The sequence below is a fragment of the Nasonia vitripennis genome, chromosome 3, assembly GCF_009193385.2.
Source record: "Nasonia vitripennis strain AsymCx chromosome 3, Nvit_psr_1.1, whole genome shotgun sequence".
NCBI lineage: Eukaryota > Metazoa > Arthropoda > Insecta > Hymenoptera > Pteromalidae > Nasonia > Nasonia vitripennis.
In genome coordinates this window covers 1,130,274-2,065,777 of record NC_045759.1, presented here as the reverse complement: position 1 = coordinate 2,065,777, position 935,504 = coordinate 1,130,274, and the positions used below count along the sequence as shown (strand labels likewise).

The following is a 935,504-nucleotide window of genomic DNA, read 5'->3' as shown; positions in this document are numbered from 1 at the left end:
GACGATTCTATCGGCCAATCGTATACCATTTGAATTTCTCGATCTTGTACAGGCCCCTCGTATCGTTCCGCGCGCAGGCGAGGCAGTAAAGCTGTCCGGTCTCGAGCACGGCGCGAGCATGCACCGAGAGCCATCGATATCCGGATAATCGTCCGCAGCCGACGACGCTGTTCGTCACTTTATTAAGCCGGCGGAATCGGCGCCGCGGAATGTCCCTCCGCGCCGATCGTCGCAAAAAGACCGGGGGGAAAAAGGGCCAAAGCCGAGAGGAGAACAAGGCTCGGTGTGAATCTCATGTTTTATTCAGAGAGGGAGAGAGAGAGAGAGAGAGAGAGAGAGAGAGAGAGAGAGAGAGAGAGAGAGAGGGAGAGCGCATGGGGCCCCGCGTATGTTGTGCGCAGCCGTGCAAAAGGAGCCGCTCGTCCGCAGAACAGAAGAGCCGCGCCACTTAGGGTGTGAAGCGCGATCGAGCGCGCCGCGATCGATCGATCTTCCCCCGACGAGCGACTCTTCGAGGTGGAATTCCGCGGCCGATATCGCTCTCTTTAAACTGGGCTCGCGCGCGCGATTTTACGCTCTTGTTTCTGTCCTCTCTGCGCTGGGGCCTTGCTGCTCCTTTTTTTTCGCTAGGGACAGCGGGATTTCGTTTATTCGGGCGACGGTTTGTGCGCGCAGCTTTGGCTCTCCTTCGATTGGTCGGGGGTATTTTACGGGCTGTCGGGGGAACGGGATTCTTAGGCGGTTTAGCGAGCTTTTTCTAAGTGGCGTGAGAGCGCGGATGAGGATTTTTCGGATTGTTTCGCCTGGCAAATTGGGCTTTGGGCCGTGTGCTCAGTTTTTCATTTTGGTTGAGCGATTAAAAATGTTTTTTCTGTTAAACACCAGAATCCACTCCGTTTATCAGAATTTTTCAAAGAAATCTGGAGAAAGAGGCTTTTTAAAAACTCGTCTACGTTTTCTGTCGCCTGTCCGGACGATGCCCAGTCCGGCGGATGATCGAACAAGAGCCGATAGGCGCGACTTTACACATCACGAGCATTCCTCCTCGAAGTCAAGGACTCGCCGCCACACTAAGACCGAGCAGGAAGTCTTTGATTCCAGTGACGCGCTGCTTATCGGGTGCACTCGATGAGGCCTAGAACGTGAACTCAAAGTGGCACGACGATAAATATTTTAACGAGTAATCGCGTTACTGGTTAACATCCGATGTTCCAGTGCTGGTGAGATAAAGGTACTAGCAATAATGGTATTCAAAAAGTACTTATTCAAGAAAATAGCCATCGAGTTCCCTATAAAGAAAAAGCTGTCGTTGCCCCGATGGATGAGAAAAGACCTGTAATTTACAACCACCCCCTATACATCAGAAACACAAGTAGCCATTACGTCTATAGGCGACGCGATGGAGCGTAATATTTTCCAAAATCCAAAGCAGCGAACTATTCCTCAGAACAATTTCAAACCAAATCCCCGGAAGCTCCGTTTGTTCGTCCCCGCCTCCACCCATCCACCCACGCCGAAAAAAGAGAATCAGCGCTTCTCCTCCTCCATCCAAAGCAGCGGAGTGGCACCAACTGTCACGAGGCTCAACCGACGACGTCGTCTCCTCCTCCTCCTCCCACACTCGTGACAAAAACGAGTCCGCCACTGCGGCACTACTGCGCCCACAGGGAAATAAAACGAGAAGAGAAAAAGAGCAGAGTGAGCGCCTAAAACACAATCCCGCGGCGGAAGCGAGTGTGCAGGCGCGCAGAAAGAAAAGGGGGCGTGTATGCGAGGAGAGGATCGCGAAGCCTAATTAGAATCTAAACGCCCGTGTAATCGTTTCCTCGACGTGTCTTCTCTGCTTATTAGGCTTCCCCAGTCCGGAATGGCCGGGGGTGGTGTCGCGCGCGATATCGACGGAGGTAGTCTCTAATTTTCTCTCCGCCCTCGCCCGCGCGACGGCCTCTCGTCACGTCAGCCAACTTTTGATCGACTATCGGGAAAAGATTGTTATGCGCCAGTGTCGTGCGGCTATCGCGAGTTTTGAGGAGACGGAATAGACACGACTGTGCGGTTTTCTCCGGATATAATGGAAACGGTTTTGTCGTTCGGAATAATTAGCTTCTCGTTGCTATATTGCCCTAATTACCCCGAGCTCTGGAAAAAGCCAGTACCTATACATGAAAAATTCATCGACGCGCAATCACGCGACCTGCGCCCAATAGCGCAGCTCTAAAAAGACACATAAATTTCGATCCCATCTCTCGGGCGCATCAGCCTCGTGTTTTCGCGCTCGCTCGTCTCTATCGATTCGCGTGAACTATAACGGCTGCCGTCGGGGGCTTAATGGAGCTCGCGGAAGCGCAAACAGACGCTTCGAGTTCGTTTGCGTTTTAGCGCGCGTATGTGCGCTCTCGCACTTCCCATATGGACGGATTCGCGCGCGATATCGAGTGCGTTTATGAAATAGCGTAACGCGTACCGCGCGTGGCTAAACAATTATTACACGAGAATAATTAATTGATAAAATGCGCGTTGAAGCCCCGAGGGCTGTTTATGGTGACGCGTTATTATTCGAGCACGAGATGTTTATTTACAAACTGCGGAATTAAACCGTTTGTTTATACTGGAGATGCGGATCGTTACTACGAGCTTTGCTTACAATTAGCGATGAGGGCCCTTGGAAGAGTTCATGATTCAGGCATTGTTTACTCGGCGCGAACGAGGAAACATTGAATTAAAAGAATATAAATCTGAGATAATAAGCTCATACATGGCGCTCGGAACGCACACGCAAAAATTCAATTGCCAGCGCGCGATTGTATCTGTATAAAACAAACTCGCGCTTTATAAGCCTTTTGACGCCTGTGGTAGCCTCGCATCCTTATCGTTTTTAACTTCTGCTCGAGTGTGCGCGTTAAAAACTCGCACGATTTCATTCGGAGCTGTATAATTCATCACGCGATTACGCCGAATGGCAAACAATGATATTTCTTATTCTAAATAACTTTTAAAAATTCAAAGCTCAAACTATACGAAAAAAAATGCTTCCATATAATTACGGTTAATTGGCGTCGAAGCCGCGCAGGAATGACGAGGAGAGGCGGCGCGCAAACCGCACGCGCGATAAGCTAATCTCGAAAGTTCGACGTGTGTGTGTGTGCGTGATATAGGGGCGGCGGAGCAGCCGCTTACGGCAACCAGGTGAAAATTCGTACACGAACGGGCGAACACGAGCCACCTTGAGCGACGGCCGCCGCGGTATTATCGGAGTTCTCGCGTGGATGCTCTTTTTGGCTCTGCTCGTGCACGGCTCTCTTTTTATTTTCGAAGGGTCTAACCGACTCAACCGCGAAAGAATCGTGTTTTTTTATTCAAACATCGCCGCGTTTTCTCACAATCACGGGCAATTGAATTAAATCCGCGATCCTCTCGCCTGCGTCCGCAAAAACAGATAATAGCGGCGGCTCGATGTAAAAGCGTCGGCAACTTACATCCAGCGTGGAATTACGGAATCACGGCTAATGTTTCATACGCGCGCGCTCAGCAGCGGCGCTGCTATAAGTAACGAGCCGAGATAAGAACTTCGCGCTCTTGGCTGCAGCCGGGCTTTTGTGCAATAATATAATCCTTCTCGCGGCGCTGTACAGACTTACTCGTTAGCCGGCCTGTGGGGCCCGCATCGCCGGGCTTGAAACAAAGTTATAGTGCATTTGCGCTCGGCGTATGCACTGTAGATATAGGTATTAAGACTTGGAGGTCGGCTGTAAAGAGGAGAGTTTACGAGAGCCGTAATTTTTTTTTATTCGGCCGGGGTGAATATGGAATTCGCTTTTACGAGAGAGGGGAATGCGCATTGTGGGTTTTGTTGGCTTTATGATCGATTAATTAAGTTGGGACGAGGTTGGTCTAGATTCTTACGGATTAGATGCGGGAGTAAACTGGCTTTATTGGACTGACTTGAACGAGCTCTGATTTGATGGGATTGTGGAAAAGGCGGGAATGCCTAATTCACTCATCTGCGACACAAAGCTACACGAGTAAGAATTCCGCTTCAGAGGGTTCGGTTGCCTTTAAAATTTTCCAAATCAACAAGCCCGCGAACAAAAAACTCGTCATCCGTACGAAGCGATGAACTTTCACCGAAAAAAGAGAGCCAACCGTAAAACGAAACAAGGAAACGCGCGCATTGAAACGATCGTTAACCGCTTCATCGTTCGGCTGTGACTAGCGCGCGAAAGAGAAGAAAAAACGCAACGAGTCCCGCCGCCACCGAAAAAAAGGAGCTCGCGTAACAAACATCGAAAGCCAACCAAAACGAGAAGCCTCGGGGAAAAAAAGAAACGAAATCGGCCGCGCCCGGAGGCGAACGAGTGATAGCGCGCAATGCTCGGAGAGAGAGAGAGAGAGAGAGAGAGAGAGAGAGAGAGAGAGAGAGAGAGAGAGAGAGAGAGAGACGGTGGATTCATTTCCATATTGTAATGTCCCGTATCCTGTTGGTTGCCGGCGCGCCGCCGATATTATGCGCGGCAACAAACCATTTAGAAGCCCAGGTGTTAAATTGTCTGTGACGCCGCCGACGTGCGTATGTATACCTACGCGTTTATACATGCGCTACAGTGTGATCTTCTTTCGGGATACCTGATTATAATAGTGTCGCTGTCGTGGTGGCCGCACCGTAAACTAATACCTTCGAGGAATCGCATCGCTCTGCTGCAGGATGGGAGCTGGCTATTTGGTCAGGGGTCACAGTTGGAGAATTCGGATGTAGTTTACAGTGGTCTTTTTTTTAGAGCAAACGAGGGCAATTAGGATGCGTTTGCGGATGGGCGTGGGTGCAGCTCGGCGTTAATTGGGTGTATGCTTAGAATTGTCCACTCACACCAATTTCGGTTCCCAAGCGTTGAGACCACTCCACTTTTGTAGAACCATCCAAACAAACCCTCCCATTCAGCTCTTGATTTTAACGATTAAGAACGGGGATTTCTAGAAAGGCACACATCAGCCGCATAAAGCGGTTCTCTCCCGGATATCGCCCGAGGCGTTGCCCCTCGATCCTCTTCTCGGTTCTTGCGCGCGCGCGCGAGAAAATGAGAGAGGCGTGCACTTCTCGCGCTCGCGATGATGATTTCTCGCTGCCGCTGCTTCGGTGGAAGCCACGCTAACCGGTATTAGATTGCGTGCCCGAGTAATCGCGAGTGTACCGGCGCGCGAGAGCTGATTCGGATTACGGATTGCAGCATTTTGTAAAGCGTTGTGTACTTTTATCGCTAACACGGCTGTTGTTTGATTAAGGTTCCGCGCTTCTCTTTTTTTTTGGCTCGAGGAGAGAAACATTCATGCTGTCGTTTTTAATATTTGATGACGAAGCTATATAAGTTGCGTTTTTTCATATTCCCCGCGCGTTTTACTTTATTATTTCATCAATAATACAGGCGTAGTCTATTTGTAAACACGTACACAGTGAAACCGAACGGCGCAATTTTTCTATAACAGCGCGAAAATCCATCGATGCATAATACATCTCGCATCCCACACAGGTGGAACGCAGTCACGCATACGAGTGTGTAAATAAACAAACAGATCCCGCGGGGCAATCCAATTAAAGTCGAAAGAACCCAGAAAAGGAAGCAAGAAGAAAAGCTCGCGGTAATAAATCTCGCCGCGATCGAGGGTGTGGTCAAACGCAGCACGGCTCCTCTCCACAAATCTATAAAACTCCTCGGCTTCTCCTGTCTCTAACTACTTACGCGCGAGCGACGGCAGCGGTGCACCTACTACTAGACCACTGGTCAAACAGAGCTCTCTCACCCTGCGTGTAATATGTCCGCGCCAGAGGCATCGCCGACGATTTTCGCCGCTCCCCTTCGGCCCGGTATGTAAGTGTTGCTCGGAGGGAGCTAAAAATCGAGTGATTGATGTCGAGCTTGCGGTGATTTTTCTCGGAGCTTGATGGATCCGCTGCTCTGAAAAGTGCGTACGGTCGGTTCGATTTAATCACGCGCTTTGCACACACCAGTCGAAACTGTGTTCCAAAGAGGACATTGTAAATTAATTCACCTCAGCGCTTTCTTCACGTATAGTATATAGCTTCCTTTCAACACGCGCAATAAATATCCATCCCACGTACGAGGAGCGCATAAGAGTACGGCATATGAAGGAAAATGATAGGCTGTCGCTCGTAAAACAACGATTAAATTCCCCTCGGCCAATTGAAGAGACCCGTCATTTCCTTCTTTCGCTCCTCTTTCACAAGATTTCGACGCTGCCTCGTCGTAATTCCATAACGAGACTCGCATGCGCACAAAGAGCGTTTAACGACGTCGCCGCGCACCTACCTTTTTTCAGCTCGGAAAGCGACATCTGGCCTTGCGACATATTTCCCACATAGCGTGGCGACAAAAGTCTTCGGGACATTTGGCCGACATTTGTCATTCGGCGCCGGAGGAAGTGTCGGGGTGGGCGTTACGTTGTTTCTCGTTATGCTCGAGACAAGTTGCGAAAATGTATGTAATATGTATGTGCGAGGATACAAAGGTACTGCATTGAATCGTATACGACAATAGTTTTTGGTTTACCTGGTGACACGGTAATACAGTGACGACACGGCGAAACGTTAAATATAACTGACTCGACTAAATTATAAATTCAACCAGACCGCCATCAGCAAAAATTCAATTAACATCCGAAACCAGTGCGCATCTGCTCGTTATTAAACCCGTCCATCGCAGAGACGACGACTCGCGCAAGAAGTTCGAGAAGCAAAATCATGCAGGAATAAATAAACGTCCGCGCGCACGGCAGCCCGTATATCCGTCCACCGGCAACTGCGTGTATAAAAACCACGCGCTGATACATAATATATAAAACGTTCGGCGTACAATACACATAAGGTCGGTGCGATATTATATATATATATATACACACAGTCGGCGACGGCCGCAAGCCACATCCAGCCGTGCAATTACACTGCACACCGCTAGCAACTATACCCGACACATACATATAACAGCCGAACTCTCGCGTGATCCTTTTCATTTGTTCGCGCTCCACGAGACACCTAGTTGCATATACAAAGTATACGCGTGTGTGTATACCTGCACTGCAGCAGTCAAGTCATAAACGCTCCGGAGGTGTGAGCCTGGGGGTAAACGAACGTCGTTTTTCTCACCTCTCTACCTGTGTGTACATACGTTTCGCGCGCATCTGCAACCTGTTTTTCTCAAGGATACACTCGCACCGGAACACATGGTCGACGGAGGTGGGATACCTATCACCTGATTATCCATCCGCTTGAGAAATTCTCGTTTGCATGGCGGATCGTAGCTGCGAAGGAGAGGCTCGTTATTATTAGTGTTTGGAAATTATCGATCGACAAGAGGAAGCGAGAATCGCATCCGGCGCAGATGGCGCGTAGCGTATCCTATGAGTATGCGGATATGGGAGTTTTTGGACTTCTGAAAAAGTCCGCCTATATCTCGATGGAAGCGATTTCGCAATTTCAGATTAAACGCGTTTTCCCGTCATCGTCATCAGCAGCGGGGAAAAGGAAAAACAAGCGACCTAAATCAAATCGCGAATCCGATTATACGGCGAGGCGTAATCCGAGGCGAAGGAAACGCGCGAGCCCGCTGATATGCCGGCTAATTAATGCGCGGAACACCCGACGCGCTGCGCGCGGGATTGAAATCCGCCGTCAGCTATTACAAGCGCTCCGATGAGAGGCACAGACTAGTAGTAGATGCGCCGGCGAAAGTCCCGCATGAAAAACACGTTACACATCGCACCCCGCGGCGCAGGTACTTGTACACACGCGCGCGCGCGCGCGCAAACACGTCGAGTGTAAATACTCGTTTGCTCGCGAGAGCTGCCGCGAGGTAATAATTGTCTACGCGAGTTTCTTCGAACGTTTGACTTTGTCATCGCTCCACGGAGAGCCGTGAGTGTGCTAATCGTTCCTCATTTCTCGTAGTTGGTCAAATTTTTATTAAAATGTGTAATGTAGAAAGAATATTAAAATCACTAAAAAGGCAATTCAGAACTCTCGACACTGCACAACAATAGCCCCGAGAAGATCGATCCGCATCGAAACGCGCGCACGAGATGCGCGCCTCCTCGTATTACGCATCGTTCTCCTCGTCGTCCTTTTCCGGCGTTTAATACGTCGCTTCCTTTACGACTGCAGCAGCGTACACCCTGCATAATAGTAGTAGATACGTCTGTAGTCACCCTCGATCTGTCCGCGTGACTTTTCGATGCCCGCGCAGCGGCGTATTACGTATCCATCGGGGGAGGAATTTAGTGCTTCCTCCGGTTCCCGCGTTTTTTTTTTCCTCGCCTTACACACTACTCGTTTCTCTTACTCATCGTCGGCTATTTATGCATGCGAGGCTGATTTTACGCATTAACGGACTAGAACGCCGTACGCCGAGAGAGGTTATCGGATATTTATAATGCGCGCGTCCTTCCGTCTTTTTTCAAAGCAACGATGCTCGTTTTCGATTCGGGGCCACGAGGGGCGAGTCGATCGTTTTAGCGTGCGAGGGTCTCGTTAGGGAAATTTTATTTGAGCGACAATTGGAAGTCGCCGCGCTCATTAGTTTGTACTTCCTTCCTGTCTACCGGCCGATTCTTCTTCCTCATCGTCGTATTTTTTTATTCGGGGGATTTATGGGGCGGTAATGCGCTTTTTTGGAGTCACGAACAAGAGGCTTGTTTATTGTATACCTCTTCGTAGTTAATTTTATATTTCTAAAACGAATAATTTCTACATCTAAACGATATAAAGCGAAGCGATATTTTACCATATTTTTCTGGCACATGCCAGCAGCACCAACGTTAAGAATAAAAAAAAACAAGATCGAAACATCAATCAAAATCCGTAAAAGAGCTATTCCATCCACAACGAGCCGGGCAAAAGGCTAGCAAACCATCCAGTCAATCACACGCCCGGCTCGTCAACGCAGCAGCAGCAGTAGCAGCTTCCAATCAACTCCAATGAAAAGTTGTCCCGAAATCCGTTCCGGCGCGCTCAAACACCTGCAGCGAAAACACTGCGCAAACACGTCGCGCTTTGCGTCCTCGACGTCTAATTAATCGCGTCAAGTGCGTCGCCCTCCCGTTTCATTTCGATCCGCTCGCGCACAAAAGCCTCGCGCAATCAAACTGGTCTCCCCCGACTAGCCTGCACATCATAGATCGCTGCGTGACTAATTCCGAGCAGCGCTATCTCTATAAATACGTATATTTTCATATTGCGCGCCATAAACGTCCGCATGAGAAACGGAGAGAAGTTTTCCGCATTTTCTACGGCGTCGCGCGGAATTTCCCCCCGAGATATTAATCAAAGGGGGAACGAGGAGGTCGTGGTGCGGTCTGGTGGCGGGTCCAAGTGAAAATTGACGGCGTCCGTCGGCCGATAGTTTCACGGTATAATCGAGCGTGACGCATCGGGCGCAAGCTTGGATTTGATAAGAGCCCCGTCGGACTAGCGATTTTCGGACATATTCTTGCGGAACCGATGCGGTGGAATAGTTACATGCAGAGGGGGTCGTCGGCGCATACGTGTCCCGCACGCCAAGTAAATATTATTTCTGGGGGGTCGCGCGGATGGTTAATGGCCGCATAGAAATATGCGGTTGTTCATTTTTTTCCCGATGATATTGCGATGCCGGATAAGTTGACGTCTGAGATTGGATCGAGCGATTTTGATTTGTCTTTGAAAGTCCAAAAACTCGAAGCTCGAACTACACCCCCGCGTCGATATCTCCCCGTCGGATCTCGCAGTGAAAATTGAAGTCCCGACCGATCGTCGTTTCACGGTATAATTGACCGGCTCGATAAGCGTCCGCGTATACGCACTGCAGCCCTATCTCGGTCGCGCATCTCGTCCAGACGCGACACGCGGGGTTTGTTTTTCGCTCCTTTACGACGACTCCGGCTCTTGACCTCCCGCTACTGTCGATTTCTCGTCGCGATGCCGAGATCCCGGCAATTAATCTGAAATTGGATAGGATGGACTCTGCAGGAGCGCTGCGCTCGCTCTCTCTATCTTTTCTAGCCCCTACGTGTGTGAGCTAGCGCTAGTGTGTGCAGCGGGGTTCAGGGGTGGATCGGACACATCGGGGTCGGACGACCCCCGCAGCGTGTTTCGGAGAGTCTATGTTGCGCAACAGAAGCTTCACGGTAATTCGAAAAGCTATCTCTTTTATTGAGCTGTGCCGAGCTCGATATACGCTTCCGATGTGTGTGTTTACACTGCAGATCACGTGGAGACGTTTTTTGCGCAAACAAACGGTTTTCTTCTGGATACGCTAGTCTGTTTAAAAAATGATATACTTTGCATGAAAAGAAATGAAACTTACAACGTTACAAGATACAAATTCTCGCTACTGTTTAAAACCTTCTACAAATTGCCTCTGCGGTCGCAGTCGCATGATGCATGAGAATATGGGTTTCGCGGAGGGGTAAAATACTCGGAATTGTATAGCGACGATTATCCAATTAGGGAACCTAAATTATACCGGTGGTACTACAAGAGCCGGTATTTTATAGACGCTGTATACGAACAGTGAAAAGGGATGATCCGACTAATAAAAATTTAAATGCACTGTGACAACGAAAGTGCCTCCGAATTTTGCAATGCTAATTCAAAGTTGAACTAAAATTTGGACCAATAATATCTGGATCACGTAAATCATATTCGAAATTCGTACATTTGCAAGTCGGCCGCATCAACCTGACTAATCCTATCAATCCGATCACACCGTAATTACACGCTTATACAAATACACCGCGCGAGAGCGTTACAATATAATCTAAGTAAACGAACGCATCGGTTACGATTTTCCGGCTAACTAGCCTCGGCTAAATATCAATATCGCTCGCGCAAAGCACACGAGCATCAAAATCAATACGATAAAACTCGCAGCACATCGAAACTGCCCACTGGAGCGTAAAGATCCGCCAGCGCGTCAAAACTCGCGTGCGCGCGCGCACGGACAGCCGAAACGTAATTACGCGTCTCATCGGCCGTAAGTGCACCCTCGAGCGCGTACAATGCCGATCTCTGCATGTACGCGTGTATTGAATGCGTATGGACGAAGCGTCCGGCTAAGTGTTCGGAGCCCTTATTGAAAAGTAAGGGAAAAACGGATGAGAAAAAAGACGCGTCGGATGTGCGGCACATGTTGTCGATTTCTCTCGCGCTCTCTCGATATTGTCGAGAGGCCGGGGTTACTCTCTTGGATTGAAGTCGAATCGAAGGTGTATATCGAGGGATTGAATAGCAGCTCTTCGATATAAGAGTAAAAGTCCTCGCGGAATCATTTTTCATTAATTTTTCCAATACCAGATTGTCACTCCAATTTTTTCAACGCACGCGCCGAAAGAAGACATTACAGAATCACGGGCAAGTAAAATCCCAGCAGCAACAATAACAGGCCTCATAACAAATACACGAGAAGCGAAAAAAGTCGAAAACGAAGCAACAAAAAAAGCGAGACAGCCCCGAACAGAGTAATAGAAATAAAGATAGATAGAGGAGCGAGCTGTACACACGAGCGCGGGAGGGGGACGTCGAGCTCGAGCGCAAAAGAAAGGCCGAGCTGCAGGGGTAGCGTTCAGTCGGGCGAAAGTACGGTGATCACACAGAACATTGAGCAGCGCTAGCGCGCAGGCGGCAGCGCCAAATTATAACTTATTTTATGACTTTTTTGCACCGGTCATTTAACCCCCGCGTGAGGGTCACGGTGGTCTAGCGACAAATTCGGGAAAACTAAATCGCACTCTAATAACTTCCAGGCGCCTGGATGATCCCTTTCTCCTCATTATACGTTATACGCGCGTGCGTCGATCGGGAATTTCTCGCAGGAACGCCCGGATTTGGGGAAACGAGAGTAATCCTTTTCGAGCTCTCGAGTATAAATCATACTTTTTTGGGGCGCTTTTTTACTCGCAAAGCCGGGCGTTACACCGAGGATCGAGCGAGTGTCGCCTGGTTTGGCTAATTTGGACTGGTTTCTTTTTTTGCCCCGACGCCGCGTGTGTGTTACTGAAGGACGCTCGCTTTTTTGGACTGTTTCTTCAAATTTGTCAAATTCGCAGGCATCCGTCAATGCTCGGAACACGCGAACGGCTCGCTTTACATCCCGAAATTATCACTCTCGACGAAAACGGTGATTAATAACGCGTCGCGCGTGATTTAATAAAAAGCACTCACCCCGAATAATACAAGAGTCGTCGTCGTGGCGCGTAATAAGTTTAGCTCCTACGGCGAGAGACGCCATAAAGCACGAATGCGAATCACCCAGCGTGATACGCGTTGCTTACTTCCCTTTATCGCGTTCCTCAATTTCCGAGAGCCATCTATTTCTTGCTCATGTACGCGCGCGCTCGTCTATACACGGCGAGTTACTATTATTGTACGCCGGGATTATGATAATTCTTTCTGCAGTCGTCAAGTTCCCGCAAACTTTCATTATCGGTAGTACGGCGAGCCTAGAGCAGAAAATAAAAATTACACAGCTCGCTGTGCTTTATAATTAATGCATCGATCTCGCGACGGTATATTATATAGAGGACGAATGTAATGCCTACTCTGAGCGAAATAATATATTTACATTATTCGTGTGACACTATAGCAGCGCGCGGATGTATAAATACATAGTATAGCATGGCGTGCCGTGTCCCTGTATCTTGTCTTACCCCCCGTACACGCGTTAATTCGCCGGTTCCACTCGGTCGCGTCGCGGACTCTCATCGATCCGAGGGAGTCGTCGTGTGTATAGTTGTATGTACCGTCGCGCGGCCTTATCTCTCTAGATATACATTAACATTACGCACACGCGCTCTCGGCTGTTAATTCATCATTCGCGTTTCTTTAATTGCGCCGTCGGTGCACCTTGGACGGAGCAAATCGTCGCTTGCGTTCGATCATTACTTCCAGCCTTGAGAAACGAACAGTGTATTCGAGTAAAATTGACTTCCTCCGCACATTTCACACCGTCCTCGCTTCGGAACTTCCCGATGTGAACTTCGCTACAGCAGCATATGGTCAATTTCCTCGGAGCATCGGGAGCTACATACAGTGGGCCCTTTCAAGCCACACCGCGCTCCTTTCTGTTCCTCTCTCTCTCTCTCTCTCTCTCTCTCTCTCTCTCTCTCTCTCTCTCTCTCTCTCTCTCTCTCTCTCTCTCTCTCTCTCTCTCTCTCTCTCTCTCTCTCTCTCTCTCTCTCTCTCTCTCTCTCTCTCTCTCTCTCTCTCTCTCTCTCTCTCTCTCTCTCTCTCTCTCTCTCTCTCTCTCTCTCTCTCTGTCGTGGTTCCCTCTCAAAGTATACCCATACGTACAGGCGCCCTTTCGTCGAGTATTGGCCGTATCGCGCGCGCGGGCCATTCAATGAGATATTCCCACGCGCGCGCGCAAAAAATCCTCTATAGGAGCTGAACGCGCGGGACATTCTGCGCGGGCCATTTGCGCGTGTAGGAACCGCCGGCCGGGAGTTTTTGTTCGGGCCGCGCTGTGTTTTTCCTTTTTGCGCGCGCTGACGATGTCTATGAATTTTTAGCGAGTCGCTTAAAGGAGCCCGCGCGTGTTTTGTCCGGCTAATTGCGCCGATGGCCATTTTCACTCGCCGGGCGGCTTTTCTTCTCTGTGTAGGAGCTGAACTGTGCGGGAGATATTTTATGCGGGCCTCTACACTGCGGCGTGATTGTGTAACGAGTTGTCCGATTGTTCTATTGGGAGTGTCATTGTCAGCCACCGGGAGGGACGTCGTGCGAACATTTCTGGATCGCGATGCTCGCTTATTTTATCCCAATAAAAAATAAAAAACAGCAAACCAAGCTTCCCCCCGAAAACAAACACACGACCATTTTCCCGAAACAGCCAGCCAGGCGAAAAAACTTTTCCGACTCCCCTCCCTCCCCGTTTGTCTTTCCGGCGACCTCTCCACCCTCGCGAACCTCCCTCCGTCCATAAAAGGCCAGTGCTGTGCTCGTCTCTCCCTCTCGAGTTCCTTCGGTCCAATACCCTCGCAGAGCCGAAGCCGTCGGAGAGCAGCGGTGGTCCTGCAAGGGACGGCTAATTCCAGCGTGATCGCGCGCCTGATCGATGTCCCTTGGCCACTACTACTACTGCTGCTGCTGCTGCTGCCACCCTCGAGATCCCGGGGAATTATTGTCCGGCCGAGATGCTGCACGTGCCTGCGCCGAATGTTGAAGGCTGCTTGCGCGGATCATCCTCTAATAAGGGAGCGTTTTACATTTTAATGGAATCGTAATTGTTTTAGCCCGCCAGCTGACGCGACTTTCTGTCTCCGCGGGGTGAGATGCTGGGGTGAATTAATGCCGATATTACGTGGACTGAAGAGTGGAAGCGTCAAACTTTCGGACTAAACATATTCACTCGGTGTCTTGGCTCGCAGCCAGCATGATTCTTTTCTTTTACTTCTCTCTTCGAGCCCTCCACCTTCGTCGCTCGAAAGTGTATTCTTTCCATTCGAAACGCACGTACCTATACTCACACAGAAGTATCGACGCGAGAGATAAGGAAAGCCGTATACGCCACATATGGTCAATACGCACGCGTAAATAAACTTTGTCTTATCTTATCAGTCGACGGAAAGATGAACTGACCGCTGCAGGGGTGGACGAGATGGATTGAGAAATCGAGAGAGAGAGAGAGAGAGAGAGAGGGGGGGTTGGGTGTGGGATGCGATCGGCCACGCCTCAATTAAGCCGCGAGAAACGATGAGGAGGATCTCTCCGCGGCTCGATCATCGCTCTCTCTTTCTCTCGCTATAACATAGAAACTCGGAAAAAACACAACGACGCGCTGTCTGACGCTTCTGTACAGCTTGATACGTAAAACAGTGCACGCGCGCAAAAAAAAGAAGAAGAAATCAAGTGGACGGAACAGCTCTTTTTTGCGGCCGAAAGGGCGAGAGCGAGAGAGATAAAAGATAGATTTATATAGATAGGAATAGAGGCTCGTGTGTGTGCGGCATTTCGTATTCCTCGCGCATTATGCCTTTATCTCCCCGCATTTTTATAGCGCGTGCGCCGCAAGAAGAAGAAGAAGAAGACACTGCTGGATGAATATGTTTTATTTATACTTCATATTTCGTGCACGCATATAGCCCGAGAGAGAGATAGCCGTCCGCGATGTCCGGCCGTTTTTCGTGCATTATCATAACTGCTTATATACTCTGGACACTCGAATTTGTCGCGGTCCATCCGGCGGATTAGAAATCGGAATTTCGGTAGGGGAGCGAGTCCCAATACACACCTGCACACACATACAATCCTTATCACGCGTTGCAAAGCCGATAAGAGCGTTCCCAATCCAAGCGCTTGCGCATAATTCACATCTGCATAATTCCTTTGAGGAGATTCCGCTGCAGCAACGTCGCGATATCGCCGAAAGAGAGACGCTCCGCGCGTGCAGTATACGCAGCAGCAGGTCCTTGAGAGAGAGAGAGAGAGAGAGAGAGAGAGAGAGAAGCATCTCTCCATACATTACGCGCGCGCGTAATTCATTCTTGGAAGGAGCTGCTGCCGCCGCGAGCATACGCGATTAATTTTGCTCTCTTCTCTCGGAAGGAGCAGCCGCCGCTGCTGCTACCTAATTAAAATGGATTCGGCTTCCGAATGCGTGTTTTGTGTCGACGCGGCTCGCGCTGAGTGTAAGTATGGCACACAGCGCGTGTGTGCATTGTGCGTCATGCTGGTCTGCTTAACTGGTGTTTGAGATGAGGCTCTGTTGGGAGCTGGTGGTGCGGGATGGTTTTTTTATAAAAAAAATTATAATTGTGCATTTAATTACTATTTACATACATTTTTTATTGTAATATTGAAGAATACGCGACAGAAGAGCAAAAGCGAAATTCGTATTCCCCGCGAATTCGCGAGAGCTCAGCAGAAGGCTGAGCGCAGTGCGCATGCGCTGGCAAAACGCGCGCGCCAGCCTGCCGATGTTTTTGTTTTTTGCTCGTTTTGTGCAGACTATCATCACGTTGACGTTCGCAAGCAAGATTCTCGATTATGATATTCGGCTGCGACGGTGATGCTGCTTGTCGTTTGTTTCACCGTGTTTTTTGCCTGCACCTATTACGCTCACAAGTACCTGTCATCGAGTGCGAAGCAGTAAGGGTGACTGATGTTTGCCATTTTTGAGGTTAAGACTTTTGTGCAGGTTCAAACTCGCGAATGTGTCACGGATAGATACGACACTTCTATGATTTGTTATTGTTGTTAGCTGCAGTATTCGGTTTCGAGAGTTATTGTTGCAGCCGGTGTTCTGGTTTTATTGTCAACATTGTCGTTATCCCGCGTATCTCGAGTGTTATTTCAAGCACTGGTAGATTTCACTGGAGCATATCTGTTTGCTTTGTTTACTTTTCAAATGGGGGCCAATACTCTCACTTGATATTTTATTTATCAGCCCGAACGTGTCAAATTGATTTCTGATTATATTCGTAATTTAAATGCATGCGATTGAGCATTAATCTTATGGGAACCAATCGATTAAAAAATAATGATGAAGTTTCTGTAATTTTTCTTTTTTTTTTTCACCAAATCATATACTCATAAATATTTGTACTTACAGCGGAGCTGTCAGAAATAAAAATACTCACAACAGAGAAAGGCATTTGTCAAACAAAGCAGCAATGAGTGACGAAGAGTTTGAAGATCCCAGAGGTGCAAACAGTCGCTGGATGAAGACTGATGTCAATAAGGTATTGACTCCAAATAAAGGAGGTGTATTTCGTTGGAAAAGATCAACTCCAGCAAGCGTGCCTGAATCAGTTCAAAACAATGAAAAACGAGCAAAAGTCAAGATTACCCAAAAGCAAGATCCTCCTCCTCCAGAAGTTGTAGAACTGACTGATGATGAGGATAATTCTGAAACAATTGATATCAGTGATGACAGTGATAAACAGTCACCTTCAAAGAATACATCGGCTGCTAATGCATCAATATTTTCCAATACCACGTTAGAGTCTAGTGTTGAAGAATCATCGCAAACGGAGATAAAAGTATATGATGCACCACTGACACAAGCAGTTGTTCCAGAAGCATCAGTGGTAAAGCGTGCCACAGTTTTTGTTGGAGAAAAAGAAAAACCAAGACCAAAATATATACATGAAATAAGAAATGATGCTCCATTACCTCCGGGTATGCCACCAGTAATAGCTGGAGTTCCAGTAAAGTTTCCAGTTTCTCCATATAGAAGTCAGATATCCGTCATGAATGCTGTGAGTATTCCAATCAAAATAACTTTACAAATCAAATTCAATATTATTAGGGTAAAACAATTTTTTCTGGGCAGTTTAATTTTTGAAATATTTTTCTAGAATTCATTTTTAAAAAGCTTGTATCTTGCAGGTCATCAAAGGATGCAAAGGCAAAGAACATTGTTTATTGGAGAGTCCAACAGGAAGTGGAAAAACCTTAGCTCTATTATGCGCTGCCTTGGGATGGCAGGAAAGCTTCGAACGTGAGTTTTCACATTAATTTTCTATCCAAAATTCACATAGATATCTACGTTACATTCATACAACCCGCAGGCAATTCGCGTGCCGTAAAGGGCCAGAGGTGCGCACGCATCGCGCGGTTCTCATTTGCGATAGCTAATAAAGCGAATCGAAAGCGTGTCTCTCGCGTTTTCGCGATTGTCTCGTGACGAGTGGCCGTTAGCTCTCTCTCTCTCTCTCTCTCTCTCTCTCTCTCTCTCTCTCTCTCTCTCTCTCTCTCTCTCTTGCCACCAGCTGCTCTTTTCTGCTTCGCTCTCGTTTCTCCGCTATCGTGTGTGCGTATCTACTTCGAGCGCGAACTGCCAAAATTAAAAAGCCACCCGAGCCGAACTACGCGCGGGCTTAGCCAGCTCTACCGGCTCGCGGATTAATCACGCGACGGCGATGCGCCTTTTTTACGACGTGATGGTTGCACGTGACGGGGGTGGTGCACAGCGTTTTTTTTTCTCGTTGGGAAAATTGATCCGTCGACGATGTGCTTTTTACGACGAAGTTTTACGAGAAATTGTATCGATTTTGAAATGAGTTTCGTATCTTTATCATTTTCATATTCATATAGACGTCAGCGAACAAATCAACCAAAACTATTTTCAAACATCTCCAGCAGACAGCGAGTGACTCGTTCAAAGCCACTACTCATCCCTCCTTCACTCCCGCGGCGATACATCAAGCACGTGCAAGTAATTTTCGGGAATGGCTCGTTCCGCGGAGAGCGTAGGTGGGCCGTGTCGGAGAGCTCTCAAGAAAGCTCGCCGCCGCCGCCGAGGATCTCCCGCCGTCTTATCCGGGGCATTAATCGGAGGGAAACGAGCCGTGGTGCAGCCGTTAATCGCGCGTCGCCGGACAGTAGCGCCGGCGCAGTTTTTTCGATAAGGCGTCTCTTCTCTGTGTTTGTATGATTCATCGCCGGAGTTTCATCCCTCGGCGTCTAGCGTTACGCCGAGCGTCGATTGCCCCCGAGAGTTATGTCGCTATTTGGGGTGGTTCGAGCAGTTTGCGGCGAGTAATGTACTTGCGGAGATCTCTCTGCGGGGTGTTTTTGCGTTTTCCCGCTGATGCGCGTTAGTTTTAATTAAAATCGAGAGGAACAAGATTGCGGTTTAATTACACGCGACGTAGGCACCGACATTTACATCATTATCTGATCGGTGTAGCTGATAGAATTAGTTCGCTCGCACGCTCATTACACGTCCTCGTCTATCTCGCTTAGAACCTTGTAATTATCCGTATTTTACGTAATAACGTTATAATATGCCGACATTCTCCGAGCGTAATTATCCCATCACGTCATAACAAACCCAACTTATATATTCTCTCAACAGAAAACCTAAAAAGACACGAGAAAATCGTCGTCCCTGCGCGAGAGACGCAAAAATTCTCGCACGACATCGTCGCTCTTCCTCTTATTCTTTGTGAAAAAAGAGCACATCGCGTGCTCTTTCGGCTCCTTCGGCAAATTAAACGTTTGCTCAACGTTAACGTCAAATTTGCGTGCGTCGGAAGCCACCGCCGCCGATCCGGTTCCCGGGAACGCGTGCGACAGCAGCAGCACGCCGGCGTTAACAGCCTCATGCCGTCGCAGTGTGTAGCAGCGATTTTTCGTCGACTGCTGCTCTCCTCCTGTCATGACATAATTTATAAACCGCGGAGCGCTTCCAAAGCTCCGCGTTGTACCTCGTATACTATACTGGAGTTGTATGTACACGCGAGCTCGAGCTGATGTTGGCGCGGATAATCAGTAGGCTTTGCTTTCGCGTATAAGTAGTTGGAGGTGATGACTTTGATTTCCTTTTCTGCGCTGCAGCGAGATCATTAGTCTTGAGAGTTTGCTTTTGGAACGGTTCGTCGAATGTGGATGTCAAAATTAAAGCCAGTCTGCGTTATGTTGAATTTTTATCAAAACACGGACGAGTATCTAATCTCTCTATACGCAAGAGGTCAACTTTCGATCGAATTTAGGATGCTGACATTATTAAATTGAGTTAATTATTGTTAAAATTAACACAAAATATACTATTTAGAATTATGATTTAGTTTTTATAGTAAAAAGTGAAATTCGTAGAGTATACGCGTATAAAAAAAGTGTCGATGTCGTCAGATTCGATTTTTGCAAAAAGAAAGCTTGCCGAAACCCGGGATCGAACCGGGGACCTGCAGATCTTCAGTCTGACGCTCTCCCAGCTGAGCTATTTCGGCCGTGGTGGGGGCTATACAGTCGGATTTGCAAGAGTTTGCGTGAACATTAAATATAAAAAAAGTGTAGATGTCGTCATATTCGATTCATGCAAAAAGAAAGCTTGCCGAAACCCGGGATCGAACCGGGGACCTGCAGATCTTCAGTCTGACGCTCTCCCAGCTGAGCTATTTCGGCCGTGATTGGGGTCATACGGTCGGATTTACAAGTTTGCATGAACATTAAAGATTCATTAAGCTGCTCATGCACTATAAAAATAATCAAACGGTATTTAAAAAACGTTTTATTATGCATTTAAGTGGTAAATTATTAATCTCGGTTGATTAGCTATAAACAGCGCAGTCGCGTATAAAACGGAGCATGAAGTGTTCAACGAGAAATTTCCTAGATTCAAAACATACATATTTTTACATAGCTTTCCTAGACAATAAAAATTAAATATGAGCCATTCACATTTTTTTTTTCACTTCAATTTATCAGTCTCTTGTATGGATACAGGGTTCAAACGAAATTTCGGGGTGAATACTTAACTTGCTAATTTATGTATTTACCCGTTCACAGACAAAAAATTAATTTAAGGTCATTAAGCTGCTATAGTCTAATCATACGATCGATATAAACAAGGCCATTTTTCATCCAGTCTAATCGAATAACTCGAATCCAAATACGAATCACAACAGAACCCTTCAACCCGCGTTTTCCAGGAAAGTTGTCTCACGCAAGTGTCGCAGCCCCCTAAATTTTTCTAAGAAAAAAATTGAATTTATCGTAAACGCTCCACTACTCACCACCCTGAAAAAAAGAATCATTCGTCCCACAAACTCTCCTCCGCTGCCGCATGCATCGAAACGGGTTAGTTATGCACGCGATTCGTCGGCTAATTATGCGAGGACGGAAAATCGGGAAAGAGCCCCGACGACAGCGTCGAGGCACTCGAGGCTCGCGAGCCAGTCTAAGTATCGTGGCTTGTCATCGGCGCACGCCATCGGCTCCGCTCTTCCGCGTGCGCGTAATTTATACTTTAAACTCGGCGTCACGCGCGCACTCCCCCTCCTCTCTCCGTGATAATAATTTTACGCGAGTTCGAGAAAGAGATAGAGCCCGATGAATTAGTGTCCCCGGTACGGCGAGGAGCAAAAATCGCGCGCAAGTTTAATCGATAACGAGGCTTTTTCATGTGCAGCCCGGCCGCGCGCATAGATTTATAGCCGATGTCGTAGCAGTGTGTGCGTTTCCGTCGCTTCGCGGAAGCGATAGTCGCGTTTCCGGCGATTCTTATCGGGCGGCCGGATTTCTTTATCGCCTCGGAATTACATTTTTTTGCTCTTCATGTGTAGCTCACTATAGATACAGGAGTGATAGGGGGCGAGAGAGGGAGGTAGCATGTAACGAGATTTTATGGGCCGTTGGCGCTTTTCAAAGATTCACGTTTTCCGCGCGCGGAGAGATTAGATTTACGGCTGCGCATGGCGATGACCTATATTCCGATGAAACGCGTATTGCAAACACTTTTATTTCGTTAATGGAACGCGATTCGGCGTGTCTGATCGTAAGTTCGTTAAATCGCTGGAAATGCAGAGAAATGCAATTTTCCGTTATTTTATCCAAAGTTTCAAGACGGGGCCAATTTCACCCTCGAAGTCGAAAGTTTCCCTAATAAAGGGCCGATACAGCGCGTGTAGAGAGCTGCGCGATACTCCTCGTAAATTACATACACGAGAGAAAGAGAGAAGCTTCTCTGCCGGTGCACGAATATAAATTTGGCAAGTAGTTTATCGCGGAATCGCGTGGCCGAGGTACAAAAGAAGAGAAGGCGGAAGGTCGCGACGGTGGAACGTCGCGCGGAGCGAGCTTGAAAGCCATAATAATTATCGGTGAGCGCGCGCTCGCGGAATTATATATTGCGCCGTCGCTGTCGTCGTTGTTATAGAGCTGCTATATACCTAAGGCATGCGACGCCGGAAATGTATGTGCTCGTGTTCCGGACTTCTTTCTTCGCGAGAGAGCTCTACGCTCGACGACGACTTTTTCTACTTAATTGTCGTGCTATTCTTTTTTTTTTCTATTTTCTGCTGAAAATACCGCGGAATTTTCGTGATTGGAAAATTGGATTCCTTTTTTTATAATAGAAAAATAACTTTTTCAAACAAATTGGATAACGGCCTTTTTTGAAGCTTGTGATCGGATTGATTCATTTTGAAAACATTCGTCTTTTTTTGACAGTAATTTCATAACGTAGGAAAAAAAAGGCTTGCTTCCCAGCAGACCAACAAGCCCATGTCCATTTCACACACGACCTCCCCGTACCTCTGCCGATATTACTCGTATAGAGAGAAAGAGACGTGTAGTAAAAGGCAGCAGTGTCGGAGCGATTTTTTGTCAAATCTCAAATCCCAAAAAGCGCGCTCAGGATCTTATGCACCGACGAGGCTCTCCTCTCAGAAGACCGTAAGAAGAAGAAGAAGAAGAAGCAAAGAGAAAATCAAGTAAAGGGGTAGCATAGGGAGAAATAGAGTAGCCACACATACGCTTCGAGAGAGAGAGAGAAAATACACGTCGCGTCGCCGGCTACCCGCAGAGTAGAGTCGCGGCTCTCCTCTCTCTCACTCTTTCTTCGCTGCAACAGCAGCGCGCAGGAGAAAGAGAAAGACAAAGGCCGAGGCTCGCTTTCATCCTCGCCGACATTAGGGCCGCTGCCGCCGCCGCGTATACCTCTATATACCTACACGTAGGTGAAGCAGTAGTGGCGGCGCGACACACATGTGCTGTTGGTGCTGCCCGCTGTGGGACAATACGGTTTGCATGCGGGTCCAACGGATCTCACGTCGCCGCCGCCGCCGCCGTCTGCTGTTGCTGCTGCTGCTGCTGCTGGGAAGAGCAAGAGAGAGATTCGCAAACTGGCCTTATACTCGCGCCGACACAACTTTTTCTTTCTGCCTCTCTCTTTCTCTCTCTTTCAGCGTCTTGCTCTTTACTCGTTTTTTCGCTTCGCAGCTCTTCTGCGTACGTGTACGCGGTTGATGTGTGCGAGATGTGCGAGGAGGGCGCGTAGGCTGCTTGGCCGAGTTCGCTGCGCTTATGATTGAGGACGTGCGCACGTCTCTTGTGCGTCACCGTCTTTTCGTTTGTTTGCTCTTCTCCTTCTTCTTCTTCTTCTTCTTTTCGGACAGGGCTGAGATTCGTCGCGGAATGCTCAGTAGGGCGGAAACGGCTATCGGAGGAGCAGTGGAGGGAAATCTCCTGTGGATCGATAGCGTGCAATCAGCGTGCTGGCGGATAATACCCTTTCTCACAATCATCGGCTACCTGTTTCTGTATTGTTACAGTCTGAGAGAATCATAGTACGTAGCGCTCATCACACGTGCAATCAGTTATCCGAAAAAATCCAGGTTTGAAAGATTCACCTACCCATAACACATTGTTGCGCGCATATGCACATCCCATAGGCGGGATGAGAATGATTCCTGGGCCCGTTACGTAAGTGGAGATCGAAGAGAGGAATCGATCGATCGATCGATAATGGGCTGCAGTCGCCGAAGCGCCGCGAGCTCGACCCGTGCCTGTAAAAATAAGGGAGGGTATAGAGGAGGAGCAGCGCGTAAATAGAAATTTTCACAGCCGATTATTCGCTCTATCAAAACGCAGGTGATAAAAACCTCCGGTCCGAAGTCCCTCGTTAAGAGAGCCTCACGCATCTCGCGAAGAAAACGAAGAGCTTGCAACTCATTCTCGCGTGTACAGTGGGAGGGGGTATAGGTGCAGCATAAAACAAAGCGAGAGGGAGCCGTGGGCCGGTCCCGGATAGACCGTAGCAGAGCAGAGTAGCAGCAGCGCGAAGGCGCGCGGAGAGAGAAGGAGCGAGAGAGAGGAGATAAGGGGACCCCCCAAAGCCTCGGCGGGCGCCAGCGGTTCGCCTCGGCTCTCTCGGGTGGTCCCCGGCCTTCTCTCTCCTCCTCCTCCTCCTCCTCGCGCTCGGCCGCGGTTTTCCTTTTATGCGCTTGCTCGCTCGCCTCCTCTCTTTTTTATCCCTGTCTTCTAATTCTTCGTCGCTGCTGCCTCCTTTTCCGCGCGCTCTCTGCTCCTTCGCTTCGAATTGGAAATTTCTCAGCTTATTCTTTGGTGACTCCTTCGAGCTTTTTCAAACCGAGCCTCCGGTAATTAGTCGAAGAACGAGAGAAACTTCGGGGCAAGACAAACGACGCTGATTCGCAGGTGACGATCGTTCATCACGCTTTTTCCCCGACAACGTCCCCCCAATTTCGCTCCGATCGTGGTCGCGCGTAGAGAAAAATGGAAAAGTTCGTCCTTTCATGCGAGCGCTCCCGATTCCCCGAACGGACGCGCCGAGAGCGAGTTATTCCATTCACGTGGTCATCGTGCTCCGCTTCGCCGAAGAGGAAAAGCACCGACTCCCCGCGCCGCGGTGAAGGTCGTTCGCTCTCGCGGAGGATCTTCCGAGAAGCCGCTGTGTGCGCGTATACTCGCTCGCGGACTTACGCAATTCGCGCCGGCGCTCTGTGTGTAAGTAGCCGTGCGATGCTGCGCGAGAGGGAACGAAGATAAATGCCTGGATACGGGGGAAGAGACGGACGGATTCGCCGAGGAGATTATCGTGGAATGGAAATGGTTTTATTAATGGCTGCGACGTATTATGGCTTGGTGTCCGTGGAAATGCGATATTCTTGCGGCGCACGTTGTGCGTGACAAAAACGCGCAAAAGGCTATAAAAAATGATCGAGATAGTCGTATACGAGATTCGATCTCGCGCGGCAGCTTCTTTTTGCATCGACTCATCGGAAGCTCACCTGATTTATCGCTTCCACGAGATTAATCTCGTCTGAAAATTTTTTCTCCCCTATGCGAAATTAGCATCATGCAAATCGGGCCAATTTCTGGCAGAAATAGCTAATTTATTCCCCGCCGCGCCGTCGGGTTTATCTTTTTCCGCGCAAGTTTTCCATATACGCTCTCGAATCGAGATGGCGAAAAAAAGAAATAGAATAGAGGAGCCAAACACGGAGACGACGACGGAGGAGGTGGAGAGCTTCCGATTCCAGGACTCGTGCGAGATCCTCGATAGGTATGGAAGAGCGCGTTCCACGGATTCTGCGCGACTTCGTTTCGAGGCATTGTCTCTCTTTCGCCGGGAGAGAAGAAGCAGCAGAAGAAAAAGAAGTGGAGAAGTATACGAAAAGATAAGCCGCGGACCTTGGTAAAAAGGAATTTCTCTGAAATTCGCTACTCTCCGTTGTTGGAATTGTTGATCTCGTTTTGGAGATGAGCAACGGTCCGTCCGTTGAATACAATAAGAATGACTTTTTAGTAGAAAAATCCAGGTGTGCCAAGACGAAAATCAGGACTTTCTTCACGCGAGAAACGCGTCACACCGGCAAACACTTTTTCTCTCCTCGACGACGTTACATACAGGAGCTCATTGTCCGCTGGTAATTATGTCATAGTCGCGGCTTTTCCTTCTCTTTCTCTGCGCAGGCTCCTCTCCTCTCACTGCTCCTAATAAGCAGCCGCTCGCGCGCTTTTCTCTCTCTCTTCGTCTCTCTTAAATGGCGGCTATCAAGCGACGTGTAATTTGCATTGTCCAACGGGCGCTCGTGACTCGGCGTTTTTCTGTGTCGTGACGAGAGCGCGGCAATAATAAGCTCAAATTTCTCTCTTATTGTCATCATTATGCTTTCTGGAAAATGGCATTATCTCAATTGCCTTTCCCACTTTTTGTTCGCCGAGCTCGTTCGCAGCCGAATTCGACTGTGCGGGAGACGTACGCAAGCAAGTTTCGATCCAATGATTCCTCCGGTTATTTCTTGTCGTCAAATTTATATGGTCTGCTTAGAAACCGTAGCTATAGTACACGTGCATAAGTATACACTTTAGAATAAATCGTTACAGCTCGCAGAAGATTCCGTTTCGTGACTCAAATGTAAAACTCGCGAGTCGCCGAGTGTATACGCGACAGGCGCAAGATACTCGCGGATCCCCAGTTATAAAGTTTGCCGATGTCAATTTTACTTTTCGTTTCTTTGTCTTATATCCGTCTGTCTGCCCGTATAATAGCTCTCGCAATTCCGCACGAGTTTTTTTCTCGTCACGATTTCTTACCGGATAATTATCATAATTCGCCCGAACTTCGTCAAACTCGCGCTATTATATTTTAATACGCTCCCGTGTCTGCGTCGTTCACGAAAAACATTCCGGGAAAATTAATTTCTCCTTCGTATATAATCCAATGATCCTCCGAACGAGAAAAACAAAAGGGAAAACCGCAGTTCGGAGTCATAAATCACCCTATCCAGCAGTCTCGGGAAATCCCTCCGCACGCGCGCGCATTTAAAAATTCATCGGCCCGTTAAATTCGAAGGCTTGCTCCACTGGCGCTTATAACTTATTATAAGCCGTTTATACATCGGGGGCAGCGGGCTGCGTGTTGTAGATGCCTATCGCGCCGGTGTTAACTAGGCTCGTCGTCGTCGTCGTCTCGTGCCACGAACACGAAATTCGACCACCTCGGCGATACGATCCTAAAACTTGTACATTTTCGGCTGCTATCTCGAATGGAAATCTTTCCGCGACTTCGTCGCGTCGGCGAAACGCGAGGAGCTAAGAGTATGCTTTTTGGTGGAACGGGCTGGAGAGTCTCTTGGGGATTGCTTTTTAGGAGTTTGAATTTTGGGGGGTTGATTTTCGATTTGGTGACGGCGTTAGTTTTCCGAGATGATGGAGTGTTTTGCGTTCGCGTTATCGTTTCTTTGTACTTACTTGACTGAACATTTTTTCAGAGAAGCTGCTCGGACGGGGTGAATTTTACGATCCTTATTTGCCTTTCGCCGCACTTAATTTCGGGGCCCCTCGCACTCCTTTGCATTCTATGGTTTTTGTGCTCGATCGTTTCTACCCGAAAGCGTCAAAGGTATACGCTGCGTCGTCGTTTGTCGCATAATGAGTTCAGCTTAGGCTGACACGATTCCACGGAAAAAGACTCGCGCATATCGACGAGGATGGTTCGCATTTTAAATCGATTCTCCGGATGCGCGCGTTTCTTGCGGAGAAAGAATAAATTCTGGCTTGAAAGATGCGGTATTAGTACGTTAGCTTTTTACAATCTCTAATACGGATGGTTTATGCAGATCGTAGAACATTCCCGTCGATGAGCAGAGCAAACACGTTATTTTTTAACGAGACGCCTAAAACAACACTCGCGGCGACCAAGAGCTCACGTGTGTGCGTGTATCGATCGTTCGTCGAGCATAAAAACACGAAAACAATACGGGAGCTAATCGCAGTCTTTCCCCGAATCGATCGTCAACTTGGCGCATAATCCGGCTGGAACTCTCGCGCAACTAAACGCCAAATTGCGATCGCTCGACTCGGCGGAACTTGGGCGGAGAAATAAATTATCGGTAATCGGAAAAATTTGACCGCTCACGCGTGCTGCTGCCGCCGAGCACATAAGAAAATCGACGCAGCGCGCTGAGGACTTTCGCTTTCGGTGTGGTCACGAACGAGCGAGACACGGCGTATCGGAATAAGTTCGCTATACATAGCCGAAGTAAAAGCGATTTGCATCGCTTAGCGAATGTGTCGTGCAGGCGCGCGTGTGTGTGTGTGAGTCTCTCTCTCTCTCTCTCTCTCTCTCTCTCTCTCTCTCTCTCTCTCTGCGGTCAATCGCTCTTGGAAGGTTTTTTTTTCTTTCGCAGCGGCTGTCGATGGCTGCGGACTATAGACTCCTCGCGACGGAGAGGCTATATGGGTCTGGACATTAGGCATTTACCGTCGGCGGAGCACTCTCCTACGTACATAGCGCGTGTATATGTAATTTTGCGGTGTCGCGGAGTCGGAGAATATTTTATTGCGTCGCCGCGAAAATTACTCGTGCGGAATACGGCTATAGGTGAAAGGGGTTGATGCGAGCGTATGATGAAAGGTAGCTGTAATTGATACTATGTATTTTTCTTCTGATATCGTCTCCGTGGCGAAGATATCGTGAATAGATGATTCGGCAATTAACTCGCGTTATTAAAACGAATCCATAGTTGATGGGTGCGCGTAATTGCGCGAAAAATCAATCGAATATATTGTTACTAAAGTCGAACGTTTAACTCTCGATGAATATTTGATCTACATTTATGCAGATTGTGAAAATTCGGTACTACGTGTGTATCAGCAAATATTATAATACACGTTACATTTACATAAATTTTAGCGAATAATTTTCCACATCTTAATCCGCACCCCGCACCATAAGTACAGCAGCGTCTCCTAGTAGTGCTCAAACCACATAGCACGTACACACACACACACACACACACACTGGGAAAACCGCGAGAGCAAGAGCGAGACAGGCATCAGCCTCGGAGACTGGACCGAGTTGATCGAGGCAACGGCCAATCCCCGCGAGTTCGGTCATACGCACACACGCGCACACACACATAGAGATGCAGAAATTTATAGCTCACTTCGGCCCCGAAGCCGAGCGCGCTTATAGGACGTCAAACAATGCGACGCGAATTGCCACTAGCTCGTGTGTGCAAGTGCATGAATATGTATGGGCCACTGGTGGGGGGTCGGGCTGCAGTTTCATACTCGCGTTGCACACATCAGCAGCAGCAGAGTCCTTCCGAATCGCATGAAACTATATAAGCTAGTCGCGAGCGCGCGCGTCTCTGTAAGAGACTCTCTCCTTCCACTCTCGGCGAGAGACGTGTGGGTATGAGATCAAAGGAGCCGCCTTTCTTTCTTCCCTTTCCGCGCCCCTCGCTCGCCGCGCAGCAACCCCCACCCGTTCTTCTCGGCCACTCGCGCACATGTGTGCGTGCGCATATTCGTATATCACCTACTCTCGTCGTCCGCGTCTTTTTATCACACACACACACCCACACAGCTATAGAGAGCGGACCTTTTGCCTCACACGCAAGCGCTCCGTCTTTATTGCATCCTTCTGCGCAGGCAACCCCCTCGCGTGCATCTTCTCTTCTCTTCCTTCCGCCGTTGTTTTTGCATTATATGCGCGCCTGCATATAATAGCGCCGCGTATAAACCTACTCCCTTTATCGGGATACTCGCGCAAGCGGCGGACAAATGAGATTGAATCGCGCTCACGGTAAAGTAGAAAGGCGCGTTTATGACCGCGCACACGCAAAATTCGTCCATTGTCCCGCGGGCGTTTGATTGCGCTTAGCTTGATTGTGCGCCTATAGCATGCAGATTTCGATTTTCGAAGGATTCTCGTGTATGGCGCGCGCGTGTTCTCTCTCTCTGCACTTTCGATTGTTCGATTGATTGATGTGCGCTTGATTTTTGTGTTTTCACGATTCGCCGGTTCTATTTAGCGCCCCCTTTGTTTCCGGCCCTCGAGAGAGAGCGAGAGAGAGAGAGAGAGAGAGAGAGAGAGAGAGAGAGAGAGAGAGAGAGAGAGGGAGCTTTGAAGGTTCGAACTTCGAGGATGCATTTCTTTAATGGCTGTAATGTCTTGTTTGTTCTAGTATACATAGTGTAGTGTGATTAGAATTGTCGCGACGATTCGGCTCTATTTTTCGCTACGTTCGCGTCGAGGGCTCAGCTGCTTTTTCGAGATGCAAAATGCTTCAAATGTAATTCGAAACTACGCGTGTCTCTGATCTCTATGCGATTTATTGTAGTGTTGTACGCATAGAAAGTTAAAAAGTATAGTGTACAGTGTCGCAAAATTTACGCTCACAATCGTAGACTAACAAAGTGGCCGTACTTTTCAATAAATCTTCACTGAATAGTTCGTCGCTATCGCTCCCCTCGCCATTCAAAAAGCCTCGCCGAAAAAATCGCGCAATCTCTTACCGCGTGCGCGTATCGCTCCGCGCTAATATCCCTCTTAATCAGCGAAATCCTAAGAATGCGCCGATGGATCGCGCTCCCTGGCTTTGTCGGCGCCTCGAATGCCTCGGCTGCCCGCGCGAGTTTCCACTGTGAAAACGCCGAGCATTTAGTCGATTTTTTTTTGCATATTGTTCGCTCTTGGATGTCGTTGCTCCTTTTTTATTCAACGGCTCGGCGCTCCTTTTGTTGCGCGCGGACTTGAATCACTTAGCCGCGAGGTTTTCCATGAATGCGCTCTCAGAAAATTGCAATGCCGTGTACGCGGAGGCATGGCGGTTGATTTTGACATGGCTTTCTTGGGAGCATAAATTTCGCTACCTTCGCTGCTGGTGTGCATTTTATATACGCTTTTATGCAACCGGGTATTTTTCGCGTTTGATTTAAAAGATCGTTTTATCGACGTCGTTTAAAGTTGTTTATCGAATGTAAAGTAAATTGTTAGTCGGCGTATGCGTTGGAACGAGAAGAAATAAAGCGAGCGCCGCTATGATCTAGAGGCGGAAGTAATGCACGCGAGTTAGCGTAATAAGGAAGGAGAGCAGCTGTATATTGGCAGCGAATGGGGAAAAAAGGATTTAGCCAGGCACTGTAACAAAGAGAAACTTAATTCCCGAGTTTAAAACGTGTGAAAGTTCAGCGAGAGCGTTAGACGCCGCGAGTTGATGCTAACTTTGTATTTGAACGAATTCAAACTTTGCTCTCTTTTCCCCTGTGCAGTTCATAAACGGAGTTCATCACGAGAGATTTGTTGTTTCATTTTTATCGTTGTCGCGGTATTTTTTCATACCATTCGCAGACCGGTGATTAATTCTCGTACATTGTTGAAGAGGTCATCAGCCACAATGCGCAGACAATAACGCGCCCACAGCGAGCGCGAAGAATATTACGCGAGGGCGTCCGCAGCGTCTCATTGTCGAGTGCGTATATACCTACCGGAATACTAATTAATGGCTCTTAATTTTCCTTAATTGGCCCATCGCCGTTGCTGCGCATTACAGCAGCTACGAGTGTACTCGCGCACTTGCGGGCCCCTTGTATGCAAGCCACTGCTGTTTGCGATTCGTCTTTGCTCGGACTTCCAATTTGATTAATAGCGACTAATTTCTCTGGACGTATACTGCAAACTGGCTAGTGGAATTTTTAGGTCTCGAGATTAAACAAATAGTTTCGTTGTAAAACTGCAAGCGAAAGCAGAAGCAGAGATGTTTTAGCCATGTTAAATTTCAAACGACATTTATTTAATGAAGAATCAAAGTTAGTGTTGATACGAATTGTGTATTTTGATCAGATTTTACTAATGAGAAATGAGTCGAACATTAAAATAACGTTATTCAGCAATCGTTTTAAATGTAGTTCAAAAATAAAACTTATAACGCGTTATGAGTAAGTCACGACCGAATAAGCGTGAATTCGCTCTGGGCGTCGCGTGGTGCTCATAGCAAACAAACTACCTACTGGCGACATCTGTGGAAGCAACGCTGAAACTTGTTCAGTGCAGTGGGTAAGGTAGAGTTAGCCTGGACAGCAACCAACTTTTCTATCACTTTCGCGTTTCATGCGTTTTAGTGTTGATAATTTCAACAATTCTCTAATAATATAAAATTATCAACTTTTCTATGTTTTTGCATGGAGAGATTTAATCAATACTTAGGGTTTCGCGCGTCAATTGTTACTTTCGTCACTTATTAATTTTTGCAAATTTTCTTCAAAAGTAAAAAGTTTAAGAATTATAGGTAAGTTAAAGTTTTATGATTCAATGCGAAAGGAAAAAAAGAGCAAGCGAATTATGCACGAGAACGTATTCCTCCGTTTCTTCTTCCTTTTGCCTAGTTGAACTTTTCTCTGTATTTGCGTTCCCCCCTTACTTTCAGCTCGATCAGAGTTCAAGCATTCTTTTTGCTATGGCCGATGAAAGACGAAAGTCAATGTCAATTGATTTTATTGCCTTCTCGCGGCCGATATCTATGACGAAAAGCATTTACCGTAAAGAAGCTTTATTTGAATTCCTCGGTATGCCCACGCCTTTTCGCGTTATTAAAATCAAATAGATTCTCCCTACAGTAGCTCCTAGTTATGAAAAAGAGCATTCAACCACCCGAGTAAATTCAGCGACATTTCAACAATAAAACAATCCCAACACGCGCACACCGAAACTTCTCCCAAAAGATTTGTTTCCGCGAAACAAAAGCTGCACGCTGATCTTTTAATCTTCAACCGCTCAGCAGCGCGAATTCTTTTTTCTCCCCAAGTACGAATTCTCGGCCCTCTTGCGCTGACTTTTCCACCGCATAAAACTTTAGCTTCGGTAGGAGAGCTGGCTGGCGAGCGCGCGTTGCAACAGTGTAAATAAGCGAGAGCGGAAAAAAATCCACGAGCGCTCACCTCGGCGTCGAGCTAAACTTGGAGGAGAAAAGCGCCGGAAAAACAGAGAGACTGACAGAGAAAATATAGCCAACCTCGGGGTTAAGGTATATGGGAGTGAAAAGTGCACAGGTGTGTGTAGCGGGTGAGTGAAAACTGCTGCAAGTGAAATAAAAACAACAAAGAGGGAAATTCCGGATTTCGCTTCCTGTTGCTTAACAATAATCCGCCTGATCGGATGGACATGGCTACGACTCATCCAAAAATGCCGTGTATTTCTCTAATTAACTCGGACGAGTAAACAGTCATGCAAACACTGCGTACCCATATATTTTCCTCAAAATAATTAACTCGGAGAATTTTCATTCCCCGACCTTCTAGCTCGCCGCAGCAGCGAGCCCAAACTCTCCGCAACTCTCTCATCGCGCACAATGTATCCTCCGCGGCGTACACGCGCGCAAACCACCATTTCCTCCAGGATCCTCCTACACACCTCTCTCGCTCATAGACGCGCGCGCGATATATCGTGGTGCCACAATGCTCGCCTGCTGCCCCCTCCGCTGTTCTCGTAGTCCTCGCGAGTCGCCTCGTTCCAATTAACCGACTCTCATTACGCAGAGACGAGGAGCGCATATATGTGTGTGTGTGTGTGTACCGACGCCGCGCGCTCGCGTTTAATGAGACCACCGACGCGGCCTTCCGCAGCCGCGGCTCCATACACGCGTACGCTCGGCTACTGCTCCGCCGATGCCGCCTGCGCGGAAGGGTAAATCGCATAATGTGCCGTGGTTCGACGTCCGAGCGACGAATTTCAATTTCCGCGTGTCGTGTCGCCGCTGCCGCTGATACTTCAGTCGATCGGGTTGTCATTGCTGTGGTTTTGAGGATTCGTCGCGAGCTGACGGGTTTTCGAGATTTTTTTTTTTTTTGACTGCTCGTTGCCAGGATGCGAGCCGACAGCCGAAATTGTTCGTGAACTTTTTTTCCTCTCCTGAAGCATCAGTGATTTTTTCCGACATATTTATTTCAACTCTCCATTATCATCCATGAGAAAATATTAAAGCAGCGCCAATCTGCGGTCGACCGCATTAAGCACACTCGAATGAATATTTCGCGTGCCTTTTATGCTCGAAAACGTAACTGTAACGCGGGATTAATTAAAGCGCTGTTTGACCTGCGAGATTATATTTTGCGCGTTCGATGTAACGTGATGCTGATGATATTTACAATGAAATCGTGCTCGAATAATTTTTAACCCGCATCGAAATAAGAGAGAGACGTCAAAATTGCCGGTTGTTTTTAAACCGCGTATGGAGCGTTTTATTAATTATCCGGTGGCAAAGGGCTTGCGAGAATCCGTAATTATTTAAACGATAAACAAACAGCGATACCCGCCCGCGTGTATCCGGTATCGCGTAAAAAGGCGATAAATCCAGGTGTGTATACGAAGTCTCGGATTCATTTTGAACCGCGGGCGAGCACAAATATTTTCGATTACCGATGCATCGATATAACTTTGAAACAACAAGCCACGAGGTTGCAGCGCTCGCGCATAATTTAAAATTATTTCCTCGGAGATGATAACGCACTCTGCAACGAATTTTAATCCGCCGATTGGTTAATCGCGAGAGATATCGTTGCATGTTTGAATAAACTGCGATGTAAATTCGAAGGTTTAATCGCTTGCCGTTTTGCGAAATCACCTGTTCGCGTCGAAAACCTCCGGAGTCATCGAATTTTCATTTCCTCCCGATTCCGAGCATCGGGATCTCTCTCTCGTTATTGGCTCCCTCGGGTTTCTCGCTGGCGCTCCAGCTCGACTTGTACTCTTTGTCAGGAGCAGCAGCAGCAGCAGCAGCAGCAGCCGCGAGAATATCTCTGTGCTCTCGGCGCGCAGCAGTTCGGTCTTGCTCTCTCGCGCTCACTTGAGCCTCGAGCGGCCTGGCGGCCGTGTACATTGTCCTTTCTGCCCCGCGGAGTAGTCGCTCTCGCTGAATTCCCATTGGACGCGAGCGTCGCCTGCGCCACGCCCCGCCTCGACCCAGCCATCTATAGAATCACCTATACACACAATCGCGTAGTCTCTCTCTCTCTCTCTCTCTCTCTCTCTCTCTCTCTCTCTCTCTCTCTCTCTCTCTCTCACTCGCTCGCTCGCTAGGGTGCTCCGCGTCCTTCTCGCTTGTGCTCTCTATGGAGGACCCTCGATCTCGCGTCGAGAGCGAACGGGAGCGAGTGAGAGAGAGAGAGAGAGAGAAAATTGCCGAGAGAGCCTCTCGCGTATACCAACACCTACACCCTGCTCGCGCTCTTCTCTTTGCGCCTGTGGCTCCTTTCACACTGACGCGTGTGCGCGGTGCCAGCGGTGGACTTTGACGTCGATCCGTGATCGATAATATTTTGAATTTGAAACGGTGACGATGATTCCGAATGGCTTGCAATTCTACCGTTTTAAATCGACAAGTATACCCTAGACCCTTGGCCCATTTTTCGTAAATTCACGTCTCTGTCGAACGCCAGCAGTATGAAGAGACCTTAACGCAACTTCCGAGCGAGGAAGAGCGGAAAAGGGAGCAAAGAGAAAGAGGGCGACTAATGCACACTTGCGTGCAGTCGCGTATCGCTACTTTTTCCTCTTTGTTTATAACCCGACGGCAGTCCTCGAAGATTCACTCTTACACAGCATTCCCTCGACGGCGGCTGCATTTTTTCCAACAAAGTCGCGCGGAGAGAGAATTCCAACCCCCATTCCTCCCCTGCTCGACTCTTTCTCGCGAATATTCGCGGAATAAAAGAGGTACAGGGGAAATCGCGGAAACGGAAGAAAGAGAGTAGCCGCGTTCGCGGATTAACCGTGCGGACTTTAACTAACCAGTCCGCGTGTATTTTCCTCTCTCTCTCTCTCTCTTCTTACGTGTGCACTTGTGCATCAGCCCGCGCATTCAGAGTCCACTCGATCCTTGTATTCTAGAAGATAAAAATAAAGGAAACGCTCGCGACTCTACGGGAGCGTTTTTTAATACGCCACTTTTGAATATTGCATTGCGAGCTGCTTTTCCGCCGAGAAAGAGAGGAGGGTCCGCCGATGCTTCATTTACGACGGGATCATGAGATATTTATGGGAGCCAGACGAACGTTGTTTTGCCCAGGCGCCTGTTCTCTCTTTTTTGCGAGCGCGATTTTTTTCCAGCTTTTTCGACTGTGTATAATAAATACACAGGCTGCGCGCGCATCGCTTTATCTAATTAAGCTCGAGAGAGAGAGAGAGAGAGAGAGAGAGAGAGAGAGAGAGAGAGAGAGAGAAAGAGAGCAGCGGTCACGGCTTTTGAAGCGCGAGTTGATGCTGTTATATCGTGCTTTCGGCGCGGCGACCTGAATATTCGCGGGAATTTGTTTTGAATTTCCCGGTAAAATCGTAACTTTGTTGCGCGTATGGAAAATTAGCGGATGTGCATGGGCGAAACTCCGAAGTTGATGCGACTCTCTTTCCGATCGATGGCGCGTCTGGCCCGATCACCCCAATCACCCCTTGATCTACTTCCTAGACGTTTTTCAAATTCTTTAATCTTCGAAAGCGTCTTAGAGGAATATTTATCCCCGGCACGGGAGCAAACACATCGAAAGATCGACACATCGACAGAGAGCTGAAGAAGTAGTAGAGGAGAGAAGCGAGTCCAGGAACACTGATGAGTTTTTCGAGCGGCAGCAGCAGCAGAGCCTCGAGCCGAGTTTGTCGCTGCACGCACATACGTAGTAGGAGCGCGGAGGGATCGCGAAAAAGGAGGGAAAAGGCGAACGAGGGACGCAACTGCCGGTAGCAGTATAACTCGAAGCGAAGCTTCTCTATACCTACTCCTCTTTGGACTCTCTTCACATCTCTCGCTCTCGCCCTCTTCCTCATTACGGACGGTATAGCAGCGTCTTTCCGCGCGCGCTCTACGCTTTTTCCGGCTGACCTCTCGAGCCGGACCTTCCCTTCTTTCTCTGCACCCGACGGCTGTGGCATCGTGGTCGCTCTTCGTTTCTCTTCTGCTGCGTATAATATTTCTAATTGCTTCTCGGCTTTTTTTGTTTCAACAAACGTTGTGACTCATCGGGTTTTGGATATTCACAAAATTTTTCTGTAAAAATAAATTCCACTTGGCATACACGAAGTTAACAATGCCGAGCTGAAAATGAAACGCAGTCATATCTCGGGCTCTCTATACGAAGTAACTTGGTCGGGGCTAGAGGAAGAGAGCCTTCATTAGAGTTCGCTCATAGACTCGTCTTTTTTTTCGACTCGCGGAACGTATGCATCGTCTTTGCACAAGACGCACACGGAAAAAACGAATATCGCGAGTGGCGAGCGCACACGGAGGATTGCGGACACTCGAGCCGTATTTCGCCAACTTGTGCGCCAAGTACGGACTATGTGCTTTCGAGGAAAGTCTGTGTTTGTACACGGGATGGACTTTTTAGAGAGTTTCCTTCGACGTTTGACCAGAAGATTTCGTGTAGGGGTTGGGTGTATCGCATTTCACGTAAACTGTTTCAGTACTTTCACATTCGTTTTCTAGTGGTAAAAATGTCTCTCGATGATATCAGTCTAAAAAAGATCGTCTAAATATTCATCAACAGCAGAACACTGGCTATGCGCTGAAAATCCGAACGCAGTTGGCGCTATTTTCCTCGCCGAGCTCTAAAGAGCCGTCGATGAAAAATTCATGATCGAGAGTGCGCAAAATATATATCCCGTCTCTCGTACACTACTGGCTCACTCGCGCTGACTCGTTAAAAAGCTCGATTGCGCTGCGTCGGCGAGAGAGCGAGAGAGAGAGAGAGAGAGAGAGAGAGAGAGAGAGAGAGAGAGAGAGAGAGAGAGAGAGAGAGAGATGGGGGGGAGGATCTCTCACGACCGAATAAGCGAAATCCCCGGGCTGTATTATAAGTTTTAATGCGATCCCGCGGGAGGTCTCGTCGTCGGCTGTACGCGCGCAGCGACCGGAGGCGAATCCAAACTCTCTCGCGTCGAGTCCCCGGGGACATTTTGGATTCTCTCACGCGCGGATCGATTGCAGCCCGAGAGAGCTAAGCGCGAGAATTAGACGCCGCGGAGGTGTCGTTTATTTTTGCACTTTTCGCGCGGATCAGCCTAGCGCTCGCGGGGGATCAGATTAGGGTTTGATTCGATTCATATTTTTTTTTTCGGCGCGAAAGGCAGGCATCGTCCCAACACTTTTTTCAGCGCACATCGCTGTACGAATGCAAACAACCCGCGCGCTAAGCGTTCACCGAATCGTCCCCCGCGCGTAATCTGGAAGCAGGATCGGGTCCGCACACACTCGGCATTTCTTTTTCTCTTTCCGGCATTGTCGCTCGCCCGGCGTTTCTTTGAGCGTGTTTACGCAATAGCTGCTAGCTGCTTTTGTCCATCGGGCGATGAGCGGCATTGTCTGTCCTCGCTCCTATCCTCGCGGACAGAGATCTTCTGTGCGTTCGCCTGTTTACCAAATAGATCGCTGTACACTCGCCCTTGCTTCCTCCTTTTTTCAGAGAGAGAGAGAAAGAGAGAGAGAGAGAGAGAGAGAGAGAGAGAGAGAGAGAGAGAGAGAGAGAGAGAGAGAGAGGAACAAGCCGGAGCTCGCGAGAGATATACTTTTGTGCCTTTATGAGAGCGAGACGAGCGCGCCCCGAGAGTTCGTCCTCTTTTGTTCTTTGCGCGAACGAGCTCCTCTCTTCGTTTTGAAATCTCCAAGGCCCGCGGGAAGACGTTATAGATGTATAGTGCTAGAAACGCCGCGCGCGGAAGAAGGAGGGACAAAGAAATTGCCGCTACGAGAAAGGATATAAAACTATACGCGCGCGCTTTATGCAGAATATACGCGTCAGGCCGCTTTTGCTCTTTGGGGGTATGAAGATACGACGCGCGAGAGATGGCCGTATAATACAACGCACGTGTCTGTCTTGGATTCTCTCATTCGTTTTATTTCGGAGTATTTATCTCTTTGGAGGAGCTGGGCTTCTGTTTGATGCAGAGGTGCAGAATCGCGCGCTCCGAAGAATGTGAGAGATGAATGCGAGGTGCTATAATAGCTGTAGCGTCCTTCGCACGCCTCTTTTCGATTGCTCATCGTGAATTTTCCGTTTCTCACGCGACTCGGCCAGCATTCGGAGGAAATGCCCAGAAAACTATCGTGAGAACAATTACCTCCTCCCGTAGCCCAACGATTCCCATTGCAAAGTGGTGCCACTCGTTCCTCTCGCTCAAAGAGAATATCGATTCCCATCTGAGTGCGCGTCTCTTTCGAGATACACCGAGAGATGTCCAGATAACGATTCCGAGGCGCGTCTACGCACTCGGCAAACAATCATCCGGCAGCTTTTCTTCTATTTTCCCTTACGAATCCGTTTCGATTCTCGAATCGCCGGAAACGCTATACCCCCGCGCAGAAGCGATACTTTTTTCCTCCTAGAATCTCTCCGTGTCTTCCTCTTGTTCTTCTCCATCCCTCCCGACCGGTCGACAGACTGGAACACACACATACACTTCTGTGGTTTTCCCTCGACGAAAATGAAATGGAGAGATAGATGGAGATGGAAAGAAGCGCGGCCGAGGAGTGAAACGCGATGCGCCGGCCGCGATTCGCGGTATTCTTCGGAGCTGCTAACAAAGGCGCGCGCGCGTGTTTTTTATCCCTCGATGAGCCCGTTGTGTTGCGCGATCTTTTTTCCTTCTCTCGCTCCGCCGGATGACGAGGTGCCGCCGCCGCCGCCGCCGCGTCTCTGTGTCTGCCTGCGCGAGCGGGAAAATGCGAAATGTTACGATTTATTTTCACCCTATTTTCCTTCCGGATCGTGATTTTTCTGAGAACGATGATGCAAGTGCCCTTTGTGGGGGCTTTATGACGAGCTGTCTCTCTTTCTCGCTGGGTGTAGTTAATGAAAAGATCGCGCGCAGTGTTTTGTGCGCGGGAAAGTTGAACGTGATTTTCGTGTAAATTTTTATAAAGTATGTTACCTATGCGGCGCGGTACTATCTTGGCATCATTAGCGAAACACGCGAACTCGGTGAAAATAGCTGCGAGTTGGTTTCCGAAAATACTTCCTTTCTTTGAAGCTAATGTAAAAATTTTAAAACGCGTTTGCTGAACAACAGAGTCAAACATTAAGGTAATTCGCGAAATTCTAGTCAAAAAACGTTTCCGAGGAAGAGCTCTTCTTTTGCGCAGATTTAAAAACGATCGCGTACTCTCTGCTCTTCCGACACAAGCAACAGCACCACATTTTGATATTCACCTCATGTAAATTCGAGTCGGCCCCAAAAATCTCTCCCCCATCCCCACAATCTTTCAACGTAGCCGCGTAGCGAAACTTTTCCAGCGTCGCATCTAATAGCACTCGAGAACCTTCCTACGCACATGCACACATGGCCACTCAGGCTTCATGAAATATTCCCCGGGTCGCCATGGCGCTATAGCCCCTCTGTCTCTCTCTCTCTTCCGGCAAAAGGACGTCGCCACTACTGCACATACACCCCCAGCAACAGCTCCGCCATTAACGCGCGTTTCACAGCTCCGGCGATGCCTATCGCGAGCTAGCCGAGTACAGGGTGTCATGTGAGCAAAGCGCCTCGCCCCTTTCCTCCACACCAGCACCTTCATTGTGAACCCTCGCGTGTATTTGCACTGCCGCTAGTTCATGACTATTACACGGATCTTATCGCGATGGCGTCTTTTCTCTCTCGTCCTCCTTTTTTCCCGACGCTGACGGATCGCTCTATCTCTCTGTCGGCAAAGACCGTCGGAAAATGGAGCTTGTTAGCGCGCAGGGCATGACTCGTCTCGTTAGGGCGGAGGCCACTTCGCGCGCTGCGCTGCAAAGACTGCCGGGATAGAGTGTATGCACATGCACGTCCCCCTTTGGCACTGCAGCTTCTTCTTTCCTGTACATGCCGTCTAGGAGAGGGTTGTAACGAGGCGCTTCGCGAGAATACGCGCAGATACGTCGAGAGTGCAGCGGGAGGTGCAGAAAGCCAGCGCCAAAGGGAAATGAATGCAAGCTCGGAGAGGAGCTTCTTCTTCTTCTGCGTCTTCTTCTGATGCTGATGATAGGTACACCTCTTCTGGCGCTCCTTTTCTTCCGGGGGGGCGTGTCTTTTGATGGTCCGCACACGCGAGCTTGAGGGACTTTGCTTTGACGGACGCGTCGCCGCTGGTTATACGCCGGATCTCTCTGTGCTGTTCTCTTTGGCCCCGTGATGAAATTTTGAAGCTTGCAGCTGTTCGGGGAGATCGTGTGTACACGGACGCGAAGGGATAATGGGGCTGGTTTGAGAAGATTTCGCACAAAAAGCTTGCAATATCGCCGTATATACTCACGCGCGAGGAATGTATCGCGAAAAAAACGCTTTGAAAAGCGCAGCCGGCGAGTCTGAGCTGCAGTGTCTCGCGCGCGGTACATCTGAAAGGGAATCTTGCTCCCGTCGGTCTTTCGGCGCACAAACATCGTCGCCGGAACATAATGCCGCGCGACGAGTGGCGGAAGTTCGATGCCAAAATCGCCGATGACGACTCGCCGGCCTTTGTAGTGTGCCGCCTGCATATAAGTACAGTGCTCTCCGGCGGATTGATTGCGAAGGTGATCTTGATTTCGTTCTCTTTAAGAGCCAGTTCTTTTTCACTTGAGATCATCATTCGCATAAAGTTGCATCCGAGAACGTCGGCAAAAGAGGTACAAAGAATCAAAAGGAGTGCAGAAATTGCAGTCCGCAGCCGTTCGATCCGAGAGATCGAATTACACCCGTTTCGATTATTCGAAGCCAGACGTAGAAAGCCAGACTCTCTCTCTCTCTCTCTCTCTCTCTCTCTCTCTCTCTCTCTCTCTCTCTCTCTCTCTCTCATCACCCGAACAAAAGCTCGTGTGCGATGCACTGTGTGCTCGGTGTGCGTATAGTGCCAGGCGCGCGTCGTCGCCATATTGGTGTACGGCGGGCTCCCTCGGGGGTGGCATCGAATCGGCAAGGCAATGCGCATACAGAGAGAGAGAGAGAGAGAGAGAGAGAGAGAGAGAGAGAGAGAGAGAGAGAGAGAGATGGACGTTATGCAGCGCGTATAAGGCCTATACGGAAATTAGCGATCCCGCGCACTGCACGTGCCGCAACGAGGCACGGCTGACCAATCAAAGGTACCCGCGCGCGTGCGTCGGCGTCTCTGTCGAATCCCTTATGTGCTCCCTTGCCATTTGCACACTACGCTCTCTACTCGTTGTGTATGGCCTGATGTCATATACCTCGAGTATTAGCCTGCTGCCGCTGCTGTATGTACAGCTCCGAGGGGATGGGAGTCAAAGACGCGACGCGTGTGGATGCATTGCATCCAGCGCTGCTCGAGGGGGTGGCCGAGGGGGTGGTGTGCATTGTACACCCGGGTATACCTAACGAAGCCTCTCTCGCTCTCTCTCTCTCTCTCTCTCTCTCTCTCTCTCTCTCTCTCTCTCTCTGTCTCTGTCTCTGTCAGCAGGATCAACCCCATTATTCCGGATACGCGAGTGATCCGTGTGGTTTTCGGCCTGTGCGCTGCGAGGATGACTCGACTCGACTCGTGTGTTATGGGTATGCGCGATGCAGCCGAGCGCGCCAGCCATTGTTCCCCTGGTACTACTCTTTTCGGATGTACTCGGATGATGATCGGATGGAGACTTTGTATCTTATCGAACGCGTCGGCCGGGCATTTCATTTTAAATGATAGCGCAATGCATATATTAATCGCGTGCACTTATTTCGGCACACGGTGACAGGTTCAAAATTAGGTTGTATTTAATTATTCAATCATCGGTACACACTGTGGCATTTGTACAGCCATCAATTATGAAGTTCGTGTGTGCGGACTTAATTATTACATCGAGCGTTAGCAGTGTGCTCATTAGATTTCTAGCGCAGATCATTAATCAGCAAGGCAAATATATCGCGTGTTTGCACTTTTCCTAACTCGGTAATATACTTAACTTTTATACAGCCTCGTCCTTGCGAAGAGGTCCCTGTGGCTAATTATTCCATCTCCTCTGTGCCATCAGCTGACTCACGCATCTCCGAGTCGCGTGCGCCAGCACAAAAAGGAGACTATTCCACGACGACGACGACGTGGTGCTGAAAGCGGCTAGACGCTTGAGAAACCGGAGAAGCCGCTTGCCCGTTCGCCAGCCCCGCCGGCATACAATTCCAAATTCAAAAGACCAACCGCCGACCAAGCTCGCGCGTGACTTTAATATCGTCGTTGCGCTGCTGAATATGAATTTCTTCGTCATCTCAGGGAGTTGCCGAGCTACCTCGTGGTCAAAGCGCCCTTTTTCAGTTCACTATCCTCCGTCATCTCGGCAGATTTTTCTCGAGTTTTCGAAAATCGCAAACTTTATTAATGTCTACCTATAATACGCAAAAACTAATCAACTTTACACTGCGAAACAAACAAAGCTCCGGATAACAACAGCCGCGCATTCAAGATTCGAGAGAGTAGTTCGCAGCTTATATACTCGCAGTATGCAAAACCGCGCCGAGCGAAAAAATCCACTTCAATTAAATGAAATAAAAAGCCGAAACCAATTTCCCCCATTCTAACTGAAGGGGTAGGGAATAAACAAGCGCGAGAGCGCGTTAGAAATATTAAAAATAGTATGCAGAGGCGGAAAGCAAACAAGCGAAAAAAGCATCGCGAAATGACTCTCTCTCTCTCTCTCTCTCTCTCTCTCTCTCTCTCTCTCTCTCTCTCTCTCTCTCTCCGTTATAATCGACGCGAGAGCTGCGCGCCTGTAACAACTTCATCTCGCGCACACGGCACGTCGACATACATAAAAATGAAAAAAAAAATAAAAAAAACAACACAAACAAACGCGCGAAACGAAGCTGCTGCTGCGGATAAAAAAGCGAGAGACACGAGCGAGCGAGCGCCAATTTCGAGGAGCTTTTCGACGGGTTTTGTGTCGATGCACCGAGGCATCGGGCGCAGCGCGAAATAAAGGGAAACGCTGCACACCTGCGCGCCTCTATAGACTCTGCATATGGATCGCGTACACGTGTATGAGCGAACGCGTCTATGTATAATACAGCGGTGCACTATGTGCCGGTTGGGTAGAAAAGCCAGCGGCGGCGGCTGCGCCAACCGAATCAAATTGCTCGAAGCGAAAGATTAAACTCGCGAGCGCAACGGATACTTTCTAGCAATATCGCCCGCGGTCTGTTTGTACACCTGAGGTCGCGCGCTTGTGTCGGGCCGTGATGCTCGTCGATACATCCACGCGGCTCTGCAGTTGTTCCGTTCGAAGGGATCGAAGATTTTTTCGAGATTTTCTGATTCCGTATAATGCGTATTTTCGTTTGAATAGCGCGCATTGTTCGACGTTATCGATATAATACTCGATTTATTTCGTTTATTATGCTCGAATTTTCGCTCGATTTATCGCGGAGTAATGAGAAATTTTAAATAACCGATAACACCTTTGTTATTGGTTGTACGGAGTGTTTTTCCCGGAATATTTTCCAGCCTGATGGAAGGCCGATAATTTAATTTTAATTACACATGCGGCGCTGGAGAATTATTGGCTGCGCTGCAGTAAATACTTTTGCGAAATTGTATTATACGGCCTTGCTGAAAAAAGGATTCGTACAGCCGTTAACCTTTTGATCCCGGTGCGTTAATTGATATTTACAAATGCTTCGTATTCGTTTGCAGTAAATTAAATTTCAGCCTATATCTTTTGTTACCAGTGAATTTTCACGTTGTACAAGCCGTCAATTTCTCTTTATTCTTCGATTCAAATTAAAGATCAAAACAGATAACTCAAAAATGCATAATGGCAAATAAACGACCCGAATTACACAGCTGGGCGAGCTGAAAGTGTAAATAGGAGTGTTTAACCTCAGTTAGCCCGTTGAAGTTCTCGCTTTCAAGATACGCGAATAAACTGCCCAAATTGATGAGCGTATTCAAACGCGAAATTTGTTCAAACTCAACCGCGCGCGCTCCGTCGAAATACTCTATGTACGTATGAAATTCATGTTTCACGTCGTTCGAGCACTTGCTTCCCCCATATAAAAAAAAAAAATACAGAGCGCCGAGTCGAGTGACCGGACAACTTTTATTTTTCGCTAATGACCACTTGGCATACCAATTTTCACATGGCTTTCTCAAAATACCGCTCGTGCATTTTTCTAAATTCCGAGTATACCTCGCTGGCAGAATAAAATACACTGAGAGAACTATATATTAAAATTTACTACGTATTTAGGAAAAATTACTATATTAGATAGTAACGGCAGGTCATACTCGCTCCATGACGATTTTTACTATATTCATAGTAAAAATTGTTAGACTTATATTAAAATTTGTTACGTGTTTACTAGAACATTACATTATATAGTAAAAATTATTTTAAGAATTTCTCCGTGTGCCAAAATTTGAGGTTATAAAGTTGATTTATGCAGTAATCAGAAACCAAAATCTATAATTTTTTGTTTATCTGGTACTATTGAGTGATAAAATATCATTCGCTGCTATTATTTATTAATTTTGGTCAATTTATTATTACTATTAACTCATGAGTAAATGTGCTTAATATATCAGATTTGAAATTTAGTATATAACAGTACTGTTTGGGTAAGTGGTCAGCGCGCTCGACTCCCATTCCAGAGGTACAGGTTCAATTCCCGTCGCCGCAGAAAAATTTCTTTCTTTCGTTAATTTTTTCACTTAACAACATTAAATATCAATAATAATAATAATAATCATATTCGATGAGCGCGTAAAATTGCCCAGCAACAAAAAAAAATTTTTTAATTTCATTTCAGTATAGAAATTACTATCTAAGATAGTAAAATTTAATACAAAGCTACAAAGTATAACCGTCCGTTAGTATATAATATAGTCATTTTTCCTGCATATATAGTAAATTTTAATATCTAGTTTTCTCAGTGTATGTTTCGCGGAAAACTCGATAAACCGTACATTTTCAGGGCAAAAATATTCTAAATATTACCCGGCGTGGCGAGCTATGTTAGCCATTCCCGACGCGAAAATTCCACAAGGAGAGCGCGCAGCGAAAAAATTGTATTCTCGCAGATAAACACGGCGTGCGGAACAAAGCCAGCCAGCAGCGGGAGTATTTTTAACCTAGAATTTTCTCGCTAATGAACGCGCGGAACAAACAAAAAGCGACGAAGCGCTCGACATGAAATTTTCGAAAAAGGCGATCCGGTAAATCAGGTTTACTCTCAGCAGCAGCGGCGACGACGGAAGCAGCAGCAGCAGCAGTAGAGGACGAAGAGGTCGAGGGGGTGAGGGTGTCGTTGCGTCTGTCCACCATATTGATCGCGGAGGCGTTCTCGCCCTCTCTATCTCGCTCTACGCAGCTCTATATATGTATATACAGGTGTGTAAGCGTATATCTGTATATAGCGTCGCTATAGGATGGCTTTAGGTGGTTTCGACCCCCCGGAGCAAGAGAGAGAGAGAGAGAGAGAGAGAGAGAGAGAGAGAGAGAGAGAGAGAGAGAGAGAGAGAGAGAGAGAGAGAGAGGGACGGACGGGGCGACAGAGAGCAGATAGAGAGCGGCGGGAGAGAGGGAGATGAGGGATTCGGCTGGCGTTGGAGCCGACACTCGCGGGTGCCGGCGTTACCATGGCTACCCACCACCCTCGCTGTGAACAAGCCCTCGACGTCATATTGGCATAGTATATTCCCCACACCATGGGAAGCCAAATACGTCTAACGGGTGTGTCGACACGAAAGGCCAGACTTTATTAGCCGCCATTTTCTTCGCTTTTTTTATTCGATTTTTTTCTCTACCACGTATTATTGATTGCAACTGAGACCCATGGTTTTAGTTGACGTTATATTTTCTTCATCACTTGAACCATACACTCCGCTCTGAAGACTCAAAGTCACAGATAGCATCTGGATTTGATGAAATGGCTAATAATACGATAGTAATTACTACTTGCGCGAGTAGTGAATTCTCATTCGAGATTTCGTACATACGAGTGATTGACGTTTCCATTGTGCGCAAAGGAGACCGGCTTGGTCTTGAAAAACCATTATGATGCTTGAACAAGTAGCGCGCACGTGTCGGAAATATTGCAGCTTGACGATTTTCTTTATTCGAGATTCCGATCCTAGGAGATAAGAATCGGACGTCATACCAAGTCAAATACTGCTTTTTGTTTTGATTGTGCGGTTGGTAGTCTTTCGAGCTTATACATTTTTTCATATATGAATGAGCCACCACTCGAAATGTTCGTGATTTCGAATTAAGCTGATTACCGCTTTAAAATTGCACTTTTCTCGAGCGTACACAAATTTTAAATATTTTCACGCGTGCTATTGAATCGAAAAATTTTCTCACTTTCAGTGAATTCAACGCTTTCGCGCAGGCTTCACGTTTATTCAGTTCGGCTTTGCGCTTTCCATTTTCCGATAATATACCCAGTGCGCCGAAAGTACGGCAAATCGCATTTTAACGCTTTACTGAATTATTCAATCAAAAGTGCTTATAATCCGCTCTGAAATATTTAAATAAATCACCGAGTTGTAGGATTTTATCGATTCTTTTTTTTTTTTTTCAAGTTCTTGATGGCATATCGATCCAACGAGTAACCGCATTTTCTGAAACGCTTCATTATTTTTTTTTGCACCAATCCACAAAAGTAATACTAAATCAACATTTGTATAAATTTGTATGTTCTTTAAAAGTCATTTCAAATAATTAACACCAGATTAAGAAAAAACCTCTTAATTCATATTTTTCGACCAAAGGCGCATCTGTGGTCTCATTCTCATTATCCTTAGCGTGTGTAAGCCGTAGGCGAGCGCCGCAAATCCTATTGGCGAACTCGAGAGGCGCTGCTGACGGTCGGCTTTGCGCCGCCACAAGGACCCGATCACGATAAGACGCCCCGCTCTATGTGCGTGTGCGCTCAAGCCTGTTTCTTGATTGAAAAGTGACCCTCGCCGAATTTCCAACAGGACTGTGATACGTGGATACGTTTATTTGCTTTATTTTGAAGAAAACTTCCAGTCATTTCCACACATCAGCGCAGTAGTAGCTCGTCACCCGAAATTCAGCGGATCATGACGAGACAGCAAACAAAGGACAGTCGAAAACTCGCGAGAAGAGGAGAAGCACACGACGAAACCTCAGAGAGCGCGGAAAAGCAATAACAAGCGCACTGCTGCTGACTTGGAGTTCGACGCTGGATATTTGCCATTGGCGAATTTTTTCTCCTTACTCCGCTCTGTACACGTCGCGAGTTTGAGCGAAAGCTCGCGATAATACCCGCGCGCAGCGACGTCGATGCCCGGCCTTTGTTTTATCGCGCAACGCTGCAGACTCTCCGTCCGCCTAAGTGGAAACCGAAAATGAACAATATCAGCCGAACTTTGCTTGGAATGAAACCGCCGAGTATAGCAGCATTCGGATGCAAACGACGAGTTTCGACTTTTTATTTACTCCGCGCTCATTTTCAAAAGACTGAAAACCACATTCACCGGAGCTTTTACTCGAAAATCAAAAGACGAAAATTCAATAAACCCCGCGCTGTCTGGCAATTAGGCAAGCACTTACGGCGACGGCGATAGGCATCACCTCGTCGTCTCAGCCTCTCTCTCTCTCTCTCTCTCTCTCTCTCTCTCTCTCTCTCTCTCTCTCTCTCTCTCTGGCTCCATTAAAAAAAGGAAGAAAAAAGCACAGCGGTAATTCCCCGAGCCAGCCCGCCGCCGTGAAATCTCATCGACTCCTCTCTCGCCATTATCACCAGGAATCTCGCTGCAAAAGAGCGAAAAAGATAAAAAAAGAGAGAGCTGGGAGATAAAAATTATGACTTCCTCCGCACCCCTCTCCCCTCCGCATCAATAGACTTTATCCAGCGTCGACCCTTTCCTTCCCTCCCCGGCCGGCTCGCCGAGCGAAAAAAGGTAAAAATGAGCGAGCTCCGAAGGGTTTAAAAGAGAAGCTGCTGCTGGCGTTGCAAAAAAGCTCCGCCGAGAGGGAGGAAGAAGAAGGAGAAGAGAGAAGAGAGAAGCGACGACCCTCGCGCATAGAAAATTCGCTGCCTCTCTCTCTCTCTCTCTCTCTCTCAGCCATCTTTTCTTCTCATTACTCGCGAAGCGGAGTAGCAGCAGCGGAGCATTCTCTCTGTCTCCCGGTCGCTCGGGGGCGTCTAATAATGTCGCCAGCCAGGCGTTTTACGTGCGCGCGCGCGCCCGCTCTTTCTCTCCTGCCTCGGCTGTGTGACGCGCCCTCTCGTCGTAGCAGCCACGCTGACGCGCCCCCGCTGCATCCGCCGGCAAAATGAGCCTCACTTCACCAGTCCCTCTCTCTCTCTCTCTCTTTCTCTCTCTCACTCTCCTTTCTTCTGTTCCGCTGCTGCTGCTTCTTCTCTTTTGCTCGCAGCGTCACGGCAGCTTTCGAGCTTTCCTCTCGCTCTTTCTGTCTATATATAGGGCTGTGTACTCTTCTCTGCTGCTGCTGCTGCTGTTGCTGCTTTTTTGTTTGGTCTTTTCTTTTCTTTCCGCCGAGCGGAACTGCAGAGTCGAGGCGGCTTTTCTCTGGATGTTGTAATTTTGAAGGCGGTCGCGAGACGCGCACTGCGGAGCGAGTAGAGAGCGAGAGAGAGAGAGAGAGAGAGAGAGAGAGAGAGTTTGATTTTTGTCCCTTCCTTTTTTCGCTCGCTGATGCTCGCACTGCTCTGCAGCTCGGCTTTTTTGGATGAGGGGATTGACAAGTTTTAATTAGAAGTGTGCGGGTTCTGTTTTTGCCTTTCGACGTATACCAGCGCAGTAGCTCTGTTCTGGAGTATTGTGGATCGGACGGTTATCCGCGCTAGGAAACATCTGCACACGTGCTAATAATGGTATCGTCGAAACGCTTATTAAAATAAAATTGTAATATCCGATAATTTTACGCAGTATTACGAGCTAAATTTACAAATTATATAATTAGTCAAGCAACTATATTATTAGAACTAGAAGAAAAAAAGCCGGGAACTAGTCGCAAGACAAAGCGCGCGTTCCTGGCCAACTCGACACTCGGCTTATCCGAGAAAATTAAACGCCGTCGGTCATATCCCTTGTTTCACCCTCTCACGCATACCGCATACTACCCGGCAGCGGCTGTACACAGGGCCGAGGCACAAGGGAGGCTTTTATTCGATTCGAGATGCGACAGGCGAGATAGAGCGAGCACAGCGCTAAGCCGTGCGAGAGCTAGCGCGCGAGGGTTGAAAGCCTGATATTCCATCACCGGGGAATGAAAATCAGAGCTCCATAGTCCTCGAGGGGAGTCTACAACCCAGCCAGAGCGAGAGAGTCGAGAAATTAAAATGGCTGTCACGTGCAGAAAGCGACCGACCAACGCCTCGCTTCGTGCGCGGTTTCTCTCTGCCCATATACATAGCTCCAGCTTGCGGGAAAGTTCTCCTTCTGCGCTGTTCTGTGCGACATTGCGCCATTTTTTTGAGAAACGCGTTGAACGTGGTTTTTTCTTTTTCTATTTTTTTTTTCTAAAGTCACTTGGAAAACTAGGGCAGGTAATTTTTATATTTTGAGGATTTTTAGGTGGTTTCGTACTCTAGTAAATCTTAATTGACTACCATTCAAAATGAAAATTGTTTGGCTGGATTTGGAAAGCATCTCTCAATCAAGGTTAACCAGATAGTTCTATACGTTGCTAAATGTTGTAAACTTCACTAGCATACTACGACTACCTAAGCACATAATATCTAATATACTACCGAAGCAAAGTCTTGGCAATCGCCTAGTGACTCGAGCATCGACGAAAATAAAAAAGAAACTGCGACAAGCCGCCACATAAAACAATGAGTTTCCCCGGCAGTTTTTTAATATCAGAGAAACTCGGGAAAATCGTCGCGAAAAAAGGAGAAAGCCCCCGCCAGCCGGCAAATCGCTTCCACTTAAAATCCTCGCATAACTCCGGCAAACAAAACGACGCCGACGACGACTACGACGATGCGAGCGCCCTTATCGGAAAACGTTACGTAGTGCAGTCGTCGCCGTGTCCCGGCGAGCGCCCATATTACTACTTACGATGCGCCCATACCTCTCTCCGCAGCCGTACTAATCAAAAAGGGCAAAACCGCGAGCTAACTGCAGCGGCCGGGACAATAAGACACAAAATAGCTGCTTCGCATCCTGCAGCCGTCCTCGAAAACGAGAACGAGAGAGAGAGAGAGAGAGAGAGAGAGAGAGAGAGAGAGAGAGAGAGAGAGAGGAGCCTCGGGCTGCTAATCTCGCGGCATAAGGTCGGCTTTTTGCAGAGAGCGAGAGCGAGTCGCTCGGCTCTGCGCCTTCGGGCGCTCGAAATTAAAATGACAATGAGGCTCGATCCGCCCGAAGGGTGCGAGCCCCGCCGCCGGCGGCCAATCAGCTTCGTACGTGGCGTCGGGCCGCGCCATCACGGCGCTCCCCCTTTTGTGCCGTGTCGCCCTCCTCCTTCGCGCGCACACAGCCCCTGCACTGCACGCACCTACGTGCATATGTATACAGCACGACAGTATGCTGCACAAGTCGGGACGGCTGTGCGCGCGGCTTAATGAAATTCTTTGGACTAGGCGCGCGGTATTTAATTACGAATCGAATGGAGAGGAGACGCGCGCGCGCGAGTGACGGCCGTTTCTTTGGATCTCTTTTTGTACGTATAACAGCCAAGCCCGGCTTTGTCGCTTTTTCGACGATGTCACCGTAGGGACACCCGCTGATGGTACGATGTTTTCGGCTTTTATTAGTTTAACCGCGTGGGGGATGATGCTGCTCTGGGGCCTGCTTAGCGTTGCAAATGGAGGTTCATGAATATTCGGGACGAGTTTATGTTTTAATACCAATGAAGTATTCTTTTGAAGCGCGATGTCTATTATTTCGTCTGAGAAATTAAGCTGAAAGAAATTGAGCTTTTGCGTAATTCAAGTCGATAATGACATTCGTTCATTTAGGCGTCGTCTCTTAAATTGCATTGCATTAACATTTACAAACGCTTATGTTTATTCTCGACGATGTTCCATCTCATTCTCCGATTAGCCCTCGGCATCGCCATCGAGAAAATTCGTAACATCTCCATAATCTACTCACTTCGCTCCCTTATTCAAGAGGACGAATAGCCCCGTAAGATAAAAAGTATCATCTCGGCAAAAGAAAAAAAAATTGAGCAGCCGCTCGAGGCAGTTTAAGACGTCCTGGCAGTAGAAAAAGACAGCAGCGCGCCTTAAGTAAGTAGTTCGACGGGGCACAAAGACGCGAGGGCGTAAGCTTGCCTGGAGCATCGAAGAAAAACAAGAATAAACGCGCACGGCTGCAAAAAAGGAGAACAAAAATTCAATCTACGTGCGCGCACTAGTCGTTTTCAATTGTGACGTTTCGCCGACCCTCCTCCTCCTCCTCCGCCGTCTATATGTACTGAAAGAGAATCGAGAATCTCGACGAAATCCTCCTCCGCTTTTCATCGCTCTCTCCCTCTCTCTCTCTCTCTCTCTCTCTCTCGGCTTTTTTCACGAGTTTCGGCTCTCCCCTCGCGATCGGCCCCTTAATCAGTGGCTTCTTGGGTATAATTATTCGCGAGCGAGGGGCGGAGGAGCAGCCGCGCGTCGAGCGAAAGGGTGCATCCGCGGTAAATGGAGCCCTTGAGACGAGCCGCGCGCCTGCGTGGTTTCTAGCGAGGGTTCACGCGGTACCCTGCAGACGCACGAGTTTCGGAACATGCGTGCGTGTTTCGAGCGGGCGGTAGGTATATTAGACGGTTTTTCGGAAACACAAAGAAATTAATTGAAACTCCCGGCGAGCAGCGGTTGAGAATGAAAACGGACGCTTGCATTCGTATAAATCCTTGAGACGCGGTTGCGGAGCCATCACAGTCGGCGCGCGCTCCGATTCATGCGCCGCGAGCGATATTAAAAGCTCGACGTGCATATCCCGCCGCAAATGAAAAACCCTTTCGTCTCCGCTTCTCGCTGATGACGACCGCGACGCTCGTCTATACAGAGCCTCGCCGCGGCTCTCCCGTGATTTTCTTATTGAATCGCTCCGGTTTCCGGCTCGAAATGACGCACACGTCTCCGCCTCTCTTTTTATTATATGCTGCGTCTCTGGCATCCTCTCTAGCTTCTCGTGCGGATCCTTCAGCGTGTGTTTACCGAGAGGGGAAATGTTGGTTTCCGAGACGGATTTTTACAAGAGCTTCTGCCGTTCCCGCGTTTCAAGCTTTCGAGTGGATTTTTAAACAAAGATTTTAAAAGATTTTATCGTAATGACGCTGAGAAGCCCTGGGATCGCGTTTTATGCGCGCGTCTCTCAGCTGGGAGCGATTTCTTTTCATATATATATATATATATATATATATATATATATATATATATATATTGTTAAGTGTTGATCCTCGACTCTGCTTTTTTGCCATAATGGAGGGCTTTCGAGAGAAAATTGATCTGAATGAGGAAGCTGGAAGCTGTTTTTAATTAGGCCGCTTTTCCAGCAGACCGAGGAGTGGAATTTCTGAAAAATTCTCTGATAAAATGCCTGTAAATTGAAGTGACTGGAGAAAAATTCACCATCGCGATGTTTATACGCGAAAGAAAACAAATAGCAAAGCGCAAAAGTCTCCTCTAGTTCGAAATGAAAAACTCGATCATGCCTCGACGATCCACGTTATATAACCCACTTCTTGTCAGCTTCCGTCTCATAACTCGAGTCGCGGTGTATACCAGCGAAATCAACTCACTGCGAACATAAATCTCCGGTCCAAAAACAAAGGAAATAATAAAAAAAGTCCAACCAACCGCAAGATCGATCCGAAAGGGGGGGGGGGGGCATCGGGGGATCAATTGACGCAGAGCTCGAGTGGTCCTCGCCCCCGCAATAATATGACGGAAATGTCAGTCAATTAATAAGCGGCGTAGCGAACCTGACTAATTTTCGGCTTTGTGTTGCGCCGAGCCGTTCGTACACTCACACATAGAGGAACGTAGAAAGAGGATGAATAAGTGGCTATTATGCGGTTTTATGATTGGTCAGATCCGTATCTCGACAGCCGGTTCCGCGCTTTTCAATATACACTCCGCAGCCACCGCCACACACGCTCACGTCAAAACTTGGGCTAAGCGGAACCTTTTAGCGTCCACACGTGCCAGTGCAAATCGCTTCTTCGTCATATTATTTTTTTTTCCTCTTTGTGAGCTGTTGCTGCTGTTTTTTTTTTGCCTTGACGACGTGTAGTGTGTACACGCCCACGCGAAATTGAAATGTTCTGCGGTTACCGCTTCATCGTGCAGCGGTTCTTTGTGCAGCAGATGCGTTCTCTCTTTTTTCCGTGCGCGGACTGATACATTTTGGGAATTGGCCTCATTGTACGCCGGTGATTGAGTGAGCGTTTTTCGGAGGCGTGCTCCAACATTTTATTCATACACCCACGCACGAAGTGTTGCCCACGAGTGATTGTTTAATACGCTGAAAACAAAAAAGAAATTTTTATTTTCCCCTCGAGGGTTTGGCTGCGGCATTGTTTCGTTATACGTATAAATTACAGCGTGCGCGACGTAGGCACAAAACTCTAATCCTCCGAAAAACCATTAAAGATACAAAACTCATTATCCAACGTCGCAAATCCCGAGCCCAAAGAATCCATACAATCGCCCTCGCCACCATGGAAAAAAAAGAAGCTTTCGCGCAAGGGTCGTTCGCCATCGGCGTCATTACGCGAGCAGAGCACACCGCCCCAACGACTCGCTACCCTATCCTTATTGCTGAGCAAAGCTATATACGCGCGCATACGCCATCATCTCAATCAATTATTGCCACTCAGGCGTATGCGAGCGAACCTTCCCCCGAGGTTTCGAGGCGTAAAAGCTCTCCGAGGGGGTAGTGCTCTCGGCTCCTTAAAAATGGCGAACGCACCACTCTCTCTCTCTCTCTCTCTCTCTTGGCCACCCCAAAGGGGTGAAGCGCGTATGCACGTATATACGTTAGGGGGTAGGGGGCGAAGCAATTATGCGGGGATTCGTAGCAGCCATGCAATGTATAGTTCGCTCTCTCTCTCTCTCTCTCTCTCTCTCTCTCTCTCTGGATTAATGACAGGGAGAGAGAGAGCCCAGGGGGCGTACCATACGTCACTCCGATACCGCAACCAGCCCCGTGACAATTTCGCGTAAGCCTCTGTCTGTATTCTCTCTCAGTGCGTTTGGCTGGGGTGTGTGCACGATGGGTGCTTGATGAGTGTGGAGTGGGATGCGACATTTTGGACTTTTGAGATTTATTGCAGTATGTTGCAATGAATTTTTTACTTTTTTCATTGTACAGGTGTCATAAGTCACGTTGCAATTTTCAAGGAACGCGGTTATAACGAGAACTTCAGCTCGGAGATTGTCAAAGTCTAAAATCTGTGGGACTTTATTACAAGCTCGTACCTCTTTTAGACCTTATCTCGCGCCGCTTTATCGACCCATCTCTTTCAGCTTCCCCCGCGAGACGCTGAATTTTTGAAGCCTAAGAGACTTTACTGGGAGGAAAAATAGAGTGTGAATGGATCTTTCGACGCTTCGACGAGATTTATCACAAACCGCAGAAGAAAAAGTTTCGAAACCATCCCATCACTCCAGTTAGCAACTACCACTCAGCAACGCTACTCCAACATCTCATACCTTATTCCACGTACCATCAGGGAGGCTTCGAGGCTCCATAATACCGGTATCCATAGCACAGCCATCGTAGCTTGACAGCATCATCCGCCGAGGGTGCGGAAGGTCCATCGCCCTATGCTATCACACGGCCTTCTCCAGGCGCGTCCCATCTCTTTCAATCTCGCCCACACTCGGTTCACCCAATCCTGCAGAGTGATGCACGTGCATAAGCCGCGTGTACGGGTCAGCCGCTTGTGCGTCACGCTACTAGCTCCATATAGCGGCGCGTGTATGTGCTCTCGGGGTCTTGTGTTGCGCTCGCAAGGAGAGGGCGCGGAAACGGTTTCATTACGCAGCCTCACGAGGGATAATGTATCCCGTGCCGATGTATACAGATATAGCTTCGAGCACATACTCGCAGCAGCACCGACAGGGGGGAGATCAAATTCACCGCTGAATATCGGAGCTGATGCTCTCCTCACTCTCTCTCGCGCGAATATGAATTTTCACCCGGTGGTGTGTGTGTGTGTGTGTGCTTTCTCACGATGGGTGATGCGCGCGTGCGCCTTCTGTGTTGATTTTCTCGCCGGGGTGGTTCTTTGAGGATTATTTTTTCGCCGGGGGAAGAAAATTGTACGAAAACATCGGGCTGCAACAAAAACTTTGTTCAAGAGCCTCAGAGATCGCCGAATTCGATTAATGAGCTCACTCGCCAAATTGACTTTGCAATCGAAATTTGCGGTTACAACTCCAGCGCGCATAATCTACAATACTGCGCCCAATCGTAATTTCAATACATCGAAAAAAAAACTACTTCAAAGACCCTCAAAAACCAGCGCCAAGTCTCGAGAACACAGGCATCCATCCAACCTGCGCGCACTCGAGGCAAAATCTAGCCGAAGCGACAATAAGCATTCGCCTTATCTCGATGCTCGCAGATAATACTCGGCCCTCAAGACACGATCGCTCTAGTACCGCGTCTGCATACAGGCACAAAAATATTTCTAGATCGCCGCCGGCCGATTAGCGCACCCACGAATATACCGTATATATACTCGCACACAAGGCTCTCCCCTTCGCTCGGCTACTTGATGTTGATTTCGCGGGCGTGTCCACGTGCACTCGTGAGAGCGCTTTCACGCAGAACCGAACCGGTAGTACACACACACAGGGTCCTTTCAATCGACGACAAGTGATACAAACTTTATCATATAATCGCGCGCGGCTGCGGGCATAATATGCACCCAGCGCAAGGCCGGCTGCTTGTTGTTGCTGCTGCTGCTATATACTGCACCCACGCATGTGCGCAAACACTCACTTATGACCGCGCGCGCGCGCGCGGCTGCAATTATGCACACAGCTATCCGCCTGTATGCGTATACGCGCGTGTACACATGTATAGAGGTATATACGAGCGATCGGTATATACTTTCGGCCCGACTAGAGAAGCGCGGCTCCCTTTGATGAAGCTCTGCTCCTCTAACTCCGGCACTCGCTATTATGAGCGTCTGTATCTCGACCGCTCGGCCTATGGATATGCACGTGTATGCGCGTGTGTGTATGCGGAGGAAGGAGAGCTGGCAGTGCGTATATACCGCGCTCGCGATTAGTATTTAATGCGAGAGTCGTATACGGGTACTGCTGAGCTAGGATAGAAGAGCGTTAGATGCTGCGCTGACGACGGTGGTGGGGAGGTTTTAAAACCAGTTATTAGGCCGCGAGAGCACATGACAGGCCCCGTAATAATCCATGGCGGGCTCGAATGCCGCGTGTAATGCTGCTCTCTAAATATAATGCTTATTAACGGCGCGGATCCTTTCAAATCGCTGGGCTACTAGCGGCTGCAGAGGAAGGGGTTGATGCCTTTACCTGTGCGAGTATAGGTGCTTTGATTCATCGTTGCTTTTTCGGTATTATTTACTACGAGATTTTTCTTTAAAATCACTGTAACAAAAGAAAGAAATTCAAGAATCATTATCGTCTCGGTAACGAAGTTTTCGCAAATACACATGCATACGCATCGCATCCTCATTATTTTCGATATTTTCCGCACAAAGCGCCGTCATTTGAAATGACCATCAACATCTCCCTCGGCGCACGCACACGCAATAACACTGTAATTAATACCCCGACTCATGAATAACGCGAAATGCAGCCATTGCAGGCGAGCAACGCGCCCGTCAAACTGTGCAACAATGAGAAAGGTATAACCACATCGAATGACGCGCACACCACATGCTCTGTGCATACGTATCGCAAAAATAGAACGCATTGTCACCGAAAATTCTCTTTTCTGTTTCAGAGAGTCATCTGCTCGATGCGGCCAAAAAGTTGAGGAATCACGGTAAGTTAATAGCCCCGTCGCTCTCCCGTCGCCGGCTATTCCATCATATCACGTAAATTAACGATCTCCCTCTCTCTTTCTCTCCGTTCTTGTCCCCGCGCAATAAATCATTTACGATCCATCCGCGCGCTGCCGCCGGGAAAACAAACGAACCCATTTCAGGCACTCGCCCCTCCGAGCTCGCGCTCATCGACGTCAAAGGCCCGCGCGCTGGCGCTAATTTTCACGTCGCACGGCTAAAAGCGCAATATCACATCGGACGCGCTGTGGCTTTCCGCCCCGCGTGTAGGTGCAAAATTTCGCGTCGCTATCGTCAAATACTGAAACGCGACGCTGAAATGCCCTAGTGTCGGTTGGGATAGGTGAACCGTGAGCGGAATGACGGAGTAGTTACTAGTTTTATTATTCGCGTGGGCGAATTTTCGGTTCTTAATTGTTATAGAGAACCGATTTTTCACGACAATAACCCCAGGTGCGAAATCTCGCGTGAAATATCCAAAACACTCCAGTCCATCATCCCTGAATACAGCTCCTCGACGCGGTTCTCCGAAAATTATTTCAGCGAGCAAAGTTTCCAGGCTCCTAAATCCATTGTGCGCCCCGTGAATATGTACGCACACGCGCGCTCCCATCGGGCCGAAATATTACGCAACGCATTGCGGTGCATTTGAGCATGAAGAGTTTCAGCGGAAGGTTATGAGCGGTATGTCTGACTGAATACGGGCATCTGCTATTTTTTTCTCGCTCGCGCGCGCGCGCGAGCGTCAGTCGGTTGGGCGCCACACGCGTGAAACGAGATTACAACGGAAGCTCTAGGGTATCTTTTTTTTTCATTGACTTCCTATATTTATTCGAACGAGTATGGGTTTCAACTACTCTTTTTCCGCGCGTACATCTCGACTCATTAGCGAGGGACTTGCTCGCGGATTAATGAAGCAGTAAAAAGCCGTATACATGCACGTTCCGTATGAAAACTCTCGGCATCGTTCGAAAGCAGCGCACTTGAAAATCGGGGGAGAAAAAAGCTCTCTATCTTGAAACCGCGGGCGAGCTTTGCGAGTCTACGTATATACAGATTCGGATGTATACGCGGAAGAAATATCCCGATAAAAACGGGCAGCGGCAACTCGAGACCCTCTGCAACGTATAGAGAAAGAAGCAACAACGGATCCATACACCGCTTGGGAAAGAAAGGAAGCGGAGAAAGGAAACCAAGAGAGGGAAACATACTCCGTCGCGTATATACTTCTCGAGAGCTCATTAACGCGCTCGCGTATCCCACCCCCGACATCCTCATCAGTGAGCGGCGTATACTCCGGACGCTATACTGCGCCTCGCTGGAAGTAGTATACACCCGCGTACGTGCGCACGAGAGACACGTCACTCCTCGAGCCCGTTCTTCCCTTCGACGCGGAGAGAAAGAAAGCTGCATCGGCGGCAAAAAAGAGTCGGCTCTTATCAGGGGCTTGCAGCAGCGGTAGCGGTGACAGCGACAAAGAGGGCGAGTCGCAGAGGAGAAAGAGAGAGAGAGAGAGAAAGAGAGAGAGACAGAGAGAGAGAGAGACAGAGCGAGAAGGGGGTTGCAGCCGAGCGAGCGAGAGAGAAGCGCGCGTCGCCATGACGACTAGCAGCCCCCGGGAGCTAGCCTGGGTTGGCTCAAAGGGTGCCTGTGTACGCGCGCACGCTAGCGCGGAGAGTAGTGTACAGAGGGAGAGCGCGGGGTGGTGCCTCTCTGTCTCTGTCGCTCGGCAGTCTGCGAGTGTCACAGTACGAAGGGGACGATGGAGCTAGTCGCCAAGATGGCCGCCCCAACACCATCATGTCAATAACATTCTCCGAGAGCCTTCTCTCTCTCCCTCTCGCTCTAGCGCGTGGATTTGTGTATAGGCGCGGGGAACTGTATTTGGCGCCCTCCAGCCCGACGCGCAACTCTCTGCACAGCCTTGGCGCGGATAATTAACGTCGCTGTAACGCGACGGCGGCGCCGCGGCAGTCTCGCCTACAGTCGATGACGCGAGAGCCTCGAGGCGCTTCTCGCCAGAGGGGAGACTGATGCGAGAGGGGGAAGAGGATGGTCCTGCAGCGCGAAACTTCGTTAGCGCGACGTTTTACCGTCATTATTCGGAGCGTCGACGCTCGGCGCTTTGATATGCACGCCGGCGATGTATATTTATGCGATGCGGGGGCGGGGGAGGTCGGTAAATATGTGGATGAGGTGTACGCAGCTTTTGGCGCTTTTAAGCGAAAAATTTGTGTTTTTTGCTGTTGCGTGAATGGAAAGGTATATTTTTTGCGGGATGATGATATTCTTTTAGCGTTTTTCCGTGTATCAGTAGATTTTACTTGGATTCGATTGACAGAAATATAAGATTCTCAGTGGCTAGCAACAATAAAATTCGACATCGAAAATCTCGCGACCCTCGCAGAAGAGTCGTCGGTCGGCCGTTACTTCCGCCTCGGAAATTGCACCCGACGCCGACAATGCGCGCCGATAAATACAGCGAGAGAGAGAGAGAGAGAGAGAGAGAGAGAGAGAGAGAGAGAGAGAGAGAGAGAGAGAGAGATTACAGCGTTGCCTTAATTAATTGCCACTCGACTTCTTCCGACGCAGCCGCCCCCGTGCCACTCGACATTTCCTTTTCGACGGCTGCGAATCAATCTCTGACCCTCGAGCTAGCCTCGCTCCTGTTCCTTTTCTCTCCCCCGCGTCGAATTAACGAGAACAGATTTAATATTCGAGTCCGTTTCGTCGACGAGAAAACGGCAGTGCGAATCGCTGACGGATTCCAGGAAAATCCAACTCATCATCGAACTGCAAATTACCATGCGCGCGCGTAACGTACTCTGCATATTCGCCCTCGGCACCTAGTCTCATGTATAATGACCGGCCGCACAGCGGCACACGCGTATAGATATCGAATGTCAGCATTACGGGAGAGAGAGAGAGAGAGAGAGAGAGAGAGAGAGAGAAAGAGAGAGAGAGAGAGAGAGAGAGAGAGAGAGAGAGAGAGTGCGCGGAATGTCACGCGGCACAATTAGCGATTCGCGTCCGCCGAATGTTTGCCCACCGCGCCGCACGAAACGAGCAGCGGCGGCGGCAGTAGTATACTCTCTCTTTGTTCTTTTTTCCCTCCTTTTCATTCGGGCGGGGGCGGCGGCGGCGTATATAATTGTCCCGAACGCCGCGGGCTGTGTTTCCTGATGTTTGCGAACTGGCGCCAACGCGGCACGCGAATAATGAAATGCGAAACGCACATATACGTACACACCGCGCACACGTCGCGAATAGTTTCGCGCGATATTTCGCTGCTGCTGCACCGAGTTTTCGCAATTTTTTTTTGCTTTGGAGGGAGAGAGGTTCTGTTGCTGGTTTTTTCGAAGCCTTTGTTGGCGCTGCCGTGGCAGCTTGTTTATGGAAGAGTGTTAATTAGGATCGTTGCCGAGAGAATAGAGGTCGGGGGTATTGTTTCCTCGTTTTTTTTCTGCGAGAGGAGGTGTTTCATTTTGCGCTGGGATCGGAAAAATTGTAAATTAATTTGGCGCCGCGCGTCGGCCGGAGGGATTTTTTTTCAATTAAACGCGACTGCTGTCTCTGCAGACACTATTGGCTGGCGTGTGAAATAATTTTTTAAATGGACAAAAAAAATATTAGATACCTCATCGCGAACGCGCCACGCGCGAGGCTGTAATCATCCTCGTTAACACAGAGCGCGTATCATCATCATCATCATCTAAATAGCCTTCGCTCGAGCAATACGAATCAATTGGCGCGCCATCTCGCGCAATTCCGCAAATGGAGCCCGCCGACAATCGTCCGCAGCTGCGATGCGCACTAGTTAAATATAGCCGCACGCGAACGGACGGACGGAAACGTGCACCGCGCGCGCAAACATAATTGCACCTCGGGACGAGATGATATGTATATACGCGCAGCGCACAGCTATGTCTCTCTCTCGCTCGCTCTTAATTAACGTTGGCTCGCACGCGCGTATAGAGGGCTCCGGCGGAGCATAAGAAAAAGCGCTGATCGATCATTATGCGCGACCGAATTGACGTACATGCGGGGCTCGCGTGGATGACAATATAGCAGCAGCGCAGTATGTAGCCGTATCTCGTTTGAACTGCTGCTGCTGCAGGAAGAGATGATTGTTGGCGAGATTGTAATTGCGGTTGGTCGCGTGTACGCAGCGTTTCGAGGAATGATGGCTTTTTATTTTATTCAACGCACGAGTCTTTCTTTGCGAATTGAGTCTTGCATTTTATAAATAGAAAAAACGAAGCAGTCATACCACCCGAAAGTCAGCCTAATGGAAAACAATGATCGACGTCCGCAGCCAGATATCACACGATCAAGCGTCAGCGAAAGATCCCCGCGCGGGAAAAAATAGAGCGCCCACACGCGAAAAAAAAGCCAGCCAAAGCCTAGTCGAAAAATTCAGCGCAACGGGCCGATGATGTACACATCAAACGCAGTGTATACCTCGCGCTCGTGCGCGCGTCCAATCGAACGAGAGAGCGAATTTCGACGAAAAAAAGCTGCCGCACCGAGATACCCTCTCTCTCTCTCTCTCTCTCTCTCTCTCTCTCTCTCTCTCTCTCTCTCTCTCTCTCTCTCTCTCTCTCTCTCTCTCTCTCTCTCTCTCTCTCTCTCTCTCTCTCTCTCTCTCTCTCTGTGCTGCCATAGCTCTGCACACACGTATATAGGCAGTCTCTCGTTACTCCGGCGCGAAGTGCAAAAAATAGCACTATCAAGTTTGTTTCGCGAGAGCGCGAATGTTTAAAATTCGCCGAGCGCCCGCGGCGCGGCCCGACGGAAAACACGCGGCGTGTGCGTTTTTATTTTTAATTTTTTTTTACTCTCTCTTTGCGTACACGCATATACATATACGGGCGCGTCATTGTTCCGCTGCGGGAACGTCGATGATTTTTGTTTGAAAGGGACTTTTGATTCGCTTGCGCGATCTCGCCTCAATTTTGCGTTTAAACAATGCCGTGGGTGTGTGTACCGCCGCGGGAAATTGAATTGAAATATTAATTAAAATTTAAGGATCGGAGGGATAATAATGCGAGTATTCGTATTCCGGCGGAATAAACGATTTGCTGAATATTTCGCTCGATCTCTCCTCGGCTTGTTTATGATACACACGCGGATGAATTTTATTCCGCAGACTCGAGTTATTTTTGCCAGCTGTAATCGGATCCCTTTGTTTCGCGGGGGCAGCCTACGCCGGATAATTGCCCTCGACGGTTTTCCAATTTGCAGCTTCGATTATTCACGAATACTTAGCACCTTTACATACAGTTTTTTCGTGAAAATCGCCGCTGCGTCAAAGGGAAGCTCGGCGACGATAACTTTCATCTCGGACTGTATGTGTATCCGGTGATGCTCGACCGGGTGGGATGAGACGTCGACGGTGGCGGCGACGACGACGACGAGCGGCTCGAGGGAGAAAACTCTCCCCTCGGGTGTCGGCTCTCGCGGCGTGTGTCCGCCGCCGCCTTTCGGTTGCTAGGCAACGCCATCCCCTGTGCCGCTTGCGCTCTGATTGGCCCCCCGTTCCGCTGTTCGCGCCAAGGCCTTCTTTCGCTCCCTTTTCTTCCAGCACTTTATGTGCCCTCTGCCTCTCTCTCTCTCTCTCTCTCTTATCGAGCTACGTGTACGTGACGAGTGTCCTTCTTAGACCTGTGTGTATGTGTGTGTGTGTGTCCCAATCAAGCCCCACATTCGTATATCGATGAAAAAAGGGAGAGAGAGAAAAGAGATAGATGGAAGCCGTGTAACTACCCCGAGACCCTCTTATTGCACTCTCCTTCTGCCGTCTGTCGCTGCAGCAGCCTCTTGGCTCCTTTATTTATCTATTTATTTCTCTCGACCCCTTTTCCTCTCCCTCTTCGTCTCTGGCGTCTCTTCTATTTGTATGTGCGTGTATGTGTGTTTGTGTGTTTGTCTCTGTCGCCGTTGTTCCCCGACTCCTTTGTTGCGCGCGCGCGTCCATCTTCCTACTCCCTCTTGTGTTCGAGAGAGCTTATGCACTGGCTCGGCTGTCTCCGTCTCTCTCTCTGTCTCTCTCTCTCTCTCTCTCTCTCTCTCTCTCTCTCTCTCTCTCTCTCTCTCTCTCTCTCTACCTCTTTGAGCCCATACATATTTCATGTCGCGAACTTAAGCCCCCCGCTCGCGTCCTTCTCTCTCTCTCTCTCTCTCTCTCTCTCTCTCTCTCTCTCTCTCTCTCTCTCTCTCTCTCTCTCTCTCTCTCACTCGAGCTCTTACGTATACACGTGACTGTGTCGCCCCGCGCGAACCTGCAGCAGCCAACTCGCCGACCGAGCGAGCCACTTCATGCGTGCAAATCCTCGATGATCCGTGAGTCCGCCTCGTCTGCGCTCCTATCACTCTCTCGCCTTCCGAACCCGCACGTAAATATGTGAATATGGAAATTCGGCTGCGGCTCCGTACATATAGAGCTACACTGTAGTACAGGGGTTTTGGTTGAGATGAAATTTCGGGTTACATTTTGGATGAGCGGCTCTTCGCGCTCCTCTTTAATTCGGCATAATTAATCGGATTCTGGGCCTTCGGACGAGAAAATATTCTAGTCTCGGAAATATTCAACAACGCGTCGTTGACTTCCCCGGCCACCATCGTCTCTGTGACGCTTTCATCGCTCGAGCCCCTTCGATCGGTCATCCCTTCAGAGAGTTGCTGCAGCAGCCATCGAGTTTCCTCGCTCCTCTCCGCCGCCCCCTTACGTGTGTGTGCACGCCCGCGCGTACACAGACTTCGCAAGTGAGGAGCGTTTGAAGCACGTACAGGGGAGAGAAAAAAGTACTTGGCCCTTGACTCCGAACCGCCAACCCCTTCGATCGGGAAATATCCTGCCAGCTCCGGTTCTTTATTTTTCTCTTGCCTTCGCTATATGATGTACGTGGTATACGGACGCGGTGGATTCGCAGTTTTTCAGAGGATATTTTTTTCGGGAAGTATAGGGCTTGTAAACGGAATTTCTAAAATTGCGGACGACAGTCTTAAGCAGGTAATGAAATTCCACACAGGGGTGAATTTCGGATCTTGCATCTCCCGGCTCCATTATTTCGCCCTTGATGTATCCCCCATGTATCGCGCAGTTTCGATTTATTGCGAACTTCACTCAATTATTCAGGTAAACGTGAAATTCGAGCTCGGGGGCCGGCCTTTCTCCCTTTGCGAGATCGCTGATCAAATCCGCTGACTCCCCTAAACGCGCGCGGACGAGATAATCCCGCGGCGGCCGCTCGTTGAAAAGAAACGGTTTTAGCTCGATCGTTTTCATTTTCGTTTTTAATTCGGTACACGTTGAGGGGATGAAACTGCCCTCGTACATCGCCTCTTCCATTGTGCTAGCGCGATTTCGATTTGGAAGAGGGCTATGCGTAATAAAGTTTGGAGATATTCCGGGTAGTTAATTTTTCATCGTCTACACGATTTTTCGTCGTTGTTAATAATAAATCATAAATCATCGTAGCGAATAATGCCATTACTTCCCGATGACCGAAGCAATCAAAATAAATAGTCCGTCGGCAGGCTATAATTCGCGAAAAATCCGACAGGGGCTTAGCCTCTCATAAAGCGCTGTTCTCCAAGCGCACAAAGTGTACACGTCAGTCATACAGATAATCCGTAGCGTATAATTCCGCTAATAAAGACTCGATCGTATAGCATGCGCCCCTCGAACGACTCATTTAATCTGGCTCTCTCCCTCTCAATCGAGCGCTCCCCGCCGTTTTATCAGACCTCTCAGCCCGGACGATCGCTTTTCTCCTCCTTCTTATAAGCTCGTCGTCAACTCGACCCCGTTATGCACCGCGCGTTTATCGACGGGTGTCATCGGGCGCAGGTATATTTACGAATCGACATTGTGCCGCCTCGACAATCTTCCCCGAGGTGCGCAACAATGGCCTTCCTTTAACTCGCGGATCGTCTCTCCTTCTAAATAAAAGCGGATTACGCGGATCGGCGGAATGGATTCTCGGATTGAAGAGGCTCGACGAGATTGACGCTCTAGAATGGCCTTGTTGCTTTAAACGTCTCAAGGCGACCCGGTTGTATCGAGGAAATATTCTTACAAGTACCTCTCGTCATCTTCGCGAAAATCAACTAAAATGTTTCAAACACCATCGCGTCTACTTACGTACCTTACGTAACAGCAGCGGCGGCGGCGGCAGACTCGTCCTTTCCTCAACTGGCTTCATTCAGTAAACGAAACCGCGCAGGGCGCGATTAGCCCCTCTTCCTTTCAGCTCCTTTTCTCTCCTCTCCTCTCTCTTTCGCATCGCGCATGTAACAAGATGAATGAACGAAGCGCGCGCGGCTTCCTCTTTCTTGCCTCGTTCCCCGCTGCCCTTCATCATCGTCGTCATCTTTTTCCTTTCTTTTTGTTCGGCTCTATAAGCACAAACTGCCGCAGCGCACAATGGGCGCGACGTGACGCGATTGTTAAGATCGATGTTTTGACGTCGCTTAGGGCCTGTCTTGGCGCGAGATTCATCTTTGTATGTGTGTGTGTGCGACGTGGACATGTGTATGGGCGATATTTGCTTCCCCAGCCTTCAAACTTTTGACGTTCTCTTTATTCTCCAGTGTGTATAATATAGGTTTTTCTTTGCTTTTTGCAGATCCCGACGACCCGAGCGGCCTGTGCCAACCTGGTAAGTGGATGCATGCCAAATATCGATTAAGTTTTATATGGACGAGGACATGGTTTTTTTTTTGCTTTTTTACGATTTTTTTCTTTTAACCCTTTTTTTTTGTTTTCCGAGTGCCCTTACGATTTATACTAAACTTGGTGCTCTGAAATTACTCGTTTGTGTTTTGCACGCTTTAATATTTTGGTTTACTCACACCTATACAATAAGTAAGTGACGCATTTTTTTTTGCTTTTAATTCGGTGCGTTGTTTGTGTTTACTTTTCGTTTTAACCTTTGAACTTTGGTTTGCACAGTGACTAACACACGTATGCACACAGCGGGAAACACGGAACTTGGATTTATGTTACAGGAAAATCTGTGGATGATTGGAAAGCGATAGAATTTGACGAAACGAAAGAAGCCAAGTAAGTTACAATTTTAGTATCAGCAGTGACTTAGCGGGACCATTGTAATATTGGGTGTTTCATTTACAGCGAAAAAAAGATTCCGAAAATTTACTATGGATCGCGGACGCACAAACAAATCGAGCAGGTCATAAGAGAATTCAGGAAAACCGCTTATGCGCACAAAAAGTTAGTCTTCCTCACCAACGATACCAATGGTTGAATCCAGTGTTGGCGTGAATCTAATTTGTTCTTCTTTTCCAGCATGACGATATTGAGCAGCAGAGAGCACACTTGCATACAGAGTCCTGTGAAAGGCATAAGTAAAACGCAACTCTGCAATAATCTGCTCGACCCTGCAAAAGTGAGTCGAAACGAATATGAAGCACGTAAACAGTGATATTTGAACAATTTCTTTATTTCTAGAAAACGGGAGGTTGCGAGTACTACAAAGAGAATAATAAACAAGCAATATCGTGTAATAGCGCGTTGTCCTCCTGTGGTCTTAAAACGCCGTGGGACATCGAAGATCTCGTGGATCTGGGTAAACAAGAAAAAGCATGTCCGTACTTTGCCGCTAGAGCTCTGATGGCCGAGGCTGACATTATTTTCTGCCCTTACAATTACCTCATCGACCCGGTCATTCGAGAAACGGTGCGTAATTCTCAACCTTACAAATTTTATCTCCTTAAAAATATTAAAACGCAAATTTATGTTTGACATATTGGAATAGATGAAAATAAACTTGAACGGTGACGTAGTCATCGTCGACGAGGCCCATAACATAGAAAGTATCTGCAGGGACGTGGGAAGTGCCGATTTTCGCGAGGATAATTTAGGGGAAGCTATAGAAGATTGCAAACTGGTGGCCAACCTTCTCGTACGCAACAATGAGTCGTATAAATTACTTGAGCAGTATATCTCATCCATGCTGAAAATGATTCAAGAACAGCAATTACCGCAGTCGGTGAGTTCTTCTTGCAGAATAGCGTTCACTCAATGACGTTTCCAAAACTTATACATTTTTTCAGACTAACCAATACGAAGACGTGACTAGCGCGTGTTGGACCGGCGAGCAGACTTGGACACTGTTCAAAATGCACAAATTGGGAGGCCCGGCATTCGCAGAATTTGAAGTCGCGTGTAAGATAGCCGTAAAGGATTATAACGAGGTGAAGGAAGATATAAAAGAGTCAAAGATGGCGGGTCATCAGGAGGAGGAATACGAGTATGATGAATTTGGAAAAATGAAGAAGAAAAAGAACAAAAAAAAGCCAGCCATTACTTTTGTTACGAAAAAGCTTCTCGAGGAGCTTCTCAGTTCACTTAAAAATATTCAGCACGCCGAGTACAGCAAAGATTATCGTTGTACCATTTCGCAGTCGTATCACAAAGACGCCAAAGTCAAGGTAAGGGGAAAAAGTAATACTATAAAATTAACATGTTATACATTGTCCAAAGATCAAAAGCTAGGAAGAAATTATACTTACGTAAAATCTTCACCCTCGCAGATGGAAGAAAACAAGTGGACCTCGGGCCAGGGGGGTCGTCGTCTGCGTACCATCAAGTTCATGTGCATGAACTCGGCTATAGTGTTCTCCCAGATGGCCAGAGCGACTCGTTGCGTGATCCTCGCCTCGGGCACACTGTCGCCCACCTCGACCTTCGAGAGCGAGCTTGGTACCAAATTCGTTCACAAGCTCCATGCGAATCACGTGGTCCCAAGGGATCAAGTCTACGTCAGAGGCATAGCCTCAGGACCCAAAGGTACCACCCTTCGGGCCACGTATAAGAACGTGCAGATGCTGCCTTTCAAGGTGAGTTGATCTCGGGACAAGGGAGTTTTCTTGAAAGTTTTGAATAGACCTATCTTGTAGTGTAGTGCATTCAATAAAATTAAACACGTAATCAAACCCACAGGATGATCTCGGCAGATTGGTCTTAGACGTCTGTCAGACTGTCCCTCATGGCGTGCTTTGCTTCTTCTCTTCATATTCGATGATGCTGTCGCAGATAGATCGTTGGAAAGAGACCGACATCTGGTACGAACTACAGCAATGCAAACACATTGTCCAGGAGCCAAGGTCAAACAACGACCTCGAGGACATTATGCGCGAATTTCGCGATGTTATACGTGAAACTGCTGACCGTGAGGCAGCTTGCGGAATTAACGGCGCCTTACTGTTCGCCGTATTTCGAGGTAAAGTCGCCGAGGGTATAGATTTCAGCGATAATGAGGCCAGGGCCGTACTTACTGTAAGATATTTTTTCTATTTTATTGATCGTTTCATGATACTCTTTGAAAGCGAAAATAAATTTAGCATGCATACATTTTGATTTAGATTGGCATTCCATATGCAGTACAAAATGACCCTCAGGTCAAACTGAAGCGAGAGTATAACGATATGCATCGTAATAAGGGTTTACTACCTGGCGGTGAGTGGTATTCCGTTCAAGCTTACAGAGCTCTGAATCAAGCTCTTGGAAGATGTATCAGACACAGGAACGATTGGGGAGCAGTTTTACTTGTGGATGAAAGGTATGGAAAATCCTTATTCGGAAACATGTAAACTCTAGTATCTAAAGGTAAAATGATACTATTTCGTATGTTTTTAGATTGATGTGGCCTGATAGTATAAATTATTTACCAAAATGGATTAGAGAAATGGTTAGTTGCTTCAATATCAATGATCATAAAAAATCTGTACTTTTATTAATAAATTTCATCGTTTTCAGAGAAGAGAAGGGGCGATTTATGATTTGAAAAGTGAGTTGAAAGAATTCGTCAAAGAACAAAAAATACGTGATAGTGAAAGAGCCAATAATTAAATATTTTTACAGAAATTTTAAAAAATCTGTCAAAAATGGTGCCTCATAACTTGATATATTTTTCTAATATATAAGTTTAGTTGCGTTATTGTTTAAGCGCTTTTATATTTTTCAAAGCGATCGTTTTGTTAAAATATTAATCGTGTACATAATGTTTCCTTGGGTATACAAGTTTTTATAATCTAAACTCAATAATAAAATACAAACGAATATAGTTTTAATATTTTTGAAAATCTTTTTACAGTTAAGCGCACTTTTTTACAAAAATTATAATTAAGAAAAATAATATTTTGTCTTTATGTCTTCACAGTATCTCGTTTTACTATTGATCTCAGCTGATTCTTTTTCATTTTCTTTATTTTTGCTGTATCCTTGATCTGAAAAATAAAATTATTCGTTTAGTTTTAAAGCTAGAATAATATAAAGCTTACAAACATACAAGTGTTAGTTCACTTACAACTTGAACAACTTCGCTCTTCTTTTGATTTTCTTTTTCTCGCTTCAAGTTTTCCTTTCGCCTCTCTTTTTTAGCTAGTTTCTCTGCCTCTTTTTGTGCTTTGATTTCTCTAGACATTTCTTTCACCCTTTTAAGGTCTTCTCTCAATTTCTGTTTCTTATCTTGTGATGTTCTGATACCTCGAGTTTTAACGATTGATGAAAACCTAAATACCAACAAGGAATTTATTGATTTTAATGAGTACAATTTGTTAGTGATACTTTTACTTCAAAATCAAATTATATAAGTATTTTTTATTATTTTACCTTTGTTTCTGCTCTTTCCAAACTCTGCCAGACTTTGGTTTGCCTCTGGGTATTAAATTTTTAGCTTTCTCCTTTTCTTTTTGATCTTTTTTGCTGACACTGTTTGTTTTTGTTTCGGTGGTTTCTTGCTCATTCACATCATCCTTATTTTCCTTTGCAACTGCACCTTCTCCCAACAAATCTTCGATTCTTGTCACTTTTTCTTTAGTTTCAATCATTTTCAACAAATGTCAGTCACATGTGCAAACGTAAACATGAACTTCGAGGTTAGAATCGACCTACCGCGTGGGAGACATCTAGAGCGCATGTCTAAAAGTCGCAACGTCTTATCATCAGGGAAAAGCAGCTGTAGGTACGACAGAGTTTTACTTTTCCTACATTTGGTAGCAGAGTACAATATATAGTAATATATGTGTATATATAGATCATACACGTAAACGAAACACACGTGCGATACTCTCTCGTGTTTCATTTTCAAATGTGAGGTTACAATGACAAATATCATCAGTTCTTTGTAAACAAATTATGGAATCTTTACGAGAATTGAGTCCGTTTTTGGACCCAAAATCAAGATTAGATTTAAAGGCTGTCGCACTTCAACATGTCTTAGGTATTTACAAATTTACAATTATAAATTATGTTACCATTCATTACAGCAATCATTTTTATTAAAAATTTTTCAGGTGTTACCGGAACACCAGAAGGCAGAGAATTGCTCCTAGGTATTCCAGAAATTTTAAGACAGTTGATATTACTGTTGCAAGATGAAACTTCTGCAATTGCAAAAGATGCATCGCTTGCTTTAATCAATCTTTCTGGCGATGAGGATGGAGCTAGTGCTTTATTAATTATCTCTGAATCATCTAGGTGTACCGGTGATGATGAAAAGAGTGACAACTTAATATATTTATGTTTTAAGTAAGTATTTTTTAGCTTACCGATGAAAGTATTCAGATATGCATAATTCTGTGTGCATTTTTCAGGAACATAGTGGATAAGAATAGCAAATTAGCTGATCCTTGCTGCATGATTTTATCAAATATAACACGACCACAGATGTTTGCTGACAGAATCATTATTTTAGCAGAAAAAACAGGGATAGCATGGACTGCATTATTAAATTCATTTACAACCAATAATTATAATACTACAGGAGCAAAACTACATTATTTAGGACCAGTTTTTAGTAATCTCAGTCAAACAAAGAAAATGCAAAAGTATGTATTGATTCTATTGCAAGTCTCAGATTGATTTATCCAAGTATTTTTAAAGAAAATAAGTTGAGTTATTTTTTAGATATTTGTTGGACAAAGATCAATTTGTATTTCAACGATTACTCCCCTTTGTTGAGTATGAAGAGAGTAATGTAAGGCGTGGTGGAATTGTTGGAACGATAAGGAATTGTTGTTTTGATGTTGAAAATCATGAATGGCTTATGAGTCCAGATGTTGACATTGTGACTTACTTATTGTTACCTCTTGCTGGACCAGAAGAATTTACAGATGAGGAAAATAATAAGTTACCTATAGATTTACAATATTTGCCAGAAACTAAAAAGAGGGAGCGAGATCCTGACATCAGGTACACATATTCTCTGCAATTTCATAAATGTAGCATTTTTCAAATGTGGTTTGATTTAATAATGGAAATGTGTGTTTTAGGATTATGTTGTTAGAAGCATTAGGCCAATTATGTGCTGCAAAGGTAGGACGAGAATATCTCAGAGACAATAATGCTTATGTTATCCTCAGGGAATTGCATAAATGGGATAAAGACAAAGCTGTTTTATTAGCTTGCGAAAACGTTGTTGACATTTTGATCAAGTAAGAAGTTTTCGATTATTACACGCCTAGTGAATATCAGTTTGTGAATCGTGAATTATAAACTTATTATTCCAATCATTTTTAGAACTGAAGAAGAAATAGGGCTTGACAATTTGAAGGAAGTTGAAGTGCCAGAAGAATACAAGGAAAAGTTCCACAAAATGGACAAGGATTACCTAGAAGAAGACAATGATGAGGACAAAGAGGAAGAAAAGAAAAATGAAAATATAAAAGCTGTTGAACAGTAAATAAACCAACTTTGTACATATTTTACAATACTACGTCAACAATTTTTTTAATAATTTATGTAAATATACAACTGAATTTCTTTTTACTTCACAGTAAGACATTTGTAAGTTTTTTTATAGTTAAAATATAATAATGTTAATTATCATAAAGCCCTTGTAATAAAACAATTATTATTACCGCTAATTGCACTTGTGTCCTGTTATAGATTCGTAACTGTGATTTAGTGTTTATATCCACTTCATGTTCAGTTATTACATAGATAGCTTGCAATGATTCCTTTAACGATTTTCATAAATAAATTAAAATAAAGCAAACATTCTTAATCAAAAATATCGTCCTATCTAAATCTTCAGTGTCATACAGACCAGCACCAATTCAGATTAGAAGAAAATCGTAACACGTGCGTCGTATGATATTGAATTCAATTTTCTTGCTTACTTACATTCCAAAAACTCATCAACAAAATTATACACAAATCACGGCAAGTAGCCCAGACCGGCTTCCAAGCTGACCGAGCTCCTGAGACTCGAAGTGCTGCTGGCTCTTCTACCGAGCCTGGCCTGTCCTCCTCCAAAGACCGCAGCTATCTCGGCGCTCTTCTTGATGCTCAATGCCTCGTGATGTCCGGTAGGCTGACGACCGTGTCTCCCGCCCTTGCAGTGTCGGGAGGACCTTTTGCCCTCCCGACCACTGCCACCCACGTAGATCAGTCGACCTTGGGGATCACGAGCGCTGACCACTAGTACCTTTTCACTGCCCGACGAGCATTGAGAAGAGCGGCGACTGTTGGATGGCTGAGGGTGGTTGTGCTGGTAGCCCGGACTGAAGAGGTCGTAGTCCAGCGCGAGGTTGTCTGTGCTACCGCGAACCGACGACGATCGGACCTGTAAATGGACGATCGAGATTTAGTGTCTTGTAAATTTTTTAAAATTTATTCTGTACATTTTCCTACCTTCAAGTACTCCAGACTCTTGCTGGTGGCCAAGCTCTTGCTACCCCTCGTGCTCTTAGTTCTGTCCGGACTGGCGCCTCTGCTCAGCGTACTCTCCGACGGCACGATACCCTTCTGCCTCAGCTGTTCGAGAATGCTGGGCTGCATGGAATGACTCGAGTGACTGGGTCCCATCAACCCGGGCTTCCTCGCGCAGTAGCACTTGTTGCTCTCGGAGCAGCTGTCGGTGTCACACGAACATGGCATCGCCATTGGCGCTCGTTGTGCTGCCATGGAGTTCGGGCCTTGCGGAGTTTTCCGGGATAACGAGCAGTAGCACTTGTCCGCCGAGACGCAGGTGCAGGACTCGGAGTCGTAGCTGCACTCGCTGCAGCTGACGTAGCCGCTGCTGCTGCGGTTCGCTGCTATCATTCCCCGGCCGAATCGTCTACCTGCATCCCACCACATCGAACGTTATTTTCTTACTCTTTCGGAGTTCTGTACAAGTGCGAGCGATCTGTTAGAAAATCTATACCATAAAAACTCACACGTGTCACTGTCCTCCGACGTGGTATGCCCCATCCTGCTCTTGGAGTTGCTGCACCTCGTGGTGGACCTCCTCCTGCCCAGTTTGCTCGCCAGCACCCTGTTGCTCCGGCTTCCGTGACAGTGTCCTCGATCGGCCTGTCCGGAGCCACTGCTGGCATGTCCCCCTTTCATAGCGTCGCAGGACGACGAGCTGCCGCAGCTGCTCCTCTCGTTCAGTCTCCTTGCCGGGAAGATCACGGAGGTGAACTCGGTCGGCGCGCTCGTGCTGCTGCGCAGCCTCGATACCGATCGCTTGATGGCCCGGCGCAGGAGACTGGGCCGACTAGAGCCGCTGTTGCTGCAACTGGACCTGCGACGCTGGGGCCGGCCTCGGCGACGGCGCATTATGCTCGCCGAGCGCTGGTACAGCTCGTCCTGGGTCAAAGTGGCTGCGAGCTTCAGGAGGAACTCTTTGTAGAGGGGCTTCAGGTCGTTGAACGACATGCCCTCTGGATCTACAATGAGTCATAATTTTTCACAGTTTTCGAATAAAATAAATAGAAGCTACATTCTCGAGTCGCGTCCAATCAAACTTTAACATCAGCCCGCTGTAATCGGCGCACTTCAAAAAAGCTCCCAACCGGTTCCCGCAGAAGAAGTATAGAAGTCAGTCGAGCGAGACAATCGGCAAGGAAGAGCCTAGCGGTAAACCTACACGGCTTTTCGCATCGGGATAAATCTCCGGACACGAGTACAGATATCCGCCTTCTCACGATTCGAAGTACGTGCGTACAGAGCTCACAACCGGATTCCCGAACCGGCGCTTCCTCCATCAATCTCGCGTCTACCGGTAGGTAATAGGGCAAGTGTGTCATCGCGTACACGCGCGCGTGTGCGGTCTGGCTATTTTTAGGCTCTCGCTTCATTGTGCTGTCGTCTCGATTCTTTTTTTTATCTTTTTTACGACGCTTATTCGGATTGTATCGAGCGTGTGCGGGATACGGGGTTAATAGGACAGTCGGATTAGAGGAAGAATAATTATTCGTCGTATTGCTTGAGGTTTGAAATTTTTATCTACAGACCGTTATTTTCTGAATATTCCGAAATTCACGCGCGTAATGAAGCGAGCGCCGCATAAATATCCTCTCGGAGTTGCAGTACACGCGAATGTATAATACATTTCAACGCTGCAACGTCACAGTTATATTCTTTTTGCTCGGTTGCGTCACAGTAGAAACGCTCGTGCTCAGTCGGCCGGATAATCCGCGCTTTCTAAGCCATACATGCATACAATACGACTTACCGATGATGGCGGCGAGGATGTCATCGACACTAGTGAGTCCCTCCTGGTTCCTGAACTCGTCGAAGAGTTCCGTGAAACCGAGAGGAGTACCGCCACCTCCGCCCTCGATGCCGTCCCTCTTCCTCACGCTACCGGGTTTCAGGAAGCTTCCCCTCCTGGGCAGTTCGACCCTCGTCATGAGGTCGCCTCTGTCGAGGTCCAGGTCGCTCTGGGATCGTTTCAGTATCACTGCTGCTGAGGCAGCGGCAGCAGCTGCAGCGTCGGTTCGCGAAATCGGAGGTTCGCTGCCGGCGCGACTCCTCCTGCGCTGACGCGGCTCTTGCTGCTGCGATTGTTGAGATCGTTGGGAGGGTAGTTGGGTGAGGCTCGGTGGCTGGGGTGGCTCGACGCTCGGACGACGGAGGGGACGGTCCATCGTGGACACGCGGTTGACGCGCTTGTTCGAGCGCACCGAGTTGTTGTCGCTTCGAATTGACGGGGCGGTTTGTCTGGAAGTTAATTGATATTTAATTAATTTTATCACTACCCTCACTGCTTTTACCATAACCCTTGAAACATTAAATTCACCTGTTGGGACGAGTCACGTCGTAAATCCTCTGGTCCCTCGAGCCCCTGGAGTAGACGTCGTCGGACTCGAGGCTGTAAATCTTGTCGACGTCGCGAAAGTGGTCCCGATGCCGCGCGGCGCTACTGCTTCTCCCTCGTTGCTCGGCGCGGGTGGATTCCTCGGGTCTACTCGGCGCCGGCGCCGGCGGCCTGCCGGAGGAGGAGCCCGTCGTCGATTTGCGGCTGCTCGGCGTCGAGCGGCCCGAGGGCCTGGTTACCTCGTAGACCCTTTCGTTGGATCCGGGATTACCAGCTTTGGAGTAGATGCGGGTGCTCTCGTAGAGCGAATTCTCAGTGCAGCAGCTGAAGTCGCAGGAACCGCTGCGTTCGCGATCGCTCGACGATTTGTCGTTCTCCCGGCTGTAGATCTTCTCGATCACCTGCACCTCTTCCGACGCCACCAGGTTCTGGGAACTCCTGCTGCCGTAGATCTTGTTTTTCGCGTTCATGCGCCGCTCCTCCTTGGTTTGCTGTGGATTGCATTGAAGATACTTTCTGTCCTCGAATTCTGCGTTTGTTAAACCAAAGAAATATTCTTACCTCCAAATTCGATGAGGACGTCGAGCTCGAATTGCTCTCCTTTCGCCTCGCCACTGCGTTGGACTCCTTCGCGTTTGGATCCCTCACGGGCGAGTAGACTCGACTACGGGCCTCGAGAACGTCCTCAGCTTTGACGTCCGAGTTCTTCTTCACACGACGTTGCGCCTTGTCGACGACGCTGACGTTCGTGCAGGGCGACGACGAACTGTGATCGCTCTCCGTGTTCACGCTGCTGCTTACCGAGTGCTTCTTGACTCTCGGAGGCCTCGTCTGTCGAAAACGATATCAATCGTTGAGTTATCGAGTCGAATAACGCATTTATACGATAAAAGAGAGCGTATAGGCTCACCGGCTGATGAAGCGCTGCTGGTGGTGGAGGTGGCGGTGGAGGAGCAGCTTTCTCGCTCACCACGTCCGTCCTGCTACTCAGAAAGTCCAAACTGCCTCTCCTCCTGGACCCAGGGCTGGTCTCCCTGACGCTCGACGCCACCGACGCCAGGCTGACGCAGCCCAATCCGTTCTTCTGCCTCGGCCTTCTGGACGTGGCTTCCAGGTCGGCTAGCAGAGCTCGGTAGAGAGTAGCCGCGGCGGCGATGGCGTCTTCCTCGCAACGACAGGCGAACGCGTGACACTCGAGCAATCGTGCAGCGCCAGGACGACGCATCACCACCGCGAAGATCGGGGGGTAGTTCTCCACGTCCTTGGCGAGGCCGCGCATCGTTCGGTACAGCTCCGCGTGACGGTCGTCGCTGTTGTTGTTGCTCAGGGAACTCGAGGGACCGGACGGTCGGTCGTCTGCTACCAGGGGCACGAATGCGTGCAGCAGATCCTGTGCGTTCTAAAGGGAGAATGTTTAATTAAAGATGTGTCTGACCACATCTGGTCTTCATCTACTAATACCAATCATTATCGAACACCCCTCAATTATTTGCTTTTAATCATGTCGTACCATATAAGTGAACCCATTCCAATTACACAGAACAATGCATATAAATCATACAGCATATCTATTAGAAAGCTCACATAGCTAATGAATCAAATGCATGCACACAATAGATATGATCGCTGATGCACACGTACCGAGTTATTGTGCCGGCGTCGAGTCTGCAACTTGAGCGCGCTCCAGACGGCGATTCGTCGAAAGGGATTGTTCTTCTCGTGGAGCTCGCTCGTGCGAAAGGTGAGACCGCGACGCGAGACCTCGAGCTCGGCGTTCACGGAGTCGGCGATGCGCTCGACCAGCTGGCGCAGAGGCTCCTGAAGCCCGCGCACCGAGGCCACGCGGCCGCCCACCGGTGCTGCGCCCATGTACTTCACCTGTAATGCCATTGCGAAAGGTCAGTTATTTATTGTTTTTTTTTTAATTTATTTCTTTTATTATGCCATTTTTTTAATATTATGATATTCGTGAATTTTATTCAACGAGTTACGAAACTCGTTTCTTATGGATATTCATGAGAGGCTTTATATAGTTTTAGTTAGTACGAGAACCGGTTCCCTAAATTTAAATTAGTATTTTTCGGAAAAAGTGGTTTTCAATTTCCCAAATACCTGTCAGGAAAAGTTGATTTTCCACTATAGCAGCCACAGTGAAAGTAAATTTGGGCCGCGATTGAGTCCAAAAATTATTTTCATTTATAATAATTCTTAAATAATTATACGATAAGGCTTGCCAATTTTCTCCCACCAAATTCGAAATAAGAAATAAAAACAAAGCACGCACGCGCTTAAAGCTTCGTTCAAAATCCTTCGTATCTCGAGGAAAAACGGGAACGTTTTATCACATTTTTATGGAAATGTCACCGCATTCCACTTGAATGGGCCGCGCGCGGCTCTTTCACTCGCGATGACGGTCGCCTTGTTTTTCTCGCTTCCTCCTCTTATTTTTTCCTTGCATTTTGAGCTAAATATAGAAAGGAACGCCTACTCTCGTGGTTTTGATTTCTTTATTTTTCCCATCGCGATCGCGAAGCGAAAAATATGCACAAGCGAGTTTAGGAATCGGAGAAAGTCGATAGTAAATGCAAGATGAAGATGTAAGTATATGCACAAGTCTATTAGCGGTTGGAAAATTGTAAGCTGCCGGTCTCTATACATTTTCAGAACTTAATAATACCGGCATCGAGTATAAAAAGCATCCATCAACAACAAGGCTCTCGACCGCGCAAACGATTACAATTCGCGCATGCACGTGTACACAAAATCAAACGTTCTCAACTCTCATTACCATCCCCAGCGAAATCAGCATACATCTGACTTTCCATTACGCAAATAAATAGCCGCTCGGTATCGCGGCGGCGCATCGACTTTTCTACTTTTAATTGAGCCTAAACGAAAACATCCGATGAACTTGGCAAGATTAGAATTATAAGTGTATGCGCCGCATAATGCCCGCCTCCGACGCCGAAATTAGCATAAGTGAAAAGCGCCGGATTCGCGTGCGAATCCACCTGCGCGCTTGTGTGTTGGAGATGACAATACGTGGAAATAGCTTAGCTAAGCTGTGCATAGAGCCACTCGGCGGGTGCGTGATGTCGTCGGCCGGCAGTACCACGTGCTTGCATGTATAGACGCTCGCGCGATGCTTCGTCGCGTTTTTGATATTGTTTCTGTTTTCGACCGGTGGCCAGTGCGTTGCATAAGATTGTTTTTCAAATTTCCAAGGCTATAGGTGCGTATCAATTTGGGAAATCCAGTCATTGTATTTTTGTATAAGATTTCAAGTGTATGTACCTTTTTCATAGTGACAAATATACTCGCCAACGGAAGTAATAAATTATGAGCAAAAAATTCTCGGAGACCGTTCAGGCAAATGACTTGTTTGACGTTTGTCTCTGCGAATACCGTTACGGAGACTACGTTCATATTTTCATTATGATGCGCGAAAAAAAAAACTCAAACACGTGAAGGTAGGGCTGTCTATTTTAAATCTTCGACGACAAAAGTCTGAGGAACCGTTACAGCGCTGAAATGTCCAAAAGAATCACGGTCAACTGCGTTATAAATACGACGGTAACGTAGTCTACGAAAAATGCGATGTAAATTTTCCCGGGTTTGGTTTGCGACGTTGACGAAGTCTTTACCTAAATAACTCGCGGTGGTACGTCAGATTCGCTATTCTAATCGTATTCGTAAAAGCCTGTAATATTCTGATTCTTCTGACTCATAACAACACATAAACGTACTGCATAACCTACATAGCTACGGGCTACGGCATTACCGCAACTTTTGTATAATTGCACATATCGAGGGAAAATGATCCCATTATAGCATTATCTCAGATTTTTAGAAACCTCCGGCATCTGTATGCCCACAGCATTTTGATTTACGGTAGTTCAACAATCGCGAGAAGCCTTTACGAAAGTTATGACTTTAAATGGGTCATACACACGTCGATCTTCACACACTTTTAAAATCCTTCTCGAAAAATATGATTAAATATACGAACCGGTAAGACAGCAGCGGCACACTCGCCTGGCACCGAGCTCTCGGCCTCGACCGAGGCGAACATGGCCTCGATCCTGGCCTGCACGGCGCTGTTGACCCTGCGCTGGTCCTCGTCACCCGCGCAACATCCTTCAGCGTCCTGTACCGAGGCCCAAGGTCCGGCTCCCGCGAAACTGGAACTGCAGACCGATCGCGAGTCCTCGAACAGGGCGTCGATCCGAGCCTTGCTGCGCAACGAGCACTCGCTCGCCGCAGGAAGCCGGAAACCATCGCAGCACGACATCGTGTCGGTCATGTTTTCTGCCTCTTTTAGCTGTGGGTAGGTGCGGGTGGTCTTCCTCTCGAGCTGACGTATTGATGAGAGTCGGGGTAGATGTTTATGACTATCGGTCGCGTGGGCTGTATCTAATTATGATCGGACCTGAAAATGAAAAGTTGATGGTTTGTGGGTCAATTAAACTCTGGCATTAAATGTATTTCGTTATAGTAAAAACTTTATCTCCTTTAACAGAATTCGCTCGTAATCGATCGAAGAGCTAAAAACTCGTAATAAAAACCTACAGCTCGAACTTTCATTTCCAAGCTCCACGACCCAACCGCAAATCCGAATTGATACCAAATTCATTATAAAGCGCTGCACTTGAGAGCGGCGATCAAAAAGACGGATTCAAAAATAAGCCGTCGCGCTGTCAACCGCGACTTTCTCCAAACAGAGGGGACTATTTTTTTTCAGCCCGTCAACGCGACGCGGAAATTCATCGAGGGAAATCCTCAATATTTACACTGAGCTGAAGAAGCTCTCACCTTCTTTCTAGAGCCGTGTGTACACGATTACGATCCGTTAAATTTATACAGTGTGAGTGAGTGCCGCGCCAGGACGATTTATTGGCGCTCACATGTGACCGAGGCTCTCTGCGCTCTCTAGAAAAGCAGACGGAGCGTGGCGTTTTCGGGGATTTCACCGGCAGCTCGAAAACGAGAATCAGCGTAGTTTCTTCAGCTTTGGTTTTTGCGCGCGTTTCATGCAGTGTGGTTTTCTTAATTGCATCGTTTATTTCTCATTTATAGTTCATTATTTGCCTTCTAATTATATTTTAATATGCAAAAAGAAAATAAAGTGTACGCGATCCGAATAGGTTATTTAACTTTTTTATTATTTAACGCCGGAAGCCAGCTGCGCGCATACAGAAATCACAAGCAGGAATAATAGCAGCCTGAATTATAAGTCTTCGAGGAAATGCCGTGGCAGGCTTCCCTTTTGTCTCCCGGATAATAGGCATTTGTGAATCACTTGCATACGTGCTCCTTAAGCGAGGCTTCTGCCTCGCATACTGCCAACGCAGCGCTGATTTGAAAAAGCCTATACCACGATATTTTTCAACTTTGAGTTTTCAATTTTCTATTTTCAATGCAACAGCTGCGACTTACTCTTCTCGCGCGCGCGAATTGCAGCGTATTCTAATTATCGCAATATAATAGTCGTGATGTAATGGCCGCACAACTGTTATACTAGCATAACCGTATCATCGTGAAATGACATAAAAGTTGCATTTGCAAATACGACTTTTTAATGGCTTATAAACTCTTTCCAGCCGTAAAAACATAACTGTTATTAAACGTTAAAATATCCGCCACGCCGGATGCGGCGGCAGCGATTTCGTTTCAAGAATTCGTTAGTATTACTACTATATACACGCCGTGGCGCAAACGGGTTTACGATAATTTTGAAACTGCAGCGTTCAAATTTTAAAACTCGACCGAGATGATAAAAAAAGAGACCCGTCGTAAAACGCGGGGCGCAAGCGCTTAATTGCGCTCTCGGTCTGATCATCATCATCAGCCTCGCGAATAACACGTGCGCAGCGGCGCGACTGTTACTTCGACGCGCGGCCTTATACGTACATTTCTGCAGCGAGCAAATGGCTCAACGGCCGGGCCGCGTTTATGGATGATATTAGTTGCTAACTGCATCGCGATGCGCGGACTTTACACGGGCAGGCTTTGAGGAAAGTATACCCACTGCAGGCTGCTCTGGATTTTGATGGTAGCGCGAGGAAAATTGAATGATTGCGCGACGGGGTTACGTGGCGTTTTTACGCCGCCTCTTTAAAATTGAGTCTAAAGTGAATTACCGTAAGTGCCGGACTGCTGAGAAACGGAAGAATGACGCGGTTGCTCTTTGTAAATTAAATTCGAGTTAAATTACGCGTTTCACCGTTAAATCGTCCGCGCGCAGCTCTCAAATTATTAAATTCCGGGGATTTCCAATGGCGATTCGCGTTTCCATATCCTCCAGCGGCTCGTTATCGCTTCCCGATATCAGTGCTCGAGCAACACGAGCAGCCAGAAAGACGAGCCGGTGCATGAAAATCGTTACACACGCGAGCTTATACGTACTGCGTTCGTGTGGCGAGCGCGATTTTCTAAATCCGCGATCCGCGGCCTTGATTTTTGCCGCGAAGGAAAGTTGTATACTTTTTCCAATTAAAAGCGCGCCAGCTCCTCGAACTATAGGCGAGCGCCTGAATTATGCGTGTCCGTAGCATCTCGTGACTCTCGGTTCAGGAATAGACTCGGCTTTTTACGCGTTGCGGTGATTAATTAATGATTTATTTGCGCGGTTTCGCGAAGTGCGGGTGCTTTTAGAAATTTATTGCAGTGCTTCTACATTGTGTTGAGGCCGGGACTACATTGTAACACTTGTTGTGTGTTTAATTTTGCGTGCAGGACAGCCTGATTTTTTTTTTTTATTACTGGGAAGAGTTTGTGTGCTAAAGTTTACGCGTCATTACTCGCGATGAAATCTCGCGGAATTGTATAGTAGTTGTAGTTATTTTATTGAACAATTTTGGAGGATAGCTCATTTGGTTTCAAGTCATCAACACGAAAAGGAAATTGAGCCGTCAAAAAAGCAGTCAAACATACATCGTGTTCTTTCCTGCTTTTAATTTTAGATTAGACACGAAAACTACCAGTCGAATCGAGAAAACGTTTTCTCTGCTCCATGTAGGTTAATTATCAATCGGCCTCTGATAGCATCTCCTCTAATAAATAAACACTCTCGAACATCATTATTTATCGTATATAAAAAAGTAGCTGGCGTGAATTGTAGAAATCCCGCCAACAATGTAACACTAAGAAAATCGACTGAAATTCGAATCTCGCATGCATCCCGATCTTAATTCACCACTACTAGGAATCGCATGCATATCCAGACACTGCACTGCTTCCGGGACGATCGGAAAAGCAAAAGGCACTTACCGGAACCGAACTCCGTGACGACCACTGGAATGATTTGCATCGCACGACGTCGGTCCGGGGCAGCCTCCGGAGCTGTAGGTATATCTCTGGTAAAATGCGAGAAGAAAAAACGCTGCACGATCTGGCACCGCGATACACTGGATTAACCTACTGAACGTCCGGCGACGCGTGTGTGTATGTACTAAAGAGGAGAAAGAGAGAGAGAAAAAGGAGAGATGCGCTCCGCTCGCGGAGAAACTTGTTAATCGACTTTCTGGCTCGCTTCCTGCTTCATCCTTTTCTGCAATCTATATGATAAGCAGAAGTCGCGGAGGAAACCTTCCCTGTCTTCCTTCGGCCTGTTTGCCATTTTCGTTAAACTTTTTTTTTTATCTCGAACTCGAATCGAGTATTCACGAAACTGTTTAAAAAATAAAAACACTGTACAGCCTCACTTCTGGAAATAAAAGTCGTCTCGCACTTCCCTCGGCAATCACACCGAGTATAAGAGAAACAAGAAAAGAATCCGCACTTCACTGCAGCAAACCGAGAGCAAAAAACGAATCCGTCCAAACCGGCAATCACATCGGCACAGTCCAAAAAGAAGACGTCCCAGCTTCCAGCGAAGGCAGCACGACGGCGGCGATGCGTCGAAGGTGGAGGGAAGCGCGCGTCTGTCTGCAACAGCGCCGGTTCGGCTCGCTGCCTCGCGGGAGAGAAGATTAGCAGCAGCGGCGGCGGCGGTGGAAGCAGCAGCAGCCGCTTATGCTACAGCAGAGCAGCAGAAGCAACACACGCTTCCGCGCTCGCGAGTATCTTAACGGTATAATACGCGAGCGCGCGAGTACTGTTACGCCGCCGACCATGCATGGATGCGAGGATGCCCGCGCTGGTGAGGAGCCTACGCTTCTTTTCTTTCTTTCTTCGGGCTTTTCCAGCCGTGCGCGCGAGGGAGTCTGCTGCTCTCGAGGTGGGGAACCGCGAGCACGTGCGGGGATTGGGCGAGGCCGATTTCGATTTTAACGCGCGTGAGGGAATCATTACGGCTATAGTGAGAGTTTTCGGAGTGTGGGATGTGTGCGGAGGCTTTTGATTTATTCACGAGGCTGTCTCTAGCTGACGCTGTTGGGGGTTGCTACCTTATCGGTGTAAATATGAGAAAGGGGTATTTCGGCGGCTGACACTGAAAGATTACGTGGAAGCAGCTTTTGGGCGACGACCTACATGCGCAACAAGCGGCAACGTGTTTACGAGTGCGTCCAGTCATCTGGGTTAGCCGACCCGAGTCTGGAGGCCAGATAAAATCTGCACTTTGTGCCTCCTCCGCTCCGATCTGATCTAGTTATGCCGGGCTCTCTGCGATACGCATACAAAAAGGCCCATGAAGGCTGACTAAATATAGCCAGTGTATGCCGTATAGACCTTTGGTGGAAATAAATAGACCGCGGTAAAATTGGTTAAAAACTCTTATTCGGAAGACGCTTTGTTGGCAATTAAACGGTTTACGCAGCCGTAAATTACAGGCGAAACGAGTTCCGATGACACTCTTTGACAATTTTTACCCAAATTGCTAGGTATCCGCTAACTTTTACAGTCTTCTGGTGGTCCGTTACTGCTATGTAATAACAGGCATATAATAACGTGGCTCCTGAGCTTTAAAATTGTTTACCCTCGCTTAATTTCCGATCTGTCATCGTTTCCAAACGAACAATTTAGCACCGTTCGTCTGACGAGTCTTCGTATAATCTCCGCGGATATACTTGCGATAATTTAGCCATTTCGCAAAATACGATGTGGCGAGGTTAAAATATGACGGCCACTCTTACGCTGATTTTAATGCACCAGGCCAGAAACATAGAAGTTGTGTAATTGCACACAACAGTTAAAAGTGGAAACAGAACGAACTGGTTCCGGGGAAGCTAAACAGCGCGGGATGCTTTGAGTGATAGCAAAATCATCCATAAATTTCCATAGCGGTTCATTCGCACGCGAGGTAAACGTGCAAAAATTATTTAACGACGCTTATTAAAAACGCTTAAAGCCTGCATCTCGTTTTCCCCCTCGAGATTTGTAGTTCTGGTAATCGACACTTCAGTTTCTGAAGAATTCAAACGGTCACTCCAGCCATAAAAGCTCCAACAATCGAAACTACAAGTTATAGTCGCTCGTGACTGCGCAATTCGGAATAATATTGCGCGCGGGTCTAGGCGGACGACAATAGCCAGTTCCGAGACCAGGAAATCTCGGAGCTCATGTGACTCATGAAGTCTATGTAGACCCCGCCCTACGAACGAATTTTCAATTATACAGCATCGCAGGCACAATTACGTCGGTACACGTTGTTTGTCCCGCGAAATGATCGAACGCCACGGGGGACAGACGTCAGACCCACACAGCGACGCACCGCAAAAACGTGTCACGGTCGAGAGGAATGCCCCGCACGTTTTGCGCTCGCCAGATGAACTTTAATGGCTGAGGTACAAGCGCATGTGTGCTGTGGTATAGGAAGCTGATGTCGGGGTGTGTACCCGAGGGGAATTGAGAATGATTAGGAGTTGTAAGTTATCCTGCACTGCGGAATGCGATGTGTACATCGTGAAGGTTCATACGTGGACTGCTGTGCTCTAGTTTTTTTTTTTGAGTGGGAGAAGGGCCATTCCGAAACGTACGCAAACGGTGTTGCGATTGTACAGTCGTCTTGGAGAAATGCGCGAGTCAACTTTTGCGTCCGTTACTTCATTAATAGCCTACTACTCCACGCAATCCCCGGAGAGAAATGTCCCCGTTCTCGAGATTTCTTGTATACGTTGGCAGGTATCACATCTTAAAATGGCGAAAACGTCAGCATCAGACGTTTCTTGCATTTGTGTGTATAAGTACAGCATCGCGACTATTTTTCGAAACGACAACTCCATTGGGAGCAGCCTCGTCGTATTGCTCTGTCGTATGCGCAACTGTATTTAATTCCGTGTTTTCTCTTGTAGATTATAATTTATGTCATTAAAAGTGTTTCTCCCAAATAGAACTCGGGTGTCATAACGATGTCATAATGCTGTACGCTATCGCGGTGCGAGCGGGGAAGTAACTGTAAATTAAGCAGTTTATCGGTAAAATTAACACTATACAGCTTATAAAAATAACATCACAGATATTTCGTTCTTTTTGCAAATCGTCGATCCGCTAGCATCTCTCGCGAACAGCCGTACATAATGCCACGAGGCAAACCGCACAAACCAATTTTCATTGCATAATCCCCGGAGCGTAAAAAAGTTGAGAATCTCGCGCGTTCCACTTTTCCTCTCCCGCAGCAATCGTAAATATATAGCGCGAAGCTGAGCACGTACGGATGCAAAAAACCAACATAGCGCGAATGTTGCGCTATCCCGCGGCTATTTGCCGAAGTCCATGACGACGGCGGCGGCGGGGGCGACGACGAGGCGAAAAGTAAGTATGCACACACATAAATATACGCGAAAGCGTTCGCGTGTCGAAACCGCGATATATACTTCCTGCTCCAGTACGTATTAGCATTCGGGATCATTTGAATATTGGCGCCAGGTGAGATTCTTCGCGTAGTCGCTTCTTTTTTTGAATTTCTTCGCGCTGCTAGGTTCGATTAATGGACTGGAGGCCATCACAATGGGGGCTGATTACACACTCCGGCGAGTCTGACTGCCGTACGGCGTTTAGGGAAATTACAACGGGTGTATGCGCGGCTTTGTTTGAAGGGAGGAGTTGGACTGTTGGAAAAGAAGCTACTTATTTCACGTGTCATGCATTATGCTATACAAGGTAAATTCTGAAGTACCATGAGAACGTGAATGAATTTGCAACTTTAGAGAAATTCCAAAGCACTTACCGGCGCGCTAAACGGAAAAATATGCCCGGGAAATTCAAATTCAGTAAAAGGTACGATCACGAATGTAAAACGCGCGAGTCCAGCAATTTTCTTATCATAAAAGAAACAGCTCCCGCATCGCGCGGACACAAAAGGCTCGAATTTTCAAATTACTCGGCTAGGCTAACGCGCGCGGCACTCACCGTTACAAATTCATTAATGTCAACAACATATCAAAGTTCATCGCCCTCCTCGCACGCCGATGCATACAATCTCCCTCCACACGTATACACTCGCGCAATTACAAACTTGAAGTTTCCATACGACACACGTTACTATCGCACAGCTAGGAATAAATATACACATGCCTGCATATAACGCACGATACATATGGGAGCGCGTAGCACAGCTGCGTATACACATAAAACGAGAAGATTGGCAGTGTAGCGGCGCGACTATGGGACGGCAGGTGTTACGCGTTACCCGCAGTCCGTTTTAGCGGCTCTTGCGCACTGCGAAGACGAAGCCGGAAGTCGCGAGGACCTCGAACACCTGTTACGCGTCGCTCGCGCTGCGCCGAGATTAAAAGGCCGGAGGTATAGAATACTCGTTTTTTTTCGCTCGCACTTTTCTTGCGAGCTGCTGTGTTGTACAGCGAGCTCTCGGAGTTAACGAGGATGCTTGAGGTGTTAATTGAATAAAGTGTCGGGCAATGAAAGTTTTTGTGGGTGATGGGGTTTTTCTTTCGAGGCTGGAGCTTTAAACATGGGTTTCGTAGCCTGCTTTTTGCGTTGATGTATTTTGCACTACATATTGCACGGATTTTAGGTTAATTGTTGGGTGTGTTAGGAACAACGCGTGCTCCAGTTTGTTCGAAATTATAGAAATTGATAAACAGCTGACGCGAATTTATAATGCTATTCTCGTCACAATACTGGTTATAAATATATCAGCATTCCAACTGTACAAAGACCTAACGACAGCGACAGTATGGGATTCGGTCAATAGTGCTGAGTAAAGACAATTTTTATTTAATTACTTGAAAATTCTGATCCAAATAACGGTAAACCTTTGCATCTGCAGCAGTAATAATATGAATTAATGGTCTCTTTGAGATTCGTAAAAAAGCTTTGATAAACTGCACAATGTATAATTCATTTCGTCATATGACATAGCTGAATCCATAAATTACGCTTATACTCGGCTCTGTTATTTCAATATTTCTCTCTGATAGGAGCTCGGAACGATAAATTGGCTTCCGTGGATCAATCAGATCCAATGATTTGAAAATTAACGTATCAATTTCGATCATTCGCGACATAAATTCAATTCCCGTTTCAATAAATCACTTACAATAGCGAAACTGCAAACGCGATCTATTTTCCTAATCAACCGAGCAGATACAGTCTAATTATGAACTAATCAATCCAATCTACAATAACTGCGTTTTCCTATTCGCCTACGAGAAGTCATTAAAATCGAATATTCCCAACAGCGCACAGCTCGCGCGTTTCTCTTAATTTTCTGTACTCCGCGAAAGCTTTGACCGTCAAAATTGCCGTCTCTCCCCGGTATGGACTCGTATAATACGCGAACGCAACTTCACAACAATTACACAGTCTGATTCGTTCGAAAAGGAACGTCTTATCGGACCGACTGTCACTCGTGACGCAACCGTGTAGCCACCGTTCGCTCGGGCTCCTGGCCGTTGTTGTACTCGCATGACACTGAACTCCTTTCGTAGCCGTCAATCATATTATTTCGCCGCTCGTTATAAGGCGAGTGAATGTATCGCCGCAGCCGAATTTCGAGCTCTAATTGAATTAGCCAACAGCCGAGAATGAGTGCCGTACGAGATATCAGACCTTTGATAGGATCTTTGGTGATTAGTTTTATATATACGTGCATGTGCTGAGGTATGAAGTCGAGAAGAGATTGGACGTGTCTCTATTGAAAAGGATTGATGGTGGTTTCCTAATACGAATTTTCTTACCGATATGGTAGCCAAGTATAATAACGTAGGTTTGAGGTCTATTGTGAAAATAATGACTGGAAATTGCACATTCCCGATGTTTTGTTTGCTCAATTTATGGTTTTTGCGGGATGAATGATTGAACGTGTAATTAGAAGAGCAACTACAATAATGCACATGGAAAATGGAGTCCGCGATGCGAATGACTAGTTTCTATTTTAATAACAGCACGAGTCTGAAATATTTCTTTGCAAATGCTTTCTTAACGAGCGAAAAATGGAAAAGCTTTAGTTTTCTTGACGCAAAGCCTCGAGAAACGGTGTATAATTAGTGACAGTTTTCTGTCAACCGCAAATTGCACACCCATTCACTCGAAGTATACAATATGTGTACTCTAATTGCTTTTTTATTGCTTTCCGCGGCGTGTAATTAAATCGATGCTCGATGCTCGCATATGGCAGAGCAGGTTGAATGTACGCGTTATTGTGATTCTTACGTCATCTTGAGAAAGAATATTTTTACATCGATAGAATGTACGCACTCAATGACTTTAGAGCAAAAAACGTTGCTCAATTATTCCAAATACATCATTTTCAAAAAGAGATTCAGCCAAACGCTGCCATTTGCAGGTAAAAATAAAATTAATAACGAATAACTGTCCGACTATCTACAGCAAGCCTCGTAAATAAAAGGGAACATGCAGAAAACTCAACGGTTCCAACGAGCACTATATCAGCTTTATTAACTCTTAAAACGCCTCCAAATAACAGCGTGCGCGAAAACTAAAAACGCTTTTTACATCCTTCTCTACCAGCACTAGTTATACAACTCCAAGCCGAGCAATATAAGAAAACGCACTCGCTTCTCTTTTGGAGCAGAATTTCACTCACTCGGTTCCATCGGATTCGCCTTTCGATTGCACTTTTCCTTCTTATACGATCCTCGTAAAATCCAACATCCAACACGCCTCTGCGCGCACTTTCCGCCTAAATTTCCATCGAGCATCCAGCTCACTCTCGGTATGATGGAATTAGTGCAAACGGCTAATTGGTCTTTAATTGCTGGAAAGGCACGTGCTCGTACGTCCCGTACACTACACACATACACACATAGAGTATACATCGCTTTGCTCGACCTAATTTTTCGGCAAAGCGTAACCGTGAAACGAGGCGTTGCTGTAAATGTCCGTAAAGCTGCTAGTGTATGTGCGTAACGGGAGCTTTCGACGTTCGATGGCACACGCAGTGCGCGATGTCGTCGCGATTTTCCACGCCCGCCCGATGTCGTCGCGCGCGAGTATATAGGCTCGTAATACGGGTATAGCTGAAACGGTAAATCGTTATTGGCTTATTATGTTCCGTCTTTTTAATGTCTGCCGTTGAAGGATATTTTCGAAAAAATTCAGTTTACCGCTGATTGGGAGCTTTATTCCGTCGAGATTTATTCGCGCTCTATTTTGCCGTAAACGCTTCTCGATTTCTAGGTGAGAAGGGCTACTTTGATGATTTACGGTCCTGTGCTAGGAGTATTAAGCTTTTACGATCGCGATACAGAGTAAAAGTAACTTTCGTCTAAAAACCTCAAAAAAAGTCTCAACGATGCATCTCTATACACTTTCTAATTAATAGATTATATTCAGGTCGAACGGATTCCATTCTTCGCCTTCTTTCATCCCGCAAAGCTCATTGTCGTAGCACAATCCGTCGCGTGTCAGCGACGTCAGGCGCGGATAATTTAGCTCTCGCGATCTCGCCGCGCAGCTCTGCAGCGTGCGACACTTCGAGTCGCGGAGCAGAGCAGAGCACGCATTAGAAAGTCTCTCTCGCCGCGCACACACGACGCTGTAGGTAATCCGATAAAAGTATGATGCAAATGCGGCAACGGCTCGCACATAATACACAGGCCATATTCTCGCGCGTTCGCGCATACACGTAATATATCGCCTTACGCCTTCGCTCTCGGAGAAAAATGCCTCGGAAAAGCCACGCATATTGTATGCTGCTGTGCATACAAAGTCGAGCGCGTATACCGGGGAGACTATGGATTATCGGCGCGCAGGAGCTCCTTTACATAACGCGCGTGTCTCGGACAAAAGGAAAGCGGAGCCGATATACCCGCGAGAGAGGAGAGATACGTAACCTTGAATGTGGCAGCGGTGCAGGCGAGACGTCGTCGACGAAGTCGTCGAGTGTAACGAGCGGCCGATAACGAGCTCGAGAGAGAAACCGTCGCTGTCCTCTCTACGGCTGTTGCCGAGGACAAGCTGTCTCATTAATTTTTAAATAAGGATTTCGCGATGCGGTTGTTTTGAGAAATTCCGCGGGTGGATATAAATGCAATATATTTTTAACGGCTCCTCAATCCGAGATTAATGCTAACGGTGCGAGCGAACGTTCATTTTCCTTCGTCGTTAGATATACGAACTACCCGTGCGACACACTTCGGACTTATTGAATGCAAATTCTGATATTTGTAACGGTAAATCAGATTAGCGCGCTCGTCGGTTTTTTATGCGCGGACGAGCATTATCTCGCTTTTTCTTTCGAAAAAACACACGAGAATTCGTATGCAAACTGCGCCCGTAAAAATAACGGACGGTTATATTATTCAGAAATATTCGCGCTGTGTATAGTAAACTATTCAAAATAGCAGAATACGTTAATTAATAAAAAACTTTTGTTATACTAGGCTTTTCGGTCGATAAAGAGTGGATAATTTCATTCCGCGCATATTTCACTCGCTAGCGTTCGTTAATACGCTTCAATTAAGGATAACAATCTCTGACCGCAGAATGCGATATTTCACTCGTGAATTTTGTCATGTGTATACCGCGACTAATTTCTGTCCTATTTCGATTCATAGCAGAAATCTTCCAATTATGGGCCGCTGATGTAATTTATTTATTAATCCTGACGAATAACGCTGTGATATAGAAAGTAAATCAAGTATTACGTGTTATGCAGGACATCGTTGTAATAGTTTTACGTTTTCGTTACAGGATTATATAAATCGTTATAAAAAGTTATAATAGTATTCGTGCTTACCTTCTGATTACATATCTTATATGAGAAAAGAGCTTCAATGAAAAATTATTACAAGCGGTTGTTCTATTAATTAAAGGTGCCCTTGAAGTCGTAGATCAAATCGGAATATAAATGAACGAATCAAAGTCGAAAAAATTACTTCTTTATGTACATATCGTATTTATTGCTTGCACAAAGACCTTTACAATATATATTCACATGTATGAATCGCCTTTGCATTAATCTTTTGACACGACAGAGCTACGTATATTCATTATGTATATATATATAATCATTTATATTCATATTTATATTTGTAACATTGTATAATATACACTTGCTTCTCTCCCTTGCACATGCGAGGAACGAGGAAGGCACTTGTATGCGGTTTTGCTTTTTCCCGTGTCTTTTCGTATTATGCGAACGGCGCAAGACATCAGTCGCACTACAATCGTTAACACGACAATTAGTCAGAGCCGCGTGATATACGCCGACTATTCTTCCGCACGACTGTATGAGCTGTATACGCGAAGAACAACGACGGAAAAGCTTCGAAAAAATTGTACAAACGAGAAAAATCGACTCGTCGATGTCTCGCCCTTGCATGTGACAAGGATTTCGCGTTATAAGATATTTTTCATTGCCAAGGAATAACAACTATTCGTATAATTTCTATATTGCAAATACAGTTTTGTTAATCTAACGAAAATCTATATAGCTGATGCAACCAAAACTTCCATTCGTTTTTTATAAGCGTATAAAACAATATCGTCGATCGGTTCCATTCGTTCTGCGATGACGATTTTCCATCGTAAACTTACGTAAGCATTGTGAGTATACAGATACAACGTTTTCGTTAAAAATAAATCATTGGTATTCTACAGAGTATTATATATTTGAATCGGTTATTCTCCGTGGATATCGAGTCCCATCGCAGAACGAACGGAACGGGAATGACACATTTAATGTAAAACATGGATTTTCGAAGGTATACATTCGACATACCACATACTGCGTTTTGGTTGCATCTTTTAACGAGAAAATCTAAATGCAACGTTTTCGGCTACACAAAAGAGGAAAAAAAATAATAACATCAAGAACAAGATACAAAACGCAGTCTACATTCCTTTCACTCAATGAAAAATACATCCTCTGCAATTCGCTTATACATCCTAAATTATAACTGAGTCTATATTCTTCGCGAATACTCCGAATGGCACATTCCTGGTTGCGTATATGTTTCACTTCATTTTTATCCATCTTCACAATCATCCCTCTTTCTCTCAATGTGTTACATATATTTATAAGTTTGTCTTCGCAAACTCGCGCGCAATTCGAAAGCCGATTCGACGCTCTGTCGACGAGTTGGTATGCGTTACATACGTGTATATAAAATGCGCATGTATATACGAGTAGGCACTTCTGCGACTCCTTTCTAACGAGCACATGCGCGGGGAGAAAAGGACAGAAGTCAGTGTACGCGGCGCCGCGCAGGTGTGTGTGTGTGTACGTGTACGTGTACGTGTGCGCGTATACTTAAAGCGAAACACGATCGGGAGAGACTACGCGCTCGCAGGAGAGAAAAATCGTGTAATATATGGCCTTGCGCGGGATTTATAATGGACGCGGCGGCGTAAAATTGTCCTGCGCGTATACGCGGGGGAAAACGCAGAAATAAAGAAAAATTGTAAAGTTTATGCCATTTACATAAATCGTACAATTTTCGTTCGTCCTCAAGCTTTCTCGGATTTATGATTTACCCGAGATGCCAAAACACGCGCCACTGTGTTCGCCAAAGCAATAAACGACGCAGAGCTATAGGTTTATTGCTTACCGCCTTTCGCAATATAAAAATATCCATCGACCTCCTCATACAGTCTACGATAATTTACACATTTTTTGTCTCTTTTCGCTCTCGGTAAAGGTCGGCGCATGTAACGCGCTGAAAAATCATACTGGCGCGCGTATGCCTTTACAATAATTAATTGCGAAACGCGCTCGCTCACACGCGACTTCATCCGCACTTTGTTATGCGATGCGTAGATGTAACATAGATATTTTCTGGCACACATTGACTGCCTTTATCGAGACGCCGAAAAGTATAGCGTAAAGTAAATCGTCGATCTGAGAACCGATGGAACGAGGTTTACACAGCTGCGGCCCGCATTTATACGATTTGGTCACATGAAAGTCCGACCTTCGAACAGTCGCTCGTTACGCGCGACGTTCACTTTCTTTGAATAATATGCCTGATTACTCCTTTTTTTCTCAACAACGTGTTCCTTCGGTTCTCAACACCGTCGTCCTCGTCGTGGTTGCACAAACGGGTGAAGTGGAAAACAAGATACTCTCGGTGTAACACGGTATATCGGCCGCGATGTAAACACACCGCAGAGATACACACCGCTATACATTGCGCCACGTAATCGAGGATCCCTGTACACACTGTATGCATCGACGAACGAACGAATTTCACACTATCGGGATCGTCGAGGCGCATCGAACCATCCGAGACGTTGCCCCCGCGAAAGGACACCGCGCCAGTCGAACCTTTCTCTCTTTCACAATGCGACGACTCGATCTCGCGCAGCAGTTCGAGCATACATAGGTATTCGAATTATATGTGTGTGTCTCGAAGATACTTTTCGCGAGACAGCGTTGTAAATTCGTCGCGCGAGCTCTTTCTCCGTACTTCCTCGTGTCTTTCTCTCCGCTGACGCGCATAGCTCGTGCATTAGGAACCTGGGCGAATGGCGCGCGCGCACTTTCTATCGTTCCTGTTTCTCCGACTCTCGCGAGAGCAGAGCAGAGAGCCGTTTTTTGCGCATCCTCCGCTAACTGCCGCTGCTCCTCTATCTCTCAGTCCATGGTTTCTCTATTTCTACTTTATTTCCGCAACGCATACTTTTACATTTCCGCGTGTGTGTAATTGTGTTATGAACTTGCTTTTGGAAAATAGCCCTCTCGATAAATCGAGATCACCTCCGGCTGGCTCTTTCGGGAGTGTAATTACGCGCGTAAGGATCTATTTCGTATGGGCTGCGCGTGTGGAGCAGGAACCGATTAGGCTGCAGGCGTTATTTCACTATGAAATTTTTTTGTTAATGACGTGTGTACACAGCTCGTGAATGCCGTTATGTAAATACTCGCGTGTAATTGCTGTAACTGTTTTTGCCCGCAGCTGAAATTCTTTCGGATCGGCGGCTCTTTTTTCTATTCTGGATAATGAAATTTTGAAGATGAGAGAAAAATGTTCCTAACTCTACAACTCCTTGAAGTGCACTTGCCTGCCCATAGAGACGAATAAATTCCTCTGGCTCGAATTGAGTAGGCCGTTATCGATGCATCTCGAAAAAATCATCAGCCCGATCAGCTGTTCCATTTAATTTTTACCTCACTCCCTCGCCGACTGGGGCACGAAAACAAAAGCGAGCACAACAACGCATCGTGACCAGTGTATAGTAAGTATCCCACAAGCTGCTGCTGCACATATCGAAGAAACGGCCAACAGTCCAGATATCTCGGCGCGCGCGCGCGTAGAGGAATGCGCGATTTTTCCAGTCGCAGCCGGCGCGGTGTCGAAAGGGGGTCGAAAAAAGGCGCTAGCTAAAACAGTCGTGACTCGCGCGACGGATCTATAAAAAGGCTCCGCGCGCGCCGTAAAAAAGCACCGTTAGCCTAACGTTTCGTAAAGGCCTGCACACGCTCTCGCGCGCGAGGCTATGTGCTTCCTCGTCGTCGGCCGATCGATTATGCGCCGCTGCTGTGTGTGTTTGCATAAACTTTTACCTCGCGGATAGACGACAGGGAGGGGCAAAGCGACGAAAAAGGCCGCAAAAAACCGGTCGCGATAGGTGGAGAACGGCCGCGCGCGCGATATGCAAAGCGAGCCTCTTCGCCGATCTCGCCTAATGGCGCAATCCCGCTTTGTACCTCCGGCGATTTTCTCGATTCGGCCTGGCGAGCAAAAAACCTCGGGTGCGCGGATCAAGAGCGATGCCAGCCGGAGCCGATCTCGGGCCTACTGGGGATCGCAAAATCGGTAACACTCGTCGTCGGTTAGCGCGGTCTGGGCCTGGGCAGCGGCTGGGGGTGCTGTCCGTAGATGGCCATGGCCGCTCCATTGCCGTTCTTCAGGATGCGGGGGTCCAGCATGAGGGTCGACCCGTCGTCGAGGCTCAGTCCCGCGACCATCTGGGCGATCTCCCGGTCCTTCTTCTCCTCCTTGGGCGGCAGGCCGTTCTGGCCGGCGAAGCCCAGCGAGGCCAGGCTGCCGTGGCTCCGGCTGCGGTGCTCCGCGCGGATGCTGTACGAGAAGGCGCGTTCGTTGAGGTGGCCCTTGCGCCGGTAGATGCCGGTGCCGAAGCGCGACTCGTTGTCGGGGCTGTCGTTGCCGGAGCGCTCTTGCTGCGGGGGCGGTGGGGGCACGCTCAGGTCCGCGTGCGAGGCGGCCATGCGACGCTGCTGCAGGCCCAAGGTGGACGAGTCCATGGCGTCGGGGTGGTGGCGCCGGCCGCGGTTGCCCGTCGTCCCGTAGCCCCCGGGGTACATGCCCGCAGGGGGCGGCGGCACCACCGGCAGCGGCGCGTAGATCGGCACGATCGGGGCCGCGGCGGGAATGGGCCTGATGCCGCGGGCCGGGTGGTGGTGGGCCTTGCGGGGCAGCGTCGCCGCCGGGACCAGGAGGACTGGGCCGGGCCGCGCCAAGGTGCCCGCGACCGAGCGGCTGCCCGGGGCCATGGGGTGGTACCCGTGGGGCGGCGGCTGCCGGATCGGGTGCCCGAGGGTGTGGTGCCCGTGACCGTTCGTGTACATGGCCGCCTGCTGCATCTGCAGCTGCTGGGCGAAGTGGTGCTGCTGTTCGTCCTGCAGCGAGCGGTTCTTCAGCTTCTTGAGCTTCTTGCTGGCCTTCTTGCGGCTCGAGGACGAGTTGGACTCGTCGTGCATGAGCGGCTGTTGGGGCGGCGGGGGTGGCGGCGGCGGCGGGGCGATCAGCTGCCGGGGCCTCGAGCCCTTGGTGCTGCGCAGCGTGCCCTGCTCCTGGTAGAGGCCGTCGATCTCGTCGCGGCCGCGCGCCCAGACCTTGTGGTTCTCGTCGCCGTTGTAGAGGCTGCTGCCGTCGTCGTTGGAGGCGGTGTCGAGCTTGGCCGAGGTGGGCGAGCCGCCGCTGCCGTTGTTCTCCGCGAGGGTGGTGCTCGAGCCGCCGAGGGTGTGGTAGAGGCCGTTGGACGAGGAGTGCCCGTTGGTCGGGGTGGCCTGGCCGTTGCTGACGGCGGCGCCGTTGGTGCCGTTGGGCTCGAGGCCTTTGGCGAAGCGGCTGTCGGCGTAGGCGTGGAAGCAGCAGCGCACCAGCGCGTTCGCGGCCATGTCGCGCTTGCAGATGAAGGCGTGGCACTCGAGGACCTTGATGCCGGTGGTGCGGCGCAGCACCGCGGCAAAGAGCGGCGGGTGGTTGGCGCTGGGCGTGCGGGCGAACGGCGAGTCCAGGGGGAAGAAGCGCGTGGCCTGGGAGTCGGCACTGTTGCCGGCCTTCACGTGGCGCACGGCCGCGCAGTAGTGCAGCGCCTCGATGGGGAAGAAGCGCGTGACCTTCTTGCGGTGCTCGTCGACGTTCTCCAGCAGCAGGCCGTTGCTCCAGACGCTCAGCCAGGAGTCGATGCCCCGGGCGCCGAGCGCGCCCTGTTCGGGGTAGAGCTCGCGCAGCGGCTCCTGCACGCCGAGCAGGCCCTCCTTGCTGGCGTGGGGCACCGAGCTGCCGAGGTAGAGCACCCGGCAGCGGCAGTACGGAGTCGAGGACTCCTGACTCGAGCCCCTCATCTCGGCTCGAGGTCGTTCACACTAGGCTCCTCTCTCTCTTCTCTCTTCTCTCTCTCTCTCTCTCTCTCTCTCTCTCTCTCTCCCTCTCTCTCTCTCTCTCTCTCTCCTCCTGTTCGGCGCGACGGGACGAGCGCAACTCGCGGCGGGAGATGCAGCTGCGGGCTCCTTTCACCTTCCGATCGTCCAGGAGCGCGCTTCGGCTAGCCCAGACCGGGCCGACGGAGCTGCCTCGCAACGGAACAGCGTCGCAGCATATCCTCCTCTCTCTCTCTCTCTCTCTCTCTCTCCCTCTCTCTCTCTCTCTGCCGCTCTCAGCTTCGCGAGATCGGTCGCGGTCCGTCTCGAGTCCAGCTGTGGTACTTTCTCGCGCGCGCGCGAGCTCGGAATTTCGCACTGGCGGCGACAGCTGGACCACTTCACCGGGAGTCTCGCGTCTCGCGGGTCACTGTTCACCGGGAGGGGAACGATCGCGCAGCTCGCTGGTACCGCGGAGCATTATGGCCGCCTGGTACTCGCTTGGCATCCAGCGGCGACTGCCAGCCCGATCCACGGCTCTGCCAGTCTTCCTCCCCACTCACTCTCTCTCTCTCTCTCTTTCTTTCTCCTCTCTTCTCTCGAGCGCCAGCTATGTAAGGGCTTCCTCCTTCTCCGCGGCTCTACAGCGGCGGCCTCGAGTCGCGAGCATATACCGGTCGAGCGGTGTGTCTTTCCCTCCGGTTCTCCGCTGCGCCAGCGCACCTTTCCCAGAGTCAGCGGCCGCACTCTGCGGCGCACACACACACTGCCTGGAATTCGCCGGGGGAAATTATAGGCGCGAGAGCGTCTCGTGCGCGTATTATCTCCCTCTGTGCCCCTGGATCCTGGAATGTCCTGCGAGGAAAGACCTCTTCTGTCCTCTCCGGAGCAGGTCGCGGAGACGATCGGTTGCACTGCGATAACTCTCACTGTTTACGATCTCACTGTCCGTCTGTCCGTGGCTCGATCACTGAACCGCGAGCATCACTCGGAGATGACACCGATCAACGTGGATTCGAGCGTGAAAAAAAGTGTGGAGGAGCGCAAGCGCGCGCGACGTACCGAGCGTCGGCGACACGGGAAGACGGTCCGCTCCTAACTGAGGGGCACGTCGACGCTGCCTCGGCGGCGGCCGCTCTCCTCTCCGATCCCCGCGCGGAGAGGTGGAAGGAACGTGGAACGCGGCTACGCTGCTCCGTCTCTCTCTCTCTCTCTCTCTCTCTCTCTCTCTCTCTCTCTCTCTCTCTCTCTCTCTCTCTCTCCTTCTTTCGTCTTTTCCCTTTTCTCGTCCTCCTTCCTCCACTCGCGCTCTCTCGCTCTCTGTCTGCTCTCTCGCTCACCTGCAGCAGGAGAAAGAGAGACGGAGTCACGCCGTGTCTGCTACCTGCCTCTCGCTGTATACACGTCTCCGCTGCAGCGCAGGTACGAACGATGCAGGTATGTAGCGAGAAGTCGCGGGCCCCCTGCGCACCGCGTTTATGCATCGCGTAACGTATGGTACACAGTTGGAAATTCTTCTGCCCGGTGATGCGTGACGCGCGAGCGCTGAGCCGCCGTGGCCCAATTATCGGGCGTGATGCCGATGCTTGACCGGTTTATGTGTATGATATTCCGAGCGGCACGTCCGCTTCGGGCTTTTAAAGACGCTGCAGTACTCGATGCAATACTGTTAGTCTGAGATTTCGTCTATTTTGATAAAACAGAAGCTCGTTGGACTCGCAGGAACATCCGCCGGTAAAAAGCATGAGAAAACTCGAAATAATAAGACAAGTGGCAAACGAGACTCGCGAATTAATAACGTCGCATAAACGTCTCGAGCTGTGGAGGCCTAATTACGACAATCACCGCGAAACCCACAACAATAAGTAATCTCTCGGTGTATAACAAGAAGAGCGAATAAAAACGTCTCCCAAGTCAACGAACGCTCGCTGCAGACAATAAAGGGACGCATTTCGCGCTGCAGACGTACAAGGGAAGAGGACACACGCTCGAATGGAAATTCGAGGTCTCGAGGTCAGGACACGTCTCTCTCTCTCTCTCTCTCTCTCTCTCTCTCTCTCTCTCTCTCTCTCTCGCGGGGGAAGTCAAGCCGCATGAGACGCACCTGACGCATAGCCGGTCCCTCTTTAGCCTGAAACTCCAAATCCTTGACCCCCCTCGCGCGATCGCGACGACGATGATGATGCATCGGGCTGTTTTCTTTGGAATCTTCCTGCTCGGAATATCTCGGGGGACTTTATTCACCTCGCGCTGTCTGTTCTCGACCTTGCGTCGGAGGAGCCTTTCACGCGCCGCGCGCGAGATTTTGCAATTGAGTTTTGATTTTACACGGATACCGCGCGTTAGAGTAGCTGAATTATTCAAGAAAATAAAAGCGGCCGTTTTGCAACGACGACGATGACCGGTAATAAAATTATGAAGGATATCGCCGTAATGGAATCTCAGCTCACCGCGTCTATTTTAGATAGCGCATCGAGAAAAGTGCTAACAAGGAAATTGCCGACCCTCGAGGCCTCGAGATTTCGATCAAACTGTGAAAGTTGCCTCGCTTGGAGATAAACCGCTATATACCCTCATACACGGTTTTTAATTCAATGGAAAATCCTCTCGAGAATTTGTTCGCTCGCGGAATTCATTAAAATTCTAGGCTTTTTTCTCTATCCACACACACACACACACACACACACACACACACACACACACACACACACACATACAATTTTATCTAATATAATCAAAGAGCTCAAAGCGGCCACCGGCGAGCATAATCCCGCACCGCAGACCGATTATAAAATCCAGGACTGCGTCGACCGCAGAAAAATCTCCTATCAATCTACTACTGCAGGCGACGCATAACCTACGCGCGTAACTCATACACGGTATAGGTGACGCAAACAGTTACTATACACCCATACGACTTTCTAAAAAGAAAACGTTAAACATTTTTCCCCAAATCTTCCGCGTAGCATCCTCGCAGCCTCTCGCGAAAGTTCGAGGGCCTTTGACCGCGCAGTGCAACGTTACATAAAGCTATGTGTGCTCTCCCGTCGCGCCATATCCTATGTGTGCAATTACACGTCGTGCTGCAGCACGCGAGTCGTCGTTCTCAGTTTTGCACTCGTTTGTGCCGTGTGCGAAATCGCGTGCGGTGTCGTGTACGTAAACGCGGAATCAGAGTCGCGTGACCGAGGAAGTCCCTGACCGAGCTGAGCGCGAGGATACTCTCAATGTCGGCGTCGCGACTGTCGCCTGTAGGATATTTTTACGCAGAGCGCGTAGATGCTTGTGATGACTCTCTGGAATCGAGAGTGTGGCATTACGCGTCGTTTTATTCGATTTTTTGCACAGTCAGAAAAACACTCGACTTGTGACGATGTATTTTAAAACCTGTCGTGGTATCGTCGAAGTAGACGTTACGGATAAAACTGCTGCTAATTCGCAAATTTTATTAATAAGAAATTCAGTCTTCAAACGGAAAAGAAAAAGCGTCGCATCGCACTCAAGTGATATAGGCTCGAGTCTCGCGCAAAAAGTCTAGAGAGACGAGAAAACGCACTTAATATGCAAATGTAACATCGGCATCAGCAGAAACACTCAGACTCGCGCACGTCAACTCGTATCCTGCGATCCTTAATTTCCGTTTCAAGGTCAAGAACAATCAGCGTCTTGCGAACAAAGCCCGCCCGTGTGTGTGTGTGTGTACATTGAAAAAAATGGTTAGTAACAGTAACAAATCGCTTGGCAAAATACGCACCAACTATTTCTTTGGTTAACCTTACCAATAACTTGATGAATGTTACCAAAAAAGCAGGTAACTTACCAATTATTTTATTATATTTACCAAGTACTTTGTAAGGTTAACCAAAGAAATAGTTGGTGCGTATTTTGCCAAGCGGTTTGTTACTGTTTCTAACCATTTTTTTTCCGTGTACGAACCGCTAAATATACAGTCGTCTCTCTCTCGCGAGCACACGTAGAAAGTATCAGTAGCGAAAAAAGGCAGAAGAAGCCTCGCTTGCGGTAGCAAGAAAAAGGAGACGATGATAATTATGCAAGCGCTGCTCTCTCATTATAATACACACGCGCGGAGACACACGGGAGCCTCTTTCACAATTCAGCGCGCATAAACACTCGGATTAAAACGTCCTCCGCGTACATCAGCAGCAGTGTAGGGTAATCCCACCCATAATTTCAGCCATCAGTCGTACGCTGGATCACGTGTGCAGAGATATACTCACTGGTGTATCAGTCCGCGAAAAGGCGCCACTTAAGTGCGCGAGCGCGAAGATTCGTGGGAATGAGAGCCGAGTCGATGCGACGAGTAGCTGGAGTTTACGAAGTTGCTCTCGAGGATATTGACAGAACGAGGGAGAACCGTACTACGGGAGGATGTAAGCAAGGAGCGAAACAGATGTAAGGCAGTCGAGATACGCGATCGGTGATTCTGTTGCTTGATGCTTTTCAATGGATCATCTGATGCAATCGCTCGGCATGTGTGTTTGATATCGACGATTCTTCTCAGCGCGCGCTAATCGAATTTTTCACACTGCCTTGTGAAATCGGGCTTGGAGGCGTGAGAGAAGAATGGAAGATCGATCCTTTTATCTAGCTGCAGCTATTTCTTTTCAATACAAGTACATCTATGCCGTAAATAAGTCTCGATCAGCGAAGATCGTCGGCCAGAAAAGAGCAGTTACACATCCCCAATCGCAGCTATATACTAGGTACTGTTATGCATGGAAACGCAGCACTGCAGTCGTCTGTCAGCGCAGGTATAGGCGAAAGACTCTCTTTCCCCCCGTCGTAACATTATTCAATTTACGCACGCCGACTGGAAGAATGCTCGCGCCTTCCTAGATAATATTCTTTGCAACTCTCTCGCGTCTCGTATTTTCACCGCGAATTATGCGCCCGTTGACGCTCGATGCTCAAGAATGCGAATAGCGCAGTGTCGAGCGAGAAAGAAAAGGAATTTTCGAGGAAGGTCATTATTATCGACCGCCTCTGTATCTCTATCCGTATTCTGACCTTAATTGTGCGATATAGGTGTGAGCGGATATTTATGGGATATACGCATGTCGATCACGGGGATATGGACGCGCAATGTGGGTTAATAAGGCGTAGCTTACGACTCGCCCGAGGTATGCGAAATATCCGCGGACGTCGCGTAAGTCAAATAGAATTCCTAGCGTACACTTTACACAGAAAAAGAACAATAAATCTCTATAATTTTATAATGGGGGACGATTAATTTGTTTCATCTCTGGAAGCGTCGCGTCCGTCCGCTTTTCCGCTGCGTCGAGCGAAGAGAAACGAATAGTTCGCATAATTCGCGACGTTCGTCCCCTTCGCGATTTACAGTCAAGGCAAAGCCGCGAGGCATTTAATGCTCGGGGCGCATTTATCATACCTGTGTATACGCGGGAAGTAGCGCCGCGGGTGAAGGGAAGCGCGAGCATAGCGCTCAGAAGGATGTGCTTAACAACACTGCGAGTTAATAAGGGCTTCGAGGCTGGATCTTACGTCTCGTTTATGTGTGACTTTGCGCGATAATGAGGAGGAAAAAATCGCCTTAATCTTTATTAATATTATGGAGTCGATGTCGGGGGAAGTTTATTCATTATGCGTTTTGCCGCGATTATCTTGAAAGCGAAGCATCACGTGACGCTTAATTTTTTTCCCATGCACCGCCTGCCATTATATGTAAAAGGAAATGCTGCGCGCGTTTCGAGTCGAAAAAATAAATAAATAACACACCTGCACCGACCTGACACAATGTCCCCGGTTATACGCGCGCGTATCGCAAGAGTCGCACCCTTGCGTAAGCCACAGCTGGTAAAAAGAAAATCGCCGAAGAAAAGAGCAATAAAATCGGAATCCCATAAATGCGCAAGAAAATCCACGCAGTTTATGGCACCTTCCTCTACACTGCTCTTACATCAGTTTTCATTAAAAGCGCGACCGTGTACAAGCCCCGCTTCGTGAAAAAAACAAAAAGAAACGCGAACTCTCGTAAATAATCCCTCGTATATCCGCGCTCGAGCGCTTGCATGGGTCAAAAGAGCCGACGCGACGAGTGCCATTATAATAATTCGGACGTGGATATAAGAATCTCGGTATAGCTCTCTGCTGCGGCTGGTAATTGCAGCGGTGCACGAAAATTGCACTTGCGCTCCGTGGGAACGGAATTCCCGTCACCGCGCATACATATGTGCGCTGTCGCCAGAGCCGAATTCAACCTGCGCGCGCATTTATGTGGGTCACTGGGTCGTGGATATAATAATTACGTGCCGATTCCTGCGCCGGCGAAAGAAACTCTCCTCTGTGCGCGCGCGCCACCGTTTCTCCGCTCGTTTTTGCGAGCGATGTGTTGTATGCATTGTTTGCGTCGTCGCGACAAAGTGTAAGTTTGGCGCTGATTGGGTGCCTGGCAGGTTTATGCTGATGCCGTTACGTCTGCGGTGGCCCTTATACCAGCTGTTTATTATGTATATGAGCGTGAAGGATGATGACGATGGGATTGTTTTATGCTTACGGGCGGTGTTATTAATATCGATTAATAAAGAGACTCGTCGGCGAGCAAATAGATTTCGGAGAATCGTATCCAGGCAGCTTTCACTTCGTCGCACACACACACACACACACACACACGTATGCTGTCTTTGATGCGCCGCAGGGTTACACGCGCGTCTCGTTCGAGGATATAAAATAATCTCTTATCTCAATTTTGAGCGATCACCGTGTACACCAACGAGGCAGAATGAAAAAAAAACGAAACCCACACCACCCAGGATATAGGCTATACATCCACGTTTCATATTCTACATCCATCATCGGGTCCTTCTTATTATACACGTGTACACCTGCGTACGGTCTCGTCTTCCGGATCGTCCCTCCAGCAGTTGACTCCCTCTCGGTCCATTGAAAAAGCCCGGCGGCGAGATCGGTAAACAGGATCACGTTATATACACTCGAGCCGGTGTGTCGGTGCGACTGAGCGTGACGAGAGGCGTGTGTGTGTGTATGTGCGCGCCGCTGATGCGAATTCCAGCCGAGGATTTCCGCCGCACGAGTGTAAGTACCGTTCTCGCCCGAATTCCACGATCGGTGCCAATTTTCGCTCGTTATTCAGCCGATTCCTGCCGCTGTACTCTCTTGGAATCGGCTGATGTTTTGACGCTCATTGACTGTATAACGAACGCTGAAAAATTTTTAATTTATCGGATGCTCCCTAAAATTAATCTAATGCTGTTGGTGCATTCGCGGATCATGTGTTAGGCACTCTATAGCAAAGTTCATCCTTCTTTCTCCAGCGCATAGGCTGACGCACGCGCGCTCGCCTACAGCCATCGCGGTGTTTAAAACTTCCTTAAAGGCTCAAAGTGTGCCAGTCGGGCTCTCTCGCTCTCGGTACCTATATAATGCCGAGCTAATGAATCGTTGACCGCCGCACCGATTTTCAAAGCGCCTTCTCCCGTCGCCGAATTTCGCAAATGAATGTTGACATCCTCAATGGAATCGATTATATTGCATAGGTGGACTCAGCTGCAGTTATAGCATGAGCGGTTTGATCAGGTTTAACAAGACAGTTTGTGCATGAGGTGACATGCCTCTGTATTTATAATACACTCTGCGCGGAAATTCTAATGGGGGAATGGAGAATTGCCTATGCGCCACCTATCGTCACTGGACGGCGACTATTCGGGATCAAGCGGTGGGGGAAGCAGGCCAGTCCAAAACTGTTTGTTGTTTCAAGGCTGCTGTGGCTTGGTGTCACTGCGGCTGAATGTACCACCTCTGGAAGAAATTGAGGATCTTCAGTAAAGATAAGAAGTTTAACGCGTGATCATTTTCAAAAAATATTTTAATTACTCTGGGAGAATTTCGAGGCTGCTTTTATCTTGCGTCTGAGGTCTTCTCCCAAATTGGATAATTTTTATGAAGCTCATTTAACGCATCTCCAAGGCATCACAACAAGCTGCGGAGATTCCGGAGACAAAAGATTCTTGCGCCACGTTTTACGCATAATTCTCGGCGACAATGTCTTGTTTACCGTTCGAAAAATAATTTTTGATTCGCCAATATTTTTTCCAACACAGCCAGCACATCGGCCTCCTCTCTATAGATATACCGTACGTATACGACGCTCATAGCTCGGCTACTACCATCCTCTCTTCTCGAATTACTTAGGCCGTGTAATATCCGAGGCTTTTTTCATCAGATCTAACAGCCGACCGGGCGACACTGGGCTCATTAGAATTTGTAATTCCGCGTCGCTCGTTATAGTGTAAGAGAGGGAGAGAGAGGACGAGACTTTCGAAGCGCGTTTTCGAATGTTTATGGGCGAGGCGAGGAATGCGAATGTTGTAGAGACGCGCGGAGATTTAATGCTTTTTTGCAGGCAGATTATATGCCTATATGTTTATAGCCGCGGTGAGAGGAAACGGCTCTCGTCCGTCTGCTTGTTATATTGTGTGTTACGAGCTGCTGCGATATTTATTCGAGGCTTCGTCGATTTTAATCCCGGCTATCCGGTCATATCGCGCGGTTAATTGGATTTCGCGAGCTAATATTTTTAAAAATCGATCACATCACCGATCGCGAACAAAAGTTCATTCGCATCAGTCAGTACAAGTACAAACACCTCTCGCGCTCGCTCATCTGTATGGGAGTCGCCTCACTTCCCAGGCGTTCGTGTCTCTCTCTCTCTCTCTCTCCCTTCCGTTATTCTAATCGGCGACACCGCACTGCACTCGCAAGCCAACTGTAGGAAAAGCCTGCCTCTTATGCGTATACGTTAGTGAGTACTCGCTACAACTCTCGGAAGTGCCGCGCGCTCGCAAGCTCTTATTAATTCACGCCCGGCGACGTCCGTCCCACGCGAGCGTGCGGATAATAAGCGCGCGAGCTGCAGCTGCGACACTTTTTTTCTTCTTTGCAGCTATATTCTTGTGTTATTGCCAGCCGTGGAATTCGCGCTGAGGGCGCCATTGTCTTGCTCGAGAGACGGAGGAGTTTTTCAAGGGTTATACGAGTCTTTTCGAAGCAATTTGCGCTGGTGGACTATTGTTTCGCCGAGTTGACTTGGTTTTGTCTCGAGGATATTTCTGCGGTCGTGGGTAGCGACTGGTTATCTTTTGTTGATATTTTTCATTTCCAATCCTTACACTGCCTCTCGAAAAGACGCTCGCTAACAGCTCGCTAAGCAGCTCTAACAATCATCCTCCTAAGCTCTAATCTACACGTGTCAATAAATCACGATCCTCCTAATTGACGAGTTCTTATCCTCGTGAGCGGTGCGCGCGAGCGTCTCCTCTAATTTCCCCGCGCGAGGAGAAAAATGACTTTCGTCAACAGCAGCTTCGCGGAGCTCGCTCGCCTCTCTTTTCCCAAGATAAAAATAATTTATTCGATCGATAAATTACGCGCGCTCAGAGCCTCTGGCTACACCGAGATTTCTCTCTTTCGGGACTCGTATATTACATCTCACATTGTGGGTATATCTACGCAAGTTCTCGTCGAGGAGAAGTCGAATTCCTCGAGGCAGTCGCGAGCAACGGGAGCAGTGGAACTTCCGACGTGGTATATCCGCTTTTCTCGTCACGTATGCGACTCTCTCTCTCTCTCTCTCTCTCTCTCTCTCTCTCTCTCTCTCTCTCTCTCTCTCTCTCTTTCTGTAGATAGTCACGAGGTCATGGCTCGAGTGTGTGTGTTGTGTGCGGGTTGTTCAGGCTAAACACAGTGCTGTGCCTATAGGCAGTTGTGATAAGTGGCGGGAGCAGTTTTTCCTTTTAACTTGTAAAGCGAAGCGAGCTTTTGCGTGTTTTTTCGAAACGATGCCGTGTGATTAAGAGTTTGCGGTACTTCGGCTCGTTTACTTTGTTTTTTAAAGAATTTTTAAAAACGTCCTAAATACGGTTAAACGACTGGTTGACGCGTGTACTTAACAATGGTTAAACGCGGTTTAAAGGCTGCCGCTGTTTTGCGCCACTTATACAAACGTTTTGCGCAGTACTACTTTGAGTAGTTTAAAAACACGAATATAAACATTGCGTTCTATGTTTACTGTGGGAGACAACGCTTTTCAAGGTATCACACCCCCGATCTAAATCAACTAAAACCACATATTTTAAATTTCACGGACACCCGAAAAAAATCTAATCCCCAGATAAAGCCGCCGACGAGACTCGTCTTCTCCGTATCCCCACATAAGACACACCCACACGGAATTCTCTCTCGCTCGCTCGAATCAGCCGAGTCACGCACAAGGAAATCGGTAACAATCGAAACGGGCCCCGTTCGACGAGGGAGAAAGTGCTCTCGGTGTCTTCTTTTCCGCCGCGCGCGCAGGTGCCGCCGCCGAAAGTGCGTCGGTGTGTGCACCAGCGCTCGGTTTTGTTCGGACGCGCAGAATGACGATCGTGGGAGTGTTAAATAGCACAAGAGCGTCATGAGGAGAACTAATAGACGCCGTGGAGAGGAAGAAAGAAGCGGAGAGAGATCTTGTATACACAAGAGCCAAGTGCGGCTATAACGGGTCACTGGCATCGAGAGTCGCCGAGCGAGAAGCGACTTCGTCCGGGTATATACGAGATGTAAGAGTAACTGCGAGTTTACTCTATGGTATACGTGTGGATCGGTATGCTTGGTTATGCGTGTATCTACCGAAAAATACTCACGCGATAATGATGTAATTAGGATGACTACAGCAAATACGGGCTCTATTTGAGGAGGGAACAACGAAATTTCCATTGTGTCGAAGGCTAATCTATTTTCGAAAGAGAAAACGAGCGGTCGTTTCGGCGAGAGATATGCGATCGAAAAACGGTCTAGTTTTCTGGTTGAAAAGAATCGTTTTCCCTCTGGTTTTATAAAACGCTTGAAATATAGATGGATCGCCGAGAGTAGCCGAGCAAAAACGTCAAAAACTCTCGAGATCCACTGAACTAGTTGATCGTTATAAGGAGGCTCTGGGATTGTTTTTAAAAATAAATACGGGCAGGGCGTCACATTATATATTTATCACTGCAATCGCGGGAAACTTCAAACCTGATATCGAACGGGATCACGAATGCTTTCGGTCAACCGATAGGCACGGCATATCATTATAATTTCCAAATGAATTCTCGGAAAAACTGTTCCACCTACCGTTACACACTCATACCATCGACTCGCTTATCATAGCATAGCGTTTCGGTCGTTCAATTATTTTTATGTAACATAGCGACGTGCACGCAGTCGGCAATTTAAATGTGTTCGAGTAAACTCGACTGAAATTCCATTTTCATTTTTCGTCCGTACGTACACGCACCGGGAATCTTCCACGTTCACGGAAGACACGAGAGAAAGAGAAAAAGACTACCCACGAACAGCTCGAGATGTCCTTTCGTGGAATTCAACGTGAAAGAAGCGGCGATCCCCATCTCAGCGTGTCTCGACTCTCTATTCTCTAAAGTCGTAGACGACGCCGACAAAAAGTCGCCGCGCGGACGCGTTTTTCTTAATGGGCCTGCGGGACGAGATATCGAGTCGCTTTTCCCCACGCGCTCTACGTTTTTCTCCCCCTTGTTTGTAGTTTAGAAAGCTCCGATTTTGATGATGCTTATGTAGAACAACGAAGAGAGAAGCCTTCTGCCGCTAGTGCGAGAAACTACTGCGTTTTATGCGGAATCGTACGTTTTTAATCTTTAGGAAAACAATGATAATTTTTAACGTTTGAAATTGGCTTCCCATACAAATTACATAATCGCTTTCGTGCAATTAGTTACAGCACGCGGAGTTTCAAAAAATAATCGTCACCCATAAAACTATGCAAAAGTAGCCAATCTAGTGAAAGGAATGCGCGAACCGAAAAATTCAGTGTCTCGACGACATGCAAATCGACGCGCTGCAGCCATGTTTTCAATCGAACGACTCAAATCATCTTAACGGCTCTCTGAACTCGGTGGCGTTTTGCAACGCGTGTGTAACGGCTCGCGCGCGGGAGTTACAAAATTGACGTAACGCGCGTCTTGCCGATCCGATCGACTGGCTTCGCGATAGCGCTGGCGCGTCTCTCGATTTCCATAACAATGACGCTTCACGCAATGAGTTGAACAACGAGATGTTTGTTTTATCCGAGCCATTACGCTCGTTCTTTCAAAAGCTCCGTTTGATGAAACGAGCGGCACTCTTATTGGCGTGGGGGATTGCGTCCGAGGGACTTTTTCGAATTTTTTCTAAATCGAGAAGAGCGTTCTGTAATTAACTCGTAAAATATGCTGTTTCTCAATGGATGGGAGAGAGAGAGAGTACACGAGTCGGAGTCGTTGAAGATTGTCAAATCGTACGATGGTTTCGTATCCCAGGGTCTAATTTCGCTTTGGCTTTCTTTTTGGCGATTATTACAGGCTCTTTGTTTATGCATGATCATATAAAATTTACGGTCCACGAGGCATAAAAATGCGCTTTCGGTACATGCTCTGGTAGAATCGTTCCAATAGATATTTATTAAATTTTGCGGTAACACCAGGAAATGGGACAATCGATTACGGGATCGGAATATTCTTTAGCTGTGGGACGTGAACCACGCAACGTTATTGAGTATAATTATTGAAAATGAGGGGAATTCAGGAAACAACAAATGCATACAATTTCGAGTGCAGGCAGGGCGATTTTCGCTTACACTGCGCAATAAAATACCAAAGAAAATGAATTCGTTACGATCATGATGATTTAAAACTTATTTTTACAAGCAGTCATTCTGAAGAGGCTAACTGACTTCCTCACGGTGTACCTACACGTGTTCGTGTACACAAACCCGAGTCCAGAACGAGCCCAACAGGCCACCGCAAAAACCGCAAAGCAAAAACAACTCGGGCACACGACACGTGCGTACTTAACGCGTACCTTTGCATCTCCAGTCGTCCTCTGGCGAGGAACCCGATCGAAATCCCAAAACCTCATATTCCCTACAAGGTGCGCTTTGCAAAACGACCAATCTCTGGCGAACGCACGCAGCTATAGTTTCCCGGTTGGCCGGCCGCGAAAGTGCAACTCTCGCGGCACGGCTGCCGAGAGGAAAAAAATTGCAGAGGATGCGGGAGAGAACTATGGTTTTCAGTGCAGAAAAGGAGCCGGAGGCCCCGTGTAATTCAGCGAGCCGTTGCGCAAGCTCGAAATATGCTCGAGACACGAGGAGCTGCGAGATTATCCGTCTGGGATAAGGCAAACCTGATGCAGCGAGTAATTTTATGCTTTGCTCATTTTCGATCGATGCGACGAGGTTTTTATGGCGGGTTTTGTCTTAGATCGAGTGGGTTTTCTTCTCGTGTGAGAAGTGAGTGTATGCGATACGCCGATGGTAAATGAAATCGTAGAGCTATAGTGTGTTTTGTTCGTAGCTAGGTGTGTGATAATTGATGTTCTACGGTCGCATAGCGTTGTAGAAGATTGCATCGCGTAATTTCTTCATTTAGTTGAATTCAAGATTATGCATTCGAGCTTTTTTTCCCCATCGTCGCAGGTACTTTACGTAATGGAAGCGCATAACTTGATTGTTTTCGTACGTCGTATTAAATTATGCTCAAACAAACGTGTTTCATTTCGCGCTGCAGCAGAAAGTGCATGTGTGGCGAACGTAATAATAAACTAATTTACAGTCGCATTTGTGACTGGAGGTAGAATGTTTAAAAAGCTATTACCGCTATTCTCTTGTACACTTTCTACGATGTGACGCATAGATATGATGCACCTATTGAAACACGTCACCGCGCGGCGTAGGAGACAATTGCTTTTGGCGTAGTCGTTGAGATAATAGGATTACCATTTTCGAATGACTAGACACCATTGTGCTGCTAACCTACGCCTACGAGGTGACCAAAAGATTCAGTATAAGGGAATTAAAAGCCAGTTTAAAACTGTTACTATGACTGATTTCGCATGCTCGTGCATCGCTAACGCGAATTACATCAAAACGCAAATCACCCAACGTCAACTGCCAATCCCGATTTGCTCCGCACCTCCCTTGTACAAGAAAGACAAACCGCATCGCCAGAATCCGGAAGCAAGCCAGTGACGTCTCATCTCCCGGAGATTCGAGCCCCACCTCTCAACTCGAGCGGAACATCTCGCCGCAGAAGCCAAATCGGAACTAATGGAAAAACCGCGCGCGACACCATAAGCCTCGGTCTCGAAAGCGGCACAGCTGTAGGATAAAGAGAGAGAGAGAGAGAGATATATAGAGAGAGAGACTGGAATCCGAGGCAAGAGAGCCAAGTTTTCCGCGACTTCTCGGAAACACTCTCGCGCGCGTTCGCAGTCGCGCTTAGCTTTGATAATGAACAGTTGGAGTTCTACGGGATGGCTAAATTTTTAACCGTAAAAACGCGCTGCGTTTACGGTCGATCGGCGAAATGATTAGCGCTGTTTTGCCAAGGAAAGTCTTTTTTAATTGTGACCTAGGATTTTACACGGGTGCAATTCGCCGGTTTTACTGTCCTCCGCGCGTATAGTGTGATTGCTTTATGCAGGATAATTCTCAGACGCGTATATTACTTCGTCTCGTTTATTTACCAATATAAAAAGTGAAATCCCGAACCCAATGGTAAAACCTCTCCTCTCTTCGCGAGTTATGCGAGGCTTTTATACGCCGACAAGGAAAAACCATTAGAAGAAAACTTTATAAAATAAACACGCTGCACTCGATGCAGCGAGAATGCTAATAACAACGTGGCTTGCACACAGTAGATAGAGTCGGAAAAAAGGATCATTCAAAGGTTCGCTCGAATCCGCCCACGCCGCGGTCGTGTCCCTGCTCCCGCCGAGCCCCGCATAGGCGCGCTTTAATAACACACGCGATAGAGATAGCGGCTCTCGCGCGGATTCTTGAACTGACGGCTGTATATACATTACAGCCAGTCATCCAGGCTGAAGGAGAGAAGGGCCTTATTGGTGTCGTCGCGGCTGCCGCGAGATTTATTGGATTCGATGTCGGTGCACCTATACACTGGATTTAATATGGGCGAGGGTAATTTTGATGAATGCCGGTGATAATCATTTTTCGAGCGAGTACACACCCTGTCTCGGGATTTTCTTTCTATTGGTAATCCAAATACTTTTGAGGTTGCGAAAGAGGCGTTTGTTCTGCACTGCTATAGTATAATTCAAGACTGTATACGGGGAATTCGATACGCCGCTATGCGTGAAAAATTTCGAAAATACGCTGCACCTTGGATATTTACAGCGCGATCGCACGACGAGATAATGCCTGACTCGATTTCATTGAGGATATTTTTTACTAAATGAATATCCGATTTATTGCCTCGAGGATATAATACACTTTTACACAGGACTAATTGTTTCTCATCTGCTGAAATGACAAACGAAGTGAATAAAGCGTTATTACACTTTCATCGAGTTGTTACAATTCTTATCGGCGAGATTTCCGTTCGTTCGGAAGCATTTGACTTTGGGATTTCTCAAGCGTGCAATCGCAGTTTTTCCGCACAGTGCACAGCTCCGAGTTACTGAAAACTTTACGAGGACGTGCGCGTTTTCCAGTTCCGCGCGCAGCCTAAACGCCAGTTTCGAAAGTATCGTTTTCTCTCCGCCGCAGCATATCTAATAATTGTCTCTGAGGACAGCGCGCGGGTAATAAATCAGGATCCGCTAATTGATCTCTGTTATTGTTCTGCGGAATTGGAGAAAACGGAAAGAGATATTATACTCTGTCACCTTCACTGCCGATCGGTTAAACTCGATTTTTGCTTCGTTGTTTTCACTGCTTATTGGTAAGAACGCTGGTTAAAGTTTTAAAATCGATTTATAACGACTGCTTTAACGTCGTTGGCTTAGCGAGCGATTTCACATTGTGCTTGTAGAGATTTAATGAACGATTATAAAAAAGATCGTACCTCATGATGTGTGTACTGTACACTGGAGGGGATGTAGCGTGGGAATATGGTTTTAAAAATATGTCTTGCGAAAAATCGCCGAGAAGTATAGCTCTTCCTTTCTAAATTCCGACTTTTACGCTCACGTGGAAAACGTCTCCGTTAAATTATAGCAAAGAATTTTCCAAATGACCAACGGCGCATATTGCGTACGACCACAGTATAATTTGATACAAGAATTCATGAAAATAAGAAAATCCGAGCGCAATTAACTAATAATCGTTAGCAGAGATTGCAGTAGAAATGATGCTTTCGAGCAAAACATCGTCAAACCACACGTTGCCCAACGATCCCCCGTCACCGTAACGCAAAATTTTCCAATACCTCTTTTCCATCGTATGCCATCATCATCATCGTCGTCGTCTCACGATGATACAACAGCTTCATGTACCGCTCGAGCAATTTTAAAGCGGGTGTATAGGAACAACAGTAGTACAAAAGGGACCAAGAAAGAGAAACTCAATCCGCACGCTCTCCCTCCCACTGTCATTACGATTGGGAAATTCTCTAATGGCGTTTCTGCAGTAGCTGTGCTCTCTCGCGCGAACCACTGTTATTTGGCCTTTTTACTGCATGTTCCGCGTGCTTTCGCGCGCGATTCGACATCCTCGGCTCTTTTTATCACGTATCTGCTCTACTGCTTCGAGAAATTGGACACGTGCGTTCGGCGGCAAGTTCAGAGTCGTCCGCGAGAGTCGACGCAAGTGGTTTGTTGGAAATGTGTAAAATGTGCGCGTATGTCGAAATTGGCCTGGAATCGCGAAATGAAAATAAAAGTTTTCGATCGGCCGAGTGCTCCGGTCGGTGAGGATTTCTCAAGAAATTGTTCGAGAGTCTAATTAGGAGAGAATTCTCGGTTTTCTGGGTAGACTTCTGTACGATTTTGTTGGGAAAAAGCGAAACTCGCACGATTAAGTCATGCTTACAAGAGAAAACCGCCGGCAGAAGCATTCGAACTGTTTGAGAAGATTATGTTGGTATCTTAAAAGCTATGGTTATACAATAAGAACGACCAAGCAACGGATTATTGTCCCTTTTATTGTTTTATACAGTCGTTAGTTTAGGCCGTGCCTCGATACTTTGCACGCACGATTCAATATGATATAATCCAGTACGAAATCGCAATTACAGTTATACATGTACATAAAACATAATAAACAAATATTCATTAACGATCCTCGTCTATAATATCTAACAACAACTCAGTTATATCGCAAAATGCTTGGGCACCTTTCATTCCGTCAAGCATAATATGTATATGTATTGATCATTCAACGCGTGTCATTTGTGAAACGTGCAACGATCCATTTATAATGTTTCAAATCTCACTTCGCCGACGCGATGCTCATGCGAAAATGTCCGAAACACTATCATTGTTGTGTTCACATACTGCACGATGAATATTGTCCTTTATCATATGGTTGTGTAGCATAATTACAGGTCGTAATAAACGGGTTAATATATAATAAATATACAGTAATCGTTTACAAACGATAGCAAAAATTTGTAAAAAAATGAATTAAAAAGAAAACGTACACGTTACATGCGCGCAACCACCGGACAAGACTTTTCAGTTTTGTTGATTATTAGCTATACAGCGATATTTTAAGTATATTAACCGCGCGATTTTTTTTTTTTCATAAATTCGTTATTTATTGCATACTGGTCCATTTTTAACAATTTTATAAGTACATATAGTAAGGCATCTTCTTCACTGGTATACCTGATTTTTCAGTACGCTTTTCTCAACAGTATTCTCAAGATAATAAAGTATTTAGTTTTCAACATTGTTACTGAACTTCATCATCGATGTATACTTTCCATTCGTCATTTTTCTCTTCTTTAAAAAATGCTACGTCGATACAGAAAGAGAGCTTGTTCATTCGTTCACAGATTCCAAGTCCCACACACAGTACAAAAACTCAGCATCGTTTCTACTTTTTTGTAACTGTATTCAACACCGACCCTCCATTACCTAATGATGATATTTACCCAACAAGCAATAAACCCGCCCGCAAAAAACCGATCGATCTCTCGGTTGCGCGATAATACATAATTCGCCATAATCGTCGATATCCGTTTCGTGACAGATCCCAGACAATTAACGGCGGCGCACTCGTCGTCGTAAAAGTCGGACTGACGCACAAAAAAATACAAACGCGCTCGGCCATTGCGCCATCCAACTGGAAAGCCTCTCTTTCTTCGACTCGCTCGCTCGCTCGTGCCAAGGGTATAAGAAGTGTACGGAGCTAAGAAAAAAAGGCAAACGGAAGTACACAACACCGCAGTCGCGTCGGATTTCCGCAATAACGATTTCCTCCTCGAAAATTTCCGAACAATGGCCGATTTCGGAAATCGATTCCCGATCGCTGCATTCTCATTGTCCCTCTCTTTTCTGCGCGCTTTTTTCGTTCGTAAAGCGAAAGAGAGCACGTTACGCTCTTCGCCAGTTCGAAGAGTCTTCTTAGTACGGATGCAGCGCGGCGAGTCCGAGTCTCGGGGGCTCGGCGTAGCTGTGTCTGTATCTGGCCGGTGTGTTGTTGACGATGGGCCGGTCGATGGTGCTGGGGCCGTTGCCGATCTCCAGGGCGGGTCTGGCGCTCTCGCGGTCCAGGCCAGGGTAGCGCTCGTTGTCGGCGAGCTCGCCGTAGGTGAAGGGCCTCGGACGCTGCTGCAGCTTGTCCCGGAGAAGCTGTTCGCGGGAGGAGTGCAGTCCTCGGGAGTACTGAAACAAGCGATACTTTAGCACGTGGTGCGACTATTGGTATTTTTTTTAAAAATCGACTCCGTCATACCTCTCTGGAATCGATCGGGTTCCTGGGACCCCTGAGCTCCCTGGCGGCCATGGGCACCTCGTAGAAGCTCCTCGGTCTCGGCCTGGAGCCCTCCTCCTGGGACTGTTGCTGCACTATCGGTCTCTCGGGTGTCTGATAGTGGGTCCTGGGCCTGGGTCTCGCTCTGTAGGACAGGTCAGCCGGTTCCTCGTCTTCGGCAGGTGCGACGGCCGGCACGTGATGATGCGGCATTGCTCCTCGGCGGATCAGACGCTCGTGTAGCTGTTGCTGGCTCGAGGAGGTCAGGGGCTGACTCGTGAATTGCTGCTGGCGACTGACGCGCTGGTGCAGCTGAGCTTGTACCGGCGGTTCAGCCTCGTGAGATGACTGACGCGAGACTGGCTCCGATCTGGGGGAGAAGCAAACTGGATTAGTCGTGCTGCTAGTTGAACGCGTAAAAATCAGCAATCAGATGTGCCAAATGAGTCAACGCTAAACTGTATTGGATGTTGTGTGTCTTGTTACACGCCTCGTAAAAAGTAACGATCTCGCAAATATTTGCCCAGCCTATACATCGCAACCCGATCAGCTATATCTCGCAAAAAGCCCGAGAACGAGCTGATTCTGTTTATTCGCCGATACCGTAATTGATTTATCCCTAGACACTATATAATCAACTCAATTAACACCGCCCAGAGATACATCAAATTATGACACGGATTTCGAAACGGAGCAGACACTCTCTCACACGTATAATATTCGTGCGGCAAAGAAAAACGGCGTCGAACAACGAAAAAAAAGCGTCTAAGCACTCTCATGTTCTTGCGGCGCTAGACACACCGCGACCAATTTAATGCCGGGTAATCACGAAGCAGCTCTCGGCACACATTCGTAACATAAAAGTGTAGTTCGCGCAGATGAAACTTTCCTCCGCACACGTGCATTATACATACACTCCTGTGCGCGCGAACCCATTTTCCCATCGCGCACTGCACATGTGCGGGGATATAAATTGCGGAACGCGCGCCGCGAGGAATCCGGGCCGCTCTAATTCTTTCCGAGTCTCGCGCCTTTCAATTATGACAATGACAATCTAATCTGTGCCGAGGAGCCGTAAGAGTATATAGCGATTGAAAAGCGCGCTGAGGGCGAGGCTCGCGCTTATAGAAAGTCCAGCGGCATGTGCACATATAACGTATGGAGATTCGAGAATTAGATTAGGCGCGTTAGTTAGTGGACCTTGAAGAGGGAAAAATATAATGTATATTTGTGGAGTATAGGCTGGAAGACCGATCGATTTTAGCGCACATGTGAGAGCTGGCACGCAGGGATATAGTTGATTGGGAAGAAATTTTTAGAGATAACTGGTTTGCAAGTGAGGCTTATCGAGGCGGCTGTTATGAGGTGACTTTTAGCGGGTTGTTTGTTTACGAGACACTTTTCGCGCGTAAATTTTCGTTTTCTTTGGAAAAGGAGAGTTGCAAATTTCACTTCTCGCGTAATCAAAATCAAACTCGAACTCTTTTTTTTATTCAGGAATATATAATACCGAATATCTCGAGATAATAACGGAACACCACCCGAGACCTCTGCAGAGAGCTCGGACACGACATGCGCTACTCTCGCGTGCAGCTCACACTTCTCGCTCGATGCGGTTCCCAGATAAGTCAGGCGCGTTATCTATAATACCAAGGAAATCACCGGCAGTACCAGCAGCGGCTCGCACTTTCGTCCGGCAGAGGCTCGCGCTTAATTTCATACACCCGCTGCGATCCCACGCGATAAGCCCGAAATTTTACGAGTGTGTGTGTGTGTGTGTGTGTGTGTGTGTGTGTGTGTGTGTGTGCCGCTATATAAACAATTTGATATAGAAAGTTGCGGTGGATGATAAAATCGCGGGTGAAATTTCCGCCGCGCGGATTTTCTGCCGTATTAGAATTACTAATTCTTTTTCGGGGGGAGGGATATACGTCGAGCTGAGATCGAGGAATTATAAATTGAAGAGACGCGGAAGTATACGTGAATGTTTGATAAATAAAAGTCCGATCGTGATTCGTTATTTCGCGGCTGACTCGGATACTTTCACGCGTGCATGTAGTGGGCGAATTCATTGGGTTAATGTGTAAGTGATATAAGTTAATTTATTCGGCACCGGTAATAACTCATTTTAATTTCTAATATAAATTGCCAGCTGCTTCACTTACGGATGTGTACGATCGCAAATCTAATTAAGTTATTTAACTGGCTCGTTGCGCAATTAATTAATTAATAAGCATCTGCCGGTTTCATCGTTCGAAGAGCTCCTATATACCAAAAGCTCTCATTTTATAAAAATCGCGTTTTCAGCAAAAATCAGTTCAACTTTCTAACTGACTCTCTAATCTGTCCAAAAACCAAATAGAATCGACGCTAAACTTCCTCCATAAAGCGAGCTTATGTAAGTTATGCCTCCTGACAAGTACAGGCTCGATTTCCAAAAATAAGAATAAAAGTACAACCAACCTGTGCACGGGTCTGGTATCCGGTCGACTGTTGAGCCTGGCGACGATGGGCCTAGAGACAATAGCCTCGCGTTCCATCTGCCGGAACATTTCCTTGGCATCGTGGAAACGTTCCCGGGGACTAGCCGGCGATTCGCCCGGGGCCAGTCTCGGCTGGTACTGGGGGCTCGGCGACCTCTGTCTGTGCTCGGCGCTCTTGCGCATCCTGTTGTTGCTGCCCGTGCCGTTGACCACCGGCGAAGTTCCTCTAAGTGGCTGTTGCTTCAGGGGCGAGGCGGGTATGGGAGCCGGAACCGAACGCTCCGGACTACGGGCGAGACGCGGAAGGGTGACGCTCGTTGGCTCGCGGTCCGCCAGGTAGTCCGGCTCTTCTGCCGGTGCGCCCCAGTCCTCGTCTGTAAGCAGTGATTGGAGAGTTAGTTTTTTGCGATTAATAATTCACTCGTGCGGTCTTTCGCGAGTAAACCATCACGATCCCAAGCACCCATCCATAGTCCAATCCGACATTCCAGAACTCATCCTCTTTTCCGCATTTCTCCCATCGTTCTCCTCGTGTGTATACGTATACAGCTACTCTCCCATCACGCTCTCGCTTGCAATATCGACGCGTCATCATCCTGTACGGCGTGTTGCATGCAACGGAGCGCTGATCAGCCGGGGTCAGTCGCGTCGCTTCCCTCCTGAGGCACAATATAACCCGCCGAGCGAGAATCGAGAGCGTGAGAGAGCATTAGCGATTGCCGAGTGAGGACGACGACATACACACACACTCACTCACGGGGGCGCTTGGAAATGTAGGCGACGCCGGCTGAGAGAGAGAGAGAGAGAGAGAGAGAGAGAGAGAGAGAGAGAGAGAGAGAGAGAGAGAGAGAGAGAGAGATGTAAGGAGGCCAGCGAAAGAGAGAAGGAGCCGAGGATGTTGCACCGAGTCGTACGTGTTTATACGCGGCCGTGTGTGCGCGAGAGAAAGAGCATGTGAGTAGCCCGGAGGCTGGACGCCAGAAGATGTGTAGCTCTGCGGGAGAAGCTACAGATTTTTTTTCGCGGTGAAAACGCTCGCCGTTGTCGTTAACTTGTCGGATTATCTTATGGGATCGACTGAGTGAGGTTTGTATGGGATACATTGTGTGCGTCGGCGGAGGATTGAATTAGGAGCCGAGTTAAAAATTTTAGGAGGAGACGAGGAAAATGGAGTAGGCTAATGGGAGCCGGACAGTGGATCCTTCGATTTATTCGCCTGAGATGCAGCTGACGTTGATTTACGCGCCGATTTTCAATCGACCGACTGGCCGTTCCCGGGAATAAATCTCACCGCGAGATTTTATTGTCGACTTGGAATCCTGGATTATTTCGTCGGATGAGGCGAAGGCTCATTTGTTTTTACGCCTCGATATAAATATTTATACTCGGCATTAATAATTGACACCCCGGCGTAAAGCGCGATTCGCGATAGCTGCGCAATGTCGACAACTTTTTATACTCATTCAATAATACCCGATGATTCAGAACTTTACCGTAAATCGCTAATTTATTCGCCGCGATTGTCATTCGACGTTTGCATAACACGCATACGTTTAACGCGTTAATAATGATTTATGCAAACGGATTCAGCGGCCCGATATAATATTACAACTGTCGTACTCCTCGAAAATTCGCAATAACACGCGGCAATTTAAACATTGTTCTCTCGACATAACCGTTTCTCAAACCTCGATTATCCCCGACACAGCAACACGAGCGACGTAATTCGATCGTTACAAAACAATGCCCGGCATCGGGACTAATCCTTTATTTTCTCCCTGAAAACGCGCGTGCGCGCGGCGAGTTTTGCAAAGGATGCCATTCCCCGCGCTTAGTTCGCACTGAGAGTAAAGAGAGAAAAAGAAATCCCTCGCGCGCGAAATTGCTCGCACATTTTCTATCCATTAGCGCAGATGTATTTTCTAGGCTCCTTGAAAAGCGAGAAAGAAGTCCCCGTGACCTCGAGAGCGCGTATAGTACGTGTGACTGCGGTGAGCCTCGTGTGTCAATATTTGCAGCGAACTGTCTCTTTTCTGAGAGTAGACGAGAGAGATGTGCGCGCGAACATCGTCGAGGAATGCGGGGGAAAGAAAAAGATTTGGGAGTAAGGCTGTAACTGTACTCTACGTGTTAATGTTGACTCTGCAAATATTTCCTAAACATATCTGTCGATGGAGTCGTTTTTAATTGATCGATCCTAACCGTTATATCGAAGATGATATGAATTCATATTCGCTGGATATAAAAGATCGGAAACAATAGATCAGGAATAAACACAGACCTCCGCAAAATGAATTACCTATTACGTGTAAACGACTCGAAAGTCTTTAGCGTCGTAATCGCGCAAAAGACAATCGATCATTAAGGAAATAGAATAGGCCAGCGTTGCAAAAATCAAAGGAGGTGTGAAAAAGTAGGAGGATAACGATCGTTATATCGTCGATTTTCTCCGTTTCCATAAAAATTACGAGTCACTATTGCTTCACCGTGCGTTTATCATTTTTAATGCACACCTCGGTTTATTATATCAATCTTCTCGAATCAGAACCGTCGACCACAATGGGAAGATAGACAACGGACCATATTGTGCGAAACGCTACGGGTAATTATTTTGCGGCGAGAAGGAATTTCTCCCCCCCCCCCCTCTCTCTCTCTCTCTCTCTAGCATTATGCACATTGAGTAGGTCACTGCCAAGAGAACTAGGAAAAAAGAAAATCCAGGGAGACGTCGGCCGCTTGAAATATGTTAATTATTCAATCTTCGGAAACCGTTCGCGCTCCGTCGTCTCGTACAATATATAATATCCCATATGAAAATCGCCTTTCGCAACGCTCGACTCGTTGATGGAACGTTTTGTTTGCTGAAAAGCTCTCTAGCGCGCGAAACTTAAATTTCGCGCATAAATTTACTCGAAAGTAACGCAATTTAAATTTCAAAAAATCTCAACGCGTTGAATACAAAGACTCCTGGCTCGCGATCCTCGGGGGCCCATCGTCGCTTTTCTCATTACGAAAATTGAGTGTAGGCCGCGCACTTGCTCGTCTCGCAGGACGCACGAGGCCAAGGAGATTTAAAGATTCCGCGTAAGGTTAAACGAAGCCCGAGGCTGTGGGCCAAGAATGCGGAAATACGACGACGAGACGACGCTCACATGTACACGCGCGCGAGTGTGTGTGTGTGTGTATGTGTGCGTGTGTGTGTGTGTACCTATAAGCGCGACCCCGTGCGGCGGCCATTCACGCACGAATTTACGATTCTTTCGCGCGGCCAGTGTGTCGATGTCGTCCCTTCGCGCGCGAGGAATCGTCGCCTTTATTATGGAAAAAGCTGATTTGAATGAAAGTGTGCGCGCGACACTTCGACTCGGCCTCGATAGTCCATCGGGCTTTCGTGTATAATGGACACCCACACAGCGGTATTATTCCTATGGATAAAAGTGAGCTGGCGTCGATCGAAGGTGCTCCATTGAAGGTTTTCTCGAGATATTAACAATAGCTCGCTCTCGCGGGTACACAAGCTTATTATGATATGTATATGCGATGCTAAAAGGATAAATCAGCTGAATGCCGATTGTGCGATAATAACAAGGCAGATGCTTGGCATCGGGCTATCTAAACAAATCGATCGCGGCGCACAGAACAAAAAGAAAACACAACGCAGCTGTTCATGCGTACTTTAGTCACGCTCGAGCATCTCTCCGCGCACGAAAGTGCATAATTTCTTTGAATTTCACGCATTTTTACAGGCATCGCTCAATTTCTATTCAGAGATCAACGACTCTATTGAGCTGGTCGAAGAATCACATAGATATAGGATTGAGCCGTTGTTTACACTCGACTGGTCATATTTTGCATAAACATTGTGATCGTAAAGCGCGTCGTAAAGCGCTGGAAATGAAGTGCTTCTGATGAAAAATAAAAGCGAAGCATATTGCTTTTCACGAAAGTCCCATAAATCATATCGCATTAAAAGTCCAGCCGTAAAAGCGCGCAACAGGTGTGTTATCAATCCTTATCTTGTTAACTCAATTGTTATTCCGAAAGAAAACGAGCCTCGTCTCTCTCCCATCGCAATCATCGCATATACGTCCATCATCATCCGCACGCGAACAAAGCGTCCCTGATCCCGTGCAACATCTCGCATAAATGATCTCGCGAAAGAAGAAAAAACAGCATCATCGGCGTCCATCGACGGGATCAGGTCGAATACAAAGGTAAACATCTCACTCTCTCGAGCGGGCCGTGAAACCGGCACGTGCAGCTCCCACGATACATTAATACATGCATATGTATATGTACTCGCGGATTTAAAAGAGTAGTCCCGAGAGTTTCGTAAAAGTTTGCGCAACATGTGTGAACGTGTGTATAGGTGTATGCATGCACGCGTGAATCTGTGTGAGAGAGACCGCGCATCCTCGATTCGAGAAAGGAAATATCGAGCCGAGGCCCGCAGATGAGCAGCGCCGCGACCGTGAACGAGCCCGATGCCGATCTCTCGCGCGAGGGAACGTCGAGTTTTATTTCGCGGATTACAATGTGCCAAAGTTGTAATATATTTTCAGCGCCCGAGGTGTTTTTTTTTCGTCTGACGAGAGAGATTTTGTTGTCTTCTCTTTTTGAGTGTATGCATTATGCAATATGGTGATTTATCGTCCTTTGTTATTGATAATATTCTGATTTTGAATGGGATGCAACAATTGGAAATATTATGTGGGTAGGAAGATGATTTGTTGAGTGTTCACCTCAAACCTACTGCTTTTTTATATCTTAATTTGGCGGCGCTGAGCCTCCGCTAGGCTCGATAATAATTTTAGCAAGAAACGCCGACGTCAGCTCCATTCACCGAAGTAAGAGATTACATCTCCCCGTGATTTAACGTTGGATTAATGTCAAGAATATTCTTCACCTCAAAGTATTACTTCATAAAGAACGGAAAAAAGTCCAGCAATTCAAACAACCATAACGAAAGAGGCCCGCATACAAACAACGAATTAATCCATCAAAGGAAAATCAGCCAAACACACCCTCCATCCATCAATCCGCAAACGAGAATAAATTTCGCAAATCGATCCAACAGTTCGAGTCTTGATCGCTCTTCGTTCGTTTCCCCGAGCCTTTTCAGGAGCTGCTACTATACTCCTCGTGCTCTCTCTCTGCGGCGCAGGATTTCCTCATCGGTCGGCCGAGCGTTACGTACTTTTGCTGCAGCCGTACTTACTGCTGCGGCAGTGGCGGTATGCAACGGGATGCGATAGCGCGTGAAACTGTTAATTCCGTGAGATTGGCCGCTCGCGAGGCTTAAGCTTCGCATTCGACTCGCGAATCGTGCGTTGACGATCGACGCGATTTCTACAATTCGGTGGGAACGAGAGACGCGCGCCTGTGCGAATTTTAAAAAAGATCGGAGTGCAGGATTGCGTCGCTGCCGTATGTAAACAAACATGGTCGTGACGTTTCTTTTTGTAGTTTTTACGAAAACGAATCTACGAGTATAACAAGCAGCCGAGCAGGTGATAAACTGCATTCCAGGTAGTTTCAGAAACATGCTTTTCCCATTTTCGAAAGCAGATACGAAAAGTAAACCAAAAAGAAACGCCGATTGCGAATTTCGATGTCGTTTTGTCATACCGCGCGCGTTTCTGGATTTTCGCAATACGTAGCAGATGTTTGCTGCCGTGCATCGATTATACGTAAAGTACAGTATAGAACCGATTTTCCCCCACAGTCGCGCACAATCCTCGACCATTCCGTAAACGCAATTTCCAATACCCTCCGATTACCCTCCTTTTCCCTCCCCCCATCATCAGCACCTTCTCCATTTTCTCTCTCTCTCTCTTTCTCTCCTCGCCTTGGCCCGCGTCTTTTCTCAGCTCCGCGCGCACTGCACGCATACGCGCTCGGACTAACTAACGCTGCCCCCGTGATTGTGCGGTTGCATTCCGCGAGTTGCAGCGCGCTCGTTTTGTTTCGACATTCTCGGGGCGTGTAGAGCTACGTGTATACGTACGAAGCATTTGAATCTCTGCCGCTGCTTAATGACCGAGAGAAGCGGGGCGAAATTGTATTATGCGCGTTTTCTACACTCGAGGTCCATTTTGCGGTCGCTCGTTCAATCGGATGTGATTAACGTTTTTTCGAGCTAATTTTTTTTTATTCAAGGGATAGGCGATTGGGTTGATTTGGACGATTGGAGGTATTGTGTTGCGGGGAGGGTATGCGATGGGAGAGTTGCGGTGGCTGGTTGGGGATTGAGTTTTGTTTTTTGCCTCGTGGCTTTTGAAAATTGCGCTTACGTAAATTGCGTGGATGATAGTTGTTAATAAAGTATCGGCGATCTGCATACCGCATTTACGCACGATGTATCATTTATGCAAACTCGCCGATCCTTATTCTCTTTTGTTTAATTTAGCGATTTACATCGCATAGAAATTTACGAGATTTTTGTTTGAGGCTATGGAATAAATTTGCATCCGGAATTTCATTTTATTTTCCGTTCTTACTTTTATTTCGTGAATTCATTTTGAAATTCGAAACGTTTTATAAAGCGATATAAATAAGACACCTAAAGCAAGAATATATGCGCGGGTAGTAAAATTGAGTGTATAATTTTAGCGCTGATGGGGAATTTCGACACTTTCACTCTACGTGAACAACAGCCTTGAAGTGCATCAATCCGACGATAACTTGACGCCTTCGGAACAGCCGTTATAGCAAGAAGGCCTAGCTATACACGCTTTTAAGAAAATTTATGTTTTTATTGTTTAAGATGCTTCCTCCGAAAGAAGGAAACTAATACAAAAAATATATTCTTAAAGTTATGGGTATTTAAGAAGACTCAGATAGTTGTAGCATGAGCAGACCAAAGCAGTTTTTGCATAGTCGGCATAGGTGACACACCGCTATATGTACACTCCGAAAGCGCGAACGTAGTGAGAGAAATGCGTCTCTCATGGAAAGAGCGTTTATGCGCCACCTATAAGCCGAATACTAGAGAGCTAAACAGTTCGAGCGGTGGGGTAAGTTGTGTTTTACTGACTCGCATACCGCTAACTGCGCTTCTGGTATTATTAACGCTCGAATTCTCCATCGCTCACTGAATGTGTATAAACCGATAATTGAGATCCCCAAAAAGTCGAAAAATAGTCGATCCAATCCAAAACTATAAGCCCGAGTCAAGGCATCGACCGCCAATTCGCCGATTCCACGCGCCAGCACTCGGGCTCATTAATATTTCGGCACGTAGCTCGGCTACCACCTAATCGCTCGACTGCTACCGCAAAAGGCTAGACCCGTCCGCGGGAGATATATACATAAGCACTTATACACACATATCGCGCACACGTACGACAAGGCTCTCTCGGGCCTCTGTAACGGTATACACGCCGTCGTGCGGGGAGCAGAGGACGGCGAAACAGGTGCTGCTGTGGCTGCTCCGATACGTGCCTGTATGCGCCTGCTTACATTATATTGCTTACGCTACATCCTGGACTGGCTTCCGGTTGGCGCCGAGTCAATTCGTAGGGGTTATGCTTTTGACGAGCTCGACGGTGTTTGGATACGCGAACGATTGTTTGCGCTGAATAATTGATTGTGTTCTCCCGTATGTGTGTGCGTGTGTGTGTTGGCTGTGCTGGTGGTGAACGCAATAACTGTAAACACGCGGCGGGATATATATTACGGAGACTGGGTGTGACGAGGATTATAAGTTTTTAAGTTGGTTTAGAGCCAATTTTATTCTATAACTGGAGCGTGTGCGTCGCTCGCTAATTACCTCGAGTGTCGAGGGGAGCTCTCTGTACTGTGACGTTATGTGACATTATGTGACCATGCGCGTGAATTAAATTTTAATTAGCCAATTGCAGAATCAGAGCGTACAACTTTCGAATAAAGCTTACTTAATAAATTCCGATAAGCTATAGAAATAGCGCAGTGTACACAACAAACCAAGAACAGAAAAAAAGGACACACCGAGCCAAACTACCTGTACGCACGAAGCATATTCCGCAGCGTCTGGTGTACACCTTTCGGCACACGAAAAATAATAAATCCACCCGGACCGGCTGTACACACACACACACACACACTCACTCCAATCCGCAAAGACGACCACATTCATGCCCACTTGCTGGCGGTCCGATATATGGGTCAGTCGTCCGTTAAAAACGTGTTCTCTCTCACTCTCCATTCCGAAGCGGCCTCGTCGGCGCGAGAAAAGAGCACCGCCGCCGTTGCGACGAGATGTAAGTATAAAAAAGCCTTACACACTCTCTACTTGCCTGATGTGTATAGGTATACACTATACTCGATCGGCGGCCGATAATCGAGTGGCTTGAATTAATGACCGTTCATTGTCGGGACGGAGTCGCCTGTGCCGCTAGAGGTACGTACTTCTTTCTGCGCGAGTGTTTTCTAGTCGACCGGACGATCGGACTTTTTAATTGAGCCGCGCGGGAGTAAGAGGGGGACTGAATGGAAAAGAGCTTTCGCGTGTCGCCGTCGGATTTTTCATCGGACACGCCGAGTGGACAATGCGTCGAGTGTGTGGCGAAGGAAGGAAAGTGCGCTTAGGTAATTGCCTTTTCTTCGGCTTTCTTTGTCGCCTCGATTTATACCCACGCAGGAAAAACGGGACGACAGTTATACACCGCGTTCGATTTTTCGTATCGCGAGCAAACGTTCCAGCAGCAGCCGTAAGAATTCCAGGATCCCCAACTCGCGATAATCACGTTTACAGTTTAGCCAAACGGCCGCGAGAGAAAGAGAGTATACGCGGCGATAAAAAGCGAGGGAAAAAACAATAACGCTCTTTCGCGCGCACTTCTCTCTGAACTTTCACATCCCCGCGTCTGATGCACTTGAGCTCCAGGTAGACTCGCAGAAAACAGTAATTTTCAGTTTAACAGCGGCTGAGGCATTCTTTCTCGGCGCTGCAACCTTAAAATCAAAACAAAGAGCCAGCAGTTCCCGCGCATGCATGTGCACTCGTTTGCTCCTCTCTCTCTCTCTCTCTCTCTCTCTCTCTCTCTCTCTCTCTCTCTCTCCTGGGATAAATTAAATTATGCATCGGCTTGGCGCTCGCTCTTTTAATAATACAGGCGCGATCTCGAGCTGGATGTATAATTGCTAATTACAGCGGGTGAGAGCAGAGCGCGCGCGCGGAGAACAGCTGCTGATGCTGTTTTTCCCGGTAATTAGTAATCGCAACGGGACGCCGGCGTCGGAGAATAAACAAACGTTATTAACTGTAAGTTCGTGAGCGGGGGATGTGCTGGAGAGGTGTTAGGTGCGAAGTGTGTAATTTTGGATTTTCGTGAAAGATTCGTGCAGCGACTGTCTGTTTTCGGCTTAATTTCGCGAGTACAAGCGGGGGACTGATGAAAGAGCTACTGCACGCGGTGATTAAGTGCCGAGTTTAGGCAGCTGTTATTAAGCCGTTTGCTTGCAAATCGGAGGCTATTAATTAATTTCGCAAGAGCGGAGAGACGCTGCGGGAAAAGCTTGGTCGGAAACGTTCTCATGAAGAGTATAACGAGCAGCTTCTCTGTATAATACCGCCTAAAATCTCCAAAATTCGTGGCATCACACATTTCCCAATTACCTCCGCTCATTGTGTGCCTCTGACGTATCCCACTCGCTCACACCAGATTGAAAAACGTTTCAAAAGCACTGCAGCTCCCGAAATAAACAACAGCGAAACAATTGCCGCGCAATCAAGCAGGTGTAGTCGCAAAACGAAAACTAAAAGTCACTCGGAGCGGACTAATTGCCGCGGAACATAACGCTCTCGCGTAACTCTTTTTTCCTTCCGCATTATACGCGTACACGACGGCACACAACGCGGCCGTTTATATATCCGCTCGTGGGAAGACGCAACGCTCATTGCCTCAGACTCGAGTCCGATAATACATCTTCTTTACGCCAATGATGACGATGCGATGACTTTCACCGCAGCGCAGCAGCGCGCAGATAAGGGATCGCTGCACTCGTTCCTTTTTTTCCTTCCGCGCGAGGATGCGTGCCGAGCGCGTTTACGCGTGTAAGCGAGCCTTATGAACGCGGAACGATTACACGCGCGACACGCGAGCATACGTGTTGCTCAATACCCTGTGCGTAATTGTCGGTATGGCTCCGCAGGTAAGGAACGGTAGATGCGGGGCGTGCTTACGTGCGATTTTTTCTTCCGCTTCTGGAGTGATACGGAGGAATCGACGCACGGGTAGGATTATTAGTAGCGGAACAATGAGCCTTTTCCAAACCGACATCTCAATTATATAAGCGGTGGAGCGGAAAAACGCGCGGCTAATGCAGCTCGGCGCGAAAAAAAATCTCGTCAACGTACCCATACGTATATGATGTACAACCAGCAGCTGGGGGGGAAAGAGAATTCATTTGGACACTTTCTACGGCGCTTATCCGCGAGGATCGCTGCGCGCCGCCGTCGTCTTTTCTCGCTCCGAACGTGTGCTCCGTTAACCCACTTTCGGACAATCGGCCGAGAAAAGGAGGAAGCCGCTGCTGGAGTATTATACCAGAGAGAGAAAAAATGTCAGGGTCGAATATCGCTTTTGTTTCCGAGGAACACTCGAGCCTTTCGCGGCCGCGGTTGACACAGCGCCAAGTTTCTAGTTCTGCAGCCGGACACATTCTAGTTTCGCGGCTCGTTTTTGGAGTCTTGCGCGGATATGTGGGTCTTGCAGTTCTCTTCCCGGCAGATCATATCGAGGTAATTGATGGTTATACGAGCTTATCTAACGCGGCGCGCGCATTGTTTCGCGCGGAGATTTCACGATGACTATTCGTATCGTGAAAGCACGATGAAAATGACCTTTGCACACTGTGAAATTTTTCTCAAGGCTTCGCAATCGCAGCGTCATTGGTATTCGCGGTCACGGGCATCGAGAAAACGTGAACAATTTCGTAAATTCGAAAAAATCACTCACCGGAAGACGAATCTCTGGTGGGCCTGGTGGGCCTCGGGCCCAGCGGATGATGGCTCTGATATGGCGGTGGCGTCGCAGCGCTGTCCGAGCCGATTCCGCTGCTGGCGGCGCTCCTCGTGCCAGCGCCTCGCTCGACGATCGGTGTGATACCGTTGCTGCCGACGATCGTCTGGTTAAGACAGCGGCGCAACTCGATTCCGGCCAGGTTACCCCGGTGTCGGTGCACCGTGTCGTAGTCGCGCGGAGGGAGGAGTATCGGGCCTGTGTCGTTCTCGGAGTTGCCCCTGCCTGTGGGATCGTCACAGTTTGGATTACAGTTACGCACCGAGCGATGACTCGTTAAGGCGTACGAGACGACGTTGGCAAATTGCGAGTTGATCGAACTCGAGTTGTAAGTATGCACCGATAGGAGGGAAACGTTGTGAGAATCGTTGGCAAACAGAGAGAGAGACACTTTTTTCACGTTTTCTAGAGATTGCTCCCGCGATAAGCGTCTCTCTGTCGCATAACAGCTGTCTTTCATTCACAATTCGTTCCCGCAGTGTGTATACTCGCAAATGATACCGGGTTGACAATTTCGTTTATTATCCCGCGCGTGTATATAATATCATGTGAAAGTAAAAGTAGCGGGTATTGTGGAAACCCGCGGAGAGAACATAAGAATTAACTTGTCAATCGCGTTATGAAACTAGGCTGTTTACTAGATTAGAAGAACAATACTCATTGAATTCTGCGCACGCGCTGAAAAAGCTTATCTTCCCAGTCGTATCGTATTAGTGGCACACACTACTGTTCGCATACACTTTTCAACTCGGTATTATTGGTTCAATTAGCGCTTATTATTACGATCTCAGCATCTCCGATTGCATCTCGTGTTTGCGTGTGACGCAAGGCACTTCCATCTTGTTCTAACAACCAAGAATCATTAAATCATGCACAATGCCTCGAATCACGAAACAACTCACCCAGCTTAGCTCTGAGCTCGGCAGCGAGCGACTCGTAAATCGTGGTCGACTGGATGGGCGCGTGCCTGAGCTCACCGCTGCCCTCGGAGGACTCGCTCTCCCTGGTGCTTCGGCCGTCGCTTCCTAGATTGCTGCGCAGTCTCGTGTCCAGCGATCCGAGTCTCGCCAGGCTGTCCGAGTGCGAGGCCAGCACCTTCAGCTGGCCTCCCAGCAGTTCCGCCGTCTCCACCGAGTCGCATCTGCAGCGCAACACGTGTGTGATCATCCAGGTATGTTACGCGCACGTTGTTATTAAATATATATAGACACGGAGGGGGGCAGCTCGTTTTGCGGTTTTGCGCGGCTAATGGGCAGCTATTGCTCGAGCGCGCACGCGATCTTCGCTGCAGCGGCCTTGAACCTGCGCGCATGGACGCGAGGCTGAAGATGCGGTCAGTTTAGCTTCGCGGAGGGTTGTAAATTTCAATTATGTCGAGAGATTTCTGAAGCTCCGGCTGTGTGACTGTAATTGCGGGGAGACAGTCGGTCGGAGGTTTTAGTTGCGGGTGTTTAGCGTCGCGTTGCTTATTTTCCCTTTGAAAGGGAAACTAATAATGGTGGGTATGGCGTACATTGAAGAGTTTCACTTCTACAGTGATTGCAACTAATACACCAAAATGTATGAGAAATGCTCATTACACCTCCTTTTAAATTCACAGCTCCCCCGGCACTCGCTCGCCGGTAGAGTTGTCATAGAGCTCAAGATTCTCATTTCCAGCGCAAGGAAAAAAGCCACAGCTACAACATTATCTTGTCAGTGTGAGCGATGCAGCTCGGATTGCCCATTAAGACTCTCCCGAGCTCGCGCGCGCGCGCATAGTTTAAGCGCTTTCCACGCGCGTACTTTGAATTATTATGAAAATCATTAGCGTCTCTACTCCCCGGCGCGATGGAGTCGGCGAAATGCGAGTCCGTTCATTACGCGCCGCCGGAAAAATGGAATACAATCGCGAGTTCGGGTGTAACGACCTCGACGCTCCGCACTATGTTATGTTTAATTCGTTTTGCACGTACTCCGCAGAATTCGCCTTCACCGTTATACGAACGAATTATTGCGCGCGTCTTTTTTCGAGGCCACCGGCAATTAAGGATGATCGATATGAGCGGCTGGGACAACAACACGCGGCCCGTTAAGCAACAAATTGTTTATCACCGCAGGTGATTACGATTAACAAGTGCGGATTTGCATACAGGGGGCTTTCTCTTCGAACGGCTGATAAAAGCGTAGGCAAGAATAAACCCGTAGGAAAAATAAACGCTCGGGTGTACATACACGAAACGTCGCGTTTCAAAACGATTCTATTGAAAATATGAAAAAATACGAGCGATAAAGTTACGCAGCAAACTAATTCGCCGACAAAGCGCCTGTCGCCGATCCATCAGCCTGCAGCCGCGCAAAAATCCGAAACCGATTGAGAAGCCCGTCATAACGTAACATCTCAACATCGTTCAAAGCCCCCGTGGTCGTAAAGACTTCTAAAACGCCGCGTGTATCCTCCGAGATTCACGTCCTCCAAGAAGCCGCGCGCGCAGGAAAATAAATCGCCGCGTATTAGAATATAATAGACGCGGACGACTCGTCGTACAACGGAATGACGAATGCCTATACCTGTAGGCGTGCACGTGCACGGGATTGTTGGTGGCGGGATTCGGCAGCAAAAGGGTCGCCGCTACGACGTCCTCGCGCTGCACCGCCGCGAGCACCGCGTGTCCTGGTACCAGGTGCTTCACCGCCGACCTCGTCGAGCCGCCAGGGTGGACTGTCTGGATGATCTTCAGGCCTTTGCTGCTGACCTGTAAGTATACGTGAGAGATTATTCGATGAATTTTATTTAATTATAATACTATAAACTCTCGGTTTTCCCACTAATTTCTCCAGCATAACCACCTCGAGCCATAAACTCGCACGTGACTCACGAAAAATCCATCATCAATCTAGCATAAAGATCGAAAGTGACGAAGTATTACAGCCACGGCTCGTCGCTTTCGATTTGAAATCGAAAAGGCCCTGCTCTCTCGCATAGCTGCAGCTCTCGGGAGTATAAAAAACGCGCCTCGCCTATGCCCGTTTCCCGCAAACGCGGGGAAAAAAATCGTCGCCCCGGGCCTTGCGGCAACTTTCACGCATCTAATCGACTCCATACAGCGCGCGGTAGAGAGAAGATCGAATTCGTTCGCGTATCGAAAGTGCCGCCTTTTCTCGCAGCGACGATGAGCTTCGAATAGTTTCGATGAAAGTTCCATCCTTTACGTAACCTGACGCGCGACCAGAAAGAGAGATGTTTATACGGCCTCGCTCGCGCGAGCTTAATTAGTAATGAATCTCTTTTAGCGCTGCGGACTGATGGAAAAAGAAGGAATTTAAAAAAGACCGCGTGTGGAACGCACGGTATAATAGAATGTTTTATGAAAGACACCGAGCGATAGCCGTACACGCGTAGGCATTTTATTATATATACACTTTATGAATAATTCCTTTGATGTTTCTGGCTTTTTTTTACTCCTGCGTATACAGCCGCTCATGCGTAAATTATGAAACGCGCACCGGGTAATTTACGATCGCGTAATTTTTCAACTAAAGGATCGACGAGCCGCGAGTTCGCGGTGTATAATAAGCGATGTAAGCATGTGTTTTTACATCCGTTGAAAAATCGTTCGCGTTACCGGGTTGCTCGCAATGAAAGCTCCCGATACAGTCCCTGTATTCCACTGACCTAGAATACAACGTGTATAAACATTTACGACGATGGATGCGCAGATGACACTGCAATCTTTACACTCTGATTTTTATAGATGAAAAATCGGCTCTTTATCCTACTAACGGCCGTTTTAACTGCTCTCTACTCGCGATAATTTTATCTCGAATACGTACACGCATACAGGGGGTTATTAAGGAAAAGTAAATTACGAAAAGAATAATCTACAGTCATAAATACAGCACACGTTATATTCGCGCACAAGAGAAACCGACGACAAACGAGCAAATATATTAGCAGAATTTCGATATTAAATTCCACGCGGAAGACACATCACTCGCTTATCCGAACGAGACAATCTCCGCATAATGTACAAGCGACTCTCCGATTGCTTTGCGAGCGTGAAAAGCGCCGGCGATAAGGCTCCTTTACGGCGTTGGGAAAAGAGGTCGAGAGTCGCGAGCTATGGGTGACGAATCACGCCTCGAGCCGACTTACTGTGTGTATACACAATTAACCCGAAGTTGCAAAACGAGCCTCGAGAAAATTGCCGAATTTGGAAAAACGGACACTACGGTTTATATTAGCGGAAGGATTAGCATCTCGTTAGCCGAATTCTGTAATTTCGTAACTGCGGTGGACATTTATTGCGAAAGGCGTGACTGCGTCGTTAAACGTCGACTCGATTGCGAGTTATTCCGTTGGTTAATGACGATTGAAAAAGTTTGCTGTGCTTATTTTGGAACATTAAGACGGCATTCGGTGTTTTTCTCGAGGTTTTCTTGCGGATATAAATAAAGCTGACGAAAGGACCCTCGCTTTCTTCTGCGGCAGTAAACAGTTCAATTATACGATTTGCTTAAATGTTTTACATCGGTATATACAGGAAAGTTCTCGTTTGAAAGTCGAAATCCCATGTGGCAGTGAGTGTTTTTTTTTTCATCGTTTAGCGTCTTTTATTGTGTTTACATGTAGAAAGTGAAATGTTTGGCTTTGAATTTATGCTCAAAGCTCGTCCAATCTTGCTATTAATTTGAGAGACACTTTTTCCCGGGATGCACTTCGAGTTTCTAATAGTAAATCAGGAAGCGTTTAAATCACGCCGAAGGAAATAATTATCGTCATTTTTTCGCCCGTAAAAAGGCCTCGTGACAGCTTTGAGGTTTCAATAGAGTGAAATTGCCCGAACGAGCGTCTTCATCTTTATGCCGGAAAAAAATCGGTCGTCCAATAAAAATAAAAATTTTCAACTAAAACAAATTGGATAATACTGCTGAAACTCCTGATTAAGCGACTCGCGAGAGCGAGGCCATTGCAAAATCGCCGCAGCTTCATTGCGCCGACCGCAAATTTCGATGCATTGAAGAAGAAGAGGTCGGAGATGGGGACAACGAGAATAAGAAGCGACGACGGAGATTTTTGTCGGTTTCTCGCTCGGCACCGCGATTTTCCGCGTTTCTTTTTTCCGGGAGCCACGCGCGCTTCGTCGTCTGATTATACTTGCCCGTAACTACTTACAATTACTTTGCCGAGGCTTTTGCAATTCCGGCGTATAACTTTGTTTATCTTCAGATGGCTGAAATTTCTTTTTCCATGTAATAAACACCAGAACGCCGCGTTTGCCCTTACGTAAAGCGATTTTCGAATCACAAGAAATTTTAGAAAGCAATCTGAGCTTACAATCGGAAAAATTGAATTCCTATATGCAACGGTAATTACACAACGCGAAGGATCGTCATAAAGCACGGAGTCACTCGAATAAAGATATCACACCGCGATGCGACAAGCTCGTAATCCCCTGTCAAAACACATCGCGGCTGGAATTATCACGGGCTAGTCCAAACATCGCGTACATCTATCTATAACCCGTCGCGACGTTTCGTCACAAGTGCACAGCGTGGTCGTCACAGAAGCAACCGTTACCTCTCTCTCTCTCTCTCTCTCTCTCTCCTGCGAGTCTCTCTACTAGCTCGACAAAGTGATTTCCTCCGCGGATATGTACCGTTGTACCGTTGGTCCGCGATGTAAATTCATTAGAGCAGGCGCGTGGCGACGCTCGCCCAATTACGAGCGCGCGAGTCTGTGATTATGCGCTCGCGAATCGCACATACGCGTCTCTGGCTCTTTAATTGCGTCGATCGTCATCACGCGCGAACGATGGCGTAATGGGTGTGTGCCTGTGCGCGATGACTAATTGCCGTAAATTTTCGCGTGTCGAGAGATAGAGAGTGTAATTGTCGTCGCGTCGAGCGAGATGCACGATGCGGGCGGTGATTCAATTTGGCCTTATCGCCGTGGGTGTCGGCGTACGGTACATGATTTTTTCTCTCTTAACTATGAGGTAAGGAGACTGTGTGTTTGAAGAGGCGAGATTAGGCGTGATTGAGTTGCAGGTGAGTTTTGAGCACACGACTATAATGAGTTTCATATGTACTGTTGACTGACACCTGTATAATTGTCAGACACGCGCGGAAAGCGTTCGATTCCGTAAACTGCTGTATTTTCCTCTTTCTATTCCAAAAACTCATCTCGAATCGAGACACTTATCGACCGTATACCTCGCCTCACAGCCTACACACCTTAATCGCGAGTCTTCTCTCTGTACAAAAGAAAAAGAAAAAGTACCAAGCCGGTCTAGCGAGCAGCAATTTTCCGGCCGTGTACATACACGCATGTACAGCGGAATCCGAACGCGAAATTACGGGCATCGATGTCACCAGCACGAATCATCAACGAGCCGTGCATACACTCACAATGGAAAGGAAAATATCGCTTATATTATAGTATGCTCTCCCACGCGAGGAAGAGAGCGCTGTCATCGACAAGCGCGCAGATATACACAGGACTTTCGTCGACATCGATACGGATTATTGTGTCGTAACTATCTGCGCGCCGGCGGTGCGCATGTGTGATTGTAATGATGACTCTTCCGGTCTTGCGAGGTGCTCGCGGTCGTGAGAGGTTTTTTCGATTATGAGAGATGCGTTGCGAGACTTGTGGGGGGTTGGGAAATGGGAATTTTTTTCGGGTTCAGGGTTTCGAGGTTTTTGAGCAATCGACTGAGAAATATTGTATATTCATCCGTTATGATTTCATTTGCGCGTTGCATCACGAAAAGAACAGCTGCAATGCTCTCGTATTTTCCTCGAACATATAGCAGTGTTTTTCTCTCATCGTACTATTCTGAGGACTTTTTTCCAACTCGAACCGCAAATTTATTACGGCAATAGAAAGTGAAATCGATAAAGGCATAGACGCGTATGCACGATTGATTTATGGTCTTTTGAAATTTTTTTGCCTAAAAGTCAATAAAAGCGCGACGTCGCTCAAAAAGCCGCGATTCGTATACGATATGGCTGCGACTAGCGCAAATCGATTTATTTACGATGCGGATACCCGCTCGCGTTGTCGTCGCTATACATAAGCTGACACTCGCGATTACAATTACGATCAATTACCTTCATTAAAGATAAATATCGCGTCCGCGTATTCTCTCTTGCGACTTTACGGTCAATTATGCGCGTTCATTATGACGATTTTACGGTCATTTGCCGCTGCACGGGAGTATCGAGCTATCATTATTATCATTATTATTGCCCCGTCGACGTTATTGAAAGGAAATATAACGGCGTTCTTTTTTTTCTCTCTCTATTTCAATGGAGTGCATGAACGCGCGCGTGTGTAATTTACTTTAATAAGGGAACGTCCGATACTGGACCGGATCTCTATATTGACTACTGACGTCCATGAGTGATATATTAATTGGCTGATAATTCAATGATACGGCTCCTCTCCGGATTATTAATACAAAATGCAAACACGAAAGCATAACCGCGAAATAACGACACCTCGCAAAAATAAATCCGCCTGTAAAACTTTCCGCGATCGAGCGCCCCCCGCCGAAAAACAACGTCCAGTGAAAGAGAAAGAGAAAAATCGCGCAGGCGCGTAATATAAAAAGCGGATCGCCGAAAGCGAAGAAAAAAAACGAGACTCGCGAAAAGAAAGATCCGATATACCTTTCCCATGGTACCCCCGAGGCAAAAAAAAAAAAGAAACGATCGTATGTATGCCCAGCTCGTGTGTGTCCTCGCGAGGGAATTTGAAATCGGGTGCATCGACCGGCCGAGACAGCCGCAATCCCCTCGTCTTTTGAATTCGACGCGTTTTCACCGCGAAATGGGACGTTGACTCTCGTGGTGCGCCGTACACTTATAATACGAAACGATTAGCCATCGGCGCACGCGCCCGATTATACGTTTACGCGTCCGCGGACACACTGTAGAAAGCTTTTTTCCTTCCTCAAGCTCGTTACGTACGCAGTTCCAGTAAAAGTTCCGAGCTCAAGAGAGCATAATTACAGGCTTTTTAAAAGGTCGACGCGGTAATGATATCGGATAATTTTTCGATGCTGCCCGCCTCGCGGTATGTAACGAGCGTGAAAGCGTTGTATATGCCCGCTCTTCGCGCCAAATTCGAACGAGACGTGCTACTGTAACGGTTGCGCAAAATATTCGAACGATTCGAAAATACTATTGTGCTCAGGTGGTTACGGAATTGTTGTCGATGCGCCGTTTGTTTGCAAAAGTATGTATTAAAGGCTGCGAGTAGAATCTGTGCAAATATCGGTGTTGAATTTCGTCATAAATAAATTTGAAATGCGGGACAAACTCGAGTGTTATACAATCGATTAAACTGTATATAACTCTCGAACTTCAGCCCTTTCTCCCATCGAATTTACTCAGAGGCATTTTCCTCCTCGTGTCAAGCGCGAGTCGGTTTCATTATTTTCGATGAAAAATACAAGTATTGGCCGAGTGCAATTACGGTATAATTATTCAATAAGCCGCGAAAACTTTCTTTCGCGATATATCTCGGCTATCTTTGAATATCATCAATTATATAAAATAACGTGAAAAACGGGGCATCGGATTCAATAAATCGCATCTCACACACACGAGAAACAACGGAAAAAGCTACTATTATCCGGTACTACGGGAGATTTTAGAAAGCTCGAGAGACGAGTTTTCCAGGTCGGAGATTCGTCTCGTCTCGTCGCGGCTCTCTTCTTTTTGAGAAATTGCAGCCAATCTCTGTACTCGTCGAGTTTTTCATGGGCTTCGATTTGGTTTTAAAGCATTGACACCTGCGCCGTTCGCGAACGCCAAGTCACGCGCGTATGTGCATACACTCATGTAGTTAAGTAATTATCGTCGCAAGCGAGTTTTATGAATATTAGGAGAAATCCACGCAGCTTAAGTATCACACGTGCTATTTTTCGACGAGTTATTACCTCGTGTGTGTGTTTAAGAATTTCGTTCGGAAACGAAATCGGAAACTGCCGCGTTATTTAGAACGGTTTGGAGAAAACGAGTTCTGTACGTGATGCGGATGGTAAGCGGAGGATAGATGTTGTTGCGGTGATTCGTCAATGATGCGTGAGAAACGATTCCTAATCGCGCAAAATTACCGTAAACGAGATGATCGTAATACTCGCTCTCGCGAATGCAGGAGTTAATGGATGTAACAGGATTTAATTATACGAGCAATTAATTCAACATCAACCAACCCCTCGCAAATTTACAACTGAGTGAGACGCTCCAGAGAGAATAACTTACTCAGCTGCAGCAAAACAAGTCACTAAAATTAACGCAATCTAAATTATAAGCCGGTATAATCCGCGCCGATATAAAAGTCTCTTCGACTAAATTTAACAACGGCTAAAAAATCACGGAATTCCCGGCGCCACCCATCGACGCGAATACATTTAAATATTTTCCCGAAAAAGGCGTTCTCTTTCTGCAGCTCTCTTTCCCTCTCATTCCGAGTCAAAAGCGAAACTCTCCCGGCTTTATAGGCCGAGAACGAGTCGAATATTAGATAGGCCCCATCACTTTCCTCCTCGTTATCTCGCTCGCTGCACGTGCTCGCGCTCTCCCGCGCGCTTATATTTACACGCTTTGCTGAGCACGATAACAAAGAGCTGCGCGCGAAACAACTCGCTGTGCGTGTATTATAAATATCCGTGGTGTGTGACGCCGGAGGGAAAATAAGCTGCGTGAAAGAGAAAAATAAAAGAACTCCCTAATCCACGACGACTCGCGCGGTGGCGTAGAGGTGAGAGGTGAGTGAACGGAGTCGCGCGAGGAATGCACGCGCGCGGAGTTTCGCTTCTATCGGTATTTGGGCTAAGGTAATAAATTCGTGGCCTTTTCGGTGTCGCGCCGCGCGAGCTTTCACTGGTCAACTCGCAAAAAAAAAGAACGAGGAAGAGGAAGGATTCGTATACGCGTGAAAGAGGAGAACGCGGAATCGCGACGGCTACTCGTGTTTTCTTTTTTTTCTGCCGGTCGTGTGCGACTTGCGCGAGGTGTACGTACACTTTTGATTTTTCGTCGTGCGCTGACGTCAGGTACGCCGCGGTGAGAGTTCGTCTCGCGCGGCGGTTTTGATGAAAAAACATGTTTTTCGTATTTACAACAATTATCGTAACTCGCAATTAGCGTTTTGCATTTCGTGTCGAAAATTCAAGCGAAAGCACATACCTGGAATAGCAAAAATCCAAGAAAAAACAAATGCTAATCCACGGTACAGAAGCGATAACAAATTGCTCGGCCGGCGGCGCGTCTTAATTGAAGCGGCGAAGAAAAAAGGCGCGAGGAGAGAAAAAAAATTCATTCACGGCATCGCAGCGACCGGCTGCCATGCGTGTATTATAATACAGCCACGCGCGCTCTATATCTGTATATACAGATCTGGAGTGGCCGAGGTGAAACGGTAACGGTTGATGCGCGCGGCGGTTGCTCACCTGCAGCGTGACCTTGAAAGGCTCCTGTAGCCGTTCGCGCTCCAGGAGGTAATCTATGGCACTGGGCATCGCGTCCACCCCCTTGGCCTCCCTCGCCCCCAAATACCAGACGTAGTACGAGCTCTTCTTGACATCCTTGCCGCTTCTCCCTCGTAGGGCCATCACTTGCTGCAACAGTAATTAATCGTATGTTAGGTGTATATAGCTCATCTCCATAGCCTCGATTCGCATCTTTCCCCCTTGTATAGTTCGCCTCATTCTCATAAATTCGCTTTATTATTCGCGCGACACATATACATAGACGCGAGTTGACTGCTCCGATGCATTGAGCAATCTTCTCTCGCTCGTATTAGAATAATAACGCAAGGCGCACTTGAAAATCGTAATAAACGCGTTAAATAGCCCCCTGCGCGCGTATTTACCGTTGAGTTTCACAAGCCCGGCGTTTGCATACTGCATCCATGCAGCAGCCGGCTGTGTGTGTGTGTACTAGAGAACCTACGGCGTGTTCTACATTTTTTATGTATTTGCGCGCGGATTTTAAAGCTAAAGCCGCAGCGAAATAGAAACCAACGAGGCCTGGCAATCTCTTCGACGATTAATGCGCCGATCGTATTTTAATTCAATTAAATTTTATCGCTCTTAAAAGCCAAGCAATGAATCGGCCGAAAAATGCGAGCGTAATCTCGCGTCACCTAGACCCAGTAGCTCTCCCTACGCACTCGCATTCAAAGCAAACACACCCAGCCCACCTCTACATTATACGCGGAGAACCTACGGTAGCAATTGTAATACCGGCAGCTTCTGGCGTATAAATCATAAGCACAAGGAGCACATGCGCGCGCTACGCTAAGCTATAAGCGCGTTAGCATAATACATCTGCGCGCGCGGGAAGAAAGCACGCGATATCGCGGACGCGAGTCTGCACACGCTTAACCTCGCTACCTGAATATCCTCCTCGCCCATTATGTTCTCCCACAAACGTACCGCGCGCGACTCTTTCTCTTTCTGGCGCGCTCTATACTCGCCTTTTATTCGCAACTCTCTGCAGTGTGCATAGTTGCGCGCAGGAGACTGTCCCGCTACAATCCAGTTCAAAAGTTAATTTGAATTTAAATTGGGCCAAAGTGGCGCGATTTGTTTCGTAAGGACGCGCGGGCTGGTATAGTAGGCTTGAAACGTTATAACTGGGTTGCCGAGGCGTACTCCAGGTTATTTAAGTAATTGAATTAAATTGTGGGAAATTCGGAGCAGTGTCGCTCTGCGTGGCGTTACTCGACATATTTTTGATTTCAATTTGTCATACGCGATCGGCTGCGCTCACCTGTGTACACCGCACCTGCGATAATGCTCACAAGCCTGCACTTGCGCGAGCACATATAATATAACGTGATCCATTTACGCGTTTCGCGTGTACGGTACACTTCTACGAGAGCCCAGTGTGTATACACACACGGTCGGAGAAAGAGAAAAAGAACGTCTAGCACACAAACCAGAACTAGACTCTTTCTCTCCCGCGAGTTATTTTATTTCGACCGATGCAACACAGCAGCGTCGGAAGAAGCGCCTCATCTCGAAAGCTTCGCGGGAAAACCGCAGGCGGAAATTATCATGCGCGACGGCGAGTCTTTTCGCTTCACCGCGGGAAGTATGAATATAGAAGTCGAGCGAAGTACGCCACGCCGTGTCATTTATTATATATATAAACGCGGCGCTCTCGGCAGCGAGGGTTTAATGCTCTCTCCGATAACTGACCGGCCTTTAATTGCCCTGCAACGACCGGCCGGTCGGCTATTTTTAGAGGATGCGTGCTTTATTTTTGGATGCGCCGCGAGTATTTTTAGAGCAAACTAGTTGCGATCTCGTAGGCGTGGTTTTTAAAAATAGTCGGAAGCAATGCTTCACCTTCACTGAAAGCTCTGAATAATTCGATCTCGCGGTAAACACCACGCCTGCATACACCTTCGTTTATAGCAGTGTGTGCCTCTTCGAATAAAAAAGTTTCGATCGTTGATCCCGTTAAATCCCTGGACAAAAAGCCGGCTATACACCCGTCCGCGCAAAAGGTTAATCGAAAGCCAAATAATCAATCTCTGAAATTATCACGAGAATCAGGCATACCCACACAATTTACGAATATCGTGCGCGGCGAGGTGCTGCGGGGACCCAAAAAAAGTCCTCCCGATCAAGATCGAAAAATCCCGAGAGTCATGCAGCTACACACACGCGCGCGAGAGAGCCGGCTTCCTGTGCTTTAAACTCTCCCGGAGCGGAATGCTCTATCGCAACAGGTATAACACACACACACACACACGCGTACATACGGCTCCGGTAAAAAGCGACTGCTACACTGCGCGCGGCGCAGAGGTGTACAACTGCGCCCGATAAAAAAGGAACGTAATCTTTCTCTCTCTCTCTCTCTCTCTCTCTCTCACTCCGCGGCTCAGACTTCTTTTTTTCCGAATTACTCCGCCGTTTCTTCTATGGCTTGCGGGCTTATCTGATTTTTGTTTTGGAAAATTGTTTAATGGGGTTTATAAAGCCGTTCGGAGGAAAGTCCTGCAGGTGTTTTTTGTTTTTGGCGAAAAGGCGCGCGCTGCAGCCGGAATTAAGCGGCCTAGAGTTGTTAGCTGAAATTGCCCGCCGCTTATGAGTTAATTGGATATTGCTTTATAACTCGGAATGAAAATGTTCAAATCTGCATCGTTGTTGTAAACAATTTCGCGGTGTGATTACATGCTCGAGGAAACCCACTCTTATGTGCTCGGCCCGTTTCATCAATATAATTTCGTTGCCATGCCGCGTCTCGCTTTTTTTGCTACATGTATACAGCGTTACACACGCGTATACATGACAAGTGCAGGTTATGCGCTCTCGCATGCGACTCGATATATCTGTATTTATACACGCCGTGCGCAGCGGAGCAGCTATAATCACGTCTGGTCTTCTCCAAACGCTGATCCTTGTATCGGTTACACTCGGCTCGCGCGCGGAATTACCCTACGCGAATCGAGCGTATACATGTGTAGCCTTCGCTTCGAGTAGAATATAATGACAGGCTGGAAAATCGAAGAGAATCGCATCAGGTGAAAAGGCACGACAATCGTCAATTTCTCGTAACACCGGTCGGCCGAGAACCGATCCGGCCAGCTTTCCTAACAGCTAATCGCGACCAAATTCCTCGGCTCGTGTATAGACGGGCGGATTATAATGGCCTGCATAGAAACTCACCCGAGAAGAGCCGCGCTCGCGAGCTAGAAGAGAGCAGCAGCAGCCGCTCGCTCGCTCCTCTGCCTCCGGACTCCCCCTGCTTTATTCACACTATGAAATACTCCCGCGGCAGCAGCAGCTCTCTCTCTCTCTCTCTCTCTCTCTCTCTCTCTCTCTCTCTCTCTCTCTCTCTCTCTCTCTCTCTCTCTCTCTCTCTCTCACTCTCTCGGCGACGATGTCCTCTTCGCGCGTGTAATACGGTACGCGCTACGGTACATGTACTCCGGCACTGTACTCCGCACAATATCGCACTGGCGAACAGCTCTTGACACTTCTATCTCTCTCTCTCTTTCTGTCTTGGTCTCTGGAAGGAGCTGCAGCGCGAGAATCGATCGGTAAATCTCTCAGGGCGCTTGGGACCGAGCGTTGCGGCACATGGCGTCACGCGGTATACACACGGTCTCGCACTACGCGCACAGTGGTCCCTACGTGTATGGTTCTCTCGAAAAAGCTAAAGAGCCGATGGCGTGTCTAAGCGTAGAACGAGAAGAAGAGGAGGCGACGCGCGAACGAGTGTGCGTACCTGCTCTGCTCGCAACACACGGACCGGCTGGCGGACGTCGACGCGCCGTACTGCCGGGGCCTCAACCGCGAGAGAGGCACTCGGAGTGCTCCACTCCACCACCACCGCTCGCTCCGTCTTTCTCCGCGGGCGCACACCTTTCCTGTGCCTGAAAGAGCGAGAGAGAGAGAGGTATAGCAAGCGCACGGAACGTCGTTGGAAAGGAAGAGACGACGGCGAGCTGCGAGGGAGTAGAGAGGGGCTCACGAACTCACGAAGAGAGCCACGGAGAGAGATAGGGAGAGAGAGAGAGAGAGAGAGAGAAGAGGGGACCGCTTTACCTGTGCGCGCAGAAAGAGCGAGCGAGAGCAACGTTCACCGGAGCTGCTCGCGAGTGAAGCAGTGTGTGTGTGTGTGTGTGTGCTGCGACGGAGACGGAGTGAGGCAGACGCGCGTGGGTGGGAAAGGGACAGACAGGTGGACTGCAGGATAGAGCGCGCTCACCACACCTTGTAGTGTCTTTTGCCGTCTCTCGAGTGCGCGCGCGCGCGCGGCCAGAGAGATTAGAAGCGATTTGCTTTCTTTCTCTACGACCGGCCCTGCTTATCTGTCTTTCTCTCTTTCGCTCTGTACTCGCTGCACTCCGAGCAAAGGCCTGTGCACACTCGCTCGAGGGAGAAAGGAGATACTGCAATTTAGCCGGTCTCTCCTTCTGCGAGCGGCTCTTCTCTCTCTCTCTCTCTCTCTCTCTCTCTCTCTCTCTCTCTCTCTCTCTCTCTCTCTCTCTCTCTCTCTCTCTCTCTCTTGACTTAGTACTATGCCTTCGGGCCGAAGTACACATGCACCGGACTCGTGGGAGGCGTACGCGTATAGGTATACTTCGGCCGACGCGCTTTTTCTGAGACTCAAGATCGGCATGGTTTATTGGCTGCTGCTGCGGTTCTTTTCTCTTTTTCCAAGGAACACATCGCCGGAGGAGAAAGAAGAGAGCCGCGATTCGTCTCTCTGGTAGCTCACGGCTTCTTTTTTTCTCGTAGCAGCGCGGAGAAAGTGACAACCGATTTTGTAGATTCCTCTCGACTTTTTTGGTCAGACGCGCGCGAGATGGACGATGCCGGAGTCCGATACCTCGCCCGATGCCCGCAAGGATGATGATATTATCGCACAGTTTTTGCTGGATTTACCGAGATGACCCCTTATTTCGGACTGGGCGTTACTGTATTATACAGTTATATGCTCGGTGGGCTGGAATTCGCGATTAATCTCGAGCTCACAAATTTCGAAAATTTCAAATCGCACACGGGAACGTGGGAAAAATTTATAAGAGCGTCCGTGTAATCGTGCGGTTAAACAACTTATTGTAAATCGATCCACACGGACAACTATACTCCTCGATCGAAGCCGTCCATTCCATTATACACTTCCTGCTACGATAACACAGCCGTGTATCCCGCGCGAACTACGATCGAGTACATTTATCACTTCTCCTATTGGAAACTACCCATACAGCATGAGCTTAATCGTGTTTGTTATTGCTGTTACACCCTGTTCGAATACAGAATCTTATCGCATCTAACGCCGTTTGTACAATGTAAAACGCAAAATAAATTTCATCGATCTTTTCGCGCCTAATCTCCAACCTCGAGCGGCCAAAAATCGCAACATGGCATAATCGCTGCACTGCGCCTTTTCCCCCTCTTCGGCTTTGGATTCCGTCCTGGATTCATAGGCGGCGACGAAAGCGCTTTCGCCGAGACGTGTGCATGTGCAGGGGGAGCAGAGGAGGAGAAGAAGAAGAAGGCACATAAGTAAAGGTGCTGCCTCTCTTTTGCCTGCACAAATGCGCGCGGGGAGTAAGTAGCGAGTATATATTGTTTGCAGCACTGGGAGGCTGTAGCCGGTGATCGGACCTGACCCCTTCTGCTGCAGCGGAGCACATAAGCGAGAGCCGTCCTCTCTCTTTTTTGAAGCCTCCGCGCGCGTTTTGCATCGGCGTTATTGATTCCTCGGGGCTCCGTTTGATGAATCGCGCCGAGGCTTAGTGATGGGAATTGTGTCTTCACTCGCGATATTTATGGTGGTTTATCGAGAGCTATTGATTTTTATCGGAACGAAGCATTGAAAATTTATAAAGACGAGATTTAGAATTTTTTGTAAAGACTGCCTGAACGACTTCCCGAGCTGATCCTCGTATATAGAAATCGTTGAATAATTGTACCAGACCACTCATAATAAACCCATATAGCGAGCGCTCCGCGAGAAAAACTGTGCCGCATTCCGGCGCTCCGGGAATCACGTAACATTTGACTCGATTCTCCGCTATACACACTACTGATTTCTATATCCATTTACTTCTCTTTTCTCACTCATAACTAGGCAGGCATTCTTCTGCTTCTCACACGACGCAACAGTCGTGTTCCTTTTTCTTTTCCGACTACTACTCCAAATCCCTGGAGTTATAGTCGAGGAACCAGTCAAATTTATGCGCACGCGAGAAGCGAAGGGTGATGGTTATGAAGCCCTTTTTCTACGCACATAATACCGGCTTCGTCGCTTTGGCCGATTGCGTTAATGCGAGGGGACGTTGCTCGCTGCCGTGGTGCTTTGTTGTCTGGGGAAGGTATATTCTTCCTTTTTATAATGCTAGATGTTAGACACCGCGTAAAGCCGTGGGCTGGAATGGGAGATTCTGGGAAACTTGAAATTGGAAAGGTGGAATTTTAAAGCGTTGGTTTATTAGCGATGAAAAAATTTGGAAAATACTCGTACGACCGCGACAGCAGGTTCTCGTAATGGAATTTGATCTCAAAAGTTGAAATCGATAAATCAGAGTCGCTTAAAATTATTCGAGATTTCGATACTAATTGAGAAGGGAATTGAGTAGTTACAGAAACAGTCATTAAAATGTATGGATGTAAAAGTGGAGTCGTGTTCTTTTGACTATGTTTTGTTGGGCAATCGCGTGCAGGGCTCATTTGATATTTTAATCGTTTCATAATCGCAGAGCTTTGTCTTGGACCTTGACAATTTTGTAACATTTTACCGGATGTCGTTTACGTGGGTAGGCTCGTTAATTCAGCAATTGTCGGTGATCACAGTTTCAGTGGATTTTCAACGTATACAGTTTTAACAGCCGTGTAAATCTTTGGCTACATAATCAGTAGATAATGTCTTACATCTAAATCAACTTGGTATTTCAAGCAATTTTAACGCGTTTCTATTTCATTCCAACGTCGGTATTGATGCTTGCACATTAATATTGTACAACAACCAATTCACGCTCTACATTGCTATCATTAATTATTATAAACTCGAATGTTCCGCTAATCAATTTCATTCGAAAAAGTTGATTAAAGCGTGAATAAGTAATATTATAGCAATTCAACAGTGCATACAAATAACTTTGCATAATATACAGTATATAATAAATAGTCTTGAAATAACAATAAGCGTTGAGATCGGATGGATAAACTGATATATTAACAAGAATTACTTATTAACGCGGGCGATATAACTCATCGATTTAGAAACGCATGAAAATTATTTGTTATGCGAATTACCACTAATTATTATGTATCGCACAACTTTTCCTGCTCTCGCGAGACAAGCGTATATAGCCGTGATAATTAGGTTAACCATTAGTTCCAAAAGCCGGACGCGGCTTTGTTCTAAAAAAAGTTTAATGGATTCGTACGCGCAAGATCGTTTTTAATCTGGAATTTCATAGCGCGTGAAATTAAGACTTTTCTACGTATATATAAATTTGATTCTTCAAGCTCCAGCTGCTCCGACTCAGTTTTGCGCGCCGAGACTAAAAGCACACTTTCGTTATCGTCGAAACACGAGATGCTGCACTGTACTGCTCGCCTAATTAGATCAATTTCTTCGCCTGTATAACTTTTCCGTCTTACTTCTCCCTCGTAAAAAATATCCACGATTTCTTATCCATATGCTGCATTATCAGACAATAGCGAGTATCATCACTCCACGTCTACCATTCTGTATACCTTCCAAGCATAAACAAAACGAAATCTCGAAAGCAGATCTCAAAAACGAAAGGAGCAAAGCCCCGCACATGCACTTCGTTTCACTGCGCGCGCACACACATACACACACGAGCTCACGGATTTTACACACTTGTCTTCTCCGAAAGAGCGGAGTGCGCGCAGGTGCGCGTCGGAAAGCGAAGTACAAGAATAAGAGAGGCATATTAAAGCGAGGTTGCGTTCCAACGAAGAATGCGAGCGAGCGCAGCAGCGCTGACTGCACTGCGATCATGCTGCAGGCGCGCAAGCGCAAGCGTTTTATACGTGGGTGCGACGACGACACTGGAGGTGCGACGTTGTTTTGTTCGAAGGGCATGAGTTGTGAAAATTGGATTATTGCTTAGCTGATTGTTCGTGATCTGTCGGGGAAAACTTTTATTTTTCGTGCGTGATTAAGTCCTAGTGTGCAATTGGAAACAATCGTTCAAAAGCAATCAATAATCGCAGAGTAATTTATTTACGCGATTAGTCGAAAGCTCGTTGCTATGAAATTATCCGAACAAGCGCAGTAAGTAGCTGCCAATAAACACTTATACTCTCATTCGCTTTCCGACCTCCAGTAGTCGTTATGATGCTTTTGTCGAACGGAATTCAACGCAGCAGATGTGCAGCGTCCTTAGCTGCGCGCACGATGTATTATATACACCGAGTATGTTCGCACCTTAAGTCAGCTGCATGCGTCACATAAGTGTGCGGACTCTGCAGTGCAAAGAGAAGAGATATGCGCGCGAGCAGAGAAAATAAAGCGAAAAAAGGCCGGATGGATACCGCGCAAACATATTTGTAATGACTTTTTAAAATAGACTCTTCTCGGGGCTCGTTTATTTGAGTCCCATTATTATGCAACTGGATATTGCGCAAGTACCTTTTAATATTGCATGCCTACAACAATAAAGTTTCCTCGTTTGCTTGCGATAAAAAAAAGTTCGCTAAAAAGAGGCAAAAATACCACAGATAAGGACACACAAACGGAGAAAGAGGACAAAAGTAGCAGCAAAAAAGGAATAGTCGAAACGAGAGAGATTAATTTTTTAACAAGCGAATAAAGAAGAGGCCGCGCGCGCGTGGAGGGCCATTATCATTGGCGCCGCATTAACTTCTCCGTGCGATGAAAATGAATTCTGCGCGTCGTCGTCGTCGCCGGCGTCCTCGTCGCGCGACGAGAGAAAAGAGAGAAAGGATAAGAAACACAAAGAAAATAAAGGGGCATACGAGGCATGAGTAATCGTCCGAGAAAAGGATCTGTCTGTACTTGCACGAGGTCTTATTAGAAAAGACAATGTGCGCACGGCTTATATACGTGTAATTACGCCAAGAGGACTTTGGAATTCCTGTTATTTTTTCGGATTTCCTGGGCGCAGAGCCGAGAGAGAGAGAGAGAGAGAGAGAGAGGAGGTCGCATTTTTTTAAATACCTACCGTTGCATCACCACAAATTATGTGATGTTGTTACCGGAGAGAACGAGTTAATTTTCCTCGATAGAAAAATATCGATAAAAACGTCCTTTACAGTTAGCGAGATTCTATTTTCTACTCGGCAAACATGCGCGCGAGAAATCGAGTAAACTTTCTTGTCGTAACAATTATGTTAAGCTATAATTGATAATCATACAGCGCGTGTCAGCCAAGGTATTAACAGTCGGTGAACTCGGCGAGCGCGAGTGCAATGGCAGTTACGATTCCAAAAACCATTAATCACTTGAGGAACGTCGAGAGCCTTTGAAAGAAAACTGGTTTAAAGAACAGATTTGAAAAAGAAAAACTTTCGTTTTCTCTGCAGCTCGTAAAAAAATGTGAGTGCAGTCTTATACCCATGGAACAATCGAAAAAAAATTACAAAACTTTCTCGCTCGAAACCTGCGTGTTCGAGTGAGGAAAAAACAAATGTTGCAAATCGAAATAATAATGACACGCGTTTATAGCTACAGAGAAAACAAACAGTCGCGTTGATCGCAATTTTTTAAAGAGAAATAAAACACATCGTTACTTACCTCCTTGTAAAACTTAATCATATGGAACTTGGTCATCCATGCCGCCGAAAAATCCCTCATCCCAAAACCGCCGGCTTACTCCACCCTCCTCGATCGCGCTCACAAATTAATCAATCCAAGATACAATGTTTCTCTTTCCCGAGAAAAATCGCGACGATGAGCACGCACGTGGATGATCGCGCGCGCGTCGATCCACAAACTGAGAGCTAGCGCTCAGCACAGCTCGAGAGTCGCCTCAGCCAAGCGAAAACTAGTCCACAGCGCCATTCGTTTTTCTTCTCCTTTTCCCCCCGCAGAAACGCACGTATGCGTGTACCTATACGAGCGGCGTCGCACAGGCGACTCTCGTTATCTCCCAGGCACCGGAAATAAACGAAGAAGAGAGTGTGTGCTGAGGTAAGGTTTTGCTTTTGAATTTGCGTAAATTTCGGTGGGGAGGCGGTGTTCGCGGGAGGGAAGACGGAAGGAAGGAAGTGATTGTTCGCTGCGACTAAAAAGGGGGATTAATCAATGTCTATTATTCACTTTTTTCACCTGGCTTTCTTCAGACACTGCACAATGGCGTGTATCGTTACACACTGTTGTGAGAAGATTCCGCACGAGAGGTACGTTTAAGATGAAATTATCTTAGGTGATCGGCCGTGTTTGCGAAATTCGTCACGAGCTAAAAGAAGTGCAAACTTTAAGTTGGACATAACCACGGTCAAGTCCACAGTCAGAACAACGTCCGAGTAAATTAGGCTCTTATCATTTCCAGCAATTGTTTGTATCACTATTCAATGCGAGAGAAACCCTGCGCGTATGCGCTGCACTTTCCCCTCAATTTACCGCCACAGGACAATCTATCGCCTAATGACACAATATTGCCGTAAACTCCTTTTTACCCCGGTTTCACCATGAATCCGCGTCGCGTCCTTTGACTCTCGATACGCGTGCCTTATAGGTGCGTGCAATCCACGATAAAGAACGCGAGCGCATAGCTCCGATGCGGTGAAAAGTCGAAGCGGCCGCCGCCGCCGCCGCGTGAGAAAAGGAGCGAGTTTGTAGAAACTCCGCGAGAATATATATCGACTACCTTCGCTCGTGTCGTCGATAAAATAGTCGCCCGCGCTATGCGCTGCTAGTTACGGTGTAACGAAATCGCTTGTTGCAGGGAACAACTGAGCGTCGCTTTACGATTATGTCTCTTCTGCAATCGCTGCTCTCGAACAACGCTGTTGATGGCTCTCATCGTCGGTAGCGATAGAGATGTTGTAGAGGCATTTTTTCTATGTGACAATCATCGATTCGTGCCACTATAACGTGATTCGTCTCCGGTAAGATAATCCGACGACGTAGTGATAACATCGGCTTATGTTTATTTATCCGCACTGCACACTCACCGTCGGTATGTATGGCGAACGGCTGTAAATAATTCAGTCGGGCGAAATTCATATATAAGTCACGCCTCGAAACGACTTTGCAAACATGGCATTAGAGGCCAGCGGTGCAGTGACTTTCGAGTCTCAGCCGCGGGCGCATTTGTACGCCATATATCTATACACACACGTGCATAATGTAAAGCGCGCACGTGCTCGCGAGCGATTCACGCACTTCCTACATACCTGTATGTATATAGCTATATACGAGCATAGGTGCTAGGCTATACGAGAGCTCGTGTAATAATTCTCGCGCCGGCGGCGGCGACATTGCGCCTTGAAAATCTCTCGCGAGCGGCGCGAGAAATATATGGTATACGCGCTATAACGTATAGCTCAGCGAGAGGAAGACTGTTCGGGAACAGCCGGTGTATTGATCGGGCCAGATGATGATGATGATGATGATGATGGAAGCATAATAAGGAAACTTTCACTCATGTGTGAATGTGCGCATAGACGGCTAATGGCTAATCGCGTCGTACGCCGGCTGTTGCGGTTTGCGCATTATGAGGCTTTTTTGTCAAGCTTGCAGCTCTCGTATATACTTAGTGTGACGCTGCTAAATCGAGCCGGCTTTTTCTCAAATCGAGCCTTGATAATCCGCCGACTCGAAATCAATCCTTTTCAATGTATGCAGCTTTCACCAATACACCTTTAATCCGCTGATTTTTTCCTGCGGAAAAATAACACGGTTTTCCATCTGCGATTTATGCACGTATAAGTATCACCGATGTATGCATCGGACTTTTCGAAGCTGCGCGCACTATTATACGGCGAAGCATCGCTGCGGCTTTTTGTTGTCGATGGCGGATGTATTATTTTAAACTCATGCGATCGCTCCCTTCGGTTAATCGAATTCTCACGATTTCCTTCCGCGAAACACGCTCTCCGTAAGCGTGTGTGTATGGATGTGTGCCGCATAATATCAGAAAGTTGCGCACCTCGATCGAGAGGCGAGAAGATTTAATTGTACCCTGCCGATACAAAGCGAGCTATATCTATATAGAGTATACGTGTATTAACGCCGTATCGGTGACTGGTGCACACGGAACAAGTTTGTTGACGACGCGGTCGTGGGCTTCGTGTTTGGTTTGACGATATCTGCACGCGACGCGTAAAAATCGCATGGGATGATGGGGCGGAATTAATACGCGTTTCTGGAGATATTATACCTGTAATGAGAGGTGTCGGTGAATGTATGCCGCTGTAAAATGAAATCTCGTAAAATCATTTCGTCTGTATAAAAAAAGGCTCAAGAGTGGTCACCATAGAAGGACGACGGAAAATAGAGCTATTATTAAGTCTATCAGATACAAATACGCATGTCGAACGCGTATATTTGCAAGATCAGATAAAGCGCATACGTCTATATCTCGACGATCCGATGAGATACGGATAGGTATGCCGAGAGAAAGAGAGACGCGTATGTGGAACGTTTTTCACGTGAAAAAGGAGGAAATCGCGCGGAAAAAAGCAATTAGCGGTAATGCATAGCCTGGAAAGAACTCAATTCACACCAGTGGTTACGCGCGGCTATAGTGCGCCATTAAACCCCCATCTTTCAAAATAAATGTAAGATAATGCTCGTCAAAGTAATTGAGCAGGCATCAAGCTCACCTGAATTCCTCAAAGTAGCACTAGAGATGCCGCATTATTTGATATTTTATTGCTCCGTCGTGATGGGCCCACGTGTATATTTTACAAGCTTTCCACTATCATAAAGTCCAAAAATAGTACAAAAGTTTCTTAAAAAATCACGATAAGTATATACATATAAAGCATTGCTTCAATAATCCTGAACGATTCGAATGAACTCATCCGTCACGTAAAATATTGCTCCGATCAAAAATTAATCTCTCTCCCTCTCGGACAAGCCGGCATGATTTTCAGAGCCAAAACGAAATTTCACCGCCTCCAGCGAAAAATCAACTATCCGGTCTTCAACCTCTCTCTCTCTCTCTCTTTCGAGCGCGCAGATCTTCTTCGCACACAGACACAGCCAAAGATACGAGCCTCCCGATAAGCTCGCGCTGGCTGCGCGGTCGTCATATAGCGCTGAAAGATTATAAAATTCGCATTCCCGCGAGTGGAAATGGAACGAGCGACTATATACGACTGCTCGGCGGCTCGCGTTTGCTAATAAATAATTGCGGAGAGAGATCAGCTCGCACGATGGGACGTCGAGGAAGCGTTTTCCACTGCTGTACCCGCGCAAAAAGAGGATGTATAGACAGTGCGACGCGTATAGAGGGACCCGGTGCGTTTATGCGTGTAGAGTGACGCAATACGTGGGATGGTTAGCTACCCGGAGCGCGCGTAATATGGGAAAACGCGCCGAGCTTTCCCGAAAAATTGTACGGCAGGAAATAAAGGCGTTTGGCTATTGTGTACGTTTATATGGAGATGTATCGCGGCCTTATAATATCCTCTCGCTTTTGTATTGTTGCAGAGGAGTCAGTAGCGCACGTGTTATATCTAAAGCGCGTTGATTAACGAGAGAAAGTCTCGAAATCGGAGGGAAAAAATTCCCTTCGATATACGTGTGTACAGAGACGGGAGGCTCGTGTTGCGGTGTATTATAAGTACACGTGCTTTGGTTGCGATTGTATAATTCGAACGAGCGTGAGCGCGTCGAAAAAATATTGGCGTGTTGTATATAGAGTATACGTATGACTATAACACTCGTCGTTGTGCGAACGAGGAAGATATCTTGCAGGGGCATTGTATGCTCGGAGTTTCAGATGTTCGAGTCGTTAACTGGGAACGTTTTTTTCGGGGATCGGTTTTGTAATACTGGGCTTAGCTTACTTTCTCGCTATTCAATAATCTGGGACTTTGTACTGAAGTAACGAGCTTTGAAGTGATAGTCGCAAGGTTGAAAAATGTCTCTTCTTATGTCAGAGAGTAGACGAAAAATCGGTTTATCTGGAATGTGATAGCACTTTTCAGCAGATATTTATGTCGAGTCTTTTCGAATGCATCGCGGTAAACAGTTCACTGATGATCGTTCGATTTTTCATTCGTTTCTAAAACCCGTAATTTTCACGCGAGACATCTAAATCCGTGCAAATGTCATTAACTCCCAACAACTAAAAGAAAATCGATGTCGCAACCAAAAGCAGAAGCCTTGCAACACACCGTCGTCCTCTGTTCTCGGATTATCAACAAAAACCTCGCCGAGCGGCTAGTTATCCTACATCCCATACGCAAACATTCTCGCAACATTAGCGCAACATTCCGGAACCCCCGCGTGTAAACTCGCGAGAAAAATGCGCGTGTAAACCTTACTTTTGCAATATCCCCTTGGCTCTCGAAAAAAGAAGTCCCATTTCGATTTTATCAAACCATAAGCGTCTCACGCGTTCGCGAAAAGTAAGTCCGCGTGTCTACAACATAATACATCTCCTCGCCTCCGTCTCATTTGCGTAAGACGCGCTACAATACATCACGATGGGAGAATCGCGAGACGACATCGCGCAGCGTAATTATTATCCCATCCTCTATTATACTCTCGGACTCGACCCTATAACAATCCGCATAGTCGCTCGACGAATTTGTGTGTGTGTGTGTGTGTGTGTGTGTGTGTCGATGTCCGAGTACCTACATCGAGAATTTTTTTTCAGCGCGGAACAGAGCCGCTCGTAAAAACGTCAAAGTGCTGGAAAGTAACGGTCCGATGTATAGCGCCTCGCGAACAAGTGACTTGCAAGCGCCGCGCGTCGCTTTAAGCTTTTCGAATGCTGTCTGCGCGCGCGGTATGATAATAATTTCGGAGAAAGGAGGCGCGCGCGCTCATGAGATTGTATGGCTATATTGCGAGCCACGAGAGCTGCCTTTGAAAATTATTGCGGAGATAAAAGACGGGCTTTATTGGCTTCGTTATAATACAGGCTGAGCTGTGTGATGTTCCAGCGCAGCGTCCGTATAGCTGTAACTCGTTATTCGCGTGTGTGTTTTAGAAATAATTGATTGATTAACGCCTGATTACTGCCTTGACGTTTTTTTCGTACACAGGCAGGGTCGTTAAAGACTCGCCGCCGCCGCTGTTGCTGCGGTGAGAGTAAAATGAATTCGAAAGTTCGTTCGGCGATTTTCGTTTCTTTTTTTTCTCTGACGGAATTCCGCTGGCTTCGAAGAAGCTGCTGCTTTTGAACTTTGTTAACGCGGCTGTTAGGTTTTTCCGTTGGATAATGGAGATTTTCGAAATCCGGTAGCAAAAAGCTCTTTAATCGCTGTGCAGCGTTGGAGAACCTCTTAATTTCGGGTTTGATTGATATGCTCAGAGAAAATTGATAAAAACGTGTTAAAATGATAGTTACCCTTCGTTAGCATTATTACCACGATTAAGTGTCCTCTTTTTCACGTCTTATAAAGAAGCGATATTCCGTTTGAAGAAATCAGCAGTGATTCAGGAAAGGTTGATCGAAATTGATGGCATATTATCTCAATGACCAAAACATCCTTATTGCGATCAAAAAGTATCCAAGATTTTCGAATTCTCTCCGATAAAACGCAGGAATTTTCCATCTCACCGCGACTATAAGGACGTTCCACTCACGCGTTAATAGCCGACTATTCGCCATCTCGGGAATTCATTGTGCTTCTATATAAAGAGCGGAGAACGCGATAGGAGGAAAAAAACCCGTTCCGAGATTAGCAAATTGCCGATTAAAAAGTGCATGTCGCGCTTTGGTTGCGTCACGCCAGCGCACTACGAGTGATCGATAGCATTGGATTCTCTCGGACGCTTCAATGTCTATGCGATAAAGATGATAATAATTACTTCGATTTTGCGTAATTGCCGTTTATATACTCGCGATTAAATCGTCTCCTCTACGTTTACGATCTCGCGGCAAAACTCGCAGCGATTAAAAGCGAAAATTCGCTGTATAGCATTGATACAGACTAATAAGGAAATTGATTAGATGAATAACGCACACAAACAGTATATAGATCACGGAAAAAGCGAGCCGCGTGATTTTGAATCGCCCAAACAAACGATAATTAAACGAGCGATGGTTTCTAAACGACGGATGTAAATGATGGAAAGCAAAAAAAAGCATTCCAATATCATTGACCTCCCTCGTTCCTAACGATCAGAAAAGTCACTTCATGCCCAGAAGCGTCATATCGGCTGCGCACGCTCGGCAAGCAATTTCTCCGCTTCGACTATCGCCGCAAATCAACGATCCGGCATCGTAGCTCAAGAAAAAAAAACTGCCAACTCGCACCTCGGAACTGCCAAAAACGGTCTCGCGCGCGAGCGCAGCTTTTCCATTTTCTCCGCCGCTTACGTACATATATACGCGATCCTTTTCGACATGTTTTTGCTCGGCTCAAACACGAGAGCCATTTACAGCGACTACCGGGCGACTCGTTCACGATTTCTTTTAACGGGACTTTCCTCGGTATCGACCTGTGTATGTATACTGCACACGCCAACATCTGATCGATGCTCTCTCTCACACACTGCATAGCTATCTCTCGCCATGTGGCTTCCCGCCTTTTTCGTTCTCTCGAGGGAATTCGCGAACAGATATAGCGCGATCAGTTTCGCGCGCATTTTTGCACAGTGATTGCAGGCCGAGTTAGAGCCGTGTGTGTACGCGGGGAATAACGAAGTTATGTATGCGATATGTAGATCTCGGACTGAGTCGAGTTGTGACTCGACGTAATTGGGATTAATTTATTTGTACATTGAAAAGTGGATCGGGATTGATCGATCGGTTCGATCGGACGAGATCGGTATGGGAATAGTTCATATATACTCCTTTCGATCGCCTACCACGATAAACACTTATTTAACTGTATTTATACACGCCTCGTGCAGTTTCTGTGAAACCGTCTTGTACCAAAGCGAATAACGAAAAAACGTTTACAGCGTATAACCGCAAGGAATAAACCTCAAGCCGGCGATACGTATTACATATCATCGCTCCGTTCGCTACTCGCGCATTTTACAAAAGGCCGCGTCGCGCTTACTTTCTCCCGCGCGGCGCGCAATGCAGCAACCGAGTACCTATAGCTGCACACCATGAGCGACGACCCGCTCAGCTCCGGAATCGAGTTTGTTTTCTTCTCCTCCTATCCGCCTTCCTTTATTTCTTTCTCTCCTGCAACAGCGGCAAGCTTTTTACACGGCGTTGTCTCGACGACTGATCTTTCTCCGCGGTCGCGATGTTACATATATGTGAATTGCAGGCTCGAGTCGACTCGAGAGAATCGCCGGATTAGAGCAGTGGAGCCTATGCCTTTGTTATATCGCGTCTTATGCAAGGAGGAGGATTTTTGTATGCGCGCACGTGCGAGTGCAGCGCGCGGCTTTGATATGGTAAAGGAGAGAAGGCGCGACGATGACTCCTTTCGTCGGAATATATTGTTCTTCTCTGCTTTCTTATTGCGTGTCGGCGAGTTTTCGTTTTACAGATTCGCGATGAGTTATAACTTCTATTCTGCCTGGTATTGTTTATTCCTTGCAGTAATATATGTCATCGAATTTGTTGTTTGAACGATGTACGTAAAACGATAAATAAAATAATTCGACCCGGTAAATGCGCTGTCACGTACGTATGTGGTTCGTGGAAAATGTGCAAAAAAAGCACTTAATATGAGAGGTGCAGTCCGCGTGGTCGCATAGAAACATTAATAGTCCACGAAACGAGATAATTTATGAATCTTTCCTTGTATTCTTAGAAGCGAATCATAATGTCAGTATATAAAGAACTGCTGAACACTTCGCAAGCTAGTCTGCACTAGTATAATCTAACTGCAAACTTTGCATCGCTTATAACTTCTGCGCTATGAAGTCTGTACTAGTTGTGTTTGCTGCAATCTGCATCGCCGGTGTGCTCTCGGTAATGATTGGAATATTTTTCATTTTTTGTAGCATTTAATTGTAATTTAATTATTATTGAAACTATTTTAGGACCCGAAAGGAGATATCGATGCTTGCGTCGCTGAATCAAAAGTCGATACAAGTAAAAACTTTAATTATATTAGATTTAAAAATAATATTGTAAACATGAATTTTCCTGCATGAAATTTTCAAATTTTTAGAATTGTTTGAAGATATGATGCACACCCCTGACTTCAAGGCTACTCGAGAAATGGACTGCTTTGCTGCCTGCATGTTCAAGAAAGACGGCGTGGTTAGTAAACTTTCGCCATAAAATCAAATATTAAATTTATTTATAGCCATAATGAATATAAAATATTGTCTTTTCAAAATTATTTAGCTCGATGCTGATGGTAACGTCGACGCATCTAAACTACCAAATGTTGATGTCAGCAAAGTTTGCGGAGCACTTCGTGAGTGATACTACATCTATTCGAAAAATTCTATCTGTACGTGTTGTATAAACATAAAATAATAAATAATTTTTCATTGACAGGTGGGAAAGATGCATGTGAAACTGCCGGCAAGATAATAGGATGTTTCGCCGAGAAGGGCGTCATGGATGTGTTTCATATAGTATAAAATTTTATCTGCGTTTTATCCAAAAATAATCAATATGAAATGAAAAAAAAAAAAAATTAAATGATGTTTTTAAATGAACTTGATTTCTCTGAGCAGCTTGGCTTTATATCAAAAAGGCCAATTGCAAAGAACCAATAATAGTCCAGAAAATGAGATAATGTATGAATCTTTCTTTGTATTATTAATGAATTTATGAAAAATGTATAAGATAAAATAAAGAAATCTACAAATAAAAAACCAAAACCAAAACCTATTTTTTAACATAAATTATATTTTGTAAATCTAAAGTAATAATAAAACATAAGTATATATTATAATTTATCATATTGAAATTTATTAAAATATGAACACTAAAATAATTAATCCATGAGACATGTAATATATGCATATAAACCGTTCATCAATTACGTAAAAGTTGATTAACATTTTGTAAAAACATCATACCAACGATAATTTCAATGTCAACTTAGTGTACGGACAAATATAAAGTAGAATGATATTGATGATTCGGCAACTGTTTAATAAAAATGAAATAAATGTTAGACTTTTTTGTAATCATGAAATGGCTAACAAAAATCTTAAAAATACAATCAAAAGAAGTTGCAGTCGATTAGAAAATTTAAATATCTGAAATTTTCAAACAAGAAACATTATTCTTCTATTTATGAGAATGACATGATTTATTTATCTGATTAGAAGCGCTGCAACGAATTGGCTGTACATATAAAGAAGATTCAAGCGCTTCTTGTGTCAGTTTGCTACTGTGCAGCATCAATTCTCGACACTTTGCTTATACTTAAAACTTGAAAATGAAAAGCATACTTTTCATCTTTGCTATCGTCTGTGTCGTTGGAGTCTTTTCGGTAATTCAAAAAATACTTCTTACTTCTAGTACGTCTTAGCCAGAAAAAAACTTTGATTGATATTAAAGTCAGAGTGTAAAATTTTGTAAAACTGAGTAAAGTGTTGTTTGGATATAGGATTATCAAATCATAGCGCATTACAATTGATATCATTATTTATAGGACGACGACAAAAAGGATCTTACCCGTGAACAAATTCTAGAATGCGTGGCGGAGTCAGGAGTCGATGAGAGTAAGAAACTTTACTTTGATAAATAATTTGGTTAAATTTCGCAAAGTGGGCTGCCAATGAATAAAGATCAAGCTTATTCATATCCCTATAATTTAATAACTTAATGATATCTAATAACTATTCGGATTATTTGCAGCGAAAGTAGAAGACATAAAGCTTGGCAATCAGGGATTAGAAACGACCCGGGAAATCGATTGCTTTGCAGCATGTGTTTTCAAAAAACAAGGCATCGTAAGTCAGACTTGTTTTTTATTCATATATAAATATATGCATATCTGTACTGTTTATGAATGCTGGACATAAAATATTTTTTCTTCATCCATTAGATGAATGAGGCAGGTGTAATTACTCCGGATAAGCCAATGGACAATGAAGCAGCCAAACAATGTGTAGCTACGAGTGAGTGTATAATTTTATAACTAATTAGTCAAAAATTAATGTGTCTGCGTATTCTTAGCTTTAAATAATCGTTACATTATTTGTATATTTCAGCTGGTGCTGATGCCTGTGACACAGCCGGTAAAGTGCTCAAATGCTTCATTTCTAATAATTTGGTCTCCCTCATGGACCTGGACGACGACTAAAAATGTTTACAACTAATTACACACTAGACATTTATTCAAAATAAAAATTAAAAAAGTAATGTATTTCTAACTTTCCGTGACCTATAGAATAATAATTATATACTTTTACAAAAATTTTAATTCATTATACAACAACGCCACTAATAAGAGATGAAAAAATCAGTGTTAAAAAATAATTAAATTTGTTATACATAACACTACAAATCCGCAATTCTTCCAAATTAACCCGCCAAAAATTCCAAAACCTCTTCCATGACCGCTCGGAAACCGCGTCAGCGACGTCACAAGATTCATCATTGCGCAGACGCAACAGCCGACCAATGAGCGCGCTCGCAGCAGCACATTCGGTTTGGATTTGAAAAAAACGAAGCGGAGCAGCGACGGCTGGCTGGAGCGCGGCAGCGTGTGAAAAGCGACCGAAGCAAGGGAGAAAGAGAGAGATAGAGCGCGAGTGCCGCCACCGGACACCAAACGACCGTTACGGCGCCGCTCGCGAGGGGGAAGAGGACAGCAGTAGTAGAGCAATAGCAGTTTTGGTGCAGCGATGCTATACTCGACGTCAGATTCAGATGAAGGGAAAATAGGTGCGCGCGAGTCCGACTGACAAAGTGGATTCTTTCTGTGAAAATAACAGTCGCGCTGCGCGTTCGACGTGTAATTCGCATTGCAGGACTCTTTAAAGATGGCTTGTCTCAAGAAATTCGAGGTTAGTAAGATTCAACCGGCTTTATTTACCTCGGGCGGGGGGGGCGACTTTGTGTACATCGCAATATCGCCTTGTCCGTTTTCCCGCGCGTTAATTTTCGTAAATGATTACGTGCTGCGCGTACCTGACGGATGAGAAAGTATTGCTGTTGTTTATTTTGATGCTTCGACGAGGAGAGAATGATAATGACGACGACTGTAAGAGATTTATTCGATGGGACAGTCGTGAGTCTTGGATGCGTCGGTTCTCAGTGTATCGAGTTCTGTATGGATGCTTGCCTTTTAACTTTTTAATTAAAATGACAGAATGTATATCTGTATCAGGGCAAGGTTTTCTGTTTGATTTAAAGGATGCAAGTAGTAGACATTGTAAATTTGAATAAATTTATTATTGTAAAATGCATAAAAAAAAATTCAAGCTGACTAGAATAGATGTATTTTAAAATTTTTTCAAGTATGATTTTAGCAGATATTTTACTTTGTGCTATTTTATTTAACAGACAAATAGGTTGTTAGACAAGATCGAAATGGAAATGCGAATGGAAAACAAGAAAAAGGAATTGAAAGAAGAACTAAAAGAAGTTAGGGAGCAAAAGAAAAAACTACTTGAACTCCAAGATAAAACTGAAACAAACTTCAGGATGACGTCAAATTTAGAACATCAGTTAGAGGAAACAACTAAAAGATTAGAAGCATCCAACCGAGAAAGAGATAAGTATGAGCGGGAACTGGTCACAACAAAGTCAGAATTAGCTGGAGTAAAACGTACTCTAGGTAGGTTATTACAAAATACATAATGTTCCAACAAATATAAATTTGTAAAGTAATTTTATTTAAAAAAAATCTCTTCCAGATTTGGAGCGTCAAGAAAGGAGAGAATTGGAAACACGTGCCTTAAATTTAATAAAAAGTGCAAAGAAGAAATGGGAAAATGCAGAAAAAGATAAAGTAACCCAACTTAATAAGCACATTGAATCACAGACAGTGCGCATTACAGAATTATGCACAAGCAATAATGAAATGAGTTCAAAACTACAGCGGATGGAGTGCGAACTAGAAACTGCAAATGCTGAACTACACAAACTACGAGTCTTTCAGGTTTGTAATATTTATATTGATTGTGCAATTATAATAGAATGAACTTAACAGAAAAATGTGTCAACAGGTACAGTATAAAGAATCTTTGTCAAAAATGCGGGAGCTCAATAGACAAAGTGCTGTGGGTGTTGAAAATAAGTTGGAGCAGATATCAACGAGAGCTCATAACCAAATAGCTGAGCTTCGCTCAAAATTAGAATTAGAGACTGCTAAGAATGTAGATCTGGAAAACAAACTCAGGAATGAACAAGACTCCAATCACTGTCGACAGTCTAGACTGAATGTTGCCTTAGAACTAGCACAGAATGAACTGAAGGACTGTCAAGAGCAATTACGAAGTCTAAAGGCAACGATTCCAGCTCGTGATGCTGAGATAGAAACATTAAAAAATCAGTTACATGAGAGGGCTAAGCAATTGGAAAGTGCAACCAGTATGGAACAGCTGATGATCACTTTACAGGAACAAGTGGATAGACTAAAGATAGAAAATGATCAACTGAAGCAGCAACTAGAGGTAGAAATCTTTTTAATTCATGTAATTTTGTATATTTTAGAGTGTTTTATTTATATAAACTATTATCTTCTAGTCCACCAAATCGGATCTAAATGAAACTATGATAAACTTAGAAGTAAACGAAGCTCTTGCTGCAAATTTAGAAAGAGCTACACAAGACAAAGTAGCGTTGGAAGAACAATTAAAGAGTACTCTTCAAAAAGAAGGTTTGTATTCTGCTTTATCACATTAGCTGTAATAACTATACAATGCGCACAGCTATGAAATGCATAAAATATAAAAGCGGATATTTTTTAATGATATACTTTTACTTAAAATGAAACTAATACTTTCAGAGGAGCAGGGTCGCAAATTAGGAGATCTCGAAGAGCTGGTACGTCGCTTTGAACAAAGCGTTGTCAAACTCGAAGCCGAGAACAATAGCCTGAAGACAGGTCAACAACAGACTCGCATTTCCCTAGACCGTCGTTCAGGCACGACTATCGAAGACACCGTTAAAATCTTAAGCCTAGAACAACAAATCGAGAATTTAGAGCAGCAACTAAAAATTTGCCGTGAAAATGCGGCTGCTGAAAGACAGGCTGCCAAGCAGGCACAGCTCAATCTGTGGAAAAAAGAGAAGGAGCTGTCGGATGCAAACCTGGACAAGAGAATAGCAACAAGGGAAGCAAAGACAGCCGAAGAAAAAGTAAAAAGCTTACAAGAAGAAAAACAAAGGCTAGCTGAAAGACTGAACACCAAGATCAGGGAAGAAGAAGAGAAATCGAAAAAAGTGGCCAAGGAACTTGAAGGAGTTAAAAACTCACTGGCCGATTCTACGAAGGACGCATCGAGAAATAAGTTGCAAGCCGATTCTGCTCAGAGGGTGAGTAATTGTTTCTTCTTTTTTTTAGTATATATATATATATATATATATATATATTGTTTTACAAGAAAAAATCACTTTATTTATTTAATAGTCGTATGTTAAAATTTATCTATTTTATGTCATCATTAGAAAAAACTAGTACACATAACTCATAAATAAATTATCTACTTCAGGCGCTAACGCAAGCTAATAAGCAGATCGAGGAGCTACAAAATTCAAGCGCGGCTTTGCGTCGAGAGTTAGACTCTACTCGCAAACAGTTGCGCGGCAGCCAAGATCGCATGGATTCACTCCAGACCGAGAAGGAACGCCTTTCTCTCAAGGTATCTAAACTCAACGAAGAGAAGAACGAGCTCGAATCCAAACTTGAGAAGATTCAACAGGAAGCTAATAGCTATCAAGTTAACATAGAGCTACTCAAAGAGACTTGCACTGTATTAGAGGAACAGTTGAACGACTACGAGAAACTAACAAGCAATCACGAAACACGCGAAAACACCTTAATTCAGGAAAAAATGAAGCTTCAAAAAGATCTAGAGACGATTGAAGCCAAATTGCGCGATGCCAATGCGTCATTGAACGAGGAAAAGACGATGCGATTGGTTGCTGAGCGAGCGATCGAGCGTCTTGAATCCGAAACGAGTGACATCGAGGAAGAGAGGAATGGTTTGATTCAGCAGCGAGATCAGTACAAGAAACTTGCTCAACAGCTGACCAAACAGGTTGCTGATTTGCAACAAAAGTGTGGTGACTTGGAGTGCGAAATATCCGAAGTAAAGAGAAGTCTGGAGATGTCCAAAGCAGAAGCTAGAATCGTAAAAGAGGAGAGCACTCAGCATCTTACGCGCATGCATGAACTGAAGGAAGATAATGACGCGCTGGCTGCTGACTTACAAGAGAGCATTGACCAAGGACAAGAATTAAGAGCTAGAGTTATGGATTTAGGTAGGTTAATTTACAATCGTTATTGATAATTTATACTTTGTAAGTATTAATTATAGTTTACAACTATTTAATATATTAACTGTTTTATTTATTAAACAGAGGAGGTACTACAAGAAATGCGTCAGTTCTATCAAGAAAGGGAAATGAAGACTGGTAGCACGTGTCAACAGCAGACCAAACTTATTGACTATCTACAGATGAAACTCGAAGAAACTAGCAAGCGCAAGAAAACAGTCTGCGACAAAATCTTTGGCTCCAGGCAGAAAGAGAACATTCCTCCAGTCAATCCGAACGCTCTTCCTGTAGGCTATCGAGAGTTAGAGAATCAATTAGAATGCGAACGCGCCAAAGTCAAGGCCCTGACGGAGCAGATGCTCGCTATTAAGGCCACTCGCGCGACCAGTCCAGCTCCTATATCTACGCCTACATCTCCCGAAAAGCAATCTACGAACGTAACGAGTGAGGTGATGGTAAGACAGGCCTCGATTCAAAGAATACGTCACAGCATACCACATAGGTTTGACGTGAGACTACCCATGAGACCTGGTAAATGTGCTGCGTGCATGCAACCTATACAGTTCGGAAAAAATGCAACTATATGCAGCATTTGTCAAATCATGACGCATCTTAAATGCTCAGTTTCGGTACCTGCAAATTGTGGGATTCCTGGTGGATTCGCGAAACAGTTCAACAAAAATTACAATTCTAGTTCAGAAAGTCTCTCAAGCTTGGGTGACAGTGTACAGACTTTAGCGATTGATGAACCCGATCATCATATTCCTGAAAGGGTAAGTTTTCACCAACAAAATTAAATAATTAATTATGTCTGTCAGAATGTTAATTAAAAATTATTATTCAGGATACAGACTGCGCACGGAAATCAGGCGAAAACACCGTACTCATGGAGAGCTGGGTAAAACTTCCTGGTCGTGCGAAATCCTGTTGGGAAAGCAAGTACTTGCGCTTGGAGGGTTCATGCTTATGTACTTACGAGCATCAGCCAAGTCCAGGAATGTCTCCAATATCGCGCCTTGATCTCGCTGAGAAGGATGGCTTTATTGTTAGCGAAACTGTGCACCAAGCTGATGTGCCGAGTACTGCCAAGTCCGATATGCCTTTCATATTCAGAATAGAGTCCAAATCGCCATCGACTTGCTGGCCAACCTCTAGGTTGGATATCATGGCCCTCATCGAAAAGGACAAGAAAAACTGGCTTAAGGCGCTGAGATCGTACTCGAGCCAATCCACCAAGACTGAGAAATTCACTACTATTGTAAAATTACAAAAAAATCAGGTGAGGTCTTATTGTGAGATGAGTCATTATTATGCATATGGAATTCGTACTGATGGGGAAACTGTTTTTTTAAAGATTTTTAAATTTACTTTTTGTTAGCATTTTTTCCGGATGGTTCAAGTAGTCAATTTATCTTTACATAACATAAAAACATATTTTAAAATTTGGTTTTGGATTGTTTTTGATTAAATAATGACAACGACACTTCAAGCCGTCAAAACAAAATAAAATTATTCGTAGCCGATGTAGGTCAGATGTCAATGTTAAATTAAAACTGTGTTTTCCCTATGAAGACTCACACGATATAACAGGAAAAAAGAATAAATGTATGCACACTTATTGAGCTGCAATTATGTTTTTCGTCTGACATCAACTTGATTTATTCAATAGTAAAATTAATACTACGTTTTTCAAGTCTGAACTACGATAACGTTTGCATTGAATTGTCATACGTAACAGCTTATGAATTGTTTAGTCTAAAATTATCTTATAATAGAATACGGTGAATCACAATATTTAAATTAGAATCATTAAAAAGCATGCGCAGCCGAAAATCCGCATTTTCTAAGTTTAAAAGAAATTCAATCTACGTTTTTCCTCATGTTAATTTTACATTTTTAGTTGGATCTGAATACCGCTGTGGAGATCGAAGAAAATATTATATTATTTGGTGCCGAGGAAGGACTGTTCTCCTACCAAATAGGTCGCTCGCGTTGTTTGACGGCTATTCGAGGCGTAAAGAAAGTCTACCAACTTACCCTGCATCCGCAAGTAGGTCTTGCGCTCATGATCGCTGGTGAAGATCGGCAACTGGTTCAATGCGATCTTCGACAGCTTAAAAGTAATGCCAGGGCTGCAGAATGCTCTCGACCAGCAATCAGCACAAAGACCGTCCTTACTGGATCTGAGAGCTGCCACCTCTATCAAATTCAAGACGAAATGTTGTGTGCTGCCACTGCTACTCATGTCATGTAAGTTTCTTCTATATTGATTCAACTTTTTTTAATCACTAGAATTTTCAATTTGTTTCATAAACATTTAATTCCACTATTGGAACAAAATTACGAAAATTAATTTTTTCTACAGCTTGCTTAAATGGTTTACCAGCGAAGATTCGGGAGAATTCATCAGTGTTAGAGAGTTTGAAACTCAAGAGCCATGTAGTTGTGCTCTATTTACACGAAACTTGTTAATAGTTGGATGTCACAAATTTTTCCAAATAGATGTCAACAACTATGATATTGATGGTATATTATCAATTTTAATTTAAATAAATCGCTAATAACTACATTATTAGTAAAAATGTTCATGTGAAACGTAACATAAAATTACTATATTTAGATTTCCCTGAAGAAGATGATAATTCAGTGAAAGCAGCCCTAAGTGGAGTCGCCAAACTTGGCATCTTTCCTGTTTATGTAATCAATGTTTCAAGTAATTCTGAATGCACAGAAATATTGCTTTGTTATAATGAATTCGGAGTATTTGTAAATGAAAATGGTCAAAGAACTCGAAGTATTGACCCAACGTGGAGTCATCTACCTTTTGCATTTGGTAAGAAAATTGTCATCCGCTCATTCTTAATTTAGACTCTTTATGTGGATACCATAGTACTTGAACAGTTCCAATACATATATTTTAACTATTATTTTAAACATCTTTCTATGTAAATATTAAATATGATGTCTTATAATTGTTTTCAGCCTTCCGCAAACCTTATCTCTTCATTGTACATTTCTCATCTGTTGAAATCATTAAACTTGACTCAAGCTCGTACAAATCGCACGGAACGGATCCAGAACGAACTCTTATACAATTGACTAATCCGCGATATTTAGGATTGGCCGGTTCTCAAGGAATTTACGTATCAACAGTAAATTCTATATTAGAAATATTAAAGATTGAATGTACATCTAGCATGCAAAGTTGCAGTGGTAGCATTACTAGTCTCGACACACTGTAAGTCAAATCGTCAATATAATTTGAATAACATTAGAATTTACTTGCATTTACTTATTTTTTTAAATATTTGTATATTTAGGTCACAAAATGATGATAGTTCTTCAGAATTCAGCTTTACTTCAAGTTTAATGGAAGTACTCGACGGTCAAGGAAAAAAAGTACATTTCGCCAATTCTTTCAATCACTGAATTGGTATAATTAAAGTGCCTACTTGTTAGATAAAAAAACTTCGACCATTAGCAAATATAATATAATAATAACGTGTCTTGTACTTTAGTAATTAAAAAAGATTAATTCAAGACTTATAAATATATTTTAATTTCAAAACAAATACGGTTGAAAAATACCGGTGCATTATTTACAATTTGTACTACGATATTGATTCGAGTCAAATATACATAAGCCTTTTTTGTTAATGAACTTGCGCTAACAAAATTTACATTTTACAATTAATTCAAAAAAAAAATCGAAAAAATGTAATTAGTATACTTATTAAGAGAATTTTTTTACAAAAAAAAATTCTGCTGATAAGATACATAATTATCTTTATTATATCCTTTAAGATAACTTTCTATAAATAAGATGTTAGTTTTTTAGAGTTTTTTATACATATTTAACTATTACATTAAAAGTGTATGCGTGCTAGTGACAATTAAACAAAGTACAAGTTATATTAGTATTTTCTTATTATATAAGTTTAGGCTTGTACTATATAAGATTAGGCTTAATATGCGATACGCTAGTATTAATTGCGTAGGATCGATTTTCATTGAAGATGATACTTAATTTAAACCTTAATATATTTTCAAATATTGTACATTAAAAGTGTGTCATAAATTTATAAAAATAAAAAATAAAAGCCATTTCATTTCGTTAATAAATAAAAACTTGTATCACAAATCCAAACAACAGTTGGTTAATTTTTATTTATCAGTGTAAAAGTTTTCTTCTATTCATCTATTTGTTAAAAATATTGACGTAGATAGTTTCAACTTCTATGTAGGTAGTGCTCACATTCTGTGAACGTAACGGAATGGTTTCAAGAGTTTAGTGGCAAAAAGTAGCTTTATATGCAGATTGAATGCAACATCCGGCAACCCCTGACACTAGATGCGCATACCACAAACATTGTAAAAGACGCACTTGCCATACTTCGCATGTAAATACTTTTAGAATACACTTAGATTGCACTCATTTCATACAGTTAGGAAAATAGCGTACACGATAGATTTAATTTTTTTTATTGTAACAAAAGCAATAAGTTCAGGCAGGTAAATCTTTGTATCAATCGTGAATGTGGTAGTATCTAATCTTAATATTTTAATGCGTTCGTAATCAATTAAACGTAATTGTAGAAAGCCATATTTTTTTTATAAATAAATAATGTGATATTTCATTGTCGAATATTTGAGCTACTTGTATTGTTTTAATGTTAAAAGAATTACATTGGTATAAAATAAAAATGGACGACCGACAAAGTATTCTACTACGAAAATCCACAATGCCACCAGTTAGCTTACGAAAGCTTGTGGTGCATATATGTAACTTTGACTTTACACTTTTCATTGTCTTTTGGACAGACTGATTAATTTTCATAGGCGTGTGAATAATTTTAATCAGTGACTTTTGCATTCGCGAAGTTACATTGTTACAGTTACGTAATCTCTCGCTGCGTCCAGTGTTCTTGACTTCATATGCATACTTATTTCTTGCACTGGCATGCTTCCGTATATTCAAGTTCATTTTAGTAAATTACTGGTACTATACATCGTGCCATTGCGTTCAGTTCATACAATTTGATTGAAATGCCTATACCTTATTTTCCTAAAAATAGCAAACGATTCTTTCGTGCAGACAGCGAATCTCGGTCTATCTCTATATTCTTGGCTTGAGTAGCATACGCAAATCGACATATGCAAATCTAGTCAAACAAAGAAGTTGCGAAGGTCGTCTAAAATCGTTTGGTATCGTTTTATAAGCTTAACCAAACCTAAAATATTAGCTTATTAGACGTAAATATAGTATCTCATGAAATAAAAACGCATAAATTACTTCGCCATAGGAAGTTGAAACTTTTTGCTGGAAATTCGACCTTAGGCGATATGCAATGCCAAGAAATGTTAATATTCAGCTCTTCCTTCCACCTTCGAAAATTAACATTTTGTATGCTATGTCGGAACTAATATTTCAAGGATAAAAGATATAACACATTTTCGTACTCTTTTTCTTGCCATCAGACACGCTAAACGCATGTGAACGCTAAATCTGCTACAACGGTTTGTAGAAGATTCCAAAATAATGCACCTCCAAAAAATGTTGATTATATTGGCTTGTTATTTTTACATGATACCTTTTTTAGAAAAATGTTTAAATTTAGTACCATAAGTTGAGGCTGATAAATCTGCTTACCTAATAAGTCTCCGAGATTTATGGCCTATCTGCAAAGTGATCAAGAATATCAAATACTTGTTGAGTTTCAATACTATTTTGTCTTAATGAACCAAAGTATTACTATCCCCAGCCATTAAATGATTAATCACATCACCAATAGCGTTAATGGCTGTGTGATTTTTAGGCAATTGCTGGATCAATCGAGTTGGTTATAGACTAGGAGATGGTGACAGAAAATGTTCTCCCATTTTCTCCTGCATGCCTTTTTAAGAATTGATAACTAACCCTAAAATATGAAAGATAGAGGGGTTACGAGCCCTTGCGCGCTTGCACGCCCTAGTGGAAATGATAAATGTGAAAAACTGTGAAAATTTGCGAACAAGTGTGAAAGAAAGTGAAAGCGTGTGAAAAATCAAAATTTTATATCAACATTTGGAACATCGCTAACGAGAACATTGTCATCATTTTTTACATTTTTTCACATTATTTAACATTTTTACACATTCATAATTTCAACAACAAAAAAGTGCTTTTTTGTTGTAACACTTAGGCACAGTTTTACACATTTCCTCACAATCGTTCACATTATCCCACATTTCACATACATTATTCTTGTAACACGTATGCACAATATTGCACACTTCCCCACAAACGTACATATTATATCACATTTCACATAGGAACATTTTTAGGAACAATTAAAATCTTTTTTTACACTACTTTGCATAAAAATATAAATTTTTTTTACAAAATAAAGTACTTTTATTGGTATTCTTACATTACATTAAAGCTTCGTTTACATTTTATGTAATTTTATATGAATATAGTAAGTTTAAATTATAATATTGCTCACTAGCCTCACATTACTATTATAAAATAAAATTATTTATTTAAATGAACAACTTTTTATATTTTATAAGGAACTGAACGATTTCAGACAATTAATCTGATTCTTCTGATGGAGACGATGATTTTGATCTGTCTGTGTTCTGAGCGAGGAGATCTCTTTCGTTATTCTCGACTCGAGGCTCGTCGCTTTCTAAATCTGATCTAGAGGCTTGTTCAGATTGTGAAGAAGGAAATTCAATTGAATTTTTTTCTGTTTCCTTAGATGAAGATTTTCTAGAAGGAGTAGTTTTACTTGATCTGTCTTCTGGATCTTTACTTCTCCTAATAGCTGTAATAGCATTATGATAATATGTGTTACATTTTGCTAAATTCTGTCTTATTTGCAGTGATGTAAATTTATGAATCTTCATCCATTTGTAGAATTCTGCATCTATTGCCTCTGTTTTGGTAGGGCTAAGCTGCCTCTGGTCCATATTATCTTTGCGTCTTGCAACACATCGAGTGGCAAAGTCTTCTTTTCCATATATACCTACACACATAGCAGAAAAGAATTTACTTATTTTGTCACTTTTCATTGCTTCTTTATAGGCTGCAGAGTTACAAATGACTCCTTTTTGCAATTTCATTAGCGATGGGCTCTCAGTTTCTTCATTCGACAAAAATATCTGATCGAATTCTGCTAGCGTATCATCTGTAATGTGGATATTTTAGTTAGATATTAGATTATTAGATTTTAGTTAGATATATTAGTCGTATATATTTATTAGATATAATTGATTATATAAATAATATTACAAAAAAGATAAAATATAAATGTATGACAAGAAATGTTTTGACGCTAAGTATAATATTATTTATTATCATGTATATTTTATGTGCAAGGTCAACAGCAAAATGCAATGTTCAAAATTTTATTTGATAGACGTAAGTAATAAAAAATATTATTTTATTGGCATAACCTTATGCATTTGTTTGTAATGGATAGCAATAAAATGTGCAGCTCACACATTAATTTGAATAAATTATTTATTTACCTGCTTGAGAAGTACTTGAATTAGCAGCACCCTTTTCTGTAACTTGTTTTTCTAATTTGTTGCACTTTTCTCTCAATTGCCTTACTTCTTTCTCAGCAGCCGTGCATCTGTTTTTGTAAAAGTCTAGTTGCTGCTTGTAAGCAGAAATAACAGACTGCGTTTCTATGTTTTGTCCCTGTATATAGCAGAAAATACGAATAAAATATGTATTTGTTATTAATAGAGCTTATTCACTGCAAATACTCGCATAGTTTGGAAGATTATGTTGGCGCAGTGGTGTAGAAGTAGATGCAGGATTTATTCTAAATGAACTCGTATCACTATAGGACTCTACAATACCGGATTGTGGTTCTATGTGCTGCTGAGATTGAATATATTTATCTAAAATATTTTCATTCCTTTCTTTGGCTGCTGTCTTTTTAAAGTTCTTAGCACTCTATAATTAATAGGATTAATGTTATTATACTAGAGTAAAGGAAAAAATCAATTACTAAAATTATGCACGTACCTTTCTAGCTTTTTTTTCCTTTACTTCCTCATCTCCACTTTCTACTGCACTAGCTAACTCTGTTGATTTCCTGCTTTGCTGTAATTAATAAGTTGGATTCGAAAATCATACACAATAGTTAATTAATTGTTTCTATAACAATTAAATAAATGCACACCTTTTCAGATCTTTTGCTATTGGCTGTGGGACGTAAAGGATCGCTATTTTCTGAAGTAGCAGTTGTATCAAAAGTAATATTATTACTCGGTACAGGAAATCTTTTGGCTTTTTTAATAGCATCATCGAGTTCCTTACGATTTTCTGGAATAGTCGAAAAATTACTTGTCATAATTATCAAAAATGCAAAATTAAAAATACGCAATATAACATTATGCCCAAGGCTCTTCGTTCGCATCTTCAAGTTCAGTACAAGACGTCATTTCTCACGTATAAAACGTATTTCTTCAGGAATATGAGTACCGTATTTGCGCCTTGCGGTATTCGCGTTCTTAAAGAGTGTTTCGTGTGGTAGATTGAACAATGCTTCTTGGAAATATCCAATCACGATGCGGTTATATACAGGGGAATGTGGCTCAATAGATATCTACTTCTACTATACCAGTATTATACGTATGGTATACCTATGCAGAACAACAGTATGTATAGAGAAACGCCGCTTATATATATTTTGATATTCGGTCTGTGCACGACCGGTTTGTACACTAGCCCCTAGGCGGCGCTCACAATGCTCTTACATGCTCATAAGCATGGAGCAAGCCAGCCAAGAGCAAATCTATACATTTCTTTTCTATGCGTTTAAATTAACCGTCTCTTATAGAGCCGATAAACAAATTAAGTGTTTATTTTTCGATTCCTAGTCGTATAAGGTCACGTCTACTTTACTGCGTATGGTTTTTCTATGTGGGAGAAAGTGTAATAATTAAATAATTATACCTCCCAAAATAAGTATTAAATTTTTTGCAAGTTATAGAAAATGTGTTGATTTCATAACATAACCCAAATCCTAAGTAAAAACTCAATAGAAGTGCTACCATTTGATTGCTTGGACTAGTTTTCAAATGTAAGTAATTGAGCAACTTAGTTTTTTAGATCATGCTTTTGTAAGTGCAGTTATACAAAAATTGAAAGAATTAAAATCTTATTTCAGATATCGTGTTAACCCAAAATGTCTAAAAAAGGCACATATAAGAATTATTTAGATAGATATTCTGAGGACCCTGTACCTCGAACAACAAAATATCGACAAAAAATTAAAGATAAAAATCATACTCTCAATCTACAGTGCAACAATGATATGTGCAATGCACCTAAAGAAGAAGCGGTTGGATATATGGCCAATTAAGTCGACACTGCTTTTGATTCTGGAAGAAATAACAGTGGACATGACAAATGAGAATGTAAGAACTGCGATGGACAAATCTTGCCTTTCAGACGTAAATATAAATTATTTTAAACAATTAGTCGCAAATTGCTACACCCTAAGTGCACGATAGGGTAGAGGCAGTAGTAATTGGCCAGTTTTATTTTAACCTTATTAAATAAATTTCGGTTATTTTAGACAAAATAATTAGTCCAATACAAATCCATAGAACTTGTCTGTCCCATTGAAACTTATTTCATTGCGTAAAAAGATTCAAATGTACTTATTTGAAAGCATAAAAAAGTGGCCAACTACATGAAGGTACATGAACTTTCTGATTAAGACGAGTGGTTGGCCATTATATGAATGCAAATAGAGTTACTTTTTTGGTTTTATTTCGTCGTATAAACTTTTTTAAATTGTGCTACAGTATCCACGGAACAAATTTTCGATATTACTTTTTTCGTTTAGTCTTTCAAAACAAAATATACAGCTGAAACGGCCCACTACTAAGTGTCCAACGGCTTAAGTGGCCCACTACTAGTGCCTCTACCATATCACTAAAAGATAATGAAATATTTAATTTAATATAATACACAATAAATTTGAAAATAATTTTATTTTGTATAGGATATTCAAGGTACATATGAAAGTACTAAAGAGAATATTTCCTTGAAAACGCCTCTATGCAAATGCACTGATACTAATGTAGGAGAGGTCTTGTTAATGTGCATGAATATTACTCGGAAGCATAACACCGGCACACAAAATAAAAAAAGTTGTCTGCGCGAGAAATCAGACCTATCTATCTTTATGTTTTTCGGGCCGCTGAATTCGAATATAAGGTCAGTTAGGCCCCATCACGTCAGGCTCAAGGTCAGTTGGAGGTCAAATTAAGAAGAAAATGTTTAAAAAAATTAAAATGCCATATATTTATGTTTTTTGGTCGCTGAATCCAAATCCGGAATCAGTTTGGCCCCATCTCGTCAGGTTCAAGGTCAGTTCAAGGTCAACCTGAGAAGAAATGATTAAGAGAAATAAAAATGCCATACATTTATGTTTTTTCGGTCGCTGAATCCGAATCCGGGGTCAGTTTTACCCGATCACGTCAGGTTCAAGGTCAGTTCGAGGTCAAATTGGGAAGTAACGGTTAAAAAAATTAAAATGCTATATATTTATGTTTGGTATTCACATGGATGTAATAAAAGTTGTAATTTGTTTTGTTATCTGAAATGTTTAAGTTGATTTACAGTGAATGCTTTGGTATTGAAGTAGCCAATCAAAATGTAAACTGTATGCCACAAAAAGTTTGCAGTAGATGTTATACGATGGTAACACGCTGGGAAAGAGATAAAACAGAAAGAAACTTGAAATTTACAAAACCAATGATATGGTCTTCTCCAACGTGTCAAAATGACTGCTATTTTGTATGACTAATGCCAAAGGTTTTAACACGGCTACTAAATCTAAAATTGTATACGCAGACGTTTCTTCAGTAGTGAAACCTGTGAGAATAGAAGTCAGGGATAAAACTGTTAGTATCGAACCCATGGATGTGGACCGCTCAGGCGAAGTAGAAGAAATGCAAGTTGATGAGTCCTGTGACGAAGAAGGTTCTGAGGTTGAAGAAGAATCTGACGAAGAATCCTCAAACGAAGAATACCTGCCAGCTAGTACAAGAAAAGCTCCAGAAACCTTTAACCAAGAAGAGTTAAGTGATCTTATTCGAAATTTAGGATTACCTAAAGATGGAGGAGAATATCTAGCGTCAGTTCTTAAAACGAAAAATCTGTTAGCAAAAGGAACAACGGCCTCTTTTTATCGAGATAGAGAAAAAGAATTTAGGAATTTTTTTACGAACGAATAAGAGAATTCGTTGGTATATTGTATAAATGTTAAAGGTTTAGTCGATGCAATAAAACCGAATACGTATAAAGACGAGGAATGGAGACTTTTTATTGATTCGTCAAAACGAAGTCTGAAAGCTGTTCTGCTTCATAACGGAAACAGGTTTGCATCCATTCCCATAGCTCACTCGACTAAGCTGAAAGAGACTTATGAAAATTTAGAAATTGTATTGGAAAAAATAAAGTACTTGGAACATCAATGGAAAATTTGTGGTGATCTTAAAATTGCAACCATGATCTTAGGACAACAATCAGGTTTTACTAAAAATCCCTGCATCTTGTGTTTATGGGATAGTAGAGACAGGGTAAATCACTACGTTAAGAAAGTATGGCCAACTAGAACACATTTTGAACCAGGATCGAGGAACATTATACGTACGCCATTGATTGACCCATCAAACTATCTGCTACCACCACTTCATATCATACTTGGCCTCATGAAGCAGTTCGTCAAAGCTCTGGATAAAGATGGCGATTGTTTCCAGTATTTGGGAGAAAAGTTTCTCGCAATAAGTGAAGCTAAATTAAAAGAAGGTATTTTTGATGGTCCTCAAATTCGTACTCTATTTGAAGACGAAACATTTATCACAAAAATAAACGACACAGAAAAAGCTGCATGGCAAAGTTTTAAAACTGTTCGTGAGAACTTTTTAGGAAATAAAAAGAGTGAGAACTATCAGGAACTAGTTGAACAAATGTTGGAGAATTTCAAAAATTTGGGTTGCTTGATGAGTTATAAAATGCATTTCTTACATTCCCATCTTGATTACTTCCCTCTTAATCTAGGAGATGTCAGTGAAGAACAGGGAGAACGATTTCATCAAGATATAAGTGTAATGGAGAATCGATACCAAGGAAGATGGAATGTCAACATGATGGCAGATTTTTGCTGGACACTGAAGAGAGACATTAAAACAAATAACAAAAAGAGAAAAAGAAACCCATTGCATAGGTCATTTGAAGTAAAAAGAGTTCGTTACAAGAGAAAAAAGGAGTAAAGAAAGACATCGAGAGTTACTAAGCTAGTGGAAAAAAAGCAAAATAAGAAAAAAATATAAACGAAAGCAACTTTTCTCTGTACACAAGGAAGATATTATGTGATTAAATAAGATTTTTTACAATTTTTCGGTATCTTTTTCCATTTTTGATATGACATTTTAATCGGTTTAAACTGTTTCTTCTCAGTTTGACCTTGAACTGACCTTGACCCTGACGTGATGGGGCCAAACTGATTCCGGATTTGGATTCAGCGACCAAAAAAACATGAATATATAGCATTTTAATTTTTTTAACCGTTCTTCCAATTTGACCTCTAACTGACCTTGAACCTGACGTGATCGGGGAAAACTGACCCCGGATTCGGATTCAGCGACCGAAAAAGCATAAATGTATGGCATTTTTATTTCTTTTAATCATTTCTTCTCAGGTTGACCTTGAACTGACCTTGAACCTGACGAGATGGGGCTAAACTGATTCCAGATTTGGATTCAGCGACCAAAAAAACATAAATATATGGCATTTTAATTTTTTTAAACCTTTTCTTCTTAATTTGACCTCCAACTGACCTTGACCCTGACGTGATGGGGCCTAACTGACCTTATATTAGAATTCAGCGACCCGAAAAATATAAAGATAAATAGGTCTTATTTCTCGCGCAGACAACTTTTTTTATTTTGTGTGCCGGTGATAATCGGTATACTGCAGTATATTCATATTTAAAGTCTAAAAAAACAAATGATTCTGCCATTGAACTAATCGGTAATAAATTTGGAATTGTCACCAAAATTTGTAGCCTTAAGTATAGTGATATTACCGATATTATTATCTTTTACAAACCAATAATTGTTGAAAATACTTCTATTGTTAATACTACTGATCTAATAGTCGAACATTTAAAAAAATGCACTATGCAGTCTCAAAGGTTAAAATGTGATAAATATGATATGATCCATAAACCCTGTATATTTATGCAGTCACAAAATGAGTATTTTATTAGCACAATACCAAAAGGAGTAATGGGCTGTAGTTTAAATTAACCTAAATCTACTAATAAAATTAATAAAAAATTATAAGGATTATTAAGTTAAAAATAATACATTTTATATGATCATTTTTTTTACTTAATTAAATGTATAATAAAATTACTACTTTTCCTCTGTTCCTAAATATTTTATTATATAATTGTAAATAGCACAAATTTGTACAAGGTCTCGATCTTTTAAAGTAAGAAATAGAATATATAAATATGTATGAGTTATAATAAATATGTAAAACTGTAATTTTTGCATTTAATAAATACAAAATCATGGTTGTATGAAAATCTGAGAAAATTTGAAAAATTTAGGGAAAGTGTGAGATACCATGTATTAACGTGCAAAAGTGTAAGAAAATGGGAATAAATGTGAAAAAATGTGAAAAAATGAGTTTTGATATTTTAATATACATAAAATTAAATCGTGAGAAAATGTGAGAAAATGTGAGAGAATGTGAGAAAATGTGAGAGAATGTGAAAAATTGTGTAAAAAATATTATGAAATTTTTAATTAGTCACAAAAAATTGTGAAAAATTATGATAAAACGTGAAAATTGTTTCTATTAATATGCAATAATGTGAAATAAAGTGTATTATAATTGGTAAAATAATTTTTCTGCTTGTTCCAAAAGTTAATGCTTTTTTTTAGTTTTTCACAATTGTACACATTTACGTTACAATGTTTCACGTTTTCACACGATTTATCACAATTTTTCACATTTGTCATTTCCACCAGGGCGTCATAAAGAAAATGGCTTCTCTTTGTGTAAAGAATTTTAGTATTTTTCCGTGACATTATATTGCATGCCTTTGTAATATAACGTAGTTGGAACAAATTTAAGCTATAATCATTGATGGCATGCAATTCGCAACGGCCGACGGGGCTCAAAGGGTTACGCAGAAATGAAAAAAAAAACTAGAACATTTCCGTGTTTACAAATTGCATGCCGTTGTAAAAAATTAGTTTTTTTTATCTCAAAAATACTCTACGAAAATTGACATGCACCCCTCGTATGACCAAGGGTGGAAAATATTAGGAAAATGTTGTGAAAATTCAATACAACTTTTCCGTGATTTCAAACTACTTCTAATAAAGATAAATATTAATTTTATGACCAAATAATTCTGAAATACAAATGGCATGCATGTTGCACATGATCATTATATTATAAATAATAACAAAAGTTGCAAAAAATTTAATAAACATTTCCGCGTTTTTTATTTGCATGCCGTTTTGTATTTCATAAAAACATATTATTTTAAGTATATATCGAAAATGGCATGCGTATTAAATAACACCATCGTATTTTTAATAATAATGAAAGTTTCATAAAATATGTGAAACATTTCCGTGTTTTTAATTTACATGCAATTTTGTATTTTATAAAAAAATATTATTTTAAGTTTATAACGAAAATAGCATGCGTATTTACATCTATAGTTCAACAGAAAAACATTGTTATAAAATATTGAAAATGAAAATTTTTCAATTGTAATAATTTGTAATTCCCGGGCTCTATGATCGAAATGCCGCCTTTGCGAAATGTCACAAGGTTTAAACAATGTTTTTAAGTTAGGTATACAAGTGTACAGTTTCGTAAAAAAAAAGTTTTCAGAAAAACATGTTATATGTAACTTTTCCGTAATTTCCAAATGCATGCCATTTGAACAATACTTAATTTTTATAATTTATTGACGTTAGCAAATTTGGCATGCACAACAGGAAGTTGTAAAGTAGTGGCATGCATGACGAAAATTGCAAAAAACGCTGTTATAATTTCCGTGACTTTATTTTGCATGCCATTCAATATTTCATTAAAAAACATTATTTTAAGTTGATACAAAAAATGGCATGCATATTACACAAGCCTGACATAAAGTTTTTTAACGAAAATAAAAATAAGGAACATTTCCCTGTTTCTGTTTTTTGCATGCCTTTTTGTACATTGTCTGTAAATATTATTTTAAACTTCAATAACAAATGGCATGCATGTTTATTGATAAAAAATTACTTAAATAAACAAAAAAACCGCTGCCAATACATTGGTACGTGGCTTTCTTCAAACTAAGTTATTGTTTCTATTATTAAGTACTCGGGTTTACTTTATTAAATAACTGAAATATTTTATATAGTATATTGTTAGTTCCAAAAAAAGTCGCGTAAAATAAAAATTTTTTTTTGGTGATTTTGAAATGCTTGTAATTTTTTATTTAAGCATACATTTCTCTCCTTTAATTTACATTTTAATTGTTTAAAAGGTTTTGCTTCAGTTATCGTGCGACCACAAAAAACGATTTTTTTCAATTTTTGATTTTTTTCTCAAGATATACTTTGTGAAATGACTTGAAATTTATACGAAATATAGTTCTTATATATCTCTTATATATCTCTCTATCATTATGATTTTTTTCAGAGCCTTTCGATCTTTATTAGCCGAAATATAACATGTTTAAAAAAACACTCTTTTGTGTATAACTAAAGAAGTACAAAAGCAATTTAGAAAATTCAAGCAGGAAAAGATAGATAATTGTATGCTGTTTTAGATTAACAGCGTTTTTTGCAATTTTAGTCATGCATGCCACTACTTTACAACTTCCTGTTGTGCATGCCAAATTTGCTAACGTCAATAAATTATAAAAATTAAGTATTGTTCAAATGGCAAGCAGTTGGAAATTACGGAAAAGTTACATATAACATGTTTTTCTGAAAACTTTTTTTTTACGAAACTGTACACTTGTATACCTAACTTAAAAACATTGTTTAAACCTTGTGACATTTCGCAAAGGCGGCATTTCGATCATAGAGCCCGGGAATTACAAATTATTACAATTGAAAAATTTTCATTTTCAATTTTTTATAACAATGTTTTTCTGTTGAACTATAGATGTAAATACGCATGCTATTTTTGTCATAAACTTAAAATAATATTTTTTTATAAAATACAAAATTGCATGTAAATTAAAAACACGGAAATGTTTCACATATTTTATGAAACTTTCATTATTATTAAAAATACGATGGTGTTATTTAATACGCATGCCATTTTCGATATATACTTAAAATAATATGTTTTTATGAAATACAAAACGGCATGCAAATAAAAAACGCGGAAATGTTTATTAAATTTTTTGCAACTTTTGTTATTATTTATAATATAATGATCATGTGCAACATGCATGCCATTTGTATTTCAGAATTATTTGGTCATAAAATTAATATTTATCTTTATTAGAAGTAGTTTGAAATCACGGAAAAGTTGTATTGAATTTTCACAACATTTTCCTAATATTTTCCACCCTTGGTCATACGAGGGGTGCATGTCAATTTTCGTAGAGTATTTTTGAGATAAAAAAAACTAATTTTTTACAACGGCATGCAATTTGTAAACACGGAAATGTTCTAGTTTTTTTTTTCATTTCTGCGTAACCCTTTGAGCCCCGTCGGCCGTTGCGAATTGCATGCCATCAATGATTATAGCTTAAATTTGTTCCAACTACGTTATATTACAAAGGCATGCAATATAATGTCACGGAAAAATACTAAAATTCTTTACACAAAGAGAAGCCATTTTCTTTATGACGTGCAAGCGCGCAAGGACTCGTAACCCCTCTATCTTTCATATTTTAGGGTTAGTTATCAATTCTTAAAAAGGCATGCAGGAGAAAATGGGAGAACATTTTCTGTCACCATCTCCTAGTCTATTAATTGAATGTCTTCAGCAGAATCGCGTCACAAGTCATGGCAACAGCAAGACAGATTATATTCAGATTAATTTCGCATTGTTTCGTCGAGATTCTCGGGGTCGCGCGAAAGGCTAAGTGCGGCGAAATGCGAGAACAGGCGCGAGCCCGCCTGATAGAGTGGGAGGAGCGAGCGAGGCTCGACGCTGGCGCGGTTCGAGGATTTTTATCGCTACGATAAAGAACCACCAGCACTCGAAGCGAGCGGACTTGTGTCAGGAGAAAGTTTCGTGTGAAACCGGTTGAAACCTGACGATTCGAACTGAGAGAAGAAGACGTTGACGGGAACCAGAGGAGTCAATCAAAGCTTCCAAACACGATTGTTGCAGCTTTCGGCACGTGTCATTTATCAATTTTCGAGGGACAACGTCGTTCGCAGCGCGCGTCGTCTGGCGGCGCCTTTCCGGGGGCGGGCATTTCGTGGAACCGCTTCAGTTTGCTGAATTCTACGTCGCTTCATCTTTCCCTTTAATCGCAGGTACGGTTATACGACCGTATTAGTCTATTTAGTAAAGGCAATTCAGAACTATTAGTCGTTAGAAACTTTAACATTATATATATATATATATATATATATATATATATATATATATATATATATATAAGCGGAGGCGGGATGTCGAACATCCTCGGCCCGAATTCAAACACTCGTTTAACTCGCGTGCATTTTGTTGTTTTGGCGGGATGTCGAGCATCCTCAGTTCAAGTTGCGTCACATCGTTCTCGTATCCCTTGTACGTGCGATATACAGCAGGATAGAGTCCTCAGCGGCGGCCATGAAGGTCAATGTCTCACGTTCGCGGAATTGTAATTCTATACTCGAAAGACAGTTGAGTCTACTCGCAAATAACCAAAATTGTTAACTATGAGACTTATTTTCAGCGTAGCAGTTAAGAAAGAAATTTTTATCGTTAAATTTCATTGTTGCGGTCTTCTCTAATTTGAATCGTTAATAAAGAAAATCTTTGTATTGTACTCTATAGCGAATTACCGCGTGTGATAAACAATAAATGAACACTAATTCTTAAAGTTATTCAGAGTCAGATAGTTTATTTTTTTGAGTCAAATTAATTAGCTCCCTTCTTTTGTGATATCTATATATTATGAGATCTAGGTAGGCAATATACTTTAAATTTCTAACTAATTTAGAATTTGAAATAATGCAGATTTTTGTCTCGATTCAATGAGGAGAGGAAAGTCTGTGATCGCAATAATTCACGCATTATAAATAATTTTTTTAATTGTGAAATTATACTAACGGGATTTATTAAGCAACTGGTTCTGTGAAAGAATCGATAAATCATTCAGATCACTACCAAATCCATGAATTCTTGCGTAGCTTCTTTTGTTGTTAGCGTCGAACTATTAGATTTCAATTTACATTTTCTAGTGGGAAACTACCGGTGGGAACAAGTGGAGGGTTATAAAAGACCCGCTAATGCATTCGCGTAGTCTTTAAGAAACTACGGGGTCACGCATGACTAAAGTGTACCATTCACCGTCATCCGGATAAGTGGTGAATATTCTCAGCGGTTTTGTTGTTTTTAGTGCAACGTCCAACCTTACTCATCGAATTGACTGGAGGGTCTCGTCGAAGAAGCAGTTTATCCTGTATGCTTGATGTGGTGTGCAATAAGAAAGCCATTATAGACTGAACGAGTTTTGTGCGAAAATAGCGAGTTGAAAGTTGAATCTGAGAAATGGCTTTCAACGCAGGGATTAAGCCGGTAGAGGCTTGTCCTCGCAAATTGGCGAAGATTCCGCCAGAGGAGGAGATCGTTATCAGTGGTATTGCTGGTCGCTTTCCGGAGTCGAATAATGTCAACGAGTTGCACGAGAATCTGATAAACAAGAAGGACCTGGTTACTAGTGATGATCGTCGTTGGAAAATAGGTGAGTAACATCTCCTAACGCATCAGTATTCAAACAGTGCAATAAAATACTGCGTATCATGACGACTGTGCCGTGAGTGTTTACCCCTTTGATCACGCAAGTCCAGAATGCGTTTGTCGGTCTTTTTGAAACTTGTCATGAAGCAAAAAGCATAATATTCTGTTCTAGATCACCCGGAAATTCCTCAGCGCGTAGGGAAAATAAACAATATCGAAAAGTTCGACGCTCTATTCTTTGGCGTGCACTTTAAACAAGCTCACACGATGGATCCGATGTGTCGGATACTGCTGGAACATGCCTACGAAGCCATCATCGATGCTGGCATGAATCCGAAAATGCTGCGCAACACAAGAACCGGCGTCTTCATTGGCGCTTGTTTTTCCGAATCCGAAAAAACTTGGTTTTACGAGAAATTTCAGGTACATATACCATAATGCGTCACGAACCTTCCCACGATAAACGAGATCAATTTTCACCAGGTCAACGGATTTGGTATCACTGGATGCGCGCGTGCTATGCTCTCCAATCGTATTTCCTACTGGTTAGGTTTGACCGGACCGAGTTATACCGTCGACACAGCTTGCAGTTCTAGTCTCTATGCAATGGAACACGCATACAGAGCGATAAGGGAAGGTCATTGCGACGCGGCTATAGTTGGAGGAGCTAATCTTTGTCTGCACCCCTTTGTTTCAATGCAGTTCTTCAAATTAGGTACAGCTAATTGATCGTCAACCGAGTGTTTCCCTTTCCACCTATATTTACGAAAAATTCCTCACAAAGGCGTCCTCTCTACCGACGGCCGCTGCAAGACGTTCGACGAGACTGCCAACGGCTACGTGAGATCCGAGGCCGTATCCGTGGTCTTTCTGCAAAAGGCCAAAGACGCGAAACGCGTGTACGCGACATTCGTCCACGGCAAGACCAACTGCGACGGCTTCAAGGAGCAAGGCATTACCTTCCCCTCGTCCCACATGCAAAGCATTCTACTGGACGAGTTCTACCAGGAATGCGGCGTTCCGCGCTCCAAAGTTAGTTATGTCGAAGCACATGGAACCGGGACAAGAGTCGGTGATCCCGAGGAAATCAAGGCCATAGACAAGGTCTTGGGCAAGGATAGGACCAAGAAGAATCCGCTGCTCGTCGGATCCGTCAAGACGAATTTGGGACACAGCGAACCTGCCTCGGGATTGGTTTCCATTACCAAAGTACGCCTGTAATTCAATAGATTCATAGTATCGTTCGAAAAAAATAACAATTTTCCGTCCAAAGGTTCTTCTGGCTATGGAAAACGGTGTCATTCCACCCCAAATCAACTATACGCGAGCTCGTGAAGAGATAAATGATATTTTGGATGAAAGAATCAAAATCGTGACAGAACCCACTCCGTGGAAAGGTGGATACGCTGGAGTGAATTCCTTTGGATTCGGTGGTGCCAACTGTCATATTCTGCTGAAATCCAACCCCAAGGAAAAGGTCAACAATGGTGCGCCTCAGGACGACCTGCCGAGATTGGTCCTTGTGTCCGGGCGATCAGATGAAGCTGTGGATCATGTATTGAAAGATGTGAGTCTATAAAATTTTTGTATAAGCTTCAACAAAGACTGTAACTCTACTTACGGTTATATGTAGCTTGAAAGCAGACAAGCTGACGTGGAGTACATAAGATTACTGCACGACATTCATTCGGACGACATAAATGCCCACCTTAGCAGAGGTTACACAATTCTGCCACCGCGTGGAGTCGCTGAGACTCCTATGAGAGAAATCAAACCTGCCTCGGGTGCCAGGAGGCCAGTATGGTTCGTCTTCGCAGGGATGGGATCTCAATGGGCTGGAATGGGTAAATTGCTCTGTTGGATTGTCAAATCACGCAGTTGTTAACGTTGTTTTTGATCATTTTTGTTAGGAGAAGCCTTGCTGCGTATACCAACCTTCGCTGCATCCATAAAGAAATGCGACGCCGTCCTGAAACCTCATGGTATCGATATTCACCACGTGATAACAAACAGGGAAAAAACAGCCTTTGACAATATATTGAACTCGTTCGTTGGAATCGGCGCTATTCAAGTATATTTTTGCTTTTTGACGATGGTTTTGAATTTTAACTGCATCTAAAAAAATTTTACAGATCGCTCTCGTCGACGTTTTGAAATCGGTAGGCATCGAGCCCGACAACATAATCGGCCACTCAGTGGGAGAACTGGGTTGCGCCTACGCCGACGGGTGCTTCACTGCTGAGCAGATGATTCTGGCAGCTTACTCACGAGGTATGGCATCCATTGAAGCTAAGGTCGTCCACGGATCCATGGCTGCTGTCGGTCTCGGCTACAAGGATGTGAAAAATCTATGCCCGCCGGACATCGAAGTCGCCTGCCACAACTCCGCCGAAAGCTCGACCATCAGTGGACCCGCAGAGTCCATGAAGGCCTTCGTTGCTCAGTTGCAGGTACGGAATCGAATAGTTAAAAGTCTTTTGAATTATGTAATAATTACATGTCTCTACATAGGCCAAGAATATTTTCGCGCGTGAGGTGCCCTGCAGCAACATTCCGTATCACAGCCGCTACATCGCTCCAGCCGGAGCGAAATTACTCGAGTCTTTGAAGAAAATAGTTCCTGATCCAAAACCGCGCAGTGCGAAGTGGCTAAGTACCTCAGTACCGATCGACAAGTGGGGCACACCGGAAGCTAACTATTCTTCTGCCGAGTACCACACGAACAACCTTCTCAACGCAGTACTGTTTGAGGAAACATCGGCTCTCATCCCGAAGGATGCCATCTGCATTGAAATCGCACCTCATAGTCTACTCCAGGCTATTCTTCGACGATCACTGCCTCCTTCTGTGGCGAACATTCCTCTGACCCAGCGTGGTCACAGAGATAACGTCGAGGTACTTCTGCAGGCCTTTGGAAAGATGTTCAATGTGGGTTTGCAGCCGCAATTAGGTAGATAATATAAGATTGTTTGAAATGTTTAACGTATAAAATGTGGAAACACACGCAAAATATTAAAACGTTATTTGAATAGCTAATTTGTATCCACCCGTGGAGTACCCGGTAAGTCGCTCTACACGAATAATTTCACCGCTTATCAAGTGGCAACACTCGGAAGACTGGTACGTCACTTCATTCAAGTCGCATCAAAAAATCACGTCCGGCGAAAGAATAGTCAAGGTTTCGCTGTCGGACACCGAATACGAATTCTTGGCTGGTCACGTGGTCGACGGGCGGAACCTATACCCTGCCACTGGTTATCTTCAGCTTATTTGGGAGACCCTCGGTATGATGCATGGCGAATTCTTCGCAGAGCTTTCCGTCGTTTTTGAAAATGTCAAATTCATAAGGGCAACGAATATCCCGAAAGATAAGGAAATCGAGTTGACGGTGATGATTCAGAAAGGTAGGTTCAAGAATTTTTTTTCTTATCCCTGCACATAGAAATATTGCATAATAAGTCTATCTTCAGGAACTGGAAGGTTCGAGATAGTGGAGGGCGGCGCAGCAGTGGTCACTGGACACGTTCGCGTAACTAAAAATCCTGCTGCTGAGAAGATAAAGGTACGCATACCTGTGAGCCGTGAAGAGGAAATACTATCGATGCGGGACGTCTACAAGGAGATGAAGCTTCGAGGTTACCAACATCATGGTCTCTTCCGCGGCATAGTGAGCGCAACGCGTGATGGATCGAAAGGTCAGATATCTTGGCAGAGCAACTGGGTTGCCTTCATGGACAATATGCTGCAGATACAGATCTTAGGTATGGACACTCGAGGATTGTTCGTTCCTACATCCATCAAGAAGATGACGATCGACACTGGTGAACATCTCAGTCATTTAGAGTTTGGTACGATGGATAAAGGTATGCATCACCATCTCAACGGGTGACAATCCAATCGAAATATTAATTGCGCGAAGTACCACAATGACTGCAATGATTGTTTCAGAATTTCCGGTTTACTACAGCAAACTTCATGAAGTCATCGTATCCGGTGGCATAGAAATTCGAGGCCTTAAAGCCAGTGCGATCGCTCGCAAAAAACCCGCCGGTGATCCTGTCCTCGAAGAGTACAAGTTCGTTCCATTCGTCGACAGGGCCGAAGTGAGTCTTCGTGAGATCTCTAGACTTTCCACTCATATAGGCTTCGAGAACCACCAGGGTATTAAGGTCAAAACCATCGAATTCATAGACGAGACCGACCAAGTTCCAACGGACAAGCTCCTTTCTCCCTGGTTCTCTGAGTCTCTCGGTGACTTGCCTTTGATCCAAGCTGACATAGGTATCGTTAGGGCAAAACACAAAACGAAAGACGACACTTTACCAGCAAACGTACAATTGGTCGATCCGAAGAAGCTCACTGCTGACGGCACATCACTTCTGGCGGTTGGTCATCGATTGTTGTCAAACGATCGTGCGGAAAATTTGAGATTGCTGCTAGCGGAAGTGAAACAGGGCGGATTTGTCTTGTCTCGCGAAAATGTCGATGGTACAAAGAACGTGGAACAAGCTGCGCAAGCTAAGGGACTGCGTGTCATTCTAGAGAAGAAATCTGGAAAAGAGCTGTTTGTACTTTTGAGAAAACAAGTAAAACCGAGGGAAAGAGATGTGGTCATTAAAGTTGACAATGATAAATTCGACTGGGTTGACAAAATGCGAGAAACGATGTCGGCAGAATTGGAAAAAGAAACCGCCACTAATACAAAGATTATTTTTGTTGGACAAGGAGACTTTGAAAATGGTATCTGTCTTTCAATATAACACTTGAATTCATGATCAACGAACGCTCGACACAGTTTCTTTTGCAATCGATTCTTTCAGGTTTGATGGGTCTGATCAACTGCCTGAAACAGGAGCCTGGCGGTGAAATCGTTCGTGGTATCCTCATCCAAGATCCCAAAGCTCCAGAATTTTCTGTACGAAATTCTCTGTACGCCAAGCAGCTGGAAAAGGATTTGGCGGTATGCGTTTTGCGCGAAAACGGCGTCTGGGGCTCATACAGGCACTTACCTCTGCCACCGCTAGAAGCCAAACCAACGCAACACATCTGGCTGAATCAAACAGTACGCGGAGACCTGAGCTCGCTGAAATGGTTCGAAGGACCGATTCGCCCAGAAGATAAAAACAAGGATTTAGTTCACATATTTTACAGCGCCATCAATTTCAAGTAAATTTCCATTCGGCAAAAGTATTATACGAAGACTATCAGACGTTCTAACAGTTGTTGTAAATTTCAGAGACGTCATGCTGGCCACTGGTAAACTCGCTGCCGAGTTAGCTGCTAAAACCAGGCAAACTCAGGAGTGCATCTTAGGTTTCGAGTACTCTGGTATCGATGCAGGTGGTAAACGAATAATGGGCCTACTTCCATCTCGTTGTATGGCCAACCTGGTACTTGCCGATAGATATCTCTCCTGGCAAATTCCTGACAAATGGAGTCTCGAGGAAGCGGCTACCGTGCCAGCCATTTACGGAACCTGCTTATATGCTTTGTACACAAAAGGTACCTAATAACCCAATAAAGCTGCATCAACTCCGAAAATTATTTTCAGGGAAATAATGAAGAACGCTTTGCATAGGTGGAATGAAGAAAGGTGACACGATCCTAATCCACGCTGGAACTGGTGGCATAGGTCAAGCAGCCATTTACCTAGCCCTCCATGAGGGTTGCGAAATCTTCACAACGGTGGGAACACCTGAAAAACGTCAGTTTATAAGCAAACACTTTCCCCAAATCCCTGAGGATCACATCGGCAACTCTCGTGATACTAGTTTCGAACAGATGGTAATGGACAAGACGAAGGGACGAGGCGTCGACATTATCCTCAACAGTCTCGCCGAGGAGAAACTTCTGGCTTCTGTAGCTTGCTTAGCTTGGGGAGGCCGATTCCTCGAGATCGGCAAGTTCGATCTTTCAGCCGATAATCCCCTAGGTATGGAATGCTTCCTAAAAGAGGTCAGCTTTCAGGGCGTGATGTTGGATCGGGTGTTCGATGCACCGGATGAAGATAAAGTTTTTTTGACAGACCTTATGAATGAGAAGTTGAAGAAAGGAGCAATAAAGCCGCTTGTAAGGTAATGCTTTTGGATGTTATTGACTATATTTTCACGGCTGAATGCAACGAAATTTATTTTATAAATTAGGACTGTCTTCCCGAAAGAAGAGGCGGAAGAAGCCTTCCGATACATGGCTGCAGGAAAACACATTGGTAAGGTGCTCATAAAAATTCGCGACGAGAAGGAAACTATTGATAAACTCAGTCCGGCTATACCACGGTTCTACTGCCCGCCAAACCGCAGCTACGTTATTCTAGGAGGTCTTGGAGGTTTCGGACTAGAATTAGGTAATAATTTTTTATCATTTTTATATTTGTTTAGAAATTTTTTAAAACAAAAGAAAATGGCAATATCCTTCACGATTGATTATTTTATAGCCGATTGGTTGGTCTTACGGGGTGCTAAGTACTTAGTCATGACCTCCCGTGTGGGAATTCGCAACGGCTACCAGAAATTGCGTATAGATTTGTGGAAGAGTTATGGTGTAAACGTGGTCGTGATCGCCGGCAAGGAAGCGTCTAATCGCAAGGACTGTCAGGCTATACTAGAAACAGCCGCGAAAATCGCTCCAGTAGACGGAGTATTTAATTTGGCTGTGGTGCTTAAGGATGCACTATGGGATAACCAGACACCTGAGTCATTCGAGGAGTCCTTTAGATCCAAGGCCTGGGCTACAAAGCATCTTGACGTCTTGACGAGGAAAGTGTGTCCGGTATTGAGGCACTTCGTGGTCTTTTCCTCAGTTTCTTGCGGCAGAGGAAACGCTGGTCAATCAAATTATGGAATGTCAAACTCTGTAAGCTTATCTATCCGATAATTTTTTTTTTTTTTTTTAACTTGTAATTAATTACGCTGTTTGGCTCAGGTAATGGAGAGAATTTGTGAAAGACGAGCAAACGAAGGCCTACCAGGTTTGGCAGTACAGTGGGGTGCTGTTGGGGACGTAGGTCTGGTTGCAGACATGCAAGAGGACAACAAAGAGCTCGTCATAGGTGGTACCTTGCAGCAGAGGATAACATCGTGTCTTCAGGAACTCGAGGGATTTTTACAGCAGAAACGACCCGTTGTATCCAGTATGGTGGTTGCCGAAAAGAAGACAGGTGGGGAAGGTGCCCTAAGCCTCGTTGATACCGTTCTCAATATTATGGGTAAGGCAAATACCGTACCTAACTACAGTTTCGACTAAAACTTCCAATAATACAAATTTTATTATAATAAAACTCGACAATAATTTTTTTATACTTATTTGTTGTAAAATAGGTCTCAAAGACCTGAAAGGTGTAAGTTTAAACACTTCACTAGCTGAACTCGGTATGGACTCGATGATGTCCGTGGAAATCAAGCAGACACTCGAGCGCGAGTTCGAAATCTTTCTCGCAGCACAAGACATCCGTGGCCTCAATTTTACAAAGCTCCAGGAGATGTCAGAGGTCGAAGAAAAAGCCGCCGAAACAGTTGCTGACAAAATTGTCACTGAAAACGGCGATAGTGACATACTTACTGGTATGAGGCTGGTTCTGAAAGTCATCGGTAACAACATCAATCAAAATTCCGAGCCGTGTTTGAAGCTATGCACTAGAGAGGAACAGGGACGAATCGAAAGCTTCTTAATTCCTGGTGTAGAGAGCGTAGGTCAAGTATTTATTCCATTGGCGCCCAAACTCAGGTCGCCAACAAACTGTCTTCAGTTAGGTGTCAGCGATCACAGGCACAAGACAGCGTTTGAGATGGCGGATTACTTCCTACCGGTAAAACTTACTAATTTATTATTTTGTTCGTGCCAATCAACATTAATTAAATCCATTTCACTAAAACAGACAATAACATTTTTATAGTACGTACTTGAAAAGAGCAAAGACTCGAAATTCTTGATAACGGGCTATTCCTTTGGATCACTGATTGCGATAGAACTTGTAAGAAAATTAGAAGCTAAAGGACTCACAGGCCAACTTATTCTTATTGACGGTGCCCCATATCAATTGAAAGCCATCCAAGTTCATCAGATGAAAGGCACGACCAAAGCGGATTTAGAAAACCTGGCTTTATCCGAAATTATGCATGTGACATCACCTACTGCCTCATCACAGGTAAACCAAACTTTTATTTTAATAATGATAAATAACAAATGGAAAAAAAATCAAAGCTAATTTCTTTTATAACTACAAACTCATTTGTCAAACACAGCTTACCGTGGGGTTGGAAAAATGCTCAACCTGGGAAGATAAATTACAGCTTTTTACGAAGCTCTGTCCCCCAGAACAATTAGACGTGACTGAACAGTTCCAAAAAGATTTTTGTACAGCCATTTATGTGAGAGTGGCAGCTATTATTGAATATGACGTATCAAAACTAGCACCTATCAAGTCTCCCATCACTCTACTGAAGCCAACAGCTCCGACTATTCGATTAGATTTAGAAGATTATGGCCTTTCAAAAGTACGTTTATAGTTTTTCTATTTTTAATCGACTAAAGTATTGTTCTTTTTTCCTATTCAATCAAATTTACAGATAACAAGCGGCAAAGTCAGCATACATTACATACCAGGAAACCACGTCACAATGCTCGATAACGACAATGTTGCGTATGTCATCAATGGAGAGCCTATAGAAGATCCGCGATCATTCAAAGCAGAATTAGGCAAATAATTATTGATCAAAATACATGAAAACTTCATCTAATATGTAATAAATCATCATTTAGTATTTATTTACATCGATGACTGAGAACATATTATAAACTCATTTCATTCTAAAAAATGGATCGTCTCCGTGATGCGCATAGATTAGTTAAAAAATGATACGGTTTAAAAGAGCAAACTTACAATATTAAAAAGTAGGTAACTAGTAATATTTGTCTGAACTCTCTTAGAACATAGTAATAAAGAAGTTCGACATTGTTAATTAGTTTGACTCACTCCCTCTCGCATTAAGTATCGCTTAACATCCCAATTGTACAGATTATGAGTACTACTGCCGGGCCATTCAGATACGCATTTACATGATGTTTGCGGTAAATAAATTACTAAATATACTGTCTTCACCATGCCGATGAACAATTGTCAGCCTAAAAGTGTAATTCAATCAGTAACTGGAAAGTAAGTGATGATATTTTGATTTTCGCTAGTTTATTAAAAATTAATTATCACCAATATTTTTTAAACTTTTTCGAACATTAGGAAATTAAAAACATAGAAGGTAAGACAAAACTTATGCATAATACATCTTTTCCACCGTCTCAAAATTGACGCACAACATTGGCCCGGCAGGTATTTTTAAGTACCAAATAAATTTGAAATTTAATTCTCCTGACAATGACCCTGTCAACATATACAAATGAACTTATAAAAGGCCCCACTCGCGTTCACTTACTTTCAGTAGCTTGACATCCACTTGCCCCACCTTCGCTCAAATATCTTGCCGTCCTTTTTCGAAACCGAAAGTATTTTGCGTTAATGGTGCGTGAACAGAAAGAGGCACGTATTTGTCTTACTCGGACACCTTTGCTTCTAAAAGTGTGTTTGTTGTAAAGAAAAAGCTAGAAATATGTCTTCTAATATGACGACCGAGACCGAGTATCATCCTCGAAAAATACGGGAGACATTACCTGGAGATGAAGTTGTTATCAGTGGCATCGCTGGTCGGTTTCCGGAATCCGATAATGTCGAAGAGCTTTTGAGCGCAAAAGATCTTGTCACTGATGATCATCGTCGCTGGAAATTAGGTTAGTCATTGTTTGTATTTATGAAAATCTATAAGTGCGTAAATAGAAAAACGCAGCAAAATATCTAAGTAGTAAACTCTGCTTTTGGTCAGACATGATACTGTAAGCTTTAGTTGTACTGTGTATTTTCATTTAAAAAATCTTAACTGCACCTGCAACGTAAATTAGAATGTTTTACTAGAGTGCATTTCTATATTGTTCTAAATTTTTTTTTATTTAGAGCATTTTTAATCTCTATGTGAGATTAATTTGCATATACATAGTGTAATTATTTACATGTTATTTATAATACAGTTAAATTACATGGTTAGATATTTAAATTACAGTTTTTTAAGAATTCGTATATTGTTTTACATACTTTGGTTTTCGTGTTACATAAGACAGAGTTTATATTGTACGGAGGATCTATTCCAATATATTGAAGTGTTTTTGTAAGTTTAGAGCGGTGTGTTTCAAATAATGGGCACATCCAAAGGACGTGGTCGATATCTTGCTCTTCGTGACTGCATTGACATTTGGGATTCTCGATTACATTGTTCTAAATTTAAGCTATATTTGCAAAAAGCTATGCGCAGCTAAAGATACAATTAACAAACAAAAAACATGTATACAAAAATTCATTTCAATTCGATTAATTTATTCGCGGCAGGTGCGTCCGGTATTCAACGATTGACATTCATATAAATCGTGTTTTATTTTGTAATGAAATTCCAAGGAAATATTGTAAACACTTTACTTATCCATGTTTTTATATACGCTCTAAAGAATTAAAAGAACAAATTATAACCGCTTGATATTAATTTTACATTCAGCTTATAATAACTCATCAAATTTATTTATAATTTTCAGACCACCCCGCTATACCTCAAAGAACGGGAAAGATAAACAAGGTCGAGAAATTTGATGCACTCTTCTTTGGCATGCACTTTAAGCAAGCTCACACGATGGACCCAATGTGTCGCATGCTGCTCGAACAGGCTTATGAAGCTATAGTCGACGCGGATGTAAACCCGAGGCAAATAAGAGGTAGCAGGACGGGCGTGTTTATTGGTGCCTGTTTTTTGGAATCCAAAAACACATGGTTCTACGATGAGTTACAGGTATTTTTTATAAATTAAAATATAATTTTTTATTCAAGAAAAAAGAAATTCATGTCAGAATATTAAAGTCGTAATCGTACAATCGAACAATGTTTTTTAGGTCAATGGATTCGGTATTACTGGATGCGCGCGTGCTATGCTCTCCAATCGTATTTCCTACTGGTTGGGTGTAACTGGGCCAAGTTATACTATTGACTCAGCTTGCAGTTCGAGTCTTTATGCAATGGAAAATGCCTACAGAGCGATCAACGAAGGACTTTGCGACGCAGCAATAGTCGGAGGCGGAAACCTCTGCCTTCATCCCTACGTTTCAATGCAGTTCTGCAAACTCGGTATGAGCAACCACTTTGAATTGATTATGGATTCTATTGCGAATCCATTGCAATGGAATCTATAATCAATTCAAATATGCTTAATTGAATCATCACATTAGGTGTGCTTTCATCTGACAGTCGCTGCAAATCTTTCGACGAATCGGCCGACGGCTACGTACGCAGCGAAGCTATCTCCGTTGTTTTCTTACAAAAAGCGAAAGATGCTAAACGCGTTTACGCAACTTTTGTTCACGGTAAACTCAACTGCGACGGCTTCAAAGAACAGGGTTACCTTTCCACCGAGTCAGATGCAAAGTGTCCTGCTAAAGGAGTTTTATTTGGAATGCGGCATCCCACCGACTCTAGTCGACTCCGTCGAAGCTCACGGTATACTGGTACGAGGGTCGGCGATCCTGAAGAGGTCAACGCCATCGATAAAATCTTCTGCCCGGAGTGCAAGACACCGCTAAAAATTGGTCCTGGTAAATCGAATTTCGGACACTCTGAACCCGCCAGTGGACTGTGTTCCGTTGCGAAGGTAAGCACTTGATCCGAACAAACAAAAACGGCCTGCTTAAACTCATTTTTACGATACATTTCTTTAAAGGTAATAATAGCAATGGAGACTGGTGTTATTCCGCCAAACTTGCATTATAAACGCCCGAGAAACGTCGTAAAAGCTCTTGAAGACGGAAGGATTAAAGTCATTGCAGAGCCGACTCCGTGGGATGGTGGTTACGCAGGAATCAACTCGTTTGGTTTCGGTGGCGCGAATGCTCATATACTGCTAAAATCAAAATCAAAGGAGAAAGTCAACAATGGAGCGCCGAGTGACAACTTACCCAGACTCGTAGCAGTATCTGGTCGAACGGAGGAAGCCGGTGCAGCAATAATCGATGATGTGAGTTCTTTTATCGTCATGGCTTACCTATTACGAACAATTATTTTCTATTAGTTTCACGTAATAATATTGAATTTCAAATTTTTTACAGCTCAACAGTAAAGCAGTTGACGTGGAATACGTGTCTCTGCGAAATTCTCGTTGGAAAATCCATTTTATGCTAAAGAACTGGAAAAAGACTTAGGAGTGTTGGTACTTCGTAAAAATGGCACTTGGGGGACTTACCGACATTTGCCGCTACCAGCACTTAAACCGATACCAGTACCCCACATAGTAGCCAACCAAACGGTTCGCGGCGATTTGAGTTCTTTAACTTGGCTTGAAGGTTCTCTATGCCTAGACGAAAAGAATCTTGTAAGAATTGTATATTCCGCCATTAATTTCAGGTAATCATTTTTTAAAACAGGATTCTTAATTTTTTTTTTCATTCAGATAATGATTTTTTTCTGTAATTGATTTCAGAGATATTATGTTAGCCAGTGGCAAACTCGCTATGGACGTAATAAGCAAGAGCAGACTGGGTCAAGAATGCGTACTTGGATTTGAATACAGCGGTATAGAATCTACGGGTAGACGAATCATGGGTATGGTTGAGTGTCGTGTCTTGTCTAATCTTTGCGTAGAAGATCCCTATCTCTCTTGGGAGATACCGGAGAATTGGACATTTGAAGATGCTGCTACAGTACCTTGCATTTACGGCACTTCCTATTACGCATTATACCAAATCAGTATTACTTGAATAAATTGTGAAAACTAACTGTTTCATTTGCAGTTTAGGCCATAATTTATCTTAATTGCCTTACAGGGAAAATGAAGAAGGGCCATAAAGTTTTGATCCACGCCGACTCTGGCGGTGTCGGCCAAGCAGCAATCAATCTGGCTCTTCACGAAGGCTGTGAAGTCTTCACCACCGTTGGTACTCCGGACAAGCGTCAGTTTATACAAGAACACTTCCCGCAGATTCCGGATGATCACATTGGCAACTCACGTCATACTAGCTTCGAACAGATGATCCTGGAAAAAGCAGGTGGCAAGGGCGTCGACATCGTCCTCAACAGTCTCGCCGAGGAGAAACTTAGAGCATCCGTGGCTTGCTTGGCTTGGGGTGGCATGAATGAATAATCCCCTTGGCATTGGAGTGTTTCTTGAAGGAGGTCAGCTTCCACGGTGTTATGTTGCATAGCATAATTTCAGCAAAGCCAGCAGACAAAATCGAACTACAGAAGCTCATAGTCGATGGTTTAAAATCAGGAGCGATAAAACCTCTCGTTAGGTGAGGTCAAATCAATTAGTTATGAAATAAGAAACAATCATAATTTATATATAATTTATACATACTTCTACTCACTCATCAGAACCGTCTTCCCGAAAGATCAAGTGAAAGCAGCCTATCGTTACATGGCTGCAGGCAAGCACATTGGTAAAGTGGTGATCAGAATGTGCGAAAAAAACAGGACACTATAAACGGACCTTTCCCGTGCTTCCGTTCAAACATATTTGAATTAATCTCACGAGTTTTTTCGGTACACCGAGAAGTACTAGAATTTGATATATTCTGCTTCGCTTAATAGAGTCGTACGCTTTTTTAAAATCTATAAATAGTTGGTGTATAGTTTCGCAAAATTCCCACTTTTTCTCTAACAACTGTCTTATGGTTAACATTTGATCGCTCGTCGATCTGTTGCGCCGAAATCCGCACTGATAATCTCCTACTATATCTTTCGCGAATGGAGTGAGTCTAGCTTGTATTCTGTTTGACAGAACTTTGTAGCACGTTGCTAAAAGTGAGATACCCCTATAGTTATTGCAGTCTGTCTTATTTCCCTTTTTAAAAATCGGTATAATGATAGATTCCTTCCAATTTTCGGGTATTGTTTCATTTTTCCAGATGGCACATACTAGTTTATAGATTTTGAAAGTGAGCTCGACGCCCCCATATTTGAGTAACTCAGCTGGTATAGAGTCATTTCCCGCGGCTTTGTTGTTTTTTAGTTTTTTAATCGCGGCCTCTACTTCTTGGTAGCTCGGTTCCTCCACTTGGGGTTCAGCAGTGTGAATTTCGTCCCCTAATTCTTCGCTATTTTCGTGCACGTTTAATAATTTATCGAAATAATTTTTTCACAGCGACAGTAATTCGTTGTCATTTGTTACGAGGTCCCCGTTTTCGTCCTTCATCAATTGCGCTCTACTCCTAAAACCCTTTTAATCCCTCTGTACATTTCGCGGGGGTTATTTTCCTTATTGTTAGTTTCTATTCTCCTAATAAGATTCTTTTGATACTCCCGCTTCTTATTTCTATAGATCGCGCTCGTCTGTTTCCTTACGTTAGAATACTCTTCTACGGTCATATCGCTTCTATTTTGTAAGCTATCTAATTTAGCCTTTTTGCGCCTTTCAAACCAGAGTTCGCACTCTTCGTCAAATCATGGTTTGCTCTTTGGCTTTTTCTTTTTACCCAGTACTTTGTTCGCGGCCTCTTTTACCGTTTTTTCGATGTCCCCCCATAAGCTATTCGGTTCGTCATTCCCCTCCGACGATGTGTTTGCTTCTTTAAGTGCTAACGATGAATTGGAAAAATGCACGAGCTGGGAAGATAAATTAAAAACTTGTATTAAACACGTACTTGCTGATAAATATCACATGTCAGAACAAAGTCAAAAAGCAATATGTACAGCCGTCTACAAAAGATTGCTGGCGGCACAAAGTCACGACATTTCAATTCTTAAGCCGATCAGAGCGCCAATTATTTTAATTAAGCCTACAATGGCAAGCGTTCGCAACCCCAGTGAAGATTACGGACTGTCCAAAGTACAGTACTATTTTCTTTCAATATGTAGCATAAATATGATCTGTGATGTTTCTACCTGAATTGGTGTAATTGCTTAGAACGAAATAATTATAGGTAACAAGTAACAAAGTAGAAGTTTATCACGTAAAAGGAAACCACGTTACGATGCTTGATAGCGACAAGGTTGCAGCTGCTATCAATGGAGATGCTGTGGAAGATGCGGAATCGTTTAAAACGGAGATTATGAAAAAGTGAAAAACTAAGCTTATCTATTTTTCGACTATGTACTCTAGAAAAATTGTTTATCTATCTTGTGATTTTATACAATTTGATTAGTAAAAGCACAATATTACTTTTATTGACTCTCTATTTATTTTTCACAAAACTAATCATACAGCACATCGCGATTAATACCTTATTTCTTGAAATCAACAAAAATCCAATCTTTCGAATTGCAGCGGCACTTTGCTATATAGCAATGTAATATCAATAAAAAGTAAAACTCAGTTGAGAATTTCAAACATACATGAAAATCTGTATTGTGCATACGTAATTATAAAAACAAACTGCTTAAATATACAACCTTCCATATTTATTTGACTTCCAACAAGATTCTCTGCATACTTTTCATTTTAAAGTCACTGCAAGTCCACAAAACCGTATATTTTCTTTTAAAATTCGAATTCTTCGTATACGATGGAAAATAAAAACTATCGCAGGCGTTACTACTCACGACATAGAGAACGATGTACAATCGCTAATCGTAGATTGTAGTTATAGGTAAAGAGGAATGTAGGCATGTTAATGAAATCTGTATGCAGATCCAATTCGACATCCGGCAACCCTTGACACTGGTCAAAGCGAACCGTTCGCTGAGTCGCTCGACGATCGGTGCATATTCAATTGGGAATCTACGCTATGAAACGCTTATTTTCTGTACGCCGCACTAAAAACTGAAAAGCAGAGAAGGGACGAAGCGATGTGTTTACAGAACGAGCTCTATGAACTGAGAATCTTACTTCGATTGATAATGATTCGTTCTGTCAAACACGATCTGACGCCCCGTAAAAATTTTGTATATACTATCGGTTTTGTACAAAAGATTGTGACGCGAATCACAAATTTTAATCTGTCGATAAAAACGTTATTTTCGAGTATTTTTACTAGTTTTACTGAAAACGGCGAGTCATGTCAGACTGACACCAATTTACGTAGAAAGTACTGTAGACAGTTCAATACCAAAAAATACCTTTGTGTGCAAATAATATTTAAATGCTATCTACTTTGAACATAATATAATTTAATCAATTAAGCCTTTACTGAACCAAATGACAACGAATTACTGTCGCTGTGAAAAAATTATTTCGATAAATTATTAAACGTGCACGAAAATAGCGAAGAATTAGGGGACGAAATTCACACTGCTGAACCCCAAGTGGAGGAACCGAGCTACCAAGAAGTAGAGGCCGCGATTAAAAAACTAAAAAACAACAAAGCCGCGGGAAATGACTCTATACCAGCTGAGTTACTCAAATATGGGGGCGTCGAGCTCACTTTCAAAATCTATAAACTAGTATGTGCCATCTGGAAAAATGAAACAATACCCGAAAATTGGAAGGAATCTATCATTATACCGATTTTTAAAAAGGGAAATAAGACCGACTGCAATAACTATAGGGGTATCTCACTTTTAGCAACGTGCTACAAAGTTCTGTCAAACGTAATACAAGCTAGACTCACTCCATTCGCGGAAAATATAGTAGGAGATTATCAGTGCGGATTTCGGCGCAACAGATCGACGAGCGATCAAATGTTAACCATAAGACAGTTGTTAGAGAAAAAGTGGGAATTTTGCGAAACTATACACCAACTATTTATAGATTTTAAAAAAGCGTACGACTCTATTAAGCGAAGCAGAATGTATCAAATTCTAGTACTTCTCGGTGTACCGAAAAAACTCGTGAGATTAATTCAAATATGTCTGAACGGAAGCACGGGAAAGGTCCGAGTAGGCGATAATATATCAGAACGCTTCATGATACGCGATGGTTTAAAACAAGGGGGTGGGCTCTCCACGGTGCTGTTCAACTTAACGTTAGAGTATGCCGTTAGAAAAATGCAGGTTAGCCAGCTGGGCGCAACGCTTAATGGAACAACGCAGATACTAGGCTACGCAGATGATTTGGATATACTGGGGGATTGTAGGGAAACGGTAGCAAGAAACGCGGAAATCCTCATAAAAGCGGTGGGTTATACAGGGTTAGAAGTGAGTGAATCAAAAACAAAGTACATGATTGTGGATAAGCTAGGCATCTGCAGAGGGGAGGAAGATCTCAGAGTTGGGAATTTTACTTTTGAAAAGGTTAGCGAATTCATCTGGGTACGACCATAAATGATAGAAACGAGATTAATGTCGAAATAAATAAGAGACTCCATTCGGGTCTCCGTGCTTGCTTCTACGCCGTGAGTAATTTACTCAAGTCGAGGCTGTTGTCTAAAAACGTTAAAATAAGAATATACAGGACAGTAATACTGCCGGTGGTTCTGTACGGGTGCGAAACGTGGGCTTTACTAAGCAGGCGGACAACCGTTTTAGGGTATTTGAAAATAAAGTCTTGCGACAAATATACGGGCCGAAGAAAGATGATGAAACCCGGGAATGGAGGAGACTACACAATGATGAGTACAATCTGTACGCGTCACCAAATATTAACAGAATAATAAAATCGCGCAGATTGGGATGGGCAGGGCACGTAGCGAGAATGGGAGACGACCGTACGGCAGCGTGTGTCATAAAGGGCAGGCCGATGGTAGCGCGACCTCTAGGTAGACCTAGACGTAGATGGGAGGACAACGTAAAAGCGGATCTAGTAGAAATAGGACGGGTGGGTGTCCATCAGAGAGGTGCATCTTGGGTGAGGTTGACACAAGATAGGGCAGCGTGGAAGGCTTGCGTAGATGAGGCGATGAACTTTCGAGTTCCAAATGCCACGTAAAAAAAAGCCTTTACTGAACCGCTTTGATTCTATAATAATAACATACTTGATAAAAAAGTGATGATTAATACAAAAAAGAGTGAAAAAAAGCACTCAGAATTTTGAATCCAATTTTCACTACCAATAAATAAGGAAAAAATATGATTGAAAACTATATAAGTGTACCATCTATTTATTACAATGCGAGCTACGTACACGTTCAGATCAGTAGAATCTCCTCGGCACACTCGTGAGCTACTGTATCTACTATATGCTTAACGTATACCGGACATTGTTTTCGAAGAGCAAAATTCCGTAAATTGTAATAAGCGTGAGAATTCCGCGATTGTAGTCAATGACGATCTAGCGCAATAGGTATCAGGCGATATCTACTTGTTAATTCCTATTAGCGAACTACAACTCGCGTGGGCAATCGGTCGAGAATTATCGGCCAGTTTTGACGAATGCGCAAGGAAAGCGAGATAGGCTGACGCTCAAGGTACTTACTTATACAGGAATATTGTTTTCTGCTTGCATACTTTTAGTTTTCTGCTTGTTACCATTTTATTTGTCTCTAATCACACTGGCATCACGTGCGTGCGGAATGACTAGTCATTCGCGTTAGTTTGAAAGCATTTAAGATTATTTAAATTTAATTTTTCATGGATTTTGATTTGTTTTCTACGCAACCACGGGTGCGAATATTATGACAAAAAATAATAACAATAAAATTAAATTTGTTTCATTCACCGATCGTTAATAGAGCTATAGACAAATCATTCAAACCGTTCGAGTGATTTTTAATGGACGGGATGAGATTAAACAGATTTTTAGTATAGTACGTAATCTCATTAAATAATTCAGTTAAATAATGCTCAGCATTCATTACACTTCACTTTTTACATACAATACACAATAAATCCTTCGTGGAATTTAAATAACCGATGCGATATTACACAACGACGGTCGATGCCCCGAACCTTTCCATAACAAATACAAAGCCATTTAGCTAGATTCAAAGGTAGACGCACGTTTTATGAATGTAATTTTTCAATTACAAGCATGCATCGCTGTACACTTAGAGCATTTAATTTTAATGATTTAATTATTATTACTTTAAATATTTACAATTCTGCATAATCTCCAATGATTTAAAATTCAATTCAAAAGTCATGGGAAACTATGTTATATTGAAAACTTTGCACAGCCAAACAAAAATCACTTTCCGAAGCTTAAAAAGTAAAAAGCTTCCTAGCTTCGCTATCGAAGAATGACGTTTTGATTCGAGCCACGAATTTTCAATGACGAATATTGCATTGCAATACGGCCGTAAACGCGGTGTATGATTCACTAGCGACCCACAGTACTATATAGACGTTATCCGATTCATTTCTGAAAAAGATTGCTCTAATTTATAGGAAATTGACGAAAAATACGTATGTTAATTGTTTACCTTTCCTCGAATTGCGAGCGTCGGTCGCAGTCCAGTACAAAAAATGGCGAAGCCGATATCCGCCCGAGTAGTCTAGACACATGTCGTCCGCTCGGATCGTTCGAAAATGCTTAAATTTGAAAACGTAATTTCCTCGGCGAAGGCCCCTGCCGTACACAACGACGAGGAGAAACCGCTGTTATAAAAGGCCCCGAACCGGCGGCGCGGCGTTCAGTAGCGCGCTCGCGGTCTTCCACTACCACTCTGTACCGCCAGCCGCGAGGGCGTCTTCCTTCCTCTCTATTATACACCTATAATTAATTCTCCGAAACTTTCCACCTCACTCCTTATTATCAAAGCCTATCGTAATTCGATCCTTCAGGAATTCTCAAATCGACGCGTCCTCGAGAAATTATTCAAATTGCAGACTTTGGCCGCGTGCACGAACCGTCAAGACTAGTGATTTTAATTAAAAAAAAAAAATTTTTTTTTCTTATGTGGTGTAAAAAGTGAATCGGAATACACACGTATACAGTCAGTGTTTGTAGTCGCAGGACCGAAGGAAGCGTAGCAGTGCTGTTGACTTATATCTTGTGGAGACGATCTAGTAGTTGAGACAGTCAGGATGGCGGAGACGAAGGTCAACGGGGAGACCCGAGAGATCAAGAAGCTGAAGCGGGTGGCGCCTGAAGAGGAGATCGTCATCAGTGGTATCGCAGGTCGATTCCCTGATTCCAATGACATGAAGCACTTCCAGGAGAACCTCATGAACAAAGTCGATCTTGTTACCGATGATGATCGTCGTTGGAAGTTGGGTGAGTTATTCATACGGATTTTTAAAATTTATTTGAATTTTTTAAAACTTCATTACTTTGAGCGTCAATTTTGACCCGAATCTGGGGTTCATTTAACTTGTATTCTGTAAAATTGAAAGTTACAAGCACTAGTATTTATGGGTGTATGCATCGTGACTACGTGCAGTTCTAACGAATTTTAATCAGCTGAATCGTTTACGCATACAATGTCTTACTGGAAAATAGTCTTTCTCGCACGAATTGAATTCGAGTTCGATGGTTTTTTGCATGAGACGGAAAAAACAAGAAAGCCGCTTTTCTACCGTGCGCGTGGCATTACAAAGTCACGCGTGCCCTCACGTTACTCATAAATAATCATGCAGCGCAACGACTTGCGTAAAATCTGGATGTACTTGCAGATCACCCCGAGATCCCGCAAAACACGGGCAAGGTGAACAATGTGGAAAAATTCGACGCCCTCTTCTTCGGCGTGCACTTCAAGCAGGCCCACACCATGGACCCTATGTGTCGTATGCTGCTCGAGCACGCGTACGAGGCGATCGTCGACGCGGGTGTCAACCCCAAACAAATGCGCGGCTCCCGATGCGGTGTCTTCATCGGCGCCTGTTTCTCCGAGTCCGAGAAAACCTGGTTCTACGAAAAGCTCCAGGTAAGAATCATCGGCGCGTATTTATGGTAATGACTGTTATTCAATTGTACAAGACTATGTAATAAAAAAATCGATCCGAGTAAATATTCATCGGGCGATCGGCGCGATGTATATTCATGAAAGCGCTCGGCTTCGCTTCGGTTACAAATGTATGCCGAGTAGTGGACACGGGTCGTTACGTAAGCCTCGTCGTCGATTCCCCGAAACTGAATTAACTTTAGAGAGCAATTAAAATTCCCCCTCGGCTGCAATTCGCTGTGAGATGATGATTCAAACAAATATTATGTTAAAAATAGGTGAACGGTTTCGGTATCACCGGCTGCAGTCGTGCCATGTTGGCGAACCGCATCTCGTACTGGCTGGGCGTCACCGGTCCCAGCTACTCCGTCGACTCGGCTTGTAGCTCCAGTCTCTTCGCCATGGAACACGCCTACAGAGCGATTCGCGATGGACTCTGCGACTCAGCGCTCGTGGGCGGCGCCAATCTTTGCCTCCATCCGTACGTCTCGCTTCAGTTCTCCCGTCTCGGTGAGTCATAGCTCTGTTAATCAAACTGAAATTTTCACACGTTCAGAGTAGCGAGATCTTATTTGAATGATCGTCAAAAATACAGGTGTACTATCTCCGGACGGTCGCTGCAAGTCCTTCGACGATTCGGCCAATGGTTACGCCCGTAGCGAGGCCATCTCGATGGTGTTCCTGCAGAAGGCCAAGGACGCGAAGCGTATCTACGCCACCTTCGTTCACGCCAAAACGAACTGCGACGGTTTCAAGGAGCAGGGTATCACTTTCCCCTCGAGCATCATGCAGGGCACTCTCCTCAAGGAGTTCTACGAGGAGATCGGCGTACCGCCGACGAGCTTGAGCTACATCGAGGCTCACGGTACCGGTACCAAGGTCGGAGATCCCGAGGAGGTCAACGCCCTCGACCGAGTCTTCTGCACCGGTCGCTCCGAGCCTCTCTGGGTCGGATCCATCAAGTCGAATTTGGGACACTCCGAGCCTGCCAGTGGTCTCTGTTCCATTGCCAAGGTGAGATTCCGAATGTACATCGTATTATTTAACATTCTCTTCGAAGATCGTTACTGATGACTCGATTTTGTCGAAAGGTGGTGATCGGCATGCATACCGGACTCATCCCGCCCAATCTGCACTTCAAGAAAATTCGTCAGGGCATCAAAGCTCTGGAAGAGGGCAGGTTGAAGGTCGTCACTGATCCCACACCCTGGGATGGTGGTTACGCCGGTATCAACTCCTTCGGTTTCGGTGGTGCCAACGCTCACGTTTTGCTCAAGTCCCACGAGAAGGAGAAGGTCAACAATGGACTTCCCAACGACGACCTGCCACGTGTCGTCGCTGTGTCCGGTCGCACGGAGCACGCCATAAAAGTTCTCTTAGACGATGTAAGTATATAGCGATATAATTATTTAGTGATCTAGTTATATGCGAGTTTTACAACGTGAACGTCGATTTTCAGCTCGAGAGCAGGCCTGTCGACATTGAGTACGTGAGACTCCTGCACAACATTCACTCGGAAGAGATCGGCAGTCACCTCTACAGAGGATACACCGTTTTGCCGCCGCGTGGACTCGTCAAGAACCCCGTCAGGGAGATCGCTAACTACTTGGGAAATAAGAGGCCCGTGTGGTTTGTCTTCTCTGGAATGGGCTCTCAATGGCCAGGAATGGGTAAGGATCGGTATAATATTCCGTATCATTTCAAGTTCCTAGGGTGTCATAATTACCGATCGCTTTTATTATTTTGCTGAACAGGAGAAGCATTGATGCGCCTGCCAGTATTCGCTGCGGCGATCAAGAAGTGCGACGCAGTGCTGAAACCTCGTGGTATCAACATCGTTGACATCATCACGAACAAGGACCCGAAGACCTTCGACAACATTCTCAACTCGTTTGTTGGAATCGCTGCCGTTCAGGTAAAGACATGCTCGGCCACCCTCATAGCCTTACTTACCTAGATGGACTTTAAACACCGATGTTCATAATTTCGCAGATCGGTCTCGTGGATGTTCTGAAATCGGTAGGCATCGAGCCCGACAACATTATCGGTCACTCGGTAGGAGAACTGGGTTGCGCCTATGCCGATGGCTGCTTCACCGCCGAGCAGATGATTCTGTCAGCGTACTCGCGAGGTGTGGCCTCCATCGAGTCTAAGATTATACAAGGTTCCATGGCTGCCGTTGGTCTCGGCTACAACGAGATCAAGAGCATGTGCCCTCCGGACATCGAAGTCGCATGCCACAACGCCGCCGATAGCGCGACCATCAGTGGACCTGCAGAGTCCTTGAAGGCTTTCGTCGCTAAGCTTCAGGTGAGTTTCGAGACTTTTTTTTGAAGATCAAGCTCTAACAAGTAGAAAACGTTTCGTTTAGTCGGCCGCCGATCATAGAAATTAATAAAATCTTCCGTTTGTTCGTTCGTTCCAGGCAAACAACATTTTCGCCAAGGAAGTGAATTGTAGCAACATCCCGTACCACAGCCGTTACATCGCTCCAGCTGGACCCAAGCTTCTCGCTTACCTGCAGAAGGTTATCCCAGAACCGAAGCCCCGTAGCTCCAAATGGTTGAGCACTTCGGTGCCGCGCAGCAAGTGGGACACCGCTGCAGCTCGTCTCTGTTCGGCCGAGTACCACACCAACAATCTCCTCAGCTCGGTGCTGTTCGAGGAAACGTCTGCTCTCATCCCCAAGGATGCCATCTGCATTGAAATCGCACCCCATGGTCTTCTTCAGGCCATCCTCCGTAGATCTCTCGCACCAACTGTGAGCAACATTGCTCTGACCAAGCGAGGTCACGCCGACAACGTGGAGATGCTGGCTCAGGCTCTTGGAAAGATGTACAATGCTGGACTCCAGCCGCAGTTGCGTAAGTTTAGCGAAGAAAAATAATTTTTTTTTTTCTATAAAAAAAATCAGATATTTAAATGGCATTATTTTTACTCAGACGAACTCTACCCGCACGTCGCCTTCCCGGTGAGCCGTACTACTCCCATGATCTCGCCGCTCGTCAAGTGGGAGCACTCCGACGACTGGTACGTCACGTCCTACAGAATGCAAGAGAAGATCACTTCTGGAGAGCGTGTGGTAGAGGTGACTCTCGCCGACGAGGACTTTGAGTTCGTTGCCGGTCACGTAATCGACGGCAGGAACCTCTTCCCTGCTACCGGATACCTCGCCCTCATCTGGGAGACCATCGGTATGATGCGCGGAGAACTGTACACTGAGGTCTCCGTCATCTTCGAGGACGTCAAGTTCCTCAGAGCTACCACTGTGCCTAAGGATGGCACCGTTGACTTCACTCTCATGGTTCAGAAAGGTATGGTTTTGGAAAAAAAACTTGGAGCGATGTCTGACCTAACATGCGTTTGTCTACTTGTAATCCGATTTGACTGAATAACTTTTTGTCGCTTCAGGATCCGGCAGGTTCGAGGTCGTCGAAGGTGGTGTAGCCGTCGTCACTGGCTACGTCCGCGCGTCCAGTAACCCAGCCGACGAGAAGGTCAACCCAGCCCTGCTCGCAACTGACAACGACGATGATGAGTGCATGACCACTCGTGACGTCTACAAGGAGCTACGACTCAGAGGCTACCACTACAGTGGCCTCTTCCGTAGTGTCAAGAGGGCTACGATCACCGGTAGCAAGGGACACCTCGCCTGGCACAACAACTGGGTCGCCTTCATGGACAACATGCTGCAGATGCAGATCCTCGGCGCCGACACTCGTGGTCTCTTTGTCCCCACTGGAATCCAGAAACTGGTCATCGACACCAAGAGCCATCTCAACCAGATTCGTGCCATGGACGAAGAGAACAAAGGTAGGCTAATGTTGGAAAAGCTTTGAACGCGATATTATTTTTTATTCTGAAATACCGATTCCTCTTGCAGAATTCCCCGTCTATGTGAACAAGACCCTCGACGTGATCGTGTCCGGTGGTGTGGAGATCCGTGGTCTGAAAGCCAGTGCTATCTCCCGTCGTAAGCCAGCCGGTGAACCAGTACTCGAGGAGTACAAATTCATCGCAAACATCGACCGCGCTGAGACGTCGATGCGTGACGCCATCCGTATGGCGACCCACTTCGGACTGGAGAACCATCTTGGTATCAAAGTCAAGACCGTTGAACTCATCGAGGAGTCAGACCGCGTGGAGGTGGACCAACTCGTGTCTAATCTGATAGCCGATGCTCTGGGCGATATGCCACTGATCCAGGCGGACATTAACATCATAGGAAACGAACTCGTCTACGAGGAAGGCGAGATCCCAGCTAACATCACCGTGGGCGATGTCAAGAAGTTCGGCGCCGACACCAATGCAGTTCTGGCTGTAGGTCACAAGGTCCTCACGCCCGAACGCGCCGCGAACCTCGGCGTCCTGTCGACGGCTGTCGAAGAAGGCGGATTCATACTGTCTCGCGAGAGCCTGGAGACTGACTCAAAGCAGATCGACGAGTACGCACTGAGCAAGGGATTATGTGTTCTGCTGGAGAAGAAGGTCGGCAACGAGCTGCTTGTGCTGCTGAGAAAACGCCCCAAGCAGGTCAGGAAGACGCTGGTCATCAATATCAGCAACGACAGGTTTGACTGGGTCGACGAGATGAAGAAGATCATGAAGGAGGAGCTTGAAAAGGAGAACCCTGGCAACACCAGGATCCTCTACGTTAGCCAGGGAGACTTCGAAAACGGTACGATTGGTTCACCGTTATCATAATAATTTAGTGTTCGATCGATGTTTTGATTTTATGATTTTGCGATGATCGCAGGTCTGGTCGGCTACATCAACTGTCTGCGAAAGGAACCCGGCGGCGAAATCGTCCGCGGTATCCTGATCCAGGATCCAAAGGCACCCAAATTCTCTCTTCAAGATCCGCTGTACACCAAGGAGTTACAAAAGGACTTGGCGGTATCCGTACTGCGCCCCAACGGAGTTTGGGGATCGTACAGGCACTTGCCACTTCCGCCTCTCGAGCCCAAACCCGTCCGTCATGCCTGGGCTAACCAGATCGTACGTGGTGACCTCAACTCGCTCAGCTGGCTCGAGGGACCGATTCCACTCGGCTTCCAGAGCGATGACCTTGTCACTGTCGTCTACTCATCCATCAACTTCAGGTAGGAATTTTCCCTTATCTCGTAAATTAAAAATTAACTAAGCGAACTGCATATCTAATATTGCCGATTCCTTTTTCTGCAGAGATGTCATGTTGGCCACCGGTAAGCTCGCCGTGGAGGTCGTCGCCAAGACCAGACAGGCTCAAGAGTGTGTGTTAGGTTTTGAATACTGCGGTATCACCTCCAAGGGCAGACGCATCATGGGTATGATCGACAACAAGGCCATGACCAACCTCTGCATTTGCGATCCCGATCTCTCCTGGGACATCCCAGAGAGCTGGAGTCTCGAGGACGCGGCTACCGTTCCTTGCGTCTACGGTACCTGTTACTACGCTCTGTACCTCAGCGGTAAGCATCTAACTCAACTCTACACGATCATCCAGGGTTTACAGAAAAACTTGAAACGCGTGTCTTTCATCGTTTCAGGTAAAATGAAGAAGGGCGACAAGGTCCTGATCCACGCTGGTACCGGAGGTGTTGGTCAGGCTGCTATCACTTTGGCTCTGTTCGAGGGCTGCGAGGTCTTCACCACCGTTGGTACCCCGGAGAAGCGTCGCTTCATTCTCGAGAACTTCCCCCAGATTCCAGAGGACCACATCGGCAACTCTCGTGACACCAGCTTCGAGCAGATGATCCTCCGTCAGACTAATGGCCGAGGTGTCGACATCGTCCTCAACAGTCTTGCCGAGGAGAAGCTCCAAGCTTCGGTCAGGTGTCTCGCGAACGGCGGTCATTTCCTCGAGATCGGTAAGTTCGATCTTGCCGCTAACAACCCTCTGGGTATGGAGTGCTTCCTCAAGGAGATCAGCTTCCACGGTATCATGTTGGACAACCTGTTCAACGCTACCAGCACCCAGAAGCGCGGCTTGAGAGATATGATGAGCAAGGGATTAAAGAACGGAGCTATCAAGCCACTCACGAGGTGAGGATCGAAATGTAAAAAATTATTGAAAGGATTGGTATGAAGAAGAGTTTAACGGAATTCGATTTGTTTTATCGTAGGACGGTCTTCCCCAAGGATCAAATCGAAGCTGCCTTCCGTTACATGGCTGCAGGAAAGCACATCGGTAAAGTGATCATCAAGGTTCGTGATGAGAAGGAATCACCAAACGAACTCATGCTGGCCTTGCCGCGATTCTACTGTCTGCCAGACCGCAGTTACATCATCTTCGGTGGTCTTGGTGGTTTCGGTCTTGAATTGGGTAATTAAAATTCATCCTTTATCCTCAGAGCGATTTCTGCACATTTCGTCTGACCAATCAATTTTTAACGATTTCCCACAGCCGACTGGTTGGTACTTCGTGGAGCCAAGAATCTAGTCATCACCTCGCGTACTGGTATCCGCAACGGTTATCAGAAGATGCGCATCGAGTTGTGGCGAGGCTACGGAACAAACGTTGTCATCGTCGCGGACAAGGATGCCTCGAAGCGCGACGAATGTCAATCGATCATCGAAACCGCTGCCAAACTCGCCCCAGTCGATGCCATCTTCAACTTGGCTGTAGTACTGAAGGATGCGGTCTGGGACAACCAGACGCCCGAGACCTTCGAGGAATCGTTCAAGGCCAAGGCCTGGTCCACTAAACATCTTGATGTGCTGACCAGGAAACTGTGCCCCAAGCTCAGACAGTTCGTCGTCTTCTCGTCGGTCTCCTGCGGTAGAGGAAACGCTGGTCAGACCAACTACGGAATGTCCAACTCTGTAAGTTAGTTTGCCTCGAAAAATTCATAACTTTATGCAGCGTCAATGACAACATCCATTATCGTTTTTAACTAGGTGATGGAGAGAATCTGCGAGAGGCGCGCAACCGAAGGTCTGCCCGGATTGGCCGTACAGTGGGGAGCGATCGGAGACGTCGGTCTGGTCGCCGACATGCAGGAGGACAACAAGGAACTGGTCATCGGCGGCACCCTCCAGCAGAGGATATCCTCGTGCTTGCAGGAACTCGACGGCTTCCTACGACAGAACTCGCCGATCGTGTCCAGTATGGTCGTCGCTGAGAAGAGGGCGGGAGGCTCCGGTGCCCTCAACGTCGTCGACACCGTTCTCAACATTATGGGTTAGTTGTACACAACGTTATATTGATCGTGAACTCGAACCAACTCTAAAACCTCGCGATTGTCAATAGGTCTGAAGGATCTGAAGACAGTGAGTCCGCACACGTCTCTCGCCGAGTTGGGAATGGACTCTATGATGGCTGTGGAAATCAAGCAGACACTGGAGCGCGAGTTCGAGATCTTCTTGACGGCCCAGGACATCCGCGGTCTGAACTTCGCCAAGCTCCAAGAGATGCAATCCAAGGATGCCGATAGCAACAAGAAGCGCGGCGGTGGGGCTGATGGCGAAGTCGAGATCCTCACAGGCATGAAGCTCCTGGTGCGCATAGTCGGCGACCAAGTGCCCAACCCCCAAACCTGCTACCAGCTCGAGACCAAGAACGAGGAGAGGTCCGAGATATTCCTTATACCCGGTATCGAGGGTGTCGGTACCGTTTTCAATAATCTCGCGCCCAAGATCAAGGCGCCGGCCTCTTGTTTACAACTTGGAGTGGAAAACAACGAGGAAAAATCCATCGATGCTATGGCTGATAAATTGCTGCCGGTATGTGACTTTTCTTTTTGATGACCAAGACTTGGACAATCGTATCATCTGCAATCTCTTTGTTTCCTCATTTCAGCACATACTCGAAAGGAGCAAAGATCGACGAGACTTCACTGTGGTGGGCTACTCGGTCGGTTCGTTGGTCGCTATCGAATTGGTGAGAAGACTCGAGGCACGCGGAATGAGCGGTAAACTGATTCTCCTCGACGGTGCTCCGGATATGTTGAAACTACTCCAGAGCCAACAGCTAGCATCCAACAGCGACGAGGAACTTCAGAGTAACGTCCTGCTCGGCATGATGGACATTCTATCGCCTTCCAGCAGTGCGGAGGTGAATATTTTACTTCTTAAATAACGAATTGCGAGCTTTCTGAAATGAAACTTTTAAATATACCTACACGTTTGTCAATTACAGCTTGTGGTCGAGCTGGAGAAGACCAGCGGCTGGGATAACAAACTCCAGGTGTTCCTGGCGCGAGTAAGCGACCATTTAGGAGAGTTCGGTTGGACTAAAGAAGGAGCAGCGTCACTCTGCACGTCTATTTACAATCGTTTAATCGCTGTCCATGATTACGACGTGTCAACCCTTTCACCCCTCAAAACACCCATCGTTCTGCTCAAACCCACGGCGCCGACTCTACGCTCCGTCGACGAGGACTATGGTCTCGGCACGGTATAGAATAGTTACATTGAAAAAAAAAAATAAAAGCAGAACCAAAAAACATGCCAGTAATAATTTTTAATTATTTTCAGATAACGAAAGAAAAAGTTGAGATCCACTACATTGAGGGCAATCACGCAACGATCCTGGAAAACAACAAACTCGCGATGGTCATCAACGGCGAGCCGATTGAAGACGCGGACGAATTTAAAGCACAGATAATGGACGGAGCCTCCAAGCTTGCAACCCTGATGTCGTGAATACGCCAGGAGACAACTGCTGGTGCGAATTAGGAGAGGAATCAATGCCGGGTTTCACGCAGTCAATGTTTGTTTCGTGACAGTTATTATCTTGCGCGTGAACTCGTATCTATCTTTAATCTTGCATTGTTCCAAAGAGAGGACGTATGAATACTTGTAGAAATAGAAGGAAAATTTAGTTTTTACGTGTAAAGGAAAGATCGTACGTGTAATCTGAAATTAATTATAACTGACAAATGTTATGAATCTGAAATTTGTGCAACGTAAATAAATAAGTGTAACGTACCATATGCTAATAACAACCCAACGAGAACGTCTTGCATGCGTCTCATTCGTTTCATCGTGAAATTTCGAGTTTGGAGAGGTCAGTTCGATTTACATTCTAATCGCAATAAATCAATAGCAATTATAGGTGATATGACTCAAGAAAATGTCTGGCCATATACAAATGTAAGAGTTCAAATTTAAACGATTACTGCAGAACGAAAGATATCTTTCATGATTTTAATTTTAGTGTAGCTATATTTTATAAGGAATTGGTAGAAATGAAGGAAGAAGTTATTAAAACGCTTTTTCTATCAAATGTTTGTTTTAATTGCACGACTTATTCATACAAACACGACAATCATCGAACTTCAATTAGAAGTATAACAAAGATTTTTAAATATGAGTAATATGTACAAGATATAAGTCTTGGCTCGAAGAAACACATTTTCAAAATAAAGGCATTCTCAATCATGAAGAAATTTGTTGTTACTGATATACGTGTTATCTCGTTTCGTAAACTTTCACATACAAATTTGACACTCTAATAAAACTACAAGCTTTCCTTATATACACAAAAAAAGTTAGTAACTCGCTTATGCTTCCATTCAAATGCTCGCATTCCATTCTCGATAAACATCCAAAAAACTAAATTGATCCACAACCAATTAAAAGATGTCTAATCACTTAATCACTTTAATGGGCAGTTTAAGAATTGGTCGAAGAAGTTAATTTGAACACATATATCCGCATCCGTGAAAAAAAAAACTGTATTGTTAATTTTTCTTTTGATATTGCACAATCATTTCACTTCGTCCTAAAATTTTTACTCAGTCTGTATATTATATGAGTTTATAAAAACCAGAAATTTGTGTATCAATAAAATTATTAGGCTCCAAGTTGCATTACTTGTAGTAAAATCGGAACTGAGTGAAAATGTTTAAACTTATTGAGGAAATGAGATTATCATCTATATAGCAACCTTATGGTTCATCACTTTTACTTTCTTAAAATACTAAATAAATTTACTGAGCATCTTTTTTTAAGATATTATCAGTACGAAACTTTTCGATCTTAATTCTACTTTAAATTACATACGAATCGGTAAAGCATATTATGAGGCGATAACAAAAAATGAACAATGAATATCGATGAAAATGTTCAGACAACAAAAAGTTAAAGATCCATTGGTTCAAGAGTTGGATCAGAGATATTTACATCCATTGTCTGATTTAGATTTGGAATGCTCTCATTATTATTATTGTTGCTGTTGTTGTTGTTGTTGTTATTATTATTATTTATGCTGCTGACATCCATACCGTTGTTGTTGCTGTCGTCGGAAGAGGGAATAGGCGTCGGCGTGTCCCTTGGAGTTGGTAAAATGCGTAAATGTTTGTTTGGTGGTTCCCAAAGTACTAAAGCCATGGAGGGCCTCTCCCTGAAAGAGAAAACCTTATCCAGCTTTACTTTCCCTAATTAAAAAATTTTATTGTGCTCAACAAAAAAAAAAAGAACTTGAATGATTCTTATAACACTACCTAGACTAAAAATAAAACAGCAACAATTACAATATATGAATAAAGAATTAATAAAAACTAGAAACTTACAATTTTGATAACAAGCTTGATGGAAGGATTGGCTCTTGTTGCAGTCTTTTGAGTTCTTCTGATATAACTAGTCTTGGATGATCATTGTTTTCATCAGCATCTACTGTATTGGGCATATCCATTTCTGCATTTGTCGCAAATTGCCCTGTACTTTGCCTAGCTGCTGATGTTGAAGGACCTGGATCTTGAGCATTAGCAGCATTAGGACTAATATACAAACCACGAAAATGTTGTGCCATCTTTTCCTCTGTAATAAACTGTTTTGTTGGCCGTCTGAAATTTAAAGAACATTAAATGAATTATATATTTCATCCTTTTAATCAATAAAGTTACTGATCAAATTTCTAGATACTTACGTGTCAACAACATCTGGAGTTTCCAATTTACGTTTCTGATGAACTAGTGGTCCAAATGGTTGTAGAGGCCTCTCTCCAGTAAACCTCACCAGATCTGGTTGTTGGAAGGACGGTATGCTCCAAGGCATTGACATTGGAGGCACTTGTGGCATCCTTAGCCATTGCGACTCGTTCTGTGGAGTAGTGCTCTGGTGGCTCATTGTATGTTGGAATATGGACTGTGGTGTATGAAGATGTGTTCCGCCCATGGCATTCTGAACCGCAGAAGGTACTGAGTAAAATTGCGTAGACATATCTGGCATAATGCAAATAAGATTTAGAGACAATCGACGATACTTTATCCCTTTGCATGGACTTTGATCTGCATTTTTATTGCTTAATTTGTAAGAAAAGCACACTGATTTGATCAAAATCCATGAATTTTCAAAATTTCACACAGAACATTTAATTTTGGACAGATAGAGACATAGCAGACGATTGACATAGTATATCATATGTTTGACTGACTGGTGAAAGCTTGAATTATCCAAAAAGAAATATTGACTTTTGTCTCATTAATCTTAGTAGCTCTTCTATGCCCTGAGAAAATTCAATAGATTGTTAAATTGAAATTTTTTCACATATAACAAAAAGAAACTGCGCCGCTACGCTATAGTAAAAGATCAATTTTTAGTCTAGCGAATGTTCACTTGTGTGCAGGCATAGAGTCGGCTCGCAATAGCTTTCGCAAAAGAAAAACAAACGATCTAAGAATTTACATACTGGCATCGAAGGCACGCCAGGCGCTTCTTTGGTCGGTGCAGCCAGAATCTCGTAGATGTTGTAAACCTTTTGTATGACGCCCGATATATATATATGTATTCCAGAAGTCTCCCGCAATATCTCCGAACTTGGCTTTCGGGCTAACCAAACAATGCGAGTTCTCAGGCGTTCTTCTTTTGCAGCACAAAAGATCTAACAAATTTAATCACGGCTTTTGTTGTTGCTCCACTTAAGAAAGCACCAGATCCGCAACCTATATTGTTGTTACTCGTGGGTATACCTATATTTAGACAAAGTGTAAGCAAAGCTGGGTATCTGAAATGGCTCCTCCGCGGAGAAATCTCTAGAGTGCGTGTTCACTTCACAGTCTCGCGACTCAATTGTGAATGTACAGTGTGGTAGACGAGGCAGGTCAGGCAGGCAGGCCGCAGGGGCTGGTGTACTGGTGTTGGTGCGTGTATGGTACGTGCGGCTGCGCACATCGACGCTTCGAGTATTTTCTGGCTAATTCCCGTGAGTTCGTGCTCGTAGTTGCTTTCTCTTGTTGAATGGCGAGAAATGGTAGGGAGATGTTTTCTGACGGTCAGCTGATGATTAATGGTCCAATTTGCTACAGTGTGTGTTGTAAATATTTATATATTTAAAGTATAGTTCTTTGTCTTACTCCTGATTTGAAAATCGTGAAATAAAAATAATATCATCAAAATATTGAAAAATATACACGATTTGAAATATTTTTGCAGGTAGCCGTCGTTCGTTCAAATGAACCCCCCCCCCCCCCGACGTGTAATCGCGACAGCCCATTCAAAAAAAAAAACTGAGCCCAGCGCCCTCGACGACGTATTCCCAAAACTGCTGGCGAGAAGTCGCGGTTCCACGCTACTATAGGGTCGATAAAGCAGCGACTCACACTCCGCAGCTCGCGCACAGTGTGTGATCGGCATACTTAGCATATTTGCGTGAGAGCGACGCTGACGCGCAGCGGCCAAACAATTTTCGGCGCAGAGATTCTCAACACAGCAGCAGCTATAGTTAGTTCGCGAGTCGTGCCTCGCGCGGACACATGTACACTTCGCGGGACGAGCACCGCCGCCGTCGTCGCCGACGACCTCGACGCAAGCAGCAACAGCAGGAGGACGACGCGCAGCTCTTCTCCGCGGCTTATATTCGGCGATCAAAAGGCGCGCGACGGAACAGCGCGTAGGAGAGGAGAGAAAGAAAGCGAGAGCGCTCTGTACTTATGTATATACACTCGTATCGTACACACGCAAATAGTAGTGCGCGCACGCAGTCATCAGCGGAAGAGGTGGAAGTGAGGAGCCTGCAAAGTGAAGAGATGGCCCGCGGAGGTTATCCTTTATAGAGAAGGAGAGAGAGAGAGAGAGAGAGAGAGAGAGAAAGAGAGAGAGAGAGAGAGAGAGAGAGAGAGGAAGGAGGATGGCATCGGACAGGATGCCGCCCGGAAACTGCTGAGATCCGTAGCGACTCCGAAACGGATCTTCTCTTGACTTCGGCTCGCGGGGCTTTTCTTATCCGCTTTCTCGGCTTCTCCTGTCGACAAGATGAACAGCGGCGCGTCGGCGACGTCGCCGAGCGAGCCGCTCAACTCGCTGGCGACGGCCGCCGGCGACGACTGGGCCGAGTTCTGCGAGCGGCATGCGCGGGCCGCCGCCGCCGACTTCGCCAAAGCCTTCTGCACCTACGTCAATCTCGACCTCACCGAGTCGGCGAGGGCCAGCCTATCCTACCGGGACTTTCTCAGGAAGTTCGTCGAGACCTTCTGCGACCACTTCGAGGCGGAGTACGTCCGGCGCACCAAGTATGTAGAATCACATTTTCTTTCTTTTTTTTTTTTTTATTTCCAATACCGGCGCGGTCTTACCTTTTTTGGTTCGGCTGCTCTGACATTTTTCTTCCTTAGTTATTTTGAGAGCACTGTTTATTTGCTTCATTGATTAAGTCCATTCAAAATCAATTCATAAGAATTTTTTCCTGGAAGCCATTGAGATGATAAAAAAGCTACTGTGTGATTCATATGCTGTCCCATAGCCTACGTGGAATTATTAATTTGTAATTGTTCCATTCAAGGAACGTCTCTTATTAGGAGTCATCAAATTCACTTGTGGCTCACTTACCAATTATTCCATTTTCAGACACGATACAATATGAGCGGATAAGTTTGCAACTGACAGCTACTGATATTGAAGAGTCAAGATACTATGTATTTATTTATATTCTGTTTTTTAGTATATTTAACAGGAATTTTTAAAAAATAAATGATTGAAAAGATATAAAACTAATAAAAGCTGGCAAACTCTGCTTGTATAAATCATTTGTGACCTTTAAAGCAAATTCATATTTCAACTTTTTAAAATTTAAATTATAAAATTAGATGATTAATTCGAAACATTGACCTGATTGTATAACATGAGCTTTACTTTATTGAACTTGTTGAGCACTAAATTTAGAGTCAGTTGGTATTTAAAAATTGAGTAATTCACTTTCACTGCATTCAATAATATTTGTAATCATTATCATTTTTCTTTATCGTTTATACAAACTTTGTATTCCAATTGTAATTATCATCAATTTTCAGATCACCATCTACCCATGATGCAAACTCAAGGCAACCTACATCAAATGATCGCGAGGGAAACTCAACAAATCACAATAACAGGACCCCAGTTCGCACATCATCTCATGAGGAGTTCAGTGATTACTCAGAGCAGGATGGAGAAATAGTGTCCCCAAAACCTGCGCACAAGCCCTTCTTCAGAAGACTTTCCTTCAAGGGCCTAAAAAAAGGAAAGGGTCTATTCCACAAACAGCAAAGCGATGAGGTAGTACTGTCTCACCCAGATAGCCGTAGAACAGATAAACATTCCAAGGCCAAGCTTTCAAAGATTGTAGTAGAATGCAGAAAGGAAGGAACTGTAAATGCAATGGTCATTGAAAATACAGACGTGCCTCAAAAGTTCGAAAAGTGCAGACTAGCACTGGTCAAAGCCAGTGCTGGCTACATGCTTGAATTCTGCTCTTCTTCAAAGGCCAAGCCGCGTCACGGCATATTTTGTTCGTCCATCACCGAAGCTCGCGAGACAACGGCTCTAGAAATGCCAGATCACGAGAATACGTTTGTGCTCAAGACCCTGGAGCGGGAGTTCATAATCGAGGCGAAAGATCCGAACGATATGAGGTCATGGCTGGCCACGATTCGTTACTGCATGAGAAACACCTACGGGCTCCCGAACCTCATGGGCAGCGGTGCGAACGATACGGTAATGGTTGAGAGCATGATGCATGGATCCGCTTCTATGAATATAGAAGGGGATAGGGTCAGAGCCAATTCCGCGAGCAAAAGCACTCGTTCTGCACTGGATCATGTGGACGAGCAGGGGAACCCACCAGAACTACCGCCAAGACTCCGAGCGAGAAGTAACAGTAATCTAGAACTATGTTCCTCGCAACAAGAAATCGAACAAAGTAAGCTTCGTCGAAGCTTTAGTATAGTCATGAATTTTATTTCCTGTGCTCAATAATTGATTTTATTGTTTCAGTTCCCGGAGCGGAAGTCGAAGTCGATCTTTCAAGCAGCCTTCGCGAGTACCCGTGGTTCCATGGTACACTACCGCGATCTGATGCAGCGCAGCTGGTTTTGCATAATGCAACAGAGGGTCACGGGACATTTTTGGTACGACAGAGTGAAACGCGCAAAGGAGAATACGTCCTAACATTCAACTTTCAAGGCAGAGCTAAGGTAATTATTGGTATTTTTAAAAAGTGAATATTCCAATTTCATTCCACCCCAATTAGTTTTAACTATCTTTATATGGCTTTATAGCTCTATTTTTCTTTTAATAGCTCAATCATATCAATCACTCGCAATTATTTGCTTTTCAAAGCCACTAAATGCACGGCTATCCAAAAATAACTCCAAATTTTATCGTCTTCGTTTCAGCACTTGCGGATGACGCTGACCGATCAGGGCCACTGTCGGGTTCAGCACCTCTCCTTCCCGGCGATCTACGATATGCTTGATCACTTCCGTCAAAATCCAATACCTCTGGAATCGGGCGGCACAGCCGATGTCAAGCTCACCGAGTATGTCGTGGCGAATCAGACTATACGAGCAGCGAGTAACACCCAACAATCAGCTCAGTCATCAACTGCTCAACAGCAGCCACAGCAGCAGCCAGACAGGAGACCCGCGGCGGCGCCGGAACCAAGAGAAGTAAGAGTCAGCTGTGGAAGTCTAACTCCTCTCGAGTGATCGCCGAGACAATGTGAGGCGACCGGCGAACGCTCTGTCGATCTCTTTCTCCCACAGTCAGAAGCCTTGGTTTGACACGGACAGTGAGTAAACGAAACAAACGCTAATCGCGGGAATGTTGAGGATCCCGGGTGTAATCGTAGTATATGCGCGCGCAATTTTTTTATTTCCTTTATTATTATTATTTTACAATTTTCATAATATTTTTTTCTGCTGAAAATAATTGAACAATCTTATCCAATGATTCTATTTTTATAGATAATTTAATTTGATAATTATTTTCAGTTGATAAAAAGTAACTATTTATAACTATTTAACAAGAGGTTTTTGGTGCACTTGTAAATATAATAGATTGTAGTCGTAATACTAAAAAACGTATTTACTCACGATTCAAAAACAAACGCTTCAGTTGTAAAATTTAAATGTTAGTAACATTTTGAAGGCAAGTTTAAAGATTAATGACCGTGGGGGATGGGTTTTCATATAACTCTTGAAATTTCTGGATTTGATTATCATCAAGATGGCACGAATTTTTTTTCTAAATGAAAATCTTTTTATAAATCTAAGTTAATTATATCAAATCGGAAGTTTTGCTATCATACCAGAAATTTGAAGAAAAATTTGAGCGTTGGCAAAAATGTAACAATTTTACTAAACACTGCACATACTAACTCGTTAAGCATTTCACTCAAGAAATCAACAAAATCCATTTTCATACAATATCTAAGACATTAAAACAGCACGCCAACACTTGCCAATACAAAAACTGACAAATATTACAATAGATGAATGGATTTTTGTATAGAGTGTAATTCTTATAACGCAGGTACAAACATACGGTGGTTCAATAAGAATGCGAGCCGAATCGCTGGAACGACTCGAGCAACAGCATCAACAGCAGCAACAGAACAACGCCAATGGCGAACAACAGGCCTCGACAAGCAGGGCGGTCCAGAACGCATACAGCTTCCTTTGACGCTGGATGCGCAAAGCCCTGCCGACCGGCTACCATCCGGTCAGTCCACCAGACTGACGTATTCAAATGAATCTGATAAATTGCTATGCATATATATACATACATTATTGCAATGTAAATTCCCTACGATATATGATTGGATTTCTTTTTTACCGGTAGCCTTTTGTAATTTTTCTTTCTTTTACGTTTTATTTTTGAAATGTTTAATAACATCAAATACTTTCTATTTTTTAGACACGAGTTTTTATCGATTGCTATTCCTTTTGCTTATAATTTTATTGTTGAAATCGGGAAAAAATTAACATATTGTAAATATATTTTTTGTTTAGTTTAACATAATATCATAGTAATTTTTTAACACTGACATGGCGATTGTGATTATAACTATTGCCAAGATCACTCTTATTTGAAAGAAAAATCTAAATGAATAATGAATAGATTACTCAATTGTAAAAATGTTCGCGTAATAGAAAAATTCTTTTCCCTGTTCAACTATAAATATTCTCGCGAAATATTTGGCTGTGAATCTTTTCATGTTAATAAAAAAGGTTTTTATTCATAAATATTAAATATTCGATAATCATCTTCAAAATAGTAATATAGATAGTAATATGATTTCAAAACAATTAAACATTTCAAAAATGTAAATATTTTATTTTATAGTTGCTCTTTTACTATAAGTTCAAACTATTATAAAGCTACACTGTAAACAATTTTTTCGTAATATTACCAACCCAGTAGTAAACCAAACAGTCTTACGCCCAGCACAGTAAATTTACAACGGTATAAATAAATTCACAACGGTACATAGTAATTTTACTATTTTGCGCGCTGTAATTTTACAACGGCGGTAGTATTTTCACACTGAACGCGAGAATCTGACCCCTGTAAAATTACTACGCTAAGAGTAGTAAACTAATCCGATCTATACGCTGGGCGAAGCAATTTTACTACAAGGATAGTAAAATTACTAGATTTTTGTAATTTTACGTAGCTGATCGTAGTAAGCTATACGAAGGATTGGAACCTCATGTAATTTTACTACATTTTATTGATTTTAAAAAATCACTTTTTACAGTGTAGATATCCTTTTAGATTTGGCCAATTATTATAGTTATTTAATTTATAAAAAGCGTACAATTAGCATAGAAATCAAATTTCTTTGAGTTATTTTTTAATTTAATATAAAAAATAGTAACTTTTGAGATCAGTGATATCACACAATCTTACCGATAATGATTAAGATTTAGAAAAGTTTCTAAAAATGGGGCATAATTTACTTTTGTGAAATGCTTTGGTATGCGCTTTTAAAGTTTAGATCGTTGTATCGATTGATCGTTGAATCGAATCAGTAGAAGTAAATTGTAGTTTTTGCTGACGCAGTATCATAACAAATTGTATATTTTTAAAGTCTACAGTAAATTTATACATATTTTATTTAATAATAGTATCTTGAAAAAAGAAAGCTTCTAAGCGATAGCGTAAGAAAAAATGCCATAAAACGCCAATGCAACTAAGGAATTTATAGTTGATTGTTACTCAATCGTGACTGTTCATCTTTACATGAATTTAGTAGTATGATTATTCTTTTTTTTATTAATTTTCTTGATGCCATAACTACAATAGTCTAGTGCCGATTTTGAATTTATGCTGTGCTACTCGCATTCCCAGTTTTTATATGCATACATGTATCTATATAAATATATATATGTGTGTATATGTAATACTACCAAGGATACAAATGTACTATACTGGAACGATATGTGACACAAGGGACATTTGTGCCTTTACAAGACAATTTAATCATGAACTGTAATTACTGTACAGTGTGCTCATTTTCTTAACCAAATTGTAAAAAAGAAAATTTTTTGCAAAAGTTTTTTTAATCACTGTATTTGTAAACACTTACTTTTCGTATATTTTTATGATTATTTTTATATCGTGTAAGAGATTCGAGAAAAGACATGCTGTGACAACATTCACATAGAATATTAAAAATTATGATCTGTGTTAGTTACAAAAAGAGATAAGCTTTCTATAGATGTAACGCGCTTGCTTTGTGAAATTTGTCATTATGTGGTGAACAATGGTATCTCGGTGATAAGACCCAGTCTAACAACTGTACATTTTTTATTTCTATGCATAAGTTTTTAAATATACTCATGACTAGCCTTATAGTTAGTTAGGAATGAAAAATATATGTTCAAGCGTAATATGACGTTCTTAACGGTAAGAGTCTAAACAAATGGTTAGACTTTAATTTGTATAATTTTCAAGAATAATTTGATGTTTTGGAGATGTTTCTTTCTTATAATGCTGCACAACTTTTTTGTTTGTTATGTGTTCTAGAAAAGCTGAATGAGAAAAATTGATTTATTGTTCTTTTCTATTACTATATATAAAAATCCCATCATTGCGTGTTCTTCTACGTTGTCACAGAATGAAATCTTGTTTTTTTTTTAAAGCTGAATACTGCAAACATGTGTACAGTATCATCTAGTCTAAATAAACTAAGCCTTTGTAAAGTTATCGTCTTTATTTTTCATTTTTATTAAACAATCATAATTTTTACGCTTTACTAATTCATTTAAAAACGTATCAAAATTATATTAATCCTATTCATTATCATCATCATCATCCACAAGTGGTGAAATCTGTAATAAACAATTTCCCTTTCAAGTATATATGGTAGTATTTTTTAACGTCAAATGATACTGAAATTACAATAAGAATACTTACATAGTATTCTATAAAGCAATTAACTCCTTCATCCGTTTTAAGCATATATTGAAAGCACAAAAGACCAGCTTCATTAGTTCTTAAAGAAACTTTATTAGAGCAAGACATGGCTTTCATTGCTGGTTTGATATGTGGCAGTAAGTACTTTGATTTGGCCTCTTTGTTACATTGAAAAGTCTCTATCATCTCTGTATTATGAGGTAGTTCAACTTGAACTTCACTAGCAGTTCCACGTGTACTTATCATAAAATAAGGCGAGTTTGGTGACAAGAATAACTATAAAATGTTGAAAATATTTTAAAAGAATGAAAATTTGGTATCAGTATTCCTATTATAAAATATATTACATACTTCTAAATGATTACAGCTAGGGTCAAGTTCCGATAAAACATCTTTTAATAGTTCACTATGCAAAAGTACTTTGTTGACAACAGTGCTAGGATGTAAATCAAAATCTAATATTTCATCAGGTTCTTGAGTTTTTAAGGAGCAATCTACTATAACACCATCTTCTTCAATGAGTACAGTTACTGGATGGCCAACACCCTATAAGTACAATAACAATAATATAGTTTAAAAGATGAATTAAATTGTTACTCCAATCATTTTCTAAGATTATATTATAAAAGAAACCTTGTATTGCATTTCTAATGCAACTGTGCTTCCTTGACTATTGATGCTAGTCCAAAACATGGATAGACATTCAACTAGTATACTAATATTTATACGAAAAAGGAAATCTTCTGATATAATAAATTGTTCAAAAAGAGCCTTTGGTAAATAAGCACTAGCTTGCATACACTTTGCCTCTTCCACTGTAAGTTTGAGACCATTTTGTGAACCATAACAGGTGGCACTCTAAAAAAAAAAAATTACTTCATGTATATGAGGGGTATGAAACAAAAAATAGCATTTCAATTCCAATGAATATTCTCTTTACATCTTTAAAGTTGACAGATCTCAAAAGTTGAATAACTGTTTTGAGATTGGCTAATTTAGCTACGAAAACATAATCAGTAGTCATTTTATTCGTGGAATGAGATACGTCCCAACAGAATTTCGTAAAATTTAGATTCTTGTATAGTTTGGGTATTTAAATAAACTTGATGTACTGAAGCTAACCAGACTGCCACTATATGTTTGCATGTAAACTTATTTTGCTTTTCTAAAACTTGAGTACTGAAAAATGCAGAATATTCTTTTAAACATAGCAACTATTATAATTTTATATTTTATCTCAAAAATAGTATGTACGAAAAATCTTACGCAAAGGATGCACAGGAACAAAAATTAATATTTGGAAAAATGGTATAAACTTCAGTGCTCGAACCTTGAACTTCATAGAAACAGCAAGCAGCTCTGTCTTTATTTACATAACGTGTTGCTTCCACACTAAAACATGTTACCTTCTTCTTTTCGTACAATTCCAAGGCACTTTCAAAAGTATCTCCAAATACGCAACGTAGCTTCAATAATATTTGTGGAGTAACTGCAAAAATCTGATTTATTAAGAAACATAGAAAATTAAGTCTATGTAAGTCATTATACAGACGATTTTAAATAATATTAAGTTACACTTGTTTTCCTTGGTATAATCGTTGGCAGCTTCTGTCAAAACTTGTCGCACAGCACTTTTGAAACAAATTTCTTCTTCATCATTCATCTTCTATAAAACAACCATTCAATCATCGCAACAATGCCCGTCTAAATCCACACATGGTCGTGTTTATCAAAGTTTTATACATATATGTCAACCGAGAAAATGGCGCGAAAACGAGCAACATTATACCTATATAAATATGAATTATAATAGCTTATCGACAGTAGATAAGTATATCATGCAAATTACAGAAAGGCGCGAGATTCCAAAACTATAATTTAAAAATTCGTCAAATTTCACACATAAAATTAATAACATACGGTCTAGAATTATGAATAAAGTACAAACTGCCCAATCATATATTTTCAGTGATTTTGGTAGGACACACAAAACTTAATTAATGAAAAGCATCAAAATTTCCAAGAAAGCGCAGCCGTCGATAAAGCAGCGCGACTGGAAAGAACAGCGGCACTACTCGCGAGAGCGCCCATCATGTAAAGGCACATACTTCCAGATCAATAAAACACTGGGTACAGCCTATCACTCGACTACGTTTCTCTCGCGGACTGTACTTCTACTACCAGGAAAAGGCGAGGAAGAAAGGCAGGATAGGATCGCTGACTGCGCTGCTGCCACCAGCAGTGTATCCATTCACACAATAGTCTCGTTTCGCGACACCAACTCCTCGTCGTCGTCGTGTCTCGGCCATCAAAACAATATTGTGCGAAGTGCGCGTATCGAACAATAAATAGTCGAATCAGTGAAGCATTATTACTTATTAAACAACAGCGGCCACACATGATCGTATAGAAAAAAAACTATAAGATCAAGTGAGAGAGAGAGAGAGAGAGAGAAGCAACCCAGTCAGCTGTGTGTGTCATCATCGCCAGAGTTAGCGCAGTAACCCGAGTCCTCGGGTAACTGCGGTGATGGCATTGTGATGCCGTCGAGTTCCCGAGGATGAGCTGATAAATCGAATAGCCCTGACATCGAGTGCGCGAGTGTCTGTGTGTTATTACCTCTACGCAGAAGAGATAGAGAGAAGAAAGGAAGACGCGCGGAGGCGGCGGGTGAAAGGACGGGATTGTGCACGAGACGCCCTGTCAAAATACACAATAGTAGCAGTATACGGCGGAGAGTGGCCAGCAGTGCTTCTCGAGCGTGACCTGCGGGAGTCAGGATTTCCGGGAGTGAGCAGGAGATAGGCTTTTTGGCGTGGTGAGTAATTTTTCGTGTTAGTTTCGACTTTTTTATCAAGCTGTTTAACAGGCTCTTTGCTGTACACCGTGTGAATTGACAATTCAGGAGTGTAGGTACTTATATGTAGGAAACAAGAATAAAGTTTTAGTTTTATTGTGCTATTTGGTTGGGCTGTCAAAATTTTTGATGACTGTAATTGAGTGTCCGTAAATCTAAATGGAAATCGTGACAGAAAATGTGCCATGAATGGCTCATGTTCACCATTAATTTTTCAGTTGGTATGAATATTTAAGAATTATTGATTAACAATATCATCAACTGCAGCAAAAATATTCCATGAAAAGTTAAAAATGTAAAATCACAAGAGTTGAAAATATTTCCACAATGCTATAGCGTAGAAAGTTAAAGACAAGCCATAAATCTTTCTTGAGAAGATGAGTTAGCTTTAAACTTTAGACCTTAGCTTGTTTGAATCATGATTTCTTTTTATCAGAAAGTCAAGAAGTTTTTGCAGTATCACGTGTAATCATATCCCATCCTTCTAGAGTTTAGATAACAGATATCTTGATATCAATTTATAGTATTGTCAATCAACTATCTTCCAGACAATAAAAATTGCAAAGTTAAAAAAAAAATCATTTCAAAATTTGCATCGATTTACATTTCCAAGAGCAAGCATGCTATCCAATCCATCAGCTTTCACGTGAAAAGATAGCTCATCTGAATGTACAAGTGCCCCTTAGAATCTCTGAACCAGAAATTAACTAAAGTATCACTGTCAAGATAAGAACCTATTCGCAGAGTAAAAAACTCATGAATGTTTCAGCGCAAGAGTACATCGAGGGCAGCAGCGATAACAAGATCTCCAACAGCAAGTCTCTCGCAGCCAGAAGCAGGATGAGAAAAATCCAATCTCGTGCCCATAAACCAGGAGAATCTTCCTCTCCAGCTGACAGCTAAAAAAGAAGCCTGGAACCACAGCGCAGGGAGATATATAGGAAAAGTGTCTGTGTGCAAACTCGGAGCGCCTCGTCCTCGCGTGAATTATCGATTTGGCGCCTTACGTGCGCGTCCTTGCGCGTCTGTCTACCGTAGGCAGCGCGTATAGCACCGGTGTGTGCTGCACTCGCTACTTCCTATATACGTGCGTGGCGTTTCGCAGTCCACGTGTCGGCTGGTATTTTTAGCAGAACGCCGCCGCCGACGCCGACCTTTAACTTGCGCGAGGGACGTGCTCTGCGGCGCGAGCGAGATACCGAGGTGATAATAATAACAATAGTGCAGTACACACACTGAGTGAGCCAGCCGTCGCTCAGACGAATCGTGGAAGATGAGCTCCGTGTGGAAGAGACTGCAACGGGTCAACAAGAGAGCGGCCAAGTTTCAGTTCACGGTCTCGTACCATGAGGTCACCCTCGAGACCACGACCAAGTGGTGAGTTACACCTTTGCTCGCGCAGAGAACGCGCTTTTACTTCGCTTTGCGCGATGCTGAATTTTTGAAGCGGTTCACGTCTGCAATGTCACTTCCTCTTTCCTCCGTGACTACACGGGCTTTGTATGTGTGAGGGTTTGCCTTGAAATCAGGTTTGCAAATAGCACGCGGAATCGACTGAATCGGTCGTTTTTTTCTTGCCTTATCGCGCGGCCGATAAAAGAATCTTACGACGTTCGATTGGGCAAAAAGAATTCGATGGACGTACGGACGTGCAAAAACTCCGACGTGGAAGAAAAATTGGCGGTTTTTGCTTGTTTACCTAATGTCACTTGGAAGCTCGATATATCCGCGTCGTCTAATATTGAAACGATAAAAACGAAAACATTCTCACGTCACTGCGATTAAACGCGTTATACAAACCAAAAGTTATCGAACCCGTGTGTATGTGTGTTATACATGCTGAATTTTTCTTCGATGATGATCCGAGTCATCAATTGGCAGAGAATTAATGAATGGCTCAGACGACTCTCTCCTATACAACAATACAATCTTCGTTTGGAATAAAGCCGAGTTATAACATCGAAGTCTGCGTTATTTATAATCGTCTCGACATTGCCAAGTGTAAAAAAAAACTCCGAAAAACTCGACATAAATATTTATGTATTCTCCGTCATCCGGTGCCCGAAGACAATACGGAAACTTTCCTATCGCTCGTGCGTGCGTCCTGCTAGCTCGAAAAAAAAATCACCAAAGCGTCATTTTACATCATCGAAGAATGAAAAAAAAAACATCCAACCATACAAAAGCACGCGAGAGAGGTAATTGAACCGTAGAGAGTCGTCGACTCGAAAATAAGGGACCGTAGCTCAAACGAGACCTGAATGCACGTACAACACACACACACTTTTTCCTCGCATTCACGCCGCGCGCGGCGCCTTTTGTACGACGCCCTCGTCCGACGGAAGTTTTCGTGTGCGCGCACGAGAGAAAAATACGAATGTCGCAATTACGCGCTGCTGGCGAAATTACGATAATTTCTGCAGCTATTACGCGCGTGGGGGGAAGGAATTTCCGATTTTTCGTCGAAGGAGAAACAGAAAGAGAGGGAGTGTATAAGCAGGGAATTATCGACGTGTGCTTATTTTCGTTCGCTTATCATTTCTTCCCTCCTTCAAAAATACGTTTGTTGTCGGTGGCTGTTCGTTTACAGCAAATTCGAACGAAAGAAAGTTGCAATCGGCACAGATCCATAAGTACTTGGCTGAACTTTTCTGATATCCACCGGCGATAATTCAAAAAATTCACTCGGTCTCGTAACACATACACACGCTGTTCTCCTCGCTCGAAAAATTAAAAAGGCGAGCGAGCGGCTCTCGAATCCCATCGAGTGTGCCGAAGCGAGAACCGAAAACGCAATAAACTCGGAAATTTCGCAAACTTCCTCCGGCTCTCTTCGAAATAACTACTCTCGGACTTTTCAAACTTTTCATAACGACGGCCGAACTCCATTACCCCGCGCGCAAAACGACAAATTCCCTTTGCGCTGTAAACTCGACTTCTTTCCGCAGTCTTATGAAGTATAAAATATAGGCTATACACGGTGGAAACTTAAGATCGCGAAAGCGGGAAAGTTATACACCCGCAAGGGAATGTAATGTTACGAGTAGAAACTCGCTCAATTTTCATTCGATCCAGCTCGCTCTCTCGAGATATACTCGACGATTAGTCAAATGCACCTGCTGTAACCGCGGGGAATGATTCTCGGAACGGTATATGCCGCACGTGCGTGTGTGTATGAAGGTCCCTTTTGTTTTGGAGAGACAATGCCGCGGCTCTTACTTTTTTGCCGCGAATTACGTCAACAACGGCTCGAGCGCGCATTTTACGATATTGGCGCTACTTCGATCTCTCTGGTAATGCGTCGCGAGGACGGTTGAGTCACTGTTTCTTCTTCTTTTCGATTCATGAGATATTTACAGTGATGAGCGCGCGCGTGCTGAAAGACGTCGTCTATTCGATTCTATGCAAATGCCCGCACGATGACGCGGAGCTTACGCTGATGCGCGGCTTCGCTTTTCGATTCGGTCGGGTTTTCTTTTTAGGTCAGTGCTTTTTAAAAATAGTCCATCCGAGGTCTGCGGGCGTTAGGAACGATTTTCTTATTTTTTTTTTATTAAAGAGACAGCCGGTTTGAATTACTTTTCCTTCGCGCAAGTTGATCCAACAACGATATAAACAAGTGCCGTTACTCACGTCAGCGTGTACGGTGAAAAAAGAACTTTTAAAGCCGCGTAAAAACAGCCCGCGACACGGTAAACTTCGGCGTCAGTATACCCCCCGAGCTTAAGAAACCGAATCTTGATTTATGCGCGAGCCATTAAAGCCCACACCCAGCAAACAAAAATTCCGCCCTTCTAAGTAGACATTACGCGAAACCCGGCCAGTGCCATAAATTCTGCATATAACAAGCCTCAACCCCCCCCCCTCCCCCCAGAAGCAGCAGCAGAAGTATATGGTATATCGGCCACAGCAGCAAGTAACTCGATCTCCCTTCTTCTTGTACGTTCACAGGAAACCGAACAAATTGAGCGTGGTATGGACGAGGCGAAGTCGGCGCGTGAGTTCGGAGCCTCTGGAATGGGAGCCGAGCCTGAGCGATCCCCTCAAGGGGACGATCAGCTGGTCTGTGCCCGACAATCACACCGTATCCGTGACCCTGTTCAAGGACCCCAGGACCCACGAGCTCGAGGACAAAGACTGGACCTTCGTCATTGAGGATGTGAGTTGTTCTTGCTGCAGCGCTGTACGGATCGATTACACTTGCCCTTTTGCTCGCGCACGAGTTTGATATCGCGTGCGGGATGTGTTCTGCGGGTCCGATGCTTTTTTTGGCTCCGTCAGCTGGCTGAGTGAGATTTATGAAGACCAGAGGCGCTTGCTTCTTATTGTGGAGTAATAAAGAAGACTATTATTTAATGGAGCGCTTCATTTATCGGGAATTGATCGACTGATCGAACGCAAATATTTCAAGTATCTCAGAGCTCTCCTTTCCGCACCTCAGGCGTATAATTAGAATGTTATAATTGCTCGACGCGATTTACCAAGTCAGCAGAGAGTGAACGCTTCTGATCAGCGTACTGCAATTGACCCAAATTCGATCACTTCACTCCATTTCAAGATACTTCTTATCGCCAGACTAATTAAGTCTTGCATACAGCATGTCGGGCTCTCTGCAAGTCACAACTTTTTATCTGTTTTATATAATACGTCAAATTACTGTCGAACGGATAACTCACTATTTCGAAAAAGACGCCGCTAATATTCGCAAATACGCGTCGAAGAAAAAATCCTCCACTCCGAACACTAAAAATACATCTCACAAAAATACAATCCTCTTCTATAAATATCGATTTACATACGCGAAGTATCCGCGCGAACGGCGCAGAGAACTTGGCTTTGTTTGCGTATTGAATTGCGAATCCAAAAGCCGACGCGCATTTCCTGCGCGAAATGAAAATCAAAGTAGCCCGTGCAATAACAATGGATGTTTTTTCTCTCCCGTCCGAAAACAGGTCTCGTCTACGGGCAAGCGGCGCCATGTGGCCGCCCTGAATGTGAACATGAAGAAGTACGCGACCCTCGAATCTAGTCAGCAGCAGCTCAAATTAGACCTGAAGCCTACCTCGAAGAAGATCGTCAGCGCCAGGCTCGAGTGCACCATGTCGTGCGTCTTCCTCCGAGAGGGAAAAGCGACGTAAGTGATGTGCCCACTTTGCGGGAATAATATTAATCCGACCTCTATATGCTTTGCTCTGTCAAAAATAGATTTCGATCTGATGCGTAGCTGAGACTGGAAAGTTCCGGAGAGATGAGTTAAGTGAATGGCTTATGCTTTTTTTTCAGAGACGAGGATATGCAGAGTATGGCCAGTTTAATGTCGGTGAACAACAACAGCGACATCGCGCCTTTGGACGACTTCGACAACGAGGACATACCCGAGGACGTGGAGGAGGTCTCCATTAGGAACATCGACGAGATATTGGATATTTCTGCGCAATTAGATCTGATGACGAGTAGCCTGACCGGAAGCGAAGTGCCCAGTACTCCGATAAGTGGTAGGTATACATTTTTCGCTGAAAGAAATGCGGCAGCCGTGCAATTATGTAAAGAGCGTAATGTAGAGGGAGAAATGAGATACTACCTTCGGCTTTCCGCGCTATCAACAATTAATCGATTCTCCCCTCGAACAGTCGCCAGTTTATCAAAGGACGAGACCACGCCTATAAACGAGGAGCAACGACGCTTTTCGCAAGATATAAGCTTCGCCGGTGATATCGTCGACACGACGGTCAAGGAGAGGCCGTACATTAAAAATGAACTGGTGCAAAACGAGTGAGTCCTAATAGAAGTCTTATATCAGCTATATTTAGCTATACTTTGCGATCCCAAAATTAGACCAGCCCAATTACCATCGCATCTAAATAAAACTTTCTTATTTTGCAGCAGGAACGCGGAACACAATGCGAAAAGAGCATCCTTGCGACCACTGGACCTCAAAAAGCCAAACACCTCGGGTCATCGCATGCGGGATATTACTCCAGGACAGGATTTGCTCGAGTGGTGCAAGGAAGTAACCAAAGACTACCAGGGCGTCAAGGTCACGAATCTAACGACATCCTGGCGCAACGGAATGGCTTTCTGCGCTGTTATCCACCACTTCAGACCAGACCTTATGTAAGTGACACTTGTTGGATAAATAAAGTTTATGGCTTCGTTGAGGCAATTAATCCTAGTCGCCGCGATGATGCCTATTTGCGCGTATATATGTCAACTACGACTAATGTTTGATGAACCGTTTCGATTCTATACAAATAGTTTATTCAATTTTTTGTCATTCATTGTCTATGATTATCAAACCTGCAAATAAAAATATTTCGCGTAATATTCGAAAGCATCACTCGTAACGGTATGTTTGGTATATCTGAACATTATACTCGATTAGAGTGAAGCGTTTTGCCTTTGAGCTCTTTGATAACTCTTCATCAATTTAAAGTACTCTAATTATCATATACTCCTGTCAAACGCAGTGACATCGATTCCCTGCTGCCGCACGACGTCAAAGGCAACTGCAAGAAGGCGTTCGACGCCGGCGAAGCCCTTGGCATACCCAGAGTTATTGAACCCGCCGATATGGACATCCTAACTGTACCCGACAAGCTCGCCGTGATGACGTACTTATACCAGTTACGGGCACACTTCACGGGTCACGAACTGGAGGTACGTTTAATGCTCTATATTTTCTTAATCTTCGAAACCGTACACATCGAGACACATCTCATTATGGGTATTTCGTCGTCTCTCTAATCTCCAGGTGCACCAGATCGGCAAAACTACCGATGAATCCTCTTACATGATAGGGAGATTCAACACGGACAATAATTCGGACGTCAGTGTGCAGCTCTTTGGCCAGGAGATTATCAATCTAAGGAAGAAGGAGCAGGCAGATCAGCGGAACAATAAACTCGACAATAATAGGCGGTAATTATATGATTACTCTCGCTTTCAGACGTTGACAAGAACATTTGAATGCAGTTACATTTGTGTACTTTGCACTGTTATCTTTTGAGAATGCTTAGAGATTTGTTAGCTAGTTCTTATGCATATAATTAAACATTTTTTAAGCTAATGTGCGAAAATGTGCGACTCCATTACTCACATTTTAACTAGAAAATTTTTATAGTTCGAATCCATTTGACTACAAGAAAGACGATATAAACATGGAATCTTTGAGAAATAAGTTACATCTCAGTTTGAGCATGGATCACCAGGACGATCAGTTCAACAAGGAAAAGTCGCCCTCGAGTGTAAAAGATGTCAAAGACATCATTCTTGCTAGTTCTAAAAGTATTCTTGGAAAAGTTTTGTCCCCTACGAAAGAAAAGTTCGCCAAGGAGCATGTGACGAGAGAAAAGGTAAGATATTTGCTTTTATATTTTTATTCACGGTTAAAGTTTCCATGCTAAAGGATCAATTCTACCGAATCGGAATGTACCAACTATTTTAAAATAACAGCCTCACATTCATAACAATGTTTGCGAAAAATAAGTCTCCATAAAAATGAACAATTGTACTCAGAGTAATTCCCCAACGCGAGTTACGCCGCAAGCTCAGCAACCACAACAACAAACACAGCAACCACGTCCTATTCTTATGACGCGGCGCCAGTTGACCGATCCATTCGGTTCAGACGATGAAGAAGAAAACTTACAAGTCGTCGAGGACAAAGTTTCTCAGTCTCTTTCGATCAGCAAAGCGCAAACTCCCGTACGAGACGTCAGTATGCATGTACCAAGTGCAAATTTGCATGCGTTATGCAGTTTTGTTTAGAAACGATTTTGATTTTTCCCTGCACAGGCTATTGACAACGTATTTCAATGATATATGATTTTGACTAAATACATCGTATTATTTTGCTTTACTCCTGAAAAATATTGCTATATTGTGATTGGTGATGTAAAGCAAAGCGATATTGTTGTAAAATTATAAGAACGATCTTTAATGTGACTTCCGACCCTGGAATGCATTTGCACGTTTTTTATTTAAGTAATTATTAGCATGTGCCTGTTTATATAAAAAATTGCGTTTTTATTTAGTTGTTCAGTCAATTTTATTTAGTTTTGTATGTGCTAGGATTGAATGCTGATTTATTTGCGTAAAATGCAGTAAAAAAATGATGCTTTGAATTTGAGTAATAGATATGATAGTTTAAAAAAATTATTCATCACATTTAGGCTTGCATGATCAAAGTATGATTTTAAAACTGCATTAATTATACAGTAAATCGTTTACAAATTTTTTGTTCGAAATACCTTTGAAGCTCGAATAACAAAAAGGTTATTTTTCTAGGATTCCGTTCATTCGGCCGAGCGAGGAAGCCGAGGAAGTTCCGAATGCCGAGGCGTGTCACCTTCACAGGACGAGCAGCATCGAATTCAACATGTAATTAATCTAGCTAATCATTATATTTTTGTATTTCTCTTTTGATTGTTTTTTTCTTTTAATTTGTCTGCATCCCCCGGTAGTCATGTAGTGTGTGTCTCACTCTAATTTTTTTGCGCTTTTACATAACAGCCCTTAGTGACCCGTCATGAAGAACTTAGAGAAAGAGCCAGACAACTATTAGAGCAAGCTAGAAATCAGAATAAAAGCACTGGGCTTGGTTCCACTGTCACAAGTCCTGTTGAGGTTTGTTTTTTGTTTTTTTTCTCCTTATTATTATTTTATATTTTTTTACGTCAATTAACATTACATGCACCCTTGTTTTTTACAAAATAATAGAAATTTGATTGATTGCATGACTTGGTGATAATGTAACAATAGTCATAATAATCGCAAGGAATGCGTTATACGTATTATAAATATTCTTATACTATGAATAATTTAGCAGCAAAATGATGAAGAGCGACAGCAGCAACTCCGGGAACGGGCAAGAAAATTGATAGCTGAAGCAAAAATGGGTGTCGCAGTTAACTCTAGTCAAATCGGTGATGAGAATACCAGTGAACGACGTTCTTTTGATGATCAAAACAATAGTCCCAGAAGAAGTATAACTCCGTCAACTCCCGGTGATCGTATTAGCGTTAAAGTAAGCATATTACTTTTTATTTAGTTTTATTTATTTTAAAATAAAAATCATAAAATTGTCTATTTTTCATTCTAGTCGGAGTATAATGGAAACGTTGTACCAAATGCGACATCCCCTGATGCTGAAAAGAAGCTTGGTTCCCCTTTATATTCGTTTTCAAAAATCATGGAAAGGATTTCACCAGAAAAGAGTCCCGATGGTGGTCCTTACGCTCGAAGAGGGGTAATTTACAAATTATTTGTAACTTTCGCTAAGTTGAGAATCTACTCTAAATCTTGATTTGTTTACAGTTGGGAAAAGATATGTCATCATACATACAAAACGAATTAGAAGCCCTTGAGCGCGAACAGAGCCAGATAGACGTGCAAGCAGGCAAACTTGAAAAGCAATTAAGAACGGCTATGGAGAGTGACAATGAAGAAGAAACGGAAAGACTAATGTCATTGTGGTTTACTCTCGTCAACAAAAAGAACGCTCTCCTCAGAAGGCAAATGCAGCTGAACATTTTGTAAGTCATGCATATTTCATTATTGTATTTATTTATATTTCTTGCTGTATGTATTTCATTGAAATAATTTTGTTCCACGGTATACAGAGAAAAAGAGGATGATTTGGAAAGAAGATTTGAACTCTTAAATCGTGAATTAAGAAGTATACTTGCAGTTGAAGAGTGGCAGAAAACTACAGAGCAAAAAGTTCGTGAAAATCTTTTATTAGAAGAATTAGTATCTATAGTTAATAAAAGGGATGAACTTGTGCATCATCTCGATACGCAGGAAAGAGCGTAAGTTATACGATTGAAATATTGATTATACATTCTAGTCGGCATCGGCATATACTGTTAAATTTTTAATCACTCAAATTTTAACTTCTTTTTACAGAATCGAAGATGACGATGAAATAGAACGCAATTTATCTAGAGCTGGATTAGCACAACGAAACAAAAATTGTGTTATTCAATGAAACATTGTAGTTGTCTTTTTCACTGTTATTTAAAAAAATCAAGGTAAGCTTTAGTTGGTAAGAATAATCTTTATTAATTTTTAAATTGATCAAATTAATCGTTCTAGATGCGTCCTAAATTGCAGTAGAGTTGCCAAAGATAAAGTGACATTGAGCTTGAAAAATAAATGTTAATGGAGTAAAAGGTCTAAGCAGTGATGAGCTTTTAAAAGCATTGATAGCCGTTTTGAAACGACAAAGACAATGCATTTTTGAAGACGTCACGTGATTTATGTAAAACATTGTGATTGATTCTTTTTACGAGCATTAAGAAGGCACTTTTATATCTTCGTATTGCAAGTTTATCAGGACTTATAATGAGAATTTGCTTGATCATCGAAAACTGTCTCAAAGATCAACAATTTATTGAGACAGTAACAATTAAAGGGGTGCTTTTCATTTTGTTGATTGAAAAAAGAAAAAAACTCATTTTAACTGACTGAAAGTATTTTATTAGGTAATTTGATGAATCTTCGATGAATGGAAATAGAATTTAGTTAGAAAAATGAGCTCTTTAGGTTTTTTTCAAGATCTCAGAGTTTTAATACTCTAGTAATCATTTTGTTAGAAAAAACATTTCATTTAACAGATAAAGATGTATCACAGCACCATCTATCATATAACCTACATAAATGACGTAACGTACATTTACGTCAACTACGTCTATTAAGACATGCTGCAAGCAATGTATCTATAATTTCAAAGTTTGTCTTCGTCTTTCAACTCGCATACTCGAAATCGTGCCATATGTGTGTATTGATCATGGACTTACATAGTGCTGTCGTGTTTCTTTTTTAGTTATTCTCTACTCAAATTTAATGATAGACATTCGGCAATGTGAGTCGAAACGAAGGTGCAATGTTTTTCTAAAGCTTATATTTTTCATACTGATTTCATACTCGACACTTAGCTTGTAGGCCTTACTTTATTTTGTATATACGTCCTCGTGCTGAGTTTATAATTAAAGTGTCTTTATTAGCGTTGTTATTTAAAGGTTACTTTTATTTTATAGAATTATTCGACAATGCGAAAATATATATATTTTTTAGCGTGAAAAATCGTAGATCGACAAAATTTTATGTAAGATATAAGATAAATATAGAAACATCTTTATTTTCTAAATTCAAGTATAAGAAAACATGTTCTTTCTCTATAAGTTATCAAGCAAATAAAACGTTCACATGATATTTATAAATTAAACCTACTCATCAAAATCAAACAGATATTTCAAAACTATGTTACTTTATTTAATCTTTTAATGCAAACACGAAAATGTTAAATTTCTTTGAGTTTTAAATTATACAATTTAGAATTCCAAATTGTATTCAAGAATATTTACTTGAATTGTACTATAGAATATAAATACTTTAAAAGCGCAAATACGATGTATAAGCTTATCTACAACTTTTAAAGTACAATGACCTAAGTAATCAACAAAAGCTACATATATATTTGCAAAAGTTATGTTGTAAATAGAAAGTGCCGTGTAAGCTTTCTCACAAATATACAGAACAAAAGATTTTATTTATTAATAATAAGCAGAAATGGCACCTTCCGTTAAGTTGAAATAGACCCAGTTTGTTGATACTGAAAAAAGTAATGTGTTCTTCTCTATTCACACAACACACAAAAAGAAATCATTCTTGCAAAGGATACACGTCATTGAAGAAATCAATTTTCTTAGTACAATTTTTTTATATTCTACGAAATAAAAATCAATTTTATATGAACAATTATATATTTTACATTTTATCTATATTGAAAATACGTAACTAACAAAAAGTGCCTGTTTTAACGTGTAAAGTAAGGTGTCCATATCTGTCGCGAAAAAGTGATATATTGGAATTTCTGCAAATTCTATTTTATCGTGGCATTCGTGCTGAACTTTCATGACATTGTAAGTAGTATCTTGAGTATAAGCGCACTTGCGCATCTGAAAAAAAGATTTCTAACACTAGCTCGCTAATCCAGTGCCTACGATAGCGGTTACAAACACACGTCGTCCTTAATTCAAATTCAGTTTCCCTGTCTTCAATAAAAACTCTTGCCAGCGTTAAATAAAATATTCTGAATGCAGTGATGGAAAAAGAAAGCAGTGTTTACAAAAGTGATCTATTGTGTATTGAGAGAGATAAGAAAACGAAAATAATAATAGTAATAATAATAAGCATATTCGCGAAGTCTTTATTAATATCATGCAATATTTATTTATAAGATTGAAGCTCAATAAAAGCACCATACAAATTATTTACACCTTGTCTCTTATTATTTGTAATTGTAGAAGAACATTAAAAATAGTCGGAGGAGTAGGTACAATCTTACAATATTATTTATTATATAAAAAAGTAACATCAAAAATGCATTTAATTTTGTTTAAGATGTTATAAATATATCTTGTGTAAAATTACTTTCCATATGTACAAATAAATCAGCAATGAAAATGGTATAAACAATACAAATACATCATTTAATTAAAACAATAATAATAGTTTAATAATATTAGAAACCCTAGTAATGTTTTTTTAATATATTTTTTTGGACAAAAATCTTTGGACACTTCATAAAAAATGCTTCGTATATGACTATTAAAGATTTTTGTATACGACGAATACTGAATCATCCATTTGTATTCGTGCCAAGTTTTAAAGTGGCAGTGCAACGATTTGCAAAAGACAGAGGTTGTTTTGATTAAAAACCTTCAATATACAATTCTAGAAAATACAAAAACGTACTTTCGAAAGGCCACTGCTCGAATAAATAACAAGTTGCCTTATTCTAAATTTTTTACGTGATCTCGCCCTCTTATAGTATAAGTATAAGTTAATGGTTATCAGTTGTCTTTGGGAACGCTCTACTTGACCCGTTCACTTCGAGTATCCATTGTGGAAATCATTCGTGTATAAGAATTGACAAGTCAACGGGTTACGTTACATTACTAATTCAAATTTTTTCTACATAATTGGACGGGAACAACCCTGTTTTCCCTTTAAGTCTTCCAAGCCACCAACCGCCCTCATCTGCAAACGGAAACGTGTTAAAACGTAAACTCTCAAATTAATCTACCTAACTCTAAAACTACAATTTTGAGGAGAAAAACTTACGCTCTTTGAGTACTTCGACGATTTCTCCTTCCTTCAACTCAAGCTCATCGAGATCTTGAGGATTATAGTCGTAGAGAGCTTTAACCTTTGGCAAACTGGGAAGTTGAGGTTTACGGGGTTTAGCCAGAGGTCTACTAGCTGCCGCCGCCGCAGCTGCGGCCGCAACTCCGTTTGCCATTTGTTGTTGTTGAGATTGAGGATGGTGCTGACCATTGCTCGCGGCACCGAGGGGTGGTAAACGAAAAGCCGAGTGAATGGTCGGTTGATTCGGTGGAGCGGGTTCTGATGGAGGTGGCGGTGCTTTTATTAATCCTGAAATCAGAGTATAGTATTTATTATATAAAAGATGTTCATGTAAGTTCGTTAAATTCTTACCTCTGGGTCCTTTATTAGGATTCTGAAACATGCCCATAATGGGCACAGCGCTACTTGGCAGTTTGCTAGCAGCAGCCCTGACCGAACCCTTATTAACATTCGCGTTCGCCTCTCTCACAGCTGCCGATGTTTGCTGCTGTTGCTGCGGCATTGGCGGCTGGAAATTTGGCCTATTGGCCGGTATACTCGGCCTTCCATTACTTTGTGTTTGCTGCTGCATCGGCCTCAGCGCCGGCCTTTGCAGCTGCTGCTGCTGCTGTGTTTCCGCGGCGTTTTCGTAACGCTGCAGTTGACTTGCGACGGTGGAATGGTTCGCCGCAGCGACCGTCTTGCCGACGACATTGTTGTTGGGTTGCGCGTTGTTCGAGATGTCGTAGCCCGTACGAGCACCCAAGGTCATTCCTGGTTCTGTAAAGTATACGTAGAATTGAGCTTCGCCTATGAAAATATAGAGAATAAAGGAACGTTGATCTGTCGACTTACTGGACGTGACGGGAAGTCCGGGACCGATGCTGACTGTGAGAATTTTTCCACTGGAGTTAAGGACCTCCTTGTCACCGTAACCAGCTTGTACGAATTTGACCTGCCTGGTGCCACCGCCGCCCCAACCTTCCTTTTTCACTTTGAACTCTATGCTATAACGACGAGGAACACGTTTGATTGTGAAGTTATTAACTTTATATGTGACTTTAGGCATTTTGATATGGAAGTTTTTATTACCTATTGCTAAATTTGATGTTCGGCGAGTGACCCATCTCCTCCGCGTATTTTTTGCTAAAAACCGAGAGAAATTCGGTTTTGAAGACTAGCTCTAGAAGACTCGCGTAGTCTTCCCTCGTGTGAATGACTATAAAATCGTCCTAAAAAATTTTAAACAAATCAAACTCCAGCATAATACAAAGAAAATGAAACTTAATTACAAACGTCGAGCGCTTTTACAAAAAGCCGATTTCGCGCCCTTACCTGCAAAGTACTCAGCGAGATGTGACTGATTTGCTCAAAGGGCAGCTTCCTTTTGATCACCTCGACGGACCTGCCCTTTTCCGGTCCCTTTTTGATTGGCTCGCGACCGATCAAATACAAGCACTTGCCGGTCAGAATAAGGTCTCGTCGGCACATCTGAAAGTGAAACGAGTCTCTTTTATAATAAACGCGCGACGCGTAATTATACCTGCAGCGATCGTTTTACGGATGGACGTTGACGGGAGAAAAGCGTCGCTCTCGCTGTGCGATAAGCGTTAATTTGCGAAAGAATGGAGATATTCGCGAAAAATGAGGTATCTAATTGGCGGGAATAATTGGACCCGTCGCGCTGCACGTGACGTTTTACTGTCACGCAGGAAACACATCGGTATTATTTATTCATTCGTTTTAATTGTACTCGTTAGCAGCTTTTTAGCACACTCTACATCGTAATCACAAAAAAAAAAAAATTATGCGTCGTACCCACTGCTGCTATATATCTCAATTAAAAATTTACAACCTTTCCAAGTACACGCGCTCAATTAGACTAAAAACCCCTTGAGAACAAACAACAGCGCGCAATTTCCTCGTGCACCGCAAAAACGCATTTCCCGGCGATGTTAACCGCGCAAACTTCATCTCCCAAAAAGGTTCCGCTTGCTCACGGCCTACACCCCTGCACGAGACAATAGAACAGAGAGAGAGAGAGAGAGAGCCTAAAGCCTCTCACGAGCGGAAGACTCGTCGTCGTATATACAGTCGATCGGCTCGAACGATAAGCCACGGCCGCGCGCGCGCATTCGTAATACATTTTATATATAGTATAGTATATCCACATAGACACACGCTAGATCTCGTATACAATGTCTCGCAGATACACAGAACGAGCCGTGGAGAGTGATATACCGGGATAGAGGCTTTCACTCTGCAGCACACCGCCCGCGGAATGCGAGCAGAGGCGACGGACGCTTTATTGTTTTAGAAAACGGGAAGCTGCGGCTTGCGGGCTTGCGGTCGATCGAATCCATCAGAGATGATTTCGCGTTTTTATTTTTTACATTCTCCGCTTTGATGTCTTTATTGTATTATGCCGGTTGTCGGCGGAGGAAGCTTTTCTATACTTTTTGCGCAGAGATGTCACGCGACGGTGTGCAGCGTATTTTTCCGGTGCAGTCCGCGATGCGGAGAGAGAAGACAATCTGGTTTCGCGCGCACGCAGAGGAATATAGAATAATCTCTCTCTCTCTCTCTCTCTCTCTCTCTCTCTCTCTCTCTCTCTCTCTCTCTCTCTCTCTCTCTCGCGCGCGCGCTAGCTCGGACCGCAGCGAAACCGCGCCTTTCGCGCCTGCACAATAAAAAGTCATAAATTCTAGTCCGCCTGTGGCTCGGCCGCCGCGCGACTATTTTCGATCAATTTAAATAAACGCTCCACTTTTTCACTGTCCGCGGTACACACAATATGCCGTTGATTTATGTCGTAAAAATTTCGCCGTGTTTTATTTATTTTTTTCGTACATAAACTCGTTTCAACGATCTCACATCGGCTTCGTTACGAGCGAAACCCATACCAATCGCTCGACCAGCGAAAATTGTTCTCCTATTTACCAAATTGGAAATAAAACATCGGTGCGGATAAAAAAACATTCGATATTTTTCAAAAGCTTTCAGCGTGTACGTTTCAGCAAGCAAAAATACGAAATAATCGAATGTAAAACACAAAAGCGTATGTATACCTTGAACCGTCGATCGTACTTTTTGACGACCTCGGCGAACAATATCTTCTCCCTCTTGCCGACGAGGCTGGCTAACCTGGGCTTCATGTCCATGCCGATGTAGTCACCGACGAAGTTGCGATTGAGACTGGCCTTGCGCCGCTGCTTGTGGCCGTAGAGCAGATCAGCAGCCTCCTGCTTCTGCGCGGCCTGGCGCTTCTTCGCGAAGTACTTCTTAAAAGCTTTTTGAATGACCCGCGCGTGCATATTGTACTTGCGGTCGCGGGCCTCTTCCAGCATGAACAGCTGCAATGGTTTTCAACAATTGGATTATTTAAAAATCTCGTAACGTTCGATTGTTGCAAAATTGGAAAGTGAAATAAGATAATCAGCAGCAGAAATTGCATCGATCTCGAGGCTCATTGAAATGCATCTGGGGAACAGTGCGCATATATACGTAATGGAGAATCTCCGCAGGACATACGCTCTCTGACCTTCGCGAGGGATATCTATAGGCAGCTTTCGTGACTGAGCTACGAAGATAGTCGTAAAGTAAAAAGTCAACCCGAGGCGACAGTGTCGTGCGAGCAAGGAGAGATCTTTTATTAGACTAACTTATCGAGGTCTCGCCGTTCTCGTCTTCTTCCACTTAACAATAAGAGATCGAGTATTCGCAGAATAATACACTCACGCTCTCGGGAGCCTTGACGAAGAGCTTCGTTCTACCCAGCTGATACTGTCCAGGGTCGATGCAAGCACTGGCGAGGATCCACTCGACACCCTGGCGCTCGTCGCCCCTCCAAGCCGGCCAGGTTTCCTTCGTCAGGATGGCGTATCTGTGCAGGAACTTGGCGAACGGCCGCCTGTAGGCGAAACCTGCTCGTCGCACCCGGATGTTCTCCTTCAGTCCCAGGTACTCCACCTATGCGTGTAGTCGTAAATTAATGGTTCGGTCGAACAGGATATCGGCCAGACTTGGCGTTTCAACATTCATAGGCGCGTCGAAACCCACCTGATGCTTCACCCTCAGCTGGTCCCAGTCCCTGGGCTTCTTGGTCTCGTTGGGCTTGATGCACCTGATGTAGTGGGGCGTGCACCTCATCAGCTGGCTCACAAGTCGGCTCGCTTGGCTGCGGATCTTACTGCCAGCCGTGGTCGGTCGTGACTTGAGCGTTTTCGTGCGGGCGGCCTCTTTCTCCACCGGGTAGATCTCTCGTACCAGCGAACTGCGGGAAAGAGCAAATGCATGAGCATCGAGGATTTATGGCCTGTATACACACTTCGCATGCAATGTTTTGATTTGAGAGAGAGAGAGAGCCAGGCTGATTTATCGCCTTGGCGTAATTAATACCATACGGGGTGGAAGAGGTGTGTACGCGCCGTTTAATTGATCACGAGTCAATATTGCGTTTCGGGATTTCGGGGAGAGTCTTACTTTCCGATCGGCAGGTTACGTTTTGAGGAATTGGAAGGATTGCGAAAGTGTATGTGGATATCTGCATTTCAAAATAGGCGCGTTATGCAATCGCGCGGGAATAACAATCGACACGCGCAAAAAATACACTTACGTAATACATGAAATAAACTCACTTGGTGCTGGTCTGCATGAGCTCGATGAGGTCCAGAAACAGAACATCTCGATTCTTGTCGCAGAAGCTGTCGACGGAGTAGGATACGCTGCCGGCGTAGTGAACAACGGCGAAGCCGTCGCTCGTGTTTTGGAAGTGAGCGTGACTGTTCGCCGAGCCGGCAAATTTCTACACGAGAAATCGTGGAAAAAAAAAGGAAATTGCATTACTTTATATACACATTTTCTAATTTTTTTCCCTGCCTTCCTCCATTATGCGCAACGTTCTGTTTTATCATCTTGATAAGCCCAGCCGACTTCGTTCTGCTCTCGGAGGAGAAATTTATATTTCTTTGTTTTACAGCCGAGCTTAACAACCCAGACCGCGAGCATTTAATCATTTTCGCGTCCCCCTTTCGTGATTGACGTGCCGATCGTGCCGGCCGTTTTCGCTTTCGCGATATAGCCGCGTCAGGTGCATTGGAAAGGGTCTCGACATGGCGATTCATCATACCTTCTGCAGGTCGGAGTCGGCTCCGGTGCTGCCGCCGTGAAGCGTCGCGCAAACGTCGTCGAGGATGAGGAAGAGTCCAGGCGGTCGTTTGCCCTCGAGCAGCTCCACCACCACCGCGTTGTTGAAGTAGTCTATCGGCGTCCACTTGATGTTCTCCGACACGTACTCCTCCTGCGAATTTAGAGGAAAGCAGTGTTATTAGCCGGGATTTTCTCTTGTATAGCACTCGAAAACGGCTATAAGTTCGAATTTTACACGCGGAATTGTGGTGTATATCAGTGAAAGTTTCGGCGGCTGCTGTTCTCGGAAGCATTTAATACTACCATTTCGAGTATACACGGTTTTTAAAAAAAAGCCTCTCTTCACAATAATACTGCGGTTTCACCTAGAAAATCCGCGACGCTCTCCCCTTTTTACCTTTTTGCGAAACGCCGACTAATTCTGTCATTGTTTCTTCTCCTCTTTTTACCTCTCTCTCTCTCTCTCTCTCTCTCTCTCTCTCTCTCTCTCTCTCTCTCTTTCTCTCTGCTGCGCTTTTCCCGGCGTCCTGGGATACATGTCAAGCGACCATAACGACGGGAGGTTCAATGCCACGCAGCGACTGCAGCAGCGGCGTTTTTCCTGGTCTCATAATCCGCGATATCATTGTCCGAAAACCTCTCCAATCCGTATCTCGGACGCGCCGCTACGCGAATTTCTTTGTTCGCGCCAAGCGGCCCTTTTTTGCCGACGCGGCACACTTTCTTCGCGCGCGATAGTCTTTCTCTCGGCTTGAATGCCGAATTATTTCCAGGACGTTTTCTGCGGCTTGTTTGCTCCTCCGATGATCTTATAAGAGCGAGGAATGCAAATAAATTAAGACAACTGGACGAGCTTTCAGAAGGTGCGAGTTGCCCAAGTCGAAAACCGCACGGTATTCCGTAAGAATACGCGCGTACGGAGCGTTATGCGCTTGCGCCAATCAGAGTTTACTGACCGGCCTGAGAATTCGCCCGCAACGTTTGTTTGTCGTCGGCGAGTAATCGCGATTGATTTATTCGCAATAATCGAGAAATCCTACATTGTACGTCGTAGTGGTGGAGTTGTAAACTTGCGGTTATGTGGGAGCCTTTGCCAAGCTCGTTACGCGCCGTCAATTTTAACAGTAGATTAGAACCGACGCGAGAGCTACATTCGAATGGGCTTTGATTGGGAGCTTTAATCGCTGCGTTTATTAAAAAGCTTGTATGCATGAAGAAGGAGGAGTAGTAGGCCGCACCAAAACGGCCGACCGAGTCCTCGGTGATCTGGATCGCGTCAAACGTTAATGACTCGGTTCCGCTCCGAATATCGAGAGTCTCGCGCCAACAAAAGGCGGAGTGGAGCTGCTCTCTCGCTTATGGCGCTATGCAAGAAACGCCGACTTCCGACGCCAGAGTCGCCGCGGGTGGATGACTTATACGCCTTTCTAACCGAGCGAAGAAATTTCGTTTTAATTATCGGTGCGCTTTTTGAGCTGACGTTTCGCGGTTTTGCGAGACGAGGATCGGTATCCGGTGCTGCCGATTTTCGAGTTTTTCTGGCTGACCGAGATATTGAATTTTAAAACGATTATACAGCTTTTTCGCGCACAGCTAACGGGAGCAGCCGATTTCACGATCGCCGAGCGTCCAGTGAGAAGCAATGCATCGGCTAATCTATCTTATTCCTTCGCGCTCGTTAGTGCTTCGCCGCCTTTGTTGAAACACACGCGCTTATAATTAAGAGTCGGCTTTGTGTCGCTGCCCTTTTCTCGGCGTAGGCGTCGAGCACAATATCGGCTTGTTTATTGGCTCACGCGCGAAGATCCGAATCGTAAAAGTCGCCGTTATTATGTATTATAACAATATCATGCCGTAACTGCTTCGCGGCTTTTCTAATAATTGTGTGATTAAGCGTTGACAATATAACCTGTGATCGTTACGTGATGAAGTAACCATCCGCTGCAGCGCGTCTCTATTACACACTGAGATTCTTCGATCATTGCGATACTATTTTTGCAGATCGCAATCGCGACTAATCGTTTTTCCCCTAAAGCAGCGAAAATATAGGCATCTACCGGTCGATCTTAATTGCCATTTTTCCGTTAACATATCAGTCGACCTCGGAAATATATTAAAAAATAACACTCTCCATGCGCAATGACTCGGTGAAGCGCACGTGCGCAGGCATAAACCCATAATAACAACCCTCGGCTGCGCACCACGATGACTTCTCGAAAAAGTCATCCATGCACGCACTTGAAGAAAAAAAATTGGTCGTCCAGGATTTGCACCTGCGATGCCGTGTCATGATGCTCCGCAGTTTTTCCTTCCGAGGCATTTTTGCCAGTCAGCAACGGTCTAGTTACCGGCGAGAGTATATATCTCTCGGATCAGTTGTGACTGCATCGCGGAGACGCGACTCTTATACACAGTATATACTGCGAGCACAATATAAAGGCGCGCGCGATTCGAAGATTGGCCGCGGCGATGCGGTTTTGCGGTTGCGCGATGCAGCCTTTTCCCCGCGTTCTTGTTATTATATCCTATCGGCGGCAGCTGCAGTTCAGGAAGCGACAGAGATGCGTTTCTGACGGCTTGGTTGGGATTTTAGGTTCGCTCGAGGGTATATACTTTGGGAAGTAGAGTCTGAAATTGATAGTAGTCGCGATCGTTGACTCGCTTAAGAGCTTTGGAAAATGGGAAACGATTTTTTCCGTCGCGACGTCTCAATTATGTAAACAAAAGTCGACGAAAATCGTCGCGATTCGAATATTCCCGAACAGAAAGATGTTGTTCGACCGCAGAAAGACGGTAGCGGCGGTGGTCGCGTGTCTAATACGCAAAACGCGGAAGCGGTTACGTCGGGCTAGATGTATATCTGCGCGACTATAATCCAGATATATTATATTATAACGAGACGAAAGAAGCGGGCTAACCGCGTCAAAGCTGCTGTGTTTCGACACACGTTAATTTCCAACGATACAGCGCAAAATTACCGGTCGTTCAATCACGTCGTTACGGAAAACGCCGGTCTTTTATACACCGATTCGGCAGTGCGTATAATTATATCGTTGATGCGATGTATAGCAGTAGAATAATTTTAATAATTACGAATCCTAATAGTCGAACGAGCTATATGGAGTTGTACCTGTCGGCTCTCGGCGAGAGTGTAATGTACACCGCGCGGAGCGCGTGTTTACCCTGAGATTTCGCAAGGGTAATTAGACAGGAATTTTCACACGCCCGTATTAGAGATTTTTTGCCGGATTTTCAAGAGCTTATGAGGTACGAATGAGTGGCTATCGAGGTCGCTGCTCCGCGCGCGGTACTAACGCGGGATTGCAATTAGCATGCGCGAAAAAATTGGTTGCCAATGCGGGCAATATCTTTCGATATTTCATTTCCTACGCTTTAGCCGTAACTCTCTGTGTATACTTATGCGTCTTTCGAAATGTGAGAATTCTCGAGCGATGACTCGATATCGTGACATCTCGATGAGGGATTTATCGATCGATAAAAAAGATAAATCGTTGAGATTTTTTTGTATAAGACAGCTCGTAAAACGCAGGAAACGCGCCTGTTTACTCGGGCACAAATTGCCCTGGAATGTTCTATAAGCGCAGGGCGCCTAAATCGACAAGCGGAGAGGAAAAAAAGCGAAAGCTGCGTTTTTCGCCTGTCCACGCAGCGTATGAATTATGCATTTTCCGCGCAAAACCGAGCGCTGATTGCCGTCGAGAAAATCGGCGCGATTACCGAAAAATATTATTACACTTACGGCCGCCGTTTTCGGACATTCGATAATGTATATACTGACTTGCGTTTCGTGAATAAGTACTTTTCTGAAAACGGAAGCGCGAAAAAATGACTTTCATCGTCGTTCAAGATTCATAGGAAGAGCCATAAAGAGAGAAAAGAAAGTGAAATCGCGACGCACAATCACGATCGTTTTCAATAAAGCCATTGGGAGCTAATAGAGACGACAAGTGCAGCTCAAACACGACATTAATTTTTCTCTCTCTCTCTCTCTCTCTCTCTCTCTCTCTCTCTCTCTCTTAACATCTCTCTGTACACACACACAGATCTCAATGCGTACACTTCTCGGAAGCCAATGGAGCAGGTGACTTTCACATCCCCTTAACAAGTCCCTCTCTCGCGAGGCGATTTCGCAAGTCGGACTAGTGTGCGCGAGCGACTATAGCGAGCGGCTCTTTAGAAATCAAACGAAAAGCGCCAGCGAGTGAAAGAAAAAACCGGCGACGACGCGAAACAAAGAGTGTGCTGAAAGACAAGGAGTCGTAAAGCACCGTATATGCGTGAATACGGGAGTCGTCAGGAGTCCTTTCGCGCAAAAATTCCCACGATCATACACGCGCGCATGCAGATGATGGGCTGGAGAGTTACGAGCGTTTGGCAGTTTTTTTTTCGGATTTTGTGAGTAATTGAAATTTATCACAGCTAAGGATGGATTGTTCAATAAGCTTATACGGCGGATGTAACGCTCCTAATTGCCGTGATTATCCGAGAGACTCGAGTTCTTCCCTCGAGAGTATTTACGCCTCCTCTCGTATACACAGTTTTCACCGGAATAGTCAACCACTCCGCTGACAATACCAGTAAATTCAATTCGATCACTCGAATAATTGCATCTGATTACATTGAGCGAGCCGTCGAAGCCGGTATTTATTCCCTCAAAATAATCCGATAAGGCAGCTCTCCGATGAGATCTCTCGCTTTCTTTCTTTTCTCTCCACTCCACACACAAACACACGCCTCGTCGTCAATTCATCCACTTCCATTTCGCGACAAAAATTCCCACGCCCGTGTACGGTAGCCCGAGAGAAAGAGATCCCTTGCGATAGTAGGGCTTTATTACACTTACTCAGCGCCGAGTCATATTTACTGCGACGAGAGAAGGAAGAGATAAGAGTCTGCATACGTACGTGTGTACCAAGGGGGGCTAGACGAATAGTCACGAATTACTGGGAGAGAAAGAGAGGAGTGATTAAGGCGAATATAACGATCGCGAGCAACCCGATTTTCTTCTTCCAGCCGATCGTCGTACAGCAACCTTCGCTTCTAGAGCAGATACATCCAGCCTATGAACGGAATTATGCGCGACTGCGAGGCAAGGTCGACTGCTGCGGTGCACACGTAGGGAAAAACGTTTTCTCTCTGTCTATACGTGTACCGGTTGCATTGTGCGTATCGGCGCTTGTAATTGCCACGGCGGCTTTTCCTTTTTTTCTCGTCGCAGCGTTATGGGATTGGAAAAGGAAAACGGCGGTTTTCCCGCGAGGAGCTGAAAGTCGAGGTTGTTTTTCGAGCGGAGATTCGATGGATGACTATGGGAGAGAGAAGCTTCTTTGGGACGGAGGAATGTATGGAAAGTCGAAATTGCGAGTGTCGAGAGCGACGTTTACGCGCTTTTTTCCTGCAGTGAGGAAATGTTTGTGCTATTAACGCGGATGTATACGACACATATGATGATCGTTGTTGGCATCGTTGATCGACTCACGTCGCGAAATAGTAAAATCATATCTGATGAGCGTACGCTGCTCGTAATTAAACGATAAGGATAAGGGGCTCGACGGAGACGCATACGAATGCGTGTGCTACCGAGACGTGAACTGACCTGACGATCTGACCGATGTCGCAGCGCAAGGTCGGCCAGCGCTTTTAAGGTTCTTGTTGATTAATTTTCCGATTATAGGCTTCTGTAAGTAGCAACAGACGCGTGTGTTAAGACACGTGCGATTGTTGGCTGTTTTCCTGAATACAACGTTCGACGCTTGATGGCAGACTCGATTTTTATAGGTTTTTTTCAGTCCGTTATAATCGGAGAATCAATTATGTGTGTCAAAATCGCAATTACGCGCGCGTACTTGCTTCGCAACCGCGTTTACGTTTATTGGAATTACGCGAAAATCTCATAAAGAGCCTATACATCGTAGCGTCATTTTATATTTATGTAAAAAATGAATTATTTGACTACCCCGCGCGATTACGCTTCTTTATGAGTAGCCGACCTCGTACTATTCTTTAAACATTCCGATTTCAAAACCGTTTTCTATCCATCACGGCATCCTTTTGTGCGACTCCTTATCTCCGGCAAAAATCCATCTCTATCTCGGCGCACCAAACACCATACCGCTTATCTCCGCTGCACTAGACCTCGTCCCGAGAAAATCCAACAGCGACGGCGGCGGCGGCGGCGGCAGTTAACCCAGAATCTTCTCCGTGCTCTTCGTCATATCTACACCCGATCTGACACACGCGTGTACGACAATAGCGGCTCTTTCTCCCTCTCTTTGATAATACCCTCGCGGAGCAGCGCGTATAGCGAGGACTAATTAGAGACGCTTTTCGTCAGCTGTGCGCGAGCGAGACTCGTTAAAAAAAGGAGGGAACGTCCGCTACGTTAATTCCATTAGCGGTGCATCGCAGCGCACCGGACGTTTCCTTATTTCGAGCGAGAGGTGTGTGCGTGTTGGGTGACGCAACGCTGCGCTGGTTTTTCGGTTTTTTTTTTCGCGCGCTTTACGGGAGTAACTGGCTGAGGTCGTTTTATTTTTGTTTTGGCGACCTTTTCAACATTTCGGATTATTGTCGTTGCTCGCCTGTTGCGTAAACAGCGTGTTACACAAACGTTTTTGAACAATTTCCGAAAACGATGTCAAGGAGAAGTGTACACGCGCTGTATATCAGGTGCCTGACTTTTATTTCTCGTTGTTGCCGTATCGCGAACTTTTCTGCTCTTCGACGCGCTAGCATATCAGGATCCCGCGGTAAAAAGCTTTATTAAAATGCCCCGTCCCGTCAACTTCCTCGAAAACCCATCAGAAGCCGGCACACTTGAAAAAAAGCCTAATTGGACGCGTAATTCCTTCCTCTCTCTCGAAATGATTAAAACGCGCTATCAACTCCGCGCGTGCTCTTCACCTACTTCTCGACCGCGAGTTCACGTGTGTATAAAGGGGCCGAGCAAACAAGAGACGGAATAAAAAGCGCGTCTATTAAGTGCGTAAACACGAAGAGCGACCGCGGACAAATGGCTATGCGCGTGCGCGATGCACCTATATGCGAGCTCGAGAGAAAGGAAGTAAAAGAGAGAGGGTGTGCCGGCTCTCGCGCTCTTTAATACTTCTCTTAATTTCCGCGGGACGTAATTTTTCTCCGAGGAACAGTTAGCTCGTCGCCTCGAGCGGCTTTTTTTACGAGGGCTGCATTGTGCGGTTTTGGAAAAAGAGGAGGGGACCTTGCGGGCATGACGAGAGCTTTGCTTTTAGAGCTACGATAATCGTAACAAAATACAAAAGCGCTAAACACAGACTCTTCGCCAGTATATACCGACTAAAAATGTCAAAAACTCTGCGGCGCAAAACAACGGAGTAATACCCCGTATGCGCTGCATATAATCCTCCGCAGTCATCCCGCGCAAAACACGAGCGCCGACAAAAAGCGCAGCCTAAAGCAGCACCTTCGCGCGCATACATCTCGGAAAATAAACAGATCGCAGCAGGCTGGAGCATAATACTCGAATAACACAAGGCCCGATTTTTCAATCTCCTAACCCTATTCTCCGAGCCCCAGCTGCAGCTAATGCCACACGCGTAGTCGTAAACGCGCTCGTCCGTGAGCAGTTTACGCAAATTGCGCAAAAGCAGAGAGCTCCTTTCCGAGTCGCGGGACTATAGCTCCAGTTGAGTAACTGTACCGCGCCGACGAGAGGCGCCTACTCTGCAGCTTTTTTTCTGCGGTGTGGGCAGGTATACCCACATAGTAGTAGTACACACCTGGCTTGGTACGAACTTCGTGTTTCCCCATACGACTTTTTTTCCTGTAACGCGATTTTTTTTAATTAAGGGACTACGATGCACTTGACATTCGGGCTGTACGGCTGCTCGTTGGATTGCGGAAGTGGGAGTGAGTGTATAAGCGAAGGGGTTTGTGAATTTGTGTGGAACAGGGTTATTTTTGGATACGTTAAAATCAGTGTAATTTGTTGATATTCATTGACTAACTCGATAATTAGATCTATAGAGAAAATAATACTTGACAGTGACAATTTTAGCATAGAAATCTAGACGGACACCAAAAAATTGTCACAAGAAATTTCACCTCGACGTTTTATTTATACCCTGCGAATGTCAACCGCGACAATCACTCCAATCGCCTTTCCAACTGTTTCCGCTTCAACTCTCGAGAGCACACCAGCAGCGCGAATCTTTTGCCGTTTTTTTTTCCCCAACTACTGCAGAACCACGTTCAACTTAAAAGAAATTCCGGGTGTCCTGCACGTTCCACTGACTCTCCAACGGTTCAGAAGCGAGAGTCTCTCTGCCCTGACAAAAAGCTCGATAACAAGAACTGCATCCGCGGCGCGGTCTCATTTCACTCTGTATGTACGAACAATTGGCCGATGCCCCGACTTCCGGCCGATCTATTCCGGTCCGTCGAATCTGCATTTTTCGCCGCACGAAATCTCGCCGATACCGTTGATCCACCTATTTTTCTCTACGCACGACGAGTCGTACGAAATTTCTAAAATGCATAATTCAAAGCGACTGCGTAGAGATTTATAAGCGAATACTCGGAACGTATAATACACGTCGTAAACAGCGAGCCAGAGCGGCATAGTATAGTAGATATCCAATAGGTTTCCGGCACAGCTGACTGCAGAGCAATGTTTCAAATTGTTTCGCGACTGCTATTCAATTTTCATCGGGGGCCACTCGCGCGCTCCATTTGTTATCAGGATCGCGCGAGCGCGTCTTTCGGTCTACTAAAGTCCGTTGCAGTTTCTGGACTGTTTTCCTTTCTTGCGGCGCGCCTTTGTTTCCGTCTCCTCTTGCTCGCTCGGAGTAATTTGCGCGCAGCAAGAGAGAAAGAGCAAATGAATCGTGACAAGAGAAGCATAGCCAGCATCGCGGCGGAGGTATCGAGTGTGAAATCGCTCTGGATCGAGGATGATTCGATGCTTGACTTTTACTCCCCGAGGCCAACTTTTACGCGCTTCGCTGCTTTACTTTTCAGTTGCGCGGTTTTAGATGGAACTGCGTCAGCTTGTGTATAAAGTTTCATTTATTCACGTTATACATCGTGCTCGCCGACGGTTATACGAATGGCTACGTTTATAATAAGATTCCAGAGATCGTTATTTATGAAGCGCAAATCGAATTCCTCGCAGACGCGAAAATCTAGTTACATCGTTCAGAAATGTTTGTTCTTCTGCACCGCACCGGTCAGCGAACTCCGGTAGCGCGAACTTTTACGAGCTGCCTCGTTATAACACGCAAAAAGGCACGTTAGCTTTATTAATCCGTCTTTAACAACTCGAGCGAATAAATCTTATCTCTTCCTCCTCATTCGAAACGCACGACGAGCCGCGATGTAGAAAAACGGGAGGAGGAACTCTCGCTCGCAAAAATCGGACTTTCTTCGCTGCGAAAGCCCATAATCCCGGCTAATAAAAATCCCAAATAAAGCTATTTCCAATCTTAGCTAATTTTCGCGAGTTTCACCGCCAGACACGCATCGAACTTGGAAAAAAAGCGCGGACGAGCTTTTCCGATTTCTTGCCGAACCCTATCCACTGCAGCGTCTGTAATAACACAGTTCTGGTATAAGCGCGATGGGTATTACACACGTATTTGCGACTACTTTCGCGGCCGCCCACGCGCGCGAGCCAGCCTTATACGCGAGTAGTGTATTAGAGATCGAGTTGAATTAGTCGGATCGCGTATCGGACGCGGCCGTTACCGGCTTTGATGCGAGTTTAATTTATGGTGCTCCCGAGGTTGAACAATGAATTTTCAATTGCCGAGCGATATATATAGGATTACCGTCTTTTGAAACTGTGACGTGCGGACTTTTCACGCGGTAGGTATATAGGGGATCGCGCGCGCGCGCGCGCGTGTGTGTGTGTGTGTGTGTGTGTGTGTGTTGCAACGAGAGCTGTATGGTCGAGATTGATTTTCTCTCTGGCGAGTGTGTATATCTCTTCGGGACGTCTGTTCGTGAGAGTGAAGTTAATACGAGCTCTACGCTTAGTTTATTTCTTTATTTTATCACTGGGATAGCGTAAGGATATCCCTTATGGATATATTATAAGCTTTGAACGACGTTCTACCGCGCTGCAAATAGGTCGTCAAAACTGATTTGCAATTTCCGGTGATTCTGAAATTATTTGCCGAGATCGTTAACTTTAGCGAACAAAAATAACAACGACAATCCGCTGTTTAAAAGATAAAGTAATAAAAGGCGCTTGTCGCCGGACACTCGTTATCACATTATTATTCTGTAAATGTTTCATCTCGAGTAGATCTGCTTTAAATAAATCCAACCAATTGCATCAATTCGAGAAGTCTTGTTACCCGAGTAGAGCTATGGTAAATTGTAAACCTTTATCCTTTTGAAGAAGGATATCAAGGTAACGTGCCTACATACTTATACAGACCAGGCAGAAGCATCACAAACGGAATCTCCTGCTCTATCAGCTTTAATTAGCAGCCATTGATAAGGCTCGCGTCGTGTGCGCGGATTAAAATAATATTGCACTGCACATTCTCGCTTGATTTGAGCAATTGTAACCATTTGCGTCCGATCTGTTTACAGGCTTTGCTTGAGATAGCGTAACGATGTGTACGTTGCCGAGTATATACCTATACACACGTGCACGTAAGCCTCGCGAATGTTGAGGAAATTTACGAGCTAGGTGTTATGCAAAGTTTCGCTATGTAGGTGTATTCTGGCGAAGAATTAATAGCGCGAGCGTCCGCTTGGTGTATAAATATAATACCGTAAATATATCCGGACATTTGAAGTTTTAATCGCGACTTTGGGAGAAGTCGATTGGTGTAAATAGCTTGCTTAATTAAAGTATTCTGGTCATCGTGGGAAGACCTATCGAATCAAACGTGTGCATCTCCATTCAGCGTGTTCGAATGAAAAGAACTCACGTGCAGCGCTACACTAGTTAAACTCGGTACAGCTACATTATACACCGACTCACCTGAAACACAAAGCAAAAATTCAAATTAAACTCGGCACAACAGAAGAATGCGATGCCAGCGCAAATCCATCAGCCGCTGCATCGTCGCGTCGCGTCACGAAACAATTAGAAGCACATCCAATTAAATTCAAATCCCAACAATCACCCACAGCGCTCAGCTCCGCAACGGAAGTAGGAAAAAGAAAGGCAGCTCGCGATCCACCTCCACAAGAGCTGCACAGACGGAGAAATTTTCCCTCGTTACAAGCGTGCGCGCCGACGATGATCGAGAACGAAATCGAAGGCGGGTCTGCACGCACGAGTGTGTGCACGTATCCGATCGTTGCGCAACGAAAGCGCGGATGTGCACTTGTCCGGACAGCCGTGTGCAAGAGTGAAAGAGGCACTGTATGTACGCGAGATGCAACCGCAATTAAAGCCTCTTTGCAGTTGTTCACGCGCGATCGCGCTCGTTACGCGATTTGAATGTGTTCGATAATGAGTGGCTGCGGCGCGCGCTCTGTGTATTTAGGTCGCGAGCTCCCAGGTTTTATTCCGCAAATTGAGGATTGATTGCGGGAATTAGGCGTTCCATTAGCGATTGCGGCCTGACGAGCTTCCGAGTTTTTTCGGACGGGATTTACGATGCGGTTCGGGTATCTATCCGTATGTTATGAAATTACGGTTTGATTTTTTTTTCTGTTCCGAGAAATCATTTAATTCCTGTACGGGCATGCGCGTGTAATAATTGTCAGGAGCTTATAATAAATTATACGCAGCTGGAATAACGTTTATAGCTACCGCGTCGTGCAGCTTGAGATCTACAGAAATTGGAAACATATCAGGGGATAAGTAGAACGATGTCGTTTCTTGCACAAGTTTCTTTTTGCAGCAGACTCTGAATGGACCACAAGATATGTGAATTCAAGCCCATGTAGGTTAGAATAACGAGAAAACGTGCTAAGGTACCAAGAACGCCTGATAAGTGCACCCGAAGAAATACGCGAATTGGAGCCTTCGGTTCGAGCCGATGCTTCGTCCCTTAGCAGCAACTGCCCGAAGTTCTAGCCTACCTATATTTGCGTGTTTTTTCGTCCTCTTCAAGCCTATATGTATAGGTTAGATTAACGAGAAAATTCACGGCCACTGGTCTGCAGAAATCCGCATGCTACTTCTGCACACTACTCCAAATGCCGAATCGGATCGAAAAACCTAACGAGAAAGGCGTGCACATACCACATGCGGCGCATGTATACATATAGTTCTATCGAGCGCAAAATTTACTGGCGCGCCACGATTCGACTTTCACTCGAAATGACCGCGAGTTCTCACTCTCCCGGGGCCTCTAATCGGCCGTTAATTGCGCGCGAAGGGTTAGCTCGCACCGCGCTACGTGGAGAGACATCGATAAATTTTCAAACATGTGCGCGTCTCGGCGCGACAACAGACGGGTAACTAATGGCTGCTCTGCTACACGCGTGAGGTCTATTAGTGGATACGAAATAATTTCCAGCGCGGTTTGCCTTGCCGCGAACGCGTCGTTCTGTGGAAATGATTTTGTTCGGACGGTTCTTTTGTGCGTGCGTGGGGCTCGTGATCTATTTTTGTCGATGCAGTGCTTTATCCGTAAAATATGACCCGATGTCGAAAGCACTTTGATCGTCACGACGCTCATGGAGTGGGTATTTCTATTTATGGCGCTAATAAATCTATGGACTTTATTTTCCGCCTCTGTCTGTTGACACCTACTATTCTCGTCTCAGAAGCTGCTATGCCACTTTTCGAAACACAACATGAGTTGAAAAATGCTCAACATCTCACTCGACAACGAACGAAGACACATCACAACAAGCCATAATCCGCCGACGAGCATTCGTCTACGACACGGCGGCCTTTTGACCATAGAATCCAGTGAAATCGGCTACGAACCACATTGGAAAAGTTAAAAATACGAAGAAAGTAGGTGCAGTATACGTACATCAGTTCGTCTTCCGAAACTCGTATTCACAGACGGACAAAGAGAGGCGTTTCTAAACATTTCACTGCGGCGGCGATATATTTTTATTTCCCGTCTTCGCTTTTTGCGAGATGAATTTCCAGTAATAGCGTCGAAGAAATAAACTTTCCCGCCCGCGGAGGAACGAATGAGAAGAAAGGCGGGGAAAAAAGATACAAAGCGCACTCAAATCTATTCTTACATACCTCGGTGTGTCTGCTGCACACTCGCGCGGCTTTCGATCGTCGTAATTCAATTTCACTTTTTACGATCGCCGCAACATACTTTTCGTAGATTCAGCTCTCCTTTGCCCTCCATAGACAAACGCGAAAATTCGTTACGCAAAAAAGCCATCGCCACCTCGAGTCATTTCTCATTACACGTTTAAAACAAGCGGTAAACTCGTCGCTGAGTAGAATGAGAAAAGTGCATACATCCACGGAAAGAAACGCGCGAGTCTCGAGATACAGCTCGTCGAGCGGCTTGTCTTCAAAGTAACTGGTGGAATCCCCTAACGATCCGACGCGACTAACGAAACTATTCGTTAAAATCGCGAGTCGGGATTCCGAAAGGTCGACGCACTGGATTTTACACGCGGACGCCCCAAAACGCGCGAGAGAGCACTTTCTCTGTCGATATCGACCGAGCGTTAATTGTGCGCGTGTGTGTGTCGAAGGCCGTATAATTTATACCGGTCGGACGTGTGCGAGCTTTGATATATAAGTGCGGTGAAATATTTACCGATTTTTGTTGCAGGACTAGATCTGGCGCGGAGGGGCTATAGTTAGGAATGCGTATGGGGAAGATTGTTCTGTTCCTGAATGTTTTACTGAGCCATTTTCGGAGACTTGCAGACTTATTCGCGAGATGACCGCAGAAATACCTCCGGCGAACAGAGTTTTCGTCTCTCACAGTTTTTATCGTCGCCAAACAAAACCTGCTCCGGCCGCGCAAGCGACCGTAAATTTCCTCCTTTACAATGTAACCCGACGGCATACCTCTGGAAAATATGCCCGCACTTATACGAGTGTATATAGAAAAATGATTGGCCGTCTATTAAAAGAGCCAGCTAGACTACGCGGTAATTGTTTGTAATGATTTGATGAGGCTCGTCGGCAAGTTTATCGTCGTGCGGGTATATCGATTTCCTTTTTTTTTTCTTTTATAGCTCGTTTCTGCGCTACGTGCCAAGTATGAAAGAGGACCATTTTAAGTAAACCGCGCGTTTTAGAGCTGATTTGACTAATGAATGGGTCTGCATTTTCCAAGCGCAAGAGAGAACTCGACTATTTGGTAAGCGAGACGATGCACTGAATAGTAATGCCGTCGCCGCTTATTTGTTAATTCCATATCCTCTTCTAAGCTTGAAAAGAAAAGTCTGTTGGAGAGATAAGCAACGAATGAAAAATTGACATAGGAGCAAGAATAACCGCGATGATTTCAACTCCCGTCGCTCGCTGCGTATCAGCCCATCAACAGCCCATCAATTTCAGCGGCTGATCGAAGCGAAAGTGCTTCTATTCGCGCCGGCTTAAGCGGATCTAGTTAGGAGCCCATATTGCGGCAACACGTGAGATCGTTTTCGACGCGTGTGCTATAACGGCAAAAGGGACTTTTGGTTCGGATTTAGAAATGGTCCTCCGACATCACTCTCGAGCGACTGTCATGCTCATCGGATAGATATAGTAAGTATGCGACGACGATTATCCCGTCGGATGTTTACGCGGAATCCCCGGAAAAATCGATTCGCAACACGCGGCTGCCGTCGTCAGCAAATTGCGCAACTTGTCATCGTGAATTAGACATACGCGGCTCTTCTTCTATTTCGAAATCCCCCTATTCATACGTACATCCGTAAAAGCAGCCACTAAAACTGCAACGCACACACTCGAAGCAGCTTCTCCGTACCATAAACCCATCAACCTAAAAGTCCTCCCATAGAGAGTATTATATACTGGCAAAACAAGCCTTTGCACCGCTGCTGGCTTGTGTCTCTAATATAAACGCACGAATATACAAGGCGCATACGTTCCTATATACACCACATTATAGAGCGTTAGAAAGTCTACTCGGCGGCGGCGGTGGCGTATCACTTTCTTCGCTGCAGCTCACCGCGGGGGGAACGACACACGTGTGCGCGCGTATACGCTTGCGCCGAGCGCTATTACACATACGTGACGATTCTGCTAATTGAGACTTTAATTCACCGTCGTCGTCCTGATGCGCGAATATATCCCTGTTGTGTGTGCCACTATCACGTGAGCTTATGGCTAATTGGGGATTTCGACGCGCGGCTGTTTTGATTTTGCTCGTATAGCAGCGTGTCTTGGCAAAATTGGGAGCTTATATAGGGTTTAACGACTGTGTGTATGAAAATGTTACATGGCGTTATGTGCTCGGCGAGGAATACGAAGTGCTTAGTTAGGCTCGTGTACGTTGGTAAAAATCGTATGAATAATTTAATTGCTCCGAGTTCCGCGAGCTATTCTTCAGCCAGACGAGAGTAGGGGTCAGCTGTTATGACTTTAACTTAAGCACGCGTACTTTAAGTCACGACTCTTGTTTGTAATGCGCGATTCTATTGCGTAACTTTTTTAAAAAAAATCCAGACGACCGCACTACAATACGCGTCGAGAGCAATTTCCGCGCGGTGCAGCCCAGATCCAGAGCAAGTTTCCAGTTGCTCGTTACATAAATCGACGAAAAGCTCAATTTTCGCGCGTATACAATCGAGGGCCGCATCGAACAGCGAAACTTTTCCCGATATACATTATATGCGCGAGCGAGAGAGCAATACACTGCGTCTCGAGAGACTTTCCCATTTTTCACGTCCAGCCGCACACACGCGATTAGATAAAAAGCCTTTTCGTAATTGCTGCGGAAGGCGATTGATGCGTGTATACACTTCAACTTGAGTGAATTCGTTATAATATAGATATTATGGATATATGCAAGAGCGATTGTCACGTTCGTTTTAATCAATCTCGATTTTTCGCCTCTAAATATTCGATCGGATATCTGCTCGATGAAAGAGCGAGGAGCATTATGAATAATGCGCGAGCGCAGCTCTCTTTAAAATTATCATTTTCTCTCGGATTTCAATCCGACGAATAATATTTTCGGCGAGTCGACGAGCGCGCAGCTCGCCGTTCATTATACATTGACGTATTTCAATTCCGACGAAGCTTCAATGGAATATTAAAATAGAAGCCAGCCCCGATATCCAGTCTGAAACATTCATCCTCGGGATTCGCGTATATAACTTTCGATGCATATCACATACAGATATACAGAAGAAAAAAAAGTACACACCCTCCGTCGAAAAAAAGAGAAAAAAAGAACGATCCCAAGCTTCGCCGCGAGTTTCGCAAAAGCATTAGGGCACAGCAGCAGGAAATCCTGTCGTATAAAGCCAGCAGCGGCGAGAGAAGCAGGTTAACCTGGTTAGAGTAAACCACGGCTTCTATTCATCGGTTCCTCGCGGGCGTGTAGAAGTATACTCACGGACTTGTCTTCTCTCGCTCCGGGAGATTTGCTAATAGCTCGGAAAAAGAAGGATCGAGCCGCAGGATCTTTTGTACATCTTTTTATCGGATAAGGAGCCGTCGGGAAGAACCTACTCGGCTGCGTGATAAGCTCGATATGGGCCCTCGTTATGGGCAGATGCTGTGTGTTGCGAGATCATGGATTTTCGCAATGGGCTATTATTGTTCGACGTCCGTTTTGTAATTAAAGTAACGAATATAACGAGATGCAAAAAAATTTACACGGTAAGTTTCCGGAGTGTATATTAGGTGTGAGTAAGTAAAAGGCCGAGAGTTCGGAGAACGGAAAATAACATAAATCCCCAGAAGATCTCGCCGGAATGAGACTCGCGCAGAATTTTCTCATTTTCCACCGAAACCTCACTCCTATAAAAAGCGCCGAGACGCAAGGACTGGTCGACGATTCTCGCGTCAGCAAATCTCTCGGGTGTCTCCTCTTCGCCAAATTTGTCACTCGCGCCGACAGCTCACAAAGCAACGCACAGAACGAGCGAGAGAGAGGAGCTCGACTCTATGGGCTCGAAAGTCGTCCGAAAGACACACACATACACACGTGTGGAGTTTCTTTATTTCTTTCTTTCTTTCCAGCGCGAGTACGAGAGTGAAACGGTCTTAAAAGACTTGCGCAAGGCTAATTACCTCGAGCGCGCGAGTGGGACACCGCGAGGTGTTGTTGCCTGATGGCTCCTCTCTTTCTCTCGTTCTTTTCTCTCGCCGCCGATGGGCTAGTGGGATTTTCAATTTATCCGACGAGTTTCCGGAGCCGTCTTTACACGCGCGAACCGAGAAAATGAGGATTGCGCGGCGCTTATACTGGGATTGAGATCTTTGGAGGAATCCGTTGCAAGATTTTTAACAAGCCATTTGTTGACCTTTCGCTCGACCGACAACTAGATCTCCTATCGGGTTAATGAGAGGCTTTTAAATTTCAAGGTTGCGGACGTATAGTATACACTCATTGTGTTGCGAAAGCCACACCCGAAACGAAGCATTGATTTTGGAGCGGAAAAACTCGGCTGTCAGGCTTGTAATTTATATAGATGCAGCTCTGCAAAGTTTCATCTTGGCGAAGGCAACTATCAAACGAGGGAAGACGCGCTCGAAGGGCTTTTAAGTATTAAACGCGTAAATATTTGAGCATTCCTTGTTGCAGCTTCGCGACTTCGCTGCTTTTGCGACGCTAAAAGGCGGACCTCCATTGCATTAAGCGAGATGTACACTCGAAAGGACAGATTGAACAAGTTCAAAATTCTAGACACGTTTTCTGGTGGACTACTTATAGAGCTTTTAATTCTTCTCGCGGAAATTTTAATTCTAGGATCGTAAATTACTTTCGCCTTCCGTCCTCAAAATAATTAGCTCTAAATTTCGTACCCACGGGGAAACGATATGTTTCGGGCAAAAAATTTGCTCCACTTTCTTGCGAAACAAAAAAATGATCGTACTTCATTTAACAAGGCGCTATAAGAGATCGGTTGGATTTTTCGTTGCGCAAATTGCGATCTCGAGAAAAAAAGAAAACGAGATTATTACGAAAAATTCAGTAACCGGAGCCGTGAACAGCACTAAAAATCCTAATTCACGCTAGTCTATAATCATCCGATATGATCTAGAAAAATAATCACATACGCGATACAGGTCAGTCGAACCGAAGGTCCTCCTTCCTTCGTTTCGAAATGTGCTGCGATATTACAGCTATTAGACCGGAACTCTTAAAGAATTTTACAACTTTTCGACTACTCCCCAATACAAAAAGTTATATCAACATCCCACCTGCACACTATACCCAACACAACACATAACATATATAGAACTTGCGGCCGCGCATATAGTTCGCCCTTCTCTCCTTTTCACATAAACACACGCGGCGGTTGCAGCAGCGCTGCAGCTCCAATCTCTAAATATCCCCTCCCGCGAAATCTTTGGACAACACGCGGCGGCGGGAAAGCTATACGGCTGATGGTGGGGACAGACTGGCGCGCGCCCGCAGTCTCTCTGTCTGTGTATTATACCTATATACCTACCTGCACCGCCAGCCACCAGCTGGTATACTCGACGCGCCGCTCCATTGTGCCCTCACTCGAGCCGCGCAACGCGCAGCACGCGGACCGGCAAACGTGACGTTCTCTCAGCCGCGTTTACAATACAGCTTGTATATCGGGCGATTTTTCGACTATTCTCCTGAATTTTCGAGGAACCATGGACGACGAGCTCGACTGAACCGAGTCGATACGGATAGTGTGCGCAAGAGCGAAGAAAGTGTCCGCAGATAAAATCAGGAGTGAAAGAAACGAATTTGAATTTTTTTTTCATAGAGAAAAACTTTGATCAACTTGATAAAACTGAAGACGCAACAGCGTCGGCAAACAAGAAGACGGAAATCCTGCGAAGAAATTTAAAACTCCCCGTTGATGAGCAGCGGCAAACTCGCGCCGCAAACTTCCGAGACAGCAGCAGAAGAAGAAGAGGAGGTCGCCGGCGACAGGTGACGGGCGCGTTGTTCTTCTCTTAACTGGTGAGTCGCGAGTATTCGCGCATTTTCCTCCCTGTGTGTGTGTGTGTGTGCGTTTACGAGGGCTCAACTCTTTAGCGTCGAGAGAGCGACAGTCCAGCAGAGTTATGGAGCCGTTGAGAGGATTACGCGAGCGCGGACGAATTTCAGCGGGTATTTCTGCGGAAATCTGACGGGCATAATTAGCCCTTGACGACGATATTTCGAGCGAGTAGTCATACGTATATTGATTCGACGTCTGTCTGTGACGTGCGAACGAGAGATTAACGCTGCAGCGAGCTTTCGATTATGCTCGAGCCTTTAAATTCTGATGTTTCGTTGAATTTTTCATTCGCGACGCGTGTACTTTGTTAATTATTCGACGAAAAATCGCGATTCATTAGCAAATTAAATAATTCACTCGATATAGATGCACCGAAATAGCAAACGTAGAGCACGTACAACCTCGCGGATTAATTTGAGGCCGTCTCTCTTCCGAATCTATATATCCATTTCATTTGCGTGTACCTGTAAAAGCTCCAGCGGTATATAGTACACTCCTACCAAAATTAAAAGCCTGCTCTAAACGTTTTCATTAACCGATCGGTATTAGCCCGCTCCATAAAATCGTTATCGAAAAATTAGCTACCATTTTCATCGCGAGCATTAAAATACGATAGAACCGTTCGCGCTTACACGGGCGGATCGATAAATCATTGCTGGAATAATTTTCCAGTAATTAAAACTCGCTATTCGAAACTAGCTACAGAGGAATAACATCGTGTACTCATCCCGCGATAAGAATCTCTCTCTTGGCAAGGGTTACGATAATAATAACAGTCGTCGCGTCTCTCGTCGCACGACTCCATTTTCACGGCCTATCTAAGGTCTCTGTCAGTTTTGTAACGCGGCGCGCGACATTACGCTGAGTAACCTTAGTTTTTCGTAATTTACGAGCAGAGCTAACTGCTACGTGTTGGTCTGTTTGTTATGCCTCTCCGCGAGCTGTGCGCTAAGATTGAAAATAAGTGGACAGTTCGGGATTATAATACACCTGCCGCGATCGAGATTAGATCGAGTTGCGAAAATTTTTTTGTTCGCTCTCTGATGAGGTGTCGCTGGCGATAAATAAGAGTTTAATTGGCCGGGACAGCTGAAGGTTGCATTAGGATTCAAATTTTTCCGTACACGCGGGGGTCAAAGGACAACTTTGAATAATTATGGGTCGGCTTTCGTAAGCGAAATCAAATTATGTTATGCACATCAGGCAAGGTCACGCCGTGGAAGTTCGGATAATTACACATAATATTATATGGCCTAAAAGATCCTGCGCTGCGATATCAACGGCGAATTCTCGGGTATACGCGCTTCTTAGAAGCTGAATTTGAAAAAGCGTGTGTATAACAAGCAGTGAGAATCGTATCAAAACGTGACGGAATCTCAGCCGCGGCATTGTAACGATAAAAGACCTTCCACGACAGCAGAGAGCCGCGCGCGAGCGCGAACGGGAAGAGGAAAAGAATGAATGTACCGCAACGAAGACACACACGCGAGGGTCTTCGCTCTGTCGCTCATTCGGTGAAACGCACAAAAGACTCTCTCTCTCTCTCTCTCTCTCTCTCTCTCTCTCTCTCTCTCTCTCTCTCGCGTCGCCTCTTGAATATTCAAACTATTCTATCGCGTATATAGATAACCGAAAAACGAAAGCAAACACTCGTCGGCCCATAAGAGAGTCGATGTCTCGAGCGCGCGCGCGAAGAAAGCAATAACCGCAGGAAAATCCAGTATATATAAAATCGGTGAAAAACAAAGGCGGAATCGCGTGCAGTAGTTGCGGCGACAGTGTGTATACAAAGCGCTCCTTTGTGATGTGAAAGCGTGGCGGCGTTTCTTTACGCTCGCTGATCGCGCGCCTGCGATGCCTATTAGCGGAGTTTCGGAAGTGTATACTATACAAGCCCGCGAGGAAGTTTTTTTTTTCTTTATATCGACGCGCTTCGGAGTTTCGCGCGGAGGAAAACGAAATTTCTGCGCTCGTTACGAAAGTTTCGAGGAAGTTCGATATCCGAGCGATTTGATATTTTGAATTTATAAGCGTATATGCATCTGTATCGATCTGCAGTTTGTGCCCAGATGGATTGTAAAATCGGAATTATACCGCCGTGGAAGTAATATAAAATTACTTAATACGCGCGCGCTGCTCTCGATTATGAAAGGTGTACATAAGTCGTTGTAACTTTATTGGGTTACGCTGCGCTTTTTATCGAGACTTTTTTTTCACGAACTTATTGCATTCATAAATCGCGACTTATTAGCGCAATTAATGTAGCGATTGTCATAATCCGTATCGAGAAAGTTGCTCAACCCTCTTCTTCTGCGACTGCGTATATCTATAAATATAATCCCTCTGCGCCGTGGAGTCGAATAACGATCGAAAAATCAAAACTTTATAATACCACGCAGAGATAGAGAGAGAGCACACGCATACAATGTTTGGCGCAACTTTCCTTTTTATGATCGCCATAAGAATTTAAATCAAGCTCTCAATTCGGTCAATGTATTCAACGGAAAGCTGCCGGCAGCCGGCGATGCAATGAAAATACATACCTACAGCCATTTCCATTTTCGCATGTAAATCCTCGCCAGAGAATTTACATCCAATAAAAAATTGATTTCCCGAAAAATGAACCCGCATATATATAGCTTTCAGCGTCAGTAAAAGGTCAGGCTGTTATTTCTCAAAAATGTCACTTCTCTCTGCACCTTGCGCGCACACTCGCCCTCCATAAATCAGCGGTGCACACATATATAGATGGCGGTGAGCAGTCGCAAGAAGGGATTTAGCTTTATCGCGGCGCGTAACTCGAGCAAATCGGGAGCGCGAGCCTTGACCAATCTGCGGCTGCAGCGAAACGATAGCGAGAACGCGCCCGAGCTTTGCGCGCGATAGCATCGGGCCGGCCTTTCGCCGCGGCCACTTTGCGCTCGATGGGCTCTCTCTAACGCGTATATGTTGTATACAAACCGTTGGCTTTGTTGCTGTCGGCTTTTTTCTGTCTCTCGATTCGCATTGTGTGCAGCAGCTTCTGGGGATATAATTGAGAGCGACAGAAAATGTATCTCTCGCGCGTTATGTAAGTAGAAACGGACGAGTACGGCAAGCCGAAGGTATATATAAATGCTAAATAGGCACCGGTTTTACTGCAGCCGTGAGTGTGTGCTGTAAAGTGCGCGAAAGATAGCCAGAAACTATTTCAAATATCTTCGCGTAACAAATGTCCTTTGCAGCGTGTGCTGCGGCTTTTTGTGATGAAATTTCCTATGCATATTGCACGCTCTGATATTCCGAGCTTCGGGGTTGTATATAAGGCGTTTTCGAATAGGTATAACTCCGTTGTGTGTGTAGCCTCGCCTCGAAGCCGTGTATCGACTATTAATAATAAGAAATCAAGTCTATATCCCGAGCTCGACGGTGAATCGAACGGTCTCGCGCGCGAGAATTTAATAACGATAAAGATAGTAATTCCCCCTGTATACAGCATAATCAGATCAGTCCGCACGAGAATTGCCGAGAAAACGAAACCGCGCAGCGTCGGCTAATTTTCATTATACCTCCTCGTAATTACGCAACGTCAAAACCTACACACACACGTAGAGGGATTAGAGAAAAAAAGGAAGGAAAAAAAAACGGCAACACAAAACCCGCTCGGCGAACCCCACTTATTTTTCTCCTGCTCACCCGCGAGCTATAGTACGAGACAACTATTTCCCTCGCGCGCGTCGTTACGAAATAACGTGTATATATCCCGCGCTCGCGGACTTTGATCCGCCTCGGATATACATTAGAAGCCGACTCTGCTGCTGCTGCTGCTGCTGTGGCGGTTATCTCGTCCGATCCCGCGGGCCCTGAAACACCTCGATTTATAAAGCCAGTTCCGGCTACATTGTGTATACGTACACAGCGCGCACATCAGGCGGAAGATCGCGAATAGCCATCTGTATGTGTGTGTATCAATTTCCGACGGATGGTTTGTGGGACGTTTAGAGGTTTACTGGCCGGAGGAGATGAAGAGACTTCGATGCGCGAGAGGAGGATAAAACTTGTCAAATGCCTTCGCCCTCGGGATATCGTCTATTGTTTAGGCCTTTATGGGACCACGTACGAATGATAAGCTTTATCGTCTCTGCGGCGGCGGCGGCGACGCTGTTGCCGTTTGACGCGAGAGTATACTGCTGCCTTTATTGGCTTTTTATTTTCAGCTGCGCTTGATTATTGCTCAGGGACGTTTTCTACGGTGCATTTAGAATTGATGATGCGTCGGATATAATGGTTGAATCGATTAGAAGCTATGTGCGCCTTGTAATAGTGATGGGGATCGATTATCGAATCTGAAAGTAATTCGACGTTAATAACGTGGACAATTTGAGAAAGAGAATTGATATAGCCTAATTGAGAGGGCATTACTTCATTAAAACCGACCGTGGACCTGATTTTTTTTTTAACATTCCATAAAAAAAGGTGTAATAGCGCTGCCATGCGCGCGATTTTTATAACGGAAATTCGCTCGCGGGCCATCAATTATACTCCAATAATCAAAGCCATATCGTATATATTCCAGTTTGTTCTGCTTTGACAGAATATTTTGACAGGAATATAATGAAGCACGCGCGCGTCGGCCATTGTGATTTATTTTACAACTCTACGATCGCTCGATCAAAATTTCACGCCAAATCGCGAATCTGCAGTTGCCGAGTGAATTTTTCAGGTGTCAAATTATTAGTGCAAAATAACCGGTATATAGCATCAGCGAAGGATTCTAAGCATCAGCGGCTGTATACATAAATTATTAAGCAATTAAAACTCGCGCGGGAGAGTAGTGGAATCCGAATATTAATAATTTAATTTAATGCATCAAGAGCAGCGCGACGCGCTGCAATCCGTTCAGCCATTCCTCGAATGAGTGATTCCAGACCTCTCTCGATTTATTCAAACGCTGAATATTACATCGCGTATATAGTAATCTCGTTTGAAAAATGCGATCAATCATGCAAGCGTCGTCAATGAAATTACTTCACTTCGCAGCTCTTAGTCTCCGAAAGAAAAAAAGCAATTTCTGCAACGACAAGATGTAATCCTCTACCCCCAACAGCAGATCTCCGATCCTAATCTCTCCAAACCACCACAACAGCGCGGTGTATGTCCGGCGAGAAAGTTGACACTATTGTCCTCCCCATTACGCGCTACCATACAGTATAGAGTCCGCGGGCGGTCCATAAACGAAATAACACACTCCGCGAAAACTCGGCTGTGCGGCAGTAAACGTGCGGTGCGCCGTAAGTACCCCACAACAGCATCGCCCATAGTGTAGCGGCACATAATAGACGGACACACACACACACACACACACATGCGGTGTAAAAGGAAATCAGCCGCGAGCGATATAATACGGACGATTTTCGCACGATATTGCGCGCGAGCGAGCCGTCGTAAAAGCCGGCAATCTGCATATATAGAGCGTGCGTGTGTGTGTATAAGTATTCGCTGTTTGATAATTTTCTAGGGAGAACCTGTTCTCTTTCTCCGAGAAAGCGCGGAAAAATCGACTGACTCCCTTACGTAAGCTCGCTCGAGCTCTCGGTTAATTATTACAATTACAATGGCTCGAAGATTATTGCGCCTTTTCCTGGAGATGCGCGAGTAAGTGTGTGGAGGGGTTTATAATTTTTCTCGGGAATGATTGGCTCGAGCTGCAGTAGGTGCGAGGAAAAAAGCAAATTGGTCGGCGAGATTACTTCTGCGGGTGCGATTAGAGTATAGTTCTCTCGGATGGGATATAATTGATTCGGATGCACATAAGCGCTGTATTGTGTCCGGTGTGTTTGTCTTGCAAAATCATCGTAGAGTAATGCGTGTGCATAGCGTTAAATGATAGCTGCTCGAGGCTTTTCTCGGAAACGATCGGCCGTATTCCCGATCGATCAATTAGAATAAGGCTCGCTCGACGTATACTACGAAAATTAGTCGATCAAAGCGTCGGCTAATTCGACATGTTCGCGAAACTCCATCTTATAATACGGAAGCCGTCAAAGCACCGCCGAAACTCGCGCACGGCAACTCGCGTACGCGAGTCCATAGAGCCGTCTCTCGAACTTGATTCCACGCCGTTGCGAACTCATCCTTCTCTTTCTATATGTTGCGCGATGCGCTCACGTAATATTACACACACGACGCGCGTTTATGTATAATCTTTTCACGTAGCCGAGGGAAATTTTGCGGTGCAACGACGAGCGTGTGTGCGCGTTTAATGAGGTGAAGGGGGACGAGATAGGGGGGGGGGAGAGTGATGTGATTAATGGTCACGATTGCGATTGTCGGCCGCGCGTGGGCGGATAGGGAGGATGATGCAGGGAAGAGTTATGACGCGTTTAGATTAATTGAAAGATGAGTGAGCTGGACTTACGAAGCGGCGCGGGGATTATTGATTGTTGCTGCGGCTTCGACTCACCTGTAACAGAAAGAAAGAGTTTTTGGTTTTAGTTTTTGTATGGATTAAATCATTATTTACGAATTTTTCCAAGGGGTATAATTCTAGCTGACTGCACAGCGTTTCTTTTCCCCTTATCTCCTCACGCACATCGCGCTAACATTGCGCAAGTTTTTATTGCTCTCTTCTCCGTCGTTATGCACACAGCCAGAGAGAGAGAGAAAGAGAGAGAGAGAGAGAGAGAGAGAGAGAGAGAGAGAGAGAGAGAGCACGTGAAACTTTTAAAACGCGCGCTGCCTCGACTCGCTCACCTATATTTCATTAGAATATACGCACGTACTGCTCTCGCGACTCGTAACTTTATAATATCGCTGAAATATTTGACGCTTCGCGGAGACATACGTTTGCCAGTTGTGTTTTTTATACGCTGCGAGCGTAAACGATATTTAATGCTATACTTATGCTAACGATATTTATGCTTACTGTCGCGAGTATCGAGACAAGGATAATAAATTGTGAAAAGGCGGACGACGTTTTTTGTACTATTCGCTATACACTAGCTCGTCTGTATAATGTTGCAGCGGTGTTACGAAAAGTCGATCGTTCAGTGCAGGCTTGATTAATTTCTAATTTGATTACACGCTCTCGTCGTTGGAAATTTTCCGAATTCGCGACGAGCGTAATTATTATTACAAAGCTATTATCAAGTATTAGAACGTCAAAAATAATTATCTCTTACCTCCCTTCGCTTTGCCGACGTATAAGCTTGTAGCTGATACGCTTCTCTAAAATTCCATCATCGTTATTTTTTCAACTATAATTTTATTCGAAAATTCAGGCTGGTGCATTCCATCATCGACGATAATGATTGCTTCATCGTTATTCAATGAAATACATTAGTCTATCTCTTCTTTTCGTCAAAAGGAAAAGTCGTTGCACTCGTTTGTAACCCAGTGCGCGTAATAATCGCAAAACGAGTAGGAAGTGACTCCGTACTCGCGCGGAGAATAAATTTAACGACTGCTGCGGCTCTTTCTCTAACAAAACTTTCGAACTTATACTCTATACTTGGCCCAAAAATTATATCAGTCGCATTGAAATTTTTCGCCCGACTTCTTCGACCCAGATGCACAACAACGTTGAATGCAAAAGCGCCGCAGTAGAGAAAATGATAATTCAGGCAAATTATTCACGCTGAAAATAATCCATAATGTCGTATTGCAACGTTTTAGAAAACGCGGAACGATGAATATGTAGCGCAGGTGCAGGTTTTCGGTTGTAAAGATTAGACGTCGAAAGTCCGAAGCCAAAAAGTGCGGGCGTGTATTATTAGGAAAAAAAGTTTGACAGCTGACCCGTAAAAGTTCTTATCGTCGCGTAAAGCCCTCTAATGAAAATGTCCGTATGGGCGGAAATCGAAAAAGCGCCTCGAAATTAACGTACACACGCGTCGGACAAATTACACCCGTATCCCAACTTTCCACGGCACATTATACCAAAATTTTACTTTACAGCGTAGTCCGCGCTCGAGGCGAAAAGAAAATGTATAACACGAAAGAGTTTGTCACGGAAAACTGTACTTCCGCAACTGTAAATCTCGGCGATTTTTTGCGCACGACTCTTTCTATCAATCACACGTGCGATTACTCGCGTTCCATCAAACGCCGAGATTTAAAAAAGAGCGGGAAATCGTTAACGATCCGTGAAACGCGCCACGAGGTGACTCGCGTAAAACCGTCGCCGTTGGAGGGAATTATTGGACTGTTTGTTCGGAATACGCGCGAACAATGAAGCAACGGAAGCCGCCTACGAGCAGCTCACTGCTGCAACCGGCGACGGAGAATATAGAGTAGCCCAGATAAAAGGATACAGTAATGACCGCGGCGCGGTACACATAAAGCCTGTCTATCCGATATCCGACCTCGAGGCGCTACGGAGATCTATACCGCGCTGGCGTTTATAACTATACGGAGCAAGAGATAAGTAGGTCGATCATTTCGTCCGCGCATCGATTATACATCAGTCCTCGGCGAAAGGGAGAACCCCATAAGGCGTATGTATAAACGGAGACACGTGTGTATGTAGGTGGCTCGTTTGATGATTGGAGCGAGGCTGCAGGGGTATACGATTTCGATTTCTAGCGGCGAAGCCCCTTTAGGTGAAACTGCGGTTTCGTCTGCTCTCGAGCGCGGGCTGATTATAACGAAGCTGCAACTGTCAGAAGCTCTTATTTTTCGCTCGTCGACTCGGCGAGTGGGTGGGTCCAAAAGTTATTCCGGCGATCGGTATCGCCAGAGCTGTAGGCTTTTCCAATTACCGATTTTTCCCCTATTGAGAAGATTTATGTGCGAGAGAGAATTGCACGATAGGATTCGATTCGATGTATATTTTTTGGAGTTGCGAAATCGGCAACCGATTATCGGTCCGTGTAATTCGATAAACTCCCGATTCGTCGTTCTCGCGAAACTAATTGAATAATACCGTCGACGTAAGAACAGCCATGTAAATTGGAGTATTGGACAAGAAAGCAGCGACGACGTCATTAAAATTCCTAAAGCGCTCTGTATCTCGACGACTTGCGCGCATATGCATGAAAATTACGTCGACCCGCCCGTATTATCCACTTTCTCACACACACACAAACTCTGACCCGCATTTCTCCAACCACCGCAGATAGAGGACTCCGTACTCCCCCGGTTCCTACCTCGTCCCGCGTAATCTCGATCGTCGCCGATCATGCAAATAATCCGGCCACACACAGACACACGTACACCAGAGAACGTGTCTACCGGCTGCGCAGAAAAAAAGAACGAGCCACGCGCCACGGGAGTCTCGGCTCTCTTTCACCGTGCAGAGCCCGGAATAGGCGCAGCGACACACACGCTGTGATGTAATAACGGCTCTCGTCGTCGAGACTTCCTGATCCACGCCCGAGTAGCGCGCGGGATTATTGTTCGCCGGAGTCACGACCGGCTCGCCGGAGAAATGCCCCTTTTTAGAGACTACACGACTGGGTTGTGTCGCCGCCTGTTACGTGAGAGTGTCCGTCGACGAGTATAGCTGTTCGGTTGTTTGTTTATTTTTTTCGGGAGGATCGGCTTTTCGCTTCAGGGATTTTATAACGTCGTATAAAAGGAATTTCAACGATGATAAGTAGCCGCACGAAGGTGATCGAGGAGAAAATCGATCGCGATGTGATTAGGTGGTTCAGCGTGATTAGTCTATAGACGGCTGCGCTGCAACCGCGCGTTTCTCACGTTACACGCCGCGCTGCAGAGTATATATTATAAGCCGCAGAGTCTTTTACTTTTCATGCGTTATGGGGTCACCGGTACAGCGATCGGTATATGGGAGAGCCAATTGATTTACATGCAACTGCTACACATTTTCCTCAAGTTTCTTCGAGTCCATCGTACGGTCAGCTTTCGCGGGGGAAAATCCGCGGTAAAGCGTAATCCGAGGCCGAAAGCATCGGGATTCCGATTCGAGGCGTACAGCACTTTCACGCGGAAATTAGGCGTGCTTCCTTCGCGGCCGCTACATACACATAGCGTCTCTAATGATCGCGCGGGCGTTGATGAAATATCTTCTTGCGTTAGTCTTTTCGCGCGCCGGAGGTGTTTTAGGCGGTTTGCGAAAGCTCCTACTTCGGCTGGCCTTATATGTGCGCTTTGTGTCTCGGACGTTGGGAAACTTTCGCACCCGATGCACAATTTTCCAAACCGAGTGAAAATCGGACCAGTTCGCGTTATCCAACACGGCTGGAATGGCTGTAAGAGCGAAAACGATCCGAATCTCCTTTGTAACAGTCTTGGAGTAGACGAGGATGTTTTGTACGTCGACGTAGCGTTTTTTCCTCTTTCATCCGCCCATTACGCGGGACGTAACGTAGCGCGTAATGGCTTATTATGAGCGGCTGCGGTGTGATGTAATTTTAAACGCCGATTTTAAATTGGAGCATAGCGCGCGACTTTCCGAATGTATATTAATAAATCACTCGAGCGAAGGTTCTTCTCACAAAACCGAAATAGCGCAAAACTGACCCAGTTGTTGATTAATCTTCAAAATCAGGCCAGCAATCATACGTTTCTCCATCTTCATTAGCGCAGCGCACGTCAAAACTTACAAAAGCTCTTACACCATTGTTCAGCTCTCTCGCGCGCGACACATTCGTCTATAATAACGCCGCGGTATATGAACTCTATTCTGCAGCTCGCGAATGTGGTATATACCTTTGTTCGTCGCGTTTCTCGACTCGTGCCTGGAAAGCATAACGCCGAATCGCAGCGGCGAATTCAATCGCGACGCTTGTGCACATACACTAGGCTTCGATCTGTATACGGCGCGCGCGACTGATAATAATTCGCGAACGGAATTGGAACGACGCGATTGGGAAGGAAAAATCGCTATTCTCTCGTGAGGCTTTATACAAGGTGCTTTTGTAATGGAGATAGAGAGGTTTGTCCGAGGCGGACTAATAGGCTTGTTTATTTGTCAGGGCTGAGAGTATAAGACTCGAGCGATGGCGACGACGATGCACTTGACGGAAGGCGGAGGAACGGCTCTGTGGGTGGATTATCGTTTATCGCGCCGAGGTGATGCGGTATAATTACGACACTTTTTGCCTCTGTATATCTCCTGTTGTTGTTGTTGGTCTATTTTGAATTTTAACGACTTCGAGCGTCCGATTTGTTTTTTGCCTATCGCAGAAGGATGAAGCTTAATTACGGGTCGCTTCTGGCCGCGAGACTATATACAATCGAATGACACGGTAGCCATCCGCGATGAATCATAGCAAACAGATCGATCGAATCAATGGTGAAAACTCACTTACAAGCGCGATTTCACCGTTATCGACGAGCAATCCAACGCCGGACATATACTCAGCTAATAATAGCGAGGAGGCAGAGAGGAAAAAGTTCGGTATAAATAATTATATGCACTTATACCCGATCGCGAAACTTTCGTATAAATCTCCGGTAATGTGTTGCAGCGACGCCGTTTTTCTGCACGAGCGCGAGCAAAAAGTATCCACGCGCGCTTTATCGGCCGTAAAGTTCGGGGAAAAATCGGCGCAAGTGTGTTATAAGCGCTGTTATTAATAACGCGTTCGAGTAGCGTAAATAATACAACTTTGAGACTTCCGAACAATGACACGCGCGCACATATTGCCCAACGCTTCGTCATCGCGTCTTCTCCACGTTTATACGACGAAGAGTCTTAATATGAAAAAGAGAAAAGAACGGAGAAACTCGATTGTCTTTCTCGTGCAAAAAGCTGCTAATTGCGCTCGTTTGTATTATGTCGCGCGTATAATACGCATCGAGGGAAATTTTCCCGCGGGACTACGTCGTTCCGATACTCCGCTTCCCATAGGTCTATATACGATATTGTGTGAGTGAGTACTGCGTCTTGTATACTCGTGCGAATTTTCCTAAGCGGAGAAATAAAAGCTGATGCTGATCGCTTTCGCGCGCGAATAATTATCGGCGATATCGATCGAGGATGCCTTTTTTCTCTCTTCAGCTCCTTTCTCGAGGAGTTGGGAATCCGCTTTCTGCGAAGCAATTTCGGTGAGGCTTGATTTGCTTACATTCGCGCGTAATTGATACCCGATGGGTGAAAACTGGATAATCGTATAGTGCAGTGTTCTTGTCGAACTGGATGTGCGTGAGTATTTAGATCGTGTGCTTTGATTCGAGCTTCGAATGATTTGTAGATGGTCATCTGTTTAATTGCTGTGCGTACGATCTTTATGTAACGCTGTTCAGATCAACCTTTGCTCTTATTTTATCGGGCATGTGAAAGTTGCCAGGACAAAAAAAGTCATTACACTTGGAAAATCTCTTTAAACGCTCGATCGACCGATGAAATCATCGATGCTTCTTTTTTTTCATTTTTCCAATCAAAGTGTGTATCAAAAGCGAAAGCAAAAAATGCAAACACCTTCGCAACTTTCGTCATTCCGTGTAAGTATACAATGCGACGTACCACCTCCCGTGAAACAAATCGACTCGGCGTTACGCTCGAGGGGTCCACGTGTTCGGTCCCGGTGAAATTCGCCGCGCTATCCCCATCGATCCGCGAAAGAAAGAAAAACAATAAAGAATAATCGTGCTTCCGCGGAGCGGCGGATCGTTAACTTTCGGACCGTTCGCAGAACATCGGCTTTGTGTTGGCCTATATATTTACTCTTTCGAGGCAAGGCCTCGCGTGTAAGATGTGAATAATGCCGATTGTAGGCCGATACTGCTGGATCGGATCGACCGTGAAAACAAGCGCTGATATTTCGCGTTTCTTTACTTCCTTCCAAGAGAAGAAAGTATTATGCTGCTCGATTAAAAACGAAAGCTCGGCTTTTTGTGCGTCGGTGCGCGGTCTAATTGTCGAAGTGGGTCGGACTTTTTTTGTGATGCCCTTAATATTCGAGGCGCGATGCTAGAAAGTTTCGAGTCGTAGGAATAAGGGCACAGCCAGGTGCCATTAGAATAGACATTAGCGGAGTATACAGCCCACGCAGGAGGAGACTTGAAAAATCGTTTGTTTATCTCGGTCTATCATAGCCATTGTACTGTTATGCGCCGGTGATTTTTAGAATCGAGCCTCAATTTATCGCGCTTTTCGTTTACGGCCATAACTCACACATAATAGAAGATGTGTTACTGCACGCGGTATATAGTAAATATCTGATTTATGCACAGTGAAAGGATCGGATGAAATTTAACTAAAATATAACAATCGTGAGATATAGCAGCAGCCGCTTTCAGTTTTTGAAATCTAATAAATAATGCACCGCGCGCGGGTTCCTAAAAATTTCCACATAATAACGATGCCCCTCGCGTTCGAAGAAGCCAACATTGTCACTGCGATCCTGCGCGTATTTTTCGGCGGCTAATGAGATACACATCACCGCGGCAGCAGCATTTTCACGACTATACTATACACATACTGCGCGTGTATAGGCCAGAAAAAGTTGCGCCAGAATAATTTAATGTGGGAAACGGGTTGCGGCGTCGAATCGCGCGGAACTTTCTTGACACGTTTTTATTTCTCCCCCGTAATCGTCCTCCTCCTCCTCAACTTCGAAATCGCACGTGTGACGAGGAATATTTTATTGTCGTGAAGAAGTAGAAGACAAGAGGAGATTCGCACAGAGTCGGGCGGTGATTGCGCATTAGAATACAAGATGCGACGAAGTTCCCACGGAACTTTCTTCATTGTGACGAAAAAAAGAGAAGACGCGCGTCTGAATTTTTTCCGAGACAGTACCATTAAAAAATGTATACGTTTATGCGTATAGTACGCGATAACGCGTTTGTAGCACAGCGTCGCGCTCGTTTATGTGTAGGAGCTCTACTACAAGTATATGTGTAATAGCCTACTTAGGCTCGACTGCATATACTCTCCTTTGTCTCGGAGAGATGTTTCTATTGTCTACCGGTTAAATATCTCTTAAACGCCGGTAAAAACGCGCGTCTCGGTACCGTAAGGAAGCATTAGCGCCTTATCTTCTTAAACGCGATTAAAAATTATGGAAAGTGTTTGAAATCGCTGTTTTTATATCTGGAGCGATTGTGCTTAGTGTCTCATTTGCATGGAAATCGTGGATTAGCGTAATTTAATAGATCTCCTTATCAATATTGCAAATTTCAGATAAAAGCGACTGATTGCTCGAATCCATTAAAACGAAAGGCGGAGAAAAAATCTCAAAGACGCTCATCATACACACACACACACACAGACCCGTCAAAAACACATATCCAAATCTCACATATATCCAGAACCTCCCGAGAGCCTCGGCGCAGTGATTGCGATATCAATCGCTCGGCTCTCGCCGCCTCTTTTCTCACACACCCACGCGATCGTGTGCGCACACGTATAATACACATGCGGCGCACGTTCACCGCGAGCGAGAGCACTTGCACTTTTTAAGAAAACCAGTTTCCAGCGAACTCGTTCTCTCTATATACCGCCGCGCGCGAGTATAGAGCTCTGCAGTGTGTAGTGGGAACCACACCCATATGAGCCGCGAGAAAACCTGCGTTGTTCTACGGGCTCCCGTGGAACAAGGATAGCGGTTGGTGGTGTGGGATGAGCGGATGATTGATCTCGGGGATCATTGATTTTCAGATTATTTTTCAATGGCTGGGACTTTTTCGCTGACTGGGATGAGGTTACTTTCTCGAAATATACAATATACGTTAGTCGTAATGCACTCGGATAGTTTGCTGAGATATTGCAGGAAATGAAGCCGAAATGATATCGTAAAACCGCGAGCGTGTCTATATAAGCAGTGCTTAAAGGAGTGTAATCCCGAAAGCGAATTCGGAGAATGAAAATTTCGAAGAAATTTAGAGAGTGAAAAACCAGTAGTAGCTAGTAGCAGCTGGCTCCATTAAGCCTTGCTCGAATTAGCTAAAAGCAATCGTTACACCGTCGCGAGTAAAAGTCAAATTTCGTTTAAAAATACTCAAAATCCAATACAACGACCCGCTAATACCAAGTTCCTCGTTTACCGTTCGACAACGCGCAGCCGCCCCCGCATCAGCAATCAATCCTCTTAGTGGCTCGAATCTGAAGCGACACCGGAAGAACGCCGCGGCAGAAAAGTATCCGGCGCGCAACAAAGCCTCAATTATAGCCCTCGCGGTAATATCGTCATTAGGACGACTGACTCTCGCGCAGCTCTTCTATGAGAAATCCTAGGTATAGTGCTACTTACGCTGCCGCGGCGCGCAATTAGGGATGATCGACTCTCTCTCTCTCGCTGGCGCGCGAGTTTATTAATAACTTTCCGCCGCTAATTATAAGCTGCGGAAACTAAACAAACAAATTGCGGGGGGAAATCGTAATGACTGGCTTATTTCCTCGGGGGAAAACGATGAGCAGCTCTGTCGGAGATAGAGAGAGGATTTTCGCGGTGTGTGTATTGTTGGCGGGAACCGCGCTGTTGTCCGTGTGCACAGCCGAGTTCAAGTGAACGTTTCTGTATGCGAGGGCCTCTGGATATACCAAGACATAAGAGCGATCTGCGCAGCGCTATGGGAATAGGGATATTCGTTTGGACGAGAGCTGCATGATGAATCGCGCCGACGAGGATCTTTGTTTCTAGGCTGCGGTGATTAAGCGACATTTAAATAATTACGGCGTTTAGAATCGATTCGAAACGAAAACATCAGATTCCGAAATAAAGAACTATCTGTTTACGAAAATCAAATTAATTCGTCGAATCCAACAAGTCACGCTCGTCCAATAAAAGCCAAACAAATTAAAAACTTTTCCTATACACCTTCGCAGCGATAAAATCTCGTATCATTTCGCTTCTGCTTGTATATACACACACGAGCTTCTCGACGAGAAAAAAAAAAGATCGGCACACAATGCCTCGGTCAGTCGGAGGCGCAGACAATCGCGACGGCACAAAGAAGGCGAGCCTGTAAAGAAGTGTATCGCTCATCCACCTGTTCGCGCTTACGTAAGCTCCGGCGAATAATAAAGAGAAATTGTATCATTTCTCTCCTCGGTCACACTTTACTTTCACTGCATCGGCTCCTTAAAAGCTTTCTCGCTTATAGCGATTATTGGGTCAACCGCTGCCGCAAGTGTAATGTACTCGTACGGCTGTTTATTGTCAGAAAAATTGTCGTCGTCCGCCTCCTCTCGAAAAGTGCTTCCTCATTGGGAGGCTGCCGGCGGCGGTTTTCGATCGTGAGCGCGCGCGAGAATAGAGAGGCTGGAATTGAGGTAATGAGCAGCAGGCCGGGCTTTTCTTTTTGGATGTGTAGGTACAAGACAATTGCTATCGGTATTTCTCAATCGCGGGAGAACAACCTTACTTTGGCGAATAATTGAATTGCGAGTCGAAATAGATAGGTGAAAATCGTTATCGGTAACCGGTAATACCGCACCGCACTCGAGGAACTTCGTCGCGCGAAGAAAAACGCGTGTCGCTCGGTCAATTAGCGATGCACAAACACGTGTTGCACCTCTCGACAACGAGCCATCGATCTTCCGACAGTTTTGCAAAAACTTCCTCCCGACCGCATCAAAGCCAATTAAAATCGCAGCCAATTACCGACACACCGACTAAGGAATCCCAAAGCACTTTCATTCTCGATTCCAGAGCCGGTAGAAAGCTTCGCGAGCAAAAATCTAACGACGGCCTTGTTTTTCTTCGCAGATTGACCGAGACACGACAACGATGAGGGACTCGAGGTTCGCATCGGCTCTGCTGGTGCTACTGGTGAGCGGAGGAGTTTTCTCGGCTGTGGTGTTGCCCAGACCGCCATCTTCGCCGAACTACATTCCCCAGGAGTACGCTGGAATCGGTCAGGAGGTGGCTAAGGGATACAACGCGGAGAAGGCGATGTACCAGAGCACCAATGTCGAGAAACCCGATACTCAGGATTACAGGTAGACTTCCCATCAGCTTATGAAAGCACAATGCGATCGAACAGGTTGCGGTATAACTCATGAAAATTAGAGTGATTAGAGTATCGGATGTCGGAGCAAAGTTCACGCGTGGAATAACGTGTGGGTGACTATAGCGAGGCCTGGGAATGAGACGGTTGGGTTGAGAGAACCCGCGGAGTGCAACTCTAACGATTATGTAAATGGTATAATGCTGGGTTCCATAACGCGGCGTGTAATAAATAGCGCTTGTCACGGGTAGTTTTGTGTGTGTGTGTGTGTGTATAGCACAGCCGCGAGATTTACGAACGTTTTCGAAAGGTTTCGAGAGTGAGCCTGATCGAAAAATATTGACGGCCTTTTGTACACGAGATACGTCTCAATAATCGACGCGGTAATCGCTCTGCGTTTGGGCAACGATTCACTTTGTTTTCTAGCTCAGTTGGAACTATTGTGAGGCTAGACGCGATATCTATCCTGATCTGCTGTCGGAGCTTCAATGATTCGTCGATTGACGCGATGTAGACAAATGAAAAGCCATTACTATTTCATTTAGCTTGTCTCGCTCGACAAATCCTTCGATACGCGTGCCGTTGAAAAAATATTTTCACTCTAGGTTCCTCGAGATCGAGGTGCGCGACGCCGACAACGTCGACTCCCTGGACCTGCACGGTCTGGTCCAGGCGGTTCTCGACAACCGCAACAACCCCCAACACTCGCTCCAGTCGCCTCTGCTGAACCACCACCGTCTAGACCTGGCAGCCGAGGACGAGGACGACGAACTGGAGGAGCGTCGCAACCAGACCTATCCTCATCCGGAGGTCGTTCCACACTCGATTTTGGGTGTCCGCGACGTCGGATTCGGTCCCAGCCAGAGACTCTTTGAGCCCACGTCGCTGGATCTCGCCGGAAGGCCTCAGCACTACCTGATCAGTCCGCCCCAGGCCACGAAGAACCTGGGCGACGAGAAGATGTACTATCTCAAGAGCGGCAGACCCAAGGTGTACGTGAACTTCAGGGGAAAGACCGGTAATTTCAGACAGGACACCGGCGACTCAAGGGTCACCATGAGGTTCGAGCCGGCGGCTTTCTTGAGGGCTACCCAGCCTTATCACATGGTGAGTAAAGTTTATTTTTTTACATCGAAGGTACCTTATTAACGTTCAACGCATGATTCGCAGGAAAAGAAGACGAAGTCTCCGAAATCCCCACCGAAGAAGTACAACCCAAGACTCCACGGCTCGACGAGCAGTCTAGACCAAACGACGGAGTCCACAGCGTCGACGTCGTCAGCCACGACGACGGCCTCGACGACAACGGAAAACGCGATGGTGACGTCGAGCGAATTGCCGAAACAGATCCCAGCACCGCCGAGTCGAATCCCGTCCCGGTCGCCCATCGCCCACACGACGCCCGTCCAGAGGTACACCGCGCGCAGGACCGATATCTTGCCCGGCTACGCCTTCGCCGATTCGTAGACTCAAAGGAAGAGATAAGAGGACGTGGATCTTCGATCGCGGCAGACGCTATGCTGCGTAAGAAGGCTTCGTTATTGTGCAGTATTGGCAGATGATAAGGACTCGTTTCCACGTTTTCGACGAGTTTTTATTGTAACAAAATTGCAAAGTACTGCCTGCATACAATGTAAAACATTAATCGTAATTGAACGCATAGATAAGTCCACTTTATTTATAATTGAAAATATTTCCGACAATGGCAATTTATTGGAGGCGTTAGATTCTTCCGTGCATTTTTCGCAGTCATGAAATACGAAATCGTTTTGGGAATCCTCAAATAATTTTGGAAGTGTACATAGAACAGAAAAATGTGCTTAAAAGATATCCCGGCAATTTTGAACGTACTAATAATTACAAAAGTATTCGCACGTAATAATATTCCATTTAGTTGAACGTAGCGGTTCGTAAAGCAAATTTATTTAAAAGATGTGTTTTCTTTATTGGTGCGTTTATTATTAACTTGTTAATTTCTTATATATTTTATTGTGCGTACTATATTATTGCGTTTAAATTTATATATTTTATTATTGGTTATCGCGAAGAATATTCGTTGATACCTAGAAGAGACGAGTGTAAGAAAGAATAATTATTTTTAATAAATCTTACGATACAAGTACTGTTTGGGTGAACATTTGTATTGGCGATGTTAAAGATCGGTCTTTGTCGTTTGTTGTATTTACATGAAACGAAAATTTCGGTATGAAATAGATACGGATTTTATAAATCTATGATGTATCAGTTACTTGGACCAACCAATAATTTTAGCTGTGATTCCAACATAGATTTATTTTATACGCGTTGATGAAAACATATCTTGTACGAAAACTACCTGGTACTTATTTATAGATTTAAAGGCGGCTGATGTATTATAGAAAAAGTTTTAATATATTGAATACCCAGAAGCTAATGTATCGGAATCGATAATTACGATGAAATTACGTTAACCAAATAAAGTTTAAATAGTTTTTAAAGTTTATCGTAACCTTTGGCGTTATTGATTTTATTCTTGTAAAGGAAACGACATTTCAACCCACGATGTTAATCCAGTGTAGGTAAAGAAGAAATCTACCACTCACCTGTTCTGCCTTCAGCGTAAGCTCGATGAAGATCTGCTGGAGCTTCTCGTTGACGAAATTGATGCAAAATTGCTCGAACCCATTCTTTTCGAATATCTCAAATCCGTAGATATCCAAAATTCCAATTTCGAAACCCTCCTGCGTCGTCTCCATCGCCGAGTTGACTCTCTACGAAATTTATTATTCATTAGGATTCAAATTAACTTCTCGCACATCGTTAAGTCAGTAGAGATCGATGAATATGCAAAGCAGCTTACCTTAACTAAATGATCGAAGAGTCTTGCGTAGACGTCCTTGGCAAGGGCGTCTCTTGCGTATAGCGCCTGCTCGACATTCAGCGTCACGTCAACGCTCTCCGATTGACTTCCCCATTTCGACTCAAACTCCCGGGAGGTCAGTTTATGTGACAGCTGCTCTGGCGAGATGCCAAGGAGGAACGCCGGGAAATCGAGATCTGTGAGGACACACGAGGAATTTATTCGATCAGCTTTTGATAATTTTAAGGACTACGTATCTACTGGGAAAGTTTGTAAATTGGAAGAAAGTTCTTACAATCCTTATCCGCAACTTGCGAATAGTTTCCTTTCTCCATAAACTGTATATTTCCTATGTGCAAAACTCCGGCAACAAGCCTGAGGATGTCAGTCGTTTCTGTATCTCTGATACCCATTACGCTTAGGGCTGTAACAGAAAAAATGATTGGCTTTAGTTTCCAAAGTACAAGTGTTTTACTACGCGGAAGGCGATAAAAGTAACGGTAATTCACCTTTTAACGTGTCTTGGAAGTCCCTGGCGTCGTTAGTCCCGTCGACTTTGTGATTTCCACCATACCGCAGGTAACTGTAATAATCTAAATCCATGAGACCAAACTCAGCTGCCATGAAGAAAAAAACATCTTTGTTATAGCAATAACTTAGTGTACAAAACATGTTCAATGATGGTTGAATATTTCGTTCTTACACTTCATCTGTGAATTCGCTCCTGTGGCTAGCTGGTAAAATATATGGAAATTTCGTTCTCCAGGATTGTGACACGTGACTCGCGACTTCTCCAACAAGAAATTCGATATTTTACCACCGCTTGGCTGTCCTCCTGCGCCAAACTGCATTTCCACGTATTTACCCTGGAATTTACGTCAGTAAAGTTTATTCCAAGATAAATAATACACAAGTCTGGTTATACTAGGCATAAATGGAGTCAACACTCACAAATCTACTGCTGTTGTTGTTTCTCACAGTTTTCGCATTTCCGAAGGCTTCGAGAAGTGGATTCGACTCGAGTATGACGTCTTTCACCCTTTGCACCCTGTCGCCGCCACCGCTCACCCGGGCCACATACGACATTATGTACTTAGCTGCCACTGTCTTGCCCGCCCCAGATTCGCCACTGTAAAGAAATATCGAAAAGGTAAGTTTCTCTTGAAAAAAGAACGTTAAATGCGTATTTCAATCAACGCACCTAATTATAACGCACTGACTCTCGTTGTCGATCAGCATATTTCTGTACATTTCATCGGCGAGGCCGTAGATGTGTGGTGGGTTTTCGTACGGCGCCTAAAGCAAACAACAATCAAATGATTAGTGAGAGAAAATAGTAAAAACAGTTGTACAAGACGGCAACCAACCAGTGCGAAGGATATCCCTGCACTTAGGCAACGCTTCCATTCACACGCGCAAGGTTGGTTGCCGCCTCATAGGCGCTCTTCGAGACGGCTTATTTTCTTTTCTTTGTATAATATGGACAAATTGCTCGATAAGTATTACAAAGAAAATTCATTAAGTACATCGCACCGAAAGTTGATAACGTTCGTAAAACACATCAGCATCATTTACCCCTTTATAATCAAGAGCCATCATCTATAAAAATAGAATCCCACTCACCGCTCCCTGGTAGATTTCAATTTCCTTCTCGCCGAAGTACGGCATCTGCTTGAACGGGTTGATTGACACCAGCACGGGGCCGATGCATGTCTAGCTATCATTAAGGGAAAAAAATGAGGGAGAAAGAGAATTTCCTGAACAGCCAAGGGGATAAAATCGATATCGCTAAGTGTACAAGCGCGCGCCGAGTAACCCAATTGACCGGCCTTAATGCGGCTGTGATTACGCGCGTCTCATCGAGATCGCGTTTAAGGTTCGATGATTCGTCTCTCGCATTTACGGCGTAATTAGTTAATTATAAGCAAAACCGATTCGCGAAAAAGTTCTTTTGTCACGTTAGTCGTTACGCGTCGTGCAAATGTGTTAACGTTGCTAACGAGCGTAGCGAATTTTGATTTCTAATTTCTAGCTCTGGATGATAGTATAATTGGCCGAGCAGCTGAAAGTAGGTGAACTAGGTGTCATTTAGATTCTTTGCGATTAGCAGGAAAGGATACGAATATGTAGTCGTCCATGTAGCGCTTCCGGAGGTTCTCGATGATGGCGTCCTCGCTGACCTTCGGCAGCAGGACCATGTCGTCCACCCCCGAGACTTTGACATTTTGACTTTGCCAGTGGTAAACCTGAAAGAAGCAGAAATCACTGTTAGCTTCTATAAACAGTTATAATTCTGCGATAATAACCGTGACACGCCATAAATAACACACCACGCGCAAAAACCGATTCACTAATTAACTGTCAACGCCGCGACGGCAAAGTAGCGTATATTTTTATAGAACCTGCTCCCAGAGCGGGCGTCCCACATCCTATTATTAATAAAACCGTGTCGTCGCGCGCGCAAAGGTCAGTCCTGTGTTTATAGCAAAAACGCATCGGCACAGCCTTACTCCACTCTGCGGCAGTCTCTTCAGTCGTTTCTGAATAAAAATGAGCGTGGAAAAAGCCCGATGATGGCAAAGCTCTCGGTGCATGATAATCTCCATTGGTCGGTCCGACTGACTGCGACGAGTAATGCAATTACGCCGAGGCAGAGTTAACGCAATTGTCGATGTCTCTCTGCACATCGTTGGCTACTCGTTTCCGCGACGCTGGTTTTACGCCGCTTCAAGGGGGAGAGGAATGCGCAATAACTTTTCCTGTACTGGAGACATCTCTACGCGTTACCTCAAGAGCGAGAAATAAAGGCCAATCGGAAACTCGAATTTCCTCTCGACCAGAACTCAATTCGCCTGTCCCGACGACTCATCGGATGAAAGAGAGCCGGTTTTCTCGCCCACGCCTCTTTCGTCACACTTCCGCCCTACAAGTAAAGCGAGAGAAACTCGCCTACGCGTACTACACGATCGAATTTGTGTGCAAGCGTACCTGCCCACACTGAGGTTCGTAAAGGAAAAAAGAGAAACGCCGAGATGATGAGTTTATGCGTAAGCAGATACGACGTGGGCATAGTATATCGGGAAAGTCGAGCTATTACAAACGCGATACTTTTGAATTTCGTTGTAGTCTCGTTTTCCACGGAAAATTCGCTGCACGCGGGCCTTTCACATTTTAAATACTTAACGACCCACGAGGTCATTGAGAGCCCAGTGCTTCGTTTACCGTCTGCTGCGTGGAGTGTGCGTATGTAAATTTTTTGCCATCCAGCGGTTTTTTATAGGAGCTGATGCGGCAGTCGCGAAAGCAATTCGGAGACGCTTCCTTGTTTTGTGTGCGAACCGCTTCACTTTCACCGATTTGGTTTTAACGCGGGCTCTTCGGGTTTTATGTACTTCCTTGTTTTTCGGGCCCGTGTTTGACGCTGAAACCGTTTTGTTTGCTCTGCGACATGTATACTCCGCTTCTAGTCGACATTGTTGAATCTAACAAACGTTTTTTCTCTTGTGCGACAATCGAAATGAGAAAATGTAATAATGCGCGATATCGTGAAGCTCAATGACGCGTAACCGAGAAATGGGTACACCTCGAATTGTCGTACCGTTACGGCTTTGCGTTCATTAACATTAACCTCGTTTTACGCGCAGCAGACGCACACACATAGTCTCGCAGTCGAGGTGCCGATTAAGAAATCTCTATAAATTTAGCGCTTTCGAGCGATAAAACTGGAAGAGGCTGCAATGCTTCTCCTAGCTTTTGAGGAGAGCCAATTAGAGCTGGACGTAATCTGCTCGAAGATTTTATTTATCGGCGCGTATATTGTATCTAAAATATTTACATCCGGTGTTCGCATACTCGTGACTGTAAAATTTTAACACATACTATTTCATTCCTACTTTAAGTCTCGGAAAATTGTATTTCCTCGAAGACCCGCACAGAAGCAGCTCAGATACTCGGTAGCCATAACAATAGAATCCCACATTCCAAACTACATAACAACATCTCCGCGTACGAAATTCCGCAATCCACCATAACACCCCAATTACACAACGACTCGAGACAAAGAGCCTCCGCGGCTCTCTCGCGACATCACACACACGCGCGCATACCATAATAAGCCAAAAGGAGCGAGCCACGCGTAACGATCCTTTTTTCCGTCGCGAGCGACGAAGAAGTAAAAAGCAGCAGCGCACCGCAAAGAACAAGAGACTATGTAGACGCACTCGTCCGCGCGCCCCAGACGTCGGTGCAATCAGGCTGCATATACGGAGAGGCACGTGACGTTAATGCGGCGCGCATAAAGTCGCCGGCGTAAATATAGACCCCCTCCGGACGAGAATAAGATCCGGCGCGCGGGCGACTGCTTTTCGAGAGACCCGACGACGCTGTTTATTCGTGTGGCGTTTTTTTTTTTTTCGAAAGTGCAGGCTGTGCTTACATTTTTCTTCAGCTCTTCATCCCGTACATTTTTCCGGGTAATGAAATTAGTGTCGCGAGATTTCCATATTCGAGTCTGCGGCAAATAAACGAGTTCTTCCCGCGCGACAGCCCTTATACTTCCTCTCGCGTGTGCGGTAGCAGCCACACCTCGAGGAGCTACTGCCATTACGCAGGCGAGAGCTTGCGCGAAAACGAGAAGCAGCGGAGATGGAAAGGAAGAAAGCGACGACGAGAGGGATCCCGAGAAAGAGGAAAGGAAGGGAAAGAGGGAGATTAAGGAGAGCTAACTAAAGCGTGATTTCACGCTTCCGGTACGGTACGCAGTCGTCGTCGCGGATGCGCTCGCTCCAGCGGAGTTCCGGCGCAGCTGCCGGAGTTTATGTATACCTACTGCTTGCTTGTACTCGGCGATTGCCCTCCCTCTGGGCTCTCGATGTGTATTGGGGTACTTGCTCATTGGGAGATTTCATTGTTTTTATTTTTCTCAAACTCAAGCCCGCAGCAGCGGAGCTCTACTCTCGCGTCAGCAGGCGGTAGCATCCACGAAGGCTGCCCATTGTGAGCGCGTTATAAGCGGGCGACAGTATCTCTTTCTCTCTCGGGTTAAATGCCTATCACGCTCGTCGGATCTCCGCGCGCGTCCTTCCAAGCTGCTCTCTCGTGTGTATGTATTATACGTAACACGCACACACATGCAGGCGAAGTGTAGGAGGAATCGTGAAAGGAGCGCGCGCGAGATGAAAAAGCCGCGGCATGCGGGTAAAAAGGGAAAATAAAGCGGCGAGACGATGGCCTTTGAGGTGACTGGCTGCTGCTGCTGCTGCTGCTCCGGCACAGCGGTTTTAATTGCGCTCGACCGATGTCCGGCTCTGAGGTATGGACTGGAGCCTTGTGAGAGGATATAGTCTATGGAATAATCGTGGTTTATTGTTAGTTAAAATTTCTAGCAGTTATGGCATATCACCAAAGTTGGTAAATTTGCCGGTGCTCTAACGGCTCAGCCGACCCATTTTTAAACTCCGCGCTGCATTATTTAGTGCGCCGCCACACATCCTCGGCCAAGTCGTTTTCAATTATAACTGCGCGTAATCCGCCACCGAATTTCTACATGCTATATGCTCACGTTCAATCCAGGCCGTTTCCCAGATAATTTTCACGTCAAGCTTTTTGCGAGCCGTCTCGTGAATCAGCGCGTAAGCGTATAGATATAACACATCTAACAGCCTCGATCGCGATTAGTTCCTCAAATATTTGCGCGTCGAATATATATGTTTGGCGATTAGGAGAGACACACGGCGGTAGCCCGTTAATCATCGCTATGGTTAAAAAACAGATCGCACTCGAGAGAGACGATAAGGAGCCTCTTAACGATACGCGCGCGCACGTGTGGTCTATTTCCGGAATGCTTTGCTCTCGAGACTTTTCTCCGTTTGCTTATTTATCGCGGTACAGCCGTCCTATACTCGATTTATTTCACTTTCTTTTATCGAATTTGAGGTGAATCCGACGAACGCGTGAGCGATGACGGTGAGCGAATGCGTTATCAATATTCTCGCGTGAATCATTCGTCGAGCGGCGCTGCGATGAGTCGCGATATTTATATGCTTTGGAAGAAAGTCTTCCGAGCTATTTCCATGTGCAGCAGATGCATACAATGCGTAGTGGCAGGAAAGGAAAAAGTGTGCCAAACTAATAATTTTTCGCTCAGCGACAGCTTTGACACGCTTTTCTTTTTAATTGTCAGTTACACGCTGCGGCGCTGCGCGCGGCGTTGTCTCTAATTTGTTATTACGTTATTTAAGACGTAGACCGACGTCTATTAAACTAATTTTAAACCATTTTCAAATGCAAAGACCGAATCACATCGAGCATCGACACGCCCTGCTGTATAGCAGCACACAAACCAATAATAGCCCTTTTCGTTGAGAACCTCTGGGGCGAAGGTGCAGCGAACCGCGGGCGGCATTGTGCATCGCGAAGCAGTTTCGCTCGCTCCAACGATTCCGCGCTCTCGCGGCAGCCACGAGCCGTCTATGTACACGTCGTTGTTTGGTCGCGCGACGCCTGGAAACGCTTTCCCAAAGTCGATTGAGTCGGGGGCGCGTGAAACCAGCTGCGCTGCCACGGGGACCGGTAATTAAAGCCGATTTTATTATGGCTGGTCTTTTTGTGTGGATTGAGATATTTCGTGGGGAGCGGAGGTGGGCTTGGTTCGCTCGATTGTTTCGCGATCGTTCTGATGGGCGGAGAATGGGAAATGGATTTTCTTGGCATTTAATGGGGGATCGATTGGTAGCGATTTTCGTAACTGCAACTAATTGATCCCATGGTTGAGTGAGGAGTAGAGTTAGATGTTAGAGATAACGTATTGTGTAGCGTTAGATGCGCCTCGACCTCGCCTCGGTTCGACAGTTCATTGTTGCTAGCTCGTTAATCGACGCGAAGGATATAGGGGCCGATAACGATGGCTTATCTGGATCAAGTGCAGAAACGTTTCACCGATTGGTTTCAAGTTTTTTTTTTGTTTGCACCCAGGAGACTTTAAGAGGCTTGTGTGCGAAATTTCGCATGAATAGAAAGTAACGCTAAAAAATAGCAGGAATTATTTAATTATATAAAATAATATGAAAGTGTATCACCGCAGAGCTCTCCAGTGATAGCAGAATTATTTTTACAACAACCCGCCGCCGCATCGATTACCGCGATAAAACGGGAGATAAATAGCTCGATAAACGTTGTATTATATTTAAGCGATAAGCGAACCCGTTTTAAAAGTCCATTACACGTATGCAACGAATGAATTAAAAAAAAATTTATTATTTCCTACGTGCGCAAAGCAGCCAAGGAATTAATTCCCACAATAAAAGCACAGTACATCGCGTGCTGTTAGATAACGCGCGGCGTGCAGTAACTCAAGTCAATTTCACTAAACCGAGCGTTAATACGCCCGAACAGCGCATCATCATCATTTGCTAAATTAATAAGCCGTAATCGTGCCATCGGCGCATACGAATGAAGCTCTCGCAGCTATAGCGCGAACTCGTGGAATCGAGAACACAGAGCAGCTGTCGAGACGTAATCCTCGAGTTATATACTACTTATACGTGCATATGGTTTTCTTCGTTCCCAGCACGAAAGAAATGACACGATCGCGAGAGTCTCTATTGTTCCGCCGCCGAGGAATTCTGGACATCCTATTTCCCGCGAGAACGAGAGCCAAGGATCTCGACGACGACGTCGTAGGGCGCTTTTTCCTTTCAAAAATGAATGCCTAGTTGACGCATTGTTTTCAATAATTCCCGGCTTTTGCATTTCGACTAATAGTATAATTATGTCATTATATCGTTATCGTTCGCGTAACGTTGCTGCGAAATTCACGGAAAAGGAAACTTTGAAATTTATTTATCAGATTATTTTATCTGCACAGAAAAATCTCTTTCATTCGTCTCAGGCACTGACATATCGCCTCGTGGGGGCTGCATTTCCATTTACAAAATCGCGAACCGGTAAGCGGATTACCAATGACCATCGCGCGGCGTCGCCCGCGTACGCTATGAGTCATATCGAGAGCAAGACCGGCGTAACAGGTTCATTGAACTAGTTTCCCGACGAGGGAAACCCACCAAGTCTCTCGACACACACGCGCCGCTAACTTCCGTACGTAAACGTATTCTTTTGGTATACTTTATTAGCTGTTAAGAACAGCTGCTCCTTATACCACAGAATCGTTAGACTCGTACATTCAGTTATATAATATCAGTTGCAATCAGCATTTTAGTTCAACAGCATGGGAGGCTCGAGCAGGCCTTGGGAGGCTGTTTTGGAATGGATGGCACAGGGCTATATAAGCATCTCGCGCGCAGATATTGATGAAGGAAACGGGAAAGTGGTCGTGCGCCACCTATCGTCGCTAGACAGTGTCTAACTCTGCACACGCTGCTCGAACGAATTCGACGCTTGACAAAAACAGTAAATCGAGAGTCGGCGTTGCAGCGTACAGGAAAAAAATAGACAGCATCGCGTGTAAGAGCCGTCCGGAAATCAGGAAATAAGAGAGAAGAAAAAAACAGAAGAGCAGATGCTCGCTCGCCGCTCGTCGCCCATTCATTTTCCGAAGCGCGCGTAGAATAGAAACTAAGCCGACGAGAAGGTATTAGTGTATACCGATACGCACGCACACAAGCGCATTTGAAACACGCACACGGCGAGCACAAAAAACCGGAATATACCTATACCGGATAGCGATGGCCGCATCAGCGAGTGTACACTGCGTCAGAAGAAAGGTATACGTAAATATATAAAGCGTGCGGTAATAATTATCTCACTGTGTATACCTATATACTTTCTATTTGTCAAGAATTTTTCTCCTTACAATCACTGCACGTTTGTACAAACTCGAGAGAATATTTTCACGTACACTCGTCTAAAAGTCCTACACAACAATAGCACACGAAATCGGTTGAGTCGATCGCTTGTAGTGGCAGCAGCAACTCGAATGATAAAGACTATATACCGCCAGGGGTGAGATTTGTTCTCGCTATATGTATAGCAGTCTGCACCTGCGATTCTCGCAACTCGAGGATATAATGATAACCGTATTATTAGAGCAGAGCCTCTACATACACATGTGAAACCTTTCCCACGGCGATTCCGACTCTTGCCGATCAAGCTGTTCGAGACGGATGGATTTCTTTTTTGCAATCTCGATTTGTTTGGAACGGCGCGCTGGTATTTTCAATGCGTCATGGGAAATGTTGAACCGGTTGGTGGGTATACGTGAACTCTTTCAGTGAGTTTTGATAATGGAGCCTTTAAACGTTTTGCTTAGCAATAATTAGTAACGAGAAAGTACACACTTATAGAGAAATCTCAGATCCAAAGACGAATTTTTTCGCGTCTTATGCTGAATCTGCCGATTACGCGTGTAACGCCGGGTCATTTCAAGCGGAGCCTCTAATTTTCGATCCCGTTATCGCGCAGCGGTTTTTCCGAGCGTGGAGATAAGTCAGTCGAAGAAGGAAGAAAAAAGAAGTAAGTACTTCTGCGATACACAGCCGTCGCAGCGAAAACAAAGCCAGAAACTTGCGTAATCTCGCTTGAACCGTTGCTGCGTTACTTCGTAACCATTGCACTTCGGGGTTATTACACCTGCGGAGGGGAAGAGAAGACTTTGAAAAAGAAGCATTTTCGCGAATCGGAAATCGAAAGCATAATAAAATAACGAGAGAAGCCTAAAGATTTCGCGAGTCGGGAGCAACGCTCTTTCCTAATATACATCGTGTATACTAGAGAAGCTCAGTCTCAGAAGTAGCTGCGCGCGACGTCTCGAGCGTGTTATACTTACTTCCCCTCGGATGTACACAGACACTCGAGGGCCGCAGACTGCATGCATGCAGTGTCTAGAGCACGCCTCTTTGATCTATTTGCAACGCTCCGGAAAATCCGCGCAGTGTACAATTTTTCGTGCGCGATGCACGGCTTGACACACATCCGCGATTCTCGGTAGACACGAGAGAGCGAGAACAAAAATGCCGAGATGCGCAATGCCCGGATCTCGTAGTGTGGTTGTTGGTTTTGCGAGTGACGAAGTCGATGGTCGAGATGAGGCTTGGATATTCTTCCAAGTTTTTTGCAGATAGAGCAAAAGGTGAGTCATTGTGAGCGTAACTATCAGGACCTGCTTTTTTTGTGGATCGGTATGATAAAAGTGAAGATTTTAACTGCTCTCGTGAGTAACAGCTCGATTGGAAAATGTAAGCGCCGTGTTAATAAGCCGGCGCTTACACTGCGGCAAACAAGAGATAAAAGATAAAGCCTGCGGCATTGAATCGATCCCGCGTTGTGCGTTTTGAAAATTTAGATCGAATTTCGGTGAGATTTTATATTGCTCGTTGATTAAACGAAATGAAGAGATCAAAGAAACATGTGGACATTTCGTTTATCAATTTCTTGGCAATAGCAGATCGATACTTTGGAAATAGAAATGATGTCAGCGACCCACTTTATTCTATTTTCTCTTATTTATACGAATAAAGATTGCAGCAAAATTAAAATTCATGAGAAACGAGGTAAGCAGGTACAATCGTAATTCTATTTTGTTGAAGCGCAAAATTAAAAATAGAAACACAGTTTACTCGCGTTCATTGTTTGTCGAACGAATAATGCCTACCGAGTAATGGACAATGGCACTGTAATAGTTGGCTATAACTAAACCGTTAACATTTCCGACGTTCGAATTGTTCGAAAACACGTCCGCATACTGACAACATAACAATAATGCCGTACACTTACCACTCGTTCAACTTGCACGAAAACCCGTAATAAATTATTTCAAACGCTCGCTATCAAGACGCATCCCACACCATAAAACGCTGCTCCTCGCGATTTCCCTCTCGCCCACGTGAAATTTCGCGCGCGGAATTACCATTCAAACTTGCACGCAAATCCTTGCCCTTGGGAAAACCATCGTACAACATCGACTTTCTCGCCGCCTACCTTTGAGGTTATGAACGGCAGAGCGCCGGCCCACATACAGAGACACGGCCAACGACACACACACCTGCTCGTGGCAACGCGCGCGACTGGCGCCAGAATAATAAATAAAAACAGATCAATCGCCGGCCGGAGGCAAGAAAAGAGGGACTTACCATGTTGACGGCCTTGCAGGTGCAACGACTGCGAGCTTTTCTGCTACGAGAGTTGTACTGCTGCAATGCAGGGGAAGATCACGACGAGTTTTCCCACACTGTGCACACTGTGTTGATGGTTGCTTTTCTGGCCGCCGATGGATACACTGCGAATGAGAGGTATTTCTTTTTATTTCGTACGTACACTGCATGCCTATAGGTAACGATCGTTCACTTCGGAGCACTGGTGGAAATTGGTTCGAGGGAACACGAGATGCGCGTGTAAGTATAATTTGTCGATTCGTTACAAAAGCACTGCTACACTTGGAAGTGACTCGCGACGTGACCTACGCTCGGGGAATGATTCATGATTCAGGTAAAAACGCGGCGACAGTTACCGGACACCTCACGCTACGTTCGAAAATCATTTCGAAATGTGCTTCTTTTCGAATAACCGTTACGACGCGAATTCGCGAAATCCCCGCGCCTCCAACCAATCTCCAGGATTCCGAGTAACCGAACACAAACAAAAACATAGAGCCCGCGCCACAGCAATTGCGCGCTATATATCTCATCGATCAGCTGCAGCAACCCTGTGTAGATACACATACGCACACAAAACACCACTTTACCTCTTGCGCGAACTGTCACTTCACTGTACGAGATACGGCAACGTACCGACAAGAAGACTCCGCGAAGCGTGATTCCCGTGAGTGTCGAAACGATCGACGCGAGATATGAATGGAGAGCCGTGTTGTAAGTAAGTATACGTGTACCTAATGTTTTTACGCGGAAAAGCCTCTCGGGCGGCGCGATCGTCTCAACCGGCCGAGAGTCCGAGGGACACTGACACGCGCGCGGCGCTTACGCTCTGACTCGCAGGCAGCCGGCAGCTGCTCGACTCGCGCGCGCATGAGCATAGGAGAGGTGGGATGGGACGTGCGTGTGCGAGTGTGCATATCTATAGCTATACTCGCGCGTGTGTAACTCGTACGCAGCGTTTGTTTTACTTCGCGGGTGTTCCGAAATGTTCGCACTCGACTGGGTATAAGAGAGGTATGGTTTTGTTTGCTTCGAACTGTGAGGGTATGTGCGATTTAAATCGTGTAAAAACAGCCGCACGAAGTACAAAGCGTTGAATGGAGTAAGTATCCCCTTTGAAAAAAGCGGAAAAACGATTCTCCAAATTTGGAGTCTCGCTAGCCAGCAAAAGTGACTCATCCCGCACTGGACACATAATACTTTATAAAACTCACCGCAGCAACACGCGCGAGACATCTCGTGCGCGCCTCGACTCCCCACGGGATGATAACACAATAAACCTCGCGGATGACGAAGAGCCGCTTCATCTCCGATGAAGTGGCTCTTTGTCTTCATCCAATACACGACCATTCGAATTCGTGTCCGGAACGTTATTTCCGCGGATTTTTCGCGAAGTCGTAGAAAATCGTAAATAATGTCACTACGAGGGGCAGTGTACTTACCGATAGAGGGAGAGTACGTAGTGCTGTTTTTTGCCCTCGATCGCGTCCCCTTTGATCTTCGCCGCGTTGATTCGATCAGTGAAGCCGCCGCTCATGTCGAGATGCGGCTCTTCGAGGGGATGTCTAAGCAGCTTATTTGCTTTAAGTTTTTATTATAATTACTGTCTCCAAATTGATTTATCTTATAAGAACATTTTGGCAAACTGGCGTCGATGAAAGTTTTCCACGGCATTGCATATCTTCAAAATTCGAGCTACTAATCAGACGATCGTAATATTGCTCGAGATAACGCGCGTTTATCGATCACTGCAATCTTTTACATCTCCTCGAGCGCTCGTAAATAAAAAAAAGTTCAAAACGATAAGTAGAACGCTTTTCAGATGTCGAAACAAAAATGATTGCTCGTTACACGCGTTTTTTTTTTTAAAAATGTACTTTTAAGCCATGCGTTGCTACAACAGCTTCGAGGTCGTAGAGCCCACAACTCGCGCGCGTTTCTTGAAAACTCACTATTGGAAAGTGTGTCTATACACCTTAGTTAACGTAAACGCTGGACGTGACTGATGTGGTTCCTATGCACACGACATCGGAAAAAGGCCATATTATCTAGTTATCGAAAATAAAAGAATTGTCGAACGTATCCGCAAAAAAATCGATAACGTACTGATATGTGATCTCGGATATATTCTGTCGAGTGAGTAATCCGCTGCATATCCGCGATATCGCTCGCTCTTTCCGTCTCTGCAGACGTACGTATATATGTGCACTTATAGCGCGCGATGACCAACAGACAAGATCACCGCTCGCGGACCTTCTCTTTTTCTTTTCCTCTCGGCGCGTATGCGGTGTGTGCGAATGTGACGCATCCTGCATACCATGTGCGCACGGAACGTTTGCTTTTGCTGATATTCCGCGCTGCCGTTTCGTAATCGAAGTATATCATCTGTATATACGATATTCGTCACGATTTAGAATGAGATTTTGAATGTACAAATATTAAAAGAAGTTTAGTGTCATAATATCAAACATTTATATTTATCACGTGTATCTTATTCGATAAGTAAATAATTCACTTTTTCCTTTCTGCGACTCCATAGTTCGAAAATCACACTGCAAAGCAAAGAGTGAATTTTCAATCTATCTGAACTTTTTTATGCATACAATAAACTCACTTAATAGCATAGAGACAATTTTTATACTTTTAAATTTCGCGCGTTTTGTCCGTAATGAAATAAGCGCGCGAAACCGATGAAACGGAATTCGGAACAACATTTGTGGCGCGAAAAATATATACATATATATGTGTAGATACGTTCTTTTCAGGTTTTGTTGTTTGCGATTTTCGGCACATCAACGTTAAAAAACAAGCATGAAAGGATGAATGAATATATAAACTATTCGTCACTTGGATGTAGTAGAGTTCAAATAGTTGCTTACTGATGCTATTAGAAAAAGGTGGCGTGTATATAAGTATACGAACCGGTGTAAATCAATGGATAGGCATACAAGATACTTGCTGTGTTTTTCTCGACGTAATTTGTACGAATTTAGAAAATTATTTCATATCGTAACATTCGTATTCATTATCATTAGTGTTTACTTCGTAAGCAAAAATTGCTAACTGTCAATTTGTTATGATACCTAATCCAAATCGTATGGATCGAAAATTTGTGCAACATAACCTAATCACTCTTCATTCATTTAATTATAGTCATAGAATTTTAGTGATCATCATCAAATATTCGTTATAATCACACTTTTCATTTTGACATCGTCACAAATTTGACGATAATGTTTTACTTCATGAATTATAAGTTTGCACTGTTTTGGTTTATTTGTTTAAGTTTTCTCATCAAATGATAAAGTTAATGCAAAATTGGTCACTCTGCTTAAATGTGTCAATACACGTGAAAAAAAAGCTAGTTGTCAATTTGACAAAAAAATTTTCAAACACAGCAGCAAAGCTTAATTGTCAAAAACAACCTATCATGAAGGTTTTAAATGTTGCTGAGAAAAATGATGCTGCCAAGAACATCGCTGGATATCTGTCAAGAGGCACTTCTCGTCGGGTTAGTTATACATTTTAAAGCTTGTCTTACTTTTTGCTGTAGGTATGTAGCATTGTATAGAACGTGTCATTCTTTTTTGCAGAAAGAAGGCTTATCACCCTACAATAAAATATATGAATTTCAATCCCGATTATGGAATAAAGATTGTCAGATGATCATGACTTCTGTCTCAGGACACCTGTTGAACTATGAATTCACTGGGGCTTATCGTAAATGGTACGGCTGTCCACCGCTTAGTCTTTTTGAAGCTCCAGTTGTAAAGCAGTGCCAACAAGATAATTATGAAAAAATAAAGAAGACAATAGAGAGAGAAGTACGATCATGTAGTGCCTTAATTATCTGGACTGATTGTGATAGAGAAGGAGAAAATATAGGATTTGAAATAATACAGGTTTGTCAAGCTGTAAAACCTAATATTCGAGTGTACAGGTAAGATCACTTATTTTAATTCAGCTTAAATCAAATACAAGTGAAATAATAATGCAAGGTGTACAATTTTTTGCAGGGCAAAGTTTTCTGAAATCACTCAGATATCTATTGACAGAGCTCTTCAATCATTAGAAGAGCCAAATAAAGCTATAAGCGATGCAGTTGATGTAAGGAGTGAATTAGATTTAAGGATAGGTAGTAATGCTATAATTTACCTAACATTTATCTTTTATAACATTTTTACATAATTTGTGTTTTCTTGATCATAGGTGCCGCATTTACAAGATTTCAAACTATGAGGTTGCAAAAAGCTTTCCCTAGAAATTTGGCAGACATGCTCATAAGTTATGGACCATGTCAATTTCCAACACTTGGTTTTGTTGTTGAAAGGTTTTTAGCCATTGAAAGGTTTGAACCAGAGCCTTATTGGAAACTTAAAGTAACACATTTACAAAACGAATTAAACGTCGAATTTAGGTAAATTGTCAAAACGTGTAATTTATATATTTAATCATAAATTTACAACAAAAAAAATATGTTTTCATAAATGTAATTTATATAGGTGGGCTCGTAATCGATTGTTTGAGAAATTGCCCTGTGAAGTTTTCCTAGACATTTGCCAAGAAAATCCACAGGCGACAGTTGAGAAAGTTACTGCGAAGCCAAAAAGTAAATGGAGACCACTGCCATTAGACACCATAGTAAATTTCTTTCAAAATTATATTCTGTTAAAATGAATTGTAGATATTTACATGAGAATAAACATAAACTTGCGTTATGACAGGAATTAGAAAAACAAGGCTCGCGAAAACTCCGACTCAGTGCAAAAGAGACGATGCAGATCGCGGAGAAACTATACACTGGAGGTTTCATCAGCTACCCACGTACGGAAACCAATATCTTTCCAAAAGAGATGAACTTGTCGACGTTGGTACAACAACAAACAGCCAATGGCGACTGGGGCGGATTTGCCCAGCGCGTTCTTGACGAGGGTATCACACCGAGGCAGGGCAAAAAGAGCGATCAGGCTCATCCTCCAATTCATCCAACCAAATTTACCGACACCCTTAGAGGTATTATCATAAAACCTTTTAATATTTCAAATCTGATTTCGCCACTGCTACAATCAGGATTTACGCATTTTCAGGAAACGAAGCGCGAGTGTACGAGTACGTGGTGCGTCACTTTCTGGCTTGCTTGTCGAAAAACGCCGAAGGTCACGAGACAATTGTGGAGATCGATATAGCCGGGGAAAAATTCGTAGCGACAGGCTTGCAGATTCTTGCCAAAAACTACCTCGAAGTCTTCATTTATGAGAAATGGAACGCTAAAGAGATTCATATCTACGAGCGAGGACAGACCTTTATGCCCACGTCAATCGAGATGCTCGAAGAAACGACCTCACCACCAAATTTACTGACCGAGGCAGATCTTATCGCCCTAATGGACAAACATGGTATCGGCACTGATGCTACTCACGCTGAACACATCGAAACGATTAAGTCTCGGCAGTACGTAGGTCTGCGGGATAACAAATACTTGATTCCTGGAAAGTTGGGCATTGGTCTTGTTATGGGATATGATAGGATGGGCTTCCAGATGTCCAAACCGCATCTCAGAGCTGAGCTTGAGAACGATTTGAAATTGTAAGTGATATTGTCGTTAAAAATCCATTAATTCGTTTTCAATCAATGATCACTCTATTTTTTTCAGAATTTGCGATGGAGTAAAGACACCCGACGAAGTACGTCAGTCGATGATAAACAAATATAGGGAAGTCTTTCGTGAAGCACTTGTCAAAGCAAACATGATTGATGCTGCTCTCGCACAATATTTAGACGAACAGCCAGAAGCAATCGAGCAGGCCGACATAGCTGTACCAGTAGAGGACGTACCAATCCTACGCTGTCCCAAGTGCAATTCCAACATGGTTGTCAAGACGAAGCGTCAGGGCAACGGCAAGTACATCGGTTGCATGGGTTATCCCACCTGCAATAACGTTATCTGGCTGCCCGAGTCAGTCGAGGAGGTAGAAATTCTGGACGAGGGCTGCAATCAGGCAAGTTATATTTTACAATGTTATTTGAATCTTACGAAATCATTCTGTCACTCTAAGGACAAGTATCATGAATTACGTTATTGTGCTTCCAGTGTCCGGATAATATATTGAAAAAGATAAAGGTACGATTGACACGTAACATCTTCCCGCAATTCGGTACCTCTTATACGGCTTGCATAGGTGGTTGCGACGATATGTTCAACAACCTTATGGGCATACGCGCAAGCTGCGTACGCCGAGGGGCAGAGAACAACGACACCGGCTATGAAAGTAATACGTCTTCGCGTTCCAACTCCTCGTCATCCAATACAAATAGGCCTCAACAACGCACAACCACTACAAGACCAGCTCAGCAGACTACGACCACCGCAAGACCTGCTCAGCAGAATGCGAACCATGATCGAAATCAGCGGGGCGGCAATAATTGGAGCAATGATTACTCTGAATCGTCTTGGAGCAGTGGGGTCGGAAGCAGCTCGACGGGTAACCAAAATCGTCCGACAAATTCCTGGAACAACCAGAATAGCAACTGGAGTGCACAAAACCAATCGTCACATAATAATAGCGCTAGTACGAACTTCAATTTGGGTAATGAAAATGAGGGAGAAATAATGTGCAACTGTCACCAAGTGGCCAAGCAGCTGACAGTGAGGAAAGAAGGCCCGAATCAAGGTACGCATATACTTGTATCTACAGATTCTATATGTAATATTTTACATATATTTCTCATTCTATCAGGCAGGACGTTCTATAAATGTTCAAAACCAGCTGGCTCTGACTGCAACTTCTTTTTATGGGGCTCTGAGGCAGAGAACGGTGGAGGTGCTGTCACCGCAGCACAACGTTCCGCTCCAGCAAACAATAGTTGGAATCAGAATCAGAACTTCCAAAACAATAGACAGAATCCTCCGAACGGTAGACAAAATAATCGGAATGCGTTTAACGCGTCTGGTAACTGGGATGATGGAGGTGATTGGAACAATGATAACCAGCAGATCATGTGTAACTGCGGAAATCCAGCTAAAAAGTAAGCCAATAAATGAAAGCAATGTAATAAAGAAATATTTGTAGTAAGTTGCAAGATTTTTATTATTCTTTTTATTTATAGACTGACAGTGTCCAAGGAGGGTCCAAACAAAGGCCGAGAATTCTACAGCTGTCCACAGGGTGTCAAAAGTGATTGTAATTTCTTCCAATGGGCTGATGCTGTAGACGGAGGTGGTGGAGGCAGCGGGGGTGGTTACGGAGGAGGCGGCGGCGGAGGTGGTTACGGAGGTGGTGGCGGAGGTGGCGGTTATAGCAGAGGAAACCAAAACGACTGGGGTGGACCGCCTAGTCGCGGTCGCGGAGGAAAAACACGAGGAGCTGGAGCCGGTCCTTCTGCTCCAAAAAGGCCCCGAGGAGCAGCCGCTGGTGGCGGTACAAAGAGGAAATGTGGAGTTTGCGGAGTTGAGGGTATTGTTTGACTTTACTAAATAATTTTTATTTGTTATAATATTATAAGCTTTTGTAATTTCGTTTTAATGTTTTGTTATTTTTTTACAGGTCATACTAAAAGAACGTGCCCTCAAAATTCCATGAACTAAAACTATCAATCATTACAATTTTTCTATCATTATCATATGCGTATATTGAAAAGAGATGACGTGAATTTTATCCTAGTGCTGTTGATCACATTTTCCTAGTGGGTCTTAGTTTTGAAGAATTTTCAAACTTTTATAAGAATAAGTTAATTATTTATTGAAAATATGTAAATACAACACAAGCAAAAGCAATCCAGCTTTGAGTCTTGCAATAATCAAATAATTGTGATACAAAATGGGTAACGTACACATCACTAAGGATAATATTGTACATATTTTTAAAATTACTTCAAATCCAACGAAATAATCACATTCTTGAAGTTTAACTATTTTAATGGAGTCAGGTCGCGACTCTTTTACCAGTGTGAAGCTTACTCCGCAAGCTTTCAAGTTCATCTTTGTGCAAAGTAGCCTCTGCAGTTGTCTGCGTAAGCTGAAAAGTATAATTAGCTAAATTAAATTGTAAATTATTAATTTAATATAGGATAGTTTTTATACGAAAACAAAGTGCAACTTGTATTTCATAAAGTGCATTTGTCAATTTATCTGTGAAATGTTAATACCATATCTAGTAAAAGTTCAAATTTTATTTTTAACAGGTTGTTTTCTTCCTCCAACTTCTTCACTTCTTTCTTTAACTTTTCATTTTCTTTGAATGTTCCACCAACTTTGCCAGATTCTGAAAAAATACTCAATGTTAATGTTTGAAAACTTTTCAATGACATAGATTAAAAATGAAATTTTTACCTGGTACCCATAATCCTCCGTCAAACACTGCTTGCTGATCACCCAAGCATATTCGAATCTCTCCGATGTTGGGTCCAAGCTCTTTTTCAATTCTCTTAGGACTCAAATCTTTACTTGATAATGACACTGAAGCTTTTCTTGTGGGTGTTTTCTTTGGAGAGAATGAAGTTTTGTTCAACCAATGTGGCATTTTAATCATTTTCAATGATTCTTTGCTTTACTATGCTACTATAGTAATAAAAATTGAATATTTACATGTAGACAAAGTATGTTGACCAAACAAAAAAAAACGTTATCTTCGACACTTCGATACATACCCGCGAGAAATTACGTATATCCAATTCACTGAAAGCTAGTGAAGCACCAACTCATCCCTGTAGCCACAATGAAAAACTATGGCAAACTGCAGCGACGAACAAAAAGTCCACCGCACAACAACAGTCGCTCCACTATACCTCCCTCGAACATCATCAGCTGCTGCATTTGTTTTGTTTACAAATTTCGAGTTGGCTGGTAACCGCATGCTTCGCGTTATATGTGTAAACCTACCCCCTCCCCTGCCCTTCACCAAGTGTACCTATAGTATATCTATATATATATATATACATGTAATACACTTGCGGCCGTTTTTCACGGATGGCGCCAGCGTCGAAACAAGGTGTTTTTTACACAGCAACTAGCAAGAGAGCGACTTTTTTTACCAACGAGCAGCAGTTCCGTGGGCGGCTGTAGACAGAGACGGTCGACGTCGACAACAGTTCGAGGAGACGAGCAACTCTCCGCTTCGGTGACTTCTGCTGTCCTGGCGTTGTCTCGACGGGCTCGTTTACCCGATGATGCTTCGCTTGTGTCATCTGCGCGCGTAGTATAGGAATAGATACAACTGCTGTAGCTCCATTGTACGAGGGGTCACGCGTCTTGGAGCAGGACTCCTGTGTGTGACAGTAGTGCAGAGAGGAGAGAGAGAGAGAGACTTGTGTCGTTGTCTCTTGATTTTTATTGTTTTGCGTGTGCTGTGCTGCTACGTCGTCGCAATCGAGAGAAGACTTCGCTGAACTTCGAGGTTATTTTTAGTAGAATCTCTCTCGCTCTCTTTGTATAAAGTCTCTCCTCTGTGGGGATGTGATTGTTCCCCAGACAGAAGCGTTTTCCCTTTGTTTGGCATCTCGGGAGAGAGAGAGAGAGAGAGAGAGAGAGAGAGACTCACAATAGATTCCGTGGCATGTACACACGTGCACACTGAGTCAAAAACCTGTTCTTCCAACAAAGAAGACTATGCAGATTGCCTGATCATTAAGGTAATTCAATCAATCAGTGAACTGTGCACTCATTGTACTTTTAATCTTGATGCTTATACTTTTCAGTATATACCTATATAGCCTTTTGAAAAACACTTGAAACCTCTGAGTATCAACCTTATTACAGATTATATCTTTAACAGTATCCAAGTAATGGTGGTTTACAGTAAAAATTCAAAAATTAATCGCCTTTTGTTTATATGTTGATATGATCTTCTTATTACTTAAGTTATAATGGCTGATATTCTGAATAAATTTGTCTGTGTGAAAATTAATAATCGCTAACTTTCATGTTGATAGGATGGTAAAATTATAAATAATTCTGTAAAGTAGAACTCTAAGATTCTTACATCAATCTATAAGCAGAAGTATTAAGCATGGCTTTTATACTACAAATTTTTCAGCTATAACTGTTTTACATAATAATTATGATATTGTGTATATATATATATATAAAGTAGTTAGCCAATACATTGAAATTGTATCTTGCTTAAGAATTTATTTGCAAACATTATCTTGACTAATGAGTACTTATTTTAGATCACTCATGTAAAATACAATTCATTTTGTTGGGCCTTTATTTAAACTGAGCAATATTAGAATAATTAGAAAATTTGTGTCTGCTCATTAGGTGCTCTGGAACAGTAGATAGTGAGCTGAGACTCCTTATTTGCTGTACAAGTATTTCTATGATGTTTTCGTCAGGTCTCGGCTGTAAGTTGTCGTTTCCTAGCTGCCTTGGTTATCCTCAAGATAGTGAAGAGTTGATCCCCAGAATGGCACGAGAGCCAATCACGCTGAATGTATATGATATGGTAAGAAAAGAAATGATGGAATTTTGTGTGAATTGTGTAATAATTCAATAATTAATTTCTTGCAGTACTGGATTAATGAGTACACAACTCCAATGGGCTTGGGAGTATTTCATTCAGGAGTTGAAATATATGGAACTGGTAAGTTTTTATTTTTAAATATATCATGTAGGGGTTAGATCTTAAATGATATGTATGAGTCACCTATGGCTGTATTCAATTGATGAATCATGTTTTTCTTGAAACATCAATATTTAGTAATTTAGCCTGTTCAGCAGAAACAGTAGTTTTTCACATGCATTCATCATCTAATGTTCAATAGCTAAATAATTAATAAAAAATAATTTTTTTTTTTAATCTAAAAATTTTCTATGATTTAGAGTATGCATATGGAGGCCATTCTCTTCCAATGACTGGCATTTTCGAAATTCAACCCAAAACAGCTGAAGAATTAGGAGAGCAATTTAGATTTAGGTATGCGACTTTGTACAATACTCAATATGTAATGTTGCATTTATAAAACATTAAAATACCCTTAAATACTTCATATTTCTAGGCAATCTGTTCACATTGGCTATACAGACTTCACTGAAGAAGATGTTTCTCGAATAATCGCTGAACTAGGCAAAGACTTCAGAGGAGATCGTTATCATCTAATGAATAAAAACTGCAACCACTTTAGCAGCCAATTCACTCAGGTACATCAATGTAGTTCGCTACTCTTAAAATGATAAAACTGTTTGGTTCTTAAAAATTTTATTCATTCATCTCTTTTTCTACCTACTTTTAGATACTCTGTGATCAGGAGATCCCGGGCTGGGTAAATCGATTAGCTTACTTTAGTTCCTGCGTGCCGTTTCTCCAGCGTTGCCTGCCCAAGGAGTGGCTGACCCCGGTCGCCCTCAGGCATTCGCTTAGCCACGTCAGCCATAACGGCAGTACGCCGCCCTCAGATTCCTCCTTGTAACATACGCAGCAAGCCCACCGGCCCTACCGGCGCCGTGGGCAGTATCACGACGTCGACGACGATGACGACTACGAGGATGAAGAAAGCGCTACCGCCTCGTGCAGTCGAAGTCACACTTTTTAAGGCTTGTCTTCGTTAGGTGGGCTTGAATTTAAGTTCGTGCAAAAAACTTTTATGATAACCAGGGGAGTTAGACGTGTCGACGTGTGGATTCTTCCGACATTTTGTAGATGTACGTTTGTATAAATGATGGTGATATACTGTTACGATAAATCCATGGTTTTAAGAGGATTGTATCTTATTGCTGGCTTTGACTGCAACCACAGTGAAAGATCGTTATTGAAGTGATCCTGCAATGCTCAATTTTAAAGTGGAAATTCTTGCTTGAAAGTGTACGGAATGATAGTGACGGTATCTTATTATCATCAATATAAACGACAGAAAAGAAAAATTGTCAGTAAATAGTATCTTCTTATAATAATACAAATAATAAAGAAACGCGCGTGCGACAGTTGTGAGACGTGACCGAAGAGTTTAATCATGCGGAGAAGTGGCAGTAAGTTACGACCAACTGTTTGGACTTGAGATTTAAAATCAGAATATAAATTTCAGAAGGCAAAGATACGATACGATATGAAATTGCGTATATTAAGATGTTTAGAATCGAGTACAAAAAATCTTTATTCTTACAGAATTATTAACAAAGAATAAGATATGTATATCTGGAAATTGCAACCTAATGTATTAAGTTAGAACTGAATCATAATCCCTCCAAGGTTGATACATTACATTTTTATCTTTTTGAGCAACAAAAATAAATATATTTTTATAGCCAAAATTTGTATGCGTACATAAATTTTATCTTTCTTTGAAACAAACAAAATAATAATTGAACATAACCAGATATTATTTCTGCTTAGCTTATTTTTAGGAACAATGATCTCAGTAAATTAAAATGATTCATTGAGTTTAGACAAGAATAACTTACTGCCATTTCGTTTTGTAATTATAAATAAATAAAGCCTAGAATTTGTGAAGGCGTGTCGGTAAATAATTGCAAGGTAAATTAAACTGAGAGAATTGCCTTCCTTGTAACATTACTCTTATACATTTAGACAGTGATAAAAGTAATTATTACAAATATACATAAAAATATAAATATAGCGGATAATTTGTTGGGAAATGCAATTTGATACTGTAATAACACGGAGAGAAAGTGAAGAAGATATGCAAGAGCAAACCTTAAGAGGAGACTGAAAATAAAACACAATTTGAGTAACGATCGACGTTTACGAGCAAAATTTTGAAGGTATCATCATCTAAATTATCAAATACAATAAAAAGTTAATTGTATTAATTTTTCGCGTTTTTGCCTCACTTAAAATTTAGTGCATTGTTCTTTTTTTATTTCCGGTTATAAAATTGTTCATTTTAAAAATTATTTTTTAAATTAAAAGTTTGAAAATAATTGATGATCATGACTATTATTACGTAAATTGCACAAGAAGTGCAAAATTAGTTTTTACTGATTTACGGTTTATTAAGAGTGGATTGTTTTTATGAGGTGATTTAAAAGAAGGAGCCAGAAAAAAATACTTGACCACTGATTCCGAATAGCATTCAGTACATGTATTGTATTTAAAAGTTGCTAGGAAGATAAGTAATTTAAATCTGAACTTCTACGTTTTTAACCTAGAAAAACTTGTATAATATTAAACTATTTTAATACGTTGATTCATATAATTCCGTAAATGTAAAATAGTATATAAATTTTAATTAGTACGTATTTGGCTAATAATAATATTTCAATAATATTTAAAAGCTACTTCTTTCAAGTGTTTGCAGTCACATAAAGTAAACATTTTTTACTATTAGGAAATCGTTAATTAAACTTATAATTTGTTTTAGCTTATTAAATAGACAAATTTTTACTGCTATCGATATTAAAATTATATCTTACTTCTATAGTAATAAAATTCTAAATCAGAATTTTGTCGTATAACGTTGGGAATTTAAAAACATATAGTATGTGCTCAAGTATTTGTACTTGCGTTAGTGGTCGCATAAATTACTTCTTTGCTTAGCTCTGGATGTAAATAATTATTGATTCTCCGTGGCAAAATAATAATATATAACAATAAATACAGATTAAGAAGACAAAAATACGACAAATATCACGAGACGTACGGAAGGAAATTTAATTATGACAGCATAAAAATACACACGCACGTAGTCGTTACATGTTTTGGATATCGATTAAAGTACTTAGGGAAAGTTTCTGTGATGACTGCCCGAAAGATTATCAATTACTTTGCTGATGCCTTCTTGTTATAAAAAAAAATCTTTCAGCTTTGCGAACATTTTGAAAGATTCGAACTTTGTAGCTTTCCTTTAGCTGGATCTGTTGAAAAGCGGATGAAAAATACAAAGTAGAACTTATCGCAATGAGAATCCATTAATTGAAATTATTGTATATGAAACAAAAGAACCTATCACATATTTACTGATCACTATGTCGTGATCGCAGCCAATTTGGATCTAAAAAGCGCCAGCATTAATTATGTACAACCATTATTGCATACAAACCACATACCGCCGTGCGAATCCGCGATACCTGCATTTATATTTGATTTTAGTAGGATAAAAGATATGAAGAAGTTGAATAAATTCAACGTAGGTAGAACAATTTTTTACGTATATTATATAAATATATATTAGTTACGTATACCGCGTGTCACGTCTCTGAATATGTAGTTCATTACCAAAGTTATAATTCAAAATTATTAAAAAAAAAAAGAATAAACAAACGTGTATTGGCGGTCCCACGGGGCAGGCACGATGTTATAATTGTTATAATATGAGGAAAGCGTCATATAACTTAGGTAATTAATATGAAAATTTTTAAAAGAGTTCACATGGCACTTCTCAGCTGGAAACAGTTTTAATCGACGAAGGCTTTTTCTAAGTACGCCGATTGCTGATTGTTTTATTACACGCATATCAAGTTCGAAGATTAATGCAGCGTTTTTCAATATTATAGTGCTACAGTTCGATAATTGTACTTACGTTGTCGGGTCCGTTACGCTTTTAATGAGAATATTTATGAAAGCTTACATACTGTCAAGGCCTAAGAATTTTCATTTTGAAAGGTTTTAAATCGTTCTGTTCGCATAATATCGTACCTTTTGATATACATATACATGTAGAAACCGTGCTTAGAAATCGCCGACGTTGTCATACTTAGAGCTGCAATTGAAATCTTTTAACAATCGACAGAGGTTTACATATGTAATATTTTAGTGCCAATCTTAAAGCGTTTGTAGTTTTGTTTGACAAATTATTCTCGGGATATATCATATCGAATGCTCCGCTACTTTTATATTTTGTCTTATATACTATTATTATTATTTTTTTTAATACCAACTCTTCATTTGCGAAGCATTATTTGCAATCTCGCTTGCGTTGTGGTTTTTCCGAGAATCCATTTCCAAGTTTGCATGTGTGTGTGTGTATATATATATACATATATATATATATATATATATATATATATATATATACATATACATAATATACACATACATACATACTTATACGTTCAACAAAAATCTTTGTTTTTTTCAGAGCACATATAAACGTCGATATTGTCACTTGACTTGTCGTACGAAGTACAATTGCTACACTTGTACAGTTTATTCTTATGTCTACGACGCAATAATGTTATTGTTCGCTATTCGCAAATGTTAAAATTGTGTTAACGAGACGTAGAATCAAATTTATTGCAAGTAGATATGGTAAATGTAAAATCAATAATTATAGATTTCTGTTGAAGTGTGTATTATACGTATAGTCTCGAATTTTTTGGTATGCTTAACATTAAATATCTTTAGTTTAGAGTGTTTTTTTCGTCAAAAAGTAGAGCCGAATTTTAAACATATATTGTCAAATTTTTTAAATCTCGTTGCTAAAAATCACACGAAAATAATTTTGTATTTACTTTAATATAAATAAATAAACTTATATTCAATAATAAACTTTTAAGTCCTTAGAAATCAAGTTAATGTTTTACGTAAATGTTAGTCCTCTGCCTGATTAATATGTTTATGCTCAGTATTATAAGTAGAAAAATGGAAAAATACTTACGTTGGCTCTCCGATGAATTGAATTATTTACATGAACTTCCGTTTTTATGTTACGCGCACAAAAATTAATGTATTGACCGAATTCAGTAACTGATCAAGTATTATATAAATATTTATGTGAAAATTTATGTTTTCTTATACAATATGTGCATGTATTTGCATCCAATGAGTGATGATGAAATAAAATATAAGGCATGAGTTTTTTATCGAAAGAGATTGTGTTATTATTGAATACTCCTTCAACCTTGTTGATGATCGACGAATAAGACGACAAAAAATGACAAGTTCTTGAAAATTGTGTTACAATGGGGATCGAGTTTCTATAAATAATAGGTCTATGTAAAAGAAATCAACTTTGCGTTTTTATTATTTTAGCTATTTTTTTATAATCAGTTTAGATACATCGTTATAGTTCTTGTAAATACGATTACAAGACATTACAAATAAAGCTCTATGTAATTTTTTCTTATTGTTGTCGAAACGTCCCGTTAAATATTTCGTTTATGATACGTTTTCTACCTCTCAAATGCGTGGAAAGTGACTTAAACATCTCCACTACGTCATATAAAATGCCGAAGACCGCAGTATTTCATTAAATTGCACGCATTTCTCATTTTGGGTTTTCTTCTCGTTTTCGTTTTAAGTAGTAAATGCAAAATTGACCCGATTGACTATAATGTTTCCCTTATACATATGTTTATTTACTTTTTCTCCTTTATATTTCATATCATGAACAAACGTATTCGCATGATTTTAAAAAAATCACGTGCAAAATATTCAACAGAATTGTCGACAAAGGCGCAATACATTATTTCTCCTTTCATGCAATGCATATTTTGCAAGCAATGCACAAATATAAATTTTTCGCTTTTTATCGCGTTTGCACAATCAATAATATAAGGCTTTATACTATAATCTAGAGGTTTATGAAAAGACGGAAGAAAATGCAAAATAGTAAAGGTTCTAGTTATGCAGCGCATACAAAGGCAAAATAATTTCACTTAACTATAGGTCGTAAAGAAGAAAGAAAAAAATCATCGAGTTGACTCGCAACGTTGTGACAACAAAAATACATTGATTCTTGTATACAATTCATCATTTCCTTTTATTTCAAGATCTGCACGCGACTTTATCCTAACGGAAAGATGCAAAAGTATAATTATTACAATAATCATATGGTAGTGTAGTTTTTACAGTGAATCATAAATTATTATTATTATAATTACTATTATAAGTATTTTTGTAACATCGTATCCTTTGATACTCAAGTGTACAGGATTAGACACACTCTATATAGCAATAAGGGATCTAAAATCAAGTAAAAAATCATAGTTTTTTATTTTATCTGTTGTTTTTTTTTTAAATAAGCACTTGATATAGTCTTTAAGTCAAAGAAAATGTTTTGTTTACGATTAATTATTTACAAATCGACTTCAACGTTTGCTTTTATAAATGAACATTAAATTGCTTATATATAGTTCTTTAAATATGAATGGCAAATTGACTTTGTGAAATTGACAAAATCGACATAAGATGTACAGTGATACCGTCCAGATACCTTTTATTTTTGATTTTAGAACCCTCGCATATAATAACAATGACGGAAGATAGATTGGAGCACAAATCCGACCGGATAAGTACTTGATAACATGAACTTTGAATGTTTTCAGGTTGGATTTGTCGTATATATATTATATAACCAATGATAATTCTAGAATATTTCTTTGTATCCTTTTATTAATTTGCCTTCGATATTATGCGTAGCAACATGCTGGTGATTGATACATTTTTCATACAATAACGTTCTCTCTCTACGATTCCATTATAATTTGTATACTGCATACGTTTCTCTCTTACAACTGTATTCTCAAATTTCTATTATGCCTACGTTGCATACCTGTTCTACATAAATCGGTAATTATAAAATTTGCACAGTATTGCTTGATCTATTCAAAAAGGTATGGTTTGCACAATGTTGTCTTGTTGAATATTAAAAAAACAATACAAAAGTGATAAATAATAATTCACATAATAAAAATTAACGAACATCCCAGTGATTATTATGCCAAAAGTACATAAAATGAAAAAATGATACAAAGCATTATGTATTACGGCACATTTTCAATAAAAAAATTAAAAAAAAGAACAAACGAATAACTTAAAAATATTGTTGGACACAGGTACAATTTTGGTAATTATACTACCGATAAATTTCCATGATTTTTATTGCATTTTTCTTTGATGAATCGAATAAAAAAAAACTTATTCAAATATCTCGTTCATTACACAATTGCTATACTTTATAAAAGTTCCTGTGTCCAATATAAAATCTATTTGCACATTGGATTTATATTATCTTTTTCTCACTACAAAATCATACATATATATATTATAAAAAAATGATGATGCATCCTATCACTTGTTTTTCTTTTATCATTTGCGAAGAAAAAAAAAGAAAAAACGCATATAATGGTAAAACTCTAGATAATTAAAGTAAATCTATTGATTTTTATGTCATGTATTGTCAGCGCATGAACTTTTGATAAACATTGCACAATGTAAACTAATTAATACAATTACATAAAAATTATGACGTGTGTGATCTCACTATACTGATTAATTTTGACTGGTGTTACACACATGATCCAATATGTCGTAGTTTTATTTTTTTCTGTTATTTCGTGTTTATTTCTTTTCTTTTTTCCCACTTTTTAATGCAAATAGATATCTTTGTCATACCTTGAAAAAGTAATATACAATTTTTCTTTAATCTTTCGCTAGATATCGTCAAAGGCTACGTGTATGATACCTTCATAGCTCAAAGCCGAATGAGTAGATTAAGTAGATAATTTATTGCTAAGTAATTTGACTGGGATTCTTTCACATTTTTTGCCATTCAATTTGCATACTCGTATTGTACTCGTATAGCCAATTATTGGCCAATCACCGCTCATTTCTGCATAGAGCGCACGCGAAAGAAAATAGAAAATAAATTATTTGAAACGAGGAGGAGGTAATGATAATTATATCGATACAATAATCGTTCCCATCATTATTTCGCATACTTTAAATATATAACTTATATACAATTCATCGTCGTGCCACATAATAAACCTTTAAACTCATATTCTTACAATTATTATATTTTACACTCGAGCGCGAAAAAAATATTAAAACTGATCATTGCAACCACTTTCATTATCTAAAGCTCGGGAGTTGAACATATATATAAATATACGATAATATAATACTATTTGAATTAAACACCCAAAAATCTATATTATTATCCGACTTAATTTCTTTTCTTAAATTAACATATATTTATACTGTACTAAAAAAAGTAGAGAAAATAATTCGCAAGGTAATCGACTTTATAATTATAATATATATATATTTTTTTTCTAATGTATACCATTTTTACATTCTCTCAATAATAAAGGGTGTAAAATGGTTAGTGAACAGAAATGAGATGAAAAAATTTACAAAAACCGTTCGTTCGCCTCTAAGCGAAGCCAGTCTCTCATTTTTATTATTTTTATTTTTTGTTGTATTGTTAAAACGTTATAGAAAAAAACGGCACGCTCAAAAATGGTACAGACGATACATGCTTATATGCAGTATATGTTTGTGTGTGTGTATATATATATATATATACATATACACCATATATATACTATATATAGGCAATATAGTATCTTCGTTACATTCGCAACTACAACTTCACTTTCTCATCTAATTAAAAATATGTATCAAGACTGTACATACAAGGTCAAAAAATTCTTATGGTAACTTTTCGGGTAAAAGATCGTGTATATAACGCAATATATAAGTCATCCTCTAAGAAAACGTTACCACGGATATAAATATCTCATTATTTTCTTCTCGTAATCGTTCGAGTGCTTGTCGCTATATATTTACGTATGCGCGCACGCATACTCTTTTTTAGTGTAAAACGTATGTAATTCTTGTGTTTCTTCAAGCAGCCTGCGTGAAAAAGTTCAATTTTTTTAGGCCAGTAGCACAGTTTTTGTCTCATCGCGCTTTTAAGAGTCATATGATGATGATCCGTGGTCGTGCGCAGGACTGGGTGGTGTCGATGGATTCGAGCTGTTGTTCGAGGCTATCGAGTGTCGCGGACTGCCTCCCGACACGTGCTCCTATTGTTCGAACATATCGATCGTAAGTTTTAGTTTTCAAATTTCCCGAATATACTCGTAATTTAAAAGCAGCATTTACGATTAGTTTTATGAAGAGGCACTTTAAAAATTTCTTAAAATTATTTCAAATATATAAAATGGATTAATTCTAATTGAAACGATTCTAAAAATACCCAAAATTTTCATGATTGTAAAAATTAAAAATGTTACCTTATCTTGTAATGAAGCAATACTTCCAAGAGAATGAGGCGTGTGCGATCGTAAATGTAAAGATTCTGAATCAACTTGATCCACTGGAGACCGTGGCAACGAAGGCGGTGTAGCAGTTGGTCTTGGAGGTGCTGGTCCTCTTCTTGATGATGTTGAACCTATATAAGAAATTATAATTATGTTATTGATATCAGTTTTATAGACTGAATATCCAAGCTTTGGTGACGTTTTCATTAATTCTTACCATTATGTGGCGAAAATCCTGAATTTCTAGTCATGTGTGAGCTTAATCGTCTGGTATCTGAAGGTGGATGTCTCGGTGGCAGTGGTGCTGGCTTGTTTGGTGGTTGTACTGCTGAGCTGTATACCTATGTTACAAGAAAGAATACAAATTATTATTATGCATGGATAAATATTTATTTCTAGAAATATTCGGATTGTTACAAAGTACATACTCGTTGTTGTTGCTGTTGACTATGAAAATGGGCGCTTGAATGCGATCCAGAATATTGCTGCTGGTCAGCTGTTTCCAAAGTTGTTGGCAAATCTAGTAATCGTTGAATCTAAGAGGTGAAAATAAAGTTGTTACTAATCAAAATATTTGTTTTTCTTGATAATTGACACAAGGAAATATTTTGACTGTTCAGTATACGCACTTGAATACCATTGCCAGGACCCATGTGAGTAATATGGTTGAAATTCGTTGGGGCCGATATCATTTTCGAGCGTCGATCTGTCGGGCGTACAGCTCGATTACCTTCTCGCAATGAGAACTTCCTTCGCGTTCTAGCTATCGGTCTGCCGGTCGCATCAAGCGTCGCCAGATTCAACAATTCACCTTAAGAATAATAAGAAATATGAGAGCAAAATATATTTTTATATTGGGGTTTACCTGGAAAATTGGAAAACACTTACGTTGGTGTAAATTACTTAAATAAATAACATGTGGCATATCGTTGATTATGCAGGTCGTAAGTGAACCCGATGTATTAAGAGGCTTGGCCTTTTTAACGTTGAGTGTTTGCAGCCAATCACCTGCCTGACAATCAAATACGTCGATGTGCGTATCACTATAAACCAACAGATAGCCCTCGCAATAGCCTGAAAGTTGAGAGAACATCATAAAACGCGTTTCTTGAACAGTCGAATTTAATTAATGAAAACTAATTTGTGAGCTACTTACTGACTGCCGTAGGATATGCTGTATACATGATTTCTCTGTCTCGACTCTTTCTACCTTGACTGTCTACATATACGGCTAACGAATAAAATGCTAGTAGGAATTCTCCGCTCTGCAGTTCAATACATCTAAATGCATCTAATGCGTTGTATGTCAGTAGATTTAAAAGTGCGTTTTCAGGGTGGACCAAGGCTGAAGTTTTGGAAAAAAAGATGAATCTTAGTACCTTTGTATTTGTTAAACTGTGTTTTTACATTTTTTTTCCTTAGATACTCACAAATAGGGTGAAGTTCCCCTAAAAGACTGTATATCGAAAATCCAGAGGGATATCCGACACAGAGACGTCCTTCTGCCAAGACCTGCAGTGTTTGTGCATGACAAGGCAGCATGAGCTCACGCACACGTTTGTGTCGTGCCTTTGTACGCGTTATTTCGTATATGATGACTTGAGAAGCATTCTGAAAGTGGCGAAGAATAGCAAAGTGAGTGTTAAGGTATAGATAGTAAGCGATCGAAAAGTGGAAGATAAAAATAACCTGTTTTTTAATAGCCACACAGAGGCAGTAAGTCAAAGGGTTGCGTCGCATGACACCGGTCGTGAGCGTGATACAGCCCTTGGTCTCGGCAACTTTGATCCACTCGACCTCGTCGCCGTCTAATGCGCGCACCGGCACCAGACGTACATGTCGCTGTTTGCCGCTAAGTACAACGATCAACTGTTCCTCCGTTACGTACTCTAACAAATGAATTTTCTTACCTTCGCCAACCCTCGCAATTTCTGTAATTGTTGTCACGACTATTAGTATACACTTATAAGGATATTTTTTTTATGATTTATAAAAATAATTTTGTACTCTTACCATTACGATCTAAATCTAAACAATACAGGCCTTCCTCAGTGCCAATGACTAGACGATCTGGATCGATAATTGCCCCGGACAGCACATTTTTTATGACGATAAGTGTCAACGTGTTGTCCAACAATTCTTTCGCACGGAATATCTTTAGGGAGAAAAGAATACGTCAACGGTTAATTATTTCCCATCGGATTAATGGCTCACGCTCATTCTTTTTAATAACATATTAAACATGGTATTAAAAACGTGTAAGATAATTAAAATATCATACGGTAGTATTAGGGAGATTATTCCTTTTCAAAATCCGGTGGAGTTCGCTCAAGGCCACTACCCATTTAGTTTTTTCACTCTCAGTATCGGCAAGCATTAACGTGTGATTCCGCAAACCAGGTGGTTCCAACAAAGATGTTGTTATCTAGTATACAAACATAATTTATGAGAGCGGATTATTGAACGGTAAACTACACTAATATTATGCCGTTTCTCTAGAGGCTCACTAATAAGCACTGTTTAAACCTTATCTCTTCAACATTTGCCAAAAATATTCGACAATAACTCGAGGTTCGATATTTCGTGTAGTGTACCCTTAAGCGTTAATCAACAGAATTAATTGGATATTCGGAGGCGAAACAAAAGTAATTTCTATTGCTCTTGTTTTCTGCTTTTTTTATTATTTTAGAACAACTTAATTGTCTCGGTTGCAGCGTTATTTGTTGTTGTTTTGTAGCTTAGTAAAATAATTAATTAACAAAAGATAGTTACGAGTTTCGAATATTTCATCATGAGAAAAAGACGCCCCGAGTGTTATTCTCCACCGTCGTGACGTCTTCTTCCCTTTGAAACATCACTTCTTCTAATCGTAACAGCAGAATGCTTTACTTACCCTAAATATACAGGGAATGTCCTTCTTGGTGGCGTGTATGACGTCGGAATCACGGACCGAGCTGACGCTGAACTCCTCGTCCCGCATGTCGAGGACCTGCGACACATAGACCGAGGCCATGGCGTTGCGATCCGACAGATCGTAGAGGAATAATTTGAAGTCGCAGACAACGACGAACTGGCGTACCCAGCCCTTCTTCACGCCACCCATTTTCGGCACCTTTACGTAACCCTCGTAGGCCGTGCCGATACCGCGCGTCGGGTCGATACCCAGTGGCCGTTTCGCTGAAAAAATAAACCATTTCACGTTTCTACTAACCGAATGAAAATTCATCGAATTTAAGCTCGAAAATTAGGCACAATTTCTTACTCTGGTCGTGAGGAACAGGGCAAACAGAGGGCACCTTGTCGCAGCACTGGACGTGACAGGCGAAGCCGCAGACCTCGCAGACGACGCCCTGCCTGATGACACCGACCATGAGGGAGGTACAGTGGTTACACTTCGTCGGATTGGTGAACGTTCGCACCAGGAACTGATGCGACTTTGGCTTTGGTTGCAGATTCGCGTGGCCTTGGGATATCGCGGATGATTTGTTCAAGAGCTCGTGGGACAGTGGAGAGGTTGGATCCTGAAATCATCGAACATTTTCATTAATTTATAAAAAGACAGCGCGTATGAATATAATGAAAAGAAAATATGATCAACTCACGATGCTAAGTTCGGAAAGGTTGCTCTTGCTGCTGGCGATGCTGGGCGCGCGGTTGTCCTCGATGTCGCCCTCGACGCTGTCGACGCTGCCGTGGCGCGCGTTGCCCGCCGTCTCCTTGAGGAAGTGCTCCAGATAGGACATCTGCGAGGTCGGCCTTTCCAAAACTGAAACGAGCAAAGCAAACGAGCGCAAGGCTCCGTTAGTTAACAATCGTGGATTCGAGCGTCGACAAACTTCAGCGCGGCGCTTTGCGGCAAAAAAGTCATTATTATTACAGGATATTATTAATTATTATGTAGCATGTCACAAAATCATTTTATGCTGCGTTAGACTGAAATTCCTCAGGGAGGCAACGAGATGACGAGAGGCGTGTGGGGGGGGGGGTCAATAACACTCTGGTGAGCTTTTTTTTTTAAAAAATGCTTGGGATTCTTTTTGCTTTTCTCTTTTCGCTCATAAGTCGATGGAGAGTCCGCACTCCGAATCGGAACTATGGATTTTCATCGCAACATCACAGGTGTTTACACATAATGCTCAAGTGTCTTTTCTCGGGAGTTCGGTCCTATCGGCTGGAACAGCGAGTGACGTATGTGCGATATGCTGTTCGCAGTCGGTGCGAACGAACTCGCCGATGAAAAATACTCTATACATGTATCTACTATACGCACAAAGGACGGATAAGTCAAGATGCATACAGTGTGAGTATTAAACGCATCGGAGTATGGGAGAAGACAGAAAACTCGAGTTCCCGTGTCTGGGGGAGTTTCGATAACAAAAACAAAAGGCCATAGCCGCATACACCGTCGTAGTCGTGGTTTCGGCACAAAACTTTGCACAACTCTTCACTCGCCAAAATCAAGTGGGTAAGTCAAAACTCAACAGAGCTATGTTTCAGTATAGACGCGCAGATACTCGCGAGTGTGTACTACATACTTATAGATAGTGTACATGTGGACCCGAACAGAAAGTTATAAGATCTCGTTGATTTGCAGATATTCGATATTCCATAGAATGATGACGATCTTGTGCGACGAAAACTATATTAGTGGCGCGATTATCACCAGAACACAGCAAGCAGTGGAAAATGACATGCAGTGTATTAAGTGTATACAGTAGCACAAACGTCAAGAATAATATAAATCACACACTCAAAACGCACGCTTATAAGAAATAAGTAATCCACACCTATCTCAGTTTCATCGTGCTCAAAGGGGTAGGTACAAAATCAAGGGACGTTCGGATCGTCGCGAGACTAATTTTTTTAATATCATCGCGGAGAGAATAATCGTCGTTCGTCGGTCGCGAGGATGTACTGAAAACATAGCGCTGTACGTGGCTTTCTCTTTTCCGTCTCTAGAAAATGGTCTCGTCGAATGTCAGACTCGTGAAAAGGCTCATCGCTCAACGAGGATATGCAAGAGAAAAAAGCGATACCGTCGCAACTCTGATATTCCCGCTCGACATTAACATACTCTCCGGTAAAACCTGACCCATCGCCGCGACGTATGCGTGTACTGCTATAATAAAACTTGATTCGAAGCGGCGAAAAAAGTTGCTCCAAGAATAGCCTGACATTCAAGCGAGATCCGAGCGAAAGCCACTCGGTATAAACATGAGAAGATGCGATGGATCGGAATTAGGGGTTGCATCTCTCTCTCTCTCTCTTTCTCGATTGAATTTACCGGGCGACGTGACGCGGCCGGCCCCGTCACCGGTGCAGGTCAATGCTAAGCTAGCGGCGGAGTAGGCGGCGGCAGTGGCGACGGGTCGGAGACGCATTACTGTTGGGGCCCGGCCCTGGACGACGAGGACTCGCCGGGGCTCGGCGCTTGCAGCGACGAGGGGCTCAGCCACCAGGCGTCGAGGCCGCAGCCGCTGCAGCTGGCCGGCTGTCACAAATACAGTTTGATGATGAGCAACAACAGGCCCCAGACGCAGCTCGTTACGCCAATAAACAGAGGCACTTTGCAGTCTAGAAATACAGAATTGCACACCGCAAAACCGGACATTTGTTTATTCAGGTTTATTCTCAGATGTGGTCTGTTTTTTTTGTTTTCGTTTATTGTAACGGTCCCCTTCGTGTGTGTAGGATCTCGTTCTGCTACTCTACTGGATGCCGAAAGACGTTTCTTTGTTTGACGATATTTGCTCTTTTTTTTTTAATTTACGATAGGGGCGGTTTGTATACTGTTTGATGGATTTTTTACTTGTAAAAGCGCGAGGTGTTATTTGTTTATATTTAGCGAGTTTATAGGAGGTGTGAAAGTGTGTTTAAGCGTTTTACTCTCGATATTGCGGTTCTTTCATTATCTGCTAAGTATTACTGCGTAGTCGAGTGTTCAGATTAATTTCACACCTCCTTTTTGAAAAAGTTCACCATTCATTCATGAATAATGGACGCATGATAGAAGCTGTAGTGATGATTTATGATACATGATTAAAACAGTCGATGTGACGTGAATATTATTTAAAATCCAAGCAATTATTCGTTTGCGCACATAATCATTGTAAACAGAGAAACTTTGCGCTTTTTACGACGCGTATTTGGAAAGTTCAAGGGTAAAACGTTTTTGCTTTTAAGCTTTGGAGGGGTATAATATGCAATTGTTCGTCTTCATATTTTTAGTACGAAATTACTTATAGCGATACCAACGTATAACTTTAGAATGGTAAGTGATTATCCGGCTGCAGTCAAGTTTATAGTTTATGCTTTAAAGGCTATTATTTTCAATCAAGCTTGTTAAAATTTCCCTGTTTGAAAACTTCTCTGTATAATACTACTTTCAAATTCATTTTATGGATCAACAGTTAGCGCGAAACGAATATTCCAGAGAAATTTTCCTAAGATTAATGTGCAAATAATTTTCATAGTCTCTCGATGCAACCTCACATACGTCTTTAGAATCATCTGTTGTCTCCATCTTTCGTAACGTATGCAATCATTAAACGTAATATTTGCGGAATTTCGTGAAGTTCGGAATGTGATCGTCGTCCATCTCTAAATGTACATGCTTGACCCTACAAACCAACGTTCAATTTTTGTTCTTTTCATGATGAAATTATAATTTGAAATATGTAGAACGGAAACATATGATTTGTGAGCATGTAGATCGTTTACGATACTTAACGTAGTCAACGGCATGCCTATGAAAGATTCTTCGTAAATTGCTAGAAAAATCTCAGTAAAAAGTTTTTATAAAAGAATTTTTATTAATTCAGAAGTCCAATCTTATCACAGATAGTATAAGCAGTAAAACTTTACACATGCGCGATTTTACGTTGCCATCGACAAAAAAAAATGAATAAAAAAAAATAAAGTGAAGAAAGTATTAAAGGGATGTAGAAGTTAAAACTTTATAACTACTATAATAAATTACTAAATTTATATGTACAAATAATTTAACAATAGTAAAATCAAATTAGAAAAATATATAACACAAGGAAATAATTTGTAAATAATACTTCCAAGTATCGAAAAATTCAATCTTCTATGCGAAGTAGAACTTTCACATCCCCTTAAACGCATACAATGTGTGATGTAACGGTGCGGAAGAACAAGTGTATTCTCCGTGTATAATAAAATGCGAATACGTGTCACTCAAACTACTACACATACAGTTAAAAAAAAATTAGCAAGTATAAAATCCATATTTTTCGTCCTTTTTTAAAAGTTGACGGTCATCGATCATGGTATAGGACCGACGGCCATCTGTGAGTATATAAATAAATACATAATTCATTTTCTATTGCATTGATCGTCTTTGTACGAGTTGAAAAAAAAAAAAATAAATAAATAAATAAAAAGTGAAAAGATGAAGTCCAACGAGTAACTACAATCATTTTCTAAACAACCCATGGCACAGATTATAGTGTTTACATACTACAAATGCAGCGTGAATAATTGCAGCCTGTATAACTACTATGGATATGAACTTTCCGTAAGATTGGGGCCGTACTACGTTTGAAGGACTTTCATCGCTGCTACTACTGTCAATTGGTGGGTACTTACAGCCGTCGCCGGAATCTAGGCGGCTTTGAAGATCTTTTATCTGTATTTCCTTGCGCTTCATTTCGTGCGACATTGAATCCAGGCGCTGTCCAAAGTCTCGTAGTTCTCTGTAAGTAAAAATGTCAAAAATAAGTTCTGATTATCATACGTTCTTATGTCGTTCTGATTATGCTCAACATACTTTTGCGCTGCTATGAGATCTGAACGGGTCTTTGTTAATTCCTCTGATATTTGTTGTTTCGCTTGGATTTCACTTTGAAGGGAGCTTTGTAGATTAAGCAGTTCCATTTTGTCGAGCTTTTGCGATCGGCGGTTTCGCCAGTTCTTGTCAGTGATGGTCGAACCGCCACCAACACCACCAGCACCTCCGGAGTGCTTTAGGAACTCGAGTTCCTCAGTCATCTTTGTCGCCAGAGCCTAAATTAATGGAATAATAATTCTTTAAAGTTTTTGAAACTACTGCAATTACCTAAGTATTAATCTAGGTTAACGATACTCCAATATGAGATGCTAATAAATGTGATTCTCACCTGTAGGTATCCTCTAGCGTCCTTCTCGTCGGAAACCCACTGAATGATTTCGGTGATCTGTGCTTCCCATTGCGCGATTGCTTCCTTTTTGTTCCTCAGTTCCTCGTATTCATCTTCCAGCTGTCGTCTTTCGCTTTGTATCCGGTTTACACTGTCCGTCACCGAGCCCAGTTCCAGCATCAGTTTCTTGTTCTCTTCCGCGAGCATCATCTTCTCGCGCTCGTACCTGCGGCTGAGTTCGTTTATCGTCTCCTCGCTGTCCGTGATATTCTCCATTCGCGCGTTGTCCAGTTTTTCCTTTGTCAGCTGTACTTCTCGCTCGAGTAGCTCGCGTCGAGTCTCCGCTTCGAGCAACTGTTCTTGCAGACTGCGTAACTCCAGGTTGTACCTTTAAGATAAAATACGCATGCACGATTATAATTGAGACTAAAGCAAAGCAAAGATTCATGTTGTTAATAAAAGGAGCACTCACCTGCTCTGTTGCTGATTAAGATTCTCGTTGTACTGGACCTCGAGCTTTTCAACCTCCGCTTTGAGCCGATTGATTTCTTGCGTAGCAAGAGCATGATTCGCACTGGTGTCATTTCCTATTGAGCGTTGTCTGATCTTTTCCGTCTCCTCCTGCATCTGCTTACAGTATTCCTCGCTGCGCTCGCGCAACTTACGCTCCTTGCTCGTCTCGGCCATCGCCTCCTCTACTCGTCCCTCTAACTCCCGTCTTAACTTCTCAGCTTTGCGAATGTCGTGTCGCAGACTGTCCACCTTCTGCATCACCACTTCAAGTTCCTCCTCTTTGTCACGCACTTGCCGCGAAAGTTTCTGTTTCTGTTGACGCAATTCGGATAGTTTGTCCGTTACCTCCGTATACTCTTCCATGGCTGTTTTATAAAAAAAACCGTAATTATTATTCCATAAGCTGATATTTTTTTAAACAAAATTTTGAAATTATATGAAATTACCTAATTTCCTCTGTGCAAGAGCGTCCTTTAGTTCTTTGTCCTGAAGCTTCAACCTCTCCAAAGCATCTTGCTTATCCTTTACTGCTTCGTCTTTTTCGGAACGAAGGGTACGCACTAATTTTTCCAGTTCACGTATTTTTGTCAAGTCACCACCCTCTATCGCACGCAGTTCCCGGGGCACCTCTAATGATTTTAGTTGAGATTCTAGTTCTGTTAATTAAAATTGTCATACGTTAATTTTATTTTTAGCACTACCCGAAAGATAAGTATAGCAGAGCGGTGAGATTTTTATAGACGCGCAAAAAAGAAATCAACGATACATACCGCAATTTCTTTTAGTAAGCGTATTTATTTCATCTTGAAGTTTTCTCGTTGCATTGTTTGAGTCGGGCGATACCGTCGGTGACGTATGACTGGCGCTCACTTGATTTTTTAACTCGGCGACTGTTTGTGCCAACTGCGCATTCTCTTCCTCGAGCATCTTTAAGTTTTTGTCTTTTTGAGAGTAACTTGGTAAGGTACTCAAATCCGATATACAACTATATAGAATAACATGATTAATAGAGATGCTTTTATGATTCATCGCTTTTTGATAGATTTATTTATAATTTTCAACAAACCTCCCTTGAGTGAAACTGAATCCGACAAAGGGAAGATGTAACGCAGAAAAAGCAGAATTAGCTGAAGGAGGTACGGCATCTGAGCTACGTACGTCGGTATCGTCTACGTCGAAATTAGAAGTATCAGTTGGTGAGGAAACCTCGGGAATGTAAGGCGCAGTACTATCCCTTATAGTGTCCCAGTTTACTCCTTCAAACCATGGGTGTTTCTGAAAAAACATGCCCATATAGAGTTACGACACTTAGTATCCCTTTATGTTTCCTTCGTGTTTTGAAGTAAAAAACGACAATTTACCTTAAAATCTTCAATTCCATTTTGTCCTAATCTAAATTCTGAACTGCAGATCAATTTTCGCATGAGATCCTTAGCCTCTTCGGAAACGTCGTAAATGTCATCAGTAGGGAAATCGAAGCAATTCTGTAAGGCATTGGTTATGTTAAAAAAATTCAAATCTTTATATTAATCAACTTATAGAAATATTTTTACCTTATGATTCATAATTTTTCCATACGTTTCGACTAGAGATTCAGCATAAAAAGGTGTTTCGCCATAAAGCATTTCATACATACAAACTCCTAAGGACCACCAATCACATTCTGGACCATATCTGCCTTGCCCATCCTCCATTGCCTTAAATGAGAACATAAATGCATATTAAAATGAACGTGCAAATAAAACAGAAACTCAACAAAATAATTGTAGAGTCCATAGTAGGGTGTTCGAAGTATGCTTTAGCTTACCCTGAGAATTTCAGGCGAGATATAGTCTGGAGTACCAACAGCCACATTACTCTGCACAGTGCCGTCTTCAAATAATCGAAGGCAAGACCCGAAATCAGCTAAACGTATGTGTCCATTGGCATCTAGTAGAACATTGTCGGGCTTTATATCCCTGTGTACATATCGTAAATCGTGTATAGACCCAATTGCAAGCACCATCTCAGCTATGTAAAAACGAGCCATATCTTCTGGAAGCCTGTCTTCAAACTTGCTGAGTAAAGTTAACAAGTCGCCGCCACAATAGTAATCCATGACCAGGTACTGCAATAAAATTGAAAATAAACAATAAAAGCATGTAAATATTTTCAAAATATATTTTACTTGTACTTTTGTTTGCTAAAATTCATAAATTTACTTCCTGTTTCACATATCTTTAAAATTGAGAATAACAAAGTAGTTTAAAAATACAATGATGATGTCATCATTCTAATACTAGATAAATTCTTGTATTTTATGTCTATTTATACACACAAATATATAATTAGATAAAAGCATCCATTAAGAGATGGGAGGATGTATTTCCTCCATTCTATAGAGCATATTTCCTTTTTATTTACCAGATTATTGTCATCCTGAAAGGCATAGTGAAGGTTTGTTATCCACCTTCTGTCACCATAAACCAGCACATCCCGCTCCTCCCTGAAGCAAGCTGTCTCGGCGCGTTTCAACATCTCCCACTTGTTCAAAATTTTCATGGCAAACACCTTATCTGAGCCACGCATCCTGACCACGCATACCTCGCCGAACGCACCCCGCCCAATAACTTTAACAATTTCGAAATCCTCGCGAGCCAACTGTAGACTCTTTATACAGGTTGCTACAGGCTTCACTGTAAATGGAAAAAGAAGAGCACTTAGAAAATTCCTATATTCATCAAAATTCTATAAAGTTTAGTTTGTTGTAAAGAAATAAAATGACTCACCAAATTCGATGAAATCCGAAACAGTCTTTTCACGTCTTAGAGAAGAATTGCAGCACTCGTCGTATAAAACTAACAAAATGTCGATCAGTGTTTCAATAGAGAAACTGTGGCCCATTCTTCCACCCTGTACGGGACCACCAACAAACAGGGCCTCTAGCTGGCGTAGCCTAGCCCCTACGCCTAAATTACAGAATTCAAATTGTTAAATTCACGTTATCCATCGTTTTCAATTATATTCAACATAATTTAAACACAATAAAATATTACCATTGATCGCTAGACACTTGGGCATGATGTCGGGTGGAGGATTACCAAAATGATGTAGTGTATCCGCCATGATTGCTGGTGTGTTGGGTAAACCCTCAACACGTTCTTTTGATGATACTTCTGTCATCTTTGTAAATATTTCTGAATTTTCTAGGATACCACCTCATCACTGAATTATGAAAATGCTGAAACAGAAAAACAGTACATATTTAATACTGATGCTAATTATTGTATAATAATGTAATTATTCATTAGAAAAGTTGAAGTAGAAATTAAAATCAATCATTGTGCATTTTTATAAAATGGAAAAGTTTTGTATCTAAATCAAATAATTGAGAGGAATTTGTGGCTTATGAATGGCCTACTAAAAATAGAATCAACTGTAGTCATCAAAACTGTAGCACACATAAAATACTTTGTCACACCATTTTTCCTCAGAAAGATCAAGAAGAGAAATCAGAATTATGTAAAACTAAGATAAGTTAATTTTTTCCAAAATAATGTCACAGAATTTTATAACATTATATTGAATGCTAACTACAAATCTTTTATTGCAAATATAGTAACTAGAACGTATAAAAGCCTCTGCCCACTAAGAAATAAAATAGACCAGATCTATTTTCCACATTCCTACAGAGATGATTCTAGATCTCCTCTCCACAATCTGATTCTCTCACAAATCAAATACAATGAACTTGTTAAATCCGAGCTCCAAAAATATTCTACACTAACTCTTTGCTAACACCGATAACTTTCTCCACCTTGAGACCAGAAAAGACTTAATTTTGATAAATCACATGCAAGCTGGCTCACTCAATCAAACTGTGAAACTCCTCTGCCACAAATAATTTTCAGAACAATCACCTCCAAAACTCCTCATAACTCAACTCTTCAAAAAGAAGAATGCGATCTATGAACCTGCTCAAAATTAGACACGTAATAAAATCCAAGACAACCCTCGGCCACTATATTTACAACAGCTGCAAACCCAGAACTCCGATTTCCCAAATTCCACTCTTGGCACATCACGCATTCCTTGCAGAAGAAAAAGCCAATCCCATCTCAGCACAGAGATTCATTCAACCCCAGCAGTAGCACTCGACCTATCCTCTCAGACTGTGTAAAGAGGAATCCTCTCCAAGCAGTTAGAGGCTGGTTCCCAAACACACACACATGCATACACTCGCCAAGTCAAAGGGAGAGAAAGAGAGAGGGAACGAGTGAGTTTAGTCTTGCTGCCTCCAAGAACAGACTTATATAAATAAATGCGGCTCGCAGAGAGTCCGAAGAGAAAGAGAAGCCAAGGCCAAAGCCAAACTCCCGGCTCTCCTAATTTTCGTGCGTCGTCGTCCCTCTCTCCGTCAAAAGCTGGCTGCTCTCCACACCTACATCCTCTCTTGCGGCAAGCGCGCGGAGGGAGACCGCATCGCCTCTCGTCTCCTGGGGAACGGGTGTTTCTTACGTAAGGTGCCACGGCCTGCAGGGCCCGTTGTTGTTGCACAAAGGCCCGCGTTGTAAATAAAAAGTAAGCGTGTGCGCGCATACACGGATACACGCCGGAGCGAGAGCGAGAGAGAGAGAGAGCGACGGTCGAGTGGAGAGCCGCCGAGACGACGACGAAAATAGAGTACATGCACGTATACACACGCTACTCCCGTTGCTCTCTCTCTCTCGCTTCTGCTCACTTGTGGGGACTGCTGTATATGCTGGATGGGATATACGAACGTGTGTCAGAGAGAGAGAACGAGCGCACACAATCGCAGATGGCACACACGACGGGAAAAGAGAGAGAGTGAGTACACACGGAAAAGGCGTCTCGCGGGGTAGGGCGGCATAGATTAGCATTGAATAATGCGCTGACTCCCGAGAGCGAATTATTTCGCGACTCCTCTTTAGATGCACTCGACTATCATGCACATAGCGCTACGATCAAATGAGAGAAAAACTAGACGGGTACACACCTCTGGCCGACTGCACAACACATCATCAACAGTAGTCACCGCCGCAGTCGCGATGACGTCCTCCGAAGAAATTTGCATCGCGCTGCGCGCCGCCGATAGCGCCAGCGAAGATTGTTCACGTATAGGCTCGCTCTCGCTCGCTGGTTTTGCTCGCGCGCGGGGGCCGATAGCGTAAAAATCGTTCGGAGCTGGCCCCCCGACACGATATCGGAGCAGAGCGGCGGCGACTAGGTAATGTATATATGGTATAGCGGTGTGTGTGTGTGTGTGTATGCGCCCGGAGAGCGCAATAAAACGGAGCACGCCCAGCGTGAAAGGGTCTATCTGGATGCCGTCTCTCTCTCTCTCTCTCTCTCTCTCTCTCTCTCTATCGCGCGTATGCGCTGCACACCTACAGAAGCGTACTAACTTTAACCAGCCGAGGAAGACAAAAAGGGTTACGAGTCGAGCCGTGCAAGGAAGCGGCTTACGTAACTGGCTTCGCGAGTAAAACGACCAACCCCGAAAATGCATCAACGAGCAGCAGTGCTATATACACTGCATAGCTTAAAAGGGGCGAGAGAGAAAGAGAGTAGAGTAAGGCTATACGTACGTGTAACAACACACAGACACACGTACGTCTATATACGTGCATTCCTCTCTCTCTCTCTCTCTCTCTCTCACTCTGGAAGGCATCTCTCTCTCTCTCTCTCGTTCGCTCTCGGGGACGAGTCCCCAGGTGTATCATAGGCAACGCAGACGAACCTTGTAGCGTGTCCCGGGCTGCACTCATACGTGTGTACGCTGCTTTCTCGGGAATGCAGAGTGTAGAGTAGATACGGCGGCGCTGAGAGTAGGTATAGAAGGGGAACAGCAGCTAGTGCCGTCTCGGCCGTCCTGGCGGTGCGCGACGCGGACGGTCCGCTGCTGCAGCCGCCGTGTTCCGCTGCAGCTGCATATCCCCTGAGCTGCAGCTATTAGCTACTCGCAACTGAATACAGGCGTGTATGGTGTGTGTGGATATACTAGGCACTCGCGCACTCGCACCACCGCATCGTCATCGCATCCCCGTGTCAGTCTCTCTCGCTCGCGCGCTCGCGTGAGTCGCTGTAGCTACTATTGTATACGTATACTTACTCTCTGCGGGACGAGATTCGAGAGCAGAGAGCTATACTACTGCTGTTGCGCTGCTCCGCCGTCGAGCAGCGTACTGTACAAGTCGTGCCCTGTGTGGGAGAGCGAGAACGAGGGGGCTCGCGGGGGGAGGGGGGGGGGCGAACCGCAGCTAGCACACATGTGTGGGGAAGAGAGAGAGAGAGAGAGAGTTTTCCGCTCTCGCGCAGCGTCGTCTGTCCTCGCGGGTCTCAGTGTGTCGAGAGCTGCTCTCTCGCTCGCTCTACTGACACTTTTCTCGGAAAGGAGATCGGCTGTGACGGTTAGTTGACGGGTTTCGCGGCGTCAGTTTTTGGAGTCACGCTTTTCTATGTCGATGAAAATTGAAATTTTGAAGCAGGCTTACCGAGAATAAAATGTAATTATTATGGAGTTTTGTTTTATTGTGCTGAAAAATGCGTAATACATGACTTCCGAGAATCGCCTCTTCTATATCGATTTCATCACGATATCGTGTGCGTCTTGGGAGCCGCTTGATAAGAGATAAAAATATTGACTCTTCTCCTGATGCGACGCTTCTGTTGTTGAACGTTTCAATTAGGTTTCCAGGGAAGGCTGTGGAAATGCGATTTCTGAATCAACACGTGTAAAGATAACGCGGATTGATGTGTATATATGTTTTTGTTATTCCCTATATTGAGCACACATTGCTAATTCACTTCTGTCCTTCCCCGATTTCGTGGAATCGCGTTTTATTTATTACTTTTTTAATTAAACAAAAATTGAAGTAGAGTTCATTTCATTCGGAGCATCGAACCAAACATTCAAAAGCTCGCGCTTCGAAATCCCCACCCACGACCCGTCACCGAGACCGTCTCCAACCGGATCACACTCCCGTCTTCCCATTTTCTCTCTCTTACCATTCAATCTCTCCGTCTCACTCATTTTCGCCCTCTCTCTCTCTCTCTCTCTCTCTTTCGCATTTTTGGCCACCTCGCCTTCTCTCCGTACATGCAGCGCCGTTTCCTACATGCATTATTGCATACCATCTCTTTCTCTTCTAGCCTTGTGTTTTAAATTCTTTGTCTCTCTCTCTCTCTTTCTCTCCTCCAACGCGCAATGCGCCCTAAAGTACCTCTGTGTGTAAATAGAGAGCAGTCGACGCGGAACAATGTTTTCATTACGCGGAGACATTTAAATGAAAAACTAGGCGATATAAACAGACAGCGCACGCGGTTTAAAGGGACTGTCTCTGCGCAGCTCTTCGCGGCCCTTTAAATCTTTCCTCGACGCACGCTCTTCGTCGTGTATTATTTTTCTTCCCTTCGTGCTATTGGATCAACGCACATAGACAGACACCTGTGAAAAAATATCTTTTTAAATCGCGAAGAAAAATACGTACAGGATACGTCTAATTAAAATTCAGTCATCGATCAAACGCGGATTTTAAAAAATTCGAAGGCCCTCTCAGCGTGCGCGGGCGCGAGGCTCGAATCGATCGCCGTTAGACATTGAAGCCGCCGCTGCACCTTATACCGCGATCGCATTTACTTATAATATAATATCGGGCGTATACGCTTTGGATTATTTAAATGCGCGCGCGTGCGCGCTCTTGAAAGAGCTTGCTCGTATAACGTAAGTGGATTTTTTGAATATTCGAACGCGACTCACCGGCGTGGCTTACCTTGAATTTCAATGTAACGGCTCTCTTGTAACAAATTGCGATCGGCGACGATATAAATTAGCTAATTGCTCCGGTTTGAGCGGCGACGCGATATTCGCCCGTTTTTCATTGTATTCGCGCGCATATGCCCGGGCAGTTCGAATAAGGCGAGCCGATTGTCGCCGCGCGAGCTGCACTGACGTATAATTGATTATTTCAATTGTTGGCTCCATTATGCAATGGATATGCGGCGCGTATTGTAATCAGCCCGTCGACATAATAATGTGCTAATACAGTGTATGAATTATCGTCCTGGAAATTTTGGAGAGTATTATTGCAGTATGGTGCGAGCGTGAATTACAATCAATTCGAGCTTGGGATTGTGAGCTTTTGTGAAAGTTACGTAAGAATGCTCGAAAGGTGCATTTAGTTAAGATATTATTTAATTGTTTATCGTAACGACTGTTAGGACTTTCCAACATTTTTAGAAAATTTTTAGAAAACTATAGATCCGCGCGAGGCCGGCGTTAAACCCCGAGAATAATTTATCGCTTTACGACTGCGCGCGCACCGACGGTATGGGTCCCAGATTTCATTTCAGGAATTTCCCGAGTGCTATTTTCTCTTTCTTTACAGTTTTTGAAATATTGCACGGAAGCTTATATTTTTACAGTTAAAATATGCATATTTTGCTGTTCTCTTCATTGTCTCTAAATAAGTATGCAGAGAATGTGACGTGTGTCAGAAACGTCGTAGCTAATATAAATATTGTATAGGAGAAGACAAAGCCGAAGAAAATCTTCTAAAAGGGTCTACCTACATTATGCAAGTCTTCTTACTTCGTACAAAACGTTGCACCAAAAAGTCGTTTTTACCAAAAATTTCACACTCGCCATATTTTCCAATAACCCAGCACTGAAATAAACAACTAACAAAGCACTTATAGCTCTACTACACACACTCGCTATTCGAACGTACGCTCCACCTTTTGAAAACTAAAGGCCGACTCGCGCGTGTGCGACACTCGCTGCTCACCTCGCCATTGGTCCCTCCTCTCGCCAACAGGTGCTCAGGTAAACTCTCCCCCCTTCTCCAGTGTATATAGCTATACACAGACTCGCGCCCACGTACAAAGCCGCCGCGCGGCGACCACCTCTCTCTCTCTCTCTCTCTCTCTCTCTCTCTTGCTCGGCAAAGTCAACAGTCAGCGTGGGCGCGAGAAAGAGAGGAAAGAGTGTACATACCGTGTCTGTGTGGTGCTGCTGCCTATAGGTGCTGCGCTACCTCCACAGTCTCAGCTCGACGAGATACGCGTGAACATCGGAGCAGAGTAGAGAGAGAGAGAGAGTATAGTGAATGCGCCTGCGAAGAGTGTGGGTAGCCGAATATCACAACTCGTTCGCGCGCGCGCGCGAGCAGCATCTCCTCGGCGCCGAACATTGTACATTCTCCAGGAACAGCTTTGTCGTGTGTCTCGGTGTATTGGAGAACCAGCGCCGATGTGATATAAAGAGAAAGAGAAACGAGACCGGATCCTCAGGTGTCCCCCGCAATATATACGTATAGCTGCGCGTGTGTGTGTGTGTGTGTCAGTGGAGGCGAGAGCGAGGCAGTTGACTTGGCCGATACTCGCACCTGGTGACCAAGGTATTTCGTGTGCAATACCCCAGCTGCAAGATGGTCGACGCGGTAACAGCAGCAGCAGTTGCTCGGGTGTAAGTATATATACACGCACGAACACGAACACCAGCAGAGAGCGAGTGTACATAAGAGTGTAAAAGCAAGCCTCTCTCTTTCTCTCTCTCTCTCTCTCTCTCTCTCTCTCTCTCTCTCTCTCTCGGGGGGCCAGCGCGCACAGTACACGTATACACGGGCGCGAGGAGAGCGCGCGGGCGCGGGGCTACATACTTTTGCGCGACTCTCTCGGCGGCAGCGAAAAGAAAAAGAGGAAGGAAAAGAAGTGCCAGTCGCTGTTCGCCGCCTGCCCGCGCGTTTAAGGTTAGCGCGCTGCTGCGGCTTTATTTACGTGGAAACGCCGTACGTGTGTGTCTCTCTCTCTCTCTCTCTCACTCTCTGTTGTTGTTCCCGACGTGGCGTCGTGTGTTCGTATACGAATTTCGGAGCCGACTGTTCGCTGCTCCTTCCCCGTGGATTACCAATCCTACCTGCACGTGTGTGAGTGGATGTCGACACGCGTGCAGCAGCTCTGCCCTGGCAACAAGTGGCCAAAAGGCTTATCTCGCTCTTTCTCTCTCTCTCTCTCTCTCTCTCTCTCTCTCTCTCTCTTTCTCTTGACTGGCAGCTGCAGCTCCAGTCTACCTCTGCAGAGAGCTGTATGAGGACACACGCTTCTTTTGTCTGCATCTCAATGAGCTGCTGCACGAGAATTGAGTGTTTTGCTGCAAGCCTAATGATGAGACATCGATGAGTGAGAATGAAACTGCAGTGCCTCTGTGTGTGAAGCGAAGAGGAAGCTCTAATACCACCAGGCATTTTTTATCTGCCACTGCTGATAGGAGGCTACAGTGTTCTGGATTGTTTTGTGTTTGAACAGCCAGGAGCTCTTTTTAGTTGTGCTGTGGTGTGCCATTTCACAGATTGATCTCTCTCTCCTTGCACCAAGTGATATGGAATTGTTTTATCTTCAACTCTGAACATAGTCAGAAGTTTATGCAAAGCCTTCTTATCTTTCCTGCTGCAGTGATAGTTGGATATACTGTGGGCCAGTATCTTGTTTGAGTGTGGGTTTGGTTGTGACTCTGCACTGGATGTCTCAGTTTTTTACACTGTTTACCTTTTTTGTGTTAACCCATGTAGTTCCTTATCAGGAATTTCAAATAAAAATGTGTTGTACGCTCCTTCTATCAGCACTGCTTCACTATTTTGTAACAGATGAATCTGATGGTGTTTTTCATTGAAAAATTATCACTCGCATGAGTCATGTACTTTTAGTTCATCGGATAAAAGCCAACCACAATCAAGCAATTTAGCAAAATTCATTTTTCAATTATTGCAGTCCCACTAGTGGTCTATAATTGACTAAATTCTTTCTTATCAAATAGAAACATGACACCTCCAACTGCTTGAATTTTAACTCTCCCACATGCTATCCAAGAAAGGCCTTTGTTGCCTCTTCAATCCGCATACATTCCACTCGCGCTAATTTTCATCACGACACTTGAACAACCATCCCTCAAACTACTCTCAATTTCCCAAACAAGAAAAAAAGGATTCCCTCTCATCCAGTCTCCCTGCTACGTCAAGGGGCTTCAAAAAAACTCGACTTTTTCATTCAAAACGGCAGCGCGCAAACGAGAAGCGCCTAATCCTCCTCGTCCCCGATTAATCCGTCAAGTGAAAAATTCTTTGTGCAAAAGTCTGCCAACAACGAGAGCGAGCGAGCGAGACAGAAAGCGCGAGAGAGAGAGAGAGAGAGAGATTATAAAAGGGGCGCGCGCGCGCGTGCGTTTATAAGCGGAGAGCTGCTCTTTCTCTCTCCTAATAACTTTTTGTAATTCATTGCAGGTGACTTCACTCGAGTGGCGCCGCGTCGAATGCAAGGGATAGCGAGGGCAAGTCGACGAGAAGCGGAAAATAAAGAACAGCATCGAGGAACTTGCCGAGGAAAAGGAGAAATAGCCACGGCGGAAGATGGAAAAGCGCAGGGAAGGACTCGCGCCGTTTTCCTCCGGTGAGTCGACCTTTCATGCTGCAGCGCGATTATTTTCGCTGCTGCTGCCGAGGCAACGGCTGCTACTACTATACTGCTGCTTTCTCGGGATTCGACGTTTGCTGTTGTCGAGCGAGTCTGTACGTGGGAGGAGATGGATTCGCGCTCTGCTCAGATTGGCCTTTGTCTCTTGAGTTTTTCGGAAAATTCGTGCAGGTTTTTGCGACGCTTTTGGCACAGGCTGATTGGCCGGTATTCAATTTTCATTTTTCCCTTATGCTGCACGTTGACAGCGGATAAATTGCGATATGTGTTTAATAACGTTAGCAGGAAGCGAGTAAAAGTAACGACTTTATGTAACAATAAGTCGGAGTTTCTAACGTTTGCTCGGCTGGTGAATCCCAGAGACGAGTCGATAATTAATTTTCCAACTACGCACGGTAGCCGATAACGAGATTTCGCTCTCGTGACGTATTATTATAGCATTTACACGCGCAAAAGAAATTACCCGATAAAAAGACAACACAACAAAACAAAACTCGAGCGATAATAAAAGGGGAAAAAATATCAATTCGCACTAACCGAGCGAATCAAGAAAAAAAGCCAAGAATAGCTTGCGATCAAGTCCGTTATCTCGAGACGACTATACACATGGTCCGTTCTATATCTCCTCTACCAAAGACATCGAGAGAATCTCGGACTTATTATCTGCTAATCAGTCGCGGTCGCGACGATCGATCGGGACGATAACTTTTTTCGTTTTCGTATAAGTACGCCGACCGTTATCTCTCGCTGGCGTATACGATATTACGGCCCTGTCTAACACACAATAACCCCGTATCTCCTGTATGTCGCCTTTGCAAAGTCGACTGTGTGTGTGTGCGGGTATGTAGTACGTAAATTTGGATCTTTAAAGCCGCTGGCGAGTTCGAGGAAGCTTTTCGAGGTATTTAGCTGCGTCATGTTAAAGAGAACGGATCCGGACGAGAGCTTATGATTTTACGTTGCGTATAATATTTCTCGATTAAAATTGTAGTCGATTTTATACTCCTGGAGGTACACGATTTGATGCTCGCTCGGGTCGATAAAAAGTTGGCACTTTTTTTTAAGGTCATTATAAAGTTTTGATGGATTTTCCAGGGATGCGGAGAGAGTTGTATTGGAAAAGTTTTGCATAGTAATATTCTAATGAAATTGCAGGCTATTGTTAGCTGCGTTGTATTCGGAGAGTCACTTGGGGTATGATGAATTAAAAAACCGTTTTTCCTTTCGAGCAGCGAATCGAGAGTGCGTAGGCTAGGCTATAATTAACTTATCGGTCCTTTAATGTATCCAGCTCGAAATAACGCCGGCGTTAAAGTTCAATCGATCCGCCCTCGTACGAGCGATGAAACTAAATGAAACTGAAAAATAAAATCAAACGTCGTTACGGTCGAGCATGAAAAAACTTTTACACGAGTATTTTACGACAGTTCGTAAACGCAAAAAACTCTCTCACACGCGCGATTGTCTTCCACTGTATATATACTTTTCCGTGGAAAAAAGAGACCTAAAAATAACAGCTGGCTTCCATAGAGCCAAAATAGATTCGAGCAATTCGAACGCTAATGATTAACCAATACTCCGACTTTCTCTCTGTCAAAATTGTCAATATCTCGCGGCGCGATTTACATGATGATTCCACCCTCGTTCTCTCTCTCTCTCTCTCTCTCTCTCTCTCTCTCTCTTTCTCTCTCTCTTTCTCTTTTTCAATCTCGTCTCCCTTCTTCCGCAGATGTAAACAATCCTCCAACGTGGCGCAACAAACTGTTGGCCCATCAAAAAATCATCATCATAAAATCGATCTCACTCTCTCGTAGGTGTATGTGCGTGTGTATATCTGTATACAGACGCACCCATCTACATTCACCGTGTTTTCCGGGATTCGCCCAGCTTGAATTTTTCAGGGACAGGACGCGAGGAGCCACCTGTAAATTATGATTTTCATGCGTGTCGTTTTGCGAAACGCAAATGGGATGTTTGCATGTTTCACGCGCGTTCCTTGACTCTCTCATATCAATAATCGAGGCTCTTGGATTTTATCAAGAGGACACGTGCGGATTCGATTCGATATCGACGGGTAAAAAGTTGATTGGATTCAACCGTCGATTAATCATTCATTTCACGCTTACGATCATCGGCTCTCGCAAAATTTCGAAACTATTCGCAGCGTCAAAATTTTTCCGATAAAACAATCTAGGGGTCGTCTGTGTTTTTTTCTTATTCATCGTGCAAATTCTCGCCGCTTTTCCTCCAAAATCGAATAAAAATATAATCGCTCGCGGCGCGGAGTAGGCTTCAAAGACACACTGCGGATAACGTGATTTCTGTCGCTCTTTTTCCGGTATGTACAAAAACTCAATCCTTCAGCGCTTTATACGTCAAAAGCTCGACTCGAGAGAAGAGTGTGTAATCTATCTTTCCCTTTCTTTTCCCAGATTCTCGCGCAGCGTCTCTACTTATTTAATAAATTAAAAAAGCTCCGGCGTTTTTTCATGCCGAGTAATTACGGCAAGAGAGATCCCCCGCAATAATTCAGGGCAAATGTAGCGGCGCAGTTTTAATAAGGCTGCACTATTTATTAAGCGTTATGAAAGAGCCTCAAACTTACCGAAGGCTTCTCGCTCTTTGAGCTGCATCAGGGCAGCAGCTAATTACCTGGTTATCATCAGAAATCCGGAAAATACTCGAATAGAGAATAATTAAAACTTGTAATATACAAGAGCGCAGTGCATAACGATCCGATCCGGGCATCGCGGTGAAATGTGCGCGGGACCGCAGCTCTCGCGAGAGAATCGGAAAAGCGTGACGGCATCGCTCGCTGAACACTCTCCTCTCCTTCGGCTCAGTTTATCATTTTTATTCACTTGGCGGTGAGAGATTTTTCGAACGTATAACAAGGAAATATACCCCGCGTCATAAATATCCCGGGGACGGCAATAATTGATTCATCCGAAATCCAGAAGTAGCAGCAGCAGCAGCAGCCGATACACTTAACCATTATTAATATCGCTCGTTCCCCACACATGCGTCTTCGCCGCGCGTCGGCACGTGCACACGCAGAGAGCGCTGAGAGACGGACACACGACTCGGTCCAGCGCATAGCGGCCCTGCGCGCGCACGTGCGTACGCGCAGGCTCTCTCCCGCACATATATATATATATATATATATATATATATATATGCTTATGTATAGAGAAAGAGAGAGAGGAAGATATTATATCCAGGATACACGCGAGAGAGCAACAGTGTGAGCGGATGCGCGCGCGCCCCCGGGGATACGGCGACGAGTCGGCGCCTCGGCGAGCAGCCTCACCCCTCTCTTTTCCTCTTTCCCTCTCGCTGTACGTCCAGTCGAGGCTGGGGAAGCGCCAGAGGATATGGGCCAGCTGCAGCTGCTCCTCTCGACCCGGCTCTCAAGCAAAGTCCTCCTGGCTTCCCCGATTTTTTAACAACTGCACCTACACACTCTCCGCTGCCGCTGCTGCTGCTGCTGCTGCTGCTGTGTTCTCCGATTATACAGTGCAAGCTCAGTGTCATTGCCGCCGCTGATATACTGGTCGACTATCTCTCTGCGAACAGGTGCCGCACACTTTACTGCTTGTTACGTGTTAATCGCGAGCTTCTTGTTTTCTGATCTCGATGTAGCGGCTATATCTGCTTCTGCTGCTGCCGCTGACTATTGATTCGCAGGATGTAAATAATAGAGAATCGTTAGCCGCGCGGGCGAGTTCTCCGGGTAGCTCCTTCCCCCTTTGTGTGCTTTTTTCTCTCTCCTCTTTGACGTCTTGACACTCGCCGATTGATTCTCCGACGAGCCTTTAAGGTATACTGCTGTAATACGAGGAGGAGATTAGGCCGTTATCGCGGTGAATTTTCCGTGCTTTCTATACGCGACACGCGAACAGATTACAGCTCGGGGAAATCAAGCTGTGCTCGCGAGTCGCGGGTATGTATGTATATGTGCGTGTACCAACAGCAGTTAGAGCCCCAGCGTTTAAGAGAGAGAGAGAGAGAGAGCAGAGCGAGGGAAGAACGGAATCGTAAAAAGTACTCCTATTTGCATGTCTCGTTATTCTCTCGCTAAAAGCTCGGCGAGCGCTTTTTTATACTATTCAACTCGTAAACATGCTCCGCTCTCTCTCTCTCTCTCTCTCTCTCTCTCTCTCTCTCTCTCTCTCTCTCTCTCTCTCTCTTCGTATAAACGACACGCGTATACACCAGTGAATAAAGAGGGGATCCTTAATCGAAATGGTCGCGTTAATTATTCAGCCATGAAAGCGGAAATCAAAGCGCGGAAAGGTTCAACCCTGTGTACACTGCGATAATCGATCGACGAAGTTTAAGCCCTCAGCCGCGCAAACACGAGAAAAGCTCTAGCTCTCGCTTGCGCGCGCGATCTCGGCCGAGCGAGATATTGAAATTGTAACCGTATAAAGCCCCGTCGTCGTCGATGCTTATCGTTCCGTCAACAACTGTATACCGTCGGTTTCGGCCGCCGTCGACAATTTTTCACTCTCCCGTCCACGCGGCGGCAATTTGTTCGAATAGGTATATAGCTTTGGTATCGACGAGACGCGCCTTTTGTTCCCGCACAGTGAGTGAGAGAGACACGGAAAGAGTATCGGCTCCTGATTCGGGCACGAAAAATTGGGTCGATGCTGCGATGCTCTATTTTTAACCATCCGCGAAATTAATAATGACATACCTGCCTGTATACATATAGCTTCGATTATTGTAACTCATTTCGATTTTTTTTATAATCGAATTCGATTCTTCGTTTTACGTAGAGATACATATCGGCTACCGATCGAACGCTCGCAAAAAAGTTTTTAGGCTCCAAATTGACTCCACCTTGGCGGTAGCGATTCCTCGCTCGCGTGTCACGGACACTGCCTTGGGCGTATATACGCGTATACGTATAGCTTGTAACAATGAAGGGGGAGAGAAGAGAGAAAAGTTAGCCGCGCGCACAAGCGAAATCATTTGGCGTCGCGAGAGCGGCGAACGTGTGCATTATGTCGGCGGGGGGACGAGATATCTCTTTCTCTCTTGGTGTGTGTAGCGCTATCGCGTTTTCAAAGTTGCGGGAGATATCGTACTTTTTTATTTTTCGGAGATCGATTGTTTACGCTGATGCAATGAACGACGTTTATACCCGATCGAGTTTAGTAATATAACTATAAGTTGTTGTAAACGAAACGCCGCGTCGATTGATCAAATCCTCGCGGTCGTTCGATTACAGTCGATCGAGATTGGAGATATTGTCGGCGGAGCTTCGTTGTTGAATTTTATCGCGTTAAAACGCTCGCTCGCCTTCTGATCTCATTACCTTCGTTCTCTCCCGCCGCCGTCTTATTCTCCGCCGTTAGATCTCAATTATCCACTGCGCGACACACATCACACCGTCGATATCTCCCCCTCGTGCATCAGCGGCGGCAAACATCAAATCCTCGTCTCTGGAAAACGCTCAATCGGCCGAAAAATCGAACGCAATGAAAAAGCCAACATCGAGTCCCCTTGCGGCACCCGATACAAGCCAATAAAAGCCCGGAATCTCTCCCCCTCTCTCTCTCTCTCTCTCTCCCCCACGGCAGCGCCCATCAATCACCTCCACCCGAAAGCTCTGCGCAGCCTCGAATTTGTTAACACAGGCGTGCTATACGAGGGCGTCGAAATTTCAATTAGCGATATACGACATAGTACGCAAAAAGTCGCGACGTATGCATTATACATCGACGAGCATCGAGAGCCGCATCGTCGGTCGAGGTATAACAGCTGCACACGCGACGTATCTGGGTCGTAGTCGAGATTTCGACGCAGCGGCGGCGGGTATGTGTGTACTCGCGCATCGGGTTTTACGCCGCCCCTCGCGTAAACTCGACCTTGTCCCGAGACGTCGTTTTCGCGCGCGCGATAGAGTAGGGGGTATATACAACGGTGTGTGCGCTATATAGCGGGGCATTTTTAGGAAATTGATTTTTTCTCTCTCGCCCCCCCCCCCCCGCGCTATCCTAAGCGCCGGCGATGCGGCTTGATGTGGGTCAAGCTCAAGTGTAAGAGTCAGCCGGATTGGACCTTTTCATAGGTCTCTCTTCTTCCTCTATTATTACGTGCGTATATACCTATACACACACCGGAGCACGTGCTCTTCTTCATCTCGAGTGAGTCGCGCGGGCGATGCTGATACCGCGTGTGCTTCGATCTACACCTATATACTTACCCCTTAAGTTTTATCTTTAGACTGCGGAAAGGCTAACGAGTGCAGTAGCAGTATATATATATATATATATATATATATATATATATATATATATATATATATATATATATATATATATATTATATATATATATATATATATATATATATATATATATATATATATATATATATATATATATATATATATATATATATATATATATATATATAGCTCTACTCCTTTCTTCTTGTTTACTGCAAGAGCGTCGAGGGCTTGATTACTAGGAGCCTTTGAGTACACGCGCTTCTGACGATGGGATCATCGGGGTTTCTGGGTTAGACGATTTTCGGAGGATGAACAGGGCTGTATAGATAGACCGACGTGCGCTCGAAACTTTACCGCTGCTGCTACTGCTACTGTGTGTTTTTCGAGAGCGACTATTGTGTTATCCAAGTTCTCCGGGAGTTTACGAGTGGACTAGCTAGACTTAACTCGTTTATACGGGTGCGTGCGCGGATACGTCAAAAGTAGTAGCAGCCGAGTACGTCGAGACGCTTGGAAAATTTCGAGCGACGCGCTGTCTTCTAATTTTTCGCTGATATAATACTACAGCCGAGCTCGACTGTTATTCGGTCGATTCAGCGCTTGTGCTCTCTCATGCCTTTGTACTGCTGCTGCCGACGTTTTTTTTGCGTCGGGAAACCTTTTAACATTATTACGCTGACTATTTGCCCGACGCAAAACTTATTTCGTGTACCCATCGAGCATCTCTCTCTCTCTCTCTCTCTCTCTGACGTAAGCTGTTGAGCGAAAAATGTGTCGGGGATTTAATTTCGACGAGTTTTCGAGTGAAAAGAGCGTTTTATTGGTTTGCATTTTACGAGACGAGTTGCACGTTTTTTGCTCGGCGAAATGTGGTTGGGTTTCCAGCATTGTGTATTTCTATTGTTCGAGTGAAAAAGACGCGATTGATCGGGGGCGTTTCGTGGACGAAATTGAAGTAAATCGCAGGTATTTTTAAAGAGCTACTTTGCTACTTTTTGAGCTTAGCCGAGCGAAACTGGTTTTCATTGTGCGCGTGATTCATCAAACGCTTATGAGAGGTCGCTAACATTGGATTCTTTTTTCAGCTCCGCCATCGGCGTTAATTATTTATCTAGTGACTATTCCAATACACGTCTCCATCGACTATTGTTATGTCCTATACACGTGCCGTTTGACTCCGAAAAACAGCCTTAAAAAAAACTCCAAGCCATTCGTTTCAATAACTCAACATCCACAAAAGCCACTTGTCGTTCCAAGCATCAGCGTCTAAATCCCCGAGAACACACGCATACGCACCAGCTGCTCCGCTAAAAAACCAATATGTCCTTAGCAATTTATTTTATCTCCTCCCGGCAGCGTAAGTTTTCCCTGCAACCCCCTTACAACCGCGAAATCGCTCCCCGCGATTTCTTTATTTTGCCGTCGTGACGCCAATAACAACAGCGGTAGCAGTAGTAGCATCTGTATACGCGAGTATATCGTGGCGAGAGAAAGAGAGGAAGCCAAGAAGCGGAGCCGCCGGAAGTTCCGGCACGAGCTGCTTTCCGGAAACGCGCGCGCGCGTCGCGCATTTATATTCGTCCTCCTCCGACTTCTTTCTCTCTCTCTCTCTCTCTCTCTCTCTCTGCGTGCGACGACCACGCACTTGTATGCGCTCTTGCCTCGTTTCTTCCCTCGCTGCATGTGTGCGAGTCGTGAAAGGCGTACAATGCCGCGATATACTAGCTCGAACGGATTTTTTTTTTTTGTATTTACACAGCGATGCGGCAGCTTTGTTGCGTGTATTTCTCCTTTATTTTTTACCGGAGCTTTTGTTGAATGCGCTGGATGAGCGATTGATATATATATTTATAAGAGCTGCAGAGAGCGCGCGGAATGTGTTTTATTCGAAGGCGTGTGTTGAACGAGCGCGGCGGAAGTCGCCGGATTAAACATCATTGTTTTCCAGCGACGTCCGATCCGACTCGGGAAATTCTCGAAGTAAACATCGCTTCGCCGCGGCTAACCTCTCGCCGATCGAGGAATAAAACACAGTGAGAGAAAAAAACGAAATCGCGTGACGCAGATGCAGTAACTAAAAATAATCCGTAGTGTCGTATAAGGATGCAGCGAGATCTCGCTCGGTTTTCCCCCACAAAATCTGTAGCTTTGCTAAACGCCTCGTGTGTGAATTATTCGACGTTAATAATAAAAGCCGATTTCATATACCTATAAAAAATTTTCGCCTCTTCTCCCGCGGCTGCGATAGAAAAAAAGGCCGTTTAATTACGCACCGACGCACGCGGGAGAGAGTATATAGCAGCGAACGCGGAAGAAGGCTCTCGGGCGTATATGATGATGAGAGAGCGCGTATTATCGCGTGTATATATGTATCTGGCTGCAGCAGCGACCCAGTTTTCAGCAGTAGCGAGCGAGAGCGCCGGCATTCATCGGAACGCGAGTTGCCGCTGATGCGCTGGAGTGGATAGTACAGGACTCGTGTACAGACGCGATATTATAGCTGCGCCCGCGTCGGGGGAGTTGTCTGGGATATGACTTGATGAGGTGCTGATGTGGCGAGTTGTGGATTCTGCAGTAATATGAGCGAAATTCGTATTAAGCAACAAACTCGAAATTTCGACCGGGTTAAATCCAGGCACTCGCAGCTGTAAAAGAAGACCGACGAGGCGAGTGCATAGATACTTCGATTACGCGCGAATCCGATAGCGGCTCGTGCGGTTGCCAGGATTTATCGACGGAAGCGCCCGGCGGACGATCAAAGGACGGCCTGACGTTGATGCCGCCTATATTCTCTCGCTTAAACTTCTGATAGGACGACGCGCTGTGCTTTTATTTTAGTTGTTTTTTTTTCACAATTTTTGGAATTTAGAGTAGGGGGATGAGCCTGCGTGGAAAAACGTGAGAGAATTATAATCCCGTGGCGCGTGGGAAAAAGCCGCTGAGAATACGAGGCTCTTGCGAAATTTCCTATATGTAACAGCCTGTAATACCCGTGTCTCTCGTGGGTGGCTGTGTGTGTGTAATTTCCCAAACGGTTTGATTTTAATTTGCGCACGCCCGCGGAGAATTCATCCTCGAACGTCGATTTTTCGCTGAAAATAATTTGAAAAGCAAAGAGCGAATATCCATTCCAAAAATAACCCAGCGCGTTCTATTTCCAGACGAATGTCCGAACAGCGGGGAGGACAGCGACGAGGATGTAATAACAGACTACCTGGGCTCCGCGCAATCGGAGTGTTCACGCGTGTCTGTCGTTAACGGGGATCACCTCCCCGAGCAGCAGCATCAGTCCGACGCAGCAGTCGCCGGCAATTATACCAAAGACAGCACCGGTCATCATCAGCAGCAACATCACCACCATCCAACGATCGTCATGTCCGACACGCCGGAAGAGCAACAGCAGCACGGAGCTGGACACCCGACGGCGACCAGTCCCCTGGTGCCCATCATCAGCGTCACCCCTCACTCGCCTGGACTCGCCGCCAAGCATTACCCCGTTCTCGGTGAGTTGTGTAATCGAATATTTCGAAGGAGACGATAAAAACGCGTCGCGGTGCGCAGTTTATGAAGAAGTAAATATAAAAGTATAAGGAGGGCAAGGGGTTCCCGGTATGCTCGCGCGCCCGATAAGATAATTTCAACTTTTGCCGACGCCCGTAATCTTCCTCGCGGTAGATTTTAACAGTAAGGTAGCTGCGCAGCCGCGACTATCTCGTATGGATGGAACTCGAGAGATAAGACCGTTGCGTTTCCACGCGGAGCTTGTAAAGAATGGATCGAAGACGCGCGGGATTCCCCGGTCAGAAATAGATGTCGCATTATCTTAATTGACTTCTTCAATTTTCGCGCGAGGTGTCTGCTTAACGAGAAATCGTTGTTTGTCAAATTCGCCGATGTCTCTACAGAGGAACCTCTGCGTCATCTGCACGAGATCCACGACAAGATCAACCAGATGCGCGACCTGACGCTGGCCCTGGCGAGCCGTACACAGCCGGGCGAGCACCTGCAGCGTTTCAGCACCTCCTGTCCGTCCCTCTGCCCGATCATCTCGATCGACGGCATCGTCCAGTCGTCGTCGTCGGCCGTCGGAGGCCACCACCATCACCACCACCATCACCAGCAGCAGCACAGCAGTCAGGAGCAGGATGGCTCGGACCCGGACCTCCTGACCAACTGCTCGACCAACAGCTCGCCTACGCACTTTCCCGGCACCATCATGGTTGGCGGCGCTGCTGGACACGCCTGCAGCCAGATCCTCCAGGGAATCGACAGGCGGCGCAGCTGGACCGACCTCGAGGACTCCAGGCAGCATCGGCGGGGCTCCGATCAGAATCACCTGCAGGCCCAGAACATCGTGAGTCGATTGAGTTTGGATTTAGAAATTTTACGCAACGCCTGTCGCGAAATGAAAGTCTGCGAGCTTTATTAAGTATTTCCCGTGGATTTGTAACGGTAACGCGATTTCCAGCGGCAGCGAAGTATCAGCTTGAGCAGTCTCGATAGTGACATGGACCTGGAGTTGGATGGCAAATCTCGCGCCAGAGATACGAGCAACAAAACCCGCACTTCCGTGTCGCAGTCCAGTACGCATTCGCTGAACGAAGCCGACTTTGTCCATCAGGTAAATATTCCTAAACTTTCTCTAAAGAAGTAACAAAATCCCGCTGCGCACTGATTACTTGGCTCTTTTCTCCTCTCTCTTTCCGTCTCTCTCTTTCCCCAACAGAACGAGTTCAAGAAAGTGGTGGTCAAGCGTGGAGGTCAGAGGCTAGGGGAGAACGTCAGCTTGATGCCCGGGGTGACCGGATCGCGATTGCCGCTCCAGAAGTCCGTTTCGACACCATCCATTGTCATACCGCCGGGCCAGACTCACCTCACGGAAACTGGGGCGCGCGTCGCTCCCTCTCTCTCCACGTAAGTTTTTCATCGAGCGCCACTTCTGTCTCTATGCCTCACTCGAGAGCTGAATCACAAGACGAGCTCTCGCACATTCCGCGAATGCTTTGGACTGTGTCTATTGAATCTCCCTCCGCTGCTGAATGTATTCCTTATCTGGTGTTGTAAACGCGCTGAATAATCTTGGCGGGCTTAATAGTATATACACGGTTATGACGGTTCTCCAAGCGAACGTCTTGTGATTTGGCTTGGCACGAGGGTTTGAATTCTTTTTTCTCTCTTTCTATAGATCAGCACTTGTAATTTGTGAAAATCAATACATACATTGTTACAATTGATATAGCCATAGACGAGAATGAATGCAAACATTGAATTTGATATTCTGGGCTGAACTGTGGAATATTGAAATCCGGTCTCGTGGCACCGATTGATTCTGTAATATTACGATAATGTCTGTTTATTTTTGTTTTGATGAATAACGTTCGTGCGGCGTTGCATAATACAATTAGCAATCAATTTTGACAAAAGCTAAAAAAAAAAGTTCAGCCCTGACATATAATACCGCTGCATGAATACAGCGAAATACATATTTCGTACACAATTTTAAACGCACTTGCACTTACATAATACTTTGCACCAAAAAGTAGCAAACAAATGCAATTTTGGCATGGCCTATATTTATTACTGAGTCTCTCTATTAAAAAGCGGAAAAGTTTCTCTCAAATTGAACAGGATTTGAAGGCAAGTTGGCAAAGTGATACTCGTAGATATGCATATGATCTAGAACAGCGTTTTATTAATTTTTTTCTAGTATCATTATTATTTCAAATATTCTTATGATTATTATTACTTTGTGTGTGCTTCAATTTTATCGCAGAGAGCTGCGCTTTATCTCTTTATCTCTCGGCGTTATTATATAGACAATGAAAGAAAAAGATAACTACCAAAGACATAGCGAATTTTTTTATGATTTCTCGTCTGCACTTGACCGTGTGTTTTCTTTTCTTTCCCTCATATATTTTTGCACGACAGCAGTCGGCATGAAAGACACGAAAAGGGTAGTGGAAGTGAGACAGAGACGGACGATCTTCACATCCCTCATGGTCATGAATTTCACGAGGACTTGATGAGAGAGGGCGCGCCGAATAACCAAGCTTCCCTCGACGAACTCTTGACCGAGTGAGTACTCGATGTATAGAATCAAAGCCCTTCGATTCGACGCTCGAGATAAATGTGCCTGAGCGCGGGGATGTGAATAGCAGCGATATTATGCGGCGCTGGTGACTTTTGGCATGTGGTGTCGAAATCTTTTTCAGCGATAAAGCTTCAATTGGGCCAGCTTCTCCATTGGCATATTTTCCCTTTCTCCTTGGCGCGATAAAATTATCTTGTAGAGCAAATATTTGTAATGACCGTATAGATAGTAGTATTCGTATTTGTAGTCAATGCCAAAAGAAACTAGCCCCCCTTGGTAGAATAGAAAACTTCATCGATCAATGATTGATTAATTTACTAATAATAGAGGGTTTCCAAAATGCTTATCTTTCGCCTTTTTACTCTAACGTTTGTGGCTAACAGTCGTAATCGATAAAATGGTCAGTATGACTTTTTAGATAGTATTTTACTCTATACAACAAGTAGTTATTTTTAATAATACAATTAATTTTCTCTACTTGCACTTATTTATATTTTACTCATTTTTATAAATCTCACTTTTGTTGTTATTTTTTATATACATTGCAATTACAATTATTAACTTAATACCATATCTGTGTAGCGTAGTAGTACAATAATACTTTCAGTACCTTCAGTATTTTTTTTAAAGGCGTGATTATGATAATATCTATTTTTTATCACAGCACAGCATATGACGATCGACATTCGGAGAAAACAAAAAGAAAACGAGGTTCATTATTTTCAAGAAAGAAGAAGGTGTGTTTCGATTACAGTTTTGAATTATGTAACGTTCCTACCTATTGATTGATAAAATTTTGGTTTCTTCTATTTTTTCCGCAGGATAAAAGTGGGAAGAAGCCAGCGCAACAACATCAATGGGCAGCTATAAACGTATCGTCACAGGGAAACAACAGTTGTGATTTTTGTATGAAGTCTTTTGCTAGTAAACCGACTTTACACTGCGAAAGTATGTATTTCAATCGCGCTAATAATCGTAATGAAAAATTACTCCATATTTGAAAATTGTACAAAAAAAAAAAAATTAACCACATCAAAAATTTCCTATGCAGATTGCGGCGCCATAATTCACCAGGCGTGCAAAGACCATTACCAAGCAGAATGCACGAAATCGAAGCCCTCAAGCAAATCTTCGTTCAAATCACTGTCGAGCGTCTCGATATCGTCGACGAGCAGCATCGTGAAGCGTGGCTCCACGGCTTCGCTGCCGCTGCCAGCGTCGATCGGTACCGGAAGGTAAGTGCAATTCGCTCTTCGTTTTTTCAGGAGAAAGTCTCTTTAAATTTAACCATAGTACGTAACTGCTGCATTGGGTCTTCGTTTCTATGGTTGAAGATTCGCACGTTGTGAGCATGGTCAGACCAAAGCTCGGAGTTTTAGGAAATTGGGAACTTGCATTTAATGTGGTTTATAGTTGCATCTGCGATTAGAGTACAAACAGCACGTTACATTTTTTTTTCAGATTGTGGTTAATAAAAACCTTTGTACAGTCGAACAAACATGAGAATTTCCGTAATGCAAGAGACGATGCGAATCCCCAATTTCTGTTTGATTTTTCTTTTATTTCATGAAGAAACAAATGAGAAATTAATAGCTTGAGTAGGACTTTCAAATTCTACCATCTAAAAAAAACGAAAATGATTTAGATAGTGTCTGACATGTGATCAAGATTTTAAAATATTACAATAACAATCACACAGTAATAGAAACAAATCTCGATGTTCCATGCGTCGTTTTGCTCCGATGCTTAGGCTGGCTCAGAAGCTTATTTGTTTCAGATTAATTTTGCCATTTTAGCAACATATATTGGTAGAGCGACAGGCCTTAGCATATTTCTTTTATTATATCTTTGCGATTCTTTTATATTTTTTTTATTCTAGCAGGTTGTATGATCAATGGTGCTTATGATATATATTTTAAAATAACACTACACACGTATTACCGTTTTTTATTTGTTCAAACGTGAAAAAGTTCTTTAAATTAAAATTACATTCATTTTTATAGGAGTCGCTTCAATTTTAAAACTACTTTTTTAATCTATATATGTCTGCTCAATGAATTTTATGAAATATATATATACACTTTATGCTTATATATTATATTATTATTATATCTGATATACGTAGTGCCCTGCCTTTATTCTTTTTCGCAATGGGACCAAATCCGCTGTATCCCTTAAATATGTTCGCGATATAAACCGTATTAGGAATATTTTAAACGTGATTTTCGCATTAAATATAAATTAAATCGCAATTGTCAACATTCAAAGAAATTGATATTTTAAATGATCATATTGCAAGCATTTCTCATCAATTTCTTCGAATGACAGCGTTTTAAACGAAAAGACATCAAAATTGTTTTCGTCATAAGGGGAAAATATGGTGAAATTAATAGTTTCAAAAGTTTTAATTATAAACATCAGCATTATTACAAATCATGCATTCATTATTGTTATATTTTCAAGTACTATATTCAGCACGATTCAATTTGACTAATGCATTTGTAATGTCTAATATGATAACTTTGAAATCAGAATACTCAACTTCATTTTTTAACGAGCTTTTGTAAATGGCATGATTCATTTATGCGCAATTTAATCGTACATGTGATTTTTTGCCTTTGCGATTCACACTTTTCTAATCAATGATTCGTTTTTTCTCTATTTTGAGTATTTTTATAGTATTACCATAATCTCCCCTTAATATCGATTGACCTATACAGACTGACCGATTTCTCAGGCAAATAATAATCTGACTAGAGTTATAAATACATGGACAAAGCATATTCTTTTAATTTTTTAATATTTTGTTGATACAGTATACAAAAAAAGTATTCCAAACATTTTCATGCGGTTCAACGTCATATTTTTCTGTAACGGAAATTCTTCTCTCCTGAAGAATGAGTCAGTCAGACGATAACGTAATAATAATCTCAAAAGTTCAGTATATAATTTTTAAGCACAGTTCTCGGGTAGAATATATTGTTTCAAAAGATAATTTCGTCACGGAAGATTTGGTTATAGAAAAATTCAATTAACGAACTATACGAGACTGTTTCAGAAATATGTAAAGATATTTGAATCGACAAAGAAAGTACTGGATTTTTAGAAACACGATATACAATGCTTAATCTGCCTTCTTTGACTCTAGCAAATGTTTTGGTTTTTCTTTTGCCTTAAATGCTGTGCAAGCAATTTTTTTATTCGCATTCATGTATACACACACTGTATGACGCTTCTCATTTATTCATGAATAAATAAGAAAAAGCCTTTTCATGTTAAACCAACTGTTCGATGCTCTTGCAAATATGAAAATATGACAGTTTAAATGCCATGAAATACGGATAAAGAATTTCGCAATGTGCCTGCAATGATTGTGCAAAAGAAACACGAAGCTTATTGTCCTGAATCAAAAGAAGGCCAGCAACTCTGACGCTTTTCAAATACTTGAAAAGTTGAAAATCTTTATCAGCGAGTAAACACAAAAATAAAAAGAAAATCACCCGATAGAAAAATCGAGGAATAAGTTGATCGGGCTAATGCAATGTGTGCTTTTCCTTTCCCCCATAATGTGCGCATCCCCGTCGTGTCGTGTCTCACTCGACGACCGCACGTCACGACATCTCAATAACTCGACAAACAATCGTCGATTAAAAAGGGATAATAACAACAAGAAAGCGGTGACAAGCTACAGCCCTTGGCGGCGAGTTGCCACCAAGCTCGGAGTCAAGTAAGTCCCTCTCTCAGAACAGATCTGCAAACCAAAAAAAAGATCAAAACTGATTTTTTCCAAATGAAAAAAGTGTGTCTCTCCTCTTCTTTCGACAGCATCCATTTATACATTTTACATGCATATAACGCATATATATCTCTTTCCTCTTACGTATATATATTTATACTCGGAACCATTTCTCTCTTCTCTCTGATTTTGTATACATGTCATTCTGTATTTTTGTTGGTACATTATATTCGACATATATTCGATTAAGTTTATTTTATTCCCAGTAAAAAAGTTGTAAGCCCTTAAAGGCCAATCTTCCCTGTAATATTGTTATTTGAAATTACTTGAATATTTTAGCCAATGAATATCGTTGAAGTATATACCTTTGAAATATCCATTTTTCTTATTCTATATCGATATATGCAGTATTCAATTTTCAAAAAATGTGTTCGTATAGTGAGTTATTTTTTTACCTATTTTTTACACGTCGACTTCAAATTTTTAATGTTGGTTCATGCACGACTTTCTTTATATCTAATGTGTCCTAGGTAAATAATAGTAACGTTGCGATTCTAAACAGTAAAATATGTATATATTGAGCATACGCTCTTTCCTCTAATACAACTACAGAGTTGAAAAAAATATCACCCCGGTTTCAGTAGTTAATGTTCAATTCCAGGCAACGTACTTTTGTTCGTCACATTCACCGACTGACATACTTTTGTTCATCGTAAACCACATCTGTCACGTTAAATGAATAATTATAAACGACACTTTCATACGAGAATATCGTAATTGTTTCTTGAAAGAGTGAGAGCAAAAATTCGAGGCTTGACGTTTGTTCACTCGATAAAGAAGAAAAAGTTAATTTTGTCCTGCCCTGCCTGTTTGCTTCTGAACCGCTTGCTTCTATTGTTTTATAGTAATCTCTTTCATCTCTCTAAGCCATTGCATATCTCTAGGTGTTAGCTACATTGATATGGGGACGTGAACGAAGGAAATTCATTGTTATGCCGAGATGTAAGACAAACGGTTTTCTCTTTCATTATTTTATTGCATGAAATAATTATCATTAAGCAATGTGCCTGCAGTGATTTATGAGAATTTCACAAAGTTCACGTTCTCATGGAATGCCTTAAAATTTTTGGTAAGTTCTGTAGATGTTCTTGCATATTCTACTGTATACGATCGCCAGGTTGTCTCTTTCAACTCTTCCGTTTTCATTTGTTCGCAGAATCATCTCTTATGTCGACCATTGCTATATATAGAACGAATTATTTCTCTTTGTTGTTGTCCTCTACTGATGCATACATATACTTTTATACATTATACATAATACTGCTCCAATATCTAGAGTTCTCAACAAAATCGTTGTTCGTCACAGTGTATACCTTATTTCTTTTACCAACGTTCGTCACGTGCCTCGACTTTATTATTTTTTCTATTTATTTTAGGTTCTTAGCGTTGTAGACCGGAATGCTGCCCAAGATTTTTTATTATAACACATATATTTACATAATGGGACTGCTATATATATATACATATATATAATTTATTAAGTTTTTATTCTTATTATACTATACATTGTTACAAAGTGGCACTCATCATTTTGCCTCTGAGTTATCTAGAAGCTGCCTGCCGATGGGTAAAAGTCCATTTCTAAGAAACCTCTGTCGTTTTTCAGTCAAACTATCAATGAGGAGAGAGACGGAGATGGAGGCTCTCATCGCGATATTTCCAGGTGAGCTCAGGCCAATTCAATCTATGCATTGTGCGTCGAAACTTCATTGCATTATACTTATTCGAAATGTAATTCGTTACAGCGGCTTGGAGGAGTTCGACTTCGACGATACGCACCAGTTCAGCCTGGACGAGTTCGACGGTCAGCGTCCGGAGCTGGGCCTGGGTCGGGAGGAGCCGGACTCTTGGAGCGCCTGGATCGGTCGTAAGGTCGCTCTGCGACTCGTCGACAACAACGAGCGCGAAGTCAAGCGGCAGGAGCACATCTACGAGTTCATCCTCACCGAGAAGCACCACTGCCTCGTGCTGCTGGCCATGCAGCGGATCTTCGTCGAGGGCCTGCAGCGTCATTTCAATCTTAACTCCTCGGTCCTCGACCGCATGTTCCCCAAGCTCCAGAACCTCATGGACATCCACTTTGACTTCTTGGCCAAGCTCAGGCATCGCCAGGCCGAGAACGCGGTTGTCACCACCATCGCCGACATACTGATAGACCAGTTTTCCGGCGAGAACTCCTACAATATGAAGAATGCCTACGGCGAGTTCTGCAGTCGGCACAGGGACGCGGTCGACGTCTACAAGCAGCAGCAGCAGATGGACACGAGGTTCGCCAGATTCGTCAGGCACTGTCAGAACAACCCGTTGCTCAAAAAGAAGGGCATCCCCGAGTGCATACTCTTCGTCACCCAGAGGCTGACCAAGTATCCGCTGCTGGTCGAGCCGCTGATCAAGACCGGGGTGACCACCGAGGAGACTGACAATCTGCGTAAAGCCCTGAGTCTCGTTAAGGAGATACTCGGCGAAGTCGATGCCTGCGTCGCCGACAAAGAGCGGACGGACAGGAAACTGGATATTTATCACAAGTACATACGTCAATGATTAATATGCGATTATCAAACTTTGAATTTCACTAGCTTTACTCATGCGCATTTATGTAAAATTTCAGAATCGATGCAAAGTCGTACGCTTACTATCGCGGTAAAAAGTTCAAAAAGTCCGATATCTTGGCGTCGAATCGCAACCTCAAATTTGAAGGCACAGCCTGGCTGCTCCAGGGACGAAGCAAGACGGTACCTGTAGTGGTGGTCTGCCTTACTGACGTGCTTTTCTTCCTGGCTGGCGAACAGAAGTATGCGTTCTTCGTGCCTGACAATAAAGCGGGCGTCGTTTCGCTGCAGAAGCTGCTAGTACGCGAGAAGGCCGGCAACGAATCGCGCGGCATCTATCTCATCAGCAGCAATCCCAGCGAGCCCGAAATGTTCGAGCTCAAGGTTGGCATAACGTACATTTCGTAAATTTTAGCTTATTGAACGGTGTATTTTCTAATACGTTTGTTTTTTTTTCAATTTCGCAGGTCAAGGATCCGCGAGACAAGCATCTGTGGGTCAAAGCGATCAGAGCAGCGGTCGAATCGTGCCCGCAAGAGCCCGACAGTGAAAACTGTAATTTTACCGAGAACAATATGGTTAACGAGATGCGGGATGCGCGCTCGCTGTCTCTGTCGAAGATGTCCCCCGAGGAGAAACTTAGACAAGCCAAAGAAACACATTTGCAGAATATAATTGGTAAGATTAAGACACTAATATTCTTTATTTTTCTTAATTGTAGTTCTCCATTTCTCTTTTAAACTTCTAAATTTATCATTTCTAGATGAACTTAAGAAGAAAGATGAGGAGCAAGCATCGCTGTTCGAACAGAAGATGTATTTACATATGAGATTACACGACGCGATAAGTATGCGCGGTAGTAACGAAAACGACGTGGATAAAATAGACAAAGATTACAAGGAAGTACCTGACTATTTAAGGTACATCGGAGGTGAAGGAATCAATTTGACAAAGATGTACCAAGAGGTATTTTTTAAAATTTTATTTAAATGGAATACGATGTTGGACTATATACCATTATAAAATTATTTGTATGCATTATAGGCGCGCGAAGCTGTTCAGGAGGCAATGCGATTGGTCAATTCCTTGTCTTATGGCGCAGGCGGTGGAACTTTGTCAAGAAGTTTAAGTTCAGCAGGTGAAAGACACAGCGATGCTTACGTGCCACCGTCGCTCGCTGTTCCCAGGAGAGCAGAGACCTTTGCTGGCTTTGATCACAACAAAGTATGTTTACATCATTGTAAATATATAGATAATTAAGTTAAAAATGGCGTCACTAATTTTATAAATGATATTTCCATTCACAATAGGAACGCTATCCGTGGCGAGATTCAGTTGCATTGAATAACATGGCACCGCCTATGCCGAAAAACGAAGAGGTGAACACCGTTGAACAGGTGGAGGGCAAAGAAGAGGATGAGCTTGACGCCTATAGAGACCAGCGTGAGGTCGCTGTCAGAATTTCCCATTACGTGGATACGCTGCTTTTTATCATCAGTAATCAGTTGACAACAATCGAGAACTTGCAATCTCAATTAGGTATGATGCGATTAAAGATGCAGCATGTTACAGTACAAATATTATAAACTAACTCTATCGAATTTTGAAATCTCTTTGAAATTTCAGCAGGTTTCAAAGACGGTAGCGTAGGTGGCAAATCGAATAATCGCCCCAACCCGAATCGTCAACTCGAAGAGCTTCGCAATCTACAGGACAAACTGAGTCGCGAGCGAGCTGAATTTCGCGCATCCTCGCAGCAAGAGCGTGCCCAGCTCGAGGAGGAGCGAGCTGAGCTCAACAAGCTACGTAGTCAGCTGTCAGCGGATCAACGTGACCTCGACAAGCAGCGCGATCAGCTGTATCGCAAACTGGAGGCGCTGACGCGTCAAGGAGTGTCGCTAACCACGGGTGCACCAGTGCCTGTGGTGACGCACGGAACTGGTGACGCTAATCAGAGCTCGTCTTCATCATCGTCGTCGACATCGCGGAAAAAGTCGCAAACTGACGAGAAGGGCATGATTCCACAAAATCTATTCAGTGCCACAAACCAGCAGAAGGTGCAACAACTGCCCGTAAAGCAGCAACTGCCGCTTAAACTGGCCAGTGGTAGTAATAATACCAACTCCAGGTTTGTTATGACATTTCTTTATTTTCTTTTGGTAATTTTAGCGTGCTCTAGACTTTTAAAGATTTTACTTTTAAAGAGTTCTATTATTTTCAGCAATACAAGACTGTCAGTTAAAGTTAAACATCACTGATATCTGAGTTATTCGATTTTTAGATTTTAAATTTATAAAAGTCACAAGATACTCTGTTGTGAGTCCAAAGTAATTTAGCTCAAATAAATTCTAAACTATAACTATAACTATAATTATAAATAACTTGTTTGTAACGTATTATTAATCCAGTTCTAATCTGCAACGTATTAATCTATGAATGATCATATTTTCGAACTAATATTTTTATAAAAAAATTATTATCGATATGTCTCAAAAATGTATTACATTACTAAAATTTACAGAATAATTCATTTCCGCATATATATTCAATCTATCTAAATCATCATTTCTAAAAAATGTATGCTTGGAAGTGCTATAACTTTTGAAGCTGCGTTGAATGCCAAATAAAACTTAACCTTCATTACTTCTGACCAATCATGCAAATAATAAAAGAATCATAATAACCACAGTCTATATTATAATCTACAGGAGCGGAAGCATAGTAAGCAACAACAGTCCGGACCGTCACTCGCGGACGGGTAGCAGTCCAGCGATAGTAACGAGCTCTTCGGCCCTATCATCTCCTGAACTTGGCACTAGCAGCAATCACCACAATAACGGTTCTAGCGCTCTAAGCCACTTCTCGATGTCGAATCGCTCATTGCGCTATACGCGTATACCCGAGCCTTATCCTCGCAAACATCACGTACAACAACAGCAGCAGCAGCAGCAGCAACAGCAGCAGCAACAGCAGCCACAGCGAGCCGAACCGCAGCAACCGCTTGAGGAAGAGGTACTGTTTTTGTGACGTATCTTGCGCTTTGGTCGCAAGCACTTCAATCGATCGGCTCGCGCGTCCACGGGCGGCTCGTCAACGCCGACCTCGACGCCTACGCCCACAAGGGCCGCAGGAGCTCAGACCGATGACCAGCAGCAACAACAACAAACGCCTAGAAGCAGGGTCAAGTCGTTCTGATTACCGACCTTCTCATCGAAATGTGATAGAAGGTAAAATTCATGCCTGAGTTTAGACAGTCTTTGGGGTCGGATGTGAAGGGGATACTGAGATGGTAGGTGCAAGGATCTGAGATTTCGACGATTCACGAGATGAGTTTTGTAAATTTGTAAATAGTCCAGGTGGGCAAAGATTAAAAACACTGGTTTCATGCATTGCCACAGTATAGAAATTCCTTTACTATGTTCACTTCGTGCAGAAATTCAGACAATAAATAGCTTGTTATTTTATCAATCATCGCGAAGATCAATTCTGCTCATGTTCGTAAGATGAACTTTTTTATTGAATGCGAGAATTTATTCAAATAATGCGAAAAATGGATATCATTTGTCACGAAAAGTCATATGATTTTAATATTTATTATATACTTTATGTTTACTTAAATAAAACTGTAATGTCAAAAACATAATTATACGTTTTTATAACGTATTTTCTTATATATTGTAAAAAATCTTTATTCTGTTACTGCACATATTGAATAAGTTTTATTACAGCAATTTAATATTTAAAATTTCATTCGGGATAGATGATACAGTTGTTTAATTCCTACAATGTGAGACAGTTCGTAACTTAAATTTCAGTATCCTTTACACATTTTCACGTGATTTCAAGCGAACGAGACTTAATCATGCTGTTACAATTTTTCTCCGAATTTATATAGACAAACGTTTGTAGAGAAGTAAAACATAACTTAACTGACGTAGCGATTTTTCTTATAACGAATATTGTGAAAAAATGAAATACATCGCAGAATGTTGAGCGACTGAGAAACTAAGACGATAAAAAAAAATAGAAATCGAAAAAGGGCAATAACGGGAGCTTTGTGAACAGCGGACAGTGTTTGAAGAATATAATGCCAGAAGATGCGAAACATTTTTCAAGAGAAATAAATAAGATAATCGAATAAAAAAGCTTAAAGTATTAAAGGCCAACTTGAAAAGTTTAAACGAGCCGTTCTTGTTGATACTTCGCTTGTTATAATATGATAAAAATAAGCTGACTGACAGTTCTGGGTATATCGTTTTAGACGAGTCTTTTAAACAAAAAAAAAAGAAGAGAAAATAAAAAATCTATTGCTGTTTGGTGGCGATAAAAACATAGGCAATTAAAAAAGCGATTATAAATATAAATATACTATTTTTTTGTTTTGTGCGTAAAGAAGTGAGCGTGTCTGTTATAACAGCATGTATGCAATGTGTTTCCAAAAAGGCAACTCTTTCTTGCTCGTTCATACATAACAAGCTTTTACTGCCAATTCAAAATTTAGTTTTTACATCTTATTTTTTGTTTGATCTAGCTTATTTAATATATGTATGCGTATGCTAGAAGTGAACATTTTTCTTTGCAAAAAAGATCGATAGTGAGAAAAAACTGAAAGGCCTAATGCATACTTAAAGAAATACATATTATGATAATCGATAAAATTATATAAATAATAAACAGTTTGAAATATCGAGATATAATATATAATCAAGATATAAAGAATGTTAGTTAATATAACTAGTTGCTTTTTATATAATTTTGTTGATGCCTATTATGTACACTTCGGATTTCCTTTTTATTGTTATAAAGTTCCATTTATTACTCTTTATGACTGTTTTCTGCATTTATAATACTGTGAATGATTAACTATTAATTATAATGAATGATTTATATTCTATCGCAATCGCATTAGTCTTAATAATTATTGTGAATACTAATTTTATGGCAGCCGTCGATGGTCTAGGGCCAAAAAAAGTAAAGAAAACAAATGTGGCTCGTTTAATGATTGACGTCGAGTTTGCATTCTAATGGCAATTTTCATGTACTTAATTTATCGCGAACTTATTCCAATTAATTAAACTCGAGCGGAAATCCCTTCGACAATTTGTATATAAATTGTAAGTAAGTTATATATATATTATATCGTATTCAGTAGTATATATTTTCGTTTACCAATCGATGATAGGAAAGTATTGTATACATGTTTCGAAATTAAGATATATATATATATATATATATATATATATATATATATATATAAAATACATTCGAAATAAACGATAAAACGACGACGACTGCTTGTTGCATGTCTGTAAATGTACTTTTATAGTAGGATATTTCTTATACCACTTATTTTGAAAGAAACGATATTTTATTGTATACTTAAAAAGAATAATTTGAATGAAGTTAAGAGGGTTAAGACATAGAAGGTAAATCCGATATTTGTGCCAATCGATAAAACGATAGTTTGATTCTCTTTCTCAACGAAAAAAGAAATGATTTTTCTCGTATATACGACGCGCGCTGTTAACAATATTAAATGCAAACATAACATGTACAAAAACACTATTATGTATAATTCTTGTATAACGATTAGCGAAACAGATATTTATTCACGTGTTTGATGGTTAATTAATATTCATCCACTGCCACTCTCATTATATCAATACATTTTTCCGCAATTCAATATTAAAGTGATAATTTATTTAAAACATCTTGTTGAATAAATACATTTTTGTTACGTCTTTGCAGTTAAAGTTATCAGCAAAAACTCTGTTTCGATAAAATCGCCATCAAATTTAACGGTATTCTACGATACATGTATATCGCTTTCTAAATTGCATCCCTATCAAATTCTTATACTCCATGGTGATCGAAATAATCTCGATAATAGTATTTTATGCATTTTATCCAACAATCATCGAAAGTTAGCTATTTGCTGATATCTTTATATTTGAATATTATCATTAAAATTATTACCGAGAAAAAGTTAATGAGTGAAACAAGAAATACAAAAATATTCTTAATTCCAAACAATGAAAACAAAAATAAATAAATAAAAATAGAGATTGTCTTTCTACTAAAAATATTGTCAGACAAATCAATATATTTAATAAGATATAAAGTTAAGCTGCACGATGTGCAATAGGATCAAATCAATTTTTTGTCAATAATTGACGTGTACGATGAAAGAACTAACGAAGATGTCGATGTAGAAAATTATTAAATATTAATGTAAGGAGAACTCGGTATATATAAAAAAGAAAATAATGAAAGATATTTCTCAATCAATCATGATGACAATAGACTATAACTTTAATTCCAGTACAGTGTTATAAATATGCGAAAGATCTATGATTCGTGAATTGTTATAAAGCGGTTTAACAAAGAGATGATACATATATGCTAAAAAAGATTTAAAAAAAAAATAATACCTTGTTGTTACTGCATCATTGCGTGTGTATAATTGATAATGCAATTAATCGTTGTTAAATATCTGATCACGACATAAACTCAATTTTATTCTATATGAAAATGAAGTCCTATTCAGATTTTGTCACTATGCAGAAAGAATCATAATAATTATTCATATTTTTTATCTTGAATATTAATAAATTTATCAATGTCGGGATTTAATTAGCAAACTTTTATAAATACATTTTTAATTTGAAGATATTAATTGTTCATCTATATCTATAGAACTTAATACTTCACACAGTTTCGATATTAAAAGCAACTTAGAAATTGCTATAATAATAGAGTTTTATAGATAAAAAATATGCTCTTGCGCGTTTTTTGCAAATGAAAGTAAAGCATAAAAGATACTTTTCAAAAAAAATTGTTCAACCGTGTTAAATTTTTAAAGAGTAATTAATAATTCAAAAAATTGAAAATGTATTTTTCAAAAGTATACGTGATAAATAAGCGATTTTCAGAAAACATATTGTGTATTCACGCAGAACAGGACTTTATTTTCAAATACTAGTATTAAAAAGAAAACGATATATAGTATATACAACTTCGAAAAGAGATTCAGAATTATTTTTCATTGAGTTCAACATAATCATTCCTAACTACATTGAAAACAAAAGTCTTTTTGAATTTAGGATATAAATATATACATTATAAGATTTAATTATTATAAATCATTAACATCGACTCCGAAAAACTTTTAAACATTACGCGTACTAGAAACGCGCGAAGTTTAAAATTCTCATCTCTTCAAAGTAACTCCAGAAAAGTTCGGAATCCTCGATCACTTTTAACTAGTAGAGAAATATGGCCTACAATAGTCTTTTAACTTGTACAAGTGTAAGCCGCTAGAGTGTTAGGTGAACAAAAAGATCTTATAGTCGAAATAATTTTACTACATCAAAGTGTCTTTTTGATCGTCAACACTCTCGAATAAAATATTTGGAAAGTCCCATTGATCATCGATTTTGAGAGTAGTTCACGAGTAAGAAAACTCTTTTCCATTCATCCGCTGCTTGTTTTTAAACGGACTGTTCGATGAAAGAGACCAAATGGTATCTTGTACTTTTAGTCTCACGGGTGATGCTCATGGAAACTATTTTTATACATTATACTCTGTAACTTTTTCGATCTAAATGAAGATAAAAAACATCATGATTGTGATAAATGACTGTATACTGTTCATTTTTCGATAGTCTAGAAATTTTATTATTATGCTTAAGACTATGCATCTGTGATTTTCAATATTTGATTCGATAATTTTTAGCGTTATCATAGTTCTTTTTCTGAACGTATAGAGCAACGATTATTTTCTTATAAATGATTTTTCAAAATGTTATAAGTAAATGTAGATGTACAAGCTTCATGGACTATTAATTAACTCTTTTTTAAGACAATCCAATTGAATGAGCAAATCGTACACGACAGGTCGAAATTACTGCTTCATTTGAACGTGATATTAATCAAAGCTCAAACTGTTCTGACTGTAATTTTACGAATATGTTGAGGTGATTCTTGTACTGGTAGCTAACAGAGATTATTTTCATTGAATTTTGTCAGCCAAGATGCCATGAAACATAATGTATAATAATACTAAAGTACTTATATATAAATCTAAATAAATATTACAGACTTTATTTTGAACTGAACTTAACAGACTGAATATTGCATTTAAAGTAAATACTTTAATTCAGTGAGAAATATCCTTTATTAAACGCAAAAGCAATTTTGCGTATAGTATTATACTTACTATAGCATTTTGAAAAATAAACATTTCAAGTGTATTATATTTTTCTGCAAAGATAAGCTGTTCGATATTTACAAATACAATCATGCATTTATTTGATAAACTTCTAAATATGCAAAATGACAGATGTAATAATCTTAAAAGGCTCCGTTCTTGGCGGGAGCAAAATCTTATTTCGATGCGGTTTGGTACGATACTCGAGAAATAAAGCGATTAATACATTTAAGTAGTATTATTACTAAAGAAAATAAGCGCATGAAGATAAATAAAAATTTTCGAAGTCTTGCTAGCATTTTGTTTACTAAACCGAACGTTGTTACCAAATTGTGCATCGTGTATAAATAACGGAAAAATGTAAAAAAAAACACTAATCTGCGATTGTTGTGCGCTATATATATTTTTGGAAATATTACTGAAACGCCTTTTTTGAATCTTTATCCTTCACGGAGAAAAAAGATCTGCCAATTTTACGGTACACACGAGCTTGCCAGCCAGTTGTAGTATGCGCACATCTATTAGCTCAAAGCCCGAGTAGTCGTTAAACAAAACAGTTTTGGATGGCCTTTTTTCCATCGCTTGAACCGCTGAACTTTCCGGCTCTCTATAGTCTTTGGATAGCGAAAACGGGTGTTCATAGGCACTTTTCCATTTTCCTGGATATAATCAGCGCCCAGATTATTTGCTCATATAGCGGTGTGCTATGTATGCCAAGACTGACTTGTTGGGCCTGCTTGGGCTGCTCATACTATAACTGCATGGCTGAGTGTACTTCTACTTTGGCAGGGCTTTTCTGTCCGTGTTGCTAAATCTTGTATAATTAAAAAAATTCTACTTGCGACAATGAGTGAAAGAAAAATTCTAACTGAATCAATGTGAATAATGTTGATTGCCTCGAAGTCTCTATAGGCGTTAAGTCTGTATACTTTGTATGACCGATATATATATATATATATATATATATATATATATATATATATATATATATATATATATATATATACTTTTTTCATCCGTTCAAGTACGGTGAACTCGCATTCCATTCTACACTTATAACACGTACTACGTTTTCAATTGTTATGTCATACATTGTTCAGTAAAGCTAGCCACGTAAAAGAAATAATACTTATTTATTATAAATGTACATACTGTTATTGTAATAAAGAAGATTGTAAAAGGGTAATATGCCATGATTGTATGTTATTGCACGGCTTGAATCCTATCCTTTACACATTAGTAGACTATCGAGTGTATAAGAGAGGAAATTTGATGTGAATTTTTTGGAATAAGAACAAGAAGTTCAACGTCATGATTTAGTTTATTTTTGTATGGCAACAGCTGAAGTGTAAAGCATCTACGTACACATTAGAAAAATATAAAAAATGAATTACTAACAAACTGTACAGAAATATTGCAAATGCAAATAGTTTTAGCATGAAAAACAAAATTACAAAAAATCGGAAAATTTTCATAAGTTTTAGTTTAATTTTACACTTATATTAATTAAATTTTCATCCTTATAAAGGTTTATCATTTACAAAATATAAATCTAATTCTTATATATTAAATATGTGCAGTTTTAATATGGTTTAGTCCTGTGATTCTTGTCACTTCGACTTTTTTCAGCTCCAATTTTTGCGGGCCGTTTGTGATTTGCATTTCTTTGAATCAGGGCTGGCTCGGTTTGCCTCCATATATTCAGAATACCTGCTTCACCTCCCGTAACTAAACATCCGCTCTAGGGACGACAAAAATAATTATTAAATCAAAAATCTTGAGCAATAAAATTTCATGTCAAATGAAAACTATATGTATTTACCTTTTCATGCAACCAACTATCACGGACAATTTGTTTGTTTCCTGATACATTATACAATGGCTCTAATTGATTTTTTCCAAAACTTAGGCATTTGAGGAACTCCCTAAGGAAGTAAAAGATATTTATGGGTGAATTATTGCATACCACCGTTGTGTTACGGTAAACATGATAATAAAAACCATACCCTTTTGTTGAGCTCAATCCAGCGAGCAAGTAAGGATTACCAAATGTACTTGGAGCATGTATTCGTACTAAGTAACAGCTGTCAGGGTCATCATTCTATAAAGTTGAAAAATTTAATTTATAAATGTTGCATAACTGCAACTATTGATAAATAACGTATTTATTAGTACCTGAGACAAAGCAACATTGCTTCTGTCAAACTTATTGTATGGAGTAGCATCTTCACAGTTCCAGAGTTGAAGTGAATGCGTATGTGTTGTACACCACAGATTGTCATTTGTAAGCCAACCTATCCGATCCTTTAAAAAATAAATATGTAAGTAAAACAATGATTATTTTTGAAAAATATTTTATATCTGTAACCTTACCACTGATGATTCCGTATTAAGGGAATATGTCAGCGCAGAGTCTTCTGAAGTTTGCGTCAAGTCAAAGACATTAATGAGGCCATCTGTGCTGCCTGATGAAAGTGCATCCCTTTTAGTTGGATGAAATGCAAGAGATGTAATGTCATCCATATGAGATTCCCAATAACCACCCAGCAGGTTATTTTTACCATTGAGTTTGGAATTACTATATCTAATGTCCCAAAAAAGTATAAAGGCATCCCCCCCAATATGTTCTGTTCCACCTGCTATAAGCCTTTCGTCACAGCTGACATCGAAGCTGGCAAGAGGTTTGAGTTTTCCATCTTCTGTGTTATCTAAATAATGCCCAAGAAAGCATTGAAGTAAATAACAACATATACTCATCATTATAAAATATTTGACTATCTGTATACGAACCTTTGAACTCAGCTATGACCTTCCCTTTAGCTCGCAAATCACAGGCAGTGACGTTTCCATCATTAGAGGCAATGTAAATAATATTCCGTGAAGTATGACTAAACTTGACACCTATAATAGAAGACTGGTTGTGTTTAAGCGTGGCGGTTTTACCAAAGCTCTCCCCAGCAGTGTAAACAACGCAGGAATGATCAGCCAGTGCCACAGCAACCCTGAAGTCTGATTCGCTGCAAACAAATGAAAAATTGTCAAACTCTCCAAAGTCAAATCGCGCAAGCAGATTAATGCAATAAGGTAAATCCTAACTCACCTCTGTGTGCCGCAAATCGCTAGGATGTAGTTCTGGTCATCACTGCTGACGGATTCCTCGATCGAAACCACATACTCACCCTTGCACTTGGCGAGTCTACTGCTCTTCTCGGGCCTCCGCGTTGAGCCGTTTTCCACGCTGAGCCTCTTCAGCGATTCTACGATCTTTGCCATTGCTCCGATTCTTTTTGCTATTTACCTGGACTTGCTTTGATTATCGTAATGTGACATACAGGACGTGAAGTTCAAATGAAATCTCAGCATTTGACTCCAAGAAGGAAAAAAAGGACCCCTCGGGGGATGTAAATAAATGTTCTCTACTGTGCTGGGTCTCCTAACCTTACTCTTCGTCGTCGCAACACATGCTTAATTGCCAAACAACAATGTTCGGATCAGAGATGTCGTGATTGCGCTCACGTAGGCCACCTACGCAGTAAGTAAACGCAGATTAGATGTGCATTAATCGATGAGCGTACACGCAGTTACCTACAGGCACGTAATCAGTTCCTTAGAGTATTGAACGTCGTTTGCGACTTAATGGTTTTTAATTCGATCATAATAAACAATTTGTTGGAGTTAAATACGTTTAAATTTAAATACGTTTAAATTTGGAGCAAAAATAGACGACAGTTCTGCCCTCTGCTCTTTTGCCGCCTCATCGCGTCTGCGCGTTGCGAGTAGGTTGCCAGTACTGGTATTTTGAAGTTTCGAACGTTTTACGGTTACGGCAACGGGATGACTGGTGAGTGTTTACAAGCCGTTTTGCTGCTGAAAATCATCTTGCGGGTTTTTGCTATTGTTGCTGTTGCGACAAGATCTTAGGTTTTGCCGACGCAAGAAAGCTACCGGAGGAAAGCACAAGGATGTCGTTCAACAGACGCAGATGGTCGAACGATCTCCGAGATTCGTTGATGGAGTATCAGAGTAAGTGAAAGCGTGGTTAGCGTCTGCATCATTCACGCGTCTGTTCGGTGTAAAAAGTATAGTTTTCGTGAGAGATCGCATGAGATTTCGCATATACGTAACAATATATCTCGCACGTTTATGCACAAACTGATCTGATCCTGCGTTCAGCTTTATTTATGCTTCATCTCATTATAACCTAGGTGGTTAAAGTAAAAAGTATTGAGGTTTAAAAGACTTGCTTACATGTGATGTATTCATTGTACATTTCTGTTTTATAGGTAGAGAAGCATCTAGATTGGATGACTCCTTAGAATTAGAATACAATCCTAACAATGGATTAGCACCCGTTGATGTACTGAATGACAGTACAAATATATCAACAATGTTAGCAAGTCTAAATATACAAAAAAGTAAAGTAGCTTCCCCAAACTTGCATATGAGTGAGGAGCATTCAGCTTGTACATCTTTAACAAGCAATGGTAGTAAATCTTCAGATGATTTAATCAACTTTAGTTCGACACAGGATAGTAACAATTCTAAAGAAACTGAAGATATAATGAATAAAAGTATCCAAGATGAACATTCATCACAAAACAAACTGCCTTTGCAATTGGATCATCTCTTCAATTTGAATGACAGATTAGTAGAATGTACGACTTTGAGTTCAGATACTGAGACTATCAAATTGTCTTCGTGTGACTCTAGTGTTCAAAGTATCCTGAAATTTTCAAAAGATAAATTTCAAAGTGATCATTTGATGATTTTGAATGAGAGGATCACAGAAAATGTCACAATGAGTTCAGATAGTGGAACCATCAAATTGTTATCTTCAAATTCTAGTTCACAGAATGTGGCTAGTTTAACTAATGAAGATCAACCAAACAAAGGTTCAACAGAGCAATATAGTGAAGGTAAGCTCAATAATTATTCTTTTAATATGAAAATATATCAAAGAAAAGTATTTGATTTAAGTTGAAATTTTTATTTTGAACTTTTAGATAAAATGACTTTTGAATATTTTTCATCCCCTGGTGAATATTTGGAGAAGAATGATGAAATTTGGGATGCTTTAATATCGTTAGAAAAAGTATTATCACCATTTGATGAAGATAAGGAACAGGCTAAATCTCAGGAGCCTCCTCAAATTTTAAATAGGTTGTCCCAGAAGTTTAGAGAAACTCCAACAAGATTCACAGAAAAACTTGTATCATTAATAGAAGAGTCAGTTATATCAGAGTCACCAGCAAAACCGCATCCAGGGGATAACTCTGGTATAAGTTTAGATAGAATGACTGGGGAGTTCCGCAAATTGTGTAAATTTATTGAAGATGAATCCATGCCAGATTTAGCACCTTCACTAATGAATATGACAACTTTGAATCATACAGAAACGCCACCAACTGAAGAAAATGGGATTAAAGGTAATGTTAGAACACCAAAAAGTATGATTAAACATCTTCAAGAAACTCCTAGTAAAACTTTCACATCAAAAGCTTTCAATTGCTTTGTCACACCTAAAAATAAATTAGGTAATCAAACGCCAATAAATCGATTTACACCAAGTGCAGATAAGTCTTTTGAATATTGGGAAACGGTTTGTAATATGATGTGCGAAAATCAAGGAAGCGCCAAAAAAAATTGCGGAAAAACTGTGACAATACCAGAGGCGTCGAAAATTAGCATGGATGAAATGCTGACGATTTGCGAACGGCAGATGGCTTCGCTGGATGACACAGTAGACATAAGAAGTTCAGAGCCTTGTAAAAAGATTGAAAAAGTTTTTGAAGCGCCAAGATCTAAGTCTGTATGTAAGATGAATTTCCCCGCAAAGGAAACAACGACAACAGAGCCCGCTAAAAAAAAGATCAATGAAAAACTAGAATTTCACAATGATTTCGACTTATTAAAGGAATGTGAGGATTTAAAACTAAATGAAAAAGATGCTTCTGATGTTGAATCTGAATCGTCTGAAGATTCCTACCAGCTCTCTACTAGAAACAGAAGATCAAATATTCATCAAAAAACAATGGACGAAAATACACCTGTACGTGATGATTCAGATGATTCTTATTATCTACTAACTAAGAATCAAAGGACAAATGTGCACCAAAAGAAAAAAGTTGAAGCTTTGAAGGATGATTTCAAAATGTTGCCGTTCAGCCCCCCTCCACAAATATTCTCCAAAAAGATAAGTACGGAAAATCCCTACGGCGACGACGACGACCAAGATTGTTCACTGCTTATGGAACTGGCCAAGCGGCGTCAGAGGTGTCTGGAGACAGCTCAATTGATGCTGGAAATAGATAGGGAAGACCCTACATCTGGTGATGAGGACAAGACCTGCTTGGAGACACTCTATAAACTCGGAATTCAGGACAAAACATTTGCCGATGTTGAGGAAGATACAAAGTTCATAAACACATTAAATCACTGCTTTGAGTACAAGAACTACATTCGCGATAAGAGTAAGCCAATAATAAACATGTTACAGAAATATCAATCGCCGGAGATCTTAAAGAAAAGAGCCACATCTGTGATAAAGTCAAAAAAGGTAGCGAATAAACCGAAGGCCACGAATTCAAATTTTATCAATCGAAAACTCTCAGCAACAACTAAGTCGCACCTGTTGGATCCGAAGAGTGCTGTAAAGAGCTTACAGTCCAGAACAACGACACCGGCCAAAAAACCTCTATTGAGGGCGTCCTCAACATCAGAGAAGAAAACCTCGTCAGGTTTGCAAGCAAGAGTGACCCCCAGGGTAACTAACAAGTCGTCATTGATTTCAAATTTACAACAAGCCAAGTCAACGAGTAAGTTGATTAAAAAGCCTTTACTACCGGAACTGCAGTCAATGAAAACTGCTCCTAAAGCTGTTGCCAAAACGGTGCCAAAATCTAGTTCACAGCCTCAAATCCAGCCCAAGAAGACCACTACGAAGCCAACGGCGTACATGAATATGGGCAAAACTTCCGAGTCGAAAAAAAAGGTCATTCAGCCAAAAAAGCTGACTCCGAGAGCAACTACTCCGAAGCCGCTGTTAAAGCCGCAAACTCCGTGCTCAGATACGAAGCCACTTCTACAAGACGTAATGCTCTCACCCCCAGAAGTCTCCTTGGAATCTCAAGAGAGTACGATAATCAATACTAATAACAGATCTTCTATCCTTTGCGAAAGGAACGAAAATGTGACGCCCGAATCGCAACCCCAAATAAGGCGGTATTTTGTGACGCCAGGAAAGAGTCAAAATGTCGCCGTAGGAAGGAAGAAGCCTACATCGTATTTCGGAGATGTGGCGACTAAAACGATCACGCCTCATAAAGATTACAATGCTATTGAATCACCACTTGGCTTGTACATTAAGGGTACGGATGCGCAATTTGTTCAGAATGCTCAGACTAGAACGAATGATCGATTGCTTACTCCTGTTTCGTACGAAGGACCGGGGAAGAGTCCAAAACTGAAGTTTAATCTTGCTTCAAAAGAAAACATGGTAAAGATTTTATCAATGTGACTTGTTAATCGATATTTCATTACATGATAGTTATTCATTGCTTATACGATTTTTGAATTTTTTTAGTCACCATCTACTCATGGTGCAGAAAACATCGTGTTACCAACAGTTCGATATCAGTCGGCTAAAAAAGTTTGTATGGTGAGTTTTCTGAATGATGTATATTAAATAATGTGCTTAAGAACTTTTTTTTTATCACAATAAAATTAATTATATTTCAGACTAATGATGAATCGCCATATTCATCTTTGCAAGCATTAACGCCTAACTCGAGAACAAAAAAACTTCTTGAGCCCGTCGAAAATACGGTTGTCATACGACATGAAGGTAATTTTATAAATTTATTCGTATGGTGTTAATTAATAAAAAGATTCATTTTTTTTTAATCAAATTATATTTATTTTGTATAGGACGTGTAATAGATTTTAGTCCAAAATCCAGATTCTTGGAACCAGATATGTCTATTCGCGCTCAACATGTAGCTGAAAAGGCATCGACTATTCGAAGGAAATTTATGTAAAAAAGTGTTGTAAGTTGTTTATTTTTGTAAGTATGAGGTGTGCGGCTGATCTATTTTTATTTATCATAGAGCATATATCATATTCGTAATAATTAATGCTAGGCATTTGTGAACAAATCATTATTACAGTCAAATTCAGATATTTTTAATTCTAAAACTCTGTATAAATAATGTTAGAAATTTAACTAAGCAGTTGTTTTTACCTTAGCACATGATTTTTAACTTTTAACTCTTTTATATCTGGCTTTTATACGTTTAAAATAAATTATTCAAAGTTAAAATCAACATCTTGATTTACGTCCACCCGCTACCATTCGTTAACGAACGTCATAATCATAGTGGGCATCAATGAGCATACAAAATAACGTTCCAACACACTTATTTTTGAGTACACCTTATAAGTTATATTTACAGTCTTGTACGCAAAATTTTTTATTCTCTGTACACAAATATTATTGTCTCCTCTTCCATCCTCATTCGGTCTCTTTTTCTTGTTCACGTTGTTTTTCAGCTTCCTTCTCCCTTGCCTCCTTTTCGGCCTTTTCTTTTTTCCATGCCTGAACTGAAGCGAGAATCTTCAAATTCGGCCTATTTTGTTCATCTTCAGGGAAGATGAATTCAAATACTTCTTCCCAGCCATCGTCGGTCTAAAATCACAATGATACATTTTAGAATAAAGCAATCAATAATAACTATAATATGTGTACTTAAAGAAGACAATATAACTTACCCCGTCTTCGGCAATTACTCGTCGCCTCTGTTTGACCCGACGAGGCATTTTGGCAGCAATTTTAGCTCGGCTATCGTCATCTCCATGGGCTTTCTCAAAGTCCGCCCACGCTTCAAAAAGCAGTGCACGGCTTTCATTTGAAGCACTAGCTTTTAATGAATCGTTTCCTCTTTCATAAATTCTTCTAGCTAATGATACATTATCAATGCCTTCCTCGGTATTCAGCATTTCGAATTTCGCATAAGCTATCCAAACCTTAACGTGCATTGTTCTTTCTAACAGTCTTTCGTATAGATTCCTTGCCCTTTCAGGCTCTTCTTGACTTATTTCAAAGTCTATGTATGACTTCCACACAACTTCAGGCATGTCCAGTCTTGGCTGATTTATAGCTAATTCATAAATGGCCCTGGCTCTTTCCGTATCACCTAAAAATCCTTCAAGCTCTGCAAACTTCATCCATGTGGTGCAATTTTCAGGAGCAAACTCGAGAAATTTTTCGTACAACTTCCTACATCTCTCGAACTCGCGGAGTTGAATTTCGAGATCTATGTAGCCTCGATATAATTTATCTCTTGGACAAATACCAAGAGCAAGGCCCAATGTTTTCCTCGCAACTTGTAGGTTCTTCTGCCTGATTTCAAACTGTGCATAGTACAGCCATATTTTTGAAAACGTAAAGATTTTGTGTGGTATTAATTCTAAACACACTTTGTAAACTTGACGCGTCCTTTCTACATCTTCTGCTTCAAGTTCTTCGTACAATGCATAATTGATCCAAAGGTAAATGTATCTTCTCCAAAATTCCTTGTCCTCAGTTGGAGGTACATTTGCAATGGCTCTCTCGTATGTTTCTCTTACAATCTCAACATTTCCCTCCGATTCAAGTAACCTAAGATAATCGAACCAGGCGTCATAATTTTTTGGATTTTCATTCACTTCCTGCTCATACTTGTGTTTTCTCTTACTAACAATCACGTCTTCGATTCCAGAACGGTCTCCATACTTTTTCTCATGAATCGTATATGCCTTATAAATTTCTTGAGTTTTTTCCTTGGGAATATGATCCAAGGCATACTTATATATTACACGGGCTCTATCGTGCTCCTTTTGCTCTTCTTCAAATTGGGCAAAGGCAATGATCAACCTTTCATCAAGGTTCTCATCACCAAAAAATGTAACAGCTCGCTCGTATACATTGCGTGCTCCGTTTATATAGCCGTGATTCTTTTCGAATCGCGCGTATTTAATCCAGTGCTTCACATCCGGATGGACTATAACAAATCTTTCATAGATTTGTCTTGCCCTCTCGAGCTCTTTGTACCTCAGTTCAAAGTGGATATACGTTTGCCATGCCTGCTCATGTGGTTCCCACTCCATCCACCTCTCGAATACTTGTCTGGCTGCTGCTATATTTTCTAGCATCTCCTCCATATACGTATACTTGTACCAGAACTGATTCACCCTTGGCAATATGGTTACAGCTCTGTCCCACAGGTTTCTTGCATGGTTTACTTGACGATTCCGCATTTCCATTTCTGCATACTTTAGCCACAGAGTAATGTTTCTGTGGTCTACATCTAGTGCTCGCTCGTATATCGACCTGTGGATTGTAAAAACCAAAAAAATTCTGATATCACTGTACAATGGAGCATAATTTTCTAAGTTTATTTCATCAAATAGTGGATAACATACCGAGCTCTTTCTATTTGTTTTTGATTTTCCTCCCAACGAGCATATTTTATCCATGTTGCTATGGATAACCTATTCTTCCTAATCGAATCCTCAAAAGCTTTGCGATTCCGGTGTTGATAGTCGGCTAACTCGTGTGGGTCAGAGATTTTTTGCTTAGGAGGCTACAGAATAACAAAATAATATTAGTCTAATTGATTAATGTCGATTTTGAGTATACTCAAAAAAAAAAAGATCTACGAACCGGTGGTAAGATTTCCAAATCTCGTTCTTTAGCCTCTCGGAGCAGTTGCTCGGCCGTTATCTGAATCTCGGCCGGAGCTTTGTTTTTGACCTGAAATAAATTTCAATGTTTATAACAATTCACAAAGTATGTTTACTTTTATTTTTAACACTAACTAAACTGAACACTAACCTTGGCCACTTTGGGCATCTTCTGTGGCTTTTCCATCTTTGCCAGTACACAGGGTCTTTCAAGTTATAAAATAAGATTTCTACTAATTAACACAGATTCTTTTGGGTTAAACAAAAATCGGAATAAAAGTAACAACAGTTTGAAACCATGTACTCGCTATACTCACAACCGCAGACCTTGGGTCCACGTCCGAGTCTAACCTAACCGCCAGACGCCAATCGCCAATGCTGGGAGTCCAGCGACATCTGGGGATCAAGTTTCGAAACTTTGCCGCGCGTCGTTCGAACTTAAAAAGCGATGAAATTTTGAATTTTTGTACGAATAACCGAACGGACACACCGTATTATACCTAGATATGATATAAAATGAGGTGGAGCAGGGGAACTAACTGAAAAATAATCACTATCGGAGCATCGCGTTCCGAGTAATAATACGATGACGCATCCTCTCATCCACAACGGCAAAAAAAGAAAGTAAAAGTCCAGGGCCTTGAAACTGCTAGTCTCGGCCCTGTTTCCAGGAGCATCGGTCGGAATAACCCTCTCCGCGCCAGAAAGTACGAGGATGCACACGACGAGCTGTTTTGCACACGGCCCGCCGAAGAGGCGTCCGTTTGCGCGTGGCACTTAGTGCTTCTTGCACACGAATGTCTGCGTGGGCCGGAGATAAATTCAAATGCCGGCGTACGGAGCGCCAAGTTCGCTTCTGATCAAGCACCGAGGAACAAGTGGAAAACTGACTTACCTACCCGTACTGGACTGAAAATCATGGAGAGCAAGAAGAAGGAATGTGAGTATAGCTTTGTTCGTATATTACAAAATGCGTAATCGCGATTATTGAGTTCGATTGCATGTGCTGGAACTTTCCGGAAGGTTTCGGAGAATTTTTGTTCGTTGCTTGCTTTCTATACGTGAATTTTTTCAAACGATTTTTTAACTTTGGAATTCTTTTCAAACTGCCATAGAATCATCATTTTTAATGGCTTCCATCGGGTATTTCCATCGAACGATGCGCGTTTATTGCGCGATATTGCGTCATTTCGACCCATACGCATTTCCGTTAATTTTCTCGGATATAGAACCGTTAAAAATCACGCGTCGACGTTTTAGCGACGTTTCGCGAAACTCCGGAATTCGCGCGTTTGAATTGTAGCGCTTAAATTGCACGCGGCACCACACCGCCCGCGCGCTCGGGGAAACTTGTATGAATCATCCGGTGGTGACGCCGCTTTATCCATACGATCTTTTCGTAATTTTCTCGATACGACGATCGAAATGTAATTTTACGTAAAATAACGTTCTACAATCGCCGAAATCTGATGAAAATTGAACAAACACGTAAACAGCCTGTTGTCCAACGCGTCGATGAATTTTACGTAACGCAATTGTCGCCTCGTCACATATATACTATATAACTCGTCGTTGATAAGATATTATAGAACGTGGGCTGGAAAAGGTATGTGCGCAGTACTATGACGAGTCGATGTCTCTGGAATGCAGTCGTTGATTCGGCTGGTTTTTCGGTGCTGTTCTAGAGACCCGATGCAAATGTTTGCCGTTGTGCAACGGGAACTGGATTTAAATTATCGAATATAATAAGCAGCTTATATGCTTTGTTTACGTTCGTCGGTAGTTTTCCCCGTATTGACGCATTATTGATGAACGCAGGGACCGAGATTACTTCTATATTTGCGCTTTTCCCCGTGATAACTTAAAGCCGACGTGTACTGTTCGCAAATTTGTCTTTATCGTTGTATGCTCGTACGATTCGTTATTGAATTTTTTATCGATTTTACTGATGAAATTTTGTCCCTTGATTTACTCCAGGTTCATGCACCGAGTGCAAATGCTGCGTCGACTGCGGAACCGACAACTGCAACTGCGGCGACGACTGCAAGTGCTGCGATTGCTGCTCAGGTAAATTAAAATTTTTTTTCTTTAATATTTTAACATCGAGAGAGATCATTCCAAGGCTTCATTTCTTCTTATCTGCCTTCGACTGTATAAATGATAATACTTGATTTTTTTTTATCGAGATGATGCTCCGATTGTCCAATCTTAATTTCGATCGTTTCAGGCAGCAAAGCTGACGCCACTTGCTGCACCAAGCCCACGGGCGCCAAGTCCACGGAACGCACGAAGACTATCAAGGCGTCATGCTGTACCGTGAAGATCGTGATCGGTAAGGGTGCTGGCGTTGAGAAATGCTGCTCCAAGACCGAGAAAAAGAGCTGCTGCTGCGCTGCGGAGACTGGCAAGGACTGCCAGTGCTGTGGAGCTTGCGGAGGTACGTGCAATCCTTTAACTAGCCTTGAGTTCCCGGAGTAAAATAGGATCGAAAGGTTTGATGAGATTTTTTTTTTTTTTTGTTTTTTTGCCAAACAGACAAGTCCAAGGAGTGCAAGTGCGAAGGAGAATGCAAGTGCTGCTGCTGCTGCGTCAAGAGCGGCGATGGCAAGGACGGCGAAGGCTGCGTGTGCTGCATTGCTTGCGGGGGTGAGGATCCTCAATTTTTAATCTCTATCTAAGATACGTTTTGGAGTGGCTTGGCTCTAATATCATTTTTTTTTTTTTTAACGCAGACGTGACTGTAATATGCAAGTGCGAGGGCAACTGCAAATGCTGCATCAGCTGCTCCAAGAAGAGCGACTGCGTCTGCAGCAAGAACGGCAAGGACTGCAAATGCTGCGGTGCCTGTGGAGGTAATGAAGATTTCTGTAGAATCAAATATTTAAAAAAATGTATTCTTTTTTACGGTTGAAATTTTGGTTTCTCGACGACAGACGACTCCGAGGACTGTAAATGCGGAAAGAACTGCGAGTGCTGCAAGAACTGCAGCGGCAAGAATGAGGGATGCTGCTGCAGCAAAGGTGGCGCCGATTGCAAGTGCTGCGATGCTTGCGGAGGTACATAAGCGCTTTGATAAAAAATGTAAAGCGAAATTCGATAAACTTTCACTCAACGTTTTTTTCTCGATAGATGATGGCAAGGAATGCAAATGCGGAAATAATTGTAAATGCTGCGGATGCTGCGATGGAAAGAAGAAAGGCTGCTGCTGCAGCAAGAGTGGAGGGGACTGCGAGTGCTGTGGCGCATGTGGAGGTGAGACTCGTTGTCCATTCATCCATTAAAGTTTTAGTATATATTTTCTTAACTTTTTTTCTCAATCCGACAGACGATTCTAAAGATTGCAATTGTGGAAAGAACTGCAAGTGCTGCGGATGCTGCAGCGGTAAGAAGGAGGGATGCTGCTGCAACAAGGGCGGAGCTGAGTGCAAATGCTGCGATGCCTGTGGTGGTAAATAATTTACTTTCGGTCATTGCGCGTCGCTTCGATAGTCATTTTTTTACTAACGCTTTTTTATATCTCTTGTCAGACGACTCAAAGGACTGCAAGTGTGGAAAGGAGTGCAAGTGCTGCGGCTGCTGCGGAGATTCCAAGAAAGCTGTGAAGAAGAGCTGCTGCTCAAAGGATGAATCCGAGGAGCCGACCTGCAGCGTAAAAGTCGAAGCTACCAAGACCAGCGTCGTCGTCAAGTGCGTCTGCACGCCATCGAAATCCTCTGGCAAGGAAAGCGCCTGCTGCGTGGTGATCGACTTGACCGAAAAGTCGAAGGACTGCAAATGTTGCGTCGCTTGCGGAGGTACGCATCGTATAATTCGAGTTTGAGATTGCGAATAAAAAAAGAATTAATGGATTTAATTTCAAATTCATATCTGTTTTCAGATTGTTCCAAGGCTTGCAAGTGCGATGGCGATTGCAAGTGCTGTGCCGACTGCTCAGGTCAGAAGAAGTCCGATAAGAGCGGACAATCATCGTGCGGTTGTTAGTGGCTGATCTTTACGACTGTTTTGATGAAGGGAGTTTTACAATTAAAATTCATCGATACGAGAAATATTTTAAGTTTTGTAATGTTATACTTAGGCTAGATGTAATTCACGTGTTCTTGGGTAGCACGGTGAAAACTGTAAAAGCGTATAGTTATACAGTGCATTCCTATTTTGCAATATATGTCAATGTTATGGAAATGAAATAAAATAATTTTCTGAAACTCAAGTATTTTGAATGTACAAAAACGTCTCAAAAAGTGAAATCAATTAGCGCCTTCGAACAGCTCAAAATCGGAAAGTGCCCTGAAATCGACTACAGCCGCGACTACAATGCTATGAGTCGGAAAAAAAGAAAACGGTCACAACTTTTTCATCCGTCGCGCTCCGAATTCAACGCTCCTGTTGCTTCACTGGCCTTGCATTCACGCGCACACGCATGACAGGACTCGAGACTGGTCAGCTTCTATCCGCCCTTTTCTGTGCTTGATATTCTCGTTCCAGGAGGTTGATTTGTAGAATATTTTTTTTAATCAGGTCGATGCTTCGTTTTCTGTACTTGTAGTTTCAAACGACTGTCTAGTCGCCTTGGATTTTAGTGTGAAATCTGCAGTTAGATTTTTATGCGTTTTATTTTTAAACGAAGGTTAATTATTTAATTGCAGAAGCAGAGTACAGTTGCTTCATTTTGTAATTATTACGACTGCGGAGATTGAACAAAGTTTGCTTTTACGCGCGTTCAGTAAAGTGGCAACAATACGTCTTGATTAGCAGACCGTCGCATAAAAGTCAGTGAATAATTCAAGTAAAACGTTTCCTAAACGATCAGCAGCAATTTACGCACGTTTAATTATCTTTAAAAAAATATTTTGCGGACTGCGGACCAAATTTTGAAACCACTGCGGACAACAAGTGCCTCTCGCGTGTAAAAAAAGAAACAAAAAAGCCTCATTCCCACAGAACTTCCCACCTATTGCCAGAACCAAACTGCTCATTTTTTCCACACACCTCACAGCGGCACAAGAAACACTGCACTAGACCGACGCATTTGCAGCTGTATACGCGAGTCCGAGGAAGAAAAAGCCGCCGGTACGAGGACAGAGTGCGGAGAGAAACGCGGCGCAGAGAAACCGCTGCGCAGAGAGTAGGGAAGCGATCGATAAATTGCGAGCCAGCAGCGCAGTGTCGTCGAGTCAGCCGAGAGCCGTCGTTCGAGCAACAACTTACCGAGAAGCTTCAGTACGCGCACCAGCCGACAAGATGCCTGGACCAGACTGCGACAAGTGCAAGGGTGAGTTATTGGAGCGATTGGTCGTGATTGATTGCGCCAACGTGATTCGGGAAATTTTGAGGTTTTAGTGTCTGAGCTGCGCGCTGTGGATCTCGAGGTTTGGTCTGTTATGATGAATGAATATTTTGGCTCGAATTTAATAACGTTGTCAATTATTTGAATATAATAAAAATGTAACAGGTACTCGAGAATCCGGATATTGATTCGTTTTGCAGCCCGACTCGAAACTAAAGAATTCCAGGCGAACTGCAAACGATAAAGTTTCGCGATAAAGCCTCGGTTAGCAAATAAACTCGATACCGCTCAGTATTTACCACCTATTTTTCTCAAAAAACTGACAATTTTATTTATTAATCGATACGTTAGAATCACCCAATAACACGAATTATCGCTCTGTAATTAATTAACCAATCCCAACTGACAATGTTGCCGTGCCTATATTGATCGCGCAGTTCCGCAAACTTTAAAAGTGCAATTAAGATCTACCCAGCCGAAGCTTGTATAACGAATGCGGTCGCGCGCTGCAGCTATTCCCTTTAATTAAATTCGTTGTTCTCGTCATCCGCAAGATCTCAAAACTTCTGAAAAATAATCACAATCGATCTGCCCATCAACGACCCAGCGAAAAATATTCGATCAACTCGATTCCAAGGCTGACGCTCTCGTCGAGCTTAATACCGAGAAAGACAGCGAGGAATGCAATATAAAGTCCACAAGTGAAGAAGCTATCCTCTCTCTCTCTCTCTCTCGCGCGTACTCGTGGGAATGCGACGTGCCGTCGCTTGATATATACCTATACGGAGAAATTAACTTACGTCAGTCGACGTAATGCTATTTTTTTTTTTTTTTTTTTTTTTGAAAATTACGCCGACTACGGTGATTTTTCATATACTCGCGGGAAATTGCCGCTGCGGAATTTTTCCTTCTTCCGAGGCTCGTGATTGCCGGTGTGGAGGTTGCGAGCGAACGTGGGATATGCAGGACCGATGTTTACTGCTACGTGTAACGGTTCGAGCTATTTTCATACTTTGTGAAATTACGAGTTCACTCCGAGGCTCTGATGCTTGTGGAAATGTTGGCGGTGTTATTTAGCCCGCGTTGCTAGAATTTTTTAATCAAATGCAACTGAGAATAATGGACCTCTTGGTAACGCTTATAGCTCTCGTGTGCAGTCAATTATCCAATTGGGCGTACAGAGATTAACTTGACGAGCCGGGGCAATTATTGTAGACTTCCGTAGATTATACGATCGCCAGCGTCATGATTTTTCACAATCAAACTTCATCGTTTATTTTCTCCTTTTCCACAGACAAGTGCCAGAACTGCAGCTGCGGCGACAACTGCAAGTGCAGCGAGGGAAGCTGCGGAGGTAATATGCGCATCTTCTATCTATATTATAAAAAAAAAAAAAAAACAACAACGTCATGACCGGAAGCAATAAATAATCCACCAAAGCGCGCGTTTAACGGACGCAACGAGTGCCGCAGTGTACTTACACCTCGCAGCCGGGAATAGTCGAGCGGATCGACTTTTCTTTTGTCCCCGATGCAGTACTGGTCAACGGCCTCTGCGTTGTTGACGTCGTGGCTCGAGTTTTACACTAGGAAAAAAGTTTATTAGTCCGTCTAATGAACGCTTCTTACCTCTCGCGATATGATTTTTATTTTAGAGCCTGAGCTATTGTTCCGACTCGGCGCTGATTGTACGGTTTCTCCTCGATTATAGAGACTGCGGTACACCTTTTTTTTTCAGCGACTTTGTATGTAGTTTGCGGTTCCGGAGCAATGAGAGCGAAGGATTTATCGTTTGCTTTTTTGACTTCGACGTTTTTGTGACACGAAATGTCCGTTACGAAAGCAAACGTTATACTCACGCGACCGGCGTATTGTGGAATTAACGAAGATTAATTTTCTCCTTTCAGACAAGTGCGGATGCAAGACTTCCGGCTCTACGTGCAAGTGCAATCCCTGCGCCTGTAAGTGAAGATCGTGAATTGAAAGCCTCGCACAGCCCACATGATGGACGTCTCAACCGATAGATATTCAATAGTCACGCCAGAAAATGCATTTTCTTTGGCCTATTTCTCCACCACATGCCAAATCTGAACCTCTATTTCTACGCCACTGTACACCTTGTTTCTCATACCGCTGATGAATTCGATCACCTTTGTTAATATTATTGTACTTCTGTCTGCAATGTATCGTCAACCGAAAAAAAATAATTATTGTTTGGAAAATGTGTTAAACGAATAAAAATGCGTTCGATGTATACTAGGCGAGTTTGTTTTTGCAAAAATTTCACACACATAACCAAAAAAACAAATTTCAAAATTCAAATTAGCAGAGTTTCCCGCGCGCCGTCCAGTTCCAGCGGGGCGCGTGCGCGCAGCGCCGTTTCGCGGCGGTTCGCGCTCGCTCGCGCAGGTCCCGCCACTCGCCGTTTCCCCTTCCGAGCATTCGCACGAGTACGACCGCGGCGGGATCGCGCGATACCGGCACCGACAGGAAAGGACCTGGACACAACGAATTTTCCAGAGGACGAGTCACTTCCGCAGCCCCGTTCAACGGTTCAGCGAGTGTTCCCGAACTCCTGGTGTCGTTCAAGTGATGTAGTCAAATCTTTCGAGTCACCGCAGTAAAATCACTTCTCTCTCATTGTCTCTCGTCGCGCGCCGGTTACTGGGCAGAGAGAGTTTTTAGCCCGTAGTTGTGTGCACTTTTGTTAACGTTTCGATAAATTAACGTTGTGAACATTCGTGTGACGAAAAAACACTGGTGCGAGGACTGTGAGGCGACCAAGACAAAAGAACGCGCGAGTACCGAAGAAGTGAGTTGTGGTGAGTGAGTATACGTTCTTGTTAGTACGTCTTTGTTCTAATTCGTGCGATTTTCTCGCGTAGCTTAGTCCCTCGCGATAAGCTGCCAAAAGATGTGCGTCGCGGCGATTTCTTCGGGTTTTTGTCGAAAAAGCGCGCGAAAATATCGCGATCCTGTTTTTCACTGCAGCCATCGCGCGACCAAATCTCGAAGAATCTCTAAAGACGCGAGAGGCGTTTTCCGCGAATATCGGCTACAGTGAGGTTCGATAGGGCGCTTCATCTCTAAGCCTTCGACGCACTTCCACGAATCCGCGCAATGTAAACAAAGCCAGCCTGTTGCTTCGGGTTTCCAGCGGCGTCTCGCAGCTTGGTATTTTTTTCAATACACAGAAGTTTACGCGTATGTTGTGTTATGTTGGCATACGGAGATGATAGTGAATTTGCTTAACTCGTTATTGCAATTTTTAATATTTCTTGATTTTGCGTGCAATGCGATACGCCGAACAAAAGTCTAATCGGGAAAAAGTTCGTCGATGCATAATTTTGAATTTCGCGTTGCATCGTTAGAAACGATCGCTGTGTCCATCTACACCATATTCCAAACGATAGCGAATTTGTCAATCTAACGTTATCTAACGTTGCTCTCTATCGCGTTACCGGCTGGTTTTCATGGGATAACTCGTCCACTTTTGCTGGTAAAAGAGAAACCGGAGTTACCAACAATGGCTATTTAAATAAAACCAGTGGACATTTTTATTTAAAATTCTGTCAATTGAACAGCAGTTAGAGTGTTTTACTGTCGTAGCTGGGCCCTTACACTTATTAATTTAGAAATATTGTGCTCGGGTGTTTCATTTTTAATGCGATGAGAGACATAACAGCATGTTTAGATTATAACGCTGTTCAAAGGTTTGTTTGTTATTTTATATTTCAATATACGTTATAACTTTGTGCATTATTATGATCATTTTAATTTTCATATTTAATTGGTTTTGGTTAATCTCATAGAATATGGCTAAAGCCCGCTGAAACTTTGTGGATTAAGATAAGTCCACTGAGCTTATAGTGATATGTTCTTTATATTTATCCTCTTTTCAAATATTACATACAAAAATTTAAATAAATTACTCTTGATGTTTGGGATGCTAGAAAAAAGTAACGCACAGGTACCTACAATATCGTGCATGCTTTGACTTTACAGATTACTTTATTCTACAATTTTAAATATCTGAATCGATACCACAGTGCTATCTGATTATTAAAAATTTGCAAGATTATTTAAATATAGGCGTCTACAGATTTACTTTTTACATGTCCCTTCTCAATCGATGAATTTAAGTATGTTTTTTAAACCATTTAAGAGAAAATAGCAAGTATTACAATAAATATCGAACTACTACATCTGAACGTTCATAAAAATAGAAATATCAACCCAGGTTGAACGCAAGCTTGCACCTCCCAACCTGACAAAGCTTTTGTCCTGTCGTCCTTAAAAAACGACTGACTGCCTCGTAAAGGATGCGCAGCGCGCTTGTACTCTAGTGGCCGCTTCCGTCGTCGATTCATCCACCCCCGTATAACGGTTTTACCCTTAAACACACTGCGCATAGCACAGGTGCACGCACTTGTTTGCCGCGGCAGTGCGAGCTTCCGCCCCTGCGGGTTGCTCAGACCGCAAAGGGAATGCGTTAGGAGTACAAGCGCGTGTGTATACAGCGTCGAAGTTTACACGCATCAGCGTTGACGCATATTTTATCGTGGTCGTAAGCTGCGGCTCTTGCAGTGCTTTTCCGAAGTCTTTCCTCGCTGTAGCTGCGGAAAATCGTTCGGCGGAAACTTGGGGAATGCTTTGACTGTTGTCGAGCGTGTATTTCAGAGCTGCTGGCGGTTGTTTAAAATATTTACGAGGATCAAAGATTTGAGCTCTGGTGTAGGCATGCATACGCTATGTTTTTTTTTGTTTTAATTAAAATTGAATAATTTAAAATCACAGCAATATTATTTTTTGATTAATTTCTCGAATATATCGGTTTTAAGTACCTGTTCATATGCATTAAGTAATAAACGCAACACTTTTGTCCGCGTAAAACTTCATTTTGCCCAAACGTAAATCACGCGGAATAAAAATGTCACATCGTCCCATAAATCGCAAAGCTTACTTTTATCGTCAGGATATTGCATCGGGCAGTGCTTTAATTATTCCTGTACCGCGTGCCTTTTGTTTGCTCTCTTATTTACACCATGAAAGAAGCATAAAAAGTGCAAAAAAAAAGCTCGACGGGCGAACTTTCTTATTATCGTCTGAGGAGTTCCCACGAGGAGCAGAGTGTTAGGACATTGGAAGGGAAAGAGATCTTATACTCGAGGTAAATGACATTTACGCGGGGGTGGAAAAAACTTTGTTGGCGAAGGGCTTGAAAAAGAATCGGTTACGATATTCAGCCGCCAGCAACACCTTGAGAAAGCAATAATTTCATCATTGTTAGTTGTTTTACGGCTGCGGTTGCGTGATTTCACGACGCCGCGCGCGTGGCTTTTTTTCTTCTAGCGCGCGCGCGTATCTGGGGGGAGCCCTCGTGACGAGGCTCATTTACATAAACATAAACTTACACACAGCAAGCTCGTCCAGCCGGCTTTATTTTATTGCTGCGTGTAATGGAAAAATGCGCCAGGCGGGTGTAAAGAGATGCACTGAAATTATACTGTGTGATTTCAGTTTCATAGTTAACTGTTACGCGAGGTGTTAAGTTTAATGGGTGCAATGTACTTATGAGTTGTAACGTCAACATTTTTATCAGCGTAAATTTTAATTTATTTTATTCAGTATATACGGGTGAACTTGATTTAGTAGTATTACGGACCTGAGTGGTACAAAAAAATTGATGTACTGGAGTTTGAATTCCCCGCGTCGTGTACCCTAACCTAGAATTGATGTGTACTCCGACGCATGCGCATTAGATTCTTCTGCCCCTCATACACTGTATTAATTGCTTGTACAGTCTATTGAATAGCATAAGTTATGCTTCCAAAGATCGCAATACATTGAAATTTTAATTATTTATCGAATTTAACAATATTTAATAATATTTTTGAGTTTTCAAGTGTTATTTAAGGCTTAAGCAATGGTTTGAATTTCAAAAATTTCATTAAGACTTAAAGAAAACAAGTCTTCAGTAGTATAGTGGTCAGTATCCCCGCCTGTCACGCGGGAGACCGGGGTTCGATTCCCCGCTGGAGAGATTTTTTTTTCAGTTAAATTTTGATCAACAAGTATGCATATTATTTATTTAACAGTAAATTAAAATCAATTTTTGAAAAATTTTGCAAAATAAATAAATTTGATTCTTTCAAACTTACCTTTCTAAAAGTCTGTTGACTATATCTCTTGGGTACATTGTGTTTCTTTGGCTTATACTCCGGAGGTTTGAAGTGCATCAAAGTGTGTGAGAAAGAATCGTTAGCGCGCCTCTGCGAGGGTGCGATTCTGCCATTGTCTTTCAAGGGCTGTCCTAATGTTGGTTTATTGTTACTTTCTACCCGCTGGCCAGCAGAAACGTTCTGGTCGTCTTCGCGTAGCACTTGCATATTTAAAGCTTGCTTGCCCTATTAGTGCCTCGACCTTTCAACAATACGAGTCTTTTACGTTACTTCAGGTTCTTGTCTCTTATGTCAAACGGCACCTTAGTCTGTTTATTTTCTGACTCCTTTCTGTTTCTTTTTTCTTCCCGTTGTCTTCGAAGAAACATAGTTCAAAAAGTATTTTCTCGTGTAAACGGTTTACTGCAACAAATTATAAATAATGACATTACATAATTTTAGTATTGTTTGCATATTCAAAAAGACACCCAACCGAAATCATGAGGCAATCAAAAAGCGTAAAAAAAGAAAATAATACGAAATGAAAGCCGGCACTGTTTTGGCAGGCAGCTTTCGCGGATTGGAGTTCGTTAAACTTTTCGCCGTTTCATTATTCCCAGACGTAGCTGGTGCGTTCTTAACGACTCCCGCGGGACATTGCTGCTTCTCAGTGAGTTGAGTCTTCTTGTCCCTCCCTATTCGACGCTGGGCCGATTATACGGCTGCCAAAGGGTTACGTTCGACGTGCTAGCCTTTTTTTGTCTTTACTTACGCACCTACAAGTGTTTTGGTGGGTATTCTCAGTTTTGGAGACTTCAAGATTTCGAATTTAAGAACATATCAAAATCTATTGCAATATCCACGAAGTTAATCTTAGTTTGTAGATAGATCTAATAATGTGTCGAAATAAAAGTCTTCATTAGTGCTGGGAGGGAGTGTGGATGTCACGATAAAATGATATGTGAGAGCTAGCTTTTCTGTTTCTTCGTTATTGTCTTAGTCTGTTCAGTTCTTTTCGGGCACTTCTGAAGTGCCTGCCTCCTTCTTGTTTTCATCTTCTAAGATCATAAATTAGACCAAAAAGCAAATGGAGATATTTTATGATAATAGCCAATTTTAGTGTCGTTGATATGCAACAGAAATATTAAAAATAGAGAAATCAAAGCAGCTTTTTGGATGATCGAGCCATAGACACCAAGATCCAGCCCCGACGCGACGGCGGCTACTGAAGGGCAGTCGTTACCATAAATTCTTAATCCGAATCGGCGCGTAAAACTGAAAGTTAAGCAAGTTCCAGGGGAGAGCGAAGCATTAGCCGTAACAATGCCGCGAGCGCGCGTAAGTTCTTACGGTAACGATGCTGTAACGGCGCGCAATTCCTCGCGATAAAGTTACCCGACCGATTGGACCCACAAGAATTAAACTCGCCGTTGGAAAGGGTTGTGCGTTTGCTCTTTCTACGTCTCGCCCTCGCGAATTTTCAGCTCCTTCGAATAAGAAATGCAATTGCGCGTCTTGCAATTACGACTAACGTTCGTCTTTTATTCGCTGTGTCGATGAATAATCTTGCGTACAAGGAGATATCACTAAAAATTTAGTTTTTTTTTATTCGAATTTCGCACTGAAAAATATTTAAATAAATTTTTTAACAGTCGAATAACTCATCTTATGTAAAACAAAGGACAATGACATTTTAGAAGACAAACGCGCGATTAATATGAAAACGTTGAAAGAACAATGCGCACCAGGAGCAGCGGCACAGTATCTAACGTCATTATCGCAAAATGCGAGAGTTCCAATTGAAGTAGATTACCTGGTTGGGCGAAATTAGTCAAAACTAACAAAAGGCTGCGCGGCCCGGTATTCCACAGCGGTGCGGCGACGGCCGCAATCGTGGCTGGATCGCGATCCGCAATTCCGTAAATGGGGCTGTTCGAGCCTCGAAACAAAAGATGTAATAATTCCGGTCTCGCTTTTCGCTTCAACCCTTACTCAAACTGCGCGTGTTCCCTCTTTGCATTTTCCGTTTCTCTCATTATATTCCTCTGTCATTGTTTTTGCTTTGTCTTGATTCCTTGTTCGCTTGTCCGATTCTTCAATACACAAAATATAATTGTTCTCGATTGATTTTACGTTAATTATTCGAAATTTAGACTTTAAGGGCATCTAATAAAATCCGATGATCCAGTAGTACAGCAAAAGTCTAATCGTAAAACTCGAAAGGTTCAGTAAACCTTCCTCTTCTCTTCGGGCTCTCTACTTCGTGATCTTTAACTCGAAGTCGTGAAGGGGTGCCCCTTTGTTAGCAAAACAAACAGGAATCGTTTGCTCCGCAATCCGAAGAGCCGCGAATGCCATCAGCGGGCGGCGGAATTTTAATTACCGGAATATCAACTTATTACACTGAATTTCTCAGCTCGATTTATCAGCAAAGTGGATCTTTTAACTGCTTTTTTTACTTATTCACGCTTTGAAATTTGAATTCTGTCCATAGGAATATCGCTTTTATCCTACATGAGTGTTTCGTACGAAGCGACCCTTTGTATGCCGAAAAATCATTCCCCAACGAAATAACGCCAATCGATGCGCCGAGATGAATGGACAGGCGTTACGTTGACAAATGGATTCGCTGGCTCATAATGAATTCATTTAATAAAATATCTGCGGCGAAGGGGCCAAGCGGCGGTTGCGGCTACGAGCCAGCGGGTTAGGAGCGGGAGAGGGAGGAGGCAAGGCATTGTAAACATTTTAATTAAAGCCCGCGGAAGATATTTAATTTCGAATAATTAATGGTTCGCGGCCGCTTTCGAAATTTCATGCCCCCTACCCCTTCCCCTCTCTCTATCTCTGTCACATCGCTCCGCAAAGCTTCTTTCTCTCGATTATTCTTAATTTCATTATGCGGTGGTTTAGCGGCTGCGGCGTCGCTGTCAACTTTGTATACATTTTTTGCTAATCTATATACGCTAATTAATCACTCGTGTAAATTTATATAAAATTTTATGTACCGATTTTTATAAAACAAGTAAGCATCATAAATTAATTAAAAATTATCGCAACTCACTGTCGATGAGTCGCGTTCGTCGGTCTGCGTCGATACTTCCTCGAAAGTTTCCGGCGACGGTAAAGCGCGCGTAAGAAGATAAAAGAGAGAAATCAACAGGCTGGAAAACTAAAAAGCGACGACATCGACGACAAGTCAGAGAAGAAGGAAAGGGGAATGACGAAGAGTAACGAGGGAGAGGGAACAACGGCCGACGTTCTCTTACGCGGAGGAGCAGTACGAAGCCGGCATAAAGATACGTGTATTATATACAGTCGCGGAGAAAGCAGCCGGGAAAACGCGTCTTCGCGGAGACAATGCGACCGGATTCAATAAAACCGCAACAATGTGGGAGAAAATGGAGAGAGAGAGAGGGAGGAGAGGAGTATGCGTGAGTCTCTCTTTCTCTCGGTCGCCAAGGTAATTGAATGGAGAGATAGAAGACAATAGCCGGGCTGCGAAGGTGAAGGAGAAGAGCAAAAAGACCAGAGGGAGAGAGAGAGAGAGAGAGATCGCGAACTGAAAACAAGCGCAGAATCAAATTAGCGGGAGGGAGGGAGGGAGGAAGGAAAAGTAAGGGGGAATTTGTGTAATTATATTTACAAGTGGCGTACTCGCGGAAACAAAAGCCGTCCAAGATTGCTCAATTCAGTCGGGGACTTATCATTGTGCGCTCGTCGAATGTTTTGTGCCGCGGAATTGCCCTTACCGCGCTGGCAACCCTTTGCCTCCCACTGCTGCGGAAACACGTTAGTCGCTGCTTTTTATGGCCGCGCGCACGTGGACACATTGCGAAGCTTCATTACACGTCATGATTAGTTGCGCTTTGTGGCTTTCAATATTATTTTCTGTCGGCAAAATCACGGGCAAAGCTCGTGTGTGCTTGGATCTTTTTTCGTCTTTTTTCATTAAAAAAAAAACGTCAGACACCGAATACGCGAAATTGATTCCTTCCGCTCGTCTTTCGCCTTTCAATTCAAGATCCTTCAAGCATGTACAGCGAAACGAAGAGCAGCGCGCCGATATGGAGAATCGCCTTTTGCCGGACAAAGCGAAATGAAAAGATAACTCGGATGCTTTGACTACCTGAAGCTACGCGTGCATGCGTTTGTCTCTCGGACGAGGAGAAGAGGCTACTTCTGCTCCTGCCATGTAATATCTTGTATTATGACATTTTTCTCTCAAAGTCCGTAGAAGGAGCAGTGTGTGTCGTGGGGTATAAAGGTAGAGAAGTCTCGACGGTCAAAAAGCAAAAGCGATATCGAATTTTTATACGACACTGCCCCGCAACGAACTGCTGCTACTTTGTAGCAAGTCTTTCGAACGTTATGATGTATTTAAATTCTCAGTTTTATACTTACGTGTAGTTTAATATTTTTTTTTTTTACGTAAAAAGCGTTAGCTTTGTAGTACAACAAGTTTTCCGGTTCGTTTTTGTCGCGTAAAAATCAGCAGCATAACGGCTCATTCAATTATTCATTTTGTAAAGCACATGCTGGCGGCGCGTCTGCTGCAGTCATAAAAGTCCCTCGCCATTCTTCTCGTTTCTTTCGCTGTACCTAGTATAATTTAGTTATCAAACGTTTTTATAAAATCCTCAGCCGCGCTTTCCTCGCTCTCTGAAGACTCGATAATTAATACACGAAATAGCTGCTTTTTTAAACTGGCCCGGGCTTTGTTGGAAAATGCGAGGGAAAACTGCGCGTTAACGTGTAAATGAAACAAAACTTCCTCGACGCACATAGTAGTTGTTCAAAACAACCGTTCAAAAGAACGAACGACTCTTGCTAGTAGCAGTGGTGCACTGCAAAGCTTATCCTGGGCCGTCGAATCGCTCGTTAAACTTTTCATGGTCCGCGTGTGAAAGGGTTTCGCCCATTCTTTCTTTCTCTCTCTCTCTCTCTCTCTCTCTCTCTCTCTCTCTCTCTCTCTCGAGTAGCCGTAAAGCTGCCACTGCTGAGGCTTCGGCAAACGCGAAGAAAGAGGCGAGGAAATTTTTTTTAAGACCCACGAACCTGACGTTTAGAGAGCAAGAAAACTCGGCGCAGCAGTGCGAGCTGTATAGGCGGAGGGCTTCGAAGTGGCTGAAAATATAATATCGCGCGCGACGTTTTAATAAAGCGAGTTGGGTAATCAAGACGGGCGTTAAAAAGCTTTGTTGTTTTAACGGGCCGTTTTACGCGCGCTTAAATCGCACTTGGTAGCTTTTCGTCCGCGACGCGAGTCTCTTTCGAGTGTGCTGGCCGTGGAGGGACAAAGCGCGAGTGTGTGCAGCCGGCCCCACGAAGAGGGCGTAAAAGTTGGAATGGATGGACGTGGGAGGGATGGGAGGAGAGTCGTTTTGTTGCGATTGCGGAGAAAAAGAGTGGACGCCCGGCTGGACGAAAGAGGAAAGAAAAGATGGATGGTGAGTTTAAAATATATAAAAGGCACAGGTGCGCCGGACATAGGGAGGTAATGCGAACAGTATAAAAGTATGGCTATCGCTCATGTATCAAGTGTACTGAAAGTTTTTCAAAGTTTCTGGTAAAAATTACGATCGACAAAAAATGTTTACCTCGAACTATTAAACGCCATAGAGGCGCATTCCACCCCATCCTTAAATCACGCTTATCCCCAAAAATAGAAACGTAGAGAGCGAAATGCCAAAGAAAAAGCGGCTCACCAGTCGTAAAACAAAAACGAGTAAAGCACACCGTCCCACAGTGTAAGGGAAAAAATAGAGGAAAACGGGCGCGAGGTTCGCGATAAAAAGATGGCGGTGGAGAGGGTCCTAGCAGCATATCTGCGCACCGTATATACGTAAGGGGTGTAAATAGAGAACGCGCGAGCGGAAGAGACACACGCCCGTGCGCACATAGAGGGGGGAAGGGCCGAGCAGCCAACATATAGAAATATTTTCACAAGAGTTATATACGGGGAAGCCAGGCGGGAGACAAAAAAATGCGAAAACTTTAGTGGTCAGCTTCGCGGCCGCGACTGCTCTCTCTCTCTCCGCGCGCCCTTCTTTCCTTGGAAAATTTCCATATTTGGGGGTTGGGCGCCACATCAGCCGTCGGGATATTATTTCAGTCGCGCATATTTCCGCAAATGAATTTAACGAAAACAATTTTTACTCTTTTAATTAGTCGCCAGCAGCAGCGGAGTCCCTCGCATGCCGGTGTTCTCTTTTCGCGGGAGACGCGCGGAAGGGGGCGATATTTTCCTTGCGCGGGGGGGGGGGGCACGACGAGCTTTTCCGAGCGCTCGGGGGGTGATGTATGCGCGTAAGGAGAATTAGGCGCGAAATGAAAGTTAAACTCGCCGTATACGAAGATATCTTTTCGCTCCGCGAGGGACACGAGGGGGTGGTGCAGGGGCACGACGTGTGCGTAAGCTCGATTGTTCTTGGATACGGCTTGGTATATGGGGGTCGGAAGACTCTTTTTCGTTTTAACGGGCTTCTGGATTAATTCTGATGCGTTGGAGGGTACTTTTTCTTATTTGTATGAATTATGGCCGGGATTTCTTCTCGGACCCTGAAAACTAATTTTCATATTTATGGAAAATTTGATTATTGCGCCTCTTCGAAAGTCAATCTATTCATCGTCCGCGCGCGGCATAATTAGACGTAAAAGCCGGTGGCACAGCTTCTACGGAAAATTAGTCTCTCTGCGGCGGTCTAGCCGCGCCCCGGCAAATCGAGGGAGTAATCGTGCTCATAAATAACGTTTTATCGAAGCGCGCCGCGCGCCAACCCCTAATTGCCGATGATTGCGGCCGCCCGTCGCTTCGCAAAAACACACACACAACGAGAAAATCCGCCGGTCGATTCACTCTCGGTGCGAATGATACTTTTCGGGGCTGAATCATTACCGCGTGTGTGTTATACCCCTTTACCAACTGTCGTTGCCGTCGGTTATATTCGTATCTCCCTTTTTTCGCCGGTCCGCGTTTCGTTATTTGCATGCGGGCACACAGTCCGGTAAATCATCGCGAGAGCCGGTGTCATTTTGCTCGGCGGCGCGGAAGTGGCGTTTTAATCGCATCGCGCGCGCTCGGACGAACGCGAAAATAAAAAAAAAATACGCGTATGTCAACCGGGAGAGAGAATTTTCGGTGCGGGAGTTTGCCGGGGCGTGATCGACGGTAATTAATTCGATGGATATGTTCGAATGATTAAAAGGAGTGGGTCGCGTCGCTTTTTTTCGGCCGATTTGTCGCACGTGTAAACGTCTCTCTCTCTCTCTTTCTCTCTCTCTCTCTCTCTCTCTCTCTCTCTCTCTCTGTTATATTTACCCTTTGATGCGGGATCTCGGCGGCGGCGAGTTATTCACTCGTAGATTTTTGTTTATTGCATCGTATTAACCGATTGTGTGCGCGCGTACACTTTTTGAAAGGTGAGTTCGACGGTTTTTTTAACGTCGACGTGAAATGTTTTCAAAAAACTCGGTCGAATGCGCGCAGCGCAAAGTCCGGTCTTCGCGGATATGAAATGTCAATCGACTGATATCAAAGTAACGCGATGCAATTTGGAGACCGAATAATCCCCTCTTTATTTGCGAATAAAAATGTATCCAGTGAATGCGTCGACTCGGATTTAAAAAATTGCTTTTTCCTTTGATAATCGGAAACCTTTTTCATTTATTGAATTTCATTTGACGGTAAAGTCCCTTTTTACGTTAAAACGTTCGAAATCTCTTATTCAGGTGGTATTCAACGCCAAAAATGAAAGTTGAATAATGCGAGTTCAGCTAATCTCTACTAGACTGGATAAAAAAAACGGGCATGGCAAGTTACGTAGTAATTATCTTGAGAGTTGTTCCTTGCTTCATTACGATTAAATATAATAAACTTGACTTCGTTTGATTGATCTCAGTTCTTTTCTATCTGTAATTTTGTTGCGGAATATATCAAACTCGCCTAACCTTTTACTTTTTTAAAAGTTAATTTTTTTTAGAGATTTCAATTCTTTTTAGTAAATTTTTTTGAGTATTTCATATTCAACGTAGTAAAAATAAAATATAAGCATCTTTAGCACCTTTCTACCACAGCTTTCTGGTAACATTTTTATCACTAACATGAAATCACTGATTGTTCTGATATACACCACCCTCGAATTATTTCTACACCTAGACACCAAAAACCACGGTGCGAACTACCCAGACCTCGTCATCGTCCACCTTGTACACCTAGACACCGCCCTTGAATGATTTTTACACCTAGACACCAAAAACCACGGAGCGCACCACCTAGACCTCGTCATCAGCCACCCTGTACACATAGACACTACGTTCAAATGATTTTTACACCTAGATACAAAAAACCACGGAGCACGCCTCCTAGACCTCGTCATCGGCCACCCTGTACACCTAGACACAGTACTTGAATGATTTTTATACCAAGACACTGAAAACATCCTGAACCTTGTCATCGGCTACCCTGGCAAGCTAGTTACTGTTACAGCTCCGGAACGCAGAGTATGCACCGGCAACCCCTTAATTCTAAATATCGTAATATATTAAGTATTATATTTTCTTGAGAAAGCAATCCGCTATTCTATATTATCTATATTATATATTATATCCGCTAGCAAGCGCTACCGCGCCACTTGATACAACTAATACTGTCGTCGATATAGTCCGCCAGCATGTATAGTCGAAACTCGCAGAGCCATGACAATGTCATATCTCGCGAAAAGTTGAGGCGACGCTGCGGCGCATTCCTCCCCTGAATACTCAATGGGCCGCTTGGCGCTCTCGCTCCTTGTAAAACACAAAGGACCGCGCGCGCGTCTATATGATTGCTAAATTATTGAGGCCCTTCCCCAATCACGTAGCGACCTTAAATATTGCAGAGTAGCTGCGCCAAGAGCCGATATGCGATGTACGCGTCTGCCAGACCATCCGGTATTCGAATGGAATACGTTATGGCGTATTGCTAGTTTCTGTTGAGGGCTTTTTTTACTTTTTTTTTTCTTGACTTCAACCCTTAGAATGTTTGAATTATTTCGTAGGAAAAGAATAGCTACATGTTTTTGTTTGACAGCTTGATTTGATTGATATATGGCCTTAGTGGATGAGTTGAATTTTTCACGAGGAGTTTCAATAATTCGTGATCAAATTGATGGGAATTCGTGCCTGGCACAGTACGTAAGGGAGTCAGGAGCGGGGGAAAATGACACGATTTTAATTTATGTTAACATCGAAACAATTTTATTCATACATTTTATAAACCAATAATTTAGCTATGTTAAAAACAGGTGTAATATTTATATTACACTCTTCGTATAATCATTCGCACTCGACGATCTCAAGTGAATCACAAAACCAAAAGGTATGATACACATTTTTACTTTATGATTTATCCGGGATTACAAAGTTTCTGATTCTAGAGAATTTTTTCATCTCGTTTTCGATGCATCACTATATCGTATGGACGAGCTTATAAATGACTTTTGGTTAATTTTTGAGTAATTTTACTGTATGCGTTAGTTTTTGTTAATAAATATGATTACATTAGGAACGTTCGTGCGTATACTCGTTCAGCGATATTGCATAGTGGAAGCATCATCGGCGCATTATAACTCCATTGACGTCAAAAAGTACAGATCAATTTTGTGTTTTTGCCTCTACGGTTCATTTTAATTTACTTTTCACGATAAATAGAAAATTTAACCAGATTTCCATAACTATTATACAGTTAACAAATAACGCAGAGTCGAAGTTTGGCTTCGTATTTTTACAAACTTTTATTAAGTTTATTTATTATATATAGTCATAGACCTAATACAAACGAATCAACAAAACAATTCTTTCTTATGATTTTTTTCAATAAGTTAACCCTAATATTTGGCGTGTATTGAAACTTATGTATTAAGTTTACAAGGTTGTTATATCGTAAACTTGGCTAGATTAATGTAAACACAAATCTTCTGCAGTACAAACTAGCTATACTTTACAAAGTCACCGAAAATCACAACGAAAAGTCAAACCGCAAAATGTACAGAACCTTGCTGTACTTGGAAATCACTCGCGTCTCACCCCCACCTTGCCGACACTCAAATAAGCGCCCGCCTTGCTGTAGAAGGGGCTTTGAAGAAATAAAACATCCCCCGAAAGGCCGAAAAGGCCATAGTAAGTACGACCGCGCGAAACTTGGCGCATAACTCAGGCCTCGTTATCTGACTCGCAAATAAGGCGAGCGGCAAAAGTTCGCGACATCAATCTGGTCTCTTTTTCCGGACCGTTCGAGATTCGAAGTTGAAACAATGCTCAGTGTGACGTACGAGCCCCTCGGGGTAAAGCTGCGCGCGGACGATTCGAATCGACCTCTTTTTTATTCGCGTCACTGCTGTTTGTATCTCTTTTTCGGTAGTTTGCGGCGATTTCCTTTTTCCTTGTTGTTTTTGTTTTGCCGTTCGACAAGCGCGGGGGGTTCGGATCTATAGTTGGGATTTATGCTTAATGAGAGTTGTCGGAACAGTCTTGGATATTTTTAAGGGGTATTTCATAAGTTATAGCATATGGCGTACATTGCCCAGTGACTCGAAATATCGTTTTGAACCGTCACTTTTTTGCTCAACAAAAATATTTTAAAAGTAACAGTCTTTTCATTGGGTATTGATAAATAATATACATTTTTTTAAGTGACTGACCTTTTGAGCTCACGAAAACGCATGGCTACTTGCTGACCGAAAGATTCATGTTTGTATCAAACACACGAATGATAAACGTCGACAGAACGTTTTGAATAAAACATGTGTTTCCCTTACTCGGTAGAATATTTTATTTTAAGAATTGTCTAAAGAGCACCAAAGTTTTACTTTTTCAGATCGACGACTAAACTTCTACTCGGGTATTCTATCTACAGTAAGATTTACGCGCATAAAGTTCGGTCAGACTACGTTTCCACAGACGAGGGTTACGTCTTTACAATCTATCGTCCATGTTATCATCACCGAGTTCGCTCAGCTTTATCATTTGTACTTTTCGAGATTTTTCCTGTCCTTCAACATTGGATTGTCAACGTGATCTAATGCCCTAATCGTCCTGCATTCATCAATTTAACAAAACAAAATTATTCATCAATCGCGTAGCTCAATTTCCAGCAACTCAACCCATCCGCTTGAAAAATCTCGAAAAGTACTCTGCTCCCACCGAATTCTTCAACGCATACAAAGTGCCTCAGCGCATCGTTCGACCATGTCCGAGTCTATGAGCCCCTTATTTGGCCTGTCATTTGGCCTCGTAGCCAGTGGGCTGGGGCCCGCCGAGTCCGTTGTTGAGGCCTGCCAAGGCTCCGAGACCGCCACCGCTGCTGCTCGAGCTCGTGGGCACACCCGGGTAGCCGTTGTGACCACTCGCGGAATCGTTGACCGCGCCGCCGATGCCGTTGGTTTGCCGCTGCTGCTGTTGCTGTTGCTGTTGGTTGGCTGCCGCTCCGCCGCCGGCCGTTACCGTCTGAAACATGGAAGTTCAAGTTGGTGTTAGTATAATATTAGTTATAATCGTTAATTAAAAAATGGTCAATCGCTTTCATTATAAAATCAAGACGATGATGTATGAAAAAGTTTGATTCAGAGATACAGCCTCGAACGCTACAAAACAACGAAAAAAAAAAAATCTCTTCATCACCCATCAACTTTTTCACGACGGCTAATGAAATTAATGCGTTCTCGAAAAATTAGCCATTAGCTTCCATGGCTCGAGAGTGCGACGTAACAGCACAGTATCCGGCGAAGCGCGAAAATAATGACAAAAAGCCCGTAACCATACCGAATTTCATTACTTTATCAGCCACCCGCGTCGCGTGAAACGAGCGGCACCAGTTAATTATTGAAACGTGCGCGCGCGCGTAAAAGTATATGCAATTGCCGGAGCTAATGTTATTAGCTCATTTGTCACGCGTGTATCTAATTACATTATTTTTACGAAACGCCGGCAGCTGTAATTGGAATATTATGCGCATCGATCGTGGCCGTTTGCGCGCCGCGCCGACAACGTAAAATATTCAAAATTAGATTCTCGTTAGGCGAGCGCAGAGGTCTACACCGGCGTAATTCGCATGCAAAAATTAAAAAGTTAAAACAGCAACAGCCTTCGGAGTTTAATCTTCAATGTACACACGCGCCGCGAATATTAATTCGACGAAGAAGCGTTTATGTTAAATGCCGGGGGGGGGGGGTAGTGTATAAAGTGGTTGAATTTTCGACGGGAAAATCGCACTTTGATTGATCGACGATTTTTATTTTGAAAAAACGTTTTATACTCGTCCACGCAAAACAATAATCCCGTGATCGGTCATAATTTTCAAATAATTCCGTATCAACGCGCCGGAATAAAGCCCCGGCGCGGCAGCAGCTGTACACAGCCACTTGTACAAGTTTGAGCGAGAGCTAATTCGTGGGAGTTCGATCGACCGTTGAAAATTCGCGAAATTTATTATTCAACGAAGTGGAAGAAGAAGCGGCAGCAGCAGATGAGAGAAATTCGCGTACCGTAAGTTCGTCATCCGATTCACTTTCCGTTTAACGCCTCGGCGTGTAAAGAATAAAGGGGAGGCAGGAGCAACTTACGGCTTGGAAGCGAGAAGAGAGAGAGAGAGAGAGAAAGCTAAGGAACTTGTAACTCCCAAAGACTCGTCGGCGGATCTCGCGCCACTTTCGAAGTCATATTTATGTAGAGTTCGTGCGAACCGCACAAACGAGGGGGTGAGTAGGGGGAAGAGAGGGGAATGGGAAATAGAAACAGAAGAGGCTAAGTAGTCGGAGTATTGGGTGTAGCCTTATTCAAGCTTTTGCTACAAGCACGGTAATTTTTGTACACGTTTTAAAGTGCGACTTTCTAGGGAAAAGAACCACAAGCTGAATTATCGCATATTGGCTCGAGGCACGAATAATCCATCGAGCGATTAAAAAATGTCGAAGCTCGGCAAACTCTTCCGACCATTCCAACTTTCTCCCGTAAAGTATTTAAAGAAAAATCCGCTTAAAGAAACTGATTCCAACTTCTTTTTTCCCATAAAAATCGATTTCCAAGACCTGCACGCTGCATTCTTGAGGGAATAATTGAGAGAGGAAGCGCCGGCAGAGAGGAGGTGGGGGTGGAGCAGGAGAATAGCGAAGAATTAAGACAAGAAAAGCACGCCGGAGAAAACAGGGAAGCAGGGGGTGTTGAAAACTTCAAACTTAAGAACTCGAACCCTCTCCTTTGCACTTACTACGAAGGCGCGGGAGAGATAGAGAGAAAGGTGTTAAATAATACAGGCTTAAAATTCTCTCCGTACGTTCGCGCTCGCCCCTTCTTGCGCTGTCTTTCGACTAGGCTTTACGCGGAAGCCGTGTGTATAAATTTATTCCGGGTGATAACGGGCTGAACTGTGCAATTGCGACAAATTTTTAATGGACTCTGCGGTACTTAACTTTCCAACGCGATGATTTTTTTTTACCTATTTCTCTTGCTTGTTTGCGGACGACTTTGTTATACCTAATTCACGAGGTTTTCTTTTGTTTGCTTGCAGACCCACACTGAAGCCGCAAGTGATCCAGTGTAGCTGACTCGATTGTCGACGAAAGGTAAGATTTTGCGTTATTATGTAGATTTGGATGTTTATTATTGCGTATGTGAAATATCTGTAAAATGAAACTGAATTTGGGATAATTATCTGCTGACCACTATACTACTGAAGAATTACGATATATTTAAGATTTTTACTCTTCCGAGTAAAATTTCTTGAAATATCATTAACGTGGGATAAATCACTGACCACTATACCACCGAGGAATAATAACGAATCTATTCGATTTGTTGCAAAAAATTTACCAAAATTAAACTCCAAGCTATTCAAATCAGAACGATCCCACCCCTTCGTAACGCGACACTACCACAAAGCGCCTGCAGCTCTCGCGATCGTCCCCATAAATCCCAGCTCAGCGCCAACCGCCACCGTCGCCTCTGGCAATCGTAGATAAAAGTCGAATAAGTCATAGACTTAAATTTCGCGCGGCAGCTACGCGCAGCAGTCAGTCCAGCACAGTAGCGGCTATTCCTTAATTACGCGACGCGTGCACCGCCCGCGGGGCTGGAAAAGGGTTCGGACGCGAATGATAAAGCGAGCCCCGGAGTTCTCCGACCGTGGTCATCCGTCATTTTTATCTCGCGGTTAATTATACTGATTATACCTGCGCCTCTTCATTAATTTACTTTAACGAATGGCCGTCTTTTGGCTTTTCTTTGCGAGCTGCCTCTTGTCTTGCGATATATACGCGCTGGCTTTCTTTTCTCTCTCGCGCGCGCGAAGGAGGGTGCTTTCTTCCAAGGGGTATAAGTTACGTTTTTTTTTCTCTTGCCGCGGCTTGATTTAGGGTTTTGAGATTTAAACGCGCGATATGACGGCGGCGGGAAAAGTTTTGTTTGTCTACTTTGATAACTTGAGTAGCAATGAACTTTGTAAATACTCGACAGCGTCGCAAACAATTGAACGAAGCGAAGGACTATTCTTCACGCCCTAATCACCCCCAGAAAATTTGAGCAAAACACGCGGTCTCCTTGCCGTGAACAAAAAAAAATCGCACCGATCAACGAAAGCGATCTCCCCCTCGACCTCGCTTAATTGAGTTAACTCACGGAAAAGGCGCACGGCACAACCCCTCGCGAGAAAAGCCGCGTGGAAAAGAAGCCGGAGCGAGACATCAATCGCCAGCCGAGAATACAATGCGTTCGGGGGTCACTTTTCAAGTTAGACCGAAGCTGCCCAGTCGTTACGACGAGAAGTGGCGATTTTCGCGGACCCTAGACTCAACTGTTTGTGTACTCGGGGGTGAGAGCTAGAGAAAGAAGTTACGGTGATGAAAGTAGCGCTGAATGGAGTTGTTGAATGCCGCTGGTTTTTCTAAGGGATTTGTTGTGGATGTATAGGATGGGGAGGGATATCGTTTTACGGTTTGTATTGTAGCTGGCGATGGTTGGTTTATAGCTGGTGATTGTATTTTTTCGAGTAAGATCGACTTCTATTTCATTAATCAGACTTTTGGCGGAAAGGCTATTCGTTTAAAGAGACATCAGCACAGCTGCATCGTATTTACGAAAAAAATCACTGGAAACTCATTGAAACGAAAGCTTCAAAGCAACTGCCGATATTCCAGCCCGCCGACCCTTGCCTCCATTATTCAAATCCTCATTCCAAATCCCTTCTGTCACTGATATCCAACTTGCACAATGACTCGCCCACGGACATCCAATCCCTCATCCCATTACTCCCTCTCTATACATCCTAGCACCCTCCGCTTCTCGCTTTAGCGTCGAATCGCGTGTCATTAGTCCGTCCGTCGATCGTCTCTGGCCAGGTGTTCACGATGCGCCTTTTCTGCGCAAAAATTAGCGCCTCTCGCAGGTGTGCGCTGTGAAAAGAGGGGCGAGGCGCCGCGAGCTCTCTGTGGAGGAAATCGAACGAGACGTCGTTAGGGAGGCTAGGTATGTGCTTGCCTCTTCGCAAGCTCGTTTTTCCAGAACGAGAGTTTGCCTTCTTTGTTTTGGACTGGAGTGAGTGCGTCGGGAGAATTTGTTGGAAATTTGCTTTGAAACTTTTTTTGCAGAATTTTGTATTCTGAACTTTATTAATCGATAAGAGCTTGCGAGATGATTGCCGCAACCGGATGGATTTAAAACGTCGGCTGTTAGGAAATTAATCCAAGCGAAAGCACGTTCGCATGTATCTAGTATATCAACATTGACATTTCAATTAAAATCGCTGTAAATGTACTCTAGTAATAAACGTCGTATCTGATGAAGCGCAATTCGGTACGTATACACGGTAAACTTGTAAATCATTCTAAACGCGAAAATACGTCACTAGAAATTGCTCATAAATTTGGACAATAAACTTAGCACAATGTAATATACAAAGATATAAAAACATGAGATGGACGTGTGCTATATTTCATTGCGCAACTTCATTAATCCTTAACGATAGGTAGTTTATAATCTCATTCCCTTCTCTTGCTCTCGCGCAGAAGAACATCCCCCCGTATCCTCTAATAGACACATACACCTCGCACGAGCAAAAGAAGAAGAGCCAAGAGAGAGAATCCGTGAGATTAAGCAGTAAGATCGTTGCTCATGGTGCTAACGAGGCGTAGGGCAGTTTGTGGCCTGCTCGGCGCAGTTAGTGTGGCTATAGAGGATCTCTCTCTAGCCGTTGCTCTGAGCGTTACGTATAAGGACACGCCTTGTCTTCTCTCCCCAACAGAAGATGTGCTGTGCGCAGTGACGTTCGTGTCGACGGAGACGCGTTAATCGACCAACGTGTTTCGCGTTAAGCGTCGCCGCCGTGGTCTCGGTTGTCGGGACATGTGCGGGAGAGAAGTTATCCGATGTGCAATTGATAGGTCGTTTGTCTCTTGCTCTCCGTTATCTGCTAGTGATAGAATCGCTCTTTGATTCAAGTCGTTGATATATTTATGTTATATCATCGCGAAACATAAATTTATGCTAATTAAGATTGGATCAAATATCTGTTTTTATTAAATGCACTGTTTCGCGCGATGCGCACTGCAGTAAAATGCAATCATCATCAAGTCTGCTTAGCAACGCCTGCGTATCCATCAACATTAGCTATTTATCAAGGAACTCATTATCAGATAAACAGAGTGTGCGAGAGCGCATACACATCCGTCTCGCGAATAAAACCTTAATCGCATGGCTTTGCGCGCACACGTGAACATATATATTCACCGGGTTAATACCGCAATAACTCAATGCATCGCCGACAATCGCAGATAATACATCCACGACTGCTCAATCGCACCTCCGGCATATATCACTCTCACGCGAGGGCCATTAACACGTACGCACACCTTAGCCGGATCTATACTGCTATATACGCGTATACATATCTCTGTGCTGGGGGGCGGACGAGGCGCACAATGCGACTCCTTAATGAGCGTATCATGGCGTATGAGACAACGCGTGCTCACATCTGTATATGTATGTACGTGCGTGTGTGCGTGAGTAATGCGTATATGTGGGAAAGTTGGGAAAACGAGATATTAGCGCTCGTATTACCGCGACCCTTTTGCCAGTTGCGGCGGAGTAGTTGTAGGAAAGTCAGGAAACACGTGCGCGTGACGCACATGTACGCCTTCTCTTGAGTGATTTCGTTTCAATTTGTCTGGATTGCGACTGCTAAAGGTCTATTTCGGATCGAGTTTTGTAAAATTTCGACCGCATGCACGATATTCGCAAAATTTTCTAGCTTGAAGTTTATATTTGCTCGTTCTAGGTGACACAATGAGTCGAAAAACAATAGAAGATGATATATTAAGCAATTTAAACAAGTTCTTCGGATATAAGAGTTTGCGACCTGGTCAGCTAGCTATCGTCACACAAATCTTGCAAAAGAATGACGTGCTGATTTGCAAAGAAAAAGGTTATGGCAAATCTCTGTGTTTTCAGTTAGCTGGGCTTATACAAGATGGCGTGACGATTATTATTTCTCCGCTGCTATCGAGTGCCGAGGAAGAGTGTGATAAGTTAGCAGCATTCACAAGAGTAATTTTTCTATTTTTTCTCTTATTTTGTTGAAACGCTGTTTGATTCTATAACTTACACAATGTATGAATTTGTAGATCAAATGCGCATATTTGCATACAGACAATCATCAAGATCAAGAACAAGATTTGAGAAATGTTTTGATAAAAAAGAACAAAGTACTAGAGGATTTGCGTAATCCTCGTAGTTCGGAATTGAAATTCCTGTATGTAACGATCGATTACATTTTAAATTCGTCCAAGCTAAAGCATATTTTGATAGACCTTTACAAAGAAAATTTGTTAAATGCCGTCGTCGTAGACGAGGTGCACTGTGTGACTCAATGGATTTATTCATTCAAGAGTGACTATTCAACTTTTGGTTTTTTACGAGACTTATTTTTCAACGTTCCTTTTTTGTTCTGCAGTGGACCTATCACTAAGCAAACTTTAGCGCTGATTCAAACGATACTGCATCTGAGGAATCCTTATATGTAAGTTTAGAGATCAAAAGCTAACTTATTTTTTGAAGCTACTTTTTCATTGATCTTGCTTTTTTGCAGCTTCAATGATCCCTCAGTTAGATACAACTTGTCGTACAAAGTAATGTACAAAGGGAATAATTTTCCCACTGAGAAATTGATCGACTATGTAAAGAATGCGTACACTGGCAAAACTGGATTTATGTACTGTCAGAATAAAGAGAGTTGTCTGGCATTGTCGAAAAAATTGCGAGAAAATGGCGTTGAAAATTTCTATTACCACTCTGCAATTTCAGACAAAGACAAAGCTGCTTTACATTCTATGGTCATTTCTGGGGTACAGTTCCTTTCTGATCCATGCTTCGTATCTAAAGCTTCTATTTGAGACCTATTTAATATTTTTTTCTTGCAGATAGTTGTTGTGTGCGTTTCCGGTGCTGACGTGGACATCAGCCTACAAAAAGTTGACTATGTCGTACACACGGTTATCCCCAATTGTCTGGAAGTCTACTTTCAGGAGGCCGGTAAGGCAGGCAAAAATACAGAATATGGCGACTGCGTCATGTTTTACAGTATGGATGATTGCGATTTGGATCTCAGATCCTCCGTAAATTACTACATGGAATCAATGAAACTCGCTAACGCAGAAAAGAAAGAGCAATTGGGCTGCCAATTAAAAGATTACAGACGTAAAATTAACGAAGTAGTCGTGTATGCGGAGAACACTTCCATTTGTCGTCAAGTCTTTTTATTAAAGTATTTTAATGATGAGAGTGTGGAAATACCTTGTGGAATTTGCGACGTGTGCATAGTTATGAAGGACGGATTTGTCATTGACATGTCTCACGTTTTGAGAAAGATTTTAATGTGTGCATGGTCTATTAATCGACATCAAAAGTCTATAGCAGAATGTGATCTGTTTTTTACTGCTACAGTACCAAATATTATTGCTGCATTATTGGGAACAGTCAAAATGCGACATTGTGACTTGTGGTTGGTAAAAGAATGGTTTTATGGATCGTTTGCATCGTGGGATGCTCAAGTTTTGCACAGGTTTCTGTATGTACTCATTAGTCACAGATATTTGGCTGTTAATCACGTATTCAACGAAAACTTTGAAGCATTTGAAAATTTGATCATCACACCCGAAGGCCAAGAATTTGTAAAATCGAATAACGAGGTAAAGCACTGTATAGAACTATTTTCAATTTTTGATTAAAGATTTTGAATAACGTGTTGCTCTCGTCAATTTTCAGTTGACCTTAACATTCTCCCTCAAAGATACATCTTTTACCAAATGGCTGAATATAGATTGGATCGCAGATCAATATAAGAAAGATTTAGACGGAGTCGTGTTATACCACGCTTTGCACAGTAACCTGCAACGCGTCGCAGAATGGCATGGTCCATACGTTACGCATTTGTTTCATACGGTACCAGGAACGTGGGATGAATTTAAGGAAATAAAGATGAATTACATGAAAAATGAAAAAAATAACTTTGACGAAGACTTGTTTACCGTTTGCTTAATATATTATCAGATTTTTAGAAGTATGTTAAGAATGCGGTGTATGATTTTATAATAATGTCCTTTAACAGGTTAGACAGTGGTCGTTAAATGTAGAATAAACATATTGGAAAAAGCTCGGTTCGTGTTTTGCTCAACCTGTTAAAGCACAATATTTTTTACTGTTCTGTCATACGAATAAACAAAATTAAAAGAAAAAATTGTTTTTCAGAACTAAAAAATGGAAATGATGGGTCAGTCGAGCAACAGCAGCAACCTCAAGTCACATATTGTTCAGACGTACGTGTCAAAGTCTCTAGAAGGCTTTAAAGATGAGGATCCCACTTACGAGCTATTATTAGTCACTAGATTCGCCAACATGAAGAAGGTTGTTTCTATTACTTTCTTCTTTAATCCATACAACATCAATTGACTTATCCAAACGTTGTTCTTTTCCAGTTAACGACACCAGCCTTAACAATCGGTCTGAACATAACAAACTCAATGGCCATCAATCCCCCGCCTCCTAGCGTTCCGCATTTAATTTTACCGCAGTATGACGAGCCACTGAGCAAGCAGCTAACGGATGCGAAAAATCTACAATCGCGCGAGTTTCCCTCGTCGTCAATCGATCTAAGGGAAGGCGATATTTCTGAGTCGCGTAGCTTTAGTGGCATGTCAGAGACAAACGCTGTTATTAAGCTTCACAACTATAGCAAAATGAGCGAAAATAATAATTATAGCAGATTTGATTCTAACAAGCCTAAGGGAATCGTTGTCGGTGTTAAAAGAAAGCCGTATGATGAAAAGCCAGAATCCTCGAAGATCACAGACTGTCAAAAGCTTACGTACGAATCTGGATGGGATCGTACTGATAATGATTATAAAGCTTTTGTACGTAAAAAGAGAATTAATCCCGTTTATGATTAAGGTGTATATCAATGTATATTTCTTTACTATATAAGCTTTTTATATCTCATAGAGATTCTTTTGTTTCTACTACACTGAAAAAAAAACACAGTCGTTTCTGACACGGTAGTTTTAACCGTAACGACTGTTCAGTAAGAACAACGTATGTTGAATTCGTATGCAAATAACAGAGTTAATTACGATTATTATTAAGATGTATATTTTTGGACGAGGTAGTATTTTTATTTCATAAAGCTTCTTTCATTCTAAACTATATTTGTAAAGTAGTTTTTTAAGTTCTTTGAATGACGAGTAAATTCTTGATTAAGATATTCCAAATGAAACTCGATCGAGTTCACGCACCATATCGTGCAAATGATAAAGACGAACGTTTTTGTTTTGAAATCTTCTATATTGTTGATAATAAAGAGCGAAGCATAGCTCAATGAAATTAATCCAGCTTTCGATTCTTTTCTGTAATTCACGCAACAAATTTCCCGTTTACAAGATCCGCTGATTCTCTTAAACGTCGATGTCGCCGATCTCGACATTACCATATTATCGTCTTCGACCTGGTCTCTTCCGCCGACGGATAATCGTCACGCGAGCTTCTCTCTTCGTTTCGACTTTCGCGAGCTTCTCCCTTGGGTGCACTTTAGCGCGCAACGACGAAACGCCCGAGTAGTAGTGACTGGGGGCAACACCTCGCGCGATTTTTTTAATGAAAAAGGCGACGAGTCACGCGATATCGGAGGTGTTTCGTCCTTCTACCTTTTTTTACCTCGAGCATTTTTTTTGCTTGCAAGTGGAGTGTTAATTAGAAAGTTGGAGAGCGGAGGCTTGGAAAATTAAGGGTGGCTTTAATTAATGGATTAGCGAGGCTGCGCTGTTACGAGGAAAGTTTTCTTCTATTGCCACGCGTTGTAGTTTGTATTTTTAAATAATTGGACTCTTGTAGAACTCGATTATTATTGCAGTTTCTAATTACGGATACAAGCTATTAGATGACGGAAAATAAATTAGAACACCTAATGGAGGGAGAAGCGTTAAGAGCCTCTGAGCCTATCGAAAAGAAAATTGACTACGTTAATTATCAACGACTACAGGCCATTCCATTTCTGCTTTCATTCGCCACTTTGTTTTCCTTCGCTTGCTTTGCTCAGACTCCCTTAAGCTCGCGAAGGGGAAGCGAGGGTCGTTCACGGTTTTTCTGATTGCTTGGGAATCCGGACAGCTGTCTCAATCTTTCGCGGTGCCGAGTACATGGGCTTTCCAAGGTGTTGCCTCGTGTAAAAATATACTTTCCATAGAATCTTATTAATTTTCAAGTAAAATAAGTTTAATTTTAGAATCAATTGAATGATCAGTAAACAAACGAATTAAACTCACTCGATCAGTTCACGAAACTATATCGTTCGGCAATTTACTTTCCAGCCACACCCTCGTATTACAGAGTTAAAAGCTGTGGACGAGAAGAAAATGAGGGAGAGTAAAGTATACGGAAGCACGAGTCTACAAAGTCGATTATTAGCACTCGCTGCTGGCGCGAAGGGAGCCGAGCCATTTTTCCGAATTTATCGGCCCGTCATTGGACGACAAGTGTTCCCGCTGCCACATGTACGCTTTATACACTCGTCGGTCTTTGATGTGTTTTTGTTGTAGTACTACGCCCGATACGGGAGAAAATTGGCTATTGATAGAGTCGATTGATTTTCGTGAGAGCGGAAACACGTGTGAGTATATATAGGGCCGTTTATACAGTTTGTTTGAACGTTGGGGGGGTGTATTTTCTCGTGATGCGAGACAATATTTAACAATTTTATTTGCAGATATAAATTTAAAAGAATGCGTAGAAGTAAACTTAATCGCGACGTATGCTAAGCGGCATTTCGAGTCTACTATCTGTATAAGCGGCCAATTCGTTTGAATGCAAGAAAAACGCGTTAAGGGAAGAGAGCGAAGAAAGATAGTGCTCACAATTGGAGAAGGGACGAACGGAGAGAAGTAATCCGCCTCCTTCGCGGTTTTTAAGAACCTTAACGCCTCCCCTTGATTTCGTTCCCGAGATAGCGGAATGCCTCTCGATTTACATTTCGTTCGGGCGTCTAATTCTCCGACTCGATGCGAATTTGAAAGGGTCGAGGAGGAGAGTGGAAAAAGTGGTGATCCCAGCTTTGGAACTTATTCCGGAAGCGTTATTTACTGCTGAGTGGATTTTTTTTTTAGAAATGTCTCGAACGTTTTTCCTTTCGTAATAATAGCCATCATCGTCATTTCTCAAAACCATCAAAAAATATTCGAGACAGCTCTACTGAATATTCACGCATAACGACCCAAGTAAACAACAGCACCGAAAGAGAGAAAAAACACTCAACAAAGTCCACAAAGCTCGACTTCACAACGCGCTCGTAAGAGAGAGAGAGAGAGACTCGAACGCAGGGTTGAGACAGGCAGAAGGTGATCCTCCGAGGCTCTATGGCGCGCGTCAAGAGGGATCCGTCAGGCTTAGGGTAATAGATGCCCCGCGCGACATTAGCATGCCGTCGCGCGATTATTGGCATTACGCGACGCGCAACTGCGACTTGGCAAGAGAGCCGCGCCCTTTATATGTAAAGGCGCGTCATTTATAATCGTTGAGCCCCACGGGAATCGACGTCGGAGATGTGTAACGATTGTCACGGTAGGCTTTTTTTGCTTGGGCTTGTTTGACGTCGACGAGAGCAAAAGTGATTACGCGTATCAGAGCGGCGATGATTGGCAATGCCGAGTGCTGCTGGAAAGTTCAAATCTGTTAGAAAGTAATCACGAAGCTCAGTGGTAGACGGAAGAAAAAAATCGTAGTGCGCGACGGAATAATTGACGAACGTCTCAATCGCGTAGTTCCGATCACAAAGGCAGCCGCAGCTCCTCAATAATAAAGTATCTCCAAACTCGACGTGGCGCTACGCCTAACCGATATTAATTAAGCCAAGACAAACACGCACTCGGTCTACGCGACGGCGGCGGCGGCACATACATATATAGAGCTCTGGAGTACATACACGACGACGACGAGGGGTTAAAGTACACACGATCGCGTCGCGCTTCGCTCCCCCGAACACACGCGGGAGAGAGAGACGACGTGGCGCGGGCGACGTCGAAGGGTTGCTGTATAATGTGCATTTGCATATTATAAGTAGTACACTGGGGCCGATATCATCGTCTCGGCGCGGAGCTCTCGGCCCTTTTTTGCTGCCGATGCCGCGAGTTATATTGTTCCGGGAGAGAGTTGCCATTACGCCCGAGTTGGTGAATCGACGAGGATTTCGCCGAGGAGTATGTTAGAGATAAGGAGATTGCGGTAGTTCTACGTCGCTGGTGTGCGTTTTCGGGTAAACGCGGGTCTGGTTACTTTTGCGAGACGATCGACGCGATAAGCTCGATTGGATGATTTTTCAAAACACATTGACCTAAACCGCGCGCAACGTTCAATCTTCGAACTACATCAAACTCGCGCGAGTGCAAGTGACTCAGCCCCGCAGCGAGCAAACAGCAACCGCGACGACGTCACTCGCAGCAGCAGCAACAACTGCAGTCGCACACGTTAAACGATTCACGCACGCAGAAAACACACGATCCCCCAGCTTACAAGCTCGCTCGCTTGCTCTCTGTCGCGTGCTACGGGGCAACGAATCGCGCCGAGCCGCAAATTGGCAGCGTTTCCGCGCGCCTACCCGCTTGCATAATTTACGGACGGTTGGATTAATCTGCAGGCCAGCCACTACTCGGGTTACGCGATACTTCCGGTCGCCGCTGCGCCTATGCGTATACGTTACAAAATTACCTTTGTAGCGGCTGCTGCTGCTGTAGGGACACTTTTCGCTTTACGCGTGCGAGCACGCTGGACATGCGTCCCGAAGCTAGCCGGTGTGGAAAGTGCGCGTAAGGGTGTAACTTTTTGCAAGCTCTCGCATCTTCATCTCCGACGTATCGAGTACCGTCATCCGATTTCAAAAGCTCAAAGCCATCCAGCGAGGTCGAAATTTTCCGAATCCTCTCGATCGACGTGCCCGACATACCTCGCGCGCCCGTCCAGTCCACCTCGAGACGAGATCCGTGTCTACCTTCGCTCCTCTCCAGGAATCGTTCGCGACACGGCACTCGACGGATCGTTAAGGCACGCGACAGGCGCGCTTGCTTAGCGGGCGAGCTTAATTAATAAGGACACGCGATATCCTCCCGCTCTCTTGATCCTAAGACGCGAGCGAACGAGCGGAAGGGTGAGCAGACTTGGAAGCCCGAGGGAGTCCTTTGTTGTCGAGGTGGAGGAGCTGCAACGGCCGAGCCGCTACTGCTGCCACTTTAACCCGCCTTGAGGGGCTTTCTCCTCGCGAGGAGAAGTCGACTGCTGGCTTTGCTCGCGCTGGCGAAGAGGACTCGCGAGAGAGAGAGAGAGAGAGAGAGAGAGAGAGAGAGAGAGAGAGAGAGAGAGAGAGAGAGGCTTCTCGAAGTCTATCTATCTTTATCGCCCCCCGTAATCTCTGTCTGTGGAGTCGTACGCGCCGCGAGATAGCAGTGGCGATATTTGTAAATCACCGGTGTAGAGAGAGAGAGAGAGAGAGAGAGAGAGAGAGAGAGAGAGAGAGAGAGAGAGAGAGAGAGGCTGGTGAGAAGTTTGACTGCACGTGATGTAAAATTAAAATTCATTGCCAAGTGTAAAATGAGGTAGGTAAAATTTAAACAATAATTGAACATTCTCGTCTCTCGGATCAAACTAACTCTCTTTTTCAAAGAAGCAGTGCGAAGCGTCGAAACATTCAATTCTGTTTAAATCGTACCTGTGGCTGTAGATGAGTCACCTGTCGTTTGATGTGCGCCAGAGTCGCGGTCGTCGGCGGGTGCAGGGCCATGTTTGCGAACATCAGTCGCTCCTCGTAGTCGTACTCGCAGAGGATCTTGTTCTCGCACAGGTAGAAACGGTCGCCCACGCAGAATCTGAAACGAGCCAATGGTCCAGGAGTCAGATTTTTTTATAGCTATAAGTTGTGTAATATTCGATAGCCGCGCAGCGAGGAAGCGCGATAATTCCGTTCCGTCGTCGCCGCGGGAAATTGCGCGAGAAAATAAAAACAAGAAGCTCGCCCCGCACTCTTCCTGTTGCTCCGGAAAATCTTGGAGGTTCTTTGGATGCAAATTTCCCTACTCCACACCCTCTTGGTCTCTCTCGGCGAAATGAATCCCCGGCGCAGCAGCAGCCGAGGGAGGCTAATATTGGCAGTAGCTTGTTTTCGACGCTTAATGAGCTTGCTATATAATTTTATGCTTTAATTAAGGATTATTGCCTGCTGATGACGCGCACCTCGCGCGAGGGGGAAATCGTTTGAATCGAAGACGCTGATTATGCAGCGCGATTAACATCGCTAATTGGAGGCGATTCACGGTGGCTTTTCTTTTGTTTTCAAATTTTATCATAGTCGATACGCAAGGAAGTTCAAATTCAGCATTTCCAGCGTCCCCCTAAACCAGCACGGCAGTCGAGCACAATAAAAGTAAATTTTTCTCGCACCGCATTCGCATTCCGAGGCATTATTCAAAGTGCTCGCGATATGATGTCGAATCTCGGCGTTGTGTTCGGAATTATACGAATCCGAATGAGCGAGGGATCTCACGCGAGCGCCGGAGGTAAATGACGACGCGGTGGCACATACGTGCCCGGATTACGATATCCCCGCGAGCGCAGGAAGAGAGCAGTCGCGCTTTTTACACGCGCAACATCCGCCCGCTGTCGTCGTCCCCTCGGGCTACAAGGTAAGGCCTTTAAAATCTGAGATCGCGCATATTCGCGTTTTATTGCCGATTTTAAGGTCGCGATCTCAAGCTGGCGGAGGCTGTCGGCGATTTTCGGCGTAAGCGCTTGTCGTAAAATATGGTTGCCAGCGAGGGATACGTCGAGGTGTTTTCGGATTTGGGTTTGATTTGTCTCGAGATCTGTTATGAGGTTTGGTTCATTTGATGAGAGATTGGAAGAGATGGATGTAGCCAATTATTAGCATTTCTTCTAAAAAAAAAATGACAAATTCATTACACTTTGACATCTTTCTCGAGGGAATTTCTTCGTCTTAAAATTCGAGTCATGCGCCGGAAGCATCAGTCTCGCGGTTTCCTTTGTAACGAGACGCGTCCCGAGAATGATAGGCGTGTCCGAGCGATTTATCTTGCGAATTACTTTTTAAAAAGCTCGGCTTTTATGCGGCTCAACGCGCGGCTTTTCCTTGCCCCTTTCCCCGTTCGAGCATAAGACATCAACCAAGTTTCGATACTGGTCCCTTTGTATACTGCAAATAAAACGTATAAATATATCAACAATTCACTTGTTTTATTTTTAGATCGAACTGAAAATTTTCGATTCGCTCCTCGTTCTCCATCACAGGTACACCGGCGTGCGCGATACAGATCTCCCGCATAGCCGTGTTCATCGACGCCCCATGAAATATTTATTCAAAACTAGATATTATACAACCGCCTCGACTCGCTCATCCCCCCGAAAAAAAGTGTATAGACTCCGGCAAGAATGCGAAAAGGCACGAGAGCTACACGCTCATGGTGAATAATAAAAGTTCCATACACACACGGAAAAGAGCAACAGCAGTAGCAGCGTCTGCGCGAACATTGCGTATTCAGCGGTAGCTGTCCCGCTCTGGAATCCTGTTTAGCTTTTTCTTCCTCTCCTCTCGTGTCTTTTTACGTCGGGGAGGATTCCTCTCTCTCTCTCTCTCTCTCTCTCTCTCTCTCTCTCTCTCTCTCTCTCTCTCTCTCGTCGAGTGCTTTATTCCGGCGCTTATGCTAATGCAGACGTGATTTTTTTTCAGCACCTCGGCACCTGTGCCCGCAAGAACGGCACTAAACATTTACGGCCGGCCAGAGCGTAAAATCCACTGTGTTCTCTCGTGGAATCGCGATGCGCTATGGTCGTTCTTTTTTGTGGCTCTGTGTGCGCGTGTGCGTGTGTTTTTTGGAGAGGGAGGACGCTTGCGGCCGCTGGATTATTTCGCGGGCAGCCGGTGCGCCATGGTCAAGGGAGATTTATGCATTTTTAATGGAGGCATCAGGCTCCGCTGCGTCGTGTGTGACTGGAAGGCGAAATGCGATGGAAAGTCGGAAGCTCTTTTATCAATATTTTTTGGAGACGGTACTTAATCGAACCGTTGCTGAATTGAGAATAAATCTTGGAAAAAAGGTCTTGACTTCATTTTGGGACTCTTTCAGAGGCCATAAACGAGCGAAACGACGCTCCAGCATTACCCATCTCCATCTCGGTTTTTATTCCCGCGAAAGTAAGCGTCAGCCCCATAAACACAATCAGCAACGAGCAAAACATCTCCCCGAAGCGACCATCAGCCGCCGCGGCGTCGTATCCAAATGCAGCCTCGCGTAATCACCCGTATCTCGTCGTGTATCCGCGTAATGGTATAATGTCATTACGCTTCGCTGCCGCAGGAGAAAAAAAAACAGAGACGAAGATGCGCGGGTGCTTTTATGGCGTTCGATCGCCGCGGAGAAGATCGATATTTCGCGCTTTTTTTCCGGTAGCTGCGCTCCGGGGTACAGGTACTTATCGTAGCCGGTTACGAGGACGCGTTGGCTTTTACGGCGTCGTTCGTTTACGGAGAGGGCAAGAGAGCGAAGGCTGGATTGGAGCTGGAGGCGAGCTTTCGGATTTTTTTACAGAATTGCAGGTATTTGCGCGTTTCTTTGTTTCGAACATGATTTTTTTAGACAAAATGAAAAAAATTCCAGTATCGTACGTTAAAAAGTTAAGAGCAACACCTCGGCAATCTCGCAAATTCCCGTCCTCCGAACGCAAAATTAATTATTCCATCAAGCTTCCCCGTTCGTTAGGCCAGGAAAATTCATCGGGATTCCGAGGCTGCCGCGACAGAGGCGCAAGCTCGCGAGCAATTTAAGGCGAGGACGCGAAGTATACGCGCACGCGAGAAACTCTTAGCGCCGCGGCGGCGGAGCTGCGTCGCGGCGTGTTTGCGGAGGTTTAACGTCATCGTCCTTGGCTTCCGTCGACTGTCGAGGAGAGATTCTCTCTCTGAGCAAACAGCCGGCTGTACGACGCTTCACGCGCAGGCTGCTCCGCGTTTGCGAGTCAATCAGCGATTCGAATCGAGGTGCATTTTTTAGAATATTTTGTTGTGAGAATCGTCATGAATTTAGCCCTGAAAATAATCACCAACAATACAGCCTACTCTAGCCGCAGAAACAAAGTACCGCACTCCAGCCAGAAGTCTCTCTTACCAGCACGCCCTGCGCTAATTCAGCATTAAACCACGTCCTCCGCGACAACTGGCAGCCGTAAACCGCGAGTTCTTCGGCCGCGCGCTCCAAAATCTCGAAGCGAACGCTTTGAATCTGTCAGTCCTCCTCTGCCCCACCCAAGCCTCGCACTCAATTTGCATCCAAGCGTACACACCTCAGCGAGAGCGAGCGAGAAAGACGCCGGAGAGACAATGCCACTCACACTCCCCGTGTTTGTCACTCCCTCGACTCTCTCTCTGTCTTACGAAGCAGAGCCTCTAACGCGTTTAGCGGAGAGACTCGAACCCCTAATCAGATCTCGCGCAAGCTAGAGAGGAGCGAAGAAGACGGATAAGCTTACGGGCCCGACGCTAAGTGTGGAGTTAATGGAGTCAAGACGTCGCGCTCCTGGATAAGCGTGTCGCTCGCGCTAGCGCAAGCTCGAGCTTTACGCCGCTATCCTGAAAGGGTGAAGGGGTTCAGCTACGTTCAGCCTTGTGTGTTCCATCATTTATGCCTATCCTTCCTTCCTTCCTTCCTTCCGCGCGCTCTGGATTTAGGAGAGCGGCTTGTTCACGAACAGGAGCAAGTTCCGCCGATTCTTTCTTTGAGGCTTTCGACTGTTTGGCTGGGCAATGAGCTTGATTGTTTTGCTGCTTGTCGCGCACGTGTATACGTTTCAAAACTTAATCCTTCTTCGATCGACCAGCGACTCGGGAAAGTGAAATTCCAATCGCATAGAGAAGCTTGCACTTTAATGACACGAAATCGATAATAGCAGTTGTGAATGTTCGTCACGATTCCAGTTCGAATCAGAGAGAGTTTTACTTATTTACGCTGTCTCTCTGTCCCTCTTTCTCTCCTGTGCATGCGCTGCTGTTGCAACACGGAATGCAGAACCGAATCGGTAAACACTTGATGTGTACTCGCGTTCGACTGATGCGGCTCGAATCTCGCGCACACACACTATCGCGAGGTTATCTGACTGGCAAATCTGATTTCATGAGCGGTTATTTCAATTCCTGCCATTGATCGACGAGAATATGTCGAGCGGCGATATTCATACACTCGTAAGCTAGTAGAAATAGTTATTCCGCAGCTTTTCTTACTCTCTCACGGAATATCGCTATTTTCGCAGGGGATATTTACTCCGGCTTCCGCTTATGACTTTTATTTGATCAACAAATCTTCCACGGCCGCCTGTGCGAGTTTCGTTGTATTCCCTCGTTCCTCACCGCGTGAATTATCGACGAGTCTCGCGGCGCGGAGTCTGTACCCAGAGTCGGCCCATCCGCGTCAACTTTTCCTCATCAATATGTTGATTCGATTAAGATCCGCGCGTCCGATCGAATTATGTTTTCGATTTTCCGAGTTGAGCAAAAAGCTCCGAGAAATTGCTTATGCAGTGGCAGGAGCATCGCTGCAGTCAGACATGCATAAGGCCGACCGGAGAAAGGGCAAACGGATGGAGAGGCGCAAGAATTCATGAATCCTTTTGCCAGTGACGAGCTTGCAAATTCATGGAATCGCGAGAATGATCGACAAAGCCGCGATATCTCGAGGTCTGCTGGCTAAAGAAGCCGAGACGCTCGATTTAAAAGATGCAGGATTATCTCGAGAAAAGGGCATAATGTTTTTACGGGTTTTATCCTCGGATCGGGGAATAATGGATTAATCGAGTTTGAGGAAAATCGAAACGGATAAATGTTGCATTTCGAAAAGTCATCGGTAATTCAAGAAAGGCGTAATTCGATCAGCGGTAAAAAGTTTCAATTTGATTACGGTTTTAAATAGAGCGACTTCTTCTATACACATATAATGTCGATGTCTAAATGTGTAAATATCCCAACCTCCCGAGCCATCTCCATCCCGAGCTCAAGATCAAACTTCCTCGGATTTCTCCTCTCGGAATTCTTGATGTCATAAAGCGGACCAGAGCAGCTGGCAGATCGTCACGCGAGCGCGAGCTTATTGTCAAATGAGAAGACAGTGAGAAGCAGACGTCGCTGCAGTCGTCTCTAATATCGGACGCTTTGTTTCGATAATGGCTGCTTAGACTCTCGGCCCCTCTCTCCCTCCCTCTCTCCAAGCCGTTAATTACTCGAGACTGTCGGGTTGCTGCTATCAGCCGTTCCCGCGGCGAGGGCTAATTCGATCAAGAGCGAAGTCTCGCTCCGACGGCGTGTAAGGAGAGACGCAAGACGGCTGCTGCGCTGATTTCGACGCGGCGGCGGCGCCTATCTGCACTGCTGCTGGAGTTGAGAGTTGAGACAGAGAGACTCGATTGTCACACGGCAGACGTGACGCGCGGTCGCGATTGTTGTTGTTCGGGTGCGGGGGACGAGTCTGCGGAATTGATTTTCGTGACCCATTTGACGACTGTTAATTTTTAAATCGGAAAGGTTTCCTGATCACGTGTAGCTAACTCAGCGGAAGAGCCCGTCAATCGTGTTCAAGTCGATAGCTCGCACAATGAAATAAGCCCCGACACAATATGGATGAAAAAAGAAAGGAGAGAAAGAAAGCCCTCCCCAGGACGCTGAAACAAGGAGAACGACGACAGACGAGGTGACGGTGTCGAAGGCGAAATAGCGCAGCGTAAAAAGAAGCGTATAGGAGAGAGGGCAGCGAAGGAAAACGACGGCGCAGAGCCGTAGATGACGAGCAATCGCATCAAAGATTATTTCCGCCAATAAAGTGGAAGTCGGGTTTTGCTCCGTCGCCGCCGCCGCTTGGGAAGAAGTAGTCTTCGCGAAGGGGAAGTAAAGACGAGTGGGTAATAAATCCAGAGTCGCCCGGAGCAGACACTTATATCGGAGTTTCCTCTCTATCTTGCTCCTTCTCCGTCGGTTACTGTTATTCTTTCCTTAATTTTCTCTCCAGGCGCGCACTCGCTCGCGCAGATTTATCTTCACGGAATTTCTGGAACATACGCTCGGCTACGGAAATAAATCTTGGAGCCGTACGATTTTGGAGTGTATGCGCGAGATTCGATCATGAAGATTTGTTTGAATCATTAGCATAATACCAGCTCCTCTCTGTAACGGCGCGTCAACAGCCGTCTCGAAGCGCCGATAATTCGCGCGACCAGCAGCCGATGCTCCGGACAACTAAGCTTCCTCCTTCCGCCGCGTAATCCTTCCCAACTAGCTCCTGGCTCGCGATACGCCGTCAGTTTGGTATACACTGGCGGAAGCTCGCCTATGGGGTTAGGGAGTTTAGAGAAAGGAGGCTCACTTGTAAAGTCCGGCGCACGTTGAGAGGGGGTGGGGTGAGTGCGCGAGGGGATTAAGTATGACTTAGGAGCCAAGTTTCCGTCATTAGCTCGGTCAAGAGAGCGGCTGAGTGGAAGTTGCTGTACTTTGCTTTACGCTAATGCCGTGGTTACATTGCATTAATGGACTAATGTACCAAGTTGTGCGAGAGAATGATTTTTGATCATCATTATTAAAACAACGATGATCAACCGTGTGTGGAAGCGGTGTACTCGTACATTCTTCCTTGGAAAAGTCATGACACTCGCGCGTATACATACGAATTGCGCTCTCCCAGGGGGGTCCTCCTACAGGAGCGAGTAAGACGAGAATTTGAGGAGTCCGTGCAAGTTCGGCCTGCACGAGATACATACATTTACTCGCAGAGTCGAGGGGGACGGAGGGCGAACCTTAGACGTTCCGGCCGAGAGTTTCCTGGGTGGACCTCACCGGCGGGCATTGTCGGGGTTTCGCACCAGCCCGATAGGCGGGAACTTTGATACTCTCTTCAACTTCTCCTGTATTAGGTGCGACGCGATATAAGACACTTTCCGCCTCTGGACTTTGCATGAGATTAGGAATTATTTTAATGGGGATTTATGCGGCTAGCTTAATCGCCCTCCTGCGGTGGGGATATGCGGACTAAGTGGGTTGGCTATATTTAATGCTCTGAGCTGTGAAAGGAGAGAGCCAAGTATGTGATTTTCTGTACGATAGTGTGGAGAATTTTAGGAGCAGTTGAGAATACGCTATATCAAATGCAGTTTGAACGTGGTCAATTGATGACATTTTTTAATAAAACCGAGGGGATGCAAATAAAAGTACGACTTTACGATATGAAAGATCACTGGCTCGAAATTTGCATAATGTGCACGTACACAGAGAGAGAGAATAAAGTCCGTCGGTGGTCGCGACCCCTCTTGCTAAAAAGGGTTATTCATACTGCAAAGTCCACGAGCTAAGTCTGCAATTACGGAGCTTATCGATATAATGCCCCTAACCTATTTCTCATTCAGTCACTTAATAGAGGGAGCTTAAGCAAATTTTGCATTCCAGCTCTGAGGACAAGGGTAAAAACTTTTTGACAATTACAAATTACCATTGGCTTATGATCTTTTGGTTGAAAATGATTGCGGTTATATAAATACGTTTTTCTTAGAAGAACCATTGCAATAGTAAAAGTAGATGGAATTTTATTTGGTTGTGTGTAGTAAATTCACAGTTTAATTGCCTGGATTCACTGAAGTTTGTTAATGCCAGCTGCAGTTAAAATTTCACAAATTTGTATGCATACTATAGATTATTAATAGAACGAAATACCATTATTCAAAATCTATTCTTGTGATCTACAAAAATAACAACATACCTTACACTAAACTCAGTTCCTATTGTTACAGGTGATATTAGCCATAAAAATTTTCAAGCAATCCACCCATATATAAGTTATTTATGTAATGTCAACACAATTTATACGAAATTACATAAGCCTTATAGAAGTTTCGAAATTAGATAGAAAGGCATACTCTGGCTTAGATATTACTTTGTTCTCGGTAACCCCGTTTCATGCTACAACAACATTACATTGATCACATTCGTTACAAGAAATAATTATACTTAACGTACACTCTGTAACTAATAAATAGATGTAGATTATAGCTTTTTTGTGTAATTATGTTTGTGTGCTATAAGCAGCCTATCTGTTTTTCGATTACAAACCGAATAATGCTGGAAAAACCTCCAGGAACATTTTTACGATACAGTTCTTAGGTCGGTGCCGTTAGAAATGTGTAATATGATTCGTATTCGTTTGATTATTTAATAAAATGGATTTATTTGATAGTCAATATTTTAAAATCAACAAGCTTGCTCTAACTGTCTACGGATTGTGGCCTTATCAATCGGAGATTGGGAGAATAATTAACCACGTTATTTTTGTAGTAACGTCATTCTCCATGATTTTTGCTATGGTAAGTAACGTATTTCATGGTATCCATTTTTTTTATTATTTACCTAATAAAAGAATGTTTATTTTACTATTCAAAAGGCAGCAGGTATTCAATCACAGGTAAATGCGGAGCTTAAAAATATTTTGGAAACAGTCGTAGCTCTGGTTTTCTGTGGTGCTGGCCTCGTCAAATGTACGATTCTTTATAATCAAAGAAATCAGGTACAACGAATTCATATGTACTAAAGTATTTTGCGATATTACGAATGAATTTCACTCAATCTAATATTAAGTTCTTAATTCATATTACATATAGATAAAAAAATTATACGAACGAATCGCTGCTGATTGGGAAAAATTGACTGATACTTCAGAACGTGATATATTGCGAGCATTTTTATTAGAAGGCCGACATTCGATCGTAATTACCATAGGTAATTTTAAAATTTTTTTTAAATACTCGATGATACACTGTACGTTGATTCAAAGATTCTATCGTTTTCAGTGTATGCTGTTCCTGCTTTTTGCTTATTTATTTGCGTCGAATTTCTTCCAAGAATATTTAGTAAAGAATCTGCAAAACATCGTCTACATAGCTTTCCATACTACTATAAATCTATGGTAATAAGTGAAAACACATATGATTTGCAGGTCTGCGTACATTTAATGGTTGTCATAATATACGTTGGTTTTTCATACTTGTGTGCCAGCGCTACGTATATATCCAGTGTGAAACACGTTTGCGCCTTGTATGCAATTGCTTGGTAATTCCTAGCCTTTATTTATAAACCTAAAACATTTTACCGAGTACAAATCTATGTATCCTATTGACTTGCATTTTAGCCAGCGGTTACGAAATGCCATAGTATACCGTAAGAATAGTACACCGCTAAAAGAATTAATAGAAGACACATCGGTTATACCTAATTTAATTAAAGTTATCGAAATGCATAAAGAAGCTTTAAGGTTAGATATGCTGCCAAATTAATGGTTATAAAATATTTTTAAAATTATTTTGAGCACATTTAACGACTTTTATTTATCCTACAGAGGTATACAGATAATTGAGCAGGTTTTTAGTGCAGGCTTCTTCGTATTTGAAATATCAGCTTTAACAACCATCGCCATTCTTATATTTGATGTGAGTTTATCATGATCAAAACTACATCCATAGGTATTTTCCATTTTAAATCAATGCAATAAAACACTAATTTTTTCTAGTTAAATTATCACCAGGGAAATCCTTTTCAAATGATGCGAGTTCTGCTAATACTATCTGTTTTTGTACTATATTTGTTTTTTATGAATTGGTGTGGAGAGCAAACTATACAATCTTGCAACAATGTCAATGCACAAGCGTGAGTATACAAGAAAACGCTTGTAAATATGAAATGAGATATCTCTCTATAATAATATATATTCTTATGGTTTAATGGTTAGATATAACATAGAATGGTATGGAATATCTTTAAAAGCAAGAGTATTCGTACTTATGATCTTACGACGCACATTGAAACCCATACATTTAACAGCAGGGACCATAATGATTTTATCGATGGAAAATTTTGGGACGGTAAATACATTCGATTAATTAAGGTAATATATTTGTTCGCACAACTTTAATCTTTGCATAACTTTTCAAGATTTTAAAGACTGCGTGGTCATTCGGCATGATATTGCTGACTACTCAAACATCAGCGAGAAATAAAGATCCAAATTTTTTCGGATATTAAAATTGGCAATCGTCAATGATTATTGTAATAGTTAATTAAAAAAGTTATGTTTTAGTTTGAGTTTTTTATTTCTGTTACAATGTTTATGAGCAATACTGTGGTATGTAAATAAATCTTAATCTTAATACTTCTTTGTCGAAGAGATAATTTATAACAAATTTTTCAAAAATCTCGAGCACGATTCCAAATGAGCAAGCGTTAGAGGAAGTCACCGTATCTTAATCAAGCTGGGTCTTCCCTATAGGTTAGTTTCCGAGCGTATAATTCAAAGTTTTGTGTACCTAGGCCACAGTCTAATTACCGCATCTTGTACCGGAACTTGTTCGGCTTTTGCAAGCCACGAAAACTTGCGTACACCTAGCATAACCACGTTATAGTCTATTATTCCACGCGATACTTGATAAGAATTCACGTAGAAAGGATCGCGATTTATTTCAATTTGATTATAGAATTTCTAAGCGATGCAAGAGCTGAATGACAAATCTTGATATTTTTCGGAATGGAAACATCCGTAGTTGTTAACTATAATCTTGACCGAAATCCCGTTTGGTCAGGATACACCGAGAACCCTTGCGAGACTAAAGTCAAGCTCTTGGGTATCCGTACCGGTTCAGGCCGTGTCTTATCGGTGCTTCGGCAGTTTGTTTGATTTCCGGCTATGTTTCACCGAGCGGGCTGTTTGAAGTGTAACGACAAACAGCTTTGCTTTGCTTTGCCTGTACTTGGAGATATTTAGGGTAAGGCTGAGCTTTGGTATTAAGAACAACTGATAGGGCTCTGGTTCCGGGAAAACGTTAGATATTAGTGTGCTCTATATTATTTTAGCTTCAAAAATGTTCAACCCCATTCTCTCGTCTGCCGTGCGAAATGTCGAGAAAGAAAGACTCGCGCTCACTTATCCTCACCCTCGTCAGTCTAACGAACTAAAGAATAACTCGACTCGCCGGCTTGTTTCCCTTCTTATCTCCCGGTCTAAGTGAAGGAAGATGCAGCACCGCGCGAAAGTTGAAATTGATGCACTGGACGCCGCCACTTGGCCGCTGAGAGGGATGAAGTCTTAGACGAAACACGTCGCGCGAAAGATCGGCTTTCCTGAAGTTGAGGGGCCACTATGTTCGAGGAATTTCCGAGGGTGGGAGGAAAGTTTGCGAGCTTCTTTTTTATGGGGCGCGACGTTAGGCTCTTGTTTTAGGCTTTACTTTGTTCCTGGAATGAATTTCGATATCCGTCATAAAACATTCGAATCGTCCTGCTGATTATATTTAGTCAGTCTAATCTGCTTATAAGGAAAATTAAGTTAGACGTAATAATGAGAACTCAGCGTCGCGGGCTTATATTTTCTCTTTTTCTGCTCTCTGCAGCAGCAGTTGGCGTGTCGTTACACCGTCCCTCGTTAAGGAAAACAACGAAGTCGTTTCCGAGTTTTGCACAGCTCATCACAGAAGGGTCGCTCTCGCACGATGCCCAGGGGCTAGCTACTTTCTCTCCCTCCCATTCTCTTCTCGCGGGAGACGCGATCCGAAGTCCCAAGGGTGAAATGGCTCATTCGCGCGGCGCGCACTTATCCGCCGTAGATAACCATAGATTAATGGCTTCCTAAGAGAGCAGCTCTCGTGACTCGCGGCGTCTTTTCTCGTTGATTTATCGTTTATTGAGAAATATGGCGCGACGCTGACTTTTTTCGCCCAGTCTTTCGTCCTCCAAAGGTTAACCCTCTGTCTCTCGGTCCTCAGCAGCGAAGATGACCCTATATCGACTCTTCTTCGTGTACAGTCCAGCGCGGCAAGAAGCGAGGCGTCGATTGCCCGATGAATTTACTGCTTATTGTGCACAGCCATCGAAGGGAGGGGGAATAAGTTCTTTGGTTGGTGTACAGTAGAGGGGGTTGCTCATGCGAAGAAGCTATCCGAAAGCGCTTATCGAGATTATTATTATTGATCGCTTGATGGAGATAGGACTCGAGCGCCGTAGGGGGTCCTTTTATGCTTGATTATAACGCCTTGGGAGATCGAACGGATATATGCGCTTTCTGACTTTTTACGATCTTTTTTCTCAAAAAAATTCAAAGTACCTTAATCGAACATTTACAATTCTCTGAGAGTAGATAATTAGTCGTCTGCATCTTATAGGCGCGGTATATTAATCCGTTTGAGGATAAATCCTAATGCCATTTGAGTGCAAACTCGCGGAACACCAAGTTTCTACCTAAAGGAGTTCCTATACCAAAAGACATTACATTACTTCTGCTCGGTTGAGCTTGCGCTGTCGCATAGTTACTAGGCGTATCTTTGGAAAGGTGAAAGCAGGAAACAACTGTCTATCAAACAACATAGTAATTAATTTCTAAAGGAAAAACGCGTTAAAAACTAGTAGATTCAATATTATTATTCTATTATTCGTTCAAATAAAGGAACCTAATTTTCCGAAAATTATCGAGTTATCGTTGAGCGAGTATCATTTTTCTCCCAAATTCTATTTACACGCGGCAGGGCAGCGCTCGTGACAGGGGGCCCGTTAAGCGCCGATTGTAAATTGCGGCACGGTCATAACGACGCTCCAGGCGTGACCAATAAATTGGCGTTTTATTATTGCTCATAACCGAAATCATTATTCCGCTCTGCGCCGCGTGATCTCCCGCTTAATTGCCGCATATGCGTTAATCGACCTCTGCATTAAAAAGATAAAAGATTATCTTTCTTCCCGATACTTTATATAAAGTATTGTGCGATTATATTGCATCCCCCGTTTGAAAATTACGGCAGACGCGCGATTCTCAAAACAAACAATGCTCATCAAAGCAACATTACGAATAAGCTGGAAATCGAGGGCCAATATCACTCCGATTAAAAATTCCCTCGAGCGAACTGCAGAGCACGCTCGCGCGCGAGCGATAATCTCGTCCGCGTAGCATTACTCACGCGGTCGCGCGCTTTACATACGCTCGTGCCCAGCAGACTCTCTTTCGTTCGGCCGGGGCTTACGCGATTGTTTATTGGCAAAAATTAACGGTCGATTTGTACGGCCATTGTCGAGCCTCGGCGTAGAGGGGTAATTATTATTTTATCGACGTCAGGCTCGAACGCGCGGCTGGAACGCTTTATTTATGACCGGCCAAGCTTTAAAGCGATTCCATGGAAATGCGTGTGGCCGTCGTTATGCAGCGGTTTATTATAAAAAAAAAGAATAAAAATGCGGCGTCCGGTGCGAGGAAATAAAATATGAGACCGTACTGCTGCGCCGAAACGGCTGGGCGTAACAGCTATTTTCCGTTCTATTGCCCGCGTTAAAATCGAGCGTAAAAATTATATAAGCTGCAGTATTTTGGTCGCGCGACGCGCGATTAATTTACCCACGCGCTGCGTTCGTTAACGCGAAATTAGCCGGGCAGAATATTATTCGACGGTTTACAGGCTTGGGCAAAAGTGAACGATCGCCTTGAAAAATAACAGCGCGCACGAGCTCGCGACGTTGTAAAATCGATCTCGTTTAGCGCGAGCATCAGCGTTGCAGTCCGCTCTCATCATTGCTAACGACGCGCACCCCCTCTTCGTCGGCTAAAGCCCTGCCTCGGAAAGCCGAGGACACAGCTCGGACAAGCGTATGATGATTACACAGCGGAAACGACGGCATACGTCATTGAGTTACGATACTGCATTGTTAGCGTACGCGAACGTTTCGTGCTGGCCCGTGCGACCATAATGGGATTTGCTAATGGGCCTTGGACGCTTCGCAGTCATCCATCGCGCGACGATGGCTCGTCGTGTTGCTCCGCTGATGACGAGTTAATGATTTAGCGAGTGCGACAGATTTTCGAAAAGAAAAAGATGCTTCCAATATTGAATGTGCATTTGTCCTATATCCAAATAATAGTTCGGAAATAACAGATGGTAATATGTTTTTTATTAATTTTAGATTTTCAGAAAATAGTTAATATTTAAATTGAAAGGCAATTATGGAACTTCGAAGTGGCAGAATTTCCATGTTAAATCCCGAGCTTAACAAGCCTGGATTGGTAAAGTACGTATATGATGACCTCGACGATGATTTCGTGGTCGGTATCGACAATCAGACTAAAATTTCAGCGTTAAATGATGATTGTTTGCTGCATATTTTTTCTTATTTGCCTATCATAGACAGGATTAGAATACAACGAGGTATGAACCTACTCACCCACCCACATGCGCACACACGATTTTTATATAATCAATTTATATAATTTTTGATAATAATATGTTGCAGTCAACAAACAATAGCAGAGGGTTAGTGAACTCAAATGGCACGACACAAAAATCCTTGACTTGGATCTCAATACATGGTCAACATATCCAATTGACGATGTGACAATTACGTCACGTGAAATCGAAAAACTTCTTCAGCTGGGTAAGATATTAGTTACCAGAATTCCATTCGACAACAGCGTAATATCATCGTAGCCGATGAGGAGTTTTTTTCAATCATAACAGAAAATTGTACAAATTTACAATCTCTAAACGTTTCGGGACTAGTAGTCAAATCTGGCGGAATGAACATTTTGGCGAATAACTGTAGCAATATTACAAAGTTTGCTATAAGCAAATGTGTGGATGATGTCACAGAGAACTTTACAAAATTTTTGAAAAATGCTATAAGACTTCAATTTTTGGGTTTGTCAGGCGCCCATATTACGAGCAAATGTTTTGCCCATACTTCGAATGCATCCATAGAAATCTTAAAACTGTATAAATTTCATGATTACTCTCGTAATTCATCGTTCAGCAAAGTATTTTTTAGAAATGTAAGTTTTGTTTTTAAAAACTTTCCCTGTTAAAAACAGGTTTCAATATGCTAGACTGCTTTTATTTTACAGATGCTGCAGGCGTTTAGAAGTTTACGTACTTTAATTGTAGAAAGTTGTTGTTTATCCCAGGACGATATTTGTAAAATAATAGTTTTAAACACCAAAAACCTTGAAAAATTAGTTTTGAAATGTGATTATGATTGTAGTAGCTTTTACAACTTTCAAACCGCGTACATTACATGATTAAGAAATCTTCAAGAAATTTAAAGACGTTGATCATGTATTACTGCGACGGTGTGGAAGATCACTACATCTGTGAGTTATTATCCGCAACAGTAAAACTGGACATGCTCTACATATATTGCTGCATCAGAATTGATGTAGACGATCTAGTTACATTTGCTGCCTCAGAGATAGATTGTAAAAGATTGAACGGGGGACTCATAATGATATATGTCAAAGATAATCCTCTATTCATCAATGATTATTATAAGAGTAAATACAAAGTAGAACAATTGTCACCGTACTTACAAGTAACAAACTTAAATAAATAATTCAGCATTATTCAAAATCAATTGCTGATACTTTTACTAACTATAAATTAGTATTTAAATAAAAAAAGAATGTTTGAATCATTATTCGATTATTTGAATACACAATTCAATTTAAATTACAAACTGCATTTTTTGATGTCTTATAATTTTTCCCCACTCACACCTAACGTCCTACGCCCAATATTCACGATTCTTCCTAAAACGAGCTTCGGCGATTTCGTCAAATATTCAAAATTACATATCGTTTTGAATTTCGATCGCGTTCTTACTTCAAAACTGATTCGAATTTCCGAGAGCTAGCGAGGCTCGCCGTAAATTGACAAACGAAAAGCCCGCATCGGCTGCACGACAGCTCTTGGCAAGTGTTGCCGCTGTTTTCAAAGGGCGGAATGCGACGCTCGCCGCTGAGCTATCCGATAACAAAGCTCGGTTCTGGGACCTGCGTACCTGCGTTGTTTCGCATCAATGGCAATATACCCGCACACACATCACTCGTCAAGTATTTATCTATTTACTGTATAAATGCGTTGCCCGTACACGATTGAGTTGCGACGAAGATTTTCCGTCAGCTTGTCCCAGCTCGCGCAGCGTTTATCGATCGTATGCGCGATTCAATAATTTTCGAGGGCATTCCAAAGATTATTCGTCAAGAGCAGCGCGCGGTTCCATCTCCCCTCGCAGAACAGCGCGAACATGGCAAATTAGCTCGTTTGTACCCTTTGCCTCTCGCCTTTCTTTCTGTGTCCCCTATACGCCGCATGCACCCCTCCTCCTCCTCCTCCTCCTCTCGACTGCAATACCCTTCCCGTCATTCTCATTCTCTCTCTCTCTCTCTCTGCTGTCGTGCAGCCGTAGCTGGATTTGACGAGGGCGGCTCGTTTTGGATTATCGCCGCGCAAAATGCAGCGGCGGCAACCGGATATCGCCGGCCGACTGTTGTTCGTATGCAGCGGCGCTTGAACGCGATACCGGCTCGCGCTGATGCAGCGCGGGGGAAACGCCGAAAGCGAGAGCGAATTCCTTGACGCGCGCGATATGCGACCGGCTGTATTATATGGCTAGAGTGATTGTAGGAGTGCAGTTGAGAGTGAATGGCCAGGTGTGGCTTATTTTCTTCTTTTTTTTTAATACCTGTTTTTCGGCTAACAACTGCAGCCACTCGTATTTGTAATAAATTCTAATATCTGCGCGTGCAGCTGGGACGTTTACTGGCTATAGAAGCCCGGCGGCAGGCTCCGCGCATATTCCCGTAATGTTCATAATACACCTAAGCCCTTTTGATTCCAGCACCACGATTATCTCCATCCGGCAGATCCGGCGAAGCGAGGTGTTTCTCTCGGCTCCTGCCTTCCCTCTGTCTCTCTCACTCCTCTTCCTCTCGGCAACTTAAGTCCCCGGCTCCGAACGAGTTTCAGCTTAACTCGGTTGTTGTGAATAAGTAAGCGAAGTGTTGCAAAGTTGGAAGAGAGAGAGGAGGCTTGGCTTGAATTAAATTGTTATACGGATGAAGTGGCGCGAGCGCGCGGCGGCTTGAATACGTCCCCTCCCTCTACTGCTGGCAGCGGCGACGGCTGGCGTGAATCTTTAATCGTCCCGTTAATGGCAACAAATCGCGAGTTTTTCTTTTCCCCGGTTTTCCAGTGCGGAAACCCGAGGCTCTTCGCTTTTCCCGAAAGACGACGAATGTTCAACGATTTTTAAATAAAAATGTTTAAACTCTCAAAGAATTAACTTCACCCACGCTCGATTAAAGCCGAGCAATCCAAGAATAACACGCGTTACCGTCAAACTTCCAACTTCCTCTCCCCCCAAATTCCATCTCGCGTTCAGCCATCCCAAAAATAAGACCACACTCCCGTCGAGCATCGTCATCATCCCCCTGATACATCCCGGACCGCGAAGAAGAAGGCATAATTGACGCAAGAGAGAGAGAGAGAGAGAGAGAGAGAGCCGCGCGGCGTCAGCGCGAGACATCTGGCTCGAAAAGAGTAGAGGAGTTGCGGGAACTATGCGAGCGACGTGCGTTGCCTCGAGCGCCCCGTCAGATGCAAATCATCCCGGCTAATTTCTCGGAAAACTCGCGAAACTCCTGCCCATAGACGTGCAAGCCGGGGCTATAAGCTATGTACAGCGCGCGCGTATTAGTTACAGCCAGAGAGGGAGAGATGGATGGATGGAGTAGGCCAGCTGGTGAATCTCTCTTTCGGCCTTATAATCCTATATTCGGAGGATGTTTGCCATGCAGCTCGACTTGGCTGTTGCGAAACTTGATTAGAGGAAGCTGTACGCCAGACAGCCGGAGCGACGGCTTGTCGTCGTTTTTCTCCTTTCGCGCGAGTTCTGTTCTGCCACTTCTTCGCGCACTCGGTTTGACGCCCTTTTCATTCTCGAGTGGATGATTTCGGAGCTGCGGATTCGCTAGTTTCTACTGTATAAAAAGTCGGATCTAATTGCATTACAGGATTGGTCGATTAAAGTGCAGCTACTAACTCGCAGCCCTACACACCCTTGAGCGCTGCGACGATTATGTGTAATGCCCGTGTACTTAATCAAGCGAAATTGGATTTTTATTAAACGGCGCACGCCACGAAGCTTTACTCTCCCGTCGTCGGGCGACTGACCGCGAGTCGATGCAGAAAAGGGTCGACGGCACCTCGGTATGCCTGACCTTACTTGGCCGAGACTGCCTTCTCTACCTCATCGAATTGATATGGATCGATTGAGACGGTTTTTTAATTACACACTAAATTTGCGCTTGCCTCGTATACAGCTACGAATAGCTTTTGCATAAAGTACAGCTTACCCGTAGCAGCTGACCCCTGAGAGAAAAATCGAAGCCCCGCCGGAAATGAGCTTTTTTTCACACCTGCCGCAGCGAAAACAAAGTATCAATTTTAAGAATCGAGTTAGCCGCGATCACACACGCGCGCGCGAGCTTCGTCTCAAGTGGCCGGTCTCGTAAAAGCCGAAGGGAAGCTAGGTAAAAAAAAAACCAGAAGGGCTGCCTCGTAAAGGCCAAGTACGAGAGCGAGCATCGATATAACGACTCTCGGTGCTGCGCAGCTCCTTTCTCGCGGCTGACCGGAAACGGATGTGGCCGTTGGCTCACGCGAGCGCATAAAGCACACGACCCTTAGCTCTGCTGAGCTTGTTTTTCGCAGAGTGGACTGTGTGCATGGACGGCGCTTTTTTTCCTTCGGAGAGGACGACGGAATCGATTGCGATCTTTGGGCGCGGTTTTTGGGATTTTAATTATCGCGACCGCGCGAGGCAATTCTTGAACGAGTCGAGAGCCATTTGTAACAAGCGGAGCTTCAAAAATGACTTTCAAGCGGTAAAAATGATCACCGCAGCGCGTCAACGTCTCGGCACTACGGTACTCGTATAATAACAGGAAACAATGGCACGCAGCCGAGTTCGCCGGGGTTATTGTCGAAGACGCGAGCGAGCGGCAGAAGGGAACACTCCGAGGGATTTTATCGAACAAAAGGTGTGTATACCTCGTAGACACAGTGGTTCAAGTAGATCATAAGTCAAGGCGGCTTATACTCGTCTGCCACGGGGCTGCATCTACTCAATCATTTCGAAGCAACGGGCAAAGCCCTTCGTTAAGCAAACTCGACTGCCTCCATACACAGCGCTTCGCACCCCACAAAAACCACATCGGCAATTTTCGCTGTTTATTTCCAACGATCTGCTCACTCATCTCTCCTCGATTATTGGATAAGCATCGCGTGAAGTGAAACGGCGGAATTCGTATCGAGCGTGGATCTTAAAGAGCTTGAAACGAGAGAACAGCGAGTCGCAGGAAGTGACGAGGGCCATAAATTACTCCGTTGAGAAGGAATATTCTAATAACTCCGAACAAACAGACAGCGCTAGTCTGCAGGCGCAAACAGAGTCTCCTCGTTGTCCGCCGGAGGTCTCTCAGCCCCCTCGGGGCCGCTTATACGCTCTCTGTTCGCGCGTCGCGCGCACCTCTTTTTCTCCGGAGCCGCTTCCGGCGTCACGCACGGAGAGATCGCGCGCCGGCGATTATATTCAAATTAAATGCGCCGCCAGCCGGAGACAGCGAGCGAGTCTGCAAGGCTGTAATGTACGGCCGGCAATTTAGTTACAAGCCCCCTGAGAGCGACTGATGCGGAGGCGCGCGCTTTTGTGTTTTGCCGCGCTCTATTGCTCACAGGCACGAGCGATTCGGCGGTATTGGCGGATTTTTACTCGGAATTTTCACACTTCTAGAATAAAGTTTCTCGCACGAGTACAGGAGCAGACAGCGACTATAAGCGAATTCTCTCGCAGCAAAGCCCTCTCGCTCGACACTATCAGAAATTCAGCGGGTGTACGCGGGAATATATAGTGTTGCCGCTTCGCTTCGCGTTTTGTCCGCATTGTAATGCCGGCGGGGTGTAGTGGCCCCTCTTTGTGTGCGGTCGCGACGACGCGCCGGAGAACTTTGGCAGATCGCGACGACGAAGTGTCGCCTTATCTCGCGGCTTAATGGCTCCGCAGGAGCGGGAGACTCTCTCGGCACTTTTGTCGCGCCTTGCTGACTATACGCGTATACGTGTATACAGGGAGAGAGAGAGAGAGAGAGAGAGAGAGAGAGAGAGAGAGAGAGAGAGAGAGAGACGCTGGTCTATTGTTCGCGGAATTCGGGTGATTTGGCTGCTTCGGGGTCGCGCCCTGCAGATCTTGTTTGTCGGGAAAATATTTTCGATGTTACGTGCCAGCGGGGAGTGGGCGCGTAGGACAAGTAGTGTGGTTCGCGTTCGGTCAGACATAGCAATTAAATGAATTACCTGTGATTGCACTGTTGACACGCGAAGCATTCCAGATGATAAACGTTCGTCCTCGCTCTCATGACCATCTCGAAGGCTGGGATCGCCTTGCTGCACGCAGCGCAGTGGCCGGTGTTCCCGAATAATCTGCAAAAGTGATTTTTCGTTAATGAACTTTTGCGTCCTGTACAAAAAAGAAAAACATCCATATCCGAGGTCTAATCGTCCAAAACAAACGAAAAACCGCGCACACACCCCCGTGAGTCCCGCTCTTCTCTCCCTCCCACACCAGCTATACGTATACACCCAAGCTCGGCGAGTGATAAATCGAATTTTACAGATGAGTTTCTCTTATTGAATACCGCAGAGAGTCGCATCGCTCCCTCCCGAGCAAACAAACTCCCGGGGCAAATAAGCCGCGTCGAGATTACGAGTTCGCCTCGCTGTCCCTCGGGAATCCAGGCGGGCGCGAGTGAGAGAGAGAGACAGAGAGAGTGAACGCGCGCGCGCGCAGGTGCCCTGTACGCTGGCGCGCGCGCACGGCCCATTGAAACTAAGGGCTTTATTAATGGCCCAATATTTGAGGACGATATTACCGTGCGCTCGCTTGTCCGAAAGTTTATTGGCGCCGAGAGGACTTTGAATACTTCCGATACGCGCTAGCTCTGCTGTAAAATACATATAGAGAGAGGGGGGGGGGGTCTGGTTGCGCGGAATTAATACGACGTTTCTACGCGCGCTATTATAATATATACCTGCCAGAGCTTTACGCTAATTCGTTCAACGCTCAGCGCGCATGTGGCTGGCTCGAGCAATTACGGGCCGATGATGCTGAATCAATAAGCGTTATTAATGCCTGTGTCAATTTATTAATATTGAATTTGAAAGCTTGTATGCGACGATGAGCGCGCGAGGTTTAGGAGCGTCGATGCGATGACGCATAAATTGGCTCTGGATTTTGGCGCTGGATGCGTACGCTATATTCAAACTCGGAAGTTCAATGCGCAGACTGATCGCGTTAGTATAATACAAGCGGCGGAATTAACGTAACAAAATCGTGTACTGCGCAGCCGAGAGCTGTTGCATAATCTTACCGTAAGTAGTCGCGTTTGCAGAGTATGAGGTTGGCTTTGGTGTAGCAAGTCGAGCCGACTTCGCCTAATCTGCAATCGCAGCAGCCGCACTTGAGGCAGTCCTCGTGCCAGAACATGTCTAACGCCCTCAGCAAATACCTTTGGAGGCAGTTACAAACATTTATTGACATTTTTATTTTGAATTATTTTAAATCGAATACAAAATTTCTTTACGAACCTCTCTGTGATCGGTTTGTTGCACCCGGCGCACTGCTGCTGCGCAGCTCCGTTTCTACTGGGTTCCGTCTTGCTTACGTCCATAGTCATTTTATTCCTCCGACTTTTCTGGCCTGAAAAATAAAGATTATCCCATTATACCGCGACCTCGTCCAAATATTTTATTCGAAAACTTTTCCAACGACCCACCGAAAAAAAAACCCAAAAGACACACGGAGAATCACAGCTCAGTCGACGCCCGCGCAAACCGCCAAAAAGACGAGACGAAGCGCCTCCCCCGCAAAAAATGGCAAGAGACCGTGTCCAGAGCCGGCTGTTCGCAGCGCTTAACAAGTTTCAGCAGCAGCTGTCGCGCGCGGGCTTCGGATCCGGGTTTGTCTATGAGTAATTAGAGTTACGGTTTGAGAATTTAACCGCGGTTTTAGTGCCATCTGTGTCCGAGCGTCGCTGCGGGGGCGTCCGCGGAGCCCTCTGGTCCGAGTTTAGAATCGAATTAGTTTGAAACCCCCTCCGCCGCAGTACTAGTTCTGTGCAGAATAGGCACAAGTGTGTCTTTCTCGACTTCCGGCTGCTGCAGGAGATTTCGCGGGGGCTTTGCGGATATGCGCCTGCCGGACTGTATACTGCTCTGACCACTGCGGCGTTCCTCGCATTAGTTGAAGTCTATTATTTTCAATTGAAATCGCTAGTATATTTTGAATTAAAGTCAAATTTTTGTTTTAGGTAAGTGGATCGTTCAGCGTATGCTTACCAAAACGTAAGTACAGTAGTCGATTGCATAGCCGTAGTGAGTAGCTTAGTCTCCCTATCGAGGCTCCAGTCCACCCCCGCGTAAAACAATACACCGCAGGCAGGAGAAGAAAATCCTTCGGAGGACGCGCGCGCGCGAGACTACGTCCTTATAATTTGCGGCGGATCAAAGGGACGCAGTTGAGCTGCGCCGCCAGCAAGTTTCGACCGCAAGAAGATATTAACGTCCCGGTAATATTGTGTCCAGGGTTAGGAGGACATATTGAAACCGCATAAACTTTGCTCATAGCCCCTCGTATTGTCGCCGTTCGCAGGCTGCGCCAACTGCTCCTTCTGTGTATGTGTGTGTGTGTGTGTGTAGAGAGAGGGGGGCAGACCTGTGGAAATTAAACCTGCGTGTCATGACGCGAATCGCCATCCGAGACGATATTGAGCGATCGACAGTTTATTAAACTAGTTCGTGGCTCCCCGAATTGATAAGTAATTACACCCACCAGTCTACGTCAGATTCCCCACGCGTCATCCGCAGATTATACTTCCAAGCTTCAGACGCGCATCCCGAGCATCTTAGCACCATAGGCAAGCATCTCGCCTCAGCTGCCCCCCACCCCCGCAACATACTCCGAAATTCCTACGTGGACGCGGCAAATTCCTGGGCATCCCCGCACACATGCACACGAAGCTACGCCGAAATTCCCGCGGTGACCCCCTAACGAACTCGTCTTTCTCTCTCTCTCTCACTCCGTGCGTTTACGCCCTCTTTATTTCTCCTTCGTCCTGGAAAAGCAGCAGCAGCCACTGGAATTGCTGGAGCGGCAGGTCAAAGCAGCGCAGCATCTCGAACTGGCCAACTCTCTGGCCGTTTATAGCGGCGAACCGCAAAACTAGCCTGGGAAAAGTACGCGGTTACCGGGGCTGCATTCTTCTCGAGTTCCTTTATTTTTCGCTCTCGCATCACTCGCGTGTCGAGGCCGCGTCAACTTTGCTCGGACTTTTAATTTTGGGTACATTTGCGGCAGTTGACGGGCGAAGGTATAAAGGACGTTCCTGAAGGGAAGATGCTTTGCACACGGATGTGCGTCCCGGTAAGTGGTGTTATTTTTATTATCATTTGAATTAATCATTTTATATTTTTTCGCTAATTCACGACATTAAAATTCCAAGTTTCAGTAGAAACCCTCACCTGAAACCAGTAGACCAGTCGCAAACCCAACTATCTCCAAGTAACCCTTCCCCACCGCGCTCCACCCACCTATAACTCTCCCGCTCGCGCCAACTGAGACACTCTCCGCAATCTCCGTCGGCTCACTGGTCCGCGACGTCTGCAGCTCTTCGCCGCACACGCAGACATGATGCGCCTCACCTCATACCCCCGTGTGTATAATAATCATCGTCCGCGCGCGGCAAGTAGTCGAGCGAGTCCGACCAACTGCACAAGAGGGCCACTACACACAGCTGCCTATAAGCTCGCGCGTCGTGCGTCTCCCTCTTCCCATCGGAAGTGGCTCGCATCGCTGGCCGCGCGATCCATCAGCCGTTGCGTCTCGCTGCTGTGCTGATCGGATCAGCCATCGGCCTCGTGATCCTCAAAGCGACGATAATTCGATTACTCGCGCGCGCGCTCATCAACCGCTGCTCTCCACCTATACCCTCTTGGCTGCACGATCGACTGGTCAGGGGGGTACACGCACGCGAGATGTAGTGTAGGGGATTGCAGGATGCCACCTTTGTACCGGCGGAGCTTTATCAAATGTTAAGTCAATCAGCCTCGAGCGCGAGTCTTTCATTCCTCGGCTGTCGTTTTTTTTTTTTGTGCCCAGCCTGTAAGCTTCATTAGCTCCTTCGAAGGCTTGTTACGTTGCTCGAGTCGATCGGCCTGTGTTACAAGTTGCCGGGAAGTAATGTTAATCATCGCTTCGTTTATCCTAGATCGCGAGCGGGGATAAACGGAGCTAATGAGATTTACACCGCTAGAAAGAGCTGGGATTTATTCGCGCGCGCGCAGTCGCGGGTTATCAGTGCAATCATCAACGCACGCACGCGTGTACGCGATGATGACTGAGCCGTAACTGGCCCACTGCACGCATGGAGATATCAAATCAACGAGTCGCGATTTTTCGTGCCCACGTCCCTGTTCTCGTCACAAAGCAGAAAAATGTTTCACTTCGGCTGTGATGAATACGCACGGAGATTGTCGCTATCTCTTCGCGGAACACTACCCCCGAACAGAATCGGCCCGATCGAGCGTGAACCACACGCGCCGCGAAGACACGTCACTCTGCGTCTATCTCCCTTATCTATACACATTCGTGTAACTGGCGTAGCTCGAACATTTCTTGTTTCAAACTTGACGTTGCACTTGTTTCTCGAACTTGGAGCTGGTTTTTATTGACTAATTAATTCGCTTCGGATTATTATTTTTGCAAAAATAAACATTCCGCGAATTCGATGCGCACATCTGCATTTTCGAAATCAAAGTACAGCTGCGTCGAATAATATCATGCGGTATACGTCTGCCGTTCGCTTGCGATTATAATAAACCTAATTAAAATATTTACACGTGGAAGTTTCACATTTACGTTTGAGATTATCATTCTCAATTTATGCATATTGATTACAAATGTAATGTTGTACCATATTCATTTAATTTTCCGATAACGCGCGTTCCCCGCCAATGTACATCGAATTAATGAATCATTTATAATCAATTCATCGCGAATACATAAGCATATATCTGGCCACATCAAATTTTCATTTAATGCGCGAGCGCATTGCAATTCAGAAGCCGCATCAAATTTGAAATAATTTCGAATATTTCCAACAACCACCGCTGTGTACGTGCATTTCGTCGGAATCATCGTAGATTTTAAAGACGTGACTTTTTTGTAATACTCGTTATCCAATAATTATATGTTATTATTAGATGCAAAATAACGTGCAGCTCTCACCTCAATCCCTCCAGCGCCTCAGCGATGACCACCAGCCGAGTCCTTTCTCAAGCGACCAACACCCCCAGCACCGAGTCTCACCTCGCGATTAAAAAATGTCAACCAATCGATCGCTCGCACTCGCGTGAAAAAAACACACCGCGAAGACAGACACGATCCTCGCGCGAGGACGTGAGACGCGGCGCACTCGCGCGATCTAGGTTAGGGAGTCGCTCGCGCGCGGGAAGCTAAAGAGTGCCGCTGAGTAAGCGCGCGCGCTCTCGTGGTGTCGAAGTTCTCGCGCAAGCAGCGCCGCGTCGGCTGACTCCGCCCCCGCGGCCAACGGTACCACCCACCCCCGCCCCGATGCGCGCGCTACTCGGCTCTATATCCTGCCTGGAGATAATAGGTATACAGGTGTGTGGCTATCTATGTATAATATGGGAGATGGAGGTGCAAGGAGGATGTGCGCGACCAGGTGGGGGTGGAGGCTCAAGATGCACTCGGGGTGTTGGCTGATGCAGGCTCACGGGGTCTTCGGAGAGTTGCAAGGGTGGATGGTGATACGAGTGATGAAAAAATTCTTGGAACCGAACGAGGACGTTTCGATTTTCGACGCGATAACTTATTCTCGAGCGACTTCGTTTCACGATCTGGAAATATGTATCAATCAACTGGGGCAATCAATGGCAGACGAAAAAAGATCTTGAAATACTCCGCTTTGTGAACCAGTTTCTCTTCGCCGCCGTCTGCCCGTACTCGCGCGCTACTACTTGCTGCGATCGAAATTTCGAGTCTGGATGTTTAAGTCGATGAAATTCCGTTAAAAATCTCGAAAAATATCAACACAATATAACCTCGTAGTATCATGCGAATCTCCTCTCCATTCACGTCAACAGTCCGGACCGTGAGAGGCTGGCTGGCGCTGCTGCCTATCATATTTCCCGAAACAAAAAGCGCAAATTCCCAGCAGACCGTTCTTATCGCAGCAACGGCCCTTTTCTCTCTCTCTCTCTCTCTCTCTCTCTCTCTCTCTCTCTCTCTCTCCTGCATATCCGCTAATTGACCGGCTAATTTCACGGCGGCGAAGCAACGCGCCAAATTCAAAAGAGACTCGACGAGTCGGATCGCACGGCCGAGAGAGAGAGAGAGAGAGAGAGAGAGAGAGAGCCCCGAACGTGGTTTCCATTTCAGCGGCTTTTGTCCTTAATTCTACGGCAGTTCCGTTATCTCGTACTCTCGCTATACTCCTCTGGCAACGACGGTTGTGTGAATGGAGGAAGATACGCGTATGCAAAACGCGCGGGTTGTTCGGTGAAATCGAGCGAAATTTTGAAAATTCGGATACAGTTTCGCGAAAAATTACCTTAATCAGCGAAAGACACGGCCGCGTAAATCTCCCAAGATTTGTTACGGCGTGCGAAGCGGATAGAGGAGGAGCGAAAAACCGGAGGCGGATGCGTGACGTCGACGATAAAAGAAGAGAAGAGAGCGAGCCTCGGCATAGTCGGTCCATTAATTAGCAGCGGAGCACATTAAGCCCGGCATTAATATACTCGCCGGGGCCCGGTGTGTTTTGTTTTATCCCGCAGAGCGGAAGGAGCCGGGCGTAATCCGCTACTCCGCCTTATATCCCCCTGGGACTGTTTAAATTCTGCAAATCGCCCCGGCCTATACCTACCCTCTCATATCAGCTGCGCGTTACGTACCTCGCTCTACAGTCTCTTCCTTCTCTTACTTTTCTCGCTCATGGTAGCCGCGTCTCTTTGAATCGCAAATTATTCGGGGGCTCTCTTTGATAACGAGGCGATCGTACAAAGAGAGAGAGAGAGAGAGAGAGAGAGAGAGAGAGAGAGTGAGAGAGAGAGAGAACATCGGACATTCCGGGCCGCGCGTTGAATATGGAAAAGCGGAATTAATCGTTTCGAATCGATGGTATAGCGAATAATTTCGCGAAAATTCCACAACAATTACATCGCGACTGCCTCGAAACGGTCTGCGTTGTTCCCATCGACTCTAATGAGGCGAAACCCGTCGCTGAAGCTCTCGCGCACATACAATGCGAAATCAGAAAAGGAAGAAACGAAGGGGGTAATGTACGTAACGCCGGGCAACAAAACACAAGGCTCGCGCGCACGCGAAACGATGTAATTTAATGTGCAAAGGGAATATTTCGCATGAAATAAATCTCGGCTAACCGGCCAGCGCGCTGCTAATGCGGGGGTAATTTAAGGGATGTTTTAAGCCGGCGCGCGGGCCGCACGTGAGGCACACAAAAACTTGACGCTGCCGCCGCGTATACGTATGAGCCGCCGCGTAATTAGACATTAGCATTCCGAACGAGAGTCGGGGGGTAGCGAGAGAACGAAGAGAGAGAAAGCGGCTCTTTTGCGCCGCTTAATCTTCCCGGAAGAGCGGCCCGAGCCACTGATAATGCTAACGGCAGTCGGGGGCAGTTTTACAGTCTTATTTCCTGGATAATCGCGAGCGAGCGAGCTTTCGCAGCTTGTTGGATGAATGGATTTTCCAGGGCTGATTCGTACACGGCACGTCCTTCTGTACTTTAAGCGATCGTTGAACAAGCACATAATGGCAAAGAAGAAAAATATTCCAGGCCTAATTAACCGTAACTCGCAAAATCTCGGCAACGCGACCCTTTGAAAAATGTTTATTTACTCGAGTTCCTGAAAGTCCACACACGCCTCGCGAAGATTACAGTCAAGGCAAACGTGTTCATTCGCCTTCTCTTTACAGGCGCTTACGAGCCGAGAAGGGGTTGTCGCGCGCTAATGAAATTCCGGTCAGGTCGCTAGATTCTTTCGTCAGGTGGCTGCGGCGGCCCCCTTTGCGTTTGCGTTTCGCCGCCTCGAGATAGCGGGGACGAGAGAGAAAAAAATGCGAGGTAGCTCCGCGAAAGGGATGGAGATGTGCCGAAAGAAAGGAGCGACTTTATCAGGCGCGTGGGATATGACGGGGTTGAGTTCTTTTTTCGCGGTTTATTATTTCCTTGCGATTTTTTTCATTTTATCGCCGAATAATCGAGCCACTCGAGAAATCATTTGCCGAGCGAACGCCGGCTCCTCGAATCATGCAGCAAAGCCCTCTTGAATTATCCGCGTAAATAGCGAAGCTGCGCGCTCTCCTCTATTCAATAACTTCAAAAAGGCACTCGGGCTTTTAAAAAAGCGCGCAGAGAGAGAGAGAGAGAGAGAGAGAGAGAGAAAGGGTTATACCTCGACCCCCTCCCACGCACGAGGGAGAAGTGGGCAGTCAGCTCGGCTACTGTGCCGGCGTGTATCCTCGGGGGTCGGTTGAAATAGGGGCGGCTGCGCAGTCAGATTACGGCTAAGCTATGCTTGTACGTGCTCGCTCGGAAGTTGGCCCGTGCGCTCGCGCGTGCCCGCATACCTCCACCCTCTCCTTCTTTCCGACGCCGCCGCCACACTGCGCGAAATATATTTATTGTTGTTTGCTCAACATTTCGTATGTGTGTACGTGTGCGGGCGCGAGCTGTGTCCGGCTGCGCGTGGGGGAGAGAGAGACAAAAAGAATCAGGGTGTGTGTGTGTGTGCCCTCGACGCGAAATAAATTAGCGGATTCAACTTTTGTCTGTTTTTATTGCGCGCCGCGGAGGGGGTCGTTTTTTGGGCTTTTTTCAAGGGGGTGCAGGACGGCTTACGCGAGTCCGAGGTGCGGTGAGCGATGTCAGGGGGGATGTAATGGCTTCGATTTTCTTGGGCTATATCTAAATTTCAAATTGGAGTTTATCAAAAAAGCCGCGTCAGTCGCTCATACGGGTCGTTCCTCTCTCCTCTTATCAGAATTCCAGTCCGCGGGCCGCGTCATCAGTAGAGACAGCCGGCGATTAACGCTGATGGGAATCCACGCGCGATTCTTCTCGATCCGACCTTCTCGACGTTCCATACATATAGGGCGAGTGTAGCGCACGACAAAAGGGCTGCGCTCCAAGTTTTATCTTGCGGGATTAATGGATGGATTAAAGTATCAGCGAGAGCCTCGATGCGGGCCGATTCGGAAGCGTAGGGGGGATCAGGGACTTGATTGGCTAATTTGTAAGTGTCTCCGACAGGCCGCGCGTCTCTCTCCGCGGGCGGACTTAACAATCGATCCTCCGCGCGAATTCTAGACGCGCGTGTGTGTTGTGTATACTGATGGACCGACCGTAGTCGTGCGATTGCGGTCGGCGTTTAATCGCCCGCGAGAGAGTCGAAACTTTGTGCCGGAGGGTCGTGTTTTTCTCTCCGGGGGTGCGGGCCGCTTACGCACCGAGGAAGTTTCGATTGACTCCGATAGTTCTGCGAAGGATTAGAGGAGATCGATACCTTCGGAATATGCGATTCTTGTATATACCGATCGCGTCAAAGACAGCAGCGTTAGGCACCCGTAGCGTCTCTCGCCAGCCGTGTGTTTAATGCGGACCGCCGCTCGATCACACGCCACATCCCTCAGTCGACCGCAGAGCCGCGGCGGTTGCCTCCTGCCACCTTCGAACGCGCCATGTAAATCAGTCCGGTGGTCAGCCGCTCGCCCGCATTAACTCGGCTTCGCCTTTGCCAGAGACGCTCTTGTATACTTGATTCTCTCTGTACGGTAACTTCGGTCTTTTTGCTTTATTTTTGCGCTTCTCGCACTGATTACCACTGCGAATTATTCAGAATAGCTCGTTTACTAATGGGTCAAAATAATACACCCCACTGTCGGCTGTTACAACATTAAGGTATCGAGGCAATAACTCTCACCGTTCTATGTTTGCAATGGCTCGTGAACAATATATTCGTTGATAATCGATATGCAACCGGGCCGTGTAAATATAGCCGCATTGCGAATGGATAGAGCGCACACGCATGAATAATGAGATGGCTTCGGACGTATCCTTTTTTATCTATACCCGCCCATTTCGGTATAGTAGCTTGTGTTTGGGAATCGTATTTCACGCAGCTTCTCGGACGTGTGCAAACAACGAAAACGCCGCGATATTCATCCGTGAAAACCATAATGCGCGTGTGTAGGGTTGTGGACAAAAAAAATATGCCGGCTTCCCCTATTTTCGTGCGACCATCAGCGTGAAAAAAAAAGCAGAAGAGGGATGCAGTCGGGCGAAGGGAGAGAAGTGCAACTCGAATGAAAGATTTCGGGACGGGCGAACAATGCGGCTCGCGAGATTGAATTCGGTTTTCAAGTTGTAAAACAAACGCGATGCGTGACGTTTATCGAATGCGCGAGAGTCAGCGTCCGCCTTATTCCCCTCTGGCACAACAAGGTGTCAACCCTCGAGCCCGCGACAATGCAGCGTCCGAAAGAGAAGCAAAAGTCGAAATCGCGGCCGACAGCGTCCTTCCATTTCGGCGGAGCCTAGTGGGCAAAAGGGGTGTCTCTGCCACATTATGCCCGATGCACACTAGACACACACACACACGGGCGAATTTCGCAACTCGTCCAACACTCTCGGCGTTTCCGGCTTCCTGCTCCTCGCGTCGCAACCAAGTCTCTCTCTCTCTCTCTCTCTCTCTCTCTCTGCATTCAGAGCAGCGGAGACACGACGACGGCGATGATGGACTCGGAGAAAGATAAGGGACGACGCGCGACGGCCCCATTCATGCCGGCGAAGACAAAACGCCGGCACAATACGCGCCGCGGCGTACGTGTGTAGGTATATGCGGGAGAAGTTTTATCGCGGCGGAGTCGAGGCCTTTTTTCTGGCTGTTTTTGAGGCTTTCGGGGAAACTCGCGTGCCACCTACCCTGTTTTGTTCTACTTTTTGCTTTCGAGGGTCGGATCGGGTTGCAGCTTTGTTCTCTCGCCAGAGTTTTTTTTCGCTGGATAGCTTTGAAACGCTCGCGCTTCTGTATGCTGTACACGGCCGAGCGTTTAATTTGCGTGGGATTAATTTCGCTCGTTTGTTATTTATGCGGCAATGGACTTTTTGCGAAACTTGTGACGAGCCGCGATCTGCGCGGGAGGGATTTTCATTCGATTTTTTAGGTGTAAGATTATGATTAATTAAATGAGTGAAATTTGGGAGGGGGGGGGGGGCTCGGCGTTGATTAAAATAGTTACGCAGTCGGGCCAACTCTGTATTCCGAGGTGTTTCGAGGGAAACGATTTTAATAATCATTTAATTAGCATTCTTGGAAGGGAGATGGAGCAGGAGGAGCCGGAGATGAATGCTTTGTGAATCCCTGGAATGCGACCTCGTTCATTTCGCGAATCAAAGCTGCGCCGCCGATCGTTGTTTCTAGCAACAAACTCAAATTATCGCGCCTTTAAATCGCAGACCCTCGGCTGCGACGCGTCACCAACACGGCCGCTCGCAGCCTTAATCGAGTTTCCGCAATAACGACGTAAAACGGCCCGTCTTCTGGTAAACGAGCCGACTCGCCGTTATATTTCGTGTTCCCGCGCTGCAGTGGCGCTCGTCCTAAGCAAAGGCTGACCAAGCATCCAAAGATACAAGCGTATACACAGAGCGAGAGAGATGCCCTTGTCCGGCAGAATTTCGCGCACATAATTATCGCGCGGAATGCACACAGCGGCCGGCCCGGCCCTCGTCAGCAATGGTCATTCGGACGCTATCGGCCCGTGGCCAGCTCTCCGGCCCATTACGCTTCCCTCTCCCGCGCAGCAGCCAACAATTTGATGCGCTCCGACTATATACGCTGGTCTATATAGTATACATGTATATGTGCGGTATAGTGGCGATGAGAGCGAACCCCCCGTCCGTTCCGGACAACTTATCCTCGCCCTCCTGCGCTTCTGTGGACTGCATCGTGTTGCGATGTTTGTGTATAGGCGATTTATGGTGTTTGCTATCGGCGCTGGAAATATGCTGGACAATGTGAAAAAATGCGGAGGGGCGCGGAAGAAATCTTTTTATTTGGATAGCGAGAAGATGAGCGTGGGGTGATAACTAGAACTACTATTTCGTTGATTTACGCACAAAAAAACCTCGCACGCATACACATACCCGAGCAATCGACAGCGTTTATTTCTCGCTCAACGCCGCGCGCGTCGTCTCCCCTTTCGTTCTCCTATTCGCGCTTCGTCCACTCGTTCACGCGCGACGACTCGCGAACAACACTTAATCGGAGTGGTGCTCGGTTAAAGCGCTGACAGCCCGAGTCGCGAGACGTCACCGCGATATATCGTCCCGCGTCGACGCCACCCACACTATTCTTCTCCTTTTTACTTTCTCTCCTTGTACAGAGCCGCAGCTGCCTCGACTTTTAAAGTACTTGTTGATTCCTTCCCAGAAGCTCTCGACTATCGATCCGGCTTTTTACCTCGTCTGGGGTGGGAATATCGTGTACCTCATCAGTAATTCCATCAACGACCCTACGACCGCATCCGAATCGCGAGATATAACCAAACGCTCACTCCCGGAATATTCATAAGTCCCGAGCCATTGCATCTTACGCCAAAGCGTCGTGTATACACATCTTGATCTCGCCACTGGCCTTTGATAATTACCGCAGTCTGCGCCAGCCAGGAAAACAGCAGCAGAGAGGGATATATCCATAATGTATGGCTCGTTGAGCAGTCCATCTCGAGGATGCGCACCGCCGCCGGCCGACGGACCTTTAAATCAACGGCCGCTTCAGTTAATCATGACTGCAGGCCGGGATCTCGCGGGGAAATTTAGTGGAAAACCAGCGGGCTAGGGGCCCGCGGGCGTATCTCCGGCGGAGACTGACCGCTGAATCCTAGAGTTTGCTGCGAGATTAGTAGCCGCTACACTGCTGGATGTTTACTGTCCCTTATTTCGTTTGATTTCTTTATACTTCGAGCGTCATCGCTCACTCCTAACGTCTGCTACGAAGACTCCAAATCCCACACGCGCAAAGTAAAAATATTATACCACCGTCCACTCCCCCCATACGAGAGCGAAGGAGAGAAAAAAAAAACACTCCAGCGAGATTCCCACGCGCGGATCTTCCATATATGTATACAATATACGGGATATGATATCTCCGCTGATATTTATGCTCTTCGAATGCTCGCAAGAAGAGGATCACTCTAATGGTTTTATTATACCGATAGTTGGCGCTATATGAGAAAGTTTTCTCTTCGCTCCGGAGGTGTCTGCGTATCCTACGCTTTTCGCACGTTCGCCAGAGAACTCGGAGAAACACGCCGGATTTATGACGCTCTGAATAAACAGCGAAGAGCACACATACACACGAGGATTTGCGCCGCTTTTCTTTATCGCGTGATGTTCCTGCGTTCTTTTTTTTCGGTGCAGGGAGGGATTTTTCTCGAGGGGGATATGAAGAGTCATTTGGAGGGAGGAGGGTGGGAGAGCAGACGACGTTAACGGTACTGAGCTGTTTATCAAGCTGTGTATGTGCGAGCGTTTGTAATTTTAACAATAAAACGCGAGCTTATATTTTTCCCCTTTCATCAAGCGCTTTAGTAGGCTTCAATTGGAATCGAAGCCTTTCAAGTGAAAATTCCGCGTCCCAACCCACCCCATCAAGCAATAATAACGCGGGCGCGTAAAAAAGCCAGCGGGAAGCTCTAAACATGCGCTCTTTAGCTCTCTTTACCGTATTTTCTCCGTTTCGCCTCGATCGCGCCCCTCGACGCCAGCAAGTCGAGGGTGTATACATTCAGGAGCGTCGCCAGTCCAGGAGTGACTTAATAACCCGTTAAACGGCTCGGCATCAATAATTCATCTCCCAGCGGCGTAAAAGCACGCGGCCACTGGACCGCGACGACGATCGAGAGGATCCGGTGGGGCTCATATCCCAAGTCAAATAAAACCGAAGCCGCGTGTCTGTGGTCGCGGCGATAAATGGAGAAACAAGCGCACGTGGACTTCTGGACCGGGTCGCGAAGAGTTGGGGGTGCGGATATAAATGGTGTCTTAAAAACGGGAATATAAGGTGGAGCGGTATCGAGGGGGGTTCGCTTTTTATTGTGCGCGATGATAAATGTAGTTGTTTGTTTTTTTTTTTAAGGAAGCTTTTGAATATCGCACGCATAATTCTTCTTCAAACGGCAAGGCGTACACCACCTGGTATCGTCAAAGTCTCAATAACGATCCGCCGTTCGGCAAAACGAGGCATAACGGAGCCCCTAGCACTAATGCAACCGCGACTACAATCGTCAGCAGTGGCAATCAAAAATTCAAATTCGACCCGCTGGCGAATTCCGCCCTCAGAATCAGCGAACTTCGACGTGACAGCCAACCCCATCAAAAACAATCACGCGCTGCTGCACCGTGTACGAGCCGGCAGTTCGCGTTTCACGTCAATAGCCGTCGTGTATCCCTTTATGACGCGCTGCCGCAAAGCGCAAAAACTAGCTATAGTGCCGAGCTGTTACGCCGCATAAATGCCGGGGCCCGAGCTTATCGCGGCCTCGCGGTACATTAAGCACGAACGCCGGCATAGACGTCGAGGCAAGAGAGATTATCTTGTCGTATTCAATATTCCGATGAAAACGACGCCGCATCATCCGGAAGATGATAAATCGGCCCGGCCCGATAGAAAAGAGAGCGAACTCTTTGTGGGGATGGGGTGAGAGGTTTTCCGTCATGGTGTAGGTAGTTCTTTTTTGGGGATAACTGTGAAAGAGAGATCGAAATGATGCGAAGAATGGATAGGTGGTTTGTGGTCGAATATGATTCTATTTAGCTGAACATCAATTTATTTCAAGAATGTTGGAACTCACACATCGATATAACACGGTTTGTAGTTGTATTTTGATATGGTTTAACATTCGTCGTACTTGACGATGGTGAGTTCTGAAATAAACAAAATGATTATTGAGGTTGATACATTATTAGTAATGCAACTAGTCGAGGATAAGTTGTACAAACCTGTTCCTTTTGCCTTAGCATCCTCGGCTGCACATTTGAACAAACATGGATTGATGTGTGTATGTCCTAAATTATCACACACAGGATTGTAAACTCTTGGACATAAGTCATCTTCACATCCAAATGCCATGGCAATCATGACAGCGAAGAACACAAATGCTAAGTACTTGTTCATTTCGACTAAAATCAGTTTTCAAAAATTATTCGATATGTTTCTTTGATTGACGAATAATACAAGAAAAATAACCTTACCGTGAATTTTGTAGAACTGTAGAATATTATTTTTTAGACGACTAACTTTGTCCAACGCTTTGTTGATTTGTGCCTGGTGATTTACCAAATCGTGATTCTTTTATGCATTCGAACATTTTATTGGTTTGTTATTTGTTCAAACGTTTACGATGAATCGTGCACAACGCTATAGTGCAAGTATTCAGAGCTATATTTTCTGAGTCATGTAGACTTGAAAAAAAAAACTATTTTTTTTTCATATTTTCCTAAAGACCTACCGGGCCTAAAACTCGATCTATCCCGACAGGGTCTAATTACATTCTCCACCTAGCTGTAACCAATTTTTGCACCAGCCGCTCTCTTCCTCTCTCTCTCTCTCTCTCTCTCTCTCTCTCTCTCTCTCTCTCTCTCTCTCTCTCTCTCTCTCTCGGCGAAATCCAAAAGAAGTGTCATTAATGCAAAGCTCAGCGGAGCAGCATAAGACAATAAAAGGCTCGCGAGGCGCCTGCGCTCTCTCTCTTTCTCTCTCCGAGCTTATACGATCGCAGAAACTTTCAAGTTCCAGCGGAGCGAAACACCGACTTCTCTCGCAGTTATGCTAATCCCACCTTATTAATAAGGACTTTGCCGGAGAGTGGAGATCGCTGTTACGAAAACGTCGGGCTAACCCTTCGTTAAGTCCTTCGATCCCCGACCCCTTTCTTCCTCGCCCCCCACGGGGCTGCTGCTGCTGCTGCTGCTGCCGCTGTTACGAGACTCTCTCTCTCTCTTCTTTCCCTACACCGATGATGTCGCAAGCCGGGGATTCCCCGGAGTGCCTCCGCGACCGGCTGCGAAGTAAGCGAGATTTCCTCGTATAATCGTTTTAAACCCCTCCGGCACTTTGCCGTTTCTCACTCGCCTCTGTACTGCCGGATCTGCGAATATCGGATGCGCTCGGTCGATAATGCAGAGCGTCCTGTATTATATCGAGTGTTCTCACGTGGACTCGCATATTTTAATACTTTCATTTCTAAAGCTCGGTGTTTGCAAAAATTTACGCGTCATCCGAATCTCTCGCCGAGGGGGGAACAAAATAAAAAGCACGATGACAACTGTCGTCGAGTGTCAGCGTTGCGGTGAGATTAAAATAAATGCAGGAACAATTCTCCGACAAAGCACAGCGCAGCGCGCGGCTGAATTTCCGTCAAAACACAATGAAATCGCATACGTCCCTGCGCTCGCTATCGAGCACTAAAACTCAAACAAAACGAGAGCGCGGATCGAAAAAAAGCCGCATAAAAATCGAAACGGAGGAGAGAGAAAAATTCCGCGACAGCCGAAACCCCGCCGAGAAGTGCGCGAATCGCGTATGAAAACAAACGCCCCGTTGTTTTTTATTTCTCTCTCGGCGAAGTTGTCAGGCACGAAACACAACGCGCGCGTCGTAGAGGTGTCCGCGGGATGAAAGGGATTGTCGGACAGGCGCTTTTATTGGTTATCGGTAATATGGGACTTTTTTTGTTCGTTCAAGCTTTTTCCCTCTCCCCCTACAACTGCATGCACTGCGCGCGGCGTTTTGTCAAGGGCCACTGGCCACGCAGCGACGTCATCCCTGACGACCTTTCAGATTCAGAGCCGGCGGCATCGAGTGGCGTCGAGATTTCGCGAAAGCCCAATCGTCCGGATCTTTCGAATTTTTACGTTTGCATCGTTGCGATGTGGATTCGAAACGTGTCGGCCTGTGTATTCCGCAAACGTATAGTTCGATGAATATTGATGAAAGCTACTCTATCGGGCTATTCTTCAAACTATACGTACATACGATCGCTCAACCGCGCGCATTATGAACGCTCGAATTAAACTGAATATTCCAATGAAATTATTCCGGCAAATCGAGCTCATCGTTATTCATGCCCGACACCACGCGTCGTTCGAATACACGGCCTGAAATCACAATGCCATTCATTCGCCGAGTCGATTCGCTCCGGTCTAAGGGCCGCCTAATCCGAAGAAAACGAGCCAGCTCGAGCTCTTGAAAAAGTGGATTAGTCGCGAGGGGGGAGTTTCTCCGAGTGATCGCTCGGCTCTCCCGTGAGGCCGCGATTCGAATTCGTCATCGTCGATGATTAAGAAATTATTCGAGGCTCTCGGACAAAGGGGAAGCGCCGGAGGCTTAGATAGAGCTGCTGCGTTGATGATGTCGGTGTGACTAGGCTGGATCAGGCGCGTGTAATTAAAATGTAAAGCGCGATCGTTTATTACGTGCGGCTCTATGCGCGTATAAGAAACGTTCTTTAAATTAGCCCTCGATGTATCCCAAGCCGTAAAAGCCGCGCGAGACGTCGATATATTCCACTCACGATTGCCAGCATCGCAATCTATAATAACCTCTTCAGCCCAGAGCAGCCCCGACAAGCATCGGCACGACACACAGTAGCTCGTTTAAACGTCTTCCCTTCTCTCCTCCGCAGTGGCTTATCATCGGCGCAAATCGCCGTGGGCTGTATTTTTCCTGGCGCGACATCGGAAAGCATTAGGACCGCAGCTTCTCGCACGTTGCAAATGGGGGTGTCAGAGACTCGCATTGTGGAACGTCAATGCCGCACGGAAACTAACGGCACCCTCGCGTTTGCTTTGTGCGTGCGGTCCTTTATTCGCGCCGCCTTTTGTGGTCTGCTCTTTGATTGCGGCTTATGCGCTGCTGCTGATGCTGGGAATTCGGACTGCGTATTTTTGCATATATCGGGAATATAACGCGGTGAATGAGGTGCGATTCGAGGCACTTATGGCTGGTTAGTAATTCAGGAGCTGGGAGCCGGCTAATAATAATCCTGCGGCTGCTGAGAAAGTGTTGACTCGAAGATGGGATTCGAATGGAGCTGCTAATGCAATTACGAAGTTTCATGCGCTGAGGTATACCTTTCGAGCTGCGTCGTTAACGATTCAGTGATTTTCATTCATGGAGTGGAAATAGAAAGTGATATTCGACACTGGCGGTGATTATTAGAAAGTCTCGCATTCGAACAAAAAGTGATTGTTGAAAATGACAAACAAGCGTACAGACGGCTAATCATCGCAGTCAACGCTTCCGCACAATCAGCCGGAACCTCTCGGATAAGAGCGTCGAGTGCGAGAAGCGTCGAATTAATCGAAGGGAGCCAACGACAGGCGACTCCCTTCCCATCGATATATCGGCACAGCTCTGGCTATACTATCGGCCGTTTCCGGTTCGCCGATTCCGCGCTGGGGCAAGATGGCGCCGGTCGCTGCATATGTCGATCGTCCCGCGTGATTTAAGCGCTGCAGTTAAAGCGGGGGAGGAGAGGAAAAAATGGACGACGGGATGGCTGCGATTTTTTTCCCGCAGCGAGAGCCCTGTCATTTGTATCGGCTCGGCCGTACGGACGATGATAGAAAAGCCGGGGGACTGGGGGAATCGGAGGACGATTATTCTTGCAGAGGGACAGGATTGTCGCCGGTGCAGCGTGCGAGAGGGACTTTTGTAGCTTTTACGCTCGATGTCGGCTTTTTTCTCTTATTCTTTTTTTTGCGGGTGATTAGAGGATGGACGGATTCGACTTTTTTCGAGGGTTGAAAATGACCGATTTCATTTTTGCAGAGCAGAAAACTGCATTAAAAATTTAGCTTCGAGTGAGCTTTCTTTTTGTCCGCCCTCTCGTTCATTCCGTCCTTTTGCGCGTGTAAGCTTGCATAACGGAATGTTTCGTTCCGAGGGCGCATGAAAAATGCAGAACTTGCGCGCGCAAATCCTGGAAAACAATCTCCCCGGATCTTGCTCCTAAACGTCGGGTCAAAGAGAAAAACGATTTCATTGTAGAAAATCGACGAGCTTATTTCAATTTACGAGAAACTCGAGTCCAACAAAAAAAAAAAGTAAAAACCACCTCCCCAGTCCAAGTCGCGCGCGAAAGCTCAAACCCCGGAGCGAAATTATTAAGTGTCCGCGCGACGCATTCACTTAATCCCACCGGTCAGGATATATATCGCTCGCTCGGGCTGCGCGAGTCCGTATCTCCGGGCCGATCAATCACGAGGCAGCTAACACGCACGCACCCCCCTCTCAAGTTACCTCGAACCTCCACACGTATACACACACTAGACGCGTTACATTCGCACCGAGTCATATATCATTCCGTTATCATCGACTCTTTATATGCGGTTGCCCGCGCGCGCGCGCAGCTCCATTTTCTGTCTGTTTGCCGCAGCGAGCGCCCGGAGTTAAACTCTCGCTCTGCCTCGCGATTACACTCCCGCGCACACTGCACTGTACACACTGCCGGGCTATTTTTGCGCGGCGGAATGTGCGATAGGTCACGTTGGCCCGGGCTTTGGAAATTTGATTTGTGCATTGCTGATAGAGGAGTTTTCGCCGCGGATACATATAGGGTATATGCTTTGGTCGTTCGATTGATTAGCTGTAGTTGAAGCTGATTGCGCTGAAATTGTGGATGATGATCTCGCGTTTCAAGAATAAACTTTTACAGATCCGACACCCGATATCTAATCGCGCCGCGGACCTAAAATTTAACGAACCGTTGCTCGCGCCTTCATTATCGGTGGCCTTAACGGCGAGAGATGATTCAATAACCTTCGATTCAATTAGCTAAGAGGCTCGTAAAAAAGCGTCTGCTCCGTGAATTCGCCGTTAAATAAATCCTCGTGCGCCGCGTCCCCGGACTTTTCGCACCAGCGTGCGACGATCGTAAAAATTTAATGTTCGCCCCGCAAGTTTTTCGATATTGAAATGCCGGGAAAGATCGCCTCGTTATGAGAAGTGATGCCGGACCGGTTTTCGTCGGCGATATTGCGAATGTAGCGAGACGGGTGTACTAATTTCCGCGAAACGTCGATTTACCTACGAATTGCGCACGCGAAAGCACCGTCGATTTAATTCTATAAATCAAGCAGTCCCCGCGTATAATCAAAAGTCTCCTTCGTCCTCAAACTCCATGAAATTAAATCCCCGGAAGCAGCGCGTGTGCATGTAAGCTCGCTACTGACCAGCTTGCAAGCTCTACTTTTCTGCAACTGTATAATCGCCGCTTAATCGGGGATCGCGCATCGGCGGCCCCTTGAATAGCCCTTCGTGACTCGTTAACCGGAAGTTATATGCGAGTTGGCCAAAGTAAATAAGTTGAAGGAGCCTCGCGCGCGATCATAAATTATACCCGACGTTTTGCGCCGTGCGCTGCACGCTTGTGCGAGAGAATTTCTCGGCGAGAGATCTCCAGATCGATTGTACAAACTGAGTTCGACGGGCTTTTCTTGCGTAGAAGACGCTTTTTGGATATTTCTAATTTTCGCAATGGCTATACGACCTCGTGCGTGCGAGCAAAGATCACTTCCCCCTCGTCTAGCCTACGCAACGAAACGAGCTCATTTCCAGCGGTCAAGCGGGCCGTTAAGGGTAAATAATGCACCGGCCGTTATTACCGACGAACGATACCTCCGATGCCCACTATACGGCACTTTGCACCGCTCTATATTTATTTAGCCAGCTGGTTACAGCCAAGACGAATGCTCACGCGTCAGTGGCAGCAAATTATACGCTCGACGATTGCCATACAGGAATTATACACGTGTGGGTATAAATCTCCTCCTCGTTTGGGGAATTTTTCGTCCTTTCAGTCTTACTGCCCTTCGACACGGTCTCGTTTTTCAGCTAAAATATTGATCTCACGAATTCGTGCGCGGCTTTCGCTAATTGCGATCTCACGAATCCAATGCGCAAGCCAAACGGAAGCGAATAATCTAGACGAGATCGACCCTCCTCCGACTTCCGATCGAATCGGCTCCTCCGAATTACCGGCGACACGTAATCTCGAGGAAATCGCGCGTCGCCCGTGTATGATTCGATTAACCTTATGCACTCGGAATTTCGGTTTTAGCGGAAGTCTCGTCCCGCTGAATAAGTAAGCAGTCCACTCGCGCTCGTCGTCGTCGCGATGGCAACTCTCTCGGTTCGAGTGTGTAATGAAAAAGCCGGAAAGCGCTGCAACGAGAAAAAAAAATGGGGAACAGAGCTTCCGCTGGCGATTTTGCTTTATTTATTAAAACAGCTGCGAAAGAGACGCGGCGGAGAAAGGACAGTTATACGAGCGCAAGACGCCGGAAAATTGAAGCTCTGAAAGATTCATGAGGCGCACGCGAAATCCTTCCTGCTCCTGATGCGCCTCTCTGTCGCGGGGAATTATTGAAGATGACAGTTCTCACTGTGGATGGAAAGGCACGACTCTTTTATTCGTCGCGGTTGGTTGTTTATTTAGTTTTGGCGAATCAATATTTGAAAAATATAGCCGGGATATCCGTACTGTTTCAAGTTTTATCCTTCACTCTTTTTTTCCCGTTCGATTTCCGACGAATCAAAAGGGAAGAGAGTCGATGATTGACTTTGAAAGCTCGTGTAAATAACCTATGTCCATATAGACACTCGTGTAGAATCGAACACTAGCTCGTTCGAACATTTCGATTTGAATAAATCGCGGACGTTTATTTGGGATATAAAACGTAAAATATCGTAAAATAAACATACTCCAACGCCAACGCGGGTTTGAAGGAATCAATCCTCCCGGTCGTCCTCCGGCTTTTCCTCGGTTCGCGGTCATCTTGCTTTAATCCCAGCTCGGCGTCTGAATAATTCGACGAGTAACGGTATAGTGTATAGCGCTACTGCGTAATAACCGAGTCCGGCGAGCGGACTGCAGTTGTATCGCTTCACTGGCCCGGAGGATGAAGCTCGATTAATCAACAACGAGTCAAGAATCAACTGTTCTCGTGCTTAGATTGGGGGAGGGTTATGTGCCACTAGCATCTGAAACTGTTATGAGATGTGTAGTGCTGACTTGGTCGATTGAGGATAAAAGTTTTTCCTACGCATCCAATACGGAGCACATAACACAGTCTCCCCATGGATGACCGAAACTCGGAAAGCCAAGCTCGCCGCGCACCAAGGGACCATAATCCTGTAGACGACTACTCCTCGACATCATCCAGCAGCGCTTAAAAACCATCGACGCCGTTAATCCAAGCGTCCGCGATTGCCCATTAGTCCCCTCCCACGTCCCCGATTAAAAATGACGCATTAAGGGCGATAGCCGCAGCGAGTAGGTGTGTAGTTACATATATATCCCAGAAAGCCCCGCGGGGCGAGTATACAGCAAACTGACCATGTGAGCGGGTGCTTATAACTTGCCGGCCCCGCGGGGCAGTTTTGCGGATTTCTCCGGCGGACAATTATAAGGGTCTCACCGATTACGTGAGACGAAATTACGAAAAGCTTCGCCGCAAGCTGTTTCGCGGGACACACGGGGGCGCTTATATCGCGTTAGCCACTGGACTACACACACACACACACACACGTGTTGCAAGCTCGTTCTCGGAGCATCGTTGTGCGTGATTTAATTTTCGAAAAATGAACATCTCAAAGTCATATATAGCACAAGCTCGCGATTAAGATTCATTTCTCAGCGGAATCTTGCGCGTTTGGCCCATAAAGCTTGATGTACGCGGAAGCCCCCGCGGAAACAAAAGCTCGCGCGCGCAAACGAGGAGTTATATACATACGGAGAGACGTCGTCGCGGTGGCCCCTTTGTTGTCTGCGCGCTAGAGAAGCTGTATTATGACGGATGCCTGGCAGTTAGAGGAGGCCCTTTTATCGCCCAGGCTGTAATGGTCCAAGTCGCGCGCATAGTTTGCGGGCTACTGAGCAGCTCTTATCGCTGGAGATTCGAATTTCAATCGGCCCCTTGTGCCGACGCGGATCTTCGAGAGTTTCTTACGAGGGAACTGCGCGTATGGCGTCTTTATTGCTGCGCCGGCTTCTGGCGAAATTCGTATACGCTTGAAAATGAACAGGCTCTTGAACAAAATATCAAAGTTAAATTATACGATTGGCGTTAAAGTTTTATCTTACCGCTGTACATTCAACTCTCGTTATCGCTTCGTTTCATAACCGCGCGAGCAAGACGAGCTTCTCGAGCGGTATCTTTACGCCGCTTTCTTATTACCCCGCGCGAAAAGATAAACTTCGCGGTATAGGGATCATTACCCAAAACGCGAAGTTATGCATCGCTCGTAAATCAAGTTTTTAATAAATCAGAATCTCAAGATTATACAGTAAAAATAAAAAAGGGCAGTGCCAGAACTCTCATTTCCGGCAAATTTGTCCTCTCGCAGCGTCGACTTACAAATCTTACGTATAATAAGCCGGCTGCGCTGGTATTTAGCATAAATGTAAAATAACCCACGGCGCTAGGATATAAATCGTATTCCCATTAGAACGAGCGGAGTCCGGTGCATTTGAATACAGTCGGATTAAAAATTAAATATTACCGCGCGCGAGCCCGAGAGAGAGAGAGAGAGAGAGAGAGAGAGAGAGAGAGAGAGAGAGAGAGAGAGAGAGAGAGAGAGAGAGAGAGAGAGAGAGAGCTGGACGATTAGGACGGAAGGATGGAAAGCGCGGGACGACAAACAAAAAGAGGAGAGAGGAACGACCGGAAATCGTACGGGCGTCTGGTCGAGTGGCTGCGAGCGAGAGAGTCACCTGCTCTCTGTGTGCGTTCTTTAATAGCGACGAGGGTGTGTATGGACGGTTTTTTACGGGACGGGACTTTTTCCACTGTGGCTTTTTAATTAGTTTGATCGCTTGACTCGCGAGAGAGTTATTTAATGCGATGGTATTATTTGCGTGATTGAATTATTTCCGAGCGAAAATACTTCTCACCGGCTGTTTCTAATCGTCAGATTGCATAAATCAAAAGTTTGAAATATAAAAACAGCCGCATCGCGTATACTGAAAATACAATCTTCATCAATAACGAACGAAAACTCCCCGCCAACGAGCGTTGAAAATTAAAGGAAATTATTCTCGTCTTCGAATCGATCGATCACGCGCTACAGCATTATACAACGCATCCAACTCGTCAGAAGTTCTTTCATATCGCCCCCATAAAATTCCAATCAATAACCCCCGATCCAAATCCTCTTCCAGACGTGTGAAAAACATAGAAACGTGCCAACGAGTGAAATCCAATTCGAAACTCGCGCCCTCGGCTCTTGAAAATCCGGTATCAGCTTTTCAAAGTTCTATCTCAACGTCGCAGCACGTTCTTCTACTCGCGTTACACAATTCGCGCGCTTTTGAATTTCGATCGAGGTTTTGGTTTTAAATAAAAAGTCGACCGTTATTCCGCACGAGTGAATACTTGCACCTACACCCCCGATAAAAAAACAAAGCACTTCGAAATTCCTTTATTTACCTTCCGAATTAAAAAAAAAAACGAGGGTTTAAATGATCGCGCTCATGAGTGCGATGCAACTCGATGCACCGGCAGGCAGCTCTTCCCCCTCGAAAAATTCGGCGTCGAGTTTTCCTACTCCCGCATTTTTTTCATTTAAAAGTCAAACGCACTCGAGTTACAGCCGCGTGTCGCGGTTCATCCCTCGTCTATCTAACGATACGAGCTCGATCCGGGCTGGCGGCTGCGAAAATAGAGAAAACGGAGGACGAAAAAAAGCCTATATTATGTATCTCTCTCGGAAAACGAGGAGAAAAATAGGAAAGAGCGCTGATAATAAAAAATCGCGCGCGTATAATTCAAAAGAATGTCCGAGCATTAATCTGCGGGGACTTTATCCGCTCGCGCGGGTCATTCGTACGTTTTGGTCGGCGGAAAAAAAAATGAAGCTGCCATTCGTAACGGTTAGCCCGCCGCAGGGCAAGATTTGTCGGACGTCGTTTGAGCAGGCGTCGGAATGATTCTCGATCCGGGAGTGGACTTCGTTGCTGCTATGATTTTGTCGTTCGCCCGTGATATTTCATAATAAACAGGAAAACAGGGTGCTTGCTTTATCGGCTTATATGAGGCTTGGGAGGGATGGCCATTCGTCAGAGGGGGTCACGCTGGGCTTTGTGTTTTTTCTTAATGCGACTTGGATTAGGACGATGATTTACATTATATTTGTTCTGGTACCTTGGCTTACCTCGGAGCTTCGACAATTAAAATGATTTTGATTCTCAAACACTCGGCTCGATCGCCAGAAAGAGAGGAATAACTGCAGCGAGTCCGGCTCGACCGTACACACACACACACATACACACACAAGCGGCCATCAGGTCCGCTCCCAAGGGTGTGATCAGCGGTAACTAAACTTGTAAATCTCGCGCGCCGAGCCACCCCAACTGACCAGAACGCATTCGTCTGTCTTACTCGCCGAGGCGGGTCGGGGCAGCGTTAGTTGTTGCCGCACAGCCTGCAGTCGCTCTTGCGCCTGTGACTCCGAGATACGAGAAGCGTTCGGATCCGGATCGATTCCGCGTTGATTACTTCGAGGCGTCGTCTTTACCCGCGAAAACGACTCGAAATTTTTAACCACAACTCCAGCAAACATCGCGCAATCGAATTCAGCGGCGACCGGAAGTCGAGCCTATTCCCGCAAGTCGCCAAATAAGAAATCGAAAGGACTCCCGTGGCGCGTAACTCGGCGGCAATCAAGGCAATCAGAGCCGGTAGACTGCGAGCGGCCGCGCGCGACTGTCCGCAATATTCCGAGGCTTCCTCGATCAAAGTACCTCTGCTCGAGGCAGCATCAGGCAATCGTCCTCGAGGAATCGCATTTTTTCCGCAATCTCCGGTGTGTCTCGCCGGCAGCGACTTCCTCCCGCTCCCCGCGCTCGCAGCCCCGCCTCGCACACGCACACAGCCGGAGAGAGGATTACTTCGGCCGCTGGAATAGAGGCCGTTTGCCGGGCTGCAAAACCGCGCGTCGCATAATGGGAAAATTTGCGTAAACGGCGCGGTCATTAAACGCGCTCGCGTTCCTCCACCTACTCCCTCTCTCTATGCACGAGTGTGTGACGCGCGGGAGGGTAGGCAGCAAAGGGTTGCACTGGTACGGCGGGGGCTATAACTCGCGGTAATACCAACCTAACCGTGTCCCCATGATTATAACGCTGCCAATTAGTCAAGCCGGCTTAGGATGGCAGACCTGCGCTACTGCAGTAGCCGTCGCCCGTTGCCTACGGGTATAGGCCGGGGAAGACTGGATGCTTCGTTTGCCCCGGCGATACGCCGACTCTTGTGCAGTTGTGAAGTTCGTGTGAGCTGCTCGGCTGTACTGTGGCGGCGGTTGATGGTGATAATGATTGCAAAATAAAATAGAGACGTATAATAACGGATTTCGAAAGCTACATCGCGTAATAATCGCGGAAGCAGCAGCAGCAGCAGACGTCGCGCTTAAATCGGCGCGGCGGCAACTTTCGTAATTATTCAGCTCTCCATTGCGGCAGTTTGGCGCGATGTCGCGGCAACATGTGTCGCGACCGAGGGAAAAATCTGAGAATTAATGCTCCTGCCCCTATTAATTATGTTTACGAGTCCAAATTGTCTCGGGGATTTATGCAAACGGCATAATTCGCAGCTGGCAACTCGCCTCCTGACTGGTATAGCCGCGTCTACGCGGAGAAAAGGTAAAAACATAGGCGTATACTTCAATTTCTGTTATTCAATTGAAAATCACCTAAATTACCGAAGTATCAGTTACTCTCGGCAAAAGCGAGCGAGCTAAAAGAAAAGCTAAAATCGCACCGAAAACAAACCCTCTCCGATCCGGCCTTATTGTTTTATTAATCGCCCGATCCCGCGCGCAATCCCTTCATACATTCAGTCGAAAAAAGCAGTCGACCCAAAACAAAACACACTTGCGATAAGACGCCGGCGGCGGGAAAAATTCCATTTTCCCCCGATACACGCAATTTTGCCTTATCTCCTTCTCTCGGGCATTTTTAATTCGCAGACGGAAAGGCGGCGGCAGCGCAAGTTTTTTGCAGCCGTTCCACCCCTTACTCCTTTTTCCATCGGTCCAAGCGTTTGCTCTTGTTTCGAAAGTCGCTGTCATGTCAGTTTACTTCGGCTCTTCGGCTGCGGCTTTTACATTTCACAGCGTTGCTCTAAAATTATCGGAGAATATAAGCGCGAGGGATTATTTCACGTCGGCGGCTGATGTGCCTGGAATTAAAACGTTGAGGAAGATTGACTTCTTCTGCCGGGCATTACTATAGGGTATTATTTTCGAATAACTGATCGGGAATCGAGTTATTATTTAATACAGTTCGTCCGGTATGGACGTTTTAATAATTTCGCCGCGCGGCAGGAAGTTGCTAATTAGGTCATTCAGCCCCGTTATCGCATACTCGGAAGCGCTAAGAAGCTTTCGGAAGTTTGGTTAGTCCAGAATATTCGAAAAGCGAGCTTATGCTAATCCTTAAAGACCATTAAAAAGCGCACCGATAAATCAATACCGGCCGCAAAATAACGAATCATCGCTGGAGAAAAATCTTCGAAAAACGATTGCCAGCTCTCGCAAAATGATCTCTCCCAGTAGCAGAGCAGCCGATCAATCATCGGCGCACCGGCATCGCTTCATTCTTATCGCGGCGGCTACAGCAACGAAGGCACGATGTAAATGGCCGAAACGCCGCTAAAGTATGGCGCGTCCGCGCGCGATACACCCGCGCGCTCGCGAGCTTTATTAATCCCCCCCCCCCCCCCTCGCGCGGCGATAAATCAAGGCGACCCGTACGTGCGTGTGGATCAATTTTCCGGGCCAACGTGCGCGTGCGAGTGTTTGGATTGGCAAAGTTTCGGCACTGCGCTGTTGTAGCTGAGCGAATACTTTTGCAATTTTCAAAATTCCGTCTCAAAAATCCCAGCAACATCGGTCGAATTTTCATACTCGAAACCAGTCCATCGACACGTACATTCGATACACCCGAAGGAGGGAAGGGGGTAGACAGCGAATCGAACGTCAAAACGTCGCGGCAGCCGCCGCGGCGTATACAATATTTAACCGAATCACATATCCCCACCCGCATATGCCCCTGCGGCGCATTGTAGAAAGCGCAATTTATCTCCCATTACGGTAATCACACCGCACGCGCCGCCGCCGCATCTATACATACACGTGTGCAGCAGGCGCGATTGACTAGATATCGATATCGCGCGCAATTGCTCATCGAGAGAAAGCGGAAGTTGATTGGTGCGGCGCGTAGAAGAGCCGGATATAAATTTTGCGCGCGTATTTGTTATCAACCGCGCACGCGCGTCGAGCAATACGTTGGCCGACGCGTTTATCCGATTCGTTCTATATACGCGTGCAGGGGATGTATGCGTCGATACACAGTAGTCGGGGCCGCGAAATTTTCGAATGCGGCGAGAATGAAGTTTTTCCTGCACGCACACACGGACGATTATTCGCGCTTCGATGCGTTTTACGAGCCGGGCCGGCAGGAGAGGTTATGAGCGAATTGCTGCTGTTGCTGGTTCGGCGCAGGTGAATTCGGGCTGGAATTGCCGAGTGTGGAATTTGGATGGGTCGTTTTATTTAAGGCCGAGCTTTCGATTTGTGCTGAGGAATGTGGTTGATTGTTTTTTTTTTGTTTTGGTCGGATGGATAAACCGTTCTTTTTTCGTGAAAATAATTCTTACAAAGTGTCTTATAATATTACCCGTATATCCAGTCGCAATCAATCGCAGCTTGAATCTTCGTCGTCGAGCAGCGCGAAATATCGCGCGATTCGTTAATCGGCCCTCTACCCTCACCCACCCCCGCAATGCGGACCTGCAATCGACGATACGTCACGGGAACCCGCGGCATGGAAATTGGCGCGGCAGCGTTGGTTAACGATACGGATCGAGACTGAGGGAGAGAGAGAGAGAGAGAGAGAGAGAGAGAGAGAGAGAGAGAGAGAGAGAGAGAGAGAGAGAGAGAGAGAGAGAGAGAAAGGGGTAGCTTTGAACCAATGCTACTATGCTGCTGCTGTTCCGTCGAGTGATCGTTACCGCGCGCGTATCGACGCCGAGGCATCGATTATATGCTCAATTAATTCGCGGCTGTAGTGAAGATCGATGACTCGCCCAGCCGATGCTTTTAGATCGCTTTTTTTTTTAGAGGTGGACCAGCTGTGCGCAGTTTCGAGCCCTGCATACTGCAGGTTCTTTATCGCTCACTCGCTCGATTCCGATTTACGCAAGACTTTTAACCCTAATTCGGAATCTCCCCTCAGCCAGCACACAAGTATCCCGCACACATTACCAGCCGCTTCAAAGCTCCATCCAGCCGTGCAGCCTCGCGCAATTTCAGCTCGCGTATCTCGCGCGCACAGTCCGAGTCGTATCGCTCGCAGATTTTGAATTTGAAGGGCGCTCGCAGAGTCCGAGCAGCAGCAGCGGCAGCAGCGGCAGACTATAGAGAGAACGCGAGAAGTGGTCGGGAGGGAGGGAGAGCGAGCAATTAGCGAGCCGTCAGTGGCACAGTGGCTGACAGGGGCCGCGTATGCCTTACTCAGCTGACGCCGCTGCCTGATGCGCCACGCGTCCGCCTAATTAGAATACGCTCGCGGAGAGCTTTATGTGATTACACACCCGCTGCGGCTAGGCGTCTTAGATGTATACTCGCCGAGCGGGACTGAGCGTGCGGGATACTGGACGAGTTTAGGCTAGATCCTTTTCTTAAAATTTGCAGCAATAACCGAAAAGAAAATGCCAACCCAATGTCCGGTTTTCGTCACAAAGAAATCTCACCCCTTATTCCATATCAGCCGGACAAAAGCCCCGTAATAGCAGCGGCAATGGCCGCAACGGAGCAGCAGCGGCTCTCGTATCCATGCGCGCATTATATCCATCAGCATCCCGCGCGCGCACACATCAGTAGCAGAGCTAAAGCGCGGGATGGGGGCCACCGCCGCGGCAACAGCAGAGCGGAGTAATGAATGCAATTATAATTTTAATTTCGGAGGTATTTAATAAAGGGGTGAACGCGTGCGTGCGTGCGCGCATCGTTGATATTCCCCTCGCAATCCGTTCTCTCCCCCCTCCCCACATACACACTCTCTCTCTCTCTCTCTCTCTCTCTCTCTCTCTCTCTCTCTCGCAACGCACTGGACTAATTAGTAATTACGGCTTGACGCTGGGCTCTCGCGCACTCGACAACCGGCTTTCGATTCAATCCCGATGCCAGCTGAGGTGCGCGCCGAGGGTCGCGCTTTCGCTGCTACTTCTTTGCAGTCGGCCTATGAACTGCTGATATGAATATCAACCGGCCGTGGATGCGAGTGAGCTATTTACAAACGCGAGCCGATGTCAAAAGAATCAAAAGAAAAATATATCATACATCGAGAGAGATCAGTGCCCAAACTGGCGCTTCACTCCTAGAACGAAGCTGTGATTCAATTAAATTAGTTCGCGCAGTTCAACAAAACGAGCCCTCGAGCGCAATGGTATAATCCATTCTCCATTCCAGCGTTATTTTTTCTACCTTCCGTTTCATTACCTGCGCTGCGTATACCCTGTGTATACCGGATCACACACGACGCCCATTATGGCCGATTTGCGGATGAAGTACCGGTGATTCGATTACTCTCCGCCGCTCTGTCCCTCGAAATTCGTCCGGATCAAATGTACAAAGGTCGGCGCGGCAGCCGATGCGGGGGGAGAGGCCTATTGATTTAGCGAGAGCCGCGCGTCGCGCTTAGTTAGTCGCGTGAACGAGCACCGAGTTATTAAATATCGGCAGTGTAACGCGATTTTCGAGCCACTGGCAGGGCTTCCGCTGCGATAGCCTGGCGAATAAAAATATGCAACGATCTTTTTTCCAGATGGACGGAGAGACGATGAGCCGGGAAAAAATTCAGAAAGTTGAGGTTGACGAGAGAACAGCGGATACCGTCAACTCGGACGATCAACCAGACATTTTCAAGCTCAACGATATCTGCCTGATTCAAATATTCTCGTTTCTTCCAATACCAGAGAGGATACGCATACAGAGAGGTATTTACACGATAAATCGTAGATATTTTTATTTTACCATGAAAATCTATAATATAGGCATTCGTTACAGTGTGCAAGCGATGGCAAGAGGTCAGCGCTTTAGCCTGGTGCGACATGAAGAAATTGGAAATCGGAGGGAAATACTTTGGATTTTTTAATAAATCCTTAAAATGTGAGAAAATAGATCTGCGGATTGTTGAAAAAGTACTTCGAATGTGTGGTCCTTGCTTAACTCACATTCAGTTAAACAGTGTAGATGAAGACTCAAACCATTATGTGGCGACAAATAAAAAGTTATTAATTCTTGTTAAAGAATTGTGTCCCAATTTAAAATCCATTGATTTTTCTTTTTCGATTTGTCGAAGAACCATGAAATTCATAGCCGATAATTTTACTAACCTTAGGCAATGCAGTATAGTTCATGTCCGTAACAAGTTGGATGACCTTCTATCGATTTTCTTGTTAAGAAGCAAGAATTTGGAGTCGATAAGCTTATATAGTTTCAATACAAAAGGTAGCTGTATGCTCGATTTATCTGCCGAAACAATCAAACATATTACACTTCGTGATTGTAATCTATTTCTGCCTGAGAATTTGAGCCACGTATGTTGTTATATTTCAGTAACGTATTGTAAACTTATATGGCGCACATATATGGTTAAGTACGAATGAGGATGACCGTTTATATTTTTCTAGGTTTTACAGAATGTTAATGCATTGGAGACGTTGTCAATCATATACAGTAGAAAAATAATAGCCAACCTGGATACGATTTTAAGATTGGCTCCAGAACAATCGAATCTTAAAACGTTGAAAATTCAATCTCGACATTGCCTGTATGGTAACCGAAAGGCTATAAATCTTTCTTATATGCATAAGTTTACGAATCTCCATACATTAGAGTTGCGGGGAGGAGATGTTTTGCATGACGAAATACTAGTAAATGTTGGGCAACATTGCAAGAACTTACAACGAGCTATTCTCACGTGTGAGAAATTATTTTGTCAAGCATACGATATCGTATTATGTTTTATTTGCATTTGCATTTTTTTCAATGAAATCATTTTATTGCAGGCTCCAGACGCGTAAAAGATTCAGGGCTTCAACATATAGCTCGTTTACCGAAATTGGATTATCTAGAATTGGAAGCTATTCCTTGGGTTACCAAAAAAAGTGTTCCTCATTTACTTGAATTAAAAAGTTTCAAATGCCGGCGATGTGAGCGACTAGACGAACGTTCTTATCGCCTTTTAATCGAAATGTCGAGAAATCTCGAGTACATAGAGGTTGGCAGTTGGTCTTATTCAAGAGTTTTGTTTATTAGATACGATATCAAGAAAAAACGAGTTAGCAGCCATCCTTTAAAACTATGCGTCGATGGCAGAACAATACAATTTTAGAACGTTTATCATTTTTTATGTCACTTGTTGGATTATTTATTTTTCATGTCATTAAAATTATCGTACAAGAATAAACGTGTGTCAATAATTTAAGAATCTATATTATTTACCTTGTCTACAACAAGTTAATTATAGAAGCTGCCCGATCCAAGAATCAAAGAACCAAGCTCCGTCGTGAAGTCATTTTTTTACGAAGATTGAAGACCGATTCGAGGACCGGTGAAGGCAACTTTCTTTCGCCCGTAGGCGTCGTCGCGTAAAACCGACGGATCTCCACGTAATCAACTTAGCGAAACAATCGAATTGCGCAATTAGAGGGGAATGACAGAATGTTTCTTAATTCCATTATATTCTTTTAAAGCAGGCTAGCTAACTTTTATCGTCGGCTTGGGTTCGTTGGTTTTGCGATCTCTATTTGATTACTTGTTGAAGAGTCATTCTCCAGCTACATCAAAGAGACTCGCGAAGATAATTGTTATACGTCTGTTCATTCGAGAAGCTGAAAAATTTCCAGCATTGGTCATAAATCGAATCATACTATCCTGTCCGCAGGCATAGCCCAGGCCAGAAAATGCAAAATCGAGTCTCGAATCAGCGCGTCGATATCCATGGGTGCAAGTCGCTCGGAATTAACGAACGAAATCAAATCAGCGCATGAGAGAGAGCTTCGTCGTTCGCCGATTACCCGCATGCATAGGACGAGCATCATATAGGCCTGCTCTGTTCCGGCGAATTCCACTCGATGCGATGCACGCACAAGTGCAGCCGCTGCAGCTCTCCGCGTTATTACGTCGAGTGCCTATTAAGACTTCCAATTAGTTCGGCTCCGACATGTCGATTGTGGCGCTGCTACGGGAGTAGGCTCCAACTAGCCCCGCGACGGCACTGCAGCCCTCGATCCCTTTTTTTTGCCGGATCTTTTTCTTTTTTGCTCTCGTTCGTCGAGTGGATTGGAGAGCGGTTTAGAGGGATGAATGACGAGTATAGGAGCGTTTGTGGAGGTGGGATCGCTGATTACGGATACACGGGCTGTAGAGTTGAATCGATGATGTTGAAACTATTTAAAAAATTCTCTTCGTTCATCGTAGATAATTTTTTTGTGGCTATTCGCTGCATGTCGATCTAACGGGGGAAAAAAACGTCGCGTGGATGAATGAATCATCAGAGGCAGTCTCCCGCGTCGTCGGCGCTCGGATAACGGAAATCGAGGAAAAATCATCCTCTGTGTCACGGAAAGAGAGATAGAGAGAGAGGAGCATCACGATGCCCGGAGAATCTATTCGCAGACTTATCTCATTTATTACCAGGGGAGGAAGAAAAACGCTGCCGTCGTCCGCGTTCATCGGTTATTTTACAACCGCCGGAGATAGGGGATAACGTCTTTGTTTTCACCGGGACATCCCTGGCGTCGTCTGCGCTTGTAAAGCTCTTTCCGGCGTCTTCGTTTTTTATTTCCTTCGCTTCTTGCGAGACGAGATTGACTTGTCTATACTTTTATGAGTATATAGAGTTCGAGCTATCCGGAATTTCATTCTATCCTAGACTTTCAGTTCTAGATCTAGGAGACTACGCAATAACAATCAGCCGAGACTGCGGAACTCTTTATCTCGCGGTTTCCTCAACTCGCCGTCTTATCCGAAAGTAGTCAGTAGGAATGTGCGTAGATTATAGTTTTGGACCGATCAGATGCTTCAAGTAGAGCTTTTTTATCATACATAATGCATATTATTTAATTCCACAGAAAAACTCACTCCCGACCATTCTTTCCACAACGACACATCGCATCCCCGCAGACTCATCCATTGTACACAGGAGTCGCGCATATAGCTACAGACCGACACCGGCAATAGCTTCACCGCCACACAACAGCGAGCAGAGCGTCTCCCTTCCCTTTCTATCCGAAGAGATAAGGCTCGGGCATAAACGTCCGGCCGATAAGGGCAGTTTGCACCCCCGTTGTGGACAGTTAGCCTTAAATGAGATGTGGGAGGAGAAGGACACATTGTGCGCGCTCACGTATGTATACGAGTATAAAGGAGCCGAGCCGCAAGTGATTCTCGCCTTTATCGGGCTCTTCCTCTCGGAGTCTTGGGCTCTTCTATCCATGAGTGCGTTTGTACGTATGCTCGTTCGCCTTGCGGATGGGGGACTGGCTTTATGTGATTTTTTGTGCCGGGGGTACTCGACTACTTTTCCATCGACTTTTTCAATTTTTCACAAGAATATAGTACAGTGTCAGCTCGTCAAAAACGTGGAATCCGTCTCCGCATTGTAGACTAAGCACCGTTTGTTTTCCACCGGGCGTAAAAGCACGTAAAGAGGAGAGAAAGGCAAGCCAGAGGCTCGAAGTATAAAGGCGAGCAGAGCCGCATTAATCCTCCGCGTGCATAAATCTCCGCGCGACAAAACGCCGGGCGTCCCCTGAAAAAAGTCTTTGGAAAGGTGCAGGATTGCTTGCCCTTCTAAATTCGCGCTTATCGTTCCCGCGGCCCGTTTCGACAGTTATGTGCGCAAAAACGGACTCGAGAGAGATAGGAGGGCTGCTGCAGCATTCGGAGAAGTTTAAAGCTGTAAGAATAGAATTCGATTGCGGATTGTGATATTTTTGTTTGTTTAAATATCCAAGTGAATTATTACCGAGGGCGCATTAAAAATTTATTTCAGTAGCTTATGGACGAGAGATAATTCCATAACAGAGCAGCTTGCGAATAATGAATGTATTAAGCGCTAGACACAGGAAACTGATAATTAGACATCAGACAGCTCCAGTATTGAATTACGCTTTATATCTGTGAATGGGGAATTCAAAGCCTCGTCTAAATTTATAATATTCATTTATTCGCGAAAGAAATATAAAAATATCGAATCAGATTTAGCTCCGCGGACCGCTTCTGTCATTCATCGTCCGTTGTATAAATCAAGAAAATAATTTTCCCGCGGCGAAAAATAAAGAAAAGCCGGGAGTGGCTCGCGCCAAAGAGAAATACGAGGGAGTCGTTCGGGGAAAGCGGAGAAAAATTCCGACGCGAGTGGCCCCTCTCTCGCTATTGAGTGTGTCCGGCGAGCACTTGAAGATAACGCGAGCGAGTCTCCATAATGTTTCGCCCCGTACGTTTCCGCTATCTGACGCTAAACGCCGGGACGATTTCTTTTGCTCTCTTTAGCCGCGGCTCTTTGTTTTATCTGAACAAGTATAGTAGGCTGCTTCTGCTCTGATTATCCGGTTAATTTATCGTCGCGAGTCGAATGATCCGCTATTACAGGATTTATAAAAGCATTTCAATTTACGACCGAATATTTCCGTAAACTCATGCATACACCCATTTCGCATAACCAGCAGCGAAACATCAGAAGCAACTCGGAAGAAAAAAGCATCGTCATGCTTGCAGTGACAAAGAGCCTCCATTCGTCGGGCGCATAAACACCGGCATTAGCAAAAATCGCATCAGCCTCGCAAAACAATGCTCTTCTCTGCCCTAATGGAAAAACATTCTCGGCCGTTAGTCACGGAGCCCCCCGCGAAAAAGAGGAATCCCATGCGGCGCAAAAGAATCGCACAAAAGCGCGCAACCTGCCTATGCACACAGACAAACGCGAAGCGAGGGAGTTAACAGCATTAGCGGCGTTATTAGATTTACCGCAAGCACCTAAGCCCGCGGCGCATTAGCCGCCCCTGCGCCACCGCGCGCCTGTGTGTGTTGTAAGCTCGCTTTGCCTGGAGCCTGTATGCCGACGATTCTCCTAAGGTGCTGCTGCTCCGGCGTTATTTTTCACTGACAGAGAGTTGAAAATCAAAAAAAGAATAGAGCTGTCTTCCAAAGTGCTCGCGAATACATAAAGTCTAGGCCTTATACAGCCGAAAGCTCCGTTGCATAATGTATCCGATAATTTTATAACGAGGCCCGGCGTGCACAGCACAGCAGCCCTCTTCGAAACTTGCCGCGCGCTCGGAACTTCTTATCTGGCAGCGGTTCCCCTGCGCGCGTCTCAACTAACTCACACATGCAGCAGCACAGCCCAGCAGCAGTCTGTTCCGCCGAGGTATATCGCGCGCGCAGCCAACACCTATGTACTTAACGCAAGCCATGTAAGCTCACGCTAGAACAAATTTGCCGCCCCGTGTGCCAGGCAAGTCTTCTCGTGAGCCGCTAATTCAGGGCTGCTGCACCAGAAGCCAATGTTATGAAGTTGTGTTGAACTTTTCGCGCGCCGTGTAGAGTTTGCCGACGCACACCAGCGTGCGCGCACGTGTGTGTGTGTGTGTGTGGGTGTGCGAAGTCTGTAACGTGATTATAACGGGTATAGGTTCTCGCTGGATGGGGCGAGAAATGCGTGCTTCGCATTGTTTCGTTTGGCGGTTTTAATTGCGATGCTACTTTCGTTCGTTTTATGTATGTTCGAAAAATATATGATTAACAGCTGTATCATTAGCTATAACGCGAGCTTACAGCACCTGGGCAAAAGCCGAATTCGAGCGGGAAATTCAAGCTTGTAACGCAATTAAGAACGTTACACAACGCGCTCGCGCTCGCTCGCCAATTATATATCGAAATTTAATATTTCACTCGATTAATCAGAGCCCGCGGATAAATAATTTATCGATCAAACACACACACACACACACACACACATACAGCGTTACACATACTCCGGACCGCCGGTATTCGGTTAATTAATTTAAATCGAGCGCCCGACCAAAATACCCGCATGAAATATCCACGACGACTCCAAGAACCGCGACTAATGCAAACGTTTGCTCTTACATCGTTAATTAGAAAGTAGTCTCGGCGAAAGCCGAAAACCGTTCGTCGAAACGCGATGCACAAGGATCCTCAGCTGAATTATTCCACCTTGTAAACGAAGGTATACACACACACACATCACTTACGTCTAGTCGAAGGCCGAGTGAAAAACTTGGAGAAAAAACTCGCACACAAATAGAATCAGTCATCCAAATGATCGTACAAATACGCTTGCGCGAATCCTGGCTATCGGCGTAAACATCGGCCCTTGTCGGTGAAGCTGTGTGTAGGAAAGGACAAACACGGCTGTATGCCGAAGCTCGTGTGCGGGCCGATCAGTTACGCCGCGACGGCGCTCGCGCGCTGGGGTGAGTAATTAATAGCAAACCCATATAAATTAGAGACGGCCCGCGCGGAGCGAGCCCCCGAGTCGTGTACAAACACGCGAGTTCGCCGCTGCGCCTCGGTTGCATACCCATACAAGTATACATACAAGCTATAGTGCCTGTGTGTGTGCCTGCCGGAGCGTCTATGAATCGGTAAAAATATGTAACCGAGCACGATGCTTTTACGGCAAACAAGCGATGTTGACGTTGCCGGGGATTTTTTCGGCGCGTCGGTGCGTAAGAGAGACTCTGTGTTTGCTTTTAGCTTTTACTCGCGCGAATTAGTTGCCTGGCGGTTTCGAGGGCTGAGGAATAAAATTTACCCAAAAAATCGAACGCCACCAATCACCTCCGCGATAAAGTCGATCGAGCTATCTCTCTCCCCCCCCCCCCCCCCCCCCCCCCCCCCCCCCGCGGACCATCGGGTGGCAAGCGGTTCCCAGTGCGCTAATAGCTCCGAACTCTCGGTTAATAATTACGCCCCGCGGGTTCGGAGGATAAAAATCAGTAATTAGAGCCGGGGCCATTACACGAAGCAGCCGGACCTCTGAAAAATTAGCGGCAGCTCGAGGCGCTGCAAAACTGTCCCTCTGGACGCGAGGTATTACGTGACGTGGCTGCCGATGTCGATTGCGGCGTGTTCCAAGGCGTTTAACCAGGATTTTAACGCGAGCTTTTCTCCTCAAGAAAGCTTAAATTCAAAGCGCAACGATAAGCGATAAACCACTGCCCAGAAAGATTCAATAATCACAGCTGGGAAAAAAGCGAGAAGACCATTTCCACGGCATCCAATTACAGCGCTTTGTCAACGAGTGCAATTACCCGCTTCATTAATCCGAGTATTCCCGGGAAACTCAAGCCCCTGACTCTCGACGGATTTTTATTTGCCCAGCTCTCTCTCACTCTCTCTCTCTCTCGCAGCTGCATCACTCGAAAATTCTTCAAGCGCTTTTCCAAAACGCGCGCGCTCACTCGACCCTTTGCTGCCGGCGCTGCAGGTATGCGCGAGGCTATCAAATTAAATGCCTCGGATTAATTGTTCGAGAGCAGCAGTTGAATTAGTTGCATTTGATTTGTTGCGCTGCAATTTTTGCGGAGCAATCTCGCTGCTGCGGAATGCGGGCCGCCGCAGGGCGAGAATGTGCGCCGCTTTTTTTTTGGCCGGACTTCTCCCTCGGTTTCGGCGTTTCCCGGTAAAATTTATTTGTCCCGCTGTAATTGTTACGTGCCTCGAGAGCGAGTCGTCGGAAAAAAGGGGTATGGAGGGTGGAGAGGTAGATGTATAGCGGCAGGATGGGGATGAACCGGCCGATAATTAAATCGTTTGTTAATGAAGATAACTCGTTCGGTGAGATTGATTCTTGCTTTTATTTTTCTAAAATCTCACACACACACACTTCTCTCGTTCTTCGCTACGCGCAAGTCGCAGAGGCACGCGCGGGGGGAAAATTCCAAACGAGGGGCTCTTGTCCAGTTCACTGCAACGTCAGTCAGCGGCAGAAACCGACTGCCGAGAGGTATGAGGGTGGACGAGTATCTAAAGCTAGATAGACATCCACATCGCGCATGGAATCGAGCGTCTCGCCGTCATCGGGTAACCTAATGATGCGCCGCATATCTGTATGCGCTGCCGTTGCTGTTGGAGTGTCGCGAGCCTATGACGGTATGGCTGCAATTCCATGGGCTTCCAGAATTCCAGCGATGCGCCGAAGCTCTCTCTCTCTCAAGAGTCGAGAGTATAGCTGCTGCCGAGTGCAGATGCGCCGCCGCATATATGACGCGTGCACGGATATGCGTGCGTGAGAGCTGTGGTCGCGCGGCTCAGACGAGGCGATGATCGCCAGACAGAAAGAGGAGAGCTTGGAAGGGGGTGGCACGAGCTTGCAAGCTTTGGCAGCACAGTCTACGTCCGTGTACGGTAAGCGAGTGTTGCTTGGATTGGAGTCGATTGTCGAGTAATTTTTGTCCTGAATAACAACGCGTAATATACTACCAGGGATCCATTCGAGTCCTCGCAACAAATCCAGCTGCAGAGAGCAAATCGCCGCGCGCTGTACAGCCAATGGAGGCCGCTGACGTCCCGCCGCGGTTGCCACTAGAGAGTTAGTCCCCCTCCCCCTCCCGCGATATCGAGCCGCGATCACGCGCGCATGCGAGAGATGAAATCCGATTTTCGTGATGTATGACACTTGTGAAGCCTGACGCGGCCGCCCCAGGCGGCAGCGGCACAGCTGGAAGCCCGCTTATTTAGATTTGCTAAACTGCGCGCGCTCGGTGCTTTTGTTTATTAGGCGATTCCGAGAGGAATATGCGTTGCTGCGCTATAGGCCGAGTTTCTTTTTTTTCATTCAATTGAATCATCTCTTCGAGTTGCTTACTTGAAACGGTAAAAGCCCGATAATTACTTTCATCTCGCGCACGTCTCACTCCCGAGCTCCTCGCACCGCGACCCTCTAAAACAAACGTGGCCCAACGCGTACGACTACGCAACACACGATCGTACAACTTTCACACGGCGGAAAAGCTCACACTCTTTCGCCGGGCCCTCCCCACGAGTCCTTTTCACTCCATCTCCTTCCTCCCTCTCTTTTTCTCTTTCACGCAGCCCTCGACCCTCCTAAAGTCCGTAGCGCAGCGCTATATATCGCCCGCACGGTTCACAACGTAAATATGTGTAGATTCCTCTTGCCTCTTTTTCCTCCCGGCCGTGTGTATGTGCTCTGCTCTTCGCCGTCGTCGACGCGATGCGCATTTCGCTGATTTATCGTCGAGTTATATCCCGCGCCGGCCCGAGGAATTTCCCGGATTCGAGCGAGATTTTTCTTTCGCCGCAGTCGCGGCTTTGGGATTGAGTGCATTTTGCTCGAGAATGTAAGCGGAGCTTCGAGTTCGTAGCTTTTGCTATTCGCATCGACGAGAAAAATTACGGATCTTTGCCATTGTCTTGCGTTATGTATCTTTATTGCGCGTAACTTATGTAAGAACGAGCTTCGCGCTATTGCATTTACGCAAACCCTTCCCTCGCATTCATCCTCGTTACATCTAAGAGTGCTTTATGGACTTTACGTGAAGAACATTCTTTTCGAAGCTCGACTCACGTGAACCGAGATTCATTTCGTGCACCTGCAACGAGCGTCGTGCCTTAAAGTTTTTGTAATGCTCTTCTGCTATGCGTGTCAATAAATAAAATCGTTGACCAAAAGTTCTTATCATCCCAGTTATTTTACTACTTAGTAAACCTCTTTTATGAACTAAGCTTCTCCCTCTTAAACAGAATTCTTTTACCGCCGTGTCCCTTTTTCAAGACATCTCCCCCGTCGAACGTCCCTTGGCAAAGCTCGTCACCGACTTTCTCATTCTATTCAGCGGAGCAACACGAGAATCGAGGTCTCGCCGCGAACTGACGCGCGAAAGATAAAAGAAGGACCAACTGTTGAACATCGAACTCGGTACGACCCCGTGATAAGTAGCCTACTACTGCCGGGAGGGGCGCGACGAACGACTCTACGTAAATCGACCGTCGCTGCGCTACTTGAGCTGTGTGGGTTGGAGTGCCTTCGTGATACGTCTATGAAAGTGCTTTTCTCGTTAAATTTTGGCACTTAAGTGCGTTGATAATTATCGTCAGAGAAGAATAGAAGATAGTGTATGAATCGTATTTACAAATCTACTTACGGAGTAGTAGCAACGATTCACTTCCCGTGCGTAGGGCGTAGGGCCATCTCGATACTTTAATCGGCGTACTAAATCAAGAACCGAGTTTCAAAGTAACATAAGTTATTCAATTAAGTCAATTATTTGCGACTGGGCTCTCCGAAACGCTGAAAAAACTCAAGCTCGCAGCTTCGAATAAAAACCATGAAACGAAATCTCATCCAAGCAATGTTATACGACTGTGGAAAGCTCGCAAGCTCGCCTGCGCGACACGTGTTTATCCGGCGAGAGCGCGCGTCACGTGGTGTCTGTTCCGGCTCGCGGCGTGCGACTCTCGACGACAGCGTGCTTGCCGCCTAGCTCTCGGTACTCCCGCTCGCGGCGAAGCTCGCAAGCTCTCTGCAAGCTCTGTGCGAGAGGCTATTGGCCGCGGGGCGGTAACTTGCGCGCATAGGCGGGGCGCTGTCCTCGACCACTCGCTGGGACCGGGGGGCTGCCCCCGTCTTTTCTGGCGCAAGCTCAAGAAGCTCTGGAGGAGGTGGGGGGCGAGGCCGCGGGTCACATTGCGCGCACGTCTCGAGCTTTTTCGCACCACCTGGCGGGCCACTACTGCTATGCGTCTCTCTGTTCTCGGCTTTTTCTCTCCTAGCTCCTTCTCTCTCAACAGTAGGAGGAGAGAGAGAGAGAGAGAGAGAGAGTTTCGCGCAGTTTCGGACCTCCCACTCTTACGTTCATCCTTAACTCTTTTGACGGGGGGACGGGTGGAGGCGATAACGTCGAGAGAAAAGAAACGACTTGTTAAGAGCAGTCGAGAGAAGTACTGTGTTGTTCGGGGTGTCGGAGGCTGGAGTTGGGCAGAGGGTAGAGATATTCTAACAATTAAGGGAGGCGACGGGGTTTTTGTGCTCTTCTGGGAAAAACACGTTATTTTAGCTTGTTTTTCTTCGCTAATTTAGAAAAATAATTTTGTTTTCAAAAAAGACTCGTTAAATCCATTCAATTGTTGATGTTAATCTCCGTCTACTATCACTCCGATTATTCATCAGCTTTATACATTTGCAGTTCATTGTTATGAGAAGAGGGCAGAGCTATATGTTTAAAAGCAGCTTATTGACCGTTGTTATATAATAATTAGACAGCAATTACAAAGCAGTGTACATGAAGCTTTTGTTTGGAAATCATGTCGTGATATTTATGAGTACAACAATGCTTGTCAGCATTACACGAAGGATCTCCTTTATTCGCTAATGGCTGGTAAATTAGGCAACAAACAGCTTCACAATGCGGCTTTCCGCTCATCGCATAATATACGCGCATTAATCCGGCATTAATTAAAAATTAGATCATAAAATTTACGGCATTTAATTCCACGGATACAGTTTGCCATTTTTCATCCCAAATCCTCGGGATTAGCGCAACTCCCGCATCGGCCATAATCGAAAATCACTCCCGAAAGCACAATCGCCGCGACTATGCACTCCCATCAGCGCGCATTTCACAGCGGCTTGTAATTTTCTCATTAACCACGGCTGGACGTCTAATTTTCAAAATCGCGCGCGGCCGACTCGCGTATGAGCTAGAGAGAGAGAGAGAGAGATAGAGAGAGAACAAACGTATTAATTACACGGGCTCGCGGCGAATTTTTCCGTTCGGCTCTTCGGGCCTCGCGCGCGCAGAGCGCAGTTTAATCGAACCGAGCCCGCCCGCGCAATCCAAGTGAATTCCATCGGATAACCAATTACTGCGCCCGCGCTTCTCTAGCCGAGCTGCTGGATAAATTGTAATAACGTTGTGAGTTCACTGCTATAGCTATGTATGTGCGCAGGGGAGAGCGTGAGGTATTTGTTAATGCAACTTTAATGAAATCTGATAATATGAGCATTGTGCGCGCAATCATGGATGTAATAATGCGCGCCTTTCCTCCTCTCTGTGCAGTTGCGATTCCTCTGATGGGGCTTGTATAGGTTGCTGCATGCGTGGGTGTTATTAACTGGGATTTAATCACGCGAGACATTTTCGCTGGAAGCTGCTGCTGCGTGGGAGGGAAGAGGGAAAAATTTCGGGAGAAGGAATCTTTTCGTCAAAAGCTGCACGTAAACGCTTCGGTTCGCTGGGGGTCGAAGAATCAATGGATAGTACGCAGCAGTGCAATTAAAAGCAATAGCAGTATCGAGCCGGCGAAACTGATTTTCTAGCCGTCATTAACAAGAACGAGCTTCTCCAACTATGCCTCTCTCTCTCTCTCTCTCTCTCCCTCGCTGGCTCGTTCTGATCCCTCTAATCATCCTATCATCAATCGCCGCTTCTAATCCTTCGGGCCAATTGGCCGCGAATCTATTGTCTCCATTGTCGATAACCTCGAACATCGGGCACATAGTCTAATGGGGGCCAGCAGTCGCGATTATCCGTTGAACTGCACGTGAACGTGGTTCTGGAGTGCTGAACTGCGGATACGCAAAAGTTGATATGCACGTCAAGTTTTAACCTTGTTGTTTTCTGTAGGGATTACTTCGCGTAAAGGTCTTCGATCGCATCCGCTTCGCATTTTCGTCAAAGCGTCCTTTGAAATAAAATCACTTCCGTCAAAAGCCCAGTTGCTCCGAATCGATAATCGTCGCACTCCCCCGCGGTAAACTTTCCAAAAACCTGCATCCAACGCACACCCACATCACCTGTATATTACACGCGGCCAATTATCGCGGCTAATCCTAGCCATAAATATCCTTGAGTTATATTTTCCAAGCCCGCGCGTCCCCTGCACACTCGCGATTCGACGGCCTCGTCGATGAGGCGAGCCGGTGTTTAGCCGTTAATCGCTCAATTAAATCGGATCACCGCGGATTAAACCGGACGCTCGCAGCCGCCGCTGCTGCTGCCATTTCGGGCCATTGGAAATTTACGAAAAGTTTCGAGCGCGGAAAAATGAATATACGATATGCGGGCGTTTGTTGTCCCGACGATTTTCCAGTTGATTCCAGAGAGAGCTTTCGCGTATTCTCTTTTTGCGATCAAAAGCTCAGCTGTGCGGGCTTTATACGAGCGCAGAGCGGGGGATTCGGGAATCGCTGGGTTAATAATGAAGCTGGTGACTTTGATAATAAAAGTATCGCGCGGAGTTATTTATGCCCCCGAACGGCTGCTTTTCAGCGATTGCGGCAGCGTTATCACGTTGTAACAAAGTGCTTGTCAAAGCTAATTTTTTTATACCTCGATCCCTTGAATATCGACCGAATGGGAAAAGAGCGAGTTCGTTTTTCGGCGTTCGCGAAAACGAGCGATAACGTCGAGAGCAGAGAGCGGAAATCGATACGCAAATCGCGCGGGCGGCCGAACGTCGTCGCGCCGAGAGAGAGAGAGAGAGAGAGAGAGAGAGAGAGAGAGAGAGAGAGAGAGAGAGAGAGAGAGATAGGATCGCGTTCCGGACCGGCTGGCGTCAGCTTGTGTAACTATCGGTAATTAATCAGAATCATCCCCGTACACGTAGATATATATACACAGAAGCGTACGAGCTGCCTTCCAGTAGTTAGCCAGTGACGTCACGCCCGTGGCGACATCTGGCCGGCCACTCACCGGACGCCCGGGGAACGGACCGGACTTGCAATCAAAATGACCCTCTCGCGCGCGCGTGTGCGCCGGATTGCGGGTGAGGTGCCCCATACAACAGTCCTGCAGGACTTTGTCTCGCGGAGGAGACGGCCGTGTCGCGAATTAATTTCGCATTTGACACGTGCTATATTCTCGGGATTATTTATCCTTCCCTTTGTTTTCCCTTTATGGACCTGATTACGATCGCGATTTACATGATGAAGAAGTTTTACGAAAGTTTATGATCGATGCCAGCTCGAAATTATCTTTTATTCGAAGAATATATCGAATATCTCATTAGCTCGATTTGCATTCCATAAATAAAGTTTCGGAACGCCTCGGCTGATCGATAAGTAATGCGATTATAAAAATATGAATTTCACATGAGCGCGCAGACTTCGCGTGCATCCGGTGTCCCTTATCGACTATAAACTTTTTAATGCCCATCGTGAAGCCCGAAAGTTACATGTATAATTCTCAAGATAAATGACGTTTACGGTACGAGGATAGTATCAATAGTACACTGAGAGCAGCCATATGTTAACTATTAACATACAGCTATTTGACATATAACATAGCTACGTTAACTATTAACATACGTATTATTGGCTCAAAAAGAACATGCCTATGTTAACAGTTAACATATATGTTTGCTGCTATGTTATTTTTCTCTCACTGCAAAACTGCAACGAACGGATTTCGATTTGCCGCCAGGAAACGTCAATTATTCAAATCAAAGCTCGATCCGAGGTGTAGGTACACGCTCGGGTTTAAATCAATTTCCGATAAAAGTAGCCTTAAATGCTCGATGATTTAGAAAAAAAAACATAAAATTTTTTCCTGGGTTCTTTTCTTATCGAGTGAAAAAAGCTCTCGATAGCTTCGCAAGACTCCTCAACCTGTTATGCATACCTCAAGACACCGAGAAACGCCCGAAGGGACGCATTTTCCGTTCGCGCGTCGTGCGGGTAATCTTCGCCAGACGCGAGATATTACATTTGAATAAACGTCATCGTGGCGATAAAGCCCCGCTTCGTATACGCATCCTATCCGTTGGCCTTCGGGCATCGCGTATTATATTGGCGCAAACATCCCGTGGGAAATATTTGCTAATATCGATCACCTCGTCATTAATACGCCCGACAAGCATCGAGTTGGAATTGCGACACATCTATCTTCAAGGATGAGACGAGTTTTTGTATTTTTCATTCCGTTTGTGCTCTAGTTTTAAATAATTTTGTATCTGAAATAAGAGTTAATCAACGGCGTAAAACATTCACCAGTTGGCTCGCGCGTCATTCTTTTTATTTAAAAATTGATCATTGAAGTTTAATGGATTCGCTGATCCGTGCGTGCGATTCAGGCGCATTCTTCTCTTTTTTCCCCTCCATGACTGTTTTTCAGGCGCATTGTTCCGCAAGCTGTGACGGGGGGCGGTCGAGTCATTTGCGATGTTTCGAGTGGAAAATATGGAAAGCTAAAAAGTTTTTAATTGATCGGAATACGATATGCCGGGCGACTTTATTCAATAAACGTAATCCGAGCGTTATTCGTTTTTAAACTTTTCAACGATATACATGCGCGCATCGAGAGTGAAGTTTATAATGGATGAAATTTTTAGAAACTGTGTCAATCATCCGAAAATACGAACCTTTGTTTAATAAACATTTTAAAAAAGTATACCGACTCGGTGACGATAAATCCATCGCTCCGGCAGGGCCGCTCTTTAAACCGCTTATTTTCATCCCCGCTCGCGAAACGATACACTCGGAAACGCGCAGGTGAAGAGCAAAGTCTCGCTCGATTCCCTCCTCCCTTTCTTCTTCTTGAAAAGCGAGAGCCGTGCGCGCTTAGTAGTAGTTATACCGCGGGAGAAAAGGGAGCGGTCTTCAAAAAAGTTCCCTCGCTCGGCCAAGCCACTCGAGTCAAGCTGTTTCTACACCCGCGCCTCCTTTCCAATTTCTTAAAGAGCCGAGCGACAATTTATGTGAGGCGTGTTCATAAACTTCCGACGTCACGCCCGAACTACCTGCGCGACTTCTATTTCTTCTTCTTGCGCTCGTTCACCGGCTTCTTTATGGAGCTCGTCGCGTTTTCTTCTCGCTTTTTTTTTATCGTTGGCTTCTCGCTCTTTGTTGCCGTTGATGGCTGGCTAAATGCTCGGTGGGGTGTGGGCGGGCTTGTGTGTACTTTAGAGGGGGTGCGATTGATTGCGTTCGAGTGACGGTATTTATTGCGGCTGTGATAAATGGCGAGTTTTTTTTCTTATTTACAATAACTCTGCGATTTGTAAATAATAAGTCGCTGTACTGCATTGTTTTCGGCTTTAAAAACTTGGCTTTCCCGTCTCCGTATTTTTTCGATACTTATTAGCTTCTGTCTCGAGCGCGTAAAACTTTAGTAATATCCCTCTTGTACGCGTATGTGTACGCACACGTGTTAGAATGGGGAAAGGGGCGTCGAGGCTCGAGAATTCACTTATTTACAAATAAAATTGTTTAAATTTGGAACTTACATAAAGCAAATACTGACAGCAAAAATTAATCCACACATATCAACCATAATTTGCGACGAGTGTTGACTTTCTAAAAATCTCGTACTAGCGGTTACCTTCTCGTCGGAAAACGCGCGCCGGAGAAGAAACGAAGACGACGTAGTACCCGGCTCGTCGCGGGATTGATCAGAGGCGCTCGCGAGCAGACGCTTTGCCGCGCGGCCGTGGCGTGGCAGCACGAGTTCCTACTCTTGACCCGCTCGGCGATGCAGCGCGCGTCTCGCGCTTGCGAAAAAGACGCCAAGACGCGACTGACATGTGCACGTATAAGCCGGTGTAATGGAAATCTAAGTGATTATGATTAATTCTAATGTTTGACAATAATAACATTTTTTCACCTTTGCATGATTTTATGATGACGTATTTTTTTTTTAGAAAGTTGTGTTTTTTCTAATAATTTTGAACATATAGTACAATAATGGTGCACGTTTTACTTCTCGAATCTCTTTAAGCTACTTACCAATTCAAAACAAAAGCATCTTCGCGTAATTCGTCCACCCCGCAAGCCCTTGCACCCCCTCTGCAATTAAGCGATTCCTCGCAGCAAAAGGAAGCCAACCACGTGCTCAGAGTACCGTCCAAATCGATACCAGTATAAACGCAGTTCCTACGAAATTATCGGCGCTCCACTGCCAGCGAATCGTCGGAATCTCTCTCTGCTCCAGAGCTGGAGTAAGAGAGAGAGAGAGAGGGAGAGAGAGAGAGAGAGAGAGAGAGAGAGAGAGAGAGAGAGAGAGAGAGAGAGAGACGGAGATATCTACGGGGCTAATTTGCTATTCGCGGAGGAAAAGGCCTCGGCGCTAATGAATCTCTATAGATTAACCCAATTAAGCATAAGGATGGCTCGTTAATTATTGCGAGGGAGAGAGGCCGGACGCGGAGAGAAGAAAGAGGGGGCTGTATAGTGCAGCGTTCTCTCAACGCAAGCGCATACAATTAGAGGTGCTAAATCCGTATACTGCGTCGCGAGGAATCGCCTAGTTACTGCAGGAACTGCGGCGGCTTTTTAAATGCGAGTGGAATAGCCCTGCAATTGTCATCGTCAACTGCTGTACTGTACTCGTACGACCTTTCGCTCGATAGTTCTTGCAAGTACGTGCGAATTTCTCCAACTTTGCTTAATTACGCGAATTCCTGTCCGAATCAACGAAATTCAATGAAAAACCCCTCGGATTATTCGCCGAAAAAAGGCGAGGAAGAAAAAAATCGCGCCGACACAACTTTTTCAACGGCGGCGCACTCGAGCGAAAGCGAACCGCCTTCGAACGAAAAGTTTAATTAAAACTTGGTACAATAAACAAATTAATTATCGCTTGCCGCGAATGAAAGCCCGCGCACATCATTGAAAGCGGCGGCGGGAGAAATTGTTTTGTCGGGCGTCGCTCTTTTTCCATCAACTTTCAAAACTGCCAGGCGAAGAAGCGAAATGAAAGGAGTCTCTCTTTCTCCCGGTGGCACACTTTTTCGTCGTGTCGCTCGCTCTTTCTTTCTCCTCCATCCTTTCCAATTAAAATTCAACGCCCACAAACTCTTGCCTAGTAATTGGCCGGGGAATCTCTTTAAGCGGCAAAATTACCCGGAAAAGGAGTTGTCCGCCGCCACCGCGCCGAAGAGAAATGAAGGGGTTGAGCGACGGCTGCATATACGTGTTTAGTCGAAGCATCGAGAACGATCCGTATAGCTATATAAAGCCTGTCTCTCATGCGAATTATTCTCAGGATTTCGGCTCTAATTCGTCGTTGCTTTTATTTTTAGAGAATCACCAGTGCACGTTTCCTGAGCTGTAACAAAGTAGCCGTTGAACAACTCCATCACAAATTGCCAATACGAGCCCTCAACTCTTTCCGCACGTCCTACACTCGAGCTACAACTTCGCGCTACAAAAAAAAGGGTTGACCCCCTCGCCCTCCCCAGCAGCCGCAGCTTCGCCTCCGGGGGGTCCCTGACCATCCGGGCGTATTACGCGCAGCGAGTCGGGGCCGCCGCGCCAAAGTCGAGTTATTAAATATACGTCCGATGTATGATCGAATAACCCAATTAGCGTCGAGTGGCAAGTGTGCAGCCGGCGCTTGCTTCGCGTATAATGGAATTTCCAAGTTTGGAAGGGGGTAAAACGCGCGTGGAACGACCCCGTTGACTTTTCGATCGGTCGATCATCCGACACGAGCCGCGCGTACATGCGTCTAAGTACTTGTACGCGCAAGCTCGAAAAGCTCCCTGGACTCGTGCAGATTTTGCGCTGCTCTTTTTTTTCGAGATTCGTCTTGGTACGCTTATTCTGGGGCCTTTGACTCTCTGATTCCGTATCCGATTTTCGCTTTGATCTTTGCGTCTGACTATTTTCAAATAAAAACCCGACAATAAGCTCTCCCGCACTTCCTGATAAACATCTGCCTCGAATTTTCGCTCCCCCTTCCACTTTTTCATTTCGCGCGCGCGCGCGCGCGTCACGAGATCCTCTCATTGCAGAGCGGCTGCAGCCCCTCGCGCCACATAAAACCGTGTAATTAGCTGCGCGTATAACGCCCTTCGTGTGCGGCGCACTGACAGCCGTGCACTTGCAGTAGCAGCAGCGAGAGATTGGCCTCTGCTACACGTGTTATTTATTTAAAGAGGGGCCTCGACGAGCGGCAGCAGCAGCTCTATACGCGCTATTGTTCAATTTTCGAGATAACGAGTCGGATTTTGTAAATAATGAATTTCATTTGCAGAGTTGTGATTTTTTATTGCCTGAATTGTCGATGCGGGTGTGGAGGGAGGGACACGGGAGCGGCTGGAATGCGATTGGATTTCCCTTTGAGATGAGACAAGTATTTTGAAAATGCATTTGGTTAATCGGAGGATTTTAATGAATCGCTGCAGCAGCGCAGACCGATGCGTGCGTATTTCGATAGCGGGGATTCAACAAGTCGCGTTCTTTTATGTTTTTTTTTGTCGGATTCTGTATTGATTTATCGGCTTGGCGGGAATCTCGTTGTTAGTTTATTACTATAATTAATCTTTCATTTCATACTGATTTCTTTGATGCACGAAAAAGATCAGATTATCGCGATCCATCATTCCGCGCAATATTCACACAGCTGCACAGAGAAGCTAGCTAAAGTGAGAGCGAGAGAGAGAGAGAGAGAGTCAGCTCGGGGTGGAGTGGGGCGGCTGGCGCAGCGCGAAGTACCCGCTAATTAATACCCCTAATTGCAGCGAGCCCACAGACAACAAGCGACGCGAGAGACAGGGCTGCAGCGGCAGCAGCAGCCGCATTACCACCGATCGGTATTATGCACCTGCGCGCACTACTGCAACGCGATGGAAAAAGGCGGTGGTCGGAGAATTATCGTGTTGCCGCGCTTGCACCGCGCGCTCGAGCTATTGCTTTTGTTTGCGGCAGAGTGGCCGTTGAATGCTCGTGAAATTTATTACTTTGTAGACGGTTTCGAGCACTCCCCCCTTCTCTCTTTGGCATTGTATGTAATTGTGTTGCGGAATATGAAAATTTGACGGCCCGCTGCGTTAATTGGGGTCGAAGTTAAACAGCTTGAATAATGGGAAAACTTGCTTTTGTGCTGCTGCTGCTGATGACTCTTACGGTGGTCATGTGCTTTTGAGATTTCGTATTATGTTTTCTGGAAAATTGTACTTGGAAACTTCGTTAGCGATACGCAATTCTATCGATAGACACGTTATGTACTTGGAGTTCTGTGTAATGACTCGCATAATCAAGACGCTATTACATGATGTAAATGCGTAATAACCCTGTGGATGGATTTTCTTCAGCTGATTGACACATTATCATCAACGAGATCTCGTTTTAATTAGTCTTACGTGTCTCGTGCGAATTCGGAGCATCCCTCATAAGAATATTCATAACTGGGTAGCTTATCGATTATCATAAACAACGCACAACGTTCCTTCTGTCCCTCCTTCGCGAGCGAGGTGCAAAAGACCGCGCTAACGACGTAAAAATACTACCCCGAGATTCTCAGCACCGACAAAGTATTAGGGTCGTGAGAAAGGGGACCGGTGTGCGTATGTGCGCGCCCACTATACATTATGTTTCTTTCCCTAGACTCGTTGCGCGGGGGAGAACTGCAAGAGCAAGATTCTTAAAAAAAAAAACGCGTACACGTATATTCTCCTTTTCACTCTCTTCCCCTCGGCCTTCTTACGTTATATTGAAAAAACGAGGTCTAAGTTATGGCGCTATCGCGGCAACGTGTCACCTTAGCGTTGTTGGCGTGTTCGACGAAGTTTTCAAACCTCGATGAGGTGAAATATTTTCGAACCTGTGTGTGTGTGTGTGTGTGTGTGTGTATGGACTTGTTCTTCAGAGAAAAGTTTTCGTGCCGCTTTAGTCGATGATTTACCGGATTGCTTTGGGTTCTTTTTGGATTCTGTGTTCGACATGGAGGGTCATAAAAAAATGTGTACTTGCTTTATTGATACTTTATTCAAATACTCTTATGACAAAGCTGTTTTTGTTGATCCAGCTAGGATCGTACACCTCAGTTCCATTGTTTATGCACAAGCATCTGGAATGTCCAAGGAAAACAGACATCTTCTTCATTCTGCACACCACGTGGTATCCTGGCTCGTGGCACTGGGTCGTTTGCATGCACGATTCCACCTCTGCAGGTGTGCATTCAGTTTGAATCGACTTTACACCTGGAGTGGAAAAAAAATTGTCAACTTTAGTATCGATCGGTATGCCAATAATTAGAACAGTATACTCACTTTTTGCAAAAACAGCGGTGAGAAGGATAAGAAAAAGAATATTCTTCATTTTGAACACGAGTTAGACGAACGAAATTAGAGTGTTAGTATAGCTCGAGTGGAAATGAGAGACAAACAGAACTTTGACCTTTTATAAATATCGGGAAAAATTATCCGTATCGCAGTTTTTATCAGAGAGACTTATTAAAATCCGAAGCTGAATGCAAAGAGCATGCCCGCATGCGCTTCAAGCATATCGAATGAAACTTTGATAATTCAAACTACGAAAGATTGCGAGAGCATCGCTATATTTACATGCTAATTTTTATTTTGATAAGGTTAATTTATGAAAGCTTCGGGCGGTTGATACGCGTAACATTTCGTAATTTTAGCACAATTCCGTTATTTATAAACCTAAATTAAAAGTAGTACAATCGACGTATACACACTCATCAGCCACCAACTGAAACAACAATGCAATCACTCAAAAAAAAAAAAAAGCATAAATCGCTTCGCGCAAGCTCTCAAATTTTCGACAACCCACTGCCTTAAAAGCGTAAAGAGACAATAATCCGATAAAGCTCTGTAGCTCCACACAGCCTCCGGAAAACAACAACGAGTAGCGCCGCGGCGGCAGTAGTAACTGGCGACATATGCTCAGACACTGTGCGTATAGCAGCAGCAGCACTGGCGCGTTATATATTAGAGACGTAGCGTGCGGCGGCGGGGGGTGTGACAGCATGGTTTTCCGGCAGGGCGGTTAACCGCACTCGTTAACCGGCCCATAACGCGTTACCTCGAGCCCCGCGGCGGCGGAGCGCAAATTGCGTGCACCTACATGCTATATACCGCTCCCTCCACTCCTCCGTTTATATCATAATGCGCTCTATCTCTCTGCGCCACTGTTGTTGCCGTCTCTGCCAGGGCTCGCTTCTATCGCTATTCGCGAGCGCGACAATTGAAAATTCCCTCGAAAGGGAGAGTGGCTAGCCGTGTGTGCGTCGAATGAACGGCTCTTTAACGTTGACGAGCTTGCAGAGCATTCTTTTAGGCCCTTGCTTTTGCGAGAGCTTTACCGTTGTAGTTTGGGAATTTCAAGGCCTTCGTATAAAAAGCACGATTAAATTATTCCTCCTCGTCGAGTGCACAGCAACGCATTTTCACGCGTCTGATGCTCAATAATCCACGTGCGCAGCTTCATCGCGTAACACAATGAGCGCGAAAAGATGGGAAGCGAAGAAAACGATTATCGACATTCATCCTCTTCGCAGCGCTGCGCGAACCCTTTCCGCGTGGGCTGGCGCTGTCAATATTACGCAAAATTCGATTAAACTGACGCGCGCGAATTTCCTCTCCGCTATACCGCGAGATACTTTCGAGAACTCGGCGATTCGGCCATACGCGTTATTTTATGCAAAAAGAAAGATCGTTAATTAGCAGTCGCGGTGAAAAGCGCGCCGATTCGTCAAACAAACGAGTGTCGAGCGTAAAACAAAGGAATAAGAGAAAACGCGCCGAAAAGTCAAGAAAGTCCAACCACCAGCGAAGCGCGACTGTACGTAGGAAAGAGAAGAGACAGAGAGAGAGAGAGAGAGAGAGAAGCGAGGCAAAGCAGAGGGAGGGAGTTCGGCTCTCTTTCTCTCTCCCGTCGACGTCGTCGTTTGCAGCGCCGCCGCCGCCGCCGCGGCTGCTTCATTAGAGGCTCTTAATTAACTTGCGGCGCGCACGCGACTTTGCACAATAGCGCGTCTATAGCCCCGGCAGCGCGCGCGCGCGAGTCAGGCTTACGCCATTCAATTACATGTTAATAATATACGCTCGGTTACATTGGCCTCGTTCCAGGCAGCGCACGACGAGAGCTTTTTCAGCAAAGAGCGCGCGAGGAACGACAATAAGCGATGGGGCGCGCCTGTGCGCGTTTACGAATTTTGCCGCGCGCTGAAAATTTCAAGCTCATTGTCTCGAAAACTCTTGCGTTGAATCTCGGACAACCGTAAGCCAGTCCTGATCAACGCAGTAGCTCTTTACGGCGGCACTTTGCTAACAATACCGGCGAACGTAAAAATCTCCCTCCCAAGGGAGGACGCAGTCACACACGCGAGCAGATTACGCCCGTCAATCGGGGATTTTACGCCGTCGCGTTGGGCCATTACAAATTTTACGTATCTGTCTCCCTCGCGAAAACACTTTAATTCGAGCTTGCAAGCGAGCTTTTTATAGACGAGCACGACCTGATTTCCGCGCGCTGCAGTTTAATCGCTCCGAGTGCCCGGAGGTTCCAGGTTATGAATTTGACGTCGCGCTGTGCTGTACATCCCCTCGGATCGAGATTTCGGTGCTAATGAATTTTTTAAGTTTCCTTTCTCCCCCAACTGCGCTCATCCCAAAGAATCACTCTCGATAGCCCACTCGATCCTCCGCCGGCGTTGAATACCTCCGAAAATTCCGAAGAAAAAAATCGAGCGAGTATACAAGTATAAGCGGCCGACATAGCGCCGTAAATAGCCCGAATGCCAGCTGCCGCTAATTAGTTGTATAAAGGCGTTCTTTCGTGCTCCGCCCTCGTATTTCGCAGAAGCTTATACTGTTAATTAACATGCCTCGAGAGCGCGCAGCCGAGGGATGCTGCTTCACCCCTTTCTTCTCGGAGAGCTTTACGGAAGATTCTCTCCGGAATCGTGCCGCGACCTCACGCTTACAACCTCCTGCTGTATCTCTCGCCTCTATACTCGCCGTTTTTCCGAAGAGCCGCGTATTTGGGCTATATCGAATTGTTTTTGGGGTCGAGTGCTGCGTTTTGGCTTTTTAATCAACTGCGGCGAGAGATTCCGCTTTTTGCAAGGTTTCCAGCTGAAATCTGAGAGCCAGGTTAATTGGAGCACTGGAGCGCTTCAATGAGGCCTGCGCGACTCGTCTTCCGAAATTGCTGAAAACAAAGAGGGATTGAATTTTACTTTTGAAAGGCTTGTTTCGAAGAAGCTTCGTTTATTTCCTTTTTCAATGCATAGAACGATGTGCTATACCACAGCAAAACCATACGTTGTTTAGCACACAGTCTCCCTTACGAACTGCTCGAGAAAAGTTCTCGCAAATTACGACGGGGCTATATCAACGTTTACGGCAACCCATGCGATAAGGGCGCGAGAAAACGCAGCAGCATCTGCGTGTACACGCGCGCGGCGGAGGAATCAAGGCGAAAAGTCAAGACGTCGCTCGAGAACGAGTCAGTCGGCGACTGTAAACCGGTCACGAATGACGGCACTTAGACGAGCTTTATCGGACGATTCGCGCGAGTTGATGCTCGGCGATCTATATTCAGCTGTGCTTTCGTTCGCGACGAACAAGAGAGACTATCTTGGCGCTTGATTCGATCGAGCGTCTCGGTGTCGTACTCCTCGTTCGATGAGTTATGTTTGTCGTTTCAGTGGAAAATTGCAGATCTGGTAAGACGCCGTAAAAAAGCTCGTTATCTTAACCCAATGAGTGTCGCATTCTAATTCCGCAAAAATCAAATAGTTCTCAGCACAATGAGATCTCTCGAAACGGCACTCTACGAGCAGCGATGACAAAGCTCCATTGTGCCTCTTACGACACAGCGCGGGGAGATAAAATACGATTATACGACCGAGACGACGAAGAGGCTGCAAAAAAATCACTGTGATTCTGCGGCGAATCGCTTACTTAAAGGGCAATAACGCGAGACATAGAGACGACGACGACGACGAGCTACTCGGCATCAGTGCCGACGATAGGGAGCAAAGAGGAAGAAGCTTAGAAGGGAGAATTCCGTCTCGTCTGCGCGCATTATAAGCTGCGAATATACACTATAAAGGAATTTTGTTGTAATGCGTATACTGTGGGACTGTTATTCCGCTTACAGAGCCATCGCTAATCAGGTGTGCTTAACGTTGCTCGAATTCAACATGATCTTCGATTCGCGTAAAAGCATGCGTTTTCCCTAATTGATTGGAAATTCATTAAATTGCTAAAGAGAATAAAGAGCATTATGTATACTACGTTGATAATCCTTTCATTAGTGCAGCTGTTGGGTCTGTTCTTGTGATGTAATGTTAAGGGGTCGTATAATGCTAGCATGACGACGTTTGATCAACGATAATTTCGAGCATTTTCAAACAATGGAATATTTAATCGTTTTCAAATTGCACTCGATTTCATCGTATCGCAACCACAACTGCCCTCGTCTCCTCGGCTCCTTCGGTTTGACGATCGCGTCGCTGCAGGTCGCGAGTGTGCGGTCGTTATCCATTGAATCCACGGGCAATAAAGCGCGGATTACACGAGCCGAGTGCAGCCACTGCGCTCTGCTTGAGACGTTTCGAGCTTAGGCTTTGGATGAGTGACGGTTTATTGATTCGATAGCGGGAAACGGGTTGATTTTACTGTCCCTCGGATAGATTGCGATGATTTATTTTAACAACCGGTATTATCGCGAGAATTGCAGCCAAAAGATACCGAAACTAAACATTTAATTAGCGATAACCCTGAAGCATACGTGCAGGCGAAAAAACGCACGTATAATAAAAACGGATTAAACGCAACGCTGAACACGTCCAAAAGCAAGGTATGATCCTTCCGCTCGAGCAAATCCGATTAAAAACTTCCTGCTCGCTCGCGATTTTTTCGTTCATCCGAAAGGTAAGGCTGTAAATTCGCCTGTTTGGTTTAGGGATTTTTTCGCTCCTGCCTCTCTCGGGATCCGCGAGCTCGTATTTACGCAGATTCGCGCCTTTTTCTCGCGACCCATACGTCGCTCGAACGTGACGCATGTTGCCGAGAGGAGGAAAATTATGGCGCTTAGCGCGAGATTACTCCGCGTGAAGAGCTATGGGCCGAGACAAATAGCAAAGAGAGATTATGCGCGACGGTGGATGAGTTATCGGCGTTGGTGATCGATTTCGCTGTACTTTCATTTTGCAAGGAAAAAGTACCACTGCTTATATAAGTCCAGCGAGAAATTCGGAAAAAGCCCCGCTGCTCCTGAACTCGAGTCAAAGTATAATCGAAAAGTGCGCACTTCCCGGCAGGTCGAAAGTAGTAACGGACTATATCCAATCAGCCTAGCGCCTCCTTATGCATTATGTAGACGAATTTCCCCCCAGTGCCTAGTTAAGCCTCGACTCGAACTTTCTCCAACTTCCCACTATAATCCGAGAGACAGAGAGAGAGAGGGCGACGGGGGATCCCCTAAAAACCTCCCTCCCCGCGCCGAATTCAAATATTATTCCCTCCCGACGCTCTCCCTCTCCTTCCGAAAAAGAGAGACGATAGTTCCTTCCGACTCGGGAGCATCGGGAAAAAGAAACGAGAAAATTAGCGAATAGAGGGAGAGTAGAGCTCTGGTAACGAGATCTTAACTCGTCGGCGCGGGCTGCGTCATAAACGCCAGACGCAGGCCTCTCTTCCGCCTCGCGTGTATCTCTCTGCAGAGTCCCGTGGGTCGCGGCGGCAACAATGAGACTCTGCGACCCGCCAGACGCTTTACTGCACCTAAGAGGCTGTCGGAGAAGCGCAGCTGCTCTGCCGCTTGATTCTACGACGGACCGAGATTGCCGCATACGATTGCCAAAACTCCAGTCGGTAACCGAGGAGTTTTTTAACTGACCAAAAACAACTTCTCCGTTCTATACGACAGCAGCGCCGCGCTACTAATTTTCTTACCCCTCTCGCTAGCGCGTACACATCGAATTCGGGAGCTTAATCCTGAGTTATAGCAGATTAGAGCATCAATTTAGCCGTCGAGGATCAGGTGCATCGTTCCGCGGCGCATATGCGCTGCTATATACCACGGCTCGCTCTCGGCTCTTCCCGGACGAGGACCGACTGACGCGCGTTATACGCGCGTAATTTCGTATTCAATTTATTATACGGCTTAATGAAAGAGTATTCAGCTTTACGACGCTAGAGAGCGGGAGATACTGATTTTTGAACCGCTGTACTCTTGTTCATAACTCCCTCGACATTGAAGCGCCGAGATAAGGGAGACGGACGATAGAAAAAAAACATTGGAAATCCGCGCTCGCGCGTTACGAACGTGTCGAACGCAAGTCGGCCTGGGCTTTTCCCGGATACGCGCCGGCGAAAGTATAAATCCGCTAAAATATCGGGAGATTAGCGCGCCGAACACGTCCTCTCCCCGTTTCTTCTCGTAACAATAATTTGTCGTTATCAAATATAACGGCCGAGCGTTTGTTTCGCTCTCTCTTTCGATTTTTCCCTCTATCTGTTGTCCTCTCGCTTTCGTGTTTTAGTTGGCTTACTCGCTCTCTTTCTCTCTCTTGGTCGGCCTATGGTATCGGATACATTGTTGCCTTTCCCCCCTTTATGTCTGTGCCTTTTTCCGGCTAGGCTGTAGTTTTGTTCGTTAGCTTTTGTCAGTCGAGCGATATCGAAAGATGCGATGATAGAGGTGTCGCTGCTGTGTTTCTTCGGCTCCTGAAACATTTCATTGTCGCGTGTGGAGTCGAATCAATAACAATTCGACGATATTAGGTGAGCCTCGAACCGAATACTGAAGTAAAATTTAATTTGCAACGCCGTGTGGTGTCTCCCGGACAATGTTTTGCTGCGGCTCTATAAAAACCGATCTCCCGGCCATTTTCCGCTCGGACATTAACTCTCTTACTCGCACTCTTTGCTTCCTCCGCTCGAATCCCCCCCCCCCTCGTTCCATAGCACCGGCCAGCGCGTCGATAAATGTTTGAGAAATAAAATTTTACTGCCGAATAATACCCCGGGAGTTTGTTGCTATTGAATTCCGGGCCATTTCGCCCTCCTCCACCTCCTCGTGCTATGTGTGTGTGTGTGTGTTTGTGTGTGTGTGTCTTTAGCTCTCTGTCTCTCTTTCCCTCTTTTTATTTTAACTGCAGTGCAGCCGGGACCGGATTATAACGCCAAAGCAGGACTAACGGCACTGCCGGTCTTAAAGCTCCTTTGATTTATCATTCACTTTCCTGGCGGACGCGAGGCTTTTTCGTCGATTCCATGCGACGCTCGACCGCGTTATTTCGAGAGAGAGAGAGAGAGAGAGAGAGAGAGAGAGAGAGAGAGAGAGAGAGAGAGAGAGCGTATATTTTCTCTGCAACCCTTTTGCAGCCGTGTATTTTTTCGGCTGGAGGATATCCAGTGGTTTTACAGTTCGCTTGATCGACGATTTCCCCCCCAGCTATCTCTCTCTATATAGCTGCTCCTAGTGATCGAATATTTAAAATTGATGAAATCGAGCTTTCGCTCAGTTTTTCATGCACTGCTGGAGGAATTATTTTCGGATTCCAGCCAGTCATTTGGAGAGTTTGTTAGTGCGCGCTCTGTGCTGATTGATTAATTAGATTATCGGTTTTTATAAATTGAAGTTTTGGGATGGAGGCTCGTTATCCGGTATGAGAGAGGAATTGAAAATTTGATAAACCTTTCAAGTGTATTACATGTGTAACGTTTGAAGTAACGATAGGAAGATAAATTGAGTTATTTATTCAGCTTATTCTTAACGTAAGAAAGGAAATCCTAGTTACATAAGCCATCTTATCTTTGGGACAGCTTCTTCAAGTACACTGTACGTATGACGATCCTAGTGATCCGTAAGATGACTCAGGCTACTATACTTTGAGCCGATGACAATTTTAACGACAAGTTTAGAACTGATTGCATGGTTAAGTCTTCATCGATATTTAAGTAACGCAAAACTGTCTTGTCAGTTACCGGCTTCCAATTCACGGGAATCAATTTTGATGTAGCAATCGTTGGCTTCCTGCACATACAAACATATTATGAAGACTACATTAGATGACGTTAGCTTTTTTTTTGCCCAGACAACGACTACTCATGTTGACTCGGATCAATCTAGTAATTTTTTGCTCCTTAGCATTTATCTCGAGTAACAAAAAATAAGCAATCAAGGAAATGTAGCCTTGACATTTACCCATATTTTGCGAAGTTTGTCCACAAAGTAGTCATTTGCTCCATGACTCGGTAATCTTTCGTGCCTTTTTTCAGGCCAACGTTTGCTTCGCCGTAAATCTTTCCTTTAAAAAGGTATCTCACGTCGTCAAAATGACTAACACCTGTTGAAAAAGATTATTTTTCAATTCATGCCATAAAAAAATTGGCTAAGATTTATTTGAACACGTAACCTGAAATCTGCGCCGCTGTTCCGAATTTTATAAATGACGACTCCGAATCGTAGGAAAGTTGATATAAGTACGTAGGTGACGTGCTTTCCTCGACCTGCACCTTCACGAACTCATGAATACCCTCCACAAAGAGCAGATCGGACATCGAGTCTACAAAGGATTCGAGATTGTCAACTGAGATGTTTTTGCTTTTGTAATACAGGCGCTTGGCTTGTTGTGGAGTCACTTGATATTTATTCAACACTTTTGCAGTATCGAATGGAAATGCCACGTTGATGTCCTGTCCCATCATTTTAAAGGCTTCGTCGTTTTTTACTTCTGAAATGCTGAATTCCTCTGATTTTAACGATGGTAATTTATTATTTTGTTATAATGTGTCGTACCTTGTACGAAAAATATTCCTTCGCGACTGGTATTACCCACAAGGTAAGGTATATGGACACCTTTATTTGCTTCCTTTTCGATGGACTGGGACATGAACGGGTTCGCGGATTTGGGATCGCTCGATGGCCCGAATATCAGTTTATCCTGGTCAAAATGACATTCGTTAAATCGTTTATACTTAACTACGCTCTTACGAGAGCGACTAATCTTTACCGTATGTCTAATCATTTCTTGCTGCGCTTCCAGCAGTCTTTTGGTGTCGATTGTTCTCAAAAATTCCACTATATCTTTGGAGTTGGTCAAAGGCTTGCCTAGCACCTTGCACAGATCACACGCGATTTTTTTTGGATTCTTGATTTCAGTCCAAGGATTAAAAATGACCCCGCTCTGAGAAATGGCTTTGTGCACGTAATCTAAAATTAAAAGATACTTGTAACGCGTCACATTTAATAGCAACCATTGTTTCATTTCGGCTGAAAATCCAAGCACCTTTCGATAACGGCGACAAGCACAAGTAGTGAACCGATGCACCTCCCGCGCTCTCGCCGAATATGGTAACGTTACCAGGGTCTCCTCCAAAATTTCCGATATTCTCGTGCACCCATCGAAGGGCCAAAGCTTGGTCTTTGAGTCCTTGGTTTCCAGTGGCATACTCGTCTTCTAGGTTTAGAAAGCCTTTTCGAAAAATAAAAATGTAAACACATCTTCTACCAAATGATCGAATGGTAAACGATCTATTACGAGCAGTTGTTTTACCAAGTACGCCGAGTCGGTAGTTCACCGAGACAAGTACAATATCATGTCCAACTAAATAGTCGGGCCCATAAAGTGTGTCGTAGGAAGAGCCAAATAGAAAAGCACCACCATGAATCCACACCATGACTGCCTTACGAGCGTTTGGCTTAGTCCCTGCTTTCACGTACACGTTCAAGCTAAGGCAGTCTTCATTTTCGGATTTCATTCGAACGGTGCTATCGTACTGCATGCTTATCGGACCGAACTTCGTTGCGTCTCTTATTCCCGTCCATTTTTTTATCGGCACTGGATCCTGAATATCGTATTGTTGAAATTCAGCATAGAATACAAAAAAGTGGAAAACTCACCTTAAATCTCAATTCACCAATCGGTGGTTCTGCATAGGGTATACCCTTAAAACTATAAATATCGAAGCCTTCGGAACTCTTTTCTACGACCCCGCGGATTTTTCCGCTACTCGTCTCTATTAATAAATCCATCATCCGTTTCTGTCGGTGTCTTGACTTTGACTGACTACACTTAACGTCGTATCCTACATCGCAGGCATGCAGCTACAAAGTATACGATGCGTTACGTCACGCGTATTATTCAACGAACATTACGGTCACTCTTGGAATCTGAACAGCGATAAGAATACGATAAATGAAATCGTATCAGTTCTCATTATGCCAAATAATTTATTCATTAACTGCAGCACCTCGCATATGTGCAAATCCACAGAAAACCGGACATTTCAGAGTGTCTGAGTGAACAAAATTGAAATTTGAGAGCACATCTACCAGACGAATTTTTTTGGGTTCCTTAGAATAACCTTGGGTTTCCGCGTTTTCCAAATACCCATAAGAGAATTTAAACTGCCTGGCAAAAAATAGGTATTTCGAAAACGCGGGAACCCAAGGTTTTTCGTGTTCTGGGTGGCCTAAGGAACCCAAAAGAGTTGGTCTGGTAGGTGTGCCCTCAAATTTCAATTTTGTTCACTCAGACCCCCTGAAGTGTTTAGGTTTCTGTGGATTTGCACATATACCAGCTACTCAAAATGCATTTGACAAAAAGCACTACAGCGCATAATTTTGCAGCCGCGAGCACTGAAAAAATTCACACGTGCAGACACTACACATACCTTTCACTTTTTAATGATTATTGTGGCTTGCGAAAGCGAGAGGCGCGCCGAGGCAGGTATGCATTAGCCGCATTAGCATATCTTTCCGCGAGTTAGAAATTGCCTGGTTGGTTCCGGCCCTCTCGAGTCGTCGCCTGTGCGCGGACGCACTCCAACTTTTAAGCTCCTCTTCTCTTTCCTGTGTATATGGCTCGCTCCACGGAGGCTCCCATATTCTCTCTCTTCGTCGGCTCTTCCTCGTCACCATCGTTTTCTTTATTAATAGATTTTTCTCTCTTTCGCGCATAGAGCATAGAGCGCGCCGGCCGCGTAAAAGTTGTAAGGCTGGAAGAGAGTGTGTATGAGAGGGGCGAGGGGGAATACGGAAAAAGGCCACTTGTAATTCCCGCGCGTTACCCTTTAATGGCCCTCGCTTTCGAGTGGTTTAATTAACGGTTTGTCGAAGGGTTCCTGTTGTTTTACTTTTTTGTAACGAGTGATTCGTGGATTTCAATAAATTATGCAAACTGTAGGTGCCCACGCGTTATACTTCGCCGATCAATCACAGTGGGAGACCATCGGAGCAGACGTGAAGCTCCCCTACTCCGGCAAACAAAATCATCGAGCGACAGACGCCTAATTAACCCGACAAAGACAAACACGCCGCCCAAAAACTCAACTCGAAGCAGCAGTACAAAGCCGAAGCGTTTACCTTCTCTCAAGGAGCCAGGCGGCCGTGAGAGGGTGAGAGGTTATACCGCAGCGGCGCCACTGCCGCTGCTGCTGCTGCTGCTGCTGCCCGAGGAGAATAATGTTAATGAAATACAGATACTATCTCTATAGAAGGAGCCCCTTGAGAGCAGTACTGCTGGCGGTGGTATTCGGAGACGTTGCCGCTACTGCCGTCGATGTCGCATTGTCGGGAAGGCATAGAAACGCGGGGGGAAGGGTGATTTTTTTCCTCGGAATTCCTCCGTGGTGAAAGTCGAAAACTGGTATTAATTGTAAAATAACTCGGAATCGCGAAGCGAAACACGTCATTCTCGATAACATCAGGGAATTCAGATATACCGCGAAAGTGCGAACGAAATCCCAGCCGCGCGCTTTTCGCTTCTCCGCCGGCAGCGCCGGGTCGACCTCATCCCCGCCACACTCGAATGCAGCGGCAAACAAACTATACACCGGCGTTTCGCTATATAGCCGGTAGAACGAATCTGCTCCCGCAGAGAGAGAGAGAGAGAGAGAGAGAGAGAGAGAGAGAGAGAGAGAGAGAGAGAGAGAGAGAGAGAGAGAGAGAGAGAGAACGGAGGCGGTAATTAAATTAATTAGCCATCTCTCGAGGATGCAAGAAGCGGCGCGCACTCACCCCCCCCCTCTCCTCTCGGTCCTTTTCTTCTCAGCGGACTTAATTATCAGGGGAAACTCTCTTCCGGCTATTTATTAGGTTTTTACCTTATAGCGTCGGGGAGGGAACAATCGGCGGTGTCGAGTGATTAATTCGAGACGAGGCTGCTGCTGCTGCAAAGTCAAGGCGAAACTTTAGCAGTTGCCCGCGGAACGAGCGAGCGAGTGCGGAGAGGGATTAAAAACAGAATCGGACCGGGGGAGAGAGAGAGAGAGAGAGGGATGCGGGGCTGGAGAAATGAAAGAGAGAAGGTTAATGAGAGGTATAAAGGAGCGCGAGGTGGAAAAGAAAGGAGGTAGGAAATTTCACGAGCGAGACAAGGAGCTTGAAAATTAAGCGACAAAATAGTGAGAGCGAGAGAGAGAGAGAGAGAGAGAGAGAGAGAGAGAGAGAGAGAGAGAGAGAGAGAGAGAAAGAGAGCGAGGCCGCTTTTCACGAAAGAAGGAAGCGAGTTACTCTCCGGGTAATTAGAAGCGCAGTTATATTTTGCGCGAGCTCGTCCTGCTTCAGTTTATAAACAAGGACTGTTAAATGAAGTTGCCGCCGCGCGGAGGCGCTTTAATGCGATATAGCCCGCGCACACGTGTGCGCGCTACTCGCAATTTGCGAGCGAGACCACCGCCCAATTATGGCCCTCTCTCCGGCCCCTTTGTCTCTTTCTCGCGGTCTTTCTCTTGTTACGCGAGTATGTCACTCAGCTCCTCGCTACCTGTGTGTGTGTGTGTGTGGGGGGGGGGGGGAGGGACTGGTAGGTACTTGGGTGCATTATGGATCTAACCGAGACGCGCGGATTTGAACGCTTTGAGCTCCGAGATGCTTGGATTAAAAAAAGCGTGTAACGCTTCGTTAAAAAAAAGGAGGGTAGCTGAATTCGCGTACGAAAATATAGCAGAATTACTCCGTAATTAGAAGAGCAATCGTGACTTTTCAAATTAGGCTAGAAAGAGAAAGAGAGAGAGCGAGTTCAGCTGGCGCAGAGCGTTAATTAGCTTCTCTCTCTCTCTCTCTCTCTCTCTCTCTCTCTCTCTCTCTCTCTCTCTCTCTCTCTCTCTCTACTGCGGAGCTGCAGGCGACCCTGCATTTTTGCCGTTGCAAAACGCGCGAGTAGTGCAGTGCCCGGTACCCGTGCGGCGCGCGGATTCTAAGAGCGCTAATTATCGGATTCGACTCCGGCGACTCTCGTCGGGCTGCTAGAAGCCCAGGGCTCATTTAACAGCGGGGACACGTTATTAGGTTATGAATAATGCGGAGATTTATGCGCGAGAGCGGCGAATTAATTGCCGCAGCGGAGTAGAAACTTTTTTCGAAATTCAGCGGCCCCCGCCTTCGAAAAGTTTGCGGCACTGCAGTCGTAGCGGATAGAACGCGATAATTAGCGCGCTTTTGAAATCCTGCAGTCTACTCGTGCCGGCGGAGCTTTTGCCTTTGTAGCTGCAACATTTTTTTGTATGTATGCCTGCTGCGAGGAAATGAAATTTAAGCTTAAATGTTTCGCGCTACGGGGAAAATCGAGATGCGCGCGCGTGGCCGCTTTGTTTAATTGAATTGCGACGAAAGAGCGTTTTTATCATTTCGAAATTCCCGAATTACGGTGTTCCGTTTCGCGAGGTAGAATCATTTTTCATGCACGTATGCGCTGCGGCTTTGATTCCGCGTAAATAAATATTTTTCGGCGAATTAAAAATTTCATAAATTTACGGAGTTTGCAAAGCGGTGCAAACTGCACGCGGGGAGAAACATTTGATGAACGTTTTAATTCTGTAACATGCAGCCTTTTTTCGGGGAAACATTTTACGGATATATTCGAAACAAAACGCGAATCGCGGAAGCGCAGCTCGCAAAGTTAATTAGATTTCATAATTAAATATTGTATGTAATCAAAGCCCTGCGATTTTATGAAGTTTGTTCATATGTATACTCCTACCTTTTAATTCCGGCATGAAACTTTATTTGACTGCCGTTGATTGTAATTAAAAAATATCTCGGTTTAATACGGCAATATTAGTTATTCAATAATCAAAACAGCTCGCTCAAATTTTTTCGAAAAAAAACTCCACTGCTCTGTACATCCATGCACGAAGGGCATTTTGCCGCGGAAGTCCCTACGGTACGCAAGAAAATACGCGGGTCTGCGAAGCCGCGTCAGCGTTGATACCCTTTGAATAGCCGCGGCGCGACCATCGCGAGTAACGGCCGTGGCGACCGTTAAATTTAATGTTTATCGACGTCCAGCCCGCGTAAAATTTAATTAATCCGAAAGTGATTATGACGGAAAAGGTGGCGGACGCGTAGCCCTTTTGCGGCAGCAGTGGGGATACGACGAGGCAGCAGCAGTCGTTGATGCTTTGGATGCGGTAGTAAAGCATGATCGCTTCGCTGGCTGCTGCTGCATACGCGAAATGGGAGATGTTGCTGGGCGTGGTTCATAGTTTTCGAGAGGTTTTCGAAGGGGTCCTCTTGAGAGCAAAGTTTAATAAGTTTTTTTTAACGATAAAAGATACTAGTATCTTTTTTTGTTATTAAACGTTCGAACGTAATAAAAGACTGCAAGTACACGCGCAATCCCTACAACGATCCATCTCCCTTTTCCGTACAACAATTCCTACTCTCGATCCAAACACCAATCAAAATTTGAAAGCTCGGCAACCATAGAAACGACGTAGCACGGCTCGTCCGCTGAAACAATCCAAACAGCCGAGAGTCTCTCTCTCTCTCTCTCTCTCTCTCTCTCTCTCTCTCTGTGACGCGGCGGCGTTTTAACGTGACTAAGCAATTCGAGCTTGCAAAGCTCGACCGCCGCGCGGAGTAGCGACGACGCGACGTTACGCAAAGCAGCGGCCACATTACGCATTCGGGATCCGTAGTTACAATTTGTCATCCATTATCTCGACGACGTAAGATTCGAAACTTTGAATGGTTCCCTCAGCAAGTGCCGCCGTCGCTCTTCACCCCGCCCTCCCCCTCACCTTTCTCCGCTTCATTTCCCTTACGTCTCGTTATCCTGATTCACTTGCTCGCTCCTTCTTTGCCTCGGCGCTATGTACGTACGCGAATTCCTTATCTCTCGTGGGTTGAAAGGCACGTATGAATTTCGTGGTAAAATGCTGGTTAAAAAGGCCGGAAGCATAGAGAACTGGTAAAAAATGGTTTCGGTATATTTCGTGGCTAGTTGAACTTTAAACGGTTAATTTCATTCAACTCCCCTCCCATTGCATCGTCTATCTCTCGCTTACGTTCACCACCAATATATACACGTATTAATTCCACGCAGGCAGCGTCTCTGGGGCGGCGTAAACGCATTCCCTTTAATGACGACCAATCAAGTCGTAAGATAGGCGATCATCTCGCCGATTACATTCGAGGGCTGAGAGCAATTACAGCTTGGCGGAGAGGAGGTGTGGGTGCTCTCGTGTCTCTTTCGAGTACCGCCCGCGAGATTGAATTATGAGAGGCATCGAGGTGCCTTGTAGTGCTGCGTTTGCTTGGGGATGGAATTTCTTGAGGAGCTGCCATGGGTTGTTCTCGACGATGTGCCTTTTGCGAACAACAAACCGAGAAGAGGAATTGAACGAAAGATATGTCAATGTATGATCGCTTTAACGTATATTTATTCGGTTGAATTCAAATAAATCCCATCAGCCGGCACTTGCACGATAGATCTCGGTGAATATTTCAATGGTATCGACGTTTTCTCGCAGGGACTCAACTTGAACTTTGACAGTAAACTGATCAGAGCTATTTTGGTCTGTATCATGCCCAAGCGTACTCCTAAAACAAAAGATTAAATTTTAGTAATTTTGAATTTATACACAGTGTGATTACATTCAATTACCTATACAACTTCTTGGACCTTGTCCGAACGGTAAATAAACGTAAGGGCTTCGGGAGACGCCGTTTTTACTTGAGAATCGCTCTGGATCAAATTTCTCTGGATTGGGGAAGTATCTTGGATTTTTCATGATACCGGAAGCAGGAATTATGATTCTCATCCCCTTTGGCACTCTGTAATTGACCTCGGGAAAATCGCATTCCTCGACGCAAACGCGATTTAAAAATGGAGATGTTGGGTGTTTCCTTAATGTTTCTATGGAAAAACACTGCATTCATTTTCGTGTTCAATGCTTGCCATTTTTTATGCCAACTACATACCATAGACCACCATATCCAGGTACTTCATCTTATTAATGCAATTGTTATAGGAACATCCATCCACGCTGTTCAAAAGCTCATCGATTTCCTCGTCTACTTTTTCTTGAATGTCTGGGTTGATGGCTAATTCATATAAGGCATACGCGATTGTTGTGCCGAACTGGTCTCGAATCCGGCCAAGAAGAATACGAACGCCTGAGCATATGCTTCCATCAAAGTTATTTTTGAATCGTCACCTAAAAATAATTAAGTAGCAAACGAAGCTTTTCTTATATGTTTTCGTAGATTCTTACAAAAGTTGATATTCTAACTATGTTTTCAAATTTCTCTCCTTCCGTATCATCGACTTGACCCTTTTCTATTAATTGTATAAGTAGGTGCAAGAAGTCATTTCTTACAATTTTTTCTCTTTTTCTGTACTCTACCATGTCAGAAAAGGCCTTTATAAAGAAGTTAAAAACGGCTTTGTCAATGATGGAACAGATGGTGAAAACATTCCAAACGTAAGCTGAATATTAGACCTCTTTTTTACGATCATGTCTCCATACTTTCTGAATTCGGAATCCGGATGGTTTAGACTGTCACAGTTGACGCCAAATGCTATGGAAGCGATCGAATCGGTGGTGTACCTGAAAAGTGTCATTATTTTACGAATAGTAGTAATTATAAAGCCTAATGGTTTCCATTACCTGGCAGATAGATCCTTAACTTCAATGATATCACTTCTGGTCATGGATTTTTCTACGACCTTTGCCAGTTCATCGCCTATTTCTTGTAAAAGAGGATAGATCTGTTTCAACTTTCCAGATGTGAATGTAGGCGTTAGTTTCGATATTAGCTTTCTCCATTTTTCTCCCGATAGGAAAAATAAATTACTGGTCAGAGGATCAACTTTGTCATCGAAGTAAAGTCCTCGATCGCGAAATCGAGCAAATTCTTTGACGAGAACAACTCGAATCAGTTCTGGATCGTTGACCATCAGTATTGGATTGGAAAACATGTAGATTCCATGGATCGGATATTCGCAAAATATTTCATAATTTCTTCTTACGTCCTCTCTTGCAATGTACAGTTATAGTTCATCGACTTACCTTATACGATCGATTTGTACAAGTTTTGGATCTTACTTACCTATACTTATCAGACCTCTGCTGGATTTAAGCAAATTCCCAAATATCAGTACTGGTTCCTCGTGAGGTATTCCTTTTCTTTTCCAATAATTAAACGCTATGAACTTAAGGTACGCCAGGTAGAGGATATAAGTCACAAGGGTGAACCAAAACAGTTTTAAGCAGAAAATCCACTGCGCCAAATCAAACATGGTCGCTATTGAATGAATCTTAGTTCATGTGCATAAAATAAAAATGCACTGAACTTTAAGGCAAGAAATGTCAACTATGTACTGGTTCGACATCCGATAATATCCAATACGAAGTTTTTATGCGATTAACAAGCGTTATCAATCATTTTTAGATAATTCGTTTCATTAAAGATAAGTCGAGTTAAAAATCTAAATCTTTGTTCAACGATTGATTTATTGCTTTCAAAACGTTTAAGACTTTTAACTTTTAAGTGCATCAAACACTTATCGCACTTCATAGTTCTCGATAGATTTCAAGAAAAAAATTCCACAACACCGGGTAACGAAAAATCGCAAGTTAAAAACCGCGCACAAAGAACTCGTTTCGAGCATCGACGACGCATCGCACCGGCCGTAAAGACAGATGCAGACTAACGATAGCCACGACTACTCCGGCATCATAAAGGCCGACAACTCATCAAATGAAGCCTTTTATGACACGACTCGCGCAGACAGCACGGTTGCAGAGACTCAGGGGGCGGCCGGCAAAGACGCCTAGCGGCGTATTCAAATTAATGCACTCCTTGTATAATTCGATTTGCATGACAATATCAATCATCGCGCGATTAAGTCTAGCTAACTTTCCAGTTGATTGATCAATTAGCTCGATTCTGGAGTCATTTCATATGCTAATTCACTGCTCCGTATATTATGCTTCGCGATTCATCAGAGCAGTGCTATTCACGTAATTACGTCACTTTCTCGCGTTCGACCGCAGCAAAAAAAAAAATAATAATAATAAAGAAATAACTAGTCGGCTTTAACGGTGTAGTATAGCTGACGACAGCAGCCGCGACAATTATCCGACGGCGAGCGACGAGAGAAGCTGCGGCGATAGTTAGGGTTGGAGGGCGAGATAGATAGAACAGGAGCTAACGACTTCGGCGCACGAGCTGCGCTCGTACAATCGATTACCGCCTAAGCAAACCGCCTAACAAGACATTGTTCCCGATAGCCTTTTTTGCCCCGGCAGAATCGCATAGCTTGTTTGACTCTCGGCGCCGAAAACTATCGCTCGTCACGAGGCTGCGCGCAGGCTTTCAATCAAAGTTTCTTCATTCGACACGCGCGACTTTTTTGACTAATCTTTGTTTCATCGTTTCAACGTCGTACAATTTATTAGAGCGCGTTCGCACCGTTGTTTTTCACGAGGAAGAGACGAGGCTCTCCCGTTACGTGGTCCAAACGGACGCAGTAGTCACGCGCGCGCGGCAGCGTCTCCCATTTGGCACCCGCGCGCCCGCGAAACTGTATACGCAAGAAGCTCGGCCCGACCGCCGCCGCGCAGTTAACAACCCTGCTTCTGACGACGGTCGTTAGCAACTACTGTGCTATATACAGCGAGTACACTCTATCTCTGGCTGTCCCGCCTCGTTTTCTCTCTCCCCTTTGGTCACTCGCTATCCGTCCGCAGTGCACCTTCTCGCTGTGGAAATATTTTCTTCTTAATTTATTAACTTATTATTCGTGTAAACTCCTAGAATGATGTAGCATCGTAAAAATATGAAGAGAAGCCGCAAATCCAACGATGTACTCGATCCATTGCCCCCCGCCTCCTCGTCTGCGTACGTAGGTACGTACCTTCGAGCGAGTCGCTCTCGAGGATTCCGTGCGTATGAGGGATGCTGGGCGAGCCGGTCCCGACAGACTATACTCGTCTCCCCGGATGATCCGCATAGAAGCTGTGCTCGGCTTCGAGACGCACAGAATGCGAGAGAGATAGAGCACCGGAATGCCAAGTCGGGGGAAGTCGTTGCATCTTGCGACGCTCCGAATTGGTAGGGGGTGCTGTGATTGGGGGTTGATAGTGTTATTTTTGAGGGTGTGATAATTGCCGATGCTGCTCTCAACGTGTTGTTTAGCTTTCGAATATACTCGGGTTAGAAAAGAATGATTTCTTTATCTCGTCAGTGGGTTTAATAATATCAATAAAACTCGACTGCGAAGTTGTATGAAGATTTTATAGTTGATGTAAGGCTCGAAATAAAAATACGCGACAAAGCGTTGCTGATAAAGAATCGTGAAAATTAAACGTGCTTATAATAATAAAGCGACGTCTGACAAAGCGCGGACTTATTAAAGTCATCTTTATTATTATCGCGAGCTGCTCTCATCCTAGTTAAAAATTAATCCAGAAAATGCAACATCAATGTCTCATAATGCATCTAATAATTGCCAAGTGAACGACGTCTCCTCCCCGATAATCCATCCACGCCGAGATATTTCCATTCAACATTACTATTAAACAAGTAATGTCGAAAAAAAGCTTCAAAACAGCCAATCACCCCGAAGAGTCTCTCGAGCCATTATCGCTGCCCCCGAATCGCCCATCAAGCTCGCCGCAAGAAAAGTCAGCAACTAAGCATACAAGCGAGCAGCCATAAGCATCGCTGCGGGACACGTCCGACCCGGGCAGCCACGAATTGCCACTAGCAGCAGCGACTCCTACTGGTACGAGCTCGTAACGTTAATTTCTATGGACCGCAGATTAGGCGAGAGATTAGGCCACCTGCCCTTCCGCAATTCCCTCGTCGTATGCGTCGTCGTCGTCGTCGTCTGCCGCTAAGGGCTTTCGCTCTGTCTCTGTATCCCTCTCCCGCTCTTGAGTTGCCTGAGTGCGACGACGATGGCTCGGGTTCTCGGCGGACTTTGATTAGGTATAGATGGCGGCTGGAATGAGGATCCGATTGGAATTAGCTTATAACGCTTGATGGCTTCTTGGCTGTGTCGCAGTGTGTGTGCGGGTGATTTTGTTTTATTGGATATTGGCAATTTGCGAGGAGTCGCTCCGGATTACCGCGTCGAGATTTATCGTTCGCTTACCCGATGACAACTTAATTTCAAAACATTCGACGCAGAGAAAGTAAAAAAGTTCAACGTCCAAGACACAGCATAGAATCTTTATTATTCGTTTATTAGATAATTATAAGCAAAGCTCCAACTTAAATAGCGCACGGATCAAGGTACTCGTTACAAGGCTGTCTTCTGACGGGTTCGTACTGGATAACTTTGCTAGTCTGTACACCGGGGAACCTGAGGATTCCGTGAGTCTGAGAGTTGTGACTATCGCTGGAGCTGTGGTAAATCACACCTTCGACGTTGCTGGGAAATCCGGCGGAAACCTGGCCTTGAGGTTCGAGGAGTTCGGTATGAGCCGGCTGGGCCTGGTAGGTGCGTCCGTAAGTGGGCTGGACATTGAAATTCTGGAGTCTTCCACTAGCAGGGACAGGAGCTAGGCCGACTGATCCCGGGTAGGTTCTCTGATAGTTCGGTCTGAAGAAGTTATAGGACGATTGAACGGGCTGCTGTCGAATTGGCTGCTGAGCGTAGCCAGCGGATAGCTGGTCTTCGTCGCAGAACATGACGCAGCGGTTGGGAGCTGAGAAGCCCAATTGGGCGCACATGGAGAGCAGAAGAACGATGGCGAACATGATGCTATGGGAGTTGAGGTCTGGAATTGGAGATAACTGATGATTAGTATTGTTGGTTATTAGCGAAATTTCTATTAAAAAATTAAAAAATCAAAACGCAATAGTATTTTTCGATGAATGTCTTAATTGTGGCACATAGATATACGTATACTATCTTTTCGTACGTTTGACACGTGTAGACTTAGCGATAAGGTGTTTGCCATTTAACCTTTCGCAATCGTAATCGGTTTATCTGAACTCAATTTTTTTCATCCAAACAAGTAACTCTTGAGCTTTATATTACTTTGTATAAAATATAGCGAGCTAATTTGATGCTAGCGTTTTTACAACTGTTCACTTTCTAATGCTTAAATAATATATTTTTATGACAACTTATTTATTCATTTAGAAAACAATGCATCACATCAAACAGTTTGAATTGACGATTGCAACATCTTACTTTCAAATATTTCAAATGCAAAATATTCGAGTTTGATAAAAATATCATCGAACCAAAATATTGGGTATCCTAATGAATTAACATTAATAATTATTAATATAACATAATATGTGTTTATTTTATCATCATAAATACCTTTAATAAAACGTCGGTCCACTGCGCTGTCTGATAATGATACGACGTTCACGGATACAATATCCAAACTAATCACCCACTTAGACAACTTGCAAATATATAAGTCAGGCGGTCATTTCATCCCCACCATCAAGAAAACATTTCTTCACTCTCTAATCGTACACGCGTTTGCATCACTTTCCTCTTTCTCGCTAGTCTCTTTCTCTTCTCAGATCATCTTCTCCGGTTATCGAAATTCGGCGAAGACGCTGATGCTTCTTGGCGCCGACCATATCGATGACGGCTTCGTCAACCGTTTGGGAAATTTGTAGAGACAGAATTATTGATAATTTTGTTTTTCTTACACAAATAAACTTAACACAAACACAAATAAACCCCTCCGTAGGTCTAACAGAAATAACACCGTCTGGCGACGCTTAAAAAACCCTCTTCCTTGAACAGTATAAGCGTGCCGTCTGCAAGCTCGCAACAGATTAAACGAAGATTAGGCCGCTTAAGCCATGACATTGAGTAGGAGTCCCTTTGATATACCGCACTTATCCTCTCCCTTATTTTTCCCGTAGGTCGTTATCGGCCGCCGCGCGAACGATAAACTCCCTCGCAAGCGCGCTCTTTCTCTCTCTCTCTCTCTCTCTCTCTCTCTCTCTCTCTCTCTCTCTCTCGCGCGCGGATAATGTATTCCCGGGACTAGCTCGAGTGAGAGAAAAATACAGATTAAGGCCTCCGAGCACGGATTTAACGCCTATTTATACTCCGCTAAGTGCCGGCATTACGCGCCGCATTACCAGGCTCCGGGCGCGCTGCTGCGACGCGGTTGGATTTTTTTTCGCTTGAAAATTCCTATCTCTCGATATCTATTTCTGATCGTGTGTGTCGTGACACACATCGATCCGGTCATTATTAAAAGCCAATCCGTTTCCAAAATAACCGATATCAACATCTCGGCTTGCGACCGGGTCAACGCGACCTTTCGTTCGGCTATGTTTTATTCCGTGATCGGTTCGCAGAAAAAGCTCTCTCATCCCTGTCTGACCTGGAATCTCCGCATCCTATATACACACACCTGCATCAGCAAGACGAAAAATAATCGAGTCGCGCCGCCCGTGAAAAAAGCCAGCGGTCGCGTTCCGTATGACTAATTAAAATGAATCAATACCGCGCGCGCGGGCGAATGGAAACGTATATATATATCTCTCCTCTTCTCTCGTTAAACTGGGACGCTAATTAATTTATACGAAGATTCTCTCGCGCAAAGGACGACGAGGCTCTCTCTTTCTGGAAATAGAGTGCGCAGGCGTATAGATACAGCGGAGGCCCGAATTGCCGACACTTTAATTGGCCTCTTCGCGAAGCCGGAAATATCGAGCTGTCTCACTATTAGCGAAAGAGGCATCAGAGAGATTCATTAATATGGATTCGTGGCATATTATCATCTATCTTTTTTCAGCTCTGCGTCCGAAAGTCTCGCTAGAGTTCTTCGTTGTTCCATGACAATTTCAGAAGCTTCCATCGCGATCGTCCACGCGCGGAGCGAAAAAATTTCCCGGCGGTTTAACTGCCCCGCCGATCGCTCGCCCGGAGAAATCAAAAGCGCGTCGTTAACCCTGCCGAGAGATAGAGGAGTCCCGAAATCAAAGCTGCAGCGACGGCGGCAGAGGAGAGCTTGCAGCTAACGAAGCTAACGCGCTTTTAACGCGGCAAAGGGGAAGGGAAAAGAAGGACGAGATAAGTGCGTGGCTGTAAACGACACGTGTGCGCAGACCGGCCGTTACGTGTATACGGCTGAAAAGTCAAGGAAAGCAGTAGCACGTAAGGCGCGTTAAAATTAACGGCGTAGTAACAAGCTGGACGAGAGGAAGAAAAGTTCGAGCTTCGTGCTCTTGCGTCTTGCAGAGTTGATCATGGTAGTTAATTTCTATCGCTATTATTCTTCCACATAGACAAAAATACGACAGCCATTTCATCCGCGCGCATGATCACAATGCAACCAAAACTTGCGTCACAAAAGCCGTCTCGCTATCGAGTCGCGAACCCACGGCTCGCGGACATCGTGCACGCACAACTTTCAGACAATGTCGTCCGCTGGCGACGTGCGTAAAAGGCCGGAAGCGGCTCTGGAAGATGACGAGATCGAAGCCATCGTCGCGGCGACAGGAGAAAAGCGCCTGCAATAATAAAGACAGTCCACTCTCCGCGTCGCTGTATACGTGTATATCGTGCGCGTATACGCATATATATAAATATAGCTACGGAGGAGCTGATGGGAAATACATGTTCCGCGGCGGCGACTGTCACGAAAGTTGATTGGCGCCTGTGTGGCAAGAGCGAGACGAGTGAGATGCTCTATTAAATGGCTTTTCGCTATCCGCCAGCGTGCGAATAATTTAGGCCGCAGCGATTTTCGGGAGACAGGTGGCACCTATATGCCGCGGCCAGTGCTTTCCGTCGCGTAAGCTTCTTGCTCGAGTTTGCTTTGGCAACAGTCTTTTAGTACTGGTGATTTTTCTCAGTAATTTTACCCGCCGACATTTTAAATCGCACTGGCGCTTCGAATTTAGCAGCGATGATGAAGCGACGGATAACCAATTTCACATCAGGGACGAACAGCTCGCCAAGCAATTTGTCAGCGCGAGCGATTCGATTAAGTTATTATTTATACAGCCATATTAATTTATTTCTCGATCGCGCGGGTTACCTCGATTCTCGCTGATTGGACTCGAAGATTTATTTTGGCCGCTGCACCTGATTGATTTGATTAATCGATTGGTTGTTCGCGAAACACTGTGTGTATACTTGTAATTAATTTATTCTTTCTTCCGTAGTAATCTTGCAAGACTTGCGAGGAAAATCAATATGACGCCGTCGTCGGAAGAACGACATTTATATACGCTCGTTTACGAGCGAACTCGGGCGCAATATTCGGGGCGGCGGCTTTTTGCGCGTCAAGGGGACAGAGCAGCGCGAGAGCCTGAATGATTTAGCAGCGTTAAAACGGTTTTTGCATTTGTACCGATGTCCGATATTCGGATTATCTTTTAAAATCACTTACTCGCTTCTCGTGTTGAATTAATTTTACAGTCGCTCGCGGGACAGGCTTATTTCGACCGATTCCAGCGAAGTTTCTCGATCGGTTTGGCAAATCGAGTTTGCAAATTTAGCTCCTATCGGGGTTTACACGGTCGATCGATAATTTTTACGAGTGTCGCTTCTGTATACTGCCTAACTTACGAGGTGGTTATACGAAGCGAAAAATTCAATAAAATCGGACGCTCCAAGTCCATTCAAAAATCTTCGCTCTACGGCAAGGTATCTTGACACCCCCCTCAAAGGCAAACCTACCCCCGCTAGTCCCGCTTTCACACTCCATCGAAGCCATAAACCGCCGCGCGCGCGCCGGCGATGGGGGAAGAGACTGAGGCGAGGAAAAAAAATTGGCGAGCCTTTATCCTCCGACGCATCGTGCGCGCATACACATCCCAAAACAATCAGGCGGCTGGTCGTCTTTCTCTCTCTCTCTCTCTCTCTCTCTCTCTCTCTCTCTCTCTCTCTCTCTCTCTCTCTCTCTCCCGCGCGCAGCAGTGCGCCTCCCCTTCCGCAGCCATTATAGCCTTGACTTCGCCTCGCGCAGCGTCGCGGTTATGTATAGGGTGTACCGAAGGAAATAACCGTCATCTGTATTCGCGATAACATCGTAATTGAATGCGGTTGACGGGGATTTGCTGCGCGCGAGCGGGAACGTCCCCCCCTCCCGCTCTTCTCTCCTTTTTCTCGAAGCGCTTTTTATCCCGAGAGCAAGCTTTTCCAACAGTTTTCGCGACGCTCTAGTTCTGCGAGCTGTGGTTCTAGACGTTGTTATCAAATGAAAACGTTGTGTGCTTTGATGAAATGCTTCTTGGTCAGTTCAGTCGTGCAGGTGCTTCGTCTAGCGCCAAAAGACAAAGGGAGACTCACCCCGTATTCGCTGTGTATCACGTACGCGACTCCAATTTACGTATATATTTGTTTTTTTTTCCTTGACCAGAATACTCGCATTATATATGCATGTGCTCGTGGATTTATGAGGAGGGGAGTTGACCGTCTCGGCGCTGTTCTCTTTACGAAATCTCGTTTTCGATATTTTATATGCGCGCAAGCAGGGGAAAGGAAAAATTGCGGGACGTGCCTCATTTCGATCACAGAAGGCTCGACAGACTGTTGTCGTCGATGTCGTAGATTTCGAAATTGAGGCCGACCGATGGTCATTTTTTTTCTTTGTACGAATAGTTGTAAGCAATAATTAAAGATTGAGATTAAAAATAAATAAATGAATAAATATATGATTTTTATCTTTGTTCAGCATTATTCGTAGTCTTCGAAATGAGTGTCGCTTTGCAAGTTCAAGAAATTCACGAGAGTATGTCCACGGACTTGAAAGTGTACTGTCTAGCTCACATTTTTTCTTTTCTTCCCGTGGCTGACAGGATCAGACTACAAAGAGGTGATTAGCTAAGCTTTGTTTTTATATTATTAAAACTTGCACGTATTTGAAAACGTAGGCAAGACATATGAGTGCATTTACATATGTAAAAATATTCTTACTTACAGTGTCAAAAAGCTGGCAGGAAGCAAGTAAAATATCTTTAAGTCAGTTAACGAAGTTAGAATGCTTCTATCATTTGGATCCATATTATTGTGGCAAAGAATCGAATTATTGACGATGCAGAAGTAAAGATGTTCAGAAATTAAAAAAAGTTGCTGAAACACTTACGATGTTTATCTATGTATGACCATCAAAAGCAGGTTGCCGATATAGCCTTTTTCAAATTGTTGATGGATACTTGTCCAAATTTGGAAATTTTGGACATTGAAGAAATGAAACTTTCGAGCAAGGGTTTGCGATTCGCAGCGGATCACTACAATAATTTTACAGATTTATGAGTCTGTTTCAATGATGATAATACACTTAATGATGCGATGGTTAAATTGTTTGCAAGTACAAAACGACTCAGCGCATTTAAACTGGAATGCTATAATATGATTCCCGAATGCTTAGAAAAAGTACCTGAGACATTAGAGTCTATGACTGTCGAATTAGACTACGAATGTACAACAGAAACTGTTGAGAAGGTGCGTATTATCTAAGCTAACTATAATACACAACACTTTTTTCCGGTATTGTAGATTTCAATTGTATCGTAATATATATTTGTTTTATTTTCAGGCACTTGAGAACTGTCCTAAGTTACATACGCTACAAGTTAGCTGTGGTGCAGAGGAAGGTCAATATCATTCACTCATAAAGTCTATAATCGTAAATGGCAGGCAAAGGAATTTCAAGATTTTTTCAATAACTGCAGCAGCATATGGTTACATGCACAATGCTCACTTAATTGCAAGCTTTACAAACTTGCAATCTTTGAAATTAGATATCGGGGAAAATTTGAGTGATAGTATACTAAGAAAGATTGGTAGAAACTTAGACTTATTATTATCTTTCACTCTATATGGTAAGAATTATTTAACGTGCTTTACTAAATAGTATAATTACATTGTAAAAGAAGAAAATTTATTTATTTAAGGTATAAAGGATGGCCCACAATTCATCACAGACAGAGGCCTGAAGACACTTGCAAACCTGAAGTATTTGAAGTTACATTCTGTAAATCTCGTCACGGGTGAGTGTTTCAAACGAATAACTGAATTGGAATCTGTTGAATTGCTTTTATGCGAAGGTATTAAAACCCCTGGTCTACAAGTTTTGTTCAAATCAGCGAAAAATTTGAGATCATTAGCATTGTTCAAGGAAGATCCTAAGAAATATATTGACTGCATGAAAGCAGTGCCAAAAACACGCGCGAACAAAGTGCCTCTAAAAATACGTTTAAAGCTTTTTGGTTCCGGCGATGATACTTGTGTCTACAGAGACGGATATCTGACTGTTGAAGAATACCACACAAGATAATCAGCATTGGAAAAGTTTCCCCTTTTTACAGTAACATTACGTTTTTATTTCGTTCGAAAGAAGATTCTCGAGTGTCCGCAGAGACGGATATCCGTTTGTAAGAATCTGAAATGATCACAAATGCAACAAGTTTGCGGCATTTTAATTTTACATTACGTTTGATTTTCCAACAATAAATACATTGCAATAGCAAAAATGCCGTTCAAACAGCGAAAACCCTTGCCCCTCCAAGCGAACTTAGCGCGCCAATACTTCTGGCGCGATAAAATTTGAAATACGAGACGCGCCAGAAAGGATGTACAGCCCATAACGTCGCTCTCGCGAGGACCGCGACAAAAAGCTCCGACTTTCGCGCGAGTTCCGGTTCCTTTGCCGGAAGTCAGCGTCTGCCGCACTGATGTCTACGACTGCAAAGCGACGAAATTCTAAAGGACCACTCGCTCGGACATTACGCCAAGGCTCCTTTTCAATAATGCTCTGGATCCTGCAGCACGCGAGCATACGACGAAAAACACTCAACTCATGAACATAAAGCTCGCCAGCGAAAGGCAAAGCGTATAAACGCAACCCCCCAGTCTTATCCCAGTCGATCTTTAATTCCAGTCTAGCAGTATAACAGCAGGCCGCGTGTGGGAGAGGGGAAATTGCCTCGGCGCGTTGATTTCATTTCGCGGTAGATTATTCTAAGCGGCCGCGGTGGCCTCTTTCACTCTCCGTCAGTATCACGCTCGTAGAGAGACAGAGAGACATTGTACGCCGTTTGCGCCCCGCATGATTAATGCGATTTTTCGCGTGGAATCCAATTTCGGCCGGTCGCCGTCGCCCTTCTCCTCTCTCTCTCTCTCTCTCTCTCTCTCTCTCTCTCTCTCTCTCTCTCTCTCTCTCTCTCTCTCTCTCTCCGGGCCAGATCCTCCGATGAATTAACTTTCCTTATCGGCCGGCTGTCTCTTCTGGCTGGGGTGAGCTTCTTTTTTATATGCATGTATACGCGCGCGAGCTGTATTAGGCTATTATGAAAATGTGCGCGACGCATGCGCTTCGTTTTTCGAGAAATTAATATCGGGGCGAGCGAGTAACTTTTCCCGAAACTCTCGCGAGGCAATTTTCCACGCTCTGAAATTTCGCGATTTTTTGATTTACGAGCGCGCATCGGACTCTTATACTTTCCTCCTCGACGTCGCTGTCTCTCCTTCGTTTCATAAAAAAAGCAGCTCTCTCGCGATCACAGGGCCGCCGCCGCGAGTTCAAAGAATACGTAAGCGAAATTTCATGCGCGTATGTGTATATCGAAGGGGAGCTCGACGCCAAACGTGTAATCGAAGGAAACCCAATAACAGACTCAATAAATTCTTCGCTCGAGCTCTCTCATGAGGGAGTCGGAGTTTCAAAAGAAAAGCATTTAAGGGAGAGTGAGAGAGACTTATACGCGGCCGTCTGGCTGTTTTCGATTTTTTTCGAATCACACTCGTTTCGGAGGCAATTTCATACGGTTCTTCCCAACGGACGCCGATCGAATCGTAATGAAGCTCCGTCAGAGTGGGTGACGCTGGATATGCTTTATGGAAAAGTCAATGATACCGCGATCAAACCGAAAAACAATTACCATAGTATTCCGTGCGGAAAACTTGCCTCATAAAGCTCACCTCCACCATCGAGCAAAGAACCATTCCCAGATCGCGCACGCGGCGATGCAATCGCAGGACGAAGCCCTGTCTCTCGATACGCTCCCCCTGGATGTACACACGGGGAGAGGCCAAGTTGGCCGATTCGGGGAGAGCCATTTCCCTAATGTCTTTTCGCCGAGTCAGATGTTATTATATTCGGTGAAGACTTTATAATGGGCGGGGCGAAACTGCTTGAAAGTCGCTGCTGCGACTGCTTATGTGCCGCTGCAGCTCTCGCTTGGCTCTCGGTGCAGCCGAGCGATTTCGGAGTTCGATTCGTGACGATCGTCTCGGTGAGAGAAAGTTTTTCTATCGGAATTTGATTTTGCCTCACATACTCACCCACACGATGAAGTAAGTTCGGTGAAACGTTCTGAGACAATCGAGGAGGATGAGCGAAGGGTCCAAATGAGAAAACAGACATTTTAAGGTATTAATAAGAATGTATTTTTTTTCCGTATAGTTATGGAACCCTATCGATCATAATACGCTAACAATAGTGTGCTAATTATGACAGTATATACAGATGATTAACAAAAAGAAGATAATAAAGGATATTATTCTTATACAGAGCCGAAGAACAGAACGCATCCACTGCGCATCGACAATATTAATCTTTTTTTTTATACATGTGTCGTAATGTTTTGTACTAAATTATACAGCTTTTACGAAATATACAATTTCCTTTCGAATAGTTCAATTTTCGCACGTCTCACACACGCACACTCTTTGTTTCGACTTTAAGCGTCCTCTCTCTCTTTAAACGTACGTTTTCATGTCTCTCGTCTCACAACAACACACGACACTCGCGCACTCGTGTACTTTAATATTCCCTTGCTTGCTTCCCTCTTGTCGCTCGCTCGATAACTGTTATGGTCTTTTGGTACAAGTAGTTTCTCTTTTGGTTTTTACTGTAAAGCTATGACTAAGCCCCCCGGTACACGGCCGCGCAGCGAATGAAAGAGTACAACGAAATTTCTTCCGCCTCGAATTGCGTCGAATGGTTGCGCGTTTATTACGCTCGATGCGCTTTATATATACGTATACCGTGAAATTTCGATCTCATTATATTATATACAAAAGAGGAATTTCGAATACGAGTGGTAGGTGTGGACCTATCGGAAAAAGAATTTCTCTCGGCGCGCATCGAGGGCAAATTATCTTATTTCGTAATCTTTGGTATTAGCTGTACGGAAACCAATTCCTCTGAATCCACCTTCGAGATACGTCGATCGCGATCCCGTTCGATATATATACACATATATTTACATGTACATATATATTGCGAGATCCCTTTGCGGATCGCGATCGATTCGCCGACGATTCGCCAACCCGAAGGCCTATACCGTCATTCGACGAAGCATGGCACAGACGCGCATGCGCAGCAGTCGCCCACGTCGATCCGCGTGTTTCTATACACTTTACCGATATATCAATAGAAATTATAAGGAAAAATCGATTAACGACGATTAATAATAGACGTTATACATAGAAATTTAAATAATAATAATAATATAGTAATAATAATAGCAATAATTCATAATAGTATAATAATAATAATATGGAAGCCACGAGCTCGTCGTGGATAACAACAAAAATGCAAAACAATTCGTGCTCGTCACAGTCCGCCGTCTTCCTATCACGCTCTCTTTCTATTTACACAGAACTCCCCTTCGCGCGCAGCGCATGCGTATCACACTAGCGTGGTCGCGCGGCCCTGCGTTCGAATCTCCCCTACTACGCGACCGAGTCGTGGCGTCGAACTCAGTAACCGTCGAGGCATCGGAGCTTTTTGAGGGGCGGAGCGGTGGCCTCGTCTCAGCTGGTCGGTGCCTGCATCGACATGGGCGGCGCCTTGACGGGTCCGAGACCTCCTGGGCCGGACAGTCCGTTGTTGTTCATGTCGCCGGGTCCGCCGCTTCCGCGGCCGGTCGGGCCCATGCTCATCGACGTGCCGTTCACCGTCGGCGCGCCGCCTGACATCTGACCCTGGAATCAGCAATCAGAGGATTCGTCCGTTAGATTCGCGTTGCAATGGAATTCGAGAGCGAGTGAAAACAAGAGAGGAACTCACGTTCGCCACGTGGTTGTGCTGCGCCATCTGCTGGCCGAGCATCTGCGCCTGCTGGCTCTGATTTTGCAACTGCTGCTGTTGTTGCTGCTGCTGTTGCTGTTGTTGTTGCTGCTGCTGCTGCTGCTGCTGCTGCTGCATGGGGTTGTGGCCGGGAAGAACGTTCTGGCCGGGTGGCGTGGGTGTGGGCGGCAGCTGTCTCTTGAGATGGGCCAGATTCGTGGGCGGATGCAGGGCCATGTTCGCGAAGACCAGCCTCTCCTCGTAGTCGTACTCGCAGAGGATCTTGTTCTCGCACAGGTAGAACCGGTCGCCCACGCAAAACCTGCAACAGCGAGGGAAGGCCGATTTCTCGGTTAGAAATTTATATAGAGCCGCGGGGAATTTTTAAAGCTCTAAAACATCGTGTCAAAACGAAGGAAAACAAGCGCAACTAGCTGGGGAGGGAAGCGCACGCCTGATTAATTAGCAAAACATCAACGTTCGCGCAAGACAAACAAACATCAAATAAAGCCCGGCGCGCGCGCTCAGCGATCGAAAAACAAACAAGCAATTAATCGAAGCGCGCACGAGCGCGCAATTATAATTCCCCAAACCGAGAGCGAGCGAGAGAGACCTCGATTACAGCGACGAGCTGCAAAAATCCATCGTTGACGCGCGTGCGGCTATATCGCGGCTGGGCCAGACGTTATTATATAATTAATCGCGGCCGAAACTGCTGCAGCAGTCCAATAATTATCGCGCCGAGAAGCAGCAGTCGGAGGAAATGCGTGCGGAAGCCTGATATTCATAATCGCGCGCAGAATAGAATTATCAGGGCGCAATGAGCGAGCTTTCGCTTTCGCTGCTCTCTGTCCGTGCAGTATATGCGGATGCATTGTTGCCGGATTCGCGGAGGCTGTTTCGGCGAGATAGACGGTATCGTCGGCCTGCCGACTGTCGGATTTGTTTCTTTCTCGGACGAGCGGATCGGCGAGCGAAGAGCATCGGAGACACGACCTCGCGGCGCAAGTTTGGAAGGCGAAATTACGGCGGCGACTCGAGCCACTACTCCTCCTCATCCTCCTCTGAAACGCGAGGAGCGCGCTTGCACGACTTAGAACTCGCAATTAAACAGCAACAATTACACGGGGGTAACTTTAGACTGTAATAACGCGGAATAAAGGGTTGCTGCTCGCGCGCGCTCGAGAGAGAGAGAGAGAGAGAGAGCGAGAGAGAGAGGCGCTGGCTGGCGCTCCGGTTGCCACTCCCTCGGTTACTGGATGATTTACCGATCCAATTAGCTCTCTCTCTCTCTCTCTCTCTCTCTCTCTCTCTCTCTCTCTCTCTCTCTCTCTCTCTCTCTCTCTCGCTCGGCCAGCGCGGGCCGCTATACTCTCGCTCCTAAAAAGACGTCCGGTCTAATTTAACGGGCATCCAATTAAAGACTAAACGACCCCCTTCGAGAGAAAGAGGGTGGGAGTCTCTCCGGTGCAAGCTCTGCTGCTGCTGCACTACACACCCGCGCGATTCGAAAAAAGGAAGATCTTGTCCGGTTGCTCGATTTCTTTCGGGCTTTGGTCGATTTTCAGTGGAGCCGGATTGCCGGGAGAGCTTTTTTCTGCTTTTGTCGATGCGACGCATGCTGAACTTCGAGCCGCGCGAAAATTAAAGTCCGAGAAAAATAAACCGGATAGCTACGACAGCAGCAGCGCGCGGAAAAATTCATTCGCCACTGCCAACCGACTGACCCCGGTAAAGAGACGGTATAAGTCAAAGCCGCACACACGTCGCTATGTCCGGTCTCTCTAAAATATTAAAAATCCGCAGAGGCGTCGTCGTCGGCGCAAATCGCGTCGCCTGTGCATGGCAAATTTCAATCTGCACACGCCGGCGCTCAGATAACTCGGCTAAATCTTTAACGAGGGTCGCGCGAGCGCTGCAGTTCTCACTCTGAATAAGTAAGCGCTGAGCTGGAGAGAGAGAACGCGCGTTCGCGCGACCCCATTAGGGGCCATTTTATACGCGAGAGACGACCGAATCGGACGATACGTCCGGCCGATCAAATATTGAGCGCTGCCGGACGCGCGGAGCGAGACTCCTTTTTTTTTACGGTCGACGCTGCGGAGGCGGAGAGGAAATCGCGCGAACGAGCTTGCGTCTTTTTGCCGCCGGGGGCTATATAGCTGCTGGCTCGATTATACGCGCTTCTTTTTCGGGACATTCCAGAGAGGCATTATTCAGAGCGGCGAAGTGCGTCGAGCGGTCGCGTGCGGCGGTGGAGTGAAAAATGCATGCGCAGCAGGCGGTTTCGGGGGCTGCGGCTCTGTGCGACGTATACGCGCAAGCTCGAGGTCTTGTTTATGCGAAGGACGGTATGACCGAGCGTCGATTTATACTACTGGCTTCATTATTCAATCGGGTGCGCGCGAGTGAATTTTGGAATTCCCGCCGCGCCGCTTGGATTATTAACGTTATACGCGAGGAGGCGATCCTCACTGGCGTCGGCCGAGCGAGCGCTGACTCGCGCTACTGAAAACGGCGCTGAACAACGATTCAACGGTCAACTACATCCCCCGAAAAAATAGCGTCGATCCGCCAACGTTCAATTTCCCTTCACGCCCCGTCGTAAATGTATTCTAATTCCAGCATTCGTATTCCCGCTGATGGCCAGCATTCCTCACCTTCCTTCGTCGCTCCTGAAAAAGACAAGACACACGGCTCCGTGTATAGCCCACACAGACGCTTCTTCCTTTTGATTGCCCGTCCTTTCTGCGCTGCACGCTCGGTAATTTTATTTTTTCATCGAGCTCCGCCGGCGCGACCGGACTCGCTTTACAGGCCAGCTGGGAAATCACCCTTCGCCTCGTTTCTCCTCTCCCCGTGTTCTCCTCGCCGCTCTCGGCGTCTTCTCGCGCGTATACAACGCGACGAACGATTCGCCGGCTGTAGAGGGCTCTTTTCCGCTGGCTGGCTTGGCTTGTTACATAATTATCGCGACCCGCCGGCGAGATTAGACTCGCCGTGTGCGGTTTATGCTCGGCTGACGAGATTGAAGGCGCCGCGAGTGAAAAGAGAGGGATGGGAAATGTTGTATACCAACCGGTGGTAGCACTGCTGACAGGCGAAGCACTCGAGGTGGTAGACGTTGGTCTTGGCGCGCATGACCATCTCGAAGGCCGGTATGGGCTTGTTGCAGGCCGAGCAGTGGCCCGTGTTGCCGAAGAGCCTCAGGTAGTCCCGCCTGCAGAGGATCAGGTTCGCCTTGGTGTAGAGGGTCGAGCCGACTTCGCCTAGCCGGCAATCGCAGCAGTTGCACTTCAAGCAGTCCTCGTGCCAGTAGGCGTCCAGAGCCTTCAGGAGATACCTGCCCAACATTCATCGCAAGACGTTTTTCCGTTAGTACGAGCATAGCGGGCAGTCTTTGCTTTTCGACAGCGCGTCCCTTGTCCCCCCGTGAATTCCCCCCGTCTCCGATTAAATTCACTCGTGTGTGTCGCAGTAGTGCTCACTCACCTCTCCTTGATTGTCTTGCTGCAGCCGCGGCACTCCTGCTGAGTGGAGCCATTTTTACTAGTCTCCGACTTGCTCACATCCATCGTCATCGTGATCTGGGCTAAACCACCGTCTGCAAAATAAAGGAGCCACGTCGATGCTTTAATTAAGAGTGTGCAAGTGTATATTGGGTATCATTAATTCAATTTTTTTTTCTTCACAAAAATACACCGAAATTCAACCAAATTAGCATTCAATCCCATATCGCGCAGCTCCCGTCAGTTGAATTGCCATCGCGAGAGAAAATCAAAATGCTCGCATTGATCCCCACGGTCGGCGGGATTATTAGGCCTTCATAATGCATCGGCTGCGCATTAATTAGCGAAATGCATGAATTAACGTGGTTTAGTATTGTTATTAGTTTCGCGTCTGTCTCTATTTAATAATAGTCGCGCGCGCAATATAATTGTTATTGATAGATAATCAGCGGGAAACCGTGATTATCCCCGCCTGACATCAAACGAATGTAATTTCCGAGCGAACGTCGCGAATCAAAGAGCTTCCTATATATACATTTACAAAAAAGGCGGGAAAGTTTTGGAATTCAAATGCATCGAATAACGAAGAGACGCGCAAGAAGAACACAAGTGTGCGCGGGGCTTAATTAATTAGCCGAATTCTTCTAGCAACGATCCGTTGCGCGTATACAAACACGCGTGTTATTCCGCGCGATAATTGGCTCGCTCGCGGGAATTATAAACGCTAGCGTCCAACTACACGTACATGCCTTTTTCGACTCGCAGCCCGGCAGCAGCATTGTTCCCGCGCGTGGATGTGTGTGTGTGTTTCGCCGCTCGATCGAGTAAGAATAGTTCGTGCTTTCTTGGCCAGGATGCGCCTCCGCTGATTCAATTAAGCTCGAGGTAATTAAGCTCTCCACGCGTCCCTTGTGCGGTTTTGCGAATTTCGCCGGGGCTTCTTCGCGCGTAATTGCGAGCGACGATGAAATTTCGATCGAGCGCGCCGATTACGCTATAAATACGAGTTATGATTACATACGGGCCGTCGCCCGTTTATTATACGATTTCCGTTCAATTAAAAAGAGAGAAACTCGCAGATGAGCCGGCGTTGAGTCATACGCGCACCGGAAGCGCTAACAGCTATCACGCGAGATATCGGGTCGAGGAAAAAAATCGCGTATGACGATCAGCGCTGGAAATAGAACTCGACTTTTCGCGGCGGTATAGCGTGTCAATTAAACGAGCCTCGTGCTCGAATTTTTTCCGAGAATTATTTCAGCTCCGAGAATGAGCAGACGGACGGCGGCGGCGGCGGCTTATCGAGAGTATATGAAGCAAGCGCTAGCTGCGGCCGATCAAATTGGAGAATATCTCTTTTGACTCCAGCGGCTAATTGCGTATTAACGCCGATCCAGTCGTCGTTATGCCTCCGTTCGCTCGTTAGATTCAATCGCCGAGGCTCGTATGTGCTGCCCAACCGAAAGCAGCCTAATCTCCCGATACTCCCCCCCCCCCCCCCCGGCGAACGAGACGCGCTTATTTCTATACACGTAACGTATGCGATATGGAAGGAAAACGAAAAAGACAAAAGTCATAAAGATGACGAAACTGTCCCAGCGGCAATAAGCCCCCTCGATCTCGGAACGGCCGCTGCTCCTCATATCCATATATAGAGTCGCGCGTCCAAGAAGCAGCGGCGGCCGGACGTACTTTAATAAAAACGTCAGATATATAAAGTGGCCAGCGGGGACGGACGTTTCGGGGACGCGAAAATAAATAAGAGACACACACTGCGCCGGCTATACTGACGGACGTGTCCGTCTATTATATATATAGGGTTCAGGGGGTAGACGGAAGCCCCAAAGTGTTGGAAAGTGCCGTTGCATGTCTGTGTGTAGGTTGATCGAAGGGGTGCGGCTCCTGTATACGGATCAGCACGTGCGTTTTAGTGCTAATTTCTGCCGTGCGGCTAATTCGATGAAAGAAGAAGAAAACAACAACGCGATATCCCGCGCAGCTCTCGCAGTTTGATAACGATGCGCGTCCGTGAATACACATCCCCGCGCTACGACGACGGCACTCGACGGGGGATAAAAAGCTCGCGACAACTATACGCTCGCTCTAAAAAGTACACGTACACAGAGAGCTGCGAGGAGTTTCGAGACCCTCCCCCTCCCCTCGCGCGCGGCGCTACGTGTGCAGCTAGAGCGCGCGCGTGTCATTATGGCCTGAAGTGGAGAGCCTGCTAATTAGTCATTAGCGGAGGAAAAAGACACTTTCAACCTCTCTCTCTCTCTCTCTCTCTCTCTCTCTCTCTCTCTCGCCCTTCGTCCCTCCCTCGTATAGGTGAGCGCAGAGCGCTGCGTCCCTCTTTGTCTGCAGCGGCGGCGCAGACTTGAGCAAACAGGGTGTGCTGCTGCTGCTGCTGCTCCTGGCCCGCGTCTAATTGGACCCCGGCGACGTAAGTTCAACTAATTGAGACCGGAGCTTGTAACTACCAGGCACGGAGCGAGAGACGCGTGCGCGGCTCTGAAAATTTTCGCCGGCCAGCCCGGTGCCGGATTTTTAATTGAGCCTCCGCGATCTCCCCCCCCCCCCCCTGATGTATTATCGGCAGCTGGCGAATCGTCCTCGCGGAAAACAGCGCGAATAAATCTCGCCGCGGGTATAATTAGCCTCTAGCTACTACCGCTGGTATTTTAATTGACGGACACGCGACTGTGTGTACATAAATATACGCGTTGCGGCGGCGGTGTGCAGTCCCTCATTCATCCGAACTGGCTTGCAGCAGTGCTATGCCGCGAGAAATGGAAGAAGCGCGGGTGTGAGCCACCACTATACTCCCTCGCGGCTCGGCTGTCTTCTCCCCAGGAAGCTTGTTAGGCGCGCGCGGAGCTCGCTCTCGCCATCTTCTAATTGGCGATATAATGATCCTGAAGGATGGAACGACGCGCTCTTGTTAGCGGTGGAATGAAAATTCGGTGCGCAACGCTGAAAATATCTACACGCGCCGCGGTTTTCTTGATTATCGCCGGGAAATACAATTATCCCGCGTGGGCCGCGAGAAAAAAGGGGGAGGAAATCGGTCAGCCAATTTTTGCGCTCTCTACGCTCTCTCTCTCTCTCTCTCTCTCTCTCTCTCTCTCTCTCTCTCTCTCTAATGTAAAACTGATAAGAAGAAAGGGGGACGCTCGTGCACTCTAAATCACAAAAGCGTCCAATAAAACACAGATTGCGATCCGAGTCGTCGTCCCTGGGCCAATTACTGTATTCCGTGTAATTTCTCATTTAGTGCCGCCGCCACCACGGCATCTCTTTCTCGTCGCGCGTGTATAGATATATACAAAGCTCGGAGGAGGGAGGGAAAAAAGAGGAGAAGAGAGAACAAATCTCTGGCACAAGACTACTGCAGGCGGAGAGCTGAGTTTAAAGGTAAGCAAGAGGAGGGAACTTTGAGCGCCGAGTTAATTATATTTTCTCCTTCTCGCGGCGCGTCTTCCTTGCGTAATTGAAAATGTTAATGCCGAGTTTTTATTGCGTCTCGTTCCCTTTTCTCCGAGCCATATCTTCGGTGAATGAGATATAGGAGCGTTTGCAAATTTGCCCTACTACACCGAGCGATCAACGAGTCGTCGCAATCAAAGTTGCGATTGGAACGGCGACAAGCCCTTCAGCTCTCCTTTATCCGGGGGATCTAATTAAAGACGGACGAAGCGCACGCGGCCCTTGAGTTAAAAATTAGCCTCGCTCTCACCTCGAGGACTCGTGTGCCCCGGCGCGCTTTCTTTCTCTCCGTATCTCGTCGCCGAGAGCTAAACAAGATTCGGATCGATCGCTCTTCTCCGAATTCGATTACGTCAAATTTTCCAGCTTATTAAACCATCGCTCGGCAGATTAATCCTCCCCGATATATCGTACCCCCGAGAGAGTGAGAGAGAACGAAAGGAAAATCATCATCGAGCGTATATGGCTCCGCTCCCGTATGTGTGTATACGATATCGCGAAGAGAGAGAGAGAGAGAGAGAGAGAGAGAGAGAGAGAGATAAACGCAGGCGAAATGAAGGGATCCGGCGAGGCAGCGACGCATGTAAAACGTATATAGCGCGGCGCTCGAAAAATAAAGAAGGACGTCGAGCGCGTGCCGGAGAGAAGGGTGTACGAGGGAGGGTGAGATTCAATTTAAACTTATTTTTGTTCTTACAATATCTGAAATGGTAAATCTAAATACGGGAATAAAACATAAAATTGCTTCTGCCGAGGGGGAAGAAAGGACGGGTGAGAAAACAGGGTGAGAGAGCCGGTCATTGAAAATTGGAAAATGCTCCGAGTCATAAATTAAATCAGACGGCTTTGTGCGCGATACGCGCCCCGATTTTTCGCCGGCTCGGACGCGCGCGGTGTAGCCATGCTCACTTGCCCGTGGAATTGACGCATACGTCAAACTGGCTTCTCTCCTGCTATACCCACACTATACTGCTGAGACGCCGAGTGTTTCGGTGACGCGGGATGAAATTAATGCTTCTCTTTTCCCATCCGCGCTCTGACAGCTCGCTAAACGATACTTTTGTACATCAACAGACGAGATAGAATATTTTCTCGCATCGATTTCGCGGAATCAATCACGCTCTCTGTGTGTTTATAACGTTTTGACTTTTCATACGCACAGGGATTTACAGATATGTCCCCCCCCCCCTCTCTCTCTCTCTCTCGCTGCGCGATAACCGGGGTCGCGCGCGGAAAAATCGACGGCGCGTCCGATACCTCTCGAGAAAGGCAATATTCATAAATCACCGTTATACGCTTAGAATAAGCACTCGCCTCTCCTTCTCCTTTTTGCCGCTGCTGGTGCTACGGTCGTGAGGAGAAGTGCCTGTATATTCGAGTGGGGACGGCGATCTATAGGGAGGCGCTTTATTAAATCGATCGCTAGATTTGTTTGTAAAATCGCCGAATCGAATAAGCCGCGTGGGAAGGAGCAGTGGAAGAGGAGCTTCTTTGGTCAGCCGAGGAAGGGGTTGGGATCTGAGATTCTATTAAGATCTGCGCGCGAGTCTTGTTACGCTACAGTGGAAGGAGAGAGCGTCCGCAAATCTTGCAATAAAACCAGCCGAGCTTTTTTCCTGTGAATCGTTTGTCCGCGCTTTGATTGTATTTTAATACCGCGTGTAATTGAAGAGGTAAGTGTAATACTCGGAGAGAGAAGTGAAACGAAGAAGCTGTACTAATCGGGAGGGAAGGAAGCAGCGCTGCTCGGGGGTGTGCGATGAGAAAAAGGAAGCCGAGATTAACCCCTACCCCCCCCCCCCCTATTTCTCTCCTGCTTTTTATGGAATTAATGAAAGTAAGTGTTACGGACGAGTCGAGTCGGTAAACTCGCCCGCAACTTTCCGACGGCTTTTTACCCCGATAATTAAGGAGCTGCTCTCACCGCCGTCTAATGAATATTTTAAATTTATTTACTCTCTCGCCTCTTGCGCCTTGATATCAACCCTCTCTTTCTCTCTCGCCCCTGTGAATTAAAAATATACGCACGAATCTCCGACACGAAAACGCGACGACGTCGTCTCGAGAATCTCTGGCAATTACACGAGGACGCGCGAAGCCCCGTAAACAGCGAAATCGAAACTCGCAGCGGAAATGGGAAAAAAGCGCCCACTCTTTGTCGGCAGGGGGCTATAAACACCCGGGCGAAATCAATCAAAACATTAATTGAAAGAGAGCCGACAAGACAATGGGGAGAAACGAAAGCTGTGTACAGCTCTCTTTTTCCGAGCGATAATCGAGAGATAGCCGCTGCTCTCCCCCGGTCGACGGCCTTTCTTGTCCCTTTTTTTTGGAAATTTGACTGCTACGACACAGGGGGTGCAGAATTCAATCGAACTCGAGTGAGCGATAAGTTTAATTTCGACGCGCGCCGCGGATTTTTATGGGTATAAACGCGCGGTAAAATCGTAAAGGGTAGATAGATATATATAAACGAGAAAGAAACGGGATCTCCGGCGGCGGAGCTGCGGTGTGTATAGAGCGAAAATAAAAGAGACAAAGAGCGAAACGGCGGGCAACAAAACCAGCGGGCGCGCGCTGCCGGGAATGCAGTCCGGAAAAGCGAAGATAAGTGAAAGAGATCGTCGGCAGAGCGGACTTTGATAACTGTCTGATAATGTCGAGGCTCCTCTTTCTCTCGCTCACTCTTTTGATGCGGTTTCCACTTCGTAAAGTTAAAAGAGAGTATTTGTTGGCCGCGCGCTCGAAGTTCGGATGAACTTTGATTAGGACACACGCATCGTTTTGTTTCTTCCCTTCGCAGTTTCGGCTGTTATTGTGCGAGTTTTTTTTTCATTATAATTTTAATGGACCGCTAGAATGACGTGTTGTGCTCGTGCGCAGTGTACGAGTCATTCTAATCGTGTAAGCTTACACCCGTATCGTCGGTTGCTCCTCCGAGAAGCGTATTTACGGCTTAGTCGGAAGACGGGAGCTTGATAAGATAGAGCTAGAATGCCCCATTATCAACCGGAAGAGATGTCAGCGGGTTTTCGTCGCAGATCTCGTGTGTTTGAAGGGATATTTATGATTTTTGTCAAACAAACTTCGTACTGTTCAAAATCCCGCTTGAGCTGGTGCAAAGACGCTCGAAACGGACAAGCAGCTGCCACCTGGCGACCGACCGGAGGACTAGCTGGACTTGAATCGCCGCCGCGCGACTCGAGACGTTACCCTCGGTCTCCTCGCAAAAGAACGTTCGAACGAAAATTGATCAATCCGAGTCGCGCGTATAATCCGCGCAAATTTAACGAAAAGCTCGACGATACAACGCAGTTTCGCTCGTAACGAACTGGCATTCATTTGGCTCTGCGCTCTCGAACTTAACTCGCCTCGCAAAAAACAGTCGCGAGAGCGCGTGAGGAAGATGTATAATTAAACGCGAATCAAAATCAGCGGGACAATCAGCAGCGACTAACCTGCAGCGCCGAAATTAAGCTCTCCGCGAGCTTTCATTACTGCTAATGACTGCAGCCCCGCGTTTCTCTCTCGCTGTGCGACTAATTATTCCCATACGCTATTTTAAACCGCGCGCCGGTTATATTTCGCCATATTTTATATCGCGAAAAAATCGCGAGAGTGCGAGGATCGATTGTTCCGGGAAAGAAAAGCGCGCGATTATACGAATAAACCCGGAGTCGGGATGTAGATAATACTGGAAGGCGCGGCGGCGGAGTGAGGGAGGGAGAGAGAAGTTCCAGACTCATACTTCCGCTTTTAGCCGGCCGCGCTCGCGGCTAATTAGCCGCACCAATTTGTTGGGCAAAATAAACGTTCTCTCTCTCCGTCCCGGATTTATTTCCTGCGCCTCCTCTTCGCTATACGCGTATACAAACAAACTGCCTCGGCTCATCCCCCCCCCCTCTCTCTCTCTCTCTCTCTCTCTCTCTCTCTCTCTCTCTCTCTCTCTCTCTCTCTCTCTCTCTCTCTCTCTCTGCTCGCTTTTGCATATATACGAGCTCGCGGCCGGGCTCGTGTATACCTACAGTTATATGGAGCCGAGAGCCTGACATTCTATAGGTTCCTATCTTAACCCTTCTCGAACTTCAAACGAAATAATTAAGCCATTCTCTTTAGCCGGCGCTGCAGCTCGGCGGGCTAACGAGCGCGCTCGGAAACTAGTGCCAATTATCGAAATCCAAACGCGCCGGCGGTATAGCGGTCACATTCATTGCGCCGCGTCGTCCTTTTTTTCTCTCTCTCTCTTTATCTCTCGTCGTCCGCGCGGCTGTGTCAAGGGATTTTCGCGACGGTACGACTGTGTATAATGGAGAGGTCGGGGCGAATTATCGGCGAGGAGCACCGACAGCGAGGGGAATAATAAATGCCGGGAGAGAGGGGCTCGTTCGAGGGCCCTCGTGCGGCTTTGAACAATTAAGTTTCCTCGGTGTAGAGGCTGCTTATTAGCCGCTATTGCAATTTATCAAAGCGAGATTTATACTTTTTTTTTTCAAATTCGCGAACACGTTTTCGCGTTAATCTAACGAGGCCTCCGAACTGCTCCGCAAAAACAGAAGAGGTTCGTCACGTCGAGCCCGATATCCACGACGATATGCGACATCCGCTGGAAGCCTGCCAGTTAAACGACCTTTCGCTTGCTCGCTCGCTCCCCCGCGGAGATAAAGGAGGAAGGGAGAGAGAGAGAGAGAGAGAGCGAGAGAGAGAAGGAAAAAAAACGCGGCGCAGCGCCAGCTCGTGTCACGTGGAGCAGCCGCTGCGCCTCGTGGAATTAGCGCGTGCCACCGCAAAATCATAGGTGTTGCTCGCTTTGAGGCTTACGTGTGCTCTTTTCGCTTCGTATTTTCGTATTTACATTTATGAATATGGGCTGACGCTACTCCCGCTGACGGAGCTGCCAGGAATTTGCAGGTGCGCCGATTGGCTTTTACTTTTTGAAAGTGCGCGAGAAAATGTACGCAGGAACTATGCAACGAAATTGAAAAATACGTCATCCGATACGCGACACTCCGCGCGATCGTAATAAATCTAATCCCCAGCGCTTCACGCTCCGAAACACTTCTCTCTCTCTCTCTCTCTCTCTCTCTCTCTCTCTCTCTCTCTCTCTCTCTCTCTCTCTCTCTCATCCCAGAAAAAAGCCACAAATTAGAAGCGACCCACGCCGGATTTCGAAAAGACTCCATCATTTCAAAATAATCAGCGAGATCCCCCTTAATCCCACGTTCGCTTCACACTTCGGAAAAAGAGCCGTGGAGTATAAAAGCAACGAGAAGAATCATCGTGCCGTTGGCCTGTGCATGTGTCGCAATGTGATGCTTCGAGGCCGGATTATACCCCGTGGTACTGAGAGCTGCGAACTTTTAAGGAATCTCACTGCAGTACTCGTGACATCGGAAGCCGTGCAGCGGTATGTACGGCGACGCGTCTTACATGTCGCGAGCGGGTAATTGATACGACTATACGCGAGAGCTACATCCTTTTACTCGCTCTAATAACGTCGCATTAGCAACGCGGAGCGAAAAGGCTCTCTGCGCTCTCGCGGAATCTTCGACTACAAATACATAATATTTCCTTCTACGCAATCCTACCTGATGACAATGATGCGGAGCCTTGCGAAGACTTCACGTTGGGAGCAATTTTGCGGCCTTGTGTGTCTCCACTTTCCGATCAAAACAAAATCAAACCTCACAGCCGGAACCCCTCGAAATGAAAAGAGCCAAGGGCTAATCGTTCAACAAAATCACTTCACAGCTCTGGTATCACCACAAGTTCTCCAGTCGACTCAAAATCAAAACCCCAAAAATCCGTCGATCACTCGTGCGTGTGTGAATCTCTCCGTGTCTCTCTCCAGCGGCGAATGAGTCTACGCAGCAAAGCAGAGGGAGGAGAGCGAACCGGGCGCTTCGACGGCCGCCTGTAAACTGTCGCGTGCACGAGTTGCGGAGCGGCACGCCACCGGCGCCGCCGTGTGCCCCCACTACCCGCGGCGGCGCAACCCCTCCGGCGCCGGCCCCACCACCGCAAGTTTTGCCCCACTCGTGACCTCCCTGAGCTCGCGGTGGGGGAAGCGGCACCCCGCCGCACGCGCGAGATCTGCGCGCTCGCTCTCCCCTGCGATGCCGTAAGCTACTACCCCCGGATCGTTTGTCTTTCTCTCGGTCGCGAGCCGACGGTTTAACGCGCCGCCGCTGTGTTGTGCGCGTCGCTGATGCCGTTCGTATTATGTACTGGACGAGCCGATGGCTGCAGGTTATAAGAAGATTTTTTAATTTTGCCCGGCGTTTGTTCGGCGATTCGTGAATGTTAATTGACTGGATAATGAAAGTTCGCGTGTAATGAAAAGCAAACAGGCAATTCGGAGCGGCTGTTTGTCGGAGGATTAATCGCAGGGAGTAATTTCAGTTTACGAATTTGATGCGGCTGAAATTTTTGCCGAATTCATCGACCGCGTTGAAAGCGCGATCGTTATTTAGCCGCATGATTCATCGCGCGGGATTTGAACGAATCAATTATTATACGAGAGAGAGGAGGAGGAAATCTTACATGCGCGATCTACATCAACGTCGACAGAACAGATGTTGCGTAATCCCCTGATTAATTAGAGCGAACCGCATTACCTCTCGGTCTCTCGCTTTCTCTCTCATTTGTTATTAGAAGAAACTCATTGAATTCAATAATTAATCGCTCGCGCTAATCCCCGAGCGCGGCTCTCGTATGTACGCGCGCACGTCGAAAGTATTACTTTCCTCAAACGAGCGAGAAAGAGGAGTGAGAAAAAATCAATAGCCAGTTCGCAGGCCGGAGCAATTAAAAAACTAATTAAATCGTCAATTATTGCGACAAAATCAACAACAAAAGCCCTCCATGCTTCCCATTAAGAGCGAAAAAGGAACTCGATTACACAAAGATCCAAACAACTATAACAAACGAACTCCCGTATTATTAGGACTTAAAGCGTGCAATAGAGAACGAGCGGGAGAAGCACAGAGAGAGCGCAAGAATCCCAATTAAGCGCGCACGTTCGCCTCTCTCTCTCTCTCTCTCTCTCTCTCTCTCTCTCTCCGCTTAATCGCGAAAGAAGCTTGCCGCGCGCGCGCCGAGGCAATAAAGGCAAAACTCTCCCTCTCTCTCTCTCCGCACCCTACTTCGCTTAAAAAGCCCGACAGAGCGAGCGAGCGAGCGAGAGAAAGCACCCCTCAAGAGTCGAAATAACCGAATGTGCCGTGACGGCGCGCGAAATTGCTTCGGCGACGCGCGCGCCCCCCACCGGGTCCGCGCTCTCCCCACCCGGCGCTCCGACCTCCCCTCCACGGTCTTACAAGGCCACACCTCCCATTACAAAAATTACACCGGCTCGCTGATTTAGTGGCGTTAAGGGGAACGAGGGGAGCAGTACCGTGCTCTACCGTCTCTCTCTCTCTCTCTCTCTCTCTCTCTCTCTCTCTCTCTCTCTCTCGCTGGCGCGCGCTCTGCCTGGGTGGGAATCTAAGTAATGAAAGGGTTGCGAGTCTCTCTGTCTTGAGCGCCGCCGCTTCGAAGGGAATCACGGAATCATTCGCCAGATTAAATTAGAAAGGCTATTGGGGTGACCGCGCTCCTCGGCTTTTTTTCTCCCGTTACGCCCTTTCTTTTTACCTACATTCCTCGTGCCTCTTGGACTTGCTGTGCTATATAGGTATCGCGCTCTCGCTCTTTTAATAAAGAGCGAGATTTAATTAGTCGACAGCTGTTTGGAGGGTTGCGGCGCCGGGCTTTAAATGATTGAATGGATTGTTATACGGATTTTTCAGCAGGAGCGGCGGCGGTGAACCGCCTTTTTTATGGCGTGTCGATTTAATGGATTAAAGCCAGGTGTGGTATTCTCCCGAGTGTTTTGCACAGCCGCGTGTTCCGATTCGAGGCCTCGGCGCACATACAATCTTGGAAATACTCCGCGCAAATTAAAAAGCTGGAGGTGTTACAGAGTCGCGAAATCTCGTTCTTAAAATCCGAACAAGCGGGGGCAAAAGCTCTTCGGCTAATTCTCAATGCACTTTCCCGCTGTTTGCCTTTCTCGGTATAAGTGCGAGCCTCTCTTACTCTCTCTCTCTCTCTCTCTCTCTCTCTTTCTCGACCCGCGAAATGGATTAGGCCGAGTGCACCTTCGTGTGCCTTTTCTCTCTCTCTCACTTTTAATTATCGCGTGATTTACGAACTGGCCTGATTAAATGGGGCAAAAAGCCCGGCTCGTGCGTCATTTCGGAAAATAACCCGCAGAGGACTGTGCTCGTGACAGGCCAAGGGACACGAACGAAGAGGAAAGAGAGAGAGAGAGAGAGAGAGAGAGAGAGAGAGAGAGAGAGAGAGAGAGAGAGAGGATGAAAGAGCGCTGATTGGAAGAGTCTTAATGGGATTGTGGCTTGATGCAGAGTAAAGAAAAGGCGGCGGCGTCGGAGAAGCCGAACTCGAGGAGGATTGATTCGTTATATAGCGACGACGCGTTGGCTCTCTCTCTTTCTCTCCTCCGCCCAGTCGAATGAAGTTTTAGAGTACGTTTGTATTGGACTTGCGAATTGATCCGCGCCATGCCGATGCCTGAACGCGCGGATCGTGTTTGCGCGGCGCGAGTCGTCGTGTTTTTGTTTGGCCCAAATTCGACGCGACTCTTATTTCCCTCCGCGCTGCGTTATTTACTCTCCCGCTCTGTCTTCGGCTCCGCATTGTTGCGCGCTGCCTTTCCGACTAATCGTGTTGCCTCATATAATAATGCAGCCAAACGGCGAAATTCAAAACACATTACCGCGGTTCCGCCGGAGAAGCCGAACGAGAGAGGGAAATGGTGTGGGGAGAGGGGAAAAAGCGGGGGAAGGACGATGCTGGAGTACTAATCACTTCTAGGGACTTTAATGGAGGTTTTCTGTACGCCGTCTACTTTGTCCTCTACTTATTCTGCTCCGCACTCGGCGAGAGAGAGAGAGAGAGAGAGAGAGAGAGAGCTCCCTCAGAAAGTGGAGTGCCTCGAAGAAAAGGCGGGCGAAATGTATCATTACTCGCATTAAGCGAAAAAAGCCGCAGTCATCCCTCTACCTACTACTTTTCCTCTCGTTTTTCTCTTCTCACTTTCTTTTTTTCCTGATGTGCGCGCGATCGGTCTCTCCCTGTGGGATCGATGAACTATCAGGGTTTGCCGAGTCGGGAAATCGTTGAATATTGCGCTTGCTCAACGGAATCGACGCTCGTCAAAACAAACACGTCCGAAGTTCCGATAATCCGACGCAATAATAACAAAACCTCAAACTCGAGCGAGCCACTCCAATTTCCCTAAAAGACTCTATTTCTCTCTCTCTCTCTCTCTCTCTCTCTCTCAACAGAATTAAGAAATCTCATAACCGAATAAGCAAAAAAGACGCGGCAATATCGCTAACGCACACCCCCCCCCTCTTGGCTCTAATTCGAAAAAGCCGTCGAGCGCGCGTGCGCCCAATCGAGAAATGTATTAGCGCGAAAATTTGATGGGCAAGTTTGCTTCGCTCGGACAATTCCCGATATTGATATCCGCCGGCGCGTCAGACTTCTCCTCTCGCGCGCTCGCGAAGGGGAAGCCGTCTTTTCGAGGGAAAGTGGGGGCGCGGGAGAGCAGAGAGTAGCAGCGGCGAAAAAATAAAGCTCGGAGGGGATGCAGCAGCAGCACATCGTCTTTCCTCTCTCTCTCTCCAGCAGCGCACACACGCGAATTTCCCAGTCCACCTATATCGTCCCTCTCGCTCTATTTCATTTCGCTCTCTTCCCACCCCCTATCTCATTTCAATCTCTCCCAGCGGCGGCGGCGGGGAGGGAAAGAGACACAGAGAGACAGCCGAGCGTCCCGAGATTTATTATGCATGGGGCTGATGTATCGGACATCGGACGCTCGCGTGTGTATGTGTGCGGGAGCCTCCGAGGAGTCTACCGGAGTGGACCAACCCCCCGAGGAGGAGGAGGACGTCGCGCAAGGCTACGGAATTTCGCGTCCGCTCTTTCTCCTTGATCTCTCGGTTTTTCCGTGAGTGTGGGCGAGAGCGAGCGAGAGAGAGAGAGGCCGAGGTGAACGCTCGTTGGGAATACAAATTGAAACAGCTGGCCCTGTGTGCGCACGATTTCGCATGCATGCGAACGACTCGATCAGCGATGCGAGCTGCGTCGGCTCGATCTCTGCGTGAGCACACACACGCGCGCCGGCCTGTAATTGTTGTAATGCGTTTGTTGATTTTCGAGCTCCGGATACAAAATCGTAGCTAATAGTTCTGAGAAGCTGTAAATAATAAAGCTCGAGAGAGAGAGAGAGAGAGAGAGAGAGAGAGAGAGAGAGCGGTCCAGTGATCCGTAATAAACGGCTCGAATTCGTCATCTGAAAAGCCATGAGGGTCGTCCCCAATCCAATTAGACCTGGGCTCGAGCAGCTCCCGGCCGAGTAATTCTTTCACTCCGAACATTAGAATACAACCTCCTCGTCGTCAGCGGTGGTGGTGGTAAAAAGGAAGCTCCGACGAAGAAATTCAAAGAGATCGCGCACACACACACACACACACGTTCGCCCGTATAGCTCGTAATCAAAGAAGTCGAAGTCGAGTCTCTCGCGCCCGCACTTTTCTCATTCATCAGGCTGTCCGGGCTTTCCACTCACACTCACGCACACACACACACACACGCGCGCGCGCGCGCTAGTCCGCCGCGCCACTTTCATCCCACCCGCATCGCGATCGCATTATCCGTCCGTCTCTTTTTCCGTCGTCGTCCCTTATATTCCGCGCATCGTCGTCGTCTCGGAGACGTGTGCGAGAGTTGCGCTGCCGACCTTTGGACTTATTACTTTTGCCCGGCGATGGATCGAAAGGGAGAAGGTTCGCGATTGTTTTATTAAATTGGCCGGTGTGCGTATTCTTTTGTTTCGATGCTTTCGATTTTGACGCGAGGGCTTTTGAAACGAGCTTGGAAGTTAAGTGAAGAAAAATGTTCGCGTGATAATTTTTAAAATTATTCAGAAAATCAATATATTGAAATTGGCAAAATCGATTCTTTCTATAATTTAGTTTGAGCAATTACGGTGCTGCCTTCGTGTATCTATTTTGCGTCGTTAAAATAAAATAAAAGAAGCGATTGATATCCTCGCGTCATCATCATCGAATCGGCCTCTCAGAAAATAACACGCACCAAACAAATATATAAAGAGCCAGAACTTCCAAGGCAGAGGCAAAAAAAGGAGCGAAATAAATAAATGGAATACATTCGTCTCGCTCTCGCTCTCTCTCTCTCTCTCTCTCTCTCTCTCTTATACATATATACATCCCATCGGCTGCAAGAAGCCGCGGCAGATACGCCCGCGAATAACCGATATGGCATCGATACTCGCGTGGCACAGATACTAAGAGCTTTTCAGGAAGAGCAAGAGCGAGAGAGAGAGAGAGAGAGAGAGAGAGAGAACGCGAGGGTCCATTAGCCGACTCGACTGTCTCCTGAGTCCATTACAAGATGAGCCTCTCCCCTCGAGCCCCTACTACTCTCTCTCTCTTTCTATCTCTCTCTCTCTCTCTCTCTCTCTCTCTCTCTCTCTCTCTCTCTCTCTCGCTCTGCACTTCCCCGCCACTCTCGGCTAACCTCTGATCCTCGACTCTTCGCCCTCTCTCTCTCTCTCTCTCTCTCTCTCGCTCTCGTTCTTCTCTATATACAACACGAGCTTGCAGGGGAAGGGGACGACGCGCAAGACTGAGGAGGTGAGAGTGAGAGAGAGGAGTTTTCGAAAGCAGCGGCCGCACTAATGCTTTTAGCCGCGACGACGTCCGGTCCGGACAAAAACTTACTTTGTATGCTGCAACGCCATTAATAATCAGCCACTGTTTCGGTCTCGCGTTATATACACGGAAAGAGCTCGCCCGAGAGCTTTTTCTCGTTTGTTTGTTTTATACAATAATAATAGTGCGAGAAAAACGCAAAGAGAGAGAGAGAGAGAGAGAGAGAGAGAGAGAGAGAGAGAGAGAGAGAGAGAGAGAGAGAGACGTGTATATAGATAGACAAGTTTTGCACTGCGGTGCGATTCTTTCCCGATGCCGCAGCGGCTATTATACGCTTTATGGGAGGAACCGAGACGAGAGCTTTACACGGGTGTCTTAATTAAAAATTCAGCGCTCGAACTTCGCGTTAATAAGAGTGGAGGAGAGTATAACGGCGGATAACAAGGAAAAGTTCTCGCTTTGTTTACGAGCTACTGCAGCTTTTTACGTAATCGCTAATTAAGCAGTCAGCCTTCGCGGCTCGTAATTAGTCAATTTCGTTCTAGTACACTTCGTTATCGATGCCAAAGTGCACGGCGAATAATGTGTCTGTCGAGCAAAAGCTTCAACTCGCCTTTTTTACTCTCTAACTGATTTTGGCACATTATTTCTTTTTCAAGGCTAAAATTACTAAATCACGGCGTATTTCTTGAGTTTCGTTAATTTATTATAATGCACGTACAATTTTACAAATTTATATAACGACGTTACACTCACGATTTTTCTAAAAAGTCTACAATTCCCCTGGTAGAAATTGGCCGATTTAAAATGGTGAAAAAGCTAAGAACTTGGTAGTTATCTTTGTCAGTTCTTGTTACAAGATTTAACGCTTTTTATCCTAGTTCTTTAACAGTTCTTAGATCGAGCTGTTTTTGAAAAGTAATGCCCAAGATAGTTGGTCAAATGACAACGTTTATTTGGCTCGGTTGGCTAAGGCGCGCGGCTATCCTTGTGCAGGGCTCGGGTTCGAGTCCCCGGTCGCTCGAAATTTTTCGGATTATTTTTCGCATGCAAATCATTATTCTATATACTTTCATTAAAAACAAAACTCGAATACAAGCCTGCTAGTAATGATTTTCCAATTCTAACCTCGAATCGCCATTAACCACGTGCACCTGAGTCGTATTATTTCACCAACTATCTTCGGAAGAAAATAGTTAAGAATACACAATCTAAAAACTGCCAAAGAACTAGGATAAAAAGCGTTACATCTTGTAACAAAAACTGACAGATTGACAACCTCAGAACTTTTAAATAACTTGGATACCGTTTCTACCAGGGTCCTGAATTATACAATCTTGTTATAATTGAATCAATATGTCTGATATAGGGTAAAGCTCTCTCAAATACATATCCTATTCTAGAACAGAAAAAATCGACTTTGAGAAATTTAAGTGGTAATGAGCTATTCCATTTCCATGCAATTGTAACAGGAGGTATAATGCAGATTGTGTTCTTCTCTTGTTTCACGATATTTAGACATTCTGCTACGCTGTTTATCAAAGTCGTTTTTCGTTTCAAGTGATCTAAAAATAAATTATATTCACTTGATCCAAATACGACATTGAAATTGTATTTATTTGTTATTATCTTAAAATTTGATTGATCTATTTCTTCGAAAAAATCGAATGATAAATCTTCGCATATAAATGACATTATTTAATAGGGTCGCCAAAAATCGTGTAGAATAAAACGTAGAGATCGTGGTGAATAATAAGAATATCAGTCGTTTTGAAAATGTCTTTGATATTCTAGTCAAAGAAATTCCTACAAGAATACGCAATACATCCAGTAGACTGAAACCGCACTACACTTTGCATAATCGTAAAATATGCTTAGATATGACCAATAGGCTTGCAGATATAAAAATAAAACTTTCGTAAGACATGCCTGACACCACTGGGTGAATCTGCATTACTCCAACGTATCCAAAGCAATCGTGATTTATGAATAAAACAAGAAAGTTGTCATTCGGAGGTAATTTTACTGGAACTCCATTGGCTAGAGCATTTAAACTTCCGTTTATTAACATAAAACGAGTAAGCGCAGAAATTTGACTCGCGTCCAGGTGTTCACTTTCTATTTCCACAAAATCTACAGAAAAATTCATTGAGTCCGATGCTGTTCGTAGAGGAAAATAATACGCAGCATTTCGGTCCCTGCGGCTTTGGAGAAAGTATTATGATGTAATGCTCAAAATTTTAGCACTAAAATTCTCGTCGGTTTCATCGAACAAAAAACTCTGATGTTGTCACGATACTCCGACAGCGGGAAATTCAACGCGGTGTTATAATCTGTTTGCTTCATTACTTTCAAGTCGATTAAAGTACTGGGTATTGTTTCAACGATTGTCGATACAACCGAATTAAATCCACAAGACATGCCCCGACTTGTAATATTTTCGTAAATTATTAATTGATGAGGCGTTATTTCATCTTTAAATTTTTGAGAAAGTATACTCAGCCAATGCAATTTTTCGGCATAACCGATCAAAAGCAAACACGAAATAATAGACAGCAAAGAAGCGATCCGCATAGTTATAGGGGAACTCGTATGCGCTTTAAAAATGAAACTGAAACTAGCATGGAGAAAATGTGGCGAGCAATGCATATAATTTTCCTAAAATCAATATCGAAAAGAACAAAATCGATCTTGTCTATAATTTACCGCGAGCAAACACGTGTGTTAAAAAAAAAAGTGAAATTAAGCATTTTGTAAAAAATGATACATCTGGAAAGGTGTCATACCAAGCGACTATCTCTCAGAATCATCAATTTCAAGCGCACGCGTTATTATTACTCTCCTGGCGGGCATATACGTCCATCCGAAGCCGGAAGCGAAAAGATCAAAGCCGGCCCCCGACATCTCTTGATTTATTCACCCGCTGAATTTTTCACGACAACTTTCCTCTATTTGTCTCTCAAAATCCCGTCCTCTGTCTCTCCGCGTCGCTCAAAATTTTAACGCTATACTTCCATATATCCACCTATACGCACCGGCCCTTGCGGGGCGGCTGCGAAACAAAAACTCGCAGGGCATTAGCCGCAAGACAACGGGACGTAAAAGCCATATCGAATCGAGCCTCCCCCATCATCGGTACAGCGCGCGCGCACTTATTCCAAGAGGAAGAAGCGCACTAAAACCGTTAGCTCGGGCGCTCGCAGTTCCATTATGTCAGAGGCTCCGTCTCTCTCGCATCGTCTTCTACTTCGGCCCCGTCTCTATTTATTTATTTCCCCACCACTACTCCGCCTCTTTCTCTTTCGCGTCCGCGCGTATTTCCAATTCCGACCGCGAAAGTGCGTCTCCGCGCCCTTTTCCGCTCCCGGAGAGTATGGAGCGAGAGAGATGCTCGGCGCTTCGAAATTTGTTTGTCGAGTGCCCGGCTTTTGCTGCGAGAGTATAAGGAGTCGCCCGGATTTCGAATTAAAAGTTTCGGCCGCTCTTTTTCCCACTCGCACGCGTTCGGCATATATTGTTTATAAAATCATTTTCATTCGTCTCCGAGAGCTGATAAAGAATTACAGGAGCGCGTGTCGACCACTGAAATTATTACGTTGTGGCCGCACAGGTACACAGCCCTCGGCACGCATGCATGCATGCGCAGCGGCCGTTACAAGCGTCTCTTATTCGCCTTTTAGATTGATGAATTTCCATTCTCTTCCTCCCTCTCTCTCTTTCGAGCGGCTCGCAAAGATTAATTCGCGAAAAGCGCGCACGTAAGCCTTTTATATCGCGTATGCGAGGGACGTTTTGAAAAATGCAATAATAGGTCTTTCAGATAGAGCGGTAATAAATAAATTGCTGAGACTCGCTCACATGCGCAGAGAAAGAGAGGCAGAGGAGGAGGGAGGATAATATGAAGAGTTGGCAGGCATGTAGGGTGGATGGATATTGCTTAGCGTAGACTGCCGAGAGAAACCCCACTTTCCTATATTATTGTCCCCGACCCCTTTCCCGCCACTTCTCCCTCCGCGTCGCGAGCTCGCGGACGATGCCTTATATAGAGGAGAGGACGGGCTCGAGCTATACCCGCGCGATACCGAGCAAGCCGATACGCTTCGACGCGCTCTGACGTTGGAATTAAATTTTCGACTCGGATCGAGGGAATTTTTATTCTCTTCTCTGCCCAACTCGACACTACCGCGGTACGCGCGACGTATAATTACCCGCGAGTTCAAATCCAGCTAAGATTGAAAAAAAGTGATTCCCAATAATCGTCCCCCTCTCGTATATTATCCGGCACTGCTGACTACACACTCTCTCTCCCTACTTCGATATCAAGTGATTCGCCGCGTGCGATACCCGCATCGGAAACGGACTGCTTCGAGCAATAATTGCCTTATTGACATTAATAAAACGCCGAGCGGAGCGTCTGGCGTATACGTCATCGAGCTATATGAAAAAGAAGGGGGGAAGATCGCTCTCTCTCTCTCTTCTTAATGGACATTGACGACTGCCACTCGGAAATGCAGAGACAGATATAGCGGCGGGGGGAGCTGAGCCTTATATAGGAGCGAGTTTGCGCCAGATCACGCGCGGAATCCTCTCGCGGCTATATGAAATTCTCCCGCGAGGCGCGAGACAATTGAATTGGGCCCCGGCGAGAGAGAGAGAGAGAGAGAGAGAGAGAGAGAGAGAGAGAGAGAGCGATTGCTGCTGCTCTGCGCAATCGCTCGTCGTCTTGGACGCCGGGGCGCGGTTGTGGAGAAATTTTATTTCACACTTTGAATCGTTTATTATATCGTTACCCATGCGTATGATCGTAGCTGCTATACTCACCTGAAACAGAAAACGGAAAACATTTATTGACGATCGTACGTCTCCGAAAATCAGGGGGAAATAACAGAAGGAACATCCAGTCTCCCTTCGAGCTCGTATAACGAAGAAGCCCGCATGCAATAATGGCCTCGGACCAGCGCTGCAGCTCCGGCCATATTTCACGGTGGGTGTATTTCGCGTGCGGCGCGCTTTTCTCCGCGCGGACGCGAACTTTAATAATATTCGTTCCATCAGGTATGGGCCGACGCGGCGTAGCGGCGGCTCATATTAAGTCGCCTCTCTCGCGCTCATGACGCAAAAGTAGCTGCGCGAGCGAGAGAGAGACGCGCGAGAATGAGACGTGTAATAAAGTGAGTTTTTAATTTCCAGCGCGGCAGCGGCGGCGAGCGACCCCCGGTCGGCCTGTCGGCTAGTATTACTAGATAAATCACCCAACAGGCAATAACCCCATACCTCGCGCGCCTGCCTGTCTTTCGCGAAGAGAGCGAGAGAGAGAGAAAGCGAGTATTTACTCGCTCGGGCTGCTTCGAATGCGGCGATTGCCGAGGTGTCGGACGCTCTCTCTCTCTCTCTCTCTCTCTCTCTCTCTCTCTCTCTCTCTCTCTCTCTCTCTCTCTCTCTCTCTCTCTAGCTGCGCCCCCTGACTTTTAATAAACGCGACGCTTGATTCGCTCAACTCGTTAATAACCGCGCTCGTAGCTCGGCCTCTGACGATGAGTTTTCAGAAAACTCGTGACGACCGAATATTTTACAATTATTGCGGTAACGAGGCCGGCTTTATCAGAAGGAAAGCCTCATTAAGCCCGGATACGCACAGCGACACGCGACAACACACCGGTTGCTTCGCCCTTCTCGCTTCGTATATCTAATCCGGCGGCCTGTCCCCTACACTCCCTTACACGTCCATCTGCCTAACGAATCCGCGGGCAAACACTCGCTCGATTCGTCGTAACGATTTACAGGACAGAGGGATGAAATCCATAGAGCCAATATTTACGGGCCTGAAAAAATACCGAGATTCCGGGGACCGTTTGCTTTGACGTGCCCGGCAACACGTGTTCCGTGCGATGGACTGTAACCGATTTCGAAACCCCTTGAGCCGATCTAATGATAGAACGCCTCCCGAAAATATACCGGCCTCCCGAAATCCCCGCAGCAAATTTCACAGACACCGCAGCCGAGATGAAAAGAGCATATATCCTCCTGAGAAGTCAAGAAGCGTGGATTAGCGGTTTTAATGTGGCTCTTCCTGTCTCCTCCTCCTCCTCCTCCTCTTCTTCTTCTTCTTCTCCCGGACACATCCACGACACGAGGACGTACGACATCTGGAACGTATCTCTCTCTCTTTCACCATTGCCTTTCTCCGTTTCTCATCGCCGCTGTTGGAAGCTTTCTTTTCCTCGTGTATGTGTGTGCGTGTGTGTGTGTGTGTGTGTGTACGGCACGTCTGCACGACGCGCCGGCACTCCTATGCGTCCCTTTTTATCGCGGGGCTGCGGGCACTATCGCTCGCTCTCTGGATTAGCCATGGGCACTTTTCTTGATTGCGTGTCGCCCCGGCGTTTCCTTGTTTCGGGATTGCTTACATTTTTTTCTCTCCCTGCATAACTTCGCTACGGCGCATAGCGAAGACAATTCCGGGGATTGCGGGATTGTTTCGTAAACAGTCAACTACAGCAAAAAAAAAAGTCGCAACAGGGTTGATCAGAAAGAACGACCGAAAGCCAATCAACAGCGCACGGCGTCGTCCGCGCGCAAGACAAACACGAGTCGCTCGAAAAAAAGCCAGCGGGGCAGATCGATCCCATTTAAAATAAAACCGAGCGAGCCGAGCTCTAACGAACTCTCCTCTATCCAAACGCGCAGCGGCGAACTCTCAATCGCATCAGCCTATGCGACGAAAATCCTGCGGGCGTTTAGTCCCCTCCCGAGATTAGTTTTACGAGGAAACCACCGGCACTGCTGCAACTGGTGATTTGATTTTCTTGAGCTGCACTATACACAGTGCGCCGCACAGAGACGCGAGCAAAGGAGGGAGAGATAGCGGAGATATTTCGAGCGTGGGAATGAACGCGACTGATGGAGCCGCGGGTATTTTACGCCGCCGCGCTGTGTTACTGCTCCGGATTCTCGGGAGCGGGATTTGTTTAACGGATGGCGTCTGGAATGACGCGAGTGCGAGAGAGATACGGCTTATGGGAAAATTTGTTGTTTTAAGCTTCGACTCTATGGGGGTCTGCTGTGGATCGAGTTCATGATGGTTCTTGGGATTGATGATTTTAGTTTTTGGAAATTTTCATCCGAACATAACAATTTCAAATAAGCCAGACACCGTCGTATCGACCAAACAAAAACAGGACACACACAGAGCGAGCCGGAGCAAAACAGAGCACTATCCGCCTCTAAATAAGCAATAAGCAGCGCATTAGTCGAAAAACCCTCGCGCGGGCATATCCCACGCCGAAAACTCCGCAGTGGTCTCTCGCTGCCTCTCGCCAGCTGTCCTCCATCTCCTCTTTTCTCTCGTTACTCTCTCTCTCTCTCTCTCTCGCCCGCATGTTGAATAAATAAGGGGCCCCCGCTCAATTATCCCCGGCTCGTCGTCCATTAGGCTCCGAAAATTCGTGCGACTAATGCCGCCGGTCCCCAAGAGGCGGTTCACTTGACGACGAATTTTTTTTCCGTTTTATTTTTTCCTCGGATACGGCTCGCTCGCGGTTAATTGAGTTTTTGTGCGCGGCCTGTGGTTCCTGGACGCGATACTCGCCGATTTGACTAGTTAAAAGCACTAGAGTTTTTAATGTGGAAACGTGGAAAAAATATTTCGAGAGATCGGAAGCCGAAAACAATTTTTCCGAAACTTTCCAATTATCCGTAATATGATATTCCTCGAGAGCTGTGCGCATTGATTTCTCGCGAAAAAACTGAGAAAGCAAAAATAGAGAGCAACGCTTCATTGACTCCACGCTGCAAACGAACCTCGCTCGCGCGCCTCGTAATAAAAGCGTAAAACAATACACTCACGCACGCTCTGGCAAACGAAGGGAGCGCAAGAAAGCGAAGCTCAATAATAAACGAGTAGAGAGAGAGAGCGAGTCGAAAACAGGGAATACACGGGCGAAAACGAAGTCCACTGCAGAAGTGTAAATACGGGGTCGCGAGCGCGTCTATGTAACTAGCGATGGAAAAGTTGTAGCGAAAGAAAGGAAGCAATTGATAAAAGAAGCGGGAGAGAGAGAGAGAGAGAGAGAGAGAGAGAGAGAGAGAGAGAGAGAGAGAGATCGTGAGGAGGATCCTGAAAAGTCGACGAAGGCGACAAAGAAGTATAAATAAGAGGCCGTATTCTCATTCACGGCTCGACGTTCCCGAGCCGTGCCGGCGACAATCGCTCATTAACACATTTTTCACGGGGGCGAGATGAAGAGAGAGAGAGAGAGAGAGAGAGAGAGAGAGAGAGAGAGAGAGAGAGAGAGAGAGAGAGCGAGCGAGCGATGCACCGATGATTGCCGAGCGCTCGCGCGCGTTTGAATGAAGCGGCGCTACAGTAGTGCTGCGGCAAAAAAAAAAGAGAGAGAGAGAGAGAGAGAGAGAGAGAGAGAGAGAGAGGGTGAGTTTCCATCGGGTCAAATAGCGGCCAGAATGCGTGGTGATTGCCGGAGGGCCGCATAATTGCACCCTTTGTGGTGCAATCAGCGCCCCGCAACTTGTGCCTCGTTCTCTCTCTCTTTTTTCGCTCTCTGACCCCGCTCTCTCGCGCACGACGACTTTTTGCGGCTGCTCTATACACGTATATCTGCGCTCGCTGCGCGCCGGGCCGTAGTGGGTGGGATTTTTTTGGGCTCGCCGGTGAATTTCGACTGTACGCAGGGCTTCGCGATTGATTTCGGGAATTTTGCATGTGATCGAGTATATACTGAAATTAGCCGAATTTCTAAAATCGCTAGCGCTTCGTATTTTTCGTTGATTCCCTCGGTCGAATCATCAGCAGCTCATTCACGCTCGCTCCGCGCACGTATCGGCCAACTTCAACGCGTTTCCAAACATCAGCCGAATTAAGGTCAGGCTCACGCGCTTCATTTCCTTCTTCTCTCTCATACAAGCCGCTGCGCTGGTAAACTTCTTAACGACTGCGAATTACAGAGCGAATAACGGAATTATCCTCGCTATTCGCGGGGTCCGCTTTAATAATCATTATACCCATACCCGACTGTTTATAACGTCGCACAAAAGGAGAGTATAGGCTCTCTCTCTCTCTCTCTCTCTCTGATTGAGCGGGTGGTGCCGCTGCCAAATTGGATTTTTCCCCGCATAATGCGTCGGTCGTGTAATTACGCGGGGGTTGATGAATAATTCAATTATAACGGCTGAAATAATAATTGTATTATATTAATTGCGTTTATCGATCTGCGCTGCTGTCGCCGCGTACACGCGGATGAATTATTGGGATTATTAGCGAGGGCATTCAGCGCTGCGAAAATTTTTTGTCGTCAGAGCGCACCTCCCACAAGCACACACACACACACATCCATACAGAGTCAAAATTAGAAAAGTAGGCGGGCGCACGAACGAGCGAAAGCCCGGTAGCCGGTCTCTCTCTCTCTCTCTCTCTCTCTCTCTCTCTCGCGCGCATCATCAACCGGCGGCAAACAGCTGCGGTCTCTCTCTCGGCTCTCTGATCTGCCTCTTCTCTCTCCCGCGTCCCTCCTCCTGGATTATTACAAGCTCGTCGGCTCTCTTTCTCCTGCTGTAAAAGATAAACAAGAGCCGCGTCGACCGCAGGATGTTTTGACTCGGCAGTATAGCTCCTCTGATATTGTTTCGTTTCGTTTCACGGTCGTCCCTCTCTCTCTCTCTCTCTCTCTTTCGAACTACCGCCGCTGCTGCTGCTGTGCTTCCTAATTGTCTGCCTCCGCGGACTTCCGGTTCGTTAAACGCTCTCTCGCTCTCTCGCTCGTTTTTCTGCTTAGTTTCGTCCGGGCAGTGCTACTGCTACCCGCAGCGCAGTAGCGCACGACTTGCCTCGAGAGAAGGAGTAGCTTGATGATGCAATCAAGAAACATGATTTTCATCGGTTCCCATTCGTTACCCGTTGTTTCTCTCTCGCCGCTCTGGCCTCCTTTTTCTCTCTCTCTCCGCACGGCGTTGATTTTCGTATTCCGCGCGTCGCCGGCCTAGTGTAGTATTATACGCATCGATTTGATGCGCTACGCAGAGAGAGAGAGAGAGAGAGGGAGAGAGAGAGAGAGAGAGGAGAGTTTAGCCGACGAAGTTCGTAATTAGAAATGCGGCGTACGGCTCGAGCGTACACATTAGAATCGGCGCGGGTTCGTTATATTCTATTTGAGAGACGGCTGAATGCAATCACTCGAAGAGACGGAGGGTGATGGGGGAAAAACGCCCGGCTGTGTTTATTTACGCACAATTAGCGGTTCTTTGAGCGCTGCGAGTTCATAACGCGCGCGATAATCAAGAATGCGTTCGAGCTCTCGCTAACGAACTAGCTCCTCCTCTTTTTTTTCTCTCTCTTTCTCTCTCTGCACGCTAATGGTAATCCCGAGCTATACACGACTGCGCGCCAAATTTTCAATCCAGGCCGTGTGTATACTTTAATCAATTCCTCTCGCTTTTGTTAAATGAAAAAAAAAACGCGAATATGCTCAGTGGATGTATTGCTTCCGCTCTTGAAATAATACAGAAAGAGCCAACGGGTGGCGGTATAAATTGTGCATCAGCGCTAAAAGCTGTCATTTACTGTAATCCGGAATTATGGAGATTCGCGGCGCGCGCGTTTTCTTCGGTGATTGCGCGCCAAAGAGAAGTAGAGAGATAGAAGAGGAAGAAAAAAAGGAATCGCGCGGAGGCAAGAGAAATACGGCGGAGCGAGAAAAAGCAGCATTAACCTCCTTTTATTTTTGACCGAGAAGTGCGCGCGCTCGCGAGACTTTGCCATTTTGCTTTCAGCAATCGTAAACGAGAGTGCATTAGCCGGGGCGACTTTCTTTTGGCCTTTTCGCCTCTCTCCGACTGATAATTGAGCCCCTTTTATTATTAGAAACATATGCGTACAATAGTATCGCCTGAGATGCTAGAAGCGCGCGGGAGAGTGTTGCGTCGCCGGCGACTCGGAATCTAGAGAATTTTTCAATACGAGAGATGCATTATAAAACCTATATAGACTGGCTCCGCTCCATCGATGAATCCAATACAATTAGACGCGACAAAGGAAGCGACGAGCCTCTATTGTGACACGCCACACTAGCCGGCGTAAGTGCAGCATTTTTTCCCCGAGCTATGTATAGCTCCACTCGGCAAAACGAGAAAAAAAACAGCAGCAGCGCTCTGAATGGGCCATTTATTTAATTGACGATAAATAAAACCGATATAACGTAACCGAGCGCCCGCTGCAGCTGAATGAACGGGCGAAGACAGCGCAGCGGCGCAGTCAATGAATCGCTCAATAAAACACGGCTCGATCGTCGTCTATACAGCGTTGCTCTTCTTCTTTTTCTCTCCGTTTCTGGTTTCGGTTACGCTTCGAGTGTGCAGCGGAGCGGCCGAGGACGTCGGGACAAAAGGGCATTATATGCGCAAAAAAGCAGCCGGGAGCCCGACGAAATCGAATATAGCGAGAGAGAGAGAGAGAGAGAGGGGGGGGGTTAATTAAGACGCGATGAATCGACTTTGTAACTGTTGTTCGACGAGAGAAGAAACTTGTGCCGGTGGTTATGGTGAGGTGGGAATACGCGCTCAAATGTATACTTTTTTTTGTAAGAGTTCTGGCTTCAGGTACGGTGTATAATGAAACTTGCCATTGTTTCCATCCGGATAAATAAACAAGGGGCAATTCCAGCTCCGAGTTTTTAGAAGATCGGCCACTATTAGAGAAAAGCTGACACCCGCACTATTAATCGCCATCTCCCCGCGAAAAAGGCTGAGCCATCCCAACTTTAACCCGCGTGTGTAACATTGAACGCTTCTCAGCCTAAACGAGTATGAGTATACGCAAAAAGCTGTTACACGCCTACGCATCTCAAACAGCTCGGGGATAATGAATTTAATCCCACTCGCTGTGAACGCGCGCGCGCTGGCGAGCTCTATAATGAGCCGCCCATTAAAAAGCTCGAGACTTCTGGACGCGGGATCGTTATTATTTCGTGCTTTTTTGAATAATACACGAATACAGGCATACGTATATAGCGAGAGCGATAAAAGCCAACGCCGCCGCGGGGTAATGATGATCTATTGTTTGCGGCCTTTTTACGCGAGCGCGCGCGGCTTTGACAAAACGACGACGGCAAGCCTGCGCGCTTTGATTAAAATTTTAAACGAAATGCTTTTATATGCATGTCATATAATGACGGCGTTTGGCTGTATATAACGAGCAAGAGCCGTTCATTTAATTTATCCCGTTGCGAGAAAGCGCGCGCGAACTAATCATCGAAATTGTCCAGAGCCTTCGTTTGTGTACCATCGACGCGGCGGACATTAGGATATTAGATTTCGCAGCTGCGGCTTTTAGCTCGTCGTCGTCGCGTCGTTTGAAGAGGGCCAGGGTTAAAAAGAGAGAGAGAGAGAGAGAGAGATGAGGGAACGCATCAGGGACTCTCGTCGGCCGAGCGATTAGAGCGCGCGCGCGAGCGACGGCTTTTAAGAGCTTTTTTTTTTAATGAAGCCCACTGGCTCTTAACGCGTGCTAATGACTATCATATGCGCGACGCGTCGTCGTGCGGCATGAGAGAGTCGTCGTGCGGACACGAATTTGTTGAATTTCATCGCGCAGCTGCAGTCAGGCGATTAAAAATTCACACTTTTACGACGCGTGAGAAATTAATCCGACGATTAAAAACCACTTATTACGTGTATTAAACTGTACGAAAATATTACTCGAAATTAAAACGGGCTAATTCGCTCCGCGCGTCGCGTAAAAAATGAGCATCTCTCTTAGTTCGTCCATCGGCGCTAAAACGTTTTCCCTCCCAACGAAAAGCACTTTCTGATCGAATCCACTTGACGCTCTCGGGAGAGAGAGAGAGAGAGAGAGAGAGAGCAAATGCCCCTCGTAATACGTGATATAGGTATAGCCACTCGCGGGACTCTGCAGTCGCGGGAGCATTAGCGCGGCGAGAGATGAGGCAGTGACATATACGCGCATTTAAAAATAACCCTACGCTGATCGCGAGCGAGCGAGCGGAAAAATGAAAAGTGCTCTCGCGAGCAGCTGCAGTGCCTCTCATTCGGTATACACACAGTCACACAGTGAGCCGCCCCCGGAATAATTGCGCAATTCGCGTAACGAACGCTCTTTTATGCGCGCCGAGCGTCGTTATGTCTGCGCGCTCGGGAAATGGCATTATTATTCGCAGGTGGACTTGGCCCGATGCGTGTTTGTGTGTGTGTGTGTGTGTATCGCTGGTATAATGGAGGGCGAAGAGAGAGAAAGAGAGAGAGAGAGAGGGAGAGGATCTCGCGTAAACGCAGTGGCGTCTGCTCTACTGATTTATGCGCGGTTGTTGTTGCGGCGTATACTATACTAGTACGCTTGCGCTGCTAAACGGGATTCGTCTTTTTTCTTTCTTCTTTTGTTCTTTTTTTACCGAGCTACTTTCCCTAAACGAAGTCGACTTCGTTTAGGGAAATTCGTGATTCAATTTCAAGCGTCAAGAAGCTAATCTTATTATACACCAAACCGGAATCTCGGTCCTCCATAACGCAAGGCATTTTATCGCGATAAACATCGATTTGGCCGAGTTTCGCCCGGTCGGAACCAATAAAGCTCCTATTTCAAGTGCGATCTTTTCTTTGAAGGTCCGCAGACGCCAGCAGCAGTGTTATAGTCTTCCCAAAGGCGATGATCGTCGGCACGTCGTCCAAATACACGATCCCGCTTTTATCTTTTGTAAATAGCCGTAATTTAGCGACGCGATGCAGCTGCTGTAATTTCGTCGTTTTCTCAGCTGAGCCGTCGCTGATATTTCCTTCCAACGAAAATCAAACGAAAATTGCTTTCGTTTCAAATTTATCGCGACGTGCATAAAAAAAAACACAATCGAACATGACGCAATGAATTCGACGAGCCGCTCGTGGAATTAGCGAATCTTCGTTAATCGAAAAATTCATCAATATATCGCGCGCTGCAGCATACAGCCTCCCCCCCCCCTTTTCAAAAAGCACTGATTTATTTATCGGCTCCCGTTCGACCCGGGCAATATCGGCCCTCTCTGGCCGCGAGCGAGCGCGAAAATTATCCAATGAATTGTTCATTATTCCAGTCGGTCGTCGTAATGTAACGCTATCACAAAAGCCAATTCGATAAGCGAGTGGCCTGCTCCGCAAACACACGGGCTGCTGCGCGTTATGAATACACACACACACACACACATATATATATATATATATATATATATATATATATATATATATATATATATATATATATATATATATATATATATATATATATATATATATATATATATATATATATATATATATATATATATATATATATATATATATATAATATATATATATATATATATATATATATATATATATATATATATATATATATATATATATATATATATATATATATATATATATACTTTATTCTCCGCAGATATCGTAATTCCGCCGCGAGAGAGCGGATTATACTTCCGATAATTGCGCAAACAAATCTCGACGCGGCGGCGCACCTTTTGCTATGTGCGCGACCTCACCCTATATGCATACAATATAGACCCTCTTCCTTTTCTTCCTAGAGTATCAATAACGTATACACACTACTTCGCGTAAATAAAAATGGCGGAGATTATGGTAATGCGAAAACGAGGCTTAATCGGAGAAACGAGTTTCGAGAAGCCGATGCCATATAGTAATAACGCAAGCCTGAGAACCTACAGAAGTCGTCCAGACTACTGCTGCAGCTGCGCGGGATAAGATTACGATTATACTTTTGCGCTGAAATCTCTCGAGTACACCTTCGCCGTTTAACTTAATTACGATCTGTGCTATGTATAGTGTAGCAATGTGTTACCCATAGGTGCGAGGATTTTGTCGCCCGATGCGTATCGGCAAAACACTGTTTATTACGGAGCAGCCGGCGGAGGCCGCTAATTAAACGTCTGCTCGTTTTTGCCGTTTGCTTAATTGGCCGTTATGATAGAACGTGATTTGTTTCGTTGCGGATATTTGGGATGTTGCGTAGAGCAGGAACTTCGTACAAGGACGCGGGCGCGCGGGAACTAATACGCTTCCGCGGATATGGGACATAATTGGGGCCGTGTTTTCGAGATATGCTTCTCGTTCTGTTTTTCCAAACGAAAAATCGCAACCATTGTGTATACAGCCAGGGAAGCGATCGATCGCCGATTTCTCGTTTGTTCCCGTCGGTATAGCGCGAATTTCAAAATGGATATTGGATAACCGGGCAACAAAAGCGTGTGTAAGCCACTCGCGAGATAAACAAGGCGGAGAGAGCGCGAAAAGTGCTTTCTAAAATTGCGCAATATCGTAGAGAAAGATCGTTGTACGCAAACACTTAGCACTATATCGTATTGGTAATATTGTAGGCGGTAATTTTACTAATGGCATCGCAGCCCGCCGCGACTCCTCTGTTTTCTATCTCGCGCGAGTAAAACCGGCAGCTGCTGCTGCGCCAACACTTTCTAGATGACTTTCAGTGCTAATTGCCAATCGAGAGGCCTGCTGTATTGAAATTTCACCGAGCGAGCGGCCTGGCTTTTTTGCGTAAGTGATACCGGGAATTCGAGATCGCGGCCCCTTTTATCACGTGACTCGAAACTATTATTTCATCGACGCGCAGTATAGCGGACGAACTGGAGAAATTAATTCCGTTCCGCGCTATCTCCGCGTTATCGGTATTAATTAAAGAAAATACCATTAGCGTATGCATTTTCTATATAGAGCGGCGAAGCTCTTATCCGACGCACATTAGTTAACGCAATAAAAAGCCAAGTTGGCCAAGTAACGATAATCGCCATATACTCTCCATGAGCGCGACGTAAATGCACCGAAAATTAAAGTAAAGTTTTATGAAATTCAGGCTAATGGCAATTACGGAAGCGAATGAGAAAAAATAAAAAAACCGTTCTCTCTCTCTCTCTCTCTCTCTCTCTCTCTCGCGTGCGGAACTTATTACACGATCGATTTATTGCAATTTTTAGCATCAGCGTCGCAAATGCTTCAGTGTTATGCGCGCATGCGAAATTGACCAGATGGCAGCTCTTCACTCGCCAACAACCCTTAATGAGACTCGGGGCTTTCAGTTTGATGACGCATTACGCGAAGTCATTAGGTTTGATTTTATTTTTTAGTCCTCGGCGTACGCGTGCTCGAATCGGCAATTTTAATGATCATGAGCGAGCGAGCGAGAGCCGGCGATTTTTTCTCGCCTATTTATGCTTAATTAAATTTTTTAGGGATATTTTTACGCGGAACTGGAACGCTCATCCAATTTGTTTTAATGGCGCGAGCGCAGCGAACTTAATTAAAAATCGCGTTTTTGTAGTAATTTTTGCAAGCGTGAGAGGCCTTCTTTTTTTATGGATGTTTTCGGAGCTCGCGCGAGCGGATTTTAATCAAATCCCCGGTAATACATTAAACGAGATTTCGACGGAAAGAGTCGAGTGTATTACGTGATCGCGAGATTAATAAATCGCACAAGTGAGAGAGAGAGAGAGAGAGAGAGAGAGAGAGAGAGAGAGAGAGAGAGAGAGAGAGAGAGAGAGAGAGAGAGAGTGGTGTATTAAAAATCTCTGCTCGAATCTTGTTAATCCAATAATTGAGTCGAGAGATATCGATTCAGCATCTTCGGAGGCGAAACGAGCGAGTCTCGCTCCCCGCAAGTCGAACGCCGAGCGTTGCACAAGGCAGATGCGACGCGCATTGCAATATGTTTATACGCAAATAGCCGACGTGGCCGCGGGAACTTTATTAGCCGTGGGTCCCATTAGCCTGATGATTTTACGGACAAATTAGAAGCCCTTGGGAAACTATTACGTGTTCGCCGTTATTACCCTAAAAGGTTCATTACACTTTCGCCGAGCGCGAGCGAGCGAGCTCTGTCGGCCAATTAACGAGCCTACTGATGGGGCTTTCACGTATCAACGTGAGAGAGAGAGAGAGAGATAGCGAGTAGCACGTATAGGCTCTGACTTCTGCGCTTCGAGCGATCGGCATTGTTGATCGATTCACTGCTCGACCTATATGCTTCGAGTGTACTTACGCAATAAATAAACGAATTTGCAGAAAAGCCATCGATCGATCCATTTTTCCCGGGATCACGTACCGCGCGCCGGAAGAAAGCTCGAAAAAGTTGTACAAAAGGCAGCGGAGCTCGCGCCAGCGCCGGAAAAGAAGGAACAAGACGCATAGTGGCGGCGGGGCTGCATAAAGGAAGTCAAATTTCCCGATCATCAATTTTCCGAGTCACGACTGCAGAGCTATTTGAATGAACTGTGTCGTGCTCCGCGGATGTATGCTACAGAATGAAAGTGAGGGCGACAACCGGCAGCGAGTACAGAGTGCGAGTGCAGTTACTGATTTAACGCGGGACAATTGAATCCAATTACAACCGCTGCGCGGCAGCAGTGAGCCGACGCTGCCAGAGGTTCTCAATGTCCCCGGATTGTTGTGAACTGCTGCTCTGACCCTCTCGATTACGGCCGTTTTCTCCCGTTGACGCGATCTTTCGGGGCTAACGATGGATTTCTTTTGTGCGCGGAGAATTACTTCGATGCGTACACTTTGAAAAAAGGGGGTCGCTCGCTTGCGCGCACGAAATCTTTTCGCCGCTCCTAATCAAAATAACGAGCTTACACAACCCGCGGCGGGGGCATCGGGCTTTTAAGTAACCACAATCCCATTTTCGAAAAGGAAACTCGCGGAAATTGCAGCGCTCCGTCGTCTCTAGCTCGCGGCAAAAGCGTAGATATATACATAGACTCGTAGTGGCGCTTCCCCTACTCGTCCTCGAGTACACCGCAGTGTCGAAATTCGCTCGAGACTCCTCGGCGTTGTGTATACCCCCTCGAAACTCGCCGATTGCGTTTCTCGATTGCATCTCTCTCTCTCTCTCTCTCTCTCTCTCTCTCTTGTATCGTTTACCCTAAGCACTATCAATTTTATCAATTAACGCGTGTATACAGTCGAATTGAATTCCGCGAATGGAAGACGATTACATTCTTGGAAGGAGAAAAAATCGAGAAAGAAATTCGAGGTCATCAGGCCGGTCCTAATGAATAAGCGATCGCAATCAGCCGAAAAGAGCTCTCGTGCCTCATTCATAATCAGCCGCGGCGGCGGCGGCGCGAGCGTGGAGGCAAAATCGCAGAAAAAGCCGGGAGAATTATAGGTCAGCCCAATCAAGCCGGGCGGGCATACACACACTAGCGCACAACGTGACTTCCTCCCCCACATCCATCCGACTCCTCCTGCGCGAGCTCGTCAAGATCCAGCGCGCTACAATCCCAATAAATTAATCAAAACCCCCCACCAGTGCTCTCTCTCTCTCTGCTCACCGTCTCTCTCTGGCTCCTTGCATTAACGACGCTTACGCCGGGGCTGGCAGCACGTAACGCGTAATCCGTCCGTCTGGCGAACTACATTCGAGGCGTACACCGGCTATAGCTGCGCCCCTGGCTGTTCGTTAGGGGCCGCATTGTCCGCTAACTAAGTACAGCGCCTCCGCTCATCTCTCTCTCTCTCTCTCTCTCTCTCTCTAACCCCTTACTCCCGGCCCCCAATCTCGAGCTAGCTCTGCTCTCAGGAAAGCCGCCGCCGCGAGACGAGCTATCGTTGTGCACGAGCCCGCGCGGCGGCGTTCGATTGCCGCGGGGAGGTGCGCCGCCGCCGCCGCCGCCTCGACGCTTGATGAGGACAGTCCCGGGCCGGGATGCTCCAGTGCCCTGTGCTCCTCTATACTCCGGCTGGATTATTTCAATTTTTTCACTCGCGATCTGCACTTCCAAGGCTTCTTCAACGCTAATCGTCCGTGATTTATCGCGCCTAGCTCGCTCGCGCGCGGATGATTGTTATTTATAGATCGCGTGTCGGCGCGCGCGCGCGTCCTTCTCGAATGTACGAGCTGCTGGGTAATGAAGTTTTAAGGTATATAGAGCCCGCTCTGCTTTGATTACACATTCTTTCCGCCGGTTCGAAACATTTTCGGCCTGGAAATTCACTCGGCGAGCGCAGTAAATTTTCATCAAAACTTTTTAATATGCACGCGGGGGATTAAAATACGCACGCGATACACGCGCGTAATACGTACGTACATTACAAAGAGAATTTCAGATTCGCTCGCGCGGCTTAAATTTTCTTAATTGCTAAGCAAAAGCAATTTTTTATTCAGTCCGAAATTTCTAGTTACTTGGCCGCCGGAAGAGAGAGAGAGAGAGAGAGAGAGAGAGAGAGAGAGAGAGAGAGAGAGAGAGAGAGAGAGAGGGAATAATTCATCAGTAGCGCGCAGCTGAAGCGTCGTTTGCATAATGAATATAAAGCGTAAGCAAATTCGCGTCGCACGACGTTAAATTCCAAAGAGTAAAATTGCTGAATTTCCCCTCCATTATCGCCCGATTCGAAACCAAAACGCGAAAGCTGCACCGTACACGATATTTCGGTTTCAGCAAACGTCATCGTCGTCTTTTACTCCCTCTCTGATCTCTCGAATATATTACGCGCGAGAAATTATAGATCGAGAAAGATAATCCGGACTCGCGCGAGCGAGGCTTCAATGCAAACTGCGAGAGATAAGCCCCGCTTAATTAATCCCATCGCGCCGCAGCCGTTCTTTATAATTTTTTTCTTCTTCCACCGCCGCCTTTCTCCCCCGATAAATTAACTTCCACTCCGAGCCGGAAAATCGAGACTGACCAAACAGTTTTTCGAATTTCCCGCCGAAATCCCAGGCACTCGCTCGCAGAGCACAGCACTGCACGGGCTGTGCTACCAGCAGACAGGAACAAGTGTCAATCAGCGAGCGAGCTTCGTCTCTCTCCGTCGCGCGCGCTCGTATTCAACGCAATCAGGAGGAGCTCGAGAGTTGAATGTACCGATCGGTCGGCTAAATCCGCGCACGTATGTATGCTTCGTGTCGTCGTCGTGCGCTGCTGCTGATTTTTGTTCCGGCTGATGTCTTGGGTTTTTAACGCTCGCCTGATCGGTTCGTTAGCGCTCTCTTATTTGAATTTTCGAGCAAATCCATAGACTCGAACTCGAAACGTCTAGCGCTTAATTTCGAACCATTCAATATTTCCAAAACCCTCCCCCCGGTCGCCAGTATTCAGCGCACGCACTGAAAAAAACCCCGGACGACTGCACAATCTCCTTAATCGGGATAACGAATCCACGCCATAACCAGGCCGCACAATCAAGGCTCGTTCAGTCCTGCGGACGCAGCAACAGTCGCTCTCTCTCGGCGCAATTCAAACCCCCCCTGCAGCAGCAGAGAGAGAAGATGCGTTTGCTCGCTCGCGCGCGGCCAATTCGAATCATCGTCCGTCCGTCCGCTCGGCCACCCCGAAATTACTTCCTCGACCTCGGCACACTGTGCACGCTTTAATGACCCGCAGCAGCAACGACGGCGTAGTACGCAGTACGGCGAAAGGAGCCAAATGAGAAAGGATCGCCGGCGACTATAATACCGGATACGGCTAGACGAATGTGGGCTATACGATGAATTGTTAATTCCGAGCGCGCGTAATGAATGTGCATCATCCAGATATGGAAATCGCGCGCTCACTGTGTGTGTGTGTTCGGCTTCTTTCTGAACGCGCCACTGTGACGAGGGCCGTTTGGTCGAGCTTCTGGTTTATGCCACTTTGCATTTTAACGATGACTCGCTTTTGTTCCCGGTTATCGCGCGCGCGCGCGTCGACGAGTCGCTTTCTTCTTTTCCCTGGATTATTCGTATTGTAAATTAAAGGGTCTCTGATTATGGCAGCCGAGAGGATGAATGGGGCTTGACTAATCCTCGGGACAGTTTTTCATTCGCGCGAAACTGCCCCTTGTATCCCGAGACCGCTATTCGGGGGAAAAACCGTCTCATCGTCGCCTTATCCATCGCTATGCAAATAAGCCGCTCGGAAATCGACGGGTGCGACGCGTTAAAATAATACACGTTGCTTCCTTTCGCGCAGGTACGTCCGAATTCCGATCGTCGAGGGGTGGGACATCTTCGGCTTCTCTCGGTTCCGTCCGAGGGGAGACTGGTCCTCCTATTCGCGGCCTTTGTATGGCTCGTGACCGATGACGACGTAATGCCCTTTATCATGACGAGTTACGAGGAGAACGAGATTGACTCCTTTGGAAAACAAAGAGAGAACAAAAATCAAAACTCACCAGCACAGTATCTCCGGCTGCAATCCTCAGCAGCTCGACCGCCACGACTGCATCGCCTGCAAGCAGAGAAGAGGAAAAAACGACGTTGAAATAATTAGCATCAGCAGTGGAGCCGAGTAAAAAGCGGCGCGAGAGAGCTCAACCGGCTGAAAACTACCGGCGAAGCTCGACCCTATTAGTTAAAGCGCGAAACCCGCTTATTATCACCTTTCCGGCTAAGGACTGTACTTAACGAGCTTCCCGCAATCACTTATCGCACTCGCGCACGTGAAGAGAGAGAGAGAGCTCGTTTGTTCGCTCGAGCCGTGTGTAAAAAGGAACAAAAGCGACTGCCGCGCGCGCGTGGAAAAGCCCGAGTGTGTGTGTGGGTTTTAGCGACGAGACGCGATTCGTCGCACGCCCGCATCGCCGCAGATAAGCCCGTGCTGGTCTGGAAACGTCGCTCGCGCCTCTACTTTGCGTATTTATCGCGCTTTTTCTCTTGTTGAAAATGGAATGTATAATTTTTTAAATTAGAATTTTTTTACCATTTTTTTGTTTTGAAAATTCGAATGAAAACTGTTTGCGCGGTTTGTAAAGTGAATATACGTGGGTATAAGAGCACTCGATTCTCTCGCAATCGCGAGCGTAAACAGCGGCGTCGACACTCGAGGCAAAAAGCCGGCGGCAATCTCGACTGGCGGCTGCATTTCATAACCGCCGCCGCGCGTAAGTATTTTAGCAGCTCATCGTCACACCAGCGGGAGTCGAGTCAAATTAGTCGCTCCTCGGCTGTGTACGCGTCGCGTATAAGTCTGCCCGCAAATACGCTTTGGCCGATTATTCTGGCAATTGGAGATAAAACATAAAAATGTTCAATTCGCAGAGCCGAAAAGTGAGACATAAAATAGGTATTTCCGAAATCGCCAGGGAGAGAGCTCTACGCGGAAAATAATAAAAAGCCCGAGACAAGGCATATTTGAATCTCCCGCGTGCTGTCGGAGAGCCGCGCAATCTCCCGAGGCAAGCGAACGAGCTGGAATATCTATAGCCCAACCGTAGCGGCGAGCTCCGAGAGCGAGAGAGCGAGAGAGAGAGAGAGAGACACGAGCTGGCATTTCGCAATCTCCTTCGATCCAATATCCGAGTTTTTTGACAGCAATTTCGGTCACGTCCGATAATATATCTGGATCATTAATATAAAGCTTCTGCCTCCCCTTACCCCCTCCGCACGCGCTCGCTCGCTCGCTCGGGAAAATTGCTTTTCAATCCCCGGTAACTTGCCGCTCGCCCCGATATGACACCCCTCTCGCTTCTTTGCCTCTCCTCTGCGTCTTTGCACGTGGCTCTCGGATGAAATGGAAAGCGACCGACTGGTTTTCCTTTTAATTCCGACACGCGGGACTCAGCTTCGAAAAACAGTGTATGGTATACAGCTGGAAGCACACCCCGTCAAAGACAAAGCTCTCGGCGAGCGAAGCAATCCTCTTTGAAAAAAAGTAATTTCACAAAAGGTTCAAGGTTCGAATCACCATCAGAGCCGCCCCTCTCTCGTATCTGACCGAGGCAATAAAAATTAGTCGATATAGCCGGTCCTCGGCTCGCTCCCGAAGAGAGGAGAGGAAAATGAGATCGGAGCTCGCCGGCATAAATATAAAAAGAGCATCGCTCTCTCTCTCTCTCTCTCTCTCTCTCTCTCTCTCTCTCTCTCTCTCTCTTTCTCTCGCGCACCGGCTCGATTATACTCCCATACGCGCGCGCGCACGTGTGTGTACGTGCGTGTATACACACAGAGCCGCCGCCGGAGGAGAGAAGCCCGGGCCACCCCCCATAAAGATCCCCTCGATCAGATAAAAAATGTATTATAGCCGCCATGATACAGAACTCAATACCTCGGCGCGGCAGCTTCCCGCTCTGGAAAAAGCCAACCCCTGCGAGCGCCGGAAAAAGCACGAAGACGCGGAGAAGAGAGCGTCGGAGCGCGGACCGAGATGAAAATGGATTTTTTTTGAAATTTCGAGCTGCCTCATAGGTGTGATTTTTACGCTTCGCTAATCGAAAAACGTTGCATCGGGCGAAGAGGAACCAAAGGGAAAATTCGGGATTTTCCATTACAGAAAAGCCCGAACGCTCCCTTTGTCTCCTTGGCGTATGTTTATACGAGGCCGCATATGAGATGTGCAAATGCTCGCGTAGGCATATCAGCCGCGGAATAAGAGACTCGAGCTGCGGAGTGGATCTTTTTTCTCGTTCTTACTCTATTTTCTCGGGGATCCTCCTCGGATTTTCTATGCTTGACTTTATGACTTGATTTTCTTTCGGAAATCCGCGCCTCCCCCCGACACATACACACAGAGAGACGGAGAAGAGGATTGATGAATAAATTTTGAAGGTACGAATAAAATATGCTCTATATTCTCGTAGTAATATCGGAATCAACGCAACTACATAATGACGAGGAGAGAGCGACCCTTGACGGCGCGTGTGACATCGGGGCAATTTCGGCTCGTCGCCGGGGCGAACAAAGGCCCGCGAAGAGCGAGTATATACAGTCCGGCGACGGCAATCCGGCTAAGATGCAAATCGAACGGCGCTAAAACGCGCATATATACCTAGATAGCCTGCATATAAGGCCGGTCTCGGGGAGATACGCCGCACAGCGCTATATAATGCCGTATAGAAAGCCCAAAGAAGAAGAAGAAGAAAAAGAAGAAGTGGAAAGAGAGCGAGGGGTAATTTTATCCGCACTTAGCAGATGGATTCTCCCTTGTATATATATATAGCATCTCTTTTTACGTCTCTTTCTCCGAGCTATACACACCGGCTTTCAGGAGCCGCGCGCGCATGGCTTTTTTCCTTTCGCCGCTGCGGCGAATTTCTCGTTTTGTCTCTCTTACATTACACACGAGCATTGTTTCTTCGAGCTATTACATACTTCGAGCAAATCTATATACATCCGGAACTAGGGGCTTTTAATCACGACGAGAATCCAATCAATCGAACTTCTAGCGAGATTCCCGGAAACGCGCAAAGAAGCCGGCTCTAATTAGCGCAGCGAGGGCAGATGCTAATGCGCGCGATCAAAGCCCCCGCGCTGAGCGGCGACAAAAAACGCGGCAGCGTGAAATTCTCAAAAGACGTGTGCGCGACGAAAGGTCAGAACGAATTAGGAAGGGAATTAATGGCGCGGTGTCGTTGCGCAAAGGGATAGCCGCTCCGGGTATTTGTACAATTCAGAGACACCCTTTTGAAATTCGCATAGGAGCCTCCTCGGAGTTCCCACGTACGTGACTGTCAAAATTCGGGATAAAAAATAGCGCAAAAGAGCACGCGTGCGCAGCTCTCGATCCAATCCATTCCCGAGTGTAAGAAGAAGCCGAGAGAGAGAGAGAGAGAAAAAAAACTAATTTCTCCCGAGGAAATCTGCATAATATAGCCGGCAAAGCCGAGAAAGAGAGGCGACGTGTCTCGTCATTAAAAGAAGCAAATTACACAAAGCCGGCCGCGCTTTAAGAATATACACACGCTTCACGCGGCGCTGCTCAAACTCAAAGGAGCGCCACGCGCGCGCGCGCGCGGAAAGACACTGTGCACGTCTCGCGAATAACAGACCTGCAAAAACAAAGCCCTTTCTTAGAGCGAGACACACATGCAACCCGATGGGAATCCATCCCGAATTTCCTCGCTGCATTCCCACCGCATCCTTTCTACCCTCTTCCTTAATTCGCGAAAGGGCCACTGCATTCTCTAGCTCAGCTGCTCGCGCTTCTTCCGTCCCCTGACGCTTACGCATGCCCGGCTTTTTGTCTATATTCTTCCGTCTCTTCGCTGCTGCGATGATGCAGCGACGGTCTCGAGGGTAAGAGCTACCGACGACTCGGTAATAAGATATCCGCATTTTCTTAATTAAGCGCGCCATTTTCAAAATTGAAACCGAGAGCGAAACGATGCGCCGCTCGTTAATTAGCAAAGTGGCCTCTTTCTCTCTGTGAGGTAGCTTTCTGATTGGAATTCCGTTCCGCGGAGGGGATCGCCGAGTGCAGCTTTTTGAAATAATTACGGCAACGGATTTTTCGATGATAAAAGTGAACGTCATATGCGCGCGAGATTTGAATTTATACGGCTAATTAACCGAGCTCGAATCATCGCTTTTACGCCTGCTTTCGCGCGGCCAAGTTCCGCAAACAAAGTTGGAAAACGTTAACTCGATCAGTCGAAGAAGCCGTGGCTCCTCTGCGAGTTGCTGCAGCGCAGGCGGCGAAAAGGAAAAAAAGGGACGTCAGAGAGAGATAGAGAGATAGAGAGAGACGAGAAAGGAAAGGTGCCGCGCGCACGCAAAAAACCGGCCGTGGAAAGAAGAAAGAGAGCTAGAGCGGGTAAAAATAACGGGAGTAATTCTATTGTGCGGCGACAAATTGATATAAACACTAATGCACTCGAGAGGCACTGAAAGTTTCGCCCCGCCGGAATCAAAATAATGGAGCCGTGATAAAAACGGCGCGCGCCTCGTTAAATCTGCTAATGCACCGCCGGCGCGATCCTCCGCCTCTGCTGCTCTCTGCTGCCGAGCAACTATTTTTCCCTTTTCGCCAGCTGCAAGCGCCACTTTTTTGCACGAATACGCGAGAGAAAGAGAGAGAGAGAGAGAGAGAGAGAGAGAGAGAGAGAGAGAAGAGCTTCTGATGCTGTGCGTTGTGTGCTCGGATAATAGAACGCGGAGCGAGCTGGAATTTTCGCGCGGCTTTTGCGCCGTCGATCGATTCTCCGCTCGAAAGATATTATCTCGGATTGAAAAATTAATTATCGCAGCTCCCACTTCGCCTAATGAACGCTCGCTCGGATAATTGTGATTCGGTGTGATTTTGTGACTTCGTTTCGCAAATTGCGACTGAAAATTACATCTATCGAGAATGTTAATCTCGAAATTCGACGTGTCTTCAATAATGAAGGCGACGAAAGTCGGATGACCGACGCGGGGAGGGTTAATAACGCTAATGCAACGTGTAAGTAATATCGTAAAAGTACCCGGACCGGACGGAGTCTACCTAGGATTTCTCCTGATAGGATAACTCACTGTGTGTCTGTATCTTATATGCCGAACGACGAATTGCTCGCTTTTAATTAAATTGCTTCGCGATCCGTTATATGCAGGCTTAATGAGAGCCGCCCGCGCGCGTATAATAATTTTTACGATAAAAAACGTATTCCATCTCTCTCTCTCTCTCTCTCTCTCTCTCTCTCTCTCTCTCTCTCTCTCTCTCTCTCTCTCGGTAGAGCCGATATTTTATTACAAAACACGCGAGCGCTTGGCAATCTGACATATTTTTAATTAAAAAATTTTAATAAATGAATTCGTCGTACAACGGGCCTCGCGTCGCGTTTATTAAATTCCTTAATAAACACGTGTATAGCATCGGCCTACATATTTTTCTCGCTACACCTGACATCACTGCCGCGCGTTTAAAAAAGAAACACAGAGGAACCAAACACGGCATTAGGAAATCGGCGATTAATCTTGCGTGACGCGTTTCTCCATCCCGCAACTCTTCCTCCCTTTTTTTATTCTCTCTCTCGCGCGCGCGCGCGCGAAACCGCACACCGACCGTTTTTCGGCGCTTCTTACACCACACGCAGTCTTTCCTCACTATACTCGCTCGCGCGCGTGTGCAACGGATCTCTCGTACTCTTTTTTCTCGCCGCAGCGATTGCAGCGTCTGATCCTTTTTTCTCTCCTTCTCTCTTGGGTTTGATTAACTCTTAGAGCATCTCTCTCCCGAGCGCGAGCCTTTCCCTAAACAGAGCCGCAAATTGAAATGGCGCGTTCAAGAAGAAATAAATAAATAAAGGGAGAAGCGCGAGGAGGGTGGGAAATGCGCGCAGATAACATAATTACTTTTGGCCCCTGGCACGCCGTGCGCTGCGTTCTGCGGACTATACTCCGACGCGTCGCTGCCGGCGTCGGCGGCGTCGGCGTCTTGCGGCTGTGAATTTAATTAAATATTTTCGTTGGCTCAACGTCGACGCTGCCGCTGCGTCTGGCTCTCTTGTACTCTCTCTCTCTCTCTCTATATATATATATATATATCTTTCTCGCAGCTCGCACGAGGCAATTTACTTTTTTAATTTGTGTAATGAATCAAACTCGCTAGTATACAGTTCGCGGGGGGGGGGGGGGGGGGGGAATGCGCATATTTCCCTTTGTTTCGCGGATATTGGAAAGGAAATAAAACGCTGTACCGTGTGCCGATATGTATGGACGTGAAAAGCGCGATGTATCGGGAGAGATCAGAAATGCATCTTCCTAATTAAAAATCCTCCGCATAAAAAGCTCGATAGAGACGGCAGAGCTGCATCGACGTATTCTCTCCGAAACTCGTCGGGCAAGCCGTGTATACATGTATATGCACAGCAACAATACTCGTCGCGAGCGAGACAATGTGTGCGCAGCCATTTAAATGATTGTCATCAATCTCCCGCGGGCTGCCGCAACTTGGCCGTTTAATTGAAAATCTCAATAAAGGATAATGCTCGCGCGCCGCACTCGCGAGGAGAAATCCATCCTTTCCAATGACATCGCCTTTATATTCCCTCACTCACACACACACGGCTTCCTTCGGCTCTTTCTCTCTCCCGTCCGTGTGTGTGTGTGGGGGGGGGGGTATAGACGCACTGCACGCTCCGCAGACATTAATTTCCAAGAGTGCTACTTTATCGAATGTTGCTCCGCGCGTAATCCACTTTTAATATATTAAATCCCCCGGCAGCTACTCTCGGCTCTATAGAGAGAGAGAGAGAGAGAGAGAGAGAGAGAGAGAGAGAGAGAGAGAGAGAGAGAAAGAGAGAGAGAGAGAGAGAGAGAGCGTCGGGACGTGTATAATGCGGTGTACAGTAGTGCGTGTGTATAGAGTATCCCCGAGCAACGCCACTCGCTCGCGCGCACATGCTTATAAGCTGCCGATCGACTGCGCGCGAACGAAATTTCGCAGCTGCACACAGCTACTCCGCGAGAGAATTGCAATTATTGGATTCTTCGAGTTCATGCAAGCCTCCTATATACTCCCCCCCTTCTCGTATACGCATATACTCTGCCACGCGAGCTCGAACGTTATTTGTTCGAGGCTGTTTTCGTTCCGAGAACTTCTCTACTGCGCGTTTCAAAAGAATGCGCTATATAGCTGCGTGTATGTGCTTTCGTTTTAATTGATTCATTACGAACTTTCGATCGAGGAATGCCTTTTGTTCGCGAGAATACGTATAACAGTCGCGTGGAATTATATAACGAGCGGATCTACCTGAAAAACAGAAGGTATATATAGTAGAGAGCGATGATCGAAAAAAGGACACCCCTGTGTCCGACGCGCGCACTCACATAAGAGACCGACCCTCGTTACGATCGAAAACAGCCCCGGCTCGAGCAACAAGGGAAGATTGGATAATTCGGCGCGGCTCGTTCAGGCTTAATAAGAAAACGTTATTATGTATTAAGAATGATCCTCTTTAGATAAAGGGAGCCCAAAGAGAGAAAGAGAGAGAGCCGCGCGCCGGCGTATGATTTATGCCCCTAGGGCGACGCTTTCCTTCTCCCGGGTATACCTATATATACCAACGCGATACTCGTTATAGAACGCTTTTTTCGATTGTTGACTCTTCTAATGACTCTTCGAAATTTCTTTCTATACACACACGCGCGCGGGCGTTGCAGGGATACGACGTTTGATTGATTTTTCGACGGCGGGCCGAGCAAATATTTGCCGCCTCGCGAAGGTAAGATTTTTTTTCCGCACTCGATTCGTCAAACTATTATTCCGTGCGCATATCGCCAGCCGCGTATATATAGTCAGTTTGCCGAGAATCAGAGAGTAATTGTTTCCGTTGTGCGCAGCGCGCAACGAAATTCCAAAGTAAATTCGCCGAGCCATGATAACTCTGCGGGGGAAAAACGCTCGGGAAACATTCTCGCCAATTTAATCTAACGAGAGCTGCAGAGTGAAAGAGAAAAATAAGAAAAATTTTCACAACGCGCGCTGCACGCGCTATAACAATCGAAACCTTTTTCCATCTCCCTCTCTCTAGTTCCGAGAGCCGTGAAATATTCCGGGGCGAAAAATATGCGCGCAAATATCTATCAATACATCGATCACCCGCGCTCGATTGGAAAATTGTTACGAGTTCTGCGCACACACTCACACACTGGTGGAATACGGAAAAAAGTTTCGCTTCCTTCACCGCCGTGTGCACTTTCTCTCTCTCTCTCTCTCTCTCTCTCTCTCTCTCTCTCTCTTTTTCCAAGTGCAAACAATAAACATTTTACTCTTGCGCGAGAGGAGAGCGAGAGCGAGTTTACCCAAAAACGTATATACGCGTATATATAGGTACGCGGACGCGCCTTTCCTCGCGCGGGGCGGCCTTTTGTACGGCTATGCGGCTATAGACGCCCGGCCGGATGCATTTAGATTGAATGCTAAATTTTGCATTCGCTCGTTGTTCAGCAATAAATATCGACGTTTTTCCCTTCGCGCAAAGTGCTTTTTGCCCGCACCGACCCTCTCCTGCTATATATACAGCTGGGCTAGACTTTCTTTGCTCTCTTCCTTTTTTCGCGCGGCCGCTTTTGAATTCTCGTATAATTTTCGTATTTCCCGCGCGTTATATACAGAAACTTAATTATCTCCGAATTGTTTCCGAAATTTTATTACAAGTATCTACGTCAATCAATACAGCTGTGTGTCGACCAAGCTGGCACGATCCTAACGCGAATAAGAAGGACAATAACCGTAAAAATACATCACTCGCCGAGATCGATCGAGTCCGCACGAATGCAGAAAAAAAGCTTTTACATAAATTCATTCATCCAAGACACGCCATGTATATAACGCTCCCCCTTTTACACACCCCCGATCCACTCGACTTTATGGCCCGAGCCCGAAACAAATCCAAACAATTTAATTTTTACCATACGCACAGCGGCGGAACCGATCGAATATCGATACGCGGTGTTAGTCGCATTAAGATCCGAGATGTGTATCGTCTGCCCCTCGGAGACGTTCGCGGATGGAAAGAAAAGAGCTCGGCGACTCACGAGGATATAATGGAAACGATCGATGCCAATCGAGACTTTTCTCAAACGCAGCGCTCGAGTAATGGCTCGTCGTAAGTTTCGGCGAGAAATCGTCGAATTTTACTGCGACATCATACAGCAAAGTAAAATTACTCTGACGCGGTGTGTACGCTCTCGTTTTAATTATTACGCGGAGGAAAATCAAGCAACGCATTGCGCTGCTGCACACAGCTCTGAATAATTATAGCCGACGGCGAGCAATTTTAATTTGCCTCAAAAGCTTCATAATTATACGAGATAGTTTTAGTATTATAGCAGAGCGCTCGCTCTCGCACTTTATTGATTGAATTACTCTTGTAAATTAAAATTAATAGCTCCTTCTCCCTCTCGCTCGCTGCCAAATTTTCGTAAAAGCAATCTACAATTTTAACTCCGAGAGCCCGGCTTCTATTATCCGAAGAGCGGGCTGAGAAATGCAAGTCACTGGATTAACGGTGGATCCGATAAGTCGCTTGAAAATTCAAACAGTTGATTTTCTTCAAAATTAATTATATAATTCAGAAATAATCAAACAATCCACACCTAACCTTGAAACTCGCGCGTGCTACTCTTTCTCTTTAATTCGAGACGTCACCCTTGCACTCCCTTCATCGTCCTTTTTCCTTTTTATTCTCCGCGCCCGTCGTCCCGCAGCTCTCTCCGACAGCGCAATCTCATTACCGCGACCGGCTGATGCACTACTCTCTCTCTCTCTCTCTCTCTCCGGCGAATGTGCTTGCAGCGCTCTCTCTCTCTCTCGCTCTCTCTCTGTTCTTGCATTAATGCCGGAAAGAATTAACTTTCGACGTTACGGGATCAAACGTTATTAACTTTATATTGGCTGCCGGCGCTGCAGGCTGACCGACGCCGATGGGGGGGAAGCGAGAGCTGCTCCGAAATAACACGTCACTGATGCGTGTATGCGTGTGCGTGTACCGGGGAAGCCGGCCCCTAATGTATCCTTCCTTTCGGGATTCGCGCAGCTTTTTTACGCACTTGTCCTTTCTATTTCAGAAGACTGGTATCGCTCTCCCGAATTACAAAGCAATCGTAAAAAATGATCGACAGCGCATTTCCCAGCGGCTCTCCTTCCGGCGTCTTTTTTTTCACTCGGAGGCGCGTCGAGCTTTTGTTTAGGAAATCGCCCGTCCATTATCCCGATACGCGCGAGGAATAGCTCGACGTTTTTCCCTTCCACGATCGCTCCTCCGCATCTCGTCTCGTGTCCCGCGTCGACACATAAATCGAGCTTAATCATCGGCGGGAATTTTCGGGAGAATTAATTTCCCCCGTCGCGCATTACCACACGGCTTTTTACGTGCAGCGTTTTTTCTCTCTCCTCGCTTCGTCTGTTTTTTCTCTCTCGTCTCTCCCGTGGCATTTTGAGCGGAGAATCCCGATTTCGGGAGAGAGAGAGAGAGAGCTGCTTCGCCGTCGTCGAATTATCATTCGAAACAGGTGGAAGCGTAATAAATTGCGCCTGAGAGAGACCTTTTTATGGATTAATATATTGTACGAGGCAGTCTCGCTCTCGCTCTTGCTGTGTGCGAGAAATAAAATTGCGGATATTGATTGATCGGCGGCGCTGCTCTGTGGCAGTTTCATTATCGGCGGGTTTACTTTTGAAATTACTTTTTCTTCATTAATCTTGTTGATTAATACGGGTTTATACATAAATTACAATGTAATTTTAGTGCGCCGCTTTTTCTGTGTGCCGGAGGCTTGAAAAAGTTTTCTCTAATAGGCATGTTTGCATTGAGTCCACACAAGCAAATTATTAGTTCAATCGAACGCTGTTTCCGACTAATTAGCAGCTGGAATCGTAAATAAGCGCATCATTAATGCAAATTCGAACGAGTTTGAGAAATCAATCAGCGATATTTCGCCCGATGAATTTCCAAGAACAATTTGTTGATAAAACCATGTTCGCACATACAAACAATAAAATCCTGAAAAATGTAAAAAAAAAAAATTGTACACACTTTTGTATGTACAACCGAAAGAAAAACATTCCCTATTCGAAAAATATCAATTTTCCAGATTATCGACTCGAAAGGCGAGCCACGCAGATAAAAGCCGCGAAACATACACAGAATCGAATAAATCTCGATGAGCTCGTCATCGACAATCCATATACAGCTCCGTGTGCATCCATCTTTGCAAAAAGCCATTTTTCGTCGGGGCGCACTGCATGCGACGAGCGCTGGAGAGAAAATGGAAATACGCGATATCGCATCGTCCTCGTCGTCGTCGTCGTGAAACTTTGTCGTAACATTTTTAAGCCTGGCGCGCGCGCGGGTATCGATTCAGAAAACCTAATGGCTACATTTACGAGCTTTCTACAGGGACACATAAGACTCTCATCTCATTTCACTGCAGCTATGTGTGCGAGGCTGCAGCTGTATAAGGAAGTGGCATCTTCGTTGGGAATTTTTTTCTGCTTTATGGAATGTTCTGTTTGCGCAATTTATGGATCGAAATGTATAAGGCATTATTTCGCGAAAACAGAATTAGCACGTTAAAAAGGAGCACGACAAATCCGTATACGAGCGAGCCTGTTGTTCGCTGGTAAATAATTGATATTCGTGCAGAGAAACGTTGAATGTCGATTAATTAAAATATACATAGGTTCGTAGAACGCGGCGGAAAGCAAATTCGGAAACGACTCGTCAAATGAATTCCGTCATACGCGAAATACTTGGTATACGTCGAGAGTATATTTTGGAATTCACAATGCTCTGCAACTCGTAGCGCGATTCGATTTCCTAAAATACGAATCGACGAACCAGGACAAGCTCCCCTCTCAAATAATTAATAACAGCTCGCAATCCATCAACGATGCTCAAACAATCGCCGTTGGTGGAGGAGAAAAAAACTTATAAATTTAAACAGGCTCGTCATAAAATTCGATCTCCGTCCGTGTGTATGTGTGTATAACGACGGCTAATTTATCTCCTCACCCTCGGCTCGGTATGGAGAGCTAAAAAAATAGCCCATCGATAATAGAGTCTCCAGGCGCGCGAACGATTACCTCGGTCATTTCTAAATTAGTGAGTCGGCCCGTCAAATATTTATCGAGAGAGAAAGAACCAGCGTTTATCAGGGGGCGCAAATATTGAGGAATCGAGTCTCGCGTTCGATTTGTCGCGTTTTCTGCCCTCTACTCCGGCGGGGCTTCACTTATTCACGAGCCGCATTAAAATAAAACAGCCCCTCCCCCCTTCTGCGATCGGACTGTACGGCGGATAGTCATTTGCTATGCATTGGCCGGCACTTTGCTTTTCCGCCGCTTTATTGCGTGATAGAGGGAGTACGGTGGGATTCCCCCGTTTTCTCTCTCTCTCTCTCTCTCTCCTTTCCATTGGAAATGACTCGGAGCGAATTTTTTCCTTTTTGTCTTCCCAGCAGAGAGAGAGAGAGAGAGAGAGAGAGAGAGAGAGAGAGAGAGAGAGAGAGAGAGAGAGAAAGAGAGACTATAGGGGCCGGCCGCATTGTTTTAACCAATCGAGGGTTCGATATCGGGAGCTTGTTTGCCAATGATATTGGCGGCGATGCCGCGCACTGATCGACGATGAATTTTCGAATAACTAGATTGTCGGAATTTTCGCAAAGAAGAGCGAACGAAAAAAAATTCATAGGGAAATCAGTGCTTATTTGCTCTCGCGGTTCGCCGGCTCATCCCTCCCCGAAATGGATCTCGTTCGCTCCCTTCCCGCCGCGTATAAAACCCCGTCTCCTGCTGGCTTTCTTTGTCTTCCTCATCTCCTTCGCGCGCATGTACTTTCCGCCGCCCGACTTTTTCGGGACCGCCGATGTGTTTCTCGCAGCCCGTCACTTCGAATGACACCGCGATATATTGACACACACATACACACAGTCTCTCTCTCTCTCTCTGCATCTGAGTCGATGCGATCTATAATACGATTCGGGAGCCCCTTTCGCGCGCGCGGATATGGAGTGAGCTTCGCGCTATCTTTTTTCTTCTCCTCGGAATAAGTTTTCGAAGCTGCTTCTCTTCTCTCTCTCTCTCTCTCTCTCTCTCTCCCTCAACGCATATAATACACGTGCACACACATACGCGCGCTCGCGCGTTGAAATACGACTTTTCAATCCAATAACACGCTGTTTATCCGTTTTCACGGAGCGCGCGTGCGGCGAAAACAATTTAATAACAAAATCGCCTCATCCAGATTTCATTTCGCGTTTCTATCTATGTTTACACACGCACCCTCTTCTCTCACTCGCTAAAAATACCGGCTCGCGCGTTAAAATTCAATTTTAAACGTTCCTCGAATTAAAAAAAAAAAAGAGAGTAGAGAAGCGCGTAAAATCACTTTAATAAAAGCGGCGAACGCGGTGCACACGCGTGCGCGCATAAAAAGATTTTCGGCGCGTTAAATTGAAAAACAGCCCGTTTCCGTTGCCACCGCCGCCGCAGCCACGCGCTTTAATACGCGCGTCTCGTACGGTGATATGTGCACGTGTGTGTGTGTGTGTGTACGTCGATTTCAAACAAAGTTAATTGAAAAACACATTGCGCACAGCGAAGGCCGCGTGTGTTCGGACCGGAAGATTAATAAGGGGTTGCTGCAGCTTTCGCTCTGTCTCTTTTTCACGCGCGTGTTTTGATACCTACGCGTTGTTTTTTTTTCAGCGCGAGGATCGACTGGATGAATCATGAATTTGCAGGCGGTTTTTTTATAGATTTCGTAAAAATCGCTCGAATTAGCAGCAAAGTCGAAAACTGGAGCAACAGGACTCGAGAATTTGACGAGCTCGAAATAGAAGATCGAGCTGACATAAAGGACGAGCGAACCCGCACGAAAGCTCTCCTCGGCCGAGCCGAGTGTGTTCAGTCACGAGGTTAACCGGACGATGATTTATAACTCGCCTCAATAACAGCCAATCTCGAAAAATAATTCCAACGGCGAACGGGACACTCGTCTCTGCGAGCGTACGGCTGTCAGCCGATACTTTCCGAGCAATTTCAGAACCGGCGGCCCCCGCGCCAGATGGATCGATGTTATTTCAATGAAACTTTCCGCTCGCTCTCTCGGAAGATCCTATTGGTTCCCGACACGACGACGACGAGGACGAACGACTCGAATTCTAATAATACTCGGCCGTCGATAAGCTGGGCCGTTTATTCGATTAAAAAATCTTGCTACATCTTCATCCTCGCAGCTCCCGTCCCGCTTGAGAGGCGGCATTTCTTTTGCCGCCCCTACTTTCCCCGGAGAAATTGAATAAGGAGAGAGGGAGAGATAGAGAGAGAGAGAGAGAGAGAGAGACCAGCGGAGCAAGACGACGACGAACGTGACGACGATCCGGCGGGGGAACAATTTGCCGAGGAGGATCTACTCGCGTGACAAGGTTATATTGATACTTTCTGCCTCGCGCGCGCGCGCGCGGGGGACGTACGGGGTATTCGTTACGAGTGTACATAGCACGCGATGCGAATTTCCAGCTCTTTTTCTCCTTCAACGGTTGTTAGTTAAGACTCGCTTCTCGCAGTTATTAAAAGTTTAACGAGAACTCCTAGCTGCGCTGCTGCTCCGCCCGGCTCGCTCGCTAGCGCACGACTACTGCGCCTCCTCTTGGACTTGGACTGAATTTTCGAAGGATTATTACTTTTTCCCGGCAAATATTTGTTGCTACGAGCCAGAGCCGAGAAGTTGAAGATACGTATTTATCTCTCGTCTCTCAACAAAATTTCGTATTTACATCGTGCAGCTGAAATCGGGCCCCCCGTATTCCCCGGATCTTTATGTACAGCGCCGGGCGTCTAATGGAAAGCTCTCCGAAGGAAAGCCGCGGTAAGTCCATCCAATTTACAGCCATACGCGAGTCGTCGCGCGGCTCAGAGCCGCTGCAGCACATGTGTGTAAATATCGAGGCCTTTTCGATCTGTGTACATCCTGCGCGCCGAGCCCCTGCCCCCGAAAATTGCACTGCGGCTGTCAGGGCCGTATGTCCAAATATAAGAGTCCGCGCGATGCGGTTATTTCATCGAGTGTGTTTATCGAACCTAATGCCGGGGACTCCGGGGAGTTGATTAGATCGTCGAACGACTAATGCGGTTTTATGCAAATAGTGCGCAGATGTCTCCTCGGGGCGAGCTACAGCTCTATCAGCGCGAGGTGGTTCGATAAAAAGCGAAAAAGCCCGGTCCATCCTTGGCACGGCCCTGTCCTCCACACACGTACGCGTGTAGGATCACGCGGTCTGACAGGTTCCTAATGGAAGCCGTAAATACCCGCGCGTCCGAAGTGGGTTATGTTTTCCAAATGAGATCCCGAAAATTGAGTTGGATACGTACGCAGCTCTTCGTTACGCAGGACTTTTCGCGCGGGCAGCTGCTTTTTTTTTCGATTTTCCGGGATCGGCGGGCGGCGCTTCTTAATTGAACGACGCGCGCGCTCGGTGATTCATCAGCGGAAGCGCTCCTCTGGTAATTAAAGTTGCATTAAACGAGTATTTATTGTATCGGATCTCTTTCTTCTCGCGATCGTTTTGAAAAGCAAAAAACGGCCGGAATTCAAGAAGATAGACTTCAGAGTATACATACGCATTGTCGGGGCTAATTAGCAGACCGAAATTCTTGTTTATTTTACTCAACACTTCGAAATTGAGTGGAAGCACACGTAGCAAAAAACTATTGTTCGCAGCAGCGGTGCGGCTGAAATATTCTAATTCCCGGCTCGCGCATGAATTCGCTTATCAAGCAATAAAGCTCGCTTTAATGAAAGCAGCCCGCGGCCCTTAATTAACATCGGCCGACGAGCGAGCGAGAAGAAGGAGTAGCCGCTCGCTCTCACTGTATTTTCGTTCTTATATTCAAATGGGGGCTACCCTCGCAATTAGCGAGCGAGCGCAGCGCGCGCGAATTACGATGTCACTCTTGGCGCGCATGCATGCATGCGAGAAAGCGACGACGAGTTCCTCGCTTTTTTTTTCCCTGGCGGAGCTTTTTTCTGATGCGCACGAGCAAGGGGAGGTGCGTTTTCGCCGGGTTTTCGGGAGTAATTAAGAGGCTCGATATTGGATTTCATATATGGTGACTCGCTGCTATTCGGACACAGGCGCCGCGGCTCTCTGTTTTCTGCTGAGTAATTTTTCAATTACTTTTCTCCTGCCCGCCCGTATACGGCTTTCGGATAATCAAGAGGCTTTTCGACCTGACGCGAAATAAAATGTATTCGCGTTGGACACTTGATTACGTCGAGGCGTTAAATCTCGAAAAACTACCTTCCGAGCAGCATCGGATCGACTCCGCTGTAAAAAGCCTCTCTCTTCCATACAGCGATGCGACCGGTGCGATAAAGCCCCACGGCTCGGTATAATTCTTGCGCTCTCTTTCTCATACACACACACACACACACGAAGCAGCGTCGACTACCGGAGCCAGAGGCCAGTGAAGCACCCGCATGCGCTAATGCCGAGATAATTGGCCGCTGTTTCCCGCCAGATTTATGAGGCAATAATTGCAAAAAGCGATGTTTTCAGCTGCCGCGCGCGCACACTTACACACAACGTTATATGCAGAGAGCTGCACGTGCGCGTCCGCTCTGCTTTGGGCGATTAATGAGTCGCGAGGTAATGACGCGCCTTGGATCTCTCTCTCTCTCTCTCTCTCTCTCTCTCTCTCTCTCTCTCTCTCTCTCTCTCTCTCTCTCTCTCTGTCTCTCTATCCTCTGCGAGAATGAGGTGTCGGAGTGTTTTTTTCGGATTATATTTTTCGGCCGCTCTCGGGGCTAATGAGTTTTTCGAATCAGCTGCGGCGAATACGACGTATTACACTGCGAGCGAAGCATTATCGGCTACTTTCTTATGTAATAAGTCTCGGCGAGAGGGAGACGTACGCACACTTTTGAGGCTATCTCGCGTGTATAACGAAAAACAGTTTGATTAGCGCTTTTAATTGGATGGTATGTTTCCTGTTTTCGGCGTCGATACATCGAGCGTCGGCTTGTATTAGCGCTTTATTAACTCGGCGCGGTTCCGTCTCTCTCTCTCTCTCTCTCTCTCTCTCTCTCTCTCTCTCTCTCTCACTCGACTGTAATTGTTTGTAAATATTGCGCTTGCAAAACGCCTTTATCTCCCCGTGGTTTTGATAATGCCGCAAATTAGCCGCAGACTCGGAGGAGCAAAGCAGCTGATACAGTTTCTAAGACGCAATCAAAAGATACAGGCTTGCGAGAAAGAGAGAGACGCGAGCTTTAATTAAAAGATACTATAGAGAGAGAGAGAGAGAGAGAGAGAGAGAGAGAGAGAGAGAGAGAGAGAGAGAGAGAGTAAGTTTAATTAACGAAAACGTTGGCTTTCTTTTTGTTTTGGCTATAACACACGCCGTATCTACGTAGCTCGAGTTTATTATTCATACACTCGTGTGTGTACTCCCGGAGTTTCGCAATTGCGAATCGTGCGTATAAGAAGAGACTTAATCGAGCATAACCGGCAATGGACACGTCAACAATGTAATAGATTTTCGCAACACACAGCGTAAGGATCGAGTGATAACTTTTTTCTGTCACTTCCTCTTCTATACTCGTTTCTCGTAATTGAGATGGAAAATTACGTAAGTTCGCGAGTAAAAAAGCCGACGATTCTATTACCAATGGAATATCCATTCGCGTTCAAAAAGGTTGATTGATTTTTCAGCAAAAAAGTAATGAGAAAGCGGCGCAATTTGCATGCCGATTTACGACGTATTTATTACTCATTGATTTTTCTCTGATCGTTAAATCGCTGCTGAAGTAATCAGCTTCGTCACGTTATAATTTCCGACTGTAATTGCGCAAAATTAAAAATACCTTCTTTGTTCGATGTATCGTGTGTGTGTGTGAGTCACATGTCTTACCTGCAACAAAGAAAAATTGTTCACATTAGGTATATAATGCATAAATCTAGCATTAAAGCGTTAATTAAAGGGCGTCGCTCGCGCTCGCGACTGTAATAAAGTCGGCTATTTACTTGCGCGAGCTCAGGGAAAATAGAGGGGCAAAACAATTATATCGTCGCGCGGCCGTCGAGTTTTATACAGACAACGGGTCCGGGGGGTCGGCGCGGGCTACTTATCCGATTATAAACGTCGAATCGTATCGCAATTGCAGCACTAGCGCCAACGGTATATATAACCCGCATACGGCGTTGAGACGATAATTCCGGCCCCGACTGTTTAATGACGATAGTAATGCTTTTAATCTTTACGCCAGAAGGTAAATTCCAATTATCGCAATTAATATCGCGGACAATGGGCTCGATTAGTGCTCGCTGAAGATAGAGAAAAGAGCGTTAAATTGAGAGAGGCCAGACAGGCCTTATGAGCAGAAGCCAAAACAAGAAACGTCGCGGAAGGTCGCTAAAAATAATCCGGCGATCCAATTAAAAAAATGCAATTATAAAAGCTCGAAACTCGATCGCAACTGCGGGCAGAGATTCATATCATTAAAGTCAATGCCAAGCGTCAGTGGAGCAAGATAAACTCGAGCCCACTCGCACCTCGCGAAAGGGAGTAAAAATCACGCGATAATCGAATTTTAAATCGCCATCGGATATCCGCACAGAGACACACGCACACAGAGCTCCATATCCATAGGCCGAAATAAAACGATTGAGCCGCGCGCGGACGCTCGACATTTTCAATCGGCGCGATGAATGCTCCCGATACTCTCCGCCGGTGGCAGTTCGTTCGGCGAAGTGCTATTTAGTCATTTCGCGAATTAATTGGTTTCCCCCCGGCGTAGCTCGTGTGTATAGATCTCTCTTTCGCGAATCAAATCGCCATATCAATAAGTTGAATCGCGAAGTGTTGTCAAAAACAAATGGAATAATCGAATTTTCCGAAAGCCCCTCTATACGCGAGAGCTGTGTCTGTGTGTGTGTATAGGCGCGCCGGGGGTATAACGTAATCTGCGGAAGGTCCGCAACGATGTGCGCGCCGCGTGAGAGCTCGTTGTTTTTGTTCGATTTTGCCGGTAATAGAGAAAATTTAATTAAGCCCTTACACCCACTTTTTGCTTTTTCCGGCCAATTGATTAATAGCTGCGCGTTCGACAGCCCGTTGTTTATGGTGTACGATGAAGCTCTCTCGAAAGCTAAACTATCGTCGATTTTTTCATCGAAAAAATTTGGTGTGGAATGCATCGTTTCCTTTCTCGCAGTGAGGGGCCGATTAATAGTAAAAATAGAGAGGTATATAGTTTGCACTCGCTCGGCGAAATTTCCATCTCCAGCACGCGTCTATAGTAGACTCGCTCTGAGCGCGCGCGCGTGGGAGAAAATTAATTATCCGCCGCGGCCGAATATGAGGAAATCCCGTATTATACGGCTCTAGCCCCCGGACGAGAGTCTCTAATTAACTTTCTTCCTCTCTCTCTCTCTCTCTCTCTCTCTCTCACTCGCGATTTATCTCGGACGCGCTCGTAAATACTTTTGCGGCCTAATTGAGCGACTCGCTGCGGCCGGCGTTTTGTTTACAACTTAATCGCGGAATGCAGCGGCAAGAAAAAAAATGCGCTCGAATCCTATAATAACTTTCGAAAAAGCAGCGCCGAGAGATAAGGACGAAGTTGCTCGCTGCGGAATAAAATTAACAGCCCGTGTGTGTGTGTGTGTGTGTGGGGAGGTAGAAAGAACTAAAACGAGGGTAATGAAGGAGGAAATTGAAGCGTCGCTATCTTTAATTCGTAGCCTCGTTATATATACGTGTACACACGTGCATAGGCGTGAGTCACGTTTCGCAGCGGTGCAGCGGCCGCTTGTGTGCTCGCGGGCGCGGAGCGGACTCGTTCGAGGAGCGAGGCGAGTTATTATCGAAATGACGTTTCAATATTTGCGAAATCCCATCATCGCCGACGAGCTCGACGCTTCGAGCGTATGCTCGTTATTTTTCTAAATGCTCGCGCGCAATTATACCGTATAGAGGTGAGCTCGAATTAGAGTCGAAAACTCGAAAGTATATCGAATCGAGAAACCGAGTGTGGATACTTAGGCATGGGGCGAATTTTACGCGCCGCACGCAAACGAGCCGAAAGTCACGTAGGGCTATACGCGCGCATGTATATTAGACCCTCAAAAGTCTCGAAAGTAGGCTCATCTCCGAGTGCGCGTGTAATTTTTCCCCCCAGCCGAGCGTCGGCCTCCTCTCGAGTTCGATAATTAGAATGGCTAGACGCGCTCAGCCCGTTTTAATTGAGTCGCCTCTACGTCGTCGTCGTCTCACTGTCGTCGTCGTCGTGGGTTCCACGTGAAATTGGCCAGCGACGACGACGCGTGACATGCTGCGGCCCGTGTACAGCCCGCCGTAGATATACGCGCTCCGGTATTGTGCGGAGCTTTCAGCCGGGCGCGTGTTTGCGCCAGCGTTAATCGAAGGCACATGTCGAGGAGGAAGAGAGAGAGAGAGAGAGAGAGAGAGAGAGAGAGAGAGAGAGAGAGAGAGCCTGCTGAAGGAGCAGCGAGGGCAAGATGGAATAATAGAATGTATGTGCTTGCGGCGCTTCCCTACTGCTCGCCCTCTGATTTCCTCGGAGAGAGAGTGAGCGGCTCGAGTTTTCGAAAATCCTAACTAAAAAGCTCACTTCGCGGCTCTCAGCCTCGAATAATTAACGCGGCGGTTGCCGGCAAATATTTTTTTTAATCAACCGCGCGCACACGCGACTTTTATTTTCTTAAACGTCCTCTCGTCCATCCCAACCGTCCACTTGACAAAGGAATATGAATTTTCTCGTTTCCGGGCGGCGGAAATTTGCATTTAATTGAATCCAAAGGAGGCGCGCACGCGCGCGAATTTTGATTGCGGACACGAGCCGCTCCGCGCGTACGCTTTTTTCGCGCTGTAGCGTTTAATTGTTTCGCAGCCTCGTCGCGCGGCTCGGCGTCTTTAATTATGGAGCGAAATTAGCGAGGAGAGGCCGCGCGAGCGAGCGAGCGCGGGAGGCGTATTATCGGGAAATTGGGTTAATGCGACGCTTGCGTAATTGCGGACACACGAGTTGAGTGAGAGAGGGCGACGTTTTTGAGGAATTATATTTTCGAGCGCGCGCGAGAGTAATTGGAGTACGTCCAGTGAATTAAGATTTAATACGGCGATAATTATTATCGAATTATGTTATTCTTGCCAAATTTCAATTAAGGCGCGCCGCGCCGAGTCGCGAGGGCCGGCGTGGAACTAATCTCGAATGAATGAGCGGCCGCGTCGCGGATTAAAACGAAATTAGAACAGGAATCAATTCATAAAGGCAGACTGCTTCTATCCTATTTTATTAAAACTCGGAGCCTGCCGCTGATTCTTCGATCGTGCAATTGTAGAAAAGTGTCTGTCTGTATACATGTGCATAAGGTGACGAGGCTGCAATATCCGGCTTATTTTCGCCTTATTACACTCCTCTCGTATACACTATACATTCCGGGCGGCACATAATGGCTTACGGCCCGCCGCCGCCGGAACTGAACGCAAGAAAAGGAATATAATAAAGGGAGCTGCGCTCGGGCGTCGGTAATTGCAAAATTAGCAAAAACAATTTATCGTTTAATCTCGCCTTTCGCCGCGGGCTCGCGAGAGAAAGAGCACTTTTTTTCCCTCCCCCCTTTCTCTCTCATCTTGGAGACGCCGCCGAGTCGAGAGCGCCGGGATAAAACGCGGGTAATAAAAATCTTATAATTACTTTTTACTTCCGTTCGGGAAAATTTTAATTAAACCTAAGAATTTTCCTTTAACGAGAAATGACCCGACGCTATACTGCCGCTGTGGTCGAGTTAACGGCGCAGCTGTGTGTGTATAGTTGTGCAAAAAAGAGGTATACAGAGCGTTCAGGCGGGTGTATATAGCAGCGGAGAAGTAGGAGTGAAAATCGATACATCGATTTGTCCGGCGATTAATCGAGCCTGTCGCCGACGTTTGATGGATCGCGTTGCGCCAACAAATCCGCGGTATCGTTATAGCCTTAACTTAACCAGCTCTCTCATTACGAGACGTCGTGTAGCGAAAAGTTTCTTAATCAACTCTTTGTTTCGACCGAATTTTTCACCGCTATATGCAGCGACAAAGCTCGCACAATCAGCGAAGAAAGCGGCCTCGTCAAGCTCGAAATAAAAGTCTGGCTTTTGCCGAAAAATAGAGCAATCACCGCGCGTACAGTATATTTCAAGCGCTCTCTCGACAAAAGAAGAAAGCCAAATCGCGCATTCAAATCCGCAGCGGCGCATCAAGACACACACACACACACGTGTATACACTGTCCGGCGTAATTCACTTCAATTTCGTAACGAGCTGCGCGCGCGCGCGCGCGTGCGAGAGAGAGAGAGAGATAGCAAACGAACGCGCTCGCTCGCGCGATTTACGACGTGCGCTCGGGCAAAAAGCCGGCATCGTCACGGCAATAAGCCGCTAATTTACGCCGGCGATTTATCAATTTGCACAACTGCTGCGCGCAATCAGCGAGCGCTGATTATTGTCGAGGTGCTCTTTTGAAAAACCGCAGATATTTCGCGCCATGTGTGTGTGTGCATGTGGATTCCGATCCCCGTTGATTTCTCTTTATGGCTCCGTTGGCTCGTTGCACTGTGTGTCTCTCTCTCTCTCTCTCTCTCTCTCTCTCTCTTTCTCTCGAAGGCTTTCTGATTGTACGACTGTGTGGGACTTTGTTTGTCGCGGAATCGTTGCTCCCGATTTATCGCTGTCCACTACGGACAATCAAGTGTCCTATTGGATGTATGCGAACCGGTCGTGTTGGTCGAAAAGTTTTCAAAGATCGTTAACGCACACTCGACCGCAAATTCATTAGCGGAGCTAACAACATAATAATCGGGCGGCGCTCGAATCATCGTTCACTCTCCCGCGCATAGCAAACCGATTTAAAACAGTCGAGCGGAAAATTCAGAGCGCACGCGTCATTTAGACGAATTTCCATACGCAAACTATCTCTCCCGTGCATATCCCGCGCCGAAGCTAATTACGCGCAAAAACTTGAAATACCTTGTCATAACTAAAGCCGGTCCTTCTCTCTCGGTTACACTTCGACTCGGTGTATTGTTGTCGCGACGCATTTTTCGCGATTTGTTGTAAAGCGAGCGAAAAGGGCCGGCTCTCGATTATCGCGGATCAAAGGCTGCAACGCGGGAGAGGAGTGATAATGAGGGGAATCGGCGTCGTCGTTTCTCGCGATGCGATTAATCGTCCGTTTGTATACCGAGTGCAGCGTGCGATGCTTATCGCGCGTAATGAATCGGATTGCTTTATTCTTCAGCTCTTGATTTTCGTCTCTCGGCGGGAGGTTGATCGGCCAATTACGTGGAATTAATACACGCTGTAATATCGATTTCAGCTCATCTGTCGAGCAGGTCGCTCTTTTTTAAAAAGAACAGCACACAGAGAAAATTCGTAATCGCCAAGAGATCGCTCTCAAAATTGAAAGGCGATAAGATCAGCTCCGTCGGTTCGGCCCAGCGGTTTCTCGATAATTTGTAAAATTCGATTTCACGGTCAGCCCCCGCTCGAGGGTTCGGCAACGGCGAAAAGTCCGTTGTTGTGTCTATACGCTCCTCTCATTCTCCGCGAAATTATATTTGATTCTAATCTGGCAAATGGGACGGCAGGCTGGCTGTCTATTTATTTACACTCGGCTACTCTCTCCCCCCGCGCGCGACCTTTCCGTTTTTTCCTCGCTTCCAGCACGGCATTCACACGAATCGATATTTATTAGCGAAAGGAGCTTCGCGAATCCCATTATCGTGCGCGCTGCTGTGTGTGTGTGTGTGTGTGTGTGTAGTATGAGGGCAAATTTAATGAAGTACAGCTGCGGGAGTCGAGTCGTGGGTGGAAGAAAAGAAATTTATTCCGGGCAAAGTGCGTGCGTGGGAGTGTAATAATCGACGATGGAATCCGTGCGCGCGCTGTCTCGAGATGAGATTGGAGCATAATCGAAATTATGCAAGAATTGAATATCCCGGAATAAATCATCGTGTACTGCTGAGAATTTATATATCGGATTCCTCGAAAGCGTGTGTTATATTATACTAGGGGAAAATAAGATTCGGAATCAACCTGATTGAACTTCAAAGCGCGACGAGTTCTTCAATCAGAGATCAGAGGGCTCGGCCGATCGGAATTATAAAACACGATCAATACAAGCAGCCCAGTCGCAGACGCGCTGAGAGCTGTCCAGCAACCCGATCAATTAAGCATGCAGTCGCGTCGCGCTCTTGAAAGTCTCCCCGAATAAAAGCAACACGCACACGTCCAATCGCCGAAAAAGCTCGGGGACGCGGACCGCCGGGAGGAATTTAACGTTTTCCGAATGAAACTTTAATATCACTCTGACCCCCGCCGGCGTTTGTGGCCTGAGTCTCGGGTGCGCTAGTCTGTCCGGCAGTTCATATTCCGGAGAAGGGAGCGGGGGAATTAGAGTGGAAGGGAGAGTACTTTGGGCGATTGATGGAACGACGGCCGATTATTTTCGCCGCCGTATATTGGCTGTTTTCGAGGAAATTGTTTTTACGTACGAGCAGATCTAATCGATTCGCCGTCCATTATCCGCGCGAACTGTATTACTGGCTGAGCAAATATTCGAGCCATTAAAATGCTCGGTCCACACACACACACGTAAGACCGAGGATACCCGAGGAGGAAAGGAAGGTCGAGGCGCGATCAAATTGGATTTTTAATCGGCGGGCACTCGCCGGAAAATAGCCACTTGCGAGAGCTGCCAGGTCGCGTCTATAAATGCTCGACCACTTGTTTTCCGCCGATCCGTCCCCCTCGTCCTTCCCCCTAACGAAGAAGTATCGGCCACGTGGCAGAGGCGCGTTCAGTGTGTGTGTGTGTGTGCGTGTGTATGAGAGGCGATTCCTATTTTCGCGCTTGGCCGCTCGTTATTTCGTCGGTGATTGCTAATTTAATGGAAATGCCCGGCGAGTTTTTTAATTTCGACGCCATCGAAGGGTCGTCAATTAATCGGGAGTGTTGAGCTTTGATCTCGGCACTTGACTCTTTCCTTTGTCTGCTGTCACGGTTACTGTTCTCTACAAATAGAGTATATATACATTTACAAGAACATTTTCATCCGACGCGAGAAGAAAACCACCCCTGCGTAAAGAAACACCGTTAATATCGTCCTCGAAAAATCGAGCGAGCGAGCGAGCGAGTAGCGCCGCAATATTTTTCTCCCGCTCGGCCGCTCAGCCGCTATAATACATCAGTCAATAAATTCGCGGATCAAATTGCCCGGGCGCGGATCGAAGAGCTGCTGCTGCTGCTCTCGAGAGCCGCATCTCGATATACTTTTTCCATTTACCGAAATTGATATTACTTTGGCCGTCGTGGCAAGCGCAAGATTCATTCGGGGCCTATAAATTTCGCGGCGGCGCGGATTCGCCCTGCTTTGCTTTTCTGTGTATTAATTTATTGCCGACCTGGCCGCGAGAGGAAATGGGCCGGCTCTGTTTTTTTGAATAAATGCGGTTCTTAAACCGAATGAACAAAACGAATGCAATCTCGAGCTTTCGTCACATTTTCCTTAATCATCAATAACGCAGATTAGCCCGCGCTGATGCAGGTTTGCAAGCGCGGCTTGATTAATAGCAACAGTCGCGCGGCAAAAAGCAGCCGGTAATCAAGAAATCGATCCCCCTGAAAAAATAAATGACGTCCACCGCCCAGACCTCGACCAACAAAAAAAAACCCCTCTATCTCCGTTTTAATTCCAAACTGTCCACACACGAGAGCGCATATCCCTGATTAGAAAGGAGAAAAAAACTCAAACTAATTGCATATAAATAGCCCGAGTCATAAGCCCCCGGTATATACGTTATAACGCGCGAAACCAGGCCTCTTAATTGCACTAACCCATGCGAGAGCTAGAGAGAGAAGCCGACTCACGCACACACATCGCTCGCGTCCGCCACTCGTAAATTAACACGTCGATATCGCATTGATAATCGCCGCATCGCTTCCTCCTCTACACACACACACACACACACACACACGAACACGTCGCCGTCTTTCGGTTTCATTACGCCGTCACGCTCGCGAGCGCGAGCTCCCTGTCGACACTTTTACGCGCTTGATAAATGGAAGGCCGCGTAATATACGCTCCGCGGACGAGAAGGATTGGCGAAAGCCCGAGAGTTCGCCTAATGAAATCAGTCGTCGTTCTCGCGAGCAGCAGGAGGAGGAGGATCGATTCCGAGGCCTTTTTCTCCCTCTCTCTCTCTCTCTCTCTCTCTCTCTCTCTCTCTCTCTCTCGCTCAGTCCCGCGAGTAGTGCCAAAAATCAAAGTGGGCTACTGCCCCGTGTAATTTTAGCCGGCGACGACTGTCGGAGTTACGAGCTGCTGATGGCTTTTTAATAACCGGCGCGTGTGCGTCCACCTTTGCGTTTTCCGAATCCTTTCACGGTAATCAGAATAACACCGAGGCCTTTGGAGTATACGCGCGCGAGCTCCGGAGATTTACGGCTTTTTTCAACGAAGCAGTAGCATATAGGATAAATACACTAAAGACCTCGCCGTGCACTCTTTTCTCGCGCTGAGTAATTTAAAATAATAAATCCTTGTAAGTGTAAAAGAGCTAGCTGGGGAAAAAAGCTCGAGAGGAAAGTTGAAAATAGAGGGCAAAATGCGGTAATTGCCGGGAGATGCGTAAAGAGAGTGCACTTGCGCGCGCGCAGCGCTGAAAGACACGAAGGGAATTTGCAGAAGAGCTGGGAAAAAATGTGCGTGGATGATGCGAGCGCGAACTTGTGCTTAAAGGTCATTACGAATCCATTAAGCGATAGGCTAAATATGCGGGGAGATGTGACGAGTAATTACTCTCGCCGCGGGTTAATTATCCAGGCGCATTTTGACGAGAGTGAATCGACGAAAATTTCATTCGCGTATAAGTGTGTGTGTAGGCACGACTTAATCATCGCTCGATATACTTGTAGTCGAAAATCTGGATCGCTAAAATTATCCCCGCGAACTTATACGATGACCTCGTTTTTTAATCGTATAAATATAAATAAATACGAACTCTCATTATATTCGCAGGATACGACGTCAGCGCGCGGATAAATTTATTAAAAAAAAAGCATCGATTGTGCTCACCGAGGCGGGTATTTATCGTAATCAAGATAAAGAAACAAGCGCGCAGGCCGGGCGCTAATTAATGAAACAAGCCATAAGCCGCGGCAAACAAAATATCCGCAGCAGCTCCCTTTAATTATTCATTTATCAAACGCAGCCGCGAAATATACATACATACGCACGCGTTCAATTCCTCATCTTTCCAATGCAGAGCGCAATTAATCCCAATCCCCCGCGGACCACAACAAACGCACCGCCGCCGCTGATGCCGCTTCGCGCGTATTTATACTATACAAAAAACATCGAATGCTAATTTTCTCCCCGCGCGCGCTCGGCGTTTATTCAGCGCAAAAACTCTCCTAATTACACTTTTACATACGCATACATATATGTGTGTGTGAGTGTGTGTACACAAACGCGAAAATTTCATTATCCCGCGCGGCAGCGAGTTAACACGTACGCGCGCACGCAACAACAAACTCATCAGGCGGAGGTAATTAAAGCCGCGAGGGGGAGGGGGGGGGAGGGAGAGTGGCGGGAAAAAATCCGCAATCTCCCGAAAATCTGCCGCGTAAACTTTCGCGATTCAAAAGGTCTCGAAAGGGTGTGTTACAGGGGCGATACTCGCCGCGGCATCGATGACTCGGATTAAAATTTAATTACAGAGCGCGCGGGCATTAATCAGCGGGACAAAAAGCGACGAGTGTAGATGGACGCGTTGCGGGATAAAGACGCGGACAGAGACGGATAGAGAGAGAGAGAGAGAGAGAGAGAGGAGGCGACGACGCGAGCTCTACTGTGCCGCTCTAATGTGATTGGTTTACTGCTGCTACGGCTGCCGCTGTTGTATAGCGAGTGGTAGTGCGGTGTTGAGGAAGAGAGCAAGACTTATACCCAGGCGAGCGCTCGCCGGTGAAATGGAATTAGCTTTTCGCAATTTCGCGCAGTCCATAGTTCCAAGTGGGAGAAAAGCTCGCTGGACGACGGCTCTCTGCTTTCTCTCTTCTATTTCTTTATCTTCGCTCTTGTTTGTCTCTTTCTTTTGCTGCGACTGACTCCCGTCTCTTTTGTTCCTCGCGTTGTCCGGCTTTCTTTCGATCCGTTACGTATGTATATCGGAGATTTCGTTAATTTTTCGAAAAATAAACAGCCAAACAACATTTCAACAAAGTCCGCATACGCATTCCCCGACGGAAGGCGAAGCCAAGTCTCGAGTGCAGTAACAGTAAGCGCAACCGATCCCACTGCCCATATCCAATTCTAATTGTCAGAGCCGAGCTATCGCACTCTCAGCCCCCGCGGCGTAAATAAATTTTCGCCGTATACTTTCTCCCCTCCAATCCAGCCGTACTCCCACGTGGTCTCTTTCTCTCTTTGCGAGGCTCTGCACAGCGGTGTAATTGATTATGCATGCGCCGCAGTTGCATAAATGATATACACACGTGCGCGCACTGGTTGCATACAAAAGTCGCGGGGATATGACATTTTTATCAACCAGTCCAGCGGATGCATACATTTATGCATCAACGAGTGATGAATAGATCGGCGCAGAGCGATACGGGGCTTTCGTTGAAATTTAGGCGATAAATAAATCGATACACCCCCGCACGCCTTCCGATCAATTCGCACACATCTTCGCGACGAATGCGCGCGCCGGAGCTGAGTACAGAGGGAAAAAGAGAGAACGAAGCATTTCATTTCGCGAGCGGCTTCGATTGATTTACCTCCGCCGCTGGGCTTTCCGATAAAAGGGATTCAACAAATTACGGAAAAACAATCTGCCCCGCTATCCGCGCTCTTTGTCTCCGTCCTTCTCTTTTTGTCCTTTCCAACAACTTCTCGTTTCCGCGCCTGTCGCGATAATATTATTCCATGCGCCGCGGGATAATATTTGGATTTCTCACTGCTGTGTATTCGTATCGTAAATGCACTCGGACTCGCGCGATTAACGGGACGACGAGTGAGCGAATGGATATCAATTTTCTTCCTCGATCGAGCCAAGTGTCGTTTTAATTTTAAGCTATACGTGCAAGGAATACAAAGCTCGATCAATCGGCCCTGAACGATCGAGGAGACGCAGACGCCGCAGAACGAGGCAGGCGCCGTTTCGATTCGGAGGAATTACGATCTCTTCGCTGAAGCGCTGTGATTATTAAAAATCGCTCGGCGTTGTTTTATTATTCCCTGGAATCGATGGATAAGGTAAAAGGACAGTGGAAAGCGATAAATAACGCGGGAAAAAGAGAAGGAATCGCGGGCGACGTTTGATTGAGCTGCAGTTTATTGTGTAATCGAATAACAATTCAGTCTTCGCGCGGCGACTTTGTACGCCGAGCACGAAATTCATACTTAATTAAGATTTTAATTGAATTAAAAAGCCTTGTGCACCAGACTTTCCGTTAATTAATGCGCCGTGTATCGTGCAATGACACTTTGTGCGTTATCCTCGTGGAGCAAAGCAGAATTAGGTTTCAAACGATTGATAATTATTTTTACCGATAAAGTGTCGCATGAGAGATAAGCGGAGAAACTTTCCAATTAGGCGTAAGCCGTACATACACACAGAGACACTGTATCAATTGTCCCGGTCCATCAGAAGCATCCGATCCCGACAAAGCCCATATCCTTTCGAGAAGCCGTTGGCTCGTTGTATAGGTGCATCGATCTCCCAGTGCGTTATTATAGCCAGAGTCTCGGCTACAGCCACACATAGAGGCAGATACGGCGCTGCTGCTGTGTCTCGGGGATTTAGTGGTAGCATGCGAGCAGCGGAGGTAAATAGGACTGCGCGTCGTTCTGCCGTAAAATTGTATGTGAAATCGCGGCCATGCGTCTTGCGGGGCGAATTGAATTGCCGGTAACGACACTGATTTTATTGCTTGTTTCTTCCTCTCCCTGCAGCTCTCTTTCTCTGTCTTTCGCGAGAAAGAGAAATACCTTTATGCGCGCGCGCGTCGTTACTGCCGATCTCGCGTATTTTACGGATCGACGATTGCGTTTAATTTAATACCCGGCACGCGCTTATTTGTCGTTTGACTTTACTGCTCTGTACATCTATTCATAAGTACTCCAACTCGGCCCGAAAATTCCTGAAAAACCTCCCCCAGTATTATAACTCCAGCCTTAATTCCACCGCTCGCTCTGATTGCGTTCTGATTGCGTCTCCCGCGCAAAATCAATGTAATCACTCAATCACGCATACTCAAGCACACGCATACTTTCAAACAAAACAATCGCGCGCGCGACCGTAGGAATCAGCGTAATTATCTCGCGCTCAAGCAATTCTGGCTCACTCGCGAAATTAACAAGCTCCATTAACGCGAGCTCGAGCGCTCGCCAGACGCGCGCAGCGAAAACGAGAAATATAATCAGTGAAAATTTAATCGGCCCCGACGAGTTGCAGCCGGTTCAGCGCGATAAAAACAGTTAGACAAACAATCGGCCCGCGTTATCCTGTCCTGCTGTAATGAAGCCATTTTTCGCGTCGAGTATAGTATATATTTCAAAAATACATTATAGGACAGAGACAGTGCGAAATCGGCACAAATCCCACGCAGCGCTGCAGTCTCTACATCGAAAGTTCAATTAAACGATCGAGCTAATTAATCTATTAAATTATTCAGACCCGTCGCTCGCTCGCTCTCGCTCTTGGTTATAAATATCGATGAATCGATTACCGCGCGTGCGGGGGCGAGCCTCGCCGATTAATAGAACTCGCGGGACAGCCCGTAGATCGATAAGCGGCGCCGTTTAAAGCGCTGCCGTGCGCGCGAGACTCTCTCGTGCGATTGATAACGTAATTACCGCGATTTCGTTTCGTCGTCGCGCGCGCGCGGATTATGAAAGCCTCCGGCTGCGGGAGTGGCAGGAAACCGAGTGTTTTTATCCGGCTTCGTCTAATAAGTCGACCGATTATAAAGTTTAAATATTTGCTCTATACGCATATAAATAATTCATTATATATATATATATATATATATATATATATATATATATATATATATATATATATATATATATATATATATATCCTCCAAACGTTGTTTAGTCGCGGCGCGTAATTAGCCGCAACATGTTTAATGAGTGAATTAATAATCGCTCGCGCGGTTGCTAATCACTCGATCATCAATCACGCCCCCGCGCATATAATAATCAATCAAGCATCGCGCTGCGTCCAAACAATCCAAGCCGTCGAATAATAAAAGTATATACGAGATGTATAGGATAGAGAAAAGAATCCAATTCCGCGTTCGTCCCGATCGGAATTGCCTAACTGCGTACATCCCTCTCTCGCGTGTATACACGTAGGCGCACACGGCGCAATAATTAATTTCGGTAACGCGCGCAAGAATTTAATAAGCGAGCCCAGCCTGGCCCGGCAGTTCTGCTGTGCGTCTACACACACACGCGCAATGTAACGCCGGGCGTGGGCGGCGCAGCTAGAGCACACACGTGTGTGCAAAGGGTTATTCGAACTCGCGATACGTCAAAACCGCGCGTATATAGTATAGCAGGAACGACAGCTTTAAACTGGGCCATGCCCCGGCGCGATCGGTTTTGACGCGCGAGTAGTGTAATACAAGTCGAGTTGATGGAGAGAGAGAGGGGGGGGGGAAGGGCGAGGAGAAAGCTATATAGCTGGGAGAGCAAAGTGCGCGCCTGGAACCGTCCATAATTTGTATTCAATGATTTACCGGGGCTAATTGCAGAATGCAGCGCGAGGGGTAATATCGCTTTGCAGTTTACGGGAGTGCGAGAGAGCGAGCGAGTGGGAGAACGTGCGCGAGGCTATACTTTAGTTTGCAATTTAAACTTTACTTCCTCTGGAATTGATTAGCTTTTAGTAATTAAGCAAGCAGCGCCTTGCCCCGCTCTCTCTCTCTCTCTCTCTCTCTCTCTCTCTCTCTCTCTCTCCTCTTTCCCTTCTTCGCGGGCTGCTGCCACGGAGGGGTGAGAGAGGGGGCGAGCTCCTGACCCTAGCCAACGTGCGCGATCTAGACTCGTTCTTCCGACGTGTGCGCGGAGCTTTCCGCAAGCTCTCTTTCTCTCTCTCTCTCTTTTGTCTACTTAATTTTCAAAGCACGCCAAATTTGGAATATTCTCAATTTAAATCGCCCAGCATTCTGTGGAAACGCCCGCGCGGACCGCCGAGCGGGGGCGTCTTTCACTCCCTCTCCTCCGGCATCGAACACGCGCTCGCTGTACACCCGGCCGCTTGCTCTTTCCGCCGCGGCGGTGGTGGCGACGGCGGCACGCTGGAAGGGCGGTTTTAATCAACGCTCCGTCGGCGCGTCTACCCGCACGACCGGGGCGCGATATAGACTCACGCGCGCGCTGTACGACGGCTTTAGTCGACGTATTTTTCGACTAAAACCGAGGAGCTCGAGCTTTGCGTTGTATGTTCTGGCGATTCTCCTAGTTTTTTTTTACCTCGTGCCATCGATCGGGGGCACTTGGTTTTACCGCGGTAGCGCCACTCGTCAAGCATAGAGGCGATTCGATTACGAAGCTCTCCTGAAATATCAAAACGCGAGTGAATCGCAGACGCCCGGGGTGAGAAAAATCAAATTCACCCCTCGGCTCCATAAACATCTTCCGAGCGAGCAACAACCTAACCTCAAAGCATCCGGTGTTGCCGGCGCGCGACGGCACGCGCCCACTCTCTTCTATATCTATAGAGCTCGACGCTCTCGGAGGGGTGGAAGGCCAAGGGGATGAGAGGGTAGAGACTCTCCTCGCGCTCAGTGCGAAGCAATTTCGGCATGGAATGCGTTTCCCTCGATAGCTGCTCTCTCTCTCTCTCTCTCTCTCTCTCTCTCGCGCGCGCGCGCGCTTGCCCAGCCGGGACAGGCCCAACCAATTTCAAGTTCCATTATGTACCCCTTACCCGCGATGCGATGCGACTACCACCAGCAGCGGCGGCGTTGGATTTTATACCCTCCTACAGGCGCGTTACTCTTTCGCCTGCGGACTTTGTGTCGCGCCGTTGATACGCCTTTGTCGCGCGCTCGCGCTTTTTTCATTACCATAGCTGGATTTTAATGAATTTCTCGCGAAATATCCCGGGAAACTCTAAATCAAGCGGGCGTCGACTTAATCGGCCGCTTCCGATATCCTCTACTCCGAAAAGCCAATGCGAAAGACAGACTGTAAACGCGCGGGGCCAGGAATTCATTACGCCGGTGCTTCGCGGAAATACCCCTTCTCTATCCCGGCACGGAGATCGATATATCGGCGAGCGATCGGCCACGTGCTGTAGCGGAGAGAGAGAGAGAGAGTGACCCAACCCCCCGACGAATTTAAAAACGCAATTTACGGACAATGGAACGCCGTCGGTATATAGCCCTGTTCGCTCTGGTTTTTTTTTCGCGCGCGCTATACACACGCGGCCTTAACCCTTTCTTCCCCGCGTATAGCGAGCGCTGGAGTATGGGAAAAAAGTTTTTCAATTAATTTCCGAAACGCGGCCGCGGACCTTTGTTCTCTCCCGCTCTCTTTCCGGGATTTTTCGGCTATTGCATCGCGGAGAGCTAGCCTTGAGTTATGGTCCGCGCGGATTGAAATGCTGATATGCTCGTCGTCTCGATTTCTATACGAGCGTGCAAAAATCGATCGATCTTTCCCGGCAATTTTCATACTCCTCGCTCTTCTTTCTCTTACGCCGGCGGGAAACGAGGCCACGGCTCCTTGGCCGCCGTAAAATGTTGTTTTTTAATTTAGGAGCCGCAGCCGCCGCCGCCGCCGCCGCCGCCGCCGTGGGGTTAATATACGGCTTTAATTTCGGGATTTCATTTACGCCGCGGAAGCTAGTGCGGGGGAGGCCGCCTTGGCAGCGGCGGCGCCTCCGCGTCGGGGGGAGAAGGAGAGAAGCGAGAGAAAGTGGGATGATGATTGATCGATCGAAGGATAAGTAGTTCCTGTCTCTCTCTCTCTCTCTCTCGTGTGTTCGGCTTCTCGGACCTCGAAATATCGATTTCGAGGATGAAAAATTCCTCCACACTCGAATCATCGCTTATATATGGCCGAGAGAGATAATCAATAAAGCAATCTCGCTAACAAAGCCAACCCCCCTTTCCTCGAGATTGAGCAATCGCTCGAATCTAACTAACGCGCGACGAAAAAGGAACTTCCAAACAGTGGAGAAAAAGTCGGAGGAAACCGAAGGGGCTCCGCAGAGGCGAACCACTTCCGGCCACGAAGATTGACTTCCGACCCCCGCGCGCACTCGCTTGACGGCGCGACGACGCGACCCTTTCGCGCGCGCGCGACGAGAGAAACCAATCGCGGGGAGAGACTCCACTTCGCTCCGTCTTTTTGGCAGAGAGAGAAAGAGAGAGAGACGCGTTATCCGAGTGAAATAATATACGCGTCGAATCCATTAACCCACATCGAGCGGTCATGATATTCATGAGACGACGCGATCGTTGTCGGAGGCTCCGCAAGGATGAGAAAAAAACTTAATAAGCCGATTCTCCCTCCATAAATTATATCGGCCGCGTCTTTTTCCCGCGCTTCTGAAACTCCAGAGGCCGAAGCTTAATACTATACGCGCGTATACACGCTTCGGCCGACGTTAATTAAAATTTTTACGCGACGCGAAAAAAAAGAGGAGGATCGTCGCTGGCTTAAGGTTCTGCAGCGTAGAACAGCAGCAGCAGCAGCAGCAGCGGCGGCGAGTGAGTAATGCTCCGTTAATTACAACTTTTTTAATAAAAACCCGAGCGAGCGAGAACTCGGCCCACCTTAAGTGGCCGTTTATCGAGGCATTAACCCTACTCCCAAGGCACACACACACACTGTACAGCTCCTATGCAGCGCGGAGCGGGGAAATCAATTAAAAATGCATACGCCAATTCGGTGGCAGCCAAGGCGACGACGGAAATTGTTAATTAAAGTAATTGCTCCCGTATACGTACGTACGTATATCGATCGTGTGCGTATTAATTCGCTCTCTCTCTCTCTCTCTCTCTCGCTCGGTGTACACATCGAGCGTCAATTAGCGCAAGGAGTACGGCTCGATGAAAAAAAAGGAAGCCTCGTATCGCTCGCTCGATCCGATAATTTTCTCGCGCCTCGAGAGCTTTTCCTTAACGGGCTCGCGAGCTTCGCGGAAAATTAGAGGAGGGGGAGGGAGAGAGAAATTAATTTGTATTTCCTTATTAAAACTCTCGCTGCTGCTTCGAGGAATCCACCGCCGCTGACGTCGAGGATGAGGATTCTTTTTGTTCATTAAAATCGAGCGCGGATCTCTTCGTGCGGCCTGAGTTATTGTATCGAATAACGAGAGAAAGAGCTCTGGCGAGCGATAACGTTTATAACGTTCGCCTTTTTAAATTGGACTCGTCGTCGCGGGGCTTTACATTATTCACAATTAGTGCGCGCTCGCGATTTATCTTTTTTTTTATTCGACTCGCTGCGATATTGCGTGTTCATCTCGTTTTCGACCTACTTCCGCATCGGTATTACGTCTTTAATTTCGCGCTTATCGAAAATTCGATAATCGCAGCTGTAAAACCTTCCCTCGAAAAACGAGACAAAGCCAAGAAAATTAATTAGATCAATAATTGGCAATTTAAAGCGCGCGCGCGCGCGCGCGGAATACGATTCAAAAGTTTGCGGAGCCCGGCTGTATAAGCCAGCGGAGCTCGCTCGCTGGCGCGGGCGCGTTACAATAGTATCATTAAAAGTTTTTCTTAAAACGCAGACCGTATACCCACATCCCCGGCTCTCGGCGGGCGCGCGAGGGACGAAAGTAGTAACTGACAGGAATAACGAGACAGGTCGAGGTAGGGGAAATAACGAGGGCTGAAAGAGAGAGAGAGAGATGGACGGACAGACATAACCGCCGAAATAGATGGAGGGAGTGTATAGGACCCGCGCGATAAAAGCCTGAGCAATTAAGAAAAATGAGAATCGCCGCGTAATATAGCACACACGCGTCGATGTTATACAGTAATGGCTCAGTGTATTTGTACGCGTAATACCTCGAACGCCCAGTGTCAACGACGAAATAACGAGTGATTAACGGCTGATGTTGATAAAAAATTGCATTATAATTGCTGCGACTCCAGCTACACTGCAACGCTGCGTTTACGCGGGGCTACCGGTGTGTGTGTGTGTGTGTGTGTGTGTGTGTGTCTCTATTTCATTATCGCTTCTTCTCCTTTCTTCTCGAAATCCTCCTTTCATCTCTGCCTCTTCCTTATTTGCACTCGCTCTCGTCTGTCTCATTTGCCGGCTTTCGCCTCCGCCCGACGCTCGTATATTCCATCCTCGTCGCTCCGGCACCTTAGGCGAGGCAATTACAACGGTCATCGCTCGCGAGCGCGCGCGCGCGCTTCGTGGCAATTAAGGCGCTCCCAATTATTGCCGAGCTCTCCTCCTTCGCCGCGTACGTCCCTCTCTCTCTCTCTCTCTCTCTCTCTCTCTCTCTCTCTCTCTCTCTCTCTCTCTCTCGTGTGTGTACACGCGTCGGTGTGTTAATTGCAAGCGCGTGTCCGTGTGTTTGGATACGAGTTTCTCCCTGTGCGCGGCGTTTCCATTTGCGCATAATTGTGCGATGCATAAGCGACGATGAAGTGTGACAGTGTAGGAGAAGAAAAAAGGGAATACCCGCGTGCGAGGAAGAAGGCGAGGCACTATAGTGTGTGGGAGAGCGCGAGGTAAGTGCCCTCTCGGAAGTCTCAAGCGAGCGGATTCAATTTATCGGTTTACTTTTTCGCGCGCCTACTCGCTCGCTGCAGAGCTTTGATGGATCGATGTAGGATTTCGTTGTTTTTTCGATTATGAGCTGGTGTATAAAATGCCTCTAAATTGCTTCATTACGGATCGTTGTGTTATCGCGCGTAATGAAGCTTTGATTGAAAATGGTAATTCGGCGCGACGCGGAAAAACAGCTGCGCGCTCGTGTGCGGTTAATTCCAGCGAATCGAACAATAAGCGAGGCTTAATTAATTTTTTTTCGCTCTTCCCCTCTTCTCGGTATAACTTGTGCTTCTCGGCATTAATTTTAATTTTCGCGCGTTATGTTTACATGAATTATTAAAGCTAACACGCGTGTAAGGAATTTTCTCCGTCTCCGTTGGTTTTTCATCGTGTATATACAAACCCTTCGAGGCATCAGCTCGTAATTAATAACACTGTATTAATTGGAGCACAATCCCGGCGATACTCTTTTTATCGGCGGCTATAGCTCTACCGACGTAAATGGGAATAAGCGCTGCATCTCTGTTGGTATTAATTAGCATCGACTCTCATTAAGAACCGGCGCAGATCTGCATCTGCAAATTAATACCAGAAGATAACGCTTCTAATTAGGAACGCGAGTAAAGCCCGCGAAATTCAAAAAACTTTCGATCGCGCAACCGCGAGGAAATAGAAACGAAAAAAAGGAGGCTCATAAAGTCGCGTAACTTAATTAGTGAATTCGCGCGCAGCTCCGTTATCTCGCGCTTTCGATAAGCTACGCGCGCGATTCTTGAATGACGCGCGAGCGAGCTGCAGCGACGAGATGTCAGATGTCAGATCGAGAGCCGACAACGCCGACGTGAATGGGCGCGAGAGGAGAAGGCGCGCATGTATATACATACAGCTCGCCTCGCTGTTGCCAGCTGCGCGTACTGGTTACGTTTTTGGCTCCCTGCGCGTGTATAGGTATATACAACACACTCGAGCTTTAATTGACCTGTTGTGTCTGATATATATATATATATATATATATATATATATATATATATATATATATATATATATATATATATATATATTCGACGCGATTAATTGGGTATAAAGCCGAGGCGATTATGCTTTTTCATATTTAATTCGCGCTCGCGCGCCCAATTAATGAACGTAACGTTCGCTTAATGCAGTCAGTCATGCGACCGAATCTCTCTCTCTCTCTCTCTCACTCTCTCTCTCTCTCTCTCTCTCTCTCTCTCTCTCTCTCTCTCTCTCTGTCTAAAGATTCTCGACGTCGTCGGCGTCGTCGTCTCGAGGCATTGCGTAATTTCAGAGCTCGCTCGCTCGCTGATATATACCCCCTGCGCGCGTCAATTTACAAGTTAATTAAAGCCGAAAGAAAGCTCCGCAATGAAATACAGATTTACGAGCCGCACTGATAAGGGCAGCTCTGTGGTCTCGTCTAATTATTTGTTGTTCGTTCGTCGCAGCGACACCGGGACGTTACGTACAGCTCTCGTCGGAAGGGAAAATAAATCGCTTAACAAATTGCCCTTTCTCGGTATACATGCCGCACGCGAAGCAATCCAGCTCTGATCTGTATAGCGTATTGCCAGTCAAAACAAACTGCGATCGCGGGAGTAAAAATACCGGTGAGTCGTGCATAAAAGAAAAAGCAGCAGAGCTCTTTACTGCAGCGAAAGCCTCTCTCTCTCTCTCTCTCTCTCTCTCTCTTATTCCTCCGATAAATATATAATCCGATAATTGCTCGATTGAATTCCCGGATTTTTCGAGCCGCTGCGGAAGAGCGGGAGAGAGTCAATGGGGCGAAATTCCAATCGATCCGATGTCCGTGCATAATTAACCTAACCTATTTGCAATTACACGCGAGAGAGAGAGAGGGAACGAGCGCTAAAGTCAATGTCGAAGTGCCCGGATAGCATTGAATATTAAATTCCCGTTCTCTGCAGCAGTCCCATCGGCGGCCTGCATATATATATAGTATATAGTGGAAGGGGGGATCCGCTGAATTAATGATTTCGAGAATCTGGTTTCTTCTTTCCGAGCCGCGGCAAAATTGCCAATTAAGACTTGATTAAGCGTCGCGGCGACGGGCACTCGAACGAGTGCAAAAGTAAAAACGTCGCGCGCGTATAAAGAAACCGGCGCGGGAAGAGAGAGAGAGAGAGAGAGAGAGAGAGAGAGAGAGATGATTCGATTACGCTTAACGACTGGAATGAAAAGGCTGCACTCACCGAGGTGGAAGATGAGTTTCCTGTCGCTCGGCTCTCTCCTCTCCGATACGCCGCGTATACCTGTCCCTGTGTGTGTATTATACCCTCTCAGCTATGTGGCACAACAATCACTGTATCACTCGGTTCGAATTTCCCGCCGGCGCCAAATTCAAAAAACCGCTGAAAGCTCAACAATCCTCGCTGCCTCCAGCTCTTCTCTGCACTGATGCAAGTATACGCTGGAATTATTCACCTCTGCGTTCTATGTATATCACGTGCGCAAGTCACAGGCACTGAACAGAGAACAGTATACTGCGATATCACTCGCGTCTCGATCACTGCGTGGAACAGCTGTGTATGGATCTCGTGCAATGTGTTTTCGTGTGTGTGTCAGTGTGTGCAGAAAGTCGCGCGGAGCGGCGGCAAAAGAGCTCTGAACGCGGCGAGGCTCCGACTCGGTGTGTGCAGCGGACGGAGCCGCGCGAACCGCCGCCGCCGGCCAGTGACGTCAGCCAAGCGCCTGCGCGCCGCGTCTCGCGAATTCGCGACTCTCTCTCTCTCTCTCTCCCTCGGACGTCTACGGCGGCAACGGAGGAGCGGAGGTTGCTCCGAGAGGTGGGAGTAGATCTTGCGGGATCGTTTGGTATACTTGGAGGATTGTTTTTGATTCGCGAATGGAAAATTGGATTTTCCCATTTTTATATAGTCGCGCGAAAATGCGGTTGACGAATAATGAGGTTTCGCTCATAAGCGAGAACAGCTTTTAAGGCACTGGGAGGCGATTGGAAAGTGCATTATGCCCAAGATTGCCTTTCGTGTGACTCATGCGAAATCCGGGAATTCGTCGTTCTCGATTACGGGATTGTAAAAATGATTCTCTGCAATCGTAACAGCGGATTTTTCAAAGAGCAGCAGATCAAACATTTCTCTGTGGAACAGACGAAAAATCATCAAGCATAATTGCCGCGAGAGCCGACAGTTGCGGTTCTCGGCGATGATTAAAGGAAAACCACACGTGGCTATTTTTTTTAATTAAAAGCCGCCTTTTCCTCTCTCTCTCTCTCTCTCTCTCTCTCTCTCTCTCTCCCTCTCTCTCTCTCTCTCTCGGCTCGGCGTGTCCCTTAATTTGCTAAAAAGTATTTGCGCGCTCGCGACGAAATCTGCGGGTTTCCTCTAATTTATATGGAAAAACCGCAAATCGGTCGAGACCGGCGTATATGGCGCAGAGAGTCGCGTCGTGCTTGCGCTATGCGGCCAGGGGTCTTTGCTAATTAAGTCTTAGTTTGCTCCACTTAATCAACGCGCGCGAGTGAGAGAGAGAGAGAGAGAGAGAGCGGGATCCACTATCTGCTAATTAATTAACGAGCTCGCAGAGTTAAATTTCACGTGCGGCTTTTTCTCTCCGCCAGCGCCGCGCGCTGTGCTGTCCAAAAAACTCATTCTACGCCGGCGTTAAATATTTTCCCTCCGAGAGTTAATTAGATATTAAATTGACTAGCGGAGAAAATGTGTGCGGTTCTGTGTTCGATTTAAACTTCCACCCGATCGTCGTTATTCGATGTAATTTCAGCTTCGTTATTACAAGCTCGTGTTTGCTATCTACCGAGCTTTCTGAAAAAATAAATCAAGAGCAAACTCATCATCGCGAGGCAGAGAATTTTTAATCGTAATTTTTTCAACCTCTCCCACGCTCGCTGTGTATAAGCAAACATTGTTCTCCGCACTCGAAAAGTTTTTACATCAAACTTCACGCGCGCGCGCGCGTTGTGTAAATTTCAATCTCTCAACGAGCGCTCTCTCGGTCTTAACAAATTCGATAATCCATCGAAAACTATTACCGATATTGAACAAAAAAAAAAAAAAATCCTACTCCAGCCTTTCCAATACACGCCGACAAATCAAAAATCCGCAATTCCAAGTCACCCCCGGCGCTGCAGGCAGTGGCGCGTAGCACTCAAACAATTCGCAAAGTGAAAAAAGTATTTCAATTTGCGCGATTGCTTCCCGCAACGCCGGCGCTCTGCGGATGAGAGTGGCTTTCTTATACGCGCGAGAAGCCTCGTCCTCGTCGTCGTAGTAGTCGTCAGACCGGCAATCTAAATTTTACGTCGCCTATTTTATGGCGCGTCCTCGGCGAGGAGAGTATGGAGACGGACTGAATTTTAGCTAATTGTGCGGTTCGACGGTGTCGATGGGGCTGAGATTATCTCTCGCGGGCTGTTTTGACGACCGGGAATGTGCGCGATGAGTTTGGGGCTTTTTGATTAGAGAGCCGTTGATGTCACCTTAGCTCTGGTCCATAAACTGTCTCCGGTCCTTATGAGTATAAAAAATTCTTTTCTCCACACCTGCACCGAAAGTACCACATTCCTCGGGTGACAATGTACACGAGATATGGACTGTTCAAGTTTTTTCCTACCTGGGCACGTAATATACTATAGTTTCAGTTACAGCATGAGCGGCCCGCTTGCAGTCGGTCCAACAAGGCACACCTATCGTCGCCAGCCAATAGCTTCCGCTCTGATTTGACTGTTTTTTCCTTCATATACAGTACACCACATAACCAGTTTCAGCGACGAGGATACAGTGATCGAAAACCGAAAAACCTTCGGCACATAATATACACTCCCTCGACTCTTTCTCTCTTAACGACTCGACCGTACAGCCATTAACGAGCGCTTACATTAAGCGTAATGATCATCGGCTCTCGCAACTGCTCCCCGTGAGATTTCCGATGGCCGCCGTCGTCGTCGCCGCTGCGGAAAAACGCCTTTTTCCCATCTCGCCTCTCAGCTCTATACTCTCGCTCGACCCTTTCTCGCGAAGCGTCGGATGTCTCGCTCGCGCAAGCTAAAAACGCGTAGAATGCGCGAATCACCGTTTCGCCATCGAAGGAACTGCAGCCGCTGCTGCTCTTCTCGGGATCTCCTTTTGCTCTGTGCGCACTGATGGCTCGGCTTTTTTGTTCAGACGACGACGACGACGACGACGACGACGAGCGAGTGTGTCCTTGTCTGGCGAGGTCGGATTACGCTGCGACGGATGATTGGCTGATGAAGTCGATGGAATCGATGCTGAGCGCGCGGACGTGACGGGCTCGATTTGGAAAGTTAAATTGAAGGAAGTCGGCTTGATTGTATGCGCCTTATAGACTGTCTTGCGGAGAAATGAGGTGACGCGTAAATTGTTTGTCAATCAGTGAGGTATGAACAATCGGAGAGCGAGCGTAAAACGGCCTTCCCGTCCGATCTCCGCGAGAATCTCGTCGCCGCTGCTGCGGGCTACATTGGCTCCGGTCTATCATTTGCGGTCGTCGATGCGTATCCTGCTTCTCTCTTAGTCGGAAAAATAAAAGTGGCAGCCATCAGCGTCGCCCACTGACGATCGCGTGCATTAGCCTCGCGGCTCTCTCTCTCTCTCTCTCTCTCTCTCTCTCTCTCTCTCTCTCTCTCTCTCTCTCTCTCTCTCTCTCGAGGATATTATCGTCGGATTGCTCTTTCACTGTTTGACGAGAGCTGAGCGTTTGAAAACCATATCGATTCTACAAGAGAGAATAAAATTTACGCGGGAGTAATTAAAATTTATCGCCGAAATTATTAAGCCGCAGCCTCGACACGCGATTTCCACTCCGTCCTCCAATTTCCTCATAATTACGTCGCTTGCGAGCTTGCGAGCATGAAAAAAATAGCCTCCAACTCATCAGGCAACAAAAATCTCAACCGCCCACTTCCATTTAAATAAATTATAAACTTAAAAATCCACTATACCAGCTCTCCCTCTTAGATCACATACACAGCCTCGCACGCCATCAAATCCCACCCCCGCACGGCCACCCTTAGCTCTTTAGCCGCGACAGCAATTAACATACTAATAACGTGAGGGTAGCAGCAGCGGCAGCAGCTCGTGTCAACGCTGTACAGCCGGCCGGAGAACTTTCGAGGAAGAACCTGATGCGTGCCGCGAAAATGTAAAAGCGAGACACAAAGCTTAGGTGTATTATACGCGCCGAAGTAGCGTCTTGGTCAAAGCGCCGAGAGATAGAGAGAGAGAGAGAGAGAGAGAGAGAGAGAGAGAGAGAGAGAGAGATGCGATGCATTAAAATAATTAAACGCCACCGCGCGAGGTGCAGGCTTTCAGCAGCCGGTGAGCTGTGTCTTTCCTTTTGCCTCGATGTTTTTCTTCCTTTTTCTCGCTTTCGCTGTGCGTATAGGGTTGCAGTAGGCAAAGGAAGAGGGTGTACGTGTGAGAGTGGCGCGATCGAGCTTTGTGTCTTTGACGATGAGCCAGCTCCGCTTTTGTTCGCGCCCGCGCGAGGGATGCCGGATTCCTCGGGGAATATGCGAGACTTCTTAGGGAAATGAAGGCATTAGGGCCAATTGATTAGAGCTCGCTCGAAGACGGGTTTTTTCTTCTCGAGTTTGTTTACGATAGCAAAATGACCGAATATCAAGGAGAAAGCTCCTGCCAGCTCGAGTTTCGCGCAGTGCACGAGCTTGCCCGACTCTGATCCCCCCTCCGGCTCCTCTCTCTCTCTCTCTCTCTCTCTCTCTCTCTCTCTCTCTCTCTCTCTCTGTGTTTATACGTTAAGATGTTTAATCGCTTCTATAATTAAACTGTCCCTCAAAGGGTTAATTGTTCCATAAAGCCATGAATACGCTAACGAGCTCCGCTATTCTCGAGCGCGCACACACGAATCCCCCAAAGTTGTCGCGTGCTTGCGGCCTTTGAGCTTTTTCGTTTTAATAAAAAGCGCGCATCGCTAGTTCTCGCGGCGGCGTTTCGCCGTCTCTCTCTCTCTCTCTCTTTCTTTTAAGAGGCGTAAAACTTGCCGAATTCCTTACGAGCTTCTTTGATATTATGGAAATTCACTCTCGCGCTTGCGCGTCCACTCCGCGCGCCGCTTTTAATTATACTCGAGCCTACGAGGACGGAGAAATTATGCGTAATTATATAGTTGAGGATCGCCTGCAGAGAGGGAGAGCCTGTTTATTACCGAATAAAGCGAGGTTTTTGCGAATCGGAGCTTTGACGAATTTTCAGAGGGAGCTTTTCACATGTAAAATTGAGACGTTACTTCGGCGTTCGCTTATAATTAAGAAAATAGACCTTAAATCTCGGGCGTAAAGCTTCGCTCGGTTACTTCGAATGCGGCCCGAGAGAGCTGGAGATAAAGGGAGGACGGCGGCGTAAGCCAAACTAATAGAGATAATAGCCGCGAATAAATGCGATATAAATACCCGAGAGCGGCTGTGCGAATCGACGACTCTCGCGCGCGCAGGAAAAAGAAGAGAGCCGAACAAGAGATTCAACTTTCCGACGCCGGAGGGACGGAGATGGAAATTAATTCATTACTTTAATGCGCCGGGCGTTCCTCTCTCTCTCTCTCTCTCTCTCTCTCTCTCTCTCTCTCTCTCTCTCTCTCTCTCTCTCTCTCTCTCTCTCTCTCCGAAAGATGGATGTCTCGTTTTCATTTCGAAAATTAACGCTCTCCATTATATACCCTCTTTCGCGCGCGAGTCTTTTTCCTTCCCCCTCTATCTCGATTAGCAGCAGCACTTTAGCCACTACTCGACCGCCTCTTCCCGTCGCGCGAGGCGACTACTACCGCACGTCTTATTATGCATCGCCGATTCCGCGAGTGGAAGCCGCCGATAAGATCCTTTTTCTTATTCTCTCGCTCGTATACATATATACGTATAAGTACCGCGAGATATACCCGCTTTACGTCGTTATCGACTCGGGATCGTTCGACATTCTTGCATGCGATCGGAATCGAGCAGATCCCGGCCTAATGATACCGGCACTTAAAATCCGCTCTCTTTTCCCCTCGGAGCTCTCTAGAGCGAATTCAAATTCGATACGTTCGCGAGTTTACCCAGAGAGAGGACAATAATGCGAGACGAAATTTTCGCACGGGGTCGCGAGCGCACTTGGCCATACACCGGGCGCGTTTCACTTGTCACTCGTTAATGCACACCGGCAGCGGAACGGTTTCCTGTGTTTCGCGCTCTCTTTTTGTCCTCCTCTCCCGCCGCCGCCGCTGCTGCTGCTTTTCAAGCGGCTCTCGATAATTACGGGCGTGAATCGATTGTCGGCTGCTTTCCGGTTTCACGGTGTAGAGCGAGAGAGTGAGGGACCGGATTGCAGTAGCCGAGAGCGCGATTGATGCCTTCTACGGGAAGTTGACGCGCGCGACTGAAATTTCTGGTTTGAATTCGCAACGCTGATGGTTTCAGTTTAAACGCGCTCAGCTCTCTCGAGGTGTCGGGATAATGAGCGGCATTGGCTTTTGTTGCTCGCTTCGGGCTGCATTGATAACGCGATTTTTGCCTCTCGAACGCAGCGGGATTACTTTGAATAATAAGCGGTGCTCTCAGCAAAATTAGCCATACAAACCGAGTTTTTTCGAACGCGCGGTTACGCGATTAATTACGCGAATCGAGTGAGAGAGGGAATTAGTTGAAATTGTAAAAAAAGCGGCGCTGTATGTAAATAAACTCTCGCGGGAAAAGTATATTAATCAGCGCGCAAGACAAACACGGGGCGCATCGCAGTGTTAATCCGAGTAATAATCGATAACGCGTTTCATTAGGTATAACCGCGGTGGCTGCTCGCGCACATATCGGGCTACTAAAAGGCCTTCAATTTGGAGTTCTGATTGATCAATCCGATCCTAGATTAAAAGCCCCGACCGGCGGCAAAGCAGCACAATGATTCATAACAGCTGCAAGCGCTTGCTCCGATTCCAGGCTGTATACACGCGCTGAATTCGAATCGCGGAAACGGATAATTTATCGACGTCACGATGTGAGGAAATTTTTCTACTCGGAAAATTAAAATTAATTAGACCAGTCTGTTCGTCAAATCGACCCGACGCAGGAAGCCGCGTAATAAGCTCGACTAGTCTCGATCGTCCGATGTGTGCCGAGCTTTATATCCGGCTGCGGTGGGCTTTTCGGCCAACTGAAACCGGACGTCGGTTCGGCGGCGTAATATCGCTCTCAGCTCTCTCGCAATTCCCGGCGTGACGTCGGCGAGAACGGAGACGCTCGAAATCAGATTCATTTGCGGAGCCCCGAGCGACGAGCTGACGAACTATGCGAGTGTGCTTTGGACTAGGCGATTTACTCGATTGAACGCAATTATTTTTTCACGACGTCGTCGCAATTAATTCAACAACTCGCTAACCCACGCTAATACCCCACGTAATCAATTCATCAGCGTCGGCCGGCATCTTTCCGAGCACACACGCGACAACAGCAGGGGCGTCAGTGCCGAAATTAACAGTGACTATCGCTCGCTCGCGCGCGTTACACACCGCACCGCGCGTTAATTGGAAATCAGTCATAGCAATCCCATTAGCGCGCGGTGTGGCCGAAGAAGTCCGCAGTGCAGAGCGAGAGAGAGAGAGAGAGAGAGGGAGGGAGAACCCTCCCGACAGTCGCAGATCCAGACGAAGATATAGAGTACAGCATGCGGATTGAGAGAGAGAGAGAGAGAGAGAGAGAGGGAAAGGACATCGAGAGTAGCCGTCACAGAGCATGTAATTAGATTTGAGCTCCAGCGCGGCCCTCTCGACGCCCCATTGTGCAAGCGTTCAGGGTCTGGCCGTCGCCGCACTGTAACCGGGCATCAGTTACAGCCGTTTGCTGCCGCTGCTCTCCTGAAGAGGGAGAGGTACGAATCCGGCTGCGCTTGGGAGTGACGGCTTCTTTTGGCGAGAATTAATCTCGGACTTTGCGCTTGAATTTTTTATTAAAAAGTGCTGTAGCTCCAACCTTCCTATTTCGAAGTACAGTAGGGACGATCGGAACTGCGCGCGATCGATTATTAATGTTCGTTAGTCCAGCAGCCGTCCAGCCGCGCGAAACCGACGACGGCTCGAGCTTTGACGTGCTCGATCGCGTACACGCACATGCGCGCGGAAGTCGACAGAGAGATCAGAGTTTCTCGGTGCCCGGCACTTGATGGCCGCGTTACACGCTTCGTTATATATTACCGCTCGATAAATTGATAATCATTAGTGCGACGTATGCACGTCGTCTGATTTTTGGGATTGTACTGTGTTATTTGGAAATTAGTCGCCGTAGCTTCGTTATATTGAAATTGTTTCGCACGAGTTGAATCGCTGAATTTTAACGGCGTATTAAAAAAAAAAATGAAGTAACAAACTCCCCCGCAATCAAATCAAACGGCGATAGGCCGCAGCCCTCGAGCGCGAAAACTAAAGAAAATCCATCCCTCGTAAGGAAGACTCCTTTCCCGGCGCTTTACGAGCTCGCTCGCTCGAAAAAGGAGCGCGAGAGCCGAGATACAGCGGCAGAGAGAGAGAGAGAGAGAGTGTATAGCTATATACATACACATCCGCGCATCGGAGCGCGCTTTGACGGCTTTGCACTTACAAGGCGGCGACGGGGCGCCGCCGCTTCTTCTTCTTCTCCTCCGAGCCGCGCACCGATGTAATTTTCTGAATGACTGCGTAATTAAAACTCTAATTTCCTGCACTTAATTGACCGGAGTCTTGGATCCCCCGCCTCGACTCGACGTCTCTCCTCTCTTCCTTATCCGCGTGCGGCTCTCTCTCTTGGCTTTGAATTTCCCTCTCCCGCGTAGGGTGTATCGAGTATACGATAAAATTCGGCGCAACGCCGAGCTTTTAATTCAAGCGCGCCAGCAGCACTCTCGGCCTCTATTCTTCGGAGTAAGTACAGCGCGCATTTAAATAATCGATTCGCCGGCGGCGGCGCGCCAGAGTAGCGGCCGACCTTATACACCGGACGCGTCGCTCCGGAAGTCGACTTTCCCTCTCTCTCTCTCTCTCTCTCTCTCTCTCTCTCTCCTGCACTCTGTTTTGCGGCTTTCCAAGAGCGAAAGAGAGAAGGCGCGCGAGCTTTTATTGCCCCCTCTTTCACTCCACTTTGCTTTACTGCACCCTCGGCCTTCTTATACTCGCGTAATTTTCGTAATTTTACCGCCTCTCACAGGCATTCCCCGGGGGTGAACTGGCCTCGTATCGATTCAAGTCGAAAATCCGGCTCAATTAACGCGAGCATCGCCGGGAAAGAAAAGCTAATTATCGCGGTATACAGGCGCTCGCGCGATGTTTGTTCCGCGCGCGCGCGGAGTCGAGAAGCATCTCTCTCACTCTCTCTCTCTTCCCCTCTGCCCCTCTTGCGCGGCGCTAGGTAGTTATATTCGCTCGTCTCTCAGCGCGCGCGTCGTCGGACGTGCCAGGAGCAATTATAATTGCCAGCTCCTTTCGCAATTATAAGTTTGCGCGAGGGTGGGAGTGAGGGGGGGGGGGAGAGAGCGAGAGCAACGGCGGCGGTGCTGTATGTGGAAACGTTAATTGGGGTGACCTGCTCAGAAACTAGTTACCGCCCGGTCGGAGCTATATACTGATATTCTCCACGTGCTGCTGCTGCTTGCGAGAGACTCGTGTGCCGCCGCTGCTGTTGCTGTTGCTGCCGATGTGGAATGGGTGGAGCTTCGATATCGACGCTCGTTATCTTTATTTAAAGCGAGTAAAAAGCTCCACGTGTTATATAGTCTAAAAGCCGAGGACGTCGTGTCGGCAGTAGGACGGGGAAGTGAATTTTACGCAGACTCGCGCGCGCGCGCGCGAGCAGGATTGCGGCTACGGGACGGGGAAAGCTCTTTGAGTGCGAAGGACGGGGAAAGGCTTAAAAGTGAAAAAGAAATGGGACGGGGGAGCGATGAGACAGCTCCGAGACTTTTCTCTCGAGGAAATAATAAGCGAGCAAGTGTTCGCGCGCTGCGAGCGTGAGAGAGAGAGAGAGAGAGAGGGAAAGTGACGTAAGAAGCGGTAGAAATGTATGCGTAGATACACAAGCAAGCGAGAGAGAGAGAGAGCGAGATAAAAGAGTATAGTGCGCTCGAAGAAGTCTAAGTAACATCCATTTCGAGCGAGTCGACTCGAGCCAACCCCTTTTACTTTGCGCTACTCGTCTGTACTTTAGCTTCTCTCACTCGCTTGTGTATACCCACTTTCTCCAGCGACGCTCAACCTTATGTATACCCGCGCGCTCTGTGTACGCTGCGGCTTCGATCGAGAAGTAGATTTGAATCGTCGGAGAGGGGGTGCGCGAGCTTTTATTTAGCGGGAGACGCTTCGCGTTCAATTATCAACGATCTTCCGGGAATTTTAGTCGCACGTTCTCGAGAAAAAAATGTTTACATTATTCCCTCCGCTTTATGCGCGCATAATCCCCCACCCCCTCTCTCTCGAAAGAAACAGCGGTAATCCAACGACCATCATCGCTATCGCCTTGCTGAAAAAAATCATCATCGCCCCCTCCCTCTCTCCCTCGCCGAAAACTTTAACGAACCGAAGCAAAGTTCCCCTTTGCCGCGAGGCAATTAAAGTCATCGCGAGTACTTTTATCTCTCCCCCTTTCTCTCTCTCTCTCTCTCTCTCTCTCTCTCTCTCTCTCTCTCTCTCTCTCTCTCTCTCTCCACATACGTAGATGTATATTCTCTCTCGAGCTTGCAATCATCGCTAAGTCTTTTAATTTCCTATATCGGCCCGAAAGCGTGCGCGAGAGAGCTGCAGCGAGGGTAGCTCTGCAGCGCCGCGGCACGGGGTGGTAATTGGCTGTCAGGGCTTCCCCCAGTGGCGGCCGCACACACACACACACACACATAAGCTCGGAGAGATTGGTATCGCTTATAATTAACTTCTCCGTGCCACGAGAAGCCAGCGTTTCCATCGGCACGCGGAATACGCCGGCTCCCACCCTCTCCCGCTGCTCTATGTATGTGTGTGTGTGTGTGTGTGGGTGTGTGCAGCTACTCCGGAGGCGAAGGCTCGCTGCGCCTGCGGAAAGTAGGGGTGGGCAGAGCACAAAAGAGTATACACGAGCTTGATGGAGAAACTGCGGTTTTGATTTTTTGCTTCTCGCGTGCGAGAAAAAAATTCTCCGAAAATCCCTGCGTCCTAAAGCAAGCTTAAGAGATATCGAGGCATCGACGCGAAAAAAAGAAATCCGCGAGAGTGTAGGGGTTAAGGGATTATAATCTCGCGCGCCTGGCGTACGTGGAAAGAGGAAAAAAATCGCGGTCGTCGATACAGCGTAAATAAATAAACAATCGATGCGAACACCCCGGGGCGGGGTGAATTTATCGGCGGTGCGCCGCCGCGGGGTGCCCTCTCCGCCTGTTGTACAACGCCGGAGAGCATTTGTTCTGCTTAGTCCGGGAAATTAGTCGAGAAAGTGATATCGCGAGAGATTTGCTCGGATTAAAACGTTATACGTATACTCGGAATTCAAAAAGTATTTCGAAGTACGTATGCTAATCGCGCCGATCGTTAATCACAGCCGCGCGAGTCAAGCGCAGCCAAGACGATCATTCATCGGCATCATCCGCGTGTGTCTATCGATTGCATTATGCAAATCCCGAGCTTGACGCCGCGTATCCCTTCGAGGTTAAAAAACAAAGTGGATCATCCCCTAATGACCCTCATCCCCTAATGCGCGTAGGTATAGGTGTAGAGAGAGCCGGAGAGGCATCGGTTTCCCATGGATATCGAGCTGTGGCTCGTAGTTTACGTAAGGGCTAATGACAGTCGAAATCCATTGATAATAATCGCGATTGTATCGCGGCGGTCGAAGGATCCCCGGTGTATATAGGGGCGATCGTGTACCGGCTGTGTGTGCAGAGTCGAGGGAAAGGGAAAGTGTCAGGAGGCGAAATGCAGACGACGGATCTAATGGATGCTGATGCTGTCGGTGCATTGTCCTGCAATCGACTGATCTATGGCTCGAAAATTCGAACCGATTTGCTTCTACTCCGAAGTAAAAATCCTAAATCCAAAAGATCTCACCGGCTCCTCTAATCACTGCGAAGACAGCAACGCAGTTTAATACGTATACGCGCACATGCACAGCATGAAATCGGGCCGTCGCGACGGCGTCGGACGTCTGGCGCTGCGTGTATGCCCCGCGGATCGAGTCGATCAATTACGGGCTTACGTCGCGCTCGACAATGGGGATTAGCGTTGCGCTCGACTGTAGCCTGAGAAAAGCGCTGCCCTCGAGTGTTGCTGCTGCTGCGCGTGTGTATAAGGGAAGTTGTTGTTGCGAGAGAGAAAGAGAGAGAGAGAGAGAGAGAGAGAGAGAGAGAGAGAGAGAGCTGCTCTTGCGTTGTACGTATTGTGAGATTTTAATTTGGTTTGTTTGCTCTTTCGCTTTGCGATTTTTCGTGACGTGATGTATTCGTTTGTTGCTGCTGCTGATTGATGGATCGCTTTGCTGCGCGCTATATGCAACGGCCCTTTTTTACTCTCCCATTGAGATTGCTCGAGCGGGATATTGCATGGGACATAAAAGGAAATAATAATGAATTCAATGTTTAATGGCTTAGACAGTTATAGCACGGGTGACTCGAGCAGGAAACTCAAAAAAGTTTTCTCGACATACGAGGGAAACGAAAAATCGCCCACGCGCCATCTATCGGCCTACCCCAAGCTCATCAATCGTCCGACGCGCGAACGAACACGCGCAGCGACTGTAACTTCGCGCGAAACAGTCTCCCAAATCTAATCAAGCTCTCGTCGGGCCAACAACGGGCTCCGCGCGAATTAATCAGCGATAATGGAAATTCGAGACGCGCTGCTATAAGATCATCGCCGACAGCTGATCTGTATAGATGTAGGTGTACACATGCGCGATTGGACGCCGCGGCGTTAATACGCGACGCGCGTGAAATTATGTGCGCGAAGCTCTCTCGCACACACACACATACACGCGCTGTTAATACAGTCACGCGCGGGAGAGACGAGACAAGACGAAAGCCGGCGGCGGGTGTGTATTGCGCGCGCGGGCGAAATGAATGAGAGAGATAATGAGAAAGACAAGGAGAGAGAGAGAGAGAGAGAAAGAGAGGGAGTACAGTTACCAGGGTTGGCTTGTTCGCTGGTTGGCCTGAGTTAATTATAACTGATGGTTATCAACCGGTTAACTCCGACACGCCATTACGTGCCTCGGCTGGCGCTCTGTCTGTTTCCCTCCCTCCGCGTCGTCCTCTCTTCCTCCTCCGTTATATACACCGCTCTCTCTCTCTCTCTCTCTCTGTACACGTATAGATAGACTCGCGCCGATGTTTCCAGCGTGTTGTACGCGGGAGATTTTCGCTACGTACGTGCACTGAGCGAAGATCGGGACTGGGCTGTAATAACGATCGAGCTGTATTCTCGCGCTTCGTTAGTCCCTTTTCCCGTAACGAAGCAGGCTCTGGGTAAATATTTTGCAAAGATTTTTCTCCGGAGCACTAATGCGCGCCATAGCCGAAAATACCGATACTCCAGATTTATAATACAGAAGCCATCGAGTCTCTGCGTCGTTCCGCAGCGAACAAAGGGACCAGCCGCCGCGTGCACGTCGTCGAGCGGTTCAACCCCTCATCTTCGACCTGATCGTTCGTCCCCCTATGAAGCGTCAGCCGGCGGCTCAAAACATTACACCGCACGCGTGTCGGCTTTTTACTTCTCTCGCTGCGCGCGACACGCGCTCCTTATCTCGGCGATCCGCTCTTTTCTCTCGCCAATCTCCGCCAATCATCTAAACGACGCGTGTAATGTATTCGCCGCCGCCGCTGCCGTATATATGGTCGGCGCTGATAAGGACCGGCCCTTCGTCGCCGGAGACTCGATTTCTGACTTGTTTGTGTGTACGGGATTTTGCGAAGGGTGTGCGAGATGGGCTGGACGACTTTTGGGGAGAGTAATTAGAGTTTTCGGCTTTGGTTTTAATCAAGAGCGCATACACGTAACGAGCGTAAAAAAGGCCTGACGCGTCGAAAAAATCGTGTAGCGAAAACAGTCTCTGGTTTCACTGGGCTGCGTATATCAGTGCTTGCGCTGCACCGCGAAAAGAAGCTCCGGTGCGTCGGTTGCGCTGCTGCAGCTGAAACCGGAGATGCCAACGCAGCGCGTATTTTTCGCGCCGCGAATCGTGACACTCGATACTTTTGAGCGCGACGCGCTCGGTGTCTTTTGTGCCGAAGGCATCGTGTGGACTTTGATTTTTGACGATGGGAATAGTTGTTTTTTTTTAAGAAACTGGTACTTTAGGAGTGCAAAGTTCATAAAAAAAAGGTTTTCTCAAGACTTTCCCGCGGACTGCATCACACACACACACACACACACACACACAGTACGAGGTCGGAGAGCTTTCCGGAGAAATCAATCTGAGAATGGCCTCGTTAATCTGGAAAAGAGTGAGCGAGCGGGAGCCGAGCGAGCTTATACGTATACGAGCTTTTACATCACGTAACGGCATCGAAAGAGCGAGAGAGAGAGGGCTAGCGAGTGACTGAGTGGTTATTTAGGTAAGAGCCACCCCCCGATCGGTAGCTACATCCCGAGCTCGACTTCCTTCGGCTGTACCAGAGTACGTGTTCCTGTCCGTTCGAAGAGCAGGGGAGGCTAACGTATGGCGGAGTAGGAGAAAAGTCGCCGGAACGTGCGTTTCTTTCGGAACTTTCATTATGAAATTGAGGCTGGACTACCTCTCTGTACAGAACTGCGCTGTCGGTGTGTTGCTTTATGGCCTCCACATCTCTCTCTCTCTCTCTCTCTCTCTCTCTCTCGCTCAGCTCGGAAAGGTTCGGTTGAAAAATGCATTGTTATAACAGCGTTTGAGATTTAATTTTCTCGCAAAACGTTAATTTAACTTTTTCATTATACCTGCGGCAGGGGAGCAGCAGCGAGTCTCATCCCCCGCGCGTGAAAATTAAATTAATTCCAAAGGTATACGCATAATGCGCGCACGCGTCCGCTCACTCTCTGACTTTCCCATGACGAGCGAGCGAGCGTGCGCTAATCAGATCATCCCGGCGATGCTCCGTTACCGGCTATTCTGTCGCTGTCGCGTATTGTCTCGTCGCGCGCGCGCGCGACCTCCCCTGCGCGCACCCATGTATATATGGGAGACTGAGTGGAATGCGCGTGTACTAATGCGTCGAGGGGTGCGCTCGTGATTTTTTTTTTTCGGGGAATGTGGGAGCGCCCGGTAAATGCTATGGGAAATTTTTAATTTCAGCTGGAATTGCCCGCGGCTCGCTCGTGAAATTTAATTTTCATTCGTTAACGCGCTTTTTGACTCGATTTCGCGGATTGCGCAAGGACGAATTTATAATTTTATCTCTCGAGCGGATCAATCAAAAGCAGCCAACTCGAGGACAGAGAGACACCACCGCACGCGCGCCATTAGCTCGAGAGGGTACGTACGCACCCTAGCTTCTCCCCTCCGACGACGATCATCCTTTCATTTATCTAATCCATAATTATACGCCGGCGGCACGCGTGCGCGTCTTTTTCCCGCCACTTTCAAAACCAGATGCAGTAGCTCGCGGTGAGAATGTCGCCAGTTACAGTGCAAATTGTAGGATCACTGCGCTCGAGTGGACGCGCGGCTGCAGATGTTTACTCTCCTCCTCGTCGTGCGCCATAATGATACTCTGCTACTGAAATTTTAGAGTGTTCTACGAACGCCAGAAGAGAGAGAGAGAGAACTCGATACGGGGGACGATGATGAGGTTTTTCGTCACGGAGCTGGCCGCTGATGGGGTTTCAAAGGCGAAAAAGGCGCCGGTGAATTTTGAAAAATCTGCCCAACGCCGCGGTATATCGGGTTGCCTTAATGTGCGGGGGAAACCGTATACAAATCTGTTCGCGAGCGCACAAAGGACACAAAAGAGACGCAAAAGTCGTCGAGAAGGAGGCTAATGGGGCGTCGTAAAAATGCAGCGAGTCCAAACTCTCTGGAAGCTCGCACGCGCTGACGGAGACAAACCGAGGCGGATCGCTGACAAAGCTCGCGCGAACAAAAAGCATCACCTCTCGAGTAAGTCATTGGCCGCAACAATGCGCAGATTTATAAACCCCCGAGCGCGGCTCATTGTTATCGAAAGCTCGGGTCAATCAGAGCTGCAGTAGAGTAGCCGCGGCGCTGCCGACACTGGCCGAATACCAAAAACCATCGGCTCCATTGTGGCGAGCTTTATCTTGGAAATTCGCGTGCGGCCAGTCGTCGAGAGGATTTTCTCTCTTGCCCCAACGGCGAAAGCGCGAAGCTAACCGACTCGCGCGCTACTCGCGTTTTATTGATGGCAACGAGAGGGTGAGAGAGAAGCATTGTAAGTCGGCGATTATTCCGATGTATTCGCGCGAGTTGAGCCGCTGGAACTGCCGGTTTTATGGCTTTTTATTCCTCCGCTCGGATCTCGCTCCGCGGCGCGGAGTGTCATTGTAAAAGTGGATTTCGTTGTATGACTAGAGCTTTTTTCGAGCCGAGCGAGAGACAGAGAGTTTTATTCGGCGCTCGCGCATTGATGAAAACGTTTCTAACGCGTTGTCGAATATTTTGAGTTATCGCCGTCGTCGAAACGTTCGTTTTTTAAATTTAAAAATCCTCGCTAACAGCACCGGCAAGCCTGTCATTCTCGCCCAAGCCGCAGCGGCACTCTCCGGAAGAAGAAAGCGAGCGCCGAGTCAAAGGTCGCCGCAGGGAGCTGCATTGAAAGCGAGCACTTTAATGAATACGATTAGGGCGGATCGCGCGAGAGCGAAGAAAGGAGCCAGCCCCGGTTAAAGGGCTGCATAATGCAAGCGCGCAAGAGTGCCGTACACGATGTGCGTCTCTCTCGGGTGACGGATCACTCGCACGGGGGCTGCTTCTCTTTTTCTTCCGGCGACTAGATGCTCTGGTACTTACCGGAGGCAGCTGCGTTGCTTTTTCGTTTTTCTGATTCGAAGGTAACCCGTGTACTCGAGAGCCATTCGAAATCCTCGTCACTGTGAAATTCATTAGTCGATGCGTCTACTCGGCTGCAACTCATTTCCTCGCGATTCGTTCTAACAAACCGCGCGTCGATGCACGACCGTTACGCGCAGACTCGCTGATGGTGATGGCTCGTTATAGTCATCTCATCGAGCTGCGCGCAGAGCCGGACGGCCTCGAGCGGAAGTCCTTGATGACGACGGGACGTGCCACTGCGCGGCTCAAGGCCACCTCAGGCCCTTCACCCTATATCGGTGTCGTCTGGACATATCTCGCACATGTACGGCAGAGATGCTGCAGTGGCGCGTGTCTGCTGTGGGTATGATGGCTTTTTGCGCTCGAGGGATATGGGAGATCGAGGATGTTGGAATGAGGAGGCGTTGTTCGGTTTACTATTAATAGCAGCTCATATGCATGATTTCAGTTTACCTGTATAACCGCACTTTTACAGCCTGTCCGCAATACAACCTTAACAATAAAACGCTTTCATCGCGCTTCTTATCGCGTCGACCCTGCAATTAAACGCGGACGAAGCTCATCGACCTCTCGCGTGCGCGATCAGGGGAAAAAAGTAAGCGCAAAATCGGTATAAAACGCCCGTTCTAACTGTATACGTAGAGCAGCGACGAGCTGTTTGGCAAAAAATCGAATAACGACCTCTGGCAGCTCTACTGCACAGGCGATTAGTCTATGTAACTGTAAGCGATCTTTCGGATAGAGAGAGAGAGAGAGAGACGCGCTTTTTACGCGACCTTTGCTGAATTAAACTTGCGCCTTATTCGCGACGCTCTTTTTCCGACCTGCGGAGTCCATGCACATAAGGAAGTGCGCGCTTCTTTTGTTAGCGAATTACTGAATATATTTACAGTCAGCTTTAGAATACCGCGATTTTTACCAACCGTCAAACAACAAAGGTATCTCACGTTCCTCGTAGAATTGAAATTACCGATTCATGGATTAATAATCATCACCGACACAAAGAACAATGTCCCGAACGAGAAAAAGATTAGAGAGGGGAGAAAGCCGAGCCGCGAATGCAGCAATAATGTAATATCCCCGTAAAATGGGAGCCAGTGCGCGGTAACGGGATCACGGGCGTGAAATCCTAATAAATGAGCAGTCGAGCGAGCCGTCAACCTCTCTCTGTCTCTCTCTCTCTCTCTCTCTCTCTCTCTCTCTCTCTCTCTCTCTCTCTCTCTCTCTTCGCCACGCTCCGCACAATGAGAAGCCGATCTGCCTTATCTGTCCGATGCATCGCACGGGGCATCCATCTCTCTCTCTCTCCCGCTCTTGATTTTCCTATGTCCCCTGCAACATGCACTGCGTATGCATCGATGTACAGCGTGTCGTTCGTATAGCCGACGATTTGGAATTGTACGAGTGCGCTGGATGGCCTTTGATTTTGTTAATTCTCGCTACCTCGCAAAGGTATATAATACGTATATGATTTAAAAATGGTGAATTAATTATTCGTAAATTTTCACTCATCGAAATTATGCGAGCGTTGATCAGAGATGCGCAGTTTATTCAATTTCCATCGTACGGATTAAAATTATTAACAAAAATCACATGCTCATCCGTGTAATCCAAGTACCAAACTCAAAAAACGCATCTCCTCGGGCTGATTAATCCCTCACCACGGATCGACGCACTGCAGCAATCCATAACATATTGCGTATCACCCCTCGACCTCAACGTAAAAGTATACCTTTCATCCACCGCGGAGAAACAAGGAGAAAAATATCACACTCGCAACAGAAGCTCCCGATGCAGACGCTTCCCACGGACCCGCTCGGAAAAAATCTGCGGCATTTGTACGCGCGTGCGTGTGTGAAAAAAGGGGGAGTACAGCTCACGAGTGCACTTAATGTCGCGCGGGGACTTTGGGTATATATCGAGGTCGGGTTGCGCGGATTTCACGGATTTAAAAATAATTTCTTTGTGCTACTCGCGCGCGCGAGGGTATGTATTGTTGCTCTTTTCGGCTGTTGCTTTTATAACGCGCACGTCGTCGGCGGGCTATACGTACGCGTATTCGTAATATCACCGTTGATTTGCGATTTTAATTAAATCGGAGGGGGCAACAATGGCTGATGGAATTAATTAAATTTCGCCGCAATGTTCATAAAGAATGGCAGTAATGAGAAAGCTTTTGATACATAATTAAATACAGGCATATACCTACACGCTGCTTACTTATTCTACGTGAATTAACGACTGCCGCATAAATATAATGCGAATTTCCAAAATGCCTCGCCGTTCTCAGAAACCCGTAACGCGCGCGCTTTTCATTAGCCAGCATGATTATCAAAATGCGCGTTATTATTCCATTATTCCGTTGTTGTTGTTGTTGTGTTAATTAAATTTTCGATTCCGAGCAGTGATTATTTTCCCCCGTAATATCAATTACAAGTACATCACCCGTCGAACAATCGGAAATTCACACCCGAATCGCTGGCCGTCCGTCTACCCTCCACTACACTCGAATTGCGGGTCCTCGCGCGCACGTCTCCTTAAACTTTCATCCTCTGCGACAAAAAAAGCTCCCATAAGTCACCCTTAAACGCGTCTCCGCGCAACTCAGCGCATTGCAACGGCACAGCAGCGCAGCAGTTCTCTCTCCCGGTGAGAATTCGATTCACGAATCCAATTTACGGGGCAGCGGACAGCGAAAATGGCGAAAATCGAATTGTTTCCGGGACTGACGTTTCGTGCACGCGCCGGCGGACGATGCATTCTTTACGCATCTGTGATCGCGTCATCCGTGCAAGTAGTGAGCGCGCTCGCGCGGTGAGCTTCGCTCGATCGTAATTGACGGCTCATTCGCCCCCCGCTGGTGCGCGCATCGGGCTTTTTTGTGTGGTCGGCGATTTTTTTCCCTCCTGAATACAGCGGGGAACTCGAGGCTTGATGAGCAGAGGAGAGTCGGACTTATGTAACGTTTCAATCCTGCACGGCGAAGATTGCCGGCATTTGTCGCTCGGCGATGGGTTAGTATCGGCTCCATTGGAGAGTAAATGGAGAGCATTTTTTATTTTCAACAATTGAATTTAATCCACAGCATTTTAGCCGAGTCAATAAATAGGTGCACCTTCTCTCTGCAGCACACGTCGCCGGATCCCTGGGCGATGACTAATCCATCGCCTCCGCGCAAGGTATATGGCGGCAATCTTCGAGCCGCATGCAAAATTCCATCGAGCATTGAAAGCCGCTCAGGCAACGAGTACCGCGCGCCGTTATGTACATCGCCGAACGAACGAAGCTTCCGTACACCTATTCACACGCGCCCGCGCACATCAGAAGGAGGGAGTGAGAGTAGAGAGCGAATGAGAATTTCGAAATTGGCCGCGAGCCTAACTCGATGCCGGATTAATTAATTCGAAATACCGGCGGCGCGCAGCGAGATTAGCTCGGAGAAACCCGCTTGAAACGTCGGCAGTGTGCACGTGTGTGTGGGTGTATAGGTATCGGAGAGAATAGGGCTAATGGAGGCAGAGGTCCGACCATCCGGAGGAATTATTAAGCGGCCGCGCGGTCGAACTCCGGCAGACGAGCGCAAGCAATCGTTATTCGGACTTTAAGTGCCGTGAGCGCGCGATCGGTCAACGAGCCTGATGGAATTTTGCATTGGGAAGGTGCGTGATTTCGGAACTATGGGTCTGGTATAGGGTGCTTGTCGGCGGGTATCGGTTGGCTTGGCGCCGATGGCTCGGTGAATCGAATATAAGGATTTTAACGGTCTACGTCTAAATTTTTACAAAATATATTTTAAAGATTTACAGGTTTGTCAGCAAGGACCGGAAATAGTAGAGATTCTGCAACTTTGGCTCGTTTGATGATTCGGCTCGTTCCACGGCTGCTTCTCAGCCTTCGCAAAAATTACGAAGAGCAGGTTCGTAAAAAAGTAAGCGCCCACTGAGATGTAGAACACTATGTTCCACTGCTGGACGTTTTTCTGTAAGAAGATTTTAAGATTGTAAGCTCATTTAAACCCATTCGAATTCACGCACAAGCAACACGCACCTGATCGGTAACGATGGCCCCGCAAACGATCGGCGCCAGCAATCCGAAACCCTTGGCGATCGTGTTCAGAATCGAGTACAGGGTGCCGCAGTAGTTGGGGCACAGGTCCAGCAAAGTAATGAGACATCCGCTCAGAACACCGGCGTTCAAACTGACGGCGACCACGAGGCAAGAGATGACGGCGACTTCGTTCCTCACGTCGACGAAGCAGAGGACGAGCAGTACCGCACCCGGTCCCCACATGCCGATCGTGTTGGCCACCTTGCGCACCACTTCCACGCGTACGCCGTATCGACGCATCGCTAGATCCGACAGCCAACCGATCGGGAAACCCATTATCCACTTGCCGAGGTATGGTAAGGCAGAAATGCCGCCGCTCTGCAAGAAGTGATTGGTAGTGGCTGAGTGTGATTTTAATGATATTTTATGAAATAAAACCGCAAACCTTTTGGATGTCAAAGTTTAGAACATTTTTCATGAATGTCGGAAGTTGAGTGGTGATAACGTAGTAACTCCAGAGATGGCCGCAAAGACAGACCAGGAGTGACCAGACCGGCATGGACTTCAATATATCTCTCCAAGGGAATCGAAGTTTCTGAAATGAAAAACGACGTAACAGAGTTGCAGAAATGAATCATATTTAAAAAAAAAAAAATTGAAAAACCTGAACATACTTCTCTGGCACCTGCAGGTTTCTCCAACGCCAAAAGACTGTTTTCAATGTACTGCGCTTCCTCGAGACTGATTCTGGGATGCTCGGATGGCGAATTCGCACCGAAAAAGTAAAAAAGCACTGACCATGCAAAACCGATCATACCAAATACGTAGAAAATACTTGGCCAGCCTAACTTTGAACTGGCGAGAAGTCCACCCAACAGCATGGACATCACCGTGCCCGAAACTACTCCGCTCAACACGAAAGAGCCTGAGGAAAGACGTTTGATCAACACTATTTTTTTAAATAATTAATACTATCGAATTACTTTGAATTAAGACTTACTTAACGCTGCTTTTTCAGGAGCGGGCGTCCAATTGGACAGCAGAGTCTGAGTACCTGGATCGATGCAAGCAAGTCCTAAACCCGTAGCGATCGTGCAGCAGAGAACCGCATCGTATCCAAGATTTAGAGCCAAAATCGGAGTAATTAGGTAAGTCAAGCTGCAGAAAAATAAACAGCTGCATACTATCTTTTGAGTGTTGTACCTCATTATCAGGAAACCGAAGGGCACCTGAGCTACCACGCTGCCCCATAATATGGAGCTGAGGATCAATGACGTTTTCTTCGTGTCCCAGTCGAATGTCTGGAACATACAGTGGTTTTTAGTGAATTTGGATGATATTATATTGCAAAAACGCTAGAGTAATATCAATTACTAAAACAAAGCAGTTTAGAACTGGGCCTTTCGTCACCGCCTAAACTCACACAGTAGGTGACGCATGGTCGCTTTTTCATTTCTCTCATAAACGGTATATGCGCGCCTAGTCTAGATATAGTGGTGTGCCAAAACTGCCTTTTTTGACCTGCTGCTCATGCTATAACTGCTAGTGAGTGATAAATTCATACCGGAATGTCCGTATTGCTGGAGTCGGTGTCTGTCATTGCAACAACGGCCACTGACATTATGCTGCGCATAGCGTATGCTATTGTCTCGCCAAAGAACATTAGCAATATCTGTCCATGTCTCGTTCCGAATTTCTCTAGTGATTTTCAATAATACATAATCAATGGACGTTATTAATGAATATTCACGAGCATAAATTTTAATGACATTCCAAATTTCATTTCAATGGAAAATGATTCCGGGAAAAAGTACATTCAAATCAAAATTAATTAAATGATGTGTCTTGATTTTAGCTTTGATTTTAAAATAATGACAGATAAATTATTTATTTTTACTTGAAGGTTTGACGATTTCCATTTCCATTATTAGTATTATCACAACGTTCCGATCTTCGATTTCCCCTTCAGTCTGTTTGTGCTGCGAATTCCATTAAGCGATCACTGCAAATAAACAGTACAAACATTTGTTTGAAACCGTATACCCAGTAGTATTTTAATCATATTCTTTATAACCAAAAGCACACATTTCACATGAAATATATTCAAAGACGATTTTAATCATAGTCACGTATCCAGACTAAATGTATTATTGTACTGTCTCGACAAAATGAGCGATTGACCGTAAGATGAGGATATAGCTGAATTAAAAAACCGCGCGACTCGTTCACGGACGTCTTGATGAATTAATTTTTCTGTGATATCGTCTGCCTGAGATAAGCATTGTCAGTTATATTGTCCCCTATTCACAAATTTTCAAGATAACGATAGCGATATTAAATATAAATAAAAGCATACACATCGATTTACTCTCTTATTCTACTGTACACGATTTGGAAGATATGACCGCCAATACTCCGCGTATACTCGAAACATTGTGTTCAGCCTCGAGCGGTACGACACTTTTCGACATGAAAATACACAGTTCATCGCGGCTGAATCCGATGATTATGCTAAAGAGTGCAAGCAATTAAACACTTTATCTTTGTGCATGAAGAATTCATATTCAACGAGAAAATATTTTGACAAGCACAAGGTGAAGCACGTGAGGTTGAATTTTTTCTGATTAAATGTGTTTTAAGAAGCAATTTTTACTAAGCTTACTCTTAAACTCGAAATATTTGGCTTTATTTAACTTTGGTTGAAAGAGCATGTCTAAACTCTACAAGATCCGCTCACAAACTGAAGGAAAGTGCATTTCAGCATAGATATGCAGTTCCTATTGAAAAAATATGTTACTACGTACAGACTCCAGATGGCAAGACCTCAGCAAGGCCCTCCGAGGAGTCCGAAGCGGGCAACGCGTGGCAGCACGATAGCGGCGCAAGCCGAGTTGATCATAAATACATAAATCCATGGAAGACCTATCTCTAGACATGGCTTCAAGTATACACTTTTTGAAAGTTAGTATATTTCTAACGCAAGTTACATTTTTATACAGTTGCGCTATAGCTAAAAATAAACAATAAATAAAAAATTCAACTATATCTAGCTACTACTTCTGAATTGTCGGAACTAAAGCTCTTAAATACTGTACATTATTATCATCAACTTTCGTGAATATTGGATACCTTGGCGTGAAGGCAATGTTTCAAAAGGTCAGACGTCAGACAATTTTATTGCGTTGATTACTGATATACGTTTATTGTCGTGACGTTTTCTTTAATTTTCCGATATCATTTTCGATAGTATTTGTATGCTTGTAATAATTTTACGATTCATCAAAGCCACAGATAGAAGAAAGACAACAATTAAAATTCCGCTGCTATTCACGATTGATATGTAAAAATAACACGACACCTTTATTTTCAACGACGCCTTCGAAACCAAAGGGAAAGAGCTGCAACTCGAGCATTATTTCGTTGAACGGGAATTTTAATTAAGCCCGCTGCGCAAAACGGCGACAGAGACGTTGCCGCGCTCGTTATCTGGCCGAGCAAAGAGTGACCGCGCGACTTCCTTTTCTCGACGGCAACGAAAGCGTCTCCCTCGCTTTATCTATCGCGTGTCCATTTGATTCCTATTTGGACAGTGTGGCGTGAGATGAGTCAAGTACGCGCCATCTTATTAATTAATGAAACCGCTGATGGAACATCAGACAAGAGAGCGATGACTCTTGCTCCTCTCTGTTGTTGTTGCGAGCCAAACGAATATAAAAAAGATTTCAATTCCAGATGGCAACGGCATCTGCGAAATGTACGGCGACGATAATACCGGTATCTTGATCGATCTCGTGCGATCGAGAGATAAGCTAGGAATCGTTTCCATCTATGAAGCTAATAGAGAGCCTCGAAAAAATACTACCGGGATTAAGAGCTCTCTTATATTCTCGCACGTGCGACTGTACAAAAGTTGACAAAATTGTCGAATCGACAAAATACGCGGACAATCCAATAGCGCGACAAGAGAAGCGACTCTACCGTCGGCGCAATTATCGGGTCGAAAACGCGGCAGCGAGTCGAGTACAGCAGCAGCAGCAGCAGCAGCAGCCGCGTTACAGTAGCAATCCCTGCCCGGCGCGTCGACGGCCTGGAATTAATTAAGCCCAGGTACAGCGGACGGGTCTGGCCGAGCCTGGAGGAGACTCGTGACGCGAGGAGGAGGCGTAATTAGGGGGCCCCATAATTGCAGCGCGCCGAGTCAGCCCAGACTAGCGAAGCTCTCGTCTCTCGTGATGCTGTCGCGGCGCGCTCTACACTGTTGTTGTACTGCAAGCTTGGCTACTGTGCGCGATGCAGTACAGAGAGGAGTGAAGCGAGCTTGGACGCTTGATTATCGGCGAGGGGCTGCACGGTAGCTCTTGTGCGCGCGCGGATTTGCTTTTTGATGACGTGACGAGTGCACGATTGCACTGTCGTGTCATTATTTTGTGTACACGGTTAGTTAGGGGTCGGGTCGTTTTGGAAAAAAGGTTGTGGGATGTAGAAAAAGTAGTTGAGTTTTGAATGGAATTTTAATGTATTTTACAGTTGGCGAAATTTAAAAACTTTACTATTTCGTAAACTTGCTCGTTCCTTACACTGTAGTTCGATACTAGTTATGAACAGGCACTTCTTCGCAGCTATAGTCCTCCGTTGTTGCTCGGATCTTCATCAGTCCACATCTGATTCGTCATCCAAGCTGGTATCCACGCCATACAGGTGGCTCGGCAATTGTTCGTAAGGTCCTTGCTCGGTCCGCACTTCTTCTTCAGATTCTTCGTCCTCTGCCTAGCTGCTCATCTGAGAATTCCACAAGATATTGCATGGAAATGTCGATGAATTTTATATAATCGGCGTGCAGGTCATCCGAATTCTCCTGGATTTTCTCCACCATCTCGAGAATTTAGAACTCATTAGCCCAATGATTTCTTGTATGGCGTCCATCCGCTTTTGCTCGTCCTCGGAACTTTGAAAATATCTCAGAATATTCTAGAAGATGCAGAAATGACGTGGCACTGAAATCACGGCTAGGAATGAAGGCAAAAATAGACTCGATCGCACGTGCAAAATGAAATCTTGAAATCGTCATTAAAAAATTCAAACGTACTCGTCCTCATAGAAAAAAGCAAACCTGGCTAACGGCTCGATCTCCCCGGTCTTCTGCGTCATTCCCCATATCGCACCCCCTGCGCGCTTGCGTCTTTCCGCAAGAATCGCCGCGTGCGCATTCTCTTTTTCACATTCGACTGCAGGCGCATAATGGGCTCACGCGTCTACACGCATGGTTGCGGCAGATTTAATTTCGAGCATCGTTCGACGCTCCGATGTGATTTCAGGGGGTTGGGAAGATGCGCCACGCTGCGGAGCGTCATCTCCCTCTAGCATCAGCCTCTTTTTTATAATCCCACGGACGCAGTAGGCGGCGAGCTCCAGAGCGTCTCCTGGAAGCGTGCGCGGCGCAAGTTAGGAGCAATGCATCATAATCAGGCGGTCAACTTACTTAGCAAAGTTAATTAGCTAATTAGTAATTTTAATCGGATGACGCATGCGCATCTCGGGGGATACAAGCAAACCCTCTTAGCGGACCATGGCAAAGCCGCGCTCGGTCCGGCACAGTTTCCGTCCTGAGAAAAAGAGAATATAGTCGAGTGCTCGCTCGCAAGCTCGGTAATTGGCGCGTAATTAATTTAGCGAAAAACTCGCGGCTCTCCCATTTTTCAGAGGCTCCGCTTTGATACTTTTCAGAGCCGTTACTCTTTCTAATCGCGCTGCGCGTGCACGTGTGTGCGGGCGAAAAATCGAACGGCGGCGCGGGCCGATCCATATTGAAGCGAAGACAGAGAGAGAGAGAGAGAGAGAGAGAGAGAGAGAGAAAAGTGCCGGGTAAAATGGCTAGTCGCGCCAGCGCGACGTCCTCGACGACGACGACGGCGGGAAACGCGGGCGTCAGGAGTTCAGAAGTGCTTTCTCGTGTTCCTTAACGCGCTGCTCGCTCGCGCCCTGACTCGCCCCCTTTCCTCGGCTATCCTCTTCCGCAGCGCGAATAATCGGAAAAAATAGAGCTTGCAGTAGCTCGCTTCGAGGAATTTATATACACAGGCTAGTGCGCAGTGCATTATCGCGCCGTGGTGGTGAGAGAGCTACGAGGAATTGGCCGGCTTATTGTATCGTGGTGTGAATTTTCGCTTTATAGTTTGTTTTTAATTTTCAGAGGCGAAATTGCTGGAATCAGACAGAGTCTGATTCATCTTATAAAGTTCAGGCTGGCATAAAAAAGAGACACGAGCATTCGGCCACTTCGGCCACGTCGCGCGATTCCTCGGAGGCCGAGTGGCTTACGCTTTAAGTGACACCCTAACGTATCAGCGTGGAGAGGAGAAATCGCCGGCGGCAGCGGAGGCCAGCGAGCACCATTAGAGATTGCGGGCAATGCATCTTCGTTATGGAATAACGTGGGACGATAAGCCCATCGCTCTTCCTTTTTCCATTCCTCGATGATTAAATTATTTATTCCGAGAGTCGAGAGAGGACTGAAAAAAATACGCTCGAAACCTTCGAGCAAATTGCTGGCGCACGCACGCAGTCAGTCTCCTTATACTCAGCAGCAGTCGTAAGCGTCTCTCTCTCTCTCTTTCTCTCTCTCTCTCTCTCTCTCTCTCTCTCTCTCTCGTATACACGATATGAACGCGTCAGAGATTCCCGCGACTCTCCTCAAGTTTAACCAAGTCCCTCATTACGTAAATACGCGTCTACGCGCGCGCGCGCACACGTGTACTGAGACGCACAGAGACAGCGGCAAAAAGCGCGAAAAACCAGGCCCGATAACGAGCTCATTAATATGTCGGCTCGCGATTAATTAGTGCAGCGCGTCTCTCCGCCTAGCCAAATAAGGCGAAATTCGCGGCGGCAAAGGACTCCCCTGTGTGCGCACTCACCATGTATATACCTACACGCGCACATCCGCGAGACAAAGACGCGACGAGGAGATCAGGATTTTACGAGAGTAGCTATATAAATGTATATAGAGCGAGAAAGAGATACGCACTTTAATTGATTGAGTTCGCGGTACGCGTGCAGGCTTTTTTGCAGCGCGGGATTTGGCGTTCCTCGGAAAAGCTCGTCGATGCGCGCAGGCGACGACAAAAAGGGGCTTATGCAAAATCCCGGAGCCGCGCGCAAAAGCCCTGTTTTCTTTTTTCCCCTTACGGCGACGAGCTAATGGCCAGCCCTCGCGCTCTGTACACGCGGATGAAGTTAAACGCGTTTAACTAATGAGCGCTTTGGGGGCTCCGGTAAAAATTCGGACTACTTCGATGCAAAATTAATTTTAAAAATCGCGCTTATATAGCATCGGTATACATATATCTGCAACTATGTGCGAAGTTTCCCAGTTAGCCGAGACTAGCGCATCCTCTGGCCCAGCGGCACGCGCCTAATAAGTATGCTCGCTTATATACGTATAGCCGTGAGCAATGCATGCCAACAAGCCGAGCTGCAGAAGCTAGAGCGGGAGGGGAGAGGAAAATCCGCGCCTGGGCTAATTAACGCGCGCATTATGAACGCGACCGAGCGCGCGCGCGCCTCCAGGAGTTCTGATTGCTCCGCTGTTGAGGCTCCTCGGTCTGCTTATAGCTCTGCACATGTCAGCCGTCTACGTGTACGTGCGGCTGTGTACGGATATAGCATGCGCCGATGTCTCGAATATTTGTCGTCGTTGTGTTCGTATAATCCAGCCTAGCCTTGGAGGAATAAATCTCATTAAGCGTAGGATATAATGGAGGGCCGATATCATGCGCACCGGCTCGTCCGGCAAATTAACGCATTACAAAACCCGCGCGCGCGGCAAAGCTACTTATATACCCTCCCCCGCATTACGAATGCGCACGTATCTACATATAACGAACTGTAGCGGCGCATTAAACGCAGTCCCTCGTCTCGTAATTACGCGGCGCAACGACGCGTATCAGCCCAAAGGCAAACAGAGACTCGCCGACAATAATACAGTGCTGCACCTTTACGATATGTATAGATTGTAATTGAAATCAAACATTCGAATATAAGAGACTGCCCAGATATACACTATACATAATGGCTCCCCTTTCTCGCACACACACACACACACACACACACACACACATGTATACACTTCTCTAATCGGCAGCGTTTTCGGCTGTGCTGCATCTGTCGCGCGCTGCCGATCGCCACGGGCGACACTTGCGTTCGTTATGTGCGTTGGATCAGTGTTTGCCGACTATATGCATCGCTCGTCCGACTGGTCTCTTCGAATCGTTCGCTCGAAACGAGAGCTACTGGTCCGTGCGTGTGTACAGTTGGGAGAAACATAATGACGACCGCGCGGCTGGATTATCCAACGTTTCATCATCAGCTGCGTGTAATATTGTTCAAACCTAATAACTTCGAAGACGATTCGCCGTGTGTACGCATCGAATACCGATGAAAAATTGTTGCCGTTAGTTGAAATTGAAACAGCCCGCGGCGGATCGAGTACACTATACTCTCTCGGCTCGTCAAATAAACGAAACAAATCACTGCAAAACTATACACATACAGACACACCGTATACGCGCCGGCGTGAAAAAAAATCGCCAGTTCCCTCGATCAAGTGCGCGCGCCAAATATCGCAAATAGAAAGCCTTTCGCACACTCGACTACCCGCGATTTTTTTTTAATCCGAAGCTTTTTTCTCGCTCGTCTATTTCGAAAGTTTCCGCTACACTGTGTGCGGCGAAACTACCGGGGCAAATATAATTTTTTTTTGGGCGCGTGAGAGGAATCGAAAAAAATGAAATTTCGAGCGACAACGCTTTTTTCTCGCGTACCAATTAGGCCGACGGCCCGTGAAAGTGCGACCGCGAGGAAGAATTTGAATGCGCGCGTATTATACGAAAAGTGGCAGGAGAACGGGAGAATATCGCTTTACGCGCGAGTTTTTTCGAAAAGAGAGGAAAATCTTTTTACATAGTACGTAGCGCACTCTGTCCGAATGAACAATATCACTCGACGAATATACACCGATCGAAAATCCTCTCCTATATACGCCGATGCACAGCAGCAGCGGCGGCAAAACGAGTGGAATTCAGCCGAGCTTTTTCAATCGAGAATAACTGCCGTTATGAACTTTTTACATCGCGCGCCGTAATAAGTTGACAAAACGCGCCGTTAAACCCTGCACACGACCACTAGTATACACGTACACGTATAATACACAGAGGGAGAGAGAAGAGAGGGAGAGCGGATTGCTCGCCACGGCAACACGATTAACTAATTGCGATTTTCAATTTGACGCTCGGCCGATCGCCTGGAATGCGTTGCCCTTCGGACACAACGCGCGCACACACACACACACGCTCGAAGAGAACAACGCGGGCGGTTCGCGTGCGCGCGCGCTCTCTCGGTAAATTGATATTTTTATTCATTATCCGGCCAGCGGATTCCATTAACAATGTTAATTTGCATATTTTAACGACTTTTTCCGCGCAATTAATTGCTCTTCTCCGATAATATTGGAGGGAGAGAAAGTTCGAGAATTTAATTAAGCTCGTCCAATTTGTTTTCGAGGGGATGAACCGCTCGCGGAGCTGGCTTGTTTTTTAAAATAATCTCCCGGAAAATAGAACAGCCGCGCGCAAACATCTCGATTATTCCGCTCTCGCGCAATAATACTCGCGCGAGGGAAAAAGTTATCGAAAACAATTAAAATCAGCAAAAGAGAGGATTCTCGGAAAAGAGGAAACAGCAGCACACACACATAGAGACGACAGAGCGCAAACGAAGAAACGAAGTGTATAGCGGCGGGTAGCGATCAGCCGTGTAATGGACAGTGGTCAATTACCAGCGGCGCCATACGTGACGCGCCTGAAATTGAAGTTTTTGTTTCCAATATCAATTCCAGCTCCGAGCGAGCGGAGGCTTTTAATTGGACGCGGCCGACGTGCGGCGGCGGCGACTGCAGCGCGAGGACTACGCAAATATTGCCGCGAGAGCGTTTTAAACGTCATTGCGCTCGATTTAACGAAAAAGTGGCTCCGCTCGTTGCTGCGCCAGATCCGGAAGCTTTTACGCCCGCGGCGTGTGTTTTTTCGCCGGATTAATAATTTCCAAAGTGTCTCGATTGTTTTCGCTATATTTTTCGAAAAAATACACGCACAGCAGGAGTCCGCAGTGGCAACGCAGTAAAATCAGCCGCACACACGCCGGGGCGCATCTTCGGGGAGCCGTTTGCGCTGCGGCAGCTTTCGGCTACTTGCGGGGCTCGTAAACTTTCGCGCGAGCGAAGTTAGCCGATGAATCACGAACTCGAGGATGGATCGACCTCGAGCCGTATGCGCAACTCGATCCCGCAGGACCTCTCCGCGGCGACGATTAGCCCGCGATACTCTGCAGCGGGTACCGCGCTGCGCCTTGGACTTTGCTTTGAGCTCTGCTGGGTTATATAGGTATAAATTGGGAAATATCATCTCGGGCCATAGCGGTGAGTTTGCGAGTCTGTGAAAATTTCGTAGAATTTTTGTACAATAAATTAATTTCCAGATCGTTAACTTTCACCGGGCGATCCTCGTATTAGCCATAACATAATAGAGAATTAGTCGAGTGCAGAAAGAACTTTCGTAATTGCAGCCCCTCCGAGACAATCGCGAGTTAACTAATACACCCGCGGCCTGTAGTTGTCGCTCACGATCGTGTCAAACTCTCGGAAACTCGTTTCCCGATATTTCCCATCCTATATGTGTCTATTCGAGCAATACCGAATGTAGAGAAAACGGTAAATAATATCGAACATCAAAGCGGCGAAATTCCCTCGAAAAATTTGTCTCGCAGCCTGAAACAAAGGGAATAGGCTCTTCTCGTCGAATCGCCGGGAATTTCCCGGCTAAAACTCTTTTCTTCGCTAATTTTCGGCCCGAGAGCGGCAGATCTCGAGGAAATGGATTTGCGAAGTTGCCACTTTCCTCGATTTCCCGTATTCGCCGCAGAGAGACCTCGTCTTTCCGCAGCGCAGAGGCGGAAAAACAAAATATCGGCGAACGTTTAACGTCTGTATTAGGCCGCGCGCGAAAATACGCACGTCATCTCGAAAAAAAAAGAACTACAACGAGACGCGAAGACGCCTCTAACGAAAATGACTTTCATAAAGCTTTTAACCGAAGCGCCGAATACAAGCTACTCCTCTCACTCAAGCCAGCAGTCGAGCTTATACATATATATACACACGCGGGTAGGAGAGAAGAGTGAGAGTGAGCGAGACAGAGAAACGCGATTACGTCCGCGTAGCGCGGCGCGAGACTGGCCGCCGGAGCTTTTCTCCCTGCGCGAAAGAAAAAGTGACGCTGTGCGCGCGCTATATGCTATATAGCTGGCCGAGGAAGAAGAGGAAGAAGAAGAAGAAAGCGAGTCGGGTGTTAAGACGCCTGACAGTTGTATAAGGATAAAGCCGCTCATGCTGAGTGCTTTTATTTGTCGCCCGAGCGGAAGCTCGGGCCCCGCGTGCCATTATTTCAAATCGATTCACTTTTGTTTGTTGACTCCATTAGGGAGAGGGAGAGAGAGAGAGAGAGAGAGTTGCGCAGCTCTTTTCGCTCGCCTTCTCTATATAGGCACCTACATTCTTCTTTTTTTCGCTGCTGCTGCTGTGCGGGCGCAATTTTTGCTTTCTTCCAAGCTCGTTTTTCTTGCTTTGAGCCTCGCTTTATTTTATATACACTGCGATTTTTTAAGCGCGCGCAGATGAATCAAGAAATTTTGCAATTGGCCAACGTGCACAAATGCATCGAAAGTGGCGTTCAAAGTTTCGCGCCACGTCGCGTCACTGCATCCGCTTTGATGCGAAAAGTAGTCGCGAGTCGTGAGCTTTGCAATAGAGATGCGAATCCGTGCAGTTGTTTAGTGCAGAACTTCACCGCTACGCGACGCGTCCCTTACACTGGGCAACTCTCAACCGAAGTAGAATCGGCGAGGCTACAAGTAGACCGGGACGAAGCGAAGTCGTTAGATTCTTTTGCTTGGAGGTTACTCACGGGTAAACTCCACGGGTCAGCCTGGAGAGTCACATCTCTGGGTGGGCTTTAAACTCCATTTGGAGTTTATCTTTTTTGGGTTAAGCTCCACTTGGAGTTTGTTGAGTAGCTTTTTTTCTCAATTTTGCCCTTCAATGACCCGTATTATTCGAAACAAACATAAGACTATTTTCAGCAGCGTTTTTATTTGTTTATTATTTATAAAAATGAAAAATACCGCCCGGCATAATAATCGCAAACGCATATGTAGAGGGATAGGCAACTAGCTGTGGTATAATGCCTTCTACATACCAGATCGAACTCGGAGTGGCCGTAGCCGCGCCACTCATCTCCGTGTGTTGGCTCAGCCGCTTGATTAGCTCCGCCATATTTACATATCATTAGCCGATTGTTTGCTCTCGCGGAGCTCCCGCCCCGTTCGGATAATTTGCCCTTCGTAAATGCGCCCCGCTCTCTCTCTCTCTCTCTCTCTCTGTGCTGTGCGTGATGCGAGCCGTCGGTTAGGGGTCGCTTCTTTTATCGCGAGAATGTTTTCTGCGTGTACAGCGTTGAACTAATTATTTTTGAACATTACGAATTATTTATGCGATGCAAACCGTTGCGTTTTTAGCCAGGAATGTCCGAAATGTCAAAATTTTTGAATGTCTACAATTTTAAGCATAAATAATTGTTAAACGATCGTCAGATAATCATACGGGGTTGAGATCAGAAAAAAATTTGTCCTATGTACAAAATAAGTATATTTTCAAATTTGTTGCACTACATACATCATTCTTATGCAATTTACTTTCTCATTAAAACGCTCGCATGATTTAATAAAACAATAAGCCTGCGCTGATTTGTTCATTTAATAGTATTGATTTATCTAATAAAAATATGAATCAAATCGCAATATTTCGCTAATCAAAAATTAACAATATCTCTTTCGCTTGCTTCAAAAAATAGAACAAGAAAAATTAGAAGAAGTTAACAACGAAATATCAACGTATTTCCTTATTGATTAATAATATAATAAACGTGATGGTATATAATATGTAATGGTCAGACAGAAAATGCTTTCTGACAATACTTAATTATGACTAATATTAACTAAAACACAAAACGAACGCATAGTATTAGAACATTTTTCATTTTCATTCATATGAATCGCTGACATACAAAAACGAATTCTGGTTTCACATGCCCAAATGTCTTTGAAAATAGACATTTCGCAGGCGTTGGCATACTTGAATATTGGATTTCATTAAGTATAAAAAGACAGGTAACGAGCTAAAGGATGTACGTTTTTATGTTGAATTTTCAAATGTTGCCATTGAACTGTTATATGTACATTGAATGAATTTCTGCAAAGGCGGTTGAACATGCAATGTCCAACGTCTTGACATTATTCGATATATCTATATTTATGTGTAATTCACTTATTCTCTTGTCGACGACTTGAATAAATAATATTCTATACACAAAAGCTTTCCATCCTCGGCAAAGACGACTTCGTGATTGTAGTTTCAAACGGTAATGGTGTACCTTTTAAACTAACTATTAAGGCAGTATGGCAATATGGCTTGATTTAGGGTCTAGAGAACAAAATACTGAATTGAAAAATAGAAATCATTTCTGCCAACATCAACATATTGCAAATATTTTAACTTGTTCAATTATTAATTATTTTCACATTGTTGTCAATTCAAGTTCTTGTGCTCAATTATAGGACTTGCAAAATTTTGTTACTCCAATCATCAATAGAACTAATTTTCTTGTATCATGAGATATCCTTATAACATCCATCGGTAAATACGGTATCTTCTGCATCACGATATCAAGCAACACGTCCGTATTTAACTAAAAATGTATCGATTATACTAGAACTATATCAGCAGATTTATTCATTAAACAAACAATGGAAGAAGTTACAAATCATTTTTACCATAATATATGACGATTGATTTTTTTACAAGACCCTCGATATTGGCTTTACTTTTTGTGCTTCTTTTGAAGTCTTAAACGAAATGACGAGTATTTCCAAATTATTCTTGGTCAGGTAAAAATTTTGTTTATGTTACATGGATATGTGCGTGATTTTCTTTTATACTAATAGGACATTCGATTTTGGAATATGCGAGGTCTTGTAAATGCTTATTCCTGACGTGACGCATTATTTGACAAAGTAATAAAACAATTTTTTTATTAAAGATTAGATTCAAGACTAATGATTAAAACAAAAACATCATTAAAATTTATATCATGAGTAAGTTAATCGAAATCTGGAAATTTCAACACTAATGCTTTAAAAAATTACGCCTTTGTAATAATATTCTACAAACTTATACGGAATGTTTTTAATAAATTTGTGAAAGAATAATATGAATTAAATAAAGTTAGATGTTTTGAGTTTTGTTCAATACTAAATCTTAAAAATGTTCAGTGATTTACAAGACCCATGAATCTATTGTATTTACGAATTTCTTACACAATATGCATTACATTTTACTATGCACGAATTATAATAACCCTGTACATTCATCGTGACGAATGATTATCGCTTTGGTCAGGATACATACATTTCATGAGAAATCTTAGTTGCATCGTGTCAAACACGCCGTATCTGGTTGGAAAATTTAATCAAAGTGCATTATGTAACAAATTCCGTTTTCAAAGCTTTCAAACGGCTGGTAAGACGTTTCTAACATTAAAAGTAATTTTAATTAAGGCAGTTTTAAGTATTGTTTACATGAATCATTAATGAAATCAATACGTTTTAAGAAAACTCGCTACAAAAAAGCGAACTGTGAAAGAGCCCAAATTGATAAAGCAGGCTTTTACAGTGATTTCTAAATGTAGAATAAAAATGTTCTAAATACGTTATAAAATATTTGATTTTCTAAATTTAAGTGTCGCTAAAAATATCAATTAACGAAACAATGTATACGTAAGAATATGCAAATTGCATTTCGCACAATATTGAACACAAGTTGCGGCCGAAGCACTGACTTCGATTGAGCCTTTCCAATCAGTAGAGCAATAGAAAAATGTTCAGTCGACAGAACAGTTTCTTTCTCATGAGCCAAAACAAACTCTCAGTCTGCCATCATTGCGATAGTCTCCGTCATCGCGTCAACAATCGTCTCATCGCTGCTGACGTGGTCCCCAGAGTAACGTTCCCCGCTTTCGCTATCGGGTAATTTGTCACTCTGCTCTCGAACCTCGTCAACTTCATCGGACTTATTGTCAGGAACTGTAGGGAGCTGGGTAGACTCTTCTGAGTGCTCGGATCTATCCTCGACTGGTGTCTCCACAACCATTGTTTCCTCGATCGGAGTATCTTTAAACTGCGCTTCCTCGGCCGATGCATCCTCGACTGACGCTTCCTCGATTTGCATCTCTTCGGCTGGAATATCCTCAGCCTCCGCCAATTCAACCGTCGTAACCTCGATCTGCGTCTCCTCAACCGACGTATCCTGGACCTCTGTCTCTTCAACTGGGATCTCCTCAGTCTCTGTCTCTTCAAACGGCCTATCCTCGGTCTCTTCAACCGGTGTCTCTTCGGCCGATATTTCCTCAACTGGAGTCTCCTCGACCGACATTTCCTCAACTGGAGTCTCCTCGACCATCTCGGCCAGTGGCTCCTCAATCGTCGTATCCCCAACAATAGTTTCTTTGACTAGCTCTGTTCCAAGTGGCGCTGATAAATGCGCTTCTTCCAATTTCACGTGCTCGGACTGTTCATTCTGGGACTCGGGCTGCGATGTGACTTCTGGTTCAGTCGAAGAATTTTCGAACGACTCGTCGAGCTCAGAAGTGGGAGTGCCGATGTCGATGACATCAATTTTGTAGCCATACCTGCCAGGGAAGATTGTGCTGAGGAAGTTGTCATCGTCATCGTTGTGACAACTGGTGGTGCTGTGGTTTGCTGAGCTGTCATCAAATGTGGTATCTTCCTGCTGTTGTTGTTGCTGATCTCTATCGCGGGTCGAGTCAGATTCTGATGAGCAAGGTGATTTGGAAGTGGTTTCGAGATGTTCGATTGCTGCTGGTTGATCGGACTCGTCGACACTTGGTACTTCAGAGGATTCAAAAGAGATGTTAAGCACCTAAATAAAACAATGCCTTTAGTCTAAACAATATTTTTGCAAGATTTCATCGTAACTCATTTTGACCATATGATTTAGTAATGATACGTTTTACAAAATATCAAAAAGGCTTGAAAGTTCAATATGATATAAAATACTACAAGTATAGCTAAAGATCTTAGAGTTTCACACAATTTTACAAGCTCGTAAAACATTCATTGCAAAAATCATCGAATGCATGCTAAATTTACTTCGGGCTCCTGCTGTTGAATGGGCTTTGGTCTTGGAGACTCCAACTCAATGTAGACATAGTCGGATGAGTTTTCGTTTCTGGCTCTGGATCTGTCCTCGTCGTCGTCTGGGTATATGACCTCAACAGTGACGTAGTTGCTGGACTTGGTGACCGGGAGTCCGGACTTCGGCTTGGACTCGGCGTCGGTAGAGGATGCATTTGACCATTCATTAAAATCGAGCACTGATTTTGTTTTCCATCGTCTGCCAAAACTATAATATGTTAATGATTTGAAAAGTGTATTTTAAAGGAAAACTTGCTATAAAATCTGAAGCTATTTTTCAAATGAAAGCGATAATCTCTGACAGCTACCTTTGTCGGGCACCACGCTTGCCGGGACGCTGTCTGGCGACTTTGTCGACAAGGAGGAGCGATTGACCTGCGGCGATATCCTTAGCTTGGCGCAGTATTCTTGACTCGCCGTTTCCATTGGCTGTGGTGACACTTGGCTGTGAGAGCTGATTGAGGAGGATTGAAGTCTGCTTTTGCTGTTCGATGGCATATCCGAGCCTCGCTGCTGTTGTTGCGGATCCCTAGTAACGAGATTTCGATTAGCTATGTTGATCCTTTGTGGTTGCTTTGAAGGTATAACACTTCGATTTTCAACTTACCAAGAGAGAAGAGGAAGAGGAGAGGAGGAGCGACTGGTCGACGGTAGCGACGGAGACGATACCGCCGCTGTCGTTGGAAGCAGATGAGGTTGCGGCGATCGGTATGAGGAAGGTCGAGGAGGGCAGCTGGTTGATGCCGAGGGCCGCGGCGGTGAGGAGCTGTCGTCCCGGCTGCGCTGCATCAGCTTGATAAAGTCCACTAGGCGCTTTATGGACCTCTGCGTCTTCTCCTGTTTTCCCAATAACTCGCGACGCGTACGCTGCTGCTGCTGTGAAATAAAATTTGTCTCATCAGTGCTGATGAAAAGAGGGTTTGATTTTTTATTCTAGATATTAATAATGCTAGCTTGGAAAATCGTATGCCACTGTCGCTTGAGTCAGTCTGTCAAACCAGCATACATTTTTTTCGCCAGTTTAATTACGTATTACAGATAGAGTTGAAATTCATAAAATAAAACATCGTTTTACTTAATTAATTTTAAATTAATTATGCTATGTATATAACACATAAAAAATTCACTGTAAATGCATACACGGAGAAAAACAGTAGTATCAGAGAGATCCAAAAAGTTCAAAGAGAAAGGCTAGTTCAAAACGATACGAACTTTTTCTCAGTGTATACTTTTTAGTGAGACCTGGTCGAATATAAGGTAAATAAAGATTCCAAGGGGTCGCTTTTAGAGTAGGCGTTTATAAGGAACAGATACGGCATTCGTAAAATTTCCTCGATTAGGGTTTTTCCCGAAATTAACGGAAATTCAGAAGCACTTAATAGTTCAAAAGCAATTGTAGCGTATAAGCAAACAAATTCAGACTACAAGTTAAATTTAGTAGAAATCGATCACACTTTGCTGTCCATGCAATCAATTGTAATTTTCATAAACGTCGATTAAATATCCACTATACTCATTATACAGATATAGAACATGCGCGATGTGCATTAAAGTTTTTGAACAGAACTACATTCGCAATGACATATTTAAAAATTACCTAACAATAAGATACATAGCTAATTTTAGTGCTTAAAAACGAAACAACAAAGCTTGTCTTATTACAAACAATAAATAAATCAAGCATCGCATAACGCTACATCATAGGGTATCAACATCAGCCAAAGGAAAATAAATTTCACAGGTTCTCAGGTCGGGCAAAGAAAAGCTTACTTTACTGGAGGTAAAGAAAAAAAAAATAAACGAAGAAATCATTCATAATCAAAGTGCGGATAACACGTAAATAGACATCGCGTATGCATACATCCGACCGATACTTATATACATACACAGAGAGACATCACGAAGAAGGGAAAATTAACAAAAGTGCGTGTTTTAGAGCGACTACTTATACTCGTATATACGTATGTACAGTAAAAATAATGAAAATCTATGAGAAAAAAAATACTGCGAGCGCTCGCGCAGCGTGTGGCACAGACGGACGGACGAACGAACCTGCAAGGATTGGCTGATTAGCTGCGAGCGCTTTTCCAACTCGTAGACCTGCAATCTCAGGTCAGTGTTGCGCTCGCGCAGCTCATATCTCACTCTCTCTTTCTCCTCTGCAAGATATTTCGCGCTTATTACGTGGCTCTCTCTCGTCGCTCTTACTCTCTCTCTCTTTCTCGCTCCTGTCTTATCAACGTCGAGCGAAAAGTTCTGTTTGCGAAAGCAACAAAAAGTCCTTCAAACTTGTTTCGTTTCACTGGGGGGTTCGATTGTGTCGGCGGCTTAGGTATATATTATTATAACGATTTGCGGAATTATTATACTTCTATTGATACGCTATTACATTATGCTTACGTCGCATCGATGCTCGCATGACCTTTCTGAGCTAAACTGATCACGATGCAAATTATTTCGTTATTCAAAAAAGTCATGCGAGTCTCAAACTATGGATAAATTATTGAAAAGTGACAGAACTTTCCATCGATTCGATCAGTCAATATTATATATTTAAAATTGTGTTATTAGATTCATAGAGTCAGATAACAAATTACGCGGGGGACCGAGAAGTAAGTAAGTGTAAGAAGAGGGGGGAGACAGTTAATAGGTACCCACCTGTTTCTTTCTTGATGCTCTTCTCGAGGATGTTCTGGCTGCGGAAGGACGCCATGCACTTGGGGCAGTAGCAGGTAGAAAAGGATTTTGCGGTAGGGCCGGGCGAGGTCGTGTGGCAGGAGACGTGGAACTTGGCCGAGCAGTACTCGCATACCGTCAATGTACCTGTTGATTTAATCATTTTCAGTTAGTTTAACTCGAAGTACAGAGGCAGTTATAGAGCGAGGTTAATTAAGTATTAGAATCTTACACTTGAAATTCACTGCTCAGGCGTTTACAAAAACTGTTATGAAAATCTCACCTGGATTTCTGCACGTGACGCAAATGCTCGAGTCGTTCTCGATCCTCTCGATGGTCAGACTCGAGGGCAGTCCAGGTATGTGCACCGCCTTCCCCGTCGACGTCGTCTGCTGCGCCGACTTCCTCTGCTCGCTATCTCTGCCATTGCTACTGCTACTGCTACTATTACCACTGTTTTTCTCAGTCTCCTGCTTGACGATTTTTCCACTGAAAAATTCCTTCTGTTTGCCGTCGCCGTTGCGCAGTATCGCGGGCTTTGGACCTGGCTTATTCGACGCCTGAATCAACGATCTGGCGGCGGCGGCGGCTCCCGGTTTGGGTCCGGGTTTATTGTAGGGTTTTGGAGGTGGCGAGGGTCCGTTCAGTCGTGCCGTCGTCTGACGCGTTTGTGGCGCGCTGCCCAGCGATTGGAGGTATGCGTGCCTTCTTCGCTTCTGAAATTGGAAAGATAAATAAGTGTATGCACAACAAAATATTAAACAACAGTTTTATCAATTCTTTTAATTAGCAGTTCAGCCCGATATGATGAAGTAACTCTGATACAGCATCAGAGCTGCTGACGCTTCATTAATTTTGAAGCTTTTCCAAAAACTTTAGAAGTTTGTAAAGTCATGGTATTACAAAGAACTGGCTGCAGGAAAATTGATGTTCGTTGCCACCTATTGTGTACTCATCATACGGCTCAACAAAACGAAAATATCACTTTACAAACAGAGAGCGGCAAAAATGAATGAAATTCCCTTTGAATAAAGATTTTCCAATTTCGTTGATGCACAGAGAAAAAACAAACGAATTTGATTGAATAAAAGAATATTTTGTTCAAATACAGTTGAAAATCCATTACTGGTATACATATTCAACGCGAAGTCTACCTCGCCTTTTGATAAAAAGTAATACCGCGCATTTTCTCCTGTAGTGTATTTGCCCCGCTGATTCATCTCCTTCTTACTCGAATTCACGGGCTCGGAGGAGATTTTAATGAACGATTCCCGAGAAAAATCCAGTTATACGATAAAATCATGACAAAAATTGAACTCTTGGAATCCATTTATACGAGCGCATTATTCATAATCTCCCGATGGCTACTGTGGAAACCCAATTATTTCGACGAATCTTCGCGGAGAAGACGTACAGCGCGCCAACCAATCGAACAAAGGCTTCGCACGAATTGCCGTTAACTTTCAACTCGCATACGTCCGAATAAAGCTCGAAAAAACGAAACAATTAAAATTCATCGATCGCGAAAATCGGCCGGCCCTGTCGTTCGACGGATTGACTAATTAACCCGCCGCACGTGCGCTAATTGATCGTCCAGTTCTCGCGCACTTCTCTTTCCTTCTCTTCCGCGAAAGCTTCGGTCGCGTTTGTTCCTCGAGTCGGCAAAAATCAAGGACTGAAGTTTATACTTATTCTAATGGATGAAAATACGCGCGTCAGATTCAGAAATTGCGTTGGAAACCTCGTGGTAATCCGATTAAACGCTCGTCTATAGGGAAGTTCGTCTACGGGGAATCGAAGGATTTTGCGAAAAAAGTGGGTCGAGAGGGCAATTGAAAGACTTTCACTTCAGCAAGTGAAACCGGGATTTAAAGCGCATAGAGGAGTTTCGAACTTCACGCAGCTTTGAAAAAAGCATCGCAAACACGATGTTCTAAACTCGAAAAATCACCGACCGTACGAATCGAAATCGCTGGCCTGCGACGATCAATCAACGAAAGCCATCAATCTCAGTCCTGCGTATACAGGTTCACATAGCGTGAATAGATCGAAGCTCTCACCGTGGGCACCTCCCAGTTATTGTAAACAAAGTGCGAGTTGGCTGTGCTGCGCCGTTTGCGCTCGGCGCGTTTGTTTTGAAGCTCAACCAGCCTCGCTCTGGTGATGAGGCCGAGACGTCCCATGAAGAACTGCTGCTGTTTATCCGTCACCTTCGGCTTTTCCTCCCCGCCGTTCTTCTCGGGCTTCGCGGCTGCGGCGTTGACCGCTATGGCCCCGTTTTCGACTGGAGCTGGCACCACGGGACTTGGGAGTCGCTCCCTGAAAGAGAAGCGGGAGTCAGTTTGGGACTTATTTTTCGAAACTTTAATCTTCGATCTCAAAAAAAACTCACTTGACGGAGGCATCGTCGCGCAGAGGCGAGGCGACGTCGCCATTCCTGACGGTCTCCTCGTAGTCCTCCTTGGACGAGGCCCTGCTGTCGGCGTGTCCGTTGAGCAGAGGTTTCGATTCCTCGGGCGTCTCGGCGTTGTGACGCCTCGTCGTCGCGGACTCATTGTTGTGGGTTATGTGGTTGTTGTTGTTGAGGCCGAGAAGCGACGCCACGGAGATTCGCGCGCCGTTCAACGCGTTCTCGGCCTTGTAGGACTCGACCTCCTTACGCAGACGCTGGACCACTTGTTTCTAGAAGAAGAGCGAGAGACTTTTTTAATCGGGGACATTTTTATTGGGAAAAATCGAAAATGCGTAATGCCGGAAATTGAAGCTCTATACAAATACCATTTTATTCGTTTGAAAATCTTTGAATTACATCAGGTATTCAATGGAAAAATTGCGGATACATTTTTCATACTATACCGATGAGAAGGACGAACCTCTCGAGAAAAGAATTTTTAATCTCCGATGTTTCCCTCGAAGGGCGTAAGCTTTGTGCTCGGGATTCTAAAACTTGTTATACGCGCGTAGAAATTTCGCTCGTGCGAGCGGGGATATCGTATTTTCGAAAACGTGTGCGACGCGCGCAGCGAGCCATTTTCAGCGATACGCGAGACGCGAATCCGCGCGAGGAGAAAAATATTATTGGAAAAAGTTTCCTGTAACTAGACTGAAGTATGACAAGTCTCCCCTACACATACGCGGCGCGCAGACTGCGCGAGTATTTGCATTTTTCGAATATTCATGCCGTTTATATGGACTCGCGCGCAAAAATGCTGCGAGTCCATTTGATGCATAGCCCAGTGCTTTTGCACATAAGTCATGTTTATTATTATTATCATCGTATGCATATAGGTGCATAACTTTCTGGCAAAGCCAAGGGAGCTTTTATCGAACTCTGCTTAAAAAATACTCGAATATGATTCAGTGCCTGTATTACTTCTCGCTTTCCGATCGTCATCTCTCAACGAAATCGTCAGCCGTCGCGTTACTTTTCAACGCGCGTCGGGTGTGAGCCGACCCCCCGCCTCCTGTGCACGTACAGGTAGCTGTGTTTTCGTAGCAGCAAGTATTTCGAAAACGCTTCCACCGGATGTTTTATCGATTCGGCCGTGCTTCCGAGTAATAGTTTCTCTCTATCACGGCCTCCCTTGTAACTCGGGATGCGCGTTCTTTCAATTTTCAGCAGTCGTGCGGGTGTACGAGTGTCGATTCTGAACAAAATGAGAGTATTTTAATTTTCCCGCAAGTAATGGAAGCTCGAGCTTCGGAAAAATTTGAAACTCGATATATATCTCCTTTGCAAGCTTTATGTCCCGAAATTTACACCGTATCAGCCCCGTTGTCCCCTTCAGCTCGCGCATACCTATAATACAGACAGAAATTATGCGCATCTTTAAGGCACGATATCGACAGCTATTTCTGTTCCCTCGTTCATCATCTTATGTATTTTCGGGCCGCTAAATAAAACGCTAAACTCGGCAGTAAAGCCGAGGCGAAATATCAAATGAATCTCTCGCCGCCTTTTCCCTCGATGTATACATATCCTATTTTTCTCCACGATATTCCCCTGCGTCAGTGTCAATGGTATATGTATAGGAGAGTCGGGGGCTGGGATAGAGAGTGACGGTCGGTGATTATGCGTGAATCGGCTTTTACTTAGTCGGCGGGTAAGGGTTCGAATCTCGAGATTTTATTTCTGCAGCTTTTAAAGCTTTCGCTGCGGAGCTGCTGCCGGTAAATCGATGTTTAGTTTCGAAAGAGCTTTAAATGAATAGTTCATACGCTTATATCGGGTAATGGATGATGAGAGATACGGCCGAGCTTTCGAACCAGTTTTTTAATTAATTAACGTGTCTAGTGCAGTCTACGCGTTTATTGTGTTGTACTTCTCTCACTTCAATGTAAGTAAACCCGAGTGATACGCGATTTTTGCCTCGTCATGAGTTTGGCTTATCAAAATATCGGAGAAACAAGATTCCAAAAGCTTGTTAGTCTCAGTGCGCTTTTTAGTAAACATTCCCTTCGCGGCATCGGTTACCAATGTTTTAATTAAAACCCGCCGGAGCTTGCAAGATAAACATGCAAATATCACTTCTGCCATATCAAAGCTCGCGTTCGCGCGGCCTCTCCAGGAGGAAGCCTTCCTCTGATGCAAGGGAAAGACATAATTATCGGGTCAACTAGCGGATTTCAACGTCGATTAATAACCTTCGAATCTGCATCCGCAAGTACATACAAAGCTATAAGAGAGAAAAAAAGTCGAGCAAAAGCTCGCGCGCCTTCGCGACTTTCGACTATATAAATGCAAAGCCGCTTTTTCGCTTCTCCGCGCGCGCGGCGAACGACCAACTTCTCGCTGAATAAATATTGATGGTTTCGAATTGCCATCGTCGTCGTCGGGCTGTCAAATAAATAAAATTTCGTCGGACTATACCCGCATCGAATCATGTTTGCGCGAGCCATCAGACTGCTGTGTATATTGTGAATTATTACCGCGTTTCATTCGCGAGACGCCTTTCGCGCTTTTCGCGAATAAGTTGATCGATGCGTTCGCAATGGAATATTAAAAGCGTTTCGCGACACAACTGAGATCGGGTCTGCGCATGCATTTTGCAATTGCTCGTTGGAACACGGCGACGCGAAATAACAAATTAAGAAAAGTAATCAAGCGCGCGAAACAAGAATCAGCAGTGCGATGCGCGAGCGAAAGTCAATTTCCCAGCGCGTGACACCTTAATACGAGAATTCAATCTCCTATTCTCCGCACGCGGTATATGAGCCGCGGCCCTATTATTGTTCGAAATCTCTCTCTCTTCGCGCGCGAGACTGACCCTCTTGAAAATCCCGCGCGAGCCGCCGCCGATAAATCGCGAGGGGGATTCGGCCGAGAGCGACTTTTCGGAGAGCTGTTTAATTTAGTCTGAACGAGCCGCTCTCTACTGCGCTGGTGTATATCTATAAGTGTATAACTGAGCGAATGAACGAAATGAGAATTTTTGGGGGTTTGCGCACAGTGCTGGCTTTACGTGTGGGAGCGAGCTTTCGGGCTTGCAAGTACGGAGGTGTTTGTAATTTCAAATGTTCTGCTATTTTGTAGAATGCATTATCCTCTATTACTTGAAAGAAAAGATGATACGTAACGCGTACAACAACAAACTTTCACCCACACATAATAATCCATAAGATCCTAAAGGAAGAAGCAAAGTCAAACAACCCACACATCCCTTATATATACAAAGCCACACACATCCGACATTATTGCTATAATCATGTATATAAGACGCCGTAACAAGAGCCCACACGCCTCTCACCAAAAATCCCTGCAAACATCCCAGCCTCATTTCCTTCCCTCCGCGGCGCGCAGCCATACAATATATATATATACACACACACACACACACACGCTATACTACCATACTTTTCTCTCCGGGGAAACTGGCGCTTGCGCACTGGGACAGCCTTACACACTCTCACACATTATAGCACACAGATCCGGCGCTCAGCGATCGCTTTACGAGCGCGTTTACGGCGCGCTTGGACGCGCCTCGAAAACTCGCCAATTATTATGCTGCGCCTTTTATGCAAGTTGGAGGGCTTCATCGTGAATTTAACGCTCCGGATAAATTAATTTCTCTTTTTCGCGCGCTCGTCGAGCTGATTCTTCGCGTCGACGATTCCAATTGCCGTTGCGTTTATCGGAAATAGAAGCATCGTTGGAAGATCAGGGACAGCTCTAGTGTACGCGCATTTCGTTTCTTGAATTTGCAATCGGCCGCGGGTTTTTAATATCGCGGAACGTTTGTGCGATGAGGAAACAATTGCGGGAGCTTGCTCTTGGAATATCGTACAAGAATTTCGATGCCAAGGCTACTCGCTTGTTTTATTGCCGTCCATAAAAAAGGCCGAGGCGTAATATTACAAACGTATTATTAAATCTTCTTCCGCCGCGCTCTTGCCGCGAACTTTCTACGACGGCTCTCTTTTTTTTAATAAAAAACATCGTTGCGCCCTTTTTTGGGAACGATTCAATTAAAAAGCGTGTACATGTTCTTCACGGTACGATATAGTAGTATAAATTTCCCCCGAGCAGACAATCTCATTAAAATTGCCAACAGCTTTCCTTAATTCTCGAAACAAGCGTTCGGCAACACTTCAAACTACACTAAAAGTCAACTTATGCGAAACTTTACCCTCGAGAGCGAGTTTCTATCTACGTATACAGAGACACACGGGCCGCTGCATATACTCGGAGTAAAACAAAAAAAGAAGAGAACGAAAGCTTCGCCCGACGTACTCTCGTGTGAAGGAGCCGACCGCCGCCGGGGGAAAACGTATCCTCTGTCGTATTAGCAAATATCGCGAGTGGCGCATTATTATGCGCCGCTTTGTGTGTTTTCATGCTCGCGTAGGTATACACACGCGTAAAAGGAGTCACATTGTTACGAGCGGCTGAAGGAAAGCTCAAGACACTTCAGCCGAGCTTTTTACACGAGATTTCGAATTACAGCGAAATTTCACGCAGCATCGGTATAATCCCCTAAAAAATTCACACCTCCTCGCATTAATCTCCCCGTAATCCTCTCGTCTCAGAAAGCGCCCCGTCTGTTCTCTTCAAACAAACAGCCTCGGGCTGAAAACTGCGCAGGCGCGACCCGGCGCTCGCAAGCTCTCCGCGGCAAATTCGAACGTCCCGGCCGCTGGCGCTACACAGCCGGAGATCAATAAGGCACCGCCCCCCCAGCGGCCGCATACCCGCGTCCCATTGGCACCGTCCGCCAAAAAGCTCCGACTATTCGTTGCGGCTACTTTTCCACGGCGTCTCGCGGCTGACTTTTTCGGAAGCGAGGAGGGCCGGAAAAGTGTGGGATTCGGATGTGTAAATGTTGGGGATGATAGTGCGCTGAGTCGTCGGAACGAACGAGACACGACCTGGATACGATTTCTTCTTAAAACTCGACCGCGTAGATCATACATCCAAATGAACGTCCGTGCAATAAAAACTGTTTAAGGTAAAGCGATCCAAGCCGGGGAGAAACTTGCCGCGACCATCATTTCATTCACGGGTGCACTTAGCCGCGATCTTTATTGCCGGCTCAGTGTCTCGAGCTGTGCTTTATTTTTTATGTTCTACGTTTGATATCGCGTAAAACACACACGGCTTTACCGGCAGTACGCGCGGCACAATGGAAGCTTCACTTCTCCTCGCGTGCGCGTATGTTTCCCCGAAAAAGTGACGTCGAGTAGTAGTGCGCGGTGTCTTTTCGAACAATGGGCTTTTGAGCGTATAATGTGTATACTTTCGGAGTGGCGTCGCGTGCGCTATATGAATGCGAAGCTTTTTATACCCCGCTTTATTAAAAAGCTTCGCCGGGCAGCCCTGTCGCCGACATTTTTTTCAACGGCCAGATGAATCATAAAAATAACTTTGAATCTATTAGAGAACGTACAGCTGCAACGTCGTACATCAGTATCGACGCGTAGGGGGAACGGCGCCTTCTGATCCAGCGATCAAGGTTATAGACGCGAGCAACTAATCGTCGAAAGCGTATATAGCATACGTATAGAGAGAGAGAGAGAGAGAGAGAGAGAGAGAGAGAGAGAGAGAGAGAGAGAGAGAGAGAGAGCCGCGATTGATCTCAAGCTTTATACACGCGCCATACCGTTGCCGCTCTCTCTCTCTCTCTCTCTCTCTCTCTCTCTCTCTCTCTCTCTCTCTCTCTCTCTCTCTCTTGTTGCGCTTCCACAAGGCTGGAATTGATTGCTTCTCCTCTCGAGGATTTTGCTTCTTTTGTGTGCGCGGCGACGCGTGCGTTGCCCGCGTATGCTTGCTTTTGTTTACGTCTCCGGCGGCCCGGGACAAAGGAAGCGAGGCTGATACGGTCCAAGGATATTCGGCGGGGATTTTTTTCGTGAACTTCGAGGGAGAGCTCACTTATGGCTGTGTATCAGGAGAGTTATTGCCTCGGGGAGCTTTTCGTTTAGTCGCGGCGGAAAGTTCATTATTATTGCGAGGATCACGCATTCGCGTACAGCTTCTCGCGTAAGTACAGCCGCTAACAAGATGTAAAATCGCACGCGCGTACGTACGTCGATCGAATCAAACCGAGCTTGCAGCGCGAACAAACTCGCGGCGGCGTCGTCGTCGGCTTCGAAACTTTGGAATTCTGCGAGAGAGATCGCGACTTAATGAGCAGACGTGAAGCTCTCGCGTCGTTATACACCACAGAGCTTGCGCGCGCGCAAGAAAGCAGGGCCTAGGAGTAACTTCTTTAATCGAGTGAGGAAAAAAGTTGGCGCTTCGTACATTTTTTACAAAGTTTTCTCCCAACGTTTCGGATGCAGCTTCGTGCAAAGGGTTCATTTGCGTTTCGAAAATGGCTTTTCCGCGCAGACGACGGGCGACGGAATATGGAGGAGCTTAATGGATTTTGAGTTTTTGGTTTGCCTAGAGGGCTGATGTGATAGCACGTCGAAATTCTCCACTGCCTTATTTGCATGCAAATCGAGAGAGAAAAAAATGTTATTGAGAACTGAATTGTGTTCGACGTGTAGGCAGCTGCAGTGGCGCTGCTTTACGAGGAATCAAATATGAAAGTTGGTAACAAACTTTGTACGAGATCAGCAGCTCGTGAATCAAACGGCCGCGTGGCGCGATTAGTCGTCGTGCGGCGAGTCGGTCACGATTACGGAGAACTTTTACAGCTGCGGAGGCAAAGATTGTTCCTTTCCAATTTTCCGGCGACTTTCCTAATTAGCGATGACAGTGTTTTTTCCGATCATCCGGAAAATTGGAACCACTGCAGCCGACCTTTCTCGCATACGAAATATCAGTAATCGAATTCAGCGAAGTAACCATCAGCGGCAAAGTGAAAAATCAATTACGCGCATCAAAGTTCATTAAACCGGTGTGCGTATCGTCGCTTCGATTAAAACTTCCGACATTGAGCTCCCAAATTGTCGAGGCGGAGCGTTACAATGCGCGCTTTGGCTCTCTCTCTCTCTCTCTCTCTCTCTCTCTCTCTCTCTCTCTCTCTCTCTCTCTCTCTCTCTCTCTCTCTCATAGGGCTCTATGATACGCTATATGTACAGCAGCGAAACTTTGACGATACACGCGTTATAAATTATAAATGATAGGGGCTCGAGCTGTACGCAGGGCTTCTGTGTGGCGATGCGTTGAAGGGCTGCTTGATGATGATTAACTTGTTTGAAGCTTTTGTGTGCTCTGGGTATAAGAAGATTTTGCCGAGCGAAACGCCGTTTATGGGATAAAAAAAGTTTCAGCGTCGATGGCAATTGCTGTCGAGCTTGTCTTAAGGGGCAACCGAGACTTTTTTCTCTCGCAAAAGGGTCTTTGTGGCGTAAAACTGTAAAAACGAAGGCCGAAGGCATTGTACACTTCTTTATTGTTCCCATATGCAGTCAGCAAGAAATGCAGCTCTAAAAGCGGTTTCGACTATTCCGACAACGGGTTTAAGACCTCCGCCGCGTTTCCTGTTGACAAGAAGCGCGACGAGACTAAAAGCTTTCGTTTGATGAGTCGAGCTTGTGCATCACTGCGGTGCCGACCTCAAAGTCGGCCGAAATCCATATTTCAGCGATAAAGCGCGATAAACTATTCATTTACAATGAACAAAATGAAGTTATCAACAAGTCATCGACTGGTGAATTATAGCGCAACCAGACGAGAGCGAAACAGTTAAGGGAAGTTTATCAAAACTAACAATGCCGTTAAGCAAGATTACGATCTTCGCGCGCAGACCGCTTCCCCATTACCGTGATCCGCTGAATAATAGAAACTGCGAATTCAAATTGAAATCAAGTGGTCTATATCGGGGCCTGGAATGACCTATATTCCGAAGCTAAAATCAAACGTGTAATATCCTCTGAATTATATTTCCACGTATACGAGCGAACGCCTAATACGTGTCACAAGCCTTCGTTCAAACAGCAGACTACAGATTAACAAATTCGCCATTATAAATCGTCGAGAGAGCAAATTCAGCGCGAGATATCGTTTCAACAGCAGCGAACGGCTTAGCAAGTTTTAACGGTGATACGCCAGCGGAAATTTACACCCGCTGTATTGAATGCGTAAGTTGGCCGCTCGTAAAAACGCTCTCCTCTGCGCGAGAGCAGAGAGAGAGAGAGAGAGAGGCGCAAACTGCGCGGATGTATCCGTAATATATATCCATTCTCATTAGGGTAGAGCGCTTATCTCTTTAAATGAAACTTTAAACTTTAACAGGCCGTAAAGGGCAGCAGAAGATTTTATTCGGTAAACTTCGTCGGGGACAGCGGAGTAGTGGCGAAAGTTTGGCGGAGAGCGAGTGTAAAATGAACGTCGGGAGAGCCCCGAAAGAGCAGCTCGATAAAGAGTATATGGAGCGAAGTTGCGGATGAAGCTCGCGAGAGAGTAGTTTGATAATCAGTGTATACGCGCGCATGAAAAGTTACAATTCGCTGTATAGCCGATACGCGCGCTTCGCGGCGGCCCTACTGTTACACTCCGGCGGTAATCAACATGGATCCATTATTGATCTCTCGCTAGCTCGCGGTGGCGATTAGTTCTAAACTTGGCTCAGAACTTTAGGGGCTGAATTAGAGCTTGAATAAATAATGTGATCGATGTATTCGAACTTCTGTATATTTCATTCGCGGGTGCGGGGGGATACCTTGAAAACACACACACGCGCGAGCAGGGCTTTTTGAGAAATCGATTTTCAGATAGATCAATAACCCAGATAAGACCAAGTCAAAAGTTCCCATTAGACTTTTATATAACCTCGAGGAGATAACGACGAGTAATATGCCTTCTTCACAAGTGAATCGGCGATTCAGGGCTCTTACTTCGCGGGGAGGTTTCATTTCGTTCCTCGAGGTGCGTTGCGGGGAACAGTCGATGAAAATCAAAATTGCAATGAAAAAAACGAAAGTAGAACACCCAATAAACTGGCAGTCTCTCGCCCGATAAACTTAATTTAACGCGACGCGCCATCCACACACACACGCACACATCCCTGATATTAGGGTCTCCTGAACCGAGGCTTTTACGCGCGATATCGAAGCACTCACTGGAAGATCACGGCAACGTGAAAAAAGTTCGCCCTTAACTTGTTTATACACCGCGGATGTATACGGTGCAACTTTTATACTTTTTCGAAAAAAGAGAGACCGAGCCGCGAATCAAAACAGAATCACGACGCCTACACAGATTCCGATCGATATGCGGGTAGGGTAGCTTTATCATATCGGATGTTGGACTCAGTTTTCGCGGATTTCCTCGCGGTGCAGGCAAAGCTCGGCGAGTTCGCTTCGTATTACAGCGTGTACTAAAGACGGCCGCTATACGTTGTCGCGGAAACACATCGCGCGGCGCGGTATTTCGAGGAGATCAGGGCTGCGTGTAAAAAGTGAACGACAGGCATCGCTGCCGCAGTGATAAAGACGCGAGTAAATAAATCGATATCGGCGCGAGCTATCGCCTGGGCTTTCGTGTCGTAACAAAAGAATCGGATTTTTTTTCCTTTCGTTACACTGATTTATACATCGCCTTATCTTATCTTCCGGCTCTGCTGCCGTGTGTGATATAATCGTTAAAACGCAATCAAAATATTATGAGAGGCTGCAGTGCACGAATTTATATTTCGAAAAATGTAAATAGCACGAAAAACGAAACACGGCTCGCTGGTTAGGAAGTTGTTTGCCAACTTTCCTTTGGCGAATTTGAAAAGTTTATTCATAAAAAAAAAAAAAAACCATTCGAAATTTTACGCCGTATATCTGGGGGATGTTCTCTGTATATTGCATATTCTCCAGCTTTTCACTCGGTCATTTCACAGAGTTTTCGCCGCTAACGAGGTACACGAACCTTCTACTGCTATCTATAGAAAAAAGCTGCGAATTCGAGATACCCCTTTTCGAAAGCAATTCGTTTTCCAAATACCACCTATATACAAAAACTCCCCAAAGAAAAGTACACACCAACTCTCATTAGAGGCGCGCCATAAACGTCAGAATCAATCAAACGGTCCTCACACAGGCGCTATATCCGAGACAATATCTCCTTTTCAATAAGCGCGAGCCCAACAATGACGAAACTCGTGCGCGTACCTACATATATACAGCAAACAACTCTCGCTGCGGCTAAAGTTGGCGTATATAGTCCGGGATTCGCGTGTCGTTCCGCCAGCGCAAACTTTCCTGATGGCGAACTTCGGGCCCGTGTAGCACAGATATACGCGCTCGAAGGAGGAAAAACCGACTAAACGTTTTGTGCACTGATCAATTTGGTCGCCGCGCTGATTCGCGCGAGAATTTGCCTGTGGCGCGGTAAGAAGTTGACGCCGAGCTTTTTTCCACTCAAAGGGCTTGTTTGCGGCGTCGGCGGGACGCTGCCGCAAGTATCGCAAACTTTGAGCGCCTTGTGATAAAAATTTCCATGCTGCTTTAATTAAATTTTATTTCGTTTTAGACTTACGAGAGCAAAGGTGTTATTATTGCTTTAATTAACGGAACGTCGAAGGAAAATACCGCGAGAGGGTCGAGGAGAAAGCATCGGAAAATGGAATGCGCGAAACTCATCTTTTCGGAGGCGGATCGATGATATCCCGCGCTCGCGCAAGTACGTGCGCGCGCGGGCCGAAGTTTTACTGCATTATTATAAAATTTCTCCTGTTATCATAACGCTGTTCCGCGAACTCGATTTAATCTCGAATTTAGTAGCGCAGCCGCGGCAAAGTTTCAATTTCATATAGAGCACACTACTGGACCGAAAGTTTAATCGATTAAGATATCCCCTGTGTGCGTCGACTCGTTTGCAATAACATGTTCGGCAGAGGCTAATTATTGCCTGTATCGTCGAATTCTTATACAGCACTCGATCGACCGATGGAAAATAAAGCTAATATTGTTGAGATTCTACAACGAGTTTTTAGCTCGCGAGCCATTCCGTTGTATCAAATCGACCTACTTTCGCGCTTCTCGACCCACTTGAGAGTCTTGCGAAAATTTACTGCTGTGTATGTTGCCGGTCATTACCAACGAGGCAATCTTCGGCGTTTTTATTCCGCGCTATCTTATAAACTCGAAAGTACGACTATTATCGCGTTAACGGCGATCGGGCTGAAACGTTTACGTAAACGCTTCACGAGAGAAGCTTTCGTTAACAAGGTTATACGCGCATCGCGAAAACTTGAGAGATTTTACGAGTTTCAGCTCTCGCTGATGCTCGAGATTTTTAATTCGAAAGAATTCAGCGAAAATTAATTGGAATATACGTCACGCGAATAAAAATCGTGGAGAGCTTTCGACGTTTACGCGCAAACTGGAATTGTATAAAAGTTTCGCGGACCTTGCACTTTTTGGCAAAATTTACCGTATGACCAGGTCGGCCCTATATCTGTAAACTGAGGGAACACTCTGTTGAAAGTTTTAATCGGGGAGGTGGCGATGTAATGGCTTAATGCACTCTGACATTCATAATTAACTTTCAGTCGCTGCAAGTGCGTTATGTATATGTGCGAAGCTTTCTAAATTTATTTTTAATCAATTCCACTCTCAAAGGACCGTTATTTCATATTGCAAGTGTTTGTGCAAAGTGTCGATGTTTAATATTCGAACTACTACGTGTACTTCGACTATTGAGTGTTATAATTATGCGATAAAAATTTTCGCGGGTAAAACTTCGCGATAATTGAAACTTGCGAATTCAAACACGAAATATATGTAGCACCGATACATTTTTAATGGAGCTTTATACGGGAGCTATAGAAGGGCTGTAAAAAATTCTTCTGTACAAGGGTATAAAAACTTGCGGAAGGATAAAGGCTGCGGCGCGGCGGGGGATACATAACGCGCGAGGAAAATGTATTATTGAATCGCCCAGGGAAATCTTCGTTTCATCATAACTACCGAGTTAAAACCTCAATCGAGCGAATCACCCGAGCTCGGCGTATAAAGCGTCTAATCCGCTTTACAAATGAAAAAATCCCATTTCGTTACGTGTAACATTCCTTCGAAAAGCACCAAATCAAGCTCAACTCGTCAGCAGCAGCAGGAAGAAAACGGTCCGGCTATACTGCACGTAGACTCACAGTTCAACGCACTTCCAGCCCCAGCGGCAGCATCGCATCGCGGAGAGGCAACAGCCCCCGCAGGTGCTCCGGTGCAGGCACACTCATCCGCGCACGGGCACGTAGGAAATGGCTTCGCCGTCATAACTCGATTTCGCGCGCGCAAAGTCTCTCCCTGCATCCCGCAAGCTTTCGCAGAGCTGCACATATATACACAGCCGCAGCCAAGTCCGCGCGGCTGCATTGGCACACTCGCGCGCGCGCGCGGCGGCAATGCGGTAACAAGGTCAGCCACGCGCCGCCAGCGGTTCCTGCCTTATCGACGCTTACGCGTCTGTAACCTACCTGGTTTATAAATAAAGTAAAAGAGAGAAGTAAAAGAACGACGTCGATGGACTCGAAGACGCTGCCGCAGCTGTCGGGTTTCTTTCCTGCACGCTTAATGCTCTTTTTTCTTGCCACTGCTGCGCGCGCGGCTGTCTCCGGTTATAATTGCATAGGCGCACGAGTTACATTTCGTGGTCCGCGCTGCTTACGGCTTTACTGCGCGAGCGCGCTTCACCTCGACTTATTTTAATGAACTGGCTTTATTGATCCTTTTTCGGCTATATCGGAGCCCACCCCCCCCCCCATCATTTTTTCACCAGTCGAGATCGTCTGATTGACGGCCCGCGCGTCTCTGAATTAATTAAACCATTTCGAATTTTTTAATTACAGAGAGCTCCGAACTCGATAGCGGCTGATTATAAGTTTGTCTAGTATAGGCGCGTATACTTTATATCAAACGCGCGCCGTGTTTAATTAAGGGGAGATACGTGGAAACTTCGTAAACTATTCATTAAAAGCTTCGCGTAGTACAATTATTTACCTTCCGCTAAACAACGCTTCGTCGAACGGCGATGCTTAATCGATGCGCGCGGGTATAAAGAAGAGTGAAAAAAGAGACAAAAAGAATAATATATACGTTACCTGCCACCTTCCGAGGGCTACGATGTGCAGCGTGATTTTCCGCAACCCGTCCACGATGTCGGCGTTCTGTAAGCATCGATATAAAAGAGGGTCGCGCTCGTTAATTCCATTAATTAGCTCCTCGATCAAGCGCTCGTTGTCGCTTCTTTCTCTCTCTCTCTATACTTACGTTCGGATCATTCTTCTGCTGGCCCACGTAGATCTGAAAGAGAAAAAAGATGGCTTAGCAATGTGTCTTCCGAACGAGCTATCGAGAACTACTTTCGTCGTAAAAAATAAAAGTGCGTATGCGTACAATATTGGAGAAGCAAATACACCGAGTGCGCGCGAGGCGGGGGATTCGAAACGCCGTAAAAATGTTAAATTCAGCGCGAGCTCGTAAAGTAAATCAGAGGCTCGTATAAACAAGCGTAAAAAAAATTCCGCGCACGCAACAAGCCGTAAAACCATTGGAACGTTTCATTCATCGACGAGCGAGTAATACGAAGAAGTTCGTTAATCAAACGATCAAATCGTCCGAAAGCTCTGATTATAGTTCTTGTAGCTGGAGCTACATCACTCGCGCAGTTTGTGTCAACCGCACCGATAAAGTCGTTAAAACGAGACGGATGATCCGCCTAAATCTAAAAAACCGCACTGGCTCTCCCAACCAAAGACTGAACCTCCGCTGTGCAGCAGAGCCGGTGAAAAAAAAAATCGCACCGCGCGGATGTCGAAAACATTCCAAACCCGAGCGAGCAGCGTGTCGTCCCATTTAATCGCGAGCGCAAGTTCGCCGTGATCATACACGCGTGTGTATATCTATAGGTATATCGGAGTTATATAAACTTCTCGCGCGCCAATAAGCTGACGGCAGTGCGCGCGCGCGACGGCATTAACGTATTCGCGAGCGCAACAATGATGAACTCTCTCTCGCAATTGAAATCGCCGAGGCTTCGTCGTTGCGCGGAAACACGCGCAGTTTGCTAACGCTTCAAAAATGAGGAATTACACCGAGCTAGAGGAATTTTAATATGGGAACGTTTTTCTTTTAATAGCGGCTCGTTCTCATTAGGACAGCAGTATAATCGATACGTGTATACTGTGGAGCACGTTATTATGGACGAAAACAGTGTATACACTCCATTTTTCGCGCGGTATTGTAGCTCGTAACAAAAGCATCGCAAATATAACACGTACAACGAATAAAAAAGGAGAAATTGTCGGCGAGAGTGAGAGAGAGAGAGAGAGAGAGAGAGAGAGAGAGAGCAGCGGCGCATATTCCTGTCGGGCTCTCGCTAACAATGCTGTATATTTATGACCCTAACCTCAAAACTGAAGATTACACGTACAACGGGAGCTTGCGCGCGAGACTGGTGAATTCGCAATTTTCACCTCATCCCATCTTTATTCTCCAGTTCCGCTCGGCGGTAGGGAAGCTCGCGCCTTTCATCATTTCGTTCGCGGAATAACACTTTCTCGCTATGTCGCGGCCAATTCGATTTTCGTCGCAGACCCATGTGAGAGCGAGTTTGACTTCTCTCGATTGATTTCATCCGATTACGCGACGAATGACTTTGAAAAGTATTCCGCGGCAACGGAGAATGACGCGCGCTAGCGTAGTTGTGCGACGTGGAAAGTTACGCGCTTATTTCTGAAAAAATCGAATTCGCCGCCGCTGATTAAGAACTCATAGAGCTGAGGTCGCTGAAGCTTGACAACGGCTGCGATACTTTTCAGGACTGAAGTTCGCATAGTATACGCACGATGAGCTTGTAAATTAATTCAAACAGCCGCGTGCACTAAATATCAGCGTAATATATCACTTCGTCAACAAGATAAGCGCGTATTATATCACCTCGACGCCGATGATGCAGATGCATTGAATAACCCGTTCTCGCGCGCGGTATACGTTGCGGGAGCGCTTTGGCTAAAATGTTCAATAAAGCTCAGGAATGGCTGATATCAGGGCGCAGATATTAAATTTTGAATTTCGGAATTGCAGATCTGAAGTAGCGCGCGAGATGCCGCTGTCGCTGCCGCACATACGCGTATTCGGAATATGCGGCCAGCTCCGGATATGCTATATCTCGGGGAAATTATTATTTTTCCCCTGATTCATGCGGGAATCCATCCCGGGGCTGTGCTTTCCGCGATGATTTTTCACGCTTTTCGAAAAGCAGAGGTAATTTTCCGGCGTTAAATCATCCGCCTCGCGCCGCAGAAGAAGCTTCAGCCCACGATTCATCAATCTCGTCTCTCGCTCTGCACCAACCGACGAGATAAAATGAAAATAAAAAGCCCAAGCGCGCGCCGTCTTCCTCGAATAACTATCAGTAATGTCCGCTATACGGTATACACATTATATAGACTGGCAGATAGATATACAGGCGAACGAGAGGCGCGCGCTCGGCAGTTCGCTGCATAATCAATATATCGCGGCGGCCGCTCGCGCGCGCTGCACAACGGAAGTTGGAACCTAAGCTGCCGCGCGAGCCCCGGCGTAACTTGTAATTCTCGCTCACGATCTCGTGTATCTGCGCAACACACGCCGAACGCATCATCAGAATGCGGGGGAGGCTGCGATAAAATGAGCGTATAAAACGGCGATAAAAGAAAAGGGGCAAAGAGTGACCGGGTTCGCGCTCGCGCGTATGTCTCGAGGGAGCTAAACGAGCTGCAGCTGCACTGCTCTGTGAAAGACGGGGTGAAATTTTTCTATTTCGGAGGCGCCGCTCTAAGAGATGGGAGTTTTTTTTTTGTTTTTTGGGGTAGAGACTCGAAAGAGAAATTGCATTGTTACGAGGGCGAGCGATAGTCGATTCATCGACGTTGTGCGATAATCCTCCCGTTTTATTCTCTGTTGACTTTGTGTAAACTGCGCAAACTTGACGAGCCGGCTTTCCGGGTTTAAAAATTATTCGCTCGAAAAAGAAAAAAAGAATCAATCGTCGATCTCCGGATTCCCTCCTCGTCGCCGGCAAATCGTCCTCCGCGCAATTTCCATCCGACGCTGGTTCGTGCAGCGCATCTCTCTCCTACAGCGCGCACTGTGTGTGTGTGTGTATGTACGCGCGCCGCCGGGTTTTCGGAACGGCGGCGCACACGGGGTAGTTTTATCGACTCGCGCGCGCGCCTAGTACACGGCGGCGCGTCTGCAGCCTCTCTCTCTCTCTCCTTTCGCGGCTCTTTCTATATATACGCGTGTCTTTTCCTCGGCACTCTATAGAGATGCGCGATTTATCTCTCCGAGGCTGCTCGGATCGGCCGATATTTCCGAACTCGGGCCGGCCACTGTTTCTTCCTTTCGGACTCGCTTCTTATTTAAAATTTACGCTATTTTTCGCGCTGCGGGAAAGTTTCGTCGGCCGGGCTTGTTTGTTAAAGTTTCACGGGTGGGTCGGGGCTGCTGCTGGTGGATTGAATTTTTTATGCGGGATTTGCGTGTTGTTTGGATGGAGCGGTCGATGAGTGCACGGAGGCTGGACTCGGGAAAATTGTCTTTTTCACAGAGCCTTAATACCGCAAAAGAGAGAAAAAGCTTGCAGCAGTGCGGCGAAAAGCTCTGGCAATTGCAATTAATGTCTTTTTTTTTTTCATCCTCGAGCGTCGCAATAACGTAAAACCATCACGTTCGTTAAATATATAACTCTATACCCACGACGATGATATCGAATTATAACGGGGACGATCCGCAGCGGCGGCGCACGCGATTGAAAACGTGTTCGAGAGTATTATACACGCGGGGGAGGCTCTGAAAGTTTGTCGGGATACGCTACTCGCGCGAAGGAAAAAGTTGCGGATACGAAGAGGAGGTCGATTTTTTTTCTATCTGGGGCACACGTTATGATCGTGTGTGTGTGTGTGTGTAACGCCGCGCAAGGAGAAAGGTCGCCTCTCTCGACGTAATTTGCGCGGAATATTTTTGGTTTTATTAATCCCCATATAGATGGAAGGGTGGCCCGCGGCACGAAGTTTCTGCGGCGAGGAATGTTTGCGCAGAATTATATAAAAGTTTCGCGGCACGCGCGACGATAAGGAAAATTACAGCGAACCTTTTTTGCGATAGACCCGTGAGCGTTTTTGCGCGTGCGGGGACGTATTGCTGCTTCGTCATGGGTTTTATGCTCTGTACTATTGCAAACTCGATTAAATCGCGAGCGCGTGTTGTAACGCACGTCCTGTCATTTCGGCCGGGGAAAGAAAGAGGCTTTGTTTTCTTTCCTTTTAAATTTGATGGAGTGTAACCTACTTCGATTTAAAACTTCTTCTTTTATAAACCGAGTAATTTTAACTAATGCACTTTTCATTGCGCGAGTATACGCTTCGAGCATCCAGATCAATGTTTGCAATAATAAAATTCCAGCTTTCAGCAACTCTCCGCCTTTACGTAGACCGGAGCTGAAGCGTTTCTATACCGCCGCGCGCGCGCTCTCGAGATAAAGCACGACGCTGTTTATAGAAAAAAGAAACGCCTTCACTCAACGTCGCCCACTCTAAAAACATTTTGTCCGCCTGCACTGAATATTAACTTTCACCGGCCGTAACGTGATTCCTGAGCTAGGAGGCGATGTACAATCGCGCGTAAATTTTAAAAGCCATCGCTCGTATAACGTTTCTGGTGCAACAATCCCAGAAAGAAGACGTTTCGAAGAAAGTAAGAGCTGAGCACCTGTCCCGGCCCAAATTCAATCAAACGCATATCCAGCACTATACGAGCACTCATAGGCCGCTTCGGCATAATCAAATAGACGTAATCTGGCAGAAGAGGGAGCTAGGCGCCCCTGCACGTGGGCAACCTTGTCGCACATTGATTTCTCACTACCTACTAGCCGCTTGTGCGCGGAGCTCGACTGCCGAGGCGGCGGCGATACGGCCGTTCTTTTTTTTGCCTGGAGATTGCCGTGTTTAAGGGGCCGACAGGCGTGCAGTAGCAGCGGCTTGCTTCTTTTTATTTGTTTGCCGTGATGCTCTGGTGTGAGTCTAATTGCTTTGTGGCCGGCTTTATGAAACAGGTGCGGTGTATTTTAACCCGCTATTCCACAGTCGCTCTTATATTTACTAATCCTATAGTCCTCTGTGTCCTTCTGTGCATTAAATTTTCTTTGGAATATAGTATAACGTCGCGGTTATTATTTTAATGACGAACGGAAGAATTCATTGAGCGAAAAGAATTTTTAAGTTTTGAAAGGAGCGAAGGAAAAAAGGCGTGACTAGCTAGTTTGAGATAAAGCGTAATCTAGATGATAACGACGACGCGACACATGCGCTAAAAAAATCATGTATCCGCAGGTTCATGAGTTGGGAAACAAAATAATTGCGTTAGCGCGTTGCGCTTCGTTTATGAAGCGAACGCGAAAGTTTGCGATTTTTAAACTAGCCGCTCTCCTGCGCTGCTCTGAGATTGTTTTCGAGAGAGAGAGAGAGAGAGAGAGAGAGAGAGAGCTATTTTTATGTAACTCCGACGATGCAGTGTGTGTTATTATCGCGTCTTTTGGAATTTGATAACGGAATTTTATATAATGAATCTCTCTGTATTATTCCGAGAGTGAAATATCATCAACTTTGAATATTCAATTAAACAACCTTTCTGTCCGCAGCGTAAAGAAATACACAGCATGTGTACAACGAAAGACAAGGTGAGAGCCGCGCAGCACGAAAAATCACGAGACACCTGATTACCAAAGCGTATACACACAGTATACACTCTCGTCCAAACGCGCATGTAGACTCTCCGATTGACACGCGAGAGAGCCTCTCGATATAAACCTGCGCGCGCGAGAACGCGTGCCGAGACCTCGAAAAAGCCAGTCGCCACCGCCGCCGAACGGGTGGGGAGGGCTACCTTATATATACATATATACACATCGAAGACGACGAAAAGCGAGACGCTATGATCGCGCGCGCGAGAAAACCTCCTCGTCGGCGCGACTGGCCCCTTCTACGCTCGTGAGTTTTATAACACAGCGGAAGCGTGTAATTTTCACGACTTTGAACTCTTTTGTCGAGCGAGGAGATGCGGTTTTTATTTACATAGGAAAATTTTGTTTCTGATGAATGGAACTCAGTCGAGTTGGCGTGACTGTTGGTTTTTGGTGCGATAATTACTGTGTTATACGGCCATTAGCTGTGTAATTATCATTGGGAGATTTAGTAGATAACTGCTTTATCGATCCGTTATTATTGCCTCGCGATATCGGAGCACATCAGAATAATGGCGCATAGTATATTATATTTCTCGATCAAAGTCTGTAACCAAGCCGTATTCTTGTATTACTGCACTTATGACGTTGAAATTGGATGGTCTGAGTCGAAATTACGTGAATTGCGTGTTTGTACTAGATATAAAAAAAAAATAACACCGTACCTGCCTTGTCAGAGTTGTAATTAAACGCAAACACCGTTTGATAAAGGCAGCGATCGGATAATAACGAAGAAGAGCAAATTCGTCACAAAACTCGAACTTTGGCACCTTTGCATAAGCCCGCACTCTAATTGATCTCGGACAAAAAATTCTGTCGCGTCACTCATTCAGATGGAATTGGTAAAAAGAAAGAAAAAGATAAAAAATCCTCAAAGTTTTCCAGGCTAAAACAGAAGTTCCTAGATTCTTAAATGGTTTAATGAAAATATAGCGTCTCGAAAATTTTCTGGGTTACACTCAACGTGTTTCAACGAACACACAGTAGGAAGAGTACTCCGGAGGAATTAGAGCTGGCTCGTGAAAATACCAAGTGCTTCTTAGTGTGGAATTACGCGCTAATTACCATTTCACTTTCTATTTTACGGCTCGCTCGACGAAAAAGAAGTCGATTAAAATAAAAAAAAAAAAAGATCGTCCGTCGCACTTCTCCAATCGATCCCAAAAATATAAAACCTGTACATTCAGCACTGAAAAAACACGTCGCTTATGGTAATAATAATTCACTTTCACTGATCGCGCTGACCGCCGACAAAACTCTCTCGATGATTCACACACCAGAATTGCGTCACTCTCCAGCAAGAGCCATTGTTAAACGGCTCTACGCGCCGTTCGGAAACCGCACTTTGCGAATCCATCAACGTTAACGAGAAAACATCCACAAAGTTCGCACAGGTAAACCCGGGAAGAATTTGACTCCAGCGATGAACATCCGCTCGCGGCACATCAGCGTCTCGGGTTCGAACTTTTATTCGGCGTGTGTATAAGAACGCCTCGCGCGCGCGCGGAAAATAGCGTCGAGCGGAATCCGATTTTCGAGATTTGAGCTCGCCGCGATGAAGTTGATTATACGGTCGAATCGGATTTTGCTAATTTTCAGATTTCTCTATACGGACCCCGGCTTCGAGGCTGAAAAAAAAAGAACGACGCCGCGTCTTTGTAGGTCAATTCCGGCGTGTCTGAAGCCAGATACCTACAGCGCCCGAAAATTCTCTTGAAAACGAAGCGCGGCAGACGGAGAAAGTATGATAATAACGCCGTCTACGCACGCTATAAGTACACGTGCATCGTAATCATCTCTTATACGCTCCGCATCTCCATCGCACGCACATATTACACATCCGCAAACTTTGCCGTCATTTTCATTGCGTATAAGCGCTCGAGATACACCGCAGCAGTGCCGCCGCGTGTACACACGTGGATTTTCCCGTCGAGCGATCACTGCGGCTTCTCTTTCGTATGGCGGCTGCTGCTGCGGCGGTTTATAGACCGTGCAGCACCGAAATTCTTTTTCATTATCCTACATAGCCTTCGCGTGAGCGAATAATACACCGAGGATCAGTTATTTTAATTTGTCGACTGTAAAGCATGTCGCGTGTCGCCAAATGAAATAGTTCGCGGGGCCGAGACTATTTGTTTTTGATATTTGTGTGCGACGATGCAGCTGCGGAATGCGCGCTTTGATACATATTTACAACAGCGGGACGTTTCATATAATCTATACTATTTGCGAGAAAAGAGAGAGAGAGAGGGGGGGGGGCGTGGAATCCAGGCTCGACAGTTACGCTAGGAAGCTATTTCGAAAGGCGACGTGTCGGGTATTATGGATCGTTTCGGACTGAAATCGCGGGGAATCCTCTGTTCTTCGACTGTTTTATATTTATATCTTCGCCGAGAGTTATTTCCAAAGCCGTATACATCTATCTATCCGAGATAAGCATCGCTCGCGCGAGGGGCTGATCAATACGAAAAAGTACCGCCTGTATAAGAGCCTTGGGTTATAACGATAGCTTCATGCAACGAAATTTCACGCCGAGTCTCAATTATAACAAGTATATTTCAAGCTAGTCGGAACAGACCTTGAGTACAGGCTGGTTACGCGCCTAATGAAACGCGCTGCGGCGGCGCGGCTCTCTCGGAAGAGCTGGATATTCAGCGACGTTTACACGCTCGTGAAATATTAATTTTTGCGATTATTCTATTTAAAGCAGCAGCGGAGAGCGTATACACGTGCACACCCCTTGCACCTGTCCGTTCCTCTCTCTCTCTCTCTCTCTCTCTCTCTCTCTCTCTCTCTCTCTCTCCTCGCTTCGGAGCAAATTCATCCAGAACCGAGGTGCGCTGAGCAGCTCTACAGCCGCAGAGAGTGGTCTTACTGCTCTCTCGCGCGCACACGTGTGTGTTACGTGAGAGAGCAAAATGATATAGGTGCGTTTATGCGGCTATACGCCCGCGCGAGTTCTCCGGCGGGCTATCCAAATACAGAGCGCAGTTTCATTTACAGAGAGAAAGAGAGAGAGAGAGAGAGAGAGCGAGAGAGAGAGAGAGAGAGAGAGAGAGAGAGAGAGAGAGAGCACTTTCCCAAATTAATAGTTTTCGAGTAATAGAGTTTACGGGCGCCGCGATAATGACGGTAAAACTGAGAGAGCAATAACGCAAATTGCCCGGACGATTGCGCCAAGACAAACACCGCGTGCGCGCGCGCGCGTGCTGCCGAGAGAAATTCCTCGAATCCTCCACAATGCGTGCCTGTACCGCGCGCACGCGACGAACAATTAAGAAAAAAGGGAGGGGGGAACGAGCAGGTGCCTCGTAGTATTATATATAAGAAGAAAGCCAAACTCTCGTCAGGATGGAAGAAAGGAAAAGCGCGTCCCGTTTTTCGTCGTCGCTTTCCTCTAATGACATCATTCTCGCATCGCTGTGCCTATAGCACACGGCGTTATCGCTCGGCAGGAGAGTGTGTCCCGAGTAATCTACTCGGGTAGAATACCGGAGCGCGCGCGCCTTACATCACACGCCGCTGTTCCGCTGTATAAAGCGGCGTGTACGTGCACACGCGGATGCTCTGTGTTTATTAAAAATACGAAGCGAGAGGGTGAGAGAGAAAACAGCCTAAATTCCGAGCGATCGACCGCGCCGACGACGCTGAGGAACCTAACCTTGAAAAACGCACGTTTTGCGAAGTAGCCGCCGCCGCCGCCGCCGCCGCCGCCGCTACGTTATGATGTGTATACCTATATACGCTGTACGGATACGCATCCCCACCCGCAGGAGAGCAGCGCGCTCGCCGATCGTCTTTCCCCTGTGTGTCCCTCTCTTCGCATCGAGAGCTGCCCTCGCTGCTCTGTACAATATAGACTTGACAATGCGTTATGTGTATCGGAGCCGCCGATGCACTGCGAGAGAGAAAAATTCGGAGCAGTGCAGGCGGCGATTACAGAGACGAGAACGCGCGCCATGTACCTATATAGCTATGTATATATGACAATCAGGAGCGTGAGAAGTGCGAGGACGAGTTTTTTAATCGCGCGCCCGATTCTATACTTATCGCGTCTCGCTGTCAGTCGTCGATTTCGCGCGATAGACACGCTGCACCGCAGAAGAGTATGTAAGAGAGGAACGGGTTTGCGCGCGGATTGACGTGCGCAACAGGGTGCATGTATAGAGGAGAGCGTGCACTACAAGTTAGTTGTAATTTCAAAGTACAATAGTCACCTGGTGATCGCGGATGGCATTTTTCAGCTTGTTCTGCACTAACACGATCTCCTCCTGCAGGCCCTTGGATATCTCCATAGTTCCTCGTCAGCGCGAGCCGGCCGCTGTCTTCCCGCAGTCAGTCGCTTCTCTCGCAGTCCGGAATCGCCGCACGGGGGTACGTGCCTGCACACATGCACGCGCTCCAGCACGCTCCAGCAGTCCCTCTCTCGCTCGAGCTGCTGCTGCTGCTGCTGCTGCTGCTATGTACACATGTATACCAAAAATATGTATTATGTACCGCGCACTAGCCCGACTGAATATCTATATATTATATCCGCGATGCACTACGTATATTATAAACGCACAAAGTGTCTATACGTATATAAGTATATCTCGGCAGTGCGCGTAGGTATATAACAGCGTCCGTGGACTAGCATAGGCGCTAATACACCGCAACAGACAGATCACACTCTCGGGCGCGCGCGCACTAACACACACACACACACACAGAGTCAAGGGGGAGGGCTGAGCACAACACGCGGCGGCGGCAACAGACCAGACGGATACGGGACAGGGTGGACACGCGCGCGCGCTCCACAGCGAGAGCGTTTCCGCACTGGATGGTGAGCGGCTGGCTCTGTGCGAGCGAAGCTCTCCGGGAGACACGGCTGTGGCGGCGACGGCGGCGGCGGCGTGTGGGTGCGCGCGCGCGCGCGCCGCCTATAGTGTGTACACGAGTGCGAGTGAGAGGGAGAGAGAAGGAGAGAGGAGAGCTGTGCCGCCTAACCTACAAAACCGAGATGGGATCGCACAGGTTTAAGGGGATTTTGTAATGGGGAGAGCGAGGGCTTGTGTATGGCTGCTTGCTGATGAGATGATGCTAGTAACGTTCGGAGGTGCAGGTAGAAGTAAACAGTTATTTGTTTATACTATAAATTTTCAGGGCGTTTTGCTCGATTATGGGAGATCGAGAGCTGTTTACGTTGCACTGATTATCGACACTTGTTGTACAAAAACTCTGCGATGAAAGTTTCCTCGAATTTCAATTCGTTAATGCAATTAATAATCTCTCCCGATTAACTTTGTTATGGCTGCGTGAGATTTTGGAATAAATCTTTCATTATATGCCACAATGCCGGGAACGAGAGTGCGAACGAGAAAAAAAATGCTCCGCTTTTCCGACATATTCTATTTTTGTGTGCTTGGAGTAGCTGTGTACAGATAATAAGTTTCGTGTACAGCATACGCGCGGAGGCTCGGATTATTATTTTAGCTCTGCTGAAAGTAAATTTGGCTTACGTCAGCGAAATTACAAACTTTTAAATTACGAAACGTTCATGCAAATTAGAGCTATGCCTCTACTTAAATCGTACGCGATACGGAAAATCGGAAACTTTTTACCAAGAGACGAGTGTATAAGATGCGATTATTTATTGCAGAAAGATGCGAATAAAAATAAATCCGACAGGAGCACGCGTCCGCCTGCTTCCGAGCGTCCAACGGAAAGTGACTTATAACTGTAATAACACAATACAGGCGTCGCATAAAACTTCCACATATCGAGCGTTCTATTAGCACTCAACTTCTCTCATAATCATCTCTATTCACGCGGCAACGAAAAATTATTCCACAGCCGCACGCGCAACGAGTTTTGATCCTATAACGTATACACAGCCTATCGAAACAATGCACACCAATGTCGCAGAGTATAGGCTTAAGTAGGTTAAATGTATATCAGTCGTGGTAACGCTCCGCATTATATATATTAAAAGTCAAAAATACACGCCGCGCACGTCTTACACCAGCCGTACAAATATTCCACCAACCTTAGAGTCTTCACTAAACCCTCGCCGATCATCGGGATCGCACTGATTCTCCGAAACTCAAGCCCCAACCGTCGCTATCCCCCGATAAAGTTAATTTCAATAAACAAACGCGCGAGCCGAGACGAGCACGCAGGGAACCGTTGTGAAAGCAGCTTTACGGTCACGTCACGCCGTAACGCGACGGTCACTGCTATAAGGTTAAGGTGGTGTGCCAGAGAGCAGTGCGGTGTGTACTGATCGCCAAAGCGTTTATACAAGGCGTATAAAAACTTCGAGCAGGAAGTGCCTGTGTCCGTGAGCTCAGACTGATGGACGCGCTTAAATAAATATAAATCGTGTAAATTCCACTGTCGCGCGCAGGTGTAATATCCTCCTGCGCCGTGGAACTTTATGGCGTACAGTTACGAGCGTTGATTTTACAGCCTGCTCGTAACTTATTAATATCATATTGGATTGATTCGCTAATTATTCATTACGAAATCCTATCCGTACACAGCCGTGCTCGCATAGCTAACGACAGAAGCGTTCTGTCTCAATCTCGAGTATATGAAAATTATTTCGAGAAGAAAAAAATTTTATGGCCTTTTTTCTATTTAATGTATATTGCAATAGTGCAAAAAAAAAAAAAAGACTTGATATTATATACGCGAGGCTTGCAATAACTGGTTGCGGCTCGTCTTTCGCGATAAAACAAGTCTTTTTTTATTTCATATATAACGCGACGCATCAGCCGTGAAATAACGCATCGGCGCAATCTATCCCAGAGATATCCTTTACATATTGCATTCCTATGGAAATTTCACGTAACTTTCACATTTTATAACTGCGGGGATAGAAACACAACAATAATAATAATAATAATAATACACACGTCGCGCATACGGTTAATAGCCATGAAGCCCAAGCTTTAGCCGCGTACGCTGCACGCCTTGGCTTTTTTAATAGAAAGTCACATGCGTTCAATGACGAGGGCATACATAGGCAGCATATTTTTGACGCACACTTAGTAATTTGACCGCGCGGCGTTGTTACAGAATCGCGTCAGGGAGTCGCGTCTATGTGCGCGCGCGCGCGCGTGTGTGTGTCTGTGTGTGCGAGCGCGCGCGCCAGTAGCGCCCGTGTGCGCGAGCGAGAAAAAGAAGGAAATATAAGTATACGCGTGTACTAAACTACTAAAGGCAGATGGAAATTGTATTAAAGATAAGCGTATTATTTATGCAAGACAAACAAACACACGGCCCGCGGGAGAGGAAGTTCGTGAATAAACCGTTGCGTCGATTGTTGATGTATGTGCTCTGCGTCAATGTTGCACAGTTTAATAAATCAAAGCGCAGCGAGCTAGTGGGACTAATTAATTCATGTTCACGGATTATCGTGATTACGTAACGATGTCGTATACACACATAATTTTGCGTTGAAAATCGAATGGACGTCCGCGCGAATAACTATATCATACCTAGGCAAACGATGAGCTGAATGAAGAAAAAACCAGTTGACGTTCGATTAGCAATCACTGCGAGTCTCGTTATTGTTAGAGGAAAAAAAGAAGGCGTCGCGCGCACGCACCGATTGAAAATAATCCGTCGAATTAAGACGCAACGAGATTAGGACGAGGAAGCGCAGAGCAGCTAGAAATGGAAAGCCACGGATAGTCGCATTGATTTTTGTTGGTTTTTATTTCAATTCGTCAATCATTTTTAACGGAGTAAATAGTCGAGTTGGGCGCAGTGACGAAGCGACACCAGCGCATCATTGTATATACATGTATAATAATGTATATACATATTACACACATAGTTGACGCACACGGAGCAGCGACGAGCCGAGAGAGGCGCGCAGCCCCTTTTACGCTTTGTCCGACTTTTTTTTAAGCGTGAAGGGGCTACAATATACAAGCGCGGAGCGCACGACGCACATGCATACACGTTACACACGTATAGCCGCTGACAATATTGATTCAATCGCAACTATTATCGAAGTGTATATAGCTATGCTTCGGACGCACAGTGTTTTCGAGTTGAGCCGAGCCGCATTATGCGACTGTCTAAAATAATCGATTTAACCTCCTCTATATATACATGATTTACGCGTGGGTAGGCCTAAATGACTTTTCTCGCCGACGAAAAGTCATTCCGTTTAGACTTTGCGTTAGTTTCCAATGCGAAGCTAGAGTTTGATCACGAGTGTTTTTTTTTAAACTTTTTTTTTTGACGCGCGTACTGTGTTTATTTTTGAGTAAACAAGTTGCTAAGTTAAGCCGCTAAATCGATCAATTACAATCGATAATTCTTCAAGAGCACGTTTCATCCCAATAATCGAACGAGCCAGGTGCTACTCGAGAAAAAAAAACAATCAACTCCGAAATTCCGACGCGTAATTGGAAAGGTTATCGCGAGAATTGATACAATGCAAATTATCAATATGAGCCCAGGAAACGTTACAGTATAGCGAGTACGAGTATATCAGCGTAGACGGGGCGTAGCAGCATAGCGGCAAGACACCGACGAGGAAGCAAATAGACGCAAATGTCGCACACCAGGCGGCAGCAGCACTTGCCCCTCTTTCTCTCTCTCTTTCTTATAGGTACATAGACACATAGCTATTCTCCTCTCTCGGCCACACACAATATTACCTGTCTCTCTCTCTCTCTCTCCTCGGCTCAGCTGTCGCAGTTGCTCTGTGTCGCACACCTTCGTCTATAGCCCAATGCGATTGTAAACATCTATTACAGGAAATTAGCCGTTTGGCGATGAAAATGAAAAAAAGACGAGAGGCGGAAAGAAAAAATCACGCGTTGACTCGGTGACGAGCGGCCTTTTTCGCGGGAGGACGACTTGCTTTGGTTTCTATTTACTTTCGACGCGCATCCGAGGGATATAATAGCGCGATGCGTTAACCCGAAGTCGACTGACGCGCGCGCGTGCACTTGAACGCGACGAGGCTAAAATTGCCGACGGTGGGCAGTCGGATGTTTCGGAGCGTTCTTTTATTTTTTTTTCTCTTAAGTCATAACTTAATAAAATTGTTCGAAAAAATTACGGGGGATAATGTGCATCGAGTAGCTATTGTTGTCCGAGTGTTTATTGAGTATTTCGATAACGGTTGTAAATCGATGAAAATTGCTTATTTTTCGTTGAAAGAAACCCGACTGGAATGGGTAATTTATATATATATATATATATATATATATATATATATATATATATATATATACACACACACACGTATAAGATATCCGCTATCCCACCACTGTAATTCGCAAACAGATCGAGCTCCCACTGTCTTGAACTTCACACGGATTTCACTGCAGATCGATGAGTTTAGGAACGCGAGTGTGACGCGGGATTTTTGAATAATCGAATCAGCGCTGCAATGCTCTTAATATCAAAGGCATTACCCGAATATCGAATTAAGAGGATAATCCTATAGTTAATGGATTCTTTGAGATTGAACAGGAGCTTCGGATAGCCTCTCGATTTTCACATTGACTCGAGCGAACCGGTACAGCGTACAGTCTCAAACTGATGGGTTGGCTTGCGGGCTCGCCTCTCACTTCACAGCCCACCGATTCGAAAGACAAACTCACGTGGACCCATTCAACACGCGCATAACCTACTCTCATATGTGTGTTTATGTATATTTTCATCATAACAAGACACAACGTGTTCAGATATAAGCACGTTTTACCGAATAGTGTCTTCAAAAGTTTATCGTTATTGAAAGATGCAACTTTAAAATAGCGTAGATTAAGTTATAACGATTAAGTTTGCCATCAGTTCCCTTTATAATGAGTTTACCGGTTGTAAATTTAACCTCAGACTCCGATTCTTCGAGTTCGAGTTCCGAAAGCGGAGATAATGTCAATAACAAAGCCAGGAATTCCCGAATAAACGCAAGTCAAACCGATTCTAGTCATAATCAAAGATCAGACTTTCAAAATGTGCAAGCAACACATTCATATGGCATTCAATCAGATGTCATTAAAGATCCTCTTTTCAAAATCTTATTCAGAGATGAGCTCACATCCAGGTATAATAATTTACACTATAATACCTCAAGTATATGAAGTATTTCAATGTTTGTATTTAATTGGTGATTTTAGAAAATATCGACAAAGACTCGAAGATATCATAAAATTTGTGTTGACAAATGAAGTGGATGAAAACATTCAGAATCAATCAAGTTTAGTATTAGACATATACGATCCTAAGTTGGATAAAGTGTCTACCTCACAGACTCAAGCGGCTCAGAGTTTCATGCAGGCAGCTCAACAAGGATCATCAAACAGTACTAATTATATTCATCAAATGGCACATAGCAACATCGTTTCATCCAATACTAAAAAGGTTTACAGTGTTATGAATAGAAATTTTCATACTTTCTACACTTTTTCATATATCTCTACTTTTAACACTTCTTTGCTTCCAATATTATTTTAATAGAAAATAAAACATAAGCGAAAATTACAACAAAGTGAGGAATCTACTCCACGAATTCCATCCAGTCCCTGTGTACAACAAGCAGTACCGCAAGCCATATCACAAGTAGGACAAGAAACACCCATAGATGTTTCTCATATTAAACTGGAGAAACCAGATGATACAATTCCTTCTGATTCAAAACAGGTTTTTTTTTCATTTAAAATAAAATTAATGTATTAAAATAAATTAGTGTAATGCAACGATTTATTCTAGCAACCAAGTGACAAAAGTGAGTTACCAAATAGTGAGAAGCCTGTTATACAGACTCAACATCCTTCACCAGCACTGCCTACTCTCTCTTTAATTAAAGAAGTTCCAGAAGCAACTATAAATAGCACTATTGAAATTAAACAAGAATCACCACAAAAAAGTAATCCTTCTAATAGTGAAAAGGTTCGAATTAATAGATCATACATATTAACCGACGATTTAAACAACAATCATGTTCTGTTATTAATTTTTTTTCTTTTAATAGAAATTAGAAGACAGTCATAAATTGCAAAAAACTAATAGACCAATTCAACAAAGTCCACTGCTACCTCAAAGTTCAGCAACTCCTTCCTCTATATTAACCCAAGAAGCTCCAAAAATACCAACAAATACCTTAATGCACTTGCAACCAGACATACAAAATAACACTAATCTTTTAAATTTTGAAAAGATTCCAACTTCAGAGAAACTTGAACCTAAATATCCTCCACAGCAACAATATTCAGAAATACCTTCACATAGTACTGCAGAAACTCATTCCAAGCCAGAGTTAGGAGAGGATGATTTTAATTCCAGAAAGGTAAGACATTTAAAATAAAAAAGCTAAATCCATATTGTTACATTCTTATTATTGATATATTTGCTTAACCATCATTTATTTAGCATAAACTTGAATCCCAAGATATAAATGATTCTTACAACAGTAAGGTTTGTAATTTCAATGTTGAATTTATATAATTTATAGAATTATCATTTTAACAACCTGTTAATATTTTCGATCAGAAACCAAGAATTGAAACAAAAGATGAAATGGACACTAGCTTAACCAAGGGAATTTATGAAGTTATTCTTGACGACAGTAATTACTCTCAATTAGAAACAAATTTAGAAACCTGTTTTGAAAACAGTGCTATAAAAATAGGTTCTTATGGATACTATGATCCGGATAAAAGTGTATTTTTGTCAAAAGACGGTTTATCATTTGCTATACAAAATATTAATGGTATGTTTTAGTGACTATGTCTTTACACTTCTATACGAAAAAATGATAACACTTTTTTTTTGCAGGGAGAAGACCAAAAATTTTAAGCATAGAATTAGATGACATCCTCAAGGTATTGGTCCATTTTTCAAAAATTAGGCCAGCATTGTTTTTCTTTGTCACAACAAGATCTGCGATACAAATAAGAACTTTATTAAGCATGGATGATCCAAGTGGCCCATATTTTGATCCAAATAGTCTTGGTTGGTAAACATAATTTTTTGGCCTCACATTAATCGACAAAATCAAACAATATTTTAATTTTAGATCTTAAACATCAGCGAATAGCTATTTTACCTGCAAGAATCAGTGATGAGTCTGAAGGTATTTTAAGGGAATTATTTAAAAATAAAGAGATGGTTGAAATAAATGCACAAGTTTCAGACGATCTCGCTAATTTAGCAACTACATCATACGTTAGTAAATATTGAAGACAACTACATTTTTTTAAATGAACATATATTAATACAATTTAAAATTTTCAGAAAAATAAATCGAAACATTTATGTAGTAAATACAATAAAGAAATTAGTGATCCAATTGGAAGAGAACCTCCTCATGTAAATAATCTGAGTGGTCACAATACTAATAACGCATCATATTTTTGTCGTATTATTAGAGTAGGCTCTCTAGAATATGCAAAAAAGAGAGCAATGTTATTAAGTAACAATGGCTTGAAATTTTGCGTACCTCATTTAGACAACGGTAAAATGATTTGGATTTCACATTCTAACGGCATTTTAACACACTTTAAACTATCTTTTCTTTACAGTTTCGCAAATTGTGACGATAGATGTAGATATACGCGATGTTATAAAAGTAGAAATTTACTTTTCTAAATATATACCCATGTTGTTTTTCTATATAACAACTAAAGCTGCAAGAAAAATCCGAAACAAAATAGGTATGACTGATAAATCGGACTTCTATCTGGATCCTGAAGGCGATGGTACGTAAATTTTTATTTTTTTAAAAACTACATTCAAGTTCTATACAGTTTAAAAAGAAACTTTTTTCAGAAACACAAAATAAAATAATTATCTTACCTCAGACACTATCAGAAGGTTGTCATGCCTTAAAAGAATGGTTCTTGAAAAAAAAAATAAAGAAATTGGATAAAGAAACAGCAAAAGATATTCTTGCCAGATCATTTAAAAATAATGTAAGGTTTAGTTTTTTAATTAATATAGAAAATATGCATGTATAATTTTGTTTTTCGCTACGATTTCTAATACACTGATAATTTCAATTTTTTGTGAAATATTTTCAGAAGGAAAAGATTTATATGACAATAACAAGAACCAGAGATTCATTCTCGGAAGCTAATATATCGAGGCTGGGTGCAGTGGATGGGTCAGATAAAAATGACGAAAGAGTGGTAAATAGTGAGCATAACGCTGCCAGAGTAAAATTTGCAGAAAACAATGACAACAAAGTGCAGTATGCTGTAAGTACTGCAAAAATTAATACCAATACAGAACAGAGGAAAACGAAACCTACAGAAGAAGATGTCGAAACAATAGAAATTATATCTAATTCTTGCATTCGTATTAAAGCTGAATGCATTAAGGTGGGATCATACAGGTATAACAAAGACCCAACGTCCGTAATAATATCAATTGAAGGGTTAAATTTTGATTTACCAAAAATTCACGACGGTAAATATAATTATTTTTATCTTCATTGCTTGAAAGAATATTGGTTTAAGTATTCGTTTAAGTAATTTTAATATTTACAAATATTTCTTTGTAGCAGACGCAAAACATAAAATGTACATAGTTGTGAAATTGCATGAAATAACGGAGCTATGGTATTTCTTTTCTATCAATACATGTTTCTTATTTTTTACGACAACTTCAATATGTGCACAAAACATAAGAACCATACTAGAAATGTATAATACAGGTGATAAAGCTGGATATTATGATCCTGATTCTGAAAGTATGTATAATTGGATTGTAATGATGTTTTTTTTATGCACATATCAATATCGTTTATTTTATATTTCCAGATCTATCACATAAGAGATTAGCTATTGTTTTCAACCAGAGCAATTTTAAATATAGATCAATATTAAAAACTATATTTTGTAATCTGAAAGTAAATTCAATAAAAGATTATAAAACGGCACGTAAAATGATGAGGAATAAACTGGTATGTTCTTTTAATAAAGTTACATCAATTGCATGTATGTGTTTTCTTTTTAAATAAAATTAACTTTATTTTCAGTAAACGGGAAATGATGACATGTAAAAAGGACAACGACAGACGTTTGATAATTGTGTACATAATTTTGTTACTGTTTTATAATGATAAATAAAATATTTTACTTATAAGAAATTCGTTGTTTTTACAAAATTTGTCGTGCAAATCCTCTCTCGTCACTCCAAGTACTAATATACAATTACAACATATATGTATGCGCACTTTGCAAAACAAAACGCCATCTAGTGTATATACTGTAAGAAAATTGCCGCTTAAGTAAATAATAAGCCTTTCGACCGGAGCTTCGAGTGTTTCGACTGCTCTGTTCGTCGAGCGAAAAAGGAAAAAGGCGCCGCCGCGGTGTCGTTCGTATCGCTTTTGCGTGAACGATAAAACGTGTGCATGTGTGCAAATTATAAGACTTAGGTGTGTATCTAAGTACACGAGATTTGGTTTGATCTTCGTGAATTATCTGTGATTTTAACTACTGCAATTGGGCCATCTAGGACTGTTTATATTTTCCTTGTGGTAAGTATATTGTCCTATTATCAGTCGCATTGTACACTCGATGGAAGGTCGGTTTCAGCAAACTTTCATCCTCATGATTTTTTGAGGTTATCAAACGGCAGTACCTTACGAAATCAAATTTATTTAATCATATTCTTGGGTTTTAGAGTGAAAAAGACACGATTAGGATAATTTTGTTCATATTGCGCGATTTTCTTTAAGTGATTGAATCTTTCATTTTGAAACTACTATAAATATAGTTGAATCTTTTTGATCTTAGTTAATTTAATTCGTCTCTAATTATTAACACTGCACACACGTATGTTAACTAATGGTCATATTTCTTCTTCTAGATTTAACTTAATGGTAAGCTATGGCTGGTAAAAGAACTGCTACCTCTGATCTTAACGCAGACAATTGGAACCAAGAGGATGAACCAGAAGAAGCTGGAACATTTAAAAAAGCATCTGAAGACGTGCTCAGCAAACGAGTTGTAAAGGCAGCTAGGCGGCGACTTCCACAATCTGGGGACGTAAGTTACTCATTTCACTATAATATTGTAATACTAGTTCATGTCTTGATAGCTAGTTGCTGTGTCATTGACAATCAAAATATACAAGATTCTGTTAAGTCCAAATGTATAGCTGTGATTGAAGTATTCATGTTGACAACATTTGAACAAATTTATTTGTGTACTTTTACCTTTAGGAGTCAACCAAAAGCGCGTTTGGAGGATTCACTGGTTTTAAAAGTATACCGGCAGGAGGTACAAGTACAGCTTCACCTTTCAGCTTCTTAGCAAAGGCAAAATCAGAAAGTAGTGCATCAACTACTTCAAGTTCAAGTTTCATTCCAAATAAAACTCCTGCGACAAACGGGTCCACAAAGATCTCAGAAAACGGTATAGGCATTTATCCAGCATCATCAAACCCACTGGGGTCAAAGGATACAAAGATGACAAAACCTACTTCTACCGAAAAAGAAAGTCCATCACCCAAGAAGCCTTCTGAGTATTATGCAAAATTAAAGGGTCTGAACCAAAGTGTTGCGCAGTGGATAAAGAGTCACGTAGATGCAAACCCTGTGTGTATTCTGACACCAATATTTCGAGACTACGAGAAATATTTGAAAGAAATTGAGGCTAAGCATGGAAAGGAATTAGATAGTTCAAAAACTGAAACAAAATCAAATACTCAGTCAGAGTTGAAACCAACTGAGAAAGTCCAACCAGCAGCTCAAGCAGAGAAGAAGCAAGAAAATTTCATTTTTGGTAGCTCCAGCTCTAAACTATCAACAGAGGGATCATCCGAAGGCTGGAAACCTGAAAAATCGATTTTTGGAAGCTCTAGTAGTTCTTCGAAATCGATATTTTCATCAGGAGACAAGTCAGATGCTAAGAGTCCATTCAGTGCTACATCCACTATGACAGCAGACAAAAATCCATTCTTATCCAAATCTCCTAGTCTAGCTAAGTCACCTTCAGTTACTGAAACTAAAAAGGATGAAGAATCAAATAAATCAGAAGAGAAAACTTCCACAGGTCTCACTTTTCCACAATCCAGCTTAGGCTCTGCTAATTTTAGTTTTGGTCAAAGCTCTTCCACTAGCACAGCTGCTGCAGGATTCAGTTTTGGAAGGTAAGCTATTTTCATGATTAAGTATGAAAAATTGATATATAAACAATTTAAACTTTTTTTCCTCAATGATTTTCAGTGGTAAGCCATTCACTTTTGGATCAGCAGTATCAAAACCTGCAGAATCCGAGGAAAAATCGGGTAACAACGAAGAGAAAGAAGACGAAGATGACGAACCTCCTAAGCCAGATTTCAAGCCAGTTACGGAAGAAGGATCCATTTACGAACAAAAGTAAGCATGGTTAGGAACTTGAAACTATTCCAGAAATTATAACAATATTTATAATTACTTTCGTTGATGTACAGGTGCAAAGTTTTCGTAAAGAAAGACGGAAACTACAGTGACAGAGGTGTCGGTACATTGTTCCTGAAACCAGCACCCAATGACAAAATGCAACTGATTGTGCGCGCCGTCAACTCTTTGGGAAACCTTTTACTTAATACTTTGCTTAACGAAAGCATTCCGATAAAGCGACTCAACAAGACCAACATAATGCTGGTATGCTTGCCCTTGCCGACTGCTGAGCCACCACCCGTTGCGACGTTGCTCAGGGTGAAAACGCCCGAGGAGGCTGATGCGCTCTTCGAAGCCCTGGAGAAGCATAAAAAATAGTGGCGTTAAAAGTGCAAACTCACACGATTGTATTCATACTTTCGAACTATTTTTAAAAATCCTTCGTTCGCGAACAGACTTGTTTGGTTCTGCAATACCTTGTGAGAGAATATGAACGGATTTGTCGTGAACGAATGTCTTGGTTAACATCAAATAGAGACATCTTAGGAGGCATACGATAATTTTGCATTGTAGAAGACCAGCCACAACAAGCACTTGACAAAAGTAAAATTATAGGGGACTTTGTGCTAGAAGTACGAATCAGCATACTAGTATTATTCTCTTCCGTGAATTTACAGTTGTTTTCAAATAGGAAAATCCTATATTTTTTTTAAGTGTGAAAATGCCTGAAGAACATTCAATTTATATTCTTTAAATAGCCTTATGCAAAATTTTCTGAGCAAACACAGACAACAATTGTATAAGTTGTCCGTAGAATGGGGCAGACAAACAATGAGTCAAACGTTTTGTGTAAAAATGCATCTGTCGCTTACCTGGAAGCACGCATGTGAAAGAATCACGTATTTGCATTAGTTTCTTGTTTGTCGTTTATTTTGATTGTATATTTTATATCATTTTTTAATGTTTCTGAATTGTAGATATTAATAAATTAAAAAGAGTGCGGAATACTCTGGAATGTATGACACATTCAGGTATTATAATGAAGCATTTTTGATCATGAAACGTTTAGCTGTAATACATGGAGTCCTTGTCTATCAATTTAAATGCACATCTATCAATTTTATCAACGGTATGTGCATAAGTGAATCATGTACGATTCTATTAAGTTTGTTTTAACTTTAATATTTGAGAATAATTATTTTTTTTTAATTTTAGTAAAAAGTAAGAACTGAACATGGAAAGTGATTTCCACTGCCATTAGCAAACAATCGCGAACTTGAACCGCTAATTTAGTAAAAAAAAAATAGGTCACTTGTACATAAATAAAGTGCTACAATATGACAAGCACAGTAAAAATATCACTGTAACTTTTGCTATGTTGTAAAAATATACATTTCTCATTATGCTTAGGTAATGTAACAATGAATAAAGAACACATTTTTTTAATGATAGTTTATTTACACAACTTTTAAAATAAGGCTTCATTTTATGAGTGAAAAATTCATTTGAAATACAGACTGTTATGACATGAAAAGAACCACCTAAGTCTACGTTTGCAGTTTTAATTCAACTACAAAAATTAGAATTTTGTTAATGATGTGGATACTTAATAAACATATTATTGTACATTTGTCTTGCATATAACGCTTTATATATTATGATAATGTACTAATTAAATTAAAATGGGTATTCGAATAAAATTCACATTCATCTACTTTTGTCATTAAGAAATAAAAGTCAGTTAACGTATAAGATTTATCTCTTCTTATAGAAATATTTATAGATAAAAAAGACAAACCTTAGTTATTTTGGGTAATTGACTTCTACCTCTTTGAATAAATTTAATTATACTAAATTTAATATTATATCAATAATTTCATTTCGAAATACACATTTTAAAAACATAATTCATTTTCTGTGGATCTAAATAAGTTGTAATATAATCCAACACTATAACTACTTTTGCTACTATCATTTGAAAATATGAATGTCTAAAAGAAACCTTTTTACATAGATTAATTCATTTTCATTTAATGCATGATTACCGTCAAATACTTTATCTGTATGACTATTCATTCATGTATACATATATAATTTTCATATCATTTTTCCAACTCTCAAGTTATTGGAAAATAAAAATCTGCTTATACAATAATTATGTTCGCCCAACAATTTTTTAATTATTAGTAGATGATATACGTGAATTGTGATGGTAAATGATCATTGACACGATTGGCGCCAACATGAAGTACGTGTATATATACAAGTAAACATAAAATATATCATGTACGTTACACCTGACTTTTCATAAACGACTCTCTTAAAATTACGAAATTATACTCTTTACACGTAAACATCTATTAAAAGTAATGGCGCTTTCTTCAAGATAAGCCAATATCAGTATAAATTTTCGCGACGTCCTTTGCCTCTATCTTTTTAATACAATTATATATATATATATATATATATATATATATATATATATATATATATATATATATATATATATATTATATATATATATATATATATATATATATATATATATATATATATATATATATATATATATATATATATATATATATATATATATATACACACACACACACATATATATACATATATATATATATTTATTTATTTATTTAAAAATCTATTGATACATTTTTTGCGCCATGAAAGGCGTTAACGCACCTATTTGTCCTAATCCCAATTGTATGTGTTGCATATGAATTTCAACGCAGTTTTGAAAAACTTGTTGATTTGATGGTGTGAGCTTGGATCTTATTTGCTCCATTGTTCCTTGCAACACTTTTAATTCATAAGCATTTCTGTCGGAATCTGATAAATACTGAAAAAAATTAAAACCTATTAGTAATCAAAGAAACAATTTCCAAAATTTAGATTTTTTAACCAATTTTATACTTACTTTTACTTGCAACATAAGAGCTGTAAGATCTGTAACAAGTTGATTCATATTTGTAGGAGCATTATCATTTATAGCGTGATTTTTCGCAACCATGTCAGCTGCTTCTTGTCGACATTTTTCCCTAAGATGTGATGGTGTTAACATTGCTGTAATGCTTGCCTCTGGTGCTATTTCATGGCATGTCCCTTGAACGTCATTTAACAGCTCTTGTAGATCGGTATTCATTTTGTCTAGTTCTACTACGATCCTGCAAAATGGAAATAAAAACGAACACGATTAGTTTTTATGTAGTAAAAAAATATGTTTTGAAAAGGAAAGAAATCATACCCTGCATATTTTCGTTCGAAATCAGGAGGAAAATTTTCTCCAACGGATCTTCGTTTTTCAGCTTCACTATTCATTTCCTTTAACTTTTTGATATTTATCTTTTTGATGGATAAAATTTTTGATACTTTCACTATATTTTCAAGGAACGTTACTGGATAACCATTCATGGTGCCTCCAACATGCGTCTTTTTCGCAATGGTGGCATTTGATATTAATGGATCGTTGTTCAATCGCGGTGAAGCCAATTTCATCGCATATGCTGGCGATGGTACGTATTGCACATGTCTAGGCCTAAATTTATGTGTAAATGATGCAACGCTTATTGTTTCTGGTGGCTCATTTGATAAAACTTCATAGTCAGGTACACTATGCGTTCCTAATCCGGCTCTTTCGAATGTAATTCTATACGTATTATTACTAGTATCAACAGCGTCTATACTTCCTGTAAAAAGTCCATCTTGTGGTTTCCTCAGTCTTGCAGTAACTTTTGTTCCAATAACTAATTGTAATGGGATTTCTGGTGGCAAGTCTTTAAAGACCTGAGCATCAGCTGCCTTTCGTTGCTGGAGCATACGAATCTTTTGTCTTTTTCTCTCCAGTTCTCTCCTCTCTTCTTCAAAGAATGCTTGCGAACACCTTCTTGGCTTTCCCATCATTCGTCGAATTTTGCACCATTCTACTCGCGTTAGTTTACGACTTTTCAATTGTGGAAATGATTCTTTCAAGCATATCATAAAATCATTGTCACCGTCAAAAAGGGTTCTGAAAATTATTATCAATCAATCAGTATCTATCAATTGAATATAAAAAAAAAATTATTCAAGTATTTTAACTTACTTGTCAATATTACTATAAAACCATTCATAGCATACCCATTTGTGTGCTTTGGGTAATTTTAGCAGATTTCTAAGTCTCATACCAATCTTCTGACCTATTTTCCTATCCGGTGAAGAAGGTGCCTGTGGCTGTTTCTCAGCGGTTTGTGGTTTTTCTATTTTTATAGGTTTGGATACAGGTGTTGAGGGTGTTGAAACTGATCTCTTAGGTTCATGATGAACAACTTTAGCTTGTTTCTTAGCAGGTGATGGACGTGGAATTTTCTTTGGTGATGGTTTAACTGGGGTGGAATCTGGATCTTTCTTTACTCTGTAATGAACAAAGTATTCAAGTTAGACATTATTTGTCACACAAAAAAGAAGCAAAATGTATATTCTTTTACGTACCTGTGATGAGGATGATTAACTAATATATCATCATAGAACAGTTTGTTCTTTTTCCTTATTCTAGCAGGCATCCCTCTACGGTTCAGCACTTGTACGGGCTGAGGTGGATTTGGCTTCGGCGGTGGCTTAGTGCCAACTCTTTGCAAACCCAAAACAGCAGGACCCAGCTCCTGCAGCGGCTCTGACTCTTCGGTTTCCATCTCCAAAGAGTTGTTATTAGAAGCCTGCTGCTCATCCATGAGCTCCATTTCTTCGTCTATTATTTCACTTTTTATTTCAATTTTAGAATATCCTCCATTCTTAATCGACAATAAAGTCTCAGCAGACTCATCTAAAACAATTGAAAATTCGTTAATTTAGTTTTCAACTGCTAGATTTAAAAAAAGTGTTGTTAATGATTTGAGAGAGCAAAGTAAATGCAACAAATTCAATATTTCTCGATTTCTAGAAGCAAAGTATATGTATGAAAATTAATAAAAGAGCATAACTAGGAGAGTGAAAAAAAATCATGTTATTGGACTGCATTCCACAAAGTAGTCATTACTGTAAAGCTAATTTGTCCAAAAAACATAAGAGAAAAAATCACATGCAGTCCATATTCAAAAGCGTTTGCATAACAGTGCAAGTGATTAAAAATCCGAGTATAGAGCGTGAAGTGCTCTAACTGGCTCAAAACAAATCGATATTGGCTTTTAAATCTCTAACCTACCGCGAGCTTACATTACATAGCTGCCTATAAATCGCGCCGCGAAACTCCCAAAAGAGTTCGGGAAAAAAAGACAGAAGCGAGTCTGCAGGCAAAGCTCGAAAACAAAAACAGCCCGAGCTGAGAAGGAACGAGCAGACTAACGCACATAGAGCCTCTATAAGGAATATCGATAGAACGAGCAGAGAAAAGACATAGGCATGCAAGAAATTCGAACGTCACTTTTGCGCCTGCTGCTGTTGCTGCTGCTGCTGCTGCTGTTTTTCAAACGACCGAGCATCCTCCCTGCTGCGCGACTTTCGAATTATTGTTTACTTCTCGTAGAGACCCGATCAGCAGTTCGAGATAAGAGTGACGAAGCTCCGGAATAGAAAGCGTCTAATCTTCGGATTCGTCGACTAATTGCATGTGCAAATCGGGAAAAAGAAGCGAAGTGCAGGAGAAGAACCGAGGCGTTTCGCGGTTCGAGAGAAAAAATTCGAGCCGAAGTCGAACATAACCAAGCTGCAGCTTCGCAGCAGTGAATCGAACGCCAGCGCACGACGTCGCCTACGACAACTGTCCAGCAGGAGCGCGTATATAGGCTATAGACCTACGCACTGCCCGAAAAAGTTTCGCGGTTATTTTCACTGAGGAAGTCGAACTCCCGGCCGAGGATGCAATTCCCAAACCGTTTACAAGTTCGATCTTCTCACTGACGCGTGCAGCTAAAAGGGCCGAGAGTACGAGACTGCAGCACACACCCACACACACACACACACCACACGAAGGCGAGAGCTCTGCACTGCTCTCGGACTTTTGAAATTTTGAACCCTCGTCCGAGCGAAATTCAAACGGCGATTCGAAGCATCGACGAGCCTCGTCGAGCTGTTTGTCCGGGTGTGGAAAAACGGAGAGCCGAGATCTCGATGAGTTGGATGACGGTGAAGAGAAGCGATGAAAATCGAGGTGATAAGTGCTGGCTCGGGAAATCGGCCGAAATTTTCTACTCACTTTCAATCGCGTCCGCCATGTTGACGTAGCTGCTCTCGAACTGATGCATGCTGGGTCGACGGCGCGTTACGACTTTCCGCCAAACAGCCCGCCCCTTGCATTTCGGCGCGCGCCGACCGAGCTCATTGGCCGGCGACGCGCATGCGCAGTGCCGATCACGTGTAATAACCAAGTGCGTTCGTTTGGCCAATTCAAATTGGCTATGTTTCGTCGACCGAGCTGAGCTTGTGTCAATGAAAGGAATTGATCTTAGCAGGATTCTATTCGGTAATGGAAATAAACTGAATTGACAGTAAGCAGAGCTTAGAATGATGCACCAAGTCTTGCGTTTATTCGACTGTAGGTTAGAAAAATGTTATGTGGACCGGAACGCGGATTCTGGAGCATCTCCCCCCTCGATGCTCTTTTGGGCCCTGGGGTGCGCGTGGGCGGCTGGAGTGGTGGAAAGGTCCGTCGCAAAGCCGGCGGCGAACGCGCGCGTTGACCTGGCTCTGCTGTGCTGCTGCTCAGACCCGTCATTAGTCCTCGGCTTGGGTCCCTGATTTATGGTTGCTTATGCTTTTCTCCGTTCCACACTTTTACTGTTCTATAGCCTCCTGAGAGACGAGTGATAATCCTACATTCTACGGTTCTCTAGGGCTTCCCGAGTTTTCGAGTGTCGACGTTTTCATACTGTGCGTTTGAAATTCGCGCGTCGCGCTTAGTGTGAGAGTCGCGAGTTATCCGCGGTTTTAATGGTGGCGTCCGGTATTCGGTATACACTGTAAAAAAATTTTTCGTAATATTACCAACGAATATAGACTTGGTATAGAAGGACGGTCAGTATTGGCGCGGGGGTCCCATTTTGAAATACCGAAATCAAAAATTGTCAAACAAAATTTCAATAAATGAAAAATGCTGATTTAAAGCAAATTTGAAAGATTTACTCGGTGCTTTCACAGTATTAAAATAGGCCGATACTAAGCATTTTTTATCGTTCAAAATTCGTTGGCATCCAATATGTTTGCCTACAAATATTAATTCATAAACAATTGGCAATTTTTATTTGTTGGTTATTTCATAAATAAAAAGATTAAGATAAACTACCAATTACTAACCTGCTCGCCGGCCGTCACAAATAATGTCTCTTTTTATTTATGAAATAATGTAATATAAAATTAATATTTGTAGACAAACATATTGGATGCCACCGAATTTTGAAATGAAATTGTGTTTTTTCGGTGGATTTGTTTATTGCGCGACTTTTGTTTTTCTTGGCGGCGATAATGACTCATTGTTGAAATGCAATTTTTTCGAAAAAATTTTTCTTTTATAGCTACTATATCTGATGTAGTTTAGCCTCGGTTCGAATTCTGCACGCGAATTTAATTAAAGGTTAAGAACTTACTTTTAAAATTGGTTCGACTTTCAGGGGAGAAACGAAGCTTCCGATTAAACAACGGTGTCGTTCGCTGCGTAATTGCATTCCTGGCTGCAGTTCTGTTGAAAAATGCTATTGGCGCCGATTCGAAGCTGCGTGTAAAGAAGTACTGCAGGGATAGGGACAGGGTGATCACTGTTTCTGATGAAATTGAAGAGTATTCGAATGAAACTGACGACTATTTGCTCGTCGTTGATGCGGAGATCAATTCGACGATTGTACTGGAGTGTAGATTTTGGTAAAGGGGTAAAATTTGTACGATTACGAACTCAATAACTTTACGCAATACGAACTGGCCAGTGGCGACGAGAGCAAGGACCAGCCTCCGAGACTGTGGTATTGGCAGGATCTGAATCAGACCCTGGAGATGACGGAGGTCGAGCTGGGCATGGACAACAACGTCACGCAGATCCGCGTGCACATGACTGCCGAATATTCCCTGATTATTCGAACGCTTTTAGAAGAGGATATCGGCATCTATCGTTGCATCGGCGATAAGGATCGGGAAAACAATAGAAGCCTTTTCAACTATCGTCTCGAACGTAAATTTGAAAAATTCATCAAGTCAACATGATAATCAATTTTATTCTTTGTCACTTATATATATATATATATATATATAACAGCTGTTCTCGAAGACGAATCAACGAACTCGACGCAACGGGGAAACGAAACCGAATATAAAAAGTATCGAGAGCTCAATCTCCTGCCGGTTACTCAATTATTCGCGGTAAGTATGTTTCAAGAAACTCGCAGCATAAAACGGCACTCGAAATGAAAATAGAACGCTCGTTTAACACCAGAATTCAAGCGACGAAGAATTGCTCGCCATCAGAGAGGAAGGCGTTACTCTTGAACTTGTTTCCGAGTGGGGACCTTGGGGTCCTTGCGAGGAATGCGTGAAAAAGCGAGGAGTCAGGTCGCGCCGAGCTTTTTGCAGAATAAAAAGTCACTTTAACGAGGTAAAACCCGTTTCCAGCGAATCGGTAATTTCCAATAAGTATAATGCGTAATCAGATGACGGAAAACGCGCCGGACGACTCGGAGATCCTGCAGTTCTTCCAAAACTCGCCGCTACTCCCGTGCAGGCGAGTCGTTTATATAAATTAGTAAATATTTATGCCCCTCGTTAAAGCAGAGTCGCCTCTCTCGTCCCTCGACAGCTCAAACAAGCGTAAACGTTCGTCGTGTTATAGGTCAAGAATTCTGCGCGAATGGTTCCCGAGCTTGAGCAACGCAACGAGACACTTGTCGGAATTCGTGCTCAGGGAAAAGTGCAAGCACTGCAAAAAGGAGAAAAAGGCGAAAAAGCACAAGTTTAAGTACAAAAAGCGCTACCTAATAGCCGAGGGTGCCGACCTCGCCCTGCCATGTCCAGAGTACGTAATTTCGTGCGCGCTGCTACTATAAATAGAGGCCGACTTTATAATTGCAACGCGTTTAATTACGATGCTCCTCGAGAGTTGACGTTTTTTGTCTCTACGTCCCTTTGAATGCGACAATTAACGACGAGCGAAATTCTTTTTGAACCAGAGCAACGACACTGTCGGACGTCGTGTGGAGAAAGGAGTCATCGGTTTTGCCAAAGGGCAAAGGCACTTCTTTTCGCAAAAAGGACCCGGAGCCACGGGTCTTTGTCGATCCGTACTTCACTCTCTACCTAAAAGGCAATTAATCGCGGCTTTGTACGCACGAGCTTACCTATGCGTCAAAATTTGTTGTTTTTTTTTTCAATTTTAATGACTTTCCAGACGTTTCCAAGCACGAGCAGGGAAATTACTCGTGCTCCGTCGACGATACGCGCATGCTGCAAGCGAAAATTACCGTGGCTTTGCAGACTAGGGTCGGAATCGAAGGTTCGTTAGTCGTTCAATTTTACAATGCAATAATTAAAAAAAAAACATTAATTTTACGAACGTTTGAACATAATATCGATGATAGTTCATAATTGAAAATTCCAAAAAATGTGGAACGCTTCACGATTTTGCGTGTCATCCTTGCGCAGGGGCCATGCTAATCTTCTCTGTATCGTTCCAATTTTAGTATATGTACTGCCGAAGCAAGTACGACCATCGGACTCTTAACGCTTCTTATATACCAATCGCAGTCATTTTTCTGCACTTGCGAGTTTGCTCGCAAAGAGGTAGCCACCTGTAGGCGGCCCTGCGAACTACGCGCCAGTCTCTACGCGCATGCCCGTTACTCTACTCGTGCAGGCGCGCGACCTCTATCGTGAAACGCGCTGACTAGAGGATCGGCGCGCGATTCGAATACAACGACGAGTTTTTGGAGCGTGAGTCATAGAGAGTTTAATTACTGCGCATGTTTGTCTGTTTGCAGCTCTTCTGCGGCACTTGGGATACTTGGGATTCATCTTTTTGTTCACGCTGGCGTGTTATTGCTACGGAGTTGTCAGGGCTTGCAAGAATCGCAGAAAGTTCAGGATTCAGACTTACGATCAGTTAATGGAGGAAAAGGAGCTGTTGAACGTGACGCATTGACTTTGAGATAAGATCGATTTTGTATTATCGAATGTCGATGAATAGTAAAGAATTAGAAAAATGAATGAAATTTCGTCAACATAAGAGCGCACTCGTCAAGTAACATAGAAAATGACTTGGCAATCCATTAGCCGCGCATTTCTTTTGAAACAAATGATATGATTGGGTGTTTAGCAACGATTTCTATCAACGTCATTATTAAACAATCGCAACAACTCCGACTTTGCGCAACACCGAGCGTCTATACGACATATACAAAAAAAGACCTCCCAGTAGAAAGTCCTTTCCGAGCGCATAATTATTTCAATCGATCAACAACAACGATACAATTTTCAAGCAACTCGCGCATCCGCATTTTCCCGCATCGGCCCATTGCAAAATCAACCATCCACACGTCGCATACCTGTGCGCGCATACCCACCGGGGATATATATCATTGCAGCGTAGGATCGGTAGGGGCACATAGTCGCTCGCGCGCGACTCGGCCTCCAAAGAAAAGAGGCTCGACTGACTCGCCTCGAAGTGAAAGGTGAGAGAGACAGCGCCGAGTGGAGAGCAACGTGTCCGGATTCTCCTGACTCAAGTCCACCGGGCAGACGAACTCTCAGTGACGCGTTTCAAAATGGCTGTGAGCCTCAGTATGTTTATACGATTCTGAGGATCTGTTGTTGTTTGGTGTTTTCTGGAAAAGTTGTTTGTCGCGAGTTTTACACAAGGAGCCATGAGGAGAGTGTGCGGACTGTTCGCCGTAATGGCGCTCGCGCTTCTGCTGGATAGGCCGCGCGGTACCGAAGGTGAGTTTTACAAGTGCGCAGTGTAATACACGATCTGTAGAAAGTTTTGGAGTGACAAAGGATTAGTCGATTAGTCGGTTACTCAGAATTGTTGTAGATATGCATTGTTTGTAAGGAAAGTTATTTTGACTACCTATATCAATAATGACAGCCTCATTAGGCAGCCACGAAAGTACTGGAAGGCTGTGTACGAATTGCTTTTAGAAAGGCGAAATCGGAATGCGCGTGACTCTTCATCTATACTTAATGCAAGCACAACTTTTTCAGGTATCTTAAAAAACTGCTACGTCTGCAGGTCAAGAGGCGACCTAGGCACCTGCAAGGATCCCTTTCCCCGGGATTTGAACGCGACACAAGCATCCAAGCTCAAGGGAGTCGAGATCGTGCCATGTGCCTCGGGCTGGTGCTCGAAAATCATAGAAAGTCAAAACCTTAACAATGGTAAGCTCAATCCTACCGCGAACCTCGCAAGCTTATAAAAAGAGAGAAAAAAAAAATAACGACATAAAATTCAATTTACAGAGTACGGCGTAGCAACGGAGCGGTTGTGCCTACAGCGCGGAGTAGACGACAACGAGGAGCGATGCGCCTTTACCAAATACAACAACAAGATCATCTACATGTGCTTCTGCAACGGAGATCTTTGTAACTCGGCGACGAGAAGTGCGATGCTCCCGACTCTCTATCTGGCTGCGGTTGTAGCTGCGCTCGCGAGGTGGCTGCACTGAATACTTATTTTACGGTGGAAAATTATTGCTTCAATTGAAATTTCGTTCGAGTGGACCTGTAACTGTTGTTTTCTTTTTTTTTTCGGAGATGCTCCGTAAATAATTCATATCGAGAACTAGTTCGCGTATGAAATTCTACGTGCAATTTAAATGAATTAATCTTACGAATTGTGTCAACGATGCTCCACGGCCTAATGGAGGCTGGTTTAATGATGCGCCTTTCGTAATCTTGATAATTCATTCCGGCTTGATGAGTTTTCATACTTACTCGAGTTGTATTTTTATTTGAATTCATACAAACCTGTATTGTTAGCTATTATTGAAGTTACCTTTATTGTCTTTTTTACTACTGCTTTGATCAAACGTGAACTACGAACTACTACACTTTGTTAATTGCGTCAATGTAAATATTATGCAATGTGACTAGCATGCAAAATTTCGTACTTTTATTACATAAATATCTACATGTAGCAGTGAAATTTGTATTAGGAATTTTTAATTATTAGCAAGTAATGCGTATGGTAGTGAACATTTTAATCTATACTACGTCGTTATTTTTTTACACGAAAATGTTTACACAAGCTCACTTGAGTTTTTATTACATTACAGCTAATTGGTGTACATGAGTAATTCGAACTATAGGTATAATAAAAACCACGAGTTAAAACAAAGACGTTATGTACAAAGAGTTCACTTATACACTACAATTAGTTCCTTTCTAAATCTACATAATAATTCTCATCCAAACGGCCATCTGTAATAAAGTGTATAAAATGTTTATTAAAAAAATTAGTCTACAGGCACTACGTTGAATCCGGCACGAATAATCATCAGACATCGCGCTTCAACCACCGAGAGGTTGCAGTCATCAGTCATCAGCAGCGCAAACTCGACGAGAATTCGCATGAGGAAATCGTCCCTCATCAGCCTATACGAGGACAAAACCATGATATGCGTGTTTAAGGATGACCTAATCTCTGTGGTCGTAAAAAGGCGAGTTGGGTCTGATGCTTCTGAGTATGTTGCCGTTGAGTCCGTTTTCCCGTCTCTCCTGCTGGTTTCGCAAAATCGCGCGCGTGTGAGGTATGTCGCTGAAGAAGAGCTCGCCCCGTCCGTAGATGTAGCGCACTGCCCTCAGTGCCGCCTCGCCCGTCAGCAGCAGCGGGTCGGGGTAGTCTGTGGCAAAGTAGAAAATTTTTAGTATAAATTTGGAAATTTCGGAATGATCAATCCGAATGCAATTACCCAATCCGTTGGAGAAATCCGGCGTTTGATGACTGTACTCCCGGTTGCTGACGTTGATGTCATTCTGCTCGACAGGAGCGAAAGCCCGCGGAATCGTCCGAGGCCGGGGATAGTAGTATCCGCCCATCACTGGGCTACCTGTACAACACGCGTATTGACGGAATTAAACGGGGATATTCGTCGAGGAAAATGTGCTATATTTGAATAAAAGTCGCGTTAACCCGTTCTCAGGTTGGGCGGCGAGTGCCTCCTGCCGATGGACAGGTACGACTGCTGCGAGATCACGCGTGCCCCTGAAAAAGAAGAGCCGAACGCTGTTGCATATAGATGGAGAAAAGCGCGTGTACTTTTACGCTAATTAATGTTTCGCCACTGTACCTTCGGTCTTGAGGCCGTACTCCTGGACGTGGGGGGGCTGAACGAATTTCACGTGGATGCGGGCGAGTGGCGAGGCATCCGCCGTCCCGATTGCCGCGGCCGATATCAGCAGCCCCAACAGCGTCAGCTGCAACGTTTCATTGGCAAATTAATCAACGAGTTGCGCGAGTACAGTCCATTGAGGCTGCTTGTTTTGCCGCAGCTATCCTAGAAGTGTCTCTCGAACACCGTCTCAATTGATTATTTTCGCGAAAACTCGTCGACAAGGTTACGGGAGCAGCGAAGTGAGTCAGAAAAAAAAAACGTCCGGAGGGCTATTTAAAGCTCACTCTCTCGCACATATCGCCATTGAGAGAGAGAGAAAGGGTGAGCGCATTAAAAATTTCCTTTTGCCTGGGAAACTCGCGCTCGCGGCGAAATAGAGCAACCGCTAAGCCAATACCAGAGCGATGTATATATACCGTTATATATGGTCGGAGCGCATCGGAGCTAGATGAGAGAAAGAGAGATCAGCATCACGTGCAGCAGCTCGGACGATCTGCATAACGAAGCGGCTCCGCGCATAATGGCCAACGCTTTAATTCTCCACTGCTGCTGCTGCTCTCGTTCTCTCTCTCTCTCTCTCTCTCTCTCCGCGGAGGATCTTATAACGCGCACGCAGTAGTCGCTCCTCGCTCTGCAGGGTTAAGTAATCCGAGAGATATTTTCCAGCCGGGGAATTTATTATGCGCGCGGTAAGGAGCAGCTATTAATGCGATTTTGCTTTTTTGGCTCGAGAGATGCTATACACAGCTCGCGTGCGAGGCCTATTACTTGGGCATAGCTTTGACCTAATGCGGCGCATGATTTTTTTTCGCGGACTTTATAGGCGCAGCCTATAGTTGGTCGCGAGAACCTGGATGGATATACAGCCCGTGCGCTGGACAATCGGTTCGGGCTAAAGCCGATGCCTGGTGTATTGAGTAATTGTTGGCGATTATGTGCAGCGAGCGCTTTTCGCGGTATACTGCTGAAATAATTGGCGAGGAATGCAATCAAGAGTTCACGGCGGTGCACTGATTGGCCGGGGACTATATAAATAAAACGCAGTTGCTTAATCTTCTTGGATTAGAAATGAAAATTCAAGGAATCGCTCGAACCTCCTCTTTCATCTCGACAACCTATAGCCATAATCAGGCCAGAAGTGTCGGCAAGTTCAACACTCAGCGCTCCGAGTGTGTTATACTTACTCCTCGGTAGCTATCGATCCCGTGACTCGCGCCTTCGGGGCTCAAGTGCACAACACGCGCTTTTCGCTCTCTTTCGCCGCGGATCGCGGACAGGTAAAAAAGGCCCGGTTAGCCACGAGGCTCGGTTGCGGCAATATCTTGCGCGAGAAGCGCGTGTATATACATGCAGATCAGCTGCGGCTCTCTCTCTCTCTCTTTCTCTCTCTCTAGCCAGTGGCAGTTATAAATTCGCGCTGCGCCGGTTATTGGGCAACTGTAAACGTATATAAGCGGCTGTGAGAGGGACACCGTTTGCTTATAACGTGTATACGCGACAGTTTTCTCATTTTTCGATCACCGCAGAGAGATGGCTTTATTAAAGAGCGATGTATCAAAGGCTGTAATCAAAGTCTCCGACACGTTAATGACGAAGCCGTAAAGCGCGCGCCTGCGGGAATTACAGGGTGTCTCGCGAGGAGCTGACAAGCAAATCCCTCATTAAATTTCCTCGAGAGTATAAACCTATAAATATACCTTCATAACAACGCGTAATTAAAAGTCGCAAAATACCGATTTCCGCAATAACTCGACCTCCTATTATCCCGAATCGACAATTGCCACATTATATTATCCATCGAAGCGCTGCATTATACACGGCGGCTCGCGTAAAAGCCGAACCTCTCGATGCACCGTATATGCGCACGACCGACATTATAATGTCGCAGTCGACTGGAATTGCCGATTATAACAAGTACACTTGCCGCGCACAGTGTATGGCGCAGTATAACTTCGAGGCTCAAATTACGTAAAATTAGATAAAGTCGGGAGAATATGTTGCAAGAATGTGGCGAATCTGCAGATGCTATTTCGTATAAGCGTTAGATAGTTTTGTCGAAAAAGTGTGATATTGTTGCTAAATATTTGCGCAGAGCGTTCGAGGATTTGCATCGTCTCTTTTCTCGGAGAATTCTCGAGTGAGCAGATGTAACGTAGCTTCGGAGCTGTATACTTCGTGAGTCTACAATATAGATAGGAAACTACTTAGTGCCTGAGCCACTTGACTACTTCTAACGTCTGTTTTCCCCCCGAGTTTCAAAACGTTTCGAAAACTCTATAATCTAATTGTGCGAGATTTAAAGTAATCTCCTGCTGCTTCTTGGAAAAGGTCTACATTCGGCAATAATTTTAACCGGACGGCCCGATTTTTTATTTAGAAAAATTACATCTAATAGCTTCAAAGTAAGTCTTGGAGAAATTAAGAAAATGCATAGCGAAATCCTACTGCGCTCGCTGTTACACTATGCACTATACGTGTATACGCTAAATTAATAAACTCTGGCAAAAAGTAAACGTGATATACTCACTCCCGCGCAGCAAATAAAATAATGGCTCGTCCGACTCGATCTGTAACGATTCAATAATGTAACGGCCGAATCGATGAAATATGTTTTATCTGCCTTGTACGTAAAATACGTATTATCCATCACTTTGCCGATAAAATCGCGCGAGAAGAGCTACTTCGTAGAGTCGCGAGTAAATTGATATATCTCACCGAGCTATCGGCATAATACATTTGAATGTGGAAATTCGAACGCGAGTGCCAAGGAGTTTTCTTAATCAAGCCTGAGTTTGCGAAAATGCACGAGCGACTGCAGTCGATGGATGAATGAGACTTTGATTAATTCGATTCCACGCCGAATAAAAATTCAATAAAATTAGAGTTATTGCTCTCACAGTGTAACAGTTGACAATAACACCGTCATCGACGTCGGCTACTCAATTTCACATCACGTCGTAAATCTCCGAGATTGTCGACGGTACAAGGACTCATCGAGCTCCAATACTCGTCCCGAGAAAAGCTGTCCAGCCGATGTATAAGGATCTGCTGATCTACGCGCGCTAAGTAAGCGTGCGCGGATGAAGAGGAAAAAAGAAGCGCGGATCGAGTAGCGAATAAACGCTCGGGCTTCATAAGCCCGTTTATACCTCTCGAACTCGCGGTTTCTCTCGACGCAGTTAAACGAGGCTTTACGACGCTCTCCATACGTCCGTAGTGCTGTTATACGAGCGACGCGTGTTGTATGATTTATAAACAGTTTCGGCGTGTCTAGCACAATATGCTTACGTGCAAATTAGTCTGGGAATACAATGGGCTGAATGTTTCAGTTTTACGGCGTCCAAGCGGCTGTTACACATTTTTTATACGACGAAAATGCCAAATGGCAGGTTGTGTATTATGCTAATGAGCTAATAAATTCGACGAGTCGCGAGAGCAGAGCCGAAAACTGAAATATGTGTAAGAAGAGCGTGTGCGATAATGCGCTGTTTCTCAACGACGAAATAAGAAATTTTTATGTCTCTCTCTCTCTCTCTCTCTCTCTCTCACTTTCATAACGGCGCAATCATGCGTCATACAATATATAGGTATAAGCGCGAGGGCATTACAAAAAAGTGAAATCGCGCGCGCAAAACTATACGCAAACTAAACCTGATCATCTCCCTGACTCGACGTCGCGAGACAATCAAAGCCGCATTACTCCGCGTAACCGAGAAAAAAATTGCCCGGTTCAAAGGTCGCCCCCACTCGATCCTGTGCGTCATACACTCGCGTGTACATCTCGCGGTTGGCTAATCCTTACAGAGTAGACGATCATTTATCACGCGTGTATATAGCGTATACCTACACACCTCGTATCTTCTCCCCCTGCATTTTTCGACCCGATTCGTCGAGAGCACCACTCGCGCTTTTGTCCCTGTCTACGTCGACGGCGATCGCATTGTTGTCTTCGGGCCTTTTTTGCGACTGTCGCGCGCGTCTTTGTGCTATACTATACGCTCTCTCTCTCTCTCGAGTGTACTTGATCTAGATAACTGCGTGCGCGCGCCGACTGTCGATGTTTTCTGTGGGGATTTTTTCCTTTTTTCTACTCTCCCTATAGTATATGGCAGAGGGTTGATTTTTTTTCATATTTGCGCGTTTATAGTCGATGACGATAAAAAGCTCGACGTGGATTACAGCTTTATTACATGATAATGACGGCTGCGGCACGCAAACTAGGAGGAAAAAAATGGAGCTGCAGCGCGGTTAATTGCTCCTTACGGACTACTCGTTAACTGCGACTAGTGAAGAAGGCGATTCGAGAGTTCATTTATCGCATTTACGACTTTTTCGAGGAAGAAGAAAAATTAGCGGACCAGCAGTAGTTTGGATGATTTATGTGGTTCACATGCGAGAATTCACTTATGGCGAATTAGTTTTTCTGCTGTAATTTATTTGATTTCTTGTATCGTATACGGAGAATTTATGCCCCGTAACGAGAGATAATATACTTCATATACACGGATCGATAGATTGACGACTCGTGTAAGAACTTTGGTAGTCGAAAAGGCGCTTCCAGACGGTTATAGCTCTACTTTTACTTTTATATGCCGAGCACAGACTGTTTACCAACAATGAAATATTGCTCGGAATCGCGCTTAAGATCTGCTATAGAGACTCGCGCGCGTCGTTAATAAAAAGCGACGTACAGCAAACAACATTATATCGTCGACCCGGGAAATTCAAAGCTCGCAACTCTCCCTGATGCGACTGTCTATAGCAACGATTCGAAAACGACCCGATAAGATCGATTCCCAGACGCGTATGCACATTATGCGCGAAATAATACAGAGCACACGTGCCGCACATCGGTGCGCAGCCCGCGATCAATCACTCGTGTGCGCGGTGAAAGTGTACATAGAGAGCAGATGTGTGCAGCGGAGACGTTTTGTGCTAATGTGCCAGTACTGAGCGGCGATTTACTCTATTTTGCATGATGATCGTTTTCCCGACGTTTGTACAGATTGTGTGTCGTTGCGGTCGCGGACTTTTTAAAATCGAAGGCTCGAACTCAGCCGTTTGTGCAACGCGTATTGGGTTTCGAGTATTGCGCGTGTCGCCGGTGTATTTATTTGTTTAGAAACAAAAAACAGTGCGCGACATCGGTTTTGCATATCCGTGTTTGCGCAACGACGATATATAGGGTATAGGCATCGGAGGCGCGACGACAGAAAGGACGAATTTTTCGCGAGACGACTTCTCGGTATTCCGATTCGCCAAAGACACCGGATTAATCGTTTCAAAGCCATTGTCAAGGCTTAATTCGATAAAAGAGCGAAACTCGCGCGCTCAATCCACACTCGTTATACGCTGCCGAGTATCGAAGCAATCGATCGGCACTAATTAAATAAAAAGCCGATTGTCTCGCCGTTCTTTATTCGTTCCTACACGTGTTCGATTTCGCCTCGGATTCGTTGCGAAATAGTTGAGAGTGCTCTCGAAAAATTCTGCATAAACGAGCGCGCCCGGCTCTAAATTCAAAGTTGCAGGCTTGCGAAACTGCGCTATACATGTCTTATTTAATAGTTGCACCGCGCGCGCGGGCTAGATTTCGAGAAGAGCTTTCCGCGCATAATGCGCTGAGAGTGCGATGTTAAAATGGCTCGTTTTATGTAAGCGAGTTGGAAAAGTCGGGAATTAAGTATATAGAGTGAAATAACGATATAACACACACACACACTCACCGTCAACATCTTCGTAACGAGCTCTGTGCCGCAGTATAACCTCGAGCAGAACAAAATATGCGACGGCCCTTAGCAGCTTCTCCGGCGGATCACGCGAGTATCTCTCTCGCTATCCGCATTACTCCTTGGAGCACCAGGAGAGAGGAGAAAAAAAAATTCAAATTAAAAAAAAAAATCTCGCCCGTAGAAGCAGCACTCGGTATGTACGTCGAGCTCTACAGCACTGTATACGAGAAGATCGCGTGAAGTTCGGGCAGGAACTGAAGCACTTGGAACTTGTTAGGTGAACGTCGCGATGATCGCGGCGGCGGCGGCGCTCGCACGTCTTTCCCTTTTGCCACCACGCGCTACTGCTCGCTTTTGCGCGCCCTCGAAGGTCCTTCCTTTTCTGCGCTGCAAGAGAGGAGGACTACCCGCTTGCGTCTCACTTTCGTTTTTTACTCTCATTACGCGCGTGTCGCGCTTTGGTAGTTGGTCTATGCATACACGCGAGATACGAGAGAAGTGGTATATTTGGTCGAGTTCCTTGGTCTGGAAATGATGGATGGAATTTCGGGAGAGAGAGAGAGAGAGAGAGAGAGAGAGAGGGGGGATAATAGAAGCTATGCTCTCGACTGGATTAGCGAAATTCGGGCGGTTATGATTAATGAAGTAGTGCTGATGAGTGTGTCATTCGGACTGCGGGGGATCTCTCTCGCTCTCTGTTCTCGAATGTAGTAATGGTTGTTCTTTTGTTATGACGATACACGTCGTATGTAGGAGGAAACCGCGTCGTTGTGAAATGAAAGGCGACGATTTATACAAGGGAAGACATTGGCCCTTGGGCCGTTGGGCGTGGGTATATTATGTTTCTAATAAAAATGATCGAGACCGGATAAACTCGACCTTCGCAAATCCGCGGTGCTACAGGGGCTACTACTTTCTTTGTGTGAATTGGCACAGCGTTTCCGTGTCCTTCGAAAATAAAAGAGTTTAAAATGCGAATCAAGGATAAGGAGGAGTTTGCACTTTCTGTTCTGATTCGCGGGTAAACGGATATTTGATAGTTATAGCCGATTGTCCAAGGTATGCATCGTCGTATGGCAACTTTCGTATCGATTTTAGATCTAGAATGATTAATACGTCGATTGACGTTCAGGTCAATGCCAGCCGAATTCGCGTAGGTTCCAAGAATGCACGCTGTGCTCGAAAAAATGCGGAAAGAACGAGATTTAATTGAAGGCAAACACACCTATGCCTCATCGCACGAGATATAAGACGGTATAAAATTTTAAATAGTAGGTCACTTTTTTCTATATACACCGAAAAACCTGCAGCTTTTCATTTCAAATGTCACCAAATTCCAGACTCGATAATGTATATAAGGAAATCCAAAATTAACGATAGGAATATCATAAAGATTCGCACGACCTTTTTTCATTCGGTAGAGATCGAAGGTCCCCTCTCGTCGATACACAACTTTTAATCGGCTTGAGTAATACTTCCGTTATAAATATCCGCTGTTTTCGGCCTGATTTTTGTCACTGCGACCTTCCTCGCAATCAGTGGTGCGCCCAAACAACTTTTTTTCAATGCCGCGAGCGTTGCACCATTGAGAAGCGCCGAAAATTTATCGAGCAGGTCCTGATTATTTTTGCGATCAAAACAACCGATCAATTTTACATTCACTCGTCTCCCGTATACGAGTGTAAGTATACCTGTATACACGAAACCGGAACTTACAAGACGTGAGATGCGGGCGAAGGTTAACGACTTTCGAAAAAAAATCAAGACTGACGCGAATCGGTGATGCAGAGATGTGTTAATTTTAAGAGCGCGAGATTTATGACGGTTTATTTTTAAATGTTTTATTTATTCGTCGATAATTACTCGAATTGCGGAGTAATGATACGGAGCTGATGATGATGATGATGTTTGAGTGAGCTGATTACCCTTCACTTATATATATATATATATATATACTCTGTGCAAAATTACCTCAGCTCTTCGGCATAGGCGGATCGCGTTATGATAAATAAAAGAAGTCGGGCACACATAATATTTCAGATATGTCACGCTGCAGGTAAAAAAGCGGCTTTATTTCTGGAAAATCGAAGTGGGCTGCAGTACAACGCGCGAGAAAATCCAAAAACGTGAAAGATTTATTTGTTACAGCACATAAGGATGCTCTGCAAAGGGCCCTCGCGTGATCGAGCGGAATCAGCCGAGTGTGCTATGTGCGGCTGCACAGCTGTCTCGGTGTACAGCCGTAGTTTATGCACCGCTTCTGTATATATTCGGCAGCTGTCTAACAGCCGTGTCGGGAATCATCTCGTATCGAGCGCGGGATGGAAAAGCTGATCGAGAATGAATTGGTATTATTTTTAGGAGCGTTAACCTCGACGGCAAGGTCTCGCGTGAAAAGTCGCCCTGTATACGCAGTTTGAATTTTTATGGAGATACCAGTTATAGATTCATACAGCTGCACTCTATCAAAATAAACAAGCGAAAAGCCCACAGTAAATAACAGACGAATCCAAAGTTAATTAACAATCTGCGAATTTCCGGAAAAGCGAAAACAGAAACAAAAAAATTGTTGCATACCCCGAAAGCAAATTAATCCCAATTTCCCCCCCCCAACGGCATCCTCTATTTGCTCGCAACAATTCGAAACATATTTTATATTTTTTGCCTCCGCAGCGCACACATCTCTCCGGTTTCAAATTCGATCATCCGTGTGTGTGTGTGTGTATCTATCTGCATCAGTCGGTGAAAGTTTGCTCCACAAGCGCGCACTCGAGCCCCGGAAAATGAGGGACGCTTGTTTTTCTCCGTCTAAAAAGGGGTGGTTCTCTCGACGCCCGGCATTAGCCATAGGCACACACGCGGGGGCTAAGCTCCCCACCGTATCGTCACAATGCTCCAGCAGTAGTGCGTAGGGGAGGAGACCGGTTCCTCTCTCCGAATCGTCGATTTACCGAGAGTCTGGCGGAAAAGGTATCATCAATAGTCGCAGTGCGTTCGGAGAGAAAAGTTCGATCGTCGCTCTCAGCTGTTGTGCCGGCGGAGCCTCGCTCGGGATCGGAAGGAATATTCGAGGAGAAGCTGCTCTAGCTGAAGTCTCGCCTCGTTTTACTCCTGATTATACACAGTAAGTACGGAGTAAACAGAGTAGAACGCTTACTCATTCATTAAATCGCAGGAAAGTGCGTATTCGTTCATTAGTCCGTCCGAGTTCCGAAAGCGCTGCAGTGTAGCTGCGTAATCCTCTTTCCAGGATTTGCCAAGTTTCGCATTGTTCCGCTTTTTCAAAATTAAAAGCGCCCTATTCATTATCTCTCCCTCTCGGGAATTGCATTGCATACACGTAACGGAATTAATACGCGGAAAAGCGAGCAATCGAATTATATTACTACGCAGAAAGAAAATAATGCCGGTGCAGGGATACGGAAAAGGGAGAGAGATTTCCCTTTAAACTGCATCATTACTATTATCATTATAGCCTGAGGCGGCCGGGCCGGTAGGGCGGCTGCTAATCCCACCCCCAGCCCGGAAAAACGTTACAGCAGCCGCCGCCGCCGCCGCCGCTGCTGAGCTTCGACTGGCACACCGCTCGATGTCGCGCCGTAGGGGCGCCGTCAGTTCGCCGCCAGACTCTCCCGGAAAACCGTCGGTTTTTTCGCTCTCCCTCACTCTTACCTTGTATCCGCATTACATAGCTACCTTGATTTGAAAAAAAAAAGAACACCGTCGTCGCGTTGGTTTTTTCGTTGCATAACGACCGCGCGGCGATGGATTCGATTTTCCGGCAGATGTCGGTCTCGCCACGATTACTCCGCTGAGGAAGATCTTACGCCGCCGCCAGCGTTTTGGGCGTGTGATGCGATGATGAGCTGCAGCAGCCGCCGCCGTGCGAGAAATGGCGAGGACAGCTCTGCGAGATTCGAGGAAACCGCTGCGGATCAGCTCTCGCCGCGAGGCTATGGCAACGCTCGCTTTTTTACGTAATTCGTGAGGTGCCGGACCCCCGCAGTGTCCCATGCTTTTCTATGGTGTTTCGCTAATTGTATACCTACTTGTAATCAAAAAGTCAGCCGTCGCAACTCTCACCCTGATGTGGGATGTATCTCGAATTCTAACCTCCGTATAGGATACCGTAATACACTTACTCTGTCGTTCAGCGATCTGTTTATTGTTGTAAAGGTTTGTCGCTCTGCTTTTTTTCCCGGTTTTTGGATGCGTGTGTGCCTGGTAGAGTGTCACGTGTGGATGTGGTCCTTTGACTAGCGGTATCTCGCTAATTTGGAGCCTCCGGTTTTTCGGCTCGCTGCTGTCAACATCAGTTGCTCTTTTCTCGAGCCGTCGGCTCTCTTTTGTTTTGAGTACTTGTGCGCCGTTGATTCGAATGCATCGAAATCACGTCTAATAATTTTCTCTTGTTGTTCGCAGACTGATAAGAATTATGTCAGCAGAAAATGCACAACCATTGGATAAAAATACTTACATGCACGAAGAGTATACACTCCTACAAGACTTAGAGGTACCTAGTGTTGAGTACGCATTGTTGAATTATAGCCTGTGGTCGCTAATGAGCGTTTTCCATTTCAGGAATATCAGGAGGATATTTTAGGTGGACTGTCAGTATTGGTAAATGATAATAACTTAGATAATACGCAGGTGCAGCAACTGGTACTTAACGATGAACTACTTAATACACTGACTGCCGTAACGTTGCCAGATGGAACTCAGGCCTTTGTTGCTGAAAACCCCAGTCCCAATGGTGATTATGCTTTGCTTTTATACTAAAGAGAGGCGAGAAAAAGAAAATGCATACTAACTCGTCTCTGGTTTATTCTTCAGAATTAGAGACGGAGGAGCCTGCCCTGAGGCTGGAAAATGGTGCAATATTTTTACGAGACGCGTCAGAGCTTACCAATGGACAAGTCATACAGCTTCAATTGGATTCACTGGGATCCGAATGTCCAAAGAATAGCACTGGCGAATCGAGCGACGGAGAGATTACATACCCACAATTGCAGGTCATAGATGGTGTGTTATATGTAGTAACTAATCAAATTGAAGAATCCCAAGACTTGTGGGAAGTCTCGGAAGAAACGCCAAAGTTAGATACAATATTTTCTACCAATAATCAAAATGAAGAAGAGCAGCCTAAAAGTAAGCACGAGTGTCCTAGAGAAGATTGCACCAAAGTATACAGTACTGTTCGTCATTTAAAGGTAACTGTAGTCATAAACAATTGAGATTGGGATGCATGAATGTGTATTAACTCTGTTTTAATGATCATCAGGTTCATGAGCGTACCCACACTGGTCAACGGCCATACTTGTGCACACACCCCAAGTGCAAAAAGAGTTTTTCTACTGGTTATAGTCTAAAAGCTCATTTGCGTACTCATACTGGAGAAAAGCCATATAAATGCACAACAGAAGAATGTGATAAAAGTTTTAAGACGTCAGGTGATCTTTTGAAGCATGTTAGGACTCATACAGGTGAAAGACCTTTTGTTTGTCCCTTCGAAGGCTGTGGTAGATCATTTACTACAAGTAATATTAGAAAGGTAAACGTTCATTGCTGACGATTATTGTGTATAACTTGCCAAATTGTTAAACCAACATTTTTTTTCGCAATAGGTACATATAAGGACACATACAGGGGAACGGCCTTTTAAATGCCCACAGCCGAAATGTGGCAAGGCCTTTGCTAGCTCAACAAATTACAAAAACCATATACGTATTCATTCTGGTGAAAAGCCGTATGTTTGCTCGATAAACAATTGCGGTCGTCGATTTACGGAGTACTCTAGTCTTTATAAGCATCATATAGTGCATACGCAGGAGAAGCCTTTTGAATGCGAAGTTTGCCACAGACAGTATCGTCAACAAAGCACACTTCTGATGCACAAGAAAACGGCCCATTCTATAATTGATACGGACAATGAGAATGACAACGACGATCACGATGAAGTGTTGGATGTCCTATTAGAAAATTCAGTAGATATGATTGATCAAGCAAATGTAGGTCTACAGATTGCAAAACGAATCGCACTAAATATTGAGACATTTACTCACGAGTTTGACTTGTTTCAGGAACTCACTTACGTCGAAACTGGTCAAGTCGAGGTCACAGATTGCGTTCCAGAAGATGAGACCCAAATATTGCTTGTCGAAGATCCAAGTCAATTAGTTACACTACAGGTTTGTATTTTCCATATTTTCTCTGAGGGAGATCTTTGTGTCGAAAAAACAGAGCCTTTTCATGACTTTTGTTCCCATTTCAGGCCATGGAAAGTCTTACCGAGGAGCCTGAAGATATTCCTATTGATATAGCATTAGAAGAATTTAATATTAAATATGAAGATGTTGCATTCAGATGGAATTAATGGATGTTAACCTAGCCAATTAACGAATCTCAAGTCGAGCTTGGACAACAAGAAAATGATTATAGAATCTTTTAATTCTATAACCTTTTTTACAAGTTTTCTTGCATAGCCAAATGAAAGTATTGAAGATTTAAATATTTTATTTATATTAGTTGATATACATTGATTAGTATAAATATTTAAATTCTAACCATATGTCAATTCTTAAGTCTTCGATATGCGATAAATTTTTGTATTTTAAATTGAATATATTTTGAAATATATTAATCATGACTCTTAGGTAATTGAAATCGTGTCGTATGCTAATTATTCAGTCGAATATCCTCAATAGTGTATAGAATATTGAGTTCGAATCGAGAGTTCATGTACAGGCGCCTTTGAGTCTACCACGTAGGTGAAATTTCTCGAAGAGTCGAGGAATTTCCACTCGACTCTTTTTCCGATCGGCGAATTTGCACAGCTGCTCTCTCTCTCTCTCTCTCTCTCTGGTCCGTGCCTAATCGATTAGCATTGTAATTGGGCAGGCGCGCGTTTCCTCGTCGTATGTGTACGTGCACATCGGTGCCGAAAACTAGCTGTGTACGTGTATAGATGAGCGAATCGATCGTGTTTGTCAAAGCCGTGGCCGTCACGTGTCTAACATATACATATACTCCGATTTGGATCAGCTGGGCGGAGAGTACATATTTGCGCGACGTGTATCTGTTTTCTTCAATTTGCACATCCCGCTCGCGGTGGGTCTATTTTTTTCTCCCGTATCGACGAGGTTTCCGTTTCTTTATTCTCTTATCGGTCGAACGTTTGAATTTACCTCGAAGTCGCTGGGGTTTCGTAATCGTGCATATGTGTGCGGTTTTGGATTGATGTGTACAGAGGGCATCGAAATTGTTTCAGCAGGTGGTATTTCGCGAGGAATTTTCGGCAGTACTGGGAAATACTTCGGTTCGAAAATTTCCTAAAAAACATGTTATTGGTGAATTTGATAACGAGTACTGTCAAGATCATTTTTAAAATATGATTCGGATCGACTATTGTCTTTGAAAAAAATTCCTGACACTTATGCTGACGTATCGCGATGCATTGTTCTCCGGGATAGAAATTTAGCGGTTTAAAAGGTCTGAAAAAAATCTGCAAACAATTAACGTCGACCGTATATAATACTACCGGATCGCGGTTGGAAAAAACCGAACAATGAAAAAGTCGCGCCTCTTAACTCGGATCGGTACAATAAACCGCAGCATAGGTGCGCGTGAAATTTAAACATTAGCAGACTCTCAGCACCAGAAAATGGTTTACGCGCCTTCGCGGTTTCTTCATTATACGCGTGAAAACATGAAATACGTATACATAGCAAAATTAGCGCGAGCGCACGTCACGTTCACGCGCAACGGAGTCATCGGCGCCAAAGACCGGAGTCAGGGTCTTGGCCTTCTCGACTCCCACCATCCCCTTCCGATCCACGCGGAAGAGATACTCTTCTCCTACCGCGAGGGTTATTCGGTAGTCGAGCTCGGCGCAGCATCCGATGGAGATCGAGATTGCATTTTCGTACGCGTGTACTCGACTATAAGCTGTTCTGCGCGAAGTTTCTGAAGAGGCTACTGCTTTCCCGAGGGGTTTCTAGTTCGGAGCGGTATTTGGCGGATTGGGTTATTGATTGATTTTCTTTGTACATGTATATCGGAAAGCGATATTGCAGACGATAAGAGAATAACTTGTACGAGACGGCGGAGTGGACGAGATTTCCGATAAAACTTATCCTATACATAATTGCACGTCGTTGGTGCAGGTAATTAACGAGGATCATCGAATTTTTAAAAAACTCGAATTGATCCCGTAGTGCACTCGATGACAATGAAATAATAATGAAAGGCCTGACATGCCGCATGTCAGTATAACCCTTAACACAATTTTCCAGCTTAAAGCGCGCACATACGCGAGCCACAATGTGCTTCGGCTCGTCGAGAGGCCTCGAGCCTCGATCGTCATCCCTCGGAGCCACTGCATCAGCATCTCCTCACAGCCCGAAGGATAATTTCAGCGGGAAAGCCATCAGCGTACCGATGATAGGACCGCGAGGCTTTCATCGATCCTAGAGCCTCTCGTCCTTGCTCCATTCGAGGAAATTGGTGAGGAAAATTAAATTGCGTATATAGAGAGAGAGACATCGAGATTTTTATCGAGTCGGACGGCTCGCCGAGCGCGTAGTTATCCGGGCTCGAGATCTGCTTGTAATATGTGTGCAGAAGAGAGTTGCCAGATAAAATAGACCTTCGCGATGTGTGTTCGTCCGTGGACTTGGCCTTTTTTTTTTTTAGAGTAAACCGAGGTCGGATGCTGGGGAGCTTGAAAAAAGCCGTATACTTTGTACGTTCGATTTTGACTGTCGACGATTTCGCCGACGATCGCACGATTCGATTATCTCGTTACATTTCAAACGACTAGCATAAAAGGCGTGTAATATATGACTCTTATAAAAACTGATAGAACGCGACGATCAACAACATTATATTGCCCACAATAATTACAACAAAAGGTGATCGCTGTCAAACGCAGATAATCAGCGAAGAGTGTTTTTCGGAAAAAACAGCTGATTCAGTCGGGCTGCCCCGTCGTTTATCGGGTGTCTCGAAATGAGAAATTAGAACGATGTTTTGATCGACGATCGGCGATCGATATCGGTTGCAGCGATAGCACAGGGTTACGTCACGCTGTCGCATTTGCACGTTGCGTTGTACGTACGACGATGGGCCGCAAATCCGGTGCCAATCTGTGATAAGGTCTGAGGAGCTTCGTTGGTGGTCCGAGGAGAAGGTCTTTTGATTTTCTGGACGTTTCACGCAGAAGTTGAAGTGTCGCAAACACCTGTTGCTGGCAACACTTCAGCCTGGCGAGTATTCTACGGTCTAGCCACTTGACACCTTCTGATTAAATCGCGCTCGAGTATCTATTTTGTTGGTTTTCCTCGTTACGATGCCCCCTTATCCGTAAAAGCTCTAACTCCATCGAAAACAATCTTCATCTCGCGAACGACGATTCGCGCAAATATTTTGTAACTTTGTAAAACGCAATTCTGTGCGTAGTTACACGGAGAAAATGTGATATATTTCCACCGAGCAATTTTTTATCCGTCTATAGCTATACATTCACCAGCTGATCTCTTCTTACTCCAAACCAAGTTATAATCCGAGCAGTCGCGCTTATCTTCGTCTCCAACGCGGGGCAGAAGATAAGCCCACAGCGTCTGATACCCGCGAATGCTCCTTGATTTCCCGATACGTATACGAGTGCATCTTATCGCTCGAGCTAGACTCGCTGCGAGGTCTTTTGCGCTCCGCCATCCCAGTTATGCGACTCCCTGAGCTGTTTTATCGGTTCAACGTCTTCTGTTTGCTTTTTTCCGCTGGGACGATTCAAATATGGAAGATGCGCGAGCAGGTGTAATCGAGCATACACAATTGTGTGTTGTTTGGCTCGACTGATTTCTAGAGTAAATAAGCAATGTACAAAAGTTAACTTATTTGGGTCAGGAATATATGTTATCCCTTTGCCTGCGATATATTGATCGCGATTGGTTGAATTAGAAATTGTCTATAATCCTCGGGTTATATTAGACTGTAAGCTTCTAATGATTTATCGAGTAAACAAAGACACACACCTTGATAAACCACTGGAGGATAACAATACAAATATATAAATCGCGCAGCAAGTGAGTATATCACCCAAGGATCGGATTTCCTTGTGCGAAGCCCAACTACGTATACGAAAGGGGACTTACGCACGTTTATTTCTCAGTCGTCTCGTGGTCTGCTTGACAAACAACTAGGTAAATTAGTGTAAATGAATCTAATGGGGCCACCGACGCGTCGTTATGTATGCTATAGGTATACACCCGCATACCCGGTGAGTTCAACTCCTTTTTTCGTCTCCAGCTCTCTGCTTCGCATGCTTGCACAGCGTTTTGCATCCATTACACTGGACATTTCCGAGTCGGGCGGATGAATTGATTTATAAGTGTCGTGGAAGCCGTTTCCGCGTCGTCGGTAAAACCTTTTGATTTTCCGCACAGAAATTGCGATAAGTAGGATGCTCTAAACGCGCGCAATATGTAGAGCAGCTGCATCATTTATACTCATATCAACAATAATTATCAATAGTACACGAGATGCAGCAGTCCAAAGTTATCGTATATGACATACGATTTTCTGGAAATTGCCAGAAGTATTTTCACTGATACATTAACAATCGTTCTTTCGACAGACGATCTTTGAAAATAAGTTACATGTCCCATACACCTAAACCAACATCTGCATCGCTCGATCATCGTCTATAAATTAAAACAATAACGCAGCGACACACTGTGCCAATCAATCATACATTTTTCTCTCGGCAACACCTCAGCATCACACACATCATCGCGCGCTTATGTATTTTCCTCGTAAATCATCGATCCGCTCTCGCGCCGATCGCCGCGGTATATAGTGCAGTGACTCAGGCGATTCGCGCAGGCATAATAGTGAACGATCGCTGCTCTCCGGAGAGTTTCTGCTTCGTCGATCGAGCAAAAAGGGAATACACCGTTACGGAGGGTCACACGCGCACAGGAAGATCGGCAACGGTAGTTATTGCCGATTTTACACGCGACGCCGCGTAATAAAGCTGTAGCTGGACATCGATGGCTGGAGATGGAAAATCGGTATCGCGAATCGGATGGAGAGGGATTTGTGGAGTAGTGGTAGGTACGTATGCTAGGAATTCGTTTTTCTTTTGTTTTGATTGGCATTAGGTAATGTGTCGAGATCGGTTTCTTGTATATGCTGTGATTACTTCATTGATTGCGCGGAGTCGATGCTTTTTTGCGCGAAACGATTGCAGAATGCAGTTTGCAATATTCTGGTTGCTGCAGTTGACTTTTGTTGAACATTTTAGAGATGTTTGAGTACCATGAGGATAGAACTTGATTGCGTAGGTAGTGGCGCGTGAAGGAAAGTGCGTAACGAAAAGAGCAAACCGAAGAGACGGCTAAGGTCAACGCTTTCTTTGCTCTACACGGAATTTTTTATTTGATCGTGGCGTCATATGACTAACTTAAACTTTATTGTTAAGTAGTCAAATTAATCATCCTGAAACCGCGTGAAATCGTTAAATGCTCTTTGTTGAAATACCCGATCTGAAATGCGACGTTTGAGTAGTTTGAAAATCGGATTAATTTTCATCGCATCGACGTAAAGTAACGCGAAGTTTGATTTTTTACTCCATCTAATTACAAGCGAAAAACTGCGACACTTCGCGTGGCTCTTAACTTCGCTTCTAATCGACGTCTAATCGCCTCGACAATTTCGATCATGTTTTATTAAAACCGAAGGTTTGATTAATCGTCCGCAGAACCGCGTATTAAACGCAGCTTTTAAGTGCAAAATTTCGAACCACACAAGTAAAAAATATTGTTCCTTCCGACGCGCTGTTTTCGAATAAGCTATATGAAAAAAAATGTGAATAAATATTTAACTGTTATAGATCAATAATGACACCGAGAAATATTCACCTTTTTCAACAAATGTTACTTGTGTTTACATTGAATGTTGAGTCTCGCGCTTGCATACTTGTCGGGCTGCTCATCAATTATGCATCAGCCTATAAATAATGGAAATTAATTTTTTCGTGTGATCGTTGCATCTTACCCTTACAAAGCATCGTTTAAAACAGTCGGATACCGATATACCGGTGACCTCAGAGTCATCTTGAGACCATCGAATCCATCCACATCATCCCGAATCCCCGAAGGACTCCCACTTACGCACCTAAACCGATCGATCGATCGGCATCAGTGCATTTTACGCGCTTATGTATATATATCGGTGCGCGACGGTCGCGTCACGCACGTGACTCGCTCAAGAATGTGCCGTCGACGAGTAAAGCGGACGTAGGTGCGCCGATGTGTCTCTCTCTTTCTGTTTTCCTCGGCTCTTCCTGGTTCGGGGAACACTGGACTTTTGGCGGGATTTTTCTCCCCATCAGACGCGCTTTTGTCTGAATCATCGAAATTCCTGCGTAGCCTCGGTGTATTGTGACGCTCACGATCACATTGCCTCATATTGCACGACCACTTTGTATTTATTGTATTTTTATTCGCTCGCGACGTGCTTAGGTGTTATTACGGCACGAGTCACTTCTTTCTCCTATGACGACGATGCGGTCGGATCGATGACTGACGGTATCGATGGGACTTTCGAAAATGGAGTTTGTTTTTAAAGTATATAAATGCAAATGTCAACACCTTTGAAATTCGCGAATCGTCGTCGTGGATATTAAGACCAAAAATACCGATCCGCTCTAGACTTGGGAATCACTCGATTACGAGGCATTAATGCATGCGCGCATTTGGCGCAAAAAATCGGAGCGAGTTTCAATTGGTTGATTAATCATTAGGATAATAAAGACACTCGCGCGCGTGATACTCGTTTTTCCCTAATATGCATCACGCTCTGCTGTGTTTTGGTATTCAGATCAATCTGGATTTCGTTGACGATCAACACTCGATTTTCCCATGAGCTCGAGTCACTATGCAAACGACATTCTCGACGCGTTACTCTCAGCCTTATCGTCGAAATTGATAATTTAGCGAACTGTAAAACCGAGTATTGCAGACATCGCCGAAGGAATGTGGGCGCCTCGCATTCCAGGCATTTTCTTAATGAATCACCGAAAAATTCTCGCTAATTCGTACTGAGGTCTGTTTGCCCAAAATGTTGTGGCTACAGTCATAATCACGTCTCTGACGCTTCGTATTATCATCCAGCCAGATGTTATCCAACTTTGAAGATCTTTTCAATGTACCGTATAAGTAAAATAGGTGTTTCTTGCCTGAAAAGAAACTCGATGCGCTCTCGCGGAAGTTTGCTAAGAATTTGCTTCTTCGAATCATACTAAAAGACAAGCGGAAAATAGATATAATGTGTAGCGTTGCGCGATAATCCTGTATTCTTTATCTTTTCAGCCGTTCAAGGTGCCACGCCGTATAAGCATACACGAAGCTTCGGCAATTAGTGCGTCGAGTAAGCGCAAATTGAAACCACGTGGCGACGCGAACGCGTGTGAAATTTGCGTTCTTCTTGCGATCATCCATACGGCGAAAGCGCGTATCGAATCGATCACCGAGATCATGTGCTCAAGGACGACGTAGAGACGATTCACGCGGATGTTACGGGTTCGCGGATGATTTATGGGCAACTGTTGTTAGGATCGTATAGTGTTGACGAGCGAGAAAATATTTTTGTAGCGATATGGTGATTCCACGATTCTTATCGTTCCGGGCTTGCGACGATACGCGATTATCCGTGGGTTTTTGAGAAAGGCGCTGCGACGATGTGCAAACGTTGCGAGCTTGCGAGAGATGTTGATAGAATTAAAAATGCTCACAATAAAGCTTTATATTTTTATACTGTATGTGTAATGAAAATCGAAGATGACAATGGCTCAGACATCGTTTGGACAGTCTATGTTTGTCGAGCAAATATTTGAGTTGCATTCAATTCTGTAATCGGGAGTAAGTCAGTGTCAACACGGATAAAATCGCAATTCCACTCTCTGAGCTTTTGCACACTCCGGAGAAAAACTAAGGAATCCCATTGATGAATAGCGCGTGTAAGGTTTTCCGATTCATTCTAAAGCTCGAATTCAAATTTATTCGACAACGCGATAGACTGTTGAGTGGCGGAATCGGGAAAATAACGCTTCCTCTTGAGTCATTGACCCAATTTACGTTTTAGGAGAATTACAGCTAATGCTATAAAATGTCTTCTCTCGTGAAACACAGACTCAATTGTTATCGATTACGCTGATTGCACGGTCTGATTTGAAATTAGTCACGTGAAGCGATATAGATAATAAACGCTTCTACGTAAACTGTACATATATCATCGAGCGCAAAGTTACATATTCACACATTACATAGTGTAGGTATCTTGGAACCAATTGCGGTTCGCCACAAATTTTTTATCTCAAATTATAATCATGCTTCGCGTACGTGTAACAAATCCTTATAATTCTAGACGCTCGAATCTACCCCAAGAAAATAAAACTCTCACATTCCAGAAAGCTCCGGCCAACACTTTAACCATGGCTATTCATCCTCGAAGCTCATCCTCCTCAAGATCAACCGGCACACTATCCCAACTACACTAGTACCACCTGCTCGATAAGGGCAGCGACAGCGGAGCAGTCGCTCAACCACCTCCTCTCGCGTCCGAGCGAGCAGCTGTAGATAAAAGCCGGCACCGGAGTCGCGGATCGCGCATATACCCTATATTTTATTCGCCGGCGCGCACGTATAAGTACAACACACTCGCCGCGTACTCGTGTCCGTGTGTCGCGTTGTGCAGCACACACACTAACACGCGAAAAGTAAGTAGCGCCAAAGCCGCGCGCGAGCGAAAAAAAGGAGGAGCTGCTGGCGACGCGCGCGCCAGCAGAAGCTTTCAGCGCTATACGGGTATACTTACTCGCGCCTCGCGCAGAGTCGCCGCAGAGCAGAAGCGCGGCCGGACGGAGTAGCGCGTAGTCGCTGCGAGAGAGAGAGAGAGAAAGAGAGAAAGAGAGAGAGAGAGAGCACGATGATATCGTGACGAAGGGCCCCCGTAACTCCTTCGCGGAGTCGTTTTTTTTTAACCGTCGTCTTACTCACTCGCGCGTTTTTTGTTTGTTTCTCACGCGGGCCGATAAGCTCCGGTTCGAACGAGCCATTTTCCCCGCGACGACCGGCGTCGTCGATCGGTAAGAGATTATACGTTGAACAGTGGTGCGAGAGATCCAAGTACGCAACTGCAGAGATCGGAGAATGTCGAAGAAGCAATGGCTGGTGCTGTTGATGCTCTTCCTCGTCTACCTGCTGCTCGGCGCCTCGATCTTCTACCACATTGAGAGCCGGCTCGAGATCGAGAAGGTGCGCATCGCCAAGGAGGAGCGCCTCGAGATCAACGGTGAGTTTTTCACTGCACTGTGCCCGGCTTTATTCCCCCGCGTGAAAATGCTCTTAATTATTACTGACGAGCGAGCGCACGTGCGGCTTTGCACCTCTCGCTCTAATTGCCCCGATGGCACTACCGCGAGAGCCGCGAGCGAGAGTTTTGGCATCGGCCGATCTCTATACGTATATGTATATCTGGCTTATGTACGCGGATTTCGAGTTATTGTTAGCACAGTGCCGACTATAGAGGCCTTTTGTTTACGTTCGAGTGATCGTCTCTGCGCGAATATGCTGTGTACGGACGTCGAGTGGTTGTTTGCGAGAGCCGCTGGGATTCGAATTAACGCCGACGGCGGGGTGGGGGCACCCGCGTGTCCAGCTGGTGGAAAAGTGATTTTTATGGGAGTTTAAGTGACGATTCCGCGATTGTTTGATTGCGATTTTTGATCCGCTCGAATTGCTGATTCACTGCGCGACTGTCCAGTGCTCGCCTGTATTTTTCAGATGCAGTGTCTGCTGTCTTTTTATATAACGTCGTCCATTCGGTAATCGGCCGATATCGTGGGTAGGTTGTCTTATCGATTCGTTACACGTCCCGCTTCTCTCCGCGCGACGATTGTACGGAAATAGCTAAATTTATGAAAAATAATCCCCAGAGAACCGGTCGCGCCGACGTCTGGACGGACTTGAGTAAGATTAAATAATTTCATTATCCTTATCGACGCGCATAAACAACGATCGAGACACCGCCGTGCGTTCAACCGAGCGAGTGAGAAGCAGAAAAAATCTCCTCTGGCCAACTTTGTCAATCGTATCAGCTGTGCTTGGAAGACACACCGCGTAACGAAGTGTGTATAATCGGCTGACCGCGAAAAGTTCATGAACGAAAAGCCCGCCGTCGTCGTTTTATAATCGACTCGCCAGCGCGCCGGCAATTAACTCGCCCATTCACGATCGCGGGACGTATACGTCTCACACACATGTGTACAACGCGCTCGGCTACATGAGAAGAGAACCCTTAGCGCTGATACACACACGCACATACAAACGAGCTGAGACGCATCGTCGGAATCAATTATTTCATTGTCCGCGAGACGGATACGCGTTTGTGTGCGTCTCCGAACAATTTTATCGTAATCTCGCCTTACTTCTTCTCCTTCTTCTTCTCTCTCGGGTGTATTATGTTGTTACACATCTCGCTCCCCGAGACTTTTTTCACGGATACGAGGTCTATATACACAAGCGCCGATAAGCGGCTGCATGCGTGAAGGCGATCGGTATCGGTAATGCGTCAACAATTATTCCTGCGCAATTGATACGGACTGATGTATACAATAGGTTTTTTTCGCGGCCGACGGCCGTTATCATGGCGTCTTCTGCGCGTGCCGATTGCGTTGGCGCTGGAAATGCTCGCGGAAAATCCTCGGAGAGATATACAGGGTTTTGGTTATTTCCACTTGTTGTATTTCACCTTTTTATCGTCGCGGGATAGGATTAATCCGTCTTTTGAAAGAGATCGGTTATAATTAGTATACACGAAGAAGCGGGTAAAACCAACTTACGATTTTCGATTGTCAATTCGTCCGATCCGTTCTTCCCCAGCGCCGATCCGTAACGCGCGTCAAAGATCCCATTCAAACCGATCACGCGCACACGTGCTTCTGGAAACGGCCGGCGTCCCAGATGCATCGTTTGACCCACTTTTCGCCATTCCGCAAATCTCGTCTCGCAGACCGAATCGCGGAGGAAAAAATCGGTATTGGAGACTAGGCTAGGAGAATCATCCGCGAGACTGCACAAAGCTACCCATTGTCGGCTCATATTTTATTAATGAATCTGGCGCTCAGTATGCGAGAGTCGCGCTCGAGGAAAAAGGCCGCGCTTGTATTTATCGCGGATACGCATCGAGTTTGGCAACGCGTGCTCTCGACTGTGTGTGTGTGTGTGTGTGTGTGTGTGTGTGTCGCGTGTGTAATTGGCGTTAGATCATTGGAGGATCGGCAGAAATCGGTATTTTTATTTTTGGTTCTAGAGCTTGATTCGTTATCGGTAGAATAAGTTTATTAACTCCAGACATTCCAGTGACGCGTGTTTATAGTGAGAATTCTCTTTATCAAATATTATTGCAAGGAATCTTAGTCGGGTATTTCGATTTTTTACAGCCGCGACTTACCGATCTCGGACTTTATCTACGTTCGACGATTTTTCTCGGACGACGGGTTTACCGACAGATACGAGACTCGTCAATTGTTAGCTCGTAACTTTGCCAACCTTGTGTGCGATGTCCGTGTGAAAGAGAAGACTCTCGAAAATAGCAAATCCGTTGATCGAAAAAGCCATATGCTGCAAAGTTCCCCGCACTGATTCCTGGTATCGCACCGCGAATTCAACCACATGTCGCAGGCCTGAAAACCCATTTTTTCCATACAGCCGCGACCTCCCACAAAGAGATCCTAGAACGCAAGCCGACCTTCCACGATTCGGTCTTCCTATACACGAGCGATCCCACACAGCTGCGCCGCTGATCAAAAGCTCGCTATATCAATGCCGCTCCCAGGAATAAGCCGACAAAAAGCTAGTGCCGCGTAGTGACGCAATGGAAGCATTGGCAGTGGCATTCGCACGACAGAGAGCACACAGCTGATCGAGCGGCCCGTGAACCTTTTTGTTCGCGCTTCCGCGAAGATGGTCCACAAAAGGGGCTCTCTGTGCGCGACTGTGATACGACTGCTTTCTTCTCCGAGTAAATCAGTTTTTATGGGCTTGTTTGCGACGATGCGCGAAGCGGCCCTTCCGGTCTTGGGAGTTTGGGACATGACCTATATGACATGTGTGAGGAACTACCGTTTTTTTGGCTCTAGATGGTTCTGGAATCCTCGATGACGAGTAAAATCTTTATACGATTTCCGATCCTAATCATTTTTAATTTCATTTTATTGAACCATGGTGATTGAGTAATTTATAATTTTTTCAAGTGGCGCACACACGAAGTCATCTAGATAATTACCTCGATCAAAAAAATGATGAAATAATTAATATTTTGTATCTCGCGATCGATAAAGCTTCGGTACAAAGAGAAACTCGAAAATCCGGTAAATCTCGCGGCAAATCTTCAATACCAAATCTCAGTCAGCAAAGTGCATTTATTAAAAATGTTCGAGGACTCGCATAGCTATGAATCGCGCAGCAGAGCGAGCGACATTTAAATTTCAGATTTCAAGATCCGTGCGCGGATATATAAAAGAATCAAGTTCAGAAAATCTCTTCACGACAAAGCCATACTTCTTCGCTTCTCACATGGGTGATATATTTATTATAAGGTGCATCTCGATCCCTGATCTCAATAGCGCCTTTTTCGAGACCTCGTTCCATTGATGATCGCCGCGCGTCTGCATCTCTTTTATTACATTCGATTTTTATCTTGACGACTGAAAAATATTGACTCGAATGCGACTTTTATCGATTTACGACTATGGCTCTCGTTGATCGAGAAATTGAATTACTCCATTCAGAAGGATATTTAGGTGCGCCGCACAAAGTGCAATGCCAAATTTCTTTTCATCCGATTGTCTATTATTGTGCATTACATCGAAATTGCCGTATCGAAACAATGCGGAACCTTCGAACACGCGCTTGTATTTCCTCCTCGAGCTCTGGAGGACATGGCTACTCATTTTATCGATAGATCTCGACAAATTACACGATTCAACAAAGCCGAAAATTTTCCAAATCACTCGGAGCCGAAACTTCGATCGATGACAAACGCCTCTGGAAACCGGGTCACGATGAAAGCCGAAGACGACGAAGCGAGCGCGCGCATGGATTGGCAATTCCAGCAAGTCAATTTTCAATTAAACGCATAAAGGCGCGATGCGCGGCATGTGTGTTTGTACGTGACCCAGTGTGTGTATGGTGATTCATCTGTAGGTACAATTTCCTCGTTGGTCCAACGCCGCCGCGCCCCAGGGCCTCTTCTAATTTCCTCTTTGCACGACATTAGGCACAGCAGCGACGACCGCATGAGAATCGAGCAATCATGCAATTCGAGCAATCGTCGCTTGTAATCACGCGCTGCGCGTGAAAACAATCCGATCTCGGCGGCTCTGTATCGGCGAAGCTAAGATTTGAATTTTACGCGGGTAAACGGTAATTGCTTCTATGGGAAAGACGTTGATTTTTCACTTTCAGCGGTATAATTACGGCGCAGTTTGCTAAAGGGAAAAAGCAGTACGTTACTGTTTACAACTTCCTGGTGCACGAAGACTTCGGAGAAAATACAGGCTACGTCGGTGCAGATTACGTTTAATAGCGCGTTGTTACAAAAGCCTTAATTTTCAGGAATATTTACGCCCGCGCGCGTCTGAAAATTCTTTTACGGTTCGCCGAGGTAATTATCAATCTTCGGAAGGATTTATTTTCGAGTTAAAGTCGACCTCAAAAATTCGAACTTTGTACCTCGCAGGATCACCGAATAACTCACGTCACGAATTTCGGCACAAGGTTTCCGCTCGACGGTATAAGACGAGCAAGAAAAAGAGAACAATTATACAAAAAAAAAAAATGTCTAATGAGCTGTATGTAACTGGATCGTGTCGATAGGATGTGTTACAAGGCGAAAATATCCCTGAAAATAGTGAGCCGCTTGGCGCGTTATATCGCTGCGAAAACGAAAGCATAACGTAATCGCTTTTGTGTATAGACACACGCCTGCGGTGCAACGGCCTCGGATCATTGCGAGGAATTATCCTCGGACGCGCTTTTCTGAATGCTAATGACACATTACGCGCTCCCCGCTTTTGTCGCTTTCGGCGAGATGAATTTTGCTTTTTCTTTGATGATCTTGTTTCGCTGGTGAAATCTGTTCGTTTTGAATTTTTATTGCTGATTACGCTCGCTTTTAGGTCGCCATTTTGGGAAACTGGTTCTTGGACGCATGTCATCATATTTTAAAATTGAAACGACGACATTGTGCATCATAGGTGTATAATCTATATCACGTTACACAGCGTGACATTTCGAAGCCGATAATGCGATTGTTACCTTACGCTTTATGTCAATCGCAGGCGATACGCGTGTTCCGAGAAATTCATGGAATTACGTTTATCTTGTCAATGCATAGATAAGTGCCGCACATGACAAATGGTAGACCAGTCTATAGATCGACGAAATTTATAATGGTATTTTAATAAGTTTCTAATAAACCGTCATATATAACTTTCGAATATCTGGAACAAGGATAAAAACAGACAAGGATCGTTTCGACTATCAGATTCTGACAAACTCATCTCCATCGCTTATCGAGACATCGTCTTTTTAATATAAAGATGCCATTAATTGACGTAAATCGATTAAATAAATCGTCAAATCGAGTCCGATGTATTTCGTAGGAGATAAGTGTTTTTCATCCAATCGCGATTCTTTTTTTATTAAGTAGGTACTTTGACCCTAATCTAATCTCGTTCAACTTCGAAATTTATTACGGAGACCCCGCAAGCACACAGATAAAATCTCAACTAATACATGTATAGCGCGCACGTGTCGCGACTGCTCTAGAATGACATTACGTTGTACAAACTCTAATTTTACACCGAACGGGCCCGTAATACACTTTCAAGAAAAGAAAATCTTTGACGACAAAATTGTCGCGAACGTCATACGAGCTTTGGCAAACGAGCTTTATATACCATCAGCGCTTGCGAGCGCAAGAGGTGCAAAACGTTCCGCAGAAACAATTATTCACTTTCGACGGACGTAAATTGCTACACATGCGTGTGTACCCAGCAGCATCTAGATTTCACCTTTTCGCGAAGGTGCGCGAAAAGGATTCCCTTTTACGGCTCCAGTCAATTTAGCACATCCCAAAGCGTCGAAGCTGATAAGATAATGGGAAGCAATTCCGTCGTCGGGGTAGGCGTTCTTGAAATTACTCTGGCAAAGACGACGTTTTAATTATTAATTTGCGAAGTTTGCGAGCTCTGAAGAGAGAGATGGTTTTGTCAGCCTTGCTTTAGATAGTTTTAAGACGTCTTAAAGTTCAGGCGAGTGCGCCGCAGTTTCGTAACGGAAAAATGAGGTGATTTTAGCGAAAGAGAAGCACGACTGCGTCGCTTACATGTTTCATGAAGAGACGATTCTAGACGCTATATTTGCATGCGCTTGGCTCGGGAACGAGGCTATTCATCAGAACGATCGTGAAAGTTCGACTATTCAAGTTCAAGTCCCCGATGCGTTATACGATGCATAGAGCCGCTGGGCTGATAAATCATTCATTCGCGGGATTATGCAAATGCTGCTTTTACACATTTATGAAACTTTTGCTGAAACGTCGTCGATCGAAAGCTCGAGTTTCGAAAATAAATAACTAATTCACACCCAACTGGGAACCGTTAGCACCGTATGTCGCACGTTTATATTTGGATCGACCAAAAGGGGCATGAACCGATCGACTTTCAGACGACAGTGATTACATTCAATCGTGTGACATCATCGGACTTACGGAGCGGACGATAAGGTCTTTATCTACCTGTCGGCAATACCTGAACGGTCGGTTTTTTGGTAAAAAGGACACTTTACCGTTTTGCGAGTTCAATGCGTTTGTTAAAAGGAAGTTGCAAAATGTTGAGTAATCGATTGGAGTATGACATTATGTGCTTGTAAATAACATTTTCGAATTATGATAAGCAGAGCCGATAGTGATACTCCTGCAATTGTTTGGGTCGTCGTTTCGTTGCAAGGAAATGCATTGCGTCTTGTTTACGATTTTCCGCCGTTTCCACTTTTCGAACGTTACTGGAAAGACACTGCCAGAACCGAGCCGACCTTCCGAACGTCATAAAATCTCAAATTCCAGTCTTGCTAGCGCGCTATGCCAAAATCGTGCGAGCGTTGATGAAACGCCTCATTACGGCGCGTAAATCGCGCAGATTTCGCAAAAGTCGCGCACGTGCGAGGCCGCCCCGTCGATGTTTATGGAAATAAGCCACAGCCTGTGGTTCCCCCGGCTTCTTCTTGCTTTTTATCGGCTGTTTGTTCGGCGATGGACGAGTGTTTATCTATTTGTTATTCAAGAATATCGATTTTTACCGTTTCAGATCTCCTGAGTAAACACTACTCCCCCAGCGGAGGTCACGACCAGCATGAGATTTTAGACCGAATAACGAAATACTGCGGCAAATCCGTCCACAACTACACGGAGGGAGAGACGGACCCTTTGAAATGGGACTTCTACAACAGCTTCTACTTCGCCTACACGGTGGTCAGCACTATAGGTGAGCGATTCAGCGGAAAGTCTGGGCTTCCTCGTCTGTCGATTAAAAAATCTTGTTTCCGCACTCGAACGCGATTATCGGTATAACTTTCGCCTAATCGTACTGTCCTGATTTTTGCACTTTGGTATTTTCTCCGACCCGTCGCTTCGAGTGAAAAGAAGATACGTTATCGAATTAGATCACGCAGATCTCGCGGCGATGGTCTGGGAAAAGAAATCGGATCAAGAGGGGTTGAGTGCGCTGAACGACGATACGATCGTCGTCTACTATGTCACTGATTTCTCTCGGTGGCTGATCATTTCTTTCGAGTTGTAGGGAAAAGTGCGAGATTAGATAGTTGCGTTCTCAATACGTACGTGTCAATTTTTTTTTTTAAAGTGCGTATGGAATATTACCTGAGCTCTAGAACCGATTCACCGAGATTTACACTTTTTAAATGCGTTACAAGCCGCGTGGAAAAGTCTGAAAGGAAACGTTTCCTTATCGCGATGTAATACTACTTGAGTGATGACGTTTAAAAATAGCGAAGAAAAACGCTTTAAGAGACATCAGCTCATCTGCGAGCCACTATTTTTGTTTAAATCTCTTACTAAAGAATCGACGACTGACGGCGGACACTTCCGAGCATAAATCTCTCCTTTAAAAGCTCGTAAATAAGAGAAAAATGAACGGAAAAAATTTGCCAACAGGTTACGGCAACCTGGCGCCGACGAACGAGCTCGGCCGCCTGCTGATGATCTTCTACGCCCTGATCGGTATCCCGATCAACGGTATCCTCCTGGCCCAGCTCGGCGAGTTCTTCGGCCAGGTCTTCGTGACGGCGGTTCGAAAGTACAAGTCCTACAAGAAGAACCAGAACGACTACTCGAAGAAGTCCCTTGGCTCGCTGGAGAAGCGCCGAGCAGGACTGGCCATGCAGATATTCATGTACCTGATACCCGGCTTCGTCATGTTCATCTTCTTCCCGGCCTTTTTATTTTCACACTACGAGGGCTGGACCTACGACGAGGCCGTCTACTACGCATTCGTCACCCTCACGACCATAGGCTTCGGCGATTACGTAGCAGGTTTGTAAAAGTTGAATAATTAACGACGAAGCTACGCCGCTGACTTCTTTCATCGATTACGGCTCGTGCGAATCGGAAAATGGCGTTTGCGCGGTAATAATTGATTAGCGATCGGTCCTCGATGCTAAAAATACGCGTGATTTATCGCGACCACCTGAAACAAGTCTGCTCAGCGGTCACATGCGCGAGTCGCTATTAAAAGAAAGCGGCTGTCGTGATTATCCTTAAAGGCTCGTGTATTTTTAATTATCCAAGTATGATCGTGACGTTGTTTCGCAGACGTCATATAGCTTATCCGACTGTTAACGGACGATGCACCATTTACAAGCTATTCTCGATAAACTTGAGAGTCGTTAATACTGTATAAATGGACAGTGTCAATGTCAATGTTAGCAATTATCGATATGCGTTATTATAAGCTAAATAACGGTGTTGGCATCAGCTCCAAACAATAACAAAAAAAAATTCCAATTCGTCGAGCAAAACAAATCCAACGCTCGGAACAGCAAAAAATACGCGATATTACAGAGAGAATAATAAAAATAGCGTCGAATGAAAAGCGCAGTAATTCCCGCGCGACTAACGAAGCGCGCTGCTCGTTTCTCAATATCTAGTTCACGCACTCAAGGGTGTCGTGCCAATTAATAATGAATCTGATCTGTTCGTTCACGCTCACGCCAGGAGAACCTCCGCAGATTGTCTAAAGTAAGTAAGGTCGAAGATCATTCACTTCGCGTCTTCTATGTGTGTGTGTGTATAGCTGCACACCTCTCTCTTTGTGTCGTGCGAGCATGTTGCAAGCCAGTGATGTATAGACGTTATATTGCTAGTGCACTTTATAAAATTGGGTTTCTTTTATTTAGAGTCGTTCTCTGTTACGCAGAGGCTCGAACTTTTTATGTCGTTGTCGCATGGAATTAATAAGAAGGTCCTCTTTTACTAATAAAAAGAGGACAAAAATTTTAATTTACCATTTTTTTTTTTTAATGAAAAATAGGTCAGGACAACACGAAAGGTAGCGGAGTATGGTTCGGTCTCTACAAGACCTTCCTCATCTGTTGGATCTCGTTCGGCTTGGGTTACATCGTCATGATCATGACGTTCATTGGCAGAGGCATGACGAGCAAGAAGATCGCGAGGCTCGAGCACAAGCTCGCCGTCAAGCTCAAGCACACGCAGAGCAAGATCTGGCAGGAGTTTAACGAGGATGTCAATTACCTCCGGAGGGTATTCAACGAGCTTCAGCTTTCCAAAGTGAAGGTACTGCTCTTGCGCTTTGCGATTGTCTTTTAATCTCGTTATATCGATCGTTAACAAAATAATAATCTTCTCGCAGAGGGTCTACGTGGACGAGTACGACTACGACACGCCACCGCCTCAGTTCCCTCGAAGCAGCAGCTTCCCGAATCTCCGAGAATTGGTCTACGGAGGCCTGGAACCACCGACGCCCCCTCACCCAAGACGTCGAGCCAACAGCGAGGTCGTCCCAATGGTCAGTGCCGATTTCCCTCGCCGATTCTTTCTCCTTCATCGCAAGCACAAACATTAACCATATCGATTATTTCCCTCTACAGGAGGCTCAAGTGGCGCGAGTCGTCTCGGAGACGGACCTGCAGCGCATCGACAAGCACGCGACCTTCGCCAGTCACGCGATGGTCCAGCCTGCCGAGCTTCTCGCCCGCCTGGTTAACGTCCTGGGCTACATACCGCCTCCCGACGACGACGAGATGGCGCCCAACACCGTTGACAACACCTGCAACGGTGGCGTGCAAGGCTTCAGCGAGAAGGAGATCTTGGCCAGTGAGGCTACGCCTTGGAGTCCCGTAAGTCACGCGCAGTTATTATCCAATGATTATATATAATTACGGATACGATGCACCTGTTATAATAGATAATGTACGGTTATCTTTGCGCTGTGCTCTCGAAACTCGTTCGTTTGAAACGTAATTGATATTTCACGGTCGACTAGATAGCGCTGAAGAAAGCCAGACATGTGTTTTCAGCGCATCTTCTCGTAAAACGTTCAAACTCCAAACTTACCGATTTTGTCTCCGCATATCAGGAACCGAACACCAAGTGGAAGCTCGGCGGCGACGACATCAAGCCCTGCCGATCTCGAGCGACGAGCGAGGTCCGTCTGGACCGACCAGAGATGTTCCTCCAGCCAAACGCCTGCGAATGGACGTGGTCCGGTCCCTCGGCCAGCAGCAAGATCCAGGAGATCATGCGAGCGAGGAAGAGCGCTCCGCCAGAGGCCAAGGAAGCCGCGACAAAGTCCCGATTCCTCTCCCTGGGACTTGGACTTCCGAAGCCCGGTCTGTCGAAGAATCTGCTGCCCAGGTGGATGAGACAGCTGAACGGCAAGAAGCCGTCGGTCGATCATTCCATGTCGGTGAACGACGTCGAGGCCAGCGGAATGGACATCGAGAGCGCCTCGCAGCCCCAGACACCTGGTGGTGAGTATCGTGTGGGGTGTAATAGGATTTAGCGAGTTAAGGGCCCGAATTTAATTGATCTTGCTCCAGGTCGCAACACGATAACCGGTGCCGCTCCGGAGCGTCGCAACTCCTACTCCCGGCCCTACTTCACGCACACGGGTGGCGAACTCGCGGGCAGTAACCTCCTGGAGGAGACGTCCCTCGCGGACTTCCTGCGCGCCCTCACGGCCCTGCACAGTCGAGTCGGTGCTGTCCCGGACGAGTTCAGCGCGACGGTGGGTCGCAAGTCCGGACCTCAGCGCAAGCTCGGTACCGCCTCGCTGACGCCACCCAAGCTGCCCAGTCTGCTGACGCTGTTCTCGCCGCCGGCGGGACACAGCCAGAGCCAGCAGAACACCATCACGGCGGCTCAAGCGCCGTACAATCCCGGGGCCAGGAGGTTCTCGCTGAGGACGGCCGAGAGCAGTGGCACCTCGACGCCGATGTACCAGAGGAGGGCGACGCAGGCCGCGCAGGCGATTCCCAGGCCCGGCAGGAGGTTCTCGCTGAGACCGGTCGCCACGCCGCTGGGAACGCCGCCCCAGTACAACTCGTACAGCTCGGTGAGTTCTCGTTAACTGTATTTAGGAATGATTCATTGCTCGGCCGACCGATAACGTAACGATTGTCGACTTCTAGAATCCAAACCAAGTGGACGACCGGCCAAGCCCACCGCCCTACTCCATGGAGCCCTTCGTCATGGACTGCCCCAAGAAACCCCTGGTCCAAATGGAGGGCGCGCCAGGAGTCTCGTCCCCGGTCGCCGCACCAGCGCCGATTACCGGTCACCGTCGATTCTCCCTGCGACCGGCACAGATCGGCGTACCACCCGCGCCGTCGTCTTCCTCCGTGGCGGCCTCCGGTGCCGTCGCGGCAGCCATCTCCAAGGCCGCGGTCAGCCAGCCGGCCAAGGCCATACCCAGGTGGAAGGCTGGTTTGCTTCAGAGGCAGATCAGCCAGAAGAACATGCAGCGCAGGGTCAGAGCGTTCAGTCTCAGCGACGTGCACTCCGAAGAGTCTGATCGGTCGATCGGTAAGTGACTTATTCGATCGTTGTAAATTTTACAATCTCAGAAGTCATAACTAAGTTTTTCGATGAAATTTTAACAGGAATAAGTCCACTGGCCTTACACGACAACGCGCGCACCATCACCTCGGTGCAGGGCCAGAAGCTCACCGCCCCGAAGACGGTGACGATAGTCTCCCCGGACCTCTCTCGAACCAAATCCGAGTTTCAGCGGCAATCGGCGGACGACTCCGGCACCAATCCTTTCGCTTCGCGGACCTTCAGGCGCTACAACAGCGACATCGAGTCGGTGTCCTCCAGGAGTTCGAGCCACTCCTCGAAATCGCTGGACAAGGACGCACCGGGCGCCAAGGACTCGAGCAGCAGCAGCAGCAGCAGCAACAGTAGGAAGAGCTCCGACGAGAGCATAAGCGCGAAGAAGCATAAGCAGCCGCTGACGACGTGGAAGGTGACGAGCTACGATGACTACAAGTGGGATTTCCCACCTACCGAAGGATTCGAAGAACCCAAGAAGGAAGAACCGCCAGCTCCCGTGACTCCCAACGACGACATCCTGGCTGCCATAGTCAAGGAGTCGGACATCGTCACCAGGAGACTATCCGCCGAGAGCAACAGCAGCAAAGTCGCAGCCGAAGCGGCGAGGAAGGCTTCGACCACGAGCAGACGCTCCCTCAGGGACGACGAGCTCCAGGCGTCGGCCAGCAGGAAGCCGTCGATAGTGTCGATCGAGCCCTGGGCCGAGGCTCAGAGAAGAAAGAGCTCGACCTCGAGGTCGCTGGTCGAAGTACGGGTGGACAAACCGGAAGCACAGCCGGAGGTCAGGATAGACGTGCCTGACGACAAGACATTCGATAGCAATACTCGACATTCCAGCGTAGACAGGAAGTAGATTTTTATGTAGATAAGAGTCGACACAATTTTTACATTCGAGTATTCTTCGCTTTTGGAACATTTTTTCCCGGTGTTTTGGAAGAATTTTTAGGTCTCGTGATAGGGACCTATACGCATGATGTACGGTGTGAAAGTTTTTTTTTTCCGAGTCGTCTGCAGTTATCGCGAGCGAGTACACGTGGAACTGTTGATATTATATTATAGTCGTAACTGATGTGATACTGTCAGTTGAACCAATTACGTACGATACATATAAGTAGAGACATTTGTATACATTATTAGCAATATACAACATAGTATTACTCGAGGAAACGAGGAAAACGAAACTGCAGGAAGCCTAGTGACCAATGCGAGCTAATACAAAACTCTTAGTAAGTAGGTACGACGATCGCTGTGAAACATAGCAAACACTTTTTTTATATTTACAAGAAAATAATGCAGACATACGTTATAGCATGTATAATTATAAGGTCCACGATTCCGTCCCGGCAGACCGCGAGTGCGTGCGTTTTCCCTCGAGCAATGTCTTCTCTATATACTTCTTTTTTTTTAATGAGCTTACGAGTGGGGAGATTCCCATTTCTTGTTTAGACGTTCAAGTGACCACTTGTCGCGAGAGACAAACTGACAGAGCCGCGGACGGATGACACTTCCAAACGTACACTGAATAACGATACTGTGATAGCACTGCGAGCCTTAGTTACTATAAGCGGTACTCGACGAGTACGAGTTTAGTATTTCATTTATTTTTCAAGTTATTATTAGCTAAGGTTTAGGGTGGCTATTCAATTGTAAGACAATTGGTTTGTTTTTTTGAAAAACTTTATTTGCTTTGCATGATTTCGTTCGATGTTGTATATTTTAAACATATAGTCATATCATCAAAAGTATTTAACATCGAAAACCAAAAGTTCGAATAGTGTTTCTTACGAGTTAGCTAATATCAGATTGAATAGTCACCGTGAAAGTACAATTCGACGTGTATTTTGTGAGTTATAACACGACTACACTTGACGAAATGAGCCTTTAATGTGTAAATTATGAAATGTAAGAATTTGATACGCATATTGTGAACATTTTATGCAATAAATTAAATTATATATACGTAGAAAGATCACTTATTAAAAAAAAAGAAAGCCATACACTTAATTCTCCATTTGCAAGTATACGTGATTTTATATAAAATAGCCTACTGGTGCATCAGAGAGTGAGCTAACATCTTTGGATTCTCCCTCCCATTAGACGCAAAAGTTGCTTTGTATATAATGCAGTTGCCAATATCATATAGGAGCGAGGATACATTGCAAGTGTTAATCAGTCCAAGTGTGGAAGATAGCAGTTTGTAAAAAAACGTCATAGTGCCTCAAGGTCTCCGCTCTCGCACGGCGAGAAACACGAGCAAAATTTTCTTACGCAATACAAAATATCGATTACATTCAATTGTATGGATAAAATTGTCCTAAAGCCGAAAAATATATTTACAAAATGGGTTTTCAGCCTGTTCTGAGGTATCTGTTCCATTACAAATACTTCGTAAGTGTTAATATTTTATATGCGTAATAAATTTCACACGTAAAAAATGCTTTCAAAGATTACTGCATCAGTTCACGTTTTTATTTTATTTTTCAAATCAGAAGCATAGATAAAGATTCTATTTGAAAAATAAAACAAAATTAAAAATGAGCCTTGACTTAACGCAATCTTCTCAGACTCAGCGATTTAATGCACCGCGGACAAGTCAAAAGTGTCCAACTTCTTTTTCAGTTCTTCGACCAGGTTTGCTCTCGGAATAGATGCTTCTTCTCTCGTCTTCACGTTCCTCAACGTAACCTCACCCCTCTTGAGTTCTCCCTCGCCAACGATTATGGCCAGTGGTATGCCATACTCTTCACAATGTTGCAGCTGAGCCAACAGCTTCGGACTCTTCTTATAGGACTGCTCGGCTTTGATGTTGGCTTCCCACAGTTCCGCGAGAATCAGCATCCTTTCTTCGTGCAAATTCTTTTGAGCAGTGGCGACGAACACTTGGACTTCGGTCGTGCGCGTTTTCATGCCTCGGTTGGCGATCGAAGTTTCCAACACGCTGAAGATACGCTCGATTCCAAGAGACATACCGACACAGGGGACATTCTTGTTCTTTGGGTCGAACATACCGACGAGGTTGTCGTAACGGCCTCCGCCAGCGACACTGCCGACTCCGATGTTGTCACCTAACGATTTGAAAATAATTGTTAGTAAAATTTTGTAACTTTTAAAATATACAGAAGTTAAGATTGCGTACCGGTTAATACTGCTTCAAAAATGACACCCGTGTAGTAGTCGAGACCTCTAGCCAAGCTTAGATCGAAAACAAGATTATCCATGATTTTGAAAATTTCGCAGTATTTCAACAGAAGCTCCATGGAGTTGATTCCCTCTACAGCACTGGGTTGTTTCAAAAGGTCCGCGTCTTTCCTCAACTCTTCAACGAGGTCTCGGCCGCCGCTCTTTGACACGTAAGTACCGATTCTGTCGGCGATCTTCTCGTCCAGTCCTTTCTCTTCTACCATTTCTTTCTTTACCTCCTCCCACGGGCTCTTGTCAAGTTTGTCGACCGCCGAGCATATGCTGCGGAACTTTTCTTGAGGAACGCCGCACGTCGCGAATATACCGTCCAACAAGCACCTGTGATTTACTTTTATGGTGAACGGTCCAAGGTTTAACGATTTCAGAGCCTCGTAGATGATACGTAGACATTCCGAATCGGGCAACATTGGATCATACTGACCAGCAATGTCAAAATCCTGAAAATTTAATTGTTTTAAAAATTTATCAAGTTTGATAGTCTATCATCTATTCTTGGTACTTACACATTGGTAAAATTCCCTGTATCTTCCTTTTGTCATTGCAGGGTTGTCCCTTCTATAAACTTTGGCAATGTGGTACCTCTTAATGTTAGTGATTTTGTTCATGGCCAGATATCTGGCAAAAGGAACAGTCAAATCATATCTTAAGGCAAGAATTTCGCCTCCCTGATCTTTCAGATCATATATAAGTTTTGAATCTTCTCCATACTTCCCTGTCAGTACTTCCTAAAATGTACAATAGGCATTGTAATAACTGTTGTCAATAATACTCAATGAAAAAATAATACCTTACCTTTAATTCGAAAATTGGAGTATCTATAGTTTCAGCTCCGTGTTTCCTAAAAATAGCAACAATTTTGTCCATTGCGGATAGTCGCAGGGCCATCTGTTCAGGGTTGTAATCCCTTGTGCCCTTTGGGGTTTTAAGCAACAGTTTCTGTGAACCCACATTTTCATCGCCAAGTTGTGCTTTCAGTTCCAAAAGTTTCGACACTTCTTCTTTTATCTATGAAAAAGATAACAATCAGATGGTGCTTATAGTGATGCACCCTATTACTAACAACCGGCTACTGTTAGGTACGCATACCTGAGGAGTAGCGACCCCAGTAAAACGACGAGCAGCAAGGGCAATATTGGTACGCATCAGGTGTAGCATGATGCAAGAAGGAAGATTAACCGCAACCAGAATGAAAGATAAAATCCACCTCAATGTTGGTTATCGAACTAAGCGAAACATCAGATATAATTTAATTTAACAGGCTAACATACTGCCACAGATAATCAATAATCATGATATGATGGATCAAATTTTGATGAATCAAAATTTTGAGTAGAGATGATTAAAAGAAAAAGACATGTAAGTTTTGAGCTTCTTTGAAGCAGATTGCTAATAGGTTTTAATTAAAGTATCTATGCAAAAGAAGCTAAAAATTGTCATGCCCATTTTATTATTAGCTCAAGTTCCAATGTCTGTGGCAGTGCTGCAAGCAAGCAACTACTGCCTCACCTTTTCATCTATGTCACCACAAGAAGCGGTAGTGAGACGACTGATTTTACTGGCTAGTTCGCAATTAGATTGCTTCAATTCAGGGAATTTGGATCGCTCCTCTGAACTGAAGCTTTTTATGTGATCGAACCATCGCTTCAAGTGAGGCCAGTAGCCGTATCCCCCATTTTCATGGGTGCAACACAAATTAAAGAATTCGGTATCATTCTTTGTAGGTTTCCAGCCACACACATAACTGTAGTTTGATAATAGTTGATTGATCTCTCCTAATGACTCTTTAAAACCCTGAGGGAGAAAACTCGTTGAGTTTTAATTTTTCACAGATATAACATCAATCATTATTTTATTTTTCCAATTTAGTAACATGCAATTCTCTGGAATTAGAGTATAAAGCATGTGCAGTCCCCGTGTAAACAGTGTAAAATTTTGAGTAATTGAATTGATGTGTGCAATAAAAATAATCAACAATCATGATTTTAAATTAAAAATCCAATAAATGTAAAAATGTTGATTATTCAAGCATTAACGTTTCGTTTTGCCAATTGATTCTTCATTCATCAGTGGATGATGAAATACAAGACAGCATTGTGTTCTATTGTGACTAATACTCTTGTGATTGCAAGGACACTTGAAGTACAGTTTTTCTCAGTCAAACATTCTTCTTTCAATAAACACATAAATGAGCAATTTGTTAATCATATGTAAATCAGACAAAACGATGAATGAAAATTCGAAATATGAATGTAGGAGTTTCGTGTGACAGTGTGGAATATACCTACCGATGTGCGGTTTAGTAGTGTTAGTACGCCTTTAGTACAAATGCACGTAAAATCAAGGTAATGACGAAAAGGCACAGCTGACCGTGTCCCGCAAAAATTAACAGCTGCTGTGAAAGTCCAGGCTTTCCAAAACATAAACAAACCTCCGATCTACGTCACAGAATCAGCGTACAAAAATAGCGATTAAGTACAACGTTTACTACCGGAAAATCCGCCGCGATTCGCAAAAATATTACACAACGTCGCGAACCCCAAAACCTTCCAGTCGCTTCTCGCGAAATCTCGCAAAAAAAGTCTCCAACGGTCTGAAGAATCCTCGATCAATTCTGGTCATCCGGCGACTCGAAAAAGTCCCGGGAAAGCCAGCTGCGTCTTTTCCGCGAATCGCTCGCGCCGCGAGGAGGAAAAAAATCGCGAATCTCTCCACGTGCGTAACCTAAAAGCCAGCGGTAGTTCTCCCATACGGCTCGCGAGTGTAGCACTAACGCACTGCACGTACCTTGGCTGGATCGGCTTTCTCGCTCTTCAGTCGTCTCACCAACTCGCCCTGCTCCTTGATCATCTCCTGCAGACTCCCCATATTGGCCTCGCTGTACACTTACGTTTTTCCGCGGCTTATTAATCAACGATTTATCGAAGACCCGAATTCCATGCGACGACGAGGCGCACTACAGTGCACAGAGTCCACGTGAACGAGCGGACGAGCGACTACTGAAAAAGAATGTTCGCTATACCGAGTCTGCTGCAGCGAGAGCGAGAGAAGTGAAGTGAGTTGGAGTGCGCCGCCATGTTCCCTACGTCAGCGAGGCGAGGGCCGCGCATTGGTGCACGAGGAGTCGCGGAGAAAGAGCGCATGCGTTTTCGAGCCTCTCACTTGTATATACTTCGGTGCGGGATATAAGTAGAATAGTCTGCGATTACTCGTGCGTTTTATTCTAGGACATTTTTTTGGGCGGATTTGTTGTGGCAATGAAAGCAGGTCTCTCTTAGTTTTTTGCGATTCGCGGCGGGGTTTTTTGTTTTTATTGAAAATACACTTTGCAAGTGAGCTGGCGGAGGGTTGTGGTTTTGCGATTTTTGTTTGAATTCTCGGATCGGGATTTTATTGAAATTATAAATTAGTCGAATGTTGCCTTACCAGTTTCCGCATTTTCTACACACCTGCGCTCTTAACTCTGCAGTTTAGTTAAGGGGAATGAGTCTATTTCAGAGTCGTAAAGCGTTTGAATTATGTTAGGAAAATACAATATTATTAAAATAAGTTATAACATACCGATACTGCGCAGCGAATAACCGTCCAAGTAGACAACGTCCCGTGAGTGCAGTAGAATCTATAATACTCTCGACTGTCTTTTACAAGGCGATATCGCAAATAGGAGAAACGCTGTACACTGTACTATAATACCGTCGCTTATTATTTTCCTCTCACGATTGCCTCAACCATCAAATTTCATACGACTGCATTTCTCGGCGCAACCGCTCGATTTTAGCTCTTTCTCTTCCTACACCCAATACCGATCTGGTCGAACTTTTTCTCCGGGCCACGTCTCACCTCGTCGATCACACGATTCACACAGAAATAAAATGTTTCTCGCCTGACCCACGAACTGTTTTTTGGAAGCGATAGCGCGTGCTCTATCGGCTTTGTTGTTGATAATTTGCACAAGATTCGACAAACGTCATTTAATGCAATAATTATATGCTATCGCTCTGCTAAACTGCGGTTTTGAAAGTCTCGTAAATCTCGAGCCGCAAGATCATTCCTTTTCGACTCTGACTTTCCAATCCTATGCTACACCTAATATTTGTGCCGATTTTACGACATATTTTACGACGATATGTACCAAAACGTAATCCAATACAATGCGAGGATAATCGATTGTTTGCAAAAAAAAAAAAAAAAACTTACAACGTATACCTATAGCAATTTGCATTTTGAAACTCTGGCTAAACGAACGAGTCCGACTGACCGGCCTACCGGTTTCGGGCCGGTATCTATACTTACAGCCGATTTGCCAATCCCCGCATCTGTGAAAAGTAGTTTGAATTTTCATTTCGAACATTCTGACCGTTACACACACGTTACATAACCAAGCGCGGGAAGTTTAATTACACCTTACGTGCCCACACCCTACACACAAGTATATGAAAAAATGTCGAATCATCTGTGCAAAAAACGGAACTTTCTTCCCGCGAAATCCGCGTATACCTCCTTTCTCACCTGCGCGCAACTCACACGTGACTCTCGCGCGGGTGAATGTGTGTCAGAGGCCTGATTTCGGGCTTTCCATACTGCAGCAGCAGGCGCAACGCCGTTGCGTTCGTTCACTCCTGGTCGGCCGGCTTTGCTGGGGGCTCGACCGGATCACTTTCATTTCGCGGTGTTGTGTAATAATAATAGGTCGCGGCCAGAGAGAGAGAAAACGGGGTTTATGCGCGCCGCCGCTCGCACATTGTGCGCGAGACCAGAGCCTACTGGTCTGGAATTCGAATAGATACGTACATAGTTTTTCGCGCGATCTCGACCTTGAAACTTTCGTTTTTATTATGCGCTGTCGAGAGATAGACGTAGGCGCGTCTGTGTGCGTGCGTGACGTCAGCGAGGTTTATGCTCGGTGTAGGTGGAGAGAGAGAGAGAAATCGGCAACAGCTGCTTTATTGTTGCTTCTATAAATCAGTTATACTTTGGTGGAAAAGAACACGAGCTTTCGGATCAGCTTCGATTGGAGTATCTCAATTTCGGTTAAATAACGATTTGTTCGCGTGTATTCCGGCGGAGAAGCGAGATAACTTGTCATCCGCAAAGCTGCTTATCGCAGCGGAGCCGGTGTAATGATAAATCTCTCGAACAAGTTTTTTTTCACGCGATTTATTGTACGTTACTCTACTGCGGTATAGGAAGAAAATAATGTATAACTCTCGGGGGAATATTGTTTATATTTTATTAATATAATAAAACAATAAGACATATCAGATAAATAATATACACATTATCGTGATACTAGAGAATATAAAAAAGAATCGTACATTTACAAGGAGTAAAGAATATCAATGGCATGCATCGTACGAGGTGAAAAATGAACGGATCCATGTTTAAAGCATCGGAAATATCGTCGTTATACTTTGTACGTCTACCGGGAGCGATTAAAAAGGCGATTAATACATATTGTTGTTGTTGTGTTGTTTTTTTTTTTACATCTAGATAACTTTTACCAACCAATTTCATCGTTATCGTTACAAATTACGCGGATGAGACATTGCGCGAGCCATTTCAAACGGACACAATGAAACGTCCTCTATAACGTCACGTTTTATTTTATTACAGTCAATGAATTAGCGAACGAATGAATCGAGAGTATGGGATAATGCGTGGGTGGTTTTTTTTCCATTTTTATATATACTTATCATTTTTTTTTTGTTATGCATGTAGTCGGTGTATAATGATGCGTAGAGTGTGATATACATATCGTGTTCAATATATATACCTCTCGGGTTTTTTGTTACTTTGTTTATTTTTCTTTTTAAAACACTTTGTTAAATCGCTACTCGACTCTTAAAGAACTTGGTTACTCGACAACACGTACTTGCTTTTTTCATTTTTTATTATTTTCTGTTATTCCTTTACATTTAATGTTCGATTGTGTCACTGTATAGTCGTAAGTGTAAGAGTCACTTGTGCGTGTGTGTACAAACTTGAATAATTATAGTCGAAGACATCAAAAACATTCTACGTAATGTTTAAATAACGAGACCGTGGATTTGCCTATCGACTTCCTAATGCGCGCTTTTTTTTATCGAATTCTGTGCTGCGTCGCGTATTTCAAGTTAGATATACTAATAATGTAAAACTGCAATAAAAAAGGTGCTCGTGTATCCCCAGACGACTGACACCTGCTACGCACCGTTTGCGGCGTTATAGTTGGCAATCGAACAACTAAAATCACAAGTGTTTTTTCCGTTTTTCCCATCGTATATCGTCACCCGCATCGAATATAACTCGCGAACTCAATGTACACGTCGACCCCTCCGTATTATATCTCTCTAGTCTGTATTATGCAGGAATCGCTTATGCTTCCCGAAAAAACGTCTTTAAAAAATAGTACTTTGCTCACTTTTGCCTTATACACGTATGAGTCTAAAGAAACCAATCGACAAATTTTTCCCTCCCACTTTTGATTGGACTTATGTAACCGATCGACCATTCCATCCCCTTTAAATTTCTCTCGCGGAAGATTCTCTCGCGATTATTTCCACGTTTTCCCTCCTATTCTCTCCCTCGCAAATCCACGGCCTTACAATCGTTTAGGCTTACAGCTACTATTTATTTTTTTTTTTTAAGATATCGGTGTACTTATACAAGAATGCTTTAATTTTCACGTCATCCTCTCCTTCTCTCACCTGTCGCTTACATTTTTTTTTTGTTTCTATTAATATTATTATTCCATCTGTCGTCTCCTTCGCCGGATATTTCTCTAACTTTGTTCTTCCTCCTCGAACATTCAAAAATTCTCATCTCCCGTTATACTTTCGCAACTCACCCTCTCTGGTAATTATAATCGTCAGCTTTCATTTATTTATTTTCATCATCAGTGTTTATAATCATCGTCGTCGCTTGGGCCTCGTCCCAAAAACATTCGGTTTTCATTCTCAGCGGAGTTTCTCGATGTAATACGCTCTCAAGTAGATTATCTTTGCCTAACAACATATAAGTACCGATTGTTCTTGTCATCAAAACAACAGCCCACGTCTATATAACCTTCTCAAGCACCTGCAACACAGTACAACGATCAATAACGCTATTCTCGATCGCGAGAACTACTCAAAGGGGGAATCATTTGTTTGTAGCTGTGGGACCATGTCTCATCGTCCAACTCATCGATCAATGCGAGCCGTTATTCTTTGTAATTTTATACTTTTGTTTTTCGCTGTTCGTGTTCGACTTTTCTCGGTTTATTTATTTATTTATTTGTTTTCATTTGTTTGGTCCGGTGTGGCAGTGCATTGTTCAATTACACTTTATAACGAACAACTCGTATGATTTGGCGTTTGTTTGTATTTTTCATTTGTTCATCGTTTCACTTACTGGTTTCTCTTGGTGAGACTGAGTTAAGATTCACAACGCGTGCTCTCATATTCTCGTGAATTCAACGAAAAAGAAATCATCGCTAGAGATCAAGCTACTGAATTTAACCCGCGCTTCCATTAGTTGTTCGCGTTTTATTTTTACAATCATCAACGCCAAGAAAAACAGCGTCTTTCATAGTTTTGCTTTCTCTTTTGTTCTTTATTACTTTACTTAATGTATAATAATGATGATAATCATATAGTAATAGTGATCGAATACAGAGTGAGAAAAGGATAATAATAACTTAACTATATTACGACCGCGATATAGCGATTAATAAAAAAGAACAACACATATAAGAATACCAAGTAAATGCATTAAAACACGCAAACATACTCATATTTCTTCGTACAACTCACTGATATTTACATCATCGTAACTCATATCATACGCACGAATGTTCACTTTCATCCCCTCACTCGCACACAATAAGTCGATACAATTATGCCTTTACATAATAATTATAATATATCATATTTATATATTATCTTTGTATGTATATAATAATATCGTATTTATTCTTTTCCTTAATATCGCATTGTCGCTTCGGGTATGTATATGTATAATGTTTTAATCCTCATTGTCATTTTATTATTTGTTCGTCGTCGTGGTGTTACTTCCATCCCTCGCAATCATTATATCGCACATTATATCGATCCCAGCCTTGTTTCGCTTTCATCACAATCGAATACATCGCGACAATCGATAAACCATCCTTAGCAATATTAATCTGTTAATCGTTTCATTTATATGCATATAATATATTATTTATAATGTACTTCATATACTTATAATTCATTTATTTCTGTTTAGCTTCAATGTACCTAATCGTGTTTTCTTTAATCATAAGTACGTAGACTCGGAAAGCTATGAATAGGATGGAGTTTACGAGGATGATTAGATATAGAGCTTCATGTTTTTCCTTATACTTATTTATCATATTTATATGTATAATATAATGTATATTAAATTAAACTTGCTTGCTTGCTTGCTTGTGGCGCGCTCTTCAAAGGGGAATTCGCCGAAGAGACTTGTTTATACTTATATAATCATTTAAATTTAATATATATATATTCATTTATAGTTTAATTTAATTTTCTTAAATCTGTTGCGGGAATTCGGGGCTAATAATGATTAATATTACACTTCCTAGAACACGTTGAAATATATCGCATGTTTATCTTATACATATCACCGGCATATTAGCGACGTTATAATAATACACAGTTTGCTGTATCGATTCTGTACGCGGCCAAAAATCCATGGCCTTAGACACTAATCAATAGCGACATAATTGTAATAATTCTTTTATTCTTCTAGACTTCATGTGTGAAGGTTTGTTTACGTTACGTTTTTTTTTTATTTATTCATATATACGTTTCTTATACTCGTGAGAATGGATGAATCGTTTTATTTGTTTTTCCTCTAGAACACCACTGTTATCCACTACTGCCTCTACGCTTTTATTTATTTACTGCTTTCGCATATCTTCCGCGTCGCGCTAAAATTGCGTACATCTACGAGTTAGCTAATTCATTGGTTACTTGTTTTTACTCAAACTGGACACGTCGCCTTCGTTTAATTATTGATGTTGTTCTTTCTCGTGACGCGTTTTTCTAAAAACCGCCTACGTCGATTGTTGTATTATTTTTCGTTTGCCACCCTTTTCGCTTCAATCAATCGTTTCAGATGGGGTGTATGAGTGATTCTATAGATCCGATTCAGTCGGACTATTGCACGGTTCGTACTTTTAGATTTTCGTAAAGGTACGAATAAAATTTTGTACTCTTGTTATTATTTTTTGTTCATTTTGTTTGTTTGTAGTCTCGCACTGATTGATCGACTTTGAACACAGACTTGGGAAAAAGAAAGGTGTGCGTTACAGGTAGTAAATTGGTATATTTTTCGAAATTTCGTCCTCTCTTCTTCCCATTGTTAAATCTTTGGCAAATTTTTCGTCCCCTTGTTTAATCGTGTATACGATTCAAGTCCATGGTTCACAAGCCCATCTGCGATCAAGAGTTGTCCCTCGCTTCCAATCGCGTCTTTTGTATCATCGAAATCCGAGCTATTTCTCCAGACAACGTTGCCCAACGCCCCGCGTCTCCTCCGCGTCGCAGCGCAAAAATTTCCCGATGTACACGTGTCTAATACCCTAATACATGTAACCGCGTGTTTGTGTGTGTGTCGGCTTTTGATTCTCGTGTTTTTGTTTTTCCCTACAACTCCGCTGCTAAGTTTCCTCTTCTCTAGACTAAAAGTGGGCCGCGACGCCGAGCCGACAAAAGAATCGGGCCCGCGCCGAGCCTGTGTGTGTAATGCTTTGTGCCGCGTCGTGCGTGACGCTCGCTCCGTCCGCGCCTTGGCGTCACACGCCGCAGAAGTGTTATTTTAGACATCGTCGATCGGACGCGACGTGCGAGCGCGCGCTCGACCCGAGCAAAGGTATAAAAGTAGAAAATGCGACGATCGCGATCGTCAAAAAGCCGTATAGAATGGATCGAAAAATCACCTGAAACTAAATGCGCCTTTTAAATATCTCTTTTGCGTCACGTTATTTGTATTTGTAATAATACTCTCTATTTTGGCTCATCGGGGGCTGATCGAATAAAGTGTTTGTTTCTTTGTGTACGTATCAGTTAATATCGAATCTGTGTTTCTGCGTCGTCGTCGAAACGAACGTTAGACATGCGGTTTCGACGATCGACTCGCGCGGCGGCGGTGTCACGGGGTGACGCTCGCGCGCGTCACATGCTAGTGACAATTTGTACATTACATAAATGCATAAGAACCCGGAAACGAACGCATAAACGCAACAAGAACCTCGAGTGTACAGAGTGAGAACGAATGTGCTCACAACCTCGTCGATGAAAACTAATAAAGTCGTGGGCGTCCCAGGGCGCCGAGAGAGACGAGTTCGTCGTTCGTTGTCATGCGCAGTTCACCGTGACGCCGCACCGCAAAGGGGCGCGCGCCACCTCCTCTCGTTCGATCATCAGCGGTCCAACGCAATCGCCGTGTAAATCAAAGCCACACCATCGGGTGAGATCGGGAGGTACACACGTCTCTCACCCCAATCCAACGTCGGTTAAATGATCTCGATTCTCATCCAGCGTGTGATCTTGGTGACTCGCGTCCTGTCTTCTCTTCCTCTTCCTCGTCCTTCGCTCGAGCGAACGCCTTACTCGAGGCGCGCCTTGTAGCTGGTCTTCCAGATCTCAGCGAGCGTGACGGCGCTGTGGAACCTGTGGAAGATGCAGAGCGGCACGGTGACCCTCTGGACGATGGCCCAGGGCAGGAAGCCGTAGAAGTCGATCTGCACGGGGTTCGCCGCGACCTTCTGCGCCTCGAACGTGTAGATGACCCACATGGTGACGTTGCAGATGAGCAGGAAGGTGACGATCTGCCGGCCGGGCTTGCTGCGGTCGTGCTCGGGCAGGTGGACGCGTCGCCGGGACACGTCGGCGATGAAGAGCATCTGGAGGGTGACCTGGAAGACGGCCAGCAGACCGGTGATCATGACCAGGAGGTTGGGCTCGTGGGTGAAGGCGGCGAGCGAGCCGGCGATCACGCTGAACACGGCGTAGATGAAGAGACCGAACGCGGAGACGCGCAGCAGGATGTCGTTGAGGTCGCTCTGCTCTTCGGCCTTGAACTTGAGGCTCTGCACGCGAATGAAGCCGATGATTATGGCGATGATCGAGAGGGCCATCAGGGCGCAGTGGGACACGTCGGCGAGGTAGATGGCCAGCAGGCCGAGATCCGGGTGCTGGATCAGCACGAAGAAGAGGATCAGGCAGATGAGGGACCCGACGAGCAGGAGGAGCCCGAAGAACAGTCCCTTGCTGGCTCCCACGCAGTCGACTCGGCCGTGACCTGTTTTTCGTGCAAACATGCTTGGTTTGAGTGGGTTCTTTCATTGGACGCTCGGACGCTGGCGCGGCCCATACAGGTAGCGTCACCGTGTGACGCTCGATGCTCCTCAGACGCGACTGCAGCGCTCGGTCAACGAAGCGACGTTTTAGCGCTGCAAGACGCGCTCTCGAAGTGGTGCGCAATAAGGCGCGAAGAGATAAAAGTAAAGTCGCGTGACGTCTTGCAGTGCTAGAATCGTTCGTTTTACCTATAGAACAGCAGTTCCGAGGCAGCGAGCCTGCAGGCGGAGGGGCGCTACCGTATGAGGTGCCGGCGAGCGAATCCGAGTACTGAAGGTCTATCCAGACTTTGTGAAAATTGGTATTCAAGAATTTTCAAGCTGCTGACTTTAATGTTTCGAGCCGTACCTTTGACTACTTTGCCTTCTACTTTGGCTTCTACTTTGACTTCTTCTTGCTTTTCGCTTTCGACTTTTCCTGACTCGTCATTTTCGGCAGACTCATCTAAAAGCAATGAGTAAGACAGGGAAAAAGGTACAAGAATAATGAGACAGTAGTGTTAGGATGATAATGGCGGTGTTAATAATCGTGAGACACCATTAGTGAGTGAGACGTTATATAGTGCTTGTGAATAATGACATGTGAAAAATTGTATAAAAAAGATCGTGTGTGTATGTGTGTTAAAATGATTTCGCTAGAGAATGAAACTGGCATTGAAGTGTGCTTGAATTTAATGGCAGAATCATGTTCAGCAAGCTCAAAAAATCCCAGAATACCAATTTCCGCACGGATTATTGCATCGACATGTCGTTAAGAAACAATACTTGCTTCCTGCTAATTGAGCTCATAATGTTGTTTACTTGTTAGTATGCTACATGTAGTTTACTGAATTGTATATAGTTTCAACTCAATGTCAGACTATATGAACTCGTTACTGCGGATGCCAGTTTTTCATTTATCGTATCGTTTAATGTCTCAGCATCGACACGCATTACCAAGAAAATTACATTGTGACTTATTTTCGTGCCATAATCCAGCTATACCCCATTGACTATTGTTCATTTGTAGAAACTAGTTCAGCAGCCTATAAACTATCGGACAACTTCTGCAGCGAACTGATTTCTACAAACTGTCCACATCCAGCCAGGTGCGCGAGCTGGAATGCCGGAGCAAGGTGCGTCGCGCGTTGCCCCGACATGCCAGATCCCCCACGGTACACCGAGGATACCCCAAAGCTGTTATCAGGGGTATAGCCCCGCATCATCGCTATCTCATCGAACACCTACTAAGGCTACAGAACAGTCATAAAAGTGAAAGAGAGACGTGGTCGACGTACCTGCGTGAGCTAGAGCAACGGCGCGTCTGGAGAGCATGGCCTCGAGCCTGCGCTCGAGGTCAGCCTCGGCCTGGTGTGGCCAGCGCGGGTGGCGTCCGATGTGCTTCCACATGACGTAGATGACGGCGGCGCCGATCAAGCTGTACTCGATGATGAAGGGGAAGAGGTAGGGCGCGGCGTCCTTGACGATGGTGCCCATGATGTTGATCCTGCCGCAGGTGCTGTTGTTGTTCATGAGGCTGGCCTCGCTCGCGGTCAGCGCCTCGGCGTAGACGTTGAAGCTGGGGTTCCAGAGCGGGCTGACGCTGCTGCCGACGGCGGCCGTCAGGTTGGCGGCCGTCAGGTTGGCCACGTCGGCGAAGCGCGGGATGTTGTTCTTGCTGTCCGACTGGAGATCGAAGTCGCTGAAGATGTCGGAGGCGTAGGTGGCCGTGGGGTAGCCGGTCGAGGTGGAGGTCGAGATCGAGGCGATGGCCGGCGAGGTCAGGATGTCCTTCTTCGTGGGCATGAGGGTGGTGAGGAAGGTGGACAGAGTCGTGGCCGCGGTCGAGGTGGTCGTGGGCGCCAAGGTCGAGGTGCTGGTGGTCGCCTCGGTGGTGCTGGTCGTCGTCGTCGTCGTGGACGAGGGCCAGGAGGTGGAGGACGACATGGGCCATTCGGTGCTGCCGGCGGTGCTGGTCGAGGTCGTGGTCGTGCCGAGGGTCACTGCCCGGGCGACCGGGCGCACGGTCGTGCGCATCATGCGGTTGAAGGTGGCCGTGGTCGTGGCCACCGTGCGGGCGAACTTGTTGGAGTAGGGCGTGGGTGTGCCCAGGCGCAGGTTGCCGGCCATGTCGCGCGGACGCTCGCCGAGGATGGCGCCGGCGTTGCGCAGCGTGTGGTCCTTTATGCTCGCTGAGGGGCAGAGATGCTAGAGGTTAGGGAGGCTGTGGTTTTCGCATCGGAGACGCGGAAAAAATTTGATCAAACACGAGCCGCAACGCGATCGGGAAATCTTCAAATATTGAAGTAGCTCTTGTCGCTACGCCGGTTATCGATCGCAACTATAAAAGGGTTCTCGACCCAGCCAGCGACTATGTTTATTTAAGCTCTCGAGGAGCAGCTCTCTCACCACGATGGATTTGCGATCGATCCGCGCGCGGGTTGCCGGGCTGACGGGGCGACGAGGAAATTACACGAGAAGGCGCTGGAAACGTGAAAAATTCAATCTGTCGATCTTACCTAAGATGCCGATGTCGGCCTTCTGCAGGTTCCGGTGGTACTGAGCGATCTCCTTGATGCTCTCGAGGACCAGGGTTCGAATCCAGACGCAGACGTTCGTGGCGACCACGTGCATCAGACCGAACCTCGCTATTACCTTGAATCGGTGAATGTTCAGCTGGAAGAGAGGAGGAACGAATGAGCGTTGAAATAAATCCCGAGCTGATGTACGAGGATGAAATATACGAGCTGCTAGGCGGGTAAGATGGAAAATAAGGGAGCTGGGAAAAAAAGCATTGAAAGCACTTTGCGGACGAGTGCACTTACCCTAGAATTCATGAAGATAAAGTACATTTGCATGAAAGTAAAGATCATCTGAAGAACGGGGTTAACGCCTTGGAGGATCTGATAGCAAGGTGACGTCGGCGGGACTTCAAAGAAGATACCGAATTCCAGTCCGTTGTAGACCATCGTTCCCAGGCCAAAAGCTTGAATAAAATTAGCGATCTTTAGTATAGCACGCCTTTCGCTGATTAAACGTCGCGGCATATCAGATAAAAAGCACACGTACCGATGGCCCCGATCCGCAGGAAGAAGCTTCCATGGCTGGAGTCGTTCTGGGAGGTCTTGCGCTTCCGCAGTGCGCGGGTGGCCACTCCGGCCTCGACGTCCGTGGCGTCCTGAAATAAACATTCCTGCATAGGTACTTGAATTAAGCGCAAGTTGTGAAAATTCGTGTGCTGAATATTATCGTCGTACGAATAAGCTATCGTTCCGCGAACTGTATTTTATTCGGACGGAAATAGTACTTAGCTACGCTTTTCAGCGATTAAGAGTCAAAACACGCGTTCGGAATTATTGTCAGGTGACTTTCGGCTATTCTCGGCGTCGAGAGTTTAAAAAAACGCCGGAACTGCCCCATCGTTAAAATTCGAGATAAAGAAAAAACAAACACCGAGACTCTGCTGGACCAGCGGCGAAATTTTATGGTCGAGTTGTTCCAGTTTCGTCTCGCGAAAAGCTCGGCGCGAAAAAAAAGCCCGCGAGCGTGGAGCTTGACTATTCTATTTCGGGAATATACTCGCTCACCGCCGTCGGCGGAATTTCGCCCGCAGACTCCCCCCTAAACTCGCGTTGCGTCATTATATTCTCGATTCGGGGAACGCATAGTGTTGTTGCAAATCTATCGGCTCCGATTCGTCGGGAAAAAAAAAACCGAGACCACAAAACCCACCTGGAACTCCTTCTTGCTCTTGGTGTCCTTCTCCTTCTTGTCCTTCTTGTCTTTCTTGTCCTTCTTGTCCTTCTTCTCCTTGGGCTGCTTGGGCTGCTTGGGCGGTGGCGGTGGGGTGTCGGCGCCGCGCGAGCAACACGCGCTCTCCTGCAGCAGGAAGCAGAAGACGTAGAGCAGGAAGAGGATGCTCACGCCGTAGAGGTAGGTGAAGAAGCCCTCGTAGTACCAGAGGGGCAGCTTGTGCGTCACCACCTCGCTTATCACGTACGCGATGCACACCACCACCAGGAGCTTCGCGTAGATGAAGCTCATTATTATGAACAGGGACGTTCTGCAAAGGTAAACGGTTTTTTATTTCGGTGAGCATGGTAGACTCTTTATGGGCTGGGGATTATGTAGGGCTTTGATGGGGGGTGAGTCAGTCTCGAGATGCGAAGGGCGGAGAAATTGATTTTTATGCGATGGGGGAGACTGAGCACCCTTTTTTCGGAGCATAAATCGCTGATTCTAATTTCGGCTTCTAAAGAATACATTTTCATTTACTCTTCATTGCTATGCGCTTCGTATACAACACCAATCCGTTTGCAAAAACAACGAGCGACGATATCTAGACCAGGTTACTTCGAGCTCAGCCAGAGGCGACACTTCCATTAACCACAACAATCGACAGCCTTCGTCGAACGCGCATCTTACCGTTTTTTCCTCGCGACTTTCACTCGGCTGCTCCGCCGTCTCGGCGTCCTGCTCTCGTTCTCCACGAACGGAGTTATCTCCACCTCCGTATTTGCCATCTCGTCCGAGTAACTCTTACACAGACGCACACACAGCGACACTTTTTTCCTCTCTCAAGCGACAACGCTGCGCTTTCGACGAGACATGCTGTCGGCCCGAGCTTGCGGGCGAGTCTAGCGAGCGTCGAATTCTACAAGTCGCGGGATGTATGGAGTAGGCACACGCGGAGGGAGTCTATTTTCGTAGAGAGCGTGTTTGTAATGCACGCGGCGTTGTTTCTGTATACACAGAAGACTGCGTTGTGGGGATAATGTCCGGGGCGGAGTGAAGTCGCCGGCTTTTTGACTTGTGTTTTGGGGATCGGCGGCTGCGTTCAGGGCTTTTCATTTGAGAGAGGCGGTTCTTCTGTTATTTGAGCTGTACAAGCATTTTTATTTATTTTATTTAAATTTCTTTATGGTTGCGACAGTTCGATTAACGAGTCGCTTTTCTTCACTTGAATAATTTCGCCTATCTCCGTACTCTATACATAGAAGAAGTAGGAAGATTTTGTATATTAATACGTTAAAGAGCTCGACCAGCCGTACAAAATCGCCTCGTGACGTAGAGACATTACGCGCAGTGTGTAAAAGCGTTTTTTAAAAATATAAATAGATCGATGCTCAAGCGAATTTAATTTTAGAGCCACTCTCGGACAATTATAAATTCCTAAGTTTTAAAGTATCCTATATGCAGAGCATCGCAAAGACAAAACAGTTACCGCGATAGAATCTTTACGCGCAGCGCTTACTTTTTACGTACACAAAGTTTTTAGTGTACATCATCCCTATATACCTCGCGCGTAACAGCTACGAGCGAGATTACCCCCTGCTTTACGATCTCGTCTGCTCGATATCCGATTTTTCGAATTTGCCTCGGTAATGTTATTCAATTGGATGCTGGCCAAGTACCGAATCGATGCTGCAGCGGCGCTATCGTCTGCGCCGGAAGCTATATCGCCGCCGCAGAGAATGTGCGTGTAACGGCTCTCCGCTTAATTACGCTTAATCTTTCCTTTATATTATCATATACGAGTATACCTGTTACCGGAACGTTTCTGTACGCTTCTTTGTACTATACGGCTTTTTTACTTAAAACTTAGACAAACGTCAATTAATTATCCCTGTAAGAAGAAAAATTGAACGCGATCTCCGTAGCGGCATCGAGAAATCCCGGAAAACTCGAGGCACCGCAGCTCTCGGGTAATTTTCATGCTGCGCGCGCGCGCGCGCGCACTGCCGGCCGCGGAGAGTTGGGTGTGGCGCGCGCTGCTGGTGAAAAAAGCCGCGCGCTTCTCTTATCGCTCTTTCCCTCTCCCTTATATTCGCGGGGTGAAATTTATTACATCGCGGTACACATAAAATTTTGAATTGACGAGAGGATCCGTGTACGGGCTTGAACTTGAGAAAATGGCAGTTTGCCATAGAGGCTAAATTATAGCTCCGATCTCCGGCCGTTAGGGAGGCTCGTGTGCCAAGTGTGGAGATATTTTTTTTTTTTTACGAAGTAAAGATTCGGGAAGCCGAAACGTCGCGGGCCATTCGTTATATCTCGTCGAGTCGTGGCTTTGAATTTTTCAAACACGGGACAGCGCGAGACAGATCCTTGCGGGTGTCGGATCGTGTAACGCGACACCTGACGACAATGGCACTCGAGCGCGCGAAGGCCGTTATTATATCGGTTAGCATAAAAAAATGTTTACACCTCGTCTCATTGTTTCCATCGATTACGCGACCTCTCCCGCGCGCAGCTCAAACCAACGCTGCGTCCTCGGGAAAACTCGAATTCGATTTGCGAACAGCTCGAATCATTCAATTAAAAGTTCGAAAAACGAACTCTCGCGGCGAAAGGATTTTCAGCCAGCGGCAGCGGCCCACTTTCGAACTTCCTCCTTCCGAGCAAAAATCGCCTTTCCATTATAAACTTGGCCACGTTCGAAAAGCGAAAAGAAGAATGAAATAAAAAAACACCCAATCCACTGTATATCCTCCGCCGAAACAGCGCTCGTCGAAAAAAAAAAAGAAGGCGCCGATTCGGGCGCGCAAGCGGGTTAAGCTGCGCTTAAAACCCCGCCAATTAGCAGCGCCAGCTCGCGGGGTCAGGAAGTTTCGAATGCATAATGCGCCGCCGAGTCGCGTCACAGTTTCTCCTCGGCTCTGTAGCAGCAGCGCCTATCTATAAAAGGAGCACGACGACGCGCAGCAGTCAGCGCTTTTTTCATTCCCGCCGCGGCGCAGCAGCAGACTCCCTGGAGCTGCTGCTGCTGGTCGATATCTCCAAGTACCTACTTTCCGGCTCTTCTGGCTATGGGCGTTCGTTCGAGTCTAGGCTCTGCTGCAGCAGCTCTTGTATATAGAGGGACTTTCTATCTCGCTCGTGTATACCGGGAGAGAGTACGCAAGCGGTCTCGTCGATGTTTTGCAACTTTTTTTCCCGCTATGTGTGTGTAGCTCTCTCTTGGATGCAGCGTGTATCGGAATGGGCTTTTTAAAGCTCTTTAGGCGATTTTTCGAGTGTGAAGGATGCCGCTGTTGCGGTTTATCGGCTTTTATTGGACTTTTTTTAACAGTGATTTCTGCCGGTTGACGCGGCTTTTAGGAGGATCCACGCGGGGGAAAGGCTGACCTCCCACTTTTGGAACTGTTTGCTATTATTTATTTCAGAACAATATGTATAATATCGGAAAATCTTGAATACCCTGCGGTCTGTTTTTATTTTATTCTTTTTTTTTTTTATTAGTAACGTTCCATTTCTCGCATTGTAGCTCTCCCCCGTGTGTGTTCCCTTTTATCTCGGCCTTTATTACCGCTCGCGCGTCCACTGTATCGGAATTTGCACTCGCATATAAAAATAAAGCTTTTGTATCAATCGTTTTAATTATGACGGCAGAAGACAATTTCTCTTCGTATGTGTGTCAAGTCCTCGAACATGAAAATGAAGTAGGAGATGCGAAGTTCGTACCGTACAACCATTGAAACTCTCGTGACTACCTGCTGAAGTAATTACTTTGAGCTCGCAAGTAATTAACTCGGACTTGTTCGCTGCTTTCAGGGATTGTACATTTTTAACAGCTACTTTTCTCCTTTCCCGGAAGCGGTCGTTAATTTGAGTAATTGCTTATTCTTTGCAGTGATCAAAGTCTCAACAAGTTTTTTAAGGACTTATCGATGCTCGCGCGAGAGTAAGTTTAAGATTCATAACGACGATTTAGAGAACACGAGAGTAGCTCGAGTAATTTATGGCGCGCGAGTTTTTCCCGGCAAAAAGCTGTGTCGGATGAAACTTAGAAAGTAGCAAGATGGATACGGGGATACCGGAGCGGGAGAGAGAGCTAATTTACAATTCGAGCTAAATCCGCGAGTGGAAATCCCGTTCGGAGCTTTCGAAAAGAAGTTGATGTTTGGATGAATTCTCTCTCAAAATCACTGCCCTGTCCGCAGCATCAACCTCTCCCACACCAGCACAATCACTGCACTCTTTGAAAAAAAAAAACGATTCCACCCTACCCTTCACCAGCCCGTCAGCACACCCCGCACTACAGCATATCCGGCGCACACCGGGCGAAAAAAAGGGTCCGTCGTTATATCGCGATCCACACTCGCCGAGGCGGCGGGAAATCCGAAAAGCGCGAGCGCTCGACGCCAACTGCCGGCGACGCGATTTCCCGCCGCCGGTGCATTCGGCATCGGCTCCGCAGGTAGCAACTCACACGCACACAACAGGAGAAAGAGAGAGAGAGAGAGAGATCGCGACTCCGCGAAGAGAGAAGTGCACGCACACGCGTACGCGTATTCACGCGCGGCTGCGCGATCAATAACCGCCGAGGCTGTGCTGCTGCACGCTACTGCACTCGCGAAAATCACAGGGAGAGAGGACGGTTGCTGCGTGTATTATAGGTGTGTACACACAAACACACACACACACACACACACACACGCACACGTACAGGAGCGCGTATGTGCGCTATCGGGAAGCTGTCGCCTTGACGCGAGTGATGCCTTGCTTGAATGCTCCCCCTTCCTTGCATGAAAGCCGCCAGACTGTCTGGCAGCTGCGCCGCCGCCGGCTCTGTGGATGGATGATTCTTTCGGGATGTGGCTGTAATGGGTAGAGGTGTAACTCGTTAATGAGGGTCAGGAGACGCGGTTATAAGGGTCTCGTCTTTAAAATTTCGGTATCATCAGGTTCGTTCCTTGCGATATCGGTAATGGAAAAAGCTCCGTATTGTAAAACTCCGGCGTCACCGCAACAATACTCACCCATTCCGTTTCCCCGCGACCTTATTTCCCGACCTTTTTCCAGATCCAATAGTCCCGCGCGTCCCCGAAGCGCTCTCTCTCTCTCTCTCTCTCTCTCTCACTCCTGTTTTCAAGTGTACACCGCTCGCGGCAAACTCTATTTCAGGTCGCGGGCGTCAGAGGCATTGTTCCTCCCGACTTTGATTTACCCTCGTTTTACGCGAGCCGAGCGCGCGAGGTATTATGCTCATTAGCGCACGGAGTTTCAACTCCGCGATGTCCTTGAGTCAGTTACGTACGCAGCTCGGTTTAATTACCGCCCGTGCGACTGGGCAATTATAATATCGGCAGAGGCGACGATCGCGTGTGATTAGTTTTGTGTTTACGCATGAGAGTTTTGCGTTTCCGAGTGCAAAAACAGACGCGTTTCGAAATTGACGCTTGTAATTGTGAGCCGCGTGCGGTAAACGTTGGTGAAGTGCGATACGCGTGTGTATACAGTGGAGCGATTGCTCAATGAATAATTTAATAAGAGCGTACACGGCGTGAAATTAATGTAATTCGACGTATCAGCCGTTATTCGATACAAAGCATCTCGTATTCAATATTCAAAAGTTTTTTCTTCGCAGACTCGCCTAATAGCTTCTCGATAAAGTCGCTACCCAATTGAAACTCCTCAGCTCTTTATCACCCATCATCCTTCTCAACAAGTCCCAGCTCCGCCTACCGCGAGCCGTCAAGCGCGTCCATCAATCATCTCCCGAAAAGCTTCCAATCAATTTCACACACAGCGCAGCGAAAACGTTCGTTCACCGATTGCGAGACTCGCGGCTCGAATGACCGGCGGCGCGTATAATTTTTCCGTCTAACGAGCCAAGGGTGAGCTCGTAATTCGAGCAGACCACGACGGCGGCGTTTCAGGGATAAAAAAGCGCGCCGCGATGCGTGTGAGCAAAGCGAGCCAGCGACGGGGAAAAGAAGCTGAAGACGCGAGGTTAACGAGGCGAGCGTCCTTAATGTATGCTTTTCTTTTTTGGAGGGAAAAGCGTCGAGAGCGGGCGTCGAAATGTTTTTTTTTTTTTGCTGCTTTTGCTTCTGGGTAACCTGGTGTAGAGGATCTTATACGGCGGACCAAAGTACTAACCTCCGCCGTATTCAATTTCTCGGAGGATTATTATATAAAAATGTCGGGATTCTTCGAATTCAAACTAATTGGTGTTATACGTGAAGCGCGCATTAGCAAGCCTTCGATGCTCGCATACTAGCGGTTGACGTTACGTGCACGCACGTGCAGACGATAATACACTGTTTGTTTTCGTTCGCATCTGACCAGCGTTAATTCGATGTAATTTTGCTTTTGAACGTTGCATTAAATCGTTAAATAAAAGCCTATAGAAGTATAAGTAGGCGATCCCGTGATCGCCGTACTTATTAATAACTTTTAAAAATACTCCTATCTGCAAAACTCTTCCTGCATCGGAAGCTTGTATAAAAAAGCCTCGCAATAAAGAAAAATCTCCTGTTGTCTCGGTAAAAACCAGCCCTCCCCGAAAATCTTACTTTTTAGCCGGAGTGGAGCGCACGTTCTTGAGCTCCATCTCCTTGTTGGCGGCGTTGTTCTTCTCGGCGTTGTCCTGCGCGTTGGCGGGTTGATCGGCGCCCCCGGCAGCTCCAGCCTGGGGGTTGAGGGGTCGAGTGACGGGTAACGTGGCGGTGTTATCGCCGGCGGCCGAGGCTTCGACCTCGACGGTGGCAACCTTGCAGTCGCCGCTGACCGGCGTCTCCTGCTCCTTCTTCTTCTTGCCCATGTCGATGGCCCACGAGGTGTTCGCTCAGGAGTTGGAGGACCGGCTGCTGCTGGCCAACTGTGGGGGTCAGAGGTCAGAGCTGTGCGAGCAGAGAAGCGCTTACTTCTCTACCGACACGCTGTTCGCGAACGAGATCGTCGGCTGCGACACACGTGTATAACGAAATCAAGGAATAACGAGGGAATTGGGGCGAGTTTCTCAAAGACGGCTGTAGAGAGCGGGCGCAGGCGCGGGTACCGCCATTTTGGTGAACTCGCGGTCCTTGCGCCGTTTGTTGCGCGCTTTGTGCTCCGATAAAAGCCCTCAGCGCGCGCACACACGGCGCGAGTCTGAATCGAGGTCGGCAGCTGAATTTTTCATGCGCGCAGTCTAGTTCTGGAGAGCCGCTTTTGTGCGAGTACCGAGTTTGTGTGTGTATGTGTGTGTATGTGTGTGTGGAGTATACATGTAGCCCGAAAAGCTAACGCAATTCTCGCGCGACGAGTGAGCTCGTTACCGAGGAAGCGCGCGCGTCTGAGCGTTTCGGCCGTTACTACTGCGGCGAGCTCGCTGAAATATTCAGAGGCAAACAAAGCGTCCGAAAATAGACTGGGCCAGTGCTATAAAAAGGCGGCTGGCTGGAAATAGCGGAAAATCCGCGAGAGGGCGGAGAACATCCGAATCGATGACAAGGGGGGGGGGGCGAACCGCTGCAGCCGTGGAAAACGCTCTCTTCCGTATATACCGTTCTTTCACCGACGGAGAGAGAGAGAGAGAGAGAGAGAAAGAGAGAGACAGAGAGCTTGCTCTATTCAGGCTCCGTGCCCACCCCCCACACTCTGAGCTCCCTGTATACGCGCGCGATACACACGCGCCTGCAGCGCGCGATGCAGGCTGGGCCAAGAGAGAGAGAGAGAGAGAGAGAGAGAGGTTTGCTTTTCGGATCGCGCCGCCGCGCCAGGGGCGATCGCAGCAGGGCTGAAGTATTTTTGGCGGGTGAGAGAAGCGACGAAATGTAAAACACGCAGAGTGTGTAAACGCGCGTAATCCGGAGGAGGACAGGGAGAAGATCAGGGAGGGAGGCGTAATGGCCGATGCGGGACGAGTTCCGGGCGGGGGATCCATGAGATAAATCCCGCGATCGGCCCGGATTTATGCGCGGATTCAAACGAGATATCGGGACTCTCCCCCTTTCTGATATTGACACTTCTGCTACCGCCTGGGAACCAATAACCGAATTGAACGTGACACTGCCGCGGATCGATTTTTCGGATATGCGAATTCACTCTCCTCAGATCCCGCGCACTCGTCCGACCGCACTTTGGGTCCAGTCGAAAAAAGGCGAAGAAGAAGAAGAATAACACACCGCGTCCGCTCCTCTTCAGTGAACCGCTCGCGCGAGTAGTCGAGCGCGCGCACCAAGACCGACTGCGCCCCGGCTCCCTTCCGAGAGAGAGAGAGAGAGAGAGAGAGAGAGAGAGAGAGAGAGAGAGAGAGCGGGTCCACAGAAGGACGACGACGCGCAGGTACGCGCCGCTGGGGTGGGGTGCACGTAAGGGACGAGGGAAAAGAAAGAGACTGGCCGTATACGCACACAGAGAGACAGAGGGTGTCGCGCACACTGCTGGGCTCGGAAGGGCGTACGCTCGCTCTTTGTCCGCTCTCGGTACACTGTACGCTATACGCGCGTGTGTGCAGCAGACGATTATATATAGGTAGACAGATAGAGAGATATAACGTTGCGTACGCTGCGTGTCAGTAGTAACGGGCTGGGTACGGTGCGGCAGCTGCGATTTACTCGAAGCACACACACACACAGAGGGAGAGAGAGAGAGAGAGAGAGAAGCGGTGGCTATCACGAGAGTTGCCGCCCCCGCAGCAGCAGCATCCCGGAGAGACTGACTGGGGGCTGCGAGAACCGAGCGAAGCGAAGCGCCGCCGCCGCCGGTCCGGGGGAGAGGTTCGCCTCTCTTCCCCGGGCAGCCACCGCCACACAGCTTCTTGCCAGAGCGCGATTGCGCGCGCGCACGCGGATGCTGTGGGTGAGACCGAGAGAGATGCTCTCTCTCTCTCTATATATATATATATATATATATATATACTATATACATGGCTCGGGCTGATGCGTTTTTGCGCGCGCAGGGGTGGGGTGCGTATACCCTCTCTCTCTCTCTCTCTCTCTCTCCGTGTGGATTTTCGAGTAAATTGTTGAAGATGGAGTGCACGGCGAGAGATTTTTGTTCGCTCGCTCGCTTTTCAATTTCTTTTATAACTCATCATTATCCTCCCCGCGCGTTTTTCACGAGCGTGACACCCTCATTGATAGTCGCTCTAATTTACGACCTCTTCGCTGAAATCCGAAGGGCGAAACATCCGGCTATAAAAGCACGAAATTAAAAAAGCTCTCGGTCGATGACTCTTCGCTCTTCTCTCTCTTCCTATTTTCGCAGGATGCATCGTATAGCCGGCCGATGGACCGTGGACAATGTCCGATTCTTCTTTTCCATACTCGTTTTTTTTTTGTCGACGTTTCGATTTCAGCCGGATGTGTGTCTATGCGCGTGCCTTATTGAGTTAGCCGTCCGCTCGGCTTTTTTCGCCATTACGCAGTATAGGCTCCGTCCTTTTATTGGGTCGAGCCGCGTATACAAATGGAAAACGGCTCGGCCGACTGGCTGTAATATTGAATTTCCCTCTCATCAAGATCGACGCACAGCCGAGTTTAAAATTGTAACAGCAGCCGTAATTGTCTTTCCGAAATACACGGGATTTCGAAGAAGCTTTGTGGTTCCTTACTACAGCTGTATTTACGCTTTTGGTTATGCAATAATTGCTCGTTACGCCGTGAGGCCGAAGTTTAACAAGACTTTCAAGAACCGCGCTGCTCTATCCCTGTGCGCGCTGGCTTCGTTATAACGCTGCAGCTTGCTTTGCATTGAATTCCGGAAAAAATCTAGGACGGACTTTGACGCCCTAAATAATGTAATACAGTGTGCATTTTAGGCGCGTTTCTGATTATTAAGGTCAGGGAGTGCGACGTGACCCAAAAATTAGAAACTCGCTGCCTCTGTCGTGTAGATGTAACGAATTTTCGTACGCAATCTCGGTAACTCAATCGGCTGAAAAGCTCGATTCTCCTAGTTGTTCTTCCGATGCCAATAACCAAGTCCGCAGAGCTCTTATCTCCGTTGCTCTTCATTTGCAATAAAGCATCCCTCTCCTCTCCACCGCGAAAAAAAAAAAAACAATCTCCGACGGACAGCCCCGATAAGCAAAGCGGAATACACCCCTCGACGAATCGGCGCGAGAAACCGGTCCGTGGCCGCGTGCGTATTATATGCACAGCACACAGACGTCGTCGTCGTCGGCTGCTCCGGAGGGAAGAAGACGCCTCTCTCTCTCGTGCGGCTCTGGGGGGAGGAACAGCAGCGGGGTGGACTACTCTCTCGGCGACCCACTGACCCGCTCGATAACGCGCAGCGCTACCACCCAGTTCACTGACCTTCCTCTCCGCGCTGAGGAGGAGAAGGAGGGAGGCTGCGCTGAGAGAGGAGTGCGCGCGCACGGATACAGCTTCCGGTACCCGCGAGAGAGAGAGAGAGAGAGAGAGAGAGAGAGAGAGAGAGACGCGCCCCGCCTCCGATTTCCATGTATGTTATATCTTTCTCTGTGTATGTAGACTTTTATAGCGGTGGTTAATTCGGCGTTTGGAAAAATTACTGTCGCGGTTGATGGGATCGTGTTCCACACCGTGTCATTCGTGTGCACGACATGCGTTTTCGATGTTTCGCGCGAGCGTATACAGCGCACTTTACGTAATGAATCTCAAGGGAGTCGAGGCTGTTTCGAACGATTTTTCAAGAACGAGCACTTACGCATTTAAGATTGTGTAAACGATAAGAGGGCATGAACAACGCGGTGTTTACGAAAGTTTTTAATATTTTAGGTTTCCAAGAAAACTGCTTAGCCCAGCGGCGACGTGCTTGAAAAAAGCTCCACCAGCTTCGCATACCCTGGGCTGAAATCTTGACACGTTTAATTAAGAACACTGATAACGGATCGCCGGGTTCTTCTACCGATTCCAGCCCCTTCGAATCGACGAGCCGAGCGACGAAAGTCAAAGTTTCGAAAAAGCCGCGGCTTTTGAAGGAAACTCGCGAGCTTTTATCTCCCAGGTACGTGTATATAGTCTAAAGAATTCAATCGAGAGAGGCCCGGTCGCTCCGTCGGCTAATAGGGAGTGGATCAATTATTCCACGCTAAACGGATCTCCTTATTCTCGCCGAGAGATTTCCAATAATGGAACAGCCTGCCGAGATTCGGTGATCGCGAGCTCCGAGCACGGATAACACGGAGCGCTGCATTTTTAAGCTCGCTGTAGTCAGGCTTTGCGTAAATCCGCGACTTTTAATATGAACATTCATTCCGCGGACATTCCGAGCGCGGAGGTTATTGCCGCCGGCCCCCCTCTCTCAGGTTGAAATAATGTCAACAAGCATCAGGCAGGAATAAGAGTACTTTGCTCTGGATTCCGGACGAGCTTGTTAATCAGTTCCGTCATCGGCGTGAAATTTCATTCTCGGAAATCAAGTCAATGAACTCTCGCTGCTTTCTCGCGGGATGACCAGCCGGTTTCATTCGAGGCACGCAAACTAAATGAAATCCTAATTCATACTCTTTATCTCCTTCGAGATAAGAGTATCTCCCAATTCCGACCCCCCGTTCTATTTTCCTGGAGCTACTCAACTTGCGAAAAGATAGACTCGCTCGGCGGTCCAAACAAAAAGGAAAACCGCGTGATCCTCCGGGCTCCGTCAGCGGTATAATCCCATTATATCCGCGAATATCTTCGAGAGAGAGACTCTCGCGTTTCAAGGATTGCAAAACTATACGTGTAGCCGACGGTTCTGCTGCTTCTCTCGCTCACGCACGGGAGTATTGATTTCGCGAGCGGTGCTGCCGCCGCTTCCGCGTCCTACGAACTAAAACCTTCGGCGGAGGGGATGCGTGTATCTGTGTATATAAGTCTGTTACGAGCTTCTGTATTGCTGCTGATGCTGGTGGTTCGGACTATATGATTATACGACTGGTTTTTGGATCGGATCGATTTGCGGGTGTTTATGGGTATATACCCATCGGGGGAGATCGAGTCTGTTTGTCGAGGCTCGACGCGAGCCTGTTTTAATTTTGTTTGCGGGATACTGCGAACTCGCGCTGATTTGCTTTGCTGCTGCAGCACTTGTTGAGCGGAGTCATCCCAGTTTCTAGTTTGAAATTACATGCGTATTGATTAAAACTCGTATGTTGCACATGGTAAAAGCCAAGAGTAAATTATGCTTTTATACGATTCCCCTCGGTCCTATACGTCACATCAACGGCGCGTAAATTAACACTGCTCAAAGTTAATGTACCGTGGACGCGTCGAGGGATTCGCTCGTCGGAACTCTCAGGATCGAAGGAAGCGACGTGTGCCGTATTTAGAATCATCACGCGCGCGCGCATATTTAAATATAAAGCGCTCGCGCACGGCACCCCCCCCCCCCTCGAAGCTCGGCAATTACACTCGTAACAATGTGCGCCTCGGCAGGGACGATTCTCCCCGATAATTCTCAACTCATGCGTGAAGTAGAAACAGAGAGAGAGAGAAGACACATACTGCCGCGCGACAACTTCCTCAAGACATTTCCAGGGCTTCCTGCTTTACTCGCCGCACACTACAACGCATAAAGTCACGGCTCAGCGGATCTTAATAATACGTGTATATGTGTGTGCAGCGGTGCAGGTCGTCGACCTTTCGAGAGTGAACTACACCGGCGCATCTTCTTTTTTTACGCCGGGTTACTACGGCGGGGACCAACTGGTGGTTGCGATGCTGGTAATAATAGGCGGCTTCGATTTATCGCGCAGCCACTCGAGACGCCCGGGAGAAAGTTTATTTCGAGTCGGCGCGTTAGGACATTGTTCTTCGGGATGGAGATGTATTGTGTACGTAAAGGGTCTCGTGAGAGAGTGAGACGAGACGAGGTTGCACTTGAGCGCGAGAGACGGTAGCAGTCGGTGGTTTGGGGGGGCTTGTTGGCGATGGATATTTTAATTTCATTTTTTTAAAGTATTTCTAGCTCAAAAGCAAAATTACACGAGCTTGCTCGTTAGCAACGCACTGGTCAGATATGTACACTCTGCAAAACTCATCTCAAGAGTCTCGAGTTTCGCGTTACCAAAGAGTTTCGTTCTTCATAAAGCACCAGGTCTGTTTATTTTCGACCTTAAAACGCCGCTTCTGCAAACAGCTCGACGAGCTGAAACTAGGCGAAATTTTCATATGCGCAGCAATAGCGTTTGATGAAAATTGGAATTCGTGAAAATAGCGACTTTCCCAAAAGGGAATCGCTGCTGATGCGGTTCGTTGAACTGCTTTTTCCGAAGTAAATAAAACTGCAGTTCGGTATTCCATAAACGCACAAGTCGCGAAAGCCACATCAGCGATTTATGCTTCGTGTATTTTAACGCTGACGTCGTGCAGCGAGGGGATAATAATGTTCGCTCCGTGTGAGGGCTGGCGTGACAATACTACGTAACTCACCGACTTTAAATTACACGAGTGAAAGAAGTCGCGGCATTATGGTTCGCTTGAATTTTATAGACGATTTGCCATCATCAAGGGGTTCTTTATGTATAAGACTTGATTCGGAGACGAGAGCGCAGCTTCGCGATAAGCAAAGGATGCTGGGATTTGCTCAGTACCGACTCCGACCAGGCTGATCTCTACCTTATCAACGCTTAAATTTGCAGTTTCTCAAAGAGAGCGCGGATAAAGCTTCCTGTTTTATCATTACCGCGGAGATGCGACTTCTTTCAACTGTATAAGGTGAGTATCGTAGAACTTGTCACGCAACACTGGATCATAATATTGTAATCATGAATAGAAATTTTGTAAAACTTACTTGGCGTTTTTCGGCAGGTTGGGATTATAATGCATAGGCGCCGAGTGCGTGGGCGTGAGGCAGAGTGGCTGATTATTCGAGTTTTGAGGCACCAGAGGTTGTCTCGCGTGTGCCGGAGACGTGTGAGATCCATAGCCGTCGGAGTTGAGCTGCAACGTTAAAATAAACAGGCCGTGCTGCTTTACTCCTTTTAAAGGGTCATTGAACGTTTTTTTCTTATTTTCGCTATACTGTCGGGTAGATCGGGTACTTGATTCACCATTCGTCAATATTTTCCCAGCACCAATCGTACACTCAACCCACGAAGGCCCTCAAGTACCCTGTACCCTTGACAGGCGAGAGGGCAATAAAGAGAGTCACGGAGGAGCATCGGCGGCAGCCAAAAGATCGCATCTCCGTCTGTCTCTTTCCGAAGCTCTCCGGTATATAGATATAGCAATATAACGGCACCGCGCGCTGTCAAAGGCTCCATAACGTCGCCGCCCGCTCAATAAGGACGGTCATTCGACGTCGCCGTTCATCCTTTCCTCCCTTTTTTTTTTGTTTCCACTTTTCGTGAGTCGCGCGCTGCACTTTACGCGTGTGTACTTTGATACGGAGAGATCGAGGCATATTGTGGAGGTATTGCAGAGGGATGTGCGCTTGTGAAAATTTAGTGCGGAAAGTGTTTATTATCGAGGGATGTTAATGATTTTGAATGCATGATGATACGCGTTTGATTAAACATTTTCAGAGAGCCATATAATTAAATTTACTCGCGGGAATTTCGACGTGATTAATAACGTTTTCAATTCCGCATCTGAGCGTCGAGCGCTACTTTCGGTATTGAAATCCAGTGGACTTTAAGTAGGTCATTGATATCGTACCAGTGACAGCGAATGAATACTCCATCATAATTTACAATCAATAAGGGAATTCAATTCTCCCAGAAAGGTGCATTCGATTTCTGTTTACAGTTCGTAATTGATTATTAATCATCGCCAACAAAACAAATTCGAATGTACAACGTTTACACACATGCAAGAACACGAGTCACAACATGCTGGAAAAACTTTCTAAGCTTCGTAAAACACGTGCATTCAAATGGCTGACCGGGAACAACCAAAGCAATCGTGCACCAACAACCTACGCGATTTTTGCTCGCGGGTGAAAGTTCAAGACTCTCGCGATATAAAATCGAATTTCAAATTTCCCGCCCGCGGCAAAGCGCAAGGCGAGACCGCGCCATCAAGCGACGCATGAATAATTCGACGACGCGCTCGTCGTTTTTCATCTCACCACTCGCGAGACACTCGCCTACTCTCGATTGCGAAAAGCCGGTCGCTCAGCACCGATGTCCCGTTACAGAAGCTCGCGGGAAAAACTGGAGACGTTGACGCGGAGAGAACGACGTATCGTTTTTGCGAGGGAATTTTCTCTTCGGTTATAACTCGGGATATCGTTGCTCTATATTGATAAATTGATTTATAGAAATCGGTACGGGCTAAAGGTTGGTCCATTAGTCTCATGCACACACATGCCCCGATCTCCCTTGACCACATATCACAGTTAAAAAATCAAGCCCGACGAGATGTAAAGCACGTTCGAAGATGTTATGGATTAGGACCGATCGCGTGTGCGGGCGATTCTCGTTGGTGCGATTCTATGGATACCTTGACGACGGTGCCGATCAACGAGTCCGGCGGCATTTCCGGCGGCTCGGGTATTACCCCGGGATTGTTCTGGGCCGGGTAATCGCTGTTGGCCTTGTGGTGATGATGCTGGGAGGATGTGTGGTGGTGATCCTTGACGGGAGTGCCGCCGCTGCCGTCGAGGCGCTCCATGTCGAGACTGTCCGTGGGCGTGGGCTGCGACAGCAGGCGCTCCTTCATCTCGTGCAGGTACGGGCAGCGCTGCATCTCTTCGGGCTCGCGGAGCGCGCCGACTGCCGCTGCTGTTGACTTTCCACGATCTGCAATCGAGACATATGCATCGCATTGTTATTGTACATCGTACCACTATTATATATTTTCGACCTTTCGAAAGACCAGCGCGACTTCCGGGAAAACGAGTCTTAATTGCCAGTCTCATTATGCTCGACGATCGTATATGGGCGTCGAATTTGGGCGCGCGCGAGTCTCGTTTTTATTCATGCGCAGCGGCGAAAGCGCCGACTCGAATGCACAAGTGAAATCGCTCGTTTTCGGCTTCCTATTTCAATCGAGACGTGTCCGGCTTTTGAAGGATATGTTATCTATCGGTACACGTTACAGGGGTCTCCGAACTTTTAACGAGCCGTCTGTATGTGTAAGGAATACTGTACGATTTGGCTCGCATATGTGGAACATAAATTTGCTGGAAATTCGAGAAGAAAGCGGCTGCAGTTGATTAACAGCGCGAGACTACAGCCTAACGCGCGTACGCAGCCTCCGCGCGTATAACGGTTATTCCAACTGGTATTTTGTTTAATGAGCTTCGAGCTCTCGCTAAAATTTGCAAGATAATCGTGATTGATGGTCGTTTTCCATTAGTATGTACTCGTTGTACGGTAAGTCATGCCCGACGCGTTGATTAATCATCTAAATTATATGCAGTTGATAATCGTTCAACAATACCAAACGAAAAAGTCGTTTCCAGCTTATTAATTCTCAACAGCTGATCGGCGCCCATAAGCGAAGGAGTCGCCGCGCTTATGGTCAGCGCTCGTCACGAGGAGGAATACAATGAGACCTCTGTATAGGTCGTTAAACGCGTCGTTTTTTTTTTAATCAACGCTTCCGAACAATCAAATCAAGTGAGCTGAATGCGAATCTATAATCAAGAGAGCGTGAGGTGAACTGGTTTCAGCTGCGACCTGCTGGTGGTAGATTGTTTAAAAGAATTATTTATGCATCCAGAACGATGGAATATATTAACGCGATGATGCGCGCGACTACGGGTGATATATCAGCGTCGCCGTGTATAAGGAGATGCATTTTTACGAGGCATGAAAGCAATGTTTATAGGCAGTAAATGCTTCATTGCCTTTTTTCCGTTATAAAATTTCAAGAAAACTAATCAAAAGAGCTCGTGCAAGATCTGTATTTTTGGAGTAGAGGCAGGAATCGCGTCCCTTACAAGTAGCTCTAGTGCTTCTGGCGAAACACTCGATTACGTTTTCGTCGAATGCTCGAGAGTCCGTTCGATTTTTTCTCCTGCGCGCTACTTCTCGGCGATCGCTCTGACCAAATAAGAAGCCCCGTTTTTGCAATAGCTAATCAAACGTTCTCCAATCGCTCATTAAATTTAATCTCTCTCCTCACCTACAAACAAGGCAAGAGCTACAGCTTTGTTTACGTTAATTTTTTTGAGGTTGCAAAAAGCAGTATATTCTACGCAAAGCATAATTGACAAGAGTAAACAAAACCAACTGGATCGCTTGTCACTGGACAGCCAGGATCTAAACCACGCCTTCACGCGGCTCCTCGACCTGCCGGCCGGCGTCATCTGTTCCGTCGCCACGCTTTCCTTCATGCTGTCCTCGCACCTCTTCACAACAACAACGACGACCCTCTAACGGAGTCACAGTTTAAAAAACGAAAAAAAATCCACGCAGCTCCGAAAAAAGTCCCGAGCGGCACTGGCGTCGCGGCGCCGGCGTCTAGGCGTTTTGCCGCAGTGTAGCGTGCCGGCAGAGCTGCCGCATCGCGCGCATGTATAGCTGCACACACGAACGAGCTCGCGCGGAAGGAGTAGGTTGCTACGAGGCGGATGCTCGATGCGGACTGGCCCGAGACACCGGCTGCTTTACGCTGCTCCGCTCTGCGAAGGAGTTAGCTATATAGAGTGAGAGAGAGAGAAAGAGAAAGAGAGAAAGAGAGAAAGCGCGCGAGGCTCTCGTGTAGGTATACTAGCGGTGGATCGCGATCGATGGCATAAGCGAGAGTCGCGACTACTGCACCGATACGTCTTCGTGGGAGGCGTGTGGGATTATGAGCGCGGCGACGGAGCCTATTGCGGTTTTCAGGTGAGATTCCGATGTGTTATGCGAGAGACGGTTTTCGGAAAATCGAGTTACTCTGCGGTGTGTTTCCGGATGGACGGTCACAGTCACGAGGGGTGTGAACGCATATAAATAGGATCCTACGTGTTAATTTTAATTCCGAACGGATAATTAATACCCTCCCTTTGTACTCGCCCCCGACAATGGGTAGACAGCAGCCTCCGGAAATCCCTAAATAAAAAGAGCGCGCAAAAGCCAGACGACCCCCTCGTTTCGCTGGATATTTCACATTCGCCAGATATCGCTTTTGTCGCGGCAGACTACTTGCTCTTCCTCCCCACATCTCCGTTGGCTCTGACGCATTCGCTCGATATGCATATGCACACAACAGCGAGATGTACCGGCCGGCGCTTTTCCATACGCGGACGAGTCGCGCCGCCGATGCCAAAGAAGGCGTGGGTGCTGCCGCCGCCCGCCGGTCACGTGCGCGCAACTTTTAACGGCGGCGCGACGGTCGAACGCGATGGCTTTTCGCTGGTTCAAGTTCACCCCTTGCAGATGTCGGTAGTGCCGTGTTTTTGGTATGGGGGTTGCGGATTTTTGTTTTATAAGTACGCGCAGATCTTGCAATTTATGTAATAGAGTTATTATAGAAGCTTTTTTAAAATTTCGATGGCATTATTGCGAGCTTCAACGAGGAACGGCCGCGTTTACAACATTTTAGCGATTTAGAAGCTAAAAGTCAAAGAGTCCCGAACACTATAATCGCGAAAGGTCAGTCCACTCAGATTTAATAAAGCTCGCGTCATTATTGGGCGTATTAACGGGCGGCGATAACTATCTAGGTTTATCGGCAAGCGCATAAAGCTCAGTCACCGAGCTATCGTTACAGCCGAACGTTATCACTATTGGGATCGAGACGATATCGATACTTCCGCAGTACGCCGGCAGTAAATTAGGAATTCAATCGTGGGGCTCACAGCGATTCTCGATGCTAGATATCAAGTACTATAGGTGCATCGTTAGTAAGCTCAAAATTCACTCGATTTTCATAAAACACGCACTAAAGATTTCAAACACCCACGCAGTCAAGCAAATCAATTAAAATCCCTCACTCTCGCACAATCAGCAGCTGCGCCGCTCCAAAAGAAGAACCGAAGCGCTTGATTCCTCGCAATCGCGCACTTAATTAGAGCCCCGCGCGCGCCAATTAACGACACACACACACACACACACACACGCGGAAGAAGAGCAAGAAGCCAGCGTCGTGCTCGCTGACCTATCTCAGCTGCGCTACTGTGGAAGCCCGAGCGAGAAAAGCTCGCCGCGGCGTTTTGTTTTCTGCGCTCTGCTATATTCGTCGACGACGCGCGGTGTGGGTGAGTGCGTGCGCGGACTGCGGTAGTGGAGTATCGGCTGTGCGATGAGCTCGAGAGGTGCGCGACGATTTCGGGGAAGGTTATTCTGGTGGTTCCTCGAGGTGTCTTTGGTATCTCTCGGAATCTCGAGTCATCTTTGAAAATCGAAGAGGAAAGAAATCATTTCGTTACCTCAAACATTCGCTCACGAAGCATACACACGCGAGCGCAAACATTCCCTCATAGATATTCACGCGCGCGACATTCCACATTTCACTTTCTTTATCGCCCGCTGCCTCCACCTTTTTTTTTCTGCAACGCGCGCGTATCTATTACGCGGAACAACACACGCGAGCCGACGTACCGTTGAGCTTTTAGCGGCTCTTTCAGCGCGGCTTTTTTCTCCTTCGCGCGCATTCCGTGTACACGTTCATTTAGAGCTGCCACACGAGAACAATAAAACGTTGCGGCAGACACGAGGCGAGTCGGCTCTTCGCTGCGTCGAGGGATTTTAATATCTTTCTCTCAGAACTTATACTCCCTTTCATACGTGCGGGTTTCATGTTTTCCGCGAGAACCCCAGCGCGTTTATTTTTAGGCTCGAGTGAGAGCACACGCGCTAATGTACGTTAACCAAGTCGCGAAGTGGAGTTGGAAAATGCACGAGTAAGTTAAGCGTTTCTCGAAATTGAACGGAGATATCCAACACGCTTCCGTCTTCTCAATCACCCACGCTCGCGTTGGGACGACTTTTTACGCGTGTTTACACAGACGCGCTCGTGTACGGCAGATTGTGTATACACATGCGCGTGGATTTGCATAGGTGGCTGGCTTTTTGCGAGCGGGTTCGTTGGCTTCGACGCTTTTTTGCAACTGGGTGCGGCGGAACATCGGTTTGTTTACGGCTCTGTGTATACCTGTAGTGTTTATGGAATATTTTCAGTTTTTATATCGATGCGAAGGAACGCGGAGTATTCGATATTATTATCACGAGAACTTTTTCCCCAAATAAAAGGGTAATGAACATACCTTCGAGGCTTTATTTTTAGCCGAGTTTCAGCAGAAAAAAGCTCGCGCTCCAGTTATCCCCCATCATCGCGGTATTTTATTTAAAATTGTAATTGAAAAATTTTAATACCCCGTTTTAACAATTTTCCCGGGTAAAATCGCGAACGAGCGTTTTTTATTTTTGTTGTTGCTCACTAACGAACGAGAGAAGCGAAGCGTTTAAAAGAAAACGATATTTTGCAAGGAGCAGCTCTACTGAAAAGTTACTACTACATTTCGGATACATCTGGGTCGAGAGACGCGAACGAAATTTCCCGGGAACAATTTTTCCGCGCGAGGTGAGAGAAAATCTAGGCCAAACGCAGTAGCATGTTCCCTACTGCACTTACATTATAATTGTCCCCATTTTCGCTCTACCTCCTCTCCAGTCCGATATAAGCCTCGAATATGACAATACGGAACAATGACGAGCTAATAAAAAATGCGCGCAATATAAATCCTCGCATCCTCGAGCGAGCAGAGCAGCTAAACTCCGCCCTAAAACTCATCGGAGCGCAGTAAACGAGCTGCGAATCGATCAGTTCCCCTGCACACGTATATATAACACACTCGCTCTCGATCTCCAAGTTTGAAATTATCAGACACGGAAGCTCGTCGGCATTCAGCCGTCGCTCTTATTCTCTCTTCTACCTGTTGTGCCGCGGCTAAATACACGGGGAATTATTATTTCTCTTTCGAGCAGCCGATATCGATCGAGTTGCTTTTGTTCGCCCTCCCGCGTATACAATGCATACAATATCCCCGGGATCTCGTGCTCTTTTTTTTTCGATTCTGTACCCGAGCCATTACCCGCTGCCGGGGACCGAAAGCGCTTATTCGCGTCGATCACCTTTTTTTTCATCAGGAATGCCGAGTACACTCATTTATGCAGGACGGATCGATCGTAAGGCTCGAAGACAATGCGATAAAGGACTGAGCTAATTTCGAGGGAATAATGCAGTTTCAGGCCATTGTTCGCGCCGAGCGCGTGACGGCGGAAAAAGTCGGCGCGCTAGTTTTGCAATTATGTCAAAGTATCGGACGCCGTTTTAATTGACCGGCTTTTCAGAGCGAGGAGACACGCGAGAGAAAAAATCTCGCATAAAAAAAAACCTGAGTCTTCGTCAGCGAGCGTCGGGGTATCGTGTAAGGATACGTATCCCGTCGACGCGTTTCGCCTTCGGGGTGTTTGGCGGCTCGTCGAGTACAGGCCCGGGGCTGACTTCCGGAGGGGAGGATGAGGCTGGATGAATATTTCAGGCTCGGAATGGCACCTCTTTGCCGGAGACATGGCTCTCGCGGGATGGGAGTTCTTCGGGCACTTTTCGATACGGAGAGGTTTTCTATATACGTGGGAGCGGAAGAGGATCTCGGTTATATTTTCAATTTTAAGAGGTGTTACGGGGGGATCGGTATACACTAGATGGCTCTACGGGAGTGTGACATTTATACCAGAGGTTATAGAGAGAGAGAGAGAGAGAGAGAGAGAGAGAGAGAGAGAGAGAGAGAGAGAGAGAGAGAGAGAGAGAGAGAGTAAAGTTTTTATACAAATGTCGTACGTATATTCTGTTAAAGTACAGGTTTCATTCAATGAATAGGACGTACATCGAGCATATTTACAATACACAGAGCTGTTACAAGCACGACAGGTTTACATAGATCACATTGGTCATAGTTTTAATTCAAATCTACGGACATATCACAGACAAAAAGCACTTATTAACCTCAGTCTCCTCCCGTCAACATTACGCGAAATTCAGCCTCTGAAAATCGAATCCCGGTCGTCGAGCCATGGGCAGCTGTTTACAAACACACGTCCACTTGCCCCAGCTTCTCTATCAATCCAGCGACTCTTCTCCGATATCTATTATATGCCTATACTATATATTGAACTATCCACACACAGGCGAAAACAGGCCACAGGGAAACGGGAGAGAGAGGGGGAGAGAGAGAGACAAAGGAAGACCGAGGGGGAGAAGGAAACAGAAGACGTCGAGGAGGAGCGGAGTATGAAAAGGTGCAGGCGCGCGGCGGCACCGTACGGCCGCAGCGCGAGACAGATCACTGCCGCCGGTAAAGGAGGTGTGCAGCAGCCCGACCGGATCGACGTGGACGTGTGTAAGTATACGTGTATAGTGTATGTGTGTAGCGAGTGCGCGACGGGGCTGCGCGAAAGCCGCGCGACTGCTAGTCCGGATTGGGCTCTGAGGGATGAGCTATTTTCGGGAGGGTGAGTTCTCGCTGCCGCTGGGACTATTTTCTCGGGGATCGATTCCAGCTTTCGGATTAAAATTCAGAAAAGTGAGGGACACAGCTATAAACGCCGGGGAAAAAGTGTAAAACTCAGCCGCACAAAAGGAACTCCGATACAGCGTTAACAGCCTCTCTCCGACTTATCTCTCGGAAACTAGCTCCACCGCGCAGCCCAATTAAAAACTCCCGCACAGTAAAACGGACCTTATACAAAAAAAAAAAAGAAAAATCCTCCTCGAGGATGGATCTCGGGCGCAAGGGTCTAAGACACAATGAGGAGAGACGCGCAACACGTTACAGTACTAGCCGACATCATCGAAGACGCGACGATGAATGGCGCCGTGCCAACGAAAGGCTTCTTAGCTGATGTGTGCTGTGTATACGTTTGCACGGCTAATTGCTTGCGGCCGAGGCGTGAAAGCAGAGTTCGGGGCTCGAGTTACCCGTGAGGCTCGAAATCGCGTTGTTCATGTAGTACTTCTGCTGACTCGGTGTTTATTGTGGATGGAGATTTCGCGCGGTTATTAAAATTCGAGCGAAACAACAAGCGGTTTTGCAAGAGATGCATAAAACGCACAATCGGCTCTTTTAATGCCTCGTGTACCGCGAAGGCCCGTAAAACGGTAGCTTCGAGCCGTTTAGTCGCGTTGTTAAAGGTAATCGCGCAATCGTTATCCATTTAAGTAATTAATATTTGGAAACGGGAAGCTTCTCGTAAAAATCCGAGCGAACGAAAGTCCGTCGATCGTTACGGGTAATCGGCTAAAACGATTTACCGAATCTCCATCGCTTGTACACCGATATATAATCACTAGCCGTGTACAGCGAAACCATTAGCGATTACATTGGAAACGCGCAGGCAAGGCCTCTCGACGAAAGTAAAAAGAAATTCGGGGACATTATGCGGAGTCACGAAAGGGGAAACGTCCGCGTGAATGGGCCGGAAACGTCTGCGGGGAATCGACGAAAGTGAGTAGTGCCGCTCGTCTATACTCTTGCTAAAACGGAAGCTTGAGGAAGGGACTGTGCGTGTATATCTATAGAGGCTGCTATAGGTACTTAGATAACGGGAGTATTGTTCGCTTCTGGGTACGTATCTCGGTTGACGCGCTGAGAGTGATTTTATATCTGCAAACTGTGTGTATGTGCGTGTAGAGCGCATTGAGGCGGTTTATTAATAATGAGAGGGCGGCGGAGATCTTGGCAGCTGCGCGGCGTTTGTCTTTGATTGAATGGGTTAGGATAGCTGGGTGGCGAACGCGTTTGATGTAAAATTGATTTTTTTTTTTGTAAATAACCGTATGATGCAGGAGAAGTTTGTTTGTAGTTTAGAGATAATTATTAGCAAACAGGCTTCGCGGAAATAACATCCTTTATTGAATTCCTATATGAATCAAAATTCAATTATCTACAGCGCGATAACTACCACGAGCATTATCGCGTTCCGATATCGAATTAATTTTGCTGATAAATAACTCGATGTAGTATATGCGTGGTCTGAATAGTTTTCCCCGAGCTACAGACTAGCGCCGATAGGAGGCGCACATGCGATTTTGCACTTCCCTCATTACAATCTATGTGCAGAGTGTATTATATACAGCGATGTACGACTATGCCAAAACAGCTTCGTTGAGCCTACTTGAGTCGCTCATGCTATAACTGCTTTATCGACGATACATTAATGTTATGACATTAGTTGCAATTTTCTCTGAAAATGGTGCAATTTAAGAACACCAATATATTTTTATCTCAATTTGTGCGACGAGAATTAAATCAATAACTGATCAGAAAGCACATCTCTAAAAAGATTCATTTTTCTTCGCAAACGCCATGAGAGACAATCGCAGTTATTTCCCACCCGTCTAACAACGTCAGAGAGCGTCTCCGATGGAAACCCTTTCAGACGCTAAATCGATTGCGATAATTGAATTATTTGGAGAAAAATCAATGTCCCCCGATGCCGATAAAGCAGATACTGGCCGTGTTTTCGCGCGTTTTATCGCTTTTCGTCGCATATAAAAATCAAGCGCGCTCGCGTCCGGGAATCTGCCAGCGTGTACGGTAACATCCGAACTGCAAACAGCGGATTTGTCGCCGAGTTGGAGGAGCTGTCAGGACGTGGAATATTCGTTCGTTTCCATTACAGCGCGCTTTGACGGATTTCTTCGCGCGAACCCGGCTCTAAATACTGCACGAAGCGCATCATCCCCATATCGATTTTTCTATATTTATACGCCTCTCCGGCTCTCGAACCCGCTCTCGGTACAATTTCCTCCACGACGCCTATGTATAAGTACGTCTATAAGAGCGTGATATAACAGTCTCACCATCTTGATCATCGATGTACGGCAAGTCCTCGTAAATCACTTTTGCGGCCGAAGGTGGAACCGGCGCACTCGAAAAAAGCCCTCCTCGAGGACGTCACTGCCCTCCTGGCAGTGAGCGAACGAGAGATGGAGATGGAGAGAGTGGAGTGATATCTCCGCTCTCCGGGCTGCGCGCGACACACAAAAGTCGAGTTTAAAATCCGCTTCTATCGGCTCTGATCCGCCTTTGTTCTCGGAGTATTAGCGGCGCACTGCTACCCCTGCAGCGGCAGCGTATTTCCCGCGCGCGCACTACTTTTCCGCCGACAATAGATGACACACACGTGAGCTGGCTATATAGGTCCACCGAGTATACAGAGCTACTCTTACTCTCTGGTTCCGAGCAGTCCTTTCTCCTCTGAGCTCCGGCCGACGTCTGAAGGCACAGCGCGTCCCCAGGAAGAGCGAGCCGCGCGCCGCTCCTGCCTTTCTCTCTCTCTCTCTCTCTCTCTCTCTCTTGCTCTCCGTCTCTCTCTCTCTCTCTCCTTCGCTTTTTGCTCGCGGATTTACAGCGCGCGCGCTCTTTGTCATTACCGGCGCTCGGCTCTGGTATCGGCACGAAGATTGTTTATGTCTCTCTCTGTGTGTGTGTGTGGATACTTTCTACCGGTTCGTATAATGCACTTTGTGTATCACTGATGCGAGATACGCGTTGTCGTTCCTTCGGCACAGGCACTTTTGTTGCACACGCTGGATTGGATCAACTTTCGAAAACGTGAAATTTATAGACAGAGAGAAGAGCAGCGAAAAATCCAGAGCGCAACAGCCGCTATGCGCGTCTTGCTCGGTTGGCGGAACGCGCGAAACAAAAAGCGCGAGCGCGCGCGCGCAACCCCTAGAGAGAGAGAGAGAGAGAGAGAGACAGCCCTGAGCGTCGGGACGCCGAGCAGCGCCGGTAGCGCCGCCTCCCCCGCCGTGTGCGAATTTTCGCCGCGTCTCTCTCCCTCTCCCGCGCTGTGTATATCCCCCGTATACACTTGTCTCTCCCTCTGTTTTTGCCCTGTCTCTCTCTCCGGCTCTTTTTCGCGATCTCTCTCCCGCGGCTGTGGCTCGCTACCCTCTGTCGAGGCTTCCCCCTCGTGCGTTTGCTTTCGCTCCGTCTCTCTCTCTCTTTCTGTTTACTGCTCTCTCTCTCTCTCTTTCTCTATCGAGCCTGATACGGCGAGGGTTGTGCAGGCCGTGCGTCTGCAGCATCCGCGAGTCGAAAGCGGAGTTCAATGCCACGATGCAAGCTTGATAACGTTCTCGCTGTCGTCTCACTTTTGTACTCGAAAAATCGCCCGCGATAACGCCGCACAACAGCATCTAATAACCCTCGTAATAAAAGAGGAAAACAGCGCCATCAACGATCGCAAATTCGGGATGGAAAAGTGCGCGCGGCTTTTAATCCCTGGAAGTCCCTGGAAGAGGGGAGATATCGTGCGCTTTTGAATTCGAAAGAGGCGCGTGTGTGCGTATGCGATGTAGGACTACCGATGGGGGCCTGTTGCACGTGAGTGTGCTCGGCACGCGCGAGATCGATAAAGCTCTCGCGGAAATTTCATTGGGAAGCAAGTACGCGGCTGTCGGCAGCGGAGCGCTCTCCCTTTCTTTTGGCCGTGCGCGAGTCCATCTATCTTTTATATTATCTCCCGCGCACGCTTTCGATTACGCGATTACGAGTAGGTTGGATCTTGAGGTGCTGGTGGTGGTTTCATTATTTTGAGGAAAAAGTTGCAATGGTTTCCTACGGGACTGAATAGTTTATTGAAATCAGCCATTCCACTGTGATTGATTTAGTCAGTTAGTCGGTGAATTAGGGGCAAGTTTCGCGTAAATAATTATGGCGATCCGTCAATCCATCACCTCGAGTCCCCGGAGCATAGCTCGGCTCAAAATAGACATCGACCCCAGTGCCTAACCGTTAAATAACGATAGCCGAGTACTTCACCAAGTCTATCAAAAAAATGAGAAAATCTCCTCTGGACACCCCTGGAAAGTCCAGCCAAAAGCCGCTCGGTTTTTAATAAAACCCAAAGCAAAATCCCCTCAATCTTCGCGCAGCGAACCCTCCTCACTTTCCCTTCCTTATATTCCCCATTTCCTCTCCATACCCTCCGGTGTCTTCTCCTCGGCGACTAAGGTCACGTCCGCGTGGTTCGGACGCAGGACGAAAGCGCGATTTTCGACGGCGACTTGTTCCATTAACTCGCAGGGACGAAGAGAAAAAAAAAAACAGAAAAGAAGATCGACGTCGTCGTCGCCGGCCAAGCCAGGTAAATCGTGTAAATTGACGAGGACGACGACGTCGATATCATTGTATGGGTGGGATATAATGCTGCCGCTGCTTCTTCATGCACTATCGGTCACTCGAGAGCCGGTACTAGCTCAAGCGTGATTTGATTCTTCGACGGTCAAAGCGGCGGTGTATATATGGGTATATGGCAGAGCCTCGGATTTTTAATGTTTTTGCGTTGCCTTTTCATGCGTGCTAGCCGTGGAAAGGAAAAGTCTGATGGGGTTTACGAAGCGGAGGCTTATTCGACGCTGTGGTAGAGAAAATCGCTGTGCGAGGCTACCGTCTGTTTTTGTTTACTCGTGGATGATATCTGTTGATTCGTGTAGTAGTGTACAAATGCTTGAATTGTTGCTCAACGTCGACGAACGTTACAGCAACTAGGTAAACACGCGCGCAGCACCAAATCACAGGCCACTTCCTCAAAAATCAACTCACCGGTGCTCTCAGTCGGCCAGCCGGCTGCTGCAGTCGAGCCACGAGAATCCGCTCGCGCCGGTCGCCATGGACGCCTACACCTCACCTCCTACCCTCCGTCAGCTCCGCTCCAGCTCGAGTCGCGCCAGTTCGCACTGTACCGATCAAAGGGCCGCACTACTGCTTTGGAAAAAGAAATTTCGCACAACCGTGTATACGAAAGCCCTCGAATAGGTGGCGAACACACAGAGAGCAGCAGCAGCAGCAGCAGCACGCGCGATGTAAACACAGGAATGTGTGCAGCAGCGGTGTGGGCCGTGTGCCGGGTAGTCACGAGGCGCAGGCATGCGCAGCGGCGATCGAGTGCGAGCGCGCGCGCGATTTCATCCCCTCGATCCTCCGCTATATCGCCTGGGTATTGTGTAGCGTCTGTGCATCTGGCTCAATCTTAATGGTAGTCGCCGGTGCTGCACACACCGGTGCACGTGCGCAGGACGGAGCTACAGCAAACGTGAAAACGTGTCCCGAGGGCTGCATCGCGTTAGGAATGGCCAGAGTACGAGCGAACGAGCGAGAGAGAGAGAGAAGCATCGAAAGCGAGGGAGCGAGATATAACGTGCGCGAGCGAGTTTCATGGGGACGCCAACTACGCCCCCATCGCGCGCGCTCGCACCATGGGAAAAGACGATCAATACGAGAGCGGCGAGCAGCGCGTGCACACACACCTATATAGTGCCATAGACACGGGACAGGGGCGCACTTGGCATTTTCCGCGCGCTATAGAGGGGGGTGGTCACCCCGCTTCGATGCTATGTACGTGTACTCTCCGGCCAATGGCTTCGATGACGATGACGGCGCTGCGGGATCGCACTGGGGTGAGAGGTGTGCGCCGCGGGTTTATATTTATGCGCGATCACGAGCGTTTTGTCATCTCGACGTGGCGGAATAATTCTTCCCCGGCTTGTTTAAATAATTGAAAAGGTTCCGTAACAAATCTCAATCACATTCCTATCAATCTCCCGCACCTGCGACGGAAATAATAAACTACCCCACATTCGTCACCCCAACGGGCCTCTCTCGATCACGCGAAAAAATCTTTCCGAAGTTCCATCGACAGCGCGCAAACAAACCATCGGTACACCCCCGCGAATGTCGGCAGTGACCATAACGCGAGTGTAACCCTATGCCCCCTCGACTTCGTCGGAAATACCGACGCAGAGTATCCTTCCGCGCGCGATACATTATACACCCACGTCAAACACAGGGAAAGAGAGAGAGAGAGAGAGAGAGAGAGAGAGAGAGAGAGAGAGAGAGAGAGAGAGAGACTCGTGGTGGCCCTTTGTACCAATTTGATCTTTGTGCGTACTAGGGTGCAAGTCCCGCGGTGCACCGTGAAAAATGCGGGGAAGCAGCAGCAACGCAGGGGATGTGCATAATAATACGCGAAGGGGATTTTTTGTGGGAGAGAGAGAGAGATGAGAGATCGCGCGCCGAGGGAGCCGGCAAGGAAACTGGATTATTTTTTACTCGGGGAGAATTTTTTTTCCGCTGCATCGGAGATATTTTCTACGCTGGTTTGCCGACTATTTGCCAGGGGCAAATATTGGACGTTTCTGTGGGCCGCTGTTCGCGATCGAGTATTCAGTGGGCTATTGATTTTTCGGACGAGGGTGTAATGAATCCTTCAACAACTCAGAGATGAATCTACACACACGAGCGTGAAAAGTAAAATTGAGAAGAAAGGCATCGGGTATTCAGAAGCGAAGACAAAAAATCAGCGAACAAGACTACTGCAGCAGCAGCAGCGGCAGCGGAGGATAAAGAGCGAGCGTACACAAGAGGTGAAGGGGTCGCGCGAGTTACCCCATAATTACCGAAGAAAACGACTCCCCGCAAGCTTCCCTCCTCCGCGTACACGCGTCCCATACACACACACACACACACACACACACACACACAGATTCATTAAACGACCCGCGGAGTAGGGGAAGGGGTAGAATGAGATGCATCCGTTAACTCGAAACTCTTCTGGGACGCTCTCTCTCTCTCTCTCTCCCTCTCTCTCTCTCTCTCTCTCTCTCTCTCCTTTACGCTCTTTTCGCCCCACTCGATCCTTCCCTCCCTTTCCGACGACGATTTACTCTCCCGCGAGTTGTTAAATTAATTTCTCTCTCTTTCTTGCTTTTTTCTTCTTCGCTCCTATTTCTTCGCGGGGCTGATTGAAAGGCCGAGGCGTTTATTAATTGTTTTCGACCCCGGATTCCAATCTGCTCTAGTACTCTTTTGTCGTCAGTTGCGCTATTGTCGAGAGCCTCGTGTCTTATTAAGACGCGTTGATAATTGTGAACTCTTGCGAAACCATCGGGTGATTTTTGAGCGTGATTATTGCGTGATTTATGCGATTGGAAAGCGTTAATCCTCTCGGATGAATATAATTCACACCGAGAGAGGATTGCTTGCGTAATTTCGCGACTCGCAAATTACCGTACTTTACCGTCTCGAGATTGAGCAAGAGCACTATATTTAATGCCTTTGATACACTGTACTTCGAAGCGCAGCGATTGTTACATTTCGCGCATTTGAAACAATCAGCGCGACTCTCTCGAGTGATTTCTTACGGTAAATAAACCGGCTAATTAAGTAGTGTTCAAAGAAAACAAAATAACACAAACGCGATAAACACGCTTCTCTATGCCCGCATCCAACAGGTAGACGCGCGGCTATTTTTTTCCAACAGCGCGCGTAAACAAAAGCCAAACTCGAGAGGTAAACGGTGAAAACGCTCGTAATCAGCGCGTGCCGTAAAATACATCGCAGTGCAAATTATCCCATAAATAAAAATCTACGCCTTCGAAAACGAAACGATCGAGTATAATCCCGCGCGCGATTTCACCTCTCGCCCAAATAGCTATCCCATACACACACACACACACACATAACAAGCTCAACGAACTCGCGGAGCAAAGAGAAGAGAGCAATCATAAAACATTTCGCGCGATGCCTCGCCTCTCGCGTATACACATCTCAGAACACACATTGGAGCCTATAGAGCGAGAGGATGTCGAAAGGAAGCCGCCTCATTTTCCACTGCGAAGGGTCGTTTCGTTCGCACGCTCGCCGATTACCTAACCGGTCGCTGCACCTGACCTGGTGTGCATAGAGAGGTATGTCTGCCGCATAGGCGCGAGAATACCTTTCTTCGACGAGTCGTTATAGTTTTTAATCGATAAGGAAGAATGGAACTCGCTGCCGGTTTTTTAGTGGCAAATTTCGTGACGACGACTCTAAGCTGCGCTACCCGAGACTTTCACTCAAGGCTGTTGTGTCTGGTGCTGGGCTTGGAGTCGTGGTGAACGTTTCTTCGAGTGAGGCCTTTTATTTTTGTATGAGCAGGTTTTCGTGTTACAGATCCATGAAAGCGATCGATTGGTGGATCGTTAGACTGCACTTCTAAGAGAAAGAGAGAGATGCTTAATTAAACGAGATTCAGAGTGAAATAGCGATAGAAAGTTCGCTCGTATTATAAATAACCAGGCGCATCGCGCATTCCGCGAGGAAAAAGCTGGACAGCGTATTCGGTAAATTGAAAAAGTCGACGGCGATAAACCGGGACGCAAAACACGGCTAGTATATTTCAGACCACATATTATGACCGCAGAGAGCGAGGAAAAATGACGAAAAACAAATCCAAACGAGTCACTCCCGTAGCGGAAAGGCTGTTGCCCCCGCGTACCACTGGTCAATAACTCATCCGCGCAAACGACGACATCGACGAGCAGCAGCTGTGCGCGCAAATTAGTCCAGCACCGAAAATTCTTGGAAGCATCGTTGTCCCGAGCCTGATTACCATAGTCTAGCGCATGTTTCTGAGAACGCATCGTTCTGGACACTATGCGCCGCATATACGGCTGTGCTGATTGCGCTCGAGGCTTCGTCGAGAGGTACTACCGGGGATTTCCCGCGGGAGAGAGAGAGAACGCTGATGTGCTCCAGTTTCGGCTCGCGAGCGAGAGAGATCGAAAGGCGTCGTTGCAGTTATAGCGAGGAACGAGGCTGATGGCTCACGAGCAGCTTTGTGTCGAGATGCTGCGGGGATTCTTTGTTTTGGTGAAGAGCTGTACGGTGGAAGAGAGAATGGAAACGAGGTTGAGTCTCGCTGTTTGTTTTGCTGCCGGACTGGAAAGAGCTCGTTCGGTGCTTTCGAATACGTAGCGAGGCTACTTGGATTATCTGCTGGGGTTTTAGCTCTCTGGTTAGTGCCGATAGGTGGTGCATAGGCACTTTTTCACTTCCCTCGACAAAATCGGCGCGGCGAGTCTAGATATAGCGGTGTGCCAGCTATATGCCAAAACAGCTTTGTTGAGCCGCTCGTACTACAACTGCAACTGATGAGAGCATACTAACTCGTTGCAGCACAACACTGCGTCATGAGATGTAGGTGCTGGGTCTGTATCCAATTTACCAGATGCGCACAAATGTCGAAGGCACGTATAATCGAATTAGTCTCTGGGTATACGGTACCAACCCTGCCAGCCAAAGCGCCATGCGTGTAATTGGCTGTAACTTCCACGCAACAACCCTGATGCACTTCGCTTGCATTATCGTCCGCAAGCCGATGCGAAGTAGTCGGTCCATTCAATCCATTTTCCGAAATTCAAAACGCGCATCTGAACAATGTCGCAGGCGCAGGAGAAATCAGCAACAGCTCCCGTATACTTTCGCCAGATTCCGGTCTACCGCAGTCTCCTCGCACGTGCATTCATCCAGGTCGCGCACACACAGCCGGCCTTGGCCAACAACAACGGCGCCGGAGATGGTTCGCAGAACAAGAGCGTCGGCCACACACTCGGTATACATAGATAACGGCCTGCACGCGAGAGAGGCCAGGGGCGTATACACAGTTTTCGCTCACTCTGTTGTCGGGTCGTTGACTTCGGTCGGAGCATAGAGTAGCTTTGAAGCTTCAATCGGCTGCGTTTATACGTGCCGCTGTTGCTGCTGCCACTGGCCGATCGAGTACTGACGGCGATGGTTCGACCAAGCTCCCCCACTCCTCCCCACCATCGCCCAGCCATCACCGATGGTATATAAGGAGCCCTCGGCCGGCAGTCCGGCTCAGTCGGCCCTGGGTCTCCGCAGTGGGAAGTGCTCTCCCTACTCCCCCACCCTCGCCCAGCCATCACCGATGGTATATAAGGAGCCCTCGGCCGGCAGTCCGGCTCAGTCGGCCCTGGGGCTCCGCAGTGGGAAGTGCTCTCCCTACTCCCCCACCATCGCCCAGCCATCACCGATGGTATATAAGGAGCCCTCGGCCGGCAGTCTGGCTCAGTCGGTTCCGGGGCTCGGGACTGGAAGGAGCTCCCCACTCCTGAACCCCCCCGGCTCAGTCTGCGACTTCGCGAGGTTGCAGATACCCCCCCCCTCCCCTTTAGTATAATGACCCATTTTATTTAACACCCCTTTCCTCACCGGTGGAATGATGAGCCAACACATTTTTAAATGCATTGTCAAGCTACTCCAGGCTTTCTATGAGCGGGCGCCAGCTCACTAGATTGCCCGTGATCTTGACGTTGCTTTTTTTTTCTTGCTTTTTCAACCTTAAATTTAGAATCATTTTTTTATTCATATAGTTGTGTTGGTTTGTTATTCTACTTTTAGATTCTCGAGAATCAATTATTTTTTCCTTGTTTTTTGTTTTGTTTTTTTTGTTTCAGGTGCGGCTCTCCCATGGATTCCTGCTACGTCGCGAGGTTGCAGATGTCTTCACCCTTTCCCCTCTCCGAACCTAAGTAGAATCATCCATTTCATTTTTCATTTCCATTTTCTCATTTCTTCATCGGTGGTATGATAAATCAACACATTCCAAAATGCATCGTCAAGCTGCTCAGGCTTTCTGTGAGCCGGCGGTGGACTTTTCATTTTGGCAATGGGGTTCAGCCACCGGTGGGTTGTCACGCTTCGGTGTGGATCTAAGAATCCTGCATAGGAGTTGTTCCTCGCCGATTTGGGAGGTACATACGTCAGCTCGTCAGATCGTCTGTCACCTTGACGATGCTTCACTTTGTTTTTTTTTTTTAATTTAGAGTCACTTTTTAATTTAGAGTCATTTTTTATATTATTGTTGGTTTATTATCCCACTTTCTAATCCTTCTGTATCCGGCCCCCAATCATTTTTTCATTTTTTATTACACTTTTTTTTTTCTGTTTCAGGTGCGGATCCCCCACGGGTTCCTGCAACGACGCGAGGTTGCAGATGTCTTCACCCTTTCCCCTCTCCGAACCTAAGTAGAATCATCCATTTCATTTTTCATTTCCATTTTCTCATTTCTTCATCGGTGGTATGATAAATCAACACATTCCAAAATGCATCGTCAAGCTGCTCAGGCTTTCTGTGAGCCGGCGGTGGACTTTTCATTTTGGCAATGGGGTTCAGCCACCGGTGGGTTGTCACGCTTCGGTGTGGATCTAAGAATCCTGCATAGGAGTTGTTCCTCGCCGATTTGGGAGGTACATACGTCAGCTCGTCAGATCGTCTGTCACCTTGACGATGCTTCACTTTGTTTTTTTTTTTTAATTTAGAGTCACTTTTTAATTTAGAGTCATTTTTTATATTATTGTTGGTTTATTATCCCACTTTCTAATCCTTCTGTATCCGGCCCCCAATCATTTTTTCATTTTTTATTACACTTTTTTTTTTCTGTTTCAGGTGCGGATCTTCCACGGGTTCCTGCTAGTCAACTGTCATCGAGGATATATGAGGAACCCTGACCCGGCAGTCCAGCTTAGCCGGCTCTACGACGTCGCGAGGTAGCAGATGTCCCCCCCCCTTCCCCGAACTTATTATTTTCTTATTATTATATTTTATTTAATACCTGCAGGACTAATAATATTATGTTCCCTAAATAAAATTATTAATACTGACAATGTATATGCTTGTTTGTTTCAGTTTTCCCTATTATTATATTTTATTTAATGTCATTTCCCAATAAAATAATGTTATGTTCCCCAAATAAAATTATTATTACTGACATTGTATATTTTGATTTGTTTCAGCTTTCCTTTATATTATGTATTATTTAATGTGTGCATGTCTGATTCAATGCAATTTCCTTTTAATTATTTTATGTATTGTAATGTAATTTATCCGTCTAATATTGTACATTATTTTATGTTTGTATGCTCATTCTAATAATAATAAATTTTGTATGTAACGCATGTATTGTAAATATGTTTTTCATTAGGTATTTGAAGAAGTCTACCACCGCGGGAATGGGCGTCCTCGAGAAGAGGACGCCCATTAGGTAAAGTCTTGGAGAGAGCGTGTTATAAACTGTTCTCTGCTCGATTTTTTCCTAATGGTCGTCCTTTTATCAGCGATAATCCAAACATCAAGATGACTATTTATCAGTCGATTTGCATCAGTGGAGTTTAAGAGGAGAAAACAAGCACATACTCATTTTTGTTCTCTGTTGTCATTACACAGTTATCAAGGTAACAAATGGAGCGTCACATAGATCGAACTGTATGCACATACACGTTCATGCGCACGAATGATTTCTTAAAACAATGTATCTCGTGGAAAGGTTATCTCGCTTATGTAGTATGCACAGGTATACTGGAGAAGGCCGAGGCCGTTATCTATGGACGCAGGGGGAGGAAGGGCTGTTTTGGTCGGGTTTGTTTTGGAAGGTGGTGAATTGGTGTGTGAAGCTTTTGTCGGGGCATAGCTGGCGGAGGTATTGTATACCACGTACAAAAATTGCGAGGATACCGAGTTTGAAATAATAAATGAAAAAGGGGTTGAAATGCAAAGACGAGACGGTAAAGTTTTAAAATTTTTTTTATATCTTTCTTGTTTCTTTTCTTTCTCTGCTTATTTTCAATCTCGACGAGTATTCCGGACGACTGTGTATTGCGATTCGTAAGGTACAAATAGTATAAAGGGTACGAGAGTACAAACATTGCGTAGGAACTAGAGTATGCGGACATAGAAAAATGCGACTCGTTATAGCGCGTTTGTGCTGTGATAACTCTGATTTCTCATTTGTTCTTCTCGCCTATACAGGAATCTATCCTATACTCTGCTTTTCAAGTCAGTTCAAAGATGCAATTTAAGTCTCCGCGTTTTCTACAAATTTACAAACCGATGAACTACCCATAGTGCGCTATATAATATGCAGGATTAAGAACAGTGACAAACAATTTTTATCGGTTTTACGTTTTTTTACTTTTATTTCTGAACAGGTTGCTATCTACCAATCGATGAGCTATTCATCGCGACTTCAATGTGACTCAAATGATATAACAGAAATTTGCTGGAGTAATGAAGTGGCATTCAACTTCTCTGATTGCATCGACTGGCAAACGAGTAGCATTTCCATCTCAGCACAAACGCATAGTGTGAATTTAAATGTGTCTATGCTGTGTGTTCCTTTGGTTTTTGAATATTATCATAGTATCTGTAAAACGTGTCGGCGTTCGCGACGTTTACAATAAATATTATAATAGAACAACGCAATAATAAAGATATATAATATAGCTTTATGTATATGTATATGTATATGTGTATATATAATATATAATTCAATTACATAATAGGAAGAAACATGTCGACACGACTAGTCTAAAAACACTCAAGAATATTTTTTCCCTCGTATTTACAGAATCGTCGACCTTACACTAGTCAACTATTATTTTACAGCTAGGATTGCTCTATATCAGATTTCTTAATCGACCGATCGCGTCGAACAATTGATTTTTCACTCTATTCATTCTTTTTTCTTTTAGTCAATACATGTTTGTCCCTTGTTCCTTTCAAATATAGGTGAATCGACCATCATATTATATACTCAGGATCAGAATACGTTTTTTCACATTTCTTTCGCCGTGGAATCATCGTACACAACTTATATTTGGCATACGTCGCGCTCGCGAGGCGCGATTAAACTTAAACAATTAAAAATATCACATCTTTATTGCTGTACATCTAGAAGAACTCTACGATTTAGCATCGGTTGAGAGCCGATTGCTTCAAAACGATAATTCAAAAATTTTGTTCATCAACCAGTACGCATATACAGAATATATTTAAAAAAGTTTTAAAAAGCAACGTTATTCCCGTTTTAATACTCTTAACACAACTACACGTATTACAAGTTATACTCTTAATTCGACAGTCGCATTTCATTTTCGTAGAAATGAGAAAAAATTTATTCTGCTATTCTAATACGGGTATGCTTAATCGCTACTATTCACTTTCTTTCGTGATTCGATCGATCCATTCATTCATCAGCTTCTTTCTCGAAAAAGAAAACATCGCCATCCTCGCTGTCATTCAATCCTCTTGGATAATATATAAAAATGAAACAAAGTTTGAGTATATACCGATATACTCGAGTCAATATAATCGTCGGCTCAGCTTTGCTGAGCGCTTTTACCGATCGCCAGCGATTTTGAATCCTCACTGATATGACTGGCCGTTGTACCCACAACTCTCAATCTGAATTACGTCGTGTGTTGGTTTCTTTTCTGCCTGAATGAATTACTTGAAGCTTTGACTGATCAGTTATATCCAATTTGTTTAGATACTGTGTTTTCGCGCAACAGGCACCTTTCGATTATGAAGAATTGTCCGTACGAGTGTATGGAAAAATTTTTCAGTAGATGAATATAGCAAGGTAAAGAAATGTTCCATTGAGAAAATTAGTTCCCGATTCTTTGTACTCTATGGAAGACGAGTGGTGAGTGTTACTAGAAACTTATTATCGGTTCGTGCATCAACTGCGCGCGATTGAACTATGCTTCGATCATTATATTTCGTTTATTTTTTTCTACTATTCGGTCCGCGAAAATTCTAGGCTTTTACTAATTGTTCTCGATCTACTTTCATTCTAACGAGAAAAATACTCGTTAGGAAAAATTTCACGTATAAAAAGGTATAAAACGTTAGATCGAATAATTCTACAGTATCGAAGTGGTCCTTTCATTTTTGTTGGTTCGTCCTAACGCTAGAATAGGATCGTCTACTTAGGCGTTAGGCATCTTACAAAATGGTTAGTCCAAAAATTTCTATACGGCCTTTGCTCGTCGTCGAAGCAAACAAAACAAAAAGAACGATACTCGCTATAATGTTACACGCTGTCGTCTTTTTTTTTAACACTAATGGACAAAAGCTTAGAAGCGATATTCACGAGGCGATTACGCGCTTGATTTCTCCACAACCTTCTTTTGCATTTTTTTTTCTAACACTAATGCCGCACTACTTTCGGAAATATAAGAGAACATATGATCCACAAGCTTGTACAATCGGTTTGCACAAACGATTTTTTCAAGACGAGGATCGCAAGCTAATAAAACAACGTGTGTATATTATGTACTTTGGATTTACACAGTGTACTCCGTTATCGGCTCGAGAGTCCCATGACATTTTTTCCGGCGCATAGTTGTTTTCCCATTTTCCTGTCTTGTTGGCATTTTGGATTGTCGACTCCGAAATTGAGCGTTACGGAATACACGGCCATAATAATACATGGACAATCGCGAAATAATCTACAGAATTTTCAAAGCGATCGTTTCTAAGAGCAAAGATTATCGACTATCAATTATCGCGTTTGCTCCTCGAATCGGACAGCTTAATTTTGACGATCACAGCTGGGACTTTTCGCATCGATCCTCAAGGGATCTGGAACTCGCTGACATCGATTGAGAAACGTGAGAGATCGAGCGCGATCCATTCGAAACTTTGAATTCCAAATCTGACGGTCAGTCAGAAAAGCCAATGTGTGCGAATCCTTTGTCGGTGCGCGCACGGGAAATCCGATTATCGATCGATTCGAATGGAAAGCTGCCTCGACCGTTTGGGAGAGGTCACGTGGACTATCGCAATCACAGCATACGGTCACATCGATTCTCGCGAATTTCCAGTTGATCAGCCTTTAGGCCCCCCTATCCGCGCGCGGAAATACGATCCTGTACTGCAGCGCTTGTGCGCCGATAAAACACTTGCGCGTTTGAAACCGTATACCCGGCGCTAATTCATCCGGTTTACCCTTTCAGAGTGATTTCATTTTTTTTTTTTTCAAAACTCATCAAGCGTTTCATCGGCGCACAGGTGAAACGAAGCTTCCGCAATTTAGAGCTCGTCTCGGAGTATGAGTATGGACCTGCGCGGTGGGACCCTCTGGGCGGCGATCTGCTGGAACTTCGCGAGGGTAAGCGATCAGATGAAGTACGTGGGATCGTTCTCGGCGATACGGTCGAGTCGCGCGGGCAGGTTACTCGGTCGCTGGACCAGGTGACAGTTGTTGGCTGTCTTGCTGATGGCGCCGAGCGAGCGCTTCCTCTTGCGCGCCGCCTCGGACGATCCCTTGCGTCACATGTAAGTCGGCTTCACCTTGTAAGCCTTCTTCCACACCTCGCACAGGCAGACGGTGCTGTGAAACCTGAAACGGAGATCGTTATCGTTTGCTCGATTGACTTACAGCAAAAGCTCGCGCGACGCTCACCTGTAGAAGATAGCCAGCGGCATGGAGACGTGCGTGATGATGGTCCAGGCCCAGAGTCCATAGAAGTGCAGCTGCACCGGATGCGATTCCGCCCTGGACTTCTCTAGCGTGTTGATGGCCCACATGGCCAGGTTAGTGACCAGTAGAAACGTGACTATCTCCCTGCCGGGCTTATGCCGGATCTGTTCGGCCGTTGCTACCGATCTCCTCGAGGCGTCCAGGATGAATATGGTCTGGAAGGTCGTCTGGACCACACTGGCCAGCGCGGTGATGAGTACCAGGATCGTGTGCTTCTCGAGGGTGAAGTGGCTGCCGATTATCGTGAAGGTCGAGTAGATGAACATGCCGGTCTGCGCCGCCACGAGAAGGATGTTATCGAGCTCGAGGTTCCGGTTGCCGTCGTAGCGCAGCTTTCGCATCTGACACATCCCTATCATGGTGGCCAGGGTCGACATCCCGTAGAGGGTCAGCTCGCAGATGTTGACCTCCGTCACGGCGAGGTTCACCAGCTCCGGTCGAGAGGTCAGCACGAAGAAGAGGATCAGAGAGATGATGGTGAGAACGAGGATGAGGATGCCCAGGAAGAGGCCCTTGTGGGCTCGGGCGCAATCCACGCTGTAGTGGTGAGGCGATCTCCTGGAACGAGTTTGCGGTGAGTTTCGAGCGCAAAATTTCCATAAAAATTATTCGACGGCATACCTGTAAGAAGCGTGAGTATGATGCCTAGCGGGTGGCATAGCGGGTTTCTTGGGATGCGCCTTGGAGATGTTCTTCCACATGACGTAGAGTATAGCCGCGCAGATGAGACTGTACTCGATGGTGCAGGGAAAGAGAAACGGACTGGCGTCCTGGACGAGCGAGCCCATGATGTTGGTGCGCCGGCATTCGAACATGTGGTGTGGACCCTTGAGTCCACGGGGCAGCCTCGCGTGCTGAGTGGCATGCTGGTGTCCCTCGGTGTGCTGCACGTGAGCATGACCCCCTTGCAGGTGTATGTGCCCTGCCTTCGTACCTGCGTGTGACACGAGAGATCCCGTCATTGCGTGGTCGAGCGAAATTTGTCAGCGGGGGAGGTTTATCGGGTGTAGACTCGTTAATTACCGAGACGGTGAGAAATCCTCAGCGAGTTGTTCTCCGGGTTGTAGAAGGTGAGGATCTCGTGCTTCGTCTCCTGGACCAGGACGTTCAGCCAGACGGAGAGGTTCGTGCCGATCATGTGCATCAGCCCGAATCGCGCGATGACCCTGTGACTGTAGACTTTCATTTGCTGAAAAAACGTCCAAAATAATATCGTGAGAGCAAGAGAGAGGATCCGAGAAGCCGTCCTACTCGGCTTTCTGCTTAATTTCACGCTTCGTAAACATTGCGCGAGCGGCCGGCAGTAAAGAGTCCGTAAAACTCGACGTTATGCAAATGTCTCGGCGTGGAGGTGCTTTCTTCGGTGCATCGAGCAGAGAACTCGTCCGTGAAGTGTGTAGGTATAACCGAGAGCTACTCGTCATACTGGAACGCGCCCGAAGAGAGTCGGCTCTGATTAGAGTGAAACCAGTACAGTTGTCATTAAATCAGTCGCTTATGACCACGTTCGTCTGAACTGCTCGGTGTGGAGTCGTCCCCCCTTACTCTATCTGCTTTGTCTCAGTCTTTTGTGTTTCTCGTTTTACGAATTCACGTTTCTCATCAATACAAACACGCAGCTCCTCTACAATCGAAGCTACAGTTATTGCCAATTAACTTTTCCTTCCACCCCAGGGACTTTCCGGGCGACTCGTCGGAGAATAGCCAATCCTGCGCTAATTTTCCGCCAAGCCGTATTAATTATCCCCGGCTTTTCTCGCGCAATCAATAGTTAATTTTTTAATTTTTCCCCGCCTTCCCCTCGCGCTTCGCTCCAGAAAGAAAGAGCGAGAGAGACTCGCCGCGCACTACTGCGCGCGGGGGTGCGTTAACGAGAAAACCGAGGGAAAGAAAGAGCGCTGGAGCGATCGGGACGTAAAGCTCCCCGGCGCGCGTTCCCTTTTCTGTTTCATTAAACCGTGGCGACACGGCGCGTTGTTGCAGCCAACACACACGAGAGCGAGGAGTGTAGGCGTACACATCGGTTCTCGGATTTTTGGAGGAGCTCACGCTCGCCCGAACACGGGGCTGCGGCTGGCCTGTAAACGAGAAGCCCCGAGACAGAAGAGGAGAGCTTTCGGGGAACAAGTGTTCGGAATAAAATTAGATTCTTCGTGCGAGGAATCTTTTCCGGGTATAAGTATCGCGTGACTTTTCATGACTCACGTTTCCTTCGGGACGGCCTTTTCATGCCGGCTGTTACGAAATAAAAGCGTAATTCAATTCGCTCGGTGCGCGTCGCGATGAATGGGACGTGCGAGAAGTGGCTATGATATCAAAATAGAGAGTCAACAATTACAGGGGGGTATGCTCACCTTATCGTTGAGAAAGATGAAGTACATCTGGATGAAAATGAAGGCCATGCGCGTAGCGGGCGTGAGCGCGAGCATGATGTTGTGGCACTTGGTGTTGCGCTCGAGCTCGAAGTACTGGCCGAACTCGAGGCCCGAGTAGATCATCGAGCCGATGCCGAAGGCCACCGCGCCCATCCTTAGATAGAAGCTGCCGTAGTGCTGGGCCGGTCTGGCGGCAGCCAGGTGGGTGCCGCAGCTGACCTCGGCTCCGTCGCTGTCCGCCCCGACTCCCGACGACGACTGCGACGAGTCAAGGTCGCTCACGTCCTTCTGCTTCTCTGTGGGCGAGGAAGATGAATCGAATCGGTTATCGATCGATAATCGACGAGGGAGAAAAAAGGCGCAGATAAAAAGAGAAGAAGAAAATGGCTCACTCTGCTTGGGCTTGCTGTCGCCGCACATGGTCGCGTACATGACGAGGAGGAAGAGCATGCTGCCGATGTAGAGGTAGAGGTAGAAGGCTTCGTAGAACGAGGGCGGGATGTAGGTGGAAATGACTTCCGCCATGGGGAAGGCGATGCCCATGACGACCAGCAGCTTGCCGTAAAGGGCGCTCAGCGTCGTCGCGAACGCATCGCTGCGGCACAGAGATTTCACGGAAATTAAGCTTTAAATGAAAGCTCTCTCATACACACGTGTGCGCGAGCCGTAGCCGTCGATTTTCTCGAGCCCGGCTCGTCTACGCTTTTTTCTCCTCTTTCTCGGCGGCGCTATCGACTTTCCGAGGCGCAGGCAGACACGAGCTTTTAATTTGCGTTGTCTGCGCGCGCGAGACGGGCTTCTCTTTTCAGGAGTGATTAGAGCCGCTTTATCCAGCAGCTTGTTATTATTTTTTCAGCCGCGCTGCGAAAGTTAAGGGAATTTGACTGGAGGAAGTTTTAAAGTCGTTGGAAAGTTGGCTGCCTGATAATCTCTGCAGTTCTTGGAAGTTTTCACGCTCTTCCTTTTCCTCTGATGGATATAATGGAAAGTTCGAGGGATTATCGATCGATTGGCTTAAGAGTTTCTATTTTAGCTATTCATAAGCTCGAAAAAGCTCTTATCTTCACGTCCACTCAGCAGGTCATCATCGCGCTCTTGACCTATTCTAGGGCTCTCCATAGACGAATGTCACGGCTTGTTATAATAGACAAACACAACTATCTCGTAACGATTCATATCGAGTCTAAAAATAAAAGTGTGAAATTAGCCTCGGCCGATCGCAGAAGAATTCGTCCATTCAAGCAGCGGCGGACCGGATGCTCGGTGCCATTACAGCCAGCTGGACTTATTTTCTCCGACAGGCGCACAATAAATACGCAATCAAGCAATAAAAAATGAATTTGTCACGAGTAATGCTAATCCATGTAGGCTCACGCACGCAAAGTATGCGATACAGAAACACAAGCGTCATTATTCACTTGGCATTAATACCGCCGTCAGGTCATAATTCTTGTTTTATTCACATTTCACCGGTTTGTCCAATCAATTTCGCTTTCGTTATGTAAAACAATGGCTATACTCGATCGCGAAAAACTCCGAGCATTATCCCATCCAGTAGCTAAAAATAAGCTCGCGCAGCCCCGATAATATACACGCGTCGTCTCCTCTGGCACACGTCCGCGGATATCCACCCCGCCGATGATCGGGACATGAGGTACGCGCGCACCGACTACTATCAAAAATTGGCTCAATTGCGCGTAATCACTGTGGCTCCTCTTTCTAACTCTCCGTCTACACACCGCTGCACCGCGTGTATATAGCATACTGGCTGTTTGTTTGTATAGGTACACCGCTGCAGGGAGCTGAGAACGTGTGCGGATCACACACACACACACACACACACACACACGTCCGTGTATAGGTGTACGCGATACAAGTGGAGCACGTGTGTGCGCGAGTCTGGCCGAGATAAAGTGCCCGTAATTGTGATGGACGAGAGAGCTGCGGCAGGATCATCGATGTGTGCGGATCACGTGAAAATTCCGTGACGTGCAGTGCGCGAATGGGAGAGTTATAGTCGTGCCTTTCCGGAGATCTTTGATTCGTGCGGATGATGACGCTATATTATGGCGGTTCGCGTACATCAAAGGCTATATACTGCCTTTAAAAATGTGCGCGAGAAAGCGGTCTTGAAATCGAGCTCTCGCTTTGTGCGATCGCAATCGCGGAAAAGGGAAGCCGCACACAGTGAGAGGAAGAGCGAAAAAGAAAGACGAGAAGGCGCGCAGGGAGAGTAGAATGGAAAAGTCGATTTCCATAATGGAATACACGGCTCCGGGGCACAGGTATATAGTGTGTACGCCTGTAGGGTATCTGCATCTGACCGCGCGCTTGGCTTTCCTTTTTCGAGCAAACAAACGCCGTATAGAGTCTGATATTTTCGTCGAATATTCGATTCATCAAAATCACAATGTTTACAACAACTCACCAGCCGAGGTACTTCCAGTTCCTGTCGGTGGTCACCTCCAGCTCGAGATAGTTCGGAGCCGGATAGCAGACCGCAGGGATGGGCGGCCCAGTGGGACAGGGCAGGGCCAGCACGTACTGGGCCTGTCGATTGTTGTTCCTCGAGGGCGAGCTGCTGCTGTGTCTCGAGAGCGTCTCCGGCGAGACGATCACGGCGGACGGCGAGGCAGGCGACGGCAGAGCCGCCGGCAGTCCCGGCCAGCTTGAGAAGAAAGACTTCTTTTAGTATATAGTCTCTTTTTTTGGTTCCGCAGACGCGGTGCATTATGCAGAGCCTGCACTGTGGATGCACCATTTTTTCCCTCTTTTTTGCGGAAGCGAGTTTCGAGACTGAGATAGTGCAGAGAGCTGTATGCGGGGGAAAGTTTCGAGAGAGCTTAGGTGCAGGGACGAGTTTGCGAGAGGATAGTTCGGTGGATTAACTCGAGAGAATTTCTCCTCGCGGATAGCTGAATCGTGTAAGACAAAGTTGAATTGGAGCTGCGGCAATCGAAAGCTTCCGCTCGAGTAAGAGAAAAAACGTAATCACCGCTAAACACGGAGTAGTGTAGAGTGTGTCCGACATGTGTGTTGGAGGCAGAAGAAAAAATTGGCTCGATCGTGACGACGACACCTCGCTCTCGGGTCAGTCGTCGGAGTAGCGTGTGAGCTTCTCTAATTTAAGGTCAAACGCGACGCGGGTATTTAATGGGCGCGAGGCACGTCACATTGACACTGCTCCGATCTCTCTATAGAGCTGTGCGATGGCAAGAGAGATGAATGACGGCGGCGGCGTCTGACGTACCGAGTCAAGGGGACCGGGACGATTCTCTTTGTTTCCGCGAGCAGAAGTGCATTATTACGGAATCGCTACTAGCTCTCATCGCTCTGCGAGAAAGCTTCTAATCAGAAAAATGCGTTTCTCTAACTCCAGCCTATGTCGAGCCGTCCTATTATCCTCCGCTTTTTTCATTCCGAGCGAGTTTCGAAGAAGCTCACTCGTACGCGTTATCGAGAGAGTAGTGGAAAGGAGGGTTGAACGCGAGGCGATATGGAAAGGGTGCGCGTGAGGGAGAACGAGCTGTATCGTGCAATGAAAACAAAAACAGGAGAGCGAAAGTGGAGAGTTTCCGCTGATGAGGGATTAGACCGAGGAAGGTGTCGCTGGCTTCTTATTAGTTGTACAAACGGCGGTATCGCGCGCGCAAAACCGATTCTCGAAAAACAATCCACTCGACCAGCCCACTCTCTCTCTCTCTCTCTCTCTCTCTCTCTCTCTCTCTCTCTCTCTCTCAAGAGAAGAAGAAGCAGAAGAAAAAGGGAGATCGCCGAGACAAAGAGCGTAGCGCGTTCTTTCTTCCTCGCAGCCGGCGCAAGGACACTATAACACACAGGCAGTTGCAGCACGCGCGCGCGCGGGGTTGACTCAGCGCTTCGAGTGCCCGAGCGCGCCATTGTGCCATAGTCGCGCCCCGCAGGCTCCGAGTCCTGACCCTCTGGTCCGTCCTCGACACCCCCCACACGCGGCTCTCTCTCTCTCTCTCTCTCTCTCTCGAGCTTCCTCCTTTTTTTCGCTATCGACGGAAGGTGCAGGCTTTATAGAGACGGCGTAAGGGAGCGAAAGGTCTTTGTGCGCGAGGGGGAGAAATCGGAATGCGAGAAGGGCTGGTCGCTCTGCGCGTGGGAGTCGAGATGTGTAATGAGGAGTAGTGTTTTTGTTTTATCGTATAAGTACGTTTTTAATTGGAAAAGTGTCTCGTCTCCGACTCCGGAGAATTTCGTCAAGGCTCATCGATCTCACCCTTATACACCTCGCTTGTTTCCCGAATGCCGAGTAAATGAGCGCCGTCGCCGGTTCCCGTACCCTTCGCGATGTATCCGCCGCTACATCTATCTATCACGCGACGAGGTTCTGCGAGATATTGCTCTCCGCATATCCAAGGAAACGGCAAGTGCCTCTGGGGCTTGCGGACGACGTCGAGACTGTGTATAGGTATACGGTACACGCGATCCGTCAAACCGAAATTATCGTCGTTTCATCCCCGTACACACAGTGCGAGGGTCGCGATGCCGTTTGTCGCGCTTATGAGCAGGAATTTTATGGCCACGTGGTAATGCGAACACATAGGCTGCAGACGCGTGCCGAGCTTTTCCGGGGCGAGTTTTTCTTTGTTTAGCCGGCGGCCTCGTGTAAGCGCTGTGTTTTCGATCGTCCCTCGGAACAGGGCTTGCGGTTTTCGAATCGATCGAGGCGCATTAGAGCTTCGTTAAAAACGACGGCTACTTAATGAGGGCTTAAATGGCCGCTCGCCGGAAAAAATGTTAAATTAAGACCGTTGGAAACGACCACGGTGTGTATACCTATACCATCGTCGTCGTCGTCGTCGTCGTCGTCGTCGCAATTCTGCTCTCTCACGCTGATTTATTAATGAAGGGACTACGCGCTAGAGCTTGAAAAGAAAGTGCGCGGCCGCAATAAATTAATATTAGCCGCTCTGGCTCTGCAGCCATGTATGTGTGTGATTCAATTGCTGCGCGGCCGAGTGCGATTGGCCGATGCGCGCGTAAGTGAGAGACAGAAAGAGCGGACGGGATTATACGTGGGAGAGACACGCTGTAACGTCCAAGTTCGTCGAACGACTTTGGGAACAAAAATTTCCAGCTATATACATACGACTCGACGTCAAAGCACTCGATCACTTCCTCCCTGCACACCACACGCACAATGCGAAACTCGAGACCAGAGCCTTACCTCAGCGAGGTCTCCTTGATAAGCATCCTCCGGCGCACTTTGAACTCGCTCGAGGCCTGGATGTAGGTGTATACGGCAGCCGATGTTGGGGATCGGTATCGAGCCAACCGCGGAGTTCGCGGAGCTGCTCTCGCGCTGTGGACTCGCGCGCGACGGCCACTATGACGGACACGGCCAAGGGACCCTCCGGCAAGAGCGATACGCGCGCCGCGCTTTAGGTGCGACGCGCGATGGGATGAGCGATGATGAGAGATCGAGAGGTGGGGGATTACAGCGTCTGGGCTGCACGCGGAAAGTTTCGAGGAGACCGACGCTATACTCTTTGGAGTTTTGATAGCTTTTTGGGTAAAGGTGATCGTTTTGCATACTATACTATACCACGTAATCGTGTGGGAGAGAACGCAGGGCAACGAATCCTACAGCCCATTTTTCACGGGAATAGACAAGAAAAGCGCAAGTCACACGGATATACAGCCACTTCCGGCATTCATCGCACAAAAGCCAACTGTTCACCCTCGCACTTCAGCGGCTCTCTCTCTCTCTTTCTCTGTAAAACCGACAAAAAGGTATAATGAAAAACTTTTCCGCGCTCCCGCACAGCCACTCGTCCTGCTTTCCCTCTCGTTTCGTCGGCGCTGCTCATTCGCGCGGCGTGTGCCCGGTGAGTGAGAAAAAAAAGCTCGCCCGACATCAAAAGCTCGTTTTCAGGGGTGTGTAAATTCGCGCCCGCGCCAGAGTTCGATTCGACTCGACGCATAATGCGCGGCCGGGCTGATCGAATCTGCATGTAAATCGAGGAAATATAAGCCTTGGGACCGGTACGAGGCTCGTCGGAGAACAAAAGTGCGATGGAGATTCGGACGAAAATTGGTGGTGGGAAAGTTTTTCGATCGTGAAATTCGGAGACTTTTGCGCGATGAATTATAGATCGAGTGAAAAAAGTAGACAGTATCGACGCACGTGGGTGAAGGAGATACGAGGTGGACGGGAAAAAGGTAGCGACGAGCGGAAGGTCGGCGAACGGAAAAGCCATCGAGTGACGGACTTTCGATATTAGCACAGGAACTGCCGAATTCCCGCTCGATAACACGTGTCCGGATGTAATCGAGTTCTTCGAAACTTCACCGCTAGCTCGTTCTCTGCACTGGACAAATTCGCTTCTTTTCGGAAAACTCTATACTTCGATAACGGAAAATAATGTACGAAGGTATGATCTGCTCAAAGCAGCTTCGATTTCACCCAAATTACCGGCTCAATCAAAACTTCGAACGATCCCTCTCAGCATTATTATACCTGCCGCAGCAGTGGCCAAACATTTAATTCTTCCATTACACCCTCTCTCTCTCCAACTCGTAACGAATCGCCGTAATCGCAGAACTTTTAGCTTGCGCTCTCGGATATCGCGTGGATAATTAATCGCGGAGAACGTCTCGGTGAAACTTTTCTTTGCCTTCTCGTCGTCGCTGCTATTTTTCTCCATCGCGAGCGAGCCGAGGTACGGGCATAATCATATTTAAGATCTCTTACACTCTCTCTCTCTCCGAGAAGTTGCTAATGGCTCGGGGAATATTAGTACAAAGGGTGTAGGGGAGCGGCGTCGTAAAGGGCTGTTGCGCGAGCAGTTCCTCTAGGGAGGGAAAAACGAATTTTCGAGAAAAAAGGCCGCGTTTTCTCGGTATTCCAGGAGAGCCGCGGAGAGGATGAATAATTTAGAGGGGTATGAGTCTAATAATCAAGACTATGAAGTGCTTACTCGGTGGTGATCTTGTCCTTGTCCTTCTCCTTCTTCATTCCCGACGCCTCGTTGGCGCTCGCGAGGGCGGCCTCGAGTGCGTCGGCTTCCTCCTCTAGCCTCAGCTCCTCGGACGCCTCCTCCGGTATCGTGGGTATGTCCTCGGCCACCATCGGCAACAGATCCGTCCCATTGTCGTCCAGAGACTCGGCCATCATCGCGTCCAGGTTGTCGTTCCTCCGCGGCACTTCCTCGATGTCCGAGTCTATGCCCTGAAAATCATATCGATAGAATAAGATAAAATAATTTCAGTTTCATAACTCGTATCTACATTTTCTGTCGATACCGCATCCCTATCCCCGCGCACGCGCACGAAATAATTTCACGCGGCGCCGGACGCCAACGATTTTTCCCGTCTTATCGCGCAGACATGCAGGAAATGGGATGTAGACGCGACAGTCGAGCACTTCTCAAGGGGGGAGATCGGAAAATAATCGAGATAATTTTTATGGCACGCGCGGGGGCAGATTTTTTCGGAGATATAGGACGGCCTATTATGAAATCGGGATCAGGCTGGTTCGAGCGCGTGTAGGGGGAGGGAAGTGATTTAAGGTTATTCGGGTCAGCGTTTAATGGGACTGTGCGATGCAGTCGGCGTAATTTGCTTTCTTTCATCTTGTGCAAGCAAGGGACGTGAAATTAACGCGGACAAACTCAAAACGAGCTCAAACTGTATATAGTACGAAGAAAAAATGACACGAGCGCAGGTACCTTTGACAACGAGAGCAACGAGTCAAAATCAATTAACATGTCCGACCCGAAACTTTCACGTAGCCTAGTAGCGTCAAACTAAATAACGCCTTGTCAACGCGAGTTTTCCTCTCGATACACACGCGTCAGCGAAGTAGCTCGCGCGGAAACAATGCAAAAAATGACAAAGTTAATAGTTCATCAGTGGTAATTGAAATTCCTCTCCACTCTGTCTCTCACCTGGGCGAAGTCCATGTAGAAGGAATCCCTGGAGTCCGAGCTACCTCGGCGCAGCCGGAGGCTCAGATCCGGCGAGCTTTCGCCCATCTTCTCGCTTTTGCCTCTGTCTCTCCTCTCTGTGTCCCTCTCTCTTTTCCCTCGAACTTTCACCTCGTGCAGCCGAGGGGCTGACTCTCCGTCTTGGCTGGCTGAGCCCGACGTCTGCGCTGCTCAGGCGCGACGCGCGAGGAATTCTAAAAGGAGCCCGTCTGAAACAGAGAGAGAGAGAGAGGGAAGGCTTGTAGTGCTTTGTGTCGAGGCAGTTTTGGATTTTAATAACCTTCTGCGGACGCGTCTCGCCCATCCCGGACCTCATCTACTTTTTTCGCGTAATCGCTGTGTATGTGACTCCTACTATCCACCACTACGGAGAAACTACTCGAAAAGCAATTTGACTCTCCTCGTGCACGCGGGAGAGAAAAGGACTCCCCCTCACCCCATCTGCTGCTTGTCGGCTCATCCTCCCCGAGTGTATACGTCCCACATACATACGGGGGATGACGATGATTCAAAGGAGCTTCGCCCCAAGACGACGTGTGTCTCGTGTGTGTATAACGCGAGTTTTTGTCGTGTACCACTGGAATTCATATGTACACCTACACACGTGCAGCAGTAGCTCTCGGGGATTCACTGATTTATGGGACTTATTTAGTTTTATTAGCCGCGTCGCTGTACGGCCGTCCCGGCTCGGATTTATTGCGGCGAGGGCAGCTCCTATGCGAGCCTGAGGTGTGCCCGGAGTTTCGGATGAAATTATTAGGTTTGATTTGCTTTTTCATCAGGGGAGAATTGCAAGGTAAGCGATCAAAAGTTTTTCCCCCATCGGTGAACTACTCACAGTCCATCGACGAGTTTTCTAATCCGTCGTATTTGCATTCATAACAACCGCCTCATCCCCATACGGCAAACATAGCTAATTAAAAGCGCGTAAAATTAAACAACAATCCACCCCACTTCGCTCCTCTATTTGCTTTCGGCGCCGACGCGCAATCGGGGAAAAAAGGTGAAATCGAATGAAGCACCTGCGCGCATCCGAATGAACGCGGGGGAGTGAAAAATTCTCGGTCTCGTGCGCTCTCGATTCTTTCCCGATTTCGCATTGTCCCCGACCCTCTAATTACGAGCCGGCCGTAGGTACAATCTGGTATGAAGCGTCGTGGAAACGAGGAAAAATGAGAAAGACGCGGAGTATATTTGACGGCTCGAAGGACGGATGAAAAAAAAAAAGGAAAATCGGTAGAAAAATAATGGACAGAGAGGAAAAGAGGGAAACGACCGGGATGTGGGCTGATTAGAGTAAATGGGAATGTGAGCGCGTCGTTACACGCCGTTTTCGCTGGCTGTTACGTCCCGACGAGTTACTTGGGTTTCAATTCGGGTGTAGGTATTTGGAAGCGGTCCAGCTAGCTTCTACTAGTTGATTCCATTTCCGCCCTGACGTACGAGCTTCGCGCCCGAGCTCCGATAAAATCATAATTAATCGAGGTAATAATCCGCTGTACACACACGCTGATTGGTCCATTAGACAGGTAATTATCGGTCTGCTCCAAAGCGTGAGTTGTTGGTATCAAAGCAATCTATTTGCAAAAGTCAAAAAATCAAAAGAAATCCCAGCATCAGGAATAACGGGGCACAAAATAAATAGTCCCTGCAAGCGATAGATAACACTGGCTTGTTCGCATGACGCGTCGAGGCGAGAGAATAATTAGTGGTCGGGAGGGACGGACAATGAAATTTCCCAGCCTACGCCGGAGGGAAACGCAACGTCATTCCCCTCACACACACGCGTATGGTATTATCTTCGTTTTCGAAAATATCATTCCAGAGGCAACTATTCGCGAGAAATAGTTCGTAGACCGATACGCGCGCGCGCGTCTCTATCAATTCACATCCCCGTCGGCTACATCGATTCTCATTATGCGCTCGTAAAGTCGCCATTGAACCCTCGTCGCGCTTATACCTACGCGGACGCGAGTTTATTCACACGGATGCACGTCTACTGGCTTTTCGCGCTTTCCTCCGGCTAATGAACCGCTCCAGCCCTCGGGGCAGTCGCGCGTATGAGTGCGAGTATTATACACAGTTGTATTATATATGGGACGCGCGGGACAAGTTTCATGAAGTTTAATGAGATCGCCGGGGAGTTTCTCGAATTTTTCGATAGACGAGTTCGGAAGTATTCGAATTCTTTTCGCTCCGAGAGTCATTGCACAGCTATATCGGATAACTGTTCCAGATCGGATTTCTAGCTTTTCGTACACACGATGGATATACCTGCGGGGTAGAACGTTCGTGGCTGCGGCTCTTATCTGGCGGGCTAGTCGGAAAGCCGGCGATGCAGCTGCTTTTGTGGCTGCTCATTTTTCCGCAGAGTCCGCGTCGTCCTCCGCCTGCAAAAGATGAAAGGGACTATGTTGTAGCTGTACAGAGGGCAGATTACAAGAGATATACGATGGCTGGTACAACAAGAATCTGGGTCGTGCAATGAACTGTTTGTAAACTTTGAGTAGGCAGCACGAAAGTCAGAGTTTGCAGTGTTTTTCTTCTTTGGAAAGAGCAAAAAACAGCCCAAAAAATTCTATTAACCACACTGCGCTTTTCACAGCCATACGCTCCCTGAATAAAACGCCACCCCCGCACAAATAATTAAACAGTCCCATCCCTTGCTCTCTCATCGCTCGTACACCAAAACGAAGCTGTATAGAGGCATTCGAAAAGTAAGCCCCATATTACGCTTCAGATCTCCCGTCTCGTAAATATCTCGCGCGAGCGGCTCTCGTCGCAATATTCCCCGAGAGATATCTCGCGCGCGCGCCTTTACGAGCGGTGCAACTCTCCCCCGCGCGCAGCTTTTCATCTTCTTCTCCGCGCTCGCAAAGGGAAAATGGAGGTTATTGGGGATCGAGCTGCGCTGCTACGAGGCTGAGAGAACCTCGATGTATTCCATTATGGCGGCCTGTACGTGCGCGGCTAATGCGCGTTATTTGCTTCCACGCCGGTTTCGCTCGACGCGACGAAGCCTGTGCTACTGCAGGCTTGTGTGCCCGGGGACTGTGGCTGGAGACTGCGATCATGCGTGGAGGAAAAGCTGGTTTGAGATTTTAGAAAAATATTGGTTTTTCGTGGATAATCGCTACACTCGCTTCGAGAATCACGAGTCGATCGCTAACAAGCAGCTTAAGCCCTCTCCCTCTAAAAAAAAGATAAACCTCAAGGCTAATCTCCGTATAAAGCAGACGAACACCCCGATAAATCCAGGCGGAATCAGACGAGCGCAATTACCTCACGCAAAAAGAAGCCGCGCCAGTAGTCCTCCCACGAGGCTCAGTATACTCTACCCCTCTGTACACGTTACCACACGCCGAGAGGAAAATCGCGGCGCGCGCGGGCGCGAAAAAGTTTAACCGTAATTGCGCTGTCTCTACTCCACGAGGGCCCGACGATAACGAGCGTGTACATACATACGCTTTTCTTTCGCGGCGCAGGGTAGTCGGCGCTGCATCAAAATTGCCCCGAGAAATCGAATTACGATGCGCTCGTGGTATCGCGCACGCGTGTATACCTGTGTGTGGCAGCGACGACGGCAAAGGGAAGGCCTTTTAACCATAAGCGAGCAATTTGCTGCCGCGCTGCGGGCTATCTCTCCCGTGTGTCTTTGTGAGCGCGTTATGGGTAGCTTGTTTTCACGGCGTGTTTGTTTACTTCCTCGGCTCTGGCTATTTTCTCAGGAAGGACGGGGTTGTGTGTATCGTTGGAGCATAAGAGGGTTTTGAGAGGATTGATGCGCTGCAGGTGCTGCTGGACGAAGGTTGATCTAGGATGGACGTGGTCGAGGTATTTGCTTAAACGTCGCTTGAATTACGATGCCGTGATGGATTCGCTCGAGCGATATCCAATCGGTAGTTAAAACGCGCAGCGGCATCGAGCGACGGTTTGTTCATCAGTGTAACTAACTTCGTAACAGCCTCCCCGTGGAAAACAGCAAGGTTGTTATTTCCTCTCGTAAGCCCGTCATTACGTTACACGCGCATCACGCGGTCGAAGCAAAGTGCATGCTTTTAGTGCGTTGTCGTGCGTAAAGTCAATTAATTATCGGATTTCGTTTAACGAAGAGCGAACGACTCGAAGGCGCTAGGCAACTCTTTTTTTCCCTCACAGTGTACCAGCGCGCGCAATTTAATTAAGCTGTAACAAAGACTAGACGCTCGCGCTATTTATACTCCTCGTCGCTCAACGGCGCTGGTTATACGCCCGAGCCAGATTGAACAATTCAATTTCATCGTATGCATTACGCGAAAAAATAGCAGCGATCGAATATTCGCCGACTTTTATCTTTTGTATTTACTCTCGAATGCATGCACAGAAATCAGCTCGACAATAGGGACGAAAACGAGGTCGTACACGCGATTCAGCCGGTTCGGATATCGGATAAACTGAAATACACTTCTGAGAAAGTGCAAGGGTTCCCCGCTCGCGCGTCAAAATTTTCTTGGAAAAGTATTGTACACAGGAGCGAGCGCGTCCGAACAATGCGCGCGAAAATGTGGAGCAAACGTCTGAACGAACAAAGAGCCTTTTTTCAATCGTTCAACGATGCGTGTGCGGCCATCAATATAAACGTCAGAGGAAAGCGCGGGTATGTGGAGTATGGGAGAGTAAATGCCGATCAAAACAATAATCGAGCGTTCCATTAACGGCCTGTGGTTTAATGAACTATACGCGCTGCGGAAGCTTCGCGTGCTAGTTGCGAGCTGGATTTCGAATGAGAGTTTGCGCTAATTTTCGAAAAAGGATATCCCAGTTTGTGCGGGATGGACTGTTTCTGCATGCATTATCGTTATTTATAAAATAGAACTTTGGCGTGTCACTGCCACGCAGTTTGCCATCAGCAGCACACCTCTACGAAACAACAACAACAGCCATCGCCACAAAGTTATCGATCCCCCAGCCAACGTCTCTTCTCAAATCCCTCTCATCAACCCCATCGCAGCTCGACTCCACACAGCGCAATCCACATCCCTCATCACCCACACACATCTATCGTAAAAATCAAGGCCTACCTGCAAGCGTGAAGCCTCATCCGCAAAAAGGATCCGGTCAGCGCACGATGTCCCTCGCAAGCAGCAGCTACAGCAGCCGGGAAAAGGCGGCGGCTTCAATGACCGGCGTCTCTCTGCGCGTCTCGTAGTACTCTCTCCACTATACAACCCACTCTCTCTCTCTCTCCCTCTCTCTCTCTCTCTTTCACGTGCGCCTATATAGGTATATACAGCGTTCGCCGAAACGTCATCCGCCGATAACCCTCACTGGCGAGAGAACCGCGGGCACATCGCAAACGGTAATAGTAGTAGTAGTAGTAGTGGTAGTTGAACGCGAGTAAAAAATCGATCAAAGCGAGATCATCGACACGGCATAATCGGACTTGTTGATCGGGCGATAGCCGGAGCTGAGTCTGCCGGTGCCGAGGACGACATGCCGGCGCGTGGAGCGCGCGAGCCCGAAATGGCCCGGGCGTCGCGGCGCGACGTCGACGCACCCCCGCCTTTCATCCCCCCTCCCTTCTACGTTCTACTACCGCCACCGCCGCCGCCGCCGCCGACGCAGAGAAGGACGCCGCGAGTGCAAAGGCCTGTTTCGAACCCCTCGCTCTCGCTTGCTCTCTCTCTCTCTCTCTTTCGCTTCTTATGGGGGTAGAGAGAAAGAGAGAGAGAGAGAGAGTAACGGCCGACGCGCGGGACGTGTACGCGATGCAGCCGCGGCTCCAGGGACGGATACGTCGAGGGGGTGGATTCTGGGCCGCGAGTTTCGGGGATGTGGAAGTCTGGAAAGTTAGGCTTTGTTTTTTGACCAACTTTGCTGGTGCGTGCATTTTTCAGTTCGACGATGAGAAGAATCTATTTGCTCTGATGTTTATAGGGATATAACTGTTCTTTTTCGAAGAGAGCTTTAGATCGGTCTTCTTTTTCCGTGCGGTAGTGCCTTTGATGTTCGGAATAGATTCTTAAGGTTCGATGAGGTTTCAAGAGGTACAGTCTATTTAAGAGGATCGTCTCCCGAATAAAGTTTCGCCGAAATGACTTGACGAAAACGATGAAGAGCCTTTTACGGCTTTAATAAAAGTTTTACAGAGCTGCGTATGCATTTCATTGAGGCTTTTTTCTGCAAACACGATTATTACGCTGTAAACTTAATATTCAACTCCACCCGTGCCCGGCAACTTTTAATAGAATAGACTTCCAGTCGAATCACTCGCCGTCTACTACAATTACAAATGAGTTCAGTCCCGGATAAAAGTTTTCCCGGCGAACTGATTTTTTTTTCCCGTTACAGTATAGTACCGAAAGATTCGATTGCCTTCTACGGAATGTAACAATTACGCTTTACGCGTCCGAAGCGTTTCCACCTAATCACGAGTGAAATAAAAAAGCTTGCGAGCCGCTATCTGACCGGTTTACAAGCTAAAGTATTTAAGGTATAGCGCTTGGGTGATAAACGGCAATTTCGGAGCTCGTAAACATACGAATGCCCCGTCACCCGCGTTCTGTTAACTGCTGCCTTCCATGATACGTCGCTGCAAAGCTCTCGGCTCAGGATTTAATCGAAAAGCACACTCGACGTTAGAGATTTCTACTTTTTTTTCTATTTTTAGGGTACTTTCATATCATTGAAATAAAAAATACATCGCGTCGTAGAATTTCATTTCAGACATTCGAGCGCATGAAACTTTGATAAACACGAGCTTCGCCCAAGCACAGTCGATTTGACAGAAGAGAGAAAAGCACAACTCCACCCTCGACAGCATAACTTTCTCTCTCTCTCTCTCTCTCTCTCTCTCTCTCTCTCTCTCTCTCGTATAAGTCAGTCGAAAACTCATCCTCCCCTTGGTGAAAAAAAGAAATACCCGCACAAAAACAACCGGCAACAAACCAGAAAAGAATCACTCGGAAGAAAAGCTCGGGCTGTGTGTGCGCACACCCTCGCAAACGTCCTCACCTTAATTCCTATCAAAACGTCGTCGTCGTTCCAATCTCGCGAGACTTTGCATACAGAGAGAGAGAGAGAGAGAGAGAGAGAGAGAGAGAGAGAGAGAGAGAGAGAGACTGACTCTTCGTCGAAAAAAGGGGTGCGTGAGAGAGACAGCGCGGAAAAACTTTGCCGCTGTCGCGCGGGATTTGCAATTCAAGCTCTCGTGCTCTCCGGCGCACGCGGGCGAGCTTCGCATAAATAACGAAGGAGGAGGAAAGCTGCCTCCGCGTCGAGCGATGCTCAGTTTGTCCTTCTTTTCCTGCAGCACGCCGGGAGGTGTATACAGAGTATATAGCGGCTGGATGAAATGAAAGGAGAGAATCGAGGATCGCTTGCTCTTTTTTATTTAGTATTGATTGGATTTCTGGGAGGGGGTGTTTCGCGGTATTCGAGGAATTTTCGCTAGGTATGCAAAATTTTGCATCAAACGGTACGATTAAACTAACAGATAATTACGCTTTTGTTAATTGCAATGACTAGGTTGACGTAGTCCCGAAGAATCACCGTTTCCGACTAGTCTACATTCAAGCTAAAAATAGAGTACAAAGCGAGAAAAAGTGAAAGTGAATCGCAAGCTCCGGGCGCAAGCTCTGCTCGCACAGCCCTGGACCCCATAGTACTATGGCTCAGCATCAGCAGAGGCAAGGGCTGCATATCAGGGCATGCGCTGCCCTTAGAGCGAACGGTGTAAAACGCCTCTGTTCTTGATCGTGCGCTGCTCTCTCTCTCTCTCTCTCTCTCTCTCTCTCTCTCTCTCTCGAGAGAGAGAGAGAGAGAGAGAGAGAGAGAGAGAGGTATACGTAGGTAGGAGACTGCTTGTATATCGTGGCTGCCTCGCTGGCGACTAATGGCACGTAAAGGTGGCGTGGCGCACAACTCGCCTCGATAAATTGCCGAGAGCCGATCGGTTCGATCGCTCTTCGCGTGCCGAGCTTTTTCCTTTGTCTTCGAGCTTTTTGTCTTGTCTGTTGGCGACGATACATCGAGAGCCGCGACGTCGGTAGTTTGTTGTCACTTGTTATGCCGAGTTCCGCTGGTTGAAAGGCTTTGAATCCCGGAAATTTGTCCGTGATCTACTAAAAAAAGTACAAAGTAGTTGATGCGCTGTTGTTTATTCGAAATAATAAATTTCGTGATATGTAATAAAGAATTTAATGTTTTACAAAAGCCGCTAGATTTACAATTTTACACAATAAAGTATTTAATACTAAATTTAAATTGATCAGACTGATAATTCACCATTATCTCGATAATAATAATACGTAAGAATAAAAGTACAACTTATCGGTTAAAGTGTACAACTTGATTAACAATTGACGGAAACAAGCCGGATTAAAATTCAAAGGAGTTTTTATACAACATTGAAAAATAATAACAAAAGATATATTCTAGTCGAGTTTGTGACTATTCTAGAGGTTTGCCATAACAGCACAGTTCGAACTTCCTTTTGAACTTACTAACTTGGCATCTAAAAAGTGTTTCTTACGGCTACTAACAGAATTATTTACAAACTCCTTTTCTCTCGTTCGGAATAATATTACAGTTCTTTTCATGTATCCTTATAAAATTACATACGTGCGCGCCAGAAAGCTTATATATTTCGTACATGATATTCCGGATAATGCTTTCAGGTTATTTGCGAGAATACACGTGAGAATTAATAAACACGATTAAAAATGTCTTGGAAATGTAACACCATTTGGCTGCATGTAGAAGAACCTAGTTACTTGAGACACACTTTGGTAATCCGAGTCCGCCACAGGAGAGCGCGAGGATCACGTAGATTACGATCTGCAATAGTAGCAGTATAAAGTGAGAATCGTATCACAACTGTAAAATTTAAAAACGATGGGAATACTTACGATTAACACTGCACCGAGAATCACGTACATCTTTACATTTTTCCAAAAAAGTGATCGCGCGAGATTGCGACTGGATTTCCTGAAGGTTACAGACTAAAAACAAGACAGAGTATAAAATTGCAATAATCATATAAAACGAAATTTGTTTAGAATAGTCGGGTTGCTTACGTTATTAGATAAGTTTTCCGTCTTGTTCACAAGCAGCTCTAAACGTTCTCCTCGCATCGCCAAGTTGTCGATGTTTTTCACCATAATATCTTTCAGTTCATCTAATTCTCCATGGACTTTTGAAATAGTATCCAAATCCTTTGACTCACTGTAATGTTTCTATAATTTGGAAAAAATCACTCATTTTAGTCTATTTAATTACACAAAATGCAAGATAACTCAAAAACTGTTCCTACCATTTCATTAGCCAAAACTCTTCCGAATTCTGTATTCATAGCATAGGCTAATGCAGTTAATGCACCATCACCATACATAGTTCTGAATCTCCTCTTGATTTCATTGAGGTAAAGAAATGCCCTTGACCTTTGGAAATCCTGTTGGATTAAGCAATGTAAATAATTGAAACAAAATTATTTTTACTTGGAATACTTTGCACAATTATAGTCTTATTGAAAGAAAACATTTCTCTTTTACATTCTATCAATGTGCTACACCACAAAATATATGGGGGCATGCATTATTATGTAAAAGCATATTCATCAAGAGTAGCATAGTTAGTTATATAATAAAAAAATAGCTTGGAGAAGAATTTTAAATGGAAAGACCATGAAGATCAAGCTTGATATAGTGAATATTGATTGTGAAAATACTCTTCAAATAAATGTAATGCATGAAACCTAGACTTTAATAGCATATTGTGTACCAAGGGCGTAAAGTGGGCTTTTTTAGGCCGAGTGTGGATTTTGCAGTACGAGGCCCGAGCCGAAGGCGAGGGCGTTTACGAGCCGCAGACGAGTACTGCAAAATCCACGAGGCCAAAAATCCCACTTAGTCCTTGGCGCACACCATATTTTAAGAGGGACTGATGTGACTATTTTTTGACACGGCAACCGTGCTCTTGTCTTGTTCAAACATTATATAAAATAAATAAATAATGCTAATTTATCAAAATCAACTTTTTTTTTAAATTACAAAAAAAAAATTTGGAGGCAATAAAGACTTTTTAGCGGACAATAAAGGCCATTATTGCCCGCTGTTTGAATATGCGGGCAATAAAGGTTTTTATTGCCCGCTAAAATAACTTTTTTGCCCGCCGGTCAAAAAAGAGTCACTTTAGTCCCTATTAATAGGTACGAAAAACGCGAAAATCGTTCGCATGTTATATAAAAACAGCTTCATGAGTCTATGTTTTTTAAAAGGCTGCAGCTTTATGTCATTCACTTACATCATCTGTAATGCACATGTAAACAATTCTGTCTTCACAGACATAATGGAACAAATAAGGTCCCTGTGAATATGTCATCTTATCATTTTGAGGCGGTATTTTGGCAAGAATCTGCTCTGTTACTTCCTCAAAATTTCCAGCACAGGCAGCATGTTTTGACAGGACCGTTGGTCCTCTTGCAACCACACTGTACAGCAGCGGCATGATTGCTTCTGAAACAGCAAGTTATTTTTATGTAACGGACGATTTATTAATAAATGCACCAATGTGCTTGGAGTGATAAAAATGTTTGCCACAAGAGATTACATAGTCTTATCCTGCGATGCATAAAGAAAGCATTTCATTGCCAGATATTATCTTGCAAAAGTTCATAGCTCTTTAAAAAAGAGATATTCTTCAAAATTATTGCTCATAATTTATGTCTTTGCAGATAAAAAATAGAAAGCAAACTTTTCACTGCTCATAGATCAAATGTCACATTTATTCAACTTTTATCTTCTTGATGAAGTTAAATTAATTAAAATTTAATATAACTAGAACTAGCAAGCTGTATAATAAATATAACTTTGGAACAAAAGAATAATCTTTAACTCTACAGCATGACGTCATCGAACAATTGATAACAATACAAAATTGAAGGTGGTTGAGGTTAGAAAGTTCGAGAACTCGTTTAATGCGTCGGAAGTAGTTGTTATTTGGAAAATTCCTTCATAATGGTAAATTGCATTTAACAATGTTCAACACGCTAGTTCTCGAGCAAGTGTAGGAACGAATAATACGAGTGACTCACCTTGAATGCAACTATAGGAATACCAAGTCACAACAATCAAGTGACGATGCAATTTTCCAATTTAGCCTCGAAAAGGGCAGAATTAAACTGTTTCGATTCGTTAAATCACATCGAAGACACGTCTACGAGATTGAAAAACTGAAAATTTCGGAGCAGTCTCCTGTCAAAACACCCACTTTTTGCGTTACGAAAACAAACTGTCTGCCTCGAGCCAGCCCAGCCTCTAACAGAGCTGCAGCTGCGCATAAAATCATCTGCAGTACAGTTGGACAAACCGACGGTAGGTTGCGCCAGTGTCTGGCTACGGGCGGGAAATTTGAATGAATTACAGATTAAGTGTATGTAAATAAAGAAGATAATGATAATTTAAGTATGATAAATAATCATCATTTTCAATCGATTAATTTTTTATCAAATATTCATTAGCGTTGTTGACACATTTTTTTACATATTGTTACTCATCGATAAACTGAATGGGCTGTTTGATAACGGTAAGCCTTCCCGTTAATTCGAAATCGAGATTGAAAAAATGTTTAACGGTTCTCGGTACACTTATATACTTACGTTCCGTTGGCGACATAAGGCTTTAATTTACTTTTCGACCCATTAGCGGAACGTATTTGCAATTTTTTCGGTCTTGTCGCTTATTCAAGATTACTGTTGTGGTCATGAAAATTGCTCGTTAACCGTCATTTTTAAAAGTATAATTATTCCTTATGAAGGCGCTGCATAAATTTAAACTTTTGTCTCAATTAAAGTTTGCTGTCTGCTTTATAAAAATAAATCGGTGTCAAGTTCAATTGATTTGTAAAATTTTCTTCGTTCACTCTCTTTGTACACTCCGAGAAGTCGAACTTCTGCAAGTCAGCCCAGTACCCGATTAATCCGCGACACAAGAGGTCAAGCATTTTTTCTGGTTCTTCGTTGATCAATCGATCCCCACACTCGGACCAATTTTCGGGTACCCGGTATCTGTCACGCAGATTTTTATAGAATAACATATATCTTTGAAAACTACACATCTGTAGATTAAAAAGTTAGGTGCGTTGAGGTCCTGTCCGTTACCACTTCAAATCAAAAGTAGTAGCTGCGTGCACAGCGTAATATAGTACAATCTTCTAACTCCATCGAAAAGCGCGCGTCTTCCACGCGGTCGACCGACTCGGCGCGCGCGCACGAGATCCCCGCTCGCCATGCCACACGCATCTGTTCCACGCGTGCATGCGCACAACATACAGGCGTATTATTCCAGCCTTCATCGCACGCGTTAACCCGGGCTATACACTCGCACGTGCTTATACGCCGAGCGAACGGTACTCTCCTCGCTCCTCTTCCTTTCCTCTCTCTCTCTGTCTCTCTCTCTCTCTCTCTCTCTCTCTCTCTCTCGAAGAAAAAAAGCGAGGAAGGAAGAGCTCTCTCGGGCTGTTGTTGCCGCAAGAACTAAGTGATTCGCGAGGAGATGGAATAGTTAGTTTTTTTCCTGCTTCCACGGAGGAAGGGCGTGAAGAATCAAAGAGAGGGGGAGAAAACAGCGTCCGCGTGCGCGCGCGGTTGATGCTCCTCGGCGCAGTGCTTCGGCAGCCGGCTTCGGATCCGCTCGTGAATTTATCGAGCCGTCTTGTGCTCCGGAGTTTTTCACTTCTTGAGGTTCTGAGTGTTTCATCGAGAGTTTTGGATTGATTGCGGGTCAGGATTCGTTTTGTCATGGGTGAGTTTTGAGATTATCTCTAGGCTGATAAGGTCGAAGATTATTTATTGTATAAGTAGTAAGTGATGTGGTAGTGTAACGGTGATGACCGTATGGATAAGGAAGGAAAACAAACGTTCTTATTGTCGCTATTGTGGTCATCTAGAGTGAGTTACATTATATTTCGTGCGATTGGCTGATGGATTATCTGGCCTGTACTTGAACTCTAGCGACGCGCTAATTTTTCTTTCTAATGATTTCTAAAAAATATACGGGTTTTTAAATGCGCTAAAAGAAAATGAAGTTTCTTCGATATTTCTTTTCGCTCCATAAACCATGAAAAGCAGCTCGCTATAATTCATGCATCCAGCTACCAATGGATCGATTTCACCCGCTACATGCTGCGCTGCATGCATTATATTGTATGGCGTCTGCGGGGGACACGTGCTTCATTCGAGTGTCTATAGAGCGTGACTAACTTATCACTCGGAATTTCAAGATGAAGAAGCTGCGAGAAAAATAATGATTCAAGTTGAAGCGCAAAAAATATTTTTCGAGGCCTCACTAATTATTACCCAAAATAGTGCAACGTAATGTTTGTGAATAATTGAGCTTATCTGATAAAGTCCGCGTTTACCAAGATATAGTAACTTTTTAATCAGTGAGGAAAAAGCTCATATGTGACGGGTGATGTAAGAGGCCTCGTTATCTGTTTGCCGTCTCGTATAGTGCATAGACGGTAGTGGTTTTTCGAGAATTCTTGAAAAAAAAAAACAATATTATACAAAACACGAGTTATCGTTTGGTTGTCGCTAGAAATAACTTTAACCGAAGGAAAACACCACGATAAAAACGTGACACGAAAAGACTCAGGAGAGGTCGCGTTTTTACGCAGTACGTCAACGTTGACTTAAAAAAGCGTATGACGAGGATTCATATTTAAAAATCCTTGACTTTGATGATCGGAGCCATTAGCAAGTACAATTAGCGTCTTCTTACTTTAACGAAACCAACTTTTTAAACCGCTATTAGAATAGTCAAGCGTAAATTTATTTTTAACTGCATTATCACCTCCGTAGAAACGTACTACCTACTTTGCCTACTCGGCGTGAATGAGTTTCACATTGACATGTTATATGAGATATCCGCAATCTGGCGTTCTCCTTTCAGCAGACTATAATGACCGGTAATCTGCTGCATAACTGTTTCCTTACAAAGTATCGGATCTTGGATCGGAAGTTCTAATAGATTTTCGTACGCATGACTGGTAACGCGAAAGTCGGTGATTATTTCGTGCTGAAAAAGTGTCTTTCACTCATGTAGGCGCTCTTTATGCAGTCGTCGGAAAAATTCCTCGATGCATTTGACCTACATCGGCTGTTCTTTTGAAAAAACGTTTGATAAATAAAAGCGACCGGTTTTCTCATTGTTTTTGAGAATTTTTCATTTCCCACATGACTGAACAGGTTTACTCACTCTCTAGATTTCTGGAGGAGAAAACACAGTCACTCAAACGTTTCGAATTAACTTTACACTTCAATTAACTTGAAAAGTACAATACGTTCTCGAGGCGAATAAAGCTTTTTATGAAATTTGTATTCCGTGTGAGCTTTCACAAAATATTTCACGTTTCAACGTCAACCAATGAAACATCGCAAAAATGCTCTTTACAGACAGAACGAGGCTGGCGTACGTGAGCGCAGCGGTGGTCGGCGCCGGCACCGCCGTTTTCTTCGTCTGGTGGTGGTGGACGAAACGTCATCAGCGTCACCGGCCACCTTCCAAGTGGCGCAAGGTCGGCGAGCTCAGTGATCTCATCTGCTTCCCGGTCAAGTCTCTCGGACCAATAAGGGTCAACTCCATGGAGTGCACTATGCTGGGGCTCAAGTCTGGATGGATGAGGGACAGGACACTGATGGTCATCGATCTGGACGGGCAGTTCGTTACCGGTCGTCAGATGCCCAGGATGGTTCAGGTGGGATGGATTTATTATTTATGCGCAAAGTGGCTTGATTTTACGCTGGTTTTTAGTAGCATAATTCAGTGCTTTTTATGCTCGAAGCAGAATACCTTCTACTTTTATTCCTGTGAAACATAAAACCAGGTACGGTCTTTCGCTCCGAGAAGTATACAATGCGAGTTAATGTCCGTTAAATTTGTACGATGTTTCGATAGTGGGGCAATGTTCCTCTGGACTAGAAAACAAAAATGCTCTCGGTGTGTACAGTGTGAGAGGGAGTCGTCGAAACAACGTCTACGTTTCCTCAGATCTTATCTGCTTGATAATTAAAAGTCGACCTACAATTAGAATGTAATGAGCGCTTTGTATACCCTCACGCCGAAATACCGTGTTGCCAAAGCTTTCATCGTGAGTTAACAGTTTGCGACACACTTTCGTATCTCTTGCGTACAAGTGTTTTTTATTCAATCTATAAGGAGAAATTTACTTGAATAAAATATTCAAAACTAATCACGACGCCGTGAGCAATAGCGAATATTCATCAAACGCAAAGTTTTCGCAAGAGAAAAGCGGACGTTCATATTCCTAGTCAAACATGGAACAAGTACATACTTGGTACAGATGCAGAAACAATGTAGAGATACATCCGGCAGCTTATAGAATCTCAGATCTTGTCGGCTGGGCAATTAGAGCGATTAGAATTACAAACGAACTCGAAAACGGCCGGCCTAAAAGAGATCCGGCCGGCTGATCGATGTGCCTTCTAATCGCAGTCGTCCGGTCATTCTTTTCCGCAGGTGTACACCATCGCAGGCGCGTCTTTACGGGTTGTTAAATCGAACCGCGCGAGTCTGGAAGCATTAGCGGTACACGCGGCCGCTGCGATTATGCTTTCGTTTCTCTAATGCCTCTTCTTCTCTGTTTTTATCTTTCGCCGCGATGATGCCTTCTAAGGCTAAGAACATATGGCAGAGCTGTTAGGGGGAACTAGGAAGTGAGGATGACAGCGAGAGATGCATGTGCGCTGTCGACTTGATTGCGTTATGCTCGACCGTACAAGGGCTTACCGTTTTCAAAAATGAATCTAATAACGCACCGCTTTGCAGGTATCGCCGAGCGTCGCAGGCTCGGTGCTGACTCTGAAAGCCCCGGGCATGATGTCCGTATCCGTGGACCTGGCGCGTCTGCGGGGCCGCTTCCGAGCGGCAGTTTGGGGCCAGGCGGTACCAGCTTGCGACTGCGGAGAAGAGGTCGCCCGTTGGCTCTCCCGTTTCCTTCTCCAGGAGGACACGGGACTGAGACTGGTGTACTATCCACTGGATAAGCCCTCGCGAGAGGTGCGCAGTAAAAACCAAGTGTTTCCGCTCACGGACAGCAAGGATACGGTGAGTTTTGAAAGTCTAGCTGAAAGGATGTGGTGTCAATTATGGGCGGTGATTAATCTACGCCGTGGAGAATAAAAATCCAATTAACTCCTTAATTTATCTCAATTTCATGGAGAGAGAAAAAGTCGTAGGATAATGCATATACGCGCGGTATTCTTATTATCCTCCACAAGAGCGACGCGAGTTTGCTAAAACAGCTCTCGGAGGCATGTTTCTAATGTACACAGCAGAAGATTTTTAATTTTCATTTTTCCCACTGCTACGCTGATCACCCGACAATGGGGGAATTAAGGCAGTAAAAGTGTGCTCGTGTGTGGCAGCTGAGACGGCTACAGAAGCGTGAGAGTTATGAGGCGAGATAACGTTTTTTCTCACAAGCCACGAGGCATCGCTCTATCGAATGAGTTGTATAATGGCATATGTATACAGAGACTTCCTCGCTTAGCCCGATCGTGTGGCTTGGTGAAAGTTCTTTAATTTGAGTGTTTTAATTGCTTCTGGGAGGCAAGAGCATATCTTTAAAATTAAACTCAATTACAGGGCGCATATCCAGATGCCACGAGCTACACGCTGGAGAACGAAGCGTCGATCGCCGATCTGAATACTCGGATAGAGGAGCCGGTGACACCACTGCACTTCAGGCCGAACTTCGTCGTCAAGGGCGCCGAGCCTCTCGAGGAGGATACCTGGGATTGGATCAAGATCGGCAACGTCGTCTTCCGCAACGTGAAGCCCTGTACACGTTGCATTTTCACGACCGTCGACCCCGAGACCGGCAAGAAGAATCCCAAGATCGAGCCTCTGAAGACGCTCAGGAAGTGAGTGATAAAACGCAGGAAATTTTATATGAGAACTACACTGCTCCGTTGTTTACTGTCAAATCTTGATATGGCGAGAGAATATGAGGATGGTGAAGTTGAATTGAAAATTATTTTCATTCTTCCAGGTACCGCGAAATTACCGATCCGGAAATTCGACCGCATACTCTGGGCAGTCCCGTGATGGGGATCCATTTGGGTCTTCGTGGTCCTAATGGGATCGTGCGTCTGGGAGATCCAGTCTACGTTGGGGTACCAGAGGAGCCTGAGCCACCTTTGGTCTCGCCGCCATAGCATCACCGATGGGGCTCTTGCTACGACGAGGACGATCTTTTCGTCTCGTAACGGGACGGAATCGCTTCCGCGTAGCAGCAGCAGCAGCTGTTTTTGTCGCGCGAGTTACTTTTGCTATAGGTGGTTTTAACGGTGAAGCGCAGTCGGAAGATGAGGAATCGTCGTAGAGTTTAATGCGAGGCTATAGTAATCTTTTTAAAGTCGAGGTTGAATGAGCGGAGCTGATTTATTTATACTCTTTTGTTATTTTCGTATTATAGGTCGTTTTTGAATTTCTACTCGATTGTTATAGTGTGCTTATATATAGAACACTATATATATATATATATATATAATAAAATAATTTTTGGCGAGATTCGATAAATGGAATTGAAAAGTGTTGCTCTTACTATAATCAAATAATTGACCAAACACAGAAATGAAAAATATAACGATGTGTTATACGTATTTGTTGATAATATATCCATAAGACTATGAATAATATAACAACGAATTTAATAATTGTAACAATGATAGACAAATTCTACGATTCGTAAATAATACTCAAATTTACCCGTAATCACTGTCTAGAGTAAGTTTGAAACTATACTTTTGCAGTATAATAAAATATTATCGAACTTTTTATGTGATATAAATATGTGAATTGATTTCTTTTAAATAAGTATTGAATATATCTTTTTGATTCTTTACGATATTAATGAATTTTGATAAAAACGTATAAAGTCAATACTTTTGTACAAAAATATAAGTATTGCAATTGATAAAGCATAATCCAAATTATAGGAATACAGTTATGATAAAATTATACAAGGATATTTAGATTCTCTCTGCATGTAGCAATATTCTAAATAAAAACTAGTATTAAAATTCTTATTATAATAAAATTTATTTACACTACAAAATAACAAAGTCGATGTACATGAAGAAACATTTCATACAAGATTATCCTTTGTCATGCGATTCCATCCAAACCAACACAATTAATGCAAAATCCCATCCGTCGATTCGCAGGACACAAGGACATAAAGTAAAATAACTACAATGATTTATCGCGAACTTTACAATAAAAAATAAATCGCGGATTAAGCAAACTTAAACATTCTTTTCTGGGCAAGGTCTGAGCACGTATTATACAGACAATCGATCCTTTAATCCCTTTTAATTCCTAATTGTGGTTTTCAAGTATTTGTTTATAGTCGGCAGCTGTAGACATAAATGAAAAATCCTGTTCAACAACAAAACGCGCTTTCCTTATCCTGATAAAGACATTTCAACAGCGTTTTAGGAATGTAAAGTGTCGGAGAGGTTTTTATGTATAAAATACAATGTTCGGCCGTGTATAGCATATCGAGCGAGAAAAAACTTTAACAATGATTATTGTACAAGTTTTTTTATTAAAAATTAATAAGATTTATATTACATAAAACAAAACTGCGTAACTCCATAAAATATTACAATTTCGAAACGACTTTCTCCGTAGATATTCATTTGAAATGCATTGATTCTCTAACGATGTACAGGTCTGTGACAAAAAAAAAAAATTCGTCTTCGACGCGTCTCGTTTAACAAACAATCAACGCCTGGCACTGTGTTTGCATCCGAAAGCGGGACTATATACAAGTTCTCTCGCGCTTCATTTGCGCGCACGATTCAATATATAATTATGTAAAGTAGAAGAAGGCAGTTATTAGATATTCACGACGTTGCATACGGAAACGTGGTTCTTTTTCACGATACTTATGTCGAATCGCTTGAAACTTTAAGAGCTAAAACCAAGTTAAGAAATGAGGCGAAGCAATAGAGTAGAAGAAGAAATTAAAGGTAAAAGAAAGTAGAATACAAATTCTCAAACGATTCGACCGATTTCTATGTAAGAGTATGCAACGAACTACAAGGAGGAAAAAGCTGAAGAAGTATAGGCATAGATGGTTCTGTGGAAATCATTTTGCGGAAATCGGAAAAATAGAATGTCAATCACGCGTTTCGTCGTAATTTAAAAACAATTAAAAAAAATTATCTTTTGAAAACAGGCTAACATATATAAATAAAAACCAAACACAGTCAGGAAAAACCGAGTACAAAAATAGAAAAAAAATCGTGCTCCAGTTTTCCCGACAATTTCTCAAAAGCTCGTATAACAAAACAATCTCCACTGCACGCGATGAGGCAGAAAAAAAGAAGCATAGTAACGGTAGAAGAGTAAAAGACAATTGGACGGAGTCGATAAAAAATAAGTCATAGGGCATTAATAATATAATTTACGAAAAGGAAAAAAAAGGTTCTCGAGGATCCATCGTCCTCGGCTAACTCTCTCTCTCTCTCTCTCTCTCTCTCTCTCTTTCTCTCTCTCACACACATTCTTTCTCTCACAACAAAACATTCTCCACGACTGGATCTCGCGGGCACAAGGAGCAACGTCGCGCCGCCACCTCGTGAATCCGGGGAGACGTAGTGGCAGAATTAATAATCGATAATTAGAAATGATCCTCGCGCGCGCGACGTTGCTGTCGTCGTTCCCGTGGTCCACTCTCCTCGTGACTCTCTGAGGAAGACGAGACTCCCGCGCTTTTTTCAGCATGAAAAACTCGAGTCTAGCTGCTCCCGTGTCGTGTGCTCGGAAACACTCTTCTCTCCTCGCTAATTTGCTTTTTCTCTCGTGGATCTTCCAGTTTTTCGCCTAGCTTGCGTGGACTTGATCTGGGCGCTGACTACGATTGTCGGGGACATCGTCGCTCGACTCTAGATGATGGAGGTGATCAATCGCGCCTTAAAGTTGACGATGCGCTCGCTCGTGGCTGCCAGGCGCTGGAAATAGCAATTTTTTTGTTAATAATAATAGTGAAATTTATATAACAACAGAACGTATGCATTGACGGGTTTTCCCGACCGACGGTAGATTTCCCCTCGAATAATATGTTTCTCCACGCGGAAGGAAGAGCGACTTCTGGACGGCTTTCCGGTGGCGAAAAAAAGTCGACGGTATAAGTAGCCGCTCGAACGTGGCGTGGAGAAGAAATTACGCGTGCGATTATGCATCGTTGCGTTGTGCAGCGCGAAGAGGCCATTTTGGAGAACGGCGCGCCTTCGAGAAATTTTTAATGCGACGATTAGACTTAATTACGCCGAGCAGCAACCAATATAAATTTAGGAAGTAGTTTGTAAATTTTTTTTAGAGATTTTCGCTGATGATCTAGTTGCGCAGAAGAGGTTGTTAAGTGCGTGGCTTCTGGATAGTTAAAATTTTCGTTTACTAAAAGGCTCGTTTAAATATTTACGAACGGCGGTCGCGTGGCCAAATGATTCGATTTTACTTTTTAATTGCATAAAGCGTGAACAGGAGCATTGTGAAAAAAATGAGCGTTTGGGTGTACTAATAAACTGACAAAACGCCATAACATATTCCGATCACGCGCATCATCGTTGAGCCACATTCCAAGAAAAAACATGATATGCCATTGCTCAAAACGTATTAAGTATGTTGGTCACAGCCGTAAGCGAAAACACGTTAGCCCAAAAATTAAATTACGAGAAAACAATGATATAGGATCCTTTAACGAAGGATTAAAACAATTTCATTTACAGCGTGCCGCAATCCTGAACCACAAAAGTTGCCACATAACCGACCAGTTCTTACATTTAATCGTCTCCTACTGTGAACTCGTTTAAAAAAAAACCATCGATAGCAATTAAACCCCTGCACTTGCAGCCGTATACCCAGTAGTCAAAATCCAGCAGCAGCACAAAAGGATGCGGATAATTCGAGCCTCTGAAAAATCTCTCTTGTCTACACCCCAAAATTAATTTTTACTACGCTCTAAAACAAAGCAGCGCTAAGTGAATCGTAACGACCATTATACCCTGCGCGCATTTGCATCAAATTGAATAACAACGATCCGAAGCAAAACCTGAAGTTCGTAAATTTTCCCGCAATTATACCAGCGCGCCCAAAAGCAGCCCAGCTAATCCTCGCATAGATCCCGCGAAACAACACACTCGCTCCGGATCCTGGACACTCGCGCTCGGCTTGCATAAGGCGCTGGGTATCGCCGTCGCTCTCGCTATTTAATAGAGAAAGTATCGCGTGGATGTATTTTTGCTTTCCAGCTGGCGAGCGCGCGCGCAGTACTGGCCACCGCCTCTGTCGACTTATATAATTTTTCGGACACGTCGCGTTCCCCTTTATACACGCGCTCGAAATCCGGCCTCTCGATTTATATATATACATTATACACACGCGCTGTTTTTATTTTTTTTTCTTTTTCGTTACCTGAGAGTATGTGTACGCGCGCGCGCGCGCGAGGAGGAAAGTGAGAGGGAAGGACGTGTGCAACGGCGATATGATATGAAAGTTTCGCGCAGCTGCAGCTGACCGTTGCTCGCAGATGCGGATCGTAACGAACGGCCTTCGCCCGTTTATTTGGGACTCGCGCGATTTTGCAAGGTTGGGCGGGAAAATTTTAATCGAGCGCGAGAAGTTTCTTTGGCGAGATTTTTGGGGACACGTTGTTGTTGCTGGTCGAGATGAAGTGGGTGGGATTTTCCCTGAGGTATCGGGTTGTGTAAGGCGAGAACCGAGCGTTGATTGTAATTCGAGGTTGTTTTACGCGGATTTGACGTGTGAATTAAAAGTTGGCTGCGAAAGTAAGAGCTTTATCGACGCGGTTTTATTCTGTGGGCTGATTTACTTTTATGGGATTATGCTCGATGGTAACGAGAAAAAAGAATTGTCTGTGAGATGGAAGAAAACCTTGTGAATTCAAACTTTCCGTGGAAATAAAATGTTTGATTTATTGGAAACGCCCGGTTTTATGATTGCACCGAGTGAGCTGCTATGCTTCGCTGTACTCGTTCAAGTCGACGCGCATACCTGAACTTGCGAACAGGTTTATCTAGACGAGATATCTGAGGATTTTCAAAACGCTTTTCAATAAAATACGATACGCGTAGCGTTTTCATCGTGGAGTCGGGTTGAGAACACGATATGTAATCCAATTATCTTTGTTTGATGTCAGTTCGAAATGGAGTCACAGAAACCTAATTCTGCCCGTAAGCCATACTTTTAAGTGATAATCGCGATCTCATGTCGAGGAAAAGTATTTCTTTTTCACCGCCGATAATAGAATCAAGATGTACTCACGAGCTTTAAACGCTGCTTAATTTGATACCCATGATTTACTCTGGTGCAGTCCAGTCATAATTAATCTCTACTCCAAAAGATCGCAGGATAAGAGAACTCGTTCTATTAACTAACTCGCTATACACTTAACAAGGAGTAACTCGGCGCGATCGCTTGCAAAACTCGCCTGATTTATAAGCGTTTCTTAATGCCCACACATCGGAATATTCCGCGAACATCTAAATTTTCCCTAGTATACAAAGAAAGAGACCACGACAACAGAAGCAAAAGAAAAGAAAGAGAAAGGAAAAGTAGTCCAGTGCGCGTGCGCACAGGTGTTTATTAAGTGTCCGACGATTGTAACTCACTTTCGTTCGCTCGATTTGTTTATTCTCCTTTTCGTCGCTCAAAAACCTATACATCCCCGAAGTTTTCGTTTTCAATCGAATCTCGCAACACGTGTACAAGTATCGGACGAGAACCGACCCGAAGGAGGAAAAATATTTTTAGCCGGACTTTTAAGTGGCGCTCGTTGCGTAATATTTACATAATTCGCCAACGAAGGCACGAAACGCATCGTTCTATACGCGCCGCGTTGGACGACTTATTTAGAAACCGTAATTCACTTTTACTTCTGACGGGGGAGATTCTGCTACGCTAATAATATTTGGATCGTTATATAAAGTGCAGCGTATGAACTTATTTACGCGTGATCGTTCGCTGTTGGAAAAAGCTCGTTACCGGCGGCGATGCTCCGATGATTTCCTTATAGTACCTATTCCTCGCGGTTAATCACTTTATTATGCATCCTCCGTGTGAAATAAGTTTCTGTGCAGGAAACGTTATACTTTCCGTGTGAAATCGGTCGTTTTTGAATGTAAAATTCCATTGCCATTAAGTGCAAGGAAGTAGCAATAAAGAAATGCGTTTTCGACTTACGAGAATGAGATCCTGGATGAGGTTGGAGATTCCTCGGTTTGCGATGACGAAGAGCCTGGTGACGGGTCCAGGAACAGCCTCTGTTTGGGGTCCAGGCGTAGGAGCGCCAGCCGCAGGGTCGCTCGTGCTGCTTCCACTACCAGCTACCAGCTGTAAAACAGAGCTTTAGTCAATTTTCGTTCGAGTTTTCTCGAGTCTGCAGGGTTAGCTCCCTAAAATTATGTCGTCCGAAGCTCGATCAGCCGATTGAAAATCCATGCTTTTGCGCACGAGACTATTGCATCTTTGAAAATGAAGAGAGTACATTTCGGCTCGAGCTTTTGACGATTTTAGGAAGCGAATGAGTACTCGTCCTCGGAGGAGCTGGGAGTGCTTTTCAAGGGACGAACGACAATCACAAGATCGTCCATTGACAATAATAAATTTGTAAAAAGCAATGCAGGATCTAAAAGTCGTGGTGGGGGGTAGAGAGTATAGAGCTTTGTAATGCATAACAAATGAGGTGCGCACTCTAAATTAATGCAAAATAGTTAGTCCACACTTCACACAATTTTCGGGGATGCAGACACGTGTGTTAATCGTGATCTTATACAGAATGTTTGAAAAACTGTTTGAAAAATCCATGCAGAAAAAAAAGTCCCGAGCACGTCCTCGATCTTTCAAATCGAGCGACTTGCACGAGTGAGTACTTCGAAGACAAGGCTGCGTCGTTCGCTTCGAAAGAACGTATCGTGAGGTAGAATCAAATGGTTTGTTATACTGTATAGAAATATATATATATATATATACTTCTACCAGAAAAATCGTATTAGTTATTTACAATTTCAAACACATACGGTTAATAAAGAGAAAAATAAACACGATGACAAATTTACAAACGGTAGTAAAGACAAACTGTAAAAGGTCTGCGTAAGATCGGAACACGACGTTCTGTTCAGCTTCTTCTCAAGGAAACATAAAGGAGGATAATTTCGTTCAACTCAATCATTAAATTTAGAGTGCGCACACTGCATCTCCACGTCCAGCTCCAGCGCTCCCGACACTACGGTGCTCATTACAACTGCGACAGTACAACTTATCGCAAAATTTCTCTCCCCTCTCCTACGACTTTTTTTCTCAATTATTATTATTACTATTATTACTGATTTGCAAAATAGTAATATACTTTGTTCTCTGGTGTGTCTACTGTAAGATCCTGTCGCCACGACTCTCCTCAATACAATTACAATGTAAAATACGTGATACGATATCCCCCATATATTGTGGTAATCAAATGCCCCCGTGTGTACAAAAGCCCTCGCTCTTTTTTTCATCGTATTACAACAATATGCTATGTATGTGCGAACCCACCATCTCTTCTGTCAGAGATTAATACGACTACAATTTTGTTTACTCGTTGGCTCTTCGCAACTTTATTCGTGTTGTTTTTATAATCAAATAGTATAAGGTGCATTAAAAGTTTTTCGATGTATACGCAGTAATCTACGGGTGTTATGCAGCGCATAGTGTTTTGGTTTAATTCGAGCTACTCGACACGCGCTTGTGCCGCAGCATGAAGCACGATGAGAATTGAATTTTTCATGATTGCAAAAAAATGTCTGTTAACTATCGCGACGACATGCTGCGACCGATTTGTGACGCTGCTCGAAAGGTGTCTCGTATAATTTATAACATACTACTACAAAAAAATGTTGTATACTACTGGCAGACGAAACAACCGCGAATAATTTTCCAAAATCATGCCGTTGACTCGGATTTGAAAGAAAAGAAAATTATTTCAGTGGAGCTCGAATGGACATCGCGGCGGACTCGCCTACCAGCTGATTACAAGTCAATGGTAACAATAAAAAAGTAAGTACTATGGGTATTCTTTTATCTACATACTCTCTACATACTGAAATTACAAATAATCACTAAGAAATATAGAGTGCACAGATAATTACGAGTTACAGTATATGAGAATCGACTGCAGTGTCACGGCGTGATAAGTTAATTATGGAAAAAATTATGAAAAAAAAAGAAAATATCAAAGTCGTAGCACTTTTTCGAAGACATGTACGAAGATGCACGTCCATCATCAGCCGTTGGGAGGCTATTTATTTCTTGGCCTCGTATTATTGCGTCATTCTTTTATAGTCCGTGATAAGTCGGCGTGGCGTCGGGACCGTTGGCGGTTGGCAAAGTGGATGAGATCGGGAGTTTATTACGTTTTTTTTTATGATGATGAAGTATTACTTGTTCGGGATGAGGAAATGTAAGGAGATGAATGAAGGAAAATATTTTAGAGTAAAAATTACTAAAATAAAACGAATCGCTATTATTGTGTCTGCAGATTGTGAATTCTGGAGGTACGCGCTTTTCAATTGCTTACGAATTACGAGTGGATTGATCTATTTACAATTTTGGAACACTCGAACAGATGTTCCCCTTCGTGATTGCAACATAATTTAGTAATTTTTACCATAAAATCATTTTCGTTTGATGTGATGAGAACAGGACGAAGAGATGCAGTTAGATCAATGAGCCGAAGCAAAAGTTTGTTTTTATTTTTATTTTGAATTAAAAATTGAATGAAAAAAAAATAGTAAAGAATGAAGTCCTCGTTGCATTTAGACAAGCGCAAAGACACAAAGGTTCATTAACACGTATCGTTTCAAACTTTAAACGTCAAAGCAATAGTATATAAAGTATTAGACACGTAGTGGAGTCATGCTTTTTGAAAATCGAAGGAAGTATTGAAAATTAGAACACAGATATATTAGAGCAGAGATACATTCGCTGGTAGAGTGATTAGGATTCGTAAAAAAGGGTTGCAAGAGAGTAAGTCGAGTAAAAAGTAAAAGTTACAGTATAGTTTCAGAAAATAAAACATCAACCTCGCAGTCGGTGTAGTTAAGAAGAAAGTGCGCGAGGTAAAGTAATTCGCATCGCAAGATACACGAGGCGAGTGAGTGAGAAACGTGATTGAAGGCGTATAGGCGTGCGCTGTGTGCATATAATAGGCGAGTGAGATCTCGTATTGTTAAGTAGGTGCGACGAGCAAAGTAATTAACGTCTACGTGCGGTTAATGTGCGAAAAATGGTATACGAAAGGTGCTTCGAGACAAAACAGTCAGTACAGAATAAATAGATAGACTCTAGTGCTTTTCCTTGCGTCTTTTTGTCGAACCGATTAAATCTTTTTACGGAACTAGCGAGTTGACATAAAAACTATCGAAATGGTTTTCATGCTTTTTTTATTATCAAGAAGAATAGAAGATACAAACAACAGAAACGGTAAAATGAAAATTTACTTACTCACAGAGGTTAGACAAAACGAAGTCACTGAAATGGTAAAATGAAAAATAAAACAAAAATAATTCGCTAAATCAAAATAGCCCCATGTCCAAAAACCCTTGACGCAAGGAATAGCACAACGACGATCCGAACATTGCGGAGATAAGTGTGTAGAAGAAAAGACAGTAAGGATAGATAATGCGACGTGTCTGGTAAACAAAAAGAGAGAAAGAGAGAAATGGGCACACAGTTGAGCAGCTGCACTAGCTTGCAGGGCTTCGTCGTACCGGTGGCATCATCATGGCGGTGCCGTTCATCCCCGCAGGCATCATCATTCCAGGCGGCGGCATCATTCCTGGGGGCATCATAGGGGCTGCCGGGGCAGCTGGCGCCGCGGGCATCATCGGTGCCCCAGCCGGCATCATGGGCGCCGCCGCGGGGGCCGGACCGACGTCGCGCGACGCGCTCAGGCCCAGCCCCAGACTCTGCGTGCCGGCCACCACGCGGTACACCGTGCCGGCCGCCCTTGCCGCGCCGTCCGCTGCTTGCTACGGAGACAGACAGGTTGTTCTCACTGGCTTTCGTGGCTTTTTACTTCACGCTGCTTGCCTTGCGACGATTTTTGATTTTTGTTTTTTTTTTGTATTCTCGTCGCTGAGTCTCGGCTCGCTCGAGTGAAGGGAGATTTCGTTTGGTGGCAGTTGTGGGATTTTTTTTTTCGTATTCGGTTCGATGGTGGGGGAGTAGTCATGTGTTATTATTTTTTATCGAATCGTGTCGTTTGGAAGATATACTAATGCTGCAAGAAGGGTTATGAGTTATTGCGATTTGAAAAGATCCATACGTAATCTCTTACAGTTGCGGAAACAGACGGGAAAATTTTACAGACTACTTTTTTCGGAGTGTATAATAGCTTCGTAGATTGATAACCATTGCAGTATTTTATTGCGAATTTTTGATGCTGCACGTATGGCCATTATATCAGAGGTTGCAGTATTGTTACGTGCTCTCTGTCTCTGTACGGCTGTAAAAATTTTATTAGTTACGCGGGCCCCGTTGTGCTTCTTTTTTTCCATTTTCCACCCGACAAAAGGCCCCCTTTTTTCCTGTCTTTTCACTCCGCGTATGAAACGTGCACGTGACGGTGTTTCGCAACGTCGATTTGTCTCTCAATGCGAATGACATTTTTGCTCTCTCTCTCTGCCGAGGAATATTTCTTGCTTCCAATGAGCCACTTGCATTTCAGACAAACGCCGTTCTTGAACTCCACGTGTAAGTTGGTTGCTGTGTTGCAAATCGCACACAACTAGCTTTAATTGCGTCAATGTCACATTTCGAATTTGATCGAAAGCATAATTTTGCAATTGTTTCACCAATCGCACGCAGTAAAGAATAATTTTTCGTCCAAGTACCAGATCTCCATCTTTCAACAATTGCGCAACAATGGCAAATAAAACCCTCATTTGCAACTCGAGTCAGTAAAAACTAGGCTATCCATTACGCGATTGACACCAAAGCACCTCGTCCGCTTCGAAAAGGCTACTTTTTTCCTCTCAAAAATTCCTGTATAATTTTCTCAACCCTATACTCTGGTGTAAAATAAGTCTAACGTATGCGAGAAAAAAAAGACACGCCGCGGTGACAAAAAATTACAGGCCGATAATATTTCCCCGTTCGCGACATTACGACCGCTTTCGGACACGGCACACGGCGTCGCTGCCGCAGCGCAACGAGTTCGTTGCGCCGCCCGTCGACGCATTTAGAATGTCGTGCACAGATCGCGGTAAAAGGCTGCAGACCTCTGCGCGCGAGATAAGAGCAACAGGGAAAGAGAGAGAGAGAGAGAGAGAGAGAGAGAGAGAGAGAGAGAGAGAGAGAAAAAACGCGAAAAGTCGTTTGGCCAATCGCCGACGGCCCGTAGGAAAAATGCCGTATGGACGCGTGTGTTTCGCCGCGGTATACGTTTCCTACGAGATGACGGTATGTCCGCGCGTATGTTAATGGAAACCGTTTTTTGCCATTCGATTGCGAGACAACGCGGAGCGCTCCGATCAATCTGGTTTTTCTTCGATTATCGCTGGCGATTTAAAGGCTGAGCTTATTAAATGATAACCGACTTTTTCTCGCGTGCGTCGTCGCCAGACAAGGTTTTCTACTTTTTTTCGGCGATGTCGAAGTGGCCTATTGTTGTCGATCGGTATGCGTGGATTCTAAAGCTCAATTGTGCAAATCGGTTTGAGGAATGTGAAATTCATAAGTGAATCGAGCGGCGGCACGAACGAAACTGTTCTCAAGCGTTTTAATCAACTGGTTATTACGCGAGGAAAAAAAAGGTATTTGTTGTGAGGTAACCTAATTGGATAACACCGATTCCTGTAATTTCGGCGGAAAGTTTTTAAAATGCGTAAGTCGATAAGGAGTAAACGACAAGCCGTGAATTATACTTTCACGCAAGTCGACGCGAACCGACCAATTTTTTATTTACGGCGCTCTAAAATTTTCGACGGTTACGTCTCGCGTATAAAGAATAGCTGAAACGCAAAAATTGCACACGTGGCCTACTACCTGAATTTCAAATTTCATAGTAATTTAAATAAATCTCAATTTCCCTCATATTTCAAATCTTCAAATGTACATAACCGAGTGAAAACCTTGAGGAGGACTTCACGACTTGCTGCCGATCGCGATACACTTTCACCGACGCCGCTGGCGCGCAAGGGCGGACTAGAGCCGACCTGTTACTACTGCGCGAGAGTCATTCATCCGTAGGGGTCTTTGATACGATAATACGCGGAAGCTGCTGCCATCTCGACATACAATAGCTCGAGTCTCTATACACACGCGACGTGTCTTCGCCGCGCACGATTCTATTCGTCTTTTGCCTTTTGCGGTCTCTGCACGTGCTATTGTGCATTGAGCCAGGCTAATGACACTGCGAACAATTTGTACAATGAAATCCGAACGATGTTGTGAATTTTTACACACGAGCTGTTTGTTCTGTATTCTAATTGGAAATTGTACGTAGTAAATTAGCTTAGTTTTTTAGTTTTTTTCAAGGAGTGCATCGTTTTAGCGGATACACATGAATTTTATGCTCGTAGTAAAAAATTGTTTTAATCTTGAGGATATTGAGACATGTAAATGGATGTGCATATCGGCAGGTGAAATCTATGTATAGTGTGAGGCGATCGGCAAACTTTTTTTTTTGATGACGCGGCAGTAAAAGACTGGATTCACCGATGATCAGTCGAGCGTTGGAAAATACAAGAAAAGCGGCAATATTTCATGCTTTTATTTCACGCACTTTGACGAAAAATTATTTGTGAGTGGAACAGCGTCTTGCGTAATTAGAAATGTTTAAGTTGTAAATTCTGCTATGTGAAACAATCGAATTATTTTTACTGCTGCCTTATTCTCATACTTATAGATAATAGGATCGAACCTCATCTCAATTAATTGAGTTTGTATTTGTACTAGCGAAAAAGATTGATATAAATAATTCGCAGTTACTGAACACTGCATATCTGGTCTATTTAAATTTTGAACTTTCTACTTATGAAACTAATATCCTTGCAAATAAGAGAGTTCTCTGAAGATTATATCTTTACGATATAAATTCAACGCAACGGAGAGAAATATGTAAAACGAGAGATTTTCCTTTTAAATGGGAGACTGAAAATATATTAGTCAAATACTCGAGTTTCTAAAGCGATACTTTGCCGAGACTTGTAGAATTAGACTTTAAAATGTCAGTGCGTTGAGAATAAAGGAAGCATTCACGGAATGAGAGAAATAGATAAATTGATGGATATTGTATAACAAGTCTCAGAAATGTACACTTCTGAGTAACTCTCATTAAAAATAAAAACGAAGAGTGAACCACCCTCCCAATAAAACGCCAAGATTCTCAATCGACCGACTTACCCTGATGATGTCGAAGAGGAAGTTTCCTGAACCGCCTCCGCTGCCGCCACCGGCACCGCCGTTACCACCAGACGCTCCGAAACCAAAGTTGAGGAACCTCTTGTTACGATTCTCGTCGTCGCTGGCCTCGACGTCTTCCAGCGGCGCGAGCTCACCCTCGCCGGCTTCGTTGTTGCTCTGGGGAGTCTCATCGGCGAACTGTACGCGAACTTCGTTGTTTTGCGACTCGGCTTGGCTCTGAGATTCAGCCTCGCTAACCACCTGGTTGTTCTCACTGGCTTCTGGGTTCACGTCCTGTAATTTACAAAGGCTATGTGAGTTTTCGGCTTTGAATGGTCGAGTCGAGGTTATTGAAGAGCGTGGATGGAATAATGTATGGCTGTTGTGTGGGTATTATTATGTGGTTCTTTGATCGACTCTTTAAAGAGTTGAGGTGCTAGAGTGCTTGACATTCTGTTTTACTTTTTAAGAGTATTGAAACAAAGACATCCACATAAATTTACAGCTGAAATGCAATGAATGTCAAACGTATTGTAATATTCGAAGAGATTCAGATATTGTCGTAAAAGCAAGAAGTGAAAAAAATAAATAAAACTTCGCACAGTGTCTTGTATTCGTGGAAGTGTGAAATATTGTGAAAACATATTGTAGAATGAGGCGTAGTAAAAATAATAGTGTTATAAAATAAATATTTATGTGATATATGTATATTATTGTATCAGTATTATATGAAATAAGACAATTGTTATGAACAATTGATTGAAATATAAATGAAAGCTGAAAATATAAATTAGTTAAAAAAATAATAGACACAGATATGTGCTTGACGATTAAAGAAAACGTAGTTCAAAGAGGTTTGAACACCATGTTGTGATTTATATTAGCAGCAAAACATCGACTCGCACTAAGTCTTGTGAACGGCGAGCAGGATGTAAAAACGTTAATCACATTCAAAGAGATACAGAAAGTAAAAAATGTTTGAGTCAGCCGATGCATACGTTAACCTTGCAACGATGACTAAATGCGTTCGATAAGTGATACGAGAAAAAAGTTTTTCCTTTTTATTAATACAAAAAAAGAATAATAATAATAATAATAAATGCGCAAGGCCTGCAATACATGAAGCCTCAGAAGGTAGTCCATTCCATGTTTGGAAAGGATACATCGTGTGTAGCGTACGATACTTTCACGATGTTCGCATGATACAGAATGATCATGACGATAAGCTGATTTTTAATACTTATATAACTTTGCTAGTTTAGGTTCATAGTTACGATAATCAAATTATCATTCAACACACTCTTCACTAATTCAACGTTCTCAACATCCACCGAGTAAAACATGTGTTTTTTTGTGTACAGTAATAATCCCAAACTAGCAAACAGATGTCTGAGTTGTAAAAAAGCAGCGTAGACATAAACGCAGTAGTAGAAAATAATAGAAATTAGACACTGAGATGCGCAACATCGAAGGCAGCGAGACGAGTAAAATATGCTGGTGAAAAATAAAAAAAGACTGATCGCACATTTTGTAAGTTATTTGTGGGCAATCGTTAGAAACAGAGAGCAATAAAGTAGACTATAGATAATTTGATCTTTACATTCAGGTACAACGACCATGCATGGAACTGCCATCTTTCATCAGCGCCCCCGTTAAAGTGTTATATTCCTGAAGATCCTTCCTTGCGCCAGGGTTTCTCTGCCCACGAAGACTGCAGTCACCCACGCCGAAGCGTTTATGTTTGGAAAAGGTTTTCCTCTATCTCAATATTACCTCGAAGAGATTTAGATACCTTTTAGTTATTCCTTTGATATCTCGCTTGTTTTATCGTCCTTTTATATATAGAGTTATTGGATTTTTTTTTTCCAAAAAGGAGTAAGAAAATCAAAAAAGGTTAGAAGCCAATGCAGTAATTTTATTTGTAACAAACATACCACTAATAGATTTCGATCTATCGAGCATACGAGTATATTAATTTATACAAAAACAGCCAAAAAACATATAACTCACAATCATGGTCATTTTACACGTGTTAATATACAGAACATCATTGGTTACCTTACAAATTATTAATAGTGTTAATATAGGAAACATTTGATTATCTTATTTGATCTTGTGTAAAAATTTACTAACTACATTGTACTCTATGCTGTTAATAATGAGTTAAATCTAGAGTCAAACTCGCGTACTTTGGTTTGCCATGTTAAAAAATGCGACACGAGTGCGACAATTAAAGAAGGAAAGTTGAGTGCAAAATGGTTAACTCTCTGTAAAGTCTTACAACATTGTCCTGAAAATGAGAAGATCAAGATCGAGTGTTTGAATTGTCAACGGTATAACAATGTGACTATCAGAGGAAAGAGAAATCGTTCTTGGAAACAATGGAGGAAGTTTAGATGATAAATGATATAAATAGAAAGACAGGAAGAATAGAATAAAAAGTTAAGGAACAAGTAAGAATAGTAATAGAAATGCACCTAACTTTCAGAAGTGTTAATTAATCCTAGAGGTGGAACTAGAAGAGTTGAAGTAGGATAAGATGAGATCAAAGTATTGACGACATAGACAGATATAGGAAAAAATGATATAGTGACTCGAGAGAAATGAACAAGTAAGACACTCGTATTTGAGTTTATCCATAACAAAATAAGAAAAGTTATAAAAAAAATCATAAAAAAATAGTAAAACAAGATAATTCCAGTTTATCACGCAACTGTCCTAAGTGTGCGGATTGTAACATTCACTAACTTAAATTTATAATCGATACTTTCTTGTACTCTAGTAATGTAGATCTTCTTTTATAAGTCACAGAATAACTTTTTTAAATTCTAATAAGCTCACGACAGTAATACTGCACGTTTGAAACGTTATATTCTTGAATGATTAGTACATAAATTATGTGATTTACATGTTAAATGTTAAATTTCGTTTGAAATTAGTAAAAAAATGAAAGTATTACTTGTTTAAATCGCTTGAATAAATATAGAAAGATTACACAGTACAAAAAAGTAAAGAATATTTTGAAGGGCATCTAGGAAGATTATTTTTACGATAGTTAATTTCGTAAATTCGATGCGATGATCGATTTTTATACAATAAATTATTGACTAAGAATTTTTTTCTTTTTTGAATATTGAGATTCTTTCGTTATCAAATCGAATAATGTTACCCAACACTATCGACTGATGTTTTTTGATTAAAAATAAATTTAGTCGTTCGTTCGATTTCTTTTTTGATTTTTCAAAGAGTTGCCCTCCGCTGATAAAAATTCGCTTAAGATACAAAATATTTGCACCAGTTTATACTAAAAGTAAACAATATCCATTTAAAAGGAGCACGTTAAATATTAGTTGTTTTAATTATTCTATAAAAGGGACTCCCAGTAACCGGCTACCGGCTATTTGCACATTTTTGGTCACCAACTGCTTCCGACTATTCGACTCTCAAAACGATCATATAACTATATGCACTATACACCGCGGATACGAAGAACACCCGTTAACCAGTTAACCAAGAGCCCTTATGTCATGGTCATCCTCATTAAACTTGTATCGCGTTGAGCGTCACACTATCAGCCTCCGAAAGAGTCGTCTCTTCCGGCCGATCGCTCGTCGTCGGCATCGGCGTGGTTACCGATACCGATTCTGCCGTCGTGCTCTCCTCGCTCTTGATCGTAGGCAATTCTAACGAGATCTTAGAGCTGTTATCTTCCTCCTTAGGTTTACCGAAGAAGTCGTCGTCGTCGACGAAGCTCTTAAAGTCATCGTCGTCAAAGGGACTCTTGGCTTCGACGGTGGTACCGGAGTTGCTGTTCTTGGCGCTACCACCTGCAGCGTCGCCGCCTCCGAAGAGGCCACCACCGCCGTTCTTGTTGCCGCCCAGGACGCTCTGGATGACCACCGGACCGAAGATTTTAAAGACCTCGCCGATTACCATGTTGACCTTGTCTTCGATCATCTAGAAAATTACAGGAGGTTCTGGTTTGGCTGATTCGTGATTTTCTTTTTTGTTTTCATTTGATGGTGGTGGTGGTGGTGCGGCCAGGTGAGGGTTTTCGGTCTCGAGCGGCTCTCCTAGGCACGACGAGTCTTTTTTCCATAAAGCTTTTGTCGTGTCGGAGAGGTGATGATGATTGTTGGTGAGATAGAGAAGAGAGATATTTTTTTGTTTGGCGATTTTGTGCGTAAAAGAGATGAAGATTTTTATATGTAGATTCGACGAAGTATGTGGTGGCGATTCGTTCTTTCGGGGCTTGAGATCGTCTTTCAGATCCTTTTAAATCCTAACAAGGAAAGCAATGTATCCTTTGTTCTAGCGAGTTGTGGGATTTTTTAAAATGTACCTGCTTATTCTAGATCGTGGCAACTTTTTGCAAAACATTAGCAATCATGGAGTATTATGTTTCTATCACTATATATTTGCACTACAAATTATAGTCTCACGGGCATGAAGGTAATTGAGTTAATCTTTCTCCAAGTATTATGTTATATTTACCTCGGTTCAATGTACTGCGACTGAAAAAAGTCGAACACTGCCGAGTATGATATCTATCATTTTTAATTGACTATTGGCTATTGCTATACATTACGTAATGTCTGTATTTCGAGAAGTGTAATTCGTTTCAGTAAGATATGCGTTACTGCAGTGATTGTAGCACATCCACTTCGGATCGTCGACTGCAATCATCTCTAAACGCATCGATCATAATTACGGTACAATATTTTTGCCCAGAAATCAATTATTGCTCGACAAATAATTTTTGCGGTAAGTATTAACGCTCGCGTCGTCGAGTCACACAATAGAATCTAGAAAAATCAAAACTTTTTCGCTGCATATCACGTGAAGAAACGAAACGATGCGATGCGACCTCGTACCGAAAAGCCTGCCAAGCATCGATAGCCGCAGCTTGTGTTTCGCCACGATTTTTCTGCGATCAAACGCCGGTAGAATTTCGTGTGTGTGTGTCTGCACCGCACAATCGGGAATACGAAATGCGCGAGAGCCGCTTTCCTCTTGGAAATCGCCGTATTCGCGAGGCGTCGGCACATCGGAAAAGTCTGCGGTGAGCACATTAGTTGCGCGAGTAGACGTTGCTACCAGTCGATTTCTGATTTTGTAATTGCGATTTGCGGTTGTTTGCTTAAAAAGGGGATTCGTTGCAAAAGTTTCGACTTCAGTGAAGAGAGCGTTACGTTTTGGAGAAGTTTTTGCCCGATAGTGCGATTTCGGTTTCAAGATCAATGACAGAGGATACACTAACGTTAAATTAACTCTTTACATAAAATATTATGCAAATTTCCATTCTTCCATACCCGCATACGAATTTCTTCATTATAACGAGCTCAATAACTCAATTAAAATCATAGTCGAGTATAGTGCAATACAATAGAGGAAAAGTTTCACATGGATGTACACAATCGCATCGATGCAAATACTCCTCAAGGTTCCAGGTAACTGCGCTTCCCTCAGTGCATTTCAAGACCGATTCGAGAGGTTCATATCCTCGAACCGCAAGCGCATTTCAAAACATCCCCAATATACGCAAATAACCCGCACTATTCTCGATAACCTCGTTATTACAGAAATCAAACAAAACGGGAGTATCACTTTTTAGACACTGCAGTGGGTATACCGTGAATTTTGCAATCGGGCGACCGCGACTATAATAACAGTTGTAGCGCCAAACTAATGGGCTTCGAATCGCGCCGATTTTTCGATTGATCAACGCGGGAGCGCTCAGTCGGAAATTACACAGCTATGGATTTTTAATGAGTCCGCCAGGGCCGTGACGGTTGCCAAATTACTCTGTTGTATAGCTGATTTTCAATAATTGACGTTTAGAGGCTTCGAGAGAGGGGATTTCGGATTTTTCTCGTGCTAATTACTCGGCTCAGCGTTGCATCCGTGCAATTATATTCTTTATGAGAAAATCGTTATTATCAAAGAATTTTCGAAGAAGGAATGTGAAAATCGGATAGAAATCGGTATACGAGGTTTCCAAATCGCATTTCGAATTACGCGCTAGTTAAACATGAAAATGGGCGCTAAAATATTCGCGAAAATTCTTTTATACGATTCAAATCAAAGGAAATGAATAAAAAACAAGTAGCTCGAGCGAGTAGACTAGAGTCGCGGTTCCGAGTGCGCGCGCGCGCGCCGAAACACAATGCGAGTTGAATCGCCTCTCCCGCGAAAGGGAAAAGCGCGCGCGTGCGGTTCTTTCGCATAATACACACGTTTAAAGCGCCTTATCGATCGCAGACACGCTTTTTACGCCGCCGCCGACGCGAGGAAGCAACGACCGCGAGCGAGCGAGCTAACGTTGTATTGTTATACTCGCTGCGGCTGACGAAAGAAAGGAAAAGACGCGGCGCGCTATGCGTGTTTAAGGTAATCGTCGGGCTAATTGACGTTTAAACGATGCTTGAAAGGTTTTCTGGACTTTTTGGAAATTTGAAAGATCGTGCGACGCGTTGAAAGGTGTCTCTTAGTTTTCTAATTTAGATATCAAGAGCAGCATGATCAAAGTAATTGGACTTTCAAACACACAAATTAAAGCCGGGATTTCTACGTAATTACAGCTGCGGCTGCTGAGCGACGCGACTATTTTCATCTCTGCGGCTATAAATAAACACCGAAACAAAGTTTCTTTCACCGAGTCGATGCTCAATTTTCGTAATTAAATGGAAAATTGTTTCGCCACATTACAATTTCCGGTTTTCAACAACGGATCGAACCGATACCATCGTATGTTCTTGCAAAATCCATATCGCGAATGCTCGTGTGAGTTTTTCTCGCGTGGAAAGCGTAAAATTCTCCTACCACCTCGCAAGGTCACGCCAGCCATCCGGTAGAGGAGGAAACCATTTAGTCGACGATAATTCTCTAATTAAAAAAACTAACGATTTTCCCAAACCGATCTCTACGATCCCAAAAAACCTGTCAATCCCACGATCGAGTCACCGCGCGTCGTAACACTCGAGCGGCAAAACGGAAAACTCATCGCGCAGAACGGAAACACGCGCACGCGTATATATAGTTATATACGTCCTTCCGCTTTCGCAAGGCAGCACATAGGATCGGCCCAAAGGCGTAACGAGTTCGCGTGGCGTTGAATTATATCGAAGCTCGTGGGATATATAACTATACACTCGAGGCTCGCGCGCAAAAGGATAGCTGCTCGTCGCGCAGACGAAAACGTCGTCGCCGCCGCTGCTTTCACGTCAGGAATGCAGCGACGAGGGCCCCGCGGAGAGAAAGAGCGCACGCTATCTTTTTCCTTCCTTCTCTTTATCAAGAGCGAGAGTTCGTGTGTCGGCGTGCTGTACACGAGATTTTCCCAAAGACGCTACTGTTGATTTATGGAGATCGAGAGTGTGAACGTGAGGCGATTGTTTTGAGATTGAGACGTCGGTTGCGCGTTTGATGTTTTGACGCGGCGAAGGTTGCGCTATTGGCATTGAATGCGATGTTCCATTGATCGGCTGAAGGTGTTCGCGAGAGGTGGACTTGCGTAATTTGGAAAATGAGAATGTATACACTTAATTGAGATATAAAAATTTTACTTCGCGTTGCACGGAATACTTATCGTTACTCGCGGGGAAATAATTTTACGTAATTATTGCTCTTTCAGCGTTGTCACCTTCCGCGAAAACTTGCTTCGGAGCAAAAAATTGTTTTTCTTATTTTCGCAAAAATAATCACGGAAACTCTTAATTACTTCTTTGCATGTCTATCTGGTTTACTGTGGCAGCAGATTCCAGCCAAGATTATTCACAATTTTTTTCGTAGGATTTTAACGATTTTGTATTTAGTTGATTACGAGTGTTGCACGATTCATGAATAGATGCCGCATACCCTGGATTTCGAAAATAAACCGACGAGTTTCTGGTTTGAAAAATTGAGGAAAATCTCGCGATACAGTCGCAGCTGGTACAACGAAGTCGTAAATATCGCTACAACTAGGTACAGCGGACACACTTACTCAACTGCACTGTATCCACGGATTTACCGTCTCATTGTACTCAAGGAGCGTTTGCTGCTCCAATAAATTTTAATTCGCAAACTAAATTCTCAAAGGGCCGTTGACGATGATAAAAAAAAACGTATGAGATAAAAAACCAAAAAGTGCTGAAAAAAAAATAACAGAAGAAGAGAGGTGCGAGAAAATGTCGCGGGAGCCGGGGTTCGTAAGCTCACCTTGGTTACGTCGGGGAAAAGCTGTCGCAGCAGGCCGATCGTCCTCTTGCTCCTCAGCGCGGCATCGTTGTCCGCTTCGACCACCATCAGCCGATCGAGAGCCTGCAAAAACACACTTGTCGGTTGGCCCTCCGCTTTTTTCTCCATATTCCGTGCTTTTGGGGTCTACTTTTACTACGTGCGTTTTTACTGACGTTCATTGTAGAAAAGAACGTAAATGCTTGTTCTGACTTGCGGGGGAGGCAAGATGAGAAGTTTCGTTCTTTTCTACAATGGGATGTTCCATCGTTCAAACTACAATGGGGGGCTCGTTAATACAGTGCAAAACTCGGATCAGGTACGCAATGGGGGTCACTGTAATACTAGTGAAATGTAATATCTCTAAATTCTTCGCCTTGGGCGTACAATAATTCTACATTTAATCAGACAGAACTCCCAACAATTCATACACCCGCTGACTGCGAGTAATGGCCGCTAATACACCCCGCTTCATTCGAGCGCAATTATTTTCTTATCTGCGTGCGTCTCGAGAATTGCGGCAGCGCAGCAAGAATTACGTGCGCACAGCGCGTGTTCGCAGGCGCGATTTACGTTTCTCGTAAAAAACGCTCGGCCCGCGCGCGTATGATCCTTTGTTTATTCAGCGATATCCTTTCACTCTTATAACTGGACTTGCGCCCCGCGAGTGGACGACATTAGCGTTAATCATTTTGAATAGTGTGTGTACCCCGGCGAAAATCGCGGTGAAGTAATTTTCGCGGATAAGTATTATGTTGCACGACTTTTCTGCGCTTATGTACAGAACTGAGGTGAGTGACCGGCTTGTGTAGTGCGGCAGTCGCTCTGGGTTTCGATTAGATAATGTATTTACGTTTGAAGTCGTATAGTGTGTTGGATTGATTTATTTTTTAACTTGGCTAGAAGAACAATTTTCAAGCTACTCGACGTTTACGGGGAAATTAGATGAATTAAAGAATACGTTTATGGCGCTATTTAAATTGTAGCAGTTTTATGTTAAATTTTAACGACTCCTCCGAGCAGGTGTCGGAAAAAGAGCTGCGTGGTATTTCAGAAAAGCGAATTTTCGTACGCGGTAATGTTTCGCAAACGATTGTTTGAAGTGAAATTGCTGCGTTCATTACGGAGTTTAGTACGGTAGCAGTAAAGCTTTTCCAATAGAGTGTCATGTACATAGAGTATATTTATGTTCTCATAAAAGAATTCATATTTACGAAAATGAGTAATTTCGACGTTACGAAATAATTGAATCATGCTTTAACCAATAAATTATATTTACTTATCAAGTAGCCACATTTTTTAACAAGAAAACGTACTAGTTTTCGATTAAGTTATTACGGTATGTAAACTACATACACATCGGCAATATTTATTCGAAATAACATTCCACTACAATCTCGTTTCCTACACCCATTCTCTTGCCTCGCCACATGAAAAACTCCAGCCATTGTTATAACACGCCACATACCCCGAACCGTAATCGCAGCCAACATCAATGATAAAAAATTGCTCCGAATCCGCTCACCCGTCACCTCGAAAATTCCCGCGAATTTTCCCCTAACTAAGATTTACGACAACTACGTATCACAGCAGCCATTATCCTGTCGACAAAAGGCCGCCGGCTTATCACGTCCGATATTCCTTAAAGTGCACAGGAAGAAAGAAAGACAGCGAACGGAGCCGAGGCGTGGCTGGAGTCGCATAAAATCGCCAATAAATATCGAGCGCTGCGTCGGCCGCGTTGCTCAACGCGATATGGTCCACTTTCTCCGCGCCGGTCACTATCGCGTCGAGATCTCGAAGCGGTAGCGGTGGCAGCTGTGGACTCGCGGTCTATGAACGAGGAAAATTCAAGCGACGAAGGAGCGATGGTTTTGGAGATGTTTGACTTCGAGTTTCGAGTTTACTTCGTGAAGCTAATGACTCTATTATCGGGTGTCTAAAAGCACAGCCGATTTTTTTCACCGCACACGTTTGGCGTAAGTTGATTAACTTTTACTTTCGAGTTAGCGCAGCATTGTTCTCGTATGGATTTTTTTTAATTAAGAGAGAATAGACGCAAGAACCTGACCGTAAACGAATGCACGAATAAAAGCATAACGATTCGTTTTGTTCTACAGTATAAAAGCTGATACCGGATAGTGGCCAACGTCGGTTTCGATATTGTTGCTTAACTATTGGGCAAGAAGCTTTATTTGAACAAATTTTCTAATCGACTTCCCATTCGCGATTGCGGAATCCCTGCGGGATATATGCGCTCGTATCCAGGTGTGGCAAGAATTAATAATCGCGTTCTAATCAACTCGTACATAATAATAATGCAAATGTTCGCGCGGAGGGGATAAAATATAATTTTTAACAGGTTGTAAAACGACGAGTGTCATTGAAGCTGAAATTACACACATTAGGAAGTGTATTTGGAACACCGATAGCTACGAGGTTTCGTCATACGAAAAATGTAGGTTCTCTACTTAAACTCACAATCGGCCAAATTACATGTTCCTCAACCTACTTAACGCATGACAAAATTTACCCTGAAACGTTATTTTTCATTTCTGTAGCGAAGGATTTGAACGAGTACAAGAGAAGAAATTAGCTTCTCCGAAATGGTAAAAAATACGCGCATAATTACAGTGATAAACACCCGCGGCTGCGAACACAATACCGCAGTAGCAGCAGCTTTGAAATTCCCGACCTCAACACGAATCGACGCCGAGCAGAAAAGCCGACATACGTATATAGTATACATACGGTCCTAAAATGTGTGTATAAAATCATGTAACGCGTAAGCTCCCCCAGGCTCCCGGTGACCTTAAAGGCCAGTGCAGCAAGAAGTCGCGCGAGACGTACTCGCTACCACTGCAGCCGTTCTCCAGTCCCACACATGTATACATTATACACGCATTACGCAAGGCATCTGGCGACCGATCGAACGAATCGATCGGCTCCCCTCCTGTACACACTCCATTTACCAGCTGTTAAGTTAATCCTCGAGCGTCGACCGCTGCTCGATCGGTTTTTGCTCTTGTATAGCCGCGATATCGGTAAGAGTTTGTATAGGTAAAAAAGTTCTGAGCGCAGAGATTGAAAGCACAATCACGAAGTGGCGATTCGAACATTCGGCGGAATTAATCAGCTGCGGATTCCATAGCTGCCGCCGCTGCGGCTTGGCGTCACTCGATCGGTTAGAAAGCGGCACGATGATGGAGACGGTGCCGTGCCGGACAATTAGTTATAGTTTCGCGGCTAGGAAATTATGCAGCCCGTCCGAAAGTCGCTGTTGTCAGGCCGCTGTGGGTTTGTTCGGAAAATGGTTCGATTGATTTTAATAACACGCCTAATTGTGGATATATACTTATATAGTTATTTAAGTGCGATCGAACGCTTTTTACACGAATTGCTGTTGCGTGAATGTTCGAAAGGCCAAGAGCACTGGCCATTTTATTGAAGATCAAGTCGATGACGTTACAAACGTTTTATTGTAGAAAGTTTCTTTCTCCGCCGAAATAAAATCAGCCGATGAGAACCAATCATCGTAATAAAGTATACACGCAGTGATAACGAAATATTCGATAAGCATTAACGCGATGAAAGGACTCTTCAATCGATCGTAATCACTGTCGCGCCACTAATCAACAGCGCACCGTACCATTGAAAATGCGTCGGCGGAAAGAAAACCAGCACCTATGAATGTAATCGCGGGCGACAATTGTCATTCTAAAAAAGCCACGCGACCGCGTGTGCCGAATGCAAAAGCCGTCGACCGCAAAGTCATCGCGAGGATGAATTTCGCCGGAAGGGTGTCAATGTCATCATAAGTGCGCCGCGAGCAATGCGAATCCGACGATACTATATAAACGTTCGAAACACGTAGCTCCGATGTTATCCGCGTGGAAATCGCCTGTATTATAAGCAAGACAAGGATTACCGAAGGAGATTTACATCGTTATGTCAGGAGTGTGTACAGAGATCGAGATTGATCGCACGTCGGGGAATCGGTAAAGATCGGTAGTGAAAATATAGGGGAAAATCGCGCGTAAATCAGAAACTAATACAACCGAATCGATCAACTTCTAAGAACACGCATTATCGTCTCAAGTTTAGTGTGTAATTTCGGCTCGTCGACTTTGACGCGCGAGGTACGCGTTTATCGCGCAATTGATCGCAAATCGATTGGAATCGATTGTCCGGGTGAAATCGCTCCTCTCTAGCGAAACGAAAGCCGAGCGGGAACGCGTGGGTTTAGAGCCCACGCGAGATAAATCGATTGTTCGGGCGAAAGTCGAGGCTTTTTTTTACTATATTCGTGCCGAAAAAAATGTTATCGAGCCTTATCTTGAGGTATGACGAGAAAGGATTGTTACGAGTTATATATTTTATCGAGAAATTTAAATATGGAGTGAGATTTCCCGATCGGCATTAAATTTACTGACTGATGGCTGCTCACGCTCTTTATGTAATGTGATTTATATAAAAACTTTTTGCCGATATTGCGATACTTCCTTTCGCGTTTGGGCTCGAATCTGTCGAGGATTTCAGGTTCAGTAAAATGTGATAACGATTCAACGATAATAAATATACATCGGTTGATAAAAACTCCCAGACATCCTATCATCCAGTCGAAAGAAGTGCTATAAATTTAGCGAATAAGGAAATAATCATCCTGTTAAGGAAATTCTTTCGACACCTCTCTCACGTTATTTTTTATCGATGAATAGCAATCCAAACCGAATATATCCTAATTTCAAGTCTGTTAACCCGATGCAGGAAGCTTCCCAAAAAATTTTACATATCAAACTGATTTTAATTTAAAATCTTCGAAGACCACCCCGATTTGTGTCCGCGAGCGTCCTTCGAGTTCTTCCGAGTACAATCGCGCACATGCATAGAGCATAGCAGTAAACACAGTCGCAGAGCTAGCGTAGACTTTCCATTAGGCGCCGATCGAGCGAAGAAAGTGTCCGAGAGTCTCCTCCACGGTGTGCGTGCCCAGTGAAAGTGCCGGTCGCGAGATGGATGTGTGCGAGGAGGCGTGCGAATGTATATAGCTTGGGCTTCTCGGAGCCTGTAATAGGAGGCATAACGCTCGACTTTTACGAAAATCGAGGACCGGACGATTATGTCAACGGAACTGCCGAAAGTTATAGGTAGAGTTACGTAAACCTCGTCGGGAGCGGCCTACGTGAGGATATGGATGTTTGGGAGTTTTTTATTTTTACTCGCCGGCGGAGAATGTCGCTCTAGGAAAGAAAGTTCCAATGCTCGATGCTCGATCGTGATTGCGGGAGATGTGCTCGGTGATTCGGTAGTGCTATGCAATTAACACGCAGACTGTAAGAAATTATTTTTCAAAATAATTCTGAGAACACCAGAAAGAGTCAGAAGAAGAAGCACCGGTCGGTTATAAATTCGCACTTGCGCAGAATATAAAAAGGCCGCTTGTAATGTAATTTGAAATTCAAATCGTTATTTTTATGTAATGTAATTTCCACGTGTTTCCTAATTCGCCAAACAGTCCGCAAAGAAACTCTTTTTTTTAACCAAGAATGAGAGAGAGAGAGAGAGAGAGAGAGAGAGAGAGAGAGAGGGGAAAACGTTGCGACAAGTTTCCGAATGGCTCTACATTGTGCAAAGATTGTATAGAATATAAGCAAACAAGTTCGTTCATAATGCGACCATTAGAAAACGCAAAATATGCAAGAGACTGACGTGTCCCCGTGACGCCAGAGCTAAAAGTTTGCGCTTTGAATTTCTTCAGCTGGACATTTTTTAAAGCCGCGTAACAGCCGTTTTCGGAGAACTGCTCATTCGCAAATATGAAAAAAAACCTCGAGTAAAATTTCCTCCGTTTCACTTTCGATTCGAGCCCCGAATTTCGCGTCGTAGATTCGCGCTCTATCAAAACACGCAAAAAGACGAAAACGATGCGCTAGTTACTTTCCGTTCGAGTATGCACAAGTGCACTACACTCGCGCGTGTACGCGTATACGCAACGAAAGCGCGCCTCTTGCAACCACTTATACGGTCGTTTGAAACTCCCGCGCGATTTATTGGATCTTGCCAATTTCACATTTTGTATACGCTCACGTACGCAATTTTCGCGTTAGTTATTCCGACAATACAATCGTTCGCAGTTTTCCGGAATATGGCAAAAACACCGGACGTTAAGAAACGGCTTGATCAATCCGGGAAATTTCTTACGCTCATCGATATTTACGGACGACCGCGCGTCGTGTCAATCGAGCAAAGCTGCATCTCGTACGTGACTCGGTTCTCTCGGAGTAAAAAGTTCGCGGCCGCGAAAATCGCGTAAGTTCTTGAGTACAAACGTACGGGAGAGAAGAAGATTTTAGTGCAGAGAAACGCTCCGGATCGGCAAATAGGAAGACGTTCTCTAAGTTACGTAAATGCTGGCGACGTGTGTAGGCATATGAGGTGGACGATTAATATTCAACGCGTAATTTTTTTTTTTTTTTAAGTGGTCGTTAATCATCTTTGTGATATGTTTATTTGCGAGCTAGCACCAACGTTTTACTTATGCGGCTCAGTTTGTATAATTTTTTCGAGCAAAAAAGGTGATTTAATAGAGTGAAAATTTAATTTTCGCTGAAATCGCCGTGACTTTCACGTCGACGACGGTAATCCGGAGATATGTTTATGAAGTTTTGCAAAATTTATCCCGAGTCTTATTATACAACGCGCAGTTCACGTACAGCGTAGCGCGGTGTCGATAAATCGAGCCGATTTTCACCGTGACTTAAACCACTTAAATTTAACCCGGCATCCGATTACTCATCGTTTGTTTACTTAACAGTAAACAACAATCACAAGTGCGGATAATTTATTCTCCGCTAATTCGTGACGCCGAAGCGCTTCGTTTCGACGAATTTGCATACGCGACAAACGGATGTAGTCACGCACGCAACACCTTTATCAAGTCAATCAGTCACCTATTTCGCGGAATTTTATCAATTCCTTGACACGTCCGTGCATATATACATGCGTATGCGGGCTCGAAATTACATAAACATCGGCTACTATAATTATCATTAATAGCTCGTATGGCTGACCCCGATTCGATACTACCACTTTTTTTCTCCAATCATCCGTCAGGTTCTTACTCTACTGTTCACTTTTATTTTCTCGCTTTTCGATTTCCATGCCCGTGCGGCAAAATATTTTATCGCTAGCTGCACTTTTTTCACGCGCGACACTCGCTGCGCGCGGAGCAAAAAAATTCGGTGCTTTTTTTAGAAAGTCATATTCGCCGAGTTGCGCAACGAGTGTCGTTGCAAATACGTATACAATCAATTAATTAGGTCTGATAATGGCTCAAAGGACGATTAAAATTAAAGAGACGGTTTATTAGGGGTCATTTATTTTTCCAAACAATCGCTACAAGACTGCAACGAGCCAGCTCATCAAAAAGTGCAGCGTTGGACGCGAATATAATAGCCAGAGAGCGTCCTAAAAGTGAAAGACTCGCTGCTCCAGGCAAATATAATTCGTCTCTCGAGGGGGACAGTGCGACATTATATAAATTGAGACAATCCAACGAACAATGCCTCCTTCCTCCTCTCGGTTTGCTCCGAAAGAGGATAATTATTATAAGGATAAACATCGGGTGCTGTTGTTATTATTAAGCTATAAAGAGCCGGCTTTTTTGTGCTGTCAGAGGGGGATCATAACTGCATAATGGCTGTGCGGATGCTTACCTGTGACTGGAAGCCTTCGTTCGGCACCGGCACGGAACTGACTAACGCCACGCACAGACAGGCCGCCAATATTGTCGTTGTGAACCTCATTTTGACTACGTTTGTAGGTTCTCCTGAAACACAAGAAAAAAACAACAACCTTCAGTATCGTATCGCATCGAAACAAAAAAGTGGCCCACCCCCACTCAGCCTCTCGATAAATTCTTACAGCACGAGTTACGTATGGAGTATCTCGCGGTTCTTCGTACGACAATTTCACTCCGAGAAATCCTCTCGCTCTTGGCGCGACCTCATCCGTGGCTCAGAGGGGAAGGCTGCAGCAGCCGAATGTGAGTTTCGCGCGGCTGCAAGGACGGGCCCGGAAGCGATTATATAGCGCAAGCGGGGAAGGACGCCGGCGGCACCTTTCTCGGGACGTATACACACAGCGCGCGAACTATCACTTTCGAGTCGAGACTCGCTCGCTGATGGCGAATCGAAAGTCGAAAACGCCAGGAGAGTTTCGCGTTGTGTGTGAGAGAGCGTGTGTAGAGTCGCGGATTCGTCTGATGGAGCTTTATTAAAGCGATCTTTCCGGAATTGAAAGACCCGCGGTTTGGCTCGTGTGTGTTACGCGGTTGCGGAGAGCCGGGGTTATGGAAAATTTAGATCCGAGCCGATCGAGATCGATATCACTGGCGATCGTTGATTTTTAATTAGAGCATTTTTACATTATAGAGTCGCGTCGAGTGTCGAAACCGTTAAGGAGTAAGGTCACGTGCAGCGAAAACTCCTTGAGCAAGAGACATTCACGGTTTAAACGTTACACTTTCAAAAATTTATGCGCGCGTATCCGAGAGGAGAGTTGAAATTTTGATATCGTTGCTAAGCGATATATCGAGAGTTTCGAAATTTTCGAATTCGCGCCTGTACTTTTAAGGACACGACCGATCGGCTTTGATTAATGTCTGGGAGAAAAAAAGATACGTATATCCGGTAGCATGTTCGAGCAAACCGTGTGCCAACCACATGGTTTTGGCAACTTTCTTCGGATTTTTATCTCACAACGTCGTTACTTTTTTTCCTCTCCTCTTTACTTAGGAGAGGTTGACGCAAGACTCGAAATTCGTTTATTTTACGAACAAAAACTGTTTGCTCTTTACTTTCGAGCGAGAGCTTAGCCGCGGCCGAAACGTAACTCATTCACAAAAAGACAGTGTCGAAAACTATTGTTGCTCTCGCTGCGTAAGTAGAACGTAATTAACTTTGAAATACGGAACACTTTTTCAGCCCTATCCTTACAAGCTTTCTGCATATAAACGCCCGAATAGCTGATGATTGAATTACGCGAGTAAACACGTGGGACGCAAACAACGAGCAAACGATGAACTCGGGTGAATCACACACATACGATAAATCGATATAGCTCTTGCGCGCCACCAACGTCGTCAGCACCGACTACGCGATGCACATCCAAATGTCCGGCTCTCGTCTATTCGGCCGCTGCCCCACGAGAACGTTTCGCAATTCGGAGGTCGACACTTTCCAGCTATTATAGACTCCTTTCGATCGAGCTATCCGATGTAGGCGCTCTTCCGAGCTCCGTTGAATTAATCATGATCGCGCTCGCGAGTAAGAGAGATGAAGCGTGTACTGCAGACCTTGATTCTCCTGCATTTTATTCAAATGTGTGTATTTAGCGTCCCGGTTTACCTTTGAAGGATGCCATACACACGGAGAGTGAGAGCTCGTTTAATCGTTACGCAATTTTAACGCGTGTTTTGTTTTCGATCGGTGCGATCGATCGAGCTTTTCATTGCCGCTGATAGAGGATTGCACTATTCATACTAGGCGCCAACTCATCATCTAATCTAACGATCAAACGCATCTCATCAAACTTATTATCATAACCGCGTATCGCGAATAAAGTCGTCAATAATCCAACCGCGCAAACATCAATTTCCCGGTGACTCGTTCATTTTTCCGTTTACGACCCCATAAAGAGCGACTTTTCTTTTTATAAATCTCGCGAGGGTCGAATGCCGAGGAGGAAAAATACGTGTCGCGACGACTACTCTCTCGCCTTGGACGAGAATTCGAGTTTCCTCGCGCGCGCCTGCGATTTTCTCCTCGGACTCATTCGACTCGGCGGCGACCGATATTCCATAAAACCGATTTTCGCGCGCGGAACAGATATTATACAGTCGCGTGGCTGCAGCGGAGTAGGAATTTCTGCGGTTCTCGCGGAAATTTCTCTGCTCCGAGCTATACACCGCTCGTTTTCACGGAGTCTCGAGCCGATCGGTCGAGCGAGAAGTTTTGCTTATTTATGCGCTGAAGGAGTTCTCCTTCAAAATCGAAATGTGTAAATCAGAGAATTAATTAAACAGCGCTCGAGTAACGCAGTGTCTTGGCGAAGATTGAAAGTGATTAGCGCATCGTTAGAGCCCAGCCGTGATAAAAGCGTAAAACGCCGCTCTCTCGACGTCTCGTCACGAGAGCGCAATATAATGGCTTCATTAAAATCTTTCCACTCTCGGCGTCGCAGCTATAGCCCTCCACGTGCGCGAAACTCGATCGGAAAAATGTGATAGCTGCGCAACCGTCAGCAAGGGACTCCTCGAATTCGCTCCAATTAATACAAGGCTCGACTGCGGTGAAAATAACCGATTGCGCAACCGGTACATACCGACGAAAATTTTAGAGAGTAAGTGTATATACACACAGAAGGAATGCGCCCGCGCGCGTGTGTATACGAGCCAGAGGCGGCCGACACTCGCGGCTATCACTTTCGAACCGTAAACAATAACGACATAGATAAGACACGGCGGCGCGCACGCGCGCGCGCGGGGAACTCTCACTTTCGATCTTTCCTCTCTCGGCGCACTATTGCCGCTGCTGCGCGGACACACGAGGTTTTCGCAAGCGTATATGCACTGCACGCAGTCGCCATCGACCCTTCAATTTTCCCATTTCCGACTTCGTCACATCGAGGAAAATTGGAGGTAATATCGAGCCTACGTTTCGCATTTGCATGCAGTGCTGACGGTTGGAGCAACGTTTTTCACCGGGCACGCGACGCATCCGTGAACTTCCGCACTTGATGCGGCTATGGTACACACGACCGAGGAAAGCTTCAAATGACTAGCTTGGGCAGGATCGCCGCCGATGTCTCTTTCGCCGCGCGCGATGACTGCGCTAGTTAATTTGCCACCGCGACCAATTTTCGCATATGGAAACACTTTTCTCGAATCGACGATTCTTTGGCACTCGTTGAAACCGATTTTACGTAATTAAAATCGACGCGCATAGAAATTTGAATTTTTGCTCATTACTCAATTCACTTTCCGATTAATTTAGCATCCAATCCGACGGTTGAGTTACGAACGGCTCTAATTAATTCAAGCATCTTATCGAATTAAAAATTATCCACTTTGAAAAAGCTCGAAGGAAACTTCACCGGGCAACTTTCGAATGCGGCATTTCACGCGGCGATTTTGCCTGAAAAAGCAAAGCGCAGTTGCGGCGATCGAAATAAAGGCAGAAAAAAAGCTGAACTTACGCAATATCGGCGATCTGCCAACAGAAAAGAAATTCCACTATCGATTGCACAATCGTAAAATTGATTTACCGCGCTACTCTCGCGCTGCAGGATCCTCCGGCAAAAAAAACGAGACAACGAGAGCCCGCCTCGCACTTTCTTTCTTTCTCTCTCTCCCCCTATACGCGTGTTATATCTCGCAACTCGAGTTTTATAAGTGTGTAAGAGACCGCGGATCGGTTTCGCTTTCGATTATCACACGTGCTCCGTGAGCGCTCCCTTTTTTCCTCCTATCAACGAGCTCTCTCTCTCTCTCTCTCTCTCTCTCTCTCTCTCTTACTCTCTGTGAAATACCGGAAGTAGCGATGGTTTCCTCGTTCCTCGTCGATCGGCACACTCTTTCAGTATAATGCAAACTATACAACAACAACAATAACACACAGTAATCCGCAGCTATAGCCCCGTCCGTACCTCCTTCTCGATCCGTGTACTGAGTATGTGGTGAACTGTTCCCGGCGCAGTGGAGCACTGGATTCGACAAACTGCTGCGCTCTGTGTGTACGATACGTGTAGGCCAAGGAGCAGAAAATCTTCGTTGCGCCGGCTCCTGCTCGCCTCGGCTGCTCTCTCTGTGACTGTCTGTGTGGCGGCGCCTAGTGAGCGGCTTATATCAGCGGGAGGGGCCTCGCCACCACGCGGCGGACCACCACCACCGCCGGATGCAAGGCCCGGGAGGTAGGAGGTCTGTACTCTGTGCTGGCCTGTTGGAACGCCGTAAGATCGCCGCGCGCGGGAGATGTCAAAAAGAGCGGCCGGCGAAATTTTGAATTCGGGGGTGACGGTGGAAGATTTGATTCCTTAACTTGTGCCTGTGTACCAGAGAGAAATGTCGTTTAAGTGGATGGGTGAAGAGTTCGGTTAGGCAATGAGTGGTAATTTGATTTATAAATGCTAATGCGTAGGTTCTTGTAAATGTCAATCGCGAGCTTGCAAAAATTCAATAACATCTTCGATGCGTCTCGGTGCGAAAACTGAAGGATTCGCAAGCCGTACGTACGCACAACTGTGATATAAAACTTGCCGAATCCACGGGTGGAAAACATTTTGTCATACAATCATCAAACTGACGTGTCTATGGAACGCGGAGATGAACGTGCGTCAAGGAAAAGATCAGCAGCCGATGATGTAATCAAATGCGTATAAGACAGCTGAGGTTCGTCGACTCTCCTCACATCGCGCAGGTGAGAGGAAGAAGACAACGAACGCACTTCCGATGCAGCTCCCGAGAGGGCTAAGGTCAAGTTCCTGCGGATGTCTCTCGCGATCGCTTCTCGTGTCGCGAATAAAGCGATGCGGCGACGCTCACTTCCTGCAAAAGCGTGTACGCGACGTTGTTTAATTAACGTTATATAAACTTTCAGATGTGTGCGACTGCCTGTGCACGTATTGCGCAATCGGCTAAATAAACAAAAGTTTTTGTATCTTTTAGGTGCCGTTGCAGCCGATAGCCTATGCAGACTTTACGTCGCGGATCTACATGTTTTCACGATTCTGTTTGCCAACGTCGTAGGGATCACATGATGCTCGTGTAACTTATGCTCTCGTCGGTACGTTTCCAGAATGAACTGGCGAACGAAATTCATAATTCGGACTGAATCGGATTGCACGCGGTGGACGTGACAAAACCTGTATTCGACAGGATGAGTCTGATGCCTCGTGACTCTGTGTACGATGTGGTTATCTGTAGTGCTGAGGTGAATTGATTAGCGGATTTCGATGCAACGAGGCGGCTTGCGTCGTCGACTCCGGTTATTTTAATTATTCAAACAATGCGCGAGTTTCCAAAATACAAAGATAAATGTGCCGAAATCAGTCGAATTGACGATTAATTGGAAGTACAGCGTCATTGTACGTCAGGAGAAATTCAGCGACGGGTGATTGTGTGCAGCGCTGAGGGAATGAGAGAAAAAGTCGTTATTTCGACACGTGGAAACGAGCGCTATTATTTCCAGCTTTAAATTATATTTATAGCATAGACGAATTCCGCTTCTACGAATAGCATCTTCGGATTCTGGTTTCTACGATTACAGCGCCGAGTCAATGTGATATATTTCGAGATTATCAGTTCACTTAACGAGCGTTTAAATACTTCGGGGAAATTGTCGGTCAGAGAATGCGCTATTATCTGCAGTAGCGTTGACTGAATTAGACAGATTTTCACTTTGAATATCTTCGCGAGTCGGACAACACTAATAGAGTAACACTGACGATTAAGGAGTTCAAATGGTCATGGCGTTTACGAACTTATTTTTCATTTCAATATAACATTTTATTCTGTTACATTAAAAGTTACGCAAATCCTTAATCCCCCAGTATAATTATAAGTTCGTTGAGAGCAACGAGAGCAACGCTACGATTCAATGCTAACAGCCTAATCAGCCGACACTTGCATCTCGAGCTTGCAATAGCTAAGTAACGACAGTCCACGTGCAAAAATATAGTTGCCTCGATTACGTCTGCAGGCGCTCGCAACGTCTCGGCATGGAAATCGCGAACAATTAGGATATACGTTTTAACTAATCGAGCAGCGTCGCGTCCACGGTGTTTTCGGCGTGACGAACTTACGATATCTGCCGAGTTGGCCAACTGCGCGCGACACATTTTGACAGTTTTCTGGACGTTTCCGATATGCACGCGCAGCTGGCCTTCGAGGTTTCGATCAATGATCGTAGTAATCGGGTTTCCCTTTGGTCTATCTGTCACGCTTTTAACTTGCGAGATCGAGTTCGGCAGCTCGTTAGCCCCGCGCTGATCTGCGCTGCAATAATCCGTTGTTGCTATCTACCTTCTCGCGCGGCTGCAGTGTTGGCAGGTTGATGTCGTTGGTTCAACGATCTTTTGATTTAAAAATATTTTGACCGCTTGACGACTAAAATAAATCTAAGAGATGATTAGAAAAAAAAAAATCCAGTGACTTCTTCATCACCCGAGAGACAAACAAAAACAGGCGATTCGGAGAAACCGATTATCGATGAGTCGAGCGCATCGGGCAACGGACAAAATCGTCGGAGGCTCGAACCATCCTTTCACCCGAAAATGAAGTATCGTGTCCTTCTCATTCATCCGTCGAAATTCATATCACGGGCGAAGGACGCGGACGATGAATCGGAACCTCCTTTTCTCCTCTTGTTCGACTGGCATTAACGAGCTTATCCTCGACGCACGCGACAGAAGCGCAAGGTCGTTACACTCGGCTATATAACGATAGCGGACTAGTGAGTGCATTTTTTACATCGATTTTGAGAACGATCGTTTGTTCAGCCTTTACCATCGTCATTTATATTTCTGTCAGCAAAACTTTATCAACTCGTCATCTGCCATGTGACGAAAATAGACTCGTGGAATATCCAAATTCATAATGATTCGATGCGCAGGTACATCGTTCCTGACTAGAATTTCAATTCCGAGCTCATTTTCCTTTTAGCTACGTGCATAAAAGAAGACGACCTAGAATCCCGAAATAAAGCCACGTCAAATAAATTAATTAGACGTTCGCATTTGGAAACGAAGATCCTCGTGAAAAATCAGTTCATACCAACCAATCGTCATTCCTACGGAAAAAGACCCGTCAAAATGAATTAACGAGCGCAACAATGTACGTAAATCATCGTTCACGGCCTACCATCAGCGACGAAACGGCACAGAGGCCATTTTCTTTTCGGGTCACGTATTGTATGAACGTTGCGTTTCCGTCGAGGTAATGTCTAACGACGTGGGGAAAGGAAATCGCGAGGAGTTTCACCTCTCCTCGCTTATCTTCTTTCGAGAACGGACTAGCAAAGTATCGGGTTTGTTACGGAGTCTAAAATTTCTGGGTAACTAATGGCGTCTGGACAATTAGCGGTTCGCAAGGGGACACGATTCCACGGCTTTGAACTCTAAAGGTTAAGAAGGCTTTGTAGTGGATGGATAGGGTCCTTGAGCTGATGCTAATTGCTGGTCCGTAAATTCGTAAATCGTTTTCGTTACTACACCCGATGTGTTCTATTAACTCCTGTCTAGGTTCCGCTGGAAAGGATTTCGAGTTGAAGGATGCAGGGTAAATCACGGTTTTTAATTAAATACTGATAATATTAGTTGTGTAATTAAATTGAAGAAATGTGTGACACTGAAGATAGTTAAAACACTAACGTATGCTAATCTAGCGCATTTAAGTGAACCTGTTTACATGAGAATTCATAATTTTTGAAATCAAATGGTGTGCGTCATAATAGTGCTTGTAATTACGGTTTCTCCAAATTTGAGTATACGACGAATGAATTAAATTTTTCGCTGGCGACCTAGACCTCGTTTTCATTTTCAACCCAATTAAATAGATGAATTGCCAACCTCTATATCCTAACGACAAAGTATTACTTCTATCATTTTACAGCGACGGCGTACTGGCGTGTCACTTGAAATATATCCAAACGCTTTTCTTACGCACTTCTTGCGCATCCAAATGACATAATCAAAATTACCTTGTTCTTCTTTCTATTACATATGCGTCAATGATGAGCTGTATTTTTACCTTTAACTTTATCGTCATTCTGATTTATGCGAATTTTTTTTTTGATAGACTATTTTACAAAATATTTACGACCAATAAAATTAGCCATGAACTTAATAAAGCTTTACTGCACTAATGCAGTCTACTTCCAGACAATTAAGCCCTTATTAAAACAAATTGTAAGCTTGGAAGCATACATTTTCCTTAATTTTACGTCCGGCGATGAGCCATTAAATCCGTGTAAAACGAAAATGCTATGCGTCGAGAAAAACACTTGCACGTTTACTTAAGGTTTTAGCTCCACTTTTCAATACGATATGCTGTCACATAAAGATTATAAGGAAAAAGATACATAAAACATAATCTTTCAAGAAATATATCCGCCCACGAATCGTCAATTTTCACCATTCACCTCTACAAATGAGAATACCAATGGGTAATCCCGCTGAAGCTGTCACCATCGTTGTAACAACTATCTCTATAACAAGGAGTCCTCGGTGGCTTTTCCCTATGTCGATGCTTCCGACTGTCCGACTTGTAACGTAAGCTCATCAACTATCTAGCCTCGGCTACCGATTTTATCGCCGTTTCTTCCCCATATATTCACTCGACTGCGCAATAAAAGACCAATGGAGGAGCTGAAGAGCGGATTTTTTCATATGTTATTTCGAGAAACAGGAATAAATTCGACATACGCGATTCGTTATTCGATGGAAGCCTTTTAGAGTGTATTAAAACCTGCAGGGATCGCAGCGAAAGTTCGTGACGTTATTTTTAGATAAACCCGTATGATGCATAACTTTTTTATGCGGTTTATGTAATGCCAGGTCGCACCGCGATCAAAACCGCAATCCTGGCTTTTCGACTGTAAATAAATCTCTGGTAAAACAATTCATTCCCGGTAATCACACAATATACAAAGTTTGCTAAATCCTGAGCTCAAGAGACTCTCTCGGAAGAATCCAAGACCAAACAACAACATAAAAATCATCCCGAACACAGTGCGCAACTCGCAGGACACACACGCAGGTCGACCTTGGCCTATCCGGTCGTCGGCACATGCGTGTGTACGCGTACGTAGCTCGTATGCGTATGCGCGGAATGATAATCGGCGATTCTCAATTTCTTCTTTCTGTTTTTTTTCTCCTTCCACGTTGTCGCGCTCGCGTCCGCGTGTATGAGCGACGGCCGTTGCGCATTATTTTTTCCGCTCCTCCATCTGTATTCCTTGCGGTGGTTATGCTCCTTTTTACCATAGCGCGAGATGGGACAGTGTCGAAATCCATACGACTACGACGCTGTTATAATATGGCTCTTGCGACTGTGACTGCTTTTTTCTCCCTGTGCGTAGATGCATGAATATTTAACAGGGAACGTGAGCTTTTCAGAGGCGGAGTGTTTTATGAGATGATTGCTTTATTAACGGCTTCAATGGATGGATATACGAGTGCGCTGTACGTTTTTTGGTTTGGGTATGGCATTTTGGTGGTACCGTAGCTGTTGTACTGCTTATGAATTTCTGATTTGTTTCTGATTTTTACGGCTGCCCTTTTACTAGCCATAAATTTTCGGCTGCTGCATATTTCATGGGAGTTCCTTGCCATGTGTGCAATTTCGACTTCTGGAATTCCAAGATTGAATATTATGCCCATATCACCAATAAAATTAAAATACTTACGTAAATAAAGTGCCATGCAATGCGCATACTGAGTATATAATTTTTAGCCGTTCTTTCCAAACTCATACTGGTTACTACAGCTTTAGCAAGTCTTTCATTGGAGAGGTCGCGAATATGTTTTACTCACGCACAATATGCTATATGTATATACCAATTCGTGCCGTATATTATGGAAATTAAGGAGTAGAGTTGGTCTGCGTTACCGTCGACGCGACTTAAAAATACTACACGGAAGTTATTAAAGTGAAAAAATGCTGTTATAATAGCGTATAGGTAGAGCTGTACGTGGAAACGGTTTTGATACACCCAGACTAAATATCACATACGTGTGATATCAAATGTCTAATGCAGCGGAAAAGTTGATTTACCTTTCAAAAACAAGATCGAACGTTGATATACTTAATAACAGTCACACTGGTAATTAATACAAATTTATTTGTTCACAGCGAGAAAAAAAGAGCAAGTTATTCGGAAACGTTAAAATAATGCTCTATAAACACCTGCTAATGCTTTAGACAGAAATCGTTGTCAGCGTCAGTCTTTAGTATTTTGAAAATTAGTGTTCTGAGTAGTAATGATGGACTGGAACAGCTTGTCGAAGACATAAACGTCGTAACTCGCGAAAAGTTGCAACATAGCTTAAGGTTTTCTCGTACTCTAAAAATTAGAGAATTTGCGGTAAGCTGATTCATTATTTAATTGGCATATAGGTTTTACAGAGAAACTATTATAAGTTTGGAATGAAAAATCCAGTTTTTATACAGCAAACAAATTCATCATCGCGTATCCGCTAGCGCAAGAATTCTGAATTCTTTGGGAAATCCTGCGGTGTATTGTTACCGGAGAAAGTAAACGTCGTGTGTCATGGCCGAGAACAGGTTTATCGGAGAACGTACGCCAGATGGTCCGGCTGCGCTGCCGAATTCAAGAGAGCGATTCAAAAGAGTATCAACTTTTTCATAAACGAAAACGAAAGTAGCGAATTTACTTTCAACTCCCACAACTAGGCGTTTCTATAAACGTTGAGACATCCTTGCCGTATTTACTTTGCATAAATTGCATAAATATTTAGTTTAGTGCAGAAATTTTTCCAAATGGACAGGATACCTCCACAAGCTTAATATATCATTCGCGTTTTTAGAGCATACGTCTACGTCGAAAGCGATCAATATTTTACAGGGAACAATTTTCCTCAGACACGTAATACAGTGCTACTTTTAAAACAAAGTACGTTACCGCTACATACGAGCATAGCAGATACTTACAGGCCTCTAAGAAGCCATTACACTCGAAAAGCATCGGCAAGTGGCCCTCCTGTAAATTAGCAAAACAGGAAAAACTCTGTTTACAATTAACATACTTTTCTAAGCACATGGTCGAAGCTGTATACTTTCGCAATCCGCCTAATCTCCCTCTCTGCCCGTCTAGCTCCCACAATTAACGCTCGTATACCGATTTTTTTCGACCTGCATTTGCGTATATGCACTGCAACAATAGTTGTAGCAGCTCTGCAGGCTTTCGCAAATTACACCTCGAGCGACTCATTATTTTGGTATAGCTTGCCGATTTTTGCCGAGCGGACTGTGTCACGCGACCGTTTTCATTTCCAAAAATATTTGAACAGGAAACTTTAAAAACCTTATACCGCGAATCTCATGAAATGATTGAGCTCTTCGAAAAGTCTAAATACAAAAAAATAAAAAAAGCTGAATTTTTCCCACCTAGCAACCCTCTCTCCCCAAACAGGTTTCGCGACAATAATGACTCTCCGGAGTCTCACTCGCCTTACATCTGCATAAAAGTCGGTCAATGACTTTCTTGCCCGTGTGCGCAACTTGCGTCACGTTCCAAAAACGCGTAACACTATACAACTCGCCCGATCTTACCGACGGCTGTCGCCGCCAGGATAACGATTCCAATGGGTGGAAGCGTAAAGTAGTCGCGGACGCGAAGGCTTTGGCTGATGTTCGCCAGGCGGAGACACCTGCGCACGCGGTACCACCACTGCTATACTTGACTCGAGCGGGTAATGACCTCGAAAATGTGTAGGAGAACGGATTGCGATGCAGTGCAGTAGGTGTTGCCCATTGTCGATTTCGCTGACAATGATGAATTATCCGCTTTGGAGTCTTAGCCGAAGAAAATGGTGTTGACGGGTATGAAAATGCTCGAAGTCGTTTCAGAAGGATGTCTTTTAGATGAGGGTTAAATCACTCTAGCGTTATACAATGATAATTTTATGGATTGTAGAATAAGAAATGTTGCTGAAAATTTAAAAACTACTTGCATTTTTCAGTCCTAGATGATCTCTTTTTTCATTTACGCATAAAAATCCCATAATAATGTTCGTAAAATTGGCGAAGTGCGTAGCATCTTATTTTACAGAGAGAAATTTCTTTTTTTCACCTAAGCTCTTGAAGAATCATTGATGTTAATGCGTATCACTATGCAAAACTCTATAAAAGCTTGAAGTATTGCAATCCAAGGTGATCTTCCTGTTGCTCCTTTCTCTTTTTCTTTTCCTCCTAAGGTGCATGCACATCAGGATGTCGAAATCGAGATCCTGATGTGCATGCACCCGATTTTCCTGTAAACGTTGTTTGCATTGACTTTATGAAATTGAATTATTAGAGATTTTCCGTGTTCTCAAATTGATTTGTAATAAACAAAGATTCCTATTTTGTGCTTCACCATGAGTTATCTCGCGAATCATTCATCTGAGAAGGATTTTGACGCATTTAACTACACGAAAACGATTATCCCACCGTATTATTAATTAAATCCTATTCTAAAAATCACAAGCTATTATAGGAAATATTGAAAAATGGCATCAAAATCTTATCAGGAAAACACATACACGGATGGTTAGCAATTAACTTTTACATGAAATTAAAAATGTTTACGTCAACTACGGACGCGAATCGCTATTATATAAGTCATATAGAAAGAAAGTGCGCTCGCATGAAATTAATTTCCACGACTCGGAGCATATCCATATACGATTTTATTATTCAGTAGCCTAATGCAAGAGTGTTCGCGTACGATTATTTACAGCCTAAAAATAAACATGATGTACGTGACGTATGTACTAGAGAGCTGCGAGTGAATCGTCAGTAGGCTATGTCTTGCTCGCGTATACGGCCAAAGGAGCTGTCAGGTTGACAAGACAAGCAGGCATAAAAGGTACATCGTGGAAAAAATTTGAAATAAAATGCAAACCTATGTCAGGGCGTCATTGCTCAAGCTATCACTGAAATGTGGGTCAATTTTGTTTTTGCTGCTTGTAGCAAGTGAATCGATGAATACATTACATTGTGATTAGCTATTCAATTATCGCGCAGCTTGGATAATCTCTGTAATAACATGCTGAAATCGTAACTGAGGATGAAGCAGGCTATAACAATGTTTGGATTACACATTCATGAATAGACACTTGAAATGAAATTTTCGTACAAAGAGTTGATTCACTTTTTTTTAAGATGAAAAAATTAATGCAGTTCTGGTGTATACATAACGCTGATGACATTTCGCCACATTTAGGTAGCCAAATTTGAATCGGTGATGCAAGCTCCAAAATAGAATAATTTAGATAGCATACTCAAAAGCATCTTCAAAGGTTACTGACGTTCCTGATTAGGTGGAAATCTCGTGCTTAATCAAGATACGAGATCTTTTTGTATATAAGATTTTATAATAAAGTTCAATCGCGCATAACACAACTTAGTATTTCTCTCGAACGTGAATCCCTGCACAATAAATTCGGTCATCTCGAAGAAAGCATCCTCGCGCTCGGTCTACCCCCACTCGCTACTCACAGAAGAAAGTGAAACTCGCCGATGTGGCCGCGTATAAACGTGTGTAACTGTATTATTACTTATATCGCCGGTTCGCGTTGCGTAACGGCGCCTCTCGCGAGAGTCGGAAGAGTCGGTGCCGTTGACGCCGCTCCCGTGCACACGCGGGAGTGGGGCTTCTTCCTCTTTCTCTCGTGCCGATGATTTTCGCGCGCTTTCGTAATCCTTCGGATACTCGACGACGAGACTGTATCGCTAGACGATGTTTGTCTGGAATGGATATGTTTTTTCTCAAAGCCGGTAACGTTTAACATGGGTTATGGGAAGAGCGTTTGAAAAAGGTGTTAGTGAGAAAGATGCGCAGTTAATTCGACAATTGGACGTTAGGAGCGTAACTACTTTAGAGATCTCGGATGACTAAATGTCTACGTAATGTGTATACATTCGTATTTTAATCATCATTAGAGCCGCGATGCGCAGAGCAAAAAATGTATAGCTGTCGGGGATCGTTAAAAAAATCATAACGCATCGACGATGAAAGCCTCGCGATTGTGTTCCCGAAGCCGTGATCCTGATCTTGGCATTGCCGACTGCTGCGAAGGTATGCCTTGGAACAGATAGACAGACGGCTCTCGTGAGAAGGAACATTAATATCCTCTCCAAAGCGTTGCACGGGAAACGGAGAGCGTAGGCACTAGAGACAATGCAAGGACGTTCCCAGATTCCGGTGTTTATGTAGAGCTCGTGTTGCGAGACGACTGCTTTGATTACGTTGAGTATTTAGACTAGCAAGTGCTAGGCATATCGGTACTAAATAATTTTTTTTTTGTTTAATATTAATGTTATTCCTCGATTGACTTGCGCAACGATAAGAATCGTTTCGGTGGAAATGATAATCGAATAAGAATTTCGCAAGCCGTGAAATAACCGTAATTGAGGCATCGTGATTTTACGAAACCGATTCCTTTATAGTTCGCTAATGTTCTTTCAATGATACATTGTACCTGTTTCTAATTTTAAACGACGCGGCGAGCGCTGGCCACGTATCGCCTCGTTTCTTATGAAGCTCGTTCATTTCCGCGATGAAAATACCGTCTGGTAATTGTTATTGCATACATACTTCATGATGTTGCTTTATTATTCTGGATCAATTCGCGTTGCGTAAGCTGTGCGGAAAGAAATTAATAATGAAATTAGAAGTTAAAATAATTATACTCATAGATTATGAACGTTCTTCCTCATTGCGTGCGTCGATCGATCGGTAAACGAGAAAATCGATAGAATAAAACCTGGACTTATTCTAAAAATCAGTTGAAATTCGCGAATTCAGTCACCAGTATCGTTTAAGCAGAAACAGGAGGCAAATTAGGCAGGAAACAAAAGACACCGGGTGCGAGAGTGCATCGCGCGCGTTACGCACCGGCTAACAAGGAAAAGTGTGCGTTCGCTCGATTGAGCGAAAAACGCAGGCCTTTCTCGAGCAGCCGTCACGACAGAGACGGAAAAAAATCGCTCGTTTAGGGCGTCGACGACGATGCGCAGCTTTATAAGTACGCGGAATTGGACGAAGCCTTGCTCATTGCCGATCGCGAGTCGTTATGCATCGCGTGCGCGACAGTTTGCTCGTTGGCGAGGTTCCTCGAGTCTTGGCTGCCTAAACAGATGATTTTGCAAGAGACGACGACATGCCGCAGCAGCTTTGCATTTCCGCCATGGATCTGGGAGCGCACGCTAGCATGGGAATTTGATCCGCGAATCGTGGCGAAATTATTTAGGCGTTCGTGTCGGTAATTCGCGGCAGGCGTTGTGTGCTTTGGTTTTTATTGAAAAGTTTTAATTTGCGACGTTTTGCAACGTTTGCGTGAGCGGACGTCGAAAAACTGACCGGGATTCGAGGTATTAGTGGTGTTCTCGAGTGGTGATGTGAACTGTGTGACGGAAGTGAGGCTGTTGCTTTTCGTTGGTTCGGGTTCATAAATCTACTTGAGGTAAAAGGTATTTATTTCTATTAATAGTTATTCAATATAGCACTGATGATTTCGTAACTGTCACTGATAAGTAAGGCGATATCTCAGAGGATGAGACACGTGGTATATTAATGATCTGATTGCATAAAGCGCTCTATAAAGCCTCAAGATTACGCATCAATCATAGATCGGCATCGCGAATATAATCCGCCATACGCGATCTTGAGTAACTCTGATATTGCACTAAACTTCGTGGATGAGAACATGTAAGTAGCGCAATGTGCATTTAGCGGCTTGTTAGCGAAAAAAATTTCGGAGAAATAAAAATCCATTCGATGCTAATCCATCAAGAGTACGTGAGAAGGTACATATCGCGCGATGCTTCTAATACCAGTGGTGAACGATTATTACGGCTGGACTAGACGGACGAAAATTAATTAATGATAATGCTGAAGTATGGCTTGAACATCGGATGATGATTTGTACTGAGAGCGTGAATATTCATTACAGCGTGTCGAAAGTGAAAGACGTTTTTGTTTCGCCCTTTTTTTCTTCTACGACAAATATGCGCACTTGTGTAACGAGTATGAAATTATTTTAAAATTGATTCATGAGCTCTGTGTTTAAAACGTCATTAATTCACTTTCACATTTTGCCAAATACTTCATGGAATTGTGCAAAAAATCATGGAATGATGGATCTGCTTTTAGCAATGAATATGCATCATGCATTTATGATGTAAATAACTTAATAGTCGAATATAACTTGTATACAGGTCGTTGAAACATGGTCCTTTGGTCGTTCGTCCTGCTGCTATGGATTGGACTGGGCACTTCGTATCCAATGACGAAGTTGGAGCCAGTATCCTCGAACACAACCATGGCAGATCAGACAATGGTCGAAGTGGGCGCAACACATACGGGCAAAGTGGAGCTTACCTTACCCTTCAAGATATCGACTAAAGAGGAGCTCATCACCTGGGTGACCTACGCCATGCGAATCATGGCCTCGCGTATCAATATAACTTTAGCTTCTGCGAATCCAGAGGTCATGCCCCCCGAGAGAATGGAGAAGTTGAAAAATTCCTCTGTTGTTATTAACAATTTTTTAGAAAAGATGAATAATGACGAGAGGACAAGACTGTCAGGTGACGAACGAAATATGCCTGATAAAAGGTTGAATAGTATGCAAGACGATAGAAGAATGCCGTCGGATGAAAAGAGATATCAACAGGACGAAAGGAGAAGGCAACCGGATGAGATGAGAAGACCACAAGAGCCTGGAAAAACAGTCAAAACGGCTTCGATGGGAGGTGTGAAGGTACTGCAATAATTATTCTATAATCGCGACTGTCAATTATTTTTTTTACCTGATTTCAAATTAATTTTAGTACGACAGCAGGATGGAAGATATGAGGAGAACAACTCCTCCAACGACTAACTGCAAGAAGTTGGAAAGACAGCTCTACAGATTAACGTCAACTACGGAAAATCCTAATGCTCGAAACGATATGGGGGTCAATGTAGATATTCACGCCTCGAGACCGATGAGTCACCAGGAGCAAACTCGCCCGTTGACTTTCACAAATCCATTTACCAAGTACATTCAGGAGTTGGCTCTTATCAATCCCTACGACCATCCTGACAACAAGGTTTTTCGCGATCCAGACATCTTTCCACCCTTCAACGTACAGCAGCATCAGAACGGCTACATACCACTTCCGGTCAGACCGGCTTATCACGAGGAGAATCTCAAACAGTATTATGCTATGGCTAATGGGCAAAATGTCAGTCAGCCTAGTATGTTTGGTGGTACGAATCAGTTTCTATTATCTGATTAAATGGGTCTCATATGTTTTAAGGATTGATCATTTTTTCAGTAAGAACTGATCCATTAGGTTCGCTGCAATTGGTGCCTTCGAGGAACAATTATCACAGCCCACCGATCACTTCCCAGACTACTCGAACTGAACTGGCGGATCTCAATTCCGGCACGATCGGCATCGCCTTCCAACAACCGCATACCATCCCCTTCTCCACCACCCTGAGGCCGGTCCTCAGTGTGCCTTTTGAAGCCGTTATCACGATCACTCGAGACTCTGAATCGTCGACTCCGTCGTCGATAATGAGACCTGAAAAAGTCAGCGCAGTGATGCTACCCCCGAAGAGAAATTCTTCATCGTCGCAGCGCGGAACTAAAACTCCTACGTCGTCTAGTCAGAAAAAGAAGAAGAACAAGAATCGCGATAGTAGTCACTCGGCTTCGGCGACTAATGTGCAGGACAGTTTAGCGCCATCGTCGCAGAAGAGTAAGAAGAATAATTCGGGTAAGTTCGATCTTTTAAAGATAATATCGTTTAGATAATATTTCGACAATACAGAATAGTGACGCGTTTGCTCAAAATGTAGGTAAAACAACAGTTCAGTTCGACGGTGACAAGTCTCAACGAGTCTCGAAGTCGAAAAAGAAAAAGGAAAAACCTCCAAGTACCATGTTTTCCGCCTTAAAGTTTCTAGTTCGTATGCTTACACTGGTTAATGGAAATGCCACATCCCCGGCAGTTTCGAACGTATTCTCGAAAATCAGCAAGAAAGGTCCGAATTCAAAGCTTTTGCAGGTAAAATAATGACACGTGCTTTTGTCTACTATAGCTCAATTCGATGTAGAAATCAAGGTAAAATATAGCAAATAAAAATGTTTTCTTTTAAAATTAGCTGGCTTTTTACTTATTGAAAAATTTAACTATTTTCCAAGAAGAAACGATAACTTCACTGAGATTCAAATTTCGGCACACATTCCAAACTACATAACATAGCATCAAAGACTCTTTTTCACATATGATAATTCACTATTCGCATGCGCGGATGACACCCTTTCGAAAAGTCTATTAGAAGCAACGTTCAGACGCGAGTTCTTTTTTGCACTCCATCGAAAAAGAAAGATCATAGCGCACACTCGACCAAGTTTCAAAACATTTCACTCGCAGTTTCAGCAACGGTCACTGCAGAAACTCGCGGAAAAAACCGTCTAACGCAAACCACCACCTGAAAAAAAGCCAAACGTCGAGCGCAACGAAAATTTTCCTCGGCGGATCGTCTCCTCCGTGATTTTTTGCCCCGCGATCATAAATCAGCTATATGGAATCTCGTTAGCCTCGTTTTGGACGCACGCGCGTAATTTCGCCCGTAACGCGGCGCCAGTAGTGAATCTCGAAATTGCATAGCTCCCGAGTGGTAATGAGCGGCGACGACGACTCTTTTCGAGTGAGAGAGAGAGAGAGAGAGAGAGAGAGAGAGAGAGAGAGAGAGAGAGAGAGAGAGAGAGAGAGAGAAAGAATCTAAATTCATTAATAATGCATGGGGCCGATGATCTTTCCTCGCTTACCCAAGCGATATATCTCACCTAGAAAGTTCATTATGAGCGCGATTGCGTAAAGCAGCTGTTATTATACGGCGAGATGCCGCGCGTCGATTAGAGAGATTTTGATGTGGCTTTTTATTATGTCTTCGCGTTGCGTGTTTGTACACGCGGCTTATGCAGATCGAGAGACACGCACACTTGTCGCGCTCGAGACGCGACACGTTTGTTTAGTCTTTGACTTTGATTATCGCGTTGCGACAGCGTTTTTTACATGACGGCGATTCGACGAGTCGATCTCTGCGCTTGTTTTTTTAATGCCAAAATGTCGTTTTTAAGAGCACGCATCGAGGAAAAAGAAACGAGACGACGCGCGCTAAGCAAATCGACGACGACGACGACGATGATGGCAACGATGATGAAGATCGAGATGATGACGACGAAGAGAATGGAAATGGAAATGGAAATGGAGGCACCGGTGGCGACGACGATGACAACGATGATGACAATGTGAGCAATGGTGATAACGAACGAGACATCTTCGACGACGACGATGATGATCTAGGCGGAGGTTTCAGCGACGACGATGACGACTATGTGCGTAATTATCCAAGAGATTAATTGGAAATTTCTTTAAATTTTCAGTGAACTGCACTTTTATTTTGATAGGATGAAGAACGAGGCTCGCTGGGATCGCTCGAGGATCTCTTGCCGCTGATCATTCCGATTCTCGAAGACATTAGTGACGTAAGTGTCATCTCGATCGCTTTCTCTAACAAAAAAAATGTTGTTCCGTACAATTCCACGGTTACATCCGATTTTTTTCTTATCCCGAGCGACGCATCTTTTTTCCTTTCGAATTTCTCCGATTACTACATCTCTTATCGATTGAAGCGTTGCGCGGTTTTTACACACCTCGCGTTGATCGGGCAGCTGTATAAACGGTAAATTATGCAACTTTGTTGCGATATGGTTATTCATTGTTTTACTTTCGATTGTCACTTAATAGCCGGAGTCCGACACCGACTTGGGAGAGTTTCTAGCTGCCGCCATTCCTCTACTCCAAGGACTTTCTGAGGTGAGCAGCAATTGAATTTGAGAAATTGCAGTTTTTATCGTGATTGTTTGTACAATTTCATTTAATTTGCTGACGATTTTTCTGATTTATTTTCATTCAAGCCTGATCCGGAAACCGGCGAGGGGCCAGATATCGTTGGTGTACTGTTGCCTCTCCTACAAAACTTGTCTGCCGTGAGTATGTTATTCTGTTCTATCGATTAACTCTCCTTTTCCTTTAACCGAAAAAATGAAGAAAAAATATCGTGACTCTCTGAATCGGGTAATCGTATTCTACTCTCGATTCCACCTGTCAGATCACTCTTCGTATTTCGCCCGACCATATCGCTTGACCTCAAGTCTTGCATTACGATATTTATAGGGTAAGGACGGTATGGGTAGTGACAGCGGTGCCATCCTGGGGCCTCTGATTCAGCTTATTGGGCCGTTTATTGGTCCACTTTCGGGACCGCTCAGTGCTCCTCTGTCAGCATCTAGCAGTGGTGTAAGTGTTTCCACAGTGATCTGCATGTTGAAGAAGTCGGTATTGCGTGAATCACCGGCATCCGATTTTTGAAAGCGATTTAATCGTCTCGTTTGATTTTCCATGCAGGGTCCTAATGGTTCTAATCTCGGCGCGCTGCTGTCCGCTCTTTCTACCCCATTAAGTCAGGTAATTTCTTTTCAATAATTATCCATGGCAAGTTTAGTAAGATTGCTTAACGTTTACCATTGTATATGTTCATAGCCCACAGAACCAGGCGGCATGTCCATTATCGCGGCGCTCACTGCCGACATCATCGCTCTTCTCAGCAAAGTAAGCATCGAATCTTCGTTTGTCCATTTTGATCACATACATGTTTCAAATCCACAATTAAAATGATTTTTTCCAGGAACTAAGCGCCCCAGGCTCCAACGTGGACATAGGCGCCTTGGTGAGCCAGCTAGTTGCGGGTACCAGTTCCGGTGCCAGCGCGGGTCTCAGCGGTGGATCGAGTAAGGGGTCGAGTGATGGAACAAACCCTCACCCTGGTCCGGCTTATGGTCCACCACCTGCAAACCAAGCCGAGCTGGTATTACAGGCTCCGCCGAAGATCCAGAGTCCAGTAAACTTCAGACCACCAGCGCCAGCTAAGAAACCGAGCAAGCTGGTGTCGTTCTTACGGCCACAGGCTACGGAGTACAGGCCTCAAGCAACGCATGCTGAGACTACGCCGGAAAGGCCGCAACTTCAGTACGAGCAGGTCGCGGCACCTGCAGGCTACGGATATGGACCCCCTCCTGCGGTGAGATTTTTTTTTCGTAAATTTCTTAATTTTTCTTATAAAAAGTTTTCAACGCGAGCTTGTAAAATTCAAAGGTCCCAGCAAATAAGGTGAACAGCTTCGACTTGCTTGGCAAAGCATTCAAGCAAATATTAGCCAGTAGCGTGAACCTGTTGACAGCTGTTGTCGGGGCCTCGACTGCTTCTTCTGGCGCATCTTCATCGGAGTCATCGGGCTCAAGTGGCGACAACGGTGGTGGTTATGGTCCACCGCCTGCCTATGGACCACCACAACATACCTACGGACCACCGCAACAAGGCTACGGTCCGCCCAAGCAAGGGTATAACAATTACAAGCCGGACTCTTATCAGAATATTCACTGAACGCAAAATAAGACTGTAATAGTTTTCAATTTTATACATAGTTGTAATTTAGACATAGGAGTAACTTTATCGTTTTTGTACTAAATCATTTATACATTAAGTTTAGTTCTCGTTGATCGATGATAATAGCCATTTAACTTGCATCAGTTCAGTTAAGTAGAAACACAGAGCTCGTATTCAAATTTAAAAAAAATGTCCACTACAGTTAATAAAATCTACAAAATAATATCATAAATTGCATAAAAATTTATTACCCAGAACGAGGCTCCATCAAGCCGGACATTGTAGCCGATCCGATGTATTCCTATAAAAATGCAAGAGCGTACGTCATCGCGCTGACTTAATCTACCACGACTTCGTAAAAATTCATTATTTTTTCCTGCTACTCTCTAGAAAAGAAAGCTTGCATAAGATACAGGGCGCATTTCGAGAATAACCTTACGCAATTCCGAATAAAAAATACTCCCAAGATCCGCTATTTACATAATGAAACGTCGCGTTATAACCACACATACAAACAGTTCTAGAAACTGTACGAAATGCGTCAGCTCTCTCGCTCGAGCCCATTTCGCTTGGCTCGCAAAACGCCGATTGTGTACGCACGAGCGGTCGTAACGCCGAGCGGAAAAGATCGGCGATGACTTCCTTGCACTTTCGTGCGCTGCACGCGGAACTCGGACGAAGCGACCAAACGCGAGACTAATATCGGATATGATTGATTTTCCGCGCGTAATGGACGGTAAGCATGCGTGCTATTAATCGACTGAAATTTCCCCGTTACGCGAGTCCAGCGCTTCGAGATATTGCAGTTTTTTTATAATTCTGCGCTGATAGTGGAGTAGGAAATTTCGGCTGAGATCGGTGTCGATACTTCTGAAGCGAATGGAATCGAAGTAATTACTATAATTAAAAACCGGTTGTTTTTGCGATCCATGGAGTATTTTACCAATAAGTGACGTTTCCTTCGGTCTGGTTTCCGCGCGTTTAATCAGCTGATGATTGGTATTAGTTTATGTGTATAAATTTCCAACACTCCCTATCCTTTTTCTTCAAAAACCAGTTCGAGATAAAATCGTCTATTGCAAAATCGTTAAGAAAAAAAAAACTGCAAAACTTCCAGCATCCTCTCTCAACCCAGGTCATTCTCGCAGATGAAACAGTTTCAAAACAACGTATCCCCCTTTTTTAAAATTTCACTTCGCTCTCGTTTCCTCGTCGACCCCTTCCCCTACCAAAAAAAAATGACCATACGCACGTGAGATACCGATCTTCTGGAGCATTGAGATAAATCCCGCGCATGTGCAGTTTCATAATCTCACGTGGTGGTTGCTGCTGCCTCGTATACACTTTGTTATTCAATCCAGATTGGAAACTTTCCGTTGTGTGTGTGTAGCTCTATGCGCCCTGCTCTGATCTTCCGCGGAGAAAACCGGTCGTCAAGTTGGGAGATAAAATCGTGAGCGATTGTTTGTTTTCCGGGAGGACCTTCTGAACATTTGGTTATTACGTTCTTTTGACGACTAAACATTGCTTTTACGAAGCTGCCGAGATCGAGGTATACTCTGGCTTATTATACACGCGGACTAGATCCGGTCTTGAGCGCAGGGGCTGATGATTTTGCAATTTGATTGAATGATCATATAGTGGATTTGAAGGCTTGTACTTGGGACTTGAAGGCAAAGACTTTCGTAATTCTAATCACATGCACGATATCAGAAAAATTGTTTCGATAAGATTCTGAAAAGTTGATCTAAAGTTCTTTACTCTGTGATATAAGAAGAATATTCAGAAAAATAAACAACGTGTACGTTTCTATTTTTAGTATGCTAACCCTTTCGCCGCGAGAAATCTAGTATCGTGCGATCGGATGGGCATAAAGTACGAGTTCCTCACGTTTCAGCCGACCTCACTCGGAGATCGGGACGATGAAAATTGCCGATCTCGGGCAAGTTGAGTCGAGAGAGACGCTACTGCAACGCGTTTTCACTTTCGCCGTGCGCGCGAACATAATTAACATCGCGAGCGCGTGCATCGTAAATTAGACGCGCGTCGTGAGCGGATGATGCGCTGCTTCCAGCGGAGAAAATCCTCGACTTATAAGTCGCCGATTACCTGCAGTATGGCCCCGCGTTTCCGATGCATACACACAACCTTATTTGCTGGTAATGTCTCGATGCAAAAAATGCAATCTCTCTTGAACACGGGGACTCAACGGGGGTTTTCAATGATTTGTCCCTCTTTTTGGCGTATACGCACCTGGGTCACTCACTTGACCTATGATAGTTGCGAAACTTTATTGATGATCTTAAAAGTATGGACGTAAGCACATGTGAGTGCACGAACTCTTTTCACTTTTGAAATAGTCATTTATCATTACTACTTTGTATAATGATTTCCGAAAGCTACTCGCATAAAAATGTTTCGGCAAAGATCCTTATTCGCAAGTCATACGCGGCGTCATATTTCGTCCAATCTGACACCACGTAACGAGTCCGTCAAGAATTTTTCTAGGCAGTGACCTATAAAAAAATTCCTTATGTAAAGTACAGCGAAGTGGCTCAACCATCAATCAAATTCGGTAGAGGATGCTTCTTCGTGCTTGTCACTATTTTGATGATACTGGAAATAGCGTTGATGAAGAAGTAGGCCCAGGTTGTATTCTGACAAATCTCCGATGTCACATGTCTCATGCACAAAAAACAACAAGACAGATTGTCGCGTGATCGCGAACGGTATGGTCGGCAAAAACGTTACTGTAATCACGTAGAGCTGTTAGCCCTGGACAAATATTGACACGACGACTCAAAGCGTGCAAAAGTGCAGCGGCGATTTTATGGGCACGTTTGCACAGTCGAAGCAACAACATAAAGTTTCGTTCAAATATTTTGTAACGACAACGTCGAACTCTCGAAGCCGCCGACAAAAGTGGCACTTGTGTCTGATTCATCGGCCCGACGAAATTGGAATATATACGTGTATACATCGCGAAACCGGTTGCGTGATACACAAGAAAACGAAATTATGAAAGTATCTCGCTCGCCTGGGATATTACAGGTTTTTTGTAATAATCCGCGGGGTTAGAACCTTTTACAGGCTGTCATGCATGAATCTCGATCTATTTCAATTTGGCAAAGATTTAAATGATATCGCTCTGACTGGTGTGCTAAAATTGAAATGTGTTTCGCAAAATGAAACGGCATGGCTGAGACTATTTTTAGAATTGATGCCAAATCAACGTATCTTTCACTCAGAAAGGATGATGATCGAAATTTCAAAAACATAAATTCTCTGTCTTTGCAAATTTAAAGGTAATAAATTTGTATGCCACGTGCCGATGAAAGAGAACACTTCTCATCCGAAGAACCTACTAAACTAATTTATTCAAGGTTGTGCACCTAATAGCATCAATGAAAACTATATCGAATATTAAGTGCCAAATAATTGACCAAGTTTAATCCTCAATTTTATTCTCAGTTCAAGGACTAATGAGGAAACTGTGACAGTGTTTTATGTGAACGAAATCCAGATGAATTTGCATATTCTGTAAAATAAAAAACCAGAGAGAGTGAAAGTAAGAAATCAAGATAGAGTGATATGTGACGTTGCAAGAATATTCAGTAGATGATACTTACTTTTTATAAATGCAAAAATTTCAAAATACTTCCTACAATGATTAAATAATCATTTTTTACAACCACTTTATAAAATAAAAATTTGATGTGTTTTATATAAAGAATGATAATTGCCAGTTTTTGCGTCTCAGTAATCTATCCATTAATCGGTTATAAAACAAACGCCCTCGTAGATGTGCAAAAACCATTTTTACAATCCACCGCTTACTTGCTATTGAATAACAATATAATTTAATTAAGCCTAAACGAGAATCGCAACTATCGCTATTCACACATTTATCACTTTCTCCCGTGTCTTTCAGCTTAACAATATAAAGGTAGGAGGCTTTTTACACGCACACGATGATCTAGGAGGTAGGTGTCAACGGAGGTTACCATTTGACCCTCGAGTTTAACTCCTATACCCAGCGTTTTCTACAATCATCCTATCACGTAATCGTTATGTTCGCTGAATTTATCCTGTAAATCGTTTCGTGCCTCTTTTTCATCTTTTGCCGATGCAGGTTTCATTAGCCAGTAGTGTCGCATACGCTAATGAGCTTTCTTGACTTGCGCAAGGACCGATTTTTAGCGAGTTTTTATTTGTTTTCGCTGTACACCGCGTGTGTAAATTTTCGCACAAGACATTTCGGGGATTGTTTGATACTTCTGGGCATTTATCACTGCAGAGGATTGTAATCATTTGAAGAATTTTGAAATCGACTGCGAGTGATGCAACGTCAGGTTAACGAGCTATCCGCTAGTTTCTTTTTCGCATTCTGTGAAGAGTAAAAAATTGATATACTAGACACGAGGGCGAACTGATTATGACATTTACGGCGATGCGTGAGCGCGACGACGATACCAACTTTTCATAACGTCGATTAGAAAAAAATTGTATCGCACTTTGCAAACGATGTGATATAATTTATTGGAATGCCATACATTTCAATCGTAATAATCCTTCAAGGAAGTAGAGGATCTACGACACAATGATTTACCACGAAAATTTGTCAACAACGGCGTCCTGCCGCAGACCATGATTTACAAAGTCATTACTAATGGCAACACACGTGCCATCGGAACGTACAATTATAAACTCGGTAAGAAGGCTTGTTACTAAATCTACTTATTAGCGTGTTTGCGTACCGTTTGCTCTGCTCCTCCTTCCATTGTCGTTCCGTCTTTCCCAACTGTTTCTCCTTTATTGTAGAGTCAGCATTAGATGGGCGTTTTATTTACAAAACGATGTATTTAAAAAGTAATAAAGGATTGAAATCGTAAGTATAGGTGGTTTGCTTGATACCATTGTAAGCACTCGATTTACCATACTGACCGCCGAGATTACAGCGTTACTTAAGAGGATTATTACGCTGCAAGCCACCGCGAAATCCTGGAATTCCTCCTGCTGCTCTGCTCTTGAGATTAAACACATCGTTTGTAATATAGGAAAATCGTTAACGTATGGATCAAGCCACAGAGTAGTAATCAAGCCTGGATGCACCGTAGAGTAAATCGCGAAAAAGGAATCTTGCCATCTTATACAGCAAAAGAAACTATTTATCAAACACTTGTAACGTTCCATCACTGCATACATTACAACGACGCGTAACTTCTGCTTATAATAAAAACCGTAAACGGCGACAACCGAGGATTACAATATTTTTTTGCGGAGTGTATTCACGCTGAAATAATCAATTAGCTAATCGACGCGCAAGAAACTCGTCGTTTCTCTATAAAAAAGCGAGAAGACGCTGTTAAATTAACAAACGAACGAGCGACATTTCGTAAATCCGACCTTAATCGATCGATCATATCGCCGCTGCGTATAGGCTCTTCCAGCCCTTACTCGTTCGCCGTGTACCAGAATGCGACGAGTGTCGCGCATCGCCGGGGTCGTCGTCTGCGGTGAAGTTTCGAAAGTCTCGCTCTTGATTATGCGAATATTGCGATAATTAGAATCGAGCTGCTAAGCGTAAACAAAAGTAGCTGCTTCGATTTGATCCAAGAGCTTGTGTAACGTCAATCTTTTTTTTACAACGAAACTTGCTATAAACACAATTTTCCGACAACTTGAGCTGAAATTGATACAACGTATCTGGAAATGAGCTAGTAGGTAACGTTCTCACAGTATTTCCAAAAAAATATTGGCTCGTGTTGCAATTTAGCTGCTGATTTGAAATCGAACATTTTTCACTCGATGTTATCAATCTTGCTCGCTTTTAGCGAAACCTGTTCGAATGCGTTACATCTAATTACGATTTTTGTCTATGTCAGAATGATCATGACGGATCGCACCAACCTCGACTGTTACTACTTGCGCGTATAGCAACATCTCTCTTACGAGTATTAATAGCTGTATAGCAACTATATTCAACTCATCTCATCGTTAGAATAGAAGCTTATACAAATCTCACCTCCAGCCACCTCTAAGCTCAACAGAAGCATAATTTACTCCGACAAAAGTCCCATTAAGTCTCCTCCGCATAGGCAAGTAGCCGGTGCTCAGCAGGCGCTCGTGTACAGCCGGTTGCGCAAGTCGCGGCGCTAGCACTTTTAATATAGACGCGAGAGAGATCGCGGGGCTGCATATTGCCTGGCTTTGCTCTATGACCCCCAAAGGCGCTTTCTAATTGCACTGCTCTCACGAGAGCTGGCTATTTTCTCCGCGTAATATGTTGCTCGCGTTCGACTTTCGCAGAAATCCGGTTGGCTTGAACTCTCGCGACCGACGAATTTCTGCGTTAATTCGGTGCGCGGACGTGCTTATGCGCGCGAAAGAGGTTGAAATTTAATGTGAGATAACGCTAGTGTGTGCAGCGAATGGCGCTAGCTGCGCGCTTGTAATAAAACTAATGATGTGTTGAGATTTGTCTGATTATTTTGATGGACGGCGTTGAGATTTTTTGAGAAAGTTCTCGTGAAGCTTCATGCGGAAATTGTCATGACTCTTCTTAAATGTTATCGTCACGAGAGGTAAGATTTTCAAATCGATGAATTTGCCAAAGTTAGAAATGGTAAAATTGTACGACTAAGAGATAGCCATAAAAATTGCAATTCTGGCAAGATTTGAAAACACAAGATTATTTATGCTTCATACTTGCAAAAAAAAGGATTGTTCACTACACGCGACACGTTTGAATATTTACGCAGCACGTAAAAAGAATTTAGTACCACTGAATCCAACGAGATACCTTCTAAAACTCAACCGGTTGAAATTTTTTTGTCTGATGTAAAACGCACGTAAAATCACATTTTTCACAACGTTCGCACGCGCAAAAATAATAGCTGTATAAATAACGCAAAATGTTCCAAATAGTGTACAATATGCGTTATTATGTGATGAAAGTAGAAAATCCTTAATGTATGCGTGCATAGAGAGTAGCTACAATCGTCATGCGTAGCGCGAAAAGGCTTTGTTTCGCAAGATTATTCTAAAATTAATTTATGCGGGTACATTCTGTGTATTACGGTTACGAGTATGCATAGTCTGTCGTTCGCACCTCGAATGAATAATGTCTGATAGTTGTGTGAGATCTTGCGGTGTACAAGTCATTTGCCTCAACTACAATGGCAATGCATTTTCTCGTGAAAGATTATTTGTTCGAATTCACAAAAATTGAAAATTTTAAATGCATATTCGAATCGTTCAAGTTTCCATTTCGATGGCGATTACTAGTGGTGTTATTTTCTTTGAATAAGATATTTTAAAGTAAATTGTATGGCTCGACAAAACACTTATAAAGAAGTTGTTGTGGGATGTTATAGCAGTATTTATTGTTATTTACTTTACGTTCATGTGTCATGATGCACATGTGACTATTTAGTAACTATTTATGTTTGCTTCAACGTCGTGCGCAAGAATTTTATAGACGATAATTTATAAGCGACGCCGTGGTTTAATGTTGCGGCAATATTTTCTTTCGAGAAAGTGAGAATTCTAAAATAAGAATAATCTTTCGCGAAGAAAGAGTAAATGTAAAAGTTGCTTTTGATAAATTTTACTAGTCCACGTACACGATTCCTTCTACTTTTCGAAAGCAAAGGGTTACTCAATAAAATTATTTTTTAAAGGACAACTACATTTTTTTTCTAATTTAAAACAAAGCCCGGAATTACAGGCCACCTGTGTTTGCTCTTTCTTCCATCTAACTCGCACAATTGATTCGCCCCATAACTCTTTCGACTTTCGCAATAATTCCTATGCAGCAGTTACGCGTGACATAAGCCAAAGTCACAGGAGGATAATGCCAAACTTACATGAGCCGGTACTACAGTGCGACCGATAATATACATCTTCCTGAAACTCAACAAGCTCGAAGCCAACATTAGTCAGTATCGCGTTATCGAATACGAAGACCCCAGCGACACCTTGACAAAGCCTTACGCGAATGAAATTTCATCGTGCGCGCTCATGACCGGAGAGAAAGTGAAGAGGACACGACTCTTTCCTACTCCCGCACCGGCCGGCGAAGATCGAACGAAACGCGGATGTCTCCACATGCAAACACGTGCCGGTCTGAGCTGGTTGCGTAACCGTATAGCGACTCGTTGTGAGAACTGGTGATAATTTAGACAACCAGAAGGTGCCTTTCTTTATTTAGAGGCCGATATGGCTTTTTAAGTGAGTGATTACTTAGGTTTATTTTATTGATCAAGATGTATAATGAAATTCTATTACGAATGGCAAGTTTCCTTCAAACGATTCCTCGAATACACCTTTGAAAAGGGAAACAATAATCGCTGCACTAGTCACATACCTCGATTACTCCGATTGCGCGACATCGAATCGGATCAGTAGCTCGTCGCAAATGTCGCAATCGCGTTGTACCATATACCGATTTCTATAGGTCGCTCAAGCAAACAAACGAAATTATACGCGCGACGGGCGCGGTTTTCCACGCCATTAGTTCTAGCTTCTCCTTTGGCGAATGCGCGAGTCGACGGTCGACGACGCGGCAAATTTCCCCGGCCGGAACACTTTCTTCGAAGAGCAAGAGCCTCTCTGTGAGCAGCACAACCTTGTGCCGCAGTCTAAGTTGGCCGAGCGACGAAAAAGCCTCGCGCGTGTCAAGGTTTTTCACCGGTGGAAAGAGACTTTTCTCGAGTTGATAATAAGGGTGACATGCTCGCGGGTGCGAAACGGTGAGTTAGAGCTATCGAGAGACTTGGAAGGTCCGAAGAAGCTGCCGTAGGGTGAGAGCTGGTGAATCGTTGTTTTTGGTGAGTAGCATTTACTGCGTTTGCATGATATGTAGTACTAAATGTAAGTTTTGTTGATTAATGGTTTGAAATGTCGTGTTTGAAGTAGAGGCGAATGATAAACGTTTCGCGACAAAGTCGCAATTAAAGATTATGCTGAGGATGGTACTTCGATAGGTTTAAACAAAAAATCGTTTTAAAACCATTAGCAATTTTCTTAAAAATCGGTAGTATTCGAAGAAATAGAAAGCTAAACGTAAATATAAAATTCATCGTAAGACACTCTAAATATTCATCTGCATAAACAAAACCGCGGACAAAAGCCATAATTGAAGGATCTTCCCATACTCTCATCAGCGTTCACCTAAAATTAAGAACAGATCATATCAATACTCAAACAATGAGTTCTATCGGTAATCTCTCAAACAAAGCGAATCTCCTGGAAAACTTTTCCTCGCCATACTGACATTGAAACGGGGCATCAGCTGCGCAGGGAAAGCTACAGTCGCCGCCAGAAGGAGATCGCGCGAGATACGCATTAAAACAACTCTGAGTCCGTTTTACGAGCTATACGCTCACCCGATGCATGTCTATCTGCGCTAAAAATGTCGAGAAACCGGCGTAGCGATATGACTGACTGAAAGTTTGGTGGTACGAGATAGAAGGGCGTGGATCGAGTCCAAGGAAAGCGAAGACCCACTGGACCGAACGGGATATCATGTTATCAAGGTAGCGTATGTGAGGCGAGAATTTTCGGAGACAGACCTTGACATCTAACTTAAGGCTACTTTGGGTAGGTGTTACATCTGTATCAATGCTTTCAAGATACTGGCAGTTATCGGATGTGTGGATACTGGAATGGCTTTAAAAATCTGTAGAGAGTCGTGTGTAGGGTTTCTTGTTCTTGTAAATGTAAATATTTATTTAGGTTAAGGCAATGGACTTTTTAATATTCATATTGTAAAAAATGATATATTGGGTCTAATATCTTTATTATCAATGAATTGACATAAACATAAACCAATTAACATCTTTTCTAAAGCCAAGGTAGAGGTCTTAACTAGCAATCGTTTTTAAGAATTAGAGGCGGAATTCATCTGAAAAAGGCAGTTCAGTAAACACCAGGGTTTATGCACCACGGAAATTTTTCACTTTCACAAGCGCTCTATACAGTAGCGTCGTGCCGCGAATTCTCATCGCGGGGAAAAGGCCAATAACAAAATTTTCTGTTGTTTTGCTAGCCTTTAATGTCAGACTTCGGAAGCGCCCGTAAACTGAGGGATAAGAAGCTATTACGTGCAATAATGAGACGCTTTGGCGTTTGTAGCAGCCTTTATTAGATTTTTTCTGAAATACAAGGTCCGAAAAAATGCATCTATCGGCGTGGCATTGAAATTATACGCAGAGTCACTAACCTTTCTAAATCGTAGTGTCATATGTCGACCAAATCGTAAATCATGGTGTGACAGTGTTACAGAAGTAAACTCTACACGCGTCTCTTCATCCTTTGTGGATCTGATCGGAGAGTTCGTGATTTCTTCCTCGAAGTCACGTACAAATCGTTTACGCAGACCAAGTTACGTAACTTCTTACCCGGATCCTCGGGACAAGCAGGTCATCGACTTCCTTTTGCTCTTTCACCTTTCACCTGTTACCGCCTCTCAGGATAACGATCTTTGATGTGATTAGAAGAATAATCTCGTGTTGCAATGATTTAGATGTTTATCATAGTGGGGTTGTCAGTTTAATGTTCAATACTAATTTAAATATTAATTATACGACTTGAATCAATTTTTAAATGATCGTGGTCAGATATAAAGGAAATGTTTTTTTATGTATTTTAAAACCAGTAAGTCTTTGTAATTCAAAGGATTTAAAAGTAAAAACAATAATCAGGTCAAATCCTTGTAGATACGAGGAAACTCAATGAGTCATGGGTATGACCGTTATTTATAATTTTACCTCCACTGGCAATAAATATGTTACGTGCATTTCTTAAAGAATTCGCTTAATTTATCTCGCGTCATGATGATTTTCTTAAAGAGACCATCAGTTTCAATTTCGTATTGCTCAAAAGTAAACAAATGGAGTCTGAACACGAAATACACGCATGATTCCATCGTAACACTTACCCAAACAAGAAGTTACGGATGACGTCTACCAAACAGCCGTACGAATTCATAAATTTCTTCAAAATCCACGAAACAATTTACTGCCTCGGGTCCCTCAATACATAGACCATAAAAATGCGAAACTCCGGACTCGGTGGTAAAGAAAACATCAAGTGACCTCTTCTCTTTCATAACTCGTCCTGACATAATAGCTTTAATTCACGAAATTCGAAAATATGTCACGGCGATCCATTTTTTCTGATGTGCTCTAACATTTTGTGGGAAGGAGGAAATTCCGACGAGTAAAAGCGATTAGTCTCTGCTTTGGCGGGACGCGTGCCTAAGACTGGTTCGACGAGCTTCGCATTCGAAATGAAAGATTTTTTTCGGGCCCATCCGAATTCGCATCGACCCGTTATACGTTGCGTAATGGGCCACCGCGTAGAGCAAGCAGAATAAGATCGACGACAGAAAAAGAGAAAACACATATGCATGTTACGTTTTTTTACGTAGAAAAATTATCATATTATCTTATCTAGTGAATTTTTAATTTTGTTACAAAATTCATACTCTTATTAATATAACACTATTGGTTACAATTTTTTTTTTCCTAGCGTCTTTACTCATTTAAGCTTTATGAAGAACAATAAAGTGAGAATAATTGCAGGAAACTTTCGAAATCTTCGAATCTTGAAGCTACAATGTCAGACACATAAAAATTATATTGAAATTTATTTTTAAACTGATGGTGAAGCACTTTAATTCAAAAGGGATATCAATGACACTACAGCATCATAATGTTAAAAAAATTAAAGAATCTTGCACTGTATACGATAAATAACACTTGCACCAAAAATTTACGGCTTCTCGGCTACGCATTAAAAGTCCTTGATCCTTTCCATTCGGAGATTCGTGACCTGCATTCCCATCGACGAAATTATCCAGTACATTAAGTGTACAGCAGTGCCTCTCCTACATACAATGTGTGTAAACACTAGACCGCTAATTCCCCGCGGGTCTAATGCAGATGCAGACCTAGTTTACATAATTTCATAGTTGCAATGCTTAGCAGCCATCCTATTGTTCCCCTTTTTTTCTCTCAATGGCACTTTTCAACATTTTTGTGCAATTGTTTAGGAATTCGATGCTGGCGGTGCTCTGAGCGTGTACTTAAGTTTTTTCATTGATAGTATTTAGAGTTGGCAATTTGCGCGTAGTTACTATTTTGCGCGGAATAACTTTATCGGCGCTTGAGAAAAGTGCAGAAATTTAAATAACTCCATGGTAATTGTAAGTGGATGGAATAATCTGGATATAATTATTCAATGAGGAATAGCGTTATCAGTGCAGAAATTCAAATGATTCTGTTACAAATGTAAGTGGACGACATCAGGTACAGAAATTATCCTCCTGCTTTCTGCATAATTATCTAACGAGCTTGAATTCGAAAGAACAATATACGGATAGATGGAAAGTGAAAGGCTTATTAGTAAGCCACCTTCTAATGACTTAATTCGTCTTCATTATCGAAACAGATCGATTCTTCCAATTCTCACAACAAAAGCTGAATTACGTAACGCGTTCTGCGAAAAAACGTCCCTTCGTTGCCACCGCTTAAGTCGACCGTGTTACGCATAAAAGCAATACAACTTCGCGCTAGCCTTGAAGGGAAAGGAGCTTGCAGAAAAAGGGACCAGCCTCCACGCCTCCACCAGCGTCTCCTTTCACCTTGGCAATAATCTTCGCTCGTAAAAAACATCTATAGACTACGAGGTGTACCAATACTCTCCGGGGTATAATCGATAGTAAAAGTCCCCCGGTGTGACTAACCCGATAGTAATCGGATATGCTATACTCAGTGTGCATAATACGTTTCTCTCGCTCGGCCCATAAAAGTCGCGCACTAATGGCTCGCTATACTGATCGGCGCCGCGAGAAAACGTTTGCCTATGCAACTGCACTTTGTTCGCCGAGGAAGGCGGCGAATTCGCGAACAGGCGTGCAGTGCTTAATTGAAAGTATCCTTTTTGCGCGATTAATCGATTTATTGTTGTGGGACACTTTGGGACTGGCGATTATGCTGATTTGGTTAATGAGGGGATTAATAGGTTTGCCAGGTATTGATTACTGTTTCATTTATTGCTATTAAAAACCTAGGTTGTATATTGTATGATTACAAAATCCTGTGAGAAGGTTGGGTGGAATTTATTCACGCGTTGCAGGGAGAATTTAATTATACTCAAGGATTAGACGTAGAATATATACAATACTCATTGAGAACTGGTTTACTAATTGTGTATGAAAACTGTCGTCTACAAAATACAGCATGAATTTGTTTATTCGAGTGTTTGCAAAACCTGCTTGCGATGGTCATGACAGCGTAACTTCAGTTTTTACTTGAGATACGGCAGGTCGTTCTCTACTACTCAAGAGGTATATACAAAACTATTTATGTAGCGGGTTTATCGGTCCTAAAACTTCTATGACACAGTCATTACGTTCGAAACGAATATGAGATCTTTGAACTAGGGGAAAACAATAGGGGAATGGCTTCTGTTGACTTTCCGCGATTGTTGCATAAAGGAAGTCAATGACAGTTACGAATTCTGAAATCGCGGTATGAAAAAAGTATGTAAAACTCTTCGGCAAAACAATGCATATTCCGAAATGGGAAGTTACATGCGCGTAAAATCAAAAGATCTTCATCGCCATTATTTTAAAACCACCATTGTCACTTGAAATTTCGAAACATCAAGGATCCAAGTTGTCAACACACGAAACAACGAATCAATTCACGATCCCAGCAAACTGTAATTACGCGTCTAATTTAAAATCAATTACCTCATAAAACCAGAAAATTAGGCTATTCAAAGCTCAGCCTACGCGATCAAAGTCCAGCTCGAGTATCCGCTCCCCACGTGTGTTCTCCATACAGTCACCCCACCAAGCTCTCGAAGCATTTCATCGTCGGCATCCCTCCCACCACACAAGCGGCAGGACGAGCGTAAAACGTCCAAGTGCCGAAAATCGCGACAGCTGTGCGCGCAAAAGTGACATAACGTTACGCGCGCCATGCAGTCGTAAGATGAAAAACGGCGAAAAAAAGGCACCGCCGGAGTGAAAGAGACACATACGCGTATATAGGAGCGCGAGGACACTCACTCGCGCGCGGCGTATACACACACTCTAGTGCAGCGACAAAAAGAGAGAGGGGCGGTCTGCGGCGCGGAGAGGAGTCGATTCTCGAATCTCGATTGCACATACACTCGCTCGAGTCCGCTCGTGCACGTACACGGCCAGTCGCAGACACACGCACGAGTCGGCCGTAAGACTTCGGCACCTCCTTCGCCGCCTTCCTCAAACGAGCCTCGCACTCCGTGAGGTACACATCTCACTCTCGCTCGCTCGAATACTCGCTTGTGCACACACGCACGCACTCGCACACGACCGTAAGTCTGAATCTTCTTCTTTTCGCTTCTTCTTCTTCATTTCTTCACTTCTTCACTTCTTCACTTCTTCACTTCTTCTTCTTCTTCTTCTTCTTCTTCATCGGCTGTGCTACTATAATCTTCTCGGCTTTCTTCGGTGGTGAAGTGCGGCTAGGATTGTGGATAACCGAGGTGTCGATCCGGAGGTAATTGTTTTATGTAAGGTGTTTATGTGGGCAGTTTGTGTTGGGACTAGGTACGTACGCCGATTTTTTACGCGCGATAAAAGTTCTGTTTGCCGTAGCCGTGCATGAAAGTAAAGCGTCGACGCATAATGTCCGTCTCGCTGGGTTATATAAGGGTAATTTGATGTATCATTTGGCTTACGTATGATATCATTTGCTTTTCACTGACTTTGAAAGACGAATTGCTGCTTTTACTTACTTTCGTGCACCGGTGACTCGTGAGATTTTCATTCACACTGTGTGTCGGCGCTTCGATTCACTAAGTAAAACGTCTCAGTGGTTTAGAGAAGATTAACAACCCCCCCCCCGCCCTGAAAATAGCCGATATTGCGGTAACCGTTTACACAATCGTATCGATTTCCATTTCTGCTCAACATCATAGCCATCATTAACCCACTTGATCGACAGCAGCTCAATGACGAATTAAAAATTCGATAGCCGCGCTTCTTCAGTGTATAGCGCGCGGCGAAAGTGAAAGTGGCGCCAAATTCGAACGCATTTCTTTTTTCCAGGAGACACTCTTGGAGCCGCAAAGCATAACCAAGCAACGATAAAGACCTCCAGAAGGACCTGCCAAAGCAAAGATGAAGTTGACGCTGATAGTCTGTGCCCTACTGCTGGCCGTCGCGGCTGTGAGTTGCAGCCCGATCGAGAAGAGGGAAGCCGCGGCTGACGACCTCAGTCCTCTCAACGAAGTGAGTCTCTCTGAACAGATCAGTTTTTTTTTCTTACAACTTTTCTAGAGATAATTCTCTACCTAATTCATCGGTACGATAGCAAAGAGTTGAATTTCTCTTGGGTAACCAGCGCTTTTCAAAAAGTTTCGATTTCCGAGAGTGAGATGAAAGTCGACGCGAGTTGAGCGTTTCGAAGGTTACATGGCTGGGCAATTTATAAGAGCTGTACATACGGAGGAGGTTTGCTTTGGTTGAAAAGACACGTGTGTCATATTTTTTTGGGCTTCTCTGTATAAATTACATGTGAATTAAGGAGTTGTGTAAGACGGATTCACTTTCTTGGGTGAAGCTATTCGGAGATGTTCCGAGAATCTTCGGTGTATAATGGAGAAGGTACTGATTCTCGGTCTAATGGCGCTGTACCAATCATAATTTTGATGGTATACTTTCGAAAATCACAGTGGGTCGCCCTTTGAATGATCACGCACCCAAATCGCACATTTAACTACCAGCGTTTTTTTGAATAATTTATATCTAATGAAACCTCACGATCCGCCATAATCACAGTCCATACTCGCCGGTGTAGAGCCATAAAACTACATTAGGGTTTTTGCAGCCGGCGCAAAAACCGTTCGACAGCTCTTTAATACACGTACACACACAGTCCACATTCATATATCACGAATTACGTAACTCGACCCGCCATATAATTCAATAATTTGCAATCAACCTCACCGCGTCAAAATTTCAATATCCCCTTCCAGAATTGAACCCATAACCACCCATGATAATATTCGCCTCGAAAATCAGCACTCGCGCGCGGTCTCGGAGCGGAAGAGCCGTGCCCGCGATACCGCCACCACAATCCCAGTGAAAGTGGCTGCCAGTCTCGTGGTCCAGCACATGCGTGTACACGTACGTGCGCTTGAAATTTCCATCGCTGCGCACAGAGACACATACACACACACACATACACACCACGTGTGCTGCATGTGGGCCGTGCCGGAGGCGGTGGCTCGGAATTCGCGTTTCCTCTCTTTTTAGCCTCTTTAATCTCTCACTACTCGGCTTCTTTTCGGTGTCGCGCTATCGCGAGCTCTCGATCGAGGTTTTCGCTCGACGCGGCTTTCCTTGGATTCGAAGTGAACGTTTGCTATCGAGCTTGTTTATTGAGCGCGACGAGAATTTCATTTCCCGTGTGTTTGGTTATTAGTTTATCCACGATGACTTCGATTTTATCTGGCGGGAATTCGAAAAAAGCATTTGCATTGTTTAAATCGTAAACGAAGCACTGACCTGTCCGTTAGTCGTTTTTCATCTCCAACAGCATCTTATTGACACGCGTTGCGAAAGCTCCGGTGCCAGTCGGTCAGAAAGGCGAATCGATCGGATAATCTCCGAGATTTTCAAGGACGTTTTCGCGCGGTCCATGCAGGTAATTCATATGCGCGCTCTTTTTTGCCGTGAGGCTTTTTAATTAGTCGCCCCGTCTAGGCACAAAATAGCCGTCACTGCTGCCACACCTGACGCAACGAAACGCATAAGAGGCCGGTCGGCATCTTTCGCAATGTATACACACACACACGCACTTGCGCGCGTTTACGAATTCGCGCACCGATCGAGGATAAAAATAGGCGGGCTTTCCAGCCGCTGGTCACGCGAATATTACTACGATGCTATGTGCTCCACATTTTTTCCAATGATGTGTCGTGAGAAATGGGTTTTTCAGGCGAGAGGATTGCACTATGTCGATGACGAAAATTGCGTTTTGCTTGACTTTGAAATCAGGTCGGAGTAATGAGGCTTTAATTGCAGGTGGTGTCAAAAAGCTCGCATGAACCTTTAAAATGATTATTGTGCCGCCTGCAATTACGCGTGCGTGACTAGGTCTCTTTGGATGTTTTTACATGACTTTATGACTTCGCTAACATTGATCCATCGAAATCGGGGTTATGGGTATGATCAGTTGCATCCTGTCCCAAATATCAAGGAAGTCACCCGTATTTTTCCAGATTTCCACACCACTCGCAAAACCAGAAAATGATTAGACGAGATATTTTCGCAATCGCTTCTTTCGTTATCGTTGAATATTCAAATGAATCCAAGCTAAATTACCCGAAGAAGCTGCAGCCAGCAAATCAATATTTTAACGAGCGGCACATTTAGTTTCGCGCCTAGTTTCGAAAGTCCCCGCTTACTGCGTGCGAAAAAAATTGAAAATACGACCTTACCGAGGAAAGTGTCGTCTGCGAAATAAAAATCGCAGATGATTTTGCATCTCGAGTAAGTATGTTTTGCGAAGACGCGTGAAAATTTCAGTTCCGACAAGATTCACCTGTACCGACAACAACGACGACGACGGACACCGACTACAAGACTCGAGGAGAAAGACTTTACGTATTTCACCTGTTAACGAGGAAATTGCTTCCTCGTGTACGGCAACGTCTTTATGAGCTATATAGCTTTATAGCAGACGATTATAAATGCGCCGTAATTGTACCATAAGTATAAGATTCGAATGATTTAACAAGTGTGTGTGCGCACTTATGTATCATGCACTGCGGGCGTAACGACGAGACGGTAAAATTGTAAGGCTTTTTGGAAGTATGTTGGATTAACGATTGTTTATTCATTATTATTACTATTAATAGCATGTTGAAGGGGACGCATCAGAACGTCGTTAATGTTTCGTCAGGTTTATGTCTTTCAGAACGACGATGAGGAGAGGAGCGACAGAGACAAGAGGAAAATTGGAATCGTGAAGCTCGGCGTCTCCAATGGAATCATCAACTTCGTTTTCGGGGTAAATATTGCTTTTGATGTGTTTTCGTTAGTTTTAATTAGCTGCTGATTAACGCTTTGGTAAGGAAAGAAGGATATCGTACTTGGTAACGAGAGGAGAAAGTATTCTATTAGTCAAAGGCTGCTACAGAAATCGATAGCCGTTCGTGAATTCAGAAAAACATGATTCAATTTCCATAATTACGCAGGAGAGGGACGAGATTCAATTAAGTCAATATTGGGCCTGGCTAATTGGCCAAACGGTACTTTTACGATTTGAAAATGCAATGTGTCATCAATGCGTTACAATTTACTCGAGTGATTTCAACATAGTTCCATAAATCGATCAAGTAAACAGTTAAATTCTCTAATGAGACATACGGTAATTATTGTAACCGACACTCTATTTGTCAACGTTCCCAATATCTGAGAAAAGGCATTAGACTGTCTCGTCGCGGCAATCCCGCAATTGACGTAATCGTCAAGATAATATGTTACAATGAAAAGGCATCACCGCTGCTATGTTTAATGCCTCGTGTAACGGAAAAAATGTCCAAGGTTCGAGAGAAGCGGCTTTCTACCGGCGCAGCGCCTCACTGTTACGAATATTACGATATCCTTAAGTCCACGTATAGAAAATTGCATAATCCAAGTAGTTTACTTTTCCTCGCATTTGAAATAACTCGGAATAAATATTCATCTAGCGACGAGACTAGATTTTGAAATTGTAGCATCGCCGGGGATGGACGCGATAATTGCGTCTTGGAATACTTGCTTATCCGTGTATTGCTTATGCTATACTGCGAGGTTTTTTTTTTTGCTTATTGGGCAACTGTATGTGACACAGTAAACAATTCTATTCTGCAACTGCGCGAGCTGCACGAAATAAATATATGTAATAACTCGGTTGTGCTTAAATTATGTCAATCTTGCTCAACACTTATCTGATTTACGATGATAATACGAAGAAAATTATAAATATTCGATTTTTTCGATTTCACAACTGCCTGACGATGATTTATGAGAAACGGAAACTACAAAAAAAGATCATATCTAGAGTAGTATAGCCTTTGATGTAGAGCAGCGCTTACTTTTTATTCGAGGCTTACAAGGAAATCCTGGTCTCTAAAATTTTCCACGTCGACCGCTTCCGACAGATACTTAGTACGCTTCATTTAATCCATGCAAATAAAGAGTACCGAATCGGAACTAACTCGGGGAGTAGCGTAATTTAACCAACTAACAATAACCCGAGACTAACGCAACAATAAATAAAGCTGCCCGGTAACTTGCAGAAGCTGGACGCTTTTCTGGACGCCAAGACAAAGGCGCTGGCGGTGCTGGACGAGGGTAACAAGGCCAAAAACGCGGCTTTCGAGATCGACAACACCAAGTCGGCGACCAGCGAGTTCATCAACAAGTTCATCGCTCAGAAGATAAAGGCGACCACGGGTAGCGTAGGACCTCTGTTCAACGCCGGAACGACCTTCCTCTCCAGTGCCAAGCAGGGCATCGCCGGCGCCTTCGTCTCGAAATTCGCACCCCTTAGCTCGCTCGCCGGTGGTTTGGCTGGTGGTCTCTCCGGTGCTTCCGGTAAATACCCACTGTTTATTTTTGCTCTCTCTCGAAAATAGTAGTTTCAGTAGAATCAGTCCAATACGGTCAGGCAATTTTCGTTTGATCTAATTATCTCTGGCAAGTAGAAAAGATCGATTGCGATCAGCCAATTTTTTTGCATATTACTTTTTTCGTCCTAAACTAATGCCTTCAAAATTTTCCAAGGCGGCGGTGACGACGGCTCGAACGGCGGCGGCAGCAACAGCGGCAGCTTCCTAACCGGAATCCTCGGCAGCCTGAGCGGCGGCGGTGGTCTTGGCAGCCTTAGCGGTGGCCTCAGCGGCGGCAACAACGACGTCGACGACCACGTGGACGTGGACTTCCCGAGTGCGAACGCCGACGCTACCGCCAGCGCGGGCTTCGCCAACCTCGGCGGAGGGGTAGGAAAATACTGAGAGTCGATAATCGCTCTTCCTGGGATTTTGACGTAATCTTTTGGAACGACCCGTTGAAGCATTCACTAGAGCGCCTTCGACTTGCTCTTTGAAGAGATTTTTGCAGATGAGCCTCGCCCTGGGTGAGGTTAGCAATCTGTGAAAAATTCAAAGAGCGACGAAGACGGTGCTTTATTTTTTTGTTTTGTTGGAGAAAAGAGATTTTTGATGGAGTGTTGAATTAATTTTTAGATAAGCTAGTTTTAGGTTTCTGTACATGAGCTTGTATTTAAGATTTATGGAGTAGAGAGCGGGATTTCTAATTGGGTTATTCGGAAAAGTTATTTTGAATTTTGAGATTTTTACTTCCAGTACAAGCATGTATGTGCTTTCCGAAGTGAACGTAATCCGACATAAAAGTAGGGTACTTTTACGTAATCGAACGCTTTTACAATTATATTTTTCAATGTTACATAAACTGACAAAATACCGTATTCACAAACACATTTGAAAGTACTCGATTTGTTAAAAAATAGTTGAAAAATATTGTGTATACATTGGTGAAAGTGTTTCATTATATTTGAACTGGGATCTAAATAACTGAATAATTCAATCAGAAAAACGTGTAAAGTTTTTAAAAAGAAGTTTGAAATATTTTTTAAGAAATTATTTTTATACGTGTAAAGTCAGATAAACTCCTTCAAATCGCAGTAATAACGAGGATAATAATAATGTCCACACCTTGAAAATTGTTCGATTAAAATGCTTCAACGGGTTATGGAAGTGCTGTAAACACTACCAACAAAAGTGAAAATTAAAACAAACGCACACCGAACATCCGCACAATAAGATGATACCAGTACGTAATCTACCTTAACTCTTGCGGCGTTGGATAAAACCGCCGTCAAGCACGAAATTCCAGATTCCTATAAAAGTAGTTTTCCTCTTTCCATAAACCCGTGTATAAAATTCCACATTTTAATTTGTTGATTTTTGGGAATTTCAAAGTAGAAAGTTGTTGTCCTCCACACTGTTGTTTGTGTATTGTTTTAAGTAGAAATACCCCGTATGCAAATATAGATGTTGCATGAAACTCGATTTAACAGGTATGGATTTTATTGTCGAGGTATGTAAAAGCATTGTTGATGATTGTCGAAGAGAAGTGTGACAGATAACTCGGAACTTGCCGGAAGAATCCCGATGCTGACGTTGACTTACTTTCCCCTATAGATTAACTGCCCCATCTTGAAATCAAATTTTTATTAATAATTTCTAACAATAATGATGTGTGATTGAAAGAATGTATTATTAATCAATGACGTATTTGACTTTAGATTATAGCTTTGCCATTGCTTTCATTTTATATATTTTATGGCGATGTCAATTAAATAAGGAAAAAGTATCACGTTAAGACCCAATTTCATTCACAAGGACACGCCATTCAAGGCTGCGCCAACTATCGACTTTCGTAATAAAAAGCAATAAGAAAAAGTCAAATTCGTCTGATAGTATCGTATTGTATAATAAAAACAAAAATCAAGTAGTAACCGACGTTGCATGCCAGACGCACCAGCACGAGAAACAAAAACTGAATAATACTAACTATCAACAAGTCTCAAAGTCGGCTTTGTTATGCATTGTAAATTAGTACGAATACACGCCACCGAATCCTCAACGGTACTACGCCTACGGCTGATGATCCTGAAGTTCGAAGTGTGATTGTTTCGGACGACTGCGACCACTACCAAGACGACTACGAGATGCGGCGAGGGATTAATGCTCAAGATGTGACCTTGAACGACCTTGAGGGGACTCTAGCGAGAGAGGAAAACACACAGGGTGTGTGATTGGCCATTGTATGTGAAAATCTAAAAGGGGAACGGATAATCAAAAGATTTCTGCGTCTTGTGGCCATATCCCATGGACATTGATCTATAATTATATTATTATTATTTTTATTATTACTGTGTTTTGCCCAGTGGAAATCAACGAAGTGACTAGCATTAACGAACGACGTTATTCTGTACGTTCATTTGACACATATATAGTGTATTATGTATATGTAATTGTGTTACGCGCGCAGTGCACTTTTTTTTATAAATGTTATGTTAATGTACAATTGTTAGGAGAGAAACGTTTGAATTATAAGTGGACATAATGGCTGTAAATAGTTTGAGGCACATGTTCAAGATGTACATTCATATGAATAGAAGATTACGTTGATTTACGTAAAAATGCGGAACTAACGAGTCTTTAGTGAGTCGTGTATTCAAAACGTTCATCGATTTATAAAGGAAATTGCATAAAAGCCCATAAGCTGTTATTGTTTAATTGCTTTCTAATGGAACTGCTGATTTTCACTTTAACCCCTTGTACATCGTACCAAGGTACGGTTTACAATGGGTTGTAGCTATCTGCTGTCATAAAGATAAGAAGATTATTTTATTGAAGACTCGTTAGTTCCAAGTTTTTCCAAATCATACTGCCTTGCGATTGTAAATAACGCACTTGTAATGCTCACCAAGGCACAAACGTTGTCAAATAAAGCGATTGTCACTATCTATCGTAACTGGTTTTTAGTCTTGCATTAATTTTACACCATGTACCGTTACTTCTCTCGTTCTTCTCACAATCCAAGTACTTCACGATGCACCGCACACATCTAGCGTTAAATCAAATTTTATCCTTATCTGCATTATTTAGCAAAAATTTGCGTACACAATATCGATGAAGTTTCGATACGTGCTGTGCTCGTCTGACCTCAGCATGGATGTTTCTACTTGACCGAACTCCGTTTGGCACTTGCGCGGCAGCGTTGGGATAATTCTGATAGCGAAGCGTTATAATAGAGTTACCGGAGGGAAGATTCTTGCCATTCTTGCATTTAATTTTAGATTATTTGTTATATTTCTGTAAGGTTTATTATATTATATATTTACTTTTTTATGTGTTGTTGCATTAAAGAAATGATCGTGATATGAATTTTGAATTTTATTTGAATCCTTTGCTCGCAAACTCATCACCATCGCACAATTTCAAACTTATCAAATTATCATTAAAGTGATATCCATGAATTGATTCCCATGCTGAAGATGAATGAGGAAATCGAACTTTTTGAAAAGCCACGAGAACCTAAACAATGAGAACGATAATATAGCATAATCTATAAATATATAAACATTTTTTGTAAATATTTGAATAACTTGTATATAGTTTTAATCAACACTAACACAAATAATATTTTTATCCAGATTTTTATAGATCTTTAGAAAATCTTTCTAAATAATTTATTAACTAATATTTTCTCTAAACGATCTATCTGGAATGTGATGTTGAATAACATTAAAAATAATTTATTATGACAAAACAATAGCAAAGCTAAGTAATACTTTTTATTCACGCAGAAGAAAACGAAAATTCGCACAACAACGGAGGATATTCCCGAATTCGACAGAAATAAGGTGTCGCTGGATATTCCACCGCAAGTTTTTGGTGGAGGATTTACTATAATCACAAATATTAGTAAAGTCATTAGCAGTTTGATCATGGTAAAAATCTTTCATTTTCATATTGCTCCATCCTAGTATAGTTCTACATTGCAAGCAGTAAACTTTGAGTACAAATGAAATTCCATTCGTGAACGTAACATAAGTCACCTAATATTTTTACTTAAAAAAATATATATATTTCGGGCATTAACAATGTGTCATTACCAATTTGTTCCATTTACAAGCCTATTGATTTCGATACGTGATCCGAGGATCGAGACTTTATTTATATCATTAACTCGTGCGCGCGTGTACGTGGGAATGCAATATGACGCGATCGAACCCGTTTCCCTTCACTTGGAATTATTGCAAAACTCGGAAATACAAAAATGTTTACGCGCCACCTATCTTCGCTAACCAGAACCAAACTCTCGATTATCTGCATAGTAAAAGAAAAAGTTAATATAATTTTTTATTACACATAATTTATTGAAAACGATTTAATGATTGATGAAAAGTTCATCAACTATCAAGAAACTAATGTCTAGTGTGTATAAGTACATTGGCCTCGCGCGAAGCAACGTAAGAAAGTGAACGTCTATCCTTGCTTAGAATTAATGCGTGGTCCGTGTTTATTTTTTAAACGGCGATTTGTTTTTATAGCCTCAATCGCATCGCATTGATCTGATTTTCCTTGCATGTCTGCAAACAGAAAAATATAAATTTCACCGGCAATCAGCATTCAACGTCGAGAACCAGTAAACAATCGCGTATTTTTCAATTCTTTTTCTATTCACTATAGTGAAAAAAAAATGTAGTGTTAAGTTGATAAAGTTAAAAAAAAAAACATTTTTTGCATGTATGGTTTATTCACAAAATCATCTTTACTTTTCAGAATTCAGCAAAAAGAACGCAGAGTATATTGGAAGTCTTCAAACCTCTTTTCCGTGGCAAGTTTGCCATCAAAGGTCTTCCGTCTGACAACCCCAACTAACATTCAGGACATCGAAGATTGACAAAATCGATAAGCATGCGCTACACAACATCGAAACGAATCGCCAATCGCAAAACGCCGAGGGCAGCAACACAAATGAACGTCTTAGTCCAGTTTCTCTGCGTTGGTCAATTTACAGCTAGATACGATTGAATTTCTGATAATAGCCTTCTGTCCTGCGGCGTTTTTCGTGCGAAAGTTTCACTTTCAAAATGAATCGATTGAAGCAAAATTAAATTGGTTTGAAGGGCTTTGGTAGATTTTTACAGAAATTTATTGTATAAATAACTCTGTCGTGTATTTAATTCATAAATTAAGTCTAGGATACGCGCACTTTTCAAACCTAAGAATATATTTATTAAGTAGATTATTAAAATTAATAATTAATTCAATTTTCGGATTTCAATTCAATTTTGGTTTGCAACCTTGCATCATTATATGGATACAATTTATTCTATTTATCTCATGCGTAATTGTAAGAACGAATGGATTCGAGCAGATTTTGCAATTGAATACTTTTGTTATTCGTAAGCTGATTACTGCATGCAATCGAAAAAAAAGTTAAAATATCAAAGATAATAATTTTATAGTATAATGGAAATAAGTGCGGTTTGCGCAAGGTAAATAATTCCAAACCTTTTTTTGCACTTTTTGATGAAGCACAAGGATTTTAAATAACTCTACATTACACTTGCGTTCATTATAATTTTATTTTGTTATTTCTGAGTTATAGTAGAGTAACTTCATGGTCTATTATTATAAAAAAGACGATAATTTTATAGTAATAATTAATATATTTTTTTATTTGAATTATGACATTCAAATTGTGCGCCTCACTATGACTGTGCCAAAATAGGATATACTTGCCATGTTTTAGTTCTCAAGTAAATTGATTGAGAACAATTGCATACATATAAATAGAACAAAAATGTAAGTGGTGCTGGTAATCATTTACTGGTGTTGGTCACAAAGCACGAAACGTCTTGTTGAGCTTCGAAATTATAAGATAAAAGATTTCGATGTCACGCGCATCTATTGTTTGAGTAATAGTGTTGTAAAGTTTTAAGAATATTTGAATTCACAATACCAAAACATTTTTGTTATAGATATCGTAAGCATAATATAGGCTAATGTATTTAACGATATTTGTGACTTGTTGTTTGTATACGCTTACTCTGTTTGTTCATGTTTTATATTAATTTCTATATAATTTTGTATAAAAAGATTGTAATAATAATTTCGAATATCTCGTAAAATAAAAGAGCATCTTGGTATAACGATGCAGCCCACTGGACTTTCTCCCACGCGACAATAACGCCTTCTCTTACGCCCGCGCAGAACAAGAGAGAAGAAAGAAGAGCCTCGTCGTCGTTGCAATTTATAGGCGGCCAATCTCGCTCGATCTGTCGAACATCAATTACAAAGGGTACGACAGTAGACTTCTCCAGATTTCTCTGCGGTCGACTTGAAAATAAGAAGCCGCTGCTGCATCGCGGATACAATGGACAGGTAAATCAATAACTTCGCGCTCGAGCTTCCGAGTTGAGCGACTGTACGTAACCGCGTCTCCGAGGAAAGAAAAAGAGAGACGGAGGAAGAGCCAAAGGTATAACGTAATTGAACGATCCTTCGATCAGCGGCGCAGCGATATGTATGCGGACTCTGCTCATATACATATAAAGGAACGAGGGTATGTACTCGGGAATTCTCGTAATGCGATGCGCTCATCGATCCCTCTTTTTTACTTCGTTTGCTCATGCACAATGAGACAAGATCTTGCTTTTACCGAGTCGAATGAATTGATCATTGGTATCCATAATAAAGACTCCATGTATACGATCATGCTCGCCGATTTTTTTTCGATATCGACCGCCTTGTATCCGATACTCGAACCGCGCACATAATAGCTTTATTACAAAACACGGCTGCCGAGCACGTAGTTACGGCATGGAAACTCCACCCTGGCGTCGAACATTACCGTAAGTGCTTCCGAATTTCCGTAGGTGCGTATGTGGGCTGTAGTAATTCCACGTTTGACACACCGGGTTTTTCCGCCTAGTCTGCGGCCGGTCTTGCATTTCCGGTGAAAGCTTGCGTTTTGCCTGTCTATCGGATTAATAGCTTCGGCGGTTGGCGCAACTTCGAATCGATGCGATAGCAGTTCGAAGATTGGCTTCGCGAGATGGTGTACGATTGGCTCTAGATAATCATTGGAGCTTTTGAAAAGTCTCTGATGTGTGGTTATGTCATGCGGGTACGTATACGTGCTGGCATTTGACTATGGTCTTGCGAAATAATGCAGCGGGCCGTTGATTTTGCGAGGACGCTGTTTACGTCGCGTGACATACGGATGTGACTTGTATGAGAGAATCGAAGCAAGGATGTGGCAGGGCGTACGAGGAATAAAGTATCATAAATATTTATGCGACGTACTGTTTTCGAGTCGAAAACAACGGCTGCTCCAAAAAAATAAAGGACGGTCGGACTTACACAGCTTCTTCGTTTTTTGGTGTTACACGTGCTTTGTAACATGTATCTGCATCAAGTTCGTATTAAAGTCATATTACCTCTCAAGGTATTTGAGAACATGCACTTAAGAACGTAGGCGTCCTCACTGTATAAATTAGAGTCCAAGGGGCATTAACAATCTAAAAAAAAATAAAATATAAAATTTGTTGTTGTCCCTTGCGTGAACCTTGTACTTCAAACAATCCTTACGTTCTTCAATGGTCCTTGCTGCTAACACTTGCTTATTGAAAGGCGGTAGTCCTTGTTATTGGCACATATCGATCAGTTCACCTCATTAAAATGAGAAAATAAATGGAAGTCGGTAATGTGGCATATTAGTACAATATTATAGGACGACTCATACGTTTTGACATGGATGATTACAAAACTACCTTCTATCCTCCTATGCCAAAAACCATGAAATCCCACTAAGCTTTTTCAGCGAATGAAACAATAATTGCAGCTCAATCACCATCTCCTCGTGACCCATCGTCACTCGTCTTTCACCCGTCTCGACCTGTTGTAGCCTTAAGAAAATGGAAAACCCGTGGCACGTCCATCACCTCCTCTCTCTCTCTCACACGCTCTCCTTCGCAATCCCGTGCGGCACACGTACCTCCGAGACTCGAACGTCGTTTCGTAAATCAGAAGACACACATACGCGAAGTCGAGGAAAAAAGATGTGGCTGACCTTGTGGCGCTTGCGTTTCGAGAGTCCACGAGGCTCGTAGCTCTGCTCATCACGTTAGTATAGTAGCGCCGTCGCGAGATGCACTCATCGCTCGTCAACTGAGAGAGCTACCGGACGGTCGACTTTTTTCGCGAAAGGGAGGAGACCCTACAAGGATTTCGCAAGCTCAGACGATAAGACGTGAGTATGATACAGGGAGAGATGGTGGCCCAGTTTTTTCGGCTATACTGGTTTTTGGCTTGCGCGTCCTTCTTGAACAATTAAAGGCCGGCGAGTGTTTTTATCTTTTTATTTTTCGAGTTTATTTATGCAGCGATAGTGTGTGGAATCGTTCGGTGGATAAGGGAGCTTCATCGAGAGGACTGGGTCATGGACTGGGTGGTCACAAGGCCGGTTTTATTTTGGCTGGCTCTGGTATCGGTGAATGTTGTTTTGGGGTTTCTTCAGGTGGTCCTTGTTATTGTTCGTGCATCGGATTAATTTAATTAACACGATTGCATTGACCATTGCGTTGATTTCTGTTACAATGATATTACGATAAATTGAACGAATATAATTTCAATACCAAGAAATACACTGATTAGTAATACACAACTGGCCTAGATCCGAATTCGGCGCGCGAATGAATCAGTTTTCGACAATTCGCACGTCCGCCGTTTACGCAACGGCGAATTGCATATACCTATAACGCAAAGCAAAAATCGCGCCACTCTCGCCTCCCGTAACCGCGCGACCGAATTTCCACTCTCCGATCCCTGGAATTTTTCCAAATCCAAGAATCACGCGAATAATAATAATGGCAACCATCATCATTACAGCACACTCTCTGGGCCAAGCCAGTCGCCGCTGAATCAGGACCTTGCACCCGACTCCGCCGACGTCACAAGGTAAACTAGGACCGGCGCTGCTGAAAGACTCTTACCGCGCGCTCAAAGTCTTTCTCAATGAACCGCGCGCGTGCGCAGCGACTTTTGGAAGAAACGCGCCTATGCTCGCGTATGGGCTTAGACAACGGTTTTTGCTTAGCCGTCAGTTGTAGCGGAGGATGCTTGTAGTACGTGGGGCTGTGGAAAGCTATGTCGTGGCCGAAAGATAAACTCGGCGAAGTGAATAGTTATTATAATCATCGAGCGAGTTCGCGTGCTCGTTAAAGTTTTAAGACTCGCGTGCGGAGTTTTGAGTGTTCCGGGGTACGGAGTATACTTTACTGGAACTGCGTGTGCTGATGGGTACATACTGAGCTGCACCAATGGTGAGACTAAAAATTTTTATCTTGGTTCGCGGGTGTTTATAACATTTTAGAAAGTGAGAAAAGACCTTGAGGTGGAATTGCTCAGTAGCGTGTTGGAATGAAAAGGTATTGGGCTCGAACGCGTCAATCAACTGCTTCGAATTATGAAGTAGAAGGATATTAAGTATAAAGTTAAGATAGAAGTACATGCTTTACATATTTTCTCATGAAGATAACAAAAGGCAAAAGACCAGGACCAGGAGATGCAAAAATTAAAAATTGCTCGCAAATCATAACATCTGATCGGCTTCGGTTATGCCCGCCGCGTTATGAAACTCGTCTCCCGCCTCGAGAGAAGCACATTATGTAAAACTCGCATGTGCGCGCGCTTCGAAGCCCCGTGAAGCAAATACACATGTTGCGCGGATGCTGTACCTTCTGGAGTACGAATTTTCGATTGATGCTTTTTTGGGGATTAATTATGCAAACAAAGGTGTGAGTATTTTCACTTTGGGTGTGGTTTTTTTAACATCGTAAGTACATACAAAAAAATGATTCACCTGTAATCACCGATACAAACCAGACTTCCATAATGATAGCGAAAGTTTTTGCAAACGAGATATTCATATTTTACTATGTGTTACAAGGATCTTCGTCGATTCCAGGTCGTATAGGTTAACGCTTCGAGTTCCTTGCTCCTCGACACGTAATCATAACGATCTTTTAGCTCCTCTCGAGTATTTTGCAATAATACTAAACGGCCGGCGCTTTTTGTCGTGCGTCGATAAGATAGGTGACAAGTGTGCACGGGAAAGTCAGCAGCATCCAACTGTTCGCGAACACGCTTGCTTGCACAATCGCTTCTTGGATGACTATACAGGTGAACGCCATTTTTTTGTTTTAATCACGTGCTTATGTATTGAAGAAGCATTATTACAGAAAAAGAAGGCTAGAACGCGGCTTTTTTTTTGTAAGGAGTTGGTGTTTTTCTCAATGTTTATCTGAGTGAACATAAAACGAACCGGAGGCTGTAATTTGAGTGTTTCTTGGGATTCAATTATCGGGCGTTCACGAAATTCTGGGATTTACTTCTCGGGCGTTTCCGACGAATCAGTTCAGGACACAGTCCGTTTTCTTTATACACATTCTTTTGGTTTTTCGAATGAACGCGACGTAATCCTGCGGCCAATTATTCGACTGCACGCAAGCGCCTGCGTCATGGCAATCGAGACTACAAGCGCGCGCATGCAATACGTGCCCCGGGAAATCCGAGGAGCTAGTGAAAGTGTGCGTATAGTGCGCGAACTGATCCAACTATCAGCTATAAGCTACTGACTCTACCGCCGCTGCAGTCGGTTTTCACGTGGTGCGCGAGTTTGTCACTCTAAGAGCGACAGTCGTTGTTTTGTTGATGCTACTGCTTGGCTTAACCGAGGTAATAGTGCAGGCGTGACTGGCGATAAGAAGATGCCGCGACGACGCTGGACCGGAAGGTGATCTGGAGAGGAGGTTGGTCAGTTTTATGTAACCGGTTATATGCTGGGGTTCGAGGATTAAGTCATATTTCCATCGCGTTGCGTAAGGTGTTTTTAGATTTTTGCATAGAGGGATTTTGGTCATTGGGATGGGTCGATTTATAATACATTTTGAAATGTGGTGCATAACAGGCATCTTTATTCCAAAAATTCTAAAAGTTTATTATTTATTGTGCGTTAATTTCGTAATGACTTATAATACAGGTAAAAAGTTTCAATCGTTACCTTATTTAATGATATAATAATAGTTACGTGACGTTAGTGTTCAACTCGTGGGATATATTATTGTTTCGATTCTAAATAACCTAGAAAACTTCTACTCAATTGGTACTTAAATACTCAATAATACGTTCGCTGATTTCAACATATTCTATGGTACAAGTCAGATTCATGCATAAACGAAATTTCTTTTGCATAAAAAATGCGCATCAGTAAGTGCAGCTCATGTTCAAATTGTATTTCTCAAGGCGAGTGTTTACAATGACAAAACACTTCATTTACTCAATGCGATGGCAAGCAGAATTTCTATTTTTAGAAAATCAAGCGTTTTCACTTAATAGCCTAGTGTACCGCAGTATTATTTTTTAGAAAGTGCACATATTTGGTGACAATCCTACCAGTTGCATCAAAAAAGGTTATTATCATTAACGATGATATTGACATTCATGAAAGTACATTAGACGCGAAGAATCCCACATATTATGCAAATTAAATCGTTATTTAATTCAGGAAATTGTATTGTATTCGCCGGAGACTGAACATAGTCTGCGGATGGACCATGAAAAGTTCAAGCTTCATTTGTCATTCAACCATCGAAGTTTACTACCGAATTTGAATAAAACGTGTTCTACATGTTATACCTCTCATTGATACAGATGTTATTGGCCTTAGCAGATAAATACTTTCCATGATTAGATACAAAGCTGTTTTGTATTGACTCATCATATTCTGATCTACGGTGCACGATAACAATAAAAACTTTCTCTACGTTCTTCAGAAAACTGCTTTTCTTTTTCATCTACATCTTTCTCACATAAAATTAACGATAGCTTCGCCAACGGAAAACATTATTTACAAAATAATTTCACTGCAAGCAATTGAACTGACATCATTAGCGATACACGGGATTCTAAGAACTCATCTCAGACATCCTAAGAATTTCGACGAAACATTTTTTAAAACCCAGTCACGTAACTGCGAAGAACAAAGCTCAGAAAATTTTCTCTCCGATCCTTAAAAATGCACAAACAATGCTCTCCCCATAAATCGCGAGCGTGTCGATAATTTCGCGTTTGCGCCGATCCCTCTCAATGCGGCATCTCACCAATTTCACCGTAGGGAATTTCTTCCAATCCTTGCGTAACACTCGGAATAGCCTATGGGACACAGCCGCGTACCTCCTACGCATCGAATACAATACTCTCCATCTCATTTGTTCGATCGCATACGCAGAAGATCGGTATCGTGCGATTGATTGACGGCCGCGAATTTCGGGCGCGTGCGAAAGCGAGAGCGGATGCACGGAATCGTGTGCATCTTGAATTCTGTGCACACGCTGCTGTGATGGAGGTGGCATGTGTTCAATTTGCGAGCTTCACTCGTCGTTTATTTTGGGCCGGTTGGTCGGAGGCTGATCAGTTACCGTGTAACGTTTTAATTAAATTAACGAGCGAGGTAACGCTCTGAATTTTGCGGGGTTTCTACTACGTATACGTGAAATGCGCCGAGAGCATTCATTTACGCGTTAACCGAGCTCGTCGGCTTGTAGGCCATTAGTCTTTGTGTCGTGGGAGTTCGAGAAAGGGGCGTCGGTTTTTCAATTTGGTAATGGAGGGAATGGATTTCGGCTTATTTGTGAAATTACTGGGGGTACTCGAATGCCTGAGAGAATAAGTAATGAGCGAGTTAATTGTGAGATTAACAAAAGAAGTTGTAGGCACACGCGGCTTAATATATTGCGGTCGTAATCCTTTACGCTAAATGACTGTGAGTGTGCTAATTCGAGCTAGACAAATGGGAACATTTGTCTCAGTAAATGTCTTCATTTTCCTAGTTTATAAACATAGTTCACTCGAGTTATGTAAAGTTTTTACTATCCAGAAATTTTATAAAAATACGTTTTGAATTCCGGTGGCTCGATCCGATGAAATATTTGATTCGCCATATCCTCAACAGCGCCAATGATGTCCTTGCCTACAGTTATGTAATTAAATATTTCAGTTATTGCTCTTTGGTTTTCATCAGCTGCTGTCATCTAATAATCTGTGAAAGTTTACCTCAGAATATTGCAATGTTAGGGTTAATCAATAATGAGAAATTTCTAAGCAAAATTGAACATACACACACGTGCATCGATGCACTGGCTCAATTGAATCGATATCACTTTTGCTTATATCTCTGGCGAAAAGATTTAGTTTGATTCAACAATCTTTCCAAGTCGATGCCTAAGAGGCATACGTAATTATAACTTTCGGACTCCTACAAAACATCTCAGCCATCAGCCGATGTTATAAAACGTTAAATGTGCCACTTCTCCTGTCACACTCCACCACGCGCAGTCGTCTGTCATAACCGATCTCCTTACACTCCTCCCGAAAAAAGTCATTCTCCCCACCTAATCCTCATCTCTCGCTTGGCTATCACCTCCGCTCCTCTGTCCACAGCAAGTTCCATTCGCGTCGTCCTCCCCCCTCATTTCTCCCAAACTCTCACAAGCTGCCGAACAACGCATCTCTCCCCCCGCTAAGCAAAAATCGGTAATCGCAACGGCCGTTGCCGCCGAAAGTGAGCGCGCGAACGCGCGTCTAATAAACGCATAGCCGAGGCTCTCTCGTTCGCGCTTTTCGTAATCGATAGAAACCCAAGCCTGAGCGAGCGGCTGGCTGGCGCGGAAGTCGCTCATAGAAAGTCGCCCGACAACGACGCCGGCCTCCACACACACTCCAGCCGCTCAGCGCAGCAGCACAGCCTTACTCCACCGTCGTCGTTCGCTCGTTCCTGCACGCGTTGCCGCTGCTGCATATTCGCGTGTGTATACTCAGTATTCTTTGAATTAAACTCTGACAACATGTCGGCCGTCGTATCGATGATCCGCTGCCCGGGAGACTACTCGAGCGGTACCGGCAACACGCTCTACGCCTTTGGCCGTTGCGTCTTCCTCTGCATTTTCCTCATGTTCGCCTTCTGCTCGGGATTCGTCCTCCGGCTCGCCGTCGAAGTCTTCGTCTTCAAGTGTCGCACGCTCCACGTGTGCTGAAGCGGATGGAGGAACACCGGGAGGAAGTAGGAGGAGGAGGAGGAGGAGGAGGAAGAATCCGCCGGTACCGCGACATGCCGGTACCGGCTGGATTCTAGAGAGAACAGAGACTGGCTGCTTTTGTATATAGGTATACCCTCATCAGCTTTACGTAATCCTTTGTCTTTATGGTGTGATGAGATTGTAATTTGGTGCTGGGCTTGAGAAATTTGGCTTGTTAACGATTTTCACTTTCGATTGTATCCATCCTAACCTCCAAATATCATGGTGTAGTTGCAACCGATTTTCGTAGTTTTGCACGCGCGCAGTTCTAGAATTTGCCTGATCATCGATCGCTAATGCATAATCCGCTTCTGATGATTCCGGGAGATGCACAGTCGTACACAGATAAAAAGTTGTACCGGTAAAAACACGAGAAATCGGTATGATCGCGATAACTAATGATCCGTTTTCTTCTCCGACCGCGGTATGACTGCACGCAAATCTTCGATGGCGCATATACCCAATACAATCCGAGACCGGTAAATAAATAAATTGTACATATACGTGCGTTCCGGAAATAGGAAGTTCCGCGCGTACAACGGTGCTGCTTTCTAATTAATCTGGGCAGCATTTTTTATTAACGATCTTCGGGTTCTTGCATCGACCGGTGTTGCGGATTTCCTAATGTTTATGTGCGTTCGCGCACGCACGTAAACACTCGCTGTAAATTAACTAATGCACGCCGCAATGTTTATTCCCGAACCGGCGCGAAAATCGAACGAGCGCTCGAAACGGGTCACACCGGTTGGTAATCGCTTACATAACGCGTGGCTCTACCTTTAGAAAGCAAATGTCAGCAGTATAGCGTAGGGCAGTGGCTTGCAGCAAGTTCATGAATCAATATGTAACCAAGTATGAATGTTTATACAATAATCTCGCACTGTTGCACTACTAGAGTCTCTGAGTAAAATTTTATTTAAAATCCAATTGCCGAATATGTGTCACTTCGCCGTGTGTTACATGAATCATTATAACCTTCACTCGCACGATTGGGCGCCGATACTCTCCAAACCTCAAGCTTTTACCAGCTGGAGGTTGCGCAACTATCCTCGCGTACGCACCTTTGTATACACGGCGTCGTCGGTGTATATGGAGTAAAGAGTTAAAGCAAGACGAAAAATTCGTGTACGAAGCGGATCTTGCAGTCAGTGCACGCGCGATGACGTGATCAAGGAGACGAAATTCCCCGGGACACAGCCGGTGCGCCGGTATGTGGGGACGAAAATTTTTCGTAGTATCAAACTTGGCGCCGCAAAGGTGCATTCAAAAGTTTTCTCGGGCTTGGAATTGGTTCGTTCGGCGGGTGGTTTTCGGTGGACGAAGTCGAGGGTTTCTGAATTTGAGCTATCGGAAGATTGAGGTATGATTTATTTGTTTAGTAGCGTGCGTCGATAGATCTGCATTTTCAATGATCGGAATTAAAGAGCTTTGATTCATAAAATTTCTGGTGACTTTTTATTACACTAGTTTTTATTCAATATTCTTACGTGTGTCCTGCAAAACCTAGCATATTGATATTAAAGAACGTCTGTTTTTTTCTACATTTGCACATTGAAGATGAATTTTCTTGCTCATCGAGTCGCAATTATAGCTTCTTTTTCTTCTGTCCATAGATCACAGTTTTTTCGCGAAGCAACGTACCACCAGGTTTAAAATGATAATTTATTCATAAACGTTTCAACAATTTCTACTCAAACGAAATGCAGAAAGATATCTTTACCAAGACAGTTGCAAATAAGAAAATGAAAAAGTTACATTTTTGAAAGTCGTGAAAGTGAATGAAGGTGTGGACTTGAAGTTTCTTTTTGATTCAGTAGAGAAAAAACGTTTTCAGTTTTTCGGTATGATTATATAACGCGTGAGGTTTTCCATGGTTACTCGACATATTCTGGCGCAACTCTCATAAAAAGATTACGATAATGTGAGTGAAATACGAAAGTACGCTAAAATTGATTTAGCGCAGACTGCGGATTATATCGAATGCCTGGAGAAGTATTCAATTGCATAATCCAGCTTTGGTTCCAAAACCTATAATTGACCTGCTTTTACTCACGTCGCTAAAAACATTCCAACATTTATTCATCCAATTTTATGCGATTGTATTACACTTCTAAATAATTCGACGTCTGGGTATCAATTCAATGCACCACTTGATGTCCTCTATGAAAGTGAATTGACTCGTTACTCTCCGATTGTTTGCTATATTTATCCGTTTAAAAACATACTTTACCAATACTACGTCCTTGTACATCAACTCACTGAAAATCACTTTCATTCTTTGCACCAAGTGACGCTCCTCCTTTGTTCGAAGACCCATTTAAAATATCTCTAATTAGCTGTTTCGTTTTGCATTCTTGAATATTCATCTTCCAATCCAGCAGACCTCGTTGCAAATTAAAATACTTCGCGTGCTATTATGATATATCAACTGCTTTACGTCTCAGGGTCCAAAAAGAAATGCCGCTTGAAAAATGCGTACTGGTCCATCGCTCATGGCCCACAAAGACTTTGGGATAATGTACGCGCTCGTTTGGGCGACTGATGAACTTGGAAAGTTCATTTGGGCGCCTCAGCGCAATTATAAATCAATCACCAATGCAGCGTCTGGACGAGTGCTCGAATTTACGATTATCATAATTAAAACGATTACAGCTTTCTCTCTCGCTCACTCCCGCAGCGTTGGCCGAATGCTTACACATCCGAAAACTTTTACTCGGGTCGACGAGAGTGAGAGTAAACGTGCCGGTGTATCCGCGGTCACATTTAATAAGGGGCTTTTACGTGCACATGCGTTTTAGTCTGTGAGTTTGGATAGACCAAATTAGATTTTGTTGTAAATACCGTTGTTGATTTAAGTTTTTGAGGGATTTAAAGAATTAAGTTTTTTAAACAAATGTAAGATTTACGTTTCGCTTTCAAGTGCTTTGAGCAAACTCTCTATAGTTCAATAATCTAAAATGAAGTTACATAAAGGCTTGAGAAACCAATGTTACCCAATCCTTATAAAAAGCTTATCCGAGACAATTTAGAAGATATTGCAATTGTTAGTACACTTTCGATCGCTTATTCGTGTCGTATTAATTTCTTCGCTACATATTTTTGATGGACCAAGACTGTATAAATAAACGCAATCAACGCCAAAAGGTACCTTTAATTACATTCACACGAAAAAAGGAAACAAGGCCGCCGTCCGCGAATCCTGATCATATCAAAGAATCTCACGAGATGTGCCCGCATGATATAACCAAAATAATTTTCTCAGACACGATCAAGCGCACTTGTAGCTTCAGATTAAGATAATCTGCGCCCGAACCTCGTCGAACTGCAAAAAAAAGAAACCTCAACCGAAGCATCCATCATTCCCTCCGCGCCCATCTCTCCTCCGCAACGTGATAATTTGTGTTACAGTCACAACCGGCCGTAAACAAAAAACCAGTCCAAATTTCACTGCGCGATCTCGCGTGAAAACGCGTCGCACCGCGGAAAAAATTGAAAATCGAAACGCACAAAGGAAAGTTTCTTTTATGACGTCCATTTAAGCGCGCACATCAGCTGCAGCGTCTGCTGGTGAGAAGAAGAAAGGCGCTCGCTGCAATTTTCAAGGCGTCGCGCATCTTCGCGCTGCACTTTCTTAGCTCTCGTGGGTATTTATTGGTCCGTTGCGTGCGAGCGTGTGCTTACATGCACACACGCCGGTGCTCGTAATATCGTCGAGGATGATGCGATGCCCCGCTGAGCAGAAGCTGAAATTTGCGATATTGAAATGGGTGGCTATACGAAATAAAAACGGGAATGTTTGCGCAATGACGATAACTTGGCCTGGATTTATGGAGGCGATGCGGTGGAGCGTGAATTGGGCTAGGGAAATTCTTTATTAAAAACGAGGATTCGACGGCGTTGCGCAAACCTTATGTAAAAAGAGGTATCGGGAAGATGAAATTTATCGATGATGATACTTTGCATGCTCCTGAAATTGAAATTATGAATTTTTCTCTCGACGATCGTACCGCGTACCGTTAAGTATTTTACATTTTTGACGGGGCAATTTTTTCACGAAGCAAGCTGTGCTCTCGAAAGATCTTTATCTCTCTTGGGCATCTCTTTTAAGGTAATCGCAAGCATAAATTTCACGCGACAAAATCCATGGAACGTGAAACGATGCTCGCACGGCACGACAAAGCAGACGTCCGAAATAAGTCAAAAACATTAATTAAGCTTGCCATTTTGACTCTGCGCTTTCACGTTTCGAGTTGGATGACCTGAATATGAATTAAAAGTAACGAGGCTGTACATACACTTCTGAAAAGTCCAAATAAGGCGCAATATTTGCAAACAAACGAAATCTAAAAATATTTTCTTACTTCCTATCGTTATTTCGATAGGCTGTGGTGATTTTACAAGGCCGTTGCATCGGTGAAAACGCACGTTGTGTATATTGTGCAAGGTGAAAGCATACGGTTAGCTGTTTAACCGGCCTCTAATTTGCTGCATTAGATATTAAAACGGGCGCAGCGGTATTTATATTGTTGTACACGTTACCTGTATACACATACGTTCTTCGTTAAAAAACTGTATCTCGAAAAGAGAAAACTCACTCACAAAACGCGTTTTTTTCTTCGCAGATGATTTTTAAGTCACTGACGATAGTGACGCTATCGTGGACACTGGTAGCAGCCATAATCCTCGGGTTCGCATCCTGCGATTCGAGCTCGAGCAGCGATGTCGGTAGTAGCAACCAGCGCAGTGCCCGGAAGTACCTGGAACTGGACGACCTGAACTCGGGTCACGAGTCTTTGCCGCCTGTCCACGAGTTCGCAAGCGCTGAAGAGGTGGACGGTGTCGAGGCTCGGGTCGTCGAGAGCTACGCGCCAAGGCCGAAGAAATTCGTGAAGAGAAGCGCGCAGAGCACGGAAAATCATGTTAGACTAACGAGACAGCAGCAGCTGCAACAGCAGAGGACGAGAAACTCGAGACAGAATCAGCAGAAGAAGCAGAGGCCTGGATTCTTCTGGACTTTGGCTAGGGTCACCTTCGAGGTATGTTTGAATCGTTATTTACGGATGAGAAAGTAAGTATTTTCACGTGGGAAGCTGGCCGTACTTTTCAATGATTTATATCTTGGAAAGTGCGGTTTATAAATTCCCTAGAGACATGAATAATCCTCTCCCATTGTTACGTTGTATGGAGACACGCGCATAAACAAAGAACCGATTATTGAGAAACGACGACAACTAATCAACGACGAAAGACAAACTGTAAAGCGACACTGAAGTTGGACGACGAACGATCAATAACGAACTTTGTGTACTGCAAACAACTAATGACTTGTGCTGAGTTACGGACGACCGATGACGACTGCAGTAATGACGAACATCGACGGAAGAATATGGATATCCTTTTTATATATTAATAAAATATACGCTTGATATCAAAATTTTATTACGAAAAGAAAAGTAAAAACTTTCTAATATTACCAAATCTTCATAAAGGTACTTCGATCAATCAAAAATGTATCCGGTAATTTACGTCCTAAAGCATTTTCGTTTCGACTATTTAAATCCAGAGAGGAGCATTCGGTAACGATTATTCCGAATACATTATATTAGGACGGAGGAGCCTCCGAGAGACGCTGCGCGGTTACGCAAGGATTGGCTCTTTAACGCACACGTAATACTGAAAAGCGTGAATTTATGCGTGGACTCTGTGAGGTAATAGGCCAGAGGCCCGAATCTGATTATCCACGGCGGACGGTGATTCACAGACTCGCCGCGCAGGTATTTTTAGCCTGAGATTCTATTCGGAGAAATTCGAAAGGTGCGAGAGCGAGACGTGATCGACTCGACGTTTTAGACGCGCGTTAACGGCACGGTAGATCTGACCCCATTAAGCAACGTAATAGGGTACGTATTATCGTTTTTTTTTATTTCTGCAAAGTAGCACGGCATAACATTGCTCAATCGGTACAGTGTATAATTTTTCATTCTTAAAATCGATTCCAGAATATAAATGCCAGAAATAGACTCGTTTGAAGAGTGTAATTTATCCCTGATAGATTCGGATGAAGTATTGACTTTCGATCGATAGTTTGCACTTCATAATTCATCGATCTCACGCGGTGAGTGATAAATTTACTTTCTGCTGCTCCTACAAGAGTGCGCTTCGTGTTTGATTTCTGTAAACTTACGAATACCATGAATTTTTCATAATAATCGACATCCGAAGTTGTTGAGTAATTTTGAGGCAAGAAGGACGCTGCTTTCCAGAATACACGGCAATTCAGCGGCGGCGCGTTTTTTCTGTCGAGCAAAAAAAGGTATAATCTTCGGGCAATCCTTACTTGGTGATGCGTCTTGTCGATTCCTGGACCGTGTGCGTTTTATCTTCTTTGTGAAAAATGTTACACGCTACCGCGGTTATAAATATTTTCTCGGAAAGGCTACAATTTTCGTACTTTCTTTCATGCGCTTATTGAATACAAAAGCACCTTGAGAGCAAAATGATTTTACAGTATTATTACGTGAATCTTTATCAATTTTGAAAAATTTGTTGCACCTCAGACGTTAATCCAAGCGTTTCGCTATGAACTTACGCAACCGGTTTCCGAAAGCTACCACTTTCTTGGTTCGAGTAACTCCATATCATAAGTAATAATTAATAAGCACGTACCTATGCCAATTTCTTAGATTATCTAGTTAAAACCCATCGACTTTTACTGCTCTTTAATCAGCTTTCATAAGATTTCGAGATAATTTCAGTACCAAACCTAATCTTCGACGATTTCCTTACAATTATCCGAATCCGAAATGGCGCGTAAAATTTCCTACGTGCACTCTAATACTCAATAACGAACGAAGCAGAGTACAGCAAGAAAGTAACGCGTAGAGAAATTCTTCAAAAGAAATCTTCGAGGATCCAAAATCCACCACAAGGCTCTATACAATAAAATATCCGCTGAAATGACATAACGCCCTCGTGGGATCTCGAAAACCCAAACCGATTCTATACGTATAAGGCAAGGCGAATTTCGCTACACGCTCATCGTCCAACAACGAACAGCCTTGGAATGCAAGCGTTTTGTCGGTATTCCACCAAGTTTCACCGTTCACAAAAAAACTGAAACGGCATAAAAAACGCATCTCCATCAACGCATTAGCATTTTTCGATATAGCCTCATCTTTACGCAACGTTCTTTTCTCGCCTTTTAGGCGTGTACACATCAGAAACGATCGATTCGAAAGAGTAAACAAACCGCTTTTCAGCAGCTGTGCCTCTTCGTTTCTTCTTCCCGACAGCGGAAGTCGAGAAACCCGTTCTCCTCTTTTTTTCGCGCAGACGATGCTCGTGTCCTTCGCGTGTGTAACCTGCTCTCGAGATCTCCTTTCTGGGTCATGCGGAGGATGGGGCAGAGAGATGTTTGGGGAGGAGCTACCGCGATGTGCATCATTTCGATTTCGCTGTACCCGGCTTTTATTATCGCCTCGCGTTACGGCTGTGTTATTAATGTTTTGAGTTTTCGTGGGATGTTCGTTACGAGACGGTGTTACGGTTCGATTTACGAGGCTGAGAGTTTCGCTTTGTTTATGGCGCCTGTGCGATGTTTAATTTTATACATCGGGCTCCCTGGTAACGTCATAATTCGGAACGGTGTGTTTCAATAGCAATTCGAAACTTGCAATGATTTATTTGTTTACCTATCGAGTAAAAGCGTGATAAGTAGATAATGCCAGAACTGATCAGACGGATTATATAAAAGGTCGCGTTATCATCGAGCTCCTTGATAAATTACCAGGGAAATTTAATCGACGATAAGTTAACAAATTGACAAAGTACGTAATTATTCGATCCGATAAAGTTGTTAGCAAAAGAAAGCGAATACCGGAATCCCACGAAATCGGGATTTCTCACCGCGCGAGTAATGTAACAAGTAATCCGGTTAATTTCGGTACAAGCTCACGCCTTCGTTAAGTTATAGCAACACGCCGTTAAGACGATGATAACGAAAGCGAGCCGCATAAATGATCGAGATGCCGGAACGGCGAAAAAATTGCAAGCTCGCGCTCTCCTTTCGGCGAAGGAGAAGAAAAAAAGACGACCTGTGCGTCATTCGATTTCGCTTCTGGATGTCATCGCTTTTTGTCCGAGTACAATTAATTGTTTGAATCTCTCGCGGCGAGTTCCTTTCGAAACGCCGCCGCAGTTCGATCATTAATTCGAAGCTGCTATGCTTCTGGGCTTTCATAAATTGTCGCTAATTGCTTATAAAGCTGTTATTTTTATTCTTGCAGAAGAGATATCGTGGTAATAACAATAAGGGAGCGAAATAAAAAGAATACCTCGATCCGTAACTTTTGTAAACGACCTTCATTATGCGTCTCACTGAAATAATTCGTATAAGTTCATGGAGCAAGGTCCCGCGTAATCTGTTTTTTGTTTCTCCAGCAACTATGCAACTGCACTTTGACATTTCGTCATTCGCGTATAAATATGAGTGTAATGACGCTCGGATGAAAGTTGTTTATGCCTCGCATTAAATAATACGGTCATAAAGTACGGCAAAGGTTCGGAACCTTTAATTAACTTTGGCAAACATGGGCATTCAGCGATCGAGTGAATATCGTAAATAATGAATTTTAAATTGACTCGAAGCTTATTTCGAAGTTCATTCAATGCCTCTCAGACCGACCGCCAGTCATCTAAGCGCCTAAGCCGAGCTAATCCGTCCAACCTACGCGTACGGCGGGTTGCCTGCTCTCAGGACATCCATCCTTCGCTTCACGCTCGCATACACTCGTATAATACAGCACGCGTAAGGCCACCGCACTCTATCTTCTTCGCATCGCACATCAGCGAGCTCTCGTTCGAGATTCCCATTCGATGTCGTCGCCGCGCGACTTGACCCGCTTACATCGTTAATTATAACGGATTGCGCGCCTTCTTTTCTCACCTTTACTTTTTGCGCTGCTCTTCCATGGCTCTTTGCTTCCGTTGACCTCGAACACTGTAAAAATAACATCATCAGCCCCGATGATGGCTTCTATGAGGTAATAATGGAAGCCAAAGTAGTCGTCTCAATGAATCTTGCGCGCCCACAGTGTGTACATAGCGAAGCCAAGCGGTATTACACTATGACAATGCGGGTTTCATAACTCACTCGGCGTTTTCGCCTTTGTTGTTCGCTCGAGTGAGTCGCGCGTGCAACTGGAGCACTTGAGAGAGACGCCGTGATGTAGGCGGCGATATTTTCTGTTATTTCATAGGAAAAGGGAGAGGATAGGCCGTTATTGTGAATCAGATGGCCTACTGCGATTTCGTGTTTCTAAATTCTGCTGATTCAGCTTGTCGAAAGCTGGAAAAAGGTTCGGCTATCGCCTGTGGAGTTACAACTGAGTTATAGAATACAGAACGACTTAACAACAATCCTGAACTTGACAACCCACCGAAAAACCAAATAACACTCACAATACAACTCTCGAAAGCATTTCACGGCCAACCACACCTGAGCCGAATAAGCGTATCTCGCTTTCATCACCCGATACTTATCCCTCTCACCGGAATATTCGCGCAGCCTTTTCCCAAAATAACCTGCTCTCTTAACGAGCAAAACACTGCACTGGGACCAAAACAATAATACGCGCCTCGCGCTTCCTTCTCCCGCAGACTTTCAACGACACGCGCTCGGCCATCCAGCAGATAGGCACTATCATCAACGAGGCTGTACCGCCTGAGCGTAAACCGTCGAAGAAACCCTTGCCGACAAAGAAGCCACAGGCGAACAAGACGTCGAGCTTGACGGCTGTCAACGGAACCACGACGACCCCGGCTCCGACGACCACCACCGAGGCGCCGTTCATGCTGACCAGACCCCTGCTGCAGAGCCTCATCAGACGCAATGTCAAGGGACTCGTCAGGCTGTTCAACATCGAGTGGCGGGATGCGCTTAATGTTAGTATGACGCATTTTTCTTCAAAGCAGCCGACCAAATAAAATGCCTCCGCGCAGATTATGAAGTATTTCGGAAAGAAGCGAGTAATGAGGTGCGCGTTCTCGTTTCGGATAGAAATTGCTCCAGCAGACGAACACTTTTATTCCGTCCGTGCGCCTAATATAGTCCGGAGAGAATCCCCGGCAACGCAAGCGTTTCCTTGATTAATTTCATCCTGCGCTCGCGCGAGTTTGCGAAAAGCCATTTTGAGCGAGATTATTACGCAAGCTCAACCTCAAAATTGCTTTTCGCTTAAACGAAAATAAACAGCGGCCACCTCGTCTGCGTTCTGAGTGTAAACTCATCGTTATTTAAATTCCCGCCTGTGTACGGGTTATGTTGCGCAAAGTGAACATCGCCGTAGTACGTGAAGTAAGCGATCTACTTGGATTAACAAATTTTTTAGCCGCTCAATTAGACGCTAAAACGCCGTTTTAATAAATCGCTCGAATATACCTGCATAGCCAATTCTGAACTTTCTATCCGATAAGAGCATAATACCGTGAAATATTTCTACGAAGAAGCGAAGCTAATAATCATCACTTATTCCAATAACGATCAAGAGACCTAACTAAAGTGCATTTTCTGTTTGCAGCAATCGGAGAAGAACGTGCAGGAGTTCAGGCAAGATCTCGGCAAGCAAATAGGCTTCTACCTCCAGGACAACCCGGACGCCTACTGAACGCCTCTATTCAGCCTCTACTTTGTTCGACGCTGATACCCGTGAAAGTCGTCGGAGTACTCGCATAACAGCCGCATGAATTCGGAATATTCGCATCTTCGTGCCTCATTGCCAAAGACTTTATAAAGCCGCGGCGCAAAGCTGTGTATCAAAATCTCGGCTACTCTGTGTATAACATTTTGTTTGTATTTATGTCGTGCTGCGTCGCGATGCCATTAAGACGTTTTACGTTCCCATTGTCTTCTCTATCTCTCTCTCTGTGTATACTCACGAGGATTAGCTCTGTGTGTTAAATGCGACGCTTCGCGGTGTACGAAAATATGTAAATATAAGGCACGTAATTTACCGTGAGTTTAGTTGTAAGCGGAGTTGAGCTTTTTTTGTCGAAGGAACGTTACCAGTGGAAGCGTGATACGATAATACGAAGGAACGTTATGATATTATATGTATATTGTTTGTAAGAAAATTGCGGTGAAATGTTTTAGCTGAATAAAAAAGCATTTTATTTTACGAGCTGTTTGTTCTGTACGCGAATATCGAGGCTGCAGGTACGAGAATCCCAACTTTTCCATGACGATAATGCATCGAGCGAATAAAGATTTATTGGACGCGCGCATGCAGGCGTGCAAGCGTATGTTAAACACGAAACAGGTTTGCCGTGCTCGGTCGTATTATTAAAAAGAAATTTATAACTTGTTTATTGTTCTGACGTCAAAGCTCACGGATTAAAAGTTTACTTCGGTATGTTTGGAGGTGATAAAAAAACAATTTTACCCTTGTAATGCCATTTTCACGACCGGGATGACTCGCCGTGAAAAGCTGGCAAAGTAATTAATGGTTCGGGTCATCGAAATGGATAATAGTAGAAGTCGAATCATAAATTACGACGATTTCAATCAACAATTTGTCTTCCGGACACTCGAACGTAGAGTACCGATGAGTCGTTGATATCGGCTCGAAATGGAGAAAAAGAAATCGTACCACATACGATCGTCCCCAGGCGTCCACTCATGTCCCATCGAATAACTTTCCATGTAGAGCGACGCATTACAAATTGACAGAAAATCGTACTATTGCGCAAGACTTTCTTCTGCCGACCGATCGTGATTGATGATATCGAAAAGAAAGACGAGGCGAGGTTCTACGATCTTTTTATCCTACGTAGTCACGTTGAATTTTGCATTAGCAGTGCTTTCGCAAAAATAATTTGAAATTCATAAAAAGTTTGCAAAACTCTAATTCTCTCCCCCTAAAAATCATCGAACCATCTAATAAATATGCCGTCTCCCAAATGCTCCAGGGTAAAAGTACGCTGATGCATTCGACTCTCACCGAAGAAAAGCAGCTCGCTCGCAGCATCTGATAAGCTCTGGGACTTACCAATGCATAGGCGAGAAAGGCTAGGAAGTTTAAAATCGCATTAAAATTTCATCTGCTCCTCGTCCGCGAGATATTGCATCACCCGCACCTGTTTATGAATTTAGCTCGCGAAGCAGGTCGATCGAGTTGCCGATCGCGATAAAAAAACAACAGCCTAGAGCGTACGCGCCGAAACGTCTCAATTTCATTGAGAGTGCGAGAGAAAAAAATTCGCGAAGCCTCATGTTTTATTCAGTCGGGGCCCACCCACTCGTCGAGTTGCGCATACAAGAAGAATCCGGGCTGTCCCGGTAGCTCTTACTTCGCGAGGCTCGTCCGTTGGTTTAATGGCGCTGTGTTTTTCGGCGCTGCTTGCAATAATAAATCAGGGTTATGGACTGCAGGATATTGATGATTTTCGGGGCAACGCTGGACGCGTAGGAGGTACTGTGGTTTTGACCGCTGGTTACGAAAGAGGCTGAAGATGAATGAGGTTAATGAATTTCGACTCTTGCAAAATCTTGCAGTTAATAAAAAAAATTGGAGTTTGCGAGTTCCAAATGAAATGCGTGCAGGCACTGAGTTACGAATTAGGTATCGACAGGTAAATTTTCCCACAGATCGCGAGTAATCTTGGAAACGGATAAGTGAGTCGTAAAAGCGTGGCGTAAAAATGCTACTTCTGAAATAACATTAGTACGTAGCTTATATTTATTCGAAAAATATAATTACGAGCTGCAGAAGTGTGGATCGTAAAGTATTTAACTTGTTGGACTTAAAAGTCAGCGGTGACATACGTTACGGCGCGAACCTAGTCAGTGTTGCAACGAAATGCTTGTCTAATTTTTCCAACAATTATTTTTCACAAAACTCGGCAATTTTTAAAGAATCCCCATGCCAGTAAGAGAAAATGCGCGTTTGTTAAACGCAGATGTGTGAAGAAAGTTTCAAAACACCTCCGAGCCGCAGCGTATTTATCTTCTGTTTTTCCCCCCAACGGGCAATGCGTTCCGCTGAGAATTCATACCTCGAAATTGGATACGTTCTACCGTAATTAGATTTTTACTCTGCGCGAGATACTCTTCAAAAATACACACTCTCGGGCCGCATGCGATCGGAATAAAATTGTGAAGTCGTAAAAATCGCGATAATACGCGTTCATCAGAGATAGTAACAGCTGGATAATACTCGATGCTTAATTTACGACTTCTAAAAGCTAATTATCGCTCAGAGCTCGATGTTTCGCAAAATAAGTCGGCGGCTCCGAATCGATCATTGCGATCGTCTGAAACGCACTTCTCTAGCGGCATGGAGAGCCCCCGCGGCTATCACGATTTCAATTTCGATCCGAGTGCATAAAGTAAGTATTACACATTTTCGAAGCACGCTCTGAACTTCTGCAGTCGTAAAATAGCAACGAGAGCGCGTCGAAGGAAGCGTTCGAGTGCCTGTTACCGTAGCCAGTGCATAAAAAATGAAATACAGTCCTGGCGAACAATATAATTGTAAATTTAGGTTACATCTTCACATAAGGAGCAAGTCATATACGTTGCCACAGACTTTTCCTTTCGCGAAAAATGAAAAATCCTAGATCTGTATACTCTCTGCACCAGAGAGAACGAAAGCGCATAGTGGAGAGGAGATCACGATTCCAATTTCATTCGAAGCGTAAAAAGTTCATGCGCGCCCCCCTTTTTGGGGCAAACGTTATATAATGAATTTACCACGGCGATGAGCCACGATCGAAAATTTACTCTCCGGGACGTTTCGCAAAACGAGATCACGTCAATCTATCTCGTTCATGAGAATGGAGATATTTTAGATCGCCTTTCGTGGGCGCAGTCAATTATTTAATTGTTTTTTATTGCGAAAGCGTAGTTTTGAAAAAAAACCACTCGCGGATGATGTGAATAGTATATCTCAGATTTTGATGAATTAGGAGAGAGTTGACGAGACCGATCGTCCCTGACACAAAAATGTTTGCATGTTTTACTACGAGAGTTCACATCACAGAAAACAAAAGCTTATCAGCTTAGGATTATAAAACTTTATCGGCGTGATGAAAGCATCGTTCCCCAAAATCAAATGTAAATACAGCCATTACCTCAAAGACTACTCGTGTCCGAACAACACCGGCCGTTACTACTTACCCCAAATTAAGTGCTACGTGATCGTGACGCCTACGGGCTGAAATAACCGATCGGTCGCGGCGCGCGAAAACTGCAAACGTCGAATTAGTGAGATTTCCAGGCCGTAAACATCGAGCTGCCGCTGCACTCGTCTTCCGCATTTCCAGCGAGGTTGCGTAATACACGAATGGTCATTCCCATATCTCCAGCTTTTTCATCTCGCGAGGATTTTCTTATTCTCCAAGCGATCGCGCGCGCACTGGTTACGTTGCGGCTTTTCGAGTCACCAAGTCCAGTGGGAATCCTCTATTAGCGGCCAAAAGTCGCTCGTCCGCATACACGAATCGGACGGGGTATAAGGAGACCAAAAATCCACGCAAACCGCACGCTTACATAATTCTGCAGCCAAATCTGCATCCGCGAGTCTCTAAAGCCAACCCTTTGAGTTTCAATTTAGAGACTCGCGTTTCCTACGCGTGCAGTCGATCATAACGATAATTGGCGGTTGCTTCACCAGAAGATTGCAGCTTTGCACATAATATTGTCAGTTTTTACAGGCGTCTCGCTCTCGACGCTTGACGCCGCGCGTCATTATAATGACATAACCCTCCAGCTAGGGAACAAAGGATCTCTCTCTCTCTCGCTCTTTGCGGCGCTCGACTCGCGTGTCTTCTATGTTATTAGGCGAAAGCGCACATTAGAGTGTCTACGCGGCTTGATAACGTTATCGCGTCGAACCGAGATGGAGGCTGATCGACTGAGCTGCATTATATTTTCACTCGCAGAACTCGCATTAATTCTTGGCTATTTTTTCAATGCTCAGCAGATCAGCCGTAAAGTTAGGGATTGATGGCAATAGCTGATTTATTGTGTGATCGGTGATACGTTTAATGGGATTTAATAATCGCAATAAACTCGATTTGATTTATATAATTGATCTCCTGCCCTATACGGAATTCTAATACACCGGATTCCTGATCCAGCGATTATTCGGTATTGATGCGGTGTTACGTGTACGGAGGAATTCACGATCCTAATTTAAGAAAAAATCGATAAGTGCACAAAGGGAAATACTTTCGTTACGACTAAAGTACCGAGTTTATTTCCCCATCTCGACGATAATCCTTACAAAAAAAATCGAACAATCAAGAAAATTATATCCATTCCTCTACAACTCTTCGCATGTGCATCAATTTCCTTCTTTAGTAGCCTCGCTCACTTCGTTGCTCCCCGAGCCAACACGTGCAATTATCCAAATTGCACGCTTTAAAAGGTCGTCAAACCTTGTGAGACGCGGAGAAGGTCACGAGTATGCATACCACCGTTCAAACATGGAAAAAATGTTCCCCTTGCTTTTAATAATGCATAAGCCCTTTTGAATAAAGGATACATCGAGGAGTATAGAACGTTTGCGGGGCATTATCTCTGACGAATCTACGCACGAGACATGTCTGTCGCGAGGCTCGAAGTGAAAGTGTCGCTCCTCGAGAGTTATTTAAGCGCAGCGATGAATATAGAGCAAAGGAAGGATGCCCAGGGCATTTGGTATACGCAGGCTCGAACCTTGAAGAAAGCTTAAACATTCCAGTGGAGTAAAAATGCTCAAAGCCTTTTCTAATGAATTCATCTGAAAGTCGCTTTCTGAAGCGGAGAATATTTTAAAAATTATGAATAAACAGGAGGCTATACCGCTGTGTGAAATTTTTGTTTAAAGTATAAAGACGAAGAGGCGGGAATTACAAAAAGGGAAGAAATCCATCGGTTATATAATTTTGACTGTTTCGAAATGCATTCGAGCGAGGCGCACGAAGACGATCTCGAAGGAATATCGGATTCCACGAGACGGGTTTCTTCGATCTCCACTTTTGGACATCTGCACGCGCCGGTCTCCTCTGCACTATTCGATCGGCGCTTCGTTCTGCACATCAGCTATCGAGATTTCGTTTCATTAATTAAAAACCGTATCCATCCATCCTCAGTAAAACTTCTATCGAGAGTAGGACTTACGAAATTTTCGAAAGGAGTTTTCTTCGAAGTGAATCCTTTTTTTCGCTTTCTTTTTTTAAAGCTCAATTTTGAAAAAAAAAATGAAAAATTACCGCCTTTCTCTAGTATTTTGACATTCAACGGTACTGTGTGTAAACGTCCTCGTTATGTGAAGAGTCATCGCGAGCTGTTGTCAAGTCATCCGAGGCTTTTTATGAATCTGTTAAGACAACAATGGCTTGACACAACAATACCGCGATTTCTTGAGGAAAGGCTCGAGGAAAGGCTCATCGTTGGGACATTTTCGGAAAAAATCATCGCGAATCTTCGAGTGGTCGATCGTCGAACGAGGAAAAAGAAAGAAATTCACGTTTTTCTAGGTAAACACAGCCGATCCGGCACAGCGTGCTCGGTCATTGTACATTGCTTATGCATGCCCGTACAGCCATCCGCACACGTGCGCGAATTTCACCATATTTTTGAGATACCATCCTGGAAAAACGCTGCTAACGTTCCCGGCATATTCGTCTCGATCGATGCGTGTCATTGTTCATAAAACCAGTCCTGAAAAAAAAAACCCTCTTGAGCGCATCGGTACAGATAGTCAGCTCCCGTGTTATTGAAAGGCCTTCCACGTATCCACACATCTCTCTCTCTCTCTCTCTCTCTCTCTCTCTCTCTCTCTCTCTCTCTCTCTCTCTCTCTCTCTCTCCACCTCGTCCACGGCGAGCGAGTATTGCGCACGATATAGCATCCTTAAGGCGAAAAGCGTTTTCGAAACTTCGCCCTCCCTCTCTCTCTCTCTCTTTCTCTCTCTCTCCCTCCCTCTCGCGCGCGGCTAATCAATCGAGCGCGCTTACTCTCTCGCGTGTGTACGTGTACTATACATATAGAGTACACTCGTCGGAGAGCCGGTCGTGACGATCCGCTTGACATATTCCCGGCGCGAGTGCGGCTCTCTTTTCTGGATCCCCGCACGTACACGCGAACGCGCGCAGGCCATTAGCCGCTCACGGCAGCGCCGGCTTTGCGACATCGATATATATATATACGATTTTACGATTGCCCCCGCGAGGCTGAAAGCCACCGAGACGCGGTTTCTACTGCAGTAGGCTCTCTGTGTGTGCATATACAGGGTGGACGGAATTTCCACGGTGACTTTTTGGGATGCGTGAGTGGAGTGGAGGATTTCAAAGAGTGATTGATTGTAATTAAAGCAAAACTAGGTCAAGAGCTCTTCCCGGTGCACGCCTATTTACCTCATTTCAAATGCATGGAGGCTTAATCTGAGCCGGTAAATTTTTCCGAGAAATAATTGCCAGCCCCTATATGTTAATTCGCCCGCGCGTATGACGTATGCGAATCTCGATAGCGAATGCGGTTTAACGGCTCGTTAACCGTTTGTAATTTGTCCAATCGTGTAAGCGTTGTTCGGGCGATTTACAAGCGCGATAACACAAGCCAAAAATTTTTCGCTGTCATTATTACGACGATCAGTGATTTTCCAACTTTGGTACCACCTTGTACATAGCACACGTTCAACCGCGCCACAACGATGTTATGCAACGTACGATAGTCGGGCGAGAAGCTATAAGGATGTGGATTGTACATAATCGAGCGCGAGAAGAACTGCCGCGGCTGCCCACGCCCCGAAGACAAGTCGACTTGTCTACCACTACTACTGCTCAGCATTGAATGCAGGACGATATGGTGATGATGGAAGGCTCCAAAAATGACGGTGTGTTCATTCAGTTTCCAGACTTTTTGCTTTATTGTTTCGCGAAGAGATAGAGCTGTACACAAAAGGAGCGAGGATGAGGGTGTTTCGAAAGAAGATTTGAATATGTGTATCGTTGCCACGAGACTATAGCTCTATAATACGATGTCAGGGACTTTTTGTTTTGATGACGGGTTGCGCAAAGTATACATGCGGGTGCATATTAGCGTAGATTCGGAGATTTTCGCGATTGTTTACGGTCGTAGGAGTAGCATATAATGCGAAATTTGCGGCTGAATAATGAGCGGCGATTTCTCATTGGCGGATTTTTGTAGAAGACGAGCCGTGCGTTTGACGAAAGGAAGCCTTGAGGATGAATCAAGGATTTCGTTTCGTCAAAATTTGCGAGATTACTAAAGCTTCGGTAATTTTCGAAATCCACTGTGTTTAATTAAGTATTCACCTAGATTTGCCCGAGAGGTGCTTACGCGCATAAGCTCCTGTTTTATTTTTGTGTTACAGATAAAAGCAAACACAAGGAATTTCGAAACGCCGTATGCTAATGCGAGAATTACGAAAAGTCATAAATTGTCATCGGATTGTAATGCAAACTGTTCGTCCGCATAGATACGACGATGACAAAATCAAGTTCGCTCTAATTGAATTTTTTCCGTTGCTCAATTGCGTGCGTAAGTAAGTGTTACTCGAGATCTCAGCGACGAATGTATAGGAAAAATACTGTTTATTTTTCTTTCGCGCGCTATTGTCGTGCCTCGATGTAGTACACGGTGTCGAAGAATTACGTACGAGAAAGACAAGGCGTTCTTGTATTATTTTTTTCATCGAATTTTTTCAGAGTAAAGTCAACACCGAAAATTTAGAGGAGATAATCCGATAATGCTGGCTGTCGGTATATTAGCGTCAATCATGTCAACGTGAAATGTGGTCTTCGACATATGCGCTAAGGAATCTACGATCCAACGCGTAATACGACGGCTTCGACATGCGAGATTCAAAAAAGCGAGATCAAATTGAGAAAAATGCGTCACTCGATCTTGATATTCAATTAGCGCAACGATATTTGTAACCGTCTACCAAAAATCGAGCAAAGAAGGTTCAAGCTCCGATAAATCTCGTGACATCATTTGTTTACCCGACGTCCCGCGGCGACCGATACATCATTCTTCTCGATTCACCCAATTCTCTTAAAATTATACTTACTGATCTATTCAGCAGCCGTTCGCATCTTCCAATCCTTTATCTCATCGCCTCGTAATCCCCGGCACTCGATCCGCTTTCTCAGTGTTTATCTCGCGAGAGTTATGTCGCAAATGACTGTGCGTGCGATGCGTACGAACGCGTCCGAGCCAGTGGGTGGGGTTTAGCGGTGTTTTGTCACCGACTTGATGTCATCGCGCTGAGGCTCCGTCTGCAGAGTTAAGCGTATGTGCCAGAGCCGAGCCTCTGTTAGCTTGCGAAGCAGCCGCTGCTGGTCGATGGCATTAGCACACCTCGGAGTAAACACTGGGCGAGTTCAGTATGTGTGTCAGCGAGTTGGATGCGCCGATTTTCGATGTTTCTTTTTTTAGCTTGTTTCTCGAGGCTATTACGAGATAGTGTGTGAAACGCGATACCTCGATAATTGTCCTATTATATTACGCGTAATCCGTACAGTAAGACGAGATCTTTCATCTGATTGTGCGTCGTATGCAAATGGAGCAATAAGCGATTTTTTCTAGAGCCGAAACGCTGCCCGATAATAATACCTTTGAAATACATTCTGCCGTACGCCTGAGAAAAAGAAATAATCACAGTCCACGCATAATATTTCACTTCTGGTACGATGGAAAAAAGAGCCCTACGGAGCGTTCGTCGTTTCAAGGCTGCGACGTGCGGTCAACGCGCGGCTGTTCGATTTTTTGCGCTCGAATAAGAACAGCGTCGTTTTAGCTTCCGTGAGATATCGCGAAGGAAGCCTTTATGCACAAAGAGGTGCTAAATATACCCTGTCAGCCGGCTGGCGATACGCGTCCTTCGAAGAAAACACACGGCGCGAAGGGAAAAGTTTGAAAAATGAGCCGTTAAAAACCTTTCACCCGCGCAAGCGCGGTAGCTTCTTATCGCATGAAACGTTTTTTATTGCCCGCCTGCGCTATATACCGTGAAACGTTTAAAGTGATCGAACGGATCGATTTTTCACTCTCGGAGTGACTTCCGGAAAAAATTGACTGCGACGTTGGCTCTTATGAATACATACGCATTAACGCCGCTCTCCTTTCTTTTTTGCGAGCGCCGCGGACCTTTGCGCAATTTCTAACGGCGATCTTGGACTACATTACTCCGCAGGTGTCTTTTTCAGCGCGGCGACCTTTTGCCGTGGCGCAAGAGAAATCGAAAAGGACATAAATATTCAAGAAAACACCGTGTGCGTGTACCCTAATCCTATTGTAAATTTGGGTTTACCCAATGTCTTTTGATTAACGACTTCCCGACACTCGTACTTTCGGATCAAATGTCACGCGCAGCGAAACATCTGGATTTCTATGGCCGACGAGGATTAAAAAACAAACAGAGTAGCTTTTTTTTAACTCTCTTATAATATAGAGCGTCTTTCCTCACCGGCGGCTGTGTTTTTGCATAATTTCGCAAGCGAGAAAAGAAGAGCGCGATAGAAAAAAGAAATAACGACGGACCTCACGATGACTTCTAACGCGGATCCCGCGGTTAGACAGTCCGCTCTCGGACTTTCGTTGATCCGGCTGTGAGGTCAATTAAGATTAGCATCCAATTATGATTTACGGGATAGCGATACCGATCGGACAAGCCAACAGCTCAGCGGCGACGAGCCGCTGTGTATATCATTACGAGAGAATACCGCGGGGAGGACCTGATTTTTAATCTAATAATGCCGCTAATTAAAATCGGTATGTACACCTCTTCGCGAGCTGGCGATCACGCGTGTGTTTACATAACACACACATGCAAAGCGAGGCGAGAATAGCCTAGGAGCTTTTACGTAATAATGCAGCAAACAAAACGGACGCCTTATGAATAGGACGAGAGTTATTACGGCGCAGTATACACATCATAAGCGAGAGAGGATTCGCGGAGTATAATCCAGGGAGGAATTTCGAGAGAGTGAGAGTCGGCGCGATAATAAATTCGTTTCTTAACGCCGAGTCGATTCGCGCAGCACGAGCCAAAATAGAAGCGCGTATTTGTGTACATCGAAATTCTCTCGCTTTATACCTACAGTTTACAATGTGTATCCTTGAGGGAGCCGTGCAAAACATCAATTATCGGTCGGCCGATAAGAAAACAAAATTCAAAAAGGAAGTGAGATCGACTGCGCGGATAAAAGTAGACGCCGTGAGGTCCGGGATTAAAAGGTCCGGGCAAGGACATCCAGTCGAAAAAAATGATCAATTTCGTGCGGGCCATAATATATAATCGCCCGTAAAAGACTTCACATATGACCGCAGTGAACACGTATGGGATACATGGGTGTAAAGACAGCTTCGAAGATCGACAGGAGCAGATAATTTTTTATTTATTCTGATAAGGAATCAATTCGCGATGAGAATTTCGCGCGTGAGCTTGCGAAACTCCGCTTTTTTGCATGCACGTCGAGGCGGTGTGATTGTTTTGAAAGTTTTTTTTTTCGAAACGATCAGCTTTTATTCGACCGCGCTGCACTTGTAAATTACGTCGCTAATTTAGAATACAACGGAGCAGATGGAGGAGAGACAAATTTTGAAAGTCGGCGCGAAATTACACGAGCATATAACAATAATTCTTAACGATTTTATTACGCACGCTCTCTGTACCGCTACATTCAAACCGAAGTAGCTCGTTTTATTTCCCCGCGAGTTTCTATCCTTCAGTGTCAACGCGCCGGCGTATTAATGGATTATTTTGTTTATTCCACCTCGTGTCCCGCAGTCGTAGACGCCGGTATTATTTATTTCGCCGCTCTTGACAATAATACATTTTTGACACTTAATTACTTCCGCAAAATGCGTTTTCTACGCGACGCCGGCGAACAAATGGCAAATCTGAGTGAAAGTTCGTATTAATATGTTTCTATCGGGCAAAAGTCATTATCAGTGCTTAAGGACTCGCTGCTAAAAATAGCGACACTGTCGCAGTAACTCATTGCACCGATCTAAATCCGAGCGGTATACACTGTGTTTTACGGCCATCACCACCGACTCGTTCACCTATACGCATATAAACTCTCGATCAAGCAGTGATTACGTAAGATTTTCTTCAATAATGCAGCCCGCCTAGAATCGGAAGTCAACGCTGGAATTCTTATCGATGGCTCTCGATAAAAATCGCGTAATATGTTCTGAAAAGCAGCGGCTTCCGGAAACTTACTGCGCTTACTTCATCACATAATGTTTGATTAATCGTCGAGGGAATCGCGATATCGTTATTACAACGAGACATTATAACAGTTCCTGTGTACACGAGAGCAATTCAACGATAATGACCGCTTATCAGTAATCGGGTTCGTCGAGGAGCTACACTACCATAACACCTACATATTATACGCTCACTAAACGCCGACTACCTACTTGCGTCTGAATTTAAATCAGCCGATCGTTACGAGCCAGCTCGACCGAGAGCATCGGGAGCAATTAGCGCTTATTCACCTGGGATCTCATAAAGTGCACCGGTTCTTCTCTCGCGGCGGTACAGCAATGACGCTGCAGCAAAGATAATATTACGATTCTCTCGCGCGTGTAATATTACACAAGCGGCAACAATGACCCGAAATTATCATTGGCATTACACCCGAGAGCGCCGGCCCTTATCCAAGCATCAATCAATCAAGCTTTCGGCCGTTGTTGCGAAAAGAACACAAAACTGAGGCCTGTCCGTCAGGGGAGCTTTGGAGTACCAGAAAATTAAATCTTTTAATTCGTAACTCGAGGAGCGATAAAGCTGCAATTACGCTTACTTGATCACGCATCAGGTATCCTCACAGTAAAGGAAGAGCGAAACGCTGCACCTGACACCCCCGATAATGAAAGCGACGGTAATAATCGTAATTACGCGCGAGTTCTCGCATCGAAGTCCCGAGACCGTATATTCGTGTACTCGGCTGCGCTCGTGTCACGAAACATAAACATCGCGTTACGCGCGAAAGGAGTAATTTCACCGGCCGTACGTTGGTCTGGTTAGCGCTGAGTGTGTGTTTGGTCGGTAGAGAAAGACGCGAGTGTCGAAAATCGAGAGCGAGATGAGCGGATCGAGTTGATAGGGGCCAAAGGACTGGTCTCGAGGACGTCAATTCCGAGAGAAGGTGATATGATCGCCAAGGAGGACTTGGACTCGCTCGAGAAGTAAACAACTGGCGCTTTTTGAGAGCATAGCCCTGTCGTCGCGGCTACCGGTTAATTGTTGGTGGTAAGGGCACTTATTGCCTTCCGACGATGGATCAGGAGCTGCGGCTGCTTTTGAGATTGTATAAACAAGTGGACTCGCGTCGTCGGGTTGTAATTTCGTTTGACGAACTAACGCTTATACATACGTGGAGGAAAAGCATAGCGAACGCGCAGTAATGGTATGTAATCATGATTCATTTATTATCTTTAAAAATCCAAAATAATGACAAAAATTAATGCTCTCATGCCGGCCGCGCGCAGAGAAAGCCGAACAATTTCTAAATTGCTTTGATACGTTCTTTCCAGGAACTCAAAAAGTCGCTCCCCGCAGTCCTGCTTCCAGTTTTCCTTTTTTCGCTAGCGGCATACCGTGCATTAATATTATCAGCCAGTGGACTGATGCAACCCACAACATTCTTCCAGACAAATCAATTCGCTAGCTCGTTTGCATAATAAACAGGCTCATAAGCGCAGTCGATAATAAAAATAACTCGGAACAGTCCACGTTTACGACGTTCTTCTCGATCGCTGGCCCGAAAATAATCGACAATCTCGTTGAGGAAAGCGAGGCGTATAAACGTAAACATGAAACGCGAAGGAAGCGATTCCTCGTTCAACCATCATCTCCGCGCACGAGGTTAACGGAGAACATGAAATTTAACACATTCTCGATACTTTTCCCCGACAGCTATTCAATAAGTCGGCGGTAACAGGAAGAAAAGCGGTTTCGTGCGTAAAACTCTGCAATTATAAGCCGGACAGTGTAAAAATCTGCCGAGCGTGCAGACACAATCCTCCCGTGTAGTCGGCTACTTTGCATACGTAAGCCATTTAATTAGAAGCCCAGCGCAAATTGTGCAGAATATTACACCCATATTCGCGGCCGAGCGCGGAAAGGCAAATAAAAGCGTCGTTACGAAATCGCCGCGAATTTCTCCGGCGGCGCGCATCGTGTTTGTATAGACTGGCTCTCTGTCATATATATGAAGAAAGAAATCAACGCCCCTCGCGATAATCGAAAGCGGGATCATCGGTCACGCGCGGGGTAATTAACATTCCCGATGCGGCGCCGGTTTCTCACTAGCTCGAAAGCCCTCCGAATGACGACTCTGTACTCGCAATGCTCAATGATTCCGGCCTCATACTCGCCGAGTAATATCGCGTACGTCGAACGAATTGTGTCATGTCGATGAAAGTTTTATATGCAAATCGGAACGCTATCCTTACATAATTAGACGATATTATAGCGGAGGGAAGAATTCTCGTGGGCGTCGCTGCCGTACCTATACCGCTTGAACAAACAACGGAATACCTGCGGGTCTGCCCTCACCGAGATGCCGGAGTGCGGACAACAATCGAATATTGTTTATGCATAAGCCGCTAATTGCGCTGCCGGTAGCTCACTTGTAAGAGAGTCGCGAGATCTACAGCATTGTGTGTCTCAAACCCGATCCGACTCGATTGATTCGTCTCGAGCGTGTCTGTAATTCCAAGCGCGTGAAGTAAGTAGATAAGTCCTGGCTATGGTAGGCCGTCGAAGGTGAGCTTGCCGCTGGATTTTCGCGCGAAAGCCTAGTTTCGTGCGCAGTACACGATTCGCCGAATATCTCGATCGCATCGGGGAGAGAGGAATAAATCGACACCCCAGCCTTACAAGGCAACGACGAGCGAAACGAGCTGGCGTATCTCTCTCGCGCGATCTCGCTCTTCCGAAGGGCACATCAAATCTCCACAGCGGCGTCGAACTCACTCCGAAGAAGCGGTTCGCCTTCCGAAAAGCTGCTGCTGCTGTGGAGAGGGAAAGGGTTGTGTGTGTGTGTATGGATGCGAAGGAAACGGGAGCGCGGATGACACGCGCCGGTGGGAGGAGGAGCAGCAGAGAGCGCCAGACTCACTCTCGCTCTCGTGTACGCGTGCGCTTGCGCGCGCCGGATGATGTAGGCAAGTAGCTGCGGCGGCGGCGGCGGCGGCGGCGGCGATCGTCGTCTGGTGGTGGCTGGCGAGGCTCTGGCGGTGGTAGAAAGGACGCGCGGCCAGCTGCCGCGGAACATCATCCAATGAGAACAGCTCGCGATTGGCCAGGGGTTAGCTAGCGTGGGATCGCAAGCGCGCTTTGCGCCTCTTATAGACCCGTCGAGTCGTTTCGCGTGCCAATTGTGCGCGCGGCATCGCGATCGGAGATCGCACGTACACACACACGCACACACACACACCAGCTGCACTTGTGACTCTTCTCTTGTCGAATATTTTTATTTTTATTCGCTACCAACGCTGTTGTTCGTACCTTTGTGAAGGAAAGTGAGAGTTGTTTTTATGCGACGCAGCCATGAAGCGGATCGCGATATGCTGTCTAGTCCTCGTCTTCCTGGCCGTTCGGGCTTCGGGCTACCAGGTGTTCGAGGAGCCCGAAGAGGTGAGTGCCATCGACGACTGCTTGCTGCTATGTGTGACGCTCAGTGATGATAATAGTGCAATTGTGCTGCTGCGATTTTTAGTGGCGATTTGTATACACAGTGACGATTTCTGCAGCCTTTTTTTCACGGTACCGGTGCTTGCGGTTTCGCGCGGACGTACTTTCGACGGTTTCGGCGCGCGACTGTGAGGTGAAAATCGATTTGCGGAGAGAGTGTTCTGCTGGACGGCATAAATTTGCAAAATAAACAAGTTTACGGTATAATCCGGTAAAATAAATAATACCGAGGTGTGTTTTATAATCAGAGCAACGCGAGACCGTAACTTAGCGAATTAGTTCTACGAGCTTGCGCCTGATTTGCTTGAAATAACGTAAACAATGCAAAAACCGATCAAAATTCAATGTCGCATAAAATATACGACCGAACGTGTTTTAAATCAAAAAGCCGTGTTTACGTTTGGTATTATGATATCACTGGCTCGGCGTATGTACGACGGGGTTACAGATACGGAGTCGAATTGATTTTCCGCTGTTCGTAATTACTCAATCGCCGCCGTCGTCGAAACGATGCATTCCGCGCGCGATATTAAGAAACGGCATTACTCCTCGGCGACTAACAAGGACAACTTATCGCATAGAACAAATTAAAAACGGATTTTCACGCGCGTGCATCTCCCGCTGAAAGATAAAAGCGAAAGTGATACGGACGTAATTACACAAACTGCAGAGATTGCTCTTTTGGATGAGTCCTCCTTCGGTGCGGATCTCGACTGAGATATCAACTGTCGGGACGCAATTAAGATTAGAAAATATACGCGATCTGTGGTCATTATCCGATCTTAACGGCGGGATGGCACGAGAAGTTTCGCGGGCGGTCTAATTGGGTTCGCTCGCGGGATTATTTGGTGCATCTGTGTGAGATATTCGAAGTGGAGATTGGAATGATCGGAAAACTGGAGAAATCTCAACTCACCGAGAGATACAGGATGTGTTAAGAGGTTTCATGAAAAATTTATCGTTTCAACTCATCCGCTTCGCATTGTGAAATCGTGAAATAGAATGCGAGGGAATATACTCGATGGTGGGCCTTCTAATATTTGATATTCATGAGCTGCCTCGCGGAGATATCATCGAAAAACAACAATATATCGAAATCGAAACGAGTTGAAAGATGAAACACAAAGATTCCGAATCTAGTTTGGATGATAGACCGCTGCACACATAGAGCGTATTATGCAAAGCACTCAAATTGAAATGACAAGAATTAAAACTCGTGACTGCGGGATACCCGTGTGTGAAACTAGGAAACTCGCTCGAAGCATCAGATGTAGCGTTTGAAATGAGTTCACATTACACTCGTCAGGGATATTTAAACGTTGCGTAAGCAACATAGATTAAGACGGAAATTCATTCAAACTTATCCGAAAATTTAAGTAATCAAGAAGGCGCTTATGTCGAAGGTCCGAGGATTTCGGTGTTCGAAATCTAAACGCGCAACACTTGCGTTGCGCCTAATGATGTGTGCCGTCTATTAGCGACGTGAAAAGTTCATCTTCACCGCATCTCCCGCGCGTTACATAAGCTTGAAATTGCCGCGGTAATTTGAATATTTCATGAATAGATCATTTTTCTATATCAATTACGAGCAATCAAATTTTCTTCGCAATCTCCGCGTAGAAAGTTTTTCGCGTCTAATTAAAAAAGAAAACTGCAGTGGTGCTCGCACTGAGAATCGATAAATCGATCGTTAAAACGCGTTAATTTTTTCCAGCGAAACTGCACACGCACCGCTTTTAATTTTCACGGAAAACGTCGCCGCTCAGTGATTCAAACGCGCGCGAATTAAGAAATTCCGCAAAGTTACCCGCTATTATAGAACGGCTATATTTATCCGAAAATTAATGATCTCGAGTTAAAGTGCCGAGAGGCGATGTAAAAATTTGCCCGATGGTTTATCGGCGGCGCGCGTGATAAATTTACCTTTTACTTTCCAGCTGTGCAAATTTTCTACAATCGTAAATCGTAATGGGTGACTCGTTGCATAGGTTCGTCGCGTGGAATCTCGATCAGCCGTGATTTACCGCGAAAGAGATGCGCGAAAAAGGTGAAACAGAGAATTTTACACTCTCGAGTTTGGAGTTTTTGATGCAACGACGCTGATTTACGCAGGTCGTGAAATGAGCCCATATAGCTTATCTCATTAGTCAGCGCTGTGTAAATATTACACAATGACCTTTGGAGAGAGAGAAACATTAGTTCGGAGGAACGACTTTGTTTCGCGAGATCGTCGGCCGCGTCGATTGTCAATTAAGTAATATCGCGGAAAAGGTGGTCAATTAAACGCGCTCACGGTTAATTAACAACAAATAAGGCATCGGCGAATTAAGTTAATTATTAACTGAAAATTACTATCGAGTTACATTCAATTACCGGGAACTTATAGGGGGGCAATGATTCTCGTACGCCACATTAATTAGGATTTTTGCCCTATACCGAGAGCCAATAATAATATATTTGTTCGATGTTAATGAAAGTTGTTTTGTGTGCAAGAAACGCACCTCGCGGTTATACATTTGTACTTAACGGCCGATGCTCGTTTATCAACTCGTATACACAATAACAGTAGTTCAACGCATATAGTCGTTGCAATAACGATCGCTATTCCGTGGAATTAGTTTATTAAGCCAAACGAAATAACAGGTCTACTCTGTCTCCCCTTACCAATCATTGAATTATTTCTGCGCAAATGCTTTATTGTTTGAAATCCGCACGTTACAACAATATGTGCCGCGCGAGAGGACGTCACTTTTTCACATGGAATTTGCATGAGACATACGATTTGTTTTGATTAGCCTAGAACCATAAGGTTACCTCACAAAGGAGGATTTCAACCTCCGCACATGAGTCACGTACATCGCGGGACGCTCGACCTTCGCGTGAAAAATACCTACTTATGCTCTTAGCGACGCGACGTTGTTCTGAGCTGTGTCGAGAACAAAAAAAAAAAAAAATTGACTCCTTGATCCGCAGCGAGAGACGCACGAAAAAGATGCTGCCGCAAGTTCGGAGAGCGAGAAAGCACGTATACACACATCTGCATGTATCGAAAGTAGAAGTCCAGAAATCGAAAGTGGCCGGACTCGATTTCAATATGCGCGCAGCATTGATGATATACTTTTCCATTGTACTTGCGAGCGGTTGAGCTTATATTTTTTCTGACTTTCTCATCTGCTAAAAGGGTCAGCTCGAAACTCGTTTCGCCCGTGTCCGTGTTTATCAGCCGTGTTTTTAGGAGTGTCGCAATTGTGTAAACGCAGCGAGAGGACGAGTGCGTTTTTTAACGGGTTATTAGCGCTTGATTAATAAGAGCTATGCATTCGCTCGTTACCGCGCGCAATCTTTTCGGTAAAAAGACGTTCTCTTTTAATTAATGAGTCTTCGCGTACTTGCTCTCTCTGTCCTCCTATTTATAAAATATAGTCCTTGGGATCGCTCGTCGTGCGCTGGAGAGAAAAAAAACCTGAAATTTCCTGATATCATTGGGAAACCGCGACTGGACAAACGCGTTTTAAATTCGTGTTTTTATTCAGCGCGCCGTCGGCAGATGTTGTTTTAAATATTTATTTATACGCACATGCGAGTCGTCTCATTATCATCGGCGTTTCGAAGATGCGTCGATCCGTCCGACAATGCAGCGCGTGTGTGCATTTTTTCATAGAGGGCTTTGTTCGCAGTATTAATAAACGTATGTATTTGCATTAAATAACCTTGGGACCTTCTTAAATAATATACGCGGAATCAGCACAAAAGATGTATGGGGAAGCTATGGAGTTATCGGTATAGGCGATCGCGTCTTCCTCAAAGCGTTGAAAAGTGTGCATACTCTGGAAGGCAGAAAAGCTTGCTCTTTGTTTTCTCTTCTTCGAATTGCATCACGCGGAGACGTTACGTCTCTTTGGCGCGAAACGTAGCAGCTACGGTTGCAAAAAGATTGATCGCATACGTAATTTCTTCTCACACGCCGCAGGCTAATCTTAGACCAATTTTTATACTCAAATTACGCTATTTCCTGTAATGAGAGACGAGAAAGTAAACTAGCGCTGATTGCAATTGTCAAGGACAGAAATACAATATTGTTGTTAAGATCAGTTAGGTAAGCGCGCCGTTGTGGTATATATCTAGAATATCCGCGCGCGTTTATACCTCTCGAATAAAATAGCTGCACTTTTATCAATCCTCTGAAATTTAAATTTCACGTAACATCAGCCGCTCCAGAGCATTTCCCAGGACCTATCGTTAATTTCGTTTCCGATAACGATCTCACGGGCGCATACATAGTGTATATTTTTTATCTGCCGACTCTCTCTCTCTCTCCCTCTAAAAACTTAATGGGATAATGTCTGTTGCAATATTCAAAGCAAACACGAAATTTCCGCAGCCGCGATCAAATAATTGTATCTTGATTATCCGTGACATCAAGCGCACAGAATGTAGCGCAGTTCCACGAAAAGTTCCTCCTCGCCGCGGATCGAAACCTTCCTTATTATCTGCATGCGCCGAAATCGTGCATAGCCTCACGATGCGAACTATCCGTTCTGCACGTAGCTATGCACGAACGGTTACGCGTGTTTTCCACGGAAAAGCTCGCGTGTATAGGTTTATTAACCTTCGACCGGCTCCCGATCATCGTTTCTTCTCGTATAAGGTATATATATATATATATATATATATATATATATATATATATATATATATATATAGGATATATCGCGAAATCTTCGGTAATTTAACTGCGCTGCTCTGCACTCGCATGTGGCGCGCTTTACTCTCTCGGGAGAGACGCTGCACTTTGAGAGAGAGAAAGCGCCAGATTCGCCTCTCGGCGCTCATCGCGTAATCTCCGTAAGTGTGTGCAGCGGCTCTTTTTTCTCTCTCTCTGTCTCTCTCTCTCTCTCTCTCTCTCTCTCTCTCTCTCTCTCTCTCTCTCTCTCTCTTTCTCGAATGCGTGCGTTGTGTTGTGTATATATATCTAGCGCGGCGCGGCGCGTTTTCGCCGTATAAGTGCAGCTCATAAACGTTAGCCTCACCTCTGGCGAGCGGCTTTTTCCTCTTTTTTTCGGAAGCGAACACTCGCGCACAATAGTCCCGCTTTTTTCGCCGCGCTTCGCTTTTTACATAATTAGCGGGCTATTGTTGCGGATAATCGCGCGAAAAGCCCGCGCTCAAGAGCATTATATCGCATTATATCGTTGCGTCACACAAGCGGACGAGCAAAAAATCGCCGATACTCGCTTGTTTCGCGAGTGGGATGACGATGATGCTTTGGGAGGACCGTGTAAGTACACGCTGCTCTGGCATATTCGGCGCTACAATACGCGATAAATTTGATTATGAGATAGTAATGAAGTTGTTGTACACCGGGTGCACAAAGGTGCACGTGTGTGCTCGTCGGGGAGCAAAAATTGGCGTATTTATGGAACCTTTCACCTATACGTATAAGTGCGCCGTGTGTGGTAGTCCTTATACGGCGGGGAAAAATATTGCCATTTTCCGAGGTAATTATGAGCGCTGCGAGTAATTGTTGGATGCCGGATTTTTACGGATATTCCATAGTGTAAATCCCAATTTCGAAACGCGGATGTTATTATGGACGCGAGGGCTACGTACAATAAATCGTTATCAAATGTTTTTGCGCCGATCGTACCGCGAGAGTAGGCGAGATTTATTTTGCAATTAGTAGCGCGAGTTTCTGCAAGACGTGCGACTCGTTGACGATCTATTGGCTTTATTGCTTTATTAATCGATGGTTTAATTGTAGGCTTTTGCGCTTAATTTAATTAAAGTCTTGTGTGCGCATCGTGGAGTTAGGGTTAATTGTATATTGTATCGGAGTATTGTCTTCCGTCGTGAGTATAATTTGTAGAATTGCTTCGAGTTTTTGAGATGAAATGTCGAAATCTTTCAGACTCGAGTTGACAACGTTGCGAAACACGTGTAACGAGCGTACACTACTTTTTCGAATGTACTAGCATCGTGTCTCTATACGCCGATATGATATTCATTTGAAAATTTTCGTTCTAGAAAGTTGTAAATAATTTAACAGCAATCTTTCATCACTTGCATAATTCAACGAAAGGCGCGTTCAATATAAATGTTTCTTCGAAAAAGTACACGAGTTTCGGAATACAATATGCGGCGCATCGGCATCGTTGAATTATTTACTACCTGACGGGGCCGTTCAAGCTTTGTCAAATTTTTCACTCGAGTGCATGCATTTTCCGAAAACAGAACTGGAGCGTGACGAAAGTGAAAAGAAATGTTACAACTATCGGCCTGGCACCTCCCGCGCGATGTGATCACGCTTTTATGGCTCTCGAGTGCACAATTTCTGGTTTTAGTTAATATAAAAAATATATATTCGCCTATATATTCGAACGAAAGTTAAGAAACGCAACGAGGTGAAATATGTCAATGGAATATTCAGAGACAGAACGAATTTCGCATCGTTTTTACACGCATCATCGTCGCGAGAGAATTTCTCGGATTATATAAACTCGCGCGCATACACGGCATATGCATAAATTATCGCTTCCGAAGGATGCTTACATTTGATATTTGTTAAACACTTTCTTTGAGCTTACGGCGATGCGCCGGCCAATCCAATTTCTTTCTCTTTTTTTTCATTAAAGACTTCGCGCGAAAGCAGATGATTTACGGGACTCTCGCGCGTAATCATTTGCGGATTATACTCACTCTAAAGCTTTGCGTCGGTGTAAGGTAACTTTTTGCTTCGCCGTTACGTGCACATGTGAGTACCGAGTAGTTTTTAGAACACAATAACTCTCTCTCTCTCTCTCAAGTGAGCGAGCTGCTTACGTAATCGCTTTAAAAATTAGTACTCCGGCTGATATTTATCAGAGGAATTGATCTGCATAGATTTCGAATCGGATAGGCTTTCGCTTGTAGCATCGCGCAGTAAACGCCGCCTCTCTCGAAAAAAAAGCTTTTTGGCATCGCATGCATTCCCCTTGCGTTATCCAATATTTTATGTAATCGTGTGAACAATGCTGCATAAAAAATACACCCTTCATAAACAATCGTTTAAAAATCCATTGAATTCGCGTTGCGGTACTAGCCGATTTTTCCTCGCCATTGGACACACAGGCAAACGCGGACCGACTCACGAGACTGCACTTCCTAACATCGGCGAAAAAAATCCACACCCTATAGGAAACCCAAGTCACGCGCCCAACCACTGCAATGTCGTAGCGACGACGAATGAAGTCAGCCATCGTAACGTCCCAATTGAACAAAAAAGGCCCAATCTCTCTCCCCAGCGGAATCCGTGACGCGATATGCGGGCGTACAGCTGGTTTGTCAATTTTGTCAGCGTGAAATCGAAGTCGCGCGAGCGCGAGGTATCCCGCGACGCGAGCGAAACCCGTCAATCAGCAATAATAAGCGTTGCAGCGTCCTCGACTCTGTACAGAGAGCTACTCACGTGCAGTCGACGGAAACGTATAGCGGACCTTCGATTTGGCTTTCGATTTTTTTCCTCGCCCTCGCGTAAACGTACGTAGCATCTCGGCACTCATCCTTCGACGGGTTTGACAAAAAGCTGCGGTGTACGCACCAAGGATTTGGTCGAGCCGGAAAAAAATGCGGCTCGTCGTTGCTCAACGACGTAAAATTTTGCTATTATACAGAGGCGCACAATAGCCTCGCGGACGGATAGTCTTTTGTATAGGAACACGCCTCGACGCGCTCTTTCACTTTCCGCCAGCCGCTACCGTGTGTATAGCCATATATAACTCACGTAGTGTGGAGTTTCTGGGTCAAGTTCAGAGGCGCACCTCGGCGAAACATCTCCGACGCGCGCGCGTATGTAATGAGGCATTTTTTTCGTTCGACGTGCGTCGTTAAATTTTCTTTTTGTCAGAGGCGGTTGTTGTTGTCCGCGACTGCATGGGAGGAATGGAATGGCGCTCTCACTTTGCTCGCTTTTTGCAGCCGGGTGTCCGCGCGCGTGTGTAAGTGGCCGTGTATACTTTGCGAATTTACTTTGGAAATGAGATTCGGGGACTTTAAAATGCGATCGGGTTATTGTTGTGCGGAACCAGTTTTCGCGGAGATATACGGCGTGGCTAGCGGAAACTAATTGTATTTAGTATTAGACTCGCGTATGATTTAGCGTGGAATAAGAAAACTTCATCGCTCACTAAACGACCGGAAAAAATACACACACACATACGGCTTATTTACTCGGAAAGTGAAATCAAAGTAGATATCTCTTCATTAAAATAACTGCTTTCCAATCCAATAACAATAAGCTGCACCGCTCGCTGTCAATTCGTTCCCCAGTACATCAGCATTCGTGCTTTATGTATCCCGAGCGCGTAATCGAATCAGAAGCAACCGCGAATTCGCCATAAAAACATTCAAATGTATTCCCATCCGTCCTCTCAAAACAATCGCGCATACACTGCACTCGTCTCCGACCGACGTTTTCAATGCGCCTCTTCCTTCCATTACGGAGCTCAAAACGTTTGCTGCACACTGCTCATCGCAAAAAGTGAAAGTGCGCTGGTGCATGTATCGAAAAAAAGTTAGCGATGCGTGCGTAGTGTCGTCCTTTCACGAGATATAATCACGAGGACACTCGTGTGTATAGAGAGAGAGAGAGAGAGAGAGAGAGAGAGAGAGAGAGAGAGAGAGAAAAACGCGAAGGTATAACGTATACACCGGTCTAGTTCGCGGAAAAAGGAATCATTCCAGAGCTATATGTAGAGTGATTGGTTCATCGAATCATGCGAACCTGTATTACACGGCGAATCGATACGGATGCATGCTGCTGGCTCGAGATTTCTCGGAGTTTGATTTCGCGCCGCGGGGATGCGGAGAGAAGTGCAGTGGTATATAGCGATTCCCGGTTGTAATCTGAAATTACGCTGCGTTTTTCCGAGGAAACGCGGTGTAGAGTTTCCATAGCGGCAATCGTTTTGGGGATCTAGCTTTCTATTTTGAATTAACATTCGGCGCGTTGCATTGTTTGCGCTTTCTTTGTATATAAATGCGATTTTTTTTCGCAAAATGAATGTGTATAGCCTGACGTAACGTGGAAATCGGCTGGATGTAGTAATGAATGGGCTATCTAGATGATTAGGTCCGTTAAGAGGCCCGTTTCATTACTCTCAGTTCGTAATCAGCCGCAAAACGAAAATTCGCGTATTTGACCAGTGGACCAACGCGAGTCGCTTTATCAGAGCAATATCGTCCAGCAAAGGCACTTTCCTGTAGGTCGTTACTCCGAACATGTATTTACAGCGATCGCTTTGCCACTTGATGATACAATTTTGCTATCGCGAAAGCGCGCGCGGTGTACGTTACATTACAAAATGCGATTTTGTGTTGTTGTTCCTTATTCTATTTTTCAGAAACCGATTATGATATCGCCGGGGAAAATGAGTATCATAAAGCCGGTAATTGCGCCGCGCGTCCGTACACGTACGTGCAAAAAAATTATTTTGACTCCGGCTTGCGCAATATTCGCATTACAGAACGGCGGGAGGATTCCTTCTCGTGTGTTACCATTCGCGGAATATCAACGATAAAACCGGGGAAAGAAAGCGAGGAATCCGCATTTAATTGATACATAAAGTGAAATATTCGCTCGTATAATACTAGCGCGAGATTTCTAAGCTCGTATTTTGACGACCGACAGCAGCAGCAACGCGGCCACGATGAGTCGTAACATTTCTGTCTTCACACCATGGCCGCGCTAGTAAACCGATAAAATCGGACGCTCGGCCGATTCATCAGAAACACCTTCGCATAGAAAAGTCCGCGTGTGACTTAATGCACTCGACATCAGTCTTCATCATCGATCATAATAGACCCGCGTCTGAAAGCAAACAGATCGAGCGTGATTTTTACGCGCCGTCCGGTAGCTCTTGGACCTCTCGCGACGTAATTAAGTTTTCATTAAAGCGCCAGTCAGCAGTTCCAAATCGAGCCCACGCTCGCTTTTGCAATGTCATACTCCGCGCGGCTATGTCTCATTACTGTGCCATTTATAGATTTATATCTGCGGCACTTTCCTCTCGGCTCGTGCTTGAGAAAAAAAGAGACGTACGCATCGTTGCTCATAAATTTTTATCGATTCCGACTCGCGGAAAATCGCTGGAGGTGCGGGAGAGAGACAAAAGTACTCTTGTACTGCGTCGTCGCTGGCCGAGGGCAAAAAACAGAACTGAATCGACATTGGACGATTATTATGTCTGCGAGCAACTGGTTTTGATGGATTGCGATCAGCTATTCGAGGCGACCGCTGTTTCTCGCTAAAAACATCGCGTAGATATGACATTAATTTTGACCCAGTTGATCGTCGGGCTCTCAAAGTCGATCGGTATTTTGTAACGCCGATAATGTCATACTTATACTCGCGTAACGATCTTGCACTACAGGCTTCGAACATTTTTATCGGTATTTTAACCTCAAATGTGTGTGTTTCGCCGATAAAAAATCCAAGTGGAATTACAGCGATCCATGTCGACTAGATCGGCGCTAAATAATGCCGTTGCCCAATCGGGATCGCGACGACGAGAAATTCCGTATTCGACATTAGGTAAAGATTCACAGCGGAATAACACGATCGGTTTAACAAATCGACGCGCGAGTCGCCTTGTTTGTGTGTTCTACGCGCTCGTTGGCAAACACTCAACTCGGATCATTATATCGCGTGCCGGTAACCTTCCAGCTGTGTCGACGAGTGATTTACAAAATCTTGCTCAAGTCCTTCTAACGCCGCAGCGAAAAACAATTGCGCTCGCCTACTGTGACTTCCAAAAGGGTATTATATCGATATTATTGCATCGCGGATCGTTACGCATAGCGATGACATAGAACAAGCGAACGAGAACGAAAAAATCACGGACGCGATCTGCTCTATTTTTGCTCGCGTTCATTCAAAGAGGATCGTGCTCGTAAATGTTAATGGAATTACGTGGATGCACTCGTTAAAAGAGTCACGTTTGTTGGGAAATGCGCTGAAAAGGAGTTTAAAGACCTTCGCTTTATGCATTTTTAAGTGGGAGCTTGCGATGTATTTTTATAATTTACGACGATTGCCGATTTTCGCTTTCGACGAGTTGTGAGATTTTTAAACTGTCCAGTTTAGACCAGAATGCATATGTCCCATAGCTTACTTTTTTCAGTGGATCGGATGATTAAATCTTAATTCACCGTAGCAACCAGATAAGAAAATGTCGTTTCGAGAAAAAACACGTTTAAACTTTGTACATAGCTGAAATACACAGTGGATACCAGTTGCTATATTCGGTTTTAGAGTGAAAAGTGTTAATTTGCCTGTTACGACATTAACATTGAACTAAAGTACCATGCATAAACATCTGTTAACGCGCGAAAAGTTTTGATTTGAAAAAATCGATCCACGGTGACTTGATTTTTTGGGCCCGCTCCATTAGACCGATCTCTATCTAGCAAATTTCAAATTAAACCTATCCAGTTTGATTTTATTTGATCTCTTCATACACAATAGCTGAGGTCGTTTACACTTTCCAAAAGCGGAAATCAATCATCACCATCAGCCTACTATTGATTAATCTGTCTATGTATTTACGTCTGACATCTATATGAATCACGTTTATTTCTATCTCATTCTAATTCGAAGATGAATTATCGATCGGTCGATTTACTAATATTTTGTGCCTATCGTATCTTCGCTACGTGAAACGTTGCAAAGATTTTTCAGCAGTTATTTGCAGAATCATGCCTTGGCGTAATCGTAAAATTCGTTGTTGGAGTTATCTTTCTGCAAAATGTCATGTTGCGAAACTTATTTTAGGACGCTGGCAGGTTTTAATTGCTATGGCGAAAAATTGACTGATGACGATGTAAAGTGTGCGCGAAAAAATGCTTCGCCTACAGAGACTCGTCAGGATTGATTGAACTACCAAAATTGACCCGTAGGTCAATTACACTTACATGTATGAGATGATGAAAACGATCGATAGTTATCTGCAGAGGGAACAAGGCCGTTCGCGCGAATTAATAAAAAAGCAATTGTACCGAATTGTCTATTTGTGCTTGAGAAACTGGTGGATGGATATTTTAAAATGATTTTTTGAATTGCAAGGATCCTCAATATCGATTGAAGAATATTTATCAGATATAGATGTCGTGATAAACAATCAATTTTGATGTAAAATTTATCTACAAAAACTTTTTTTAAATAACCGTTGGTTTCGATGGCATATAGAAAAGCTTTGTAGATCCAAGAAAACAACATCACCGAAACCTCTCACCTATACCGGTGTGATGTTGCGCCATGATCTTTCCCATTAATTATCCATTTAACAGCATCACTTCGTGTATAACCTATGACTCGGATAATGAATTCAAGCTTTCATGACTAAATTATTCATCATCTTTATGCAACGATGAAAAAATATTTCATTTCGCAGTTTTACACTTCTTTAAATGATTCTCACATATTATTTGCAAATATGGAATTGTACGCAGCTAGTTGCCATATGTACAAAAATCATGATGATTATTATTAAAATAAATATTAAAAAATTCGGAGGTTACCAAAACGAACAAAAAGTATCAGCCAGCGTATTCAAAACATAAATATTTATATCGTGCAAGGTGATCGGGTTGGTTGAAAGGCCTTTACAAAAATAAAGAAAGTTTATCAAAACATCCATTCACTTTCGTGCCCGGACCAGGTTTCAGAGGAACACCTTCGGCGCAAGCGGATAACACTTTTAAACGATGAATTATAATTGCATAATTACAGCCCGATTACCATAGCAGTCATATTTTTTCGAATAAAACGAGTACAATGTATCCTCGGTGATAAAAATATCCAAAGTACGGATATAAATTTAACTCATAACTTAACGTTTATTCTATATCAAGGTGAGAAAAAGTAATGTGAGTGAGAAAAAACTGATCTTTTTCATAAAATCGTATACGGGACGACAGCTTTTCTCGGTGTTATTTATTATTAGTTACTTTGGTTTCAAATGCACTTTTTAGACCTATCTCTGTATGTGTGGTGCTGAAAAATATTGCGAAGCGATAAACATCACTTTATTGATGGTACACATATTTTTGAGTCATAGGATGTACTTTCTTCCATCTAGAATAACCTACTCTACACCATTAGTTATTAGATAATGATGTTAAGTCACCATAAATCACTATATTGAGATATACTTACCCTAAAGATGAAAGTTAGACATTTTTGCAAGGTCACTTTTACGCGGTCGAATGCAATAGCCATCGACCACCGGCTGAAACCTAGATAAGATTTCAAAATCTCGCTTCTCGGAACGTTACAAATTTTATAGCATTCTTTCGCAAACCGTACTCATCTCGGAGGATCATTACTTATCAGAAGAAGTTTAAACAGTCCACTGCAACTTCTTTCATAAAGAGATAATTAAGAATAATTATAGAATTAGCGCGCGAGTGCATTATTATTATTTCGCGTGACTCATGGCATTTATTGACAAATTTTAGCGACAGATATAAATGTACGAATTAGCATGACTAACATACTTCCATATTGATATATTTTCAAGATTAAGTAATGAAGTACCACAAATATGAGAGTCACGAGTGCGTGTTTGACGTCATTTAATTACATTAATAATATTAGCTCTTAAAAGGCAGTGGTCAGTAAAAACCGTTACAGCAAGGATAATAAATTCATTAACTGATACAAATTATACACGTGGCAAACGTGCGTGATTAACCATAGGATATTGGTTTTAGATTCAAAATTATATTTATAACCAGTACTTCATCAACTTTTCATAAATCTTCGTATATTTTCATAAATTTTTTGCACTGACCTATAAAAAAATATGATACAAACACAAAGCTGGTCCAATAACTATCTCTATCTTGTCTGCCCTCAGGATGACGAAACGGTCCGCGGGAAGCGCCAGCAGAGCGGCGCGTCGTTAATCGACAGCATTTTCAACGTGAGTATGTAGTGCCATCGATATATAACATCTACATACGCACACGATCACAGAGCCCAAGACCTGTTTCGCGAAACGCCTTTTACGGCACCGCGCAGACTTTTTTTTATTCGTCCATCGATTGCGCCCCCCATGTGTACCGATAAAAATTAGAAACACGTCGACGGGTGTATTCGCAAATCGGAGAAATTTTCCTCTTGTTCCTACGTTACACACATCCCTGTTTATTCTAGACCGAGGCGCGATAATTACCTCAGCTTGTCTACAGCACGTGTTGGCCGCTTGCTGGTATCCTTGATGCTTTATCGTTTTTTAATATCATAATTAAGTGCCTCGAGATCGTAGATCGTCGAAAGCGTGATTCTGCATTAGCGTGAGAGGGAAACGATTATATACGGATTTTCCTGGCGCGCATGGCTATAACGTACAAACATCCTGTTCGAGATGAAATCACCTGTTCTAATGTCCGTTTAGATTCCCATTACTGCGATCAAGCAGACTTCACAGGCGGCTCAGACTTTGTCACCGGGAAACGCTGGAGCTATCGAGAGTGTGCTCAAGGTAGTGTAAATAATAGTTGGGCATTATGTAAGGTGGGTGTACTATCCGTACGATTCTTGATGCATGAGTATTGTAATCATTTGGAGTTTTTATGCGTATCTCTCTCTCTCTCTCTCTCTCTCTCTCTCTCTCTCTCTCTCTCTCTCTCTCTCTCTCTCTCTCTCTCTTGCAAGGATACGAATCGGTTATTAGAATTAACGACATGTTATGGCGCTTTCAAGGCTTGATTCGCGATCTGCTCGTATAACAGCCGAGCGGAATTACTGTATTTGCAAAAGTTAACAAGTTAAATAAGTTCTGATCACTTTTTAAAATTAACTTGCAACGCTGCGTATTCAACGTTATGTATTAGACTATGGTAGCTCGGTGGATGTAGTTGATTATTTTGTAGCCGCATGCTTTATGAACTTTCTACGCATGGACTGTTTATGGTTGCACGTATATTTACATAATTCTTATGCAGAGTTTAAATCATATCATCTAACATTTTCTTTATTTGCATGCATTTCAACTCGATGGCAGCTCACTTGTTTATGGAGGATAGTTACTCAACGTCTGTGTAATACTCTATTACAGTTTGCTTATTAGTATTATTGTAATAACTGTGATTGTTGCACAAAGCGTATAACTACGTATTTAATACGACTGGGGCGTAGCTATAGAAGACAAAAGTAATAACACTGTAATTGAATCGCAATATACTAATTGAAATTTATTTTTATGAATTGTATATATCACTGTATTATATATGTACATATGAATCATCTGTCGTCATCAGAATGTTATAAATATATGATACTAACAAGTGCACTGGACAACATATCATCCAACATCCCTCACCTCTTCAACCCCATCATCAAACATCCTTCACCCCACCAACCCCTTCATCATCACCACCACCACCACCATCAGCAACTCTCTAATCCCCTATAACTTCCCCTTCCCCCAGATTCCCGTGTCGACCCTTGAAGCCGTGGGCAATCTGATCAAGAACCGCCAGCAGAATCGATACCAGACCACCCCGTTGTCGACGACCCGACCCAACCGTCGCTATGACGTCGACCAGGTCAACGAAGTTGAGCGCCGTCGTCGCGACGAGTACAAGCGTCGAGTTGAGGCCCAGCGCGAGCAGCAACGTCGCTGGCAGGAGCAACTCAACCGTCGTCGTATGGACCAGCTGATACAGCACAACCGTCGCATGCAGCAGCAGATCGTAGCCGAGGACGAGCGCACCCACCACAGCTTCTACCGCGACCCCTTCGGCTTCAACGCCCTTACCAAGTGGGTGGTGGGACCGCACGGCGTGTTCAACGGTCACGCGGGACACGGGGACGGCCACGTCTATCAGTACTACAATCCACAGAAGCCGTTGCACTTTGGAGGACACCATAACCAAGGTGAGTCGCTCGTTTGTAGTCGACCTTGGCGGACGACGATCTCTTTTTTTGGTGGAGCGGGATGCGGTCGTGCGCGACCTTTCACGTGACTGTGAGATCCGCCTTTGAGGATGTATACATGCCTGTGTTCGACTCTCTGCATGTGTGCGTCAAGAGTAAGGTGATCCAGGATGGGGTGATTGTGAGGGGAATAAAGATAGGGACTTTAAGATGGAATCGCGAGAGAATGGGCTGCTCACGGGAGACGCGTGCGACGATGTAGGTCTTAATTTAGACGTCTGGCTATTGCTTAATAAACTTGCTTTTTTATTGATGATCGCGAGGAGAATATGGAGCGTCAGCAATGCCAACGTCGTCGTTTGAATATAAAGCGTTAGATGTTTTCATAGATGCATTCCAGGCTCATGGGATTTAAATCAGTCTTATCTAGTTTCTCTAACGCCGCGATAATATTGAATTATTCGGTTCTAAAGTGTTGCCGGTCTAATTAATTATAAGGGATTTGGTAGGCGGTCGATTATATCGATGAATTTATCAATTCTACGACGATAAAATCAAACGGAATCAATGACCGCGTGCGTACGAGAGCGTAACCCTGAATCGGACAAACGCTCCTTTGATTTCCTATATGGTTGTGCGTGGACGGCTCGATCGAAAGTTTTCAAGCGTATACGACTCATTTGCTTTTTCAAGATCTTTCCGTGTACGCGGCTCTTTTCAGTTTTTTTTTCGGACTCTTAATGTGTTCATACAGATGTCCAATTGCTTCTCTGAATGTAAATAAGAATGATTGAATAGCACGCGGTGAACGAGTTCGGTGTTGCCACACTTCCGCCTCAGTGTATGTAAAATAAAATACGGAAGTAATGCGATGAAAAAAGAAATATCTTTGAATTAACCAAAAAAATTTCACAGGCACCCACCGTCCAACTCCCACGAAGCCAACCATACCCCAAGGCTCGACCGTCAGCACGACAACGTCCACATCCAGCAGCACCAGCACTAGCTTCACCAGTACCAGCACCAACCCACCCAGGCCGACGCACAATTACGAAGTGCACGAAAACGTCGACGAAGGCAACAATCCTTTCTCCTGGCCCAACTGGTTCGGCATCATCAACGTCCTCACCAGCGCAACACAGCAGAGCTACCCGTCCGACGACAGGCTTCAGAACAAGATCGCTCCCAAGAAGACGAAGGTCAGATTTGACGAGCCGCCGCTGCAAAACAAAATCGCCCCGAAAGACAACGATTACTTCAAGGCTAAATACTACGCCAAGGCCAGGAAGAACTCGAGCCCGGAGGAGGAGCTCACGGGAAACGAGATCGACGGAAACGTTGGCTCGGGAGAGAGGCTTGGACTCAACGAGAGAGGAGCTAGGGTTCTGTTCCCCACTAATTGATGCGGAATTCGAGAGAGACGATTGCTTTGATTCTTACACGCGGGCAGAAGACTTGATGATTTTTAGAGTGGTTGTATTTGGAATGATTACTCTGGGCGTGCTATCTTGAGATTTTTTAAATGTGATATATGGTAGTAGGATGATAGAATGGTGCAGTAAAATGAAAGCTTGATGAATTTTGATGATGCGTGAATAAAGTAGGATTCGCGTGATTTCAGTCTATTCTTCACTCCGACTTACGAGTCTTGGAAAGTTTTATCGAAAACTTATATCCGGAACGAGTTATATCGGCAAAATGACACAAAACGAATGTTCAAAAATGACGCTATTATTGATACCACAACTCACTTGGTTCGGTAAACGAGCATTTGATCAAACAGCGCAATTTTCCGCGGCTCCGATACGGAATAATTTCTTCATCAAAAATAACGACGGATTGCAAAAGTGTTTACGAGACGTGAACGATTCAGCTTAGCGAAGAGAGCTTCGAGATAATGGACGAAATTTTTTTCAAAACATACCTCGAAAATTACCCCTTCGGCATTGTTTCCCACTTAAGATCAACTGTTTGAGCAGCTATGTACTAATTAGTCGTGTGAAACTTTGGACCTCTCTCAAGCGTTCCTCTCTTCGTAATTTTCGCGTAAAACGCAATAATTATATTTATTCTCTTCGATCGACTGCATAGTCGACGTGCAGCTCTTTTTTTCTACGAGATTTCTCAATATTCGCCATAGTTAAAATTTTTCAAGCCTCGTTGAATATTCCACTAGGAGGATGTGAGAAAAACGCGTGCAGGAATGCTCGTGTTTATGGATGTTTTTATTGCGTGCCTTATAGTCTTAATAACTATGCGCACAGTTTCCGAATAGAAAAAAGAAATAACAATCTTTCCCTCCACCTGCAAGAAATTATGGTAATCCATCGCGCTTTATACAGTGAGATGAGCGCGAATCTATCGCGCTTACACATCCCTGACCCACTCAGTCGCTCTAACGATACTTTGCGCGATGACACCGAGTAGTTATATCAACAACAGTATAGTCGAGTAAAAAAATCGTCAAGTCTTTGTTTCGTAATCGTATCGAAAATAAATCCATATCTAACTGAAGATGATAGTGCCAACTGCCATCCGAACTGCCTCCCACGATTGCATTTGTCGCGAAAACGACGCTGTAAGAACTGCACTGATGTAGAAGGAGTCGCGACCTCCGCCACCGCTGCCGCGTAAAAAAGTCGACTGCTCATCTCGCAGTCGTGACTTTCTTTTTCCGTCACACAGCGACCGATTATTCATGCCTCTTTAGCCGTAACTCTCGCGCGAGCTGATAAAAAAAGCGTTCGAAAATTTCCCAAGCACGCGCGCACGCGATTGATATGCGCGAGTTATATACACGTGCGCGCGCTCACACTCACACATACAAGTACTCCTTTCTCTCTTATACTCTCCTGGGCTATAGCTCTTTGAAAAAGAGGCAGCCAGACAGACAACTCATGTACATTTCACACCTTGTATTATATTGCACAGACACGTACATACGAACGATGTAGCTTTAAGCGTATATTATTATTATTAATATTGTATTATTTTGCGATCATGTAAAAGATAGCGATACGTAGAAGAATAAGTCGTATTTTTTTATGAATATGTATGTATAGATATAAACGCGTATGAACCTTGCGAAATGTGTAAATTCCTCGCGTAAAATGTGCGTAAAACTGATCCCGAAGATAAAAAAGGATTGAAAATGCTGTGCTGTTGAAAAGATTAAGTCTCGATGAAAGATTTTCCGATTTAATTGAATGAACATTTTTTGATCTTTTACACTGTCCTATTAACGTAATACAATTTTTTGAACGAAAGATAATGTCTATTTATCTCGAAATTGCAAAATAAAACCGAGTGATAATGTGAATTTATTTTGAAGCATGATTCCTTGGAAGTCTCGTTTTGATAACGATCAATATTTTCTTGTCCCAGATGTACTCGCGGTTCAAACATTCTTTTGTCATTTATCTTTTTCACGACTCTAAATGTAATTATGTAAATACGTGTACTTGGTTTATCCTTCAACATACTGAATCAATGAAAAATGTCAAAAAATTAATCCAGATAAGATAATAATAAAAAACCATTTATAAAAAAGATTCGTGTTTATTTACTCAATTAATGATATTTTTTACTTATTAACGAGTATTTTGTGATAAGCTTTTAATCATTGTGACGTGGCACTATCTGTGGAGTTCTAAGTTCCAGCTGCTTTATACTGCTAATTAAAATAATCTATTCGATTTGAAGGGTCGTCAAACTCTTTTACATAATTTACACTATTCTATAAAATTTCCCCTCCCCATCGACTTCATCATTACGCGTCCAAGCACTACGATGTGGAGATTCACGAAACACTGCCCTGTCTTACGTCTCCTGGGCATAAGGAAGAAATAAACGTTTTCTCCACAAACATGATAGCCGAGAAGTCTTTCATTTAATCAAGTGAGTCATAGCATCGGTAGACCGTATATAAAAAGGAAGGCTTTTTTATCAGCTAAAGTTAGTTGGAAGCTTAGTCTCGAACAATCACTTTGAACACGAAGAATTCCAGTGAATATGGCGTCCAAAACCACGTGCCTACTACTACTTGGCTTGCTCATCATCGCCACGCTTTACGTCTCCGTTGCAGGTCTGTCTTATTTTCATTTCGAGTGATACAAGTTCTGCGCTAATTGCAGTAGACAACTTCTAAAAACAGAAAAAAAGTACGTAACTTCTTTTTTCTTCCGCAGAGGCCAAGAAGCAGTGCGTGCCGGGAAAATCCTATTTTGATGGGTGTAACACATGTTTTTGCTCTGAAGCACATTCCGTCCAGTGTACCAGGAGACTGTGCCCGGACCCATGGAAGCGTCTTTCTCCACCTGCTGACTTCTACCAATAAGCTTATTCAACAAATGTCTAATTAAACGTAAATAAGACTTCACTCGTCTTCGAAATAAAATAAATTTGAAAAATAGAGTTCATTCCAAATTATTTAATCTCCAAGCTTCATCGTTGTTCCTCAAACAAGCTAACGTACAAGCGAAACGAATCTATTTTCAAAGGCGTTATCTGGAGCACACGTAAGCCAGAACTACATAGCTACGTAACATTCTCCTCTCCGCGTGAATCCGCTCTGAGATAGTTTATGCAAAGAAAATATGATGCTCTATATTCGAGTTGCTATTACTTGCAAAATTGAAATTTAGCAAGACTTCGCCGCAAAGATCCTCGAGCGCACTTTCAAAAGCAGCGCGTTTTATGCGCCACACGTAGATAGACGTTCGATCATCGCATCTGCGCGGCGGGGCTTCATTAAATCCATTTATTATTGCAGCCAGCCATTAATTGCTACAGAGGGTAGCTCATTTTTACCTAATTCCGCCGTTTCCCATAGCGCGATTCCGAAAAGCGCATGATTTTTTATGATAAATACCTCGAGTCCTCGTGCAAGACCATTCTCTCATTATAAATTTCGAAATTTCTCCCGAATAAACGTTAAATATAACAAAAGGTCTTTTGGGCGACAAAAGAGGCGCATTATACAATTATTGGTGAAACTGCGGAGAAGCAAACGGGTTACAAAATCGAAAAAGAGGAGTTACAACTCATTACCGTTAATATCGCTCCTAACGATTTCCTATCCACAAGAAAATCTCGAAAAACCCCATCGTTACGCGAGAGCGAGCACACACACAGTCATTTGCTCGTTCGAGCAGTTTCGGCAAACGCCACCGGGTCGGCTTCCACTCAAAGGTATACGCGGACCCATTTTTCCATCAACCGAGCGTATAATTCACGCCACCGCTCGGAGATTAACACATCCAATCTGGAGCATCGCTTATTAAAAGTCAGATCGTAGCTCCCCATACGTGCGATTACGCGAGTGTTTAGCCGGCGCTATGCGGCGACGTGTGTGACGAAACAACACACGGGGCTCCTCCGCGCGATTAAGTAACGCTGCTCTCGCTCGTCCTTTTTCTCTTGCCCGCTCGATGCTGCCAAAGTTCGCCAGATGGCGATCGGATAGAGTCTCGACGAGATTAGAGCCGGGCGCTTTCGTTGCCCCTTCGAATTCTCGCTGATCGCAGAGCGGAGCAACGAACTTTGCAGAATCCGTGTGTTGCATTGCGCACACATGGGCGAAATGGACTTTTACCAGCCGCGCTCTATAGCTCTGCTGACGCTTCAATCGAGAGGCGAGAGGAAAAGAGATGCCGTGATCGCGGAGAAAGGACGAAGAGCGACGAATGATTGATCGGTGATGGTTTATCTCGAGGCCTGTATGTGTGTGATACAGTTGTAACTCACGATGGTCGCTGGGGTTCCGGCTTTTGACTTACGCTCTATAGCCAGATTTAATTTGGTTGCATAAGGGTAAATTTGTTTTTGCGCACGATCGCGAGTAGATAAGGAGGTGCTTTATCCGGCGTGAACAATGCGGTAATTGGGCTGCTCGCGAATCGCGAAGTGTATAAATAAGAAGCGTGAATGTACTACTTGTTTTTGCGCCGAGAATAGAACATAACTTTTTTTTCACACCGGGCGCAACTATAACAGCGCATTAGAGTGAATATCTTGAATGCGCTCTTTTGCAATTCGGAATTTTTTTTCTTAGATCATGTCGAGCGGACGCGATTATTATCTGCTTAAATGTTATAACGCCATGAGATTAAGTTTCTTTAAAGACGATCGCAACCATATTGCACAATTTTTAGAGGCGGACGAAGGAGCCGATCTGTATAATTATATTATCACTCTGCTTGAAGTTTGCATTAACCAACCATTATAAAAATTATAATGGTACGACTTTATTGAACCTCGGATAATTTTGCGAAATGGAACACTGCTGCGACAGGTTGGTTTTATCTTTCCTTTTTTATTGCTCCATGATATGCTTTGTTTGTGGGAACAAATAAATTGCTTCTTCTTCTTAAAAATCGTCTGCCGAGTGAAGCCGATGAATTTACCGTTCGTATGACATCACGCCGGTGTAAAAGTCTTCCGCGTGTGATGATACGAAACGAAAGCATAATAGCTTCCGTTGTTTGAAAGGACAAGCGAGAGATTAGAATCAGAAGCAATTTTGAGTTTCAATTGTTCAATGCTGACATTAGTGTGATTGCAGTTTAAAAGTCGCCGCGAATTACAGGGATAAAGAAAGTGAATCCAATTAATAAGTAGGTAGCATTTACGGGGAATCGAGGTACAACAAAGATTTGTAAATAAAGAAAAGAGCTGCTTTGTAGATGATTGAGGATGATTGTTCTCGATTGAGCTGAAGCAAAAACAAATATATTCTTTAAAATGATTTCTTACGATTATTTGGTGACGATTATGTTTATGCTTTATTTATATAAATCAGCGAAATCGCGTGAGGTAGCAATTATATTTTTCAAAAGAATGTGTTAATGACAAATCGTCAGAGAGAAGAATATACGATAATTGAGCGCTGATTTCTTTTTTGAAGACAGCTTCATCGTATCTTGTCATCTTGTGACATCTCGGAAGCAAACTGATCGAGGAACAAACATCCACCTGTCAAAGAACAAACCGGGCGCTAGAAACTCAGGTGAGTTAGAAATCGAATCACGATAATCGCTCCGGGACATATTGTGAACCCTCTGACACCGCGTATTAGCATAATAAAAAGTGATAGGCCGTTTGAAAAAGCCATCATAATAATATTAGAACGAGTCCGAATCAGATGAAAGGACTCCGATCGAGATTTGAAACTAAAAAAAACAGACTCCCGTACGCTCACTATAATTCGTACATCCATCGCGTATGGACGAAACTTTCAAGCTGGAAATCGAAATGTCCGATAAGAGCATACCGATTTTTCGCTCGCTCTCGACGTATTTATGGAAGGCGATATTATATTTACATAAGAAAATGTGATAGGTCATTTGAACGCGTAAAAATTCATTGAATAGAGTCAATTGAATATTTAGAATCAGATAAAAAGACTTTTACGCCGAGAGAGAGGCTCAAAGAAGGACTGTGGAATTTCAGGCCAGCAGTAATTTTTATCGCGATGTAACGTAACTCTTTTAAAAGCGGCCCAGCCCGATAGGAAATTTACCGAAACAATGCTTTCTCTGTGTATCCATGAGCTGTGTAGCGCGAGAAAGCAATTTTCCTCGGAGATTCGTATGCAGAAATGCGGCGAGAAAAATGCTCCCCATTCGAGTTCGATTGCTGCTAAGCGATATGCTTAAGCCGACCTTAATGGCGAATCTAATTAATTTAATACGAAAGTTTCTTTTGTCGGCCTTGACTTTTATCGGACGACGTAAACTACCGGTGGGTACTAAATGGCTTTGCGCATGCATGCGCGATTTAAATATACACTTTTACTCGAGATTTTCTTTAAATGCCATTGTTCCATTTTAAGTAATGAAGAGGAGTGGGAGAAGCAATGAAATTTATCATTTATAGCAAAATTTTTCCTCGTTACTCGGAGCGCGCTTATTATTTTTTCGATGCTATACCCGATATGACGCACACCGGCACTCCGGGATGATTGTGAAAACTTGATAATTCGCAGAAATAATCATGCTAAGTTTGTATGTCGCAAAAAACTCTGAATCAGCCAGAAGCTTCTAATTTACTTTCCACTCGCTCGCGAATAGACGATTCCGAAAAAATTGCGCGAACTTCCGAAGCAGTTAATCACAAAGTTGGAAATCCTATCTTATCTTACGAATGGTACATAAGCGCAGTTAGAGAGTTTAAATATTAGTTATGCGATGATTTATTATATCGCGGACCCTCGTTTAATTAATTCGAGAAAAATCATTCGTAAATAATCATCAGAGATGCTCGTATAAATAAGCTTCGCAATACAAGCTTTTCGAATATTGCCAAACATCTATGTGATCGCATTGCGAATAGTTTCGACTGCCAAATTACATAATGAGTTTAATAAGTTTGAGCTACAATTAACGTTTCTCATCTCCATGCGAAGCAGTACTTCATAACAGCGCGCAATTAAGATAAAACGCGATCTTACGTTGCCGCGAAATACGCACTTTGCGAAGCCTGCGAATACACCTATATCCTTTCTTTAATAAGAGACCTACTCTTTCTTTCCCTATACTCTAAAACTCCTCGGGTAGCCTACCCCGTGTAATTTCTGTTATTTTTCTCATTGTGTAATGAAACGATTACCACCGCTCCAGATGCTCTGAAAGCAGAAACTCCGCCAAAAAAAAATAAAAATACCACTCGCTGAGCTGATCGTTGTCTCGCACACGCAACACCGGAAAGTAAACATGCAAATCCCGCAGCGAAAAATAAAGAAGGACCCCGTTAAAAAAGGAACGCAGGCATTGGGTAAAGCGTATCGATGGGAAAACAATGGAAAATAAAGATACGCGCGCGACCCGAAGCAGCGTAGATGCACAGGAACGCAACAATAAACGCGCTCGCGTGCACAGATAAAAATCGACGCAGCAGATGTGGAACACGAGATGTGTTAGTTCGCGCGGCTGCAAAAAGTCCCTCCGACTCTATTACGCGAGTCAAGGTTCGATCACAAATTGCCTTCCCATCGGAAATTTTAATCGACGACGCTGAACGCAGCGTGGAAAACGTTAATGCGCTTTTGCACAATGAGCCGATCGCGAATGTGCTCGTCGTTACGTTATGGTCGAGTTAAAGGCTCGCACACACGTCGAAGAGTTGTAATTTCTTAGGATACTGATAAGGATGATGCGTGGAATCAAACTTAGGAAATTGATACTTGGAAAATTTGTTATACTTCTGAAACATTCAATTAGAGTGGCTGTGCTAAATTTTGCGGCTTAAGGCTCTATAATCAGCTAATTACTCCAAAGAAATACCGTAAATTTAATAGCACATAAAATTAATGGGATATTGGCTAATAAAATAAGAAACAGTCTGAGCGTAGAAAGAGAAGACCGAACACGTATACATCAATCGTTCTCGACGTTTGACACATTGAGTAGGTAAGAAAAGCAAACCGCTACAGGTCAAAACCCTGCTGACTTCTTTGAAATGTACTTGGAATTTTTTAATAACCTCTCGCCGAACGATTTGCCCACGATAACAGACGAGATATTTCTTCAGGAATACGTGGGACGACAAAAAGATAAATTGCGTGTCAACACTCGGTGGAAATTTTCGCAGTCTGAAACACGCGGATTGTACTGGTACGCGAGGAGCGTTCTTGACCCGATAATTCAAGGGAAAATTTCTCAAATTTTCGGGATACTTGATTACAGCGTTGTATCATCGACAGTGTGCTAGAATTTTGTGACCA

General features: G+C 44.8%; 56 protein-coding genes, 4 non-coding genes and 4 pseudogenes across 168 annotated transcripts; 33 read left to right on the top strand and 31 right to left on the bottom strand.

The window, feature by feature from the left end:
* The first annotated feature begins 15,930 nt into the window (after positions 1-15,930).
* Positions 15,931-69,030, top strand: LOC100122270 (Fanconi anemia group J protein homolog). 3 transcript variants are annotated; one of them, XM_008205687.4, is made up of 16 exons: positions 15,931-16,126; positions 16,590-17,238; positions 17,369-17,480; positions 56,881-56,922; positions 65,572-65,604; positions 65,954-66,008; positions 66,078-66,176; positions 66,252-66,351; positions 66,414-66,641; positions 66,721-66,954; positions 67,019-67,396; positions 67,499-67,804; positions 67,908-68,243; positions 68,330-68,526; positions 68,604-68,655; positions 68,724-69,030. In XM_008205687.4, the coding sequence occupies exons 1-16, from the start codon at positions 16,047-16,049 to the stop codon at positions 68,814-68,816; spliced, it is 2,994 nt and encodes a 997-aa protein (XP_008203909.1). In that variant the 5' UTR covers positions 15,931-16,046; the 3' UTR covers positions 68,817-69,030. The 3 variants fall into 3 exon arrangements, with proteins under 3 accessions (XP_008203909.1, XP_008203911.1, XP_008203910.1); XM_008205689.4 differs by having other exon boundaries at positions 15,949-16,132; XM_008205688.4 differs by having other exon boundaries at positions 15,950-16,157.
* Positions 19,641-19,713, bottom strand: TRNAF-GAA. Its single transcript has one exon. It is a non-coding gene; the product is annotated as a tRNA-Phe (tRNA).
* On the bottom strand, positions 19,816-19,888 carry TRNAF-GAA. Its single transcript has one exon. It is a non-coding gene; the product is annotated as a tRNA-Phe (tRNA).
* Positions 68,675-69,828, bottom strand: Ccdc86 (coiled-coil domain containing 86). The gene is given in 3 exon segments (NM_001142456.1): positions 68,675-69,193; positions 69,274-69,478; positions 69,579-69,828. Coding segments are annotated over 3 exon segments (504 nt in total). The 5' UTR covers positions 69,797-69,828; the 3' UTR covers positions 68,675-69,112.
* On the top strand, positions 69,814-71,799 carry LOC100122242 (protein HGH1 homolog). Its single transcript, XM_001605795.4, has 7 exons — positions 69,814-69,930; positions 70,003-70,188; positions 70,262-70,496; positions 70,562-70,795; positions 70,875-71,159; positions 71,240-71,401; positions 71,487-71,799. The coding sequence occupies exons 2-7, from the start codon at positions 70,104-70,106 to the stop codon at positions 71,647-71,649; spliced, it is 1,164 nt and encodes a 387-aa protein (XP_001605845.1). The 5' UTR covers positions 69,814-69,930; positions 70,003-70,103; the 3' UTR covers positions 71,650-71,799.
* LOC100122230 lies at positions 71,664-83,008 on the bottom strand. The gene is made up of 10 exons (XM_016984568.2): positions 82,267-83,008; positions 79,007-79,426; positions 76,639-76,875; positions 75,908-76,396; positions 75,559-75,828; positions 74,980-75,488; positions 74,413-74,900; positions 73,130-73,624; positions 72,603-73,033; positions 71,664-72,534 (listed from the first exon to the last, which is right to left on the bottom strand). Exons 2-10 carry the CDS (start codon positions 79,298-79,300, stop codon positions 72,127-72,129), a joined length of 3,621 nt encoding a protein of 1,206 aa, XP_016840057.1. The 5' UTR covers positions 79,301-79,426; positions 82,267-83,008; the 3' UTR covers positions 71,664-72,126.
* An 8,225-nt stretch (positions 83,009-91,233) lies between these two features.
* On the bottom strand, positions 91,234-98,029 carry LOC103315660. Its single transcript, XM_016984765.3, has one exon. The coding sequence runs from the start codon at positions 96,893-96,895 to the stop codon at positions 95,138-95,140; it is 1,758 nt and encodes a 585-aa protein (XP_016840254.2). The 5' UTR covers positions 96,896-98,029; the 3' UTR covers positions 91,234-95,137.
* Positions 98,030-113,860: 15,831 nt separating this feature from the next.
* On the bottom strand, positions 113,861-149,595 carry LOC100122202. 2 transcript variants are annotated; one of them, XM_016984275.2, is made up of 8 exons: positions 149,395-149,595; positions 139,587-139,754; positions 131,692-131,876; positions 130,044-130,282; positions 129,079-129,366; positions 118,119-118,512; positions 115,638-116,025; positions 113,861-115,567 (listed from the first exon to the last, which is right to left on the bottom strand). In XM_016984275.2, the coding sequence occupies exons 1-8, from the start codon at positions 149,452-149,454 to the stop codon at positions 115,307-115,309; spliced, it is 1,983 nt and encodes a 660-aa protein (XP_016839764.2). In that variant the 5' UTR covers positions 149,455-149,595; the 3' UTR covers positions 113,861-115,306. The 2 variants fall into 2 exon arrangements, with proteins under 2 accessions (XP_016839764.2, XP_001605803.2); XM_001605753.6 differs by lacking the exon at positions 149,395-149,595 and adding an exon at positions 142,818-143,538.
* Positions 130,084-158,351, top strand: LOC100118686. The gene is made up of 7 exons (XM_001606305.6): positions 130,084-130,312; positions 131,698-131,878; positions 157,506-157,666; positions 157,738-157,789; positions 157,869-157,960; positions 158,048-158,120; positions 158,204-158,351. Exons 3-7 carry the CDS (start codon positions 157,613-157,615, stop codon positions 158,287-158,289), a joined length of 357 nt encoding a protein of 118 aa, XP_001606355.1. The 5' UTR covers positions 130,084-130,312; positions 131,698-131,878; positions 157,506-157,612; the 3' UTR covers positions 158,290-158,351.
* Positions 158,352-158,980: 629 nt separating this feature from the next.
* On the top strand, positions 158,981-160,144 carry LOC100118649 (general odorant-binding protein 56d). The gene is made up of 5 exons (XM_001606296.5): positions 158,981-159,152; positions 159,315-159,384; positions 159,521-159,615; positions 159,711-159,783; positions 159,877-160,144. The coding sequence occupies exons 1-5, from the start codon at positions 159,099-159,101 to the stop codon at positions 159,966-159,968; spliced, it is 384 nt and encodes a 127-aa protein (XP_001606346.1). The 5' UTR covers positions 158,981-159,098; the 3' UTR covers positions 159,969-160,144.
* A 175-nt stretch (positions 160,145-160,319) lies between these two features.
* Positions 160,320-168,804, top strand: LOC100122184 (citron Rho-interacting kinase). 3 transcript variants are annotated; one of them, XM_001605736.6, is made up of 14 exons: positions 160,320-160,674; positions 161,174-161,447; positions 161,527-161,771; positions 161,839-162,285; positions 162,359-162,491; positions 162,621-163,150; positions 163,327-164,098; positions 164,198-164,886; positions 164,958-165,392; positions 166,014-166,363; positions 166,479-166,639; positions 166,734-166,946; positions 167,096-167,351; positions 167,434-168,804. In XM_001605736.6, exons 1-14 carry the CDS (start codon positions 160,651-160,653, stop codon positions 167,540-167,542), a joined length of 4,638 nt encoding a protein of 1,545 aa, XP_001605786.1. In that variant the 5' UTR covers positions 160,320-160,650; the 3' UTR covers positions 167,543-168,804. The 3 variants fall into 3 exon arrangements, with proteins under 3 accessions (XP_001605786.1, XP_016839762.3, XP_008203907.1); XM_016984273.3 differs by lacking the exon at positions 160,320-160,674 and adding an exon at positions 160,793-161,026; XM_008205685.4 differs by lacking the exon at positions 160,320-160,674 and adding an exon at positions 160,887-161,042.
* A 1,275-nt stretch (positions 168,805-170,079) lies between these two features.
* Positions 170,080-181,636, bottom strand: LOC100679619. The gene is made up of 7 exons (XM_031926350.2): positions 181,604-181,636; positions 172,596-172,719; positions 172,294-172,436; positions 172,137-172,214; positions 171,876-172,064; positions 171,629-171,803; positions 170,080-171,285 (listed from the first exon to the last, which is right to left on the bottom strand). Exons 1-7 carry the CDS (start codon positions 181,634-181,636, stop codon positions 170,687-170,689), a joined length of 1,341 nt encoding a protein of 446 aa, XP_031782210.1. The 3' UTR covers positions 170,080-170,686.
* Positions 181,255-192,025, top strand: LOC100122099 (fatty acid synthase). Its single transcript, XM_001605650.6, has 23 exons — positions 181,255-181,654; positions 182,725-183,069; positions 183,238-183,488; positions 183,549-183,780; positions 183,850-184,274; positions 184,339-184,632; positions 184,699-184,909; positions 184,976-185,136; positions 185,198-185,515; positions 185,577-186,015; positions 186,098-186,469; positions 186,536-186,928; positions 187,014-187,805; positions 187,886-188,231; positions 188,302-188,567; positions 188,644-189,139; positions 189,209-189,408; positions 189,499-189,917; positions 189,987-190,269; positions 190,382-190,869; positions 190,957-191,208; positions 191,306-191,557; positions 191,630-192,025. The coding sequence occupies exons 2-23, from the start codon at positions 182,877-182,879 to the stop codon at positions 191,765-191,767; spliced, it is 7,221 nt and encodes a 2,406-aa protein (XP_001605700.1). The 5' UTR covers positions 181,255-181,654; positions 182,725-182,876; the 3' UTR covers positions 191,768-192,025.
* A 1,977-nt stretch (positions 192,026-194,002) lies between these two features.
* Positions 194,003-194,423, top strand: LOC116416792 (fatty acid synthase-like). Its single transcript, XM_031926493.2, has one exon. It carries the CDS (start codon positions 194,079-194,081, stop codon positions 194,337-194,339), a length of 261 nt encoding a protein of 86 aa, XP_031782353.1. The 5' UTR covers positions 194,003-194,078; the 3' UTR covers positions 194,340-194,423.
* On the top strand, positions 194,363-195,379 carry LOC103315676 (annotated as a pseudogene).
* A 78-nt stretch (positions 195,380-195,457) lies between these two features.
* On the top strand, positions 195,458-196,673 carry LOC116416793 (annotated as a pseudogene).
* A 4,704-nt stretch (positions 196,674-201,377) lies between these two features.
* LOC100122083 (fatty acid synthase) lies at positions 201,378-213,198 on the top strand. The gene is made up of 23 exons (XM_008205679.4): positions 201,378-201,419; positions 202,901-203,167; positions 203,566-203,816; positions 204,113-204,344; positions 204,430-204,848; positions 204,926-205,219; positions 205,294-205,504; positions 205,589-205,749; positions 205,827-206,144; positions 206,260-206,698; positions 206,777-207,148; positions 207,246-207,647; positions 207,718-208,512; positions 208,591-208,936; positions 209,019-209,284; positions 209,363-209,858; positions 209,939-210,138; positions 210,220-210,638; positions 210,714-210,996; positions 211,066-211,538; positions 211,615-211,869; positions 211,954-212,211; positions 212,292-213,198. Exons 2-23 carry the CDS (start codon positions 202,978-202,980, stop codon positions 212,457-212,459), a joined length of 7,248 nt encoding a protein of 2,415 aa, XP_008203901.1. The 5' UTR covers positions 201,378-201,419; positions 202,901-202,977; the 3' UTR covers positions 212,460-213,198.
* On the bottom strand, positions 213,030-215,936 carry LOC100678127 (probable WRKY transcription factor protein 1). 3 transcript variants are annotated; one of them, XM_016983863.3, is made up of 4 exons: positions 215,449-215,936; positions 214,687-214,981; positions 214,331-214,603; positions 213,036-214,161 (listed from the first exon to the last, which is right to left on the bottom strand). In XM_016983863.3, the coding sequence occupies exons 2-4, from the start codon at positions 214,977-214,979 to the stop codon at positions 213,900-213,902; spliced, it is 828 nt and encodes a 275-aa protein (XP_016839352.1). In that variant the 5' UTR covers positions 214,980-214,981; positions 215,449-215,936; the 3' UTR covers positions 213,036-213,899. The 3 variants fall into 3 exon arrangements, with proteins under 3 accessions (XP_031782349.1, XP_016839352.1, XP_003425791.1); XM_003425743.5 differs by having other exon boundaries at positions 214,687-214,940; positions 215,449-215,892; XM_031926489.1 differs by lacking the exon at positions 215,449-215,936 and having other exon boundaries at positions 213,030-214,161; positions 214,687-214,988.
* A 366-nt stretch (positions 215,937-216,302) lies between these two features.
* Positions 216,303-223,223, top strand: LOC100122053 (SH2B adapter protein 1). 2 transcript variants are annotated; one of them, XM_016983861.3, is made up of 5 exons: positions 216,303-217,267; positions 218,045-218,931; positions 219,006-219,205; positions 219,407-219,679; positions 220,545-223,223. In XM_016983861.3, the coding sequence occupies exons 1-5, from the start codon at positions 217,011-217,013 to the stop codon at positions 220,692-220,694; spliced, it is 1,767 nt and encodes a 588-aa protein (XP_016839350.1). In that variant the 5' UTR covers positions 216,303-217,010; the 3' UTR covers positions 220,695-223,223. The 2 variants fall into 2 exon arrangements, 1 of the variants encoding a protein (XP_016839350.1); XR_001728972.3 differs by having other exon boundaries at positions 216,305-217,267; positions 219,407-219,801.
* Positions 221,773-225,740, bottom strand: LOC100122038 (cell cycle checkpoint protein RAD1). Of its 2 annotated transcripts, none has more exons than XM_016983254.3 (7): positions 225,009-225,740; positions 224,700-224,922; positions 224,374-224,612; positions 224,067-224,291; positions 223,785-223,979; positions 223,434-223,709; positions 221,773-223,348 (listed from the first exon to the last, which is right to left on the bottom strand). In XM_016983254.3, exons 3-7 carry the CDS (start codon positions 224,455-224,457, stop codon positions 223,310-223,312), a joined length of 819 nt encoding a protein of 272 aa, XP_016838743.1. In that variant the 5' UTR covers positions 224,458-224,612; positions 224,700-224,922; positions 225,009-225,740; the 3' UTR covers positions 221,773-223,309. The 2 variants fall into 2 exon arrangements, with proteins under 2 accessions (XP_016838743.1, XP_031782351.1); XM_031926491.2 differs by having other exon boundaries at positions 223,212-223,348; positions 224,700-224,932; positions 225,009-225,180.
* LOC100122021 (EH domain-binding protein 1) lies at positions 225,547-238,568 on the top strand. Of its 11 annotated transcripts, none has more exons than XM_032598209.1 (19): positions 225,731-226,251; positions 227,060-227,667; positions 230,242-230,449; positions 231,243-231,424; positions 231,574-231,785; positions 231,921-232,062; positions 232,174-232,404; positions 232,758-232,947; positions 233,042-233,208; positions 233,411-233,642; positions 233,806-233,994; positions 234,577-234,669; positions 234,802-234,915; positions 235,118-235,315; positions 235,391-235,537; positions 235,606-235,823; positions 235,911-236,099; positions 236,197-236,321; positions 236,386-238,568. In XM_032598209.1, the coding sequence occupies exons 2-18, from the start codon at positions 227,564-227,566 to the stop codon at positions 236,276-236,278; spliced, it is 2,898 nt and encodes a 965-aa protein (XP_032454100.1). In that variant the 5' UTR covers positions 225,731-226,251; positions 227,060-227,563; the 3' UTR covers positions 236,279-236,321; positions 236,386-238,568. The 11 variants fall into 11 exon arrangements, with proteins under 11 accessions (XP_032454101.1, XP_032454100.1, XP_031782341.1 ...); XM_031926481.2 differs by having other exon boundaries at positions 235,115-235,315; XM_031926480.2 differs by having other exon boundaries at positions 233,806-234,003.
* On the bottom strand, positions 238,501-295,244 carry LOC100122007 (unconventional myosin-Ie). Of its 3 annotated transcripts, none has more exons than XM_008205675.4 (22): positions 295,017-295,244; positions 294,406-294,551; positions 285,442-285,567; positions 284,945-285,034; positions 284,523-284,617; positions 284,273-284,450; positions 284,025-284,187; positions 283,831-283,938; positions 283,617-283,745; positions 283,322-283,518; positions 283,065-283,232; positions 244,550-244,720; positions 244,059-244,225; positions 243,481-243,694; positions 243,160-243,390; positions 242,490-242,774; positions 240,757-240,912; positions 240,514-240,653; positions 240,277-240,428; positions 239,794-240,201; positions 239,419-239,730; positions 238,501-239,334 (listed from the first exon to the last, which is right to left on the bottom strand). In XM_008205675.4, the coding sequence occupies exons 2-22, from the start codon at positions 294,406-294,408 to the stop codon at positions 239,258-239,260; spliced, it is 3,570 nt and encodes a 1,189-aa protein (XP_008203897.1). In that variant the 5' UTR covers positions 294,409-294,551; positions 295,017-295,244; the 3' UTR covers positions 238,501-239,257. The 3 variants fall into 3 exon arrangements, with proteins under 3 accessions (XP_008203897.1, XP_016839347.1, XP_016839348.1); XM_016983858.3 differs by having other exon boundaries at positions 295,063-295,244; XM_016983859.2 differs by having other exon boundaries at positions 295,161-295,220.
* Positions 263,147-282,970, top strand: LOC103315659. The gene is made up of 4 exons (XM_008205674.4): positions 263,147-263,600; positions 280,242-280,474; positions 281,088-281,589; positions 281,653-282,970. Exons 2-4 carry the CDS (start codon positions 280,263-280,265, stop codon positions 281,947-281,949), a joined length of 1,011 nt encoding a protein of 336 aa, XP_008203896.1. The 5' UTR covers positions 263,147-263,600; positions 280,242-280,262; the 3' UTR covers positions 281,950-282,970.
* Positions 295,245-297,176: 1,932 nt separating the features above from the next.
* LOC100121991 (DNA topoisomerase 3-alpha) lies at positions 297,177-302,604 on the top strand. The gene is made up of 13 exons (XM_001605542.5): positions 297,177-297,407; positions 297,713-297,937; positions 298,020-298,366; positions 298,443-298,561; positions 298,636-298,843; positions 298,929-299,067; positions 299,151-299,439; positions 299,514-300,012; positions 300,080-300,425; positions 300,518-301,097; positions 301,164-301,452; positions 301,534-301,880; positions 301,971-302,604. The coding sequence occupies exons 2-13, from the start codon at positions 297,725-297,727 to the stop codon at positions 302,009-302,011; spliced, it is 3,417 nt and encodes a 1,138-aa protein (XP_001605592.2). The 5' UTR covers positions 297,177-297,407; positions 297,713-297,724; the 3' UTR covers positions 302,012-302,604.
* LOC100121974 (protein chibby homolog 1) lies at positions 302,044-303,815 on the bottom strand. 2 transcript variants are annotated; one of them, XM_001605526.5, is made up of 4 exons: positions 303,073-303,815; positions 302,756-302,983; positions 302,572-302,687; positions 302,044-302,441 (listed from the first exon to the last, which is right to left on the bottom strand). In XM_001605526.5, the coding sequence occupies exons 2-4, from the start codon at positions 302,952-302,954 to the stop codon at positions 302,349-302,351; spliced, it is 408 nt and encodes a 135-aa protein (XP_001605576.2). In that variant the 5' UTR covers positions 302,955-302,983; positions 303,073-303,815; the 3' UTR covers positions 302,044-302,348. The 2 variants fall into 2 exon arrangements, with proteins under 2 accessions (XP_001605576.2, XP_016839287.1); XM_016983798.3 differs by having other exon boundaries at positions 302,756-302,980; positions 303,073-303,669.
* LOC100121955 (deubiquitinase DESI2) lies at positions 303,381-310,186 on the top strand. 2 transcript variants are annotated; one of them, XM_016983797.3, is made up of 6 exons: positions 303,381-304,053; positions 304,759-304,868; positions 304,934-305,006; positions 305,246-305,339; positions 305,422-305,563; positions 305,656-310,186. In XM_016983797.3, exons 2-6 carry the CDS (start codon positions 304,830-304,832, stop codon positions 305,830-305,832), a joined length of 525 nt encoding a protein of 174 aa, XP_016839286.1. In that variant the 5' UTR covers positions 303,381-304,053; positions 304,759-304,829; the 3' UTR covers positions 305,833-310,186. The 2 variants fall into 2 exon arrangements, with proteins under 2 accessions (XP_016839286.1, XP_001605559.2); XM_001605509.6 differs by having other exon boundaries at positions 303,455-304,053; positions 304,685-304,868.
* A 128-nt stretch (positions 310,187-310,314) lies between these two features.
* Positions 310,315-329,156, bottom strand: LOC100121938 (genghis khan). Of its 4 annotated transcripts, none has more exons than XM_003425693.5 (28): positions 328,763-329,156; positions 326,058-326,242; positions 325,791-325,970; positions 325,426-325,697; positions 324,830-325,129; positions 324,576-324,719; positions 324,384-324,506; positions 324,089-324,297; positions 323,793-324,007; positions 323,469-323,678; positions 322,982-323,387; positions 322,510-322,897; positions 322,161-322,396; positions 321,980-322,086; positions 317,971-318,134; positions 317,631-317,889; positions 317,262-317,545; positions 316,650-316,793; positions 316,382-316,523; positions 316,058-316,299; positions 315,799-315,979; positions 315,525-315,713; positions 315,257-315,442; positions 314,998-315,179; positions 314,797-314,904; positions 314,586-314,709; positions 314,342-314,499; positions 310,315-314,131 (listed from the first exon to the last, which is right to left on the bottom strand). In XM_003425693.5, the coding sequence occupies exons 2-28, from the start codon at positions 326,182-326,184 to the stop codon at positions 314,018-314,020; spliced, it is 5,394 nt and encodes a 1,797-aa protein (XP_003425741.1). In that variant the 5' UTR covers positions 326,185-326,242; positions 328,763-329,156; the 3' UTR covers positions 310,315-314,017. The 4 variants fall into 4 exon arrangements, with proteins under 4 accessions (XP_003425741.1, XP_016839281.1, XP_032454093.1 ...); XM_016983792.3 differs by lacking the exon at positions 328,763-329,156 and adding an exon at positions 328,019-328,198 and having other exon boundaries at positions 311,707-314,131; XM_032598202.1 differs by lacking the exon at positions 328,763-329,156 and adding an exon at positions 326,922-327,186 and having other exon boundaries at positions 311,707-314,131.
* On the top strand, positions 328,233-361,169 carry LOC100121921 (rho guanine nucleotide exchange factor 28). 12 transcript variants are annotated; one of them, XM_031926396.2, is made up of 20 exons: positions 328,233-328,249; positions 334,299-334,464; positions 343,894-344,235; positions 344,638-345,086; positions 345,201-345,353; positions 345,459-345,646; positions 346,661-346,807; positions 347,488-347,560; positions 347,645-347,771; positions 347,875-348,058; positions 350,479-350,550; positions 352,226-352,282; positions 352,365-353,144; positions 353,228-353,552; positions 353,636-353,846; positions 353,932-354,134; positions 354,213-354,392; positions 354,479-354,707; positions 354,795-355,296; positions 355,877-361,169. In XM_031926396.2, exons 2-20 carry the CDS (start codon positions 334,425-334,427, stop codon positions 356,193-356,195), a joined length of 4,581 nt encoding a protein of 1,526 aa, XP_031782256.1. In that variant the 5' UTR covers positions 328,233-328,249; positions 334,299-334,424; the 3' UTR covers positions 356,196-361,169. The 12 variants fall into 12 exon arrangements, with proteins under 12 accessions (XP_031782256.1, XP_031782257.1, XP_031782258.1 ...); XM_031926397.2 differs by lacking the exon at positions 328,233-328,249 and adding an exon at positions 331,418-332,488 and having other exon boundaries at positions 346,664-346,807; XM_031926398.2 differs by lacking the exon at positions 328,233-328,249 and adding an exon at positions 331,418-332,488 and having other exon boundaries at positions 354,798-355,296.
* Positions 361,170-362,679: 1,510 nt separating this feature from the next.
* Positions 362,680-365,128, bottom strand: LOC100121907 (WD repeat-containing protein 89). 2 transcript variants are annotated; one of them, XM_001605464.6, is made up of 8 exons: positions 364,967-365,128; positions 364,478-364,902; positions 364,168-364,394; positions 363,751-364,085; positions 363,553-363,681; positions 363,384-363,478; positions 363,200-363,302; positions 362,680-363,118 (listed from the first exon to the last, which is right to left on the bottom strand). In XM_001605464.6, exons 2-8 carry the CDS (start codon positions 364,648-364,650, stop codon positions 362,960-362,962), a joined length of 1,221 nt encoding a protein of 406 aa, XP_001605514.1. In that variant the 5' UTR covers positions 364,651-364,902; positions 364,967-365,128; the 3' UTR covers positions 362,680-362,959. The 2 variants fall into 2 exon arrangements, with proteins under 2 accessions (XP_001605514.1, XP_032454099.1); XM_032598208.1 differs by having other exon boundaries at positions 364,963-365,092.
* A 40-nt stretch (positions 365,129-365,168) lies between these two features.
* On the top strand, positions 365,169-369,598 carry LOC100677951. Of its 2 annotated transcripts, none has more exons than XM_003425741.4 (6): positions 365,169-365,400; positions 365,661-366,293; positions 366,381-368,872; positions 368,960-369,034; positions 369,115-369,220; positions 369,304-369,598. In XM_003425741.4, the coding sequence occupies exons 1-6, from the start codon at positions 365,340-365,342 to the stop codon at positions 369,411-369,413; spliced, it is 3,477 nt and encodes a 1,158-aa protein (XP_003425789.1). In that variant the 5' UTR covers positions 365,169-365,339; the 3' UTR covers positions 369,414-369,598. The 2 variants fall into 2 exon arrangements, with proteins under 2 accessions (XP_003425789.1, XP_016839285.1); XM_016983796.2 differs by having other exon boundaries at positions 365,398-365,582.
* A 47-nt stretch (positions 369,599-369,645) lies between these two features.
* Positions 369,646-372,502, bottom strand: LOC100121874 (protein crooked neck). The gene is made up of 5 exons (XM_001605430.6): positions 372,248-372,502; positions 372,077-372,166; positions 371,836-371,996; positions 370,144-371,743; positions 369,646-370,060 (listed from the first exon to the last, which is right to left on the bottom strand). The coding sequence occupies exons 1-5, from the start codon at positions 372,281-372,283 to the stop codon at positions 369,887-369,889; spliced, it is 2,061 nt and encodes a 686-aa protein (XP_001605480.1). The 5' UTR covers positions 372,284-372,502; the 3' UTR covers positions 369,646-369,886.
* Positions 372,503-372,846: 344 nt separating this feature from the next.
* Positions 372,847-379,635, top strand: LOC100121860 (keratin-associated protein 5-1). Its single transcript, XM_001605782.6, has 12 exons — positions 372,847-373,036; positions 374,074-374,163; positions 374,324-374,533; positions 374,632-374,742; positions 374,829-374,948; positions 375,030-375,152; positions 375,226-375,348; positions 375,422-375,544; positions 375,624-375,890; positions 375,974-377,365; positions 378,675-378,734; positions 379,287-379,635. Exons 1-10 carry the CDS (start codon positions 373,015-373,017, stop codon positions 376,075-376,077), a joined length of 1,293 nt encoding a protein of 430 aa, XP_001605832.1. The 5' UTR covers positions 372,847-373,014; the 3' UTR covers positions 376,078-377,365; positions 378,675-378,734; positions 379,287-379,635.
* Positions 379,636-379,789: 154 nt separating this feature from the next.
* LOC100118612 (putative ATP-dependent DNA helicase Q1) lies at positions 379,790-508,695 on the top strand. 12 transcript variants are annotated; one of them, XM_031926088.1, is made up of 9 exons: positions 379,790-380,191; positions 397,084-397,138; positions 400,843-401,111; positions 401,189-401,583; positions 401,653-401,908; positions 401,984-402,751; positions 402,828-403,122; positions 403,311-403,466; positions 403,538-404,442. In XM_031926088.1, exons 3-8 carry the CDS (start codon positions 400,851-400,853, stop codon positions 403,406-403,408), a joined length of 2,073 nt encoding a protein of 690 aa, XP_031781948.1. In that variant the 5' UTR covers positions 379,790-380,191; positions 397,084-397,138; positions 400,843-400,850; the 3' UTR covers positions 403,409-403,466; positions 403,538-404,442. The 12 variants fall into 12 exon arrangements, 9 of the variants coding, with proteins under 9 accessions (XP_031781948.1, XP_008203873.1, XP_008203874.1 ...); XM_008205651.3 differs by having other exon boundaries at positions 379,790-380,201; XM_008205652.3 differs by having other exon boundaries at positions 379,790-380,205.
* TRNAD-GUC lies at positions 383,351-383,422 on the top strand. The gene has a single exon. It is a non-coding gene; the product is annotated as a tRNA-Asp (tRNA).
* Positions 393,904-470,751, bottom strand: LOC103315658 (LIM domain only protein 3). 4 transcript variants are annotated; one of them, XM_016984444.3, is made up of 6 exons: positions 470,405-470,751; positions 430,626-430,737; positions 430,409-430,546; positions 429,336-429,461; positions 408,805-408,961; positions 393,904-395,024 (listed from the first exon to the last, which is right to left on the bottom strand). In XM_016984444.3, the coding sequence occupies exons 2-6, from the start codon at positions 430,712-430,714 to the stop codon at positions 394,800-394,802; spliced, it is 735 nt and encodes a 244-aa protein (XP_016839933.1). In that variant the 5' UTR covers positions 430,715-430,737; positions 470,405-470,751; the 3' UTR covers positions 393,904-394,799. The 4 variants fall into 4 exon arrangements, with proteins under 4 accessions (XP_016839933.1, XP_032454092.1, XP_008203875.1 ...); XM_032598201.1 differs by having other exon boundaries at positions 408,826-408,961; positions 470,405-470,747; XM_008205653.4 differs by lacking the exon at positions 470,405-470,751 and adding an exon at positions 434,323-434,586.
* Positions 417,348-419,202, top strand: Or181 (odorant receptor 181). Its single transcript, NM_001190632.1, has 9 exons — positions 417,348-417,491; positions 417,569-417,691; positions 417,786-417,903; positions 417,975-418,233; positions 418,313-418,435; positions 418,520-418,610; positions 418,691-418,827; positions 418,910-419,042; positions 419,113-419,202. The coding sequence occupies exons 1-9, from the start codon at positions 417,348-417,350 to the stop codon at positions 419,200-419,202; spliced, it is 1,218 nt and encodes a 405-aa protein (NP_001177561.1).
* On the bottom strand, positions 443,953-444,528 carry LOC100677882. The gene is made up of 3 exons (XM_008205655.3): positions 444,395-444,528; positions 444,143-444,322; positions 443,953-444,067 (listed from the first exon to the last, which is right to left on the bottom strand). The coding sequence occupies exons 2-3, from the start codon at positions 444,315-444,317 to the stop codon at positions 444,036-444,038; spliced, it is 207 nt and encodes a 68-aa protein (XP_008203877.1). The 5' UTR covers positions 444,318-444,322; positions 444,395-444,528; the 3' UTR covers positions 443,953-444,035.
* Positions 488,672-491,027, bottom strand: CCE-A3 (carboxylesterase clade A, member 3). The gene is made up of 8 exons (NM_001172487.1): positions 490,864-491,027; positions 490,517-490,808; positions 490,250-490,435; positions 489,974-490,173; positions 489,760-489,904; positions 489,377-489,712; positions 489,166-489,307; positions 488,672-488,994 (listed from the first exon to the last, which is right to left on the bottom strand). Exons 1-8 carry the CDS (start codon positions 490,996-490,998, stop codon positions 488,835-488,837), a joined length of 1,596 nt encoding a protein of 531 aa, NP_001165958.1. The 5' UTR covers positions 490,999-491,027; the 3' UTR covers positions 488,672-488,834.
* Positions 496,601-498,945, bottom strand: LOC103315263 (annotated as a pseudogene).
* CYP6CK13P (cytochrome P450 6CK13 pseudogene) lies at positions 496,610-497,778 on the top strand (annotated as a pseudogene; the record flags this gene model as incomplete). The annotated part of the gene is given in 4 exon segments (NR_045261.1): positions 496,610-496,787; positions 496,852-497,104; positions 497,170-497,403; positions 497,716-497,778. The product of NR_045261.1 is annotated as a cytochrome P450 6CK13 pseudogene (transcript).
* On the bottom strand, positions 501,409-502,779 carry LOC107980940. The gene is made up of 2 exons (XM_016984445.2): positions 502,535-502,779; positions 501,409-501,980 (listed from the first exon to the last, which is right to left on the bottom strand). Exon 2 carries the CDS (start codon positions 501,958-501,960, stop codon positions 501,472-501,474), a length of 489 nt encoding a protein of 162 aa, XP_016839934.1. The 5' UTR covers positions 501,961-501,980; positions 502,535-502,779; the 3' UTR covers positions 501,409-501,471.
* Positions 508,696-510,562: 1,867 nt separating the features above from the next.
* Positions 510,563-591,662, bottom strand: LOC100121665 (LIM/homeobox protein Lhx3). 3 transcript variants are annotated; one of them, XM_003425688.5, is made up of 6 exons: positions 591,210-591,662; positions 552,136-552,191; positions 515,706-515,817; positions 515,293-515,556; positions 512,214-512,535; positions 510,756-512,128 (listed from the first exon to the last, which is right to left on the bottom strand). In XM_003425688.5, exons 3-6 carry the CDS (start codon positions 515,792-515,794, stop codon positions 511,958-511,960), a joined length of 846 nt encoding a protein of 281 aa, XP_003425736.1. In that variant the 5' UTR covers positions 515,795-515,817; positions 552,136-552,191; positions 591,210-591,662; the 3' UTR covers positions 510,756-511,957. The 3 variants fall into 3 exon arrangements, with proteins under 3 accessions (XP_001605275.2, XP_003425736.1, XP_032454553.1); XM_032598662.1 differs by lacking the exon at positions 591,210-591,662 and adding an exon at positions 552,343-552,461; XM_001605225.6 differs by lacking the exons at positions 552,136-552,191; positions 591,210-591,662 and adding an exon at positions 524,794-525,128 and having other exon boundaries at positions 510,563-512,128.
* A 20,077-nt stretch (positions 591,663-611,739) lies between these two features.
* On the bottom strand, positions 611,740-612,385 carry LOC116416753 (putative inorganic phosphate cotransporter). The gene is made up of 2 exons (XM_031926228.2): positions 612,014-612,385; positions 611,740-611,945 (listed from the first exon to the last, which is right to left on the bottom strand). The coding sequence occupies exons 1-2, from the start codon at positions 612,347-612,349 to the stop codon at positions 611,778-611,780; spliced, it is 504 nt and encodes a 167-aa protein (XP_031782088.1). The 5' UTR covers positions 612,350-612,385; the 3' UTR covers positions 611,740-611,777.
* A 52-nt stretch (positions 612,386-612,437) lies between these two features.
* LOC100121646 (putative inorganic phosphate cotransporter) lies at positions 612,438-613,634 on the bottom strand. Its single transcript, XM_031926351.1, has 4 exons — positions 613,578-613,634; positions 613,014-613,314; positions 612,688-612,938; positions 612,438-612,608 (listed from the first exon to the last, which is right to left on the bottom strand). The coding sequence occupies exons 1-4, from the start codon at positions 613,632-613,634 to the stop codon at positions 612,438-612,440; spliced, it is 780 nt and encodes a 259-aa protein (XP_031782211.1).
* Positions 613,635-624,749: 11,115 nt separating this feature from the next.
* Positions 624,750-661,180, bottom strand: LOC100680516 (serine/arginine repetitive matrix protein 1). 9 transcript variants are annotated; one of them, XM_031926461.2, is made up of 12 exons: positions 660,881-661,180; positions 656,441-656,682; positions 646,712-646,744; positions 646,543-646,608; positions 633,459-633,748; positions 633,127-633,385; positions 631,350-631,782; positions 631,049-631,213; positions 628,998-629,266; positions 628,699-628,919; positions 628,346-628,598; positions 624,750-628,115 (listed from the first exon to the last, which is right to left on the bottom strand). In XM_031926461.2, exons 2-12 carry the CDS (start codon positions 656,516-656,518, stop codon positions 627,102-627,104), a joined length of 3,081 nt encoding a protein of 1,026 aa, XP_031782321.1. In that variant the 5' UTR covers positions 656,519-656,682; positions 660,881-661,180; the 3' UTR covers positions 624,750-627,101. The 9 variants fall into 9 exon arrangements, with proteins under 9 accessions (XP_031782321.1, XP_031782323.1, XP_031782322.1 ...); XM_031926463.2 differs by having other exon boundaries at positions 656,441-656,679; XM_031926462.2 differs by lacking the exon at positions 660,881-661,180 and adding an exon at positions 658,249-658,343.
* A 206-nt stretch (positions 661,181-661,386) lies between these two features.
* LOC100680484 lies at positions 661,387-666,321 on the top strand. 3 transcript variants are annotated; one of them, XM_031926472.2, is made up of 17 exons: positions 661,387-661,405; positions 662,067-662,277; positions 662,351-662,594; positions 662,691-662,873; positions 662,943-663,122; positions 663,205-663,519; positions 663,603-663,647; positions 663,723-663,942; positions 664,008-664,184; positions 664,249-664,397; positions 664,467-664,686; positions 664,754-664,930; positions 665,001-665,143; positions 665,252-665,639; positions 665,734-665,922; positions 665,993-666,135; positions 666,211-666,314. In XM_031926472.2, exons 1-17 carry the CDS (start codon positions 661,402-661,404, stop codon positions 666,211-666,213), a joined length of 2,991 nt encoding a protein of 996 aa, XP_031782332.1. In that variant the 5' UTR covers positions 661,387-661,401; the 3' UTR covers positions 666,214-666,314. The 3 variants fall into 3 exon arrangements, with proteins under 3 accessions (XP_031782332.1, XP_031782331.1, XP_031782330.1); XM_031926471.2 differs by lacking the exon at positions 661,387-661,405 and having other exon boundaries at positions 661,542-662,277; positions 665,737-665,922; positions 666,211-666,321; XM_031926470.2 differs by lacking the exon at positions 661,387-661,405 and having other exon boundaries at positions 661,544-662,277; positions 666,211-666,321.
* A 123-nt stretch (positions 666,322-666,444) lies between these two features.
* On the top strand, positions 666,445-670,100 carry LOC100121592 (nuclear pore complex protein Nup50). 2 transcript variants are annotated; one of them, XM_001605151.6, is made up of 5 exons: positions 666,445-666,714; positions 667,047-667,225; positions 667,402-668,330; positions 668,407-668,559; positions 668,634-670,100. In XM_001605151.6, exons 2-5 carry the CDS (start codon positions 667,067-667,069, stop codon positions 668,938-668,940), a joined length of 1,548 nt encoding a protein of 515 aa, XP_001605201.1. In that variant the 5' UTR covers positions 666,445-666,714; positions 667,047-667,066; the 3' UTR covers positions 668,941-670,100. The 2 variants fall into 2 exon arrangements, with proteins under 2 accessions (XP_001605201.1, XP_008203868.1); XM_008205646.3 differs by lacking the exon at positions 666,445-666,714 and adding an exon at positions 666,728-666,800.
* On the bottom strand, positions 670,000-674,841 carry LOC100121573 (protein lin-9 homolog). 4 transcript variants are annotated; one of them, XM_032597917.1, is made up of 7 exons: positions 673,973-674,785; positions 673,045-673,375; positions 672,659-672,967; positions 671,822-672,583; positions 671,495-671,741; positions 671,211-671,416; positions 670,000-671,019 (listed from the first exon to the last, which is right to left on the bottom strand). In XM_032597917.1, the coding sequence occupies exons 1-6, from the start codon at positions 674,028-674,030 to the stop codon at positions 671,219-671,221; spliced, it is 1,905 nt and encodes a 634-aa protein (XP_032453808.1). In that variant the 5' UTR covers positions 674,031-674,785; the 3' UTR covers positions 670,000-671,019; positions 671,211-671,218. The 4 variants fall into 4 exon arrangements, with proteins under 4 accessions (XP_032453808.1, XP_031782334.1, XP_031782333.1 ...); XM_031926474.1 differs by lacking the exon at positions 670,000-671,019 and having other exon boundaries at positions 671,180-671,416; positions 674,744-674,841; XM_031926473.2 differs by lacking the exon at positions 670,000-671,019 and having other exon boundaries at positions 671,180-671,416.
* A 3,070-nt stretch (positions 674,842-677,911) lies between these two features.
* Positions 677,912-680,857, top strand: LOC100118576. Its single transcript, XM_001605346.4, has 4 exons — positions 677,912-678,019; positions 678,504-679,458; positions 679,726-679,899; positions 679,981-680,857. The coding sequence occupies exons 2-4, from the start codon at positions 679,386-679,388 to the stop codon at positions 680,184-680,186; spliced, it is 453 nt and encodes a 150-aa protein (XP_001605396.1). The 5' UTR covers positions 677,912-678,019; positions 678,504-679,385; the 3' UTR covers positions 680,187-680,857.
* LOC116416834 lies at positions 678,124-678,230 on the bottom strand. Its single transcript, XR_004227176.1, has one exon. It is a non-coding gene; the product is annotated as a U6 spliceosomal RNA (small nuclear RNA).
* LOC100118543 lies at positions 680,738-702,123 on the bottom strand. Of its 3 annotated transcripts, none has more exons than XM_008205638.4 (5): positions 687,581-688,245; positions 681,810-681,936; positions 681,653-681,724; positions 681,432-681,569; positions 680,738-681,362 (listed from the first exon to the last, which is right to left on the bottom strand). In XM_008205638.4, the coding sequence occupies exons 1-5, from the start codon at positions 687,587-687,589 to the stop codon at positions 681,157-681,159; spliced, it is 552 nt and encodes a 183-aa protein (XP_008203860.1). In that variant the 5' UTR covers positions 687,590-688,245; the 3' UTR covers positions 680,738-681,156. The 3 variants fall into 3 exon arrangements, with proteins under 3 accessions (XP_008203860.1, XP_016839512.1, XP_008203858.1); XM_016984023.3 differs by lacking the exon at positions 687,581-688,245 and adding an exon at positions 684,382-684,673; XM_008205636.3 differs by lacking the exon at positions 687,581-688,245 and adding an exon at positions 702,047-702,123 and having other exon boundaries at positions 680,751-681,362.
* Positions 690,506-694,249, top strand: LOC100121539 (zinc finger protein 143). Of its 2 annotated transcripts, none has more exons than XM_031926477.1 (8): positions 690,506-690,710; positions 692,009-692,099; positions 692,168-692,339; positions 692,420-692,796; positions 692,868-693,137; positions 693,211-693,594; positions 693,667-693,774; positions 693,858-694,249. In XM_031926477.1, exons 2-8 carry the CDS (start codon positions 692,022-692,024, stop codon positions 693,957-693,959), a joined length of 1,491 nt encoding a protein of 496 aa, XP_031782337.1. In that variant the 5' UTR covers positions 690,506-690,710; positions 692,009-692,021; the 3' UTR covers positions 693,960-694,249. The 2 variants fall into 2 exon arrangements, with proteins under 2 accessions (XP_031782337.1, XP_001605150.1); XM_001605100.6 differs by lacking the exon at positions 690,506-690,710 and adding an exon at positions 691,194-691,762.
* Positions 702,124-702,482: 359 nt separating the features above from the next.
* LOC100121518 (open rectifier potassium channel protein 1) lies at positions 702,483-716,762 on the top strand. The gene is made up of 10 exons (XM_008205629.4): positions 702,483-702,937; positions 710,016-710,192; positions 710,882-711,259; positions 712,257-712,519; positions 712,596-712,751; positions 712,834-713,082; positions 713,322-713,715; positions 713,785-714,299; positions 714,376-714,769; positions 714,847-716,762. The coding sequence occupies exons 1-10, from the start codon at positions 702,796-702,798 to the stop codon at positions 715,650-715,652; spliced, it is 3,474 nt and encodes a 1,157-aa protein (XP_008203851.1). The 5' UTR covers positions 702,483-702,795; the 3' UTR covers positions 715,653-716,762.
* LOC100121501 (histidine--tRNA ligase, cytoplasmic) lies at positions 716,459-721,076 on the bottom strand. 6 transcript variants are annotated; one of them, XM_032597919.1, is made up of 7 exons: positions 720,785-721,044; positions 719,507-719,791; positions 719,087-719,223; positions 718,793-719,005; positions 718,504-718,725; positions 717,936-718,437; positions 716,459-717,864 (listed from the first exon to the last, which is right to left on the bottom strand). In XM_032597919.1, exons 3-7 carry the CDS (start codon positions 719,153-719,155, stop codon positions 717,374-717,376), a joined length of 1,497 nt encoding a protein of 498 aa, XP_032453810.1. In that variant the 5' UTR covers positions 719,156-719,223; positions 719,507-719,791; positions 720,785-721,044; the 3' UTR covers positions 716,459-717,373. The 6 variants fall into 6 exon arrangements, with proteins under 6 accessions (XP_032453810.1, XP_008203853.1, XP_001605112.2 ...); XM_008205631.4 differs by lacking the exon at positions 719,507-719,791 and having other exon boundaries at positions 720,785-721,075; XM_001605062.6 differs by lacking the exon at positions 719,087-719,223 and having other exon boundaries at positions 720,785-721,064.
* A 2,369-nt stretch (positions 721,077-723,445) lies between these two features.
* Positions 723,446-760,695, bottom strand: LOC100121483 (proton channel OtopLc). 20 transcript variants are annotated; one of them, XM_031926154.2, is made up of 11 exons: positions 754,886-755,225; positions 754,275-754,504; positions 748,448-748,746; positions 746,796-746,944; positions 733,056-733,386; positions 732,393-732,516; positions 732,149-732,309; positions 731,843-731,999; positions 730,622-731,515; positions 729,694-729,789; positions 723,446-729,286 (listed from the first exon to the last, which is right to left on the bottom strand). In XM_031926154.2, exons 2-11 carry the CDS (start codon positions 754,450-754,452, stop codon positions 728,592-728,594), a joined length of 3,084 nt encoding a protein of 1,027 aa, XP_031782014.1. In that variant the 5' UTR covers positions 754,453-754,504; positions 754,886-755,225; the 3' UTR covers positions 723,446-728,591. The 20 variants fall into 20 exon arrangements, with proteins under 20 accessions (XP_031782014.1, XP_031782015.1, XP_031782016.1 ...); XM_031926155.2 differs by having other exon boundaries at positions 732,393-732,501; XM_031926156.2 differs by having other exon boundaries at positions 748,505-748,746.
* A 7,599-nt stretch (positions 760,696-768,294) lies between these two features.
* LOC100121427 (proton channel OtopLc) lies at positions 768,295-787,863 on the bottom strand. 2 transcript variants are annotated; one of them, XM_031926226.2, is made up of 11 exons: positions 787,448-787,863; positions 784,662-784,777; positions 782,349-782,596; positions 781,380-781,630; positions 776,858-777,097; positions 774,822-775,024; positions 774,409-774,725; positions 773,078-773,243; positions 772,676-772,988; positions 771,977-772,612; positions 768,295-771,913 (listed from the first exon to the last, which is right to left on the bottom strand). In XM_031926226.2, the coding sequence occupies exons 3-11, from the start codon at positions 782,433-782,435 to the stop codon at positions 771,844-771,846; spliced, it is 2,283 nt and encodes a 760-aa protein (XP_031782086.1). In that variant the 5' UTR covers positions 782,436-782,596; positions 784,662-784,777; positions 787,448-787,863; the 3' UTR covers positions 768,295-771,843. The 2 variants fall into 2 exon arrangements, with proteins under 2 accessions (XP_031782086.1, XP_016840230.1); XM_016984741.3 differs by lacking the exons at positions 781,380-781,630; positions 782,349-782,596; positions 784,662-784,777; positions 787,448-787,863 and adding an exon at positions 779,627-779,801.
* A 2,646-nt stretch (positions 787,864-790,509) lies between these two features.
* On the bottom strand, positions 790,510-794,886 carry LOC100121408 (vesicle-associated membrane protein 7). Its single transcript, XM_008205817.4, has 7 exons — positions 794,023-794,886; positions 793,459-793,759; positions 792,669-792,880; positions 791,680-791,817; positions 791,444-791,602; positions 791,276-791,368; positions 790,510-791,204 (listed from the first exon to the last, which is right to left on the bottom strand). The coding sequence occupies exons 3-7, from the start codon at positions 792,870-792,872 to the stop codon at positions 791,133-791,135; spliced, it is 666 nt and encodes a 221-aa protein (XP_008204039.3). The 5' UTR covers positions 792,873-792,880; positions 793,459-793,759; positions 794,023-794,886; the 3' UTR covers positions 790,510-791,132.
* On the top strand, positions 794,667-801,179 carry LOC100121392 (mitochondrial amidoxime reducing component 2). Its single transcript, XM_001604958.6, has 5 exons — positions 794,667-795,166; positions 796,819-797,120; positions 798,212-798,490; positions 799,031-799,308; positions 799,437-801,179. The coding sequence occupies exons 1-5, from the start codon at positions 795,163-795,165 to the stop codon at positions 799,600-799,602; spliced, it is 1,029 nt and encodes a 342-aa protein (XP_001605008.2). The 5' UTR covers positions 794,667-795,162; the 3' UTR covers positions 799,603-801,179.
* Positions 799,873-833,318, bottom strand: LOC100678555 (translation initiation factor IF-2). 5 transcript variants are annotated; one of them, XM_032597910.1, is made up of 7 exons: positions 832,781-833,288; positions 828,790-828,902; positions 821,057-821,158; positions 812,858-813,151; positions 809,221-809,481; positions 805,658-805,807; positions 799,873-802,407 (listed from the first exon to the last, which is right to left on the bottom strand). In XM_032597910.1, the coding sequence occupies exons 2-7, from the start codon at positions 828,877-828,879 to the stop codon at positions 802,342-802,344; spliced, it is 963 nt and encodes a 320-aa protein (XP_032453801.1). In that variant the 5' UTR covers positions 828,880-828,902; positions 832,781-833,288; the 3' UTR covers positions 799,873-802,341. The 5 variants fall into 5 exon arrangements, with proteins under 5 accessions (XP_032453801.1, XP_032453804.1, XP_032453802.1 ...); XM_032597911.1 differs by having other exon boundaries at positions 800,977-802,407; positions 832,650-833,311; XM_031926153.2 differs by having other exon boundaries at positions 800,977-802,407; positions 832,664-833,311.
* A 10,520-nt stretch (positions 833,319-843,838) lies between these two features.
* LOC116416790 lies at positions 843,839-846,977 on the top strand. The gene is made up of 5 exons (XM_031926478.2): positions 843,839-844,318; positions 845,073-845,617; positions 845,688-846,108; positions 846,177-846,623; positions 846,706-846,977. The coding sequence occupies exons 2-5, from the start codon at positions 845,084-845,086 to the stop codon at positions 846,921-846,923; spliced, it is 1,620 nt and encodes a 539-aa protein (XP_031782338.1). The 5' UTR covers positions 843,839-844,318; positions 845,073-845,083; the 3' UTR covers positions 846,924-846,977.
* Positions 846,978-864,591: 17,614 nt separating this feature from the next.
* Positions 864,592-876,164, top strand: LOC100680396 (putative lysozyme-like protein). The gene is made up of 7 exons (XM_031926352.1): positions 864,592-864,731; positions 865,468-865,650; positions 868,328-868,435; positions 869,709-870,006; positions 870,196-870,419; positions 873,809-873,952; positions 874,788-876,164. Exons 2-7 carry the CDS (start codon positions 865,540-865,542, stop codon positions 874,884-874,886), a joined length of 984 nt encoding a protein of 327 aa, XP_031782212.1. The 5' UTR covers positions 864,592-864,731; positions 865,468-865,539; the 3' UTR covers positions 874,887-876,164.
* A 1,971-nt stretch (positions 876,165-878,135) lies between these two features.
* On the top strand, positions 878,136-895,323 carry LOC100121258. Of its 6 annotated transcripts, XM_031926233.1 has the most exons (5): positions 878,136-878,265; positions 878,904-878,972; positions 888,772-889,185; positions 893,807-894,091; positions 894,727-895,323. In XM_031926233.1, exons 3-5 carry the CDS (start codon positions 888,772-888,774, stop codon positions 894,811-894,813), a joined length of 786 nt encoding a protein of 261 aa, XP_031782093.1. In that variant the 5' UTR covers positions 878,136-878,265; positions 878,904-878,972; the 3' UTR covers positions 894,814-895,323. The 6 variants fall into 6 exon arrangements, with proteins under 6 accessions (XP_031782093.1, XP_031782095.1, XP_031782092.1 ...); XM_031926235.2 differs by lacking the exon at positions 878,904-878,972 and having other exon boundaries at positions 878,145-878,265; XM_031926232.2 differs by lacking the exons at positions 878,136-878,265; positions 878,904-878,972 and adding an exon at positions 879,025-879,337.
* Positions 895,324-909,416: 14,093 nt separating this feature from the next.
* On the top strand, positions 909,417-929,332 carry LOC100121233. 2 transcript variants are annotated; one of them, XM_001604777.6, is made up of 5 exons: positions 909,417-909,810; positions 923,760-923,825; positions 924,300-924,386; positions 925,336-925,783; positions 926,699-929,332. In XM_001604777.6, the coding sequence occupies exons 1-5, from the start codon at positions 909,724-909,726 to the stop codon at positions 927,184-927,186; spliced, it is 1,176 nt and encodes a 391-aa protein (XP_001604827.2). In that variant the 5' UTR covers positions 909,417-909,723; the 3' UTR covers positions 927,187-929,332. The 2 variants fall into 2 exon arrangements, with proteins under 2 accessions (XP_001604827.2, XP_031782145.1); XM_031926285.2 differs by having other exon boundaries at positions 909,435-909,810; positions 923,760-923,829; positions 924,300-924,418.
* Positions 929,333-929,609: 277 nt separating this feature from the next.
* On the top strand, positions 929,610-930,196 carry LOC100118505 (serine protease inhibitor 3-like). Its single transcript, XM_001604536.6, has 2 exons — positions 929,610-929,867; positions 929,971-930,196. Exons 1-2 carry the CDS (start codon positions 929,795-929,797, stop codon positions 930,117-930,119), a joined length of 222 nt encoding a protein of 73 aa, XP_001604586.1. The 5' UTR covers positions 929,610-929,794; the 3' UTR covers positions 930,120-930,196.
* Positions 930,197-935,504: the final 5,308 nt, after the last annotated feature.

Excerpts from the sequence above, each read along its gene's own strand:
- LOC100121427 (XM_031926226.2), bottom strand. The coding sequence starts at position 782,435 with ATGGGCGAAAGCTCGCCGGATCTGAGCCTCCGGCTGCGCCGAGGTAGC. Across the intron at positions 774,726-774,821 it reads CGACAGCAAGCCCAAGCAGA|AGAAGCAGAAGGACGTGAGC; the intron begins GTGAGCCATTTT and ends CCTCGCCCACAG. Across the intron at positions 771,914-771,976 it reads CCGCTGGCTATCTTCTACAG|GTTTCACAGCACCGTCTGCC; the intron begins GTGAGCGTCGCG and ends TCTCCGTTTCAG.
- LOC100679619 (XM_031926350.2), bottom strand. The coding sequence starts at position 181,636 with ATGAAGCGACGTAGAATTCAGCAAACTGAAGCG. Across the intron at positions 172,437-172,595 it reads TACCGCAAGGCGCAAATACG|AAAATCGTAAGGAACTCGAT; the intron begins GTACTCATATTC and ends CGACTATTCCAG. Across the intron at positions 172,065-172,136 it reads AGGAAAAAAAAGCTAGAAAG|AGTGCTAAGAACTTTAAAAA; the intron begins GTACGTGCATAA and ends TATTAATTATAG.
- LOC100121408 (XM_008205817.4), bottom strand. The coding sequence starts at position 792,872 with ATGCCGCTGCTGTACAGTGTGGTTGCAAGAGGACCAACGGTCCTGTCA. Across the intron at positions 791,603-791,679 it reads GAGTTTTGGCTAATGAAATG|AAACATTACAGTGAGTCAAA; the intron begins GTAGGAACAGTT and ends TCCAAATTATAG. Across the intron at positions 791,205-791,275 it reads TTCTCGGTGCAGTGTTAATC|ATCGTAATCTACGTGATCCT; the intron begins GTAAGTATTCCC and ends CTACTATTGCAG.
- LOC100121974 (XM_001605526.5), bottom strand. The coding sequence starts at position 302,954 with ATGATTAAAATGCCACATTGGTTGAACAAAACTTCATTCTCTCCAAAG. Across the intron at positions 302,688-302,755 it reads CGGAGGATTATGGGTACCAG|AATCTGGCAAAGTTGGTGGA; the intron begins GTAAAAATTTCA and ends GTATTTTTTCAG. Across the intron at positions 302,442-302,571 it reads TTGAACTTTTACTAGATATG|CTTACGCAGACAACTGCAGA; the intron begins GTATTAACATTT and ends TATACTTTTCAG.
- LOC103315660 (XM_016984765.3), bottom strand. The coding sequence starts at position 96,895 with ATGAGGGGCTCGAGTCAGGAGTCCTCGACTCCGTACTGCCGCTGCCGG.
- LOC100118505 (XM_001604536.6), top strand. The coding sequence starts at position 929,795 with ATGGCGTCCAAAACCACGTGCCTACTACTACTTGGCTTGCTCATCATC. Across the intron at positions 929,868-929,970 it reads GCTTTACGTCTCCGTTGCAG|AGGCCAAGAAGCAGTGCGTG; the intron begins GTCTGTCTTATT and ends TTTCTTCCGCAG.
- LOC100122083 (XM_008205679.4), top strand. The coding sequence starts at position 202,978 with ATGGCGGAGACGAAGGTCAACGGGGAGACCCGAGAGATCAAGAAGCTG. Across the intron at positions 209,859-209,938 it reads GCTATCAAGCCACTCACGAG|GACGGTCTTCCCCAAGGATC; the intron begins GTGAGGATCGAA and ends GTTTTATCGTAG. Across the intron at positions 211,539-211,614 it reads TGGCTGATAAATTGCTGCCG|CACATACTCGAAAGGAGCAA; the intron begins GTATGTGACTTT and ends TCCTCATTTCAG.
- LOC100121258 (XM_016984683.3), top strand. The coding sequence starts at position 885,360 with ATGTGGGGACGAAAATTTTTCGTAGTATCAAACTTGGCGCCGCAAAGG. Across the intron at positions 885,510-888,771 it reads TGAGCTATCGGAAGATTGAG|ATGATTTTTAAGTCACTGAC; the intron begins GTATGATTTATT and ends TTTTCTTCGCAG. Across the intron at positions 889,186-893,806 it reads TGGCTAGGGTCACCTTCGAG|ACTTTCAACGACACGCGCTC; the intron begins GTATGTTTGAAT and ends CTTCTCCCGCAG.
- LOC107980940 (XM_016984445.2), bottom strand. The coding sequence starts at position 501,960 with ATGTTCGCCATCGTTCTTCTGCTCTCCATGTGCGCCCAATTGGGCTTC.
- LOC100121665 (XM_003425688.5), bottom strand. The coding sequence starts at position 515,794 with ATGACGATGGATGTGAGCAAGTCGGAGACTAGTAAAAATGGCTCCACT. Across the intron at positions 515,557-515,705 it reads AGCAAGACAATCAAGGAGAG|GTATCTCCTGAAGGCTCTGG; the intron begins GTGAGTGAGCAC and ends AATGTTGGGCAG. Across the intron at positions 512,129-512,213 it reads AGCACAACCACGTGGCGAAC|GGTCAGATGTCAGGCGGCGC; the intron begins GTGAGTTCCTCT and ends TGCTGATTCCAG.
- LOC100680484 (XM_031926470.2), top strand. The coding sequence starts at position 662,036 with ATGAGTTTACCGGTTGTAAATTTAACCTCAGACTCCGATTCTTCGAGT. Across the intron at positions 663,648-663,722 it reads ATGATTCTTACAACAGTAAG|AAACCAAGAATTGAAACAAA; the intron begins GTTTGTAATTTC and ends ATTTTCGATCAG. Across the intron at positions 664,687-664,753 it reads CGTACCTCATTTAGACAACG|TTTCGCAAATTGTGACGATA; the intron begins GTAAAATGATTT and ends TTTTCTTTACAG.
- LOC100118649 (XM_001606296.5), top strand. The coding sequence starts at position 159,099 with ATGAAAAGCATACTTTTCATCTTTGCTATCGTCTGTGTCGTTGGAGTC. Across the intron at positions 159,153-159,314 it reads GTGTCGTTGGAGTCTTTTCG|GACGACGACAAAAAGGATCT; the intron begins GTAATTCAAAAA and ends CATTATTTATAG. Across the intron at positions 159,385-159,520 it reads GGAGTCAGGAGTCGATGAGA|CGAAAGTAGAAGACATAAAG; the intron begins GTAAGAAACTTT and ends GATTATTTGCAG.
- LOC100121955 (XM_001605509.6), top strand. The coding sequence starts at position 304,743 with ATGATGTTTTCGTCAGGTCTCGGCTGTAAGTTGTCGTTTCCTAGCTGC. Across the intron at positions 305,007-305,245 it reads AGTTGAAATATATGGAACTG|AGTATGCATATGGAGGCCAT; the intron begins GTAAGTTTTTAT and ends TCTATGATTTAG. Across the intron at positions 305,340-305,421 it reads GGAGAGCAATTTAGATTTAG|GCAATCTGTTCACATTGGCT; the intron begins GTATGCGACTTT and ends TCATATTTCTAG.
- LOC100121539 (XM_031926477.1), top strand. The coding sequence starts at position 692,022 with ATGTCAGCAGAAAATGCACAACCATTGGATAAAAATACTTACATGCAC. Across the intron at positions 692,100-692,167 it reads CACTCCTACAAGACTTAGAG|GAATATCAGGAGGATATTTT; the intron begins GTACCTAGTGTT and ends TTTCCATTTCAG. Across the intron at positions 693,138-693,210 it reads CTACAAGTAATATTAGAAAG|GTACATATAAGGACACATAC; the intron begins GTAAACGTTCAT and ends TTTTCGCAATAG.
- LOC100121592 (XM_001605151.6), top strand. The coding sequence starts at position 667,067 with ATGGCTGGTAAAAGAACTGCTACCTCTGATCTTAACGCAGACAATTGG. Across the intron at positions 668,331-668,406 it reads GCAGGATTCAGTTTTGGAAG|TGGTAAGCCATTCACTTTTG; the intron begins GTAAGCTATTTT and ends AATGATTTTCAG. Across the intron at positions 668,560-668,633 it reads GGATCCATTTACGAACAAAA|GTGCAAAGTTTTCGTAAAGA; the intron begins GTAAGCATGGTT and ends GTTGATGTACAG.
- LOC100122099 (XM_001605650.6), top strand. The coding sequence starts at position 182,877 with ATGGCTTTCAACGCAGGGATTAAGCCGGTAGAGGCTTGTCCTCGCAAA. Across the intron at positions 186,016-186,097 it reads GGGTTTGCAGCCGCAATTAG|CTAATTTGTATCCACCCGTG; the intron begins GTAGATAATATA and ends TTATTTGAATAG. Across the intron at positions 189,409-189,498 it reads AGGTTTCGGACTAGAATTAG|CCGATTGGTTGGTCTTACGG; the intron begins GTAATAATTTTT and ends ATTATTTTATAG.
- LOC103315658 (XM_016984444.3), bottom strand. The coding sequence starts at position 430,714 with ATGACTATGGACGTAAGCAAGACGGAACCCAGTAGAAACGGAGCTGCG. Across the intron at positions 430,547-430,625 it reads AACAAACCGATCACAGAGAG|GTATTTGCTGAGGGCGTTAG; the intron begins GTTCGTAAAGAA and ends CTGCCTCCAAAG. Across the intron at positions 429,462-430,408 it reads TGCAAACGCGACTACTTACG|ATTATTCGGGAACACCGGCC; the intron begins GTAAGATTATGC and ends TCACTTTTGCAG.
- LOC100121646 (XM_031926351.1), bottom strand. The coding sequence starts at position 613,634 with ATGTCAGTGGCCGTTGTTGCAATGACAGACACCGACTCCAGCAATACG. Across the intron at positions 613,315-613,577 it reads CCAGCAATACGGACATTCCG|ACATTCGACTGGGACACGAA; the intron begins GTATGAATTTAT and ends TGTATGTTCCAG. Across the intron at positions 612,939-613,013 it reads TCCTGAAAAAGCAGCGTTAA|GCTCTTTCGTGTTGAGCGGA; the intron begins GTAAGTCTTAAT and ends GTCTTTCCTCAG.
- LOC100118576 (XM_001605346.4), top strand. The coding sequence starts at position 679,386 with ATGAGGAGAGTGTGCGGACTGTTCGCCGTAATGGCGCTCGCGCTTCTG. Across the intron at positions 679,459-679,725 it reads TAGGCCGCGCGGTACCGAAG|GTATCTTAAAAAACTGCTAC; the intron begins GTGAGTTTTACA and ends CAACTTTTTCAG. Across the intron at positions 679,900-679,980 it reads AAGTCAAAACCTTAACAATG|AGTACGGCGTAGCAACGGAG; the intron begins GTAAGCTCAATC and ends TTCAATTTACAG.
- LOC100121233 (XM_031926285.2), top strand. The coding sequence starts at position 909,724 with ATGAAGCGGATCGCGATATGCTGTCTAGTCCTCGTCTTCCTGGCCGTT. Across the intron at positions 909,811-923,759 it reads TGTTCGAGGAGCCCGAAGAG|GATGACGAAACGGTCCGCGG; the intron begins GTGAGTGCCATC and ends GTCTGCCCTCAG. Across the intron at positions 924,419-925,335 it reads ATAGTTGGGCATTATGTAAG|ATTCCCGTGTCGACCCTTGA; the intron begins GTGGGTGTACTA and ends CCCTTCCCCCAG.
- LOC100121874 (XM_001605430.6), bottom strand. The coding sequence starts at position 372,283 with ATGGAAAAGCCACAGAAGATGCCCAAAGTGGCCAAG. Across the intron at positions 372,167-372,247 it reads AGATGCCCAAAGTGGCCAAG|GTCAAAAACAAAGCTCCGGC; the intron begins GTTAGTGTTCAG and ends AATTTATTTCAG. Across the intron at positions 371,997-372,076 it reads ATTTGGAAATCTTACCACCG|CCTCCTAAGCAAAAAATCTC; the intron begins GTTCGTAGATCT and ends GTTATTCTGTAG.
- LOC100122202 (XM_016984275.2), bottom strand. The coding sequence starts at position 149,454 with ATGAGGGATTTTTCGGCGGCATGGATGACCAAGTTCCATATGATTAAG. Across the intron at positions 131,877-139,586 it reads CTTTCAAGGTCACGCTGCAG|GTCAGCAGCAAAGGCCTGAA; the intron begins GTGAGCAACCGC and ends GTATACTTACAG. Across the intron at positions 129,367-130,043 it reads CGAGCTCAGAGCTAAGCTGG|GCAGGGGCAACTCCGAGAAC; the intron begins GTGAGTTGTTTC and ends ACGATCCCACAG.
- LOC100121991 (XM_001605542.5), top strand. The coding sequence starts at position 297,725 with ATGATAAAGTTAATGCAAAATTGGTCACTCTGCTTAAATGTGTCAATA. Across the intron at positions 299,068-299,150 it reads CACTGCCATTAGACACCATA|GAATTAGAAAAACAAGGCTC; the intron begins GTAAATTTCTTT and ends GCGTTATGACAG. Across the intron at positions 299,440-299,513 it reads ATTTACCGACACCCTTAGAG|GAAACGAAGCGCGAGTGTAC; the intron begins GTATTATCATAA and ends ACGCATTTTCAG.
- LOC100122053 (XM_016983861.3), top strand. The coding sequence starts at position 217,011 with ATGAACAGCGGCGCGTCGGCGACGTCGCCGAGCGAGCCGCTCAACTCG. Across the intron at positions 217,268-218,044 it reads GAGTACGTCCGGCGCACCAA|ATCACCATCTACCCATGATG; the intron begins GTATGTAGAATC and ends ATCAATTTTCAG. Across the intron at positions 218,932-219,005 it reads GCAACAAGAAATCGAACAAA|TTCCCGGAGCGGAAGTCGAA; the intron begins GTAAGCTTCGTC and ends TTATTGTTTCAG.
- LOC100678127 (XM_031926489.1), bottom strand. The coding sequence starts at position 214,988 with ATGCCAGATATGTCTACGCAATTTTACTCAGTACCTTCTGCGGTTCAG. Across the intron at positions 214,604-214,686 it reads ACTCCAGATGTTGTTGACAC|ACGGCCAACAAAACAGTTTA; the intron begins GTAAGTATCTAG and ends TTTAAATTTCAG. Across the intron at positions 214,162-214,330 it reads TCAAGCTTGTTATCAAAATT|GGAGAGGCCCTCCATGGCTT; the intron begins GTAAGTTTCTAG and ends TTTCTCTTTCAG.
- LOC100118543 (XM_016984023.3), bottom strand. The coding sequence starts at position 684,501 with ATGGATAATACGTATTTTACGTACAAGGCAGATAAAACATATTTCATC. Across the intron at positions 681,725-681,809 it reads GTACGGCCTCAAGACCGAAG|GGGCACGCGTGATCTCGCAG; the intron begins GTACAGTGGCGA and ends CTTCTTTTTCAG. Across the intron at positions 681,570-681,652 it reads GCCGCCCAACCTGAGAACGG|GTAGCCCAGTGATGGGCGGA; the intron begins GTTAACGCGACT and ends CGTGTTGTACAG.
- LOC116416753 (XM_031926228.2), bottom strand. The coding sequence starts at position 612,349 with ATGGGTTTCCCGATCGGTTGGCTGTCGGATCTAGCGATGCGTCGATAC. Across the intron at positions 611,946-612,013 it reads GGGCCATCGTTACCGATCAG|AAAAACGTCCAGCAGTGGAA; the intron begins GTGCGTGTTGCT and ends ATCTTCTTACAG.
- LOC100122230 (XM_016984568.2), bottom strand. The coding sequence starts at position 79,300 with ATGACCGACACGATGTCGTGCTGCGATGGTTTCCGGCTTCCTGCGGCG. Across the intron at positions 75,829-75,907 it reads CAGCAGCGCTTCATCAGCCG|ACGAGGCCTCCGAGAGTCAA; the intron begins GTGAGCCTATAC and ends CGTTTTCGACAG. Across the intron at positions 73,034-73,129 it reads GTCGGAGGACAGTGACACGT|GTAGACGATTCGGCCGGGGA; the intron begins GTGAGTTTTTAT and ends GGTGGGATGCAG.
- LOC103315659 (XM_008205674.4), top strand. The coding sequence starts at position 280,263 with ATGAGGGACTCGAGGTTCGCATCGGCTCTGCTGGTGCTACTGGTGAGC. Across the intron at positions 280,475-281,087 it reads CCCGATACTCAGGATTACAG|GTTCCTCGAGATCGAGGTGC; the intron begins GTAGACTTCCCA and ends TTTTCACTCTAG. Across the intron at positions 281,590-281,652 it reads CTACCCAGCCTTATCACATG|GAAAAGAAGACGAAGTCTCC; the intron begins GTGAGTAAAGTT and ends CATGATTCGCAG.
- Or181 (NM_001190632.1), top strand. The coding sequence starts at position 417,348 with ATGGATTTATTTGATAGTCAATATTTTAAAATCAACAAGCTTGCTCTA. Across the intron at positions 417,692-417,785 it reads TTTATAATCAAAGAAATCAG|ATAAAAAAATTATACGAACG; the intron begins GTACAACGAATT and ends TATTACATATAG. Across the intron at positions 418,611-418,690 it reads TCGCCATTCTTATATTTGAT|TTAAATTATCACCAGGGAAA; the intron begins GTGAGTTTATCA and ends AATTTTTTCTAG.
- LOC100122184 (XM_016984273.3), top strand. The coding sequence starts at position 160,835 with ATGCTTCGACGAGGAGAGAATGATAATGACGACGACTGTAAGAGATTT. Across the intron at positions 161,772-161,838 it reads ACAAACTACGAGTCTTTCAG|GTACAGTATAAAGAATCTTT; the intron begins GTTTGTAATATT and ends ATGTGTCAACAG. Across the intron at positions 166,364-166,478 it reads GCCACTGCTACTCATGTCAT|CTTGCTTAAATGGTTTACCA; the intron begins GTAAGTTTCTTC and ends TTTTTTCTACAG.
- LOC100677882 (XM_008205655.3), bottom strand. The coding sequence starts at position 444,317 with ATGAACAAGTACTTAGCATTTGTGTTCTTCGCTGTCATGATTGCCATG. Across the intron at positions 444,068-444,142 it reads TGCTAAGGCAAAAGGAACAG|AACTCACCATCGTCAAGTAC; the intron begins GTTTGTACAACT and ends TGTTTATTTCAG.
- LOC100122242 (XM_001605795.4), top strand. The coding sequence starts at position 70,104 with ATGGAATCTTTACGAGAATTGAGTCCGTTTTTGGACCCAAAATCAAGA. Across the intron at positions 70,189-70,261 it reads CGCACTTCAACATGTCTTAG|GTGTTACCGGAACACCAGAA; the intron begins GTATTTACAAAT and ends AAAATTTTTCAG. Across the intron at positions 71,160-71,239 it reads GAGCGAGATCCTGACATCAG|GATTATGTTGTTAGAAGCAT; the intron begins GTACACATATTC and ends TGTGTGTTTTAG.
- LOC100121501 (XM_031926475.2), bottom strand. The coding sequence starts at position 720,420 with ATGTTTTGGAAAGCCTGGACTTTCACAGCAGCTGTTAATTTTTGCGGG. Across the intron at positions 718,726-718,792 it reads CTCCAATTTTCGAATTAAAG|GAAGTACTGACAGGGAAGTA; the intron begins GTAAGGTATTAT and ends TGTACATTTTAG. Across the intron at positions 718,438-718,503 it reads ACAGGGAATTTTACCAATGT|GATTTTGACATTGCTGGTCA; the intron begins GTAAGTACCAAG and ends TTAAATTTTCAG.
- LOC100680396 (XM_031926352.1), top strand. The coding sequence starts at position 865,540 with ATGAAGTTGACGCTGATAGTCTGTGCCCTACTGCTGGCCGTCGCGGCT. Across the intron at positions 868,436-869,708 it reads TCATCAACTTCGTTTTCGGG|AAGCTGGACGCTTTTCTGGA; the intron begins GTAAATATTGCT and ends GGTAACTTGCAG. Across the intron at positions 873,953-874,787 it reads TCATTAGCAGTTTGATCATG|AATTCAGCAAAAAGAACGCA; the intron begins GTAAAAATCTTT and ends TTTACTTTTCAG.
- LOC100122007 (XM_008205675.4), bottom strand. Across the intron at positions 283,233-283,321 it reads TCTTCGATCATTTAGTTAAG|AGAGTCAACTCGGCGATGGA; the intron begins GTAAGCTGCTTT and ends TAAATTTCGTAG. Across the intron at positions 242,775-243,159 it reads TCGTCAAGGCTCCCGAGAGC|CTGTTCATGCTGGAAGAGGC; the intron begins GTGAGTGTATTA and ends AAACCATTGCAG.
- LOC100677951 (XM_003425741.4), top strand. The coding sequence starts at position 365,340 with ATGTCGTTCAACAGACGCAGATGGTCGAACGATCTCCGAGATTCGTTG. Across the intron at positions 368,873-368,959 it reads TTGCTTCAAAAGAAAACATG|TCACCATCTACTCATGGTGC; the intron begins GTAAAGATTTTA and ends GAATTTTTTTAG. Across the intron at positions 369,221-369,303 it reads GGTTGTCATACGACATGAAG|GACGTGTAATAGATTTTAGT; the intron begins GTAATTTTATAA and ends TATTTTGTATAG.
- LOC100678555 (XM_032597911.1), bottom strand. The coding sequence starts at position 828,879 with ATGAGGTTCACAACGACAATATTGGCGGCCTGTCTGTGCGTGGCGTTA. Across the intron at positions 821,159-828,789 it reads ACGAAGGCTTCCAGTCACAG|GCTCTCGATCGGCTGATGGT; the intron begins GTAAGCATCCGC and ends GTGTTTTTGCAG. Across the intron at positions 802,408-805,657 it reads TCATCCAGGATCTCATTCTC|CGCCTGGCAGCCACGAGCGA; the intron begins GTAAGTCGAAAA and ends TGCTATTTCCAG.
- LOC100680516 (XM_031926461.2), bottom strand. The coding sequence starts at position 656,518 with ATGGAGATATCCAAGGGCCTGCAGGAGGAGATCGTGTTAGTGCAGAAC. Across the intron at positions 628,920-628,997 it reads CCTCTTCCTCTTCTCTCTTG|GGATCCGCAACAACAGCAGC; the intron begins GTAAGTTGAAAA and ends TCTCGTTACTAG. Across the intron at positions 628,116-628,345 it reads TTCAACAGCAGGAGCCCGAA|GTGCTTAACATCTCTTTTGA; the intron begins GTAAATTTAGCA and ends TGTTTTATTTAG.
- LOC100121921 (XM_031926396.2), top strand. The coding sequence starts at position 334,425 with ATGGAAAAGCGCAGGGAAGGACTCGCGCCGTTTTCCTCCG. Across the intron at positions 334,465-343,893 it reads ACTCGCGCCGTTTTCCTCCG|ACGAATGTCCGAACAGCGGG; the intron begins GTGAGTCGACCT and ends TTCTATTTCCAG. Across the intron at positions 354,135-354,212 it reads TGACAAAGATGTACCAAGAG|GCGCGCGAAGCTGTTCAGGA; the intron begins GTATTTTTTAAA and ends TATGCATTATAG.
- LOC100122021 (XM_031926479.2), top strand. The coding sequence starts at position 227,564 with ATGAGCTCCGTGTGGAAGAGACTGCAACGGGTCAACAAGAGAGCGGCC. Across the intron at positions 235,316-235,390 it reads GTGATCGTATTAGCGTTAAA|TCGGAGTATAATGGAAACGT; the intron begins GTAAGCATATTA and ends TTTTCATTCTAG. Across the intron at positions 235,538-235,605 it reads GTCCTTACGCTCGAAGAGGG|TTGGGAAAAGATATGTCATC; the intron begins GTAATTTACAAA and ends ATTTGTTTACAG.
- LOC100122270 (XM_008205687.4), top strand. The coding sequence starts at position 16,047 with ATGCTGCTTGTCGTTTGTTTCACCGTGTTTTTTGCCTGCACCTATTAC. Across the intron at positions 65,605-65,953 it reads GAGCGGCCTGTGCCAACCTG|GAAAATCTGTGGATGATTGG; the intron begins GTAAGTGGATGC and ends TTTATGTTACAG. Across the intron at positions 66,955-67,018 it reads AACAGCAATTACCGCAGTCG|ACTAACCAATACGAAGACGT; the intron begins GTGAGTTCTTCT and ends ACATTTTTTCAG.
- LOC100121518 (XM_008205629.4), top strand. The coding sequence starts at position 702,796 with ATGTCGAAGAAGCAATGGCTGGTGCTGTTGATGCTCTTCCTCGTCTAC. Across the intron at positions 710,193-710,881 it reads CACGGTGGTCAGCACTATAG|GTTACGGCAACCTGGCGCCG; the intron begins GTGAGCGATTCA and ends ATTTGCCAACAG. Across the intron at positions 714,770-714,846 it reads AGAGTCTGATCGGTCGATCG|GAATAAGTCCACTGGCCTTA; the intron begins GTAAGTGACTTA and ends AAATTTTAACAG.
- LOC100121392 (XM_001604958.6), top strand. Across the intron at positions 798,491-799,030 it reads TCACGGACAGCAAGGATACG|GGCGCATATCCAGATGCCAC; the intron begins GTGAGTTTTGAA and ends ACTCAATTACAG. Across the intron at positions 799,309-799,436 it reads CCTCTGAAGACGCTCAGGAA|GTACCGCGAAATTACCGATC; the intron begins GTGAGTGATAAA and ends TCATTCTTCCAG.
- LOC116416792 (XM_031926493.2), top strand. The coding sequence starts at position 194,079 with ATGCTCTCCAATCGTATTTCCTACTGGTTGGGTGTAACTGGGCCAAGT.
- CCE-A3 (NM_001172487.1), bottom strand. The coding sequence starts at position 490,998 with ATGATGGATTTATTAATAGAGACGAGTAGCGGAAAAATCCGCGGGGTC. Across the intron at positions 490,436-490,516 it reads CTACCGACTCGGCGTACTTG|GCTTTCTAAACCTAGAAGAC; the intron begins GTAAAACAACTG and ends TTTTTCGAAAAG. Across the intron at positions 490,174-490,249 it reads CTTGTCGCCGTTATCGAAAG|ATTACGTGCACAAAGCCATT; the intron begins GTGCTTGGATTT and ends TTTTAATTTTAG.
- LOC100122038 (XM_016983254.3), bottom strand. The coding sequence starts at position 224,457 with ATGACTACTGATTATGTTTTCGTAGCTAAATTAGCCAATCTCAAAACA. Across the intron at positions 223,980-224,066 it reads CATTAGAAATGCAATACAAG|GGTGTTGGCCATCCAGTAAC; the intron begins GTTTCTTTTATA and ends TTGTACTTATAG. Across the intron at positions 223,349-223,433 it reads ATTGCTTTATAGAATACTAT|ATTTCACCACTTGTGGATGA; the intron begins GTAAGTATTCTT and ends TGTTTATTACAG.
- LOC100121907 (XM_001605464.6), bottom strand. The coding sequence starts at position 364,650 with ATGGCAAAGATCGTAGAATCGCTGAAGAGGCTCAGCGTGGAAAACGGC. Across the intron at positions 364,086-364,167 it reads GGTCATAGCTGAGTTCAAAG|ATAACACAGAAGATGGAAAA; the intron begins GTTCGTATACAG and ends GGCATTATTTAG. Across the intron at positions 363,479-363,552 it reads GCAATGTTGCTTTGTCTCAG|AATGATGACCCTGACAGCTG; the intron begins GTACTAATAAAT and ends TCAACTTTATAG.
- LOC100121483 (XM_031926154.2), bottom strand. The coding sequence starts at position 754,452 with ATGTCTCCGGCAAAGAGGTGCCATTCCGAGCCTGAAATATTCATCCAG. Across the intron at positions 733,387-746,795 it reads AACCTGCCGAAAAACGCCAA|AACGTCCCTGTTCATAATAA; the intron begins GTAAGTTTTACA and ends TTACCTTTGCAG. Across the intron at positions 732,000-732,148 it reads TTATCTTCATGAATTCTAGG|CTGAACATTCACCGATTCAA; the intron begins GTAAGTGCACTC and ends CCTCTCTTCCAG.
- LOC100121860 (XM_001605782.6), top strand. The coding sequence starts at position 373,015 with ATGGAGAGCAAGAAGAAGGAAT. Across the intron at positions 373,037-374,073 it reads GGAGAGCAAGAAGAAGGAAT|GTTCATGCACCGAGTGCAAA; the intron begins GTGAGTATAGCT and ends GATTTACTCCAG. Across the intron at positions 375,545-375,623 it reads ATGCTGCGATGCCTGTGGTG|ACGACTCAAAGGACTGCAAG; the intron begins GTAAATAATTTA and ends ATCTCTTGTCAG.
- LOC100118612 (XM_031926088.1), top strand. The coding sequence starts at position 400,851 with ATGAGTCGAAAAACAATAGAAGATGATATATTAAGCAATTTAAACAAG. Across the intron at positions 401,584-401,652 it reads CATCTGAGGAATCCTTATAT|CTTCAATGATCCCTCAGTTA; the intron begins GTAAGTTTAGAG and ends GCTTTTTTGCAG. Across the intron at positions 403,123-403,310 it reads ATATTATCAGATTTTTAGAA|AACTAAAAAATGGAAATGAT; the intron begins GTATGTTAAGAA and ends ATTGTTTTTCAG.
- LOC100121938 (XM_003425693.5), bottom strand. The coding sequence starts at position 326,184 with ATGACAGAAGTATCATCAAAAGAACGTGTTGAGGGTTTACCCAACACA. Across the intron at positions 324,008-324,088 it reads TTCAGTTTCACTCAAGGGAG|TTGTATATCGGATTTGAGTA; the intron begins GTTTGTTGAAAA and ends TATTCTATATAG. Across the intron at positions 323,679-323,792 it reads GCTTACTAAAAGAAATTGCG|AACTAGAATCTCAACTAAAA; the intron begins GTATGTATCGTT and ends TTTAATTAACAG.
- LOC100118686 (XM_001606305.6), top strand. The coding sequence starts at position 157,613 with ATGAAGTCTGTACTAGTTGTGTTTGCTGCAATCTGCATCGCCGGTGTG. Across the intron at positions 157,961-158,047 it reads TGTTCAAGAAAGACGGCGTG|CTCGATGCTGATGGTAACGT; the intron begins GTTAGTAAACTT and ends AAAATTATTTAG. Across the intron at positions 158,121-158,203 it reads CAAAGTTTGCGGAGCACTTC|GTGGGAAAGATGCATGTGAA; the intron begins GTGAGTGATACT and ends TTTCATTGACAG.
- LOC100121573 (XM_032597917.1), bottom strand. The coding sequence starts at position 674,030 with ATGCTCGGTCGTTTGAAAAACAGCAGCAGCAGCAGCAGCAACAGCAGC. Across the intron at positions 671,742-671,821 it reads TTCGAACGAAAATATGCAGG|GATCGTAGTAGAACTAGACA; the intron begins GTATGATTTCTT and ends TCCATTTTGCAG. Across the intron at positions 671,417-671,494 it reads CTCTTATGTTGCAAGTAAAA|TATTTATCAGATTCCGACAG; the intron begins GTAAGTATAAAA and ends AATTTTTTTCAG.
- LOC116416790 (XM_031926478.2), top strand. The coding sequence starts at position 845,084 with ATGGTCCTTTGGTCGTTCGTCCTGCTGCTATGGATTGGACTGGGCACT. Across the intron at positions 846,109-846,176 it reads TCAGCCTAGTATGTTTGGTG|TAAGAACTGATCCATTAGGT; the intron begins GTACGAATCAGT and ends TCATTTTTTCAG. Across the intron at positions 846,624-846,705 it reads GAGTAAGAAGAATAATTCGG|GTAAAACAACAGTTCAGTTC; the intron begins GTAAGTTCGATC and ends CTCAAAATGTAG.